This window comes from Hemitrygon akajei, chromosome 32, assembly GCF_048418815.1.
Source record: "Hemitrygon akajei chromosome 32, sHemAka1.3, whole genome shotgun sequence".
In the NCBI taxonomy this organism is placed as follows: Eukaryota; Metazoa; Chordata; class Chondrichthyes; order Myliobatiformes; family Dasyatidae; genus Hemitrygon; species Hemitrygon akajei.
The window spans coordinates 18,382,496-19,535,928 of record NC_133155.1 but is presented as its reverse complement, the minus strand read 5'-3'; the positions used below and the strand labels follow the sequence as shown (position 1 = coordinate 19,535,928).

Below are 1,153,433 nucleotides of genomic sequence, written 5' to 3'. Positions count from 1 at the left end.
TATGTTCTCTCCGTGACCGCTTGGGTTTTCCTCCCACATTTCAGACGTATGGGGTTAGTAGGTATGGATGGGCAGTGTGGGCTCATTGGGCTGGAAGGGCCTTTTACTGAGTTGTATTTCTAAATAAATAAATGTATATGTAGGATATGAGGTGGCAAAGAGACAGTATTGAGTGGATTTACCTCACAGACGAAAGCTGGTCTCCTGATGTTTGAGATATTTGAGCACTCAGAGAGAAGCCTGCTATGATGAATGACAATGTAGGAGGCTTGCTGGAGGAAGTTGCAGTGGTCACAGTCAAAGAGAATATCATTGGTGTTGCAGAGATAGTCAGGTTCTGAACTGGAGGTTCTCTGATAGGGCATTCCAAAGAGCTTGGAATGAAATGACACAAGAATGCAGCTGATTTTGTTTTTTCAAATACTTGCCTGACTACAACTACCACAGTAATTTGTTAACAAGGCAAGCAGCTTTTAGACAATACCCATTTTGATTTCTCAATTCAGTCTTCCCCAGATTCAATCTGCTCTCTCTCCAGTGGATTAACTTGCCTCTATGAAGGAAGAACATTGTTCATTTTAACTATCAAATGTCCACACAAACCATTAGCACTATTCCCCAATTAAATTATTGCTGGGATGAGATATGTGATCATTTCCTCTTAACCTGCAAACTAGATTAAAACACTGATACTGATATTAAACAGAAAGTCCCATAGACAATTAAGTGATATAAAAAAAACTCCACCAGCTCCCCGAAGTGCTAAACCAGTGTAGTCAGTAAGATACAGGTACACGTAGTAATTTACAGGAAATCAGAATTTTGATTAAAGCGGTGAAAAGAGATGAAATAGATTAGATGCAACCCTAGCCGTCATAGAGTTCCAAAACAAACCACGAACCAATGAATGAGGAGGGGTGTGTCTAAACAGCAACTGTCAAAAGGGCTAGGAATTCCAACTTTGTTTTGGCTTTTCAGTTTACATGAACAATGACTGCTAGTGTGTAAATTGCACCAAGAACATGCCACTGCAAGATTTTCCTCCAGTTTATTTCTTCAGCACATTCTGAATCCACAGTTAATCAACTACTGACTTGGGGACACTGGTGAGTACTTCAGTTCAAATTCCTAATTTATTAGCATAAAGAGGCTCAAAGGTGTTTATGCTTCAATCTTACCTCATTTGCATCAGATAAAACTCTTTTACTTCACTGCATATTTGGCTGCCTGTTATTTTCTGTGCCCTTTTCAAATTATGTATGCAGTATAACCTGAGATGTTTACATTGAAACATGGGATGACTAAGGTGACCCACACTTGGAGCCTGTCAGTGTGGTGGTGCTTCTCTCTGATTAGAGAATGAGAGTAAATGGATTGAATCATCTGATGTTTCAGTCCTCGGTGTGGGACAGTTTATTTCTCTGGTTTAATGACTCCCCCACTTCCTAATTTAAATTCAGAGCATGTTGTGTGAAGAAAGGCCATTAACCCATAACCTGTGCCCTAACATCATTTCTGTAACTCAAATTATACAAGCACACAAAGAATTTTGTAGAATGAAGAAACTGCCCAAGACTTTTGTAGAACCAATAAATTCAAAATTGAACCCATGTACACTACCTCATTACTTTTTCTTGTGCTATTTATTTTAACTTAACTATTTAACAGACATATATATACTTCAGTATTTCAGTATATTTGAATACTTCAGTAATTCAGTATTTTTTCTTTCTGTCTATTTCTCATATATTTCATTGTACAGCTGCTATAAAGTTAAAAAAAATTCACAACATATGCTGGTGATGTTAAACCTAATACTGAAAAAGATACTAATGAGAACCCTCTATAATTTTCAAATTATATTCTTCTTGTTTTTCTCTGTGAGTACTCAGTGGATCAAAAGTGAATTTTGTCCTGTATTTTATTAGAGAATAAGGGTTAATGGGTTGAGTATGGATTTAAATATAATAGGCAATCTAGTCCGTATCATCCAAGTTATTCAATCACCAAAAGTTTATTCATCAGTGTGCATGCTGGCTAAATATAGAGCTTGTTCAAATTTCCCTCCTTGGCTTGCTATTGGTTGTCTGTTCTCTTTGCATATAAAATAGGTACTGTTCACTTAAAGGAACATTGTCCTCAATTATGATGTCTTAGGTGCTTTATTGTGATGAAGTTGCTTAAAGTCGTATTAGTTTAATGGCAATTGATGCAATAAAATGAATCTGAAAGTGACATTTTGAGTACTTGTAGGATCAAATGCAATATGAACTTAATCTAACACCACACTGTTTCATGTTGATTGACACTTCCAGCTTGCTCCAGATACCAACCCTACTTTCAGAGCTCCCCTATACGGTACTGTGCTTGAACGTTGTGTTCTGTGCTCACAATATCAACTCAGCAACCGATGATTCTCAGTCTCTATTTCATAGGTTACAGACATGTAGCACTTTCTCAGTTTAGCTTCTCACTGCAGGTTTTGTATGGCTAATGATTTCTTAATGACCTTGTTGAACCTAATTAGTTCCTTAACCACCCCCAATTACTCTTGAGAGTAATTGGGTCGTTTAAACTTCTGGTGATTGCATAACTTGGGTGACAGTGAGTGGGTTGCCCTGTTTTTACCTACATTGACACTATTTCCATTCAAGTTAATATGAATCATGTTGAAACTGCAGGTGGTCTTGTCAGCTCTCTGGTACATTGCTCACGTGCCCAGCCAGATTCTCAGGGGCGTTCTGCATTCGTTATGCTAACTGTTTGCAAGAGTATCTGTACTGGCCTCTGGATCTCAGATTCCATTGAGGGATTGAATTTAACAGACGTGAGTGCGATCCGCAGAGAGATATCCTTTCATGCTTTATGTGCTGGCGTCCAGAGACAAACTTCTTCCCTTTGGATGGTGTTGAGGCACCCAGCCAAAGGAGCTAATGCAACCCATCCTTCTCTGTGCCTTGTTTAACATTAATGAATATATAAACGAACAGTAATCAGATTGTTCAACTCTTTTATTTTCTCATTTCCATTCTTGGTTGATTGAAGGCAGAGAGTTATGATTTATCCCCTTACATACAGACACTTTGACGAAAATTCATTAACTTCATAGTTTGAGAGTCTGTTCTGGGTATTTTCCATTTTTGTGAATCTTGGTATCATGCATGCAGCAAATGGCTTTAATGTATTTATGATACTTGTAAACATAGTCATTGTGATAAGATTGTTTCACATTGTACATCATGCAGCCCCCACACTATCGATCTGTGGTGAATTTTCTAAAATTACTGTTACAACGACGACAAACATAATGACAAAAAATGGCCCTGATTCTATCTCCATATGCTCCTGCGAAAACAGAAAGGCATATCACAACATGTTTATTTTATATGTTAAGCGAATGAAATTTAGTTACTACAAACAAATACAAAGTTAACATTCAAGTATAATCCTAAATCGTCCGCATATAAATACGTCCCAGAAGTCAGTAGAAATTAAATGTACAATGAAGTTACGGAAAATACACTTTATTTTTAAATTATTTTCTCTTGTTTTCCTTTGCTTTTGTAGGATCTCCTTGGTTTGCAATTTCCAGGGTTGTTTCCAGAACTCTATCATTAGCACCTGATGGTGCACGGGAGTGTCTGAAACTAATGTTTATTTAACATCTCTTCCTGTGGAAATGACTTGGTTCTCTGTTCATCACTTTCCCAGAGAGACACAAACATGCATCCCAACCATCTCCAATGTGTATATTAGAGTTAACATTTACCGGCTTCAACGAGAACTTAAATGAAAGCTGTTTCGGAACTAGCATTTGATAGAACATAGAATATTACAGCACAGTACAGGCTTTTAGCCCACGTTGTTATGCCAACCTTTCAACCTACTCAAAGATCAATCTAACCTTCCCTCCTAACTATCCCTCAATGTGTCTATCTAAAATTTCCTTAAATGCCCTAATGCATCTGCCTCTATACTACCCCAGCAGGGCATTCCACACATGCAGCATTCTGTGCAAAAAAATGTAGATACTGTGCAACCATCTGAGGCACATATATATAGCTAGGTTGCCCACGTCTTTTGCACGATACTGTAGTAATTTTATGTATCGTGCTGTTCTGCTGCCACAGAAAAAAATTCACGACATACGTGACTGATGATAAACCTGATTTTGACATGGGTCTCACGTGGGATGGGGGCAGGGAGAGGGGAGTCATGGTTGGGAAAGGGGGAAAGGAGAGGGGAAGGAGCAAAATGCACCAGGGAGACTTCTTGTAATGATCAATAAGCCAGTTGTTTGGAATCAAATGACCTTGCCTGATGTCTCAGTGCTGGGTGGGTCCGCACCTATGCCACCCCCCTACCTCTGGCACTCCTTCTCTGCCACCTGCCCCACACTCTTCCTGCAGCACTCCACCCTCTCCATTCCCAATATCCTTTGATCCCGCCAGATTTACAAACTCGCTCTCCGCTCCACATTGACAAATAAGGTACTGTGCAGAAGTCTTGAGGTACTCTGCCTGCACAATGCATACAGGTCCGAGAGTTCTGCACAGGACTGTACTTTGACATCCTCCCTGTATTTTCCTCCACTCACCTTAAAATTATGCTCCTCATATTAGCAATACAAACATCTACACTTTAAAGTTGCAGCAGACAACTCTGTTGCTCTCCTGATCAGGGAACCACATTTTACAGAAAGCAGAACTAAAAGAGCCCGTGCCAAATGCCAAGTGAGAACTTGGCCGATTACAGAATGTTCAAAACATTAAGAAATAAAGGAAATAAGGGGCATAGAAAGAGAAAATGAGAGAAAACACAGGCAGCAAACATAAAAGGGAATCTAAGAGTACTTTACAGGCACGTGACAGCAATAGAAGTGTAGGAAGGGAGCTGAGGTTGAAGAGAGACCGAGAAAGAAAAGCTGCTCATGGAATCAGAATTTATTATCACTGACATAAGTCATGAAAGTTGTTGCTTTGTGGCAGCAGTTCAGGACAATACACAAAATACACTATAAATTACATTAATAAATATATATAAAATATTGAATAAGTTGTGCAAAAATAGTGAGGTAGTGTGCATGGATTCATTTATCACTTCAGAAATCTAATGGTGGAGGGGAAGAAGCTGTTCCTAAAATGCTAAGTGTGTGTCTTTGGGCTCCTGTACCTCCCTTCTGATGGCAATAATTTGAAGGGGACACGTCCTAGGTGAAGGGGGTCCTTAATGATCGATGTCGCCTTTCTGAGGCATTGCCTTTTGATAGTGTCCCCAAGGCAGCAGGCACAGCTGAAGTATTAAATGAAGGCTTAACAGCAGTTTTACCAAGGCAGGAGGAGCTTCTGTAGGTTTTACAAAAGTAGATACGGTTTGAGATTCTGGCTGAGCTACAAATTAATCAGTTTGTGAGACTAGAATGGGTAAGTGCTCCTTACTTAAATCATCTGGTCTGGCAGGTGATTTACTGAGGGAAATGAGAGTGGACATTGCAGAGAAGCCAGCCTTAATCCTCCAGATATCTCTGTCAGCAAGGACTGGAAAATTGAGAAGATACACCCTTGTTCAAAGCAAATGGCGAATGGATAAATTCAGCACCTACTAATTGGATAGACACACCTTTGGATGGGGACATTTTGCAACAATCGTGGCCAGAATTATCAGCATATGGCACGATGTGGGTTAATTAGCGGAAGTGATCATGGATTTGTTAAGGGTAGATTGTGTCCAACCAACCTAACTGTCTTTTGGTGAAGTGAGTGGGCTAGTGTGAAAAATGTTTTAGATCAATGGCCCTTCAGTAGAAGTGATAAAGGGCCATTAGCCTGAAACGCTGACTCTGTTTCTCTCTCCACAGATACTGCTTGATTTAAGTATGCCTGCCATTTTATTTTTTGGTTTTGCTTCAAATTTTTAGAATTTGTTGTGTCAAGGACAGAACGGTGAAGAGGTTTGATTTGTCGTGGATGGAATTTAACACTGAGAAATGTGAAGTGCTAGCTTTTGATAGAAAGGATGGGAAGAAGCAACAAAACTGAATGGCACAATTTAAAAGAGCAATAATACATTGCCACATATGTCTGTGGAGGCCAGTTCATTGGGATATATTTGAAGTAGAGGTTGACAGGTTCTTGATTAGTAAGGACATCAAAGGTTACGGGGAGAAGGCAGAAAAATGGGGCTGACAGGTATAATAAATAAGCCATGATAAAATTGTAAAGAATTCTTGATGGGCTGAATGGCCCAATTCTGCTTCTATGTCTTAAGGTCCATGACCAATAAGAGCAGAAGCATTTCAGAGTGTGTATACATTGTTGATCGGAAGTAGTGAGTCAGGTTCAGAATGTGATTAAAAGATAATCTGGAATCCTGAGCTGTACAAACAGAATTCAGTCCAAGAGCACCAAAGTCAAGATGGATCTTTATAAAACACTGGTCTTATGTGGATGCTTCACACACCATAAAGATGTGAAGGCCTTTAGAGTGGGTACAACAAGAAAATACTGAACTGACAGCAGAGCTGACGGACTTCAGTTATGTGGATAGATTAGGGAAGCTCTCTTTGCTCTCCAGTACAGGAGTTTCTGGGTGTCTGATAGTGGTATTTAAAATCACGGCAGGTAAAGGGGAGAAGTAGGTAGAGGGAGAACTGGATGGAGGATGGAAAATAGAGGGGATTGACCAAGAGAATCAAAACAAACTGCAAGAGAATTGTTTTATGCAGCGAGAATATGGACACAAAGACTTTCATCTTAACCACTTAGCCACATTTACCAAGCAGGTGGTGTACCAGTTTCATAGGTGTCAATGTTATTTGCAGTGCAGCTACAGTCAACCTGTTGGAAAGGTATGAACAGATAGCAATTGTATTTTAGATCTCACAATGCTGACCAGTTTAGGAGATCATCCATTTTGACTATCTAGCAAGTGAGTGTGGCACAGGCCTCACAGCTGTTAGTGTGATAAACATTCAGCAAGTGTATGTTTCATTTCTGACCACGAATTTCAGGGCTGTAATTAGAAGTCCAGGCTACAGTAGGCTTTTCACGTGAATGAGAGCCAGAGCAGGTGGTGTCTGGGTGGGTTGTAATCTGACTAAAACATCACAATACATTGTTTCTTCTTAGAATTCTGATTTCCATCGTCAAACTCAGCATGTCTTTTCTGTCATAATCAAAAACTCAGCAACTGTGGGAAGACAAACAGTTAATGTTTCAAGTCTGGGCTCTTCGACATAATCAATCTTATCTTTTTAATCCACAGCAGTTTGTGGAGAATACGGGTTAATGCTCCACACTTTTACCAGCTTTACTGTGAAATTGGAAGGCATGCACCGGGCTAAATCCCAAGACTCAAATTTCATTTTCTCCCTGGGAGGAATCTCTACTTCAGGCACCTTTGGGACAATAAAGGAAAGGAGTGGAGGAGGGTAGACATGTGTTTACCTTTTAATCTCACACAGTACAATTGCACACATTAATGCTTTGGGACGTCCAGCAATTCTGCTACTGGCAGCAGGCAAGGAATTGTGACCAAGATCACTCTCTAGGAGATGACCATGGAAAATAGTTGGCGTCCTGGGCCTGGCTTTCAGAGTGGAGAAAGTCCACCACTATTACCAAGTTACACCTCTTCACAAACCACAGGTAGAATGTACTGATTAAAGTCTACTTCACCTTTTGCAAACTATAATCAAGACTCCTTCATTTATTGGTCCGCCCTGATTTGGTTTTGAAAACCTAATTCCTTTTTCACAGTTGTTGACTTTTGTATCTCGAGTCACTTTCTTATAGGCCCGTCTAGAAATGTTGAACCTCTGACGCCCAACATCTTTAAATTATTTCAGCCTATCTAGCCTGGTAGAGTTGGAGACAGTATGCTGAGCATTTTAGCATGTGGTTATATTGAACAATACATAGGGGATTTCTGCAGGATGTGCTACGCTGTGAAAGACTTGCTGTTATTGATTTCTTATAAATGTGTCATTTACGCAGAAAGTGTGTCATAAACTCAGCAGATGTTACTGTGGTCCTGAGTGCCTGTTACACATGGACAAACATTGCCAGTTAGTAATTGTTAGTACTGCAATTCACTTTGCTGTTCATTTAGAACACTCTGGACAAATAATAAGAACTCCACATAGTAGACTCAATGAAAGGCTATCGGCCTAAAGCATTTAGCTCTACTCCTCCCTCCACAGAAACATCTTGGCCCAACTGAGTTTTTTTTTCAACTTTTTTGTTTTTTAATTGTTGGGTAGCGGAGTTTGTAAAGTACAGGGTTTAACATCTCCAACTGAAGGAAGATCCTTCCTGAGATAAGGCAAGTGTCATACTGAAAGAAAAATAACATTTAGAAAGAAAAATAAAATCATAAGAGCTTTTACAAGTATATAAAGAGGAAGAAAGTAGCTGAGGTAGAAGATGTGGGTATGAAAGAGACGGAAGAACTTAAAACAATCACAATTGCTAGAAAACTGTACAAGGCAAACTAGTGGGACTGTAGGCCGACACGCCCCTGGACTTGATGATCTGCCTCACAGCGCATTAAAATGTAGGAGGTGTCGAGATAATGGATGCATTGTTTACAATCTTTCAAGATTTCTTGAACTCAGGAAAGTTCAAACCAATTGAAAAATGATAACTCTAATCACTACAGCTCAACAGTATTATGACCACTTTGACCACTTTGCATTTAAATTGTCTTTTTTTTGTTCTAATTGTGTTCTTTCTTGTAAAAATTGTGTTTAAGTTCTGCTTATGTTTTCCTTATGAATACTTCATACATTTCTTATGTACCTGTGATGCTGCTGAAAGTATGTTTTCATCACATTTGGTCATGGGCTGCAAAAGGCTCTTGAACCTGGTGTAAATTGTAGCTCTTCTGACATACATTGTTCCATTCTTACAGGCTGTGTGCTGCAGAGGGATCCAGCTATGAAAGAAGCAACGTGGTCGCTGCTGTGGAACGTGACTGCCGAGCCCTTAAACATGACGTAAGTTTGCATTACAATTTGGCTGTCTGGTGTCCATTAACAAATGGGACGCTTATTAATGTTGCGTCTCTGCTGATCACCACATTGACAGTGGCTGCTCCCTTCAAAAAAAGTGTAAGATTATAAATGCATATTTCAGAACACTAAATTGCTCGCTGAGAGAGAAATTGGAGAAAAAATCTTCCTTTTTGTATAATACTGCTCCTAAAAATAAAACCTCACTTAAAATGCTCAGACTTTACTTCATGCTGTCATCTATTTGAACACTCTGTGGGTGAGCCAGTAAGTTGGTTGCTTTTTTCCACCTCTGTTCAATATGATGCAGAAGTAAGCAACACATCTTGTGGAGATCTGACAGCTAACGGTGCCTTCCGTTTGAAAAGTATCACAGACCGTAGCGATATCGATGGTGGCAAACTATCTCATCATTTTGATTACATATCTCACACCTGCAAAAAGGCATCCTCCACTGATCTCCTGACCGTGAACGGAACGTGTGAAAATATTATTGCTTCAGAAGCAATCTTTTCCCATCAGGTAAAACAGAAAATAAACTTAAATAAGGTGCAGAATATGATAGGTTCAGTGAAGTGTACAATAGAAAGAAGTAATTGCTATACTCAAGCTTTGACAAGAAATAACCAGCATCAGAAACAGTTTGCTCTTTGCTGGCTGTAGGACCTGCACTGTGTTTTGGAACATGGAGCCACCCAACTTTATCTCAGGTTCAGTGCTGAGCTGTAATCAATTTAATTCACATCATTCAGCTGGTACCACGGAGTCAGATGATAATCATCACGTGGTGAGCTGGCAGGAAAGAGTTCAGTCAGTTCTGAACTGCAAACTAGATACACCATGACTGCAGTTCCTGGTATGTTGACGCAGGCGTTTTCAGTTTTTTTCTCTCTCGAAAAGGGTAAATTAATCAAACAGGTGCACGTAGCCACTCCCAGCTAATGCGATTATTCCCCCGACGACCTCCCCGCTGAGGCTGATAACTTGCACGTCATTTGAATGAGGATGTCTTTCACCAGCTGCAGTCTAATAACAATGTGTCCCACTTGTACTGAGAGAAGCCAGCGCTGTTTGTAGTTGCTGCAGGAAAGTTGACCTGGCCGTCCAAGACCAAAGTCAGTGAGCCCAGTGCTTGAAGTCAACATCAGATAGAACCACGTTAGATTATAGTTCTGTGCAAAAGTCTTAAGGCACATATATATATTGCTATGCTACCTAATACATTTACGCAGTACCGTATTTGTCGATATGGAGTGGAGAGCGAGTTTGTAAATCTCACGAGAGCAAAGGATGTTGGGAATGATCTGGGTGGAGCACCACGGGAGGGGTGTGGGACAGGTGGCAGAGAGGGAGTGCCAGGGATGGGATGTGGCGCGGGTGCAATCAAACCCAACCCTGAGACACCGGGCAAGGTAATTTGATTGCAGTCAATTGGTTTATTGATCATTACAGAATGTCCCTCTGGTGTTTTCTGCTTCTTGCCCCCTTTCCCAACCATGATTCCCCTCTCCCTGACTCCTTCCCACTCTCAGTCCACAACAGAGACTCATATCAGAATCAGGTTTATCATCACTCACATACGTCATGAAATTTGGGTTTTTATTTCAGGTAGCAGTACAGTGCAATACATAAAATTACTACAGCACGGTGCAAAAGTCTTAGGAACCCTAGCTATATATATATATATATATATATATGTGTGCGTGTGCGTGTGTGTGTGCGCGCGCGTGTGTGTGTACACACACGTATATGTAACTGCTGGCTACCCTGCACCTGGTTTAGCCCGCCCGTTAAAGGGGTCACATGCGAAAGGCTACTTGGAGCCTTGGGTGAGAGCTGAGTGTCCAGTGGGGACCAATGGTGAGTGAGCTCCCCCAGAATGGACACGACAAGCCCCTTCACCAGAGGTGCTGCCCCTCCCGGGACACCCCATATGCCCCAGCAGTATGGGCAGTAGAATGGGCTATATCGTAACTGCTGTCTATTGTACGACCCCTTGGGTATTCACTTCCGTAACTATAAGTTCTTGATTAAAGACATGCAGCTTACAGTAGAAAACAAGTTTATCCTATATTAACTAAAATGCATCAGATTACTACTCACAATACATGAAGGAATTTTTTCATGTAAACTTAGTAAAATTAAAGTAATTCAGAAGAGAATTTGTCAATTAAGCCCAAAGTGAAATTCTTGATTATATGTATTTTTTTCATGTTTTCTTTAGTCATTGTCCTGTCCGCTGCTCATTAAAACAGCTGGTTCCCCTTTCAGCGGCAGTGACAGACATAATGATGGGGCTATTACAGCATCAGTCTCCCTGCGGGCAGTTTATGACATCGGGATCAGGCAGCAGTAAGGCAGGAGCATATGGCTGTAAATCTGATCAGATTCATGTGTACATTACAGCTGTAACTGAAGCAGGGAAACGATGACTGTGTGGAGCGTGAATACATTCCATTCTTATACTTGATATATTTTGTATTGGTACGTTTATAAAAGGCCATCAGACATAGGAGCAGAATTCAGCCATTCTGCAAATTGTGTCTGTTCTGCCATTCCAACATTACTGATTTATTATCACCCTCAACCCCAATCTCCTGCCTTCTTGTAACCTTTGACATCTATTAACCTCCGCTATAAATATATCCAAGCATTTGACCTCCATTATCTTTTGGGACAATGAACTCCACAGATTCACTACCCTCTGGCTAAAGAAATTCCTCCTCGTTTCTGTTCGAAAGGGGCATCCTTGTATTCTGTGGCTGTGCCCTCTGGTCCTCTGCTTCCCCAGTCTTGAAAACATCCCCTCCATGTCCAATATCTCGGCCTTTAAATATTTGATAGATTTCAATGAGATTTCTGCCTCCCCCCATTCTTCTAAGTTCAAATGCAGGCCCAGAACCATCAAACACTCTTCATGTGTTAACCCTTTCATTCCCCACATCATTCTCATGAACCTCCCTGGGACCCTCTCCAATGCCAGCACATCTTTTCTTAGACAAGGGGATGATAACTGTGGCTGATAATACCAGTTAATTGCTTATTAAAGATCTTGGCTAAAATAACAGAATCAGCAAATATTCCTAAATTTGACCAAGAGGCCAGAGTTTTAATCTTGACTTAATTTCCAGTTAGTAATTTTTCAAGTATTTGTTGAATGCACTTTTATGATGCCCTGTAATTTCTAAAATGTACCTTTTGAGTTTACCCCTGTGTTATTTTTTCTGTTCTACAGGGAGACGGCAATGAACTACAGTGACAACCGCAGTTTGATTGACAGAGCTGTCCATGAGGCATGTACCACCTGGCACCCAGTTCAGAACTTCATTCTCCCACTCGTCTACTTGGTGGTCCTGTTTGTAGGACTCTTCGGCAACTTCATTGCCCTTCTCATTTTCCTTCAGAATGCCAGGAAGATCAAAAAAGCGATCCGAGTGTACCTGATTAATCTTACGCTGGCAGACATCACGTTCAACGCCACTCTGCCATTCTGGGTGGTTTATTACTTTAAAGGTGGAGACTGGATCTTCTCAGAAGCCATGTGCCGGATGGCGGGAGTGTTCTACTATGTGGCGACGTACAGTGCCATGACCTTTATGATCCTCATTAGCATTAACAGGTACTGCACGGTACGAATGACAAAGCTCCCGATCCCTTTGAATGAACCGACGGGATCTCTGTACACCTGCGGCTTCGTCTGGACATTTTGGTTAGCTTGCGGCATTCCTGCATTGATGCAGCGACAAACAACCAGGTGGGGACTTAACGCCACAAGATGTTTTGAAGAATACTCTGACAGAAAAAGTTACGTGTATGCATCTTTCGTATTCTTCCTCCTATCCTTCTTGTTCGTCCTACTGAGCTACGTTTCAATTATGAAAGCTCTTTCCTCCCAGGGGAACGCTCTGAAGGGCATTCATCGAAGGTTGGCTAGGTCTATGGTACTAGGAATGCTTATTGTATTTTTGGTCTGTGTTTTACCTTACCACGTTTCCCTAATCCCCTGGGAGCTAAGCAGGGCTAACTCCAAAGAGGCAGCTGGCTGCTCCCCTCTCAAAGGCATAGACATAGTGCACAAATTGAATTTGGCTTTGCTGAGCGTAAACAGCTGTGTTGACCCCATCATCTACTGCTTCTCCGTGAAGAGATTTCGCCGAGAGTTGAACAAGATATTCAGGAAACTAGTGCGCCGTTTGCCGTTTCAGCCACATACGATCGAGCCTTCAGAGACTCACATCAGGTCAAATTCACTCACTACCTCGTAAACTTCAAGTTGATGAGAACTGGCATCACATCTTAAGTGATGTGTCGGCAGTCATTTCATTCCAGCTCATGTAGAACACCTGAGGCCTTCCATGGGTGAAATTACTGTCAACTTTATTGTTATAAAGCACCCACTGGGGCTCTTTCCATTTGCGCCCAGTACCAAATGAAACTTGACGGCTCAAAAGATGGTTGTGACACTTTTGATGATGGAAGGATAGATTCTCATCTTCTATTGTTAATGTATTAAAATGCAAACATGGACAATCTCAGTATTTATTGCCACCTTCTGTGCCTGGAGCATCAAAGACTAAAATATGGCATATCTGTCACATTGATAGTTTTGATGGAACATTGCCTACATGATAATGTATTGGGGATATTTTGGTATGGGAAATTTTCCAAAAAAGTTTACCACTTTTAATGTAATATGTGAAAAGGCAAAAAAGGCACAAAGTGCTTGTATCTAGTGTGGGAGTTCTTTGTCGTCATGGCTCCTAACATAAATATTCCATTCCTGATAACATCAAGGAATTGCAATTCAATGCATGACACTCATATTTTTCTCCATTGCAAACAATCATGGTCATATTGGTTTCTTTGAAATGTAGTTTGCGAGCTTAATTTTGTGACACTTTTGAACACAAAGTGCTTCATAGATTTGTGTTCTGTTACTTTTTTAGAGCACTGATATATTTATGTTTTTGTTTGTACACTTTTAAATCTTGACCTTGACTTTGCTTAATTATGGAGCGTAAAGTAATTAACCCAAGATTCCAGGCTTTCAGTTGTTAATGAGAATTCTAAGAAGCCTTATTGATTATGTGGTTGATACATGCAAATGAAAGCTTACACACTAAGTGTAAAACAAATCTGCAACTATTTATAGAAGAAAAAATCAGTTGCTGAATAATTTGATGCATTAAATATGTGCTGGTATTTTCTTCGCCATACACCATCCAGTCCATTACCACTCTCCCACTCACTCACCATATGCTGAATATATTTCAAGCAACCAACTAACTTGGTTTCGCAGGAGATTTGACACTTCGCCTCAACAATACGTTTGCAACATACGAGCTTCCTTGCTCTGCACTTAAAGGCAATTCCTTGTTACATTTTCTTTAATGCCTTTTGCTTTTACTTTAAGTTTGTATTCTATGTATCATTTTGTCAACATATCCACACTATGGAATTCTGAAGACCTTTTTTTGGGCATTGAGGCTCTGGTGAGAAATATTAAATTTTTTCAAAACGATTTTGCATTTCTGTGTTCTCAAGACCATGACAATAAACCTATATTGCACCTTCCTGATTGTTTTATTTTTCCAAGAAGAATTTTCCCCAATGATCCATCTAGGATTATGTGCCAACTCATCTTTGTCCGAGTTCAAAACCAAGAAAAACATATCAGGGCAGAGAATTCCACAGATGGAAAAAAGTTAAGTCTTTAGATTTCCAGTATCTGCAGTTGTTTATTTAAAGGTTCATTTTGTGTGGCATTCTGACTGATGACATCTTCCAGTCATTCATATAATGGTGGATATGTGCCACAAATCCAAGCGCCCGCACAAACAAGTTGGAGATTTGACCTCAAATCCCATAGTTTGTAAAACCTTACCTACAATCATAAAAAAGTAGCATGTGACTCACTAATGACCTTCAAAGAAGGAAATCTGCTGTCTTGCTTTGGCTTAGTTTTATTGGTGTATCCAGACCTTTTTGCTTGACTCCTAAATGTGCTGAAATGGTTCAACTAGTTCAAAGGTTGCAACAAATACTACTTTGCCACCATGCATAGATACCCGGAAATGATAATTTACATACAAATACAGAACACAAGGACCAAGAATAACATCCAGAAGGATTGTTTCAGCTCTATAGAGGATCAAGCCCTGATCACAAATGGAGCATTTCCAGTAACCATGGCAATGTAGCTTCCTACATTCCAGCTGAAGATTAACATCATTGAGAATCAATTAATAGTTTTGGTTTGGAAAATACATTTTCAAAATAACATTAACCACATTTTACTTTATGGATCCTAATATTTGCACCCAAAAATGTAAAATGTCAGACATTTGAGATAATTGACAATGAATGTACAGGTTAGGGTGGCATCATGAGTATTGAATGGAAGATCAAAGCCGTTTAAGTTCTATAATTGAACCATTATAAGCTACATAACAGTATGTACATTAAAACATAGGCCACACCTACTTCACAGGTATCTGTGATCCAAGCATGGTTAGAGAATGAGAAGTGCAGTTACTGAACAGGAACAGATGGCCATTGAAATTTGGGAACTTTGATATCTGCCCTTTAAACACAGAAGTAAAATAGGGAAATTCCTACAAATACCATTTTAATAAATAGAAGAAAATCTGAAAAGACAATTTCCAACCAAGCCAAAATGTTCAAATAATTTGTGGCCAGAAGTGTGATTAATACAACCTGGATTAACAATGAATATTTCTATGTAAAATGATACGATAAGAGAACCAAAATGTGGCACTTAGAAACTACAACTTAGATGTAATTTGTTCTTGTGTGGTTACACCATTTCATTGGTTTAATGCTTGTTGTTCTTACAATTGCTGTGAATTGCATTGTAAATTATGCCTTGTATTCTAATCTTGCTTTATATAACTGGTCTTTAAAATATAATTTTAATATCAGCTTTATTGCTTGTTTCTTCATTGCTAGGCTATTCAGTAAACATCGTGTACAGGTTCGGGCTCCTTTCTGCAGATTTTTAGTCTAATGAGTAGTTGAGGGTGGTTGATTGGAACCAAAACCAGGGTCTAGATGACAGTCAGGGATAAATTCAATAACAATTCACCAGAGGGAACTTATTTAGTTACAGGCTAGTTAGGAAGATATGATCTCCAGAACCATCTGTTCCAATATAGTTGCTACATCATCATCTTCCTGTCCGGTCCTGTCCACCAAAGGCAGGATAAATCTCAAAATTACCGCCCAATCAATGCAATCACAATCATTAACCAAGTGATGGAAACTTCTGTTGATAATACTATCAAGAGGTTAATTATTCACAATGCCATTTGGATTTTGCTTGGGCCATCTCCATTCCATAACTCATCACAGCCTTGGTCCTAACCTGGAACAAAGAGCTAGACTCCCGGGGTGAGACAAATATTGTTGCATTTGACATCAAATCGAAATTTGATTGACTGTGGCAACAAGGAGCCCTGGTAAAACTGTTGTCAAGGGGGATCAAAAGGTAAACACGGTTGGTGTCATAGTTTGCACAAAGGAAGCAGACTGTCATTATTGCAGGACAATTATCCCAGCCCTAGGACATCACTGCTGAAGTTGCTCAGGGCCATGACTAACCTTTTGCAACTGCTTCAACAATGACTCTGCTTGTTTCAGAAGATCAGAGATGGGATGTTTGGCTATGAGTGCATAATGTTCAACTCCATTTGCATCTCTAAAGCAAATGATGTAATCCAAGCTTACGTTAGGCCTGGACAACATTTAGACATAGTTTGATTCAAAGGAGATGATACTTATGCATAAAAGAGGCAGGCTATGACCATTTCCAACAGGAGAGAGATTGAAAGGGCCTATCATACATATCCAATAACAATATTAGCTCTGAGCTGCCATCATCAGCATCTTTGGGATACTGTTGACCAAAAACACAACTGGACCACCTGCATAAATACCATAAATACAAGAGCAAGTCATAGATTGGAAGTTCTCTGGTGAATGATTCACCTCCTGACCACCCAGAGCCTTTCTATCATCTACAAGGCACACATCAGGAGTGTGTTGCAAAGTTTCCATCTGTACAGAGTAGTAGAGGCCCAAGAATGTTTACGAAGGTTGCCACCATTCATCAGCTCCCTGGTAGCCACTCTATATTTTTATTCCCTCCACCACTGGCTGCAGTGTGTAGCACTTACAATGTGTGTAACATTTACAACATGTGCCACAGTTACCTACCTAGAGCATGGGTTCCCGATCTTTTTTATGCCATGGACCTTTAACCGAAGGGTCTGTGGACCCAGGTTTGGGAACCCTGACCTAGAGCGTTTCAACAGCTCTCTTCCAACCCATGATCTTTACTATCAAGAAGAACATGGAACATCATTATCACCTGCAAGGTCCCCTTCAAAACTTTTCTGATTTGGAAATATTTCATCATTTGTGCATCATCCCTCCAAGAGGACATCAACCTTGTCATTGGGTTTGAAGGCTTGCTTGTCTCAATGACCCAGTCAGGGCTTTATGCTTTGGCTCTTGGTAGGGTCACCCATGCCAAACAGGTCAAAGGGTAGAGGCCAGACTAAGAGTGGTCCACTGGTCCTCCAGGTTCAGGGGTTCAGCTCAGGGCTAGTAACCCTTACTGGGGCGGGGGGGGGGGGAAGGGTAAAACAAAATTGTTTAGAAACAGCAATGAAAAATCCTTCTGCATCTGAGTGGCCAAGGACAGACAGAGATGGAGGACCTTCATTGCTGCCCTCAACACCAGTGGCATAATGGGCAGAAAGTAAGTCCTTCATTATCACTGGATCCACATTGTGGAGCTTCTGGTCTAAGTGCATTATGGAAGCACCTTCTCCAGAAAGACTATGGTGCTTAAGAAGATGGCTCAACACCATAATGAATAAATTAAAGAAATTCTGAAATGAGAAACACAGGTGAGATTTAAAGGGAAGCTGAATAAACACTGGAGGGCAAAACGGAGATAAAGAAAATCTGAGAGGGTTAGGTGGGGGTAGGGTTGGGAAGAGATTCATGCAGAACAGGAACAGAGGTTGGAAAAGATGATTCATTACTGTGCTAAATATTCCATGTACATCCTCATAATTTCACAATTATCTCAGGGACCATGCCTTGTACTTTTTTTTTTGCAAATTGAGCAGTATGAGTTTGTCCAGTAGGTGCCCATGTTTTTAGCAGAGAATGTCATTCAGCCTGCTTTTGGGCCCCTCTCCTTGGTGCATTAGATGAGAGAGGGCTACCGGACTGCCAGTATCAAAGGGAACAAGGTTAACCAGAAGTATTCACTGTGCTATTGTGAGCAATTTATGGCTTCTTCAACATCACTTTTCTGTCAAGTTGTAGCATTTCAAAATCAGTCCAAAGTCTGAACTTTGAAAATCCTCTTTATGTAGGATGAATGCTAAGCAATGTCTTTCACATAGCCCACACAAATTAGAGGGCGGACATTACATTGCAATAATTGATGCACCTCAGTCTTTGCTAAATGGAACAGTGCTTGATTCACAAACTATCTAATACATGATCAAAGTTTCCATTGTTGCAAACTTAATACTCATGAATTTTCATCCATTACTTTGGCAAATGTTGGCAGAAACAGAATAAGATGGTAGCTTTATTTTGGAGTTCAAAGGTGTTGCAGAGATTTTCATAAATAATTAGTTATGCTTCCAGGGGTTCCCAGCATTTATAATGCCATCGACCAATACCATTTAGCAAGGGGTTTGTAGATCCTAGATTGGGAATCCCTGAGCTAGACTGTTGGATTCAGACTCAGTCTGAACTTTAAGGATGTCAAGGTTTTGGAGATGCCTTGGAGGAGACTTGTTAATTTACACATATGTTTTCAAATGTTCTTATCGCACAAAGAGGCCATTTGGCTCATTGACTCCATGCTAGTTCTCTGAGTAATCGCATCTGTGACACTCCCCCATTTACTTCACAGCAATTTTTACCTTCTCTCATTCTATCCTGCTCCTTCTCTTGCTCACCTTTGGCACTTGGGAGAAAAGTGATACACCAAGAGAAAAATACATGTGAACACTAAGAGAGCAGGCAGACTCCACGTGGATAGCACAGGAAGTCAGCATCACACTTGGCTTTCTGGGCCTGTGAAGGAAATCATTATTTTTCAAGTACATGTTAAGTAGATGATTTGGTAAATATTTGAGGAGCAGGTATTTCCAGGGTCTTGAAGATTTGCCAATAATTGAATAGTTCTGCTGTGCACGAGTATAATCAGAAACAAGTTTAATATCACTGACATCTATTGTGAAATGTGTTGTGTTGCAGCAGAGTCTCTAGTCAGAAATCTGATGGCGAAGGGAAAGAAACTCTTCCTGAGCCATTGAGTGTGAATCTTCTGACTCTACCTCCTCTCTGATGTTACCAATAAGAAGAGAGGGTGTCCTGAGTGACGCGAGCCCTTAATGATGCCTATTTGAGGGGGTTGCTTTTGAAGATATACTCAATACAGTGAGGTCTAGTGCCCATGATGGAGCTGGCTGAGTTTGCAACCATCTGCAGCTTTTTCTCAAATCTGGGCAGCAGCCCTCCATTGCAGGCAATGACAAAAATAGTTAGAATGCTCTCCACGGTACATCCGCTGAAATTTGCTGGAGTCTTTGGTGATATAAAACATCTTCACAATCTCCATCAGCACAGGTGCACCACAAGGCTGTGTGCTTAGCCCCCTGCTCTGTTCACTTTACACTTATGACTGTGAGGTTAAGCATAGCTCCAGTGCCATATTGAAAGCTTGCTGACGACACTGTAGGGTAATGTAATGGGCGACAGATGACACATATTGTGCTCTACATAATTCACAAACACGGCCATTAAGTGGTTCTGTTCACTTTAGGAGATGGTGTCTGATGTAATAATGTCAAAGTAAGATGACTGCTTCTGGCTTGTTCGTAATGGAAGTAAAGTGGTGCAGCTTTTTTAAAGCATGTAAAACGACTCTCATGTTTTTTTATTCACAAAACCCTACTCTGATGGCTCTGACATACCGGGACGATTCCAGAGTTTCTCAATGATATGTTGACCGACCCAGTCGCTTTGAAGCCACCTGTGGCTTGGGAGCAGCATGCCACATGCAGTTTGCATAGGTCGAAGCCCCGCTCGCAAGGCGAGAAATCACAGAGGACAATACCCACTAAGTCTGGGATCGCTAAGTAGTTCCACTACAGCCAGAGTGGCGAGTCCACCTGCATGTGATAAATACGACACTCTGAAAACCCATCCCTTACAGGTTTTTGCATTGTCTGACTCTGAGTGTGCCAAATAGTTGCCCTCCTTTACCCGTCCTGGGTGACGCTAGGCCTTCAGAACTAATGGACCACATGCTGTCTCTCCTCGGCAATCACTAACCCTGTTTTATTTTTAAAGAACTCTTTATGCAGCAGGTACCTGATCAAGTTTGCACTGCACCCATGAAGGACGATAGGGAGTTTACTAAAATGGCTGATATCCTATGGCCATCCAGGCAGAGGTGCATTGTTCCTCCACCTTTCCCTGCCTCAATAGACCCTGCCAGCAGAGCCTCCATCAGACTCACAGGCGCAGCTTGGAACCAGACAACACCAGGCTTATGATTTTACCAAGCACGTTTTCGGTGTGAATGCCAAGACGTGCCGACCACCTCTCAGCTTCTTCAGTGCCAGCACTTCCGGACATCGTAGATCTCTGAGCACAGTGGATACCAGCCGCCGGGCTCGCCTATTGTTCATTACGGGTGATGCTTCCTGTGTGATGCACTCACTGCTGGGTTCGCCCATTAATTATAAGGTAGAGAGTGACGGGTCATCGCTGGAGGCCGGCAACGGGATGAGATCCGGACTTATGGGACACGATGTGTGATCCTTGGCTTCAGTGGGTGATACTACACATGGGACATTGTCTTGGCTAAATTTGTAAGCCCTCTGCTCAGCGCAGAACTCCTGTGCTCCAAAGGATGATTAGTGGAACTTAAGGACTGCTGGCTGGTAGACACAAAAGACTTTGGGTTGTTACCCTGTACGCCCAGTCAGTTCCCCACAAGGACTCTGTCTAGTGCACGTGCTACCACATGTGAATTTACTCACCTGCTCTAAACCCCACCAGGCCCACGTTTTCTACTAAAGTCACAAGGCACGGGGTCAAGCACCACATTTCCACAACTGGCTCACCGGTTTGCCTGTGAGCATAGACGGGGCTCAGAAAAGCTGAACGGCGTGAAGGCTGAGTTTGCCGGTGTGGAAATGTTTGGCATTGTACACAGATCGAATAGTCCACAGGAGGCCACACCCGGAGCACCGAACACGGTATATGACACCAACAGACTCGCAGGTGACGTGTCGCCTCGCCTGGAAGGACTGTTGGGAGCCCTGAACGGTAGTGAGGGAGGAAGTGTAGCACTTCCTTGAAAGAATAAGTGCCAGGTTGGAGATCAACGGGGAGGGATGAATGGACAAGGGGGTTCGCGTAGAGAGCAATCCCTGCGGAAAGCAGAAAGTGGGCGGGGGGGGGGGGGGCGAAAGATGTGTTTGGTGGTGGGATCCAGTTGGAGGTGGTGGAAGTTTTGGAGAATTAAGTGCTGGATCTGGAAGCTGGTGGGGTGCTAGGTGAGGACAGGAAGAACCCTATTCCTGGTAGGGTTGTGGGAGGATGGGATAAGAGCAAATGTGCGTGAAGTAGAAGAGTTGCGGTTGAGGGCAGAATTGATGGTGGAGGAAGGGAAGCCCCTTTCTTTGAAAAGGGAGACATCTCCTTCATTCTAGAATGTAAAAAACCTCATCTTGAGAACAGGTGCAGGGGAATTGAGTAAAGGGGATGGCGTTTTTACAAGTAGCAGGGTGGGACGAGGTGTAGTCCAGGTAGCTGAGAGAGTCTGTTGGTGTACAATAGACATCGGTGGATAAGCTGTTTCCGGAGATAGAGACAGTGAGATCAAGAAAGGGAAGGGAAATGTCGGAAAATGGACCAGGTGAACTCGAGGACAGGGTAGAAGCTGGAAGCAAAGTGGATGAAATCGAAGAGTTCAGCACGGGTGATTTTTCACTGCCCCACACGACCAAGGGACTACAAGAATTTTTAGGTATGGTGAATACCTATCGCCGTTTCATTTAGTACACTGCTGAACTTATACTCCCCTTGTATAGTACCCTTAAAGGCAGTGCACGCTTGAGTGGTCAGTGGACATGACCAGAGCATTTGACGACACCAAACGAGCTCTTTCAAACGTGACCTTGCTGGCGCAACTGCTCCTGAAATCACCTGTAGTCAACACTACTGTCGCCTCAGACTATGCTGGGTTCTGAGGTCATCTGAATTAAAAATGTTTTGATGAGTTTTAGGCATCAGGATTCTCATTGTAGAATTTGAAGTGTGAAGCCAAAAAAAGGGTATGAAATTTCCAAAATGTTTTCTCAACTATTGAGAACAGCCTGCAAGAGGCCGCGGAGCTCCTCAAGGGCTGGGTGCAGCTGTAGACATGTTGTGGAGAGGTAAGACAGAGGAGGCATGATAATGCAGTGCTTCTGTCATCAGGAAGAAGGTACAGGAACTTCAGGACCCACGCCATCATGTAAGCTTCTGGAAGAGCTAATCCAAGTCACAACATCCCTTTACCAATAGATTTATCTGTAAAACGAGCAACCTCAGGATCACTCAAGATAAACAAGTTTTCGTCTCACATTTGCAATCCCAAGGGTGAACATATTGCTGATGCATACCACATGAACTGCCATTGGAGCCAATAAGGAAGTTGTTGATTGGGCATGTTGAAGAAGCTGGGGTTCAGATTCCATTTATAAAGGAAGGATACTTGCATTTGTCTTTGGATGTGGTTGGGATGGGGTGGATGGTCAGGAGGATGATCAGAAAAATGGGGTGTTGGAGAGATAATGAAAAAAAAATCTAGGCTTAAAAACATTGGCAACAAAGAGTGTTGGTGTGTGGGAGTGAGCAATGATGATCAGATAAGGTGAGGCTCTATCAAAAATCCTTAAAAAATTGTTCCACCTCCATTTTAGATTTGTCTGTTAGGCGCATGCTAATTGCAGTTCTTGGCTGAGAAGTAGAACCTCAAGTAATTTAAAAATGAGAGCTGCACATTGCTTGCTCGTGCCTTCATCTATTTTTCAGGAAGTATGTTGCTGATGCATATGTACTAAAACAAAAGATCCATTGCATTCCAAAGCATGGCCTCATCAGCATCTCGATAACATTATGAGTGCACCAGTTCAGATCTGAACCACCTCTGCTACATTTTTGGGCTACAGTTGTTGGCAATGATTTTGAGATTGACAATTACATGGCTGGACTTAATAATGCCTAACTCCATTTCGGTCATGGGAATCCTGCAGAGAACGGGAGAGTGAATTGCTATTACTTATATCCTTCTGTGCTCCATGGAGCAGGCAAGCGGGAATATAGCATCCAGATTAACATCACAGAATAATGGACTCTGAAAACCTACCCTTGTTCCTCAATCACACTTTATTTATTTGTGTACAAGCATGGCCTCTGTTACCACATTGTTCTGAAGTCTGAACAAAAAAAAATCTCATTTTTATACAGAATTGACTACTTCATACTGACAAATTGGTAATACAGGAGGTCCCCGGGTTGAGGGCATATGACTTACGGACAACTCGTACTTATGAATGGACTGCCATAAATTCAGATTCAGATTCAGATTTGGTTTATTGTCATTTAGAAACCACGAATGCAATGCAGTTAAAAAATGAGACAACGTTCCTCCAGAATGATATCACAAAAGCACATGGCAAAACAGACCACACCAGGAAATCCACATCACATTTGGCAATCCCCAATCCAGAGTCGGGAGAGGCTGCTGCGTATTAATATCACGCTACCATCTTAGCGCGTTCCCCGGAAAGGAGCTCCAAATCCACCAGACAAAAGAAGACCAAAAGCTAAAGCTACAAGACCTGCACAAAAACACATTGTTACAACATATAGTTACAACAGTGCAAACAGTAGTATAATTGATTAAAAAAACAGACCATGGGCACAGTAAAAATAGTCCAAAGATGTTAAAGGACTATAAGTTCAAAAGAAATCACCACACAGTTTCCACAAGTCCCCAGAGTCCTGACAGACTCGCCATCCCACGCAGGCGGCAGAAGGGAGTACCCCCGCTATGGACTTCCACGACGCTGCCCGACTCAGCCTCGTAGATGCAGCACACAGTGAAAGCTCCGTCGAACCCAGCCTCGCAGACGCAGCACACACCGAAAGCGACCTGACCGCAGCGGATTCCAAGTCTGTCGAACCTCCGAGCCGATGACCATCCCCTCCGGCACAGCTTCTCCGAGCACAATCCTCTGCTGAGCGTATTAAGACAGCTCCACCAACGGCCATCGGCAACGTGACCCCGAGGACTGGGGGCCCAGCAGAGTCCCGGACCTCACAGCAGCAGCAGCAACGAAGAAGGTCTTCCTGGAGATGTTCCCGATGTTCCTCCGTGCTCCCACGTCTGTTTTCAATCGATTATGATTGCGCACAGCACCCCACTTCACAAATAACAGATAATCAGCTCCGGAGTGGCCGCTGCAAGCTGCGTCACACTGTCATCTTGGAAAAAAAAAGCCTACTATATTAAAAATTTGAAAACATTGCGCGGCTTCAACAGTTCATGGGCTCAAGGAAGGAGAACGCCCTCTGCCATTTTATGTCAGATCACGTTGCCGTTAACACCGTGTTGAGTGTGCTACTTTGTATTTGGCTTAAATTTTTCTCTTATTTACCCTTGTAACCCTGCCTCCGAAACGTAAATCCAAAACGCAAATGACGGCGATGCGTCAAAGAAAAGGAAAACGATCACAATTGAAAATAAAGTGGAAATAATAAAATGATCAGAAAGAGGTGAAACGTCATCGGTCACTGGAAAAGTGTTAGGCTACAGTTGGTCAACGACTGGAACAATTTTAAAGGATAAAATGAGAATAATGGAGCACGTGAAAGGCCCTGTCCCAATGAAAGCTACAATTATTATTAAGCAACACAGTGGTTTAATCATTGAAATGGAAAGGCTATTGATAATTTGGTTAGACGATTAATATGTGTAATATGCCTATTATGCCTTACTTTAGTGCAAGAAAAGGCTCGAAGCCTTTTCAATAATTTAAAAGCTGTACGTGTGGCAAGTGAAGGTGATTGTGATGGAGAATTTGTTGCGAGTAGGGGTTGGTTCAATCGTTTTTTTAAAGTACTGTATACCTACACACATACACACAGAGATTCTCTCTCCCTCTCTCTTCAGTACAGTACCATATGTAGTTACTTTTATTATTACTGTATTATTATGTTTAAGATGTTTTAGTGTATTTGGAAGTATTTCTTCAGTGTTTTATATACATAGAAAGGTAAAATATATACCATATACTAAAATATTTGACTAACTGGTGCTAAATAAGAACCATACGTACCTGTTCCGACTTACCTACGAATTCAACTTAAAGACAGACTTAGGAACGGATGTCGCTTGTAACCCGGGGACTGCCTGTATTGTGTATGTTCAAATTCCTTATTTGCATGATCAGTCACCAATAACTCTATGGGAATATAGATATCAATCGCCAATATAATCTAAATGTTAAAGGCCAATAATACTTCAGAATAAGTAAAGTAACTGACCAATAGCAGGGGTCATCCTAGAAAGCTTCATTTGCATTATTATTTTGTCTACATATACCAAATGGCTCTGGTCCCCTGCTGTGCAAAGACCTTCCTTATCTGGCTGAGGGCGCACAATCTGTAAACTACCCTTGCTTGGACATAATCTTAACCCTTGTCTTGCTGCACAGCTTCCTCAGTTCCAAGCGGACAGGGAGAAAGGACCAAGGGTCAGAAGCAGGGATGGATTGACTGGAGATTGGGGTCTTGGGCAAACTTTTCTTGCAAATAAGCAGTATTTCTACTTCCTGATTTGTTTTTCTTTAAATTTAGATTCAATGAATTTCAATGAAGTCAGAAGACGATGGAAGTATTCATCAGGCCCAAGGTGGATCTAACAAACGGAATTATTGTTTCTGGCCAATGGCCTTTTAACAGCCCTGGAAGATTTTAGAGGCATAAATTTGACTTTTGTGTGCTGTTTTCTTCAGCCTAATTGGATGAAATAGAAATTTTCCCTGAACAAAATGTGCCAACGACTATTTCTATTTCATTTTCCATCAATCAGCAAAGTCAGTTGGGAGTGTACTATAAGTCAAGCTTGGGCAACTGGTATTATTTTTCCTACCTAATGATATGGTTTCCAATGGGTAGGGTAAGTGTTCAATACTCAGGGGGGCGTGACTGGTGCACACAAGATAATGCATGGGACTTACCCTCATGCTGTCCCAGTCCTATAGCATTAATGTAATCCCATTTCTCAGTTGTGCAAACAGAGTCTGTTATTTGTATTAATGCTCTTTAATTTCTCTGGCAATACTCCAGATGGAACATGCACAGGGAGTGACATAATTAGATAAGGAAACTCAGCTTTGCACCTCTGACTTTTTTTCCCATTTCTGATGGAACGTCAGTGGCCCAGAACAATAAACCGCCTGTGTTTTTCTGAGCAGAGATGTACTCTTGGCCTGATCATTATTTCTGTTTGTTTTTTTTGCTTTCTTTGTTACAACGTAAAAGCCTGTAAATATAAGAAAATATACATCACATTTATAGAAAGCCTGCAGATGCTGGAAGTCCAAAGCAACACACACAATACACTGGAGGAACTCAGCAGGTCAGGCGGCATCTATGGAAATGAATAGACAGTTGACGTTTCGAGCTGAGACCCTTCCTCAGGACTGAGAAGGAAGGGGGAAGATGACAGAATGAAACAGAATAAAAAGGTGGGGGGGGAGGGGGCAAGGGAGAAGGAAGCTAGAATATCAATTCCTCCTTTTGGTAAACAAATTTACACACCACCACCCCCCCCCCCCCCCCGGCCAATTCGCCACCCTGACTTTTTACCTCTCCTCACCTGCCCGTTACTTCCCAGGTCTTCTCCTCCTTCCCTTTCTCCTACGGTCCACTCTCCTCTAACGTCAGATTCCTTCTTCTCCAGCCCTTGACCCTTCCCATCCACCTTGACCTCACCCATCACCTTCCAATTAGCCTTCTTCCCCTCCTCACACCTTTTTATTCCGGCATCTCTCCCGCATTTTGTGTGCATCACCTTGTATGTAAAATGGCAGAAGAAAACATTTTCTTTCTGGAAGAACCCTCCATATGAAAACTAAGAGGATACCAATGAAGCTTTAAAGTACTGTGCAGAAGGATTTTAACCCTAGAAGAATGTTAAATGCTATAACATTTGGGGAGAAGAAAATACGGATCAAATTAAAATGCAATAAAACCAAATATGTAGCAATTTTGAAATGCCATTAGTTTTTTTTAAAGTAAATACAGAGGAGGCCAATGAATTTACCACACTATGCAAGCTTTAAAAAGTGTAAAAGCATAATCTTTATGTGTAGCACAGCAGGTCTTTAAACTCTCAAATATATATGCAATTTGTTTTTGAAAGTCACCAGTGGCTCAGCTACCCATGCAATTATAAGGCAGTACAATCCAGTTCACAACAATACCCACAACTATTTCTTCACATATCTGCTTTGATTTCTTTATTGCAGTTGTGTTCAGCGGTATCCTTTTATTTTTAATCAATGAAAGCAGATTAAATGATCAAAACTGCTTATCCTATTAAATTCTCCTCTCTAGATGTACTGCAGTTTCGAAACTGCTATTTCTTGAACTTGATTAGTTTTATAGGGTTGGTTTAGAATAATGACTGTGCAAAATATCACTTTAAATTCTCATCAAAAATCTTTCCCTATTAAATTTAATAGTTCCTATCTTATTTGGTTCCTTAAGGTTGTTATAGCTTGGGGTAGTAATGGGGACAAGCTCCCACTACCTATTAAATGCCCTCAATGGCATGCACCTCAAATAGCCTCTGACAACCAGGTCCATCTCCTGGGCTTCACATGTGGCTTAGTTCCTAAGCCCAGCAGAACCATTTCTACTGACAGCAGAAGGGGCAAAGGTGGGTTACTGCCTTAAAACCAGCTTATTTGGGCAGATGGGGCTTGTCAGCCGTGGTTGGTGGCTCATCCAGGAGAAGGAAAACTCTGATCTCAAACCCCCGCTGCCGTGCAGCTACACCCACTCACGGGTAAACCCTGAGGGAAAAATTCAGAGTTGGAGACCCTAAGGCAGTTCCACTCGGAGTTCAACGCTGACTGGCAACTCGTGCGATGCTGCTGGTGCTGAACTGTATCCGTCTTTGCCGTTCTTTTGGTTTCATCAGATGCATGAAGAGGGGGAGCTTGCCGCATAGGTAATAGCTTGCTCTCCATATTTTACTGCCCAGGTTTGTGTATCTAGACAGCTCAGATACAAAATCCATGGTCAACACTGACCTATGGAGGCCTATCTTACACTTAAAGCCTTTAGTTTTGCACTCCACACTATTTACTGTATAAACAAATTAAATCCCATGTCTACATTATTACATTAGAACACAGAACAGCACAGCACTGGAACAACACCTTCAATCCACAATGTCGTGCTGAACCTTTTAAATTAGTAATCAAATAGCCAACACTTCTAATCTCTCCTCCCTACATAATGTCAATATCCTTCGATTTTCCTCACATTCATTTACCTATCTAAACATTTCTTAAAAGTCTCTGTTTCTGCCTCTACCACTGTCCCATGCACCCACCACTCCCTGTGTAAAATATTTGCCGTACACATCTCCTTTGAAATTGCCCCCTCTCACCTTAAATGCATGCCCTCGGGTTTTAGACATTTTAGTCCTGGGAGAAAGATATTGTCTATCTAACCTATCTATGCCTCTCATAATCATATAAACCTCTGTCAAATCTTTCCTCAGCCTCCACCACTCCAGAGAAAACAACCCAAGCTTGTCCAACCTCTCTTTATAGCACATGTCCTTTAATCCAGGCAGCATCCTAGTAGACCTCTTCTGTACCCTCTCCAAAGCCTCAATGTTCTTCCTATAATGGGGCGACCAAGGCTGTATGCATTCTCAAGAAGTGACCTAACCAGAGTTTGATAAAACTGTAACCCAACTTTCTGACTTTTGAACCCAATGCCTTGACTAACAAAGGAGTTCATAGAGCCATAGAGTTGTAGAAAAGTACTGCACAGAAACAGGCTATTCAGCCCATCTAGTCCATGTTGAAACCATTCAAGCTGTGCACTGGGACTATAGCCCTCCATACACCTACTATCCATGTTCCTATCCAAACTTCTCCTAAATGTTCGCATGCACCACTTGCACTGGTAGCTTATTCCACACTCTCGCCACCCTCTGAGTGAAGAAGTTCCTTCATTTTTCTTTATAGAGACCAACAAATCATTTTGAATCTTCCCTATCCCAATGAAAGGAGACTTAATTTGTTCAGCCTTTCCAGAAAGTTGAATTATCTCAGTTCTGGTATCATGTTTGTAAATCTCCTTTCCACATTCTGACTTCAATCAAATATTCATGTTTAATAGGACCCACTTTTTATCTTAATGTGCAATTGTCTTTTTTTACTAAACCTCGTGTTGTTAACTGAAAACACCTTTTCATTCAGCCTTTACTGGAAATCTAAAATTTAATATCTGATTCTATCAATAAGATTCCAAAATACTGCTTATGTTGTTCAAAAGCTTTTGATATACGTAACTACAAAACAAAGCAATAAACAGGTAAACCCAGGACAAACCCTTAATTACAGTATAAAGAAAACAAATCTAAATTAGAAAAATCAGGTAAATAAGAAGCTACTTAGGCCTATGATAAGTTTTTGCAATACTGTAAAGTATACTTTACTATTGACAAGTTTAGCACATTGCAGATCTCTGTTAGACATCCAAATCATTAGCAGTCTAGAATCCTTAGCCAGTTAAAAAAATTGATGTAAACCAAGTGGCATAAAACAGGAAATGTGTACTCTAATTAAAGGAATAACACTTAAAGAAACAATAATGATGAAAGGAAGCAAATGATCTCCTAACTAGCTTCTGAATCTTTATGTGGGTATAATTTAGAAACGAGCCTGGAAAAAATCAGTATCTGGAAATTCATCAGAAATCTTTTGATGAGTTTAAGAAGTGATTAATCATAGACAGACATGAAAAGGTCTCTATATGCTGGAAATCCAAATAACAGGGGGACTCAGCAGGTCAGGCAGCATCTATAGAAATGAATAAACAGTCGATGTTTCAGGCTGAGAAACTTCTTCACAATAATAATAGATAATGGTCTACAGTGCCCTAGCTGTTACCAGATATTGAGTTGAACCAGCATGCTTTGTTTCACTTTTTCTTATGTCTAACATTGAATTTCGTTGTAAATTGTATTCTGTGGAGGTTGTCACTTTTTTCTTTTATAAAACTGAAACACTTATTCTGTCACGATATTACCCTGGGGAGCAAGTTATTATTAAGTGTCACCATTCGTAACAATTAACGGCATTGTTACTCGAACAGTTCTGATGGATTGATGAGGTATGACAATGAGAAGATATGACACACCAGGTGGCCAACGATATTTGGTGTATGGTACCATAAAATGGAAGAATATATTTGGATCTGGTTGCATGTGGCTTTGTCTTAAATTATTGCTGCCAAGCATGGAAGAACCACCAACTTATTTTAAGTTTTACAATTACAAAAAAAAGTTAACTGGCCAATCTACGTTAATTCAAAGAACATCCAATATTTAGAAACATTCATGTATGTCCTGAGAGATACATTCGGGACATCTTGTGAAGGTATTTTAATCAAATCCATTCTGCCCTGACTTGTAGTGATAGTTTAGTGGTTGTCTTCCAATCAGTTTAGAGTCATAAAAAAGTACAGCACAGAAATCTAGACCGTGCTGAACCATTTAAACAGTCTATTTCCATTGACCTGCACTGGGACCATAGCCCACATACCCCTACCATCCATGTACTAATCCAAACTTCTCTCAAATGTTGATATTGACCTCGCATGCACCATTTGCACTGGTAGCTCATTCCACACTCCCATGACCCTCTGAATGAAGAAGTTTCCCCTCATGTTCTCCTTAAACTTTTCACCTTCCACCCTTAACCCATGACCTCTGGTTGTAGTCCCACTCAACCTCAGTGGAAAAAAAGCTTGCCTACATTTACCCTGTCTATACCCCTCATAATTTTGTATACTTGTATCAGATCTCCTCTTTATCTTCTGTGTTCCAAGGAATACAGTTCTAGCCTATTCAATCTTTCCTTATAATTCAGGTCCTTTAGACCCGACAACAATTGTCTGGCTTATTTCTGGCTAAGTATATTTTGAGGATAGACTCCAATAATGAATTCACTTACATATTATGATATGTAATGTTGACGTGTGGCCTAGTGGATAAGGCATCGGACTAGTAACCTGAAGGTCACTGGTTCGAGCCTCAGCTGAGGCAGCGTGTTTGTGTCCTTGAGCAAGGCACTTAACCACACATTGCTCTGTGATGACACCAGTGCCAAGCTGCTTGGGTCCTAGTGCCCTTCCCTTGGACAACATCGGTGGCATGGAGAGGGGAAGGCCTGCAGCTTGGGCAACTGCCGATCTCCCATACAACCCTGCCCAGGCCTGTGCCCTGGAAAAACCTTCCAAGGTGCAAATCCATGGTCTCATGAGACTAACGGATGCCTATTGCCTATTATGATATAGGAAGATAAGTTTCTGCTAATCAAGTACATGAGGATTCCTAACACAGCCATCGCATCACTCCAATCTCCCCTACCTCCTCTTATTTTTCCTGTAACCCTGCAGCTTATTCTCTCTCACATGTCCATTAATACCCCTTACAATCCTTTTTGCTACTGACTTACATAAGGGACAATATTCATTTGCCAGTTCACTCATTGGCACATCTTTAATCTTCAATTGAATATATAATGATGGAGATGTAGGGGTATTATACCTAACCAACTGATAAATATATTCTAAGAAAATGACTGGTATTTGGTCAGGTATAGTTGATGAACGTTTAGGGTATTTAGCGGTATGAAACACAATAGATCAGGTTATTGGAATGGCATGACAAGGTACTCCCTGATCATGATGGCTGAGGTGATTTGGTGACACTGGTTATGATGAGATCATCGGAGCAACTGCAGGAAATCTGTGAATTGCTGAGGTGCTTACGAAAGAATTTGTTGCTGAGTTTGATTTGGTGCATTTTGCTGGGACATGTTCAAATTGGAGCTTTTGATACTTAATGGTGTATTATGACATGTTTTTATGTGCAAGTATTATGTGGATGTGAGCAGGACCTGATGTTTTCTGAACATTGTGCTCTCAAAGTAAGGGATTCACTGATGAATTATGAAGCACTTTCTTGAGGGATTGGCTGATTTGTGAGTAATAGCAGTAGCAAGCAGTTGTGTTGATGTTCATGCAGATGAATTTGCCGAGAACCTCATTTTGATTTTGAAGTCTGATGTGAATCTCAATTGTCATTGTCAGCAATTTGACATATTGTGACATTTTTAGGCTTTCAAAGTGACTTGCTTATTACTATTAAGAGAAAAAAGTACACAATCGTCTTTTAGATGGTGTTTGAAAGTTTACCAGATCCAGAGTGTCCTCAAATGAAAACTACTACATCACAAATCAGCTGAAGATCCCTAATTATTTATTTCCTATTAGCATTTCAATTCAGTGTAGTTGCAGAAAAGAAAGATCAGAGGATAAAAGAAAATTTCAGTCAAACTTTCATACAATGCATTACACCTTGACTGCGCCACAGCCTCCCTGGGTAGAAAGTTTCAAAGATTCTAAAGAATTTCAAAGCCTCAATAGTTGTGGTTTAAGAAATACTTTTCTATCGCTGTTCTGAATTGACTGTTCCTTTGAGATGTAACCCCTGGTTCTACAAACCCCACAAAGTGGAAACGTTGTATCTGTATCTACCCTGCCGAGGCTTTCAAGAATTTCAAACCAAATCATCCCTTGTCAGCAAACTCAAGCTATTGCTCAAGCTAGTTATTGGATATGTTCTGCCAATACAGCTCTGCTCTGCATTCCGGGTCGGATGTATGTGAGTTGCTATCTAGGATTCTCATCCACACAAAGCCAAGGATTGTCATGTCCAATTTTAGTCTCCTTACATGAAAAGGTACTGGGGTGGAGATACGTCTCGACCAAAGGAGGTGTAAGGTGCTCTTTCCCTCTGCTAGCCTGCAGATCACCCTTGGGCAAGGTGTTGCACCTGCTAAGCACACCTCCCGCCGCTCCACCATCAATTCAGGGTCATACGAAGCCATGAGAGTAGATAGTGAATGGTATTATGAGCAGCTGGTGCATATCACAATTCCCGGTTATGTAACCACAGATGCTAGGCAGACAATCTTTAAACGGCATTGATAATGGACGGGGTCACCCATCTTGTAAAGACACTGCCCAGAAGAAGGCAACGGCAAACCACTTCTGTAGAAAAAAAATTGGCAGGAACAATAATGATGGTCATGAGACCATCATCGCCTAAATCACGCAACACAATGCATAAAGATGATGAAAAGGGACATATTTGCTGAAGAAATAACATACAGCAAATATTCACAGAGTGATTTCTGAGGAGGCAGGTGTTTCATGTGATGAGAGATTTATGAGGTTGGGCTTTTATTCTTTAGAAGTTCAGAGGACCCAGCAAAGTAGATATGGAGAGAATGGGTCTAGGAAATTGGAGACGAGGAGGTTTCATGGGTGGTGTCTCAGGACAAGGGAAAGGGCATTTAGTTCAGAAATGAGGAGAGGCTGATTCACATATAATAGGCAGGTACAGCACAGGAACTGTTCATTCATCCAAGATGTTGTGTTGAATTAATTAAATTAATAATCATATGACAACTAAGCTGGTGGTGTAGTGGCATCAGCACTGGACTTCAAGACAGATGGTCCTGAGTTCAAACCCAGCCAGGTCCCAACCTGGGCAACAGCAGTATCTGCGCTGAAGAAAGGCCTGGCAATCTATTTCCATACCTTGCCATGAAAACCCTATGGTCCATGAAGAGTCAGACTTGACTTAATGACTGAACAACAAATGACAACTAAACAAATCCACTCTACTCCACAACACCCATATCGTTCCATTTCCTGCACATGTTTGTTTATCTAGGAGTCTCTTGAACAGCACTCTTGTATTTGCCTCCATCCTTAGCAGCACTCTCCAGGCCCCTCACACTCCGTTAAAAAAGTCTTGCCTCGCACCTCTCCTTTGAACTTTCCCCTCTTATGACCTCTGGTATTGGACATTTCAACTCTGGGGAAAGCATATTGCCAGTCTCCTCTATCCATGCCTCTCATAACTTACAAATTTCTATCAGATCTCCCCTCAGCACCTGCAACTCCAGAGAAAGTAACCCAATCAGTCCAACCTCTCATTATAGCATGTGCTCTCCAATTTAGGCAGCATCCTGTTAAGACCCTTCTACACGCTCTCCAAAGTCTCCACATCCTTCCTACAATGTGGCAAGCACAACTCAGAGGGTGGACTTTTTGTAGAGTTGAGAAGGTTGATTCAAATCTGAAATGAGTAGATTTTTCACAGTAGTGGATCCTATTGAATGGTGGAGCAGGCATGTAAGGTCAAATGGACTACTCTTGTCTTGTTTCTTATGTAATTAACATTCTAATGTGTCAAAAGCTGGCTCTAATAACTTCATCAATCTATCTAACAAAAACGACTTGAACATCACACAGAAAGTGCTGGAGGAAGTCAGTGGATCAGACATTATCTATGGGGGGGGGGGGGGGGGTGATCAGTCGATGTTTTGACGAATTTTCAGTCTCCCAGCGTCTGCAGAATCTGTTGTGCATCCAAAAGGGCTTGTAGTTTTTCTGTTTGTATTTCGATTAGAAGATGTCCAACTAAAGGGCAATTGATCTCTTGTTCAATTCAGTTCTTAGAGGACCTGACATACTTCCAACTCTTCGCGTTCGTATACTAAGTTTTGGTCTTTATCTACAAGATAGTGTTTCTCTAAAAGTGTTTCACCTTTTCACAACACGCACCGTCAAACGGACTTGTTTTAGATTTGGAATAGATTCCCTTATCTTCAAAAATAATCACTAAACCAATCACGTTACCACGCAGAAATTCGGCTTTCTCTGTGTATTCTTCTGCACTAGATCACCAGTGTGGCGATTACAGAATTGTACCAATTGAGATCGATCGCTTCCTGCTTGGATTTCTGGCTGAGCCCGCTTTTCATTCGGGTAAAAAAAGTGTTGTAGATTTTGTGTTTAAAGTAGACACTAGATGGCAACAAATATCTCCGGTTAGGCCACAATGTATTAGGACTCAGTCCCTCATCTGATAAGGTCCCGCCTGCTCTCACAAGAGTTAGCTGGAGTTACACCTGCGACAGCAGGGCGCGGTTGTCAATGACAGGCGATATTTCCCATAATTCCCCGCCTGACAGAATCTGCCCCGAGTTTTGAACCAAGCCACTCGGGATTGTGGGCGATCTGTTTGGCACATGCGCAGGTTGGATATTTCAGCTGTACGAATGGTTCCCTCGTACCGGCTTAATCATCCAGTCCCATGGGAAGTCTAGGGTCAGTGATAGAATGGAGTCAGACTGCATGCCAGTAAACTCTCAGTAGTAGTTATAAAGAGTTTGGGAACAGAGTAACTGCACTTCAGTTCTATTGAAAGTCTCTGACATGGGACGTTAGGTGCTGTTCGCTCCCCACTGAAGCTGCCTGGCTCACTGAGTGTTTCCAGCCTTTTTTTGCTTCAGATTTTCAATATTTGCAGTAATCTGCGTTCACATTTGTAATTTAAATTGACTTTAAGTGAAGAAGATTACTTGCCATTTAAGGGGAAATGGGATATGAGGGGTAATGGGTGAGAAGTCAGATTGAGTGTATTGTGTGCAAACGTGGAAATTTCTTATATATTAATGGAGAAATTGCCTTTGATGTTCATTCACCAACCAATGCAGTGGTGTTAAATCTCATCAACATGCAGAAAGCATTGACATTTGTTAGATAATGCGTAGAAACATTTATGGAGTAGCTAGTAATTTGCTGCTGCAATTTGAATAACGTCTCTTCACGTGTATGGTAATTTATTTCAGCTTCCTTTCTCATTTTCCCCATTTCTTTTTAGCCCTGGCTCAGTTGCCTTTATGGCCTGTTTCAGTCGTGACTACATTTCCAAAAAGCATATTAATGGCAGTAAGGACATCCCAAGGTTGCGAAAGGTGCTATAGGAATGCAAAATGTTTTTTAAAAAAATCTGCGTGGGCCAAGGAGCTGTTTAGAGCCGCTTTGAATATTTTTTGAGGAATGCATGCAACGTGCTGGAAGAAATCAGCAGGCCAGGCAGCATCTATAAAAAGGAATAAGCAGTCAAGAGGAAGGGGGAAGAAGCCAGAATAGGATGGTAAGAAATACAAGCTAGCAGGTGATAGGTGTATCATTTCATCTCCAGTCCCGACGAAGGGTCTAGGTCTGAAACATCAACTGTTCATTCCTGTCTATAGATGCTGCCTGACCTGCTAAATTCCTACAATCCTACAACACTCTGTTCCTCAAGATTACCAGCATCTGCAGAATCTCTGGTGTTTCTGAATACATCTTTGTACAATGGCAGTTTCTAGAACATGCCTCCAATTCATTTGTGTTATTTGGACAGAAGAGGAGCAATGTTGTGTTAGTTGCAGATGTCAGAATTTGAAGCAGGGATGGGCAACTCAGTCCAAAAATTCTCAACTTGCCAGGAGAAAATAATTTGCCTTACCTCTGCCTTCAACGGGTGACTTTTTATAGAGTAACCCGTAATTCTAGAACCTTGCACAAGAGGAAACAAATTCTCTATATGACCCTTGTCAAGACTATATGTTCCAATTAAACCTTTTCTTCCTCTTTTACATCCTTCCTCAAGTATTGAAACTAACACACCCGTATTATGTGCTGATGAAACGATCTATAAAATTTACGGCAGAATCTGCTATCAGCCATTAACCTACGCACATTGATCAACAAAATTGTCTAAAGGTTTTTTATTTAAAGAATGCACATAGTTCAGAGTCCCTTGAAGTGCTTTAAGGGTAACAGAGTGCTGCAATGTACCAAAATGCAGAAGCCAATATATGCACAACAAGGCCCCATGTAAGTAACTAGATAGTAACTAGATTAGCTACATTAGTGGTGCTGCTTGTGGCTAAATACTGGTCAAGAATTCAACCTCCACTCGAGGGGTGAAGATGAGCATGTGGGGGTGAGTTATGAGACCTAAGGGGCTGAGTGTGTCCATGCCACTAGCGGACATTCACCACCCCTTCCCACCTCAGGTACAAGCAGTGTGTGTGTGGGATATTTAGCTCTTCTTTGTTCGTTTCTCCTTGTTTTTTTTCTTCTTCTTTCATAGTCCACCTGCTATGAATCATTTTTGTGATCTTTTTTTCCTGGACAACAAAATAAAGAGAATATGAGGTTAATATAATCTCCATGGTGATGGAATAGAGTCTGTAATGCGAATAGGCAACTTTCAGTACTGTAGTCCATACTAAGTAAGGCATTTTTCTGTTAATCTCTAGATGAAGCTGGAATCTACAGACACATGGAGACATATTGTAAATACTCTTCTAAACCTCCTGTTGTGGTATGTAATTGAGTCATGAAGTTCCTTGTTTAATACTTTCAGCATTGAGGTAGTGTACATAAGCCAGGGCAGCTCTGTAAGTGACCTCATCTGTCCGAGTCAAGAAGGAGAGGTGTCAATCAAGCACCTCTTTACAACCCTATCTTTGCCATTCTTGCATTTGTCAGTTTCTTGTAAAGGTCAGGGTCACCCAATCTGAATGTCACAAACCCGGACTTCAGTAAGGAGTAGATCTCTCAGTTCATCCTTGTTTTCTAGTTAGTGAACATCTGGATTGACCTCTTTAGTACAGTAGGGTTCCCAACCTGGGGTCCATGGACCCCTTGCTTCATGATTTTAGTCCATGGCATAACCTGTGACAACTTATGCACACTCATTTATGTTGACTGCTGAGTCTTTGAATATGGACTGGTCTACGGACTCAAAGTAGTTGTGTAGAAGCTTATCTGTTTCCCCAGGCCAGTACTATGTGATCTCATGTACTGGATTCTCAAGTCTCGGTTTTTGTTTGTACGCAGGGAGAAGGACCATAGCCTTGAATTATCATTTGGTATGTTCCCATTGGCCTTCAAATTCTACAGATACACCATAGAGAGTCTCCTATCCTATCATGGCTTGCTATGGCAATTGCATTACCTAAAACAACGAGTAATTACGGGGAGCTGTGGACACAGGTCAGTCCATTCATGAAAACCAGGCCTCCTGCCCAGAGCTTCTGTCCACACATGGCCTCTTCTCTGTCTTCATATCTAGCTGCCACAGAGAAGCAACCAACATAATCAAAGACCCCTCCCACCCCGGGCAATCTGTCCTCCCCCACCTCTCCCCGTTGGACAGAAGATAATAACAGATGGAAAATGCGTATCACCAGGCACAAGGGCCATGTGACCATTGAATAAACCCTGTACGATGAGACAGCCGCTCGACTTCACATCCACCTCTTCATTGTCCTTCATCTACACTATGTACTCTGCACTTTCTCTGTAACTGTAACTCCATCTTCCGCATTCTGTTACTGCTTTCCGTATGTGCTACCTCAGTGTACTTGTGAAATTACCTATAGGGATGCAAACAAACAAAGTTATTCACTGTACTTCGGTACATTTTATGATAATAACAAACCATTTTCCAGTATCAGTGCATCAGGGTAAGACTTTATATCTAACTAGGTCCTTCTGGACCTTCGAGTCACACTGCCCCAGAACCCTGATTAACCCCAACCTAATCACAGGACAATTTACAATGACCAATTAACGTACCCGGTACGTCTTTCAATCGCTGAAGGTAACCAGAGCACTCAGGGAAAACCCACGGCATTCCTTACAGAACGGCGCCAGAATTGGACTGTGAAATCCAGGGCACCCTGAGCTGTAATAACCATATAACCATATAACCATATAACAATCACAGCACGGAAACAGGCCATTCCGGCCCTCCTAGTCCGTGCCGAACTCTTAATCTCACCTAGTCCCACCTACCCGCACTCAGCCCATAACCCTCCACTCCTTTCCTATCCATATACCTATCCAATTTTACCTTAAATGACACAACTGATCTGGCCTCTACTACTTCTACAGGAAGCTCATTCCACACAGCTATCACTCTCTGAGTAAAGAAATACCCCCTCGTGTTTCCCTTAAACTTTTGCCCCCTAACTCTCAAATCATGTCCTCTCGTTTGAATCTCCCCTACTCTCAATGGAAACAGCCTATTCACGTCAACTCTATCTATCCCTCTCAACATTTTAAATACCTCGATCAAATCCCCCCTCAACCTTCTACGCTCCAATGAATAGAGACCTAACTTGTTCAACCTTTCTCTGTAACTTAAGTGCTGAAACCCTGGTAACATCCTAGTAAATCGTCTCTGCACTCTCTCTAATAACGTTGCACAATGCTGCCATGACGCCCTGTTGACTTATCAGATAATATCAATAAATGTGCTGACGTGGCCAGGGTGATATGTAAGGATGGGAAAGTACGTGGGGGGGGGGGGGGGGTTGGAGAATGGTTCACGAACAAGAAACAATACCAGTGTCATCAGGGGCAACTTTGAGGAGATGGGAAAAAGGGTAATTGTTCTGAGTTGATTTCTTATTCACTGGAAGTGAAGAGTGCGGGCTGGCGACCTGCTTTCTGCATTCTACCTGGGTTGCATGTGCACAATGGCACATCAGTAATGACTGCACCTTCCACCAGTGGGTAAGAATGAGACTGATTATTCGAGGCATTCAAACCTCTTGATTCAAGCTGGCTGTCAGCTGAGGGATTTTCCATTCAAGGCAAAACCTTTTCCTGAGATAAAGATAATTGATTTCCTATGTACACCAGAAGACCAATTATAAGATCTATTACCAGAGGTCTTTTCAATGAATGTAGCTGGGTAGATAACTTGCAGAATGAAAGGAGAAAATTGGGATAGAGTTTGAGTATAACTTGGACCTGATGATTGCTGAAAGTCTGAAAAGTTTTTTCTTTCTAAGTGACTGCAGATTGAGTGCCAAGTTTGTTTAGATGTGATGAGAGGGATCAACATATCTCTCGTCTGCAGTGATACAGGTTTCAGAATTCGGAGCCATCCTGTTAATATCAGTGAGTAAGTAGTGGTTAGCACGACGCTCTACAGTACCAGCGACCTGGTTTCAATTCCTGCCACTGCCTGTAAGGAGTTTGTACATTTTTTCCATGACCATGTGGGTTTCCTCCCACAAACCAAAGACATATGGTTGATCAGTTAATTGGTCATTGTAAGTTGTCCCGTGTTTAGGTTTGGATTAAATTGGGTGTTGCTGAGTGACTCACCTTGAAGGGGCAGAAGGGCTGTATCTCAATAAATGAACTATGAAAAAAAAAACAATGTTGACAAAACAGACTGCATCCAGACTTGACAAGAATGTTTCCATAATGAAGTCAGTAAGTTAGCAGTAATCTGTCACACATGAAGTTGGTTCCAACCTTTAACAATTACTTATTTTTTTGTAGGGCAATGCACACAAAATGCTGGAGGAACTCAGCAGGCCAGGCAGCATCTATGGAAAAGAGTCGACGTTTTGGGCCGAGACCCTTCATCAGGACTCTTGTCTTATCTTGCCAGAGTAAAGGATAGGCAAACATTTGCAAAAGTAAGCAAAAATCTGCAAATGCTTATAGCAGCATTATAACTGTATCACATGAATGATCAGGAAAATGACACAAATCTTTAAATCACTTAAATCTGCAATATTCTCATATTTAATCAATGTAGAGGAAAAACACAGACAGGATATGGTTTGTGGTCATATGATATTGCGATGTCTTTTTCCACAGATATTTATAATGACCTTGAATCTGTCAGTATAGCCTTTACTGTAGGCTGCAGACTGGAGTGGGAACCAACAGCCTTCCAATTTTAAGATGCAGCCTCACTCACAGAGGGAATTGATACAAAGTCACCCCCTCTTCTCATATACAGCTGCTGATAGAGATCTGTCTAGCAGGCATGATTTCAGTGCAGGGTCAGAGAACATTTGACCTCAGTTGATCTGGGATTCTCTCCTTGTTAACTAAACAGGTAAGGATTTGGCAGGAATACAAAGAGAAGCTATTGGCATTCTACTGGGTAAGCAGATTCAAGGTCAGTCTTTTAAATAAACAACTTTATAACATGAAAATACCCTGATCAGGGCAGCTATCAAATGTGGCATTTAAAACAACAAAGTAAACTGTGGATTATGTGTGGGCTGTGTGATAATCTATTAAGATAGGCACAAGGATTGTGATATATTAACCCGCCCTCATTAAAGTAAGCTGACAATATGTTGACCTTTTACTGCCTGAAAATAATATTCATGCATCTTGCAGCCAGTGCTGTTTGAAAGGCCGCCATCCCCTGCTTTAGACACCAGTGCCCCTGACTACATCATGGCTTTAGTGCTGAGGTCTAAGCAATGCTGGCGTGAGGTAAATCTGATCCTCCAGCTCTGCATAATTCAGTATGTGGTGCCAACATCCTCATTGATAAAGTATTTGATGAGATGTGCCCACATTTGTTACGAATGGTATTTTTGTACCCAGCCATCTTCTTTTGTGTAAGGTTTGATGCCAAGCAGTGGAGTTTTTTTCCACTTGATTGTTGTCTTTCTGTCAATGGCAGGTACTTTCAACTCACATCTGGAATTTCTGCTTTGTTTGGACCAAACCTATGATTGGATATTGAGATAAATGGTCTTGGTGGAACTGATCATTGATGCTCAGGCTATTAGTGGGTGAATGCCTCTTAGCAGCATTGCCCGAGAATCATAGAATCGTAGAGCACAGAAACAGGCTTTAAAGGCAATTGAGTCTCTGCCAACCATCTGCCACCCATTTACAACAGTCTCAGTTTGTAAAAGCTGAACTTCAGTACATGGTCAGCTCGGCCAGTGGTGATGTTACTCATCTTGGTGGACGTTGATGTCTCGTGCCTGGAGTCCGTTATTGACCTCGCTAATTTCAGTTCTTCTAATTTAGAAGTTCCCATCCTGGAGTCCATAGACCTCTTGCAGAATGGTATTGGTCCACGGCATAAAAAAGGTTGTGAATCCCTGTTCTATGTATTCAGGGAACACTGATTTATCAGCTGAGGGAAGACAGTTGGTGGTAGTCAATAAATGGCTTCTTTGCCCATGTGTGACCTGATGTTTTGATATGGAGCTAATAGGGAAACTAAGGACTACTTCCTCCTCTATGTATGTCATTTGGTTGCTGCAAGTAACTGTTCCATTTCGAAATGGCCTTGGTCAATGCTGGGTGACCTGCCCAGTTTTACCATTTTTTCTGTTTTGATTGTGATGGTACTGCTGCATGATTGCTGGCCACTTCAGAGGGCAGTTTAGGGTAAGCCTTTACGCTGTGGGTCTAGAGTTGCATGTTACTCAGCTCAGGCAAGGGTGGCAGATATCTGCTCCTGAAGAGCATTACTGAACCATTTGGTCTTTGCCACAATCCAGTCATTTCCTGGTCTCCATTACTGGAAGTGGTCATTTTTTAAACCCAGTTTATAAACTGAATTTACGCTCCATAGCTCCCTTGGTGGGAATTGAACTTGTGCTTCTGGATTGCTATTTGGGTTGATAATCATGTATCTTAACCATTGCACCGTCTTCACACCAGTAACTTTTTAAGTTGTGCCCCATTCTATACATTATGGGTTCTGATTACTAAGATCATCTCCCTTTTACTTTGCAGGATTGCCTTTGAAGATGGCGGTGTTATGTCAGGCAGATGGCATAACAAAGACCCATGTACCCCCTTCTTTATGAAAGCACTGAAGATGTGTTAACCCTGTGGTCCATGTTTCTGGTAAAATTCTAATCATTTGCAATTTGGCTACATGCATCAAACAAAGCAACTTCTTTCAAATGACCTTTCAGTGAAAATCATGGCAGGTTCTCCCTCCAGTATAGGATTTGGTAATGTTTAAAATTATGTCAATATTTCAATGAAAAGCAATGTGAACTACAAGGGTTCGACAAGTTTGCAACTCAGATTTCAGTGGAGTGGAAAAGTCAAGTCAAGATGCTTTTATTGTCATTTCAACCATAAGTGCTGGTACAGTACACAGTAAAAACAAAACAACGTTCCTCCAGGACCATGGTGCTACGTGAAACAACACAGAACTACACTAGACTGCGTGAAACAACACAAAACTACACTAGACTACGTGAAACAACACAAAACTATATTAGACTTCAGACCTACAAGGGACTAGATAAAGTGCACAAAACAGTGCAAGACTGTACAATAATTAATAAACAAGATAATAGGCACAGTAAACGGCAAATTGCAATATAATAATAAATAATGTAAATGTAAAAGCACCATCCTAGAAAGGTTGAAATGAGAGGGGGAAACGATTAGTTGTTTCTGTGAGTGCAATAATGAAACAAAATGTAGGAGTAGAGAATAGGATGTTGCACTTTTATCTCCGAGACATAGGTAAGATGCTAATTGGACTTGTACAACGTCTGTCAACACTGAAAGTTGATCTGAAGAAACAGACACTGTGAAACCTTGTCTTTGCAAATACAGAAGTTTGAGAAGGATTTTTACTCAGTCAGAGTGTGCCAGTGGTTGAATGGGTATGTGAATTTCAATGTTGAAATATGAAAATGAAAACTCCAGGCAAGTGGTAGAATGAATTGGTGTGTTTGTAAGGTACTGTGCTGCAAGTATATCTGATTTACATTTATACAACCGAATGAAATAATATTCCTCTGGACCACCAAGTACCCACAAACCATATCACACACAGCACATAAATAAAATTATTACCATAAATAATATAAATCAAAATGCAAATTATAATTAAATTGCAAAATTCACATCTGAAAATTTCACCCTTAACTCTATCACGTTTGATAGCCCTTATATTTGGTCCCAAAGCATCCAGTGGATTCTTCACTTCTTGCTCAGTTAATGATCTTCACAGTCCTTAATCAACTCAAGATTCATCAACACATCTATAAACTGACCTGCATAGTAATTTTTAAGCATTATTTTTCATTAGTGAAATGCCATTACACCCATTTCAAAGTCAATTTGCATGACTTGGAAAAGTTTACTTGTCATGAGTCAGTGAGTAGACATCAAAGGGAAGATTTGAAAAAGGCTGTATAAGGTAAGTTTAGCTGCTTTTGGCTGTCCGGATGAGGGGCTGATCATTGGAAGGAAGATTTAAAAAGAATTGAGATATGGTAGAGTGGCCTCTTCTACTGCCAAGTTAAGGCTAAACACAGATTAGAGGAACAATACCTCATTTCCATTTTGGCAGTCGAGATCCAGATGGTATTAACATTGATTTCTCTAACTTTCAGTAAATACTCTCCTCTCCCCTGCCGAAAAGCTAATTTTCAAGGCAGTTATGCTCTGTGTATGCACACCTATGAGAATAAACTTGAACATTAATGGCACAGACAGTATATAGTTGTTGAAAAAGGTAGGTTGAAAAGGTTGAAAAATATCAATGCACGATGAAAAGTGTGTTGAGATCATGTAGAGGTGATGGAACAGTAACTGCTTTAGTCATAACGACAACAGAATTTTGATGCTCTGGGATGAAGACCTTCTGTGGTTGGGTGCGGGAAATTTGAGGTGATTCACCATGGGCTTAAACCCTTTGATTTACTCCAGTGTGTCTACGTGCTTATACAGATCTTGGCAGTTAGCCAGGACGTAGATAGGAGGTGTTGGGTTGGGGGGACTTTTTTAAGTTGGCAAGTCTTTGAGAAGGATATAAGAGTATTTTACTTTTCTTCTGATCCCACAGTCTGTACTTTAATGTCTACTTTCAATACCTGGCAAACCAACTTGCATTTTACAGGGAACAACAACATCATCATGTGCAGCTCTGATAGGGAAATTGCTTTGGATCTTAACAGAGTCACAGGGTTGTATGGCATGGAAACAGGCCAGCAAAGGTGCCAAGTTGAGCTAGTCCCATTTACCTGCAATTGGCCATATCTCCTGAAACCTTTGCTATCCATGTATTTGTCCAAATGTCCTTCAGGAAGGAGATACAGGAGCCTCAGGACTTGCACCACCAGATTCAGGAACTCAACCATTAGGCTTTTGAACCAAAGAGAATAACTTCACTTGCCCCCATCACTGAACTGTCCCTACAACCTATGGACTCACTTTCAAGGACTCTTCATCTCCAGTTCTCAATATTTATTGCTTATTAATTTATAATTATTAGTTTTTTCTCTTTGTACTTGCACAGTTTGTTATCTTTTGCACACTGGTTGAACTCCCAAATTGGTGCAGTCTTTCATTGATTCTGTTATGGTTGATATTCTACAGATTTATTGAGAATGCCTGCAAGACAATGTATCTCAGGGTTGTATATAGTGACACGTATGTACAAGGGGTGATTGATAAGTTTGTGGCCTAGTGTAGAAGGAGATGAGTTATACAGCTCTCATTACATGCACATGCAATTCAACTCTGAGTGATTATGCAGGAAGTTTGAAGTTAATAACTCATCGGGGTGATTGATAAGTTCGTGGCCTAAGGTAGAAGGAGATGTTATTATCTTCAAACTTTCTGCATAATCACTCAAAGAGTTGAACTGCACGTGCATGTAACGAGATCTGTATAACTCATCTCCTTCTACCTTAGGCCATGAACTTATCAATCACCCATCTGTGGACGCTTTTTGAAGGTCCAAGATCTGTATGCTCCATGACCACTGGACTAAGTGTGTAAATGTAGGAGGGGACTATGTTGAAAGATAAGTGTGCTCGGTTTTCTAAAATTGACTCCTTGTACCTTAGGCCACGAACTTATCAATCACTCCTCGTACTTTGATAACAAATCTTCATTGAACTTTGAACTTTAGACTGTAATTGTGTTGATTTCTACCACTTCCTATGGCAGCTTGTTCCATACAAACCACCTATCATGTGAAAAACTTGCTCCCAGGTCTTTAAACTTTTCCCATCTCACCTTAAACTTGTGCCTTCTAGCTTCAGGTTTCCCTAGATTGGAAAAGAAGAGGGTAGAATCCAGAATAAATGGGTTGGGGGGGGAGGGCAGATGGGGAGGAGCATGAGCTGGCAAGGAATAAGTGATTCCAGAGGGACGGAGAAGGTCGTGGGTGTGGGAGGAGGAATTGGGAGTGATGTGAGAAGCTGGGAGATGATAGGTAGAAGAGGAAAAGGGCTGAAGAAGATGGCATTTGAGGACTGTTGGCCATAGAATAAAGAGGAGGTGGTAGGGAACTGGAGGAGGAAGGTGTGGGTGATGAGCAGATTGTGAGAGAAATCTAATGGCAGGAGGAGGATGAAGGGGTGAGTATTTACTGAAAGTTAGAGAAATAAATGTTATTGCCATTAGGTTGGAAACTATCAAGACAGAAATGAAGTGTTGTCCCTCCAATTTGCACCTAGCCTTAACTTGGCAGTAGAAGAAGCCACTCTGCTAGAGCTCAAATCTTTTAAATCTTTTCTTCCAACAATCATTTGCTAGGCCCGTCAGCCAAAAACAGCTAAGCTTATCTTTTACAACATTTTTCAAATCTTCCCTTGGATATCTGTTCACTAACTCGCCAGAGAGGAAGAAGCTGTTCTTAAAATATTGAGTGTGGGTTTTCAATCTCCTATACCTCCTTCTAGATGGCAGTAATGAGAAGATGGCATGTCTCACCTTGACCGTGACCTTGATAATGGATGACACCTTCATGAGGCACCACCATTTGAAGATGTTCTCAATGGTGGGGAGACTTGTTCCCCTGATGGATCTGGCATAGCCTCCAACCCTTTGACGCCTCTTGTTATCCTGGTAAGCAAGTGCATTGGTGCCTTCTTACAGACAGTGATGCAACCTGTCAGAATGTTCTCCATGGACCATCTGTAGAAATTTTGTCGGAGCCTTTGGCAACATTTCAAATCTCCTCACCCTCCTAATGAAGTATAGCCACTGGCATGACTTTGTCATGATGCATCAATGTGTTGGGCGCAGGATAGACCCTCTGAGATGTTGATGCTTAGGAACTTGAAGCCGATCACCCTTTTCACTGTTGACCCCTTGACGAGGACAGGTTTGTGTTCCCTCAACTTCCCCTTCCTGAAGTCCATGACCAGTTTCTTGGTTTTGCTGACACTGAGTGCAGGATTGTTGTTGTGACACCACTCAACCAGCCGATTTCACTCCTATACACTTCCTTGTCACCATCTGAGATTCCGCCAACAACAATGGTGTCACCAGCTCTTTAATGTAGTTTCCCACTTAAGCCCAGAGATAATGTGAAACCCCGTAAATTTGGTGTGGATTGCCAACTTTCCAGGTATTAGAGGAGGAACTCTATGAGCCACATCCAGATAAAGGAAACTGCTAATGTTTACACATGCATAATACAACCATGCATATAAATATAGGACTCTGAAGCATGACTGAGACTTCACAAAGATTGCTTTAGCTTGAAGAAACCCTGTTGTTTCTCTGCAATCATCATCTTCACCTGCTCAACTGAAATGATCATGATTCCAGGTGTTTTGAGACATCAACAAACTTCGAGTCCTGCAACCCCTCCCCCCACATGACCTCATTGGTCTCCAGCCTTAAATGTTGTCTCTCTTGACCCTTGATCAGTGTGATGCCCAAAGCACCTCAGTTCCGTTTTCTCGATTCTTGTACTTGGAACTAGACTCGCAAGCATACCTTTGTATAAAATTGGAACCTGCCTGCCTCCAATCAGTGATCCAATCCTGAACAGCCTCAGATATTCTCAACAGCCTCAATCACTAGCACAACATGGGCCCTATTACCTCAGGACCCACACCTACAGGTGGCAGCTTTCAATTCATTTATTCTTCATTTTTTTTGGAATGCATGCCACTCTATCAGATACCATTTCCCCTTGTAACTATTACCCCACCTCAAAGTCAGTTATCTGTGTACTTTGGTCACTTTCAAAATCCATTACAACACCTGTATTTTTGTTTGGAACAGGTACCATCAAACACAGGCTATGCCCCGTGGTCCTATAATCCTCGACAAAGTTGGATAAGGTTGTCAGAGACATCACCCATCCATAGCAGTGCTTGGAGTGGTGTTGAACCTTCCCCTTGGATACTGGCCACCATTCCAGAGAAGGTGCTCCCACAGTACTGTTTGTCTACGGCATCTGAGCAACCAGATCTTACCCTGGTCTATTCCTTTCTGGGCAATAGTAGGGCTACACACAGGATGCGGGGGTAGCCTCAACAGGTAGATGGGTTTTTGTCCCCACAAGGACAATGCAGCATTCACTCCCACCCATAGGGGCTTGGACAAGTGCATCTATAAAAGGCAGACTGGGTGAAAATGACAACAAGCTGGTTTATCCATCTTGTAGCTTCGATCACTGCTTTCCTCAACCAGTGTGCTAGCTAGGTATGTCATCTTAGATGGCATTACCACAATCTGGAATATCCACCACTTTGCACTTGGAATAAGAGCTAACAGATCAGCCCTAGCACGACAGAGATGTTGGGAGCAGCAACAACTATACTTCTAAATAAGATGCCAACCTGATAAAGCTACTAAGTAGCATATGCAGCAATGAAATGCACTAAGCCTAGTGGCCTGACAGTCAATTTGATACAATGCAGAGCAATGGAATCAGAGCTCTGCTGTCCACCTTGCCTGGTTATGAAGTTAAACGGTTAACAGGTGGAGGAGTCAAAGCTTGTCCCTCCCTCAGAGGTGGTGGGGTCAAGCATTTGAAGGCTGAAACATTTGCAACCATCTTCAGCTACAGATGCCAGGTGAATGATCTGTCTTTAACATCCATCTCACCTCTGCAGAAGTCTATCATTAATTAGTCTAGTTCATTTCATGCAGTTTCAAAGAGATAAAGTAACAGTATGGTAAGAAACATCCTAGCTAAGTACTGAGGACTTGTACCATGTCTCTTGTTTGGTCAAAAGAAAACAGTCAATATGTTTATGCTGCTCCTGTGACTGCGACCAGGTTTAGAATTCCAAGTGGCTTTCTATCAAGACTGTAGAATATATCAATATATCAATTAGCTGCATGGTATAATTAATCAGCTTTATGTTTGACTTCACTGAGAATTCATAGCATTTAAATTTGCTTCTTGGCTACTTCCCAACAGCCAGTTCAATCATTAAAGCTTCATGCTTCAACTGCAGATGTTTTAGCGCAGGGGTTCCCAACCTGGGGTCCACGGAGCCCACCATTAATGGTAGGAGTTCATGGTATAAGAAAGGTTTGAAATCCCTGTTTTAGGGAGCCACTCTGAGTGGTTAAAGGTGACTTTAAGATGTTTAAGTGTACTTCTCCTGTATTAATCTGGGACTCCTTCTCTGGAGTAGCATTAATGAAGAAATATAATGTACCCAGCATTAACATTTGACCTCTATTTCTAACAGTGGCAAAAACTGCAATTAAAAAAGTGTTAAATATGCGTAGGCTTTTTACAAACCTTATTCATAAATACTCCCACTGCTAATTGCAAAGATTTCGGTTCCATGCTCTAAGATGCAGTGTGTGGTTGCCTTCAATTTGCAAGAAGACTAGTTGTGGGTCCAAGTGAAGGAAAAATTCTGAGACTTCAGAAGTGCCCAGTTCTCCATTCTCTGTCACTTGCTGGTCATGCCTGCATCCTGAGAATGAATTTAAAATAAACGCTGACAGTGAGGTGAGCTTTCTTTCGCTAAGAATTGATCATCTGTTTTTTGAAGAGTAGGCATTCTTATGTCAAGGCTAAACATGGATGAATTAAACTGTCAGCGTTTCCTGCAGACGTTGTCCAGGCTTCTCCTTATGTCTTCCTTTTGATAAGATTGCTAGGAAATGAAAAACTGTTCCGATTATATGGATAATGGTAAAATAATTGGATATACAGTAGTTACATTGCCTGCTAAATGAGCCAAGGTTTTGTCTGTATTAAATCCCAGATAGTTGTTTGGGGAAAATCAGAGTATGTATTTCCTTTACAAGTTCTAATATCACCCTAATACATATCAAGGAATCAATTTTTGATGTTAAAAATGCTAAGTACCTAAAAAGGTTAATAAAACATGAAATTAATTCAAATTCCAAATTAAGTTTCTTTTATATCAACATACGATGCCTTGTAAAATATTTGACCCCCAACCCTTTGTTCAAATAAATGAGTATTTGATCAATTTTACTCAGAATTTTATTTGTGAATCACATGCTTTTTTTTTACAAAAAGTTCAAAAACTGAAATGTCAGCAGTTCAAAATTATTCATTCCTCTTTGCCCGGTTCTTAGTTGAACCACCTTTTGCAGCTATTACAGTTGGTAGACTTCTTGGATAAGAATCTATCAGCTTTTCACATCGTGATGGAGCAAGATTTGCCCATTCCTCCTTGCAAAATTATTCAAGCTATGCAAGGTTAGTTGGGGGGTGGCAGTGGACAGCAATCATGAGGTCTTGCCAGAGATGTTTGATCACATTAGGGCCAGGACTCATGTTTGGCCACATTAGGGCCAGGACTCTGACTGGGTCAGGATTGATGGGAAGATGAGTGCAGCTGAATACAGAGAGGTCCTGGATAAAAACCTGCCAGGCTCTGCCAGAAAGGTTAGACTGGGGAGAAAATTCATCTTACTGCAGGACAATGACCTAAAACACACTGCAAGTGCAACCATGGAGTGGCTTCAAATGAAGAAAATTGATGTCCCTGAGTGGCCAAATCAGTGTCGTAACATTAAGCCAATTGAACATCTCTGGCAAGATAGCAAGATTGCTGTCTTGCAATGCTTCCCAAATCACCTGGCACAGCTTGAGCAATTTTGCAAGGAGGAGTGGGCAAGTCTTGCTCCATGACATTGTATGAAGCTAATGGAACTTGTAAAAGCTGCAAGAAGAGGTGGTTCCATTCAGTACTGAGCAAACAGCTGAGATTTCAGCTTTTGAATTTTTAGTTTTTCATTCTTCACAATTTTCTCTGTTTTTGGGCGCTATTGTGGGAATAAAAGGAGCATGTGGTTCAGAAACAAAAAGTCTGGTTAAGTTGATCAAAATCTCTGGTTGTAATATATATGACCACAGGGGTAGTAGCTGAATGCTTTTTCAAGGTATCGCACCTATTTGCAAAATCTTACATTACCAATATTATCGAGTAATACGGCACAGAAAATGGCCCTTTCACCACTATGTTCAGACCCACTAATGAGTAGCTTTCTACACCAAACCCATTTATCACGTCATAGTGCAGACCTGCACCTTTACAATTCAAATGCTCATCCAAATACTTCTTAAGTAATGTAAGCATTGTCATCTTTGGTGGGCTTTCTTCTGTGGAACCCCTCTAAACCTCTTGCTGCTTACCTTATAAACATATGTCTTCTGGTTTTAGATTGCTTTGCTGTGGGGAAAGGTTCCATATCTTCTGCTCAGTGTTGTCAAGTTACCCCAAAACCACCTTTATTGCAAAGAAAGCAAACCTAGACTATTCAGTCTTTCCTCACAAGAGAAGCATCCCATCCCAGATGGCATCCCAGTGAAACTCTGCAACCTTTCCAGTGCAGTCCCCTTCTTCCAGTAGAGTAGCAACCAGAACTTTAGCTGTGACCTTAGTAATGCTTTATAATGCTGTACAAGACCTCCCTGCTTCAGGACGCTATGTCCTAGCTAACAAAGACAAGCATCACATAAGCCTTCTTCACCACCTCATCTATCAATTCTGCCACCTTCAGGGATATTTGGACATGTACAACAAAATCCCTTTACAATAATCCTCAGTACACCGTTGGGCTCTCATTGTGTATGTTCTATCCTAAATATGCTCCTCAAAATGCTTTCTTCTTCTTCTTCTTCTTCTTCTTCTTCTTCATGTGCCTTGTGCATTACACGCTTGGGCGATCATGGCTCTCCACATTGAATGATCCCATGCAGTGTCAACGATATCTCGCACATTTAGATCTGTTAGTTCTTTCACAGTGTCCATATATATTGTCTTCTTTGCCTTCCTCTTCCACGTTTCTCAGGCATACGGCCTTGTAATGTCAGGCATTCTATTTCTCCCTTTCTGATGACATGCCCGGGAAATTAAGTTTCCTCTCATTTAATGTTCCAAAATGCATTACCATATATTTATCAGGATTAAATTCCATCTGCCATTGCTCTGTCCAATTTACCAGAAGGTCAATATCATACTGTAACCTAGGAATACTCTTTTAACTCTGGATAGCGTCACCATTCCTTACTAATTTGTTCATTGGCAGAATGTGGCTGATCACTGGCAAGGCTTAAGTTTATTTTCTATTCCAATTTGCAGCTGAGAAAGTGTTGGTAAATCACTCTCTTCAACAGGTGCAGTTGGGGTGGTTCGGGTATTCTCATCGGCTTGCAAGGTCAGCAGCTGCAGGATTTTAACACAGCATCGATGAAGGAGTAAGATTCCTTTTTCAAGTTGGGATGGCGCATGACTTTGAAGCATCTTAAAAGGTTGTGACGTTTCCATGTGCTTGTACACTGAAATCTGGGAGATTCAATCAAGAAGGCTCTTGTTATTCAAACCCCATTGCCAGTGGAGCAGGTTGCAACTGATTGTAAAAGGAGCGACTCCTGAATCTTGGCCTCCAAGAGGACCACAACCTTGTCAGAGTTTGGAGGCTTATGTGCCCCAATGATCCATAGAGCTATGTTGGCTGGAGTCAGGGCTTTATGCTTTGGCTCTTGGTAGGGTCGCCCATGCCAATCAGGTCAAAGGGTAGAAACCAGACTAACTAAGTTCTCCAGGTTCAGGGGTTCAGCTTAGGGATAACAACCCTGACTGGTGAAACAAAATTGTTACAGAAACAGCAGAGATCCTTCTACATCCGAGTGTGACGGTATTCTTGAGTCTCCACCTGGGACTTGCATGATTGACAGTCGTGAGAACTGAGCAGAAGCTACTAGATGATGAAGGAAGCCCTGAACACCACCAGAGATGGAGGACCTTCATCGCTGCCCTAAGTGCCAGTGGGGTAACAGCCAGTAACACCTGCATCTTGGGGTGCTGAGCGAGAGGACAACTGGATCTTGGATGATATCAAATGTGTCTCATTTGTTGGAGTTGTCCAGGCAAGTGAAAGAATATTTCAAGTTGACTATTGTGCTTTTTCGGTGTTAGACATTTGGGAGTCACCTACTGCAGACTACTTAGCTTCTGACCAGCTCTCGTCACTAATACAGCTTGATCAGCTAAGTTTTTGTTAGATGCTGACTTTGGGACGTTGCTGCAGGACTCAAGTAGGAAAGTCATTGAATGCTAAAGGGAGCAAACAACAAACAGGGACATTGCAGATGCTGGAAATCTGAAATAAAAACAGAAAATGTTCGGGTTGCTCAGCAGGACGGGCAGCGTCAGTGGGCAGAGAAACTGAGTTAATGTTTCAGGTTGAAGACCTCTGTGTCAGAACTGGGAATGAGACTGTGAAACGTGTTCAGCTGCGGAGAGGGTGAGGTGGGAAATCTCTGATAGGGTGAAATCAGGATGATCAATGCATATAAAGGAGAGGCTAGACTGTAAGAATGTAGGCAAAATGACATAGCTAAAAGAATGTAGAATGTAGCAGACCAGTAAGACATGTTTGTTTTTTTTTCATTTATTTATTGAGATACAGCACAAAGTAAGCCCTTCTGGCCCTTCAAACTATGCCGCCCAGCAACCTTCTGTTTAAGCCTAGCCTCACAGGACTATTTGCAATGACCAATTAATCTACCAATGTGGCGCCAAGTGGTTAGGGTGTTCGACTAGCGACCTGAAGGTCGTGAGTTCGAGCCCAGCTGAGGCACACAATGCTCCAGTCTACCCAACTGAAAATGGGTACCGGCAATAAAGTGCTGGGGGTCAACCTCCAGGTACTGGTGTCCTATCTGGGGGGGGGGGAGTCTCGTAATCTCAGTTGCTTCATGCCACAGAAACTGGCATAAGTACTGGCCTGATGAGCCACAAAGGCTCAGGACAGGACTTTGAATTAATCTACCAACTAGTACATCTTTGGACTGTGGGAGGAAACCCATGCGTTCAGGGAGGAAAGCAACAAAAAAAGGATAAAAGAACCAATAAACTAATTGAACCAAGGTCACGACTGGCTCGTTGACTGACACAGACTCCTTCCTTTTGCCTGCTGCTTCACTTCTCCATCCCACTCCCACTCTGAGCTATCAGTCTGTAGTCTCCTGCTTTGTTACAATGGAATCCAACACAAGCTTAAGGAACAGCACCTTGTTTTCTTTTGGACTTAAAATTGAATGCTACAATTTCAGATAACTTCATTTCTCTCTTATATCAGACATCCATCTGTGATATTGGCTCAGGTGAAAAAGATTTCAGCTGTATATATCTTCCTATTTTATTTTGCCACATGTATTATTCCCTGACAGGTCCACTTTATGACTAATACTCACCATGGGCAAACTGGTACTTGAAAATTGTATCAGATTCTTAAGCAGAGCCAAACTTTCATATTCAAATGGAGTCTTGATCGTTTGGGCAGGTCCTCTCGAGTAACATGGGCCAAGTTTTAGCAGTAAGTGGAATACCACAATTCTTGGCCAGCTATTAGCTTGCTCTTGCCAAAATGGCCTTTCCACCCTCTTTACACTGAAAGGCTTTTATGGTACATGCTCAGTTATAATTTCAATGTCATAATAACATTACATTAACAATCAACTGGAGTCAGCTCTATATCTTCATGCTACAAAGCCTTTAATCAGGTTTGAACAAACTAATTTTCCAGCCATTCTGCTTTCAATTGATCTGGTGTCAAGTAGCAGGTTAGACTGAATGAACCCTTGCTAATCCACATGTTGCTTGTCTGATGCAGTACAAGAAGACAGTATTGGTTACCCAAACACCACCTTTCTTCAATGTCAGACGTTCTACGCTGTCTGACTCCCAATGCATAATGATCAGAAATTTCCTTCCACTAAACTCTGGAAAGACCAAAGCCAAAGGTTCTAATTCTTCTATGTCTATGAAATTACTTATGGAATTTGCAGAAGATATCTTGAAATTGTTAGCGCTTCAGATCCCTCCAGACTAAGACTAATAGGCACTGGAGAAGTTTTTTCCCTACTGCGGTCACTTTGCTGAGCAGTTAACTGCCGGTTAACTGTCAGCTAACTATTACTTGGATTGCACTACCTGTATGTATAATCTATATTTTCATTTATATTTATCATTATTATTGTTATGAGCAGAGAGACAACATCTGCCGGAAGTAAATTCCTTGTATGTGCATAGGTACTTGGCGATTAAAGTCTGATTCTGATACTGATTCTGATTCTGAAAATGGATATGACATGATTATCTGTGTTTCTTTCTTTAAGGTGCATTTTAAAACTACCTCTTGACTAAACTTTTGGTCGTCTGTCTTATCAACCCCTGTCAAAATCTGTTTGACCACTCCCACAAGGCACCTTGGTAATCAAGTTCTCTGAGAGACCACAACGATGAATATGTTAAACTCTGTACAATTTGTTTGTTTGTTATGTGCTGTGTTGTATGATGTAGGTGATTATGGTCTTTCCAAGACCATGATTGTTCTTGCCGAATTTTTCTCTGGAAGTGGTTTGCCATTGCCTTCTTCTGGGCAGTGTCTTTACAAGCTGGGTGACCCCAGCCATTACCTATACTCTTCAGAGATTGTCTGCTTGGCATCAATGGTCACATAGCCAGAACTTGTGATATCCGCCACCTACTCCCATGGCTTCATGTGACCCTGATGAGGGGTGTGGGGGGGGGGTGGTGGTGTCTAAGCAAGTGCTACACCTCACACCCACTTTGGGTGAGTCATATCTCCACCCTGCCACCCAAACTGTATGATTAGAGTGACCAAACAGTGATCCAGAGCTAAAATTTAAAGTCAAAGGAAAGTAAAGCCCTTTGAAGTTAGTAGCATATATTATGTGCCTTATCCAGTCTTATGGTTAAGTCCTGTCAAAATGCAGCAAATTATTTCTAATGTAGTAAGTTCCACTGGCAAAATAAGCTGACAGCAGTGGTACATATATCAGTGATATATCTGTTCTAATACACCTTGTCATTTTAGTTTAGAAAGTGAATAATAGGAATTACTGGATATGTAATCTTCTTCTTCTTCTTCTTGGGCCCTTAGCTCCCAGTGGAGCATAGGCATTGATGATGTCCCACCTCCATCATCAAAGTCGATGGTATGGTTGAAGTCATCAATGTTTCTGTAATCTATTGTACCCACTGAACAGGATATTGGCTTATGGAGCTTCACCAGAGCCCAGTTGGCCGGCCTTATACATTTTCACCTCTCATGATAGGAACATATGGTTGGGCTTTGAGAAGCACTGGATATGTAATAAGGATCTGTAATTAAGGATGAAAATCACATCTGTAGATATTGATGTATGGAAGTTTCTAAAAACTTCATATTTGCAATTCTTTCATGCCTTTTTAAATATAGCAGCCCATACATTCTTCCATAAATTGGAAGAAGTGCAAGCAAATTGCTGTTTCACCTTAAAGGATGTTTGAGTCCCTGGATGGGGAAACGGAAGAGATGAAAGGACCAGATGTCTTACTTCCTGTAGATGCATGGGAAAGCACCATGGGAAACAATTATAAAATACAATAGAGGCTACAGATGCTTGAATCCGAGGAAAAAATACAGGATGCTGGAAGAACTCAGCAGGTCAAGCAGCAACTGTGGAGGCAAAAGAAGTAAGTTGATATTTTGGGTCGCAATCCTACATCAGAAAAGAGGTGGAGAAGGGTGAGTAGACTAGGGAGTTATGAAACAGAATTGTCCCTTCAGAAAACTGAAATGGGGGGCGAGGGGAAGATTTCCTGAGAAATAGTAGCAAATGTGAAAGGAAATGCCGGCATTTCTTCCTGAATGATCGGGAAGCTCGAGAATGCCGCACAAGACTGAAACACTAAAGTACCAAAGCTTACTAATAGCATTCCAATTTGATATATGTTTAGGGGCTATAGACAGGCTTGTAACTTCCCCCTGGTTCCATAGAACACAGAACAGTACAGCACAGTACAGGCCCTTGGCCCACGATGTTGTGCCAACCCTTTAACCTACTCCAAAATCAATCTAACCCTTCCCTCCCACATAGACCTCTATTTTTCTTTCATCCACGTGCCTTGAAGGGAATCAGGCAACAATCCCCTGATTTCCTTGTTACATCTGGTGTATGTTCAGCAACTCCATCTATTTCACCGGAAACAAATGACTGCAAGGCAGAGGAATAACTTGAAGCTAATTTACATTTTTAGTTAATTAAATGTGGTTTTTTTTTTGTTTTTGTTGTGCTTTTAAATGTTTTTCATTTTAAGTTTTTTGAAACGTTTTGAATAGTGCGATTAATTTTTAATCATTTTGGAATACGAGTATCCAGAGACTTTTGATGAACTTAGTGTTTGACAGTTGATTAAACCTTGGCACAACACTTTACCAGCTGTCGTTGCATCTCCATGGACATAACTTGTTCAGGTCCCATAACTTGAGCTGCAAAGAGCCTTTCCAGTCACGTCAGAGTTGACTTTATTTCAAAAGTTCCTCGTAGAAGATATGCTATTGGTAAATATTGGAGGGAGGATAGCTGGTGGGGTCACTGCCTAGAAATTTGAGATTGTAACTACCTCATAGTTCATTGTCTGCAGTTTAAAATTTAATGTCTTGCGGCTATTGTCGCCACAATAGAAAGCCACAATGCTTGTCTAGGAATTAGTTTCACTACTCATGGTAAAAAGAAAGCTTGTTATCTTAAACAGAGAAGCCGATATTAAAAAATAAGCAACACGAATTGAGCAAGTATTTGGTAGAATAAAATAAGTCTGAATTTTATTTCTGAATCAGTTCCAGGTGTCAGTGGGCATGGGGTGTCTGAAGTTATTACTAGAGAGAAGGTTCTTGGGAAACTGAAAGGTCTGAAGGTAGGTAAGTCACCTGGACCAGATGGTGTACACCCCAGTGTTCTGAACAAGGTGGCTGAAGAGATTGTGGAGGCATCAGTAATGATCTTTCAAGAATCACTGGATTCTGGAATGGTTGCGGAAGATTGGAAAATTGCAAATGTCTCTCCACTCTTCAAGAAGGGAGGGAGGCAGAATAAAGGAAATTATAGGCCAGTTAGCCTGACTTCAGTGGCTGGAAAGATGTTGGAGTCGATTATTAAGGACGAGGTCTCAGGGTACTTGAAAGCACATGATAAGATACATCATAGTAAGCATGATTTCCTCAAGGGAAAACCTTGCCTGACAAATCTGTTGGAATACTTTGAAGAAATAGCAAGCAGGATAGACAAAGGAGGATCAGTTGATGTTGTGTACTTGGATTTTCAGAAGGCCTTTGACAAGGTGCCACACAAAAGGCTGCTGAACAAGCTGCAAGCCCATGGTATTACAGGAAAGGTTTTAGCATGGATATTCCTCCTGGGTAGCAGGAGGAATAAAGGGAACCTTTTCTGGTTGGCTGTCAGTGACTGGTGGTGTTCCACAGGAGTCTGTGTTGGAACTGATCCTTTTTACGTTATATGTCAATGAGTTGGATGATGGAATTGATGGCTTCTTTGCAAAGTTTTCAGATGATAAGAAGGTAGGTGAAGGGGCAGGTAGCTTTGAGGAAGCAGAGATACTACAGATGGACAGAGGGATTAGGAGAATAGGCAAATAAATGGCAGATGGACTTCAGTGTTGGGAGTGTATGGTCATGCACTTTTGGTAGAAGAAATGAAAGGGTTGACTATTTGCTAAACAGAGAGAAAATACAAAAAACTGAGTTTAAAGGGACTTGGGAGACCTTGTGCAGGATTCCCTAAAGGTTAATTTGCAGGTTGAGCCTGTGGTGAGGAAGGCAAATGCAATGTCAGCATTCATTTCAAGAGGACTAGAATATAAAAGCAAGGATGTAGTGTTGAGACTTTATAAAGCACTGGTGAGGCCTCACTTGGAGTATTGTAAGCCATTTTGGGCCCCTTATCTTAGAAAGGATGTGCTGAAACTAGAGAGGGCTCAAAGGATGTTTATGGAAATGATTGCAGGATTGAACGGCTTGTCATATGAACAGCATTTGATGGCTCAGGTTGTGTGTTCACTAGAATTCAGTAGAATAAGAGGTGACCTCATTGAAACCTATTGAATGGTAAAAGGCATTGATAGAGTGAATGTGGAAAGGATGCTTCCAATGGTGGAGGAGTCTAAAACCAGAGGACACAGCCTCAGAATAGAAGGATGTCCTATTTGTATGGCGATAAGGAGGAAATTCTTTAGCCAGGGAATGGTGAATCTGTAGAATTTTTTGACATATTCAGCTGCGCAGGCCAATTCTTTATGCATATGGTCCTGCGGTCTTGTGGAGAAAATGGTGATGGAAAATCATTGCAACAATGTTTTGTTTTTGCTAAGTGTTGAAGATTGGTTAGAAAAGCAGCACTTCAAAAAGAGTGTGGGTGATGAAAGTCGTTCAGTTGAGAAGTTGAACAAATACTCTTGTTTCCAACCACAATAAGGACTGCAATTCAGATAGATTTCTTCCACATCTCAAGGGAAATGTGCAGGTTAAATTGAATGGCCTATATTTAGTTTATTCTAAGGTATTGAAAGAATTGGCAGAGGTTGGTGGTACTCTATGGTACATAATTTAAATCACTCATTGAGAAATAGGATAATTAAATAGAAGAAAATGCAATATCATTATTACAAAAAGAGGTTTAAATTAAAAAGTAGGAACTGTGGATCAATGAATTTAAATGGAAACACAAGAGATTCTGCAGACACTGGAAATCTTGAGCAACAGATGCAAAATGCTGGCAGAGTTCGGCAAGCCAGGCAGCATTGATGGGTTGGAACAAGCAGTCAACTTTTCAGTCTTGGGCCCTTCACCTGAATTTAGGTGGGGAGCACCTTTAGAAATTGTAGAAATCAAACCATCTCCAGATTTTAGTTTCCTGTTTAGACCTATTCAACATCTGCCAATGGCTTGATCTCGTTCGTCGCTCCTCCTATCCTTCTCCAACATCTCTCTCTCTCTACTTTTACAATCCATTCCTCAACATCAGGCTGTGGTCTACATATCACCACACTATATTTTCTCCACTGTTTCATCCATGCTTTATGCCTGTTAGACTGGTGCTTCCCTTCCTATTCCTGAGCAGCGATCAACCTTTGTTCCATCTGTTAAATCATTCCCATGAGCATAGTCACTGTTATTGCATGACACCTGCCATCTTTTCCTGTTTTATACTTCTTTATAACCAGAAATGCTCAACTTTCTTCCTGGCTCAAGCTGATGCCAGGTTTTATTTTGTAATTTGGCTCTTCCTGCAAAAATAGTCAGCAGGGTTCAACTATGCAGTAAGTCAAATCTCACTCCTCCACAGTCTTATCCACTTTTCTTTATTTTTTATCTCTCTCCTTTATTCCAATCTTTCCCCTTTTCTTTCTCATCCATTTTCCTCCCCATTTTGCCAGCATGCTGAATTTAGCGTCTACTCAGTCTAACAGTTGAAGATATTGATCCTAAGCTAGTTTCAACAAACCACTTTGCATTTGGTACTTAGGGAAGGTGGGAGTGAGATACCTAAGGAGCAATCACTTTATTACTTATTTTGAGCTGCCTCTGATCTTTAATCTGATGGCAATGGAATATTTCTGTAGAGGTGAACGCAACAAGAACAGATGAGTTTGGTTCGATGTTCTAACGTACGATCTTGCAGTCTTAGTGCATGTATTGTTTCACACTCTTTCTCTTTGCTGAAATCCTGCTGACCTCATTGGCATGATATGATGACCACAGGATTGCCCGTCATGTATACGTGAGTGACATTCCTGGGGGTTATGTTACACGCTGAGCATTATAGAGCATCCATTACACCAAGATATTTTCTCATAACTTTTCTGAGTGTAACTGCCATATCAAGTGGAATAAAAATCTGAAAATGTCCTACAATGCTCTATGAAATTTCAATTGTACAATGAATTTTCTGTGTAAAACAAGTCTGAATTAAGTAATTATTTTGTTCAGTGCTGTGAAACATTGCTCAATTTTACAAGCAGCCTGTTTTCCTCAAATTTGAGTAACCTTATTAGACTACAGTGTTTCCATTGTGCAGAGAATCTGTAAGTTGCCCTTTTTTATGATACCCGAGACTGTGGCATGACATAAATTTCAAAAGGTAGATCTCAGTAAGATCTTTGTAAAGATCAATATGTTGCATTCAGGGTTGAAGCGTGTTAAGGACATACCCAAGGCCTGGTTAAGGGAGACATAAAAATAAGATATAAAAGATTTTACCAGGTGAAGGATTGCTGTATGTAGGAGGTTTCCATCTCCAGAAACAGGGACTCCAGTTAGTCTTGGAGTTGTAGTGTGGAAATGGGACTGGGAGGGAGGAAGCTGTAAAAAATCTCACTTGGAGCTGTTTGGTATATTCACCTGAGATTTCAAACCACACTACAATGCATTTACTCCTATCAACATTGAAAACTCTCTGTGCTGTCTGGATCGGCAATAGTGAAGGCCATTTATCAAGGTGAGACTGGGTGGTTTTAAGCTCCACAGAGCTGTGCGCTGCAGCAAGTGAGAGACATCTAGAACTCAGAAGATTAGCGGATAGGCAATCATCTCATGCTCCCCATCTTCTGATCTGAAACTCCTCCGGCAATGGTTATTTCTGCTGGTCAGAAGGCCAAATAAAGAGCTCCATTGGCTTTTCTACTGTAAAAAAAGATGTGGCATTTTTTCCCCAGAGGAAGGTTAAACTATCATTTAGTATTCAGTTCCAATAAAATCTTTGCTGTTAAGAATTAGCCATATTCTGTGAATTCCTGAATGACGTGGCATCATTGCTCAAAGACACTGTTGCTGAGAAGACAACAAAGAGATGCATTGTTAGCTCCATAACAAAACATTCAACAGAAATTTCTCAAAAAAAAGTCACACAATAAAGCCCTAGTCCATTGCTGCCAAAACACAGAAGGCCACTGATTGAGGTTAATGAGATTTCTAGCTGTGCTTTGCCACTGTGATAGGAATGTAAATAGCATTTACAGCATTAATCACTGAGGGAACATGAAGCTGTTCTTAAAGTGTGCCTACTTTAGCCATTGGTCCACTTGTTGGGTCTCGTGATGATAACGTAAGGAAGAGTGTGGTTAGGTTGAAAAGGCCTTTACTTTACCCATAGGTCCACTTAGTGAGTGTCGGGAAGATAACGTAAGGAAGAGTGTGGTTAGGTTGACTGTTACTTCAAAGATGAAGACTGTCAATTTACAGTAATAATATAGGTAACATAGTGAGTCTGTGGATGACACTAAAATGAGCGAGCTTATAGAAGTTTATGAAACCATGAAGGGTTTAAATAAGGTGAAGAGCCAATGTATTTTCCCCAGGATAAGGGACTTTAGACGGCATAGGTTTAAACTGAGAGAGGAAACATTTTTAAGAGACCTGAAGGATAATTTCTTTCTTGTAGAAGTGATATGTGGAAGAAACTGCCCAAGGAATGGTAGAGATAGGTACAACCATGACATTTAGAAAATATTTGCACATTTACATGGATAGGAAAGATTCAGAAGGGACTAAGGGCTAAACACAGGCAAATAAGACTAGCTCTGTTAGGCAACTTTGTGGCACGCATGAGTTGGTCCAAACAGCTCATTTCTGTGGGGCATGTCTGTATGACTTCAGAGATGTGTTTAAATGCCGCTAATAGAGCTGGGAAACGTTAATTAAATAACCTCTGGGTTCTCTTTTTAAAATGTAAGTCTCTGTGTCAATGGAGATCTGTGTGCATTTCTGATCTCCTTACTTGAAGAATGATATACTGGCTTTGGAGGTGGTGTAGAGGAGATTCACAGGTTGATTCCAGAGATGAGGGGGTTAGACTATGAGGACAGATTGAGTCACCTGGGACTCAGAAGAATGAGAGGAGATCTTATAGAAACATATAAAATTATGAAAGGGATAGAGGCAGGAAAGTTGTTTCCACTGGTAGATGAGATGAGAATTAGGGGAAATAGCCTCAAGATTCATGGGAGTAAATTGAGCATGGAGATGAGGAGGAACTGCTTTTTCCAAAGAGTGGTGAATCTGTGGAATTATTTGCCCAATGAAGCAGTGGAGTCTACCCCAGTAAATATATTTAAGACCAGGTTGGTTAGATTTGTGCATAGCAGGGTAATTAAAGGTTATGGGGAAATGACAGGTAGGTGAAGATGAGTCCAATGCCTGATCAGCAATGATCTTACTGAATGGCAGAGCAGGCTCAACGGGCCAGATGGCCTACTCCTGCTCCTATTTCTTAAGTTCTTATGGTGCCCAAGTCATTTATATCCATCCAGTAGGGAAGCAATACTCTTACCCTTATCCATCTGGCCTTCATCTGATTCTAAATCCATAGCAATGTTGTCGACACTCACCTGCTCAGCAGCAAGTTGCTCAGTTATGCCAAAACTGCTTTGTTAAAACACAAGTATAAAACCATTCAAACCACCTGCATCACTCTAAGAACTGAATATTGAAAAGTACCAATACAGATCAAGACTAGCGGCCTAGGGAATGGTGAGGATAGGGAGGCTAGGAATAGGAGGATAAGGCAAATGATTATGAGGCTAAAGAACTGATGCAGGAGGGGATATCTTCGGCTAGTTGAACCATTGGGTAGTCTTCTGGGACGGAGGTGTCCTGTACATTTTATTATCAAAGTATCGACTCCGAGATTTGTCTTCACCAGATAGCCATAAAATACAGAAAACTGTAGAAGTAGTTGAAAGAAAGACATCAACCTCCCCCTCTCATAAGAAAAATGAACCCATAATAAATTTTAAGCAGCTGTATGAAATCTATGCTAGAGACAAGGATCTTTAATCCCTCTCTACAAAATGATAGTTCCAGACTATTGTTGACTAATCTACACAATTGGTATTTTTAAAATCTGTTTTTTTTTGCAAAGAAGTATTTTTAAAATTTAAACTATTTTTTTAAAATTACATCCATTCAGCAACATTAATACCCCCCTGTAGTCCAAGTGTACAAATTCTAGAACATTCTTTGGAGATCTGGTAAGAAACTGCTGATATTTCTCCACAGGACATTGGATTATCGCCACCTGTTGTATTGGAGTTTGCCATTTTGCAGCACCTTATCACAGGCTACCATAACCTGGGCTGCTGGAGTAGGGAGGCAGCTGCTCGTCTAGCTGCACTATAGAGCCGTTCAGAATATTGCAAGGTTTTGACAGAATGCATGGGAGGAAAATGTTCACCACTGGCAGGGAAGGTCAGTAAATACAGGATGCAGATTAGCATAATTGGTAAAGCAATTACCGCATGTTAATTGATAACAGCCTGCACACAGGAAAGGTGGTGAATGTGGATTTGACACAAAGGAACTTGGAAAAGGTTAAAAAGGCTATGGGAGACTGCAAGAACTAGATAAATTGAATCTTTCAAAGAGCTGATCTTTGAATGATGGGCTGGACAATCCCCTCAGTTGAATTAATCTTCAGCTTCTGCTCCATTTGATTGGTAAATTTTTGCTGACTTTTTAAGTGTTTTATTAATATAACATTTTATTAGTGATTTTCAGATGGTAAATATAGCCATTTAAAAAAATTACAATGTACTTCTGATTATCTTGTGATAATTTCAAAGTTCATGAATAAATATATATAATATATTATCAATATATATAATATATACTACTTCTATAATATATATAATACATATGTGTGTGTATGTATATATATATATATATATACAATTGACTGTCTTAATTCTTTCTGCCGTGTTCAATTGAAATATCAACTGTTCAGTTATATTTACAGCTGAATATAAAGCTGCTTTGATCTGTCAACTTGATCTTCCTACCATCTGGTGTAGCCTTGTCGCATGTCTACTGGGAAGAACCATGGCCAGAGGCAAAGCAGCTGGCAAACTCAAGATCTTCTGCAGGGAAAGCAATGAAAGAGGGCAGGAGTGCTAATTGGGAATGACTTCACTTCCTGCGGCAAGCACTGACCATCTGCGCAGATGTAAAATGTAACTGAACAGCTCAATATAGGCAAGCAGTGGTGGCCAGTGGAGCTTGTTCACCCTGCTCCATCTGTCACAGAGGAAGAGCCAGTCTGCCAAGTATCCCTGCGAGAATAAGCAAATCAAGAAAATAGCAATAGAAGAGAACGGCAAGGTGGAGGAACCATGCTTAACTTTAATTCAGAAAATGTATAAAATCGTCATAATTTTAGAACTTTTTAACATGAAGTTAAAAAGTTGATTTGCTACAAAACATATCAACTCTAATATTATGAATCTATGGACATAGTCCTTCAATTCTGTTTTTGTATTCATTAAAAAATGGTTGATCTCAAACTCTTTCCCTTAGTTCTGCCTCCTTGACACTTGGCTTAGCCTGAATCAATTTTATAAGTAGAATTCAGATTAACATATGATTATCATGTGGAGAAAGGGTTCCTGGCCTCACAGCTGAACATTCTATCTCTAATTTTAAAGATTGTGTGTCAACATCTCTGAAGATCTATCCTGGGCCTAACATATTGATGCCATCATGAAGAAGGCACACCAACTGATATATTTCATCAGGAGTTTGAGGAGATTTGGTATGTCATCTAAGTAAGTTTCTACTGATGTACCATGGAGAAGATTCTGACTAGGTGCATCACTGTCTGGTATGAAGGTTTCAATGCACAGGCTTCAAAGGGTTGTAAGCTCAGCCAGCTCTGTCATGAGTAGATAAGCAGAGATTGTGCCTTCTGTCTTATTGAGTCCAAGGACCCACAGTTTTAACTATAAGTTACTGTTGTGATCACTCACCTGTGAGACCTGAGCACTAGCCCTCTCACCATCGAGGACCTCTTCAGTAGGCAATGACTCAAGAAGGTGGTATCAATCATTAAAGACCCTCACCATCCAGGCCATGCCCTAGTCTCATTGCTACCATCAAGGAAGACCCTGAAGACACACATTCATGTTTTGGGAACAACTTCTTTTCTTCCATCCTCAGATTTCTGAACAGATTCTGACCCCATGAACACTACCTCACTTTTTGCTCTCTTCTTTTGCACTCATTTATTTTTGTAAAATATATTTCTTCTTTTAACTGTTACGGCTAGGCAGAACAACCAATGTCCATTGGTTAGCTGGCAACCAATCCCAGGCTGACTTTTACTGATTGGTCATTGTTCCTTTCAGCATCTCAAATGTTCTTGGGTAAGCTGTTTAAAAAAGATCATGCTTTGAGATGCACTGTTGAGCTTTTTGTAGCTGCGTGGTTTCACTAAACGTGCTCATGCTTTGTTCTATCTTCTGGTTTCAGGTGTCACACAGGCAAATGAACGCAACAAAAACTCACTTAAAACAATAAACTCCAATTACCTACTCAGAACTGCAAAACTACATTTCTAAGGACAGATCAGAACAAGCATTAAAATACATGTGCACAGGCCCTTCTCACTGTAGTTCACCTCCCATTCAGTTGGCAGCATTGTTCATGGCCAGCCCATCGGTAAAACAACAGATTTCACTCAGAACTGCAAAACTACATTTCTAAGGACAGATCAGAACAAGCATTAAAATACATGTGCACAGGCCCTTCTCACTGTAGTTCACCTCCCATTCAGTTGGCAGCATTGTTCATGGCCAGCCCATCGGTAAAACAACAGATTTCATGATGTATGCCAGTGGTAGTAAACCCAATTCTGGTTCTGATTCTTCTACAGTTACGGCCACTGATTCTCAGCTATCTCTTCAGAGAGATCTTTTCTATCTTCCCTTTCAGTTCCTTTGAAAACATTTAACACCTCTATAAGATTAACTTTTATCTCCATTTTCATAAGAATTCAAGCTAAATGCATCTCATTCATCCTCATAATTTATTTCTTTAAGCTCTAGTAAAATCTAATCATTTAATGTTGTGAACCATTTGATTGTGCAACAAACACTTGATTTGAAAATGTGCTCAATATTTGAAAAATTAAATATTCTTGAATGACTCTTCTATTCTTAGATTTTGTCTCATTCTTCAGATCGCTTTAAATTAAGATGAAGTCAAGTCAATTAACTTGTAATATGTTTATTACTTTGATCCACAGTTTTGCGTTTGCATTGAGTGCTTACTCGCTTTTACCCAGATCATTTTTCTTTGTGTCTCCAAACTAAATTGCATTTTCCATATTTTGTCCATTCTGCCAACTCATGTCAGTGTTCAGGATGTAAATACTTCCACATCTTCTCCAGCTCAATTAACATCCATCCACAATAAGGCCTTTTTTTTTGTCTATCAACACAGGAACCCTCAGGGTGGAGGAGCAACAACTTATATTCCTTCTGTGTTCTCTCCAACCTAACGGCACGAATATCGATTTCTCCTTCTGGTGAACAAAATCCAATCCCTCCCCCCACCCTTCTAATTCCCACTTCTTTTCACCTGCGTATTACTTCCCCCTGGGTCCCCTCCTCCTTCCCTTTCTCCTACCAGATTCTTTCTTCTCCTGCCCTTGACCTTTCCCAGCCACCTGACTTCACCTAGCACCTTCCAGCTGGCTTCTTTCTCCCACCCCACGTTTTCATTCTGGTATCTTTCTCCTTCCTTTCCAGTCCTGAAGAAAGGTCTCGGCCCAATACATTGACTGTTTATTCATTTCCATTGATGCTGCCTGATCTGCTGAATTCCTCCAGCATTTAGTGTGTGTTGCTTTGTTACTGTATTACTTATAAAGTGTGTACTCAAATTTATGGACCTTTTCTCACCTTAACAACATCTCTGTAGTGAGTATGTTAATTGATTTAATGTAAATTGCTCCTAGTATCATTCATTCATTATGTGCCATGTTGTATGCTGTGGGCGATCAGGGTCTTTCTAAGACCATGATTGTTCTCGGCAAATTTTTCTACAGGAGAGGTTTGCCATTGCCTTTTTCTGGGCAGGGTCTTTACAAGCTGGGTGACCCCAGCCGTTACCAATATCCTTCAGAGATTGTCTGCCTGGCATCAATGGTCGCATACCCAGGATTTGTGATGTGCACCGGCTGCTTATACGATCATCTACCACCATCACATGGCTTCACATTACCCTGATTGGGGGCTAAGCTGGTGCCACACCTTGCCCAAGGGTGCCCTGTAGGCTAGCAGAGGGAAGGAGTGCCTTTTACCTCCTTTGGTAGAGACGTATCTCCACCCTGCCACCCAGCCCCTAGTTTAGGTGTGTTGTTAGAAAATCAGTGGGGATGGGAAGGAGATGATGGGAATGCTAGAGGAAGAGGTGTGGTAGGATGAAATTGCCAGTATTGACTTACTGGTCAAAATGGATTTCTAAATCATAAGAAAATATGATTAAGTGTGCATTACATCTATTACATTCTATCCACCCATCCAACTGGTTACAACAAATAAATAAAAACAAATGTTGCCTGCCTAATAAACCTGTGCTAACTGTTCTTGGCAACCTGGATCCATTCCAATTCACCTACTGAAGCAACAGGTCGATAGCAGATGCCATTTCTTTGGCTCTTCACACAACCCTGGAACATCAGGGTTAGCAAAGATGCATGCAACAAGATGCTCTTTATCAATTATGGCTCAGCATTTAACACCACCATCCCCTCAAAATTAATCAGTAAACTCCAAGATCTGGGTCTCAATACCCTCATTGTGCAACTGGATCCTGGATTTCCTTGCTTGTAGATCCCTGTCAGTTTGGATTGCAAAAACATCTCCTCCACAGTCTCCAGCAGCACAGGAGCACCACAGGGATGTGTTCTTAGCCTCCTGCTCTACTTGCTTTACACCTATGACTGTGTGGCGAAGTACGACTCCAAGATCATATACAAATTTGCTGCTGACACCACTGTTGTGGTGATGAATCAGCACACAGGAGGGAGATTGAAAACTTGGCTGAGTGGTGTAATAACAACAACCTCTCACTCAATGTCAAGATGACCAAGGAACTGATAGTATACTTCAGGAGAGGGAAACCAGGGGTCCATGAACCAGTACTCAATGAGGGATCAGGGGTGGAGAGGGTCAGTAACTTTAAATTCCTGGGAGTCACTATGTCAGAGATCTGTCCTGGACCCATTATAAAAAACGTAATTGCAATGAAAGTACAACAGTGCCTCTACTTCCTCAGGAGTCTGCAGAGATTTGGCATGTCATCAAAAACCTTAATAAACTTCTATAGATGTGTGTTGGAAATTGTGCTAACTAGCTGCATTATGGCCTGACATGGGTACACCAATGGCTTTGAGTGAAAAATCCTACAAAAGGTAGCGGATTTGGCTCAGTACATCATGGGTGGAACCCTCCCAACCATTGAGCTCATCTACAGGAAATATTGCTTTAGAAAAGCTGCATCCATCATCACCACCCAGGCCATGCTCTTTTCTCGCTGCTGTTATCAGGTCGAAGTTCCAGGTGCCATAGGACTCGCACCACCAGGTTCAAGAGCAGTTACTACCCCTCAACCATCAGGCTCTTGAACAAAAGGGGATAACTACACTCATTTAAGGACTCTGTTATTTTGTTATTTCATGCTCATTATTTATTGCTATTTATTTATGTCTACACTTGCACAGTTTGTTGTCCATTGATCCTGGTTACAGTCACTGTTTGATGGATTTGCTAAGTATGCCCACAGAAAAAGAATTTCAGGGTTGTATGTGGTAGCATGCGTGTACTACGATAATAAATCTTGCTTTGAACTTTGACATTTAATCTAAGCATACTTCAAGAATATCAATATTTTCATATCCATATACTCATATCAATTCTGAAACACATTCATAGTTATTCTGTTTATCTTCTTGCATAAGAATGTTTCATTAGTGGCTATAGAGGTAATTAGAAGTAATATGGAGGTCATGTAAGGGTACTGAGTTGTGCCAACAAGCTATCCAACAGCCTCTGCAATTATCCAGCAGTATCCTGATATTCAGTGTTTTATGCACCATAGGTATTATCATTTTTCTCAGATTAACTTAGTTTTGTTCTGCATTCTCTAAATTTAACCTTCCAAGTTCTTTCATTGAGAAAAAAAGAAATACTTGCTTAACATTTCCAAATATAGGCCCCTTCCTTAACTTCTGGGTAATCATATATTCACTATATCCCGATACAACCCTTAACTATTAACATTTATTTTATTTGGCTTTTATTTTCCAGATTCTATTTTTGCCATTTAAACATCATTTTTCTCTCCTAATCTCTCTTGCCATGATCTTTAATGCTTTTGACTTAAGTTAAGTTATGACTAATGTTGTAATAAGCTTTTGTGAAGGAGGATACTGAGTAAGATGTTCAAAGGTAGGGATCATAGAATAGATTTTCTCAGAAGTTGGAACAATTACAATACTTCTTTCTGGAGGAGAAGTCACATTTATCTTCTGGGTAATTTGGTGATGATCTTGGTTTGTTAATCTAAGAACTGTGCAGTTGTTGAAATGGGATTTTAAATGGATGTGCTGTAGTTATATTTAGTAGCCAGAAACTGGGCATATACTTCCCTTCCCCCTTCCATCTGAAAACCATGCTCCAGCTCACTCTCCCTCTTCTCCATTTGAAGCCTGGCCTCTTTGAGTCACAGGCAACATTTATATTGAGGTATCTCACTTGACCTCCTGCAAAGGTGGTGACAACTGACTTGGCCTCTGGTGCCAGACTTGGGCAAAGCTTTTGCCAGTGTCTCTGGAACGGTAAAGTGGGAAGTTCAGGCAACATCGACCCAGACTTCTCAGTTGAAAGCACTCCTACCTCTCCTGCCTCCATTCCCACCAACGAGGACAATTTTCCTTCTTTTCCACAGCAGGAATTTCTGCTCAGTTTACATAGTTAAAATTAAATCAGGTTCCTAATGACAGAACAACAGAAAGTGCTTCATCCAACCTAAAGTATTAACTCTCTTTCCCCAAATGCTCTCTGATTTCTGGAATTTTCTGTTTTTACATCAGAATTCCTGAATCTGCAATTTTTGATGACCCTGGAACTCACCTTACACCCACAGAAGTGTCAGGTTAAGATGTCAGCAGATGGGATGAAGCAAGAACTGGCTGGTAGGTTTTTGTAAGCAACTTTAACAGCACTGTCATTCTGATTATGCCTAAGAGAATGAGTTTAAATCAAATCAATAGTGTCTAAATGACATTTTGCAAGGACTTATACTTTGCTTCATTGGATTAATGTTCCGAAATTACTCTGGATGCAGGCTCTGAAGATCAGGCTGACCCCAAAATGAAATGGAATCACTTGCAGAGGTCAATCAGATTGCAAGGCAATTTTGATATGTTGATTTGATAGGTTTTCTGTTAAAGCTTTGAAAACTACGGTGAATAAATACCCAAAAAGAAATGATATATTTGAAAATTATCTCAATAATGCTTCAAAGTTAACAAAATGTGGATTCTGCCAGTTTCAATTTGCCAAGGCTTCAAAACAATATTGAAAGAATGCTTCCTAAGCACACAAAGTAACTTACCTCAAGATCTTTAGAATATTGGATGAGCTATTGTAGATGTAGGGCATCTAACGGCATCTGCTGTTTGTTAAACTCGCTACTGTAGCTTTCAAACCAAGAAAACTTTTGACCAATTAGGGTGGGATAATAACAGGGGCAGCTGTGGGGATGGTACTGAGTTCCAGGTAGGAAGTCCAATTTTCCTTTTGTCCAGCATAAAGTTTTACACATGATTGCTTCTTTACAAAGGTATTTTTAGAAGTTTATTTAAATTAGTATTATTGTTTTAATTTATGGAAGTTAATTGTGATTTTATTTACATTTTTATTAGTAAAATTTAATTACTTGATATTTTTGTACTGTTTCTCATGCTTCTCGTTAATAATGTTTTAAAACTACGAGAAGGCCTTCTACTAGCATGAAGTGTCAGAGGAGCAGGAGCAGTGAAGCAGTTTGTGGGCCTTGTTGGCACCAGTAACTTGCTCTGTCACATACAGCATCTATTGCCTTTTAGTGAGATGTTGAGATAATTAAAAGCTGTATATTTTGTCACAAAAAATGAACGACGGCAAGAAAACTGAGCCAGGTGCAGTGTGATCTTAGCCCTTATCATGGATTGGCTTGGTTGGATTGTTATAGATCTCCTCCTGTACCATGTTGGTAGAAACTTCCCATTGTACTTATAAGGAGAAATCAAATCAAGTTTTTTGACATTCATGTACTGTATATCATCAAATGAGACACTGTTGCTCCAGACACAGTAGCACATATAACACCCAATAACTTAGGAAAGTAAGGATGAAATCTAAAAAATTAAATAAACAAAAAGTCCATGAAGTAAATATTGTCAGGTACAGAAGAGATTAACCAGAGACACTTCTAATGCGATTCACAGAGACTTCAGAAGCTTAATGGCCTGAGGGAAGAAACTGTTACTCATCCTGACTGATCTTGCTTTTATCCATCAGAGCCTCCTGCCTGATGGTAGAACGTCAACAAGGATGTTGGATGGATGGGTGGGATCCTTAATAATACTAATAGCCCTATGTACACAGCGCTCCTGTTATATGTTCCTGATGGATGGTAGGGAGACTCCTATGATCCTCTCAGCCATTCTCGCAGGATTGGGAAGCACAGCCGAGGAACCTGTAACAAGGGAAAATCTGCAGATGCTGGAAGTCCGAGCATCGCACACAAAATGCTGGAGGAGCTCAGCGGGCCAGACGGCACCTATGGAAGGAAGTACAGTCGACGTTTCGGGCCGAGGAATCTGTGATTGAGTTCCCGAGTTGTTGTTAGATGTAGCTATAAATTGATGTTTGAATGAGTAGTCAGATACAAGCCAGTGAACAACACCAACCACAGAATGCAAGCTGCCAAGAGGATGAGTTAAGTTACTGGCGCCCGGAGGTGGCGAGGCAGCTTGTTAAGGTGGCACTTACAAGCCTCTCCTTACAAGTTCTATACAAATCTACAGTTGTTGCTATCTATAATTAGTTTACAACTATCAGAAAGTACAGGATACATTTACCAAATTTCAAGATTGAGGCAGAATGCTGTCTTTGCAAAGCTACTAAGATAAATTGTTCGTTGGTAGTTTCCCAAGTCTTATGGTGCGGGTGATATTTGTCTTTCCATGCCCATGACTGTTCTTGGCAAATTGTACTACAGAACTGGTTTGCCATTGCCTTCTTCTGGGCAGTGTCTTGACAAGACTAGTGACCCCAGTCATTATCAATACTCTGCAGAGATTGCCTGCCTGGCGTCAGTGCTCGCATAACTGGGACTTGCGATATTCATATGACTGGGCACCTCCTGCTCCCACGGCTTCACGTGACCCTGATTGAAGGGGATAAGCAGGTTACACCTTGCCCAAGGGTGACCTGCAGGCTGTCAGAGGGAAGGAGCGCATAACACCTCCTTTGGCAGAGACGCATTTCCACTAAGACTGTAGCTCTTGCATATTCATATTGTAGAGCACAGCTGGGGTATGTCTGAATTTGCTACATCAGTTATGCATAAATATAGGAGAAGGCGTTAGTCTCAACATTATGTTGGCAGCCAAACCTGGCCCAGAGCATAAGCAGTAAGTGATGATAGCCTTGTGCACAGCGAGCAAGGGATCTGGATGTGGTTCGACAGAACATGATTTCTCATTCAATGGAGAAAGTATACAAATGTCGATAAATAGTATATTGCTGCAGGCACAGTGATTACAAACATGATATTAGGACAAGGGCATTCAGTCCTGACATTGGGGAAAACTTCGTTCAAAGTACAGTGAAAAAATAGAACACTGAACAAAAGTCTGTGGATGCCAAGACAAATTAACTTTTCAAGCATGACAGCAATATATTTTAATTAGGTAAGAATATCAAGGGATACAAATTAAAGGGCAGTGTTCACAGTTGAGGTATGATTTAGATGTGTTCTGATTGATTTGGGGTCCTGGCTGAGGTCGGTGAATTGTCTCCTTATCCCTGTGACACAAATATTAATGCACAAACCGTTTCTCCCATCGGATTATTGAGCAGAGTGTGATATCTGTGACAGTGCCTCTATCAACAGCCTTGGTGGGATCATATGATTAGCAGTAATCCTCCTTCTTTTTATTTTGAGAGGAATTGATTTGTCTGCTTTTGGAAGCAGCATTGCAGGAGGGTGATGAATTAATGTCATACCATGACAAGGGAGATTCCTATTTAATGCAGCATCATGCACTCACTGTAACTCTCTTCAACTTAATTTTCAAGTAGGACTTGCATTTAAATTCCATAATCTCAGGATGTATCAAATAGTTTTCAACCCAGTGATGTACTTTTACTCAAGGTCAAAGTCAAACTAAATTTATTATGAAAGTACGTAGGTATTACTACGTGCCTACTTGAGATTTATTTTCTTGCAGACATTTGCAGGAAGAAGATATACAATAGAATTTTAAGATAAAATAATACATAAATAGACCAAGACTGAGAACGCAAAATTCTGGTGGAACACAGCAGGCCAGGCAGCATCTATAATGAGAAGGGTCGACAGTGCTTCTCCTCATAGATGCTGCCTGGCCGGCTGTGTTCCACCAGCATTTTGTGTGTGTTGCTTGAATTTCCAGCACCTGCAGATTTCCTCGTGTCAAGACTGAGAACAACGTTTAAAAGAAGCCAAACTGCATAAATCGAAAACAATACTTGGAACGTGAGGTGTAAAGAGTCCCTGAAAATGATTGTAATTCGTAAAATCAGTTCAGAGTAGTGGTGAAGGAAGTTATGCACACCGGTACAGGAGCCCCGTGGTTGTAGGGTAATAACTGTTCACGAACTTAGTGGTGTGGGCCCTAAGGTTTCTGTACCTCCTGCCTGATGGTGGTAGTGAGAAGAGGGCATGGCCTAGCTGTGGAGGAGCTGTCTGATAATGGATGCTAGCTTCTTCCAGCAATACTACACGTAAATGTGCTCAGTCATGCTGAGGTTTTTGCCTGTGATGGACTGGGCTGCGTTCACCACTTTCATACCCTTTTCCATTCCCAGTCATTGGCATCTTCATACACGGCAATGATACAAACAGTTAGGATACTTTCCACCATGCAGCTATAGAAGTTTGTCAAACTTTCTGGTGACCTGCTGAATTTATACAAACTTCTAAGAAAGTAGAGGCTCTATCATGCATTCTTTGAGTTGGTACCCAGAAAGATCCTCTGATATGTTGACGCCAAGGAATTTACAGCTTCTGACTCTCTCCACCATGTTCCCCCAAGGAAGACTGGCTCATGGTCTCCTATAGTTGTAACCAGCTCTTTGGTTTTTCTGACTTTCAGTGAGTGGTTGTTGTGGCACCACTCAATTGGATTTTCAACCTCCCTCCTATACCTAATGTTCTAATGTAAAAGAAGTGGTGGTCAATTTGTACATGGCAAACTCCAAGTTGATTTTAGTTACTATGTGATGTTGGTGGAGGGATAACTATTTGCTGGAACACAGAAGAGATCTCTCTGCCATCTTTATGTGTAGCTTACATATCATTTATAATATAATTTTATGGACTATAATTAAGCATTAAAATTTGATTGTGCACTTATGTAAGTATTGGGGGCAATGAGTTTTGAAGGGGCTATTGGAAAGCAGATAAAAGTGGGCATGTCTGCTGCCTCTGTAATAATGTGTATTTGTTGATAAAGTATCTGTCCTCGAGAGTGAATGAGGAAAATAATGAGACACCAACAGATCTTTTCCATTTACCTGAGAGTGCGAGTGGGAATTCCAGTTCAAATTTTATCCAAAAGACTGATCAGATGACAATATGGCATTCCTGCAGTACTTTGGTGAAGTGTTAGCCCAGAGTTTGTGCTCTGGAAGGGAACTTTAATCTATACCACTACCTCAAGTACTACCCTTGATTCACCAATGCAACCCAAGGCAAAAGGCAACATGCTTGCAATGGTAGGATTGAGCAGAATTTGACAGACAGATGGATTAAAGTTTTCAATTATATAATAGTGACTTATACTCCAGATGAATGCTAGAATGTTAATGTTCTAGAGAAGCCAGTGGGTAGATATACAGTATTAATGAATATGAGCAACAGGAGGTTGCTACCCTATAAATTGTTCTTTTCTATGATGACTAATTTTATAAGAGGATTACAGATTCTGACCTAGATTCCTCAAGTGGGAAAACTTGCAAATTGACCTTAATACAATTTGCTCAGCTTTGTTCTTACTTTATATTAATATTTATTTTTAATTCTCCATTCTTATCATTGAAATCTATGTCGACAGTCATAATCCCCTTAATAATTGGGGACTTGCCAAATTAAGTTATACGATACTTGGCTGTCACACTGGTTTGGTAAAGGATCCTTCAGTTAATTAGCTCCTGCCTCACAGTCAGAACCAGAATAAGTAAGGAAAACTCATAATATAATGAATAAACTGGGGAGGTTTTCTGTGGGGCTTTCGATAAAAAAGGGTTCTTTACGTCAAAATGGTTTCTGGCTCTTCAAGGTCCTTCAGTAAACTTTGGATTTCCTCACTTGGATTAACGCATTCAGGGAAGATGGAGCTAAAGTAAGAAAATGGACCTGAGGCATAAGGTAATCACAATCTAACTCAGGGGTTCCCAAACCCTCAGCTAATGGTAAGGCTGTGAGGCATAAAAAAGTTCGGGAACCCCTGAGAATGACATTTTTGAGTTGCGAACAGTTAACCTTCATCAACACGAATAACAAAAACTTTTGTCACCTTGCCACCAAAAGCTTTGACGAACTTCTATAGATGCACAGTGGAGAAAATCCTAACTATCACGGCCTGGTATGGAAACACCGATGCACAGAAATGGAAAGTGCCACAGAGAGCGGCCGATATCACAGGCAAACAGCCGCGCCACAAGGAAGCATCACCTATCGCCAAAGACCCACACCAGTCCAGGCCATGCCCTTTGTTTGCTACTCAATGGTAGTAACAGTTACCACCAAGTTCAGGAACGGTTCTTACACTACAACCATCAGGCTCCTGAACCAGCGTGGGTAACTTCTATCATCACTGCTCAGAACTGATTCTATGACCTATAGACTCACTTTCAAGGATTCTTTACAACTCTTGTTCTCAGTATTGGTTTCATTTGCACAGTTAATCTTCCTTTGCACATTGGTTGTTGTCAGTCTTTGTCAGTTTATGACTAGTTTTTCATAAAATTCTTTTTTCCCTGCAAGTAAAAGAATCTCAACGTAGCTTACGGTAACATCTAGGCACTTTGATAACAAATTTACTTTGAACAAAGAATTATAAGGTAAACATAAAATACACAAACTATAAAATGGAATTAGAAAGAAGTACTGAAACACATAACATCATTGGAGAAATTTCCAGCATCAGCCATATTTCTGATAATTATTCAAAATAAATAGAGCAATAAAAAAAACTTACCTCGGGGCTATAGCACAATGGGAATTATGTTCCATAGCCCCTAAGAATGAAAGCCACAATGTGGGATTAACCTATGGTCACTGAACGGGATGCAGGCAGCATGCTGACTCCATGATGCTGATTTCAGCAACCAGCCAGCGCTGTTAACTGTGCTAAAGCAACATGCACTGCAGAAATATGGTCTGCTCTGAAAACAAGGAGACCTATTCTGGATGGTGCAGTAGCTGACAATGACTCTATCCGGGCACATCACTGGAATCATAGCTTTGTTTACTGGAATACAATCAGATAAGGTGATCAATGGAGAAAGCCCCAGAAATATGCTGTCAAAAATGGCACCTTTATTTCTTTACTTCCCTACCCCTCCACCTACAGTTCTGTGCAAAAGTCTGGGGCACATACATATAGCTAGGCTGTCTTAATTCTTTTGCACTGCAGTAACTTTGTGTGTTGCTGCAAGAAGAAAGAAAAACAAATTTCATGATGAGATCGATGATAAACCTGATTCTGATATGGGTCTCTGTTGTTGGACTGAGAGTGGGAAGGGGGCAGGGAGAGGGGAATCATGGTTGGGAAAAGGGAAGGGGCAGGAAGCATCAGAAAGTCACCCCCTGCCCCCGGCACTCCTTCTCTGCCACCTGTCCCACACTCCTCCCATGGCACTTCACCTTCACCATTCCCAGCATCCTTTGCTCCCCCCCCCCCCCCCCAAGATTTACAAACTTGTTCTCCACCCCACATTGACAAATGCAGCACTGTGCAAAAGTCCCGGCTATATATATGTGTGTTCTTTGCAGCTGTGATGCACCATCAATAACTCGGAGATGGGAGGCGAACGATAGGCTTTTATTAGGAGCAAAAGGGAGCACAGCATCCTGGAGACTGAGGGGAGAGCAGCGCCTCCAATCGCCTTTATACAGGGGTCTGTGGGAGGAGCCACAGGAGCAGTCAGCAGAGGGGCATGTCCAGACAGGTATACATAGTTTACCACATTCACCCCCCCCCCCCCATTTTAAAAGAGAGTCCCCATGGGGCGAAGTTTCTTACAAGTATATTTACAGGTTAAGTCTATCAGGTGGTTGAGTCTGTCGCTGCGATCTACGTAGCACCGGTGGTGATTGCACCGGTGACGGTAGTTGTGCTGGCTCCGGTCTGACTTGAGGTGCCAGCCCGTTAGGCATCAGTAATCCCTCATGCGTGTGCCTGGTATGCCCGGTATGGGAGTGTCGTGAGGAGTCTGTGTAGGGCTTGGTGTGCGCGGTGTCTCGTGGGTATATACATCGGTGGGTACGGGGTTCATAGTCACCGTGGAGTGTTCGGGGTAGGGGTCTGGTGCTCCTGAGGGCGCCAGGTCATGGACGGACACTGTGTCCTCCCGCCCATCAGGTAAAACCACGTAAGCATACTGGGGGTTCGCATGAAGTAGGTGAACCTTCTCGACCATCGGGGAGTATTTATTGCTCCTCGCATGTTTCCGGAGCAGCACTGGCCCTGGGGATGTCAGCCAAGCCGGTAGGGTGGTCCCAGTGGCAGACTTCCTGGGAAAAGAAAAGAGTCGCTCATGAGGGGTGGCATTGGTGGACATGCATTACAGAGAGCAGATGGAGTGGAGTGCCTCGGGGAGGACCTCCTGCCAGCGAGAGACCAGTAATCCCTTTGACCTAAGAGCTAAGAGTGCGGCCTTCCACATCGTGGCATTCTCCCTCTCCACCTGTCCATTCCCCCGGGGATTATAGCTCGTGGTCCTACTAGTAGCAATACCACTAGCCAGCAAGTACTGGCGCAGCTCATCACTCATAAACGAGGACCCTCTATCACTGTGGCTATAGCAGGGATATCCAAACAGAGTGAAGAGCTGGCGCAGGGCTTCTATGATGGATGTGGCAGTGGTATCAGGGCAGGGGATGGCAAAAGGGAACCGCGAGTACTCGTCGATTACGTTGAGAAAGTAGACATTGCGGTCAGTGGAGGGAAGGGGGCCCTTAAAGTCGACACTCAGTTGCTCAAAGGGGCGGGTGGCCTTGATAAGTTGAGCCTTTTCAGGACGGTAGAAGTGCGGTTTGCACTCAGCGCAGACTTGACTGTCCCTGGTCATCGTCCTGATTTCCTCAAGGGAGTACGGCAGGTTCCGGGCTTTCACAAAATGGTAAAGTCGGGTGACCCCCGGGTGGCAAAGATCTGCATGGTGGGTGTATAGCCGGTGGAGCTGCGTGCTGGCACACGCTCCCCGGGATAGGGCATCAGGGGTCTCATTGAGCCTTCCAGGCCGGTACAGGATGTCATAGTTGTAGGTGGAGAGTTCGATTCTCCACCGCAAAATTTTATCATTTTTGATTTTGCCCCGCTGTTGGTTGCTGAACATGAACGCAACTGAGCGCTGGTCGGTCAGCAAGATGAACCTTTTGCCGGTGAGATAGTGCCTCCAGTGCCTAATAGCTTCCACTATGGCCTGGGCTTCTTTCTCCACCGCGGAGTGCCGAATTTCAGGGCCTTGAAGGGTACGAGAGAAGAATGCTACCGGCTTTCCTGCCTGATTGAGGGTAGCAGCCAGCGCGAAGTCGGAGGCGTCACTCTCTACCTGGAAGGGAATGGTCTCGTCCACCGCATGCATCGTTGCTTTGGCAATGTCCCCTTTAATGCGGCTGAAGGCTGCGTGGGCCTCAGCTAAGAGGGGAAATGTGGTGGACTTGACCAGGGGGTGGGCCTTGTCTGCGTAGTGAGGGACCTATTGGGCGTAATAGGAAAAGAAGCCCAGGCACCATTTGAGGGCTCTGAGGGTGGAAGGAAGAGGGAGTTCCAACATATGGTTGGGGTCAGGGCCAATGACCCCATTCTCCACGACTTACCCAAGGATAGCAAGTCGGGTGGTTCTGAACACACACTTGTCCCTGTTATAGGTGAGGTTAAGAGCTTTGTCCGCTTGGAAAAATCGTTGGAGGTTGGTGTCGTGATCCTGCCAGTCGTGACTGCAGATGGTGATGTTATCCAGATATGGGAACATGGCCTTCAGTTGGCACTGGTCCACCATCTGGTCCATTTCCCTCTGGAAGACAGAGACACCATTTGTGACACCGAAGGGGACGCGCAGGAAGTGATAGAGCCTGCCGCCCACCTCGAAGGCGGTGTAGGGGCGGTCCTCCGGGCGGATGGGGAGCTGGTGGTAAGCGGATTTCAGGTTTATGGTCGAGTACACCTTGTACTGATCTATCTGATTGACCATATCCGCGATGTGGGGTAGGGGGTACGCGTCAAGCTGCGTGAACCTATTGATGGTCTGGCTATAGTCCACGACCATCCTATTTTTCTGCCCGGTCCGAACAACGACCACCTGGGCCCTCCAAGGACTTGTGCTTGGCTCAATGATCCCCTCCCTGAGCAGCCACTGCACCTCTGACTTAATGAAGGCCCTGTCCCCCGCGCTGTACCTCCTGCTTTTAGTTGCCACCGGTTTACAGTCGGGGGTCAAGTTGGCAAACAGCGGTGGGGGAGGGATCTTGAGGGTGGAGAGGCTGCAAGTGGTGTCAGTAGCGCGGCCGTTGGCATGGTGCTGGGTGGGATGTGTGGGTCGGTGTGTGTGTGTGGTCAGTAGCGGGGTATATGGCGAAGTCCCACTAAACTGAAGATTTCTGACAGTGATTGGTGGGAGGGGCCTGTCATACTCCATTGTCACACTTTTCAGGTGGCTCTGGAAGTCGAGCCCCAATAGCACAGGGACACACAGTTGAGGCATGACCAGTAACGCAAAATCCCGATATTCTGTGCCCTGCACCACCAATGTCGCTCCACAACCCCCCCGGATGTCTGTGGATTGTGATCCAGAAGCCATGGTGACCTTCTGGCTTACCGGCTGTGTCACGAGTCCGCAGCGTTGCACCGTGTCCGAGTGAATAAAACTCTCAGTGCTGCCCGTGTCAAACAGGCAGCTAGTCCTGTGCCCCTCCACCAGGATGTGGTTTGGACTTACAGGCCTTGGCGAAGTGGCCCTTCTTTCAGCAGCTGGAGCAGGTAGCTTCTTGGGCCGGGCAGCGTTTTCGGGGGTGCTTTTCGAGTCCGCAGAAGTAACACTGCGCAGACTTGCGACTGGCAGCAGCCGTGGTCGATTCACTGGCGGGTTTCAGGGACTTCACAGACTCGCAACTGGCAGCAGCCGAGGTCAATTCGCCGGTGGGTTGCAGGGTCTGCGGTGTCCACGGGGCCAGCGGGAGATCACGCGGCTGGACAGCGTCAGCATCGTGCAGAGTGTCAGCCAGCTCGATCGCCGAATGTAAGGTAAGATCGGCATGTTCCAGCTGCTGCTGGTGCACGTACACTGACCTGATCCCCAAAACAAAGGCGTCTCGTACCAGGAGCTCCGCATGCTGTTCCGCCATCAGTCCCCTGCAGTTGCAGGCCCGCACGAGTGTCTGTAGGGCCCGGACAAACGCAGCGCTCGACCCTCCAGCCGGCTGCCGCCATGTCGCTAAGCGATGTCTCGCATAGACAGTGTTCACCGTCCGCAGGTATTGTCTTTTGAGGGCATCCAGTGCCCCTTGGTAGGTCGGCAGATCCCTAATCAGGGAGTAGACCCGCGGACTGACCCTGGAGAGGAGAACTCTGTGCATCGTGGCAGGCTCGGTCACACGAATCTCCTCCAGGTACGATTGGAAGCATGCAAGCCAGAGTTCAAAAGCGATGTCAGCTTCCGGAGATTGAGGGTCAATATCCAATCTGTCAGGTCGTAAAATGCTCTCCATGGTTTAAAATTGCTGCTAATAAAATTGATGCACCATCAATAACTCTCGGAGATGGGAGGCAAACGATAGGCTTGTATTAGCAGCAAAACGGAGCACAGCATCTCGGAGACTGAGGGGGGAGCAGTGTCTCCAATCACCTTTATACAGGGGTCTGTGGGAGGAGTCACAGGAGCAGTCAGCAGAGGGGCGTGTCCAGACAGATATACATAGTTTACCACAAGCTATTTACGATATAGCCGGTGAGGAAAGCTGTGACCTCCTGATAGTGAGGTAATCAGAATCAGAATCAGAATCAAGTTTTATTACCGTTGACATATGTTGCAAAACTTGTTTTTATTTACAGCAGCAGCGCTTAGCAAGGCATGAAAAAATACTATGAGTTACAATAGGAAATATACGGTATAAAAATAAATAAGTCATGTGAAAAGAGAGCAAAATAGTGAGGTAGTGTTCGTGGAATGTTCAGAAATCTGATGGTGGAGGAGAAGAAATGGTTCCTAAGATGTTGAGTATGAGTCTTCAGGCTCCTGTACCTCCTCCCTGATGGTAGCAATGAGATGAGGGCATGTCCTGGGTGGCTCTCCTTCTCCTGCCTACTAGAAACAAAGAGTTGTTCTGCTATGAATTCTCAGAAGTCCAGGTGGTGGAACTGATCTTTGAGCTCATCTTTGTTTTGCTCTATCGCATTTTTCTTTGCATCGTGGCATTTCGTTGTACGCAAGTTGTTCGCCTGGGCGTGGCTTTCTTGCAGCAATGTTCTTGTTGACTCGTTCAGTCTGTTCAAATGCAGATGGTACACTGTACAGCCAAAGAACAAATGCCCGGTGACGGCCTGCCAGGAGACTCAGTGCGGAACTTGTTTATTATCACACCAGCTGGACATGAATGGTGCGGGATGACTTCCAGCTGTGATACAACTCTGAATTGGCTGATACTAACCTACAAATCAAAGAGTGTGCGGTAGTTTTGTTTTGTACCCACTGTGAAACTGAAATACTCGCAAATCTATGTGTTTACTAGGCCGGCAGTGTAGCGTCATCTGCCACCGGACTTCAAGGCGAGTGGCCCGGGTTCGAGCCCGGCTGCCGGCTCCTTGCAGCTTTCCATCCGTGCCGGGTTGAGCGTCGAATGAGCAATTCAGCCTGGCTTTAAAAAAAAAACAGACAAAGATGCTAAAGAAGCGGCAAGGTTGCCACCCTATGCGCCACGAGACGCGGAAAGGAACAATAACAATAACGTGTGCTAACTGCTGTCCGGCAAAGAGAGAGTGAAATAATCGTGGCTCTCTCAAAATGGCGACTTACTTTAAACAGCCGTGAATGTCAAGGGAGGAAAGTTTCAGATTTCCAGGAAGTATCAAAGATTCAGGTTCACGACAGCTTCTGGTGAAATGTTTCCTGCCCAACTGTCAGGTCATTATTGTGTTTGGAGCAATGGCAATTCTCATGCTGCTTTGCCATAAGCTAATTGTCATATTAAAGCACTTGTGTCCGTGAGCAACAGTTTTATGCTGAAGCTTGAGTGTGAGCTAAAGTCCTTTGTACAAAGTGCATCAGTCCCTGCAGACTTGGGTAACCTGTAAGGTCTCTAGAGGTTCCAAGCTGCTGTAGAAGTGCACCATCTACAGTTTAAAAAGAACAGTTAGCAACTAACCACTAAGTGGCCGATGATTCTCCTGGAAAGTTCAAGATACGTATTCAACTCTGACCTGATGTCTGCTTGGTTGGTACCCTGCTTCATGACCACATCTGTACACACCCAAGAGGCATTGTCGTCACTGGCTAACCGGTGGGGCGGCCTCGTAGCATGGTGGTTAGAACAACGCTTTACGGTACCAGCGACCCGGGTTCAATTCCTGCTGCTACCCGTAAGGAGTTTATACGTTCTCCCTGTGACCGCATAGATGCCCTGGTTTCCACCCCCCCCCCCACACACAGTACAATGATGTACTGGTTGGTAGGTTAGTCAGTCATTGTAAATTGTCCCGTGATTAGGCTAGGGTTAAATAGTGCAATAGTTGGGTTAAGGGCCGGAAGGGATTATTCCGCACTATATCTCAAAAACTAGATATCTCAGTTTCTGAACAGACTCTGAAAATTTGCTCAATTCACACCTTCTTTACTCGTGGGCACGGAGATCAGCACGGCACCTGTCACCAAACCACCATGAAGCCTTAACTAACAAATGCCATTTCTTATACAGAAATTGATGAGTTGTTTACAAATATTGATACAATAGAAACTTCGCGTACTTCTGAATTCCGTCATCTGCATATTTAAGTACCAATTATAACACCTATTTCAGGTGATAGTAACCAATTAAATCGACATTTTAAAGGCCAATAATACTTGAAAATTAGTAGAATAACTGCCCAATGATAAGCATTGCACTAGAATTCCTTGTTTGCATTTTTATCTTGTCTTTCTATGCTCGCAGGGTCAAACAGAAAGATTGTACACGGCGTCTGTGCTCTCTGTTAGTATACCATTTTAACCCTTACCTTGCTGCAATTTCCACATTATTACCAACATTTTGGAAGTGCCTTTAGCAGTTGCTGACTGGTGTGACTGAGTCTATAATACCCCTGCAGCATTTGCCATATTGGAAGCAATTAAACTTCTGACCTGTTCAAACAGCAAGCCTATGGAGCTGGATTTTATAACCCTTTTGCTCTCAACACCAAAATGCAACCATACTCTCTAACAAATTTTAGAATGTAACGCAGGTGAACCTGCAAAGGCATTGTATGGAGTCATGAGGTTTTTTAAATCAGCTATGAAGATCAATATCAAAAGTTATGGATTTTGATAATGGGAGTTATATAGATTAAGGGAAAAGTGTGTGTTAGATGCTAATAAGGTGATATATTTTCAACAGTCACCAAGAGATTACCATAAAGATAAAAAAGGAAGCTGAAGAGGTTAGATTCCATTTTTCACTTTTTCTGCATGAAAATTCTTTGAAGCAAAATTAAACAAACTGAAATATTAAATAATTGGAGGAGAGAGGAGAGTACTCTCAAGAGGATTGCATGCTCTGTGTTTGTTGGATGGGTGGTTAGTCACAAGATTTTTTTGTACTTGAAATTTGTATTTTGGGCTCCTTATTTTAGAAAGGATATACTGACATTGGAGAAGGTTCAGAGAAGATTCACGAGAATGATTCCAGGAATGATAGGATTACTGTATGAGGAACGTTTGGCGGCTCTTGGGTTGTATTCCCTGGAGTTCAGGAGAATGTGGGGGTATCTCATAGAAACAACTTAAACTGGAATAAAGCAAAGAGGTTTGAATGCCAAAAGTTACAAGGTAAAAAAAAAAACTCTCCCTCTTCTGTTTTGTGGATGATGCTTAGAAACAGGACTATGGTCTCATAGCTTATGCAGCCTGGGTTCAGTCTTGATCTGTGCTCCCCTTCCTGTGTGGAGTTTGCAAGTTCTTCCTTTGACTATGTAAGTGTTCTCCTACATTCCAAAGACTTGACATGCGGTAAAACGAATTGACCACTGTAAATTGCCCTTTGTGCAGTTTATGTAGGGGAATGGCAGAATCTGGGGAGAGTTGATACGAATGCAGGGAGATTAAAATAGGATTAATGTAAGGTAAGTATTAATGGATGCTTGATAGTTGGTGCAGATCTGGTGGGCCAAAGGGTCTGTTTCTGCACTATACAACTCTGTGAGGGTGATTTCTGCTGTGTGGCAGTAATGGACAGTGGATAGCTAGGCAGAAAGAGCACGCTGTTTTTTTTTCTGGGAGTGCTTGAAAACATCCTTGGATTATTTCCTTTGACCCCCTGGTAACTTCTTCCCATGATAAGCTTGAAATTTCTGGAATCTGATGTTGGCACATGGCCGTCATGGCCTGCCCATTAGAGTCGACTGCGTGTAATTAGCAGTCCAATGCGATGAGGAGACTGATGTTTATTTGCTAATCCTGCCAGTGGATTCTAAGAATTTTCTTGAGAGAGCAATAGTGGTATTTTTCCAAGTCTCAGAGCCATACGGGGGGGGGGGGGGGGGGGAAACTCTGTGGTAGACCATGTGCTTTTTGCTGCCTTTAGGATCTTCTTTTTCAAACACTCTCTTTCTTTAAGACGGGGGTTCCCAACCTGGGGTCCATGACATAAAAAAGTGTGGGTACCCCTGTTTTAAGATGTACCGAGAGCAATGGTAAATTTCATCACTGATGTGTACTTTGTCAAATGTTGCTTTCCGAAGTATGGAGACTATTCTGACTCAGGGCAGCACCCTAGCATACTGGTTAGCACAACACTTTACAGTACAGGTAACACGCATTCAATTCCCTGTCACTGCGTGTAAAGGATTTGTACATTCTCCCTGTGGGTTTCCTCTGGGAGCTCCGCTTCCCCCCCACCCCCCACAGTCCCAAGATGTACCGGTTGGTAGGTTACAAACAAGAGAAAATCTGCAGATGCTGGAAATCCGAGCAACACACACAAAATGCTGGAGGAGCTCAGCAGACCAGGCAGCACCTACGGAAAAAAGTACCGTCGAAGTTTCGGTCCAAGACCCTTCGGTAGCACTGAATTGATAGAAAAAAGTACAGGCCACGTTGCGGGCTGAAACATCGACTGTACTTTTTTCCATAGATGCTGCCTGTCCTGCTGAGCTCATCCAGCATTTTGTGTGTGTTAGTTGGTAGGATAATTGGGCATTGTAAATTGGCTCATGATTAGGCTAGGATTAAATCTGGGGATGGCTGGGCAGTGTGGCTTGAAGGGCCAGCAGGGTCTATTCTGCACTGTAACTCAATAAATATATAAATAAATGTCTCTGGCAAGAAGTGAGGCAATAAATTTTCAGTTTTCAGTTTCTTTAGACAGTAAAGAAGTTGAGGTTTTTTTTTGGAGAATTGGATTACCACTGTATGACATCCCACTTTTTAAATGTAATTTACCTGCTGTATCGACTTTCCATTTCTTTAATTCAGTATCAGTTGCAATTGAATTTCTTGTGTCTTTCACAGTTTCAAATCTACACAGGCTCCACTGAATTTCAACATTCATTAACAATTCTTGTGTCGCGTAAAATTGGAAAGAGAAATGCACGAAGCCGACGGACTGAGGTTGAGTTAACTAATTATGTACCCACAGTGGAAAAGCCAGCCTAACTAAAGGGAGTGGACCTTAAGTTCAGGAGCAGGATTGTCGCAACAGCGGTAAAAGCAGCTACCATTTGTGCCAAGATTGGCACCTCAGAGGGAAGAAGTAGATGTCACCTTCGAAAAGTGACACATCATTCTTGGATTCAGACGGAGAGGAATGTCAGAGTGAAGATTTAAACTTTCTGATTTTCACTCCTTGCTGTCAGTGGGACTTCAGATGCTAGAAACTGCAGATTAAAATAATTAACCAAAGAGCCCATACAAAGGAGTTACAATATACAGAATGTTGAACTGGTTTCTGAAAGATCTTCATGAACTTAGCCACTAGGTAGTCTCTGCGCTGTGGATAAAATAAATGTTAAAAGCTTTAGAGCTCAATATGATTCTAGGAGAATGTGACATCAAGAAGAAGGTCAATTAATTTCCGTGGGACCATCAGGCATTTACCTCAGCCATGTTTGCATTCACAATCATCAGTCATAATTGCTGTATCTGCTGGCTTTGCTCAGCTGAGTAGTCTGGGCAAAGGCCACGAGAATGACTCACCTTTCAACAAGAATAATGTTTGAATTTGTTTAAATATAGCGGTGCAGAATTGCAAAATGGGAGATGAAGGACTACAGTGGTGAGATAGATGAATGCAAAAAATTAACACCTCCCTTTGAAAGCAAAAGATTCAAAGCACCAATTTATTTCTGAGAGGAGTCTTTAATCTCAGTTGGAAATAAGGGAGGAAATTAATTGAATGGAATGATTATTTTAATTGAAGTCTGCACTCCTTTCACTGCTGCCATCGGGAAGGAGCTCTCGGTCCTACAACGCGAGGTTCAGGAACAGTTATTACCCTTCAACCATCAGACTCCTAAACCAGCAAAGATTACTCCACTCACCTCAACTCTGAACTAATTCCACCACCTATGGGCTCACTGGCAAGGACTCTATAACAAATGTTCTCGGTATTATTTATTTATTTGCACAGTTTGTCTTCTTTCGCACATTGATTATTTGTCATTCTTTGTGTGTAGTTTTTCATTGATTCTATTCTATTTCTCTGTTCTGTTATGAAAATAAAAGTATGTAGACATGGTCAACAGGTTCAGTTGTTCAGGCCAAACATCAGAATGGGGAAGATGTGATCTAAATGACTTTGACCTTGGAATAATTGTTGGTATCAGACGGAGTACTGATCTCCCGGGATTTTCCACGCACAACACTCTCTAGAGTTGACAGAGAATGAAGTGGAAAACAGAGAAAAAAAAGACCCAGTAAATGGCAGTGAGAAGGTCCAAGGAGAATGGAGAGACTGGTTGAAGCTGACGGGATGGTGACAGTAACTCAAATAACCACGTGTTACAACAGTGGTGTGCAGAAGAGCATCTCTGAACACACAACATGTTGAATCTTGAAGCGGATGGGCACCAGCAACAGAAAACCTTGAGTATACACTCAGCAGCTACTTCATTAGGTACAGGAGATACCTTATAGAAGTGACCGCTGAATATGCATACTTTGATAAAAGATTTACTTTGTTCTTTGTACTTTCTTAACTCCACCATGGATGGTCCCAAGCCTGAATGTGAAAGGAGGAGGCTGGGCTTGGGGCTAGCAACCCCGTCCTGTAAAAACTCAGTGTGACAGAAACACCAATAGGAGCTCCAAAGACCTGGGAGGGGAAGGACACACCAAGAAGATGGGCTATACTTGGAGGCAGTGTGAGAGACTGACCCAAGACAGGGGGCTCTGGCGAGCTACTGTCAGCTGCTTGTGCCCCTGCGGGGGTGATGGGCACCCTAAGAAAGTTTTCACTTTGTTACACCAACGACGTGGCTCACAGCTGTTTGGCCAGGTACTCCCACTTCAGTGTGATTGCTGCCCTGGTGCAGTCCACAGCGGTGGCAATAAGTTATGGATGGCGAAAACTCAAAGCCAAAGTAAAATTTGCTGCAAACTCCCTATATGTCAGCTTGCACCCTGGGCGAGGGAAAGATGGTTTAAAAATAACAATGGCAGTCTTACTTGACCACGGCCCTTCATTATGTGCTTTTTTTACAAACGTAGTTTTAACGCTGCTATCTAGAGAAAGATCCGTCCATAACAGATTTAGGAGGCAGCTTGCCTCAAAATAAACACGATGGCTGAAGGAAGGCAAAGATAACTGGAAGAGAAAGATATTATAAGACCATTCTTTGCAAGTCAGGCAGTGCATGAATTATACCTTTGGGCTACACAGTGTTCCTGGAAAACATGAACTCGCCACTTCCCTGCCCCTCTCCCCCTTGCTTTGCTCCCATCCCATGATCAAACTTCCCATTTCCCACTGGTGGAAGGGAATTGAAAGTGGGAATGGGACTGACTGGATGCTCTGCTAGGAGCTTCCATGGACGCAGTGGGATGAACGTAAGTTCACTCCCTTTCTCAGCCTCCGGTTTCCAGCTGCCTTTATCCCACCTACCACCCTCACACCCTGCAGCCCATTCCATGGACCAATAACTGCTACTTTCCTGCCATCCTCTCGATGCATCTGGTTCTGATGAGGAACCTCCAGCCAGACCTCAAGGAAAAAAGTGCTTCTGGACATTCTGAATGCTCTACCTCTTCCAGAACCTCTGCAGTGATTTACAACCCATGCATGAAACATGCCATACCTCCTCTGCCCCCAGTGGTTTTGGCACACCTATTCTGGGTGGCGGGGTAGGTATGTCTCGACTAAAGGAGGTTTAAGGAACTCCTTCCCTTTAGCCTGCAGGTCACCCTTGGGCAAGGTGTAGCACCTGCTTAGCCCCTCGATCACATGAAGCCATGGAAGCAGGAGGTGGATGGTTGTATGAGCAGCCAGTGCATATCACGTCTTGGTTATGCAACAACTGATGCCAGGCAGGTGATCTCTGAAGAGTATGGGTAAAGGCTGGGGTCACCCGTCTTGGAAAGACACTGCCCAGAAGAAGGAAAGGCAAACATCTTCTGTAGAACCACTTGCACAGAACAATCATGGTCATGGAAAGACCATGGCCGCCCACCTCATATGACATGGCACATAACGAATGAACGATTTTCCATTAGCAGGAGCTGCTCTATGTGAGAAACTGGGCACATGATTAAAAAAAAAAGGTATAATTATTATTATGAGGATGGAAGTTATAAATTGCCTTATGGAAAGATCAGGTAGTTTTCATAAGCTTGCACTGAAATTAATTAGAAATGTCCTTGATGTGGTGATGAGCTTGCAAATCTGTTTCGGTCATGAGCAAACAGACCTGTGTGATATGCACACAGGAGACAGCCAAGCTTAATGGTGTGCTGCACCAGCAGTAACTTCAGGAAAGAAGAGGTTACTTCATAGATTGAATTAAAGTAAGTACATCCCCATAAATCTAACTGTCATTTGCCAAAAGTGAATCTATTGTTTGAATGGTAATCAAAGGGAAATTAAAATATTCTTCTTCTACAGAGGAGGAGGGAAGGGAAACAGAGGGAAGAATCTGGGTTAGAGAGATAAAGACTGAAGTAGCTGACAAGTGACAAGTTGCTCTTCAAAGTGGAAAATAACTTTGTGGGTGAAATGTTCAAGTCATATTCTAAACTAAAGTAATAATCCAGCATCTAACACTAAATTACTAATGAGTGATGAGCTTCTCACTAAGTTATCAGCAGCAATGACTGTATTAGTACTCATTACAGAGTTTCCTCAGACGGGAGCTTTTATTGGCTAATTCGTGACTTGTTTCAAGTGTCTGTCCCACCTCGCCCCCCCCCCCCCACTTTCTGCTTTCTGCTGGGATCGCTCCCTACGCGACTCCCTTGTCCATTCATCCCTCCCCATTGATCTCCCACCTGGCACTTATCCTTGCAAGCGGAACAAGCGCTATACCTGCCCCTACACCTCCCCCCTCACTACCATTCAGGGCCCTAAACTGTCCTTCCAGGCGAGGCGACACTTCACCTGTGAGCCTCTAGGGGTCATTTACTGTGTTCGGTGCTCCCAGTGTGACCTCCTGTATATCGATGAGACCCAACGTAGATTGGGAGACCGCTTCGTCAAGTATCAACGCTCCGTCTGCCAGAACAAGTGGGAGCCCCACTTCCCATTCCCATTCTGATATGTCTATCCATGGCATCCTCCACTGTCATGATGAGGCCACACTTAGGTTGGAGGAACAACACCCTACATTCCATTTGGGTAGCCTCCAACCTGATGGCATGTACATGGGTTTCTCAAACTCTCAGTAATGCCCCCAACCCCCCCCCCCACCTTCTCCATTTCCCATCCCCTTTTTCCTCTCTCACCTCCTTCTCCTTGCCAACCCATCCATCGCCTCCTTCCGGTGCTCCTTCCCCCTTTTTCTTTCTTCCATGGCCTTCTGTCTCTTTCACCAATCAACTTCCCAGCTCTTTATTTCATCCCTCTCCCTCCAGATTTCACCTATCACCTGGTCTTTCTCTCTCTCCTGCCCTCACCTTTGAAATCTCCTCCTCAGCATTTTTTCTCCAGTCCTGTCGAAGGGTTTCGGCCCGACACTAAGCCATTCCTGGCTTGGGTGCTCCATCCTCAGAGTACGTCATGAGCAAGCTGAACAAGTGGGCCGAAATGTGAGGACAGGAGTGTTGGCAGATTGGCAGCGTCGAGAAAGGTGCTAGACTGTGCTTCAATAAACACAAGAAATTCTGCAGATGCTGAAAATCTAGGTCAACACACAAAGTGCTGAAGGAACTCACCAAGTCGGGCAGCATCTGTAGAGGGGAATAAGCAGTTGACATTTCAGGCCAAGACCCTTCATCAGGACTGGAAAGGAAGCTGGCAGAAGACAATCCCTTCTGTCTCCTTCCTTTCCAGTCCTGATGAGGGTCTCGACTGTTTATTCTCCTGATATACTGAGTGGCTCCAGCAGATTCTGTTTCAAAATGTGTCTCTACATTCCCAATTGTAGAGGTGAAACTGAGATGACAGGATCCTCCCCAGTGTTCACGTAATGTCCCAATGGCTCGATACAAAAAGCACATGTAACTCAAAACGATGTTGCTGAAGGTAACAGGGTCCTGCTGAAGGGTCTCGGCTGTATTTTTTTTTCTATAGATGCTGCCTGGCCTGCTGAGTTCCTCCAGCATCTTGTGTGTGTTGCTCGAATTTCCAGCGTCTGCAGATTTTCTCTTGTTCAAGTTGATTATTCTTGTCTGAATAATTGAAGATCAAGAACCATATGTTTAATAAGTACCAGGGCAAGAATAGGCTGATTGTGAATAATACAGAGAAAATTTACAAGGATGTTGCCAGCCCTGGGGGACCTGAGTTATATGGAAAGATCGAATTGGTTAGGATTTTATTCCTTGTGTAAGGGATTTCTTCTTTTATGTTACTGCTAAGGCTAATGAAGTGGCTTCTTTTGTTATGTTAACTGCTGAGAAAGTGCTTCTCTCTCACAGCTTGTTTGGGTTATAATTACTGATAGAGAGAATTGTGTTCATTTCTTAACCAATTGGGATAGATGTTATTCTTTCTTGTGTGTCTGTAAGCTATTGTTTTTGCAGACTTTGGGGAGAAGGTGCGATGGGGACAGAGAGAGGAGACGCGATGCTGTAAGCTGGGTGACGGAACAGACCCCGAGCGCGAGTCCAAGGCCCAGGGGCTTCGGCGAGGAGAGGAGACGAGGACAGACTCAAGCAGAGCGTTTGGTCGATCACTGAGGGTGGTCCCATTCGTGGGTTGGCGGAGTTCGGAAGACATCGACTGGAGAAAGGGGGACCCGGTTCCGTAAGAGCTCCAACGATGTGTGCACAAACTGGTTAACAATAATGGTGCCTTTTTTTCTTTTATTTTAAAACAGTTAAACAGTTCTGATTTTGTTCTTTTACTATCTACATAGTCAAAGTAAGAGTTATGAAGTGTACTCCTTTAATCGCATATGGCATACTGTCTGTTACTTGGCGTGGTGGGGTGCGTCACACTGCATCCACACAAACTTGATTACACAGTTTGGCGGGGCTGAAGGCTGCTCCCCCTAGACGGAAGCGAACTGAACGAGCCTGAGGCGACACTTGGAACATAGAAGATTGAAATGAGATTCGATAGAGGTATACAAAATTATGCAGGGTTTAGATAAGTTACGTGGAAGCAGGTGTTTTCCTCTGAGATTGGGTAGGATACAACCCAATATGGAGGACTATGGCCCCACAGTGCAGGTCAATGGGAGTAGACGGTTAAATGGTTCAGCACAGATTAGATAGGCTGAAGGGCCTGTGTTTTCTGTTGTACTTTTCTATGATTCTATGACTGTAGTTATTTTCCCTTTGATTGTCACTGGAGTGCATCATGAGCTGCTGACATTATTTTCCTGTAAGACAGTGGGACTAAGCCAAGGACTGCTTCTTTGGAAACAACACAGATTTATGAGTATAACTTGATCAGTAGAATTTCCAAAGCTTACTTTGATACCTGAGCAGGTGTTTGGAGTATTTTCTCCAGTATGTCTTTGGACATGAGAATGATGGGAGACAAGAGTTTAATTATGATACCTAGCTTAGATGAATGCTTGATAGACCACTTCTATTGTTGCCCTTTGTTTGTCTGTTTTAAATGCATAGTTTATGACCTGCAGTACTTTACACTCCTTCTGTTTTAGGTGAGACTCTGTGGCAGGAGGATTATCTTACAAGGCAAACGCAGTAAATTGCAGATCAGTTTATATCAGATCATAGCCTGCCAACTATCTCCTGTTTATTGTTTTTAATGTGTTTGTGCAGCATGACAACATTGGGTGATGTATCAGTGAATTCCTTCATCATCAATTAACCTAATGATATTGCTCTTTGGGATTCCACTGATAACTTGCGAGAGATGCCGGGATGTTTCAGATTCAGATTCAGATTCAGTTTATTGTCACTTTAAAACCACAAATGCAATGCAGTTAAAAAATGAGAGACAACGTTCCCCCAGAATGATATCACAAAAACACATGACAAAACAGACTACACCAGAAAATCCACATAATGTTTGGCAATCCCCAATCCAGAGTCCGGAGAGGCTGCTGCGTATTAATATCGTGCTACCATCTTAGCGTGTTCCCCGGAAAGGAGCTCCAAATCCACCCGACAAACAAGACCAATAACTAAGCTACAAGACCTGCACAAAACCACATAGTTACAACAGTGCAAACAATTGCATAATTGATTAAAAAAAACAGACCATCGGCACAGTAAAAAATAGTCCAAAGATGTTAAAAGACTATAAGTTCGAAAGAAAACACCACACAGTTTCCACAAGTCCTCAGGGTCCCCAATTGACTCATCATCCCACACAGGCGGCAGAAGGGAATACCCGCGCTATGGACTTCCACGGTGCTGCCCGACTCAGCCTCGCAGACGCAGCACACACTGAAAGCGACCTGACCGCAGCGGACTCTGAGTCCGTCGAACCCCCGAGCCTCCGACCATACCCCTCCGGCACAGCTTCTCCGAGCACCATTCTCTGCCGAGCGTATTAAGACGGCCCCACCAACGGCCATTAGCAACGCGACCCCCGAGGACTGGGGCCTGTTCTTCTCAGCAGAGGACCCAGACCTCACAGCAGCAGCAGCAACAAAGAAGGTCTTCCTGGAGATTTCCAGATGTTCCTCCGTGCTCCATGCTTCCACATCCGTTGTCATTCGATTATGATTGCACACGGCACTCCGCTTCACAAATAACAGATAATCAGCTCTGGAGTGGCCGCAGCAAGCTGCGTCACGCCACCATCTTAGATACCTTAGTGTTTCAGGTTTGACTTGGAATCTTCTTTTTTTGCATTGGTGGCTGTAGTGAATAACATTATTAGTGTTTATTCTTGGTGGGGGGGGGGGTCCCAAGAAATGGAATATGGAGCTTTAATTGCCCAGGGTTGTTGATATACAGCAGGGCACATGAATGAGGAGTTTTGTTTTCAGATGTTTAGCATAAGACCCATTTGCTTGTGTATTTAAAGGAGCAAGTTAACAGTTACTTAGAAGCTTCTCCTCGAAAATCATGTCCATCGTTGACAGAAATTGGGGTGATGTGTCTGAAAAATATCGATAACCTACCTACAGTGAAAGCTATCAATAAGACTAGAAGAGTACAGAGAAAATTTTTAAGGATGACTCCAGGATTTGAGGATCTATGGGAATTGGTTAGGACTTTATTTTCCTGGAGTGTTAGAGAAAGAGGGAGATTTGATAGAGGTATAAAAATGATGAGTGGTATAGATAGGGTAAATTCAAGCAAGCTTGAGACCTAGAACTAGAGGTCATGGTTAAAGTTGAAAGGTGAATTATTTAAGGGGAACGTGAGGGGGAAACCTCCTCACTCAGAGGGTGGTGAGAGTGTGGAATGGGCTGTCAGCAGCAGTGGTTGACGAGGGTTTAATACTGAAGCGATGTTTGGATAGGCCCACAGATGGGAGGCTCATTGAGAGCAGGATGATGGGACGATGCAGAATATAGTTTGGCACAGACTAGATGGGCTGAAGGTCCTGTTCTGTGCTGTACAGTTCTACCACGCTGTTCAAATGTGGTTGAAATAGAGCCGTGGAATCTTAAAAGTTCATCTTCTAAAATTATGAGAGAAATGGCCTGCACAACCAGTTTAAAATTCTGGCCTGCAGATCATCTGGTTAAGTCAACTTTTTCCAGAAAATGCTCCTTTTGAGAATGCTTCAGTAATCAGCCCAGCTGGATGGTGATACGTTGCTGTATCAATTTATTTTCACACTTCAGATGAACAGCTGTGGCATTGTACTGGATAAGCTAGCACTGACAAATAATGGGTGACTTTTATATACCTTGAAAGGGGTTTCACCAAGAATGAGAAGAAACATAATTGGATATGATGGTTTGTGGGCCGTTCTGCTGCCTAACAATGACTTGAATGAAAGCCAGAGCTCACTGTCTTTGAGAAAATAAAAGATACGGCTACATTGTTAAAACAGATATGAAAGTGTTACAAATCCTTCACTGGGATAAATGGAAAATGCAGTGCATTGAACAAAATGCTAATTTATAATATGGAAGGATACTATACCTCATCTTGTATCAAAATAATTGAATAACAGCTAAGGGATACACTGCTCCATATATGATGTTTAAAGCAATGATTGACTTTATCACTTCAGTCTTGTTTCAGCTTGGCTCCTTCAAAAAAATAAACATTGCTCTTTATTTAAAAAAGACTCCAGTTGCTGGAAACCTGGAGGTCTCTCTCTCTCTCTCTCTCTCTCTCTCTCTCTCTCTCTCTCTCTCTCTCTCTCTCTCTCTCTCTCTCTCTCTCTCTCTCTCTCTCTCTCTCTCTCTCTCTCTCTCTCTCTCTCTCTCTCTCTCTCTCTCTCTTTCTCGTTCTCTCTCTTTCTCTTCCCCCACCCCCCCCACCCCCCACCCCAGGCCAGGTAGCTTCCGTAGAGAGGGATGACCAGTAAATGTTTTGGGCCGAGACCCGTCATCCGGACTGGGAAGTAAGGGGGAAGAAGTGAGCTGCAGAGATCAGAGGAGGAGCAGTCAGAGAGGGTCTCACCTAACTCACCTTGAAGAGAAGACTTAAACTTTAGGGTAGACGTACACCAAATGACAGGGCAGCAAATCTTAAGTACGAGAGATTTTGCAGATGATTGTAATCTTCCTCCTCTACTCTGCTAAAGTTTGGTGCAAATAAGATATACATTCTGTATAAGTAACTAAGATTAGCCCAATTTCACCAGTCCATCAGTAGTATTCAAACAATGCTTAAAGGCTGATTTATACTTCTGCGTCGTATCTACGCCTTAGGTACCGTGTACCCTACGCCGTACCTACACTGTAGGGTGATGTGCACCTCCCCAAAAAGGTAACTCACGCGTCACGGCAACGCAGACCATAACAACTGTGATTCATCTGCTTGGTAGCATCGCATTTCCTTTTACGTTTTTCCGGTTGCTTCTTCTCCGCCATGTCTGTACACCGATGCGAAATAGATGAACCAAATTGTCAAATCTAAACCCCACCGCCAACTAGCGTTTTGGTGCACACCAACGCATGCTCGCTACGGCGTAGAGCGATGCAGAAGTGAAAATCAGGCCTACAGCGTAGGCTATGACGTAGCCCATACTCAGAAGTATAAATCAGCCTTTAGTGTCCATGCATTTTGAGGCTGGTCTGCAATTTACCATTGATTTCTTAACTGAAGCATTTGGCAAATTGAAACTTGTAATATCTACAAAACAAAAGTCCTCCACCAAACTGCCTCTGAGATCCAGTGCAGCTCTCTGCCAGTTTAGGTTCACTGGGAAATCCTCAAAAGCGTGGATCTTTCCACCTATCTCAGGGGCCACCTCTCAGGGAAGGCAAAAATCAACAATAAAAGTAGCTATCACCTTCACTACTTGCAGCATAGTCTTGTGCAAGCTGAGGAAGTGGATATTTGAAGGCCAAGGCCTCAAATATGGGCAAAGCACATGGTCCAACAGGTAGCAATGATATCCTTCTGAAATTAGCTCTACCTATTACAGAATCCTTGGAAACCCTTAAAGGAATGGAGAAGTATCTCTTGAGATATCTCTGCAAAATCTTCAAATCCATTGCCAAGGAAGCACAACGTTGTTAGTATTCACTCCTAGGCAATATCTGCAACATTGTGGCTTTAATTGCACTCAATCAGTTCTGTTGGGTTTGCCATTCTGCTTGCATTCCCAACACCATCATCACCACCTTCTCAAGGGCAACTAGGGATGGGCAATAAATGCTGCCTTAGCTGGCGATGCCCACCTCCCATAAATGAATGAAGTTTTAAAAAACATACACTTGAAACCAGTCCAACCATTCTAACGAGAAGAGATAGCCAAGTGGCAGAGGAAAATAATCGAGGACATTCTCTGGACCTCCATAAAAATGTAACCTATCTGATTCATGGGAATACCTTGCCCTTGACTTCCACAAATGCAGCAGGATCATTCAGAATAAAACCCACAACCTCAGGTCCACGTTCCATGAGCACACCGAAGGCCACGGTAACCAGAAGGAGTGGATTACCTCATGATCACTTCCTCCCTCCAGCTATCCTTTTGTCCTTCTGCCCCATGTGTGATAGAGTTTGATGATCCCACATTAGCTTCATCAGTTGCCTCAACACTCACAGAAATACAGTGAAAACGAGCCATGCGTATCCCAAAGGACCACTTGAGAAGAATGAATAAGAAGCTAATGTGAAGACATGACATATAGTCAGAGCATTGTAAAAAGAGACCTGAGGGAAATTGTCTCTGAGTTAGATATATCAAGGTCATAAAATTGTTTATAAGGAATTTATTTACAATTTCACCATTCCTGATTTACTGAGAAAAAGTAATCCCAGGATGAGAAAGAGCACGGTCTGTATTATTGCTTTAGATTAAAAGAAATAATTGTTAAGCAGATGCCAACGAGATGAGAATTTGTCAGCATTTTGGAGTGCTATGCATGGGCTGCCTCAGTGTAATAACTTAAGAATTTCATTTGCTCTCTTCTAGTCAGTTTTATAGAGCAGCGCCTTGGTTATTTTAGCCTAAGATAGAAGAAGCAGCTCAAAGGTGATATTGAATGTCAGAAGTGTCAAAGTAAAGACTGCTTTGGGAAGATAGGCAGCATTTCAAGGATTTGTACCAAAGCTTATCCTTTTGAGGAACACAGTGTTAAAAGCTTTGCCTAATGAGGGGCTGTCAGTACAAAGCTAGTCAGAAGAAACATCTGCAAAGCCAATTTAAATGCTTTTCTATTCCTACCATTTCAAAACACTTCAAATACTCAAAGTATTCACTGGTTAAGTAGTACTCTGTTAATGGCAGTGTTCAACTAAGGTGGATATTGAAAATATAAGAGCAGTAGAATAACTAAACATTACATTGTAAAATAAGGGAAATAAGTTTTATCAATAGCCATATAATAAATGGAGGAGAAGGAAGCATTAACGGCATGTATTGGGTTTAACGCTTGAGTGTATGAAAGCCAAAAAAGTATCAAAGGCTGCAAAGAGCAAGTAAGTGGGGAAGGGAAGATGGAAGTCAAGATCGTTATTGGGTCTGGAACATGATCCAGTCATTTGGAAAGTGAGTTCCGGATGCAGTGCAAGAGGTCAGATTATGGAGGCTGAATAATTCTAATCTGTGATAGGAATTCTGTTGATTAATTGGCATGCTTGCAGCAGGTGTAGGGATATTGATTTCTGGCGGAGTCACAGCTTTGATCTGCAGATTAAGTTATGATGGGGAACCTGATGGTGCAAATGGTCCCACTGCTGCTGGTATGCATGTTCTTTCCGTGACAGCATGGGTTTCCTCCGGGTGCTCTGTTTTCTTCCAACAGCCCAAAGATGTACCGGTTGGTAAATTAATTGGTCATTGTAAATTGTCTGTGATTAGGCCAGAATTAAAATTGTGAGATCGCTGGGCAGCACAGCTTAAAGGTGTAGAAGAGTATTCTGCACTGTATCTTAATGAACAGTTTGAATCTGTGGAGGGATGTTGCGAAGAGCTGGCAGTGATAAACATGCTTAGTAGTTTGTTTGCTGTGAAGAAATTGTTCGTGCTCATATCTGGTAGAGGATATTCCCATCAGAAAATTGTCTGAGACCTCCGGTGGAATTCAATATAGTGTGAATGTCATATCTTTGCTCTTATGTTCTGCCTTAATCAAGGTGAAGAACGTTCATTTCTTAATTATTGCTTGAAGTAGTTAGAAAGGCATGCAGCATTTTCAGGAGATATCCTTGTACTCAGTTGCTGGAATATTGATGTTTTGCTCTCTGATTGTGCCGACTTGACAGATCACTGCTTTTCCCATGGGGGAGATTGCTCCTGTCTGCCTGACAGCCTGCAGCAGATTTTCAATGCAGTGATCTAGGGAAGGGAGTGATGTGACCAGACACCATGCAGAATCCTGTAAAGTATCTAAATGTAAGAGTGACTCTAAAACAAATGGTTGCACCTCATGGAATGGTCTTGCTTTATCTACAACTCCAGGTTTAATCAAAGGTTACTGCCTTCACTAAAGAATATTGGTATTAATATTGGCTTATTATTGTCACATGTACTAGGCCCTTGTTATGAGTCAAATGAGTGAAAAGGTAGGAGGCCTTGATACAGTTGCTGTGGGATCCATCCATCTTCAATATATCCAGTCAACATAACCATGGGTTATCGCAGGGCACGTAGCACAAGAATGCAAATCCTTAAAGGCAGTGAATATCAACCCACATGGTGGTCCCTTTTTTCCTCAGAGAGAATGGAAAGTGTATGAAATGGAACTGATGGGGTGCTCCATGCATTGAGTTGTGTTCAGTGCTTGAGAGCAGTGGAATGAACACTAATGGAATGTAAGACACAAAATGCTGGAGGAGCTCAGGAGACCAGGCAACATCTATGGAAACGAGCGAACAGTTGACTTTTTCAGCAGAGACCCTTCATCAGGACTGGAGGAAAAGATGAGAAGTCAGAGCAAGAAGCTTGGGGGAGGGGAGAAAGAAGTACAAGGTGGTAGGTGATAGGTGAAATCAAGAGGGGGGAGGGAGTGAAGTAAAGAGCTGGGAAGTTGATTGGTGAAAGAGATAAAGGGCTGGAGAAGGGAGAATCAGATAGAAGAGGGCAGAAGACCATGGAAGCAAAGGAAGAGGGAGAAGCACCAGAGGGAGGTGATGGGCAGGGAATGTAATTCACTCATCATGAACACAGTCAGAACAATAGAATTTGAGCTCTCATTGCAATGACTGTTGATGCCATGTTTCATACACCGCTTGAGTGTTTTGCAAAGATGAACGATGTCCAGCGCATGAATGTGTTGAGATAATAAAGGTATAATGGAATGCTTCACTTAATCTTTCCATGTCCTGAGGTTGGATGTCACGTTGGCATCTTTCAGCTTTACAAGGCTACAGTTATATGGACCATGCCAGTACATGTAGCCAATGACTCGAGTAGTAACCCAACATCTTATCATTGTGCAGGAGTTCATCAAGAGTAACTCTGTCAACACTTATGATGCTCAGAGTGTGAACACAGAGATTAGCCATCATGAAATTACAAGTTCACTGCTCCACTGCACAAGGGTTGCTGTGACTTGACTTCCATCTGGTGCAATCTTGTCCTCCTGCTGAAAATTGTGTTTTTTTGAAGGAAATAAAATCCATAAAATAGAGAAAGATAATAATTGAAAGCTTACCTTGGAGTTTAACTCCTGCCCAGAGGCTAGATTACATTCAGTTTCCCTGTACTGAATGCCCAATTGGGTTCCCAGAAAGAAACTTTACAAAATTGGCCAAATCCAATATAAAACCCAGAAACAAGTGTTAACATGGCCCCTGAATGATTCCCAGTGGGAACTCACCTAATTCTGTGCATTTCTTGAAGCTTTGCCTTGAACGAGCAAGGCAGCCACAGGGCATCAACACACTGTTTGGGAGACGAGGTATTCAGAGGAGGGGCAGATAACTTTCATATTCAGTCAAGTAGAGATACCAGATGCATGTCAGTGAGAAGATCCTGTGCACAAAGTAGTCCAGGAGATGTACCAGCCCCATCATCAGAAGTAGCTAAATAATCTCCACTTAGGAATGAGAATCCTCACAGTATTGAAAGACATTTAATGATCTTGCAAAGTATTTTATGATTACGCCTGCAGAGTGTAGATCCTCCCAGGAAATGTATTTATGTTGATATCTGAGTTCTTTAGGCAATGTGCTACTCACAAGGAAACAGATGCTGTAACAAGCTATTTAAGAATTTGAAACAGGAATTCATTCATGTTTTACAAGCAGTGTAGGTGGACTTGAGAAATGGCATCGGAATTGACTTAATGCATCATTTTTGCACTTTGTGCACTATGCTGGTATTATAGGTTGTAGTGTGGAATTATTTCCATTGTGGAATTTTACACAGAGTATGTAAATACTCTGGAACTAACTTGTATTACTGACAGCCAATGTTTGTTTCCTGTGCTTGGCTGTGAAATATGGATGCTGATCAGTGACATGGTGACCAGAATTGAACACAATGCTCCAGCTCAAGCAAGATGAACATTTTAAGAAAGATTTAGCATAATTTTTATACTTTATTTCTCAGATTATAAAGAACAAACTTCTGTATGTCTTATTAGTTGCTTTCTTAATTTGCTCTGCCATTTTTGATGACTTGTGCACATGTGCCCTGAGGTCTGTCCACTTCTCTGCCTCATTTAGAATTGTATCCCTTATTCGATGTGGCCTCTATTCATTCTTTCTAACAAAATGCATGACTTCACCTTTCTCTATCTCTACTTCATCTGGCCATTCCACCAGCCGGTTTATATGTTGCTGCAATCTATCAGTACACAGCACTCGATTTTTTTTATCATCTACAAAAAGTATTGGACAGAGCTTAGTCCACCACAGGCAAAGCCTCCCCACCATCGAGCACATCTACAGGGAGCACTGACACAAGAAAGCGGCATCCATCATCAAGGACCCCCCCTCGTTCAGGCCACGCTCTCTTTCTCAGTACTGCCAATGGGAAAGGGGTACAGATGCCTTTTGTCCCAGACCACTAGGTTCAGGAACCTAGTGAACCCTTCAACCATCAGGCTCCCTAACTAGTGTGGATAACTTCACTCACCTCAGCAATGAACTGATTCTACAAACTATGGACTCATTTACAAGAACTCTACCACTCATGTTCTCAGTATTTATGTAACTGTAATTTCCTTTGTGATCAATAAAGTATCTATCTTTATCTATTATTTATTCACTTACTTTTTTCTATTTTCACAGTTTATCTTCTTTTGCACATTGCTTGTTTGTCAGTCTTTGTGCGCAGTTTTTCATTGATTCTATTGTTCTTCTCTGTTCTACAGTACTTTGATAATAAATTTACTTTGAACTTTGAACTTCGCAAATACCCGTGCAATTTGGGTAAATGAAAGCAGCAAGCCAGTAGCCTCTTCAGATGAGTGCTGATGAATGAGAGGGTCTGAGCTGATGCTGAGCAAGAGGTTTAGTTTTTGTATCAGTGCTTTGGCATGGTTCAACCAGGAATAGGTTGCAACAGTGACCTTTGCACATGCCTGTCAGCTGGATGAACTGCTGGAACCGAAATGATTAGCACAATTTCGGGCACTGGGAGACAGGTGCGATGACAGGCCAATTAACCCTTCACAACACCAGGAATCAGTGGAACTTCGTCCTGTAGTAATACCTGATGTTTGCATACTCCAGCACCACACGTAACTTCATCCATGGACTATGGACCATTATTTACGTCTCTGGACTATTATTCATCACTAAGGACTCACCTTAGTTCTGAATGCTGTCACTTGCTTTTATTGTGTGCACAATTTGTGTTTTTTCCCCCCTCTCTCTGCGCATCGGGTGTTTGTTGGTCTTTTTTTCTAGGCTTCTTGTTTTGTGGCTGCCTGTAAGGAGACAAATCTCAATGTTGTATAATGTATACTTGATCATAAATGGACTTTGAGTGTCAAACTTTGAACTTTGATGCAGCCACATGCCAAGTGGACCAGCAGGGTGATGGCTACGTTGCGTAAATTTCCATCCTTCCTCTCCCCCCCCCCCCACCCCAATTGTTTAGACAATTGTCCATCTTGTCACTATGGGCACAATCCACTTTGGAAGAAGTTGGGGAGCTCAAGTGTCAGCCATTGTGTAGTAACAGTTAATGGGCTTCACCTAAACAGGGTATGGCAACACCAAAAGCTCCTAATACTTAAGAGCTAGTCCTGTCTCTGATTCATAAATAGTCTCTGCCAGAATTAGTTTCTGAAACACAAACTCCAGGCATGCTGTGTGGCATCACAGAATCAGTTGAGCATCTAAGGGCACTGGTATGGGAATGTGGAGGGGCACCTCTATTCCACCAGCCGTTCCCACATTTACCATTTCTGCTTTGAATGAGCTGTTCACTCTGGCCGGTCCTTGCTGTGTGCCCTGACTCCTCTGAACTAGAATCCCAGCACGAGGGTCAGAGAAGTTACAAAGGAGCATGGCCTCTCCTTTGCTGCGTTTGACTCCAGCCTCAGACGCCACTCAAACTGGAAGCAGATGTTTGCATTTGCAGACTACAGTAAGTCCAAGAAGAAGCCAGCAGTATTGTCACGAGCATGATGGCTCTGGTCACGGGTGCCCCATTTGTCCGGTATCAACACCATTCTTATGACAAGGTTGCTCTTAAATCCCTACATGGCTTCCAATGGCAACTTCCTGGAATCCTGGGAAACTTGTAGGGGCAAAGTTGTTCTGCAGAACCCAAATTAATACCATTCTAAATGATGAAATTGAAAACTCTGTGCATTCCTGTGATAATTACTTTTCTCGTTGTTCATGTGGCATCATCGTCTGGCGGATTTATATCACCGGTGTCTGGAGATATATATGTAAATTAGGCCATTGTGCAAAAAACTTACTTGTAAGTCCCTTCATGCAAGGAGCTAAAAGAGAATAATTGGCTATGGAAGGAGAAAGACTCTGCATTTCTTATCAGAATCTCTCAGTTGTCTATCATGATTAGTCCGGTCAATATCGTGTCTCATGGTATCCACAACCCAGCCACCACCTGCAGCTTTAAGCATCACATTACAAACAGTACAGGCTTCTCTCAAGCTCCTTGAGTAACTAATATTTCACTGCCTGTCATGCTCGACAGCATCTTTCAAGAGCTTAGTGAATGCTTTTTTTTTTAACAGATATTGAAGCAGTACTTCCAGAGAAAGCCCTTCAATTGTTGCCTCAGCAGAGATGCCCAAAAACCTTTTGACACATTTTTGTAATGAAGATAAAGTGAGTTTCTACTGAAGTGCTAGATTACATTGCGATGTAATACATGTAGAAATATGAATATATTATAATCCTCAAGCAAAAGCTTGCAAGACTATATCCAGATTAATGTGTGTTTGATTTGAGATGAATGAAGATGGACATTGGGTTTGCTTTGATTACGTGCATATGGGCTTACACACACACACACACACACACTTACACACTAGCACATGAAGAAAAATTTTAACCACAGCAGTATAGAATCAATCTTTCTTCAGTGCCCATTTCCATCATTCCTATTCAAAACATAGCATTAGTAAAACATAGTAAACACCTCTTAGTGTCCACAAATGAGACTGAAACTACCAAAGGATGCACATTGCAGCATATAGTCACCGTGCTGTTCCTTCAGTTGGTACCTCAGTGGTGACACCACTGACAGCACTCCCATATTGGGGACTTCGGGACAGGAATGGCCAGAAGCCTAGAGTAGGCCATGGATCACAGGGCAGAAGGCTGCGCAGACTCTTTGCACAGAAGGTCGTCAGAGTCACCAACTGTACTTGGGCTTCACATAAGGGCAGTGGCTTCGCTGCCTCAGCTTTTTCAAGTCTGTGTTAAGATGACTTTGCAGTCTGCAGGACAACAATCATTGGTGCTCTTGAAACTTCACTGCTCTGTGGAGATGACTCTTCCTGGCAGCTTTCATCGATGTGCTGTTTTCTTTATTTGCTATGTTCGCTTCAGTATTGGAGAGGTTACCCTAGCTGTAACATAGGGGATTAAGTTCATTGACTTTGATTTCAGTGACAATCAGGAGGTGTTTCTGCGCTGGACTTTTGTTACCTGTGAGTGAGGCAGACATGGACTGTACTCATCTGTGCTTCTTTCAGTCACCTGATTCCCTTCACCGATAGGAAGAGTTTTCCCTCAAAAAATATCCAGGCCATTGAAGATTATGAGGAGACTTTTATGATGTTTCCCGTGTTTCCTGGCAGTTCCTGTGAGGGTGTCTCCTCTGCCTGACAGCCCCAGCAGCCAGCACTGCCCTCGAGGGATGGATCGTGGAGGGCAAGAACTACTCTGCTTCTGACTCCTGCCCACACTCCGACCCCATCGTCTGAGTGTCAGCCGTGTAAGCAAAAGGACATCTTCTTCACAAACAACTCTGTCCTCTAGCTGAGTGTGGGAGGGTGAACTTTGTATAAAGGTGCTTCTCCTGAACACCCTGTGTTAGAATTATCCACATGGGAACGGAAGTGACTCCATTTATTAGCTCCACCACCACAGAACACCAACAAGCAGAGCTCGAATTTCTCCTCAAGTTCGGCTTTACCCTTACACTTCACTGTTCCATTTGCTTCAGTGTCTTGGTACTGCATCTCTGTATTTCCTGATGAACAGCATATTGCTTACAACATTCAGATCTCAGCACAAGTTACGCCTTTCCCAGAGTAATCCCACTTTGCATATGCTTGAGTATGAAGCCCTCTGAGTTGAGGGCTTTTATGCTTTAGATTTCTGATCGTCGTCTGTGGTGGATGCACACTACTGCGGCTGATATTACTGAGAGTTAACCACAACAAATAAATTGTTTGGCTTTATGTGCAGAAGGAAGATAAATGTATTGAGTGCCTCTCAATGGCGGTGAATTACTGAATGGCGGTGCAGGCTCGAAGGGCCGAATGGCCTACTCCTGCACCTGTTTTCTATGTTTCTATGTTTCTCTCTCTTCAAATTAATGAAATCCACATTTATTCAGCAATGAGAAATCTGTCATGGAACTGCAAGAGAGTTTTCATCCATTGAACCAATTGACCATTTCAAAATACAGTGAGGAAGAACTGATGAAGTCCCTGTGGTAAAACCGCCAAGATTCAGCCTGTTCACAACAATTAGATGTGATCTCTGTACTGTTATACCGTTCTGCTGAAGCACTCACTTCAGGGTAATGCTCTCTCAGTTGTTCCTGTCACTTTTAATCCTGCATGTTCAGGAAGGCTCCAAGAAAATGGACAGCAGATGGTTTATCTCACCATGTAACCTTGCTTGTGCCTTTCTCCCTGTGATGGAGATCCTCCCTCAGGAGTCGAGCAGAATTCGGCCATTTGGCACATTCAGTCATGGCTGATATATTTTCTTTTTCAACCTCATTATCCTGCCTTCTCCCCATAACCTTTGACACCCTTACTAATCAAACTCGGCCTCCACAACTGTCTGTGGGAATGACTTCCACAGATTGATCATCCTCTGGCTAAAGGAATTCATTCTACGTTCTGTTCGACAGGGACATCCTTTCATTCCGAGGCTGTGCTGTATGATCCTAGTCTCCCCCACTATTGGAAACATTCTCTCTAGGTCCATTCTATTCAGGCCTTTCTATATAGTGATATGCCACTGCTCAAGCAGAAGAAGGTGAATCAGAGTGTTTCTGTGCTTGAGTAGGAGAATAATCTCCCCATAAATTGCACAGAGACAGAGTACAAAGTATCAGAGTCGGAGTCAGCCATTTGGCCCTTGAGTCTGCACTGCCATTCAGCATCATCGTTATTCATTCTCTTCCTCAATACCTTATTCCCACTTCCTCCTTTTACTCTTTAATACTTTTGGTGTCTAGAAATCTCATGGAGTCATAGAACACTACAGCGCAGAAACAGACCCTTCAGCCCATCTAGTTTATCCCGAACCATCATTCTGCCTCATCCCATCGATCTGCAACGAGACCGTAGCCCTCCATCGGTGTGCTGACCAAAATTCCTTTTAAATGTTGGAAATCGACCCCACTTCCACCACTTGAGCTGGCAGCTCATTCCACGAATTGGTCGATTGGAAACCTACCAACCATGAATATATTCATTGTTTCTGCTTCCACAGCATGCTGTGGCCGTGAATTCCACAGGCTCACCACTCTCTGAGTGGAAGAATTTCTCTTCAACTTAAGTCCTGGATGTCTTGTTCTCCTTCCTGGGACTATAATCCATGATTCTGGATACCCCAGCTGGTGAAACATCTTCCCTACAACCAGTCTGTCAAATCCTATATAAATGTTGTACATTTCCTTTCATCCTTCTAAATTATAGTGAATACAGGCTTGATTGATTGAATGTCTTCCCATATGACTATTTTGCTACCTCATGAATCAGTCTGATGAAGTTCTGTTGCATTGTCTCAATGACAAGTATATCCTTTCTCAGTTAAGGAGGCAAAAATTGCACGGACTCAGTACCTCTTGCAAAGAGGCTGACATATAATTTGTATTCTTAACTGCCTTTTCTTTTCAGTGATTGTTGTACAAGGACACGCAGATTCCTTGGTGTATCATTATTTTCAATCTTTTGCCATTTAAATAACACTCTAACTTCCTATTTTTCTTAGCAAGGTGTGTGAATTCACGTTTATTCATGTTAGACCGCATCTGCTGTGTAGTTATTTACTCATTTAGTTTATGCAGAAGCCTGTCTGCATCCTTCTTCTGTCTCCCAATCCAAATGATTTCGTTCACAGAAATTATTGACCTATAATTCTGAATAACTGGGGCCTGAACACCGTTTCCTGTAGAACAGAACAGTTTGCTGATTGACACCTAGACAAGGCGTATTATTCCTACTCTGTTTCCTACCTGTCAACCTATCTTCAATCTATTTGTGTAATACCGCCAGCTTCAAATATTTTAGTTATGGTCACTCACATATATGGGATTTTATCAAAAGCCTTCTGAAACTCTAAATACACCACATCTACTAGCTTCCCCAGTTCAGTCCTCAAAATGACTCCAGTAGCTGTCTCATAAGTTGGTAGGTTGTTCGAAGGTCACTCTTAGGGAGGGAGAACAAAACTGCAAAATACTCCCAGTGTGGTCTCACCAAGACCGTGTATACTTGTAGTAAGGAAAGATTGGAGCAACTGGGCTTATATACACTGGAATTTAGAAGGATGAGAGGGGATCTGATTGAAACATATAAGATTATTAAGGGATTGGACATGCTAGGGGCAGGAAACATGTTCCCAATGTTGGCGAAGTCCAGAACCAAAGGCCACAGTTTAAGAATAAAGGGTAGGCCATTTAGAACGAAGTTGAGCAGAAACTTTTCCACCCAGAGAGTTGTGGATCTATGGAATGCTCTGCCTCAGAAGGCAGTGGAGGCAAATTCTCTGGATGCTTTTAAGAAAGAGTTAGATAGAGCTCTTAAAGATAGCAGATTCAAGGGATATGGGGAGAAGGCAGGAATGAGGTACTGATTGTGGATGTTCAGCCATGATCACATTGAATGGCAGTGGTGGCCTACTCCTGGACCTATTGTCTTAAGGCTTCTTTACTGCTGTACCAGAACCTCTGATGAAAATGTTCAATATACCACTTGCTGCCTGAACTCCTTGTTGAGGCCACTCTTCGGTTTCAAGACTGCAGTACCACGATCCTTCTGTATATCAGCATTTTCTAGTCTTTTACTGCATAAATAATACACTGCCTTCCTGTATTTTTTTAACCAAACGGATAACATATTCTATATATGAGGCCCTCTGCCGGACAGGATTGACCTTGGATATTGCATCCTGCCTGTCCTCGTGATATGCAAACCAGTATGCAAGACAGGACGGTATGATATGGAGAGCAAGCATGTTGCCCATGCACCAGGCTCCCACTCTCCTTGCAACTGATGAACTCAAAGGCATGGCAGAGACTGATATATTATAAGTTCCTGGGGGAATATCAGTTTTCAGCCCCATTCATTTTGTTTAATGTGGACATCAGCTGCATCTTGTTGTTCCGAAAGATCTTTAAGCTGCTCTAATGTAGCAGAGGTCAGATTTCCAGAGGGATCATGATGAGATTGCATGGAGCCAGATAGACTTAGTGTGGTGTGCCCCCAAAGTAGAGATGCTATTTTCAAGATTCCATACAACCCACTGTGGGACCTTGAAGATGACCCCCTCTGTATCCTTTAATATTTTTTATATTTTGCCAGGCTAGCCTGCTGAGCATTTGCATTAACCTTGTCCTGTAAACATCTTGGTTACAGGCACCATCTGAGACCTCTGTGGTAGTATGAATGTATGGACCCAATCAACTCTGCGAATACTTGCACCAGGTACCTGATGCCAGACTGCAGGCCAACAAGTGCCACAAGTCTCTATTTTTCAGTTGTGAGTCTCTGAAGTTGGGTGCTGGGGTGGAGATACACCTCTACCAAAGGAGGTGTAAGGCACTCTGCCCCTCTGCTAGCCTGCAGGTCACCCTTGGGCAAGGTGCAGCACCTGCTTAGATCCCCCCCAACCCCCAATAACGTGAAGGCCTGGGAGCAGGTGGTGGATGGTCGTATGAGCAGCTGGTGCACATCAAAAGACCTGGTTGTGCGGCCAATGGCGCCAGGAAGACAACCTCTGAAGAATATTGATAATGGCTGGGTCACCCGTCTTGTAAAGACACTGCCCAGAAGAAGGCAATGGCAAACCTCTTCTGTGGAAAAATTTGCCAAGGACAATTATGGTTCTGGAGACTATGACCTCACATGTCATATGACACAGGACATAATGGTGATGAGTCCCTGTACTCTACATTGTTAATAGCATCCACCTCATCCTCCTCCTCTCCCTCCACTCCAAACTGCTGCTCTTCCATCTGCTCCATCTCCCTCTTATGTTCGTTGCTATGCTGTTTTTGTCTGCTTGGGAGCTGTCTTCCTCTTCCCGACACCCTCCTTCCTGTCCATAGCAGCCATCAAAAGTGCCACTGCTGGGTTGTGGTGGGTGCCTCCAAGGACTAACGTCCTACTTTAATTGCTGCAGTGTTGGCAGCTGAGCTGAACTGAGTGTGGCCCCAGTGAAAACTCAGCTGGTCACCTTTTAATGGTTCTGGTAGTAAAATACTTGCTTTTGACCAATGTATTAAGAGGTAAATCAGTTTCAGATTTATTCAGATATAGTTTTCACATGTACATCAAAATATACAGTGAAAGGCAATATTTGTTTCAGCAACAAACCAGCACGTGTAAGGATATACTGAGGGCAGCCCCGCAGGTTTTGTGTGGGCCCCCAAATCATAAGAACTTTCTATAGGAGCACAATTGAGAGCATCCTGACTGGCTGCACCACTGCCTGGTATGGGAACTGTACTTCCCTCAATCGCAGGACTCAGCAGAGAGTGGTGCGGACAGCCCGGTGCATCGGCAGATGTGAACTTCCCATGATTCTGGACACTTCCATGGACAGGTGTGAAAAGGGCCTGAAGGATCATTGGAGACCCAAGTTACCCCAACCACAAACTGTTCCAGCTGCTACCATCCAGGAAACGGTACTGCAGCATAAAAGCCAGGACCAACAGGCTCCGGGACAGCTTCTTCCACCAGGCCATCCGACTGCTTAATTCACACTGATACAATTGTATTTCTATGCTGTATTGACTGTCCTGTTGCACAAACTATTTATTATAAAAGACTACAAATTGCACATTGTACATTTAGATGGAGACATAACGTAAAGATTTTTATTCCTCATGTATATGAAGGATGTAAGTAAAAAGTCAATTCTATTCATTTCAAGTGTCACCACACATGCTGGCACCAATCTACATTCTGGTTCCTGATATGGTGTGTCAAAAAATTAGATGACATCCAATTTCCAGTCAGCAGACTGTAATCATTAAAGTTCTTATGCTCTTGAATGACGTTTGACCAACATGGTTGAGTCTGAGGAGGTGGTGAGTTTTCACAGTGGAAGGTGCAGTGATGTATTTTTGCTTGAATGAGCTTTGCGCTGAACAGAAATGGCAAATACAGCATAATTTTTAATACAGTCCCCCTTGTGTCTTGGAATGTGTTCTACACCCAAGAATCCAGGGATGAGCTAGGGTGAGGGGGTGGAGCAGATGGAGGGCAATAGGTTCAATTCTAAAATTAAAAAACACAATAAACACAAGCACATGGTTCTTCCTTAATATTCTGCATGTGCATCCATACCCCACTGATTTAAATTCTGTAAATGCCTGGGTGAGGGATATATAAAGAGTTTGGGGGCATTCTGCACTCTGTTTCAAGCTTTGTGTGAAACCTGCAGAATGCACAAGTCTCATCTGATGAGGAGGATCTATGCTATATCCTGTTTTTTTCCCTGATGTTGTCACTCTTACAGGGATCAGGTCAGGGTGCCAGAGGATGTGTGTCAGCAAGGTAATTGGAAATGTACACTGAAAAATGAACAGTAAAGTTAATGTATTCATGGCTGAAAATTAATTTCTTGTCAGAGATAAGAAGAACCAGAAAAACAGGACAAGTGTTGATCTAACACCTCTATCGATTGCTTCAAGCAGAGTACAATCCATTGCAATTTAGCTGTGAGAACATTGTAATAATAGTGGCTAATTAATTATTAGCTGGCTCGGATAATTACAGAGTAGTATGTACTATTTTGTACATGGCCTGTATTCTTTTTTTACAATTATGGAGATATTTATGACCAATTAAACTAAATGAACAATATCCTACTTCCTTCATGCAAGCTTTTGTTTCTCTATATAAATTATTTTGCTTTACTCTTTTAAATTCTATTGTTGAAGGTACTCTGGCTGATTCTAAAATGGTGATCATTGTATCTTGCTCAGGATGTTCTTATTACACATTTGTTGAATGTTTAAAGTAAATTTTATTATCAGAGTATATATACGTCACCACATACAACCCTGAGATTCATATTCCTGTGCATATACTCAGCAAATCTATAGAATAGTAACTATACCAGAATCAATGAAAGATTAATCAGAGTGCAGAAGACAACAAACTCTGCAAAATGCAAATATAAAATAATGAGAATATGGAATAACAAGATAAAGAGTCCTTATAGTGAGATCACTGATTGTGGGAAAATCCTAATGGATCAGCAAGTGAGTGTAGTTATCTCCTTTTGTTCAGGAGCCTGATGGTTGAGGGCTAGTAACTGTTCTTGAACCTGGTGGTGCGAGTCCTGAGGCACTTGTACCTTCTACCTGATGGTAGCGGTGAAGAAAGAGCATGGCCTGGGTGGTGAGGATCTCTGATGATGATGATGATGATGATGATGATGATGATGATGATGATGATGATGCAACAGGGATGCCCAAATAAGGCACGTGGTGCATATTTAGCCCATGAAACCCTTGGCTTTGCTTGCTCTATTGGTTACAAAATTCAAGACATGGTCTGTGGTACATTAGGGGACTCCTCCTCTGTGATCTCTGGTCTTTAAGGAGATTACCAAAGAGGTAAAGTGGGGAGAGGACTGTGTAGTGAGGCAGAGTGGTGTGGGAAACAGGAGGGAGTTGAGATCAGCCGTGAGGTATATCAACTGCAATGAATTGTTGAAGAAGGTGCCCACCTGAAAGAAGATAGATGCTTCAGATCCCCAGACAGGCCTAATTAGGGCAGAGACTTTCACCTATCATTAGATGGAGACTCACTCCTGTGATCTGTGCACAGAAGTACTGGCAGCAACTTCTGTACGTGCTCTTCAGCTCCAAACTGAAATTGGTCCTCCAAATCCAAAGGTGTGGGCATCAGAGATTATGAAAGTTAGTAATTAAAAAACTTGTTTCATGTAATTCTTCCATTTTGCCTCCTTCAAATTCTATCCCCTCAGCTTTTCACGTTGGTGTATTACCTGCTGTGTTGTTGCTACACACATAACACTGAACAGCAGAGGAATAGGCCACTTGTTCCACAATGTTGTGCTTAACCCACTAAAAGGCAAATCAAAAACACAGAAAAGATACTAATCCCTCCTACCTACACGAATAAAACAAAAGAAGAGCCGGACTCGAACTAGCAACCTAAGGGTGACTACCTTTCTTCTACAGTTTTCAGCTTTACCAACTGAGCTATTGAAGGAAAGGCCCTTGTCCTGAAGATTTCCTTCCACTGCACTTGGTAGAGCACATAACAGTGCCCATTCTCTCTTTTGCATCCAATTCTGGGCGTGTTGCTTTCTCCCCTTTTCAGGAGGCAGAAGTTTGACCACCTTAACAGACCATCTTTTGGTATCGTGTCACCTTTTACACAATGTACAGACAGCAGACACATTTTCCACTTCTCATTCCAGAAAGAGTGTTGCGTCTTTGACGCATTGGCCAAATCCTCAATTGCCATTAATAGCCTCTCCCTCACACATGGCACCTTGTAGATGCAGAAGCTATAACACCCAACCCTTCATCTCCTTCCTTTCCACTATCAGTTCCTCAACACTCCTACAGGAGAAAAAGTGATGAAATATGAAGCCCTGCAACTGGTTGGATGAGCATTTGAAAATCACAAAAGCAGTTACCAGTCACAGGTATTGCACATCTTTATAACCACTGAGAATACCTAGGTCACTCTACGTGCTAGCCATAGGATTCATTAAGAGTGGAAGACATAGGATCAGAGTCAAGCTATTCATCGCATTGATTCTGCTGCAACATTTCATCATGGCTGACCCATTTCCCTCTCAACTCCATTCTCCTGCCTTCTCCCGGTAACCTTTCACACCCTGACTGATCTAAAACCTATCAAACTCTGTCTTGAATACGCCCAATGACCTGGCCTCCACAGGCGCCCGTGGCAAAAAATTCCACAGACTCACAACCCTCTGGCTAAAAAATTGCTTCTCAACTCCATTTGAACATCTCTCTGTTCTGAGTCTGTGCCCTCTGGTCCTAGTCTTCCCCACGATAGGGAACATCCTCTCCACATCCATTCTACCTAGGCCTTGCAAGATTCAATGAGTTTCAATGAGATCTTCCCACCCCTTCCATTCTTTTAAATTCCAGCAAGTACAGCACTAGAGGCATCAGGCACCCCTCATATGGCAACACTTGCATTCATGGAAACATTCTCTGAACACACTCCAATATCAGCACATCCATTCTTAGATAAGGGTCCCAAAACTGCTCACAATACTCTAAGGGAGACCTTATCAGTGCCTTATAAAGCCTCAGCCTTACAAAAGGCCTAAAGATGAATTTATGGACTTTGTAGTCCTTACAGTCATTCCAAGATTTTTCTTAATAATTTATTTTGTTGAATATGCATGATTTAGGACAGTGTGACAAAATTTCTGGGTCCTCATCTTTCAATTAAGGCATCTTCTGACTTTGAACTCATTGTTGAGTAAAAGAATTACAAATCATAACCATTGCTTCCACTACCCTGGACAGCTGGTTTGGTAATTGCCCTGTTTTTGCCATTTACAGTACATTGAGACACAATTTTTTACTTCTTGTCTCATTACCATCTATATTTGTTTTTCAGTTGCCTCCATCTTTGACTCTACCAGAGAGACATCCCTTCTTTCTTTCTGCCCTTATGTGTTTTTGTACTTAAACTGCTCCATTTTTCATTTCAATGAAAGGTCTGCGATCGGATATGTTAAATCTTCTGTCTGAATAGATAGTGCCTCAGCTGCTGAGGATGACCTGACATTTTGTTTTTGATTTATTTCTACATTATTTAAATTGCATTAAATAATATGTAAACAAACCTAACATTTTACCTTGTGCCCATTGGTCTCGTGGCATAGCTTGCTTCCAGCTGTTCCTTTGCAAATCAGGACATTCTGGATATCCCATGTTATGTCCCATAAGCTATACGGTATAATTGGAGACAGGTTGCCAACAGCGGGCAAAATGAATCGAGAAAATAACTACTTAACACTCACAAAGTTCAAACAAGGTGGCACTGGTGAACCACAGCGACATGTTGCGGGCAGCTTACAAAACTTCTAAATATACTTCTGAACTACTCTCACTGCAATCAGCAGCCTGTACTTTCCCTTTAAGTAACATACTTCTGAACTGTCTTAATGAATGAGCAATTTCATGATCTTCTGAAGGACTTGGTAGATTTAACTCTCAAGCATGCAGGTATGGCACCTTTAAGTGAATGAATATACATTGCCATAGCCAGAAGAGAGGGAGGAAAGGAGGACTCTAGGCTAGACTGAAGCACCAAGGTGGAACTCCCTCTACCCATCATCTTGTTCGCAAATATACAGTCAATGGTGAACACTGTTGAGAAACTAAGGGCTTGGAGGAAATTGAGGAATTGCTGCATTCTTTGTTTCCTGGAGACATGGCTCACCCCAGACATGACAGATACATTGGTGAGACCAGGGGACTTCTTGATACACAGTACGGGCCGGGCTGCTGATTCAGGGAAGGCAAAAGGTAAAGGTCTGTATTTCATGATAAACTCTTTGTGGTGCTCAGACACAGCGGTCTTGTCACACTCATGTTTGCCCCACCTGGAATACCTAATGAATAAAGTTCCGACTATTCTATTTATTAAAGGAGTTCTCCTCCATGATTCTGACTGCAGTTTACTTACCGCCAAATGCAGATGTTGAGCAGGCACTCGAGGAACTGAGTGCAAATAAGGAACAGCCTACCACCCCGACACTTTTCAAATCATTGTCGGGGATATTAATCAGGCTTGTTTGAAAAAGTCTCTGACCAATTATCATCAACGTATCACCTGCAGCACCCAGGGTCCCAGCTCACTCGACTGCTTCTAGAAATTCTAGAACCACAATTAGAAATGCCTACAGCTCCATGCCTAGACCACATTTCAGGAAATCTGAAATGCCTGTCCTCCTCCTAACTGTATATAGAGGCTAGAGAACAAAGTTGAAAGTTCAAAGTAAATTTATTATTAAACTACATATATGTCACCATATGCAACCCTGAGATTGTGGGCATACTTAATAAATCCATATAGAATAATAACTAATATAATAGGCATCCGTTAGATTTGCACCTTGGATTTGCACCTTGGAAGGTTTCCAGGGGGCAGGCCTGGGCAGGGTTGTATGGGAGACCGGCAGTTGCCCGAGCTGCAGGCCTTCCCCTCTCCACGCCACCGATGTTGTCAAAGCAGCTTGGCACCAGTGTCGCTGCAGAGCAATCTGTAGTTAAGTGCCTTGCTCAAGGACTCAGCTGAGGCTGGAGCCAGCGACCTTCAGGTTACTTGTTCGATGCCTTATCCACTAGGCCACGCGCCAACCAATATAACCGATATTAAAAAAAATAACTAATATAAAATCAATGAGAGACTGCATCAACTTGGGCTTTCAACCAGTGTGTGCAAATGCAAAATGAAAGAAATAATAATAAATTATGAGCAATAAATATTGAGAACATGAGATGAAGAGTCCTTAAAAGTGAGTCCATAGGTTGTGGGACTACTTCAATGATGGGGCAAGTGAATTCTCCTCAGTGAAGTTTCCCCCTTTATTTCAAGAACCTGATGGTAGAGGGCTAATAACTGTGCCTGAACTTTGTGATGTCAGTCCTGAGGCTCCTGTACCTTCTTCCTGATGGCAGCAGTGAGAAGGGATCCCCTGATGATGGATGCTGCTTTTCTCCAACAACTTAGATGTGCTCAATGGTGGGAAGGACTTTACCCATGATGGACTGGGCCATATCCACTACTTTTTGTAGAGTTTTCAATTCAAGGGCATTAGGGTTTTCCATACCAGGCTGTGATGCAGCCAATCAATATACCCTTCACCACACATCTGCAGAGATCTGTGGAAGTTTTAGATGTCATGCCAAATCATCTCAAACTCCTAAGGAAGTAGAGGCACTGCCGTGGTTACCACTGGAGCAAGGCTCCAGAGATAAGGACAACAAAGAGATGGTTGTGGGAGACAGAAGAGTGGAAATGGATTGTTTCGATTTGGTGAACTGGACCATGTTCAAGGACTCATTAGATGATCTGGCTGCTGCACAGTATTAGATTTATGGTGCAAAAAAAAATTCTTGCTGATAATCTCTATGCAATCTGTCACTTAGAAGATGCTGTAAAAATGTGGAAGAATGTCTTGTCAGATGAGTCTAAATTGGAACTTTTTGGCCTTAACACTAGGCGGTACATGTGGCATAAATCTATTATGTGGCATCAGCCGTGTAACATCATCCCTACTGTAAAGTATGGTGGAGGTAGCATCGTGCTATGGGGATGCTTTTCAGCAGAAGAGACTGGAAATCTGGTAAGGATTGATGGGAAGATGAATGCTGATAAATTCAGTGAGGTACTGGATAAAAACCTGCTAGCCTCTGCCAGAAAGCTTAAACTGGGGAGGAAGTTCATCTTTCAGCGGGACAACGGCCCATTACACACTGCCAGAGCAGTCATGGAGCGGCTTCAAATGAAAAAAAAAATTGATGTCCTTAAGTGGCCCAGTCAGAGTCTTGACCTTTATCCAATCAAACTTCTCTGGCAAGACGTCAATATTGCAGTCCACTGCTGCTCCCCAACTAATCTGGCACAGCTTGAGTAATCTTGCGAGGAGGAATGGGCAAATCTTGCTCCATCACATTGTGCAAAGCTAATAGAGATTTATCCAAAAATACTAATGGCTGTAATATCTGCAAGAGGTGGTTCAACTAACTACTGAGCAAAGGGGGATGTAAACTTTTGAACTATTAACATTTCAGATTTTGAACTTCTAACTTTTCATGCTGCACAGTTTCCTTTGTTTTTGGGGCTTTTCTGTGGAAGTAAAGGACCAAGGGAATCACAAATACAACTTCTCAGTTAAATAGATCAAAATTCCTAGTTATAATACTCATTTATGTGAACAAAGGACTGGCAGCTGAATACATTTCAAGGCACTGTATGTACTTTGATAATAAATTTACTTTGGACTTTTAACATTTAGCACGGTAATTGTGCTCTTTGTTCACAATGGATTCACAAGGTTGTGCATTATATTTAATAAAAACACTATTATTTTGTCTTATATATGAAGATCTTAAGTCCTCCAACATAAGTGTTCAGTCAGTTAATTGGTTTTATATGAATTCTCAGAGTATGTCTGTCAATCCCATTCAATAACTTACTTCCCTGTAATATGTTTTCCCTCATACACCTACTGGGGGCAATTTACGGTTGAAATTAACCCATTGGCACATCTTTGGAACGAGGGAAGAAGCTAGAGCATGCAAAGGAAATGTGGACAGTCACAAGAGAATATGCCAGCACCACAGAGTAGCACCGAAAGTCAGAACTGAACCCAGACTGCTGGAGTTGTGTGGTATGTTTTCTTTGCCAAACGGAGGTCCCTTATTGGTTAAACATCTTTCAACTCTGTGTTCAAAGCATCGTTACTTTGCATTTTTATGTTACCTATAGAAAAGGGCATGCCCAGATTAAGGAGGCCAAGCAGCATCTATGGAAAACAGTACAGTCGACGTTTCGGGTCGAGACCCTTCGGCAGGACTGGAGAAAAAAAAGATGAAAGGTAGATTTAAAAGGTGGGGGGGGGGGGTGGGAGAGTGAAATTTACTCCTCATCTTTTTTCTCCAGTCCTGCCCAAGGCTCTCGGCCCGAAACGTTGACTGTATTTTTTCCCATCGATGCTGCCCGGCCTGCTGGGTTCCTCCAGCATTTTGTGTCTGTTGCTCGGATTCCCAGCATCTGCAGATTTTCTCTTGTTTATGTCCAGATTAAGCTTCTTCCTATAACATAGGAAAATGTACTTCTTCTTTGGCTCTTCTGGCGTAAACATTGCACAAGAACAATCCCTGGAATTATTATTAATTTTTTTTTGGTGCTTTATGGTTATTCCACAAAAGAATCTATTGAGTTTAAATCTAAAAACAAAATATAAAATGCTGGAGTCAAAAAAGCAAGTCACTAGACACTAGCAAAGAAAAGACTTGCTTCACACTTAAGGCGTCTAACCCATCTTCAGCTCACCCGCTCAGCGTTAGTTCAGCGCTGTTTTTATGCTCAGTATCAGCACAATGTTGTATCAAGGCACCAGTGTTTTTAGAAAAGAAATTGCTACTTCAAGAACAGCAGACATCAAAGCATTCACTCTTCATTTTAATGGATAAATGTGTTTCTCAGGATAACATCCAATAATCCCTGATCCTCAAGTAACTGTCCAAAAAAGTCATCTCCATTATACTTTTAGAACTAGTATAATTTTATAATTATACTTGTTCTATATATTATACTATGTATATACTATATATATACTATATATTATACTATATTTTTTATAATTTAAAAAATGATTAAAACAATTCTTGCTCATCGATTTCGAAGTTTTTATTTATAAAGGCTTTCTTCACAGTTATGAGTGCATGGTCAGACTGTTTCAAGGCACTGCTGCTGACACAGTTATTTCCTGATGGGTATGATGCAGGCAGTGTTTGGCCAGATGGGGAAGAAGTGCTAATGTCTATTCTCCATGGTAAACACCTCGCACAGTGGTTTCCTTGTATTCTCTTTGTCACAGTATCCATGCCTGCTTGTTCTGTGTGGGAGCCTAATCATGAACGAACACACACACCCCCCCCCCCCCCATTACAAAAACATGGTTAGCAGACCCATTTACATTTTCAATGCTTGGGAATAAGTGTTGCCTAGTGATGCCTCAATCTATTTTAAATAGCTAATAATAAGAAGCAAGCCCAGGTCTCAATTTAATGGATTGGAAACAGTGATTGGATTATTTCCCTGTTTATATTTAATGCAATTTTCCTGCATTTCCAGAACACACAGAGACAAAATATTTGGGAGTGAGGGACGTACAAATATTATTCTGTGATTTTTCTGACCCTACACTTACAACAAAAGCTATTTTCGCAGCGAGTCATAGAACACTACAGCACAGAAAATGGGCCTTTTATCTCCTAGTACTTTTCACACTTATCACCTGTAGTTCTAGTCCCACCCAACCGAAAGGGAAAAAGTGTGCAAGCATTCACACTATACCCACTCATAATTTTTGTATACATCTATAAGTTTGCCCCTCATTCTCCTGTGTCCTATTCAACCTATCCCTGTAACTCAGATCCTCAAGTCCCAGCAGAATCCATGTAAATGTTCTCTGCCCTCTTTCAAGCTTATTGGTATCCTTCATGTAGGCAGGTGACCAAATCTGCACACAATACTCTAAATTTTCTAAAACTGCACACAACGTTTTCACCAACATCTTACACAACTTCAACATAATATTTCAACTCCTGCACTCAATACTCTGAATTATGAAGGCCAACATGCCAAAAGCTCACTTTAGGACTTTATCTACCTGTGATGCCACTTTCCCAGACTTATGGATCTGTATTTCAAAATCTCTTTATTCAACCACACACCTAAGATTCACTGTGTAAGTCCTACCCTGGTTTGCCCTCCCAAAGTGAATATTCTCCCTTCTGCCCCCTCCATTGGGCAGAAGATACAAGAGCCTGGAAGCATGTGTTGCCAGACTTAAGGACAGCTTCTATCCCATCATTATTGGATCACTTATAAGATGGACTCTTAAATCTACATCATAAAGGCTTTGCATCCCCTTGTCTACCTGCACTGCACTTGCTCTGTAATTTTAACTGTAGCTCTATTCTGCATTCTGTTATGGACAGCATACAAAATAGTTTTTCACTGTATATACCTGTGTGTACATCCTTACACGTAACAATAGTAAACCAATGGCCAATAACGTGCAAAAAGTAGAGGTTCTATCAACATTATTTGAGATACCTTGCAGATTCAGTTCTCATCATGAGCCTTCCATTATACTGTGACAATGGTACCAGGAAGGGGTTTTTCATGATTCTCTCAGCCCCAAAGAGAGCAATGAAGAAGGGACTGCAACAGTTCAGTTGATAATTTGAAACCTTTACTCATTTGCTGTCTGAACAAGATCTTCCCTTGGAATTTGTGGGAGGCTGGTGCAGAAATTGAAGGGGCCCTGGCAGAGATATTTAAAATGTCCTTAGTGATGGGTGAGATGCTTGAGGACTGGAGGATGACTAATGTTACTTTGTCATTTAAGAAAGGCTCTAAGAATAAGCCAGGAATTTCTAGGCCAGTGAGCGGACGTCGGCTGTGGGTAAATTATTGGAAGGTATCGTCTATATTAATGATTTAGATGACAATGTGATGAAGTGGACCGACAAATTTGCAGATAATGTCGAGATTGGTGGGGTAGCGGATAGTGAGGAAGGCTGTCAAAGCTCACAAGGTGATCAGGACCAGCTAGGAAAATTGGCTGTAAAATGGCTGATAAAATTTGATGCAGGCATGTAAGGTGTTGCACATTGGCCTTCATAAGTCAGATTACTGAGTACCGGAGTTGAGAGATTATATTGAAGCTGTATAAAGCATTTATGAAGCAACATTTGGAGTATTGTGTGCAGTTCTAGTCACCTCCCTACAGGAAAGATATCAATAAGACTGAATGAGTACAGGCAACAATTACAAGGATATTGCCAGGGCCTGACTGAAAGGGAAAGGTTGAATAAGTTAGGATTTTATTTTGCTGGAGTGCAGGTTAATGAGGGGAGATTTGATAGAGGTCTACAAAATTGTGGGGGGTATGGACAGAGAAAATGCAAGCAAACTTTTCCACTGAAGTCGCATGAGGCTAGAACTAGAAGTCATAGGTTAAGGGTGAAAGGTAACATATTTAAGGGGACCATGAGGGGGAACGTCTTCACTCAGAGGGTGGTGTGATTCTGGAATGAGCTTCCAGAGGAAATGCTAGATGCAAGTTTGATTGCAACATCTAAAAGAAATTTGGGTAAGTACATGGATGGGAGCGGTATGGAGGTCTCTGATCCAGGTGTGAGTTGATGGGACTAGGCAGAATCAGTTTGGCACGGACTAGATGGGCCAAAGGGCCAGCCTATGTGCTGTAGTGCTCTATGACTCTAAGATTGTAATATCATATAGTTAACAGCTAAAAGAACCATGCTGAGGGTAGTGGTAGCCAGTCAAGACAGACTGGACATAACGGAATGCCACTGACCATTACTGAAGGTACCTGACCATGTTCATGTGGGGCTGGGTTGCTATTGTGGATTCTGCAAGAATGTGAAATCTGCAACACATAGCACAAATATCATTCATTCAATACAATTTAATTTTTTTTTAGTGTAATAGGATATTTATGGACTAGATGCCTGCTTGGTTCCTGACTAGAGAGATTCTATGCATAGTTTCCAATTACTTCTCAAATAATTCCAGGGAATTGGCTTCCACCATTTTTTTTTCTCTGTCAGCCCATTCCAGAGGTGATCTCTTGGGATGTGGAAAGCTTTTCTGATATCAATATTAACTGGATATTTTACTTGTACAAGCCTGTGTGACTTTAATATACCCCATTAAATTTTAAACTGTTTTTGGAATTAAATTTAATGATCTCATATATCTTTATAAGGCAGCCTCTTAGCTGCATCCATTGCAGAGTGAAGAAGCCCAGCATTCTCCAGTCTTTCCTGATAAGTAATCTCCTTCATGGTTTTATTGTACCGCCTCTAGTGCTTGAATATATCCCTTGTTTCTCAGGGACCCATAAATAGGTTCAGTTATTGAGGTATGGTCAAATCACAGCAAAGAACATTTTAATCTCAGCTTCTTTTGACTTGTACCTTTGTATTACTGATACTACACAATCCAGGAAGGGTTATCAGCACAGTTGGTCAAAATGTCAACTGCAGATGCACAGAACATTTGCTAATGAGTGAGGCACTGGTTAATGGAGACTAACTCGGAATAAAATGGCTCCTCCAAATCAATGCTAAGAACTAGCTAGCAACTGATGTGTAATGGTTGCCTGGCAGCATAATGTAATTTACCTTGGGGGCCACGTACCATTTAAAACATACAAACTAAAAAAGCTTTCCTTGGCAGCTTCCTTAATGAATATTATCTTCTGCTGTATCTGGTTATGGGCAGTACACAGAGAAACTGGGCATGATGTAGGCAGGAATGTCCTATGACAAGTGTTTTCAAACAGCAGCCCTCTTCCATACACACGAGTGTACTTACACGTCATGACCCATCAAATAATATGAAGCAGTGCTTTATCTCTCAGTGATACTCCATTTCTTGAATCCATACATATTTCATGCATCAGTTATAAAGGCCTGTGTACAAATCTCAGTGGTCATTTAGGTATAACCTGAGGGTCAAGCAGAGAAATCACTTCTAATCTCTTGTAAAACAGACATCACTCTGTTTCTGCCATTTCAGCGTTGGGATTGGGGAAGTTAAACTATGGTCTCTCATCATTCATTTCCAGCACTTACAAAGGTCAAAACTCAGTTGCTTTTATCAAGAATGGCAGGAACATCAAACGGCCAAAACAAAAGCGCACTAGCAAATAAAACTGACATATTTAGAGTGTTAAAAAACAATGCACATGTACAATACACTATTTTTCTCATAGTTATGTTTCCAGTGAACACATTTCGAAGTAAATTGATTATCAACGTACATATATGTCACCATATAAAACTCTGAGATTAATTTTTTGTGGGCATGCACAATACTAGGGGTGAGACTATAACAATGGGCAAGGATAGAGAAGATAGAATTTCTCTGTTCCCTTTCATAGATGGATCTAGAACCCGTGGACATGGAATCAAAGTGATTAACAAAGTGCAAAGTCCACATAAAGGACTCCTCCCATCCTGCGCACGGACTGTTTGATCTGCTTCCGTCTGGTAGGCGCTTCAGATCCCTCCAGACTAAGACTAATAGGCACTGGAGAAGTTTTTTCCCTACTGCGGTCACTTTGCTGAACAGTTAACTGCTGGTTAACTGTCGGCTAACTATTACTTGGATTGCACTACCTGTATGTATAATCTATATTTTCATTTATATTTATCATTAGTATTGTTATGAGCAGAGAGACAACATCTGCCGGAAGTAAATTCCTTGTATGTGCATAGGTACTTGGCGATTAAAGTCTGATTCTGATTCTGATTTTGATTCTGATTATCAAAGTGTATTTATGTCACCATATACAGCTCTGAGGTTTATTTTCTGTGGGTATCCATAATAGAGTAATAACCATGATAGAATCAAAGAAGGACTGCACCAACTTGGCCATTCGACCAGTGTGCAAAAGACAACAAATTGCAAATACAAAACAAAAGGAAGCAATAGTCCATTGGTTGTGGGAACATTTCAGTGATGGGGCAAGTGAAGTTGAGTGAAGTTATCCCCTTTGGTTCAAGAGCCTGATGGTTGAGAAGTAATAGTTACTCCTGAACATGGTGTTGTGAGTTCTGAGGCTCCTGAACCTCCTTCATGATGGCAGCAGCAAGAAAACAGATGACCTCGGTGGTGTGGGTCCTTGAGGATAGATTCCACTTTCCTGCATCGATGCTCCATGTAGACGCGCTCAGAGCTGGGGAGGGCTTTACCCGTGATGGAGCGGGCTGCATCCACTACTTTTTGTAGGATTTTCCATTCAAACGCTTTGGTGTTTCCATACCAGGCTGTGATGCAGCCTGCCAATGTACTCTCCACCACACATCTGTAGAGGTTTGTCAAAGTTTTACAAACGTAGATGTCGTGCCGAATTTTCGGAAACTCCTAAGGAAGTAGAGGTGCTGCTATGCTTTTTTCATATGTAGGGCTCCCAGTACCAGTAACAGTGGTGTTAACTGTTCAGGCTAACAAAATGGCTTATCTGTATTGTTATAATGAACAATACAGAGATTGCTCTCTGTATTGGTCCTGAAAAACGTTGTCTCATTTTTACTATGTACTGTACCAGCAGTTATGGTCGAAATGACAATAAAAGTGATTTGACTTGACTTGAAGTGGCTTCTCTGTAATGTTATTTAATGCTGTAATGGGTTTCTGTGTCTGGAATGTTTGGGTTATGACTGCAGATAGGGGGGGAACTAACCAATGGAGAATTGTTGTGCTATCTTGTATGTGTAAGCTGAGCGGGAGTTCGCGGTCTTTTTCGGGAGGCGAGTGAGGAGGACGGATGTGTGAGGAGCAGACAGCGGTTCCAGGGCAGTGGATACTGGACGCCGATGGTTTGGACAGTGGCCGAAGGCTCGGGAGGTCGTTGTGGATGGAACCAGAGGTGTGAACTCCAGTTCTATTAAAATATTATGTGCACAAACTGATAAACTTACTGATTTGGCTCCCTTAGGTTATCTGTTTCTACTAATCCATCACTAAGAAAGTCGCAATTATTTACTCGCCTTTGGTGTATTGTCGGATATTTGTGTTGCAAGCATGTCCTGGGGGGGGGCATTACACCGTATTTACACCGAAGTATTGCACTATTGGTGGGGCGACGGCGGTTCACCCTAGGCAAACAGGGGTAAATTGGGGGCATGGATGCTACACATAAATTGTACTTACACACTGGGCCCGGGACAAGTCCTCCAAAATGATATACCAGGGAATTTAAAGTTGCCGATCTTCTCCGTCACTGATCCTCTGACAACGACGGGCTCGTGGACCTCTGGTTTCCTCCTGAAGTTGATAACCAGCTCCCTCGTCTTGCTGACATTGAGTAAGAGGTCATTGTTATGGCACCACTCAGCCAGATTTTCAATCTCCCTCCTATATGCTGATTCATCACCACCTTTGATTCAGCCTGTCACAGTGGTGTCATCAGCAAACTCGAATATGGCATTGGAGCTCTGCTTAGCCACGCGGTCATCAGTGTAAAGCGAGTAAAGCACACAGCCTTGCGGTGCACCTGTGTTGAGGGAAATTGTGGATGAGATGTCGTTGCCAGTACAAACTGACTGGGGAAATCAAGGATCCTATTGCACAAGGAGGTTTGGAGGCTAAAGTCTTGAAGCTTATTGATCAGTTTCGAGAGGGTGATAGTATTGAACACTGAGCTGTAGTCAATAAAGAGTATTCTGATGTACACATCTTTGCTGTCCAGAAGAGCCAATGAGATGGCACCTGCTGTGGACCTGTTTAGCAGGTTGACCAATTGGAGCAGATCTAAGGCAGGAATTGAAATGCTTCATCACCATCCTCTCAAAACACTTCACCACTGTGGATTTAAGTGCTACCGGATGATAGCCATTGAGGCAGGTTACCACGTACTTCTTAGGCGTTGGCGTAGGTAAAGCCTGCTTGAAGCAGTTGGGTACCTCAGGCTGCCAAAGCAAGAGTTTAAAGATCTCAGTGAACACTGCAGCCAGTTATTCTGCACAGGTCTTTAGTACCTGGGCATGTAACCTGTCTGGATCAGCTGCTTCTCATGGCTCCACCCTCCCGAGGGCCACCTGCATGACAACCTCAGAGACAGAGAACATCGGATCATCAGGGGCTGTGGGAGTTTGTGAAGGTTCCTCCATCTTTTGATAGTCAAAACGAGAATAAAGGCATTGAGCTTATCTGGAAGCAAATCCCTGTTGTCACCTATGGTTTTACTTTAGAAGAGGTGATAGTATTCAAGCTGTCAAGTATCCTTCATTGCTTCAAGTTCAGTCTTCCAAAGTTAAATGACTACAACTATTAGCAAACTTGGTCTGGCTCTATGAGAATGCTTTGAATGGATGTGCATAAGTATACTATAAAGTAAACAATATGCTAAAATACCTGATTATTCTCTTTGAATTTTAATGACTTTAGTGGTGTACAGTAGTTGAAAAAGGTGTCAACATCCATCAAAACAGATGCAGGTTATTCTGAAAGCCTTAATTGAAGGTTCAGACTGTCACTTGAGTGTGACTGATGACACACAATTAATCAGTCTACCATTAACTTTTCCCAGTTCAGGACTAATCTATTGTATAAAGTCATTCACTTCTTCTATTCAAATTTCAATGTTGTTGTTCTTAAGGAAAAAGTCAACTGGTAGAAATTCATCCATTTTCATTTGAGCAAAATGTGCTTATGTAACAAGTGAGTGTGTTTGTGTACTCTGATGTTGCTGAATATTGGAGCAAGTAATACATCATCATAATTAAATATGTATTGTATGTATAAATTTAATTCCTAGGCAATAATAATATATTGTAAAATATTACAATATAGTATTATAATATACTATAATCCAATATAGTATTATAATATAATTATAATAAAATAATCCAGTGATTAAATAATCAATTATTAATCATTTATTAATAAATAAACATGCAACAATTATTAAGTAATGTATTTAGTTAGGGAGTAAATAATTATATTTACTCCTTACAAGTTTAAATATAATTTCTTTCTGAATAGTGTAGGTCACCTTTTACATTAATATTTCTATTTAATTATATAAAACAGCTCTGATCTTGATCCAAGGAAGAGCTTTGATCATAATTGGTGTGAAACTTGTAATCCCTTTGAGATTTTTGATAATGACCTCTTTGGATACTTCGGGTACAATTTGTAGAATTCTCAAACAGAAACTAAGGCAAAAGAACCCAAGTTTAAGAACTGCTGAAGTTCAAATTGTCAATTAGTTAGAATAAAAATAACTTAGTATTCAGCAAGTGTGGATAAATCTTTACTTTTATTAGAATGCATGAGTCAGAGCTGGTCACCTTAAAAATAATTCTGTGTCCTTGTTTAAATGTAAAGAGAAATTACTACAATCAAGTATAACCACACTCCCAATGTAAAGTGATTTAAATTTATAAAATGGATTACTCTTTTTAAATTGCACCACTATTTCTGCTGAATGTTCTGTGGACTGTATCCTGGAATCATTTCACGTTGTAGCTTGTGAAAGAAAATCTGACTTTTCTAATTGAATGCTTTCAATGTGTGTAGAAATCCAATTATCCGATCGGTTCTTTTGATTGTAAAGTGCAAGTTCTGAACTGCAGAAAGGTGATGGAGGATGTGGAACTTCTATTAGCAGTTTGGTGTGTGAAGTCCAAGAATTTGACTTTCTGTTAATAATGAATATTGTCTTGTAAATCTACACTGTGATGAGCTCATTCATTCTATGAAAGAATATCTGTCGGTGCATTGAATTATTCTCTTTTTTCATATATTATATATGTTATTAATAACATATATTTATAGTAATAAAGATGATCTTGATGAAAGGATGAGTAATATTACCAATCTGTTTCAAATTTAGGGATTGATTCTATTCAAAAAGAGGGGGTTCATCTTTATGTACCATGATTCCATTGCAAGTATCTGGCAAATTACAAAAAATATATAAAGTTTTGATGATATTAAAAGTGGAACAATGCTTCCACGTTGCTCACAAGGCTTCATTTTAAATTCTAGATTTGTACCTCTGTCCACATAAGGACTAGCAATCATTATTAGAGAGAATGAGATGTCATTTAGATTTATTGTTCTGACTGCATCTGTTTGACCTGAAGAAAGAGTAGCAGTTGTGAACAACAGGCAAATGTGTCGCTGAGCTCCAAAATAAAAATAAACATTTTTCTGGAGAAATTAATGAATTATCTTAAAGTTATACTTTTTAGAAAAACACATGCATTTTTTGAGGAGAATTCAAAACAGAATATATTGTATTGACTAATTATTACTCCTTATCTGAGTTTAACTTGATTTAATGGAGTTAAACATCAAGGGTTGTTTATAATCAAAGTGGGAGATAAACAGCTGCAGGTGCTAGAAAACTGAAATAAAAACAGAAATGTTGGAGAAATTCTTCAGGCCGGGCAGCAGCTGTGGAACAAGAAACAAGATTAATGATTAAAGGTGAAAGAGCTGCCAACTGAACTGGTAAATGAAAAAACAAATTAGCCATAAGCCAGAGGAAAGCTGTGGGAGAGATAGATAGGCAAATAGAAATAATATTGGACCAGTGTTGCTCAGTTGATTCAATTGTTTACGGAGCATCTGATTAATAGATTAGAGGGTAGTTACAGAAAGGAAGTAAAAAAGGAAAAGGGCATACTGATGCTATGTAATGTTGATAAGAGCCACTACTACAGGAAATGCCCAGCTGTTAAGGCAGCATCTTTAGAGAGAGACCCTGAGCTAATATCATAGATGGATGATCTAACAGCAAAACTGGCCAGTTGTGATGAACTTTGAGAATAAGTTATCTGAAATGGTTGAATTTGATTTTGATCCCTGATAAATGCCTGGATAGTGTCATATACAGTGTGGAAACAGGATCTTCAGCCCACCTGTTCCATGCAATCCCAGTTGCTTCATGCAAGTTAGTCCCATTTGCCAGCATTTGGCCCATAATATTCTAAACCTTTCCAATCCATGCACCTATCCAACTGTCCTTTAAAAGTTGTTATTGTACCTGTCTCACCCAAACTTCCTCTGGCAGCTCATTCCACATAGATGCCAGACCCTGAGTGAAAAAAGTTCCTTTCAAGTTCTTATTAAATCTTTCTCCTCTCATCTTATCCTATGCCCTCTGGTTATTGATTCTGCAAAACTGGGAAAGATACCAAGTGTATTCATTCTCTCTATGCTCCTCATGATGTCATACACCTCTGGAGGATCCCATCTCAGTCTCCTGTGCTCCAAGGAATACGAGCCCAGATGGATGTAGTTTTGATGTTGTTGCCATCAGATAGGACAGAGTGGGTGTGGATGAAGTGACAGGTGACTGGAAGACCCTGTGGATGAAACAGAATTGTTCCCGAAAGTAGTCATCCTATCTGCATTTGGATTCATCCACATGGATGAGGAAATCTTTCCATCACGTTGGAAGATGTACAAATGGGTGCTGGCTTCACCTGGAAAAGCCATTTCGATCCCTGGATGGTGATGGTGTGGCGGGTGGGGGTGGTTAGAGCTCCAGTGGTTGCAAAGCAAGATGCCATGGGAAAGGGGTGCAGTTAGTGAAGATGGGAGTTGCAAAGGAAACAGTCACTTTGGAAAGCTGAAAGCAAGGGGATGGCTAAATGCATCTGGCGTTGGCAGAAATTGTGGAGGATCACTGAAGATGGAGGCTGCTAAAGTAGAATGTGAGGTCCAAGGGAACCTTACACTTGCTCTGTTCAGGAGAAAGGGGGTGAAAGTATAGAGAAGGACAAAATAGGTTTTTTTTTAGCGTGTTGCACCAGACGTCAGCCGTTCTTGTCTGGCACATGGTGTCAGGATTGGTCTCCTTTCGGATTAACCGGGTCACGATATGAACGTTCCTGACTCGACCCTTTTTTTAAAATATGAGGCCAAGTGGCTAGTGCGACGCTCAGCCCAGCACGGATGGAGAGCGTGCTTGGGAGTGGCCCGACTTGGATTCAAACCCGGGAGCCTTCACTCCGCAGACCGGCGCTGATGTCATTGTGCCACCAGCCGGTCGACAAAATAGGTGAGGGGGCTCTTTAATTATGTTGAAGGTGAGCAACAATTATAGATGAAAGAACACATCTCAGAGATATCTCTTTGAGAAGTTATTCTTTAAGGGTGGGAGGAATTGTTGTATTGTGGGATTCTACGGACTTGTTCTATTACCTCTCCTGTGGAGGAATTCGGAGAAAGGGAAAAGCTGGAGATAAGCCATATGCAAAATGGGAGCATGATGGAAAACTGTAGGTAAAGCAATAGGATCTTCAGGTCTGTGCATAAAGAACAACACCAAAACAGGCATCAGTGTACTGGAAAATGAGCTGAGGGAAGGAGTCTGCATTGGACTAAAGGGACTGATCCAAGTATTCCACAGAGCGATGGGCATAGCTTCAAAGTAAATATGTGTTAGCATATACTACCTTAAGTTCAGGTAGACAGAGCTCGTCAGTCTGGGAAGGCAGTCCATCTAAGAGAGGGAAAACTCTGATTTCAAACCTCTGCTGACTTGCGGCTGTACCCACTCATGGGAAAGGCTTCAGGAGTAAACCCTGAGGACAAATCCGGAGCTGGAGTCCCTAAGGCAGTCCGACGCTGTCTTCAACCTTGCTCTGGCGACTCCTGCGACGACACTGGTGTCAAGCTGTGTCAGCCCTTGCCCTTCCCTTGAACAACATTAGTGGCGTGTAGAGGGGAGACTCGCTGCTTGGGCAACCGCCGGTCTTCCATACAACCTTTCCGAGGCCTACGCCCTGGAGTGGACTCTCCTGAGCCAAGACTTTCCAGGTGTAGATCCATGGACTCGCGAGACTAAAGGATGCCGCACACTACCTTAAAATTCATTTTCTTGCAGACAAAGAAATACAATGGAATATACAGAAAGTCTATATAAACAAATATAAACAACCAATGTGTAAAAGAAGACAAATTGTGCAAATAAAAAATAATACTGAGAACATGAGTTGTAAAGAGCCCTTGTAAGTGATGCACCATCAATAACTCACTCTGAGACGTAAGAAGCGAGATATCGGCTTTTATTGACTGGAAGAATAAACAACACTACATCCTGGAGAATGAGGCCGGGCATCAGTCCTCAATCGCCTTTATACAGGGGTCTGTGGGAGGAGCCACAGGAGCTGTCAGCAGGGGTCTGTGGGAGGAGCCACAGGAGCTGTCAGCAGGGGTCTGTGGGAGGAGCCACAGGAGCAGACAGCAGGGGTCTGTGGGAGGAGCCACAGGAGCAGTCAGCAGGGGTCTGTGGGAGGAGCCACAGGAGCTGTCAGCAGGGGTCTGTGGGAGGAGCCACAGGAGCTGTCAGGGTCTGTGGGAGGAGCCACAGGAGCAGTCAGCAGGGGTCTGTGGGAGGAGCCACAGGAGCTGTCAGGGTCTGTGGGAGGAGCCACAGGAGCAGTCAGCAGGGGTCTGTGGGAGGAGCCACAGGAGCTGTCAGCAGGGGTCTGTGGGAGGAGCCACAGGAGCTGTCAGCAGGGGTCTGTGGGAGGAGCCACAGGAGCTGTCAGCAGGGGTCTGTGGGAGGAGCCACAGGAGCAGTCAGCGGGGGTCTGTGGGAGGAGCCACAGGAGCAGTCAGCAGGGGTCTGTGGGAGGGGCCACAGGAGCAGTCAGCAGGGGTCTGTGGGAGGAGCCACAGGAGCAGTCAGCAGGGGTCTGTGGGAGGGGCCACAGGAGCAGTCAGCAGGGGTCTGTGGGAGGAGCCACAGGAGCAGTCAGCAGGGGTCTGTGGGAGGGGCCACAGGAGCAGTCAGCAGGGGTCTGTGGGAGGAGCCACAGGAGCTGTCAGCAGGGGTCTGTGGGAGGAGCCACAGGAGCTGTCAGACAGGGGTCTGTGGGAGGAGCCACAGGAGCAGTCAGCAGGGGGTCTGTGGGAGGAGCCACAGGAGCAGTCAGCAGGGGGTCTGTGGGAGGAGCCACAGGAGCTGTCAGCGGGGGTCTGTGGGAGGAGCCACGAGCTGTCAGCAGGGGTCTGTGGGAGGAGCCACAGGAGCTGTCAGCAGGGGTCTGTGGGAGGAGCCACAGGAGCTGTCAGCAGGGGTCTGTGGGAGGAGCCACAGGAGCTGTCAGCAGGGGTCTGTGGGAGGAGCCACAGGAGCAGACAGCAGGGGTCTGTGGGAGGAGCCACAGGAGGAGTCAGCAGGGGTCTGTGGGAGGAGCCACAGGAGCTGTCAGCAGGGTCTGTGGGAGGAGCCACAGGAGCAGTCAGCAGGGGTCTGTGGGAGGAGCCACAGGAGCTGTCAGGGTCTGTGGGAGGAGCCACAGGAGCAGTCAGCAGGGGGTCTGTGGGAGGAGCCACAGGAGCTGTCAGCAGGGGTCTGTGGGAGGAGCCACAGGAGCTGTCAGCAGGGGTCTGTGGGAGGAGCCACAGGAGCTGTCAGCAGGGGTCTGTGGGAGGAGCCACAGGAGCAGTCAGCGGGGGTCTGTGGGAGGAGCTACAGGAGCAGTCAGCAGGGGTCTGTGGGAGGGGCCACAGGAGCAGTCAGCAGGGGTCTGTGGGAGGAGCCACAGGAGCAGTCAGCAGGGGTCTGTGGGAGGAGCCACAGGAGCAGTCAGCAGGGGTCTGTGGGAGGAGCCACAGGAGCAGTCAGCAGGGGTCTGTGGGAGGAGCCACAGGAGCAGTCAGCAGGGGTCTGTGGGAGGAGCCACAGGAGCTGTCAGACAGGGGTCTGTGGGAGGAGCCACAGGAGCTGTCAGCAGGGGTCTGTGGGAGGAGCCACAGGAGTTGTCAGCAGGGGTCTGTGGGAGGAGCCACAGGAGCTGTCAGCAGGGGTCTGTGGGAGGAGCCACAGGAGCTGTCAGCAGGGGTCTGTGGGAGGAGCCACAGGAGCTGTCAGCAGGGGTCAGTGGGAGGAGCCACAGGAGCTGTCAGCAGGGGTCTGTGGGAGGAGCCACAGGAGCTGTCAGACAGGGGTCTGTGGGAGGAGCCACAGGAGCTGTCAGCAGGGGTCTGTGGGAGGAGCCACAGGAGCTGTCAGCAGGGGTCTGTGGGAGGAGCCACAGGAGCTGTCAGCAGGGGTCTGTGGGAGGAGCCACAGGAGCTGTCAGCAGGGGTCTGTGGGAGGAGCCACAGGAGCAGTCCAGACAGGTATATGTAGTTCACCACAGTAAGTGAGTCTGCAGGTGGTAGAATCAGTTCAGAGTTCTGGTGAGTAAGGTTATCCATGCTAGTTCAAGAGCCTGGTAGTTGTAGGGTAATAACTGTTCCTGAACTTGGTGGCATGGGCCCGAAGGCTTTTATACCCCCTGCCTGATGGTCGTAATGAGAAGAGAGCATGGCCTGGATGGTGGATATCTTGGGCCAATATGATTTCCCTTTGCTAAATCTTTGGTCTGCAGTAATTGAGTGGTGTTGAAAGAGAAATTGTTCAATGTGAGAATGAGTTCAGCAATGCCAGTGAGTTTGTTGATGTAAGGAACTGGTAGGGCCTTATACTACACTGGTGTGAAAAAGAGATGTAGAGACAGTGTACATCCGTGGTGAAGATGAGCTGGTTTGGACTAAGAAATGGAAATTGTCATGGTGGCAGAAGCATCAGAGGTTTCAGAAAGTGGGAAGAGACAGGGCCAGAGAAGAAAAGGAGTTCTGGCAAGAGGAAATGGGTATGGTGAGGCAAGGGTCTCCCTGTGTAGCCATGTTTGTTGATCTTCAGGAGGAAGTTTGTGTGGGGTGGGGAAATATAAAGCTTGTGGCTATTGAGAGAAGGGGAAAGGAGAGCTTTGATTGTTTGGGAACAATGACCTGATGTTATGTGATGGGGCCATGACTTGTTTAGTATTGTACCCAAGGCATCCTTCTCTTCTCGGTTAAGTACTAAAGGTGATTTTATTACGTGCTGTATGAAAATCACACAAGTACAGCTCAGATTACTTGTTCAATACAACTCAAAATAATATCTTCTGAAATAAACCTATCTAATTTGCATTTTAATAAATCAATACTAATCACTTCCACCAACTCCCTAGAGAGCCTGCTGCATAAATTAACCACTCACTCACTGAAGTATTGATTCCACAGATTGACATTTTAGGTAGGTTATTCATAAAGCAGAGTGGAAGGATTAATATACATCCAAGCAACTGATGGATGTGGGTACATGTTATCTGAAATTGAAAGTGCTTTGATTGCACAACATGCGCAACTGTCATACTGATAAGCACAAAATTCACATAAACAGAATGAAATGGCTTATACAAGTGCTTCTCTGTGCAAAAGGGAAGATGGATGGTGATACATTTTTCAGGATTCTAAAAGAATGAAATAATGTAGATTAAAGCAAGCTGTTTCACCTTATTCAATACAGTAGAACTAGAGGTCTAAGGGTTTGTTCAAATCTCATCTGGAGAAACAATTGTTCAGTGAATGAGTGACCAGTCAATGGTTCCCTGAGGAGTGATGGAAGTGATTAATATTTCCTTCCATGTGAAAATTAGATAGATTTTCTTCAGAAAATTACATTTTGGTCTATAGAATAGAACTAATTTGAGATGATGTTCATGTGTAATGCGGTTGACCTAAGGTTCAGAATTCTCTTCAGTGTTTGGATATTTTCATAACATGTCCAGATTTGTTGCAGACTAATTGATCGAGATTGATTGCTTAGATTAGAGAACAGCTGCTCGATCATTGTCTCAAATGCCTTCTGGGGTGATTGAAGGCAACTCATGTTTCTGGAGTAGATGACAATAATTTTTTTTTGGAATTAGATTTCTCCCAATGTGAATAAATTCAAATTGATAAATCTTTTCTCAAAAGTAATGATTTTTTTTTGGAAAAAATATAAAAGGACATCACTCTTCTTCAAAAGCTTGAAAAGCAGTATTCTTCATCCTGTGATCATAGTATTCAATGTGATCTTTAATTTATTGGTGAGGTTCTGAGTGTCACAAGACTGGTGAACACTTTTTCAAATTTATTATGTAAAACTGTTCCACACATTAAATAATTGAGTAGATGGAGGAGCTCAGTTGGTGTAGACATCTGTGACAACATTTATACAACCCTGAGACATGGGTTTGGACACTAATGGGATAACAAGCCATCCTGATATGAAAAGTTTCTTTTTGTACTGGGATCATCGCTATCAAAATCCATTCTGAGAAGTGATCCTGATTTCAGCTATTCGTTTAATGAGAATTAAAAGAATTGCTGATATCAGGATCACTATCTCCCTGGTAGCTTACCATTTATAAGAGCTATCACACTTCTATTATTTGTTGTAAAGAGGGAATTTCACCATCGGCATTCCTTATTAAACATAATGTTGAGTGTGACATCCTCTAGCATCACGTTCCATAGATGATTTTGCCCCTTTCATTTTAATTATAGAGCCACAGTAAGTTTCTTGACACACATGCATACGTGCAATTATTAAATATCTTGCTCCTGCAGCATTTTAGTTCCATTGTACAGTGTACTGGAATATAATCCACTGAGATCTTGTGCAAAAAAAGGCAAAGTTGATATAATGTGAAGCAACTACTCATTCCTGCACTTGAATAAATGTTCCATTATTGCCTTCATGAATTTAAAAACAAAACATAGTTCCTTTTGCTACAATCTCAGCTTAACTTCGGTCAACACCCTCGTTACGTATGCGGTATGAAAATAATCTTCTCTGTGGATTGTCACATTGTTGTAGTCCTGAGATCCCGAGAGCGATGCCATCTGGAGCTATGCTCCTGGTAGGGTCACCCATGGCGGTAAGGTCGAGGGTGAGGTCCCTGACAAAGAACAATCCAACCAAGACCTCAACAGTGGAACAGGCAGACGAAGTTACTTCGAACTCAACGACTGTGAAGGCAGATGAAGGCTGCAACAAATCCATTGGCTCCAATCGTCGTGGTTTCCATGCCATTGGAATCAGTTGGTTAATCTGTGAAGTATTGTGTGCTTCTTGGAGTGCAACATCAACTACACATTAAACAAATACATGGACAAGCGTCTTCGCTCTGTGTTAGATCAACAGAACAAAGACCATCATCCTCGAACTTGAGGGATAGCCACGACGATGATGACAATGACAAAAATTAAAGAAACAAAAGTACAAAACCAATATGGTAGTGGCAATTCTTAAAAAAAAACCCAATACAAACAACATTAGAATCCCACCAACCCTGTACCTTATAGTCAACATCAAAAATATGAATAAATACATCTCATCTTAACTAAGAGATATACTCACTTTGGCACACACGTGCTTAACATCCAAATACATATAGGCTAGACCCTGAAATGAGCTCTCCTCTCTCACGCTACTAGGCCGATAAGGAACTTCGCTCAACCACACTATCCAGCATCGATACCTTACTCACGAAAATCTTTCCTTACCAGACCTCGAACATCATTCTCTTTAGAACATGGTAACTCTTCATTCGACTCCATCTGTGCAAAATGACATCACTGTTTTCTCTGAAAGGCACAGGCATTACCATAAGTGCACTTTAATGATAAAAAATGATTTTCGCCGGTCATCTGCTTACATATAGTTGAGGCATCATGTCCCAACTCTTGTATTTAGTGTCCTGATGGGTCAAATTTAGCAAGCCACATGCTCTTCTCCACCCCTCTGTCTAACAGTGTTGCTACTGTCAGCGAATTCTTACTTACAACATTTGCCAGGGCCCTACCATTCACTGGATATGTCCTGCCCTGATTTATCTTCCAAAAATGCATTATTACACACTTATCTGAGTTAAATTCCATCTGCCATTTGTTGGGCTTGAAATTCTGCCCTGTGTTCGTTTAGGAAGAGAGACAACCAACACCGGAATATTACAAAACTTGGGTTTATTGCAGAATTCGTAACTGGCACAGCGAATCCACGGAGTCGCTGGAGAAGGCGCGTTCCGACTTCCCCTTACAATCTGCTCTTATTTATATCCCTTTTCCCCCCAGCACAGCCCCCCGCTACATATTAGGTAATATCGGGCACTTGTGTCCATCTTATTGGCCCGATGCCATACATTCACGAGTTACCTGTTTCTTTTGTTTACTGAATCGCGTGACACTAGTAGTTTCGGTGTAGCGGAATCCCCAGTTTCGCTTCCCCCCCTCCCTCGCATTCCGGTCTCCTAATATTACGTGAGCCACTCCTGACCTGTAATGGCAGTCTCGAATTAACCCTAACATTAACCCTAACACATTCCTTTGCCACCTTTCCCCGCTGCTGTAACTCGTGTTGTAACCTTAGACATTCTTCACTCTCCATCATGCCACTAACTTTGATGTTATCCACAAGCTTACTAATCATGCCAGCTACATTCTCAGCCTTATTATTGATGTGACCGTAAGAAACAGGAGCAAAGTTAGGCCATTTGGTCTGTTCTGCCATTTCATCTTCTGCCTTCTCTCCATAACCTTTCATGCCCTGACCAATTAAGAACCTTTTAACCTCTGCCTTAAATTACCCAATGACTTTTCCTTTACAGCTTCCTGTGGTAATGAATTCCACAGATTCAGCACTCTCAGGTTAGGGAAATTCCTTTTTATCTCCATTCTAAATGGATGTCTGTCTATTCTGAGGCTGTGCCCTTTGGTCCTGGACTCCCACCATAGGCAAAGTTCTCTCCACATTCACTCTATTGATGCCTTTCAACAGTTGATAGGTTTCAATGAGGTCCTCTTCATTCTTCTGAATTCCAGTGGGTACAGGCCCAGAACTATCAATCAGTCCTTATATGGTAACACTTTCATTCCAGGAATGATTCTCATAAACCTCCTCTGAACCCTTTCTAAGGTCTTTTCTTAGATAAGGGGCCAAAATTGCCCACAATACTCCAAGTGAAGCCTTGCTAGTGCCTTATAAAGCTTTAACATTATGAATTCCAGTGGGTACAGGCCCAGAACTATCAATCAGTCCTTATATGGTAACACTTTCATTCCAGGAATGATTCTCATAAACCTCCTCTGAACCCTTTCCAAGGTCCTTTCTTAGATAAGGGGCCAAAATTGCCCACAATACTCCAAGTGAAGCCTTGCTAGTGCCTTATAAAGCTTTAACATTATGCCCTTGCTTTTATATTATGATAGAAACAGGCGACCCAACACTGATCCCTGAATCCTTTATGAAAGAAGGACAGTCATTGTTAAGGCTGCAAAAGATGGTTGAAACACTGTCATGCAGATCTCCTGCAGTGATGTCCAGGGACTGAGATGATTGGGCTCCAAGAAAGGCAGCCATTTTCCCCTGGGCCTGGGCAAGTTATAACCCCAGACATTGGAATGATTTCCACTGGATGCACAGAAACATTGGTTTTTAGTAAGACTCCTTCAAGCCACACTTAATCTGATGTTGAAAACCAAATGAGGACACTAGAAATCTAAAATAAAAATGCAGCAAATTTTGGAAATGCTCAGCAGGTCAGCTTGTGGAGAAGCAGAATTAGTGTTTCAGGTTGAAGAACTCAGTCAAATGTTTCCTTGATGTTGTTCTTACCTCATCTCTTGAATCTAGATCTTTGATTCATGTTTGGATCAAGTCTGGAGCTGGGTGGTCCTAGTGATATCCAACTGAGCATTGATGGATAGATTATTAGAGAAAAATTATTAGAAGATTACTGTTGACAATATCCTCTATCATTTTGATAAAAATTGAGAGGAGAGTAATTGAGCGGTAGTCAGCCAGATTGGAATCATCCTGCGTTTTGTAAACAGAACATCCCTGGATAGTTTTCTACAAGGATTTCCCTGCATTGTAGCTGTATGGGAACAACTTGGCCGAAGTTCAAAGGTTTCAAAGGTACATTTAATGTCACAGAAATGTATACAATATACATCCTGAGGTGCTTTTTGTTCACAGCCATCCATGAAAACAGAGGAGTGTCCCAAAGGATGAATGACGGTTAAATGTTAGAACCCCAAGGTCTCCCCCAGCTCCCTTCCTCCCCCGAGCATAAGCGGCAGCAAGAAACAATCCCCCCTTTCCCCACCAGCAAACAAAAGGATGGCACCCACCACTGAGCACTCAAGTGTGCAGCAAAGCAACAGCAAAGACACAGACTTGCAGTACTCCGAAGACTACTCGTTCACCCGGTATTCGACATACCACAGGCTCTCTCTCTCCCTAATAAGGGAGAAAGAGGTGTCTCTATTTCACAGCGAGAGGGGAGACATAACAAACAACTCGCTGGTTTGCCATGTTAAAAGTCCATGTTGTCACCTTTTCCGATCTCTGTGTCCAAATATCTCAAGTCTCTGAGCACACAGCCTTAGATCTTCTGACTCCCATGACAGACCGATCCCCTGCAGGGCACTGACCTTCGATCCCCCCATCTCCAGAGCCACGAAATCTTGAACTTCCGAAGGCAAGTGAAGCTCTTAGGCCACGCCCTTGGTATGTTGAACAACGACCTGTCATGAAACCCCGAGAGCGGGTCCCATTCCCGCAAAGAACCATAATTAGCGTGTAACTCCAGGTCAGGGTCTTCAAAAGAACCCTGAAAGGGAAAAATAGAGATATTAAAGACAGAAATAGAGCTGTTTCCGAAGATGCAAGCAAAGGAGTCACCGTTAAGCGCCATTGACTCTCCTAAGCTCCTCCTGCTTCTCATTTTGAAATACGTACCTCTTATGCTACAATTTGGCATCTGGTCCCACAGCCTTTGCAATGTCCGGTTGCACTCAGGTGATGATAATAAATGGTGAATCGAAGACTGGCTTCTGTGATGGTGGAAATCTCAGGAGAAATCCAAGATGGATCATCCATTCAGCTGAACATGGTTCTGAAGGCTTGATTGCTGTGATTGGTTCTCCTGACATCATTGAGAATGGAGGGTCCTGATCAAGAGTCCTGGCCCAAAATGTCAACTGTTTACTCATTTCCATGGACACTGACCTGCTGAGTTCGTCCAGAATTTTGTGAGTGTTGCTCAGGATTTCAAGCATCTGCAAAATCCCTCTAACATTGAGGACGAGACTTTAACATTGACATTGAGGATGAGGCTGATTGTGAAGTCTCTTCCCACTTGCCATTCAACAGCCCAACATCATTCATGACAAAGTGTGCCAGTACTCCAAGCTTCCTTGCTTTCTGAGCCTTTTATGAAGAAATTCTATTCTTTTTACGAGCATAATGCTTCTGCCATGCTCGTTAGAAGTCATTTTTTTTGAATGTGGTTTGATCCTCTGCTTTCAAATGCAAAACCTTTAGAAAGACTGAAATTTTATACTTATTTCAATCTATCCCAATTTTTATTCCTAAATCTTTTTTTGATTCCTTAGACTCTATTATTTTGTCATGTCTGTGGCAGAATAAGCGCTCTAGAATTAATAAAATCCACCTCCAAAAATCTAAAAAAGAGGGTGGCATGGCTTTACCTAACTTTCGCTTATATTACTGGGCAGCTAATATACGTTGTGCTGCCTTCTGGTCTTTCTTCCACGGTCAACCCGAGTGCCCTAACTGGGTGGCAATGGAGTTGAGCTCCACTAAAGAATTATCTATATCTGCACTTCTTGGCTCTGCACTCCCTAGCAGTCTGCCCAGATCAATAGCTAATCCTCTGGTTAGACACACTTTGTGTATATGGGCTCAGTTCAGGAAATGCTATGGTTTCCAGAGGTTTTCCGTTTCTAGCCCTGTCGCACATAATCACCTTTTTTTACCTACTACGTACGATTCAGCATTCCATGTTTGGTACAGGAAGGGCATTAGACATTTTGAAGATCTCTTCATTGATAATCGCTTCGCTTCTTTTCAGCAGCTCTCCATTAAGTTCAACCTGCCTAACGCTCACTTTTTCAGATATCTCCAAATCCGACACTTTACTGCTCCTTTAATTCCTAATTTTCCTGAAATGCCTGCGAAAAATGCTATGGACCTATTTCTTTCCATTAATCCACTAGGTAAAGGTTTAATTTCAATTAACCAAGATAAACTAGCAGCCTTACGACGGGCCCCTGTGGATAAAATTAAAATGGCCTGGGAGCAGGATTTAAATATCTCCTTATCCAAGGAGAGCTGGGACTCAGTTCTCAAATCGGTTAACTCAACCTCCCTTTGTGCTCGCCATTGCCTCTTACAGTTTAAGATTGTTCATAGAGCCCATATGTCTAAATCTAAACTATCTCGATTCTACCCTGGCATTAGTCCGCTCTGTGATAAATGCAAGAGGGGCGTGGCCTCTCTCATCCATATGTACTGGTTCTGTCCTAGCTTGGAGAAATTCTGGAAAGATGTCTTCACTACATTATCGGGTATTCTGAATCAGCACCTAGAACCTAACCCCTTAATTGCTCTGTTCGGTTTTTGGGGCGAGACAGATTTATGTCTGGGTCCAACCAAATGCCGAATACTATCCTTTGCCTCTCTCCTGGCGAGATGCTTGATCCTCCTTAGATGGCGAGATGTTGCCCCGCCCACTCATGCGCAATGGCTTAACGACATTATGGCCTGCTTGGACCTCGAAAAAATTCATTATTCAGTTCTTAATTCGGATCTAAAGTTCCATAAGGTCTGGGGACCTTTTATCGAGTACTTTCATAACCTTCCTCTTGACTAGGGTTTTTTTTTCTTTTTTTTTCTTCTTTTCGGTCCCTTGCTTTCAGCTCCCTTTTTTTTCTGGTAGTAGGCATTATTATCCTCTGTTACTAAGTGTATTCACAGTCTGGGAGTTTGACTGTCCGGACTTATACTCTTTATACTGTGTGGTGGTTGGTCTGGAGTTGTTGTTTTTTTTCTTGTGTTGTGGGGCTTGGGGAGGACACTAAGCTCACTTGTCTTTAATTTAGGTGCTTTTTTGTTAAATTCTCTTCCTTTGTAGCATATTGTTATTGTATGCTTAATCTTGCACTGTATTAATGCTCCTCACTGGGATTTGGGGTTTTTAATTTTGTAAAATGTTTTGAAAAACTAATAAAAAAATTAAAAAAAAAAGAAAGACTGAAATAAAAACCGAAAATGCTGAAGTAACTTTTACAGCAATTATGGATAGAAAGCGTTTCAAATCAATGACCTTTCATTATCCAGCCTGTTTTAATGGTAGAGTGAGGATTGTGCTGGTGTACATTTCGACTGTAACTGATACCCTGTGAACTGCCCCACGAAATGCTGTTTTTTTTCCGGTGTCAGTCTTATTCAGCATAATGACAGTGTCGCACAAAATGATGGACTCTGTCTCCATTGCGAAGAGAGGACAGTGTGGTGGTTACTTCTGCCAAAATTTTTATGGATGAATGCAAAGTCAACCAATAGATTGGTGAGGATGAAGTCAAGTAAGTCTATCCATTATACTGGTTTGCACACTATCAGAGAATCGGTCAGTAGAGATAAGACAAAGCCACGCAGAAATGGATGTTCTGTTCTCTTGCTAAATTCGGTGTAACTTCCAAGTATTGTTCACATGGAGGAGTACTGTTTCATTGGTTACAAGAGCACAGTAGGCAATAATCAGGAAGAAAAATCCTCCCCTGTCCTATATACATGGTCATAGACTGTCGAGTTAATGTTACAGACTCCCAGATGTAGTCCTTCCCATTTGTACTGCAATCTCTGGAGATTCTCTCCTTTAAATAGTTTTGGATTGTGATGGAGATGTCTGGAAATTTGGCCGTAAGTTATGAACCCCCTGAGAAAGATGATGACATTCCGCTTCTGGGATGGACTGTGGAGCAACTCCCCCAGGCTGGACGCTGGTCCCCAGCTGTTTGTGAGGGTGACGTGCTCAGCTCACTGGCTGGGAGCAGACTGGGTGTTTGCCGTCGTTGAACTTTAGTCACCGATGACTGGCAGGACTGGTTTTATTCTTTCTCTGTTTATCATAATAGCTTGACACAACTAACTCATTTTTTGGCCATTTCTGAGGCACTCAAGAGCTTACAAGAAGTCTGGAAGCTAAACAAGGTTGATTTTCAGGGTGGCCGTAATAAAGGCGCTTTTTTCAACATTTCAGATAATTAGTGTTTTAACTTCCACCTCTACCACAGTGGAATTTGAAGCTGTGTGTCTAGTTAACGAGGCTGACAATTTAACTACTGCACTACTGCTGTGTCAGATTCCATGGATGCTGCCTTTTTGTCCATTTCTATTTGCTTACCTTCATTTTGAATATTGAATTGGAAGGCACAATGACTTTTGATGTTGGCAATTTAATCCAACAAGTTATGTATTATTAGAATGCTCTTTTCAAAGAAACTTTAGTTCATCTTGGATCTTGAAAGGCTTGGGCAGAGTGAACGCAGAGAGAATGTTTGCTATAGTCGGGGAGTCGAGGACCAGAGGGCACAACCTCAGAATACAAGGACGTCCCTTTAGAACAGAGACGAGGAGAAATTTCTTTCACCAGAGGGTGGTAAATCTGTGGAATTCATTGCCACAAACAGCAGTGGAGGCCACTTCATTGGGTATGTTTAAAACAGAGGTTGATAGGCAAGAGAATGGGCTTGAGGGAGATAATAAATCAGCCATGATGGAATGGCAGAGCAGACTTGATGGGCCAAATGGCCTAATTCTGGTTTTATGTCTTATGGTCTTATAGAAGTAGACTGAAAATAATGCAGAGTGGAAACCATGATTCCATGGTTTGCTATTTTGAACAAATAGAAAGTACTAAATGAAAAGTTTGGTCTACAACAGATGATTTGCATGAAAAATGTTTCTTTGGCTACTGACTGTGTTTTTATACACTTTGATCAGGGAATGGAATCTCTAATCAACCCGAAGTGTATTTCTTTGTTTCAAGCTACAAAAAAATTGTATTCCTGTGGCTTTTTAACAACGGATGTTTGAATCAGAACCTGAAAGCTATCTGTTGCAGTCAGTCCATACTTTTAATTAGAAGTCTTTGCTAATTATGCTTCCTGCTGCTTTTAAATATGTAAATTTCTTAATAAATAATTTCTGGCTGCAACAGCAAGGGAAAATGGTCCAACATCTGTTTAGGAGCAGCAGGCTTGTTGGAGGTGGAATACCTCAGTGGCGACACTGTTATTCTCTCTGTTGCGGTAGCATTCAATCAGATTTTCAATCTCCCTTCTATATACCAATTCCTCTCTAACTTTGATTCAGCCAACAACAGTGGTGTCATCAGCAAACTTAAATATGACATTGAAGATGTACTTAGTCACACAACCATAGGTATAAAGTGATATTGAAAGCAATATTGTTGAAGAAAGGCTTCCAGACATTGCTAATGTAGATTTTGCGAACTCTAATAGTGATAGGTGGTGGCTGATATGGAGGTGGACTGAATGATTAGCAGAGAAATGAACTGTGATCCCATGGTTTTGCCTTTTGTCCATATCTATGACATAGATGCTAATATGACAAAAAATTGCAAAGTACAATTTTCTCTGATGGTGCAGATTTTCAAGAACCTTTAATCACTTCTAATCCCACCTTGTGAATTGCTGAGAATCAATCTTATTCCGTCTTTGCGCATCCTGATAGTGCAAAAAATACATAAGGAAAAAAAAAATAAATGGGTCTTTATACATTTATGTGATTGCAATATTCTTTTATAAAAAAGAGAAAGGTTTTACAATTTAAGTGATGTAATATTCTCAATGGATAAAATATGATTCTGTCGAAAGCTATTACTGTTACACATTAAACACAAAGATCAGTGTCATATGTGGAGTGCATGCAAACACAATGCAAATTCAAGGCTGCAATCGCAGCAGTAAACCAATTACTGTATAAAAGGAAATGGTCTTTGATGAAAACGTATTCTGAATGAAGAATAAGCATTCAGCTTGTCATGTCAGACAAAGCACAAATCAGTGATAAATAAAGAAAACCTCCATTGCTTTAAAGGAAGCAACAATTTGATGGAATTGATAACATTTTACTTCCTAGATCAGGGGTTACCAACTTGGGGTTCATGGGCCCCTTGGGTCCATTGCGTAAAAAAAGTTGGGAACCCCTGTTCTAGATCAAAGGGAAGTACGTTTGGAGTTCATCAGACATTCTTGGCTAGATGTTTATTGTAGGTGTTTAATTGTAAAATCTGAATACTTCAGTTACGGAATAATGGAAGTTCCTCATGTATGGCGTATGTCAGTGAGTGATCTTCTAAGAATGATTCTCTACTGTTGCATTAATATATTATCCTTGATCAAAAAAACACATCCAAACATAATGCACGGTGGCTACAGAGGCAGAAATGGAGGCTTGACCAAAGCTGTTTAGGATAGGCCATCAAAAACTTGGGTAATAAGTGCAATTTTTAAAACGGTTTCATAGGAGGAGAGGGAGAAAGAGAATCAAAGGAATTTCAGCTGAAAGTTTGAACCATGGGCCTGCTAAAAATGTGCTCATTAATAATGTTGCAGGCGCTGGGTTTGGAAAGCTAGAGCTCAATTAGTGTCTGGAGATTTGTAGAGACAGGTGATAAACACCATGCAGGATGAGCTCAAAGCTGCAGAACATGGAGATCGGGGATCAGGAGACTTTTAGAATGATGGAATATGGCAAAAGCAGTGACATGGTCAGTGCTTCAACAGAAATCATGCAGAGGCTGGGGAGGGTGCAGGTGGAAGGGTTATTAGCTACTCTTTTTAATGGAGATCATCTGGAATCAAAGAATCACCTAGCAGTCAATTTAGCTATTGAAGGTTGAAAGTTTGGTTTCACTTGAGAGTGGGAATGGAACCTTGGCAAAGGTTCTGGGTGTTGTCATCAGTGGAAAGTTATGGATTATCCAAGGAGGATGATAATAAACATGACAGAGACAGTGAAAGGTTCAAGGAAGATCATGAAAATGGAGAGTTTCATTGACATGCAGATGAAAGCTGGCACCATATATTTGGATGAGGTTTCCAAGGGTCAACATGCAAGAGGGAAAGGTATATGGGATGTTTAGAAGTGTATTTGTGTAGTTACCAACTGTATGTTAGCATCATCCTTAGATCTTAATGCATTTGAATTTGCACAGTGATTGAAATTCATAGCATTCAATAGCAGCATTATAATGAAAAGGCTTTCATGTATTTTCAACACTGCTAATAATTCAATGATTCTTAAGTCCTTGGTGATTTGGTGGAACCATCTGAGGGTAAGGCACTGACCTGGATAATGAAGGAGCAATATTAAAGATTTATGGTGTGATTAAGCTTCACACAGTCCTCCATGACCTGGATCAACACATTGACATAGTGGGGAAGCTTGCATGCTTCAAGGACTCCTTCAGGCGATTCCATCTCAGGGCCACCCATGCTGGAAAAGCTGCGGATGAGATGCCAGATGAAGATTGATCCAACCCTGGCTGTCAAGTGGACAGACTCATGTCTGCCCCTCCTGGGCCACACTACATCATGAATCAACCCAACCAGTTAGAAGTGGGAAGAGAAAAACATCTACCATATGAAACAACAACATTTCATGCAGTTACCTAGGGCAAATATATAAATGTTGAGGAAAACAAGGGTGGAAAGTTTACTTCTGTCACACAAATGTCAGTTGTGACTCTGCTGTGATCTATTTTACTTACATGTTTAAAAATATTCATGATAGTTTTGATGGGCTAAAGGTCCTGTTTCCATGTTGAATGATTCTGTGATGCTGAAGCACGATGTGGCAAGAAATATGATCTAGATCTCCAAGGTGACAGTGTGTTTAAGACCTTTGGTGACCAAGAGAAGAATGGACACATTGATGTATTTTGCAGGAATGGAGAAGTTTTGGAGGGGGTGCAATACTGGAAAGGGGCTTGAAGCTAGGCAATCAGCAATGTTAAATGAATTGGGAATAATTAGATAGAGAGAAATTAGAGAGAAATATAAGTTTATAATCAGGGGATTCCAAAGAAAGTTTGACTGGGTTATTGTTGGTTGAGAATGATGCAGCAGATCCAGAAGAACATAAATAACAAGAGTTCTTGTTGCATGTTCTTGGAGCACGGAGTGAAGGGACTGGAGTTTCCTGTTTACAGCTTGTGTGGGAGTTCAGTACCCAATGGAAACAAGATGCATGTCAGCACTGGAAATGCAATCCTAGACATTGTGGAACGTTACCCTGGAGCAACCTAAAGGCTCTGAGCTGTTGATGCATTTCTTATAGTGAGTAGATCAACTAGGACAAGCAGAAAGTTCGCTATGAAATCTCAGTGAACCAATAACATTTTGTCAACTGCATAACTTAGCTTGAAGTTCGAGATAGATTGTGGAAGTGCAAAGCTTCATGGACATGCGGATAACAGCTGACACCATATATTTAGATGAGGTTACATCATCAAAGATCTCCTACAACCTTGCCATGCCATCTCCTCGCAGCTACCATCATGAAAGAGGCGTATCTGAACCTGAAGCCCACAGCACCAGGTTCAAGAACAGCTACTTCCCACCAATCAGTCTGCACTCAAATGGACTTAGTTATTTTTCTTTTGTTGTATTCTTTGTTGTAAAAACTGTGTATAATTTTAGTTTAGTTTGTGTTTTTCTTGAGAATGCTGTTCATCTGATGCTCTGTGCCTGTGATGTTGCTACAAGTGTTTCATTACCTCTGCGTCCAAAGTTCAAAAGCTCAAAGTACATTTATTACCAAAGAATGTATAAATTATACAACCTTGAGATGCGTCTGCTTACAGGCAGCCGCAAAGGAAGAAACCTGGAAGAACCTGATTTTTTTTTTTAAAAAAGGACCAACCCCCCCGATGCACTGGGAAAGAGAGAAAAAACACAAGTCATGCAAACAATAGGAGCGAGTAACGACAACAGCGATCCGAACCAAACTGAGTCCTTAGATCCGAATGCCCAAAGCAATCCAAAACCTCGGTATTCAGTGCGTCATATTAGCAGGGCAAATCGCTGCGAAGCTCGCAGACGTGAAGCACAGCTGTGCAGACGGATACTTTTGCATATGGCAATAAACTCAATGTTGACTCTGACTTTCAGGTATTATTCCCTTATTTAAGGTTAAAGGCTTGGTGTTCCCTTGAAGCCTTACAATGTTGATAGTTAATATATAAAATCTGAAGGAGTTTTAATGGAAGGTCATTAACACGAGCCATTCATTCTGCTTCTCTTCTCACAGATCCCGATAAATAACTCTAGCTTTTTCTCTTTTCGTTTGAGATTTACTCTGCCAGGAAGAAGGTTGAATATGCTGTTTTCTTTTATTTTAAGAAACAGTTTGTCATTTGTCTTCAATGCAGTTTTGTTTCGTATTGTTTCCTCTATATGCTTACAGTAACCCAGAGACTGAAACTCTCAGTACAAAGATTTTAAAGAAAATGCAGAAACTGGAAATCTGAAATAGAACAAAATGGTGCTAGTGCAGGTCAGACAGTATCTGTAGAAAGAAAAACAAAGTCAATGTTTCAGAAGATGCGACACCATTCAACAATACCCCAAAAAAAAATTCTGTCAAGACATTTGAGGATAAGTCTCCAGATAGAAATCATAAGCTCAGAGTTATATAGTTCATCTGAGCTGAAGGATTCTGTCTGTAATTCTAATGCCAATGGTTATTGAGATGAGTTCTGCTTGTGCTTACAAACAACAAAATAAGATCTCAGTCGGTCAGACTGTGTACACAGAGAGCGAAAAACAGTTGTCACACTCAGCCTAGGAGCTAGGGAATGTTGGAGGTCAAGATGTTTTAAGATGCTAATAAAAGGGAATTGGCTGAGTGAACAATGTGGAAGATTCATAAAGGCGTAATGGAGATTATATCACAAGAAAGATGAAAGGGGTGGTAATCAGACAAGTAAAGACATGAAAGATTGCCGAAAGGAAAACACGCAATATTTTCTTACTGAATACTGTGTATGGTGACAGTCCTGGAGTCAGCTAGAAAGGAATCAGCATCAGTTTTAATATCACCAGCACATGTCACGAAATTTGTTAATTTTGTGGCAGCAGTACAATGCAATACATAATTACAGAGAAAAAATTGTGAATTACAGTATGAATATATAAATCGAATAGTTAAATAAGTAGTGCAAAAAAAGCAGAAAAAAAGTAGTGAGGTAGTATTCATGAGTTCAAAGTCCATTCAGAAACCTGATGGTAGAGGGGAAGAAGCTATTCCTTAATCGTTAAGTATGTACCTTCAGGTTTCTCTACTTCCTTTCTGATGGCAGCAATGAGAAAAGGGCATGTCCTGGGTGAATGGGGGGAGGAGTGGGGGTCCTTAATGATGATCGTCGCATTTTTGAGGCACTGCTTCTTGAAGATGTCCTTGTACTATGGCGCCTAGTGTCCATGATTTGATTAGATAGTTCTCTTGTCAATCCAGCTTGGAGATGTCACTCTGTATGTGACCGAGATTGCTATTATACAGTATCTGCTGTCTTTGCTCCATTTATTCCGTCTTCCTGGACAAATTATTCTGATTTTGCTTGGAGAAATGCCTGTTTTTTTTCTTTTAGTCCCTAACCTTCAGTTTACTTGAATGAGCTGACTGTTTGCTGTACAGCAAACTGTTTGTCTTGAGTCATTATCCCACCCTTACACTCCCCCCCCCAAGTTGTTTGTGTTACAGAGCGTTGGTGACAAATGCTCTGTTAACTGATGTAGTTGAAATTGATTTTGAGTCCGCAAAGCTGAAACATCTGCAGAGCAGTGCTGTTCTTTGACTTTCATTGAAGCAATGTGAGAAGCTGAGTATATACAGTTAAGAGTATGTGTGACAAACAACAAGTGGCAGTAGAAGTAAATCACTGCTTCAGGAGAAAAATGTATGGGGCACCGATATGGAGAGCGAAGACTTTAAAACACATGTGGTATATCCTTAGTAATCTGGTAATGTGTTAGGAACATGGATGTGGAAGAGATGGAGATGTCCTCTCAGTATGTCACAGGAGTAAAATCAGTTCTGCCTTACTTAATATAATATTGGTTCTAAATTAGTCTGCAGAATTGAGCATCGTTGTCGCTCAATTAGCCAATTCGATATGAACTTCAAGTAAGCACAACTCTTAATTGTGGTAGTCAGCCTTCAACTGAACAGTAGGTACGGTGCATGCAGCATAATGATACAATCTACCACATTGTGTTAACATCCACCAGCTTTAATGTATAATTTCTCTGAGCAGCCAATGGGACATATATTGTACAAGTTTCTTTATATAAAAAAACAAAAGCTGAGCGATGTTATTCACATGGATATAGGTTTTATGTTGAGGCTTATATGCTGTACTTCCCTGCAGCTTAGCTAATTCTAGTTTTTGCAATTTTATTTTATTTCAGTATAAAAGGCCAAACAACCTTTATTGTCCATTCCTAATTGTTTTTCTCCAAGGTACTCCCATACACCTTTAGTACAGCCATTGTGCATCAGTGGTGGAGTGAATGAATGTTTCAGGTAAAAAAGGTTTCACTGAGTCTGCTTTGTATTGGAGAGTGAAAAGCTTCTTCAGAGTTGTTGGAACAGCAGTAATACAGATGAGAGAAGAGTATTCCATCATATCCCTGATTTATGCTAATCACAGGAGATTCTGCAGAGGCTGAAGGGCCTCGGGCCGGAACATCCACTGCTTATTTCCCTCCATAGCTGCTGCCTGACCTGTTGAGCTCCTCCAGCATTTTGTGTGTGTTGGCTTTACAGAGGGTAAGTGGAGGGCCAGGTGGTGAATCATCTGTTGTGTTATACCCAGCATCTGACCAGCCATTGTAGCTGCAGTATTTATGTGTTTGGTCAAGTACAATCTTTAGGATGTTGATGGTCAGGGATAGTAACACTGGCATGTGCCAAGAGTAAGTGGCCAGTCTCTCTTGTTGAGATGGTCATGGCCAAATTCTTTTACAGCAAGAGTCATACTTATCATTTATCATTCCACGCCTGAGTGTCCAAGATCTGGTCTTGCATCAGGTCAGACGTGCACTGCTTCATCATCTGAGAATCGGCAAGCAGATTTGAACAGTGTGTAGTCATCATCAAGATCTCTACTCATCAATACCTGAATGTGTTTGGACTTTGGAACTCCTACAGTAATGTCCTGGGACTGGGGTGAATTTCCTTCAGCAGCTATAGCTATCTTGCTTTGTATGAGGTTTAATTCCCATGTTCTGAGCATTTTTCCTTTGACATCCATTGACTTCAGTTTTCCCAGAGATCCTCGATGCCATAAGCAATCAAGTGCCGCCCTGATATCACGGGCAGGTGCTTTCACCTCACTTCTGGGATTCAGCGCTTTAGTCGATGTTTGGATCAAGTTTACATTGAGAGTTTATGCTAAGCACCAAACCCAAACTAAGCATCAGTTAGCAAGTTAATGCTGAAGAAGTACTCCTTGCTGGTACTTTGGATGATAATCTCCATCACTTGGCTAACTACGAATAGACTGATTGGTAACAACTGGTCAGGTTGGATTTGTTCTGCTCTCTGTGAGTGGGACATTCTGGACAACTTAATATCTTGTTGGGCAGATGACAGTGTTGTAACTCTTCAGGGTCAGGTTAGCGGAGCAGTTTATTCCAGAACACAGTTTCTTTCAGTGCTCCATCTGTCATGGTGTCTAGTTGTTTAGGCTAAGCTATATCCAGTATTCTTAGCTGTTTTGCAATATTACATGGATTCAATTGAATTGTTAAGAACAGGTTTGTTTCATGGGGATCTCAGCAGGGAGAGAAGATGGATCACCTACGGGGGCATCTGGCTGAACGTACTGCCCATGTTTCTACCTTGTCTTTAGATCTCATAAGGGGCAGGATGGGAGTATTGTCCTTCTGGATGTTTAACTTTCCATCAGATTCATGATGAGGTGAGGTCGAACCTCAGAGCTTTGATTTGATCTGACGCCTATGAGATCAATTAACCCTGACTTTTGCATCTTCACCAGGATGACATCACGGTAGTGCTCCCAGACTGCACTCCTGCACTCCTCATTGATACAGGCTTGAAGGAATCAACAGAGTGAGAGATGTGCACGATCCTGAGGCTTCAAGCTTTGATAGTGTACATTTCTCCAGCTGTTTCATGTCCCATGGTGGAGCGTGAATGTCCAGTTTTTAGTGGCCAAATCTGCTGTAAGCCCATTTAGGGCAACAGAGCATGAAGCAGGGTGCCCTTTGTGTGAAGACAGGTCTTTGTCTTAAGGGCTGGGCAGTGATTACAACTACCAATGTTGTCAATAACAGATGTGCCTCAGGTGGGTTTGTCTCCCATGTTAGTTCATTCTCTTCCTGTCTGTGGTGAACTACATATACCTGTCTGGACTGCTCCTGTGGCTCCTCCCACAGACCCCTGCTGACTGTTCCTGTGGCTCCTCCCACGGACCCCTGTATAAAGGCAATTGAGGCCTGAGCCCGGCCTCATTCTCCAGGATGTAGTGTTGTTCATTCTTCCAGTCAATAAAAGCCGATATCTCACTTCTTACGTCTCAGAGTGAGTTATTGATGGTGCATCACTGTCCACAGTCAAAATGGCTGCCACGTCCTTCAGGACTCAGCTGGAAGTGAGGCTGCCTATCCAGGGTTGGTGCTGGATATTGAAATCTGCCGCCCAGAGTACAATCTGTGGCCTTGCTCCTTCTACAGACCACAATACTGTCTCCTCAGAGGGAACATAGGAAAGGGGCAGAGTTTGCAAGAAAGAGGAACCCTTCTGCTGGTGAACAGATCATTCTTAGATGGAGGAGTTGGGTACGTATTTGATAAATACAACACTAGTTACTGTCTATGCGTGGCAATCCCAATAAGCCTCAAGTTGTTTGTCATATTTGAATGGTTGAGGTTTCTTTTCCAGGTTTATTCATTCTCTATTATGTAACTAAGCTGGCTTGAAATTATATTAGTAAGTCTGGAGTTACATGCAGCCTAATCATATCAGGTTCGAATGGCAGATTTCCTCCCTCAAAGAACATCAATGTACTATTTGGGTATTTATGACAACCTTGTAGTTTTATTGCTATCATTACTAATGTCTTCTTTCAAATTTATTGGTTATTAACTGGATTCAGGAGCCTCAGGGCTCACAACAGGAATAGTTATTACCCCTCAACCATTAGGCTTTTGAACCAAGGGTAATGACTCCACTCAACTACACTAACCCCATCATTGAAATATTCCTACATCCTATGGGCTCACTTTCAAGGACTCTTCATCTCATGTTCTCAATATCTATTGCTTATTTAATTATTACTATTTCTTTCTTTTTGTATTTGCAGAGATTGTGTCCTTTGCACACTGTTTGAAATCTCAAGTTGCTGCTCTCTTCCAATGATTCTATTATGGGTATTATTTTATTATGGATTTATTGAGTATGCCCGCAAGAAAATTAATCTCAGGGCTGAATATAGTGGCATGTACGTGCTTTGATAAATAAATTTCCTTTTGACTTTGAACGTTTCAATTCCACAGTTGCCGTGGTGGGATTTAAACCCGAGTCTCTGATTTACTAGTTCGGTAATTTAACCTCTGCACCGTCATTTAGCTCAGTTTTCTCAAGAGTTCTGTAGGAATCGTACAAACAGTAGGCATTTCTTTAGAGAGTGTGCCAGCTTTGATTTAACTGTTCTATTTATAAAGTTACCACAGATTATTACCATGTCTGCGTGTGTCAGGATTTTTGCACTAGACTCTGGGTCGCTGTTGTTTTAGGGCACTTGACAAATATGCCAAATCATGCTGTCAACATCACTGCCAAATTTCTGCTTCCAGTAGAGGCTTGCATTCACTTCCCTTCCCCTTCCCATTGCCAAGCATATTCCTTCCCTAATCTCCAGGTTCCTTCTGTTGGATTACATTTGGTCCCCGTGGTCTGGGTTAAACTTTGTGATTATTTTAATACTTTTCCCTTTATTCTATCTTGAGGTGGTTTTTGTTCAATGACAACCATCCTACAAATTTTCTCCCACCACGTTATTCAATTTCTGTAAGTAAACACATTTTTCTGTTACCAGACTGCTGTAAGTCTTTCATTGGCTCAGATTGACAGAACTCTCTTGTCCCTTGATTTCAAAAAAAATCTTTTAATGTTTTCTAAATCTGTACACCTTATTCATGTTATCCACTCTTCCCATAGTTACATACCTTTTATCCTTTGAAATTGGTTTTGCACCAACTTGGTTGTCACACAATGTATTTCCTATCCTTCACAAACTCAGGAAGGGCTTACATGCAATGCTTAGGACACAATGCACCCACAACTTCACCATATTTCTCTAATCACCACCGTTGGGTTTTGTTCCCTTCTGGGGTCAGTGCGTCATTAATTCCTCCACATAATCCATGTTTTACTATTTTTCTTTACTGCCCTCCAAGTTAGGATGATAAGGTTCTCTCAACCAATGGAGGTATAAGGCACTAATTCCCTCTGCTAGTCTGCAGGTCTCCCTTGGGCAATGTGCAGCATTTGCTTAGCACACCCTGGGATGGTCCTCTAAGCAGCTGGTGCATATCACAAGTTCTCGTTATGCGACCACTGATGCCAGACAGACAGTCTCTTAAGAATATTGATAATGGCTGGCGTCACCCGCCTTGTAATGATACTTCCCAGAAGAAGGCAATAGCAAAACACTACTGTAGAAAAATTTGAACATGATCGCCTACATCATACGACACAGCGCATAACAAGCAAGCCCTCCAGGTCTGCTGCTGCTGTATTTCCCAACGTCTTGCTCTCTGCACACTTCCAGCTTTCTAGTTGTGTGGCCAAGTTCCTTTATTTCCCTTAACTTCTATAGATATCTGCTATGAGAATGGCTTTCTCTTCCCTCCGTGTCATTTTCTATCCTTGATCATCTCTGCCATTGGATTGCCATTCTTGTCTCGGCTGCACAACAGCTACTGCTAGCCTGAATAAGACCACGTAGTGTCTTGCTCTCCAATCTGACTCCACGGAGTCAAGGATAAGACCAGTAGTCATCAGAAAGAGGGTGATCTGTCTGTCTCTGCTTTACGCTGATAGTAATTAGATGAAAAACATACTCTCCAGGTAAACTAATTTTCCTAATCCTAAAACCTTCAGCTTTTGCTATATAGTTTGTTATGATAACTCACACCTCTGCTTCCCCATCACCTTTAATTACTGTGCATTTCATTTCTCACTGGTGTCCCCACCACCTTTCTAGTGTATGTGCCTAACAGGACACTAGTGGGACAAGTCCAAAACAATACCTGTGGGTGTCTCATCCCATCACTAAGTGGTTTGGCATATGCACATTCATGTTATCATGGTTGGGTCAATTATTTTGATGGTGGTTGTGGAGTTGCTGCAGCCTCTTGTCATATCATGTGAATATAGTCATTTCAAGTAACCACTGCAATATCAGTCCATGTGCAATACTTGATGTCAACTTTATGGTATATTTCAGTGCATGCAATTCCTTACTTCTGAGCAAATCAGGGATTGTAGATCTCCGTATCACCTCCTGCTTCTTGGTTCTCCAAACCAGTGCCAGCTGACCAGTTTTATTACTATTTTAATAGTGGCTGCCTAAAATTAGAGATGCCAGATGCTTGTTTTCCTCTCATCATGTGCACAATAGCACAATCATGTGAACCATGGCTTAACTGACCCTTGGGTCCCCAAGGTTAGCTGCTTTCCGACTTAAACCACCCACTTGACCATGTGTTGAGTGTAGGAGATGCTTCTGACACCAGTATTATTGACCCATTCTCCTTGCCCAAAAAGCATGCATGTAACAGCATGAAATGACCAAAATTCCTTCATGGAAAATCCTACCAAAAGTAGTGGATCACGGGTAAAGGTCCTCACCACAACTGAGCACATCTACGTGAAACGCAGCAATGCAGCATCTATCATCAGGGACCCCCACCATCCAGGACACGCTCTCTTCTTGCTAGTGCCATCAGGAAGAAGGTGCAGGAGCCTCAGGACTCGCACCAGGAGCAATTAGTACCCCTCAATGTGTTATTGCTATTGTTCTATGAATTTTATTGAGAATGCCCACAAGAAAATTAATCTCAGAGTAGTATATGATCACACCCACACACATATACTTTGATAATATATTTGCAATATTTTTCAGTGTCAATGGCTATCTCCTCAAAATCAAGGGTTTTCATCTTAAAGATCTTATTATTTAACTCACAGACTAAGCTATCCCACAAAGTTGCAGAGTCTTGCTAAGATCTTCAGGCCAACTTTATAATCACCTATTCTGTTCTCTGGCATCTGGTTAAGTGCATGGCACTTGGATCTAAAATATTATGGAGGTAATGGGATTAGCTCCTCAATGACCTCAGTAAAGAGAGCAGCCCTTGCACTCTGCAGTGACAGTGGGCCTGTCAATGTCACTTAATGTCAGTGCCTATTTAGCCAGTGAATCCATATGCCACCACATGGCAGAATGTTGCAGCTTCCACACCTACACACTGCAGCACCAGCGCAATGGCACAGCTGGTGTAGCTCTATGTTGGTGATAGTTAGAATCTGTGGGGTGGGGGAGCTGATGAAATCATGGGGAGAATAGATTACAGGGAAGCAATCAGGGGGATGGAATTGATCTCTCTGCTTATGGGCAAAATGACTCCTCCTTTATCACTGGAAGATGGAGTGATAGAAAAGTACAGCACAGGAACAGGATCTTTGGCCCATCTAGTCCATGCCAATCCATTTAAACTGCCTAGACCCATCGATCTGTATCCGGACCATAACCCTCCATGCCCCTGCCGTCCATAAACCTGTCCAAGCTTCTCTTAAAGCTCAAGTTTTCTTTTAAACATTGAAATTGAGCTCACCTGTACCACTTCCACAGGCAGCTCATTTCACACTCTGACAACCCTCTGAGTGAAGAAGTTTCCCCTCATGTTCCCCTTAAATGTTTCAACTTTCACCCTTAACCCATTACCTCCTGTTGTGGTCCCACCCAATCTCAGTAGAAAAGGCCTGCTTTCATTTACCCTATCTATCCCTGTCATCATTTTGTATCCTTCTGTCAAATGTCCCTCATTCTCCCTCATGGTTGGCAATAAACCTATTCAGTCTTTCCTTATAACTCAGGTTCCCCAGTCCCAGCAACATCCTCGTAAATTTTCTCTGTAGTCTTTCAACCTTATTTATATCTTTCCTGTAGGTAGGTGACCAAAACTGCGCACAATACTCCAAGTTAGGCCTCACTATTACTTTGTACAACTTCAACTTTGAACACGCCATCTCCTGTACTCAAAACTTTGATTTATGAAGGCCAACGTGCTACGATATGGAGGGAAGAGGTGTACACAGCTGACCTCTTGTCCTGCCCCGAACGCAACCTTGAGTCCAACAGTGCTGGCATGCAGATTGGATCTACTTTGTGTGAGGCCCCTCAACTTAAGTCACCCTTAGCTAGAATATCATGGTACTTATTGCAGTGGGATTGTTGATTTTTGAGAGCCAGTGTGAAGCAGGGGCTGGAATTAGCACAATTTGATGAGATATAGCCATGAGACTCAACATTTTTAAGGTAGCAAGAACAAGTAACATGCAAACACTATACTTTCCAGGACAAATAACACCGGTACTTGCTGTCTAGGTTTACGTGACAAATCATCAGTTACTCATGAAATTGTGGATAATTGTCTATAATTATGCAAAACTTACCCAGTAGGAGAAAAAGAGGAGAAAATCACATTTTTTACCGTCAGAGTTCAGCCAACACCGGAATAGATTGGTTATATGATTAGTAACATAATGCACATGGATTTATATGTTATATTTGCTACCATCTTGCTTGTTTATTTCCACTCTCATTCCCCACCTCCCCACATACCTTTCACAGAGCTGCAGATAACATAACCCCTGGTGTTATCTGAAAATGATGCACAATGTTTGCTGCATGTATTTTCCTGAAGTGTGAGGTGTTTAAATTTTAAATGGCTTCTCAATAAAATATTAAGAAGTTCTGTTGGTCCCAGGTCTATTTATTTTTCATTTTTAAATTATTTGTGATTTTGTATTTATTACACTTGTGGGCAGATCTCATCACAAGAGGAAAGTAATATCCCTCATTATGACATGTTTAAGTGCAATCAAGTTCTATCTCACTTACGCTAGATATAGGCTGGAACCATTGAGTTCCTTTGTTTATTACAGAAAACCCTCATAAATTCTTATACTGAAATATTATTGTAATGTGTTATTAAGAAACTTGCGATGGAGAGAAATTGTAGTGGTGGTGGAGAGCTTGCAAAAATCAGTCTGAGTCTGTGTGAATTGCAAACATCATTATAAACTGAGAAGAATCTCAAATCACAGTGATGATTCTGAAGCAGCAAATTATGAGTGAATCACAAACACAAAACAATCTGCAGATACTGTAGATGCAAAGCAACACACAAATTGCTGGAGGAACTCAGCAGGCCGGGCAGCATCGATGGAAAAGAGTAAACAGTGAACGTTTCGGGCTAAGACCCTTCATCAGGACTCACGAGCAACCCTGAGATCACAAACATGAAGGCCCTGTCCTTTAACTAATCACCTAACTCCCTGAACTCACTTTGCACGACCTTGTCACCCTTGTCAATGGTCCTGACGTAGACCACAATGTTTGGCTGCTCACCCTCCCACTTAAGAACGCTATGGACTCGATCTGAGATGGTGCTGACCCTGGCACATGGGAGGCAACGTACCCACCACAAATCTCATTCTCATCCACAGACCTCCTGTTTGTTCCCCTAACCAATGTGCAAAATTTCTTCTTGTGAAGGTAATATAGAGTTATCCTGAGGACATGTTGGAGATAGCACATCTGATGTACATGTCCATTAGAAAATCAAGGATATGATAGACATGGTTTTTCCCTCCCTTCATTCATTATGTGCAACTAGAACAAAAAAGAAGTGTTGCCTTCTGCTCTCTGAGGTCTCGGCCGTTAAGTATACTTCCCTGACAAATATTGAACAATATTAAGAGTTCACCCAGAGGTGTTAACTGGGCTAGAATCAGTTATAAAGCCCTTCTTCTTAGTCTGGTAAGTTCATAAATGCAAATTGACCTGTTCCAGTCAATTATTTCATACCCAGCGGTAGAAAATAGGAAAGTCGTCATTAATTTGGAAAGATTGCACGGAAGATTCATGAGGATGTTACTGGAATTAAAGGGCTTTATCATAAGGAAAGGCTGGTTAGAGTGGGAGTTTTCTCCCTGGAGGTTAGGAGTCTGAGGGGTGACCTGATATAAATTCAAGAGAGCTATAGGTAAGGTGGATGGTCACAGTCTATTTTCCAGTCTAAAACCAGAGGAAGTAGATTTAAAGTGAGAGGGGGAACGTTTTCACACAGAATGTGGTGGGTAAATGTAAGGAGCAGCAGAAGAAAGCTGATGTGGCAGATACAATTACAAATGTTTAAAAGACACTTGGATAGATGCATAGATAGTAAAGCTAAGGGATGTGGGCCAAATGCAGGCTAATGGGGCTAGTTTGGATAAACAGCTTGATCGGCAAGGATGAGTTGAGCTATGGGGCTTATTTCCGAGCTGTAAAACTCTTTGACTTTATGACCCCAGAGTCTTGTACTTGCAATTAGTATTGGCTAACGTAATGATGCCTCTTCCTCTTGAAAGTCTGCACTGTCCAAGGGAACAGAATTCACAACAGTGAAGAACATCAGGAGAATTACTTTCCTCTAAGCTACAATTTTGAGTCGCAAATGCGGGTGTAATTACCACTTAAACATCAAAAAGCAATTTGATGCTTTTTAGTGATTTAGTTTTGTAAAGCCATTCAATGAATACTCTTTGCTTACTGGCTTAAGTTGCTTTACTGGCTTGGAACTATGTTATGGACTTTTAAATGTAATGCAAATTAGCACTTACTGGTATGATATTGGGGAAAATTGGAAATATAATCACAGTTGTTCACAGAAGCTGGTAAATCAATGAAGCTGGAATTTCCAGGTGAAGTTGCTCTTGTTTTTAGGTACCACAAAGGAGAATATCAAATACTGAAGTCTAGAGCATAAAAGTAAAGGCAGATGCTGGAAATCTGAGATAAAAACAGAAAATTTTTAGTACCACTCAGCAAGTCGAGCAGCATCTGAGGAAAGAAACAGAATTAATGTTTCAGATCTAAGAGCACTGGGAAAGAAAGAAGACAAGTAGGTTTCCAACTACAGAGGGAATGACCAGTACAGAGTGAATATTTCTGATCGGGCGAAACCAAATGATTTGTCACATTGCCAAAGATCACTTGCATCTGGGATTATTTTTGGTAGTCAAATATCCAGCCATGTAGCAGCAGGTAGAAAACAATAAACATTTGTAAGAGGGTTATCTCTTTATTAGAAAAAAGATTGGATGAGAAAAGCCAATTAGTATCTCAAGTGCAGCTGGCTATAGGTGCTCACATGATGTTAGACTTATGTTTTGAGGAAAATTGAATTCATTTTAAAAGGATGCCTGACAGGTTATAACAGAATACAAAACTTGTTGTGGATATGAATAATTTTTATAAGTGTAATAATTAATCAGTTGATGCATTTAAAAAAGTATATTTGTTATAGATATATTTCATTTTCATTCCATAGAGATATTTAGATGTACAAGTATATTGGCTTCATGTGATAGAAATTACCTGCATTAGTTCAAATCATAACTAATTTTATGATCAACACCATGGGCTTGATGTAAAATTAGCGTGATGAAAATTGTATGAGTCCCTGTCTAATCTGCCACAAAAGAATATTAAACATATAAAAATAGGGAGGAAGAAACAGGAGTCAGCTTTATAGACCCTCAAGCCTGTTTGACCACCGAATGAGTGTGGCTAAACTCTGAACTGTTTCCATATGCCCACCTTCTTCTTATATCATTCAAAGAGATGGCTTAGCAAGTCTCAGATTTAGAACTGGCCCAGCAATAATTACTGTTTGCAGAAATCAGTTCAGAATTTCTACCAGTCTCCTAGTTTACCAATATTTCTCCTGAAAGGCTGGCTCTGATTGTTAGGTCAAGTTCTGTAGCCTAAAATAGCCCAAACAACAAATCTGATTTGCCTTGCTGGCATTTTTTTTCAATCCCTTTAGTAATTAGAAAACCAATTAATCATGGGGCATTTCTACATTCCATGGAACAGAACACTGGATTGTGTAATCCCTCCTCCTAACAATTTAACCTTGGATTAGAAATCTGGTCAATCTATGCTGCGCCCCCAGCAGGGCAGATACGCCTCTCTTAAGGTGCAAGCCATAGAATAGCTCAAGCTTTACTTCTGTACAGTGGAAGTAAAACTTGGACTTGACCCACATGTATTTTAGTCTTCTAGGTATAAATGTCAACCTGTCATCAGACTTTCTATGATATATTAATGATATATGAACTTGGACCCCCCCAAGTCCCTTTGGACCTCAACTACTTCTAGTTTTTCATCATTTATCTTTATATTTATGTTATTTTATATTATTTAGAGAGAGCATGGGACGGGCTATTCTGGACCAACGAGCCACATGGAACAACAACCCTAATTAACCCTAGCCTAATCACAGAACAATTCGCAGTGACTAATGAACCTCCTAACCAGCATGGATTTGGAACGTGCGAGGAAACTGGAGCACCTGGAGGAAATCCATGCCTTCCTTCCACGTGAGGACGGACAAACTCTGAACTCTGACGCCCCAAGCTGTAATAGTTACACATTAACAACTATGCTACTCTTTGATCCAAAGCCTATGACCTCACTTTTTCCCACATAGCCAACTCCAGTTAATTGGGACAAATTGGGACCAGTACGTATTGGCCCAATTAAGCAGCTGTGTCAATTAGCTGAAGTTTCATGGAAATAGTTAAAAAGATATAATGAAAGACAAATTGAGTAACAAATTACGCATTTGAATGAAATACAGAATAGATTAGAACACTACTAATATTACTACAGTACTGTAAATCTGTGTATTAGTTCATAATGTCTGCAGGAAAGCAGCATCCATCATTAAGGACCTCCACCACCCAGGTCATGCTCTCTTCTCACTGTAACCATCAGGAAGGAGGTGCAGGGGCCTCGAGACCCACACCATCAGGTTCAGGAACAGTTATTGCCCCTTAGACCTCAGCCTCCCTCGACTCTCACAGTAGCCTGGGGTACATCTCATCCCGTCCCGGTGACTTATCCAACTTGATGCTTTCCAAAAGCTCCAGCACGTCCTTTTTCTTAATATCTACATGCTCGAGCTTTTGAGTCCGCTGTAAGTCATCCCTACAATCGCCAAGGTCCTTTTCCGTAGTGAATACCGAAGCAAAGTACTCATTAAGTACCTCTGCTATCTCCTTCAGTTCCATACACACTTTTCCACTGTCACACTTGATTGGTCCTATTTTCTCATGTCTTATCCTCTTGCTCTTAAACATACTTGTCGAATACCTTGGGGTTTTCCTTAATCCTGTCTGCCAAGGCTTTCTCAAGGCCCCTTCTGGCTCTCCTAATTTCCTTCTTGAGCTCCTTCCTGCTAACTTTATAATCTTCTAGCTCTCTATCATTACCTAGCTTTCTGAACCTTTCCAAAGCCCTTCTTCTTGACTAGATTTACAACAGCCTTTGTACACCATGGTTCCGGTACCCTACCATCCATTCACTGTCTCATTGGAACGTACCTACGCAGAACTCCACGCAAATATCCTCTGAATATTTGCCACATTTTTTCCGTACATTTCCCTAAGAACATCTGTTTCCAATATATGCTTCTAAGTTCCTGCCTGATAGCCTCATATTTCCCCTTACTCCAATTAAGCACTTTCCTATCCTGTTTGTTCCTACACCTCTCCAATGCTATGGTAAGGGAGATAGAGTTTTAATCACCATTTCCAAAATGCTCTCCCACTGAGAGGTCTGATACCTGACCAGGTTAATTTCCCAATACCAGATTGAGTACAGCCTCTCCTCTAGTAGGCTTATCTACATATTGTGTCAGGAAACCTTTTTGAACACACCTAACAAACTCCACTCCATCTCAACCCCTTGCTCTAGGGACATGCCAATCAATATTTGGGAAATTAAAATCTCCCACCACGACAACCCTGTTATTATTACACCTTTCCAGAATCTGTCTCCCTATCTGCTCCTCGATGTCCCTGTTACTATTGGGTGGTCTATAAAAAACACCCAGTAGAGTTATTGACCCCTTCCTGTTCCTAACTTCCACCCACAGAGACTCCGTAGACAATCCCTCCATGTCTTCCTCCTTTTCTACGTTCGTGACACTATCTCTCATGCCCCCACCTCTTTTGCCTCTTTCCCTGTCCTTTCTGAAGACTGTCCCAAGTAAACAGAGGCAATTTTCTCAATTAGTTTTTAGTCTCAATTAGTTGTTGCAAGTAAGCAGCTGCCCCAATTAACTAATGGCCCAGTTAATCGGAATCCATTGTATTGAAATCCATTTATCACAGTTTTGTATATTCACTTACTCTGTTTATTTATTGTCATAGTTTAACATTTTAATATACACTACTTATTACATTGCCCATCTTCAACAAATGAACCAACACGGAGAGGCAGAGTTGCACTGATTTGGGTGGGCTCTCTATCATTGGATGACGGCCAGGCTAACCCAAGTAAAAATTTTAAGCAGTTGCTTTAGCTCTTCTTCCTTTTAACACTTAACTTGATCACATTGAGATCCTAATAAGATAAATGTTCATGTGACATTAGTGGATTATTGTAGGCTCTGTGTCAGAACCAGAATTAGGTTCAATACCACTGGCATGTGTCATGAAATCTGTTGTTTTGCGATAGCAGTTCAGTGCAATGCATAATAATAAAAATCTCTAAATTTGAATAAGATATTAAAAATTAAATTAGATAAGTTGTGCAGAAAGAGTGCAAAAGAGGAAAACAAAGTAGTCAGGTAGTGTTCATGGGTTCATGGTCCATTCAGGAATCTGATGGTGGAGACCAAGAAGCTGTTCCTAAAATATTGAATGTGTGTCTTCAGGCTCCTTTACCTCCTCCTTGATTGTAGCAATGGGGAGAGGGCATGATCTGTGTGATGGGGATCGTTAATGTTGGATGCCACCTTTTAGAGGCATCACCTTTTGAAGATGTCCTTAATGCTGGGGAAGCTAATGTCCATGATGGAGTAGGCTGCATTTGCAACTTTTGGTAGCCTTTTCTGATCCTATGCAGTGGCCCCTCTGTTCCAGGCGATTGTACATAACATGGCCCGAACATCTATTCATTTTAATAAGAACTATCCTAAATAGGCTCCAACTTTTCTGCTTTTCGCAAAGTTAAAATCTCCCATTCAAACCATCGATGATAAACCTTCTCTTCCATAACTGATACTGTATGATGTAGCATAAGGATGCCAAGGAAATAGGTGGATGTTGGAGGACTGGCACAGTTCCTCCTTCCCTTTCTTGCATTATTGTGCTAAAGTCTGATGCAGGCACTTAATAAGATTGCCCCTACTGCCTGCTCTTTCCTTTTGGTTACCACAATCCATTTGTTGAAATTGACTGAGTTAACTACAGTGTTGAAGCATGAAAGTGTCTTAACTGAACAAACTGGTCCTCGAGCCAAAGCAGCCCTTTGTTTAGATACTTGAAGGGTTCTTCTCATTGTTTGAACTCAACAGTCTTTCATTAATAGGCACATGCAAGCGATGTGGGTATAGAGGTATGGAACCAGACTTTTTGGGCCCCTGGTTTTACTATCTAGGGATTTCGTAGACTGTATTTATCAAAAAACCACAAGAGATCAGGAGAGAAAACAGGTGGTAAATCTTAGGAAATACGCAGCTCAAGCTCTCCATCGCTCTCTCCCACTCGCTCCCGCTCTCTCTCATTCGACTTCTTTCCCCCGCCTCTCTTTCTCTCCACTCTCTCTTCTCTCCCCCTCCTCTCTGTCTCTCTGTCACTTCTCCCTCCATCTCTGTCCCCAGCAAGCAAAGGAAAGATGAGTAAAAGAGACTTGGAGCAATAGACAACTGGTAGTAGAAATTGGAATTCCAGTGGGACTAGCATTTGCATTTAAAGAGAGCTTGGATGGAATGATCACTGCTTTTACAAAAGTCCAATTCAATAGGCCAAAAAATAAAAATCCTCTTTCTGTGGTGACATGCCTTTATTGGGGGTTAAGAGAGGTAATATTATAATAGCCTTTCTCGCCACCCTTCAATGTAATGAGCTCAGCCCTGTATACACATGAATACCTTGCTGGTCAATCTGCTAACATCTGCTGATTGAGCAGGCTGTTCTTCCAGAATGCAATCCTGCCAGTGGTGGTCTACCTGTCACTATCTGCTGGTGACTATCAGGGTACAGGTCCCTGATTGCAGTGACCTCAAGTTGAAAGGTCTTGCTTTTAAGGAAAATCTCTGCAGGCTATTATCAGCTGTAATTGCAGCTTCCACTTTAATCTAAAGCTATGTTTCATAAGCCTTTAACCCCTGGCTGGGAAGCAATGTAATTACATATTTTCAATGAGATCTTGATGGGAAAATACAAATTTCAAGCTTTCCTACCACCTTTGTAGCTTCAATGAACTGAGTTCGCCACATTATTGTATATGAAATTACATGAGTAAACCAATTAATCTTCGACACAGTGAAGTTTTGGTTGCAGAAACTCTTTGTCTGCATGGTTAATCTGTTCTTACAATAGTTTTAACACAATACCCTTTAACAGTTTAGCATTTTCAAATATTTTGGTTCAGGAACCAAAACCTTTGGAAATGCTAAAGCCCAGGATATTACTGCCTTCTGAGTTTTTATTTTTGCCTCATAAAACTTACAAGGAGTCACAGAAAAGAGGTGCAACAAACACAAAATGCTGGTGGGGACTCATCAGGTCAGTCAGCATCTATAGAGAGGAAAAACAGTTGATGTTTTGGGCTGAGACTCTTCCTCACGACTGGAAAGGAAGGAGGAAGAAACCAGAATAAGAAGGTAGGGTAGGGGAATAAGTATGAGCTGGCAGTAAAGTAAATTTATTATCAAAGTACATATATACAACCATGAGATTCATTTTCTTGCAGGCATACTTAATAAATCCATAATAGAATCAATGAAAGCTGCACCAAATTGGGCATTCAACCAGTGTGCAAAAGACAACAAACTGTGCAAATACAAACAGAAAAATAATAATAAAAAATAAATAAACAATAAAAATCGAGAACATGAGATGAAAAGACCTTGAAAGTGAGTCCATAAGTTGTGGGAACATTTCAATGACGGGGCGAGTGAAATTATCACCTATGGTTCAGAAGCTTGATAGCTGAGGGGTAATAACTGTTCCTGAACCTGGTGGCATGAGTCCTGAGGCTCCTGTGCCTTCTTTCTGATGACAGCAGTGAGAAGAGAACATGGCCTGGGTGATGGGGCCCTGATGACGGATACTGCTTTCCGGTGAAAACACTTCGCGTAGATGTGCTCAGTTTTGGGGAGGGCTTTACTCACAATGGACGGGGCCACATTCACTACTTTTAGTAATGATCGGTGAAAACATGTGAGGCCCATGAAAGAAATGGTTAATGTTAGTAAATATGTACCTCTCTTTCTCCTCCCCATCTCTCTCTCTCACTTTTCACAGTTTGTACAATTATGCATACATTGGTTCTCTCATAGCACAGTTACTTTCTGAGTCTATGGATCAGAAGCAGCCTTTGTTGTTCAGTTTTCAAAGCTCTTTAACATCAATACAGTTTTTCAACTGTCTTGCTGCAGATGTGGATTATGTAGGCCTACAAACAAAAGGATCAAGTGCACCAGAGAAACTGGCAGTAGAAATGTGAATGACCTCAAGTTGACAAAGGGCAGAGTGAGGAAGATTAACCAGGAATACCAAAGTTAAAAAAAAAGTATAAAAGTATATCAGCATGTGAGGAATACAGGCTTGGACCATGTATTCCTCTACGCTGTCTTCTTGTCTTGCAGTTTAGTCCATCCTTCCCAGGCAGTATCAGAACATTCCTTTGTTTTTACCTTTTATGTCTTGGTTCAATTCATGAGTATTAAAGGAAGCAATACCAAAAAAGTATAGTAATAGTATATCATAAGCTGGTAATTTATTTGTTTATAAACCTCCACACCAAGGGGCCCATGGTCCCCTCTGTTAATGGTAGGGGTCCATGGCATAATAAAGTTGGGAACCCCTGCTCTACAGGATTCTGAGCTGCATATCAATTGTATTTATTTTATTGCCTTCAGCCCCTAATAAACAATTCAATAAGAAGACTACTTCTGAAGCATGAGCTGTGAAATCTTTCCTTAAATCATAAATAAGGAAGGTGAGTATTCATTAAGAGACCCCGCATTTCTTTTCTCCCCGGCTGTCATAATCTCTTTCATCTTAAACTATTTTTGCAAAAAATGCGTATAAAATTGGTTTATTTGGTTGTCTTGCCTATAACTTTAGCTCTTTTATGATTCCTCCTTAATATGATAGATTTTAGTATGTTGAACAAGACTAGTGTGTTGCCAAATTTAGCTTCCCCACCTGCTTTTGTTTGCCTTTAGTTTCAGTCTAAATTGATTGTCCACCCATGGACCTGCCACACACTGACAGTTGTTTCTCACTGGGATATTCCGAGTCTGCTGTGAACTCGTCTCACATTTAAATATAAGCTGCTAACTAGCCGCAACACTTTCTCCTGCTATAGTTTATTTCAATTCACGAATAAAGTGCAGCATTTTTTTGGGTTCTCACTCTTAGGTAAAGAAATAGTTGGTCCCTACAAGTCTGCTTTACAAAGCCATTGACGTGCAGCCTGTGGCCATTTTATCCTGTAGATCACGTACTTGAGCATGGGAGAAGATAGAACATCAATTAAGTTTTCAAGCTAATCATTTTTTATTGCTCACCCCCACCTCTTCTCACATCATTATTTTGCAAATCCATTCTGTTTCATGATGCAGGATGAATGAGCAAATCTAGTAAAATACTACATTTTTATTCAATGGATCTGAAGAGTGGAGAGGACTAGTTAATGACAGCACCAGAAGAATTGTGCATGACAGACTCACATTGAAACCAGTGCTTTTGCACTGTGTAAATAAGTGCATGATTAACTTATAAAAACAAAAGCAAAATGTATATTTCTCAGCATGTGATCAGACGGTGTCAATGCTTATAGCCTACTTTCTAAACGTCTCACATTTTTGGTATCTATACACTGTGTATCAAATCCCGGAATAACTATATTACCACATGTTTAGCTGACGGCATCACACAGTTTCAAAGGATTTGAACTCCTCTCAAGAACGCTATAAAATATTAACAGCTAAAAGCATCAAAGAATACTTTTCCCATGTCTAAAAGGAGATCTCATACTTTAGTTGCATGCCTTAGAAAATCAGTAGACCTTTTGAATGAGGGAATTGTCAGGTCACTTAATGAGGGTGAAATTGTTGGATTATATATTACATTATGGAGCATAGAGACATAGAAAAGCACAACACTTACCAACTTTTGGCCCATTTTACTTGTGCAGAAACATTCAGACTGCCTACTCCCATCAACTTGCACTGGGACAATAGCCCTCCATACCCCTATCATCCATGTACCAACCCAAACTTCTGTTAAATGTTGAAATCGAGCTTGCATGTACCATTTATGCTGGCAGCCCATTCCACACTCACATGGCCATCGGAGTGAAGAGGTTTCCCCTTATGTGTCCCTTAAATTTATCACCTTTCATTCTTAATCCATGACCTAGTTGTAGACCCACCCAATCTCAATGGAAAAAGTCTGCTTGCATTTACCTTATCTATACCCATCATAATTTTGTATACCCCTATCAAATCTCTACTCAATTGTCTACATTCCAAGGAAGAAAGTCCTAACCTATTCAATCTTTCCTTATAACTCAGGTGCTCCAACCTCCTTGTAAAATTTCTCTATACTTCTTCAAATGTATTTACATCTTTCCTGGAGGTAGGTGACCAAAACTCCACACAATACTCCAAATTAGATCTCACCAATGTCTTTTACAACTTCAACATCTCTTGTACTCTTGAAGGCGAATGTGCCAAAAGCTTTCTTTATGATCCTATCTAGCTGTGACACCACTTTCAATGAATTATGGACTTGTATTCCCAGATCTCTTTGTTCTAGAGCACTTCTCATTGCCCTACCGTTCAATGTGTAAGAACTACCCTGGATGGTCCTACTGAAGTGCAGTACCCTGCAATTGGCTGCATTAAATTCTATATGCCATTTTCAGTCCATTTTTCCAGCTGGTCAAATCCTTCTGCAAGCTCGGATAGTCTTCCTCGCTGTCCACTACACTCCCAATCTTGGTGTCATCTGCAAATTTGCTGATCCAGATCTTTGATCTAGATGACAAACAACAATGGACCCAGCAACAAACACTGCGGCATTCCACTAGTCACAGGCCTCCCATCAGAGAGATAACCGTCTGCTACCACTCTCCGGCTTCTCCCTCAAAGCCAATTTCTAATCCAATTTACTACCTCATCTTGAATGCTGAACGACTGAACCTTCTTGACCAACCTCACATGTGGGACCTTATCAAATGCCTTGCTAAAGTCCATGTGGAGAACATCCAATGCCTTGCCTTCATCAACTTTCCTGGTAACATCCTCAAAAAACTCTATAAGGTTGTTAGACACAACCTACCATACTCAAAGCCTTGCTGATTATCTCTAATCAGTTCATGTCTGCATAAATACTCGTATATAAAGTCCCTTAGAATACCTTCCAATAACTTTCCCAGTACTGATGTCAGGCTCACCAGCTTATAATTTCCAAATTTATTTTTAGAGCCTTTTTTAAACAGTGGAACAAGATTAGCTATCCTCCAATCCTCTGGCCTGTCACCTGTCACTAGGATGATTTAAATACCTTTGCTCGTGCCCCTGCAATTTCTGCTCTTACCTCTTCCATGGTCCAAAGGAACACCTTGTCAGGGCCTGGGGATTTATCCACCTGAATCTGCTTCAAGACATCAAACACCTCCTCATCTGTAATCTGCGTAGTCCATAAAATTGATGCTGTTTTGCTTCATTTCTATAGACCCTGTGTTCATCTCCTGAGTAAATCTAGATGACGCAAGAATCCATTTAATATCTCCCCCATCTCTTTTGGCTCCATGCATGGATTATGAGTCTGATCTTTCGGATGACAATTTTGTTCTTTACAATCCTTTTGCTCTTCACTTATCTGTAGAATCTGTTAGGATTCTCCTCCACCCTGTCTGCTAGGGCAACCTCTTGCCTTTTTTTAGCTGTCCTGATTTCTTTTTGAAGTGGCCTCTTGTATTCCGTATACTCCATAAGCACCTATTTGTTCCTATTTGCATGTACCTGCCGTGTGCCTCCTTTTCACTCTTAGCTAGGGCCTCAATATCTCTTAAAGGCGAAGGTTCCCTAAACCTGTTATCTTTACCTTCTATTCTGAGAGGCAGCTACAAGCTTTGTACTCTCAACATTTCAATTTTGAAAGCCTTCCACTTACCAAGTTCACCTTTGCCAGAAAACAGGCTGTCCCAATGGACATTTGCCAGATCCTTTCTGATACCATCAAACTTGGCCTTTCTCCAATTTAGAATCTCAACACTTTTCCATAATTACCTTGAAACTAGTGGTACTATGATAATTAGATGCAGTGCTCCCCCTACACAAACCTCTACCAACTGTCCTATCTCATTCCCTAATAGGAGATCAAGTGTGGCACACAGTCTCTTTCGAACCTCTATGTACTGATTAAGGCAATGCTCCTAAACTCTGTCATGTCTAGTCATTTTACAGCATGAGAGTCCCAGTCAATAGACAATAGACAATAGGTGCAGAAGTAGACCATTCGGCCCTTCGAGCCTGCACCGCCATTCTGAGATCATGGCTGATCATCTACTATCAATACCCGGTTCCTGCCTTGATCCCATATCCCTTGATTCTCCTATCCATAAGATACCTATCTAGCTCCTTCTTGAAAGCATCCAGAGAATTGGCCTCCACTGTCTTCTGAGGCAGTGCATTCTAGACCCCCACAACTCTCTGGGAGAAGAAGTTTTTCCTTAACTCTGTCCTAAATGACCTACCCCTTATTCTCAAACCATGCCCTCTGGTACTGGACTCTCCCAGCATCTGGAACATATTTCCTGCCTCTATCTTGTCCAATCCTTTAATAATCTTATATGTTGCAATCAGATCCCCTCTCAATCTCCTTAATTCCAGCGTGTACAAGCCCAGTCTCTCTAACCTCTCTGCGTAAGACAGTCAGGACATCCCAGGAATTAACCTCGTGAATCTATGCTGCACTTCCTCTACAGCCAGGATGTCCTTCCTTAACCCTGGAGACCAAAACTGTACACAATACTCCAGGTGTGGTCTCACCAGGACCATGTACAAATGCAAAAGGATTTCCTTGCTCAATATGTGGAAAGTTACAACCACTTACTGTCACAACCTTATCTTTCTTGCAACATTTTGTAACCTCTCTACAAATTTGTTCCTCTCAATCCTGCAGACTAATGTGGCCTTATTTTTCTTATTTCTCACATCTACTTATAAAACCTTGTTGTCAACTGTTTTGGTCTCTCAACAAAGCTCAATTAACCAAGTATTGTCAGATATTGGCCCCCAGATGGAATGTCTTACTACTGCATTCCTGAAGAGGGACAATCCAGTTCAGACTTCCTTTTTCTGGAAACACGATGCTATCTATCTGCATGGTCGGTAGGAAACCCTCAAAGTTGCTTCCTCCCACCTTCCCCTCATCTCACCCTTGACACTAAGTGCTGCTCCTGAGCTGTTGGCCAATTTTAGAGAACTCAATAGAAACACTTGCTCTGGGTGCTATTGTTCAATGAGTTGTCCTGGCAGTGAAGTGTTCCTCGATTATCTCTTAGTCAGTGTTATGGGTGCAAGCATTGCTCTATGAGAAGCCTGCTTTCTTCTCTTGTTTAGGCTTCAGATGAGTAAAGGGAGCCAGGTGTTGAGCAGATGACCCTTAAGTGTACTGGTTCTGTTGAACTGTTGCTCAGTGAATGCATCTCAACTGTCCCCCATTCTCAGATGTTGATCATAGTCATTTCTGGCCATAACCTCAGGTCATTGGTGTTGAACTCTCAACTGATTGACAGTTGAGTCAATGGCTCCCGGCAAAACTGTGGTATGTTTTCTCTTGGGTAAACACCCTCACTTCTTAGACTGTGGCTCTTTACCAACACGTGGAGGTTCATTTTCCCTCCCTGTATAAAACGTGAGAGTTTGCTTGGGTCTCCTCCACCCACCTTGAGTGAAGTGATGAGAGTGAATGTTTGGTGCCTTTGTCACTTCATGAGAGGGTGACAAATGTAGTTCCAGCTCACCTGTGCAACATCGGAGAGATCTCTGTGTGGATCGTCGCGAGGAAGTGGAATCTTCAAGAATTTCTCCTCTATTAAAGTAATGTAAATGAAATGTCTCCAGAAACGCAGTGTAATACATCATGGAAATAGGCCCTTCAGCCCAAGTGTTCCATGCTAGCCAAGATTCCCATCTAAGCTAACCCTACTTGCCCGCATTTGGCATCATTCCTTTAAACCTTTCCTATCCAAGTACCTTTTAAATGTTGTTAATATACTACTTCCTCTGCTAACTCATTCCATATACTGGACACTCTCTTGATGTAAAAGATATCCCTCAGGTTGCCCATCTCATCTTAAACCTATGCCTTCCAGTTCTTGATTCCCCAATCCTGGGAAACAAAATGTGCGTATATGCCCTATCAATCCCCTTCATAATTTTATAGACCACCCCTCATTCTCGTGTGCTTCAGCTAAAAGAGACCAAGCCTGCTTGAGGCCTTTCTATTGGCTCAACAAAGCACAATTAGGGTGAGACCCAGGTTTTGGAGTCAGCGGGAAATGATCTTGAGATAAGCATTCCTTCTTGACCTTGTGGCATTGATTTTTTCTTAATTCCAATATGAAGTCCAGTCTAGTTCTGTCCATTAGGAATCAACTGCATCCAGGAACAGGGTAGTCATTAAGTATTGGGGGTACGATGGTACCCTGGCACTGATCAACTTGCAAATGGATTTCTGCATCACTGATCTAGAGATAGAATCAAATTGCATTTAAATTAACAATCGATAAAAGAAACCAGGGATTTAAAGATAAATGTAGTCTTCAGTAACAGGAAGGCCACAAAACCCTAGTGAAGACCCATCTTGTTTACTAATTTCTTCTGGGATGGAAATCTACCATGCTCAGCTGGCTGGGCTTATATATGACTCTGGGCTCTTGGCTGCCCATTGAGTTCTGGATCAATTAGAGGTAGATGGTTAAAACTGGTACCATCAGCAGAGCCCACATTGCATAAAATCATTTTTTTAATGATTTTGAATTGAATAATTTTCAGCCCTGTCTATTCACTTCTCGCTCACTGCTGCCAGAGGGAAGTGTCTGCATGTGATTCATTTTCTTTCTTTCTTTCTTTCTTTCTTTCTTTCTTTCTTTCTTTCTTTCTTTCTTTCTTTCTTTCTTTCTTTCTTTCTTTCTTTCTTTCTTTCTTTCTTTCTTTCTTTCTTTCTTTCTTTCTTTCTTTCTCTGCCTCCCTCTCTCCCTCCCTCCCTCCCTCTCCCTCCTTCTCACTCTCCCTCTCTCACTCTCTCTCTCCCCTCCTCTCTCTCACACTCTCTCTCTTTCACTCTCCCTCCCTCTCCCTCCTTCTCACTCTCCCTCTCTCTCTCTCTCACTCACTCACTCTCCCCCTCTCTCCCTCCCTCTCCCCCTCCCTCTCCCTCTCTCCCTCCCTCTCTTGCTCACACTCTCTCTCTCACTCACTCTCTCTCTCTTTCTCCCCCCCTCTCTCCCTCTCCCTCCCTCTCTCTCTCTCTCCCTCCCTCTCTCTCACTCTATTGTCTGCTGCTGCTGGAGGAAGGTTCCTACATTCGAACGGTCTCTCTCTCCCTCTTGCTCGATGCTGCTGGAGGATTGTGCTGGACGTGTGGGTCCTGGGCAAGGTTGAATTGATGCCGTTTGTGGATTGGATTCTGTAGCTCACGCTGTGATGTGTTTCTGGCTCCTGGTCACTCCTTTTCTTTTTGCTATTTTGAGTGATTTTGATCAGGGTGGCCTGCAGATAATGAAAACATTGTGTTCATTATCAAAAGATGTGAAAACACAGCACTTGATTGGACTGGACTGAATATGCCTTTTAGTTTTATGTTCTGTGTTTTTTGTTCTTTTTTTGCCATTTACACAATTTGTTTTTTTTTTTGCGTGGGGATGGTGGGGGGTGGTGGATTTGATATTTCCTTTGAACAGGTTCCAGGGTTTTCTTTGGTTCGTGGCTGCCTGTGGGAAGATGAATCTCAGGGTTGTATACTGCACACATATTTTGATTAAAAATGTGCTTTTAATCTTTGGAGACCTCTCAAACAGCAAGGCAGTAGCTAGAAATACAGAATGCGAAATGAAGTTGGGGGATGGCTTCGAACGGGAAGCTAAAATTTCGTGTTTAAAAAATATCATAATGTCCCTATAATTTTTATCTCATGGAATGATGTCACGTTGGTCTTCAGAGCCGCAGTAGCTGCTTAACCATAATTATACCTCCGATTGCAATTAGCAACTCAGCTACAATTCATTCATACCATGAGCTAGTGCACAAGGAGTTGGTGTTCACATCACTGATTCAATATTGATTGCAACTGTGAAGACAGCAGCAGCTTCTCTGTGGAGGAGCAGCATTTCACTGAAAGCAATTTGCAGATTTTCATGCTTGCTGCACATGATCTGGCACCAGACGCTGCTGTCAGGTTTACACAGAGCAGCAGCAAAGGCTGATGGCTTCACTGTTTTTTAAAACTACTAATTCTGAGCCATTACCCCTTGCTTAGATTTATACCCATCTCGACTTGCAAGTGCTGCATCTCCGTGGACTAATGATGACAATAAGCCCGAAAACTTTATTCCTCTCTTGTGTCTAGAAATGAGCCATATTGCAGTGAAAACATCTGGAATGAATTGGAAGTCTTACTTCTTTCTGGTTCCAGAGGATTTACTCCACAATGGAAAGCTGCTCTAAAGAGCACGTTCTGCAGTAGTAGCAGTTGTTAGCACTAGAAATTGGCTCCATAGTACAGGCAGCTATTTAAAGGGCATCAGCAGAAACTCAGGGTTTTGCCTGAAGCATCAACTCTCCGAGCAGATGCAAGAATCTCTAGGGCCGAGGTATTTATCTTTAACACAAAACTTCTGCTCGTACCAAATCAATTCAACTATTTTATATGTTTGTGGAGTGTTATCTTTGCTGAAGTACTCAGTAAATAATTCTTCAGGACTCTTACAACCTTCGTATTTCCAGCAAAAAAAGAACTGTGTTTTTCACAAAAAAAAGCACATTTCTGAAGAACTCAGAATTAATTAATTCTCTTAAATGTCCAATACTCTGTTAATATTTAACTTCTGTGATCAGCTACATGATAAGGTCAGTAGGGTGAGAGAGTTTACGATGAAAAACTAAGGCAATTAAATTATTTGCAATGGTAATATGATTAATTATCATGGAGAAGCAACATGTGGAATTGTTCTGTACTTCCAACCGTTTGTCACCATCAAGCCAGTTCCTTCCAGTCTTCATTACTGATCTGAAAGTAGTTCAAATGAGTGCTAAAAAATATTGTAGTTAGAATTTTACTCTTAAATCCTAGTTGTATAAGTTATTGCCGAGCAAATGCCAGTTCTTTACCCTTTCCTGGGGAAATGAGGGAACATTTTCATAAAACATACTAATCTATAGACTCTTGAATGATCATTTATCTCTGCTTAGCTCTAATATGCCATTTCAGAGATGTTTCATCTCCACTGTCCTACCCTAAAGTTAGCCGTTTTAGCTAATGTCCTATAGTAATCGATTTGACTACCTTCACTGAGTAACTGTATCTTTTCTATATTTATGAGTATGTTGCTAGGACTCCAGGGCCTGAGAATATGGAGAGGTTAGCCAGGCTAGGGTCTTTATTCCTTGGAATGTGGGAGAATGAGGAGTGATCTTATCAAAATGTTTAAAATTATGAGAGGTATAGATAAGGTGCACAGGAATATTTACCGCCCCCCAGTGTGGGGGAGTTCAAAACCAAGGGGCATAGATTTAGGGGTGAGAGGGGAAAGATTTAAAAAGGCAACTGAGGGACAAATTTTTCATGCTGACTGTGAGTTTATGGAATGAGCTGCCCGAGGAAGTAGCTGAAGCAGGCGCTATAGTTTCATTTAAAAAGCATTTGGATAAGTATGTGCAGGGGTTGGGCTTGAACGGATATGGGCTGAACGCAGGAAACTGGGACTAGCTGGTTGGGCACTGTGGTGAGCATGGATTTGTTGGGCTGAAGGGCCTGTATGCATGCTGTACTTCTCTGTGACTCTATATATTATGTATCAAACATTCCTTCATGCAAAATATATATCTCTCCCATTTCCCGCACATCTGCCCTCACCCCATCCGCCTGCCACCCCACTCGGGATAGGGTTCCCTTTGTCCTCACCTACCACCCCACCAGCCTCCAGGTCCAACGTATAATCCTCCGTAACTTCTGCCACCTCCAATGGGATCCCACTACCAAGCACATCTTTCCCTCCCCCCCTCTTTCTGCTTTTCACAGGGATCGCTCCCTACGCGACTCCCTTGTCCACTCGTCCCCCCCCATCCCTTCCCACCGATCTCCCTCCTGGCACTTATCCTTGTAAGCGGAACAAGTGCTACACCTGCCCTTAGACTTCCTCCCTCACCACCATTCAGGGCCCCAGACAGTCCTTCCAGGTGAGGCGACACTTCACCTGTGAGTCGGCTGGTGTGGTATACAGCGTCCGGTGCTCCCGGTGTGGCCTTTTATATATTGGTGAGACCCGACGCAGACTGGGAGACCATTTCGCTGAACACCTACACTCGGTCCGCCAGAGAAAGCAGGATCTCCCAGTGGCCACACATTTTAATTCCACGTCCCATTCCCATTCTGATATGTCTATCCATGGCCTCCCTGACAATATTTAGTTGTTTGTTTTTTTTTCTCTCTCTCTGCCCATCACTCTGCCTGTTCTCCATCTCACTCTGGTGCTCCCCTCCCCCTTTCATCCTCCCTAGGCCTCCCGTCCCATGATCCTTTCCCTTCTCCAGCTCTGTATCACTTTCGCCAATCACCTTTCTGGCTCTCAGCTTCATCCCACCCCCTCCGGTCTTTTCCTATCATTTCGCATTTCCCCTTCCCCCAACTACTTTCGAATCTCTTAGTATCTTTCCTTTCAGTTAGTCCTGACGAAGGGTCTCAGCCCGAAACGTCGACAGCGCTTCTCCCTATAGATGCTGCCTGGCCTGCTGTGTTCCACCAGCATTTTGTGTGTGTTGTATTCTGGAGATTTGCTGAGTATGTCCACAGGAAAACGAATCTCAAGGTTGTATATGTAATTTGATGTTAAAATTTACTTTGAAATATGAACTTTGAACTTTTCCTACAGGTGGTCTGGATTCCTCCCACTTCCCAAAGGCGTACGGATTAATTGACTCATTGGGCTGGAAGAACCTGTTACCCATGCTGTATTTCTAAGTGAAACAGAAGTGGGTAAAATATTAACTCCGTTTCCCTCCCCAAAGTGGCTGCCTGACCTGCTAAATGTTTCCAGCATTCTCTTTCCTCTTACTTCACAACTTAAATAACATCTATCAGTGTTGCAAGTTTGTACAAGTGTTTTGTAGATGTCTTTATTTAGTAACAATATAAATCTGCAGAAAGAGGTGGGAAAGAAATTCCCAAATGATGAAGTCTCCATGAGTTACTATTAAAGCTGAAATGATATGCGACGATAACCGGAATAATAAATTTGGAGAAATTCATACTGCTTTTGGAATGCAACATCAATAAATATAGACTCATGGGGACCTGGTATGACATGCAGTTCTCTGAATTCTCAAACATACAGATATATTTGCCGGGGCATTTTTCACAGAATGGATATTGGATTTGGAATTTTTATTAACTATATTATCATTGATTATTCTGTGTGTCAATCCTGATTTCCATAGGCATAGGTTTTCAAATCTGGGAGAAGGAGGAGAGTAAACTAAACCTCAGTTTGCATCTTTACCCCACTGCCACCCTTCAGGCACATCAATAAAGTTGGAAGAAGGAGACATGAAAAATGAATAGATTATTATTCAATATTAATAAGCTGGGAAAGTGGGCATGACAAAAAAAGTTTGGAAAACTGTTTATAATGATTTTGTTTCTACAAGCTGCAGTATGAGTGCTTCTGAGGATCAAACTTTCTCTGTCCTGTGTGCTGAACAAGCCATCGAACCTTTTACTCCCGTGACACAACAATAGGTGGATATGCCACCAATAAGGAAGATGGAATTAGCCACTGACCCTGAAATTGAAAATGACCTAGTTCCAAGGGTGAGCCTGAGAAACTGGGGAATCAAATAGTAGGCAGCCAGAACAAGTCTGACAGACCGGGGAAGTAACTTAGAGGCAGATTTGAATGCACTAGAAGTGATCCCTGGTGTTTAGAGTTGATGGAGGTGGGTATTAATAGGGATTCACACAGCGCTGGGGGATATCTATCATACTGAATGCTCTTTTCACAAGAAATTAATTTTTGGGACTGACTTTAGAAACAGGAAATATCACACCAGTCTTTGCTGTGGCTTGCACAGTCTACTGAATTGCTAATGTCACTGGGATAACATTGAGAGCAAAATATTGTCCTTGAGTTATATATATCATTGCAGGCCAGTTTTCTAGAGCTGTTGGGGAGGGTTTAAACTAAATTGGCAAAGGGTTGGTATGCAAGCAGATGCAGTGCATAATGAGAATGTGAGGAAGGACAGGCAGATGACAGGGCAAAATTGCAGTCAGTAGGATGTTAAAGTGTAACGGGGCAAAATCAAAACAGTTGATGAATACAGGTCTAAACGTTACATTTGAATGCAGGCAGTTTACGGAATAAGGTAGATGATTTTGCAGCGCAGTTAGAGATCGGTAGGTGTGATGTTGTGGGCATCACTGAGTCGTGGCTCGAAGAAGATTATAGTTGGGAGTTTAACATCCAGGGATGCACATTGTATCAAGTGGACAGGCAGGTAGGCAAAAGGGGTGGTGTGGCTCCCTTGGTTGAAAATGAAATCAAATCCTTAGAAAGAGGTGACATAGGATCAGAAGATGTAGAATCCTTATGAGTAAAGAAACTTCAAGGGTGAAAAGACCCCGATGAGAGTTATATATACAGGCCTCTGGACATTAGCCAGGATGAGGGCTACAAATTTATACAGGAGATGCAGGAAATGGCATGTAATGTAATGAGGGCTTTGTTATGATAGTCAGGGGGATTTCAATATGCAGGTAGATTGGAAAAAACTGATTGGTGCTGAATCCCAAAGGAGAAAATTTGTAGAATGACTATGTGATGGCTTTTTAGAGTAGCTTGTGGTTAAGTCCACTAGGGGATAGGTTATTCTGGATTGGGTGTTATGTAATGAACTGAATCTGATTAGGGAGCTTAAAGTAAAGGAACCTTTAGGAGAAAGTGATCATGATGTGATAGAATTCACCCTAGAAATTGAGAGGGAGAAGTTAAAGTCAGATGTATCAATACTACAGTGGAGAAAAGGAAATTACAGAGGCATGAGAGAGGAGAAGACCAAAATCGATTGGAGGGGACATTAGCAGGGATGATGGCAGAGCAGTAATGGCTGAAGTTTCTGGAAGAAGTTCAGAAGGCATGGAATAAATACATTCCAAAGAAGAAGAAGTATTCTAAAGGCAGGTTGATGCAACAACGGCTAACAAGGGAAGTCAAAAACAAAAAAAGCAAAAGAGAAGGCATATAATAGAGAAAAAAACTTATGGGAAGGTAGAATATTGTGAAGTTTTTAAAAAGCAACTAAACAGTCATAAGGAGGGGAAAGATGAAATATCAAGTTAAGCTAGCCAATAATATCAAGGGGTTATATAAAGAGTAAAAAAGAGGAGAGAGTAGATATTGAATCACTGGAAAAAGACACTGAAGAGGTAGTAACACAGGACAAAAAATGGTAGATAAACTGAATAAATATTTTGCATTAGACTTTAGTGTGGAAGACACTAACAGTATGCAGGATGTTGGAGAGTGTCAAGGACCAGAACTGAAAACAGTTACTATTACTAGGAGAAAGTGCTTGAGAAGCTAAAAGGCCTGGATGTAGTTGTCACTTGGACCAGATTGACTACCTCTCAGGGTTCTGAAAGAGGTAGCTGAAGATATTGTGGAGGCATTAGTAATGATCTTTTAAGAATCCCAACACTCTGGCATGTTTCCAGAGGAATGGAAAATTGCATATGTCACTCTACTCTTCAAGAAGGGAGGAAAGCAGAAGAAAGAGAATTATAGGCGAGTTGGCCTGACCTCAGTGGTTGGGAAGATGTTGGAACTGATTGATAAGTATAAGGTTTCTCGGCACTTGGAGGCACATGATATAACAGGCCAAAGTTAGCATGGTTTACTTAAGGGAAAATCTTGTCTAACAAATCTGTTGGAATTCTTTGACGAAATAACAAGCAAGATTGATGAAGGAGAAACTGGTACTTGGATTTTCAGAAGGCCTTTAACAAGATGCCACTCATGAGGCTGCTTAACAAAATAAAAGCCCATGGTATTACAGGAAAGTTTCTACAGTGGATAGAGGATTGGCTGTTTGGCAGGAGGCAAAGAGTGGGAATAAAGGGAGCCTTTTCTGATTGGTGGCAGGAGACTAGTGGTGTTCCATAGGGGTTGATGTTGGGACCACTTCTTTTTATGTTATATATCAATGATTTGGATGGAAGAATTGATGGCTTTGTGACCAGGTTAGCGGACAGTACAAAGATAGGTGGAGGGACAGATAGTGTTGAGGAAGCAGGGTGGCTGCCGAGGAAAGATAGATTGAGAGAATGGGCAAAGAAAGGACAGATGGAATGCAGTGTTGGGAAGTGTATGGTCGTGCACTTTAGTAGAAGCATAGACTATTTCGAAATGAGGAGCATATTCAAAAATCTAAGGTGCAAAGTGGCTTTGGAGTTATTGTGCAGGATTCCCTAAAGGCTAACTTTCAGGATGAGTTGGTGGTGTTACATACCCTGTGGGTATCTTGTGACTGTCTTATGACCATGATGCAATTGAGTATCTGGTGAGCATGATGTAATGGTCTTGTGATGGTGAGGTGATGTGATTTCCTGTCAGTGTGAGGTCACATGATGTAATTTTCCTGCCAGTGGGAGGTCATGTGATGGCCTGTTCCAACAGGTATAAAACGGGAAAGCCTTGCTGTGACGCAGGTTAGTTCATTGTTTAATTCGTCAGCTACTCCGTTATGCTGCTTATTCGTCTCATGATGCAGTTTTGTTTTAAAGTGGAGCTTTACTTTCTACTGTAAGTTGTACCAGCAGTTTTAAAAATCACTGCCAGTTATGTCTGATGTATCTTCGATTTAATTTTAAAGTCTAATTATTGGAGAATGAAGATTTAACGAAGTATGGGAACCCAAAGGATTGAGTAAAGTTGGTGTCGTCGGCGGTAATACAGGATTGACCTTGTTGGATCTTCATTCAGGACATAGTAATCTGCATCCGAGATAGCCCCTGCAGAAAAAGCAAAAAGGGTTGGGTGCAGTGTTATTCGCCAAGGAAAAGGTCAGTTCCTTTAAGCCCTTTTTATTTCCTTTGTCATGAATCCTTCAGGCAAAGCATATTTTGGCAGGATCAGCAGTAACGTCATGTCATTGAGGAATTAGTTACATCAGGAAGGTCTCTCCTAATTGACTGTATAAATCACTTGGACTTCAGCATTTATTGCTTTAAGAACTGTGTTCGCATTTATCGCTTTATGAACTGTTCGAGTTGCCGTATAGCAGTTAACTTCCGGTTAAATTAGTTGTTTGTTTACTTTTTTTATTGAGCAGAGTTTAATAAATGTTTAATTGTTTATAAAAACCTGTGTCAATTCTATATTCATTGTTGCCGTATCGTAACAGTGGTGAGGAAGGCAAATTCAATGTTAGCATTCATATCAAGAGCACGTGAATATAAAAGAAAAGAAATGCCAAGGCTTTATGAAATACTAGGGAAGCCTCATTTAGAGTACTGTGAGCAGTTTTGGGCTTCTTATCTAAGAAAGGATGTCCTGACATTTGAAAGGGTTCAGAGGAGGTTCATGAGAAATATTCTGGGAATGAAAAGTAAATATATGTGGAGCGTTTGATGGCTCTGACCCTGAACTCACAGGAACTTAGAAGAATGAGGGGAGATCTTATTGAAACCCATTGAAGATTGAAAGGCCTAAATGGAGTGGATATGGGGAGGATGATTCCTATAGTTGGGGAGACTAGGAACTAAAGGGCACAGTGTCAGAATATAGGGACATCCATTTAGAAATGGTGAGGAGGAGGAATTTCTTTAGCCAAAGGGTGTTGAATCTGTGTAATTTCTTGCCAAGTCAAGCTCTAGAGGCCAGGTTATTGGTACTTCTAAGGCAGAGGTTGATGGGCTCTTGATTAGTTAGGGTGTGAAAGGTTATGGAGGGAAGATAGGAGAATGGGGTTGTGAGGGAAAATCGATCAGCCATGATGAAATGTGGAGCATACTCAACTGGGCCAAATAGCCTAATTCTGGTCCTATGTCTTATGGTCTTGTGGGGTTTGAATTTTTTGAAGGAAATTTACAGAATTACACTAGTGTAGACAGGTGTCCAATGGGTATGGAGTACCATGATCTCTCTTGATATGTCAAATCAGGTGAGGCACAATATGTGGAATGTTTTTCCACAGACATAGATTTAATTAGGTTTTGTGAATGTTAGAGGAAAGAGATAGTTCTTAATATCATTCGTTGAGCAACAGCCTTATGGACATGAAGGACAGCTCAGTACCCTAGCGGTTAGCGTAAAGCACATATAGCCCCAGAGACCCAGGTTCCATTTCATGCCTGTCTGTAAGGAGATTGTTCATTCTCATCGTGACTGCGTGCGATTTTCCTGGTGCTCTGGTTTTGTCCCACATTCCATAGACGTTCGGATTAGCAGGCTCATTGGCCACATGGGTGTGGTTGGGAGGTCCAGGCTTGTTGGATCAAATGACCTGTAATTGGGCTGTGTACTTAAATAAACAAGAGTAAAATAAATATTTGCAACCCCTTTTTGGTCTTGTACATGTTATAACTCAAATCAGGCTGGTTGCAAATTTGATAAAGGCAATGGCAGATTTACACTCGACCCCAAACTGACTTGATTTCAAGGCTGTCCTTCAAATGTAGAGTTTATACTGCATCATTCATCTAACTGCTTGCTGTGGGGATGTTCCCTGGAGTGGTACGACAGCAACTGAAGGAATCAAAATCAGAATCAGGTTTAATATCACCGGTATCTGTCATGAAATTTGTTGATTTGCGGCAGCTGTTCATTGCAATACAAAATAATACAAATTATAAATTACAATAAGTACATATAAAAATAAATAACTAATGCAAAAAGAGAGGGAAAAACACTGTGATAGTGCTCATTGGTTTATTGTCCATTAAGAAATTGAATGGCAGAGGGGAAGAAGCTGTTCCTGATTCGTTGAGTGTGTGTCTTCAGGCTCCTGTACCTCCCACCTGATGGTAGCAATGAGAAGAGGGCACATTGTGGGTAACTGGAGTCTCCAATGATGGATGCTGCCTTTTTGAGGCATCGCATTTTGAAGGTGTCCTGGATGCTGGGGAGGCAGCACAAACCAATTGCTGACAAAATAGGCTTTGGCGAACATTTCCTTGATGTGCATCCTCAGCGGGAATATGTGTAGAGGCCCACAGAACAGGATTACCTGAGTAAAATTGAGGAGAGAGAGCAGGAGACACTCTCCTCCCGAGAACATCAAGGAGGAATTCTCCCTCATAAATACCAGTGTGGGTGCATTCCGACTTCTACTTATTTTTCTAAGATATATTTTATTTATAGTTTGCAATTATGTGGTGCAATCCATATTTAGTATATCCATCCTCAGTATAATCCATATCCTTAAACTAAATCATCATTTTAGCAGTTTATTCCTTGCATACATTCCTTGATGAAGATTCATTCAGTCTCAGGGAGAAGGTCCTTGTAGAGTTCCCTGGGCCTCTCCTTCTTTCTCTCAATGTCTTGCATTTGTTTTATAGTAAAGCTGACCTTCTACAAACACTTTATATCTCCACTTAAAGGCACCCTGAGATTCTTAAAGCAGCCTCATTTCAACTGGTGATAGCCACTCCCATACCTGGTCCTCTTTTAGGCTATAGGAAAAGCAACAGGACAGTTTTTGCTCAATACACTGTGACACTGCTATAATGAGCCAGGTAAATCTAGGTATGAAGATGCTTCGTTATTGTCACCCCCGCACTCATTTGTAGTCAACTTAACCCATAAACTATTTAAGATAAAATTTATAAACTTCCTCGGTAAGGTCTTAAGATAATGAATATTTGATTCAATTTTTGAAAAAAAAAAGATTCCTATTTGGTGTTGATCTCAGTGGAGAGAAATATTTCCTTTGTAAAAAGGTTTGTTCCCTGTCAATATTCAGTTGTATTGCACTCAGAAAAGTATTTTAAAGGGAGCCATGTTGACTACCCTTAATCAGACCATGTCTATTCAAATATTCATATATCCAGTCCTTTAGAATACCTTCCAATAACTTTCCCATTATTGATGTCAGGCACACCAGCCTATAATTTCCTGGTTTACTTTTAGAGCCTTTCTTAAACAGTGGAGCAACATTTTGCTATCCTCCAATCCTCCAGCACCTCACCTGTCGCTAAGGATGATTTAAATATTTCTGCTGGAGCCCTGGCAGTTTCATCACACTTACCTCCCACAGGTCAAAGGGAACACTTTGACAAGCCCTGGGGATTTATCCACCCAAATTTGCCCCAAGTCAACAAACATCTCCTCCTCTGTAATCTGTACATTGGAATTGTTACTAAAATGATGCTGAAATTACTTTTCTCTGAAACCAATTGCTATACTATCCTTTTGCTTCCAAAGTCACCTCTTGAAGCTTTATTCTGCTGAATAAACAGGAACTCTGACTGGTTGGTAAAACAAGTGCTGTGACTTCTCTTGTGCTTCAAATACTGAACATGCTGAGTAAACAGAAATTTCAGCTGATCGATAGAGCAATAACTATTTACATTTCTGTGGTGCTGAAAGCTTTAGATGGAACCCACCACCCGTCTATCTACTGCAAATCATACAAGTCACGTCTGCACGCGAATTGAATTCCATGGAGGGGGCTGTTAACCTAATTCATCTGTGGGTAAAGAAAGGGCTCATCAATAAAATCCCTTGCTGGTTTCCTGATCGATGAGCCTAATTTTGACCTACGTTTCCTGTAAATTGAAGCCTGATGACTGGGAAAGATCAAGAGTGATTTTGTTACAACATACGCTGTGACTACATAAAGCAAAATACTATCAGAATTAGATGCGACTGAGTGGGATGGGTTCAGATCAGGTATGATGTAAGCTATCTAAAGCAAACTTATTTTACATGGTTTTGATGCTTGTGAAGCTTGGGAAAGTTGAATAGTTGATGAGAGTGTTCCAACCTCCACTACATATACCTCCAAATGAGCCCAGCTCCATTTCTTACCAGTGAGATTTGCCCGTTTTTGCAACAGCCTTCCTGTAGCGGAGCCTTTGTGTGGTACAAGCCAACAGCACCAGCGATACGGATTCCACTCTTAGCAGCTGGCCAGTTCCTGCTCTCTGTAATCCCTGTTCACCATGACACATAGGAGTGGAATTAGGCCGTTCGGCCCAGTGAGTCTGCTTGGCCATTCAATCGTGGCTGATTTATTTTCCCTCTCGACCCTGTTTCTCTTGCCTTCACCTCGGAACCTTTGATGCCTTTATTGATCAAGGACCTATCGAACTCTGCTTTAAATATACCGTGGGTAAGAAAAAGGAACATTAGAAACAGGAGTAGAAGCAGGCCTACCATTCAATGTAATCATAGTTGATCAGATCTTTGGCCTCAGCTTGGATTTCCTACTAGACTCCTTCCTTGTCTAGTAGTATGGAAAGCTATCCAACTTATCCTTGAGTATACTTAATATCTTGGCATCCAAAGCAATGTGAAATATCTTGAGAGATGAAATTCTTCCTTATCTCATTCTCAAAAGATCAGATCTTATCCTCAGACCAAACTGTGCATTTAATGAAAATAGAAGCTCTAGCATTACAAAGGTTCTGATTGGTTCACCATGAGGTTCTGTGCAAGACAATATCTAGAACAATGCCGTAAAGTCCTCACAATAACCTGTCCAGTTACTTACTTACTGCCTGATATGCCACTGGCGTTTAGGGCAGCAATGAAGGTCCTCCATCTCTGGGAGTGTTCAGGGCTTCCTTCATCGTGTCAGTAGCTTCCTCTCGATTTTCACTACTGTCAGTCATGCAAGTCCCGGGTGGAGACTCAGGAACACCGTCACACTCAGATTTAGAAAGATTCTTCATTGCTGTTTCTGTAACAATTGTGGTTTTTTTTTTAAACCAGTCAGGGGTTTTAGCCCTGAGTTGAACCTCCAAACCGGGAGGAACAGTGGACCACTCTTAGTCTGGCCTCTACCCTTTGATCTGTTTGGCATGGGTGACCCTACCAAGAGTCAAAGCATAAAGTCCTGACTCCAGTCCACATAGATCTCCCGGTCATTGAGGTACACAAGCCTCCAAACCACGATAAGGTTCTGGTTCTCTTGGAGGATGTATCCAGAAAAGCCTATCAAAAATTATACGTTTCAAAAAGACCATATTTCCTGCCTATAAACTCCAGAGATGATGGACAAGGATAAACAGACTACATCAAGATGATCAAGCTATTGTATTGTATTGTATTCAACTCTGCTTCACATTCCCATTCGGAAACTACCTCCTCTCACATTAAATTCATGCTCCTGGTATTAGACATTTCAACCCATGGAGAAAGATATTGTCTGTCTACTCTACTCATGCCAATTATAATCTAATAAAATTCTATCACGTCTCCTCTCAACCTCTGCTGCTCCAGAGAAAACAGCCCAAGTTAGTTCAATCTCTCGTTGTAGCACATGCCCTTTAATCCAGGCAACATCCTGGTAAAACTCTTCTCCACCCTCTCCAAAGCTTCGACATCCTTCCTATAATGGGGTCACCAGAACTTTATGCAATACTCCAGATGTGACCTAACTAGACTTTTATAAAGCAGCAATATTACTTCCTGACTTTTGAACTCAATGCCTCGACTAATAAATTCAAGCATGCCATAGGCCTTCTTAAACACCTAAGTAGCCACTTTCCCAGCCAGCTGTGAACTTGTACTCCAAGATCCCTCTGTGCATCAACACTGTTAAGGCTCTTTTCCTTAACAGTGTACTGGTTCATTGCATTTGACCTACCAAGGTGCAACACCTCACATTTGGCTGGGATAAACTCCATCCACCATTTCTCCACCCATATCTGCAACTGATGTTTATGCTGTTTGGCAGTCTTCTACAATATCCACAACACCACCAATTCCCCTATCAGAGAGCCATAGAATAGCACAGCACAGAAACAGGCCATTCGACCCATCTAGTCCATACCCATCCATCTACATTTTCATCCAGCTCATCACAAACAGCAGAGGTCCCAGTACAGATCCCCGTGGAACACTACTAATCACAGACCTTCAGCTCGATTAATTCCTTTCAACTACTACTCTCTGTCTTCTACGCACAAGCCAATTCTGAATCCGAACAGCCAATTCACTGTGGATCCCATGGGTCTTAATCTTCTGGATGAGCCTCCCAAGAGGGACTTCATCAAACACTTTACTAAAATTCAGGTTAACAACATCCACAGCTCACCTTCGGCACCTCACCAAAAGATACAGTCAAGTTAGTATGATATGACTTCTCTCACACAAAGTCATGTTTGCTGTCCCTAATTAGGCCAAATGCTCATATATTCTTTCCCTAAGAATTCACTCCAGTAACTTCACTACCACTGAGTGAGACACACCGGTTTATAGTTTCCACGATTACCCCTAGTTTCTTTCTTGAACAATGGAACGACATTAGCTACTCACTAGTCATCGGAGACCTTGCCTGTGGCTGGAGAGGACATGAGGATACTAGTCAAGGCACCAGCAATCTTTCCTGTTGCCTCTCTCAATAACCTGGGGTATTTCCCATCAGGGTGGTAGGGTGGAGATGTGTCTCGATCAAAGGAGGTGCGAGGTGCTCCTTCCCTCTGCTAGCCTGCACCTTGGGTAAGGTGTAGCATCTGCTTAGCCCCCTGATCAGGGTCACGTGAAGCCATGGGAGCAGGTGGTGGATGGTTGTACAAGCAGCCGGTATGTATTACAAGTCCTGGTTTTGCGACACACATGAGGCTGCTTAACAAGAAAAAAATCCTGTGGCGTTACAGGAGAGATACTGGCATGGATAGAGGCTGAGAGGTAGAAGGCACCAAGTGGGAATAAATGGGGCCTTCTCTGGTTGGCTGCCAGTGACTAGTAGTGTTCCTCAGCGGTTAGCATTGGAACCGCTACTTTTCACATTATTTCCTAATGAATTGATAGCTTTGTGGCAAAGTCTGGAGATGATAGAAACATAGAAAACCTACAGAACAATACAGGCCCTTCAGCCCACAAAGTTGTGCCGAACATGTTCCTACCTCAGAAATTACTAGGCTTACCTATAGCCCTCTATTTTACTGAGCTCCATGTACCTATCTAAAAGTCTCTTAAAAGACCCTATCGTATCCGCCTCCACCACTGTTGCCAGCAGACCATTCCACGCACTCACCGCTCTCTGAGTAAAAACTTACCCCTGACATCTCCTCTGTACCTACTCCCCAGCACCTTAAACCTGTGTCCTCTTGTGGCAACCATTTCAGCCCTGGGAAAAAGCCTCTGACGATCCACATGATCAATGCCTCTCATCATCTTGTACACCTTTGTCAGGTCACCACTCACCCTCCTTCGCTTCAAGGAGAAAAGGCCAAGTTCACTCAAACTATTCTCATAAGGCATGCTCCCCAATCCAGGCAACATCTTTGTGAATCTCCTCTGCACCCTTTCTGTGGTTTCCACGTCCTTCCTTTAGTGAGGTGACCAGAACTGAGCACAATACTCCAAGTGGGGTCTGACCGGGGTCCTATATAGCTGCAACATTACCTCTCAGCTCCTAAACAAAGATAGCTGGAGGGGTAGGTAGTGGTGAAGAAGCAAATAGATTGCAAATTGGAAGAATGGGCAAAAATGTGGCAGGTGGAATACAGTGTTGGGAAATGTATGATAATGCATTTTGGTAAAAGGAACAATAGTGTAGATTATTATCTAAATGGGGAGAAGGTTCAAACAGAGGGACTTAGGACTGACACCAGCAGACAATCTCAGAAGAGGATTGATAATGGCTGTGGGCACCCATTTTGGAAAGACATTGCCCAGAAGGAGGCACTTTGGTAGAAAAATTTGCTAAGAACAGTCATGGTCTTGGACAGACCAAGATCACCTATGGCATATGACACAGCACATAATGAACAAACTATATGCCATCAGGCCCTGAGGACTTATCCACCTTAATGCTCTTTAAGAGACTCAGCAGGACTTCCTCCTTTATCTCAAAGTGCTCTATCGCATCAATACACTCAGCACTGATTTCCCTATCCTCCACGTCCTTCTCCTTGGTAAATACTGATGCAGAGTACTCATTACAGACCTCACCTACATCCTCTGCATCTAAGCAAACGTTCCCAAAGGATATGGTGAGAAGGCAGGTGTACAGGGTTGAGTGGAATCTGGGATCAGCCATTATGGAATGGAAAAGCAGACTCGATGGGCTGAATGGCCTAATTCTGTGCAAATGTCTTATGGTCTTATGGACTTTTCATGGCCTCTCTTGACTTTCCTAATTCCCTTCCTGAGTTACTCTCTGGCTTCTTTTAATCCTCAAGGGCTCTGTTTGATTCTACCTTTCGAAGCTTTACATTTGTTTCCTTTTCCTTCTTGACTAAGTTCATCGCCTCTTTCGACCTATTGTGTACTCCGCACAGTTGGTCTTTAAACACTGTCCACACGTCAGAGGTGGACCTGCCCAAAAACAGCTGTTGCCAATCAACTCTATAGTTCCCGCCTAAAGCTCTTGTAATTTGCCCTGCTCCTATTTAATACTCTCCCACAAGGTCCATTCTTATCTTTATCTACAGCTATTTTAAAACTTAAGGAGTTGTAGTCACTATTCCCTAACTGTTCATCTACTGAAAGGTCAGTCATCTGTCCAGGCTCATTTCCCAGTACCGGGTCGAGAGCAGCCCTTCCTCTTTCTGGTAGACAGCTGAAGCAGGAGATCTGCTCTGTGACTTGAATGATTTCCCAGCATCCACAATTACAGTGATGTGAACAAGAATTAAATATTTGAAATGAGCTGAACATTGTCATGCTCAGTTCGTTAATGAGAAGGTACAGATCGCAGCTCCTGAACAATAGCCAGGCAGAGCACGTCTGGGATTAGAGTGTGAAGGAGGGGTGAATTTCCATGCTGGCAATCATTATGGATTTGGGAAGCTGGGTTCTAGCTAACGAAGCACTGAATTCTAAACTTCAAAGGGGAATGTCTTATCAGTTTTGATAAAACCATGCTATAACAACAAACACCTATCAATCCTACAAGATAATTTAAATGAAGGAAAATTGATCCCATAGTTAATTCTGCACAGCCCTTTGCAGAATGAGAGGATTCATGTTGATATAAATATATTTTAGCAGCCGTTAGACAACTGTTTTTTTCCTCCTCACTTGCTCTGAGTAACTCCTTACCAACTGTGCCACATCTCAGAGTTGCGGCAAAGGTGTTCCGCCTACAAGCACCTTCTCTCAGAATGACCCACCCTAGATTACAACGCTTGAGAAAACTGCCCTGATCGTTCACAAGCAAACACAAGGAAATCTGCAGCTGCTGGAAATTCAACTGATCATTCACAATTTATATCCAGCAAAGCTCTTAACTGAGTTTAGAGGAGTGGGCATGTGTGTGGGGGGAAGAGTGAGGTTTGCTTTGCCATTATCACTTTGCCTCTTGGTGTGGTGTGTTTTGTTGGGCTCTGCTGAGCGTGGTTGGCAAACTATGTTGGCACCGCGTGCTTGGGTACGTTGGTTGTTAAACGCAAATGATGCACTTCACTGCACGTTTCAATGTTCATGTGATAAATAAATCTGAATCTGAAGGTCAGTTCTACTCAGTAAGTCCAGACGATCAACAAAACAGTTGCTGCCTGGTTTAGAGGGCACACGCTATCGTGAGGGGCTGGACAAACTTGGGGTGTTTTCTCTGGAGCGGCAGAGCCTGAGGGGAGATCTGACAGAGCTTTATAAGATCGCGAGAGGCACAGAGAGAGTTAGATGGGGAGCATCTTTTTTTCCCCAGCGTAGATGGCATGCATTGAAGGTGAGAGGGGGTAGGTTCAGAGGGGATGTGAGGGGTGAGTTTTTCACTCAGAGTCATGGGTCCTGCAATGTGCTGCCTGGTATGGTGGTAGAGGCAAATACGTCGGAAGCTTTTAAGAGATGTTTAGATAGGGACATGAATATGAGGAAGAAGGAGGGATATGGCCACTGAGTAGGTAGGAGGGATCAGTTTTGGGTTATTTATTTATTTATTAGCTGGTTTGGCACAACATTGTGGGCCAAAAATCCTGTTACTGCGCTGTACTGTTCTAAGTTCTATGTTCTATGAGGCCTGTAGTTAAAATAACCAGATCTTATTGAGCAAGCAACCCTTGGCTTTGAGGTTTGGGTGCATTCTTCACTCCCCACATTTCCCTTTATCAACCCAACTGTATTTCATTCTCATTTAACATTCACCCTTGCATCTCTTGCCGTGTGCATTATAAGTTACAATAACTTTTTATTTCTCTCATGGGCAGGTGCAACTTAATTTTTCTGTTCAACGGTCTTTCTCATGATTCAGGTGCAGGCTGGAATTAATTCTCTGTTTCATTCCATTCTGTCTCCATAAAACTTCGGTTAGTGGTTGCAAATTATATTACTGAATAATTTCTAATATTAGATTGAAATCTCTTTGGCTCATTGGTACTGTAACTATTTCCAGTGCTGTAACCACTCGCATCCTCTGTTTCACGGAATCCTGGTTAACCCCTGCCGTACCGGACACAGCAATTCAGATTGACACATTCATCACACACTGTCAGGATAGGAATGTCAAGTCTCTCAAAAGCAGAGATGGAGGTGTATCAGAATCAGAGTCAAATTTCACCAGCTTATGACTTGAAATTTGTTAACTTAAACAGCAGCAGTTCAATGCAAGACATAATATAGAAGAATAAATAAATAATTAACAGTATACGTATATTGAATAGATTAAAAATCGTGCAAAAACAGAAATACTGTATATTGAAAAAAGTGAAGTAGTGTCCAAGGGTTCAATGTCCATTAGGAATCGGATGGCAGAGGGGAAGAAGCTGTTCCTGAATCACTGAGTGTGTGCCTTCAGGCTTCTGTACCTCCTTCCTGATGGTAACAGTGAGAAAAGGGCATGCCCTGGGTGCTAGAGGTCCTTAATAATGGATGCTCCCTTTCTGAGACACTGCTCCCTGAAGATGTCCTGGGTACTTTGTAGGCTAGTACCCAAGATGGAGCTGACTAGATTTACAAACTTCTGCAGCTTCTTTTGGTCCTGTGCAGTACCTCCCCTATACCAGACAGTGATGCAGCCTGTCAGAATGCTCTCCACCGTACACCTATAGAATTTTTTTAGTGTATTTGTTGACATGGCAAATCTCTTCAACTTCCTAATAAAGTATAGGCACTGTCTTGTCTTCTTTATAACTATATTGATATGTTGGGACCAGGTTAGATCCTCAGAGATCTTGACACACAGGAACTTAAAACTGCTCACGATCTCCACTTCTGATCCCTCTATGAGGATTGGTATGTGTTCCTTTGCCTGACCCTTCCTGAAGTCTACAATCACCTCTTTTGTCTTTCTGATGTTGAGTGCCAGGTTGTTATTGCAATACCACTCCATTATTTGGCATATCTCACTCCTGTATGTCCTCTCGTCACCACCTGAGATTCTACCAACAATGGTTGTATCATCACCAAATTTATAGATGGTATTTGAGCTATGCTTAGCCAGACACAGTCATGTGTATATAGAGAGTAGAGCAGTGGCTAAGCACACACCCCTGAGGGGCACCAGTGCTGATTGTCAGTGATGAGGATATGTTGTCACCAGTCCGCAGAGATTGTGGTCTTCCGATTAGGAAGTCGAGGATCCAGTTGCAGAGGGAGGTACAGATGCCCAGGTTCTGCAACTTCTCAATCAGGATTGTGGAAATGATGGTATTCAATGCTGAGCTATAGTCGATGAACAGCATCCTGACATAGGTGCTTGTGTTGTCCAGGTGGTCTAAAGCCGTGTGGGGAGCCATTGAGATGACCAATTGTGCCACATCTCAGAGTGGGAACTCTGCCCGTAGCAGTGAGAGGTTGAAAATGTCCTTGAATACTCCCATCAGTTGGTTAGCACAGGTTTTCAGAGCCTTATCAGGTACTCCATCTGGACCTTCCACTTTGTGAGGGTTCACTCTCTTCAAAGACAGCCTAACATCAGCCTCAGGCAGAGATCACAGGGTCATCGAATGCAGTAGGGATCTTTGCAGCTGTAGTTGTATTCTCTCTTTCAAAGGGGGCACAGAAGGCATTGAATTCATCCGGCAGTGAAGCATCACTGCCATTCATGCTATTGAGTTTTGCTTTGTAGGAAGTAATATCTTGCAAACCCTGCCAGAGTTGTCGAACATCCAATGTCGCCTCCAACCTCGTTCAAAATTGCCTCTTCGCCCTTGAAATAGCCCTCCGCAAATCATACCTGGTTTTCTGGTACAGGCCTGGGTCGCCAGACTTGAATGCCACAGATCTAGCCCTCAGCAGACGATGTATCTCCTGGTTTGTCCATGGTTTTTGGTTTGGGAATGTACAGTAAGTCTTTGTAGGCACACACTCATCCACACAGGTTTTAATGATATCAGTAACAACTGCAGCATACTCATCCAGGTTCGAGGAGGAATCCCTCAGTACAGTCTACTCCACCGATTCAAAGCAGTCCTGCAGGCGTTCCTGTGCTTCCATTCCGTCTTTGTCCTCACTACAGATGCTGCAGTCTTCAGTCCCTGCCTTACTCAGGGAGTAGAAGTACAGCAGGTGATCAGATTGCCTGAAGTGAGGGCATGGAATAGCACGGTAGACATTCTTGATGGTGGTGTAACAATGGTCCAGTGTGATGTTTTCTCTGATATTGCAAGTGAGCTGTTGACGGTAATTGCTTAGTGATTTTTTCAGACTGGCATGGTTAAAATCTCCCAAAACAATGATGAAGGTGTTAGGATGCGCTGTTTCATGCATGTTGATCCCATTGCTCAGATCATATAAAGCCTGATTGATACTGGCCTGAGGTGGAACATATACCAAAATGACCACAGAGAACTCCTGTGGTAGGTAAAAAGGACAGCACTTACTGCTAGATATTCCAGGTCAGTTGAGCAGAATTGGGACAGCACTGATATATTTGTGCACAAAGAAGAGTTGATCATACTCCACTACCTCTGCTTTTGAGAGGCTCTATAGATCTATCCTGACGGTGTCTAGTAAACCCATCGATCTGAATCACCGCATCCGGTACGGAAGGGGTTAACCAGGATTCCGTAAAACAAAGGATACATATGTGTATGCCTCATGATCAACTCCTCTTGGTGCACAAATGTATCGGTGATGTCCCAATTCTGCTCAGTAGGCCTGGAACACCTCACAATGTAGAGTTGTCCATTTTACCTGCTGCAGGGGATTTCAGTGATTATTTTGGTGGCAAAAAAAAATTCCACCTCAGGCCAATGTCAAACAGGTGCTAGACGGTCTCAGTGATGTGATCAGCAGGTACGAAACAACACATCATGACGCCTACCCCATCACTTTGGGGGATTTTAACCAGGCCAGCTTGAAAAAGTCACTGAATAATTATCATCAAGAAATCACCTGTAATACCAGAGGTACACTGTATCACTGTTACATCACCATCAAAAGTCCTATTCCATGCCCTGACTTTAGAAAGTCTGGTCACCTGCTGTACTTCTACTCCCTGAGTAAGGCAGGGACTGAAGACTGCAGCACCAGTAGTGAGGACCAAGAAGGTCTGGACAAGGGAAGCACAGGAGCAGTTACAGGACTACTTTGAATCAGTGGACTGGACTGTATTCAGGGATGAATCTTTGAATCTGGATGAGTATGCCACATTGTTACAAAATTCATTAAATCCTGTGTGGGTGAGTGTGTGCCTACGAAAACTTGCTGTACATTAGCAAACTAATCGCCATGGATGAACCAGGAGCTGAGGGCTAGATCTGAAGTCAGGTGACCCAGGTCTTTACAAGAAAACCAGGTATGACTTACAGAGGGCTATTTCAAGAACGAAGAAACAATTCCAAGCGAGGTTGGAGGCGACATTGAATGCATGTTAACTCTGGCAAGGTTTGCTGGCCATTACTTCCTCCAAAGCGAAATCCAACATCATGAGTGGCAGTGATGCTTCACTCCCAGACGAGCTCAATGCTTTTTATGCCCGCTTTGAAAGGGAGAATATAACCTCAGCTGTGAGGATCCCTGCTGTGCCCGGTGACCCCGTGATCTCTGTCTCAGAGGCCGATGTCAGGCTGTCTTTAAGGAGGGTGAACCTTTACGAGGTGGCAGGCCCTGATGGAGTACCTGGTAAGGCTCTGAAAACCTGCACCAACCAACTGCTGGGTGTATTCAAAGATATGTTCAGCCTCTCATTGATATGGTCAGAAGTTCCCACCTGCTTCAAAAGAGCAACAATTATCCCAATGCCCAAGAAGAGTAGTGTGATCTGCCTTAATGACTATCATCCAGTAAGACTCACATCTACAATGATGGAATGCTTTGAGAGGTTGGTCATGGCCAGAATCAACTCCTGCCTCAGCAACCACCTGGACCCGCTACAATTTGCCTGATAGGTTTATAGCAGACACAATCTCAATGGCTCTTCACACATCCTTAGATCACCTGCACAATACAAACACCTATGTCAGGATGTTGTTCATTGACTATAGCTCAGTGTTTAACACCTTCATTCCTTCAGTCCTGATCGAAAAGTTACAGAACCTGGACCTCTGTACTTCACTCTGCAATTGGATCCTCGGGGTCCTAACTGGAAGACCACCAATTGTGCAGATTGGAATATCTATTCCTCACTAATGTTCAACACTGGGACACCTCAGGGGTGTGTGCTTAGCCCACTGCTCTACTCCCTTGTACTCATGATTGTGTGGCTAAGCATAAGTCAAATGCTATCTATAAATTTGCTCATGATACAACCATTGTTGGCAGAATCTCAGATGGAGATGAGAGGGCAAACCAGGAATGAGATATACCAGCTACGTTGGGTAGTGTTGCAGCAACAACCTTGCACTCAATGTCAGTAAGACCAAAGAGCTGAATGAGGACTTCAGAAAATCTAAGACAAGGAAACATGAACCAATCCTCATAGATGGATCAGAAGTGGAAAGAGTGAGCAATTTCAAGTTCCTGGATGTCAAGATCTCTGAGGATCTAACCTGATCCCAACATATCAATGCAGCTATAAAGAAGGCAAGACAGTGGCTATATTCCATTTGGAGTTTGAGGAGACTTAATTTGTCAACTAAAAACACTCAAAAACTTCTACAGATGTACCATGGAGAGTATTCTGACAGACTGCATCACTGTCTGATATGGGGGAAGGGGTTGCAGCTTCACAGGATACAGGATTTAAAGAAGCTACATAACATTGTAAAATTACTCAGCTCCATCATGGGTACTAACCTCTGTAGTATCCAAGGTACTTACAAGATGCTTCAGAAAGGCAGTGTCCATTATTAAGGACCCCCATCACCCATCAGGTAGGAGGTACAGAAGCCTGAAGGCACATACTCATTAATTCAGTAACGGCTTCTTCCCTTCTGCCATCAAACTTCTAAATGGACATTGAACCCATGAACACCACTTCACTTTTGTATTATTTCTGTTTTTGCACTACTATTTTTAATTTAACTATTTAATATACATATATATGTATACTTACTACAATTTATTTACTTATTATTCTATGTTCATCATGTATTGTATTGTACTTCTGCCACTAAGTTAACACATTTCACAAGTAATTCCGGTGATATTAAACCTGATTCCGATTCTGATTCTGATTTCAAGATGAACAATTCAGAAGCTTGAATTATGTCCGTTTCTATCTGTTTGCAATTGGATACATATTGACATATATTTATATTGCTGGATGCATTTAAAATTAGCTAAACTGGAAATTTTACAGCATCTTCAATGGAAAATTATTAAAATCTACACTTGTTAGGCCATTACATTCAACTTTAATCTAAAGAAATGAGATTTTTAGTATCATTGCCAAAATTATCTCGAAATCAGCAGTACTGAATTTCATTCCAAATTTAGAACACCCAGATAAAATATAATTTAAGCAGTACATTAAAAAAATAATCTATTTACTCTAAATGTCTGATATAAACAGAATGTTTGTCATTTGTAGAATCATCAAACCTTATAATAATATAACACAAACTGATACCATTCAGATCCTTGCATTGCTCTTTTGTAGAGCAGTCATGTTTATCTCTCCTTTTCCTCCAGAGACCTGTAATTTTATTCCAGTGTTTCTCCAATTATCTTTTTCAAGTTACAATTTAAACTACTCCTATGACCTTTTTAGGAGTGTACTCTAAATTACACTAACGTGCCACGGAAAATAATTTTGCTCATCTACCCTCTGTTTTTTTTTGTCAATTATTTTAAATCTATGTCATCTGTTTGCTGAACCTTCTGGTACTGAAAATAATTTATAATATCAAAATTGTTCATTGATTTTGCACTGCTTGATGGAGTACCCTTTTAGCATCATAAGGAGAGCAACCCAGGATCTTTAATCTCTACCCATGACTATCATGTCCCCTTTTAGTAAATCACCCCTAAACTCTGCCTTAGACCTTGAAGATCTTCTTGAATGTGGTATCCAGAACTGAACGGAACAGTCCAATTAGGACCTCTGCTGCTGTGATGCGGCCATACTCAGGTTGGAGGAGCAACACTTGATATTCCATCTGGGTAGTCTCCAACCTGATGGCATGAAAATCGATTTCTCGAGCTTCCAGTGATTGCCCCTTCCCCTTCATTCCCCATTTCTGTTTCCCTCTCTCACCTTATTGCCTTACCTGCCCATCACCTCCTCTGATGCTCCTCCTCCTTCCCTTCGTTCCATGGTCTTTTACCCTCTCCTATCAGAATGCCCCTCCTCCAGCCCTTTATCTCTTTCACCAATCAACTTCCCAGCTCTTTACTTCACCCCCTCACCCTCTCCCAGTTTCACTACCATCTATAACCTTGCACTTCTTCTTCCCCTCCCCCCCACCTTCTTACTCCGACTTCTCATCTTTTTTTTTAGTCCCGATGAAGGTCTCAGTCTGAAATGTCAACTGTTTACTCTTTTCCATAAATGCTGCCTGGCCTGCTGAGTTCCTCCAGCGTTTTGTGTGTGTTGCTATGGAGAGAAACTGATTACTTTGGCAGTGATTACTACATCCAACAACTAAATTTGTGTCCCTGATACAGATACAGTAAATAGAGCTGTTGAAGTCTCCACAAACCATTGTCTGTAACTGGCGATCAAGATTAGATTAGATTAGTTTTATTCATCACATGTTCCTCCAGCATTTTGTGTGTGTTGCTTAGGATCTAGCTACAGTTTGATAAGGACTGAGCATAACATCCTTGCTTTTGAATTTGCTTTTGCTTTTTCGACATTTTGAACCAAAGCTCTGACTTCCGAAAGGACGTCGTGGTCCAGAATGTGCTGACTGTTAGCCGATGAGTTGGGTAAGCTGCTGAATGTGCAGAATTGCATCTTCGACCTCTGTATGGGGCTGTATAAAATGATGAGAGGCATTGATTGTGTGGATAGCCAGAGGCTTTTTCCCAGGGCTCAAATGGCTAACACGAGGGGGGCGAAGTTTTAAAGTGCTTGGAAGTAGGCATAAGGCGGATGTCAGAGGTAAGTTTTTCACACGGAGAGTGGTGGGTGCATGGAATGCACTGCCAGCGACAGTGGTAGAGGTGGATTCAAAAGCATCTTTGAAGAGACTCTTAGATAGGTCCATGGAGCTTAGAAAAAGAGAAGGCCATGCGGTAAGGAAATTCTAGGCAATTTCTAGAGTCGGTTACATGGTCGGCACAACATTTTGGGCCAAAGGGCCTGTCATGAGCTGTAGATTTCCATGCTCTATGTTCTAGATTCTATGTATCTCCATACTGAAGTTAGTAATTAGCTAGAGGTAGAGTGCAAGCACATCTAAACTCTAATACCTCCCCTGGATTCCTCACTGAGCTGAGGAGATTCTGCTGAGCTGTCAGTCTGGCTATACTTAATAATATCTATTCAACTTCAAGCCAGCATAGCTGGAGCACCTAGCGTGCCCTAGTCATTTGAATGAGTTTGCTAACTTTTATTTAAGTAAATGCAATGGTGATGCAGTGGTAGAAATCCAGAGGCCTGGACTAACAGTCCAGAGACCTGAGTTCGAATCCAGTCATGGCTCCTACAGAATACAATTTCAGTGAACAATCTGATTTTTTTTGAGGGGAGAAACTGAAACCCGTCTTAATGTTAACCTCAAGCTTTATCAGATTGTATTAAAAGCCCAAAGTCTTTAAGGATGTCCTTCGGGAGAGTAAATCTTCCAGCCTTACCTGGTCTGAATTCAGATCCAGTCCACATGGTTGACTCTTAAGTGTTCTCGTAGGCCAACTGTAGGTGGCCCACCTCACCTGAAAGGCAGACACAGGAGACTGCAGCTTCTGGAGTCCCGAGCAATAAACAACAAAAAAAAAACTAGAGGACCTCAGCTGGTCAGGCAGCATCTGTGAAGGGAAGTGACCATTGATGTTTCTGGTCAAGGCTTCGTACCTGGACTGAAAAGGAGAGTGGAGCTAGCTCGTATGGAATATGAGGGGCTGGAGTGGAGCAAGAGTTGGCAAGTGCTGGATCCAGGTGAGGTAGGGTGATAAGCAGATGGGGGGGAGGGAAGAGTGAAAACAGTCACAGAATGTGGGAAGCGGTAGTGAGGTGGAGCTGATTTATGTACTGAAATACAATGCGGAATAGGCCCTGACGGCACCACCCAGCAGCCCCCGATTTGATCTGAGCCTAATCACGGGACAATTTACAATGATCAATTAACCTACCAATTGGAACGCCTTTGGACTGTGGGAAGACACTGGAGCACCCTGAGGAAACCCACACGGCCATGGAGAGAACGTACAAACTCCTTACAGGCTGCAGCGGAAACTGAACCCGGGCGATGGTACTGTAAAGCTAACCACTGCACTACCGTACTGCCATGATAAAGGGCTACAGTTGATAGAAATTGATAGGACAAGAAGGTGGAGCGTGGAACCAGATAAGGGAGATGTGGTGGGCAGATGGGACCAGTAAGAGTGGACACAATGGGAGGAGTGTGGACGACTGGGCTCAAAGGCAGGTAGTAATGTAGATAATGTAGTAAATACTGGCCTTGTCAATGGTGCTTAGGTCATAAAGAATGAATTGAAAAGAAAAGTGCTTTTTAAATTATTTTTCATTATTTCAATATAATCGTGTACCTAATTAATCATACAAAAATAGACAGGTCATTCTATCCAATGAAGCTGCACTGCGATTCTATCTGTCACTTACCTCAGTTACCTCTTCCTCTATTGGCTTCCAGAAATCAGAATCGGAATCAGGTTTATTATCACAGGCAAATGTCATGAAATACAGTATAATGCAATATATGAAAATACAGTAAAAAAGTAAATCAATTACAGTAAATATATATGTATGTATATTAAATAGTTAAATTAAAAATAGTGCAAAAGCAGAAATAATAATAAAAGAGTGAGGTAATGTTGGGGGGTTCAATGTCCATTTAGGAATTGGATGGCAGAGGGGAAGAAGCTGTTCCTGAATCACTGAGTGTCAAGGGCTCTCTTTCCTTCTTGAATAGTGATGAGACAGCCTACAGAGGAGAAGTCAATGCCCTGACACAGTTGTGCCAAGAATACAACCTCCCCCTCAATGCCAAAGAAATGAAGGAGTTGATCATGGATTACAGGAAGAATGGAGACAGGCTATCCCCTATTGACATCAATGGGACTGTAGTTGAGAGGATGAGTAGTTTCAAATCCTCAGGACTTTCTACAGGAGCACCATTGAGAGCATCCTGACTGGCTGTGTTATTGCCTGGTCCGGGAGCTGTACTACCCTCAATCACAGGGCACTGCAGAGAGTGGCGCGGGCAGCCCAGTGCATCTGTGGATGTGAACTTTCCTCTATTCAGGATACTAACGGCAGTAGGTGTGTAAAAAGGGTCCAGAGGATCATCAAGGACTCCAGCCACTCTATCTAAAAACTGTTTCAGCTCCTACCATCTGGTAAACGGTACTGCAGCATTCGGGCCAGGACCAATAGGCTCCAAGACAGCTTCTTCCACCAGGCCATCTGATTTATCAATACACATTGAGCTGATTGTGCATTAATGTGATTGTGTATCAGACTGTACATATATACAAAACAATTATGTATACAAACTTAGTATTTGGGCAATATCCTCCCGCATCTCCATTCTTCACTGCTTGTATATTACAATGGAGACACAACATAAAGATTTTTAACTCCCTCATGTTGTGAGATGGATGTGAGAAATAAAATAAATTCTAATTCTAATTCTAGTTTCAGTAGCTTGGCCTCAAAAGCCCTCTGTGATGGCCCATTACTCAGGCCCACCTCCATCTGCCTAAAGGAATTAGTCTTCATTTTATATATAAATATCTCTACCCCCTATGCTGAGACTGTGACTTTTCATTCCAGACACTACAGCTGGGGGAAACATTCTCCCTGCATCCAGTCTGTCCAGCCTTATGAGAAATTTATGAATTTAAATGAGAATCTTTCACAGCCATCTCGTTTTTATTGAAGACAAGCCGAGTTACTTAATCTCTCTTCATATGACAGCACCATCATCCCAAGAATAAGTTGTTTTACATACGGCACTGTGTAAAAGTCTTTGGCACACATATATTGCTAGGGTGCCCAAGACTTTTGCACAGTGCAATATTTGTCAAGGTGGAGCAGAGAGCAAGTTTGTAAAACTGGCAGGAGCAAAAGATGTTGGGAATGGCGAGGGTGGAGTGCCACGGGAAGGGTGTGGGACAGGTGGCAGAGAGGTAGAGCTGGGGCGGAGGGTGGCATGGGTGCAGACGTACCCTGAGACACCAGGCAAGGTTATTTGATTCCAAACAATTGGTTTATTGATCATTACAGAATGTCTCTCTGGTGCTTCCTGCTCCCTCCTCTCTCCCTGCACCCCTCCCACTCTCAGTCCACAGTAGAGACCTATATGAGAATTCGGGTTTATCATCACTCACATATGTCATGAAATTTGTTTTTTTTTGAGGCCGAGGTATAGTGCAATACATAAAGTGTATTGACCTCCCACATCATGAAGACCATGGAGAGACTTGTTCTAGAGCAGCTCCAGCCTATGGTTAGGCCACACTTAGACCCCCTCCAGTTCGCCTATCAACCCCGACTAGGAGTTGAGGATGCCATCGTCTACCTGTCTACGCCCACCTGGACAAGCTGGCGAGCACTGTGAGGGTCATGTTTTTTGACTTCTCCAGTGCGTTCAACACCATCCGCCCTGCTCTGCTGGGTGAGAAGCTGACAGTGATGCAGGTGGATGCTTCCCTGGTGTCATGGATTATTGATTACCTGACTGGCAGACCACAGTACGTGCGCTTGCAACACTGTGTGTCAGAGAGAGTGGTCAGCAGCACTGAGGCTCCACAGGGGACTGTCCTGTCTCCCTTTCTCTTCACCATCTACACCTCAGACTTCAATTACTGCACAGAGTCTTGCCATCTTCAGAAGTTTTCTGATGACTCTGCCATAGTTGGATGCATCAGCAAGGGAGATGAGGCAGAGTACAGGGCTACGGTGGGAAACTTTGACACATGGTGTGAGCAGAATCATCTGCAGCTTAATGTGAAAAAGACTAAGGAGCTGGTGGTGGACCTGAGGAGGGCTAAGGCACTGGTGACCCTTGTTTCCATCCAAGGGATCAGTGTGGACATAGTGGAGGATTACAAATACCTGGGAATACGAATGGACAATAAACTTGATTGGTCAAAGAACACTGAGGCTGACTACAAGAAGGGTCAGAGCTGTCTCTGTTTCCTGAGGAGACTGAGGTCCTTTAACATCTGCCGGACGATGCTGAGGATGTTCTACAAGCCTGTGGTGGCCAGTGCTATCATGTTTGCTGTTGTGTGCTGGGGCAGCAGGCTGAGGGTAGCAGACACCAACAGAATCAACAAACTCATTCGTAAGGCCAGTGATGTTGTGGGGGTGGAAATGGACTCTCTGATGGTGGTGTCTGAAAAGAGGATGCTGTCCAAGTTGCATGCCATCTTGGACAATGACTCCCATCCACTCCATAATGTACTGGTTAGGCACAGGAGTACATTCAGCCAGAGACTCATTCCACCGAGATGTAACATTGAGCGTCATAGGAAGTCACTCCTACCTGTGGCCATCAAACTTTACAACTCCTCCCTCGGAGTGTCAGACACCCTGAGCCAATAGGCTGGTCCTGGACTTTATTTCCACTTGGCACGATTAACTTATTATTATTTAATTATTTATGGTTTTATATTGCTATATTTCTTCACTATTCGTGGTTGGTGCGGCTGTAATGAAACCCAATTTCCCTCGGGATCAATAAAGTATGTTTGTCTGTCTGTCTGTCTAAAGTTACTACAGTATTGTGCAAAAGTTTTAGGAGCCCTAGCTATAGAGTATATGTGCCTTAGACTTTCCCACAGTACTGCATATATATAAAATTGCCTCAAATAATTAACTGAGTCTTAATAAAATAAAATGATTCAACAATATTTATATCTGGTTAATTGAGACATATTGGGACCAATATATTTTGGCCCAATTAGCTGAAATTTCATGGAAATGTTAAAAAGGCATAAAAAAAAGATAAACTACCATTTAAATGAGTAAGACATTATGTATTTAAATGAAATACAGAACAAGTTATTTCACTACCAATATTACTACAGTGCTATAAAACTGTGCATAAGTTCCTAATCATTATCAGTGGAGGAATTCACCCCATGTACGCTGTGTGTGTTGTTTTGATTAATAAACTGCTTTCATAAAATGCTGTCGATGATTGCATCCTACAAGTCCTGACAAAGGGTCTCTGCCCGGAACATCGACTGTACTTCTTCCCGTGGATGCTGCCTGGCCTGCTGCGTTCCACCAGCATTTTGTGTGTGTTGCTTCCTACAAGTCTTCCTTTTCATTGCAACATTCAAGACGATTATTGATACCTTCAAATTCTTCGTAGTTCCTAACTTGTTGAAGTAGCGAAATCATTTCAATTCCACTCCCGGCTGTTGGATATGTGGAAACTGAGCAGTTTCACCCACCGACAGATAGCGTTATAGCCATGGCACTGTGATCTCTTAGTTTGTTCAATAGATGTGAAAATACAGACTACTCTTTAGTTGCACTGAAGACATGGAATCTGTTTGGACTAGATGACATTCAGGAGACCAAAACAGGTAAGAATGGCTTGGCCCATTGCTGAAGGATGTTGGTGAAACATTTGTGCCTTTCAGATAATCCTGGAGGTTTCCTTGTCATTTTATTTGCTATCAATGTGAAGATTGTTAAACTTGCTGACTTGATTTCATAACCCAGTTCAGAATGATTTGAAGTCAATTTTTCTAGATTACAGGAGACTTAAGAGACTAAGAAATTGATTCTTCCAGCAAGCTGTTTATTACTTCTAGGTGAAAATTGGACTATCAAGTAAAGACTTTTGTGGACCAAGAAAACATATTTGTTGATGCCTTCGTTTTGGTAGTAATGAAGAAATGTACAGCTCATGAAGGGAATAAAGAACAGAATAGAGATGACATCTTTAATATTATGCACTCTGCCTGCGGATCCCTCACAAAAACCTGATGAGGGAGCCACATGCACTTAAATCATAAACACTTGGAAGTCTGCAGATGCTGGATTTCTGAAGCAACACACACAAAATGCTGGAGGAACTCAGCAGGTCAGGCAACATCTATGGCAATCTATAGATAGTCAAAATTTCGGGCTGAGACCCTTCTTCAGGTTTGAGAAGGAAGGGGAAAAATGGCAGAATAAAATGGTGGTCGGAGGGGAAGGAGGTTAGCTGGAAGGTGATATGTGAAGCATGGTGGGGGGAAAGGTCAAGGGCTGGAGAGAAGTGAATCAGATAGGAGAGTAGAGTGGACTGTAGGTGAGAGGGAAGGAGGAGGGGCACCAGGGGAAGTTATGGGCAGGTGAGAAAGGGTTAGAGTGCCAAATAAAGGGGGGGGTGGATTTGTTTACCAGAAGAAGAAATGGATGTTCATGCCATCAGGTTGAATATTAGATATTGCTCCCCCATTCTGAGGGTAGCCGCATCTTGGCACAAGAGAAGGCCATGGACCAGCATGTTATTGTGCACTCTTCTGATTCTCTTTACCTTTCTTCCTCCAAGGTACGGCTGTTTTAGAGTTAGAAACAAAGTGCTTCGTTAATTACTTACAGCTTCAATGTGTTGCTTTATGCTACGTTATTAATGCCCTCTCGGATGGTATAATGCCCCACGTACAGCTCTAGCCTCGGCAAACTGCTCTGCATTATGATTTGACACTGCGTGTGTGTATTCCTACAATGATCTGTCCCTGCATGATGAATGAAGTAAGAGGTTTTTGCAAATTCATCACAACAAAAATTGGGTTGGCAGGGAAAATGTCTGCGGGGGGGGGGGGCGGGGAGTCTAAGCACAGATTACATATACAGAATTTCGTACTTAATTATGAATAAGAGGGTTTTGTTCTATGTTATGGTACAAAAATCAGGTTATTTAGTGTTCTATGTATTAAAATAACCCTTTATGGAATGCTAAGAATATACAGTACAGACACTCCTGTACTTAACATCACTTTACATACTGTACATAATTAATTTATGTGCATAAGCTATCTGATGTATTTATATTTATTGTCCTTTTTCTTATTGGGTTCATTATCCTAGTGTGTTTTTTTATATCGAAATGGCATTAAACAATCTTGGATCTTCAACTGGCATTACTATTCAAAACTTCAAGGATTACTTTCAAAATACAGTTTTAATATTCAAGTTAATCTCCTTTTATTTTCACCCTCATTTAAATCTTAGAAGTCTATCCTGTAATAAGGTTTTTAACAACATGCCTGCTGCATTTCCTGACGTATTTAAAGCTTCAATTGTCCAGTTCATTTTTACTGCATAGAACACAAAACAGTTGGTCCCCATCCCTGGTTAAGGATCATCTGAGTCCCAGTCAGAAATTGACATGTACAAACAAGCTGGATGAACTCAGCAGGTCGGGCAGCATCCGTTGAAAGGAGCAGTCAACATTTCAGGCTGGGACCCTTCATCAGGACTGAAGAAGGAGGGGGCAGGGGCCCTATAAAGAAGGTGGGGGGAGAGGGGGATGGTGCAGGTGAAAAACCAATCAGAGGAAAGATCAAGGTCTCGGCCCGAAACATTGACTGCTCCTTTCAACGGATGCTGCCCGACTTGCTGAGTTCCTCCAGCTTGTTTGTACGTGTTGATTTGACCACAGCATCTGCAGTGTACTTCGTGTTTACCAGTCAGAAATTGGCTTGGTAATAGGAGTTAGAGAAGGAGGGTTGCTTTTCTGATTGGTGGACTATAATTAATGGTGTTGAGACCTTTGATGTTTAAGGTATGGATGTGAATGAACATACAACACAGTACAGGCTCTTTGGCTCACGGTGCTATGCTGTCTTTTTAACCTACTCAGCGATCAGCCTAACCCTTCCCTCCCGCGTAGACCTCCATTTCTATTTCATTTTTATGCCTAAGAGAATCTTAAATGTCCCTCCTACATCTGCCTCTACCACCACCTCGGCAGAGCATTCCATGCACTTACCCCTCTGTGTGTAAAACCAGCACCTCTGATACCCCTCTACAGGAGGTATAATCAATGGCTTTGCAGAAAATACAGAAATTCATGGTGTTATATATAGCATGGAAAGTTGTTCATGGATACAGCATGACTTAGATCCGTTGGAAAACTGGATGCAGCAATAGCTCCTGGAATTTGGTCCTGACAAGTGTGAGGTGATATATATATATATATATATATATATATATATATATATATATATATATATTTATTTATTTATTTGGCAATACACATTCTACCGAGCTGCGCTGCCCAGAAATCACTGGTTTAACCCTAGCCTAATCACGGGACAACTTACAATGACCAATTAACCTACAAACCGGTACGTCTTTGGACTGTGTAGGAAAACAGAGCACCCGGAGGAAACCCACACATTGACGGGACAAACGTACAGACTTTCTTACAGAGGGTGTTGGATGTGAACTCTGAAATCTGACACCCTGAGCAGTAATAGCAACGTGCTGTGGCCCCCATTTGGGAGGGCAGACAGGGGTTGGGCATACACACCAAATGATAGGGCCTTAGAAAGTATTGATGAACAGACGCATCTTGAGGTACAAGTTCATAGGTGCCAGGGAGAAGGAAGGTGGGTGGGGGAGGAGGATGACATAAGAAGTGGGGAGGTGATAGGTGGAAAAGGTAAAGTGCTGAAGAAGAAGGAATCTGATTGGAGAGGAGAATGGACAATGGGAGAAAGCGAAGTAGAAGGGGCACCAAAGGGAGATGATAGGCAGGTGAAGAGAAGAGAGGGGGTAAGAGGGGAGCCAGAATGGTGAATGGGAAAAGTGAAAAGGGAGAGGGAGGAGAAATTCCCAGAAGTTACAGAAATTGATGTTCAAATATAATATAATATGAGTGTGTGTATTATGCAACTGGAGCACTGTGCCAGTTCTAGTTGCTATACATCAGGAAGAATGAAATTGTGCTGGAGAGAGTGTAGAGGTGAGGATGTTGTCCAGATTGGAATACCTCAATTAGAAAAACACCAGATGGACTTAATTTGTTTCCCTAGAATAGAGGAGGCTGAGGTGTGAACTGATAGTTATATAACATTATAGATGGGATATATTTCCATGGTCTGGACATTCAAAATGTGAGGACATAAGTTTAAATTGAGAGGTAGAAAATTTATAAGGGATCTAAGGGAGAATTTTTTTTTCACCTGGAGGGAAGTTGGTGTCTGGAATGTAGAATGTACTAATAGAAGAGGTGGCGGAGGTACATTTAAGAAGCATCTAGAGATTTCATAAATCACCAATGCATTGAAGGCAATAGATATAATGTGGGTAAAATAAGACCATAAGATACATGAGCAAAATTAGGCCATTTGGCCCATCCAATCTGTTCCACCATTTTATCATGGCCGATCCATTTTTCCTCTCAACCCCAATCTCCTGCCTTTTCCCCCATTGCCTTCTGTTGCTATTCAAAAAATCTCCAATCCTCTAACTTCCCAATTATATTTGTTCTATTACATGCCTTATCTTTGGCTTTAATGTTGGGCTTGCCTTCCCTTGTTAGCCATGGTTATGTCACCATCCCTGTAGAATGCTTCTTCTTCTGTGGGATGCATATATCCTGAGCCTTCCAAATTGCTTCCAGAAATTCCAGCCATTGTTGCTCTGCCGTCATCCCTGCCAGTGTTCTTTTCCAATCAATTCTGGTCAGCTCCTCTCTCACGCCTTTTCAATTTCCTTTACTCCACTGCAATACTGACTTCAGCTTCCCCTTCTCAAATTTCAGGGTGAAATTGATCATATTATGATCACTTTCCCCTAAGGATTATTTTACCTTAAGTTCTCTAATCAATTCTGGTTCATTGCACAACACCCAATCCAGAATAGCCGATCCCCTAGGGGGCTCAACCACGAGCTGCTCTAAAAATCATCTCATGGGCATTCTATAATTTCCCCTTCTTGGAATCCCACATCAATTTGATTTTCCCAATTACCTGCATATTGAAATCCCTCATGACTATTGTAAAATTGCCCTTTGGCATACATTTGCTATCCCTTTGTAAGTTATTGACTACATCCTTATTACTGCTTGGGGTTTGTGAATAACTCCTATCATGGTCTTTTCACCCTTGCAGTTTCTTAGCTCTATCCACAATGAATGAACTCCTTCTGACCCTATGTCACCTCTTTCTAATGATTTAATTTCATTTTTTTTTACCAATGGAGCATCCCATCTATCCTTTTCCTTCCCATCTATCCTTTCACTACAATGTGTACTCTTGGACATAAAGCTCCTGGCTGTAATTGTCTTTCAGCCATGATCACTGATGCTTACAATATACTTGCCAATCTGTAACTGTGCTACACGTCCATTAACTTTGTTCTGTATATCATTCAAACACAACACCTTTAGTCCTGTATTCACCCTTTTTGATTTTGTCTGCCTTTTACATTGCAACTCATTCTGTTAACTGCAATTTTGCCCTGTCATCAGCCTCTCCCTGCTAGGAATCTCACTACACACTGCCTCTGTTTGTGAACCAACTACCTCATCTTCAACACATCACTCCAGCTCCCATCCTCATGCCAAATTAGTTTAAATCCACCCAAACAAATCTAGCTGCAAGACTATTGGACCCCTTTGGGTTCGGGTGTAATCTATCCCTTTAGTACAGGTCATACCTTCCCCAGAAGAGATCCTAATGATCCATAAATCTGAACCCCTGCCCCCTGTACCAGTTCCTCAGCCACACATTCACCTGCCAAATCATCTAATTCCTATCCTCGCTGGCACTGGCACAAGCAGCAATCCAGGGATTACTACCCTGGAAGTCCTGTTTCTCAGCTTTGTACCTAGCTCCCCAAAATCTCTCTTTAGGACCTTCTCACCTTGTCTACCTATGTCATTGATGCAAATGTGCACCGAGACTTCTAGCTGCATACCCTTTCCCTTGAGAGAGTCATGGACACAATCTGAGGCTTCCTTGATCCCGGCATCAGGGAGGCAACATTCCTTCTCTATTGTGCCCATCTCTGAACCTCATCTCTGTTCCTCTGACTAAAGAATCTCCTATCAACACTGTAGTCCTCTTTACCACTCCGCTCTTCTGAGCCACAGCACCAGACTCAGCGCCAGAGATCCAGTCACCGTGAAACCCCCCACCCCTGGGTAGGTCGTCCCCTCAACAGTATCTAAAGTTATTTATTTATTATTGAGGGAAACGGCCGCAGGTGTACTCTCTACTGTAAACACAAATTACACTGCAGTTGCTGTGGTCAAATCAACACGTACAAGCAAGCTGGAGGAACTGCCGTGGGAATGAGCAGTCAACGTTTCGGGCCGAGACCCTTCGTCAGGACTGAAGAAGGAGGGGGCAGGGGCCCTATAAAGAAGGTGAGGGGAGGGTGGGAAGGAGAAGGCTGGTAGGTACCAACTGAAAAACCAATCAGAGGAAAGATCAAGGGGTCAGGGAGGGGAGGTAGGGAGGGGATAGGCAGGAAAGGTGAAGAAGGAATGTAAAGGGAAAGCACTATGGGTAGTAGAAGAAGGCAGAATCATGAGAGAGGTGATAGGCAGCTGGAAGAGGAGGCAGAGTGAAAGTGGGATGGGGGAAGGGAGGGGGAGGCAATTACCGGAGGTTGGAGAATTCGATGTTCATACCAAGGGGCTGGACACTACCCAGACGGCACTCTCCACTGGCTGTGCATTTCCATCACTGCTCCTGACAGTCACCCAGTTATGTGTCTCCTGCAACCTCTCTCTAGCTCCTGTCTATCACCTCTACGTTCTCCCGTATGAGTCAAAGGTCATCGAGATGCGGTTCCAGTTCCTTAATATAGACTGTTGTAGATAGGTACAGTGGTGGAGTGGACATAGTTGGTCGAAAGCCTTGTTTCGTGCTGTGCGGCTCTAAGACTCTGAAAAGGGAAAGTACTCACTCAGTGCTACATTCAAGTTCATTTCTCCGGCTGGATCTTCAGTCCGCTCTTCTTACAACCACTGTTTGCCGCTTGCAGTCTGAACGTGAGTTCAATATTCTATTATAATTTCCTTTGTACCTGTTGATGAACACTGGATGTTTGAGCGATTGATCCTGTGGGCAGATGGCCATATACAAACATTTCTCATACATTAGAGAATTCTTAATCACAAAAGCCTTGTAATGGATAAGAAAGGTTAAGAGATATAGGTCATGGTAAATGGGACTAGCTTAGATGGACATTTTAGTTGGTGTGAACTTGTATGAATCTATGGTTCCATGTTGAAAATGAACCATTCCTGTTCCATAATAATAAAATATAGAAAGTAATTATTCCCTGAGGCACAGCCTTGACTGGGATGAAAGCTATTTGCATATGGAATAAAAATTAATGAAAAGTCAGTCTTACATTAATTTATAATTGTTGGGTTTTCATTTTGAATTGCTAAAATGAAATACAATAAAATCCTTTTGAAAAAAGGTTGATTTTTTTTAAGATTCAGTCATTTGACATGTTTGGATTAATTTTCTAACTTGAATATAACCTGTAAAAGTGTAAGAAATGGTTTGAATTGATTAATCAGGTTGCATGTTGATACTGTATAAATAACACAAACCAATGGACTAAATAACACAGCTCTGATTAGGATGATTAGCTATTATAAATGATCAACAGAAAGGCATCTAGCATTAAGTATGGTTGCAGAATTTTAGTTCCTGACATATCCTTTCTGCATCTAATATCTGGTCACCTCAAATGGTTATAAAACTCTGCAAAGTTGGAAGTGCTAATTTCTGAGCATATGTGATTGTTGAAAAAAATATCCACTATACAGATACAATACAAAGTCAACATTCAAAAAAATTTATTATCAAAGTACATATATGGCACCACAAACAACCCTGAGATTAATTTTCTTGTCGGCATTCACAGTAAGTATAAGAAACATAATAGAATTAACGAAAGGCCACTCCCAACAGGATGGACAAAAAAACAACTGTGTAAAGGAGAACAGCTGTGCAAATACAAGAAGAAAAAAAAAGTAATAATAATAAATAAATAAGCAATAAATATCGAGGAATGAGTTGAAGTGTCCTTGAGTGTGAATTGTGGGACTCGTTCACTGATGGGGTGAGTGAAGTTAAGTGAAGTTATCCCTTCTGGTTCCTGACAAATGAGAGGCAATTACTATTCCTGAACCTGGTGATGTGGGTCCTGAGGCTCCTGTACCTTCTTCCTGATGGAAACACTTAGAAGAGAGCATGGCCTGGGTGGTGGGGATCCTGGATGGTACTTTTCTGTGACAGCGCTTCAAGCAGATGTGCTCAATGGTAGAGAGGGCTTTACCCATGAGGGACTGGGTTGTATCCACTGTTTTTTGTAGGACCTTCCATTCAAAGGCATTGGTGTTTCCATAACAGGCTATGGTGCAACTAGTCAATATACTCTCCACCACACATCTGTAGAAGATGTCAACGTCTTAGATGACATGCCAAATCTTCTCAAACTTCTAAGAATGCAGAGCCACTGGCCTTGCTTTTTTTCATAATAGTCCATGCTGGACCCAGGACATTTCCTCTGAAAAGATAATACGAAGGAATTTAAACAACACACACAAAATGCTGGTGGAACACCACAGGCCAGGCAGGATCTATAAGGAGAAGCACTGTCGACGTTTCAGGCTGAGACCCTTCGTCAGGACTAACTGAAAGGAAAGATAGTAAGAGATTTGAAAGTACTGGGGGAGGGGGAAATGCAAAATGATAGGAGAAGACTGGAGGGGTTGGATGAAGCTAAGAGCTGGAAAGGTGATTGGTGAAAGTGATACAGAGCTGGAGAAGGGAAAGGATCATGGGACGGGAGGCCTCGGGAGAAAGAGTGGGGGGGGGGGCGGGAAGCTCCCAGAGGGAGATGGAGAACAGGCAAGCAACTAAATATGACAGGGATGGGGTAAGAAGGGGAGGAGGGGCATTAACGGAAGTTAGAGAAGTCAATATTCATGCCATCAGGTTGGCGGCTACGCAGCCGGTATATAAGGTGTTGTTCCTCCAACCTGAGTTTGGATTAATTTTGACAGTAGAGGAGGCCATGGATAGACATATCAGAATGGGAATGGGACATTCCCAGAATGGGCCTCCTGTCTCATGATCCCTTCTCCAGCTCTGTATCACTTTCACCAATCACCTTTCCAGCTCTTAGCTTCATCCCACCCCCTCCGGTCTTCTCCTATCATTTCGCATTTTCCCCTCCCCCCACTACTTTCAAATCTCTTACTATCTTTCCTTTCAATTAGTCCTGACGAAGGGTCTTGGCCCGAAACATCGACAGTGCTTCTCCTTATAGGTGCTGCCTGGCCTGCTGTGTTCCACCAGCATTTTGTGTGTGTGTTGTTTGAATTTCCAGCATCTGCAGATTTCCTCGTGTTTGCACTACGGAATTTAAATTTGTTGATCCTCTCCACCTCTGATCTCCTGATGAAGACGTGCTTGTGGATCTCCGGATTCCTCCTCCTGAAGCCAATAATCAGCTCCCTGGACTTGCTGACAATGAGTGAAAGGTTGTTATTGTGGCACCACTCAGACGGGTTTTCACATTCCCTCCTATATGCTGATTTATCACTGCCTTTGATTCAGCCTACGGCAGCAATATCATCAGCAAACCTGAATATGGCATTGGAGTTGTGTTTAGCGTCCCAGTCAGAAGTATAAAGTGAGCAGAGCACACAGGGTTAAGCCCACAGACTTGTGCTGATAGAGAATGTGAAGAAGATTATTATTGCCTATTTGACCGAATGGTGTCTGTGCAAGTGAGGAAATCAAGGTTCCAATTGTACAATGAGGTATTGAGGCCAAGGGTTTGAAGCTTATCGATCAGTTTTGAGGGGCTGAAATATTGAATGCTGAGCTGTAGTCAATAAAACATGATGCATGCACCTTCACTGTCCAGATGTTCCAGGGCTGAGTGAAGAGCCAATGAGATAATACCCGCTGTTGACCAATTGTGACAGCAGGCAAATATCCACAAAATGCCACAGTCTTATAATAAGCTTCTTTTCTGTATGTCTATTGTTATTGAAACTTGAATTAGTTTCAAGAAGCAGCATAAAATAAATTAATAGTATACTGTATATTAAAGTCAACATCTGCTGCTGAAATCCACAACATAGGGCAAGGTTTTGTAAATAAGATATATACACTGTGCAGAATTTTGGATATTTACAGAACATGAAGGAAGGGAGGCAAACCAGGAGCACACTTGAAATTTGATGAGAGTTTCAGGCAGAGGTAGACTACAAGAGGTATTAAATTATAATGAGTCATATTTTATAGGTAGGACGTGGAAGCCTATAGGACAGAAGAAGATAGCATCGAAGGTTGTAGATTACAAGGGGACATTGCCAGGATGCAGAGCTCGGCTGAGAAGTGGCGGACGGAGTTCAAAATGGAAAAGTGTGAAGTGATTCACTTTGGTAAGTCGAATTTGAGGGATCTTGGGGCGTGTCCACGGATCCTTCAAAGTATGGTATGTTGACCTTTATTAGTAGGGGACTGAGTTTAAGAGCCTTAAGATAATGTTGCAACCTCATGGGCTGAAGGCCTATAGTGTTCTGTGTTCTATGTAAAATGAAAAAATCTGGCCCTTTTAATTAATTAAATGAAGGTTTCAAAGCTCAGCTCAGGGTCAAATATAAAGCCTGTTGTTCTAACCCCGGAAGTCGTCAGTGGTGATTTCTTTATTCCTTTATTGATATCTACCATTTCCATGTACTTATGTATGGAATGGTTGATCTGAACCATTCAATATCAGGCAGCTTGGACACAACATCAGTGGTCTACCCGAGCCAATAGAGGGCCTCATCTGGATGGCATTCAAACAAAAGCTTTTCACTGTATCTTGGTACATGTGATTATAGTAAATCAATTACCAATTACCAGGGTTTGTCACAGGTGAACGGACAGCATCTCTGGGTGTCCATGAGTTGCTCACCTATACTAATGAGAATAGGGGGAAAGAAGTTCAAGGTTTTTGCCAAAAAGTGCTAGTAGCTATTTTTGCTTTCCTCAAAGTATGTGTGATAGTATGCATTTTTTAGCATTTTAGAGAGGAGGAAATATTTTTGTGCCGTCCGTCCAGATGTTAATGCTGGATACTCTCCTCCTGGTGCTCCTCCTGGTTCTCCTCCTCCATCCCTTTCTCCTAAAGTCCACTCTCCTCTCCTATCAGATTCCTCTTTCTCCAGTCCTTTACCTTTCCCTCCTGCCTGGCTTCACCTATCACCTTCTAGCTGTCCTCCTTCCCACTCTCTCCACCTTTTTCTGCTGGCGTCTTCCCTCTTCCCTTCCAGTCCTGAAGAAGGGTCTTGGCCCGAAATGTCCACTGTTTATTCATTTCCATGATTTCCTCCAGCATTTTGGTGAGTTTTACTCTCCAATTTCAGCTGTCTAGTGCTACAGAAGTACCGAGGTAAGTGGAAGAATAAATACTAATATGAAACAGGACATAAAAAATGTTCTCAGCGAAAGGGTACAGATATTAGATAATTAGTTTTTGAAGACATCCCACACGTTATTTACAAATAATAATTTTTAACTAAGGAAGGGCTTTACCTACTGTTACTGAATAATGTACTGGGAGATAAAATTTACACTGAGAACTGCAGACCCAAAGTTCTAGATAATATGAAATGAATGATATTACAACAAATATCATACAAAAATACATTATTAAAGAAGACTGATATATATTCAGAAATAGTTATCTATACTCTCTGTTCAGGCATTTAGTGGTAGCACATAGGGCAAATAACTTTAGCCACCAATTTTCAAATCTGAATATAGACTATAGATTAAATTTAAAATGCAGCTCTGAACAATGCATTCCTAAAAGCCATAAATCACAGTTTATATGAGGACCAGGCAATGCTGATTAAAATGCATTTAGGTGTTTGTGATGTGAGTGCGAAGCGGGGGTGTGTGAAATTTGTGTGTTGTTCAAAAGAAGCACGTGGATGCATCATAAATATGGGTTTCAGCACACAAAATATTGTATTGCATTGAGAGCTGAGCAGTCCTCTTGCTCCAAAAGGGTCTCAATATGATGCCTGCGTTATCTCATTTTGTTTGAATAAAGAGACTGCTTCCTGTCTACCAGTACTTCTCTCCGGTGAATTGTTCACACGGCAACATTTGGGAGCTTTGTCTGGGATGCCTCTGCAACCCATTGTGTGGCCGGTGATCTGGGCAGTCCAAGTGGCTGAATACTTTTAAAATCAGCCCTCACACTCGGACCTCTTTGGGTCGGTGGCTGTAGGATCGCTAGGTACCACGAACACGACGGAGAGCTGAGCTGGTAGATATAAAAGTCGTGTGGGGTGTGTGTGTGCATACGTGTTTATGTAAGCGGCTAAACTTTGTGTGTTAATTTAGTGAGACGGGGTCACCAGTTGCAAAGGGTAGTTATTGAAGGTTCTGGATGCCAGTGTATACCTGGCAAAGGGTAGTTAATGCAGAGATATTTCAGGGAGAGGTTTTACCCAGATATATCTGTCAAGGTGGCAGCTACTGAGATCAGGCAATGTCCAGTCGAGAACTATGACAACCCAAGCCACCCTTAACCTTGATTACGGCCATTCATAAGCCCAGGGGAGAAGCGGAGTTGACCTCACTCAAAGTCACATGTGGGAATTCAGAATTCTGGCGCAAGCTGGAGTAAACGATTAAAATTCACCAGATGCACCCTAAAGATATCCATGAGTTGGTGAAAGTGAAGTGCCCGAGGAATATGTGGTTCAGTATGGCCCAGGGAGTGCAGGATGGTACATGGGTAACTACAGGGAGCACCAGCAATGAAGAGAGATATTGCTTCCTTAAAGGGGAAGTGAGGCAGTGACTGGGGGGGAGGTGAGAGTAACTGGGGAACGATAACGTCAGTGATTCAGAGAGGCGAAGAGCCAGCCCGAAGAGTAACTTAACGTAAACTTCAAGTATGTGAAGAGTATTCAGGGTTGAATAATCTAGGGAAGGACAGCCAGTCTTCCTGAAAAAGCTGAAGGAGAGCCTAAGCTCAGTCCACCAGGAAGTTTTAGATCTGAGGATAGCGGTGGGATTGACCTACCCCCACGATAGTATCGTGGGCCGGTGAGATAGACCAGAGGGGGAAGAGGAGGCATAAAGTGGCGGCAGTGAATGTAGCTGCCGTGACGTCGGAGAGGACTTGCTTTTTGTGCCAGCAGCCGGGACACGTAGCAAGGAACAGGCATGATTTGTGGCAGCTGTGAATTCTCAGACCATGGTTGTAGGTAGAGCTCTGAGAAACGAGGACGGTATGAAAATCATTCTCCAAAGCAGGCAACTTCCACAGCAGCAATTTCCAATTTGGCTGCTGACCAGATTATAGAACTTTATAGATGAAATACATTTTCTGTACTTCTTAAAGTAAATTTTAAATCTAATCCTTTGACCGCCTTATTTGGAATTGTTGGAGGGAAGATATCATTTTGAAGACATCTGGACTAGCACATTCTGGCTTCTATCTCTCTTATGGCTAGGAGGGCGCTCTTGCTTAAATGGAAGGGTGCTACTCTGCCTACTCACGCTCAGCGGTTACGGGATGTTATGGCATGCTTAAACTTAGAAAAGATTCGTTGTTCAATTTCTGAATCTAACCAAGATTTTCAAAATTTGTGGGGACCTTTTTTGAATTATTTTCGAAACCTTTGATTTCCTGTTGAAGTACATTTGCTGGTTAATCACTACCTGATAAGGTTTTTTTTTTCCCTTTTTTGCTTTATCAAACAGCTTCGGCTTTGGTAGTGGGTATAGATTTTTTTAACAAATATATAAAAAATTACTCATATCTCAACATACGAATTAATCTAATCTACATGAATATAGGGTAAGGAGTTTGCTAATGTGATTCAAATATAATGTATTTGGGATTATTTGGCTGCTGACCAGATTATAGAACTGGTGAGGTCAGACGAACGGCGAACAGCAGCCTCTGTTCCCAGCAGCGGTCATCTGCAGATGTACACCAAAGGCTTATTAGAGGGCCAGCAATGCAAAATGTTAGTGGATATGGGATTGTCAGTATTAATAACTGATCTACCCTTGCCCACGACTGGGGAGGCAACTTACATTACCAGTATAGGAGGTGAAACAATGAGGGCAGAGAGAAGTCAGACCCAGGTACCTGAGACTGAGGGAGTTCAGCTTCCTGTAGATTTTAGGGAACGCCCAAACAATGAAGGTGCTATCCTGGGAATAGACACACTGAGTAAGGTAGGTGCGAGCATAGACTCAGGAAAAGGGGAAATAAGTTGGGGAGAACAGGGACAGCAAACATGTGAGAACTGCAAAGCAGCTGACATGGGCCACAGAGAGACAAGGCGATGTGTGGGAATCATACCAGGACATTCCAGTGGGAGGGGCCGGGCAGAGTCAGGAGTGGTTAGAAGGAGTGCAGCTGATTACAGTAAAGGCTCACTAGAACGGGGATGGGAAGGAGCAGAGAGGGAATAAGTGGGCAGACATCAGTGTGAGGAGCGAAGCAGAAGAACAAGAAGCAAAGGAAATCACAAGTGTACGGGAAGAAACTACAACTGCCAATTTAGTAAGATTACATGGAGATGTGAAAGACCATTGTAACTAGGGTGAAGTGCTGTAGGATCAAGCAAAACAACAGAAGCCCATTGCTGATCAGAGAGAGCCAGAGAGAGAGGAGATAGTCCTCCCACAGCCCGGTGACTAACTCATGGTGAGGTTGCTGCCAGAAAGGGCAGGGTTTGCTCCCAGATGAATCGGACCACAGATGGTTATTTTGACTGAAGACACTTGCGTCTCTGTGCATCTCGGTGAGGTAGCCAGTTGAAACACTGGACTCGGGTTAAAGCGTACGACTCGCCTTCGTGTCGCCCCGACAGGCAGAGCAGGAGATCAGGTGTACCCAACAGCAGCGACAATGCAGAGAACCGAAGTGATGAACGCCAGCCGGCTGTACCAGACCTGACCACAGCTGATGGAACTAGACACACAGCAAATGCAAAGGCAGAAGATACTGTGAGCACGACAGAAAGCCAGGAAAACCACTTCAATGTGTAATGGTAACGGTATTCTGCAGTGAAGGCTGGTTGCTGAAGGTAAGTACTCGGCTGCAGAGCACAGCATAGAAAAGATATCGAGGAAAATTGATGGGAAGGAACCCAGATTACAGCAGAGACATCAGGTTCCATGACTTTGATGGCTTGGCAGAGAAAGGAAAAATTGCACATGTCATCTGAAGGTAGTCCTGAATGGGGAGTGAATACAAAAGAGTTGGGTCCTTTCAGCAGTTGGGCCAGTGATAGACTGGACAGTTCAGTGGGTCACCAGGGTGAGGTCCTTGCAGTCATTCAGATAGAGACCACCCCAGCCCCTCCTGCCAATCAGTGAGAGGGTCTGTGAGCCTGAGACATTTATCTTGTTAGTGCCCCAGGAAAAAGAGAGTTTTAACCATCAGAGAAGGAAGGGGTGAAGATAAAGAATGTGGTCCAAAAATGCATTCGGCCAGAGGGGAAGGAGGGAACAGCCATACAAATGACAAAGCTGCATTTTTAAAGATTGCTGTTCACATCTCTGGCATGTTGTAAGTAGCCATTAGGGGTGATAGGGGAGGTGTAGATGCACTTAGAGAGATTGGGAGGGATTCCAAGGCATTTCTGCTGCCCTATTTGAGTAGATCCTCCTTAAAGTTGTCCTTCCCTGCTACAAATTTATTTTTATTCATGAGGGCCAAGAGGAGAGGCTGTTAGAGCAATTTTTGGGGTTAGCACATATAGCAAATAACTTCAGCCACCAAACTTCAAATCTGATTATAGACTGTAGATTAAATTTAAAACGCAGCTGTGAATAATGGGTTCCTAAAAGCCGTGAATCACAGTTAATGGGAAGAGCAGGCAATGCAGATTAAAATGTACTTAGATACCTGTGGTGTGGCTGCGAAGCGGGAGGTATTAAGTTTGTGTGTAGTTCAAAGAAAGCATTTGGATGCATTGTAAATATGGAATTGTCCTTTGACCTTGAGTACATAAAATATTGTGTTGCATTGGGTCGAGCAGACCTCTTGCTCGGAAAGGGTCTCAGTGTGATGTCTGCTGTGTCTTATTTTCTGCAATAAAGAGACTACTTCACATCTACCAGTACTTCACTCTGCTGGCTTTGTTCCCTTCTTTGAAGTGACGTTTCTAAATCTTCATTCCGATAGGGTGCTTTCCACATTAGTTATGGTGTTGATGTCTCACCTAATAGCCGTGCTAGTTAAAACCAGGAGTCCGAATATCAAAATAAGGGATTAGCAATTTATGAGACATGATGAGAAATTTCTTCACCCAGGATACATTCAATCTCTGGAATTCTCTTCTCAAAAGGGCTGTGGAGGATCAGTTGCCAAATATTTGCTAGACAAAGATTGATAAGCATTTAGGTTTTATCATAATCGAGATATGGGGTAAATGCAGGGGAATGGCTCTAAGACCAAAGGTTAGACGTGATCTTATTGAATAGCAGAGCAGGTACAGGGTAATTGGGGGGGTTGAATGAATGGTCTGCCCCTGCTTTTGTTATCTTATTTCTGTTATACTCTGGCAAAACCAAAGTGTTATAAAGGACCTGTGAGATGGAGAGTTCAGATAGTAATGAACATCGTTGCCTGAAAAATCGCATCAGCTTGTAAATAAACCCATATGCTTCATCCATGTGACTTTACATGAAACAATAAAATTTCCATGTGATCATCGGGGGCAGACGATTATTTAAATACTAAAAGCAGATGCTGGAAATCTTGAGCGACACATGGAACGTGCTGGGTAGTGTGGTGAACTACATATACCTGTCTGGACACGTCCCCTGCTGACTGCTCCTGTCGCTCCTCCCACAGACCCCGGTATAAAGGCGATTGAGGCCTGAGCCCTGCCCTCAGTCTCCAGGATGTAGTATGGTGGTCAACCACTGCTTGTTCCTTCTTCCAGTCAATAAAAGCCGATATCTCGACTTCACGTCTCAGAGAGAGTTATTGATGGTGCATCAGGTAGCTCAGCAATTCAGGCAGCGTCCATGGCCAGGGAGAAAGCAGCCGATGTTTCAGGCCAAGGCCCTTCATCACGACTCTAGTGGAGGGTCTCGGCCCAAAATGTCCATTGTTTATTCCCATTGTTTAAATAAGGTGATTTGAGAAGTTCCCAAGCCATGATTGCAATAGCCATTTGCAGTTAAATTAGCTATGGTCAGTTAAACTTGGAAAAAATGTTTTAAAAACAGCATATTTAAGATCTGTAGTATAAGATTTCCATTTTTACAACTAAAGATTCATAAGCAGCTTAGTATAAGCAGTTACTAAGCAGGTACTCAGCTCTGTTGTTTGCCTTTCCACTATTGTGTGCATGGGGAAGAAGGCTAATCTGAGCTCATGACAGGTCACGAGTCAGAACTGCCTTTCAAAGACCTGCCTCCATCGCTTTTCCTCTAAGTGTTTGATGACATTTTCATTGCTCATTAACCATGTTCAAAAGGAGCAGAGCTGATGGCTTCAGGTGTGTTCAAATACATTGTTCTCAGCTTGCCTCAAAGAGAATATTACAAATATAACTTCCTGAATATTGCTGAAATATTAGCTTTTCTCTAGTCTTGTTCAATATCAAGATTAGAAGAAAAATGTACTGTATCATTATTATACTGTCTCCTGTAACCACTTCATTGCTAACATATTTTCATCATCTCATTTTTCAATTGCAAAACTATGATTGCTTACTATTTAATTGGTAAACTATTATTTAAAATTGGCTGTGATTTTCAGCCATGTTTTCAAGTAGATATGAGGAAGTAACTGGCCCAAAATCACCATGGCAACTTACTGCCCCATTTGCAGAGCCTTCCGCCATCTTAATCGCACCTTCCTCTGGCCGAGGCTCCCGTAAGGAAATAGGTGTGCGTCTTATTTCACAATGCCGACTGGGAACTACTGAAATTAATAGGATGCTGATACATAATTCATGCCCAACTTGACAGGGCACACATTATATATGTTCTGTCCAGTGGTGTAGGAAGGTTGCCAAGCTGTTATTTTAGGGATTAGTAATTAATATCACTCTTGGCACTGCATCTGCATCTACACTATTTTGCAGGCTCACTGCATGCAATGAGACAAGTCAAAGATTACTTTTATTTAAAAATAGATTATTCAATATCCAGAGACGAGAATAGTAGCTAGGCGGCAGTAAACCTATGACAGTTACTTGCTTGCAGCCCTCCAGTTTCACTATCAGCTTGCATTTCCTTTCCGAGTATATTTAGCCTGAGTGGCCACACAGTGAATTCACTGCTAATTTTGTTCCTAGTGAGTTTTAGTGAGCAATGTTATCTCAGGCTGTGGTAAAGGAGATGGCAACATCTCCGAGGATGACAGTGATACCTAAGAGCACTCAACTTTGGTCCATCACCACGTCGACAAAACTCGAGGGTCTGGCAGTGCTATAACTATATTATAGAACCCGAGTCGAGAAGAAATAGAAATAAAATTCTCCAGGGATCTGAGATAATTATGAAATAAATCCAAGGGTACAATGGACCTGGGTGCAAATGGGAGCAACCACAACATTAGAAATATAGTCTGTGTGAATGTAAAAGTTCTCTGAACTCTGGTGAGTGGGTCTCATTAGCATCATTAGCAGAGATGCTTGCAAAATTGGGTATCAGCAGGTCCAACAGTCATGAATTGTGGTGTTATTGTGGTTGGGGTGGTGGGGCTGAGAGGGTAGGAATCGTCAACCTTTCAGACTGAAATCCTACATCAGTGTTGAGAGTGACGAGGGAAGATGGCCAGTATAAAGAGGAACAGGGAGTAGAGGTGAAACAGGAGCCAGTGGGTGACTGGTGGACTGGGGGGGAGAGGGGCAGAGGTGAAGGACGATTGGCAGATTGAGCCAAGTAAGGGAGGGAGAAGACTGGAGGTGGGAGACGGGTAAATCGTTGGAGGGACACAAAGAACAGGAAAGTAAGGGCAGGTGGGATGTGTGAAGATGGACACAGCTGGGTGGGTGATAAGCAGAAACACACTGGCTACCAGTCCTGGAATCTGAAAAGTAAGACAGGCGATAATTGGAATTGGTTTATTGTTGTCACACGTACCGAGATACCGTGAACATAGTGTTCATACAGATCCACTTACTACACAGTGCATTGATGCAGAACAAGGTTAAACAATAATAATGCAAAGTAAAGTGTAACAACTATAGAGAAAGTGCAGTGCAGGCAGACAATAAAGTGCAAGATCATAACAAGGTACATATAGAGGTCAAAAGTCCAACTTAGCATACAAGGCAACTATTTAATAGTTTTATAATAGTGTGGATGAAGTGTGTTCTTCAGCCTGGTGGTACGTGTTTTCCAGCTTCTACATCTTCTGCCTGATGGAAGAGGGGTGAAGAGAGAATGTCAGGGGTGGGTAGTGTCCGTGATTTTGCTGGCTGCTTTACTGTGGAAGCAAGAATTATAGACAGAGTCCGAGGGGTGGGGGGGAAGGATAGTTTCTGTGATGTGCTCAGCTGTGCCCCCAGCTCTCTGCAGTCTCTTGCAGTCACGGGCAGAATGGCTGCCACACCTATCTGCTATACATTGATAAATCTTGGTAAGAGTCAATGGGGGCATGCCAAATTTCTTTAGCCTCCTGAGAAAGTAGAGGCATTGCTGATCTCTCTTGGCCGCTGTGTCTATGTGGTTAGACCAAGACAGGCTATTGGTGACGCTCACATGAAGGAACTTGAAGCCCTCACCTCAATGCCATTGATGTGGACAGGATCATGTGCACTGTCCCCCTTCCTGAAGGCAATGTCCAGCTCTTTCATTTTTGATGGCATTGAGGGGAAAGCCTGTTGTCAGGACACCATGATACTAAGCTCTCTATTTCCTTCCTGTTCTCTGAGTTGCCATTATTTGAGATAGAACCCATTATGATGATATCGTCTGCAAATTCATAGTTGGAGTTCGAGCAGAATCTGGTCACGCAGTCATGATTGTACAGGGAGTAGAGTAGGGGGCTGAGGATGCAATCTTATGGAGCATCATTATTTAGAATAATAGTGTTGGGGGCGTTGCTGTTTAATCTTGCTGATTGAGGTATGTTGATCAGGACATCAAGAACCCTGTTTCAGATCGAGGCATTGACTCCCACTCTCCAGAGCTTGATAATGAATTTGGTTGGAATAATAGGCCATAAGATCATAATAGTGTTGAGGGTGGAGCTGTAGTCTGTAAACAATAGGTTGAAGTAGGTCTCTTTACTGTTGTAGAGATGTGTGTAGAGCCAGGGAAGTGGCATCCACTGTAGACCTGTTTCAGTGGCAGGTGAATTGTTGTCGAGAAGGCTGGAGTCAATGGATACCATGACCAGCCTCTTGAAGCACTTCATGGTGCGAGATGTCAGAGTCACAGGCGGCAGCTCTTAAGGCACATTAACTTTTCTTTCTTGGGCATCGGGATGATAGCGGTCTTCTTAAAGTAGGTGGGAACCCATAGACTGAAGCAGAGAGAGGTTAAAAACATTTGCAGTTCCCCACACCAGCTGATCTGCACAAGATCGGAGGGCACGGCCACACCACCTGTGCCAGATAATTTTCGCATGTTTATATTCTGGAAGGCACATCTTTTGTCTGAAATGGTGACTGTGGGTTCAGCTGCACTGGAGGCCGTTGGGGAGAGTGGTGAGACTCCCATTCCTTTCTGTTCAAAACATGCACATAATGTGTTTATTTTATTAGGGAGCGATGTGTTCTTGTTAGCGATGCTGTCTAACTTCATTTTGATGCCAGTTATAGGATGTAAGCCAGCCCAGAACTGATGGCTGGTCTGGGACTTGATTTTGGACTGGTACGATCTTTAAGCTTCTGAGAGATCATATCTTGATTTCTTGTGGAGCCGTCTCATCGTGGCTCATAACAACTTCAGCTCATGGCTGACAGCCACATGACTCAGCATTGAATGGGTACCGTTGAGAAGGCCACCTTCAATAAAGCAACACGCATATAGGGTCGTTATGATTTGGGTGCGACCAAACAGGAAAGTTGGAATGTTCTGATAAGGGAACAGAAATTATGGTGAATATTGTGTAAATGCTGCCCCAAGCAAAGTTATCATTCACCAGGAAATAACATAAAATTACAGTGAAGTATATTTACCAATATTTCAAATTTAACAACCAGTTAACAGGAAAAGGAAAGAATAGAAAAAGGGCCTATTACAGTTAAACCAGTCTAAGTGTGAACATAGACGTTGGAGCTCATTTCCAAAGTAGTTGCTTTACTCACAGCGCTAAACCCACATCGCTAGTCACAAATCGAACTTCCCTCGAAGGAAGTCCCGAACGAACTGGCTAACACAGAAGTATTGGCACTTCTACCTTGGAACCACTTGCCTGCACAAAGCAGTCCTTGCAGTCGGGCCTCCCTTTCGGGTGGGATCCTCCGAGCATCTCCCCTTGCGCTCTACTCCGCACCTCCTCCCAAAAAAACCCCCAAAGGCAGACACCTTCCCTCCAAAATCTGACGCTGCCAAGCTCTCTCAAATGTTCTGTAGCATCCCACTGGACAAAGTGTTACAACACATTACCAAGACAACCCCAAATGGTTGACACAACATTCTTAAATTGGGCTAATGGCTCCTTATCTCATCTGAAGCCAAAACACTAATGAAGCTTAACTACCATAAAACACTGCATTTGCAGAAAACTGCTAAAATAAACTGTCTAACAGCATAGCAGTAAAAATACAATTTTAACCAGCGCATTACACATGTAAAGGTCAGGGCCTCATTATGTGAATATTATACACCTAGACTTCAATAGAAAGTAGGTCTCCCTATTCACCTATGGTTTCCAGTTCTGGAACACTGGATTTCCGTTGGTACACAATCCTCAACGTACAGTATTTGCTGATAAAATCCATGATAATAGTGACGTTCTCACCTAGCTGAGACATTGAACATGGACCAGTCTGCTGCCTCAAAGCAAACTCTAGTATTGTGCAAAAGTCTTAGGCACATATATATAGCTTGGGTGCCTAAGACTGTTGCACGGTACTGTAGTTATATTTGTGTATTGCACTGTATAGCTGCCACAATAAATAAAACAGATTTCATGACATATGTGAGTGATGATCAACATGATTCTGATATGGATCTCTATTGTGGACTGAGAATGGGAAGGGGGCAGGGAGAAAGGAATCATGGCTGGGAAAAGTGGGAGAGGGGAGGGAGCAGGAAGCACCAGAGGGACATTTTGTAGTGATCAATAAACCAATTGTTCGGAATCAAATTACCTTGCCTGGTGTCTCAGGGCTGGTTGTGTCTGCACTCGCAACACCCCCCCCCCCCCCCCCCACCCCACTGTCCTTGGCATACCTCCCTCCCCTTTCCCAGCATCCTTTGCTTCCTCCAGGTTTACAAACTCACTCTCAGTTCCATGTAGACAAATACATGGAAAAGTCATAGGCACCCTAGCTATATACGTTTGTACATGTGGCTAAGAATTTTACAGAGTATTGTATTTCTCATCTCTTTTCCTGAATCCAGCATTGGACAACTTTCTGTACTGAATCCCCCTGATTCATATTTTGTTTGTATTAGGGAGTAGAAGCACAGCTTGGTGGTCTGATTTACCAAAGTGTGGACGGGGGATGGCTCGGTTGACATCTTTAATGGTTATACAGCTATGGTCCAGGGTGTTTGGGGCCCTGGTGGGACAGAAGATGTGTTAGTAGCATTTTAGTAACAAACTCCAGAAGCTGGCCTGGTTGAAGTCACCAGCCTCTGGTGAGGGCCTCTGGGTATCCCTTTTCAAGGCTGTTGACCAGCAAGTATAGTTTGTGGGGTGCAGGCTTTATGTCCATCTCAGGTAGAAGGTAGACTGCTGTCAGGTTAGCTGAAATGAGCAACTGTTACTCTTCATCATTAGATATTCCAAACTGGGTGAGCAGGAGCTCATCATAACCATCAGCATGAGTAACTGATTAAGGAGAAGACCCCTCTGCCTCTAACTTTATCTGTGAATGGTCCACCTGGTGAACTGAGAAGCCCTCAGGTAGAATGTTAATTCCCATCACCCATTTTTCTCCCCCTCCCCCTTCTGGTCCTATCCACCTAGCGCCCACCTATTTCGTCCATCGGCTCCCATCCCTCCCCCATCTGGTTTTCTTTCCATCTGATCTTTGCCAATCCCCCAGTGGTTCCTATTCTCGCCTTCCTTACTTATCAGATTCCAATGCTGGTGACCCTTGCGTTCCTACTTATCACCCAACTGGCTGCCTCCAGCTTCACACTCCCCATCTGTCCCTATCTGTCTTTTATTCCGTCTGCCTTCTTCTGTCATCCACCTGCCTCCGTCTTAACCCCACCCTTCCCAGTCCTGTACCTGGTTTGATCTGCTCATAATCCTTCACCCCTCCTCAATCCACCAATCACATCCAGGCCCCTCCCTCACAACACCCCCTCACCTCTTTATTCCTCTCTCCACTCTCGGTCTTGATCGGGGGCTTTCGCCCAGATACACCAATGATACCTTCTCCCCCATAAATGATGCTCAACATTTCTCCAGCAACTTGCTTTTCCCCAGGTATTACTGGAATTCAATATCCCGTAACCTGTCAACTACTTGTCAGATCTTTCTTAACCATCTATCAATTTCAGTTTTGACATTTCTGCTTCTTGAGACTAATATTGGGAAAATCGTAGGTGTGACATTGCATATTTTTTTGAATAGGATTCAAACGGCTATTGGTTTGTCAAGATATATAATGTTTAATAACCATGTATTTCTTGAAGTGTTCTACCCAATATAGAGTGCCTAAGTTCCTTGCCTTTGCCATTTAATTTTCTTGATTTAAAATGGTTAGCAAAAGGGAGTTTTCAACACCAAATTTTCAAGTTCAATAAACAACAAGGTATTCTACACAGAAATGACTTCCCTTTGATAAGCATCACAAAAGAAGCTATAATTACAGGTTCTGTTGTCCACAGGTGTTCCCTGTTGTAAATTAGGCTAAACATCTCCTGATTTAACTGAAATGATACTTTGAAAGGCCAACCATCAGCCTTCCAGGGTCTCCTGGAGAGCAGAAATGTCCAGTTTACTTCCTATTGATGCACAGTTTATGTGCTCACTTCACAAAAACATTATGTTCGATTGTTAAGATTAAATTCTTTAGCCAAAACTTGAACTCTTAAAGCAGATGGAGAAATTAAAGTAAAAAAAAATTACTTTGGGCCAAGTCAGGAGGATCCCTCCTGAAGCCATCTCCAACGGGATCCCACGACCAAGCGCATCTTTATCTCCACCCCACGACCAAGCGCATCTTTATCTCCACCCCACGACCAAGCGCATCTTTATCTCCATCCCACGACCAAGCGCATCTTTATCTCCACCCCACTTTCTGCTTTCCGCAGGGATCGATCCTTACGCGACTCCCCTGTCCATTTGTCCTTCCCCACTGATCTCCATCCTTGGAATTATCCTGGTAAGCAGAACAAGTGCTACATCTGAACCTACACTTCCTCCCCCATTCCCAGTCAGGGCCCTAAACAGTCCTTCCAGATGAGGTGACACTTCACCCGTGAGTCTGCTGGGGTCATCTACTGTATCTGGTTCTCCCAGTGTGGCTTCCTGTCTATCGGTGAGACCCGACGTAGATTGGGAGACTGCTTCACCGAGCACCTACCACCAGAAATAGCGGCATCTCCCAGTAGCCGCCCATTTTAATTCCGCTTCTCATTCCCATTCCAACATGTCAGTCCATGGCCTCTCCTACTGTCGCAATGAGGCTACACTTAGGTTGGAGAAACAAAACCTTATATTCCGTCTGGGTAGTCTCCAACCTGATGGCATGAACATCGATTTCTCAAAATTACAGTAAAGCACCCCGCCTTCACCATTCCCTTTTCCCTCTTTCACCTTATCTCCCTACCTGCCCATCACCTCCCTCTGGTGCTTCTTCCCCTTTTCTTTCTTCCATGACCTTCTGTCCTTTCCTATCAGACTCCCTCTTCGCCAATCCTGTATCTTCTTCACCAATCAAATTCCCAGCCCTTTACTACACCCTTCCCCATTTCACCTATCACCTTGTGTTTCTTCCTCTCTTCCTCCCTAACTCTGATTCCTCATCCTTTTTTTCTCCAGTCCTGATGAAGGGCCTCTCCCCAAATTGTCGACCATACTCTTTTCCATAGATGCTGCCTGGCCTGCTGAGTCCCTCCAGCATTTTGTGTGTGTTGCTTGGATTTCCAGCATCTACAGATTTTCTTTAGCTCATGAAGAGGGGCTAGTTTGCTCTAGTGTAAATGTAGCCACTTCACAGATTGCTGCAAATCAGAATATGAATTTGGAGCTACAAGCACAAAATTCTGGAGGAACTCAGCATGTCAGGCAGCATCCATAAAAATGAACAAAGAGTCATCGTTTCAGACTGAAACCCTTCTTCCGGTTTGAAGCTAGAGTAGGCCACTTGCTTCCAAAACCATTCTGTCATTGAACAAGGTCCTGGCAGATATGATCTTAGCCTCAGTTCCACATTCCTATCTAACCATAGCAGCATTTCACTTCCCTACTTAGTAAATACCTTGCTATCTTTGTCTATCAACAAGGAAACTGTATGCACCACCACTTAAAGCAGAGAGTTCCAAAGATTCATGATCCTCTGAGATAGAAAATTATCTTATCTCATCTCTGTCTTAAATGTCAGGCCTTTTATCCTTCCCACAAGTGCACTTTTTTTGTCATCTCCTTATGCCCTCTATCTAGGGGGTGCATGGTAGTGTAGCGATTAATGTAACAGAATTACAGCCCCAGAAACCCAGGTTCAATTCACTCGCTGTCTGTAAGAAGTTTGTACATTCTGCCCGTGACTGTGTGGCTTTCTTTTGGGCGTTCCAATTTCCTTCCTCATTCTAAAGGGTACGGATTGGTAGGTTAATTGGTCACATGGGTGTAATTTGGTGCTATGGGTTCATAGGGCCAGAAGGACATGTTACTGAGCTGTATCTCTAAATAAATAAAGTAAATAAATACATGTTTTCCCACTTTTTGTATCTTCGTATTATCTGCTAATTTAGCACCTAACTTTGTTGTCTTCCTTTAAGCTGTTCACGTAAACTATAAATGTTGAAGCCCCTTCACCGATATCAAACCATTTATTACAGCTTACCAATCAGGAAGAGGCATATTTATGCCAACTCTGTTTCTTATTAGTCAGCCAATCTTTTCGCTACCTCAGAATGACATGCTTCCGGTTTCTGCTCGCTCCTGTTTTTGTTGCCATTTTGTGCGATTTTTGATCGGGGCAGACAGGCCCTGTGGCCTGAAGTTAACAAATAACACAGCACTAGATTGAACTGAACTGACCTACACCTGAATTTGCCTGGATTCTTTCGATGACTTTGTTGGCTAATGTTTTATATTCTGTATTTTTGCCTTTTTTTCCGTTTGCTCGATTTGTTTTTTTTCACATATTGGGGATTTAATGCTTTTTCTTTGAATAGTTCCATGGTTTTTGCGGCTGTCTGTGGGACGACGAATCTCAGGGTGTATATACTACATTCATAATAAATAAACTTTGATAAAAAATGTACTTTGAATCTTTTGAATCTTCAAATGTAATTCCCTACACCCCAAGTTTTTATTTTCTGCAATAGCCTCTTACCAAATTCCTTTTGAAAAATTAAGAATGGTACATCTGTTAGTTCCACTTTACTTACAGCCCATGCTAATTCTTCAAAGAACTCCGATAAATTAGTTAAACATGAATTCCTTTTCACAAGCCATGTTGACTTTGCCTGATTACCTTTAATTTTCCTAAGTGCTCTGTCATAACATCTTGGATAATAGCTTCTAACATTTTCCCCATGAGAGATATTAAGCTTACTAACCTGTAATTTTTTGCTTTCAGCCTCCTTTGTTTTTGAATCAAGGAGTTACATTTGCTCTTCTCCAACCTAATGGTCTCTTCCCTGATTCTAGGCAATTTAAATCCAACATTCCACTATCTCACTAGCCCTTCCTTTAAGACCAGAGCATTAGGTCCATCAACTCCTGGTGATTCGTCAGCCCACAGTTCCAACAACTTCTCTCAGTTCGGTTGGCATAGTAATCTGTAATTTTCTTCATGTCCTTAGAACATAAAACAGTACAGACCAGTATCCTGCCATCTGGCCCAGATATCTTGTTGACCATGATGCCAATTTAAAATGCACATCTGCTTGCATGTGGCCAATATCCTTCCATTTCCTGTCTGCTTATGTGTCTAATTGCCTTTTAAGTGCTGCTATCATATGTGCTTCTGCCACTTTCTCTTGCACCTGTCTCTCCCTGTAAAAAAAAATTGCCTTACAACTTTGCTTTAATTTCCACTGCCACCCATCCCCGTCATCTTAAACCTATGGCTGACATTTCAATCCTGGAGAAAGACTCTGACTAAGACCCCATCAACGTCTCTCATAATTTTACATACTTCCGGTGCAGTTCCACCATGAACTTGCATCTACGGGCTCGTCATCCTTGAATGTTGTACTCTCATTTTACATCTGTACGACGTGCCAAAGAACACTGGACGCATTGGTCAGTAGGCACTGAAAATCATGGTGTGTTGCCTTCTGAATCATCCTTTCTTCAAACTGCCATGAAGTACAAAGATTCACGTAAGTCACTTCATTCCCTGATGTATGGACTTCACTGTAGAAAAAAACTGTCGTTCCCCTATAATTATTGTGAAAATTTGAACTGAACATTAATATCAAAAGAAATATATTTGATCACTTCACAAACAGCTTTGTAGGTCAAAAGAAAGGAGACTGCTGGCTTTAGCTTTGATGTTAATTTTCTCTTTATGATGCTGCCAGTCTCTACAATTGCTAGCTCTGATTTGCCACTTTCATGACCGTCTGTGAATACTTAACTATCAAGGTGCCTTCAATTCTAGTTTCCCGGCGAAATGAGTTTGCAATGGTTTTCTCTGTGGATGGTAAATGAGATTTCCAGGCAACCATGCTGTGTAAGGTTGCATCATCTGAGCTAGATTGATTTTTATCTTGCAAAATGAGGTTGAAGGCTTCAAGCAACACAGCGGCAATACTTAACTGATTCATTGGTTTTGATTCAGGTATTTTTATTAAAATCATACTATGTATATCAAAGACCTTGCTTCTTATTTATTTTATTTATTTAGAAATATAGTGCGGAACAGGCCTTTCCGACCCATTGAACCACACCACCCAGCAACCCACCGGATTAACCCTTGCACAATTTACAATAATCAACTAACCTACTAAACGGTACGTCTTTGGAATATGGGACGAAACTGGAGCTCCCGGAGGAAACCCACACATTCACGGTTTGAACATACAAACTCCTCCCAGACTGTTAGAATTGAACTCTGAACTGTGAGCTCTGAACTCTGAAAGGCTCTGTGAGCCTTTATAGAGTCACGCTACCTGCTACACTGCTGTGGCACCCCTTGTAAAAGGAATTTAGGTTACGTGGTTCAAATGGTTTAATCTAATATCATAGAATGTGTACAGTATACAACCTGAAATTCTTACTCTTCACAGACATCCATGAAAGAAAAAAAGCCGAGGAATGAATGACAGAAACATCAAAACCCCAAAGCCTCTCTCTCCCCCCTCCCACTCACAAGCAACAGCAAAAGCATACACTTCCCCCTCCCCCTACTTGCTCCAGCAAGTATGCAAATTCTGTCATTGATTTGAGCCTTGGAAACCAATAAATATGAAGCAATGATGCTGCATTAGTGATGAAGGTTGAGGACAACTGCACAGTTCCTAATGAAGTATTCTATGTGAATGAATGAAAATCACCATCCTAATGCTTCCGTTATTAATATCAAATTATCAGCCCTTCCGTCTGTCTATAATTTCATCTTTCTGCTGACGTTTGAAGATCATATAGAAAATTAATGGCTTGGGACTTGGGAGGTTTTTTTGTCTGAAGTGATTATTTGAGGCAATTGAATATCCATGAAACATGCACCATGGGGTAGCTTAGCGGTTAGCGCAACACTTCACAGCGCCAGCGACCCGGGAACATTCCCTGCCGTCGTGTGTAAGGAGTTTCTATATTCACCCCGTGACCATGTGGGTTCCCTCCCATGTTCCAAAGATGTAAGCATTAGTAGGTTAATTTGTCATGTGGATGTAACTGGGCAGCACGGAAGGACCTGCTACAGTGTTACACCGCTAAATAAATATAAATTAAGAAATGTTAGACTCAAAACATTTCCCAATCATGTAATGAAATCAGTATCTGTATATAATCTGCTAAGCATCTGTAATCTATCTATAAAAGTATTTTATTGTGTGACATATTTGATTGCATGTACATTAGTTACATGTTCATAGTCTGAACTAAAGAAACTCAAATAAACCAGACACGTTTTTAGGGAACTCTGTGTTTCTCACAAACTAATTTCACACTCAAGTTGCTTCACTAAGGATCCATAGAATAGGGAACACTACGGTTTCATTTATTTTATTTTTTAATCTGGTATTATTCCATTTTTATCTCCAGCCATAATAAAATCATAGTGCGTAACTTGAGACATTGTATCTCACCAGAATGATGTCTCTGGATGTCTTGTTGAATAACCTTCAAGGTTCATAATCCATAAGTAGAGGTCACAGGTCAAGGATGAAAGGTGAAAGAATAAATATTTAAGGAGAGGAAACTTCTTCTCAGAGGGTGGTGTGAGTGTGGAATGAACTACTTGCAGAAGTGGTGGAAGTGAGTTTGATTGCAACGTTTAAGAAAAGGTTGAACAAGTACATGGATTGGAGGGTCATGGAGAGCTATTGTCCAGCTGCTGGTTGATGGTTCTGGGGGGAATAACGATTTGACACGGCCTAGTTGGCCCAAAGGGCCTGTTTCCATGATGTAGTGCTCTATGACTCCAAGTTCTAAAAAACGACGCCAGATCAATTCACCAAGGCTTCTTCAACAGAACCTCCCAAAACTACTTAGAAAAGATCAAAGTAAATTTTATTATTAGAGCATATATATATCACCACATAATCATTTTTTTCTGCAGAGATACTCAGCAATCTATAGAATAGTGACTATAAGAGGAGCAATGAAAGATCAACCAGAGTGCAGAAGACCACAAACTGTGCAAATGCAAATATAAATAATGAGAACATGAGATAATGAGATATAGAGTGCTTAAAGTGAGATCATTGATTGCAAGAACATCTCAGTGGATGGGCAAGTGAGTGTTGTTATCCCTTTCATTCAAGAGCCTGATGGTTGAGGGGTAGTAACTGTTCTTGAACCAGGTGGTGTGAGTCCTGAGGCTCTTGTACCTTCTACCTGATGGCAGCAGTGAGAAAAGAGCATGGCCTGGGTGGATAGGATCTCTGATGTTGCTTTCCTCCGACAGCATTTCATGTAGATGTGCTCAATTGTTGGGAGGGCTTTCCAAGGGCTACTAAGATTGAGCAATAAATATAGTCACATCCTCAGAATTATTTTTGACTTGGAAATTGGAATTGATGTATTATTGTCTTGTGTGCCAAGGGACAGAGAAAAGACTTTGCTTTGCATGCCAGCCATACAGATAATCTCAAAACATAAGTACCTTGTGGTAGTACATGAGAAAACAATAACAAAGTGCAGTAAATGGTGTTACTGTTACAGTAACAGAGAAAATGCAGTGCAGGTAGACAATAAGGTACAAGGGTCATATTTAGTTAAACTAAGAAGTGAAAAGTTCATTTTTAATGTATAGTACAAGAGACCTCTTGACTTCACAAATCTACCTAAACACGACCCTTGTCTCATAATATTGGGATTTTAGTCTGGTGGAGTATGTTTTCAAACTTTTGCATCTTCTGCTCAATAGATCATTGGAGAAGAGATCACCTCTCTCGTGATTCTGCCTTCTACTACCCATAGTGCTTTCCCTTTACATTCCTTCTTCACCTCTCCTCCCTATCCCCTCCCTTACCCCTTGATCTTTCCGATTGGTTTTTCACCTAGCACCTTCCACCCTCCCCCCTCCTTCTTCAGTCCTGACAAAGGGTCTTGGCCTGAAATGTTGACTGCTTGTTTCCACGGATGCTGCCTGACCGGCTGAGTTCATCCAGCTTGTTTGTACATGTGGAGAAGAGAGAATGTCTGAGGTAGGTGGAGTCTTTGATTATGATAGCCGCTTTTCAGAGGCAGCAGGGTTCCTTCCTTTCCGGCCCTTTACCTTTCTTACCCACCTTTTTATTCTGGCCTCTTCTTCCTTCCTTGCAGTCCTGAAGACAAGTCTCGGCCCGAAACATCAACTGTTTATTCCTCTCCGTCGATGCTGTGTGACTTGTTGAGTTCCTCCAGAATGTTGTGTGTGTTGCTTTGGATTTCCAGCATCTGCAGAATTTCTTACATTTAAGAAGTATAGACAGATCTCATGGAGGGGAGGCTGATTTTCCTGATGGATTGAACTCTGAACTCTCTTGCGGCCTTTTGCAGAGCAGTTGCCATGCCAAACCATGATATATCCAGAGAGGATGCTTTCTAACGTGCATCTATAAAAACTGGTGAAGGTTAATGAGGACATGCTAAATTTCCTGAGGAAGTGAGGTGTTGGTGTGCTTTCTCAGCTATAGCATCTATTTGGATGGACCCGGATAAGACATTTGGTGATGTTTACACCCAGGAATGTGAAGCTCTGCACTATTGAAATATACAGGGGCTCGTGCTTCATCCAGCCTCCTGAAGTCAATAACCAGCTCTTTTGTTTTATGGATATTGAGGGAAAGGCTGTTGTTGTGACACCATAACACAAGGCTCTCTATCTCCTTCCAGTGCATTCTCGGTTTCTTTCATTTATAAACTATAGAATTATTTTCAGCTTGGACCCCTTAGTCAAGGTCAAAAACAGCTCTGCAATTTGTGATCAGTTTGTTGGCACAGGTGATAGTTGTTAACACCATAGCAGGACAGCTGATGGCTTCTTCCCAAGTCTGTTGCAAAGAGACACTGTGCACTTCCATACAAAGGGGTAACAGTAAAACCACAGATGTTTGCCTGCATAATTTTGTTTTTAGGAACTAGTGCAGGTGCAACTTGGACAGAGATTATGGTGTTTAAGAGACATTTGGACATGTACTTGGAAAGGAAAAAAAGGGAGGGATATGGGCCTAATGCCGGCAAATAGGATTAGTGTAGACAGTCACTGTGGTTGCCATGGAGAAGGTAAGCTAAAGGACTGTACAGCTCTAAGACTTTATAAGAGATCATTGCATCAAAATGTGTTGCATAACAGGCAGAAAGATAAAGTTTAAGGAAATGTCAAATAATTCACAATGCCATTTTATAGCACATAAATGTCATAAAGTTATACAGCATGAAACAGCCCCTTTGATACAGCTTGTTCATGCCAACCAAGGTATCTTACTGCCCTAATATTACTTGGCAGCATTTAGCCTCTAAATCTTTCTTATCCATGTATCTGGCCAAATATCTTTTAAATGCTGCAGTTGTACCTACTCCTACCACTTCCTCTGGAACCTCATTCCATCTGCCTGCCTTTCTATGTGGGGAAAAAAAATTAAGTCTCTGGTCTCCTTTGACTCTTTCCCCATTCACCTTAAACCTTTGCCTTCTAATTTTACACTCCTCTAACCTAGGGAAAAGACTGTGACCATCCACTTGATCTAAGCTTCAAATATATTATAAAGCTCTGTAACATCACCCCTCGGCCTCCTTCATTCCAGTGAAAACAGACCCAGCTTAACCCATCTTTCCTTACTACTTACTTACTGCTCGTTATGTCACTCGTGTTTATGGCAGCAATGAAGGTCCTCCATTTCTGGCAGTGTCCATCATGTCAGTACCTTCCCCTCGGTGTTCACTACAGTCAGCCATGCAAATCCCGAGTGGAGACTCAGGAATACCATCACACTCAGATGTAGAAGGATTCTTCATTGCTGTTTCCATAACAAATTTGTTTTACTAGTTAAGGTTGTTAGCCTGACCAGAACCCCTGGACCTGGAGGAGCAGTGGACCACTCTTAATCTGGTCTCAAGCCTTTGACTTGTTTGGCATGGGTGACCCTGCCAAAAGCCATAGCAGCCATTGAGATATGCAAGCCTCCAAACCACAACAAGATTGTGGTCCTCTTGGAAGTCTCCTTCAATCCTAGCAACATCCCTGTGCATTGTTCCTATACACTCTATAGATTATTCATATCCTTTCTATAGTATTGGCAATCAGAACTGCAAACAATCTTCAAGGTGCAGGCAAATCAATATCTTATACAGCTGTAACATGACCTCCCAACTCTTGCACTCAGTGCCCCATGCAATGAGGGCAAGCGTGACAATGCACACTGCCAATATCAGAACCCAAGTGCAGAGGAAGGACAAACACTGATGTAGAGACGGCCATAAGAGTTTATTCAATATAATTCCGAAAGAACATTGGTAGTTTGGCCAAGCGACGCTGCAAGAAGTAACATTCTGAAAACTAGAACCTTGTGACTAGTGCTAATTGGCTATCCATTTAAATAATACAAGTAATATGAAATCACAAGCAACACACACTAAATGCTTGAGGAACTCAACAGATCAGGCAGCAAAGCCTATCAAAATAAACTTAACAAGCTTAAACAGAAGGCAAACACGAGGAAATCTACAGATGCTGGAAATTCAAACAACAACACACACAAAATGCTGGTAGAACACAGCAGGCTAGGCAGCATCCATAGGGAGAAGTGCTGTCGACGTTTCGGGCCGAGACCAACGTTGACAGCGCTTCTCCCTATAGATGCTGCCTAGCCTGCTGTGTTCCACCAGCATTTTGTGTGTGTTGTTGTTTAAACAGAAGGCACCAGGATACTGCATTACAAAGAGTGAGTCGCTCAAGAAAATCACAAGGAACTCTAATGATAAATGCCTGTCATTAAACAACAATTAACCAATTCAGTGCTCTATAAAGCTCAGAGCCCAGTGCTCTCTGGTGCCCCACACAGGCCTGAAGAATTAATTACAGGTAAACATACCATAGGCTTTCTTCATCACCTTGTATCACCACTTTCAGGGAATTTTATACCTGTACCCCTATATCACTTTGTCCTACAGTTCTCTCCAAGGGCCTGTCAGTTACTGTGTAAGTCCTGCCTTGATTTAACTCAACAAAAATATGCTTGAGTTAATTTCCATTTGCCATTCTTTTCCCACTTCCAAGTTAATCTAGATCCTGTTATAACCTTAGACAACCTTCTTCACTGTTTACAACACCGATTTTAGTGTCATCTGCAAGCATACTGATTATGCCACCTATATTCACATCCAAGTCATTAATATACATACGAACAAGGCTTTCTATCTAGCAACAGAATAAGCTCTCCTATAAACTAGTTTTAGTGCATTGATTGTGTAATTGTTTCAAGTGCATTTGTGTTATTCTGAAGTTATTAACCTGCTTATTTTGCATGGGTTAAAGGAAATTGACTAAACTTACTTTTCATAAGGATGGATATAAATAAGGCCCTTCCACTTTAAACTTAATTTGTTTCAGCTGTTGGACTGGCAGAGTTCGGGACCAGAAAATGAACTGTTCAGGTTGATAAGAGCATAAGCGATGTTGACAGGTTTTTAATGAATGTATGAATATGAGCAGCTAGGATTAATTATTTATGCTGTAATAAATGTGAAGGCTTCAGGGGCTCTATCACAGCAGATGTCACAAAGGGAAGCCAAATATTAAAATAATCACATTGATAGACTCACACCTGAAAAGACTAGTAAACATCACCACTGGCAGTTATTAATCTGCAGAGTTCCCCAAACTCCCCGTCAATTGTTTTTTTTGTGTGGATTTTCTTGTGCCACTTATGGGTCCACAGCAGATAAACTAATTAAGACTAATGGCTTTCCTTAGCCAAGACCTTCACTATCAATTGAGGCTTGTCTTCGAATATTCAACAATTCATGGGTCGTATTGTTTGTGGGTTTTTTTTACCATTGTTCATTGGTATCTTTTTGGCTGCTGTATGTTACTAGTTTAAAAGAAGATAAGGGGGAAATGATATGATTTTTATTAAAATTCTTACCTTTAAAGGAACAGTAGTTCAGGCATGAGATGCAGGGAGGCTTCACAAGTTTTTAAATAACACAGCATACTTTTTCTACTGCCATCAAAATGATTACCCAGATGGGCAGTATTACTAATTCACCTACGAACAGTCATGGCAGATAGGGCAGTACAGCACTGGACAGGCCATTTGGCCTATGGTGTTCTGCTGATCTTGATGCCAATTTATACTAAATGTCCTTGTTCTGTATATCATCCATTTTCCTCTATTTCCTTCATGTGTCCATCTAAAAGCCATCTAAAAACTCCACAAACAGCCAGTTCGCAATACTATTCTAGACAGCACAACCCCCCCCCCCACCCCCCCATCCACATTTAGGGACGTCCTCTAGAGTTTGACATTTTTAACATGAGGAAAAGATTCTGACTGACTACCCTAAATATGCCTCTCAGAATTTAAAGAAAACCTCTAGGATGTCCCCTTAGCCTCCAACACTCTAGATCAGGGGTTCCCAACCTGGGGCCACAGACCCCGTGCTTAGTGATATTGGTCCATGGCATAAAAAAGGTTGGAAACCCTTGCTTTAGGAAGAACAGCCTAAGTCTGTCCAAACTTTCCTTGTAGATCATACCTTCTAATCTAGAAAATGTCCTGGTAAATCTCTTCTGTACCCTCTCCATAGTCTCCACATCCTTCCTATAACGAGGCATCAGATCTGCATGCAATACTCCAAGTGTCTTCTGACTAAAGGTTTGTACAGCGGCAGTATGATTTCCTAACTCTTAAATTCAACACACCAGCCAATGAAGTTAGGCATTCTATATGCCTTCTTTACCACCTTATCCACTTGCATACCCACTTTCAGTAAACTATGGACTTGGAACCCACGATCCCTCCATACCTCTTGCTGTTAAGGGGGTCTACCAATTACTTTCTCCTTTCGTTTGACCTTCCAAATTACATCTCCCACTTTCCCAGATTAAGCTCCATCTACCACTTCTTTGCCCATTTCTATAAGAGTTCTGTATCTTGCCATATTTTTGATAGCTCTTTACACAGTCCACAACTCTACCATTCTTGGTGTCATCCACAAATTTGCGAATCTATCCACTTTCATTTTCATTCAAGTTATCAATATATATCACAAACTACAGTGGTCCCAGCACAGATCCTTGTAGAACAATGAAGGTGATGGACAACTAGCCAGAATAGCAGCCTTCCACCCCCTAATCCCCGAATCCAAACTTCACCCCACATCTTTATCTACCATGAAGGACCTTATCAGTGAGTTTCCATATAACAAGCTAAATAGTGCAATACCCAACTGGGAAAATAGTCCTGTGCATTCTGGAATTCAGTGAAAGTAATTTCAACTCCAGAACAAGGCCCCATGCTGTTAAAAGAATATATTCAGCAACAGCAATAGATAGTTCTGTTCAGTTTACCTGTGTCTAGAATACCCTGAGCAGCAATACATGAGAGGCCCTCTGGATTTAAGCGCTAAAAGTGTAAGTAATTTAATTTTATAGTGACGTGAAGCAGGGAGGAGCAGGGTTTTTCTTGGATACACCACGTTACTGTTAAGCATTGTTAATCTGAGCTCTGAGAACATAGAACAGGCACTGCAGCCCACAACGTTGTGCTGAACCAGCTAAAAAGTAAATCAAAAACACCTGAAAACAAACCCCTCATATCTATACAATGTCCCTACCCCCCATCTGCCTCACATCCACTTGCCTATCTAAATGCCTCCTGAAAGCCTCTAATGTATTTGCCTCTCCCACCACACCAGGCAGCGCATTCAAATCATCCACCATTCTCTGCGTAAAAAAACTGACCCTCACATCCCCTTTGAACCTACCCCCTCTCACCTTCAATGTATGCCCTCTGGGATTAGACATTTCTACACTGGGAAATCGGTCCTCTTTTTCTACTCTACCTATGCCTCTCATAATCTTGTAACATCAATCAGATCTCCCTTCAGCCTCTGCCGCTCCAGAGAAAACAACCCGACTTTATCCAGCCTCTCATGACAGCACGTGCCCTCTAAACCGGGCAGCACCCTGGTAAACCTTCTCTGCACCCTCTCCAGAGCCTCAACATCCTTCCTCTAGTAGGGTGAACTGTATCCAATACTCCAGATGTGAGCCAACTAGAGTTCTATAAACTTGCAACAGAATCTCTTGACTTTTTAACTCATTGCTCTTGTATGCGGTCCATGCCACAGAACCTTTGGCTTTACTTGCGAGTGCTCTGCACCTTCACTGAATGGTGCAGCGATCTTAATGGTGAGTTGCAGGAACCTTTGATTACACATTCCATAAGTGTTATCCTCTCCACAGCAGCTTCTGGAGTCCTGCCAAGTTCACCCCCAGGAAGTGTCAGACATCAAGTGCTGTGAACTTATCATTTTATCGGTGCCATAATGAGCTTATTGTTTCCCCAGCCATTATACCTTATAGGCAGAAGGCCACATTTCAAATCATGCTAATTGTAGGCTTGCATGTTAAGTTTTTTTTGGCATTTGTATCATGAGTATTCTTTGGCGCTCATAACATGATCTAGTGAGAGCCTGAATAATAACGATCTGTATCCTAACTTGTGCCAATGGCGGGGTGTATGATGGAGATTAGACAAAAGTCATTGTGGACACGAGAAAGTCTGCAGAAGCTGGAAATCCAAAGCAACACACACAAAATGTCAGAGGAACTCAGAAAGTCAGGCAACAACTATGGAAATGAATAGACAGTTGACATTTCATGCTGAGACCCTTCTTCAGTATTGAGAAAAAAGGGGGAAGATAATCAGAATAAAAAGGAGGGGGAAGGAGAAGGAGGCTAGCTGGAAGGTGATAGGTGAAGCCAGGTTGGTGGGAAAGGTCAAGGGATGAAGAAGAAGGGATCTGATAGGAGAGAATGACCATAGGAGAAAAGGAAGGAAAAGGAGATCCAGGAGGAAGTAATAGGCAGGTGTGACGATGTAAAAGGCTAGATTGGGGAATAGAGGAGGGGAGGGGAACTTTGTTTACTGGAAGGAGAAATCATTATTCATGACATCATGTTGGAGTATACCCAGATGGAATATAAGGTGTTACTCCTCAAAACTTAGCACAAGAGGAGGTCATGGACTGACATGTCATTGTACACTCTTCTAATTCTCTTTTGCTTTCTTCTATAGAGCCATCTTTTCCTCCAATATTGTTTCAAAACACACTTTTCTATCTCCATTAGTATGGCTTGGGTATTTTGTATGCTCTCTGTGCAGTCTGCACCCACTAACTCTGCTGGCTTTTCAGTTCAAAAATGCAAGAGATTCTGCAGATGCTGGAATTCCAGAGGAACGTTCTCAAAATGTCGATGGAACTCAACAGGACAGGCAGCATCTATGGAGAGGAATAAAGAGTCAGGATAAATACTCGACATATTAGCCCAAGACCCTTCATCTGGCCCAAGACCTTTCCAAAAAAGTTGAATTAGGTTTAATATCACTGGCCTATGTCACAAAATTTATTGTTATGTGGCAACAGTACATTGTAATACGCGTGTGGCGCGTGGCCAAGTGGTTAAGGCGTCAGTCTGGTGATCTGAAGGTCGCTAGTTCGAGCCTCAGCTGAGGCAGCGTGTTGTATCCTTGAGCAAGGCACTTACCCACACATTGCTCTGTGACGACACGACGCCAAGCTGTATGGGTCCTAATGCCCTTCTCTTGGACAACATCGGTGGCATGGAGAGGGGAGATTTGCAGCATGGGCAACTGCCGGTCTTCCATACAACCTTGCCCAGGCCTCAGTCATCATCGAAATTGATGGACAACCAAAGAAGGAGAAGAGAAGACATTACAATACGAAATAACTGTAAATTACAGTAATATACGTATATAAATTAAATTAAATAAGTAGTGCAAAAAGAGAAAAGAAAAGTAGTTGGGCAGTGTTCATGGGTTCAACGTCTATTCAGAAATCTGATGGCAGAGGGAAAGAAGCTGTCCATGAATCATGAAAGTGTGTGCCTTCAGGCTCCTGTACCTCCTCCCTGATGGTAGCAATGAGAAGAGTGCATGTCTTTGCTGATGGGGGTCATTAATAGTGGATGGCACCTTTTTGAGGCACTGCTCCTTGACTCTTTAGTCCTCTCCATAAACGTTGCCTGAATGACTGAGTTCCTCCAGCACTTTTTGTGTGTTACTCTGTCTGGCTTTTTAGTTCATCTGCTTTTCAATACATTGCCACGGTTTCATGTTTTTATTGTGTTAGATAAAGGCCAAAGTGCATGAATTTGTCCTGCTGCATTTGCCTTCTACTCTGAGAACAATGACTAAAATAAGAAGACTGCAACTGTATGTTGTAGTCATTCTGGACATCCCCTTGGATATATTATATTGTGTGCCTATATTTCAAGACTTATGGAAATAATAATGATTTAAAGGGGCACTTTGGAATAGTAACCAAAAAATGTATGAATACTGGAATAGAATCAAAAATAATGAATGCCAAAAGATGGATACGTACATAAAGTTGATTATCAATTGAAAGGAGAATATAAATAAGTATTTTGACTGAAATCCTTAGGTTATAGAAGGGTATAGAAGCAGAAATGGGCCAAGTGGTCTAATTCTGTTCCTACATCTTATGATCTTACAGTCTTAAGTTTCAAAAGGCAAATCCTTGTTTGGATGATAGGTTTTACATTAATAAATAAAATCTCAGTTCTCAGCCTAATGTAGCCCCCAAAAAATCGCGGAATGTGTAATCTATTTTCCAGATGCCAAAACTGCCCACTGGCAAGTCTCTGTTAATAGACTCAAGTACTACAAACACTAGAGGACCCTCACAGAATTGCAAAAAAATGAAAAAAAGCAATACACAGTAACCGACAGGATATGTAACATCTAAGTGGATGCCTGTTCTGGGAATTTCAGGGAAGTAACATCCCAAAATACTGAAGGTTCTTGTGTGAACATTTTCTAATTTAAAAGAATCATTCAGGGTTGAGTTTACAAATCATATGCATTAATAAGACTAATTGTGGGACAAAAGTGCTATGTCATACTACCATTACTAGACTTGGACACCTCCAGCTTTTATGCACAGCTTAATAAATTGAATTGACCTTATTATTTACATCCTTCATATACCTGAGCAGTAAAAATCTTTACGTGACGTCCCCATCTATACGTGTAATGTGCAACTTACAGTAATTTATAATAAATAGTATGTCCAACAGGACAATCAATATAACGTAGAAATTAAATTGCATCAGCATGAATTAATCAGTCTGATGGCCTGGTGGAAGAAGCTGGCCCAGAGTCCGTTGGTTCTGGCGTTTATGCTGCGGCACCATTTCCTGGATGGGAGCAGCTGGAACCATTCGTGGTTGGGGTGACTCGAGTCCCCAAAGATCCTTCAGACCATTTTAACACACCTGTCTGTAAATGTCCTGAATAGCAGGAAGTTCACATCTTCCAGATGCGCTGGGCTGTCCGCACCACTCTCTGCAGAGTCCTGCGATTGAGGGAAGTACAGTTCCCACACCAGGCAGTGATGCAGCCGGTCAGCATGCTCTCAATTGTGCCCCTGTGGATGAAATTGACATATTATCATAAATCAGACCAATTCAACTACATTTTGAACATTTTGCAGGACCTAAGCTTTTAACAGTCTATAAGAATTATGTTTTCATCTAATATAGAATGAGAAGTTGCTTTGTCTGTTGACTATATAAGAGTAAAAACAAGGTCTGTACCATGTAATATGGCTATGTATTTCCTCTACAGGCAATATAACTCATGTTCCTCTATTTCAGTGCCTTATGAAAATAAAATTATTAATACTGGCACCAACAGATATATTTCTTAATCCCAGTCTGGCTCCTGATATATAGCCAGTGAAATGTAACCACTGTCCTGCCATCATGTAAGATTCCTATAAAAAAGACTTAGGTGCAATGATATATGTGCAGGAAAGAGATGCAGATGCTGAAAACAAATAGAGAATGCTTGGTATATCCCACAGGTCAGGCAGCATCTCTGGAGAGAGAAATAAGACCATAAGTCATAGGCGTATAAATAGGCCATTCAGTCCATCGAGTCTGTTGTATATTTAATACTTACGTGATATTTGAGTAATCTCATATATATATCGGTTGATTAGGCATTCTTGTTCATTTAAATAATTCATTGTGAAATGCATGAGCTGCACAAGTCATCGTGCTACCAGGTGATACGTGCATGCCACACTTAAGGTAAATACAAAGTTAGACCTCATTTCTTTTCTTTCATTATGTATTGCGTTGTTCTGCTGCCACAAAGACAACCAATTTCACATCGTATGCCTGTTTCGGATTCTGATCCCCAGACTCCCGTGTCTTCCTTTGAATTAGTTTAATCTTTTTAAGTTACAAAACATAACAGAGTCCGCTCCACCATTCGATCATGGCTGATTTATTAACCGTCTCAACCCCATTCTCCTGCCTTCTCCCTGTAACCTTTGACGTCCTTACTAATCAAGAAAATATCAGCCTCTGCTTTAAATATACCCAAGGACTTGGTCTCCACAGTTGCCTGTGACAATTAATTCTACAGATTCACCTCTTCTGGCTAAAGTAATTCCTCTTCATTGCCATTCTAAAGGCATATCCTTATATTCTGAGGCTGTGCCCTCTGTTCCTAGACTCTCCTATTATAGGAAACATCATCTCACTATCCACTCTTTCTAGATCCTTTAATATTTGCTAGCTTTCAATGAGAATCACGCTCATTCTTCTAAACTCCACAAGTACAAGCCCAGTCACTAATGCAGTTAATGAAGATAATACTTTGTGCTGATGAGCAGTCAGTAATGTTGCCCAAGTTGATAATGTCATTGAATGGTCATTAAGCTAAGTGATAACTCTTTTTCTTTCTTCATATATGCTGCCTGACCTCTGAGTATTGACAGCATTTTCAACTTGAATGGACGAGAAAGGGTTCTGGAATAACTGAACCCTGTCGCATCCTTTCCAGTACAACAGGTACGATCACAGCTGCAGAATACACACTTTAAAGCCTCACTTGCCGAAGAGTGAAGACAGGGTTGAACCTCAGGGAGGTGAGTCAGCACCAGACGTGCAGCTGGAAGTACAGAGGATGAACTAATTGCTTTATAGGTCTTTTTTTCCAATCCCCTGGCCTTGAACACTGGAACTGAATTATTCCTCACTAATAATCCTGGAAATCTTGTCCAGGGCTGCCTTAGTTCTAAATTTCCAAAGAACATCAATATTTACATAAATATTTCGCCAAGGAAGCAGATTGATAAAGTGCTGCGTGCAAACCAGTGACCAGTGTCAAAGCTAATGCATTTTATTGGAGCATGATGAACTGTTTCATACCATTAATTGTGACTTTACAGTGTTCACTTCAGTGCTTCAGCAGAATATTGCTTACATCTTATGGTTTGAAAGGCAACTTTCAGATGCTCCTGATAGCTTCTTCTGTAGTGTGTGAGGAGAAGAGGGCAGGATGCAGATCACCAAGCCCTGCGAGTCTGGCCTAGATAACAACATGCCTTTAGTTGAAGACATTCAGTGACAACACTTGGAGGGCAACACCTATTGGTGCTGTAGTGCTTCCATTAATCCCAAGGACCCAATGCCATACGCTCGCAATGATGTTCAAGAGGCGAGTGATGTCCGAGAGCTCTCTCCAATGTACCTTCCTCACCAGCTTGCCGAGGAGGTTCCTGTGACTTGAGGAATGAAGAGAGACATTCATATTTAGATTAGTTTATTAAAATGTACACTAGGGAGCAATGAAATAGCTCGCTCACAGGAAGCTTACAAACAGCATATGAGGTAGTATTGAGTGCAGCAATAAACCAAAATAACAGAATGGTGCCAAAGTGGTAGTGAAATCTGAAGAGTGAAGAAAGAAATGCTGAAGCTACAATGAGTGAATAAGCGAGAGAGGTAGAATTAACAGGCGGAGAATGTGGAAAGAGGTGATTAGTTCAGAGCTTTGAAAATAGTGGAGAAGAAGCTGTTCTTGGGTCTGGCTGTTCAGGCCTTCAATTCCTGTGCTATTCCAGAAAGTAGGAATCAGCATCGGAGCCAATGCTCTCCAATGGGAGTGTCCAGGCTGGAGTCGGGGCTGTCCCCCCAGTGCTCACTCGACAAGAAGACAGGCTCTGTTGCAGTTGTCTGCAGATTTTAGTTGTTTTGGATGGCTTGGCTTTGGACTCTTTTATTGAGTGGCTGTATCCTTCTACCTTATCCGTGCTATGTGTGCTCTGTGTGACTGTCGGTACTGTGTCTTGCATCTTGACTCTGGAGTAACGCTGTCTCATTTAGCTGCAGTTTATGAGCATTCATTTATGGTTGAATGATAATTAAACCTGAATTGAATTGAGTTGAATTGAATCAAGTTTAATAGCATCAGCATATGTCGTGAAATTTGTGAACTTGGCTGCAGAAGTACATTACAATACACAATAATAGAAAAAAACTGTGAATTACAGTAAATATGTGTGTGTGTGTGTTTGTGTGTTTGTATGTATTATATATAAAAGAAATAAAAGAAGTAGTGAGGTAGTGTTCATGGGTTCAATGTCCATTCAGAAATTCGATGACAGAAAGCAAGAAGCTGTTCTGACTCAGTGAGTGTGTGCCTTCAGGATTCTGTACCTCCTTCCTAATGGTAGGAATAAAAGAGGGCAGTACCTGGGTGATGGGGGTCCTTAATGATGGACACTGACTAATTGGGCCAACACGCCTTGAAGATGTCCTGGATACTACGGAGGCTAGTGTCCATGATGGAGCTAAGTTTACAACTTTCTGCAGCTTACTTCAATCTTGTGCAGTAGCAACCCTCATCCCCCACCCCCCCCCCCCCATACCAGATGGTGGTGCAGCCAGTTAAAATGCTCTACATGGTACATCTATAGAAATTTTCGAGAGATTTTGAGGAGAGAGGAAAGAGAATCGCTAGGATGATAAGCATACTTGATTGCAGTATTAGACTTCCTGAACTGGCACACCATTAAGAAGAGCTGAGAGGAAGATAGTGATGAGTCTGTGATAGACTTACAGTGTTTACCACTTTCTCCAGATTCCGTCAGTCCAGGGCAGACCAATTGACATACCAGGGTGAGATGCGTCTCCAGAAGCTCAAGAAAGTCCTGATGGACAAGTTGAATCATCTCAGATGCTGAAGGAAGTGAATACACTGATGTGCTTTCTTGATCACTGAGGGACTAGGTTAGATTGCTGGTGATAATGGCTGTCTAGGAGCTTGAAGCTGTCAACTGTCTTTATAGCTGGCCAGGATAAAATGGGAATAGAGATTGGGACATGCAGAGCCTGATTAAATGTCTAAGATTTGCAATTGTTAATGCAGCCGTTTGTGATAAGCAGTTGTCTTGAGAGAAATTGTCAGCCTCAGTTTTAACAGAGCTAACTTTTGTTGCACCCTCTTTTTTCCTTTTTTATCTAGATCAGACACACCGTGAAGCTGTTCCTTCATCTGTCTTGCCCCTGACTTTTGTGTTATTCAACTCTTCTCCCAAGGAAGGAAATAATATTAAATATCTCCTCACAATCACATATATGTGGGACTTCTGCAGATCATGTAAAATCTGAGAACTAAGATGCCAAGAACTGAAGGGAGATTTTAGGGAAGCGTCCAGGCCATGCTCTTTTCTTGTTGCTGCTATCAAGAAGGAGGTACAGGAGCCTCAGGGCCCAATCACCATGATAAGGAGCAGTTATTACCCCTCAACCATCAGGCTCTTGAACCAGAAGAGATAACTTCACAACCGCCTACCCCATCACTGAACTGTTCCCACAACCTATGGACTCACTTTTGGGGACTCGTCATCTCATGTTCTCAATACTTATTACTTATTTCTTTAATATTGTTATTTTTTTCCTCATTTGTATTTGCACATTGGCTGCCTTTCCATCCTGTTGGGTGCGGTATTTCATTGATTCCATTATGGCTCTTGGATTTACTGAGTATGCCTGCAAGAAAACAAACCTCAAGGTTGCTTATGGTGATGTGGATATATTTGGATGATAAATTTACTTTGAAATTTTCCCACAGTCTATAGACTCACTTTCAAGGACTGTTCATCTCCTGTTCTTGATATTTATTGCTTATTTGTTTATTATTATGATAATAATTGTCTTTTTTTTCTTTCTTTTTGTATTTGCACAGTTTTGTTGTCTTTTCCACATTGATTGTTTGTCCGTCCTGTTGGGGGTGGTCCTTCATTGACTCTATTGCGTTTCTTGTACTTACTGTGAACGCCCACAAGAAAATGGACCTCAGGGTTGTATATGGTGACATATATGTTCTTTGATGATAAATTTACTTTGAAATTAGAACTTTGAAAATAATTGCTCGAGGCTGAATAAATGGAGAATTCTCAATGGATCTCAAAGTTGAGAACTTGAAAAGACACTAAAGTACTGAACAGATTGGAAGTTGCAATGTGCCCTGTGATGTACGATGATGATTGCTAATATAGTCCTGGAAACCAGTAGAACAACTTTTTTCTCTAAGTTACCATTGTCATACAATCCTCTATTTGTAACTCCTTTGGATCGTGTTTAGACCAATTGGAGGCTTATATTATTCTTCTCTGAACTAATCTGCTCATTTACAGGACAGGCAAATTAGCTTTCAAGTTAACAATGAGGCCAAGGTTCTTGATCATGTTAAGTTCCATCCAATACAAGTAATTGAAATCTCAAGGATAATAATTCAATTTTGTTGAATTCTCTCAGTAATTATTGATTTATAGGGCAATGGATTATAGGACCTGGCAAATTCCTAGATGAGAGGGTTTTGCTATCAAGAGAAGCTAGACATCTTGTGTTTTGTATTCCTTGGAGTTCAGAAGAACAAGGATGACCTTACTCAAATGTATGAGAACCTAAAAAGGGCATATGAGGGTAGATGTTGAGATGTTTCCACAAGTGGAAGTGTCAGCCACATGAGGGCGTAGCTACGATATAAGGGACAACTCATTTAAAACTGAGATGCATAGGGTGGTGAATCACAGGAATTCTCTGCCCTTGAGGTTAGTGGACTCAACTCATAAGATATACTTAAGGTGGAAGTAGATAACTATTTAAAAGTTCGAAGAATTGAGGCTTGTAGGGAACTGGCTCAGTTGTGAAGTAGAGGTAAGCATAGATCAGCCATGATCATGACGAAGTTGCCTCTATATTAGCATATGCAAGACATGGTTACACTGTCCAAAACTGAATGGAGACGTGGACGTGACTTTCCTCATTTACTGGAAATCCCAGGGGTTTGACACAGCTTTCAGTGAAACTACATCTTTTATCTTGGTGAGGCCAGATATCTTTGTTTATAAAAACCTTATCTCGCAAGTGTCTACCTAAGAATGATATCAGTCTCATATTGTAAAAGAGAATACATTTTAAAAGGTTATATCAGAGATATTAATCCAAAAGGTTACAAATGTCAAAATTCAGATAAAGAAAACTGAAAAATACTGAAAACTGTGAATAACATATCATCCCAATTGTAGGCATAAATTTCTCCAGTACTCCTTTTGATATTCTCGGGATAAATATACCTCAGTATTAGTTCTCCTTAGCTTTCATTTCTCAATCTAATTCTAAGTCTCCTTCCACTTCGAGGCTGACTAAATCCTTTAACTGATGCTATTAATGGAACAATCAGGTTAGATAGCTTTCAATGGACAATATGTCAATGCATTTGAGCCAAATTAGCTATTCCACTCTGTGCTGTCTCCAAGTAATTGTGCTGCTGTGAAAATTCACCGTGCATTTCCACACATGCTAGTTACCTCACAGGAAGATAATTGCATATGCACCAGTATCCAGTGTCAGGTTATTAACCATCCTTTAGCTTCCAGGCGATTCGCTTCAATGCAATGGCAGAAATGTTGAACTCTCCACTTTCAAGCAACCAGCTTCCCTTCTGTCCCTTTTCTCTTTCTTCCTGATCCACTCAGTTCCTTCTGCACTCATATCCCCGGCACCATCACTCATTTTGTACCCCTTTCTCTCCTTCACCACCACCTCTGCCCATTATGCCTGCTCTCCTCCCATTGGTCCCCTCCTCCCATGTTCCCATTTTCCCACCCTACCTTCCTTACTTGGTTCCATGCTTCATGCTACTTTCCTATCAGATTCCATCTTCTGCAGCTCTTTGTTGCTGCCACCTCTGATCTTTCCCCTCTGTTACTACTTCTATCATCCTTCCTCCACCTGAATCCACATATTTCTTGCCATCTCTCGCTCTGTCCCTTCTCCTCACCCCGTCATTCAGTATATCCCCCTTCTGTAGAGTCATAGAGCACAACAGGACAGAAATAGGCCCTTCAGTCTATCTAGACCATGCCAGCCAGGTTTACTGCCTAGTCCTATCTACTAACACCTAGACCAGAGCCCTCCAGACCGTCTCCGAGTGAGGGTCAGTGTGTGTGTGAGTCTGTCTCCCAGCAAGGGTCAGTGTGTGTGTGAGTCCATCTCAAAGGGAGGGTCAGTGTGTGTTCGTGACTGTCACCCAGTGAGGGTCAGTGTGTGTGTGTGAGACCCTCCTGTAAACTTACCTATCCAAACTTCTCAATCCCGATGAAGGGTCTCAGCCTGAGTGTTGAGTTACCTTTTCCTTCCACAGATACTGCTGGTCCACTGAGTTCCTCCAGAATCTTGTCTCATCGTTGATTATTTTGATCCATTGGTCCTAATCAAATGATCAAATCAAAAATGAAAAAAAGAAAAAAAAAAGAATGTATATATGTCAGGTCTCACCAATATGCAGGAGGCCATACCGGGAGCACCAGATTAGATAACCCCAACAGAATCACAGGTGAAGTGTCGCCTCCTCATCTTTTTTTCTCCAGTCCTGATGAAGGATCTCAGCCTGAAACATTGACTATACTCTTTTCTATAGATGCTGAGTTCCTCCAGCATTTTGTGTGTATTGCTTGGATTTCCAGCATCTGCAGATTTTCTTTTGCTTGCAAACGTACAAATACTGTTTGCTTTAAAAAAACGCCTGCATGCAAGGATACAGCATTTCCAAGAAAAAAAAGTAATTCCCTAACTTCACATTTGATTGATGTTTTTCTTGTATGTATTTTGTATGTACTCAAATATCTTTCAATCTGCCAATGAGTGATTTTAGACCCTCTGAAAATGCAAATTTCTAGTGACTGTTTTAAAATATCCTGACTCAGAGTAAGATAAGAAACAGAAGGAGTGGGCCATTTAGATCCTTGCTGGTTCTCTATTAAATAGGGTGAAGACTGGCACTTTCTTGTATAAACTCCTACGAGGGTTCCAAAGTTTTTTTATCCTAGACCTGAATAGTTAACCCCTTGTTTTGGGACTGTGACTCTGGTTCTGGACTTTCTCCACAGGGAAGCCATCAACTATACATCTAGCTTGTCAAACACTATAAGAAATTTCTACAACTCAATAAAATCACCACTAGACTTTTTTTTCTAAACTTTAGTGTGCACAGACCCAGCTTACATACTATCTCTTAATAATAAAATTGGTTTGTTGCTGTCCTCCATCATAGGTATACATCACACTGTGAATATTTGGATACTTTGAACTCGATGCTGCCAACTCATAAACCCTTCACTTCCAATCAGACTGCATTTTAGACGTAGAATGCAGCACACAGCTGCACAATGAGCTCAAGCAATAAAGATGAATTTTTAATCCATTTATTCTTCCTGAAAAACAGAAGGCAACTGTTTGCTAAGGATCGTTAATTACTGGGAATGTAGTTTTTCCTTGCTTCTGAAACAAATCTGACGGGACATTAAACAATTGAAGACACAAGAGACCTGCAGATGCTGGAATATGGAGCAACAAACAATCTTCTGGAGGAACGGAACCTTGTGTGATTATACTATCTTTTGCAGTTGAATCTCTGAGGTTTTTGGGGTCTGTTCTGAACCTACAGTGAGTTAAATCAAACCGATTATTTCTGATCTCTGTAAGCAGATCATGGATGAGATGAATATGCAATTGCTTCTGTATGTACTTGTTATTTTTTTAGAGAAGACACTCCTGAATTCTCAATTTTCTTTCTTCTCTTTTGTTTTTAATATCTTGACGTTCTCTAAAGTGCAAAGTTCAAACTAAATTTACTATCAAAGTACATGTAAGTCACCGTATGCTACCTTGTGATTCATTTTCTTGCAGGCATTCACAGTAGAACAAAGAAATACAATATAATTTGTGTAAAACTACAACCTTGTCTTGTTATCAGTAAAACAATTATCAGAATCTTCCTTGTCGTTAAAGATCTCTATTAAATAATCCTGCTTTTTTCCTTTAAGAAGAATACATATCCAGTCCCTCTATTCTTTCTTGGTCCTTGCAAAGCTATTTCTCCTCTGCCTTGAATGCCTTTCTGTTCTTTCTATAACATGGTAACCTATGCTGCAAAAAGGATCTGGTGCTTTCCCAGCATATATGACGAATAAATTCTTCTTGGGCTTCCAGCCGGGTACAGGTATTAATTTTAATCTACATTTCGATGGCAAAGTCTGTCATCCCTGATGAAGATGGCAGAGTTTGTCATTGAAATGTCGGATAAAACCAAAGCTGGTACCCGGCTGGAAGCCCGAGAAAAGTTTATTCATTGACCAGAACTGCACTTCAAAATAGCACAACCAAAATTCAGCATAAGTTTATCACAGATATACTCGAACAGTCAATACAGGAAATACTCACCAGGTCAATGGAGAGAGAAGCTGTTCAGGTTTCAGGTAAATGACATTTCATCATTTCTGAGGTGAATAATGTAGACACACTTAAAGGAAAGATAAGTATGTACGAGCATGAAAACATCCAAAAGTTATATTGAAGAAAGGTAGGAGGGGAATCAAATAAATGCTGAAATGTTCTGGTTGTGATAAATAGTTTGTTTTTTGTGCTATGTATTTACAATAAGTGTAAAATATTGTGGGATGTTAGATATTAAACCCCATGCCCAATTACCTAAGGTCCCAATGAGAACTCTGTGTTGAAAGCTGCAAATAAGAGAATCCACCTCCTTTCTCCAGATACACTGCAGGCAGAGCTGCAAGACTCAGTGTTTGGCTTCTTCTTCAACAGCAATAACATGAATACAGGATCCAAAATCAAGCTTGCAAATTTCTAGAGGACACTCTAAAGAGAATAAAGAATGATTTCTAAGAGTTTAGAGATGAATTTAGTTTGGTGAGCAGCTGGGAATCTAGGTAGCAAATACATTTTAGTACAGGATAAAGAGTGTTGTATATTAGAAGATGGCAAGACAACCCAACTATAGAAAACATCACACACAAAATGCTGGAAGAACTCAGTGGGTCAGGCGGTATCTATAAGAACAAATAAATGTTTTGGGCTGAGACCCTTCATCAGCACTGGTCATTCCCACTTATTCATTCCCATAGATGCTACCTGACTCGCTGAGTTCCTCCAGAATTTAGTGTTTGTTGATGTGGATTTCCAGCATCATGTGTTTACAACTATAGAAAAGATTTAAAAGGATTAACATAAAGGTTGGGATGTGAAAGATAAAATCTTAAGTTAATACTTTCATTGCATTGAAAATCAATGTAAAATCAAGCAGAATATTGAGATGCATTCTCAGAATTATGCACTTATTTATACAATGATTACATTTTATAGGTTCCAATCAGACTTTACTTGGAATAATAACAGAAGAACACATGAATTGGCAAAGCTTCTGAAGCAATATCAAGAAGAGGAGATGAGAATTGTATTTTCTATAAATAAAAGATAAGGTTAAGTTTTAAAAGCCACAGAGAGCCCGAACAAATATTGTTTGGCTTTGACAAAATGAATTCAGCAAAACCCTTCAATTAATTAAAATGAAGATAAATTTGTATTTTTTAAATGCTATAAAGTTAAGACAGACATTGAAACATTTCTTTACTCAGATAGGAGCATATATTGGAAATACTTCGGAAGTTGTGTTGCTCGGGAGGGGTTGATGGTTGAGTTGAATTACGATTACCTGCAAGTAAGTTGCCAAGATCGGAGAACACCTCAAGCCAACCAGGAACATATATTCGTACACCTTTACCTGAAGAGCTAGAGCATTCACAAAATGGGGAGACATAGGGTTATGGAGAGCATGGAAACAAGCCCTTCAGCCCACCAAGTTCATGCCAGCCATCAAGCACCTGTTTTTTATACTAATACTCCTACCCTAACACCTTTTTCATAGTCCCATACCAGACCAAACCCCCAGCTTCTTTCACTCATCTGCAAGCCAGGGCAATTTACTGCATCCAATTAACCTACCAACCTACAGAGGTTTGGATGTGAAAGGACATCCAGGGCACTGGAGCTCAGGGAGTCCAGATAAACTCCACCAAGAAATCACTGGAGGATTGAGCCCAGTGGTCACTGGAGTGGGGAAGCAGAATTTCTACCAGCTGTGCCGCTCTCTTGTTCAAAGAGCAGTGAGGACAGGAATGAATTTGATGAACTTTCTCAAGTCCCTTGACTTTTCTTATACACTGATAGAAGTGTCCTTGATCCTTTTCATTTCTTCCAGGAGGATGTCTCCCCTAATCTGATGTTCTTTGTTATTTCAGACACTGCAGAGAGCAACAACACTAAGTTACTTTGGATATCTTGCCTGATCGTAAACCTCGGACCAGAACGATCCACCACTCTCTGCTGCACTTTCTGGGTAAGGATAAACTGCTCAGTGGTAACTTGCACTGGACTCTAGCCATGCTCCAAGTCAAGCAACTCTCTTCAAAGAAACATAACAGCAAGTATCAAAGGCCTGTATCTATATACTGTATGTGTTCCATGCTGTTTGCAAAGCATGCATTGTAAAAGATTTTTCCACAAGCTCTTTCAATGTTTTTTTTTGCATTTTATTTGACAGCACTGAACACATCCTGATGCACTCATATGTACAGTATGTGTATCATGCAGAATGGGGACTTAAAAGAAAATTAGCGTTTGGGAAAAGGAAGTTTTCTGATTACAACAGCAAACTACTACATGCTCAATGGTTTAGGAACAACTTCTTCCCCTCTGCCATCCAATTTATGAATAGACGTTGAACCCATGAACACTACCTTTTTATTTCTATTTTTGCATGGCTTATTTAATTTAACAATTTAATATATGTACTTACTGTAATTCATGATTTTCTTCTCTGTTATTACGTTTTGCATTGTACTGCTGCCACAAGGACAACAAATTTCATAGCATATGCTGGTGATATTAAACCTGATTCTGATACTAGCTAAATGGTGCTGGAGTCTTGGGTCTTGGGCAAGGTTTAATCGACACAGCTTGTGGATAGGACTCTATGGCTCATATTGTGATTTCTTCATGGTTTCTGCTTGCTCCGTTTTTGTTGTTATTTTGTGCGGTTTAGATCGTGGCGGACTGGCGCTGCGGCCTGCAGTCAACGAACAACAAGGCGCTTGACTGAATTGAACTCTGAGCTGAGTGTTCCTGGACTCTTTCAATGACTTGCGGCTTGATGTGTTGTACTCTTGCTTTTTTTTGCTTGTTTTTTGGTGCCCTTGGCACAATTTGTTCTTTACATGTAGGGGGTTTGGTAGTTTTCTTTGAACGGGTTCCATGGTTTCCTTTGTTTCGTGGCTATCCGTGGGAAGATGAATCTCAGAGTTATCTACTGCATAGTACATACTCTGATAATAACTGTGCTTTGAATCGTGAATGCTTGAATCTTTGAGAAGATGTTGGGAATACAGCAAGCTGCTTGCCCTGCTGGGTATTACTATATTTTCTATTTCATTACAGATGTTTCTTTACTCAGATAGGAACATATAGTTGTATAAACCTACCTGAATACAAAACAATTGGGTTTTGAATCAAGTTCCTTCATGCAGCACACAAAAACATTGCACTATATGGATACAGTTCTCAACCATTGACCCTGAAAAATCCCCAGGCTTTCCCCACAATCTCCTCCTGTAATGTAAGCTGAAGACTGGTCAAATGCCCTTTGAAGCACAGATCCATTTGAAGTGGTTTCATCTTTTCTTGGGAGATTCCATTTTGTAAATGTCGAATTCTCCCAGCTCTGTAGAGAGGAACAGAATGCGAATTGTTCAGCCTGGTCTGAACCTAGAATAGCAAGAGCCACAAGTATGCTGAGAAAGTTAAATTGGGCAGGACTGAAACGATTCACCATAAGGAAGGGCTCAATGTTCCCAGCATTTTCTACTTTTACGTTGATAAATTTGGGTGTTTTCCCCAAGATATTAATGTTTGCACTGTGCTCAGGTAGAAAAGCAGAGGCTGTGCTCCCCTCTATGGCAGGGCCACTGATTCTTCCCGAGTTTCAGAATCTGTCACCATCGGGCAGGAAAACTAGCAGAACTGTAGAAAATGGCACGATTTCTGACCCCGGTGATCCAAGATAATCATTTTGGATGGGGACCATGTACTGTGCCAGAGCAGTTCAAGGAAAAGCCATACCAGCCTTTTGGGTAATTGACTGGGTAAGGCTGCTGAATGGAAAGGAGTTGCCAGGAGTTCACATTAGAAATAGTATGGAACTATTTCTTGTGTGTTCTGGTAGATATTTTTGCAAATACTGGCAACTTTGTTTTTGCTTTTCACTAATTTCTGTAAGTTTGATTTTTCATTGCAGCAAAAAAAAAACACCCTTTCACAAAAGTGCTAAGCGACTCCAGCCATCTTTTCTTTGATTGTAACCCATGACCTCATGGCGGAGACCCTCTTCAGGTTAGGCAACATTTGCGGAAAGAAAATAAGAATCAGTGTTTCAGAACTGAAACATGACCTGTTTCTCTTTCCACAGATGCTGCCCAACCTGCTGCGTGTCTCCGGCACTTTCTGGTTTCGTTTTCAGACTTCTACCATCTGTAGATTTTTGATGTTCGTTTATGGCGTCCAGTTAGAGACCTTCAGAGTGCTTGACAGTTCTAAGTATAGCTGGATCAAAAGGAAATATTTCAGAAATTAACCCATCACACTAATTTTTTTCCTTTCTGATGCAAATACAGTTTTAAAAGCAAGATTCGCCCACAGAACATAACCATCCCTGATGTAAAGAATATCGTTGTATAGCTTCATGCTGATATTTGACATCCTAGCAAATTACACAATGATGCAGCCGAAAAGCTTGCCTCCTCCTTTCAGTCACAGCAACCATGACTCAGAAAGATGGGGCCGTGGCGTTCTCAGCTCGCATGGATAACATCTCCCAAAGAAGCAGTTCTCCAAGGGATTTAGGCAAGTAAATGGCAAAGACATTAAAGCCTTCTTGATCCTGAGGAGCAGGATGCTTTAATGCAGTGGGCCACGCTAATGTGAGCATCCTTAATGGGTGTTAAAGACCATTGTTCAGGAAAGGTGCAGATGTCAAGTACAGAGTGAAGCCACTGTTTGGATTACCACCAGCAAAGAAATAAATGTGCTGTTGTCAGGAGCACGACCAAGTGCAGTGGACGGTTAGCAGCAATAATCTGACCTCATTTACGTTGCAAATTAGAGCAGCAGATGTGAGAATATTTTTATGTGAGCTTTTTTATGAGTGGTTTGATAAAAATGAAACTGCTATGAATGTATAATGTGTATCGACAGAATCGTTCTTTGCATGTGATTGATGTGGTTGAAGTTACATTTTAATTGCCCGCCCTAATTGCACGATGCTGTTATCTCAAGAATGGTTATCTCATGGCCCAACCAGAAGCACACCTACACTCAAAAAAATCAAGAATACCTGTTCGATAACGGTCCCCGGCTGGGCATCAAGGGCATTACTGACTGCACAAGGAAAATGCCAGTGAATATACCAGGGATGCCCTGACACGCTAAAGAACTTAGAGGAATATAACACAATGCAAGCCACAAAAACTACTTCAGGTGAGCATCCACTGTCTGTAACAGCAACTGGCATGAGAAAGTCTCTGCAGAGGATCAACCCCTATATGGCAGCTGGGCCGGCAACGTTCCAGGCCAAGTAGTTCGCTGACATCTTCACGGATACCTTCAACACTTCACTCATCCAGGCTGCTATCCCCAAGTGCTTCGAGTCAACAACCATCATCCCTGTACTAAAGAACTCTACACCCACTGCCCAATGGTGCTGACACCAATCATTGTGAAGTGCTTTGAACGGCTGGTAATGGCACATTTCAGAAACTCCATTCCTGCCATGTTGGACACTCACCAATATGCTTACTGACAGGACCACTCCACGACAGACGCCATAGCATCTGCCATGCACCTGGCCCTGACACACCTAGAAAACAAGGACACCTATGAGAGAATGCTGTTTGTGGACGTCAGATTGGCATTCAACATTACTGTCCTGTGGACCTTGATGAACAAACACCTTCTTCTCAATCTAAACACACCGTGATGCAGTGGGGTTTTGGACTTTCCAACCCACAGGATGCACTGCCGCTCATCCCTCCAACACAGGTGTCCATCAGGGCCGTGTGCTGAGCCTGTTGCTGTACACTCTGCTCACACATGACTGTACACCAAACACCCAAGCAATCATATCGTCAAGTTTGTCAATGGCGTGACATTGATGGGGCTCATCACCGACAATGGTGAGACAGCCTGCAGAGAGAAGGTGGAAGAGCTCAAGGCCTGGTGCCAGGCAAATAACCTCTTCCTCAATGTCAACAAGACATAGGAGATGGTTATCGACTTTGGGGGAATATGCATTACTCACACCCACCTTTACGACAGCAGCACACTAGTGGAAGCAGTTTCAAACTCCCTGGAGTGAGTATCTCGCACAGCCTTTCATGGTCCCAGAACACATGATACACAATCAGGAAAGCTCACCAATGACTCTACATTTTGAGGAGAGAAGAGATGCATATCTATACTTATGTCATTCTACTTATGCCTGCATGGTACGGAAGCTGCACTGCACAGTTAGGATGGCTCTGCACATCACTGGCCAACACATCACTGCCACCAGCCCACCGACCATCAAGGATATATATACAGAAAGGTACCAGAAAAGGACCAGGAACATCATGAAGTATCTCACTCTGCTCATGCAATGTTTGTCTCACTCGCACCAGAGAGGAGGCTACGTAGCATCCATGCCAGGACCACCAGACTCAAAAGCAGTTACTTTCCCTAAGCAGTAATGTTCATCAACACCTTCACCCACTAAACCACCCCTCCACACCCACACCATCACTAGCATTGTACAGGGCCCTGGTGAGACCACACCTGGAGTATTGTGTACAGTTTGGGTCTCCAGGGTTAAGGAAGGACATCCTGGCTATAGAGGAAGTGCAGCGTAGATTCACAAGGTTAATTCCTGGGATGTCCGGACTGTATTACGCAGAGAGGTTAGAGAGATTGGGCTTGTACACGCTGGAATTAAGGAGATTGGGAGAGGATCTGATTGCAACATATAAGATTATTAAGGGATTGGACAAGATAGAGGCAGGAAATATGTTCCAGATGCTGGGAGAGTCCAGTACCAGAGGGCATGGTTTGAGAATAAGGGGTAGATCATTTAGGACAGAGTTAAGGAAAAACTTCTTCTCCCAGAGAGTTGTGGGGGTCTGGAATGCACTGCCTCAGAAGGCAGTGGAGGCCAATTCTCTGGATGCTTTCAAGAAGGAGCCAGATAGGTATCTTATGGATAGGGGAATCAAGGGATATGGGATCAAGGCAGGAACCGGGTATTGATAGTAGATGATCAGCCATGATCTCAGAATGGCGGTGCAGGCTCGAAGGGCCGAATGGTCTACTTCTGCACCTATTGTCTATTGTCTATTTCTGGTCAGTCATGTTATGTATGGACACTCCTGGGCCTAGCATCAGCTTACGTATGTACAATCCATCTATGTACAGTAATGCTAGAAAGTTTGTGAAGCCGATAGAGTTTTCTCTGTTTCTGCATAAATATGGCATAAAATGTGATCAGGCTTTTACCTAAGTCCTAAAATTACGCATAGAGAACCCAATTAAATAAGTAACACAAAAAAATCATATTTGTTCATTTATTTATTTTGAAAAATGATCCAATATTTCATGTATTTATTTGAAAAAGTATGTGAATCTCTGGGGATATGCCTTCTACACAAACTACCTGGAGTCACGTGTTCCAGTCAGTGAGATGAGATTGGAGGTGTGGGTTGTAGAGGTGCCTACCTAAAACAAAAAGGATACACAAAGTCAGGTTACTGACAGAGCCTGCTCTTCTGAACAAAGATCGGTTTGTGTGCACCATGCCTCATTCAAAACAACATTCAGAAGACCTTAGAAAAAGAATTGTAGAGATGCATGAAGCTGGAAAAGTCTACAAAAATATTTCTGAAAACCTGAGTGTTCAGAGTGTTCAGTAAGAGAAATTGTCTACAAATGGAGCAAACTCAGTACTGTTGCTACTCTCCCTAGGAGTGGGCGTCCTGCAAAGATCACACCAAGAGTACAACATGCAATGGTGAAGGAGAAAAAGAATCCAAGGGTAACAGCAGAAGACCTGGAGAAATCTCTGGAACTTGCTGAAGCGTCTGTTTATGTGTCCACTATAGGAAAAACACTGAATAAGAACGGTGTTCATGGAAGGGAAAACACTGCTTTTCAAAAAAAAAACATTACTATATGTCTCAAGTTTCCAAAAGGCTGCCTGGATGTTTTATAACACCTCTGGGACAATGTTCTGTGGACAGATGAGACAAAAATTGAACTTATTGGCAGAGATGCTCTTTGCTATGGATGGAGGAAAAAGGGCACTACACACCAACACCAAAACCTCATTCCATCTGTGAAGCCTGGTGGAAGGAGTATCATGGTTTGGGGTGCCTCAGGGTCTGGACAGCTTGCAATCATTGAGAGAACAATGAATTCAAAATTGTATCAAGACATTTTAGAGGAGAATGTCAGGGTAGCAGGGAAGTTTAATATAAGTTAAATAATGCAACAAGACAATGATCCGAAAGGCAAGAGAAAATCAACAACAGAATGGTTTAAAAGGAAGAAAATTCGTGTTTTGGAATGGCCGAGTCAAAGTCCTGACCTTAATCCTGTAGAAGTGTTGCGGAACGGTCTAAAGCAAGCAATTCATGCAAGGAAGCCCACCAACATCCCAGACTTGAAGCAGTTTTGTAGGGAAGAATGAGCTAAAGTTCCTTCAAGCCAATGTGCAGAATTGATCAACAGTTAACCGGAAATGTCTGGTTGAAGTTATTGCTGTACAAGTGGGTCACAACCATTACTGAAAACAAAGGCTCACATACATTTTCCAACAAAGTATCCATGTAATATTGGATATTTTTTTCCAATGAATGAATGAACAGGTATAATGTTTTTGTGTTGTTTATTTAATTAGGTTCTCTTTATCTAGTTTTAGAGCATGTAAAGATTTGATCACACTGTAGATCATATTAATGCAGAAATAAGGAATATTCTACAGGGTTCACACACTTCTAGCACCATCGTATATAAGCCACCTTATAGATTATTATATATTGTGTTTTTTAATATTATTGTGTTTTTTTTATTCATCCGATCTGAAGTAACAATTATTTTGTTCTCTTTTACAGTTGTGTACTGCAAACGACATTAAACAGTCTTGAACATATGGTGATTGCCTTTTCTTGAACTGTTGCTAACTCCCAGGCTTTCTATGAGTTTGTCCCATGCGGAATTCCTTTACTTTGGTGCAGTGATGTTTATTGACCAATGTGATTAGTGCTCAAGCTGGAATGCATGCAATTCAGGGCAGAATTTCATCATAGGTGAAGCAAGTGAAGATGATCAAGCTCAGGGCATCATCCAGTGAAGCATGTACAGTGATTTTTTTTCTTTGACAACTATTGGAGAGACTACTCACTGTCTTCAGTTCAGTTCAGCTTATCATGGTAAAAGGGCAAGCTAAATGTAAAAGGCAGTTTTACTTGGTTCTCTGCAGGTATCCAGTGATTGTGTTCCCAAATGGACCATGAATAGGACAAGATCTGGTGTCAGTGGCAGAAAATATGATGGGCATCTCCAGGCTGGTTACAAGTATTGTGTGATGAATCTTTTAAGGATGGCGATTGGGAATGGGAATTAATATGGTAATTCATTGAATTAATTGGATTAAAATGTCTCTTTATCTTTCAGAATAGGGAACATTTGGGTAACAGGAAACCCAGGTTCAATTCCCACCACTATCTGTAAGAGTTTACTAGAACACTAGAATGTTATACAGCACAGTACAGACCCTTCAGCCCTCGATGTTGTGCCGACCTATATATCCCTTAAAAAAAGTACTAAACCCGCACTACCCTGTAACCCTCTATTTTTCATTCATCCATGTGCCTGTCCAAAAGGCTCTTAAATACCCCTAATGTTTTAGCCTCCACCACCATCTCTGGCAAGTCATTCCAGGCACCCACAATCCTCTGTGTAAAAAAACTTACCCCTGATGTCTCCCCTAAACTTCCCTCCCTTAATTTTGTACATATGCCCTCTGGTGTTTGCTATTCATGCCCTGGGAAACAGTTACTGGCTATCCACTCTATCTATGCCTCTCATAATCTTGTAGACCTCTGTCAAGTCCCCTCTCATTCTTCTATGCTCCAAAGAGAAAAGTTCCAGCTATGCTAACCTTGCCTCATAAGACTAGTTTTCCAATCCAGGTAACATCCCAGTAAATTTCCTTTGCACCCTCTCCATAACTTCCACATCCTTCCTATAATGAGGTGACCAGAACTGAACACAATACTCTAAGTGTGGTCTCACCAGAGATTTGTAGAGTTGCAACATGACCTCTCTACTCTTGAACTCAATCCCCCCATTAGTGAAGCCTAGCATCCCATAGGCTTTCTTAACTATCCTATCAACCTGTGCAGCGACGTTGAGGGTTGTATGAACTTGAACCCCAAGGTCCCTCTGTTCATCCACATTCTTAAGTAACTGACCATTAACCCTGTACTCAGCCTTCTGGTTTATCCTTCCTAAATGCATCACCTCACATTTATCCGGATTGAACTCCATCTGCCACTTTTCTGCCCAACTCTGCATCCTGTCTATATCCTCTTGTAACCTTCGACAACCTACAGTTCCATCCACAACTCCTCCAATCTTTGTGTCATCTGCAAACTTACTCACCCATCCTTCTGCCTCTTCATCCAGGTCATTTATAAAAATCACAAAGAACAGGGGTCCCAGGACAGATCTTTGCAGCACTCCACTAGTCACTGACCTCCAGGCAGAATACTTTCCTTCCACTACTACCCTCTGCTTTCTTCCTGTAAGCCAATTTTTATGTTCTCCCATGACCGCGTGGGTTCCCTCTGAGTGGTCTGGTTTCCTTCCACAGTCCAAAGATGTACCAGTTGATAGCTGGTCATTGTAAATTCCCCATGATTAGGCTAGGATTAAGTCAGGGGATTGCTGGGCAGCATGGCTTGAAGGGCCGGAAGGCTTATTCCATGCGGTATCTCAATAAATAAACAAACTTGCCATGTTGTCAAATAAATATTAGATTTTTTTAATTTCCTGAAGTTATTGGAGGAGGTGAGAGCTGAGAGATTGGGTTGTCCTGAGGGAGTTGGCCAGGAGGGCAGGAGGCAGAGTTGAGTAAAAGTTGGGTGTCTAGAGGACGGGAGAGAAGGGATCAACAGACAGACAGACAGACAGACATACTTTATTGATCCCAAGGGAAATTGGATTTCATTACAGTTGCACCAACCAAGAATAGAGTAGAAATATAGCAAAATAAAACCAGAAATAATTAAATGATAATAAGTAAATTATGCTAAGTGGAAATAACTCCAGGACCAGCCTATTGGCTCAGAGTGTCTGACACTCCGAGGGAAGAGTTGTAAAGTTTGATGGCCACAGGTAGGAATGACTTCCTATGACACTCAGTGTTGCATCTCGGTGGAATGAGTCTCTGGCTGAATGTACTCCTGTGCCTAACCAGTACATTATGGAGTGGATGGGAGACATTGTCCAAGATGCCATGCAACTTGGCCAGCATCCTCTTTTCAGACACCACCGTCAGAGAGTCCAGTTCCACCCCCACAACATCACTGGCCTTACGAATGAGTTTGTTGATTCTGTTGGTGTCTGCTACACTCAGCCTGCTGCCCCAGCACACAACAGCAAACATGATAGCACTGGCCACCACAGACTCGTAGAAAATCCTCAGCATCGTCCGGCAGATGTTAAAGGACCTCAGTCTCCACAGGAAATAGAGATGGCTCTGACCCTTCTTGTAGACAGCCTCAGTGTTCTTTGACCAGTCCAGTTTATTGTTAATTTGTATCTCCAGGTATTTGTAATCCTCTACCATGTCCACTCTGACCCCTTGGATGGAAACAGGGGTCACTGGTGCCTTAGCCCTCCTCAGGTCCACCACCAGCTCCTTAGTCTTTTTCACATTAAGCTGCAGATGATTCTGCTCACACCATGTGATAAAGTTTCCCACTGTAGCCCTGTACTCTGCCTCATCTCCCTTGCTGATGCATCCAACTATGGCAGAGTCATCAGAAAACTTCTGAAGATGGCAAGACTCTGTGCAGTAGTTGAAGTCTGAGGTGTAGATGGTGAACAGAAAGGGAGACAGGACAGTCCCCTGTGGAGCCCCAGTGCTGCTGACCACTCTGTCTGACACAGTGTTGTAAGCACACGTACTGTGGTCTGCCAGTCAGGTAATCAATAATCCATGACACCAGGGAAGCATCCACCTGAATAAAAAGGAATATGGGAGGAAGGGGTGGAAGGTAGGTTTGATAAAGAATAAAATGGAAGATGAGCCTAATTCAATACACAACTATCGAGCAACTCATGCTGTGATACTGTTAATACCTGTCGCCCTTCATCCCTTGTCCCTCCTTGCTGTTTATTATCCTGTGGAGCCAGCAACATTCAATAGGAGGAGTGTGAAAGGACTTTTATTCCATGAGTCATTCTGGGCTAAAATTGTCCAATTTATCTCTGGCTTTCATTTTCTAGATTCTGCCACAGATTATCCTTTGGATATCCTCCTACAGGCTATCGGAATCAATCGTTAGTAATAACACATACAAATGATAGAGGAAATCAGCAGCAAACATGAGGAAATCTGCAGATGCTGGAAAATCAAGCAACACACACAAAATGCTGGTGGAACGCAGCAGGCCAGGCAGCATCTGTAGGAAGAAGTACAGTCGACGTTTCGGGCCGAGTCCTGACAAAGGGTCTCGGCCCAAAACGTCAACTGCACTTCTTCCTGTAGATGCTGCCTGGCCTGCTGCATTCCACCAGCATTTTGTGTGTGTTGAGGAAATCAGCAGGTCAGGCACCTTCTATGAAAAGGAATAAAAAGTTGACATTTTGGGCTGAGACTCTTAATCAGGACTGGAGAATTCCAGAAATCTTTTCACAGATGCTGCCTGACCTCCTGATTTAATCCAGCATTTTGTGTGTGTTCATCTGGATTTCCAGCATCTGTAGAATCCCTTGCGTTTCTGAATTAATTGTGTACCGGTCCATAAATCTGGCTAATTAAGGTCTTAACCACAGCTCCAGCCGCCCACGTTCACTCCTAACCTTCAGTGGAAGTTACACATTGTAGCTCTGAGTGCATTTCCTCGGATTGTTCTGGTTTCTTCTATTGTTCAATTAAGTTAATTGGCCATTTTCATATATCCCCATTCTGTAGGTAGGTGATTGGGAGAACAGAGTCATAGTCATACAGCATAGAAAGGTCTTTAAGTCTTTCATGACTATACTGATCATCAAGCACCTATACACACTAATCCTATTTTCCAGCACTTGGTCCATAGCTCACTATTTCTTGCTGATTCAAGTCCTGTCCGGATGTTTCTTAAATGTTCGAAGAGTATCTGCATCCCTACTTTCTCAGGCTGTGCATTTCAAATTTCAACCATTGTGTAGGGAAAAACTATTCTTCCTCAGGTCCCCCTCTAAACCTATGTCTTCTGGTCTCCCACAGTCTAAATGTGGACCTGTTGGTAGGTTAATTGGGCATTGTCAATTGTCCTGTGATTAGGCTAGGGTTAATTCAGGGGTTGCTGGGCCAGGAGAGTCCAATCCACACTGTATATCAATAAATACTAAAAAAAAAGTACTAGCCCAGTGAGAATTTTGTAATGGGAATTGCCTGTAAACCTCAACTTTGGAGAAGTTTATAGTTTATGAAACTAGAAGCAATAATGGCAGGATGGGATTAATATTTCACTCAGATCAACAGAGTATTGAAAGTATTTACTGGTCCTGTTAAATTTTTAATTAACGATGGACTCCATGAAAAGATAATGCAAGATGGATTGGAATAGACTGCTTCCAAAGGTTTAACAGAAAGCATGCAAGTGATTAAAAAATAATTCTAAAGGATTTACCAAAGAGAAATATTCATTTAGGCAGAGAGTTAAAAAGCTTTGAAAAATATAGTTGCAGTGCTTGAACGAGATAAAACATCTTTAATTGGGGAAGGAAACATGGAATGATTTGACACATGAGATTAAGGCTACTTACTGTTTGTGGATATGATAAACATGATGGTTAGTATCAACTTGGCCGAGTATCATATTCTGCATAATAATTAAAGAGTATGATAACTTCAACAAACAAGCTCTCCTAACACAGTTCCCTGTATTCTGACTTCTCCAAGCCCCATTCATCTATCACTTCTCGCATTCTGGCCTGAAATACATGAAAACCAGACATGGTGTGTTGCTGAACTCATAAATTGGGCTTTCAGATCTGACCATAACCTTGCACCTTCCATCTTCTGTGCTCCCATCGGGGGCAGCACAGTAGCCCAGCGGTTACATAAAACCTTACAACAGCGGCAACCACCGGTCAAAGCTCAATCCCCACTGCTGTCCGTGTGGAGTTCGTACATTCTCCTGTGACTATGTGGCTTCCTCCGGGTATTCCAATTTCCTTCCAAATCCCAAAGACATACAGATGAGCATTAGTACGCTGTGGGCATGCTCTATTGGTGCAGAAGCATGGTGACACTGGCAGGCTGCCCCCGGCACATCCTCAGACAGTGTTGGTTAAAGAAGCAAACAGTACATTTACCGCATGCTTCGCTGTACACCTGAAAAATAAAGCTAATCTTCTTCATCTTTTTAATCGCTACACTTTCTCCAGCTCCAAGTTGTTCAAATTTTAGCCATTTTTCATCCCTCCTTTTTTTGCCACCACATTATTTTAATATGCTTTAATTATCGTATTCCTTAATTTCTCTCCTTAAACACCTTTGGCTCTCCTCCCTCCTTCAGGACTCTGCTTTTGGCCACCCGTCCTATTAATCACTCATGAGGCTTATGCCAAGTTGTACCTGCTGACAATTTGCAAACTGTCTTGGAATGTTTTTACTCAGGGCACAATATAAATACACATCATTTTTGAATATTAATTTAGCCAAATTGTGCCAGTGAAAATAAGGAAACAATGAAGATGGCGTACAACTGGAAGGATCATAGACAATCTATATATATAGCTAGAGTACCTAATACTTTTGCACAGTGATGCCTTTGTCCATGTGGAGCAGAGAGAGAGTTTGCAAATCTGGCGTGAGCAAAGTATGTTGGGAATGGTGAGAGTGGAGCACCGTGGGAGGGGTGTGAGATAGATGGTAGAGAAGTAGTGCTAGGGTTGGCATGGGTGCAGACACACCCAGCCATGAGACACCAGGCAAGGTCATTTGATTCCAAACATTTGGTTTATAGATCATTATGAAATGTCTCTCTGGTGCTTCCCGCTCCCTCCCTTCCCCCTTCCCCCTTCCCATTCTCCGTCCATATCAGAATCGGGTTTATCATCACTCACATAAGTCATGAAATTTATTTTGTTTTGCTGCAGCAGTACATTGCAATACATAAAATTACTACAGTATTGTGCAAAAGTTTTAGCCACCCTAGCAATGTATATATGTGCCACGGGTGATGCCAATAGGCTCAATAAAGTGATTAGAAAGGCTGGCTCCGTTATAGGAGTTAAACTGGACACACTGGAGGCTGTGGTAGGACAAAAGACACTACGGAAAAACCCGACAATTCTGGACATTGTTTCTCACCCTCTGCACGCCGCCTTGGCAGAACAGAGGAGCACTTTTCATAATAGACTAAGACAACAGCGCTGCTCCAAAGAGCTCTGTATGAGGTCATTCTTACCTTCAGCCATTTGGCTCTTTAATGAGTCAATCTATAGCTGGGGAAGTGATGATTCCCTCCTGCTCGACTGTTTGAAATAACTTATTTTTAATTCTTTCTTACTTCTCTTATAATATTTGTGTATTTGTATACCTGTGTGCTTGTAATGCCACTGTGACACTGTAATTCCCTTTGAGATCAATAAAGTATCTATCTATCTAAAATGTATATATATTAAATAAAATCATTGAGGGTATAATAACCTTGTTATATTCACATCATTTTTCTCGCTGGAAGATCAAAGTCTGGTTGGATCCAATTCTTTCCTGTTTAAAGCAGGAAGAGTTTTCATGTATTTTTAGTTTTATTTTGCTGTTTTTGTTTATAACTCAGTCGAACAGTGCATGAATAAAATTGTCACTGAAAATAGTGTACTATCCTCAGCCTGAGTTATCCTGGGATAATGACTCATACCATCAATTGGAGCCTTGCAGTAGACAGAAACAAAGGCTTTTGAAATGCTCTTATGGAGTATTACTGTTCCTTGGTAAACAGACGAGAAGATAATGAGATACCGGCTTTATGATATCACTGATTACTTGGCTGAATTTTTTTTTCAACTTGGAAAAAAATCTCTTAAGGCATCAATGGTTTAATGAACCACTGTAAATTGGTCCTGGTAGGTAAGTTAGTGGTAGAATTTTGAATTGATGAAGATGTGGGGAGAATAAAATAAAATTATTATCAGATTAGTGGAAATGAACGCTTAATGGTCAATGCAGATTCAGTAGGCTGAAGATCTTGATTTCACACTGTGTTCCGATGACTGTGCAAATTGAATAGACTGGTGATGTACTCTGAAGATTTGCAAGTGGTGAATTTCTGGAGGAGCTTTCCTATTGTAGTTTTAACAGAAGACTTACAGAATCCCCAGAATAATGGCCCTTTTCCAAGGTTTCTGCAGTCCTGCTGATGTGAGAGGAGACAAGCTGGAGATCTCCCACTGGTGCTCACCCCCGCCCCGTGCTGTTTACTGCACTGGGAACTTGATTTCAGCTGCCAGCAAGGCAGTGTTTATAGATGAACTCTTTATAGATAGGCAGCTTCCCTTTGAGTTTTCCTAATGGAATTATGAATTCAGTTGTTGTTGTGCACGGACCTTTAGTGGTGTACAGCAGAGATGGGGATTTTAGGATTACCATGTAGTTTTGTCAATAACATACTTGAAAGGATTCTCAACAGAGCTGATGGCATGTAGAATACAAAAAACTGGAGTTTCTCTAGGGCTTGCCTCATAATCACTATTGATTTTCACATGGTGTACCTCCTAACTGTTCAGCAACTCTCCTTTCTTTTAAAAGTTAACACCTATGTAGAGTTATTTTTTCTATGGATCAAACAGGCTTTATTAAAGGCCGTTGCTCTTTCTCCAATGTTCGGAGACTGATGAACATTATATATTCATCACTATCCAAGAAACCCCAATTTGTTATTTCTCTTGACGCAGAAAAGTCATTTGACAGAGTTGAGTGGACATATCTGTTTAAAGTATGAGCTGAAAAAAATTGTTGCTCCCCCTTCTTACCCTTCCTCAGTACAAGTTCCCCTTGGGAAGTGATGTCATAGTGACATGTTCTCCCTCTTCTATCAGGACTTGACTGCAATTGATTGATTAATTGATTCATTAATTTATCCATCCATCCATTCATCTGTTTGTCTGTTTATCTGTCTATCTATCTTTAGAGAAACAGCACAGTAATAGACCCTTCTGTTCCATTGAGCTCAATGCACTGTCTTTTCCTGAAAATTGTTATTTCATCTGTCTGGGTGTGGTGCTTCATGTTGTGGAAGAGTCGTATCTAAGGTGCACGTTGATCCCATGAAAAGATGCAGTCTTATGGATTGTTTGAATGCCATGTGTGTGCACCAGAGTTATGATATTGATGGTGATTCAGTTACTAAGAAGAGTCTTTGTGAGTTAGCTCTTGCCTTGACTGCCCATTATGCTTTCGATGAACAGGAGTTCCTCGGCAACCTCCCTTATCTGTCATGCCCGTTAACCCTGCCCGCCCCTCCTCATCAACGCCAGTTTGAGTTTTACCACTCCGTGCTTCATCTCAGCCTCACTCCACACACTCTAGGGTGACTGTTCTTGTCAGCAAGATAGCATTTGACTAAAGGCCAATTTGTACTTCTGTGTCGAATCTATGCCGTAGTTACCACGTACCCTACGCCGTAGGGTGACGTGCACCTCCCCAGAAAGTAACTCACACGTTGCAGCAACACAGACCGTGACAACTGTGATTGGTCCACTTGGTAGCATCGCATTTCCGGTTGCTTCTTCTCCACCACGTCTGTACACCAATACGAAATAGATGAACCAAATTGTCAAATCTACCTGCCGACATGTGAAAGTGTTTGAAATGCATTTCCTCGTCCATGTTTCTCACAAAGAAACTCAACACAGTGGCATAGAAACCCCACTGCCGACTAATGTTTAGGCGCACACCAACGCATGCTCGCTATGGCATAGAGCCTACGCAGAAGTATAAATCAGGCCTATGGCATAGGCTACGGCGTAGCCTATATGCAAAAGTATAACTCAGCCTAAAGTGTGACATCAAGAAGTAAAACTGAAGTATTTAGGCATCAAACAGAAAACACTTCGGTGGTTGTAGTCATACCTTGCATAAAGAAAGATGGTTGTGGGTGTTGGAGAGCAAACATCCCTGCTGGAAATCCGCAAAGCAGTATCTTGGCCCAATCATCTTCAGTGGCTCCCACAATGACCGTCCTTTCAAATTACATTCACGTGGGGATGCACGCTTATGAATGAACAATATTTAATGGCATTTGCAAGTCCTCAGTACATGCAATCCCTGTTTGTGTGCAGCAAGATCCAGACAGCATTCAAGTGTGTTTGGTAGTGAAAGGTGCCAGGCGCAGACCAACTCCTATGAGATTAAGGCCAATCACCAACCCTTGATTGTCACTGGTATCACCATTTACAAGTTCCCCACCAGCAATGTTCTGGAATTCACCATTGATCAAACACTTAGAAAGACCAGCCAGTTCAATACAGTCACTCACAATTTGACACCCAAAGCCTTTCCACCACCTACAATGTAAAAAATCAGTACTGTGATTTGAATTCTCCCCATTTGCCTGGATAAATACAGCCCCCAAAACACTAAATAAACACAAAAGATTCTGCAGATGTCTGAATTCCTGAGCAACACACACAAAGTTCTGGAGGAGCTCAGCAAGCTAGGCAGCATCAACAAAGGAGAATAAACTATTGATGTTTTGGGCTGAGAACCTTTACAACTAGAAAGCAAGAGGAAGGGGCAGAAGCCCAAATTAGAAGATGAAGGGGAAGGGAAGAAGCACAAGGTAATGGGCGATACATAAGATCGCCTGAGAGAGAAGGTAAGTGGGTGAGTGAGGTAGTTGAATTAAGAAGCTGGGAGGGGATAGCTGAATTAAGCAGAGGGCTAACGAAGAAGGCATCTGATAGGAGAGGATGGTGGGCCATGGAAGAAAGGAAAGGAGGAGGAGAACTAGAGGGAGGTGATGGGAGAGTGAGGAGAAGAGTAGGGGTAAGAGGGTAACCAGAATGGGGATTAGAAAAAAGAGAGAAGGGGGGAAGGGAGAGTTACCAGAAGTTGGAGAAATCGATATTCATGCCATCAGGTTGGAAGCTACCCAGATGCAATATGAGGTGTTGCTCCTCCATCCTGAACCTGGCCTCATTATGGCAGTAGAGAAGGCCATGAACAGTCATGTCAGAATGGGAAAGGGAAGTCGAATTGAAGTGGGTGGCCACTGAGAGATTGTGCATTTTGCAGTGGACCGAGAAAAGGTGCGTGACAAAGTGCTTCCCAAAACACTTTAGAAGTCCAAAGCCTCTGGGAGTTCAAATGAACTTTAATATCAAAGTGCAGATATGTTACCATATCCAAACCTGAGATTCATTTTCTGGCAGGCATGCTCAATAAATTCAATAACCGTAATAGAATCGATGAAAGACAGCACCAACAGGGCAGACAACCAGTGTGCAAAAGACAACAAATTCTGCAAATATCAAAGGAAGAAAAAAAAAGAAATAATAATACTGATAATATTAAATAAGTAAGCAATAAATATCTACTTTAAATGGGAATTACATGCTACAGTTTGCAGCGAGAGTAATTCAAAAGAGATACATTTAGAAGTATTGTACGTAGCCTGGTTCACCAGCATCATCTTGGCTATTCAGGACAACACAACCCACTCGAATGTAATCCCAAATATAACTGAAAGTATCTATTCCCTCGCTCACCAGCACAGTAGCTGCAGCACATACCACGACAGGAGGTAGTAACGGTGGACAAAGAAATAGTAGATGAACTTAATAAGTATTTTGCGTCAGTCTTCTCTGTGCAAGTCACAAGCAGTATGCCAGAGATTTGAGAGTAACAGAGGATAGAAGTGAGTGCATTACCTATTACTAAGGAGAAGGCGCCTGGGAAGCTGAAAGGTCCGAAGGTAGATAAGTTACCAGGACCAAATGGACTGCACCACAGTGTTCTGAAAGAGGTAGTCGAAGAGATTCTGAAGGCATTAGCAGTGATCCTTCAAGAATCCGTAGATTCTGGAATGGTTCCAGAGGACTGAAAGATTGCAAATGTCACTCCACTCTTTAAGAAGGGAGGGAGGCAGAAGAAAAGCAACTATCGGCCAGTTAGCCCGACTTCAGTAGTTGGTAAGATGCTGGAGTCCATTATTAAGGATGAGGTTTTGGGGTTCTTGGAGGCACATGATAAAATAGGCCAATGTCAGCCTGGCTTCCTTCAGGGGAAATTTTGCCTGACAGATCTACTGGAATTCTTCTGGGATATAGTTTGCAGAATACACGAAGGTTAGTCAGTGGATGTTCAATGTATTTTCAAAAGGCCTTTGCGAGGTGCAGCACAAGGTAAGAACCCATGGCATTACAGGAAAGATACTAGCATTGATAGAAGATTGATGGACTAGCAGGAGATGAAGACCAGGAAAAAATGAGGCCTTTTCTGGTTGGCTGTTGGTGACAAGTGGTGTTCTGCAGGGTCTGGACCACTTCCTTTTACCTTATATATCAATGGTTTGGATGATGGAATTGTGGCCAGATTTACTGACGATACGAAAATAGATGTAGGGGCAGGTAATGTTGAAGAAGGAGGGAGTCTACAGAAGGTCTTGGACAGTTTGGGAGATGGGCAAAGAAGTGGCAGATGGAATATAATGTAGGAAAGTGTTTGGTCATGCACTTCGGTAGAAGGAGGAAAAGCATATTTTATTTTCTAAATGGAGAGAAAATTCAAAAATCAGAGGTGCAAAGGGATCGTGAGTCATCATGCAGGATTCCCTAAATGTTAGTCACAGCTTGAATCAGTGGTGAGGAAGGCAAATGCAATGTTAGCATTCATTTTAAGAGGACCAGAATATAAGAGCAAGGACGTGATGCTGAGGCTTTATAAGGCAGACCACTCTTGGAGTATAGTGAGCACACCTTTTATCTAAGAAAAGATGTGCTGGCATTGGAGAGGGTCCAGAGGTGGTTCACTAAAATTATTCCGGAAATGAAAGTGTTAATTAATGATCTGGGTGATGGGGTGGTAAATTGGATTAGTAAGGATGCAGATGATACTAAGATAGGTGGCATTGTGGATAATGAAGTAGGTTTTCAAAGCTTGCAGAGAGATTTAGGCCAGTTAGAAGAGTGGGCTGAAAGATGGCAGATGGAGTTTAATGCTGATAAGTGTGAGGTGCTACATCTTGGTAGGACTAATCAAAATAGGACATACATGGTAAATGGTAGGGCATTGAGGAATGCAGTAGAACAGAGTGATCTAGGAATAATGGTGCATAGTTCCCTGAAGGTGGAATCTCATGTGAATAGGGTAGTGAAGAAAGCTTTTGGTATGCTGGCCTTTATAAATCAGTGCATTGAGTATAGGAGTTGGGATGTAATGTTAAAATTGTACAAGGCATTGGTGAGGCCAAATTTGGAATATTGTGTACAGTTCTGGTCACTGAATTATAGGAAAAATGTCAACAAATTAGAGAGAGTACAGAGGAGATTTACTAGAATGTTACCTGGGTTTCAGCACCTAAGTTACAGAAAAAGGTTGAACAAGTTAGGTAGTTATTCTTTGGAGCGTAGAAGGTTGAGGCGGGGCTTGATAGAGGTATTTAAAATTATAAGGGGGATAAATAGAGTTTACCTGGATAGGCTTTTTCCATTGAGAGCAGGGGAGATTCAAACAAGAGGACATGAGTTGAGAGTTAAGAGGCAAAAGTTTAGGGGTAACACGAGGGGGAACTTCTTTATTCAGAGAGTGGGAGCTGTGTGGAACGAGCTTCCAGTAGAAGTGGTAGAGGCAGGTTCGGTATTGTCATTTAAAGTAAAATTGGATAGGTACATGGTCAGGAAAGGAATGGAGGGTTATGGGCTGAGTGCAGGTAGGTGGAACTAGGTGAGAGTAAGCATTCAGCATGGACTAGAAGGGCCGAGATGGCCTGTTTTCGTGCTGTAATTGTTATATGATTATATGTGTGAAGGGCGTTTGATGGCTCTGAGCCTGTACTTGCTGGAATTCAGAAGAATGAGAGGGCATCTCATTGAAATTTATCAAATATAGAAAGGCCTGGACAAAATGGATGTGGAGAGGTTGATTCTCGGATCAGAGGCCCAGCCTCAGAACTGAGGAATGTCAATTCAGGACAGAGATGAAAAGGAATTTCTTTTAACAGTGTTAAATCTGTGTAATTCATTGCGGTGGATGGCTATGGGAACCATGTTGTTCAGTACACTTAAAGCAGAAGTTGATAGGATCTTGGTTAGTCAGGGCATCAAGGATTAAGGGGAGAAGGCAGGAGATTGGAGTTGAGGGGGATAATAAATCAGCCATGATAGATTGGCAGAGCAGCCACAAAGGGCCAAGTAGCCTAATTTTGCTCTAATGTCTTATGGTCTTATGACTGACAAAATACATTGGCAACACTCAATGTACTTTGACAGCACCTTCCAAAGTTTGGGGCAGGTCTGGGCCAATGACAATGGTGGGGCTCATCACCAACAACGATGAGACAGCTTACAGGAATGAAGTGGAAGAGCTCGAAGCCTGATGACAGGTAAATAATCTCTTCCTCTATCTCAGCTAGACAAAGGAGATGGTTATCGACTTCAGGAGAACTCATACCACTCATAACTCTCTTACGTCAGTGGCACAGCAGTTGGAGACTGCAAGCAGTTACAAAACTCCTGGGGTGCACATCACACACAACCTCTCTCGGCCCTAGAACACATTCTGCACCATCTGGAAAGCTTACCAACACCTCTGCTTTCTGAAGAGGCTAAAGAGAGCTGGAAGAACAGGCTCCCAGTCCTCGGGGTCGTGTTGCCGATGGCCGTTGGCGGGGCTGTCTTAATACGCTCGGCAGAGGATGGTGCTCGGAGAAACTGTTGCGGAGGGGATGGTCGTCGGCTCGGAGGTTCGATGGACTCGGAGTCCGCTGCGGTCAGGTCGCTTTCGGTGTGTGCTGCGTCTGCGAGGCTGAGTCGGGCGGCACCGTGGAAGTCCATAGCGGGGTTATTCCCTTCTGCCGCTGGCGTGGGATGACGAGTCTGTCGGGACCCTGGGGACTTGTGGAAACTGTGTGGTGATTTCTTTTGAACTTATAGTCCTTTAACATCTTTGGACTATTTTTACTGTGCCCATAGTCTGTTTTTTTATCAATTATGCTATTGTTTGCACTGTTGTAACTGTGGTGAACTACATATACCTGTCTGGACACGCCCCCTGCTGACTGCTCCTGTGGCCCCTCCCACTGACCGTGGCTCCTCCCACAGACCCCGGTATAAAGGCAATTGAGGCCTGAGCCCGGCCCTCAGTCTCCAGGATGTAGTATGGTGGTCAACTACTGCTTGTTCTTTCTTCCAGTCAATAAAAGCCAATATCTCGCCTTCACGTCTCAGAGAGAGTTATTGATGGTGCATCAGTAACTATATGTTGTAACTATGTGGTTTTGTGCAGGTCTTGTAGCTTTAGTTTTTGATCTTATTCGTCTGGTGGATTTGGAGCTCCTTTCCGGGGAACACGCTAAGGCGGTAGCGTGATATTAATACGCAGCAGCCTCTCCGGACTCTGGATTGGGGATTGCCAAATGTTATGTGGATTTTCTGGTGTCGTCTGTTTTGTCATATGCTTTTGTGATATCATTCTGGAGGAACGTTGTCTCATTTTTTAACTGCATTGCATTTGTGGTTTCTAAATGACAATAAACTGAATCTGAATCTGAATTATGCACACTAATACTCATGTCATTCGACCAGGACCATCAGACTCAAAAACAGTTACTTTACCCAAACAGTAAGGCTGATCAATACATCCCATCGCCACCACTTCATAATTTTTTGTCAGTCACCTTGTGTACAGACACTTCTGTACCTAGCATCACTTAATTGACATACAATCAATCAACGTATAAATGCTATCTTATGTATATACTGTATAGATTGTGCTTTATCGTCTTATTGTGTTTTTTTTATGCTGCACCGAATCCGAAGTAACAATTATTTTTTTTCTCTTTTACACTTCTAGTTCTGGTTCTGGTCATTCTTTTTTGTTATTACTTCTGGGCGATTCTTGAATCGAGGCAGCCTGCAGATAATGAACACCAAGCTGAATCAGAATCAGGTTTATTATCACCGGCATGTGATGTGAAATTTGTTAACTTAGCAGCAGCAGTTCAATGCAATACATAATCTAGCAGACAGAGAGAAAAAATAAATCAAATAAAACATTAATAATAAATAAAGAAATAAATCAATTATGTATACTGAATAGATTTTAAAGAATGTGCAAAAACAGAAATACTGTATATTTAAAAAAAAATGAGATAGTGTCCAAAGCTTCAATGTCCATTTAGGAATCGGATGGCAGAGGGGAAGAAGCTGTTCCTGAATCGCTAAGTGTGTGCCTTCAGGCTTCTGTATCTGCTACCGGATGGCAACAGTGAGAAAAGGGCATGCACTGGGTGCTGGAGGTCCTTAATAATGGATGCTGCCTTTCTGAGACACTGCTCCCTAAAGATGTCCTGGGTGCTTTGTAGGATAGTGCCCAAGATGGAACTGACTAGATATACAGCCTTCTGCAGCTTCTTTCGGTCCTGTGCAGTAGCCCCTCCATACCAGACAGTGATGCAGCCTGTCAGTATGCTCTGCATGGTACAACTATAGAAGTTTTTGAGTGTATTTGTTGACATGCTAAATCTCTTCAAACTCCTACTAAAGTATAGCCACTGTCTTGCCTTCTTTATAACTACTTCGATACGTTGGGACCATGTTAGATCCTCAGAGATCTTGACACCAAGGAACTCAAAACTGCTCACTCTCTCCACTTCTGATCCCTCTATGAGGATTGGTACTGAACTGAACTGACATATGCCCTTTGATGTTGTGTTTTATGCTCTGTGTTTTTGCTGCGTTTTTTTTGCTGCCATTTGTGCATTTTTTTTTGTGCATGTGGTGGGAGGTGGGGTTTGACGTGTGGCATTTTTCTTTGAGTGGGTTGTTTCCGTGGTTCTTCCCTGTTTTGTCACTGTCTGTGGAAAAGACGAATCTTAGGGTTGCACACTGCCTACACACTTCGATAATAAATGTGCTTTGAATCTTGAGCCTTGAATTATTTCTGCGTCTGTATCCTGGATTTCGATGTTGTTTATATTGCTGATGGGTGTAACATACCAGAATACGTTTGCAATGGATCAAAAGGTTGCTGGAGACACAAAGGAGATAAAATGCTGGCATCCAAAGCAAAAAAAAAACCTACAAATAGTATCTTTCAGAGCAAGGCTCATGACCTAAAAAATGAAGTTTAAAAATACAGTCAATCCGATAACACTTCTGCACGCCAGCGATTTACACACGTTTAGTGTGCAGATTGTCCATGTCCCTCCAGGAAAATTGTTCTGTGTTTGCATGCTAATTATGAAGGTCTTCATTTTTATTCCTCCAGGCACATTTATTCAGGATTCAAGATTTATGTTTATATGACACATGTACATCGGAGCATACAGTGAAATGCATCATTTGGGTTAGCAACTAGGGTGTGCTGGGGGCAGCCCTCAAGTATTGCCACACATTCTGGCGGCAGCAGTTAGCAACTAGCATTCAAATTGCAGACTATGGCCAGGCAAGTAGTCAGTTTTAGAATCTGAAGACTGTTTTCATCCCCAGAATAAGCTGAACAGATTTTGGAAGAATAGAGAATAAAGAAATGTTTGCATTTACATACTGCTCACTGGAATTCAGAAGACCTCATTGAGCCTTATCGAGTGTTGAAAAGCCTCGAAAGAGGGGATGAGGAGAGGACATTTCCTGTGATGGGGGAAGTCTAAGACCAGAGGACACAGCCTCAGAATAGGAGGACATCTTTTTAGTATGGTGATGAGGAAGAAATTCTTTAGCAAAGGTGTGGTGAATCTGTGGAATTTGTTGCCACAGGTAGCTGTGGAGGCCAAGTCATTGGGTGTATTTAAGACGGAGGTGGATAGATTCTTGATTAGTCAGGCGATGAAGGAATACGGGGAGAAGGCAGAAGATTGGGGCTGAGAGGGAAGTTGATCAGCCATGAGGAAATGGTGGAGAAGACTCCATGGGTCAAATGACCTCATTCTGCTCCTAGTGGTCTTCTGGTCTAATGAAATGCAATCACTGCTTTGTTGTCGGAAGTACAAGTAGCAACATAATAATTGCCTGAAAATTCTTCTGTTTGCAATATCGGATGGAGAGCAGAGTCAGGATTCTGAGAACTATTACTCTGTATTTCTTTCAAGCATTGCATTGGAACCTTTGCCGACGATGGAGCCTCAACAGAACATCTCATCTCCCACCCTAAACAGCACTGGAGCACAATTATACGTTTTTATGGTCTATCCTGTTCATTCGGGGTTGATCGATGGAGATGTCACCTCAGCTGCTTGTGTTAAATGGGCAATATGTTGAAGGTGTGCACTTTAAACCACTTCTGACATTATATAGTACTGACTTTCGTAATAAATAATGCACTATGCAATATGTCATTACTTTGACCATAAATAACGACCTGAATGGAAGCATTCTGGCGAACTGGAGAAAACACAGTCAAACCTTGAGCCTATAATGTTCTGAAACATGAGAAGTAAATCCATGCAGAGACCATTCAATTGCAATAGCCCTTTATCTCTTGACTCCCTTAATATCACAAAATCTACTGATTTCTTTCTTTAAAATACTGAGCAACTGCACCTTCATTGTGCTTTGAGTAAGTTTACTACCCACTGGATGAAGAAATTTCATCTCACCTCTCCCATCATTTTGCAACTGTGTCCCTGATGGTAGACATCCCAACCAAAGGACATATCATCCCTGCATCTTTCTGATCCCATAAAGAATTCCAACAATTTCAATGAGATCTTCACTCGATCTTCACACTGTTGGTTTTAACTTCTCCTCACAGGATAAACTGACATTTCAACGAGATGAATCTTTGCTGTACTCCCTCATCACAAGCATATCCTTCATTGGGTTGCGAGGTCAGAACTGTACACAATGTGTTGAAGAAGTGCATTGCAAATTGCGTCAGAAATTACAAGTACTGAAATTAAAGAAGCAGAGCGTACTGTGCATCTGCAACTATCTATTAATCTGCTCTCTTGATACATGTGCGAGAGAATGAACTCCCATTCCCATGGATCATTGTAATGTGTTGGCATGAATCTTCTTGTAGAACAAGGTGCATTTTGTGGGTATCTAATGATTAGTTTCTCTGTATGAAGCATATGAATGCAGGGGTAATATGGATAGAAGAGTGCTTCATTAATAGAAGACTGATAGGTAAAGAATGTTGTTCATTTTCATATTAGTAGTCAGTAACTAGTGAGGTGCCACAGGGTTTGGTACTAGTCCTTGTAATCTTTATGGATGACATGGATGAAGGGGTTAACTTTAATGCAGCCAAATTTGCCGAATTTGTGTGGGCTGCTCAGTAGCCTAATGGTTAGCACAATTGCTTTACAACATCAGCAATCACAGGAGTTCATACCTTCTCCCAGGTGAGTGAGTGAGTGAGTGTGTGTGTGTGTGTGTGTGTGTGTGTGTGTGTGTGTGTGTGTGTGTGTGTGTGTGTGTGTGTGTGTGTGTGTGTGTGTGTGTGTGTGTGTGTGTGTGTGTGTGTGTGTGTGTGTGTGTGTGTGTATTACTCAAGAATTCCAGCATCTGCAGAAGCTTTGGTAGTCAGATTACATCTCTACTCACTGGGGTATAGAAAAGTAAGAGGTGATCTTACTGAAGTAAGCAAAACTTACAGGGAGCTGAGAGGATATTTCCCTGAGGAGGTTTATCCAGAAATAGGGAGCACAGTTGCCAATAAGAAGCCATCCATTTCAGAGTAATTTCTTTGCTGAGGGAACCACAGAATCAGGTTTATTATCACCAGCATGTGACATGAAATTTGTTAACTTAGCAGCCGCAGTTCAATGCAGCACGTAATCTAGAAGAGAAAAATAAATAAATAAAATACAGAAATATAATAATAATAAATAAGTAAACCAATTACAGTATAGGTATATTGAATAGTTAAAAAAATACAAAGTGTTTGCCTTCAGGCTTCTGTATCTCCTACCTGATGGTAACAGTGAGAAAATGGCATGCCCTGGGTGCTAGAGGTTCTTAATAATGGATGCTGCCTTTCTGAGACACTGCTCCCTAAAGATGTCCTGGGTACTTTGTAGGCTAGTACCCAAGATGGAGCTGACTAGACTTGCAACCCTCTGCAGTTTCTTTCAGTCCTGTGCAGTAGCCCCTCCATACCAGACAGTGATGCAGCCTGTCAGAATGCTCTCCACGGTACAACTACAGAAGTTTTTGAGTGTATTTGTTGACATGCCAAATCTCTTCAAACTCCTAATAAAGTATAGCCGCTGTCTTGCCTTCTTTATAACTACATCGATATGTTGGGACCAGGTTAGATCCTTAGAGATCTTGACACCCAGGAACTTGAAGCTGCTCACTCTCTCCACTTCTGATCCCTCTGTGAGGATTGGTATGTGTTCCTTCGTCTTACCCTTCCTGAAGTCCACAATCAGCTCTTCCGTCTTACTGACGTTGAGTGCCAGGCTGTTGATACAGTTCTCTGCTCTTCTCAATCTTAGACTGTTGTAGAGATGGAGCCATTGTTCAAGTTCTAGTTTATTGACATCTGACTGTACATATATACAACCGTGAAAAAATGTTGCTCTGGACCATGGTGCACCCACAAAACATACATCACACCCAGCATATAACACAAAATATTACCACAAATACTGTAGGTTAACAAAATATAATTCAAAGTGCATGTAGTACGCAACATAGATAAACAGTAAACAATAAACAGCTTGCTGTCCTGGTGACGAGACCTCGGTGATGGCAGGGTATTTATTAGCTTCAAGAGGGAAGAAGCTGTTAGCCAGTCTGACTGTCCTAGTGCTGATGCTCCTGTACCTCCTTCCTGGTGGTAGTGGATAAAAGGGTGGTAGGGATCCTCAACAACGCTCCAAATGCCTTGCAGTTTCTGTACCATAATGCCAGGCAGGACACCCTTGACAATGCTCCAAAGGAAAGTTTTTAGAATTGGGGTGGGGATGTTTTTACACCTCAATCTTCTCAGAAACTGTAGACACTGCCGTGCCTTCTTGACTAGTGAGGAGGTATTGTGGGTCCGTTATGTGCACACTAAGGAATATTGCGCTCTTCACTCTCTCCACGACAGAGCCGTTGACATACAATGGAAAGCGGTCCACTGGCACTTTCCGGAAGTCCACAATCATCTCTTATGCCTTGTCCATGTTGAGACTCAGATTGTTGTTCCCACATCATTTGACAAGCCTCTCTATCTCCTCTCTGTATGAGACTCATCATTGTTGCTGATGAGGCCACCCACTGTTGTATTATCAGCAAATTTGATGATGTGGTTTGAGCTAAACCTGGCAGTGCAGCTGTGAGTCAGCAGCATGAGCTGCCGCAGATTGAGCACACAGGACTGGGAGCACAGTGGAGCTTGAGACTGTGCTGCTAACTTGGACTGACTGCGGTCTTTCCATCAGAAAGTTCAAGATCAAGTTACCAAGAGGGGAGTTGCTTCCCAACGAGGACGGTTTACCCACAAGCCTCTGAGGGATGATCATGTTAAACGCCGAGCTGAAGTCAATGAAGAACATCCTGATGTTCCGGGGAATGTTTTCTATGTGGGACAGGACGGAGTGGAGGGCCGAACCTATGGCTTCATTAGTGCACTGGTTTGAGTGGTAGGTGAACTGGAAAGGGTCCAATATGGCTGAAAGGTGGGATTTTATACGATCCATTACCAGCCACTCAAAGTAGTTCAAGTTTGCTGAGACCAGAGCCACTGGGCAGTAATTGTTTAGGCCAGTTACCATTGCTCTCTTAGGCACCGGAGTGATGATGGCTGTATTGAAGCCTGCAGGGACAGTGGACTGTTGCAAAAAGATATGAAAGATGTCCATTAAACCTCTGTTAGCTATGCCTCATAATCCCTAAGCACCCAACCAGGTATGTTGTCCAGCCCTGTATCTTTGCGTGGATTTACCCTGGCCAGTCTCCCCCTCACCTCAACTGAGGCCAAACAGGTTGCTTGTACCCCTGTTCCTCAGGGGAAAGGGGGATTTTCTTGATGTCATGTTGGAATATATTCTAGAAGATTGATAGAAATTTAGACTATGTGAGAATCAAGGGAAGTGGTATTCAGGCCAAGACAGGAACAGCTCGACAGGCCAAAGAACCTATTCCTGCTCCTGTTTCTTAAACTTTTCTGTTCCTATAGTGCAGATCAGAAGAATGGTCACATTGTGTTGCTCCCGATGACAGTAAACTCAAGTTAAACTTTCCTAATAGATGATGCCACTATTCAATATGCCATTAATTTGACCACAAAGTAAAGACCCATGTAGAAGCAGTCTGGTGAACTAAAGAAATGACTAAAGTTAGACTTTGGATCCATATTGTTCTGATAACAGGAGAAGTAAACACTCACAGAGGCCACTCATATAGTCCTATATCTCTTGACTCCCTTAACAGCTCAAAATCTACTGATTGCTTTCTTTAAAATACTGAGCAACTGAGCCTCCATTGCAGTTCAAGTAGAGAATTCCAAAGGCTTACTAACCACTGGGTAAAGAAAGTTCATCTCACCCCTCCCATCACTTTGCAACTGTGTCCCTGACTGCAGACATCCTGACCGAGGGAAATTTCATCACTGCATCTTTCAGACCCCTTAAACAATTCCAATAGTTTTAAGGTGATCTTTGCTCGATTTTCTCAACACTTCAGGTTTACCTTCTCCTCGCAGGTCAAACCTGACCTTCCAGGAGGTGAACTTTTGCTGTATTCCCTCAGTGCAAGTGTATCCTTCCTTACGAGGAGAGACCAGAACAGTATACAATTTCCTGATGCAGTCCCACTGGCACCCCACATATTTGAATTCGAGTAAAATGTCCCCACGCTGCAACCCAGGCCAGTGTACCTTTTGCCTTCATAATTGCTTGTAGTGTCTGCATGCTAATTTTCAGTGATTTGCACACTCATGCCCATCCGAACATGGCCAGCATTTAAATATGTTTTTCTATTCTTCCCCCAGAATGGGTTATATCACATTATTCCATTCTGCTAGTTGCAACCTGGAAACCTCTAATAGATTTGCCAATCATATTTTTTAAGAAGTCCATGCTGACCTTTCCAAAATCCATTATTATTTTCCAAGGACCTTGTTGCCATATCTTTAATATCCAAAATTTTTCTACCACTGAAGATGGGGTAGCCAGACTTCAGTTTTCTGTTTACTCTGTCGCAAACTGGACTTCGTTAAGTGCTGTGTCGTGTGATGTGGGCAATCACAGACTTTCCATGACCATGATCGTTCTTGGCTAATCTTTCTACCAAAGCGGTTTGTCATCGCCTTCCTCTGGGCATTGTCTTTACAGTTAAGGGTGATCCCAGCCATTATCAATACTCTTCGTAGATTGTCTGCTTGGCATCAGTGGTCGCATAACCAGGGCTTGTGATATGCACCAGCTGCTCATATGACCATCCACCACCTGCTCCCATGGCTTCACATGACCCTGTTTGGAGGGCTGAGCGGGTGCTACACCTTGCCCAAGAGAGACCTACAGGCTAGCAGAGGGAAGGAGTACCTTTCACCTCCTTTGGTAGCGACGTTTCTCCACCCTGCCACTCAGCTGTCTGAAATGGTGAGGTCAAGTTTGCTACCTTCCAGTTTGTGGGCACTTTTCTGCTTTTCTAGAAACTCTTGAATATTAGAAGTAGACAACCAGTGGATCTCCTTCCTCCACAGTCATCTCTTTCAAAAGCTTAGGACCCAGTTCATGATGAACTCAGATTTATCACTGTACAGTCCCATTAATTTCTCCCATATGATTTCTTTGAGCTCCTTGTTAATGTAGACTTGCTTTCCTTCAAAATTTCTGGGAGGTTTTCTGCATCTTTTTTCTGTGGAGACTGATACAAAATAAATGCTTAGTGGGTTAGAAATACGAAATGCTGGAAACGCTCAGCAAATTAGGCAGCATCTGTGGAAGTAGAAGCTGTTAACTTTTCAAATCCCGGAACCTTCATCAGAGATACCACAGCACTTTCTGTGTTTCTTCAGATTTCTAGTGTCTGCAGTTTTAGTTTTGATTTTTCCTTTAGTCGGAAGTCATTTTATAAGCCCTGCGAAACTCTTGCTACTTGCCCAGGGTCTTAGCATTCATCTGTGAGGTTCAATGCCAGGTGTGTACAAGTTATTTAACACCGTAGAGCTTCTGGCTGCTTTCCACCTTTGGTGAATCAATAGCAATTATTCAGGAGAAACTCATTATTCAGCTCTCTACCATCTCAAATCACGGCAAGAAAAATTAAATTTCACCTGGAGCACAAAACGAGCCAATTAAAAAATTGTACAGACGGGTTTACTTTACTTCCTTTTGATTTCACTTCTCTTCTGCATACGTATGTTTTTGTTGACAGTACCACAATTTGATTATTCCATTATGTTGAGTAGCAAGGCTTAGGTTTGCCTTTTTTATGCAAAGAAGTCAATTTCCCTGAAACTGAAGTAGAGATGTATGATATCAAGAGAGCAAAGAGGGGTTTATAACAGCATCTGTCATGATTTATGCCCAGAGAAGGGATACACATTGAGGGCAGCTGCTGCACAAAATGGCCAAGTATGTCTTTCCCCAGATATCAGTAAATCCTGTGCGAATGTAAATTTTAGCTCCAAAGTAAAGTATTAGCATATTCTCAATGGCACCAAGTCAAGGAATTTGAAGTCATTACAAAACTGGTGTTAGGCATTGGATGGAATATTATTCTCAGGCCATAGCCAAGAAAGTGGTAAAAGCAGTGCTTCACACCAACCAATATTTTACTTTCTCCCACAGAAACACACAAGGTGGACCATTTCCAGTTCAAATTGTATGAAGAACTAGACATTAGTTGCATTGACTCTCAAGGTAGGTTAAAGAGATTTTAAACACAAGAGATTCTGGAAATCCAGAGCAACACATACACACACACACAGTGGTGGGAGCACTTGGCGGGTCAGGCAGCATTGATGGAAATGAATAAACAATCGATATTTTGGGTTGAAGTAAGAAGTGGAAGTGAGAGGTGGAAAGGGTGAAGGGCTGGATAAGAAGGAATCTGATAGGAGAGGAGAATGGACCATGGAAGGAAGGGAACGAGGAGGGGACCCAGGGTGAGGTGATGGGCAGGTGAGGAGCAGAGGGAAAAGGCCAGAGTGGGGAATTGGAGAAGGGGGAAACAGAAGCGGGAAAATTACCAGAAGTTGGGAGCATTGATATTCATGTTAAAGGCATTTTGTTTAGATTTGCATAGTGCCTATAAACTGGCAGTGTCAGTGAACAACACACAGAAAGCAGAGCAGGAGCTCACATAAAGATCATGACCTGAAAGGTAATGTATTTTGATTCAGTAGTCTAAATTCAATGTGCAGACTTATGACCTTTTGAGGAGAGCAATTTACAACAATTATATTAATTGCAACAGAGCACATCAATCTTGTCTGAAATCTTGTACATCTACGTACTAGATTGCAGTGTCAAATACATTACCTGGTAATAAGATATAGGTTATAGGAGCTGGATTAGGCTATTCAGTCCATTGAATCTACTCCATAAGTAATATGTATGTTGAGTAGTGGAGACAACTTTGTGGTCCAAAATTACTGGATCCTTTTCTTTTGGTCTGGGAAAGAACTGCTTTTATTTTAAGTATATAATAATGCTTGCGTGCGCGTGTGCGCACACACACACACTCTCTCACTCTCTCTCTCTCTCTCTCTCTCTCTCTCTCTCTCTCTCTCTCTCTCTCTCTCTCTCTCTCTCTCTCTCTCTCTCTCTCTCTCTCTCTCTCTCTCTCTCTCTTTCTCTTGTTTACAGAGAATAGCGTGAGAAACAAACAAATATCCAGTGAGTGGCAATTCTGTGGGTGAAAATGCCTTGTTAATGAGAGAGGTCAGAGGAGAATGGTCAGACTAGTGTGCAAAAGAGCATCTCTGAACACAGTCCATCTCTGAGTGGATGGACTACTGCAGCACAAGACCGTAAACATACACTCAGTGGCTGCTTTATTAGATATAGGAGGGTGTGTGTGTGTGTGTGTGTGTGTGTGTGTGTGTGTGTGTGTGTGTGTGTGTGTGTGTGTGTGTGTGTGTGTGTGTGTGTGTGTGTGTGTGTGTGCGTGCGTGCGTGCGTGCGTGCGTGCGTGCGTGCGTGCGTGCGTGCGTGCGTGCGTGCGTGCGTGTGTGTGTGTGTTATAAATATATACATATACTTATTCCTCTCCGCACCCTATGGCGTATTGGACATTTGCAAAGACAGGTGTGTAAAAAGGGCCCGAAGGATCATTGGGGGTCCGAGTCACCCCAACCACAAACTGTTCCAGCTGCTACCAAAAGGGAAATAGTACCGCAGCATAAAAGCCAGGACAAACAGGCTCTGGGACAGCTTCTTCCACCAGGCCATCAGACTGATTAATTCACGCTGATACAATTGTATTTCTGTTATATTGACTGTGCTGTTGTACGTACTACTTATTATAAATTACCATAAATTGCACATTGCGCATTTAGGTGGGAACATAACGTAAAGATTTTTACTCCTCATGTATATGAAGGATGTAAGTAAGGAAGTCAATTCAATTCAATTCAACCTTGCCATTGCTTTAGCATTTTGTCTGTTTTTTTAATGAGGCTGAGTTGCTAGCTTCACGCCTAACCTAGCATCCGTGAAAGCACGCGAGGAGCCGGCCAGAATCAAACCTGGGTCCACTCACTTCGAAGTCCAGTGCTGACGCCACTCCATCATATCGAAGTTCATACAAGATGTCCATAAGTCTGGTGTTTATAACCTAGGGTTGACTTGTCGGTTGATGTGTAACAATACATTAATTATGTGTTTGATAAAAGCAATTCTTTTGTTTCAGTATTGAGTAAGATAGAGCTGTAGTTATTTAGGTGATTTTGAGTTCCTCACTCCTACCTATCAATTTTATTTGAACTTTTTCTGAAAACAGCATTTGAAAGCAATTAGTCATTTCTCTTCTGATAATCAGTGGAAGGGTGCAACAGGTTTTATGATGTCTGCTTCATTCTGTACAACTCCTATTGCTATCAGTGGAACAAACCATCCAAAATTAGGAGCAGAGAAAGATTAGACCATAGGACATAGAAGCAGAATTAGGGCGTCCAGACCATCGAGTCTGCTTCACCATTCTATCATGGCTGATTTATTACCCCTCAAAACTACATTCTTCTGCTATCTCCCTGTAACCTTTGACGCCCCCCAACTAATCAAGAACCTATCAAGTTCCTTGGGTAGCAGGGTGGAGATATGTCCCTACCAAAGGAGGCATAAGGTGCTCCTTCCCTCCGTTAGCCTGCAGGTCATCTTGGGCAAGGTGCTGCGCCTTCTAAACTGCCCAGTCAGGATCACATGGGTCCATGGGTGCTGGTGGTGGATGGTCGTGTGAGCAGCTGGTGCTTATCACACGTCTTGATTATATGACCACAGACACCAGGCAGACAATTTCTGAAGAATATTGGTAACGACTGGGATCACCCGTCTTGTAAAGACACTGCCCAGCAGAAGGCAATGGCAAATTAATTCTGTAGAGTAATTTGCCAAGTACAATTATGGTCAAGACAACCATGATTATCCATGATATAACACAGCACATAATGATTATGATGACAAACCTTTACTTTAAATATATCCGGTGACTTAGCCTCCACAGACATCTGTGGCAATGACTTCCACAGATTCCCTACCACCTGGTTAAAGAAATTCCTCATCATCTCTGTTCTAAGTGGACATTCCTCTAATTTGAGGCTATGCCTGCTGATCCTAGACTCCCCACTGTATGAAACTGTCATGGTCTGGTCCGTGAAATCCACATTCAGGTTCGTGGTCCAGTCCATGTTCCTTGATCCAGGTTTTCTGGTTCTCCCCAGTTTCTGTTGAGGCAGGTGATTCTCATTTGGGCAGGCTTCATAAATAGCTTCAGGATTCAGCCTCTGGCTGCTGGATTGTTCCTGTCCGTGTCCACACCTTCGCTGGGTAGGTCTGGCCGTCTGCTGCTACCATGTGTTGTGAACTGTCTCATTGTATCCTGTGTTCTGTGTAATGAGTCCTGGCCCTACATCCTGTTTCCAAGGAGGGGTCCCGGCTCTGTGTTCTATGTTCCTTTCTCTTCCTCGACCTAGGCTCTGTGTTCCCATCTCGCCCTCGACCAAGGCTCTGTGTTCCTGACCCTTCTTTGACCAAGCTAAGGCTTTGTGTTCTCATCTTGTCCATGTGCCTTGCCCAGCCCGGTGCTGGGGTTCCCTCGTCCTGTGCTGGGGTTCCTTTGTCCTGTCCTGGAGTCTCTTGTCCAGTCCTGTTGCCTCTCCTCGTCCTGTAGCCATGTCTTGTCCTCACTGAGTTCTGGAGTCTGAGCCCAAGTCAAGACGCAGGTTCTGGGTCCTTGTCCAGTCTCTGGCTCGGAGTCCAAGCCCAGGCTCCTAGTTCCCAGTTCCATGTCCTGGTTCCGCTATCCTTGTCAAGTCCTAGCCCAGGCCTGGAATCCTTGTCTCGTCCAGGGCCTGTGTCATGTCCAGCGTCCTTGCTTCCCCACTTCCCTTGCTTCCTTCTTGACACACCTAGTCCTGTCCCTAGTACTTCGGTGTCTGTGTCTTGCATTTGGGTCCGCACCCACCACCCCCCATTATGACAGAAACATCCTCTCCATATTCACTTTATCCAGACCTTTCAATATTCAATAGGCTTCAATGAGATCCCTCCTCATTCTTCTAAACTCCAGCAAGTACAGTCCAGAGACGTCAAACACTCCTTATATCTTATCCCTTTCATTCCCAAGGTCATTCTTGAGAATCTCCTCTGGACCCTCTCCAATTTCAGCACCTCTGTTCTAAGATAAGGGGCCCAAAACTGCTCACAATACTCCGAGTGAGGCCTCACCAGTGCCTTATAAAGCCTCAGCATTACATCTTTGCTTTTTTATTCTAGTCCTCTCAAAATGAATGCTAACATTGCATTTGCCTTCCTCACCACTGACTGAACCTGCATGTTAAACTCTAGGAAATCATCAATGAGGACACCCAAGTCCCTTTGCACCTTTGACTTCAGTACTTTTTCCTGTAAAGGAAATAGTCTATACCTTTGTTCCTTCTTCCAAAGTGAATGACCATTCACTTCCCTACATTGTATTCAATCTGCCATTTCTTTGACCATGCTCCCAATCTGTTTAAGTCCTTCTGCAGACTCTCTGCTTTCTCAGCACTACCTGCCCCTCCACCTATCTTCATATTGTCTGCAAACTTGGCCATAAAGCCATCATTTCTGTCATCCATTCATTGACGTATAACGTGAAGAGAAGTGGCTCCAACACTGACCCATATGAAACACCGCTAGTTACCGGCCGCCAACCAGAAAATGTCCCCTTTATGGCCAGTCTTAGCCTCCAGCCAGTCTGTCAATCTTCTAACCATGCTAGTATCCTTCCTGTAATATCTTGGGCTCTTATCTTGTTTACCAGCCTCATGTGTGGCACCTTGTCAAAGGGCTTCTGAAAATCCAAGTAAATAACATACACTGACTCTCGTTTGTCTATCCTGCATTGCAGTGGATTTGTCAGGCAAGATTTCACTTTCAGGAAACCATGCTGATTTTCACTCCAAGTACCCTAAAATCTCATTCTTAGTAATGGACTCCCACATCTTCTCAACCACTGAAGTCAGACTAACTGGCCTATATGGTCCTTTATTCTGCCTCTCTATCTTATTAAAGAGTGGAGTGACATTTGCAATATTCCAGTCCTCTGGAGCCATTCCAAAATCTAGTGATTCTTGAAAGATCATTACCAATGCCTCCACAATCTCTGCAGCTACATTTTTCAGAATCTGGAGTTTAGTCATTCTGGTCCATGTGATTTATCTACCTTCTGACTTTTCAGCTTCCCAAGTTCCTTCTCCTTAGTAATAGCAGCTACACTCACTTCTTCAGGGAGCAGAAGTGAGATAAAGATAAGCTTTAATTGTCACATATATATCAAAACGTGTCATTTCACTGGAGAGCATTTTGACAGGCTACATCGCTGTCTGGTATGGAAGGGGTACTGCACAGGACCGAAAAAAGCTGCAGAGGGTTGTAAATTTAGTCGGCTCCATCTTGGGTACTAGCCTACAAAGTACCCAGGACATCTTTAAGGAGCGGTGTCTCAGTAAGACAGCGTCCATTATTAAGGACCTCCAGCACCCAGGGCATGCCCTTTTCTCACTGTTACCATCAGGTTGGAGGTACAGAAGCCTGAAGGCACACACTCAGCAATTCAGGAACAGCTTCTTCCCCTCTGCCATCCGATTCCTAAATGGACATTGAACCTGTGAACACTACCTCACTTTTTTAATATATATAATTTCTGTTTTTTGCATGATTACTTATCTATTCAATATAAATATATTGTAATTGATGTACTGATTTATTTATTATTTTTTTCTTCGATATTATGTATTGCATTGAACTGCTGCTGCTAAGTTAACAAATTTCACGACACATGCCGGTGATAATAAACCCGATTCTGATTTGCATCAAATTAATCAGTGAAGATCGTGCTGGACAGCCCACAAATGTTGCCACACAACCAGCACCAACATAGCATGTCTGTAACTCATTAACCCTAACCATTTTCCTTTGGAATGTGGGAGGAAACCAGAGCACCCGGAGGAAACCCATGCTGTCATGGGGAGAACGTACAAAACCTTTTCAGATGGCAGGGTCCGTTTCTTTATATTGAAATCACCAGCTACATTCCTGTTTCAGAAGTTGGATAGTGTTAAGTCCAAGCAGCTATTGATATGGCTTTGGTATAGTTTATAACTCTCAGGCTATATACTGTAGAATATTTGTATCAAAGATAACAAATGTAATACATTTAGAACAACATTCTTACTCCAATGAGGGAACTTTAATCTTACTTTAACATATGAAGGACCATAAATCACATTTCCACTCCCTACATTATAAGGTGAAAGTAATCATCTCTGTGAAAGTTTGACCAGCAGAAAAACAAAATAAGCAACGTAATACACTGTCATGACAAATACAGTGGAAAGATCAGTTATGCCAGCAAGAGCCTTAATAGCAATGATGAAACACATCCATGACTGGCATAGAAAAGGGGCTGGGGCCAGCATAGATCAGCAATGATTATATTGAATGGTGGGGCAAGCTTCAGTGGTTCAATGATCCACTCTCTCTCCTATCAGAGTCACCGAGTTATAGAGCACAAAAGCACACAAAACAGGCCCTTTGGCCCATCTAGTCCATACTGAATTGTTTTTCTACCTAGTCCTATTGACCTGCACCAGGACCATGGTTCTCCATACAACTTCTATCTATGTACTTATCCAAATTTCCCTTAAATGTTGCATCCACCACTTCTTCTGGCAGCTCCCTCCATACCTGCACCACCCTCTGAGTGAAGAAGTTCTCCCTCAGGTTTACCTTCCACCGTTAGCCTACAATCTCTAGTTGCAATCTCACCCAACCTCAATAGAAAAAAATCTGTTTGTATTTATCATATCTATATCCCTCATAATTTTGTATACCGCTATTAAATCTCCCCTCATTCTCCTACGGTCCACTGAGTAAAGTCCTAACCTATTCAATCTTTCCTTTTAGCTCCGGTCTTGGCAAAATGCTTGTAAATTTTCTCTGCACGCTTTCAATCCTTCCTGTAGGTAGCTGATCAGAACTGCACACAATACTCCAAATATGGCCTCACCTACGACACTCCAAATTTGATAGCGCACGTGACATACAGCAACATTGTTCAGGCAGCTTACAAAACTACTTGAAATACTTCTGAACTATGATCACTCCAATCCGCAGCTTGTAATTTCCCTCTAAGAAATGTACTTCTGAACCATCTGAACAAATTAGTGATTTTATGATCTCCAGAAGGATTTGGTGAACTTAACTCTCGAGAATGCAGGTATGGCCATCACCGAGGTAGCTAATGCCGGGGAAAGTGCTGCTTTGAGGTTTGAGAGTGGATGCAAAACCTGTGCTCAGTTCTATTACTCCGTGCCGATTAAAGCGCCAAGCCACATTAAAGCATCAAGGTCTCAGAGTGGTAAATAAACTGGAGTTCAACAATGTCTGCCTGTGTTTGACCCATCTCCTTCTCCTCTACCATCAGGCGGGAGGTGCAGGAGTCCCACGCCACCTGCTTCAGGAGTAGTTGTAGCCCTGCAGCCGTTGGGCTCCCGGATTGGATTCACTCTTCTCAGTGCCGAACTAACACTGATGCTGTGGTATCAAGTTCAGGGCCTCTTCAGCTAATACACTGGGCTTCTTTTTCGAATATTTGCACAATTGGTCCTCTTTTACACATTGGTTGTTTGTCTGTCTTTGTAGCGTGTGGTTTATCACAGATCTTATTGTGTTTTTTTTAATTTTGTGGTTGCCTGCAAGAAGATGAATCTCAAGGTCCTATATGGTATACATACTTTATAATAACTTTGAACTTTGAACCAACATTGTATAAAACTTCAACATACCATCCCAACACCTGTACTGAGTGCTCTGATTTATGAAGGCCAATGGAACAAAAGCTTGCTTTATGACCCTATCTACCTGAGATGTCAAGGAATTTTGAATCTAATGATACTGAGTGTAGATGTGGACTGCCTTCAAAGGTTCAAAGTTTCACTTATTATCAAAGTATACAGCTCTGAAATTTTTCTTGTATGGGTAGCCATGAAACCGAGAAAGAAAGACAGCATGATCATCAACCCCCAAATCCCACCTCCCCACACAAAAGAATGAACAAAAATTGAACAGGCACATCAACCCCGAAATCCCTCCTTCCTCACAAAAAAAACAACAAAGATCAGGCGCAAAACGCAGAATAAAAAAACTATATGACTAAAAAAAGAGTCTATAGTCAAGGCCACATCCTAAACTCAGAATCCTCTCAGAGACTGGAGGTTTCATACAATGTTCTTGACAATTGCATCCTCTAAGTCTTTATTTTCACTGTAACATTCAGAATGGTAAATCATGTGTGGATCCAAAGGAGACAGGAGAGGTCTTAAATAATTTTATTTTGCATCTGTATTTACTGAGGAGATGGATACAGAGTCTATAGAAATGAAGAAAGCAGCATCAACTTCATGGACCCTTTACTGATTACAGAGGAGAAGGTGTCTGCTGTCCCGAGACACATCAGGGTGGATAAATCCCCAGGTACTCCCTCGGCCTACAAGAAGCAAGTGTGGAAACTGCCGTGACCCTAGAAGAGATATTTTAATCATCCTTAGCGACAAGAGAGGTACCAGAGGATTAGAGGATAGCCAATGTTATTCCACTGTTTAAGAAAGGCTCTAAACATAAACCAGAAAATTATAGGCCGGTAAGTCTGACGTCAGTAGTGGGAAAGTTATTGGAAGGTATTCTGAGAGATTGGTTAATATAAGTAATCAGATCGACATGGACTGATTCAGGATAGTCAGCTTGGCTTTGTGTGTGGTAGGTTATGCCTAACCAATCTTTTAGAGTTCTTAGAAGAAATCAGAATCAGAATTAGGTTTAATATCACCGATGTAAGTTGTGAAATTTGTTAACAGCAGCAGCAGTAAAAGCAATTCATAATAAATACTGAAAAAAATGAATGACAGTGAATATATATATATATATAAATAAAATAGTTAAATTAAGAACAGTACTGCAAAATCAGAAATAATACAAAAAAGTGAGGTAGTGTTCATGGATTCAATGTCCGATTAGAAATTGGATGGCAGAGGGGACAAAGCTGTTCCTGAATCTCTGAGTGTGTACCTTCAGACTTCTGTACCATCTTCCTGATTATAACAATGAGAAGAGGGCATGTACTTGGTGATGTGGGTCCTTAATAATGGACAACGCCTCTCTGAGGCACTGTTTTCTCCTTGAAGGTGTCTTGGATACTATGGAGGCTGACTAATTTTACAGTTTTCTGTAGATTCTTTCGATCTGTGCAGTAGCACTACCCCCCCCACCCCCATAGCAGATGCTCTCCATAGTACATCTGAAGAAGTTTTCAAGTGTTTCAAGTGACAAACCAAATCTCTTCAAACTCCTAATGAACTATGGCCGGTCTTGTTTTCTTTATAAATGTAGCAATATGTTGGGACCAGGTTAGATCCTTAGAGATACTGACACCCAGGAACTTGAAATAGCTCACTCTCTCCACTTCTGAACCCTCTATGAGGATTGGTTTGTGTTCCCTCGTCTTACCCTTTATGAAGTCCGCTATCAGCTCTCTGGTCTTACTGATGTTGAGTGCAAGGTTGTTGCTGCAAGACTACTCAACTATCTGGTATTGCTTGCTCCTGTATGCCCTCTCACCTCCATTTGAGATTCTGCCAACGATGTTTATTTCATCAGCAAACTTATAGACGGCATGTGAGCTATGCTTAACCACACAGTCATGAGTATAGAGAGAGTAGAATAGGGACTAAGCATACATCCCTGAAGTGCAGCAGTGTTGAACATCAACGAGGAGGAGATGTTACTACCAATTTGTTCAGATTGTGACCTTCCCATTAGGAAGCCAAGGCTCCATTTGCAAAGGGAGGCCCAGGCTCAGTAGCTACTTGATCAAAACTGCAGGAATAATGGTGTTAATTGCTGAGCTATAGTCAATGAACAGCATTTTGACGTAGATGTTTGTATTGTCCAGGTGATCTAAGGCCGTGTGAAGAGCCACTGAGATTGCGTCTGACTTAGGCCTATTGTGTCAAAAGGCAAATTGCAGTGGGTCCAGGTCCTTGCTGAGGCAGGCGTTAATTCTAGCCATGACTAACCTCTCAGTGCATTTAATCATCATAGATGTGAGTGCTGCTGGATGATAGTCATTAAGACAACTCACACTACTCACCCTATGCGTTGGTATAATTGTTGCTCTTTTGAAGCAGGTGGGAACGTCAAACTTAAACGTCACAGATCTAGCCCTCAGCAGATGACAAAACCTCCTGGTTCGTCCATGGCTTTTGGTTTGGGAACGCACAACAATTTTTTGTAGGCACACACTCATCCACATGGGTTTTAATGAAGTCAGTAACAACTGCGGCATACTCATCCAGATTCAAAGATGAATCCCTGAAGATAGTCCAGTCCATCAATTCAAGGTAGTCCTGGAAGCACTCTTGTGCTTCCCTTGTCCATACCTTCTTGGTCTTCACTGCTGGTGCTGGAGACTTCAGTCTCTGCGTTACTCAGGAGTAGAACTGCAGCCAGGTGATCAGACTTTCCGAAGTGTGGGCATGGAATAGCACTGTAAGCACTGTTGATGGCGGTGTAGCAGTGGTCCAGTGTGATGGTTCCTCCGGTACTACGAGTGATTTGGTGATGATGATTATTTAGTGATTTTTTTCAAGCTACCTTTAGCCTTTGGACACTACTGTACTTGTAAATCCTGTTCCTTGGATTACCTTCCGATAATTTACTGGCTACTGTCATCCAGCTCAATGGTTTATGTTTCCTGGCTTGTTCTCAGAGCCTCCTGAACAGAACAACATTAACTATCTTCCAGTCTTCTGACAGCCCACCCATGGCTAAGGACATGTTAAATACCCCTGCCAGGGCCCCTGCAATTTCTACACTAGCCTCCGAGAAGTTCTAAGGGGACACCTTGTCAGACCCTGGGGACCTATCCACCTATTTTGCCTTGAGGCAACAAATACCTCTTCTTCTGCATTCTAGATACAGCCCATTACCTCACTACTTTTTTACCTCAGTTCTATAGAATCTGTGATCATCACCTAAGTAAATACAGATGTAAAAAAAATCCGTTTAAGATCTCCGCATCTCTTTCAGCTATATGCATCGATGACCACACAGATCTTCGAGTGGACTAATTTCATCCCTTGCTACACACTTCTCATTAATATATCTGAAGAAGCTCTTGGAATTCTCTTTCATTTTGTCTGCCAAAGAATACTCATGCCATCTTTTAGTCCTCCTGATTCCCCTTTTAAGCGTTCTCTCACATTTCTTATGCTCCTCAAGCACCACATTTCTTCCTTTCTACCTATACCTACTGCACACATCCTTCTTCTTCTCAACCATGGCCTCAATATCCTTCAGAAACTAAGGTTCCCAAAACCTTTTAGTCTTGCCTTTTATTCTGAGAGGAGCATAGAAACTCTGTACTTTCTATATTTCACTCTTGAAGGCCACCCACCTACCAAGCATCCTTTCGTCAGTAAGCAACCTATCCCAAACCACACCTACCAGATCCTTTCTGACTGCATCAAACCTTGCCTTTCTCCGATTTAGAATCTCAACTCAAGGACCAGTCCTATCCTTCTCCATAATTTTCTTGAAACTGACAGAAATATGATCACTACATCCAAAGTGTTCCTCTACACACACTTCCTTCACCTGTCCTGTCTCATTCCCTAATAGGAGATCCAGTAATACGCTCTTTCTAGTTGGGGCCTCAATATATTATGATTAAGGAAACTTTCCTGAAGACATTTGACAAACCCTGTCATATCCAGCTCTCTTACAGTATGGGAGTCCAAGTCAATATCTGTAAAGTTAAAATAACCTACTATCATCACCTTATTTTCCTTACAACTGTTTGCGATCTCTCTACAAACTTGCTCTTCGCAATTTCACTGACTATTGGGAGACCTATGATATAATCCCATTAATCTGGCCATCCCTTTCTTATTCCTCAGTTTCACCATTACAGCCTCAGCAGATGAGCCCTCCAGCTGTCCTGTCTGAGCACTGCTGTGACATTTTTGCTGTGACAACACCCCTCTCCCTTTAATACCACCCCCTCTATTAACAGAACCCTGGAATATTGAGCTGCCAGTCCTGCCCCTCCTGCAACCAAGTCTCACTAATAGTTTCAGTATCATAATTCCACATGCTGATCTGTGCTCTACGCTCATCTGCCTTACCTTGCATCAAAATAAGAGCAACCCAGAACATTAGCCCACCATGCTCAATCTTTTGGTTCCGGTCTTTGTATGTAGGCTTAACATCTACTTTCCCTATATCTACCAGCTGCCCTGGCACTCTGCTTCCCATCCCCCTGCAACTCTAGTTTAAAACTCACTAGAGTAGCTCTAGCAAACCCCGCAAAGCTATTAAACACAAAGTACACTGCAGATGCTGTGGTCAAATCAACATGTACAAACACGCTGGAGGAACTCAGCAGGTCGGACAGCATCCGTGGAAACGAGCAGTCAACGTTTCAGGCCCAGACCCTTACAGTCAATATCTGGAAAGTTAAAATAACCTACTATCATAACCTTATTTTCCTTGCAACTGTTTGCTATCTCTCTACAAACTTGCTCTTTGCAATCTCACTGACTATTGGGAGGCCTATGATATAATCCCATTAACCTGGGCATCCCTTTCTCATTCCTCAGTTTCACCATTACAGCCTCAGCAGATGAGCCCTCCAGCTGTCCTGACAAAGGGTCTCGCCCCGAAACGTCGACTGCTCGTTTCCACGGATGCTGCCCGACCTGCTGAGTTCCTCCAGCGTGTTTGTACCCGCAAAGATATTGGTTGCCCTCCAGTTCAGGTGCAAACCATTCTGTTCGTACAGGTCTCACCTTCCTTGGAAGAGAGCCCGATGATCCTAAAATCTGAAGCCTTCCCTCCTGCATCATCTCCTTAGCCACATGTTAAGCTACATTATCCTCCTAATTTTAGCCTTAATAGCATGTGGCAGAGGAAGCAACTTGAGGTGTCCCTGGCAATATACCATCTGGCAAACACATTCTCATCCACAGAACCTGCTGTCTATTTCCCTAACCAATGAATCCACTATCACTACCACTCACCTCTTCTCATCCTTCCCTTTTGAGTCACCTAGCCAAACTCAGTGACAGAGAACTGACTACTCCAGCTTTACTCTGCTACATCCCTCCAAATAGTATTCAACATAATATACTTACCCTTGGCTGCTCCCCCTTTCTTCTCCTGATGGCCATTTGGTTACCTGTATCCTGCACTTTAGGTGTAATTATCACCCTGTCAAACAACCCCTCTGCTGCCCAAATCAGCTGAAGGACATCCAGCCCCATTTCCCTAATGTGGTTTGTAAGAAGCTGCAGCTGGATTCACTTCTTGAAGGTTTTGTGGTCAGAGATACTGGAGGTCTCCCTGTCTTCCCACATCCCACAAGAGGAGCATTCCATTGTCCTGACTGTCATTCCCACTGCTCTAACTCTGCTATAAGTTTTTAAAAAACTTGCCAGAAGCAAACCTCAGCCCCGTCTTTTCTCACCGAAGCCATAGTCTCAGCACCACACTCCAACAATGGCCCACTCACACTACGACTGCTCCCACAATGGTCTCTCTGTTAAACCTCACTCTTTTTATTGGCCCTTGTCAAGTGCCTGATAATCCAAAAAATCTCAAGCTCTGCACAAAGTCCAAATAAGCCCTTGTCACTTTTTATGTCTGATGTTAAACTCCTCCGTGTCACATTCACTGTCGCCGTGATCTCAAGCTCCGCACTCACCCATAATTGCCAATGTCTAAGTCGTTTAGCTGTTTCCTTGACCTTTGCGGATATCGTTAAGAGGAACTGGCAACAGTGAGGTGAGACTAACAGGAGCCAGGAGAACTTCCCAAATTTAGTTTCTACATTGTCAGAGTGCCTTGGAGAATTTTCAATCTGAATCAGGGCTGCGAATCCTGTGCTGGTATATGGTTCGTTTGCTACTAAAGCAATTAGGTATATTAACTAAAGCATTCTGTAGAGCTGTAATAGTCAATTCATCAGTTTCAGTTCTAGCCCTGCACCTGTGCTATTAACCAATAAGATACTTGCCAGATGAGGTATTTCAAGAAGCTCGTATTCTTTTGAATTCTGTAGGAATTTCAGGCTCAAGAAGAAATCCTACTTCATTTTGGTGAAGTAAGCCTTTCAAAATCTGCATAGTGTATCGTCTGCCCCTCGACAATGTTCAAAGTTTCAAAGTGCATTTATTATCAAAGAAGGTATAAATTTTGCAACATTGAGATTTGTTTGCTTACAGGTAGTCACAAAGCAAGAGACCTGAAAGGACCCAATTAAAGAAAAAAATAAAAGACCAACACATGATGTGCAAGAGAAAGAAAAAGAAACGCAAATCATGCAAACAATTGAAGCGAACAACAGTATTCTGAACCACTTCGAGTCCTCAGGTACAAACCCTGGAGCAGCCCAAAGTAGGCCTAAAGCCTTGCTTAGAGTTCATCATAGTGGTCCACATCATGAAGACTCTGCAGAGGCTTGTTCCAGAGCCGCTCCGGCCTATGGTTAGGCCACACTTAGACACCCTCCAGTTCACCTACCAGCCCCGACTAGGAGTTGAGGATGCCATCGTCTACCTGCTGAACCGTGTCTACGCCCACCTGGACAAGCCGGCGAGCACTGTGAGGGTCATGTTTTTTGACTTCTCCAGTGCGTTCAACACCATCTGCCCTGCTCTGCTGGGTGAGAAGCTGACAGTGATGCAGGTGGATGCTTCCCTGGTGTCATGGATTATTGATTACCTGACTGGCAGACCACAGTATGAGCGCTTGCAAAACTGTGTGTCAGACAGAGAGGTCAGCAGCACTGGGGCTTCCCAGAGGACTGTCCTGTCTCCCTTTCTCTTCACCATCTACACCTCGGACTTCAACTACAACACAGAGTCTTGCCATCTTCAGAAGTTTTCTGATGACTCTGCCATAGTTGGATGCATCAGCAAGGGAGATGAGGCTGAGTACAGGGCTACGGTAGGAAACTTTGACACATGGTGTGAGCAGAATCATCTGCACTTAATGTGAAAAAGACTAAGGAGCTGGTGGTGGACCTGAGGAGGGCTAAGGCACCGGTGACCCCTGTTTCCATCCAAGGGGTCAGTGTGGACATGGTAGAGGTAGAGGATTACAAATACCTGGGGATATGAATTGACAATAAACTGGACTGGTCAAAGAACACTGAGGCTGTCTACAAGAAGGGTCAGAGCCATCTCTATTTCCTGGGGAGACTGAGGTCCTTTAACATCTGCCGGACGATGCTGAGGATTTTCTACGAGTCTGTGGTGGCCAGTGCTATCATGTTTGCTGTTGTGTGCTGGGGCAGCAGGCTGAGGGTAGCAGACACCAACAGTATCAACAAACTCATTCGTAAGGCCAGTGATGTTGTGGGGGTGAAACTGGACTCTCTGACGGTGGTGTCTGAAAAGAGGATGCTGTCCAAGTTACATGCCATCTTGGACAATGTCTCCCATCTACTCCATAATGTACTGGTTAGGTACAGGAGTACATTCAGCCAGAGACTCATTCCACCGAGATGCAACACTGAGTGTCATAGGAAGTCATTCCTGCCTGTGGCCATCAAACTTTACAACTCTTCCCTCGGAGTGTCAGACACCCTGAGCCAATAGGCTGGTCCTGGAGTTATTTCCACTTAGCATAATTTACTTATTATCATTTAATTATTTCTGGTTTTATTTTGCTATATTTCTACTCTATTCTTGGTTGGTGCAACTGTAATGAAACCCAATTTCCCTTGGGATCAATAAAGTATGTCTGTCTGGCTGTCATTAGACAGTGTAAGTTGTCTATTTCACAGCCAGCAGCTTTGCTGAAGAATTTCAAAAAAAAACAAACAAGGTCCAATCACATTCCTCCTAGAGTCACATTTAGGCCATTACCAAGTAAAAGGTGGAAAATTTTCTTTCCTAAAGGATATTAGTGAACCAGATCTTTCTCCTTTGCTTATAATACCAGTAACTTCATGGTCGGCAATACTGATATGAGATTTTTCTAAAAATTCCTGATTTATTTAATCATCTACTTTCCATCCATGATGGGATTTGAACTCATTTCTCAGGATAATTGTTTGGGCCTCTAGTTTATAGTTGAGGAAAATCACTACACTGGCATACCCTTGACTATAATACAATAAGGTACAAAATCAATCTTCAATCCTCGTTATATACAACTGCAGAAAAGCAGTTTGTGTATTTTGTATAGTAAATTTTAATTGGATGTTTATTTTACCAAAGATTGGCAGTGTGTATCCAAAATAATTGTCCAGTGAAGCATTAACTTGTGCAGTATTTTTAGAGAGTTTCTTTCAACCTTTTTGAAAATGTAAGTTCTCACATTCTCTAGACAGGGAGTAAATTTTTCATTGACTCCATTCTATTTGAATGTGCTTTCCATACTCCGGATCACCACAAAAGTAGAGGGTATAAAAGAGCAGAAAGAGAACATCTGGAATTAGCCATGGTGATAGAACTAGACTGCGTATTCAGAGCGCCAAATAATCTGCTGATGGAATTCAGCCTTTGTGGGAGGAATGGAGAGCTTGACCTTTTGGGTTAACTCTACGTTAGGATAAACTCAAAATGCCGACAGTTTCTTTCCTCCCAACAGATGCTGCTCGATCCATTGAGTTGCTCCAGCATATTGCTTGTTGCTAAGCATTTCCAGCATCTGCAGTCTCTTGACGAACAAGAGAAAATCTGCAGATGCTGGAAATCCAAAGCGACACACACAAAATGCTGGCGGAACTCAGCAGGCCAGGCAGCATCTATGGAAAATGTAGAGAAGGGTCCTGCTGAAGGGTTTCGGCCCGAAACGTCCACTGTACTTTTTTTTTCCATAGATGCTGGAAAACATTTTGTGTGTATTGCTCTGCAACCTCTTGTGTCTCCTGATTACGCAGAGCTCCAAGGGGGAAAATAATGTGACTAAGTGAAGCAAGGAGAGTGCATGAGAAAAGATTAATAGAAAACATTAAATAAAATCTAAGAATATTGTCATGCGGACAGGAAAATGCTTCTAAGAGAGCAGGGGCTGATTAGAACTAAAAATAAATCCACTCATGGAGACAGTCCCATGACTGATATACTAAATGTACATTGCAATAGTCTCCTTACATGACATTAGTCTTTGCAAAGGAAAAAGATGTTGCTAGAATTTTTGAAAAGGAAAAGATTTGTGAAATTCTGGACAAGGTGGTATTTGATAAGTAGAAACACTAGAAAGGTTAGCTCCACTTATGGTTGATAAATCACCTGGTCCAGGTGGAATGTATCCAAGATTGCCAAGGGAAATAAGGGCAGAAATGTCGAGGGAAGTGCCTGGTGTGAAAAGTGCTAGTCTTTGGCTCGAGAGTCTTCGGCGAGGAGGCTGAGGGAGAAGGCTATGCCAGGCACAATTGGAGAGGGTGAAGACATGACCGCTAAGCTGATTCAGTGTGCTATGTGCATGATGTGGGAGGTCAGGGACACTGATGGTGCCCCCGGCTGCTACAGCTGTGGAAAGTGTGTCCAGATTCAGCTTCTGAAGGAGCATGTTGCAGCACTGAAGAAAGAACTGGATGACCTCAGGTTTATCCGCGAAAACAAGAGTTTTCTGGACAGGACCTACAGTGAGGTCGTTACACCGAGGATACCGGAAGAGAGAAAGGGGGCGACGATGAGGAAGGAGAGGATGCTTGAAGTACAGGAGACCCCAGGGGATGTACCTCTCGTAAACAGGTTCACCCTCTTGGAAGCTGTCAGGACAGAAGATACTGCCAGTCTGAGAGGCGGACAGGTCTGCGAGCCGAAAATTGGTGCAGAAGCAGAGCCGAGGAGTCAGACATCAGGAAGAGCCGTGGTAGTAGGGGACTCCATAGTAAGAGGTATGGAAAGGGGTTTCTGCGGCAACAGGTGAGATTTAAGGATAGTGTGTTGCCTCCCTGGTGCTAGGATCCAGGACATCACGGACTGATTGCAGGGAATCCTCAAGGGTGAAGGTGAACAGCCGGAAGTGGTAGTGCATGTCAGCACAAATGACATCGGGAAGAAGAGGAAGGACATTCTGCAGCGGGACTTCAGAGAACTCGGAAGAAGGCTGAAAAGCAGGACTTCCAGGGTGGTTATCTCTGGTTTGCTTCCAGTTCCTCGTGCTGGAGAGGGCAGGAACAGGGAGATAATGGATCTGAATGTGTGGCTGAGGAACTGGTGCAGGAAGCAAGGATTTACATTCTTGGACCACTGGGATCTGTTTTGGGGTAGGGATGAATTGTACAAAAGGGATGGGTTGCACCTTAATAGGCGGGGGACCAGCATTCTGGCAGACAGGTTTGCCACTGCAACACGGATGTGTTTAAACTAAGTAGTGGGGGGGAGGGGATGAACTGGAAATATAAGGATGGAGTTAAAGGGAAAGTGAAAATAAGAAAAGTTAAAAAGGACAACAGAATCAATGGAGTAGAAAGCTCAAGAAGAGATCATACAGTATGGCCAAGTGAAATAGGAATTGATATGAAAGGAGAGGGGAGTACTGAATTAAAAGTATTATATATGAATGCACGAAGTATAAGGAATAAAGTAGATGAGCTTGAGGCTCAGTTGGAAATTGGCAAGTACGATGTTGTGGGAATAACAGAGACATGGCTTCAAGCGGACAGGGCCTGGGAAATGAATATTCAAGGATATACATCTTATCGAAAGGACAGACTGACTGGCAGAGGGGGTGGGGTGGCTCTGTTGGTGAGGAATGATATTCAGTCCCTTGCGAGGGGGGACATAGAAACAGGGGATGTAGAGTCAGTATGGATAGAACTGAGAAATTCTAAGGGTAGAAAGACCCTAATGGGAGTTATCTACAGGCCCCCCAAACAGCAGTCTGGATGTAGGGTGTAAGTTGAATGAAGAGTTAAAATTGGCATGTCTCAAAGGTAATGATACAGTTATCATGGGGGATTTCAACATGCAGGTAGACTGGGAGAATCAGAATGGTACTGGACCCCAAGAAAGGGAGTTTGTGGAGTACCTCCGAGATGGATTCTTAGAACAGCATGTACTGGAGCCTACCAGGGAGAAGGCAATTCTAGATTTAGTGTTGTGCAATGACCCGGATTTGATCAGGGGCCTCGAGGTAAAGGAGCCATTAGGAGGTAGTGACCATAATATGATATGTTTTAACCTACAATTTGAGAAGGAGAAGGGAAAATCAGATGTGTCAGTATTACAGTTGAACAAAGGGAACTATGGAGCTATGAGGGAGAAGCTGGCCAAAGTTCAGTGGAACAATAACCTAGCAGGGAAGACAGTGGAACAACAATGGCAGGTATTTCTGGGAATAATGCAGAATATGCAGGATCGGTTCATTCCAAAGAGGAAGAAAGATCCTAAGGGGAGTAAGGGGCAGCCATGGGTGATGAGGGAAGTAAAGGGCAGTATAAAAATAAAAGAGAAGTATAACATAGCAAAGATGAGTGGGAAGCCGAAGGACTGGGAAGCTTTTAAAGAGCAACAGAAGATAACAAAAAAGGCAATACGCCAAGAAAAAATGAGGTACGAAGATAAACTAGCCAAGAATATAAAGGAGGATAGTAAAAGCTTCTTTAGGTATGTGAGTAGCAAAAAAATAGTTAAGATCAAAATTGGGCCATTGAAGACAGAAATGGGTGAATTTATTATGGGGAGCAAGGAAATGGCAGATGAGTTGAACAGGTACTTTGGATCTGTCTTCACTAGGGAAGACACAAACAATCTCCCAGATGTAATAGTGGCCAAAGGAACTAGGGTAAAGGATGAACTGAAGGAAATTTATATTAGGCAAGAAACGGTGTTGGAGAGTCTGTTGAGTCTGAAGGCTGATAAGTCCCCGGGACCTGATGGTCTGCATCCCAGGGTACTTAAAGAGGTGGCTCTAGAAATCGTGGACACATTGGTAATCATTTTCCAATGTTCTATAGATTCAGGAACAGTTCCTGCCGATTGGAGGGTGGCTAATGTTGTCCCACTTTTCAAGAAAGGAGGGAGAGAGAAAACAGGGAATTATAGACCGGTTAGCCTGATGTCAGTGGTGGGAAAGATGCTGGAGTCAAATATAAAAGAGGAAATTATGACACATTTGGATAGCAGTAGAAGGATCAGTCCGAGTCAGCATGGATTTATGAAGGGAAAATCATGCTTGACTAATCTTCTGGAGTTTTTTGAGGATGTAACTATGAAAATGGACAAGGGAGAGCCAGTGAATGTAATGTACCTGGACTTCCAGAAAGCTTTTGATAAAGTCCCACATAGGAGATTAGTGGGCAAAATTAGGGCACATGGTATTGGGGGCAGAGTACCGACATGGATTGAAAATTGGCTGGCTGACAGGAAACAAAGAGTAGCGATTAACGGGTCCCTTTCAGAATGGCAGGCTGTGACCAGTGGGGTACCTGTGGTAAACTATGTGTATACCTGTCTGGACACGCCCCTCTGCTGACTGCTCCTGTGGCTCCTCCCACAGACCCCTGTATAAAGGCAATTGGAGGCACTGCTCCTCCCTCAGTCTCCAAGATGTTGTGGTCACATTTGCAGCTAATAAAAGCCTATCTGTTGCCTCCCGTCTCCGAGAGTTATTGATGGTGCATCAGTACCACAAGGTTCGGTGCTGGGACCGCAGCTGTTTACAATATACATTAATGATTTAGATGAAGGGATTAAAAGTAACATTAGCAAATTTGCCGATGACACAAAGCTGGGTGGCGGTGTGAAATGTCAGGAGGATGTTATAAGAATGCAGGGTGACTTGGACAGGTTGGGAGAGTGGGCAAATATATGGCAGATGCAGTTTAATGTGGATAAATGTGAGGTTATCCACTTTGGTGGCAAGAACAGGAAGGCAGATTACTATCTAAATGGAGTCAAGTTAGGAAAAGGGGAAGTACAACAAGATCAAAGCAAGCATGCAGGTATAGCAGGCAGTGAAGAAAGCTAATGGCATTCTGGCTTTTATAAAAAGAGGAATTGAGTATAGGAGTAAAGAGGTCCTTCTGCAGCTGTACAGGGCCCTGGTGAGACCCCACCTGGAGTATTGTGTGCAGTATTGGTCTCCAAATTTGAGGAAGGACATTCTTGCTATTGAGGGAGTGCAGCGTAGGTTCACAAGGTTAATTCCTGGAATGGCGGGACTGACAGATGTTGAAAGATTGGAGCGACTGGGCTTGTATACACTGGAATTTAGAAGGATGAGAGGGGATCTGATTGAAACATATAAGATTATTAAGGGATTGGACACGCTGGAGGCAGGAAGCATGTTCCTGCTGATGGGTGAGTCCAGAACTAGAGGCCACAGTTTAAGAATAAGGGGTAGGCCATTTAGAACAGAGATGTGGAAAAACTTTTTCACCCAGAGAGTGGTGGATATGTGGAATGCTCTGCCCCAGAAGGCAGTGGAGGCCAAGTCTCTGGATGCATTCAAGAGAGAGTTGGATAGAGCTCTTATAGATAGCGGGGTCAAGGGATATGGAGAGAGGGCAGGAACGGGGTACTGATTGTGTATGATCAGCCATGATCACAGTGAATGGCGGTGCTGGCTAGAAGGGCCGAATGGCCTACTCCTGCACCTACTGTCTATTGTCTATTGTCTAAATTGGAGAGCTCGATATAATTTTTCAAACCTATAAAGATCAGGTATGGTACTTAAGGAGTGGAGCATGGACCCTTGTTCCATACAGGTGCAAAGATAAATGTAGTAATTACAAATCAGTCAGTTTAGCCGTGGCGCTGAGGAAAGGTCTTGAAACAATAATTAAGCATGCAATGAGAAGCCACTTGGACAAGTGTGAATTGATTAGAAAAAAAAGCAAGCGGCTTTGCTGAAGCTCTGTTCTGCCTAAGTAACATGTTTTTTGATGAAGTAACAGAGAGGATCAATGAGGGAAGTGTAATTGTAGTATGTATGAAATTTCAAAAGCAGTTTGATAAGGTGACATATAACACAGAGTCATAGAGCATTATAGCAGAGAAACTGGCCCCTCAGCCTATCTAGTCTGTGCCAAACTTTTCTTCTGCCCTTTTACCTTTTATGTGCCCTATTGCACATATACTTACCTGAACATCTCATACATGTTGAAATCAAAGCTTCTGACAGATCATTCCACACTGGCACCGCCCTCTGAGTGAAGAAGTTTCCCCCTCAGGTTGCCCTTAAATATTTCACCTTTCACCCTTAACCTATGATGTCAAATTCTATTTTCACCCAACTTCAGCTGAAGAACAAACATATTTGTCAGGAGGAGACAATAACCCCTAACGGTGACTCCTTTGCTTGGATCTTCAGAAACAGCTCTATTTCCATCTTTAATATCTCTGTTTTTCCCTTTCAGGGTTCTTTTGGAGACCCTGACCTGGAGTTACACGCTGACTTTGGTTCTTTGTGGGAATGGGACCCGCTGTCGGGGTTTCACGACTGGCCGTCGTTCGATATGCCAAGGATGTGGCCTAAGAGATTAGCTCGCCTCTGGAGTTCCGGGATCTCATGGCTCTGGAGACGGGCGGACCGAAGGTCAGCGTCTCTACAGCGATCCAGTGTGTTGTGTGTGATGGAAGTTCTTTGGCTGTGCGCCCAGAGACACAAATTCTTTGGACACAGAGCTCGGAAAAAGAGATGCAAAAGAATTTGAACATTGTAAATCAGTGAGTTGTTTGTTATGTCTCCCCTCTCGCTGAGGAACGGAGACACCTCCTTCTCCCTTAGTAGGGAAAGAGAGAGCCTGTGGTATGTCAAATACTGGGTGAACAGGTAGTCTTCGAGGTACTGCAGGTCTGTGTTTTTATTAATGCTTTGCTGCACACTTTGGTGCCGATGTGTTTTTCTTGCTGGTGGGGGCGGAGGGATTGTTGCTTTGCTGCTGATTACATGTGGGAAGGGGGGCTAGGGTGGTGGCTTTGGGGTTCTAAAATTTAACTGCCATTCATTCTTTGGGGGCACCCCTCTGTTTTTGTGGATGGTTGCTAAGAAAGAATATTTCAGGATGTATATTGTATAAGTTTCTCTGACATTAAATGTCCTTTGAAACCTCTGAAGGCAGAAGAACATGGAATGGAAGGGACTGTAGCTGCAGACCATAAAGGTAAGAGCTTCTGCAGGTGCTAGAAATCCAGAGCAACACATACAAAATGCAGGAGGAACTCAGAAGGTCTGGCAGCATCTAAAGAAATAGTTAGACAGTCAACGTTTCGGGCCATGGCCCTTCATCAGGATTGTAAGTTGGAACATTGTCTAAGAGACAGGAGACAGTAATGGACAGCTGTTCTGATTTTGAATTGGAGAGAAACAGACAAGGATTAATCAGTGTTGGTACAATGACACTGCTTTTCTTAACATTTAGGCATAACAGATTTCACCAGAGTTGCTAGCCCTGAGCTGAACCTGGAGGACTGGTGGCCTCTACCCTTCGACCTGTTTAGCATGGGTGACACTATCAAGTATCAAAGCACAAGGCCCAACAAAGCTCTCTGGGTCATTGAGGCACGCAAGCCTCCAAACTCTACAACAAGGTTGTGGTCCTCTTGAGTAATGCCGAGAAATGCACTGTGATATTTTGTAGGGAGAATAAGAAGAGATAATGAAATTTAGAGGGTACATTTTAAAAAATGAACTAGGACAGACAGGCCAGTTCATTATTCATTGAAAGTGGTATGTGAGGTTGACAAAATGGTTAGAAAGCACATATGGGGTCCTGGGCTTTATAAGAAGAGGTGTTGAGTACAAGAGCAAGGACGTCAATGTGAACCTTTACAGATAATTTTTAGACATAAATACTATGTCATTCATTTCAAAGAGATGTGCTTAGGAAAGTTGTAAAAACATTAGAAAAGATGCAGAATTCAGGGTTGAAGTTCTGTAGATAGACAAGAGTGGAAAGATTATTATTTTTATTTTTCTCTCAGTGTCTACCGATGCAGCCCAATTTATTTAATTTAGAGATACACAGCCTAATGAGCCACACCACCCAGCATCCCATGAATTTAACATGAGCCTAATCACAGGATAATAACCAATGAACCTACTAACGGGTATGACTTTGGACTGTGGGAGAAAACCAGAGCACCCGGAGTAAACCTACACTGTTCATGGGGAGAATGTACAAACTTTTTATAGACAGTGCCGGAATTGAACTCCAAAAGACCCTGAGCATCGCACTAATCATTACTTTGCCATGGCAGCCCTGATCTGATGAGTATTCTCCATAATTCCAGTTTTCAATACTGGAGAGGCTGAGTTGTCTTCTTAGAACAAAGGGTATTGTGAAGAATTCTGAAGGAGATACCTGAAATATCTATGGGTAAGGATAGAGAAGGCAGAGTTACACTGTTCCCTTTCACTAGAGCCAGTGGATGTTAAATGAAAGATTAATGACACTCAAAATTCAAAGTAAATTTATTATCAAAGTGCATATATGTCACCATGTACAACCCTGAGATTCATTTTCTTCAGGCATACTCAAAGAATCCATGATGGAACAATAGCCACCATTGAATCAATGAAAGCCTGCACCAACTAGGGCATTCAACCAGTGTGCAAAAGACAACAAACAATACAAAAAGAAAGAAACAATAGTTATAAGTAAGTAAGCTATAAATATCGAGAACATGACATGAAGAGTCCTTGAAAGGGAATCCATAGGTTGCGGAAACATTTCAATGATGGGGCAAGTGAATTGTCCTCTTTGGTTCAAGAGCTTGATAGTTGAAGGGTAATAACTTCCTGAACATGGTGGTGTGGGCCTTGAGGCTCCTGTACCTTGTTCCTGATGGCAGCATTGAGAAGAGGCATGATCTGGGTGGTGGGAGTCGCTGATGATGGATGCTGCTTTCCTCCAACAACTTAGATGTGTTCAGTGGTGGGAATGGCTTTACCTGTGAGGGACTGGGCCATATCCACTACTTTTTGGTGGATCATCTGTTCGAGGGCACAGGCGTTTCCATACCAGACTGTGTTGTAGACAGTCAATATACTCTCCACTACACACCTATAAAAGTTTGTCAAAGTTTTAGATGTCATGCTGAATCTACGTAAACTCCTAAGGAAGTAGAGGCACAACTGTACTTTTTTCGTTATTGCACTTATGCGCTGGACCCGGGACAGATCCTCTGAAATGATAACACTGAGGAATTTAAAGCTGCTGACCCTTTCCACTTCTGATCCTCTGATGAGGACTGGCTCCTTGACCTTTGGTTTCCTCCGCCTGAAGTCAATATTCAGCTATTTGGTCTCGCTGACATTGTTTAAGAGGTTGTTGTTTTGGCAGCTCTCAGCCCGAATTTAAACCTCCCTCCCGTATGCTGAATCGACACCACCTTTGATTTGGCCTTCGACAGTGGTGTCATCAGCAAACGTGAATATGGCTTTGGAGCTGTGCTTAGCCTCACAGCTGTAGGTGTAAAGTGACTAGAGCTTTGTGCTGCACCCTGTGCTGATGGAGATCATGGAGGAGATGTTGTTGCCAATCTGAAATGACTGGCAACAAAGCACCCAAAAGTGACGTAAGAAAATCTTCCTTTTTAGATATTGAATGGTTAGTATATGGAATATACTGCCAGTGGTGGAAAGGCTGTAGTTTTATTTGTAACAGATAGAGCCAAATACATATCTGAAAGCAATACACACAAAATGCTGGAGGAACTCAGCAGGACAGGGAGCATCTATGGAAAAAGGTACAGGCGACGTTTCGGGCTGAGACCCTTCAACAGGACTGGAGAAAAAATGATGAAGAGTAGAATTAAAAGGTGGGGAGAGTGGAGAGAGAAACACAAGGTGATAGGGGAAACCGGGAAGGGGAGGGATGAAATAAAGAGCTGGGAAATTGATTGGTGAAAGAGAGACAGGGCAGGAGAAAGGGGAATCTAATAGGAGAAGACAGAAGGCCATGGGAGGAAGAAAAGGGGGGAGGAGCACCAGAGGGAGGCGAGGGGCAGGCAAGGAGATCAGGTGAAAGTGGGAAAAGGAGGCGAGGAAGGGATCTGAAGATATCTGAAAGGATAGAATTTGCCATCTCTTGGAGATGGAAGAGAAGTGGGACTAAGAGCATCACTTTGACATGGAAGCAGTAAGGATTTAATTAACTAAATGCCTCTTTACCTTCCGTGGTTCTGCAATTTCTTTTATATTTACCAGTTTCGCCAGCTTTTACTGATGTAATGAACAAAATACCAGTGGCGATAAAGACCACTGCCTGTGCATGAAGTCCCACAGTCAATCATGTTCATAATATGCCTTGTTGTTTTCTTGTCACCAATGTTAAATCTGAATATCCATTTATTTAGTTGTAATAGTAACAGATTGCCTTTATTTCTAGACCCTCTGGTACAGTCCTGTCAAAGAATAACATAAGTACTACAAGGGATATATAATTGCTACAATGTGCTTCCTCCCAACAGGGGACCATCTAGTGTTTACTTATTAATATGCAAGTCCTGTACTTGTCAGGTAGTTTGAAGTTTATTTTTGGAGAAATTGATGCTCTGTTCAGCATTTGAAACATTATTTCTAAATGTAAAATTTTAAATACTTCTACATTTCATATTAACTTGCAATTTGTTCCCTGGAGGAGATTTTCCCCATTCTCCATCCTTCTGTATAAAAATATGCTTGAAGTTTATAATAGAAAGTTAAAATATTGGAAGCTGCAAGCAATGGAAGGTTAGAGTCACCCTAATAAATGGAACTGAGATTGTCTGTAATGCAGAGATGCAATACCTGTCTATATCTCCTCCCCACTGTCCAAGTCTTCAAACATACCTTCCAAGTTTAGGAACGATCCATGTGGAAATCTCCAATTTACTGTATTTAGGGCTCACAACATGGTTTCATCTTCATCGGGGAAGCCAAATGCAAATGGATAACAAAAGCAGCTTTGCAGAATCACTGCACTCACACCACAAGCATGACCCTGAGTTTCTTGTTCCCTGTTAATTGTCAGTTCCATTCCCACATTGACCACTCTGCCTCTGCCTCCTCCTGGGTTCTAACACAGGCTCGTGGAACACCAGCTCATCTCCTGCCAGGCATGATGGCTGCCTTCTAGACTAAGCACTGAGTCCGACACATTCAGATAATCAGCCATTTCAGTCCTTGATTCTTGCTTACAGCTTCCAGCATTTTCCTCATCTTCTCAGGTATTTTCTGATTTTATTATTCCTGCAAGTGGCCTAAGTGCTACATCCCGCCCGTAAACCTTCTCACTCGCCTCCAATCACGGCCCCAAACAGTCCTTTCAGGTGAGGCAACACTTCACCCGTGAAACTGCTGGGGTTGTCTATTGTGTCCGGTGCTCCCAATGTGGCCTCCTCTACACTGGCGAGACCCATTGTATATTGGGGGATCTGTTTCGTCGAGCACCTCTACACCATCCACCACAAGTGGTACTTCCTGGTGGCCAAACATTGTAATTCTGATTCCCTCTTTTCTGACATGTCAGTCCATGGCCTCCTGTTGTGCCAAGATGAGGCCATCCTCAGGGGGGAGGAGCAATACTTTATTTTCTGTCTGGGTACCCTTCAGCCTGATGGCATGAATATCGATTTCTCCTTTTGGTAAACAAATTCCACCCCCCCCCCCCCCCCCACTTCATCTATTCTTCACTCTGACTGTTTACTTCTCACTTGCCTATTGCTTCCCGCTGGGTCCTCTTCCTTCACTTTCTCCTGTTTGGTCCACTTCCCTTTCCTAGCACATTCTTTCTTCTCCAGCCCTTGACCTTACCCACCCACCTGGCTTCACCTATCACCTTCCAGCTAGCCTCTTTTCCCTCCCTCCACCTTTTTATTCTGGCATCTTTCCCCTTCCTTCTCAGTCCTCAAGAAGGGTCTCGGTCCAAAACCTCAACTATTTATTCACTTCCATAGATGCTGCCTGACCTGCTGAGTTCCTCCAGCTTTTTGTGGGTGTTGCTTTGGACTTCCAGCATCTACAGTCTTCCTCGTGTTTCTGACTTCATTCATCTTTTTCCATTTACACTTCTCGTGGGATTTCATTTTCCAGCCTTTATCTCCCACTTACCACTTCTACAGCTACATGTGTCATTCCTTTTAGACCATAAGACCCTAAGACATAGGAACAGAATTAGATCACTCCATCATGGCTGATTTATTATCCCTCTCAACCCGATTCTCCTGCCTTCTACCTTTGATGCCCTTATTAATCAAGAACCTATCAACCTCTGCTTTAAACATACTCAATGACTTGGCCTCCACAGCCATATGTGGCAATGAATTCCACAAATTCACCACCCACTGGCTGAAGAAATTCCTCCTCATCCCTGTTCTGAAGAGACATCCTTCTATTTGTGAGGCTGCGCTTTCTGGTCCTAGACTCCCCCCACTGCAGGACACATCATCTTCACGTACACTCGATCTAAGCTCTTCAATATTTGATAGGTATCAATGAGATTCTCCTCATTCTTCTAAACTGCAGTGAGTGTGGCACAGAGCTATCAAAAGCTCCTCATATGTTAACCTTTCCATTGGCAGAATCACTCTTGTGAGCCTTCTCTAGGCCCTCTCCAATGCCAGCACAGCTTTTCTTAAATGAGAGGCCCATAGCTGCTCACAATACTCTGAGTGTGGTCTGCAGAGTGCTTTATAAAGCCTCAGAATTACATCCTTGCTTTCTTCCAATCTCCATTACATTACATTACACCATTACACCTTATTACTGTAGCTTCTCCTCTACAAACACATTTCACCTCTAACTTTCCCCAGTCACAATAAAAAGTGCTGTCTTTCTACAAATGCTGCATAATCTGATGAGAATTTCCAAAATCATCTGTTTTTATTTCTGATTTGCAGCATCTGTGGTATGCTATTTTTTTTTCATTTGAAGTGTTGTTTTAATGGTGTTTATAATAATAAGTGGTTTTTGTAAAGAGAGCAGCTTATACTTTTTTGTGTATCTTAAAATACCTGGCAATTATCTAAAAAGGTACATAAATTACTATCATTATGGCTTTTGCTGTTCCAAAGAAAAATTCTTAATTGCCACGGGCACCATTTTAGTTGTCCTGTCAGGCTCAAGCTGTGTGTTCTTATTATCTGTCCAAAAGGGTTTTCATACCAGCATGACAATAGATAATAGATTTGTATGAGTTTCTAAATTGGTGTCTGAAAAACAGTTCACAGCATGGATCTTATGGCCATGAAGGTCACCAAATATCCTGACTTTCATTAATTTAAAGAGTTTCTTGTGAAATCATGGCCCTGAACTAGTCATCCATTTTAATATATGGTGGCCAAATTACCAAATGCACTGAAATAAAGAATAAAGCAAGGGGGATTTGGGGATTCTTGTAGTGTTTTGTGTAGAGAGAGGGTCAGTTAGGGGTCAATATCCTTGTTGCGTTTTGTTAGTTTTTTTGTGCAAGGCGAAACGGTTTAGGGGCCAATGTTGATGTTGCATTTTGTGCTGGGTAGGGGGTTGGGGGGGTCGATGTTCTTGTTGTGTTTTTGTGCGGGGGTGGGGGTTTGGGGGTTAATGATCGTGTTGCTGTTTATTCGTGTGGTGGGGGTGGGCTTGATGTTTCTCTTTGAATAATCTCCAGGGTTTTCTTTGCTTCATGACTACCTGGAGAAGACAATTCTCAGAGTTGTATACTGCATACATACTTTGATAATAAATGAATGTTTGAACCTGTTTTTGGAACAAGCATGTTTCTGTTGTGTGTATATTCCAATGCTCCTGACCTCCTGCAAAGTATTTGCTTGTATTTATCCATCCCTCCACCTTCCCAAAATGAAACTACTGGAATTAGAAGTGGAATTTTATAGCATTTGTATATTCATCAAATGAAACCAAGTGGATAATTACTAATTTAGCTGCCAAATTCTCATGACCCTGTGATGACTCAGGTATCTAGATAATTTCAATCTAGGAATTTGAGAATGAAGAAAACAATGAGAGATGATTGTATATAAATAAACATGCACTCCATTTGTTATCAAGTTCAATATTGATGAGTAAGTTGAACTTATATCAATACACATTTTGTACTCTAGATATTACTGAAGTAGTTTTGACCCAGGATCCATGGTTCAATGGTTCCGTTTAATATCAGAGAATGCATACAGTATACAACCTGAAATTCTTACCCCTCACAGACTTTCAGAAAACAAAAGAAATAAATGAACAAAGAATAAATGAATGACAAGAAAAACATTAGAACCCTAAAGCCCCCACCCCCTCCCATACACAAGCAGCACCAAAGCATCAACCCTCCCCCCACTTGTTCCAGCAGGACTTATCAGCACACAGCAGCCACAAATCAAGCAAGAATAGAGCTCTCAAGAGATCATGATCTAGGTCCATCAAAAACTACAGCTCATAATCCGGCACATCAACATGCCACAGGCTCTCTCTTTCACCAACAAGGGACAGAGAGGTTGGACCCCTTCCACAGCAAGAGAGGAGACCAAGAAATGGCTGTTTTGATGATACATGAATTGATTATTATTGGTTTTCAAGGCTATCCTTAAGATCAAAGAGTGTGGAAGAATATTAAAACTCCTCACTAACTCGATAGAAATTTAATAACAGCAGTAGCTGGACTGATTATTTAACCATACACTGAGAGAAATATAGACTTATTTCTGTAACTTTGTCCATTGGATTTCCATTAGTAATCTTAAAGTGAACTAGAAAAATATTCCACCTCCTCAATATCAAGTGAAACTAATGGTATTATATCATTGCTATTTTAAAATTAGCTTTACAGTTGAGTATCAAGAAGGCTTCATTTGTCAAGGAAAATATTTCTTTCATGGAAAGGCAATGGCTGACGATCTTAGTTCTATTCTAATATGCTAGAAGACACAGTTCTGCATAGAAAAGTGTGTAGAAATCCTGACTCAAAATGCATGCACGTTTCCTGCCTGGAAATTCATGCATGTTACCTGCGTGGAACTCCGCACGTTTCCTGCATGGAGCTGTGTGCGTGCTTCCTGCCTGGAGCTGCGCGCACGTTTCTTGCCTAGAAATGCGTGCACTCTTCCTTCCTGCCATTGCTGGATATAGTTGGCTTGCTTGTGACTGTAAAAAAAAAACAGACTAGTTTCCCAGTGGGGAAGTGCTTTCTCGTTTTTAAAGTCATCTTCCACTTAAATCCAATATCCAAAAAGAAATGATTATGGAAACAAAGGGATGCATATTTACAATGTAGTAAGGCCCCAGGGCTCGCCCAACATATTAATCACTGAGAATGTACTTATATGCACACATAAGCACAATTGATGTGTTTATCGGGGCCTTCCAGTAGTGGTTAAATTTATGTTTTTGTCCATGTTGGTATGGCATTGACACTGCAAGAGATGACTAAGTAGAACTGATTGGACAACATTGAAAAAGTTAGCTTAAATGAACATAAATTAGCAGTTTTAAAAGCAACACTTCTGTCAGTAGGTCAAAATTAGCTTTTAACTTGTCAGCCAATATCAGAAAAAGAATAAATAACTCATATTTTAATTGGACTTTGCATCAGAATGACCAACTATGAAAAGGTAAATAAATGAGGACTGGAAAATGGATAGACCCTGGTTAACTTAAACAAAATTATTGTTCATGCATCAATCACCCTCAAGAGAGTGCAGGAAGGCTGAGGGGAAGTTGTATGTTATTCATCTGTGGGCATCATTAGTAGTAGACGATGAAATGTCAGATATACAGGCTAATTGGATGGAAACGTCTTGGCAGAATAAAACAATCTCCCTTTGTTTAACTCCTTGGTTAAAATAATCTTAACAGAATTTTCTGATGGCATTAGAATGCTATTAGAAACTACCTGTAATTCAGGAAAAAATGTAAGCATATTTATTTAACTCTGCTTCATGGGAGGTGCTTTAATATCTCATAATGCCAAATGGAACATAATCAATGAGGGTGATTTAAATTTTGTAATATTGGCAAATAATTTCAGATTTGAAATGTGATAATGATGAACAACATGAGGACGAGAGGCAGGGGGGTAGAGGCAGTGTTGGGGCAGATCCACTCCAATTTGTCTACAATCACAACAGGTCAACAGCAGATGTCATTTGATTGGCCTTTCACTCAGCTCTGGAACATCAGGACAATGAAGATGCAAACATCGGGATGCTCTTCATTAACTACAGCTCAGCCTTCAATACTATCATCACCTCGAAGCTAAGCACTAAGCTCTAAGATACCTCCCTGTGCAACTGCATCCTCAATTTCCTCACTTGCTGACCCCGGTCAGAATGGAATGGCAACAACATCTCCTCCATCAGCACAGGTGCACCATAAGGCTGTGAGTTTAGTCCGCTGCTCTACAATCATTTTACACCTATGTAAGCCCATAGTCAGCCAGCTAAGTCCAGCTCCAATGCCATGTTTAAGTTTTCTCATGGCGCCACTGTTGCTGGCTGAATCAAAGGTGGTGACAAATCGGTATATAGGTGGGAGCATGAAAATACAGTTGAATGGTATCATAACAACCTCTCACTCAACAGCAGCAAAACCAAAGAGCTGATTGTTGACTACAGGCGGAATAAACTGGAGATCCGTGAGCCGGTCCTCATTCGGGGATCAAAGGTGGAAAGGGACAGTAACTTTAAATTTCTTCAAATATTTTTTAATATTTTAATTTAAAATAATTTAAATATCACATCAGTGGTTATCACACAGGGTCTCTACTTTTTTTGATAAGTTCACGTAGATTTGGCATGTCATCTTAAACACTGGCAAACTTCTATAATTGCATGGTAGAGAGTATCCTGATTGGTTGCATCGTGACCTGGTATGGATACACCAAAATCCAGGAATGGGAAGGTCTACAGAAAGTGAGGATAAAGCCCAGTTCATCACAGGCAAAGCCTTCCGCACTTCTGAGCACATCTACAAAGAGTATTGCCACAAGGAAGCAGCTCTCATTATCAAGGACCCCTAACACCTAGGCCATGCACCCTTCAGCAGAAGGTACAGGAGTCGTAGGTCCCTCACCACCAGTTTCAGGGATGGTTATTACCTTAGGTTCCTAAGGTTGCCATAGCTGGGGGTGGTAGTGGGGATAAGCTCCCACTACCTATAAAGCGTTCCAAGTGGCATGTGTTTCTAATAGCCTCTGACAACCAAGTCCAACTTGGCCTTCACATGTGGCTTAGCTACTAGGCCTGGTGGAAATGTTTCTACTGACAAGAGAAGGGGCAAAGGCGGACCACTGGCGCCTCAAAACCAGTTGCTTCGGGCAGGTGGGGCTCCTCAGCTTTGGACGGCAGCCCGCCTACAGGAAGGAAAACCCTGATTTTAAACCTCCGCTGCCTTGAGGCCACACACACCCATGGGAAAGGCTTCGGGAGTAAACCCTGAGGAAGAATTCTGGAGCCGGGGTCTCTAAGGCAGTTTGATGTAGTTTACGACTTCACTCTGGCAACCTCTGCGACGACACCGGTGCCAAGCTGTATCGGCACTTGCCCTTCCCTTGGACTACATCAGTGGCGTGGTGAGGGGGATCCCGCTGCATGGGCAACAGCCAGTTCTTCATATCTTCCTGCCCTGGCTTGTGCCCTGGAGAGGACACAGTCCACAAGAGGTGCAAACCCACGATCCCCTGGGATTGACAGCTGCCTACTCTATTACCTTACAATCATCAGGCTCCTGAACCAGCATGAACAACTTCACTCACCTCTACTCTGAACTGATACCAAACCTACAGATTCTCTTTCAAGGGCTCTAGAAATTAATGTTCTCAGTATTATGTAATTATTTTCTTATTTTAATTTGCATAATTTGTTTTCTTTTGCACATTAGTTGTTAATCTTTGTTTAATGCAGGTAGGTGTTAGCCAAGTGGTTAAGGCGTTCGTCTAGTGATCTGAAGGTCGCTAGTTCGAGCCTTGGCTGAGGCTGCCTGTGTGTCCTTGAGCAAAGCACTTAACCACACATCGCTCTGCGATGACACCGGTGCCAAGCTGCATGGGTCCTAATGCCCTTCCCTTGGACAACATCGGTGGCATGGAGAGGGGAGACTTGCAGCTTTGGCAACTGCTGGTTTTCCATTAAAAAAATTGTGCCCTGAAAACTTTCCAAGGCACAAATCCATGGTCTATTGAGACTAACTGAGGCCTACATACATACAGGTATAGTTTTTTCATAAATTCTAATGTATTCCTTTATTTTCATGTAAATGCCTGCAAGAAAATGCATCCTAAGTGACATAAGACCATAAGACATAGGAGCAGAATTAGGCCATTTGGCCCATCGAGTCTGCTCTGCCATTTAATCATGGCTGATTCTTTTATTCTCCTCCTCAACCCCAGTTCCCAGCTTTCCTGTAACCTTTGATGCCAAGTCCAATCAAGAACCTACCAGTCTCTTCCTTAACTAGACCCAATCACCTTGCCTCCACAGCTGCACGTGGCAACAAATTCCACAATTTCATCACCCTTTGGCGAAAGAAATTTCACTTCATCTCTGTTTTGAAAGGGCGCCCCCCCCCCATCCTGAGGCTGTGCCCCCTTGTCCTAGACTCTCCCACCATGGGAAACATCCCATGGGATATATATGTACTTTGATAATAAATTTACTTTGGCCCAGGCTAGCATGACCTGCCTGGAATGTAAACAATAGGTGGCAAAGGGGGAAATCTCCATGTAGCGGATAACTCTGGTTTCAAAGAAAGTTTTTTTTTTCTCTTCATATCATAATTATCCCATTTTTAAAAAAAAATCCCCCAGAAATGAAGTAATGCCATTCTTGTTTCACTGAGAGTCTGGGTTTCTCCAGTGACACGTGATTCACTCTAAGCTCCCACTGGTCTTCCGACACTTTCTTGGTTGCTATAGCGTTGATTGTGAAACACTTTCTTAAAAGATTGTTTGATGGCTGGACGGCACACTTCATATCAGGTTCGGCTCAAATGGAGTTCAGAGTGGGGAAAAAGCGGCACAATAAAAAAAGACAGCCAGGTCTAAGATAGTGTTTAGAAGGGAGCGGACTAAATTCCGCTTTAACCTTTTGGGTTACGGGCTGGGATTTTCCTTCCACTCCCTGACCACCTCCAGATAGGAGTCGCGGTGAATTGCGACGCAGCATCCGCACATTGCATGCCTAATAAATGATTAGACTTGATGGAACTATTAGCTGTTATGAAAATCCTTTGCACAGGAGAATGCCCATATATGGTAACCAGAGCATCCGATGGTGTTGCTGGAATCTGGAATGCCTGACTCTAACCCGGGAATGGATTCGATAGCGCAAAAAATAAAGAATTCTCGGAAGAGGCGAGCAGCAAAAATGCCGGGCACGGTGTGTTAGAGGCAAGGACGTAAGTTAGCACCGATGCCTTAACGTTGCAGTGCTGTTCCTAAGGCGTTGTTGCAGGTTCGGGTGCATTCCGCTCCTTGTAATTCTTATCCCTGCTACCGTGAAGCATGGACCGGTGTTAACCCACCCGCTGCAGTGCAGCTGCAGAACAAATTGTCACCCGAGTTGAAGTCAAACCATTCGGAGGTTCGGAAGACCTATTTAGCAAGTCCCCCGAGGCAGGATTTGTTGTTCTGAGCTCACCGCAGCCGGCAGCTTTCCTCGGAGGGATGAGAGTGGAATTGGGGTTGTAAAACAGAGGGAGGCTCGGAGTGTTCCAGCACGAGGTAAGAGACGGTCTCCTCACTGTGAAAAATCCTTTGGTGTGGTACCCACTTCCCCCTCCCAGCTAGTATTTCCTGACTTGATAATACTGTGCTGCAAATTCCTTGATTATAAGACCAATGCTTTCTGCCGGCGCATGCACTTAGCGTTCGACAGCCTTTCAAATTATCACCTTAGAAATGGAAGAAAAAATTCAAGGTAGGCTTTGCCACGCCGTTCCCGCTGTTTCATGAGTTTTATTGTAGTGGGGATGCTGGGCGATCTGTAGTGTGATTAGTAAGGATGGTTTAGCCGTAAACACCTCAAAGTGGCTCTGTTTGAAGGGATTGCATTGAAATTGCTGCATGTCCCTTCAGTTTTTGTGGTACTGTCACAGCACGGCCGATTTATAATTAAAACATTTGCAATTAAATGTGGGATTGTTAAGGCGGCATCAATCATTTTCAGAAATTAAATAGCCAGTCGTGCTGTAATGATCTCGGTTTTAACCTGGCATTTAATCTCGGTAAGAGTAAGCCGAAAAGGAGATAGTGACACGTGCTGTGATTCAATTTATTGTAGCCTGGCATTCAGTGGGTTTCTGAAGCTTATTATGATCCTCTCTGTTGTTGAGTGGAACGAACAGAAACAGAATTCTTTTCCCTAGATAACCCTTTCCTAGAAATCTGCAGATCGTAGTCTCCATATTGTTCCTTTATTTACTGCAATAAACAGAAATTAGATAGAGATATTGGTCTTGTACACGGATTCTCTCTCTCTCTCCTGTGATTTAATATTAACACACTCTTAGTCGGTTTCATGTCTTTAAAAAAATTGAAAGGGGATATATTAGGGGGAGATTGTGAACAGGAAGAGTTAGTACCTCAAAAATAGTAGTTGCCAGTTTAATTTGAAAACTAAATTAAGATAACGGTGAGGCTTTGCCTATTGAAACAGAAGGCTGACGGAATATGAAATGGATTGGTTGGTATTTGTGAGGAAATTAGAGCGAGTTTGTGGTGACTATTTGGTACCTTTCTGCTGGAATAGTTACAAGACCTGTTTACAAGATGCAGGCTAACTTGAAATTAGGTGAGTACATAAGAGGTAAAGGCATCCTTTTGTCTTTCTGCAGCATCCACTGATCATTACTGCATAATTATAAAGCTATTGTCACTTCAGGCATGGAGTTTACGGATAGGGTGGGGAATTCAGTGCTGGAAAACACTGTTAAAACTTTACACTGCAGTGCAAACTGTTGCTGGAATTACATTGTTAAATCTTGCTAAGTAATGTTAAAATGGAAAAGATAAAATTGTGGTAATGGATCCCTATTTTGCTGAGGTGATGTTACCCAGCCAGTCATATGATGATGTTCAGAAAAGTGTTTTCCCATCGTTTGTTATTGAGCCTACATCTACATTAAAACCCTTGCATTAAACAAAACCTGTAAGAAATATGAAAAATTGTTTGCATCCTGTTAACCTACTTGCCAACTTAAATGACAGAGTTTGTGATGCTTAAAAGGAACTTACTGAGGTTGGTGTCTCTTTTTTATTTCTGAAATAATTATGTTGGGAATAGATCTGTCTTGTCTTCCTGCCACTGGTGAGCAGAGAAAGATGATTTCAACTAATTATCAATCCACAGCAAATCAGTCCTGCCAGGGGGGAAAAAAACCCCAGAATTCTTCAAGGTGCACTTCGGAGGCATTAATGAGTCGTTGTTGCATCCTGGCAACTTTGACAGGAGATAATCCTCTCTGCACTTTGCACACAAGACTTGTGTTATTTAGAACTGAAATCACATGGGACAGATTCTGCATTTGCGCTGGACTATAAAGATGACATTGTGGATCGGATATTTGTTATACAAACTGCCGGGTTTTCATGTTGTCTCTCCTAAAATTGGATATAAACAACTTCTTTTTCATGAGTTGGCATGTACAGTCATGCCTCAGCAATTCCCTAATCTATTTTATCAATACTCTAGTGCTGGGAAAACAAAGTATATATGGACGTGTGTGCAGATGATAGATCATATATAAACATTTCTGAATTGGATCATGACAACAGGTTTCATAATCGATGCCTATAAAATACTGCTTGTTGTTTGCCTTGTTCAAATTGGCTGTCAAGTTTCCTTGACAGTGACTGGACCTCCAAGTGCTTCATTGGTTGTAATTCACCTTCAGATTTCCTGAACTCATGCAAGGGGTTCTTTAGAACAGTTTCCCAATGCAGGCATGAAACATAGGCATAGAAATTTATAATTATAAAGCTGACAGATGAATGCACAGAGGCACAGCATTAGTGCCGTTGCCTGTTAGCTCTAGGACGACAGACTTAATGTTGACCTTGCTTGTTGTCTGTGCAGAGTTCTCAAATTCTCTGTGATTGCTTGGGCTTCTGTTGAATGCTCTGGTTTCCTGCCACTTTCCAAAGATGTTTTGGTAGGTTAATTGGTTATTGATGGACTATAGGAACATTGATGAACTCCAAACATACCATCGACTTTGGACGATGGAGACAGGAGGTCATCAATGGCTTATGCTCCACTCGGAGCTAAGGGCCCAAGAAGAAGAGCAATTGGTTACTGGAAACTACCCCTTATGTAGGTAAGTGGCAGCCAAGGGAAGTTGATATCAAGCTACATGGGGAGAGGAGAATGGGGTTATTCTGCTGGTGCTCCTATGGTCTTGTAGGCTGAAGGACCTGTGTTAATAATTAAACAGTGATAGGTTTTTTTAGGTGTGCAATTGAAATATGATCTCTAAATTTTTCTAAATTCCCATGTTTTCAATTATTAAACTGTGTGTGTTAATGCATACTCACAAACTACAATAGCTCTATGATCCTTTAGCTTTGAATTTACCTGCGCTTTGTGTTGTACTGGTGGGAATTGACTACACGCCAATCAGTTCTATTTCCCTGCAAACCCAAATTGCCTTATGTTACTATTACAAATAATTATATTTAAAATAGGGGACTGTAAGCTTGACTTTAAAAAAGAGTAATGCATAATGTGTGCATGGCCTGCTACAATTATCTCTTGACCTCTAACCCCACTTCATAGGAGCAAATACTTGTATTTCATTAGTTGTGAGATTTGCTGTATAAATATTCAGTATATTGTTGGTCATAAGAGGGAGACTATATTTAATAACTAATTACAGCCATATTAGAAACAATCCTACCCATTATAATTACCGTATTTTTGCCCTCCTATTTCTTTTCTTAGAAGCTTCCTCTTCCCTAACCTTTAATATGGCTAATACAGAAAAATATGAAGGGTGCTTTCGCAGGCCTGACACCATTTAATGACAGTGGCAACTTTTCATGTTTGTTACCACATTTAATCATTTGTTTTTTCCTAGTGCAGGTGTTTTACTTCATGGGTCTGGAAGGCAGAAAGCAAAAAAAACATTAACTTTGCGGGTGAATCTCACATTGAAAGAATGCTGCATTATAAGCATATTGCCAGCGAAGTTATATGAGTGGTGTTGTCTCATCTCTGACCTGGGAAGAGTGAGAGCTGAAGGATCGGAATTCTAAGTTCACTGGGCAAGGAGTTACAGTCTTCAATTCCCATTCCCCTGTTGCTGACAAAGCTAGTAGTTGTACTTCAGATTAAGTGTATTGCAATCTAATCTTTCTTTTCATTAAATGAATTATTTTGTACAATAATATTTGAACATGATGTATACGTTTCAAGGATGGTTTTTTCAATATTGTGTGACCAGAGTGAGAAATGAGTGCCAAAAATCCTGCATGTAGGTTTGGATTTGAATTTGGATGCATGATGAAATCTGAACATAGTTTATTTTGCTTACTGTACTAAGTCTTTACATTAACTCTAACTTGACAAGTTTTCAAATACCTTGTAATTATAATAGAGCACCTAGGACTCCAATAGACAGCCTTCATATAATGGGAGTCTTAAATATCAGATTTTTCAGTAGGTCCTTAGTTCATCTTTCTAACTGGAGAATATCATTCAGATTTATTAAATTATGAATATATGGCAAGAATCACTTAGGGTAGCTACTTTTTTTTTGTTTCTGTGTGAAGTATCTAATTATCTATGACCCTCTTTGAATAAGTTCTACATATGGAATGTCAAGAGTATTTGGAAAATGACCTAAGATCATTCAGGTGTGTGTCTAATTGAAAGATTTGGCCAGATATAGTTGGATTGATAAGATTCTGTGCATTGTCTGTTCAAGAGTGAAGATTTTAAAGACAGCAGTGCATTTGAATATTTCTTAAACAGTACGCACAAGAACAAGCCCTTCAGCCCATCGTTTCTGTGGTGACCATAACTAATCTCATCTGTTTACACTTGGTTATACCCCTCTATTCCCTACCTGTTCATGTTTGTCTAAATACCTCATAAGTATTGCTATGGTATCTATATCCTCCACCTCTGTTGGCAGTGTTATTTGCGTTCATTTAAAAAAAATAAGTTGCCTCTTTTAAACTCCTTTAAACTCTTCTGTTCTCACCTTCAGCCAATCCCCTCTAGAGTTTCACATTTCGAACCTAGGGAAAAAAGTTTAGACTACTTGCGCTACCTGTTGATGCACCATCAATAACTCACTCTGAGACGTAAAAGCGAGGTATCGGCTTTTATTGACTGGAAGAAGGAACAAGCAGTAGTTGACCACCATACTAGATCCTGGAGACGGAGAGGCCGGGCTCAAACCTCCATCACCTTTATACAGGGGTCTGTGGGAGGAGCCACAGGAGCAGTCAGCAGGGGGCGTGTCCAGACAGGTATATGTAGTTCACCACACCTGTATCTCCTCATAATTTTAAAAGCTTCTCTCAGGGTAACTCCAGAGAAGATAATCCAAGTTTGTACATCCTTTCCTGTTAGCTAAAACACTCCAATCCTGGCAGCTTCTTAAAGAACCTTTACCGCATCCTCTCTAAATACTCCACATCCTTCCTGTAGTGTGGCGACCAGAACTACATTCAACACTGCAGGTGTGGTCTAACCAAAGATATATTCAGCTTCAACATAACTTCCCAAAATTTATAATCAATGCCCTAAGCAGTGAAGACAAGCGTTCCATTGTAACTTTTTTTATTACCCTTACTTCTGCTGCAGCTTTGACGGAGCTATGGATTTTCACCCTAAGATGCATCTGTATGCCAATGCTTTCCATTTACTGTGAACTTAACTTTTACATTTGACCTTCTAAATCTTTGCATTTGTCCAGGTAAAACTTCATCTGCAATTTCTCCACCCAAATTTGCATATGTTCTCTCCTTCTGTATACTTTGATAATCTTCCCACATTATTAACAGCTCCACGAATGTACATTGTTACCTGCAAATGCACTAATTATATCACCTACATTTTTATCCAGATAATTAATACACAGTACCAACAATGGAGGTCCCAACACTGATCCTTTGGGAACACTGCTCATAGACTTCCAGTCAAAAAAATACACCTCTCAACCACTTCCTTCTATCTTCTATGACCAAGCCAATTTTGTATCCAGTTTACCAACTCACCACAGGGACTTAATATATTGGACTAATCTACCATGAGGAATCTTATCAAAAGTTCATGAGTAGAACATCCTCTGTTTTATGCTCAGTAACCATCTTTGTTAATTCTTATTTTTTTTTAAAAAGAGCGCAATCAAATTTGTGAGATGGACCATCGCTTGCACAAAGCCATGCTGATGATTGGAACTGGTTTGTTAGTGTCACATATACAGAGATAATGAAAGGCTTGCCTTGCATGCTGTTGATACAGATATGATCATAACACAGTCCATTGAGGTGGAACAAGATAAAACAATAATAATGCTGAAATTATAATGGGTACATTATCATAATACAGAGCAGGTAGACAATAAGTTACCAGTTCTTAATGGACTAGATTGTAAGGTCAATAATACCAGGGAACCATTCAATAATTTATAACAACCGGGTAGTAGCAGTCCTTGAGGCTGGCGTTATATGCTTTCAGGCTTTTATATCTTCTGCCCAATGGAAGAGGGGACAAAAGAGAATGTCTGGGTTTGGTTGTGGTCTTTGATTATGCTGGCTGTTTTACTGAGGCAGTGTAAAACAAAAGTGTAGACAAGTGTCTGTGGGGAACAGGCTGGTTTCTGTGATACGCTGAGCTGTCCACAAAATGCTTTGCCCTTTCTTGTGGTCACATGCAAAGCAGTTGCCATACCAAGCCTTTAATAAGTACAAGCAAATCCTGTCCTTGGAAATCTTCTCAGTAATTTCCCTTCTGTTGATGTAAGGCTTCCTGTCCTGTAGTTCCCTGGATTCTCACTAATGCCCTTCTTCATTGATGTACACTGAATTCCATGTCAGTGACAACAGGGAGAATCTTCTAAAATCTTATGACTTTGCCTCAGAAGAACCCATGTAACTCGCCCACTGTTACATGACTTGCAAATTTCTACAGGTGTACTGTGGAGAGCATTCTAATGAGCTACATCACCGTCTGGAATTGGGGAGGTTGGAGGTGTTGCTACTGCACAGGGTTGAAATAAGCTGCAGAGACTTGTAAACTTAGTCAGCTCCATTATGGGTGCTAGCCTCTTGAAGATATCCTGGATACTGCAGAAGTGATTCTTCCAAAAGGCTGCATCTATGTATAAGGGCCCCCTACCTCAGGAGGTGTCTTGTTCTCATTGCTACCATCAGGAAGGAGGCAGAGGAACCTGAAGACACACACGCAGTGATTCAGGAACAGTTTGTTCCCCTCTGCCATCTGATTTCTGAATGGACATTGAACCCATGAACTCTACCTCACCACTACATTTTTACTTTTGCACTACTTATTTCATTTAACTTTTAAATATATATTGACTTACTGTAATTCAGTTTTTTTCCCTTGATTATTATGTGTTGCATTGTACTGCTGATGCAAAGATTACGAATTTCATGACGTGCTGATGATATTAAATCTGATGCTGACATTCCGTGCACCAGTCATTCTTGCTGTGAATGGAGTAGCCTTCCTACTCAAAATTATCTGTCCTTTTTCTTTCAGTTACTCGTGATGTAAATGTCCAGGTGCCTTTGAAAGCAATTTTGACGTGGAATAAGATTCTCAGATGAACACTTTAGGGTAGAGTTTTCTCAAGGGCGTCAGCACACCAGCTGGGTGTTGGTGACCTAGCTACTTGTACTGATACTAACTTTTTCGTAGATTATCGAGATTTGCAATCTGCCTGAAGAGATTTGAATTTGGACTCTGGCAAGTTAGTCCAGTTTCCTAAACAAAATAAATATAAGGACTATAACCTGTTATTTCAATGAAGTGAGAAGACCCATGGGTAATAAAGGCCATTCCTAAATGTACAGGCAGTGCAGGTTTGCTAACTCAGCAGTCACCAGTAATAAGCCTTGGCTATAGCTAACAAAGGGAGGTGTATGTCACCAATGTCCTGTTCAGCAGGTGAGTAGCAGTGTGGCAGTTCATGTAAGCACAAAACAATGAATGTGCTTCGCCATTCCTCGCGCATCAAAGCACATTTCTCCGTAGCGATGAGGAGGATTGATGCTGAAGTGAGAAGATGCACTAAGTATCATTTCCGCGCTGCCGTTATTCCATGTTATGTCAGGATCCAACACCTTCACCAATTTCTGAATTCCAGTGCACAGGCAATACCTGGACTCTTCGTTAGAGTAGGAAATTGAACTCTTATTTAATTTCATTAATGCATCCAGCTCAGGGATGAAGCTACCTGGTAAACATTTATGTTCCAGGGTCTTTAAAGCTTGTGTGTTTGACATGATGATGATTGCTGGATAGGGGTATGCGGTTAGGTGCTATTGTATGGTATATAGGCATCTGTTAGTCTCATGAGACCATGGATTTGTGCCTTGGAAGGTTTCCAGGGCGCAGGCCTGGGCAGGGTTGTATGGGAGACCGGCAGTTGCCCAAGCTGCAAGCCTTCCCCTCTCCACGTCACCGATGTTGTCCAAGGGAAGGGTACTAGGACCCAAGCAGCTTGGCGCTGGTGTCGTCGCAGAGCAATGTGTTGTTAAGTGTCTTGTTCAAGGACACAACACGCTGCCTCAGCTGAGGCTCGAACCAGTGACTGTCAGATCACTAGACCGATGCCTTATCCACTAGGACATACGCCAACACATGGAGTGCTATTGCAGACCATACAATTAAACTTTTCACCAAAGCTGAAAACTTACCTTTATTCACTAGCATTTGAATCTTCCTGATGTGGCTGATTTTTGGCTTGTGCCTAGGCTCATGTGTTGTTTGTGCCTATAAGCTGAGTGCCTTCTTGTTTATATCTGTGTTTCTTGTATTTGTGATTCTAGCTACCTGTTATGGTTTGTGCAGCACTTTGGTCAACGTGGGTTGTTTTTAAGCATGCTTTATAAATAAATTTGACTTAACAGTAAATCCCATTAGGAGCTCAAGTGAAATCTTAGCTCATTGGATGGTAAGAATGCGTTCAAAGTAAGTGAGGTGTTGAGGTTCAAAGGTAAGGAAAAAAGATATCCTGATACCCTTGAAAGATAGCACGTCAGCATAGCAGATAGCGCAGTCACTTTGGAAGTCCGTCCAACGATCAGTGATCAGGGTTCAATTCCCGATGCTACATGTAAGGAGTTTGTACGCTCCCGCCATGACAGCGTGGGTTTCTCCACCTGCTCCGTTTCCTCCTCCATTTCAAAGACGTGACAATTAAAGTTAGTGAATTGTGGGCATGCAGTCTTGGGGCTAGAAGTGTGTGGTGACCCTTGAAAATTCAAAGTAAACTGTATTATCGAAGTACACATTTATGTCACCGCATACAACCCTGAGATTCATTTTCTTGTGGGCATACTCAACAAATCGAAAGGATGATAACCATAACAGGATCGACGAGAGACCACCCAACTAGTGCATTTAACCAGAGTGCAGAATCTACAAAATGTGCAAATACAAAAAGAAGGAATAATGATAATAAGTATCGAGAATTTGATATGAAGAATCCTTGAAAGTGAGTCCATTGGTTGCGGGAAAATTTCAATGATGGGGCAAGGGAAGTTAGCACATTTGGATCAGGAGCTTGATGGTGGAAGGGTAGTAATAGTTCCTGATTCTGGTGGTGTGAGTCCTGAGGCTTCTGTGGCGCCTTCCTGATGGCTGCAGCGAGGAGAAAGCATTGGATTGTGGGGATCCCTGCTGATGGATGCTGCTTTTCTGTAACATCTCATGTAGATCTGCTGAGCGGTTGGGAGGGCTTCACCTGTGATAGACTGGGCTGTATCCATGACTTTTTCTTCAAGGGCATTGGTATTTCCATACCAGGCTGTGATGCAGCCGGTCAGTATAATCTCCACTACACATCTATAGAAGTTTGCCAAAGTATTTGATGTCGTGCCAAATCTCCGTAAACTCCTAAGGAAGTAGAGGTGCTGCCATGCTTTCTTCATAATTACCTTGCGTACTGGGCTTTGGACAGGTCCTCCAAAATAATAACACCATGGAACTTAAAGTTCTTACTTGTGCTCCCCCCCAGTACGTTACATAAAAGATGGCACAAACGATGCAGTTTGCTGTATGTTTAAGCTTATCTTAATAGGCATGATCAGATGAGCCAAAGAAGCTGGCAGAAGACTCTTTGAGAGCTATAGCAATGTTGGACTGAAAGGACAGTAACAGTTTTGTACATTCAATGTAAACAATTCAAAATCTCAATATTTGTGTCAATTTTTATTTAGGAATACCCAGGTGAATGTGGAGAAGATCTGATAATATCAGCCAAGTTCATTTCTGGTTTATCAAACAACCACTCCAATGGATTAAGAAATAAAGGTTCTTCCATATTGCACCAGGCATTTTAATAAAGTATTTGATTTGGATGATTTGTTACCCACTCTGCAATCATACTGCTTGGTTAATTGATTCAAATATATGCAACTCACAAAAAAATCAGAATGGAGTCAAAAACAACTGAGCTGTGAAATTAGGCTGCGTTATGCGATCTTCTCTATGATATATATGCTGATTTGCTATTTGAATCATGGCCACTCATTTTTAATGTGACAAGTGGTCTTCCCAACGGTGTAGCAGATGCTAGCTTGCACCCCATTACCTTAAACTTGCACTGAATTTCACTGGAGTGGGATGGAATCATATTCACTGAGTGGCCTCTTTTTTATGCACCCCGTACTGCTGATTACGTTTGTGGTCTTCTGCTGCTGTAACCCATCCACATCAAGGTTCATCAAGCTGTTCAGAGATGCTGTTGTAATGCATGGTTAGATAAATTGCTGTCTCCGTCCTGTCAGCTTGAACCATTCTGGTCATTCTCCTCTGACAAGGCTTAGTGATTCTTCCATGTCTCTGTCAACTCTGGAGAATGTTGTGTGTGAAAATCGCAGGAGATCAGTTCCTGAGATACTCGAACCGCCCCATCTGGCACCAATAATCATTCCACAGTCCAAGTCGTTGGATCACATTTCTTCCCCAGTTAAATGTTCGGTCTGAACAACAACTGAATTTCTTGACCATGTCTATGCATTGAGTTGCTGCCACATGATTGGCTGATTTGATTAATGTGCAGGTGTATCTAATAGAGTGGCCACTGAGTATAAATATGCAAATAGTTTGCAACGAGATGCATCTAATGGGTAATTCCATAGGTTTGGGGATCTTGAAGAATGTAGTCACTTTCTATCCATTTGCTTTGTTCATTATATTCTAGCCTTGGCAGCAGGAGGATGAAGAGAGATAAAGAGGATCTGGTACACCTGTCTCCTGGCTACAGTGAAGATATGAGGAACAAGATAGATCTAATATTGATAGCAATGCACTCAGCTACGTTATTGGAGAAACTGATATTGTTGTTCTGGGCACAGCAGGGAGTCCACAGAGGATCTCATTATATTTTGCTTTGTATCATCCTCAAGTCTTGTCCGTTTGAACACAGCAGGAGGAGGTCGGATGTTCTGGCTCTTGTTGGTTGGGTATTACCTGCAACTAGAAACTTAGTTCCCGCATCTGAAAGAGCACATTGGAATCTGGGTAAGTCTGAATTAAGTAACAGAACTCCTGACTTCTGGAAGCTTTCCTGGCACTTGTAAGGTAGAAGACAGGAGTGCAGTGAAGGGCTCTTGTTAGGATTAGTTTTGCTCAACAACACTCAAGATGCTTGACATCATTGAGGATGAAGTAGCCTGCTGGATTGGCACTTGGTCCATCTTGTATCTTCCCTTCCTCCACCGCTGGCTTACTGTGGATGCTGAGCGCATGATCCACAAAGTAAATTGCTGAACCCTATCTTTGATGGCACTTCCCAAGCCTTTATGTTCTTTTGGACCTTCTCAGAAGAACAAACTAGGAAGTATATGGGAATATTGGCAACCCCAGACTTCTCTTCTGGGGGGTGGGGGAAATATATAATATTCATCGATTAGATGTAAATCTGAAACTTACAAGCTAACAGCACTCTGGGATTACCTCTAGCACACACCTTTACCCAAAGAGGGGAAAATGAATGTAACTGAAGAGCAATCAAGGATAATCATCAACTGTTGAACCTTCCATTGAAGCCCCTATTCATTGTGTGCATTAGAGATTGAAACAAATATCTTCTCGCCACAGTTTCAATCTTGACTTCTTTATGTTTGTAAGCATTTTGGAACTGTATTTAAATATCTTTTTGGACATAGGTATAGAGTAAAAAACAACTTGTCCTTGTCCAGAGCATTTAGTTGCTGGCTTCTAATACTGTTCCTGCATTGTGACTACGACTAAGCTGGTCCTTTTCCATGAAGGAAGCTGCTGATGACCCTGAGCCACTCCTTGATAGGGTGGTCTATCCTCATCATCATGAGCAAGCTGAACAAGTTGGTGTGAAATGTGAGGACAGGAGTGTTGGCAGATTGGCAAAGTTGAGGGAAGGTGCTAGACTGTGCTTCAGTAAACACAAGAGATTCTGCAGATGCTGGAAATCTAGGTCAACACACAAAGTGCTGAAGGAACTCACCAAGTCAGGCAGCATCTGTAGAGGGGAATAAGCAGTTGACATTTCAGGCCAAGACCCTTCATCAGGACTGGAAAGGAAGCTGGCAGAAGACAATCCCTTCTGTCTCCTTCCTTTCCAGTCCTGATGAGGGTCTCGACTGTTTATTCTCCTGACTTACTGAGTGGCTCCAGCAGATTCTGTTTCAACATGATTGTGGAGGTGAAACTGGGATGACAGGATCCTCTCCAGTGTTCATGTAATGTCCCAATGGCTCGATACAAAAAGCACAAGTAACGCAAAATGATGTTGCTGAACGTAACAGGGTCCTGCTGAAGGGTCTCAGCTGTATTTTTTCCCACAGATGCTGCCTGGCCTGCTGAGTTCCTCCAGCATTTTGTGTGTGTTGCTTGTACCTTCTTGTATTTGCACATATTATGCCATTTTGTTGCCCTGTTCAGTACATCAGCTTATTAATGAAATACCATTTTAAACAATAGGAATGTATTAAAAGTACTTTGCAGATCAGGTAGTATTAATGGGGGGGGGGAGAAATAGAGTTAACTTTATATCAAAGCATAATGTCGTGACATATTAAGTATTCCTTTTTGGACATCTGATTTTATTTTAAGCGTTTCTTTTGGTTTTGATATGCATACTCATTATTTCAGCAATTCTGGTATGTTGCAATTTGCTTTCAGATTGTCAAGGCAGGTTAGGGACCCGGCATATAGTGAGCATAGTTCTGACAAGTAGTGCGCATTCTATACTGACTGTATTGTATTCATTAGTATAAAGAAATAAAAATAATTTTCTTTGAGTGATATCTGTGAAAAATTTTGCTTTTAATGCTCTTTTTGGGATGGACCTCCTCTATGAGTGAGAATTGGAATTGACTTCTTTTGTGCATTTAACTATCATTTGACAGAAGTGTTGCTTTTGAAGCAGGGTGCGTGATAATTGCATCTAGTTTTGTGGATCGCTGGCTAAACAATCTAGGTTGTCCTGCAAGTTGAAAAGAATCTCGAAAACATTTTATCTTGCCCATTAACTGATAAATGGCAAATGACACTTGGAACTTGCGGAATATGTTAGTATGTCATTTATCGAGTATTCTCTAGGTTTGGTTGTAAATAGGCTGGGACTTGGGAGCGCATGATGTTTATGACTAATTAAAAGCAGGATAAACGACTTTGAGGGAAAAAAATCCCAAAACTCATTGCCTTATGCAAGAAATTTCACTTTTTATCTGATTAAATAGATGTCCCAGTATTCTTGATCAGTGGTTCTTTAGTTCTTGTTTTTTTTTCCCATGAGAAAATACCTTCTCTACATCCACAACAAGACCACTCAGGATCTTGTATGTTTTGGCAATGATGGATAATCCATCACTGTGATATTGCTGGTTTTACTGAATTAATTTGTCATTTAACTGCTGCAAGGTAGAATGTTACAGAACTTGATCAGGTCATGTATCTTTCATCATTTACCTATCATCTTATGGAACTTAGACGTGTAAGTAATTTTGTCTTCTCCCTCTGTGTTCGCTGTGTTTGCTCTAGTTTTGCAGTGGATTATGATATTTGGTTATGATGCAGGTATAAAAGTTAGCACTTTGCTTTTAAAGGATTATAGTTCCTTTCTGTTTATGGTACAAAAAGAATTAAAAGATGGTCTTGTTCTCAGAGAATTAAATTTTTTTTTAAGATAGTGTGGAATAGGTCCTTCTGGTCCTCTGAGCCAGATTGCACAGCAATCCCCCGATTTAATCTCAGCCTAATCATGGGACAATTTACAATGACCAATTAACCTAACAGTTGGTATGTCTTTGCACACTGGGAGGAAACTGGAGCGCCTGGAGGAACTCCAAACGTCACTGGGAGAAGGTACCAACTCCTTACAGGCAGCGGTGGGAATTGAACCCTGGCTGCCTGTACTGTAAAGCGTTGTGCTAACCACTATGCTACGAAGTCTGTTTTGACGTACAGGGACCCGAGAAGGTGGATATTGTTCTATGATCCATCTACCCTAAAGAAGGGTTCCACTGAAACCCCAATCACATTGTTTGTTGCCGTAAATGTTCAATCTGCTGGAGGAACTCAGTGGGTGAAGCGGCATCTATGGGGGGGAAAGCATTTTTAACATTTTGGGGCAAAACGGTGCCAATTTCTTCCATTTTTCCCCTTCCCTCAACAGATGCTGCCTGGCCCAGCTGATTGTTTATTTGTTGCTACAGATTCCAGCGCCTGTGTCCACAGATAAGCATTTTGCTGGAGTAAGGTTTGGAACAATTTTGAGTTTGAAGGCACATATTTTAAAATTCTTTTGCTCCTTGTCTGTTTTTTTGGAAAGGCTCTAAAGATGTCTTGTTCATATTGAGTGGTCTGCCTGTGGTCACTTGAAGTCGATAGGCAGACTGGAGATACTGGCCAATCACTAGCTAGCTGTGACGTAAAGGCTAATATTGAGGTACTCTGAAGTCTACAGTGAAAATGGTAACTTGTCACAGCAGTGTATTCCTTGCTATTATCTGTCTTATAAAGAAAGCTAGTTTTTGTAGCTATCTTTGTTCCAGATAGTTAGTTTCATTTCACTCACCTGTTCAAATCAGTGTGTTTGACTGTTACCTAAATTTTATAGTTTAGTAGATGCTTTACTGTCTTATAAAATTGATTGGAATAATGTGTGAGCATAATATAGACAAAATGCAGAAATTTAACAATGAACATTACCCGTTCTAAGATTTGAGCTCTCTGAGACTTAATGAATCATTTTCTTTATAAAGTTAATGGAGGGGTGGGGAAGGTTGTTGACTGCAGCAGATGGAACTTTTGCCAAAGCAAACATGTAGAATACAAAAGCAAGATTTTTATTTGCTCATATTACTCAGTTACTCACACTTTTCGCTGTGTTCGATATTGAGGGAGCGTGCAGAGCACACCAAGGTGCCACTGTGCAGGATGTTGAACTGAAATTTATTGATAACGCTGCTTGTACAATATGTGAACTCCTCTCATGTGGGAGTGGCTAACTGTGTGGCATAAGAATAACTTATTAACTACCACAACATTTCCCCTTTTGCCCTTTTTGGGGGGAGAAAAAGGAAAAAAAAAGTACTTCTTGTCTATAGAACTGCATTGAAATTATAGTCACTAAAATAGAGTGATTCAGTTCATTTTACCCATAGCATGTAACTTATGCTCCTTATATAAACATAAAAAATGCCGACATTATAATTGTCTTTCTTTGTTTTTAAGTTTCTCACTCTCTTTATTTTCCTCTCTTATGTTCACCAATTTCTTCTTTTTTAAGAGCAGTCTCATTTTGTGAAATGTTTTCATCATTAGAAATATTTAAAAAAAAAACAACTAAATCTTATGGAGGTCAGGATAGATCACCTGAATATTCTGGCAAAGTGAAAGGATTTTTCTGCCTCTTTAATCACTTGTCTTAGGCAATTAGGCTCTGTGATGGGACAGATAAACAACCATCTCTAGTATAGGTCCCTGGAAGCATTGGAGTAGATGGAGATTCATGAACAGGTGCGTCCACCTCTGGTAAGTGGTCCTCGTCATAAGGATCAGGGTCTAGCTTTTGTGGACTTTGAAGGTACATGAGTGCATACCTGTTTCACCTGATTTCACCTTGAGATGTTCTGATCACAAGTGATCATGGTGTGTGATGCCGGACTGTTGTTCCATTGGTGACCTTAACTCCTGAGCGATAGCAATGATATTGCAGTGTCTGAGATCATATCTGCTCTTTGTTTTCTCACACAGTGTTGTGTCAAAGTTTCTCACTTTGTCCAAGTTCAGTAAGTGAGGTTGGGGAAAGGAAGGAAGAATGGGCAGTCTTGTTCTCAGTCTCTGGCCCATTGGCAGCCTTGTACTGTAGACATTCACAATAGATGTGGAGTGATAAGCTAGCAGTAGGGGTCTTTAGCCTTCAGTGGGAGACTCTTAACAATTGGTACCTCTATTTCCACTTCTCCATTTGGCTGTGGGTACCATGGACTATTTATCTGGTGTTTGAACTTTAGTCCCTAGCAAAGGCTTGAATTTTGAGCAGCTGAATTGTGGACTGTTGTCTGACACAAGTGTCTTTGGTATTCTATGGCAAGAGAATACAGCTTTCAGGTGCTGTATTACTCCTGCTGAGGATGTAGAGGACAGCTTTGACATCTCAAAGATTCTGTGAGTAGTAATCCACAGTGAGAGGATACTTGTCTCTTTTCAGCTCGAAGGTGTCTGTGCCTGCAATTTGCCATGGAAATTCGGGGAATTCTGTGAGACGGAGAGGTTCAGCATGATTTTTGTGGAGTTTTCTGCATGTTTCACATTGTTTTACATAACCTCTTGGATATGTTCTCAGACCAGGCCACCACATGGATTGCCTTATTTTTAGGCAACGTTTTTTTTTTGATGTCTTGATGTCCTTGGTGATTTTGGCTTGCACAGAAGCAGGAATGATGAGTCTAGATCCTTTCAGCGGCAAACCATCAAGAATGGTGAGGGTCTCTCTTTTGAGCCAGTAAGGTCTGAGTTTGTGAGCTCCATTTGGAACACCTGGGTCTCCATGCTCACAGTATTAGAAACATAGAAAACATACAGCACAATACAGGCCCACAAAGCTGTGCTGAACATGTCCCTACCTTAGAACTACCTATGCTTTACCAATAGCCCTCTATTCTTCTAAGCTCCATGTAGCCATCCAGGAGTCTCTTAAAAGACCCTATTGTTTCTGCCTCCACCACTGCCGCCGGCAGCCCAGTCCAAGCACTCACCACTCTATGCGTTTTAAAAAAGAAACTTACCCCTGATATCTCCTCTGTACCTACTTCCAAGCACTTTAAACCTGTGTCCTCTTGTGGCAACCATTTTAGCCCTGGGAAAAAGCCTCTGACTATCCACACGATCAATGCCTTTCATCATCTTATACACCTCTATCAGGTCACCTCTCATCCTCCGTCGCTCCAAGGAGAAAAGGCCGAGTTCACTCAACCTTTTCTCATAAGGGATGCTCCCCAATCCAGGCAACATCCTTGTAAATCTCCTCTGCACCCTTTCTGTGGTTTCCACGTCCTTCCTACAGTGAGGCGACCAAGACATTACTGCAGATTTGGTCCTTCTGCAAATCAAAGCAAATTTCATCCGGTTTACTCTGTGATGCAGGAATGCTTTCACGTACCTTAGCTACGTAGATGTTTGTACCTTATGTGAGGGCAAAGCCAGCTTCCGTCCACTACTTTGCATGGCATCCTCAACAGGGTGTCTGGAATTGTGAAAGTTTTGCTGGGGACATGTTCAGTGTTATAACAGTATCACATAAGCCTCATTCTGAATCTTTGCAGATGTGGAGTTAAGTCATCCAAGTGTTTCAAGCTGAGGGGGCTGACAAGTGGCTTGTGGTCTGTTTCATGTAGGAACTTGGTGCCTGTCAAATAACAGCTGAAGCGTTTATAAGCCCACATGAGAGCCAGTGTCTCCTTTTCAATTTGAGTATAACGCTTTTCAGTAGGAGTCAGTGCTGTTAAGACAGGAGCAGAATTAGTCCATCTGACTCATGGAGTCTACTCCGCCATTCAATCATGGCTGATCCTTTTTTTTCTATCTCCTCCTCAACCCCAATTTCCAGCCTTCTCCCCGTAACCTTTGATGCCATGTCCAATCAAGAACCTATCAATCTCTGCCTTAAATACACCCAACGACCTCGCCTCCACAGCTGCCTGTGGCAGCAAGTTCCACAAATTCACCATCCTTTGGCTAAAGAAATCTCTCCGCATCTCTGTTTTGAAAGGGCGCCCCTCTATCCTGAGGCTGTGCCCTCTTGTCCGAGACTCTCTCACCATGGGAAACATGCTTTCCACAATCTACTCTGTCTAGGCCTTTCAACATTCAAAAGGTTTCAATGAGATCCTTCTGCATCCTTCTGAATTGCAGCAAATACAGACCCAGAGCCATCAAATGTTCCTTGTATGATAACCCTTTCATTCCTGGAATCATCCTTGAGAACCTCCTGTGGACCTCTCCAGTGCCAGCACACCTCTTCTAGGATGCGGAGCCCAACACTGTTCACAATACTCCAGGTGAGGCCTGACTAGAGCCTTTTAGAGCTTCCGCATCACATCCTTGCTCTTGTATTCTAGATCTCTTGAAATGAATTTCAAGAGGCATTTGCCTTCCTCACCTCTGACTCAGCCTGCAAGGGTGTTCTGCACAGGAACTCCCAAGTCCCTGTGCATCTCAGATTCCTGGATTTTTATCCCCGCTAAGAAGACAGTCTGCACATTTATTTCTACTACCATAGCACATGACCATGCATTTTCCAAGATTATATTTAATTTGCTACTTTCTTGCCTATATTCTCCTAATCTGTTCAAGTTCTTCTGCTTCCTACCTGCTTCCTCAACACTACCTGTCCCTCCACCAATCTTTGTATCATCTGCAAACGTGGCAACAAAACCATCTATTCCATCATTTAAATCATTTATATACAGCATAATAAGAAGTGGTTCCAACAGCAACCCCTGTGGAGCACCACTAGTCACTGGTACACAACCAGAAAAGGATCTTTTTATTCCTACTTGCTGCCTCCTACCAATCAGCCAATGCTCTAACCATGTTAGTAACTTTCCTGTAATACCATGGGCTCTTAACGTGGTGAACAGCCTCATGTGTAGCAACTTGTCAAATGCCTTCTGAAAGTCCAAAAATACAACATCCACTGCATCCCCTTTATCTATCCTACTTGTAATCTCCTCAAAGAATTCCAACAGGTCATCAGGCAGGATTTTCCCTGAAGGAAACCATGCTGACTTTGTCCTATCTTGTCCTGTGCCACCAAGTACTCCATCACCTCATCCTTAACAATTGACTCTAACATTTTCCCAACCACTGAGGTCAGGCTAACTGGTCTATAACTTCCTTTCTGCTGCCTTCCTCCTTTTAAAGAGCGGAATAACATTTGCAATTTTCTAGTCCTCTGGCAGCATGCTGGAGTCCAATGATTTTTGAAGGATCGTTTCTAATGCCACCACAATCTCTACTGCTACCTCTTTTATAGCCCTAGGGTTCAGTTCCTCTGGTCCGGGTGACTTATGTACCTTTAGGTCTTTCTGCTTTTTGAGCACCTTCTCTCTTGTAACAGTAACTGCACCCACTGCTCTTCCTTCACACAGTACAACATCTGGCACACTGCTAGTGTCTTCCACAGTGAAGACTGACACAAAATACTGATTTAGTTCATCAGCCATCTCCTTGATCCCTGTTTTTATTTCTCCTGCCCATTTTCAAGTGGTCCTATATCCACCCTCATTTCTCTTTTATTTTTAACATACTTGAAAAAACTTTTACTATCCACTTTTATATTATTTGCTAGCTTGCTTTCATATTTCACCTTTTCCCTTCTAATGATTTTTTTAGTTGCTCTCTGTAGGTTTTTAAAAACTTCCCAATCCTCTATCTTCCCACTAATGTTTGCCTTGTTATATGAGCTTTCTTTTGTTTTTACATTAACTTTGACTTCCCTTGTCAGCCAGGGTTGGTACTATGTTAACATTTGAGGATTTCTTCATTTTTGTAATACACACGTCCTGCACCTTCTCATTTCCCCCAGAAACTCACGCCATTGCTGCTCTGCTGACATCCCTGCCAGCAGCTCCTTCCAATTTACTTTGACCAACTCCTCTCTCATACCACTGCAATTTCCCTTACTCCACTGAAATACTGCTACATCAGACTTTGCTTTTTCCCTATCAAATTTCAAGTTGAACTCAATCATATTGTGATCACTGGTTCCTAAGGGTTCTTTTACCTTAAGCTTCCTAATCTCCTTTGGTTCATTACATACCACCCAATCCAGTATAGCCGATCCCCAGTAGGCTCAACAACAAACTGCTCTAAAAAGCTATCTCTTAGGCATTCAACAAACTCACTCCCTTGAGATCCATACCAACCTGATTTTCCCAGTTGACCTGCATGTTAAAATCTCCCATGACTACCATAACATTGCCCTTTTGACTCGCCTTTTCTTGATGCATATGCCACCAGTTTCCACACACCACTGCAGTTTTGCATGAGCACTCCCCCAGACCAAAGGAAGAAGGCCTGCCTGGACCTTGGTTGATTTGTTTAGATCAAAGAACGCCAGTGTTGGCAGAGAGAAAAACTCTGTTAAACTCTTGAGAGAGGACGCTGCGTAGTGGCTTTGTTTTCTCCGCCAAAGCTGGAATGAACTTTCCCAGCTGGTTTACCATGCCAGTGAAACAGCGGATCTCTGATACACTTGTAATTGTTCCATGCTCTGAACTTGTGCTGGTTCGGTGATGGCTGTGACAACTGCCTCGGTGTCCATTTGGAAAATCGCTGCCTCATTTTGCAGCTGTATCGTAGTACACCAGCCTTGTCAATATAAATCTAGACCCTCAAGGGGAGCTCTCTCTTCATCTGAATCATGGCCCTCTTTGACATTCCTTGTCCACCATGCAGTATATCAGTGTGCTTACTTGATGCTCTTACAAAGCCTGAATGGGATTGCTTGCAACCCTGAATCTCTCAAAGAATCTGAGCCATCTCTCAAAGTCCCCTGGTTTAGAGAAATCAAGGGTTTTGGGGGCTTTTATTAGGTAAGTGCAAGTAGGTACTGCTGGTGTTTCCTCCATTTTCCTGCTTATTTTATTTATTTGGACTACAAAAGTCTTCACTTCCTGAGAGCTTGACTGACTTCTCTGCTGTGTCTCTGTCTCTGTGCACTTCCCCAGGCTAGTGGCCGATAGATTATTGCAATGTATCCACTTTTGAGTTCATCCTGAAGGAGTTGCTTAGCAACCCTGGGCCAGTTCTGAGCCCATGCATTGCATACAATCTAGCAAATTAGCACAGGCAGTTCGGGTGACTAAGTCTTTGGATATTTTACATAGATACATTTGAGCAAAAACAGTCTTACTGTATTTTTTTTCTTCTTGTTGGGGGTCTCGTTTGGTCTCTAGCATGAATTCACTAATGATCAACCACTTCTGACACCGAGTTGTGTTCAATATTGAGGGAGAGTGCAGAAAGCACACCAGCATGGCCGCAGGTGGGATATTCAACTGCTTTTTATTGATAACATTGCTTGCACGGTATGTGACCTCGTCCCATGTTATAGTGGGTTACTGAATGACAGAGGAATAACCTATGAACCTATAGATTTCACACTTATATTGAATTTGCATATAATTAGCTACTCGTAGTTTCATTAATTTAATCTCTGACCAATGGTTATCACTAGGTTACTCTACTTCACAGGGAAAGGAAGTTATTACCTAATTGTATGCTTCCCTAGTTGAAACTGTTTAAAATATTAATGAACAGCTTATATCAACAAGAAGTTAGAATCTTCACTTCTGCAGGCCTGTGAGTTGCAAATTGGGTACCACTGGGCATGGTACTAATCTCTCAACAACTAGCCAAGTCTGCAGCAACGAAGCTCCTCAAAACAGTCAATTTAAAGTGTGGAGCAAACAGGAAGTTTGGAAGAAACTTCAGCATCTTCTACCAATTGAAACAAAGTAATTTCATAGAAGAAAACTCAGTAAGTGGAGGATAGCTCCATACAAATTAGGGACTTTATTTCTGCTTTAGTCACTCAAAACGATGCAGAAGATGAGTTGATTGTAGTTAAATTGTCTGAACACTCACATTCTGTCTCAGAATCGTTCACTCATTATGTGCCATGTTGAATAACGTAAGTGAACCTGGTCTCTCCATGACCATGGTTGTTCTTGGCAACTTTTTCTGCAGAAGTGGTTTGCCGTTGCTTTCCGGGTATTGTCTTTACAAGGCGTGTAGCCCAGCCGTTATAAAATTCTCGTCAGAGGTCGTCTGCCTGCCGTCAGTGGTCACGCAACCAGGACTTGCGATATGCAGCAGTTGTTTATGTGACTGTTCACCACCTGCTCCCATGGCTTCATGTCACCCTGATTGTTAGGGCAGTGCAGATGCTACACCTTGTCCAAGGGTGACCTACAGGCTAATGGTAGAGATGTATCTCTACCCTATCTAAGCCACCTAGTCTTAGAATAGTATTGTCATTCTGTGCTGCCTCAAGAAATATGCCATAGATTTGAGTCACTGTGATGGAAAGTTAATATTTTGATCTCTAATGTAAATAGATTTCTTAATCCGAAGAATTTCCTGCATTTGGGTGCATAATTGGTAAGTTGCAGTTAAAGTTGCACCAAATTATGTGCCTGTTTGCATGTACATCTTCCTCAAAGCCTCCCCAGCACACATTAGGATGCAAAAGCTGGTTGAAATGAGCAGAAACCTAGGCTAAGTGCCAAATTTGTACCATGTTAATGCTTGAAGTATAAATATTCATCGTTGATACAATGAGCTTAAAATAATTCGCCAGTTTTTCATGTGGCTAACTCTGAGGAACACAATGGTGTGGCTTAACTTTGCGCTTAAGGCTGTTTAAGTTATGTATTACTTGCCAAACAAATTCTTAATGCTTATTTGGAAATAAAGCAACCTGTGTCATTTTCACCTGCAGGAAACTTGTAATTTGCATATGTCTTCATAAAGGAGTTTTGTGTGGTTCAGAAAGGCAACTTGTCTTTACTTTCTCAAGGTTAATTAGGGAGGTAGGATAAATGGTAGTCTTGTAGATGATGTCACGTCTATAAATGATTAAAAATATCTTCCACTTCACTTGGCACTTATTGTTTTAGTGCTTCTGCTTCAGGGAGAGAGTTTAATTAAGGGACAAATAAAAAAAAAGGAAAAAGTAGGTTATTAAAACTGACTTTTTTATATTAGTTGTATAGAGTAGAAAATTTTGGTCATTAAAAACAAATTGCCTTTTGTATTCACCAGAATAAAAAAGCTGGCATCTTGGCTTAACATTGTATCTAAGAAGCAGTATTCCAATAATTCAGCTGGCATTCCATTGAAGAGTGTGCCAAGATTATATGTTCGACTTCTGTTGTAGAGCTGAGTGAGCAGCATTTTGATTGAAGAGATGAGAAGCCACCAACTAATGGTACCCTTTAATTTCATTTCAGTTTCTCACAAGGTTGTGAAGAAAAACTCCCAAGTGTTGTTGATGACTGCAAGGTTAAAGTGTCAGCAATTTTCTGAACTGTGTTGCAGTGTCAGAAAAAAGGTATGAGAGAACTATCCCTGGATACTTCTATATTGTGGCAACTTTTCATAAGAGCGTGTAAAAATGGAAGAGGAGAAGGTCAAATAGCCACTCGAGCCTGCTCTGTCATTCAATAAGTACATGAGTGATCTGATCTTTGGCTTTTCTTTCCTGCCTGATTCCCAAAGCCCACAAATGTCTCAGCAAATGATCTTTTGCTGTCCACTCTCTGATTTGCAGAGTATTCATAGACAAGGCGTCCAGATGATCTGTCATCAGCACTTGGTCCTGCGATCTCTGCAATTGTCTCTAGCATTGATTGACAGGGTTTCCATATTGCTGCCTTTGAGAATAATATATTCACACTTTCATTGTCAAGGGCCATCTTCAAGCTCATGGAATAGAGAAACTGGATTGTGGTCCACAGAAAAGGTCAAGTGATGTTCATAATTGAACTCATGGGATCGTTGCACTTCCAACTTGATGGCCAATCCTTCCTCATCCACGGATGCTACTTTTGCTCCACTACTGTCAGTATTCTTTTCTGTCTGATGGAACCATGTGGCATCATCAGTGTATGGTGGCGTGCCACAAGTTAAGGCTAGCTCACTGCCTGCAGAGAAGTGCTCTACCTGCAGTAGTTTTCAGGGATGTGCTACAACTTTCTCTTAACCTTCAGTCCAACTCCATTTCACATCCTTTGGCCGCAGATGGTCCAGTGGAGCTCAGAGTGCTGGTAAACAACCTGGCAGTTATTTACTATAATAATTCAAACAATCAAAGATGTAACTTCAGCTGAGGTGGATTAACTGATGATTGGTTTTATTATTTGAACTGGATGTAGTTCTTCAGTATCCATACAGTGTCCTCAAGTATGTTTTGCATTGACCAGGAAAAGTGCCTTCTCTAGCCTGTTCAACACTTCTTCAGATTCCACGGTGTCTACTGTGACCTTTGGAATCCCTGCAGCCCTTGTGAGCATTGAAAGTCAAAAACTGCTTCAGCTTCTTTTAACACTATTTGCATCTTCAGGCTAGCTTTGTGTCTCTTACATGATGACCATACACTACTCATTGAGTTCTACAGCATAGAAACAGGCCCTTCAGCCCACTGTTTCTCTGCAAATCATCATGCCTATCTATCATAGTAATCTCATTTGCCTGCATTAATATCTCTCTATGCCCTTTTCATTCAAGTACCTGTCAAGATGCCCCTTGAATATGTTACTATTCATTCCTTCAACACCTCCTTCAGCAGTTCCTTTCAGATACCATCTAACTTTTGTGTGGAAAAATGTACCCCTCTGATCTCCTTTAAACCTTCTCACCTTAAATTGAGACTTTCTAGTTTTATACGGCCCTTACCATGGGAAACAGACACTGGCTATCTATCCTGCCATAACAATTATAATTTTTTATACTACTTTAATGTCACCCTTCAGCCAGCTTTATTCAGGGAAAATAGACTTAGACTATCCTATCTCTCCTGATAGCTCAAGCCCTCCAGTTAATCCCTGGGAATATTTTCTGCAGCTTTTCTAGCTTATCCACATTCTTCCTATAGTGTGGTGACCAGAACTGCATACAGTACTCCAATTGTGGTCGAACAAACATTTTGTACAACTGTAATATGATGCCCCAACTCTTATAATCAATGCCTTGGTCAATTAAGACAAGTGTACCATATACCTTCTTCACCTTGTTCCTATTTTCAGGGAACAATATACTTGTACCTCCAGGACTCTCTGTTGAACAACACTCCCAACTGATGTCAATGTGCTGCCCAGGTGTATCCTCCCAAAATGCATTCACTTTGCACTTGTCTGAGCTAAACTCCGTCTATAATTTCCTTTTCTATTTTACCAGTTGATTTGTTGTAGCCTTGGACAGTCTTCTTCTCTGTCTACCATAACACAATTTTGAATATTTGAAATATCTACCTGAATAACCAATGTCTACAATCCATTGTCTCCAAAGCCGGAATTGTATGCCAGGTATGCTGTAATAACGAAGTTATCAGGTGTTGATCTATATTCACAATGGTACAGGCTTTTGGTCTGAAAGGCCGTCATGCTCAGTTTTTTTTTGTGTTTTAGGTGATAGATATGGAACACCAGCACCTCTGCCAACCTTTCAAAATCATGATAATAGGAGAACTTCGTTCAGAGCAGGGAGTTAGAATCTAAAATCTTGTTCCTCATCTTGTTGACTTCACCCAGCTTAGAGTCAAAAACATGACTTTTGTTTGTGAACATTGCCAGGCCCCCTACTTTGAATCTGGAATAGGTTAGTAATCATCAGGAGGAAGGGGTATATGCTGGTAATCCACTTGCATTATTGTCTTTTTGTCATCATCATGGCTTGGCTTCACAAACGAAGATTTAGGAAGGGGGCTGCCCACGTCTGCTGCAGGCTCGTTGGTGGCTGACGAGGCCAATACGGGATGGGCAGTGGGGGGATGGTCGTAGGTGTGGGCGTGTCCTTCGGCCTGTGCAATAGTTTTTCTTTAGGTGGAGCGCAGTGTGCGCGGTACTGGCCCCACCCTTTACACCCGGGGTTCATCTGCCATAGCCTAGCAAGCTGGGACGGTGACAGCGAGGTTCTCAGGTCGAAGGAGTTACGTCGGAGTATCCTTCTCCCAGGCGGATGGTCTGACAAAGCTGACGAGCCCCACCTGCCCGGGTTTGGAGTCAGAGTTGTCCTTCTCTTGGGCTGGCTGCCAACTAAGGCTAATGAGCCCAGCCTACCCATCCAGTTATACTGCCGGACACTTGGTCGCACCATGACATAGCAAGCTTGGTGGAAACGGGTGTGGCACCGACGAGAAGGTGTTGCTATGGATGCAGTAGTGTAGGAGAGGCCATTTGCAGTGGCCTCCTGCCTAGAAGCCAGACAGTGACCATGCGGCGATCACTACACCGGGAAAGGAGAGGTAATGTATTGCATGTGCACTTCCCCTGGGTGAGCGGGATGTCTTTTTGTTATGAAGGCATAATCATCGTTATGTGCTGTGTTGTTTGACGCAGGCAATCATGCTCTCCGTGAGCATGATTGTTCTTGGCATTTTTTTCTACAGAAGTGGTTTGCCATTGCCTACTTCTAGACAGTGTCTTTACGAGACTGGTGGCCCTCCCACCCCTCACCAGCCATTGTCAATACTCTTCAGAGATTGTCTGCCTGGCATCAGTGGTCCCAAAACCAGGACTTGTGATATGCACCAGCTGTTCATAGAACCAACCACCATCAGCTCCAATGGCTTCACCTGACCCTGATTAGGGGGCTAGGTAGGTGGTATACCTTGCCAAGGGTGACCTGCAGGCTAGCAGAGGGAAGGAGCACCTTCGGTAGAAGCATACCTTGCCACCCTTCTTCTATAAATGCTGCTTCAATATAAGTGAGACATGAGATAGAGTGATAAAATAAACAAGACAACAATTTTTTTCAGAAGTATTGCTCCCTCAGAGGTTTGTTTTGTTTATGGGAGACCGTTTGAAGCTGAACACAAATATAATTTTCGACTATTTGTATCACGTAGGAATTTGGAGAAACAAGAAATTAACTTATAATGCATTTAATTACATAACAGTGCTGATACTTTGCAATAGTTCAACTAAGCTAAAAATGTTTTGTTGATGATTTCCATTTGTACTCAGTGTCTGAGGCTTCTCGCTTAAGTGTCCAACAATAATCAGCCAGCATGGTGGGATTCCAGTTGTCCTGATAGCATTTCTCCATGATCGTGATGTTCTGGTGAAAACTTTCACCATGCTTGTCTCTAACAGCACTAAGACTTGCAGGGAAGAAGTCTAAATGCGAATACAGAAAATGAATCTCGAGTGACAAGTTTCACTTTATCGTTTTGCATGCTTGAAGCATGCTTTCAACCAGCTGCACGTAGTTTGGTCCTCTGTAATTGTCAAGAAAATTTTCAGCAACCTCCTTGAATGCCTTCCGTGTGATTTTCTCCGGTCCCATTAGAAGTTCTTCGAACTGCCTGTCATTGATGACATGTTTGATCTGTGCACCAACAAAAATGCCTTCCTTAATCTTGGCATCAGTTGTTCTGACTTGAATAATGAATTGAAATAACAAATATAGGTGATTTAAAAATAATGATGTGTAACACAGACACTCCATGGTGACTTTCCTAATCAGCAGCCATAAATTACACCCAGAAGTATTCAGGAAGCAAAATCTTTGTTGTCCGGGGCTATTGTGATGCAGACTATGTTGTAAAGTGCAATCCCTAGAAAATGAAAAGCTGGTGACAAATTTGCGCGCGCACACAGAAGTTTTGTAAAGAAGATTGTGGGTTGGTTTATTGAGATAATGATCAGACAACCTTTTAGTGGCACTGCTTAAAGGATATATACTAGATGGGACACGAGCAGAAATTCTCTATTCATTTTTGTGTAGTGTCATGGGATCTTCAGCTTTCTTTCCGCGAGGGCAAACAGGGCTTTAGTTTAATAACTTGACTGAAAAAGAAATGTTGGCAGGAGGTGAATGGCAATTGCCAGCTGCTTCTGAGTTTGTGTTGTGATTTAATGTGTACAGATCGTTGACAAGAGAAACAAGTTTATCAAGAATCTGAGGAGTGAGTTGGTGAACTAAAGAGCACAAGATGAAGGTATTTTAGAGAAGGGCTTTGCGCGTTGTTATGCAATAGAAGCTGCATCTTTGACCTGTCCTAATGGACAATTTACATTTCTCCATTCTGCCTCAGTTGATTGACAGCGTGTACTGCGGTGACTCAGAAACACTTGCCCCTTGTGATTCACTGGTGGCGTGTGTTTCATTATCTTGGATTACAGTGAAAGGTCCTTTTTAGCATTTCCTAGACCTATCTTCCCTAGGGCCTGAGTAACTAATACAATCTTAATCTGCCACTCTGAGAGTTACGTGACCATTAAGAGTTTGTAGAATATATATATTTTTTGTTCTTTATGAATATCATGGCCTTAATAAAGGTAATTTAAGCTTTTTGTTGGCAAATTGGTTGAAATCAGCTGTGACGTTTGAGAATTAATAAATTACTTTTGGGATGTCCTTAACTCTGAGTCACAGGAGCTGTCTATTGCTGCTCATTTAGTAGCTCTGAAGTTGAGTTGTTCTGATGTTAGTGAGAAATTTAATTGTGACATTGAAAACGTACTTATGAAAAGATATTTAAAGAGGTAGATTTGGGAACAAAGGGGTACCGAAAGCATTCAGCAGCTCACTGGTAGTTCAAAAGGCAAGAACTTTAAGTAAAAACATTACTAATAAAACCTTCTTCTGAAGTAAATTGTAGGTGAATTATCACGGCAAACAATGAAGAGGCGAGTGAAGGCGAAGCGAATTCGTGGGATGAACTGTGTTGGTGCGTCGCAGTACTGACACAAATGGAGTGAGCCCTTCGGAGAGGCGGCATCAAGGCAGAAGAGTTTCAATGCCCATACAACTTGGCCCAGGTGTGACGTTGAATCATTCTGGGTGCTGAGCTGATTTGGAGAAATCAAGAGCGGCTTTGGGCTGGGTAGCGAAATCTGGGCCTGCAGTGGGAGGCATGATCTAGGCCCAGAGCCTTTTGCTGCCCCGGTGCCTGGGTCTTAGTGTGAGGTATGCTGTTCAGACAATTTAAACGCTGGCCCAGATAGACTGGAAAGACGGTGAAAGGATTGGAGGCGAAAGCCGATTTTGCTTGCTCTCCCACAATGTTCACACTTATCTCCATGGGACTGAGCCTATGAAGACTGCCCTGGCTGTTGTGCTCCTTGCCCCCCAATATGAGGAACTGATACTGATGCTTTGGGACCTACTCCGAGCTGCTCTGTGATTCAGATCTAAGGACTGATTTTGGTTTGGAAATGTCGTTGCTTGCTTCTATCACTTGCATGATTTGTGCTTTTCTTTCTCCCCCCCCCCCTTTCTCTGTGGATTGGGTGTTGGACTTTATTTTTTCTTAAATTGGGTTCTTTCAGTTTTCTTGCTTTGTGGCTACCTCTAAGCAAACAAATCTCAAGGTTGTGTTATAATTTATACATTCTTTGATAATAAATATACTTTGGAACTTGCAACTTTGAAACTTAGACAATGAGCAGCAGAGACTGAATTCAACTGGAGCCATTTTCTATGTGGAATTTCTTACCCAGGAAAATATTCCAAGGCTGGTGTGCTGTTCATAGCCAGAGTATTAGAAAAATGTGCAATGGTGGGCAATATGGAGAGAGTGTCATCATATTTTGCCTTGTGCTACATTATAGCATTGGTACCTCTGGAAGTGGCATAGTTGACTTGGGAGAAACATCAGTCTCACTTGGCACTGGGCCAGCAAGGGTCTCTACCACAATGAGATGTTAACGGAGAGTCAGCACACCAGATAGAATTATAATTTGTTCTACATTACTCATCTGTACTACCATTCTCTCGATATTTGGCAAATTCTCGGTAGAATATGGACATGCAAACATAACTTTATCATAACTGTGTATTTGCTAACCCAGAGCTCGCTGTGAAGAGGCATAGGTCAACCTAGCTTTTTAACTGTTTTACCTTTTGTTAATAGGGCGAACACTACCTATTTATCTAAGTCTGCAAAATTAAAGGGATTGATGCAGTCTGCCAGAGAAACTGTCAGATGATCTTTTGGTTATTTTGCCTTGTGTCGGGAGAATCTGCAACAAGGGAAGCAGTTTCAGGATAAGGGGCAGGTCAATTAAAAGCACGGTATGTCGCAGTTTCTTCAGGGATGGTGGTGAATCCCTGTAACTCCTTGCTCCAGCAAATTGTGGAGTTTGTCTCATTGGAAGTGCAGTGAAAGATCCAGGAATTGAGATCAGTGAGGATCTGGCTCAGAGGAGGAGTTGAGGTCTGGGGTAGACCAGCCATCGTCATACTGAATGATGGGGCAGGAATGCGAGGCCTGGTGTCCTGCTTCTGGTCTCTCGTTCTTGTGAAGCAGCTGTGCTGGTCATAAAACCTGAAAGTAGTTACTGCTCGCTGCTCTACTGGCTCTCCCTTGCCTTTCCACTACCTCCCATTCCATCTGAATCTTCTGAAGCATGTCAGGAGGGGGAGTAGAATCCTGGCTTGGTGTTGGTTTGAAGGACCTCTGGCTTGGCAGCAACTCGGGCTAGCACTGACTTTGTGATCTGTGAGAGGCGATAACATATTTTGTAGACATCCCCCAGGAATCATCAAAGATCGGCAAATCAGAGGATACATTGAGCCCTAAGTAGGAGACTATCTATACCTCATTCTGCATTTTATACAGCACAACTAAAGGAGTGGCTCCTGATCAAAAATTCAGAATGGAGACTTGTATTTTGTTATCCATGGCTCAGGTAATTGAATTTCTTGTGGTTGGGATGCATCAAGCATTTACCTCTGTCTTGCTGTCAACACTGGACGGTAAAGTTGGGAGGAGATCCACATTTCCCAGTTTCTGCCCATAATTGCAACGTGCTGGCATTTATAAGAGGCTTCCACTATAACATACTGTAGGTGGACATATATAACATGAACTGATACTCGTGCTTTGAAATTGTAACATACTATTCCTATTGATTCAGAAACCTCTGACCATTAGGAAAACCTTTCTCTGCGATGGTTTTTTGTTTTCAAATGATGGTAGCTTTACATTGACAGCCTCTCTCTAATAACTCTGGAAAAAGTAGTGCTCCGCACCACCTTCTGCATTGTGGTACTTCAGTTAATGGTACTGAAAGTGAGGTGTAGGTTCCAACACTATGATAAAGAATAATGATTTAGAGCGGTATGGGAAGTTGCTGGTGATCTTCCAAATTTTGTTTGATCGGAGGTGACAGTTTTAATGGAGGCTGAGTCGGTAAGCTTGGGTTGCTGTGGTACATCCCGGATATAAGGTACTGTTGCACAGTTGCTGGCAGCACACTCTATGGACAAAGCACTACTCGGACATTGCTGGTGTTTGGCTTTCTGAATGTTGCACTTGTTCATCTGAATGCTCCATTATATTCCTTAGTTGCCATTTTGTTAAGAGTGGCTTTCAGCTGTCAGGAGATGAGCAAATTGTGTCAGAGTACCCAGTCCCTTGTTCCCTTGTAGCCAAGGTGATAACATTGCAAATCTATTTAAACTTGTATTAACTAAGTGGCCGATTATAAGGGAGTCAAGACAGATATTGCTGTGGGGAGCTGGGGCTTCTAAAATCTATTGGCTATTATACAATAGAGTATTAACAGTGACTTAAAAAAGCAACAGTAATTGAATACTTAACATGCAAAAGTGTACTTCATAGCATAGTTCTGGCTGATTAATAGCTCAGTCAGTAAATATACAGTTCTTTTGTCAGTATCTGTAGTTGTCACTGCAGGTGGTCCTATTTTGAGATATGTTACATGAATTTTTAATACCGTGTATTGAACCAGGACGGTGCATTAAATGGCCAATGAGTCGTATACTTTTCAAGCTGTGTATGAAATCCAAAAAGGAACCTGATTCCGTAGGGATCTGCAGAGCCAACATGGAATTTGTAACTATAATTTTCTGACCTACAACACAACTGGTCAAGCATGATCTTGTGAGAGGAAAGGAATTGCCAATGTTCCAGGACAAAACCCTGTGTCAAGACTGAGAGGGGAGATGGCCATTACACAGTGGACAAGGAGAGTGATGAGTCACAAGTCCAAGGTGGACTTTGGAACTGTTGTCCCTAACTCAGTAGGCTTAATAGTGAGCTTTTGATAATCCACCATACTGCGAACGCCAGGCTGTTGGAAGAAAATACAGACCGAGCAACATTCCTTTCTTCCTTTTTTTCGAGATGTGCTCGTTGTTACCACATTTGAGATCAGTGAAAGCACCATAGTGTGAGTCTTAAATTTTCAGCAGTCTTGGTCTGAATGACTCACCTGCCCATTGGACATTGGGTGAACGTTGGCATCGGGTGAGAGATGGTAGGCTGGTCATTACTGGATTGAGTACATCCGTGAATAGAAGGCTGGGATGCAACAGGGAAACTGGTCGAGTGATCTAAGCCCTTATTACCACATGAGTATCCTCTCATTCCCACCTTTGTCTCATTTTTTCTTAAATGCATCCATGCGACTCACTTCAGCTCTCCCCAGATTAGCAAGTTGTGCATTCTAATCGCTCCGGAGCAGAGGAGATTTTCCGAAAGTGGATTGACCAGTGGCACATGTTGCTGCTTGATCTCAGGGTGTCAGGAGTTTGTAACATGTGGTCCTTTGTGCAAACAGAGTGATGATGGGAGTGAAGGGGAAAGGCCAGCGGGATCATGACGATTATTACTGCATATTCCCATCTTGCAGTTAAAATTAGAAGAACGGTTCTGGGAATTCCACTATTGAGGCGGGAAGCTGGAATATAATAAGTGGATATCACTGGTGATGCCATAAAATAGTTGTTCTGCGAAATACACTTGCTCTTGATTCAAGATTGTTTGTCTTTCTTCAGTACCCGAGTGTCAAGCAGAACAAAATGATTGTTACTCTGGTTCTGATGCAGCATAAAAGCACAAAATAAGCACAAAGAATATAAGAAGAGGGCCAATAATGCCATCGTGAAGGATCCCACGTGCTCTGCTCGCAGACTCTTTGTCCCACTCCCATCAGGGAGGAGGCTACGTAGCACCCACGTCAGGACCACAGACTCAAAAACAGTTACTTTTCACAGCAGTAAGGCTGATCAACACCTCCATCCATTAACCCACCCCTCCACACACCCAGCCGCCACTACTTTATCAATTCCTGTCAGACACCTTATGTACAGGCACTCCTGTGTCTAGCATCACTTTATGGATGTGTAATTAATCTTGTATATTTATATTTATCTTTATAATGAAAAAAGATTCAGAAAAAATGTGGTTTCTTTCACACCAGATATGTACAATCAAACTATATACGTGATGTGTCAGAGAAATTAGCTAAAGTATCTCCCTTACAGCCCTGCACCAAGCATACGTACCTCTACCTGCCCCTCCACTCTACCTTTTTGCAAGGATCACCCCCACCAAGATTCATTTGTCCATTTGTCCCTGCCGGCACTGACCCGTGCAAGTGGCCAAAGTGCTACACCTGCCCTCTCACCTCCATTCAAAGCACCAAACAGTCCTCCCAGGTGAGGCAACACTTTATCTGCAAATCTGCTGGGGCCATCTTTTTTAATCTGGTGCCTCCTCTACGTCAGTGAGACCATTGCAGATTGGGGCACGGCTTCATCGAGCACCTCCGCTCTGTCCGCCGAAAGCAGAAATTCCCGGTGGCCAGACATTTTAATTCTGATTCCCGTTCCCATTCTGAATGTCAGTCCGTGGCCTCCCCTTGTGCCACGATAATGCCACCTTCAGGATGGAGGAGCAACAGCTGGATAGCCTCCAATCTAGTGGCATAAATATCAACTTCTCCTTCTGGTAATGAAAAATTCTTCTTCCTCCCCTCTTTTTCTATTCCATCAGCTGTTTATATTCATTTCCACGGATGCTGCCTGACCTGAATTCTTCCACCATTTTGTGTGCTTTCCCCTACAGCGTTTCTGCGTTTCCATTTGTTATTGTTCTGGTCTGAAAGCACATCTGTGTCGTTGACTGAGCTCCCCTGGGAAGTCCATTTCAACAGCCAAAATGTCATTGTGTTTTGCTCCTTTCTACCCCTGGGACAGGCAGAAGACTTTCATCCTATCTGTCTGAACGCGTTGGAAGTCCAGGTCCTAAAGGTGAAAGGATTGTGTTCTAAACCAATTGCCTCTTCGGCACCCTCTTCAACATTTTGTCAACTAGAAAGAGATTTAAGGCTTGGTTAAGGTTTAGCTTGCAGCTGATTCCAGTAGTTTCTTTCTGTTTCGTAGCTGTGTATGCATCTCTGTTGTAGAACTGAGGAACCAGTGATAAGGATTCTGTTGTGGTATAAGGCTTGTTGAGAATGGCAAATCTTTTAACTCTGTGACTGAGCTGGAAAGAGCACTGGCTCCTGTTGATGAGAAAGTGACAGAGTGCAATCAGGATTTGGTATTTCTGACAGAAACTTCTTTGATAACAGTCATCAAGAACTCAAACTTTTGACATCTTTTACTTCAAGGCAATTAGCAATTTCAGTATAAGTATAAAGCATGGTCTAAGCTATTCATACTGTTCATTTTGGAACCTAGCTCACCTTGGATTGCTGCTCCAGGTGTACTTTTGATACTTACATTTCATATATCCAAAGTTAATACATGTACAATGGATTTGACGTGTGCTGTGGAACTGGCATGGCTGCAGGAAGATTAGAGTATTAGAATATTCTTGATGGGAATTTGAAAAGGGGTTTTAAATAGTGTGCTCAAACCACATCTTGATAGCTACTGAAAAGTGAGTATTATTTATTTATTGAGATACAGCATGGAATAAACCCAGCAATCCCTCGATTTAATCCTATCCTAATCCCGGGACAATTTACAATGATCAATTAACCTCCAAACTGGTACTTCCTTGGACTGGGGAAGGAAACCTGAGCACCCGGAGGAAACCCACATGGTCACGGTGAAAACGTACTAACTCCTTACAGGCGGCAGGAGGGGGAGTTATTATTTGCACCAGCCCCTAGATGTTATTTTTGCAGTGCTGTGAAAGAGGAAAAAACTCCTTGACGATATGCAGTTAGAATCTTGAATGCACTGTCACCGTGGGCAGTTGGGGGAGTCAATCCGTTTGTGGCATTCAAAGGGAACAAGGTAACTATTGGAAAGGAAAATTACAGGGATCAGGAGCGAGAGCTGGGACTGGGGCTAAATGGCTTGTAGCTCGACAAGGCTACACCACTCTGATGGGTTGAATAGCCTCTTTCTCTGCTATAACCTATTAGTAAACCCATGATTTAGTTTGCTTTCCGAATTCAACTCGTACCTTCTTAAAGAGGAGTTGGAACGATGCAAGACTCTGCATCTCCATCTCTCAGCAGATGACAGTAATTAAAATATTCATACTTTTTATGTCAAACATTATAGGCAATTAAAACTCCTGTTTGAGTTCAGTTCAATTGGTATTTAATTCATTTTCTTAAAAATAGATTATGCCCCTGCTTTCTCAAATATATGAATCCCAAAACGCTCCATAATAGTTGCATCGTCATGGTGATTAGTCATTCTTTCTGCTTGTGTTGCTCCTTATCCTTACAGCTGATTTCCCCCCCCACCCAAAATAAAGCTCATTCTTTTTTGCAGTTTCAAATTAGCCAAGAAATGTAAAAGTTGTTGTGAGTCGTAGCCTTTTTTAAGAGGGTAGATCTAAAAATAGCGTTTGCTGCTGCTTTAATAGGATCACAGTTGACAAGGGGCAGATGTATCAAAGAGTAAGATAATTCTGAACTGTGAGGGTAGGTGGAGGCTGAAGGGATGGGCGGACGTTGGAGCAGATATTCACTATTGAATGTAGTCTGAGTTTTGTTATTTTTTTTAAAGGAAGAATGAGGAGTGACCGTGTGTTCTAAAGGTAGACCTTTAACTGGAAATAGGAAGGTGAATGAACAGGGAGACGGGTGGAGATGGTTTTAAGACAAGTTTAAGTTCATGGTACATTTATTATGGTGTGGTGGGACATCCGGGATGGGGTGGGTGCTGCCCTCCAGTGTTCGCTCAGTAGAAGACAAGCTCTGTTGTGGTCGACTGCAGATTTCTTCCGTTCTTGATGGACTTGGCCTTAGGCCGAAGGGTCGCCTGTTGATAGCTGCTGGGGGCCGCGTCCAAGCCAGTGCTCTCCACCAGGGGCAGCATGGCGCAGCATCCAGGCTGGAATTGGTGCTGCCCCCCCAGTGTTCACTCAGTAGAAGACTAGTTCTATTGTGGTCGACTGGTGTTTCATGGTGCGAGTTTGGACTCTTTTAATGCGTGATTGTGATACCATTTGTGCTTGCTATCTTGTGCTGTGTGTGCGTGATTGTTGGTACTGTTTTGCACCTTGACTCCGGAGTAACGTTGTTTCGTTTGGCTGTATTCATGAATGTTCATGTATGGTTGTATGTCAACTAAACTTGGATTGGAAAAATCAAAGTACGCAACCTTGAGATTTGTCTCCTTATAGGCAGCCGCAAAACAAACAAACACAAAAGGACCCATTTAAAAAAAAAGAGCATCAAACACCCATGTGCAGAGAAAAAAAACACACAAATCGTGCAAACAATAAATGGAAGCACATAGCACTCTGAACTGAAGTCCACAAAGAGAGTCCGCCCATAGACCCTCAGTTCAGAGCCGTGAGCTGAACAGGCCTGTTCGTGCCTCAGTCTCGTGCACCCTGACCTTTTCAATCTGGCCCGTGCTTAAATCATCGTCCAAACATCAGGTTCTGTTGCTTTGATGCGCTCTGGGGCCTGGACCTTGCTACCTCGATTCGACTTGTACCCAATCTTTCTGATTCAGCCCGGCCCTTACCAGGCATTACCGATGAAGGTTCGTTCAAAGATCAGCAGGTTGGACAGGACTTGTCTGAGACACGGTGCTGCTACAGGTGAAATGCTCTGTCCTCTCTTGCATGCTGATTGGAGGGATGTGATAATTGAGAAAGGAAAGCAGGAGAGATTTATTAGGTGTTCTTGAGATTAAGGATTAAAGATGCGTTGACAGGCTGGAATTGTTCTCTATTCCTGATCTGATAAATACACGAAATTCTGCAGATGCTGGAAATCCAAAGCAACACACACAAAATGCTGGAGGAACTCAGCAGGTCAGGCAGCATCTATGGAATTGAATAAGCAGTCGATGTTTTGGGCTGAGGCCTTTCATCAGGACTGAGGAGGAAGGGGGAAGATGCTAGAATAATAGAGTGCGGGATAGGGAAAGAGGCTAGCTGGAAGGTGATAGGTGAAGCCAGGTGGGTGGGAAAGGTCTAGGGCTGGAGAAGAAGGAATCTGATATGAGAGGAGAGTGGACCATAGGAGAAGGAGGAGGGGACTAAGGTGGAACTGATAGGCAGGGGAGAAGAGATAAAAGGTCAGAGTGAAGAAATAGAGAGGGGGATGGTATTTTTCTTTACCAGAAGGAGAAACTGATATTCATGCCATCAGTTTGGAGGCTACCCAGATGGAATATAAATTGTTCCTCCTCAAACCTGAAGGTGGTCTCATCTTAGCACAAGAGGAGGATCTGACAAAGGCATTTTAGATTGATGAAAGGGTTGAGAAAGAGTAAATAAAAGGAATGTTTCCAGAGTGAATAACAAAGGAAACCATATTTAATTGAAATATCCATTGGGTCCTTTTCGTCTCGCAACAAATGGTTTAGAATGTACTGTTAAGTGAGATGGTTAGTGCGGATTTAATAATGGCATTCAATAAACAGTGCAAGCACGTGGAAAAATTGCAGGGATATAGGGAAAGAAAGGGCAGTAGTATCATTTGGATTCCTCTTGAAAAGCTGCTATAAATGCAATGGGTTGGTAGCCTTCTGGTTTCTGCTGTACCAAGCTGTTGTTGATAGAAGATGTGGAATTATAGTCCAATAGGTATTCTCGCTCAATAATAGAATCAATGCACGTTTAAGATAATAATTGGCACCAAACTCTTGTTTATTCACTATCTACTCATCTATAAGTTATATGCAACTGACAAAAATTAGGGGGTTACTTGTTTGCTGAAAATAATCTTATTGTGGTTTTTTATACATACTCTGTGACCACTTTATTAGTTACACCTTTGCACCTGCGTGTTAATGCAGCCAATCATGTTACAGTATCTCAATGAATAAAAACATACAGACATGGTCAAGAGGTTCGGTTGCTGTTCAGACCAAATGTCAGAATGGGGAAGAAATGTACTCTAAGTGATTTTGACTGTGAAGTGATTGTTGGTTCCAGGCAGGGTGGTATGAGTATTTCAGAATCCGCTGATCTCCTGGAAATTTGATGCACAGTAGTCTCTGGAGATTACAAGAGAATGGTGCAAAAAAAGTGGCAGTTTTGTGGCTGAAAATGCCTTGTTTATGAAAGAGGTTAGGGAAGAATAGCCAGACTTGTTCAAACTGACAAGAAGGTGACAGTAACTCAAATTCAAAAGATTGGAATTATATTTATTATCAAAGTACGTCTGCAGTACGAACCCTGAGATTCGTCTTCTCCACAGACAGCCACAAAACAAAGAAAACCATGGAACTTGTTCAACGAAAAACATCAATCCCCCATGTGCAAATAAAACCAAATCGCGCAAACGGCTTTAAGAACATCAGCTCCCCCACACTTGCAAAAATAAATTGCGCAAATACCAATAAGAACATCACCCCCCATGTGCAAAAACTATTTGCACAAACGCCAACAAGAAAGAACAAGAAATAACCACACCTTACAAAAGTGGTGGGCCGAAGAACATCTCTGGACATGCAACATGTTGTACCTTGAAGTGGATGGGCTGCAGCAGTAGAAGGCCATGAATAAACTCTAATAATCTAGGCCACTGTGTATAAATGGCCTGTGCAGATGTAGGCTAATTAACAATATTATTGACTTCGATGATTTGGTTCCACATCTAATGGTGAGTTCATTAATTTATTTGCATTTCTGTATTTTATATTACTTGTGTTTATATAGATTTGGAATGCCATTGTTAATTAAAAAGGTCAGAAGATGTATAGTTTGTCAATTTACTGAATGGTTTATGCATAGAATACCAGGATTGTGATCCTCCGCGAGGACCACAACCTTGTAGTCCGGTTTAGAGGCTTGTGTGAAAGTATATGACCAAGGACAGACAGACCAAGGAGGGCCTTCATTGCTGCCCTAAACACCAGTGGCGTAGTGGGCAGTAACCGTTACTAGGGGTGTGAAGTTCAGTTTGAGGAATCTTCATCGATTTGAATATTCATGCACCTGGCACCCTCGTTCCCCACGGAAACCAAATGGCTGAGAGCTTACTGCATGTTGAATTAATTGATGGAACAATCCCCGTTTACCTAGTGGAATCTTAGGTTCAAAAGAAGTCTGGCACAAGTACAGGTGTTTATGAAAGCCTGATGCTTTGATTAAAAGCAATCAGGGAAAACATCAAAATCAATGCATTGGTATATTTAATGTCCTATTAATTATGTATGTTTTGCAATTCTAATGCTTAAAAAAATTATAGTACCTCAAGAAATTAACCACTATTGGCATTTATCTCAGAGTGTATTCAGAGTGATTAGTGGAGGAAAATAATATTATTTGTGACAGACAATCATCATTGATTAATGTTTTTGTTCAGCAATGGAATGCCTAATAAGGTACTATTTTCTGTCCATCACTGCCTTCTCCTGCAGTTTATACATCAATCATCAGTCCTGTCCTGATCCATTCCTCTCAGTTTAATTCAGCTGCTATCTTCCCCTTACATTCGGACCTTCTCTCATCATGTTTCACTTCCATTCTTTGTCCTTGTCACTTCTATTTTAAATATCCACTCAAATGCTGTTTCTTAACCACCTCTTCTCCCTTGGGCTATGATTAACCACCGTCATTATCTGCTATAAACCTTCCACATGCCATCCTCTCTTATTACCATTAGTTTTCCCAACACGAAGCAGTTTCATTTCACCCCACTCCTGTGATATCCACTGGCACCCAATCAGATAGGAACTCTGGACACCAACGCAGAGGAGGCCACTTCACCCATGAATATGCCAGGATCATCTACTGTATCTGGTGTTCCTGTGTGGCTTCCTCTATATCGGTGAGACCCGATGTAGATTGGGGACCCTCTTTGTTAAGCACCTTCACTCCATCTGCAACAGGGAGGATTTCCTGGTGGCCAACAAATTCCACTTGCCATTGCCATTCTGACATATCAGTCCGTGGTCTCCTCTACTGCCACTATGAGGCCACTCCCGCGTTGGAGGAGGAGCACCTCATTTTCTGTCTGGGTAACCTCCAACCTGACAACATGAACATCGATTTCTCGAACTTCCTGTAATTTCTTCCCCCCCCTCCCCACCCTTGTCTCTTTTTCCATTCCACAAACTGGCTCCCCTGTTGCCCCTTCTCTTCTTCACACCTGCCCCCCTCCCCGTTCTCCCATGGTCCTCTCTTCTCTCCTATTAAATTCCTTCTTCAGCCCTTACTACTTCCATTCGTCACCTCCCAACTTCTCATTTCATCCCTGCTCCCCCATCCACTTGTCTTCCTCCTAACCTGGCTTCACCTATTGCCTTCCTGCTGGTATTCCTTACTCTCTTTCCAACTTCTTGTTCTGACATCTTCCCCCTCCCTTTCCAATCCTGATGAAGGGGCTTGGCCCAAAATGTCGACTCTATGTTCCTCTCTGTAGATGCTGCCTAACCTGCTAAGTCCCACCTGCATTGTGTGTGTGTTAAAATGATGAGAATTACATTTTTGAAATATGATTCTACGCAGGGTGATTGATAAGTTCATGGCCTAAGGTAGAAGGAGTCAATTTTAGAAAACCTAGCACATTTATTTTTCCTACAATTACACTCCAGTGGCCGTGGAACATACAGATCCCTTCTTTGTAGAAGTCGGTGTCTTGGACCTCCAGAAGTGTCCACAGCAGGGGTGATCATTAAGTTCGTGGCCTAATGTAGAAGAAGATGAGTTATTAACTTCAAACTTTCTGCATAATCACTCAAAGAGTTGAACTGCATGTGCATGTAATGAGAGCTGTATAACTCATCTCCATCTACATTAGGCCACGAACTTATCAATCACGCATGCAGTGGACACTTTCTAGAGGTCCAAGATCCATATGTTCCACGACCGCTGGACTAAGTGTGTAAATGTAGGAGGGGACTATGTTGAAAAATAAATGTACTAGGTTTTCTAAAATTGACTCCTTCTACCTTAGGCCATGAATTTATCAATCACCGCTCGTACATCACAAACATAGAAACATAGAAAATAGGTGCAGGAGTAGGCCATTCGGCCCTTTGAGCCTGCACTGCCATTCAGTATGATCATGGCTGATCATCCAATTCAGAACCCTGTACCTGCTTTCTCTCCATACCCCCTGATCCCTTTAGCCACAAGGGCCATATCTAACTTCCTCTTAAATATAGCCAATGAACCAGCCTCAACTGTTTCCTGTGGCAGAGAATTCCACAGATTCACCACTCTCTGTGTGAAGAAGTTTTTCCTCATCTCAGTCCTCAAACAACAGTGGTCCCAGCACAGATCCTTGTAGAACAACAAAGGCGATGGACAACCAGCCAGAATAGCAGCTTTCCACCCCCTACTCCCTGAATCCAAACTTCACCCCACATCTTTATCAATCACCCCTCGTAAATTCAACAAAGAAAGCTGTTGCTCCAGTGTCTTATTTCTGGCCACATTAAAATACATTATTGTAAGATAATTGAACTAGACAAGTTACTTGTATCTTTTAGTGTTATGACCTCAACCCTACTAATGACACAGACTTTTTCCAGAATGTAAAGGAGAAATTTAAGAGAGTATGATATTGATAGAATGAATTCAAAATTTCATTAGGCGATTCAAAACAACTCCCTTGCAATCTCCTCACTGCCTCTGAGGCTCAGACTTTGAAGAAAAAGAAGCTGAAAGATGTGGTTTCTGGCTTTTCTTGTTTGCTGTTTAGAGTTTCTTATTCCGCCATGACTGCAGCTCCCTGTTGAACTTTGGGAGAGAATCCAATGATGAAACAAACAGAAGGAAGTTAAAGTACTGAAAATAGAAAGTTGCCTCTTATTCTGGCAAGGATGAGTGGCGTATATATGAATTTAACTGCACATTTGAAACTTTTTAAAAAGTGCGTATGTTAATGACAGATTTTCTGAATGTGCATTTTTTTTTGAAAATATCTTGGATATGCAAAAAAATTGAGTGTGTTTTCCAGCTAAGTATTAAAGTGATTTTGTTGTGGATTTAATTGAGTGTGTATGCGATAGAGAACATAAAACCCTTACTAGGCATCACAAGTTGTCAGGCAGTAGGCAATTAATATCTCAAATTCACATACTTCAGTTCCAACCAATTGAGTTCCTTTGTAAGAGAAGAAACAAAATTGCAAACGCTTCTTAAGAGCTCTGCCAGAGACCTGCAATCTGTTTGCCACCTCGAACGGAGGCAGAAGGGGCTGAGGCTTTAGAAGGCATTGGCCAGACCACACTTACAGTATTGTGGGCAGTTTTGGGTCTCTTATAACAATTATCTAAGAAAGGATGTCCTGGCATTGGGGAGGGTCCAGAGGAGATTCATGAGAATAACCTTGTCATTCCCATGATCAATGTATGATGAGTGTTTGATGGCTCTGGGCCTGTACTCACTGGACTATCGATAGAGGGAGATCTGATTGAAACCTCCCGACTATTGAAACCCCTATATAGAGTGGATGTGGAAAGGATGTTTCCTATAGTGAGGGAGTCTAGGGCTAGAGGACGCTGCCACAAAATACAAGGACATTCCTTGAGAAAAGTGATGAAGAAGAAGTTCTTTAGCCAGGGAGTTGTGAATCTGTGGAATTCATTGCTGCCGATGGCTGAGGAGGCCAAGTCATTGAGTATATTTAAAGCAGGTTCTTGATTAGTCAGGGCATCAAAGATTACAGGGAGAAGGCAGGAGAATGGGATTGAGAGGGATAATAAATCAGTCCTGATGAAATGGAAGAGCAAAATCGATGGGCTCAATTCTGCTCCTATATCTTATGGCGTGACATTAAACATTGGTTTACAATTTAAGGATACTGTTTTCTGTTTGAAAATGCTTATTTGAACTTTTAATGCATTTGGATAATAAATATAATTTATACTTTATAAATCAAAGTGGTAAAAATATCATTTTCTCTGAATGTGCAACTTCATTGACTTTAGTGAGGTAATTATTTCTGGTTCAACAGCAAGCCGAAAGGAGGAAAGGTTAGTGGAAATGGAGGGAAAAATGATGGCCATTTCATCGCTTCTGGGGCGCCTAGGGGCGACTCAAGTAGCAGCAGTACTCTCAATGGATACAATTAAATATTCTCATCTCAGCCTGGTACGACTAAAAAGTACAACTGCTTCCAAGGTCAGTACAGTTAACAAAGATGTCTTAATGCGTTTAAATGAACTATTGCTGCTTAAAAATGACGGAAGCAGCTCTGACTGTGGACGGAAGCGCCCAGGGAAGAAGCATGGCCATAGGTCGGGGTTACCAGTGTGTTTAAGGAAACGGGGTTTTAAACTCCCAATACCGACCATCATGCTGGCAAATGTGCAGTCTCTGGTGAATAAAATCGATGATCTCAGAGCTAGGGTGCTGAATCAGAGGGAAGTTAGGACCGTTTGTGTCCTTTGATTCACTTAATCCTGGTTAACCCCTTCCGTGCCGGACGCAGTGAATCAGATTGACAGGTTTACTATACACCATCGGGATAGATCTATAGAGTCTCTCAAAAGCGGAGATGGAGGAGTATGCTTCATAATCGACTCTTTTTGGTGCACAAATATGTCAGTGAGGTCCCAGTTCTGCTCACCAGACTTGGAATATCTAGCAGTTAGCCTACCGTGGGAGTTCTCCGGTTTCATTTTAGAAACATCATAGAAAACCTATAGCACAATACAGGTCCTTTGGCTCACTATGCTGTGCCGAACATGTACGTACTTTAGAAATTACCAGGGTTACCCATGGCCCTCTATTTTTCTAAGCTTCGTATACCTATCCAGGAGTCTTTTAAAAGACCTTATCATATCTGCCTCCACCACCGTTGCCGGCAGCCAATTCCACACACTCACTGCTCTCTGCGTTTTATATAAAAAAAATTACCCCTGATATCTCCTCTGTACCTACTTCCAAGCACCTTAGAACTGTGCCCTCTCGTGTTAGCCATTTAAGCCCTGAGAAAAAAGCCTCTGACTATTCACACGATCGATGCCTCTTATCATCTTATACACCTCTATCAGGTCACCACTCATCCTCCGACGCTGCAGGGAGAAAAGGCCGAGTTCACTCAACCTATTCTCATAAGGCATGCTCCCCAATCCAGGCAACGTACTTGTAACTCTCCTCTGCACCCTTTTTATAGTTTTCACATCCTTCCTGTAGTGAGATGTCCCGCTGTAACATCTGACAGCCCTCCACACTGTCCACAACACCCTCAACCTTTGTGTCATCAGCAAATTTACTAACCCATCCCTCCACTTCCTCATCCCGGTCACTTAGGAAAATCATGAAGAAAAGGAGTCCCAGAACAGATCCCTGAGGCACACCACTGATCACCGACCTCCATGCATGCAGAATATGATCTGTTGCCTTCTGTGAGCAAGCCAGTTCTGGATCCACAAAGCGATGTCCCCTTGGATCCCATGCCTTCTTACTTTCTCAATAAGCCTTGCATGGGGTACCTTGTCAAATGCCTTGCTGAAATCTATATAAACTACATCTATTGTTCTACCTTCATCAATGTGGTTAGTCACCTGCTCAAAAACTTCGATCAGGATCGTAAGGCATAATCTGCCTTTGACAAAGCCATGCTGACTGTTTGTAATCATATTATGCTTCTTCAAATGTTCATAAATCCTGCCTCTCAGGATCTTTTCCATCAACTTACCAATCACTGAATTAAGACTCCCGGGTCTATAATTTCTTGGGCTATCTCTACTCCCTTTCTTGAATAAGGGAAAAACATCTGCAACCCTCCGATCCTCTGAAACCTCTCCCATCCCCATTGATGATGCAAAGGTCATTGCCAGAGGCTCAGCAATCTCCTCCCTCACCTCCCACAGTAGCCTGGGGGTACATCTCATCTGGTCCCCGAGTCTTATCCACCTTGATGCTTTCCAAAAGCTGCAGCACATCCTAGTTTTAATGTCTGTATGCTCAAGCTTTTCAATCTGCTGAAAGTCATCCCTACAATCGCCAAGATCCTTTTCTGTAGTGAATGCTAAAACAAAGTATTCATGAAGTATCTCTGCTATCTCCTCTGGTTCCATATACACTTTTCCACTGTCACACTTGATTAGCCCTATTCTGTCACGTTTTATCCTCTTGCTCTTCACATACTTGAAGAATGCCTTTGGGCTTTTCTTAATCCTGCTCACCAAGGCCTTCTCATGGCTTTCTGGCTCTCCTAATTCCATTCTTAAACTCCTTCCTGCTAGCCTTATAATCTTCTAGATCTCTAACATCACCTGTGTTTTTTAATCTTTTGTAAGCTTTTCTTTTCTTGACTAGATTTTCAACAGACTTTGTACACCACAGTTCCTGTACCCTACCATACTTTCCTGTCTCATTGGAATGTACCTATGCAGAATGCCATGCAAATATCCCCTGGATATTTGGCACATTTCTACCATACATTTCCCCGAGAACATCTGTTCCCAATTTATGCTTCAAGTTCCTGCCTCATAACTTCATATTACCCCCTTATTCCAATTAAACAGTTTCCTAACTTGTCTGTTCCTGTTCCTCTCCAATGCTATGGTAAAGGAGATAGAATTGTGATCACTATCTCCAAAATGGTATCAGTATACATTCCACCTCAGGCCAATGTTAACCAGGCTTTAGAAGATCTGAGTAATGGGATCAACACGCATGAAACAGCGCATCCTAATGCCTTCACCATTGTTTTGGGAGATTTTAACCAAGCCAGTCTGACATAATCGCTGAGCAACTAACATCAACAAATCACTTGCAATACCAGAGGAAACAACACACTGGACCATTGTTACACCACCATCAGTAATGCCTACCGTGCTGTTCCACATCCTCACTTCGGGAAATCTGATCACCTGGCTGTACTTCTACTCCCTCAGTATCGGCAGAGACTTGAAGACTGCAGCACCAGTAGTGAGGACCAAGAAGGTCTGGACAAGGGAAGCACATGAGGGCTTACAGGGCTGCTTTGAATCGGTGGACTGGACTATATTCAGGGGTGCATCTTCAAACCTGGATGAGTATGCTGCAGTTGTTACTGACTTTGTTAAAACCTGTGTGGATGAGTGTGTGCCTACAAAGACTTGCTGTACATTCCCAAACCATAAACCATGGATGAACCAGGAGGTACGTCGTCTGCTGAAGGCTCGATCTGTGGTATTCAAGTCTGGCGACCCAGACCTGTATCAGAAAACCAGGTATGATTTTCAGAAGGCTATTTCAAGGGCAAAGAGACAATTTTGAATGAGCTTGGAGGTGACATCGGATGTACGACAACTCTGGCGGGGCTTACAAGACATTACTTCTTGCAAAGTGAAACCCAATAGCATGAATGTCAGCAATACATCACTACCAGATGAACTCAACACCTTCTATTCCCACTTTGAAAGGGAGAATACAACTACAGCTGTGAAGATCCCTGCTGCACCTGATGACTCTGTGATCTCCGTCTGAGGCTGATGTTTGGCTATCTTTAAAGAGAGTGAACACTCGCAAGGTGGAAGGTCCCGATGGAGTAGCTGGTAAGGCTCTGAAAACCTGTGCCAACCTAATGGCGGGAGTGTTCAAGGGCATCTTCACCCTCTCACTGCTACGGGCGAAGGGCAAAAGGGCTTGCTCCTGATCTCTTTTTCAGTATTTATTGTTTGCATCTGTACCTTTTGGGCTAAATCATTACCATTGCCTTTCCTAAATCATTATTATGTTTCATATTTCAATGCAGGAAGTTGTAGAAAATTCAGTTCTTTGTTTGGCCATAGTTCATTGATAATATTACTGTATAAATTTGCTGATGATACAACCATTATTGGTAGAATCTCAGGTGGTGACAAGAGGGAGTACAAGAGTGAGATATGCCAACTAGTAGAGTGGTGCCACAGCAACAACCTGGCACTCAATGTCAGTAAGACGAAAGAGCTGATTGTGGACTTCAGGAAGGGTAAGATGAAGGAGCACATACCAATCCTCATAGAGGGATCAGAAGTGGAGAGAGTGAACAGTTTCATGTTCCTGGCTGTCAAGGTCTCTGAGGATCTTACCTGGTCCCAACATATCGATGTAACTATAAAGAAGGCAAGACAGCGGCTATACTTTATTAGCAGTTTGAAGAGATTTGGTATGTCAACAAATACACTCCAAAACTTCTACAGATGTACAATGGAGAGCATTCTGACAGGCTGCATCACTGTCTGGTATAGGGGAGGTACTGCACAGGACCAAAAGCTGCAGAGGATTGTAAATTTAGTCAGCTCCATCTTGGGTACCAGCCTACAAAGTACCCAGGACATCTTCAGGGAGTGGTGTCTCAGAAAGGGAGCATCCATTATTGAGGACCTCCAACACCCAGGGCATGCCCTTTTCTCACTGTTCTGATCAGGTAGGAGGTACAGAAGCCTGAAGGCACACACTCAGCGATTCAGGAACAGCTTCTTCCCCTCTGCCATCCGATTCCTAAATGGACATTGAAACTTTGGACACTGCATCACTTTTTTTTAATGTATAGTATTTCTATATTTTGCACGATTTTAATCTATTCAATGTACGTATACTATATAAAGTATACGGAATAAGATTTATTTTTTTCTATATTATGTATTGCATTGAACTGCTGCTGCTTGGTTAACAAATGTCACGTCACACGCCGGTGATAATAAACCTGATTCTGATTCTGAACACTTGAATTATGTAATGCCAGCCTTACGTGACAACCAAGTGGTGAGGATTCATCAGCACCTCACCCTCCCACTGTCTCATCATCAGAGTTGAGAAAGAATGTTCTGAATTGTCTTCCAATCTGGCTGTGGATCACCTCCTCCTCACTGAGATGGTTTCTGGTGACCACCTTGTCCAAGCTGGATGGAGATTGGTCTCCAAGTTCAATGACTGTGTTATTGAACCATAATTTATCTCTTTAATCTGGACTTGAACCGGTGTAATTTTTACTTCGTAGGAAATAGATGATAGAACAGGGCAGTACATCTCAGGATAAGCCCTTTGGCCTACAATGCTTGCACCAAATTAAACTGAATCTCTAATACTTGGATGCGGAATGTGGTACAGTAGCATGGACCAGATCTCTCCTTCCTTGCTTATTCATTTAAAGCTTCTTAAACCCAACCATTGTATCTGCTTCCACCATTACCCAGCACCCTATTCCTTGCATCAACTATCTCTTTTTAAAAAAAAAACCATATCCCACACATCTCTTTTAAACTTTACCCCTCTCACTTTAATTGCAGTGCCCTCTAATGTTTAACCCTTGTGCCCTCTAGTTGCTTGCGCTTTTCAAATAGAATAGCAAATAGTGCTAATCATTTGTCATGGTCATAGGCAGCTATTACTGAAAATTTATTAAGCACATCCAACTATTTAACCATTTCCCTGGGAAAAAAAAGTGTCCAGCTATTTTAGGAAGTGCGCGTGAAATAATTTTTTGCTTCAGTTATTTGCACCTCATTAAATTGCCATTACCATGACGTCCTTTTATGGTTCTGGGTGACTCTGTCATGGTTACATTATTTGAGGACAAATGAAGGAAATGACACTGGCTAATTGGCACTGCTTGCGTTCTTTCAAACATTCAATGACAGCGTCACTACCTCCAATTACCACACTCCCTGCTGACCCACTCCCACACCCACTCCTACTCCACTGTGCTTTCTGGATCTCCGGCTGGTCTTTTATGTTGAACCTGTGTGACATCAGTTATTAAATACTTTGACTCCAAGCTTCAGCACTTTCCTATGGGTGAAGCATATTTTTTTGTGCTGAAGCAAAGTTATTTTTGGACCTCATGATTACAGCATCCATCACAGATAGTGGGCAAACTGTATTAAGAGCAAGTCATATGCTATAAACTGGAGTGGTTAGGAAAGGTTCTGTGGTTTTTCAAAGTGTGGTCTCCTTCGAGATGAGATGCACAGGGAAGGCCCTGAGAATGATGACTGAACTTCAAAAGTAATCATTAGCTCTTTGCAAATGAACTACAATTTAATAGCTAGATCCATTCTAGAATGTGAAATGGGTGATATTATGTTCAATTTTCTTTTCTTGAAGACACTTTTATCATATTATGTGCCATGTCATGTGATGTGGGCAAGCATGGTCTTCTATCTGTACCATCATTATTCTTGGCATATTTTTCAACAGAAGCCATTACCACCTTCTGAGACAGGAGACCCCAGTCATTGTCAGTGCTCTTCAGTGATTGCCTGGCGTCAGTGATCGCGTAACCAGGGCTTGTGATATGCACCAGCTGCTCATACGGTCATCCACCACCTGTACACATTGCTTCACGTGACCCTGGTCTGGGGAGGGGGGTGCTAAGCAGGTGCTACACCTCGCCTAAGGGTGACCAGCAGGCTTGCAGAGGGAAGGAGTGCCTCACTCTTCCATTGGTAGAGACATAGCTCCACCCTGCCAGCCAGAAGACACTTCAGGCTTGTAATAATAAAGAGAATTAACAGATACTGGGCTTGTGCATGACAGTGGTACAGAGGTAGAAGATTGGAACAAAGTAAAACTGAATGGCAGAGCAAGCATGGGGAAGCTATTGTATTTTTTTCTAAGTCAAGAATATTTGTATCTGACTTGAAGGTTTAAGAAATACACACAAAATGTTGAAGGTTTAAGATCTACTTCTGAGCCTTGCATACAAGATGTAGGCTGATGCCATGGTCCTTCAGATGATCTAGAGCAGGGGTGTCAAACTCATTTTAGGTCACGGGCCGGATTGAGCAAAATGCAGCTTCACGCGGGCCGGATCAGTCGGACGCGTGCGAACGCAGCTTTCGTTGCCTCCGTTTTTTCAGCCTGCTCTCATGTGTCTCAGTCTCTGCTATAACTACAAAGTGTTTCACTTTACAAATTCCGTTTCTTATGAAGAAGACTGCCGAGCAAGACTGCCGAATAAACACTAAAAACCCTGAAAACCTGGTACCTGAATAAACTCAGCATTAGCCATATCATACACCATAGGCGCTTCGATTACTGGGGCCAGCTTTAATAGTAATTAGATATTATCTCGCGGGCCAAAGATAATTCCACCGCGGGCCGGATTTGGCCCGCGGGCCTTGAGTTTGACATATATGATCTAGAAAGACAATGATAACCATGCCACAAAAGGAAATCTGGGGGACCATGAGCCTTATTTCTGTTATCAGTGCAAGTTTTATTGTAAGGGAAATGAATCCATGTTGATGGTCAGTTTTCCTCCATGTTGTGTGACACATGGTGCAGAAAAGTGGATTAACTTCCAATACTAACAAGTTACTTTGGCCTCCATGTTCAATGTCAGTCTGGTGGAGCATAATGGCTAAATGGACATGTTAAATAGCTGATTTATACAGCACATAGCAATAATGTCAAAGGAAGGAGAGCTACTTGAAGTGCTGCAGCTTTGAAAATGACCAGAATTTGAATCAAGACTTTCAAAGACATGTTAGGGGGGAAAAAAAAAGCAATCCTCATAAAATAAAAACTGAGTACTTGGTCTTCAACAAATGCATTATTAATACAATAATGTAATTTTTTCATCAAAATGGTTTTTGTGTATATGTTTGTAGACTACCTTGGAATAACTTTTTAAGCAATATTTTGCATCATTTACTAGTAATTCTTCATATATAGACAATGTTACAGAAATAGTTTTACAGATGTAGTTATTATTAGCAATATTCTTCATTATCTTAGTAAGAAAATAATGAGTATTTTTCTTTTAGTTAAGGTGGCATGAAGGACAAAAGAATATCTAGTTGAAAAATTTGCGTCTGAAATGTTGCTGCACATCACTGCATGAGCATCTTGGTTTTCAGCGCTCTGAAGTTACCATGGCAATATACTGAGGAGAGTCTGAAGGAAAATGCCTGTTTTTAACATTGGACAGTTTTCTTTTTAACTGTTGTATATCAGTTTAATGATGGTGGGAATACATTTGTAAGAGAGCCTGATGTTCATGCCCAAACTTGCTTCTTACTCTTGAGTTTCTGCATTACATACAATATTTTTCAGACTTGTTACTGAGAAAGGGGCTACAGATGGAGTGGGCCCAGGATTTCCTATCAGTCTGCCTCCAACAAATACCAAAGTTTCAGCTCATTAATCCGTTTCCAGGATAACGTGGGCATGATGATGTGTGCATTTATTTTTGTAAATCTTTTACATTGTTTCTTGCATCAATATCACAAGAACTGAAGGTATAATTTGAAATCAGTATCCACGCGTAAGTAAAAGTTCGGATGGTTGTAACGTAATCATGACTCTATGGGCAATTCTTGGTGCATTGCCATCTCTAGCACTATTTCTCTCTGTATTTAACCTGTATTGGCTATTAAAATACTGTACCTTTTTAAACAATATGCCATCTGCTTCTTTTATAAAGCATTGTAGCAGAGTCAAAAGGATCAAATCTCTATGGAATTTTATGCCCCTTTTTACATCGTAGCTTGTTTTACAGATCACTTGGGAAGAAAGCCAAAAACATTTGCATTTATGAAGTGCTTCTGCCAAAAAATAAACACTTGGTTGATGCTCACTCCATCAACCTAAATCTTCATCCCCTCCACTGCAGGCATACTGTGACTGTGATGTGTTCCAGAATTGTTGTTACATGTCAAGTAAATTCTGATAACTCTTCCCAAGTATATGTCTACGATGCCTAAGACTGTAGTAATTTTATGTATTGCACTGTATTGCTGCCAAAAAAAAACAAATCTCTTGATGTGATTGATGATGAACCTGATTCTGATATGGGTCTCTGTTGTGGATTGACAGTGGAGAGGGACAGGAAGAGGGGAATCATAGCTGGGGAAAAGGGAAGGGAGCAGGAAGCACTAGAGAGACGCTCTGTAATAATCAATAAACCAATCGTTTGGAATCAAATTACCTTGCTGGGTGTGTCCTCCCATGCCATCCCCTGCCCCTGGCACTCTTTCTCTGCCTCCTGTCCCATACACCTCCTGCAGCACTCCACCCTTGCCAGTCCTAACGTTGTTTACTCCCACAAGATGTACAAGCTCGTCCTCTGCTCCACGTTGACAAATACAGTACTGTGCAAAAGTCTTAGGCACCCTAGCTACATACGTATACGTATGTGCCCAAGAGTTTTGCACAGTACTGTTTCTTGGCATTTGTTATTGTTGCTGGCTCTAAAACCTCGAGTGCTCTAATCAGCAGTATTGCAGAAAAGCTACTGCTGTTCAAGAAGACGGCTCACCACACTCACCTTGAAGATAACTGCTGATGGTCGTGAAATACCGGTGAAGCTCTCATCTCATATATATTTTAAAATTGTGAAGTCTCTGCTCCTTTGTCATAGTGTTGTACAAATAAAGCATATTTGACATGCTGTTACACTTGTGGATAACGCAATGGCTCTATTGGGCACAGGAAGATCCCTTAAGATCAAATAATTTGTCTTCATTTGGATCTTGGACATTTGTATTGATTGTCATTTTAAAACGAATCTGGAATTTAGCAAGGGAGTCCTTCAAAGCATCCAGTCTCCAATTTGGGTGATGAGAATTAGTCACAGATTATTTGCCACAACCGTCCAAGCTAGCTGCCTGACAGGGTGAGTCCTTAGCGAGGTGCACTCCCTGAATTTCTTCTCTGCCTTGATAATTTGTGAGCATGTTTGTATCAAATATTTATTGGGTGTAATGTAGTTGAAACATCTATCTTCAGCTCCTGCTGGTACATCATCCTGGTATGGATTCAGACTTGTGTTGGATATTATACATGGCTTCATTCTGGAATAGCAGAAATGTGAATGTGGAGCTGAATTTCGGAATTGGTATTTCCTAACCCTGCTTATTACTATCAGCTACCTGTTCTAAATGCAGTGTTTAATACGGAGGTGCTATTACCAGGCTGTCAGTCTTTACTTGACTGATAACATGATTTATATTATTTCCATTTGGGATATTTTGCTCCGTTTTAAACAGAACTGCCTTTGTTTTAATTTTCGTATGGGGGGGGGGGAACCTGCCAATTTGATTCGTATTTAGTTATACTGAATTCAATAAATACAAATCCCTCGCCAGTGAGAGAGAGAGCCTGTCTGAGATACCAAAGTGTTGGGTTGGAGTGGAGTTTTTGATGGACTCGAGATTAAGATCTCTTTGGGGGGCATTTGCTTGAATGGTGGGGGTGGGGGTGGGGTCGGTGCTTTTGCTGGTACTTGTGCTACTTCCACACTCTTTGATAGCTTTGAAAACCAGTGATGATCAATCCATGTATCATTGAAGCAGCCATCTGTTGGTCTCCCATCTTGCTGTGGAAGAGGCCGCATCCCTCTGTCCACGGTGTGAGAGAGGGAGAGAGCCTATCGCACGTCGAAGTGCTGGGCTACAGGCGGAAGTTTTTGATGGGCCTGGATCACGGTCTTTTTGGGAGCTTTTCTACTGCTTGATGGGAGGCTGGTTGTCCCTAACACTTCCTGCTGGAACAAGTGGTGGGAGGGCTTTGATGCTTTGCTACAGCTTGTGCAAGGGAGGGGGTTTTGCGGGCTTTGGGCTTCTAATGTCTTGCTGTCATTCATTTATTTTTTTGGGTTTTCTTTTGTTTTGTGGACGTCTGCGACAAGTAAGAATTTCAGGTTGTATATTCTAGGCACTCCCTGATACTAAATTGAAACATTGAATAAATGGATTAAATTTTAAAGTATGATTATTCACATTGAAAAATAATATATTGGTATGCCCTTTTCTCTTGTTTGGATGACTAATTAAATATAAGACATTTTTAGATGTTTGGCCTCTCTTCACACTTCTTCTTGGTCGCTTTAATTTGAACATACAAGGGGTGATTGATAAGTTTGTGGCCTAAGGTAGAAGGAGTCAATTTTAGAAAACCTAGCAGATTTATTTTTCAACATAGTCCCCTCCTACATTTACACACTTAGTCCAGCGGTCGTGGAGCATACGAATCTTGAACCTCCAGAAAGTGTCCACTGCATGCGTGATTGATAAGTTTGTGGCCAAAGGTAGAAGGAGATGAGTTATACAGCTCTTGTTACATGCACATGCAGTTCAACTCTTTGAGTATTATGCAGAAAGTTTGAAGATAATAACTCATCTCCTTCTACCTTAGGCCATGAACTTATCAATCACCCCTGCTGTGGACACTTTCTGGAGGTTCAAGATCCATGTGCTCCACGACCGTTGGACTAAGTGTGTGTAAATGTAGGAGGGGACTATGTTGAAAAATAAATCTGTTAGGTTTTCTAAAATTGACTCCTTGTACCTTAGGCCACAAACTTATCAATCAACCCTCGTAGTTCAATCTCAAATAGAGTTGGGAGGGAATTAAACGGTACCTGAGCGTGAGAAAGTTGGAGCACTATGGGTGAAAGAGCAGGGATGTGGGACTAATATACTGATCCTCTTTTGTAGTCAGTACAGGCAGGATGGGACAAAAGGACTTGTTAGCTTCGTGTTTCTGAGCTAAAAATACATTTTGGGGATGTATCTAGAGGGCAAAAGGCTGCTCGAATTGGCCTCAGAAGACTAGTTACAATTCAGAGGGTGGAATTGGGAATCTATTAGCATTCTATTCTGGCCTATTTTTCATTATTGTCCAAGACGGCATTCTATACCGTTCTATCCATTCCATAAGATTATTTTCAGATGTGATTCAAATGCAGGATCTCTTGTTCTTCCATCCTCCACACATACTTTAATCAGAGTGTGGTAGTCATTCATTAAAAACCCAATGTAATGACTGAAGCAAGGTGAACCCAGCTTCCGAAATTTGGAGTTTAAAGCCCTTGCGTTGGATAGCAGATGAATTTCCACCCACGTGCACGTTCAAAGAACAGCTGAAGATTCAATTTCAAATTAACATTCTCTTTTAAATTGCCATCACTGAGTATAAAGAATTATGATGATCTTTTCCTTCATATTATGTTCTTTTCCTTGCATAATTATTGCATAAACATTGCATTGGAGAATTAAATATGAGGGCTTAGTGTACCTGAGCACATTAATGGAAAAATTTAATTAATGTATGCAATGGCTTATAAAGGTTTGGTTTCTACTTTACTGACCCTTCAGTATTTTGGTCTGTTGTGACTGTGATTTAGTCACACAGAGATGGGAGGTGCAGATGTCTTTATCAAGTTCAAGTTAATAATCTTTCAACCATATACATAAATACAGCCAAATGAAACAGCAATCCTCTGGATCCAAGGTGCAAACCTCAGTACTAACATCACACACAGCACATAGAGCACATATAATTATGATGACAGAAAAACTGCTCAAAGTTCAAAGTAAATTTTTATTATTAAAGTACATATATGTCACCATATGTAACCCTGAGGTTCATTTTCCTGTGAACATACTCTGTAAATCTCTAGAATAGTAACTACCAGGATCAGTGAATGATCAACCAGACTAAACTGTGAAAATGTAAATATAAATAAATAGCAATAAATAATGAGAACATGAGACGAAGAGTCCTTGAGAGTGAGATTATTGGTTGTGGGAACATTCCAATGATGGGGCAAGTGAATGTAGTTAGCCCCTTTTATTCAAGAACCTGATGGTTGAGAGGTGATAACTGTTCTTGAAGCTGGTGATATGAGTCCTGAGATACTTGTACTTTCTAATTGATGGCAGCAGCGAGAAGAGAGCATGGATTTGGGTTGGGATCTTTGATGATGGATGGACCTTTCCTTTGACCGCATTTCATGAAGATGTGCTCTATGGTTGGGAAGACTGAGGAAATACTAAAAAAAATAATAATACAGCTCAAGTCCCTTAAATGTCATGGACCTGTGGGTCAATGGGACATAATGTTGTCCTGAAGCCATGTTTCTGCAAGAACAGCCCATAGCAGTTCCTCATCTCGTGCAAGTTCAGCCACAGATGAATGGAATGCAGTTGGGCTTTCCAGGTTGAACAGTGGAGGGTAAAAACTGATGGGAGAGGCCAGCCCCCAACACAGCATAGAATCTAGCAACATGCAGCCAGCTTTGGCATCTCCTACCCCAGCAGCCGTACAGGCAACTCCAAGGGCATTGAGGGCCTGGTCTGCACCACAAACGAGACCATGCAGCTTTGTCATTGGTCTCAATGAATCAGACTTGCAGTATTTTACATTACTTATGTCCAGCAAGGTCTTGCGATCACAACAAAAACATCCAAGCCAAACATTTCCATAGTTTGTTCAAAGCTCAATGTAAATTTATTATCAAAGTTCATATATGACACCCATATACAATCCTGAGTCGGGTTTTCTTTTGGGCATACTGAATAAATCCAATAACCGTAATAGAATCAATGAAAGATTGCACTCAATAGTGCAGACTGCCACTACATAAACAACTAAAAACTGTGCAAGTACAAATGAAAAACAAAATAAATAATAAATAATAAGCAATAAATGTTGAGAATATTTGAAAGTCAGTCCATAGGTTATGGGAATAGTTCAGTGATGGGGCAAGTGACGTTGAGTGAAGTTATCCCCTCTGATTTAATAGCCTGATGGTTGAGGGGTAATAACTGCTCCTCAACCAGATGGTGTGAGTCCTGAAGCTCCTATACCTCCTTCCTAATGGGAGCAGTGAGAAGAAAGCATCACCTAGGTGATGGGGGTCCCTGGTGATGGAAGCTGCTTTCTTGTGACGATGCTCCATGTACTGTAGAAGTGTCAGTGGTAGGGAGGCCTTCACCTCTGATGGACTGGGCTGTATCCACAATTTTTGTTGTAGGATTTTCAATGCTTTTGAACAGATGTTTCTATACCAGCCTGTGATGCAATCAATTAATATACTCTCCACCACACACCTATAGAAGTTTACCTAAGTATTAGATGTCACGCTAAATCTTTGCAGACTTCTAAGGAAATAGAGGCATTGCAATGCTTTATTTCTAATTATACCTGCTTGCTGGGCCCAGGGCAGCTCCTCTGAAATGATAACACTGAGGAATTTAAAGTTGCTGACCCTCTCTACCTCTGGTCGCCTGATTAGGACTGGCTCAAAGACTTCTGGTTTCCTCCTCCTGAAGCCAATAATCGGCTCCTTGATCTTGCCGACATTGAGTGAGAGCTTGTAGTTGTGGCTGCACTCGGCCAGACTTTCAGTCTCGCTCCTATATGCTGATCCATCAGCACCTTTGTTTCAGCCAATGACAATGGTGTTGTCAGCAAACATAAATATGATGTTGGAGCTGTGCTGAGTGAGTAGAGCAGGGGCGGTGGGGATGCTAAGCACATCCTTGTGTACCTGTGCAGATGGAGATTGTGGAGGAGATGTTCCACAATCCAAACAGACTTGGGTCTGCATTTGAGGAAATCAAGGATTGTGCAAGGAGGTATTTAGGCCAAGGTCTTGAATCTTGCTGGATCACACACCACCTTTTCCCAATGACTCTGACACCTTCTTCCCTGGGAGGCTGAAGCAGACTGCCCAGCAACTAGCTAGTGCAACAAGCATACTTTTTTTTTGGAAGGGTCAAAAATGGACTGCTGGAAGAACCTGGTGGGTAAAGCAGCAGCTTGGAAGCAAAGGCAAGGTTGGCGATTTGTCACACCAGGACTGAGAGTGCAGATGTATAAACAATTTTTTTTCTTTGCTTTGATTCTAGCATCTACAGCTTCTGTGTCTCCATTCTAGAAGGTTCCCTTTCTTGGAGTTTATAAGAATGAGTTGGGGGAGGAATAATTGAAACCTGTCAAATATTGAATGGCTTAGAGTTGACACTGAAAGGATGTTTCCAGTAGTGGGGGAGTCTAGTACCAGAGGGCACAGACTTGGAATAGAAGGATCTCCTTTTAGAACAGAGATGAGGAGGAATTTCTTTAGCCAGATTGTGGTGAACCTGTGTAATTCATTGCCATGGATGGGGTGTGGAGGCCAAATCGTTGGGTATATCTGAAGCAGAGTCTGTGATAGGTTCTTGATTAGTCAGCGTGTCAAAGGTTGCAGAGAGAAGGCAGGAAAATGGGGTTGAGAGGGATAATGGTCAAATGATTGAACGGCGGAGCAGATTCAACGGGCAGAATGGCCGAATTCTGCTCCTATGTTTTACGAAGAGCCTCCACAGTATACTGAGGTTTTGTATGAAGGTAATAACAGATGGTTGGGTTGGGTTGTTCTCCGATCTTGGTGATCCATTTGCAAGTCGTCACCATGTGAGGACACATCATCAGTGCGCTGTTAATTCTATTTCAATGGTTATAAATGTTTAAATGATTATAATTATCCACTCCAACATTTTAGGTACAGCCAGGTAACTTTTGTAGAATTACTGTACCTATTTGCAATGGGAGAACATCTCAGCTGACAGAAACTCTTTGAATATTCAGGTACCGGTGAATAGCCCAAAGGGATCTGAGCACAAAACTCCAGATGTCCACAACATAATTCTTTAATTAACCTGTTGAAGGACACACAGAATATTAAATGACAGATGAATCAGAAGCAGGTTTCTTATTGGTTGTGAAATTTGTTGTCTCACAGCTGCGGTACAATGCAAAGGATTAAAATTACAAAATGGTGCAATAAAAAAGGAATAATGAGATTTTTTTATGGATTGTTTGAAAATCTAATGATGGAGGGAAAAATTCCGGTGCAGTTCGTCAGACTCCTGTGTCACTTCCCTGACGGTAGTGACAAGAAAAGTGCATGTGAGGCTACTTAATGAAGGATGCCATGTTCTTGAGGCACTTCCTTGAGGAGCAGAGAGGTCCTTCTGCAGTTGTACAGGGCCTGGTGATTTTAAGGATGGACATTCTTGCTATTGAGGGAGTGCAGCGTAGGTTCACGAGGTTGATTCCTGCGATGGCGGGACTGTCATGTGTTGAAAAATTGGAGCGACTGGGCTTGTATACACTGGAATTTAGAAGGATGAGAGGGGATCTGATTGAAACATATAAGATTATTAAGGGATTGGACACGCTAGAGACAGGAAACATGTTCCCGATGTTGGGGGGAAGTCCAGAACCAGAGGTGTGATGATCAGAACCTGATTGTGGATGATCAGCCATGATCACATTGAATGGCATTGCTGTCTTGAAGGGCCAAATGGCCTACTCTTACTCCTATTGTCCTCCTGAAGATGTACTCAGTGGTGGGGATATTTATGCCTGTGATGGAGCTGGTTAAGTAGACAACCCTCTAATGTATTTTTTTTAATGATCCTGTGCATTGGAGCCTCTGTACATGGCTGTGATGCAACCTATCAGGTTGTATCATACTTCAAAGGACATGTCTTGAACTGTGTGTTAAGCAGCAGCGAGGAACAGCCCCTTCCGGGCCTTTGAGCCTCATCACGCAGCAATCGCCCAATTTAATCTTAGCCCAATCACAGGACAATGTACAATGAGCAATCAACCTACCAGCCGGTACGTCTTTGAAACGCGGGAGGAAACTGAAGCACCTGGAGGAAACCCGCGTGATCACGGGGAGAATGTACAAACTCCTTACAGGCAGCGGTGGGAAATGAACGCGGATTGCCGGTACTGTAAAGCGTTGTGCTAACCACTACGCTACGCTGCTGCCCCATGGTACTGTATATCTTTAACTTAGTGTTGATACAGGAGATCAACACTTAATGCCTTTCCTCATCTCATCTTTGGACTTTCTTTGAGGGCCGATTAACAAGGTTACAGGATCAGAATCCTCTCCATCCTATAACTGGCCTCTGTGCCCTTAAAATATCAATAAATGTTAGATTTTATTTGATAAAGTATCATTATATGAGGGTCAATTGAAGAGATTGCCTTGTCAGTTTCCAACTGTTAACTCTTAAGTGAACGTGCAGCCAATGATCTTTGCAAACAATGGCACCCATTTAACTGCTACAAGGCAGTTGCATGTAAACAGGATTTTATCTTTTGAAACAAATGCCTTATTTACAGATAGATCAAGATGAAGCATTGGACCTTGGACACTCAGGATACAGTGGGGGGCATGAACAGAGAGACACCTTTTTTTGGAAGGTAGGTAGCATTGTCTATTTGAGCAGTGCTTGAAGTGGTAGGCCTTTACACCATGGTTGAGAATCTGCCCCAAAAGGCAGTGGTGGACTCTGTTCCACAGCATCAGCGAGTTGTATTTTAAAGAGGATGACTTTTTTTTGTGAGAGTTTCACCACCCTCTCTACGTAAACGTAGTAATGGTGTCACAGGGAGACACTCAGCACCATCCTTCCAGGCCAGGCCTGGACCTCAGCCTTGCTACTTTCAGCAGAGATTCCAGTAGAGAGCTGCCACTTTAAGAGTTCCAGCAATGGATGACATTGTCATCCACTGCCTCCTCTTGTGCCAAGATGAGGCCACCCTCCAGTGGAGGAGCAACATCTGATATTCCGTCTGGGTAGCCTCCAACCTGATCTTCTGAATATCGATTTCTCTTTCTGTTTTAACAGAATTATTCCTGCTTCCCTCTTCTTCTACTCCCCATTCTGGACTCTTCCATCTTCTCACCTGCCAATCACCCCTCCCTGGGACCTCCTCTCCTTTCTCCTATCAGATTCCTTCCTCTCCAGCCCTTTATTTTTCCACCAATCACCTTCGAGCTATCCTCATTAGCCTCCCCCTGCCTTTTTCAAATGGCATCTTCTCCCTTTAAAGTCCTGAAGAAGGGCCTTGGCCTGAAACGTCAGCCGTTGATTCATTTCCGTAGATGCTGCCTGACCTGCTGAGTTCCTCCAGCATTTTGTGCGTGCTGCTTTGGATCTCCAGCATCTGCAGACTTTTTTGGGTTTATGATATTGTGCAAGTTAGTTTGCACATTGCATGCAATCCTCAAAGTTACATATGGTTAACGTATGCAACTGTATGAAAAGACGTTGAGTACAGATGGAAAGCATGGTCCCTTGACCCCATGAGAAACTAATAGTAGCTCCTCCTTGTCCAGAGGCATTGTAGGAAGCAATTTTATGCTCAGTAGAATCACTAAGCCAATGATTAAATTCTTAAGTAATTCTGATTTAATTCTCTGCCTTGTTTATTTTATAATTTTCTTCCAACCCAAGGTTGTAATTGCAGTTATAGGAAAGAGGAGTTCTAGAATGTCAGTTAACAGTTTTATCACTCTTGAGTGGTAAGTTACTGAACAGCATTCAGAACTGATTTGTTCAATATAATTATTGGAATGAGTTTCATACTCAGCTGAAGAGTCTATTGTATCCAGGATCTTTTGTAAGTAGTGAAATTATAACGGAACTTTCAAGTGTGCATGGTCTAGATTTTTTGCACGTCACCCATTCTTTCGTGTGGACCTCCTTGTGTTTAATCTCCATATCATTATACTTACTGATGCCAGCCAGAAAAAATGCATTAAAAATTCTAAATTTATCACCTAATTTCCAAAGGCATTTCTGAAAAACCAATAAGATTAGCTTTCTGGCAGTTTCTGTGAAGATAATAAATTTCAGATACGCTTGTTTTGAAAATTGTATTTAAATTCTTTTGACATTTAAAATTTCAGTTTGGGTGTTAAAGGAAATGTCCTTTCTTATGATTTCCTCTAGTGTAGATAATCGACTGTCTTCATAAATTGCTATTGATGATTGCATCCTCCAAATCTTCATTTTCATTGTAACGTTCAAGATGTTTGTTGATACCTTCAAATTCTTCATAGTTTCTAACTTGTTGATGCAGTGAAATTGTTTCATTTCAACTACAGGCCATTTATGACAACTCCTAGCCTGAATGCTTGAAACTGCAGTGAGCAAAACAGTTTGGAATTTTTACTGCTTATTTCTCGCCAACCAGCAGTGACAAAAATCATTGCTTTTTGAATGCAAACACATGCAAATCATGCAATTTTTAAAAAATGTTCACTCTAAGCACAGTGTAGTGTCCAATAGCCACATAAGTGTGTGCAACTGACGCTAGTTAGAACCTGTTCGGCAACAGTCTTCTGCCCCATTTAAGCAACATAATATCACAAGTAAATGAAGAGTATCCTGTCAATTTTCTCAGTTTAGTTTTTTGTTCTCTAAGAGTTGTCCCAAATAAATGACTGCTTTGATTAACCAATGGCCCAATTAACTGATGTCTACTCCTTTTCTCTGCAAAGATGGCTACTGTAACCCAGTATATAAAAGGTTGGCCTTCTAACGAGCTAGTCTTTTGTCTTTTAATGTAAAGAGCCCTTTTGGATTGCCTTTCATAGTATGTAATCAAGATGCCTTTCCAGTCAAGAATGCATATAGCACTTCCTCAGTGGACATCTTCCAGATAGTCCATGAAAATGTCTGTTTTACTACTTTTACATCTGTTTTTCATCTTAAATGATTTTCTGGTACTTTTAGAGCCTGCAATTTACAACTTGGTGATTACTTGAGTGATCCAGTGCTTTGCTGTCCCCAAAAAGATCCTGGGAAGTGAGCATGTACTAAATGACTTTGGTGTGAAGAAACTTAGAGGTGGGATATGTGTCGATGTTCGACTCCACTCTGCCGATTAAAGCACCCATTAATCACTGACTAAAGTGTTGAGGAAGATTGAGACATCAAGGTGAATGCGGAAAGTGAGTGAGAGTTCAGCATCAACTGTCTACCTTATGATCACTCTCGGAAAAGTAGTCTGTGAGTGGCCTATCGCTCTGTGACTCACTGCGTAGGCCTCTGCACTCGTGTGCTGTCTCTCCCTTTGGTGATGATGGAGGATGTTACCGTGGTTCTGCGTTTATGGATTGGGCTGTTCCATTTATGGACTGTAGACTTTTTCAGACTTATGGTTTTTATATTCTCTGTTTTTCACCCGTTCCTTTTCCATTTTGTTGTGTGATGGGAAGATGTTTGGGGGTTAATGATTGAAATGCCATTCTTTTTTGTGTGGGGGGTAGGTTTAATGTTACCCTCTGGCTGACTTTCATGTTCTTTCTTTGTTTCGTGGCTATCTGGAGAAGACAAATCTCAGAGTTGTACAGGTGTCCCCCCCCCCCCCCCCCACAAAGGTAGAGCGTTCCTATGAAACCTTGCTTAAGCCGAAATGGCGTAAAGTGAAGAACCATTAATTTATTTGGGAAAAAAAATTGTAAAAGCAAAAATCCTCTTTGTAATGCGAAAACAGGTTACCAATGTAGGTCTTTTGTAAAAGTGAAGTGGCGTAAATCAAACATTCGTAAAAGCCGGGGACACCTGTATATGGAAATGTACTTTGATAATAAATGAACCTTTGAATCTTTGAATATAGCCATTCCATTGGGCACATCAGTCCTAAGTTTTTCTGAGTTTAACCCTGCGAAACATTTCCATTTATATACGGAAAATGGAAACTTGATCTGTAACAAAAACTAGATACAGATCATTGGTTCCCAACATTGGTCCATATTTTATGCCATGGACCAATACTATTAAACAAGGGATCTGTGGACCTCAGGCTAGAAACCTCTGAAAATGGATCCAAAGCATGAAGATCAGGCATGATGTGAGGTTGACTGTGTCCTTTCCCGATTTGTGCCAGTTTGATGGATTAATCTTTCTTACCTTTGAAACAGTGGTTTTGTCCCAGGCCCTGCATAAAATGGATGAAAGTCCAAAGAACCAGAATTGTCCCTGCTGTCTTAACCAGCCATTAACAAGTGTAGCAAATTTGACTTGAATAGTGCTTTCAGTGTAGAAAAATTTCAAGTCCAGAAATGGACTCCCCTTCTTAATTAAGAAGGGGATTAAAGGAAGAGACAAAGTTCAAAGTTAAGCTTATTATCAGAATATATATACACGTCACCACATACAACCCTGAGATTCTTTTTCCGGCATGCATACTTAGCAAATCTATAAAATAGCAACTGCAAACAGGATCAATGAAAGAGTAATAGCAGAGAAGACAACCCACTGTTGAAATTCATCTATAAATAAATAGCAATAAATAATGAGAACATAGAATAACAAGATAAAGGGTCCTTGAAGTGAGATAATTGGTCATCAATAGATGAGTGTAATTATCCTCTTTTGTTTAAGAGCCTGATGGTTGAAGGGCAGTATCTGCTCTTGAACCTGGTGGTACGAGTCCTGAGTTACTTGTATCTTCTGCCTGATGGCAGCAGTGAGAAAGGACTTTGGCCAGGATTTTTGATGAATGCTGTTTTCCTACGACAGCAACGAACAATATGGTTAATGATAATGGCTGAGAAATTAAAGCAATTGGCGCAATGCTTCCGTGTTGCGTTTGTGGTGTTATCTAACTGCATTTTCAAACTTAAAGCTCTTTTGCCCCCCCCCCCCCAACATTATTTTATTCATCTGGATGGTCGCAAATGTGTCTATCTTCAGAGTATGTTCTTTATTCTTCTTAAGTTGCCTGCCTTGGTGATGCTTGCGAAAACATCTCCCAAACCTGTGACATCTTGCACTATGGCAGCACAGGGTCAGCAGATCAAAGATAACACGACCATCTCCAACTTCCTCCCTGTACTGAGCACTGCCTTGACTAGGATTGTCTTGCCATCTTGTTACCACTTTACAGGAAGGATGTGGAGGCTTTGGAGAAGGCACAGAAGAGGTTCAGTAAGATGTTGCCAGGATTTGAGAGGTCAGACAGTCTTGGATTATTTCCTCTGGAGTACTGGAGGTTGAGGAGGTGCCCTGATCAAAGTATGTAAAATTTGAAAGTTATAGGCAAGTTGCTTACTCCTTTTCTCAGGATCAAACTTGATGGCAGAGCTTTCTAAGGTGAGGGGGGAAATATTTACAGGAGATTTAGATGGAATTTCGCAGTATTTTTCTTTATTTTACGAGGTCGGGTTGCGAGCTCAACACTCAACCTGGCATGGATGGAAAACGTACTTGGGAAACGGCCTGACTGAATTCGAACCCGGGAACCTCCATTCCGGAGTCTGGCGCTGATGTCACTGCGCCACCAACAAGAAAAATACTGCAAAGTGCCTGTGTAAGGAGTGGCGCGCCACACAGTCTCTCGTTCCGCGCCTTGTAAGGCATGAAAAATGCCCGACTCTGGCCTCTTCAGGCCTGAGTCAACATCATTATTATCATCGTTAGATGGCAACTTTTTTTTTTATAGGATGTGGTGGGAGCCCGAAAAACAAAGCTGGGGACATTTTGGAAGCAGGTACAAGAGCAATGTTTAAAGGACAGTTAGTCATGCACAGAAACAGTCCGAAGAATTGAGGGATGTAGACCACCTGTTGGTAGCTGTGCATTTTAATTTGGCATCATGGTCAGCGCAGGCATGTTCCTGTGCTGTACTATTCTATATATTCCTTCTTCATCTGTGGATGCATCTCCTGAAACCCCCACTCCTGGAGTGCATGGTCTTTCATTTTGTGGATCTGCAACAGTTCAAGAAGATGGCTGTCCACCACTGTCTCAAAGTTTGGGAATAGATTTTGGCCTTGCTGGCAGGCCCTGCACCTTGAAAAATGAGAGAATAAAGTGTCGAGAGTCCCAGTCACTTTGTGTCTTGCTGCTGGTCTTCATCTCCACTTCGCATGATGGTCCATTGTTTTCTAGCCGGCTCTGCTCACTCATCATTCGATCACTTTACCCCCAAAGGGCACCTGTAGATTGCTGGTGGAGACAGGATTTTGTAGAAGATCCTGTCATGGGTGGAAATGGTGTCATTACTTATTCAAGGGACATGGAGATCATTAAGGACATGAACATCAAATATTTGTTTTTCATCACCAATTGCCCTTAAATTGAAGGTTTGGATGTATATGTATGTAGGGAAGACCGGATAAGGATAGCACATTTCCTCCTCTGAAGGAGATTGGGGGGACTGAGCTGCTTTTCATATCAGTTTGGTAGTGTTATGCTCAATGCTTTTATCAATTTAAGTGCTGGGCCAAATTGGAAAAGTCAGGTACGGGCTGAATTGAGGCAAAGGGGCCCAGGCGTGAGTGCATATCGAAGCGGCAGGGCCCGGGTCTGAGAATGAGGAACGGCCCAAGGTTTGGATGATTTAAGTGCCGGCTGTCGGGGTTGGAGGTGAGGGACTAGCCGGTTCAGCTTGCTGCTCTGCGAGGTGTACTTGTCTCTGCGCTAGACTAAAACCGCAGAGATGCCTGCTTCTTGGGCATAGAATCCCTTTCATGAGCTTCATTGGTTCGCTTGCTTTTGTTACTCACATGATTTATTTCTTTTTTACTGTACATTGGGCATTTGACAGTCTTCCTTCTTCAAATGGCTTCTATAGGGTTTCTTTGTTGCTGTGTGTAAGGAGACTAATCTCAAAGTTGTATGTAGTATCTAAACTTCGATAATAAATGTACTTTGACTAACGTGCAAGTGAGTGTCTATATATATCTGACTATAAGTGCACTGTTATAGTCTTATCAGTGTATATAAAAATAATTGGTCCCTCAACGCCTCTTCAAAACTTGCATGGTTTCCCTGTGTAATGCCGATTCATCACACATTGTTACAGGCTAAAAATTGTCTAGGGGCTTTAAGGAGGTTGTTAAAAGTGGAGGAAGAGGAAAATTTGGAGCCTGAGGTTTCAGTATGACAGCTAAAGTGAGGATGTAGGGGCTGGAGGTGCCTGTCAGAATTGTGGAATTAGGGATTGTTTTTGGAAGTAACAGATAGATATAGGGAGAGGTGAAAGTATAATGGGATTTAAACGAGACGAGAATGTTTGTGACAGTGGCAGGCTGGAAAGGAGTGGAACTTGTGAGGCCCACAAGGAAGGGTGACTGTAAGTGGGCCGAGGTGTAGGGTAGCAGAGCCTTAGATGAGCTAAAGATTGCAACTGAGGGGCTGGACAGCAGAGGCCAGCCGGGAGATTGGAGCAACTCAAAATCTGAAGCGATAGGCGAGGAGGATGATTTCAGTTATGCACGTGCAGTGACAGGAGTGGACGGTACCAACGTTGTCGAGCTGGAGTGGTGGAAGTAGCCTCCCTATGAGATAGTGGCACAAGTTCAGGCCAGGTTTGAGTAAGAAATTAGGGCTGTGGGCAGTGGTGAAACTTCACGACTCACAATCTAGACTTAAAACTTTGAATCTCTCCATAGCAGATGGGAAATTTAATTCAACTAATGTACACAAAAACGAAATTAGGTTCATGTGGCTTCCAGGATATAAAGCTGCTACCCTTGATAGGACAGACCAACAGTTGAGTCCAGATACACAAGGATGAAGTTGGTCATTTGATTGCTGTGTGAAATGGCCAAGCAAGCTGTTCAGCTATAGCAAATAAGCTCTCCACCACCCTATTCAAGTGCCCCTGGGTATGGGAATTAATTGCTGCCCTTGCCACTAATACCCGCAATGTATGGTCAGATGGGAAAACAGTTTGCAATTGATGTGGCTCAAACTGGGAGCCGAAGAGGGCAGGCTGTTTCACCCAGACACTGTCGGCTGCTGTTCCAAGAAATGGGGATATGTTCAAAATCTAATTCCATAATGAGTAAGGTCATTCATCTGTTGGCTTTCTGATTTGGAGTGGCAGGTTGTGAATGATTAACACGGTTTCAATCAGTTCTTTCTCATACAGTTGGCCCTCCTTAACCGCGGGTTCCCCAAGTACGGATTCAACCAACTGCGGATTGGGAACACCCAGAAGTTCTCTCTCCAGAACTCGTTTGAACATTGTTCGTCTCTCGTCTTGTTCGGTCGCTACATTATTTCTGTGGGAAAAAATGGCTCCTAAAAAAGCAATTAAGTGGTCAAAGCAATTCCTCAAAGGCTAAGAGGGAGCGTAAAGTGCTATCTCTTGCCGAGAAAGTAGAAATCTTAGGTCTTTTGAAAAGTGGTATGTCGCTTGCCTAAGTGGGCCGTGAGGTCGGTAAGAACGAATTGAGCATTCGCACAATTAAGCAGAAAGAAGCTGAAACTCGTGGTAGTGTTAAGGTTGATTTATACCTGCGCATACGGGCTAAGCCGTAGCCCTGATTTTCACTTCTGTGTGGCTGTATGCCGTAGCGAGCATACGTTGGTGTGTGCCAAAACACTAGTTGGCGGTGGGGTTTCTACGCCACTGTGTTGATTTTCTTCGTGAGACACACGGACGAGGAAATGCATTTCAAACATTTTTGCATGTCGGTAGGTAGATTTGACGATTTGGTTCATCTATTTCGCATCGGTGTACACGCAGCCTACAGACACGACAGAGAAGAAACAACCGGAAATGCATAGGAGGAAATGCAATGCTACCTAGTAAACCAATCACAGTTGTTGCCGTCTGCATTGCCATGACACGTGGGTAACTTTTCTGGAGAGGTGCACGTCACCTTACTGCATAGGGTACAGCGTAGGTACGGCGTAGGATACGCAACACCTATGGCGTAGATGCGACGCACAAGTATAAATCAGCCTTTAGCGCGATGGATGGCTGGCTGGTGCTACAGCCTCAAGGACTTAAAGATCGCGGGAGAATCAGGATCAGCTGATGCCGAGATGGCATCAGCGTTCCCAGAAGAACTACGTTGGTTGCGTCTGTACTGAACACATTGAGATTTTTTTTCTTGTCATTATTCCCTAAACAATACAGTATAACAACTATTTACATAGCATTTACATTGCATTAGATATTATAAGTAATCTAGAGATGATCTAAAGTATATGGGAGGATGTGCGTAGGTTATAAGCAAATACTACGCCATTTTATATAAGGGACTTGAGCATCCGCATTTTTTAGTATCTGTGGGGGGGGGGGGTGGTCCCAGAACCAATCCCCCGCGATAAGGAGGGCCGACTGTACTACCTCTTGAGTGCCTTATCGATGATCATACCACTCTGGGTAAACTGATATAGAAAAAGTGGAGTTTTCGACTTCCCTAGATGTTTCTCATTAGAAAAGCGGGCAACCATCAATCTGTTTTATCTGGTTTTCAAATATTTTGTTTTCTGTCATTACCTGTACTCAAGTGCAAGGAGAATGGAATAATTGCTACTCCAGATCCAATGCAGCACACAAGATAAAGAACACAGTATTAATAAAAACATAATAAATATAAATACATGAGATAGCTGATACATTGATTACATGACCCTAAAGTGATACTAGGCTGTACGTAAGGTGACTGATGGGAAACAATAAAGTATGGTGGAGTTAGTGGGTGGAGGTGTTGATCAGTCTTACTGCTTGGGGACAGTCACTCTTCTGTGAGTCTGATGGTCCTGGTATAGATGCTACAGAGCATCACCCTGATGGGAGTGGGACAAACAGTCTATGAGCAGGGTGGGTGGGACCCTTCATGATGTTACTGGCTTTTATCTGGCTCATTTGTACATATGTCCTCGATAGTGGCCCGGTGCCAGTGGACGTGGGATGGCTTTGTAAGTAATGTGTGTGTTTGTATAAACATGGTCGAGTCAGCTTGTTCTTCTAGTGTCCACGGTGACATATTGGTGGAGTCTGGGTGAAATGTCCTGTCAGTTAACGTGATTAAAGTCTCCTGTAATTATGAAGAGACCATCCAGATGCTTGTTTTGTAGTGAGCTGATGATATTGTAAAGCTCTCCCAGTGTGACCGTGGTGTTCAGGCTCAGGGGGATGTAGACAGTGGTGACGAACACAACAGTAAACTCTCTGAGCAGGTAATATGGCTGTCGTTCAACTGTAAGATGCTGAATTTCCCCAGAACAGTGACCGCTAACTACAGATGCTTTTGTGCACCAATGTCGTTAATGTACACACGGATTCCATAAATTGGCCCATAAATGGTCGTCAGCTTTCCTGATCCAGACTTGAATGGCTGAAGCATGCTAAATGAAATCAAGAGCGACTTCCCAAAAGTAGGTGACTAAATTCACCTTTGATCACTTGTGCCGAATTGCAAGGGAGAACACTTTTTGCCACTGGTAAGTAGAGGAACTTCTTCATCTATCGAGTATCTCAACTAAAGGCTGATGAAGAGAGAAATGACAGCTGTTTTTCCTGCTGGGGTTTCCTGCTGTCTCCATTGAGCTCTCTGTTTGTAACACATTCACACAGCTTCCATGTGTTGGCTTTGCACTCTTCCCTGGCTTAAAAAGAGGGCACCAAAGATGCCTTAAAACAAAATGCTGAAAGGGTTAAGCAACACAACAAGCGTTTCCAATGGAAACAGTACCAATGCGTTTCCTTCAACATGGAATCTGTCATTTTGTTCTTGGTTATGTTATAATGTATTAGTTTGTAAACCTATATGATTTACCATGGATTGCTGTTTCAGTTAAAGTACTGCTATGTTATTTAATGCACTGCTCAGTCATAATGATAAGACATTGAAAGCATAGAAATGTCAGCCCTGTTTAATCATGTTACACTAACAGTAGGGTTAGAGGAGCCATCTGGTAAATGCAATTAGTGCGTGTGTGCTCTAAGGCTGTATGTGCCAACATGCCTGATGACAGAACCTGTTAATGTATCTGCTTAAGACAAATGCTGACTTTTGTCTCCACTCTTGTCCCTATTTAATATTCACATAAATTTTCAATGCGTTTAGAAACTAGTCACAGGAAATAAAAGGTAAGGGCCTAAGCAGAAAAAGCCAGGTGGTGAGATGTTATGTGTGCATTCTACTACAATAGATTTAATATGTGTTGGTTGTTTAATTACAATAATTATCCATTTGTGAACACTGAAATAAGACTTCACATTAAGTGAGCAGTGTGACATGGAGGATGCTTTTTTTAAGGGCAGGGAAGAAGTTTTGTGTTCGCCAGATGAAAGAAAAGGCAGAGCAAAATCAGGTTTAATATCACTCACATATGTTGTGAAATTTGTTTGTTATATGGCAGCAGTACATTGCAATAATTAATTTTTAAAAAACTGTAAATTAGAGTTATATTTATATATATATATATATATCTATATATATATATATATATATATATATATATATATATATATATATATATATAAAAAGTTATATATATTAAAAAACTTAAGGCTCCTGTACCTCCTTCCTGATGGCAGCAATGAGAACAGAGCAAGATCTGGGTGATGGGGGTCCTGAATGATGGACGCCACCTCTTTGAGGCATCATCCCTTGAAGATGTGAGTGCTCGGGAGGCTAATGCCCCTGATGGTGCTGACTGAGTTCACAACTTTCTGCAGCTTATTTTGATCCTTCGCAGTGCCCCCCCACCCCCCCACCCATACCAGATGATAGTGCAGCCAGTTACAATGCTCTCCCCGGTACATCTGTAGAAATATGTGAGTGTCTTTGGTGACATATCAAATCTCCTCAAATTCCTGGTGAAGTATAGCTGCTGTCGTACCTTCTTTGTAACTGCATCAGTAAGCGGGGCCCAGGATGGATGCTCAGAGATATTGACACCCAGGAACTTGAAATTGTTCACCCTTTCCACTACTGTGTCCTTGGTGAGTACTGGTGTGTGTGCCCTCACTTTACCATTGCTGAAGTCCACAATCAATTCTTCGGTCTTACTGATCTATCTTGCTCCTGTATGCCTTCTTGTCACCATCTGAAATTCTGCTAACAGTGGTTGTGTCATCAGCAAATTTATAGATGGCATTTGAGCTGTGCCTGGCCATACAGTCATGGGTGCAGAGAGAATAGAGCAGTGGGCTAAGCACACATCCTTAAAGTGTGCTGGTGTTGATTATCAGCGAGGTGGAGGTGTTATTTCCGAACCACACAGACTGTGGTCTTCCAGTGAGGAAGTTGAGGATCAAGTTGTTGAGTGGGGTACAGAAACACAGATTTTGGAGCTTTTTGATCAGAACTGTACAAATAATTGAGCTATAGCCTATAAACTATATCTTGACATAGGTATTTGTCTTGTCCAGGAGATCCAAGGTTACATGAACAGCCAATGAGATTGCATCCACTGTAGACCTATTATGACAATAGGCAAATTGCAGTGTGTCCAGGTCCTTGCTTGGGCAGGAGCCAATTCTAGTCATAACGACCCTCGCAAAACACTTCATCATAGTACATGTGAGTGCCACTGGGCAAAAGTTGTTAAGGCATCTCACCGTACCCTTCTTGGGCACTGGTATGATTGTTGCCCTTTTGAAGCAGGTGGGAACTTTTGACTGTATCAATGAGAGATTGAAAATGTCTTCGAACACCCTGCCTGTTCATGCTTTCAGAGAACCTATTAGATACTCCATTGGGGTCCATTGCCTTGCAAGGTGTCACCCTCTTGAAAGATGTTCTGACATCAAACTTTATCAACTTCCCACAACTTTGTTTACTTTGAAGACCTGTTGGGCCAGTTCCAAAAATGATTAAAGAGATTAATTGGCAACAGTCAGCACACCAGCTTCTCCCTATAGATGCTGCCTGGCCTGCTGTGTTCTACCAGCATTTTGTGTATGTTATTAAGTCTTATTCTATAACATGCGTCTTTCAACAGAAAATATATTTTTTCTGATGTTGCTTAAGAATTGAAGTTTTGTTGTCAAAGTAGTGACAAGGAAATGAATGGAAAGTGCAAGATTTTGCTCTTTTTTGCACTACTTTTTAAAATATTTCTTTCTGTAACATAGTATTTTTGATGCCTTGATCTGGAAAGCTGCTGCAAAGCAGTGGATTTCATGATACGTCAGTGATAATAAACCTGATTCTGATTCAGGCAAGGCTCTGGCAATCACTGTTGTCTTTGGGTAAACAGTGCAGGAAGTTAAGGAGCAGTTGCAGTGTTAAATGTAAGTAACAAAAATTCAGTAGCAGGGCCCCAGTACATCATTAATTGCTGTGCTGCGGCAGTCTTAAACTTCCCCATGCAGGACTGTTTTGGAGATTACTGTAAGCGCTCACTAACCTCATCAAAGAAAGTTTTAATGTTTGTTATTGCAAATGACATAACCTGTAATTCATGTGGGGAATGTTAATGGCTCCCTCTCTGACAATAGAGGAAGAAAAAGGTATGGTGTATCACCACAGAGTTTGAATTAAAAATTCACAGATATTTTCTCCTCTCTCAATACAGTTTGCTCCCTTTTAAATTTGGCATTTCTTTCCTTCTCCATCAATACCTCTTTCCTCATTGGATTTACCGACTTTAATTTGCTGTTTGTCTCTGCCTGGATATTTTTTTTTACTCGTTCTAAAATGCCAATGATTACCTTTGTTCACGAAGTTTGCAGATGTCCTCTTTCTGCTTATGGTCAGCCCCCATTTTCAGCAGTAAAGCATACATTTTGCGGCCTGAGTGGTGCACAGGAGAGTCTGTCAAACAATGCGTGAGATGTCTTGGCCCATTTATAAGAACATTGGATATAGAAGCGAGAGTAAGCCATATAGCCCATCAGTCTTCTCCACTGTGAATTAAGTCCATGGCTAACCTTCCACCTTTCGGCCATTTGCCAGCACTATCCTCACTTTCCTTCCGTTTTCTTGATACCCAGAATTTATCAATCACCATTCACAATGTATGGAGTGACTGATCTTCTGGTTCTTTCTATGGTAGAGAATTTCAAAGGTTTGCCACCTTATACATATAGAGAGAAACAGCATAGAAACAGGTTCTTTAGCCCACAAAGTCCATACTATCCATTAACCACCCAGTTCCTACATCAGAGTGGAACAAGTGGGAATGGGTGGTTTACACTAATTTGCCGCAGCATTCCCATCAGCTCCTCCCAGGTTCAGTTCTCATGGCCGATGGAACATACCATCCACGTTTATTTATATGGGAAGATACCCGAGCCTCTGAAAAAACCTTTGGGGCCACAGGGAGAACAGTGCACAGGATTGATCATGGGTTGCTGGAAATGTGAGTCACTGAGGAAATTTGTCATCTCACTCTCAAACTGTGTGCCGTAGTCCAATACTCCTCATGGGGAATGTGCACCTAGCCTGTCAAGCCCTTTGAGAATACTGGTTTCACTGAGATCTCCTCTCAGCTTTCAGAACTCATAAGAAAAGCCATCCTTGTCTATTCAATCTCTCCTCATTGGAAAACTCTGCCATTCCCTATAAATTTAGATTCATAGTTATGCTGAAATACTATCTCCATTATAGGCTCTTTTTTCCCCTAGCAAATCTTCTCGTTATACTTATGTTTCATTGATAAATGCCAGTATACTTTCTTGTATATTAAAAATAAGTAACAACACAGAATCCGTCTGAACAAAAAAAAAAGTTTCATAGACGCAAAAACTTCAGAGGATGCAGTTTCTACTTTTGACAACACTTGACAATTCCAGGGCAAATTACGTTGTTTCCCCTCAAATGTTTATTCTACACATTTCAGTTCACATCTGTTTGCAGATTTCCACTCTTTTACTCTTTATATATCTAAAAAAGCATATTATTGGCTTTGTTTTTATTGGCTGGCTTACCTCCCTATTTCATCTTTTCCTTCCTTATGGTTTTTAGTTGCCTTCTGTTGATTTTTAAATGCTTTCTAATCCCCTAACTTCCCAATAATTCTTGCTATATTATATTTTGCTTTTTTGCAGTCATTGACTTGTCAGCCACAGTTGACTCATTCCTCCTATAGAATCTTCATATTTAGGATACATCTAATACGTCTATCCTGTGCCATCTGACCTTCCCCAAGAAACACCAGCCATTGCTGTCTTGCCATCCTCTTTCAATCAACTTTGACCAGCTCCTCTCTCATGCCTCTGTAATTCCCTTTACTCTACTGTAATACGAATAATCTAAGTTTGTCTTCTCCCTCTCAAACTGCAGGGTGAATTTTATCACATTATGATCACTGGCTCCCTAATCAAATCTGGTTCATTACGTAACACCCAATCCAGAATTGCTTTTCCCCTAGTGGGCTCTACCACAATTTGCTCTAAAAAGCCATTTTGTAGGCATTCTACAAGTTTCCTGTTTTGGGATCCAGCACCAACCTGATTTTCCCAATCTATCTGCATATTGAAGTCTCCCCTGATTATCACAACATTGCCCTTTTTACATTCCTTCTCTATATACCATTGAAATTTATATCCCATATCTTGGCTACTGTTTGGGGCCACCACTTCAAGTCATGAGCCTTCCATATGGTATCAAATGGACAAATAACAACCTTTTTTCAGCAGGCAGAACTATCTCCTACCAAGGTCACATAGTGACAAGTTTAGATATTGTACAGCACTACACAGTTCCTATAGGGATTACTGTTACGTTTTGTAACACCAAAACATTCAACTATTTCAAAGGAAAATGAGAGAACTGAGAGATGCAAATCTAACTTTGTTTCTTTAAGTAAGGCACGCATGTGTCATATGTAGCATGATGATATATGCACATCATATATTTTTACTTATAACCCATAATTATTTAAACAGAAAAGAATGCTTATTCAAACAATATATTGCTCAAAAACTAATGAAATGTTAGATACACAACACACCATCCCGCTTAGCTATAAACTCCAACTCAATAGAGAATGCATCTCAGCTATATAATGCAACTAATTTACAGACATCCACAGCATAGTAAATGTTAAATTGTCCCATTCAGGCCTAAGGATTTAAATGCTGTGGAGTATTTCTTACTCTTGTTAGGATAATGCTTTCTTCCTGACAAAGGAGGTCACTATGTTTGGTAAGTGAGACTTGTGTCTGTAAAAGCAATCGCAGGTTCTGGGACCTCGTCTGTGGTGGATGTATGAGTTGACACTGGGACTGCAGGAAATGGTTCTGAGCGCTCTGGACACTTTTCTTCTCCTTTTCTTTGTTTTTCTCTCTCTATCCCATTTTTACACGCATTCCTTCTCTCTTTTTCGCTCACGTTCTTTCTCTCTACTCCTTTTCAGCTTATATTTCTTTTTCTTTTCCCCCTTCTTTCTAGGATGTGCATCTTGATCTTTGGAAGGTGCGTTTAGTTCATTGGAGTATTCTCTTCTTGTTCCCTTTACAATCTGATCTCTCCTCTTGGTTTCCACATCCACAACATCATCTGACAAATCCTCTGTTTTCATACCGCCATTAACTCCTTTCTTTTTGGCCTTCCATTCATCCAGCAGGGCTTTGGCCCTTGCATCTACTTTTACAAGCAGCCTTTTGTCTCCCACTTGAAGTTCATGCAATAACCTTAATACACGCAAGAGCAGATTCCGTTTCTTTATACTCTCAAATGCTGAATGCTTGCAACTTTCCTGCTCCGTGAACTCTCTTCCAACTTAAAACCAAGCCACGGTTTTCAAGTAACTGCCTGATTAACATATCCGAAGCTTTCTCGGACATGTTGGCTACAAAAACTGTTGTAGCTGGACCGCTGGTTTTGCCACTTTCACAATTACACTGAGCAGCATGGTCCTTCTTCGGTCCAATATGTTCCAGCCAGAGACACAGAGCTTGGCACCAACACCTGTTTGCCCTCTGGGGACCATTCATGGTGTCCATGGTGTACAGCATGGAAACAGTTGCGTGTATTACAGGGGGTGTGGCAGGGAAGTGATTGGTGGATCTCCAATCATGTTGTAGTTGCCCTAGCCACTCACAGCTGCACAATGCTTGCCCCTTGTAGCTTATTAGCTGTTATGTTTCACTGTTAAAAATGTCATTCTTCGGGAGTTGTCTTCTCTCCAGCATACGTTCTTAGTTGGATATCCACAGGCTTTAGTTTGGTATCTTTGAAATGCTGTTCAAATTCATTTCGTTGCATGGCTGAACCAGCATTCAATTCCATTTTAATGCATTTGCCATTCACTTCTGGTGTAAGCCATATTGCTGATCTGTTGCTAGTTTTTACATTATAACTCTCGAGGTTACATCGTCCTGTGTCACTCTCATTCTTCTCAAATTTTTCATCAGTAGCATGCAGGTTAGCGCTCTTTTTAAAACTGCAACTTGACTTCTTAGCTTTTTCTCTTCTCTCTGCATTCGACATGAAATGCTCTGTGTACATTCGACTTATGAAATACTCTTTGTATGTGTCCTACTTTATTGCATTTTCTGCAAATTTTGCCTTTAAACCTACATTGGTCTGGCATATGTGAGACCCTGCTGCAATGGTAACACAATTTTCTTGTTTCGAGTCATTTGGAATTTTGTTCATGCTCACTTTAATTCCAGACGGCAACTCAATTGCGTCACTGTCAGCTGTTTCCATTGATACAGCAGTTTCAACTGCTCTTTCAAATGTATGTTATGCTTCAGTTAGAGCTGTTGTTAAATGCTTTCTTTTTAAACTCCACAAACTGAACAATCTCTCACAGCATCATTAAGCCTATCACTGAGTTGAAATGATCAGACAATCTCTTCAATTCAGCTACAAAAGCTGAAATAGACTCCACTTGCTTTTGGTTCCACTTAAGAAACTAAAGTGTTTTGCAATCAACAGTGGCTTTTGTTCTGACTGCTCCTGTATTACTTTCACAATATCAGCAAAACTATTTTCTGCTGGTTTGGTTGGAGTAGTTAAACTTTGAAGCAAACTATATGCCTTTAAACCCAATGCACTCAGCAAAATTGGTATTTGTTTCTCACTGGCGATTTCATTTGCTTCACAATACTGTTCAATCCCTTCAGTATATGAAATCTGGTTATCTTTCTGACGTAGCCAGCCATTTCTGCTCTTGCTTTATGATTATTATCACCTGGTACTCACTGTTTATGAACCAGTGATTTCTTCAATTTTCTGCCTCTTATTAGACGTGATTGTGTCTTCCCTTCCAAAGAACACCTGTGGCACTGCTTTGTTTTAAATTCTACCAGGCTACTTGGAATCACATAATAAAGTAGGCCAAAGTCAGCATGATTTCCTTAAGGGGAAATTTTGCCTGACAAATCTGTTGGAACTCTTTGAAGAAATAAATAGACAAAGGAGGATGTTATTAACTTGGAGTTCCAGAGGGCCTTTGACAAGGTGACACACATGAGCCCGCTAAACAAGATGAGACACTATGATACTACAGGAAAAATATTGGCACAGATAGAAGATTGTCTGACTGGCAGGAGGCAAAGAGTTGAAATAAAGTGGGCCTATTCTGATTAGCTGCTGGTGCAAATGGTGTGCCACAGTGGTCAGGACAGCTTCCTTTCACATTATACATCAGTGATTCAGATGATGAAATTGATGGCTTTTTGACTAAGTTTGCAGATGTTGCAAAGATAGTTGGAGAGGAAGGTCGTGTTGAGAAAGGAGGGAGTCTACAGAAGGTCTTGGACAGATTGGAAGAATGGACAAAAGAGTGGCAGATGGAATATAGTGTAGGGAATGTATGGTTGTGCATTTTGGTAGAATGAATAAATATGTAGACTACTGTCTAAGTGGAAAAGAATTAAGAAATCAGAGGTGCAAATTGACTTGGGAGTCTTTGTGCAGGATTCCCTAAAGGCTAATTAACAGGTTAATTCTGTGGTAAGGAATGCAATTCCAATGTTAGCATTCATCTCGAGAAGACTAGAATATAAGAGCAAAGATGTGATTGATGCTAAGGCTTTATTAGGCATTGGTCAAACCACACTTGAAGTATTGTGAGTCATGTTGGGCCTCGTATCTAAGAAATGATGTGCTGGTGTTGGAGAGGGTCTAGGGAAGTTCATGAGTATGATTCTGGGAATCAGGAGCATTTGTTGGCACTGGGCCTGTAGTTAAAGTTTAGAAGAATGAAGATACATCTCATTAAACCCTGTTAAATATTGAAAGGCCTAAACAGAGTACGTGTGGAGATGATGTTTCCAGTAAAGGGGTGTCTAGGGCCAGGGGGCACAGCATCAAAATAGGGACACATCCATTTGAACAGATGAGAAGTAACTTCTTTAGCCAGAAGGTGATGAATCTGTGGAATTTAATGCCATAGAGAGCTGTGGAGGTCATGAAATGGGACAGGCACATCAACCCCCAAATCCTTCCTCCCCCAAGTGCCTCCTCCTGTGGAAGTCATTGAGTATATTTGAAACAGAGTTTGATAGGTTCTTGGTTAGCCCAATCTTTCCGTTTTTTGTGTGTGCTGGAGGAGGGTTTTGGGGATTGATGTGCCTGCTCCATTTTTGTTTTATTTGTGAGGTGAGGAGGATTTGAGGGTCGATGTGCTTGTTTCGCTTTATTCATTATTTTGTGCGGGAGGGGGGATTTGGGGGTTGATGTGCCTGTTCCGTTTTGTTCATTTTTTATTTGGGGGGGGGGGATGTTTGATGATTGTGCTGTCTTTCTTTTCTTTCTTAGTTTCATGGCCACCCAGGGAAGACGAATTTCAAGTTGTAGACTTGGATAATAAATGAACCTTTGAACCTTTGATTTAATATTCTTCTTCATTTAAGTAATTCATTATGGGTTATATGAATTGCCTATGTTGTTACATTACATTGTGATATGCACAGACTTTGCTAAAACTAAAGACGGTCAGACTCACATTTCAGACTCCTCTATCTTCCTTTAATTTAATGTTTTGAAGTTACATAGCATAGTGAATGAACAGGAATGCTTAATACAATATATAAGACCATTAGACTTTGGAGCAGAATTAGGCCATTTGGCCCATCGAGTCTGATCTGCCATTCAATCATGGCTGATCTTTTTTGTTCCCCTCCTCAACTCCACTCCCCAGCCTTCTCTCTGGAACCTTTGATAAATATACAAGATAAACATATAGACAAGATTTCTCAAATCTCACTAAAGTATTAAATACTCAACAGTCTTATGGTCAAATTGGATAGTCACTCAAAACTGTTCCCAGATCCACAGAAAGGAATATTAGACAATAGACTATAGATAATAGACAGTAGGTGCAGGAGTAGGCCATTTGGCCCTTCTGGCCAGCACCGCCATTCACTGTGATCATGGCTGATCATACACAATCAGTACCCCGTTCCTGCCCTCTCCCCATATCTCTTGACCCTGCTATCTATAAGAGCTCTATCTAACTCTCTCTTGAATGCATCCAGAGACTTGGCCTCCACTGCCTTCAGGGGCAGAGCATTCCACATATCCACCACTCTCTGGGTGAAAAAGTTTTTCCGCATCTCTGTTCTAAATGGCCTATCCCTTATTCTTAAACTGTGGCCTCTAGTTCTGGACTCACCCATCAGCAGGAACATGCTTCCTGCCTCCAGCGTGTCCAATCCCTTAATAATCTTATATGTTTCAATCAGATCCCCTCTCATCCTTCTAAATTCCAGTGTATACAAGCCCAGTCGCTCCAATCTTTCAACATATGGCAGTCCCGCCATTCCGGGAATTAACCTTGTGAACCTACGCTGCACTCCCTCAATAGCAAGAATGTCCTTCCTCAAATTTGGAGACCAAAACTGCACACAGTACTCCAGGTGGGGTCTCACCAGGGCCCTGTGCAGCTGCAGAAGGACCTCTTTACTCCTATACTCAATTCCGCTTGTTATAAAGACCAGCATGCCATTAGCTTTCTTCACTGCCTGCTGTACCTGCATGCTTGCTTTCATTGACTGATGTACAAGAAAACCTAGAACACCTCCCACTTGGGAGGAAATTATCTCAAGTGCGCTGGAATGCGGTGTATAGAAGCATGGGCAAAGCACGAAGTATTGCATTAATATTTGAGCAACGTCTCAGGAAAGGTACTGTGATAAAGAGTCTGGACCCGAAACTTTGACTGCCCATTTCTCTCCTTAGATGATGTCTGATCCTCCAGTTGCTCTAGACTTCAGCATCTGCAGTCCCTTGTGTCTCCAGGATGCTGAGATGTAGTTGAGATGCTGTGTCACAGGAATAGGTGTAACTGGATCCCTCTTAAAAAGGAACACCAACACCACCACCAGTAGGAATTTGATGGGCTAAATACGCTCCTTGTGCGTTACATTGATTCCTTTGCCGAGGGGTATAGAGGAGATGGAGAATAGAGCCATCTCCTAACTAGATCACAAAGTGCATGGTTAAGATGTCATGCATGACTGTTACAGAGTCACAGAAAAGTGCAGCACAGAAACAGGCTCTTCAGCCCATCTAATTGATGCAGAGCCATTCAAACGGCCTACTCCCATCGACTTGCACCGGGACCACGTCCCTACCATCCATGTACCTATCCAAACCATCCTTTAAGAAACATGGAACCATCTATGTTCCTTAAAGGATCCCCGTTACTGATAAAAGTTCCCTCTTTTTTTTTTGCTTAAGTAATTCTGGTGAAATGACTCTTTGCTGTATATCATTCCAGCTGAGTTGTAAGCAAAAAAAAAGCAGCCAGAGGCCCAATGCATTTTAGCGAATTGTTCGTTGAGTAGATGTAAATCACGCCCAGACATTTCCGAAGAAAAGCAAAGATTTCTTCTTGTGCTTGAGTCGATATTCATCCCAGCACTATCAGAATAAAAGAATTAGTAACTAAATTCCATTTGCTATTCTGGTAATATTATGATGAATATAATGGCTGATTGCCTTTCAAAGTAAATTATTGGCATGAAATACAATTGCACTTTTCTCTTCCTTCCTGATGTTAAGAGTGATGTAATGGAAGTATTAGTATTTTATTCCTTGCTTTTGCAGTTTGTACAATAGATCTGCTAATACTGCAACATGTGGTCATGTTAAACTCCAGAGTTCAACGTAAATTTAGTATCAAAATGTATGTCACCAAATACAACACTGAGATTCATTGTCTTGATGACATTCTTAATAAATCCAATAACCGTAACAGAATCAATGAAGGGCTGGTCCAACAGGGCAGACAATCAATGTGCAAAAGACAATCTGTGCAAACACAAAAAGGAAGGAGAAAAGAAACATAGAAAATCTACAGAACAATACAGGCCCTTCGGCCCACAAAGCTGTGCCGAACATGTCCTTACCTTAGAAATTACCTAGGGTTACCCATAGCCCTCTATTTTTCTGAGCTCCATGTACCTGTCCAGGAGTCTCTTAAAAGACCCTATCATATCCGCCTCCACCACCTTCGCCGGCAGCCCATTCCACGCTCTCACCACTCTCTGTGAAAAAAAACATACCCCTGACATCTTCTCTGTAGCTGCTTTCAAGCACCTTAAAACTGTGCCCTCTCTGCTAGCCATTGCAGCCCTGGGAAAAAGCCACTGACTATCCACATGATCAATCATCTTATACACCTCTCTCAAGTCACCTCTCATCCTCTGTCGCTCCAAGGAAAAAAGGCCAAATTTACTCAACCTGTTCTCATAAGGCCTGCTCCCCAATCCAGGCAACATCCTTGTAAATCTCCTCTGCACGCTTTCTATAGTTTCCACATCCTTCCTATATGAGGCGACCAGAACTGAGCACAGTACTCAAGTGGGGTCTGACCAGGGTCCTATATAGCTGTAACATTACCTCTCGGCTCCTAAACTCAATTCCACGATTGATGAAGGCCAGTGCACTGTATGCTTTCTTAACCACAGAGTCAACCAATGCAGCAGCTTTGAGTGTCCTATGGACTCGAACGCCAAGATCCCTCTAATCCTCCACTGCCAAGAGTCTTACTATTAATACTATATCCTGCCATCATATTTGACCTACCAAATGAACCACCTCACACTTAGCTCAGATGAACTCCATTTGCAACTTCTCAGCCCAGTTTTGCATCCTATCAATGTCCTGCTGTAATTTCTGACAGCCCTCCACACTACTCACAACACCCCCAATCTTTGTGTGTCATCAGCAAATTTATTAACCCATCCCTCCATTTCTTCACCCAAATCGTGATTTTATAAAAATCACGAAGAGCAGGAGTTCCAGAACAGATCCCTGAGGCACACCACTGGTGACCGAACTCCATGCAGAATATGACCCGTCTACAACCACTCTTTGCCTTCTGTGGGCAAGCCAGTTCTGGATCCACAAAGCAATGTCCCCTTCTTACTTTCTCAATAAGCCTTGCCTGGGGTACCTTGTCAAATGCCTTGCTGAAATCCATATACACTACATCTACTGGTCTACCTTCATCAATGTGTTTAGTCACATTCTCAAAAATTCAATCAGGCTCATAAGGCACAACCTGCCTTTGACATGCTGACTACTCCTAGTCATATTATGCCTCTCCAAATGTTCATAAATCCTGCCTGTCAGGATCTTCTCCATCAACTTACCAACCACGGAAGTAAGACTCACTGGTCTATAATTTTCTGGGCTGTCTCTACTCCCTTTCTTGAATATTGGAGCAACATCCGCAACATCTCCAATCCTCCGGAACCTCTCCCGTCCCCATTGATGATGCTAGAGGCTCAGCAATCTCCTCTCAAAATATGGTCAAAATTTATGATGGGCATAGAATAGCTAGCTGGCAACTTTTTCCTGGGATCAAAATATCTAATACTAGAGGATGTGCATTTAAGGTGAGAGAGACAATAGGTGCAGGAGTAGGCCATTTGGCCCTTCGAGCCAGCACCACCATTCAATGTGATCATGGCTGATCATCCACAATCAGTACCCTGTTCCTGCCTTCTCCCCATATTCCTTGATCCCGCTATCTATAAGAGCTCTATCTAACTCTTTCTTGAAAGCATCCAGAGAATTGGCTTCCACTGCCTTCTGAGGCAGAGCATTCCACAGATCCACAACTCACTGGGTGAAAAAGTTTTGCCTCAGCTCTGTTCTAAATGGCCTACCCCTTATTCTTATACTGTGGCCTCTGGTTCTGGACTCCCCCAACATCGGGATAGTTCACAGGGGCAGATTTTTAAACTAAGAGTGATGGCAGGAATACTGGTGTTTCAGATACACTCAGGTAGGCACATAGAGAATGGAGTGGAAAGGACCCTATGCTGGAAGAAGTGATTAGCTGCAATTAGCTAATTAGTTTGGCACAACGACGCAGGTTGAGAGGCCTGTTCCTGAGTCTGTTCTTTTAAGGTCCTTCAATGCAGAAACAATAGCCCTGTAAATGAATAATCCTGTGATTGCTGCAGATGACCTTGACAGAGCTCTTATTCTCTCTTTAACCCAGCAGAAGTTAATATGTTGACAATGACATGAAGCCATGATCTAATTATCACCCCAAGGTAATAATTCCCAGCAGCTGAGTTTTTACAGGAATAATCACAACCATAATGTGTTCAATTAAATAGAGATTTTAAAAAAATCTCTCTCAAAACAAACAGCCAGTTAACTAACCAGTAGGTTGTTGTGTAAGGGTATTATCAGTAAACTTATCAATATCACTATTCTTGTTTTATTGAAATAATAACTTAAGTGAAAATCTGTATTGAAGTGACAGCACTTGAGGGATATATATCTGTTCTGTGTGAGGATCCGAGCTGTGACACTGGCTGTGGGCAAAGCATTTGATGTTTTGCAATTGGGTTTTGTGAAAAAAAATCCACAAGACAGAACATATTGTCCTGATATCAGCCTGAAAAGTTAACTGTTTATTCATTTCCGTAGATGCTATCTCGCCTACTGATTTCCTCCAGCATTTTGTGTGTGTTGGTCTGGATTTCCAGCATCTGCAATATCTCTTGTGTTTACATAAAGACAGTGCTGTCCAGTATAATTGTAAGGCTGGTATGTTTTTTCCACATTTGGAAGCTCCAGAGCACTGATATATATATATATATATAGAGAGAGAGAGAGAGTATGTGTATAATTCTATAATTCTTGCTAGTATCTCCCTATAACTATTTGTTAAGTTCACATTGAATTTCTTTTTTGCTTTTGCTCATCAACAAGAGGCCTAGTAGGCTGGTCAAACCCATTGTGAGACTGTGTCCGGTGTTCACAGACACAAATAGTTTAGTTTGTCTGTTTATTAATTGTAATACAGTGCAGAATGGGTCCTTCTGGCCCTCTGAGCCACACCACCTAACAATCCTCTGATTTAATCCTGGCCTTGTCACGGGACAACTTACAACGACCGATTAACTTACTTAGGTACATCTTTGGACTGCGGGAGGAAACTGGAGCGTCTGAAGGAAATGCACGTGGTGATGGGGGAGATAAGCCCCTTACAGTCAGCGGCGGGGAGCCCCTCTGTCCTCTCTTGGAGCTCAAGTTTTATCGACATCCTACGTGGGTTATAGCTGAACAAATTGCCTCAAAAGAAGTTCCTGGCTTACTTCACCTTCCGAGAACTTCAGCAAAGTAAACAATCACAATGAAGTTCTAATGCTTACAGGCTTTACACCCTAATGAGCTACGTGCTACAGTAGCATAGTTAGCGTGATGCTTTTACAGCTTGGGGGCATTGGAGTTTGAAGTCAATTCTGACGCCACCTGTAAGGAATTTGTATTTCCTCCTGGTGATTGTGTGGGGTTCCTCTGGGTGCTCTGGTTTCTCCCAACGTTCCAATGATGTACTGTTTAGTAGGTCAATTGGTCATTGTAAGTTGTCCAGTGATTAGGCTTGGGTTCAGTAGGTGGGTAGTTGGACAAGAAGGTCCTGTTCAGCTCACTATCTCGAAACAAATAAATACATAACTCCTTTTAGTTTTGGCATTCCCCTTGCAATGACTGCTTGGAATCCCAGTTATAATCTTGTGTCTTCAGGTCATCATTAATAATAAGAAAAAGATTATTCTTAATGAAGCCAGGATTTATAGTTTGCACAATATTTAAGCTTTCAGCGGTGCGTGTGAATGCTGCACCCATTAGTCATCTGAATTTATGAAGTAAACTGTCAAATTGAACAAAATGTAATGCACATTTCTGTGTAAGCTCTCCTAACTGGTAGTAAATTTAATTCTTCTTGAAAAGTCATAAAATGTGCACCTGAATATAAAATCTAAAAAGAATAGTATTTTATAGAGGTGTTTGGATTTAATTCTTTAATGAGGGAATCCAGTGAATCACCTTTTCATTCTCAAATAATATTTTAGAAGCATTTATATGAGGAGGGGAACTGTTAATAAGATGAGTTAGTGCTTATTCATTCAAACAGTGTAGCTAAATATTATATCCAACGCATACGCACACTACTGCAAACTTAAGTAGATTTGTAGCATATCAATTAAGATATTTAAATAGGAAAAGAATTGCGGAGCTCTGGGAGAAAGGATCAGCCAGCCTGTCCTTGCAGAGAGTCAGTGTGAACTTCATTGGTCAAATTTTTCCTTCTGAGCTGGAACGATTCTATTATTTTAATCGCTGGATAATTGTAATTTTTGTATCCAATCCCTTGTATCATTCTGTTTCTAAGTAAGTGTAAATAAAATAGTTTTTTTTAAAAAATGGGATATCTCCCTTGGTTTTGCTCACTAAATTGAATGCTGGTTTATGCAGAAACAATATGTTTTTGAACACAATTGTTGGTGCATCTACTTGTTTCACCCACTAGCACTGTAGCCTCTTGGCTAAGAAAGATGTGGGTTCAAGTTCTGCTGTGGGTTGAAGGAATTGTTTTACACCATATTTATGTGTAGTAGCAATGTCTTTTGCCTGAGACCTTTAATTTCAGGTAATGTCTGCTCGCTCAATTCGATGTGACATAGTATCATCATCAACTTGAAGGATTGGGGCTTCCCTGATTTTTTTTTTGTTTAACCTACTTGCCTTCCTCAGTTGACACCTTGACGGGAAATAATCAGATTTTTTTCTTTATTTTAAGTACTATTTGGTGTGTGGTTGTTAGCTCTACAGCAGTCAGTTTGGGGAAAAATATTCTGAACACACAATAAGATGCTGTCTTTTGCCTATCAGGAACACTGTTAGTTTCCATATACCGCTGAGTATTTTAATTTTGTAAATGGAAATGCTGAGAAATCAATTGAAGGTTAATGGTCTATAGATCGGTATCTCCTTGTAAATCCCTGACTCTTTGCAAAGCTGAAAAGAAATCAGCAGAAGTGACAGATTTTACTCTTCTATTCCGCATAATTTGCCCTGAAAGGATAACCCATAAAGTATTGACTGTCAAGATATGATCAACATATCACAAAACCTCTTTTGAATTCTAGCAAGAAAACTTGTATTAAGGAATCCAATTTTCATACAATGGCCTCTATATCAGGTACCTTCTCTAGCTAATAAATGGGCCACTGAACATATGTTTATGATCTTCTGCTGTGGCCCACCACTTTAAGTTTGATGTGCTGTGCATTCAGAGATGCTCTTCTGCAAGCCACCATTGTTGCAAAGTTCAAAATAAGTTTATTATCACAGTATGTGTATGTCACCATATACAACCCTGAGATTCATTTTCTTGTGGACAAGCTTAATAAAGCTGTAGAATAATAAAAATAAAAGAATCCATGAAAGATCGGCCAACTTGAGTCTTCAACCAGAGTGCAGAAGACAACAAATAGTGCAAATACAAAAATAAAGAAATATTACTAATGAATATCAAGAACAAAGTGAGTCTATTGGTTGTGGGAACATTTCAAGGATTGGGCAAGTGAAGTGAAGTTACTCCCTGTGGTTCAAGAGCCTGATGGTTGAGTAACAACTGTTCCTGAAATTGGTGGTGTGAGTCCCAAGGCCTGAGTTCTGAGGCTCAGTGGTTATTTGAGTTACTGTCGTCTTCCTGCCAACTTGACCCAATCTCCATTCCCCTCTGATGTTCCTCTCACTAACAAGGCATTTTCACCCACAGAATTTCTGCGCACTGGATGCTTTTTGTTTCTTCCACCATTCTCTGTAAACTCTACAGACTGTTGTGCATGGAAACCCTAGAAGGTCAGCAGTTCCCGAGATGCTCAAACCACCCAGCATGGCACCAACAATCATTGTATAGTCCTTAAGTCACTTAGATCACATTTCTTCCCCATTCTAATGTGTTGGTCTGAATAATTGAACTACTTCACCATGCCTGCATGCTTTTATACTTTGAGCTGCTGCCATGTGATTGGCTGAAGAGATATTTGCATTAATGAGCAGGTGTACAAGTGTACCTAATAAGATGGCCACTGAGTGTATACAGTATTCCATATTGTGCTTTGAGAGGATTTTTGCAGAGTTTGTAGAAACAAACAGAATAATAACTATTTGCACTATACTTAGATTGCCAGAACCTTTTCCTGTACGGCACCTAGAAAATCAAACATTTTATTCTTTGAATGATTCTGCTCTTCTGTTAATTTCATCATGAGCTTTCTTATATGTAGTAAAGGACGCCACAATTGTTTCCATTAACTTGCTCTCTTTTTTTTGAAAAGTAGGCCCTGGCATTTAACTATTATAATAATGTTTTGTGACTCGCATTTTACATCTGTTTCAGGTCAAATACTGGTTGTTCTAGTTTCCCAGAATTTGGGATAACTGATAAATGCAGGGAGGTAAGAATGATTCCATCTAAAGACTGAGTAGAAGTATTTTTTTCCTTCATCATATCTTGGGTAATACCACTTGCAGTTCAATTTTCTCCTACTTCCTATAAACATCCTTCAATGACACACAAAATGCTGGTGGAATGCAGCAGGCCAGGCAGCATCAATAGGAAGAAACACTGTCGGCATTTCGGGCCGAGACCCTTCATCAGGACTTACTGAAAGAAGAGATAGTAAGAGATTTTGCACATTTCCTTGTGTTTGCATCCTTCAATGACGACTGGTTACACTGGACAACAATGATTTTGGTTCCTAAATACTTTTGGGTTTATCTTATGGTTTTGGGGCTGCTGATCACAAGAATCACCATGAAATTTCCCTATCACTCACCTTTCTTAAAAAAATTGCCTATATTTGTTTTTCAATTCATAATCCAAGTCAATTAAAATGTTGCCCACAATGTAAGCTAAAATGTTTTCTACCTTCTTCTGGCATGCTTAAGCAGGGCAAATACTGCATGGCAGAAAAGGTTTTAGAAAGGTTATAACTTTCCATGAAGGATTTTGATACTCGAGGCAGATTCCTTCTCCCGTTTAGACTTCTTCCCTGCAAATTTTGGCACTATCATTGACAAGCATAATGAAAGGTTTCACCGGGACATTGCAGTCATGGATAAACGGTATCAGGGCAACTGGAATCCATCAATACTGGCTGATTATTGCTGGATACTTAAGCAAGAAGCCACAGTCACTGAGTGCAAACAAAAATCATCAACAGAACGTTTTAAGCTTAGTTGAACTATTGCAAAGCATCAGCACTGTTCTGCAATTAAACTCATTATATTCAACAAAAGTTAATTTCTTGTTTCTTCAAATTCCTACGTGATACAGGTCGTCTGAGATTATATTTGTGTTCAGCTTCAAGTGGTCCATCATAAACAAAAAAAAAAGTTTTGAGGAAACAACACTTTGAAAAAATTTGCAGGGAAAAAGTCTAGACAGGAATGCAGAAAATGAGTCTTTAGTGACATGTTACACTTCATGGCTTTGTATGCCTTGAAGCAAGTTGGCAACCAGCTGGACGTAGTTTAGTGCTCTGTAATTGCCAAGAAAATTTTCAACAATATTCCTGAATGCCTTCCGTGTGATTTTCTCCAGCCCCACTAGAAGTTCATCGACTTGCCCAATATTGATGACCTGATTGACTTGTGGACCAACAAGGATGCCTTCTGTTACATTGACTGTCAATGGCCGGATACCAAGAAACACCAATCCTGCCACAAATGCAGGATTGAGATTTATCATTCTGGAGTCGTATTTTAAATTCATTGAATCTCCAGTGACATTGATGTTGTGAGCCAGTAAAGCAGTTATTTTATTAGGAAGAGAATATTGTAGTGGGTTGACCATGCGTAAAGCTGTTTACGTGATATGCAAGCCAGAGCAGTACATTATGGGGAGAAAGTTGTTGCCCTTGCAGCATTCCCCCCCCCCCCCCTCTCCATGCAGCTGATGAATCCAAAGGGACAGCAGAGACTGATAGAGTTTGGCACCAGCGGCATTGCAGAAGTTGCCAGTCAGCGTTGTCCTCAATGTAGGACAGACTTAGATACTTCAGCTCTGGGTTTCTCCTTGGGGTTTAGTCCCAAAGCCTTCTTCATGAGCGGGTAGAACCTCAAGGCAGTGGAGGTTTGAGAACGAAGCTTTCTTTCCTCTGGATGAGCTGCCAACCACAGCTGATGAGCTCCATCTGCCCGAAACGACTGGTTTTAAGGTGCCAGTAGCCCACCTTTGCCCCTTCTCCAGGTTCTGCCTCGTTTAGTAGCTAAGCCACACGTGAAGGCTCGGAGCTGGACTGGGCTGTCGGAGTCTATTTGAGACGTACAGCACTGGGAGCATTTAATAGATAGTGGAAGCTCATTGCCTCTACTTTCCCTGGCTCTGACAACCTTTATGAACCAAGAGAATATTGTATTCTGGGCAATAAAATGTATCCAATGTACTTTACAAGTTAGAAAATGCCAGGAATCGCTCTGCATTTGAAAAGTAAGCAAGGTTGGATTTGGATGAGGCTAATGAGTGGAGCTCCAGGTTTGGTTGAATACCAGGTTAAAAAAAGTTGATTGACTTTGAAACTGCAATGCCCTTGAAGTGAGAGAGGAGGTAAAATGCGCACCTGCGAAGAAAAGATCTGCAGGCAGATGGTAGAAAGAACTGATAGTATTGATTGCAAGAAGAATATGAACCTTTTCCCCTCTTTTTTTTGTGGCTTGTGTGAAGGTGGGAATCTGAAGTGGGAGGATCAGATGTAATAAGCAGTCACCTGGACCAGGCCTGAGAGAATGTGTAAATAATAAATGTATTCTGGAGACACATGACTCGCGTATAAAACCATGCAGAAAGAATACAAAGGTATATGCTTTGCTCAAAGCTTTACATAAGTAATATACTCATAAGAGTATGTGAACAATTAGAAGAATTTCCCAACCAGATTTCCCTCTCCAGAAATGGTCTTCTGCTTACAGTGATTGATAATTGTTTTGGGAATGGAACAAAATGAGCATTTAAGATCTCAAGTCATTAAAGGAGAAAATTAAGATTTACTGGTGGGTGTGATAGTCTGTTGTGCCAGCACCAACTGCCAGGGCTTCTGAGGACTTGCTTTTAAAAATCTAGATATAAACCATCCATTGGTACTCCATTATGTTAGTACCGTTTCTTTTGTATTGTTAGTGTTGCTACCTCAGATTCTTATTGCCTTTTTAACCTTTTTCCAGTTGTTGTTTTAGTATGGTTTTGATTTCCTCCTAAGCTCTTCCCTTATCTTGGGAAAATAATTTTGGCTAATTTGTGATCATTTGAGACCTGTATATGTTCATCATGCACAGGTTCGAATGACTGGTAAGATATTAACAAACTGGTACTTAGATATATGCAGGAGATGTACAAAGGCTTGTAGACTTCAATGCAGACAGATTAGCAGGCAGTGGAATATATTAATACAACAGCAAAACATTTATTTTTATTTCTATATTATGTGGCTTAGTTAAATACAAGGCTGAAGCACCAAACTGTGCTCTGATTCAGAGGAAAAGGCATTGAGGGAGTATTCCTCACTAAGAAACTGATTCCAACATGCTTGTATTGTTAAAGGAACTCATTTAAAGTACAATATATGCTATAATTTATCTGTGTGATATTCACTTTCCAGGGCCCAAGAGGTGCATTGCTAATCTCAGCTTTCTACTTCAGCAGAATGACCTTTCCAAAGGGTCAGATTTGTTTGTGACAAATTTTAACAAATGCTCCTTGTTCAGCTTTTTGTTGTAAACAAGAACCAGTCTTCAGTTCTTCATGTAAATTGCAAGCAGTAATCTATTTGAAGTTAAAGTGATACCTGGGTTAGCTACCAAGAGATGTGGTTAGCAAAGTGAAGTGACTATGAAACATCACGTCTACATTAGCCAATGCAAGACAATGGGGCTATCTTAGTTGGGCCACATTAAATCTGGCAACTACAGCTAAGTTATTTGCACTGATGTCCTCAAAATTCTTTAGACCATCTGTGAACATTACTTTGTCCCAGCAAAGGTATCTGGAAAGCATCACATGCTAGTGAGATCATCTAGTAACTGAACAGTATAAATATTAGGAAGCATTGGAGATCATTGGAAATGACAAGGAGAATGACAGAAAGATGTAGCAACAGAAAGACGAACTAGAATTTATTCCCTCGCTTGGGTTTTTTCTGATGGACGAGTCATCCCCTCTTAAAAATTGTACCTATGTTTGGAAATCCTTTATAGTTGGTAAATCTTTTGTAACTCAGAAATCTTTTATAAATCAGAAATCCTCTGAGAGTGTAATGGTGTGTTAACAACTGCTTGTCTAAACATAAATGTGTTTCATTAAAAATAAAACAAACTAAGTTTGAATTAAATCAGCTGGAAGCATCTCCTCCTCGGTGGGGGGGGGGGGGGGGAGACAGACCACCAAGCAGAGGGTACCGGAAGCTGGATCTCAATGCAGTGACTAGCCAACGTAGGAAGTAAACTGGTCCTAGAAGAGTAGGTGGATACGGTGTAACCTCCCTTTAGTGAGTGTACCCGGAGTTAAAGTACTGTGCGAAAGTCTTGGGCACATATATACAGCTAGGATGCCTAAGATTTCTGCATGTTATGCATTCGTCAATATGAAGCAGAGAGCGGGTTTGTAAATCTGGCTGGAGCAAAGGATATTGGGAATGGCAAGGGTGGAGTGACGTGGGAGGGGTGTGGGTCAGGTGGCAGAGAAGGAGTGCCGGGGCATGGGTTGGAACAGGTGCAGACACACCCAACCCTAAGACAACAGGCAAAGTAATTTGATTCTAAACAATTGGTTTATTGATCGCTACTGAATGCCTCTGGTGCTTCCCTCTCCCACCCCTCTCCCTTCCCCCTTACCACTCTCAGTCCACAATAGAGACCCACATCAGAATCATCATCACATCTGTTTCCACTTGAAGATGGAGAGAGGAGAAAACACCAGATGCTTACATCCTTTTTTTCAGAACAGTGTGCTCAAATAAATTAGAAGCTGTCTTGAAATAAAAGTGGTAATCAGTAACACTGGGCAAGACCAGTGAAGGAGAGGAAAATGGGACAATTCCTGACAATTGCATTTAGAAGCAGTTTTCTGTGATCAGCTTTATGAACACGATTGCTTTCCTACATGAATGGAGGAAAGGTCCTAATATTGGTTTGGTTGCAAAAACGCTGTAGTGTAGGACATAAATTTGTAATCCTTATATCTTGACTCCATTACTTAACTATTGATATCATTGTGTTATATAACTTCAAAGAAACAAGTAGGTTTGTTGTATGAAAAGGGATTAAACACATGCACTGTATACTCTCATGAGTATTTAGAACAATGAGAGTTGATTTCAGTGTTAGGTACAAAATATATTATAGGACTATATAGAGTAGATGCAGAATTGATTTTTTCCCCTTGGAAAGGAATCTAGCATCAGGGGTTATGGACTCAAAATAATGGATTGTCTATTCAGGAGAGTGATGAGAAAACGCTCTTCAGCTGGATAGTGGCAAATCTAGGAATTCTCTACCCACAAGACAATGGAGACTCAATTGCTTAGTTTATTCAAGACTGAGACCATTAGGTTTTCAGCTGTTAACAGAATCAAGGGGTATCATGTTGTTGCAGGAAAGCGGCTTTGAGGTAGAAGATCAGATGTGGTTTCCAGAAATGGCAGAGCAGGGATGAGGGGCCAGTTGGCCTACTCCTGCATCTGTTTCTTACAGGGTTGAGCAAGAAATTCTAGAGCAATTTATTTTAGCTTAATTCAGAGATTGGAACGTACATAGAGATGGCTGTTGGAAGCCTCTACGCTTGATCAATTGCTCACTCTCCCTTTCTCTCGCTTGCTGGTGAGAGAAAGTTTGCTGCCAAATTGCGGGCTGGAGAAACTCAATATAAAGTGACGCTGCAGACTATAACATGGAAACAGAGAGCTGCTGGTCTCCCCTCCCCTCGTTAGTGAGAGAGAGAGAGCCTGTGGAAGGTCGAACTCTTGTGATGAAGAGGCTTTAGATGGACTCTAGATCATGTTCTGTTTGTGGGCTTTGCTATTGCTTGCACGGTGAGTGGTGGGGGGAGCTGGTACTTTCTGCTGGAACAAGTTGGGGGGTTGATGCTTCGCTGCTGCTTGTGCATGGGAGGGAGAAGGGGGGACTTTGGGGTGCTAACATTTCTCTGTCATTCATTCTTTGGAGTTTTTCTTATGTTTCGTGGATGTCTGGGAAGAATAAGAATTTCAGGTTGTCTACTGTATACATTCTCTGATACTAAATGGAACCACTGAACCATTTACTCAATGGCAACTTTCCACTAAAAATTCCAAAAGTTAGCTTGCTTCCAACAATTTCACAACAAGTGCTTCGTTTGTTGCAAATTATTTTGCTATATTGATGAGGCATAAACATCTATTTAAGGCCAGTTACAAGATCTGACAGCCTTCAGAAGGGAGTTTAGCACAGATGGCTCTGAAAATGAGAAGTTTTATGCAATTTACAGCATTTTCTGAAGAGTACTTCCAGTAAACGACAATCACCCAAGGGCCATGTATTGGTTGCTGCTTCTTGGCTCATCTGAATAATTTATTGAAGTGGAATGCAACATTAATGAAAGCTGCAGAAAGACAAAGATGAGGCCGTGGGATGTAAATTCATTGTCTCTTGGATATGAATACGATGTGAGCAAGCAGCCACTTCAGCCCCTTGGAAGGTCGACTGCACAGTATTGTGTCTTTCAAATAAAACATTGGTTGTTTTGCTTGGATGTGCACTTTTTGCTTTATGTAAAGCACTACATAGCATTTAGTGGACAAAGTGCGTGTGTGCTTAGTTTCAGAGTAATGTGGCTTAGAGCACAATGGTGATACTCAGCTACTGCTTTTAACTTTGATTGCAGTTTTGGAGCACTTATTGAACAACAAGTGACAGCTATCAATTCCATTCAGATCCTTTCACATCTGTCTGGTGGTTGTTTTTTTTTTGATATTGCAAGTCCTGAAGCAGAGAAGACAAGAGGAAGGACGATCTGTCCATTCTAACTGGATAAAATCTGCAGTGTCCAATGTTTAACACTGTCCAACACTTCCACCTTTGACCCTGGCCCCCACCTATATAATTATCACAAATATTTATTCATGCTTTACATGGAAACGTGCACACTTAAGTGAACCAAGGAATCACAAGGAGAATTAGGGCATTATTCCCTATAAATGAAGGCAAGAAATATCCCACAGGGATATATCCATAAGGTTTTGAACAGAAAAACATATTCCAAAGTCACCAAAGGGAACAATCATAAGTTGATTTGATTTCATTCTTCCCAATTAAATTTAATAAAACTAGTGGGAATGGGATTACAATGAACAGATAATCAATAGTGTAATAATAGAACCCTCAGAAAAAAATCAACAGCTTTATACAAAATCCATATGGATTTTTGAAAGTAGTCTTGTTTGAAAAATTAACTGATGTTTCATTGAATTGAACTGAATTGACTTTATTTCTTACATCCTTCACATACATGAGTAAAAATCTTTACATTCCGTCTCCATCTAAATATAAGGATGTAACTACTGTAATAGGTAAAGGAGTGCATTTAGATTTTCATTTTGATTATGAGTCTCATATAGATGTCAGTATGCAAAGTTCAAGTACATGCGATTGAAGCTTGTATACTAGCATGGGTTGTAGATTGGTTGACAGACATGGAAAGGTGTAATGTTAAAGGACTTTCTCAAGGTGGCAAGCAATGTCTAGTGGAGCGTTTGGGCCCCAGCTATTTATAACATGCAGAAATAATTTGTGTATGAAAGCAAATGGTAGTACATCGAAGTTTGGAGAAGGCGTGAAATTGGGTGGGATTGTGAGATCTGAAAAGGAAGCAAATAGTCTTTAAGGCAGGGGTCCCCGCGGTCGCAAAGTTAACAGATTTCACAACATATGGCTGTGACATTAAACCTGATTCTCATTCTGGGGTTTGGATCTCCTGCTTTCAGCTGATTTAGATAAGTTGAACAAATGGTAAAAAATTGGTAACTGTTGATGTGTGCACTAATCACTGAAAGTAAACACGAGGGTGCAACAAAGCTGTTGAGAAGACATGGTATTTTGGCTTTCTCTGCTCGAGTACAGGGAACCTTTTGAAACTATGCAACTATTGTATTCCATTTTGGTTTCCTTACTCAAGAAAGGATCAGATTTATTATTACTGACTTGTTACTGCCACATTGTTTTGCAACAGTAACACAGTCGAAAGACATAAAATTACTATGAATTACAACAATAAATGGTGCAAAGAGAAAGGAATAGTGAGGTAGTGTTCCTGGATTCATGGATTGCTCAGAAATCTGATGGAGGAGGGGAAAAAGCTGCTTCTAAATCATTTGTGTCTGTTGTTCAAGATTTCCAGCATCTACAGAATGCCACCTCCAACGGGATCCCACTACCAAACACATTTTTCCCTCCCCCACCTCTTTCTGCTTTTCACAGGGATCGCTCCCTACGCGACTCCCTTGTCCACTCGTTCCCCCCCCCCCCACATCCCTTCCCACCGATCTCCCTCCTGGCACTTATCCTTGTAAACGGAACAAGTGCTACACCTGCCCTTACACTTCCTCCCTCACCACCATTCAGGGCCCCAGACAGTCTTTCCAGGTGAGGCGACACTTCACCTGTGAGTCGGCTGGTGTGGTATACTGCGTCCGGTGCTCCTGGTGTGGCCTTTTATATATTGGTGAGACCCGACGCAGACTGGGAGACCGTTTCGCTGAACACCTACGCTCGGTCTGCCAGAAAAAGCAGCATCTCCCAGTGGCCACACATTTTAATTCCACGTCCCATTCCCATTCTGATATGTCTATCCATGGCCTCCTCTATTGTCAAAATGAATCCAAACTCAGGTTGGACGAACGACACCTTATATACCGGCTGGGTAGCCTCCAACCTGATGGCATGAACATTGACTTCTCTAACTTCCGTTAATGCCCCTCCTCCCCTTCTTACCCCATCCCTGACATATTTAGTTGTTTGCCTGTTCTCCATCTCCCTCTGGTGCTCCCCCCCTTCCTTTCTTTCATCTGAGGCCTCCCGTCCCATGATCCTTTCCCTTCTCCGGCTCTGTGTCACTTTTGCCAATCACCTTTCCAGCTCTTAGCTTCATCCCACCTCCTCCGGTCTTCTCCTATCATTTTGCATTTCCCCCTCCCGCCACTACTTTCAAATCTCTTACTATCTTTCCTTTCGGTTAGTCCTGACGAAGGGTCTCGGCCCGAAACGTCGACAGCGCTTCTCCCTATAGATGCTGCCTGGCCTGCTGTGTTCCACCAGCATTTTGTGTGTGTTGTTGTTTGAATTTCCAGCATCTGCAGATTTCCTCATGTTTGATCTATAGAATCTCTTGTGTTTATGAAATATTGACTGTTTATTCCTCTCCATAGATGCTGTCTTGCTGAGTTCTTCCAGCATTTTGTTAGTGTAGTCTTCAGACTCCTGCACCACCTCCTCAATGCTAGTAGCAAGAAGCAGGCATGTCTCAGATGGTGAGGGTTCTTAATGATGGACGCTGTCATCTGCAGGCACCACCTCTAGAAGATCTGCTCAATGGGGAGTGTCCTGTCCGTGATGGGGCTGGTTGAGTCTACAGCACTCGGAAGCCTCTCGTGATCCTGTGGATTGGAGTTTCCATGCTGGGTGGTGTGGAGCTATTGAAATCTCTCATCTTTGATGTACCAAATCTCCTCAGACTCTTATAGTTTCCATAGAACAAGTATAGCAACAGTTCACCAATTGGATTCTTGGACTGTTATAGAACAGCCAACTTAGCCTGTATTTGTGAGAGTTTAGAAAAATGAGGGAACATCTCACTGAAATGTACAACATTCTGAAGGCCTATACAGAATGGGTGTGGTGAGAATGCTTTTTGTCTGGTTGGGGATGTAGAATCCTAGAAGCAAGCACACAGGTTTTGGGTATGAGGAAAGATGTTTCAGACTGAGATAAGGGAAAGATGTTTCAGACTTTTACTCAGGAAAATTAAGTTATAGAATTATCTACCAGAGATGGCCCTGGAAGTCAAATCACTGAATATATTTATTGTAATTGAAACTTATAACACTTCCCCTTTGAATCATTGGCAGAATTTTAGTTACAGACTCTACCCTGAGGTTTCAATGTTCCAATATTTTTAATATTCTTAACTTAAATTTTTAGTAATTGATTTCAAATGCAATAATTCTTCTTGAAGTTTTTAAAGGATCCATGCCAATTTCTTACTGTTCTTTCTGAATGATAAAAATACATCATGTTGCTTTGCCACAGCAAGGTTGTGTGCATGGATGGAATATGAAGTATTGGCAGATCTTTAAAGAACAGATTGAATGCTTGTTAAATGCCCTGCTTTGATTCCTTTCCATTGAAGGCAGTGGGAAGGAAAATTGGTTGGGACGGCACTGTGAGGGAAGTTGTGTAATGGACTGTTAGTCAAATATCACTTATTTTGTGCATCTGCTAACTTCGGATGTTTTAATATGTGTGAGAGATGGTTAGCTGCAAGTGTTGACAGTATATAGCTCCACATCCTGTCTGAATCGAGCTCAGCTTGTCGACAAGTTTGGACGTGACAGTCTTCTACAAAGTTCTGTCCCAATAAGGGGAAAATTCAGTAAAAATTCCCATTCCTAACTGGCAACTAGTGGCGTTTACTAGAGAGTCATTGGTGAATGAACGTAATGTTAGAAGGTTGTCCAATTTAAGATTATTGATAAAAGAGCCACGGATGCAAATGAAGTAAATTTTGTTTTTCTGTGGTGCGTTGATTACAACTGGGAGGAATCATGTAAATGGAGATTGAAAAAGGTTTGATTGCAACCAAATCAGAATCAGGTTTAATATCACTGGTGTATGTCAAGAAATTTGTTGTTTTACAGCTGCAGTACATAATAAACAAAAAATATAAATTACAATAAGATATATATTGTAGATACATAGACAGAGAGAGATTTAGATCAAGATAGATAGAGATTTAGATAGAGAGATAGTGATTTAGATATATAGGGAGAGAAATAGAGATTTAGATATAGAGATATACAAATTCTGAAGTTGCATGGGATATATGATGTAGATTTAAAGTGGCAAACTACACATAAAAGTAGGGATGCAAGACAAAATGGATATTCGTTTAGATCAGAGGTGAGGAGAAATTTCTTTAGCCTAAGGGTGGTGAATATGTGTTATTGTCACAGATGGATATGGAAGCCAAGTCGTTGGGTACGTTTAAAGTGGATGCTGATAAGTCTTGGTTAGGAAAGGCCTCAAATGCTAAGGGGAGAAAGCAGGAGAGTGGGGTTGAGAGGGTAATAAATCAGCCATTGATCAAATGGTGGAGCAGAGTCTGTGAGCCGAATGGCCTAATTCTTGTTTGTTAAGACCTGTTCATGATTTGCAAATGACAACCTTTCATCCAATGACTGACTGAAGGTGTTCACAGGTCAGCCTTCTTTGTTAACCCTTTTTTCCCCGCATACATTTCTATGCCTTGGAAATACAAGTGCTGATTGAGACAGTTCTTAAATGGTGTCCGGAACTCTCTTTCAAACACTCTCTCAGGCAGTGCATTTCAGGTACTTGCCACTCTACAGTAAAGAAGGTCCCCTCTAAGCCTCTTCCCCCTTATCCTAAATTTGTGTCCTCTAGCTTTATCTCTGATGTGGAGGAAGTTTTCTTGCAGACTACCCAATCTACGTACATCTGCACTCATAATTTTATATCCAGTGCCTCAAAAATTGTCTCCTCTTAGCTGCCTCAGGATCAGGTTCAATAACACTGACATCTACCATCATATTTGTTGTTCAGTACAGTGTAATTCATAAATAATGAAGTTACAAGAAGGAATATTAAGAAGTAAATCGTGCAAAAAGAGAAAAATAGTGTCCATGGGTAGCGCCCATGGACTGTCAGTTCTCTGGTGGCAGAGGGGAAGAGGCTGTTGTTAAAATGCTGAGTGTGTGTCTTCAGGCTCCTGTACGTCTTGCCTGATGTTAGCAATAAGAAGAGAACATATCCTAGATGGTGAAGGTCCTTCAAGATGGATGCCGACTTCTTGAGGCATTGCCTTTTGAAGATATCCTTGGTGGTAGGGAGGCTGGTGCCTATGATGGAGCTGGCAGACTCTACAACCCTCTACAGCTTTTCTCAAGCCTCCAAACCAGACAGTGACACAACCAAAATGTTCTCACAGTATATCTGTAGAAATTTGCTAGATTCTTTGTTGACTTACCAAATATTCTAAAGCCTTTAATGAAGTAGAGCTGCTGGCATATCTTCTTTGTGATTATATCAATATGTTGGCCACAGGATTCATCCTCTGTGACGCTGATACCTATGAACTTGAAGTTGCTTTCCATTTCTACTGTTGACCCCTCGATGAGGACTGGCATGAGTTCCCTTGACCTCGCGTTCCTGAAACACGCAATCCGTACTTTGGTCTCACTGACGTTGAATGCAAGTACAGTGGAGCGCTCTGCACTCCAGTGAGGGGCAATAAAATTCCTAGCTTCTCCAGTCTTTTTCTCATGATCAAATCCCAGGCACTACCCTGTTGAATTTCTTATTTGCCCTCTCCAGCACTCTCACATCCTTTGACAATCTTAGTGACCAGAACTGCAGGTGAATTTCTATCTGAGGTCTGAGCAAGGTTTCATAAAACTCGAGCACACCTCACTACTTCTGAACTTGATGTCCAGACTATTGAAGACCAGTATCCCATTTGCCTTACTAATCATATTGTCAATTTGTGTTTCCACCTTAAAGGAACCACAAGAAGACTAATACTCTTATGAACTTGTACACCTGAAGACCTGACCATTCATACTCTTTGTCCTAGTATTGCTAGTACTCCCAAAATGCATCACCTTATATTTGTCTGGACTGACCTGCATCTGCCATATTTTAAGCTCAGTTCACCAACACTTCCATATCTCTCTGCATATTAAGACAACCTGCCACTCCACAAACATCTCCTCTTGTCTTTGTGCCATCTGTGAACTTACTTATCATGCCTTGTACCTCCATATTCAAGCTTTTTCATGTCTTTTATAAACAGCAAAGAACTCAGCATCAATCTTTGTGAGATGCCACTAGCTGTGAGCATCCACTTCCAAATATAATCCTCTACCATCATTCTGTCTTTCTAATTTCAAGTCAATTTTGAAGTCAGTTTTTAAATCTTATCATAGATCCCATGGTCTTTGACATTTTGAACCAGTCTTCCATGTGAGACCTTGTCAAGTACTTTGGCAAATTCCATGTACAAATATACATCTACTGTTCTGCCTTCATCAGTAAACCTTGTTACCTCTTCAAAGAATTTTATCAAATTAAACGGACAGGATTTATCCTTGACTTTTACCTACCCTTTCACTGAATCCTACCGACTAAATCCATTTCATTTGACAGGGCTATCAAATAGCACTTGCTCACCATAGCCAGTTTACTGGTGCCCTGTTTGGGTTTTGCCGGCGCCATTCTTTCCCAAGCTCCTGGAACTGCTAAGAGCTGAACTCCAAAGTTCTTCTCTTAACTACAAGGCAACATTTGACCAAGTGTAATATCAGAGAACCATGACATTGGTGGTGACCAAATGGAAAACATTCTCGTGGTTTCAGTTGTACCTCAAAAAAAAGAAAGTTGGTTGTGGGTAGTCGGTTATCCCATTCCTAAGATACCGCTGCACAAGGTCTTCGGTACCCGAGGCTGAAACATCTTCAGCTGCATCGTAATGATCTTCTTTCCATTATAAAATTAGTAGTGGATTTATTCTCTGTGTAATCCCATTTTCAAATCTCTGCAAATAAAACAATCCACGCCAAGATGTATAAAGCTCGGACAACTCGAGTTTTCAGCTGATTTGCTACACAAGTGCCAGATAATGACCATTCTCTCTCTCGAGAGAGCCAATAGCATTATCATTGATGAGTTACCCAATTCAAACATCCTGGGAGGTGGTCAGAAAACTGGACCAGCCACGTAAGTGTCCAGACTAGATGAGTACTAGGCTGGGTATTCTGCAGTGAGTCTTGTAGTTGTTGAAGTCCTGCAAATCCCTCCCCCCCCCCCCCCCCCCATCTGCAAAGCAGAAGACAGGAGAATGAAAGAATACTCTGTACCTGCATGGGTGAGTGCAGCTCTAATAACCCTTGGGAGAATTTAGATATTATATGAGAAAGCAATTCACTTGGTTCATACCCCTTCCACCATCCTAAGCTCCCAATCTCTCAACCTCTGGCAAACAGCAGCTATAGTAGGCACCATCTACAAATTGCACAATGGTTATTTTCCTCAGAAGTTGCTTAACTTTGCCTCCAAAATCGATTACCAGGAAGGACAGGGGCGCCAGCTGCATTGGGACGTCACCATTTAAGCTGCATGCCACCCTGATGTGGAATTATATTGTTGTTCTAACATTGTTGCCGGGTGTGAATCCTTTAACACCTGATTCAGCAGCACCTTCAGCAAGATGGCATAGTGACGCAGTGGTCAGCGTAATGCTATTACAATGTCTTTCACCTGGATCCAATTTCCACTGCTGTCTGTAACGAGTTTGTAGGTTTTCCCCGTGACCGTGTGGGTTTCCTCTGGGTGCTCTAGTTTCCTCCCACCTTACAAAGACGTACGGGTTAGTAGGTTAATTGGTCACATAGGTGTATGAGCTCACCCCATCTGGAAGGGCTGTATCTATAAATACAAAATTAAATAAAAAATAAAGTTCAAAGTAAATTTATTATCAAAATACATGTATGTCACCACATACAACCCTGAGATTTAATTTCTTGGGGGCATATTCAAATCTATAGAGTAATGACCATAACAGAATCAATGAAAGATAGCACCAACTTGGACATTGAACCAACTGTGCAAAAGACAACAAACTGTGCAAACACAAAATAAAATAAATAATAATAATACTAATAATAATAATAATAATAATAAATAAGCAATAAATATCAAGAACATGAGATGGTGTTCTTGAAAATTAGTCCATAGGTCATGGGGGCATTTCAATGATGGGGCAAGTGAAGTTGAGTGAAGTTATCCACTTTGCTCAAAAGCGTAATGGTTGAGGCGTATTAACTGTTCCTGAACCTGGCGGTGTGAGTCCTGAGGCTCCTGTTTTTTCTTTCTGATGGCAGCAGCAAAAAGAGAGCATGTCCTGGGTGGTGGGGGGTGTTCCTGATGATGGATTCTGTTTTCCTGCAACAGTGTTTCATATAGATCTGCTCTGCTGTGAAGGAGGGCCTTACCCGTGATGGAAGAACTGAAGTGGTTCACGAAGGTTACTGAACAGCACTTCCAGAAGGGCAAGTACAGATAAGAGTGTACAAAGAGCAGAAGAATCGAGCCCTATTCAATAGCTCATTGAAGGCTCTCTTCCCTTTCCTTCTGTAATCAGACATCTGTCAATTTGTAATTTGGAATATATTTACTGACTCTGCCACCACAGCTCACTGGGGTGCATTCCAAATATTCACAATTTTCAGAAGAAATTCCTCCACCATCACCTTCACTGATCAATTCCTTTGTACCAAAATTATGTCCTTTTCATTTAGGTAATTCTGGTTTTAGAAAATAATCCCTCAGCAATCATGCATTAGTCCTCCTTGGAACCTTTAAATATTTCAGAAAGGTTATCTCTCATTCTTCTAAACTCGAACAACGTAGGCCTGACCTGCTCAACTATTTTTCATACATCCCAGAAATCAACTTTATGGACCTTCTTTGCACTGTTTCTGAAGCAAGCACGTACTGGTTAAGCATGCAAAGTAAAACTGTATACAATAATCTAGGGATGGTGTCACCAGCACCTGATAAATGTGCACAGGTAGGTCCTGACTTTTATATTCGATACATTTGCAATAAAGACAATCATCCTGTTTACTTTCCTAATTATATGCTGTATCTGCATCCTAACTGTGTGTCACGTAAGAAGAGCCCCCCCAGACCCCAGATCCCTTTGCACCTTGTCGTCTCATTTCATTTTAGGATCAGAATCAGGTTTAATATCACCGGCATATGTCGTGAAATTTGTTAACTTTGCGGCAGCAGTACAATGCAATACGTAATAATAGATAAAATTATGAACAGCAACCCAAAATAAAAACCTGGATCTTACAACTACACAGATCATTTGGGGTGGCATGGTAGCGTTACAGTGCAGGTGACCTGGGTTCGATTCCTGCCACTGCCTGTGAGGAGTTTGTACGTTTGTCCCGTGATCGCGCGGGTTTCCTCTGGGTGCTCCGGCTTCCTCCCGCTGTTCAAAGGTTAATTGTTCGTTCTAAATTGTCCTGTGACAAGGCTCAGATTAATTTGGGGGATTGTTGGGCAGCATGGTTTAAAGGGTCGGAAGGACCTACTCCACACTACGTTTCAATAAATAAATAAAATAACCTATCTCTGACATGTCCCTGATACTTCCCTCCAATCACCTTAAAATTATGCCCTCTTGTATTAATCATTTCCACGCTGAGAACAAGACACTTGCTGCCCACTCTATCTGTACGTCTTATCAAATCACCTCTCATCCTCCTCCACTCCACACTGAAAAGTCCTAGCTTGCTCAACCTTTCTTTACAAGACATGTTCTCCAATGCAGACGTCATCCTGGTAAATCTTGACCAGAAATTAATGCAAACCTCCAAGTGTGCCTCACCAGAGTTTTATAGAGCTTGAATATTACTTTCTTTACGAATATTGGGTTCATTAAGAACACAAAATACTTGCCGTAAGAAGACTTCTGATTATTTATTGTTGGCTTATTTTCTTGTTGGATAAATGTTAATCCTTGAATAAAGTTTTCCCCAAATGGCTTCTGAACTTTAGTTCACATTGATGAAGCGTGACATTACCTGATATTAAGTAAACTGTATTTAAAGTCTCAACCTTACATTTACATTCAAATGAAAGTAATAGGGGGGAGATTTCTTCAAAGCCGCTTCGCATAGCTTATGGATTTTGTCATCATCGAGTCAGCTTTTAGTTGTAGGAATCATCACTACAAGGCAAGATCTCTGCCACAGGACCAAAGGAGCATTATCATGTGCTACCTCCTCATCAAAAGGTAGTCGAGACCCAAAAGTATGTTTAGGAATTGGTGGAAGTACAGTCGCTGAGCCAATGGAGAATGGGTGGTGATATGTTCACAAGGGCATCAGTGAAGTAGCTGTGCTGTGAGTGTCCTCTGGCAGTCTGTACGTTCAGTGTCGGCACTGGCACACGGTGGGATATTGCATGGATTTGCTTGGAATGAAACCTGTGTTTTCATTACAAGTGGGAAGTTATTGGAAGATGGCGATCTTACTATGGGAATTGGATGAAATGGAAGGCAATATTCTCAATTGATTGTTAACTTTTCAGCAAATGGGTTTACATAGAAACATAGAAAATCTACAGCACAATACAGGCCCTTAGGCCCACGATGCTGTGCCGAACATGTACTTTAGAAATTACCTAGGGTTATCCATAGCCCTGTATTTTTCTAAGCTCCATGTACCTATTCAGGAGTCTCTTAAAAAAAAATGCTATTGTATCCACCTCTATCTCAGTCGCTGGCAGCCCATTCCACGCACTCACCACTCTCTGTGTAAAAAAAAAACCAAACAAACAAAAAAACAAAAACCTACCCCTGACATCCCCTCTGTACCTACCTCCAAGCACATTAAAATTGTGGCCTCTCGTGTTAGCCATTTTAGCCCTGGGAAAAAGCCTCTGACTGTCCACACTATCAGTGCCTCTCATCATCTTATACACCTCTATCAGGTCACCTCTCATCCTCTGTCGCTCCAAGGAAAAATGGCTGAATTCACTCAACTTATTCTCATAAGGCATGCTCCCCAATCCAGGCAACATCCTTGTGAATCTCCTCTGCACCCTTTCTATGGTTTCCACATCCTTCCTGCAGTGAGGTGACCAGAACTGAGCACAGTACTCCAAGTGGGTTCTGACCAGAGTATTTTTACCTGTGGGCATTCACCACAAAAGTGGTGAATTAATAGGTTGGTAGAGTTAATAGGCGGTGACATGCCTTGAAATTCATTCCACTGAAGGTTATAGATTTTAGAGGCTGTGGACAATACACTGTTGATAATATAACACACATTTGGCAATGCAAATGAACGTGTGTGGCACTTTTTTTTCCTGAAAGATTGAGATTCTGGCAAAATTCACACTGTAGCTTAAAGTACCTGCAAGAGAAAATGTAACTATATCTAAAAGATATACTTTGTTCTCATATAAGTCAAATATAATGTTTGCCATTTCCGCAATTATCATGGATAGGACATACATCTTTGATGGATCTCTAGAATTATTGATTAATGATTGAAAGGAATAAAAAATAACCTGAATCTAATGAGTCTTAGCCAATCGGGCATTAGTTTGGAATTACCTGAAATTCTAATTTTGTAAAAATCCACAATAACAAACAAAAGAAAATCTGCAGATGCTGGAAATCCAAGCAACACACCCAAAATGCTGGAGGAACTCAGCAGGCCAGGCAGCATCTATGGAAAAAAATACAGTCTTGGCCCAAAATATTGACTGTACTTTTTTTTCCCCATAGATGCTGCCTAGCCTGCTGCGTTCCTCCTGCTTTTTGTATGTGTATTGCTTGAAAATCCACAATAAATTACTAGCATGTACTGGGTTTTGGTACTGAGTAAGTGATGTTTAATTAGTTGTGTCTGTCACTTAACAAACATGCAGTGCGTACCAGTTTAGCTGCTTAATAACCAAGTAAGTGCAAGCACAGGGAAAAAAATCCTTCATCTGTGCAGTTGGAATTATTTCAGTGATCTCTCCATAGTATTGCTGATGTAAGCAGGGTCTTTTAATATTCTGGTTTTAAATGATGTATGATCTCAGGAGGAAATGTTCTGTGTTTCTCACTCCAGGTCAACCAGGTGAGGAATTCTGCCTTCCACCCTCTCTGAAAGCATATTAATGCCAGAGCCACATGTATACAAGGAGGGATTGATGATGGCAGCTGATAACACTGCCATCGAGGGGAAATCACAGCCATTGATGAAGTGGGGAACAGGTTGGAGTTCAAAGGAACGTTTGAAAGTTATGCCTCAGTGCATGAAAGAGGGAGAGGTACAGCGAAGGGGTTTTTAACTTAACATTATATTTCCACAGGAGTCAAAGTAGAGAATGTTTTCGTGTGCGCAAATATACATGATCAGGTGCAACGAGAAACTTGCAGGAGCATTGCAGATACATAGCATTGGCACAAGTGAGAGACTCACAAGCTTAGGGAGAGCAGCTACAAAATGGGGGGCAAGTAATTTAAAATTGAGGTCCAAAGAACTTGCACTCACAGGGGATAGTGAATCTCTGGAATTCTCTGCCCTGTGGGTGCTGGAAGTCAGACATATTTAAGATGGTGATAGATGAATATTTGAAGTAACATACACAAAAGGGTTGGAGGAACTCAGCAGGTTAGGCATTATCTATGGAGAGGAATAAAGAGTCGAGGTTTTGGGCCAAGAACTTTCATCAGCACTCAATTCCTCAGTCTTTCAATATTTCAGAAATGGGTTTAATATAAACTGACAAATGTTATAAAGTTTTCTGTTTTGTGGCAGCAGTGCTGTACAATACAGAAGATACTGTAAGTTACAATAAGGAATATATATATATATATAAATGAAATTCAGTAAGTAATGCAAAAAGAGAGCAAAATTATTGTGGTAGTTGACATAGGTTGGTTCACTGCCCATTCAGCAATCTGATGGCAGAGAGGAAGAAGCTGTTCCTGAAATGTTGAATGGTGCATCTTTAGGCTCCTGTACCTTTTCCATGATGGTAGTAATGAGATAAAAACATGTCCTGGGTGAAGGGGATCTTTAATGACCAATGCTGCCTTTTTGGGGCATTGCCTTTTGAAGGTGCCCTCGATCCTGGGGCGGCTTGTGCTGGATGCTGGCATGCGCATGCCCTCCTTATAATTGCATCAATATGTTGGAATGTGTGTGTGCGGCCTCCGTCGGTCGTGGTCGACCATGGGTACTGTGCCTCTGGTAGTCACCAGGAATGGCTTCTCCAGTGCACAAGCCAGGGCAGAGTTGATACGGAGGTCCGTCTGTTGCCCATGAAGTGGGACCCCCCCCCCCCCCCATGCCGATGACCGGTCCCAAAGAACTACAAAAGTCGATACAGTTTGGTGTCAGCAGCATCACAGGAGTTGCTGTGCCGGGTACAGCAGTCAGCCGCCTTCGGGACTCCAGACTCCGGATTTTCCTCGGGGTTTACTCCCGAAGCCTTTCCCATGAGCGGCTATAGCCACAAGGCAGCGGAGGTTTGAAATTGGAGTTTTCCCTCTCCTGGATGAGCTACCATCCATGGTTAACGAGCCCCATCTGCCCAGAGCAACTGGTTTTAAGGCGCCAGTGGCCCGCCTTTGCTCCTTCTGTCAGTGTGAACAGCTCTGCCGGGCATAAGAACTACGCCACACATGAAGGCCAGGAGCTGGACTTGGTTGTCAGAGGCTGTTTGAGACACACGCCATGAGGAGCATTTGTTTAGCAGTGGGAGCTCATCCCCACTACCACCCTTTGGCTATGGCTACCCTTGGAAAGACAATAAAGATTGAGGAATTGAGTGTTATGGCGAACTAGATCAGAAAAGTTGAGGCCAACGTAGATTAATCTTTATTTTGGTCAATAATGACGTAGGTTTGAGGGGCGAGTGGGCCAGCTGCTGCTGCTCCTTTCTTGAGTCTTCCCTTGCAGCTGGTGCACAGACTGGATTGCTTTTGCTGGGGCCAGCTTAAGCCATTTGCCATTTCGTTTCATCAGTACAAGCCTCTTATTTGAGGAGAAGGCCTGCTTCTACATGAGTGGCACATGCCACCTGTGGACAGAGTGTGTGAATGGATTCTGTGGAAGTTTGGTCCAGGTGTTTGTTACGTGGTTCAGTGCATTGTCAGACAGTCCCAGAAGGTCCAGAAGAACAACTGCAAACTTCTAAGTGCTGAGGTCTCCAGTGATGTTCTGTTGTTTGAAGGATGTAAACATTATTGCTATGTGACAGAATTTCTTTCCATAATCTCTTAAAACACCTGATCTGGACAATTTTCTCATCAGCTGTGTTGAAGTGTGGAACTGTGCCAGGAATCCTTCCTGTAACTCACCAAATGTCTTTGACTGACACAGCGAGTCCCATCTCCATCAGTCACCTCAGAACCAACAAAGCTGTTGTGGCAGCAACATTTACTCAATCTCAAGGGACAGGAGAAGAGGGATGAAAACCCAAGATTAGCTGTTCGACATAAGTGGAGACTCCAGCTGAGATTACCCAGGACTGTTTGGATCAATTTCAGATCAAGGTAAAACAGGAACGTTTCTAATTATACTGCGGTTCACTGGTGTAAAATATGTTTAGCTGCTTGCCGGCAATTTGCATATTACAAATGGTAGAATATCAAGAATGTCTGGATTTCAAAGGATTACAGACATATCGCAAGTTAGTAATTACAATTAAGACTTGAGATTGCAATGAGTGGCAGATGAATCTTGGTGTGTATATAAACGTAAATACAAGAGATTCTGCAGATGCTGGAAATCCAGAGCAACACACACACACACACACACACACACACACACACACACACACACACACACACACACACACACACACACACACACACACACACACACACACACACACACACACAAGATGCTGGAGGAACTCAACAAGTCAGGCAATGTCTGTGGGGAGGAATAGACACCTGACATTTCAGGCTGAGACCCTTCACCAGGACCTATAAAAACAGATTCTTAGCATTTCTCAAAAGTGACATACTGGACTCTGGAGTTCTACAATAAGGGAAATAGTGGAGATAACCTGCAGGTCAGGTTGCATCCATGTGTGAACCCATGTTCTTTACTTCACTTGTTCTTGGCGTCTGCAAATCCTACAGCTTGTGGAAATCCTCTCAGGGCAGCTTACAGCTTTGCCTTGAAAGTGGCTTTGAATTGGAAGGGTGAAGTTGGGGCCGAGATTGATGGAGTTGTTTGTGCAGCCTCCAGGAGACCATTATTTTTTTTTTGTCAACGAGCTGCTTGGACTGCCTCGCTGAACACCAATCAGAAAAGAATTGAACCTTGAAATCTGAGGCTTTCTGATAATGGGAGGCCATTGCTCAGCAGCGCAGTGAGGAGTTCAAGGCACAAAGTGACGAGATCCTAGTCTGAGAACCCGATCAGAGTACACACAATTCATTAACTGTATCCTTCTGTGCTTGCTCTTGCAGAACTCAGAGCCAGTGATACAAGTTGTGCAGCAGGTATTCAAAATGTTCCAATGACTTTGCACGTTTTAAAGGAAGGAAAGCAGGTTCTCAATGAATACTTTTTCTTCATAGTTAAAGTTAATAAATTTAACCTGAGTGATGTCTGCTTTTATTTTTAGGCAACCTAGGTTATTGATGAATTATAAGAGAGGCTTTGAATGTGAAAAATCAAGAGCAAAAAAAGAAGCTTTTCTTTCTACAAAAGCAACTTCTGTCTTTCTGGATAGAATCTGTATAAATCCTACAGAAAACTCCTGGCAATTCTGGACAATGTTTCTCACCCTCTACATGCTACCTTGGCTGAATAGAGGAGAACTTTCAGTAATAGACCAAGGTAACTGCACTGCTCCAAAGAGTGCAAGATGAGGTCATTCTTACCTTCAGCCATTAGGCTCTATAATGAGTCAACCTATAGCTGGGGAGGTGATGACCCTCTCCTGTTAGACTGCTTGTGGTAGCTTATTTTTTATTCTTTCTACTTCTCTTCTAATATTTATATCTGTGCACTTGTAATGCTACTATGACACTGTAATTACCTTTGGGATCAATAAAGTATCTTTCTATATATTTATCTTTAATGTTGCGGGAACATTTGGAGGCACTATACAGTAGTGTCATCGCACTTGGAATATTTTCTTCAGTTCTGGTCGCCTCATTAAAGGAAGGTTGTGGAAGCTTTAAAGAAGGTGCAGAGGATATTTACCAGGATGCTGCCTGGCTTAGAGAGCATGACTTCTGAGGATTGTTTGAGTGAGCTGAGGTCTTCCTCTTTGGAGCGAATGAAGGTGAGAGTTGACTTGACTAGACGTACAAGGGGATAAGAGACCTAGATTGTATGGATAGTCAGCGACTTTTTCCAGGGCAGAAATTACTAATACAAAGAGATTGGAGGAAATTATAGTTGGGGGGGGGGGGAGAAATGTCAGAGGTAATTAGTTTTTACGCAGAATGGTGGGTGCGTGGAATGCCCTGCTTGGCAGAGGCAGATTCATTAGAGATTTTTAAGAAGCTCTCAGATAGGTACATGGATTGTGATAAATTAGAGAGCTATGTAGGATGGAAGGCTTAGATTGACCTTAAAGAGTGGATTAAAAAGGTTGGCACAACATCATGGGCTGAAAGCCCTGTACTGTGCTGTAATGTTCTGTGTTCTACATCCAAGTAATCCAAGTTGATACAAACGCTCCTAAAGTGTCTTAAGTTTATGTTCAAGTTTAATTATCGATCAACCAAAGATGAGTATAGCCAAATGAAACAGTGTTCCTCTGGGGCCAAGATGCAAAATACATTGGATAGATGAACAAAGGTTTATTTCAACGACAATCTTAAACAGGGAAGATTTAAAAATTTGCTTATTAAGCGTGGCTATTACTGGCAAGGCAAGCATTCATTTCCCCATCTCTAATTGGCTTAGGGATGTATAGGTGTTGGAAGTGAAGTCTAGAAATTGGGTCCAGGGCAGCTCTAGGTATGACTGCCATTGGAGTTTAATGAAAGGATAGAGGTGGGCCAGTGCAAAGATTTCAAATCGTTATAAACCTGGAGGTAACACGAGTGAATCTGCAGATGCTGGAAATAAATAAAAACACAAAATGCTGGCAGAACTTAGCAGGCCAGACAGCATCTATGGGAGGAGGTAGTGACGACGTTTCGGGCCGAAACCCTTCATCAGGAGTGAAGTAACATGGGATGGTTGAGGGGGGATAAGAAGTGGGGGGAGGGATGAAGTAGAGAGCTGGGAAGTGATAGGCTGAAGGGAAATGGGCTAGGGGGAAGGTGGAGAATTATGGGAAATAAAAGAGAAAGAAAGGTAGGGCTGGGGGGGTGGGGAGATTATAGTGAGGGGGGAAAAAGAGGGAGGAAAAGAACCAGACTAAAATTATAGATAGGGATGGGGTAAGGGGGGGGGGGGCAGGGGTATCAACGGAGGTCTGTGAGTTGAATGTTCATGCCGGCAGGTAGGAGGCTACCTAGGCGGGAGATAAGGTATTGCTCCATCGACCTGCGTGTGGCCTCATCTTGACGGTAGAGGAGGCCATGGACAGACATATCGGAGTGGGAGTGGTCTGTGGAATTGAAGTGTGTGGCCACAGGGAGATCCCGCCACTGCTGGAGGACTGAGCGCCTGTGTTCAATTTTAGTCTGCTTCTCTTTCTCTCTCTTTTTCCTTCCTCACTATAATCTCCCCCCAACCCTACCTTCCTTTCTCTTTTATTTCCCATAATTCTCCACCTTCCCCCTAGCCCATTTCCCTTCAGCCTATCACTTCCCAGCTCTCTACTTCATCCCTCCCCTCACTTCTTATCCCCCCTCGACCATCCCATGTTACTTCACTCCTGATGAAGGGTTTCGGCCTGAAACGTCATCACTACCTCCTCCCATAGATGCTGTCTGGCCTGCTGAGATCTGCCAACATTTTGTGTTTTTATAAACCTGGGGGTGATTGCCATTTCAAGGGGCAGATGGTGGAGGGACTGGAAGCTAAATATAAGAATTTTATAATCAAGGATTTAGTTAGCCAGAAGCTCAGCATTGTAATGTGAACAAATTCACCAGAGAGACACTGAAGTGAGTGGATGCAGAAGTGTTTTATTCAACAAAATGAGACACTCTCAGAAGGAGATGGTTGCTCGACCCAATATTACATGGCATTTTATTTGCTAAAGATCAAAGGTAATAGCAGCACAATTCCAATGCTTCCTTTAAATTACATATATTTTTCACACACCTCCTTCTTTGCGCTCACACACTAGATATCCAAAAATGAATGTTAATCAGTCTAGTCTGGTTTTCAATCAACTGCAGTCCATAGCTTCAGGTAAACTATTAAGGGCTGCATTTAAAATTTGATCTACGATCCGTGTTTATGTCTGAAGAATGGCTGCTGTAAAGCTTAGTAATTTGTTATATACCCTAACTCCAGAATACGCCCTATCGCTCAGCATGCATAAGGATAGCAGGTGAACTGAGAAGTGTGAGATGAGACATGCACAACAAGAGTTTTGGGTGAGATTAGTTACGAGGAACATCGAATGAGGGAGACCAGCCAGGGCTTCTTTGGAGTGATAAAGTTAAGAAGTAACAAGGCCATGGGCTGTGATGTCAGCCACGTTTGGACAATGTTACCAAGACAGGGTATGGGTGGCCCCAGAGATGGCATTGATACAAGATTCAGAACACATTGGGAGGTCAAATATAACCAGGGAATATGACAGGCATTCAGGCAGCATAAGCAGGACACATGGATAGGATTGGCTAAAATGAGCCCTGTCCTCATGTTTACTGAGAAAATCTTTGATATATGGCAAAGGTATGCCTTAATTCTGCAATATATCAAATCTCATGGTTTTGATTGTCTCTGACATTCAGAATCTTTGAAGAACTATAAAATTTGAAATATAGATTTAAACGTTTTAAAGCAATTTAAAATACATATATCACCTCAAGCGCTTTTAGATAATTATTGTGGTTACTGTAAACACAAATGCCTCGAGACAGCTTACCTTATTTTCTACTTTTCTTTCCTGCAGCTGTAATTTCTTCTTTGACATCAGTCGTGCAGAATCCCAGGTGCTGGGGAAATCTAGTAAGAGTTCTCCACTGGCAAAACTTCCTAGTACTGGCTGGAATCTATCAGGAAATTTTGGGCTTGTGCAATTGGACGTGCATGTGCCTTAAAACCTGAACGCTCTGGTATTTACATTGTAAATAGCAGCAGTTTATCACCAGACTGCTGGCATTTACCAACGAGGCTCAGCCCATTAATTTTAGTTCATAACCTGTGGTCCTATTGATTTGATTGACCTTTAAATTATATACTAGCTTTTCATACTGCTTGTAGGTTGTTTACACATTCCTTTTGGCTTTCTCATTTTCCTCCGAGTTCATTCTCATCAGATTACAGACAAAAAAAAAAACAGTAAATGCTGGAAATAATCAGCAGGTCAGGCTTCATCAATGGATAGAGAAACAGAGTCAACATTTCAGGTTGGAGGCACTTTGTCAGATTAAAAATGGTACTCTTTATACTGACCGAATGCTTTCGTCCAGCTGCTTTTTGACCAGAAGTGTACACAGTAATCATTTGAGAACAGGGCAGTGTAATGTTAAACAGCTGTATAGCCCCTGTAGTATTGGCTATAGTGAATTACATAATAGTTGTGGAATTGTGTATAATTTTATTATAAATGCATCTACAGACATTTTTGAGGCAATTCACTGTATGTTTCAATATACATGTGAATAATAAATACATCTGAATCTGAGAGTCCATAGTTGCAAGCTAGTGATGCACAGGATCACTGAAGGACATTTGCTGTCTTCATTGTCAAATCTAAGTAAGTCATTGTTTTCTGTATTTTTCAGTAATGTATATTTAATTTGCCATCAATTTGCCAAACTGTGTTATTGACCTGAATTGTTAACAGTATTTTCTGGCTCTTCACTTCCATTATTGTGTTATCTGCAGGATTAATGTATTCACATTAAGAAACGGTTTCATCTATTGGTTAGAATTCTAGTTCAATAAATTACATTGTTCTTGTAATGAAAATATTTCAAGGACTGAAGGGAATGGAGAGAAGGGACTATTGTATGCCATAAATTCCAAATTTAAAAAAACATGGGGTCTCTTAAGTTTGGAATAAGATTAGCTTTGAAGCATACAGAACTGTGCAAAATTTCAGATCTATATAGATAGCTGAAGTATATCTTTGTTTTTGCTCCATGTGCAGGGTTGGTAAGGTGCATAGGTTCTCGGTAGTTCATTTTGATGCAATTCATGAATTGTAAATGACACTGGACAGCAAATTTTTCAAAAGTATTGCGCCTGCTGAGTTTTTTGTGGTTTTGATAGACTACTTGAAGCTGAACAAAAATATAATTTCTGACTACCTGTATCATGTGGACATTTGGGGAAACAAGAAATTAACTTTTATTGAATATAATGTATTTAATAGCATAACTGTGTTATGTTTTGCAATAGTTCAACTAAGCTAAAAAAGTTTTGTTGACTGTTTTAATTTTGTACTCATTGTCAGAGGCTTCCCGCTTAAGTGTCCAACAGTAATCAGCCAGCATTGATGGATTCCAGTTGCCTTGATACCATTTCTCCATGACCACAATGTCTTGGTGAAACCTTTCACCATGCTCGTCACTGACAGCGCCAAGGTTTGCAGAGAAGAGGTCCAAATGGGAATACAGAAATTGAATCTTCAGTGACATGTTGCACTTCATGGTTTTGTATGCGTGAAGTGTGTTGCCAACCTGCTGCATATAGTTTGATGCTCTGTAGTTATCAAGAAAATTTTCAACATTATCCTTGAATGCCTTCCATGCAATTTTCTCCAGTCCCGCTAGAAGTTCTTTGAATTGCTTGTCCTTGATGACCTGTTTGATTTGTGGACCAATAAAAATGCCTCCCTTATTCTCCAAACAGTTATTCTGGGAAACATCCATCTCAAATATCAAAATCCTTCATGGAGATTTGTGTGCCTGGTGACAGTGGATTCCATCCTTGCAGTCTTGAACCCAGTAATTTTGCTTCTGTCTTTGACAAAACTAAGTCTCTGTCCAGATCATTTATCTCAGCTTGAATTATCAGAGGAGGCTCACTCGACAAAAAGGGTTCAATATATGTATCAGTATCAGTGTTCACTTCCTGGCTTGTGCAGCATGGCACTTTCATCAGCCTCTTCTAGACTCCATGTCCCTTGTGGCTTTGTTACTGGAAGACTGTCGTCATGCTGCACAGGTCTCATGGCAGATTGGGATATTCAATGGATTTCTTGCTTTTAGCAGAGAAACCAGACACACTGGTCAGACAGAAATAGCAGTCTGTCACATAATCCTTTTGCTCTCGCTGTATCTCCGGGACAGTGAACTGCATTGCCTTCTGAGTACCTCTGAGCCAAGCTCTAAGATTGACAGCAAATGTGATGAACCCTGGCCTTGACTTGATCACCAATTTTGCACCCAAAGTAGAGTTTGTAGGCTTTCTTCATACAAAAGAGTCATGCTCTGTCTTTGAGATTTGTTCATATACTCGTCACAAATATAACAAAGTACCACAGCTGTTGCAAATGTGTTGAGACATTTTGCTATCACAAATACTCCTGAGAATACAGTTGCTTTATTATAATGAGTACACACAATATGTTATTCGAGTAGAGCATGCACAGTAATGTGATTGTAAACTGATATACTGCACATGTAAAAACAATGCATAGAACGGCGTGTGTGTGTGTGTGTGTGTGTGTGTGTGTGTGTGTGTGTGTGTGTGTGTGAGATGCTTTTATAGCCTTTCTAAAACCTGTCCTGCCACGCAGCATCCACCCTGCCTAAACGTGCCTGGACCTTTTCAGCTTGCATTGTGGGCAACATTTTAATTAACTTGAATTATAAATTGAAATAAAAAATATAGGTGATTTCAAAAAAAATTAGAGCATGATAGGGAAACATCTTGGCGAATTTCATGATCAGCAGCCCAAAATCCAGAGATGCACCCAAAAATATTCAGGAAGCAGAATCATTGTTGTCCATTTGTTGGTGTGGGTGGGGCCAGTGGTGGAGGCTGCGATGTGGTCTGAAACTGGCTGGGGTTTGGACAAGTGGAGGGGCAAAGAGAGTGATATTGAGGAGAAGCTCGATGGTATCAGTGATTCTGGGGCGAGTGGGTAAGGGTGGACTTGCCTTGACTACAGGTGACAGAGCCCAATTTCAGTCATCCTGCTATCATCCTTTGTGGGAACGTTCTGCTGTCTCTGAACATGGGCCATAATTAAACATTCCCCCTTGCTCAAAAATGTTACAGAGTACAGTATCACACAGGAGTGAGCTCCTCTGCCTTCATTGTCTGTGCCAACCATGCTGCCAAATTAAACTAACTTTCTCTGCCTGCAAATTATCTCTATCCCTCCATTTCCTGGAAGTCATATGCTTGTCTGAATGCCTTTTAAACACCACCATTATATCTGCTTCCATGTTCCCTGTTAGTTTACTTCATTAAATGTGCTATATTTAAGAGAATGGCTGTTTGAAAGATTGGAATCAGTTCTGGTTTCTGCTGAGCTGAGGACCTTTCTCCCCAGGAACCTGAAATTGGTTAATTTTAGCTGATGTGTCCATTAGCAGCACTGCGATTCTATGTAAGGAGAAGCTGCGCTGAGCCAAACAGTTGTGCTATGTCACAGCAACAGTGATTGAGGTGCAAGGGCAAATATTTAAGAGTTCATTGGGGAGAATGATGGCCCTGTCTATGGTTTATTTATTTGAAGATGTTGAAATCCTGCAGGTGCAGGGGGAAGTCAAAGCCAGTAAAACAATAATGAAGTGATCTCAGTGTTAGGGACTACTCTCTGACTAATGTGTCTCTCTTCCCACTTTGTATTTAGTGTCTGGGAATAATACTCTGATAGCATTTTCTGTCTTAAAATATTGGAATTCATAGAAAATAGCAAGGAGCCCATTCATCTGCTGCTAAAAATAACCTGGTAATACCATCATCCATCAGGCTGCATGACATTCTTGCATTACAACTTCTCAACTTCATCGCGTGGTGTTATATTATTTCAGGTAGCATTTGAAACTGAGTTGTCAGTTAAAGAGCATTAAGAGTAAGATTTCTGTTCTATATTATTATACCCCATTATTTTCTCTTTCTATTTTTTTCACTACTTATTTAATTTAACTGTTTTTATAGAGAGAGAGATGGATATATAGATATAGAGACATATATATATGTCACTTTTAACATTTAAGAAAAACTTGGACAGGTACATGGATGAGAGGGGTATGAAGGGATATGGTCCAGGTGCAGGTCAGTGGGACTAGGCAGAAAATTGGTTTGGCACAGCCAAGGAGGGCCAAAGGGCCTATTTCTGTGTTGGAATGTTCTGTGGTTCTATATGTAGTTTCTTTCCGCACCTTGTGGCACATCGGGCAGCAACCTTGCAGTTTCTTTAGCATTTTGGTCTGCTTTTTATGAGGCTGAGTTGCTAGCTTGATGCTCATCCCAGCACGGATGGAAAGTGTGCAGGGGGCCGGCAGGATTCGAACCCAGTACCACTTGCCTCAAAGTCAGGTGCGGATGCCATTACACCATCGACCAGATTTTATCTTTATATGCCTCGGCAGTATATATATTATTATATACAGTTTTCTTTCTTTATTGTTATGTATGGCATTGTACTGCTGCTGCAAAGTCAACAAATCTCACGACATATGCGGAGATATTAAATCTGATTCTGAAGTGAACTTAAAGTACCCTCATTCTCAGAGGTTTAGATACCTCTGATTGAGATTGGAATGGAATTCACTCGCTGAAAGGGAGGTGGAAGCTGATCAATAGTATTTTTTTAAAAGGGAATTAGATATTTAGTTTAAAGTGGAATGTGTTTTGGGCAAGAGAGTGAGCAGGGAATTAGGGAAAAAAATTGTGATTTTCTTCCAGAAGCCTAGCGCAGGATTAATAGACCAAATATCTCCTTTGTGCTGTGAAATTCTCTGGTTCCTTGATAGTGGACTGAGAATCAGTTGCTTTATTGTTATTTGAAATACTCTCTACTATATTATTGATTTCATCTGCACAGTCCTGTCTGTTTTACACTTGTTTATATTCATATAAAGGTGGGTCACGTGTGTTGTATTTCCAGTGGTGGGTGAAAGAGCACAGCAGGTATAATTAAACCCCAGGGCTTGGTTTAATCTCTTGATCCTAGATAATCAGGCCGACAAACCCTAAAACATTTAATTCTGTTTGCATTTAAATTCATTGTTTGCAGGGGTTTGTCTTCGGATTATTTTGAGCAGTCATTTGGAAAGACAGAGGTGCTTCAAGTGATAATTATTAACCATGTGAAGGTCATAGCATGCGTATAATGTGTGTGTGCTTGTGCCGGACACCTATAGTTGCCTTGTCTTGATGTATTCCTGACTGCAAGCAATAGAATGTTCATCAGATCGTTGATTTAAATTCATAACTTTATCCAAAGCATTGGGCAGTCGGGGTTATAACAGTGTGTAGGGCTTGGAAATGCTCTGTTTTCCAGAATGTGGGCCAAATGATTTCCTTCAGTGCTATAATTTTTTTTGTGTGCGAGGATGATTTCTAAGACAATAAGAACTTGGGAGACCCAAGTTGTAATTGATTGCTTGTAATAAGCCTGCAATTCAGTTGCCGCCGTGTGTTGTTAGTTGAAGAGGAAGAGGCTGAATTTCAAAAGCACAGTTACCACTACGTGGTACATAGTTGGTACAAGTGAAAGGCACTTCAATTTTTCATCCAAGCAAAACTGAAGATGCTGATAAAAGTACTCAATATTATGAAGGATTTGTTATTGGCAATTAGGGAGCATGAATTTGGAGATTTTTATATATGTTGGAATATGTCCATTCTTGGAAGGAAACCACAGGTAAGGTGATTTTTTTGGTGCTATAAATATGGATGGATATTAAATTGCATATTCAAAGAAAAGTGAAATGTTGACAGAGTACACTTCTTGTTTTCTTTCTAATTTAGGAAGATTCCCACTTGTAACATCCTTGTGATAACAGGGCTATACGGAGGAACTTAGCATATGAATAATTTTATATAACTTCCAATATTATCTGAACAGTGGTTCATCACTTCGGTGGCCTAGTATGTGTCTCATGTTTCAGTCTAGATACTTAAAGTGCATAAATTATCTCTTGTCTTGTATAAGCCGCTAATATACTGTCAACAGATCTGAGACTAACAAGTTCTGACATTACCTGATATGTAGCAAATGATAAATGCTTCTCACAACAAAAATCCGAGTAATTGGTTCAAATAACTTGGTTTTGCAGAAAATATGTTGAAGAGGATTGATGGATTTTCCCACTGATTATTAAACAAACCGCTGTTGAATTATATTACACAGACGGAAGTCCACGTCAAACCTGTCACCAAACAAAACTTTATAAAGATAATGTTGCCATGCTTCCAGTTTTGAATCTTTACAGAGTCTTTCTTAATAGGATTTCAGAGCACCATGCCATTAAATATTTGCAATCTATTATGTTAAAGGTGATATGAATAGTAACGTATCTATTTAACCCAGGTACTTAGAGGATGGTAGGTGTTGCAATATTCATTTCGTTTTTTTAAAAATCCATGGAACACTTCTATTTTCTGTGACTTTCTTTGAATTTCTACTGCCATTACATGTAATGTTTGCACAGTCAAGGATGTGAATGATTCTGTATTCAAATGGAGATGTCTCAAGAGTGATTTGCTTTGTGTATTCTTGTTCAGGCAGAGATAAAATTTGGCATCATTATATATACCTTTTCGGTATAGTTTTGCCATCTTTCTTGCACGTTCATTCTGATTAGGACTCAAAGATGAAAATCTCTACAACCTACCAAAGTGAAAATGTGTCACTCTGCACATCATTTCAATGTTGCTTTCTTCTGGTCTATAGGAGCTGTGTATCTGCTGTCTGTCTGTATCGTATTGGTGTTGCTCATTCTCACTCTGCATTAAAGTCGTTGGTCACGTGGGTTTGGGCGGTGTGCGTCATTGGGTGGTGGTTTAAATAAACAAATATAGTCACCTGTCCATCTGTTTTGGTGGGATGAGTAGGGAGAGTATATTTTTCATTCACTGCGCATCCTTGTTTGAATTTTATCCAATTACGCTTGTTTTGCTTTTCATGAATTGCAGAAGACTCAAATGATTTTATTTTTGCTTTGTAATAAAGGAGTAAACATACTTTTTCAACCTGGAGTTCAGTTAGCTGCAAGCATGTCTTACTGCACAATACTTCCTCACTTAGCCTCCCAGCAACTTCTGGTTTGTTTTCAAGTAGTCACTGCTTTTTTGTGAGTTTGGTGGGGACCTATTCAGGAATAGTGTTGAAAACATGGTAACATTGAGACGTTACAGCAGATAAACATTTTATACTGTATATGAATGTCTTCGCACCAGAATTGGTTCCCATTGGTGCTTAATGTTAATGTGTGATGTGTAATGAAGGCAAAATCCATGAATTGAGATCTGCTATTGGTTACAGGATGATTTGTGTTGCTCCATCATTGGCCTTGGTAAGCTAAGGGCTTCCTGCCAACTCCTTAGTGATTTTCCTAATGTTCCAACATTTGCACAATAGTTGACCATTAAACTTGTGGTGGAAAATTTGGATTGATACTTCACACCATTATGGTCCTTTGAAGGAATATATGTTCCTGCAGTACTTATCAACTTCTCCACTTAAGGAACACCTTAAACGGAGGTGTACCAATCCTACACACTCTGAACGATTATTAGAAATTACTGAAGTTTAAAGTATTTATTTTACTTACACCTTCTGTTTATTTTATATTTCCCAAGTCTAATCTTCTTTTCTCTTTAATCCTCTTTCTTTACCCAATTTAACTCTCCTTCATCCTCCTCTCTCACTCCATTGTTTTTATCTCAATTAAAATATTTAATTAGCTGATCCTATCATAAAGTTCTGACATAAAGTCCTGTCACTCTTGTACTATTGCCAGGGTGGGGATCATCCATATAATCAATTTGAGCTGAAAGGTAAGGGGGTAAAGTCTAACTAATGGTTAAAATAAGACCATAAGACATAGGAGCAGATTGGCCCATTGGGTCTACCCAGCCATTCTATCATTGCTGATTTATTATCCTCCTCATTTTCGTTCTTTTGCCTTCTTCTCGTAACCCCATAACAAAGCCAACAATTCCTTTTGTGGGTCTCGGCCCGAACCGTCAACAGTGCTTCTTCCTACGAATGCTGCCTGGCCTGCTGTGTTCCACCAGCATTCTGTGTGTGTTCCTATTCTTTTGTCTAAATCATTGATATTTAATGTGAAAAGGGGCAGTCCCAACAGCAGCACACCACTAGTCAGTGGTGGCCAACCAGGAAATGCCCCCCTATTCCCACTATTCGTCTCCTGCCAATGAGACAATCTTCTATCCATGCCAGTGTCTTTCCTGTAATACCGTGATTTCTCCTTTTGAAAACAGTGTTGGCTTTGGCCTATTTTATCACGTTCCTCCAAGTACTCCTAAACCTCATCCATAAAAATAAATGCCAACATCTTTCCAACAACTGAAATCAAGCTAAACTCCTGTAATTTCTTTTCTTCTGCTTCCCTCCCTTCCTAAAGAATGGAGTGATACTTGTAATTTTACAGTCCTCAGGAACTATTCCAGTGATTCTTGAAACATCATTACTAATACTGCCATAATTTCTGCAGACACCTCTTTCAGAACCCTGGGGTGTATTCTATCTGGTCCAGGTGACTTATCTACCTTCAGATCTTTCAGCTTCCCAGGCACCTTCTCTTTAGAAACAACATCTCCACTCACTTCTGCCCCCTGTCACGCTCACATGTCTGGCATTCTTTTAGTGCCTTCCAGAGCAAAGACTGTGGCAAAATATTATTCAGTTCATCTGTTATTTCTTTGTCCCCCCCATTACTACCTACCCAGTGGCATTTCCCAGCTGTTTGATATCCCCTCTCTATCTTTTACTCTTTATCTACCTGAAAAAAATTGGTATCCTCTTTAATATTATTAACTAGCGTACCTTCCCGTTTCATCCTTTCTCTCTTTATGGCTTTTTTCCCATTGCCTTTTGTTAGTTTTTAAAAGCTTCCCAGTCCTCTATGTTCTCACCAATTTTTGCTCTATTATATGCCCTGTCATTTGCTTTTACATTGTCTTTGACTTCCCTTGTCAATCACAGTTGCCTATCCTCCCTTTAGACTACATTTTCATCTTTGGGATCTATCTTTCTTGCACATACCAAATTTACCTCAGAAACACTCACCATTGCTTTTCTGTAATCAACCCTGCTGGTGTCCCCTTCCTATCAACTTTGGCCAGCTCCTTTCTCATGCCTCTAATGCCCTTATTCCACTGTAATACTGATTGATCTGATTTTAGCTTCTCAAACTGCAAGGTGAAGACTGAAATATGATGATCATTGTCTCTTAAGGGTTCCTTTACCTTAAGCTCCTTAATTAAATCTGGCTCTACATAGCACACATCCAGAATTGCAATTCCTCTAGTGGGTTCAACCTCAAGCTGCTCTAAAAAGCCATCTTGTAATCATCCTCCAAGTTCTGTCTCTTGGGATCCAGCCCCAACCTGATTTTCCCAATCTATCTGCATATTGAAATCCACCATGATTATCACAACATTGTCCTTTCTCAATGCCTTTTCTACCTCCCATTGTAATTTATAGATCACATCCTGGCTACTGTTCGGAGGCCCATGTATAACTTACATCAGGGTCTCTTTACCCTTGCGGTTTCTTAACTCTACCCTCAAGGATTCTGTATCTTCCAATCCTGTATCACTTCTTTCTAAGGATTTGATTTCATTTTTTTTACCAACAGGGCCACATCACCTCCTGTGTCCTCCTGCCTATCCTTTCAATACAATGCATATCCTTGGATGTTGAACTCCTAACTACGATCTTCTCTCTCTATGATCTTTTATTTATCTCAAGATAGATAACCTTGTAACACAATTATAGACTGGCAGGTATGATGTTGTGGGCATATGATGTCATATGATGCCCGTGACATCATACCTGCCAGTCTATAATTGCGCTGCAAGATTATCTATCTTTTTCCATATACTGAGTGCATTTATATATAACACCTTCAGTCCTGTATTCATTACCCTTTTTGATTTTTGGCCCCCAGATTCACTTTAATTCATCCCACTGACTGCAATTTTACCTTATTATCTGCCTGCCTTTCCTCACATTCTCACTACACACTGCATCTAGTTGTATAGCAACTGCCCCCTCCTCTGCCCTATCACTTCAGTTCCCATCTCCCTGACAAGTTAGTTTAAACCCTCCCCAAACAGCTGTGCAAAACCTGTTCACAAATGTATTGGTACCCCTTGGGTTTCGGGTGTAACCCATATCCTTTTTGTATATGATCCACTAACCCTAACCACTACACCGATTCAGCTATGCATTCATCTGCCAGATCATCCTATTTTTATCCTCACTGGCACGTGACACAGGCAGCAATCCAGAGGTTACTACCCTGGAGGTCCTGCCTTCCAGCTTTCTGCCTAACTCCCTATATTCTTCCTTTAGGACCTCTTCCCTTTTCCTACCTATGGTGTTGGTTCCAATATGTACAACAGCTGTTCACCCTCCCCCTTTGCTATGCCATGGCTCCAGTCTGAGACATCCCTGACCCTGACACCTGGGAGGCAACCAGGTGTCTTCTTTACATCCACAAGATACTGCTTCCTGTTCCTGTGATTATGGATTCCTCTATCATTCTGCACAGAGCCAGTCTCAATGCCAGAGACCCGGTCACTATGGCTGCCCCCTTGTAGCTCGATCCCTCAACAGTATCCAAAGCGGTGTACTTATTATTGAGGGGAATACCCACAGGGGTACTCTGCACTGGCTGTCTATTCCCTTTCCCTCTGCTGACAGTTACCCAGGTACCTGCCTCCTGCATCTTAGGGTTGAATAGCTTCCCGTAGGTCCTATCCATCACATCCTCATTTTCCCATATGAGCTGAAGGTCATTGAGGTGCAGCTCCAGTTCCTTAGTACAGTCTCTCAGGAGTTGCAACTCAATGAACTTTGTGCAGGTGTAGTTATCAGGGAGAATGGAGTTCCCACATCTCACACTAGGAACATACCACTACTTCCAGACCCATTTTCAGCACAAAAGCCATGTACTAACAGAAAAAACCCTTACTAGAATCATACTTAGAATCTTCGCCTGTGCTCGCCCAAGCATACTCTCACCTAATCCTGTTGAGCCAAAGCTGGACCACTCCACCATTGCTCTACTCACACAATAGCCGCTCTACCTACACCTTTTTTTTCATTGGCCCAGCGCTGAGTGCTGTCCGCCAAAAAAAAAGAGTCAAAAGGCACTCGAGCTCTTTTTAAACCTTGTATTGCATTGCTCAAGAATGACCACTCATCCTGATGGTAGACCGCCGCAAATATACACCATTGGGTCTTCATTCCATCAGTTTCTTTGGTCCACCTTTGAAATAAGAAGAATTAGGAGGTTGAAGATATCAAGGTCAAGGCATTAACAAAGTTTAGTTTCTATTTTTTTTTGGGATCCTATGTCACTGGATGGAGACCTGTCTGTCAGCACGGCCATCCCACATTAAAAGCATACACAGATGTTCAATTTCCAGGAAGTTCAAAGTTTGGAAATTGGACAGGAAATAAGTTATCCTCAAGCCTGAGTGACTGTCTGGGAGTAAGAAGTGTGAGCATCACATTTTATTGTGGACTCGTCCTGCAAACAGTTTGGGCGATGCTGAAGGATGGACGTTATCGATTTTCCTTTTACTATCCACTGGGAAGAGTAGTACTGGTGTGTTGGAGTGATGTCGAGAGTGTAATTTTATCACATGCTTCAGATGAGATAAATTGTGATCAAGACAAACTGGAGCAACCTATGACTATCACTTGAACCACAAAATGAGACTGCAACCTTGAAATTGTCTGATCCGATAAAACAAACTATGATTTAAGCTCTGATTAGTTCTGTTGGCTTCTTGTTTGTTGTTGGTACGGTAGTTTATTACGACATCAAGTACAGACTGAGGGTAGTTCCTTCACATTAACAATGACCAGTTTTCATGAAAAAAATAATTATTACCCGTGATGTTATAAGTCCTTTTGCTGAGTGTATGCAATACAATGTTAAGAGTGAATTGAATACGATTAACTTAATTGTTTCTAGGTTTAACTTTTTACTTGTGCATTTTCTTTCTGGTATAAAAAAACTGTGACGCTTTCCTGACTACCAAGTACTGTTGCTATGAAGTTGCTGCTTCAACTATGACTAGGATATCTCTGTGATTCCTCTTACATCCCTTATTCTGTGGATTGTGGACTCTGCAGCCCATGAACATGATGGTGTGTAAACCGCCACAGTATTGGAAGCAGTCAGCTATAGCTATTTATAAGGAAATTATAGACACTGCTGTGATCCAGTCAAGATTTTAGTAGGGTGTGCATTACTTTGATTTTGCAGTTATTCAGTTTTGTTTCTGCTGTGTGATTGTACAGAATATTGTACAGTAGAAGGATGATTCATCTGAAAAGGTGTTTTGCAATTTTAAGGAATTCAACTGAAATGTCTTTTATATGAGAATATTTATTTCTTCTATTTTCCACAACTTTTCTACATCTGTCTTGTGAAAGTCCTTCCTAACTTTACCAACCTGATTAGTGGCTCTTCTGAATAATTTTTCAAGAGAATTGAGCCCTGTTGTTTATTATTGCTTAATAGTTGGATCTTATTAACTCCAGCAATTACCCTGTCAACCCTTTTTGTACCCCTCCATTATTTCTATCCCCTTTTCGGAATCAGAATCAGGTTTAATATCACCGGCATATGTCGTGAAATTTGTTAACTTTGCGGCAGCAGTACTATGCAATACATGATAAATATAGGGAAAAAACGGAATTACTGTAATTATATATATATATATCTTCAATAGTTGAGTTAAAATAAGTAGTGCAAAAACAGAAATAAAAATAAAAGTATTGAGGTTGTGTATGGGTTCAATGTCTATTTTGAAATCAGATGGCAGTAGGGACATGTTTTAATATTATGTATCTGTACAGGTGAACTTAGTCCTGATGAAGGGTCTCGGCCCAAAACGTCGACAGTGCTTCTTTCTATAGATGCTGCCTGGCCTGCTGCATTCCACCAGCATTTTGTGCATGTTGTCCGTATCTTGGTCGTACTTTCAATGACGCGGTTAAGCACATTTAGAACATTGACTGCATCTCTAACCAATTCAGACACTTAGGAGAAAAAGCCTCCTTATTCTTTCTCAGTATTGCCAAGATGTCAGATATCTTTAGATCTGCAGGGACAGCATTGGGAACCGGTCAGGTTAGAGTTTAGGGACAGGGATGAGAGAAAGCTTAGAGGTCAGGGGCAGGAGCCGGTTTGGAGTGCTTCGGGATCGAAGGCCAATAATCCACGAGGGCTGAGATTGAGGATGAAAGCTAGAGATCCCTGTGGTCAGGGACCAAGGTCAACAGGCCCGAGGACAAAGGTTGCTGAGTCCCGAGGCTGGAGTTCCCTGTGGGCAGGTCTGGAAGCCTGAGGTCATTCGGCGGAGTTGGAAGTCAGATTCCAGCGACCCCCGAGGGCTGAGGTCGGGTCGGCAGGCACTAATAAATCTAATCGAAAGTCTGACCTGCCATCATGGGCTAGAACAAAGATTATATTTATTTGTCACATGTACATTGAAACATAGTGAAACGCATCGTTGGCGTCAACGGCCAACACAGTCCGAGCATGTTCTGGGGTCACCGTTCTTCTGACACCAACGTAGCATGGCCATGACTAAGTAGCGTATATGTTTGGAATGTGGAAGGAAACTGGAGCACCCGGAGGAAAGCCACACAGTTGTGGGGAGAAAGCACAGCACCTTACAGACAGTGATGGGAAACGAACCCCAGTTGCTGGTGCTGTAGAGAGTTATGCCAGTCACTGCGCTCCTGTGCAAACAATGAAAAGATACCTAAAGCAAAAATAGAAGTGAATGTTAAATAGTAATTACTAACTTCTAGTAAGTTAATGGTTAGCAACCTCTAAATATAATAGACAGTTCTCAGCTATGTCTACACTTTCACAAAGTTTTCATAGATGAAATTGCGGTAACTGGTAAATGCTACAACACAGTGCTGTGGCTGAAAATCTCCTTCATCAAGTTTATCGGTTGCTTTTTTTTCTAGAGGTTCCGTGTTCACGGCAGCTTCATTCTGAACAATGCGAATGTGAAAGTTGCTTTGTTATTTTCGGCTGCTTCCATGAAACCTATTTCACAACCATTGCAACACCACCTCTCACCAGAAGGGGTCAAGTTTGGTGAAACTCCAGTTGCGACAGTATTTTTCTGACATGCCTCTTAAAACCCAAGTTTAAATTGAATATTAAAAGAAATTGAAGGTGTGGTTATGGACTCAATGCAAATTGTCAGTGCTGAACTAGGAGCATCTCAACATTCTTCCCAAAAAAAATTCAGTCTCTGGAACCTACGCTGCTTGTTCCAGTATAACTCCTTCATATTTTTAACATGTTTTCCATGTTGTTCTGGCTTTTAGGGGAAAAAAATAAATGAAGAAGTAATCTCATTATTACAAATGTCTTCAGGGAAGTGGAGTTATTGTGCTCCTCTTTCGAGGAAATTGAGAACTCCTCTGTCCTACTATCCAGAAGGACATGTGTTTACGATGAGAGAAGGGGTTTGAAAGGGTATCTGAGGGGTAAAGTTTTTACACAGAATATAGCTGATATCTGGAAAGTGCTGCTAGAAGAGATGGTGGAATTAGTTACAATCATTGCCCTTCCAAACTTTTTTTATGGCATTGGCTTCTACTATTAACTGAGGGGTCCATGGACACCAGGTTGGGGAGCTCTGATTTTGGTAGACACTTGAAAATGCAAGGTGAAGGACATAGACCTAATGCAAGTAAAAGGTGTTATAAAAGAAGGCTGGCATGTACAGGGTATGTGGTGGGCCAAAAGGCCTGTTTCTGTGCCTTACAACTGCATGTTTTCCTATCTTCCAAATCTGGTTAATTCTTTGGCATTGGGTCAAATGGTCCAAGTTACAATGAATGGTTAGATTTATTTGCAAGTAGAAGAATCAATGGAAGCTACAAGTTATTGCATCTAACATAGTTCAAAGAGTTTGTTCTAATTCATTTTGGGATCCAAACATGGCTGCTAAAGCCAAGGTTTATTGTTCATCCTTCTTTGCTTTTGAGAATTTGGTGGTGAGCTACTATCTAGAAATGTTAGTGTATTTCAACTAAAGCTTCTACCATTGTTGCTGTTGGGTAGGATGACCAAGGGTTGTGTTCCATGATGATAAAATATTAGCAATATATTTCCAAGGATGCTACACTGGGTGCGGGACATGTTCATGGTAATATCAGCATGCACCAACCAGTCTTGTTCTTTTAGAAGTTATGGGTTTGGGAGGGAGTGTTAGAACTGTCTGAGAAAGAGAGCGCAGTACATTTTATAGGTGCTACACATTAAGGAAGGAATCAAAATCAGAATCAGGTTTATTATCACTAACTTATGTCATGAACCTTGTTATTTTGTAGCAGCAGTATCGTGCAATTCATATAAAAAAATACAAGTTACAAAAAATAGTTGTACAAAAGAGATCTTCCTACCCAACAGCAGCATGGGAGAAGAAAAAAAATACTGTAACAAATCTAGATTCTAAAAGTAGAATAGTGTGGTAGTGTTCATGGACCATTTAGAAATCTGATGGCAGAGGAGAAGAAGCTGTTCCTAAATCATTGAGTATGTGTCTTCGGGCTCCTGTAGCTCCTCACTGATGGTAGCAATAAGAAGAGGGCCTGTCCCAGATGCTGAGGTTCCCTAAATAACAGATACAGCCTTCTTGAAGCATCACTTTTTGAAGATGTTTTCAACAGTAGGGAGTGTTGTGCTGGTGCTGGAGGAAATAAACAAATGGAGTAGTGAACATGGCACTTTGATGGTATTGAGCTGTTTGAGAGTTGTTGGAGCTGCACTCATCCAGGCATGGAGAATATTCCATTAAGTCTTTATATGATAGAGGTATTGGACATTTCTGAAGGAGAATTGCCCACAATAAGGTTCCTGTTATAAAAAGATACCTTCTCTTATTTATATGGCTGGTTCAGATGGGTCTGTGGTCAATAGTGACCCCTCCAGGATATTAATAGTGGGGGATAGTAGTAGTTCTGCTATTTACCTTATGGGGATTTATAAAATTATAAGGCTAGATGGGGTGGGAAGTCATTCTTTTGCCCAGGGTGGGGGAGTCCAAAATGAGAGACCGTATGTTTTAAGATGAGAAGGAAGAAATTTAAAGGGGATCTGAGGGCATTTTTTTTTTAACACGAATGCTGATGGTAATATTGAACAATGTGGAGTGGAAATGTTGGATGCAGATACAATAGCATTTAAAAGGCATTTAAACTTGTACTTGGATAGAAAGGAGCAGAAAGATATAGATCTAATACAGGCAGACGGCATAGATGTGCATCATAGTCAGCAGTGACAAATTGGGCCGCGGGCCTGTATAAATGCTGTGCAATTTTATGGCTCTATGAATGTCACATCTGGTTAGCTAGACTCTCTATTGTTGGAGATGGTCATTACCTGATACTTTTGTGACATTAATATTACTTGCCGCTGATTAGTCCTGCCTAAATGTCATCTAAATGCTGCTGCATATAGGCGAGGAGTGTTCATTTGCCTAGAAGTTGTGAATGGAATTGAGCATTATGCAATTATTAGTGAACATTTCAACTTGTTGCCTTATGGTGGAAGCAAGGTCATTGATTAAGCAACTGAAGATGGTTGGGCCATGGACACCCTCCTGAGGAAGTCCTAGTTGTGGGTGTTGCGTATTTAATATTTCAGTAATATTTGCGTACTCTTGTATACAGCTATTTATTAGTTGATTAAGCATTCTTCATTTAAATCATTAATTACGGGTTACTTGTAAAAATTTGTGAATTGCATGCCTCATCACACCACAACAAAATATGAGCACACTTCACTTGAAGCAAACATGAAGTTAGACTTACATTTCGGACTCCTGTGTCTTTGAATTAGTTTAGTATTTTGAAGTTGCAAAACGTAACATTGGTGACAAGGTACTTTTAAAATGAACCCAAGATGGCTACAGGCTGTTGAAGTGCAGCAAGACAAATGAGTGAAAAAAAGCTTACCGAGGAACGTTGAGTTAAAAAAAAAACTGCAGCCCCCCCCATGTGCAGAGACAGTCGAGTTGTAACAAAGGGTAGAAAATGGAACAACTCACGGGTTCATAAAGGGTGACTACCGGGTGATGATAATCATAACAAGAAGAGCAACAATGGCTGGCTACATCAAAAAGATTGCCAAGTTTGATTACACATGGGACAACTGACTAAGGAATACTGAGCTAATTGAACAGTATTTTGAAGCAAATTAAATAGCCAATGATAAGCAAATTCCAATTTTGCCAAGTGCATTGGGTTTAAAGGCATACAGTTTGAAACATAGAAACATAGAAAACATACAGCACAATACAGGCCCTTCGGCCCTCAAAGCTGTACCTTAGAACTACCTGGGCTTTACCCATAGCCCTCTATTTTTCTAAGCTCCATGTACCCATCCAGGAGTCTCTTAAAAGACCCTATCTTATCCACCTCCACCACCGCCTGCAGCCCATTCCATGCGTTCACTTGAAGTTTGCTTTGAAGTTGGACTGCTGCTTCCAAACCAACAGAAATGAGCTTTGCTGATATTGTCAAAGTAATGCAGGAACTGAAAACATTGTTGATTATAGAACACTTTAGGTTTCATAAGTGGAATCAAAAAGAAGGGGAATCCATTTCAGTGCACGTGGTTGAATTGAAAAGACTGAGAATTGTCAGTTTGATAATGGGCTTAATGATGCACTGAGAGATCATTCCGTTTGTGGAATCTTAAAGCATTCAAAAATGGCTCCTAACTGAAGCACAACTTACATTTAAGAAAACAGTTGAAATTGTTGTTTCAGTGTAAACTGCAGACACGGTTGAGTTGTAATTAGGAACGAAAGTGAGCATGGACAAAATTTCAGCGTCTAAACTGAAACCACTCTGGCTGAACACATTATGTTACTGTTGTGACAGGTGCTCACATACACCAAACAAATGCAGATTTAAAGGTGAAACCTGCAGAAAATGCAACAAAGTAAGGCACATACAAAGAACATGTCAGATAGAGAAAAATAAACGGACTGCATAGGGAAGGGAAAAAGCTAAAAAGTGTAGCTGCAGTTCTAAAAAGAGGACATAGCTGCTTGCTGTTGAAAAATCTGATGTTGGTGAGATTGATACAGATCTGTGTATCCTTGAGATTTACAATGTGAGAACTTGCAATGGACGAGCAATGTGGCTTACACCAGAAGACAATGGCAAATTATAATACATTCGGACACTGGTTTGGCTGTTTCATTCATTCCACAAAATCAGTCTGAATGGCATTTCAAAGATACTGAACTGAAGCCTGTAGATATCCAACTGAGAATTATACTGAAAAGAAGATAACTCCAGTGGGAATGACATTCATGACAGTGAAATACAACAACCAACAAGCCACAATGAGCATACATGTGACAGAAGGACCAGCATTGTGTGATGTGAGTTGATGGGACAACTACAACTTGATCGGAGATCCATCCTCGTACATGCCACATCCCCTACAATAAAGTCAGCTGAAAGCAAATTAAGAAAGGTACTAGATGATGCCGCAACTGTCTCCATGCCGAACACCATGAGCCATTGCCAACAGAGGACAAACAGATTTTGGTCCCTCTGGTTGGAAGGCATTCAGGACCAAGGAAGGACCATGCTGCTGAGACGAAGTATGAAAGTGATGAAAGCAGTAGTCCAACTACAACAGTTTTTGCAGATAACATATCTGAGAAAGCTTCAGATACATTAATTAGGCAGTCACTTGTGAAATGTGGCTTAGCTTTGTGCTGGAAGAGAGTTCGATGAACTTCAGTAAAGATGCATCATTTGGCTTTTTTTTAGTATAAAGAGCCAGAATCTACTCTGCGTGCGTTAACTTCAAGTGGGAGACAAAAAGCAGCTTGTAAAAGTAGATGCAAAGACCAAAGCCCAGCTGGATGCATGGAAGGCCAAAAAGAAAAAGAGTCAATGGAGGTATGATAAGAGAGGATGCAACAGATGAAATTGTGGATGAAGAAACCAAGAGGAGAGATCGGATCATAAAGGGAGCAATAGAAGGATTAATAAGAAAATGCTCCAGTGAAATAAGTGCACCTTCCCAAGATCAAGATGCACAAAGCAAAAGAACAAAGGTGGCTACCACAGTCAGAACCACTTCCTGCAGTCTCATAATCAGTTCCTACACCCAGCACTGAGGAGGCCCCAGAACCTGAGATTGTTTTCACTGCCGCAAGTTTCATCTGCCAAGCAGAGTGATCTTCCTTGTCAGGAAAGACATTACCCAAAAGAGCAAGAAATCTTCCACAGCCATTAAATCTTTAGGCCTGAATGGGACAATTTCAAATTGACTATGTTGTGGATGATTGGATATAGTATTTATATTACATAATACACCACAAGTAAATTATGTCAGAGCAAAAATCTATTGCAATGCTGTACAAAGCTCAAGATTTCTTAAATCAGGAATCCTTGTATACATTATGCTGTTCACTTATAGTCCCATACATGACTTACTGTTTAGAGGTATGAGGAGATACATACAAAACAAATACAAATTCAATTTTTCTACTCCAAAAGAAAGTTATATGAATTGTAAATAAGACAAGTTATTATGAGCCAACCAATCCACTATTTATTCAACTAAGCATTTTAAAATTCAGAGATTTTGTAGATTTTAAAATAATACAAGTTATGTATAAAGCAAAAAATGGACAGCTACCACAAAGTATCAAAAGGTTGTTTAAAATGAGAGAAAGTCAACATGATTTGAGAGGAACATGTATATTCCAAAAACAAAGGATAAGAACAAATGTTAAAAAATCATTATATTTCATTCAGAGGGGTGAATTTATGGAACAGTTGTAGTGAGAATTTAAAAACATGCACTACATAAAACAAGTTTAAAAAAGTTATTTAAAGATTATTTAATGAATATAAAATACATGATTTAAAATGAATGGGAGTAATGTAAATAAATGATATTTGGAATTGGATTTTGTGTTAAAAGATTATGATTTTTTTTTGTTTTTGATGTGATGATTGACACCAAACATGTTGTTGTATAGTAAGTAAGAGGGGTAGGCGTAATAAGCTGTAACTTCAGCCTACACCCTTTCGGTCTGTTTTAGAGAATATCTATGTTTTTTTGTTGTAATTTTGTCCTAAGAAATCATCATTGTAAATGATGCTTTTTGTTATGTTTGTACTGACTAAAATAAATTAATTTCATTCATTCATATACTGTGTATATAGTCAGAATTCACTCTCTGTTGAGTTAGTTTATAACTAAGCAGGGAGGAGAGTTGTATATTTAATATTTCAGTAATATTTGACTGATCTTGTATTTATATTTGTGTGTGTGTGTATATATATATATATATATATATATGTTTGTTTAAATAATTCATTATGGGTTATAGGTTAAAAATATGTGAACTGCATATGTCATCACGGTATCACATGATATGTGTGCGCCTCACTTAAAGTAAACATGAAGTTAGACCTGCATTTCAAACTCCCGTGTCTTCCTTTGAATTAGCTTAATGTTTTGAAGTTACAAAAAAGAACACTGGGGTACTGTGCTTTTGATTTCCTCTGGTAGTCATTCAAAAGAATTTTTTAAAAAGTTTCATTAGTGGATCTTCCTGTATGTATTGCTAATAGATGTGGATGATAAAAGTTACCAACATGAACTGAAGCATTGCTAAATTTTCAGAGCTTTTCTTTCAATGCTGTGAGCAACCTTTCAAGTCAAAAATCATACTGTGAAGATCAAACAGCAACCAGGATTCTACAGGAATCTTGGCTTGGATGCAGAGTGTCAAATGCTAAAGTGTGCTTGCTGTGTCTGATATCAGATATTCCAAGACTCAATTTGCATTCAGTCAGAACAACAAATATTACAGTATTCCATTCTTGTGACCATGAGGAGTTATATAAAGAACTAATTGTGCTTTTAAAGGTGTCGTCAATGCAGCTTCCAATAGATGTTCGAAAAATATGATATTGTGCTCAGCAGCTTAAAATGGCATTGTATTTGCATGGCTTTCTTAAGAGTGAGCACTCAAAATGTAAGGGTGATGATTGCAGTGATCCACTTTCAAACTTTTCCTGGGGGAGTTTCGCTACATGGACGTGAGTCAGCTCAGACATGCTACCTACAGTGCAGTCTTTGCTAAGCCCTTTTTACGTACTGAGCTATTTATGGGCATTCAGTGTCTCTGGCCACTGAGAGATCATTGGTGGGTTGAGGTTCAGAGTTAATAAGTGCTTGTGTTTCATGATCATGAATTAAATTGGCTTCTTAGGATGCTGGTCAGCTGTACGTCACAGCAAGTGTGTGGAGCAACAGACTTTGCAATGCAGTTCAAATATCATTCACAGTGGTACTGCGTATCTTGATATTTTAGATGTCATTTCATAACATTTTGTTATCTTTAGAAGCACAATGATTATGGCAGCAAAGGTCAGTCCTGATCCATTTATCAACCTAAAGCAGTCCTCTGGTTGCATCTAAAGTAACCAGGCTGTGGGAGGAACATTCTGCTCTCTCAATAGGAACTCTTCCTCTGAGGCTGGGAAATTTACTGCATTCTCTCTGTGGAATGCTCTGGTCTTGATTTCCACTGTTGCAGGCTGGTGGTGAGCTGAAAAAAAAAATGGCTTGTCTACCCACTGAAGGGGAGGAAAATGAGGCCAGTCCTACTGTAGGAACGTGATTCACTACATGTGGGTAATGAAGCTGATAAGTCAACTCGCAGGGTGACCTGTGGCTGAATCGAAAGATTTCACGTTTAAGCCCTCTTCCTGAGTCCTGAGGCGTGAGTGCAAAACTGAAGGAACGCTGCAGTGTCTGAGAAGCTGAATTTCAGATGCAGTGTGATGCACCATCAATAACTCACTCTGAGACATAACACAGTGTTAAACTAAACTTCTGTCTGGTCTTTCGGGTGAACGTGAAAATTCCCTCAGCACTAATTTGACAGAACCGAAGAGCCATCATTAGTGACCTCATCGACATTTATCGCTCAATCCCTCAAAAATCTCAGTTTTTCCACTTCTTGTGTAGATTACTTCAACCTGAGAGATTATGAGAGGTGTAGAAAGTCAAGGGCGTTTTCCTGTTGCAAGGGTTTCAGAAACAGCAGGGCACAGGCTGAAGGTGATAGGTAGGAGCTTTAAAGAGGATCTGAGGGTAAGTATTTTATATGCAGTGATTCATATCTGGAAAACACTACCAGAGGAAGTGGAGGGCACAGATACAGTAATTACGTTTAAGCGGTATCTGATGTGATTTAAGGATATGGACCTGATTGGGAAAATGGGATTAATGTAAACAGCCAGCATGGATATGGTGGTCCAGATAGCCTGTATATGTGCTGTACCACACCATGACTCTGTTTCCTGTTTTCCGTAAAATCCGATTACTTCCCCAGTATTAGAAAACTGATCTGGGTTAAAATGAATGATTCTTCAACATGGTGTAATTAAGCATTCTTATTCATTTAAATAATTCATTACAGGTTGCATGTAAAATATGTGAATTGCATATGTCATGTGATACGGGCACACCTTTCTTAAAGTAAAATATGAATTTTGACTCACATTCCAGACTCCCATGTCAACCTTTGAATTAGTTTAATGTTTTTGAAGTTGCAAAACATACCACTAATCTGCTTGGAAGAGTGAGTTTTCAAAATTCATTTCAGGTAGGCAATGCACAGAAAGATACTGCCTTAATGTGGACAAATGGTTTAGTGTAGGTAATACCATATGTAAATAGTATTGATGGGATGGGCCGAAGGGCCTGTTTCTGAGTTGTACAACTTTCTAATTCTTTGCCTTTATCTGGCCATTATTTAAATTGCTGTTTGTGGAGGTCTGCTGAGCATTAGCTATCATTACCTCAGAACTGCAACCAGATTCAGAAGGATTATTCAGACTGTAAATCATCTCGGGGGGTTCTGAGAAAGGATAATGTCATATTTTCCTTATTTGTTGTAGCACAGATTGGCCATTCAGTCTATATTTTATGTCAACTCTCAGCTCAATTCGACCAGTCTATTTACCTTGCTTGTTTTTTGGTAACATACACTCTCTCATACATAAACTAACTGCACCCTGTTCCTCGGGCCAGCCACCTACACTACCGGTAATTTACAGAGAACAGTTAACCCACTACTCAGCACATTTCTGGGATATGGAGAAAACTGGAAGACCTGAGTGATTCCCATGTGGTCCCTGGATTTAGCCCTGGGAAGATAAATCTGTTGTACAATGAGAAACTAAGCAGACTGTGTATCTGCTCTCCAGAGTTTAGAAACTTAAGAGACTACATCATTGAAACATCGAAAATTATTCAGAAGGTGTTCAGGGTGGGTGTAGAGATGATGCTTTCCAAGTTTGAGGTGCTAATAATCAGGATTCTCCATTTCCATTGGAGAGATCTGTGACGGCAGACTAAATGAATATGTATCCAAGAGTCAGGTAGACTTTTTTGTCTATAGGAGAATTGAGGGTTAAAGACAATATGTGGGAAACAGAAATTAAGATCAAGGTGCAGTTAAGAGGGCCACCACCTCATAATATCTGAGACATGCGTTCTGTCCTGACCTCACATGCTCCTTATTCGGAGCATTTATGTTCTCCCCGTGACTGTGTTGGTTTCCATGGGGTGCAGTCGTTTAGATAGATAGATAGATAGATAGATACTTTATTCATCCCCATGGGGAAATTCAACTTTTTTCCAATGTCCCATACACTTGTTGTAGCAAAACTAATTACATACAATACTTAACTCAGTAAAAAATATGATATGCATCTAAATCACTATCTCAAAAAGCATTAATAATAGCTTTTAAAAAGTTCTTAAGTCCTGGCGGTAGAATTGTAAAGCCTAATGGCATTGGGGAGTATTGACCTCTTCATCCTGTCTGAGGAGCATTGCATCGATAGTAACCTGTCGCTGAAACTGCTTCTCTGTCTCTGGATGGTGCTATGTAGAGGATGTTCAGAGTTATCCATAATTGACCGTAGCCTACTCAGCGCCCTTCGCTCAGCTACCGATGTTAAACTCTCCAGTACTTTGCCCACGACAGAGCCCGCCTTCCTTACCAGCTTATTAAGACGTGAGGCGTCCCTCTTCTTAACTCCCACATTCCAAAGATGTACAAGTTGGTAGTTAGTTGGCTGCTGTAAATTGTCCCAAATGGTGGACAACTGGTAGAATCTGGAGGGAACAGTTAAGAATGAGGAGAGAATAACAAAAGGGGTTAATATAGGATTGGTAGAAACGGGTGATTGATGGTCATCATAGAGTCTGTGAGCTGAAAGATCCATATATATCTGAGATTTAATGACTCCATAACCAGTGTAGCCATGACTACATTGAATAGCAAAAGAGGATTATTGAGAAGTTGTGACTTCTACCCCTGCTCCAACTTCTTGTTTTGTTCACAGGTGTGACCTCTTTCTGAAATATATGCAGTATGTTTCTGATCAAGAAAGAATTCCAACTCCAATTAATTCAGCTAGAAGAATGAGGAACTGAATTGATGAAGAAAAACTGCAGCAGTCAGGAATGTGTTTTACATAATTCATGTCTCACTATGTCCCGTTTAAATTGACGACGTTTGAACATCGTTAGCAAGCTGGTACCCTAATTAAAAGGAAATTTAATGAGGACAGCCATTTGCTTGAGACAGGTGTTTGTGTTCTCAGGTAAATAGCCAGTCAAACTTCAAGATTGATGAGCTGGGAAAACATGGCTATTCAAGGCAAATGCAATTAACAGGTAATTAACAGCTTATTTGGAAGAAACAAGATCATTTTTTCTCTGCATGTTGTAGAACGGACAATTCTTGAGGTGTTTCAATATTCTTGAACTGACATCAGTCAAAATGGCAGAGCTCTGATGTTGGATTTAAATCAAATAGTCTACAATCTTTGAAAACATTAAAAGAAATCACTGTGGGTTTAGCCATAAACACTACCTTGCCATTTCTCTTTTGCACTATTTACTTTCTGTAACCTAAGTAATTTTTATGTCTTGCACTATACCGCTTCTACAACAAAAAACGCATTTCATGACATTTTCACTTTGAACATTGATGTGTCAGTGATAATAAACCTGGTTCTGATTTTTGAAATGAAAGATGTTATTGCTTTTAATCCTTTCAAAAATATTCCTCTCCCATATGGAAGGCCATATTAACTTCCAGAATTTTGCCATCATGTCTATCATTGCTAACTTCTATCGAAAGGAGGGTCTTTCATTGTTGGCACTTCCTTTAGTGGCTGCCCCGCCAGAAATTCACTTGATTGTTTCTTGGGCATATTTGCTTTCAAAGCTTGAAATTGGACATATAATGCATTCATCACAAGAAAGCCACTTTCTGACGTAGGGTCTCGGCCCGAAACGTCGACAGTGCTTCTCCCTATAGATGCTGCCTGGCCTGCTGTGTTCCACTAGCATTTTGTGTGTGTTGTTTGAATTTCCAGCATCTGCAGATTTCCTCGTGTTTGTTCATGTGAATTGCTGATCTCCCAAGTATTAAACTGTTTTGATTAAATACCTAGAGCAAACACGAGGAAATCTGCAGATGCTGGAAATTCAAACAACAACACACACAAAATGCTGGTGGAACACAGGAAGGGTCTCGGCCCGAAACGTCGACAGCGCTTCTCCCTATAGATGCTGCCTGGCCTGCTGTGTTCCACCAGCATTTTGTGTGTTGTTGTTTGATTAAATACCTGTTCCTCAGGCACTCTGCAGTAACCAAATCACTTCACCCTCTCTTGCTTCTACTTCCAAACCTCTGCAGACCAAGCTCGTCACTACTCAGACTTTAGCCTTCTACTCAAAACGTACATCACTGATTGCCTAAACAATTGCTTTGCCCCGCCCCACCTCCATTTCTCCAAACACTTACATCTAAAACTCCCTCTCATTGTCAAAATCAAAATCTTTAAAATTCTGACACAGCAGGTACTGAGGTTGCTAGACACTTCTGAAAATAATCTTTAATCTTCTACGTTATGTATCTTTTACTCGGTTATGGGATGATTCTATTGTGTCAAGATCATTTTGAAGTACTGTGTGTGAGTAAGGAGTCTAATTTAACTACCTGAGCACATTCTCAGATTAAGGAGTAAGACATGAGACAAGAAATCACTTAGTGAATGATTTTGTTATTGAAACATAAATAGATGAAGGAGAAATAGGAAAAAAACCCTTTATTTGGTAAAGTTTCCAAGACAAATTAGAAAAGTGAAAAATTGTGGTGTTTAAAAGGATTGAAAAAGAAAAGTGAGTAAGGATTATTCTGTAAAATGAATGCTTCACTGTGCTTGCTTTCAAGTAAGTGGGGAATGAAATTCCAAGTTGACAGTGGCAGTTATCGCTAAGAAACAGACAATTTGCAGAATTAAAACTTCAGTAGATCTATTGAACTGTGCTCGCATAGAATGAATTCTGTCTTTGGCACTTTGCCACTCTTCAGATAGTGCACCGTTGACACGCATGGGGTTATGCTTCCACAGCACATGGAGGGTAGGTGTTATTTAATATTGTGCTGATTAATACCTGACGAAGAACTGATTGAAATAAATGAATGCTGTGATTTACCTGTGCAGCTAAAGTGATGGATGCTTCACACCACTATGTGCAGCTGGTCATGATCTGCCTGCCATGTGTTTCATGGGGTTAGATAGTTGCTGCAGAGTTTCAGTTTGGAAGGCAACAAACTTATTCTGAACCCTTTCCAGAGGCGTAATTATGTTAGAGAATATTATTCATGGGCAGCTGGATCCAAAAGGCTTTTCCTTTTCTTCCTTCCTGATTTCTTGGTTTGTAATTACAGAATTTAATCTTTTTGGCAACTTTCATAAACTCATAATAAATAGCTTTTCCTAATCTTAACAGAACGATGGTGGTGTGGATTAGGGAAAACTGACTATAAAAAGAGTGAGCGTTGACGAGGGCTCCAAGCAGCATGGGTTAGTATTAAACCAGGTGATGCACTTAGCAACAAAATATATCTGGGGGGCCAGGCAGTGGAATTACACAACCACAAATGCCTGGATCTGTTGGGAACAGTCTTCATGGGCCTCTTGTTGGTGGAGGTGCATGGCATGGTGTGGTATGTTGATAGTAGTGGCTAAACCTCACCCCATGTACACTTGAGGGCCTCTCTCCAATTCAAATGACCTTTTTCCTCCTTGTTTTTAGAGAGGAATAATTATTCAAATTAGTCCAACTTTTGATCTCAAAAACACCCGGCCTAATGGGTTTGGGATCTCAGACGCAGATTCCCAATGTAATTTGGGGAACTTGGGCCCCGTTGCTGTTCTCCATAAGATACACGTGCAGAATTAGGCCTTTCGGCCCAGTCGACAGTACTTGTTAATTGGTTTGTCCCACTATTTACCAGGATCGTGTAGGTCTAGAGAATACTTACCCACCCACCTAGTTCTACCCAATCAAGATGGCATTTATTCCTTGGGCACTCCATTGTAAATGCAACATTTGCAGAAAAGATTCCTGGTGACATTTCCAACTGCAAATTGCTAAGTGCGAGGGCAGCTTTCTTTTCTGATTTTAATTTTTGCTCTCCTTTCTTGTATTAAGTTCTGCATTGAGCAGGAGCTGCTCTGTGGGTATTAGCTTACACATGACAGTGTAATGCAGATCCAATTCACTGCTCACTAACCCTTTTTTGGTAAAAGAAATAAACCTTTCAAATCTAGTTGGCAAATTAAGGATGGATTGAAAATCCTTGGCGGTCTGAATGCCAAGAATGCTCAGCAGTCCCTCTATAATCTAATCCTGATCTGTGAACACATATGTCTTTGTAAATGCATGAAAACATTGCCCAATAGTGTTAATGTTTTAACTTAAGATTTTTTGTATGAATTTTATCTCTGACACTACATTTGCATTGGGGTCACTGGCAATAAGCCAAAAATGAAGCTTCTGAATATAGATAAAAATCAGAACACAACTACTGATAATGAAATAGAACCACTCTGCTGCACCATTCCCCCTTACGATATACTATCTTCTGCTCTTTGTCACTTGCACCTATCATCTCCCAGTCTCTGACAACATTCCCACTCTCCCCCTCCTTCATCTGCCTATCACACCACTCACCAAAATCCACTTATCACCTGCCAGCTCTCGCTCCACCCCCACTCACCACCTTCTCTCATTACCAACATTATCTTTGACCACGATTGTTCTTGGCAAATTTTTCTACGGAAGTGGTTTCCCATTGCCTACTTCTGGGCAGTGTCCTTACAAGACGGGTGACCACTGCCATGATCAATACTCTTCAGAGATTGTCTGCCGGGTGACAGTGGCCGCATAACCCGGACTTGTGATATGTGCCAGCTGCTTGTACGACCATCCAACTCCTGCTCCCTGATGGGTGACCTGCAGGGTAGTGTAGGGAAGGAGTGCCTTTCTCCTCCTCTGGTAGAGATGTATCTCCACTCCACCACCCACCACTGGCTATTTGTCCTCTTCCTTTCTGCAGATGAGGGGTCCTGACCCAAAAAGTCAGCTGTCTGTTTCCCTCCATAGTTACTGCTTGACACATTGAGTTCCTCCAGTGCTTTATGTGTTGCTGGAGATGCTCAGTGTGTCAGGCAGCCTATTTAGAAAGAGAAACTGTTAATGTTTCAGTTGAAGACCCTTCTTGGAATTTATCTAATAGGTCTTCGATCTGAAAAGTTAACTGTTTATTTTTCTACCGACGCTGAGTGCTTCCAGCATTTTCTGTTTCTGCTTGTGAGAGTAGATTCATTCATTATTCTCTTTGTGCCAGATTTATATTGCATTGATCCGATGTTTTTTCGTCTCCAACATATAATATAACCTATGAAAGAAAATTCTACAAATTTGTATCCCTGTGGATCGGGATTGTTATGCTCAGTATATTCTATGAGCAGAAGACAGATAATTAAAACCTTATCTTAAAATGTTTTAAGTCATCGAAATTTCAAGCAGCCTCTGTGCCTTTGGAAAGCAGTACGGTGTGAACGTAGCTGAGAAGCTGATTTTAATTAGCTGTCACCAAGAAAGAATAAGCACTTTGGTCCAAAGCTTACTTTATTCACTGTCCAACACTTTGTGCCCAATACACAGCTCGGCAGAGGAGGCTTGGACATGGATTCATCAGGCGAGATCACAGACTTTATCCTGTGAATGAAAGGATGCATTGCTTGAAAGGGAAAGAGCTGTAAGCAACTAAAATGGGTGACAAGTTCTGAGATCTACACAGGAGGAGACCATTCAGCCCATCGTGCATGTGCTGACATTCTGAAAGGATTGCCCAATTAGTTCTCCTCCCCTGCACTTCCACAACAGTTTTGGAAATGAAGTAGAGATGAAATGTCTTTATAAAGTTGCTGTTAAGCCTGCTTCCTCCACACTCTCTTTACCGTGCACTGCAAGTCATAGCAACTCACTGGGATAATAAATTCTTTTCATCTCCTGAGTCCATAGACATTCTCTGCAACCTGTGGTTCATATGCCCATTTCCTGAAATCTTTTCGTCAGTTAAGCTATTTCCCTTTATCTACTCCATCAAAATCCTTTATAATCCTGAACACCTCAAATGTGTTCATTATTTACTTTCTCAGCTCCAAGGAGATCAATGCCTCTGCCTGTCCGTAGAGCTTTTTTTTTACAAATACAAATACTTTATTGTCACCAAACAATTGATACTAGAGCGTACAATCATCGCAGTGATATTTGATTCTGTGCTTCGCGCTCCCTGAAGTACAAATCGAAGTAAATATAATAAAAATTTAAATTATAAATCATAATTAGAAAATAGAAAAGGGAAAGTAAGGTAGTGCAAGTCAGGTCTGGATATTTAGAAGGTATGGCCCAGATCCAAGTCAGTATCCGTTCAGCAGTCTTATCACAGTTGGAAAGAAGCTGTTCCCAAATCTGGCCGTATGTATCTTCATGCTCCTGAACCTTCTCCCGGAGGGAAGTGGGACAAAAAGTGTGTTGGCTGGGTGGGTCTTATCCTTGATTATCCTGGCAGCACTGCTCCGACAGCGTGCGGTGTAAAGTGAGTCGAAGGATGGACGATTGGTTTGTGTGATGTGTTGGGCTAGGTTCACAATCTTCTGCAGCTTCTTCCGGTCTTGGACAGGACAACTTCCATACCAGGTTGTGATGCACCCTAGAAGAATGCTTTCTACGGTGCACCTATAAAAATTAGTGAGGGTTTTAGTGGACAGGCCAAATTTCTTCAGCTTTCTCAGGAAGTAAAGGCACTGGTGGGCCTTCTCAGCAGTGGACCCTGAAGCCCCTCATCCATGTTAGCTGCTAGTATATTTTGTTTTTGCCTTATCCTTCATGCCTTATACTTTCTAGATTGAAATTCCCATGATAGGATGGAATACTCTTAACTGAAACATATAATTTAGAAAGGTTTAGTTTTATTTCATTGTTTTTGAGCCCTTGCTTTTCAAGTCAAACTGTAGATGTTAGAATTCTGAAATAAAATTCAACAACTTAAAGTGCCTTCATTATCAAAGTATGTATGCAGTATACAACATTTGGATTCGTCTTTCCACAGACAGCCACAAAAAAAAGAAAGACTGGAACTCGTTCAAAACAAGCGTCAAATACCCAACGTGCAAAAAAAAAGAATGAATCGAGCAAACGGCTGCAAACAAGCAAAAAAAAAACCCACACAGAATATAAAATCACAGAGTCCTTGAAACAGTCTAGGAATGTTCAGTTCATTTTAATTTTGCGTTGTGTCATCAGAAGAGAACGGAAAATGTTGTAAGCTCTGGCAGGTTAGGCAGCATTTTTGGAAAAGAGGAAAAATTAATGTTTCAGCTCAGAGTTTAATTCATGAAAAATCTTTAAGCTAGAACTTTAACTCTGATTCTCTTTCTGAAGATGCGGGTTGACCTGTTGTGCGTTTCTAGAATTTTCTGTTTTTGCCTTTAAGTGTAGACTATTTATTATTATTTTTGTGCCATATATTGGTGCCAAGTTTTCTTTCAAACAGTTCATCAACTTGTCTTGCTGCTTTTACAGATCTGTGTACCTTTACCCCAGGTCCTTTTCAAATAGTTACTGAAATGATTGACAATATAAAATATAAAGATACAATACAAATTTTATGGCAACCCTTTATAAAGTTCGGCTGGTGGCATTAGTGCCCGACTTCAGAGCGAAGGCTCCCGAGTTCGAATCCAGCCGGCTCCCTTGCACACTTTCCATCCGTGCTGGGTTGAGCGTTGAGCTAGCTACTCGGCCTTGTTAAAAACAAGAAAGCCTGCTTAAAAAAAACACCGTCACAATGACCTTGGAGTTAAGGGCTTACTTCTTCTTCTTCTTCATTATAAAGTAGCTATTAAATCTGCTTCCTCCACACACTCGCTCTTTCAGATCAGATCACATTTTAGTTCATCCGCCGTATTTGAAATTATACCATTTAGATTTTGTTTTCTTACCTCATTCTTCGTTACCAATTCATCAGTTCACACTTTTCTGCATCAAATTTGATCTGCCAGCTGTCACACATTTCACCAGCTTGCTGTACGTCTTGCTTGAAATTTTGCTGCGTGTTGAAGCACTATGAAAGTAGATGGAAAGTGGAAGAATACAGCACAGCAACAGGCCCTGCGTCCCACAATGTTGTGCCAAACCAGTTAAATTAAAAATCAGGTAGCCAACTAAACTAATCCCTTCTGCTTACACGATGTCCATTACCTTCCACTTTCCTCATGTTCATTTGCCTCTTAAGTGTACCTAATGTACTACCTCTACCACTACTCCAGGCAGTGCATTCCAGGCTCACTCTGTCAAAAGCAAACTTGCCCCCTCACATCTCTTTTGAACTTGCCCCCCTCACCTTAAATGCATACCCTCTCGTATTAGATATTTCAACCCTGGGAAAAAGATACTGTCTGCTCACTCTATCTTTGCCTGTCATGATCTTATAAATCTCTATCAGATCTCTCCTCAGCCTCCACCACTCCAGACAAAGCAACCCAAGTTTGTCCAACCTCTCATGCCCTCTAATCCAGACAGCGTCCTGGTAAACCACTTCTGCTGCCTCTCCAAAGCCTCACCATCCTTCCTACAATAGGGCGACCAGAACTCTACCCTGATGTGGCCTAATCAGAGTTTTATGAAGCTGCAAATTTATAAAACTCTCTCTGTACCCATGACTGTGCAGCTAGGCACAGCTCAATTACCATTGATAAATTTGCTGATGATACAACCATTGTTGGTAGAATCTCAGATGGAGACAGGAGGGCGTATAGGATTGAGATAAGCCAGTTAGTGGAGTAGTGTCGCAGCAACGACCTCGCACTCAGTGCCAGTAGATGAAAGAGCTGATTGTGGACTTCAGGAAGGGTAAGACGAAGGAACACATACCAATCCTCATAGAGGAATCAGAACTGGAGAGAATGAGCAGTTTTAAGTTCCTGGCTGTCAAGATTTCTGAGGACCTAACCAGGTCCCAACAAATTGATGCAGCTGCAAAGAAGGCAAGACAGCGTCTATACTTCATTAGGAGTTTGAAGAGATTTGGCATGCCAACAAAAACACTCCAAAACTTCTATAGATGTACCATGTAGACATTCTGACAGGCTGCATCACTGTCTGGTATGGAGGGGCTACTGCACAGGACTGAAAGAAGCTGCAGAGGGTTGTAAATCTAGTCAGCTCCATCTTGGGTACTAGCCTACAAAGTACCCAGGACATCTTCAAGGAGCGGTGTCTCAGAAAGGGAGCGTCCATTATTAAAGACCCCCAGCACCCAGGGCATGCCCTTTTCTCACTGTTATCATCAGGTAGGAGGTACAGAAGCCTGAAGGCACACACTCAGCAATTCAGGAACAGCTTCTTCCCCTCTGCCATCCGATTCCTAAATGGATATTAATCCTGTGAACACTACCTCACTTTTTAAATATATATTATTACTGTTTTTGCATGCTTTTTAATCTATTCATTATACTTATTCTGTAATTGATTTACTTATTTATAATTATTTTTCTCTGCTAGATTATGTATTGCATTGAACTGCTGCTGCTAAGTTAACAAATTTCACGACACTTGCCCGTGATAATAAACCTGATTCTGACTCTGGTTCTGTATCCTATCTTTAGGTCCAAATAATTAAAGTCATAGAGAGTATGACGCCACAAAAAGCAGGATCTCCCGCCGGCCACCCATTTCAATTCTACTTCCCATTCCCACTCTGACAGGTTAGTCCATGGCTTCCCCTACTGCCATGGTGAATTCACACTCAGGTTGGAAGAGCAACACCATGTATTCCATCTGGGTAGCCTCTGACCTGATGGCATGAACTTCAATTTCTCAAACTTCTGATATTTGCCCCCATCCCCTCCTCTTCTTCACCATTCCCTATTCCCGTTCCCCTCTCTCACCTTATGTCCTTATCTGCCTATCACCACCCTCTGGTGCCCCTTTCTTCTATGGTCTTCTGTCCTCTCCTACCATATTCCCCCTTTTCCAGCCCTTTATGTCTTTCACCAATCAACTCCCAGTTCTTTACCTCACCCCCTCCCCTATCCTCTTTTCACCTATCACCTACCACTTTGTACTTCTTCCTCCCGTCCCCCCCATCTTCTTACTCTGACGTCTCCTCTTCCTTTGGAGTCCTGTTGAAGGGTCGCGGCCTGAAACATTGACTGTTCACTCTTCTCCACAGATGCTGCCTGACCTGCTGAGTTCCTCCAGCATTTTGTATGTGTTGCTCTGGATTTCCAGCATCTGCAGATTTTTCTTGTTTCTCATAGATAGAAGCATTGATCTGTGAGGTCACAATTACATGCACTCAGTAGCCACCTTACTAGGTTTAAGAATGCATAAGATGCCGAATATGCAAACCTGCAGCTCAATGCTATTTATTGGTTAGGTCACATCTGGAGCATGTGCTGTTTTGCAGAGTGAATCATATTGGTAGGAGTGATGGATGGTAAATTGATGTGCATAATTGTAAGAGTGAGAGAGGAAAAATCAGAAAGCATTTGACCTGTTTTGTTTTCTGGAACAACATGGTTTAGGAGCTTTCAGCAGAAGTGTTCCAAAATTTCAAAAGTTTGAGAGCTCAAATGAATATAGGAGTCTCATCTTGCACTGTCTCTTTGACATGATAGAAATTTTGAATTTTGTACGGAGAGACAACCTTTATGGGTCCTTTATAGAAATTATCTTTGTGAAAACTGAATCAGTTTTATCATAGTAAGTGTGGAAATTAATGGAATTAGGTGCTATCAACAAAGGCATGATGGGCTGAATGGTCACATTCCATACTGTAATCTCTTTGATTAATTGACAGAATTACCATAGCCTTGCAATACTGCTGGTGATTATATGTGCCTCCTGAGCGTAATGAAAGGGTATGAAAAGTTATAACTTTTTTGCTGTTTAACTTGTGCATTTATTCTGTATTTTAATTAAACTGATTTTCTTTCTTGTGTCCTTATTAAAGTAATTCATTTAATACTTTTACGAAGGAAATGCAATGATAAATCCTGTGCAAATGACGAGGTGCCACATGTCTCTTGTATAAACTGGGAAGTATAATGGATAGTTTGGGAGATATTTCACCAGTCTTTAAAAGCTATAGGTATTTAAAATCAAAATAAAATTACAGATATTGGAAACCTGAGATCACAAGAAGTGCTGGAAATGCTCTGTTGCATAAAGAGCAGTTGTGGCTCTGGGTTTGTATTCCATTGAGTTCAGATGAAAGGAGATCTCGTTGAAACCTATCGAGTACTAAAAGGCTCGAATGGAGTGGTTGTGGAGAGGACGTTTCCATTAGCAGGAGCATCTAGGATCTGAGGGTACAGCCTCTGAAGAAAGGGATGCCCCTTTAGAACCGTGGTGAGGAAGAATTTCTTCAGTCAGAGAATGTGATCTCTGGAATTCTTTGCCACAGAGGATAGTGGAGCCCAAGTCATTGGATGTTTTTAAGGCAGGGATTAATAGAGTGTTGATTGGTATAGGGGATAAAGATTAATAATTGAATGCGTTTGAGAAAGGAAAAAAACCCAGCCAAACCCAGTGGGCCAAATGGCCTAATTCTGCTCCTGTGTCTTACAGTCTTAGGGAAATATTCCGCAGATTTGTCTGCATCTGTGGAGACTTCCGTCAGAATTGGTACAATGAGAAGACATCAGTTTTAATTTACAGACTGGGTCAGGGATGGGTAGGACAAAGAAGATGTCTCTGAAATGTGCAAATCAAGGTTGATTGTAGCAATGTCCAGTTCAGTTAGAAGTCAGCAGAGTGTGCTGAGCACAATGGAAGATAATGTTGGGAATACCGTGCAGATTAGGCAGCACCTGTGGGGAGAGAAAGGCCGAGATGATGTTACAGATGAATGACTCGACATATAAACTGGTCAGTCCTGACACATGCTGGAAAGGTTGGTGACCTGAATTTGTTGACTTCAATCCTTAGTCCAAAGGACTTCAATGTACCCAGACTGTAGATGCGGTGCTATTCCTTGAACTGCGACAAGCCTTGTTGAAGGAAAAGACAGAAAGATCAAAGTGGGATTAGAATAGAGAATTGAGTTGGTCACCCTTATGAACTAAATGGAGGTGTTTGTCCAATTTGTGTTTAGCTTCTCCAAGGCAGAGGAGATCACTTTGTGAGAACTGATTGCAATGCTCTAAATAGGAATACGAATGAACTGCTGTGACATCTGGAAGGGTATGTAGGCCCTTGCCTGGTGGGAAGGCAAGAGGTAAAAGGACAGGCATTACATGCCCAGTAAATTCATTGGAAAATGCTAAAAGGGGAGTAGTTAGTGCAGACAGAATTATGAACTAGGAAATTGTAAGGGAATCATAAATATAAGAGATTCTGTAGGAGCTGGAAGTTTTGAGCAATACACACGTACCACTGGAGGAACTAAGAAAGTCAGGTAGTATCTGCGGAAGGGAATAAACAGTCAACCTTTGGGCTGAGGCACTTCATTGGGAGCCAATGAAAGGTCTCGGCCCAAAAAGCCATCCGTTTGTTCCCCTCTGCAGGTGCTTCTGGAATTGCTGAGTTCCTCCAGCATTTTATATGGGCTGTAAGGGAATGGTCTCTTGGGAATAATGGTGTCTCAAATTCTGAGTCGAATCGGAGATTTTCATTTGAATTAATTGAATATCTCAGTTGAATTATTAAGCATCCAGACATGGCTGCCATTTTATGAAACTCATCAGCTTGATTTTGTTTTCCAACACAGTCATTGTTACAGGCATTTAACTCCCTGAAGTTTAAAACATTTAATACTTTGGAAACTTTCTCCAGCTAAGGAGAATTTTGATAGGATCTGGAACTGTGGGTTGCTCTTTATGTTCTCCAGTAACTTCTCCATAGCCTTGGGCGATTTATAAATATTTCATTTTACTTATTTTAATTATTTTTTTCATCTGTGCCAGTTTGCAGGCTCCCCCTACACTCCCATCAAAACATCTCTATAGTCCTCATGGGTGAAAAAGTGATGAAAGAAACATGTCCATTCTCTTTACCAGAGTTAAAATGTCTTCCCAGTTCCAAGTAGAAAATATTAAGTCATAAAGATGTTGTGCTGGTTTACCCTTACCTGTTGATATGTCAATTTTTTTCTCACTACAGGAGACATGGATTGTAGGAGATCATTGCCGATATTATGGAGAGAGATTTGGTTTATTAAGACTCGTTTTGTTCCTTTGTACCTGTTCGTGTTGTCACTTTTCACCCAGATCTAAAGGCACGTTCCATTCCATAATCCACTGACCTTCAGTGTCCTGTGGCGTCGAATATCCAGTCAAAGCACTAAAAAACAAGATTGGATGACATGTAATTCTTAAAAATATCCTCACAAATTTGGATCATTCCACGAAATGGAAATCATATAATTCGGTCACATTTTCACCTTGGTCAGTTATTGCTTTAAACTGTTCAAACTATGTACCAGGTTTGCCCTTTCAAAGGTGTATATATATATATATATATATATATTTGAAGGAAATCACAGTGTTCACAGCACAGACAGGCTTTTTGCTTCTCCATGTACACAATCCCCATCATATACTAATCCTGCTAGCAGCCTGTTCTCCATTTGCAATTCAGTGTTTCTCTAGATGCTTTTAAAAAGTGCGAGTATCTCCCTCCACCATCTTCTCAAGTAGTGCATTCCAGACTACAGCCATCTTCTGGGTGATAAATTTCTCCCTCCAATCCCCTCTAAACCTCTCACCCCTCATCCTAGTCCTATGCCCCTTGTTATCTGATGCATCTGCCAAGGAAGAAATCTTGCCTTATTATCTACCCCAGCTACGACTCTCAAGAGTTCAGTACATGCCCTCTCAGCTCCTGTCTCGGCCTCCCCAAGGAAAACAAATACAGTTTCTCCTTACTACTGAAATATTCCGTCCCAGGAGACACTTGGGGTGGAGGAAAAATCTGCTGAAGGATCTCAGTGGGTCAAGCAGTGTTTGTGGGAGAAAAGGAACCTCAGATTTTTCGGGACTCGTCCAATTTGGACTTGAAACATCAAATTGAAACATTTGTTGCTCCAGATTCCAGCACCTGTAGTCTCCTATGTTTCCAACATCCTTGTGAATCACTTCTGTGCACTCTGCAATCCTTTCTATCACGTGACATTAATAACTATGCTGTAACAAGACCTCCCTGCTCTTGTACTCTGTACACTAGCTATTGAAGACGTTTCCAGTTCTCCATCACCATCTGTCTGTGCTACTCTACTTGAGGATCTTTAGCTTGACTTTATCTGTAACTCAGGAATAATTATTACAGGTTGTTACATGCTAAAATTCACAAGAGTTAGTTGATAGGAATTTTGAAAGTTGTATCAGAACTGAAAAAAGTCATTGTGTTCTGTGAGAACCAGAAACAATTAGCTGAAAAAGGCTACATGCATGCAAACCAGATTTAAAGGATCATTTCTTTATCCAAAGACTTGTATTTAACTGATTTTTAAAATCTTGTTAAATGTGGAATTGCTTCAAACATTCAAAAAAAATCTGATTAAACAGGAATTAATGGAATCAGCTGGATAAAAATACAAGCCATCACTCTCGGTTCTGAAAATGACTGACTAACTGGGCCTTTCCTCTTCCTATAGTTAAATGTCTGGCAACAGGACTAGTACTTCAAAAACAGATGTGATCTCATTTGAGTAGAATAAAACACTTTGTTTTTCTCTGTGTAACTGAGCTAATAGTAGATAGTAAATCAGCCAGGCATTGGGTTTGTTGGTAGAAGTCAGATTCATTCCTAAAAGGCGACAGAGCAGCTGATTTATTTGTTATCTATGATTAAAAAAAAAACATGTGCAATTAACTGACAAAATTAAGCCTGATTGCCTGCTGTGTGAGTTTTTTACTGAGGCGTGAAATGTTGCTTTGTTCCTATTTTGGCTTCTGGTGAGATCCTTCATGACTGGAATGCATCTTGATTTCTTTTTTGTTAACGAAGTTGGCGGCATAGTAGCGTAGTGGTTAGCACAACGCTTTACAGTACCAATGACCTGCGTTCAATTCCCGACGCTGCCTGTTATGAGTTTAGACTTGATTCTCGTGATCGTGTGGGTTTCCTCTGGGTGCTGTGGTTTCTTCCCACAGTCCGAAGACATATTGGTTGGTAGGTTAGTTGGTCATTGGCTTGGATTAAATCGAGGGATTGCTGGGCTTTGTGGCTCGAAGGGCTGGAACCAGAAGGGCCTACTCCACGCTGTATGCCAATGAAGTTATTCCATTGCCGTGCTGTGCATGTTTCTGATTAATAAAGAACAGGAACCAGAGTAAGTTATGGAGTAGATGTGATTGTTGCCTCAGTTTTTTTTTGCTACTTGATTCCCAGAGGATATTAAATATTGCAAAGAGAGAGTAAAGATATTTTGAGCATCAAAAGGGTTGGAAGTGAAGTGATAGACCAAAAGAGACTGTGGATTCAGAGCTGTGAACTGAACTCTAAAATTATTTCACAGTACTACAACTATTTGAGTTTTTCTTTGATGGTGTGTACTATTAACTCCATCAGGGAGTTAAGTAGATCTTTTGTTACTGGAATTGGTAGCTTTGATGATTGGTTATCTGTCGTATCCGACAATGACTAAGTTCGGTGCGGGAGAGTTTTTAAAGCGGAGAAGCTGTTGCACTTTGGCGGCTCCGCTCTCTCAACCTGGAAGACTGTAGCCATCACAGCTGGGTTTTCTGTGGTTGCGGTGGTTGGCCATGACTTCTTCTGTGTCTTCCCAACAAGCATTGCAGACCTGCCTTTGTGGACACAGGGTTTCACTGTTGATCTCGTCCACTGACTTTGCATGCTAAGATGGGCGTGTCCCTATCTCACGGGAGCATGAGTCCTGTTGGCTACCCTCACCTGGTCTAGCTCACCTGTCGAAGTGGTTTGCTGTCACATGCAAGTAGCTACCTGGAGCCACAGGTAAGAGCTGAGTGTCGAGTGATGACCAAAGGTGCGTAAGCTGCCCCAGAATAGATATGACGCACCCTTTACGGAGGAGCTACCTCTCCCTGGACTACCCATACACCCAAAGTTCAAAGCAAAGTTTATCATCAGAGTACGTACATGTCACCACGTTTAACCCCGAGATTCTTTTCCCTGCAAGCCTACTCAGCAAATCTATAGAAAGGTAACTGTAAACAGGATCAATGAAAGAGCAAGAGCATAGAAGACAACAGACTGTTAAAATGCAACTACAAGTAACTAGCAATAAATAATAAGAGGATGATAAAGAGTCCTTAAAGTGATATCATTGGTTGTGGGAACATCTCAATGGATGGGCAAGTGAGTGTAGTTATCTTCTTATGTTCAAGAGCCAGATGGTTGGGTGGTAGTAACTGTTCTTGAACCTGGTGGTGTGCAGCCTTGAGGCAGTTGAACCTTTTGCCTGATGGCAGCAGCGAGAAAAGAGCATGGCCTGGGTGGTGAGGACCTTTGGTGATGGATGCTGCTTTCCTGCGACAGTGTTTCATGCAGATGTCATCAATGGTTGAGTGGGCTTTACCCTTGATGTACTGGGTCGAATCCACTACCTTTTGTAGGATTTTTCGTTCAAAGGCATTGGTGTTCCCATATAAGTCTGTAATGCAGCCAGTCAAGACACTTTCCATTAAACATCTGTAGAAGTTTGTCAAGGTTTTTGATGTTATGTTGCATCTCCGCAGTCTTTTAAGGAAGTAGAGGCACTATCGTGCTTTCTTTGCAATTACGTATACAGTATATAATGGGTCCAGGACAGGTCCTCTGTGTTAGTAACATCCAGGAATTTAAAGTTACTGACTCTCTGCACCTCTGATCCTCTGATGAGGACTAGCTCACGGACCTCTGCTTTCCCTCTCCTGAAGTCTACAATTAGCTCCTTGGTCTTGCTGACATTGAGTGAGAGGTTGTTGCTATGACACCTCTCGGCCAAATTTCCAGTCTCTCTCCTAAATGCTGATTCATCACTACCTTTAATACGGCCTAAAACGGTGGTGTCATCAGCAAACTTGAATGTGGTGTTAGAATTATACCTAGTCATCAGTGTAAAACGAGTAGAGCAGGGGGCTACACACACAGCCCTGTGGTACACCTGTGCTGATGGAGATTATGGCGGAGATGTTTTTGCCAATCCAAACTGACTCTGGTCTGCAATTGAGGAAATCCGGGATCCAATTGTACAAGGGGGTAGAGAGGCACCCTATTGGTTGCATTACAACACCGATATTTGGAGCATTGTTGGTAGCTAGCAACACCTTTAAAGAAAACATGAAATCAAGTCCATTGTATTGCAATGCAAACAGATCATCAGAGGCAAAGGTTAAATATGTCAAAGCCTCCAGCTCTCCGTTGCTGAGAGTGACTTGGATTTGATATTGAATTGTCGAGAATCGCCGAGGTACTAAATAATTTTGCAGGAGGGGAGCAAGTTGAGAGTTTGGGCTTATTCTCTTCCTTCAGAAACTATGGCTGCTTTGCAGAGATTTTTGTCATGTATTTATTGACTAGAGCAACAGTTATGATATTTCTGTACAGTACAGGACATTCCTGAGAGCGCTACCTTAATGGAATTTTTAAGAGGTTTTAATTCCATGCAAACGTACGGATTAGCATTGCTGGCAATTAAGTACAGCCTTTCAGTGGAATTGATTAGTTGCCATCAACTTTACTCTTCCCTTTCCAATAGTTGGATATGTAGTATTAATAGCCAATTACTCACTCCTGAGTCTGACTTTTGACTCAGCAGTTACTAGAAGCGCCGATGCAGTTGCCATTTGCAATCTGACTAATTGGTGGGAATGAGAAAAAATCATTACTAGCAATGTTATTTCTAAGAAGAGCTTGTATTTATAATGTTGCCTGAGAATTGAACTCTATGCAGTCACCAGAAAAATTCCATGGGTTAAGTAGATTGTTATGGATGGATGCCGGTACTTCTACACTATTTAACAATACTTTGCTGAATATTGGCCTGAATTATGTGCTTGGATCCTGCAACCCAGTATTTGAATTGCAGACGAGGGTGAGGTGGGGGTGGGGGGCTTGATAGAATTGGAGGGACTGTGCTCCTTGCTGAAAAATAACTAAAGTTTTGTTTACTGGGAATCTGGTCCTTATTATTTTCACATGGGAATAATATGTTCCTGAAACAAACTATTGGAAATTGGTTGTTTCTGTCACCAGATTAATTGTCATTGTACCATATTACACCAGTTTCCAAGTGACATCAGTGAGTTTGTCCAAAGGGGATTTGAAGTACCAACAGCAAATTAAATATTAGCTTCATATGTCACCTGTGTATCGAGACAGGCTGTGAAATGTGTCGTTTTGCGGCCTGTCAAACCAGCGAAGATTGTGCTGGGTATCCCACAAGTGTCACCACTCTTCCACTGCCAGCATAGCATAGTTCACTAAACCTAATTGTACATCTTTGGGCTGTGGAAGGAAACCAGAGCACCTGGAGGAAACCCATGCAGTCACGGTGAGAACTTACCAACTCTACACAAACAGTGGCCGGAATCAAACCCCAATCTAATAGCTGGCATGTAAAATGTGCTAACACTACAGTACCATGCAGATTGCATCGGATGTCCATTTGGTGTCCTTGGCTGTGGTATGACTGAATGAACGATACAATAAAATAACCTTTTTGATTCCCTTTTGAGGTCTGTTGCCATTGGGGAAAGATTTTAGGTTAGCAGAATGGGGGAGAATTTTTTTCCAGTGAGCCCTGCTTTTATAGCTCATCATTTAGAGGCGAATTACATGTGCAATGGCATTTAGCTATTTGACCAAAAACTGAGGGATAGCCTCTAATTTGTTTATTTCTCATGAATACTATGAAGCTTGAGCTCAGTGTGTGCAATGCTGCCAAATGGGTGGCGGTCTCTAACATTTTAAGATGGCTAGTATTGTAATGTAGAAGCAGGTTCACGGGTTTAGTGAATGGCAGAGGGAAGACTGACTGCGAGTAAGTATATTAATCCATTTATTAACGAGCAGTACAAAATTCAGCCTAACATTTAAGTTCCCTCAAGTTACATGAACTACAAAACTAAATATTCAAGAAACAGATAAGTGCGTGTGGAATATGCCTTTCTGATAATTTCGTGCAGTGTGCCTTAGACAAAGGGGAGAGAGGGCAGGCCTCCTGCATGTGCTCCCGCACCTTCGAGGCACCCAGAAAAGGAAATGGGTGCCATGGCATGCAAGCTAACCAATGGGAAAAGAGCATCACAGACTTTAAATGAGCCAATCACCGACTGGCGTGACCAGAGTGGCTTTTGACTGGCAAAGAAGCCATGCCTCCACACCACAAGTACCTTGAATGTGGAGTAGGACTTGAAACATATGGTGTGATGTACCTCACAATATCTAAATGATCATGCAGTTTTCTTAAGTGAGGTGAAAGCAAGTCAACATGTGGACAATCGCTTCCATTTGTGTGAATTTCTAAATCAGCATGGGGGTATGATTATATATTACAGCTTCGAACAAATAAATTATTCGGTGTAACCCTCTTTTATAACTTCATTGGAGTTTTCCTTTCAAACATGATCATAATTTTCTTGCCCTTTCATTGCCAAAGGGTCGTGCTTGCTGAATTCCTCAGTGAGCACATGCTTCAAGATATGCACTCGGTGGCCACTTTATTAGGCACACCTGCTTGTTAATGCAAATATCTAATCAGCCAATCATGTGGCAGCACCTCAGCGCATAAAAGCAAGCGGTAATGGTCAAGGGGTTCAGTTGTTGTTTAGACCAAGCATCAGGATGGGGAAGGAATATGATCTACGTGACTTTCCAAGATGGCACTAAGATCATGGAATGGTCCAAGATGGTGCTGGTGAACCATGGTGAAGTGCTTTGGCTGCTTACAGAACTTGTATATATACGTCTTTTGAATTACTCTCACTGCAATCTGCAGCATGTAATTTCCCTTTAAGCTATGCACTTCTGAACAGTCTTCATGAACTTGGAATTTCATGAACTTCTAAAGGACTTGGTGGGCTTAACTCTCAAGCATGCATGTATGCCACTTTTAAGTCACATGGCTAGAAGCAAGTTAGAGCAGGTGGACTCCATGAGGCTGAAACACAGAGGGATGGAGACTCCCTCTACCCAGCATCTTGTTAGCAAATATGCAGTTGCTGGAGTACAAGATTCAGGACCTAAGGGATTGTGTCAGATAGAAATATGTTCTGTGTTTCACAAAGATGTGGCTTACTCTGGTCGCTGATTTGGCGTAGTGGTAATCCAGGGACATAATTACATTCTGGGGATAGGAGTACAAATCTTACCAGGCAGATGGTGAACTTCAATTCAATAAAAAATATCTGATGACCATGAAAAACTCATCTGGTTTACTAATATCCTTTAGAGGATGAATCTTGCTGTCTTTCACTGGTCTGGCCTATTTGTGACTCCAGACCCACAGAAATGTGGTTGACTCTTAAATGCCCTCTGAAATGACCTAGCAGGCCATTCAGTTGTCTCCAACTGCTAAAAAAAAAATAATAAGGAATAAACCTGACTGGGTAGCCCAGCATTGACCTAGGCACTAGAAATGACAACGGCAAAACCAGCCCTGTTGACTGTGCAAAGTCTTCCTTACTAACATCACCAGCACAGTCTGAAGGCCATTTGATGCTCACCTTACCAGTGATGTCTAGTTCCTGAAAAAAGAACAAAGGTAAAATAAATACACTTTAAGTTATTGAGAGACAATTGGCAAATATTGAATGAATTGAACATTTATCATGCAAAGACATGATTCTCAAAAAATGTTGTTTGAAAGCTTGTTAAAATACAGCAGGAAGTATCCTTTGTGTTTCATGGTAGTAGGACACTTTGCTGATGGTCTTTGCATAAACTAGGAGTAACCATTTATAAAACACAGTTAGACTGCATGTGAGGTACAGAAACTGATCATTATCTCAACAGTTCCTGAAGGCCGCAGAGATACCAGAAAAAGAAATTTACTAGAATGGCTCAAGAAGTGAACAAACTCACTCAGAAGGATGATATTGACAAGCTGCAATTGTTCTCAAAGTAAAGAAGGTTGAGAAGAGAGATATGGTAGAGGTATGCAAGAATATGATGGGCTTAGGGTGGAAAATTGAAAAACGAAGATTTGGCTTGTAATTTCAAAATGACTTTCAGAATGTGAGGAAAAAAATTATTACACAGAGAGTGATGATGGTCTGGAACTCAACACCTAAAAGGATGGGAAATTCAAAGACTTTCAAGAGGGAAGTAGATGGGACCTTGGTGTAAAAATTCCAGGGAACACATCAGACCATAAACATTGGAATAGAATCATATTTGGCCCTTTGAGTCCACTCCACCATCTGATCATTGCTAAGTTATTATCCTTCTCATTCCCATTCTCCTTGTAACCCTGTAACATTTGACACCCTTTCTAATCAACCTCCACTTTAAATATACCCAAAGACTTAGCTTCCACAGCCGTCCTTGGCAACAAATTCCACAGATTTACCACCCTCTGGCCAAAGAAATTCCTCTTCAACTATGTTCTAATGGGACATCTTTCTAATCTGAGGCTGTGTCCACTGGTCTTAATTTATCCCACTGTTAGAATCATCCTGTCCATGTCCACTGTATCAGCCTTAAATGAGTTAATAAATTAAGCTACTGATAAAGGGTTGCATTCAATACTTGGTGTAAAAAGGTATTTGAAGAGATTCCCAGAGCCACAGGAGAAAGCTATTTCCTTTGCGACACACATTTATCATGTAACTGAAAGTTCAAATTTCAAAGTACATCCAGACATACCTTATTGATCCCGAGGGAAATACCATATACAATCCCAAGATTTGTTTTCTTGTGGGTACTCTGTAAAACCGAGAAACTTAGTAGGATCAATGAAAGACTGCAGTCAACAGGGCAGACCAACAACTAATATGCAGAAGACAACTAACTGTGCAAGTACAAAGGGGAAAAAAAAACCAAAGTAATAAATATTGAGAAGATGAGGTAAGAAGTCCTTTAACGTGAGTCAATAGATTTTTGCAACAGTTCAGTGATGGAGTGAGTGTAATTATCTCCACTGGTTCAAAAACCTGATGGTTGAGGGGTAATAACTGTCTTAGCTTTGAGCTGTGAGTCCCCATACTCCTGTACTACCTTCCTCATGGCAGCACCAAGAAGAGAGCACAGCCTGGGTAGTGGAGATCCTTAATGTTGGATGCTGCACTCCATATAGATATGCTCAACGGTGGGGAGAGCTTTACCTGTGGTGGACTGAACTGTAGCCATTGTTTTTTTGTAGGATTGTCCATTGGTGTTTCTATACCAGGCTATGATGAAGCCAGTCAATATACTCTCCATCGCACATCTATCTATCGAAGTTAGTCAGAGTTTGAAACTCTTCTAAGGAAGTGGAGGTGCTGCTGTGCTTTCTTCTTGCATGCTGGGCCCCGGCCGGACCTTTTGAAATTGTACTGCCGAGGAGTTTGAAGTTGCTGACCCTCTCCACCTCTGATCCCCCGATGAGGACTGGCTGATGGACCTCTGGTTTCCTCGTCCTGAGGTCAATAATCAGCTCCTTGGTCTTGCTGACAGTGAGTGAGAGGTGGCTATTGTGACTCCATTCAGCCAGATTTTCAATCTCCCTCCTGTATGCTAATTTTGTCACCACCTATGATTTGGCTGACAACAGTGGTGTCAGCAGCAAAGTTGAATATGGCATTGGAGCTGTGATTAGTCTCATGGTTATTAATATCAAGCAAGTACAGCAGGGGGCTAAGAACACAGCCTAGTGGTGTATCTGTGCTGATGGAGACTGTGGAACAGACACTGTTGCCAATCCGAACTGACTGGGGTCTGCAAGCGAGGAAATGAAGTGTTCTGCAACAACTAGGATTCTGATTTTGTTTTGAATTTCACCAAAAGGTTTGACATGGCTTGGGTTCCCAGATCTCTCTGTGTTGCCACAATCCGCGATCCTTAAAGAAGTGTCTTCATAATGAATCGGTGAACGGATGGTTCATTCATGTTCTGGGAGATTTGCTTCTAACCTTTTGCTTCTGTTTATAATTGATGTAAAGTTACAATAAAGAATAGTTCTGTGATATTTATCCAATTATAAATGATGAGATTGACATAAAATGTTGAGACTATGGTTTATAACGTGAAATGGTTACTTAGAAAAGAAAGTGAGCTAATGAAGCCTGTGGTGCTTAATGCACAAAGGGATTGTCCTACCATCTGACATAAAGCATCTTGGGCTTCAATTAGTTTTAAAACGTGCTCCTTCCTCTTCCCTCTCCGATGGAAGTATCAATGCTAAATCACTCAAATCATTTAAACTTCCCTTTGAGAAGTCAATATATTTCCGCAAGTCAAAGTGGTGAATTGCGTCAACATGTCAGGAATTTACTGGAGGCTTTAACTCATTTCACAAGCCCCGAAGCAAGTTGCATCGCGACTTTGAAGACTTTGAAGAACGGCAGCCTCATTTAGGTACGACACAAAACCCACATAACAAGGGGCGAGCGCTGAGTGTGTGTATTTTTAATATTGGATCCAGGAATGATGAGGATTGGGGTATGTAGATTCGGCACTGCTGCAGTGACATACCATTGAAGTACCGAAGTATGTTTGCACGTCTCTTAAAGCTTTTGACTGTTTGCACGGCAGCTTTCTTCCACCTTGACTGTGACTGTGTAATACTTTACCCATCATCAATAATTTGAAGAGCTGTTGCATTTTTAAAGGATTTGTGCTTCTGTCGTCCTTTGCCATGTCAGCCAATGTTTACCCCATGCTGTGGTTCTCACACACAGCCTACATCACTTAATCAATAGGATCCCATTTGAAATATATTTTAAAAAAGAATGCTGGGAGTTCTCTCCATGTTATAAAAGGATGACGGTAGTTCATGCTGCAGACCTCTAAAGTGAACCATGAAGTAATGGACATCGAAGCTGATGTTCAAACCACAGTAACTGACATAGTTGCTAGATGGTGAATGTTGAAAATGGTCATAAACCCAGTCATCTCTTGAACTAGGGTTATAAAAAGAAGACCCTGCCAGGAACAGGTGAAGCACATTCATGTGCCCTTGCTGTTAAATAGTGAATAATCGAAATGGGCAATGCAGTGTGGATCGTTTTTCTTAAAAATATCTCCAGCATATCTCGTAACTGTGGAAAAAATGAAATACTTAAACAGTGTTATAACCTCCAGAGATTTCGTAGTCATATTTGTAGAACAGATGGAAAGCAGAGAGGAACAAAAATGTGTTGTTTTTTTTCACATTACCTGAATCAAATATTCAAGTATGTGACTTGAATTCTATCTCTCTCTTTTGAATTCTTCACGAAATTCCATCACTGCCTCGGACACTGCCCAAGCTTGGACTTAACCAGTAGTCGCTCTGTTGAAATCAATTGGATGAAGGTGAGATGGATTTCAAAGGGGCGATGTTCCTCTCAACCAGATCACAGTCCAGGATGTGAAGACTAAATTCACCCATTCAAAATGTGACTGGGTTTTCAATACTTTCTGGTCTCTTGTCAATTATTCTATTTGGCTGGCTGCTAACACGGATCAGGCATCTAACTCCAAGCTTTGGGGTTCTAAAGTATTTCTGTTCATTCTTTGGAGTTTTTCTTCTGTTTCATGGATGTCTGCAGAGAACAAGAATTTCAGGTGGCAGATTGTGTATATTCTCTGATATTAAATGGAACCATTGAACTCTGTGCTCTGATTTGCCCATTGCATGTGACTTTGGTTGTGTATTTAATATTTTAGTCACATTTAAGTAATCTTGTATATATATTGGTCAATTAAGCATTCTTAATCAGTCCTGAAGAAGAGTCCCAGCCCAAAATGTTGACTGTTTACTCTTTTTCATAGATACTGCCTGGCCTGCTGAGTTCCTCCAGCATCTTCTGTGTGGATTTCCAACATCTGCAGTTTTTCTTGAGTTTGCGATTAAGCATTCTTGTTCATTTAAATAATTCATATGTATGAATATGTGAATTGAATACGTCATCACGCTACCATTTGATACGTGAGTGCCTCGCTTAAACAAAGTTAGACTCGCATTTTGGACTCCCGTGTCTTCCTTCAAATTAGTTTAATGTTTTGAAGTTGCAAAGCACATCAAATTGTTCAAATGATCCTGTTTATTATCAGAGAATGCACGTCGTGTACAGCCTGAAATACTTGTCTTCGCAGACATTCACGTCAAAAAAGAAAAAAAACGACAGGAAAACATCAGAACCTCAAAGTCCTCCCCCGTACAAGCAGCAGCAAGCATCTACACTCCCCTCCCTCCCCACCCATTGCAGCACAGAAGTGTCAGTGGCCATCATCTACCCAGCAACAGCAAAGCACTCAAAGAAAGACCATGACCTGCAATCAACTAAAAACTCCTGTTTACCCTACAGTTTGACATGCCACAAGCTCTCCCTCTCTCACTAACAAGGATAGAGAGAGACCACCCGTTTTTCCACAGCAAATGGGCAGACCGACAGTCGCTGTTTCGGAGTTACGGTCTGCCATGCTGCTTTTCTATTTGGAGATTCCCGATGCAAGAGTCGGCAGCAAACTCTTCCCCAAATCGAGAAAGAGAGAGCATGTGACCGCTGGATTAAGAACTCCATCCACCCATCCGCCGCAGCGAACTCCTGATTTTCCTTCTCCCGCGGCATCTCAATCTGCAATTGGTCATCCACAGGGCCACACCCTGGAGGCGCCATTTTCCAAGCCGTGCCAGAAAACAGTTGGCCGATGAGAACCAAGAACGGGAATATATGCGCCATATAAAAAAAGCGCAGTTTGAGTTCCAGTTGCAGATTGGGTCCTCGAAAGAACCACAACCACTTAGAAAAGCGAAAAAAGAGGTGCAGAGGGACATTGGAGTTCTCGTGCAAAATGCCCAAAAGTTTACAGTTTGGGTCTGTGGTAAAGAAGGCAAGTGAAGAGAATATAAAATCAAGGAGATAATGCTGAGCCTTTATAAGACAGTCTGACTGCACTTAGAGTATTGTCAACAGTTTTGGGCCCCATATCTCAGAAAGGATGTGTTGTCATTGGGGAAAGTCCAGAGGACGTTCACGAGGATGATTCTGGGAATGAAGGGGTTAACATATGAGGAACGTTTGGCAGCTTTGGGCCTGGACTCACCGGAATTTCAAAGAATGTGAGGGGTTCTCATTGAAACCTACCAAATGTTGAAAGGACTAGATGGGGTGGATGTGGAGAGGATGTTTCCAGAACTAGAGGGCACGACCTCAAAATTGAGGGGCGACCCTATAGAACAGAGGCAAGGGGGTATTTTTTTAGCCAGAGAGTAGTATATCTGTGGAATTCTCTGCCACAGACTGTAATGGAGGCCTGGACTGTGCATATTTAAGGCGCAAGATGATCGTTTCTTGATTGATCAGGGTATCAAAGGATAGTGGAATACAGGATCAGCCATGATTGAATGACAGAGAAGACTTGATAGGCTGAATGGCCTAATTCTGCCTCTATGTCTTATGGTCTTATCTTGGACTAGGTTAAAGTGTCAGTACGACATCATGGGCTGAATCACCTGGGCTGTAATACGTTCTATAACCAATAGCCACCTATAGCTGATTTTTCTTTCAGTGAACCTGCACGTTAAGTTGCTGATGGCAGAGTGGTCCATGGTAGAATACTTAAAAACACAAAATGCTGGCAGAACTCAACAGGCCAGACAGCATCTATGGGAGGAGGTAGTGATGATGTTTCGGGCCGAAACCCTTCATCAGGAGTTCTTCGGCTCTTCGGCTCCTGATGAAGGGTTTCGGCCCAAAACGTCGTCACTACCTCCTCCCATAGATGCTGTCTGGCCTGCTGAGTTCTGCCAGCATTTTTGTGTTTTTATTTATTTCCAGCGTCTGCAGATTCACTCGTGTGCCATGGTTAGAATACTTTATGGATTCTGTATGAGAACACACAGCTTGAAAGATTGTAGAGCAGTGAGCAAATTTGTGGGCACTCTTTTTAAAAAAACAAGGATCATATTATCATGGCAAGAAATGTACTGAGGCAAAAATCTTAAGAGAAGGAGCTTGAAAGGGTAGCATAGTGGGAGATGGAGTGAATCAGAATCAAAGTCAGAGGAGACCAGGCACAATCCAGAACCCAGCTAGTGACTGCAGTAAAAGAAGGGATGTGAAAATTACATGATGAATATTATATTTGAAACTGAGAACCAGGGAAGCAACAAAGATCTGTAGGGATGTGCTAATTGACAAATATATAGAAATGTATTGAGTAATCTCTCCATAAAGAAATATGATGCCTCTTGTGGAATTGTGCGAATATTCTGCAACTCCCTGCCTGTGTGGTACCCGATGTAAGGTTCAGCTGTTGACGTGACTTAAAAGTTAATTTGCATCCTGAAAATTCTTGCAAGGGATAGTTAAGAAACTCATAAATCTGCACCTGGATGAGAGGAAATGACAGGCGGTGTAGGCGGAAAGGTTAGGATGGTCAATTTAGAAGGACAATTTATCTTGTTACTTTATGCTCTCATTATTTATAGCTTTTTAATTATAGTTGTATTTCAACAGTTTGTTGTCTTCTATGTCCTTGCTCCTTCATTGATCCTGTTTACAAGTTACTATTCTATAGATTTGCTGAGTATGCCTGCAGGAAAAAGAATCTCAGGGTTGTATGTGGTGACATGTATATACCATGATAATAAATTTTACTTTGAACTTTGGTCTTGGAGCAGCTTAAAGGTTTGGCACAACATCATGGACTGAGGGGCCTGTATTGTGCTATAATGTTCTATGTTCTATGGTCAGTATCTCCTGATATTCAAATATAGGCAGATTTAAATAAGTGGTCACATATTTTAATTCTACATCCCATTCCCATTCCGATATGTCAATCCATGGCCTCTTCTACTGTCGAGATGAAGCCACACTCAGGTTGGAGGAACAACACCTTATATTCCATCTGGGTAGCCTCCAACCTGATGGCGTGAACATTGATTTCTCTAACTTCCGTTAATGCCCCTCCTCCCCTTCTACCCCATCGCTAATTTTTAATTTTTATTTATTTTTTTCTCTCTCACAGGTACTCCTTGCCTGCTCTCCATCTTCCTCTGGTGCTCCCCTCCCCCTTTTTTTCTTCCAAGGCCTTCCATCCTATGATACTCCCCCTTCTCCAGCCTTGCATCTCTTTGGCCAATCAACTTCCCAGCTTTAAGCTTCATCCCTCTCCTTCCTGTCTTCTTCTATCATTTCCGGTCTCCCTCTCCCCCTCCCACTTACAAAACTCTTACTATCTCTTTTTCCCGTTGGTTTTGACCCAAAATGTTGACTGTACTTCTCCCTATAGATGCTGCCTGGCCTGCTATGTCCCACCAGCATTTTGTGTGTGTTGCTGGAATTTCCAGCATCTGCAGATTTCCTCGTGTTTGAGATTTAAATAAGGTTTGATTTTGCCACCTGCTTTGGGAGAATAGGAATTCAAGGGGAACTTAATATTCAGAGTAGAACTTCTTGAATCAAGTATCACAGCCTTACTTTTAAATTGTGATCATATTTTTGAATAGTAATTAGCCCATTTCAGATCGTCTTGCATTCTCTGTAATTAGACTTCTGACAGTAATATCAGATAATGAATATGGTAGTGCAGCTTGAGACTGAGACAATTGGACTGATAACTTTACATGCAAGGCCAGTGCTGGAGTTGAATGACATTAGGTGCAAGTGAATTCAGTCTTCGCTGGGCTCCTCACTGTTGCGGAGATCCCAAGTGAACTGGCAGCTGACCCATCCCCAGCCTGCTCGCCTTTACTAACCTTGGTTGGAGAATCTGGGCAAATTTGTTAATAAGTAGTCCTGAATAAAGGTCCTTGTGTAAAAAGTGCATGCTAAATGCACAAAGTGACCAAGAAGATTGAAATTAATTTATTTATCACAAGTACATTGAAACATGTGAAATATGTAATTTTCACAACCTAAGGACATGCTGGCAGCAGCACAGAAGTGCACCAAAATAGCCTGCCCACAATGTTCAAAAGAACTAAACAAGCAACAACAACAACCAAACAACAGCAAGAAAAAAAAAGAGCAAAACAAGTCCTTCTGCGTGTAGTTCGGTCACCAGTGGAGTGCCTCAGGGCTCTGTTCTGGGACCCCTACTCTTCGCGAGTTTTAGAAATGACCTGGATAAAGAAGTGGAGGGATGGGTTAGTAAGTTTGCTGATGACACAAAGGTTGGGGGTGTTGTGGATAGTGTGGAGGGCTGTCAGAGGTTACAGAAGGACATTGATAGGATGCAAAGCTGGGCTGAGAAGTGGCAGATGGAGTTCAACCCAGATAAGTGTGAGCTGGTTCATTTTGGTAGGTCAAATATGATGACAGAATATAGTATGAATGGTAAGACTCTTGGCAGTGTGGAGGATCAGAGGGATCTTGGGGTCAGAGTCCATAGGACACTCAAAGCTGCTGTGCAGGTTGACTCTGTGGTTAAGAAGGCTTGCAGTGCATTGGCCTTCATCAATTGTGGGATTGATTTAGGAGCTGGGAGGTAATGTTGCAACTATATAGGACCCTGGTCAGACCCCACTTAGAGTATTGTGTTCAGTTCTGGTTGCTCACTATAGGAAGGATGTGGAAACCATAAGAAGGGTGCAGAGGAGATTCACGAGGATGTTGCCTGGATTTGGGAGCATGCCTTATGAGAATAGGTTTAGTGAACTCGGCCTTTTTTCCTTGGAGTGACAGGGGATGAGAGGTGACCTGATAGAGGTGTATAAGATGATGAGAGGCATTGATCGTGTGGATAGTCAGAGGCTTTTTCCCAGGGTCGAAATGGCTAGCGTGAGAGGGCACAGTTTTAAGATGCTTGGAAGTAGGTACAGAGGAGATGTCAGGGGTAAGTTTTTTTACACAGAAGAGTGGTGAATGCGTGGAATGGGCTGCTGGTGGTGGCGGTGGAGGCGGGATTACTGGACAGGTATACGGAGCTCAGAAAAATAGAGGGCTATGGGTAACCCTGGGTAATTACTCAGGTAAGGCTTTGTGGGCCGAAGGGCCTGTATTGTGCTATATTTTTTCTATGTTCCATGTTCTGTGTTCTAAAACACAGCCCGTTCCTCTCTTCCACCCACCCACCTACCCACTCTCACGCAGACAGTCCTCCAACCCTAGAACAAGCCATCTCCAGGCCTCTAACCTCCAGTGGACTAGTGGACTTGCATAAATTAGGCCTCCGACTTCCCTAGAGGACTGGCAATCTCAAAGACTAAGGGCTGCAGCCATTGGCTCCAGGAACCCACCAATAAACTTTTCCAATCTGCCATTAGACATTAAAGGGGCTGTTTCTTCAAACATTTACACACGCACCTCAAACTTCCCTTTCATTTTTACAGTTCAAGATCACATAGATCACATGCAATCAATGCCAGAAATTCTGTTCCCCCCAAATGGAATTTTTGGTGCAGAAAGCAGAGTATTAAATATTAATACTCTGTCACTCTGAGTATTAAATATTGCCTTAAATATAGGGCAATATATTTGCCCTGAGCAAATTAGGGCAAGTTTAGGTTCTTTGGTTACGGATGCAGCAAGGGAACTGAAGCAATCATTATAGTTGGCTCTTGTCAGCAGATTAGAGTGAGGGCCGTCATTGGCGATCTTAAAGTTCTTCATCAATAAAACTGATCAGCTTTTAGATTTCAGGCACATAGTTTCCTTCTTTGAACATTTAAGAGTGTATTGCATATTAGGACATGGCAGCAAAAGAAATTGGGCTGGAAGTGTTCAAGTCTTGCCGGTGAATCCAAAGGCATTGCTTGTTTGGCCATTCTTATCTGGGTCAGGTTACTGCTGGATGAAGAACAACAGAACATTCTGTCATCTTCTTAATAGACTCATGGAGCACCACAGCTCAGTAACAGGCTCTTCAGTCCATCTAGTCCATGCTGAACTGTTATTCTGCCTACTCAACCCTCACCTAGGCCATAGCCCTCCGAAGGTTCAAAGGTTCATGTATTATCAAAGTATACAACTCTGAAATTCTTCTTCTCCAGATAGCCACGAAACCAAGAAAGAAAAGAACGGCAGCACGATCATCAACCCCCAAATCACCTGTCCCCACTCAAAAAAAGGAACAAAAATGCAACAGGTACATTGATTCTCCAAATCCCCCTCCCTCCCACACAAAAAACTGAGAAAGATCAAGTGAAAAGCACAGGCTAAAAAGTCGCCATATTCTTATCCAAGTTTCTCTTAAATGATAAGTGTTGAAACTATTAATATCTTATTATTCCAAGGGAGAAGGGTGCTAAATCCCACCTCCAAAATGTAATTTTTTTACAGTGTTCAGTGTTTAACTTGCTGTTATTTCATATCTTGAGTAATCACAGTTCTAGGACTTGGGAAGTGGGAAACAATTTGATATATCAAGGGACAGGGAGCTGCAAATGGTTTATCTGGTTTTATAGTGCTTTACAAGTGTTGTATTTGTAGCTGCAGAAGAAGTATAATATAATCCAAGAGTATGCATCGAGTCATAGAAAACTATAGCACAGAAACAGGCCCTTTGGCCCATCTAGTCCATTCTGAACCATTTAAACTACCTAGTCCCATTGACCTGCAGCTGGAGTATAGAACTCCATACCAGTCCCATTCATGTACCTATCCAAATTTCTCTTAAATGTTGAGTTCAAGCCTTGCATCCACCACTTGTGCTGGAAGCTCACTTCACACTTTCACCAGCCTCTGAGTGAAGAAGTTTCCCCTCATGTTCCCCTTAACCATTTCACCTTTCGATAGTACCAAATGAAGTGAATTCGGCTCCATCTTTTGGCAGTTCCTTTCCACCAGCATTAGAATAATCTCAAGACGTAACCAAGCAACTACTGCAGTAGACAGTAACTCCAGCAGATTTTCAAACTTGACTGTTGATGAATGATCAGGATATTAATATACTTTGTAAAATAGTATTGCAATCAGATTACCCTGCTCTAGAAAGAGCAGAAGCTGATGATCAGCTCTCCATGTACAACGAGTGATACCAATTACTGAAGATATACATTTCGATTTCTGATGAGTAAATATTATTTTTGCCACAATGTATGCATGCTCTCTGTTGCAGAATGTACACTTGTTTTTTTTTCATCACTGTAAGTGTTTTACTTCCTTGGTTACAGTCCAATTTTGCTTATTTTATTTCATTGCCAACTGTTAAAATTATCTCCACCTGCAGTGTGTCTGCATCTTTCTGAACAAAATCCACTTGAACCTGAGTTCTGCACACATTACTTGAAGGATTTGATTATGTCCTGATTAGAAAGATTTGATTACTTTTAAATGAGAAAGTCTAATTGCATCTCTCTCCATAAATATACAATGTATTTGTTTATACACCTTCCTAAACTTAAAGCTTTACAATTTGATAAGGTTTGCAGTTAAATACACTGTAAGTTACTCATGCCTTACTGTCTGGAGAAATGACCAAGAAAAGACATGTTATTCCCCATTCTGATTTGTTTTTCAACTATTTTAAAAGCTTCTGAAGTAAACAATCTCTGCCATCTTTTGTGTTAGCCATCACAATTTAGAGTCCTTATATTTTGTAAGGCCAGAACACTAAGGGCAAGGACATTTTTAAGTGCCTCACAAGCTAACCTCAGAAGATGTGTGACATTCCCAAAGCTATTAAACACATCCCTGTCATGCACTGGACATATCCTTTGGCTGGACTTCGTGAATCAGCTGCTGATCATCTGTTGCATACTTTCCAGTCATGCCAAGCATCGATACCTGCCTCAGAGTTCCAGTGAACCATGTTCAGCTCTATCCTTGGTTTCTATCTATGAGGAGTTTGCATACTCTCCCTGTGACTGCATGAGTTTTATTTCCCATATCCCTAAGATTTTTAAGTGTGTATCTAATTTATCTTTGTAAATTAGGGCAGGTGGGTAGCAGGAGAACAGGGCAGTTAATAAGCGTTTCGAAAAGAATGGGTTGAAGGGAAATTATTAGGGAATGGGATCATCCTGAGAACCAGAAGGGATATGATGGACCAAATTGTTGTCTTCAATGTCATAAGAAAAACATGACGAACTTGGTGCTGCTGGTTCAGGAGAGAAGGAGTGTCTTACATCTCCTTTAGTAGAGACATATTGTTAGGTTGTATTGTAGAGTTATGGTACACAGCAAATACTAATTTTAACAGCAACCATTCTTCAGACCTGAATATGGATTGTAATTTAAAACATATCTCTGAGCAGTGGGCTTCCATTTGACCACAGAATCCTGCATAGTTGGGAATTAACATTCACTTTCGGTGTCTGGAGTGTGGGTGTAAAGATGGAGGTGCTTGAAAGTTATATGTAACTCAAAGGAAGCATTGTAGATACATTGTAACTATAGAATTGCCCTGCTGTTACCTTTAGCATTTAAGAATGTCTTGTAATATTGGGTCAGTCTTCTTCAAAAAGTGTCTCAAATTATGATGTCTGCTGATCATTTTGGTAAATAAACATATCCATCAGCTTCAGTGTCTTTTTGGTAATTTGTTCATGTCACAATATCTCCCCCCGCTATCCAATTGATAATGAGAATAATGTTTAATGATCACGTTTTTTTAATGCTTTTACTCTGTCATTTGCACTCTGATAGTTGGAATAGGTGAAAGTTACAGACGTACAACATCATTAAAGCATAATGATAAACTGTTAGATAAGCATCCAACGCGCACAAAATGCTGGTGGGACACAGCAGGCCAGGCAGCATCTATAGGGAGAAGCACTGTCGACGTTTTGGGCCGAGACCCTTTGTCAGGGCATCCGATGTTTGTTCTCTGGGTTTGGGAGGAAAGTTTTAAAATATACATTTTATTATTCGATAAATCAGGGAAACTAATTTACAATGACTAAATAAGACAAATTGAAAATATTCTGGATTCCCTTACATTGATTTAACATTCCATATAGAATGTAAGTGCAATTATTTTGTCAGCTGTATTTAACTGTGGATTGATTCTTTAAAATCTGCACCAATAAATTTGCAGGAAGACACCAGGCAGTCAGGTCACTCGATAGAAATGAGGGAAATATAATTTAATCCATAAATGGGCTGAGCTAATGTATGTGGAAGGTGTAACAGGGCCGGGAATACACATTCAATAAAAGGACATGAATGACTTGGAGGAACAAAATGCTTTTGGAATGTGTCTTCACAGATCCTTACAAGTATCAGAGAAGGTCAATAATTTGATTAGAAAGATATATAGGATAAGATTTATTAACTGAGACAAAGGACTTTAGGATATAATGTTGCCAAGCCAAGTGAGGAAAGAATGGATAGGTAGGTTATTTTCATTAGTACAGTCTATCAGGAACTGTGGAGAATTCATTGTTTTTATTCCAAACTTCCCAAGTTTGTAATTTTTAACCATTCAAGATCAAGGGAAAATTAAATTGAAGGGTATCAAAATTACAAAAATAGAGTGAAAGGAAAGAGGGGTCCACCGCAGAGGGGTCTAAAACAGGGGCATAGATGAAAGTAACTTCATAGCTGAGTTGGAGGGAAGATGCTGCAGCTTATTGATTTGACACGTTTTTTCTTTTAGATTTTTAAAAATCTTTCTGGCCTTCTTTCCTCCATCATGGTCACCTAACAAATGCAGGTTTGGATTTTCTCTAAGAGGGCAGTAAGGATTTAGAAGTCACTGCTCAAAGAGCGATGGAGTCAGAAATCCTCATCATGTTAACACAATCGTCAATGTTCCTGAAGAGCTATTCTAAAGATCTAATGAGGGAAGAAGGGCTTAAATCACGATCCAATTATCAACCTGGGCTTTCTAAAAGGATCTTCGAAACAGGTTGATGGAGCAGAGTGGCAGTATTGTGAAAGATTTTGGAATTAGAGCAACAGAAGGAAAGATGTACACCTTCCCTAGAAGTTTTCTGCAGTTATCATTCCACCAGTGGCAAATTTGTAGAGCAGAGAGGAGGAACAAAGGGAAAAGATGCATCACAGGAGGCAGTATCCTGCAAGGATCATGGGAAACCTTCCTCTGTTTTTTTTACCTCAGTGAAGAGCAGTGCATTTGGAGATGTCACTTCAGGAAGGAGGTTCAGAATTCAGCTCAATGCCAGACTGCCGTCGCAGTGCAGGATTAGGACCTTTTTTATAAACAAACAGAGATATTGAAGATGCTGGAAATGCAGAGAAACGTGCACAAAATGTTGGAGGAGCTCAGCAAGTTGGGTAGCATCTAACCCTTCCATCAACACTGGAAAGGAGGGTGACAGAAGCCAGAATAGGAAGGTAGGGAGAGGGGAAGAAGTCCGTACAAGCTGGCAGGTGAGAGGTGAAACCAGCTGAGGGAGAAGGTACAGGGAGCTGAAGTAAGAAGATGGGAGTTGATAGGTGGAAGAGGCACAAAGCTGAAGAAAAAGCAATCTGATAGAGAAGAGTGGACTGTGGGAGAAAGGGAAGGAGGAACAGCACCAGTGGGAGATGATGGGCAGGTTAAAGGAAGAGAAGGGGTAAGAGGGGAACTGGAATGGAAAAAGAGAGAAGGGAGAGGGGGAGAAATTACCAGACATTGGAGCAATCAATATTTATGCCTTCAGGCTTTCCAGGTGGAATGTGAGTTGTTGTTCCTCCAGCTTGAGTGTTAGTCTCATCAAAGCAGTAGGGGAGGACCATGGACCAACATGTTGGGATGGGAACAGGAAGTCAAATTGAAATGGGTGGCCACTGGGAATTCCCGCATTTTGCAGTCGACGGAGTGAAGATGCTAGATGAAGCATTTCCCCAGTTGGGTTGCACCAGTTTGGAGCAGGCTGCACAGGGAGCATTGGATGTTGTAGATGACCCTGACAGACTTGCAGGTGAAGAGTCAGCTCACCTGGAAGATGCTGGGGCCCTGAATGGTGGTGAGGGAGCAGCTGCTGAGGAAAATCGGCCATCAGATTTAAGATTTTGGCTCTGTTTGGGCTGCAATAGGAGATACCCACAATATTCCAGAATGCAGCAGTGTGCTGCAAACAGCAAGTCACTACCTGCACTCCTGGGGAGTGGAACTGTTCTAGTTTTCCCTTGGTGGAAGGTTGCAGGCAGCATAGGCATTTGGATTCACGAGCTTCCAATATGTACTTGAATGGCATGGCATTCCACTCACAACAAACATCTGGTGCATAACCAGACTCATTGCATGTAGATGTAAACTGCCCAGAAGCAGGAAGCAGTCATGAAGTGTGTATTTTGTGTTAGTCTGCTTTGAACTTAATAGCTGGGTCAATAGTCCAAGCTCTAAAATATGTTTGACACAAATACCAGGACGGTTCTCTGTCCATCTGTGTCTTAATTCCAGCTTGCATATCAAGCTCAGAGGGATAATTGCTTCTAAATTATTTTTTCCCAATCAGTTGTGGAGTTATATTTCAGTAAAGATGTGCAGTGTGTTGTCAGGGCAACATATTGTGTTTGGCATCACCAACTGGGAATGAATTTCTTGCAAACAGACATGTAACAAACCCAAGCTACCAGCAGTAACCTAAAAGAGACAATGCTTCCTCTGTCATGAAGCAGTTTTCCTGTATGGTCCTCAAAACTTCTACAGTACTATCTGTGGCACTTGTTGGTAATCAGATTAAGTTTACTCTTTTCTGTAACAGCGCAGTTGGAGGAGTAGGTATAGTCAACAGAGAAAGAGATGGGATGTGAAACTAGAGGCAAAAGTGAATGATGAGGAAAGATGGGGGCCAGCAATACTGAGATCCTTTTCTGAATAAGTAGCAAAGCCACAACTAATCAAACTCCCAAATCTGCAATTTCTATTTCCTAGAAGACATGGAAACGCCACCACCTACTGAGTTCTCTCCAACTGGCATACTATTTTTATGTACGTGGTCTTCCACCATCTCTGTCTAATTCCAAACACAATAGCACCATGGGAGCATCTTCACCTGAAGGACCTTAACTTCAGAGTTAAGGAACTGAAAGCGTAAAAAGACCCTGATGGGAATTATATACAGGCCTCCAAACAGTAGCTAGAGTGATGGCTACAAATGTCAATGAGAGATACAAAATGCATGTCGAAAGAGCAGTGTTCTGATAACCATGGGGGGTGGGGGGGGGGTCAGTCGAGGGTTCGGTATGCTGGTAGACTGGGAAAATAATGCTGGTGCTGATTTTGGATCCCAAAATACAGAATTTGTCGAATGCCTACGAGATGGCTTTTTAGAGCAACTTCTTGTGGATCAACTATTTTGGATTGGTTGGTTGTGTAATAAACCGGATTTGATTAGCGAGCTTAAGGTGAAGGAACCTTATGAGCCAGTGATCAAAATATGATAGAATTCACACTGCAATTTGAGAGGGGAGGGAGAAGCTAAAGTCAGATGTATCAATATTGCAGTGGTTTAAGAGGAATTACAGAGGCGTGATGGAGGAGCTAGCCAAAGTTGATTGGAAGGAGAAACTAGCAGAGAATATGGTAGACATGCAAAGACCAGAGTTCCTGGGAGTTATTTGGAAAGTGCAGGATACATCCCAAAGAAGAAGAATTCTTAAGGCAGGATGATTCAACCATGTCTGACAAGGAAAGTCAAAACCAACATAAAAGCAAAAGAAAGGGCATGTAATAGAACAAAAGTTAGTGGGAAGTTCGAGGGTTGGAACAATTTAAAAACCACCAGAAGGCAACTGAAAATGCCATAAGGAGTGAAGTGATGAAATATGAAAGTAACTTGGCCAATAATATCACAGAGGACAGCAAAGGCTTTTTCAGATATATAAAAAGTAAAAGACAGGTGAGAGTAGTTATTGGAATTCTGGAAAATTAGGTGGAGAGGCAATAATGGGCGACAAGGAAACTGAGGACTAACTGAATAAATATTTTCAATAGGTTCAATAGATACATTTAATGTCAGAGAAATGTATATAATATGCATCCTGAAATTCTTTTTCTTTGCAAACATCCATGAATGCAGAGGAGTGCCCCAAAGAATGAATGGCAGTTAAATGTTAGAACCGCAAAGCCCCCCTCCCAGCTCCCCCTCCCACGCACAAGCAGCAGCAAAGCAACGACCCCCCTCCCTACCCCCACCAGCAAAAAAGCATCGATGCCCCCCACCGAGCACTCAAGCGTGCAGCAAAGCATCAATAAATACATAGACCTGCCATACCCCAAAAAGCACTTGTTCATCCAGTCGGTGGTGGTGACACCCGTCTTGAATCAGCCCGCCTCCAGGACCCTGAAGGCGCGCTAGCCTTCCAGGCCGCATCCTTGGCATATCGAAAAGCGGGCCGTCGTGAGGCCCTGAGAGCGGCTCTCATTCCCGCAAAGAACCAAAGTCAGATTGTAACCCCAGGTCAGGGTCTTCAGAAGAACCTTGAAAGGACACAAAAGAGATATCAAAGACGGAAATAAAGCTATTTCCGAAGATGCAAGCAAAGGAGTCACGGTTTAGCACCATCATCGCTCAGCTTCGACTCTTCTGTTTTTCATCAGTCTTCACTGTGGAAGACACCAACAGTATTCTGGATGTTCGAGAGTGTCAAGGGGGCAGAAGTGAGAGTGCAGTTGCTATTACCAGGGAGAAGGAGGTTGAGAAGCTGAAAGGTCTGAAGGCAGGTAAGTCACCTGGGCCAGATGGACTGCACCCGAGGGTTCTGAAAGACGGTATCTGAAGAGGTTGTGGAGGCATTAGTAATGTTCTTTCATGAATCACCAGATCCTGGCATGGTTCCAGAGCATTGAAAAATTGCAAATGTCACTCCAGTCTTCAAGAATGGAGGGAGGGAGAAGAAAGGAAATTAACCTGACCTCAGTAGTTGGGAAGACGTTGGAGTTGATTGTTAAGGATGAGTTTATGGGGTGGCACATGATAAAATGGGTCAAAGACAGCCTGGTTTCCTTAAGGGGAAATCTTGCCTGACAAATCCGCTGGAATTCTTTAATTTTTAAAAGGCCATTGAGAAGGTACCACTCATTAGGCTGCTTAACAAAAATCCGTGGTATTACAGAAAATATACTAAGATGGATAGAGCATTAGTTGATTGGCAGGAAGCAAAATGCCAGAATAAAGGGAATGTTTTCTGATTGGCTGTCAGTGACTAGTGGTGTTCTGCAGGGATCAATGTTAGGACCACTTCTTTTCATGCTGTAGGTCACTGATTTTGATGATGGAATTGATGGCTCTGTGGCCAAGTTTGTGGTGATATGAAGATAGATGGAAGGGCAGGTAGTGTTAGGGAAGCAGGGAGTCTGCAGAAGGACTTTGACAAATTAGGAGAATGGGCAAAGAAGTGGCAGATGGAATACAGTGCCAGGAAGTATATGGTCATGCTGTCTGGTAGAAGGAATGGAAGTGTAGATAATTTTCTAAATGGAGAGAAAGTTAAATGATCTGAGGAGCAAAGGAACTTGGGAGTCCACATGCAGGATTCCTTAAAGGTTAACTTGCAGGTTCAGTCAGTGGTGAGGAAGGCAAATGCAATGTTAGCAATCATCTCGAGAGGACTGGAATATAAAAGTAAGGATGTAATGCTGAGGCTTTATAAGGCACTGATGAGGCCTCACTCGGAGTATTGTGAACAGTTTTGGGCCACTTATTTAAGAAAGGATGTGCTGTCTTTGGAGAGGGTTCACGAAAATGATTCTGGGAAGGAAATGCTTATCATATACGGAGCGTTTGATGGCTCTGGGCCTTTCATTGAAACCTATTGAATATTGAAGGGCCTGGATAGAGTGAATGTTTCCTATAGTGTGAGAGTCTAGGACCAGAGGGCACAACCTCAGAACAGAGCGGAAAAGAGGAGATGAGGAGGAATTTCTTCAGCTAGAGTTTGGTGAGTCTGTGGAATTTGTTGCCACAGGCGGCTGTGGAGGCCAAATCATTGAGTGTATTTAAAGCGGAGGTTGATAAATCTGTGCTAAATCAGGGTGTGAAAGGTTCCCGGGAGAAGGCAGGACATTGCGGTTGAGAGGGAAGTAGATCAGCTATGATAAAATGGCAGAACAGACTCGATGGGCTGAGTGGCCTAATTCTGCTCCTATATCTCATGGCCTTATGGACTGCAGCAGTTCACCATTACCTTGTGGGTGATTAGGAATGGGAAATAAATGCAGGTCTTGTCATGAATATACAGTAGTGTGCAAAAGTCTTAGGCACTTGTATATAGCTAAGGTGCCTAAGACTTTTACACAGTACTGTATGTTATGCCTTTCCAGTTACCAAACAACACTTAATATGACAGCTAATACAAAGCTAAGTACTCTTATTTCTGTTCATCAACCACCTTTGTGTTTTAACCATTATACAGTACTCATAACCAATATGCACCCGAGCTTTATATTTATGTGGCTAAGACTTTTGCACAGTATTGTATAATTTCTCAAATACTAACCTACCTTCAGCTGAAGGTCTTCATGAGATTCATTTGGTCACAACTACGGGATGAAAGTTAACACTCACTTTTTTCTGCATGTATCTGTGACACAAGCTGAACAACCATCCATTAAATCTCCTTGTCCTTGACTACTGCCTTTGGCTTTCTCTTTCTCGCCCTGGGCTTCCCTCGGGTGTAATGGAAGCCTGTCGGACTTGCAGTGGAAGAGGCTGCATATGGCCTTGGAGGATAACACCGCACACCTTGGAAATCCTAGCTTTACACTGCACCTTCTCACAAGGGGTTAAAGCAGCCATGGCTTGCCTGTAGAAGAGGTAGTAACAGAGATTGAAGTCCGAGGGTCATTCAGAAATTCCGAAGTTGAGACTTGAGGCCCAGAGGCCTGTTCTACAGCTGAAAAGCTGTCCACGTGTGTGGATGGGTGGGTTGGAGAAAGGGGGTTTGTTGTGCTGCTGTTATTTTGTTGGTTGTTGCATTCTGTTTTGATGTGTTCTGTATTGTTCTACCAAGCATTGTGGGCTTGCCCCAGAATCTGTGGCGTCACTTGCAGTCTGCTCCCAGCACGTCCTTAGGGGTATTGGTTGTTACGCGCAAATGACACGTTTCACTGGATGTTTCACTGTACATTGGTAAATAAATCGGAATTAGAATCTGAAAATGGAAGAGTGAATGCTGCGAGAGGAAGTCAGTAGATCTCTGGAGTATGTGCGCTGTACCTGAGCTGGTGGCTGCAAATGTTGGATCAAGTGACTGCGCCATTGATCTAGTCACACAGCACAGATGGAGGCTCCGGGTAACCCAAGCGGATACACCTCCTGTGCTCCATGATGCGGGTTTTCACTGTGCGTTCGATCTGGCCCATATACGCTGCATTCATAGGGAGCACAGGAGGTGTGTCCGTTTGGGTTCCCTAGAAGAATCTGCAATCGCTGAACATTGCATTGGCAATGCCCATAGGATTGACTTTGATGTCACAAAACTACTGTGCCATGCCAGTGGCTTCTGGGACCACCTGCTGAAGGAAGTCGTTGAAACAGAACTAGAGGAAGAGAATTTTAACAAAGACGAAGGCCTTGCTTTAGGTAAGAACTGGAATTCGATTGTAAACAAGCTGGGACAGCAGAAACCTGATTGGATGAGAACTAACCAATTAGGAGAGATGGACGAAGGGAGTCGAAATACCACCGGACTAGACATGCCCAGGCATAATCTCTGATGAAGATGGCAGTTGTCATTGAAATATCGGTTAAAATCGATACCTGTACCCATATTGTTGACGTTTTAGATTGAAACCCTGCACCAGTTTGTTGGTCCAGGTTTTGGAATCTGCAGTGTCTTGTGTCCCAACAAATGTTTGTATGTTAAGGCGGGTGGGTGGTTCCAGAGAATGAAGTCTCTTTCATCTTCATGTGGATGAGCTCCTCCTGACCGATTCTGGCATGACTGTTGCAACAGTTCTCAGCATTCTCTGAACAACGAACATAGAACATAGAGTGGGACAGGCCTTTTGGCCCACAATGTTGTGCTGACCTTTTAACCTACTCCAAGGTCAATCTAAACCTTCCCTCCCACATGGCCCTCCATTTTTCTTTCATCCAAAGGCATAAATAAGAGCCTCTTAAATATCCCTAATGTATCTGCCTCTACCATCACTCCTGGCAGTGTGTTCCATGGACCTCACACTTACTGTGTAAAAAAAAACCTATCTCCGACATCCACCCTTTACAGGGTCCACAATCCCTTATCCAAAATCCTTGGGGTCAGTTGCTTTTCGGAATTCAGAATTTTTCGGATTTGAGAATCCCTCCTTATTGGTTCCGGGACCCCCCCCGTGGATATAAAAAAAAATACGTCCCTTATTTAACCTGTCTCAATGTGGGTGGACTTTAGGACCCAGCGGAGCTCCCGACATATGCACGTCCTCCTGTATACTTTAAATCATCTCTAGATTACTTATAATACCTAATACAATGTAAATGCTATGTAAGTAGTTGTTATACAGTATTGTTTAGGGAATAATGACAAGAAAAATATTTTATTTCCAACAAAATAATTCAATAAAACATAAAAATATACAGCTTCAAATGAATTGAATCCAACACATGGTAAATGACTTATTGGAATAAATGTAGAATGTCACTGTCACTATAAAACTTCAGTAACTTGTCTTTCTGTTTCTTTAAATCATATACAGTGGTAGTTCCAACACCGTATTCTTCAGTAAGACACCGCACAGATACACCAAGATCAAGCTTCTGCAATAACTCCACTTTCTGTGTTATTGATAATGATAGATGCTTCCTTCTCTTTGAAATTAAACACAAAGTCAACAGTGAACACAAACTATCAGCAAACAGCAAATGCACGTGTAACAGTCGAGCACTGAGCCACAACTGACGTCTGGCAGCCTCTGCTAGTGCTGCCACATCACACCTGAGTGATGTCAACTGTTGGTGAAAAAACTTTGGTTTTCGGAGGTTTTTGGATTTCAGAATTTCGGATAAGGGATTGTGGACCTGTACTTTTCTCTAAACACCTTAGTTATGCCTCTTTGTATTAGCCATTTCTGCCCTGGGATAAAGGTGTTGGCTATCCATTGTATCTGTGCCTCTTATCATCCTTAACATCTCTGCCAGTTTTTTGTTGCTAATCAAGGCATTGAAAACATACAGCCGATAGAGTCATTGTACAATCATTGGAAGATCCTATAACCTATGCCAGGCAAGTATCCCATTTCTAAGGTCTTTATTGTACTGAGTTGTCTGTGCTGGGAAGGCATGCTCAATACCAGATTCCCAAACACACAGTGTTCCAAGTTCTGCCATGGGAAAAGATAACCAAAAAGGAATTACCAATGTATATTCAAAGCCCACCCCCTTGAAGGAGTGCAATAATCCCCGTTGGGAGTCTTCGACTGATAACCATCAAAGTGAAGAAGGAGCATTTGGGATGGTATTGAGAACTGTGAAGCAACGCTTCAGGAGCACACAGAGGTCATAAATTAGCGGCAAGAGGAGCAGATCACTCGGAAAATCTATCCATCCCATCTGTCCGTTTGAACACCACCTGCCCCATCCACAGAGAGTCTAGGACCTCTTCGCTGTGCACAGAACTGGAGTAGAAGTACAGTAATGTGCAAAAGTCATGGGCACATATAAATATATAGAGTTAGGGTGCCTAAGACTTTGGCACAGTTCTGTATATTATGTCTTTCCAGTTCCCAAAGAATACTTAAGCAATACAAAGCTAAGTACTCTTAGTTCTGTTTCCCAATCACCTTGCTATTTTAACCAATATACAGTACAGTGCAAAAGTCTTTGGCATCTTAGCTCTATGTATGTGCCAAAGACTTTTGCACAGTGCTGTAAATCGCTCTCATCTTAAGGCACTCCAAAAATGAAGACACCCCTTGTGTGCATGTCAACCTAGAGGAGAGTGGTAGCAAGCCAGGAAGATTCATGCAATGGATTTGGTCGATGTATCTGTAGTCGCTGAATATTGGACTCTGTGTGAATGCTGTGAGTTGTTGTGAGGCCTGGTGCACTGCCAACTGTGTGAAGATGGAGTGAAGCACGTGGAAGTTAAGGTGCTTACTGGCGTGAGCACCTTACTGTGCGCAACGATGGCCGCTCTAGTGGTGTGCTCAGGTTAATATTGTTAGATCTTCAAATCGTGATTATGATGAAGTGGCAGCATAAATTTAAAGTGTGCCCTGCACTGTATTAAATGGTGCGGGTTAATCATATATTGTGATCCAAGCACACATTTTCTAGCATTTTCTATTTTAACCCTCTTAGTCTCTAATTGTTGTCAAGTGGTTCATGTACTTAAATGGATGCACTTAAACACAGGGTAAACAGAATTATACACTGTACTTTACAGTATTATCCCTGCTCTATAGGAAGGTTCTGCACTTGCTTTTAGCATCTCAGTGCCTAGCTGAAATCCATCTTGTTTCAACAATGGAAACTGCATTTAGAGCAGTGTTCCCATCTTGGGCCCCTTGGTTAATGGTAGGGGTCCATGGCATAAAAAAGAGTGGGAACCCCTGACTGAGAGTGACTTCAATATAGGGAAGTGCAGCCATGTACAAAGGGGTTTAGAGAATGAGCGGAGTTGGAGGGGAGGGGAATCATATATACGAGTATGCAGCCTGTCCTGTATGTGTGAAGGGGTGGATGGACAGAGGGATGGGAAAGGGATGTATTTATTTTATTTCTTACATCCAAAGGAGCAAAAATCTTTATGTTGTGTTTCCGTCTCAATGTACAAGCAATGAAGAGGGGAAATGTGGATGATATTGCCCAGCACTAAGATTGTAAACGTAATTGTTTTATATACATGTATGTATAGTCAGGTACAGTGTACAGTCGGATATGGAATCAGATTAATGTGTATTGATAAATCTGATAGCCTGGTAAAAGAAGCTGTTGAGATAGCCTGTTGGTCATGGGCTTCATGCTGCGGTACCGTTTGCCAGACGGAAGCAGCTGAAACAGTTTGTGGTCGGGGTGGTTGGAGTCCCTGATGATCCTCCAGGCCCTTTTTATGCATCTGCTGCTATAAATGTCCTGAACAGACGGAAGTTCACATCCACAGATGAGCTGGGTTGTCTGTGCCACTCTCTACAGTGCCCTGCGATTGAGGGTAGTACAGTGTTTGTTTTGCTGTTGTCGTTCAGAGATTCAAAGGTCCAATTTAATGTCAGAGAAATGTATACAATATACATCCTGAAATGCTTTTTCTTCGCAAACATCCACGAAAACAGAGAAGTGCCCCAAAGAGTGAATGACAGATAAACGTAAGATTCCCAAAGTTCCCCCAGACTCCTCCCTCTCGTGCGTAAGTGGCAGCAAGCAATAAGCCCTGTTCTCCCCCCCCCCCCCCCGCATCGGCACCGCCACCAAGCACTCAAACATGAGCAAAGCGATAGCAAAGACACAGACGTGCTATCCAAAGACTTCGCATTTCACCCAGCATTTGACATACCACAGGTTCTCTCTCTCTCCTTAATAAGGGAGAAGGAGGTGTCTCCATTTTCCCAGCGAGCGGGGAGATATAGTTAACAACTCATTGGTTTACGATGTTAAAAGCTTGTTACGTTGCTTTTTCCAAGCTTTTCCGAGCAAAGATCCTGGGTTTTCTGCACACAGCAGTAAGTTTTCCGACTCCCTCAACGATGCAGGGGTCTTCTGTGGTGATATTGACTCTCGATCCGCCCGTCTCCAGAGCCCCGAGATCTTAGGCCTCCAAATCTGAGCCGGACTCTCAGGCCGAACCCTCGGCGTGCCGAACAACGGCCAGTCCTGAAACCCCGAGAACGGGTCCTATTCCCGCAGAGAACCGAAGCCAGCATGTAACTCCAGGTCAGGGTCTTCAAAAGAACCCTGAAAGGGAAAAATAATGATGGAAATAGAGCTGTTTCTGAAGACGCAAGCTAAGGAGTCGCCGTTTAGCGCCATCTTAACTTCGCTCCACCTCGGAATTGCGTTGTTCTACTGAACATTGCGGGCATGCAGTGTTGGCACAGAAATGTGTGGCGCACTTACAAGCTGCCCCCCAGCACACCCACGGCTGTGTTGGTGGCTAATGCCAATGATGCATTTCACTGTGGGGTTTCAATGTACGCCAGATAAGTGAATCTGAATCTGATGCATTTTAAAAGAGAAGGCTTAGTGACGCTTCTAAACAGGTGGTGAGATGTGACGTAGTAACGGACTTCAAGGAAGGATTTCAGAGGGCTATGACATTCCTGCTCTGATGCAGTGTAGGACACAGTGCTGGAGTCATAGAGACGTACAGCTCGTGAGAAGAGCTCTCGCCCTCTTGCCTATGTTGACCTTCAAGCACCCACTTTGACTAATTCTATTTTATTCTCAGCAGATCAGGCAGCATCTGTGGAGGGAGATGAATGGTCAGTATGGCAGTCCAAGACCATCAGCTCTGGAAAGACAGAAGGGAGAAACCGGAACAGAAGGGTGAGGGAGGGGGAAGAGCACGAGGTGGCAGGTCGTAGGTGAATCCTTGTGGGAGGAGAACTTCCCCTACCCCTCACCTCATTGGCTAATGAGCCCAAAGGTGCGGTCACAGGGAGAACATGCAAACTCCACACGGAAAGCACCTGAGGTCAGGATTGAACCAGGTCTCTGTGTGGTAGTACCTCAACTGGCTGGACTACTCTGCTGCCTGGTTGAGTGGGAGTTGACGGTAAGCAACCCTAAAGCCTCTTTTTCCTCGAAGCCAGCTTGAAAACTCAGATCCTTTTCACATCTATTTCAGTCATCTCTAATAGCTACCACCTTGCCTCCACTGCACTCAAAGCACAATCTGTCCTTTTGCCAGCAGGATCAACCTCTTCCATACCACCTTCGGCACACATCTAAATGTCCACTCTCGAGGCAATCGCCAAATCCGATCTCACACAAAGTCTCATTTCCGTGCCACCTCATACAAGCTAAACTCTGCTACTCTTAATCCTTTACACCATCATTTTCACAATCCTCTTCCTTATTTATAAATTCATCCGTGGCATCGCTCTGCTAGGCCTCAGCAACATCCCCTAGGCAACGGTGGCACAGCTGGTCGCAGACATCCCACCACTCCCGGAAGTTCTGGGAGTCTCCCGCATGTTGATAGCGGCTCCCTGATGCCCGCAAATTATATACAATATCCCGAAAATCGATTTTTGCGAGGGAGAGGAAGAGTAAGAGTGAGAGCAAGAGGGAGCATCCTGATTGGTCTCTCTTTGTGCTAAGTAGACCTATCAGTTTTCTCTGTGGGCGGGTTTACAGTCAACCCCCCCCCCCCCCCCCCCCCCATTGTCCATCAGTTCAGTTTACCTGCAGCGCCATGGCAGAGTGTTCCGAAACAAGAAAGTATAAAACGTATTTCACCCCAGACTACACTAAAGTGTACCCCTGCCTAATGGGCGTCAAAAATAATGACAGTGTTGCTCACTGCACTGTTTGAAACAGTGACTTTTCTATTGCCCATGATGGGTTAAATAACTCTAAAAGACATGTTGAGGTGAGTTTAACAGGTGTAATTCATTTATTAGTATAGCTAACGTTATTTAAACTAGCTGGCTAGCTGCTAAGGAGCTACTCTATTGATGTCCTACATGATGAGGCCAAACTCCCTGTTGACTTGCTTAAAGTTGTGATAGAATAAAAAAATGACTCCATGATAATATAATATAATATTAGTTCATACTTTAATGCCACATTTTCTGCATGTACCCAACTTGGTTTACAGATTAGACAAAATCACTAAACAAAGTATTACATTCACCCTTGGAGGTCGACTGGGGGGTGGGGGGTTGCTACCTCCCTGAAATGAGTTTTTGCAGGGTGGGATGTCTGTGGTCGAGCCAGTGCCTCACGGTTCCTGCAGCCTGGGTGTTGTCTGAGTGGAGAATACTCCAGCTGATATGTTAGTTGATCATTGTAAATTGTCCTGTGATTAGGCTGGCATTAAATTGGAGGATTGCTGTGAGGCGCGACAGAACAGGCCGGAAGGCCCTACTCTACGCTGTATCTCAGTAAATAAGTAAGCAGAAATTTCTCTCTCATCCTGAAGACAAGTGGGTTAATTGGCCAGTGTAACTTGCCTGTGGTGTGTAGATAAGAAGTGGAATGTGGGGGAACGGAGGAGAATGTAAGATTAGTGGAAGTGGGTGCTTGACGGCGTGGACGAGCTGAGAGGCCTGTTTCCGTGCTGTAGTGCTTTACCACACCATGACTCTGTGACTGTGTAGCCTCAATTGTTGGGGGAATGAAGGGGGGTAGAAGTTGTATACAAGTTGGTGTAGGAATAGTGGCAAGGAAGGAGGATTGCTTCCAGCTGGATTGACACCTAAATAACGATAACGTATTAAGTGCCAACATTAGATTACCTTTTCCTCATGTGTCTTTTGGAGTGGAATTTTTATCATGTTGTACAACCGCTACAATATCACGTGCAACATTTTCCCTCTGGAAGTACCCCAGTAAAACAGTGAATTTCTTGGAGTGTGTTTGCAGATGCAGGTTGAACAGCTCATCCTTTCTGTAACTTTAGGAAGCATTTGTAACTGAAACACAGCAACGTGTGAAATAATGTTTGAATTGGTCACAGAACTGCATTGTGCGAATATTAATTTGATTAAAACAACATACAGGAACCAGGCAACTCTTCTGAAGCTATTTAATGCTTCTGAAATGGTCCTTACAAATTCTACAGCAGAAACACCATTTACTGATGTGACGTACTGGTTAGTGGGTTAATTGGTCATTGTAAATTTTCCTGTCATTAGGCTAGTGTTAGATAGGTCGTTTGCTTGGCGGAGTAGTACGTTGGTCCAGACAGGACTGTTCCGCGCTGTAACTTTAAACAAATAAATAAATAAACAAACAAATAAAATATATCATTGTATATCCATACACATCCTTTCCAATAGCAGGCTGTGGGGAATCAGCAGAATTTAACACAGACAGTAATAGAGAATACTGCGGCTGAAAGCATTTTATCAATTGAAGATTTAGGATTTGGAATGTTTTCTTCTGCAAATACAGGGCATTATTATGAAAGTATAAGCAATTGTTATATTGATCATTTAATCCATGTGTATAGTAGGCTATCGGTGACAATGATGATGCGGATCATTTGTGTGACGGTATGTGAGTGGGAGTTCAGACCGTGATGCATTTTGTCAGCTGCATTCCGGTGTGGGAAGTCTGTGAGGTGCGATGCCTGGTTCCGCATCTCCGTGGAGCTTCTCACAATAATGAATCATGCTCAAAGCTGCGTACACTGACCTCGTCCCCATTGAGTCCTGACCCGAGCCTTTTGTTGGAGCTTGATGCCAGTTCATTAATGACTGCTCTTTGGTTTATCTTTGAAGTATTTGTACAGACAGCCATTCCTTCATCTTACTTGCCTCAGCTCCCCTCTATTTTTATATATCAATCAGCTTGTGTTGTGTTGTGAGCAGCTTTTCTTGATGCACCCTTGGCTGTCCCATCCTGCCTGCAAGTACTCATTATTGAGCAGAGATTGCATATGAAACTGTTGTGAACTGTCCAGTGAGCAGCAAGATGAAGATCAGTGTCTCTAAACTGTAAAGCAGAGGGGTTGGGACTGTAGCCTCGCAGATCTTCTTTCCTTTTGACAGAGAGGCTTTTGTTTGGTGTTAGACACGAGCGCAACCGTATTCCCAGATTCTGATACCCTCTTTGCCTGAGGAGTTGTCATTAGGAATAGTGCTGTTTGATCTGGCCCACCTTTTCCAGCAGTGCACCATGAATGAGATTGACTGGGGACAGGAAGACAGGTTGGAGCAAGTTCTGTGTCTTACTGAGATTGATAAAAAGGTCAAAGAGCAGACATGCTTCAGAAAATCTGTCAGCAACCTGACACCAGTCAGTCAACAGGGGATACCAAAAGGCATTTGGCCGTAATTGGATGAAACCGTGACATAAAAATGATGTTGTTCAGAATGTTGCAGAAAGTACGAGTGATAATGACACAGTAAAGAGAAAACAGAATGAATGGAGAAACCATCAAGGTACCTTCTTAATTAAAAAGAGTTAAAGGGCTGAGATGATAGGTGAATCTAGATTTCATAATCTTTGCACAAAGAGAAGTCAGTTGGCTCATTGTATCAGCTTGTTACCATCTATCCCCTTTTCCTTTTCTCCTGTATGCTTTTATCCATCATTCTCCTTTTGAGAATGACTATTGAAGTTTTCTCACAACCTCTATTCAAACACTACATTTCAGATTGAGAATAATTCCTATTTCTGATTTCATTCCTATGTGAATTGCTGTCCTTGGGTTACCAACTGCGTGGCAATGGAAAATGCTTGCTCTATATGATCAATCAAAGCCTTTATTGTTGTGAACCAAATTATCTTATGGCAGTTCATGGTATCTTGCTCTCTGCCAAGTGGCTGCTATATTTACTTACAGAGCAACTGCGACTGCAATCCAAAATAATTCATTGACTCTGAACTTCTTTAGGATGCTGCTAACATGGGAAAAGGGATTACGTAAATGCGATGTTCCTAATTTATTTTATTTCTTTTATGAAGCAATTAGATTGGAAACCGTTGCTGAATCATAGGTGGAGAGAAGTAGAAAAGGAGGTGGAATGAGAAAGGATTATGTCCTATTACATTAGGTTTTTAATAGGCTCGACTCCCTTGTTTTTAATGACTAACCAGTAGTTAATGAGATATGAGCACTTCTAATAACTGTTCTGTTTCTGTTATTAAAAGTAAACTGCACTTCAGCAAGCATCTTACTGACATGAAAGTGGCTTAGTGGCTCATTAATACAGCAGATACCTAACCCCTAATTATTTATATAGTCCACGTGCTGTTATTAAAGACCAGTCAGTACTGCTCTGACTGTTTGATATCTGTGGTTGTTATTTGCATTTGTAAATTAAATTTTACTCAGTCCGAGCCCAGCCTTCATCGTGTGGCCTCCATTAATTCCAGAGAAGAAGGCAGAGCAGCTTTCTTGTGATTTGTTGGTGTTGTGTTTTAGAATTGCTTTGCAATTGGATCTCCACAGACTGACTGCTTTGCACAATTTTGAGATTTTATGGTAACATTTTAGTTTAATATTGAGCAGGCATGCCAATGAGACACTGCACAAGCACCGGCATTTTTCATGTTAGGCATGAAAGCGTAGCGATTTTCCACTTCCTGTGAGTAAACTTTGATTTTACAACATGATGCACCATCAATAACTCTCGGAGACGTGAGTTAAGGTAGGCTTTTATTGGCTGGAAGAAAGCACAAGCAGCGAGCGACCACCACACAACATCCCGGAGACTGAGGAGGGAGCAGTGCCTCCAATCGCCTTTATACCGGGGTTTGTGGGAGGAGCCACAGGAGCAGTCAACGGGGGGGCGTGTCCAGACAGGTATATGTAGTTCATCACACAACAATAATCAGAATCAACTTTTACTCCCTTCCCTCTACTCTAAGTTCTGCTGATCTCAAGGTGAAAGGCTAGTGTAAGAGTGAGCAGAATTCCTTTGCCAAAGCCAGAGTGCGGATGTCCTTGCACAGAGCTAAATGAGCAGAGCCCTGAGGCATACGCACCACATTCGTTTCTGATAAGTAGACAAATCCAATTTCCATCTTCCCTTTTTGGGAGACTTGCAAACCTCAATGGCATCAGCAAATTTTATTGCAGCAAGGTAGCGTAGTGGTTAGCATAATGTTTTACAGGTTTACTTCCCACTGCTGTCTGTAAGGAGGATCTCCCCGTGACTGAGTGGGTTTCCTCCAAGTCCTTCAGTTTCCTCCCACAATCCAAAGGTATACCGGCTGGAAGGTTAATTCATCATTATAAATTGTCCCATGGTTAGGCTAGGGTTAAATTGGGGAGGGGGTTGCTGGTCTGTATGTCTTGAAGGACAGGGAGGGCTCATTCCGTGCTGTATCTCAATAAATAAATTCAATTAATTGAAATCAGAGGATTGAATGCATTGAAATCAAAGGATTTTATCACAGTTCAGATTGTATCGAGCCTACTGTAGATGGCAGGTAACCTTGGCTGTTTGTGTCTATTCGTGATACAAATAGACTCCTTCCACTTTGCCGTCCTTCTTAATTCTTAACACACTGCACAATACGTTGGTGGCTGTTTGGATTTTCTTCCATCCACTTTCCTCTCTTTTGCTGTTATTATTTGGAACTTGGACATTATTATTGCAGTAAATTCAGCATCTGATCAAGATAAAAGCAACAAACACAAAATGTTGGAGGAACTCAGCAGGCCAGGCAGCGTCTAGTAAAAGAGTAAACAGTCGACATTTCGGGCAGGGCTCCGTCCTGTACTCTCAGTGCCGACTGTACTCTTTTCTGAGATGCTGCCCGGTCTGCTAAGTTGCTCCAGCATTTTGTGTTGTGTTGTCTTGGATTTCCAGCGTCTGCCGATTTTGTTTCCGATCAAAATAAATCCAGAGCAGGGAAAAGTAAGATGGAAAAATTTACACTTAGTTTAAACTGGACTAGGTTTATAAACCAAACTCAGTACTGAAGTACGCTGTCCTGTCCGTGGCATCAGCAAATTTCATTCTGCTCCCCCACTTTAATTCATTGAAGTCAATGGATTGAATATGTGAGGCAGAATATGTATAGTACATACAGCACTTCCGATGAAAGATTAATTTCTAGACAAACATCATTTAATAACAGTACCCCAGTGAAAAAAGTAATTTTTTCACAATTATTCTAATGTTAATATTGCAGGTCATCTGGGGAAAGAACTGGCAAAAGTTCAGAAATTCTTCATCCAAACATTTGTGTTAACAAGGTATCTATTAACTAACAGTACATTCTTGCACATACCATTATCCCAGTGTAAGAGAGATTAATGGTTTATGGTCTTTGTTCCCTATTATTTACATTCTTTGAAATTCTAATTGCTTTTAGTTGGTAATGTCAACTGAGTAACGCCAAGGAATTTTTCATCTTAGAAATATTTTTCTGCTCTCCGTTTGGTGTCTCTGTCTTTCATCATTCTGCTTCCTGGTCAGTTATGCATTGCCACTGTCAAGCAAATGGACTGACCAAGTAACCAACCAGACACAGTAGGAAAACACCAACCAGGAATCCATAGAGAGACAAATACGCAAATGGAAATGGAGGTGGATTGGCCACAAACAAGAGAGAATCTGCAGATGCTGGAACTCCGAGCAGCACACGCAAAATGCTGGAGGAGCTCAGCAGGACAGGGAGCATCTCAGAAAAAAGAGGGCAGTCGACATTTTGGGCCTTAACCCATCAGCAGGGCTGGAGACAAAAGGATGAGGAGTAGATTTAAAAGTTGGGGGGTGGGGGAAGGGGAGAGGGAAATACAAAGAGATAGGTGAGAGACTCTTGGCTCTTCCTCCTACCCAAGAGCCACAAACCTGCTTGCCAGGGTAGACCCATTGTTTCAGCTTGATTCTTTTTTATCCCTCCTAGTTCAGTCCCTTCCTACCTACACCTGTGACACTTCACATTCTCAGGATCCTTCCAATGATTTCGGGTTCCTTGGCCCCCTTCATCTTATTTTTACTGTGGATTATTATTTACTCTGCTAAGCAGAAGAGAGTGGTGGTGGTGGAGGGGATCTGGTTAGGTCTGATGTCCAGAAAGAAACAGAGAGCTTTGAAGCCTTCCTGGTTGGGGACAGAGGTGTATAGGGACTGGACATCCATAGTAAAGATTAGATGATGAGGGCCAGGGATTCCTGAAATCATTGAAAGGATTTCGAGCATGTGAAGTGTCATGGATGTAGGTAGGAAGGGACTGAACTGGGAGGATAAAACAGGGTCAAGGTATGCATATATGGGGTTCAGTGGGGCAGGAACAAGCTGAAACAAAGAGTCTACCTTGACAATTGGGTTTGTGGATCTTGGGTAGGAAGTGGAATTGGGAGTGTTCACCTATCACCTTGTGTTTCTCTATCCCTCCCCCCACCCTTTAAACCTACTCTACAGCCTTTTTTCTCCAGCCCAGCCAAAGGGTTTTGGCCCAAAACGCCGACAGCACTCCTTTCCATAGATGCTGCCTGGCCTGCTGAGTTCCTCCAGCGCTTTTTTAGTGTTGTGTGGATTGGCCACACCTTGAGGAAGCCCACCAGCAACGTCACCAGGCAGGTGTTAAAATGGAATTCCCAAGGAAAGAGGGAAAAGGGACATCCAAAGAACAGATAGAGAGACATCAAGGATGAGTCAGATGACGGGGATGCTCCTGGTCCTCCCTGGAGAGACTGGCTGAGAACAAATGACGATGGAGACGATGATGGAGGTCATCGATTGTCTATGTTCCACTGGGAGCCAAAGACCCAGAAGAAGAAGACTGCCAATTAAATGCAGCTTTTCACACATCTTCCTCACTGCCCTGAATCATCTAAGGGTGATTCTGCACAGTGTCATGGTGGAAAAAAGTGACAATATGGGTTGGATGTATAATGTTCCAAATTTAATGCTAAATAAAAGCTTTTTAAATGTGCTGATGGACGGCAGTAAGATTCTGTGACCAGTCAAGCTCCTGACAATTTGTTTCATCTTTGATTCGCCTTAGTTCTTTGTATAATTTTTCACAGGTATGAACATGTATATAAATTTACACTGGGTATAGTTGTCTGGTGCTTTCCCTCCTCCTGTACTCCATGGAACCGGAATAAATTACATTATATCGATTAGACATGGATTTTACTTAGTGACGATGCACATTTTGACTGGGGCGGGAGATGGGTTGGAGAAATGTGACATGTACCTTTGTTCAGAGTGCAGAGCATCTTGTCCAATGGCTGCGGTTGAAAAGAAATCGATCTTAACACCATTTAAATGTGAAAGCCTCTTGGCATTCAGGCACCTTCTTTTTTTATGAGACAAATTATGCTGGATGTTCATTTCCATAGAGGCAGAGCGATGATTGACTGTGCCATGGAAGTAGGCAGATATATCAGGTTGCTAGGCACCGGGATGCTCTATGTTGGACACATGCATATTGCTGAGTGCCATGTATCTCTGCTCACAGAATTTTGCAGTGGATTCCATTCAGTTGTTGTCAGGGTTGATTTTCTTTCATCAGGGGTAAATGTATCTGCTGCTTTTTTTCCAGACTTCCATTCAGTTTTTCTTGCTGGCATTATGAAAAGGCTGTTTGTAGTGTTATATATTGCTGAACCTTTTTATGAAATCTTTTTGGAGACATTTGTTTTGCTAACTGCTGTTTAAATCTGTTTGTGATTCTGAATTTGTAGATTTATTTTCTTCATCCTTGTTAAATATTATTATAATCGAAGTTCATAAAACTTTGCTGTCCTCTTGTGTTTTATCTTTAAAGAATCTGGTTGTGTTTGCTATACAGTGATCTGGAGAGTATTTCTAAGTTACGTTGTCAACATTTCTAATAATATGTTAGTGAAATCCTGCACTTTTGGAAGTACTAATGTGGTGTCTTTTGATTTAGCGTGCATTGTTTTATTACTATTTTTTTTCATTCTGAGTGGATTGTATCATCAATTACTATTGCATCCAACAAAATTATTACATTAAAGATTTTTTTGTCTGGAGAATTAATTGCACATTGTTTAATTATTTCAGCATTAGGTGCTTGCAAATTGACTTTACCTGGAGAGTTAATTTTAAGTCCCCCCTCCCACTAGAAATTTGACAGGGGGTGTCACAGTACGACTCATGATAGAGTCTTCAACAAAATGATGCCATTCTTTGCAGGATACTTCTATTGAAGGAAATTATTCCTAGTTTCAGAGTGTTGTCAAATCTCTCTGGAACAACCATGTTGAATGAGGCAAGTCCCACTTGTATCTTTTGATCCTTTGCACCAACTTACTTCACAAGGCACAGATTCCATTCTCTCCAATAATTGTTACTCTTTCTTCTCAGTTCTGCCACTGCCTCCTCTGACCTTCCAATCCCCTGAGTTGTTGACTCTGTGATTTCTGTGAACGGTCGAGGTTCCTAGTCTCCCAGTGGTCCCAACTACAGGTCATCATCCTGCATTTATCGCTCCACTCCTGAACTCAACCACTGATCCACGTCGGAATCTCCTTCCACCCAAATCCCTCAACCAGTCCTTTCAATAAACATTATCTGTCCTTCAACCAACACCCCACTGCCCACCCTTGTCTGCTCTGTCACCAAAATCCCTTAATTTGCTTGTCTTCCACAAACTGTCTGACTTTTGCACTGGTTGACTCACCGACCGTGGCAAAACTCAGACGTCAGAAACGTCGAGCAGAATGCACTCTCCCTACTTCTGTAAGAGTAGTCAGCGGTGTGGTGCTACCACATCCCCTTAAAGACTCCTTTGGGTTTCACTGGAAATTCTAGGCAATTCTGTCCAAGATTTTCCAATAGTACGCAATTCAAATCTGTGGATAATTCAAATAAAGATTGGTATACTACTGAAGACCTTGAATGTGTTGCCTATGGATCGGTCAGTTCATAAGGCTGAAGGATTTTGTTTCTTGTTCCTTTTTTCTCTTTCACCAGGTGAAAAAATCAGAGGTGCTGTGGAGTTTATGCCCTTTGTGTCCTTGGTGCAGATAGTGATCCTAAACAAATGTGATATTCTCTCATAGCTTGGCAAGCTCAGTAATCATCACCTCTAACCAATTTCCCTCCACCCAGCAACTTCAGAAAGCCTGGTTAACTCTTACAGAAGTGGGGAAGGTGCATTGTGCTCACTGTTTCTGAAATCAATGGCATTTACCGTAGACGAGTACAAAACTCAAAACTTATCGTTTGCCATATCTTGCACATATTTTACATCACACTGAAGAAATCTGCACTAATTTCCACTTCCTAGAACAGTGAAGAAGCCCGTTGCCTTTAAAAAAATACCCTCTTCCTTGTGTTGTTGCATGATAGTTGTCTTATGAGCAACCCAGATGATTAAACTAATGGGTCAGAGATACGAGTTCAAATCTTATCACAGCAGCTATGTATTTATTTGATTCGCTGTTTCAGAGATTGTTACCTACAGTGGATATGGCCTCACTGATTGTAGTGCAATCTGTACCAGTAATTGTGCACTGAAAGGACTGGATGTGGAGAGGATGTTTCCTGTAGTTAGGGGTGTCTAGTACCAGAGGGCACAGTCTCAGAATACAAAGTCATCACTTTAGATCAAGGATGAGCAGGAATTTCTTTAGCTAGAGAGTTGTGTCATTTTGAGCATTAAATTGTCTCTATGGTAACATGACCACTTTGTACTCTTCCCCAGAAATTAAATTCATTGACTTTGATGCAACTAAGCTTCAGAAGTAGACATTTTCAAGCCATTTCCATACAATGTCTTTAATATTATTGTGTATGGATGATTTTTTGGCCAAATATGTTAATGATAACTGGAAATATTCACATTAACTTTAAAATATATTTTCCTACTTCTCTTTATTTTTAATATTTTATTTCAGCAATGCAGACTGAACACAAAGGGAGATAAATTATCTTGACATGATTCCTGCAACACCCTGGGATTGCAGCCATTGAAGGTAATTCCATTTTGTTATGCTATCAGTAACTATTTCAGGCTGGTTTTTCCTCTGATGTCATCATCGCTTGTCCTGTCTTATTGAATGAATGACGGAGCAGCTGTCTGCTCTTCATAAATGCAGGCAACAAATGGTTTTGATAACAGAAGCAGAAAGCATCAGAGGTATTCAGCAGGTCAGACAGCGTCTGTGGGAAGAGGAGCAGAACCTGTGTTTCAGGTGGATGTCCTTTCATCAGACCTGAAATGACAGGTAAACAATATCTCCAACATTTTCTGTTTCAATTCAGAATTTTAGTTTGCTTGAGATGCTTCTATAACTTTGCTTATATTTTGAAGACAATGTTAAACATACAAACACAGAAAACCTACAGCACAATACAGGCCCTTCGGCCCACAAAGTTGTGCCGAACATGTCTCTACCTCAGAAATTACTAGGCTTACCTATAGCCCTCTATTTTCTTAAGCTCCGTGTACCTATCTAAAAGTCTCTTAAAAGACCCTATCATATCCGCCTCCACCACTGTTGCCGGCAGCCCGTTCCACACACTCACCACTCTCTGTGTAAAAAAAACTTACCCCTGACACCTCCTCTGTTCCTACTCCCCAGCACCTTAAACCTGTGTCCTCTTGTGGCAGCCATTTCAGCCCTGGGAAAAAGCCTCTGATTATCCACATGATCAATGTCTCTCATCATCTTATTCACCTCTATCAGGTCACCCCTCATCCTCCGTCGGTCCGAGGAGAAAAGGCGGAGTTCACTTAGTTCAATTCCACGATTGATGAAGGCAATATACCATATGCCTTCTTAACTACAGAGTCAACCTGCGCAGCTGCTTTGAGTGTCCTATGGACTCGGACCCCAAGATCTCTCTGATCCTGCACAGTGCCAAGAGTCCTACCATTAATACTATATTCTACCAAAATGAACCACCTCACACTTATCTGGGTTGAACTCCATCTGCCACTTCTCAGCCCATTTTGCATCCTATCAGTGTCCTTCTGTAACCTCTGACAGCCCTCCACACTATCCACAATACCTCCAATCTTTGTGTCATCAGCAAATTTACTCACCATCCCTCCACTTCCTCATCCAGGTCATTTATAAAAATCTCAAATAGTAAGGGTCCCAGAACAGATCCCTGAGGCACTCCACTGGTGACTGACCTCCGTGCAGAATATGACCTGTCTACAACCACTCTTTGCCCTCCGTGGGTAAACCAGTTCTGGATCCGCAAAGCAATCTCCCCTTGGATCCCATGCCTCCTTACTTTCTCAATAAGCCTTGCATGGGGTACCTTATCAAATGCCTTGCTGAAATCCATCTACACTACATCTACTGCTCTTCCTTCATCAATAGTCAATAAATGCAGATAAACTGGCAGTGGGCTTTTACTAATGTTACTCTACATGGATCAGTTAACAGAAACATTGTGAAACTGCAATTTGACTTTTGGTTCTCACTCTGTGTCTAGTAATTATATGTTGAAAGGTCTAGATAGATGGGATGTGGAGAGGAAAATTAAGCTAAAATGAAAACTTGCTCGGGCTTTTGGAGCCATAGATTCATACAACACAGCAGCAAACCTTTCGGCTCTGCTGGCCCGTGCCATCCAAGATGTCTTGTGCAAGTTAGTCCCATTTGCCAGCATTTGGCCTATATCCTTCTAAACCAGGGGTTGCAACCTGTGGGTCCATGGACCCCTTGCTTAATGGTACTGGTTCATGGCATATAAAAGGTTAGAAACCCCTGTTCTAAACCTTTCCAATTCATGTATCTGTCCAGCTGCATTCTAGAAATTGTTATTATATATGACTCAACTACTTCCTCTGGCAGCAGATTCCACATGGACACCACCTTCCGTGTAAAATAAAATGTTGACTTTCATGTTCCTCTTAAGGCTTTCCACTGTCATCTTAATCCTATGCCTCCTGTTTCTCGATATCCCAACTATAGGAAAAGGACGGAGTGCATTCAGTCTGTCTATGTCCTCATGATTTTATGCACCTCTTTAAGATCATCTTTCAGTCTTCTACGCTGTAATGAAAAAAATCCTTGCCTCTTCAAACTCTCCCTTTAACTCAGTCCATCAAGACCTTGTACTATCTTTATAAGTCTTTCCAGTTAGCTTTCCAGTTGAATAGCATTTTTCATAAAACAGAGTGATCAAAACTGAAAACAGTATTCCAAGTATGGCTTCATCAGTGTCCTGTACAACCACAGCATGAACTCCCAAATTTGATATACAATGTCTGACTAATGAAGACCAGCATGCCAAAAGCGTTCTTCACCACCCTGTCTACACATGTCTCCACTTATAGGGAACCATATATTTGCATTCCAAGCTCCCCCTGTCCTCAAACACTCCCCAGAAGGCCCCGGTGTTCACTGCAAAAGTAAGTGCAACACCTTTAATCTGAATTAAACTTCATTTGCCATTTCTTGGCTCACTTGCTCAGCTGATCAAGATCCCCCTGTAATTTTTGATGACCTTCTTCATTGTCCATCATGCCACCTATTTTAGTGTTAATTTAAAATGTTGTAGAATTAGTTACAGCAGTGCCCCTGAGCACAGTCCAATCCCACTCTGCACCTTTATTTCTTTATAGCCCAGCCAGTTTCTCATTTTCCAATTCCCTTTTGAAAAGTTATTTTGGAATTGCTTCTGCCAACTGTCCTAACCAGCATTCCAGAACACAGCAACTTGATGCAAAAAATGCCCCGATACAGATATATCCACTGATTTGTTTGTATTACCGGTAATTCTGTGCTCTGATTAAAGATTCTCCTGTTAGTTTGTACATTTTTTACCAAGCCGCTGATCATCTCAATTAAATCCCCCACAACCTTTTCTACTGTAATGAGAATATATCTGTCCTAATCCCTCCAGTTAATTGAAACACCTCATTTACACTCTTATTTTTCTGATAACTCTCGACGGTCTCTACTATAAGAAAATGAAACGCTCCTAAAAGTGATCATTTGGTGCTAAGTCCCCAATAGTGATTTATAAAAGGCTGACGTAACTGCCACCTTTTTATATTCGTTGTCTCTATTTATAAAGTCGTGGATCTGAATGCCGTTTAGAAAAACCTAATTAGTGTGACCTTCATTTTCAAAGATCAGTTGTAACAGCAGGTGCAGTGTAGGAGTCCCAGCTGTCTGTGATAATGTACCCCACCAGTGTGTTAAGATGGGCAGTCAAATATTAGCAGACCTCCGATGCACTGCAGGCACACCTGCCTCTGATATTCGAATACAAAGCCTTCAGCATTAGCTTGACTTAGTTTTGACTGAGCCATTTTGTTGCTAGGTATGTCACTTTTGACCCTAAAAAAACTATACTTCTGTCCCAAAAGGGATGGCTGCTATGATATGGTTTAATATTGACTGAACAAATGCTTGGTAAGTACCAATGTTACCCTGTTTTTGATAACAATATCTTATTGCAGAGATATTTTTTATTATTACTTAAAGGTTCTTATAAAGAGAACAGTACATTCTAATACATGCCTTAAATTGGAGCATGAGCAAGATACTTCATTTTTACCAGGAGCTTGTTTGCAACTGTTCTACAAGAATTCATCAACTATTAAAATGCTGCTTGACTTGGATTGAGTTTCTACCAGTCAACAAAGTAGTGAGCAAGACTTTCAGTGGGAAATAAAAGATTATAGCTGCTGGAAATCTGAAATAGATACAGAAAGTGCTGCAGATACTCAATGTGTGAAGCAGCATAGGTGAAGAGAGAAACAGACTGATGAAAGGTCATCAGCCTACAACATTAATTACTTTATCTTTTCACATGCTGATTGACCTGCTGAGTATTTTGATCCTTTTGTGGTTGTATTTAGTGCTTTAGTTATTTGAATATTTACAATTAACTTAATAGGGATGCCACATTGCTTTACAAGTAAACTATACAATTTAATTTTCTGGTTTATCTTCGCGAGGATTTAATTTTTTTCTCAAAAACGATAGCTCTATTTATTTTGCAGGTTAAACACAAGGAGGCAAAGTGTAAGTTATATATCAAAATGGGCCAACTAAATATGAGAATAAATCCTTTTTATTTGCAAAATATTAACACCAGCTTAATACTTTTGTTTGTTTCCATTGGTGAACCACAAACATTTTATCTATGTAAAGTTGAAATCAAAGTTTTTTTTTGCAGTTGACTTTTGGACTTCTTAGATCACTGCAGGCAGGATTCGGTAAACATGTCCGTAGTTTCTCGATTACATTTCCTTCTCGAAAAGTCTTTGTGTATTGTGTTGTTACATAGGAATTCTGGAAGTGGTAAATGGGTTTGTGGCTGTATGTATATTTTCTTTATGTTTAGAGTGGTTATCAAAATATCAGTTGCTTAAAACTTGCAGAAATTGTCACTGTTACTTTGGTTGTTTGCCCCTTTAGGTTGATCAAACTAAGTTTAATTTAGGCAAAAATTGCAATGTTTCCAACTACCGGTTTATATATTAAAATGGGATTTTAGTGGATAAGAACAAATAATGCACAGAGTCTTTTGTAAGATAAATTATCAGTCAGGGAGAATTCCTTTTCTTTTGAACAAAGAATGTGATGCCAGATTTAATTTGATGTGTACAATATTATAAGAGGGTTGGACAAGCTAAATGAGAATGAATTACCTCTCATGACACCAAAGTTATAATTAACTGGCAAAATTTTCCACCTAAGGTATAGTGTGGATTTGGATGTCACAGCCCAAAATGACCTGAATGAATACTTGGAGTCATAACTCAGGGCTGAAGACCCAAATGTTTAATGTGGAAGTAAACCACATGGGTTCATTGCTGGATGGAATGGATGCGTGGGCTGAATTATAAATATCTATAATTCTATGAAGGGCAATTCAAGTCAAATCAAGTTTATTGTCATTTAACTATATACATGTATATAATGTATTTAACCATATAATGCATATAGAAATGCATATTTAAATTGCATAATGCATATTTAAAGCACAGTAGTACACATTACATTTGGTAACTTACGAAGTTAAGGATAAAACCTGCAGATGAATCATGCATAAATAACAAATTAACATGCATAAAAATTAAGTATTGTAAGGTACGGAACAGATTTACCAGTGACACTGCAAATCCAATATGGCAGGGAGTTCAGAAGCCTAATGGCCTGGGGAAAGAACCTGTTTTCCATCCTGACTGTTCTTGTTTTTGTGCATCATAGTCTCCTGCCCGATGGCAGAAAGTCAAAGAGGATGCTGGATGAATGGGTGGGATTCTTAATAATACTGAGGGCCCTGTTCCTGATAAATGACCCTCATGGATGGTAGGGAGACCCTCTGTGATCCTCTCAGCTGTTCTCACAGTTCCTTGTAGGGACTTCCAGTCCGATGCTCGGCTGCTCCCAGACCAGATGGAGATGCAACTTGTCAGGACGCTCTCAATGCTGCTCCTGCAAAACGCAGGATTTTACATTTCAATGTAAAATTCAGAATTTTCCATAACTTAGCACAATTTCCAATTGTTTACCTATATAGAAAGTAGGCAACAATTACTCGGAATATTCTGTGAGTTAAGTAAATTACCAGTAGGATTTTTAAGGCAAATTATTTATTAGCATCTCCTCTTGCTGTAGCAAATAATACCCTGTGCACAGGCTGTGGCAATATTTTGAAAGTATCAGAATTGTGTGGCTCTCATTGAGTTAAACAATGAGCATATTCATTAAGATTTCATGTCAAGAGTTGGTTGTCTTTGTGAGTAATTACTACGTTCAGTTCTTATTCTTATGAAATAGCCTTGAGATGGAGAGTTTACTATTGCTGAAATAAATTGAAGTAAGGTGCTAATTGAGCTTTTGAATTAAATGTGTATGCAAATTTTATTCAAACATTTCAGGGAAGAAGTGTTGGAAGAACTACCCTGATTTAAAATATCACATTTCTTTTGTATCCCTTTAATAATATCATCTATAAATGAATATTTCATATAGATTTTAAAAATCGTTATATCTTTTTCCTTAGGTGGTTTCGTGAGTAATTGAATCACCTGTTGTGAACCAAGCTATTTAAATCACAAAGATCGTAGGTTCAGTCACTCTGTGACATACTCTGTGGGGATTCACTGATGAACCATGTCTACTTAGATTAGGTATTCAAAGTCTTTCAAGCCACATAGTGTTGTATCCCAGCATGTGACATTGCCCTCAGATTCTGAACAAAGAAAAGAATGAAGGAAGTAAAATGATTTGGGTCAAAATTAGATACAAATTGGTGGCTTTCAAGATAATTGGACAAGTATGTGATGTTATTTCAAAGAGAATGACCATGTAACGTGTGCAGCATAAACTTGCTAGAAAAGTCTTGACCTAGGCTGCAGTCTGTGTATGGAGTTTGCGTATTTCCCCCCTATAACAGTGTGGGTTTCTTTCCAATGCTTGATTTTCCTCACACATCCCAAAGAATTTTGAATTGGTAGGTTAATGGGCTACTGTAAATTGCTCCTGTTGTATACATCAAGGGTGAAGTTGGGAGAAGTCACTGAGAATGTAGAATTAATGTGGTTGATGTTTGGCATGGGCACTGGGCCTGTTTCTATGTTGTCTCATTCTATGACTGTAAAGGTTCAATTGCAAAGAGAAGTTGGGAACGTAATGGCTGGAGTTTAGAATGATTTGATGGTCTCAATACAGAATTTCTTGGCAGTGGCAAGCTGTTACACTCTCATTGGTCTAAATTTTCAGTAGGGGAACACATTGCAAATGTTGCAGGCTCCAGACTGTTCTTTGAGACCTTGCAGGGTCCTCCAAATGTAAATCACATCACAAGTGAGGGCCTGATAATACCTTGGCCAGAGAAGTATTTTGTAAGTTCTGCATGGAACTAGTGGCTAAAATGTCCTTGCATTCCCCTGCATAGAACTATGTACTGAAAATGGAATGAAGGGAAATATGGAGGTTCTTTTTCCAGATGCTGGGAAACTTATCTATCAAATATTGAAAGGCCTAGATACAGTGGGCATGAGAGGATACTACCTATAGTTGAGGAGTCTAGGACCAGAGGGCACAGCCTCAAATAGAAGGATGCCCCTTCAGAACAGAGATGAGAAATCTGTGTAATTCATTGCCACAGACAGCTGTGGAGGCCAAATCATTGGATATATTTAAAGCAGAGCTTGATAGGGTCTTCATTACTAAGGGTGTCAAAGGTTACAGGGAGAAGGCAGGAGAATGGATTTGAGAGGGATAAGTCAGCCATGATGGAATTGGTCGAATGGGCTAATTTCTTATGTCTTATAGTAATTTAAAACAAGTAATGGTAGCTTTGAAGTCGGAGCCAGGCCTTTTGGGGATGGATTTATCAATCACTTCTAAATCCAAAGGTTATAAGAGTTTGCTGCTCTCTTCTACCAACAACAGTGACTTATTAAATTTAAGTCTAAGATTGACAGGGCTTTATAAATGAACTATATTAAGGGATGTTGTGTAAAGTGGGCATATAGCGTTATGTCAGAGACCAGCTATGATTTCATTGAATGTTAGAATAGGTGGAAGTGGCTCCATATTCCTTCCAATCATTCTGTCAAAGTTTAATAGAAACAAAAAATCCACCTTCCAGCATGCTTATTTTAGAATAAGCACATGCATGTTTGCTACCCTGCCTTTGAATGAAAGCTTCACCCCATGTAGCTAAAATACTTTGAAAGGTCAGGTTTTCACAAATGCGAGTTTATTTCCTCAAAGATGATCCCATCAGCAAATTAAAGTCTGACATTCAGATCTGAACTCTTCAGAACTGAACTAGAAGTGATGCTTTTCTATTAGCTGACTTATGCCAAAGTTCTTTTTAGATCATTTAGAGTAAGTTGCATGTTAGAGGATAAAGCTGCGGCCTGTCACTAGCCCAATCCAATCTCGGTGGAAAGGGAAAGGCTTCTGTTCTCCCCAATAGAGATAAAACTGTTGAATACATTTGACTTGTGTTAGGCTGGAGTTTCTCATGAACAAACTGTGAGTAGCATGATTTAGATTTTTTTGGCTTTGGATGTACTAAAGGAGACAAGTTATGAGTTTTCAATATTCATCTTGGAATTATGAACTGATATTTTTACTCTAGAAATCCAACTTGGGTTCCAATACGTATCAATTGTCCATTGCAAGTTTGAACAGTCGAAATGTCCCAGAGACACTTTGATACAAAGACTGATTTATATTTACATTGCAAATGGCTGTATTGCACACAGGCTGAGTCTTTTGATTTTATATAATATTGTGGAGGGATATTAAAAGCAAGGAAACCTAAAGGAATATTGGATTTGTTTAGATATGCTTTTGTGCGAGTGGTAATTTTGAACTTTAGCTTAGGAATCCTATGGTAGCAATCCTCAAAAAAGCCCATACAAAAGCATAATCCCTATTTTATATTTGCTAAGGAAACAATATCATGGATATTTTCTGAAATGATAGTTTGAGAACAGCTGGGCTCAATATTGAACATTTAGGAACAATTACAGTTATTCTCAAATTGTGATGGCTGATTCAGCCCGGAAAAGTCATGTTAAGATAGATTAGTTTGACAGGTTTGAACAAATGTTGCTAAATAATTGCTAGCAGTACTTGTTGGAAGTGGTATAGAGAATTTAAAAGGTGCAAGTTGTCATTTGGACTCCATATTTAAATATATTGTCAAATATTATTGTTTTTACTCCTTTCCTTTAGATTTCTAGTTTGCAGACATTTTATGCTTCTTTTTTGTAATTATAAACCATGTTTGTTAGGTAGTTAGTTAGTTACTCTAGTTATAGTCTGAGTTTGATGACTAACATTCCAAGTTAAGTGCAATAACGTATCATGATGCCCTACCTGGTCCAGTAATGACACCTGACTGTTTTAGGACTAATATCAGACACAAGTTTCCTGCAAACCCATAAATGCTAAATACAGTAGATTCCACTTAATTGGGACTACTCTTAAAGACAAATACTAATCAAGGAATTAGCGAGGATTCCCTTTGTTTTATTTAGAGATACAGCATGGAATTCAGCCCTACTCAAAAATTGGGACACTGAACAAGTAACTGGAATGCTTTGGACTGTGGGAGGAAACTGGAGCACCCCGAAGGCAACCAACACACACACATGGGAAGGAACATGCAAAACTTCCTTACAGAGGATGCTGGAACTGAACTCCGGACTCTGATGCCCTAACTTGTAATAGCGTCATGCTAGTGTGATGCCTTACGGTATTTGGTACCCAATGCCACTTATTTGGGACTGTAGACCGTAACATGGAAACATAGAGACATAGAAATCTACGGCGCATTACAGGCCCTTCGGCCCACAATGTTGTGCCGACCATGTAACCTACATTAGAAGGTGCCTAGAATTTCCCTACCGCATAGCCCTCTATTTTTCTAAGCTCCATGTACCTATCTAAGAGTCTCTTAAAAGACCCTATTGTATCTGCCTCCACCACCTTTGCTGGCCAGTGCATTCCACACACCCACCACGCTCTGTGTGTAAAACTTACCTCTGACAAACCCCCTTGTACCTACTTCCAAGCACCTTAAAGCTGTGCCCCCTCATGTTATCCAATTCAGCCCTGGGAAAAAGCACACACTGCAATCCAGGCAACATCCTTGTTAATCTCCTCTGCACTCTCTCTATAGTATACACATCCTTCCTATAACTGAAGGTTATAACTATAAGGTGACCCTAACTGAACACAGTACTCCAAGTGGGGTCTAACCAAGGTCTTACATAGCTGTAACATTACCTCACGGCTCTTGAACTCAACCCCACAGTTGATGAAGGCCAACACACCATACGCCTTCTTAACAGCCCTGTCAACCTGTGCAGCTGCTTTAAGTGTCCTATGGACATGGACCCCAAGATCTCTCTGATCCTCTACACTGCCATGAGTCTTACCATTAAGATTATAGTCTGACTTCAAATTTGACCTACTGAAAAGAACCACTTCGCACTTATCTGAGTTGATCTCCATCTGCCACTTCTTAGCCCAGTTCTGCAACCTGTTGATGCCGCACTGTAGCCTCTGACAACCCTCCAGACTATCCACAACACCCCCAACTTTTGTGTCATCAGCAAACTTACTAACCCACTCTTCGACTTCTTCATCCAGGTCATATATAAAAATTGCAAAGGGGAGGGGTCTCAGAACAGATTCCTGCAGAACGCCACCGGTAGCCGTCCTCCAAGCAGAATACGAACCATCCACAACCACCCTTTGCCTTCTGTGTTCAAGCCAATTCTGGACCATTGCCAAATACTTTCTAACTGGTGTCAATCACATGAAACTTGTGTGGCCTTTAGACACAATACCATGCTTAGAGTAAACAGTTTTTAAATAGCCTCAATTGCGTGTGTCTATGTTCAAAAATAGTGATTTTTGTCATTGATATTTGTCAGGAAATCAACAGTAAGACAATTAAAAACAGTTTTGACAATGCAATTCAAAGCATTTAGGCTTCAATATGCAGTAAATGGCCGGGTGTGAAAATGAAACAATTTCACTACTTCAGTAAGTTAGGAGCTAAGAAGAGTTTGACAACAATCAACAATCATCTGGAAAATTACAATGAAAATGAAAATTTGGATGATGCAATCATCGATAGCATTGTATGAAGGCAGTTAATTATCTGCATGAGGTGTCTGCACTGATTTTGTTCATTTACAGTCATTCAAAAGAACATGGCAGCATACACAGGATAAATTCCTCTGTCGAAAAATATTAGGAACTAATACACAGTTTTATAGTACTGTAGTACTATAATTTGCTTATTTGGGCCAAAATTTATTGTTTCTTATGTGTCCCAATTAACCAGAATCTACTGCATATAATAATTTCAGTTTCTTAATTTACCTATGGAAAATACTGTGATACCTTGAGAGAACAATTGAGAAAGATCTCAAATATCACAGTATCAATGAGTTGAAGCCGATTTCATATTTCAAATCAGCTGATTACTAAATAGCAATTGCCACTTCCCTATACTATACAGGGGGCAATTTATAGTGAGCAGTTGAAATACTTGCAGTTATTTTATGAGCTAATTGTGTTATTGTGGAATGCTGAAGATCCCCTTTGACACGAATACTTGTACTTTGAGTAAGAAAATGGATAACTGGAGTATCACCATGTGTCATTTTAATAAATTATGCATACCTGCACAACAATTAAGTTTACAAACGTTAATCACTTCGTAAATTATTTTATTAATTTACGCTTAGGGATGAAAGACTGTTCAACTTAGATTCAATGTTTGTACCAATAGAAATAAAATGGCTGAATCCATTATTTAATCTGGCAATAAAGACTGATAATTAGCTTCCATCCCTTTAAAATTATTAGCTACTGAATCGTACACGCAGCTGAATAAATCAATGGAAACAATGATGTTTAATGTCTTGGGGAAATTATCCGCAGGCCTTACTCAGTCTGGTGTACATGTGACTTCTGTTCTACAAGGTTTCTGTCTCTTAACTACCCCTTGAAGGAGCCCAGCAAGTCACTGTTGCTTGACAATTTGGGATGATCAGTAAATGGAAACTTAACGGTGACATTCGTAGCCAATGCACAAATACAATAGAAATACATCTTGCACATTCTAATATCTCATGTACATTTTCTCCTTTGAAGTTCTTTTCCTTTATATTGTGATTTATTTGTGCAAGATTGCTTTTTGGTCTAAGATTAGACCTTAATCTCTCTTGAAGCTTCTTTTCAAAAGCTCTGTTCATTGCTGCAGGCTTTCATCTTTTTTTCCTTTTCCTTGACAGTGTTGTTTTCACTCTCTCATGGTTGACCTTGTCGTGTTTCTAACCTGTTTTTCACTTTGCTTTCCTTCTTTTCATCCACCTTTCCCCCTCCCAGCAGTCTGCTGTTGGACTTGAAAGCAGAATTGGGTCACCAGAGGAAGGTGAGGAGAGGAGAAAGGGAGCCAGAACGGGGGATGGGAAAAGAGAGAAGAGACAGGGGGAGAAATTACTGTTCGTGGCGTCGTGTTGGAAGCTACTCAGATGGAATATGAGGTGTTGCTTCTCCAACCTAAGAGTGGCCTCATCATGGCAGTAGAGGAGGTTGTGGGAAGTCATCTGTAGTTCCCTTTTCCTTCCAGCTTTACTCTTCACTTTAACAGGAATATACAGACCAAGAACTCTCAATTAAAAGTCTTGAACTTTTAGAAGTCTCCCGCTTGCCACACGTCCCTTTTCCTGCGAATAATCTACCCATTCAGCTTTCGCAAGTTCTTGTCTACTCTGCTGAGCCTGGCATGTCACGGTAGCGGAGTGGTTAGCATAATGCTTTTACAGTGCCAGTGACCCGTGTTGAATCCTCGCCACTGTCTGTAAGGAGTCTTTATGTTGTCCCTGTGACCGTATGTAATTCATCTGGCTGATTTAATTTCCACACAAACACACTCCAAAGATATTCGAGCCAGTAGGTTCATTTGTCACGGGGCGGTAATTGGGTGGTGCAGGCTTGTTGACCCGGAAGGGTGTGTTACAGTGCTGTATCTCTGAATAAAAAAAAAATAAAATAGCAGCCAAGGATCTTGAGAAGTGCTGCAAATTCTTTGTCAGCTTCTGCAGTGACTTGCCTCATGTAAAAATGTTGGGATTAATGTTCTGACATGAATTAAAAATCAATGCCACTTGCTAACTCAAGTTCTTAATTATGCCTTGCTAAACTGTTTTGCATTAGCTGGATCAAATTATACGCCATCAATCTCCTGTCGATTTCTACACCAATGTCCCTCTCTCTGTGGTGCTGCCTGGCCTACTGAGTGTCTCTATCATCTCCCAGGTCAGCTGTTATTAACAAGTCTAACCTTGGTTAAAGCTGAAGGTGAATTTTTTTGTTATGTGCACAGGTATGTTGAAAAGCTTACTTGCAGCAGCATTCAGGCATGCACATAGTATCTTCTCCCCCTCGTAGGCTTCCACTTCATCTCCATCCCTGTCCTCTGCAGCTTAATAAGTGCTTGCATTTCCCATTTTCCACTTCTGTGAGGGGTCACTGACCTTGAAGCATTAACTGTTTTCCTCCCTCCATGAACCAGTGTACATACTTATTAAGACACAGCAGGAGGCTATTTGGCCCATTGAGTCCATGCTGCTTGCCAGCAGAGCAATCTCATCAGTTCCATTTTCCCCATTGGCTTATTCCCTTGTGGCTCTGCATCTTGTTCTCTCTCACAGTCCCACTGACTTCCCTTGCTGAGAGCCTCAGCGTTCGCTCTCTTTGTTGCTGCGCAAATTAATTGGTCTGGGCTCTGCGTCTGCATCGTTTCCTCATTCAGGCTTCTCTCTTCCAGCTGAACGAGCAGACCCTTTGCCCTGACTGACATCCCACAAGGTGGGCCGGGCTTTGTGAGGTGACCAGGCCTCAAGTGGTCTGCCACTGTGGCCACGCTCTCTGAAGCCCTGACTCCCTTCACAGGTCCCTGCTCTCCGAATGTCTGATGGAGACATTTTAAAAAGTATCGAGGTACATATAAACAATTTTAAAAATTATTAACTAAATTAAAATAATGCAGTTTAAAAACCTCAAAGGAGTAACAAATATTTGGATTAATTATCCAAATAAATTATCCAAACAGTTATCTTCTCCCACGGGATTGGCACCTCACTCACATGAGTGGGGTTGTGCTTCAGGAGTAGAGCTGTGGGACTCGCTGGAGTACATCCGGCTGCTGTGTTCACCACAACAGTGAGTCTGGTGGTAGAGGGAGGGCCAGGTGTACCAGAGGTGATTTCTTCAAACCTTGGGAGGTCCAGCTTTGGTTCTGCGAAACAAACCGAGCCAGTGTTTCCTGGTAGCCAGCGATTTCCCACTGAATGGTTGGCTTAATTCTGTCCTTCTTTTCTGTTGTGATGGTAGGGAAATTAATATTAAGTAGTCGTTGCCCCTCACCAAGTTGGTTACTCTTTCTATGGCCTTTACTTTCAGACATTTAATAAAAACTATTCCATCTGGTAAGCATTGGCTCACACAGTGCTCTGTGAGATGGATAATCTTTGCTCAGGCACGCAACAGGGCGCCCTTGATGGGTTTATCATTGCTGAGCCACTTCAGTTTGTGATGATCTATAATTTCCTCTCCCGGCTTTCAGTCTGATGACTGACTCTATTCTGAGAGCATTCAAGACACTGAATCCTTTTTATGGCAATTGTTAAGACCACTGGAAGTCCTGGGCTTTGATCAGTTGTTATGATTATTGGACTGGGGCTCCTTGAAAGGTAGAATATCTTTTAAAACATGGTATAATGCAGAAGAAAAGGAAGGCAGGCCAAATAACTTTGATACTGGTTCAGTTCTTTGCTTCTGGTACATTCTGTGAAAATTTAACAAAGGAAGTTTGGAGACACGAGAGATTGCAGATGTTGGAATCTACAACATCACACAAAATGCTCGAAGAATTCAGCGGGGTCAGGCAGCAGCTGCTATAGGTAACTAAACAGTTGCTGGCGTGGGTCAAAAAATTTGCAACTAGACCAGCTGTTCCCAAACTGGGCCTTGGTTAATGGTAGGGGTCCATGGAATTAAATAGGTTGGGAAACCCTGATCTAGGCAGAAAAACAGTGGGAAGTTAATCAGGATGAAAAGGTGGAGGTGACAGGTGAATTCAGGTAAGGTGATAGACAGATGGGGTATAGACAGAGTGGAAGCTGTGCCGAGAGCTGAGTGATGATAGGCGGAAGTGATGAAGATCCAAAGATGAAGGAATTTGATGGGAGGGGAAGAGGAGGTGTTGAGAGGAGCCAGTGGAAGGAATGTGTCAGGTGGATCAGGAGGAGGGTGTAATGGGACAGATGGAGAGCAGTTACTGGAAGTTGGAGAATTCAGTATTAATGCCGTAAGGTTTATAGCAACTGAGGCAGAATGTGAGCGCTGTTCCTCTGTTTTACATTTACTCACATCCTGACAGGAGAGGAGACTGAGAGCAGACTTGTTGGTGTGGAAATGGGGTGGAGATTTGCTAAATATGCCCGCAGAAAAAGAATTTCAGGGCCGTATGTGGTGACATGTACGCACTCTGAAAATAAATTTTACTTTGAACTTTGAGAATTAAAATGGCTGACAACTTGAAGGTGCAGACGTCCAAGGCAGATAGCGGTGCTTGGTGAAACGGAGGCCCAGTCTGCGTTTCGTCTCACTGGTGTAGAGGAGGCCACAATAGGAGAACTAAATGAAAGAAATATCACTGGGGCATATTCATGTGAAAGTCTACCCCACCAGGAAGGGCTAATTAAGACCCAGGATGGAGATGAGGGAGAATGTGTAGGGGTAGGTGTTACATCACTTGTGGTTACATGGGAGAATGCCTGAGGAGGGAGGAGGGTGGGTAGGAAAGGTTGAGTGATGGTTGGGGAGGACGATAGAGTTGCCCTGGCCCTCAGCTACTCACCCACCATCCTATGCATCCAGCGTCTCATTCTGTGCAACAACTGCCCAGTGACGATGTGATCTCACAACTCATCACACCTTCCCTTTTCTACCTCTTCCCGTCTTCTGCAGGGATCCCCCTCTCTCTAACTTCCTGGTCCACTCTTCAATGGTTTCATGTTTATTTGTATGATGTTCTTGGGTAAAAAGTTGTACACTGCAGCGTAATTATGTGTTGCTTGTGATGCATTTTCTTTAGAAAACTACTGACTGGTGAGACATGTATGGGAGAATAATGGTAACAGGACCCAACGCGTGGTGCTTACATGATTTCATATCAAAGCCTGAATTGCACATCATTTCCTTACTAAGTTTCTAATATTTTACTGAATGCTATGTTGTCACCTTCACCTTTCCTTAAGACTCTGTTCCAACTAGTCCCCTCTTTAGTCACTTCTCACCTCAGTCTCCAGTACTGGGTTTGGATTTCTAATGTGAGGGTAAACACAATCTGATTCTCACAATGACCTTCAGGCAGCAGGTCCGGAAGCCTGAAGTCCCATACCATCTGGTTCAAGAACAACTTCTTCCCTCCTATCATTTGGTTCTTGAACTAACCTGCATCTACCACAGATGTTGAATTCTTTTAATAAGTTTGAGTTTTCAAGGTACTTGGAGACGCATGATTAAATTAGCCAATGTCAGCATAGTTTCCTCAAGGGGAAATTTTGCCTGGAAATCTGCTGGAATTCTTTGAGGAAATAACAGGTAGAATAACAACAATGAGTCAATGGATTTTGTTCACTTGGATTTTCAGCAGACCTTTGACAAGGCTACTAAACAAGATAAGAGCCCATGGTATAACAAGAAAGATACTAGTATAGAAAGAAGATTGGTTGAGTGGCAGGAGGTAAATAGTGGGAATGAAGAGGACCTTTTCTGGTTGGCTGCTTGTGGCTAGAGATGTTCTGCAGAGGTCAATGGTGGTACCACTTCTTTTCACATTCTATGTCAATGATTGGATGACAGAATTGGTAGATTTGCGGCCAAATTTGCAGATGATACAAGATCGATTCAGGGACAGGTAGTGTTGAGGAAGCACAGAGTCTGCAAAAGGACTTAGACAGATTAAGAGAATTGAAGAAAATGGAATATAGTGCTGGGACATGTATGGTCATGCACTTTGGTAGAAGAAATAAGGGTGCAGACTATTTTCTAAATGGTGAGAAAATTTAGAAATCAGAGTTGTATAGGGATCTCGTGCAGGATTCCCTAAAGGTTAACTTGCAAGTTGCGTTGGTGAAAAGGAAGGCACATACAATGTTAGCATTCATTTTGAGGGGACCAGAATATAAAAGCAAGGATATAATGCTGAGGCCTTATAAGGCATTGGTCAGACTGTATTTGGAGTATTTGGAGTAAGGAAAGATATGATGGCATTGGAGAGGGTCCAAAGATTTTCATGAGGATGGTTATGGGCTAACATATAAGGAGAGTTTAGATGAATGAGGGGGGATCTCATTGAAACCTATCAAATATTGAAAGGCCTAGATAGAGTTAACATGGAAAAGATTTTTTTTTATAATGGGGGAGTCTAGGCCCAGAGAGCACAATCCCAGAATAGAGGGATGTCTCTTTAAAACAGGGATGAGGAGGAATTTCTTTAGCCAAAGGATGGGTGAATCTAAATAATTCATTACCACTAATGACGGTGGAGGCCAAGTCATTGAGTGTAGTTAAAGCAGAAGTTCATAGATTCTTGATTATTCAGGGTGTCAAAGGTTACGGGGAGAAAACAGGAGAAAGGGGATAATAAATGGTGGAATGGCCTAATTCTGCTCCTATATCTTATTGCCTTATGGTCATTTAGTCCATTTCAGAGTTTTTGCTTGTGGATATTACTTCAAGCTGTTCATAAATAGTTTGAGGGGAAATTGGATCTTAGTTTGTCTGTATCACAATGCTGGCTGATTTATTGTCTTTGAAGCCAGCATCACCATGTCAATTACTTGCTAGGTTTTTTTTGCAAAATCACAGCTGCTGTTACCAGCAAACTGGCAGTTCGTGTGCAGTTAAAAATTTAAGCTTTTAGTTCATTAGTGTCTCCTTAGCACCTTTTAAATTTAAAATAAAAACAGCGTAGCTTAGTAATGTTGACTACAGTGCAGCTGACATCTAAAATATTGAACAATAGGTTCAAGTATTTTTTGTGCTAAAATATTTCTGAGAAATGGCATATTCAGGACCATGGATAGCAGCAGAGTAACTCCTGCAGATCAGTAAATATGCCATTATTCCTTGAACATTATTGATTGTTGCATGTTGCAACACTACTTTCTACGTTCATAGGAATATAGTTACTTAGTGATAGTGCCAGCACTCGTTCACTCGCCTCAGGAAATCAAACAATAAGCCCCTAACCTTTCAAATCTCAATGAAGAGTCTTGGCTCAAAATATCAACTGTTAATTTCACTCCATGAATGCTGCATGACTTGCTAAATTCCTCCAGCATGTTGTGTGCGCTCTCAAGAAGAGTCCTTGCCTTTTTATGCCTTTCATCTTATATTTCTGATTATGTGAAAGTGCTTTCTTGCAGGATGGTGTCATCTCCGCAGATTTACAGCACAGACAGTCCTAAGATCAAGCTTTTTTTTTGATTCTTTACACGTGCATTCATCAAACCCAAAAAATTGGCTTCTAGGTATCACTGCTTCCCTCAGATATTACTGCCACATGGGATTTTCAGGGTAAGTTACTTTTATTTAGGTTAAATCAAAAAGGCTTAAGGGTGGGACTTTTGATCAAAAGCTTGAGGACGTTGTGTAAGCACTTAGGTACAGAACTGAGAAAATGATGCATTTGTGTAAGTGCTATTTAGAAGCTGAAATGATAGTCTGTCTTGTCTTAATTTTTAATTAGGTATAGAAGATCAAAAGGCATTATTATTTGGTATGACTCTTGACGTGATGATCAGTAGCAAATGCTGACTAAATGACCATTTGTCTCAATTTTCAGTTGGTGAAATCTTGCTTTGCTTCCACATTGTGCCTGTGTAAGAACAATGGATGGTTGGTATCACTTTCAGATTTGTAAATATGATTAGCTACTCTCTGTATGATGTTACACGTTTAAGTGAAGAGACTGCCCAAATGGTCTGTGTGCATCTGTAGTGCTGGTCACTGTGAGAAATGGTTTTATAAAGTACCTTTGATTATCAGTTTATCCTGATTATCCTCCAATATTTCCATGAATGCAAGAGGTAAAGATGTTGAGACATGTATCAAAAGTGCTGGGTGATGGGACAATGGCACTAATTTCTATGTGTGACTCAGAGTGCTAATACTGGGTGTGATGTCTGCCAAGTGAGATAACATCTGGACGTGAAAGGGCCAAGTCACTACCAAGCATATGTGTGATTCTCTACTAAAAACATGTACTCTAGTTAGTTGTTTTTTTCCCATTTTGATTTTTCCCACTGTTTATCAAGGAATGTGAGATATCAAATATTGGTTCATGTCATATTGGTGAGGGTAAGCTATCTTGATGATTATCGCCTGATAGCACTCAATCTACTCGCTCAGACAGGAGTTAACTCTGGCACTGACCAACCTACTTTGACATCCAGAATTAATTCCTCCCTGAACAAGGATCTGGAGCCATTGCAATTTGCCTACGGTCCCAACAGGTCTACAGTGGCTCTCCACTGGGCTTTGGACCACCTGGACATCAGCAATGCTTATGTCAGGCTCTTTCTCATCGATTACAGCTCACTGTTCAACACCCATCATTCTCTCTGTACTAATCTACAAGCTTCAAAACCTGGGCCTCTATAAACAACAGAAATCTGCAGATACTGGAAACCCAAGCGACACACACACAAAATGCTGGGGAATTCAGCAGGCCAGGCAGCATCTGTGCAAAAAAGAGGCCAGTTGACGTCTCAGCCCGAAACATCAACTATACTTTTTTCTGTTGATGCTATCTGGCCTGCTGAGTCACTCCAGCATTTTGTCTATGTTGCTGGGCCTCTATACCTTCCTATGCATTTGATCCTTCACTTCTTCATTGGGAGACCACAGCCAGTATGGATTGGTGGTAACAGTCCTTCTTACTGACAGTCAACACAGGGACACCTAAAGGATACATGCTTAGCCCACTGCTCTACTCTCTGTACACTCATGACTGTGTGGCTATGCACAGCTCAAACACTATCTATGAATTTGCCAAAGATAGTGTTGTCACTGGCAGGATCTGAGAAGGCAAACGAGTAGTGGTGTTGTAACAGCCAAGGAGGTGATTGTGGACCTCAGGACGAAGAAGTAGGGAGAACACACACTAATCCTCATTGAGCGGTCGGCAATGGAAAGGATAAGTAGTGTCAAGGTCCTGAGCATCAGTTTCTCAGAGGATCTATTCTAAGCCCACCATATTGGTGCATCATAATGAAGGCATGCCAGTTGCTGTACTTGATTAGGAGTTTAAAAAGATTTAGTATATCACTTTCTATAGAAAGCATTCTGACTGGTTACATCATAGTCTGGTATGGAGGCACCAATGTACAGGATTGTAAGAGGCTTCAGAGAGCTGTAGACTCAGTCAGCTCTATCGTGGGTACAAGGCTCCCCATTGTAGAGGACATCATCCAAAAGCATTCTCAAGGAGGCAGTATCCTTCATTAAGGACTCTCGCCATCTGGGACATGCCCTCTTATTACGAAAGTCAAGACAGAGGTACATGAGCCTGAAGAACAAGACACAACATTTTAAGTTCAGCTTCTATCCCTCTGTCTCCAAACTTAGGTCTGTGAACCTATGAAAAGTACTTTGCTGTTCCCCTTTTGTGATATTTATGTATTTATTATCGTAACTTACAGTAATTTCTTTTATGTCTTGTGCTGCCACAAAACAACAAAATTCAGGACATGTCAGTGACAATAAACCTGACTCTGATAAGAATTGTAGCGTGTGACCACTATCTTTGTTTCAGTGTGGAACCTGTCAGAAAGTCTGTCTGCCTGTGTAGAGAAGGCCATTCTAAGTACAAACAGAAACTTAGCAGGCCAGCTCTCACACTGCCATCAGTTCTGATGAATGCACGTCAACTAGAATTGCTGACCCTGTTTCCCTTTCCGTGGATGCTGCATGAACTACTGAGTGTCTCTGGGTTTTGCTTCCTGCTTTAAGAAACCCCGTTTTTCACCATTTATTGCTTTATGTGAGGGACATAAACTGCTGGAAAAAACTCAGCTGTCCAGGCAGCATTCGTGGAAAGAGAAACAGAGTCAAAACCAGTCTCCAAGGTGGCTATTTCTGTTCACTTAAATAGCAGCTATCTTCTAATATACTTGTGAGTTATGAGGGGAAAGTTACTGAACATGTAAAAATGCTATTTCCTCCATCTGTAGCTTTTGATGTTACAAGATGATTTTAAAGAAAAGTAAAGTTCCTATTCATGCCTACCCTGAAGAAGTTTAAATCTTCTTTACAATGGGAGTTCAGTAAGACCCTCTCTCACTGTTCCCCCTCTATGATCCCTATTGTCCTCCAATTCCTTGACCATGTACTCCCCCAGATTCATTGCCGCAGCCATGTATCCTTCCTGGGAGCTTGTCAGATTCCTTCCTCTTCAGCCCTTTATCTTTCCTATTCACCTGGCTTCATCTAACACCTTCATCCTTATCCTCCGCCCTCTTCCCCAGTCCTGAAGAAGAGTCTCGGCCTCAAATATCTTTCCATAGATGCTCCCTGACCTGATGAGTTCCTCCGGCATTTTGTGTTTGTTGCTTCCTATTCATTAAATTCCTAATTTGTCCAATTTGGGTGCTCAGTGGAGAGACAGATTCTACTTAAGATGCAGAGAGGGAAGAATAACTGAGTTAGTTTGACAACTTGACACAGGCCCAGGATCAGTAAGGACTGGGCCCTACCTCCTTTCCCATCCTTTTCAAAGGAAAGTAATGAATGAAAGGAATCACGTGAATATATTTACAAAAGATGTGGCAGTGAAATGAATTATTTTATTCTTTGGAAAATGTGAAATAGCATATCTTTGAAGTCTTTTTTATAAAATCTGTAAAAAATCTGAAATATAGAAAACTCACAATCCAAAACGTAGATCCTGATTATATCCCTATACTGAAAGAGGTTAAGATGCTTTCAGTCTCATACAGAAACTGCAAGGACAAAGAGAAGATTGTCTGTTGTAACATTGCCCTTGTGAATACTCTGGTTGCATTGTAAAGCAGCAGCCAGCCACGAGTGCACATTTGGTATTCTTGTCATAATTTTATAGGTCCATTATCACTGAAAATGAATGAGATCGTGGCTCTGATGCTGAGTGAAACTCATCTAGAATCTGCAGAAGGTAATCAGATACTTTACGCAGTGAGTGCTGGTCCGGTATTGTACAAAGACTCAAACCCTAGCACCACAAGGGTAATATTTCATTCAAATCAATTCACATCCAACTTTTACATAATCAGTTTGTCGGGTTCAGTAAACAAACGTATAACTATACATGTTCTTTCAGTGTAAGACATGAGCCGACTAAGACCCTGTTAGCCTGCTTACCGCAACCCATCACAACAAATAACTCTGCCAACGTGTTTGTTAATCACTTTGCATAAGGCTCCTTCGTCAAGAATGTTTCAGTTTTGTCCTGTGATCTGCACCATATTCCAAGTCATTCATTTTGTTTGTACTCACTGGCAATATCTGATCGAGGTTGGTTAGCACAATAGTATGGCAATCAGAATAAATATATCATTAGGGATAGATTTCCCAAGTGGCTCGTGGACATCAGTCCAAGAAAAATCTATACAGATGCTGGAACTCTTGAGCAACACACACAAAATGCTGGAGAAAAGCCCTGATGAATCATCTTGACCTGAGGCTTTGACTGTTTCTTCCCCCCATGGATGCTGCCTGTTTTTCTCCAGCATCTTGTATGTGTTGCTCAAAAATCAAGCATGAGGGAGCACAAGATTACAGTTCTTCAGAGACCTGGTTTCTACTTCAGCCTGGATGCATGAAGGAATGGATTTTAGTCATGATGTACTGAGGGTGGGAGTTATCAGGAAAAAAACCCCATGTCCTGCTTGTGCTTTGTAGCAGCTACCAACATTTCTGCTCACAGTAGGAGTGGTGAGAGGGGAGAGTCACCAACTCCATTCGCTCATGGAGAGCTGGGATAGAATGATGAAGATGGGTGGAAGCACAGTTGGCAGTAGAGGAGGGTGAGGGAGAGAAATTACATAGGAAGAGGAAGAACAGAAGCCAGCAGTCTAATTCTTGGAAAGATATTGGGCTAGGTGCATCACCATGTTGCCTGGGAGTGAGGATTGAGCAAGACATCCCAACTGATCCATAATTTTTGCATCCATAATTTTCAAGGCTCTTTGGACCAAAGTCATTCCCAGTAAATGATCTCTTGTCACTGATGGACTTACTGCAGCCAGAAGGAAATAGTTATAAAAAAAAACATTACAGATCCTTACACCCTGACTTACTTTTTAAAAGTCACTGGAATATAAAGGTTGAGCTTTGACAATAGGCGGCCCATCGTCAATATGGAAGTATCATTACAGCCCTCTGGACAACCGATTCATGCAGGATTGCGTGTGGATCCTTCAGTATTACGGTGTCAGTCTTTCTACCAATATTCTGAGATCTGCCTTTCAATTAAAATCTAGAGCAAATCTCAGAGAGCAGTTAATTTGTGGAACAGTCTCCCGAGGGAGTGAGTGCAGGCAGTTAGTATTGATTCATTTGAACTGAATTAATTTTGTTCAGAAAATAACATTTTAAGATACAGAAAAAGCAAAGAGAGTCTTTCATTTCTATAGTACCTCCTGTACCTTCGGTATGTCCCTTTACAGCTGGTAGGTATAGTTTGGATATGTAGGAAATGTGCTACAAATTATAACAGCCAGATTTTATTTTTGGATCATAATGGCAGGGTTATCATTTTCAAATGTGCCATGGGTTTGTTTTTACCTTGAGTTGTAGGGGTCCTCAATTTAATACCTCGTCTGAAAATTGGCGTCTCTGACAGCAGAGCGCTCCCTCAGTGCTGTATTTGAGTGGCAGCCTTTATTTTGTGCTGAAGGCTGTAATTTATATGGGACTTGAACTAGGAAGGTGCTGCCCACAGCCACAGGCCAGTGATTGGGCTGTCAATGTGGTGCATGCAAGATGGTAAAAGGCCTCCTAATACAAAAAGCTTTCCAACCCCGAAGGTTTCCTCATGTTACGTCTTAGTTTAGGAAAGAGATTGATTGCTATCATTACCTAACACATGTTGTCATGTCACATTAGCATAAGGATTGTAACAGGGGAAAGCAGATAAACATTGGCCCTATTTCAGCTAGCAATAACTATCCCTTTGTACACAGCAAAACCATCCCATTTTGAAGAAAATGTAAAGACAACATCAATTACTATATCAAAAAAGAATTTTCATTTCAGTCATGAGAAACTTGAAACTTATCAAGTGAAAGAAAGCAGCTAACTGCAGTTCTGCCTCGACGTTCCTCTCTGCGCCTTATGGCGAATCAGGCGGCAACCTTTGCCATTTCCTTAGCATTTGCCTGTGTTTTATAAAGTCGAGTTGTTAGCTCGATGCTCAACCTAGCATGGACGGAAAGCGTGCAAGGAGCCAGCCGGATTCGAACCTAGGACGTCTTGCCTTGTCCAGTGCAGATGCCACTACACCACCGTCTGGCAATACCACCTAATCTGACAGAATATATTTGAACTCTCTGCTAATGGGATATTCTAAAGAGTCAGAATTTGGAGAGACTCATTACGTAGATGGGAAGAATTGACTTTTGACTACAGTACTATATTAAGCTGGAATTGAGAGCACTTATATGATTAAGTATCCTTTGATATTTTGAAAAGGTACATGGAGAACATATTAGCATGAGAACTGCATATGATTCTTCTCACTTAAATCTCATATTTAAGTGCAAATGATAACAATTCAGGAGCTTAAATGCATTCTCATGCAAGTGGAACATTTTTTAGTAATATCTCTACAGATTCCTATGGATGACTGCAGGCTGGCATTTATTTTAACAGATGATTCATAGCACGCAAAATAGCAGTTTTCTCTGAACTTGTTTTAAGGACCGATTTAGGATGTCCTGATACAGGGTTTGACCTAAATGTCAAATGCCTTTTCTTTCTAGAATATTGCCTAACCTGCTGAGTTCATCCAGCAGTTTATTTTACACTGGATTGTAGTGACTGCAGACTCTTGTGTTTTCAAGCATCTCTTGGAGATTTCTTCACACTGGTGCCTCTTATCCAAGGTTCAAAGTTCAAAGTAAATTTACTATCAAACTACATACACAGTATGTCACAATATACAACCCTGAGATTCTTTTTCAGCTGGCATACTCAATAAGTTCATAATAGAATAACAACTATTATAAATCAATGAAAGACTGCACCAACTTGTGCATTCAACCAGTGTGCAAAAGACAACAAACTGTGCAAATCAAAAGGAAAGAAACAATAATAATAACTTTAATAATAATAATAATCATAATGTACTTAATGAATACTTTACTTCAGTATTCACTATGGAAAAGGATCTTAGTGATTGTAGTGATGACTTGCAGCAGACTGAAAAGCTTGAGCATGTAGATATTAAGAAAGAGGATGTGCTGGAGCTTTTGGAAAGCACTAAGTTGGATAAGTCGCCGTGACTGGACGAGATGTACCCCAGGCTATTGTGGGAGGTGAGGGAGAAGATTGATGAGCTCTGGCGATGATCTTTGCATCATCAATGGGGACGGAAGAGGTTCCGGAGGATCAGAGGGTTGCAGATGTTATTCCATTATTCAAGAAAGGGAGTAGTGATAGCCCAGGAAATTTCAGACCAGTGAGTCTTACCTCAGTGGTTGGTAAGTTGATGGAGAAGATCCTGAGAGGCAGGATTTATGTACATTTGGAGAGGTATAAAATGATTAGGAGTAGTCAGCATGGCTTTGTCAAGGGCAGGTTGTGCCTTACGAGCCTGATTGAATTTTCTGAGGATGTGACTAAACACATTGATGAAGGAAGAGCAGTAGATGTAGTGTATATGGATTTCAGCAAGGCATTTGATAAGGTACCCCATGCAAGGCTTATTGAGAAAGTAAGGAGACATGGTATCCAAGGGGCCATTGCTTTGTGGATCCAGAACTGGCTTGCCCACAGAAGGCAAAGAGTGGTTGTAGACGTGTCATATTCTGCATGGAGGTCAGTCACCAGTGGTGTGCCTGAGGGAGCTGTTCTGGGACCCTTACTCTTTGTGATTTTTATAAATGACCTGGGTGAGGAAGTGGAGGGATGGGTTAGTAAGTTAATTTTTTTTAATTTCATTTTTTTAAATTAGTTTTTTAAATACATTTTCTACATAGCTACAGATAAAAAAAACCCCGGATCAAAATGAAGAACATTGATACAGTGCAAAAATAAACATACAATAATAATATGATACAAAGAAAGACAATTGAGAAAGCACCCAAATTGAAGACATGTAAAATTAGTATCCTCCCCAAGCCCCGCAACAAAAAAAAAACTCCAGACCAACCACAACACAATATAGAGAATATAAATCAGGACAACCAAACCCCCAAAACTGTAAATACACTTAGCAACAGAAGATATTAATGCCTACTACAAAAAAAAGAGCTGAAAGCAAGGGACCGAAAAAAAAACCTTAGTTAAGAGGAAGGTTATGAAAGTACTCAATAAAAGGTCCCCAGACCTTATGGAACTTTAAATCCAAATTAAGGACTGAATAATGAATTTTTTCTAGGTCTAAGCAGGCCATAATATCGTTAAGCCATTGAGCATGTGTGGGCGGGGCAACATCTCGCCATCTAAGGAGGATTAAACGTCTAGCCAGGAGAGAGGCAAAAGATAATATTCGACACTTAGTCGAACTCAGACGTAAACCTGTCTCACCCCAGAAACCGAACAAAGCAATTAAAGGGTTAGGTTCTAGGTGGTGATTCAGAATATACGATAACGTTATGAAGACATCTTTCCAAAATTTCTCCAAGCTAGGACAAAACCAGTACATATGAATGAGAGAGGCCTCGCCCCTTTTGCATTTATCACAAAGTGGACTGATGTTAGGGTAAAATCGAGATAATTTAGATTTAGACATATGGGCTCTATGAACAATCTTAAACTGTAAAAGGCAATGGCGAGCACAAAGAGAGGTTGAATTAACCGATTTGAGAATCGAGTCCCAAGTCTCATCGGATAAGGAGGTATTTAAATCATGCTCCCATGCCATTTTAATTTTATCCACAGGGGCATGTCGTAGGGCTGCTAATTTATCACGAATAAATGATATTAAACCTTTACCTAGTGGATTAATAGAAAGAAATAAGTCCATAACATTTTTCTCAGGCATTTCAGGGAAGTTAGGGATTAAAGGAGTAATAAAGTGTCTAATTTGGAGATATCTAAAAAAATGAGCATTAGGCAGATTGAATTTAGCAGAGAGCTGTTGAAAAGAGGCGAAGCGATTATCAATAAAAAGATCTTCAAAATGTCTAATGCCCTTCCTATACCAATCATGGAAGGCTGAGTCATATGTAGTAGGTAAAAAAAGGTGATTATGTAAGATAGGGCTAGAAAAGGAAAAACCATGGAAACCGTAAAATTTCCTAAACTGAGCCCATATACGCAAAGTGTGTCTGACAAGAGGATTAACTATTAATCTGGACAAACTACTAGGGAGTACAGAGCCGAGAAGTGCAGAGATAGATAATTCTTTAGTGGAGCTCAACTCCATTGCCACCCAATTAGGGCACTTGGGTTGGCCATGGAAAAAAGACCAAAAGGTAGCACAACGTATATTGGCTGCCCAATAATATAAACGGAAGTTAGGTAAAGCCACGCCACCCTCTTTTTTAGATTTTTGGAGATAAACTTTGTTAATTCTAGAGCGCTTATTCTTCCACAGATATGACAAAATAATAGAGTCTAAGGAATCAAAAAAAGATTTAGGAATAAAAATTGGGATTGATTGAAATAAATATAAAAGTTTAGGGAGAACATACATTTTAACAACATTAATACGACCTACCAAAGACATAGATAGAGGTGACCATTGTAACAGACTCTGTTTAATAGTATATGAAAGATTGGCAAAATTTTCACGAAAGAGATCTTTAAACTTCCTTGTGACTGTAATCCCAAGATAAGTAAATTGATTGTGGACTACTTTAAAAGGGAGATCACGAATTGTTAGTTCTTGTGCTTCTTTATTAATTGGGAAAAGTTCGCTCTTATGTAAATTAAGTTTATATCCAGAGAACTGGCTAAACTGGTCAAGAAGTGAAAACATTGGAGGTAAGGATGTAGACGGATTTGAAAGAAAAAGTAATAAGTCATCAGCATAAAGAGAAACTTTATGCTCAGCACCCCCTCTCCAAATCCCGGTCAGTTCAGGACAATTTCGAAAAGCTATCGCCAAAGGTTGTATAGCCAAATCAAAGAGAAAGGGACTTAAAGGGCATCCCTGATGGGTGCCACGTTTGAGGTTAAATAACTGGGATTTCTGAGAATTAGTTAAAACAGAGGCAGTAGGACACAAATACAGCAATTTGATCCAAGAGATAAAACTTTGACCGAAGTCAAATTTTTCTAAAACTGCAAAAAGGTAGTTCCACTCTATGCGATCAAATGCTTTCTACGCATCAAGGGAAATAACACATTCAGGAATCCCAGTCGGAGGTGAATATAAAATGTTAAATAAACGCCGAATGTTAAAAAAAGGAAGACGGTTTTTAATAAAACCAGTTTGATCATCAGAAATAATAGAGGGAATAACAGTTTCTAATCCATAAGCCAAAACTTTGGCCAAGATTTTAACATCAACATTAAGCAATGAAATCGGCCTATACGAGGAACACTCTGTTGGGTCTTTACCCTTTTTTAATAAAAGAATAATAGAAGCCTCATTAAAAGAGGGTGGCAATTTGCCGTAGTTAAACGAGTCAGATAATACTGAAAGTAACTGAGGGGAGAGAAGTGAAGAGAATGATTTATAAAATTCTACGGGGAACCCATCAGGTCCAGGAGATTTCCCTGAGAACAATGCAGAAATTGCAGAAGATATTTCTTCTGATGATATAGGTGCATTAAGTTTGGCTTTAAAATCAGATGAAAGCGAAGGGATATTCAGATTATTTAAAAAATGATCGACAGAGATATTGTCATTCAAAGATTCAGAGGAATAAAGTCCAGAATAGAAATTTTTAAATGCGTCATTGATTTCTAAGTGATCCGATGTAAGGTCTCCATTCTTCTTCCGGATCTTTGTAATATGTTGTTTGGCTTTGGAATGCCTCAGCTGATAGGCTAGAAATTTACCAGATTTGTCACCATGAATATAAAAACGACTCTTACTTTCAAAAAGTTGGTGTTCGACAGGTTGAGTGGACAGAAGATTAAATTTAGTTTGAAGTTCTACACGTTTCTTGTATAGTTCAAGATTCTTAGTTTGAGCATACAGTTGATCCAATTCTTTAATCTGATTAATGAGGTCTAATCGATCTGCACAGGACTTTCTATTAAGATTTGCTGTATAGGAGATTATTTGACCCCTCAGATATGCTTTCATGGCATCCCAGACAATCTGGGATGACACTTCAGGTGATGTATTGGTGTTAAAATAAAAGGTTATCTGATCCTTGATAAATTTTAGAAAATCATCATCCGATAGTAAAGTCGAATCAAACCGCCAGTGTTTATTCCTCTGAGGAAGGCCAGGAAAATTTAAAGACAGAGTAATTGGGGCACGGTCAGAAATCAGTATACTCTGATAATCACAAGAATAGACAAATGGAATGAGTTGATTGTCGAGTAAGAAGTAGTCAATTCTAATAAAGGTATGGTGAACATGTGAAAAAAAGAATAATCTCTCTCAGTAGGATGAAGGAAATGCCATATATCAGAGATACCATAATTAGAGAGAAACGATTGAATAGCTGAGGCAGATTTAGTAGGTGGTTTAGTAACAGAGGACGATCGATCCAAACTAGGATCTAACCAACAATTGAAATCACCATCCAATATAAGAGAGTATGAGTTTAAGTCTGGTAGTGAGGAAAAAAATATTCAAAAAAATTAACATCATCAAAATTGGGGGCATACAGGTTTGCTAGTGCAACTTTAGTGTTATATAGTTTACCAGAAACAATAATAAAACGGCCATTTGTATCAGATATTTTATTATGGAGTTCAAAAGGAATATTTGAGTTAATAAGAATGGAGACTCCCCTAGCTTTAGCGGCAAAGGATGAATGAAAATCTGACCCACCCACTTTGACAAAAGCCGGGAGTTATCAGAACAACAAATATGAGTTTCTTGAAGGAAAGCAATGTCCGCTTTGAGTTGTTTAATATGTGAGAAGACCTTCCTTCTTTTAACAGGGTGATTCAATCCCTTTACATTCCAGCTCACAAATTTAAGTGTATTAACCATTATCAATTGTTAGTGCGTAGAAGGCAGCAGGCATATAAAAAGTCAAGCAGTACAATAACAGTCTGGGAGCAAAAATGTAAACATAGATTCGTAGAATCAAAACAGAAACATGTCCTGAGTAACAGAGGAAAGCAAAGGAAACAGTGAGTGGTGTTGGAACTGGAGAATCCACCCCACCCTCCCAACCCAAAACTAGACGGCTACCAAAAAAAGCAGCTAGCTCTACCAAAAAAATTAACCCAAGTATGACTTCCAGTTCTGTGTCGTTAACAACAGTTCTGTATAAATACCATAGCAAATGGTAACTAGTTTATGCACTAGAAAACATAACAAATAGGAACAGCTGCAGCAGAAGTGTGAGACTTAATACAAAGAAAATCAAAAGAAAACCAAAACTAACTTACCCGCGAAAAATTATAGAAGATAAAAAGAAAAAAAAGGGGAGGGAGAAAAGAGGGAAATTATAGATTCAAAAAGCGTACTTATCAACCATTTACAGAAAAAAAAGCAAAACTTAAACTATGAATCAACCAACAGGGAGGCCTTCAATAAAATCTCCCAACCTCCAAAACAAGTTAAAGTCAATTGTAGATCTCTATAGATAAAGTTATACAAGAATACAATAGATTGCACAAGTACAATCTAAACGTCCGCAGGGAAACATTAAACTCGGATTATCTATTTAGAAAAAACGCTCCAAGTCCAGGGAGAGATTGTCTACAGCCCTTAGAGTCTCAATAGATAATGTCTGAATTATTCAAGTACAGTCTGAGTCAGGAAAAAAAATAGCTTTACTACGAGAGGTACTTAACCACCATTTTAGATGGTCAGACCGGGTTCCTGAGGAGACGGGATAGCCGGAAGACTTCCAACAAATGCCTCAGCATCCTTCACTGATTTAAACCACTTATATTCTCCAGTAGTAAGCGTAATTCGCATGTCGGCTGGATTGCGAAGGGAGGGTCTAAAACCACGATCAAAAAGCACTTTCATTACACCTTTAAACTCAGCGCGCATCTTCAGAACCTGGGGGGCAAAATCCTCCACAAAACGAATGACTACATTTTGAAAAGCAAAAGTACCTCTGCGGCGTGCCTCCATCATCAAACGGTTTTTCACCTGGTATTGATGAAAGCACAAAATTACCGGCCGTGGGCGGGAACCCAGAGTTGCACGGGGAACGTAGATCCTGTGTGCCCTTTCAAGCTCAGGTGGAGTCGGAAGAAATTCTTTCCCAAAAATCTCACAGAGAAAATCGGAAAAAAATTTCACGGGAGAGCCCTGTTTGGTGGCCTCTGGCAAACCAAGAATTCGTAGATTGCAACGTCTGCTACGGTTTTCAAGATCCACCATTTTGGAAAAAAGCTTACAAATCTGCTGCTCTAGGCTGGAGCAGAGGGTTTCCAGATATTGGACACGGCGTTTTAGATCTTCAGAAGTTGAGTCGATGCAAGATAAATGTTCGGCATGTTCGTCCACTCTAGCGTTGATCCGATCCAATTTGACATCCAGCTGGTTGAAAGAAGTTCTAAATTCCTTTAAAATATCTTGTCGATGCTGTTCCAACGCAGCGAGAATGTCAACTGGCAAAGACGTAGAAATTTCTTTTTTCCCGGTTTTAGTACTTTTGTTAGACATTATAAGATAGATGTGTTCGCAGGCAAGTAAGAGAAACCTAATAAAATACCTAACTAAGGTTTAAGAATGGAGACATATAGTGCAAAGGTAGGGAAAATGCCGGAGCAAAAGTTCGGAACAGCTAAACAGTCGCCATCTTGCCGGAAGTCCATGGGTTAGTAAGTTTGCTGATGACACAAAGGTTGGAGCTATTGTGGAAAGTGTGGAGGGCTGTCAGAGGTTACAGAGGGATATTGATAGAATGCGAAACTGGGCTGAAAAATGGCAGATGTTCAACCCAGATAAATGTGAAGTGGTTCATTTTGGTAGGTCAAATATTATGGCAGAATATAGTATGAATGGTAAGACTCTTGGCAGTGTGGAGGATCAGAGGGATCTTGGGGTCAGAGTCCATAGGATACTCAAAGCAGCTGCGCAGGTTGACTCCGTGATTAAGAAGGCGTATGATGTATTGGCCTTCATCAATCGTGGAGTTGAATTTAGGAGCCGAGAGGTAATGTTGCAGCTATATAGGACCCTGGTCATACCCCACTTGGAGTACTGTGCTCAGTTCTGGTCGCCTCACTACAGGAAGGATGTGGAAGGCATAGAAAGGGTGTAGAAGAGATTTACATGGATTTTGCTTGGATTGGGGAGCATGCCTTATGAGAATAGGTAGAGTGAACTTGGCCTTTTCTTCCAGGAGTAAAGAAGGATGAGAGGTGAACTGATAGAGGTGTATAAGATGATGAGAGGCATTGATCATGTGGATAGTCAGAGGCTTTTTCCCAGGGCTGAAATGGTTGCCACAAGATGACACAGGTTTAAGGTGCTGGGGAGTAGGTACAGAGGAGATGTCAGGGGTAAGTTTTTTACTCAGAGAGTGGTGAGTGCGTGGAATGGGCTGCCAGCAACCGTGGTGGAGGTGGATATAATAGGGTCTTTTAAGAGACTTTTAGGTAGGTACATGGAGCTTAGTAAAATAGAGGACTATAGGTAAGCCTAGTAATTTCTAAGTTAGGGACATGTTTGGTACAACTTTGTGGGCCGAAGGGCCTGTATTGTGCTGTAGGTTTTCTATGTTTCTGTGTTCCTAACTAAGTAATAAATAGTGAGAACATGAGAAGAAGAGCGCTTGAAAATGAATTCACAGGTTGTAGGAGCATTTCAATGATGGGGCAAGTGAAGTTGAGTGAAGTTATTCCCGTTGGTTCAAGAACCTGATAGTTGAGGGGTAATAACTGTTCCTGAACCTGGTAGTGCCAGTCCTGTGGCTCCTATATTTTCTTCTGAATGGCTGCAATGAGAAGAGAGCGTGACTTGGGTGGTGAGGGTCCCTGATGATGGATGCTGCTTTTCTGCGGCAACACTTTTATGGTGGGGAGGGCTTCACCCACGATGGTCTGCACCATATCCACTACTTTTTGTGGGATTTTCTGTTCAAGGGCATTGGCGTTTCCATACCAGGCTCTGATGTAGTCAATCAATCCACTACATATCTATAGAAGTTTGTCAAAGTTTTAGGTGTCATGCTGAATCTTCGCAAACTCGTAGGGACTTCGATGTGCTTTCTTTGTCATTGCCATTGCGTGCTGTGCTCAGTATAATTCTTCCGAAATGATAACAGTGCAGAATTTGAAGTTGCTGAATCTCTCCACCTCTTAGCCCCTGATGAGGACTGGTTCATGAACCTCTGGCTTCTTTCTCCTGAAGTCAATAATCAGCTCGTTGGTCTTCATTGACATTGAGAAGAGATTGCTATGGCACCACTCAGCCAGATTTTCAATCTCCCTCCTATATGTTGATTTGTCACTACCTTTGATTCAGCCTATGACAGTGGTATCATCAGCAAACTTAATAAGGCATAGGAGCTGTGCTTAACCACACAATCATAAGTGTAAACTGAGTAGAGCAAGGGGCTAAGTACACAGTCTTGTGGTGCACCTGTGCTGATGGAGATCATAGAAGAGATGTTGTTCTCAATATGAAATGACTGGGGTGTGCAAATGAGGAAATCAGGGATCCAATTACACAGGGATGTATTAAGGCCAAGGAACCAAATCTTGAAGGTTATTGATTAGTTTTGAGGAGATCATGGTATCAAATGTCAAGCTGTAGTTAATGAAGAGCATCCTGATGTATGTATCTTTGCTCTCCAGATGTTCCGTTGTTGAGTGAACATCCAATGAAATGGCATCGGCTGTGGACCTGTTGCTCTGGAAGGCAAATTGAAGCAGATCCAAGTCACTTTTCAGGCATGAGTAGATACGCTTCACCAGCAACCTTTCAAAACACTTCCTCACTGTGTACGTAAGGGCTACTGGACGATAGTCATTGAAGCAGTTTACTACGTTCTTGTTAGGCACCAGTATAAATTATGTCTGCTTGAAGCAGGTGGATACCTCAGAGTGCTGAAGCAAGAGGTTAAAGATCTCAGTGAATACTCCAGTACCAATGGCTTTTGGGGCCGCCTCGTAAAGGAAACCATTGAGGTAAAACTAAAGGAAAAGAATTTTTAACAAAGATGAAGGTCTCGCTCTAAGTAAGAACTGGAATTAGAATGTAATGAAAGTGGGATGGCGGAAACCTGATTAGATGAGTACTGACCCATCAGGAGGGATGAACTACCCCTGAAGAAGGTGGCAGAGTTTGTCATTGAAACATCAGTTACAGTCGATACCTGTACCCGGCAGGAGGCCCAAGAAGAGTTTATTCGTCATATACACTGGGAAAGCACCAGATCCTTTTTTACTCCTGCCAGTTGGTAAGCGCAGGTCTTTAGTAACTGGCCATTTTCGCCATCTGGGCCGTATGCTTTTCGTGGGTTCACCCTTCTGAAGCCTGCATGCACGTTGGCCTCAGAGACTGAAATCACAGGATTGTCATATGCTGTGGGAGTTTGAAATGGTCTTTCTGTGTTGTGACAGTCAAAGCAAGCATAGGAGGCATTGAACTCATCTGGAAGCCAAGCCCTGTTGTTGCCTGTGTCACTTGATTTAACTTTAGAATAGGTGATTCCATTCAAACCCTGCCACAAATTGTTGAGCATCCTTCGTTGAATCAAGCTTAGTCTGGAATTGCCACTTTTCTGTGAGATGGCTCGTACCTCAAATGTGTACATTACAAGATCTTGCAGCATCCAATCTAAAAACATCTGTAAGTTATTCTTTTCAAATATTGTCTTCAGACTGGCAATATAATTAGCAACATTTTCTACTTAGCTTCACATGCAGTATTTTGTAAATCAGATGCACCAGATTTAAAAGTCTCTTTGGAACCTTTACAGTGACCTTGACCATGACTCATGGCAATAGTAAATTCAAGAGTCAAGTTTATACGTCATATGTACATCGAAACATTCAGCGAAATGCGTTGTTTGCGTTCGCAGCCAACGTATCTGAGGGTGCTGCCATGTATTCTGGCGCCAGACTAGCACGGCCACGATGTTCGGCAGAACAAACCAACACAGCAAGCAACAAACAGTACAGCAAAAACAAGTCCCGTTCATCCCTCCCGTTAACACATAAATACAGTATAGTCTTTAACTCCAGGCCAGGCCTCAGGGTCAAGCCTCCAGCGGACTGGATTCGGGCCTGCTGACCCTCAGGCTTTGACCTTCCCAGCAGACTTGCAGAGATGCACAGACTTGGCTGCAACCAATTCGCTAGCATCTCAACATCAGGCCTCTTCGCTGACAACCGTATCATCTCCCCCTTTCCATCTTTTTGTTTTGCGTCCTCTCCCAGAACACGTGTTCTTCCACTTTATTGCTTACTCTTCCAGTGGCTTTTACATTTCATTCTACATTGATATTGTTCTATCTTATTCTCGCTCAAAGACAAGCTTTTCACTCTTGGTACATGTGACAATAATAAATCAATCCCAATTCACTGCATTTTCTCCATTGAATCCACATACAGAGCAAGTGAGTGGGACAACTGGGACTTCCCTAGTGCACTGATACATCTGCTACATGTACTGTTGTCATCATCACTGTTCTCTCTGGAGAATTCTTTCTTCTTTCCTTCTGCCTTGCCATTTTCTTAAGCAGGAACATTCCAGAATCGCCTGCATTGCAGTTTAGCCAGTCATGCAACAAAGCTATTAATCGAAAAGTGATGCCTCAGAAAGGCAGCATCCTTCATTAAGGACCCCCATCATCCAGGACGTGTCCTTTTCTCATTGCTACCATCAGGAAGGAGGTACAGGAGCCTAAACACACACACTCAGCGATTCAAGAACAGCTTCTTCCCCTCCACCAACTGATTTCTGATGGACATTGAACCCATGAACACCGCCTCACTATTTATTGCACTACTTTTTGAATTTAATCATTTATTATATGTACACTTGCTGTAACATACAGTTCCTTTTCTGTTATTACATATTGCATTGTAATGTGTAATAATAGAAAAATAACAATTTGGTATGATTTTTACATTCTTTGATAATAAATGCACTTTGAATATGTGTGTGATATCAGACCTGATTCTGATTCTGGTTCTGAAATTCTTTCTTAGATGCAGGCTGAAGTTCATGGTACAAGTAGTTCTCGGCACTGCACGTGTGTAATATACAGTACCACGATGGGAGTATATTGCAGCTTCATTATTACCCATTATGTGGCCCAGTTGATATTTAGTTGCATTGACTCCACTAGACTGTAAAACTAAATGGAATGTACTGTATAACAATCTATTTGCCCCTGCTACCTGAGATAACTAACACCCCCGTGTAGTACCAACACATTTGTGCCTGGTTCTTCCTTCATCTCCATTTTATATATTACTAGCCAGGATACTTCCCCTGCTTGGAAGCATATTACCCTTCCTTGAACATCTAAGTACTGAGTCTTCTCAGAGATGTCCACATCCCAAAAATGAGTCATCTGAAGAAAGCAGCCAGCAAGATGATCCCTGGACAATATATATATTTTCTCTCATTTGCTTATTCAACTTGCCAAGTCTGTTGCAACTCACACAAAATGCTGGAGGAACTCAATAGTTCAGACAACATCTATGGAAATGAAACATTTCAGGACTGAAAAGGAACGGGGTCGACGCCAGAATAAAAAGGTGGTGGGAGGATAGCTAGAAGGTAATAGGTGAAGCCAGGTCGGTGGGAAAGGCAAAAGGCGGAAGAAGAAGGAATCTGATAGGAAGGAAGAGTGGACCATGGGAGAAAGGGAATGGGGGAGGGAAGTGATAGGCAGGTGAAAAGTTAGGCAGGTTATACCGGAAGGAGAAATTGATATTCATACCATCAGCTTGAAGGGTACCCAGCTAGAATGCAAAGTGTTGCTCCTCCACCCTGGGGGGTGACCTTATCTTGGCACAAGAGGAGGCCATGGATTGACGTGTCAGAATGGGAAGGGGAATTGGAATTAAAACATTTGGCCAGCGGGAAGTCCCGCTTTTGGCAGATGGAGCAGAGGTGCTCTGTGAACCGGTCCCCCAGTTTACGACGGGTTTCACCAATGCAGAGGAAGGCGCATCGGGAGCACTGGACACAATAGACGGCCCCGGCAGGTTTGCAGGTGAAGTTTTGCCTCTCCTGGAAGGAATGTTTGGGGCCCTGAGTGGAGGTGAAAAGGCAGGAGTAGCACTTAAGCTGCTCGCAGGGATAAGGGCCAGGAGGGAGATGAATGTTGGTTGAGACCAACAACAATTGTACAAGCTATGAATTTAACTCAAGCCTTCATTGACTATAACAGTCACTGACTAATACCCCTGGATGATGATATTTAAAGTAGCATTTATAGTAACATTGTTGTCTCCTTAAATATATACTACTGGAGAACTGTGGTCTTTATGCATATCATATTGTCCTCTTAAGACTGAACATCTGTTGCAATGGGTTTCCCATGTGACTTTAACAAGATCTATTTATAATTCTTAATATACTTTTGGAATATTGTACTAATGTTGGATGCCAACCTGATCAGTGATGTAATCTCATCGTTGTTATGGGAATCATTAATAATGAATCTTTATTCAACAGTACCCATTAAAATTAAAACAGTCATTTTATCAGAATCACAATGCCCCTTCAAGGAAGCAGATGACATTGACTAATTTAGTCAAAATGGAAGGTGATAAATCAGTTTTTTTATCATTATTCATTGCTTTTGATTCTGATCGTCGGAAAGCTTGCAAGTAAAATCAAATAGTGAGCTTGATGCTTTCAAAGCTCACTTCCATAATGTCCTTTTTACTTTCATAATGACAACTGATTTTCCAATTCATTTCACTGTGGATTCAGTAACTGATAACAGCTCTACAGCTCCTGTGGCCCAGTTTCAACCCTGATTTCTGATGATGGCCACGTGGAGTATGCATTTTCTCACTGTGACCTTGCAGCTTTCCTCCAGGGCTCTGGATTCCTTAGGCATGCTGAAGAATCAAAGGTGTGGAGCCAGAACGACAGTGGAGCAGGGGGCTTGGCCGTTTTCACAGAGTCATGTCAGCCACTGTGCACACTGGGAAACTTACAGGACAGGAACTAAGAACCGGGCCTGCCGAGACAAAAGCATGCACAGTCGAAAGCCCGGATGAAAAGCGAGAACCTCTGCACTTTGGAGACCTAATGGATTCTCTGTGGGGATTAATTGGCCACAGGCACACTTGTCTAGGATCAGAAAGCATAGGCTTAGAAAAGAAGAACGTAAGTTCAGAACATTGATGAGGGGGAGTTCCTTGAGCCAGACAGTGCTGAATCTGTGGAGGCCAAGTCATTGGGTATATTTAAAGTGGAGGTTGATAGGTTCTTGATTAGTCAGGGTGTCAAAGGTTACAGGATGAAGGCAGGAAAATGGCGTCGAAAGGGATAATAAGTGATCGAATGGCAGAGCAAACTTGATGTGCTAAGTGGTCTAATTCTTCTGTGTTGTATGAGCTATCCACCTGCACTAATCATCCAATAATCCCACATTCTCATCAACCCTACCCCACCCCCTCACCGACTCTATCTCTCACTGCCAGGAACTAGTTCCAGTGACCAGTTAACTTAACAACCCACACGTTTTTGGGACGTGGGAAGAAGGTGGAGGACATCTCTGCAGTCAAAGGAAGAACATGCAAACTGCACAGAGACTGTACCTAGCGCGGGACTGGACCTGGGTCTCTGGCGCTGTGAAGCAGCAGCGCTCCGTACTGCAGCACAGAAGTACAGGCAGACGATGGCGATGAATGTACTATATAATACGACCAGTACCTTGTCTTGAGGAGGCAGTTTATAATGAGTCCTTGTCAATCATGCGCTTACTTCTGATTGAAGATAGGATTTCACCTTCATAACTAGAAAGGATAGTGCGTCAGATACACCAAAATTATGGGATAGCGATTCAGAATGTTGAGTGAAATTGCATTGTGTAAACAAGGAGCAGTGGAGTGTTTACTTGGTGGTGTTGAAATTTTCAGACATAGTTTTTTTATTCCGAAGCTTTGTTGCACAGTCAGTAGTCCCATTATCAAGATGTTGATTAAGAATGAAGACTTGTAAATGATATTCAGTATTTCAATGAAATAATTTCTCTGCATGAATGTACCCAAGTGGGTCCACAAATCACACTCTAATATTATGGATCATTGCAGCTATGAGTAGTAATAATGAACAGAATAAGTAACGAACTACACAGTAGGTTGGGCAAAGTTATATAGAAAGTTGAGAGGGAGATGATTCATAACCTAGTTTAAGCTTTTAGCTCATTTGTATGCTCCAGAGTTACTATTGGCTGAAATGTCAAAAATTCAGTAATGCTTACAAAAATTATCCTTCTCGGATTAGCATTGCTTCAATGTCATACAGCAGGAAAAGAAAGGTTTTGGCTACAACATTTGGTAGAGCATTGGATGTTTTTGAGAGCTAAAGGTGCCAGACTAATTCAGGATTCACAATTAAGACATAGTTGCAAATAGCCAAGGAACATGAGGGACAAGTGCAGGATAGGGAGCAGAAGAAGGGGGAGAAAGAAGAGGTGAAAAGAGAGTAAAGTGAATTTAGATCATTGCTGTATTAACACATCTGGTTGTTCGTAAACTTCTGTTCCCATTAACCAACAACTTCAACACAATTTGGCACTGCTGAGTCCCTTTCAATGGAGAATATCATTGGTGAGTGATGGGGGTGTGGCTGAATCGAGACGTATCATTGGTGAGTGATGGAGGTTGTGGCACAATCGGGACATATCATTGGTGAGTTGATGCGATGTAGCATTTGAGGTCGATATCAGCAGCCTTGAGATCATTGAGCTGCATGTGGGTCCTTTCTAATATTGACCACTTTCCTCTCTTCCCTGTGCTCTTACAATTCTAAGTAGGCGTAAAAGGTTAAAATCTACTCTCATCGTGGCCAATCCAAACACAACCCAAGCATGAGTATATACCATACTTGATCCCACTATTACCATAAATAAAATAATCACAAAAAATGCACCTGAGACTCCATGAAACTTACTTTCTCACTAAGCGCCTCATCTTAAATTAGATGCCCCCCAACTGAGCACTTTATTAGCGTACTCACCCCTGATCTGACATAAACCCGAGAACTGCTAATGTCTGTCGCAGTGTCCCAAGTGTACTGCTCCCTCATCGACCCAGTTGCTTGTGAAAGGCTGCTGACCTTCATTGGAGGAGATAACCTTGGCTGATGACCTTGCCCTCTCAGCGGGAGCAGCTATAAGCTGAACTGGCCTCTGACGTGTAGGACCAGAGCCCCAAGTATAGTGAGTGAAGGGCATCAGATTTATGCTCCAGAGAATTGCTGTCACTCACCCAGAGAGGAGCCTGAACAATCCTTGTGACCTTTTGGAAGATGGTTTGTTGGACAACCCAAAGGCACTGCCGGCTACTTCAGCAAGCAATCTGCTGAAGGGAGTCAGTGGGTCAAGCAGGGGAGAGAAATCAAACCTGATGTGGACTTTCAGTCTGGAATGTCGATCAATCCTTTGTCCCTGATGTCTTCCAGCTTGATCTAGAGCATATATGTCAAACTCAAGGCCCGCGGGCCAAATCCGGCCCGCAGTGGAATTATCTTTGGGCCGCGAGATAATATCTAATTACTATTAAAGCTGGCCCCAGTAATCGAAGCGCCTATGGCGTGTGATATGGCTAATGCTGAGTTTATTCAGGTACCAGGTTTTCAGGGTTTTTAGTGTTTATTCGGCAGTCTTCTTCATAAGAAACGGAATTTGTAAAGTGAAACACTTTGTAGTTATAGCAGAGACTGAGACACGAGAGCAGGCTGAAAAAACGGAGGCAACGAAAGCTGCGTTCGCACGCGTCCGACTGATCCGGCCCGCATGAAGCTGCATTTTGCTCAATCCGGCCCGTGACCTAAAATGAGTTTGACACCCCTGAATTCTAGAGTCCAGCATCTGCGGTCTCTTCTGTCATGAGTTATTTCATCATTGGTGTCCACAGCAGCCTTATCTTCTCATGCAGACAGTCGTTATGTACTTTCTTCCCATGCAGATGCATTAGGTGTTGTATTATGGTTGGGTATTTAGATTGTCTTCCCTGTTGACAAGGATGGGCTTCAAACTCTTCCCAAATATTTACGTATAATTACGATGTTTAACTTGCCTGTCATGCAAATCTGATAATGGCTGGAGCACGACTCCGCGTAAACACAGCAACTGTCTCTTTGAGTGTCCCTTTGGAGCCCTCATTGGAGTCCTTTGTTGGAGAAGTAGTGTGCAGTGCCTTGTCCTCTGGGAAATAGCCACCAGCATTATCCCAGGTGCCAGGTTACTCTTCATATATGCAGTAATTATCTGCTCAGCTCAGAATATAAACTCTCAGCAATTATACCACCAGACGCTAATGTTAAGTCCAGTGCTGCTACAGGGAAGGTGACGCTTTTCCTTCACAGGCCATTGTCTTGTGGCTGTTTGAAGAAAAGTATGGTCTCAGATACGACTGTGATAAAGTGCGTGAACCATGGTGAGAGGAGAAGGTGAATTTTCCTTTGCCGTCTGAAGTTTATAAATCAGAAGTGGTGTGGGAAATGTGGAAGGCACAAGGACGCATGGGGATAAAGATGAGATTACTTCATCGTCCGGCCTTCGGTTCTCTGAATCAGTGGCTCCATTGTAGATGTCATTTTGATGGAATTAAGTCTACCCTGCTGGTTAACAGTTGCCACTATTTCCTCCCTTACCTCTCTCTCCCCCCCCCCACCCCCACTTACTGTCCCACAGTTGTCCTGCTTGAGGAGATGTGCTAAATAGGGTTTTGTGCCGTATATCAATCATTTAGATGATGGAATAGATGGTTTTGTTGCCAAGTTTGCAGATGATACAAAGATTGGTGGAGGAGCAGGTAGCATTGAGGAAGCAGATAGGCTGCAGAAGGGCTTAGATAGATTACCTGATGGTTGAAGTTGCTGGTCATTGGACTTCCTGAGCTTCTGCATCCAGATTCCTGGAATTTATTTCCTTGCTCCCACAACCTATTTTTTGGAGACCTAATACCCACTCTCTCCAGTTTTCTTCCATACGATGTAATTGGTTAAAGTATCACTAACCAATGACTGGGGCACCTTGATAAATATTTGATAATTTGAGAAAAGTTGACCATTTTTATTCATACATGGACAGATGAATTGCTTTGACACCAGTCCTAAGAAGCTTTGTTCTAGACTGATCTTACTGACTTCCATTACCCATGAAGAATCAAAATAATTAGAAACCAAAATAATTGGAAAACTGCTCAAAGAAACTGAGAACTGTGACTTGCTTTCGGAGTTAAACTAAATTGAATTAAACAAAACTGGCTGTCAGAACATGGAACTGAGTGTGTCCATGGCTGCTTTAGAAATGGTCAATATTGACAGACACCTGACTTTCAGTCATAAGATTGATATCAGAACAGAAGCTGGAGCTGCCTAGAGAAAACACTGATATGATTATTCCATGGAGTTAAGACAATGCTATAGAAATAATGCTACAAAATCCTGTTTTACTTTGTTTGCACTATGCTAATGAGGGTAGTTTCCTGACATATTTCATAACAAGGAGCTGTTTGTGGACTACAGGAGGAATGGAGACAGGCGGACCCCTATTGACATCAATGGATCTGGGGTTGAGAGGGTGAACGACTTTAAGTTCCTCAGCATAAATATCACCGAGGATCTCACGTGGTCAGTACACAACAGCGCCTCTTTCACCTCAGATGGTTGAAGAAGTTTGGCATGCCCCCCCAAATTCTAATAACTTTCTACAGGGGCACAATTGAGAGCATCCTGACTGGCTGCATCACTGCCTGGTATGGGAACTGTACTTCCCTCAATCGCAGGACTCTGCAGAGAGTGGTGCGGACAGCCCAGCGCATCTGTAGACGTGAACTCCCCACTATTCAGGACATTTACAGAGACAGGTGTGTAAAAAGGGCCTGAACGATCATTGGGGACCTGAGTCACCCCAACCACAAACTGCTCCAGCTGTTAACCATCCAGGAAACAGTACCACAGCATAAAAGCCAGGACCAACAGGTTCCGGGACAGCTTCTTCCACCAGGCCATCAGACTGATTAATTCATGCTGACGCAACTGTATTTCTATGTTATATTGACTAACCTGTTGTACATAATATTTATTATAAATTACTATAATTGCACATTTGAACAGAGACATAGCAGAAAGATTTTTACTCCCCATATAATTGAAAGATGTAAGTAATGAAGTCAATTCGATTCAATTCAAGTTCCTACAGAAGCACCCCTCAAAAATCTACAGTTGCAGGAGAATCCTCCCGAGGGCTAGGTGGCAATCTGTCGGGAATGAAGAGAGCAGAAGTGGGATCCAGATGTCCATGCACAGCCTAATTGTTCTTTCAGCAGTTTGGGGAAGGGAGTGGCAAATTAAAAGGACAAAGGAATATCTCTGACAGGTGAAGCCCTGGTTGCCAGAGGAATAAACTGAAAATGGAGCCATACGATTAACAGGAAACAAAGAGGGAATAAGAGAACATAAAGAATGCAAATGCAGTGATGTAAAGGCAGTTAAAGAGAGGGATCATGAAACCTACATTCGCAGAACTGTTGCATGTCAGGTTCTGCTAGTGGGGAGAGGAAAAAACAGGAACATAGGAAAAAAAACAGGAAAAACAGAACATCTTAAAAGGACCATAAATCCTAACCTCAATTTTTATGTTTTTGCTCATCCTTTTGAACAATTGTTACTGTCACGTTGCTAAATACAATTATTTTGGCTAAGCAGAGTTAACCTTAATAGGACAAAGACTAACCCTTGAAACCTAGAACAAAAATTACGCATGGTTTTGTGTTTGACTTTGGAAATAAAGGGGCAAATAGTGAATTACTCATATTCTCCAAAGGTTCTGGCAAATTGTGAAATGGAGCTACTCAAAATTCCATTTTGACTGACACGGGTTGACAAAATTAACAGTTACTGAATACATGTTCTAAGAGTTTCCACTGGAGTACTATTACCTATTGGGCAATACTTTAAATTAGTGTATTTCAGTAGACCAGAAGAATTTCATTGCGTATGGGTCATATTTTCATAAGAAATAGAAGGAAGTCATTTTGCCTATTGAGTCCATGTTGAATTTCAGTGGAAATACACTAATTCACCTGCTTTGTTCCCTAGTCACTCACATGTATAAAAACAGTTGTAGGTGAGTGTGTCTCCACAAAATCATTCAGGGTCTTCCCCAACCAGAAGTCCTGGATGAACCTTTAGATCTGCTCAGGGCCGATCAGAGGCACTCATGTCTGGTGACCAAGTAAAATAGAACAGCTCCAGGGAAGATCCCCAGAAAACAATGTTAGGTGTGAAGTGGCAATTCCAGACCAAACTTGAATCACTGAAGAATACTCAATAGTTGTGGCAGGGCTTGAAGTGCTAATACTTCCTACCAGTATAGGTGACAACAAGGTTTCGATCCCAGATTTGCTCAGTGCCTTTCACACCCACTCTGACCATCAAAATATGGAGGCACCTTCAACAGACTCCCACAGCTCCTGATGACCCTGTGATTTCAGTCTCTGAGATCATTGTAAGAGCATATTTCAGGAGCTGTTTCAGAACCCATGGAAAATATCTGGCCCAGATGGGGTAACTGGCTGGAGTTTTCACTGATATCTTTAACCCCTTGCTTCGGCAGTCTGAGGAACTCACCTGCTTCAAGAAGTCTTCAATTATACTAGTGCCTCAATGACTGTCACCCAGTAGCACTTAATCCACTGTGATGAAGTGCTTTGAGAAGATGGTGATGAAACATCCACTATTACCTGAGAAGTGACTTGGATCCATTCTAATTTGCCTACCGGCACAACACGTCAACAGCAGATGCCATTTCATTGGCTCTGTATTCAACCCTGTGACATCTGGGCAGCAAAGATGCATACACCAGGCTAATCTTCATTGACTACAGCATGGTATTCAATGTTGCCATCCCTTCAGAACTAATCAATAAGCTTCAAGACCTTAGCTTCAATTTCCTCACTTGCAAACCCCAGTCAGTTTGGATTGGCAACAACATCTCCTCCACAATCTCCATCAGCACAGGTCCAGCACAAGGCTGTGTGCTTAGCCCCCTGCTCCACTCATTTTATACTTAAGACTATGAGATTGAGCACAGCTCCAGTGCCATATTTAAGTTTGCTGATGACACCACTGTTGTTGGCCAAATCAAAGGAGATGATGAATCAGCATAAAGGAAGGAAAATGAAGATCTGGCTGAGTGGTGCCACAATGATAATCTTTTGCTCAATGTCTGTGAGACCAAGGAATTGATTGCTGACTTCAGGAGGAGGATACTGTAGCTCCATGAACCAGTCCTTATTGGAGGAGCAGAGGTGGAGAGTGTCAGCAACTTTGTTTCTGACACTTTGACCTTTGTGTTATCATTCCCGAGGATCTGTCTTGGGCCCAACATGGCAGTGTCATTACGAAGAAAGAACGGCAGCACCTCTACTTCCTTCGAAGTTTGCTAAGATTGAGTATGTCATCCAAAACTTGAACAAACTTCTATAGATGTGTGGTGGAGAGAAAGTCGAATGGCTGCATCATAGCTTGTAATGGGAGCACTAATGCCCTTACATGGAAAGCCTACAAAAAGTAGTGGATATGGCCAAGTCCGTCACAGGTAAAGCCCTCCCCACCACTGAGCACATCTACACAGAGTGCTGTCGCAGGAAAGCAGTACCGGTCATCAAGGACCCCCACCATCCAGGTCATGCTGTCTTCTGACTGCTGCCATCAGGAAGAAGGTACAGGAGCCTCAGGACGCATACTGTAAGGTTCAAGAACGGTTATTACCCCTCTACCATCAGGCACTTGAAACAGAGGGGATAATTGCACTCAAGTTCACCCGCCCCATCACTGAACTGCTCTCACAACCTATGGACTCACTTTCAAGGAGAATTCATCTCATGTTCTCAATGTTTACTGTTTATTTATTTATTATCTTTATTTATTACCTTTTATATTTGCAAAGTGTGTTGTGTTTTGCACAGTGGTTGCTTGTTTGCCCTGTTGTGTGCGGTCTTTCGTTGATTCTGTTGCATTTCATTGATCCTATTGTGTTCCTTGTGTTTACTGTGAATGCCCACAAGAAAATCAATCTCAGAGTTGTATATGGTGTCACATATGTACTTTGATAATAAATTTACTTTGAAGTACCCAAATTTACATTATGCCCTGTCACACCATTGTTAGGGAGTATTCTGGAGTTATATGAATATAGCAGATATTAATTTAATCAAGAACTATTCTTCAGTTCCTGTTGTAAATTTCAAGCAGTGAATTGAATTTAAAAGCACAGGCTGATACGGTTGGCAAAATGGTGAACACGTAATTTGCATATGGATCAGCTGAACATTAAGACAATGGGGTTGTGTTAATCGGCCTTCATCAATCCAGCCAGCATGCCTACGTTATTTGCACCATTGTGACTTGAATTCAATCTGGCAGGCCAGGCTGAATTTGTTACTTAGCTTATCAAACATTGTCACAGTCATAGTTGCATTTGCTGTGTGTGCTCTCTGTGTACTCAGAGAGTCAGTTCGTGCAAACACTAATCTTGGGCATCTGGCTCTCTGTCTTCAGAAGATTTTAGAATACCTGTGTCAATTAGTTTGTCCTAGCAAAAGTATTTGAGCAAACCGATGTACCTCCCTTTGTAGATACGTAAATCAACCCAAAATATTGAAGTAACTATTGAATTTGTATCACTTACTGTTACCTTTGATCTTAAGGGTATAATAGTGTCATGTACTTTTGAGTTTGAGAGACACTTCCGTGAGTGAATCCATGAGAGTACTTGTTGTGCTGAATAAAGGCCTCTGTATCACCAGCTTCAGTGTCTCTCTGGTGACTTAGATCACAACAACCTATTGGTGACTTTCAGTTGCTATTCAGGTTGTTACTTGCATTGTGAGACTTTGTTTAGAAAGAAACGAAAACTTTTCGTATCAACTATACACAGGAAAGGTGAATGTGTAAGGTAGATTCTTTGTGTGTGGCCAGCAGTCACAAGCACCTGAATGAATATCACAGCATGAAATACTTGCTGCTTTGGGAAATGGGACAAGGAAAGGACAGGAGGACGGAAGTCCAGGGAACAAACGTTCGGACAAAGAGCTAGCACTTGGGGTCAGGCACGTTAGTATACGGAGAGTCAAAGTTTGGAACAGCTTTGGAGTTAAAGACGGTATTGGATTTTTACTGTGTGATTGTATTTAAGTTGGAGCTTGAACAGGATCTGGGGAGGGTATCTGGTCAGAAACACAAGCAGGTGAGCCCTAACACAAGAGTTAGTGATGGGAGTGAACACCAGGCAATGGATTAAAGAAGAGTGATGCCCTGTCGTCCTAAAATGTTGACAACTTAATATTAAGTTATGCCCTACATTCTTAGTATAATTGTGAGAGGTCTTGCACTAACTGTGTGTCTCAAACACTTCAAAGAATTCTGTGGATAATGCAAATAGCCAAATCCTGATCAAACTTTCACAAGTGTGCTAAGTGTGAAATTGTATTTGAAATGGTTCCTCTTCCAAGTACACCAAAAAAAAATGTTCTTCTACAGAAGAGCTTTGCTAAGTCTAAATATCTTCAGGTCTGTCTCAGCATGGTCTAGATAATTTGAAGATGTAAGTGGCTTTACAAAATTGTGCAGTCAATTTTGTGGCATATGATACTGTGCTTCAATTATTTTATTCATTCAAAGTGCATAATCATTGCACAAATGTCTAACATTTAATGCCTTTGAAAATATTGTGGTAAGCTGGCCACTTCACCTACTGCACTACATTTGTGACAGTTCTTTTTTGGTCTTTGAGTAAGGGTTTTCAGAATTTTGACCCAGTATCAAAAAATTGGTGACATACAGCACTGCACAAAATTCTGGCACATACTGTATATATAGCTAGTGTGTCTAAGACTTTTGCACAGTACTGTAGTAATTTTATGTATTGCACTGTACTGCTGCTGTAAATAAAAAAATCATGACGGACGTGTGTGATGATAAACCTGACTCTGATCTACGTCTCTATTGTGGACTGGGAGTGGGAAAGGGACAAGGAGAGGGGAATCATGATTGGGAAAAGGGGAAGGGAGAAGGGATGGAGTGGGAAGCACCAGAGAGGTAACCTGTAATGATAAACAACAATTGTTTGGAATCAAGTGACCTTGCCTGGTATTTCACAGCTAGTTGTGTCTGCACCCATGCCGCTACCCACCCCTGGCACCTCTTCTCTGCCACGAGTCCCTCCCATGGCACTCCACCCTCTCCATTCCCAACATCCTTTGCTCCTCCCAGGTTTACAAATTCGCTCTCTACTCCACGTTGGCAAATACAGTTATGTGGAAAAGTCTTAGACGCCCCAGATATATATATATGTGCCTAAGATTTTTTCACAGTACTGTATGGAACATTGGCAAGTTGTAGTGTTTTCTTGCACTATTGCCCTAGTTGGTTTTGTTGTGTAGCTGTCACTCAAGTGTGGTATTGGACAGTGACTCTGCTTGATTGAAACACATTTACTCACTCTACCATGGGCATAGAATGGCTGAAGTGAGCTCCGTTCAACAAAATGCTTCTTGTTGTTTAAGCTGCACTTGTCCACGCAAGTTGACGATATTCCATCACATTCCTAATTAATGCTTTTTAAGTAGTTGAAAGGCTTTAGCAGTCAGGAACTGTCACTCTGCATAGAATACCTTCACAAAACATTAATTATAGGAGATTAGATAGTGGTAATACTTCTTGAATGTCAAGGGAGCACTGGGTAGGGATTGGGCTTGTGGTTAAACTTTGTAGCTGTTGACAGAAATGGCCAGAAGATTGGAGATTGCCACTGGCATGTTGTCCAAATGTTATTGTATTCACAATCCTCAGCATAATTTAGCACAGTGTGTTTCATACGTCCCATTGAGAAGCGGCAATTCAAGATAGCTTTACTCTCCTCAAAAATTTCAAACTTTTTCCAATTTCCACTTTTCACCCAAGTAGTGGAACATTTTAGTTGTGCCATTGTGAATCTGAATGAGATCAGCTATTTGAGCACAACTTGAAGATTGGACATAAAAACTGGAAATATCCTGGTCTGTGTGATCCAGCTTCATCATTACAGTGGACTAGAACATTGTGCAGAAGTGTAGGAGTCAAGGCACATTCCTTATTGGAAACTGAACATCTTTTTACATGGATTTGTTATTACCATAGCACATTTTAAAAAGCCTATTATTGAGATAATTTGTTTTATTCTAATATATTACTCTGGCTCTGGGACTATAGGGAAAATGGATCTATGCTTTTTATACATCTGCTTAAATATTAATTATACCAGGATAAGGGAACCACAGATATAGCACAGGTTGATTAACAGATATATCAGTTGTCACATCAATTCTTCTAACAACCGATGAGCCTGCCTCCAAAAGCTGATTATTTGAAGGTTGGCTTTATTCTCCTTGGTCCAAAGCCCAACTTGCAGGACAAAGTGGTATTTTTCAAGTCATTATTGATTGGAGACCCCTCGAAGCAACTTCAGGAACTGTTCTGCAGTTCTCTTACTATGGTGCTGATTCAACCTGATTCTCCTCTATGTTGATCCTCAATCTTTGATCAACCATCTGCCCAACCTCCCTCTTGTCCCCTTCTTTAGTTTTCTTTGTCTGATATGTTTTATTTATCAGTTTGGGTATTACTTACAAGGCTGATTTTCACAGCCCATCTTGAATGATGCCAGAGGAGATTATAGTGTTGCAGTGAAGGGTTTTGATATGTTTTGCCTTAATTAAAAATTCTATAGGAGTGTAAGCTTTTGTGATTGTGAAGTTCTTTCATTACACTTAATTACGCAACAATGAATGTATCTTCATTGCTGGTTCTAGGATAGTTGCATTAGGACAACCGATGATTTTCCTGGAAAATAAAACAATATTGTCGCACAAAATTGTGGGCTGAAGGGCCTGTAATGTGCTGTAGATTTCTATGTTTCTAATACAGGGGGAAAAATCAGAAATAAAGATAGAAAATACAGGGAACACCCAGCAGATCAGGCAGCATTTGTGAAATGAGAAGCAAATTTAATATATCAGATATGCTAAATGTTTTCAATGGCACTTTCAGTTTCTTTTTTTATATAAATTAATTTCCACTGATGTTCATGGACATCACCAAAACTCTGGCCTTTTCTGGCCAGCTGTCTGTTTACCCTTTCATTCAGCATATGACACATTTTACAGTAATGGGAGATTTTTTTAAAAACTAATACGTAGAAGCTAACCTGCACAAATTGCAAATACAGAATTGCATGAGTATGTATTTGCTTTGTCAATATGTTGAATGTGTCACCAAGACAGGGTCTTGAACTGGAAATTAAACAGAAATATATACAGCTTGCTTTAGCAAACATTGTTGCATTACATTTAAAGTTATTTGAAGTAGAGGAATTAAGAATTAAATGGAACAGGAGATTTCTTGTCTCTATGGAAACGTGAGTGATGGATTATTGCAGGAAGCTGTCGTCAGTAATACAAACAGGAAATGTGTTTGTTTATTTATTTATTGGGATACAACATGGAACAGCTCCTTCTGGCCCTTTGAGACATGCCACCCAGCAATCCCCTGATTTAGACCTAGCCTAATCACGGGGCAAATTACAGTAACCAATTAACCAACCAAGCGGCACGTCTTTCGTCTGTTGGAGGGAACCAGAACACTCACAGGGAGAATGCTCCAACTCTTTACTGGCAGCGCAGGGAATTGAACCTGCTGCTGTAAAGCATTGTGCTAATCACTTATGCTGCTGTGTCACCCCCAAATCTGGACCCATTCTACAGATCAAGCAGCATCTGTAGATAGAGAAGCATTACAGATTACAGTCCCTTCTTCAGAACCAAAATCTTATCTCTGTTCCTCTTCACATAGATGCTGCCTGACCTGCAGCGCTGTATTTCAGATTTTCAGCATCTGCATTTTTTTTAATTTCCATTAGCTGCTATCTATAAGTACGGATAAACTATTATTGGTTTAATGCTTAATTAATCGTGATTTTATTGCCCCCCCCCCCAGCAGCTAATTAAAAATTGTAGTTATCCATACATTTGATGTCCTTGTCTGTTCTTTTGCATATACCCCTTGAGGTCTCGGCACACCAGGCAGTATTTTCTATGTGTGAGAGCGTGAGAAGATGTTTGGAGATCAGAATTTTGCTGATGCTTCAAGTGTGGTGTGCTAAGATGGTCCAGGGGGATTTCTCTTGATTGGTGCTCCGCACTCGTCACAGCAACATTAGTAGTTCAGGTCTTTGAATTCTCTGCCTGACTACAAGCTTCAATATCAATGCTTTTAAAAGTTCTGCATTATCCCATATGCCTTTGCAAGAAAATATTATTATAGTGGGCATTTATTTTCACTTCAGATTCTGACTGAAACTCCACAAAATTCTCTTTTTCCTCTCTGCACAGTCTGTCTTTTCTCATGGGTTTTTTTTGGGTTTCTCTGTTTCGTGGCTGCCTGGAAGGAGAGGAATGTCAAGGTAGTATAATATATACATACTCCGGTAATAAATGTACTTTGAACTTTGAAAACTTAGAATTTTGGATTTATTCATCACAGGTACCTCAAAACACACAGTGAAATGCGTCATTTGCAGTCACAACCAACACGTCCAAGGATGTGTTGAGTGCAGCCCCTCATTTGGCGCCAATATTTTTGTTTAAAATGTTTATAATAATAGTGAGTGGGAAAGGAAATAACAAAGGAGGGAATGTGAAATGCTGAAGGTTTTGGAAACATCTTTGGTTCTGACCTCCAGAATCAAGTTTATTATCACTAACGCATGTCATTATGTTAGTTGTTTCATGGCAGTAATACAGTGGGAGACATGAAAATTAAGTTGAAAAATAATGCAGAAGATGAATAAGAAGGTAATATTCCTGGAGTACTGAGAAATCTGATGGTGGAGGGGGAGGACACTGTTCTTAAAATGTTGAGAATGAATCTTTAGCTCCTGTCCCTCCTCGCCCGCTGTAGTAACCAGATTTTTCCCGGATGGTGAGGGTATTTCCCCAGTCCCCTCAAACAAACTCGTTTGATCCTTGCTCTTTTCTGAAGAAAACAGTTTCACTGGTGCCAGCAACTCGCACTGCCTCCTACAAAATCTCATTATTTTATGACCTTGAAGAGGTGCCCGCAGATTAACTGTGCCACCATTTGCATTTCTTGTAAGAATGGGAAAGGTCAGAAGAGGCAAATGGCTCGGTTTCCAATGGCAGCCGCTGGAAAACATACAGGAGCAGCAGTCTTGGGTTTTTTTTGTGTGGCTAAAGCAGATGTACCCTCAGCTACTTGCAGAGAAATAGATGAATAAATTGTGTATAATTTTCAATATAAGCTGGAAGCCACCCACTGAGGATGCTAACTGACTTTAAATTAGCATTGAGCATGGAGAATACTATGCAGTAAGATGAAAAGCACTTAGCAACTCTACATAGTTAGGCACCATGTAGAAGCTTTTTGATAAGATTCTGAATCTTGGTTGCTAATTGATGCTGAGCAAAGCAAAGTCCGTATAGTCAATTCAATAAATAGCTAATTACTGAAGAAAAGACTGTGATGACTGGGATTCTTTAGTGTATAATTCCATGATCCTGGAACATTATTTGGTTAATATTAGGTTTTCTCTGGCTGATGTGTACAAGCATAGCAACTGAAGTTAATGGGTCTTGAGGGGAAAGCACCGGATTCCTGGAATCATGCCTATCCCGAGGGAAGATGGTTTTGGTTGTTGGAGGTTCATAATTTTTAACCCTAATCATCGCTGCAGAAGCTTCTCATAAGTGTCATCCTGGATAGCATCATCAGTGACCGTCTTTCTATCACAAGGTCAAATTTGGAGATGATCAGGTGTGCAGCTCCTCGGGAAATGAAGTGGCAGTGGATGGCTGGGAACTACAGCATCTATAGATTTCCATCCAAAATACACACTATGCTGACTTGAAAATGCATCAATATCTCTTGGTCCAAATTCTCAAGTTCCCTACCTAATACCCACCTTGGGAGGATCATTACCGTGACAACTGTTGTAGTTCAAGAAGGCAGTTCACCTCCACCTTTGTGAGGGCAATTATAGGTATTCTTGCTGTTGAAGGTGAGATTGCATAGATAGATAAATGACTGAGTTGTTCCATGTTAGTGGTAAGACTGGAAATGTGACCTCTTGAAAGATTTGTTATTTACTTATATGTTGTGTATGGAAAAATATACCTTTCCATACATAACTTGTAATTAAATGACAAAGTCTATTTATTACTTCTAGTTAAAATGTTTATAAAGGGAAAAGGAATAACTTTCCCATTCCTGCTTTGTCTAAAAGTCCTTTAAAATTAGTAAAATTACCAAGGTCTTAATCATTAAGAAGTACAGCAGCCAATCTACGTACAGCAGCCTCTTACAAAAAGTAGAGAGATGTTAATTGACAAATGGGTATTGGCAAGGATATACCATTCTTCCTCAAAATATTGCCATGTGCACCTGAGGAAACAGAGGTTCCTTAGCTTAAAGTCATGGCCAAAAGCTGGAACCTCTGATATTATAAAGTTCTGTCAGCTCAACACTGGAATACGAGCTAGATTTTTGTGCTTAGGAATGGGATTTCAATCCAGAACCTTCTGACTGTAAAACACGAATTGTTTTAGCAGACACACAAAATGACTTACAGAAGTGCAGTCATATTCATTATCCCCTAATAAGGACAGGGACAATTTTCTTCCTTGCTGTGTTTCTCAGAAATCACCACTTAGTATTCCAATCCCTGGATCTGTTCATATAAAACATTCTGAATCCATATTGCATGCGGTACATGAATGAGAATGCAGATTTCTTTATTGCTGCATTGGAATAAAAGTGCAGAGAAGCACAGTGATTCATTTCAGATGTCTTTTACCTAATAACCTAATTAATTAGAAATAATTATTTATATGCATATGACATGCATTATCAACACTTGTGGGAATTGACTTATATCTGACTTGTGGTTCTCCATAAATGAATCATGATGAAATCTTCAAAAGAGATTTACTTGTATGTAATCAGAGAACCTGAGGGTCATTAGATTAAAATTGATTCTTAAACCTGTGCATTCTATGTCTTATAAAATGGTGCAGCACAGAAGAACATTACCTGACCCCTTGCATTTTGGCCTTCATTGGTAATGGTTTGGAGTTTAAAAATAGTGAGGCTTTGGTGTAGTTTTGCAAGGTGTTGGTGAAGCCTCAGCTAGAATCTCTGTACAGTCTCGCTCTCCTATATAAAAAAATGTTGCAGATTTGGAGGTAGTAGAAAGGAGATTAGGCAGAAGTATTCCTGAGATGAGAGTGTGGTCTGACCTAACTTGGTCTGTTAGGCCTGCATTCTGTGGAGTTCAGAAGATTATAGTGTGACTTTATTTAAACATTATAAGATTTTAAGGAGGCTGACAGTGAAGATATTGGGGTGTTTTCTCTAGTGCGAGAGTCTCCAACAAGGGAAGTAACTCGAAGATAATGGACCAATCACTTAAAACTGAAGTGCATAAAAATTTCTGTTTGCCGATGGTGGTGAATCTCTGGAATTCTCCAAAATGGCAGGTAATGGAAGTTGGATCATAAATTATTTGATGGATCGAGGATTAGAGGGATAAGGAGAAGCGGCACAGAAGAGGAGTTGAGGCCAACATGGATCAGCCACAATCATATTAAATGGTAGGGAAGACTTGAAGGGCTTTCTCCTATTTTCATGTGTTCTCTCTTGCCTGTTCTTGCACTTTGAGAGGACTGTCCAATTTGTCCAATGCACCTGCCCTTTCTTCATTGTATGATTTCCTCCTTTCAGTAATTACTTAATTCCATTTTGAAATGGATTGAATCTCCTTCTTCCATCTCTTCAGGCATTGCATTCCAGAACTTAGCAACCTAAAAAAATCTCCTTATGTACGACTTTTTATCAATTACTTTAAATGCTTGTCCTTTGGTTGTTGACTATTCTAACACTTGAAACTCTTGTTCTTTGTTTTTAGTCTGATTAAGGTCTTCTTAATTGTATAACTAACCTCTTGTTTTGTTGGTTGATAGCCCAGTTAGCTTTCTATATGATGGTATATTTTGAATGTCATGTTTAAGCAAAAGTATTCTTTGTACAGAAGGATTCCTGTTATTAGCAACTATTGAATTTGTCAACATTAACTAATAAAGGCTGCCTACATTTTCATTTACCACTTTGAGAAATGATAATACCATCAGAAAAGAAGTCATTTTATCTCATAAGATGCACCAGGCCACTAAAGTATAGCTTCAGATCATTAATTTCCAATGTAGAATGCTCGCATTCTCTCTGTTCGACAATTCCTGACAAGTGAAAATCTATATCCAACTAAATTGTATTCCACAGCACTTCTTTCCTACAGAATCATCTCATAGATCACTCTTTTTTTGTAACTGGAAAGTAACCATTTCATACAATTGCCTACCATGTGTTTTACCTCTAATTACAGCGATTCAACTTAAGTGACTTCTTGAGAAGGGAGTCTGCCATTAAAATGAACTGGTAAAAGTACTCCCCCATGTTGGAATCCTTCTAATCACATAACTGTATAAATCTCTGAAAGTTAAGGTCTTTTTCTATTGCATTGCACCACGTTTGCAACCCAATCTATAAGCCAGTTATGCTTTTCTCTCAGTTACACACAATATAAAAGATCATGAATAACATATTTCCAACTTCATCATATTTCTAGAATGCACATGTTTGGTTTGAAATATATACTATACAAGGGATTATAAATAGTGTAAATGCAAGCAGTATTTTTTTTCCATTGAGGTTGAATGAGACTAGAACTAGAGGCAGTGGGTTTAGGGTGAAAGGTGAACTGTTCATGGGCAACATGAGGGTGGTGAGTCTGGAACGAGCTGCTGGCCGGAGTGGTGGATGTGGGTTCGATTACAACATTCAAAAGAAACTTGTATATGTACATTGATAGGAAGGTATGAAGAGCTATGGTCCAGGAGCAGGTTGATGGGACAAGGCAGATTAATAGTTCAGCACACACTCGGTGGGTTGAGGAGTCTGTTTATGTGCTGCAGTGTTTTATGACTCTATGACCATGGAACAGAAACCAAAATGAGAGTTCATTGTAAGGAAAATAAAGAAAATGTGAGCAAGATGCAGTTGGGTTAACACAAGGAGTGAACAAACTAAATTTTTGTTGACTGATGGGGTTTGACAGGCACAGTGGTCTCTTAAGTCTTCAACAATGAAGTTTCAGGCTCACCACTGGGATGTCAAGGGTTTCCATCTCAAACTCAATTGACCTGTGGACCTGATCTTCCTGGAGAGACTGTGCCAGCCTGAATATTTAAGAAAGGAAGTGACATGCTACTTGCATTTATAGAGGTTTAGACCACACTGCACAAGGTTATTTCCAGCTATATTGACCACATTAGGAGCAGCTTTGATACATCTCACTCTTTTAATTGACAATCTTTTATAACACAACCATTTATTATGAAACATTATTTAACAGCATCTTTGAGTCTCTTGTTCAAAAGGCAGCGACAGTCAGAATGAATCAAGAAAGATACAAGAGTTAAGTCTGAGTAAGGTATCACCTCACTCAAAACCAACACTCTAGTAACCAAACTGTTTAAGTTATTAAATTCTCTGCCTCAGGTATTCATTTTTTAATTGACCATGTGGTTATTATAAATACAGAGGCTGAATCCTCCTTAGAGTTGAATTAGAAATAATGCTATTTCAAACACTTGGGAGATTTTGGCTCTTCAGATGTATGGATGCCAAATGTTCAAAGGCAATGAAGACGAAGAACATATGCATTATTAAGTGGTGAAGCATGGAGAGTTTGTTTCTAATATTATACCTCCATTAAGATGCTGGTAACTGCACAGTCAGAGGCATCAAACTCAGCTATTTCTTGATATTTCTCTGCGGACTGCTGACAATCCAGAGATACCCCAAAAACAAATGGTGTAAAAATGGCATGCCTTTAATACTAATGAGTGGACTCTGCCAAATTTTTGAAAAAATATTCTGCTGTAGTTTGTATTGTTGGATGACTGCCAATTAGTGCCATATTGAGGACAGCTGGTGCTATAAACTCCTTCTGGGAATCTGATTCTGCCTATTACAGGGATATGGATTCACCAAGTGGTGATTAACTCTAAATTTAAACTCCTGGAAGAAAGAATAGAGTGGCAGGTGTTTGCACTATTTGCGAAAGCGAACGACACTATGTGGAAGTGGTGTTGTAAAGTAAGCATTGATAAGGATGTCAACCAGCAACTTGTGTCATCAGCATTACTAGGGAGGCCATAATATCAAATAAAGTTATGCTCGTGTGTTTGCACTTTTGGACCTCTACCTCAGAATAGCGGAATGCTCAGTTAAATCAATAGGGAGTTGTTCCCATTTTTCTCCTGTTCATTGGCTTTCTGACAGAAGTTTCCAAGTTACTGGCCAATTAAAGACAAACCCAAAGAAAGCTTCTATGAACTGCTTCACCAGGAGCAAGCCAATTAAAGTTAATTTCAAGACTGTTTTGTGCTATGAGCTTATACCCTCTGGGATCTTGATTATGACAAGCCAGACCTAGTGCATTTATAGTGCTAAATAGCTTTCAATGAGAGTAGATTGCTGTCCCATCTTCAGAGATTTGAAGTGAATACTAAATAATCTTATGGTAGTGTTTGCACATTTGTAGCTCTACATCAGAAACAGTATATAAAAGTACTGTTACTGGGAACACTAGGGTATCATTAACTCCATGTTCACACTAATACCATCGGGAAGGAGGTACAGAAACCTGAAAACATAGGAACAGAAATAGGCCATTTGGCCCATCAAGTCTGCTCTGCCATTCAATCATGGGCTGATCCAATTCTTCCAGTCATCCCCACTCCCCTGCCTTCTCCCCATACCCTTTGATACCGCGGCTAATCAATCTCTGCCTTAAATGCACCCAATGACTTGGCCTCCACAGCCGCTCAAGACAACAAATTCCATAGATTTACCACCCTTTGACTAAAGTAATTTCTCTGCATCTCTGTTCTAAGTGGATGTCCTTCAATCCTGAAGTCATGCCCTCTTGTCCTAGACTCTCCTACCATGGGAAATAACTGCCATATCTAATCTGTTCAGGACTTTTAACATTCGGAATGTTTCTATGAGATCCCTCCTCATTTTCCTGAACTCTAGGAAATACAGCCCAAGAGCTGTCAGATGTTCCTCATACGGTAACCCTTTCATTCCTGGAATCATTCTCGTGAATCTTCTCTGAACCCTCTCCAATGTCAGTGTATCCTTTCTAAGATAAGGAGCCCAAAACTGCACAGAATACTCCAAATGTGGTCTCACAAGTGCTTTATAGAGTCTCAACATCACATCCCTGCTCTTGTATTCTGTACCTCTAGAAATGAATGCCAACATTGCATTCACCTTCTTCACCACCGACTCAACCTGCAGGTTAACCTTTAGGGTATCCAGCACAAGGACTCCCAAATCCCTTTGTATCTCTGCATTTTGAATGCTCTCCTCATCTAAATAATAGTCTGCCCGCTTATTTCTTCGAAAGTGCATGACCATACACTTTCCAACATTGTATTTCTTTTGCCACTTCTCTGCCCATTCCCCTAAACTATCTAAGCCTCTCTGCAGGCTCTCTGTTTCCTCAACACTACCCATTCCTCCACCTATCTTTGTATCATTGGCAAACTTAGCCACAAATCCATTAATCCCATAGTCCAAATCATTGGCATACATCGTAAAAAGCAGTGGTCCCAACACTAACCCCTGTGGAACTCCACTGGTATCTGGCAGTCAGCAAGAATATGATCCCATTGTTCCCACTCTGTTTTCTGCCGATCAGCCAATGCTCCACGCATGCTGGTAACTCCTCTGTAATTCCATGGGCTCTTATCTTACTAAGCAGCCTCACGTGCAGCACCTTGTCAAAGGCCTTCTGAAAATCCAAGTACACCACATCTTCTGCCTCTCCTTTGTTTACCAGGCTTGTAATTTCCTCAAAAAATTGCAGTAGGTTAGTGAGGCAGGACTTTCCTTTCAGGAAACCATGCTGGCTTTGGCCTATCTTGTCATGTGCCTCCAGTTAATCCATAATCTCATACCTAACAATCGATTCTAACAACTTGCCCATCACTGATGTCAGGCTAACAGATCTATAGCGTCCTTTTTGCTGCCTCCCACCCTTCTTAATTAGCGGAGTAACATTTGCAGTTTTCCAATCATCTGGTACAATGCCAGAATCTTGAATTCTTGAAAGATCAATGTTAATGCCTCCACAATCTCTCCAGCTACTTCCTTCAGAACCTGAGGGTGCATTCCATCAGGTCCAGGAGATTTATCTACCCTCAGACCATTAGGCTTCCTGAGCACCTTCTCAGTCATAATTTTCACTGTACATACTTCACTTTCCTGACACTCTTGAATGTCCGGTATACTGCAGATGTCTTCCACTGTGAAGACTGATGAAAAATACATTTTCAATTCTTCTGCCTTCTCTGCATCTCTCATTACAATATCTCCAACGTCAATTAAAATTGGTCCTACATCTACACTCAACTCTCTTTTATCCTTTATGTACTTAAAAAGGCTTTTAGTATCTTCTTTGATATTAGTCGCCAGCTTCCTTTCATAATTCATCTTTACTTCCTAATGACATTCTTAGTTACCTTCTGTAAGTTTTTATAAGTTTCCCAATCCTCTATCTTCCCACTAGCTTGGGCTTCCTTGTATGCCCTCTCTTTTGCTTTTACTTTGGCTCTGACTTCACTTGTCAGCCACAGTAGTGTCCTACTTCCATTTGAAAATTTCTTCTTATTTGGAATATATCTGTCTTGCACTTCCCCCATTTTTCACAGAAACTCCAGCCATTGCTGCTCTGCTGTCCTTCCCGCTAGTGTCTCTTTACAGTTCCTTAGCCAGTTCCCCTCTCATACCATTGTAATTTCCTTTATTTCACTGAAATACTGACACACTGGAGTTTAGTTTCTCCTTCTCAAATTTCAAGGTGAAATCGATCATTATGATCACTGTTCCTTAAGGGTTCCTTAACCTTAAGCTCCAGATCATTGGACAACAGCCAATCCCCTAGTGGGCTCAACAACAGGCTGTTCTAAAAATCCATCCCTTAGACATTCTACAAATTCTCTTTCTTGAGGTCCACTACTGGCCTGGTTTTCCCAATACACTTTCATGTTAAAATCCACAACGATTATCATGACATTGCCCTTCTGACACGCCTTTTCTATCTCCTGATGTAATTTGCAATCCACATCCCGGCTGCTGTTTGGAGGCCTGTATACAACTGCCATTAGGGTCCTTTTACCATTGTCATTTCTTAACTCAACCCATAGAGACTCTACATCTTCCGATCCTATGTCATCCCTTTCTAATGATTTAACATTATTTCTTATAGACAGGGTCACACCGCTCCCTCTGCCTCCTAACCTGTCTTTCCAATACACCGTACATCTTTGGACGTTCAGCTCCCAATGGCAGCCATCCTTTAGCCAAGTTTCAGAGATGGCCACAATGTGGTACTTCCCAATCTGTAGCCGAATTTCAAGATTTTCCCTTTTATTTCTTATGCTGCGTGCATTCAAATATACATTTTCAGTCCAGTATTTGTTGCTTTCTGTTTTTACTACACCATGCCTCTATTGCCCTGTAACTCATCCCACTGGCTGCGATTATGCCTCATCTCCTGTCTGTCCTTTCTATCATCTCTGTTGCAGGCTATCTTCGATTTATTTCTGTTTTCCTCTTCCTCAGCCCTATCACTCTGATTCCCATCCCCCTGCCAAATTAGTTTAAACCCTCCAGAACAGCTCTATTAAACCCTCCTGCTAGGATATTGGACCCCTTTCGTTTCAGGTGTAACCCATCCTTTTTGTACAGGTCGTACCTTCCCCAGAAGAGACTCCAATGATCCAGGAACCCGAAGTCCTGCCCCCTACACCAGTCTCTCAGCCACGCATTAGTATGTCCGATCATGTTATTCTTGTGCTTGTTAGCATGTGGCACAGGCAGCAATCCTGAGATTACAACCCTGGAGGTCCTGCTTTTCAGCTTCCTACCCAACTCCCTGAATTCTCTCTTCAGGACTTCCTCCCTATGTAATTGGTATCAACGTGTAGTCTTCTAGCTGTTCACCCATTCCCTTCAGATTATTCTGCACCCGATCCGAGACATCCTGTACCCTGGCACCTGAGAGACAACACACCATGTGGGCATCTCTATCAGGTTGACAGAACCTCCTGCCTGTTCCCCTCATTACTGAATCCCCTATGACTACCGCATTCCTCATCATCTTCTCTCCCTTCTGCTCCATGGAACCAGGCTCAGTGCCAGAGGTCACTGTAGTCGTCTTCTGTCAGGTCACCCCCCTCAACAGCATCCAAAACAAGATAATGGGGATGGCCAGAGGGGTGCTCTCTACTATCTAAACTCTTCCTATTCCTTCCCTGACAGTCACCCACTTATCTAACTCCTGCAGCCTCGGAATGACTAACTCCTTATAGCTCTTACCTATTTCCTGCTCACTTTCCCTTATAAGTTGTAGGTCATCAAGCTGCAGCCCCAGATCCCTAACACAGTCTCTCAGAAGCTGCATCTCGGTGCACCTGGGAGACTGGGTGATTCCCAGGATTCCCACAGCTGACACCCAGAGCAAAGTGCTAACCCGACAGACACGATTTCTATTCCTCCAAAAATAAATGCAAGGAGAAAAAAAATGAAGTACACCTACCCACTTACCGCGCAGAAGCCCAAATAAGCTAAAGCCCTGCCACCCTGCCTCAGACCACTCTGTTGATGACTGCTCCCCTAGGCAGTGTCTCCCTTTCTTGCTGAACCTTCCCAGCTTTCCAACTCACGATTGTTGTATCAGTTATAGCCGAGTTCCCACGAAGCTTTCCCCTTTTAAACTTGAGCGCCACCTCCTCTCAGAGCTCTCCAGCTCACGATTGGTACGTTATTGGTTATATATAATGTAACTCAATTTTTTTTCCCTTATATTTATTCATTGTACTGCTGCCATAAAGTTAACAAATACCGATGATATTAAACCTGATTCTGCTGTTTGATTGTTCAGTGCAATTGTACTTTATTGCTTTTTAACACATTGGTCATGGATCCCCCTCAATAAAATATATATCTGTCACAAAAAATTTATTACAATATTAGTGCTAAACTTTGGCTTTCAATTATTACACAGATTATTTATGGCTTTGTTTGCAATATAATAAATGTCTACTGTTTTGTATAATTTCATCCATGCCACAATGAAAGTGAAAGCAAATATTTCTACAAAATAACATTGTAGCTGTGAATAACTACAGAAGGATGAGACCTAAAATCCAGAGTAAACCACAAGTCAAGTTTATTGTCATTTAACTACATACATTTATACTGTCAAACGAGACAATGTTTCTCCAGACCAGGGTGTAACGGACAGTAGTACACGTAACACACAATAGCTTAGGAAAGTACGAATTAAATCTACCCTTGAGCCCTTGAGCTTGCTAGGCCTTTCAATAAGATCATGTTTGATCCTGTATTTCATTCTCTGTCTTGCTTGCTCTTCCTACTCCATGATTTTCTTTGTGTCCGAGAGTGTTTTGATATCAGCATCGAAGAGCATCAACAACTGAGCATGCTCATCGGTCAGTGTGGATCGTTCAAAGTATTTACAATCAACTTTGTAGAGACATTTCTCCTCGCTTCAGCCAAAGATGACCTTTCTCCTTATTCTGGTTTCTTCAGCCAGAAGAATCTTTCTCTCAACCTCTCTTTTAGGGTTTTTTTTACCTGTTTCAAAGGCATCACCTTTAATTCTTAACTACTCCCAATGTAGGTCGATCTTACTTGGTCACATCTCGTCAAACTAGGAATCAAGCTCGGCAAACTGGACATTAGAGTTTTATGGCAATGTAGTGATTTCTTACTTAATTGCTATAAGTCTGAGGTAGTCTGTCACAATCACGGACACTGCTGCGGGGTCAAAGTACCCCTGCAGGTGGGCTGTGCCACAGTTTCAGCAGTTGCAATGGTGAAGTTTCATTATGGTGGGATTTAACTCCCTTTTTGTAGCATTCTGGTCGAGACTCAACCAAATGCTCCTTGCTTTCCTTTGTCCTCATTTGGAAAGAGTGTTGCCGCTTTGACTGCAGCTGGAAAGGAATGGTATACATTTAGTACTTAGATACTGCTTTCAACCTCAATGTTGGCATTTTACTTTCAGTTTGGAAGTTACGGTTAACGGCTCTGTCGGCCTCGTGTTTATTGCTTTCCTTTCTCTCTAAGTTCCGCTACAGTTCTCCTTAAAGTCAGTGAACTGTCAACATGCTTCTTTGTCTCTCTCTCTCTGCACTTGGGCCATATCTGAACATTCTGACATAGTCACTGAATACAGGTGAGATGGAGCATGACCATCAGTCTTTGCATCATTTGATTGTCAACATTATACATGGTTCTTAACTGGGTATATTTAAAGCAGAGATTGATAGGTTCTTAATGAGTAAAGGGTTTCAAAGTTTAATTGGACATTGCAAGAGATTGGGACTGAGTGGGTAATGAATCAGCCATGATAGAATAGCAGAGCGGACTTGATGGACTGATTGTCTTAATTCTGCTCCTGTGTGTTACGCTTCTCAATTGCTGTTGACTGCTTCTTGTGATACTGCTACAGAAGTGGTGTTAACTTCCTGTTGGTCTGCTGACTAAACCTAAATGGGCTAAAGGCGATTCACAAATGAGCGTGGCCTTGTCACACCCAGACTGTAGCAACACAATGTTTCACTGGGTGAGGTCAACCTGCCCTGCATAACCTGGTCGCTCAACTCTACAGTCTCCTTAGCTTGCTGGGGATTGATCAATGCCTGGTTTTCTTAAAAGCCCTGTATCTCAGTGGAAACAGAAGACAAGCAAATCCACTTTACCAATAGCAATGAGGGAGAAAGTAAAGGAATTCAGAATCGTACAACACGGAAACTGGGCCTTCATTCCACTGAGCCCTCCAACTATAAAGCACCCATATATGCTGATGCTATACTAATCCCTTTGTCATTCCCTTCACGTGCCCTCCAATCCCTCACCTATACACTGCGCCAATTAATTTACCAACCCACTTATCTTTGATGAGTGGGAGGAAACTGGAATGCCTGGGGGAAACTATGTAGTCACAGGTTAATAGTTCTTTCTCGACACAGGCAGCCTTGGAGGTCATAGAAACATAGAAAATAGGTGCAGGAGTAGGCCATTCGGCCCTTCGAGCCTGCACCGCCATTCAGTATGATCATGGCTGCTCATCCAACTCAGAACCCTGTACCTGCTTTCTCTCCATACCCCCGATCCCTTTAGCCACAAGGGCCATATCTAACTTCCTCTTAAATATAGCCAATGAACTGGCCTCAACTGTTTCCTGTGGCAGAAAATTCCACAGATTCACCACTATAAGCCTAGTCGATCCAGTCTTTCTTCATATGAAAGTCCTGGTCAGGCTTGAATTTGGGTTGGTGGAGTAATTCCTCTACTGACTGCACTATTGTACCAATTTTACTTCACATTATATCCTCTCAAATCCCCTTAGAGATGCACATTTCTGCAAAAAAAAACAAATATTAATTTTCTTTTGGCTTAAAAAATGAAATGAACTTAATATTCAACACATTGAGTTTAATGCAGTTTATTAAGAAGCTACAGAGGGAATGGGAAATATAATTGGAATGATCAATTTTAATTTCTTATTTACAATGTTATAAAAAATGACACATTAAATTAAAAACCACCAATTAATTGTTATAGTAAAGCAGGAAGATTATCTTCTTCTGAAAGCATTGGCCATTTTAAATATGCAAACATTGGCTTACAATATTCACTCAATTATTTTTAAAAGCAGAAAATTACTGATGGTGTTTATCTTAATTGTCATCTTAACACTGTTTCCTATAACAACAATAACCCAAACCACTGATCTCATGCATGGCAGATATTTCGCTCTGCTCAAACATTAGGATAAGTGAAATTAGCATAAATACCCCTTGAGTTTCTCTATACATAGTATATGATCATTCTGCTACATAAAATCATAGGAATTGCAAGTTGAAGAAGACCACAGTCTATATATATTCACCTTCTATGCTGATACTCACATGGGACAAAAGTTATGGAGTAATTGGCTAAATAAAGGACTCGATTCCCATTAATTATTCAGTACAATATCCTTGCATGACAGAAAATAAACCCTTGTGATTTTGCACTTTGGGGACTATTAATCCACAATCACCATTGTCTCCCATGTTGGCTGCTGTAAGCAAATGCATTATTTATTTCTATGTTACATGCATAGTGTTATTTTCTGAAAGATAGTATGATAAACCATTGCCAGGTTACATATCCAGTGGTTTAATAGTTTAATTTAATGTCAGAAAATGTATATAGTATACAACCTGAAAATCTTACTCTTTGCAGACATCCAAAAAACAGAGAGAAAAAAATCCCAAAGAATGAATGACAGAAAAAAGTTAGAATCCCAAAGTTCCCTCCCCCCTCTCCCTTCCCATCCACAAGCAGCGGCAAAGCATCAACCCTCCTCCCCCCTTGTTCTAGCAGAAACCACCAGCACCCCCTCCCTCATCACTACCCACCAAGCAAGGGCAACCCCCAGAGACCATAAACTATAGACCATCAAAAACTACTGTCCACCCAACACCTTGACATCTCAGCAGGCCCTCTCTCTCACTTACAAGGGAGAGAGAAAGATATAACTGCTGCCACAGTGGGAGCGGAGACCAACAACTTGCTGTCTCCATGTTACAGTCTGCAACATTGCTTATTTTGTGTTGCCCTGACTTGAGAATCAGCAGACTCTCTCACATCAAGAGAGAGAGAGAGTGATACTTTTCACCTCTATCAATTTGAACATTATGGATTGTTCATTTCTATCTAACTATCAAAATAAGTGGAACAAGTCTCTGCGTTTTAAAAGACTTTGAAGAGGCCCTGCATTGCTGGGTGAGTACAGATTGTGATCTATTTAATGATCAGACATCTCTGAGCTTATGGTTTTCATTGTTGGACCTCTGCAAAAGGGTGTGCTTTCCCTCTAGGAACTTGCATTAGTTACTATGAGAAATGTTTGTGTTGGTTCTTTCTGCATCGAGAGACGTTACATGAGGTAGCCAAAACTGCTCACAAAATGAGAAAAGAATGTGATAGATTTCATATTCTCTTGATTCTGAAGGAGGTTCTCTGTCCTGTTACGTCTCTGCCAGTTTTCAGAGTAATCTATCAATTCCTTGACCCCACACTCTCCCTCAGACTTATTCTCTCACAATTTCACCCTAATTTTCCTAGCAGCCACCTACACTGAGGGAAATTTACAGTGCCAATTAGCCCACCAGCCAACATGTCTCTGCATTTCTCGATTCTCTGCAAAGTGAGTGTGGAGTAGGTAGAGATTTTCCTGCTTTGCAGAGACCAGCATTGGTGAAATTATAGCAGAGTGCTCATGATCAGATCTTTTTAGCAGTGCTTTAACTCCAAATTGAATTCTCACTAAGAAGTCAATAGATTTTTTACCATTAGCTTTCTACTAAATCATGTGGATTGGTTTTTGATAAGTTTCGGAATAAAGCACAGGCTGGCATATAAAAAGATTGGGCAGCCCAGAAACCATCAATAGATAGCTGGCAATTGCTATTGCTCAAATTGGCACTTCACTCTGGTTTGGACCATTTGGACAGCAGGAACTCAGATATGTCAGGCTGCTGTTCATCGACTACAGCTCAGCATTCAACAGACTCACCCCGTTCAAATTTTTCTTCAAGCTTCAGGGCCCAGGCTTCTCTCTGCAGCTAGATACGTGATAACTTGTTTTGGTCTCCAAATCTGAGGAAGGACATTCTTGCTATTGAGGGAGTGCAGCGTAGGTTCACAAGGTTAATTCCCGGAATGGCGGGACTGTCATATATTGAAAGGTTGGAGCGACTGGGCTTGTATACACTGGAATTCAGAAGGATGAGAGGGGATCTGATTGAAACATATAAGATTATTAAGGGATTGGACACACTGGAGGCAGGAAGCATGTTCCCGCTGATGGGTGAGTCCAGAACTAGAGGCCACAGTTTAAGAATAAGGGGTAGGCCATTTAGAACAGAGATGTGGAAAAACTTCTTCACCCAGAGAGTGGTGGATATGTGGAATGCTCTGCCCCAGAAGGCAGTGGAGGCCAAGTCTCTGGATGCATTGAAGAGAGAGTTAGATAGAGCTCTTATAGATAGCGGGGTCAAGGGATATGGGGAGAGGGCAGGAAGGGGGTACTGATTGTGTATAATCAGCCATGATCACAGTGAATGGCGGTGCTGGCTAGAAGGGCCAAATGGCCTATTCCTGCACCTACTGTCTATTGTCTATCTTCGTAGGCAGATCTCAGTCAATGAGAATTGGTAACAACATTTTCTCCTCACTGAACATCAACACAGATGCATCTCAAGCCCGTGTGCTTAGCCCCCACTCTACTCTGTATACACTCATGGGTGTATGGCTAAGCACTTGTCCAATACCATCTTCAAATTTGCTGACAGCACTACTGTTGTTGGACGAATCACGAGTCAGCTTACCGGAGCATGTCAGGATACCTGGTTGAGTAGTGCCACAACAAAAAGTCTTGTTCAGTGTCAGCAAAACTGAAGAACTGATTGCTGACTACAAGAAGGGACCACTGCATCAAGCACCTTCACTCACTTTGCTGCAGCAGCCAGGATCTCGCTGTGGCCACTCACTTCAATTCTACTTCCAACTCCCACTCTGACACAGCCTTCTCTACCACCACACTGAGGCCAGATGCAGGAGGAGAGAGGAACACACCTCGTATTCTGTCTGGGTGGTTTCCAACCTGATAGCATCATTATCGACTTCTCTTATCTTCCAGTAACCAGTCCCCTCTGTGACCCGTTTTAGATTTCCCCCATCCTCTATTTTCCATCATTCTTATTGCCCCCTTCCCTGCCCCTACCCTCCTAACAGGCCCATCTCTCCTTCTGGTTCTCCACCCCCTTCCCTTTATTCCATGGTCTATTGTCCTGTCCTATCAGATTCTTTTTTTTTTAGCCCTTTGCGTCATCCACCTATCACCTCCCAGCTTCTCACATTCGTTCCTTCTCCCACCTACCTTACCCCCCCACACCTAGATTCACCTATTACCTGTCAGGTTGTGCTCCTCCCCTCTTCCTAACTTGGTATCCTCACATCTGTCTTTCTTTCCAGTCTCGATGAAGGGTCTGGACCTGAAACGTTGACTCTTTATTTCCCTCTATCGATGCTACCTGAATTGCTGCGCTATTCCAGCATTTTGTGTGTGCTGAGGCAGTAGAAAGAGTCAGCAGCTTTACATTCCTGGGCACTGACATCTCAGATGACCTGGGCCCAGCACGGAGATACAACCACAAGAAAAGCATGCCAGTGTCTCCACTTCTTCGGAGGTTGAGGAGGTCCAGCTTGTCACTGAATGCTTGAACTAACCTCTACAGACGTACTATTGGAAGTATTGTGACTGGTTGCATCATGGGCTTGTATTGCAATTCAAATGCACAGGAACGTAAGTAGCTGCAGAGAATAGTGGACTCTTCCAAGTACATAATGGGCACATCTCTCCGCAGCTCCGGTGTGGGGGAATGTGTCCGTGATATATATAGGCCAGATTTATCATACCAATTCTACACTCTGTGCCATGTCATTTCCTCATAGCTACCATCATGTAGGAGGTACAGACCCTAGAAGTCCCACGTCACCAGGTTCAATACAGCTGCTTCCCGTCAACCATTTAGTTCTTGAACCAATTGTCAAACCCTAATCACTACAGTTTAGTTACGCTTTGTCCACTTCAATCAATTGGTAGTAGCTTGAACATTTTTTTCATTCATTTTAAATATTTTTATTGATTTAAAAATATATAAAGACAAATACAAATCAGAGCAGAAGTTATATCAAATACATATTTAATTAAAGGTACAAACACAAAAAGGAGTGTACACTGTCAAAATCATACATAGTATAATATTGAGCTAATATAAAAAAGGAACCACAACTCCTCTTAACAATTCAAAAAAAGACTCAAAATTTTGTTATTGAGAAGAAAAAAAAACCCACTAAACTAACCTAAAACAAAAATAAACTGGGCATTCCATTTGAGGATATAATTACAAAAAAAAGGGGGGAAATCCTTCCAAACATTTTTTGTTCTAATTGTGTTTCTTCTTGTAAAAAAATTGGGTATAATTTATGTTTAATTCATCTTTTTCTTATGAAGTTGTTTATCCGATGCTACATGCATGTCATTGCTTCTGTGCATACGTGGACGTGCATGTGACAATAAACTTAACTTTAGGTTCAGAAGGGGGTCCACTGAGATCTGCTCAGGTGTAAAATTAAAGCCTGACTGCTATCCAAAGCAGCTGTTACCAATCCAAACCCTTGTTTTAAAGCCAATACGAATTGTGGGAATCTGCCAAAATCCGGGGGAGGCAGCCAGGCTCAGGTTAACAGGCTGGTGAAGAGGTGTAGGTGAAAGTCAACACTCTGATTTCACCATGCCCCAGTTGGGAAAGCAATTAAACTCCCTTCAGCAGTCTACCTTGATGGACTGGTTGGTCAGTCAATGATATTTAACATTTTGTCAGGACCCCATGTATGTTGTGGAACTGTTAACCTTTGTTTATAGAGTCATAGCATCATCTAGCTTCCTTCAACACACTAAGTCTATGCTGAACCTCCAGCATCCTATTATAATCATCTTTTTTTATTCTCCTCACATTCCCAGCTCAGCCAAGATTCTCTCACTCATCTGTACACTAGGGCCAAAGGACAATGGCCAATAGACCGAACAGCCCACATCTCTTTTTGGTTGGATGAGGAAACCCAGATGGTATTCAGACTCCGGGTAGACTACACCAGTGGTCAGGTTTGAATCCAGGGCATTGAAGCTGTGAGAAATTAGCTCGGTTAGCAGTGCCATGACATCGTATTCCCACGAGTATCTGACTACAACAACTTCATTGGCTGCAGGGCTTGTACAAGTCCAGGATGAAAAAGCGGGTAGGAAGAATATTTGGACACCATCTAGAAAGTGCTATAGACTATTAAAACAAAAACATCATGCCATCTTAAAAGTTTCTCTCCCAAGCAGTTAATCATTCAACCATTCAAATTAGCGCCCCCACCCCCTCTATCAATTACCTCAATCACTGCACTGTAAGCACTTAAAATCATTTTTGTAAGCTGTTTACATTGCAAATAATGCTTATGCACATTTTATTCCATATCCCTACATTAACTCCTAACATTTTTATACAATTCTTTATAATTGTTAAGAATTATTGTTTTATCTTGCATGCTGTGCTAACACACCACGGCAAATTCCTAAAACATATAAACGTACGTGGCAAATAAAGTTGATCCTAAAGTAGCAACTTAGCAGAAAATGGAGTTGCTCCATTTTAATTGGCCAATCGAGCTCTGTTCCCACTCTTCAGTGGGAGATCAAATCCTTCATTTTTTATATTTCTTCATTGGATGTTGCTGGCAATACCAGCATCTATTAATAATTTTTAATTGTCCCCTTGACCAAGAGAGCAGTTACGAGTCAACCACATTGGTTAGTACAGAGTCATGTATGGGCCAGTCTGGAGTCACGTATAGGTCGGCTGGGGGGAGAGAGTAGAGTCCCTTGCTTAAGAGATTAGATTCTAGGTAATCTAGTAGCTTTATGATTGCTGATGTTGAGACTACCCTTTCAAAATAAAATCTAAATTTATGCAATTACCTTAATTTAAATTCCCCAAATGTCAGGTGGTATTTAAACTCGTGTTTGTAGAATCAATGATCCTGTGCTTTGGCTGCCAGCCTAGTACTGTACCATACCTCACTACTGGACCAAGAAGGTGGATGTATAAGCCACTGTTGCTGTTCCCTGACCCAGTTATTAGCAGATGGAGCTATTAAGTCCGCAGAATCCCCTACTAAAAAGCACAGATGGGCAGGAGGTTAAAACTCTGCTTCAGGGGAAGTCTTGATGCATATCCATGGCCAGAAAAATGACACCCCGGGTGGACTGCTGGTGCGTCTGAGTGTTTGCTCTGTTGCTGGGATTTCCTTTCAGCTTAGCTGCTAAATTTGTGACTTTGTAATGAAAGATTCCTGGTGCGTGTCATAGCAGAGCCTTGTTTTATACCACGGCAGAGAAAAGGCCTCGTCACTGACCCCAGACAAGAAAGGTAAATACAGTTAACTGCTTTATTATTTTAATTTTTTAAATGTTAATTTTTAAATTATTTCTTAAGCATTTAAATCTATATTATTATTTTTAATTTTTACTCTTTAAATTTAAGTCTATTTTAACAATTTATAGAAGTTCCATGTACCTTTAAAAAGTATTAAAAGCCCTTATGGGCTGACAAACTCTGAGTGATCCTGGTATGGGCTTTGAGTTACGTTGGCCACAGTTTGGAACCCACTCCACTTTGTTGAACTTTGCCATGGATGGTCCAAAGCCCGGCTCCAAAAGGAGGAGGGTTGGGAATGGGGCTAGCAACACCATCCCGTAAAATCCTAGAACTTTTGAAGCTCCATAGACCTCATCCCTGGGAGAGGAAGGATCTTCACCACCTTTACTGATGCTTGTTAGATGTGAAGGGACAACTCATTCTTCTTTCTGCATCCAGATAAAGCAGGTGCTGTCGGTGGGTGGATTCAGGACACTCCGGGCCCATGGGCGGTACAGCTGTGAGGCAAAAACTTCTAGGAAGCTAGGCCTAAGGTCCTTCGGGACAATACCCAGAAAGGCCTCACTTGTTGTAGCGGTGAAAATTTAACCAGTTTTTTTTTGGCATGAGCAATAAATAACATTGGAGCTTAATATATTGTGAAAAAGAAAATACCCTACCAATCTGAATTTTGAAAGAGATTCTCCAGCAAGTTATTGGGAATCTGTAATTTATTTAATATACACCTTGAAGGCTGCTGGGGATCTTTCAAGCTCTATTTCAATAACTGTAGAAATCTGTTATTTTTGTTCTATATGCAAGGAAAACTGTACACAAGGTGCTTACATCATATTCAGGTGATGATTCCACCGTATCTCCAACAACATATTTAACTATATGCAAGTATCCAAGACTGTCTTTTCTCCCTCACAGCTACGCACAGACACTGACTGTTAACTGTCTGCACAACCTTCAAGCTCTTCAGGGGTATACATACCTCATTCCTGGAAATGAAGAAGTTGCAACCTCTTGACTTTCTCTGACCAGGAACTGTAGTTGATGCGATATTCATAGATTCATCGTTGTGCATTGTCGACAGTTATGTCTCTTGCAGTGATCACCTGGCCTATGTGGACCTATCTGACATAATTTGTGACACAAGCCAAGTCCTTTTTGACGACAGATTTGGGCTGTTTCACTGACGTTCCATTGCTGGGTCTTAACCTTGCTCGCTGGTCTTAGGACTGTGCTACTCAGTTAAAATTGCTTTTCTGTTCTTTGAAACTTTGCCGTCTGCTTTAGTTGTTACCTCTGTACACCACCCACTAAGTTAGGCATCACCAATAAGTCCCGTGTGATGTCTAAAATAGATAGTGAGGTGGATAATGAAGAAGGTTATCAAATGTTACAGGAGGAGAATCTTGATCAGCTGAATAAGTAAGACAAGGAATGTAAAACGGTGTTTACTTCAGCTAAGTGTGAGGAGTTGCATTTTGGAAAGTCACCTCAAAGTATGACTTTCAGCAGTGAATGAGGGAGACTTGGGGAGTGCTGCAGAAAAGGGGTACCTTGGAATTGATGTAATTAGTTATTAGAAAGTGGAGTGAAAGGTAGATAAGGATGATGAAGGTGGCTTTTGGCGTGATGACCTTCATCAGTCAGGGCATTGTGTATAAAAGGGGGAAATCACGAATGTGGCCACACTTGGAGTATTGTGTTCAGCATTAGGCATCTGTTAAAGGAAAGATTTTATTAGACTGGAAAGATTGCAGGAAAGATTTACAAGGATATTATCAGAACTGAGTTATAGGGAGGGGCTGGACTTTACATTATTGAAGCGTTGGAGGGTGGAGGATGATCCGTATAGAAATGCATAAAATCACAAAGGAAATAGACAGGGTGAATGCACGCAGTCTTTGTCCCAGGCTTGGGAAATCAAGAACTGGATGGCGTTGGTTTAAGGTGAAAGAGGAAAGAGTCAAGAGGAACTTGAAAGGTGACTTCTCTTACCCAGAGATGATATGTATGTGGATTGAACTGGCAAAGAGAGAGATTGAGGCAACTTCTAAAAAACAGTCGGATAGGTACATTCATGGGAAAGGTTTAGAAGTTAATGGGTCAAGTGCTGGCACATGGAACTAACTTGGAAGGGCATCTTAGTTGATGTGGACCAGTTAGGCTAAAGGGCCTGTTCCTGTGCTGTATGACTCCAAATCAACAATTTATTAATAACTTTGTTAGTGTATTGGTTTAATATTATCACATATACTGAGATACAGTAAAAAGGTTTTGTTTATTGTGCCATCAAAACAGATCATGCAGATCACAGGTACATTGAGGAAAACTAGTAGTTAATAGTGATTATATGTTATTTAAGCGAAAGGTTAGCTGGTCACTGGTCCATTGTGAGGAGAGAGTATCCTTGGAACAATTTCTTCTTCAGAGCTTCTTTTAACACTCGTGACCTTTCTATCATCTCATTGGAAGCAAAATAGGAAGGAAGAATAAACGGATATCTGATGTGGTAATGTATAAAATTCAAATAAATGCAAGTTGAACTGCGATCCATTGTTACACAGCAATCTGATTGTATTCCGTGTGAGGCAAAAACCCTTCTCAACTTTCCAATGACAAATTCTTTTGACATCATTACTGTGTCTGATTCAATTCATTTTGTTTGGATGTCAGTCAGCACATGGGTGCATTGGGGTAGCAGAGTTTGCCACTTTCATGTCTGTCACTGTGTCTTAGATAGTATTAATCTGCCTTGCTGCCAAATTGCACACATGGGTACAACTTTCCTGCAAATCTTTATCAATGTTTGACCTTTTCAAAATCAAATACTTGGAGGATCTGGAATCTTACATAGATAGACCAGATTAAGGGTGTTAGATTCTACTCTGAACAGCATTACAAGCTTAGTCTTCCTCAAGACTAGTTTTATGGTTTACATTTCCAGGTAATTATAATTAATTTAAATTTCACAGCTGCCATGGTGAGATTTGAACTTCTGTCTCTTTGGTCAAGGTTAGTATTTGAGTAATTTATCTGTTGCAACATCAGTGTACCTGTAGTTAAAACCAGTTATTACTGTAAGGGCATAAAGATACCTTTGGCACTTACCCAGGCTGATCCATCCTATGAAATGTCTTATTCATAGACCTAATTCACATCTTGCTAAGTTGCCTGAATTGGAAAATCTTTGTTTACAGTACGTTGGAGTGTGAAAATCAGTCTTTACCTCCCAATATAACACAATTCACACAGTATTCTGGACAATTATTCTTGAGTATTAAACCCTTCTGTCCATCTAATTTCCTATCTGGTTAACCAGTCTTTGCCTACAACCTACAGCTCTGAATAACCTGAGATTCCGGATATTGTAGTATGCTATCTAGTACAGTTTTCTCAGGATTTTCAAAATTTGTTCAGAGTGAGTGTTAAAAATGACTTTCCCCCTTACTAAGTATAGGTAACTGAATTGCTAATCTTTCTCTGAAAAGCTGCAATGTTGGTCAACAACTTGATTAACCTTCCATCAATCAGACCTGCTCCCTTTTAGTTCCGTTGACTTTTACTGCAGAATCAGGTTTATTATCACCGGCATGTGACGTGAAATTTGTTAACTTAGCAGCAGCAGTTCAATATAGAAGAGAGAAGAAAAAAATAATAATAAATAAGTTAATCAATTATAGTATGCACACATTGAATAGATTAAAAGCGTGCAAAAATCAGAAATACTGTATATTAAAAAGTGAGGTAGTGTCCAAGAGTTCAATGTCCATTTAGGAATTAGCTGGCAGAGGGGGAAGTAGCTGTTCCTGAATCGCTGAGTGTGTACCTTTTGGCTTCTGTGCCTCCTACCTGATGGTAACAGTGAGAAAAGGGCATGCCCTGGGTGCTGGGGTTTCTTACTAATGGGCGATGCCTTTTTGAGGCACCACTTCCCTAAAGATGTCCTGGGTACTTTGTAGGCTAATACCCAAGATGGAGCTGACTAGATTTACAACCCTCTGCAGCTTCTTTCAGTCCTGTGCAATAGCCCTTCCCCTCCCCCCATACCACACAGTGATGCAGCCTGTCAGAATGCTCTCTATGGAACATCTGTAGAAGATTTGAGTGTATTTGTTGACATGCCAAATCTCTTCAAACTCTCTAATAAAGTATAGCCACTGAGTTGCTTTCTTTATGACTACATCGATATGTTGGGACCAAGTTAGATCCTCAGAGATCTTGACACCCAGGAACTTGAAACTGCTCACTCTCTCCACTTCTGATCCCTGTAGGAGGATTGGTATGTGTGCCTTTGTCTTAACCTCCCTGATGTCAGTAATCAGCTCTTTCATCTTACTGACTTTGAGTGCCAGGTTGTTACTGCAGCATCACTCAACTAGTTGGCGTATCTCACTCCTGTACGTCCCCTCATCACCACCTGAGAATCTACCAACAATGATTGTATTGTCTGCAAATTTATAGATGGTATTTGAGCTGTGTCTAGCCACACAGTCATGTGTAGATAGAGAATAGAGCAGTGGGCTAAGCACACACCGCCTGAGGTGCGCCAGTGTTGATCGTCAGCGAGGAGGATATGTTATCACCAATCAGCACAGATTGTGGTCTTCCGGTTAGGAAGTCGAGGATCCAATTGCAGAGGGAGGTACAGAGGCTCAGGTTCTGCAACTTCTCAAACAGGATTGTGGGAATGATGGTATTAAAGGCTGAACTATAGTTGATGAACAGCATCCTGACATAGGTGTTTGTGTTGTCCAGGTGGTCTAAAGCCGTGTGGGGAGCCATTGAGGTTGTGTCCGCCGTTGACCAATTGTGGCGATCGGAAAATTTCAATGGGTCCAGGTCCTTGCTGAGGCAGGAGTTCAGTCTAGTCATGACCACCCTCTCAAAGCATTTCATCACTGTCAATGTGAGTGCTACCGGGTGATAGTCATTTAGGCAGCCCACATTATTCTTCTTAGGCACTGGTATAGCTGTTGCCTTTTTGAAGTGGGAACTCCACCCGTAGCAGTGAGAGGTTGAAAATGTCCTTGAATACTCCCGCTAGTTGGTTGGCACAGGTTTTCAGAGCCTTACCAGGTACTCCATCGGGACCTTCTGCCTTGCAAGGGTTCACTCTCTTTAAAGACAGCCTAACATCGGCCTCTGAAACAGAGATCACAGTGTTATCAAGTGCAGCAGGGATCTTCACAGCTGTAGTTGTGTTCTCCCTTTCAAAGCGGGCATAGAAGGCGTTGAGTTCAATTGGTAGTGAAGCATCGTTGCCGTTCATGCTATTGGGTTTCGCTTTGTAGGAAGTAATGTCCTGCAAACCCTGCCATAGTTCCCCTGCATCTGATGTCACCTCCAACCTTATTTGAAATTGTCTCTTCGCCCTTGAGTAGCCCTCCGCAAATCATACCTGGTTTTCTGGTACAGGCCTGGGTTGCCAGACTTGAATGCCACAGATCTAGCCTTCAGCAGACGACGTACCTCCTGGTTCCTCCATGGCTTTTGGTTTGGGAATGTACAGCAAGTCTTTGTAGTCACACAGTCATTCACATATAGTACAGCCTCTGTACTGAGTAAACTGTGGTAATACATTGCAGCACACACAGAAATGCTGGAGGAATTCAGCAAATCAGGCAGCATCTATGGAGGGGAATAAACAGCCTACGATTTGGGCTGAGAACCCATAGTCGGGACTAGAATGGAAGGTGGCAAAAGCTAGAATAAGAAGATGGGGGGGGGGGGGGGGGGCTGTGGTGAACTACATATACCTGTCTGGACACGCCCCCTAATGACTGCTCCTGTGGCTCCTCCCACAGACCCCGGTATAAAGGCGATTGAGGCCTGAGCCCGGCCTCTCAGTCTCCAGGATGTAGTATGGTGGTCACTCACTGCTTGTTCCTTCTTCCAGTCAATAAAAGCCGATATCTCGCCTTTACGTCTCAGAGTGAGTTATTGATGGTGCATCAGGGGCGGGAGAGGGGTACAGCCGGCAGGTTGTCAGCGAGACTATATGAGAGAGAAGGTAATTAGTGGGGAGGGGAATGAAGTTAGAAGCTGGGAGGTGATAGGTGGAAGAGATAAAGAGCTGAAGGAGGAGGAATCTAATTGGAGAGCAGTGTGGGCCATGGAAGAAAGGCAAGGAGGGGAGAAAGCAGAGGGAGGTGATGGGCCAGTGAGGACAACAGAAGTGGTAAGAGGGTAGCCAGAATGGAAAACGGAAAAATAGACGGTGTAGGGGAAGGGAGGGGCAGTAATTACCGAAGTTAGAATAATCAATGTTCATGCCAGCAGGTTGGAGGCTACCAGATGAGTTTGGCCTCATCTTGGCAGTGGAGGGGACATGTTGGAATGGGAATGGAAAGTCAAATCGAAATGGGTAGCCACCGGGAGATCTGGCTTTTTGTGGCAGTCAGAGTGAATGTGATTGACGAAGCACTCGCCCAAACTGCTAAGCAGATTTCCTCTTTGTGACTTCCTCTGAGAGATTTATTCCCTCTCAGCTGATGTTGCATTCAGGACAAAAGTCCTGTGTATAGAGTTACATTTTATTAGCTGCTGCTATATGTCCTTTTGTTCTGCTGTGTGTAGAACTTCAACCTCTTTTAAAAAACTGGTTAAATAGGGAGTCTGAGTGTCAGAGCGGAGGTGCATCTTTTCGAAAGGAGACGCAAGGCATCTTCCCTCCTCTAATCTGCAGGTCACCCTTGGGCAAGGTGGTGATGTTCCTTTTTGTGCATTGTGGTGCATCGGGGAGCACGTTTGCTGTTTCCACAGCGTTTGACTTTTTTGAGTGAGGCCAAATTGCTAGACTGACATTCCACCACGCACGGATGGAAAGTGTGCAAGGAGCCAATAGATTTGAACTCGGGAACACTTGCCTCAAAGTCTGGTGCTGATGCCACTACCCCACTGGCCAGCATTGGGCAAGGCGGAGCACCTGTTTAGCCCCCCCCCGGATCAGGGTCACGTGAAGCCATGGCAGTAGATGCACATCACAATTCCTGGTTGTGCGACCATTAACATCAGGCAGACAATCTCCGAAGAGCATCGATAGCTGCAGTCACCCACCTTGTAAAGACACTGCCCAGAAGGTGGTAATGGCAAACCATTCTGTAGAAAAAATTTAGCAATAACAATTAGGTTCATGGAAAGACCATGATCACTGATGTCATACAACAGGGCAAATATTCACAATGTCATATAGCACAGCACACAACGGCCAAGTATAGGGATTGACTACTGCTAGGTCCATAGCAGTAATTTGTAATAACGTAGAGGCCTAGTGATGTTTTTAATTTGTACTAAAACTTTTGGAGTTTTTCTTTATATTTGCAGGCCGCTGTTCCATTTGTGCATGCAAAGGGAACAGAATCCTTGGGCATCTGAGCTGCCGTCTCTCTGAAAGAGCGAATGCTCCATGCCAACTCTTTTTATGGTTTATACTTCCAAATGAATCTTTTGTCTCTTCGATCACACAGATGACCAACACTGAACGTTGACCATAAATCTCGCAAGTTACAATATCTTCATGGGTCTCTGTGTGTACGGATACAGTCACTTGGGAAATTCTTCCGATGTGTATGGTTCACCACTTGTTCAAATGATCATGTATTGAAATATATTCCAAACTTTGAACTTCTGTAAGCAAGATATCTTTAAGCTTTTGCAGCTTTCCTTTGCTTTATATAGGCTTTAAATGAGCTTTATGAAGTCCAAATAGAAGCTAAACCCTGAGGTTTTGGCTGCATATTTGTGCAACGCCCACAAAATGCTGGAGGAACTTATCAAGCCAGGCAGCATCTATGGAAAAGAGTAAACAGTTGACGTTTCATGCCAAGACCCTTTATCAGAATGGGAGAAAAGAGATGAGCAGCCAGAGTAAGAAGGTGGGGTGAGGGGAGGAAGAAATACAAGGTTGTAGGTGATAGTTGAAACCAGGAGGGGGGAGGTAGTGGTGAAGTAATGAGCTGGGAAGTCAATTGGTGAAAAAGATACAGGGCTGGAGAAGGAGAATCTGATAGAAGAGGACAAAAGGCCATGGTAAAAAGAAAAGGGGGAGAAGCAGAGGGAGATGATAGGCCGGTAAGGAGGTAAGGTGAGAGAGGGGAATTGGAATGGGGAATTGTGAGGGGAGATGGCTAAATGGGAATGGGAAGTGGAATTAAAATGGATTGCCACTGGAAGATCCTGCTTTTTGTGGTGGATGGAGCGTAGGTGCTCAGTGAAGCAGCCAGGTCTCACCGATATACAGGAGGCCACACCAGTAGCACCAGACACAGTATATGACCCCAACAGACTCACATTTGAAGTGTTGCCTCACCTGGATGGACTATTTGAGGCTCTGAATGGTACTGAGGGTGGAAGTGTTGGGGCAAGTGTAGCACTTGTTGCGCTTGCAAGGATAAGTGCCAGGAGGGAGATTAGTGGGGAAGGACGAATGGACAAGGGAGACGCTTAGGGAGTGATCCCCTGCAGAAAACAGAAAGTGGGGAAGTGGGCAAGATGTGCTTGTGGTGGGATACCATTCGAGACAGCAGTGGCCACCCACTTTAATTCCCTTCCCATTCCCATTCTGACATGTCTATCCATGGCCTCCTGTGCTGCTGTGATGAGGCCACACTCAGGTTGGAGGAGCAACACCTTGTATTCCGTCTGGGTAGCCTCCAACCTGATGGCACGAACAGGGATTTCGCAAACTTCCAGTAATGCCAACCCCATCTCCTTCACCATTCTCCATTCCTATTTTCCTCTCTTACCTCATACCCACCCATCACCACCCTCTGGTGCTCCTCCCCTTTCCCTTTCTTCCATGCCCTTCAGTCCTCTCCTATCAGATTCTCCCTTTTCCAGCCCTCTATCTCTTTCACCAATCAGCTTCTCAGCTCTTTACTTCACCACTCTCAGTTTCACCAATCACCTACCACTTGTATTTCTTCCTTCCCTTCCTCCCTTCCTCGTACTCTGATCTAATCTTTTTTCTCCAGTCCTGATGAAGGGTCTCGGCTTGAAGTGTTGACCAATTACTCTTTCCCACAGACGCTGCCTGGCTTGCTGAGTTCCTCCAGCAGTTTCTGCATGTTGCTCGGATTTCCAGCAACTGCAGATTTTTTTGTGTTTGAGATTGGGCCACATATTTATATTTGTGATACAGTTTGGAACTGATTTCAGTAAATAATTTAGCTTCTTTACATTCTCTTATGGCAGCATTTTATGTATCTCAACATTGCAGTCAAGCGTATTACCAATCATGAAAAATATCTCCATCCTATCTTTAAAGGATGCAAGAAGTTCACGTCCCTTTTTAAACATTACACGGTCTATGAGGTCTGTTTGTGCTCAAGAAACAGTTTTCTTTTGTTTCCTGTCAAAATGGTATAGATGTGCTAAAGCCTCTAGTATGTTTTCATTTTTACACCCAGCCTATTCCACTATTGGTGGATTTACTGTTCCTTGTTTTAATTTCGAATAATAATCAATTTGGTGCAGCACTGTGAAAGAATGTTGCTGCCTCACAGTCAGAAGTAGTGGCCAGGAGCCCTCCCTTAATCTCTCTTTCATCTGACCCATGGGATCCATGCAAAATGAATACTGGGCTTGCAGTCAGGACAATCAACCTACAGGGATCATTTTCCGGTAAGTTCCATGTACCATAGTGGTTACAGGATGCAAAGTTTTGAACGTCATATAAAATTACACACGTGATAAACACAAGAGATTTGACAGATGCTGGAAATCTTGCAGGTCAGGCAAGATTTATAGAAAGGAGATAAACAGTAGACCTTTTTATTTTGCTGAGACCCTTCATCAGTACTGGAAAGGAAGGGGGAAGAAGTCAAAATAAGAAGATGGGGGATGGAGGGGACAAAATTCAGTCTAGCACATGTTAGCTGAAACCAGGTAAGGAGGAAGAGAATTACAAACACAATGACGCTGCTATGTCATCTGACTGAATTCCACACTTATCCTACTATGGATAAATTCACTATCTTTTCAAGAAAGTGAGTGTCCAAATGTAAATCTGCGATGGATTTTCACTTCTTGGACCAAGGGAAGCCTTTTCTTTTTTTGCTAAACTCAGCTTTCTAAACACAGCTTCTAAAAGACCAAACAGTTGTATTTGAGTAAGTTAAACTCCCAATCAGCATTCTTTGTTTAGCTGCTTTGTTGTAAACAGGAGCCAGTCTTCAGTTTCTTAATGTAAATGGAAAGCAGTAATCAGCTTTGCAAACAAGCACCATCTGTAGCACAGACTTGCTTACCCCATGGCATCTGGGCTTATTGCTCAAGAGGTGTAGTGTAAGGCAATGGGTTATAAAATTTAGCTTGTTTCACACTAGACAACGCTATCTAAGTTGTTTAGTTCAAGGAAGCTTGCGAACCAGATTGATATCATCACTCAACAAACCAATAACTGATCTGTAATAGTTGAAAGGTATATAAACCTTCATTTAGAGTCAACTCCATGGTATTAATTGTGGGTACCTGGAAACTCTATCCCCAGAAGCTTTTAGACTTCTGTTTGAAGTTGTCTGAAAAGATATCACATATGTGAAGTCACCCAGGTGGCAAAGAAACAGTGTAATTGTAGAGAACTGTCCAGGTGTTTTATATATAGTCAAAGAACAAAAATAAGAATGACAGATACATAGGCTGAACCAGAATCCTTTCCTCTGCCTTCAATTTCTACAATGGATGATTTGTTCATCTGCAACTCATTGGTATGTCTTTTTAGATTATAGGATTTATACCGTGCTTTGGAATTCCTTTGTGTTTTAGAAATGGTTTGTAATTAAGAAGTCCTTTATAAGATAGAAATCATCTGAGTTTTAAATGCATTTTAAGAATGTTATTTGAATTTAAATGTGTATCACTGACAATAAATTAACTGCATTTAATCTTTGTTAGATTGAAAAATATCCTCCTTGAAAGGGAGGGGGTACCCACCACTCAAATAGTAGGTATTGGCAGCTAAACTTACCATAGAGAATAAACAGGGAAGTGAACTAGTCTTTGAAGATTGGCTAGGTACAGTATAATCTTTCTTTTGTGAGGGTAGCAGTGGCTATCTCTATCAGGAAGGGTTTAAGGTCTTTGTTTGAGTTTAGAACTTAGCAGTCAGCAAACCCAATACCATCACAAATCGAATTGTGATTCTTAAATTCAAGCCATGTATTCTCTTGAGCATTCTAGCTTTACGTTTGGATTTGCCTTTATTAAAAGCAGTGAATAAATAGACAAAAATGCCATACAGGAGAGAGAGAGAGACTTAAATGACTGGAATTGAGTTTTGAATTTATACAAAATGGAATGAATACAAATAGGCTTTGTAAATTCTGAGTGGAACTAAACCCAACAAACAAACCAAAGCTTTGGCTACGTATTTACTGAAATGTGATGTCTTTATTCTCCTTGCTACTTTTCTTTTCCACAAATGTTTTTTTCCTAACCTTTAGAAAGTTGTTTCTGGTTCCTCAATGTGAGGAAAGCAAGTGTCAGAGAATAGAATGCCCTGTATTCAAATGTTAAAGTCAATCACTTTCAGATCTCAAAGCATAGGTTACATTGAAAGTTCCTGGTGCAACAGTTCAACTCTTCCTCATTGTCAGGAAGGCAACTGTCAGATTCAGATGAGTTTATTTATCACTAGTACATTGAAGTGTAGTGCAATACATCATTTGCATTGACAAGCAACACAGCCTAAAGGTGTGGTGGGAGCAGCTGAAAGTGTCACCACACATTCCATTGCCAACACTGCACGTCCATAATATTCAGAAGAACAACACAAGCAAACGTAACAGCAGCAGCAACAACAGCAAAACAGGCCCCTTTCCTCCCTCCCGCCTAACCATCCACTCATGCACACAGAGACAGGCCTTCAAATCCAGGATAGACCATCTCCAGGCCTTCAGCCCTCATTCCCTAGCCTGAACTCACAGACATCAGGCCTCTGACCGGTGGACATACCGAACCAGTGGCTTTGACCATTGGGCCTTGACTTCCAGACTCCCAGACATCAGTTTTTGACCTTCAGGCTTCAGCCTTTAGCAGTGACCTGGGACTCAACGATCATGGGAGTTTGGTCTCTGGGCCTCAATCTCCAGACTCACATGGACTTCAAGTCCTGGGAATCACAGCCCTGGGGGAGTTCAATGACCTGTGTTTGAGGGAGGGGGGTGGGCTTTCACCAGCCCTAATCCATGGGGCCTGCCAACCTTGGATATTGACCACAGTGATCACTGGTGTTTGTTTGCAGAGCCTGCTGACCTGACATTGATCCATGGGGATCATTGGCCTTCAGCAGAGTTCTCCAACCTGGACTCCAGCTTCTGTCTCTGTCTCCTCACTTGCTGCCCCTAAACTGTACCTCCTCTCATCTTTGTCCCTCGATACCATCTGATTTGACTGACTAAATCTGAGCCACATGGAAGCTATAACTGGGCAATACAAGTCTTTATTTACACAACAAACCTTTAGGTGCGAGGGAGAGAGAGAGAGTTTCCAGGAGAATCCAAGAGTGTCTTAGTTAAATTTTACCTCTTATCAGAAGGTCAATTTTTAACTCTTCAGGTCTTTGCTCAGTTATACCTGGTTTTTTTTCTGTGGATGTCAATGAACTTGGCCGACAGTAAGTCTAGTCAGAAGGAAATGATCCCAGTAGCAAGATGCTTGTTGATGATCTTAAAACATCCTACTTGGACAAGTTGAAAGCTGGTGAGCCCTTGGTGAGATACACAGCCATTATATACTGTGCTCACTCTTTACCCAACCTTCTGACACATTCACCTTGTTGGAAGAGATAACAAGTGGACCTGCAAACAGATGTTCAGGCTTCTGGCCTGAAGACCTGCACTGCTGAAGCTAATATATTATTGGGAATCAGTTGCCATGGAAACAGCCAGTGACCTAATTCTCCTCAGAACTGTTTCACTTGTTCTTTCCTCCAGTGCAGAGACTGGGCACTGTGGGATGTCACAGTGAAAGTAATCTCTTCTGAAAGTTAATAGAGTGCAAACTGTTCCTTTAAAGGGGTGAGGACAAGAGCCATGATGGATGAGATTCAAAGTTCAAAGTAAGTTTATTATCAAAGTACATATCTGTCACCATATACAACCCTGGTATGCATTTTCTTGCAGGCATATGCAGTAAATCCAAAAAGCATAATAAATCAATGAAAAAGAGCACCCAACAGAGCGGACAAACAACCACATCAATGTGATTGTTGGGCCTTGACTTCCAGACTCACAGCTGTCAGTTTTTGACCTTCAGGCTATTCAAACCCCTATTCAACTGATGCCTGGTGTCTGCAGTAAAGTTAATCAAGGTGGTTCCCTGAACAAGGTTAGAAGGGATTTACCAATGCTTCTGTAGGTTGGCTATTGCTGACTTTGGGTGGTGTCTGTGTGGAGTTTGTACACTTCTCCCGTGTCCGTGTGGGATTCGCTTGTGGGTTTTCGTTTGCATCCCAAAGATGTGCTGGTAAATTAATTAGCCACTGTGAATGCCCCTGGTGTAGATTGGTGGCAGGAGAATGTGGGGAGTGGTGGGTTGCGGTTGGTGGTGGCAGCGGAGTTTAAAACGTCGGGAAGCATATGTTGAGAAGTGATATAGGATACATGGGAACAACACACACACACAACATACTGGAGGAACTCAGTAAGGTCAGGCAGCATCCGTAGAAATGAATAAACAGTTGCCATTTCAGACCAAGGCCCTTTATCAGGACTGGAAAGGAAATAAAAAGAAGGTGGAGGTTGGGAAAATTGATAGGTGAAGCCAGGTAGTGGGGGGAAGGGGGAATGAAGTATAGGATACCTGGACACGAGGAACTCTGCAGATGCAGACACACACCAAATGCTGGTGGAACGCAGCAGGCCAGGCAGCATCTATAGGAAGAAGCACGGTCGACGTTTTGGGCCGAGACCCTTTGTCAGGACTAACTGGAAGAAAATGCATCTATAGGAAGAAGCACGGTCGACGTTTCGGGCTGAGACCCTTCTTCAGGACTAACTGAAAGAAAAGATAGTCCTCTTACTATCTTTTCTTTCAGTTAGTCCTGACGAAGGGTCTCGGCCCAAAACGTTGACCGTGCTTCTTCCTATAGATGCTACCCGGCCTGCTGTGTTCCACCAGCATTTTGTGTATAGGATACCTGGGAAGGTTCTCAGAATCAGCATAAATTCAGTGAATGAAATGGTCTCCTTTTGTGCTGTGAGAAAATGTAAATATTTACATTTTCATTAATTTCACCTCAAAAAAAAATGTCACAACCTGCTTTGGCAAGGTACATGTAGACTACTAGAGTAACACACTCAAAATGCTGGAGGAACTCTGCAGGTCAGGGTGCATCTACGGAGAGAAATAAAGAGTCATCGCTTCAGGCCGGGACCCTTCATCAAGGGTGAAGGATCTTGGCTTGAAACATCGACTGCTTATTCCTCTCCATTGATGCTGCTTAACTTGTTGATTTCCTCCAGTTTTTTTTTGTATTACTGTAGATCCTCAGCATCTGTAGAAACTCTTGTGTGTACACCTAGACTACTGACTGGTATCTTTGTTTCTACATTGTGCTGGTTGGATGGACAGAGTGGTAAAATAAATAATGGAAAGGGAAAGGTGTGAAAAAACTCATGCAAGAGGCAAAAGATGTCCATGGTTACATGAAAAGAAATTAAGCTTTTATGGAAGAAATAATTAAAGTGAAGTCTGAACAGATCTGTAATTGTTATCATTGCTATCTTTGGTTTAGTCATACTTGAAGACCAAAAGCTGATATATCTCAGGAGATTATTCCTGACAACTAAGTGTACCCCAAAGAGTCTCGCGCTAATAAAATCCTGAACTGAAATTAATTTGAGAAAAAACAGGTCTAAGAATGAGACACGTTCAACTCAGTTGTCCTGTGCAAATGATGACGCAGAAGGGAACGCTCACCACTGAGGTTGTGTTGTGTGCTGGAAGTTGTAGAAATGTTCAGCTGTGTTGTAGGCACCTTGCTCAAAAACCCATATATTTGTATCCTGTACGATATGATTCGGCCTTGTGTTCGAATAGTGCAGTGGGCCCAGTAACTAAAGTACTCCCTGCCCAATCCTTAGCTTCTGCACCTAGTACGAGCTCATCGTTAATGGGCTCATTTGTCTTTCATTGATTCATGGAGCACTAGCTGGAATGGGCTTTAGGATAGCCTTTATCCGAACCTGAAAGAAGTGAGCATGCAGTAATATCAAGCTTCAGCAGTTGCTCCCACACATGGGAGAGCCCTTTTATTCTGTCAGAGATCAGCTGAACAGGTTCCAGTGTCTCATAACCAGAGTTTCAGTTCCCAAACTGCTAAAACTCCTATCATGCTTTTCCTGTTGCTGATCACAACAGCATCTCCGTGGACACCAGGACAGAATAAAAGCCAACACTAAATGTTCATTCTGAACCAGAAACGCTCACCTGTGGCAGGAAGCATACAAATATAAGTAATCATCCTTGCGGCTTTTAATACTGCCTGTAGTCTGGTTGCCTTGGTCAGTCTCACCAGTGCTTCAGTTGTCAGTACCTTGCTTTAAGTGCCAACATTTGGAGATAGCCGTGTCAGGTACCTGCAAGTACTAGAACAGTGTGGCAGAGGTGGCTTTTAGAAATCTGTCAAACTAAGAAGAGGCATCTGTCTGGAGCTTTTGGAGGTCCCTTCTGCTTGGTAGGTGCCTCAGCAGTTCTAATGATCTCTTGAGGGCAAATTGACACAGTACTGTTTGGCCCTCTCAGTCTCTGTGAAATTGTCCCCGGCACCGTCACCCACCCTGTAGCCTGAGCCTCTGTTGCTTGTAGGTTTAGCTTGTATTGGAATCATATAAGCCTCCATTGCTATTGGTTGGTTACACTTTGTGTTGAGTAAGAAGCTGAGACATTGGCTACCCTAGACTCGATTGTTGTGCCTGTTGAAAGCTGGATGATGACTGGTCTACAGATGTTGAACAATGAAGGTGATCAACTCTTCCATGCTGGTGGCCTTCAGGTTCCACAAAAAGCCATGAGCAAGATTGGAGTTGAGTTACTCAGTGCTCCTGGACACTTCATGCCTGCATTACAATGCACCAGACATCTTATTGCATATGACACAAAGCTGGGTGGTAGTGTGAAATATGAGGGGGATGTTAGGAGAATGCAGGGTGACTTGGACAGGTTGGGTGAGTGGGCAGATGCATGGCAGATGCAGTTTACTGTGGATAAATGTGAGGTTGTCCACTTTGGTGGCAAGAACAGGAAGGCAGATTACTATCTGAATGGTGTTAAGTTAAGAAAAGGGGAAGTACAACAAGATCTAGGTGTCCTTGTTCATCAGTCACTGAAAGTAAGCATGCAGGTACAGCAGGCAGTGAAGAAAGCTAATGGCATGTTAGCCTTCATAACAAGGGGAGTTGGGTATAGGAGCAAAAAGGTCCTTCTGCAGTTGGACAGGGCCTTGGTGAGACCACACCTGGAGTATTGTGTTCAGTTTTGGTCTCCAAATTTGAGGAAGGACATTCTTGCTATTAAGGGAGTGTAGCGTAGATTTACGAGGTTGATTCCCGGGATGGCGGGACTGTCATATGTTGAAAGATTGGAGTGACTGGGCTTGTATACACTGGAATTTAGATGAGAGGGGATCTGATTGAAACACGTAAGATTATTAAGGGATTGGACACGCTAGAGGCAGGAAACATGTTCCCGATGTTGGGGGAGTCCAGAACCAGAGGCCACAGTTTAAGAATAAGGGGTAGGCCATTTAGAACAGAGTTCAGGAAAAACTTTTTCACCCAGAGAGTTGTGGATCTATGGAATGCTCTGCCTCAGAAGGCAGTGGAGGCCAATCCTCTGGATGCTTTCAAGAAAGAGTTAGATTGAGCTCTTAAAGATAGCGGAGTCAAGGGATAGGGGGAGAAGGCAGGAACGGGGTACTGATAATGGATGATCAGCCATGATCCCATTGAATGGCGGTGCTGGCTAGAAGGGCCGAATGGCCTACTCCTGCACCTATTGTCTATTTGTCGATCAGCTTTGTCTCTGTGGTCTTCTGTGGAAGAACTAAGCGCCTGGGAGCAGAGCTTGTGTGTGACACTATTCTGTTTCTATGTGTGAACAATTTTTATGCAACGTATGAATGTTCTGTGACAGGTCATGTTTGACAAATTATTGTTAGGTAAGTAATGGGAGTGTATTGTGCAGATCAGCGTGTAGGGCTAGTGATATTGCTCTGGAGGTCTGAATTTGTTAAAGGTTTTCGCTGATGTTGATTGTGTGCAAGTTTAATAGTTTTCTGCATCATTGAACCTTCTCAATGGTGCTTGAGTGTGGTTCTGGAGGACGTGCAGGGCTTCTGTTGGAGGAAGACCTCCTCCTCTGCACCTCAACCACTTTGGCAGTCTGAGCCGTGTCTAAACACCGGAGTGCCTTTCCTGCCTGTGATGCATTGTGACTTCTGACTAGCTCTCAGAACGTGGGTGAGGTTTCCATTATCAAAGGCATGCAAAAAGCATCATCCATTTAAGAGGTGCCAATAAAGCTTACATCATTGTTGACTTCAAATGGTATTAGTCATTTACAAAATTGGACCTACGGATAAGAGTGGAACAAAACTCTGTGTGAATGCTATGATCATGATAATGAGATGGGAACATGAACTTTAGTTCTGCTTTTTATTGGGTAAATAGTCTATGCACATGATTTCCAGACCTTTCTAATTATCAATCCTCTGACAGCTTCATATTATGATAATTAGAAAATGGGACTAAAATCATATGCTAATCCAGGCCTCCAAGCAAGCATATTTTATTAGTAAATCACAAACACGAGAAAATCTGCAGATGCTGGAAATCCAAAGCAAAACACACAAAATGCTGCAGGAACTCAGCAGGTCAGACAGCATCTATGGAAATGAATAAACGGTTGATGTTTCGGGTGGAGACCATTCAGGCAATTATTTTATTGATACTGCTTTAGCACCTGTTTTTACCTCACAGTTAAGTGTGGTAACAGGCCTTCAGATTTCAGATCTGAAACAGGCCTTCAGATTTCTACCAGTAGACTTTGTACATTCTTCCTGTGCCCGTGTGGGGTTCCCCTGGTAGTTACTTCCCACATCCCAAAGATATGCTGGTGGAAGAATATAAATTCAAAGAATCAATATTTCTCATTCTTCTGTGACAATATCCAGACAGAAAGCAGAATCCATCAGCAACAACTTTGTCAATACAAACAAATCAGAAGTCATTTTATTCAACAGTTGCAGATCATGGAGCATCAATAGGTGCAATTCAACTAATACTTCTGAAAGCAGCTCATTTAGTAAAGAAATTGCTTCAGATCCAATATGCCAGGAAGGAAAATTGAGCAAGATGTTATTTAAGAATACTTGGGCCAATGATGATATCTTGCATAGATTTCATGGTTTATTCTAAGTTGCAATTTCAAAACTTTTTTTTAAAAGATTGTTATGGATATTGAAGTGGGCTTTTGCTGACAGGTCCCTGATGGATTCCTAGTTTGATGCTCTTTGAATATATGTTTTTCATAGATCTTCTGAAAGAGGCTAATTCCCCAAGTGAAATGAGTCTGGCAGTTTCAATTCAACTCCTGTCAGACCTAAGTCCGCACTCTGTTACAGCTCTTAAATGTGAAACCATTTGATTATAAAGTAGTCATTTACCTGAGTCTACAACAATCTGTACGGAACTCTTATCTAAATTCTATCTTGGCTATGGGGTTAATAATTTATTTTTGCAGGAAGTAAGCATTCATTTTTAATGGTGATGATTCTTATATACTAATTAAATATTAAAATGCTATGTAGATATTTTGGAAAACTATCATTGGACCATCATCCCATCCTATCTAATTATTTTTGTTGTCTTTACTTAATACTGATTTTTATTTGCACATTAATTTAGTAAACAATATCACTGTAATGTAGTTTAAAATGTTATCTAATATTGGAAGTGTGAGTTTAAAGACTGTGAGATACAGATTCACAAAAATAAAAATGACTCCTTGTTTAATTAGTTATTGAGACTTGATTTTGGAGTCTGGCAATGCAAGAAAAATATTTTGATGTTGTGCACCAGGAATTTCAATGAAGCCTCAAGGTAATATTTCTTCCCTCGTAACTGGAGCTGTCATTTCTCCTTGGAAGAAGGTGATCAACCACTATGAAAACATAAAAATATAGGCAACTTATATACGAGCGAAATTTCAGGAGCAAGGCAAAGATGACATGATGGTACAAATAAAAGCACCATTAGAACAAGAACACTTCAAATCCTCTGTGCAGCAATGAGTATAATTTTGCCATATAAATATAGCAGATTCCTGTCTAAGAGGAACATAAAGCATTGAAAGGAAGGGTATAGAAACATTTTATTATATTACACAATATTTTATCGTGCAATTGATTTAACACTGACTATAATGCTAATTTACTATTCTGTTTGCATGTTCTACTAAAAATATTATTAAGGGTGAGTGGTCCAATAATGGCACAATATAAAAATGTATTGCTAATTAAATTCAAAAATGGTTTGCTATTTTTGGTCAGTTTTTATAGGCCATCAAGCACACAGAAGAGCTCGTAGAGCCTGGAAGTGGTGTGTTTGTAATTGGAATCCAAAGTGGGCACAGTTAGAGTTATTGCTTCAGATCGAGCAATGCTCGGGAACATTGTGGAAGTGTAGTTCTCAAATACACAGCATCTTTCTCCTGAAAAAGAAAACCTTTCAATGGAAGTGCTGTGAATGGGATTAGTATTGTGGGTTATTGTAAACTGTGGTCTGTGTCCAGCCACAAGGTAACTCCCAACAAATACATAACTTATAAATTATGAATTTTGGGCCACTGAAATAAGAACAATTAAAAATCACTTCAGCCAAATTCAGATTTCTTCAGAATAAAATTGAGGCAGATCTTGAGGCTTTATTGGATTAGTATTTTCGCATTCTACTAAAATAATCAGTGCCATGGTAGTGCAGTGGTTAGTACGATGCTGTTACAGCTCAGGGTGTCAGAGTTTGGAGTTCAATTCCGGTGCCATTGCTAAGGACTTTGTACGTTCTCCCTTTGAATAGATGGGTTTCCTTCAGGTGTTCCTGTTTCACAGTCAAAAGACTAACTGGTTAATAGGTTAATTTGTTCATCTTAAATTGTCCTGTGATTAGGCTAGGGGTAAATAGGTGGGTTGCTAGGCATTGGGCCAGAAGGGCCTGTTCCATGCTATATCTCTAAATAAAGACAGAAATAAGTATTGCTGCTTTTCTGAAATATTTTTTGATCCTGTAAAACTTTCATGATGGTTGCCTAATTTCTTCTTTCAAATGAAGTCTCAAATTACCTGATCAAAAGCATCGGGGTCCAGAAATTTAATTTGGTGTTTTCTCTCTGAAGATGCTGCCTGATCTATGAAGTATTTTCAGAATTTTTGGTTTTCATATCATATGACCTAGATAACTGTTGATTTTTTAAAAAATACTCAATAATTTCCTGTATGTTTGCTGAACAAGTCATCCCCAGTTGTATTGTGTCAACTGAAAAAAATATGTTAACAGAGTTCACACTACTTATGCATTAATATTGTATATACAGGATTTTTCATTGAAAATAATTTATATGCAAATTATTTCTTGATGGCAATGTACTGGGATGGTATACACTGTACATTATGTTTTGTTGATTTCCTAAATTTACTAGAATCCTGAGTCTGATCTCAGGATGTGGTTGAATACAATCATTTTCTTATTTCTTTTACATCATATTTCCTGCAACACCCACAAAATGCTTGAGGAACTCAGCAGGTCGTGCAGTATCTATGAATAGATAGTGGACGTTTTGGGCTGAGACCCTTCTTCAGGACTGGGAAGGAAAGGGGAATGTGCTGGAACAAAAAGGTGGGGGTGAGGGGGAAGAGGCCAGCTGGAAGGTGATAGGTGAAGCCACATGTGCGGGGAAGGCAACAGGTGTGGGTGAGTACATGGTCAAAGAGTTGGAGAGCAGGAGAGATTTTGATTCTGTGACAAGACCCAAAGTTTTCTCCTCAGTTCCATTTACCCCACTTACTTCCTTGTTCTCATTCTTTTTCTCATGCTGTCTGCCTGCACCATGGCAATTTGCACTAGCCAATTAATCTACTGGTGTGTCTTTGCAATGTGGGAGAAAACTGGAGCACCTAGAGGAAACCCGTGCTGTCACCAGGGAAATGTAGACTCCACATAGAGAACGTCCAAGGTTAGGACCAAGCCTAGGTCATCGAAGCTCTGACAGCAGAAATACCTGCTCTGCCATTGTCCCATCTGCAGTTTTACTTTTCAAAGTTCACTGACCAACTTTGAGCCACCAACCTAATTCTCCTGGCCTGCTCCCCTTTCTAGATTGAAATGGTAACAAAAGATGAAGAATAATCCAAGAACATAAATAATCCAAGAATAACCGTACTATGGATGGGTGCTTAAAGATCAGCATGCAGGTTGGGCTGAAAGGTCTGTTTCCACATTGTATGGCTTTATGTCTTTGACTCAGCTGCTGGATTTTTTTTATGAAATGCAGTATTTTTCAGCTTGTACCCATAATATTGCCACTTGCTCATTCTCTGGTATGGTAAACGTCTAGATAAATTTATTTCTTATAAGTTTATCATCAGTATAATTAAATAGACCAAAAAGTCATTCCAGTTGTGACGGAGTAGAAGTTCTGCCAACAGTGCTGGATTCAAGTAAAATTATTGGAGATATTTGAAGGTTCAATAAATGAAAATGTCATGATTCACTGGCTTGGAACGGAAAAGGAATCATTTTGTTCAATGCGTTCCAATAAGCCAAGCGTCAGTTAACCATATATCAAGCTACAATCATGATAAGGAAATTTCACACAGTTTGTGTGAGTTGAAAAAGCCCCATTGAATGTTGATCAGTGCACTTGAGCAACTCCAATATAGTACAAGCGAGAATATTATAATGAAAGTATTGTAAGGCAATTAAAGCAAACAAAATCTGTAATACTCTTCTGGAATACCAATGTGAAATGGTGTAACCATTATCACAGAAGTGCAATATTGTTAATTTGTACTTTTCTTAGCCATGTAATCATTTGTTCTACACAAGCCTGTTGTTAGCTGGTTATTTAGTGCAATTGGCTGATATTTTTCAGCATTGAATTTGGTCTTTGTCACTGGGTCTTACCATTTCGAGTCAAATGGAGAGACCAGTTCTGATGGGATGAGACCAGATAACTTACTAGTGCGGTTGGAAGTACATTGTGCTTTTTTGTTAATCTACATAATGTGTTGTTAACAGCAAGGCCCTGGGACATGCCCAGCAGGCTCAGAATCAGAATCAGGTTTAATATGACTGGCATATGTCATGAAATTTGTTAACCTTGTGGTAGCAGTACAAAGCAATACAAGATAAATATAGCAAAAAAAAAACTGAATTACAGTATATGTATATTAAATAGTTAAATAAGTAGTGCAAAAACAGAAATTAAAAAGTAGTGAGGTAGTTCCCATGGGTTCAATGTCCATTTAGAAATCAGATAGCAGAGGGGAAGAAGCTGTTCCTGAATCATTGAGTGTGCGCCTTCAGGCTTCTATATCTCCTTCCTGATGGTAACAATGAGAAGAGGGCATGTCCTGGGTGGAGGGAGTCCTTAATAATGGACACTGCCTTACTGAGGCAGCACTCCTTGATGATGTCTTGGATACTGTGGAGGCTCGTACCCATGATGGAGTTGACTAATTTTGCATCTTTTTGTAAGTTACCTCGATCTTGCCCAGTTGCTTTCCCCATGACCTCCCCCATGCCAGAAGGTGATGCGGCCATAGATGCAACCAGCCAGAATGCTCTTCATGGCACATCTGTACCTCGAGAATACAAATAGGTAAAACAAATCAACTGAGCGGATAAGGAAAGTTGGAAATGACCACTTCTGATACAGATAGAAAGAGTGAGTTTCCCAAGATGTGACATGGGGGTTGTGAACATGTAACTGGACTGAAAGTGTAGGATTCACAGTGTTTATCCATGGGACTGCGTTTGGGAATCTGTTGCAACTCAGTCCTGCCAGAAATTGTTGTGAAATCCCTTCATGGTACCATCTTAGAGCTTTAGAGTCATATAGCAAGGAACATGCCCTTAGCCCTGTTGTGTACCATTCAGCTAGGTCTTCTAATATACAGAAACAAAGCACGCCAAATTCAGAGCGAACACTTTATTAATACATTTATTATTTTACTTGCAAGGGAAGATCTATCTCCACCCAAGTTATTGTCTGGAAATAGCTTAAATCTTTTAGCTCAAAACAAAACGCTTTTATACTTTTTACAGAAAACAGTAATTAATTCAATTTCTTAACATTCCTGCATTATCTACATCTTTATCTTGTTCTGATATTTGCTTCTTAGAAACTGTGTTCCACCTCTTTTGTCAAAGCAACAACCCCCTCCCCCTGTAAACCTCCATCCAAACCAGCAAACCAGCAAAACACTCAGGGATTTCATAGGTTCCATTTTGTCACATTACATTTTACGAAGGTTACAAATTCATAAGGACTTCAGGGTTACAGATATATTTCCATTGCCCACCAATTCCATGTTGCAGTGATCCTACACTAATGACATTTATTTTATTCTCACTCCATATGATTCAACTCCCCTGAGACTCTACCACTTGACTGCATACTAATGCCTATTTACAGTGGCTGATGAAAGAACCACCCAACATATTTTTGGGTTTTGGGAGGAATCAGCAGTAGCCAGAGGAAACTTATGGAGCCACATGCAGAGCATGCAGACTCAACACAGGTGACACCAATAGTCAGGATTGAACCCAGCTTGCTGGAGCTATGAAGCACCAGTTCTACCAGCTGTGACACCGTGCTGACCAAATGCACAATTATAGGCTAACATTTCCTTAACTAGTGAGCCCAAAGGATTTGAACAAATGCACTCAGAAGGTGAATCAGAGTGGTGAACTCTATGTAAATTAGGTACAGACAAAAAAAGCAAGTTGAGGGAAATAAAAATTCATTGATAAATAAATAACCAATCAAAAAAGGGAAAATCTTTCAATTTTTTTAATCATTTAAAGTTATCTTGAACAATTTAAGAGTTAAACCACGTTGATAATTGCTCAGTTTTTACGGGGGAAAGTATATTAGCTGATATAAACAAGATATATTTTTTTCTGTGGGACATTTTATGATCTTTTAATGGACATATCACAGCTTGCTTCAAACCAGGGATTTTAGCCTGGGTTGCACTTTCACAAGGCTGAAAGTGGTGTAGCACAAAATTACCCACAACACTGAAAGGGATATCTCTTTCTCAGCACAAGTTGCTGGTGGATTTATGTATTATGGATTGATGTGCAATATTGGGCGCAATTTTCATTGCTATTTCAGCACCAAGATTTTCACAGCTACTGAATGATTAATACTCTCATTTTTGGTTACTTGACTAAAACTTTGGCATTGGATTATGCCCTTAATGACACAAGATATGAGGAAATTGTCATCTTTCCAGAATAAGCAATTCACCGTCAATGACAACTCGAACAAACAGGAATTTCAGATGAAAATAAGCTTCCAATGTGGCCGAGCTGCACTGTAGGCTCTGCTAGTCCAGTCACAAAGAAGAGAAAATCTGCAGATGCTGGAAATCGAATCAAACCACACAAAATGCTGGAGGAACTCAGCAGGACAGGCAGTATCTATGGAAAAAAGTAAACAGTCAATGTTTCAGCCCAAGACCCCTCATCAGGACTGATGAAGGCTTTGCTAGTACCATCTTGATATAAGAGAATCATGCTAGAAACACTCACACACAGGAGGTGTTAAGGGTATGACTGACAGTTTCCCTTTTTGCTGGTGTACATTAATAAGGTTACTTTATGCCAACATCTGTATTAATATCAACAACCAGCAACTGGTTCTACAGGAATAGGAATTTAAGTGGACAAAACCTACCTTGATTATTTACACCCCTGGAACACATCTGGAGACTTAAACAGCACTTACTTCATAAATTGTCTGAATTCATTGATTAAAGAATGGGCAGGAAATGCATCAGGAGACCTCTGGAAAGAAAAAAAACTGTTTAATGTTGATCTAATCAAGAGTAGGCAATTTTACATTCATTTCTCAAGGTCTAGTTGCCTGCAGAGTAATTTGTCTTCTCATTTTTTGATCAGACTTCCATCTGATTAAGTACTATATTTAAGTACTATACTGGTGGTATAAAACTCCACCAAATGACACCAAGAGTAGGGTAACATACAAAGCTCACCACTATGGAGATTTTAAACCTCACTGGTCCAAAAATGATGTTTACTGACAGAACAGGTATTATTGAAGTATTTTCCCCTAAAACCATGCTGCTTACAAAGCCAACACTCAAAGATCTTAAAGAGGAGAAAATCTACAGTTGCTGGAAATGTGAACAACACACACAAAATGCTGGAGGAACTCAGCAGTCCAGGCAGCATCTGTGGAAAAAAGTACAGTCGACATTTTGGGCCAAAATCCTTCGGCAGGACTCCAGAAACAAGACCTTTCTGTATCCCTACTGAGATCTATGATCTCCTAGGACATGAAGTATATGGTACCTGATAATGTCTAACTCGGTTGTTTTACATTTGTTTGTTAGGATCACCCTCCTGGATTTAAGATAATTCCAGGAGATAATGCTGCATTAGGATGGTCACCTGTACTTCATATTCAAGGAGAGGAGACATCATGTACTTTTCCTTACGAGCGGAGCGTATAAGCTGAGAGTATGGACAAGGCATTTTCATAGAACATAGAACTGTACAGCACAGGAGCAGGTACTTTAGCCCATGATGTTAGAAGTTCGAAATAAAGTTATAATCAAAATACATATTGCATATGTCATCACATAGAAACCCTGAGATTCGTTTTCTTGTGGGCATATTCAATAAAACCAATAACCATAATAGAATCAATGAGAGATCACACCAACAGGGAGGACAACCAGTGTGCAAGACAAAAAACTGTGCAAATACAATAAGAAAAAAAAGATTAATTAATAAGCAATAGATATCAAGAATACTAACTGACCTCTACAACCTAAAAGAATAAAATGTGGCAGATGCATAGAAGCACCACCATCTGCAGTTTCCCTTTCATGTTGCCTACCATCCTGACTTGGAAATAGTGTATATCATTGCCCCTTCATTGTTGTAGTCCTTCCCAACAGTGCTATGGAAGTACTTTTACCAGGACTGTAACAGTTCATGAAGGCTGTTGAACATCAGCTTTCTCAGGGACATTGAAAGGTAGGAAATAAATCTGGCATTAAAAATCATGCCAAGATCATGAAAGTGTATTATTTTGAAAAAGAACACCCCATTGTCTAATAAAAAAGTCTTATTCATGAATAGTCCTGATATGACCCAACAGAATGTTTCCTGCGTGGAGTTTTATATTCGTATCATCCATAGGTATCTGGGTTTAAAACGTGGATCAATAAAAATAAAACAACATTTGGCTCACACCTGACACTTCAGAACTTCAAGGGACCAAAGGTGATTCAGCTGCTACTCAACCCCAGAGATGCGTGGCGGATTCTGACTTCCGATGGTCTGCACGGCGTTTCCACATCCTCCCCGTGGCTGCCAAGTTTCGTTGAGTCGCTCCAGCTTCCTCTCGCAGCCCCAAGATGCACCGGTTATTAGGTCAATCGGCTGTTGTAAACTTCCCCCGTTGCACATGGGCGGTAAAAGAACTGGGGTGGGGGAGGCGCTTGAGAGAAAATAGTTGTCAGGATAGTAGGATTGCTCTGAGAAAGAAGGATAACGATCCGCACCTGGCTACATGAGATCCATATGCCCCCATCCCCTGCCTGTTCACCTGCTGCCTAAATGCATCTTAAGCATTGCTATCATATCTGCGTCTACCATATCGCCTTCAGCAAACTCTAGGCACCTTTCACTCTCTATTTAAAAAACACAATTCCCTGTAGTATTTGACATTTCAATCCAGGAAACAGACTCTAACCATCTGTCCTGTCCGTGTCTCTCATAATTCTCCAAGCGTTTATCAGGTTGTACCTGAGCCACTAATATTCTAGAGGAAACAGTTATGTTTATCCACCATCTCGTTTTAGGCGATGCACTGAAATCTAGGCAATATCCTGGTGAGCAACTTCTCCACCCTCTGCAAGGCCTCCATGTCCTCCATGTAATGCAGCAGCCAAGAACTGCAGGCACTGCTCCGAATGTGGCTGCACTAAAGTTTAAAACAGCTGCAACAAAACTTGCGAACTTTTATACTCAGTGCCCCAACCCAGCAAATAGTACACCATCTTTGTCACTTTATCCAATTGTGTTAGCACTTTCAGGGAACTGTGGACCTGCGACCTGAGAACCCCCTGTACGTCAGTGCTCCTAAGGACCTGCCATTTACTGTATATTTTCCTTTAGCATTGGTCCACCCAAAATACATCACTTCATACTTGTCTGGATTAAGCTCCATTTTGAAATTTCTCCACCCAAATTTCCATCTGATCTGTATCCTGCTGCAATCTTTGACAACCGACCTTTCACATCTTCTGTAAACCTACTAATCAGACCAGATACCTTTTCATCCAAATTATTCCCTGTGTCTATCCAAGTGCAGATAAATCCTGCTCCTAAGAATCTTCTCTTTTTGACTACATTTGCTACATCTCTCATCAACAAAGGTTCCCCAACCTTGCCATTCATGTCTTTCTTCCTCACAGGAATATGCTGGTTCTGAATTCTAAACCGCCTGTCTTTAAAAGCCTCCCACATGCCAAGAGGCAAATTTACCCAAAAATAGCCACACCTGATCTGTCTCTAGTTCATATCTAATTCCTAATATTTAGCCCTCTCCCTATTTAATGCTCCACCCACAAGTTTCCAGTCTTATCTATAACTATCATAAAACTCATGGGAGTTATGATCACTGTTCCCAAAATGCTCCCACACGTAAACTCCAATCACTTGGCCAAGTTAATTGCCCAATGCAATGTCTAGTATGGCTTCTTCCCTGCTTGAACCACCTACCTGCTACAAGAAGCCTTCCTGGATGCACCCAACAAATTCTGTATAATGTAAACTGCTGTCACAATGGGCCTCCATGTCAATATTGGGAAAGTTATTGCATTTCCCCATGATTTGCCTGCATATTTACTCCTCTATCTCACGTTTATTATTGATAAGTCAATTGTATAACCCCATCATAAGGACGGACATTTTGTTATTCCTAAACTGTACCCATATGGCCTCACTATATGAATATTTCAGGAGCACAGCTGTGATATTCTCCCTGATTCATAATGCAACTCCCCCACCATTTTTACATCCCCATCTCTTTTGTGCGAAACAAAAACTGAAATGAACTGGAGAACTGTTGGTGCTGATTATGTGGACTCTGAAAACTCGTGCTCATTCATTGTTTATTTACTTGTGCGTGAGGAGAACTGCATGCCCCTTGTCACCACACCATTCAGAAGTCTGAACTGAAAAATTCCATTTTTATACAGAATTGACTAGCAGTTACAGATATTGACTGTTTGGTAAACTGTGTATGTTCAAATTTGTTACTTACAAAATCAATTGCCGTTCACAATTTAGATGTTAAATGTCAATAGAAAAATACAAGCTAGCAATTGATGATACTTTGAAGTTAGTAAAATAATTATCCCTTAGTTGGTGTGTGTTTCTTGAATCCTTCTGTTGCATCCTTATCTCAGAAAGCCAAATGGCTCCAGCCCCCTGCTGTACAAAAGGGAAACTGCATTCATCAAAGACTTTTCTTGCTTGTGCTGACAGTGTCTTATCTGTATTCTGTGCTTGTCTGGACATTGTCTTAACTCTTGCAATGCCACAACGTCCAGAGAAGCTCTTCTCCTTCTCCCATTGCAATATCTGAACATCTGTGCGCCCTTCACCCTCAGATCCTGACCCGTCCTGAAACAGGCCGCTCTGTTATCTTATTAGTCATTGCTTTCTACACCTTCAGTGGATTAGAGTGTTAGTGCTACACAGAGCTCTTCAGAATATTAACCCTAATCAGTACTTGTGTGATAAAGCTGCTGGTGCTTATGTTGGCATCCCCAGGTGGGTTCAGATGATGGTAATAACCAATTAGCGCCCCAACTAGGTAGAACAAGGCTTAAAATCCCTGGCACTGCAACACTTCATATCTGTTGTCACCTCCTTTTCAACAAAGTGACTCCAGAAGCAAGGTGAAAAAGGAATGAACTTCGAATCGGCCCACCCTCACATTAGTGGGAGGGGGCTTGAGTTGCATGTACATTTTTTCCCTCTCTCAGTTTTAGGTTCCAATGAAGTCTGAGACAGATACATAATCGTATTTTCATTGGCTAGTTTAATTTAAAATTAGGACTCTTCAGGATCATCAAGGAGTAACTTTCTCCATAACATGGCACACAATAGCCTAGGATAATCCTTTCCCACTCATCTAGCCCACTTATCACCTTCTATCTATCTTCCTCCCCCCCCCCCCCAACCCCATAACCCACCTTTATATTCTGCTGTCTTCCCCCTTCCTTCCCAGTCCTGAAGAAGGGTCTCGGCCCGAAGTGTCGACTGTACTCTTTTCCATAGATGCTGCCTGACCTGCTGAGTTCCTCCAGCATTTTGTGTGTGTTGCTTTGGATTTCCAGCCTCCGCAGAATCTCTTGTGTTGTAAGTTAATCATAATCCCATCTCCTTTAGCTCTTGGATGAGTAATGATTAAAAAGCAGCGTTTTTCTTCTCCCACGTGCTGCAAATTCCTTTTGGAGTTGTTCTGTCGAAAATTTCATTAATACTGGCCTGTTCAGTATCCTGTCCCATTTGCCTCACTCTGCACAAATTGAGTGCTCTGTTTGTTGGTGTAAAAAACTGTAATCATGCAATCTCCTGAGGTATTATGTAGAGCATTTTCTTTATTTCAGATCAATGTACTAGAGCTGTATTGGATTCCACAACAGAACAACCTTACTTCTGCTGAATGCACATTTTTCCCTCTTCTATATGAAGGTGTAATCTACTAGTGTTATATAATTCAACGTTTTTCTGCCTTTCAAATTAAAACACTCAGCAGCAGTGTAAATTTAATGTACTCAAAGCACCTCATATTGAAATGTTTTATGCTAACTTTATCTATTGCATGAGTGTGACCTTTCTGTTTCCTGTCTCAGCTGTCTCGTGCAGCCCAAATGAACAGCATTGTTAATGATCAGAAGTTAATGAGAACTGTTGCTGTTGACTCCTATAAACTGAAAAATCTGCTGAGACCATTTAAATCTTACCTTATTAGGTGTCTGGGCAATGCCAGAGGAGAAAGTTTCATTACAGTCTGTGTAGCTGGGCTCCAACTTGCCCAGAAGCTCAGAAGCTGAAAAGGTCATTTCTCAAGTCCCACGGGCTGCTTCTTGATGTAACAAAATGAGCCAAGATCAAAACAGACACTCTCAACAGCAGTTTCAAACTCCTGGGAGCGCACAGTCTCTCATTGTCCTGGAACACATCCTCCACAGACAAGAAATTTCACCAATGTCTCTGTTTTATAAGGAGGCTGAAGCTGGACTCTGCACATCAATACTCACAATCTTCCACAGATGAGTATGACTGCGTGGTACAGAACCTGCACTGTGGCAGCAGGAGGGCTCTACAATGGATAGTTAAAATTGCCCAACGTATCACTGGCATCAGCCTACCAGCCAGTGAGGATATATATCACAGAAAGGTGCCGGGAAAAGGCCAGCAAAATCATGAAGAATCCCACTCACCCTGCTCATGAATATTTGTCCCACTCCCATCGGGGAAGAAGCTGGCCGGTGGCCTAGCGGCACCTGCGTCGGACTTCGAGGTGAGTGGTCCCGGGTTCAAGTCTGGCCTGCTCCACGCGTGCTCTCTGTCCTGTGCTGGGTTGAGTGTCGAGCTAGCAACTCGGCCTCGTCGAAAAACGGACAGAATGCTAAAGAAACAGCAAGGTTGCCGCCAAGTGCGCCACAGGGGACGGAGAGGAACAACAACATCAGGGAAGAGGCTATGCAGCGTCCATGCCTTGGTAAAAAAAAGCTCAAAAATAGTTACCTTCCTCAAGCCTTCAGGCTGATCAACATCTCCACCCACAAAGCCACCACAACACCAATACTTTATTATTTCCTGTCGGTCACCATTTGTATAGATATTCCTGTACCAAGCATCACTCTATGCACCTTCAATCTGTCTAAGTATACAAGCTAAACTTATGTGCTTATATTTATTGTATTTTTATCGTGTTCTTTATGTTTATTGTGTTTGTTAAATGCTGTCTCAGATCTGGAGTGGCAATCATTTCGTTCTCCTTTACACTTCTGTATCAAAGGATGACAATAAATCATCTTGAATCTTTTATTTGTGGAAAAACAAAGGTGGAAAAAGAAGAACGGTTTGGAGATGAATGGAGAGCTGGTGATTAATTCCCTGCATGGTGTATAAGATAGCAAAATATTCTCTGACTGCTGAAAACATAAAGGACATATATTGGTATAAGTAAGAATTAAGGCACTTGGGAGATGAAAGATAAGATGTCTGTCTGCCTGGTTAGCTAAACCTTAGAAATACCATTTTAATTCAATGAAACCAGGCAGTTGTGATGATAGTGGAGGAACTTGGGGAATCTGTTGCTGAAAATCATCTTTCTTTCTGCATCTACTTAATTATAAATGATTTTAATTATTCTTTGTTTAATGTCGTGTTAACTTAAAGTACTTGAAGTTGATTCTTCTTTTTAGTGTGGATCATAGATGTGCCAAATATCTCATTATCTGGATAAAATACTGCAAAAATTAATTATTTATGTGGCATATCAAGGAGAAATTTTAGCAGAGTATAAATAATAAATTTAAAAAGCTTGGGTGAGTAGTTTCTCTGGGACTTAAGTAAAGTTTGCCAAGGCTAGAAGTTTATTCATGACAAATATACAACAACATGCATTCGAAGGTGGGTTAGAATCTGATAATATAGCCATAATCTTGCACAGTACACCGGATCCTTTAAGACTGGCTAACATGACTGGTTTGTTGTTTATGTTTATGGTGGCTGGAGATATGATCAGATGCAAAATAAAGGCTAAGCAAGGACTATTCAAACCATCACAATCCTTTAGCATCCACCTGTGAACTGAATGAGCTTCATAAATTGTCCACTTTTCTCCACAGTTACTGCCTGATCCATTGAGTTCCTCCTGGACCTTGTGGGGTTGTGTCATTTCATGCCTGTCTGAGAGATTAACCTAAATGTTTCTTATCAACAATCCAGTTTAATATGTCAGAAAAAATCCTATTTAGAATGGTCTTCCCCTGTGCTCCAAGATTATTATCTTGCTACAGAATATACTACTTTACTTCATTGTGTTAGTATTGTGCCCCAGACCTACCTCCAGCTCATGCCAGGGAGTGCCAATCGCACTTTGACTCTTTGGCATCTTGACAACTCAGGTGTATCGGTGCAGGTATGCAAGTCACTCACCAGTGTCGTATTGTTGCCTCTGTGTTTCTGAGTGTCTATAATTAAAAGAAGATATTTTCTATATATCCCTCACTACCTTGCTACTTTTTAATTTCTATTTTTGCACTACTTATTTATAGAATTTGTTGCCACTGGCAGCTGTGGAGCCCAAGTCTTTACATATATTTAAGACAGTGATTGATAGATTCTTGATTAGCCAGGGCGTGAAGGGATACGGGGAGAACGCAGGAGATTGGGGCTGAAAGGACAAATGGATCATAATGAAATAGCAGAGCAGACTCGATGGGTCAAATGTCCTAACTTTGCTTTAATATCTTACGGTTTTGTAGTCCTATACTTAGTTATGTATATATTTGCTGTAATTCATATTTTTTCTATTATTATGTATTAAATTGTACTGCTTGTACAAAGTCACGTGCAGGTGGAAGTAAACCTAATTCTGTTTCTGATTCTGATCTCATTGACGGCTTTTAAATCTGTGACTTAGGCAACAGTAACAATGATGCTTTCCTTTGACCACTCACAGCATGTATTTTCTAATATCTAGTTTGATCTTCCAGAATGGCATTTCCAAAAGGATTATTATTTTTACAACTTTTACAAACTCACTCCGCCTTTCTGTTGATTGTTGATTGCTCCATGGTTGAGGATCTTGGATATGAACTGTGAAAGACTAAACACGTGTGTGTATTTGGCTGCTGAAGGTAAATGATTGTGTATGATTGTATTCTCGACTGTGTAATCAGCTCCAATCTTGGACCTGAAGATCAGTAGGTGAATATAACTGATGGATGGTATTCTCACATGTGTTTAGATTTCCTGGCTAAAGACGATTTTCCCTTTAAACCTTATTTCTGGAGTACTATTCCAATTCATAAAACTGAAGAGGAGTATATAAAACACAATGTACAAGTAACTCAGTTACTTGAACATAGTGTTTTATAGGATTTCATTTATGCTTTTATTTATTGTGTTCTTTACTTTGTATTTTTGTACTGCATCAGATCTAGAGTAACAATGATTTTGTTCTCCTTTACCATCGTGTACTAAAAAAATGACAATAAACAATAATAAATCTTGAACCTTGAGTATATCACGTTTCAGCTTTAGAAAGCATGCTAATTGAAAGACAAAGAATAATATAAATAATTCTGATATGTTAGCAGGCAATCAGTCTGATAATATGTGGGAGGAATTGTTACATGCTGATCTATAGACATGGTATGTTGCGTTTTGTGATTTTTTTTTACATAATCTGCGACCAAATTTACAATACTGTGCAGAAGTGTTAAGCACATATATATAGCTAGGGTGCCTAAGACTTTTGCACAGCACTGTAGTAATTTTATGCATTGTCCTGTATTACCACTGCAAAAAATTCATGACACACATGCGTGATGATAAACCTGACTCAGATAAGGGTCCCTGTTGTGGACTGAAGGTGGGAAAGGGGAAGGGGGAGGGGTGGGAAGAGAAAGAGATGTTCTATAATGATCATGAACCAATTGTTTGGAATCAAACGACCTTGCCCGGTGTCTCAGGTCTGGGTGTGTCTGCAGCCGCGCCACCCCCCTCCCAGGCACTCCTTCTCCGCCACTTGTCTCACACCCCTCCTGCGGCGCCTCACCCTCGCCATTCCCAACGTCCTTTGATCCCACCAGATTTATAAACTCAGTACAAACAAGCTGGAGGAACTCAGCAGGTCGGGCAGCATCCGTGGAAATGAGCAGTCAACATTTTGGGTCGAGACCCTTTGTCAGGACTCTTATAAACTTATATATCTTATAAAGATATCTTATACCTTCTATATATATATATGCACACACACACACACACACACACACACACACACACACACACACACACACACACACACACACACACACACACACACACACACACACTATATATAAGTCTTACATATCTTATAAACTCAGTCTCTGCTCCACATTGGCAAATACATTACTGTGCAAAAGTCTTAAGCACCCTAGCTATATATATATACGTCAAAGACTTTTGCACAGTACTGTATATATTAATGTTAACAAATATATTTATATAAATTATATATATAATTATAAAATCATATAATATATGCTCTTGAAGTAGGTTAAATGGTCAGCACATTTTGGGCAGAAGGGTTGGTTCTATGTTGAAGGGTTTCATTGTACATTAAAGTGGAATCACCATTTAATTTATTATATAAATGATAACCATTGGAGTTTTGGTCCAACCCTGTGACTATCTTGAAAAGAACATTCCAGTCAGTTGCTGTAATCCCATTTGCAGGCCTTGTTTGATAGGACAGAGATTTTGTTCTTTTACAACATTTTACCAGCAATATCGATACCCCAAGAGACCTAAAAATATACCTCTCCAGAATCACGCAGGAATGTTGAGCTCAAACATGGAGCTAAATGATGAAAGGTCATTGACCTGATGTCTTAGCTTCATTTGGCTGCCCTACAACAGCATTTTCACAATCTTCTCTTCTTATTTCAAATTTCCAGTGTTGCTTTTGCTTTTAAATTCCGAATTTGCTGCCGAGAGGAAGTTGGCCTGCAATGTTATACATTATAACAACATAAGAAATCAAATTTATTATTGTAGTATGTGGCCATACACATGCATTACCTTTAGATTAATTTTCTTGAAGGCGTTCGCAGGGAGAAATGAAATGCAATGGAATTTTATGAGAAACTATACATTAGCGAAGACTGACAAACAGCAAAAAGGAAGTCAAACTGTGCAAATAAAAAATAATACTGAGAGTATGAGTTGTAAAGAGTGCTTGGATGTGTGTTTGTAGGTCGTAGAATCAGTTCTAAGTAATGATGAGTGGAGTTAGCCACGCTAGTTAAGGAGCCTAATGGTTATAGGGTAATAACTGTTTCTGAACCTGGTTTTTATATCACTTGGGACATTGATACTGCCAGTAAAATGTTGTAAAAATCTCGATCCTATCAAAAAAAGCCTGGATTTCCAAATTGAACTAAAAAGATTGGGAGTACAAACAACTGACTGGAATGTTCTTTTCAAGATGGTTATAGATTTGGACCAACACCCCAATGGTTATCATGTTTCTATAGTTTAATGATTATGTAATAAATCTCTATCTCCTGCCTGATGGCATAAATGAGAAAAGAGCTTGTCGTAGATGGTGGGGGTCTTTGATGATGGATAACTTTTTCTTGTGGTAAATGTACTACATGGTGGGGAGGGCTTTGCCTGAGTAACGTGCTGTGAGGTTTCACTGCTAATGTAATGGCCTCTCCGTCATGATTGATTGCTAAGGTCATTATTTCTCTGTAGCAGCAACGTTTGGGTTATGACTGGACATAACGGCGGCTTTGGAATGTGCGCTATCCAGTGAGAGGCATGTAGTTCTTTCTTGTTGGTCAGGGAGCAGGGATTTCATGGTCTTTTGTCGGCGAGAGATGAAGAGAGAAGGCACGAATGGGAAGAGTTGGTATACCGCTGGACGGAGTGGACTCGGAGCGAGGGTCCGACAGTCAGTGACGCTCGGAGGAGGTCGATGGGGGCCGAATGGATGATTCCATGAGCTCCAATGTGCACTTTAGACTGTCTCATTAAAATGGGCCCTTTTTCTTTTTATTTTCTTTACCAACCCTATAGTCAGATTAAGGTTTATAAGGTTCAGTTGTTTAATTGCATACGGTATACTGTCTGATACTTTGCGGTTCGGATTTGTAACCGGGCAACACATCACATAGCATCCACACAAACGAGATTTCTCAGTTTGACTGGGCCAGAGGCTGCCTTACCCTAGACAAACGTATGCTGCCCAAACCTCAGGGTTACACCAGTGATAGACTTGGCTGTCTCCACCACTTCCTGCAGCCTTTTCCCATTTCTGTTTATTGGTGCCTCAGAATCAGGCTGTGATACAATCAGTTAGGATTCTCTCCTCCGTGCATCGGCAGACATTTTTCATCGTTTTTGGTGACATGCTGAATCTAGGCTGACTTCTAAGAAAGTAGAGCCTCCGTTGTCCTTTCTTCCTGATGACAAATGTTGGTCGCAGGGCAGATCCTCTGATATGGTAACGCCAAGGAATGTAAAGCTCTCTACTTCTGTTTCCCTGATGAGGACAGACTCATGAACATCTGGCTTCTTCCTCCTGTAATCGATAATGAGCGTGTTGGTTTTGCTGACATTAAGTCAGAGCTTGTCGCGGCACCACTCAACCAGATTTTCAATCTGGTTGAAACTGAAGCAAGAGTAACTAAACCACTGGACCATGATTAATTCTGGCCTGTCCGCCTTGCTGTCTGATCCCATATTGAATTATTTTCATGGTTTTCCAAAGCCTCAGTCTTGAGTATGTAGGTCAAAAATTACAAATAAATAAAATTGAACAGAGTTAAGATAAAATTATATAAATATACATACACAAAATTTAACTTATTTCACCATTTCTGCCAAAGGGTCTGTGACATGAAACATTAAATTTTATTTCTGTTTTAACAGATGCTACCTGACCTGCTGTGTGTTTCCTGAACTTTATATTTTTATTTGAGATTTCTAATATCTGCTCTGTTTTGGTTTTCATGCTCTTCCTGTTAGTTCTAAATAATTGATTTAGAAACTTAAGGTGTTTGAGCTGGCATAGAATAGCTGAAATAGTCTTCTTCTATGTTGAATGCAAGTAAGGATTCTTATCCCGAGACTACTGCGCAAATTATAGATTTTCCATTTAGAGGAAATAGCCTCTTGGCTTCGGCTGTTTTGGAGCGTGTTCATCACAATGAAGTCACCATTTGTATCTCTAAACTTCAGTGAGATGCACCATCTCTATACATAGCTGTCAGAATGGCACTCATAAAAACCTTGTAGTATCTCAGCAAGTCGTCCTTCATTTTATCCTCGGCATTGCAAGAGACCGTCGTCCCTGACTGATAGCCAAGAACCATGTATCAAAGCTAATGCATGCAGTGGTAACCCACACTAAGAAACAATCCTGATGCTCCAAACAAGATGCTTGAGGAATTAGAATCACTGCCAGTTTAATATCACTGGCATATGTTGTGAAATTTGGTGTTTTGCTGCAGCACTGCATTTCAGTTCATAATCGTAAAGCAAAACTATAAGTGCGCGTTGGTTCATTGTCTATTCAGAAATCTGATGGTGGAGAAGCTGTTTCTGAAACATTGAATGAGTGTCTTGAGGCTCCTGTATCTCCTACCTGATGGTAGCAATGAGAAGAGGGCATATCCTAGGTGATGGGGGTCGTCAATGATGGTTGCCACTTTTTTGAGCTGAACTCAGTGGACCAGGCAGTGTCTGTGAGGGTAAGTGGACTGTTTATAATTATGGCTGTGAATCTGGGGTGTTAGGGCCTGCGATTTTACTTTAAATATGACTTGGTGCCCAGTTAACATTTTATCTTTTCAACATGGGGACTATATTCAGGGTGGAACTACCACAAGCCTTGTAAAGAAGGAATTGGAAGTAGAAGAGTGGATTGTTGGTGATGTCACAAGCAAGAGGTACCCTGAAACCCTATTGATGCGCAGCAATATCACTTGGAAACCACAAAGACATATCCAATGAGTTGGAAGATTAGAGAGGAGTCATTGAGAAGGCTATCTCAAATCTCTCTGTGTAATCTTCAGATATCTGAAATTCATGTGGCATAGCCAGTTCTCTCAATTTACGTGCAGCTGGATTAGCCCTGGGGATCTCCTGTAATATCAGTACATTAGATGTTTGTCGACATATCTAAGAAGTTACAGATCTATTATTCAACAAGGTGAAAGCTGCATGTTATTTGGAGGCCGATAATATATATATACAGATCATGTTACACTGAGAAAGCTGAACTCTGATGAAAATTCATTGACTGTTCCACTGTCCACAGATGTTACCTCACATGCTCAGTATTTCAGCGATTTCTCTTCTAAATTTCCAGTATCTGCTATTTTTTTCTTTTGCTCTTCCACGGTTTATAGACCTCCAGACTTTATGAGACATTAGGGAATAGTTGATTGCATAAATGCACCAGTGTAGAAATTGCCTGATGTTTAAGTGCCAAAATAGATATTGGGTCAAATCTCAGCTTTTTAAATGGCAGTAAATCTTGGCACAAGAAGTGTTGTATAGGACTCGCCAACAGTTTCCAGTGAACTCCAGAAGCATAATCCAGACGCGTCGATATCTCCCAGCATTTTGCCCATGTGTCATCTCCTGCTCCTTGCTCCAGGTTAAAGCTGATGGAAATCCTTGATTTCCACGGGGATTACAAAGTACAAAGAAACAGGTAAGTTACTTATAGAAAAATGCATGCATGTTTTAATTATTTGTAAATGTTTTAATTGCACTTTTAGTTATTTTTTTAAAAAGGAATTAGTATTTTTATTACTTAATTCAGTTAATGTTTTTTAAATGTCTTTAGACATTTATAAACCATTAAAAGTCAATTACAGCTTTTATAGCTGACAAATCCCCACTCACAGCTTTGAAGATTTTCAAAGGTTATTAGCAGTGTTAGGGAGAAGCAAGCTTGCGTGGTAGACCGTCAGAAAACTGGTCTCTGAGAGCACGCCATCAAAGTGTGGGATCTAGAGAACGAATCAGATTAGCAAATTACATCCAGAGTGCTAAACACCATCACCTGTAAGCGTGAATTAATGACTCTGATTCGGGAGCTGGGATAGCAAATTCTGACCCTTCATGCTTTCAATTTGTAGCAAGCATACAGTAACCATAATCGTGGGCTGTGTACTGTAGTGAGAAGCATGTGTAGAATGTCTTGCCTTTGAGTCTTTAAAGCTAAAATTAACATAACCTGCTGAAACAAAGTATTCAAAGTTCAAAGTACATTTATTATCAAAGTATATACATTAATCAACCATGAGATTCATCTCCTTACAGGCAGCCACAAAACAAAGATATGCAAAAGAACTCATAGAAACAGAAGACCAACAAACGCCCAGCGTGCAGAGGAAAAAAAAAATCAGGCAAAGAATAAAAGTAAGCAAACAGCATTTAGAACAAAAGTTGAATCCCAGAGCAGCTGGAGCAGGCCACTGCCTCAGCCACTGTTCAGCACATAGCAGAGTGAACGTGGAGCCCGCAGACAGGAAGCCCTGACTGGTTGGAGCCAGCCACAGCCTCGGCTTCAGTGCGGCGCAGAGTGGAGTAAATATCACAGAGCAGCAAGCAGTACCGTCCTGACCCACGCATCGGGTCCCAACACCCTGCCTTTCTATTGATCTGGCCGGGCGTTTAAATTGTCCAACCATTGGGTCGTGCCTCACTGTAAGACATGGGCCCCGTTGCGTCGATAAGCTCTGGGCTAGACCCGTTTGCCACTTTTCGGCGAATGTTGGAAATCCAAATTAAAAGCTGGTTGTATTTAGGAGTGTGGAGAGAGTTAACATTGCAATCAATCCTCAGTTCTAAGATAGATGAGAGATGATGCTTAAGAACCCTGAAGAAAGAATGAAATGGAAATCCTGAAATAGGACAGATATGAGGGAAGGCTAATTAACAATGAATGATAGCAAGGTAAAGTGAGCAGTTAGGGAATGAAGAGGAAACAACAAAGGGATCAAAAGTGTGCTTGCACCCCAAGCTTCCTCTTCAATATCCTGCCAGTTGCATTTTCTTTCCAAGTATTTTCATTGATACCTTTATTCACAGTTCTTTGAAAAGGTTGCTATGGCCTCTGTAAATATCAGTTGCCTTGGACACTTGCTTATTCATTTTGCAACACAAAGCAAATTTTACCTACATGATATTATTGCATTATACTTCTAGATTACTGAAGTAAATAGCACATTAAAGGGAGTAATGGTTACTTATTGAAAATTCTCTAGCAGCAAACAAAAGTATTTTTGTAAGAACAATTTGGAATCAAAACCTTTAATGCAGGTTTATATTTTAATTATTGGAAATGTGACTTTTAATTAATGTACTGAATAAAAATCCTACAGTAAAAATATCCTTTATGATAAAGGTAGGTGATGAAACTTGTCCCATAAAATCTCCCATGGAAGGATAGGGAACTTGTAGGCTGTCGCTTTGATTGAATGCTTGAGTTCCTTTTAGGATGATCATTCACTTTGTGCAAATTGACTGGTATCCAATGCTTTTGTGACTAAATCAAAGATGACAGTGCAGAGGTGTTAAGATGAGAAACATGCCAGGTATTTAAAGAAGCTTTTGTGGTTCACATCACTTACCCATTTTAAAAGGGGAGAAAATAGTCTATTTAAGTTCTAAGACACCAGGCAAACTGCATTGGACAATTGAAATGTCAACTGATGCAGCTGTGTACATTCTGTTGAAGCACTGTTGGCTCTGCATCAATTGGGACCGTTATGTTTCATATTTAGCCATAATCACTAAGCAATCTTGTTCCCTTGCATGCAACTTACAGTCATTGTCAGGCACTGCCACCTGTCACCGAGGTGAACAAGGATTATTGCTTCCCATGATCGCTTCATTACCAGGTAATTTTGGGCAAGGAGGCAAGCTAGCTCTGAGAGCAAACTGGAGAGAAGCCTCTACCAATGGATCCTCAGCTTATAGGCCTCTAACTATGGTGTTTAATACTCTTGCTTCTCACCTAGATCTTCACTCCAGAATTCTGAGCACGTCAGGCAGGTTTACATCTCAGTCCAATGCTGGGGATGACTTGCTTGTATGAAGTACTGTATGAGCTCTCCGGTCGGACAGGTTTAGCTCACGGGTTCAGCTTTGAAACTTTTCTATGTCATAGTGACTAGACATGGTCACTGGGGAACGAACTCATACTTCCCATCATATTTATTCTCATTTGATAAATTATGGTCAAAACTCTGCTGTATTTGGATCATTTAATTTTACTAATACAGGTCCACAATCCCTTATCCGACATCCTTGGGGCCAATTGCATTTTGGAATTCAGAATTTTTCGGATTTCAGAATCCCTTCTTACTGGTTCCAATACCAAAAAACACGTATGCTGAAGTCCCTTATTTAACCTGTCACAGTGCAGGTGGACTTTAGGACCCGGCGGAGCTCCAGACCTACGCACATCCTCCCGTATAGTTTAAATCATCTCTACATTACCTATAATAACTAATACAATGCAAATGCTATGTAAATAGTTTTTATACTGTATTATTTAGGGAATAATGACAAGAAAAATATTTTATTTCTAACAAAAACATTCAATAAAACATAAAAATATACAGCTTCAAACAAAATTATGACTTATTGGAATAAATTACATATTGGAATAAATGTAGTATGTCACTGTCACTATAAAACTTCAGTAACTTGTCTTTCTGTTTCTTTAAATCATATACAGTGGTAGTTCCGACACCATATTCTTCAGTAAGACACCGCACAGACACACCACGATCAAGCTTCTGCAATAACTCCACTTTCTGCGTTATTGATAATGATAGATGCTTCCTTCTCTTTTTCTCATTGTTACCCATAGGGGTATCTGCAGCTCTTTTTGACATTTTCACGGTGAAATTAAACACAAAGTCAACAGTGAACACAAAATATCAGCGAACAGCAAATGCACGTGTAACCAGTACGAGCGCTGAGCCACAACTGACGTCTGGCGGCCTCTGCTAGTGCTGCCACATCACACCTGAGTGACATCAGCTGTTGGCGAAAAGAACTTGTGTTTTCAGAGCTTTTTGGATTTCAGAATTTTGAATAAGGGATTGTGGATCTGTACCACCATCAAATTCTGGAGACAGTGGCACCATGCCCTGTGTTTGACGAGTGACAATTTCTTCTCTCCCTTCACCGTATCCTATTTTCTACTCACTGCTGCCACCAGGTAGGAGGGACAGGAGCCTCAGAACTCACACTGCTAGGTTCAAGAACAGTTATACCCCTCAACCATCAGGCTCTTGAATAAAAGGGATAACTACACTTAATTTCACTTGCCCCATCATTGAAATATTCCCACAACCAATGACCTTACTTTCAAGGACACTTTATCTCATTATCTCATGGTCTTGTTATTTATTACTATTTATTTATATTTGAATTTGCACAGTTTGTTGTCTTCTGCACTGTGGTTGAACTTCCACTGATCCTGTTACAGTTACAATTCTATAGATTTGCTGAGTATGCCCACAGGAAAACAAATCCGGACTGTATATGGTGACATATATGTACTTTGATAATAAAATTTACTTTGAACTTTCTTTATGGAAAGAGGTTTGTTTTACTTGAATTCTTTTTTAATCACAACTATTCAAAGGAGAAAGGGAGAAAAATAAAAGCGGTTAGTGGTGGGTGTCCATGCACTTTAATTTCTAAATTTGTTAACCTAGCACCTGTAAAGACTCATTAGGTATTATGATTGGCAAATAGACAGTTTTGGAATCTTTGAGACTGCTGTTCCATTTATTAACTATTTTTCTCTTTTGATTTATTGTTGAAATGCTTGACAGTTACCACCGTTCATCAACAGATTAATTATGTCTGACACAATTTGAGATAAAAATGCTGATTGGCTGTTTCAAAATCTTTATCATTTTCTCCTCATCCACCTTGCCCCTTCAAGAAAAGAACATCAATAAAATCAGTTCAGAGACCGATATGAGCTAATTACTGAATAAAATAATGGACGCAGAGCATTGCTGCATCCATATTTCATCATCAGGACTTCACCTAGAATTTATTGGTTGTAGTTTTTAATGACTTGCCTTGAAAGGCATTATTTCAAGCAACATTTCTTCAGATGATTTCCAAAAGAAAACACATCCAATTCTGTCAACACACTCAAAATGCTGGTGGAACGCAGCAGGCCAGGCAGCATCTATAGGACAAAGCACTGTCGACATTTCGGGCTGAGACCCTTCGTCAATTCTGTTTCCGTTTTGGAGTGTGAAAGTTCTGCACAATGTTACCCAAAATACCATCTGACTGAGAATACTCCAGCTATCCACCTTCTCCATTAACCGGTCTCACTATCACCTGCCACCTTGTACTCTTTCCCTGCTCCCATCCTCTTATTCTCGCTTCTGCCCCCTACTTTGCCAGTCGTTATGAAGGATCTCATCACAAAATGTCAACTGTTTGTTTCTCTCCATAGATGCTACCTGACTTGCTGAGTGTGTGTTACTCAAGATTTTCAGCACTTGCAGAATCTCTTGAGAATGTCTAGCTGAGACGTGCAAATGGGATTCCAATGTGATAACACGATTTTGTTAATTATCATAATCACTCTAATCCATAATATTATCTGTGTGTCTAATTCAGATTCTTTCAGAAGTAGAATTTGGCTTTAGGCACTTTTGTTTATAAAATGCTAATAAACTAAATTTGCCTAAGGCTAATTAGCTTTACAAGATGCTTAAGCATGTGAATAATTTGCTTTTCTAGGAAGATTCTAGTTATAAAATATGTTAATCACTGTGGTACATTGACCTTTGATATTAACTCAAATACCATATTGATAGTATGAAACAGGTTCATCAAAAATAGCTGGACCTCTTAGTTTTGTGAACATAGGCTTTGCCAGCTAATGCATCTATGCACTCCATAAACTTAAATTGATGGCCTGTGGATTGCACAGAAAATGTTCTGTCTGTAGGAGAATAAAGGTAACAGTGTTTAGACACCTGTAATTTTGGATCTGCCAGCTGGATTACTTGCATCAGGCAGATATGATGGCAGTGCTTTACTCTTAAAATTATATCCTCACTGCTGAAGACTGTTAAGAATCTAAGAGCTAGGAGCAGGATTGGTGTTCTGCCCTTCAAACTTGCTCTGTTATTCACCTCCACTTCATTTCCTGCACTCTTCCCATGACCTTGTTTCCCTTAGTATTCAGAAATCTGCTGATCTCTGCTTTGAATGAACTCAATGACTAATCCACTATAGTTCACGGAGGTAGAGTATTCCAAAGGTTCACCGCCTTTTGGTTGAAGATGCTATATCATCTCAGTCCTAAATGGTCTAATCTTTATTATTAGCCTGCAAGATGTAAGCTTTAATGAGATCACTTATTACTCTTCCAAATTCCAAAGGCCCAGTCCACTTAATCATTCCTCATAAACCAAACCTACCCAGCTGGTACTGTAATAGTGTTACACCAACTGCCACACTCCTGTGCAACTCTAGGTACGGAAACCAAAACTGTATACATTACACCAAGTGTTTTATCACCAAGGTCATATATACTGGCAGTAAGATTCCTATATTTAGATTCCTTGGATTAAAGTTCAACATACCATTTGCCCATATTGAATATGTGATCCTGTCTTGTGATATTGATTATTATCTTGTGACTCTTTTCCTCGGATGATTGAGTTGGAGTGGATTTGGAGAGGATGTTTCCTATAGTGAGCAGTTATGGACCAGAGGGCACAGCCTCAGAATAAAAAGATGTCCCTTTAGAACAGAGATGAGGAGGATTTTTTTTTTTATCCAGACGATGGTGAATCTGTGGAGTTCATTGCCATAGACTGCTAAGGAGGCCAAGTCACTGGGTTTACTTAGAGTGAAGGTTGATAGGTCCGTGATTAGTAAGGGCATCAAAGCTTATGAGGAGAAGGCAGGATAATGAAGAGCGATAATAAATCAGTTATGATGGAATTGAAGAATGGACTCAATGGGTCAAATGGCCTAATTTTGCTGCTATCTCTTCTGGTCATATTGATTCTGTACAAAGGATACTTATCATGGCCACCCTTGAAGGTGGGATTCCAATGACAGATAGAAAAGTGTAAAGGAGATTGCATGGCGAGATGAAAATCTGTTCTACCTGGACCCTTTTCGGATTGAAAGCCATGGTTGAGAAAAGGTCAGTGAGAGTTTATGAAAGTGTAAAGCTATTGAATGGAATACTACTGGATATTAATGACAAAAAGGGAAGACCTTCAGGCCATTGTGATTAGACTTTAAACCCACTTATGAGCTGTGAACACAACACCTTCTTTACTTTAGCTTTGTGCTGCTTGTAATGGTTTAACACAGCTGAAATCTCATGAGAGTCTTCTCACCACTGGCTAATTCTGGGCTTAATTGGTTTTAAATGTTAAGCTCTTAATTCACCTTCCTACTCAGAATCTTGGGCGGCGAGATGGAGATAAGTCTCTACCAAATGAAGTCTAAGGCGCTCCTTCCATCCGCTAGCCTGGAGGTCACCCTTGGGCAAAGTGTAGCACCTGCTTAGCCCTCCACCCTGCCCCCAATCAGGGGCATGTAAGCCAGGAGTAGGTGGTGGATGGTGGAATGAGTAGCTGGTTTTTATCACAAGTCCTGGTTATTCGACCATTGATGCCAGGCAGACAATCTTCGAAGGGTATTGATAATGGCTGGAGTCAGCCATCATGTAAAGACGCTGCACAGAGAAGGCAATTTTTCCACTTCTGTAGAAAAATTTGCCAAGTACAATCGTGTTCATGAAAAGACCATGATCACCCATGTCAAATGACATGGTACATAACAAATGAACAAACTCATCAACTAAGAAATGTGTTACTATTTGCATTCTTTTCAATTTTGTCTCTAATGGTGACCAGCCAAAGCAAGTAGCTATGCATATAGGGTTCAAGATCTCAACCACTGTTTAGACCTACAGAATGGGATTGACCTGAGGAGGGTGTACCTTGTGCGGAGGTTAAGACTATGGGAATACTCTCTTTGCAGAAGTGTGTGTCTATACCTATCTGTCCCAAGGACCATGACCCTCTCTGAGTAGCCAATGGCCAGGTGAACACCTCTGTATCGGAATGGTGTCAGCAGCGTCTGTGCTGAGGGACCCATGGAATGAATACCTCAGCAGAGACGGATAAGTAAAACTTAGGCTTAATTGCAGCAAAATCATTGGACTTTGGAAAGTGTGTGAATGGCCTGCAATCAATTCTGAACACGCCCGGTCAGCTTTTCTCGTTTCCGCTGGGAGTGTTTTTAAGATGGTGAGAAAGGCAGTAACCTCATGTAGGGATTCCCAAAAGGGGGTCCACAGACCCCTCTGTTAGTGTGTAAGGATCCATAGCTTAAAAAAGGTTGGGAACCACTGGCCTAGTACAATGTGCTCCTAGTTCCGGAGAAGCCTCGTAACAAGAGGTATAGTGTGGGGCGTTGAGCTCAAATACTCTCTGAAGTGAGTGGTAATGGGCATAGTGTAACCAGAGTGCAAGCAGGGGCACATGGGTGGCAGAAAAAGATCACACACATATATAACAGCTTGTGCTTGGTTTTCAATAATATCATTACCGTGATCTGACCTGGAGATGATCATTGGTTCCACGTGAAATTGAAATTCAAATGCACAACACAGGAAAAAAAATGGGTTTGCTTTGATTTCTAGATTTTTATACATCACTGCATAAAAAAAGAATAATTTATTTTACTTAAAATTGCATCAGTTTCAGTTGATGAGCTGAATGTAGCACATGAGTAAAAAGCAGCACTCCATCAGCGACTACAGCTATTACTCACAATATTTTATGGTACTGAATTGAAAAGTATTTATTAAACATACTGTGGCCAATATTTTCTTTGAGAAGTGTGTGAGTAACTATTTTGGCTGCCATTCCATTTCCTTTATTAACTAGTCTGAAGTTTTGGCTTTGTCGAGATCATGTGTTCTCACGGGCAATTGACAGGACAGTGGCTGTTTTGCATTAAAAATTTTGGCATTCAATTCAATTTCAGTTGATGACAATTGTACATTGTTATTGCTTCTCATTGACAGATAAGTGCTTTGGAAAGTTCTGAGGTCTTGCAAAGCACTCTGTAAATGAAGGTCATTTTTTTAAATATTGGAATAGAGGATTCTGCCCATTTTAATTTGGGATATTAGTAAGCTGGTAAAAGTTAATTGTTTTACCCAGGTTAGATCAGTGCTCAATCCTGATCTTATGTGATATTCTAAATAGTGAGCATTTTGAAATCACTAGATGATGACCAAGTATAAAATGGTCGCTAATGCAACAGTTTCCTTTTGTTCTTTAACATGCATGTAGATAACTTCCTGCTGCGAATGCAGTCTTTTGGAATGGTCACACCCTTGAAGAATATAAAAAAAATAAGTTTGGAGAATCCAAAAGAACTATCTGACTTGGTGATTGATGCACCATCAATAACTCTCTGAGACGTGAGGTGGGATATTGGCTTTTATTGACTGGAAGAAAGAACAAGCAGCAATTGACCACCATGCTACATCCTGGAGACTGAGGGCAGGACTCAGGCCTCAATCGCCTTTATACCGGGGTCTGTGGGAGGAGCCACAGGAGCAGTCAGCAGGGGGGGGGGGGGGGGGGCGTGTCCAGACAGGTATATGTAGTTCACCACAGTGATGTTCTGGGGTTTATTTTGCTTGCAGCTTCAAACCCAACAGAGGAACCGTGTATCTCTGAGTATGTCCCAAGCTACTGCAGGATAGAGTCGGATTGAATCCCAGCACATTTCTGCAGCTGCTCACAGCTCAGTAAAAACAGCATTACTACTGCATCACAGCATTGGTCTAACTATGCTGCAGGGGCTTTCTACTCAAACTGCTGCTCAATTTATGATATCCTCAGGAACGAGAATGATTTGATAAAGAGCTTGTCAGTGGAATGCATCTTACTTTGTTTTAGTATTCTTGGAGGATGCTGGATTCCCTCACCAATCAATATTTGAACCACTCATGCTGTTTACTGGGTACTGCTTGTAGTTTGAAAAGAATTCCTGTTTTGCACATTTCTGCTTAATAATCAAGAAAAGTAACAAGAAGCCTTCACTTGCCAGAAAGGGTAATGATGGTAGTTATTTGCATTGGAAAGATAGATTAAATTATTAACCAAACTCATTCCAGTATTTATCTCTTTGAAGACACAGTTCAAACTGTAGCATCCTAAGCTCCAATTGGCTGGAAAACAGGGCATTGAAGAGGCTCTTTCAGCCAATCAAACTTTACCTATTTATAGCGTGAGCTCTAGAGAAACATTGGTACATTTAACATCTAAACTTAAATGATTACAGAAAAGCTGGAACATTGAAACAGAATACTTAGAACTAACAAAAAAAGATTTTAAATGAAGCATGAGAAGAAAGTAGCAATGCATTGTGTAAGTTAAGAAATGATATGCATTTTTCTAACTTATAATATTACAGAATTTAAATTACTGATTGTATCTGAACAATATTAACTGTCATAATTGTGCCTGTTTCACTTTTGCTATGAGGTGAATTCTAAAAACTAATTGGACCTGGAATTTCAAGTTTCGTATGTTTTGCAAGTTATATAGAACGATGAGCTTGCTTGAGCTATGTTTCTGTCTCACACACGCTTCCTTCCCTCTCCAAGTCTACCCTTGACATACTAAGTTGCAACTGTCTATCTTCAGAATTCCTGGATTAGTTATTGAATTTATTGATGACTATCTGACATCCATTGTCCTTAGGATAAGTCAATATTGATATTGGGAGAGGCTAGCCAAATAATTTGATTTTTATTGGAGTTACTGCAAAGTTTAAAAAAGAGTTAAAACTGTAAGTCAAAGATAACTCAATATTTATAGACTCGTTCTGGAGAGAGGAGGAAGTTAACGGTCTTGAGAGGATGGTAAGACTAGGAAAGGTTCCTGATAAGGACAGCACAGATTGAAAAGAATAGTTAAGAAACTTTAAAGAGCAAGCTAATCTAGAAGTAAGTGATGATTGAGAAGTGTGTGAGAACTTACTAGGTCAAATTGAAGAAAATGTCGATTAGCATGAGAAGCAACATGGAGAAATGCTAAAAGTTTGGAGATAGGAAGTTAGCAAAAATTGATTTGTTGGCCCTGTTGGTCATTTGGCCCACAATCACTCACCGTCTGCCCTGGGCACCACTACTTCTTTCAGGATGGCTCAGAGCACAGTCTGCTATTGGGGAGTCTGACTCTATGAAGGCTGAGTGCAGTGAGGTCCTGCATCTAGCTCTGGTTCTTGGCCGCCAAATGATAAAGTCTCAGGTTAGTCAATCCTCCTGAATGTCAATCGGGATTCAACAGAATTGGGCAAATTATGAACGTGTTCTGAGTTGCAGAGAAGAGGCACCAGTGGAGAGAAGAGGAATGTCTGTGATCAGGTGGAAGCCAAGAGATAAGGAATTGCCTTCTCTTTCTAGTGTTTCCTGAATCGTTTCTCTAAATGCATGCACCTTAAGAAGGTTTCTTCTGAATCCCTTCTTGATCTTTTGATAACTAGCTTTCTCCTTCTCCACAAGTGGGAGTTCAGGTACAGGAACCAGGAGGCCATGTGAAACAGATACAGAAATGACACTGCAACTAGGACCTGCATCCGTTTCTCGTGAGGCTGCCGGAGGAATGGTAGTCTTATATGCAGATGATCCGTATCCAGTCCGGATTGCATGAGATGTACTAAGTAGGCAGTGAGCAAATTGCAATCACTAGGTGATGATACTGGACTGACCAAGAGTAAAATGATCACCAAAACAACAGTTTCTTCCCGCATTTTAACATCAGACAGCTTCCTACTCTGAATGCAAGTCCGGTCTGTAAGCATGGTAGCATTGTATTTAAGCCTGAATGAGAGTTTCAGTTGGAGGTTAAACTTTAATCTGATAAATAATCATTGATTTGAAACATCAATTTCTCTCTCCATGGGTTCTGCCAGATGTACTGAGTTTCTTTGTTTTAGTTTAAACTTCCATTGCTCTTCTGTCCAGGAGACTGGCTTAGTGTAGGTGTTATTTAGAAACATAGAAAACCTACAGCACAATACAGGCCCTTCGGCCCACAATGCTGTGCCAAACATATACTTACTTTAAAAAGGGTTACCCATAGCCATCTATTTTTCTAAGATCCACGTACCTATCCAGGAGCCTCTTAAAAGACCCTATTGTATCCGCCTCCACCACAGTCACCGGCAGCCCGTTCCACGCACTCACCACTCTCTGTGTAAAAAACTTACCCCTGATATCCCCTCTGTACCTACTTCCAAGCACCTTAAAACTATGCCCCCTTGTGTTAGCCATTTGAGCCCTGGGGAAAAAGCCTCTGACTATCCACACGATCAATGCCTCTCATCATCTTATACACATTTGTCCTTGGAGTTATTTGCTCTCATGTTGTTTTATCGGGATACCCATTGGCAGAGATAGCCTCCTCTTGTTCCTGATGTAGGGTTGCAGCCCAAAACGTCAAATTTGTATCCCTTTCTGTAAATGCTGTCTTGACCTGCTGAGTTACTCCAGCATTTTCTGTGTGTTACCCTTGCTTCTCTTCCCAGGCAGAATTCCAAAGAGAATCAAAGAAATGAAACATATTTGGTTCTCCTGCATTCCTTCCAGATACATTTCTACAACACATGCTTTACATTTTTACAAATGTAAAAATCCGGGATGTCTGCCTCTCTAAGCTGATGTGGGGCCTTAAGTCCTTTTGCATCATACAAGTTCCCACGCACAGTAGTAGCAGGTAAACTCCCAATCCACACATAGAATCTAGTGCCTCTGTGCCACAACTCCAGAGACTTGGGTTTTGATCCTAACCATGGGTGCTTTTCCCCCGAATTAGTTATTGAATTTATTGATGCTCATCTGCCCTTTATGGTTCCCAGGATGCCAATATTGATACGTATAGGCAGGGACTGAATGATAAATAATTTGATGTTGATTAGAGACACTGCAAAGGTTAAAAGCAATTAGAACTGCAATTCAGGAATAAATGAATATTTATGGAATTGTTTTGAAGACGGGAGGGAGTTAGTGGTTTTGAGTGAATTGTGTATTACCTTTGGGGATTCCAGTTTCCTCCCACGTCCCAAAGATGTGCTGGTAGGTTAATTGGCTGATGTAAATTGCACTTGCAAAATGAGTTGATGGGTATATATGAGAAAATAAGTTGCAGGGCTACTGTTAAATTAAGGAGCGAATATGGACCTGAAGGTAAATGTTGTATGGCAATAGATGAGAACTATTCATGCACTGGTAATGTACTCTTTCTTCTTTAATATTGCAGTTGGCTCTTCTGAGTCCTGCTTTCCTCATCTCTCAGCATTTTTTTTTGTTTTCATGACAACATTCTCCCAGACTGACACAACCTCATACTTCTTTAATACTATACAGTGCCTTCTAAAGTCTGTGTTTTCATTCTGCCTCTTCTTATCTCTGTAGTCTAAGTCTGCAAAGTGTTGGTCATACATCTATTTTGTGTTTCGCCCATTCTGAGAGATCTAAGATTTTATTTATCTTTTGATGTTTTACCTTCTGCCTGATTTGTTACACAAATCATGCCATAACAGATTGCAGGTGCCAGCATTTCTTTAACAAAGTCACATTTACTTCCTTTTTGCTTCCCCCATTTTGAGGACTTAGTGGCTAAAAAACGTGCAATATTTTGTAAATCACTTGACATTTTTGTACTTGTAGTGAGACTGATGTAAAAAACTGAAACCTGTACATTTAGGAGTTACTCAGGTAGATCAGGATTCAATACTTGAATTATTCTAAAATCACAACTATGCTTAAATCTCTTTCTTTGTCAAGATGATCAAAGATAAATCATTGTGCTGCAGTTTATTCATGGTCATGCACTATTTTATTGTTGTTTCTGTGAGGAAAATAATCTCTTGATTCACTGATTTCAGTTATCTGAATGCTTGGGAAGGATAGGTTACCAGGTAGTTAATAATAAGTGTCCAAGATAATTAATAGTAAATGTTCAGCTTTTTTCTCACATGGATTAAGCTGATTGATTTTCTATGCTAAGAGCTTTTACTTACTTACAAGGTACCTTTCAACTGAATTGATTAAAACCCCAAGCTTAGTGGTGAAGTAACACAGGGCAATAACATTTTATATATATATATATATCACAGACAAAAGATCAAAATTGTAGTCAGCGAGGAATCTAGGGAGACATACAAAAGAAAAATCATTGGTGCTCTGTTTATGAAGTTATGTGGTTGTTCTCTGATGTGGAATATTAATCTTCAGAATCTCCGTAACACATGTTTTCATTAATTTGTAGAAAATATCGTTGTTCCTTCAGCTTTCTAATTGATTATGTGCATTTCTCTAAAGTTGTTTTGACAGAATGAATAATGTATTACTAGACCTGTCTTGACAATATCACAGACAAAAGCTTCTGTTGGTTGGCATACACCCTCACCATTCCTGTAATCTTCACACCAGTTCCATGTGGACTTCGCTCATCATTCATGTTAGAAATGAATGCTGTCTCTTTGCACTTGATGAATGATAGGGGAGGTGCTATTTCATGTTAATATTTCATTATTCAATCAACATCACTGAACCCCGTTATTATAAATTGCCTGTCAGCGGAGAACTAGTGACACTGTTGACACATGAAAATATTGTCTTTTGTTGTATGAAATATGTAGTGAGGTTTTTTTTTTGCTGCATTTACATTATTTATTGCCACTGGGACTCTGTTCAGAATCTGTCGGACATCTGAGTGAAATGTCATGGGGATAGAGGTGTATGTCAAGGCCACTCTCTGTGGATCGTAACCAAAAGCGCTTTAAAATGCATGACATAGTTATTTGGCCAAAAAGGGTCACAAGTGAAGTAGACCATCTCAATCCAATCAGAGACATGAAACCCGCCACTAATTACTACAAATTGAGAGATTATCGGAACGGCACTGGTAAATGCCAGCACTGATTAATAGGTGATGATACTATTCTATACCCTATACACTTTAGCCTAGAGATTTAGTCAGGTAGCTTCAAGTTCTTGAGCTCTAAAAAAATTCACTTTCAATTAAAAGTCAACTTCAAAGGAAAATGTTCAAGTTCCATGTCTGCACGAGTCTGATGACTGATGACCCTGCCTGACTACCAAAGTCTAATTTCCATAGGACCATAAGATATAGGCCCAGAATTAGGCCATTTGGCCCATTGAGTCTGCTCTGCCATTCAATCAGATCTGATCCTTCTTCCCCTCCTCAGCCCCACTCCCCGGCTTTCTTCCCGTAACTTTTGATGTCGTGTCCAATCAAGAGCCTGTCAAGCTCTGCCTTACATACACCCAATGCCCTGGCCTCCACAGCTGTCTGTGGTAATAAATTCCACAAATTCACCACACTCTGGCTAAATAAATTTCTCCTCATCTCTGTTTTAAATGGATGTCCCTCTATCCCAAGTCTCTGTCCTCTCCCCCACCATGGGAAACATTCTTTCTGCATCTACTCTATCTAGGCCTTTCAACATTTGAAAGATTTCAATGAAATCCCCCCCCCCACCCCATCCTCCTAAGTTCCAGCAAGTACAGAACCAGAGCTATCAAGCGTTCCTCGTATGATAACCCTTTCACTCCTGGAATCATCCTTGTGAACCTCCTCTGAACCCTCCCTTCCCTCTACCACACCTTACCCCTCACAAGACTGCCGTCTCCGCCCCTGAAACTTGGATCCTTAAGCAGAATAGACTCATGTGAGGCTATCTTGTAGTGAACAACACCTGGGGCTTACAGTGCTATGAACATCTACGTCATAGACTATTTGCCCCATGAACAGTATATTCATTTTCTGAGCACAACCCCTGCTCAGTGATGGTTTACACCAGGGGTTCCCAACCTGTGGTCCAGAAACCCAGCAGTAAATCATACAAAGTGCTGGAGGAACTCAGCAGGACAGGCAGCATCTATGGAAAAGAGCAATTAGTTGTTGTTTCAGTTCAAGACTCTACATCAGGACTGGAAACAAAGATGAGGGGTCAGTGCAAGAAGGTTGGGTGGGGAGGAAGAAGTACAAGGTGGCAGGTGATAGGTGAAAGAGAGCGAGGGGGAGGGGTGAAGTAAAGAGCTGGGAAGTTGATTGGTGAAAGAGAGAAAGGGCTGGAGGCGAGGGAATTTGATAGGAGACAGTAGAAGATCATGGAGGAAAGGGAAGGAGGAGCACTAGAGGGAGGTGACGAGCAGATACGTAGAGAGGAGAGGGAATTGGGAATGGGGGAAAGGTGAAGGGAGGGGACAGTTACTGGAAGTTTGAGAAATTGATGTTCATGCCTTCAGGTTGGAGGCTACCCAGACAGGATGTAAGGGGTTGCTCCTCCAACCTGAGAGTATCCTCTTCGCAGAACTAGAGAAGTTTTGATCACAAACCTCTAGGTTAGTAGTAGGGGTCCATGACATAAAGAAGGTTGGGAACCCCTGGTCTGGTTTCTGTGGGATAGCGATAGCTACAAACAGACTATTAAACACATGGTTTGCTTCAAGTCCATTAAGTGTGTATTATTGATTGTGTTACTCTGAGAACAATATAACATGGCTGTCTTCATTCACCATAGTACCTCCAACTAAACCCTGCTCTTAATGACTTCTGTACAGAAATTCTGCACTCAGCATTTCGCAAACTACAGGAATTGGCGTGTTTTAAAGAGCAGTGTTCTGCGGCTGCTGCAGTGGTACTGCAAACAATTACATTGATTTGCAAAACTCAGTTGATGGGGCTATGGCATTTCATTCTTAACACATAGCCTTCCCTCCTCCCAAGTGATTTTAATGAGCAGCAGAGCGAAATTTCAACCAAAACTGCAGCACAGTGAAATGCTTACTCAACAATCTTTGATGATCTGCTCTTCAATCATTTCCCCTTGAAACTGCAGTTTAGGGCTTGAACTTTGCATTTATGGGTGGGCTATAACATTGGTGTGTGGCCCTTGCTACGACAAATTTGCTTTCATGTAGATGCAGCTCTTGGACCAACATACAGCAAGCAACAAGAGCAGGTTCAGGGAGTTGTGAGGCAGATGCAGCTGAGAGTCAAATAATGCTTTTGGTCCAAGGCAGTTGTTGGTGGTGGATGGTGCATAGTGCTGAGTATCAGTAATCAGAGTCAGGGTGGTGGTCAGTGTATCCATTGGGAAAATCAAAGATGCAGGAGATTGGAGCCTTCTGGAATTGGAGCTATGGCAGATGTTAGTGCTTCAATGGTGTGAAGGGCCAAGGCAGTTTCAGTGGCATAATTGGAGATAGGCCAATTCGGGATAAGATTGAAGTGCATAGGATTGGTGGTCAGGGATGATGGGAGATTGGACCTGAAGGATGAGTGGTAAATATGGGATTTAGTGGTATAAGTGCATTCCAGTTATAGCAGTGACCAGAGACAGTTGTCCTCAGGACCATGTGAACAATGACAACACTCCAGGAAAAGTTCATGGTAAATGGCATCTCTTCAGTTGCAAGTGTGACTGATAATCCCTAGTAGAATATCTAAAATGATGCCCAAATATCCTGAAATGGTGGACAACACTTTGCACTCCAAGCAAAATCTGCTTTCTTTGTGTGTCATTGCAATAAATATCTAGGCCAAGGTATGTTTCATTAAGGCACATTCCCTCAACGTCAATGTCATGTGGAATTCTTCCACTCCTTTGATAAAAATGGGGCGCCTCACCAACCTTAACATTCCAGTATTCTCATCTGTACAGCACGAAAACTTCATGAGAGCCTAACCACTGGGAAGCTTTGAGTACATCAAAGGAAACAGAATTGTAGCAACTATATTATGACTCTCGCAAGTAGTGGGGTTGCAATGTAACGTCACACTGCTGAATAAATCTGGGAATTTCTGTGCCAGGACCAGAAAGCCGCAAGGATTTTGGTGCAAATGATGAATACAGTGCTGATAATGGGTCCTGGAACCAGTCTACCCATCACAGAGTTGTCATCCATATCAGCTGGGAGGTGATAGGTGGAAAAAGAAAAGGGTTGAAGAAGAAGGAATCTGATAGGACCATAAATGCTTGTTGAAATCGTGCAAGCACTAGAAGCTTCTCCTTCAGCTTCTCAGCACATTCAATAAAAAGGGCTGCAAGAATGAAGTGGGCAATAGAGGTCATTAACTAAGCCATCTCATTCAGCCTCCTCCTCCCACTGCAAGTTCTGGCTGGTCAAGATGACTGCTGGTTCAGCTAAAGAGTAAGAGAACACACAATGGTGTGCAAATATACAACTTTGAGTATGGTATCCAACATCTGTAATAGGGTGCCTTTGAATATCAAAGAAACGAACGTATGCCTCCAGAATGGATAAAACTGTTTCTACATGATCTATGCAACAAATAAATAATGAAGTGAGATATATAAAGCAAATAAAGCCACTGTGATTGCTGCAAAATGATTGTACAATACTTCCATTAAAAACAATTATAGGGAAAGGAGAAAGTGGCAATAAAATGGCAAGGGTGATTGATAATCAACATTTAAATTGCACTGGCTTCCTTGTCAATGATGCCTTGGTTTCAATTGTGAACTAAAATTTGCTGCAAGAATTTCTGAGTACAAGACTGGCAATGTATTGTAAAGGGACTATTTCTGTTTATTGCATTATTAAAGGTCCTTTGGTTGAAAGATTTTAACGTGTATTTAAGAAAATATTCCCAATGAATATCAAAATACATGAAGCTACCAATGCAAGTTACAGCTTACAAAGCTACCATAATTGCAGATGATATTGTAACTGTTTAAGAGAATTGCTGAATTATTAATATTAATCTACAACCCAAATTTCTATAGAGCTGATCATGCACAGGGAAATATCTCAAAGCAAAAAGCTTTAGTAAAAGAGAATGGTTTGAGGGAGGGGAATCAGAATAATGTTTATGTAAAGGGGAACTGGGAGAAGAGGGTAACTTGGCAGAGGAACATAAGTTTCTGTGGAATAGAGGGATTTAAATCACTGGGATTAAGTTGGTTTGGTGCATAGCCAAACAGTGAGCCAGCTCATTGGCATAATTTCTCCTCCTCAGTGTTTTGCCCTGTATTACAATTGGCATTTCCAAAGTTCAGAGTAAAATTTATTTTGGAGTACATACATGTCACCCTGAGATTTTTTATCCTGCAGGCATACACAGCAAATCTATAGCACAGTAACTGTAAACGGGATCACTGAAAGAGCAAGAGCTTGGAAGATGACAAATTGTGCAGATGAAAATATAAATAAAGAGCAAAAGATAATGAGAACAAGACAAAGAGATAAATAACAAGATAAAGTTCTTATTTACCCATGGGGAGCAGGTATGAAGCTTCTAATTTCCCTCCAGTTCCTCCTGTTAGTTATGCAAAGTTAGTGATGAAAGCTTGAGACAGTTTTATTTGCACAGATCTGCAGAAGTATTGATCTACCGCTTTTATCCGGGAACTACAAACACAGTTAAGACAAACTTGTGAAGTCAGTAAGAAAGAGGAAAAAAAAAATCAGATATCTGCCACATTCACAGATGCCTCCCAAAGTTTTATTGAGTAGGTTGAGTGTCTTAAAGTAGAATACTGCTATTGAGTTGGCAATTGCAGCAGGCATTTTGTGTACAACAAAAAATAAATGAATAGCTGAATAATCTGTTTTTGATTCGAGGAGGAATGTTGGCAGTGCACCAGAGGAACTCCCTGATCTCTTTTGAATATTGCCAAGGGATCCTCGGCATCCAGCTGAAGTGAAATCAAAACAAGTGCCTCAAGTTAATATTTCATTCAGGCTGCTGCATTCGCACCCTCTCCAGTGACTGCACAGAAGTGAAGGCAGAGATTGTGGGTTTTTTTTTTGACTCAGAGACAGTTATGGAATCATAATGTGTAGAAGACCAGAAGAAGGTGATTCAGACCATCATGGTTTAGGCACCTCATTGAAAGAACAATCTGGTTGTTCTGTTCATAGAGAGGAGGCCATTCAGACTATTGTGCCTGTGTCAGCTATTTGAAAGAGGCTAAATAACTTAGCCCATTCTCTGCTCATTTCCATAGCTCTCTCAAGTATATACAGTATTTTGTCCCTGTTTAACGTTGGGCTTTTAATCTCGGCTTTCGTCAACTTTTTATTCCAAATCAGAACATGCTGTGTAGAAAACTAGTTTTGATCACAATCTGTCTAGATTTTTGTGAATTAATTTAAACACCTGCAGTCAATTTATGACGTTATATTGGAAGCAGACTCTCCCATCATGCTAAACCTGTTTATCCCAATTTCTCATAATTATCCACATAACTCGTTATTTTCAATGCTCATTTTAATTCTCAGTTTCTCATTCTCTGTTGACGGAACTTGCCCATGTCTCTCTTCAAGCTCTTAGCCCGTGCAGTGTCCTGATGCAGCTCCTCTGGGACCAGCTGGGCCATTGAGGAACACCACACAGAAACACACACTTTGGTCATGCTGGCCAAGATCATATCTAAGCTAGTCCCATTTGGCTCCTAAACCAAGGGTTCCCAACCTGGGGTCCACGGACTCCTTGGTTAATGGTAGGGGTCCATGGCATAAAAATGGTTGGGAATCCCTACTTTAAACCACTCCTACATTCAGTTCACATACGAGGGCTGTTAATATCTAAATAAGAAACATATTTTAGTGAAACTCTTCTCAACCTCTGGGTATGATGTGAGGATTCTTCGATGCTGTTTCTGTAAAAGGGTTGCTTTTACCTGAGCTGACCCCCGAACGTGGAGGATGAGTGGGCCAGTCTTCGTCTGGCCTCTGCCCTTTGATGTGCTTGATCTGCCAGGCATGGGTGACCCTACCAAGAGTTGAAGCACAAGGCCCTGACTCCAGCCAACATAGTTCTCCGGTCACTGAGGCATGCAAGCCTCCAAACCCTACGTCAGAGTTGCAGTCCTCTTGGAGGGACGTGAGGACTGTGGGCATTTTTATTTTTGGTTTTCTTATGTTGTCTAGAAACCAGTGCAAGGCGCATGCAGTATAAATGGTAATCAGTAAGTGGGACAATGGTGGAAGAATGATGCTTACTTTTGCGGAACTTGAATCTAGAATGGGTGACATTAGGGAGATGAGGAATTCTGAGATGCAGCACGCACCATGGTAAATAAATTGCTCAGTAACCATACAGCTATGCTCAAGTGAAAGTGTTATTCCCTTATTTTGCCTCTCTCTATGTTGGCCCTGGAGTGAGGGAATCAGATCATTGAATCCAACCTTGTTGAAATTTCCTAACAAGATGAAACGCCATGGCTGTGACATGTGAATGTGAAATGGACATTGTCTGTGGAAAGGAAGGAATTAATTAACAATCTCTCTCCATTTCTTGCTGATTTGTGTCCTAATCTGAATTTATATATTAACTTGTAGGGTATGAAATTTATCTTTGGTTGCCATTGTTAAAGGAGTTCGAGGGTACCAACCAAGCAGCAACTCCCCACCTTAAATTGGATTAGAAATGAATGTGCAAGAGGTGAGTAAAATCAACAATCATTTCCTCTCACTCAACAGTGATCAAAAATTATTTTCTTCCTCTTAAATATCGTGTCCAGCACAAAATGTCCTAATTGTCTTTAAACATCTGTCAGCTTTAGATTGTATTCCCTTTAAATATCTAGCTTTACAAATATTTAACATTTGCTGTCACATTGATTATACAGTTTTCTGTCTTATTTCAAACTCAGAATTATGTTTCAACTTTTGCTGGTGTGAATAAGCGGGATGCCATTCTCTGGCAAGACTGGACAGAGAAAGTTGGCTTTATGATCCTTCATGCTGAGTTATAAAAGTCTGATGTTTGAAACCATCCGGTGGAAATTATAGTCTTTCTCCAGGGAAGAGACCTCTTAAAACTAGATGGTATGGGTCTAAGGTGAGAGAGGAAGGATTTAAAGGGATCTGAGTGGCAATTGTGGTTATATGGAGTAAACAGCCAGAGGTAGCATCAGAGGTGGATACATTTACAATTTATGCTGTATAACTCCATCAATCTATTGTATGAATCAAGGAAGGTATCATCAGGCTTCATGGGTGGTCACGTAAGGGGCAATTGGGACTCAGTCAAGGTAAGTGTAAGATAATACTTCAGTTAAAAGAAATATAGTTATATATTAGCAAAGGCACATAGCTATCCTGATCGTGAATAAGAATCCATTGATCTACTGTTGCATGTTATCTCCAGTGTTTTGTTGAGCTTGACTGTATCTGGATGAAGTGCTATAACTGATTTGAAATGATACTGCCTTCCAGATTCCCAGATTAGTTTTCACAGTCCCATTATAGTCAAAAGGCAGCTTTTCAGTCTGATTCTTTATGAATCTATCGGGTAAAGTTGTGTTCTTCTATCCTCTTGTGTAAAGTTGGTGACTTTTTAGTCTCTTTAGTGTGATCATTGAACCTCTCAGGCCACTTGTTCAATGGTGTGCTGTCCTGAAAGCATTGTTGAATTATAGCTTTGTTCTGGATTCAAGGTCTTTATGTTTCTGTATTGTGAGAAATAACCCCACAGTTTGTAATTCTATTGGTCCCACAAGGTGTGCTGGTACATAAAAATTTGGCGAACCTTTTTTACAGGTTGAGTTACAATACCTCTCCCCAGGCCTCACAACTGAATACCACCAATTGCACTTTATTTACAGTGCATTGTGGTTTATCACCTGTTATCTTCTTCCTGTCTATATAACATGTTTTATTTTGGAAGAGGCCACTTTGTGTCTGAATGAAGTCGTAAAGAGATTTCTTTCTGGGCCCAACATATTATGCGATTACAAAGAAGGCACAGCAGCACCGATATTTCATTAGGAGTTTGGGGAGATTTGGTATGTCAGCAAGGACTCTAGCAAAAATCTACAGAATGTTCTCTACAGAGGGCATTCTAACTGGTTGCACCGCCATCTGGTGTGGAGGGGCCACCGCACAGGAGTGGAGGAGGCTGCAGGAACTCAGCCAGCTTCATCATGGGCACTGGCCTCAGCAGCAGCGTCGAAGACATCTTCAAAAGGCGACGTCTCAGGAAGGTGTCATCCATCATTAAGGACCCCCATCTCCCAGGAGACGCACACTTCTTACTGCTACCATCAAGGGGGTCGTAGAGGAGTCTGAGGACACACACTCAACATTTTAGGAATAGCTTCTTCCACCCTGCCATCAGACCTCTGAATGGACAATGCACACTAACTCACTATTTTTTTGCCCCTGTTGCACTGCTTATTTAATATTGTTTTATATATATTTCATATTGTAATTTATAGGCTTTTTAATAAGTATTTCTCTATACTGCTGTCATAAATCAACAAATTTCACAACATATGTCAGTGATATTAAACCTGATTCTGATTTGATTCTTTCCTCCTTTTTCTCCTGATCTTCTAAGGAACTCCTTAAAGTGGCTGATTGTTATGCCAAAGAAAATCTAATTAGGTTGATTTATGGTTTACACATGTCCCTCCCCCTGCCAACTTGATGCATCAGGTGGCAACCTTGCCATTTCTGTAGTGCTTGTCTGTTTTACGAGGCCGAGTTGCTAGCTTGGCACTCAACCCAACATGAGTAGAACGTGTGCAAGGAGCCGGTCGGATTCGAAATGGGACCTCTTGCTTCGAAGCCTGGTGCTGATGCCACTACACCACTGGCATCGGATTGGTTTACACAAGAGATGTATTATTTCCAAGATCAATTCTGAAACTGTTATGGGCAATGCCTCCAGATCAGTTCAGGCTGAATCTCAGTATGTGGACATGAATTCACAGAACATTTTTGGACTTATCTCTGAACCATCCAGATTCTCTTGCCCAACATATATTTCATAAAACTGTTCCCTGAACACCAATGTTTACTCTTTAAGTTATTCTGATTATGTAAAGAGCAATATGAAAATCAAGTTCATTTTTATTGTCATGTACACATGTACATGTAATGAAACACTTGCAGTAACAGACACATGGCATCATATAAACAGTATTCACAAGAAAAGCATAAATTAAACATAAACTATACACAAATTTTACCATGCTCCATATAATGATATAGAATGATTGACATTTCTGGTTTTATTTTCAAAGGAATTGCCTCTTTGGATACAAACTTTCTAGTTTTGATGCCAGTCTAGCCATTGCAAGCAAATGATGTCAAATGGTTCTTATAGATTTAGGTTCTGAATCAGGGAACATTTCTGATAATAAAGCACAGAGTAATCTGCATGGCAGAAAAGTAGCACAGCATACCAACATCCCTCTTTTTGATTTTCTTCTCAGCTCTGACTAAAGTGTAGTCTGCTGTTCTGATTTTAAAGCCTTAGAATCAGAGATTCCAGTAGCTTTGTTTACAGCCCTCTTATGAACAGTTTTCCAATTTTTAAAATCCCTTTGTTAGTCAATTTGATGTAGCTTTTCTGTAATGGATTAAGCTCTGTGATGTTCCAGTAAGCTCATCTCTTTGGAAATGCTAAGGCACTTACTTTTGTTTTAAGGATATAATTTAAGGCTTCTAAATGATTTTCTCCTATTAATAGTATTTCCATTTTCCCTTCTGATTTCTTTAGTTTACCGGCAGATCTTTGAAAAATGTAAATATGATTCAGAACAACACAAGGTACATTTAAGTTAAATATCTCTGAGAATTCTGAGTTCATTCAATCTTTTTTTTTTGTTAAGTGTCTTTTCTATGGTTACAGCACAGTCAGGTATCCCCTGAGACTACTTTAGTCACGGAAGAAAGAACTGATCAAAATGGACAGATTCAAGGGGAAAATGTTCATCAGCAAATTTCAACTGTGTGTTTGAAGGTTGTTTAGAAGAAAATTATTTATAGCAACATAATGTTTTTTTTTATTTTGAACCATAAATAGTAGGTATTCAGTATTATGCAAATGGGAATAAAAAGCACTAAAGAAAATAAGATCCATTTATATGAACTCATGATATCCCAATTGAAGCTTCACAGCCAATGAATTACTTGAAACGTAGACAATCGAGATTTGGAGCTAAATATGCATCCAGTTTGTGTAGAACTGTCTCACACAATACAAATGACAGAAGGATTGATTTAGCATGACAGAAATATCTAAACTACCGGTAATTACACACACAAAATGCTGGTGTAACACAGCAGGCCAGGCAGCATCTATAAGGCGAAGCACTGTCGACATTTCGGGCTGAGACCCTTCATCAGGACCGAAACGTCGCCAGTGGTTCTCCTTATAGATGCTGCCTGGCCTGCTGTGTTCCACCAGCATTTTGTGTGTGTTGTTTGAATTTCCAGCATCTGCAGATTTCCTCATGTTAACTAATTAGTTAGTTTGTTGGGGTTAAGTCAGGGAATTTCCGTCATACTGCGCAGATAAAGGTCCTTTGGTCCATACATCAATCAAGCAGCCATTTACATTAAACTTTATGACTTACGCACACGTGAGGGAATTTATGCTGGCTAATTCACCTTATCAAGTTGTGTATCATTGGGCTGTGGGAAGAAAAAGGAGGACCCAAGGGAAACCCTTATGGAAACTTTTAGGTGGCAATTGTTTGCAACTTTTAGATCAACGTTTAATACTAGTGCTAATTGAAGGCTGTTTTTCTGATGTATTTAAGCTATACAAGTTTTCTAGATAGCTCATGAGATAGGATTTCAAGATTAGCTTTATTTGTCACATGTACATCAAAACATCGGAGTGAAACAGTGAAAAGCATTGCTCGCGTCAACAACCAACATAGTCCGAGGATGCACTGGGGGCAGACCTCAAGAGTTAACATGCCTCCGGCACCAACATAGTATGCCCATGACTTACAATCTGCAACTTGTACATCTTTGGTATGTTGGAGGGAAACTGGAGCACCCGGAAAAGAAACCCAGGTAATCACAGAGAGATCGTACAAACTCATTACAGTTAGTTACAGGAATTGAAACCTAATCTTCCAATCGCTGGTGCTGTACAGCATTATGCTAGGTGATGTGCTATGCCAACTGTGTTTTAGCTTTCACCCATGGCCAAATTTATTACAGATATGCTTGGAGTGGAGTACTACTATTAGATGTTCCCTGAAAGGATCGAGTTTTCATCATACAAATCATATCACTCCATCAGAATTCCACACATGCAAGGGTTTGGTCAAAAGGCTGTGGCATAGACTCAGTGGTTTCCAGGGTCAAGCACCTACAAACATACCTTGCCCTGTAAGGTTAAGGCATATGCATTGTCTTCTTGAGTGGAAGTATAGGGTTATGTAATTGGTGGAAATATACAGAATTCAGAACTGCTAACATTGATTTGGGGTTTATTTTAAGAGGCTGGTTGGACTTGATGATGTAATTACATGAAGTACTTTTCCTGTGCTTTGTGTTCAGAGTTTGGATTACTATAAGTAGATTGTTATGGTTTTTCTTAAACATAAAATGCCTCACACCGTTTTATTTACAAAAACCTACATCAGTGACCCCAATACTTTAGGACGATTCCAGAGTTATTGATTGCCTCTTACAGCCAGTCACTGAGGCCTTACACATAGGGCTTGATTATACTGGTGGTCCAGACAACCAAACACCAGTCATAGGCCTGCGTTTGGTTGTCATTAAGTTTGGAGAAGCTGCAGTTTCTCTCCTGTGCGGTGTCTCAGCTGGTTGCCCTTGTCACATAGTGCCCACAAACTGGAGATGGACTGCTTTTAACTCCATACCTGGCTTCTCACATCCGGGCCATATGGCCTCAGAAAGAACTCGCATGATTGGACTGTAACTTGTGTGTAGTGCCAGCGGGCAAAAATTAACCATCATGTCCAGGTGCCATTGGCACCTTTTGAGGTCCCTGAGTGATGGTTTTAGCATGTCAATGTGGACCTTGTTGGTCCTCTTTCCCCACTTCCTGTGGTTTCACACACCTCCTTACCACCAGGTGGCCAGAGGTTGTCCCTCTAGCAGCGACGACAGCAGCAGGCGTGGCTCGGGCATTCATTAGCACCCGAGTTACTAGGTTTGGCACCCCATTTGATACTTCCTCTGATCACAGTCCCCAGTTCATATCAGACCTCTGGGCTGTGATAGTCCAGAACCTAGGAATTAGGTTGCATCACACCACGGTGTGGCACTTGCAGTCTATGTGAGCGGTTTCTCCGCCTCTCAAAGGCTGCTCTGAGGGCTTCCCTGATGGATGACTGTTTGCATGATCGTCTCCTGTGAGTCCTGCTGGGGCTCGGAACAGCTCCAGAAGAGCACCTGCAGTCGTGCACGGCCGAGTTGGCATACAGGCAGCCATTCTGAATGCCAGGTGATTTTATTCCTGATGCCACAACTGCCCAGTCGGCCTCTCAACAGCTTCCCACTCTCCATAATGAATTCAAATCCTTCTCACCTATTCCCACCTCCCATCGCAGCGCACCACACTCCTGGGTTTGATGGTTCGCTCCACGTTTTGGAATAGAGAGAAAAGACTTTTACCATAGATAAGAAGGGTAAACCTGAATGTGTTTCGGTAGATCGCCTTAAATCGGTCCACCAAGATTTGGAGGATTCCACCACCATGCTCCTGGTGTCAAGATATGACCATGAGCGTGTTAGAACACCTCTGGATGAGCCGGAGGCACCTGCTGTTCCTCCACCCATGGAACAGGGGACCTGAGCCCCGTGGCTCACCTGAGCTCCAGAGCTGGTTTTAGTGAATGCCGGAGGATTCTAGAGGGCTCCAGACAGGTTCACAGAGCTGATTTTAGTGAATTCTGGGGGGGTCCTGTGTAGGGTAATATAATTGGTAGAAACGCACAGAATTCACAACCTCCAACATTGAGTTGGGATTCACTTTAAGAGGCTGATCTGATGTGATGACATAATTACGTGAAGTAATTTTCCTGTGCTTTGTGTTCAGTGATTGGATTACAATAAAGGAGTCGTTACAGTTTTTCTTAAACGTAAAACGCCTCTTGCCATTTTATTTGCAAAAACCTACGAAGGAAAATGTTGTTTCTTGTAGTTTTTTTGGTGTAGTTCCACGGTAGGAAGGAACCCTTTGATGGAATTTGGATTATAACAGGACCACTGAGATAAAGTTAAAGAAGTTGTAATCAGAAGTCAAATGAGCAGCCAGGAATGGCTGAAATTTTTGCTGGGCATCTAGATCATCATCCTGAAAACAGTAAAAATAAGTTGCCATTCCAACAATTTGAATTATTATTGAAGAAGCTGTGTTTGTGTTAGGTTCCAGGACTGTTAAGGATGGGCACTTGCTTGACATTAGTGTCAAATATCCTTAAAGGGTAGGCTAGCGGCACCATTATAGTTAGGTAGGAAAATGTTGCAGGATGGTAAGGTTCAGGAACCTGTCAGCAGATTTGACTGCTGTGGACTGAGGAACAGAAAGTAAATAGACAGGTCCGTTAAATTAAAACACTGCATCAATGTGTAAGAGTGGTGCATCTTATTTATTCTCATGTTAGTGTGGAGCGTTAAATGATGCCTTTTCATCAAATGGTTGGACAATATACATAAAGCCAAGGGATAATGCCTCTAACATTCAAAACCAAGTCTGCTCCCACGGTGTGTTTACATGATCATCCCTTAGAAAGAGAAAGACCAGAAGATCTGGGTCATAGAACTATATATCATGAATACAGGACCATCTGTCTAATAAGCCTATGCTGAACATGGTGCCCACCCTTCTATTGCCAGTTTACTGAATTTGGTCCATATCCCTCCAGGCTCTATAGAATATGTACCTATCCAAGTTTATCTTAAGTTATACTCCTTTGTCTTCCTCAGCTACTTCCTCTGGCAGCTTGTTCCAAACACTCACCACCCTTTGTGTGAAAAAGTTGCCCCTCAAGTCCCTTGTAATCTTTCCTTTCTCAGCCTAAATCTGTGCCCCTAATTTTGGATTCTGCTACCCAGGGGAAAAGACTGTTACCACCCAGCTTATCTCTGCCTGCCATGATTTATAATCATCTATGTTATAAGGTCACCACTCACTCTCCCTTTCTTGAAGGAATAAAGACCCAACCTACCCATTCTCGCTCTATAACTCAGGCCTGGTAGACTTGGCAACACCGCTTGTAAACCTTTCCTGCACTCTTTCCATCCTAAACATGTCCTTCCTATGCCAGGGTGGCCAAAACTGTACACAGTACTCCAAATGTGGCCTTACCAATGACTTGTATAACCGCAACATAATATACTAGCTCCTGTTCTCAGTGCCTCACTAATGAAGGTCAGTGTGCCAAATGCCCTTTTTGCCACATCTACCCTGTCTACCTGATGCTTCCAGTGAACTTGTATTCCGGGGTGCCTCTGTTCTACTGCCTGCTGTCTTACCATTCATGGTATTAGTCCTAAGCTGGTTTGACTTTTCAAAGTAATCATCTCACTCTTATCTGTATTGAAATCCATCTGCCTCTCTTTAGCCCTGACTGATTAAGATCCTCCCTGGAATCTACTATAACCTTCTTTATTGTCAACACCACCTCCAAATTTTGTGTCACCTGCAAACTTACTGATCAAGCCTAGTGCATTTCCATCCAAATAACTTATATAAGTAACTAATACTAGGGGTTCCAACACCGAACCATGTGGCACACCACTAGTTACCAGCCTGCTTTCTGAGAAACAATCCTCCACCTCCGCCTCTGAGCCAGCTTTGGATTCCATCTGACTGGCTCTTCCCAGATTTTGTAGGAATTATCCTTCCAGATCAGCCTACAATGCAAGGCCTTGTCAAAGGCTTTACTAAAGTTCAAATAGATAATATCCACTCCCCTACCCTCACCTGCCCTTTTGGCTACCTGTCCAATAATCTCTAAAAGGCGTGTCAAGCATGACCTTCCATGTACAAACCCACACTGACTCCTCCTGATGAGACTCTGTCCAAATGCTGGTAGATCCTGTTGTTCAGATTTCCCTCTATTAACTTCCCCACTATTAATATCAGGATGACCAGCCGACAGTTCCCTGACTTATCTTGCTACCCTTCTTGAACAACATTCAGGTTCAGTTATTGATCATATGTCGTTTGAAATATGCAGTGAAATGAGACATTTGCGTAAACATCTAACACAGCCTAATGATGTGCTGAGGGCAGCTTGCAAGTGTCACCTTGCAATCCGGTGCCAATACAGCACGCCCGCTAGGTTCGCAGCAGAACAGCAGCAAAAGGAGCCCCTTATTCTCCTCCCCACCCACTCACACGCACAGACAGGCCTCCAACATCAAGATAGGCCGCCTCTGGACCTCCAATGCCCAATTTTTGGCCCTGCACTTGTTGGCATTGGGCCTATTATTTCCACACTTGACACAAGAACAATAACAAAACAAACCCCTTTCCCCCCCTCCCACTTACCCACCCAATCACACATGCAGGCGTGCCTCCAACCCCAGGATAGGCCACCGCTGGGCCTCCGACCTCCAGTATTTGGCCCCGGGCTTGTAGACATCATGCCTATTACTTCTGTACATGCTGACCTAGGGTGCAATACTGGATCTCCTCCTAGGGAATGAGGCAGGCAGATGACAGAAGTGTGTGTTGGGGATCACTTTGGATTGAGTAATCAGAATTCCATTTTAAGATAATTACGGAGGCTAGGACTGGGCCTGGAGTTGATGTCCCCAACATAACCTCGAGGACTGCAGCAGTTCAAGAAGGCAGCTCACTACCATCTTCTCAAGGGCAACTAGAGAGGAGCAGTTAGCCACATTGCCGTCTTCTGGAACTTCATCAGTGCCTAACAATGAAGAAATACTTCCATAAGGGGCTCCATGATTTCTCCACTAGCCTCCTACAATCCAAAAATGTGCTCAATTAGGCTGCAGGGATTTATCCTCCTTAATGCACTGTGAAGAGTGTTCACTGAAGTTCAACATGGCTTCCGTTTTGCAATTTCACATAAGCAATGTAGAGCAATGTATTGTTACAAAATTCACAGCCTTGTCAGCAGAACAACCTACACCCATTAAAAGTGGTTAATAGTAATGTGAATCTTAATTTCATGCAATGTTTTGTCCATTCTCTGGCTGCATTTTTAGATTCCTTAAATCTGTAGCATGCTAATTTGGAAAGCCATTGAAAGAGGGACATGAATTTTGATATATTGAGCATGCATGCCAGTTGAATGTAATTAAAGCAGTACAACTCTGCTTCAAACATTTTTTTTGGCTATAGAACACTTTGAGGAGAGCAGAAATCATGAAATGTTCCAAGAAAAGCAATGTAATATTCTATTTCCAATTTTTTTTTGCTCAACCATTATACTGATCACCGCACCTGGCCCCAACTTAACCAAGTTGCTGATGGTTGCAGGTGTAATCAGGAGCCTATTATCATCACTTGGCAACAAAGGCCAGTCTACATCTTTAACTGGAGGCTGCAGTCTGCTGGGAAAGGTGCTTGAAGAGCACTTAATATGGGAACAGGGATAAAAAATGACTTCAAATATTTTGTATGCTGCTCTGGAAACTTCAGTGGAGGACCTGGGACAAATACTTCTCCATTGGTGACCTTGCTTATTACCTGGGAGCCAGGCAGCGTTTCCTGTGGCTGCATCCCATAAACGGGAAGGTTGGCTGGTTAATTGGAATCGTGGTGTGCTCATAGTGTGATTGACAGAATTTGGGTGGGAGCTGATGGGGATGTGGTGAAAGTAAAAGATTAATATAGGATGGTGTAACATCTTTTTAAACTGCACTCATTTGGCCTTATCATATGTCATATTGCTCTATGACTGTGTGGCTGAATGTCTACAAGTCATCTGAAACTCAATAGACTCCTAAAAGTCAGGTTGTAATTACTAAACTGTAACATCTTCCGAGCACTAGGAGAATGGCAGTCACTGATAAAATGCAGTTCAGGTTTGCATGATTTCTTTCAGACACTTGATTAAGAATCTTTATCTTGTGATATTGATTGTGCACTGTTGCTGTAGAGACTCTGATGGTTAATGGAAGAGGGAGAGTAATGAGTGGGGAAGGAGGTGGATGGGGAACTGGGGCACCAAAATTATCAATTTGGGCAGGAAGAACAGCCTACGTTGCCTCCTCCCTACACTGTAGCCCTTTACATGCATCCTAATTTTCCTCATTATGCCCATCAGATGAAATGTCTGGGCCTGAAACGTTGACTGTCCATTTCCATCCCTAGGTAATACCTGGCCTGCTGAGATCCTCCAGTGTTTTTTGTGTTGCTGCGAAGTTTTACAGTAGGCTGTCATGCATGCCGCTACCAGGTAACTCCAATGACTCAATAACCATCCTCTGGCTTTGCAATGATGCCTGCATATAGGTGGATAGAGAACTGTTGTAATGTAAAACCACCCAGACATAAAATTGCACCAGATGAATGCTGAGGGAATGGAATCCATTTTACTTCCAGCAGATGGAAGATTTGATGATTTCTACCTGCAGAGCATACAGTTATGGAGTAAAGAGTCCAATGAGTCCATAGTGTTTACCCTTATAGTCCCAGGTGCCTGCTTTTGGCCCATATTCCTATAATCCCCTGCACGTACCTATACAAGAAGTTCTTAAATAATACTATTGTACCTGCCTCAGTCACTTAATCTGGAAGCCCATTCCATATACTCACCGCCAGTGCTTGAAAAAGTTGTCCCTCCAGTCCCTTTTAAATCTTTCCCTTCTCATCCTAAATCTATGCCCCCTAGTTTTGGACATCCCTAGCCAAGGGAAAAAAAAACACTGCTACCATCTACCTTAATTATGTCTCATGTTATAAACCTGTTACTGGAATGACCCCCTTGTTATGATGATCAAGGAGGCACAGAGGTAACGTATTAACCGAAAAGTACCTTTATTGTCTCAACAGAACGCGTGAACTTACACTGCAGAACCCCTGTGTGCACACCTACTAAGTTTTCCCAACCTTCCACGACCAGTCAAAGAACAGAAAATATAATATCAGTTAAAAAGGAGCTTCTGTTACTGGCCACTTGTCCTTCACGCCCCATTTTGAATCTCCACATGTCGGTTAGGCACCTCACTTCCACGATAGTTGGTCTCCTATAGAGTTACTGCTGCCTGCACTCTTGAATCATCTGCTTTTATATTCATTCCTTACCAATTCAAATATCCAGTATCTTTGGCCACAGGTCATGTGTCTGACCTTTAACATCTTTTTATTGGCTCTGCTCCAGGTCAGTATCCATTTATTGCCCTCTTCCCAACAGGTGACAATCTGGCTCTTTGTTCTCAATTCACTAATATAGATTGGGACATCAGAGTTCAGTTCTGATGCTGACTGTAAGACGTTTGCACGTACTTCCTGTAAGTGCTCCTCCTGTGGTTTCCTCCCACATTCTGAAGACATACTGGATAGTAGGTTAATTGGTCATTGTAAATTGGCCTTGTGATCAGGCTAGGGTTAAATTGGTAGGTTGCTAGGTGGTGCGGCATGTTGGGCTGGAAGGGCCTGTTTTGCGCTGTGTCTCGAAGTAAAATCTTTTACATCTCTTCTATCGCAGACGTAGCTGAACTGCACAGAACAGGGTTTCGAGGTTTACTCTCAACAAGTGAGTGAGTTAAGATAATTGAAGCTGTTACAGTATTAATAGGGCATTTTAGGAGCCTCTTAGATAGGTACATGGAGCTTAGAAAAATAGAGGGCCATGCGTTAGGGAAATTCAGGGCAGTCTCTAGAGTAGGTTACATGGTCAGCACAACATTATGGGCTGAAGGGCCTGTAATGTGCTGTAAATTTCTATGTTCTAATCAGCAACCAGCTTGTATCACGGAGACCAGAGTCAGGCCCCAACAGTGAAAAACCTGCATGTTGTACCCGACCAACGAACACCTCACAAATAACTTCTTAGTTGGAAATGATCCCTAGTTCACCAGATTTCGTGAGGCATCACTGTGTCAACTTTCAAACCCTTCAAGCCAAGCTCAAAATGGAGAACGCTTCATAAAATAGCAGCCTCCGTCTCTCCCCCCACCCCATGGCAAGAACAAAAACAATGGGTCTGTCTGCTTCCACTGTCCTTGATTCATTCAAATCCACTGATTCGTAGGCTGTAGTTCTTTCTGGCCAACATCTCCCTCCTCTTGATCCGAAGATATTTATCTCAGGGTCACTATCTTCTATTCTAGTGACTAGAACTGCCATGAACCCCCAGCAGGTGTGCAACACTTACATTATACATTATACAAAGATAAAGGTACCATTTATTTACTGAATTCATACACTGTATACAGACAGTTGCCTCCTCTGTATTACAAATCCATCATCTTCTCCCTTTTACATAACTTCATCCTTTCAACTTCTGAGGTGATACACATTGAACAATACCATTATCAGCATACATCAAAATTGTTATTATAGCAGCATGCGATACTATCGTCATCTTTTGATGTATTTGAACATTTGAACCCCAATTACAAAACTTATCCCAGGAGTCTGAGTCACTCAATATTTCATTTGCTTTATCAGCAAGTCATCAGCATGTCTTAATAACTTTAGTGTGTTTAGTCCATTGATGGATTATCTCATTTGCCTCCTCCACAACTCATACGTTCTCTGCATTCGAATGAGAAATTGGTGGCAATTCAGTAACAAAATAGTCCCACAATTATCAATTTGTATCAGATCGTTGGATTGAAAGCTTCTCCTTCATTATTGCATTTACTGCAGGCTGAGATAAAGTTTGCTCTCCAATAGTTAAATCTAAAGTCGTGCTCCCAATTGCACATTATGACTTGCTAAAGAATCCTCCTTCCATCCCTTGGTATAACTCGTTGTTGCTGTTGCTATAATATGCCTGTCGCAGCAATGCAGATGTAAGAAAAACTCATTACTTACATGCAGAATATCCAGTGAACAACTCTCTTAAGTCCTGAAGCCACAATCCAGAAGTTTTCTGTTTTGTCATTTCTTCTGGACAAGCACAGTGCTTTCTCCCATTTTATGGCATTTTGATAAAGCTATTTCTTTCCCAGTACCATTCATAACAATAGTTTGTATTGGTGGGTTACTTAAGAATAGCCAGGTCTTATAATAGTTGCCCACATTGTAAACCCTTGTCAAAGAGTAGACTAAATTATTTCCATGTCCAGGAATATGAAATTCCGCACCAACATAAAACCTTCCTTTACCATCATCGCAAGTACCCAGTACTCTGTTGGTGAACATAAGACTTCTAATATGATACAAAAGTAATTTTCTTCAACCTCTTGTTTTAGTTGTTCAACTGACGCCCAATTTGGTACTTGTTGTGCATCAAACTCATAATAAATTTTTACCAATCATGGCAAAAACCAACAGCACAGGTCTCAGCTTTATGTGTTCCCTCAGATGTGAGTCCTATGTGGGCAGTTATCAAATTCGTGGTATCTTGAAGGGGCTTCAGAAATTTAACTGAATCCAGAGTTACCTGGGAAATACTTCAACAAATTTCATCTAATTTCGATCATTTTCTCCAATAATACCCTACATTTTCTGAAGGGAAATTATTTTTCCTAATCATTTAGGTATTTTTCCTAATCATTTAGGTATTTTTCCTAATCATTAGGAATAATTTTTCCTATGCAGAAGATTTTCCTAATCTTCTATATCTAAAGTATTAACCATTGCAAACCTTGATGCATAACAGACTCCCTTGTTCTCTTTGTATATGTCTGACCCTGCTCCTTCTATTCATTTTAAAAATACTTTATCTTTCTTCTGCTCCTTGGTTAAATCTATAACCTTAACCTGTTATTCCCTCTGTCTTCCCATCTCCCCAACCTGTGGCTGCCATTCCTGCCCATTTGAAGCACCTTGCTTTGTGAGCTCATTAGCTTTCCTATTCCCCACAAGGGATAATTTTGAGTGGGCTTTCACCGGTATGTATCACCTTTGCTTCTTCAAATATATACCACAGTAGAGCAGCAAGACGTACAAAAAGGCTGGATGAACTCAGCAGGTCAGGCAGCATCCGTTGAAAGGAGCAGTCAACGTTTCGGGCCGAGACCCTTCATCAGGACTAAAGAAGGAGGGGGCAGGTGCCCTATAATGAAGGTGGGGGGGAGGGTGGAATGTGCCAGGTGAAAAACCAATCAGAGGAAAGATCAAGGGGTGGGGGAGGGGAAGCAGGGAGAGGATCGGCAGGAGAGGTGAAGAAGGAATCTAAGGGGAAAGCACTATGGGTAGTAGAAGAAGGCAGAATCATGTGATAGGCAGCTGGAAGAGGAGACAGTGAAAGTGGGATGGGGGAAGGGAGAGGGAGGGAATTACCAGAAGTTGGAGAATTCGATGTTCATACCAAGGGGCTGGAGACTACCCAGATGGTATATGAGGTGTTGTTCCTCCAACCGAAGTTTGGCCTCATCATACTGTCTCCTCTTCTAGCTGCCTATCACCTCTCTCATGATTCTGCCTTCTTCTACTACCCATAGTGCTTTTCCCTTAGATTCCTTCTTCACCTCTCCTGCCTATCCCCTCCCTGCTTCCCCTCCCCCACCCCTTGATCTTTCCTCTGATTGGTTTTTCACCTGGCACACTCCACCCTCCCCCCCACCTTCATTATAGCCCCTGCCCTGACCTGCTGAGTTCATCCAGCTTTTTTGTACACCTTGATTTGACCACAGCATCTGCGGTGTACTTTGTGTTTACAGTAGAGCAGCAGATGGGAGTGGTGTTCCATCAGCTGAAATATATCCTCTTTACTTCCCAAACAGGCAAATGTTCTGTAAGGCTATTACAAATGTACATACTATCAGAATGTATGACAGATTTGAGCAGAAAACATACTTGGTTGTTAACCACATGTACTACAGCTGCCACTTCTGCTGCCTGTGCACTTAAGGTGTTGGCTATCTTTAAGGCTATGCTACTGTATGCCTTTCTTGGCCATGTTCATCCTTTACATATTTCCATACCAAGTTCTCCTTTCACCCATCTGTACTGATGAGGGACAATCTCAAAAACCATTTAAAATCGGGTTTTTCCTTTGCGTTTTCCTTTTGTTTGTGTCTTTGTTTTCAGGTGTTGCTTTCTAATCTCCTTCCACCTTCCCCCCTTTTATTATTTTGATACAAATGGGTCCTTGGGATCATTTGGTATCATATCCTGACACCCATGCAGTTCCCCAGTACAACAAGGAACATCTGCAAGGAAGATAGGAACTTTGATACCCTTTACTGCTACATCTCAACCCTGCAGAGCCAAGGCTGACTGATCAAGACATTTAAATTTGAACATCCAGCAGTAGCTAGGTAAATACTGAAATGCTATTTGGACTAATCCAATATTTATATTGAACTTCCATTTGCACTTTACATACACAGCACTTATTGCTTCAAAACTATTTTTCCAAAGGATCTCAAACTCAATGTCAATACGTCAAAAGTCTTGAGCAACATCTTACATATTCTGTAAAAGTAAGCTGTTTTGTTGGTAAAAACAACTTTTAGGATTGCTCCCTAAATGTTCCAGTCTTCCCAAACTGTTAAATTCAAATTCCAATTTTAACTCCACCAATGAGCAGTTTCCCCGAATGCCCAGGGAAACTATTTGAAATGTAGGCTTCTCATATCTAGAATAGAGATGCACAAATTCCATTCCTAACCCAGATTACACTTGGCCAGTGTGGAACCTGAGTTTCTGTAAAATCAATTCCATGGAAAACAAAGAAACACGGTCCCACCATGAGAAAAACTTTTATAGATTTTCCAAAGAACCAAGGAGAAAAACATTTTTTAAACTGCTGGGTCAAGATCCCTGACACATTAACACATTGATGCAATCTCTTAAGAGCACTGTTTCTTAAAACAGCTCTTGCTCTCTCTCTCTCTCTCTCTCTCTCTCGCGCACGTGCACACACACACACGCACACTCTCTCTCTTTCAAGTGAACTCACATGTGGCCACATTTTACACAATTAAAACATACAAACTATTCACACCACACTTCAAAGCATTCCAGAAAATCTCTTGTTCCTAAGGGTTAAACCATTGCCAAAATATTCAGCAACAATCCAATAACGTTCATGAAATGCGTTACTCTAAGCTTTTAAAACTAAGAAATATTGAAAGTTATCCATCATGCACATGTAAACAACGTTCAACAAGTTTGAAGCATGAAATCCCCACGTTAAGCAAAACTCCAACATATACTGACCCTTCTGTGCCTCCAATCTCTGATTTTTGGTAGGATTGAAATTATATGAATTGTCTGCTGTACAGTTCCAAATATAATGGCCCATGTAACCATATCCAAAACAGCAGATTGGAGCGCTGTGGTGTTCCCAACAACAGCTTCCCTGATTGGGTGAGGGCACACTCCAACGCTGTGTTACTTTCCGTCTGCAATCCCTCTGCTGGCTTCTGTCCTGACCCACATTTCCCTGCACTATATCCCATGTATTTTCTCAAAGGGAAAACACTTTAGTTGCCTCTAGAGCATATATGTCAAACTCAAGGCCCGCGGGCCAAATCCGGCCCGCGGTGGAATTATCTTTGGCCCGCGAGATAATATCTAATTACTATTAAAGCTGGCCCCAGTAATCGAAGCGCCTATGGCGTATGATATGGCTAATGCTGAGTTTATTCAGGTACCAGGTTTTCAGGGTTTTTAGTGTTTATTTGGCAGTCTTGCTCAGCAGTCTTCTTCATAAGAAACGGAATTTGTAAAGTGAAACACTTTGTAGTTATAGCAGAGACTGAGACACATGAGAGCAGGCTGAAAAAACGGAGGCAACGAAAGCTGCATTCACACGCGTCCGACTGATCCGGCCTGCATGAAGCTGCATTTTGCTCAATCCGGCCCTTGTTTGACACCCCTGCTCTAGAGTATTACTAAAGTTGAAATCTAGCTCCTGCACTTCTTCCTCCATACTCTAATTAGCTTCCTAAGTACCCCATGCCTCAGTATGTGTCGGCTCACTTTAATCAAACGTTTCCAACATTTATTTTAGATTCACCAGTGCTATGAGAAACCGATGTTCTTAATCATTTACTTGTGGGTTCTAGCTCTAAATGATTGCAATCCAATGTTGATCCATACGCCCCTTGGAACACCGTCCACCGATGGGATGCAAATGCACCAGGGTGCTCTGCTTTCCTCTGCTAACATTTATGTATTTTGTCTAATGGGTTCCCGCTGTTTTCACTCATAATCATCAGTATTGCATTCTTTAATTCCTCATTTGTCCTCCCAGCATGCCACTGTTTTTCTGGCAAAGTGCAGTGTATGCTCGGATGCAAGCACTTCATAATCAATCTTCTTTGCTTAGCATCACCTGGTCCCTGTGTTGCTTTCTGGGAACTAATTGCTTGGGACAGTTCCCTATGATTGCCCCGCGCATGCATGTCTGGATATCCTCAGCAATATCTCTAAGCTGCTGGACCCTGGACAGTGTAGTGTATGATATATTCTGGTTTTGATTTCCTGCCCTGACTCCTTCCTCTCTGATAGTAACTAGGGGAGCCAATCACAATATTAGTCGCACAGGCTCTTTTCAATTGTCCTCAGATGGAAGCTGCTCATGGCAATATCTAGCCATCTTACCTGCTAAATCTTGCCAATCCACATCTCCATATTCACCCTCCTTCCCTCTTTCCGATCCAAAAGCACGTATTATTCCTCTCTGTACAGCAAGTTGGTCCTGCAGCTTTTGTATTTGTTTGAAACACTCTGCATGATTACTATTCTTTACAGAAACTGATTTTTGTATCACATTTATAGCTGCTTTTAAATCACTGCACTGTTTCTTTAATTGCTCCACCTGGTTCTTAGTTAAATTGGTTTCTTCTTCCCATTTACTCATTTCTTTATCCAATTTCGCACTGTTCAGCTGAAATAGGTTCACAGGCACCAAATCCCTATGTCTCTGTCCTTGCAAATCAATAAGTTTTCCCTTAAGGGTTTTTACCCCCTTCTCTAATCTTTCCTCCTCTAGCTGCCAATATTCTGGCATTTCCTGGTGTAATTTATCTTGCATGGCATCAGCTTTTTGCCGATATGCTTTTAAATCCTCAGTGAGGCAGTCCGCTGCTATTGGCTTCAGTAGCTGCTGACAATTTCCCTTTGGCAATTTTAAAAAGAGCTTCGCCACCTTCACCTCTGGTGTGTCCAGCATACTGCCCATATTGTGGCCATTTACCCGATACATACTTCTGAAAGAATCCTCTCTGGTCAAAGCATCCCAAGTCCTCCAGACTTGCGGAGTTCCCTAAATTATTCATCCTGGGTCTGTACTAAGAAACGTCCCAGCCCCCCAGGTCTCTCTGTTTCTCACCCACTTGGTCTGACTTGAGTCTCCTACTGAGGGAGGGTTTTATTCCGGAGCCCACCCAGGGTCGCCAGTTCTGTTACAGGGATGACCCTTTTAATAATGGTCAGGGAGGCACAGGGAGAATCTGTATTTACCATCAAGTGCCTTTATTGCCTCAACGGAAGAATACATGAACTTACACTACCAAACCTCTATGTGCACACCTACTAAGTTTTCTTGATCTTCCGTGACCAGTCGAAGAATAGAAAATATAATGTCAGTTAAAAAGAAGCTTCTGCTGCTGGCCACAGATTCCTCGCAGTCCTGTTTCGAATCTCCACGTCTTTGGGCAGCTCACTTCCACGACAGTTGATCCCTTACAGAGTTACCGCAGCCTGCACTCTGGAATCTTGTGCTTTTAGAGTAATTTCTTACCAATTCAAATATTGCATTCCAGTGTCATTGGCTGTAGGTCATGTGTCTGACCTTTATCATCTTTTTATTGGCTCTGTTCCAGGCCAGCGTCCATTTATTGCCCTCTTCCCAGCAGGTGGCAATCGGTAATTTGTGGCTCTTTGACCTCTATCAGCAGCCTGCTTGAATCACGCAGAACAGATTCGGACCCCATATCCAACCAAAGAACACCTCACAAATAACTTTGCATTTGGAAATGATCCCAAGTTCAGCAGATTACCTAAGGCATCACTGTGTCGAATTTAAAACACTGATCAAGCCAAATGACTTCAGCTCAAAATGGAGAACTCTTCTTAAAATGGCAGCCTCCATCTCCTCCCTCATGGCAAGAACAAAGGCAATTGGTGTGTCTGCTTCTACTATCCTTGATTCATTCGGATTCACTGATTTGTAGACTGTAGTTCTTTCTGGCCAACAAACCTCTATAAGATCATTCCCCATATTCCAAGAAATATAGACCTAGCTTGACCAACTTCTCCCTTTAACTCAGGTCCTGTATTTCATGCAACATCTTCAGAAAAAAACTTTCCTGCACTTTGTCCAGCTTAACCTTTCCTGTAACAAGGTGACACTGTTCCAAGGGTTGCCTCATGAATGACCTACATATCTGCAACATATTGTCCCAACTCCTATACTCACTGCCCTGACTGATATGAAGGTGGGGGTGGTGGATGAACGGGAAGCTGAAATTCTTGCAAGGGCAAGTTGCTGTACCTGCTTATCTCAAGGGAGAATGAAATGAAGCTAATCTCTTTTTAATAGTGAACCTCAGATGACAACAAACTGCAAGACATTGTAAATATCTCCACGCTCCATCTAGAAGGAACCAGATGCACAAAAGTTAATTAATGCCGCTGACAGCCACAGGCAATGTAGTTCTTGCTCTTCCCCGGGTTTTCAGTCACAATCTGCTGTCAGTGGCATATTTCAGTTTGGATTTGCTTAAATGAAGCACAAATCTCTCACAGTTTTTGCTTATTGAGGTTCAGGTAGGAATTTTGGCTACCCCCCCCCCCCCCAACCCACTTTCGTATTCTGCTTTGTTCCACCTTCCTTTCCAGTCCTAAAGAAGGGCTTTGGGCTGAAACGTTGACTGTGTATTCGTTTCCATGGATGCTGCCCGACCTGCTGAGTTCTGCCAGCATTTTGTGTGTGTTATTCTAGGAATTTTGGCTTCCAGATGGTCTGGGCATTTGTAGCCTTTCTTGAGTGCCTTTCCCCTCCCCTCTGTGCATTCTCCATCCCCTACTTCCCTGCTGCTTCTGCAATTGTTTTCTTTATCCTCATTTGCCTGTCCTCCAACGGAGCACCCACATCTGGGAAAAATAGCTTTATGCCGAAATCATGTTCTGCTGGTGAAAAACAATAAATTCCAAGACACATATCTGCGATAATGAACTTGATTCTGCTCCTGATTTTGAGAGGTAATTTACAGATTGTAATAGAGCCTGTGATTTGTAGGTTTTTTTTAAATCATTGTGTTGGATACAGATGAGTATTTCCCCCTCTCCAATAGCACTTGTTTGTAAGCAGACTCTCATTCAAGTTAGCCACTACAAGCCAAACCACGTTGGTTTCCCCTTGCTACCAGCAGAGCGCACTCTGAGTGACAAAGGAAATGCTAAGAGCCTAAGGAGGTGACAGAGAGAATTAAAAAATGCGATTAGAAGAAAACAGGTTGCAACGTCCCGCCATTTTCATGGCTTGTGAGTTTAGATTCAGCACAGAGAGTGCTGAGGGCTTCACCACAGAGATCATGCTGCACTTGTTCAGGTAAAGAACTATATTGAGATGTCTAAAGCTATTTTGGTTTTGCTGAACTGATTACTTCATGATTACACTAAAATTTTCCTCATGTAAGCTGCATTATTGTAGAATCAAAGTTAAAAATAAACTTATTATCAAAGTACATACATGTCACCAAATACCACTCCGAGATTCATTTTCTTGTGGGCATACTCAATAAATCCATAGTGGAATAATGACCATAACAGAATCAATGAAAGACCGCACTAATTTGGGCGTTCAGTTAGTGTGCAAAAGACAACAAACTATGCAAATACAAATGAAAGAAAAAAAATAAATAAATATCGAGAACTTGAGATGAAGTGTACTTGAAAGTGAGTCTATAGGCTGTGGAACAGTTCAGTGATGGAGTGAGTGAAGTTGAGTGAAGTTATCCCCTCTGGTTCAAGAACTTGATGTTTAATGGGAAATAACTGTTCCTAACGGAGATGGGAGTAGACTCTCACATGGTGGATTGGATAGTGGACTACTTGACAGATAGACCTCAGTATGTGCGGTTGGGAGACTGTAGGTCTGACACAGTGGTCAGCAGCACAGGAGCGCCACAGGGAACTGTACTCTCTCCGGTCCTGTTCACCCTGTACACATCTGACTTCCAATATAACTCGGAGTCCTGCCATGTGCAGAAGTTCGCTGATGACACGGCCATAGTGGGGTGTGTCAGGAATGGACAGGAGGAGGAGTATAGGAAACTGATACAGGACTTTGTGATATGGTGCAACTCAAACTACCTGCGTCTCAATGTCACCAAGACCAAGGAGATGGTGGTGGACTTTAGGAGATCTAGGCCTCATATGGAGCCAGTGATCATTAATGGAGAATGTGTGGAGCAGGTTAAGACCTACAAGTATCTGGGAGTACAGTTGGACGAGAAGCTAGACTGGACTGCCAACACAGATGCCTTGTGCAGGAAGGCACAGAGTCGACTGTACTTCCTTAGAAGGTTGGCGTCATTCAATGTCTGCAGTGAGATGCTGAAGATGTTCTATAGGTCAGTTGTTGAGAGCGCCCTCTTCTTTGTGGTGGCGTGTTGGGGAGGAAGCATTAAGAAGAAGGACGCCTCACGTCTTAATAAGCTGATAAGGAAGGCGGGCTCTGTCGTGGGCAAAGTACTGGAGAGTTTAACATCGGTAGCTGAGCGAAGGGCGCTGAGTAGGCTACGGGCGCTGAGTAGGCTACGGTCAATTATGGAAAACCCTGAACATCCTCTACATAGCACCATCCAGAGACAGAGAAGCAGTTTCAGCGACAGGTTACTGTCGATGCAATGCTCCTCAGACAGGATGAAGAGGTCAATACTCCCCAATGCCATTAGGCTTTACAATTCAACTGCCAGGACTTAAGAACTTTTTTTAAAGCTATTATTAATGCTTTTTGAGTTAGTAATTTAGATGCATATCATATTATTACTGAGTTAAGTATTGTATGTAATGAGTTTTTGCTACAACAAGTGTATGGGACATTGGAAAAAATGTTGAATTTCCCCATGGGGATGAATAAAGTATCTATCTATCTATCTATCTATCTATCTATCTAAAAATGGTTGTGTGAGTCCTGAAGCTCCTGTTCTTTCTTTTGATGGCAACAATGAGAAGGGGGCATGACCTGGGTGGTGAGAGATCCTGATGATAGATGCTGCTTTTCTGTGACAGTGCTCCATATAGATATGCTTAATAGAGGGGAGGATTTTACCTGTGATAGTCTGGGCCATATCACTACTTTTTGTAGGATTTTCCATTCAAGGGCATTGGCATTTGCAGACCAGGCTGTGATGCAACCAATCAATATACTCTCCACTACACATCTATAGAAGTTTGTCAAAGTATTAGATGTCTTGCCAAATCTTCACAAACTTCTAAGGTAGTCAAAGGACTGCCGTGCTTTCTTCATAATTGCACTTACGTGCTGGGTCCAGGACAGGTCCACAGAAATGATAACACCAGGGAGTTTAAAGTTGATGACCCTCTCTACTTCTAATCCTCCAATGAGGACTGGCTAATGTACCTCTGGTTTCCTTCTCCTGAAGTCAATATTCAGCTCCTTGGTCTTGCTGACATTGAGTGAGAGATTGTTGTGGCATCACTCAGCCAGATTTTTAATCTCCTTCCTAACTGCTGATTCGTTATCACCTTTGATTTGGCCACCAACTGTGGTGTCATCAGCAAACTTAAATGTGGCATTGCAGCTGTACATCGCTTCACAGTCATTAGTGTAAAGTGAGTAGAGCGGGGGCTAAGCACACAGGCTGTGCTGATGGTGATTGTGGAGGAGATGTTGTTGCCAATCCAGACTGATAGGGGTCTACAAGTGAGGAAATTGAAGATTCAATTGCACAAGCAGTAATTGAGGCCAAGGTCTTGAAGCTTATTAATTAGTTTTGAGGGGATTGTAGCATTGAAGGCCGAGATGTAGTCAATACAGAACAACACACACAAAATGCTGGAGGAACTCAGCAGGCCAGGCAGCATCTGTGGAAAAAAGCACAATCGACGATTTTGGCCAAAACCCTTCTCTGCAGATATGAGTTCGACTGTACTTTTTTCCGTAGAGGCTGCCTGGCCTGCTGAGTTCCTCCAGCATTTTGTGTGTGTTGCTTGGATTTCCAGCATCTGCAGATTTTCTCTTGTTTGTGAGTCCATACAGAACATGCTGATTTACGCATCTTTGCGGTCCAGATGTTCCAGGGTTGAGTGAAGAGCCAATGAAATGGCATTGCTGTGGACCTATTGTGCTGGTAGGCAAACTGGAGCAAACACAAGACACTTCTCAGGCAGGAATTTGTGTGTTTCATCACCAACCTCCCAAAACTCTTCATCACAGTGGATGTAAGTGTTACTGTACGAGAGTCACTGAGGCAGGCTACCACGTTTTTCTTCGGCACTGATATGATTGAGACCTGGTTAAAGCAGGTGGGTAGCACACAATACCAAAGCAAGTGGTCAAAGATAGTGGTGTGCACTCAGAAATTAGTTATAAATGTTAGTACACAAGATGTACGAGAAGAGGAAATAGAGGAAGACTTGACTTCTTCCACCCATTCACAGTTAGTTGAATAGTACTGAATTTTGAAATTTAATTTAACACTTACAGATCTAACAGTGAAGTTGATAGTTGTCTCTTTTTTTTAGTCTATCACAAGTGAAGGTTTGGAGAAATGCGATCATTTCCTGCTATCATGTAGTCTCATTCTGATGCCTCCCTTTCTGCATTCTTTCCAATGAAACCTTCCACCTTTACAATTAGACTTTGAATTAATGATTTACTCTGGTTTCATACTTTTTCACAATGACTGTGCTCAGAGTAGTTTTTACAAGTTGAATGCTATGATTGCATTGGTAGGACTGGGAAATACAAAAAACGTAAATTCACAAACTTCATGTGTAAGTGCATGTGTATATTCACTGTGGATTTATGACGCTGAGACATGCTGTAACATTATATCCAACTGAATAATCCAACTGGGCTTTGCTCCCGAATAGAACTACTTCTTTGCAATTTCACACAGCAATCTCGCACAGGCCATGCACAATCTAAGCAGTGAATGAGAGCTCATCAGTGGTTTTATTGCATAGGAGCTGGGAACCTATTGAATATTCAAAGACGTCAATACAGAGGATGTGGAGAGGATGTTTCCTGTGGATGGGGGAGCCGAAAGGCTGATCTTTACTTGTGCGATGCATCTCTGCTGTAGGTACCGCGTACCTACGCCGTAGGGTGACATGCACCTCCCCAAAAAACTCACTCACGTGTCGCGGCGATGCAGACCGCAACAACTGTGATTGGTCCGCTTGGTAGCATCGCATTTCCGGTTGCTTCTTCTCTGCCATGTCTGTACACTAATACGAAATAGATGAACCAAGTTGTCAAATCTACCTGCCGACGTGCGAAAATGTTTGAAATGCATTTCCTCGTCCATGTCTCTCACGAAGAAACTCAACACAGTGGCATAGAAACCCCACCGCCGACTAGTGTTTTGGCGCACACCAGCGCATGCTTGCTATGGCATAGAGCGATGCAGAAGTGAAAGTTACGGCTACAGCATAGGCTGCAGCATAGCCCGTACGCACAAGTATAAATCAGCCTTAAGACCAGAGGATACAGCCTCAGAATAAAGGGGGATGCTTTTTGAAAGGAGATAAAGAGGAATTTCTTTAGCCAGAGAGTGGTGAATTTGTGGAATTCGTTGCCACAGATGGCTGTGGAGGCCAAGTCAATGGGTATATTTAAGGCAGAGATTGATAGATTCTTGATTGATTAGGGCATGGAAGGATACCGGGAAACGGCAGGAGATTGGGGCTGAGGAGGAAAATGGATCAGCCATGATGAATTAGTAGAGAAGACCCAATAGGCCAAATGGCCCAATTCTGCTCCTATATCTTATTGTCTTATGGTCTTGTACCAGATTAGTTGGCTGTATGATTGATTTCAATGTGACACTTAAACTGATAACATCAACATGGAGAAAGTTCTCCGAAGTTAGCCAGCCATTTGAACAGATTTATCACAATGGTATTTACAATCTTTTCAGTACTGCATTTGGGTATTAGCACTCGCATTTGCTTTCCAGGTCCCTTGTGAACTTATCAGCAAGTCAGCAAACAAAGCTAATTGCAAAGCGCAATTCAGTAGCAGCTCTGAAAGAGTGTGAAGCAAGAGAAAAAAATCTGTGGTTGAAAGAAATTAACTAATAGAAAAGATTCCGAACATACCTAGTGTTATGACTGAATATAATTAATGACAAATATTTTTCACTAATGACTTAAATTATAAAATGCAAACAGATGGTGGGAGGAGGAGTGCTGGTACAATATTATTTTAAAGACTTTCCTCCCGGGATCTTTAGTTTGTAATTATTGATCAGGATTGCTTAATGTATTTGAAAGTATCTTGAGATCCATAAAGCCAAGAGCAGTCCATGCTTAATCCATATTGTCACCGATGACTTATCCTTTCAAATGAGTTCAAATGGAGAAGGGTCTGTGGTGAAACCCAATCTGTGGTTGGAATAGATGTCAATTAGAGAGCAATTAGTTAATTAGCATCCGAGTTGGAATAACAATCTAGTTCAAGATTTAGGTACAGTTATTATCAAAGAATGTATAAGTTATACAACCTTGAGACTTGTTTGCTCACAGGTAGCCACAAAGCAAGAAACCCGAAAGAACCCAATTAGTGAGAAAAAAGAATTTAAAAAATACAAATAAAAGACCAACACTCGATGCGCACGATACAAATCATGCAACTTTCTGAACCAAAACTGAGTCCTCAAATCCGAACCCCAGAGTAGGCCTTGGTATCAGTTCATCATATTAGCAAGCATGGAGCACAGCTGCTGCATTGGACGCAGAAATACTACAGGATCTAGATCCTATTATAGTTAAGACCAGTGAGCATTTCTGTGTGTTTTAGGCAGCAGAGAGTAAAGCCATCTGTTCCCCAATTTGCTGGCATTCATGGGTGTGGGCCGGAAATATCGAGGATAGGGTTTTGGAGCGTAAATTCAATGTGATTGATTGTTTGTCGTAGCAAGAGTTTGCCCTATCTTGCCTGCAGTGGAAACAAGCTTATGGGCACAGAGCACTACAGCACAGAAGCAGTCCCTTTGCCCCATCCAGTTTGTGACAAACTGTGATTCCCATCAACCTGCACCTGAACGTCCATGTCCTTCCCATCCACATACTTAACTTCTCCCAAGTGTTGCTAGCAAACCTCTATCCACCACTTTCACTGGCAGCTCGTTCCACACTTGCATCACCTTCCTGAGTGAAAAAGTTTCCCCTCAGGTTCTTCTTAAATATTTCACCTTTCACCCTTAACCTATGACCTCTGGTTCTATTCTTACTTAACCTCAGTGGAAAAAGTCTGCTTGCATTTGCCCTATCTATATGCCTCATAATTTTGTGCAGTTCTATCAAATCTCCCTCCATTCAGCTATGTTCCAGGGAATAAAGTCCTAACCTATTCAACTTTTCCCTACTTTTTTTTGGAGGAGCAACACCTCATATACTGTCTGGGTAGTCTCCAGCCCCTGGGTATGAACATTAAATTCTCCAACTTCCAATAATTCCTTCCTTCTCCCTTCCCCTATCACACTTTCACTCTGCTTCCTCTTCTGGCTGCCTATCACCTCTCTCATGATTCTGCCTTCTTCTACTACCCATAGTGCTTTCCCCTTACATTCATTCCTTCTTCACCTCTCCTGACTATCCCCTCCCTGCTTCCCCTCCCCCACCCCTTGATCTTTCCTCTGATTGGTTTTTCACCTGCACCTTCCCCCTTACCCCCCACCTTCTTTATAGGGCCCCTGCCCCCTCCTTCTTCTGTCCTGACGAAGGGTCCCGGCCGGAAACGTTGACTGCCCCTTTCAATGGATGCTGCCCGACCTGCTGAATCCATCCAGCTTGTTTGTACGTGTTGATTTGACCACAGCATCTGCAGTGTACTTTGTGTCAACTTTTCCCTATGCCATGCCCCAGCAATTTCCTTGTAAATTTTCTCTGCACTCTTTCAATCTTATTGATATCCTTTCTGTAAGTAGGTGACCTGCACACAATACTCCAAATATTTGGTCTCACCAACATCAGATATAAGTCCAACATAACATGACAACTCCTTTATCCAGTAAATGCCAATGAGCAAAAAGCTGTCTTTATGACTCTATCTACCAGTGGTGTCACTTTCAAGGAATTATAGATCTTGATTCCCAGATACCTCTGTTCTATGACACTCACTGTGTAAGTCTTCCCCTGGCTTTGTCCTCTCAAAGTGTCTCATACTGCCTCATGCAGCTAGCAAAATGACCAAATTGTAGGAATTTTTTGGCAATCTACCAATATTCCCTCTAATTTTTAATGACCAGAGTGTGCAAAAATCTTGTGCTGTGCGATGTTTTACCCAGTGACAACAACTTGTGTGCAATGAATTTTTAAGTGGCAGTAAATCTGAAGCTATTCTAAGGATAATAAGCCATTCTGCTTTAGACGAACTAGCAGTTCTTTCGCACTTCACGCCCTTTGCTTCTTTGGAATTTGACATAGTGAATCAATAATTTATTCACCAAAAACAGTATAAATAAGCAAATTCTAACACCTGCAGATAAATCATTGCAAACTCCACATTGTCAACACCATCAGAAACTGGAAAGTAAAATGTAATTGTGAACGATTGTGAAATTAACATGCCAATGAGGTAGAGGGTGACAACCTTTTATGCGCAAATTAAATTCCCTTGTGCGCTAGTAGCAAAAGATGTGCAAACACGCACACACCTTAAAGCTAATTTATACTTGTGCGTCGCATCTACACCGTAGGTATCGTGTACCCTACACCGTACCTATGCTGTACCCTACACTGTAGGGTGACGTGCACCTCTGCAGAAAAGTTACTCACGCATTGCAGCAACGCAGACCGCAACAATTGTGATTGGTCCGCTTGGTAGCATCTCATTTCCTCCTACGCATTTCCGGTTGCTTCTTCTCCACCATGTCTGTAGGCTGCGTGTACACCGATACGAAATAGATGAACCAAATCATCAAATCTACCTGCCGACGTGCGAGAATGTTTGAAATGCATTTCCTGGTCCGCGTCTCTCACGAAGAAACTCAACACATTGGCATAGAAACCCCACCGCCGACTAGTGTTTTGGTGCACACCAACGCATGCTTGCTATGGCATAGAGCAACACAGAAGTGAAAATCAGGGGGTTGCTGTAGGCTGCGGCGTAGCCCGTACACACAAGTATAAATCAGCCTTTAGAGGTAACATTGCAAATTGCTGCGCATTTGGATCAGTACTTGTTTCATAGTGTATTGCAATATGAGCTACTTATACCTCTTGATTCAATTAAATAAACTAAACCTTCTGTGTATGTACCAGCACAAAATACATTTATTAGCAAAGTATGTACGCAGTATGCAACCCTGAGGTTTGCTTCCCACAGACAGCCATGAAGCAAAAATACATGGAATCCGTTCAGAGGGGAACATTAAACCCCCAACACGCAAAGCAAGACAAGCAAGAAACATAGAATATTAAACATCAAACCACAAAGTCAACTAAACAGCCCGGGAATGTTCAGTTTCCGCTCAGTTCAGTTCAGTCGAGCACTGTGTTGTTCATTGACTGCAGGCCACAGAGCCATTCTGCCCCGTCCAAAAGCACATAAAGTAGCAACAAAAAAAAAGGGGAACCTCAAATCCAGAAACAGGTCATAACGTTCTTATGTAATGTCTATGTAGTGTGTATAAGAATGCACAGTGCACTATTCGAAAGGGTACTTAGCTCACACGCATACTGAGTGGCTGTTTTCAGTGCCTGGGACCCATTCTTGTTCGGTCCAGGACCTCTCAGAGCCATATGCAGAATTCACTCGCAGGTTTTGTATACGTACACCAGGTGGGATTTTCCACTTCAACTGCTGACGCAGCTGTGGGATAGCTTCACCCATAAGCAGACATGACTGTACCAGTCCTGATTCAGAGTTTCTACCCAAAATGTCAACTGTTCATTTCCTTCCACAGATGCTGCCTGCTCCGTTGTGTTCTTCCAGCGGTTTATTCCCTTTTGCTGCAGATTCCGTTCTCTGGTGTCTCCATGAATACTCTTGTTAATGGGTCAGTTGTCACTGGACATCAGTGGTTGAGATCCCCAGAAATCCAGGGAAAAAGGGAGGGAAGGAAGAGGTTACCATTACAAGGGCTATCCTTGGGACTACTTTGATAGCATTTTCATTTCATGAATCTCCATTAGAGAAACCTGTGCTGAAAATGCCATCAGCATGGATTAATCCAAGTCTTTTTCAAAGTTCAAACTTCTAAGTAAATTTTATTGTCAGAGTACATATATATCACCATATACAACCCTGAGGATTCAGTTTCTTGCAGGCAAACTCAATGAATCTATAGAATAATAACCAAAACAAAATCAATGAAAGACTGCCCAACTAGGGCGTTCAACCAGAGTGCAGAAGACAATAAAGTATGCAAACACAAAAAGAAGAAATAATAAATAAATAAATAAACAAACAAACAGACAAACAAACAAGCAAGCAAGCAATAAATATTGAGAACATGAAATGAAAGGTCCTTGAAAGTTGTGGGAACATTTCAATGATGGGACAAGTGAAGTTGAGTGAAGTCATCCCCTTTGGTTCAAGAGCCTGATGGTTCAATTATGTATGAGCAGAACTTTCCCCTTAAAGTATTGTACAGTGGCGAGAGCTTCCTTTCTGAAACCTAGACCATCTTAAAATTAAAGAAGTATTAATGATTATGAAGATAAAGATTAGGAAATGTTCGACTTATAGCATATATTCAATATCTTCACTTTTGGTTTCACTAGAGTTCACTATATTGCATGGTACAATTTATTGGGTCTGATAATGTAGAAAAATCTGTGACAGACTTTTTCCTCCTTTCTAAAATCCATTAAGTACCCTTGATATGTCTCTATTAAATTTGCCTTACCAAGTTGTATGGAGAATAATGATTTGGATTCAAAGCCTGGCCCTTGGGTCAGGTGTTAAAATCAGTTGCTGTTTAAGACTTAAAAAATGTAGACCTGACATTTTTCATCTCCATTAAACATTCACCATAAAACAAAGTAAAGCAAATCGATTCAACCCTTCTGCCCTGATCCTTGAGAATTCGGTAAAATATAGGATCACAGTAACACAAAATGACAGCTTTAAACCAAACAGACAATTGAAAGAATGGGCCTGAAATTAAAACAAAATGTGAGACCCCAATTCATTTATTTGAAGAGGCTGTTCCTGAATCAAGGGAGCTGCATACTGATGGACTGCACACTTCTGATTATTTAGCTGGGTCAGGTTATTGCTGATTTATCTTTCATAACTTTTTGGATTTTATTCTCAGAAGTGCGTTGCAATGAATACAAAATTAATTAGCTTGAATTGAACTGTTTTTGTCTCACACAAGAGACTACAGTTACTGTGCATTTATTTAGATTAGTTGTCATTTGAACAGAGCGAACTTATTTACATGAGTAAGGTAATTTCCTTGTCAACTAGATGGAACTCTGTCAGCATAAATAAAATGTACCGCTATTGCTGGTGCTTTTCAATGAAGCTGATGCGCCAGCAATTAATGATGTATCGACAAGGATTTTCTTTTCAACAGGATTGTCAACAAATTCTAGAAATCCGTGTCATTTGATTTGTGACACATTAGGAAACTGATAATTATAATCTGCTGTCCTTGGTCTCCAAGAACTCGCTTGTTTAGTGCAGCATCACAGTTGACAAGGCTTGAGAGGCCTCAAAGTAAAATCAGATTTGTTAGCAAATCTGCAAATTCTTCTATGTCAGGACACAGTAGATGCTAGTGCAGGGAAAACACAAACTGTAGGAGTATAATCCACCCAGTATTAAGATGCAGAAGATCATGGGGGAGGACAGAAAGAAAGTGCCATAACTTTAAGAGAGGCACAAACACAACTGAGAAGTGTGAGCATATTGTTTGACACTACAATCTCTCCATGACTGCAAGAAATTGCAGAGAGTTGTGGACGCTCAGCACATCATGGAAACTGTGCTCCCCTCCACGGACTTTGTCTACACATCTTGCTGCCTCATAATCAAAGATCCCACCCACCATAGACATTCTCTCTTCTCCCCCTTCCATCAGGCAGAAGATATAAAAACCCGAAAGCATGAACCACCAGAGGCGACGGAACATTTCCCTAGTACAATAAGATGGAGTCGACCTCACAATGTACTTCATTGTGACCTTGCATCTTGTTTCTATCTTCACTGTTCTTTTAGTCTACTGTGACACTTCATTGTGCGCTCTCTTGCTGTTACCTCAACGCACTGATGTAATAAATTGATCTGACTGGATGTTATGAAAGATGGGTTTTTTCCACTGTACCTTGGTACATGTGACAATAATAAACCAATTTGCCGGTTTACCAATTGACGTTCCAGGGATGACAGTTGACCAGATAAGTCATTCAAGTATAGGGCCTGCAAGAACAGTTTAGTGGTTGGCTGAGTCCCTGAGAACTCGATAACAGCTACAGGGCATGTCAGGGATATGATAGAATACTTACCACTTGTTTGGATGGGTGCACTTCAGCAACACTCAGGAAGCTATACATCAGTAAAGACAAAGACAGAGGCACAGGACACTACAGACACAGGAACCCTGACATGGGGCTTTGACCCAGAATATTGACAACGTAGTTTCACCCTCAGATGCTTACAAACCACTGAGTTCCTCTGGCAGATTGTTTGAGTACAAAGACGATTGCTTGATTGGTACCATATCCTACACTGTCTTAAATTTTCATTCTTTCTTCTGGCATATTAAGAGAATGTTTTGGAGTTTCATTGAACTGAGCCCTTCATGCATTCCCACTCCAAACCTTCCCCATTCACTCTTACCTGGACCACATGTTAAAGTCATCAAGTGGACTCCCCAGGGGTTCAATAAAATTTAGTGAGGCTTCAGTGATGAGTAGGCCTCAGATGCATCTTTCTCAAAACCTAATGTTCTTTGACAAGGGATGAAACTGAATGTAATTAATAAAAAATAAAAATTATTGAGGTGTGTTAAATGATATAACAATTAAACTAGAAAAAATTAAAAGCATTAAAATACACAAACCATAAATAACATACCTTTTTACTTGCTAACCTCTAGCATAGGATTTCAGGGTTGCTGAGGATGGGAACTGAAGATCAAAGGAATGCGATGTTCATGAAGGACAAACAGAAAGGGAATGGAGGTGGTTATGGTTATAAAAGAAGTTCAATGGTCTTTGTCTGGGAAAATCATGATGTAAAATCTCTTTAGTGTGAAGCTGAGGAACACAGTAAGGAGGAAAATATCTGTAGGGATTGTCTATATGTAGCGCCTCATTTGTAGCAGATGAAATGAAATAGGAAGTCAGATGTACAAGATAGGAAAGACTGTAATCATGGGTAACTTGAATCTGCACATGGATTGGTCAAACCAAATTAACAATAATAGAGTGGAGGAGGCATTCAAGGGCACATGATGTTGTGTTAGACAATACACTGAAAAGCTGAACTGAAAACAGATTACACTGGACTGGCTATTGTGCAACAAGAAAGGAATAATTAACAGTCTTGTTATCTATGTTTCTTTAAGGAAGTATTACCAAACTCATTAAAATTGAGAAGAAATTGAGAGTACATGAACCCCAAATTGGCTACAGTAGATTGGAGAATTTCACAAAATGGGTTCGCCATTCAGAATTCAGTAAAGGACGGCACAAGACTAGATCAACATAAAGACTAGGGCGCCATGGCAACATAACGGTTAGGGCCATGCATTGCAGCTCAGAGTTCAGAGTTCAACTGTGGTGTTCTCTACAAGGGGTTAACATATCTCCCCCCTCCCTCCGTGAAAGTGTATGTTTCCTCCCACCGTCCAAAGACATACCGGTTAGTAGGTTAATTGGTCATTATATGTTGTCCTGTGATTAGGCTAGAGTTAAGTATGTGGATTGTTGGGCTGGAAGGTCCTGCTATTCGCTGTATCTCTAAATAAAATAATTAAAATAAAATTCTTGGGAACTCAGCAAGACAGGCAGCATCTATGGAGAGGAATAGGCAATCCATGTTTTGGACCAGCACCCTTCGTTGGGACAAAATAGGACAGAAAATTGAATTGAATTGACTTTATTTCTTACATCCTTCAGATACACGAGGAGTAAAAATCTTTATGCTATGTCTCTGTCTAAATGTGCATTGTGCAATTTATAGTAATTTGTAATAAATAGTAGGTCCAACAGGACAGTCAGTATAGCATAGAAATACAATTGTATCAGCGTGAATTAATCACTCTCCTGGCATGGAGGGATAAGCTGTTCTGGAGCCTGTTGGTCCTGGCTTTTATGCTGCGGTACTGTTTCCTGGCTAGTAGCAGCTAGAATAGTTTGTGGTTGGGGTGACTGAGGTTCCCAATGATCCTTCAGGCCCTTTTTACACATCTGTCTTTGTAAATGTCCTGAATAGTAGGAAGTTCACATCTACAGATGTGCTGGGCTGTCCACACCGCTCTCTGCAGAGTCCTGTGATTAAGGGAGGTACAGTTCCCACACCAGGCAGTGATGCAGCCAGTCAGGATGCTCTCAATTGTGCCCCTGTAGAAAGTCCTTAGGATATGGGGACTCATGCCAAACTTCTTCAACTGTCTGAGGTGAAAGAGGCACTGTTGTGCATTTTTTCACCACACAGCCGGTATATACAGACCAAGTGAGGTCCTCAGTGTTGTGTATGCCAAGGAACTTAAAGCTGTTTTCCCTCTCAACCCCAGATCCGTTGATGTCAATAAGGGTTAGCCCGTCTCCATTCCTCCTGTAGTCCACAACCAGCTCCTTTGTTTTTGCGACATTGAGGGAGAGGTTGTTTTCTTGACACCACTGTGTCAGAGAGATGACTTCTTCCCTGTAGGACAACTCGTTATTGTTTGAGATAAGGCCAATCAATGTAATATCGTCAACAAATTTAATTAGCAGATTGGAGCTGTGGGTGGCGACACATTCATGGATATACAGAGAGTAAAGGAGGGGGCTTAGGACACAGCCCTAAGGGGCAGCTGTGTTGAGAGTCAGAGGGGCAGAGGTGAGGGAACCCACTCTTAGCACGTGCTGGCAATTTGACAGGAAGTCCAGGATCCAAGGCAGGGTGAACGCCGAGGTCTCTGAGCTTCTTGTCAAGCCTGGAGGGAATTATGGTGTTGAATGCTGAACTGTAGTCCAAGAACAGCATTCTCACATAAGCATCTTTCTTCTCCAGATGCATAAGGACAGCGTGTAGAGCTGTGGCTATTGCGTCACCTGTTGATCAATTGTGCTGATTGGTGAATTGTACGGGGTCTAGTGTGGGTGGTAGCAAGCTGCGGATGTAGTCCTTGCCCAGCCTCTCAAAGCATTTGCTTATTATTGAGGTGAGTGCAACAGGATGCGAATATGGACAGGGATTGCTGAAAGAATTGATTAATCAGGCAGCCAAGAATGAGCTTGCAAGAAAGTTATACTGACTGTGCTAGGGCATCTAAATATGTAAACAGGGAAAAGTTAGGAAATGGAGTTCCCCTAGGATCAGAAATAGGGAATATTATAGTTGGGAACAAAAGTGGATGAACAATTAAACACATAGTTCAATTTAGTCTGCATTAAGGGGGGGAGAGGCACAAAAAGCCTGCCAGAAATGTTGCAGAACTAAAGGTCTAAAGGAAGTGAAGAATTTAAGAACTCGACATTAGTATGGAAATGGTGCTAGGGAAGTTAATGCGACTGAGGGCCAACAAATCCCTAGGGATTGTTGATCTACATCATACAGTACTAAACGAATTAACTCTGCAAAGAATAGATGCATTAATGGGCATCGTTCAAGTTCTTTAAATTCTGGAGATGTTTCTACTAGAGGGTGACCGATGTAAGCCCATTATTTAAAAAAAAAACAGAGGAGGAAATAAAACAAGGAATTATCAATAATCCTATTGTCAGTAGTCAGAAATATACTAGAATCTTTTTTAAAAAATGCGATGAAAGAACTGTTTGAAAGCACTAAAATTCAGCACATGCTTATGAAAGAGAAAGCATGCTTTGAGCGTGTAACTACTGGACAGATCAGAAAGAAGCAGTACATGTGGTGTCCATGGACATTTAGCAAGCTTCTGGTAATGCCTCACCCAAGATATTAGCATGCAATACAGTGGCATTGATTCCAGTGTGTCAACCAATTCTCATCTGTGTCAGTGTCTAACTCCCAATACGCTAAGAGTAAGAATGTTTTTTTTTCTGGCTGCTTGAGGGTGATTGGTGGGCTGTGGGAGAATCAGTACTTTGACCTTCCAAGCTATTCACGGTATGTCAATGATCTAGAACGAAACATCCACATCTCTTTAAGTTTGCAGGTGCCACAAAGCAGGGGCAGGGTTTAGTGTGTGATGCGAGGAAGAATGATGAGGCTCCACTGGTAGGCAGACAAGTTGGGTGAGTGGGGGAAAAGCATTTTGACGTGGACAAATTTGAGGTTATTCTCCGATTCTGTAAGTGGAAAATGTAGAATATTTGCTGAACGGTTTTGGATTAAGAAAAGAGATCTGCGTGTCCTTGTACACAAGATGCTCAGGTGTAGCAAACAGTTAGAATGGCAAATGGTATATTGGTCTTCAGTGCAAGATGATTTGTATACAGGTGCAAGATATTTTCCTGAGTGAGATCCTACCTAGGAGGTAGATTTCTTAGTGCTAAAGAGGTCAGGGGTTTTTGGTAGTAACATGGAGCTGATCCTGTTGAATGGTTAAGTCCAAGGGACTGGATGGTCTTCTCAGTTCATCCTCATTATGTCTCTATGAATCTCCAATCAATTAAACAAAGTTGTTGAGATGTTGCTGGAGTAGGATTAGAGAGAGTGATTACTGCAAATTCTCAGTAAGGCACAGTCCATATGGAGTCCTCTGCCTAAAATGGTGACAAATATAGAATATAGAACAGCAACAGGCCCTTCTGCCCACAATACCTCTGCTCACCATGATGCCAAATGCAACTAATCCCATCTGTCTGCACATGATCCATATCCCTCATTTCCTGAATGACCATGTGTCTCTTAACCAATACTATCAGGTCTTCTTCCACCACTCCCCATCAGCAGGTTCTTGACACCCACCACTCTCTGTGTAAAAAAAAAACTTGCCTTGCACATCTCCTTTAAACTCTGCCCCTCTGACCTTACATCTACGTCCCCTAGTATTTGACATATCCACCCTGGGAGAAAGAAAACAACTGTCTACCCTATCTATGCCTCTCATAATTTTATTTATACACCATCTACCATATCTCCAGCTGTCCTGAACACTACTGTTTCCTTTAACAATCTTCCTTACTATTCATAACTGCAAGCTTATATCGGCTCACCTGCATTTTACTTCAAACCATTTCTATGTGCAGTATTTATTTATTGAGTTACAGCGCAGGATAGGCCCTTGCTGGCTGGCAATCCCCCGATGATTAATCCTAGCCCAATCACAGGTCATTTTGATTGGTAATTGGTCATTTGCAATGACCAATTACCCTACCAGCCGGTATGTCTTTGGAATGTGGGAGGAAATCAGAGCACCTGGAGGAAACCCATTTGGTCACAGGGAGAAAGTACCAACTCCTTACAGGCAGTGGCGGGAATTGAACCTGGGTCGCCTGTACTGTAAGGCATTGTGATAACCACTACGCTACCATGCTGCCCTGTAAACCCTGAGGAAGAAAGGAACAAAACTGGTCACAGACCTCCAATCAGAGAAGCTTCGCTCTAGCACTGCCCTCTAACATCTATGTCTAAACGAATTTTGAATCTAATCTACCAGGTCACCTTGAATCACACATGTCTAAATCATTCGGATCACTCTACCATGAGGGAGCACATCCATGTAGACAACATCCACAGCCCTACCCTTATCAGTCATCTTCACCACATCCTCAGAAAAACTCAGAAAAGTTCATAAGACATGACCTGCCCCCACACAGAGCCATGCTTGCTGCCTGTCTCTAATAAACCCATGCTTTTCCAAATGAGAGCAAATCCTGTCCCTAAGAATCCTCTCCAATAGCTTCCCTACTGCCTGTGTAAGACTCACCAGTCTATAATCTCTTGGATTATCTTGGCTGCCCTTCCTAAACAAATAAACAACAATAGCCCTCCTCCAGTCATCTGAGACTTTGCCTGTAGTAAAAAGGATAGAAAAAAACCTTTGTTAATGTCCCAGCAATCTCCTTCCTTGCCACTTTTAGTATCCTAGGATAGATACTATCAGGCTCCGGAGAATTATCCACCTTACTGTCCTTCAAGGGACCTAACACCACCTCCTTCCTGCACTAATTCAGGGTCAAAATTGTTCTGCCATATTCATAATGCAAAATGTGAGATAAACACTCTTCATCATATCAGTCCCACCATGTCCATTAACATGGCTCTCCTATCAGACATACGTTCAAAGTACAAAATGACCAACAGTCAGTGGAGCACAGTTTTCAAAGTCAAAAGCACCTTTATTATCAAAGTACGTGAGTGTCAACACATACAACCCCGAGATTAATTTTCTTGTGGGCATTCTCAGTAAATACGAAGAAACACAATAGAATCAATGACAAAATGCACACAAACAAAGATGAACAAACAACCGATGTACAAAAGACATGAAATACTGCAAATGCAATTAAATAATTAATCAATAAATAGATAGATAGAGAGATAGATAGATAGATAAATGAATAAATAAATAAACAAACAAACAAATAAATAAATAAAGGGGGGAAGAGAGAGAGAGAGAATAAGAGAACATGAGTTGTAGAGTGCTTGAAAGTGATTCCATAGGTTGTGGGATCAGTTGAGTGTTGAGGTGAGTGAAGTTATCTGGTTCAGAAGCCTGATGGATGAGGGGTAATAACTGTCCCTGAAACTGGTAGTGTGGGACGTAATGCTCTTGTACCTCCTTCCTGATGGCAGCAGTGAGAAGAGAGCTCTTCCTGGATGATGGGGGCCCTTGACGATGGACGCTGCTTTCCTGCTACAGAGCTTCTTGTAGATGTGCTCAATGGTGATGAGGCTTTACTTGCGATGGACTAAGTTGTATTCAGTACTTTTATGTAGGCTTTTCCATTTAAGGGCAGTGGTGTTTCTATACTAGGCTATGACGCAACCAGTTAGTACACCTTCCACCATGCATTTATAGAAGTTTATTAAAGTTTTAGTTGTCGTGCTGAATCTTCGCAAGCTTCTAAGCTGCCACACCTTGTTTGTAATAACACTTGCTGTATGTGCTAGACCTAGGGTAGACCCTCTGAAATGATAATGCTGAGGAATTCAAAGTTACTGATCCTCCCCACCTCTGATGTCATGGGAGGTTGCTCTTGTGGCATCTTTCCTTCCTATATCCTGATTCATCGCCACCTTTGATTCAGCCAACGACAGTGGTGTCATCAGCAAACTTAAATATGGCACTGGAGCTCTGCTTAGTCTCACAGTCGTAAGTATAAAGCAGTGGAGCAGGGGGCTAAGCACACAGCCTTGTGGTGCACCTGTACTGATGGTGATTGTGGAGGAGATGTTGTTGCCAAACTAAATATCTGACCAATTGTATGAAGAGATATGGAGACATAGATCTTGGATCTTATTGATTAGCATGAGCTGATAATACAATAGAGCTGTAGTCAATGAAGACCATCCTGATGTATGCTTCTTCACCTTCTAGATGCTCCAGGTTTGAGAGAAGAGCCAACAAAATGGCATCTGCCATTGACCTGTTGTGCTGGTAGTCAATCTGGAGCAGATCCAAGTTGCTTCTGAAGCAGAAATTGACATGTTTCATCACCAGCCTCTCAAAGCACGTGGTCACAGTGTCATTGGATGATAGCCTTTGAGGCAGGTTACCACATTCTTCTTGAAGCCTGCTGGAAGCAGCTGGGTACCTCAGACGGCCAAAGTGAGAGGTTAAAGATATCCCTATGCACTCCTGCTAGATGATTTGCACAGGTCTTCATACTTGGCCAAGTACACCATCTGGCCCAGGTATTTCCACTGGTTCACCCTTCTGAAGGATGCTTTCACGTTAGCCTCAGAGACTGAATCACAGGGTTGTATGGGTCTGTGGGCATTCATGAAGGTGCCTCCCTGTTCTGTCAGTCAAAGGCAAGCATACGAGGCCTTGAAGGTGGAGGTTAGTTGCCATAACCTCTGCCTTCTTCCCAATCCCTCCAGTTGCTGATCTGCTGGTCTAGTTCCCACTTACAACCTCCCCCCCTCCAACTCCTCATCATACTAACCTTACAAATTTAAACCCACCTGAGTTGCACTCGCAACCCTCCCTGTACAGATATTGGTTCCCCTGCATTTTAGGTACAAGCTATCCTTCTTATGCGGGTCCAACCATCCTGAAAGAGAGCCCAATGATCCATGTGTCCTAAACTCTCACCCTTACACCAGCTGCTTAGCCATATGCCCGTATCGGGCACTTTGCATATTTGCAAGTTATAGAGTGTCCCAATAAGTGTGAAATTTACTTGGAGGGGAGTTTCTAGATGCGCTATTCCTTTGGAATCACTGCCAGTATGACTTGACCCCGTGTGGACTTAGAGCACTTGTTATAAATGTTCAGTTCTGCTTCTGAAGCTGAAGTTAAAAGCTATGATCATCAGGATTGCTGACTCCAATAGGCCACGGTATAATTAATGTCTCAGGGCCATAAATAAAAGTGACTCTTTAAACAATTTAAAAAAAAGCTGAAACAAACAAGTCTCCAGTGATGGATTGTATTTATCTTATGGGTTAAAGGAAAGGAGGTGATGAGATTTGTGTGGCACTGATCATAATGATAGAATCAATGAATGCTGAATAGGCCCCACTAAATGGAGTAGTGCTTATCAGCAAGAAGGGGATAAAACAGATACAAATACAATTATACAATTATATATTCATCAGTCTCCTATCAATATTAAGGTGTAATAATAGAATTTATTACTAGGATTAAACATGAGTGTTCTGTGTATTGCAATAAAAGAAAGACGTTCATTATTTAATGACTTGTCGCATATCTCAGGAATGTACTAAATTGCTTTAACTATGATGGATTATCTTGAAGAGCAGTAATTGCTCTTTGAATGTTATAAACTGAAAGACAGAGATTTTGTTCAACTAATCTAAAGGTCCTGTTGTACAAGTGACTTCCTTTTGGGATAGTTTTGGCGTTCTGAACAGTTCTTCACAAAGTTATGCAGATGAGGTATGATCTACTGCATGTTGAAATAATAGCATAACGCAGCAGCTAGTGAAACTACTGGCACAGAACTCCAGTGACCCAAGTTCAATCCTCACCTCCAGTACTCTTCTCCTCATGACCCTGTGTGTTTTCTTCCACAATCTATAGATATAAAAGTTGCTATGTTTATTGGTCCTAGTGTTTGGTGAGTGATAGAGTCTGATGGAAACTGATGGGAAAATAATGGGACTAAAAATGTGATTAATGTAGGAGTAGCGTTATTGAATGCTGGTGATGGTTGGCACGAGCTCGATGGGCTGAAGAGCCTGTTTCTCCACTAGATGGCTAGACCTCTATGGCAGGGATTCAGAGGAAAACATGAAATTGGATAACAAATCAGAGGAAGCAAGTGTATTAGTCAGTGGGAGCTTGGGAGACCGCTTCGCTGAGTACCTACCCTCTGTTGGCCAGAAAAGGCAGGATCTCCTGGTGGCTGCCCATTTCAATTCTACTTCCGATTCCCATTCTGACATGTCAGTCCATGGCCTCCTCTTCTGTTGCAATGAGGCCACACTCAAGTTGGAGGAACAGTAGCCTCTAACCTCATAGCATGAACATTGATTTCTTGAAACTCTGGTAATTGCCCACCCCCCCCCCCACACCATTCCTGTTTCCCTCTCTCAACTAACCATCCCCTCCCTCTGGTTCTCCTCCCCTTTCCCTTTCTTCCATGGTCATTTACCCTCTCCCATCAGATTCCTCCTTCTCCAGCCCTTTATCTCTTTCACCACTCAACTTCCCAGCACTTTACTTCACCCCCTCCCCCTCTCCTGGTTTCATCTGTCACCTACCACCTTTTACTTCCCTTTCCCTCACTTTTGTGCTCTGACTTCTCATCTTATTTTCCAGTCCTGATGAAGGGTCTCGGCCTGAAACGTCGACTCTTTTCCATAGATGCTGCCTGGCCTGCTGAGCTCCCTCAGCATTTGGTGTGTGTTGCTTGGACTTCCAGCATCTGCAGAATTTCTTGTGTTTGTTTCAGTGGGAGTCTAGTTAGGTTGAAGCACTAAGTTCCGTGAAGTGCGTTAGTGCTAGATATTAGCACTTCGTGGTTCTGAAAACAAATTAGTAACTTGGATTCAGAAACCTAATTGGTAAAATCCCCATACGGAAGTTCTCAGAAAGCTCAATAATTTAGCAAAAATATAATAACACAGTTGCATATAAAATCTGTTTCGGACCTTCTTAATGTATGCAACAAGGGAAGCAAAAGTAATCATAATATTAATGCAATGTAACAGAATAAATTGGAAAGAAATCCTGGGGCATTTGTTACTCAGTGCTTAAAGTCTCTGAACAGTGCAGGCAACTGATCTTCCAGCCAAATTGTGAAGTATATATCCAATCCACCGTTCTTTTTCAGTCAGCCAGATTTTCAAGCCTTGAGGTGGTACAGGGAGAATTAGTGTTCTTAGTTTAGTGGTTAGCGTGCTCCTCAACAGAGTAAAATAAGGGTTAAATTCTTGCCGCTGCTGGTAAGGTGTTTGAATGTTCTCTGTACGATCGTGTGGGTTTCCTCCCACATTCCAAACATGTATACATTAGGGTTAGTAAGCTGTTGGCATCCTGTCGGCGCCAGAAGCATAGCAACACTTGCAGGCTACCGCCTGCACATACTTGAATTGTTGGTGTTTGACGCATTTCACTGTATGTTTCAATGTACATGTATAACCATATAACAATTACAGCACGGAAACAGGCCATCTCGGCCCTTCTAGTCCGTGTCGAACGCTTACTCTCACCTAGTTCCACCCACCTGCACTCAGCCCATAACCCTCCATTCCTTTCCTGTCCATATACCTATCCAATTTTTTTTTAAATGACAATACCAAACCTGCCTCTACCACTTCTACTGGAAGCTCGTTCCACACAGCTACCACTCTCTGAGTAAAGAAATTTCCCCTCGTGTTACCCCTAAACTTTTGCCCCCTAACTCTCAACTCATGTCCTCTTGTTTGAATCTCCCCTACTCTCAATGGAAAAAGCCTATCCATGTCAACTCTATCTATCCCCCTTATAATTTTAAATACCTCTATCAAGTCCCCCCTCAACCTTCTATGCTCCAAAGAATAAAGACCTAACTTGTTCAACCTTTCTCTGTAACTGAAACCTAGGTAACATTCTAGTAAATCTCTTCTGTACTTTCTCTATTTTGTGGACATTTTTCCTATAATTTGGTGACAAATAAAGCTTACATTTGAAGTCAGAAGCTTACATACATCTTAGCCAAATACGTTTAAACTCAGTTTTTCACAATTCCTGACATTTAATCCTAGAAAGCATTTCCTGTTTTAGGCCAGTTAGGATCACTACTTTATTTTAAGAATGTGAAATGTCAGAATAATAGTAGAGAGAATGATTTATTTCAGCTTTTATTTCTTTCATCACATTCCCAGTGGGTTAGAAGTTTACATACACTTTGTTAGTACTTGGTAGCATTGCCTTTAAATTGTTTAACTTGGGTCAAACATTTTGGGTAGCCTTCCACAAGCTTCTCACAATAAATTGCTGGAATTTTGTTCCATTCCTCCAGACAGAACTGGTGTAACTGAGTCAGGTTTGTAGGCCTCCTTGCTTGCACACGCTGTTTCAGTTCTGCCCACAAATTTTCTATCGGATTGAGGTCAGGGCTTTGTGATGCCACTCCATTACCTTGACTTTGTTGTCCTTAAGCAATTTTGCCACAACTTTGAAGGTATGCTTGGGGTCATTGTCCATCTGGAAGACGCATTTGCGATTGAGATGTCTTGAGATGTTGCTTCAATATATCCACATAATTTTCCTTCCTCATGATGCCGTCTACTTTGTGAAGTGCACCAGTCCCTCCTGCAGCAAAGCACCCCCACAACATGATGCTCCCACCCCCATGCTTCACGGTTGGGATGGTGTTCTTTAGCCAAGCCTCACCCTTTTTCCTTCAAACATAATGATGGTCATTCTGGTCAAACAGTTCAATTTTTGTTTCATCAGACCAGAGGACATTTCTCCAAAAAGTAAGATCGTTGTCCCCATATGCACTTGCAAACTGTAGTCTGACTTTTTATGGCAGTTTTGGAGCAGTGGCTTCTTCCTTGCTGAGCAGCCTTTCAGGTTATGTCAATATAGGACTCGTTTTACTGTGGATATAGATACTTGTCTACCTGTTTCCTCCAGCATCTTCACAAGGTCCTTTGCTGTTGTTCTGGGATTGATTTACACTTTTTGTGCCAAAGTATGTTCATTTCTAGGGGACAGAATGCGTCTCCTTCCTGAGTGGTATGACAGCTGCACGGTCCCATAGTGTTTATACTTGCGTACTATTGTTTGTACAGATGAACGCGGTACCTTCAGGCGTTTGGAAATTGCTCCCAAGGATGAACCAGACTTGTGGAGGTCCGCAATTTTTTTTTTTCTGAGGTCTTGGCTGATTTCTTTTCATTTTGTTTGTAAACTTCTGACCCACTGGAATTGTGATATAGTCAATTAAAAGTTAAATAATCTGTCTGTAAACAATTGTTGGAAAAATTACCCATGTCATGCACAAAATAGATGTCCTCAACGTCTTACCATAACTATAGTTTGCTAATATGAAATCTGTGGAGTGGCTAAACAATGAGTTTTAATGACTTCAACCTAAGTGTGTGTAAACTTCTGACTTGAACTGTATCTTTATTATCTTGAAACCTAACCATAGAGTAGTGAACTATAGACTACGAGGAGGAAACACCTGGGTTGAATTAACTTGATAGGAGATGGCAGGGTAGAATTAAAGTAAGCACTGTAGTGTAAATATCATAGAAACGGGTGAACTAATATTTATAAAGCAATAGGTAGGTCCTCTGATATTTCTGGGCACTTCACGATTGATTGAATACCATTGTAGTCACTGTGTTCTTGTGTAATCACATGCAGCGGTTAGTTTGCATCCCTCTGTCTGACACATTCAAGATGAATAATACTTATTCTATTTTGGTAGTATTGGTTGATGGAGCAATTATTTCCCAAGACACTGAGAAAATTACCTATTCTGTTTTGTATACTGCCTAGATATCTTTCATATCCACATGAGTGAACACACAGGGCCCGAGTTTAATGTGACGTGCAGTGCCTCTGACAATAGAGTCCACCTTCAATACCTCAAAGCATCATCAGTGGTTATGTTGAAAGTCCCAGGCTCACAGACAGGTTACTTTACTGTGTGTCTAATCCGGACTCCTTGGCAAAATTGAATGCAGTTTAAGGATTATGGAAAATGCAAGGCGATGGGTTGGTAGGAGTCACCACAAACCACTCAGGTTATTTCAGAACACAAGCAGGCTTATTAGAGTTCTTTAGGGAAGCTAACTTGCCCGCTCTTGCCTGTCTGTCATTCCAGTCCAATGGCAATTAGGTTAATTCTTTATTTCCCTCTGAAGTTGCTAAGCTTCATCAAATGATGACAAAGGATCTTGTTACAGCCATTGCAGAGCAGTGTTTGAGAAAGGGGGGTGGCACTTCCACAGGCCAAGAGAGTGGGGACAATGTAGACCAGTCTTGCCAGAATAGAAGAATGGAGATTGGCCCAGATAATACTAATCAATAGCCTGATTGGCAGCTTAGCAGCCACTGGTGTTTCCATGCATCCCACACTGTCTTCTGGACCTCTGGGTTCACTTTTGAACCCATTTGAATGGAGTCACTCACTGTATGAAGAAATGGCTTAATTTTTTTTCTTTCAATATTTAAAATTGTTTGGAAGCATTTTAATGCTTATATTAAATTTATTATTTATTAAATGTAATTTATATTTGTTTTAAATTGTTTACACTGATTTAAATATGTTTGAATGTCTCTACAAAAGACATTTAAAAATAGCTGTCTAACCTTTGGTAAATTGCTAGAAACACCCAACATTATCAGGAATGTGAGGCGTTGGATGCACCTGAGGTCAAGGCACTGAACGCAGCCTGTCCACCATTGGGTGCAGATGGTCAGCACATTTAACCCTCCAAAACAGCAAAGACTAAATCCAGGCGGGGGCTGGACGCGGATTTTCTGGGCAGCAGGCCAGGCCCATCATGGTTCCGCTCACTAAAAAAAATCTCAGTGGCAAAAAGGTTGTCATTGAGCCTAGTTGATATCATTATTAAAAATAAACTCAAAAGTTATTCCTTCAAATTAATTATGCATGGTCTGCCAGAATAGTTTTCACATGCAAAGAAAAGACAGCTCCACTGGCAGCTCACTCACTGGAGTTTGTTAGGATGTGGCTGTTGGGGAGAGAAATGATAGTAGGTGAGTACTAAAGTGGATGAACCTTTTTAAGGGAGTCCTAGCATAGATACTCTAGGTCTCTTTCCAGAGTGGGGTAGTCAAGTACTAGGGGTTCTAGGTTTAAGATAAGAGGGGAAACATTTAATATGAACTTGAGGGGCATTTTTTTACACAAAGGTTGGCATTTATTTGTAAGAATGTCCAGTGGAAGTGGTTGAGGAAGGTACAGTAACAATTTCTAAAACATGGTTGTACAGGTGCTTAGATTGGAAATGTTGCCAAAGAAATGTCCCCATCCAGTTGCCAAAGATTGGGAAATGGACTAGTTGAGCTGAGGGCTGTTTCTGTGCTGTATAACTCTGTGACTCTTACCTGAGCAACAAAATAATCATGAATTGTCTTTCATACACTTCTGTTCTTCTGTTACTATGTCTAACTGATGTCTATAAACAAAGTGATCACTTTGTTAGGTACACTTGTACACCTGCTTGTTAATGCAAATATCTGATCAGCCAATCATGTGGCAACTGCTCAATGCATAAAAGCATGCAGATGCGGTCAAGAGGTTGAGTTGTTGTTCAGACCAAACATCAGAGTCCGGAAAAAATGTGATCTATGTGACTTTGACCGTGGAATGATTGTTGGTGTCAGATGGGGTGGTTTGAGTATCTCGTGAACTGCTGATCTTCTGGCATTTTCATGGACACCAGTCTCTAAAGTTTACAGGGAAAGGTGAGAGAAACAAAACACATCCAGTGAGCAACAGTTTTGTGGGTGAAAATGTCTTGTTAATGAGAGAGGTCAGAAGACAATCGCCAGTTTGGTTCAAGCTGGCAGGAAGGCAATAGTAACTCAGATAACCATACATTACAACAGTGTATGCAGAAGCGCATCTGTGAATGCACACCAGGTCAGACCTTGAAGTAGATGAGCTAAAGCAACAGAAGACTACAAGTATATATTCAGTGGCCATGTTATTAGGTACAGGAGGTGTATGCGGTGTATACTATAAGGTATGTTCCAGAAAACGGCTTTTAAACCCAAATAGACCATTCCAAATTTTATGCTTGATTGAATCTTCTCCCATCCTTTCATTTATAATACTGTTAGCATAACCATCCCACCTCCCCCCCACCCCCCAACCAGGCTTTTCGAGCCTTCCTTTAATTCCATCAATACGATATGGATGCGGAGGTACTGTGGAGAACATTCTAACTGGCTGTATCAACGTTTGGTACGTGAGGGGGTGGGCTGCTCTACAGAATCAAAATAAACTGCAGAGACTCGTAAACTTTGTCAGCTCTATCATGGGCACTAGCCTCTATAGTATCTAGGACATCTTCAAAGGGCAATGCCTCAAAAAGGTGGTGCCCATCATTAAGGACCTCCACCAACCAGGTCATGACTTGTTCTCATTGCTACCATCAGGAAGGAGGTACAGAAGCCTGAAGGCACACACTCAACAATTCAGGAACAGCTTCTTCCCCTCTGCCAATGGATTTCTGAATGGACATTGAACCCATGTACACTAACTCACTACCTTTTTATTTCTGTTTTTGCACTACTTATTTAATTTCACTATTTAATATATATTCTTACTGTAATTCACAGTTTCTTTTCTCTATTATTATGTATTGTTTTATACTGCTGCCACATTACAACAGATTTGACAACATATATCGGTGATAGTAAACCTGGTTCTGATTCTTTCCGTCTTTTGTGTTGTCATCCTTTGATTTTGCTCTGCTTCTTGTGGAAGCTCTCCCTCCTGAAATTCACTTTCTTGCGGGCATACTCAATAAATCCCCGGTAGAATAATAACCAGAACGGAGTCAATGAGAAGCTACCTTGACATGCAAGTTAGGATCAAGAAGTGTGCAAAAGACAACAAACAGTGCATGTGCAAAAATGAAGAAGAAGAATAAATGAATAAACAACTATCAAGGGCATGAGATGAGAGTCTGTGAAAGTGAGTCCGTAGATTATGGGGAACATTTCAGTGATGGGGCAAGTGAAGTTGAGTGATGTTATTCCCTAATCAAATCCTTCAGAATTCTAAAGCTCTGTACAATATTGTCCCCTGCACTTACTATTTCAAGTCATAAGAGAACCATAACCATTGAAAAATAATCCTTTCAGGTCATGGAGGACAGGTAGATTCACTCTGAAAGGGCTTACCGCTTTGGCTAAACTTCATGAGCTGTGTATACCTTAGGAAAGCCACCTCACTAATATTCCAAATGCAGTCTGTTTTATTTCAATGCCAGTGACAGACTATATTAAATAAACTAACTCAATCACCAGTCAGAATACCTAAGCTAGGGGTTCACAGCCTTTTTTAATGCCATGGACCAATACCATTAAGCAAGGCGTCTTTGTCAATCCGGATCCCCTGACCTAAGCTATTGCTTTTATATCTGTTGGTTCGCTATTCTTTCTTGAGAATATGATGAAGATACCTCTGGGCAGGTAAAGCAAGATCAGAAATAAGCCTCTTGCCCCCCCTCAGTCCTGTTCTTTCATTCAGTAAGATAATGGTCAATTTGTTTGTAATCTGAAATCAACTTCCTGTCTGCATGCATCAGCCTTTTTCCCACAAGCAACAGCCTCTTTCCCACATGCAACAGCCTCTTTCCCACATGCAACAGCCTCTTTCCCACATGCTGATAGAGAATTCATGTACCTCTGCCTTCAAGATATCACAAATTCTTCATTTGTTGCCCTTTGAGGAAGATAATCCAATGACTCATGATCTTCTGAGAGAAGAAAATTCAACTCATCTTCCTTAAGTGGGTGACCCACACACTTTTAAACTGTGACCCCACTTTCTGATTCTCCCATGAGAACAAGTGAACTTTTCACATTCAGCCTTTTACACCCTCTCAGGGTCACACAGTATGTTTCAGTCAAGTGTCCCTTTTCTCTTTAGAGTGGGGTTCCAAACCTGGAGTCCACAAACCTTTTGGTTAATGGTAAGGGTCCATGATATAAAAAAGGTTGGGAACCCCTGTCCTAGAGCCTAACTGAACAACCTACTCAGATACATCTGACCAACTCCCAAAAGCAGGCTATGTGGAATGTATTCAAAGCTAAATGGGAATCACAAACAGGTAAACCTTGGTGCTCAATACCTCACGTGCTTAGCAACCTCTTAAAGTAACACAGCTGCAGTGATGTCAGAGTATGCTCCCACCAACTCTTACAACACAATAGAGTCATAGTCATAGGTAGTGAGGGAGAGAATACTGCTCCCTTTCAAAAGGTGCAAGATGTCCATACATAGAGTGAGCAATTTGTGACACTGAGACTCTAACAATGGAATCAATCAACAAAATGGCTGACTGTACTCATGGATTGTACAAACCAGCAGATACCTTTAACTTGATGTGATGATCGCAATGGACATATTTATAAAATCTTCTGATGACCCTGGGCCAGCTTTCAGGGGTTTCTTCCTGATATGTTTGTGGTCTGATTATTCAAGATTACACCAAACTTTATCCGTTAGAAAGGGATTTGGTGGCGTCATGATTTCACTCCTTGGGATGGATCACATGTCCTTAATAGAACACTCATTAACTTGTATTTGCCCCATTCAAATACATTTTGATGGTGAAGAAAAAGAAAATCCTTCACTGGAATCTCCCTGGCTGTTTGCTTTAGGTTTTAAGTAAATTTCAGTCTTGAACACCAAACTGTCTGAGCAGTGTTTAGCTAAGTCTATGTGTTCTCAAGTGATATTCATTCAAATATTACCTTTGGAAGTTTTTGCATTTCAGTGCAGATAACAAATTTTAGTTTGTATTGAACAATTTGTTTTTCAAGTCAAGACAAGAAAGGACAGCTTTTTTTGCTTTGCACCCATATAATTCTATTTAATTTGTCCTTCCTGGGCTAATGAAATGAAGATGGTGCTTGATAAATCTATTTGAATTTTTGAGTATGTAATTAAGAGGATAGATTAAAAAACAAGTACCAGTAGTTGTGACGTATTTGGACTTAGAAAAACCTTTTTGATAAGGTTGCATGTAGGAGATTAGTGTGCAAGTTTAAAGCATGCGGAATTGCAAATAATATGCTGGATAGGACTGAGAATTGGTAATAGGGATAACATGCAGAAGATGGGTTACTAGTGAGGTGTTGCAAGGATCAATGACTGGGCCCCAGCTATTTCCAATCTACAGAACTGTGCAAAAGTCTGTTTTTTTGTGATGACACTTATGTTCTGATTCCAGGGCAGATCTTCTGATATGGTAATGCCAAGGAATTTAAAGATACTGATGCTGTCTACCTTGGGTGATGAAGACTTTTGCACAGTACTGTAGTAATTTTATTACACAGCAGTACTACACTGTACTGCTGACACAAAAAAAAACAAATTTCATGACATATCGAAGTTTTCGGATGGACTCGGAGTTGGCTGTGGTCGGGGCTCCCAGAGTGCTGTATCAGCAAGCTGTGGTGCTGGAAATTCATGGCAGGAAGAGTTTTTCTTCCTTCTACCGTCTGCGTGAGATGATGGGCTGTCGGGACTTTGAGACTTTCTTTTAAACCGTGCCATGGACTGCTCTTTATCAGATTACGTATTGCTTTGCACTGCTGAAACTATGTGTTATAATTATGTGGTCTTTGTCGGTTAGTCTTTTATCAATTATGGTATTGTCTGCACTGTTGAAACTATATGTTGACTATATCTATATGTAACTATGTGGTTTAGTGTAGGTCTTGTAGCTTTAGTTTTGTCTGATGGGTTTGTAGTTCCTTTCTGGGGAACGTGTTAAGATGGTAGCGCAATATCGATACGCAGCAGCCTCTCCGGACTCTGGATTGGGGATTAACAAACGTTATGTGGTTTTTCTTGTGTGGTCTGTTTTGTGCTTTTTCGTGATATCATTCCGGAGAACGTGGTCTCATTTTTTAACTGCATTGTATTTGTGGTTTATAAATGACAATAAACTGAATCTGATATGTGAGTGACGATAAACCTGATTCTGATATGGGTCTCTATTGTGGACTGAGATTGAGAAGTGGGGCAAGGAGAGGGGAATTATGGTTAGAGAAAGGGGAAGGGAGAGGGGAGGGAGTGGGAAGCAACAGAGAGACATTCTGTAATGTTCAGTAAACCAATTGTTCTGCAGTTGTCATTACTGGTAAATTCGGTGGTTTATCAGAATCTCAACCAGGAATTATTGTATATATTCCAAGAATGTAAGATTTGTATTCAGAATTTGCCATTATTGGTAGCATCGTACATGTTGGAAGGCTCCACTGTATTTTATAGGATCAACCACTACTTTGCTTATAACAGTTCTTGGCCTCAGCTCAATTCATACGCTAAGTTGGGAGAAACATCAGAATCAGGTTGAATATCACGAGCATATGTTGTGAAACTGTGTACTTTGTGGTAGCAGTACAATACAATACATGATAATACAGGGAAAATACTGTGAATTACAATTAGTACGATTAGCATCTATCTACCTATCTATATATATATATATATATATATAGAGAGAGAGAGAGAGAGAGAGAGAGAGATACACATAAAATAGTTAAATTAGTGCAAAAATAGAAATAAAAAAGTAGTGAGGTCGTGTTCATAGGTTCAATGTCCATTCAGAAATCGGATGACATGGGGAAGAAACTTCCTAAATTACTGAGTGTGTGCCTTTGACACTGAACCATGCATGGAACGAGTTGCAAAGCTCACCAAAGACCTCAACACAATATGAGGAATGTGGGTACGTGCAGTCTGTGCCTAAAATTTTCTTTGTAGCATTTCTTCTAATGTGTTATAACAGTTCTGAATTGCATATACTGTGAAGGACAAACTAACAGGAGGCAGTTTACTTTTTTGCAGTATTTTTAGTGAACATATTACCAAAAGGACAGAAGTGCAACAGATTTTTTTAAAGATTCACCCAATGCACAAACGTTCTCTCTGATCAAAAAATCTGTATTTGGGTGATCAAAAATGAATTTAGTTATATTTTTCCTTGATAACAATGAAATGTTGCTTTGCTAATTCTCCTTTGATTCAATCAGGAAGCCAAACTAAAACCTTGTTATTTTGAAAGGATAATTAATAGAAATAATTTTTAAAGCAGTTCTTTGCATAAGAAGCGATAAGTAGTGTTTATTATATCACTTGGTGTCAGAGTGGGATGCAACAACTGCATTTGGTTATAAAAAAAACTCTATTGTAAATACTGTTGACAGAGAGCCAGTGGGTCACTGACACAAAGTAACCCATATGGAGGGTTGTTTAACCTTGTAACTTTTGTCTGGACATCTATTAGTCAGTCATTTGGTCTTTAAACTGTGGATTTACAATAGGACAATAAAAATGTTCCACTGCTATTGCCTGGCTTTCTGTGCGAGGGCAGAGACCCAAGGCATTCCCATCACATCTCCATCTCTTTAGCTATGCACGGCTGCTCTGCGCTGCCACTCAACAGCACTGCAGAGGCTGAAGCTGAAGCCCGTAGCCAGCAGTCCTGCTGCTTCTGCCCTCCTGCACTGCTTTGCAAATCCAGCTGTCCCGTCCGCCAAAAACCTTGGCCTTCCCCAAGACGTGCAGTCACTCAGCGACTCACCGAGCCGCTGCTAAAACAGATGGCTTCACAGCCTGTCATCGTCTGTGGTTAATACTTTTTTTTCTAAGCAATTGAGCAGAAGAGCCAAACCAAACTGATGGACTTGTGTGAGAAGTCTGTGGCAGCCTGTCCTATTCAGGTACTGTGTGTTGACATTGCTTGTTAAAAGGATCTATGCATTCATTAGTTGGGGATTGCAATACTCTTAGAAATACACATCATTCTTTTGCCTATCCCTTCAGGGAATAGTAAAAGAACATTTAATTGCTTGCATATTTGAGTATGCTGCAGTTTCATGTACTAAGTAGTAGTTCTTTCTGCTTTCTCACAGCTTGCACATATTGTTGCCTTTGTATTGACATCAAGAAATGCTTAACGTTGTTCAGCCGGAGAAAAGAATAGTGATAAGCATCATCAGAATTGTCTTCACCAATTACGATTCGAACACGAGTCTGGAAGCTTTTGAGACAAACACTGTTCAGAGCATCTTCAGATTGTATCCTGCAGACTGTTTGCCAGAATGCAATAATGTTGAGAAAATCATATAACTCAAGAAGAGCAGCATTTCATGAGCGCATTAAAAACAGTTTTTCTTTTAAATCAGGACCTTCTGATTTTCATAGTAATGAAGGAGGATAACTTTTTATTTTGCACACTGTATTCTCCTAAGTATACGTTTCCATGTAATGTAGAGAAGGAGTTCATGAGAAGCAGAATCAAGTTTGTCACCACTGACATACTGCATGTATGAAATTGGTTGTCTTGTGGCAGTACAGTCAAGACTTTAAAAAAAATTACTGTAAGTTACAGTAAGAAATAAAATAAGTAAGTCGTGCAAAAGAAGGAATAGTTCATGGATTCATGGATCATTCAGAAATCTAATGGCATTCAATGTTATAAATATTACATTGATTGGGGCAAAATCCATCAATCATAAGGACACCTATAAGGGACAATATCCTTAAACCTTTATAATGTTCTCAAAGTAACTATGATTAAGGATAGTCCCATTGAAATGGTTCATTTACAGTTGTGTCAATTTTTTGTTGTACTCCTTTACAGATTGACTTGCTCACTTAAGCCCACCATCCCCTAATGGGAGATAGGCCACCGACAGCAGCTCCCCAGAGTCCCATGTCCTGGGCCAGTCTTTCAGATTGTCCCCGGTGCAGCCCGTCTTTGAAGATCCTTCCTTTCCCAGGGATGAGGTCTTTGGAGCTTCTGTTCTCACTTTCATAGCTCTGGGGCTTTTAAGGGGTTGGGATGCTAGCCCCAAGCCCAGCCCTCCTCCTTACGCAGCTGGACGGAATAATCCATGGCAGAGCTTTTGCAAATTGAGATGTATTGTAAAATATTGCTAGCGCAGAAGAAGTCCGTTTGGTCCAAAAGGTGCGTGTGGCTGCTTAAGTTCAGCTGCACCCACCCCTATGATATATCCACATATTCCTTTCTTCATTACGTACTTACTTTTTTTCACTTTTCTGCATATCTGTGCACTTAAAATGCTACAGATGTGTAATTTCCTTTGGGATCAATAACATATTTATATATACCGTGTCTTAAAAGCATCACTGTGTTTTATCTCAGTCACTCTTTGTGATATCAAGTTCTATATTCAAAGTGAATCCCCTATTGTACTTATCAGTGATTGCTTTATTTTCATGGCTCCTACTTTGAAGTTTCTTTTGTAAGTAGAAGTGTCCTCTCTAAGAACACCCTCTCAAACCCTTTCACAATCTTAAATTGCTCACCAGCTCACCACCCAAGCTTTCTGAGGGAAAACGGCACCAATGTATTCATTCTTTTCCGGTAGGCTGTAATATAATTGCGCTTCTGGTAAGATGGTGGTGTGCTCGAGCACAGTGGCTTCTGCGGGGCCAGCCAAAGGTATTACTGGCTTTTTAAAATTTATTTTTTTACCATCGAAAGACCCTGCTGCACATTAAGAATTTGCAACTTATTTGCAACAATAAGTCCGCAACTTGCTCATTGGCAGAGAAACTGAAGGAGCTGGACTAGGTGCAGCTGGTGTGCGAAGGTGGTGTGCGTTCTAACAGCAAGTGATTGGTCTACTTGCTTTCCTTGTGATCGCAGGACCCTGCTGAACAGGGCCTCGGTCGTATGAAGGATGACCACCTCAGTCTGCGATGGCACGGTGTCCAAGCTGGGGTCAGTGCAGTGTTCGTTCAGCGGAAGACTAGTTGTATTGTGTTTGACTGCAGACTGCTGCAACATTCATGGAGTCGGGGACTTGGACAATTTTTTTGTGTGATTATCTATTTTACTGCTATCTCATCAGTACTTGCTATCTTATTATGTGCTTTGTGCTGTGTATGACTGTTAGTACTGTGTTTGCACCCTGGCCCCAGAGTAAAGCTGTTTCCTTTAGCTGTATTCATGGGTATTCATGTATGTCTGACAATTAAACTTGAGCTTGGACTTAAATCTCTCAATCTTTGCCAGGATCTCTAAGGCCTTCTTCAACTGTGAAGAACAGGAATGTTCAAAATATTCCAGAGTCCAAGCAAGTTTAAGTAACTTTGCTACATTTCATTTCTACCTTCTGCAGATATACAGTTGAAATGTGTAATTCACTTGTATCGCTAACTTTTATGATTTATTTATCTCTTTTTCATTCATTCATTCATGATATGTATACCTTTGCTGAACTAGTACCTGTGTTCTTGAATTATTGTTACATAGCTGAAATGTGGATTTCCTATACCTGCTTCCAATACCCCTCTCAATAGTAAATTCATAGGTGTAGTGGGTGCTATTGAACAAGCCTTATCAAGTTATACCTTAGCGAGATGTAAAGCATCTTGTAGATCACACACCCTGATGGAGGGAAGAAGTGTATCAGGTGGTGAAGGGTATGGACTGCTTTGTTCGGGGTAGGATTAATCTTCATGCATGTTGCTCATGTCTAGTGAGTATGGAACATAGAAAAGTACCAGCCTTCGTATCATCTGCAAACTTACAAGGGTTCTGTGGTGATGAGTTTATTATACCCTCAAAGCAATGGCCAATGGAACTGGATTTAACTAGTGATTTCTCAGAAAGCTCAGTTGCCTAATGAATGGTATAGCTAGTGGCGTGATTCTCATCTAGTTGATCATGTTCTTTATTTCCCTTGATATTGTCCCCATCTTTTAACCAGTTCCAAGATCAATCTAAGCATCTCTTAAAAGTCCGAAATGTAGCTGTTACTACCACCACCCCTGGCAGTGCATTCCATGTGCTAAGCACTCTGTATGTTTCAAATAAAACTACCTCTGACATCCTCCTCATACTTTCCTCCAGTCACCTTATAATTATGCAGTCTGTATGAGCCATTGCTGCCATGGGAAAAGGATTAGGCTGTCCACTTTATCTGTCACTTATCATCTTCTCCACCTTCATCATCACTTCCCATCCTCCTTCACTTCAAAGAGAAAAACCCTAACTCACTCAGCCTTTCCTCATGCTCTCTAATCCAAGTAGCATCCTGGTAAATCTCCTCTGCACCCTGTCTCAATTTTCTACACCCTTCCTATCGTGAGGTGGCCAGAAGTGAACACAATACTTCAAGTGTGGTCCAAACAAAGTTTTATATAGCTGCAACGTTACCTCACAACTAATCCCCTGACTAATGAAGGCCAAAACATCATATGCCTTTTTAGCCACCTTATCAATTTGTGTGGCAACCTTGAGGGATTTATGACTGTGGACCCCAAGATCCCTCTGCTCCTTCACACTGCTAGGAACCTTGCCATGAACTCTGTACTCTGCCTTCAAGTTAGACCTTCTGAAGTTTATCACTTCACACTTCTCTGGATTGAATGGCATCTGCCACTTCTCAACTTAGTTCTCCATTCTGTCAACGTCCTGTTCTTGCACACTACCCTCAACACCACCAAACTTCATCTGCAAACTTACAGAGATTCTGTAGTAATGGAACTGGATTTAGCCAGTGATTTGTGACAACACTCAGTTGCTATTGGTTTTCTTCTCCTTCGTCTAGTTGATCAGGTTCTCCATTTCCATGGTGCCACTGCTGCTGTTTACCTTCTCCATTGTGTCACCTGTCACAAGATACCCAACTGCAACTAGCTCCTGTAGCCACAATCACTTGGCTGATCCAGTTGAGCTTTGACTCATGTTGAACCCTAGAACGCTGACAGTGTGAAAATTCTTCATAGTATTATCATTAGATGTCTGGATAGAAGATTGGTAGTGTTCTTCTTGTTGGTGATAGCCATGACATGGCAGATGCATTATTAGCCATTTATGGATCCGTGCCTGAATAGAATTTAAGAATTGCTGTATGTTGTTTTCTAAGAAGTTACAGTTGGATTTGGACATAATGAAGATGCCTTAGACCTAATAATGATAGACAAACCAGCTGAAGATGGTTAGAAGTGGCCCATAGACCAAAGGTTCTCCTGCACCATTATTCCCACCTCCAGTACTGCATTGGAGTGGTGTGAGGTCAAGTGTTTTTCTCATAATATCTATTAGCTTCAGTTACATATTTTCACATTTCCATATTATCATTTTCTTTGATATACCACCAGTTGCCCACAGACAAGGGGCAATTTTCACTGCTTAGCCTACCAAGCATATATCTGTGGGGAGAGGGGAGTACACAGGGGAAGCTCAAGTGGTCCCAGGGAGAACATGCAAACTCCATACAGACAACAGTGAAAGTCAGGATTGATTTCACTTTGCTGACGCTTTGAGGCAGTGGTTGTTCTAGCTGTGAACTATGCTTGTCGATTCCCCATTTGATGAGGTGCTGATTTGTGTTCAAAAGCAGCACATCACCTTAGGAACTCAACTATTGTGTCCATTTTTGAATCAGTGGTACTGGGGATATATATGTAAACCAAGCACTGGTAGCAGGAAGTAGCACTGTCAATCACACTTTGCATCACTTTGTGGAAAATTGCAAAGAAACTGATAGCATGGTAACTACCTATAAGATTTGTCTATTTTGTGACACAGTCTCATTTTATACGGATAAGCCACACTCAACCGGAATGTCAACTGAGGTTCAGTGTTAGCACTCTTACTAAGATGGGTGTGAGTTCGAGTCTCCTGTGATGCTCTTCAGCACAATATCCATATTTCAGTGCTATATGGTGGCTGGTATCATCCTTCAGATGAAACAATGATCTGCTTAGTTAGCAGTAATAAATGCAACATCATTATTATGAAAAAAGTTCATGATACCTGGGCTAATATTTATTATTCACCCAGCACCTGTTGCTCAGCCAAACTTCCTTGTTCAGATATGAAAAGCTAAAAAAACCAGCAGATATTGGAAACACTCAGCAGGTCATTCAGCATCTGTGAGGGAGAATCAGGTAATGTTTAGGGAAATGACCATTTATCAGAGCTGGAAAAAGCTGGAATACCGGCATGTCTTTATTTGCAGGTAAATGGCTATGCAATGGGATGGAAACCAACAGGGATTGAATATTAGAAGTGACGCAGGTGCTGGGTGAGAGAGGATGGTAAAAGTTTGACAGTTAGGGTGGATCTGTTAGCAAGAGATCTAGAATCAGTGGCCACTTTATTAGGTAGCCCATCCACTTCAAGGTTTGACAGGTTGTGCATTCAGAGATGCTATTCTGCACACCACGGTTGTAATGTGTGGTTATCTGAGTTTCTGTCACCTTCCTGTCAGGTTGAATCAGTCTGGCCATTTTCCTCTGATCTCTTTCATTAACAAGGCATTTTTGCCACAGAAAAGCTGCTCACTGGTTTTATTTTTGTTTTTGTACCATTTTCTGTAAACTCTAGAGATTGTTGTTGCTGCGCATTTAATATTTCAGTAATATTTGAGTAACAGAGTAAATATATTGTCTGATAATGCATTCTTTGTTGTTTACATAGGCATTGCGGTTATATGTAAAAGTACGTAAATGGCATACATCATTACACTGATAAGTCATAAGTGTGCACTTCACTAAAGTAAAAATAAAGCACACTTGTTTATCTCTCAGCTCCTGGCTTTGCTTTCAATTGGGTTTTACATTCTGGAGTTACAAAACATAACAGTGGTAACAAGGAGGTTTTAAACGAACCCAAGACAACTACCACTTTGTTGAAGAACAGTGAGGCATTTGAATTTTAAAAACCGTGCAGTGAGTCGTTCAAGTTAAAAACAAGTACAGTGAGAAATGGTGGGGTAAAAATAAGCAGCACAGCACGTTTTTTTTTTCTTTGCAAAGAGAGAATGTCGGTCGAGGTAAAAAAAAGCTCAGAGAATAGACCAATTCAAGAGTTCGTAAACAGTAGATACTGGCTGATAATAATCATAAATTTAAGAACAAAAACAGAAATATCCAGCTATATCAGGAAGATAGATGGATTTGATTACACAAGCGATAACTGCATTTTGTATACTGAACAGATTGAGCAGTAATTTAAAGCAAATGGAATAGCCAATGAGAAGTGAGTGACAGTTTTGCTGCGTGCATTGGGTTTAAAGGCATACAGCTTGCTTAGAAGTTTGACTGCTCCCAACTAAACCAGCAAAAGTGAGCTTTGCTGATAACCTGAAAATAATGCAGGAACATTTAGAACCAAAACCATTGTTTACTGCCGAATGCTTTAGGTTTCATGAGTAGAATCAAAAAGAAGGTGAGTCCATTTCAGTGTATGCAGCTGAATTGATCGAGATGTCTGAGCATTGAGTTTGAATGGCATTTCAAAGGTACTGAACTGAAACCTGCTGATATCAAGTAAGAACTTTTGCAGAAGAAAACATAACTCCTGTGTCAATGACATTCATAACAGAGAGATATAACACCCAACAAGCTAGGTTAGGCTTGTCTGTCGTAAAATAGGAGGGCCAACATTGTGGGGACATAACTGGTTGAGGCAACTGCATCTTGATTGGAGATCCATCCACCATTTACATGCCACATCTCCTGCAATAGAGTAATTGGAAGTGAATTAAGAAAGGCGCTGGATGATACCAAAGCAGGGTTCAAGATGGTATTGGAAAACTCAAACAGAGTAAAGATAAAGCAATGCTAAATGAAAATGCCTCACACAAGTTTTGCAAAGCCCATCCAGGTCCTTATAACATCTGAGATACAGGAGCTCATGAGTGAGATTGTATGGATGCTGAAGCAATTCTTTCCATGGTTGAATGGAGACCATGGGCTATGCCAGTGATCTCAGTAGCCAAGAAGAATGGGTCTGTCAGGATTTATGGTGATTTAAAGGTCACCAACGTCCAGTACTGAAAGTAGATCGAAACCCTCTGTCCAGGATAGAAGATATCCTTGTAAATCTTTCTGGAGAAAAGCACTTCAGCAAAATGGACTTAACTGACACCTTCCTACAGATGGAGGTGGAAGAAGAATCCAAAGTGATCCTCACCATAAATACTCATAAAGCACTTTATCACTATAATAGGCTTATTTTTCTAGTAGCACCTGCATCTGCACTCCTTCAGAAAGCTAAGGACCAGGTGCTGGAAGGCTAACCATGTGCTCAGTATTACCCGGATGACATTATTGTTACCGATAAGAGTGACAAGCAACATCTCTGACATCTCAAGACAGTGCTATAAAGGTTGGAAGATTATTGGCTCAGAGCAGGATGCAACAAATGTGAAGTCTTTAAATCAAACATCAGGTATTGTGGTCACCCTATTGATGCGCAAGGATTACACAAGTGTGCTGAGAAAATTCAAGCAGTGGTGGATGCTCCAAGCCAAAACAGGTCACAGGTGTGGTCCTTTTTAGGGATTTATCAATTATATGTATATAAGTTGAGTGGCATTCTATATTGATTTGTAGTTTTGTAACTAAGAAGTGTGGTGTATTGTGTATTTAATATTTCAGTACTATTTGAGTAATATTGTAAATATATTGTTTGATTAAACATTCTTTTTTTTATATAGTGCATTGCAGGTTATATGTAAAGATCTGTAAATGCCCTATGTCATTATGCCACTACATCATACGTGTGCACCTCATTGAAGTAAAAACCAAGTACACACATTTTTCTCCTGGCTTCTTGTTCTGTTTTTAATTAGTTTTAATATTTTGGTGTTACAAAAAATAAAGGTTAGGTCACTTAGATAACATTTCTTCTCCATTCTGAGGTTTGGTCTGATCAACAACTGAATTTCTTGACCTTGTCCGCATGCAGTTATGCATTAAGTTGCTGCCACTTGATTGGCTGATTAGATATTTGCATTACTGACCATGTGACAACTGAGTGCAAATATAAGATGAATGGAGGCATGGGAATGAGAAAACCACATTGCTAGAAGAGTGTGCTGCTCAATAAGGCAGCTGATAAAAATCTCAAACAAAAAACAATTGTAGAAATACTCACTGGATCAAGCAGCAGATGTGGGCAGAGAAGTAGCTTTGTTACGTAGCTGTCATTTTACCTATTCAACTTCAATTATCCAGAGATCCAAACACTCCTTCCCAGTGAGGCACCAATTAATTGGACTTCTACCATTTTGTGATACTGTTCTTAGTGCTAACAATGTGGTCTCTTCTATATGGAAACCAAATGCAGATTGAGTGACTCCTATTTAGTCAGCAAAGCTCATTCTGAGCATTTAATTCCCTATCACGTTAGTCCTCTCTCTCACTCCCACATTGACCTCTCTGTGTTTGATCTCTCACCCAGAAGCATCCAGCTTCATCTCATCTTCCAGCTGGAAACATTACGGCCCTCAGGGCTCAACACTAAATTTCAACAATTCCAAGTAGTTATCATTTCTGGTCAATTCTGATGAAAGATGACCCGTCTGAAATGTTAACTCTGTGTTTCTGTCCTCAAATGCTACCCAATCTGCAGAGCATTTCCAGCATGCTTTACTTTTATTACACTTGGACAGTTTGTCTGGTCCTTACCACTGGTTGTACATGGAATTTTGGTATCTGCAATTCATCATTTTGTGGCCATTACAGTAATTGCATTTTCTCTGTGCTTTTTAGTGAAGCATTAACTGCAATGTATAATAAATGATAAATATCCCACATATGGAACAAACAATTTTCAAAACAAGAGATACATTTGGGGGCTCTGATGTGATTAATGACATATTATTGTTCATTATTTTAAATTGTCCTTCGAGAGAAAAAAAACTCCAATCTCAAATTTTCCAGGTTATTTATGCATGAGATCAGTGTTAGTCATTTCCTTTCGATGTATTTTTGATGAGCTAACATGTCTCTGAACAAACAATATTAGCTTGTCAATTGTCTTTCTTCTACACTTTATTGGACTCTCTTGGAAAAATTTGAATAATTGATTCCAATGATCTAGACCTTACCCTTGTCCATATTTGATGTCCAAAATCAGATATTGGTTTTATCATTGATTTCCTTGTACATCATTATATTTGTCTGGGTCATATAACCATATAACAACTACAGCACGGAAACAGGCCATCTCGGCCCTTCTAGTCCGTGCCGATGCTTACACTCACCTAGTCCCACTGGCCCGCACTCAGTCCAAACCCTCCATTCCTTGCCTGTCCATATACCTATCCAATTTTACTTTAAATGACAATACCGAACCTGCCTCTACCACTTCTACTGGAAGCTCGTTCCACACAGCTATCACTCTGAGTAAAGAAATTCCCCTTCGTGTTACCCTTAAGCTTTTGCCCCCAAAATCTCAACTCATGTCCTCTTGTTTGAATCTCCCCTACTCTCAATGGGAAAAAGTCTATCCACATCAACTCTATCTATCCCCCTAATAATTTTAAATACCTCTATCAAGTCCCCCCTCAACCTTCTACGCTCCAAAGAATAAAGACCTAACATGTTCAACCTTTCCCTGTAACTTAGGTGCTGAAACCCAGGTAACATTCTAGTAAATTTTCTCTGTACTCTCTCTATTTTGTTGATATCTTTCCTATAATTCGGTGACCAGAACTGTACACAATACTCCAAATTTGGCCTTACCAATGCCTTGTACAATTTTAACATTGGGTCATCTTGGGTATTGGTGCAGGTATTTAAAAAAAAATTTGATTTTCCTCCAATTTCCAAGTGATGTTGAAAAATAATGATCTATTCAGTTCGGCTCTTGTAGTTGGGAACATAACATTGATATGTAGTCTTGAGCGGATGAGATTTCACACTTTAATAGTCTGACTAATTTGAATGATGAATTTGCATTCCTCATGTTATTACTTGGCTTCATAAAAAGCACCGACTGCTATCTGAGCTTCAGACCTAACGGGATAGCTGACAATCTGCATCCTGTTACAAGCCGAAATTGAATTGATTCTCAATATTTTTGCCTTGCATTCCAGACAATACGGGGAGAAAAAATGAGGTACGAACGCAAGCTAGCCAGGAATATAAAGGAAGATTGCAAAAGCTTTTTTAGGTATGTGAAGAGAAAGAAGATAGTTAGGAACAATGTTGGGCCCTTGAAGAATGAATTGGGTGAAATTGTTATGGGAAACAGAGAAATGGCAGAAGAATTTAATGAGTACTTTAGATCTGTTTTCATTAAGGAAGACACAAGCAATCTCCCAGATGTATGGATGGGCCAAGGACATAGGGTAACAGAGGAAATGAAACAGATTGACATTAGGAAGGAAACGGTGATGAGAAGACTGATGGGACTGAAGGCTGACAAATCCCCAAGTCCGGATGGTCTGCATCCTAGGGTACTAATGGAGGTGGCCCTGGAAATTGCGGATGCATTGATAATCATTTTCCAATGTTCCTTAGATTCAGGATCAGTTCCTGAGGATTGAAGAATGGCTTATGTTATCCCACTTTTTAAGAAAGGAGAGAGGGAGAAAACAGAGAACTATTGACCTGTCAGCCTGACATCAGTGGTGGGGAAGATGCTAGAGTCCATTATTAAGGATGAAATAGTGGCATAGCAGTGATAGGATTGGGCCGAGCCAGCATGGATTTACCAAGGGTAAATCATGCTTGACTAATCTGTTGGAGTTTTTCGAGGATGTAACCAGGCAGTTAGACGGGGGAGATCCAGTGGATGTAGTGTACCTCGATTTTCAGAAGGCATTTGATAAGGTCCCACATAGAAGATTGGTGGGTAAAATCAAAGCTCAGGGCATCGGGGGGGAAGACATTGACATGGATAGAAAACTGGTTGGCAGATAGAAAGCAAAGGGTAGCGGTGAATGGGTGTTTCTCGGAATGGCAGGTGGTGACTAGTGGGGTGCCACAGGGCTCGGTATTGGGACCACAGCTGTTTACAATTTACGTCAACGATTTGGATGAAGGCATTGAAAATAACATCAGCAAATTTGCTGATGATACTAAGCTGGGTGGCAGGGTGACATGTGATGAGGATGTTAGGAGATTTCAGGGTGACTTGGATAGGCTGGGTGAGTGGGCAGATACTTGGCAGATGGCGTTTAATGTGAGTAAGTGTGAGGTTATCCACTTTGGGAGTAAGAACAGGAAGGCAGATTATTATCTGAATGGTGTAGAGTTAGGTAAGGGAGAAATACAAAGAGATCTAGGAGTCCTTGTTCATCAGTCACTGAAGGTGAATGAGCAAGTGCAGCAGCAGTGAAGAAGGCTAATGGAATGTTGGCCTTTATTACAAAGGGAATTGAGTACAAGAGCAAGGAAATCCTCTTGCATTTGTACAGAGCCCTGGTAAGACCACACCTGGAGTATTGTGTACAGTTTTGGTCTCCAGGGTTAAGGAAGGACATCCTGGCTGTAGAGGAAGTGCAGCGTAGATTAACAAGGTTAATTCCTGGGATGTCTGGACTGTCTTACGCAGAGAGGTTAGAGAGTGGGCTTGTACATGTTGGAATTAAGGAGATTGAGAGGGGATCTGATTGAAACATATAAGATTATTAAGGGATTGGACAAGATAGAGGCAGAAAATATGTTCCAGATGCTGGGAGAGTCCAGTACCAGAGGGCATGGTTTGAGAATAAGGGGTAGGTCATTTAGGACAGAGTTAAGGACAAACTTCTTCTCCCAGAGAGTTGTGGGGGTCTGGAATGCACTGCCTCGGAAGGTAGTGGAGGCCAATTCTCTGGATGCTTTCAAGAACGAGCTAGATAGGTATCTTATGGATAGGGGAATCAAGGGATATGGGGACAAGGCAGGAACCGGGTATTGATAGTAGTTGATCAGCCATGATCTCAAAATGGCAGTGCAGGCTCGAAGGGCCGAATGGTCTACTTCTGCACCTGTTGTCTATTGTTTATTGTCTATTGTCTTGTGATCTTCTGGATGAAATCATTCTCTTCATTGTCCAGGTAATAATCACACATGAGGCAGCAATAAGTCCTCAACGTTTCCATCAAATTGATGCCCTTTCCTTCTTCTAGTGCACTTCTGTAAAATTACTTTCATCGATATTTAAGAAAGCCTTAACTATCTCTAAAAAGCAACATATTTTGGTAGTCCAAGCAAAGCTTCGGCAGGGTCTCGGCCTGAAACGTTGACTGTACTTTTTTCTTTAGGTGCTGCCTGGCCTGCTGAGTTCCACCAGCATTTTGTGTGTGTTGCTTGGATTTCGAGCATCTGCAGATTTTCTCGTGTTTGAGATATTTTGGAGGTCATTCTCATTTATATTATTTTACATTAGGCATATTATTTGGATTATCTTTAAAAATATTTATCTTCAATTTTTTTCATTGTCCTAGCTCATTGATCTTGCTCCCTTGTCTACTTAATTCTACTTTTCTTGTTTAAGATGAACCTTTGTAAAGCATATTTTAGTGTACTACTGTTCCCCCTGCTGTCTGTAAGGAGTTTGTGCGTTCTCTCCATGAGAGTGTGGGCTTCTTTTGGGTGTTCCAGTTTCCTCCCTCAGTCCAAAGATGTACTGGTTGGTACGTTAATTGGTCATTGTAAATAGTTCTGTGATTAGACTAGGGTTAAATTAGAGGATTGCTGACAGTGTTTTCTCAAAGGGCCGACTCCTCACTTCATCACAATAAATTAATAAATACGAGAGTATTAACCACCTCAAGAAGTTTGGTTAAACTTCCAGAGTCTGTTATTATCAATGTTACAGGAATGCATAGACCAATAATCTGTCCTTTCTAATTTATTTGTTAAAAGTTAAAGTCACAAAGCACAGAAAGTAATAGTCATTTATTGATATATCAGTGTATATAAAATCAATACCCTTAGGGATTGAATGTCACGTTTGTTTTTCTGATATTATTATGCAGGCAAGGAAGCATTTTAAATGCAAACATTCTGTGCAGTGATTATATAATTTCAGAGGAAAATTATTTCAGTAAAATGAATTGTGATTACAGAAACGTGATATTCTTTGCAATTCTAATCGGCCTTTAGACTTGTTGTAGTGGTTAAATATGCACTTAGATTTATATTGGCTTTTTGCTGCAGGTTTTGCGTATACACTAATGGATATGTGTATAGATATCCTAGGACTGCATATCTCAGGTTGTGCATTAGGTGGATGTATCTGTTTATTTCTTTCATCTTTAATATAGATAGACAATTGTGTCAATGTATCTGCGTGCATTTGTGCACTGTTGTGGGGAACGTGTGTATTTTTCCAGTCTAAGATGGCACTACTTACTGGTTTGAGTGACAGCTTTGTGGTGGAGAGTGAAACAAAGAAAAAGCAACTAACTGCTTCACTATTCACACTTCCTCTGATAAATGATTGCTGCAAACAGTGGCCTGTGCTACCCTGTCAGAGAAGTGCTGAATCACCTGTACCATCTGGCTTTTTTGCTATGTGGCTGGAGTCTCACCAGGGCAGGGGTGGACTTGGAGGCAATTTGATGCGCATTGGGTGTTTGACGGTGTTCTCTTGTTTTTAATGGGTTCTGTTGGGGTTCTTTGTTTTGTGGCTGCCCGTAAGGAGATGAGTCTCAAGGTTGTATAAAGTATACATACTTTGATAATAAAATGTACTTTAAACTTCGGAGTTTATTTTGAATGGAAGTTTATTTTTGTGTGTTTATGAGTGTATTCACTTCTGTGTTAATTTCCTGTGGCCAGTGGAATTGGGAGAAGATTAATAACAATCTGTCAGGCACTATAGAGTTGATATGGTCATTTTTCATTTCTTTGTGTATTTAATTTTATGCTATTGCTCACTACGGGAAGGGATGTTGGGGTGGACTTTTTAGTGCTGCCAAATTGTGCTTGGTAGCACAGATTAACGAGTACACAGATGTACGAGTTAAGCTGGAATTTTACCCAGAATGAATAAGCAAGCATTCATAACAAGCCTCATCAGCACTCTGCTCTGTTGGGAAGAGTTGTGGGGGCCAGTTCTTGAACAGAAGCCTATTCTGCTGAAAGAGCTTATTTCTTGGCTTTGTTAAGCACAGGTCGTGCCTTACGATCCTGATAGAGTTCTTTGAAAACACAGTGATGAAGGCAGAGCAGTGGATTTCAGTAAGGCATTTGATAAGGTTCCCCATGCAAGGCTCATTTGGAAAGGAAGAATGCATGGGATCCAAGGAGATCCCAGAATTGGCTTGCCCACAGAAGGCAAAGGGTGGTTGTAGATGGTTTGTATTCTGCATGGAGGTTGGTGACCAGTGCTGTTCCGTGGGGATCTGTTCTGGAACCCTTCTTCTTTGTGATTTTTATAAATGACCTTGATGAAGAAGCATAAAGGTGGGTTAGTAAGTTTGCTGATGACACAAAGGTTAGGGGTGTTGTGGATAGTGTGTAAGGACGTCAGAGGTTACAGCGGGACAGCAATTGGATGCAGAACTGGGCTGAGAAGTGGCAGATGGTGTTCAACCCAGATAAATGTGAAGTGGTTCATTTTGGAAGGTCAAATTTGAAGGCAGAATATTATATTAATAGTAAGACTCTTAATCTCAAAGAGATCTTGGGGATCATGTCCATAGGACACTTAAAGCTGCTGTGCGGGTTAACAGTGTTGTTAAGAAGGCGTATGGGTTGTTAAGAAGGGTTAGACCCCTCTTGGAGTACTGTGTTCAGTTCTGGTCACCTCACTACAGGAAGGATGTGGATGCTATAGAGAGAATGCAGAGGAGGTTTACAAGGATGTTGCCTGGATTGGAGAGCATATCTTACGAAAATAGGTTGTGGGAACTCAGCCTTTTCTCCTTGTAGTGCGAGCTGACTTGACAGGGGTGTATAAGATGATGAGAGACATTGATCGTGTGGATATCCAGAAGCTTTTTCCCAGGGCTGAAATGGCTAACATGAGGTAGCATGGTTTTAAGGTACTTGGAAGTAGGTACAGAGGAGATGTCAGGGGTAAGTTTTTCACACAGAGAGTGGTGGGTGTGTGGAATGCACTGCCAGTGAAGGTGGTAGAGGCAGATACATTAGGGTCTTTTAAGAGACCCTTAGGTAGGTACATGGAGCTTAGCAAAATAGAGGGCTATGCGGTAGGGAAATTCTAGGCAGTTTCTAGAGTAGGTTACATGGTCACCATAACACTGTGGGTCGAAGTGTCGGTAATGTGCTGTAGATTTTTATGTTCTGTGTTCTCATTTTGAGGAGTTGTTTGCAGAGAAGTTTAATATAAACCAATAGCCAGTCCAACTCCCAACATGTCTTTGGAATATGAGTGGAAAGTAGAGATCTCACATTCATAGGAAGAACATTGCACAGAGACTACACTTGAAGGCCAAGTCAAGCCCAGATCTTTGGAACTGTGAAGCAACAGCACTACCCCGTTGCTAAACTCTGCTGCCCCTGGGGCTTTAAAGCATGCTGGTAAGCTGAAACAGAGAGCCCCTGGAGAAGGGTTGCCTGTTAGAAATAGGAGAAGAACACAATGCTCATAAGGAAAGGCACCTCACGTGGACTTCACTGCAAGTAGTGCTTGGTGAGGCTCACCTCTCCAAAGGTATGCCTTTTCTGCAACCCCAAATTGCACTTGTTCTGGAGGCAGTGAAGGTGATAAATTACTGTAGCTCTGAGTCTTTCCAAGAAGGTGCCGGAGAATCCAAAGTTAATCACATTCCGCAGCACACCGCTGCATTACAAAAGGCAGGGAGGTCTCTTGCTTGTGGAGAGCCTAATTCATCCCCTTCCCCTTGCATAGAGAGAGCAGGCAATGCATCTGTTTTGGTTTGTCCAAACTGCATGGTATGGGAATCATTGACAATGCAGCAACTGTTTGTAGCCACCAAGGACATTCCTTTTTATGAGGTGCTGTCTATCGTTATTTACCGTGAATATTTAGATTGTAATTTGCAAAATTCAGCTCTGTCGTCATGCAACATAGCAATAAGCAGGTGGCTAGCATTGGTTAGTTGATGAAATCATATCACTTCAGCCCAGGAATTAATCGTTCTGTGTGATAGGTGCTGATTACTTAGGTGCTACGATCATGGTGTCTGTTCTTCAAGCTCTGATGACCATCTCTGATGACTTGTAAATATATGGCTCCAAATGGACTTAAGTACAATATTGTTGCATGTGTTAGAGTTACACCAGGACTGGACTGAGCTGCTGTGAGAATGTAAAAGTCGTTTAAATATTTTAGAGAGTTAGGATTTTTATTTATGGTCAGTTTTGGACAATTCCTGTTGGTAGCTTATTCTATTCCTCCTAAATTTGTTAGCTTCCTGAAGCACCATGAGACATATCTGAATTAACGATTTTTGTAATGTAGAGAAAAAGTCTATTAGTGGTAATCAGAGGCATGTCTTGTATCACCAAGACTATCTTTATTATTTTGTGCACTAAATATGGATGTGATTTTTTGCATTGCAAATTGTAACAATATTTATTAATAATCACTAACAATTATACTATTTTGGAACAAAGGCAAAACTCACAAACTTTGCAGATTTTAAATATTGCCTTGTCAGTTATTGCCGAATCTAATCTGGACAAACTATATGGATTTTGCTGTTGCTGGAAAATTAAATCTCACTGTGGTAAATGAGCAGGGCTTTTAAAAGGAAGGAAGGAAAAAAGATATTTCTGTTCCAACAGTTATATCTTACCGAGGTCTCTAAGTCCATTGTAAAATGCCAGAGCTGCCTGTCATGATGCAAGAAAATGCAACAGCCATTTTGCTAATTTGAGAATGAGTGATTGTGAATCTTTATGTGATGATGAGGCTTTCTATACTGTTGTCACTCTCTTTAGAGAATGTGGTGTGCTGTTATCCATTGGCTCAGAGTACCGATTGTAGACTCAGATTATAAGAACATAACAAAGTAGAAGCCAGAATGGGTCATGTCTCTGACAGTTATAATTATAAACTGTAAGGGCTAGGCAAGGGAAGAGCAAGTAGAATTAAGGTATGGAAATTGAATTAGAGTGAGAAGAACAAGCTGAAGTAATACATTTATTGTTGGGTAGTCTCAAGGGGTGGCAGGAATAAGATTGGTGAGTACTGTGCTTGAAGGCAGTGAAAGAAAGCATCTCCAGAAGAAATTAAAACAGTGATACCCTGGAGAATCATGAAACCATGTCCAAAGCTTGTGATTTGACATATTGGACATTGAGGAAGACAGAGTGAAGGTCAGGAAATCAGTTGTTTCTTGTGAGCGATCTGATCTTCCGAGTTTCATTTCTGGAAAAAAGAATATTTTTATGAAATGAACTATAATGTAAAAACTAAATAATTTAAATGCTTACTGCAGGAGAGTATAATCAAGATTTACATATGTGGAGCTGCATACTTAAGAGGACAGATGGAATTCAATAGGGACAGCGGACTGAAAAACATCCTGAGTATATAGATGAGCCTCAGCAGAAACCAAAGAAAATAACTTTTAAAAATCAGCTGTAGTGAGGTGTTGAAGATTCAGCTATGGAATGAAGAATTTCCAAAAGATCGTACAAAACAACTAATTTAGAGTTCATTGACTGAGAATGTAAATTAACCTGCAGCTTCTGTAAATCTGAAACAAAAGCACAAAGTATTAGAAATACTCAGCAAGTCGGGCAGCATTGGCAAAGGGAGAAACAGGGCCAGCATTTCAGATTAAGGATAAAGAAAAGGCAAAAAGAGAAGAAATGATATTATGAAGAGCTAAACATCTTTAGGACTAAAATCAGGAAAGTGACAATATTACACCAGTGTATATAAAATGCACAAATCCTGAATATGAAGCCTAAAATATTAGAATTACATAGCAGAATCAAATATGTTCATTATCTGGATGTAGATTTTTGATCAGAAGGTACAGAATTTAGATCAGCGATTTTGTACTGTAGGTCTGAACAAAATGGCTAGAGGAAGATGAGAGAATGAAAATAAAACTTAAGTTGCATACAAGCTATTATATACAATGTATCTAGGAGATGAACTTGTCATGATGGACAATAGACAGTAGGTGCAGGAGTAGGCCATTCGGCCCTTCTAGCCAGCACCACCATTCACTGTGATCATGGCTGATCATACACAATCAGTACCCCGTTCTTGCCCTCTCCCCATATCCCTTGACCCCGCTATCTATAAGAGCTCTATCTAACTCTCTCTTGAATGCATCCAGAGACTTGGCCTCCACTGCCTTCTTGTGCAGAGCATTCCACATATCCACCACTCTCTGGGTGAAAAAGTTTTTCCGCATCTCTGTTCTAAATGGCCTACCCCTTATTCTTAAACTGTGGCCCCTAGTTCTGGACTCACCCATCAGCGGGAACATGCTTCCTGCCTCCAGTGTGCCCAATCCCTTAATAATCTTATATGTTTCAATCAGATCCCCTCTCATCCTTCTAAATTCCAGTGTATACAAGCCCAGTCGCCCAAACTTTCAACATATGACAGTCCCAGGAGACATTAGTAGATTTGATGTGAGGTGAGGGAAGATCTAGACTGTGTGATTGCATTAAGCAGATAATCGTTGGTCAGCAGTTTGCTTGACAACTCCACTGATTCTCTTTTTTTTTTGAAAATTAGTGCACATTTTTCCAGGGTTTGACTTGACAGTTTAGCCTGGGATGAATGTGACGGAAGTAGTTTAGCTGGAGCTATATGGTAACCATTATAAATCACTCTTCAGGATGGTATTACAGAAGGATATGATGACAAACAGACTAACATTGAAGAACACAGCTTTAAGGGGCTGACAGTAGAACATGGGAGGATAACATAGGCAAAATTATTTGTAAAAAAAGTCATAGAAAAATGGGAATAATTAAAACGATGTTCAACAGAGGGCAAGAAAGAGAAAATATAGCAAGGATGAACAAAGACCAAAAGAAAGAACAGAAAGGAAAGAAAATTTAACACATTAAGCACAGTACATAGATAAGGGAAGAGAAAATTACAAAGTAATGAGGAAAAGAAGGGGGGAAACATTAGAAGAACTGTGCAATTCAATTATCAAGGAACATGCAAATATAATAAAGTATTACAGACAAATTAAAAGCAGAAGGAAGATCGGGATGAGAACTGGGCATTAAGGGATAGGTTTGATAATGGCACAATCATGACCACAACAGAGAGATGGCAGAAATATCAAATCATCATTTTGCTTCAGTATTTAAAGAGTGATAGAACAGTTAAATACAAGCAATGGAAGTGGAAATGATTTAGTAAATAATCAAGTGAAACTCGAAGAGGTTAAAACGCCTGACCCAGGTGAATTGTATCCATAGATTATAATACAAACTGAGGGATAACAGTCGCATTAAACACCATATTTAATAATTGATTTGAAGAAGGTGCACTGCCAAAGGACTGGTGGATAGCTAATATAATGCCCTTATTTCAGAAGGATCGTAGTGCATGCAGGAAATTACAAACCAGTTGGTTTAATATAAATGACAGGAAAAAATGGAATTTAATTTCCAAGAAGAGAAAGAATAGATGAAGACTCCAAGATGAAAATTCAGCCTGAATTTCATAAGGAAGAAGTTTGATGACTAGCCTTACTAAATTTTTGAGGAGGCAACACAAAGGGCGGGGGGGGGGGGAGAGAGGGAGAGAAAGGGAGAGAAAGAGAGAGAAAGTTGTTGGGGGGGGAGAGAGAGAAAATGAGAGTAAACAGTAGTGGTAGTGATATAACGGATGTAATTTATCTAGATTTTAGAAAGGCCTTCATTAATGTACCCCACAATAGACTGACGAAGAAGGTCAGACAAAATGGAGGCAGGGATGTATAATGGATTGCTGGCTGACTTCAGGCCAGAAAGCAGAGGGCTGAAGTAAAGTTTCGTTTCTCACAGCGGAAGAAAGTGCCTGTTGAAAGTACATGTCAGTTGTGAGCAGCAGTTGTTCCCGCAACAACAGGCACGTCCCTAATTTTTAAAGTAACACTGGAACAGTGAGCTGCTGGTCTGCCACTCTCGTTACCGCAGAGGCAAGCTCTCTGGCCTTTGCTAGTGAGAGAGAGCCTGCCCGAGATACCGAAGGGTGGGTTATGGATTGTAGTGATTGATGGTCTCTTTGGGGCTTTTGCTATTGTTGGCATGGTGATGGGGGGGGGGGGGGGAGGTACTTCTGGTGGTGCAAATAAGGGAGAGTCAATATTTCTGCTGCTGTTCTTGCGTGGGAGGGGTTCCTTAAGTGGGCGCCTTGGGGTTCCGATATTACTGTCATTCAGTCTTTGGGGTTTCTTGTTTTGTAGATATCTTTGTGAAGAGTAAGAATTTCAGATTGTATACGGGATACATTCCCTGATACTAAATTGAACCATTTAAATTTTTAAATTTCTAATCACTTCCTTAGTTTTTATGTAAAACTAAATTGGAAAAGTCAGAGATGACAGAGAAAAAAATGGCAATAAATATATGAGGACTTTAACAGACTTGCAGAGGGAGTAAATAATTGGGTATGAAATTGCGCAAGGTGCTACTTTTTGATTGGATGAAAAAGCAGGTCAGTCATTGTTTGGAAGGTTTAAACCTGGGTAGCATCGAGAAAAGGAGATATCAGAGTACACGTGGGCACTGAACATTATGTCACAGATTGGCAAGGCCATACAAATTTGAAGCCTAGGACTAAAGATCATTTTTTAAAGAGCAAAATTGAAAAGTAGTTGTTGGCCTCTTTGGCATGGGAGGGGGAGGGTGGACCTTGGGGGTTCCGATATTCTTTCGTAAATAATCGAAGCTCGCACTTTGTTGTCTCTACACAAACAGCAACATAACTATGTTGACCCCGGGCCAACAGCTTAGAACATGAATTCTACTGTTCCCTCTGTACTAATACTCGCTCAGACATGTCCAGTTTATGACACTGAAATAGGGGATCTCCATTGGCCAGGTGATCGATCCTTTCTTCATCTAGCCTCTAGCATAGGGGTTCTTCTTTGCAATGTTGGTCTCTTGAGGGAGTTATCACTTACCAATTCAAATATTGTATTCCAGTGCCATTGGCTGTAGGTCATCTGATTGACCTTTAACACCTTTTTTTTATTGGCTCTGCCCCAGGCTGTTATGTTACATCAAAGAACACCTCACAAGTAACTTCTTCTTTAGAAATGATCTCCAGTCCAGCAGATTACCTGAAACATCATTGTTTCCACTTTAAAATGCAGAAAGCAAAGCAACTCCATCTCACAAAATGGAGGATGTAAAACAGTTCCAGAAAATGGCAGCTTCCATCTCCAAGCACAGGTAAGGAACAAAGGCAATTGATCTATTGCCTTCTACTGTCCTTGACCCATTTGAGTTCAATGTTTTCTGGCCAACATAGTGTTATTATGCTCTTATCTGTATCAAGCCATAATGAGAACACACTTCAGAATACAACAGTCCCGGCCATCATGTTGTGTAAAGGGTACAGAGGAACTGAAAGTCAACTACAATGATGGTACCTTAGCTACCAAACCATTTCAGGAAAAGCTGAATAGGTCAGATGTCTTATTTCTTAAAACAAGACCAAGGGAGTGACTCAAAAAGAGTGTTAGAAATTCTGAATAGTTTTAAGAGAGAATGGTCACACTCCTCCTCCAAGAGGACCACAACCTTGTTGTGGTTTAGAGGCTTGCATGCCTCAGTGACCCGGAGAGCTATGTTGGCAGGAATCAGGGCTTTATGCTTTGGCTCCTGGCCAAACAGGTCAAAGTGCAGAGGCCAGACTAAGAGTGGCCCACCTGTCCCCCAGGTTCGGGGGTTCAGCTCAGGTAAAACAAAGCTCATGGAAAAAGCAGTTGAAGAAACCTTCTGCAACTGGGTGGCAAAGGACTGACAGAGATGAAGGACCATCATTGCTGTCATAAACGCCAGCGGCAGCAAGTTCCTCAGTGAGTTACATTTCTGAGGAAGAAAGTTAGAGCCCGTCAGTATGGGGCAGTCCACATAAAACACAGCAGCAAATTGAGAAAAAAACGCCTTTGTTCAAAAAGCTGTGAGAATGTGCAGCTCACAACAGTGGGTGGATGAAGTGAATAGTATAGTATACTTAAGAGAAGGCTTAGTAAATGCACCCTTCGATACCTTCAGCATCTCAGGTCATTCTTCATGCGAGTTTTATTCATGTGTGTTATTATGGAGGACGTTACTGTCCAGCCTAATGGTGTTCTCACTCCATATCCTTCAATGCAATGAGGCCAATTTATTTTAGAGTGGCTCTTTCAGCCACGTCTTTGTACCATGTTTGTAATTATAGAAATAAGACAATGTGTGAGGATGCAGAGCTTGTTGTCATGGTAATTATTTAAGTGCCAAGAAGCAGTATTCCAATATAAAAACAGAAAATACTTAAAATACTCAGCAGGTCAAGCTGATCTGTGGAACGAGAAAGCAGGAGAAGCATTTAAGGGATTGATTTGTTATGTTGTCTTAAACAGTATAGCACTGACTTCATTTATTTCTGGTTTTGGCATCTTAGGGAGTTTATAGATATTATTAGGCCTAAGCTGCCATAGTAACAAATATCATTATTGGCGTTAAGAAACAGTGCCTACTTTCTTCTTTTTTAAATTGGTACAGCTTGATGGGAAAGTAAAGGAGTGTGCTGATGAGGCGACAAAGTGGACTTAAGACACGGGATCTGCTGTGATCTTATTAGAGTCACAGAGAACTATTTCTTCTTCTTGGGCCCTTAACTCCCGGTGGAGTAAAGGCCATCAATAAACCCCTGTCTGCATTGTCTTCTGTTCTGAGCCAGTTTCTCAAGAGTGGACCAGGAGTGTCCTTATTGTCTAATTTCAGCTCCGATGTCTCTCCTCCTTGTAATAAAAACACAAAATGAGGGCAGAGCTCAGCAGGCCAGACAGGATCTATGGGAGGAGGTTGTGACGACGTTTCGGGCTGAAACCCTTCATCAGGAGTGAAGTAACCTCCGTTGATACCCCTGCCCCCCCCCCCCCCCTTTACCCCATCCCTATCTATAATTTTGGTCTGGTTCTCTTTCTCTCTCTTTTCCCCCCTCACTATAATCTCCCCCCAGTCCTACCTTTCTTTCTCTCTTATTTCCCATAATTCTCCACCTTCCCCCTAGCCATTTCCCTTCAGCCTATCACTTCCCAGCTCTCTACTTCATCCCTCCCCCCACTTCTTATCCCTCCTCGACCATCCCATGTTACTTCACTCCTGATAAAGGGTTTCGGCCTGAAATGTCGTCACTACCTCCTCCCATAGATGCTGTCTGGCCTGCTGAGTTCTGCCAGCATTTTGTGTTTTTATTCATTTCCAGCATCTGCAGATTCACTCGTCTCTCCTCCTTGTGTTCCTTGGACATACCTTTATCCTCTTCCCTTGGGTTGACATTTTATGACATTTTAATGTCATAGAAAACTACAGCGCAGAAACAGGCCCTTTGGCCCATACGGTCTATGCCAAAACCATTTAAGCTGCCTAGAACCATCAATATGGTCACAAATGCTCAAAGATCTCCATGGCCTATTCCTGCCTCTATTATATATATTTATGCAAATTGTCTTCTCATTTCTGTGGAAAGCTTTTTATCTTCCCACAGATGTGAGCTTATTTATCGCGTAGCTTTATATAAACAGATCATGGTACAATTGATAATGAGACAGAACTTTTCCAGTGCCAGGAATCACTTGGTTCAAACTGCTGTGATACTGTATGATGCAATTCAATTAAGGTGAGATGGACTGTTAAATTGAACAGAAATTGATAATCCCAAAGCTTTCCTTATCTGTACTTTTCTTTGCCAAGTTGAATCAGTCTAAAAGTAATTGCTTATGTGTAGAACTTTGAGGTATTACTAAATAATAAGGCAAACATAAATGCAAGTAAACAAATTCATTTTTGTTTATCAGAAACATTTTTGGTAGGTCATCTGATCCTCTCAGCTACGTTTGTGGCACAGCATTTGCTTAACACGTCATGTAGGTTGACTCCACCGCGATAAAGCTAAAGCCAATCTCCATGACAATTTGAAGAAAAAAATATATAGTTTATCAGGCACCTAAAATGCTTACTTCTGATGTAAACTTATATTAAGTGACTTTATTGTGCAGAATGGGGCATGCACGATTTAGGGGGACTAACTAATATTGATGAATGTGATTTGGTGTTAATTTCACAGTCATCAGTTTGGGGAGGTGGTGAAGCAGCCTGACCTTTAACAGACTAGCAAAGGACAGCATAGCTTACTGCATACATTTTTGACCTTTGAAACTTCATTTATGTTTTGACAGGCAGAAACATAATAGATATCAACAACTAGTTATGCTTTGCATTTATAAATTGCGCTGCGTGGTAATACGGTGTTACGGAGGAGAATCTGAGATCAACCCTATTCTTGCCAAGAACAAGTACTGCAGTGAGCAAAGGGCATCAACCCTCACAACTGATAAAAATTCTATCACTTTCCTTGCGGCAGTCCATTGTGTACTGCCACTGTCTTTCGTCACTCTTGAAGTGATTTGCATGTAGATGTGAGCAAGGAAGTTCTTATCCGAGTGAACTGCAGTTTTCCAATCCTCAGACCATAATATTGAACGCAACTCATCCTAACCACTCGCTTCAAAGCATTTGCTGCCCTCTCAGACTGCAATCGCTGCTCCTATCGGAGACAAACAGGAAATGCTTGAGGGAAAATTCATAAAACTGCTTTTGTGAGTTTGCATAAAAATGTGCCCAATTTCAACTTGACTTTGTTAGTTAATTAACAAGCTTCAAATCAGGTTCGAAGAACCAATTTGCAGTAAGGTCGCCCACAATAAAGTGACATGAGAAAGAACTGTTGATTAATCTATTCCTCTCATTGCTTTTGTTGTTTTGTGAGCAGTGTAGCATAAGACATAAAACATTGCTATGAATTTCAATTAAAAATAAAAATAGATAAATAGTACAAAAAAGTGAATAGACTCTACTCAGGTACGTATTGATTATAACCTATGTTTCAATGACAAACTCCTCATCTTCGTCAGGGATGATGCCTGGGCATGTCTTGTCTGGTGGTATTTATACCCCCATAGTCTACCTTTCCTGATTGATTGGTCCTCATCCAATCATGAGGGACAGACTACGGGGATATAAATACCACCAGGCTAGACCTACTCAGGCATCATCCGTGATGAAGATGGCAGAGTTTGTCATCAAAACGTCGGTTATATTGGTACCTGTACCTGGCTGGAGCCCGAGAAGAGATTATTTGTCACATACACTGAAAAAGTACTAGATCCTTTTTCTGTACAGAAGAGTAATAGTGAGATGGTAAATCATAAACAAGAGAAAGTTTGCAGATGCTATAAACACCAAGCAGTGTTCGTGGACAATTGAGACCATGATATCTTTTAACTTAGAACAGAACTTGAAGGAAATGCCCATAAATCTCACATGATCGTCTCAACCTGGAGAAATGGCCATATTAGCTGTCAAAGCATTTCTGTGGGAGTTAAAATGTACGTTGACACGTCCAGAGCCGGTTTTCTTGACGTTGGGGCCTACTGGATGAATAAGTGGGCTGGAAGATAGGTGAGCAAATGATAAGAGTGGTGACTTGCTTGTTCAGTTGTGTTCCTGTATAGCTGAATGCTAAGTAAACTTGAATTGGAATTTGATTTGATTTGATGAGGAAATCTGAGTTCACTCTTACTGAGAGTAATTCCTGTAATCTAGGAGTAGTAGAAGGTGATTGTGAGTCATCACTTCAAATATGGCTGTATCACATGGAACTGCAGGTGAGAGGCCGATCTACAAGATGGCAATTAATGTAAGGTTTATTGTGTCTGCATCATATTCCTCAGACTCAACTGTCTAATTTTCATGACCATCACTAGAGCACTAATTTGAGTGTGAGAAACAGGACCAATGTCTATTATAGCGAAATGGAGAATCTGTCAAATTTATTGAATTGACATGCACAGTTCAATTTAATTGAATTGCGTAGGAAAGGGAGGTTTGACTTGAAGCTATTTTTTGCCTCTTGTCAATTAAAGTTTTGTGAAGAGAGCTTACGGTTTGGTGTTAGGCTTGAGTTGTTGTGTGAGTAATGTTTACAGAGCTTTGAATTGATTTGGGGCTCTTACACAGCAAACTCGGACTGGGTATCAGCGTTACTGTTGCATGGCTTTCTCCACGGCTGGAGAATGGTGCAGATTTTCAGCACTGCTTGAGGATTCTACTGCTGTTTATGTAACTGAAGGCAGGCCCCCTTCCCACAGCTATACTTCCTCAGATCTGCGCTCATCAAAACTAAAGGTGCCAGATGCTGCTGAGAATTTTCTGATTTCATCTGGAAAGTTCCATGATCAAAGCTGCTTCATTTACTTCTGTAGCTGGCTGAGCATTGATCGAGCTTGTCAAGAGACGTGCCTGCTTGTCTTGGATAATACAGATCCATGGTGCATTAGACACTCTGCTTTCTGTTTGAAACTCACAGTTATTGGGATGTATACAGAACGTGAATGGGTTATGTAACAGATGATAAATTCAGACGATATCATAAACTGCAGAAAGAAATCCTGAGTACTTTATTTGTGGTATCCAAACATGACCAGTTTCTCCTGTTCTTACATACAGAAAGGGGTCAGCTGATTTAATGAATATTATACCATTTTTGGGTTGCTTAACAGGGCTTCCATACAATCATAGCTGGTGACAGGCTTAGCTCTGCAGCCCTCCAATTATTCAATCTGAACAGATCAGATCTCATAACGTAAGTTCTAATTACCGAGAAGGCCTACGTTGCTGATACCCTGTATGTGCTTCCTATCTTGTACATGTGAGGATTAGGCCTCAAGCTACAAAGTCACCTGTTTACAGCCGGCAGGAGAGAGGCGTCGGAGCTGATATGCTCCACCAGGGGGCAGTGTGGCACAGTGTCGAGGCTGGAGCCAATGCTGCCCTTCCAGTGCTCGTTGGGCTGAAGACAAGCTCAATTGTGGTCGACTGCGGCTCGAGTCTAAACTTCATTATTGCGTGGCTGTGTCTTACTGATATCTTTATGTGCTTGGTATCTTATATGTGCTTTGTGCTGTGTGACTATTGGTACTGTGTTCTGCACCTTGCTCCCGGAGTAACATTGCCTCATTTGGCGGTATTCATGTATGGTTGAATGACAATTAAGCTTGAATTGAATTGAATTATAGGGAAACAACAAATTCACAGGAGGCAAACGTGTTCATTTCAAATGAAATGATTGTTGAGGCGCCTCCAGTTCTGACTCTATTATGTTTGTTAGTTCCTTCACTTCTTTCTTATACGTACATTCTTACAATGATATCATCGATATATGCAGTTAAATTCCAAGGGTTGGAGAAAAAGTTAATTTTTATAAACAATATTTCTGATACATAGTACGCATGTTGCCCAATGGAGCCTTGATGTATTTTTCATATCAAAAAAGTATGCCGTAATACCAAGGCACACATAATACATCCATACCGAGGTATGAGATTCTTTCAGGGGAACTGTAAATGGAAACAAATGTACCAAGATATCTCAGAATGTGTTGCAGCTTATTGGCTGCTGAAGACACCATTCATATTTTATTTGCTTCCATACTCAAATATCCCAAAGCTGTCTTGACTGCCATCCCACTTCCAACTTTTCATATATTCGTAATGCCAATATCCCAAACCAGAAGTATCTCTTCCACCTATTGGAACTCTACTTGCTTGCTTTCGTTGAGGCTTGGTCCACCAGAACCTCCGTTCTGTGACTTTTGTCTATATGTGTGAATCATTAGTAATATGCTGGAGGAACTCAGCAAGTCAGGAGGGGAATAAACAGTCGACCTTTCAGGCCGAGACCCTTCATCAGAACTGGAAAGAAAGAGGTAAAAGTCAGAGTAAGAATTTGGAGGGGCAGGAGAGGAAGGAAGACAATCTGGCAGGTAATAGGTGAGACCAGGTGAGGAGGAAGGTTGATAACTAATTATTGCTTTATTCTTCTCTGCCTCTGAAAGATAGTCTGATCTTGCATTCCTCAGAGAACTCTGCACTCTATTAACCCTGGATCCTTATGGTTACCCAATCTCCTAATTTCACTCTTGGGAGCTGAACCACCAGCTGTTTGGACAGATACCATGAGCAGTGTGGTGATGGGATATCATGGTCATTATTTAAATAGTTCCATATTTAATGGTTCCTTAATACATATTCCAATCATACAATAACATTCAATTGATCTCATTTTATTTCATTGTCAATTATGACTAAGCTGACATTCGTAGAATTTAAATTCTTGCAACACAAGACTATGCCTTTAAAAATTGTTTAAGACATGTGTTAATTAGTTAATGTAGAAGTGTGATCACTCGAGTCAAAGGGGTTGTTTCTTGCTGGTTTCTTATGTGTGGCTGTAGAGGCCAATCAAGAATCAACAGATTCTGGTCCAATATGTTGGGGTGGATTCCCTTAATAGAGAATGCTTGTGGGTGAATCTTGTTTAACGTGGGGAGGATGATGCAAGGGTAGCCACCACACAGTCCTTGATAGACCAGGTCAGGGTCCAGAGGCATGGAATGCAAGACAAGTGGGGTCACACCACGCAATACTTGATAGATCAGGACCAGGGTCCAGGGCATGGCATGTAAGACAGCTGGGGACCCTTCATTGCTACAGCCTTCCTCTGCCTTCGCTGAGTTATAATGTGTCGTCATCTTCTGCCAGCTCCATCATTGAGATCTTGGTTCACATACATATCGTTTAAAAAGAACACTTCTAACTTTGGTTAAGGCTAATTAATATTGACATTATATAGTAAATCCACAACCCAAAATAAATTATTTTTTTACAGATATCCAAGTAAACCTTTAACTTTTAATACAGGTTTTCTTTCATTGAGTGAACTCACATATCTAGCTCTGATACTGATACGGACAGCAGAGAGATGAAAGAAGAATAGAGTGAAAACACAGTCAAATTCAGTGCACGGATTGCTTCCAGGCAGAACTTCTTTTACAGAAAATAAAAAGGCAGAATAGATCCCCTGCTCTCATTGCATTGTCTTTAAAGTGATGTAGAGAATGACAAAGGAAGATAATTAGTATGAGAGATAAAGTACACAAGTCAAGTCAAGTCAAGTCAAATTTATTTATAAAGCACATTTAAGAACAGTCCACGTTGACCAAAGTGCTGCACAAACAGGTAGCTAAAACCACAAGTACAAGAAACACAGATATAAACAAGAAGGCACTCAGCTTATAGGCACAAAATAAACAACACATGAGCCTAGGCACAAGCCAACAACCAGCCATATCAGGAAGATTCAAACGCTAGTGAATAAAGGTAAGTTTTGAGCCTGGACTTAAAAGAGTTGATGGAGGGGGCAGATCCGATTGGGAGGGGAACGCTGTTCCACAGTCTAGGGGCTGCAACAGCAAATGCGCGGTCACCCCTGAACTTAAATTTAGATGGTGGGACAGCCAGGGGCCTCAAGTCAGCTGACCTGAGGGACCGGGAAGTAGAATAAGGGGTTAAAAGGTCTGCAATATTGGAGGGGGCCAGCCCATTTAGGGCTTTATAAACAAACAAGAGAACCTTAAAATCAATTCTAAATCGTACTGGTAGCCAGTGGAGGGAGGTCAGGATAGGAGTAACATGGTCCCTCTTCCAGGCACCTGTCAGGAGCCTGGCCACGACGTTCTGGACCGGTTGCAGGCGGGACAGGGACGACTGACTAATCCCGGTACACAGGGAGTTGGAGTAGTCCAAGTGGGAGAATATAAGAACGTGGATGACTTTCTCGAGATCTTTGAAAGAGAGAAACGGCTTGATTTTGGCAATAGTATGAAGCTGGAAAAAACTGACTTTTACTACTGCATTAACTTGCTTGTCAAACTTCAGGTAAGTTATTCCCAATGTTTCACATCCTGATGCACCATCAATAACTCACTCTGAGATGTAAAAGCGAGGTATCGGCTTTTATTGACTGGAAGAAGGAACCAGTGAGTTCTCTAGTGAGTGACCACCATACTAGATCCTGGAGACTGAGAGGCCGGGCTCAGCCCTCCATCACCTTTATACAGGGGTCTGTGGGAGGAGCCACAGGAGCAGTCAGTAGGGGGCGTGTCCAGACAGGTATATGTAGTTCACCACACATCCAGACACAAAATATCATGTCAGCTGAAAAATGAGAAGATGTAATCAGTAAAATGTAAGTATGTTTTAGTCCACATTGTTTAAAAAGAACACATACAGCATATACAAAGCTTCAACTCTGTGATAAATGGAAGGTAACTGGCAGATATTTAGTTTCCTTCCATTTTGTTCAGAAATTCCTTTTTTTTACCAGAACCATACATGTTAAAAAAAGTTACTGTTCTGTTGGTATCATTTGATCAAACACAGGCTATAAGACAATCAGGAAAGGAGTATTTTTAATCTCCAAAATAATTGTACAGCAATTTACTGTTACAAATACCAAATCAAGGCAGATAGAGAACTGGCTCAGGCAAGAAGGTTAACTTACTTTTAGAACTTAAATGTATAGCTGGCGCTAGCAAAGCAATGAAAACCTATCCTTTTTTCTGGGGGTCAGTGGCCCTAGACCCAGTTGTTTGGAAGCCATCACAACCAAATTATTATTGTGTTTAATGTAGAGTGATTGTAAAATGTTTCCAGAAGAAGACCAGGTTGACTGATGTGGTAGGTGTAAATTCCACACTCGTGCAGTCAGGATGACTGTGCACATTTTCAGATTAAGTCGGCTGATATAGTGGGCATGAGGAAGATTTTTCCAGTTATAAGTAATAGCAAATGCTATAAATGATATATGGGGAAAAAGAAAGGTGGGGGGTGGAGCTTTAATCATTTAAATAGGGAAGTCAGGAGAAATTGCCTTATCGAGCAAATGTCAAAGACTTGGAACATGCTGCCCGAGGAATTTATTGAAAGAAATGAAAGAAATTTACGAGTGTGGTAACTTTACGATTGTTAATGTTTGTTTTGTAACTAACACCTTCGAGTCAATGAGTGTACAGTGAGAATAAAATTGGTTCTGGATATAGAACTATCAATAGTCTTATACTGCTGAATCAAGAGTGAATATTGCCCAATGTTTGCATATATTGAATTGTGCCACTAAGAATAACTGGCAGTGTGGATGAAGGGAGATGAACCAGGTATGTTCATTTTCTTCATACACACCCATTCGATTCTTTCTTGCTTTTCCATGAGATTTGGGGGATTCTTCTCAGGAGCTGTGAAAAGCTGAGTGGTGTGAATTTCATTAATTGAGTTATTTATGGCTGTTTCACTTGTTTAATGCCACGGCCAAGACGTGGTGATACTTTAATCATTCACTTAGCCAGTGCAGGGAGACTGTGACTGCTTTCACAAAATGAAAGAGAAATAGATTTTGTTCATGCGTGTAGATGCTAGGACTTACTAGTTTATACAAACCTTGCTAACTTCAGCCACATCTGCAGACGAATCTTTTGAAAGGCTGCTGAAGCTATTGTTAAAGTCCTGCTTACCTTGTCTATAATTCAGTGGTACATGTTTAATAACTATAATAAGCATCAAGGTGAAAGTGTTTCAGACCTGCAATAGATTGCTGAATGCTGCAAGGTATTGTACACGGTGTCATTGTGAAATTCAAGGAGACACATCATCGTCATTATTTGTTGTGTCGTGGGATGTAGGCGATCATGGTCTTCTTTCCACGGCCATGATTGTTCCAGACAAATTTTTCTACAGAAGAGGTTTTCCATTGCCTTCTTTTGGGCAATGTCTTTACAGGATGGGTGACTAGGGCCATTAACAATACTCTTAAGAGATTGTCTGTCTGGTGTCAGTGGTTGCATTACCTGAACATGTGATATGTATCAGCTGTTCATATGACCATCCACTACCTGCTCCCATGGATTCATGTGAAACTGATGGGGAGGGGCTAACCAGGTGCTACCCTTGCCCAATGGTGACCTGCAGGCTAGCAGAAGGAAGGAGCGCCTTAAATCTCCTTTAGTAGAGACGTGTCTCCACCCCACCATCCAACCAAGGGGACTATCCAGTAAGAAGAACATTGGCTCATTTCAATGGATGCTGCCCGACCTGCTGAGTACATCCAGCTTGTTTGTATGTCTTGATTTGACCACAGCATCTGCAGTGTACTTTGTGAAGAACGTTGATATTGTCCAGGCAGTGGAAACAAAAGGGCAGAATTTGCATGATCACAAATTAATAAGTTAAGGCCCGGCACTACAAGTTATTTGAAGAAAGGCTGCAGTTATCTAAAAAGGAAATGTTACTGATTTGACAGCACAGGATGTGGTCAGTGAGCTTAGACCCATTCTTCGTTCTACAATTGGGGTACCAAGAGGCAACTGTCAACAGTTTTTCCTGAAAGAAAAGCAGAGTTTTCAAACCTAAGAAAGCAAACTGTGCCTATTGTAAAAGGTATCACATGCTTTGAATTAGATGGTAATCTGGACAGACCACATGGACTATTGACCCTACCACAATTCCACTGAACCATTCTATACTTCAAGGTACCAAGAGCGAAAGAGAGCATCAATGGAAATAGATATTGGTGACACACTGTTAGTGATAGGTGAACAGGAATTTAAGTTACATTGACCAGATGGAGCTAGATGAAAGGGATGTGAGGAATTAGAGTGAAAAGTGATGAAAATGAGGCAAAACTTCCTCTTCTAATTGACCTGAAGTAAAAGTCTAATTTGATAGATTGAAACTGGCTTTTAAGAAAGCAAGATAATGGAGGGGTTAACAGCACGAGGGAACTAACTTGACAAGTACACAGAGATATTTTGTGATGAACTTGGCAACAATGAAGACATGAAAGGCATGATTCATCAGAGTTTCAGGATATCTGTACCTCTGATGAATCATGTGTCTTTCTTTTTTTAAACAGAGTGAAGAAGTTTGGTGAAGAGCTGAAGAGGCCAGGAAAAAAAAAAGGTGTCACAGATACAGTTGCGTTTTCCGATCAGGCTGTTTGGTCACTTCTGCTGTGAAGTCAGATGGCATGGTGATGGTCTGTGGGAAGACAACAAACAGAAGCAAAGATAGATGAATATCCTGTACCACTGCTGACTTGTTCGCTCAGCTCAGAGGAAGAGAAATTTTTGAAACACCTGACACGTCATATGCTTACTAGCAGATGAAATTCTACAAAGTTAGAAAAGAGTTTTCACTTTGGACTGTATCTACACTTAGTAGCGACTTTATTAGTGTACACCTGCTCATTAAATATCTAATCAGCCAATCCTGTGACAGCAACTCAATCCATAAGAGCATGCAGATATGGTCAAGAGGTTCAGTAGTTGTTCACACTAAACCTCAGAACGTGATCTAAGTGGCTTTGACCACGGAGTGACTGTTGGTGCCAGATGGGGTGGTTTGAGTATCTCAGAAATCTCTTGAGATTTTCATGCACAACAGTCTCTAGAGTTTACAGAGAATGGTACAATTTAAAAAAAAATCTAGTGAGCTGCAGTTCTGTGTGCAAAAAGACCTTGTTACTGAGATAGGTCAGAGGAGAATGGCCAGACTGGTTCAAGATGACGGAAAGATTACAGTAACTCAAGTAACCATGTCTTACAACAGTGGTGTGCAGAAGAGCAGCTCTGAGCTTACAACAGGTCAAACCTTGAAGTGAATCTGCTACAGCACCATGAACATATACTCAATGACCACTTTATTAGGTAAGGGAGGTGCCTAATAAAGTGGACACTGGGTGTGTATAATAGATGACCATTTGTACCACAAGCTGTCCAGGCATCTTCCAGAAGACGCTGGATTGTTTGACTGTAATCAGTTGTCAACTGTTGTAGAGTACCGAGATGATATCTTGGCATTTGCAAAGCAGATTAAGAAGACAGTAAGGATTCTCACATGGCTAGTCTACAAACCAATGGAATGAGCACAGAGTCTCCCAAAATTTGAGGTGAGCAGACCTCTTGTGACCCTTTCTCCAGTTAGGTTCTTTCACACATGCACCCCAACTTTTCTGCCCACTGTTGCTGGGTTTTTCATCTTAATCCCACACTGCATCCCCTAACCTCCACCACCCTAGTTACATCTACTGAGCATTCCTGTCTTATCTGGTTTTCTATCAGCTTCCTTACTTATCAGATTCCAGGATCTTGTGGTTTTCTTTTGTCTTCATTTGTCACCTTCCAGCCTCAGTGTCTACTTCCACCCTCCCCTCCACCCTCCACGTGACTCTCGCTGCCCACCATCTATTTCCCTACTTACCTGTTTCCATGCATCACTGCTCCTCTTCACCTCTTCATAATGGCTCTTTCCCCTCTATATTCTCAGCTTTGACCCAAGATGTCAAAGTTTCCCTCTAGACTGCCTGACCTCCTGATTTCCTGATTTGTTATTTTTTGGTTCCAGATTCCAGCATCTGCAATCCCTTATGTTTACAGCAAGAAACCTTGTGTCATTCAACTGTTCCATGCTGAGCAATGGCAAATATGACTTTGCTCACCCAAAAAACAGTTTATCTTGATTATACGAGAGATGTTGAAGGATTATACTGGGTTGAGGACGTTCATAGTGGCATTGCATGCCTCTTGTCTGATTATCTTAAAAGAAGTAAATGCCTGCTTTGCACTTTGCATCTACTCAGAATGCCTCACACCTTCTTGCACCTTCTTTAAACATTGTATTCCGATCTCTGCTTAAGTTGCCGCATCATAAGACAATGTGGGATTGATGATAGGATTAGAAAGAGTTTTTCTCAAAGTCAAAGAAATTGCTGCTGAATTCATGCATACTTGATGCCAAGATGTATATAAAGCAAAGCTGGAGTAATGTTTTATAGATGACGCTACCTCCCTTTAGGAGGCTGCAAAGTACTTTGAAAAAGTGGCAAGATGTGCATCCTTGAGATCAAATAAAATACCGTTCCTTAATCTGTTATATGTGGCGTTAAATAATATTCATGAATTGCAAAATGTCGGTTTCAATATTTAAAGCAAAACCTCTGTGAAATTGTGAACATTTAAAAAGTGAATCAAACTTGTGTTTGCTATTATCTGCACTCTATACAACAGGCCAGATCAGCTATGATCATGACAAGTCTACGTATTAATGACAACCTTTAAAATCTGGAAAACCATTCAATCAACTTGAAGACGGGGTTCAGAAACAAATTTGGCAACACAGCTGGATTATTATACTATCAATTATGTCCTCTTTTAAAATTATTGTTTTTATTTTTCTGCCATTAAAGTGGCAAGGGAAGTAGGTTCAAGATACATAAATATGTTAGAATTCTGGTTTGGGGTCTGGGTTTAAGCTAGGCATAAACTAATTGGGTAAAGGTCTCACATCTCAAATAACTAAATGGATTCTTTGTTTGGAACTTCTTGGGCACTGCAGTAAGTGTGAAAATTTCTACAGATATACGATGGAGACTATTCTAATCGTGGGTGTAGGAGCTACTGCACAGGATCGAAGTAAGCTGCAGAGAGTTGTAAACTTCGTCAGCTCCACCATGAGCATGAGCCTCTGTAGCATCCAGGACACCTTCAAGGAATGATGCGTCAAAAAGGCGGTGTCCATCATTCAAGACCTCCATCACCAAGGTCATGCCTTGTTCTCATTGCTAACCTCAGAAGGAGGTACAGAACGTGAAGGCACACACTCGCTGATTCAGAAACAGCTTCTTCCCCTCTGCCATCGATTTCAGAATGGACATTGAACCCATGAACTTTACTGCACTACTTTCTTATTTGCATTTTTGCACTACTTAATTTTTAACTGTTTTACATATATGCATATGTAATACACATATATGTAAAATTGTTAATTGAAATTAATTTTATATATACATACATACATACACTTATGGCGTCAGTCTGTCTCGAAGGGCAATGGAGTGAGTGTAAGTGACCTCTGCAGGACACAAGCCTGGGCAGAAGTTATGGAGATCCTGGGATGCTGGAATGCCCAGTCATCAAGATCCCCATCTCAGCCTTACCTGTGTAGTCCAAAGGAAAGCAAATACGCTTGGCATCAACATGGCTGCAGGAGCTGGATGTTCAAAGACATCCAGCCGCCTTAGGGACTCCACTCTGGGTTTACTCCTGTATCCTCTGTCTTTCCCAAGGATGCCCACAAGGCAGTGGGGCTGTTTACCCATAGCTGGTGATCTTACTATAATTCACAGGTTTTTTTATGTCTGATGTTTTGTACTGCTGTCACAAACTCAACAAACTTCACGACATATGCTGGTGATATTAAACCTGATTCTGATTCTGAAATACCATATTTCCACTTGCTTGATGGCCTGAAGGATAAATATAAACCCATTCAGGGGGTCAGGAGCAGCCAGTTTGATCTCTTGACTCTGGTCTGCCCTTCGGATCACTGATCACTAACATCTATTCCATTTCTCACCCAGTCCTCCTTGGCCTTTAATTCTTCCAGTTCCCAAAACCCTGTTGATCTTAGCCCTGAATATTCTCAGATTCCACAATCCTCTGCTACAGAGAGTTCTAAAGGTGACCTGCACTTCTAAGTTCCAAAGTACTTCAGAGCTCATGGATTTTTTCTGTCCACTACTGCGAATTGGGGAAACGTGGTAGCCAGAATGTGCAGGATGACATCTTCCAGAGTGCGAGTGAAGCTACTAAATTTTGGTGATAGTACTCAAATTTAAACCCTCCTCTGGCTATGTTCAAGGGACCTTTTATATACACCTGGATAGGTATACAAGGTCTTCATTTTGATGTTCCATCTGAAACTCAGTCTGCTTTAATCACTGCCAGAACTTCAAAGTTCAAACAAGTTCAACATTCAAAGTACGTTTATTATCAAAGTACGTATATATCACTATCTACAACCCTGAGATTCACCGTCTTGCGGCCATGCTCAATAAATCCATAATAGAATAATAACAATAACAGAATCATTGAAGGTCTGCACAAACTTGGGCATTCAGCCAGTGTGCAAAAGACAACAAACTGGGCAAGTACAAAAAGAAAGGAAGAATAATAATAAGCAATAAATATCAAGAACATGAGATGAAGAGTCCTTGAAAGTGAATCCATAGGTTGTGGGAACATTTCAATGGTGGAGCAAATAAAGTTGAGTGAAGTTATTCCTTTTGGTTCAAGAGCATGATGGTTGAGGGGCTAATTGATGGTTGGTAGGTTAATTGGTCGTTGTATATTGTCCCATGAGTGGGCTAGGATTAAATTGGGGATTGTTGTGTGGTGCAGCTCGAAGGGCTGGACCTCAATAGATAAATAATGACTGACTAACTAACCATCGAACTTGCCGAACCGGCTGGTGTGAGTCCTGAGGCAGCAGCAAGAAGACAGCATGACCTGGATGGTGGGAGGGGTCCTTAATGATGGATGCTGCTTTCCTGCAGCAGCATTACGTGTAGGTGTGTCCAATGCTCTGACTTGCCACGAGAGGGTACTTTACTAAGTTTGAACAAGGTAAAGTGAATGTTGTTTGGAGCTAATTAAACTAAAGCAGGTGCAGTCTTGTCCCATGCTGGTTTCATTGATGAGCATACCGTACATCAAGGACCTTGTGATTTTGAAGTCATTATAAAGGTTAATGCTACACTAGATGCAGCATCTGTTTCCTAAAGGAGAGTATAAGAATGATATTTCTCAGAGTCCAGCCAAGGGTATGCCCAGTCAGTCCCCACACACTTTCAAACTGCTGTATCCAGCTACAAGAACCAGAGAAAATCTTATTGAAAATGACAGTCACAATACTTTATATTATGACTTCACAGTCATTCACCTCTTTTGCTATTGATTCATTATTACCACTTGCCTCTCAGCCAACTATTGTAGGTACAAGGAACTCGCCACACTTTAATCGTTCCACTTTACCGGCAAGATCAATGTATCTGATGTTCCCAGTTCTCTTTAACATTGAAGTGTAATCGCAGGTTTCAAAATAATTACAACACAAACATATTGTCACGATAGATTTTCCACCTGGTTTAGTAGAAGCTCTATTATTGTCATTGTGAGAAGTGAAATGGTGAAAACAGCACCACTTCACAGGTTGTGATTAGTATATTTCCGAAACAGCTGCTGAGAGTGGATCAGATCATTGTGACAATTCTCAGTGACGGAACCTGCGGAAACAACATTCCGTTTATCCATTCACAAAATGTGCTGCATCTACTGTTCAGTCCATTTGCCCTTGAGAAGGTGGTGGCTGAAATGCAGCAGCCCACTTGGCAAAGCCGTGCTCACAGTGCTGTTAAATAAAGAGTCCCAGGATTTGGATCCAGCAATGATGGAGGAACAGCAGTACATGTCCAATTCCCTGCTATCTGTAGAGTTGGCAACTATTTGGCATCTTATGTTCCAGCTTGTAAATTGCTTTTGAAATGCATCCATAATAGCAATATGTGTAAAACAGCATCCAATTCATGCTTTATCAAGTCCTACAGCAAGTGAATGAATGACTAGTTCATGTGCTTTTGGTGGGCGTGGAATGTTGGCTGCAATGCCAAAGGAGTTTCTTGCTCTTTTTCAAATATTACCACTGTTATTAATATCCGCCTGTGAATTGGGATAGTGTTCTGAAAGTCACAGGAGCATCATTCCAGATGATGTGTTGAATCTTAAGCCTTGAACGCTCAACTGTGACTTAGGTCCAGGCATGTTTCCATTTGCACAATTTGATTATTTTTCAGTTGCGTTTCATTGCCAGTGCTTTTGTTCCCCTGAAATTGTTGATGCGAGGAACACACGCAAAATGCTGGAGGAACTCAGCAGGTCAGGCAGCATCTATGGAGAAGAATAATCAGTTGACACTATTGGGCTGAGACCCTTTATCTGGACTGGAGAGGAAGGGGGCAAAAAGCCAGACTAAGAAGGTGGGGAAGGGCAAGGGGAACAAACTAGCAGGTGATAGGTGGAAACAGATTTGGGGGAAGGTGGGTGGGTAGATGAAGTAAGAAACTGTGATGTGATAGGTGGAAGAGGTAAAGGGCTGAAGAAGAAGGAATCTGATAGGAGAGGACTGCAGACCATGTGAGAAGGGAAAAGAGGAGCATTGGGGAGAGGTGATGGGCAGCTGAGGAGTAGAGAAGGGAAGCCAGAATGGGGAATAGAAAAAAAAAACAGAGAAGGGGTGGGGGGGGGGGGGAGAAATCAGTGGAAGGATATATTGGCTTTGGGGGCGCTGTAAAGGAGGTTCACTAGGTTGATTCCAGAGATGAAGGGGTTAGCCTATGAGGAGAGATTGAGTCACCTGGGACTGTACTCGCTGGAGAGGAGACCTTATAAGAATATATAAAATTATAACAGGGATAGATAAGAAAGAAGCAGAAAAGTTGTTTCCACTGGTAGGTGAGACTAGAACTAGGGGACATAGCCTCAAGATTCGGGGGTGCAGATCTAGGATGGACATGAAGAGGAACTGTTTTTTCCAGAGAGTGGTGAATCTGTGGAATTCTCTGCCCAATGAAGCAGTGGAGGCTAGCTCAGTAAATACATTTACGACAAGGTTGGATAGATTTTTGCATAGTAGGGGAATTAAGGGTTATGGGGAAAAGGCAGGTAGCTGAGGATGAGTGCATGGTCAGATCTGCCATGATCTTATTGAATGGCGGAGCAGGCTCGATGGGCCAGATGGCCAACTCCTGCTCCTCTTTCTTGTGTGCTTATGGAAGTTAGAGAAATTGATGCTCATGCCATCAGGTTGGAGACTTGATTCTCCAACCTGAGTGCGGCCTTGTCGTGGTAGTCGAGGAGGCCATGGACCGACATACGGGAATGGGAAGTTGAATTGAAATGGGAAGTCCTGCCTTTTGTGGCAGGTGATTTTGGTGGGCCATTGTTACGTTCACATTTGAACATGAGGACATGACTGAAAGGGCTTTTGAGACTACTAACAGGAACTATTAGATTTCACATAAAATAATATTAAACTATTTCGTCCTTCTGTTATTTTGTTCTTCGTTTCAGCTATAATTTTATTGTGGATTTTACCCCATTCGATCCCATATTTATTATAAAACCAGAACATTTCATTAGTCAAATGGCATACCTGGCATGTGTCTTCTTGGATGGCATAGTGAACCATTCTTTTAGCTCATTTCTGTTTTGGGCACCTTGGCAAGGCATGTTGGGCTTGAGATTTATTTTTTAATCTGTTTCTGTCTTGTTTATAATTTTGCCGGGATTAATAGAAGTGTCAAACTGGAAGATTAAGTGCTAAAATCTATTTCAGGGCTGCCACGTTGTCCTTGCAAAAGGTATTGACAACTTACTCCCAGCTGTAGAAGTGATGGCTGGAATTATTTGCATGTTGCCACCGTCACATTCACAGTTCTATGTACATTTGAAACTGGTTGGCACCGGTGATATTTATTCACGCATTCCACTGACACAGAAGCTACTGCATAAATCTTCATTTCCTTCTTGTAACTTTCGCAAGGAGTACCTGAAATTTTTTTACGTCCCTTCAAACTCACTGTTGTTTTAAGTTGACCTGTTAGAAATGGTTATTAAAACTGCCCTGCTATACTTCCTTCCTTGACCTCAAAATGTTTCAAAATACATTACAGAATTGAAGCAATTTGCTTATTAGTTATTCACTTTGCATTTTGCTGACAGGACATTTAATGCTCACACCTCATTGTACCCTTAACTGGGTAGCTTCCTAAAGCAAATCAGAAGCAGTTAGGATTCAGCCGCATTGGTGGATCTTGAGTTACATGTAGATAGAATAACCTTCTCTGTAGGAAGTTAGTTAACTAGTGAGTTGTTCTCTGTTTACGTATGGTTACCCAGAATGTGCCCTCTTCACACTGTTACCATTGGGAAGGAGGTACAGAAGCCTGAAGGCACACACTCAACAATTCAGGAACAGTCTCTTCTCCTCTAACATCCGATTTCTAAATGGACATTGAACCCCAGAACACTACCTCACCACTTCTTTAATTTGTTTTTTTTTGCACTACTTATTTTAACTTAACTGTTTAATAGACCTATATACTTACTATAATTCAGTTTTATTCTCTATATTTATTTATCATGTATTTCTTTGTACCGCTGCCATAAAGATAACAAATTTCATAACATATGCCGATGATATTAAACCTGATTCTGACCTTCCCTTATGCAAGCCTTTTATCTTAGAGTTATGCTAAGTTATTTGGCTTTAAAATTTCAGTTGCCTTGGTAGGGTCCAAACTAGATCAATAGACCAGTTCTCTGGAGTTACCCCAGTAACTGAACTTTCGAGAAAACAGTTAATCTGTTTGCAAATGGTGAGTCAAACAGTTTTTGATCTGTTACGGTGTGGTGAGTGAGAGGGTTAGAGGGAGGTCAGGTAAAAGGGTAGGTGAATGCTTGTTGTGGACATATTCTTTCTGAATGCATTCATGAGGCTAGACAAGTTGTAAGCGTAATTCCCTTGGTGGTGTTGTTATTTGCACCTAAACACAATGTACACTGCAGATGCTGGGGTCAAAGCAACACGTACAACAAGCTGGAGGAACTCAGCAGGTGGAAACAAACAGTCGACGTTTCGGGCTGAGTCCTGACGAAGGGCCTCAGCCCCAAACGTTGACTGTTCGTTTCCACGGATGCTGCCCGACCTGCTGAGTTCCTCCAGCTTGTTGTACGTCCTATTTCCACCTAATCTTGATTAGTGCGTGTGTGAAATTTGTGTTGAAATTTAAATAGGGTGGGGGTGGGGAAGAGAGCTAAAACAAAATGAAAATGTAAATGCCAACTTAAAACAATTTATATTTTAAAAAAATCACATCTCTGTTTGCACTATTCATAAGTTTGATCATGCAATTCTTGTTGCAATAACAGTGAATTTTTGAGTTTATCCCTCATAATATGGTTTCTTGGTAAATTAAATTGATTTTCCTGCTGACTAGACAGTAGACGCAGTGAATGTGATCTGCAATAAAATGGTGTCGATAACACCCAGATGATTCAATTTAAGAATTTCTTTGCTGTTCCTGAGAGAGAGAGAGAGAAAGAAAAGAGAGTTTTTACCTCATACAAAGATCAGATGGATAGGCCTCAATTTGACCTTGGATACAGTCTACATGGTGTTGGCAGGTTCTCCCTGTAACTGTGTTGGGTGTGAATAAGGATTACATGGTATTCAGAGCCGTTTGTCCCAACTTGTCTAATCTGGTATTTATGCCTGGGGTGTTTCAGTTTGCTCCCACTTCCCAAAGACATGGAGGCTGGTAAGTTAAATGGTCGCTTTTGTGTAGATGAGTGGTAGAGTTGAGAGGAATTGATGGGAATATTCGAGCGTTATGTGTCATGTCGTTTGACGTAGGCAGTCCTGGTCTTTATATCACCATGATTGTTCCTGGCAAATTTTTCTGCAGGAGTGGTTTACCCTTGCCACCTTCTGGGCAGTACCTTCACAAGATGGGTGACCCCAGCCATTATCCATACTCTTCAGAGGTTGTCACATAATTAGGACTCGTGATATGCACCAGCTGCTCATACGACCATCCACCACCTGCTCCCTTAGCTTCATATAACCTTGATCAGGTGGTGGGGATAGGGGTGGAAGAATGAGCTACACCTTACCCAAGGGTGACCCGCAGGCTAGCAGAGGGAAGGAGGCGTTCAACGATGGGAATTTAGGGAGAAGAAAACAGAATTGGTGAAGGACTCGTATAAATTGGTGCTTTGTGGCATGTGCTCGATGGACTGAAGGGCAAAGGTTGATGTACTGTATAGCCCTAGTACATATAGTACATCTAGCAACGCTTATCCTCCATTCTTGAAGTTAGTTGACTCCATCATACAACACATCCGTTGTCCCATGGTCTTCGCCTTATTGGTCTACTATGTGATACATTATTGAAGGTTTCCAAATATAAATAAATTACACATCCTGGTTTACCTTTGTATACTTATTCTACTACTTTTTTTCTTGATGAGCTTCCTCGTTCCATTGGTGGAGTAATTCCCTCTTCCACATTGCACTTACCTAAAAATATCTATTAAAAAATGGCTGCCTATCTCACCTGCTTTGGCATGCACTCCACCAAGTTCCTAAGGTCTCTGCTATGATTTTCACACAGATTCCAGCCAAGGCACATCTCCTCCTACAAGAGCTGTAACGTGGCTTTACTCCTCATTGACGGAACTGAAATGCTACTTGGACTCGAGGTGAAAAGCTAAGACGACAGTGGCAGAGTTGGCATCGTACAGCTTGTGCGTGGTCTGCTGTGAGTTATCGGATACAGGTTAATTGCACGTTGTGATTGCAGCACCCACTCTCTGTGGCCAGTTTGTAAGGTACTTCCTGCACCTAATAAAGTGGCCACTGTCTGTGCGTTGGTGGCCTTCTGCTGCTGCAGCCTATTCACTTCAAGATCCGACGTGTTTCGCTTTCAGAGATACTGATCTGCACATCACTGTAGTAACAAGTGGTCACTTGAGTTCCTGTCAGCTTGAAACCATCTGGTCATTCTCCCCTGACCTCGCTCATTCAGAAGGCATTTTTGCCCACAGAACTGCCACTCACTGGATGACATCTGTTCGCTGTTTCTTTTTGCACCATACTCTGCAAACTCTGGAGACTGTTGTGTGTGAAAACCCCAGCAGATCAACAGCTTCTGACATACTCAAACCATTATACTTGGCTCCAACATTCATTCCACGCTCAAAGTCACTAAGATCTCATTTCTTCCTCATTCTGATGTTCGGTCTCAACATCTTGATTTTGTCTGCAGGCTTTTATGCATTGAGTTGCTGCCACATGTTTGGCTGATAAGATATTTGCATTAACAAGCAGGTGTACCTGGTAAAGTGACCACCGAGTGCATTTTACAGTGCTGGCCAACCTTGCTCCTGTAGGTTATTTTTATGTTCCTTAATAACAGACCAGCTCCTCTGCCAAACCAGCAAAATATCCAAGCTCATTGGTCACTTGCCTTTAAGTTCTGACCTGATTTGGAAGGAGACCCGGAATGGATTGTTTATTATTTCAGGAATCTGGCTCCTTTCCGATCAGGACCATCCCAAATACAATTAATTCTGGCATCTAAACGACTCTGACTTCTGGTTGAAGACCAGCCCTGGTTTTACCGACTGTCAACGCTGTCAGAACGATTGACTGTCACTGCCAGTCACCAAATGGTTATGGAAAAGCTATTAGAAACTAGAATTTCTTTTTAAAAAGTTAAATAATCAGTTTTATTTTAGAAATGTAAAACCCAAAAATCACTGGGAAGCAAAATCTATTAAACCAGCTCAACCAAAGGAAGATAATGGAAGTTACTTGTATGTAGCCTTTTTTTTTCTCCAGCATTTTATTTTCATTGAACTAATTTGTCTTGTTTAAATTTGCTTGCGCTGGAAAATCTGGAGAAGTTTGTGTTCCCCAGTGGACTCCATTAAGAGTGTAACATTGGAACACAGTTGTCTCCCAAGTAAGAAACCATTGAGCTGAAGGTCAAGAATTTCACCTTTCGCCAGAGTTTCCATCTAATTATGTAGAGAATAGCTGACAGTTTGAAACAATTTTTTATTTCTTTTTAAATGGAAGGCTCAGATCATTATGCTTTGGCTATGGAGTGCACCCATGTGTGGGCACTGAGGTGGATGAAGGAAAAGTTCTTAAAAGAGAATAACAAATAACTTGTGAGGATTTGAGCACTTTTCTATGAACTATTTGGAAGGGCAAGACTGGTATTTCTTCTCCAGACTTAGCCAATGCAGTTTAATAACTGGCAGCTTAACAGATTAACACAAACAGCCAAAGAAGTCTGACTCTTTAATTTACACCCATCTCTGTTACCTCAAGCACAAAATGAAACCCAGCATCCTGCTATAACAAGCAAGTGCAATTTTAAGTCAAACAAGTAGCTTCGATTAAGGAGCGTGCTGTTTAGGACACTTATGAACAAAGGATCACGGGACGATAAAACATAGGAGCTGAATTAGGCCAATCAAGTCTGCTTCACCGTGGACAATCCACACCATTCTTCTGCCTTCTCCCTTTATCCTTTGATGCCCTGACAACCCAAGAACCTATCAACCTCCGCTTTAAATATACTCAATGACTTGGCCTCCACAGCCATCCCTGGCAGTGAATTCCACAGATTCACCACTCTCTGGTGAAAGAAATTCCTTCCCTTCTCTGTTCTAAATGGATGACATCTTTTCTGAGGTTGTGCCCTCTGGTCCGAGACTCATCCATTACAGGAAGCGCCCTCCGCTACATAAAGAGCATTGTTGCTGAGGTTTGGATTCATATTTTGAATTACATTTGAGTTAGAGGTTCTGCGGCAGAGGCAATCTACATGGATTAGTTCTTAACGCAAATCATCATGTGACCAGCACATGTTTGTCGAGGGGAACTTCTGGCCTGCCAAACTGAGAAATCTCGTTTGTATTGCTGCTGCGTGATGTGTTGCCCGGTTACAAATCTGCACCGCAAAATATCAGACAGTGCACCGCAATTAACTGACTGAACTTTATAAATCTTAATCTGAATATAGGGTTAGTAAAGAAAAGAAAAAGAAAAAGGGCCCATTTTAAGAGAAAAGTCAAAAGTGCACGTTGGAGCTCACAAATACAGCCATTCATCAAACATCGACCTCCTCAGAGCGTCGCCAACCTTCGGACCCTCGCTCCCGGTCCACTCCATCCAGCGGTCTTCCAGCTCTCTCCACATGCAGCTTCCTTCTTCTTTCGCTGACCAAAAACTGCAAAAGTCTCTCTTCCAGCCTCACAAGAAAGAACAACAGCATTCCTAATTCCGTTCGTTGTCTTTAGTCATAACCCAAAAATTGCTGCTACAGAGAAACCATTACGTTATCAGTGAAACCTTACAGCATGTTACAATCAAAACCTATTTCTTTTAAATGTGATTATTTTTGGCAGTGGCAAGAATCTATAGTACATGCATGCCTTTGAGAAGGGTGCAGCTGAATTTATTTACCATGAAGAACATGTGCTACATCGCTTTTGGAGAAATTGGTGCTCTCATTTTCGATTGAACTTTACAAAATGGACACAAGTAGCCACTTTTTTTTAGTAGTTTCTGTACTGTCTATGAATGTATGTCAAGTGTAAGCAATTAACAAAAGTCTGTGAAATCTCCTAAACTTCTGCTTTCAGAAATAACAGTAACCATGTATTAAATTTGGGTTATCATATTTCTATCTACACTGCATGGGCACTGTTCTGGTCAGATTTTCAATTGTATAGAGTAGTTAGTGCAGGATAGAACTCTGCTGCAGAACCATAGCCTGTCGTGGGACCCTCTCTTCAACCACCGAATGGAGAATTAATGATGGGAAAGAGTTAAATGGCAGTGGTTCTAAATAATTATTTGGAATTAGTCTTCATGGTGGAAGTCACTAAAAATGTTCCAATAGAATTGAGGGCAAGTGAAAGAGAGGAACTTCAATTTCTATCACTGGGGGGGGGTTGGGGGGGGAGGGAATAAAATAATGGGTGTGAAGTCTGACCTTAAATGAAGTGGCCACAGAGCTGAAGGGAGTGTTCATTGTTATCGCCAAAATTCCCAGTAGAGTTGGCACTGGATTGGAAAACAGCAATGTAACACTACTGTTCACGAACGAAGGGGTGTGGAGTGCAAGAAAACTATATGGGGCAGTCACTCCAACATCTGGAATCCATTGTCATGGAGCTAAAAGTAGGACATTTAGAAAGATGACAATCAAGTATAGTAGTTCCAATATAGTTTTATGAATTGTTTAGCAAGTTTTTAACTATTTTTCTGCAGTTCTTTGAGGAGTAACAACAGGATGGATAAAGGGAACTGTAAAGATGGTTTTGATTTCTAGGAAGTGTTTGATAAGGTAGAATGTAAAACCAAAGTCATTTATCGTCATATGCACAAGTACACGTATGCACAGGTTGAGCCTGTGGAAAGCAAGGCAAAGACAAGTTAGCATTCTTTTTCAGAGGACCAGAATATAAATGCAAGGTTGTAATGCTGGGGTTTATAAGACATTGTTCAGTCTGCACTCGGAGTATTGTGAGCAGTTTTTGACCCTTTATCTAAGAAAAGATGTGCTGGCATTATTGGGAGGGTCCAACGTTGGCACTGGAAAAATGGCAACATTTGCGGGCTACATCCAGCACATCCTCAGAGTGTGTTGGCCGATGACACGATCAACATATTTTACACTTTTTTTTGTTGTTGCGATGTACAGAAGACAAATAAAACTAATCTAGTCTGCCTCCTCTGGAAACTACACCAGCTGCGGGAAGGGCTGTGTCCATGATGTATTGGGTAGAGTGCACTACACTCTGAAGCTTCTAACATTCCTGCATTTGCAGATTGCCGTGTCAGACCATAGAAACGTAGAAAATAGGTGCAGGAGTAGGCCATTCAGCCCTTCTAGCCTACACTGCCATTCAGTATGATCATGGCTGATCATCCAACTCAGAACCCTGTACCTGCTTTCTCTCCATACCCCCTGATCCCTTTAGCCACAAGGGCCATATCTAACTTCCTCTTAAATATAGCCAATGAACCGGCCTCAACTGTTTCCTGTGGCAGAGAACTCCACAGATTCACCACTCTCTGTGTGAAGAAGTTGTAGCCAGTGAGGATACATCCAGGATAATTTTAAAAGGCTACTGTGCAGGATAGGGTACACAACACAACAGGTAATATATTAGCAAGGAAGAGGAATGGGTAACAGAAGAGATGGCTTATTGGATTGACTTCAGGAAGAATATAATGAGAGGTTGAGCTGAATCTACCTTTATTCATTTGACTTTCATAAAAAGAAAGTCAATTTTATTGAAACATTTAAGATTCTTTGAAGAGTTGACAGGGTGGATGAGAGATTAGATACATTGAACAATGGACTATCGTTTCAGAATAAGGGGTCATCTATTTCAGACAGAAGTGAGGAGGAAGATCTTCTCTCAGGTGGTTGTGAATCTTTTGAATTCTTCACCCCTGAGAATTGTGGAGGTAGAATCATTGGATATATTAAAATTATAGTTTAAAATATGATTAAATAATTAGAGTCAGAGATGTGAAAAGAGCACAGAAATGTAAAATCAAAGCTTAGATCAGCTACTATCATTATAAATTCCAGTACTGGCATGAAATGCCTACCTGATTTCTCCTGTTCCTGTTCCTTGTTCTCATTTTTACGTCCAGGCGTCTTGAAGAAGGTGATCTCGTGCAGCGCACCTCGATGGATATGGTTAAATATTCCTGTTTCAGCCTGACACAGCTGAGAATCACCACTGCTTCCAAGGTCTATACAGTTAATAAGGATGTTTTGATGTGATTGAATAATCTTTTGCTGCTTACTACCAATGGAAATGACGATGATTGTGGCCATACTTTTCGTCAGATTCCTGCCAGTCAGGGATACAGGTGTGTTTAAGAAAATTGGATATTCAACTCCCAATACCGACTATCTTTCTGGCAAAGGTACAGTCTCTAGTAAATAAAATCAAAGATCTCGCGCTGGAGTGCTATACCAGAGGGATATTAGGACTGCTTATGTTCTTTGCTTACAGAAACCTGGTTAGCCTGTTCCATACCGGATTCAGATTGACGGATTCACTATACACCACCAGGATATGACTGTTGAGTCTCTCAAAAGCAGAGGGGGAGGTGTATGCCTCATCATCAACTCCTCTTGGTGCACACATTTACCAGTGTTGTCCCAACTCTGCTCACCAGATCTGGAATACCACACAATTAAGTGCCGTCCATTTTACCTGCCGCGGGAGGTTTCTGTGGTCATTTTGGTAGCAGTGTACATTCCACCTCAAGCAAATGTCAAACAGCCTCCAGATGCTTTGAGCAATGGGTTTGACATGTACAAAACAGCACACCCTGATGTCGGCAGCATCGTTTTGGGGGATTTTAACCAGGCCAGCTTGAAAAACTCACTAAATAATTACTATCAACAAATCTGTTCTTGTACCAAAGGACCACTGTTACATCACCACGCTATTGCACGCCTTCACCTCAGAAAGTCTGAAAGTGTGAGGATGAGTGTGTGCCTCCAAAGACTTACCGTACATTCCCAAACAAGAAACTGAATGAACCAGGTGGTTCATCATCTGCTGAGGGCCAGGTCTGTGGCTTTTAAGTCTGATGATCCAGGTCTATACAAGAAAACCAAGTACAATTTGCAGAGGGCTATTTCAAGAGCGGAGAACAAATTCCGAGTGAAGAAGTAATTCCAATCAAGGTTGGAAGAGACATTGGATGCACGTCAATCCTAGCAGGGTTTACTTCCTACAAAGTGGAAACCCAATAGCATGAATGGCAGTGATTCTTCACTGCCAGATGAGCCCAACACCTTCTGTGCCCACTTTCAAAGGGAAAACGTAACTGCAGCTGTGAAGACCTCTGCTGCATCCGGTGACCTCATGATCTGTCTCGAAGGCCGATGTCAGGCTGTCTTTAAAGAGGGTGAACCTTCGCAATGTGGCAGGCCCAATGGAGTACTTGGTAAGGCTCTGAAAACTTACGCCAACCAACTGGCAGGAGCATTCAAGGACGTTTTCAACCTCTCACTGCTGCAATCGGAACTTACCACCTGCTTCAAAAAGGCAACAGTTATGCCAGTGCCTAAGAAGAATAATGTGAGCTGCCTCAATGACTATCGCCCGGTAGAACTCACATGTATGCTAATGAAATGCTTTGAGAGGTTGATCATGACTAGACTGAACTCCTGTCCACTGGACCTGGACCCACTGCAATTGCCTGTCACCACAATAGGTCTACGGCAGTCCAATCTTAATGGCTCTTCACACGTCCTTAGATCACCCGGACAATACAAACACCTATGACAGATCACTCTTTACTGACCGTAGCTCAGCTTTTAAACACCATCATTCCCATAATCCTGATTAATAAGCAACAGAACCTGGATCTCTCTACCTCCCTCTGCAATTGGATCCATGACTTCCTAACCAGAAGACCACAGTCTGTGCGGATTGGTGATAATATCTCCTCCTCTCTGATGATCAACACTAGCTTGTCATAGGGATGTGTGCTTAACCTATTGCTCTACTCCCTCTATACCCATAATGTGTGGTCAGGTATAGCTCAAATACCATCTATAAATTTGCTGATGATACAACCATTGTTGGTAGAATTTCAGATGGAGATGAGAGGGTGTACAGGAGTGAGATATACCAGCTAGCTGAGTGGTGTCACAGCAACAACTTTGTACTCAATGTCAGTAAGACGGAAGAGCTTATTGTGGACTTCATTAAGGGTAAGATGAGGGAACGTGAACCAATCCTCATAGAGGGATCAGAAGTGGAGAGAGTGAGCAATTTCAAGTTCCTGGGTGTCAATATCTTTGAGGATCTAATCTGGTCCCAACTTATTGATGCAGCTATAAATAAGGCAAGACATTGGTTACATTACATTCGGAACTTGAAGGGATTTCATTTGTCATCTGAAACTTCTGTAGGGATGTACCATGGAGAGCATTCAGAAAGGCTGCATCACTGTCTGGTATGGGGGGTGGGGGGAGGAGGGGCTACTGCACAGGACCAAAAGAAGCTACAGAAAGTTGTAAAATGAGTCAGCTCCATCTTGGGTACTAGCCTCTGTAGTATCCAAGACATCTTCAAGGAGCCGTGTCTCAGAAAGGCAATGTCTATTATTAAGAACACCCAGCACCCAGGGCATGCCCTTTTCTCACTGTTATCATCAGGTAGGAGGTACAGAAGCCTGAATGCATGCACTGATCGATTCAGGAACAGCTTCTTCCCCTTTGCCATACTGTTCCTAAATGGACATTGAAACCATGAACACTACCTCACATTTAAAAAAAAATATTACTTCCGGTTTGGTGCTATTTTAAATCTATCTAATATACATATTATACTTATTGTAATTGATCTATTTATTTATTTATCTTTCTATAGTATCATGTATTGCATTATATTGCAGCTGCTAAGTTAACGAATTTCATACAATACAAATTTCTTGACACATGTCAGTGATAGTAAACCTGATTCTGATTATGTTTTTATGTAAATGAATCAGTTTCATATTAGCAGTCAATAGATCAACTTGGACTTGAGTGACAGGAATGACAATACTGTAAGTAAATTTGCTGATGTTACAAAGTCAGACAGGTGGGTAGGTTGTGAGATGGCCACAAAGAACCTTCAAAGAGATCCAGATTGTTTAAGTCAGCGGGCAAGAAGACGGCAGATTGAGTGAAATGCAAGAATATCTGAGATTATCCAATTCTTCAGGAAGAACTGAAAAGCAATACATTACCTAAAAGGAGTAAGGTTACGGAATTTTATACAATATAGGTATTTAGGGACCCTAGTTCATGAAGGACAAAACATTCAGAAAAATAGGAAGACTAAGAGAATGCTAGCTGTCATTGCAAGGGGTATGGTGTATAATATAAGATAAAACTTTTTTTATCCTGAAGAAAACTATTATTGCAAGGTTGTTCAGTCAGAAATATATACTTTAAGATGCAAAGTGTAAGCTTTGAGGTACAAAAAGTACTAAATGTACATTAAGAAGTAATAGTTCGAAACTCAGATGTGTAATGAAACCATGTACTCATGTACTAAAGGAGAAGGAGTTGTAGAGTCTTATAGCCACAGGAAGAAAGAATCCCCTATGGCATTGAGTGGTGAACCTCGGTGGAGTCAGCCTGCTACTAAAGGTGCTCCTCTGTTTGTCCAGTATGTCATGGAAAGGCTGAGAGGCATTGTCCATTACGCTCCATAGCTTCTGCAGCAATCTCCTCTCAGACACAACCACCAGCGAATCCAGTTCCACCCCCAGAATATAGGGATTTCAATGCATCTTAGCAGGGTCTTGTTATGGTTGTATCTGGAGTACTGCTTGCATTTTTGTCTCCGTATTGAAGGCATGATAAGCTTACATTAGTGATCGTCCTGAGAAGGATCATTAGGTTTATTGCTGAATGAAAGGGTTGATGTAAAGTAGAGTTCTGAGGGATGATCTTATTGGAATGCAGAATATTCTAATGGGGCTGATTGAGTGGATGCTGAGAGACTGTTTTCCTTAATAGAGAAATCTAAAGCTAGGAGGCATAGTTTCTGAGTAATTGCTGTCCATTTAAGATGAAAATGATTTTCTCAGAGGGTGGTGAATCATTGAAATTCTGTCCTCTAGAGGGATGTGGGGATGGAGTCAGAATCAGATTTGTCATCACTGGCATGTGACTTCAAATTTAGTTGGTTTGTGGCAGCAGCAGAGTGCAAAGACATAAAAGTGACTATAAATTACAATCATGTATACCGTAGTGTAAAAATATGAACTTGGTAGTATTCATAGGTGGATAGACTGTTCAGAAATCTCATAACAGAATCATAGAGCACTACAGCACAGAAGGAGGCTCTTTGACCCATCTAGTCATTGCTCCCTAGTCCCATCAACCCTTATCTGGACCATAGCCCTCCATATGCCTCCCAACCACGTATTTACCCAAATTTCTATTAAATGTTAAAATTGAACCCCTGTCTACCACTTCCGCTAGCAGCTCAATCCATACTCGCACCACTCCCTGAATGATGAATTTCTTCCTCAGGTTCTCCTTGGGAGAGAAGGAAGCTGTTCCTAAATCATTGAGTGTGGGTCTTCAAGCTCCTCTACTCCTCCCTGATGGTAATAATGAGAAGGCATGTCCTAGATGGTAAAGGTCACTTGAGGCACTGTCACTTGAAGGTGCACTTGATCGTGGGTAGGGTTGTGCCCGTGATGGGACTGGCTCTGTCTATAATCTTCTTGAGATCCTGTGCATTGGAATCTCCATACCAGGCATTGATGCAACCAGACAGCATGTTCTCCACAGTACATCTGTAGGAATTTGTAAGAGTCCTGGGTGACACACAAAATCTCCTCAAACTCCTAATGGAGTAGAATTGCTTGCAGTCCTTCATCATGATTGCATCAATGTGTTGGGCCCACGGTAAACCCTCTGAGATGCTGACAGCCAGGAACTTGAAGCTGCTGCTTCATCTGAATGTATTAAGAAAGTAATACTCAGACAAATAAACTACAAGGGAGGCAGGGGATTTGGGAAGAGAGTACAAAAATGGAAGTGAAGCCAAGAATCTATCAACCATGATCTCATTGAATAGTGGAGCAGGCTCAAGGGACCATTTGGCGTATTCTTGCTTCTTACTCTTAAGCTTGCAAACAGTATGAAAATGAAGTTTAACTAGTGCTGAATATCAATGAATTGGAACTTCAGCTTCTGGACCAGAGAATGCTACAAAACAAAAAGCTGGCTTCATTTCACTAGTTGAGCATTACATTGCAATAGTGACTACACATGCTAAGTATTTGATTGTGAAGTAATTTCTGATGTCCTAAAGTTGTAAAAATCTGAAATGTATGTTTGCTTTCTCTCCCTCAAATTGAGTACAAATTTTATGCAAGTACTATGATATTATAGTACAATTAATAGACAATATATTAGTTGTTTTAAAAATTCTTCTCTACTAAATGAGCTAAATGGTTGCATGAGCATGTGTGTAAGATCATCAATTCAGCCAAGGCAATGAAATTTGGAAGCAGGATGTAACGTGTTGACTTAACTGTATTTCATAGACAGAAGGTTCAAGGTACATTTATTATCAAAGTATGTGTGCAGTATACAATCCTGAAATTCATCTTCTCCGGACAGCCACTAAACAAAGAAAACCATGGAGCCGTTCAAAGAAAAATATGAACCTCCCACTGCTCGCAAAAAAAAACAACAAATCGCATAAACGGCAACAAGATAATCAATCACCTCCCATCGTGCACAAAAAAAAACAAATCATGCAGATTGCAGCAAAAACGTCAAACCCCAAACCCCACTCCTCACGCAAAAAAAAAACCAATCGTGCAAGCAGGAACAGGAACATCAAACCCCACACCTCCCCGCTCAAAAAAAAACCAACAGAATCATGCAGACGGCAACAAGCTCCAACCCCACCCCCTGTGCAAAAAAAACAAAACAAATCATGCAAGTAGCAATAAGAACATCAAACCCCTAAGTTCCAGCCCCACCCCCTGTGCAAAAATAAAACAAATCATGCAAACAGCAATAGGAAATTACGGATCAAAGCTCTGAATATATGTAGAGCACAAAACTGAGAGAGTTCAAATGAGGTACAGTCAAATCCTTAAACCATAGACCCTGATTAGTTAAATCGAATTAATTAATTTAAGTAGTTCAGCATATCATTGTGGGTTGAAGGGCCTATTTGATGTTCTATCTAGGCATGAGCTAGCTATAATTTTCTAGGCAGGTTTTCCTGTGTTGTGTGGTGGCAGTGGATGGCAATATATTCTCCTCAACCTGTGCTCCGTGCTTGCAGTATCACGACTTGCAGATAACTTTGAAGCTCCTTGGGCTATAGCTTCTAAATGAACACACTACGTCAGCTGTGATAACTGTTCCAGAAAGCATGCAGCCTGCAGCTTATTTTGAGCAGATAACACTCACTCTCCTTGTCTTTGTTTGCTGTCCTTGGACACAAGCACAGAATAAGCAAGCTTTCAAGCTTATCGTGTATGTAGATCCTGCAGAAAAAACTTCAGCACATAAATAACGTTGACGGTAACTCTCATGACACTGAATTTGGCTATATCTTGGGATAGAATTGACAAGTGGAATAGATATTAGTGTAGATATTTCAAATGATTACCTGATATGAACTATAGAATTCATGGTCATGAAACCAATATGGCATTAAACACGGATTATTTATCAGAGAAGCATGCAAGTTTTTACTTAGAAAGCATTTGGAAGATGTGTAGCTCTTGTGGTTGATGGTTGGGTTGAGCTGTTCTCCGATTTTGGCAATTTATTGCAAATAAAAAATATTTTAATTTATTCAATATGGTTGACTTTAGAAAAGCTGCAGACTCTGGAATGTTTTCACCCATCTGCTGTGTATTTAATATTTAAGCAATATTTGAATAATATTGTAAATATATTGTTTGATTAAGTATTCTTGTTCATTTAAGGAAGTCAATATGAGTTAAATGTAAAAATAAGTAAATGGCATATGTCATCATGACATCGCATAATACGTGAGTGCCTTGCTTAAAGTAAAAGTGAAGATAACTAAATTACCTCCTGGCTCCCATGTTTTTCATTCAATTAGTTTTTATGTTTTGGAGGTACAAAACATAATAGTGATGACAAAGTACTTTTAAAATGAACCTACCTAACTGTTGAAGCACAGCGAGACATTTGAGTTAAAGAAAAAGCACAACGAGAAATGGTCAAATTTAAAAAGGCGCAGTGCATTTAGTTCTTTTGGAACAGCATGTTTTCTTCACAAAAAGAAAAATGATTAAGTTAAAAAATGGCATTAAACAGAAGAATTCACGGGCTCATAAATAATGAGTGCTGAGTGATAATAATCATATAAATAAAATCAGAAATGGCTGGCAACATCGGAAAGATTGATGGATTTGATGACACAATGGATAACTGGCTCATGTATACTGAGCAAATTGAGCAATATATCGAAGCAAATAAAGTAGCCAATGAGAAGAGTGTGCCAGTTTTGCTGAGTGCATTGTGTTTAAAGGCATACAGTTTGCTTAGAAGATTAATTACTATGACCAAACCAGCCAAAATGAGCTTTATTGATATTGCTAACGTAATGCAGGACCATTCCAAACCAAAACCATGTTGATTGAAAGAATGCTTAGGGTTTCAGAAGTGGAATCAAAATTAAGTGGAGTCCATTTTCACATTCATGGCTGAATTAAAGAAGTTGAGAATCGTCAGTTCGATAATGAGCTAACTGATATACTGAGAAATTTCTTTAGTTTGTGGAATCTTACAAGAAGCGTTCATAAGTGGCTCCAAACTAAAGCACAGCTGACATTTAAAAGACCAGCCGAGATAGCTGTGTCAATGGAAACAGTAGACAGAGATGTAATTGAGTTGCAGTCAGGAATGAAAGTGAGTGTGAACAAAATTGCAACATCTAAACATATACCAGCCTAGACAAACCATTTGTGTTACCATTGTGACAGGAGCTCACATACACCAGATCAATGCAGGTTTAAAAGCATAACTTGCAGATAATGCAACAAAGTAAGACACATACAAAGAGTATGCCAGGCAGACAAAAATAAATAGACTGCACAAGGAAGAGAAAAAGCTAAAAAGTTAAAGTTGCAGTTTCAAAATGAACACTGATCTAGAGGTTGTTGATGAAAAGTCTGATAATGATGAGAATTACACAGGACTGTGTAGCTTTGAGATTAGCAATGTGAAAACTAACAAGAGACAAGCAATATGTCTTACACCAGAAGTGATCAGCAAATTAATTACAATGGAATTGGACGTGAGTTTGGCTGTCTCAGTCATTGCACAAAATGAGTTAGAATAGCGTTTTGAAGACACAAAAATGAAGCTTGCAGATATCCAGCTAAAAAGGTAATTCTTAAGGGAATGTCCTTTGTAACAGTGAAGTACAAAAACCAACAAGCCAGATTGGGCCTATATGTTGTAAAAACAGGAGTTCAGCATTGTGGAGATGTGAGTGGATGAAATAACAAGTTGATTGGAGATCCATCCACCATTGACATGTCTCATCACTGTAATAGAGTTGACTGGATGAACCATCGCCCAGCAGAAGGCAAACAGGTGTTAGTGCCAACCTCTGAGCCTCTGGTTAGAATGGCATATTGGACCAAGGAAGAACCATGCTGCCTCAGAAGAAGCATGAAAGTGACAAAAGCAGTGGTCCGTATATAACAAATTTTTTGTAGACAGCATATCTGAGAAAGCTTCTGATATGTTAATCAGTTACTTGTGAAATGTGGCTTGGTTTTAAACTGGAAGAGAGTTCAAGGAGCTTCAGGAAAGTTGCAACTGTTTAGCTTTTGTGAGTATAAAGAACCAGAATCTACCCTGTGTGTATTCAGATTATTGCATGAACTTCAAGTGGGAGACAAAAAGCTGCTTGTAAAAGTAGGTGCAAAGAGCATAACCCAGATGAATGGAAGGCCAGAAAGAAAGGAGTCAATGGAGATATGAAAACAGAGGATTTGTCAGATCATGCTGTGGATGAGGAAAGCAACATGAGAGATCAGATCACAAGGGGAGCAATAAAAAGGTATTAATAAGAGCAAATGAACTACATGAACCTTCCAAAGAGTAAATGAAGTAACTGAACCTTACCAAGACCAAAATGCACGTCCAAAAAAAAGGAAAAAGGAAAATAAAGAAGAGGAAGATGTAACGTGCTAAGGACATGGAAGAAAATCAACAAGACCTAATTTCTTGAGAAATTAGCAGATCCAGAGATACTCATAAAAATTCAAAGAAGAAAAAGAAAGGTGAGGGAAGAGAAAGAGAGAAGGGATGTGTGGGGAAAAAAAGACCTGGAACAAGAGTGTGGGCAGGATCAGGACCAAGAGTGAGACTGCAATAGTGGTCTTATGAGAAGCAAAGGGAGCGTGGCCGAGAAAGGAATCCAGAGCAGAATAAATATGAGAGAAAGAAGCCGAGACCTAGGAATGAAGCAACAATTGAAGTAGATCCAAAGTGGGAAAAAAAGCCAAGAAAAGGAGCTGGCCAGAGCTGTCAGAACCACTTCCTGCATGGCCCTACAAACACTGTGTAGGAAGCCCCAGAACTTGAGATTGTTGTCACAGCCATTGTCTCACCTGCCAAATAGATTGACCTCTCTTATCAGGAAAGACATTATCCCACAAGAGTAAGAAATGCTTCACAGCGATTAAATCTTTAGGCCTGAATTGTACCATTTAAAATTTACTATGATGTGAATGTCTATGTAGTAGTTGTATTATACAGTATACTGTATATAGTGTGTGTGTGTGTGTGTGTATATAATATATATCTATATATATATGTTTCAAAGTGCATTTATTATCAAAGAATGTATAAATTATACAACCTTGAGATACTGTATGTTTGCTTACAGACGATTACAAAGAAGAAACCTGAAAGAAACCAATTAAAAAAAATAAGACAAACCCCCCCAGTGCCCACAGGGAAAGAGAAAGAAAAAACACATAGAATAAATCACATAAGCAACAGAAGTGAGCAAGAACAACAGCATTCCGAACCAAATTGATTCCTTAGATCCAAATCCCTGGAGCAGCCCACAGCCTCGGCATTCAGTTCATTATACTAGTGTAGCAAATCACCGCAAAGTTCACAGCAGTGGGGGCAGTCTGACAGCCTGAGCATCACCGAGAGTTAAGCCCCCAGACTATCTGGGCTGGCATTTAAATTGACCGAACCTCCCACTTGGTCCTAGCCCCACCACCAGTGAATCGCTCCAGATCTAGATTTTGCCGCTGAAGGAGCTGTTCTTGATCTCTCCAAGTCGGCTCGGTGCCCAGATCCCCAGAGCGATCCAACCTCATCCAACTCTTGACACCCTGCATTTCCAGCCTGTTAGATTGTCCAAACAGTGTATTGTACCTTGCATTAGGACCCCAGCCTCGCCGCAACGAAACACTCGGGGCTTTCAACACACCACCCATCTATTTGCGTCCAAAGAAGCTGTTCTCGACCTCTATAGTTCGGCTCGGCGTACAGAACAATCCACACTCATACCCGAGTTAGTTGGATGGGCATTGCAGCTCCTTTGTCCTGTCTTCTCCCCTCCGAATTGCACACTCCAACCAGTATGGCTCCAACTCCAAGTGCGTCAATTTTGCAGCACACCAGCAGGACACATCACTTTGCCTTCGCTCGCTTCTTCATTGTTTGTGGTGATAGTTTACCACAATTTACGTTTAAAAAGTGTTATTAATACTCATTTTAATCGAATTCCTTTGTTTACAAATTACCCGTAAGCTGTCGCACATCTTCAGTAGTGTCATCTTATACCAGAAGTTGAGATAACCGGAAGCTATATAAGTTGACATGCATTCTGTATCGAGTTGGTTTTTATAGCTAAGCAGGGAGGTGTGTTGTATACTTAAGAAATATTTGAGTAGTATCATAAATATATTGTTTGATTAAGCATGCTTATTTGTTTAAATAATTCTTTGTGGGTTGTATGTAAAAGTATGTAAATGGCATGCGTCATCATGCCACCAAGTAATATGTGTGCCCCTCGCTTGAAGTAAAACAAATGTATACAAGTTGCCTCCTGGTTCCCTTGTTTTCCTTTCAATTAGTTGTTACCATCTTTACTTATTTTCTGAATCTCTGGCTTCTTCCTTCATCTGTTTGGAAGACATTCTTCTTGGTTGCTGTCATAAAGCCATTAATCTTCCAGTGTCTCACTCTACTGGTTATTCTTTATTTATGCACATATTCAAAAGTTCAAAGTAAATTTATTATCAAAGTACATATATGTCACCATATACAAACCTGGGATTAATTTTCTTGCTGGGTTTCACAGTAAATACAAGAAACACAATGGGATCAGTGAAGGACTGTCCCCACCTGGATGGGCAAACAATCAATGTGCAAAGGCCAACAAACTGTGCAAATACTAAAGATAAGAAGTAAATAATGGTAATAATAAATAAGCAATAAATATCAAGAACATGAGACAAAAAAACCTTGAAGGTGAGTCCATAGATTGTGAGAACACTTCAGTGATTGGGTGAGTAAAGTTGAGTAAAGTTATCTCCTCGACATTTCGGACTGAGACCCTTCATCAGGACTAGAGAAAGAAAAGATGAGGAGTCAGAGTTAGAATGTGGGGGATGGGAGGAAGAGACGCAAGGTGATAGGTGAAACCTGGAGGAGGGGAAGAGTGAAGTAAAGAGTTGGGAAGTTGATTGGTGAAAGAGGTACAGGGCTGGAGTCTGATCGGAGGGTCAAATGGACTGTTTGTTTAGTGAGGCTTCTATGTGGCAATTTCAACATGCATTGCCTGGCCTGAATCTACACAGCAACAATTGTGCTAAGACTGGGAGCTCCAGTCTAAACGAAGGCGATGGAAGAAAGAAAAGGGGGAGGAGCACCAGAGGGAGGTGATGGGCAGGTAAGGTGAAAGAGGGAAGGGGAGTGGGGAGCGTTACCAAAAGTTTGAGTAATCTATGTTCATGCCATCAGATTGGAGGCTACCCAGACAGAAGGTAAGATGTTTTTCCTCCAACCTGAGTGTGGCCTCATCGCAAATTGGAGGGCAGGGAGAGTTGGCAATGAAGACAGGAGAGTGGAAGGCTGGGAAAAGATGTTATTTTATACAAACACTGTTAGCCATCTATATATGCAGTGGATCTGCAAGGAAAACTACTTTAACTCTGAAGAGCAACTCTATATTCCTTTGGTATCCATGTTCCCCCCCACCCCCATCAGTTCTCTTTCTTAGGAAGTTGATGTTGAAAATGTCAGAGTACTTGACAGTGCAGGCAGCATCCATGGAGAGAAAATGAAAATGCATTTCAGCTTGTTGACTTTATGCGAGAGGTAGCCTAAGTTACAGGCCTGACAGGCCTGAAGCATGTGTATGTGTAGCAGAGAGGAAAGAAGAACTGGGCAAGATCTGTGCTGAGGTGAAAGGCAGGAGAAATGAAATGAGAAACAGGATGATAGTGGAAGACAAGATGGGAAATTGATGGAACATGTAAAAAGACAAAAGAGAGCTCAAGGGAGATGTAAGTGTAGATTTTAACATTGCTTCTGTTATCTGATGTCCATTAAAATAAGAGCAGTGCTTATAACCTGAATCTGTTCAATTCAGTGCTGAGTCTGGTGTCATAAAAATGTACAGCTCAGAATCAGGCCCTTCAGCCTATCTAGTCCATGCCAAACCACGTAAACGGCCTACTCACATCAACCTGCACCAGGACCATGGCCCTCCATGCCCCTACCATCCATGTATCTATCTAACCACCTCTAAAATGTTGAAATCGAGCTGGCATGCACCAAGTGTGCTGACGGCTCATCGCACACTCTTACCACCCTCTGATGGAAGATGATGAGGCTGACTAACAGCTGTGATGCCATCTCGCACTGGTTTCTATTGTGTGACGGAGAACGGCCAAGGACAGAGACCAGAGTGGAACTCAGTCAAAATATCAAAATGTAAGGTATCTGTAGGTTCAGTGTCATGCTTGTGGATTGAAACCAGGCTTCCATCTCTGTCTTGTTTCTCTGGTGTAGATAAGATTATATTGTGAGCAGCAACTTGAAAGAAGTGCAAGTAATTTGCTGTCTTCTTTGGAACCGTAAACCGTGGAGTCTGGCTGTGTGGGGAGGTGGTGTTGGGATGGGGAAGGTGAGAGGAAAGCATTGCGTATCCAGTGCCTGTTCCTACAATCTTCTGATTCAGAGGCAAGGTCACAGAATACATTTCAATAAAATGGCCACCGTATACAGAATGAAATGAGACAGGTGCAATTATTCGGTTTTATATTTAAAATCCAATATTTTTTGACATAAGTGGAGGGTTCAGACTCTGAACAGCTAACCTCTTCAAGCTTAAATTGAGCAATCATTTAAAATAGTTAAAAGCAACAACTGTTCCTATCATTATCAATTCCGCAGTTATTACTTACAGTGAATTAGGCACGTCAGTTATTTCAGGGAAAAGCTGGTATTCAGTGAATGGTCTATACTATTGAGATGCAGCTCCCTAGGATGCTTAATCACTTCCAACTCGTGCCGGATTACAGCTTGCCCTACTCAGCTGAAGCAGCATTGCTTTAAGATAATGAGTGAGTGACCTTGAAGAGACATGTGGACGCTAACGCCACGTTCCAATATGTAAAAAGCGACACTACACTTGATGCTGTTCATCAGTTGAAGGATGTCTGGGGCATTCATCTCTTCAGGAAGCCCTTTTCAAAAAGAAGTTGTAGTGAGATAAACACTACCTGGTGTTGGCCTCCCCTCTCACCGTGGCTGGGGTGATATCTCTCTCTCCCTTGTTAGTGAGAGAGGGATGAGTAGTGGTCTTTGAAGGACTTAAGATCATGGTCTTTTGGGGGGCTTTGCTATTGCTTGCATGGTGGGTGGTGTAGGGCTGATGTTTTCTGCTGGAATAAGTTGGGGGTGGGGGGTGGTGCTGCTGATTGTACCTGGGAGGGGGGCTTTGGGGTTCTACGTTTTTCTGTCATTCATCCCTTGGGGTTTTTCTTCTGTTTCAGCAGAGAGTTAGAATTTCAGGTTGTATATTGTATACATTCTCCGATATTAAACAGAACCATTCAACCATTGAAGTGGAGGCAGCTGGAACACAAGATGGGCTTGTAACAGAAGATTCCTGCCTGCTCTGTTGCCATGGTGACCATAATGCCCTGCTTGAAACTAACACTGATAACAGAAAAGAGATAGTGGATTCAAAATCTTCCAAGGAAGAAGAGGGGGGAATGGAAAGCAGGGGGACTGTGGACTCATTGTCTGTTGCTCTGTCATGGAACATTATTCCAATATAAACCAGTCCAAAAGCCCCAGTAAGGTGGGCAGAGTTTGGTGGTCAAGATGCCAAAGAAAAACATTTCAGGCTACAGTTCCAGAGATCTTCAGCAAAGGACCATTGAGTTACTGTGAAATACTATTCTTTGGAATTTCAGAGATAATTATTTCACTCACCTTTTCACAAACAATTCCTAACATGCATGTCTTTGAGATGATGTTTAAGAAAGGCTAGTTACCTTGGATACTGTTTGTTTATTATGGTGTGATTTGATGCTCGCTTGTTGAGGAGTACTAGTGGTGTCCTTTTAAATCCTGTCAGCACTAAGATGTCTAGAGAGCCCTATCCAAATAGACAATGCCTTCATCTAGAGCCTGGTCAACTTGCTTGGAAGGATTATTCAAGAGGATTGTGGAGACTTGGACACAGTTAGTGTGGTAGCTGTAAAGAAACTCTTATATCACATGCAACACACACAAGCTGAAGGAACTCAGCAGGCCAGGCCGCATCTATGAAAAAAAGCACAGTTGATGTTTTGGGCTGAGACCCTTCGGCATGCCTTGTCCAGAAATGCCAACTGTACTTTTTCCATAGATGCTGCCTGGCCTGCTGAGTTCCTCAAGCATTTTGTGTGTGTTGTTTGGATTTCCAGCATCTGCAGATTTTCTCCATGGTTCAGGGACCCCAGGCATGGTAATCTTTTGCGCTTGAATTTAGTTGCCAATAGCTAGTACCCTCTAAACAGGACCATCTCCCCTTTTCCTTCCTGCGTGGTTGATTCCAGTGCAGTCCACAATCCTTCCTCCTTTTTTCACTTCAGAATGGTTTAAAATGATGGGCAGAACTGACCAAATGTAGTGGCTTTCTTCTGTGCGTGTTTTTGCATTACCACACCCTGTGGGCCAAGAAATCACAGGCTGAAGCCTCAGGTCTCTTCAGTAAGGCAACAATGTGGGGTGGTACTGCAGCTATTTAATTTTAGCAATGAAGCATTTGAAGAATCCACCTGCTTGTGTTTGCTAGGTAGTGACAACTAATGGAATCTATGCATTCGTAGGCATTCGGAGGATAATACAGAACATGGAATCCCTGAGGTGAAGGAGCAACTTAATTCATAAGTGACTCCTAGAGACTCCCAAGAGTTGGAAAGTCATTATATGTCTGTTGGCTAGTCTTGAGACATATCCATGATGGAGAGATTAATATCCATGATGGAGCAGATTAATAATCTGAAGACGGAAAGTGGAAAATGCATAATGGGAACTCATATAGTGATAACGTGCTGGTCTGTGAAGACAGATGACTCAGTTTGTGATTTCTCAGACCTTCTCTGTCTACGTTATAGGATTTATGTTGCAGGATGGCAGAAATCGACAGATTTATTGCGAAGAGTAGGAAAAACATCATGAGCTCTCTTTTTGATATGCTGCAAGGCAACAAGAGGTTGATGTATCACTCTAAATGAAAAATCAGATCCTGCTGATGATTGGTTGCAGTAAACAATCCACTTGTGAAATTGTTTGAAAGTGAGATTTAAAGCCATACCGTCTGTGAGCATGAAAATTACGTGAAGGGGGGTGTTTTTTTTTAAATGATTCAGAAATACAGCAGTCAGCATAGTACTTCACAGCTGTTGAGACTGAATTTTGATGCTGTCCTTGACTGCTCTCTGTGTGGAGTTTTCACGTTCCCATATGGGTCTGGGTTTGCATCGTGGGCTCCAGTTTCTTCCCATATCCCACAGATGTGCCAGCTGGCAAAATGGTGCATGCAAGCTCGATTTCAATGTTTAAGAGAAGTTTGGATAGGTAATGGATGGAAGGGGTATGGGGAGCTATGGTGTGATCAATGAGAGTAGGCAGTTTTAATGGTTTGGTACAGATTAGATAGGCCATAGTGCCTTTTTCTGTGTTGTACTTTTCTAGGAATCCTTGACTCTATGATTCTGTAATGCTCAGTAGGTCATACCAGACCAGAAGGAGAGAAAAACAAAAATTAATATTTTAGTCCGTGAACCCCTTTCATCAGATCTGAGAAAAGTTTGAAATCAAACAGGTTTTGAATTGTAGGGAAGGGACAGGAGTGGAAAGAACAAGGGAACTCTCTATGACAGACTGAATGACAAGTACCAACTGGGAGAGGAAGATGAAAGTTTCTTTGCCACCACTGATCTGTCTGGATAAAGTAAAGAAAGAAGGATAAAGACTCACAGAGTCATAGAAAAGTACAACACAGAAACAGGCTCTTTGGCCCATCTAGTTCGATTCAGAGAACAAGAGAACCAGGCACATCGACTCATCAGACATCCATTTACATTAATACTACACCAAATGTATATTATTCTCCTCAAATCCCCACAACTCCCTCCAGATACTATTAATTACTTGCACACTGGGGACAACTTACAGTAGCCACGTTTTTAACATGTGGAAGGAAACATGAGCATTTGGAGGAAATTTATTTGGTCATAATGTGTGGGTACAAGTACCACACGGACCAGAATTGCTGGTCAAGATTGAACCTAGGTCATTGGAACTGTGGCATCTGATGATCAGGATTCTCAATATAAAGCACAATGAGTGAATGAGAAAGAGAGAGAGAAAAAAATCCTGAAACTGTGCAAAACACTGCCTTTGCTGTAAATCTGAAATAAAGGAGAAGATATTCAGTGGCCCTGATGGAGTTGGCTTTAAAAGTTGGTGAACTTTGATCAGAGCTGACCAGTTCTGATGTTGGAAAGGCTTGGTAACTGAAGATGTTGAATTGGAGTGATAACAAGCCAAAGGGTGCAATGCAGCAGTATACTTGATGTCTCCTCCATGTAAAGATCAACCGAGTGGAGGATTGCTTCTCCTGCTGGGAGGTTATAATGGTTGGTATGGAGAAGGAGAGACTATGTCAGTGTTTGACCTGATACCATGTGTCTTCATTGAGGTCTGAAGTCAATGTTAAGGACTCCCAGTTCTACCCCTTCCCACCTGAATGACATCCCCCGATGTGGATCTGAACCACTGATGAAATTTGACGTATCAGAGATTGTCTGGTATGTCATCCAGGAGGTTTAATTCTCTGGGCCCAATATTATAAGATTATTGCTTGACTGGTTTTTGGGATAGGTTCCCCAGTTTAGACACTATCCTCCAATTCTTCACAACCTGTTCTTCTTTGATGGGGGGCGGGGGCAGGGGGATGTGGAGGATTATGTTTATTACTGATCTGGGAAGAGCTTTGCTATACTGATTTTTTTTTTACATCAGTAGGAAGCAATTGGAGAGGGTTCTCATAAACAGGACTTAGAGAAGCATAGTCTGATTAGAGATCAAGGACAGGTCATGCCTCACAAGCCTGAATGACCTCTTCAAGGAAAAGTCAAAGCAGGTAGAGAAATGGGTGTCGTGTATATGGATTTTAGTAAGGTGTTCAACATGGTTCCCTGTCGTAGACTCATTCAGAAAGTCAGGAGGCATGGGATCCAGGGAAACTTGGCTGTATGGATTCAGAATTTGCTTGCCCACAAAAGGCAGAGGGTGATTGTAGAGCAGGCATATTCTACCTGGAAGACAGTACCCAGTGGGTTCTGCAGGGGTCTGCTCTGTGGCCACTGCTCTTTGTGATTCTTATAACTAACTTGCATGAAGAAGTGGAAGGTTGAGTTAGTAAGTGTACAGATAATACAGATGCTGGTAGTGTTGTGGATGGTTTAGAAGGTTTTCATAGGTTGCAACAGGACCTGAGTAAGGCACCGAGCTGGGCAGATGGAGTTCAATATGGAGAAGTGTGAAGTGATACACTTCAGAAGGTCCTGATAGTTTGGAGGAATAAAGAGATCTTGGGCTGCACGTTCATAGATCCCTCAAAGCTGCACTGCACAAGTTGATAGGGTGGATAAAAAGGTGTATAGTGTGTGTGGCCTTCATTAGTTGTGGGATTTAGTTCAAGAGCCATGAGGTAATGTTGCAGCTCTAAAAAACTCTGGTTAGACTACACATGTAGTGTTACCAGGATACTGCCTGGATTAGAGAACATGTCTGATAAAGATAGGTTGAGTGAGTTAGAGCATTTCTCTTTAGAGCAAAAGGGGATGAGAGAAGACTTGATAGAGATGTACAAGATGTTAAGAGGCATAGGTAGAGTAGACAGTCAGTACTTTTCTGCCAGGGCATACAAGAGGACATAATTTTAAGGTGATTGTTGGTAATATAGTGGGGATGTCAGAGGTAGGTTTATTACACAGAGAGTGCTTCCAGAGGTGATGATAGAGGCAGATACATTAAGAAAATTTAATAGACTCTTAGATAGACACATGGACATGTGGATGAAAGAAAAATGGAGGGCTATGTGGGAGGGAAGGGTTAGATTGGTCTTGTTTAAGATTAAAAGGTGGACACAAAATATTGGGTGAAGGGTTTTTAGTGTACTGTACTCTGCTAGTCCATTCTATTCTACATTATAGCTTTCATCCCAAGATTGAAGTGGCTGTTGGCCCGTTGTATTCTTCTCTCCTTTACAAGGTAGTATGCTGGGTAATTTTAGACAGCAGTTACGGCTCAAATACATAGGGGCTGTGTGTGCAGAGTTACAAATAGGTATTCCCAATGCTGTTTGTATAAGTTCCATAAAGATTGAAATCTATGAATATGAGGTTCAAGATGTCAGGTTTCCCTGTGTATTCCATGTTGTTTCATACACTGTATGCTACTGATCTATTGTAAGTTCTCATAGCTGCTGGCATATAGATGAGTCAGTGTCACCAGTCCTAAAATACACCTACAATAATTTATGCAGTACTCCTCAAACTATAGGAGAATGGATGATGAAAAAATGGGAATGAGAGATGGTGAGTGTGCCCTTGTTGTGTCAGAGATGTCGATATAAGTTCCTAATGCATGGGGACCATAGAAACCCTCCAGCCATCAGGCACGTCTAACAGGAAGTTGCTTTGGTTCTGATTGGAAGCTCCTTGGGAGAGCTCTGTTAGGATAGGAGTGCATAGAATTTGCTATAGGATCTACAAGCAAGTTCCAAAATATAGATGTCAGAGAACCTCAACAAATATTTTCTCCACCACTAGATTCCAAAGAGAGTCCAAAAGTAGGTACGGTATCAAGCAAGCGAACTTCACGATGCGTACATGGGAAACTACAATCAAACACTCCAAGGAAGCAGTGAGTTTGTTGAAGCCTCAGCTGGTTTCTCCCAAGATCATCTTCCTTTCTTTCAAAATAGAATTGTAATCAATAATCATCTTAATTTGTGTGATTATAAAATAGTTTCAGGATACAGAGGTCTGTTTGTTAAGAGTGTTAGCATGGAATAGTTTTGAAAGTGATCCATTGTTTGATTAACTTACACTTCCTCGTTTTATCTCAATCACTCAATCTTTATAGTCAGAGATAGTCCTACAGAATAAATTATTCTGGTTTTGAGGGAGCTTTCACATAGTTTTTGTGATAATGAATAATCTTTTTAACCAAAGTGTTTTCCCGATGTTGGGTTATTTTTAAGAATGTCAGTTCAATCTGTTTAAAGGCAATGTAAGAACATCTTACAGTTTTGGATCACTTCTTGTACAGCTCCTCTGAGAGAATGCCCATTTTCCACTGCTATAGATAGTTAATTCTGATCTGCAGATTAAAAATACATCAGATAGTGGTAAAATTGTCTTTTCTTTACTGTAGCTTTGGAAGATATTAAATCCTGCCCTTTTCCTCGAGTTTATTTCAAAGGCTTCTTTACCAGGCGGTTCCAAAAGCCATTGGCACAGCACGGTGGTTTTGTGCCTTCAATCCTTACAAATACAGAGATCTGCTGCCGCCGATTTCTCCGGGTAACCCAATCGGATACACCTCCTGTGCTCCTTGATGTGGTTTCCACCGCGTCTGGCTGATATAAGCTGCTCCGCACTCACAGGGAATCCTGTAAAACGCCAGCAGACCTGAGTCCCAGATCATCTTTGACCTGCATAAGCTGTGATTTGAGGTTTGTGGATGGTATTAATCCAGTATTTCTTCAGGATCCTGGTGAAATACAGAGAAGACAAGCAGTTGCTCCTCACTGTTAGGTTTCCTGGTTTTTCTGTCTGCCCTTTTAAGGGCCAGATTCGTTTCCTTCACCTAGTAGCCATTCTGTAGGAACATCATATGTAAGTCTCATTTCCTTGTGGAGACTCTCTGGGTCCAAATTAGTTTTCATACGATTAATCAAAGTAGAAAGAACCACTCTAGGTTGGGAGGCGTGATGGTGGCTGTTATTGTTGAGGTATAATTCCATATGAATGGATTTCTGAAAGGTCCCTTGTCCAAGGCTACCATCCGGTTTCTGTTGCATTAGAATGTCCAGGAATGGGAGGCAACCGTTCTTCTCCTTCTCCATCGTAAATTGAATTTTTGGATGTATGTTGTTTAGATAGCCGTGAAGCTGTTGGAGTTGTAAACAAGATGGGAGAGCGGAAACCTGATTGGATGATGACTAACCAATCAGGAGGAATGGACCACAGGGGTATAAATACCACCAATCAAGACATGACCAGGCATCATTCCTGAAGAAGGTGGCAGAGGTTTGCCATCGAAATATCAGTTATAATCAATATCTGTACCCAGCTGGAAGCCCGAGAAGAGTTAATTCACCATATATGCTAGGAAAGCACTAGGTCCTTTTTCAGTTCTGGTATGTTTCACATACTGAATCACACAAAGTGATTCTATTTCTGATTCTGATTCAGCTGTAATTATGATATATCTGATTTCAGCTTCTCTCTTTCAAACTACTGGGTGAATTCTATTATACTATGCTCACAACCGCTTAAGTGTTCCCTTACCTTTAGCTCTCAAATCAAATCTCTCATTACACGATACCCAATCCAAAATTGTCATTTTCCTGGGAGGCTCAACCACAATTTGCTCTAAAATACCAACTCAATGCCATTCTACAAATGCCTTCTCGTGGGATTCAGCACCACCCTGATTTTCCCAATCTACCTGCATATTGAAATTCTCCATGACCATCATAGCATTACTCTGTTGGCTTGCCTTTCTTTATCTCTCATCGTAGTTTGTACCCCATACCCTGACTACAGTCCTTGCGTACTTTCCATGCATGTTGGGTTGAGCATTGAGCATGCAAGATGGACTCGTAAAAAAACGAACAAATGCTAAGGAGATGGCAAAAAATGCCGCCAAATGTGCCACAAGGCACGAATAGGAACAGCAATCCTGACTACAGACCAGAGGCGTGTGTTTAACTCTCATCGGGATCTTTTTACTCTCGCAGTTGCTTAACTCTACCCACAAGGATTCTACATCTTCTGATCCTATGTCATTTCTTTCCAAGGATTTGATTTAATCTTTTACCAACAAAGCCACCCCATACCTGTCCTTTTGATTCAATGCGTATCCTTGGTGTTAAGCTGTGATCTTCTTTCAACCATGAAATGTCATACCTGCCCATTTCTAACTGCCCTACAGATAATCTAACCTTATTTCATATACTCCATGAATTCAAATATAACACTTTCAGATCTATATTCACCATCCTTGTTTTTAATTTTCTCTCCATGTTGCCGGAAAAATTCTTAACCCTTTCTAAGTTTTTGCCTTATTCTTTATTCTGGAGACTTCAGTAAACTGTCCTGCATTTTCCTGCATACTTTAACCATACTTTTCCAAGCTGTTGAACCTGCTCCATTGCTATGTACTTTCAAGCCTGGTCCACAGCCCAAAATTTGTAACTCACCAAGACTCTGGTCCCTAGCATGGTTCAGATAGAAGTTCATCTCATAGGAATAGCTCTCTCCTTCCCCAGTACCAATGCCAATATCGCACACTTCAAACCCACTTTTTCCACACCATTGTTTGAGCTACACATTGATCTTATTAACCCAGTGCCAATTTTCATGTAGCTTATGTAGCTCTGCTACATTTTCATGTAGTTCAGAGATCAGCATGTTTTTGGTTCAGTGTTTTAATTTAGTCCGTAGCTGCTCAAATTCCCTCTGCAGAACCTTTTTCCTTGTTCTTCCTACTGGTACCCAGATGAACCACAACAAATGGATTTATCCTCTCCCATTCCAAGTTCCGGTGCAGGTCAGATGAGATGTTTCGAACCAAAGCACCAGGCAGCTTTTGATCCTTGTGACAGAGGTTTATATCTATTCCTCTGGATCTTTACCTGCCTCACTGGCAGTCACACCCTCTTGCCTCTGGCCTCAAACTGAGTTTGAAGGAGTTAGTCTAATGAGTCTAATTCCTGGCAGATAGTGTATAGGTAACTGTCTGCATCCCTGACACACCACCGTGTTTGCCGCTCAGAGTCGAGGTTATCAGCTTTGAGCCTGTTCCTTGCGCTACCAAAACTTGCTGCAGATATGGTCCGCCAGCTCCCAGATCATGCAACTGCAACACATCACCTGATCCTGCATCCCTACTTTATTTAATAAGCTGTAATTTGGTTATATTTTTAGTTCATGATTATAAATACAAATCTTACTTCTTCTTATCTGCCGTTCACCTGTCTTCCTTCCCGAAGCCTCTGAGATTTCTACACTGGCCCACATGACTCAAACTAGCTGTGGTACCTTGGCCTCTGCCTCTTTTCACCGAAGCCTCAGTTCCCCACTCTAACTCTGTCCCACTGCAACAATGGCCACTCCCAAGATAATGCGAGTCACATTAGTTGTTCTTAAGTTCATAGGGATGGTTTTAGGGACAAAGAGAAGAGTAGAGGGTCAGGTTATCAGTCAGGGATGTGGGGGAAATTAGAGATCAGGCTGAAGTCCAAGCCCGGGCTCTGCATTCAAAGGACAGCAAGGCAGACATGGGACATGGGATGTCATACTGGTCGACTAGTGTTGATGGTCCCTCTTTTCCAGGGACTGTGAGTTGACAGCAGTTTCTGGATTCGGAGTTCTGTGCAGACAGTGGGAATGAGCGCCACTGACCCCATGGGTTCCCGAATCACTGAGACCATAGCTTGAGTCAGTGTACAAGGTCACATCGTCGTCAAGCGCAGAGTTCGAGGCCTAGCCTTCGGAGGTCAGCAAGTCATGGGGTCAATGTCGAGAATCAAGGCCCGGAGTTCAAGGCAGAAGTCCAGAAGTTGAGGCCAGAACCCAAGTCTGTGAACCTTCGTGAGTCCGCTGGGGAAATCGAAGGCCCAGTGTATGTGAGTTCCAGTCCAAGTTCATTGGAGGCTGGAGGCTGAAGACAGTCATGGGGTTCAAGGGCTGCCTATATGCATGGGTGGGAGGACTGAACCTCTGTGTCACATTTAACCAAGCTTCTTTTGCTATAGTTGTTTTGCTGTTTGTTGTGCTCTGTTTTGTTTTGTTTTGAGTCCACAGCATCCTCTCGGGTGCACTGGTTGTTATATGCAAGTGATTAATTTCCCTGTGTGTTTCAATGTACTGTACATATCTTGAATTGCCTTTATTACTTACATCCTTCATATACATGAGTACAAATCTTTACGTTACATCTCCAACTAAATGTGCAATTATAGTAACTTATAATAAATATTATGTACAACAGGACAGTCAATATAACATAGAAATACAGTTGTGTCAGGATGAGTTAATCAGTCTGATGGCCTGGTGGAAGAAGCTGTCCCAGAGCCTGTTGGTCCTGGCTTTTATGCTGCGGTACCGTTTCCCAGGTGGTAGCAGCTTGTACAGTTTGTGGTTGGGGTGACTCGTGTCCCCAGTGATCCTTCGGACCCTTTTTACACACCTATCTTTGTAAATGTCCTGAGTAGTGGGACGTAAAGTTGTAAATAAATTTGAATCTTGAATTCCCCATTGGCCAATTGGCTTGAACCTCATTTCTTTATATTGATCCAAGTGAAACTCATATGCAATGAGATTTGCTCTTTCAATGTTCTCAGCTCTCACTCTTGCTACTCCAAAGCCACCAATCCTCACAGGAAATTTGACTTGGTTGACTGTGACACAGAGGTTGTCTCGACTCAGTCAGCCTGCTGCACTTGCATTATAATTTCAGTCTCACCTCACTACCATTGTAAATGCTTAGCAGCAAACATGAGCAAATCATCTTCAGTCTCTTTCAACAGCTGTGATCGGCCTTTATTCTGTAGAGCAATGTCGAAAACTTTTGAGAGTAAATATTAATCCATTTCAAAATGGATGTGGATGTTCACCTTGATGTGCCCTATTGCAAAGGGTTTCCAAGTCACTTTAGAAATAATCTGTGCTGTTTATTGTTTTATTTACTGAACTTTAATTATGAATATCAGCTTCAGCTCTGTAAGGTGAGAAACAAAGTGTGTGTTGCCTGGAGTCATTACTGTGTGAGAAAACTAAATCAAATTAGAAATGCTTCCTCTGGCCTAATTACAAAGCTACAAAGTTCAAACAGTGCAATGTAGAGTTGAAATTAGCATACTGTACATATCTACTTAGTAATTGCTGGTGCTTTACTGTTAGTGGTGATACAACTGGGTAATCCCTTGGGCCATTTTGTCATGTTGAAGGCATTAAATTAGTGAAAGTCTTATTATGATAGCAAAGCGCTGAAGAGAACAACACTTTTTGAACATATATATTGGATGGTATGCCTAATCATAATCAATAACATCTTTAAAAAATCTCAATAATAGGCTAATAGAAGGTAACTCTAAATGTTCAGTGTGCACTTTTTTTTAGAACTCTAGTTAGATCACCGTAATGAAATGATCTGAGAAATGTTTTGTTTGTTGTGCTGTGGCAATCTCTGTTGCAACCATCAAGAAGCAGTGCACGTGTAGTTTTTCTTTCATTGGTCTGTGATGATAATCACACAAAGATTAACAAAACTGCCTTTAGGACCCTGAGTGGGTGTCTGGTGGGCTGCTCTGTTGCCAGTAAATATAGGAATCATTTTTAAAGTATTAATATGGTTGTTACTGATCCCTTTATTGACAAGGCTATTGGGAAAGAAGGTAATGAATTCTTTATAACTATTGGGGATGATGTTTTGAGATAGTTAATTTATTAAACTTGATTTTCTGCCATTCATTGACAGAGGGAAAAGACAGGAAGAGGTGGTTCTCAGTCTTTCTACTGCCGCTGCCACAGTCCTCATTTTCAGGGCTGCTCAATGGTATGTTTGAAGTTTGCTGGTTTTATGTGTTCCAGTTTTAAGCAATTATCCACGTCCTTTTTCAAAAGGGGTAATATTATAGAGAGTATGTTTGTGCATGGTGTACTGTGTGTGCACGTGCATGTGCAGCTTTGGTGAGTGGTTTATATTGCTTTATTAATTAGACGTAGCATTGAGATTCAAGATACTGTAACAAACTGCAGGCTATTCGCTTGGGACCAGTGCAGTATGATTAGCGGCTGCACTAACTAACATAAAATCGCTCGTGTGTTACATTCAGTTAGCAATGAGAAACAAGGCACCACATCTGTTCCTAAGCTGGTATCCTGAAGATCAAACGATTTTTGAAAATATCATCTGGCTGGGGAATTTCTTTTGTCAGTTCGTGACCAGTGTGATATCTTAACTCACTGTCTTGGAAATGATGTCTGCTAAAGTCTTTACAAGTAACAGGCAAACAAAAAGTTCTGCAATAACTTGAAGATTTCACAGTTGGTTGACTGTAAAGGATTCTGTGGGTTTCTGGCATGCATTCAGATTTTGCACTTATTCTAATCCTTCTTCATGTTCTGCTGAACTGCAGGTTAGATCTCCAGATGTAGAGAAGTCTATTAACACAAGAATGTCTTCCAGGAAGTCATTCACTTATGGTAATACATCACATGATACGACTATGACAGTTTACCACGTTATTTATCTATGCTTCAAGAGGTCTTCAGATTATAGAGTTCACTTTCTTTGATAGTGACCTGTGCCCAACCTTTGAGATGATGCAATGTGCAAGACCTTTTTTTAAAGCATCTGATCACCCTCTAATGACTTCTCAGACATCAGACTCCACTATGTTGACTTCCAAACATTGGCCCCTAGACGCACTTCATCCTTCCTTCCGAATTCCATACCAACCTGTGCTAAATAAATAGGGCATCGGTACAAATTTGGAATCTGCCTGACAAGAACTGCCAAGCTCCAGAAATATGGTGGGAGTGACCTCAGCTCTGACCGCCTGCTGGTCCTAGAAGGACCAGGCTCTGGAGAGCAGGTGTGAGAGTGAGGCAGCAGGGGAGGGAGATAGAGAGGGGGAGCAGGAGTGGGAGTGGAGAAAGCAAGTTAGAGAAATGGTGGAAAGTTACTGCCTACCTCTGCATGCAATTGCTTATCCCTCTCATAGTCAAACATCTTTCTGACATGGAGACATCAGGGAATTTTTCATCCAAAGCTCATACCATTCTGGTTAACATGAGTCTGTACAAGGTGGTTGTAAGCCACTTGGTTACAATATGAGAAAGTAAAAAAAAACGGGGATTGTCAACTTAAAATTGACTGATTCAAGCATATCTTTCCCATTGTTAGCTGACTCTGGATGAAACAGAATGGAAGTATTAACTGTTTCAAAGGCAACCAAGATATGCATTAATTCTCTCAGAGACAAATTGGAGAAAATTTTTTCCTGAAAGGACATGAAGCCCAAATGGTGCTAATCCAGAAACACTGCCATGTTTCAGGTGACATTTAGAGGGACATGATTGTCCTACTAAATAACATTCAGTAGGTCAGTGATAGTTCAATGGAGGTCCGGTTAAAAAAAAGTGAGGGAATTTTGACTTGAAACTTTTGCAATATTCAGCTATTTCAAAGTGTGCAATAAAAACACTTCATTTTCCTCCTCTTGCTTGAAGTTGCATTCTCTGTGCGGAAGGCTGTTTGAGAAAGTCACAAAATCTCAAGAAAACAGATTTTGAAAATCTCCCCACGACTTTTCAGAATCCACACAGAAACCAGCAGAACTTTACATTAACACAGATTTTCAATGCACAGGCCTGCATATGAAAAAATAGATGGTAGCTGTAGATTATATAAAGTTGTGTACTGTTTAGTTATATAATTGAACGGCTGTCAAGTGTAGCCTCACATACATCTTCATAGTTGGTGAGCTTTGGGTGGAATGGGGAAGTAGATCCAAGAACCTAATTCAGAACTGGAGCTCAGAAGTTTGCAAGCCATGCTTTACAAAATCTCAGTTCTTAATTTTACTTAAGGGCAATGTTTCAAGGTCATCTCCGCAGAATTCAGTGACTCATAATTAAAACCAATGCCACTTATCCTGATCTGTCATTTAGTGCAAACCACTGGTCACCAGAGCAGGAGCAGTTGAAATGCAACTGCTTATAATGTAATAACCGTCGTTCAGGACAGTTACTCCTTGCACTTATCAAACCCTCTTCTTTTCTCTCATACCACAGCAAAGTAGTCTTGTTATATTTTTGAAAATTACATTGATAACATGGAACGTTACCTGTCCAGGCATTTTAACGAGAGATTAGTGATTAACTTAATGTTAATTCTCTTTGAGAAATTCAAAGAGGTCAAGATCCATTCAGCTGGCTCAAGCAACAGAAGCATCATCCCTCACTTTACTGAGAAGACCACCTTATCGGGTATGCTGTTAGGCAATGCCTGATCTTGCAAAGACTCTAAATCAGCCCCCAGAATACCTACTTCTTCCTGCACACTCATTCTCAATCACTTACAAACCTGCAGAATCGCTTGATCAAATGCAACATTTTAGGAAAGGTCTTGAGTCGCTATGATGCCAACAAAGTACTGCCACTCTCCCGATGAAGGGTCACGGCCTGAATTGTCAACTGCTGACTTCCCTCCAAAGATGCTGCCTGATCTGCTGAGCACCAGCATTTTGTGTGTGTTGCTCAAGATTCCCTGCATCTGCAGACTCTGTCATACCACTTACTGTAATAAATAAAGATTTCAGGAAAGCTAAAACGTGTGCTGACTTTTTCTGCTGTATACAACTGCAATTTCAACAACTGTACATCTACATATTTTAATAGGGCCGTTTAAGCTTAGGAGGCCCTCCCACACAATCATCAAAGCACTTCTTTTATCTCACTTGGTCACCGATATAAGAAAACAAAACTCCTACATCAAGCTGAAAGCCAATGTTTGTAAGGTTTCGGATTTTCAACAGTACCCAGCTTGGCCCCTGCAGTATTACCCATGATAAGTCAGTAGTTATGTGCTCCCAACTTTATAAATTTAAGTGTGTAACAAGTTCAAGTTTAATTAACCATAGATGAATACAACCAAATGGAACAGCATTCCCCTGGGGCCAAGGAGCAAAACACATTACCATCGGCACACAGCACACTGCACAGAGCATCCTGACTGTGTCATCACCTGGTACGGGAAGTGTACTGCGCTCAGTCGCAGGCCACTGCAGAGAGTGGTGTGGACGTCTGTGGATGTGGACTGTCCTCTGTTCAGGACAATTACAGCAGCAGGTGCATAAAAAGGGCCCAGAGGGTCATCAGGGACTTCAGCCACCCCAAACACACACTGTTTCAGCTGCTTCCATCTGGCAAACGGTACTGCAGCATTAAGGACAGGACCAACAGGCTTCTTTCACCAGATTTAACGACACACATTGATATGATTGCATATCCGACTATACACTGATCTGATTGTGTATCTGACTGTACCTACATGAATACAAAACAATTATGTATACAATCTTAGTGTTTGGGAAATATCCTCCCACATTTCCCCTCTTCATTGCTCCCCTCAAGATTTTTATTGTCTTGGATGCAAGAAATAAAATAAACACAAGGCAATATAAATAACACACATGGTTGTGATTGCAGCAAAACGTATAATCACAAAGAAAAAGGTATATAGCCCAAGTCCCTGAGAGGCCTGACCGTATTGATGATAAGTTGTCCTGCTCCAGTTTGTTCTTCCACTGAGTGAACACCAGGGGGCAGCACTGATGGGCGGAGCCAGTCCCCAACCCAGTATGGATTCCAGCACACCACTCAGAGGCCTCCACTCTCTCTCACACTGCCTCTGGCGCCTCCATCCCTGGTAACTGGGACAGGCAACCCCGAGGGGTGGACCTAGTGCCCGCCACAACCAAGCAAATGCTGCTCCCCAGTTGTCAGTCTCACCAAGTAAACCTGTAAAGTGGACTTGAAGTATTCTACCTTACTAATGTCCAACAGGGTCTTGTGATCACAGCAAAAACGTCCAAGGCAGCAACTTGCCCTGTGAGCCGTCTCACCACAATAGCGCTACACGACAAGTCCATAACGACAGTACATAGCAAGTCTAGCTCCATTGCTATTGAGCAACTCGCTGATGGGATAGTCCTACAGTACTTGATGATCTTAGTATCCAGCAGTGACTTGCGATCATAAAAAATAATGAAAAGGACAAATGAATAACGTTTGACTGGACCTGGAGTGGCCACTCTAACAGAGAATGCCGCCATCTTACTGGAAACCATGTGTTGGTGCATAACTGAGAGAGTGTTTATATCCCGCTCCCTCCTCCTTAGTACATGTTAAATTGGAGCAGCAATCAATATAGTCATCCTCTTAAGGCTATATTTAAGCAAGGGTTCTAGATGGGCTGGTTAATGTAAGTTCACAATTAATTGCTGTAGCCAAGGAAAGCCTTTGAAATTGTAGCTGGTTGCATATTTTCAGCAATTAATATTAGGTAGTTGACCAATTTACAAAATACTCCAATTGCTGAAACAAAATCAGCACGAAAACATTATATTTAGCACAAGATGGAGATGGAGATAGTAGATGGAGAGGAAAGGTTTAAAGAGGATTATGGGCCAGATTTGGGCAGATGGAACTCCCTCAGATGGGAATCTTGGTCAGTATGGGCCAGTTGAGGCAAAGGCCTATTTCCATGCTCTGTGCACTATAAGAGTGATGATTTTTAAAAAATCGATAATGATAATAAGTGAAAAACAAATACAGTTGACCATTTAGAATGTTTTGCTTTGGTATTTATATTGAAGAAGCAGAACAGCATCCAAGGAAATGAATACGGAACCATAGTCAAGGACTCACCAAAAGATAGTGAGCCAAATATTGTTAGTGAAAAAGATCATGATAAAAAAGTGACATCTTCCCAGGTTGAAATGTTTTAAAGAAAGTAGGCATAAACATTACAGAGGCTCTGCAAATACACATGCTATGTTCTTGACATTCAGGAATTCTCTCTTCAGATTGAAGAGTTGAGAGTGGCATACCTTAAGCTAAGTCAGGTAAAAGAGGGAAGCCAGCATATTACAGACTGGTTAATCTGACATATGTTGTTGGGAAATCACTGGAGTCTGTAATTAAAGATAGTGACTTAACACCTTGAACGGAACGGAGAGAGGCAGCATGCATAAAAGAAAAGTCATGCTTAACAAACCCAAAAACTTCGGATTTAGTGGTAGTTATGATAACAAGGCATTCGTCATAAATGACCCTTACCACAAGAGTCATTCCTTTTTCTCATGACTACCATCAAGGAGGAGATACAGGAGCCTGAAGACCCACATTTAACATTTCAGGAGCAGTTTCTTTTGCTCTGCCATCAGATTTCTGATCAGTCCATGAACCCACGAACACTTCCTTGCCACTCCTCTTCTGCAATTTCTTTTTATTGTAACTTAAATGCTTTTTCAGTGTTTCTCACTCTACTGCTGCCACAAGACTAAAACTTTGTGACATATGTCAGTGATAATAAACCTGATTGTGGGTCTGATTAATTCCTCCATGAAACGTGGGAAGTGCAAAGTTGTGTAAATGTTCTTCACAAGTTGCACAGTTTGTAGCCTTTTTGACCTCGATCAAGCTGAAATAACTTGAACCATCTTGAACTGCAGACATTTATGAAGTATACCATAGTATAGCCTCAAAATCTGTCATGAGATGTAAGTGAATTTTAATGGCCCACTAAGCCACAATAACCACCAAGCAAACTATCTGGCTGTAAAAGACTGATCTTATATGCATACAGGTATAATATTTTTGTCTGAATACTCAATAATAATGTGAGGAAATCTAAAATGAAAAGTTTGGTATTTTAGATTTTGCTTTAATCAGATATAACTTATTCAATCTATATTTGGCACTTCATAAAATGATTTTAAATGATTATGTTTACTTCTAACTGTGGATATTATTTGAAGTGATTAGTAGTTCACCCAACTTGTGACATTATAGCTCCTGGATTCTAAGGCTGAAACTTGTGCAGTTCAACTCTACCTCACCTGGAGGGGCTGTCTAGGTCCCTGGATGGTGGTGAAGGAGGACATGCAAGGACAGCTGGTACATTCCCTTCTTTTGCAGGATAAAGTGTCATGAGATGGGGTGGGGAGGGAGGAGCAGACCTCCAGGTCCCAAAGAGAGTGGCCCCTGTAGAAAGAAGAAAATGTGCAGGAGTAGGGTAGGGGAGAGGGGAAATGTGACTGGCGATGCCATTGTGCTGAGGCTGATGAAAATATTGGAGGTGATGGGTTGGATCGGGTGAAAGATGAGAGCCAAGAGCATTCTATTGCTGTCTGCTTGTGGGGGGGGGGGGTGGTTGTGTTGGGGTTAGAGTAGATGTGTGGGAAATGGAGGGAAGATGTGTGAGAGCCTCATCAACTATGGCAGAGAGGAAGCTGCATTTCTAGAAGAGGACGTTTTGGAAGCCATAGAGTGGACTGTGATCACTCATTGCCAGGTTACGCTTCAGTTCATAGAGTTTTGGTGAGACCACATCCGAAGGACAATGTCTAGGACTGATCACCTTAACTAAGGAAGAAGATTAATTTATTAGAAATAATTTAGAAAAGGCTTACTAGGGTGAAGATGTTGGGCAGACAATCTTGTATCTGCTAGTGCTAGAAGAATGAAAAGGGTCTCAGTTGACACGTCACTGTGTGGCATTGTAATGACTGTGGTCACGGGCTCGCAAATTTCCGGCGCAGAGCTGGAACAGGCCTGAAGCAGAGATGTGCTGAAATGGCCTCATCCGATAGCTGCTCTGTCTGTTGCTTGCTGATTTCCTGTCTAGCTCTCTTATAGTCTTGTATCATGACTTCACTGCCTTAGCAGATCAGTTTTAAGGCAACACGAGTGAATCTGCAGATGCTGGAAATAAATTTTTAAAAAAACACAAAATGCTGGCAGAACTCAGCAGGCCAGACAGCATCTATGGGAGGAGGTAGTGACGACGTTTCGGGCCGAAACCCTTCATCAGGAGTAAATTTTTTTGTTGTTTTTTTTTCCAGATCAGTTTTAAGTTTATTTGGCAATAATCTGTGCATGCTTCTCATTGAACCAGGGATGACCCCCTGATTAATAGCCATGGTAAGTTGAGGGAATTGTGAGGCATTGCGATTACAGATAGTGATAGTGATGGCAAACCTGAAAGTTGATGATGCTGCTCCGTTGATGTTACAGTAAATATATATATATAATATAGCTAAATTAAATTGGTAATGCAAAAATAAAAATAAAAAATAGCAAAGTGGTGTTCATGGGTTCAATGTCCATTTAGGAATCGGATGGCAGAGGGGAAGAAGCTGTTCCTGAATCATTGAGTGTGTCCCTTCAGGCTTCTGTACCTCCTTCCTGATGGAAGGCACAGAGTCGACTGTACTTCCTAAGAAGGTTGGCGTCATTCAATGTCTGTAGTGAGATGCTGAAGATGTTCTATAGGTCAGTTGTGGAGAGCGCCCTCTTCTTTGTGGTGGCGTGTTGGGGAGGAAGCATTAAGAAGAGGGACGCCTCACGTCTTAATAAGCTGGTAAGGAAGGCGGGCTCTGTCGTGGGCAAAGTACTGGAGAGTTTAACATCGGTAGCTGAGCGAAGGGCGCTGAGTAGGCTACGGTCAATTATGGATAACTCTGAACATCCTCTACATAGCACCATCCAGAGACAGAGAAGCAGTTTCAGCGACAGGTTACTATCGATACAATGCTCCTCAGACAGGATGAAGAGGTCAATACTCCCCTATGCCATTAGGCTTTACAATTCTACCGCCAGGACTTAAGAACTTTTTAAAAGCTATTATTAATGCTTTATGAGATAGTGATTTAGATGCATATCATATTTTTTACTGAGTTAAGTATTGAATGTAATTAGTTTTGCTACAACAAGTGTATGGGACATTGGAAAAAAGTTGAATTTCCCCATGGGGATGAATAAAGTATCTATCTATCTATCTATCTATCTAAGGCACGACCTGGGTGATGGGGTCCTTAGTGATGGATGCCACTTTTTTGAGGCATCGTCCCTTGAATATGTCCTGGATGCCACGGAGAAGGCTAGTACCCATGATGGAGCTGACAGTTGTTCACAACTTTCTGCAGCCTCTTTCAATCCCTTGCAGTAGCCTCCCTCCCCCACCCCACCCATACCAGATAGGGATGTAGCCAGTTAGAATACTGTCCACAGTAAATCTGCAGAAATTTGTGAGTGTCATTGTGATGTACCAAATCTCCTCAAACGCCTAATGAAATAGAGCTGCTGCCCTGCCTTCTTTGTAGCTGCATCGATATGTTGGGCCCAGGATAGATCTCAGAGTTATCAACCCCCAGGAACTTGAAATTGTTCGCACTTTCCACAATTTTATTCTTACTCTGTTGGAAGGTAATGGTGCGACTAGCTAGAGGGAGTATGTTAGCTAACAGAGAGGTTGAGCAAACCTGTGTGGTTTTGGTATGAAAATGTCAAATACTAAAGGGCATCGATTGAAGTTGAGAGTGGGAAAGTTCAAGGACAACTGTGACATGAGGAGTGACAGGTATTTGGAATTGCTGCCTGGAGAGGTGGTAGAGTAGATATGATGGCAATGTTTATGAAGCATTCAGACAGATACGTGAACGGGTAGGTAATAGAGGGATACAGACCATGTGTAAGTAGATGGGATTAGTTTAAACTGGCATCATAATCATCATAGACAGGTTGTGGAAATGGACATGTTCCTCTACAGTACTGCTCTGCGTTCAATGAAGATCTCGTGTGAACCAGAGGACTTTTTATGACAAAGTTGAAACTATTGTGAACAAAGATACCTCAACTAGTTTTTCTGAATACAAATTGTGTATTTTTAACTGGCCTATAATTCCAGTGCCAACGTGGTGGGATTTGAACTCGGGTCTCTAGGTTTTTTGTACAGCCTTATGGGTGGCTCATCCAATAGTTTACACAAAGTACACTGCAGATGCTGTGGTCAAATCAAGATGTACAAAAATGCTGGATGAACTCAGCAGGTCGGGCAGCATCCGTTGAAAGGGGCAGTCAACGTTTCGGGTCGAGACACTTCGTCAGGATTAAAGAAGGAGGGGGCAGGGGCCCTATAAAGAAGGTGGGGGGAGGGTGGAAAACCAATCAGAGGAAAGATCAAGGGGTGGGGGAGGGGAAGCAGGGAGGGGATAGGCAGGAGAGGTGAAGAAGGAATCTAAGGGGAAAGCACTATGGGTAGTAGAAGAAGGCAGAGTCGTGAGAGGTGATAGGCAGCTAGAAGAGGAGACAGTGAAAGTGGGATGGGGGAAGGGAGAGGGAGGGAATTACTACCCAACGGATGCTGCCCGACCTGCTGAGTTCATCGAGCTTTTTTGTACGTCTTCGTCCAATAGTTTAACTGCTATGCCAGCATCATTCCTTAGAAAATTTAGAATATTTTGGAAAACCTTCTCCAATCAGTAAAGCTTTTATTTCTTCCACAAAATGCAGCGGCTAAACCTGGACATAATGCAAACTGGTGACACTTAGCAATTTAACACTGCTTCTTTGTTATAATCATGTCTTATTTATAAAGACAAAAATCCAGTAAGCTTGTTTAACAATCTTCTATTTACTTGTTTGTCAATTCCAAACATTTTTTGTATGCTTTGCAGTAACAGCAATTAATCTGTACTGGTAATCTTTCTTCGTGCTGCATTTCCATTGATGTAACCTGTGTAAAAATTTAATCAGCTCTTAGAAAGGGGCTACTTTAGCATGAATAATGCAATTATAAATTTAATTGATGGACAAGATGCAGTTCTAATAACCACTAACAGCTATATTTCATTAGGAGTTTGAGAAGATTTGGTATGTCACCTATAACACTTGCAAATTTCTACAGATGTACTGCGGAGAGCATTCTAACTGGCTGCATCACCGTCTGGTACGGAGGGGGGAGCTAAGCTGCGGAGAATTGTGATATTAGTCAGCTCCATCATGGGCACTAGCCTCCGTAGTATCTAAGACATCTTCAAGAAGTGGTGTTTCCAAATTCTGGCATCCATCATTAACGACCCCCACCACCCAGGACATGCTTCTCATTGTTACCATTAAGAAGGAGGTACAGAAGCCTGAAGGCACACACTCAGCGATTCAGGAACAGCTTCTTCCCCTCTGCCGTCGGACTTCTGAATGGACACTGAACCCATGAACCAATTTTAATTTTTTTCGCTACTTATATAATTAGCTGTTTTATATATAGTACAATGTTTCATGCAATCTGGCGAAGTTGATGAGTGGTGACAAGGAACAACAGATCATTATTCCCATTTTGAGCACTAAATGATTCATTCTGTTAATTTGCAGAAACTATTAAATGAAGATCAACTTGTGACCAATTGAAGTGAATTGAATTGACTTTATTACTTACATCCTTCATATACACAAGGAGTAAAAATCTTTACGTTACGTCTCTATCTAAATGTGAAATGTGCAATTTATAGTAATTTATAATAAATTATGTACAACAGGACAGTCAATATAACATAGAAATACAATTGTATCAGTGTGAATTAATCAGTCTGATGGCCTGGTGGAAGAAGCTGTCCCAGAGCCTGTGATCCTGGCTCTTATGCTGTGGTGCCGTTTCCCGGATGGTAGCAGCTGGAACAGTTTGTGGTTGGGGTGACTGGGGTCCCCAATGATCCTTTGGGCCCTTTTTACACACCTGTCCTTGTAAATGTCCTGAATAGTGGGAAGTTCACATCTACAGATGCGCTGGGCTGTCCGCACCACTCTCTGCAGAGTCCTGCGATTGAGGGAAGTACAGTTCCCGTACCAGGCAGTGATGCAGCCAGTCAGGATGCTCTCAATTGTGCCCCTGTAGAAAGTTCTTAGGATTTTGGGGCTCATATCAAACTTCCTCAACGTCTGAGGTGAAAGAGGTGCTTTTGTGCTTTTTTCACCACACAGCCGGTACGTACAGACCACGTGAGATCCTCAGTGATGTGGATGCCGAGGAACTTAAGGCCGTTCACCCTCTCAACCTCAGGTCTATCAACATCAATAGGGGTTAGCTGTCTCCATTCCTCCCGCAGTCTACAACCAGCTCCTTTGTTTCGCAGCATTGAGGGAGAGGTTGTTTCCTTGACACCATGTGTCAGGGTGATGACTTCTTCTCCTCTGTAGGCTGCCTTGTTATTACTTGAGATTAGGCCAATCAATGTAGTATCGTCAGTGAATTTAATTAGCAGATTGGAGCTGTGGGTGGCAGCACAGTCATGGGTATACAAGGAGTAAAGGAGAGGGCTTAGGACACAGCCCTGAGGGGCACCTGTGTTGAGGGGCAGAGGTGAGAGAGCCCACTCTTACCACCTGTCAGCGATCTGATAGCACTTTACATTGTACAAATGGAAACACAAGCAATATCAGTTGAAAATCAGACAGCCTGGAAGTGCCTATAATATCGTGTACCACATTTTCTAGTTGTTGAACTCATTCACTGCAGATTAAAAAGTAAAATGTATGATTAATTCCTGCTTCGCACTATGGTGGCTCATGCTAGTTGTATCTCCCTGCTGAGGCTCTAGTCGGTTGAGACCTACAGAGGGCAGCTTGCTACTGAGCTTTGGCAAGCTGAGCACTAATTTTCTTCTGAGTGAGTAATATAAGGTGGGAATATGAATGAAGAGTTCAACAGCAGAAATGTGAATAACTTATGTCAGAGATTGGTTTTCTTACTTGAAGAGTAGAAGAATTTTGCTCATCATGTCTATGTTCATTGCAGAGAGCAAATAAAGAATTTGAAAGCTAAAGAAGCAAAAATAGGAAGTTTTCTTTAACCTATGTTATCCTATATAAGATATTCAGAGTTCCATCCTGTTGATAAGTAAGTTTATCAGGTAATTAATCCCAAATGGGCATGTGATAACCCGTGGGAGGTCTACGTTCCTGTCCCAAACAGGAACTGATCAGGTTGGTTGAGAAACTTCTAATGTTTGATGATTTATCTACTTTATAAGTCATAGGAACACTATTAGGCCATTTGGCCCATTGACTCCATTCTGCCATTTCATCATGGTTGATCTGTATCCCCTCTCAACACTAGTCTCCTACCTTGTCCCCAGAACCTTTCAGACCCTGACTAATCAAGAATCTATCAACCTTTTTAAAATGTATTCATTTACGGGATGTGGGCTTTGCCAGCTAAATCAGCATTTGTTGCCCATCCCTAGTTGCCCTTGAGAAGGTGGTGATGAGCTGCCGCCTTTAACCACTGCAGTCCCTGAGGTGTAGGTACACCCACAGTGCTACTAGGGAGGGAATTCCATGATTTTGACCCGGCAGCAATGAAGGAACGGCGATATGTTTCCAAGTCAGGATGGTGAGTGACTTGGAGGGGGATTTCCAAGAGGTGATGTTCCACCATGGTCATTTGAGATTAATTATCTTGAAAAACGTACTTATCAACTGGAAGGGACTCTGAATATCTTATATAGGATATCATAGGTTAAAAAAAATTCCACCTTAACTAGCCTCCACAGCTGCCTGTGATAAAGAATTCCACAGATTCACTATCCTCCAGCTAAATAAATTCCTCCTCGCCTGTGCTATAAATAGACATCCCTCTATTTTGAGGCTATGCCCTCTGGTCCCAGCACCTTCACCAAGGGAAACATTCTCTTCACATCAACTCTATTGAGGCCTTACAACATTCTATAGGTGTCAATGAGATTATCTCCTCTTCCTTCTAAATTCCAATGAGTACAGGCTCAGAGTCTTCAGATGACTCATATGATAATCCTTTCACTCTGTTTTCATTCTTGTGAACCCACTCTGAACCCTCTCCAATGTCTGCACATCCTTTCATAAATCAGGGGCCCAAAGCTGCTCACAATACTCCAAGCGAGGCCTCACCAGTGCCTTATACAGCCTCAGCATGATATTCTTACTTCTATATTCTAGTCCTCTTGAAAAGAGTGCTAACATTGTGTTTGCCTTTCTCACCACCGACTGAACCTGCACATTAACCTTCAAGGAATCCTGCACAAGGACTCTGTAATCTCTTTACTCCTCGAATTTTTGAATTTACTCCCCATATACAAAATCGTCTCTGCTTTTACTGCTTCTACTGAAGTATGATCATATGCTTCCCAGCACTGTATTCCATCCGCCACCTCTTTGCCCATTCTCCTAACCTGTCTAAGTCCTTCTGCAACCTCTCTGCTTCCTCAACATTACCTCCCCCTTCGCCTATCTTCATATAATCCACCAATTTGGCCACAAAGACATCAACTTCATAATCCAAATCATTGACATACAATGTAAAAATAAGTGGTCCCAACAGAGACCCCTGTGGAAGCTGGTCCAAAAAGCATCCCTTTATTCCCACTCTTTGCCTCCTGCCAATCAACTAATGCTCTACCCATGCTACTATCTTTCCTGCAATACCCTGGGTTCTTATCTTGTTTAGCAGCCTCATGTGCATCACCTTGTCAAAGATCTTCTGAAAATCCAAGTACACAGCATCATCCAATTCTCCTTTGTCTATGCTGCTTGTTATTTCTTCAAAGAATTCCAACACATTTGCCAGGCAATATTTTTCCTTAAGGAGACTATGCTGACTTTGGTCTATTTTGTCATGTGCCTCCAAGTACCCCACAAAACCACAGCCTTAAGATCAATTCCAACATCTTCCCAACCACTGAAGTCAGGCTAACTGTTCCATAATTTCCTTTATTCTGTCTCACTACCTCCTTAAAGACTGGAGTGACAGTTGCAACTTTTCAGTCCTCCAGAAACATGACAAGATCTATAGATTCTTGTAGGATCATTATTGATGCCTCCCCAATCTCTTCAGTTACCTCTTTTAGATCCCTGGGGTGTAATCCATCAGATCCAGGGGAAATCCCTCTTCAGATCTTTCAGTTTTCCAAGCACCATCTCCTAGTAATATACGTATATGAAAAAAAATGTCTCGGTACCATCTTTAATATTGTGGCAGTGTGCTACACACGGCGCTGGAATAACGACAAGCAGACGGTGAGTTGCAGTTGCATAAGAGATTTATTCAAACTTCGCGACCTCACTTTTAAGCCTTCCCGTTTCCACCCTCCCTGGGCGGGAATGCTGTAAGGGGCGCATATTCACAGTCCCTTCCCGTGCGCGGGCTTTTCCCCTTGCTGGTGAAGAAGGCCTGGTGCCCTTTTTGGGGCCAGCCTCTTTGCCGGCGCGTGCCATTTTGTGAGCCGGTTCGAGTGCGCTGGTAAGTGGGTCAGCACAATATTATTGGCTAACTTACCTTAATATGTCATCTTCCCCCCCCCCCCCCATGTTTTTGTTTAGTTGTCTTCTGGTGTTTTTAAGTTTCTCAATCCCCTAACTTCCCACTAATTGTTGTCCTGTTATGTGCTCCTCCCTTTTGCTTTTATGTTGGCTTTGACTTCTGTCAGCCACAGTGTCTCTTTCCTTTAGAATACTTCCTCTTCTTTGGGATGTATCTGTCCTGCACCTTCAAAATTGCTCCCAGAAATTCCAGCCATTGCTGCTCAGCCGTCATCCATGCTAGTGCCCACTTCCAATCAACTTTAGCCGCTCCTCTTTCATGCCTCAGTAATTCCTTTTACTCCACTGCAGTACCAATACATCTGGTTTAGCTTCTCGGTCTCAAATTGCAGGATGAATTCTAACATACTATAGTCACTGTTTCCTAAGGGTTCCTTTCTCTTCAGCTCCCTAATCATATCCAGTATAAAAATCATAGAAAGAAAACAGAAAAATAAATTTGAGAACCAAAAATACGAGGTTATATGTTACGGTTCTTACATTAAGATCAGTAGTGGGAAGGACCATTACTGCACAACTTTTCACGTGACTATCCTGAATTTCTTTTGTGATAATTGTATCTTAACACATGTGGCAGGAAATGCTTTACTTTGTGTTCAGTTATATGGAGTTACTCTCTCTTGTCTGCGTTTAGTGTGCTGTCACTTTTGGTGGGCATTCATGGAAGGGTAGGATAGCATCTAGCATACTGCTATTACATTACCGGCGACTACAGTTCATTTTGTGTAAGGAGTTTGTATGTTCTCTCTGTTACTATGTGAGTTTCCTCCTGGTGTTCCAATTTCTTTCTACATTCCAGAGGTGTGCGGGCCAGTACACCAATTGGCTGCATTGATATAATTGGGCAGCGCGGGCTCGTTGAGCTGGAAAAGCCCTTTACCATGCTGTATCTCAGAACAAATAAATAAATAAAATTGCTACATTTGGCCACCAAAAGTCCTCTGATAAGTAAGTCAGAACAAGTCAAAAGCACATATATAGCTGTAGATGGCTTGCATGCTCCTATGTACTCTTTCAGCAAGATTATAATTCAAAAAAATAAAATACAAGGCAGAAGATGAGTCATTTCCATTGGGTCTGTCCAGAGTACTGTTTGAGGGAAGTTTTATTTATAGCTTAAACAGAAACTGCTTTTGTGTAATCTTATATATTTGAACCATCTGTTGGTAAATACCCTTGGGATTCACATGAATGAATACATTAAGTAGTGTTAATTTCATTGCAGTTCATTAGGACATTGGCAACATATGGAACAATAAAAAGCCTTCTTGCCAACAGTGTTACAGGGCCACAAGGATGTGGTCTAGGAGTGCAATGGATGTTAGCAAAAATTATTTTTAGTTGAAGTGTTCCTGGAGCTACTTCTGCCAATATCAATGCCCTTGCAGTTGCATATCGAAGGAAATCATTGTGCGTTTATGGCTCAGTTAGAGCCTATCTTATACTCTTGCAAGTTCTTTCCAATCCAAATTTCATTCAGGCGTTTTCAAATATATGTCAGATCATGCTGAAGTTGCTCAACTACTGGATTTGCTCTGCATTTTGGTGTTATATTTTATTATCTGAGCAAACATTTGCAAAAGGGTCATTCAAAAGTACATTCAGAAGCAACAGTGGGATTAATTTTCGAAAGTCACTGACCACACCTTTGCTGTCGCATTCATCTCACCTAAGTGCTAGCAAACAGAATATTACACTGAACGATATTTCTCCAAAATTGTTGCTTCCTCAGAATTTTTTTTTGTTTATGATTGACCACTTGAAGCTGAACAGAAACATAATTTCAGACTAGTATCTCGTAGGAATTTGGAGAAGCAAGAAATTAACTTTTATCCAATATAATGCATTTTGCATAATGGTGCTGACGATTTGCAACAGTTCAACAAAGCTAAAAATGCTTGGTTGACTTACATTCATACTCAGTGTCTGAGGCTTCTCATGTAAGTGTCCAACAATAATCAGCCAGCATTGATGGATTCCAGTTATCCTGATACTGTATATCCATAACTGCAATGTCTTGGTGAAACCTTTCACCATGCTCGTCACTGATAGCGCCAAGATTTGCAGGGAAGAAGTGTAAGTGGGAATGCAGAAAATGAATCTTTAGTGACATGTTGGACTTTATGATTTTGTACACTTAAAGCATGTTGTCAACCAGCCGCACGTAGTTTGGTGCTCTGTAGTTGCCAAGAAATTTTTCAACATCCTTGAATGCCTTCCATGTGATTTTCTCCGGTCCCATTAAAAGTTCCTTGAATTGTTGCAGTTGATGACCTGTTTGATTTGTGCACCAACAAAAACTTTCCTTAAACTTGGCATCAGTTATTCTGACTTGAATTATGAATTGAAATAACAATATAAGCGATTTCAAATAATGGTGTGTGATAGGGAAATTTCATGGTGATTTTCATGATCAACGGTCCAAAATCCATAAGGTACAGCCATAAGTATTCAGGAAGCAAAATCTTTGTTGTCCAGTGTTATCATACTTACAAAGTTAGCCAGATCAAGAGATGTCACCAAACTCCACTGACAATTACGTCACAAATCTGCCATTTAATGTTGCCTCACTTTAAACTATCAGTTTTTTTTAAACTAAATTTAAAGTTTTATATCAGTGCTGATTTTATGGTAATGTTCTTTGTCACTTGAAGATTATGATAAAAATAATAATAATATTTATGGTAATTTGCATGATATATAGAGGACTGTGACCATTAAAATATTTAAGACCATAAGACCAGAATTAGGCCATTTGGCCCATTGAGTCTGCTCCGCCATTCCATCATGTCTGATCAATTTCCCTCTCAGCACCCATCTCCGGCCTTCTTCCTGTATCTCTTCATGCCCTGACCAATTAAGAATCTATCAACCTCTGCCTTAAATATACCCAATGACTTGGCCTCTACAGCCAATTGTGGCAACAAATTTCACAGATACACCATTTGCTAGCTAAAGAAATCCCTCCTCATCTCCATTGTAAATTAATGTCCCTCTGTTCCGAGCCTGAGAGCTCTGGACTTAGACACCCCCACCATATAAAATATGCTCTCCACATCCACTCTATCGAAGCCTTTCAACATTTGATAAGTTTCAATAAGATCCCCCCCCCCACATTCTTCTAGATTCCAGTGAGTACAGGTCCAGAGCTAGCAAATGCACCTCATGTGATTAGTCTTTCAATCACAGAATAGTTTTCGTGAAATTCCTATCAACCCTCTCCAATGTCAAAGTGTCCTTCCTTAGCTAAGGGGACCGACACAGTTCACAATACTCCAAGTGATGCCACACCAGTGCACTATAGAGCCTCAGCATTCTTGTTTTTATATTCTAGTCCTTCAAAATGACTGATAACATTGCATTTGCCTTCCTCACCACTGATTCCACCTGCTAATAACCTTTAGGGAATCCTGCTTTTATTTTTTCTATCAAAGTGCATGACCATGCACTTAACAATACTAAATTCCATCTGCCACTTCTTTGCCCATTTTCCTAATCTATCTAAGTTCTTCTGTAGCCTCTCTGTCCACTTTATCATGTGCCTCCAACTACCCTGAAATCACATCCTTAACTCCTGTGGTAATTTGGAGACCACATATTTGCTGCTGTTCAGAGGTCTGACTATAATTCCTATCAGGTGTTTCCCTTCAATGTTTCCTAGCTTAATCCACAACGATTCAATAGATTTCAACAGGTACATTTAATGTCAGAGAAATGTATACAATATACATCCTGAAATTCTTTTTCTTCGCAGACATCCACCAAAACAGAGGAGTGAATGAATGAATGAGAGTTAAAACGTTAGAACCCTAAAGCCCGCCCCCACCCCCTCCAACAGCATAAGCAGAAACAAGGCACTGACACCCCCCACCCCCAGCAGCACAAAAGCATCAGCACCCTCCACCGAGCACTCAAATATGCAGCAAAACATCAATAAAGACACAGACTTTCAGTACCCCAAAAACCGATAATTCAACATATCACAGGCTCTCTCACTCTCTCCCTAATAAGAGAAAAAGAGGTGTCCCCATTTCACAGCGAGAGGGGAGATAAAACAAGTAACTCACTGATTTATGATGTTAAAAGTCTATTGAGTCGCTTTTTCCAAGCTCTGCACCTGGAGAGTTGGCACCAGAATGGCACAGCTCTCCGGGCACTCAACACCCGGTCGCTAACCCACTGCTCCTGATGTTCTGTGTTCTCCCGCGACACTTCAGTCAGGGGTACCGGCGTAGAACCAGCACGTCCCCAGAGCCACATGAAGGTGCTCTCGTCCTCCAGGCTGCATCCTTAGGTTATCAAAAAGCAGCCTGTCATGAGGCCCTGAGAGCGGGTCCCATTCCTGCAAAGAGTGTAACCCCAGGTCAGAGTCTTCTAAAGAAAACCCCACACCCTGAAAAGAAAAAAAAAAGAGATATCAAAGATAGAAATGAAGCTGTTTCCGAAGATGCATGGAAAGCGAAGCGGTTTTGTGCCATCGTAACTTTGCCCGCCTTCTGATCCTACGTCACCTCTTTCTAGTGATTTGATTTAATTTTTTTTTACAACCAGGCCTATGCCAACCCATTTCAATTTGATTAGCTTGCCTTATTGTCAATTTTCTAGATTATTCCACTGTTTTGGCCTTGTACACCACTGATCTAAGAAGTGATGTGAAAAGGCATCAGATCGAGGGCACTTCCTCTTGAGGGAGCTTTTACAAAGGAAAGCCAGAAGATTTTGCCACTTATCCTTCCATTGAATGCATACCCTGTCGTACTTGCTGTATCCTTATTGTATTTATGCTTTAACATTAGCCGCTTTCACATGGGAAATAATGAATGCAAATTATATACAGACATTACCAGTGCATACTTGCATGTTTGCAAGCCTCTGTACTCCAAAATATAAATAATTCCATATCTTAGTGAAGTAACACTAACCCATCTTAAGTATTCAGCAAGAATAAATCGTGGCATTAATGTGCCCTCACATTTAATCTGAAAGAGTGCTATAATCAGTACCTTCATTGACGCAAGTACAGAATTCGCATCACTTAGCTTTCATGCCCATTGAAAGCTGGTTCAAAATTGTAACTATTCATTGCTCATGTGAGTTGTGACCCTTAATAGCCTTTCAAGGGAGAGGACATTATTTTTCCCTTGATTGTGCTTAGTTAGTCTTAAAAGAAAATCCTTCAGAAAAGCAATTTTTATACATGGATTGTTTGTTCTCTCTGTCCTTGAACTAAATATCCTCATCTCTGTTTAACAAGGGAGATGTAATGAATGTGGTGCCTTACACCTAGCATTAAGCATTAAAATGCATCCACTTACAGTGCCTATATCTGTCATTAACCAGTGAATTCTTTTTAAAAAAATTTTCTACTTCCAGCCAATACAATTCACAGTTATTCAAATTATTCTATGTGTATGCAAACTAAGTTTGCCTTCCCGACCAGGGAATACAATATTGAGCTGTGTTGATCCACTTGTCTGACCCACAATTGAGTTTGTGTACAAATTACTCAGGAACATCGTAAGACAATAGTACAATTATCTCAATAAGTAGAAAGCAGTTGCTTTAAAAACTTGACTGAATGTTTTCTGGCTCAGAAGCTGTTGGTTATTCTTCATATAAAACAATAATGGCATCACATTTCCACAGGCTAGTGATAAGTGTTAGAACATCCTGCTTTGTGCTTTTCTAAAAATCTGTTTCAGCAGCTTCTATATCTCCTATGGGAACTAATTATCCTACATTGATGAGTTAAACTGCAACGGGAGGCCAAAATCAAAAATGGAGATGAATGCAGGACTGAGAGTGTTATATTTGAATGCATGGGGTATACAGAATAAGGAACTGTAGGTGATTTTGTAGTACAATTAGAGAATGCTAGGTATGATGTTGTGGGCATCTCTGAGTCATGGCTGAAACAAGATTATAATTGGGAGCCTAACAACCAAGGATACACATTGCATCGTACGGACTGGAAGGTAGGCAGAGGGGCTGCAGTGGCTCTGTTGGTAAAACAAAATAATTCTTATCCTTAGAAAGAGGTGGCATAGGATTGGAAAATGTAGAATCCTAGTGAGCAGGGTTAAGAAACTACCAGGGTAAAAAGACCCTGATGTGAGTTATATAGATTTCTGAACAGTAGGCAGGTTGTGGGCTACAAATTACAATGGGAGATCGAAAAAACATGTAAAAAGGGCAATGTTGCAATAAATATGGATGATTTCAGTATGCAGGTAGATTGAAAAAATCTGGTTGACGCTGGATCCCAAGAGAGAAAATTTGTAGAATGCTTACGAGATGGCTTTTAAGAGCAGCTTGTGGTTGAACCCACTAGGGGATCGGCAATTCTGGATCGGGTGTTATATAATAACCCGGATTTGATTAGAGAGCTTAAGGTAAAGGAACTCTTAGGAGAGGTAATCATAATTTGGTGGAATTCACTCTATGGTTTGAGAAGGAGAAGCTAAAATTGGAAGTAGCAATATTACAATGGAGTAAAGTGAATTACAGAAGCATGAGAGAGGAGCTGCCTGGAATTGATTGAAAGGGGACACCAGCATGGTTTACAGCAGAACAGCAATGATGGGCTGATGATTAAGTATCTTAAAGGGAGGATGAGGCAATCATGGCTGACAGGAGAAGTCAAAGGGAGAATAAAAGCAAAAGAGAGGGCATACAATATAGCAAAAAATAGTGGGAAGGCAAAGGAAGCTTTTAAAAATCAACAGAAGATAGCTAACAGAAAGCCTTAAAGAGAGCGAAATTGAAATATGACGGTTAGGCTAGCTAATAATATAGAAAGAGGATACATTTGGCCCTTCTAGCCAGCACCGCCATTCATTGTGATCATGGCTGATCATACACAATCAGTACCCCCTTCCTGCCCTCTCCCCATATCCCTTGACCCCGTTATCTATGAGCTCTATCTAACTCTCTCTTGAATGCATCCAGAGACTTGGCCTCCACTGCCTTCTGGGGCAGAGCATTCCACATATCCACCACTCTCTGGGTGAAAAAGTTTTTCCGCATCTCTGTTCTAAATGGCCTACCCCTTATTCTTAAACTGTGGCCTCTAGTTCTGGACTCGCCCATCAGCGGGAACATGCTTCCTGCCTCCAGTGTGTCCAATCCCTTAATAATCTTATATGTTTCAATCAGATCCCCTCTCATCCTTCTAAATTCCAGTGTATACAAGCCCAGTCGCTCCAATCTTTCAATATATGACAGTCCCGCCATTCCGGGAATTAACCTTGTGAACCTACGCTGCACTCCCTCAATAGCAAGAATGTCCTTCCTCAAATTTGGAGACCAAATCTGCACACAATACTCCAGGTGGGGTCTCACCAGGGCCCTGTACAGCTGCAGAAGGACCTCTTTACTCCTATACTCAATTCCTCTTGTTATAAAAGCCAGCATGCCATTAGCTTTCTCCACTGCCTGCTGTACCTGCATGCTTGCTTTCATTGACTGATGTACAAGAACACCTAGATCTCATCGTACTTCTCCTTTCCCTAAAAAGGGACCACTGAAATATGATGCTGGAGAGGTACTAATGGGGGCAAGGAAATGACAGAGGAATTTCACATCATTTTTCACTGTGGACGACACTAGCACAATGCCAGAAATGCAAGAGTGTCAGGGGGCAGAAGTGAATGTTGTTGCTATTACTAAGGAGAATGTGCTGGGGAAGCTGAAAAATCTGAAGGGTGATCAGTCACCTGGACCAGATGTACTCCACCGCAGGGTTCTGGAAGAGGTAGCCGACGAGATTGTGGAGGCATTAGTAATGATCTTTTAAGAATCGCTAGATTCTGGAATGGTTCTTAAGGACTGTTTAATTGCTCATGTCACTCCACTCTTTCAGAAGGGTGGAAGGCTAAAGACAGTAAATTACAGGCTAGTTAGCCTGATTTTAGTGGTTGGAAAGATGTTGGAGCCTATTATTAAGGATAAGGTTTGAGCGTACTTGGAGGTGGATGATAAAATAGGCGAAAGTCAGAGTGCTATTCTAAAGGGGAAATCTTGCCTGATAAATTTGTTGGAAGTCTTTGAGGAAATAACAGGCAGGTTAGACAAAGCAGAATATTGTTTATTTGGATTTTCAGAAGGCCTTTGACAAGGTGCTGCACATGAGGTTGCTTAACAAAATAAGAGCCCGTGGTATTACAGGAAAGGTGCTAGAGTGGATAGACGAATAGCTGACTGGCAGAAGGCAAGGAGTGGGAATAAAGGGGGCATTTTTTTGGATGGCTGTCAGTGACTAGTGGTGTGCTTCAGGGCTCGTTGTTGGGACTGCTTCTTTCCACATTGTATGTGAATGATTTGGATGAAGCAATTGAATGCTTTGTGGCCATTTCTGGATGATATGAAGATAGGTGGAGGGGCTGGTAGTAGTGAGGAAGCAGGGTATCTTCAGAAGGACTTAGACAGATTGGCAAAATGGACAAAGGAGTGGCAGGTGGAATATAATGCAAAGGTGTCTATGGCTGAAAGAATAAAGGTATGAACTATTTTGTAACTAGGGAGAAAATTGAAAATCAAAGTTGCAGAGGGAAGTGAGAGTCCTCATGCAGGATTCCCTAAAGATCAACTTGCAGGTCAAGTCGGTGGTAAGAAAGGCAAATGCAGTGTTAGCATTCATTTGGAGAAGACTAGAATATAAAAGCAAGGATGTGATGCTGAGGGTTTGTAAGGCATTGGTCAGACCATACTCAGTGTATTGGGAGCAGTTCTGGGCCACTTATCTAAGAAAGGATGTGTTGGCTTTGGAGAGAGTTCAGAAGAGGATGATTAAATGTCTTCCAGGAATTGAAGAGTTGACATATGAAGAGTGTTTGATGGCTCTGTGTCTGTACTCACTGGAGTTTAGAAGAATGGGGAGAGATCTCATTAAAACCTATCAAGTGTTGAAAGGTCTGAATAGAGTGGATGTGGTGTAGATGTTTCCTATACCAGTGAATCTAGAACCAAAGGGCACAGGCCCAGAACTGATGGACATCCACTTAGAACAGGGATGAAGAAAAAATCCTTTAGCTAGTTAGTAGTTAATCTGTGGAATTCTTTGCTACAGACGGCTGTACAGACCAAGTCACAAGGCAAAGGTTGATAGGTGCTTGATTAATCAGGGCGCCTAAGGTTATGGGGAGAAGGCAGAGGAATGGAGTTGAGAGGGATAATAAATCAGACATAATAGAATGGCAAGTATGGCCTAATTCTGCTCCTAGGTTTTATAGTCTTTTTACCTTCCTTCAGAAACAATTTGTTCCATTAAGTGTGCTTCATTCAGTATAATATTATTAGAGTAGAAGGTGTGGAGTGAGAATGAAAATCTTGAGTATTAGAGGCCGATGGCTTCTTCAATGACCTAGTGGAAGTACCCACACTCCTTCCTGACCATAGACCATATTGGATGGGGCAGGCATCTAGATGCAATTACAAGGAAGGCACATCAGTGTCTTTCCTTTTTTGGAAGTTAAGGAGGTTTGGCTTGTCACCAAACACCCTAACAAACTTCTACAGAAGCACGGTTAAGAATATCCTGACTGGTTGCATCACGGTCTGCCTCGGCATGTCAAATACACAAGGACGTAAGAAGCTGCAGAGAGTAGTGGACTCAATTCAGTACATCACACGCACGTCCATCCCCACTATCTGTGGCATCTGCATGAGGCGTTACCTCAAGAGGGCAACATCAATCATCAAAGATCGACATTTTCTGGGCCATGGCATCTTCTCAGAACTACCATTGGGAAGGAGGTAGAGAAGCCTGAAGTCCCCCACCACCAGATTCAGAATCAGAATCAAGTTTAATATCACTGACGTATCTGTTGTGAAATTTGTTGTTAGATGACAACGGTACATATCAATGCATAATAAAAGATGTAAATTACAGAAAGATATATATTTTTTTTAATTGAATAAGTAGCACATAAGAAAAAAAAGTAGTGAGGTAGTGTTCTTGGGTTCAGTGCCCATTCAGGAATCGAATGGCAGAGGGGAAGAAGCTGTTCCTGAATCGTTGAGTGTGTGCCTTCAGGCTCCTGTACCTCCTCTCTGATGGTAACAGTGAAAAGAGGGCATGTCCTGGGTGATGGGTGTCCTTAATGATGGATGCAGCCTTTTTGAGCCATCGCTCGTTGAAGCTAACCTGGATGCTGGGGAGGCGAGTGCCCATGATGGAGCTGATTGAGTTCATTACTTTCTGCTGCTGATTTCAATCCTGTGCAGTGCCCCCATACCAGACAGTGATGGAGCCAGATAGAATATTGTACTCTCCATGGTGCATCTGTAGAAATTTGTGAGACTGGTGTAACTGCATCAATATCAAGAACAAGCATCAAGAGCTGCTACCTTCTTTCTTGAACTAATCTGCAAAATCCTAACACTACCTCAGTATAAAATTACTGTGACCACTTTGTGTTTCTGTTTAATTACGCTCCTTCTTGTTAAGGTTGTGTTTATTTTATTTCTAATTTGCACTTCTTGTGAACGTTGTCTATTTGAAGCAATGTGCCTGAGATGCTGCTGCAAATCAGCTTTTCTTGTACTTGTGCAAATGACAATAAACGGCTTCAGTTTTGACTTTAGGTAACATATGCAGCATCTCCTGCTTTTATCTGTTGTTTCTTCGAACAACCCTGGGAAACGTGCGCGTCAGCACCAAGTTGAAGATCAAACTCCCAATTGCACCATGAGCCTGACCAAAATGATTTAATTGCTCAGATGCCCGGATCGTTATTGCAGTGATAAAAACAGTGACCATGTGCAGAGCATGGTGGGCGGAGAGTTCTCTGTGTTGATTCTCCCAGAATCCTACTGGTTTGCTGTGGAGGGAAATACCACAATCAAAGTTCTAAGTTCCAGGATTTAAGTTGGTTTTTAGTCGTGTTAATACCTGACGACAAGTATACTGCTGCCTAGTTTCATAACAGAGAAATCACATTCAGAATATATCTTCCCAAATTGCCATCTGCCACCCCAGTACACTATTCTCTGTTGCTTTCCTGGACTAAGATTTACCCAAATCTTACACCATGACAAAATTCCAATAAAGGACTGCTCTTTACTTCTGCTAAAGTGCCTATATTGTTATTGCACCATGAGTTAGAGCTTGGTTTCAGACAATTGCAATGTAACTTTCTTCACCTCGGAGATTTGCTGAGCGTGCTAATTGACCACTCGCAGAGATTCACCAACAGCCAGTTGAAATTTTACTAGTTGTCAGCATTCCGAGCAGAAGCCCTGCACCAAAGCTGAGCCAATTCTTATCCAAGACATTGAATGATGCTGCTCCACTCACTGAATTCCTCCAACAGACAGTTCGTTGCTCCACGTTCCAGCGTCTGCAGTCTCATGTGTTTCAATCAGGTTAAGAACATTTGGCAAACAATTTAAACAAAGCAAAGCTTTTTTAAATTTAATTTAAAAAAAAACATCATCCTCATTTGAAGTGCACATTTTCTGGAAAAGTATGCAGACAGAAAACTCCTTTCTAAAACATAGTTGTTGCATATTCTCCCAGAAATATACTATGCATGAAGATTTTTGCTTTACCAGAGAAAAATCAGCACAATACAGTGGATAATTGGGACACATCAATTTGGCTCGTTTAAACGGCTGATCCTGTTAGCTGAAGTTTCATGTGGAAATAGTTTAAAATGCATTAAAAAAACACAAACTACCATTTAGTGAGTACCAAGATATTTGTTTAAATGAAATACAGAAGAAATTAGAACCTATCAATACTACTACAGTACTATAAAACTGTGTATTAGATCCAAACAGTTATTGACAGAGGAATTCATCCAGGTTATGCTGCCACATTCTTCTGATTGACTGTAAATGAACAAAATCATTGCAGACACCTGGTGCAGATAATGGACTACCATCATACAATGTTTTGGATGATTGCATCCTCCAAATATTAATTTTCAAAGTAACATTCAAGATAATTTGCAACACCTTCAAATTCATCGTAGCTCCTAACTTGTTAAAGTAGTAAAATTGTTCCACTTCTGCTCCCAGCTGTTTCTGGCATCTCCAGGCCTGAATACTTAAAAATGCAAAGGGCAAAACAGTTCTGAATTTTCTACTGTTTATTTCTCACCAACCATCAGTGATAAAGTCACAAGCACAGGCTACCAACGCTATTTAAAAACATTTTGCTCTAACATTCTGCATGGTGAAGAGTCTAAAGGTCACTCAAGTTCGTGCAATTGACGCTAGTTAGAAACTTCGGCAACAGTCTTCTGTCCCAACTAAGCAGAATAGTGTCCCAAATAAACAAATGGAATCCTGCATATTTTCCTCGATTAATTTTTTGTTCTTTAAGAGTTGTCCCAGATAAATGGCTGTCCTGATTAACCAATGGCCTGGTGAACTGGAGTCTACTGTACAGAAAACAAAGCAGATTATCAGAATAAGACACATATCATTGGTATCTTGTATATGCCTCCCAGTCCCAAAGGGAATAAACAATCTGTTCTACAAATCAATGATCTTATTCACAATCCAATTGACCTTTTTCTTTCAGTTTCACACTCTTGGCAAAGTTATCAATGCAGTCACATACACTTAAGTTGAAGCAGAATGGCTTTTTTTTATATACAAGCAACAAGATAAGCTATCCTTAATACTTTCAATTTCTGCTTGCGGCAAGGTCATTGTAATCTTCATCTCAAGGCAAGAGATGAAGATTGAAATTGATAGACAACATTTCAGTAGGCTCCCAGGAGGAGGAGGAAGCAAAGGGTTGGGAAACAAGGAGGGAATGAGGAATCCATCTTCAACCTGTTCTCCGACTGTTGAAATGATTAACAATGATTAATGTTATTTGTGATTTATTTGATAGATTTTTGTAGACAAAGGAAGAAAAGATTATATAAAAATACAACTAGTTTACACCTGTGATGTTCACGCTCCACTTGAACAGTGTCCCACACTTTTTCCTGTAATTTTATCAGCATGATCCTCAAGTCGTTCCACATTGTACAGTTTTCTAGCCTCATCATAAATGCATCAACTGTTTCCTCAAAGACCCAGTAAAGCAGTGAAGAATCAGAACCACAAGGTAGAAAAACCACTTTCTTTCTCTCCCTGAGAAAGTAAGTTTCTTTTGAATTCTCTGTTTGATTCAATGGTGAGTATTTTCATACTGATGCCCTCTGGTTTTGCTTTTCACTGCAAGTGGAAATACACTTTAGATCTCCATATATTTTAACAAGACCTTTAATAATTTAGCACTCTCTTTTCAAGAGAAGAGGGAGCCAGATTGTTCCCCTCTTTTCGCATGTGTGATTTGAATTTTTAGCATCATTCTTGTCATTTTTCCCCCAGCTTCTCCAGAGCCTCCAAGTAGGTCTCTTAATAAAGCAACCAGAACAGTACCTAGTTCTCTTAGTTTGGTTTAAGTACCGTTCGATGCAAGTATAGCATCTATTTTTCAGTTCCATGTTCTGAAATGTCTGTCCACGGCCTCCTCTTGTGCCATGATGAGGACATCTTCATGGCGAAAGAGAAACACATTTGTATTCTGTCTGTGTGGTGTCTAACCTGATGGCATGAGTATTGACTGCTTCTGGTAATTTTTTTTCCTCTCCCTCCTCTCTTCTTCTGTTCCTCACTTTGGCCTCTTACCTCCTCTCCCCTGTCTATCGTTTCCCCTTTGGTCCCCTCCTCCTTCCCATTCTCTTATTGTCCACCCTCCTCTCCCAACAGATCCCTTCCGCTCCAGCCATTTACCTTTCCCACTCACCTGGCTTCATCTATCACATTCCAGCTCTCTTCCTTCCCTTCCCTGGGTTGCCTCCAACCCGATGACATGTAATTGATTTCTCCTTTAAATTCCCTTACTCTTCCCTCTTCTTGTATTCCCTACTCTGACCTTTAATCTCTTCTCACCTGCCTATTACCACCCCCTGGGTCCCCTCCTCCTTCCCTTTCTCCTATGGTCTGCTCTCCTGTCCTCTCCAGCCCTCTTTATCTTTCCTACCCACCTGGCTTCACCTATCACCTTCTAACTATTCTTTGTCCCCTCCCTCCACCACTTGATTCTGGCATCTTTCCCATTCCTTTCCAGTTCTGAAGAAGGGTTTTGGTGCATAACATCGACCGTTTGCTCATTTCTATGGATGCTGCCTAACTTGCTGAGTTCCTCCAGCATTTTGTGTGTGTGTGTTGTTTGGGTGACTGTTTCGGACTGTTAATAAGGGGCTACTTAAGGCAGCAGCTAGGCCTCCCAAAGGGTTTCGGCCCAAAACGTTGACTGTACTTTTTTCCTAGATGCTGCCGGGCCTGCTGAGTTCCTCCAGCATTTTGTGTGTGCTGGCTGGGATTTCCAGCATCTGCAGATTTTCTACAGTTGGTCATTTAAGTGGGCTCTTCTGTCCCAGCTATTTGGAAACCTCTTGAGAGTTGATCTGGCCAATTCCATTACACTTCAGATGTGCCAAAAATTTTGGTTAGGCTGCAGCTGGAGTCTTGTGTGCAATTCTGATGTGGAGGCTTTGAGAAAGAATGCAGAAGATGTTTGCCAGAATCCTGCCTGGATAAAGGGATATGAGCTGCAAGGGGAGGTTGGACAAACTTGGGTTATGTTCTCTGGAGCGTCGGAGCCTGTTGGAAGTTGATAAAATTTTGAGAGGCTGAGACAGGCAGTCAGAATAGCTTCCACAGAGGGAAATGTCAAATGCCAGAGCATAGGCTTTTAAGTTAAGAGGGGGAACGTTTAAGGAGGTGTGCAAGGCAGGGTGGTGGGGACCTGGCACAGGCTACTACCAGGGATAGTGCTTGAAGCAGATATGTTACTGGCATTTAAAGCGAGCCAGGTATATTCAGGCTTCCTTATTCGACACCGGCAAAATCCTAGAGATCAACAATTAGACAGGGCACCATATGGGTCCAGGGTGGCATTAACTTCACTGCTTGAGGCTGGCCTGTGCCGATTGTTCTATGTCTAAGAACCAAAAGGGATTTCATATCCTCAACTCCAAATCTTGACCAGTGAATTATTCCATGGTTAGTACCCACCTTCCTGGCAGTCGTCATTGTGCCCTCGATCTGTAGGGAGTGTATTGGAGGTGTAATGGCCACTCAAAGGTGAGCTACTTGAAGAGTGGCAGATCTCTGCTGACAACGTTGCTTATGAGTGGACAGAGGTGTGCAGTAGAAACCATGGTGCCACATAAAATGCATCCATTGCCAAACGTTCCTTTGGTGTTAGGAGGAGTTAAGTAACACTCAGCGGACTGGCCTCTGGATACGTGGGGGTTTATTGTATGTCATGCAGACTTGTCAATACGAGAGCTGGGTATTTTCACCAGGGAAATGACAAGCAACAGAAGAGAAGGAGCATAGAGCTGGGAAGTAGAGTGGGCAGGAGGATGTAGAGTAAGGAGGCAGCTTAGGCTAGTGTGTAATCCATCAAGAACAATTCCACTGAACATGACCTCCCCCCCTGCCTCCAATTCCCAATTTATGGAAAGATTATCGAACTGATGTGGAGCGACTAGCTACCTTACACTTTAATCCACACCCACGAGGTACTTGAGTATCCTCTGCATTACCCCAGCTTGTACAGCTGCCAGTATTTGTAATGATGGTTATTTATCATGCAGAATTCATGCTTCCTTATTAGACACCAGCAAATTTCTCGAGATCAGCAACTGGGCAGAGCACTATGTGAGTCCAGGATTGGGTTCAGAAGCATATGAATGGTGTTGGTGCCTCTTGCTTGTGTGAATGTACTCAAATTTTCTCTAATGCTTCCAAATAAACCAAGTTTTTCATTGTGCATGCAAATTATCTTTGTTTTTGTCTAGCCTTCTGCAGTCTACATTCGGGTTATTCCAGTTTAATGTCTGCAGATGTTCCAGTCACTTTATTCTCCAGTGTCACATTATGCAACCTTCAGGTCCACTGTCAACCAAGTGATACCATTCATTTTTGTTTTGAAGTAAGCTTCACTTTCCAAGCACCCGACAGTTTCTTAAAACCTCTCTCCAGTAAGCTGTAGTGCATCTCTCACATAAGAAAGATGTGGTCATCTTAACCAGATTAGCCTTAAACTGTGCTAGGCAATGAAATATTGGCACTTTACTGAAGCATCCAGATGATGAACAGCACACTTAGTGCTGAGTTGGTGCAGTAATCACAATAACTAACCAGCGGACTGTACAAACTTGTTGCTGATATTATACTGAATGGACATTAGATTATTGTGCAATACCATCACGGCTCTATTTCCCAGGAATTGTCAAGTACGGATACTACTCTAGCAGTGAATTGTCATGCTTTGAGTTTGTACGTTTGGCACAGTAGAGGGCACAACAAAAATACTCCCAGGTTAGGCAGATCTGTGCACTCTTTGAAGCAACTAAGCGACATTTTGTAAATTTAGCTTCTGCTTTGAGCACACTGAGTGGTTGATATGCCGAATCAAGAATCAGAAATCTCTAAGTTAGATTGCAGCAACATTAACCCTTTCATTCTTCCTTTAAAAATGAACAGGATTGGGGGTGATATTTCAATAGCTTAAAACAGTTGATTAAGGATTCCAGTTAAAGTCAGAAAAAAAGTCAAGAGGATTGCTAGTTCCTGCCAGATTTAAAGTTTGTGAACAGACCAAGATATCATACCAAAGGGTGTAGAGTGTTGTGCATATCTATTGTCTTTGAATAATGTTGACTCTTAGTGATAGATACGAAGATTCACATTACCTAATGCTACCATCTTGTGGTGACAAGAATCTTAGTTAATATTTTGTTTTGAAGTGGCTTTGTTTTAATAGTTTAATCTTCTTATCTGTATGTGGTTGATGGGATTGTTGAAAATATTACTATTAACTCATGTAATAATGACCAGTGACCTCATGAAGGAGTGCTCATTTATGTGAAAGAATCATAGAAAATTTATGACATCGAAGGAACCATTCAGCCCATCTTAGCGATGTGGACTGAAGGATGAGGTACATCCTGAACAAACCTCCCAAAGTTCAGCTGATCATAATTCTTTGACCTGGCTAGTAGGTATTTGGGGGTCAAGCAGAACCTGAGATACCACCTTCATGCCGTTAAATTACTCTAAAGCACTTCGGACAGTTTGGAAATGTTCCATGGGCAATCGTGCGTGGTAGTCTGTCAAAGCTAGAAATTAGATCAGTAATCAGCAGGTGTGTGTAGAAGTTGTGGCCCGGGGCACTCATGGTATTATCTATTTTAACAGGTCCATTTATGACAATTTCCCCTTTTATAATTTTTGCTTTCATGAAATTCTGTGCCTCCTTTTTGTCCCACCATGAGCTCCATCCAGACTTCCCAGAGGCATTCCTGAGCAGCGTGGTGGGGTCTCAGTTTACTTACTTCCCTTGTCTCCTTCTCTCTCCCTCTCAATCTCTCTCTCTCTCTTTCTCTTCCTTCCTTCCATTCTTCCTTCCTTTCCTTGTCTCTTCTCTTCTTTTTCCTCTTCCTCCTCTCTTCTCTCTCTCCTCTCCCTTTCCCCCCTTTCCCCCTCATTACCTCGCTCCCTCTTTCCCCATCCCTTACACTTTTCCTCACCCTCTTTCCCATTCTCCCGTCTCTCCCTCTCTCTCAGCTTCCTTACACACCCCTCCACCACTCTCCATCCCCTCCCTCTTTCCCCCTCAGTCCCTCTCTCCCTCTTACACTTTCTCCCTCTCTTCTCCTTCTCTCCCTCTCTCCTCTCTCCCCCCTCTCTTTCCCTCTCTCCCCTCCCTATCCCTCCCAGCTCCATTCCATCTCCTCTCCCCCTCCCCTCCTCTCCCCTTTCCCACTCTCTCACCCTCCCTTTCTCTCTCCACTCCCTCTCCCTCTCTCACTTACTCTCTCTCCCCTCCAACCTTTCCCTCTCCCCGCCCACCTCTCCTCTCCCCACCCTTGTCCCTTCCACCTTTTTAAAAAATCCATAGTTTGAAATTTGTGCTTTGCTTTAAGAGAGTGCGGCACTTGTACTGACGTGCCATTTTGTTTAAGGGGCTCAGTCTCTCTCCACCAGCTGACAAGTATTCTGAGGCCGTACACTTTATCTGGTCAAATATCATCTCACCTCAAATCATTCTTCTTTCTGTGATGCAGCAAGGAACGACTGTCAACTTCAAATAAATTATTGGTGTCCATATTATCAAGTAGTTTAGCCCTCAGCACTCTCTTGACCATTCAATAAACTGCTCATTTTACACTCTGCTGTCTGTTGTCCTTAGAAGTTCATCATTGAGTTATCTTCCCTTAATCCACTGCAACGTACCAACAGTATCCATCTGTGTTACACATTCTTGGGTATTCTTTTATTCTACTGGTGATACGACTGATTAATTTCCACATTAATGAAAGGTCGACGTTAACTGGAAGAGCGTGCGCATTTGTCCGAAGTGACATTGCTGCGGAACGGAATAAGGCAGATGCAAGGGGACCAGCGGGAACACGGATAAATGAGACACAGAATCAAATCTGATGATGGAGTTTAAGTGGGCAACTTCAGGCTCAGTCAAGCACTGGCAATAAAAAAAAGCCACAAAATTCAGTGCGTAGTTCAGGATTTATTGCTAAAGTATACGGGGGCTATATTTAAAGGCTGATTTGCAATGCTCGCACCTGCCTGTGAAAGTATCTGGAATACAAAGCCGCTGTTTTTGCTGTCTGCATTAAATTACCAACCCTGACCCCGGTTGTTGACGCTTGTGACAGTTGGTTGGGAAAGAATAATGTGAGAGAGTTAACTTCAGTGCAGGCTACCTGCTCTACAGTAATTAAAGTGAAAATTATGTTTGGGAAAAGTTCCTGCATATTTATGGCTCTAATCTTTTTTCTTCCCCATGGAGACCGTTTTATGTGAGATCTCCCCTCTCTGCAGGAGCTTAACAGCTACCAACCATCATGAGAGGACCCCTGGGATTGCTGGTGTCTGCTATTTTGCTGCTCTGGGTGCAGATTGGAACAACTCCAAGCTGCAGAGCTTCATTAGGTAGCAGTGCCCAAGGGAAAACGAGAGTAACCTCACATGAAGGCATCCTGGGGTTGAAAATTAATGTGCATTGTCATGATGGGATGACTTATGCTTTTTTGTCTGTCTCATACATCCAAGTACTATGCAATTAAAGCTTAACAGTGAGTTTAAAATAAAACACAGATCAAGTATAACAACAATTTCCCAGTAACTCTTGCTATTAATTGCATGTACGATATTCTTTTTAAAAGGAGCATCATTATTAGTGGGAAGGACACAAGAATAGTTCACAACCCGGCAGATCTAATGATAAGCACAAAAAAAAGTCTGCAGATGCTGGAAATCCACAGCAACACGCAACACCCACCCCCAGAGGTCAGGCAGCATCTATGGAAATGAACAAGCAGTCGACATTCGGGCCAAGACCCTTCTTCAGGACTGGGAAGGAAGGGGGAAAGCACCAGAATAAAAAGGTGGCGGGAGAGGAAGGTGATAGGCAAAGTCAGGTGGGTGGGAAAGGTAAAGGGCTGGAGAGGAAAGAATCTGATAAGAGAGGAGAGTGGACCATAAGAGAAGGAAGAGAGAATCTGGGGGAAGTGATAGGAGATTGAGAAAGAGGTAAGGGGCCAGAGTGTAGAATAGAAGAAGAGGGGAGAGGGAGGGAAATAATTGTTTACTGGAAAGAGAAATTGATATTCATGCTATCAGGTTAGAGGCTACCCAGATGAAATATGAGGGGTAGTGTCATTGTGGCACAAGAGGAGGCCATGAACTGATGTGTTTGAATGGGAATTGGAATTAAAAGTGTTTGGCCATCAGGATGTTCCATTTCTGGTGGATGAAGCGGAGTCGTTCGACAAAGCCATCTTCTAATTTACCACGGGGTCACATTGGGAGCTCTGGACACAACAGATGACCCCAGCAGATTTTCAGGCGAAGTGTTACCTCACCTGAAAGGACTGTTTGGGGCCCTGAATGAAGGTGAGGGAGGTGGTGACTGGGCAGGTGTAGCACTTTGGCCACTTGCAGGGATAACTGCTGGGAGGGAGATCAGCGGGTAGGGACGAATGGACAGGGGAATCACGGAGGAGGCAATCCCTGTGGAAAGTGCAGAGAGTGGGGGAGCTAAAGACATGTTTAGTGGTGGTATCCCTTTAAAGATGGTGGAAGTTGTGGAGAATGACGTATTAGATGTGGAGGCTCATGGGATGATAAGGACAAGAGGAACTCTATCACTGTTAAAGCAGGCAGTCCCTGGGTTATGAATGATTTCCATTCCTGAGTCCATCTTTAAGTCAGATTTGAAGTCGGAACAGGTACATCCAGTATTATTTAACGTCAGTTAGTCAAACGTTTTCCTTAGTATATAGTACATATTTTACCTTTCTATGCATATAAAACACTTAAGAAGCATACATATTTCAATAATTAAACCATTGCGTTGCTTAGTAATAATTGTAGCTTTCATCGGGGCAGGGCCTTTAACATTCTCCATTAAAATGGTTCCGATCGTTGACCGACTGTAGCCTAACGCTTTTCCAATGACCAATGGCGTTTCATCTCTTTCCGATCGCTTTATTACTCCCACCTTATTGTCAATCGTGATCGTGATTATGTTCGTGAACAGAAACACTGCATATTCAGAGCTGCGACGCCAGGTCCTAATGTCCATCACACTGAACATGTTAAATAAAGTCCGGGGTTCCACTGGGTCCTAAAGACCACTGCACTGAGACAGGTTAAATAAGGGACTTGAGCATCCGCGATTTTTTGGTATCCGCGGGGGGTCCTGGAACCAATCCCCCGCGGATAAGAAGGGCCGACTGTAATTGGGAGCTGAACATTCAAGGATACACAGTGTATTGAAAGGACAGACAGATAGACAGAGAAGATGGGGAAGCTCTATTGGTAAAAAATGAGATCCAATCCTCAGAAATAGATGATGTAGAATCAGAAGATGGAGATTCCTTGTGAGTAGAGTTCAGAAACTGTAAGGATTAAAAGACCCTGATGGGAGTTATATGCAGGCTGCCAAACAGCAGCTAAAATGCAGCTTACAAATTATAATGGGAGATAGAAAAGGCATATGAAAAGGGCAGTGTTCTGATAGTCGTGGGAGTTTCAATATACAAAGGTTGGGAAAATCGTGTTGGTGCTGAATCTCAAGGGAGGGAATTTGAAGAATGCCTATGAAATGGCTTTTTAGAGCAGCTTGTGATTGAGCCCGCCAGGGGAATGGCAATTCTGGATCAGGTGTTGTGTCATAAAACATATTTGATTAGGTAGCTTCATGTAAAGGAACTCTTAGGAGTCACCGATTATAATTTAATAGTATTCACCCTGAAGTTTGAAAGGGAGAAGCTAACAATAGTTGTGTCAGTATTACAGTGGTGTAAAGGGAATTACAGAAGCACGAGAGAGGAGCTGGCCACAGGTGCAACACCACATTTAGAACGTAGAATAGTACAGCACGGGAGCTGGCCATTCAACCTGCAGTGTTGTTAGCCATAAAGCAGTTCAAAAACATCCGAACACTAACCCCTCCTACCAACACCATGTCCATATCCCTCCATTTTCTTTACATCCATGTGCCTGTCCAAACTTCTCTTAAAGGCCTCTAAACTACTTGCCCCTACCACCATACAAGGCAGAGTGTTTTCCAGGCATCCACCACCCTCTGAGTAAAAAATGTACCCCTCACATCCCCTTTGAACTAGCCCCCTCTCACATTCCATGCATGCCCTCTGGTAACCCTGGGGACCAGATACTCTCCGTCCACTCAATCTGTGACTCTCATAATCTAGTAAACCTCTATCGGATCTCCCCTCATCCTCCAAAGCCCCAGAGAAAGCAACCTAATTTTATTCAGCCTCTTGTGATAGCACATGCCCTCTAAACCAGGCAGCATCCTGGTAAATCTCTTCTGCACCCTCTCCAAAGACTAACCATCCTTCTTATAGTGGGGCAACCAGAACTCACACTTGGCCAGGTCAAACTCCATCTGCCATTTTTCTGTAACTGATCGATATCCCGCTCTATTCTTTGCCAGTCATCTACACTGTTCCAAGCTCTGCCAATCTTTGTATCATCTGCAAACTTACAAACACACCCATCTACATTTTCATCCAGGTAATATATATATACAGTCGTTTGTACATCATAAGCAGCAGAAGTCTCAGTACAGATCCCATCAATCACAGACCTTTCATGATTTTCAATAGGCTATGTCTAGTCCACTGATAGTGAGGAAGCATATCTTTATAAAGGCCTGCCTTGCTGCAAAATGGAGTACCTGAGCAGAATTCACTCCATAGCTCTGGGTCTAACTGCTCCAAGTTCCATTCATTCTGAAAACATGTTTCACTTTGGGTCCAATCCCACCTCTTGTCCATCACAACTGGACAGCCGACAACAGACAATCATAACCCTCCCCTTAAAGATCCCAAACCCAATCCATGAAGTCCACCCCACAGTCCCTCTAATAATGTATTATCTCTCAGCACACCAGCAACCCCCCCCCCCCCTTGCTCCTCTTCCTCTTGTATGTCCCACCAAAGTTCACAGGCTACCTCAGGATGCATACAGAGGAAGGGTCTTTGAGCTTGTTAAATGTATATAATGTTTCTTCAGATGTGCAAGAATTTTGAAGTGGAGTTTATTATGATATGCATGAGTACATGTATGAGCAGGTACAAGGAAAGCTCACTTGCAGTAGCATCACAGGAACTTAGATAAGCTGCGTCCACAAGCAAACCATAAAATATACATTTTTTAACAAAATAGAGTAAAATTTAGTCTATTCAGTGCAAAGTGATCGAAGTGGTCATGGTGTTGCTAAACTGTAGTGATTAGAGCTGTGACAGTTGGTTTTCGAAATGAATGGTTGAAGGGAAGTAGCGAGCAATTATTAAAACAAATAATATGCTGGCAATTTTTGCAAGAAATTTGTGTGGTGACAGTATGCTCCAATTATATGAGGTCCTCATGAGACCATACCTGGAATATTATGTATCAGACTGTCCTCCTTGCCCACAGAACGACAGAGCATTTGGAACAAAGGTTCACCAGATTGGTTGCTTGTTTTTGGGGCAATTGTCCAATAGGGGAGATTAAGTAGTGGACCCACAAGAGAGAAAAATCATGCAATGTTCTCAATGAGCTTGTCAAAACTGATGTAGGTTTAATGTTCCCCACTCCGGCTGTCCAAAACCAGAAGTCACAGACTCAGGCTAAGGGAACCAGGCATCAGGACTGAGATGAGAAGAAATGTTCGCACTAAGAGACTGGTTAATCTTCCAAATCCTCAGTATGTGATATTTATGGATGCCCAGTCAGAGTTTAATCAAGACAGAGATTAATAACTTTTTGAATATTAAAGAAATCAAGGGATATGGGGTTACTACCATTAAATAATGCTGAGTTGAAAGTTTAATCATGATCTTACTGAATTTTGAAGCAAACTTGTAGGGATGGGATGGGGCTGATATAAATGCAAGACTCCTTCTCTTTCTTAAGTTGTTATAAATCATCTATAATAGGTTATTAATGGTTAAATGACTGTTTTATTCATGGTCCTGATGATGCTGATATACATAATGTGAGGTTGTTATGGTAACAATCTAAAGAGGCCAGACTTTCCACCACAACAGGTGCAGAATTAAAGCTTTTCTTCAAGTTCGGTTATTTCTGTTCCTATAGATCTTATGTAATAAAGAGCTTGTTTCCTTTTAAAGACTGGTGTAATAAGCTGATCCAATGTTTACAGGCTCTGGTTTTCCATTAAAATAATAGGGGAGATAATTTGAACAGCTTGCGGCATCACATTACACTGTTTATGTAGATGATTAACAAAATATCATTTCATGTTACCAAAATGACTTTGCTCTGGGACTTAAAACAGCCCTGACATTAAACACTGTGCCTTGTAAGAAGCTTTGCTGTGTTCTTCTCCTGAACTTCCTCCTTTCTTTAACTTCTCTCCTACCTCCCCTTATGCTCCCCTTGGCTTCATTCTGTCCATGAGAGTCACCTCTGGTTTTCCGAGCTCTGTTCTTCCATTCTGCTGCCCTTCCAGCTTCCCTTCCTGACCTCCTCGTTAACCAACTTTACTCTCTTACTCAAAATGGCCATGGTAATGTAGTTAGCACAACGCCCTACAGTACCAATGAACCGGGTTCAATTCCCGCCGCTGTCTGTATGTTCTCCCTGTGACCAAATGGGTTTCCTCCCATAGTTCAGGGATCTAGTTAATTGGCAATTGTAATTGTCCCATGATTAGGCTCGCGTTAAATTGGAGATTGCTGAGCAGCACAGCTCAAGGGGCCGGAAGACCTGATTCTTCACTGTATCTCAATAAATAAATAATAGGCAATTACACTATTCCCCAACATAATGCTTGACTTCATTGTCCTTAAATATTATTACCCCCTTTTCATCAGTATTTTTTTCCTATCAAAATCCTTGTAGATTTTGCTGTCTCCCAAATCCACAGCCTTCTGTTCTGGACATTTGTCTTTGCCTCCCTCCAATCAGTTGTTGCCTCATTCACAATACCAGAACAGACCTTGCCCCAGGTCTTATTCAAAGTCATTGGGACCAATATAAGTTAAGCTAGTTCCTATGGCTTTGCTAACTTTTCTGTAGTCTTTGTTGCCATTAACCACACTCCTCCAATGTTTCTCCGCCAACATCCAGAGTGATAGGACTTCACTCAGCTGGTTCCAATCTCATTCATCCAGTCACGAAGAGAATCACTTCAGACTACTCTCACATCTGTATTGCTTGGTACCTTCTGAGTATCTACTCACTGTATTTGTTGCAATGTTGACTCTGATTAACTAACTAAATATGTCCGCGCTGGTCAGCTGTCAGTGAAATCATGTCCTTGGGCTTTCGTGGAGTCTGAATTGGCTGCGGCTGGTATGGTTAGGTTTCATTTTAGTACTTGTGGAGATCACAAGATTGTAAGGTACTCTTGGCAAGCATCCTTCTTTCAGCCTTCTATAAACGTAAGTCATTGAGTAATACAGCATGGAACTAGGCTCTTCAGACCAACTCATCCATGCTAATCATTGTGCCCATCATACTAGTCCCATTTGCTGCATTTGGCCCATATCCATCCTGAAAATTTTACTTATCCAAGTGACCTTTCAATGTTGTTGTACCTGCTTCGACCACTTACTCAGGTAGCACATATCATCTGATACATGCATCACCTTTCCCAGAGAAGCAGCTTTTCCCCTACATGAAAAAAATTGTCTCTCAGTTCCCTGTTAAATCTTTCAGCTCTCACCTTAAACTAGCTCCCCTTTGCTGGGGAGAAGACTATATACATTGACCTTATCTGCAGTATACTTCTAATGATTTTATACAGTACCTCTCTGTAAGGTCACTGCATAATCTCCAACGTTCTGAAAAATAAAGTCCTAGCTTGCCCAACCTTTCCCAATAACTCAGGTCCTCAAGGGCAGGCAGCTTCCTCATAAATTTTCTTTGCACTCCTTCCATTTTAATTATGCCTTTCCTAAAACAAAGCAATCAAGAAAATACACCATACTCTAAGTACAGTCTCACCAGCACCTTGTACAACTACAACATTACATACCAATTCCTAGGCTCAATGAAGCCCAGCGTGCCAAATGCCTTCTTTGCCACCCTATCTATCTGTGATGCCACTGTCAGCGAACTATGCACTGAAAAATCCCTGTTTGACCAGACACCCCCCCCCCCCCAACCAGGTCCAACCACTCACTATTTAAGTCCTACCCTGCATTGACTTGGAAGTCATGCAAATCTCTGCTGCCAGTGTCTTAACTGACACAGAGTCTAAATTTCTCATCGTTCCTATAAGTAATGATTTTGTTTTGTTTATAATTGAGCAATTCTTTGGCCTCAATCATCACTGTTTCTGAAGATATTCCAGCCATATGAGATTGCATTGTTCCTCTAGTCACCTTGGCTGGTGTTCGTGACTTCCGCTGTCAATGTCCAAAGTTCTGGAATTCTCTCCCAAAACCTCTCTGTCCCTCTGTGCTCCCTTAGTTCGTTCCATTCAATCCAGATAGAACTCGTTATGCGATTTGATTATATTATGCCTTCAGCACTCCTGTAAAATGCCTGAGATGTTTCACAGTGTTAAAAACGCTACTTATTCACAAGTCATAAATGCAAGAGTTTCTGCAGACGCTGGAAATCCAAAGTAACACACACCGGATGCAGGAGGAACTCAGCAGGTCAGGCAGCTTCGGTGGAAAGGAATAAATAGTCAATGTTTCAGGCTGAGACCCTTCATCAGGACTGGTCTCTCCATAGGTGTTGCCTGGCTGGCTGAGTTCCTTGAGCATTTTGTTAGTGCCAGTTTAGCTGTAAGTTTTTACTTTTATTTAGAGTTACAGTGCAGAACAGGCCCTTCCAGCCCAGTGAGTCTCACCACCCAGCAACCCACCAATTTAACCCTGAGCCTGATCACAGGACAATTAACAATGACTAATTAACCTACCAACTGGTACGACTGTGGGAGGAAACTGGAGCATCCACACGCTCACGGGAGGGACATCCAGTCTTCTTATGCTGAAGGGCTTCGGCCCGAAACATCAACTATACTCTTTTCCATAGATGCTGCCTGGCCTGCTGAGTTCCTCCAGCGTTTTGTGTGTGTTGCTCGGATTTCTGGCATCTGCAGATTTTCTCTTGTTTTTTATAGAGGATAATAGACAGTAGGTGCAGGAGTAGGCCATTCGGCCCTTCTAGCCAGCACCGCCATTCACTGTGATCACGGCTGATCATACACAATCAGTACCCCGTTCCTGCCCTCTCCCCATATCCCTTGACCCCGCTATCTATAAGAGCTCTATCTAACTCTCTCTTGAATGCATCCAGAGACTTGGCCTCCACTGCCTTCTGGGGCAGAGCATTCCACATATCCACCACTCTCTGAGTGAAAAAGTTTTTCCGCATCTCTGTTCTAAATGGCCTAACCCTTGTTCTTAAACTGTGGCCTCTAGTTCTGGACTCACCCATCAGTGGGAACATGCTTCCTGCCTCCAGCGTGTCCAATCCCTTAATAATCTTATATGTTTCAATCAGATCCCCTCTCATCCTTCTAAATTCCAGTGTATACAAGCCCAGTCGCTCCAATCTTTCAACATATGACAGTCCCACCATTCCGGGAATTAACCTTGTGAACCTATGCTGCACTCCCTCAATAGCAAGAATGTCCTTTCTCAAATTTGGAGACCAAATCTGCACACAATACTCCAGGTGGGGTGTCACCAGGGCCCTGTACAGCTGCAGAAGGACCTCTTTACTCCTATGCTCAATTCTTCTTGTTATAAAGGCCACCATGCCATTAGCTTTCTTCACTGCCTGCTGTACCTGCATGCTTACTTTCAGTGACTGATGTACAAGAACACCTAGATCTCATTGTACTTCCCCTTTTCCTAACTTGACTCCATTTAGATAGTAATCTGCCTTCCTGTTCTTGCCACCAAATTGGATAACCTCACATTTATCCACATTAAACTCTGGAATTGAACTCTGAACTCTGTAACCCCAAGCTGTAATGGTGTCGCGCTTGCCGCTATGCTACCCGTGGCGCCCCGATGTATTTCCTGTCAAGTTGTTGAAATTGATCTGAAAACCAGGTAGATCCAGCAGATACAGCATGAATTCACCTTCACTTTAAAAATCTCTGTATTCTTAAAGGATATGGCTGACATGGCTGTTGTTTATTGCGCACCACTTCTTGACCCGTCATGTGAGGAGGCCATTAAAAACACGAACACATTGGTGCTCTGGAGTTAAATATAGGACCAGATTGGGTAAGGTTGGAGGATTTTCATCCCTTATGTGCTTCAGTGAGCCAGGCGCCTTTTTACAATAAACTGGTAATTTCATGATTATTCTTACTGAGAATAGCTTTTTTCCCCTAAATTGATTTAGTTATTTCAATTTAAATTCCCCATCTTCAATGGTAGATTGAATCCATATCTCAGGATCAATGGTTAAAACCCCTGGAGGAGAGTCCAGTGCTTCACACCACGCTGCTGTTTAATATTCTGGTTTAGTCACTGCTCCCAGGCTCACAAGGGCAAACTCAACAAAATTGTGCTTGTGGAGCAGAACAATGCCAGATAGGATAACACTTTATTGAACTGAGGCTACAGTATTAAAGTCCAATCTTCCATATGTGCTTCCATTTCACTGAATTTGTCCTGCTGTCTACAGTCACGAGTGTATGGAATTACAGATCCATTGTCATAGCCTTTTAATTTGCAGCCCCCATAGCATAATATCACTGCTTCGCCTTCCTAATCTAGAGTTTGAATCAGACGTTTGGGACCAAACTGAGTGCCACGATATAGGTCCCAAAATCTGTCCCAGTTTGAGACCCAGTGTTGGATCAGCGAGTCCAAATCTGTGACATAGTCTTGGAATATTGTATTCAGTTCTAGTCAGAATCAGAATCAGACTTTAATCGCCAAGTACCTATGCACATACAAGAAATTTACTTCCGGCAGATGTTGTCTCTCTGCTCATAACAATAATAATGATAAATATAAATGAAAATATAGATTATACATACAGGTAGTGCAATCCAAGTAATAGTTAGCCGACAGTTAACCGGCAGTTAACTGTTCAGCAAAGTGATCGCAGTAGGGAAAAAACTTCTCCAGTGCCTATTAGTCTTAGTCTGGAGGGATCTGAAGCGCCTACCAGACTGATGCACCATCAATAACTCACGCTGAGACTTAGGAAGTGAGATATCGGCTTTATTGACTGGAAGAATAAACAGCACTACATCCTGGGGAAAATGAGGGAGAGCAGCAGCCCACAGTCGCCTTTATACAGGGGTCTGTGGGAGGAGCCACAGGAGCAGTCAGCAGGGTCTGTGGGAGGAGCCACAGGAGCAGTCAGACAGGTATATCTAGTTCACCACACAGACGGAAGCAGATCAAACAGTCACCTCATTATAGGAAGGACGAGAAAGATTTATAGAGGATGCAGAGGAGATTTACCAGGATTCTGTCCGGATTGGAGAGCATGTGTTATGAGGAGAGCTTGAGTGAGCTAGGGCTTTTCTCTTTGGAGTGAAGGAGGATGAGAAATGACTTGAAAAAGATGTAAAAGATGATGAGGTGATAGATTGAGTTTAGAGCCAGAGACTAGCTAATAGAGGGAGAAAAATAGCTAATATAATATGAAGGAGGAAATTTTTAAGATGATTGGGGGAAGGTATAGGGGGAATGTCAGAGGTAACTTTTTTTACACAGAGAGTAGTGGGTGCGTGGAACATCCTGCCAAGGATAGTGGTGGAGGCAAGTACATTAGGGACATTTAAGAAATTCTTAAGACAGACACAAGGGTGATAGAAAAATGGAGAACTAAGTAGAAGGGAAGGGTTGGATTGATAATAGAGTCAGTTAAGAAGTCGGCACAAAACCATGAGCCAAAGGGCTGTCGAGTTCTATTCTAAGCCAAGAGCAAAGAGATCGATAGATGCTTTATTGATCCCAAAGGAAATTACAGGTCACAGTAGCAGCACAAGTGCACTGATATACAAATATTAGAAGAGAAGTAAGAAGGAATAAAAAAAAATAAGTTACCTCAAATAGGCTAACAGGAGGGGGTCATCACTTCCCAGGCTACAGAAATAATCATTATAGAGCCTAATAGTCAGGGGTAAGAATGAGCTCATATAGCACTCTTTGGAGCCGTGCAGTTGTCTTAGTCTATTTCTTCATCTAGTGTTGCAGAGGATGAGCAACGTTGTTCAGAACTGCCAGGATTTTCTGTAGGGTCCCTTGTTCTACCACAGCCTCCAGTGTGTCTCCTATAGCAGTGTTAGCCTTTCTAAGCAGTTTATTGAGCCTGGTGTAATCACCCATGTTGTTGCCATTGCCCAGCACACCACTGCGTAGAAAATTATACTGGCAACAACAGACTGGTAGCACATGTAAAAGAGAGGCCTGCATACTCCAAAGGACCCCAGTCTCCTCAGGAAGTAGAGGCATAACGTGTAAGTGGAACTTGCTCATCTTCTTCTCATAAAATTGCCGGAACTTACCCTGTATCCCTGCTTATTTTTGTTTAATCCATCCAATAGCTATTGGGTAGAGCTGGGAGGATTTATAGAGCATCTGCATATGTAGGGGCTGCATACAGCTATAGAACTGAAGTTCACACAAGCTTGATTTGTTTTCTTGAGCTGCGCCAGTCACAGTCTCCCCATGGTCAAGGAGCATCTTCCGGGGTGAAGGTCTCAGTTCACTTCACCTAGCAATATTATTGAGCTCTTAAATTTCATTGTTGGCTCTACGAAGGCCTTCACAATGTCCAGTGACGCTATTTTTACCGTGACATTCCACTGATTGTATTTGACAGGGGTTTAATGGCTTTTATTTCCTGAATAATTGATGCTACATTTTATTACATGAAATAGAGAAATAGATACAAGCTGTTGAATATAATGGTAACAAAATGGACGCAAGTTATGCCAGATGTCAGAATTTATTTTCCCCAGGTAATAATAATTGCAGTAGATACACATGAACCATAAATCACTAATAATGTGTTGCTTTAATTTTGATTTTATCTGAGGTTTTTTTTTAAACTCTGTGTCTAATGTTCGAGGAAGCATTTTGGTTTCTTTGATGTCGCTGTGATTTCACTGTTCATTCTTTTCCCCCAGCAGAAAATCCCTTCAACAGAGTATCATTTAAAATAATTGCCAGGATCCACATTCATCTTCCGTCTGTCCAGTACCAAATTAAAATTTGGCCATGGGACGACGATAAATTATGATGTGTATAGGTCAGAGCAATATCTCAGGGATGCTTCTGCTTCAACTGTACAGATCTATTCAGTTCTGATACATGGTAACATTAATAAATGCAGAATTAGAACAGAAATACTGGCTGCCCAAGTATATGGTGTATCATAATGCATTCTCTGCTCATTCTGTACTGTTCAAAAGTCGTCATCACGTAGATATATCTAGGTATATAGATAGCTAGGGTGCCTAAGACTTTTGCACAGTTCTGTAGTAACTTTATGTATTGCACTGTACTGCTGCCGCAAAAAAAAACTAATTTCTCGACATGTGTGAGTGATGATAAACGTGATTCTGATATGGGTCTCTATTGTGGTCTGAGAGTGGGAAAGGGCCAGGGAGAGGGGAATCATGGTTGGGAATAGGGAAGCGAGCAGGAAGCATCAGAGAGACATTCTGTAATGGTAAATAGACCAATTATTGGGAATCAAATGACCTTGCCTGGTGTCTCAGGGCTGGGTGTCTCTGCACCCACACCCCTGACACCCCTTCTCTGCCACCTGTCACCCACTCCTACAGCGCCCCGTCCTTGTCATTCCCAACATCCTTTGCTCCCACCAGATTTACAAGCTTGCTCACCGCTCCATGTTAACAAATACAGTACTGTGCAAGAGCCTTGGGCGCCCTTTATGTGACAAAGACTTCTGCAAGTGTTGTACACTTCATTTCTCCTCTGCGCATCCATAATGTAGTACATGAATTCTTTGTTATCGCTGTTCATTGACCTTATCCTGATGTATAGATGGACCTAACACATAAGGATGTGGTGTATCACCTTCCTGTTATATCCTGAATATATTGCTTCATGACTACTTTGAACTTTTTACCTTGTTCTTCACCTTGAAAGTCCAAGATTCCCCTTGTCTGAACTTTTTCCTCGAAGTATTCTTCACTTGATGGCATACCTCACATCTTCAGGATTATTCGGAGTACTGAACAATAATTTTACTTTACAAATGGAGTCTCCGATGTTCCCTGGATAAATGCAGTGATCACGGTAAACATGGGAATTGGAAGCATCTTCGATTCAGAATGTTAGCTCTGCCTCTCTTTACGCAGATGCACAGAAAATCAATGATTTTCATTTACCGATCAACCACCAAGCTTCCACCCTGCCCCCCCATCTTCTACTTCCCCATTTCCCCACCACCTCCATCACTGTTACTGTAACCTCAGCCCCTCTATATTTTTCCAGTGTGACTGGCTTAGAAGTCTTCCCGGTCTGTTGCAGCATTGCACCCACACACTGATTGTCCTCAGTTTTGTTTCACCTCCCCGCTACTGTATCAATTCTTGAGCCAAGACCTCCTCTCACCAAGTTATTGATTGCAGTAAGCTCCAGCCTATTATTGACCTTGCCCTCTTTAAATAAAGAGCTTAAATCAAAATTCCGATTGGGGCCACGTCTTTATCTTGGGATCCGAGGCTTGTGAATGCCTACTGATTGGAACAAAGGCAATAGAAAAATGGTTTTAATTTAATTAGCATCACTCTTCATCAATATTCAGAGTGCAAAGTTGGCTAACGACTGAAGTTGCTTTTCAGTGAACGTGATCAATCCTGTTAATTAACAAACGGGGCTTTTCATTGTTTTCAGCTCTAGCATCGCACATATGTGAAGCTCAAAGGTGTCAAAATATCTGGAGCAGCGGCACAGAAACACAAATTGAATTCAGCAAGAAAATTAATTTGGTGCACCAGTAAAAATGGGTGAAAAACTCCACTGTCTTAATCTGCTGGGGGAACAGTGGATCGAGCAGCATCTGTGGGATGGGGAAGGGGGTGCGGGCAAGACCCAGTGCAGGGTTTTGACCTGAAAATCGACAACACCTCCTGTTCCCCAACCCCAAAGATGCTGCTTGACTTCCGGAGTTCCAGATCGTTGGCTGCCCCAGATTCCAGCATCTTTAGTCTCCTGTGTCTTCACTTTCTTAATCTGACTAGTAGATTGAAATGAAGGTTCTGTTGCTCAGACATCCAGGTTTAGGGCAAAATCCCTTGGAGCTTTAGAACTGTTCAAAATGAGCACCGGATCAAACAGCAATCCTTTATTTCACGGTTCTAAAATGTGAACATGCATTCTTCTCACAATAGTATTTAAAACCTTTTATCTTATATTTAGAGATCAGTTTGAAACTGTATTCATCGCTTAGACCAGAGACCCAACTGATCACTAGAACACAGAATAGGAAAACACAGGAATAGGCCTTTCAGCCCACAATGTCTGTGCTAATTATGATACAGTTGAAAATCTAAATATTGAAAATGCTGCAACTCAATATTATTAAAGACTTTCCAAGTTCAAAGTTTCCCGTGATTGCTACATTTGTCCGTGTCACATCAGGTGATATCACGTCGTGACGTGATATGAAATGTTGGTTGGGGTCAACCGCTGATATTGTCTCCTACCTGTTTACGTGATACGCAGGTCGGTGCGGTACGATATGAAAAGCAAGCTGTTGCCCACGCAGCAGGACCTCCCTCCCCCCCCCCCCCCCCCACGGAGTTGATGACTCCAAGGGAACGGCAGAGACTAATACAGTTTGGCGCCAGCGGCCTCACAGGAGTCGCCAGTCAGTGTTGAGCTCCGGGGTTTTCCTCAGGGTTTAACCGCGGAGCCTCCCCCATGAGCGGGTGTAGCTGCAAGACAGCAGCGGTTTGAGATCAGAGCTTTCCTTCTCCTACGTGAGCTGCCAGTCTGCCCAAAGTGACATCAGAGCGTCCGATACTGTGCATTACTTCAGGCAATCTCGCGATGTGAAGGGAGCCACAAAAAAAATGCACGTTTTCCCCTTCGGTTCATCATCTGCCATATATTACTTTTGTATTTCATCAGGAAGACTGGGCTGAATTCGATGCGTTTTTGCACAAGCTTATTCTAACCGTGTTTCCAATGCTAAGCACACCCACAGCATCTCTACCGCTCTGTGTGGGAACATACCTGAGAATAATAATGAAGTTAGCAGCTTCGTGACTAACTTGACTTAAATCTCGAAGAGAGAGCAGAGTGCTGCTTCCACAAGCAAAGTGCAAACACTTGGCGAGAATGTGTCACTGTCAGCTGCAGTGCAGATACCTTCCTGTAATAGGAAGCTGGAGGGTAGAGTGACTGTTGCATGGCCATCCAGCGAAGGCTGGTGTACTGCTCACACTACTGGCATGACCTTACGTACTACTTTGATCGGGCAAAGACAGCTAAAGTTGTGTCTTCGGCAGATATTATTTGTATGAATTGAAGTATGAAGGTGCTCTGTCATTTTTAGTTACTACTGTGAAGCACTTGCTCACAATTATCTCCAGAGCTGGTCGACTGAATTCCTTTGGAAAAGTAAAGTGAGCACTCTGGTTTAACCCTTCACATGCCGGGTTTACCAGAAGGTGATCAGATGTAGCCAATTACTTCTGAGGGACCAGAATCCATTGACCTGTAGCTGATGAACAAAATAAGCCTTGACTAGTTCTGGATCAGCCCTGCTATTCCTCTAGACCTCCTCCACCATCCAGCTTTGATGTACCCAAGTACACAGCACTGGCTGAAGGTTCCCCAGATAGCGTCTGGCCCCCAAAATTTGGAGCTGTTGGTTTTATAGGGCACCATGAGGAGGCCCGTAAAAGTAGAAGCCAATCACATAAAGCAGTGCTGACTTCAAAACATGTTGTTTCATTGTTTCAAACTTAGTGTCGTTTCTTTTTTACTTACTTAGTGATACAGCACATGTTGGCGCTGTAACCCATCCACTTTAAGGTTCGATGTGTTGAAACGTGTGATTACTTGGGTTACTGTCAGCTTCCTGTCAGCTTCAACCAATCTGGCCATTCTCCTCTGACCTCTCTCATTAACGAGGCGTTTTGCCCACAGAACCGCCACCAGCTAGATCTTTTTTGTCATTTGTTGCACCATTCCCCGTCAATTCTGGAGAATTGTGCATGAAAATCTCTGGAGCTCAACAGTTTCTGAGATACACAAACCACTCCGACTGGCACCAGCAATCGTTCCACGATCAAAGTCACATTTTTCGAGATTCAGTACTCAAGATTCAGGATAGCTTGGTGTCATTTCCAGTACCCAGATGTAAAGGAGAATAAAGTAATTGTTACTCTGGATTCAATGCAGCATAAAAAAATGCAATAAATATAAATACATAAAATAGCTGATATACATAGATTGATTGTGTGTATACATGAAGTGACACTAGGCTCAGGATTGTCTATACATAAGGGGACTCTGACAGGAAATAATGTTGGTGGGGGTGGGTTAGTGGATGGAGGAGTAGCTGTTTTTGAGTCTGGTGGTCTTGGCATGGATGGGACGTAGCCTCCTCTCTGACGGGAGTGGGAGAACCAGTCCACGAGCAGGTGGCTGGGACCCTTCATGATATTGTTGGTCTTCTTCCGGCACCTTTCTACATATATGTCCTTGAAGGTGGGTAGGCTGCTGCTGGTGGTGCCCTGGTCGTCTTGTCTACCCACTGTAGAGCCTTCCTATCCGCTGCAGTGCAGTTTACAATGACGCAGCTTGTCGGGATCCTCGCTACTGTGCAACCGCAGAAGGTTGTGAGTGTGGATGTGCATTGTCCAGCTTTCTTGATTATGTAGTGATGCCTGTTTGCAGCACCACCCCCCGTCCCACCGGAGCAGGGGACGAAGCCGTGGCACTTCACCGGGGGGGGGCAGTGTGGCACGGTGTCCGGAACGGAGTCAGAGCTGCCCTCCCAGGGCTTCCCTCGGCAGAGGACAAACTCTGTTATGGCCTTCTGCAGACTTTTTACCGGCAGTCAGTGGACTTGGGCCTCAAGCTGTGAGGTCACTTGCTTTTCAACCGCCAGAGGAGAGGCGTCTGAGACGTCGCGCTCTGCCGGGGTGGGGGGTGGGGGGGGGGGGGCGGCGCAGTTGTGGCGACAGAAGACTTAAAATGGGCTGAGGTGTCTGGATTACATCAATATATAACTGTCTGGTTGTGTTTTGAATATGCGAGAAGTGGGCCTCCGCCATGGATTCACCTAGCGGGATGGGGCGTCAGGACGAGGACTGGGCCTCAAAGCCATGGTGTTGCCTAGTGGGATTTGATGCCGGGGAGAGGACTGGGCCTCAAAGCCATGGTGTTGCCTAGCGGGATTTGATGCCGGGGAGAGGACTGGGCCTCAAAGCCACGGTGTTGCCTAGCGGGATTTGATGCCGGGGAGAGGACTGGGCCTCAAAGCCACGGTGTTGCCTAGCGGGATTTGATGCCGGGGAGAGGACTGGGCCTCAAAGCCACGGTGTTGCCTAGCGGGATTTGATGCCGGGGAGAGGACTGGGCCTCAAAGCCACGGTGTTGCCTAGCGGGATTTGATGCCGGGGAGAGGACTGGGCCTCAAAGCCACGGTGTTGCCTAGCGGGATTTGATGCCGGGGAGAGGACTGGGCCTCAAAGCCACGGTGTTGCCTAGCGGGATTTGATGCCGGGGAGAGGACTGGGCCTCAAAGCCACGGTGTTGCCTAGTGGGCATCAGCGGCCAGAAAACAGATGATATCAATGGGTGGAGTATCTGGACCGTATATCTACATGCATATTCTGCGTCATTGTATTTTTACTGATACTCTATGTGGGTTTGTTGACTTGTATGCATCAAACCGCGGTGGGGGTGGTGGGGCTTGGTTCTCTTATTGTGTGATCTTGTGTGGGCTTGCAGTGTGTGACAGTTGGGTAACGTGTCCTTACACCTTGACTCCATAGTAACGCTGTCTCATTTGGCTGTATTCATGAGTATTCATATATGGGTTATATGGCAATTAAACCTGAATTGAACGTGGCATGCGTTCTGGAACCATGATAAGTTGTGTGAGATATGTACTCCCCAGAAGTCTGAAGCGGCTTGCTGTTTCCACCGCAATGTAAAGAGGGGTGTGAGTGGAGCGAGCTCTCCTGAAGTTGACATCCATCTCCTTCGTCTTGCTGATATTGAGGAAGAGGTTATATGCCGGTAACAGGCCTTGAGATTTTCCACCTCCTCTCTGTAGGCCGTCTATCGTTGCCGGTGATGAGCCCCACTGCAGTCGTGTTATCGGCGAACTTGACAAGGCGATTACTTGGCTACTTGACCATGCCGTTGTGTGAGGGCAGAGTGTGCTCAGCACGTAGGCCTGGGATGATGGGGAAGGAGGGGAGGTTGTGCATCATGGCTGTCTGGGGTCTGTTGGTTCAGAAGTCCAACTCACAGTTGCACAGAAGGAGGAATTTGTTCTCCACCCCCTGTGGGACAATCATGTTGAATGCCAAATTGAGATCCAGAAGCAGCAACTTGACATAGTGTTCCTGTTTTCTTGGTATGTCAGAGCCAGGTGCATGACAAATGCTATAGCATATGTCGTAGGCTACGCCCACACTAAACCGGATAAATCCATAACCGACACACACTGACGAAGGGTCTCGGCCTGAAACATCGACACTGATTCTTCCTATAGATGCTGCCTGGCCCGCTGTGTTCCACCAGCATTTTGTGTGTGTTGTTTGAATTTCCAGCATCTGCAGATTTCCTCTTGTTTGCTCTTTAAATCCATAACCGAAGCTTTTTCTCTTGGTTTTGACCCTCCGTCCACACTGAAACGGCGCTTTCCTCCCCCAAAAACGGAGCTTTCCTAAAACGCCCTCCAGAGTGTGTAAATTTGAAATAGCAGCTTGGCCGGAGCAGTGTGGATGGGGTAACCGGAGAAATCTAAAAATCATGTCATGACGTGCCGGAACAACCTAACAATTTCAGAACAGATGGCAACGAGGCTGAAGCCAGAAGAGTTAGAAATGTACCCACAGAATACTTTGACCCATAACTTACTGAATAAATAAGTATACTCACTTTGCCCTGTTTTCTGTCCTTGCTCGTATGAAAGTGGTTTACCTATTTATGCAAGTACTTCTACGACAATAGATGTGTTACAACCTAATGTAACGTTGTATGGAAATACAAGATAACACTGATGCAGGCATGTTTTATACATTTAACAAGGTGCTTTATTAATGCAACAGAGTTGGTCAGTATTTCAATGTTTGGCGTCAGCCGGTTCAATCTGTCCGTGAGCTCTCGTCGGTTGCCTCCATACGCTCCAGTATTTGTTGTTTTTCAGTCCTCCTGCGCGAGAGCCAACAGCTGTGTGCTGTTTGGCAATTCCCTTTTAAGTAAGTTTTCTAGTCTGTAACTGCACCAATGCGCACTTTCACAGCGAGATTCAACGCCAAACACCTCGCTTGTTTTCTGTAGCTGTGTCCTGCGCATGCCCAGTAGGAGGAGATTCGCCGAAATACCCATTTTAATGTGGACGAAGGTATTTTCAAAAACGCTCGGTGTGGACGCCTATCGTTTTTACGTGAAACCGGCGTTTTCAAAATTGTCCGGTCTAGTGTGGACGTAGCCTTAGAGCAGTTCTCTCGGTAAGCATATTGGTGAGTATCCATTGTGGCAGGAATGGAGTTGCTGATGTGTGCCATTACCAGCCGTTCAAAGCAATGCATGATGATTGGCACTGGCTGGTAGTCATTTAGTTCTGAAAGTGTAGATATCTTTGATACAGGGATGATGGTACCAAAGAATTACTTTGAAGGTTTCAAAGGTACATTTAATGTCAGAGAAATGTGCACAACCTACAACCTGAAAGGTTTTTTCTTCGCAACCATCCACGAAAACAGAGGAGTGCCCCAAAGAATGAACGACAGTTAAATGTTAAAACCTCAAAGACACCTCCGGGCTCCCCTCCCTCCGTGCATAAGTGGCAGCAAGCAACAATCCCCCCCCCTCCTCCCACTGGCAAAAAAAGCATCGGCACCCGCCACCGAGCATCCAAGTCGAGCACCCCAAAGACTTAGAGTTTCATCTGGTATTCGACATACCACAGGCTCTCTCTCTCTCCCTAATAATGGAGAAAGAGATGCCTCCATTTTCACAGCGAGCGGGGAGACATAACAAACATCTCACTGGTTTATGATGTTAAAAGTCCATTACATCGCTTTTTTTCAAGCTCTGTGCCCAAAAATCTGGGCACACAGCCATAGATATTCTGTCTCCCCCGATGACACACAGGCCTTCTGCCGTGACACTGACCTTCGATCCGCCCATCTCCAGAGTGCTGAGATCCTAGGCCTCCAAAGCTGAGGCGGACTCTTAGGCCGAGCCCTTGGTGTGCCGGACAACAACGGCTAGTTATGAAACCCCGACAGCGGGTCTCATTCCCACAAAGAACCACAGTCAGCGTGTAACTCCAGGTCAGAGTCTTCAAAAGAACCCTGAAAGGGAAAAATAAAGATACTCAAGATGGAAATTGAGCTGTTTCCGAAGGGGCAAAGGAGTCGCCGTTTAGCACCGTCATCACTCCACTCTGCCTCCTGCAATCTGACCAACAACTGAACTTCTTGAACACGTCTGTTTGCGTTTATGCATTGAGTTGTTGCCACCTAGGATTTTCAGGCACACCAGTCTCTAGAGTTCACAGCGAATGTCGCGAAAAGCAAAAAGAAACACAACACGCCAGACGTTGAAATGGATGGGCTGCAACAGCAGAAAACCATGAATGTACACTCAGTATTTGGTATTATGGCCTCCCTTGTCAAACAGTCTGAGAACTTGCATTTGGGAATGAAGAAATTTTGCTTCTCTTAACATTCCTTTGGCTGTAAAACTACAGCTTGTTCCACAATTTATTCCTGTCACTGACATAAATGCCATTGAAATCAGAAGAATGTCAGTCCTAAGGTTGAATCTAGGCATTGGAGACAGATGGACCTGATCCATTTTTGGCATGCTCAATTTGCTTGGTTTTTTAGCTAATCCAGAACTTGGTGCTTTTGTCAAAAAAAAAATATGGACAAGAAAGGGTTAACTTGAAGAGGGGTATTGGTACTCTAGGTCAGGTATTCCCAACCATTTTTATACCATGGACCAACATCATTAAGCAAGGAAGAACCCCTGCTCTAGGTGGTAGCAAATATGCCCCTTTTTATATCTTAACAAATTCTTTGATTTTGTTTGATCCTGGTGTTATTTACTTTGTTTAGTTGTAAACCAGCATTAGTTGTTGACAGACACTAATTTATGGTCTTGCAGTAATATCAGTGTAGTGAATGCAATAATTAATGCTTCAGATAAAAGTACTCTATTATTGCTGTGCAATTACTGCCTGCAACCGAGTGTAAAATGGCTTCCTGCAACCCGGACCTTGGAGGCAGGTCGGTGAACAGCTGTTGCTCCATCGTTTTCTTCAGCACTCCTGCCCTAAAGGCAGTGGTGGAGATTTTAGAATTTTGCACACCCGGCTCTCCTTGCTCCCATCCCTCAATTAGGAGACCAAAACTGCAGTTTTGGTCACCGAATTACAGGAAGGATATTAATAAGGTTGAAAGAGTGCAGAGAAGGTTTACATGGATGTTGCCAGGACTTGAGAAACTGAGTTACAGAGAAAGGTTGAGTAGGTTAGGACTTTATTCCCTGGAGCGTAGAAGAATAAGGGGAGATTTGATAGAGGTGTATAAAATTATGATGGGTATAGATAGAGTGAATGCAAGCAGGCTTTTTCCACTGAGGCTAGGGGAGAAAAAACTCAGAGGACATGGGTTAAGGGTGAAGGGGGAAAAGTTTTAAGGGAACATTAGGGGGAGCTTCTTCACACAGAGAGTGGTGGGAGTGTGGAATAAGCTGCCAGATGAAGTGGTGAATGTGGGTTCACTTTTAACATTTAAGAAAAACTTGAACAGGTATATGGATGAGAGGGGTATGGAGGGATATGGTCCAGGTGCAGGTCAGTGGGACTAGGCCGAAAAATGGTTCGGACAGCCAAGAAGGGCCAAAAGGCCTGTTTCTGTGCTGTAATGTTCTATGGTTCTATGGTACTCTTACCAGGAAGCTTAACTGGTGCAAGTGGTCTTCTTTCTTCATTAGGAGGGATACAACGTTGGCAGGAAGGAGGTTCATCTGCTGCTTGGTTTTGCTTCTGTCCTTAGAAAAATTATTAACTTCAATAAAAAAATAAATAACAAAAGAAGAAAAAGCAGTTTTCCAGATGCAGTCCAGATGAAGAATCTGGGTCCAAAATATGGACTGTCCATTTCCCTCGATAGATGCTGCCTGTGTTGAAATAACTGTCGTCATTGATAATAATATAAATGACTAAAATGTCTGAGTCTAGAATACGTGCAGTCTACGACTCAAGCATTCCTTTTATTTTACTAGTGCTCAGGGAGATCATCTTGGGCCCCTGTCACCCACGCTGTTCTGAAGCCTGAACAGAAAACTAATAATTTTATACAGATTTGGCTTCTCACTTATGGATATTGATTATTGTAAATTGCTTATGTTTAAATTCCTTAATTGCAAGATCAATTGCCATTCTCAATAGAGGAGTTAAAGTCAATCAAAACTTCAAACAGACAGCTGATGGTATTTTGAAGTTAGGCCTCATCCACACTAGACCGGATAGATCCATAACCGAAGCTTTTTCTCTTGGTTTTGACCCTCCGTCCACACTGAAACGGCGTTTTCCTCCCCCAAAAACGGAGCTTTCCTAAAACGCTCTCCAGGGTGTGTAAATCTGAAAACGCGGACTGGGCGGTGTGGTGTGTATGGGGGAACCGGAGCTTTTTAAAAACGTTGTCATGACGTGCTGGAACAGATGGTGGCGGCAGCACGGCATTTCATTGTTTTCTTGAACTAAGAGGAGGAAACGGAAATTAGCATACCATTTCTTCCTCACTTGTTTTCTGTAGTTGTGTCCTGCGCGCGTGCCCAGTAGGAGGAGATTCACCCAAATGCCCGTTTTAATGTGGACGGAGGTATTTTCAGAAACGCCTGGTCTGGACGCCTGTCGTTCTCTCGCGACACCGGTGTTTTCAAAATTCACTGGCTCAGTGTGGATGTGGCCTAAGTAAGGACAACGGAGGTGTTAAAAGTCAATTGAAACTTCGAGCAGACAGTGTTTTGAAGTTTATAATGACAATAGATCCTTAATTTCTGGGCATTTTTCACATCCTTCTGTTATCTGGTCTGTCTCTGGCACCCCCATTGTGCAAAGGGGTGCCGTGTTTTAGGAAAACCTTTCTGGGTGGAAAAGTTTCACTTTAGTGGCATTACTTGTCTGGCTTGAGTACACTCTGCTGCCATCTACTGGTCGGTAGTAAGCAGTGACGTCTCCGACGGTCTCACTTGACTACAACTGCCTCGGGCTACCTTTGCCTTGCTGCAACTTCCACACCTGACCCAGATGTTTTGTAGTGCTCCCGCTTCCGGGCAGCTTCTAGACAGCTTCTGTATTGCTTCAGCTTCTCAGCATGTCCTTCTAGGGATTAGTAATCCCTTCTCTCCTATATGGATGTGAGACCTGGACTCTGTACTGACAACACATCAAACAGCTGGAGAAATTCCACTTGCTCCGTCCTCGGCATTCCTTGGCAAGACCGTGTCTCCAGCCTGGGGGTCTTGGATCGCGCGGAGTCCACCAGCATTGAGTCCCTGATCACCGGAGCCCAGATGCGGTGGGTGGGACACGCCATCAGAATGGACGACCACCATATGCCTCCCCAGCTGCTCAACGGAGATCCAGTGCCTCCATTGTGCTAGACTCTGCGCTTCCAGACTGGGACTGCAGAGCCACCTCCGTGTCCACAGATGAACTGCACAACAGTGCGTCTTCTTCGAATCCAAAGGACTACCACAGACTTTGTAAAGGACAGTTATAACCACCATCACAGAATCGTGAAAGCAAAGCCTACCAGCCCATGACACAGGTTACTAATACACCAAACTATCTGCAACATCAGTCAATCAAACCTCTTAAGGCTGATTTATACTTGTGCATCGCATTTACGCCGTAGGGTGACGTGCACCTCTCCAGAAAAGTTAGTCACGTGTCGCGGTGACGCAGACTGCAAGAACTGTGATTGGTCTGCTTGGTAGTATCGCAATTCCTCCAATGTATTTCCGGTTGCTTCTTCTCTGCCACGTCCGTAGGCTGTGCGTACACCGATGCGAAATAGATGAACCAAATCGTCAAATCTACCTGCTGACGTGTGAAAATGTTTGAAATGCATTTCCTCATCCATGTCTCTCATGAAGAAACTCAACACAGTGGCATAGAAACCCCACCGCCAACTAGTATTTTGGCGTACACCAACGCATGTTTGCTACGGCATAGAGCGACGCAGAAGTGAAAATCAGGGGGTCGGTGTAGGCTGCGGCGTAGCCCTTGAACTGGCTGCATTGCTCTGTAGAAAGCTTCACAGTTGCTGTCTGGCCTGCTGAGTTCTGCCAGCATTTTGTGTTTTTATTTATTTCCAGCATCTGCAGATTCACTTGTGTTGACAGTTGGGAATATAAGTACTTTTCCTTCTCAAGTAGCTGTATAAGATGATGATGAGAGGCATTGATCATGTGGATAGCGAGAGGCTTTTTCTCAGGCTGAAATGGCTAACATGAGGGGTATAGTTTTAAGGTACTTGGAGATGTTAGAGGTACGATTTTTACATAGAGGGTGGTGGGTGCGTGGAATGCACTGCCAGTGAAGGTGATAGAGGTGGATACAATAGGGTCTTTTAAGAGACTCTTAGATAGGTTCGTGGAACTTAGAAAAATAGAGGGCTATATGGTAGGGAAATTCTAGAGTAGGTTACATGGTTAGCAGAACATTGTGGGCCGAAGGGCCTGTAATGTGCTGTAGATTTTGTATGTTCTATTTATGGTCAAAAAGAAAATTAGCTGTTAGTATGATAACATTGAAAAAGCAGGGAACAAGGTGATTAACTGAATATGCATTATTCTCTTGTTGGATCTGCTGCCTGGCATACTGAATATTTTCTGTTTTCATTTCAGATTTCTAGTACAGTCTGCCCTCCTTATCCGCGGGGATTGGTTCCTGGACCCCCCCGCGGATACCAAAAAAATGTGGATGCTCAAGTCCCTTATATAAAATGGCGTAATATGTGCGTATAACCTATGCACATCCTCCTGTATACTTTAAATCATCTCTAGATTTCTTATAATACCTCATACAAAGTAAATACTATGTAAATAGTTGTTGTACTGTATTGTTTAGTGAATGATGACAAGAAAAAACATTCTCTACATGTTCAGTCCAGACACAACTATCGTAGCTCTTCTGGGAACGCTGATGCCGCCTTGGCATCAGCCGATCCCGATTCTCCCGTGATCTTTGAGTTCTTGAGGCTGTAGCGCTTTACATAGCTAGCCAGCCAACCCTTACTATCCTTAATCTCCTTCCTCCCTCTCACAACACAAGTAGTGAACGAACGAGACACGAGGCGATCAATGCTCAACTTCCGGGTTTTCCCGATCCGCGGTTGGTTGAATCCACACATGCGGAACCCACAGATAAGGAGGGCCGACTGTATCCGTAGAATTTTGAAGTTCTAATCCATTTACTATGCTGGTTCTCATGACATTCATCATTCCTATAATATTTATCACTGGACAGTATAATTTCAGAACATTTATTGTACACATCAGGATACAAGTTTGATCAATACATCTTAATTATTTATTTTCATTTTTTTTCTGTTCAATAGCTCACCAATCTAGTAATGTATACTGGCAGATAATGAAAACCCTGAATTTATAACTGACAACACTAATTATAACTGTCCATTTTTCAGTGAGAGTAAATGAAGTGGCTTTTTTTTCGGTTCATGTTTTTAATAAACCTGCAAAGAATACTTCCAGAGCAATACACACACTCGATGCAGGAGGAACTCGGCAGGTCAGACCACATCTATGGAGAGGAATAAACAATCAACAGCACTGGAAGCCAAGGGAAAAGAAGCCCGAAGAAGGTGCTGAGGGGAAGGAGTACAAACCGAGTGGGAAAGGGGGTGGGTGGAGGAGGAGGAATGAAGTAAGAAGCTGGGAGGTGATAGGTGGAAGAGGTAAAAGGCTGAAGAAGAAGGAATCTGATTGGAGAGGACAGTGGACTATGGAAGAAAGGGAAGGAGGAGTAGCACAGGAAAGAGGAATAGCACTAGAAGGAGGTGATGAGGAAGTGAGGAGAAGCGAAGGGGTAAGAGGGAAACCAGAATGAGGAATGGAAAAAGAAGGAAAGGGGGGAGGGGGATAAATTACCTGGTTAATTATTTATCCTCCTCCATAACTGCCTGACTTGCTGAGTTCCTCCAGCATTTTGTGTGAGTGGCTCAAGACTTCTAACATCTGCAGAATCTCATGTCTTTATGAAAAAGAACTCTTCTGCTCTATTTTCTCAGTGTTTCACTTGTCAGTTCATGTTCTGAGAATGCTGGTCATTATCCAAGACTTAACAAGGGGTAGCCATTCCCCACCCGTGATCCTTGATAACTGCCATTGGCAGCAACCTAACCATGACAGCCAGGTCCAGCTCTCTTCTCAATCAATTCCACATAGGTATAATCTCACAAGGAGAGCAATAAGGAATAGAACGAGCCTTCACATCCCTGGATCCACTGCCTTCTTTGCATCCTGTTCAGTTTCCATCTTAAAATACAGGCTCAAATCTTACTGATTTCAGATTCAGATTCAGTTTATTGTCAATTAGAAACCACAAATGCAATGCAGTTAAAAAATGAGACAACGTTCCCCCAGAATGACATCACAAAAGCATACGACAAAACAGAGCACACCAGAAAATCCACATAACGTTTGGCAATCCCCAATCCAGAGTCCGGAGAGGCTGCTGCGTATTAATATCGCGCTACCATCTAGCGCGTTCCCCGGAAAGGAGCTCCAAACCCACCAGACAAAACCAAGACCAAAAACTAAAGCTACAAGACCTGCACAAAACCACATAATTACAACATATAGTTACAACAGTGCAAACAATAGCATAATTGACAAAAAAACAGACTATGGGCACAGTAAAAATAGTCCAAGATATTAAAGGACTATAAGTTCAAAAGAAATCACCACAGTTTCCACAAGTCCCAGGGTCCCGACAGACTCGCCATCCCACGCCGGTGGCAGAAGGGAATACCCCCGTTATGGACTTCCAAGGAGCCGCCCGACTCAGCCTCGCAGACGCAGCACACACTGAAAGCGACCTGAGTCCGTCGAAAGGACTCTAAGTCCGGAATTCAGAGAGTGTTTGGATCGGGGTGGCATGCTGGGAGTTATTGCGATGGTATGATTGTAGGGGAGGGGCGAGGGGACTTCCACAGTAGTGCTAGAGTATTTCAGTTCCAGCGAACCATTTCAGTCCTGATCCCTGATACTCTATGGAGCTTGCACGTTCTCCTTGACACTGTGTGTCTTTCCGCTGGCAGTGCTGATTCCCACCCACATCTCAAACACGCGTGGATTGATAGATGAACTGTTCTTGTATTCATTGGTGGTGGAATCTGGTGGCAGGGTGGAATTAGAAGGGAATATGTAAGAGGGAAATTGAGGGGGGAATAGGATGGCTTTGTGAGCCGGAAGATTCTACCAGTAAGCAATGTCACAAGTTTCAGGTAACCCACACCTCCTGTGCTCCTTCTACTCTCCTGATCCCCCTAGCTCCCTGTTACCAGGTGTCATTCCCTTCCCCCATCTAGTTCAATCATTCCTACAGCGTCTGGTTCCATTCCTCTCCTTCCTAACATAATATTCCAGCACCTGTGGCCTCTTGTGTCTAAACTTTATCACCTTCCAGTCTCTGTCTCTGCCTCCGCTCCCCCTTCACCAAATGCCCCCTTTCTCCTTCAGTCATTATTTTTATTTATTTATCTTTCAGAGCAAGTGTTCCCAACCTTTTTTATACCATGGACCCCTACCATGGACCGAGGAGTCCATGGACCCCAGATTGGGAACCCCTGATTTAGAGATGTAGCGTGGTAGCCAACGAGCCCGTGCCCAGTTACACCCACATGACAAATTAACGTAGTAACCCATACGTCTTTGGAATGTGGGAGGAAACCAGAACATCCAGAGGAAACCTACATGGTCACATTCAGTTGAATACATATTCTTAAGGTATGATGGAATTCTGTGGGTCATAATGTGATATTTAGCCACCGGATTGTGTTTGGAAGAAGCATCCTGCTGAGCATATACCCTCATATAAGATAAGTAGTCATAGGTGCCAGCCGCTTATAAAATCATTACTGTCTCCACAGCTTGGTCACTAATACTGTAGGAGGAGTTGCGAATTGACCAAAAAAAAGACCTGCAACGGCTTGGCCATGTCATAACGAGCAGTAGTCTCAGGAACAACACCATGTTGGATGTACTGTAGAGTAATCATCAAATGTACAGTCGGCCCTCCTTATCCGTGAATTTGGCATCCGCAAATTCAACCAACCGTGAATCGAGAAAACCCGGAAGTGCTCTTCCAGCACTTGTTGTTCGAGCATGTACAGACTTTTTTTTCTTGTCATTATTCCCTAAACAATGCAGTATAACAACTATTTTACATAGCATTTACATTGTATTAGGTATTATAAGTAATCTAGAAATGACTTAAAGTATACGGGAGGATAGGCGTGGGTTATCGAAAAAAATCGGAAGTTCTCTGACTAAGTAAGTCGGAACAGGTATATCCAGTATTACTTAGTGTCAGTTAGTCAAACGTTTGTGTTATAATATATAATATAATTTTCCTTTCTATGCATATAAAACACTTAAGAACGTATGTTTCAGCGCTGGGCTTGGGAGCCAGTGACAGACCGCTTTCGAGTGCGCTCTCCATCCGTGCCAGGTTGATGTGGAGGATCAAAAATTCAAAACCCTAAAACCCAATAATTAAACCACTGCATTGCTTAGTAATAATTGTAGCTTTCATTGGTGCAGGGCCTTTCACACTTTATCCTTTAAAATTGTTCCGATCGTTGACCGATATAGCCTAAAGCTTTTACAATGACCGATGGTGTTTCACCTTTTTCTGATTGCTTTATTTCCACTTCATTTTCAATAGTGATCGTGATTATTTTCATGAACAGAAACACTGCGGATTTAGAGCTGCGCCGGGTCCTGATGTCCACCGCACTGAGACAGGTTAAATAAGGTCTGGGGTTCTGCTGGGTCCTAAGGTCCACCGTATTGAGACAGGTTGAATAAGGGACTTGAGCATCCGCGTTTTTTGGTATCCGCGAGGGGTCCCGGAACTAATCCCTTGCCGATAAGGAGGGCCGACTGTACTACAAATCCTAATGCAATCTGTTCACCTTCATATTTCTCGGAACTATTAAAACAGATTATCCTAAGATCGCAGAGCAGGGAATTGGAGAATGAGAAAAGGAGAGCAAGTTAAGAAACATCAAGTACCACACTATCTGAGATGCAGTGGAAATTGCAGCACCTCATGTGACGGAGACTAGTAACAGAGGCATCCACAATGGCCCCCAGTGATTGAATCACGCAGAGAATAATAAAGACCCCCCCTATTTTTTTTTGTTCTTATAGAACATAGACCATAGAACAGTATAGCACAGGAACAGGCCTTTTGTCCCCCCAGGTCTGTGCTGACCATGATACTAATTTAAGCTAATTCCATCTGCCCGCATGTGGCCTGTATCCCAGCTGTTCGAGTCTCTCTGTGTAAATGCTGCTGTCATATTTGCCTCCACCACCTTCCCTAGTGGCCCATTCCAGGCACCCGCCACTCCCTGTGTAACAAAAAAACCCACTAGCCTCATATATTTGTTAATACTTTCCCTGCCCCGCATTAGACCCTTGCTCCCTAACTTCAGATATTTCCACTCTATCATAATTTTTATAAATTTCCATCAGGTCTGCCTTCAGCCTTGAACAACACAAGTGTGTCCAGTGTCTTCTTTTAGCACATGCTCTCCAAACAGTCAGCACCCAGGCGAATCCCCTCTCCAAAACCTCCTCATCCTTCCTGTAACAAATGATCTGAACTGTACACAGTACTCCATGTGTGACCTTGTTAGTGAACAATGACCAGCCATTCTCTGGCTAAGCCTGGAATTCCATTACTTTATTGTCACCAAACAATTGATACTAGAGCGCACAATCATCACAGCGATATTTGATTCTGCGCTTCGCGCTCCCTGAAGTACAAATCGAAGTAAATATAATAAGAATTTAAATTATAAATCATAATTAGAAAATAGAAAAGGGAAAGTAAGGTAGTGCAAGTCAGGTCTGGATATTTGGAAGGTACGGCCCAGATCCTGGTCAGTATCCGTTCAGCAGTCTTATCACAGTTGGAAAGAAGCTGTTCCCAAATCTGGCCGTACGAATCTTCAAGCTCCTGAACCTTCTCCCAGAGGGAAGAGGGACAAAAAGTGTGTTGTTTGGGTGGGTCGTGTCCTTGATTATCCTGGCAGCACTGCTCCAACAGCGTGTGGTGTAAAGTGAGTCCAAGGATGGAAGATTGGTTTGTGTGATGTGCTGGGCTATGTTCACGATCTTCTGCAGCTTCTTCCAGTCTTGGACAGGACAACTTCCATACCAGGTTGTGATTCACCCTAGAAGAATGCTTTCTACAGTGCACCTATAAAAATTAGTGAGGGTTTTAGGGGACAGGCCAAATTTCTTCAGCTTTCTCAGGAAGTAAAGGTGTTGGTGGGCCTTCTTGGCAGTGGACTCTGCTTGGTTAGACCAAGTCAGGTCATTTGTGATATTCACCCTGAGGAACTTAAAGCTTTTGACCTGTTCCACCAGCGCACCACCGATGTAGATGGGGTCGTGCGGTCCGCTACTCCTTCTGAAGTCAACAACCAATAGATCTTGTTTTAGGTTTAGGTAGTTATGTAAACTGGGTAATGAGTATTCTTTATACACCTTCTCCATTTCTTAATGACTTTTGTGGGAGTGGCAATTGGGTGCAAAAGGGTTTCTGATCATTATCACACATTTTTCACTCTGGACATCGTTTGTGGCCCCACCAGGAATCATAAGTTTGCAATGGCAGCCTCTAATCTCCGGGAAAATAAAATGGACAGAAAAACAGCTAACGCAGTGATTGTTTGTGGAGCCAATATTTCAACAATCATTAGTCATCTTATCTTCATTCTCTGATAACCCTCTGAGTATCCTCTATATTAATAGTTGCCAGAAATATGGAATTATGAGTAATTCGCTTTAGGGTTTGTTTTAGTCGTGTGATTGCTTTACAATATGTTCCACATTACAGCTAGCCAGTTTCTATCATGTCCCAGCTTCTTTTGAAGTTACAGCTGCTTACTTCAAGCTGACATATCTGGCTCCAGGGTGTATCTCTGCACTTGTTCTGCACACTCTGTTAGCTCCCTCTCTGACAGCTTTTGCAAAAAGATACCTAGCTCGAAGATCAAATTAAAGCATATTTCAATAGAATTCTAAAATGTGCTACAAAGGAGCTAACAGATACAGAATGGAATGTTCTATTACGTCTGAGCTGCAGAATTAATACATGCCTAGATTATGAAGTGTCGGGGATAATGTATAGTGAAGCCTGTATACTGATCTGAGATACGGAATGATATAATTGAATTGACTATATTTCTTACATCCTTCACTTTCATGAGGAGTAAAAAGCTTTACGTTACGTCTCCATCTAAATGTGCAATCTGTAATCATGGTAATTTATAATAAATAGAACAGACAATGTAACATAGAAATGCACTCAAATCAGTGTGAGTTAATCAGTCTGATGGCCTGGTGGAAGAAGCTGTCCCAGATCCTGTGGTCCTAGCTCTTATGCTGCGGAATCGTTTCTCGGATGTTTGCAGCTGGAATAGATTGTGGTTCGGGTGACTCGGGTTCCCAATGATCCTACAGGTCCTTTTTACACACCTATATTTGTAAATGTCCTGAATCATGGGAAGTTCACAACTGCAATATGCTGGGCTGTCGGCATCACTCTCTGCAGAGTCCTGTGATTAAGGGAGGTACAGTTCCCATACCAGGCAGTGATGCAGTCAGTCAGGATGCTCTCAATTGTGCCCCTGTAGAAAGTTCTTAGGATTTGGGGACCCATACCAAACTTCCTCAACCGTCTGAGGTAAAAGAGATGCCGAGGTGCCGCTGTGCCTTTTTCACCACACAGCCGGTGTGTACAGACCACGTGAGTTCCTCAGTGATGTGGATGCCGAGGAACTTAAAGCTGTTTATCCTCTCAACCCCAGATCCATTGATGTCAATAGGGGTTAGCCGCTCTCCATTCCTCCTGTTGTCCAGAACAGCTCCTTTGTTTTTGCGACATTGAGGGAGAGATTGTTTTCTTGACACAACTGTGTCAAGAGAGAGATGACTTCTTCCCTGTAGGCCACCTTGTTATTGTTTGAGATAAAGCCAATCCGTGCACTGTTTTCGGCAAATTTAATTAGCAGATTAGAGCTGTGGGTGGCAACACAGTCATGGGTATACAGGGAGTAAAGGAGGGGACTTAGTACACACCCCTGAGGAGCTCCTGTGTTGGGAGTCAGAGGGGTGGGGGTGAGGGAGCCCACTCTTACCACCTGCCGGTGATCTGACAGGAAGTCCAGGATCCAGCTGCACAAGGCAGGATTATCATGAATTATAAGGATTATCATGAATGTACTTCTAATGGAGTGTACTTAAGTCTAGAGTGTACTACATGCTAACTGGGCGAGTGAGAGGTGATCTTTGTGAGACAGCGGATTTTGGAATGCACTGACAAGGTCCATACGGAAAGGTTTATTTTTCTCATGCTCCAGAGTCGAGAACTAAAGGTTGAGATAAGCAGCATAACACAGAATTGGCAACGTGTGTTTCACTTTCATTGTGTGTCACGGTTCAAATAAGCAGCTTTTCTTTGTGTGTCATTATCATGCAGTATTAAAAATAAAAACAGAAAATGCGGGGACTGTGTGCTGCATCTTACATTTCTAGCATTGTTTTTATTCTCTCTGTCATGCTCATTCATCTCCTTGTGTTTGCACTCTAGCAAGGATCAGCTATGATTAAAAAGCATTTATCACCCTCTCATAGAAGGCACCATGCTGTTATTTTCACCGGGATATTATTGGTCTCCATGCTCACATTGCTGTTCTCTAACCTTCCCTTCCCCAACAACCCGGTTTCTCACTTTTCCCATTTTGATGAGGCATAGTGCAATAAATAACATGGATACAAGCCCCTCAGCCCAACCAATTCATGCCAACCGCACTGTCCATCCATAGCAAAGAGGTTAACTGAAATGCTAACTGTTTCTCCCTCTGTTTATGCTCTCTGACTTCCTGAATACTTCCAGCATTTTCTTGTTTCAGATTTTGCTTTACGTTTGCAATTAATTTAGAAACCATGTTTTCGATTCCAGAGTCTAAATTATTAATTTAAATTGTGAACAGCAATGGTCGTAGCACCGATCCTCATGGATAACATTGACTACCTTCACTTGGACAGCTCCTGTTACCTCCAGTCTCTATTTTCCACCTGGGAGGCAGCTAGCAACCCAATCTGCCACAAATCCTGACCTCCCCATTCCCTGATATTCTTTCGTCAATCTTTGGATACCTTATTAAAACTCTTTTGTATAACTTAATAACATAGATCTACTTCATTACCATAGCCTATTCTCCCTGTTGCCTTTTCAAAATATTTATTATGCTTGGTTGATTCATATTTTCCAATTCAAAATTTCAGTTCACTCTGTATAGTTCTGGTTATATTGTGTACAGTTCTGCTCACCAAATTATAGGAAAGATGTCAACAAAATAGAGAGAGTACAGAGAAGATTTACTAGAATGTTACCTGGGTTTCAGCACCTAAGTTACAGGGTAAGATTGAACAAGTTAGGTCTTTATTCTTTGGAGTGTAGAAGGTTGAGGGGGGACTTGATAGAGGTATTTAAAATTATGAGAGGGATAGATAGAGTTGATGTGGATAGGCTTTTTCCATTGAGAGTAGGGGAGATTTAAACAAGAGGACATGAGTTGAGAGTTAGGCGACAAAAGTTTAGGGGTAACACGAGGGGGAATTTCTTTACTCAGAGAGTGGTAGCTGTGTGGAATGAGCTTCCAGTAGAAGTGGTAGAGACGGGTTCAATTTTGTCATTTAAAAAAATTGGATAGGTATATGGACAAGAAAGGAATGGTGGGTTATGGGCTGAGTGCAGGTCGGTGGGACTAGGTGAGAGTAAGCGTTCAGCACGGACTAGAAGGGCCGAGATGGCCTGTTTCCATGCTGTAATTGTTATATGGTTATATGGTTAAAATCAGTGCTAACTATTCATTGCTCTGCAGGCGACCCCCACTTTATGACATTGGGGACGCTTTCCCAGAAAACAGGCCATAAAATCACAAAAACTGCACATATACCGTGCAAAACATTCTGACTGGCTGCATCACCATCTAGTATGGGGTTGGGGGCTACTGCGGAGGATCATAGTAAGCTGCAGAGAGTTGTAAAATTTGTCAGCTCCATGATAGGTACTAGCCTCTGTAATATCCAAGACATCTTCTAGATGTGGTGCCTCAATGTGGTGAACTACATATACCTGTCTGGACACACCCCACTGCTGACTGCTCCTGTGGCTCCTCCCACAGACCCCGGTAAAAAAGGCGATTGAGGCCTGAGCCCTGCCTCTCAGTCTCCAGGATGTAGCATGGTGGTCAATTGCTGCTTGTTCTTTCTTCCAGTCAATAAAAACCAATATCTCGCCTCACGTCTCGGAGAGTTATTGATGGTGCATCACTCAGAAAGATGGCTTCCATCATCAAGGACTCCCCTCCCCACCCCCACAACACACCCTCTTCTCATTGTTATCACCAGGAAGGAGGAACAGATGCCTGAAGGTACACACTTAGTGATTCAAAAACAGCTTCTTCCCTTCTGCCATCTGATTCCTAAATGAAATTCAACCCATAAACAATGCCTCAACACTTCTTAAATTTTTTTTTGCGCTGCTTATCTTAAGTATTTAATATACATATATATACTTACTGTAATTCAGGTTTTTTTCTATATTATCATGTATTGCATTGTACTGCTGACGCAAAGTTAACAAATTTCCCGACGTATGCCAGTGATACTAAACTTGATCCTGATTCTGATGTGTCAAGATTAGTTGGATAAAAAAATAAATGTTATTTTGGTTTATTGATTTACTTTCACATAAATTCAGTGAGAGCAAAGTTTATTCTGAATCTCAAATTTTTGTATAGTCATTTCTGGATTTTGTAAACAATTGTAAATGATCTAAACATTATTTTCTGTTTTTGTATGTTCTCTATTCACTTTAGGGAGTTGACTCCCTTATTTTCTGCTATCAAAGTTTAGTTATCAGGTCTATAATTCTCTAGACATGATCTATCCTTTTTCTCTAACATAGAAAATACTTCAGCTATTTCCAGTCCTCTATCATTATATCTTTTTCTGTGGTTATTAAATATTAAGTAATGTCTCCGCTATCACTTTTGCAGATTCCTTTAAAATGTGTAGATACGTACATCCATGGATTTTGTCCTTTTTGAGTTTGATATGTGTGTTTAATATATTTCCTTCTATTTTAAATGAAATTACCTTGTTAGTTCATCATCCAATATCACATCTGCCTGTTTCATCTCCCTGGTAAATACCAAAACAAATGATGATCTAAAATATGATCGATTTTAGTCTTGGATGTGCTCTATCACTGAGAATTTTAAGGATCTATATGTTTCTGCATGAAGAACTTTTTTTCCCATTACAGCCTTTAATGAATGAGTGCTCACCCCTAAGAGTAGTCTCTCCAATTAGATTCTCTGGCTAGAAAATAGAGTCTCTGAGAGCATATCCTATCAGTGCTTCTCAGAATATCATCTATCTCAATTGGATCCCCTTTCATTCTTCCAAACCTCAATGTGTATGGGCTAATTTTACTCAACCTCTTTATGTGAAACAAACCTTTCAACCCAAGAATCAATCTAAAGTATTTACATTACACTAATTACAATAGATTCCAGTTAATTGGGCCATTGGTTAATCACCTATTTTGGACAATTTTTAAAGAACATAAACTAATTGAGAAAGTAGCTGAGATTTTCCTTTATTTATTTGGGACACTATGAGCTTAATTGGGGTAGGAGACTGTTGCCGAACAGGTTCTAACTAGTATGCACTTGTATGGCTATTAGACGCTACAGTGTGTTTAGAGTGAACAGTATTTAAACAATGTCAGTTTGTTTGTGCTTAAAAAGCAGTTACTTTTGTCACTGATAGTTGTCAATTGAGAGCTGTTTTGCTCACTGCGGTTTCAAGCGTTCAGGCTTGGAGATGTCAGAAATGGGCTGGAGTGAAAATGAAACAATTTAACTTCTTCAACAAGTTAAGAACTAAGAATTTGAAGGTATTAACAACCATCTTGAATGTTACAATGAAAATGAAGATATAGCAGATTCAATCATCCAAAGCATTGTATGAACACAGTCCATTATCAGCACAAAGTGTCTTCATTGATTTTATTCAGTTACATTCAATCAAAAGAACACAACAACTTTACAGTATCTGAATGAATTCCTGCAATGTTAACTATTAGGAACTAATACACAGTTTCATAGTACTGTAGGAGCTTTGGGAGTTTTCTAATTTGTTTGTATTTTATTTAAATCCATGATTTGTTACTCAGTTCATCTTTTTTATAACTTTTTAATTACTTCCATGAAACTTTGGCTAACTGGGACAGCTGCTTAATTGGGCCGAAATGTACTGATCCCGATGTGTCCTAATTAACGGGAATCCACTGTGTTATCTCTTAACTCAATTCCACAGAGTGCAGGTCACCAGCAGGTTGGTTGAGGTGTAGTTTCTGCAGCACTCTTAATGACATTAGGTTCCCTTCTACGATTCAATGCTTCTCTCCTCTCTGTTGTACTACACGAATTGTGTCTTTTACAGTGAAGCCAGATACAAGATATTTGATTAATACCTCCGTTTTTTATTTCCATGGTTCACATAGTAGATTACACTTTACTGTATTGACCTACCTGCACTGAACTTTGGCTGCACCTGGAGCACCATATCATGCATTCTGTTTTCATTTTTAGGACCTTGATGTAGTTATGCATGCAATGATCTGTCAGGATGACAAACAAACAAAAGCTTTTCACTGTATCTCAATGCATGTGGCAATAATTAAAAAAATAAGTACTTGCTTCTATAATTTATCTTCCATCTCTTTATAATTTCTGTAGCAATGTATTGATGCTTCCTGATAAAATAGTTAAGAGCTGCACAGTGGTTTGGCTTACCACTGGTATATGATGGTATTAGAGTTGCCAAGATTGTACTCGCAACAAGATGGGTTGGGTGGCAGATGGGACCACAGTAAGCTCTGCTTTATTTCAGAAGACTGTGAGCCATGGGCCAAACTGTCTGTCATAACTGTACATACCAGCAGTGTTAGTATCAAATAACTGAAAAAGGAAAATGGAAAAAAAGAGAATCTGCAAACTGTCTATTTCTGGAACTACAGCCTTCATTCAGAAATAAACTCGAAAGGCAGCACTCCACTCCATTCAGGAAAGAGACCTGACATTTTTTTTCCCAAATAGCTAGTTGCTCACTGTGTTCTCTGAAAGGGTAAACATTATCCACTTCACTTAGTTAGCAAGCTGGATAAAATCCTCTCTCAAACACCCTTGTCTCAAAAACCACAATGTTCCGCAGCATCAGCTTTATCTGAGAATCCTGCTTGTTCACATCGCTACAAGCATAAAATCTGGGAGAGAAACCATGTCAGGACTAGTAATTCAAAGAATTTCACACATCATTGTGCCTATATCAGAAAGAGCTATAAAAATTGCAGTTAACTTAGTGAGAAACTTGTACCCACCAGCATTTATCCCATGTGTTATACGATGACAGAACTACACTCACCCATGATATCACACAGTATTTTTACGGTAGCGTCGATCATCTTCATTATGTGCCATGTCGTATGACCTGGGCGATCGTGGTCTTTCCATGACCCATGATTGTTCTTGGCAAATTTTTCTACAGAAGTGGTTCACCATTACTTTCTTCTGGACAGTACCTTTACAAGAAGGGTGACCCCAGCCATTATCAATACTCTTCAGAGATTGTCTGCCTGGCGTCAATGGTGGCATAGCCAGGATTTGGGATATGCACCAGCTGTTCATACGACCATGCACCACCTGCTCCCAGGGCTTCATGTGACCCTGATCGGGGGGCCAAGCAGGAGCTACACCTTGCCAATGGTGACCTGCAGGCTGGCAGAGGGATGGAACACCTTACATTTCCTTTGGTAGAGGCATTTCTCCACCCTGCCACCCAAGGTAACATCAATACTATCAAAAAGTTTTGTATTGATAATCTGTAAGCACCGATACTGGCGATGGACTGCAGCCATCACTCCAGAACTCGTAAATGCAGAATACTCTGCAGATGCTGGGGTCAAAGCAACATACACAACAGGCTGGAGGAACTCAGCAGGTCGGGCAGCGTCCGTGGAAAAGCAGTCAAAGTTTCGGGCCGAGACCCTCCCTCTTCAGTCCTGACGAAGGGTCTCGGCCCGAAACATTGACTGTTCGTTTCCGCGGACGCTGCCCGACCTGCTGAGTTCCTCCAGCGTGTTGTGCGTGTTACTTCAGAACTCCTCTTGCTAGAACTGTACATGGACCTGGATCTGATCTTGAGCTTCTGAAGAATACCCAGGGTTGACACGACCCATGAGTCATTATCACTGTTTCCCAGATCCTTATCCCTGTGTGGTTCCTGGAGGTGGCTTATCGCGTTCAAAGTAAAGTTTATTATCAGAGTACATACATGTCAGCACATACAACCCTGAGATTCTTTTTCCTGTGAGCAAATCTATAGAACAGTAACCGTAAACTGTAGACATCAGGAAATGTTAACTGTAATCAAACTGTGCAAATCCGGATATAAATAAAGAGCAATAAACAGCAAGCATGAAATAACAATATAGGAGTCCTTAAATGAGTGTAGTTATCCCCTTTTGTTCAAGAGGCTAATGGTTGAGAGGGTAAGAAGTGTTCTTGAACCTGGTGGTGCAAGTCCTGAGGCTCTTGTACCTTCTACCTGATTTCAGCAGCAAGAAAAGAGCATGGTCTGTGTGTTGGAGATCTTTGATAATGGACGCTGCTTTTCTACAGCAACATTTCATGTAGATGTGCTCAGTGGTTGGGAGGGATTTACCTGTGCGGTACTGGGCCAAATCTACTACCTTTTGTAGGATTTTCCACTGAAAGGCATTGGTGTTCCCATACCAGGCCATAATGCAGCCAGTAAGCACACTACCCAGCACACATCTCTAGCCGTTTACCAAGGGTTTCAATGACGTACCGAACCTCCGCAGACTGCTGAAGAAATAGAGGCTCTGCCATGCTTTCTTCACAGTAATATTTATGTGTGGGGTCCATGACAGGTCCTCTGAGCTAATGTCATCCTGGAATTTAAACTTACTGACCCTCTCCACCTCTGATGATATCAGATGTGATATCATGATATCATTATATCAATGATACCCTAACTAGACTAACCCTAACCCTAACCCTAACCCTAACCCTAAAGGATGTCTCGTTTCCCTCTCCTGAAGTCTACAATCATTTCCTTGGTCTATTGACATCGAGTGAGAGGTTGCTGTTATTACACCACTCAGCCAAGTTTTCAATCTCCCTCCTGTGTGCTGATTCATCACCCCCTTTGATACAGTCCACAACAGTGGTGTCATCAACAAACTTTAAATGGTGTAGGAGCTGTACTTAGCCACACAGTCATAGGTGTAAAGTGGGTACAGTAGGAGGCTGAGCGCACTTCCCCGTAGTGCTCCTGTGCTGATGGAGATTGTGGAGGAAATGTTTTTTGCCAATCTGAGCTGACTGGGATCTATAAGCGAGGAAATCCAGGATCCAGTTGCACAAGGGGGTATTGAGGCCCAGATCTTGCAGTTTACTGATTGGTTTTGAGGGGATGATGGTTTTAAATGCCGAGCTGTAATCGATAAAGAGCATCCTTATGCATGCATCTTTGCTGTCCAGATGATCCAGGGTTGTATGAAGAGCCAACGAGATAGCATCTGCTGTGGACGTGTTGCTTCGTGGGCGAATTGGAGTGGATCCAAGTCCCCATTCAGATAGGACTGATATGCTTCAACGCCAGCTTCTCAAAACACTTCATCACTGCAGATGTAGGTGCCACTGAGTGATAGTCAATTAGACAGGTTGCCACGCTCTTCTTTGGCACCGGTACAATTGAAGCCTGCTTGAAGCAGATGGGTACCATACACTGCCAGAGTGAGAGGTTGAAGATATCCATGAATACACTAGCCAACTGGTCAGCACAGGTCTTCAGTAATCGGCCAGGTACTCTGTCCAGACTGGATACTTTACTTGGATTCACTCTCTTGAAGGCAGCCTGCACGTCATCTTCAGATACTGAGACCAAAGGAGCATCCGGAGACATGGGGGTGCGCAATGATTCCTCCCTGTTCTGGTGGTCAAAGTGAGCTAGAAGGCATTGAGCTGATCTGGATGCAAAGCTCTACTGTTCCCTATGTGGCAAGATTTAGCTTTATAGGAGGTCATGGCATTTAAACACTGCCACAGCTGTCGAGATTCCTCCGCTGATTCCAGTCTAGACCGGAATCTCCACTTCGCCCGTGAGATGGCTTTCTGGAGATCATACCTGGACCTCCTGCAGCATTCTTGACCTCCAGACTTGAATACCTCTGATCTGGCCTTCAGCAGGTTCCAGATGTCATTGTTCATCCAACGCTTCTGACTGGGGAAAGCTCTAAACAATTCTGTGGGGACTTACTCATCCAGAGCTGTTTTAATGAAGCCTGGTGTAGTCATTCAGGTCCTCAGATGAGTTCTTGAACAAGGGCCAGCCCACTGACTCAAGGCAATCCTGTAACCATTCCTCAGTCTTGCGCGTTCACCTTCTGGTCAGATTGTGCAGGCCTATTCTGGTCTTTGATGCCCAAAAATAGTCTGAATCCTAAACTACAGGCTGAATAGATTCCTAGTTGAAAATCCAGGCCAAATTTGAGGAAGTGCTGTGGGAAGAGGCATGTGCTGTATTTGGTGGGCTCCCATGGACAAGGCCCACAGTCAAATTGAGTTTATTGTGGTGGGCACAAGTGTAGTGAGATACTGGTACAATGAAAACCTTGCATGCTGCAGCATCCATGCACAAAACGTAAATTATACAAATGAGTGATGTAAAAGATCGTGCGCAACAAGACATTAGTGCAAAAATATCATTAGAAACAAGTCTGTGATGTTCCCGTTGCTGAGGTAGGATTAGGATTGTTCAAACCTGTTTAAGAACCTAATGGGAATGAAGCTGTTCCTGAATGAGTTAGGAATATCTCGGTGATGCACCATCAACAACTCTCGGAGACGGGAGATGAACGATAGGCTTTTATTAGCTGCGAGAGACCACGATCAGTAGCAAGAGACCACCACACAACATCCTGGAGACTGAGGGAGGAGCAGTGCCTCCAATCGCCTTTATACAGGGGTCTGTGGAAGGAGCCACAGGAGCAGTCAGCAGAGGGGCGTGTCCAGACAGGTATATGTACTTCACCACACTCGGGAAAATGCATTCTAATTGCACAACCTGCAAGCCACTGCCATTCTCCAGATGTGAACATTATTGTTCCTAAGGGTAACCTGCAAGAGCAACAAAAATGGGTTGGATTACGACAGATAACTTATTTGTCAATTTGCCCAAAGAAGATTTTCAGTAACATGCCAAATGCAGTTTAAATAGGAAGAAAAGTAAATAAATGAACTTGTTTGTTTTAAGATAATATAGCGAGTCACTTTTCCGAATAACATTCAGGCAACATAGTGTATAAAACCTGCTGCTCTGATGCATTGTAGAATAATGAAGAGGTGATAATTATTTTCTGAATATCATCATTATATAACTTTTGTTATACTAATTTACTTAAATTAGAATAGTTACGAATGCTGCCTGCATTAGAAAATAGTGTGGAATTAATTTGGTCATTGTGGTCCTGTCTTTATCACCGCCACCCATTCAATACTTAAGGCTGATTTATACTTGTGCGTCGCATCTACGCCGTAGGGTGGCGCGCACCTCCCCAAAAAAGTAACTCACGTGTCGCGACGACGCAGACTGCAACAACTGTGATTGGTCCGCTTGGTAGCATCTCAATTCCTCCTACACATTTCCAGTTGCTTCTTCTCCGCCATGTCTGTACACCGATGCGAAATAGATGAACTTAATCGTCAAATCTACCTGCCGACATGCAAAAATGTTTGAAGTGCATTTCCTCGTCCATGTCTCTCACGAAGAAACTCAACACAGTGGCGTAGAAACCCCACCGCCAACTAGCGTTTTGGCGCACACCAACGTATGCTTGTTACGGCGTAGAGTGACACAGAAGTGAAAATTAGGGCTATGGCATAGCCTGTATGCACAACTATAAATCAGCCTTTAGCCTTTATTGGAGTACAAAGTCTCTCCGAAAATTCACCTGAATATTTCCCCTTCTGAATTTTGTGGTTGTGTGAGTGAGCTACTTTTTCTTCCCCATCAGATTCATCCGTATTGATTTAATTTATAGTGCAGGATTTGCCCAGAGCATTGTTGAGAGAAATGATGCAAAATATCCCCAATATCACCTTCTATTGGCCAGTCACAATCCCACCAGGTGTTCATAGCCCTACCCTCTCCGTGTGTGTGTGATTTAAAGAGAATATCCCTGCGCAGGTTGCAACCCAGCAGTGTGAAACTACTGAGATAGGCCCTTTCATTACTTAGTTACTGGTTTTCCTTCTGTCCTCTCGCGTGTTATCAGTACCAACCCCGTTCCCCTTCCCAACCTCTCCTCAAATTGCGACTCGGCACCAATTGCCCATCCCCCCGACTCACCCCTAAATGATCAGTTAACTAAACCGTGCTGCTTTTCCATGCGCAGGCCCCCCTGCTTGGACTGTTTATTTGACACAAGCCTCCCCTCCGTGGTCAACGTCAAGAGAGGACGGGTCACAACACACTGACTCGCCTAACATCCGCCAATCACTGTGAGCTGACCTGCGCCCAGAAGCCTCACCCAGTCTACAACCCACGGCCACAATGTGGCCTCCCCTCCCCACCCTCAGCCTTTTCTGATATTTATTCATCGCTCGCTTTGCTGTGGAACCACAACAGAGGAGAATGTTCTTCTCCAGAGCGAATTTGGTAGGACCTAATTACTTCGTCTCCATGGCCACCCGGTCGCCACATGGTAGCAAAATAACCAACAATTACAGGTGTAGTAGAAATTCTGAACACCTGAATAGCCACTAAGATAATGACATCAGGAATTACATTACTTGTTGTGGAAGTAAACTAAGTGTAATTCATTTGACTATCATAAACACGTCTGGATTCCTGCTGACAGTTTCAAACTGCCGTACAATATGCTGGATTTGTGCTTCAACATATTGGGTAACAGATGATGGTTCATCTGGTACTCCATGTGGGCTTGTGTGCGTATCTCTGTCAACAGTATATAATGCATACAATTAGGCAAAGATAAATACTCATATAAGTCCACAATTGCTTTGCTTCAAGTCAAAATCAAAGTAAATTTACTGTCGAAGTACGTACAGTAGATGAGTAGATGCCACTGTATGCTAGCTTGAGATTCATTTTTTTGCGGGCATTTACAGGAAAATAAAGGTACAGTAGAATCTGTGAACAACTACCCATGAACAAGCATCCAATGTGCGGAAGAAAATTTGGGAAAATCAGAATTAGAAATGAACAACTTAATAATACTGAGAACATGAATTTGTAGAGGCATTGAAAGTGAGTCTGTGGCTTGAGGGATCAGGTTCGAGTTGAGGTGAGTGAAGATATCCATGCTGCTTCAGGAGCCTGATGGCTGAGGGGTAATAACTGTTCCTGAAGTCAGTGGTGTGGGACCTAAGGCTTCTGTACTTTCTGCCTGGTGGTAGAAGCAAGAAGAGAACATGGCCTGGATGGTGCAGGTCCTTGATGATGGCTGCTGCATCTCTTTCACAGTGCTCCTCATAAATGTGCTCAGTGTGCTCGCTTGTAGATACCTCAGCAATGCACACAGATTGCTGGGGGAACTCAGCAGGTCAGGCAGTGTCTATGGAAAAGAGTAAACAGTTGATGTTTCGGGGGCGGGACCCTTCATCAGGACTGGAGGAAAAGAAGTTGAGAAGTCAGAGTAGGAAGGTGGGAGGGAGGGGAGGAAGAAGTACACGGTGGTAGGTGCAAGGTGAAGCTGCGAGAGGGGGAAGAGTGAAGTAAAGAGCCCCAAGCTGTCCTTCAGGTGAGGCGACACCTCGCCTGTGAGTTTGTTGGGTTCATCTCCTGTACCCGGTGCTCACAGTGTGGCCTCCTGTGTATCAGTGAGACCCAACGTAGATTGGGAGACCGCTTCGCCGAGCACCTGCACTTTGTCCGCCAGATACAGCGGGATCTCCCAGTGCCCATTTCAATCCTACTTCCCATTCTCATTCCGACATGTCAGTCTATGGCCTCCTTTAGTGCTGCAATGAGGCTACACTCAGGTTGGAGGAGCAACCACTTATATTCCGTCTGTGTCGCCCTCAATCTGATGGCGTGAACATCAACATCTTAGACTTCCGATAACTGGCCCTCCCCTCTCCTTCACCATTCCCCATTCCCATTTCCCTTTCCCTCTCTCACCTTATCTCCTTAGCTGTCCATCACCTCACTGTGGTGCTCCTCCCCCTTCCCCTTCTTCCGTGATCTTTTTGTCCTTTCCTGTTTGGTTCTCCCTTCTTCAGCCCTTTATCTCTTTCACTAATTGACTTCCCAAATCTTTACTTCACCCCTCCCCCTCTCCTGGTTTCACCAATCACCTACTACCTTGTACTTCTTCCTCCCCTCCCCCTACCTTTGTACTCTGACCTCTCATCTCTTTTTCCAGTCCCGATGAAGGGTCTCGGCCTGAAATATTGACTGTTCACTCTTATCCATAGATGCTGTCCGACCTGCTGGGCACCTCCAGCTTGTTGTTTGTGTTGCTTGGATTTCCAGCATCTGCAGATTTTCTCTTGTCTGTAGGTATCTCAGTGCCAGTTCATGTACAAGAGGATAAGTAACTGAAAATGTATGATTGCTTCGCTAGCAGGTGACTCTGCCGGATTTGGGTGAGATCATTTCTTTGTGACGTTTGAATTGGATAAGGTGTGTCAGAAAGTACTTCTGCAAGTTGAGGTTAATTTCCATATGAGGAAAATTGGCAATTAGTGGCTTTTCCACAGCATCTCAAATCATTCTTAGGCTGAAGAGCAAAATGAGGGGCAAATGCACCAGGGTCATAGGGCTCAAGGGCATAGCTTTAAGGTGAGGTGGGGAAGATTTCACAGAAACTTGAGAGACAATGTTTTAACACAAAGGTTGCTATGTATACAGAATGAACTGCTAGAGGGAGTAGCCAAGGCAGGTAAAACAGCAATTTTTAAAAGAGAGGTGGTCAGGTACATGGATTAGAAAGGTATAGAAGAGTATGGGCCAAACACTTGCAAATATGACTAGCTTGGATGGGGTATCTTGGTTGGCAAGGACTAGTTGGGCCGAAGGGCCTGTTTCTATGCTGTATCATTCTATGCACTCAATGAACTCTATGAGAAGTTTAGTCAAAGAGGTAGGTTTTACAGATAGTCTCAGAGAAGGAGGACTAGGGTAGCATGGGAGTAGAGAAGGGAATTACACTGCTGAGAGCCTTGCCTCCTGAAGACACAACTGGCAATGGAGAGACAATTCAAATAGAGGATAGGGCAGAAGGTCCAAAATAGGGATGTGCTGAGCTGGAGGACTGGGAATAGGATATACAGGGAGCAGGTGGACAAAGTCATGGAGAAATTTTAAAGCAAGGGCAGATATTATAAAGCTGAATGCTGCTTCACTGAGGAAGATGTTGATTGGTGAGGACAGTGCAGGTGGGCAGTGCTAAAATTTGTGAGTAGTGGTGCTGTTGGGTAGAAGATGGGTAGAAAATGGTAAGTGACTGAGATTACATTGAGATTGAAAGGTAGTAGAAACATGGATGTCAAAAGCAAACATGAGGAAATCTGCAGATGCTGGAAGTTCAAGCAACACACACAAAATGCTGGTGGAACACAGCAGGCCAGGCAGCACCTTAGGGAGAAGCGCTGTCGAAGTTTCGGGCCGAGACCCTTCGTCAGGACTAACTGAAAGGAAAGATAGTAAGAGATTTGAAAGTAGGAGGGGGAGGGGAAAATGCGAAATGATAGGAGAAGACCGGAGGAGGTGGGGTGAAGCTGAGAGCCAGAAAGGTGATTGGCAAAAGGGATACAGAGCTGGAGAAGGGAAAGGATCATGGGACGAGAGGCCTAGGGAGAAAGAAAGGGGGAGGGGAGCACCAGAGGGAGATGGAGAACAGGCAGAGTGATGGGCAGAAAGAGAGAAAAAAAAGGAGGGGGAAAAACTAAATATATCGGGGATGGGGTAAGAAGGGGAGGAGGGGCATTAACGGAAGTTAGAGAAGTCAATGTTCATACCATCAGGTTGGAGGCTACCCAGCCGGTATATAAGGTGTTTTTCCTCCAACCTGAGTTTGGATTCATTTTGACAATAGAGGAGGCCATGGATAGACATATCAGAATGGGAATGGGACGTGGAATTAAAATGTGTGGCCACTGGGAGATCCTGCTTTTTCTGGCGGACCGAGCGTAGGTGTTCAGTGAAATGGTCTCCCAGTCTGCGTCGGGTCTCACCAATATATAAAAGGCCACACCAGGAGCACCGGACGCAGTATACCACACCAGCCGACTCACAGGTGAAGTGTCGCCTCACCTGGAAGGACTGTCTGGGGCCCTGAATGGTGGTGAGGCAGGAAGTGTAAGGGCAGGTGTAGCACTTGTTCCGCTTACAAGGATAAGTGCCAGGAGGGAGATCAGTGGGAAGGGTTGGGGGGGGGGGACGAGTGGACAAGGGAGTCGCGTAGGGAGCAATCCCTGCGGATAGCAGAAAGGGTGGGGAGGGAAAGATGTGCTTGGTAGTGGGATCCCATTGGAGGTGGCGGAAGTTACGGAGAATTATACTTTGGACCTGGAGGCTGGTGGGGTGGTAGGTGAGGACAAGAGGAACCCTATCCCGAATGGGGTGGTGGGCGGATGGGGTGAGGGCAGATGTGCGGGAAATGGGAGAGATGTGTTTGAGAGCAGAGTTGATGGTGGAAGAAGGGAAGCCCCTATGTTTTAAAAAGGAAGACATCTCCTTTGTCCTGGAATGAAAAGCCTCATCCTGAGAGCAGATATGGTGGAGGTGGAGGAATTGTGAGAAGGGGATAGCATTTTTGCAAGAGACAGGGTGGGAAGAGGAATAGTCCAGGTAGCTGTGAGAGTCTGTAGGCTTATAGTAGATATCAGTAGATAGGCCTTCTCCAGAGATGGAGACAGAAAGATCAAGAAAGGGGAGGGAGGTGTTGGAAATGGACCAGGTAAATTTGAGGGCAGGGTGAAAGTTGGAGGCAAAGTTAATGAAGTCAACGAGCTCAGCATGCGTGCAGGAGGCAGCGCCAATGCAGTCGTCGATGAACATGGATGAAGGGGTTTCAGTAACAAATGAGCTACCACAGAGGTGGGCATAATGCAGTAAATGATTCTCACTCAAGTCCAAACACAGCACCAAAGTTTTGAGTGCAGTGTCTCATTCATCGTGAGAAAATGCTTGGGGAATCAAGTTCTATGGCGGGATTCAAAGGTAAAGGCATTGATCTTCCCAAAATTTAGTTTTGTTTGTTCAGTTGGCAAACAGATTGATAAATAGTAACTGAGAGAGGGTAAGTTTCAGTTGAAGTGCAGAGATGGAGTATTGTCGGTGTAAGTGATGCTCCCGATGCATCTTTAATCAAATCCATTGATGGCCTGCACATATTTGATAAATGTTGGGGGAGGGGGGCTACAGATGGATTCTTGGGGAAGCCATTGCACTGATTCTTGAAGTACAAAGTGATCGAAAAGTATGAAGTCGGATAAGAATGGACAACAGAGTAAAATTGAAGGGAGTCGCTACCCTCAACTGTGTCAGAAGCCAGAAAGAAGGACGAGAAGTAGTTTGTCATTGCCGCAGTGCCATAGGATTTTATTTACGATTTTCCAGTGTTCAATGATGTACTTTTATCCCTATGCAGAACATGAATTAGTCATAAATTCTCTGCATGGCAGCATCAGTTATTGTAACCTATGGGTAGGATTTTCTTTTGACATTTGTTGAATTTACTGGGAGCAAAGTGAGAATTCCATGCTTCAATAATAGTGCAGCCAAATTCATCCTAGGTGATTGAACCTGAAGGCTCTTTGAATGGGTGCATCCATGCATGTTGAATATGGCTGACTGTCAGTTATCCTTTTCTTCAACTTTGAATGAAGTTTAGAGGAAAATTCCTCCAGAGGTGTCCAATTTTCCAAGCTGCCGAGCTGACATTTTGCAACCTCTTTGACCTTTTGGTCAAAAGCATACTTTGATTTTAGCTTTGTAAGTGTGATTTTTAAAAAATTCTGTACTTTATTTATTCTCAGCCTGCAGGAGTTACTGTCAAGGTCTGCAGTTAGTTCTGTAACTGCCATTGCTAGGCCATTCAGAAGGCTGTGGGTTTGGGGTCACAGACTGGGTAAGAAGTACAGGCATATCCCGTAAAGGACATCGGTGATCTAGCAGGGTTCCTTATCACCCCAAAATTTTCGCATGTGAACATTTTATACCAAAATCATTTCTTAATTGCATTAATAATATATCACTGTTGCAATAGTTAGATTTGAACTTATCTCTCCAAACAAAAGCAATTCAGACTCCTGACACTCACCCAATTACAGTACCGTGTGAAGTCTTAAGCACGTATATATACGTAGCCGGGGTGTCTAAAACGTCTGCACAGAACTGTAGTAATTTCATGTATTGCACTGTACTGCAGCCACAAAGAAGAAACACATTTTGTGGCATATGTGAGTGATGATAAACCTGATTCTGATATGGCTCTCTGTCAGAGAGAGAATCAGGTTTAATATCACTGGCATATGTCGTGAAATTTGGAGAGGGGAATCAAGGTTGGGAAATAGGGAAGGGAGAGGGGAGGGAGCAGGAAGCACCAGAGAGGCATTCTGTAATGATCAATAAACCAACTGCTCGGAATCATAGGACCTTGCCGGGTGTCTTGGGACTGGCTACATCTGCACTCACACCACCGTTCCGCCCCAGCACCTCTTCTCGACCATCTGTCCTCTGGCACTCCATCCATGCCGTTCTCAACATCCATTGCTCCCGCCAGATTTACAAACTCGCTCTCTGCTCCACGCTGACAAATAGAGTACTGTGCAAAAGCCTCAGGCACCCTAGCTATGTATGTGTGCCTAAGACTTGTGCACAGTACAGTAGCCAAATGCAGAATTGGGAAACAACTGCAAGTCATCCTGACTATTTACTCAGGCACCTCTGAACCTCTAAATTCTAAAAAATGGGGGTGTCTGTTTTGTCTACCAAGCCTATTTGATGTCTTGCTTATACATTGAGCATGGTACATAGAACTTTAAATTAATATGAAGAACACTAAATTATCACATGTCTGTTCACATATAACTTGCTTCAAATCAATCAAGTTTGGCATTATAAATGTTGCCTAATAAACTTAAAACAGAAGATGTTCACCGTTATTGTGTTGAACGTATGATACACAGAACCAAGGTCTTTCTGGGTTTCCAGTGACACTTTATTTTCCCTTTACACTACTTTTGAAGCCACAATTGATGACTGTCTTTCTGTCCTACCTACCAATGCTGGAAAACCTGCCCTCTTCAACACAAGGAATACCCTGACTCCCTAGTTGCCCATGTGTAGTGTACTTCCAGCGTGGGTTCGTTGTTCTTTAGGTCTGGTCTTACCCCCTTCATTTCTGCTTTTTGTGTAGGAAAGTGGCTCAGTAGTAGAGAATTAAATTGGAGCGAAGAAAAAGACAAGTCATTGACTGATTCACAATAAATTATTGAATGAATAAATCACAGCGCACAGGAGCGAAGTTAGATTCCTGCTCTATGAACTGGAATCTTAACAATACGTCCAAATGTAATCTGAATTTGATTGTCTTGAATTGGTTTCCATTTGTAGTAATAGATTTGCTATTGGGACAGTGATGGCTGCTTGATAGGTGGGTACTGTTCCTTTTCATCTCAGTCCAGACGGTTGCTGACAGATAAGACTGAGACTGGAATGTTTTCAACATCTCGTTCAAACCTGAATTTTACACCTCACACATTTATTCTTCAGACACAATTTTTTGAACAACTGTATAAATCAGTAAATGCTTGAGTGGTGCACATCCTTAAGTTGAATTTATTAAAGTATTATTCAGCAAAGCAAAAGGGAGAGGACACTCATGATTATCCATCTTTATTGTGAGGCGGCAGAAATTTTGAACCAGCATTGGCTGTAACTTGCTGATAAACTAGATCAAGACCGTTCGAATGGAGGATGTTGGAGAAGATTGAATGTGTGCGTCAATGGCCTTTCATTATTCAGAAATCTGTGATAAGAAATTTACAGTGGAGGAGAGGTATTAAAAATAAACAGTGAAATGATAGATTTGGCAAAGTGGATCAACAATATTCATGTTTAGAAGTCTGTGAGGAAATTAATCCTCTTCTGAAACACAGTGTTCAAATACACAAGGCACAAGGGCTACTCGGGTTACGGATGACTGACTTGTGGAAATCCAGCTTTCACCAATTCCCTCACATATTTTAAAGCATTTTTCAAGATAGTAATGATGTTTCATGATTACTGGGTACAATATGCATTCCATTACAAGTAGTGTTAGTCTGAATATTTTACGAAATAAAAGAATTACAGCAAATGTGTGTAGAGCAATTCAAAATGGGAAGCTGTAAACAATGGATATTATTGAGTTATGGGGATATTGGCTTATGGGAATGGAACTCATATATAAACAGGAGATTGCCTGCACATGAGACCTTCAATCTCGGTGCCAAAATCACGTTATTTCTCTTATTGTATGAAGCATTTCCATGACTGATATTTCAACTTGAAAAGACAACATAAGGAGCAATGCTGATTTGATAACTGTCACATCAGTGGAACAGCCACTGAATAACAATATATTTGCGAAATGTTACCTAAAAGTAATGGATAAATCTTATACTCAAGATTCTTTACACACCAATGTACATATCTTCAGAAACTTCATTAGACATGAATACCAGCTCCTTATTTATTACCACCCCCAACCCCTCAGTTATCATCTGGGAATATGGGTATCTTCTATTGGTACACTAATATGACTAGGTTCCTCTAGCCACTGATTTCCAGTTTTCTGATTGTTTTTACAGTCTCATATCCAAAATGTGTTGGAGCCTACATCAAATCTGCAATGGTAACATCCCCTTTCACTCCCTGTCGGGATCTCACACTGAACACGTGCTTCTACAATGCACAAAATCGGAATTGTCTTTCATCCCACTTCCCAGTGCATCGGCCCCATTTCACCACTTATCTTTACTCCAAGCTCATTCCTGTTGATGTTTTTTTTTCCCATGGGTTTGATGTCATCATTGGCTCCTCTATCTCAACCTCACTCTGCAAAGTCTTTCTTCAAATTTCCATGCGCCCCCTCCAATCCCGTGTAGAATCTATACCTTCCTCCCAGTGTGTTCATTAGAATCCAGTTATCCTACTTTTCAATCCCTCCATAAGTCTCACTTTACCCTATTATACTCTGCCATCTGAGGTTCGATTCTTTACTCTCTGATTAGCTTTGCCTCCTCACCTGCCCTTTCTGTCCCATTATAGATGGTCTTGGATTTTTGTCAAATTTTCAGCAAGCTGTCAGGACAAAGATTGAAATGCTGAGGAGAAAATGCAACATTAAAATCAACCTGAAGAAATTCACTATCAGATCTAAAGACCAAGAAGACATTGCACACAGTAGATACTCCTGGAGGAGGAGATCTGTTCAAGGGGAAGCTGCACTGGAGGAGAATGACCTCCATTGTTCTGTGGAGAACAAGTGGCAGATGTGAGAGACTGTACAATTAAAAGACAAAACCACTAACCACAGCCACCACTTACACTTGCTCACACTACACCTGAATATGTGGAGCCAGGATCAGCCTCTACAGCTACCCGAGGACTCACCAATAGACAACCTCCCTGAGGAGAACATCATACTCAGCTCGACTGATTGCTTTGCTACCATGTTTTATTTCTTTCAATTACCAGTGAAGTAGATTTTCATCTGAAAGATGGTATCTCAATAATAAATGTTACATTAGCGCTCGTGAGTCTAGAGTGGATTTTTTTTTTACTCAATTGAGATATAAAGTGTCCTTTCGCTGACCCAAGTTTGATACTTTAAATTCATCTGACTATATTTCATTACACATCAGTGATATAAACATCGTTGTATTTCATAGTCACCAGCCATCTGCAGAGTTAGACTTATGATCTGTCACAGTCTTCCTCTGCAATCAGGGTTCTGCGTGTTTTTGATGGCCTTGAATGTTTGATATATTGTGGGGAAGATGAGGCAAGCCTCACAGACAATCATTCTTCGCCAGGCTCCATTCTGTCTGCTGTCCTCTTTCGCAACAAATGACTTTAAGGAAAACACTCAGTAGCTTCATCTGACATAACCCAACTCAGCAGAGTTACGTAATTACGTGGGTTCGATTTTTTTGTTTTTAATCAGCAAAATTAGGGAAAATACACCTCCTTTGGCAAAATCTGTTTTGAATTTATTCGGATCAACTAAGCTTTTTGTCAATGGTAAATGTTAAGCATGCAACATTTGCATTCCATTCATCATACTTTAAGAATGCTGTACGTGGTCATAACGATGACAAACGGAAATGTTAATAGTGACATAATACAACTTACAATGTTTACTGCTGTTCAATCAGTATGTACTAATTGTCTACAGGTTCCAGACCAGCCCAGTGTCACCTGTCCAATGTACCAGTGTGTCACCTGTCCAGTCATACCACGGTGTTAACTGCCCAATGTATCACGAGAAACATTGAAAAAGGCATCTGACGACATTAGGTTTCAGAGGTCATAGTCATACCATGCCATCCACCTCATTCCTATCACCAGTATCTCTCTACTTATGGAGACTGAAAGTTGATACGCCTGAAGTTCTTTCAATTACCAAAATAACCTAATTTTGCCAAGCACTAATTAAATTTGAAAAGCATACTGAAATAAAATTGAAAACAGGAATGCCAACTCTTTAAAAAACTGGAGAGGCTGGAAACCATGAATAAGAATGGAAAATGCTGGAAACATTCAGCAGGTCAGGCAGCGACGGTGACAAGAGCAGCGTTGAGCATTTTGTGTCTGTGGGTTTCTATTTCCTTGTTAATTTTTGTATAATGATTTGACAAAGCGTGTAGCAGCTGGAGAAGTTGAGTCAGACTGATAGGGTGGGAAGTGCAGAATTGTCAGCGGGAAATACCTTCACTAATGCAGCACGGTAGCGTAATGGTTAGCACATGGCTTTTGGGGCGATAGCGACCCGGGTTCAATTCCCGCCACTGCCTGTAAGGAGTTTGTACGTTCTCCCGTGACCACAAGGCTTTCCTCCAAGTGTTCCGGTTTCCTCCCACAGTCCAAAGAGGTGCCAGTTAGTTGGTCATTGTAAATTGTCTCGTGATTAAGCCAGTGTTAAATTGGAGGTTTACCACTCGAAGGGCTGGAAGGGCCAAGTCCTTGCTGCATCTCAATAAATAAATAAATGAAGCAATAGATGAACAGTAATTGTTTGAATGGAAAGCTCCTAATATAAAAAGGACAAAGAAATTTATATTGATAGAAGGCTACACTGGAATTCAGATTTTTAGTATAATGCCAACTGTTTATGTCATATGAAATATAATAAATTGTGTCTGCTTCATTTTTATGTACATTTTATTATGTACTCTGTCATGTGAGATTTACATCACTTAACAATGTATCCGGAAAATTTGATGATTGTACATTGCCTTTAAGTTTTAAGTTTAATCCTGCAAATTCAGGTTTAAAACCTTCCTTTCAGGTTATACTGATTCTGAATCCACACTGTACTTCTGACAGTGATGACTGAGATCCAAGTGTGAATATTTATGTTTGTTATATATTATTACTATTATAGAAATGAGCAAACACTGTTGCTGTGTTGAAGGGATTAAGTGTTTCTCGAGATAAAGTGGAGCCACATAATTGAATTATCGTCTTGTAACTCAGCGTCACTCATTTGCATTTCTCACTGCGTTTGCAACATACCCGAATGCACATAACCGGCTAAAAACAAAAAGACCTCAGCCGTGGTTCGGGGGTAATGCAAATTTCTACAGATGTACCAGGGAGAGCATTCTAACTGGCTGCATCACCGTCTGGTATGGCGGGGGGAGGCTGCTGCACGCGGTCGAAGTAAGCTGCAGAGAGTTGTGAAATTAGTCAGCTCCATCATGGGCACTAGCCTCTGTGGTATTCAGGTCATCGTCAAGGAGCGATGTCTCAAAAAGGTAACGTCTGTCATGAAGGACCCTCGTCGCCAAGGCCATGCCCTCTTCTCATTGCTACCATCAGGAAGGAGATACAGAAGCCTGAAGGCACACAGTCAATTATTCAGGAACAGCTTCCTCCCCTCTGCCATCAGATTTCTGAAGGGACGTTGAACCCATCAACACTACCTCACTACTTCTTTTATTTTCTCTTTTTGCACTACTTACTTAATTTAACAATTTCATATATATATGTAAGATAGATAGATAGATAGATAGATAGATAGATAGATACTTTATTCATCCCCATGGGGAAATTCAACTTTTTTTTTCCAATGTCCCATACACTTGTTGTAGCAAAACTAATTACATACAATACTTAACTCAGTAAAAAATATGATATGCATCTAAATCACTATCTCAAAAAGCATTAATAATAGCTTTTAAAAAGTTCTTAAGTCCTGGCGGTTGAATTGTAAAGCCTAATGGCATTGGGGAGTATTGACCTCTTCATCCTGTCTGAGGAGCATTGCATCGATAGTAACCTGTCGCTGAAACTGCTTCTCTGTCTCTGGATGGTGCTATGTAGAGGATGTTCAGAGTTTTCCATAATTGACCGTAGCCTACTCAGCGCCCTTCGCTCAGCTACTGATGTTAAACTCTCCAGCACTTTGCCCACAACAGAGCCCGCCTTCCTTACCAGCTTATTAAGATGTGAGGCGTCCCTCTTCTTAATGCTTCCTCCCCAACACGCCACCACAACTGACCTATAGAATACTTAATATAATTCACTGTTTTTCTCTCTTGTCACGTATTGCATTGGATTGTACTGCTGCTGCAAAATTAATAGATTTCACAACATATCCTGGTGATATTAAACCTGATTCTGATTCTGATCCACCTCTGAACCAGAAGGTTGCGGGCTTGACTCTGGCCTGCAGACAGGATTGATCCATGAGGGACATCATTTGGAGTGACCCAGCAATGTAGCGGGTAGCATGATGTTTTACAGTGCCAGTGACCTGGGTTCATTTTCTGCCGTGGCCTGTAGGGAGTTTGTACCTTCTCCCCATGACCACAGGGTTTCCTCCAGGTGCTTCGGTTTCCTCACACAGTCCAAAAACGTTTGGGTTAGTAGGATAATTAGTCACATGGGTATAATTTGATGGTGCAGGCTTGTTGGCCCAGAGTGAATTCGGAAGTACTCTTACCATCTTGTTTCTCTAGTGTTTTTCTAAATAAAAATATGGGTGTGTCTGTCTGTCTGTGTTGGGGGTAAGAGTCGTAAAGTAAAAGGGATTGATTATTATTAATAGATAAGGGCGACAAGTACAATGGCTCTGTTAGCACTGTTTTAACATTATAGCAATTTTCTGCCACATTAAATAGGGATCAGATTCAGGTTTAATAGCACCAACATATGTCATGAAATTTGTTAACTTAGTGGCAGCAGTACAACGTAATACATGATAATATGGAGGAAAAAAATAACAAAAATTAAATAAATCAATCAATTACAGTAAGTATAATTGTATGTATATTAAATAATTAAATTAAACATGGTGCAAAAACAAAAAAAAAAGTGAGATAGTGTTCATGAGTTCAATGTCCGTTTAGAAATCAGATGGCAGAGGGGAAGAAGCTGTTCCTGAATCTCTGAGCGTGTGCCTTCAGGCTTCTGTACCTCCTTCCTGACAGTAACAATGAGAAGAGGGCATGTCCTGTGTACTGAGGGTCCTTAATGATGGATGCCACCTTCTAAGGCATCGGTTCTTGAAGTTGTCTTAGATATTGCAGAGGCTAGTACCCAAGATGGAGCTGACTAATTTTACAACTTTCTGTAGTTTCTTTCGATCCTGAGCAGTAGCCCCCCCCCCCCCCTCCCCACCCCAGTACCAGACAGTGATGCAGCCTGTCAGAGTGCTCTCCATGGTACATCTGTAGATGTTTTCGAGTGTTTTAGGCAACAAACCAAATCTGTTCAAACTCCTGATGAGGTATAGCCGCTGTGTTGCTTCTTTATATCTGCATCGATATGTTGGGACCAGGTTAGATCCTTAGAGATCTTGACACCCAGGAACTTGAAATTCCTCACTCTCTCCTCTTCTGATTCCTCTATGAGGATTGGTTTGTGTTCCCTCATCTTACCCTTCCTGAAGTCCACAATCAGCTCTTTGATCTTGAACAGGTGGTTGCTGCCACACCACTCAGTTAGCTGGTGTCACGGTCCCTTCTGGCAATCGCCCACCTGACTATTTTCCTCAGGAACTGGGCTTCAATCACCTCATTTAGTTTCCAATCATTCTCAGGTTCCACTAGCTACAAACACCTGCTTTCCATCAGCAAATGCAGTATCAAAACCCCATGACCACAACAAGGAGCTGCCAGTTCGTTGGTTGACTCGTGTATGAGTAACTTTGTTCCATGGTTCTTAGGACGATCAGTTCTAAGTCTAGCATGATTCCTGAATTCTCTAGTAAAACCAAGATTCCGGGCAAAGACTCCCTTGGCACCAGTTCCACGCTCGCTACAACTGTAATGCCTCCTGACTCGGCCTCCGCGCCCGTGTTCAGCACTTGGGTTCGTTCCACTGCCACTTCCTTGCAACAGCTGGTGTACCTAGCTCCTGTACGCCCCCTCGTCTCCACTTGAGATTCTGCCAACAATGGTTGTTTTATCAGCGAATTTATAGATGCCATTTGAGCCATACCTAACCACACAGTCATGGGTATAGAGGGAGTAGAGCAGTGGGCTAATCACACACCCCTGAAGTACCCCAGGAGGAGATATTATTACCAATCCGTACAGATTATGATCTTCCTGTTAGGAAGTTGAGGATCCAACTGCAGAAGGAGGTACGGAGGCCCAGGTTTTGTAGCTTGTCAATAGGAAGTGTGATTTGAACCAAAAAGTCCACAGCGGTTGTAAATGTTGAAATATTTTGCAATTTAAAGAAATAAATTGAATCAGTACCTCCAAAGTGTGGCAGTTTAGCAAATACTGAGCAATCACTGAACCAAAATTGTCTTTTCTATCTCCTGATATTGGATAGGGATGTATGGGAAAAGGCACGAGAATTATCAATGCTAAACATTTCATATGGAGAAGGCAACTCGTTATTTTGTCAGATTCTGAGAGATATTCCCACCGCTGCCTGTAAGGGGTTTTTGTAGGTTCTCTCCGCGACCACGTGTGTTTCCTCCAGGTGCTCCGGTTTCCTCCCACAGTCCAAAGATGTACTAGTTGGTGGGTTAATTGGTCATTGTACGTTGTCCCATGATTAGGCTAGGATTAAATTAGGTGATTTTTGGACAGCGTGACTCAAAGGACCGGAAGAACCTAAATCAGCACTGTACCTCATTAAATAAATTCTGGCTGATTATTCAGCTCCAGTTTTTCATGTGCAAATTGACTGCCACGTTTCTCCGTCTCAGAAGTATTACATTGGCTGCATAACTACTTCTGGAATTTGTGAAATCATGGAAGGTTCGATAAAAATAGTAACTTCATGAAATCTTCATTGACTCACAACATTAGTCAAGCCAATATTTGATCATTCATTGCACCTCAACATATATTGCACTGCAGAGAGCTTTGAAATGCTGCTACTGTGTTTATTGTCCAGTCTGTCTGCTACACACCATCAATTTTATGTTTTCCACAATATGTAGTCCTTGTTCATTCAGGTCCATAGTGAGACCTCGGATCATTTACTGCTTGCAATACAGTGCAATTAGTTACAAACTTGGTTATCTCTGGTGTTATTGCAAAAATGAGGCCACATGAACAGTAATGCAAAGCATCACTTATTATTTCCTGAACACAAGAGATTCTGAAGATGCTGGAAATCCAAAGTAACACACTCAAAATGCTAGAGCACCTTAGCAGTTCAGGCAGCATCTGTAGAGAGGAATAACCCGACAATGTTTCGGGCTGAGACCCTTCATCAGGACTTGGCCCTGACGAAAAGTCTCAGCCCAAAATGTCGATTGCTTATTCCTCTCCCTAGATCCTGTCTGACCTGATGAGTTCTCTTGAAGTGCTTTGAGCGGCTGGTAATGGATCATATAAAATCCCACTTTCCAGCTCAATTGGACCCCTTTCCAGTCTGCCTAGCTCTCAGACCAGTGCCCTGATGGTGCCAAGCTTCAGTTCTCCACTCTTTCCTGTCCCTCCTGGAAAACAATGCCTCAAGCACCAGGTTGTTGTTCATCAACTTCAGCTCGGCATTTCGAACACCACTCCTCAGAGGCTGGTGGGTAAACTGTCCTCGCTGGGACTGTGCATCCCTCTCTATAACTGGAGCGTGGACTTCTTGATGGGAAAACCCTTGGTAACCCAGTTTGGCAACATCTCAAGCTCCATCACACTGAAGACTGGTGCTCCCCAAGGCTGACTCACAAACAAATTCACCGATGATGCCTGTTACGTACACACAACCCTGTAAAAGTATCAGCAGCAATTGAACACACCTGGAGTCTGGTTTTGCTGTTAACAAAACACTATTTTATTAGTAACTACGTAATATTGTAACCTAAACCAAGGGTTAGCAGTGTTAGGCATATATTGGTGCAAAAATAAAGTTCCCAAGCCTATTCAAGCTCAGGTGGCAAGTGTTACAGTCTTACGATGGTATGTAAGAAAGTTCAGTTCAGTTCAAATCCACAAAATTAGAAGACAGAGAGAGATATTTGTAATCGAAACAAACAGGTGCCATCGATCTTCCCGTTGTCCTCCGAATCCTCACACGAAATATCACCAGCAGTAGCTTATCACAAAGGAGACCATCTTTAAGGGAACCACCACCCAGGCAAGGGTCGACACACCGGTAGATTCCACAAGGTTCCCCCAATCACACACAATATGATAAGCACTTATCCAGTTCCACGAAATACGAAATAACTCCAGCAGTGATTTGCCACATGGGTGCCTTTCTTCAGTGAACTACCCACACCCCAGACAAAGGGTAAACACACACGTGGTATTCACAAAGGTTTTCCCCTCACCAGAGGACCCACTCCTGTGGATTAACTACGTGACAATCACACTTTTGTATCCGAATGGAAACAAACTCACCCTCACGGGCTACTTGGAGAGAGAGTCCAAACAGTGCTCTCTTTGTCACTAGGTTTCTTCTGTTTCAAACCTTCCTCTCCTCTCCTCTCTCAAACATCTTCTAGTTGCAGCAACTTGTGAGAGTCATTCATCAATACTCAGGATCGATCTCAACTCATCCTTTTGGGCTCCTGAAAGTTTAAACCAGCGACCGACTCACTGGTGTCTTCCATTGACCGAATCCAACTTGACTCTGATTGTGACAGTTACCATATTGCTTATGGTAACTGATTTGTTACCTGCTTTACAGTCTGAAGCTCTTGCACTTCCTTCATGGGCTCTTAGTCTACCTCCGCAAAGCATATCCCTGACCATAAGCCAGACCTCAGTCAGGCATTTAGCTACAACTCCCCGCTCTACTCTGAGACGCAGACCTGGGCCATGCCTCTCTCCATTTTCAGTAGCGCCCAAGTCCCTGGGTGCTGCTAAGGTTTGTAGTGGTGGACCCATCACAGCCTCTAAAATGGACATATAGTACATTCATATGGTACTTCAGAAGATATTGCCATTGGATGTGCTAAATGATAGTCACTCCCGGGTTAAGGTGATATAACTTTCCCCTCAGTGAAGATCACTAAAGCAGGTTTGCATACGTTTTGATGTACTGTCTGTTTGGCACAGAAATCACAACAGAAACACAAGTGAGAGTCTTGCCTGGAGCCATCCAGTGGAATTTCCCATGATGCAATTCCACTTGGAAATCGTTATTATTGTGTTTCACTGTAGAGTGGGTAAACTTTCCTGGTATAACTAGCTCGATGGGATATAATATTTCAACTGCCATGTACAAACTGTCAAGTTCAGCATATTAATTAAGACAATAAAGAAATTACCAAAACTTGAGAGTTAAGGGGAGGTTTAGGTACACTACTGCAGTTGTGGCAGTGTGAGAAAGTCCAGCCAGATCTGAGGTTTACTGAGATTCAAAACATTCTTCTCTCAGAAAATTGTCAAGAAGGTGAGATGTGAGGTTTGCAGTTGATTTAAAATTCAAGGAAGATCAAAGTGCTGAAACAAAAATCTCTGCTTACTGGCTCACAAAACAACCACCACCATAACGTCAACACACACAAAATGCTGGTGGAACACAGCAGGCCAGGCAGCATTTTGTGTGTGTTGTTGTTTGAATTTCCAGCATCTGCAGATTTCCTCGTGTTTGCTCTTTAAAGACCACCATAACGTCGCAAGGGTCGACTGATAACACATAGATGAGGTCTGATGCTGATCCTGAGCTCTAGTCAACTGGAATTTCACCATCTTGCTGTCACATCCTTCAATGTTTTTATGTCCAAGTCCAAAAAGAAACATATTGCTTTCATTTCTGGTCGCATTTTACAGGAAGAACGTGGAGGCTTTGGAGAGGGTGCAGAAGAGGTTTACCAGGATGGTGCCTGAATTAGAGGGCTTGTGCTATAATGAGATGTAACCGGGTAACCATCGAATGCTATTCATTATCATTAAAAAGTGTACTCAGGCATTCATCCGGGTAATGCTAGAATAGTTGTCTGTGCCTTTAAGTGGAGATGGTGACGTCATTACGCACGCGCGGGATAGTGAGGAGACCATTTTGTTTTCTACTGCAGGAGCTGGTGGGGCTTTGGAATTGAGTTCCTCCCAGGGATGCTAGGCTTGGTGAGGAAAGATTTTCATGAGTAAAGTTCTCAACGCTGGACAGTGTGGCTTGCAAAGTTCCTCACCGGCCAAGCAGAATTGCCACTACCGTCTTAGTACTGTTTTAGTTTTGTGCGATTTTCTTTGTATTTTTATACTGCATACACAATTCGTTGATACACAAGTGTGTGGATCGAAGGTTAACCGGAGATTGTAATGGCAGGACCTGATTGTAAAGTCGTTTGTTTTGTTTTAAGACCCTCTTCTAGCTCTTAAACTTCTAAAACAGATAAAGGAATTAAAACCTGAAAAAGTATTTGTTGTCCTGAGTGTGTACTTTTCCCCAGGCTACAACAGAGAGGTTGGACAAGCTTGACTTATTTTCTCTGGAGTTTTGGAGGCCAAGGGGAGACCTAATAGAAGTTTATAAGATTATGACTGTCTATGAGTAGACAGTCAATATTTTTTCCCATGGGTGAAATGACTATTACAAGAGGGGTAACATAAGAGGGATAATTTCAAAGGACGTTGAGGGGTAAGTTTTTATTTTATTTATCCTGAGATAGAGCGCGGAACAGACCCTTCTGGCCTAACAAGCCACACCACCAGCAACCCATCTATTTAACCCTGGACTGATCACAGGACAATTGACAATGACCAATTAACCTAGTTACCAGTACACCTTTGGGCTGTGGGAGGAAACTGAAGCACCCAGAGGAAAACCCACGGGCTCCTGCAAAGGACATGAAAATTTCTTACAGATGGCGACGGAATCGAACTCCAAACTCGGATGCCCTAATCTGTCGCAGCATTGTGCTAACCACTACCTTACTGTGGTGCCCCAAGTAGAAAGAAAGATTAGTAGTGTTGGCTTTATTTGTTACACATACATCAAAATATCAAAGCATAAAGTGAAATGCGTCATTTGTGTCAACAATCAAAACAGACCAAAGATGTGTTGGGGGCAGCCAGAAAATGTCACCACGCTTCTGGCACCAAGAGAGCATACTTTCACCTCACTACCCCTAACCCGCACATCTTTGAAAGGGGGCAGTCACGTGAAGAACGTACAGACTCCTTACCGACAGCGATGGGAATTGAACCCCAATCTTCCAATCTCTATTTCAGTAAAGCATTACGCTAACGCTTCACAGAATTGCCATTGGTGCCAGTGGAGTCAAAGATCATTGAAGTATTTAAGAAGCTCTTGGGCAGATGAAAATGCAGAGAACGGAGGGGTATATATCTTCAGTAGACAGTAGGGAAAACTTTTGTTAGTGACTAATTTAATTAATTTGGCATATCATGGACCAAAGGGCCTCTTCCTGTAACGCAAACACGAGGAAATCTGCAGATGCTGGAAATTCGGGCAACACACATAAAATGCTGGTGGAACACAACAGACCAGACAGCATCTATAGGAAGAAGTACAGTCGCCATTTCGGGCCGAGACCTTTTGTCAGGACTCTACCTGTACTGCACTGTATTTTAACCAATGTAGAAACATCTTTACCAGAAGGACATCAATGGCTCAGCACCAACTTTTTCAAGAAGATTAGAAATGGACAATAAATATTGGCTTGCAAACAACTCCCAGAGTGTAACAAGAGAATAGTAATGCAAAATTGAAATCATATGCTCTAGACCAGATCTGAAACTAAACAAATTTGTATCTAAGGAGACAAGTGTCTTCATATAAAATCTTGGGTGATGACTGGGAAAGGCACGTAAACACAGGAGATTCTGCTGATGCTGGAAAGCTTGAGCAATGCACACAAAATGCTGGAGGATCTCAGCAAGTCAGGCAACATCTATGGAGGGGAATCAGCAGTTAATGGTTTAGGCCAAGACCCTTTCTCAGGACTGGAAAAGAATGGGGCATGTGGCAGATTAAGAAGGTGAGAGGAGGGGAGAGGACAGAGTTCAAGCTGGTAGATGATGGGTAAGACCAGGTGAAAGGGAAAGTAAGTGGATGGAGGAAAAGTGATGTCTAGAAGACGGGGAGGGCTGAAGAAGAACGAATTTAACAGGGAAGGACAGTGGATCATGGAAGAAAGGGAGGGAAGAGGGTAACTGGACAGGAAGATGATGGGCAGATGTGAAGAAGAGAAGGAGTGAAAGGGGAACTAGAATGGAGAATGGAAAAAGAGAGAAGGTGGTATGGGGGTTAGATTACCAGAAGTTGGATAAATTAACCTTCGTGCCATCATGTTGGAGGCTACGCACCTGGAATATGAGATGCTGCTTCTCTAACCTGAGTTCGGCCTCATCCTGGCAATAGAGGAGGCTATGAACAGACATATCAGAAATGGAATGGGAAGTCGAATTGAAATGGGTAGCCACCGGGAGATCCTGTCTTTTGTGGAGGACAGAGGAAAGGCGCACACCTTGTTTCAGGAGCAGATATGCATATATAGGATAGCTGGTTTCTTTGCTGTCCGTGTTATTGTGGATGTCACGAACTACACTTATGCATACAGAAAAGGTACTGGGCTGCACAGTATGAATCACAGAGAATCAAGGTGAAATCACTTATAAAGGCACTAGAAATAAAACTGCAGTTCAGGGAGGCCATCTGAAAAATTACTTTTGTCTCCAATGAAAAGGATCTAAGCTTCAGCCTCTAATTATTTAATATCATTGCAGCATGTCAGGAAGACATCAGAGGATAGAGGAAAAATGAACTTATTCTTCATTTGTCAGTGAGTGTCTCTGCTGGTTGTGCCAAGTAACAAGCGTAATCCTTGCGTAAAACCCTTAACTTTGGGATTCAAAGCATGAAATGCCTTTCCTTCCATCTTCAAATACATTGTTAACCATGAAATCAGAATCAGAATTAGGTTTAATATCACCAGCACATGTCGTGAAATTTTGTTAACTTTACGGCAACAGTGCAATTCAATACATAATAAATAAATATGGAGAAAAAAGTCTGAATTACAGTAAATATATATAATGTCTATTAAATAGTTAAGCTGAAATCGTCGTCATGGCTATCCCTCGAGGTCGAGGATGACGATCTTTGTTCTGTTGATCCTGTATGCATCAGAAACCTGGACACCATACCGACGACATCTGAAGGCACTTGAAAAGTTCCATCAACGTTGTCTTCAAAACATCTTAAATATCAGCTGGGAAGATAGAAGAACCAACATCAGCGTGCTAAATGAAGCAAAAACCACAAGCATTGAAGCCTACGTCATCAAGAGCCAACTAAGATGGAGCGGTAATGTTGCTCGGATGAAAGACGAAAACGTCTGCCGAAGCAAATCTTCTACTCCCAGCTTAAAGAAGGCAAACGTAAAAGAGGCGGACAACAGAAGAGATTCAAAGACGTCTTAAAAGCCAACATGAAGAAATGTAACATCGACATCAACAATTGGGAAACCATTGCCAGGGACAGGAAGCTCTGGCAAGTCATCATCCGAGAAGGAACAGCAACCTTCGAAGCCAACAGATGTGGAGAATTAGAAGACAAGAGAAGAAGATGGAAAGAGAGGAAGTAACAACCAAAGCCCGATCTGTCATCTGGAACTACCTGTCCTGAATGTGGAAGAACTTTCAAAGCTAAGATTGGACTCATTAGCCACTTGAGAACCCATAAATAAGCTGAAATAAGTACTGCAAAAAAAAACAGAATTAAAGAAGTAGTGAGGTAGTGTTCATGGGTTCAATGCCCATTTAGAAATCAAATAGCAGGGGAGAAGAAACGAGTCCTGAATTGCTGAGTATGTGTTTTCAGGCTTCTGAACTTCTTTCCCAATGATAACAATGAGAAGAGGACATGTCCTATGTGGTGGGGGTCCTTAATGATTGACATCACCCTCCTAAGGCACCACTCCTTGAAGATGTCTTGGATACTACAGTGGCTAATACCCATGATGGAGCTGACTTATTTTCCAACTCTCTGCAGCTTCTTTTGATCCTGTGCAGTAGGTAGTAGCACCCCCCCCCCAACCCACATGGTGATGCAACCTGTCAGAATGTTCTCCATGGTACATTTGTGGAAGTTTTTGAGTGTTTTAGTTGATACCAAAGTCTCCTCAAACTCCTAATGAAGTATAGCTGCTGTCTTGCCTTCTTTAAAGCTGCATATAACTTGTACTGAAAAGCACATGTCACGTCTGAGTGTTTGTATGATTCTAGCCACATGGACAGTGATCAACCCTGACAATCAAACATGCCTTCCTTGAGGTCATTAAATCAGGATCCAGCCTGCATAGTTTTTTTTCTGCTTTCAGTCTTCCAAATAACACAAAAACTCAAAAAAGACATACATTCAGTTATACTGGTTGTCCGTGTCAGCATACAGTATTGCGTTCTCACAGATTCACAAAATATCACTTCAGATTGAACATTGTATTGTTATGAATTAATAGCTAAAATTCTAAAGAAGAGTCTTGGCCCAAAACATTGACTATGTTTTCATTTCCATTGATGCTGCCTGACCTGCTGAGTTCCTCCAACATTTGTTTGAGTTCCCTCTTCTATTTACTACTGTCAGAGAGGAGGTACAGGAGCCTGAATGCACACACTCTTAGTTTTAGGAACAGCTTCGTACCCTCCACCATCAGATTTCTGAATGGACAATGACCTATTTTAGCTTTCTTTTTGTATTGCATATTTAACTTTTAATATATATTTGTTATCATAATTCATGATATATTTTGTGTATTGCACTGTACTGCTGCCACAAAAAGAAACAAATTTCAAGACAGCGACAATATGTTAATGGTAGTAAACCTGAAGCAACACACACAAAATGCTGGAGGAACTTTGCAGGCCAGGCAGCATCTATGGAAAAGAGTAAACAGTCGACACTTTGGGCCAAGACCCTTCATTGGGACTGGGAAGAACGTGGAGAGGTCAGAGTAAGAAGATGGGGGGAGGGGAGGAAGAAGCACTTCACCCCCTCCCCGTCTCCCAGTTTCACCTTTCACTTACATCCTTGTATTTCTTCCTCCCCTCCCCCCACCTTCTTACTCTGGTATCTCCTATTCCTTTCCAGTCCTGATGAAGGGTCTCGGCCCAAAACACCGACGGTTTACTCTTTTGTGTAGATCGTGCCTGGCCTGCTGAGCTCCTCCAGCATTCTGTGTGCGTTCCTTTGGATTTCCAGCATCTGCAGATCTTCTCAAGTTTGTGATAATAAGCCTGATTCTGATCTCCGTGGCACTGGGTGAATTACGATGCACTGATCTGAGTGACAGTGATTGATAATTACAAGGCATTGACCTGAGTGATAATAATTATTTGAGATTGATCTGGATGACTGAGTGATAATTAGGCATTTATCCTGAATGACAGTGGGAACTGCTAAGCATTGATGTTAGTTGCACCGGGCATTGACCTTAGTGGCATTGATTGCTAATTACTGGGTATTGATCTGAGTGTCACTAATAATTTCTATTGATCTGAGCAGTGCAGCAAGTGACATTGGGTAAATGTTTTTGTGATTAATTTGAGAACATGACATTGGAGACAGTCATCATATATATGAAGGAATGGATAATCTGGGTTAGGTAATACTGTGCCTCACGTCTTAATAAGCTGGTAAGGAAGGCGGGCTCTGTCGTGGGCAAAGTACTGGAGAGTTTAACATCGGTAGCTGAGCGAAGGGCGCTGAGTAGGCTACGGTCAATTATGGAAAACCCTGAACATCCTCTACATAGCACCATCCAGAGACAGAGAAGCAGTTTCAGCGACAGGTTACTATCGATGCAATGCTCCTCAGACAGGATGAAGAGGTCAATACTCCCCAATGCCATTAGGCTTTACAATTCAACTGCCAGGACTTAAGAACTTTTTTTTAAAGCTATTATTAATGCTTTTTGAGTTAGTGATTTAGATGCATTTCATATTATTACTGAGTTAAGTATTGTATGTAATTAGCTTTTGCTACAAAAAGTGTATGGGACATTGGAAAAAATGTTGAATTTCCCCATGGGGATGAATAAAGTATCTATCTATCTATCTATCTATCTATCATAGTGGAATTAAAGAAGACAATCCAGTAACTGATTGAATGCCATGAGATGAAGACTACAATAGTTAATACAGTGAAAAATAAAAGGATTGGCATTGATTATCGAGAGAAAGCCTCATCATCATGATTACAACTTTCCCAAAGTGTGGTCGATGTCATCTTGACAACTAGATTCATGTCTTATACAATCGATATCATTAAACTATTATAAACAGGCATTTCTGTAATTGACAGAGTATTGTGTAAGAAGTATTACTGTTGTGTACATACATCTACTGATGCTTCTGGACACATCATCAGTGATGTTCCTGGAATCATCGGGTGTTTCGGGTCTTTCAACATCATACACCCTTCTCCAGGTGACCCAGCCGGGGCTGATCAGACCCCAGCTTGTGTCCAGATGGCTAGCTACATATGACTCCATGGCTCCCCTCTCTTGAGCCACAGCCATCTTGAGGCCCTCTCTGCTGCATCGGTGGTACTGCGGATGGCTCTCTTCTTCCTCTCTCCCTCGATGCCCAAATTGCTGTCGGCTCTGGCTAAGGAATGGGCTGTGAATCCCCTACAACCAACTTCCACTGGGAGACACCTTGCCCTCCATCCAGCCTGTTGGCAGTCGCTGACCAGTCCTGCATACTTTGATAGCTTCCTTTCAAAGGCCTCTTCCAAGCGTTCTTCCCATGGGACTGTCAGCTCCAGCATCACCACCTGCTTCGTAGACTCCGAAACAAGGACAATGTCTGGTCGCAGGGTGGTGGCTGCGATATGGTCGGGGAACCTCAGCTGCCTTTCGAGGTCCACCAACAGCTGCCAGTCTCTTGCAGAGGTCAGGATACCTGCTGATGGAAGGGACAGAGGTCACCAGCTGCACGGTGTGAGAAATATCAGTGTAGTTGTCAGTCAGTGTTGTGCAGCAGATGTCACAGCGACTGTGATTATTCGACAGGTAGATATGGCAGTGTGTCACAGACATCATTTAGACAGATATGACAGATAGGTTCCGTATTGTTCAACAATTATCACAAGACAGAAAACAGGTTTTGTGAGAGAGATGACAAGGTAATTTACCAAATGAGCGATGCTAAACGTCCTTAAGTTAGAAATCTACAATTGAAATTAAATTTCCTTGGAAAATTTAAGTAGTATAAAGGGTTCCCACCAAACCAAGTGTTAGGCTATGTATGATGGATTACCACTAGCTGTGGGAGCAGCACACATTAGAAATTGATATACTTTACAGATGTTATAATACACAGTCTAAAAGAATGAACAAGGAAAGCTTTGGTGGTGAAATGAGATATTAAAAAAAATTGAAAATTCGCTTCCCCTTTTGTTGGGATCGTGGACTTACTGTTAGCACTGTTGTAATTGGCTGATTGTGAATGCTAACTTCAGGATTCAGAGTTCATTTTTCATCCTATTGAAAGGTCATTGTTTTCCTTGTGAAAAAGAAGCTATAAAATACACACACAATTCAGACTAATTAGACTTTCTGTTGTACTTAGTGTGCCCAGATTGTTCCTGACAGCAGGGATTTTCATCAGTTTTTACATGAAAGGAGACTGTAATGAATTTAAATGTCAGAGATCTTGTCCAAGCACATCTTTGTTCCAGCGTAAAAATTTCAAGGCTGCTGAAAGTACCGGAAAGGCCTCCTTGTTCTGAACATGAGTGTGTAATATCCGACACGGTGTGTTGTATTTATTATTTATGTCTGTTGATCTGACGCAGTGAGTTCCTGATGTTAACAAGCCTTTAGAAGTTTGGCATGCCTCTGACTGAACATTGAAATATCGTTAGTCAGAGGGTTGTTAAACCAATTCATTTTCCCTTGCCTATCACTCCACTATTGCATATCAGGCATAACGGTGAGTGCAATGGAGCAGATATTCTAATAGATTTGTTGCACACCAATCACTGAAGGGCACTAGTTTTTAAAGCTGTATTCACCCGGCTGCCACAACGAAGCAATGAAGCCAGCGAAGAGAAGGGAGATTATAATGGACAGACAGGGAGTACTGCAATGTTGGGAAAGTTGACATTAAAATAGAATCAGAATCAGGTTTATTATCACTGACATGTGTCATGATATTTGTTGTTTTACAACAGCAGTACAATGTATTAAAAAAATTACTGTAGGTTACAATAAGAAATATAAAAAAGTGCAAAATGAGAGCAAAAAGTCAGGTAGCGTTCAAGGGTTAATGGACTGTTCGAAAATGGCAGAGGGGAAGAAATTGTCCTTAGAATGTTGAGTGTGCGCCTTCAGGATCCTGTACCTCTTCGTTGATGGTAGTAATGAGAGGGGAACATGTCCTGGATGCACCCTTCTTAAAGCATCACCTATTGAAGATGTCCTCGATGCTGGGGAGGCCAGTGCCCATGATGGACTGGCTGGGTTTACGACCCTCTACAGCTTTTTGTGATGCTGCACACTGGAGCCTTCGTACCAGATGGCGATGCAACCGGTCAGAATTCTCTCCACGGTACCATCTGTCGAAACTTGCTTGGGTCTTCGGTGACGTACCAAATTTGCTCAAGCTCCTGATGGAAAAGAGCCACTGGTGTGCCTTCTTTGTAATTGTATCAAATGCTGGGCCCAATATAGATCTTCAGAGATGTTGTGCTCCTTTCTTTGTAGATATCTGCCAGGGGGGTGTCATGTCTGTCTCTGTTGTGAGGGAGTGCTCAAGGATACCTGACAGGGAGGGCATCCAGCAGAAAGGCCTGGAGGAGGCAGATCCCTGCACGACAGAATGATCCTGCCAAGGATTCCGTGACCTCATAAGGGATGATGATGAACTGTACTCCACTTGGTAATTTGTCAATGAAAAGAAATTAGTCACCAATAAAGATGACTACGAGCTTGACAATAAAGACTATTTAGTTCAGTTGTGCTTTTTTAGGGGAGAAAATCTTCCACCTTTAACAGACCTGATTTATTTTGGACTCCAGACCCACCAGTGTTTGGGTGGAGTTTCTGGGGTGAAAAAGAATCAGGTTCTTAATCACGGTCACTCTCTTCAGTCATATACACGCAGTGGCCACTTCATTAGATACACCTGTACACCGTTATGCAAATATCTAATCAGTCAATCATGTGGCAGCAACTCAAAGCATAAAAACATGCAGGCATGGTCAAACAGTTTAGTTGTTGTTCAAACCAAACATCAGAATCAGGAAGAAATGTGATCCAAGTGACACTGACTGTGGAGTGATTGTTGATGCCTGACAGGGTGGTTTGAGTATCTCAGAAACTGATCTCCTGAGAATTTCACACACAACAGTCTCTAGAGTTTATGGAGAATAGTGCGAAACACCAGAATCGGGAAGATATATGACCCAAGTGACTTTGACTGTGGAATGATTGATGATGCCTGACAGGGTGGTTTGAGGATCTCAGAAACTGATCTCCTGAGAATTTCACACACAACAATCTCTAGAGTTTACAGAGAATGGTGCGAAAAACAGAAAATAACATCCAGTGAGTGGCAGCTCTGTGAGTGAAAACGCCTTGGTAATGAGAGAGGCCGGTGGAGAACGGCCAGACTGGTTCAAACTGACAGGACGACAACAGTAACTCAAGCAACCAGGCGTTACAACAGCGGTGTGCTGAAGAGCATCTCTGAATGCACAGCATGTCAAACTTTGAAGGGAATTGCTACAGCAACAGAAGACCACACAGGGCTCTGCTCCTAATAAAGTGGCCACAGAGTGTATGTTACAGTTGTTAATTGCCACATATTATAATTGTTAAATTATTTCCTCCTGCTATAAGACAAGAAGTAGTAGGTAGGCCAACAGCAGTATGCTGCTACATGCTTATCTTCGTTTATCAGAGGGTTTATATTAAGGGTTACGCTCAAACTCTCGGTTCTCCGGGGCCATACTATTTCTCTTCCATTGTTGCAACCATAGTCTCAGGTGTGGCGGGTTGGTCTATCCCAAAAGCTGATATCCTTACAAAGAATAAAACTTGAGCGAGAGAGAAATGATATTACATCAGTGCTGGACAGGCAGAGCTGTCTCAGGACTCATTTGGGAGCTTTGTATCTCAGTCTCACTCCTGTTTTTTGGACCGTATTTCATGAATTTGTGGAGGAAGTTGGCTCAGGCTGACATTACGTGTTATTCGTGAACCGCTTGATGTTAGATGGTGAACACAAGAGTTAGTAATATGACAGAGACTGGCATTAAAAATTACCATGATGATGCTTCCCAATTATTTGTGGAACAAGGGAATAGTGGAAATCCTGGAAAACTTTGCAAGCTGATATTATTGTAATAGAAAACTCAGCGTGACAGATTTTGAAATAAAAATGGATATATTGTGGACATCTGGAGACTTTTTCCCAGGATGGAGTGGCTAATACAAGGGGGCATAATTTTAAAGTGATTGGAGGAAAATATAGAAGGGGATTTCAGGGTTAATTTATTTACAAAGCAAGTGGTGGGTGCATGGAGTGCCCTGTCAAGAGTGGTGGTAGAGGCAGATACATTAGGGGTGTATAAGTAACTGTTAGGAAGGCACATGGATGATAGAAAGCTGGAGGGCTATGTAGGAAGAAAGGGTTAAATTGATCTTAAGAGTAGGTTAAAGGGGTAGCACAGCATCGTGGGCCAAAGGCCTTGCACTGCGCAGTAATGTTCTATGCTTTGTGTTCCAAAACCCGTTAAGTTACATATAATAAAAACACAAAATGCTGGCAGAACTCAGCAGGCCAGACAGCATCTGTGAGAGGAGGTAGTGACGACGTTTCGGGCTTTATCAGGAGTGAAGTAACATGGGATGGTCGATGGGGGATAAGAAGTGGGAGGAGGGATGAAGTAGAGAGCTGGGAAGTGATAGGCTGAAGGGAAATGGGCTAGGGGGAAGGTGGAGAATTATGGGAAATAAAAGAGAAAGAAAGGTAGGGCTGGGGGGAGATTATAGCGAGGGGGGAAAAATAGAGCGAAAGAGAACCAGACTAAGATTATAGTTGGGGATAGGGTAAGGGGGGGCAGGGGTATCAACGGAGGTCTGTGAGTTGAATGTTTATGCCGGCAGGTAGGAGGCTACCTAGGTGTTGCTCCATCAACCTGCGTGTGGCCTCATCTTGACGGTAGAGGAGGCCATGGACAGACATGTCGGAGTGGGAGTGGTCTGTGGAATTGAAGTGTGTGGCCACAGGGAGATCCCGCCACTGCTGGAGGACTGAGCGCCGGTGTTCGGCGAAACGGTCTCCCAGTCTGCGGCGGGTCTCCCCAATGTATAAATGGCCACATCGGGAGCACCGGATACAGTATATCACCCCAGTTGACTCGCAGCATTTTGTGTTTTTATTTATTTCCAGCATCTGCAGATCCGCTCGTGTTGCCTTTAAGTCAGATATGTTGGCTTTGTGTTTCAGGCTTTTGTGAGCCTTCATACTTAGATGGATCTCTGCACCAAATCAGATAGATCTGTAATGATTTCCAGTACTGTCCTTGAATGTTAGTGATTTTTAGGGGGTGCATGCAAAATAAAAGCTGAAAAATCTCTATCTTAAGGTTAGGTTGAGATGAAATATCCCCACGTTTGTGCCAGAAGCACATAATTTAAACAAAAGATTCAAAACTGCTCTACCATAAATTTTATATCAAGGTCTGTGAAGACTGTAGAATTGAAAGGTTTCTTGCATTTATTAAATATGAGCAGTGCTGTGAGGGATCTACGCCCCAGGTTTGGGAAGGCTCTCAACTTTCTCAAAGTTGAGCAAAACAATCTTATCTGCAACGCTGACACTTTTCAACTCAGCTAACTGAATATAAATACCTAGAAGCAATTCCAGGTCAAATATCAGTTTTATTCCCTGTCACTAAACGTAGATTAGCGGGAACTTATCAGTATTATACAGGGATTCCCTCAGGCAATTACAGGCCAAGAAACCAATGTATGTAGCCAGATGCAGCCCATCAATTACACAAAAGTTCATGTCTACTTAACCAATTCTCATCCCAATTCTGACTCACGGCTCTCATCCTTTTGTCTTTGCTGATAATCGTGCCTTCGAGCATGCCATGGAAGTACATACGTTGGAGGCAGATAAATTATTGGAAGTTCTTGGATTGAGACCATTGGGTTCTGGCGCAGAGGAGGACTTGAGGCCTGGTGTAGATCAGCCATGCATAGGTTGAATTGCAGGACAGGTTTGAGGAGCCAAGTGGCTTATTCCTGCTCTTGTTTAGACCATAAGACATAGGAACAGAGTTTGGCCATTTGGCCCATCGAGTCTGCTCCACCATTCAATCATGGCTGATCATTTTTTTTCTCTCCTCCTCAACCCCATTTCCCGGCCTTCCCCCTGTAACCTTTGATGCCACGTCCAATCAAGAACCTATCCATCAACCCATACATGTGGGCTCACAATGTTCTTTGCAATGTCCGTACTCAAGCTCTGGCCCACTGTCATGGCATTCCAGACTGTATAACAGCTGACGAGTAGCACATAATTTTAGAATCCAACTGCGATTGTCAGGTGTTGTGGATTGCTTTGGAGGTGCACTGGGAGTCTGTTGGAAGATTTTGGAAAGTAATAATCTGTTAGTTGACTTTGGATGTCATAGTCTGTTTGAGTGTATTAGAGGCACCTCAGACAATGCCATACACTGGAGGGTACTGGAGTCTCCATGTCCATTGTCCATAAATGGCACTTCAGGACACTCAAACTATCCTCCCTTGGAAGTTGTTGGAGATTCCTCAGGCAGTCGTTGGTTGGAAGGGAGATATTAGAACATCTCAGATATGGGCCAGCTGGAGGATTGAGCAACATCTCTGTTGGAGGGTGTTGAAGGACCCCGTAGTAGTGGTCCATTGACTCAGCTGGAGACCATGTTCCCATAGAAACCATGATGGTTTTACAAATAATTAATGTGTTAAGTATGTTATTAATGACCATACACTACGTGCAGTTACAATGTTACTTTGGGGAGGCATTGACTAGACAAGTCTGGAAACTTCAGTCTCCAGGCTTCTCTCTAGAACCTCACAGCTTTGACACTCTGCTGGGAATCAAAGACCTGACTGATTTTCACTGTGCCAAGGTGTGAAAGCTTTTGGAGTTGTGCCATGCCAAAACACTTTCAGAAACTATATAAATGCACCTTCTTGTTGTTGCTGAACTGGAGAATTAACAACAAAGTGATGTTTGCAATTTGAAAATAAATCTTCAATAACTTCATCTTTCCTAAAATTTCTTACAGAATAACAGGAATTATAAACAGGCTCATTTGCTGTTCCCTTTCTTTTCCAACCTACATCTTGTCACTGAATTCAAGACACAAGCATGGCACCATTGTTGTTTATCATCTATATCAGCGGTTTGGATGAGGGTACACAAAATAAGTTTGCAGGTGATACTGAAATAATTGGTATCATAGGGAGCAGAGAAGGATTTCAAAACTTACAGGGGGACGTTGATCAGCTGGTTGACCGTTCCGAGGAATGGCAAACAGACTTTGATTCAGTTAAGTAGAAGGAGCTGCATTTTGGAAAATCGTATCATGTGCTTTACTGTGAACAGAAGGACCCTGGGGAGTATTGCAGAACACAGGGACTTTGGAATTCAGGTCACATGGTTCTTTGAAAGTGGAGTTACAGGTTGACAGGTTGGTAAAAATGACTTATGACACACTGGTCTTCATCAGTCAAGGAATTCGATTGAGAATACAAGTTGGGAGGTTATGATGCAGGTGTAAAAGCCATTGTTGAGACAATACTTGAGCACAGTGTTCAGTGTTGTTCAGGCAACTGTAGGGAAGATGTTATTAAGCTGGCAAGAGAGTAGAAAATATCTCCAAGGATGTTGCCATGATGTGTGGGACTGGACATTAGAGAGTGGTTGGACAGGTTAGGATAGACTTGGAGTTCAGGAGACAGGGAGGTGGTCTTGTAGAGATGGATAAAATCATTGGGAGCCTAGATAGAGTGAGTGCGTTCTGACCATTTTGCACAGCTGAGGAATTAGGAATTGAAGGTAAAAGGTTTAAGGCGAGGGGAAAAAGATCCAATAGGAATTTGAGGCATAATATTTTACACAGAGAATGGAATGAATATGGAATAAGCTGCCAGAGACGTAGTTGAGGCAGTGACAAAACAACTTTTAAAGGACAGTGGACAGATACATAGATAGGAGAGTTTTAGAGGGAAATGGGCCAAATGCAGTAAATGAACTAGCTCGGGTGGGCATCCTGGTCAGCATAGGCCAGTTGGACTGAATGACCTGTTTCTGTGCTGTAAGTCTCTGTGACTCTATGGTGTTTTTTTTTCATCACTGGTACTTGGCTTTTTTTGAAGCCCACAATATAGTCTTTCAACATTATCCAAAGTTTCACTGACTCTGCTTCGAGTCCTGTACCCAATCACATGATGGCATCTTTCTCAATGCTCTGTGCTTCAGGAATTGTCTGTTTTCTCAGCTGGTTTTCTGTGCTATCCCCACCAAATAAAAACAGTAATCCATAATAATGAAGAAGAAAGATTAGTTTGAAGCTGTTATAATGGCAAGCATGCGAAACAGATTTACATGATCAATATTTAATACTACGATCGGTCTCATTTATAATCAAAACACATTACTGTGCTTTACTATCGAAAAACTAAGCTAAAACAGAAATATGAAAATCTAATAGGTTTTTAACTAGGTTATACCTTTCAGTACTCTTTTCAGCATTATCCAGTATCTGTAACCTTAAGTATGGGAGACCATTTATTCAGAACACACACACAAAATGCTGGAGGAACTTGGCAGTTCAGGCAGCATCTATGGAAAGGGATAAACAGTTGAAGTTTCAAGCCGAGACCCTTCATCAGGAATGAGAAGAAAGGGGGAAGAAGCCAGAATAAGAAGGTAGCAGGAGGGGTTGGAGGACAAGCTGGCAAGTGGTAGTGAAAACAGGTGAGGGAGGGAGGATGAAGTGAGAAGCTGGGAGGTGATAGGTGAAACCAGCTGGGTGGGAGATGGAGGGATGAAGTGAGAATCTGGGAGGTTACAAGTGGAAGAGGTAAAGGACTGAAGAAGAAGGAATTTGATAAGGGAGGAGAGTGCATCATGGAAGGAAGGGAAGGAGGAGGGGCACCAGAGAGAGGTGATGGGCAGGTAAGAAGAGACTGGGTAAGAGAGGAGCCCAGAATGGTGAATGAAAAAAGAGAGAAAGGGAAGGGGGAAAAAGCCTCCATAAATTGCACTGGAGGCTTTTCAAAACACCTCTCTATACTGTGTGGACATGCACAACTCGACGAGCTTTATGTTAATGCTAAAGTTCATTGTAATTAGACATTATAGAGAAGAGAGAAGTCAGATGCTGGAGACTTCAGGCCCATGTAAGACAAAGCTTTATCGTGTCGGGCGCATGCAAGTCAGATTAGGGAAATAAAGTCAAAAGTTAGCTTTTTGTGTTCGAGAGCCACATGAACCATCCCTGAAGCATATTTTGTCCTCAGTTTCTTTTCTCTTGGTCCATTTTCCTTTACAAGGTCCCTAATATAATGAAAGCATTTTACTGTTTTCCCATTGCGTGACCCTCACCACATTCAGTTATGCTGAAGTCAGTGATGCCGAACATGGTAGGAGAGCAGGCAACAGATCATGTCGTATCTGTTTAACACAAGTGACCAAAGATGAACTTATGCTCACACTGAATCGCAGTTCCATGGGCATCATTACCAATGCAGTCTCTCAGTCCAGTGCTACTTTGGCCATTGAATGAGAATGGATACCAGCAGTCTGTTGAACGTGCGCAACCTGACATCTGAGATTGATCCTTCTCCCTATTGACGCCTACTTACTTCAACGTTCAAATTTAATTTTAATAGCAAAGTGCATAAATGTCAGCATTTACAACCACGAGATTCATTTTTTGTAGGCATGCTGAACAAATCTATTGAACGGTAACTATAACAGGATCAATAGGAAATCAACCAGGTTGCAGAAGACAACAAACTGAGCAAATTAAAATATAAATAAATTGCAAGATCTCATTGTGCTGTTGGCATTTAGGGCAGCGGTGAAGGTCCTCCATCTCTCGTGGTGCTCCCTTCATTATGTCAGCAGCTTCCTCTTGGTTAGTAATGCAAGTTCTGGGTGGAGACTCAGGAATACTGTCACACTTGATGTAGAAGGATTCTTCATTGCTGTTTTCATAACAATTTTGTTTCACCAGTCAGGGTTGTTAGCCCTGTGCTGAACCCCCCAAACCTGCAGGCCTGGTGGACCACTCTTAGTCTCACCTGTTTGGCATGGATGACCCTACCAAGAGCCAAAGCATAAAGTCCTGACCCCAGCCAACATAGCTCTGCGGGTCATCAAAACTTGCCGGACTCCATACCATGACAGACAAGGTGTGGTCCTCTTGGAGGAGGACTTAGCTCAGACACTAGACCATAAATAGATGCAAGATAGAATTTGTTTCTATGTTCAATTAATCAGTTGGATTGTTTCAAGTGCTGCCTCACAGCACAGCAGTGATGCCTCATGTCTGAATCACAGAGATTAGAACTGGGACCTTCTGATCAGTCTGTGTCATAGCTGTCAGTTAATAATTATTGGAGGGGAATATAAAACCAAAATGCTGCAGATTCTGGAAATTGGAAGCACAGAGAACACTCAGTAGGTCGGGCAAGGTCTATGGACAAACACAGTTAACATTTCAAACTGATGGTCTTATGTTAGACTCAAAAAGGAAAATTTAACATACTTCTCTGTAGCCAACAACATTTGGCAGGAATAGAATTCTGTTAATAGATGCAATATTTTGTGTTATTCTCTAACTCCAGAAGTACAGTCAACATTCAGTCAGTTCATTTCTTAACCTTGTTACAAACGTGGACCAAAAGGCTGAATTCCATGGGTGCGGTGTGAATAACCAGCCTTGGTAAATTAAACGGCCATCATGGGGATACATTCCAATGGTTGGAATTGTTCCTTGCATGAAAGGAGATGGTTGTGGAGATTGGCAGTTAACTTTTCCAGCCAACATCATGTTGCTAAAGAAGTTCCTCAAGGTAATGTCCATGACTCATCCATCTTCAGCTGTTTCACTAAATGCTATTCTATTGATCATAAGATCAAACATTGGACTGTGTTCTGATGATTGGAGGATGTTCAATTTCATTCCCAGCTCCTGAGGAAACAGAGGCTCAAAGGGCCTGATTTTACTTATCTTTCATCAGCAGTTCACACAAGAACCACCAGTTTTGATCTATATCCAGCTTATTGAGTTCATTGTTGTTGTTCCTTTTCATATTGGGCACACTTTTGCCACTTCCTTAGCATTTGCCTGTTTTTTACGAGGCTGAGCTGCTAGCTCGACACTCAACTCAGCGTGGATGGAAGCGCGCAAGGGGCTGGCTGGATTTGAACCTGGGACCATTTGCCTCGAAGTCTGGAGCTAATGCCGCTACACCACCAGCCGGATCTTGAGTTCATAGTGTACGCATACAGTGGCGGCACAGTAGCGTAGCGGCAAGCACGCTTGCTTTACAGCGCCAGAAGTTTGTATGTTCTCCCTAAGACTGCGTGTGTTTCCTTCGGGTGCTCCAGTTTCCTCACACATTCCAAAGACATAAGTTGTGTGCGTACTATGTTGGTGCCAGAAGCATGGCGATACTTGTGGATGGTCCCCAGCACAATCCTCATTTCACTATGTATCAATATACATGCATCAAATAAAGCCAATCTTTAATCTTCATATTGCAATACAGAAGAACGGAAAACTTTCTGAGTCAGGTGTCGGTGGATCTGACGTCTCACTCCACACTGCATCCTGGATCATAAGACATAGGAGCAGAATTAGGCCATTTGGCCCATCGAGTCTGCTCCATCATTTTATCCTGGCTGATCTATTATTACTTTCAACCCCATTCCTCTGTATTCTCCTGTAACTGTTGACGTCCTGATTAATCTGGAATCTATCAACTTCTGCCTTAAATATACCCAATAATTTGGCTTTCACCACCCTCTGACTGAAGAAATTTTTCCTCATACTGTATCTGTTCTAAATGGCACCCTTCAGTTCTGAGGCTGTGCCCTCTGATCCTAGACTTCCTCACTATAGGAAACATCCTCTCCGCATCCACTCCATTTCAGCCTTTCAAGATTCATTAGGTTTCAGTGAGATCACCCCTCATTCTTCTAAACTCCAGCAAGTGCAGGCCCAGAGCCAACAAACACTCCTCATATGCTAACCTTTCCATTCCTGGAATCATGAATGTACTCTGGATCCTCTCCAACATTAGCACACCATTTCTTACAGAAGGGGCCCAAAACTGCTCACAATACTCCCCGAGTGGTCTGACCAATATCTTATAAAGCCTCAGCATTGCATCCCTGCTTTTGTATTCTAGTGTTCTCAGAATGAATGCCAACATTGCATTTTCCTTCCTTACCACTGACTCAGCATGCAGGTTACCCTTTAGGGAATCCTGCACAAGGACTCCCAAGTCCCTTTGCATCTCTGATTTTTTAATGGTCTTCCCATCTATAAAATAGTCCAGGTTTTATTACTTCTACCAAAGTGCATCACGGTACGCTTTCCAACACTATACTCCAAGTACTCAAAATCCACCAATTCTCCTTTGCCTATTCTGCCTGTCGTTTTCTCAAAGAATTCCAACAGATTTTTCAGGCAAGATTTTACCTTAATAAAGCCATGCCGACTTTGGCCTATTTTATCATGTGCCTCCAAATATCCCGAAACCTCAACCTCAATAATAGCCCCTAACATCTTTCCAACCATTGAAGTTGGGCTAACTGGCCTATAGTTTCCTTTCCTCTGCCTTTCTCCCTTTTTAGAGTGGAGTGAGATTTGGAATTTCCAGTCCTCTGGAACAATTCTAGAACCTAGTGATTCTTGAAAAATCATTATGAATGCCTCCACAATCTTTTCAGGTGTCTTTCAGAGCACTGGGGTGTAGCTTATCTGGTCCAGCTGACTTATCTACCTTCTGTCTTTTCAGATTACCAAACACCTTCTCTGTAGTGTTAGCAAGGGCAGTCACTTCACTCCCTCCCCCCAGTACTCTCACATTTTTGGCATCTGCTAGTGTCTTGCACATTGAAGACTGACACAAAATACTTATTATGTTCATCTGCTATTTCTTTGACCCCCCCCCCCCCATTACTACCTGTGCAGCATCATTTCTTAGTGGTCCAATGTCCATTCTCATCTCTCTATTACTCTTTATACAGTATATCTGAAAAATAAATTGTATCCTCTTTTTTGGATTATTGGCTAGCTTCATCTTTTGTCTTTTCTGCCTTTATGGCTTTTTTTTAGTTGACTTCTGTTGGTTCTTAAAAACTTCCCAATCCTCTACTAATTTTTGCGATATTATATACCCTCTCTTATGCTTTTATGCTGTCTTTGACTTCCCTTCTCAGTCCCGGTTGCCTCATCTTCCCTTTAGACTACTTCTTCATATTTGGGATGTATTTTTCTTGCACCTTCCAATTGGCTTCCCAGAAACTCCAGCCATTGCTGTTCTGCTGTCATCCCTGCTGGTGCCCCCTTCCAGTCAATTTTGGCTAGCTTCCCTCTCACGCCTCTGTAATTCCCTTTACTCCACTGTAATACTGATATGTCTGACTACAGATGCTTTCTCATTCACATCACATTATGATCACTGCCTCCCAAGGTTTCTTTTCCTTAAGTTCCCTAATCAAATCTAGTTCATTACGTAATTCCCAATCCAGAAATGTCCTTCCCCTCATGGGCTCAACCACAAGCTGCTCTAAAAAGGCATCCCATAGGCATTCTACAAATTCCCTTTCTTGGGACCCAGCACCAATCTGATTTTCCAAATTTACCCAAATTTGGATACCCCCATTACGACCACAACTATCTCTTTTCACATGCCTTTTCTATCTCCCATTGTAATTTGTAGCCCACATCCTGGCTACTGTTCAGAGGCCTGTGTATAACTTCCATCAGGGTCTTTTTAACCCTTGCAGTTTCTTAACTCTACATCTTCTGATGCTAGGTCACATCTTTCTAAGTATTTAACTTCATTTTCAACCAACAGAACCACCCCACCCCCTCTGCCTACCTGCCTGTCCCTTTGATAAAATGTGTATTGTTGGATGTTAGTTTCCCAACTATGATCTGCTTTCAGCCATGACTCAGGGATGCCCACAACATCATAGCTGCCAATCTGTAACTGTGCTGCAATATCTTCTACCTTATTGTGTATACTGCATGCAGTCAAATACAACTTCTTCAGTTCTGTGTTCATCACTCTTCTCAATCCTTTAACTCATCCCACTGTCTGCAATTTTGCCCTCTCTTCTGCCTGCCCTTCCTGACAACCTCACTAGGCATTGCATCTGCTTGTAAACCAACAGCCCTATCACTCCAGTTCCCATCCCCCTGCGGAATTAGTTTAACCCCTCCCTAACAGCTCTAGCAAACCTGCCCAAAATGATTTTGGTCCCCCTTGGGTTCAGGTGTAACCCATCCTTGTTGTACAACTCATACCTTCCCTGGAAGAGCTCACGGTGATCCAGATATCTGAAGCCCTTCCCCCGCACAAATTCCTCAGCCAAACATTCCTCTGCCAAATCAACCTGTTCTTCCCCTCACTGGCAGGTGGCACAGGAAGCAATCCAGAGGTTACTACCCTGGAGGTCCTGCTTCTAACTTTCTACCTAACTCCCTATATTCTCACCTCAGGATCTCCTACCTATATCATCGGTACCGATATGTACCACGATTTCCAGCTGCTCACCCTCCCCCTTTAGAATGCTACGGACCTGATCCAAGTCTTTCCTCACCCTGGCACCTGGGAGGCAACATACCAGCCAGTTGTCTCTTTCATGTCCGCAGAACCTGTTGTCTGCTCTTATAACGAATGCACTCCTCTTCTCCCTCACCCCCTTCCCTCTGAGACACAGAAACAGACTCAATGCCAGAGCTCATATATACTGCCCTCTAGCTCCCATCTATCACCTCTTCGTTTTCCCGTTTGAGCTGTATGTCATCTTGCTGTAGCTCCAGTTCCTTCTAATGGAGCTGCAGCTCGGTGCATTTTGTGCAAGTGTAGTTATCGGGGAGGCTGGAGGTCTGCTGAAGTTCTCAGATCTCTAACTCTGGACTCAGATATTCTCTGAGCAATATCTATGTACTAACAGAGAAGAAAGAAAGCCTCACTGGAAACTTTCTAGTCCTGTGATGAATAATTCATCGCCTGACATCACAAAGCCATGCCAATTGTACGAGCAGCTGCACTTGCCTGGATGAATGACTCTTCAAGCACACTCAGGAATTTTGACATCATCCAATACAAAGCTGCTCACTTGACTGGCATCTTATCCACTACCTTAAACAAATCCACCACCTCTCTTCTCAGCCACGTATTGGCTGTGGTATAAGCCTCCATCTAAATGCTCTGCACTTACTCCTGTTAACTTCTCCAACAGAAGCTCCCAAACCAAGGACTCTGCCACCAAAAAAAAGAAAAAGCTCAAAAGGCCATAAAACATTAACAACTGCAGAATGCTCTCCATGACAACACCATCCTGACTGGAGATTTATTTCTGGCCATTCATTATCCCTAGGCCTAACCCCTGGACTTCCCTTCCCAATAGCATTGAATGTCACAGTTAAAGAAGGCAGCTCACTATCACCTCTCAGAGATGATTCGGAATCAGCAATGAATGCACTGGCCTTGTCCGTGATACTTTACAACCCATACATTAATTGAAAAAAAACAAAAGCATCAGATATGTGTTGTCTTGAAGCAGTACCTTTGTTCAAAGTTTCGAAGATTCATTTATCGAAGTATGTATGTGGTATACAACTCTGAGATTTGTCTTCTCTAAGTAGCCGTGAAACAAAAGGAAACCATGGAATTGTTCAAAGAAAAATATTAAACCCCCCCACACAAAAAATTAGAAATCACCTCAAATTTAAATTGCAAGGGCAACAAAAGCATCAACCCCCCCCCCCCACACACAGAAAAACACATCGGCGTACTGCGAGAACATCAAACCTCAACCACCTCCCCCACAAAAAAAGCACCTACAAATCGCGCCAAATTTAAATCACTCAGCAGCAGCAAGAACATCCGTTCCCCCTCCCCCACGCGGTAAAACAAATCGGACAAACTGCAAGAACATCAAACTCCAACTTCGCCCCACCAAGACACACCAAAATTAAACCGCTCAGACAGCAACAAGATAGAACAGGTGAAAACGCTGCATATAAAAGACATAAAACCGAAGACGAGTCCTAATCCATAAATCGCAGAGCATCGGTAACATCCTCTTTTAATCTGGAGGGAGAGGGAGACCATTCAAACGCAGAGGCAGAGCAATGAGGGAGATGGGCCGTCACCCATAGACACCTTATCCAGCAGAGATCCGTTTCAGCACGGTGAGCGACCGATAGTCGGCACTGAACACTGGCTCACCTCCCAGTCTAACAGAAGAAGATTCAGCATGGACGCTGGGTTTGCTCCTGGACTTGGCCGTGATCCGCACACCTTCACTGAGCTGGATTTTGTTCTTGCGTAACACAGCACACCTCTGTATTTATTTGTATTCACTTCAACGTTTGTGTCAAGCAACGTCATTTATGAGCTTTGGTGAACTGAGGTGGAATGGTAGCGTAGTGCTACAACAGCACCTGATCACTGATTGGGGTTCAATTCCCAACTCTGCCTGGAAGCTGTTCTCCCTATGAATGCATGGTTACGTCCCACATTCCAAAAACGTAAGGGTTAGGGTTAGCAACTTGTGGGCATGCTGTGTTGGTGTTGGAAGCATGACCACACTTGTGGGCTGCCCAGCCCAGTCCTCACTGATTTGATTTGATGCAAATGATGCATTTCACTATGCTTTGAAGTTCTGGTGTGCATGTGACAAAAATAACCATCTTTATTAGAATAGTCTTAATCAATAATTTTGATCCTGGAGAAGCAGTCGTATAGGGGAACTGGAAAGCAGCAAGTTTATTCTACAATAATAATTTCTTGTTGTCCTTAATGTTGTATCATAACTCATTCTGATTAGAGCAGACGTTTTTGAATATTATAAGGCTTGATAACCAGGACTCACGTAAATCAGCTGTTTCATTAGCTTCAAGTCTGCCTCGAAGAAGTGTCTTGGCCCGAAATGTCGACTCTATTAATTTCCATAGATTCTGCCTGACCTACTCCAGCATTTTCTGTGCATTGCTTTGGATCGCCAGCATCTGCAGACTTCCTCGTGTTAAAGTGAGTAGCTTGCCTGCTTTCTTCCCTCAGCCACTAAAAGAGACGCCATCCTCCAATATTGGTAATCAGGCTCCCTTTCCTCGTTCTTTGGAAAACGTGATTTTAGCGTAAGTGGTGGTACGGTGTATACCAGTGAGTTAGTCAATCAACAGCAATACCCCAGACCTGACAGTGTCAGTCAATAATGAACACGAATTCTGAACCCAGGTGATGTTCTCCTTGCTAATCTGGGGGTGCAGAAGCCAGTTATAGTATCTCGAAATTACTGTGAATCAGGGTTAATATCACTGGCATATGTCAGAATCAGAATCAGAATCAGAATCCTTTATTATCGCTGAGTATGAGGACACACACAGGGAATTTGATGCCGGTTTCCCTGAGCTCTCTCTGTACAGAATTAAAAGCAAACAAAAACAATAGTGCAAATAATCATAAACTATATACAATGAGGTCCACCTCACTGAATGTACAGGTGGACTTGATTTATAATAGACTAAAATTCAAGTGTTCATAAGACTGATGGCATACAGAAAGAAACTGTTCTTGTACCTGTTTGTCCTGGCATACAGTGATCTAAAGCACCTACCAGAAGGAAGGAGTTGGAACAGGTGATGTCCAGGGTGTGTTGGGTCTACAATAATGCTGCTTGCTTGCTTCCTGACTCTAGATGCATATAAGTCCTGGATTGAGGGCAGCTTCACACCAATAAGCCTTTCTGCAGCCCTGACGGTTTTTTGGAGTCTGTTCTTGTCTTGTTTGGTACCTGATCCAAACCAGACAGTGATGGACGAACAGAGAACAGACTGGATTATTCCTGAATAGAAATGAATCAGCAGCTCCTGAGGCAGGTTGTACTTCCTGAGTTGACGTAGGAAATACAACCTCTGCTGAACCTTTTTGATAAGAGTCTTGGAATATTGCAATAAAACTATAAATTACAATAAGAAGTATATATAAATTAAATAAGTAATGTAAAGAGAGATCAATAAAGAAATAAAAGTGAGGTAGAGTGCATGATTCATTGTCCTTTCAGATGGCAGAGGGGAAGAAGCTGTTCCTAAAATATCGAGTGTGTGTCTACTGGTTCCCATACCTCCTCCTTGATGGTAGCAATGAGAAGAGGGCATGTCTTGGGTGATGGGTCTTACCCATGTTAATGGGACTCAATTATGGGACTTTCATAATATATTAAACATGTCTTAATGTAGAGTTTCTAATTCACTGACTGTCCTATCCACGAGGGGTGATTGATAAGTTCGTGCCCAGAGATAGAAGGAGTCAATTTTAGAAAACCTAGCACTTTTTTTTTCAACATAGTTCCCTCCTACATTTACACATTTAGTCCAGCGGTCGTGGAGCATACGGATCTTGGACCTCCAGAAAGTGTCCACAGCAAGGGTGATTGATAAGTTTGTGGCCTAAGGTAGAAAGAGTCAATTTTAGAAAACCCAGCACATTTATTTTTCAACATAGTGCCCTCCTACATTTACATACGTAGTCCAGTGGTCATGGAGCATACGGATCTTGGACCTCCAGAAAGTGTCTGCAGATGGGTGATTGATAAATTTGTGGCCTAAGGTAGAAGGAGATGAGTCATACAGCTCTTGTTACATGCACGTGCAGGTTAACTCTTTGAGTGATTATGCAGAAAGTTGAAGTTAATAACTCATCAGGGGTGATTGATAAATTTGTGGCCTAAGGTAGAAGGAAATGAGTTATTAACTTCAAACTTTTTGCATAATACTCAAAGAGTTGAACTGCATGTGCATGTAACGAGAGCTGTATAACTCATCTCCTTCTACCTTTGGCCACAAACTTATCAATCACCCAAGCTGTGGACACTTTCTGGAGGTCCAAGATCCGTGTGTTCCACGACCGCTGGACTAAGTGTGCAAATGTAGGAGGGCACTATGTTGAAAAATAAACGTGCTAGGTTTTCTAAAATTGACTCCTTCTACCTTAGGCCACGAACTTATCAATCACCCCTCATATATTGCTGCTATGTGAAATTACCTGTTAACAGAACAGAAATGGGTTCCCCATTATTCCTGAAAATTATGGAAAATATCATCGACTTCAACATTTGCAGTGGTTCCCAACTAGTGGGATTCCACTGACTTCCCACCTGGAAAGAATATTCATGAAGAAGGAATCCTTGTTCATGTCAGAATGGTAACGTAGCAGTTAGCACAATCGTTTTCCAGTGCCAGTGATGCTCTCTCCTCATCGCTACCAACAGGGAGGAGGTACAAGAGCCTGAAGGCAGACACTCATCGATTCAGAAGTACGTTTGTAGCTTCTTCCCCTCTGCCATCCGATTTCTGAATGGACATTGAACACTACTTCACTACTTGTTTTTTTTCTTTTTTTGCACTACTTATTTAATTTCTTGCTACTTACTGTAATTCACCGTTTTTATTGTTACGTTTTGCAATGTTCTGCTGTCGCATAACAACAAATTTCATAACCAATGCCAGCGAAGTTAAATCTGATTCTGATCACTGATTGGGATTAATTCCCGGCACTGTCTGTAAGGAGTTTGCACATTCTGCTTGCGACCATGTAGGTTTCCTCCGGGTGCTCCAGTTTTTCTCCCCCGTTCCAAAGATGCGCAGTTCGGGTTAGGTTTAGAGTTGCGGGCTGCCACCAGCCCAATTCTCGCTGATTTGATTTGAGGCAAATGACAAATTTCACAGTATGTTTCAATGTTTTGATGTATATGTGACAAATAAAGCTAATCTTATTTTTTCTAATCTGAAGGTTCAATATCAGACTAAATAGTCATAGTTGTTTGGGGATTCGGACCAGCAGTGTCCCTTGCACTCTTGACAAATTAAAATGTCAAGGAAGAACTGACTGATTCAAGTATCATTCAGATACCTGACACCCCCCCTTTTAATATTCTGTTATAACTCTTATCAAAGTCATAATATCCAAATGCAACATGGCCCTGTGTGCTGAGAAGAGCTCAAGACGCATACAGTGGGATTAATTACCCATCTCAGGGATTTCCTGAGCAGCGTAATCTGCAGTAGCCCACAGCAAACTGCTCGCATTGCCTCTGCCTGCAAATGGGATGTATTTCTTAAAGTAAGCTGCTCTGGTTTTTTTTTTTCACATTTATTTCTATTGAGGGGAATTTCCTCCCTTTTGCCTGTGATACTTTCTTTACGAGCTCGGGAGGATTGGTATTTGTCTCGTCAACACTGCTAAGATGAAAAACTGTGCCTAAGCAATTGGTGAGATGCTGTCAGCATTGCAAAGGAAGGGTGAGTACATAAACAAAGCACTGCACAAGATTAATATCTCAGACATTTTGAACATTACAAACTTGGAATTTTGTTTAGGTACATTGGCTTTGTTGGAATTAAAAAATGTGACTCTTTGTGGCTTGCGCATTTAAGAAAATATCAGAAGATCTTTCATGCAGGATGCCTCAGAGGTTTTTGAATATGTTTAGTGCTATGCTACCAAACATTGTAACTTGTACTTTATTTCATGAAAAAAGTAAGAGAGTTTGTAAAATACTTACATATCTTATGTTAGTAAACACTGTAGGAATTTGCAGAATTTTCTGTCAGAATTTAGTCTCAGGCTGTGATTTGTTATATTGTATTTGTAAGGGATGTAGTTGAAATAGAACTCATTATTTCTTGTGTGGGTTTGTAGGGAGCATAAACAGCTGGAAATCACTTCAAGCTCTGAACTCTTTAAGTCCCATTTAAATTATGAAAGCATTTGCTGAAGTGGTTTCTGACAATTGAAAAAGGAAAAGGAAAGTATATATGTTATGAAGTATTCTGATTCTGGCAACTCAAGAACATGACTTTGACTGTTTGTCAAGCAAGCAATACTGATCTACTGTTTTTATTAAAAAAAACATTTCTCCCCGATAATTCTATCTGTTGATTTCAAGATCTTGCAGCTCTCCGCTGTACTAAGTTACTGCTTTAGGAATGTTCCACTCCTTGGCTGGTGATTTGAAGCAAATTGCGTGTGAAAATGAAAGTTTCAAGGTCATATTACAAAACTTCTGGATGGATGTTTGCTTATTTTTAAAGTTGTTAATGTTGATAAAATGCTGCAGACTGATCAATATATCACTATTGACAACACTAGCGATTCCGTAAGACCATAAAGCCATCACCATTATGTCTCATGTTGTATGATGTGGGTGATCATGGTCCCATGACCATGGCTGTTCTTGACAAATTTTTCGACAGAAGTGGTTTGCCATTGCCTTCTTCTGGGCAGTGTCTTTACAAGACGGGTGACCCCAGCCTTTATCAATACTCTTCAGAGATTGTCTGCCTTGCATCAGTGGTGGCATAACCAGGACTTGTGATATGCACCGGCTGCTCATACGACCATCTACCACCTGCTCCCATGACTTCACGTGATCCTGAACGGGGTGCTAAGCAGGTGCTACCCCTTGCCCAAGGGTGAGCTGCAGGCTAGATGAGGACAAGACATAGCAGCAGAATTAGGCCATTTGGTCCCTTGAGTCTGCTCTGCCATGTGATCATAATGGATCTATTATCCCTCACAACCCCATTCTCCTGCCTTTTCCTCCTAATCTTTGACAGCCTTACCAATCAAGAATCTATCAAACTCCACTTTAAATATACTCAATGACTTGACAGCCATCTCTGGCAATGAATTCCACGGATTCACCATGCTCTAGCTAAACAAAATCCTCCTCATCTCTGTTCTAAAGGGAATTGTGTGGATAGCCAGAGGCTTTTTCCCCGGGCTGAAACGGCTAACACGAGAGGGCTCAGTTTTAAGGTGCTTAGAAGTATGTACAGAGGAGATGCCAGCTGTAAGGTTTTTACGCAGAGAGTGGTAAGTGTGTAGAATGGGCTGCCGGCAAAGGTGGTGGAGGTGGATACAATAGGGTCTTTTAGAGACTCCTGGACAGGTACATGGAGCTTAGAAGAATAGAGGGTTATGGGTAACCCTAGATAATTACGTGTTCGGCACAGCTTTGTGGGCCAAAGGGCTTGTATTGTGCTGTAGGTTTTCTATGTTTCTATCCTTGTATTCTGAATCTGTGCCCTCTGGTCCTTGACTCTATTACTATTGGAAACATCCTCCCCATATCTGCTCTACCTGGGCTTTCAATATTCAATAGGATTCCATGCAAGCCCCCCTCATTCCTCCAGACTTCAGTGAGTACAGACCCAGAGCCATCAAACGCTCCTCATGCATTAACCCTTTCATTCCTGGGATCATGTTGTAATTCTGTCCGATGGCGCACAGGGCACATCAGGAAAGGAGTTTCGAAACTCTCAGCGAAGCCAGGTTCTCTGCCGACCGAATGGAGGTAGAGAGATCAGTTTTATTTGTCACATGCACATTGCTTCATTTGCATCATCCTGTGCAACATGCTGGCGGAAGCCCGCAAATGTCGCCAGCACAGCCCGTCCGAAACTCCCTAACTCTGACCCTGGGATGAAACCAGTGCACCCAGTTGCAGGGAGAACGTACAAATTCCTTACAGACTGTGGTGAGAATCTAACCCCAATGGCAGTGTGAAGCCATTGCACTAACGGCTACGCTATCGTGCTGCCCCAGGTACCACGAGAGGTTGAATTTCTTTGCCAGAGAAGCACCTGTATAGACTGCAATGTCATCATTTGAAATGCCTAACTCAAATAATTTATTTTGTGCCTATTGAGCAAATCACAAAATTGCTGGGACAATGCTGCATATGCAAGGTATCTTCTGTCAACAGTTTGGTAATTATAGGTCTGAGCTGCAGCAAGTATTGATTCCGATGTGGTTTCATCCTCTCTGCCCTCACACAGACTGAACAGGAGTCCTGTGACTTTCGTAAGGACAGCTTCAGCCAACTCAAACAAATGCTGGAAAGACTCTGCAGATCAGGCTGGAGCCGTGGGTGGACCAACAGGTTCAGTGTGATAGGTTGGAGACCCTTCATAACTGAGAAAAAGACTGAAGACGCTTGTAAAACTGCAGGGAGGGTAGGCGAGGGCGGTGTCTCTGAGAGGGTAAAGCACTAATGATCATGGGGATAAGGTTATCTAGTCAGTGAGTGAGTGGGAGCAGATACAGTACAGGAAAATTGACAAAAGACCCTTGACAACGGAGAACAATACAGCACAGCTCAGGCCCTTTGGCACATGATATTGTGCCAACATTTTAATCTACTCCAAGGTTATTCAAATGCTCCCCTCCCACATAGCCCTTCAGTTTTCCTTCATCCGTGTGCCTATCTAACAGTCTGTTAAATGCCTCAAATGTATTTGCCTCTACCATCACCCCGGCAGTTTTTTCCATGCACCATCACTCTCTGTGTAAAACTCTCTGACGTCCCCCTGTACTTTCTTCCAATCAGCATTTGACTATGGCCGCTCAGAGAAAAGGCACTACCTGTGCACTCAGCCAATGCCCCTTATCATCTTCTTTGCCTCTAACAAGTCACCTCTCGTTCTCCTTCACTCCAAAGAGAAAAGCCCCAGCTCGCTCAACCTTACCTCATTAGACGTGCTCTACAATTCAGGCAGCATCCCCTAAAGCTTCCGCAGCCTTCCTATAATGAGGGGATCACAAATGAACACAATATTGCAAGTAAACTCCAGCGCAGGAGATACAAAATGGAGAGGAGGAGGAAATTACCACAGTCAGGCTGGGCACGTCGACTCCCAGAGTTAAAAAAAAAACTAAAGGCCAGAGGGCGAAAAACAAACGGAGCTAATATTACAGATGGATGATAATAAAGACCAGGAAAACAAGTTGTAGAATTCACTATTGAGTCCAGAAAGCTGCAACATGCTCAGAAGGAAGATAAGTTCCTTAAGCTTACATTTGGCCCCCATTGTAACAGAAGCTGATAAGTTGGAGTGGGAGTGGGACGGAAATTAAAGTGGCAGGTTCATGCCTGTGGGCTGAATGCTGGTGTTCTGTAACACAATCATTCAATCTGTGTGTTTGTTTCCCCAGTGTAGACAGGACCGCGTTGTGAATACTGAATACACTACATAAGTTAAGTGGAAATGACAGTGAATCACTGCCTCTTCTGGAAAGACTGTTTTGGGCCCTGGTGTGTGGAGCAGAGTGAAAGGACAAGTGTAGCGTCCCCTACCGTTGCAAGGGGTGATTATTGGTAATGGAAGAGTCACAGTAGGTATAGTCACTGCAAAATAGTGGGACAGGAGGGGGGTTTGGTAGCTGTGTCTGGTTGTGAAATGTCTTTGAAGGTGGTGGAGCTTGCAGAGAATGATCTGCTGAATGCGGAGGCTGGTGAGCAGTAAGGTGAGGACCAGAACAGTGTTATCTTTGTTCTGTCGTGAAGGAGAGGTGAGAATGGGGATGCAAGAAATGGGCGAGGTGCAGTCAAGGGCTTTGTGAACAATGGTAGAGTGGAATCTGCAATTCAGTCCGGAAGTAAAGTGTAAACCCCTCAGGAGGGCTTCTTCACGTAAGATAATAATATGTCGTCACAGGCACTATAAAACAACAGGTTGAAGTAGACTGAAATGGAGAAAGATTTAGTGATGCAGCCAGTAGTGCCTCTATCTCACCAGCATCTTTGTGTGGAGCTTCCGTGATCACATAGTTTTTTTCCAGGTGCTCTCACTTCAACCCACATCCTAAAAACTTGCAGATTGGTCATGTGTAAGTAAGTGGTAGAATCTGAGAAAATTAAAGATAAAGATGGGTTTCGTTTGTCACATGCATATTGAAACATAAAAACAGGCAGTGAAACGTATCATTTGAGTCAGCGACCAGTACGGGCCAGGGATCTCACCTGGTCCCTCAACACAAGCTCCATAGCCAAGAAAGCCCAGCAGCGTCTCTACTTTCTGCGAAGGCTGAGGAAAGTCCATCTCCCACCCCCCATCCTCACCACATTCTACAGGGGTTGTATTGAGAGCATCCTCAGCAGCTGCATCAGGGCCTGGTTCAGAAATTGCACCATCTCGGATCGTAGGACCCTGCAGCGGATAGTGAGGTCAGCTGAGAAGATCATCGGGGTCTCTCTTCCCGCTATTACAGACATTTACACTACACACTGCATCCGCAAAGCAAACAGCATCATGAAGGACCCCATGCAGCCTCATACAAACTCTTCTCCCTCCTGCCATTTGGGAAAAGGCACCAAAGCATTCGGGCTCTCATGACCAGACTATGTAACAGTTTCTTCCCCCAAGCCATCGGACTCCTCAATACCCGGAGCCTGGACTGACACCAATTTACTGCCCTCTACTGTGCCTAGTCCTGTTTATTATTTATTGTAATGCCTGCACTGCTTTGTGTACTTTATGCAGTCCTGCATAGGTCTGTAGTCTAGTGTAGTTTTTTTTGTGTTGTTTTTACGTAGTTCAGTGTAGTTTTTGTAATGTTTCATGTAGTGCCATGGTCCTGAAAAACATTATCTCATGTTTACTGTGTACTGTACCAGCAGTTATGGTCGAATTGACAATAAAAAGTGACTTGACTTGACTTGAATGGGCTGGGGGGCAGCCTGCAAGTGACACCATGCTTCCAGCACCAGAAGAGCATGCCCACAACTTACTAACACTAACCAGCACGCCTTCTGGAATGTGGAAGGAAGATAGAGCAGCCGGAGGAAACCTATGCGATCATGGGGATTACATACAAACTCCTTACAAGCATTGGCGGGAATTGAACCCAGAATAAAAAGTGGGATTGATGCCAGTTTAGTATAAATGTGTGGTCGACAGTCAGCACAGACTTTGCGGGCCAATGGGCCTGTTTCCATGCTGTACCTCTCTATGAATCTATGCTATTTGCTATTCTATCCCACACTTTTGGAGTTTCACTCTTTTCATTTCTGCAAGAAATGAAAGGTAAATAAGTTCTTGGTGAAGGCCCACAGCTCAAATCTATAACATGTACAGCACCGTTTGACTCAATGAAATTGCAGTATGGTTGTTCTGATGTAGGAGATACTCTTAGAACACCACGCATAGGTCGGTGCAGGCCCAAAACACAAGAGATTCTGCAAATACTAGAAGTGAAGGGTTGAATGAAAGGTCTCGGCCTGATGAAGGGTGTCAGCCTGAAATGTCGGTTCTTTATTCCTCTTCATGGAAGCTGGTGACCTGCTGGGTTCGTTCAGCAAGTTCTGTGTTTTGGGCTCTTTGATCCACAATGTTATGCTGAACCTTTAACTTCCTCCTAGATCAATCAAACGCTTCCCTCCCATGTTTGTGAGATACGGAGCCAAAGCACGTAATTGGAAATAAGGACAGAAGAAATTCTTTCACATGGGCTGTTTATTATTAAGGAAAAATTTCACCAATGTCCACTTTTCTCTGCAATTCTAAGTTCCACCAATATCCACCTCTCTCAGCAATTATAAGCTTTAGAATATAGAATTTTACAGCACAGGAACTTCAGTGGACCAAAATAATTAAGCTTGTGGAGCCCAATTTCACAAATCCCTTTTATAAGCACGTGGTCCATATCCCTCAATTCTCTCTTATCTAAGAGCTCTTCAACACCACTATCATGTCTAACTCCATCAGCACCCATCTCACTCACTCACCACTCTTTGTATAAAACAACTTCCCCTCATATCTCCTCTGAACTTCCTCCCACACTGGCCCCCACCTCTAATGTATGCCCTCTAGTATTACACATTTTTACCTTGGGTGAAAGATACCGACTATCTATTCTTTCAATGCCCCTTATCATTTTATGATTTCATTTGAAGTAGTTTTGCTGCAGGTGGACAGGAGTAGCATTCTGAGTGGGTTGTCAAGAACTGTCCTTGCTTCCAGTGGTAGTGTATTTGGATGTATTCAATGAACAAGTCTTGGAATGCTGGTAAGCTATGTGTACAATAATTCCAAGAAAGCTCCTGAACCTTCAGTACAGGGGTGGTGAAGCCTTCACTGCATGCTAGCACCAATTGGTGCTTGCAATTTTTGTGGATTTGGTCAGGGGTTCCCATCTACGATCCATGAACCCCTTGCTTGGTCAGTGGCATAAAAATGGTTGGGAACCACTGCTTTTGATAACATCATTACCTCACATATTCACATGGCTTACTGTATTTATAGACTTACACAAAATATACCACATTATCCCCTTTGGAATCTTCGGTTTCGAGTTGGTTCAAATTCAAGTTTAATTGTCATTCACCACACATGAATACCCATGAATACAGCTAAGTGAAACAACGTTGTTCCGGGCCAGGGTGCAAAACACGGTATCAGCAGTCATACACAGTACAAGGCACATACAGCACATATAAAATGGCAGTAAAATACAGTCACACAATGAAAAATACGGTCCAGGCCCCTGGGTCCGTGATTGTTGCCCCAGTCTGCAGTCGAACACAATCTCTTTTCTCCTTGGAGTGAAGGAAGATGAGAGGTGATTTGATAGAGGTGTACAAGATGATAAGAGGCATCAACAGAGTAGATGGCCAGAGACTTTCTCGCAGGGCAGAAATGGCTAATGCTAGGAGGTTTAATTTTAAGATGATTGAAGGAAAGAATATTGTAAATGGGATGTCAGAGTTAAGTTCTTTACACAGAGTGGTAGGTGTGTGGAATGCATTGCCAGGGGTGGTGGTAGAGGCAGATATATTTGGGGTATTTAAGAAACTCTTAGTTAGAAACATAGATGATAAAAACATGGGAGGCTATGGGGGAAAGGAAGGGTTAAATTGATCTTAAAGTAGATTAAAAGGTTGGCACAATATCATGGTCCGAATGGCCTGTGCTGTGCTGTACTGTTTGATGTTCTATCTTCCAGAATTGATGATAAAGAAATTTGTGCCAGTTTTTGGTAATGGCAAGTATTGTGGAGATGGTGTTGACTGAGGTGTTCGTGAAGAGGGTGGGACTGTTTGACTCCAACCCACCTTCCCCTTAATGCGGCACCACAGAATGGCTGAAGTGGAAAGAGTATAGCTGTTTTCCCTGGCACTGCCAGCCCCTGCAAACTCTGCATCTACTGAGTCAGAAACTGTGTGAATCCTCTTACACCCTATCATGCCTTGTTAGTGTAGGTGACAAATAAACCGTGAATGGTACGGTTGCCATGGCTCAGCCTGACTTCCTCTCATCATCCAGTCATTCACCAGAAAAATATAAAAGGAAGGAGGTTTCCCATTCAGAAATCAACTGGCTCGATCCCTTTGAGAGACTTGAAATTGCCAGTGTCACAATGCGTTGGCTTTCAAGTCTATTTCTGTAAATAGACATAAAACACCCAGTTTTATGTCAGACTTAAACACCCAGTTAATTTAGTCAGGGTAACAGTTCAGCCCAGTGCCAGGAAATTACAGAGATATAAAAATGATGTATTCTGGGTTTGTTTTTTGATAAGATGAATGACAAACCAGTAGTCCCTACTGGTATTAAAAAAATGAACCACAGCCACTTTATGTCTGTCAAGTGAGAACAAATCCAAGAGAGTTTTGGGCCAAATCTTATTGATAACATCACCACCCAAGTGCTATTGTAAAATGCATACACTTTATGACTCTATATCCCCAACAAGGTGATATTGATCTCTGTATATTTTATATAATTATGTCAAAATATACAGAGCTGCTATAGGGTGGTACAGTATTGTAGTGGATAGCACAACGCTTTACAGTACAGAGCACTGGGTTCAATTCCCGCTACTGCCTGTAAGGAGTTTGTACGTTCACCCCGTGACCACGTGGGTTTCCGCCGGGTGCTCCGGTTTCCTCCTACAGTCACAAAGATGTAGCAGTTGGTAGGTTAATTGGTCACTATAAATTGTCCCATGGTTAGGGGGATCGCTGGGTAGCATTGTTCGAAGTGCCTGAATGGCCTATTCTCCGTTGTACCTCAATAAATAAATAATGTTCCCTCAAGTCAATTCGCAATGCAATAATGTATTCTTAGTTCCCGCTACCTTATTTCATCATGATGTATTTGGTCTCTTCAGCAGTACTTTGGATTTGTAATCATGACTACTGCATACTTCTCCTCCCCAGGGTGGTGCTTATTCTACCTGCTTCCTTGCACGCTAATGAGAAAACACAGCCATCCTGGAATATACAAGGATGGAAAGAGTTGATGCACTCTGCTAGCTGAGTCCCAGAGCTAACCTTCCCCGAAGCCAAAGGAAGGCACACGTGTCCCAGCAACAGCTACGCTGTTGAACGGAACCGAGGGGCTGAGAATCAAATTTGCCTCAGCCAGGAAGATGGTTATCACTTCCATTTGCTGCTCCTAGCTCTGTATCTCCAGAGAAAGGGGATGCTTCCTTCTAAAAGCGATACTTTATGCCACTTAACTTCCATTGTGTTCACTGCCACCGATGGCATACCTGCAGAATCAGAATCACAGAGAGGAGAATATGCAGATATTATTAAAATACCAAAGTCAGCACCTAGCAAGTAAAATCCAAGGGATTTCCAACTCGAGTAAACATATTATGCTTATTGATTTGGCAGTGATCTAATTCACAGATAATCACCAGATGTGGTACATTATGTTTGAAACTAAAAGGCAATTTGCAATTTATATTTCACAAAAGATTAAAGTAAATCATTATTAAAATTGTTTCCAGATATTTTTATTCAGTTAAGGGATATTAAAGTCTTATGTGAAATCAAATCAAAAGATTAATCAATAATTCTTCAAATCTTAATCAAGTCAATGAGATGTGGGTGGGGAAAATTGAAGTAAGAGGCACACATTAACACCTTAATTTTCTGCTTTGAATGCAACCTGACTTGGTGGAATGGATGCCCTGAAGGGTGGACTTGAGTGGTGAGGAGGCAGAAGGTTTTTGAGGGGAATGGGGCTGAAATTTGCAGGAGATGTTTGAAGCCCTGTTCAAATATGGCAGAGCAAGTGGGGGTTGGGAGCGTAATTGAGAGCAGGGATGGGCCTACCACTGTGTGGGTGGTGGTGCAACTGGAGAAGATTAGGAGACACTTTTGTGTGAGGATTTGGAGGCAAGGGATTGGAAATTGGTTTATGAATGTGGGGTTCCGTCCGGAATGGCAATGCAAGGGGGGGGCAAGGACTGACATGTCATTACTGCAGGGCAGCGACCAGGATTAGAGGACAGGAGGCAGTGAAAAATTCAGGCTTTGGACACTGGGATTTTATGGGGAAGGATTGAAACATCAGTGGTCATCAAGCTGAAATGGTAGGAACAATTCATACCAGCAGAAAAGGGGGAATACTGTGGTGAGTGAGAGATAGGTACACCCTTCATGGCCTAAGAATATCAGGAAATTACTTAGACCTCCAAATGATGCAGAGGGAATAAAATCACATTGGAGGCAACCATCTTTAAATCCCCCATCCACCAGGGCATACACTCTTCCCGTTGCTACGATCTGGGTGCAGGTACAGAAGCCTGAAGGCACACACTCAACGAATCAGGAACAGCTTCTTCCCCTCTGCCATCAAATTTCTGAATGGACATTGAACCCATGAACACTACCTTACTACTTTATCTTCTTCTTCTCTTCTGGCACTATTTATTTAACTTTTTAATATATATTTCAGTCATACATATTAGATAATTTCAATATAACATCTTAATATATAAGATTAGAATGTATCTTTATAAAACATTGGTAGGTCACCGCTGGAATACAGTCTTGATCACCACGCTCCTGGAAGGACGTGGTTGCACAGGAGAGGCTACAGAGGAGCTTAACCTAGATATTAGCGGAGTGCTTAAGTTATGAGGAGACACCAAACAGACTGTGTTTGCTTTCGTGGAGAACAAGAAGCTGAGCTGGAACCTGATGAAGATATTCAAAATTATAGCCTGTGATTTTATATAAGGTAAACAGTAGGAAACTTCTTTCAGCTGACTGAGATATTGAAAACTAGAGGACATTGTAAGGAATATGAGGTTTGAGGGTCAAGAGTGGTTGGAGAGTGCTACATACTACAAGGGGGCAGAGGAGATGAGTAGTCGCATGACATATATGAAGTATCAGGAAGAATATTTGAATCACAAAGGAGGGAAGGCTGTAGACCAAGTGCTAATAAAAGGGATTAATATGGATACTTGGTAGTCAATGTGGACGTGGTGGACAAAGAGGCTGTTTTTGTGTTCCATGACCCTGTGATTGTTTAGTCCAAGTTTCCAGCAATGTTCCAATGCACCATCAAGGCATAAACTGCATAGGAGTCACTTGGATTCTGCGTGACAAAGTGTAGCTACTCACTTAAAACAATGTGGACACAGTAGAAAATTGATTTTGAAGTGCTGAGATTTTATAAGACTTTTGGAGTATTGTGAGAAAGGGTGTGCAGCCATTAGAGAGGCTCCTGAGGACATTCACGAGAATGATCCTGGGAACGAAAGGATTAACTTGTGAGGAGTATTTGATGACTCTAGGCCTTCACGCACTGCAGTTCAGAAGAATAGGGGTGATCTCATTAAAACCTGCTGAATATTGGAAGGACTAGATAGAATCCACATGGAGAGGATGTTGTCCATAGTGGGAGAGTCTCAGACCAGAAAGAACAGCCTTAGGATACCTTTGGAACAGAGATAAGGAGGGATTTTCTTAGCCGGGGGAGTGAATCTGTGGAATACATTGCCACAGAAAGGTGTGGAGGCTAAGTCATTGGGTATATTTAAAGGAGATTGAAATGTTCTTGATTAGTGAGGGCCTCAAATCTTATGGGAAGCTTTTCCAAGTGGGGTTATTTTGGTTTTGAGATCCCGGTCCCAGGATTACTTCAATGTCACAAAACAGACTAAATATAATTGGAAGATCGCCAGGTCCGTAACAAAGTTCAGGCTTTTAGGGCGAAGATTAAACGACACCAAGTAGAGCTGCCAAGCTTAGGAGCAGAAACCAAAGTCAAACGTCAAATTCACAATATAGAATTGAACGCAACATGAAATACAGTTGGTAATCTTGCTCTATGCAGCTGTGCAGCAATTATAACAAGAGAGGTGTTCTCTGAAGCTGGAGCCATGGGAACTATATTTGAGCAAGGCAGAGGGAATTTTAACCCTGATTGCCCAAATGTGGAGATATTTTATTCTGAAAACTTGGTGTCTATTTTAAGTAGGGTTGCACGGGGATCATAGTTCAGGATGTTGGACTAAGCTCTTTAGTTTCAGTTTACCTCACTGTGCCCACCCAAAATTGTAGCAATATAGAAAAGCCAACGGGACAGAATGGGAAAATTGCATGTGAAGCCAAAATTTGTTGGGAGGGAATAAGGTCGTAACAAGCTGCCAGTGACGGTGTAGTGGGGCTTTAAGAGGTGCAAGTGTCCCTTGCAGTGAGTGTTGGATGCTTAAATTCTCCTCCAGGTGCACAAGGATACCTTGCAGTAGTTCAAAAACTGGGCCTCATCTAGCATTGCTCCTCAGTGCTACCATCAGGAAGGAGGTACAGGAGCCTGAAGGCATACACTCGATGATTCAGGAACAGCTTCTTCCCCTCTGCTATAAGCTTTCTGAATGGACATTGAACCTCGCAATTTTTTTTAAAATTTCTGTTTTTGCTTGACTTACTTAATTTAATATTAAGAGGAATAGATAGAGTGGACAGCCAGTGCCTCTTCCCCAGGGCACCACTGCTCAGTACAAGAGGACATGGCTTTAAGGTAATGGATGGGAAGTTCAAGGGGGATATTAGAGGAAGGTTTTTACTCAGAGAGTGGTCGGTGCGTGGTATGCACTGCCTGAGTCAGTGGTGGAGGCAGATACACTAGTGAAACTTAAGGGACTACTAGACAGGTAAATGGAGGAATTTAAGGTGGAGGGTTATATGGGGGGGGCAGGGTTTATATTGTGGGCCAAATGGCCTGTACTGTGCTGTATTGTTCTTTGTTCTTAACTATTTTATATATACATTTATTGTAATTCACAGTTTTTTTTCTATTATCATTTATCATGTATTGCATTGTACTTCTGCCGCAAAGTTAACAAATTTCACAACATTTGCCGGTGATATTAAACCTGTTTCTGACGTTTGGCTGGAAATTTCTTCCAGTTACCCTTCTTTCCAGGTCATTACATTATTATCCTAAGCTTTTAACAGACTATAACTAACTGCAGTGCAATCAGTCCCTTTTAGATATTTAGGTTTTCATTTTCAGTTCAATCAAACAGAGCAGAGAAAGCGTTTGCTTTGAAAATTACTTCCCTGTACAGTTTGTGCTATTATCCAACGAGATTTTATTTTACAATCCAAAGCTTGATTAATGAACTTCTGAACATTAAAGTTGATTAACTATCTCATTAAATGCTTGAAAAACGTTAGAGTCATTATTACAGATGCATCATGACTAGCTAATGTTTGCTATTCTCACTGATGGATGGTAAAGAACTGCATTTTTAAAGACCTTACTATTTGTGTTTGAATTAAGAAAGTGAAGGATAATTTTCTATTCTTTTAACTGAGTGAAAAGGTAGTTCCCGCATTTAACGCCCCAAGCCTGGTGTTTCAAATAAATGATTCATGCTTCAGATTTAAGACCCTTCAGCAGAATTTGGAAAGAGAGAAATCGGTTACCTGATACTAACTTGTTTTCTCTCTCTTTCTCTTAGCTCTGATGAAGGGTCCTGGACCTGAAATGTCAACTGTTTCTCTTTCCACAAATGTTGACTGACCTGCTGAGGGTTTCTAGCTTTTTTTTCTGTTTTTATTTCTGATTTACAGCATCTCCAACTTTTCTGATTTCTCCCTTTTTGTTGTTGCTTTAAAGCACATCTTGTACTAATTATTTTAAGTGTAGCTTATTAAACTGAGAATTCCTCATATTAGCCAGCTACCATAGTGAAACAAGGCTCCCTTAGTTAATGAGGAGGCACGGTTGCTCAGGTAGTTCCCATTTGGCCTGGTCGTGGAGATCTTGCTGATAACAGTGGTGGATCTTAAATTTAAATATCTTTGGAAAGATTCCTCCTGGATGTCTTCCTGGCTGGAGCGATATGCAGCACTGCGAGTTTTCACTATGTGTTTGGCGGGGGTTGAAAATGAGATAGCAGAGTCAAAGCATCCAAACACCAAAAGAACTCTTAATAATATTGATCTTTATGTTCCTGAAAATAAGACTGGACTTCCAGTTCCAATTTATATGGAGATTTTTTTTCCCGACAAGTAACTTTCATCGATGAAGTACCTAGAATATCCACAGCACTTTGTTCAAAATACAGCAAATGGGTGACCAGATGCAGCTGACATTGTGATGGTGATTTGAAGGATAAATATCCAAAACTCTGAGCAAATTTCTCTTCAGTTGGTGCTGGGGAATCTTACACCCACCTGGGAGAACAGATGGGAGCTTGATTTAATTCCTCATCTCTGAACAACATTGTAGGACTCCTACCATAAGACACAATGAAGTGTTAAAGTAGAATAATACCTGAAATATTTGTCATGGAGCTTAAAATCAGCCATCTTTGAAATAAAGCTTCCACAAACCGTCAGAAAGGGTAAGATGAGAGAATGGAAACCAATCCTCATAGAGGGATCAGAAGTGGAGAGAGTGAGCAATTTCAAGTTTCTGGGTGTCAATATCTCCGAGGATCTAACCTGGTCCCAATATATCGATGCAGCTATAAAGAAGGCAAGGCTGCAGTTATATTTCATTAGGAGTTTGAGGTGATCTAGTTTGTCACCTGAGGCACTTGAAAACTTCAGCATATGTACCGTGGAGAGCATTCTGACAGGCTACCTCACAGTCTGGTATAGGGGGTGGGGGGAGGCTATTACACAGGATCGAAAGGAGCTGCAGGAAGTTGTAAAATTAGTCAGCTCCATTATGGGTACTAGCCTCCATAGTGTCTTAAGACATCCTCAAGGAGTGATGTCTCCAAAAGGTGGCTTCCATTATTAAGGAACCCATCACCTAGGATAAGCCCTCTTTTCATTGTTACTATCAAGAAACAGGTACAGAAGCCTGAAAGAACACAATGATTCATAAACAGCTCCTTCCCCTCTGCCATCGATTTCTGAATGGGCATTGAACCCATGAACACACCTCACATTATCTCTGCATTTGCATTATTTTTAATTTAACTATTTATTTAATTTAACTGTTTATACTTACTGTAATTCATTTATTTATTTTTTCTATATTTATCATTGTTCTGCCGCTGCTAACAAATTTCACAGCATATGCCGATGATATTAAACCTGATTCAGGTTCTGATTCTAAAGCTGACACAAATGAAAAACTCCTTTAGGCATGTCATCCAGAGTAATTATACTTAACCAACATTAATTTAAAATGCTCCAGTAATTGATAAAGAGCATGCAAAAAGGTACACCACTTCAGCTGAATTGTGTCCTCTTCGTAACACGTTGATTATGTGCGGTATCCTGTTACAACAATATTTTCTCTTTCACCTTCATTATGTTGCTGTCCAAAGGGCCAATCAATTAAATTATTGTGACATGACTGACCTTCGGCTCGTCCTGTGAATAATCAGCTGCAAAGAATAATAATCAGTGCCTGGAACCACGTATGAGTTCAAGGCTATTACTGGGAGAATGTGCCAAGAATCACACAAGTTGAAAGATAATCTAGTAAAAGTACTGCTGCTTTCCTTTCTGTTTATTTAATTTGTCTGCAGGGGCCTTTTCATTCCCCCTTCATTGCTTATTGGATAATCTTTGGCCAGCTGTGATTTTACAGAATGATCATTTAGCCGATTGATTCTGTTGAAGAAACAAATGAAGAAAGCAGAGTGTTTTATGAGTGGCTGGAGTACTTAAAGCAAGTTCTTTGCCAACAACAAAAAAATTAAAATATCATACACAAAATGCAGGACAAAGTGAGCGGTCAGGCAGCATCTACTGAGAGGAATAAAGAGTTTTGGCCTGAAACATCGACTGTTTATTCCATTCCATTGATTCTACCCTGTCCTGCTGGGCTCCTACAGCACCTTATGTGCATTGCTCTGAATTTCCAGCATCTGTAAACTCTCTTGTAATTAAAACAGCATGATCCTTGTGATTGAAGGGTTCTATCGCAAACGTATCTTCTTACATCCTGTACACTTCCACAAAGATAAAATTATATATTACATTTTAAATAGTATATGCAGCCACAATAAACAGATGCTAAATATCCAAAACAAATGAAGGCTAGACTGGAGGTAAAGTAGCATGGGAATCAGTCAATATTTTGGGTCAAAGACCATTCAGTAGAGCTTGAAATGTATAAATACAAGTGTATTTTAAGTTCTGGGGGAAATGGGGAGTATGGGCTGGGTGTAGCATGGAGAGAATAGAGAGAATGTCTTTGATAGGGCACAGACCACAGAAGCTAAGGTAATAACCACTTTAGAATCTGGCAGTTAGAAATAGAAGAGATAAAGAGAAATACAAATACATAAAGAGATAAAGAGAAAAGAACTGGAACATGAGAGATTTCATAAATGCTGGAAATCTTGAGCAGCAGACAAAAAATACAGGAGGAGCTCAGCAGGCCAGGCAACATTTACATATGGGAATAAATAGTCAGCATTTACTGGGAACTTGCTGTGTTGCTCCAGTATTTTGTGGGCACTGGCTAACATCTATAGAAAGAGGGAGAGAGAGAGCAAAGAAAAGGGGAATGTTTCCTAAAATTATTGAATCCCAGGGCTGCAAAATGCCATCAGATGGGGATGAAGTGCTGCTTCTCAGGTTTATGTTGGGCATCAATGGAGCACGATAGTAGACTAGACTGAGAGGTCAGCTGGGAGTAGGGTGGAAAATCAAAGTGACAGCTGTTTGGACAGATGGCCAGAAGACAATTGGCCTCCCTTTTACACTGAATAGAGTTGTCCTGCAATCCGGTTTGCTTTCTGCAGCATGATGCAGACCATATCTTGAACAGAGTACATTATGTTGAAAGAAATGCAAGTGAATTGCTACCTTCGCTGCATGGTCAGCAGAGACAAACCAAAAGAGCAGGTTGTGCATCCCATGCGGCTACAAGGGAAAGAAGGAGAACGATTAGTGGGGAACAAAGAGAAGGCCATGGAGTTGAGGTGAGAATTTGACAATGCTGCAAAGGAAGGGGAAGAAGGGAAGAGAATGATTTCTGGAATGTTGATGCTGATGGGATAGAGTTGAAGTTGAACACGAAGGGAACCTTATCCTTGTTTTCCCTGTGAGAAGATGGGGTGAGAGCTGAAGTTCAGGAAATAGAGGAGATTTCATTGAGAGCCCTGTCAGCAATGGTAGAGGGAACGTCACAGTTGAAGCATAAGCACACCACATTAAAGGCACTAAAGGGGGACATCAATGCAGATATGACAAGACAATGAAACTACAAGAATGGAATGAAGTCTTCAAAGATGACGGATGTGAAGAGGTCTAGTCAAGATCGCGGGATTACCTGTGGGAGTTAGTGGTCATATTATCCATTATATCAATTTTTGCATCTACCTTAACTGCAATTCCTCCTACCCTAGTTCGTGTAAGGACGCTTGCCCATTTTCCCAATCACACTGCCTCCATCATATCTACTCTGACTAGGTGTGTCTTCTTTTACCCCCTTTAACATTCCAAAGGAACCATTTCATTTGGGGAACTTTTCCACATACTAATATTTTCCTCGTAGCACTTTCCACAGCAACCGCAGGATTGGAACACTTCTGTCTCTACAACTATTTGGAGACCAGAAACAAAATTCTCCCAGTGAAGCAGCATTTCACTTGCACTTTTTCCAATTTAGAGTAGTGCCTTCAGTGCTCGCAATATAATCTGTTCACAGTGGGAGACATCAAACCACTTTGTTAAACACCTCCGTTCGCTCTGTAAAGATAATCGCGTTCTTCTAGTCATTGTCACTTTAATTCTTCATCCAATCCCATTCCACTCTGATCACTTTGTATTTGCCTCCTATACTGCTTGTGCAATCTAAGCTTGAGGAGCACCACTCTTTTTCGATATTGTATCCTTCAGGGGTCAATAATGCATTCAGCAATTTCAGATTATTCTTTTTTTTTGTCTCTGTCTACACGGATATGGCTCTAACTTTCTTTTTTCAAGTTGTTTTTTACTCTCTTGTCTCTAACATTTTGGAATTGTTACTTGAAAAATCTGATCTCCAACCTATCTTGGATTTTCCGTTTATTTTCCGTTAGCCCAACCATGACTCTCTCTCTACCCTACTCTCCACCCTCCCTAATCCATTGAAGCTCCCCGGGCAGAAAAAAGATCCTTCAGTGATTCCTCAGACTATAACTCCTTGACCATAATCAGAATTTTATTCCATCCTGATCGTCCGTTGTAACAAAGATTGTGCATCAATTTTTTTTTTTAAATCATGTTAGTTGTTATCCTCTTTGATCCTCATGTAGGATCCTGGTCCCAAAAATGCATTTCTAGAGATAACTTTTCCATCCAATTTGCTGTTCAAAAATTCATGAGGTTTCTTTTTAGCCTTTTGAGTAGAGATAGTTTTGTGTTTTGCAAAAACAATACTGTTTCTTTTTGAACTGCAGTGGGCTGCCCCCTCTCAGTCAATAAATTAAGACATCATCAAGTCAAACTTCATCTCAGTACCTGCATTTTATTTCATTTAATGGGCACAGTAGGAATGTGGTTATGCCTCTGCTAATCTTTTCAGAGACTTGCACTAATGACCTGTAACTCATTTCATCTCATCTAGACAGCTTTATTATTTAAATAAATTTGAAAGTCAGTGATGGTGATCACAACATGGCAGAGATATCCTTAGAAAAACTACCTGATTCTCTAATTTCAGATGCAGATTTAGATGTTACATGCACACCAAAACATTCAGTGAAATGTGCCTTTGGTTTGAGCAACCAGCACACCCAAAGATGTACTAGGGGCATCCTGCAAGTATTGCCACACATTCTGGTGCCAATATAGCATGCCCACAATGTTCCGCAGAACAATACAAGCAACAGCAGCAAAACAAGCTCTTTTCCCCTCCCTCCCACCCAACCCACTCAAAAACATGTTGTTTTGTTTTTCCAGTTTAACCTTGCTTTAAGTAACTGCAGACATAAAGCCAATGTTGGCTTTTAATTGCTCCCTTAAGTGCCTGGCAAACCTTTCAGTATAAGACAATTGGTGATGGATAATACATATTGGCCTTATCAGAAGCACACACAGCCTGTAATACAGTAAAGGAAAAGTTTTTTTTACATTGCATCCAATTACTATTCACAACATTTGATATACACTGGTGTTTGTAGATATTGGATTTGGATCATGGTCTCATTTTCCAAGAAAAACCAACGGTCAGATTTGTTTAGCTGTCCAGCCATAGTAATACATATCAATTAGTGGTAATCTCCTGTGAGGAGACTGCTGTGAGCCTTTTCTAATATCAATTGTTCCTTGGTGAAAACGCAATAGACTTAGTTATTTTGATATATTTAAGGAAAACACAGAATCATTGAAGAATAAAACTTAAATTTCCTGATTCTGAAAGACTTGGCTGCCTTGCCCAGTTAAAATCAGAGAACATTGCTGACTGGTATGTCTGTGTTGGTGTCCCAAAAGCATGTATAGCTTGGTTTCTGCTACCTTGCAGTAGTCAATGGATTGGATTATCTAACCCATGAACAAGCAGTTAATGGATTAATCTATGGTGATTATCTTTGTTTCTGGTTAGAGATCAGCCAACATGTCAGGAGTTGTCAAACCAAGGGAATGGCCAGGCCAACCTCCCATTCTAATGATCTGGGCTTTGGTCAAATCTTCAAAGTGCAAAGTAAATTTTATTATCAAAGCAAATATATGTCACCATACACAACCCTGAGATTCATTTTCTGTGGGCATACTCAGCAAATCAATAGAATAGTAACTATAACAGGATCGATGAAAGATCAACCAGAGTGCCAAAGACAATAAGCTGTGAAAATGCAAATATAAATAAAGAGCAATAAATAATGAGGACATGAAATAACAAGATGAAAGTCCTTATAGTGAGGTAATTGGTTGTAGGATCATCTCATTGGATGGGCAAGTGAGTGTAGTTATCCCCTTTTGTTCAAGGGCCTGATGGTTGGTGGTTGAGTAACTGTTCCTGAACTTGGTGGTGCAAGTCCTGAGACTCTTGTACCTTCTGCATAATGGCAGCAGTGAGAAAAGAGCATGGCATGGGTGATGAGGATCTCTTGATTATGGATGCCACTTTCCTCTGACTGTGTTTCATGTAGATGTGCTCAATGGTTTGGAGGGCTTTACCCGTGATGTACTGGGCTGAATCCACTACCTTTTGTAAGATTTTCCATTCAAAGGCATTGGTGTTTCCATAACAGGCCATGATGCTGCTAGGCAATATACTCTCCACTACACATCTATAGAAGTTTGCCAAATATTTTGATGAAGCTTGCTGATGTGGCCTTATCTGGGGTGAGAATGAGTATGGGACCACTCCCCACCACAACGGGACACAGCCAAAAACTTCTCTAACAAAAGCTACATGGGGACTGGTAACACAGTACCTGCACATCTATGTTTGATTTTGTGCACATGACATATTGGTAAATAAGATTCAGTTACTATTTTTTTTTTCTGGAGGCCCAACCTGCTCACAGTCAGGTGTTGGGATTGCCCATTGGCAGACAGCACAGAATCTTAATATTATAGCTGAGCTGAAGGCAAGCCTCCTATTGAACTGATTGGGCCATTATTTGGATAGAGGGACAGTGTGGTGGTGAATTATATTTTTCTAAAAGCAGGAACCTTCCAGAAAACATCATTATTAGTCAGTAGACAATAGAATTTGTAAACTCAGTCAGCTCCATCATGGGCACCAGCCTCCCCAGCATCCAGAACATCTTCAAGGAGCGATGCCTCAAAAAGGCAGCATCCATCATCAGGGAGTCCCATCACTCAGGACATGCCCTGTTTTCATTGCTACCATCAGGAAGGGGGTACAGGAACCTGAAGGCACACATTCAATGATCCAGGAACAGCTTCTTCCCCTCGGCCATTCGATTTCTAAATGGACGTTGAACCCATGAACACCACCCCACTACACTTTTTTTCTCTTTTTACACTACTTATCTAAAATAACTTTTAAAATATATACACTTACTGTACTTTACAGTTTTTCCATGTTATGTATTGCAATGTACTGCTGCTGCATAACAATGAATTTCACTGCATCTGCCAATGATACTAAACCTGATTCTGATTCTCACTCTGAAAAGGCACCCTGGTTATTCTTCCCCAGCCTCCCATTCCCTCCCCACAGTCAACATGAGCAGTAACAGATTCAGCAAACCCCTAACCCTACATCCTTCCTGGTCAGTGCCCTAAAACTTGGCCCCGTGTGAGGCTTTAGAGCCCTAGAACTGCTGTATCATTTTAGTAAATCGTAGTGTCCTCATTTCTTTGCAATGGAGACATCAATCAATCCCCTCACCATGTGTGTCCATCCAAAATCATTATTTGTAAATTTAATTTTTAAAAAATGATCAATCTGATGAGAAGGGTCAGATTTCTGGATATAGAAGCGCTAGATTTTAGCATGGAACCTTTTTTGCTGTTAAAATTTACACCATTTCAGAAGAAAAGTGCAATTTAGGCTGGTCATTTTCCCATATAGCCTTGAAAAAAACTGATGCAAAATCAAGTACCTTGCTATTATTCCACTATACTTGGTGCTGTTCACCTGTTGCCTGACATGTGGACAAGACTGTAACATTGAAGATCACAAGTTATTTAGTCTTAGCAGTTTTGTTTCATGTGATGGTGAGTATACAGTCAACAAAAGCTTAAAGTTATGTTTTTAGAAAAAACTAGGATTAAAAGTATCTTTTAACCATTGCCATGTATCTTTTGCTAGGTCTTATAACAAAGAACCTAAAAAAGCACAGTGTAGATCTGTTCCAAGGGATGTTTATTAATTGCAGGGAGAAGACCACCTCCAATCCTCAGAATGGATGGCAGGTGGCTTCAGTTTTCAGCTTACAAACTTCATTTTTATACAGGTTTTCAGGCTATTGTTTGTCTGTTATCTGTTCTGGTTTTCAGCTCCTCTGCTTAGCCACTGCTGCTCCTTCCCTTAGTTACACAATAAACAATGATCAGGGCATTACATGCCTCCTGCCATGTACACATATAGCATATAGCAAAGCACTCTGGGATTATACAGGTTCCATTTTGTTACATGACAAGATTCAATACATTAAAAAAAACTCAAAAGTTTTGAATATACTTCCATACCATGTGATATGGACCACTGTGGTATATTCCAAAGCTATTTTGTTGAAGAGCTGCAAAGAGAGAAAATATGTCTGCCCTGTGTTGGTATACTGTTTGTACTAGCAATGAACCTCAAACCATGTAGCTACTACCCTGTAGCCCAACATGCGAGAACCTCAGTTTTTAATTTATTCAATGTTTTTTATTATTATTGCTTCTGAATTGAGGAGGCAACTAAAAGTTAACGATACTGGTGAGCCAGGAGTCACAAAGAGTTCTGTAGATTTCCTTTTCCTGAGAAATATCATTGAACTACATGGGTCTTTACAAGAATACAATGGTTTCCGAGTTGCACCACTGAGCTAAACTTGTTCTGTTTAATTGCAGACTTGTTTAGTCCTTTCATTTTAAACTCTCCAGTAGTCATGGTGGGATTCCAACTTGTACCTTAGTATTGTCCAGAACGTTCACCGTTAGTCTTCCAACTTGACTGCTACGCTACCACACCTAACTGAAAAAATTTAAAGGGCTTTCATTGCTAATTTTCATGCACCTTTACAATTGACAGGAGGCACTTAATCTCATTGACTGACAGCGTATTATCCTTGGATACTAAATTTATTAATTTTATCACTCTCACAGATAGAAAAAAAACATACTTTCATTAAATTAGTTGCAGGGAAAAGTGAATAATTATCATACGGCTGCTTTGGAACTTTCATAGACTGAATATTTGTTCAAGCCTTTTGGAATCAATTGGGATATAATCTCAGAAGCTTGAACTAATCAACATCAATGCTGGTCTAGTGAAACACCTTTTCCATTAAAATGTAAAGCTACTTTGATTTATTTTACTGAAAATGCAGGTTTTGTAAAAAAAAATCTAACTGATCATCTAAAAGCAAAAAAACTGCAACTATTGGGTTTCTGAACTGCAACAGAGATCACTTGAGAAACTCAGTAGATCAGGTGAAATGAGAAATAGAGTGAACATTTTGGTTTGATGTCAGTTTTTTACAATCCTAAATATTATTTCTTCATAATCATCATCATTTTGTGCTCTATCATATGATGTGGGCGATCATGGTTGATCTAGACCATGATTGATCTTGGCAAATTTTTCTACAGAAGTGATTTGCCATTGCCTTCTTCTGGGCAGTGTCTTTACAAGATGGGTGACACCAGCTACTATCAATACTCTTCAGAGATTGTCTGTCTGGTGTCACAGTATAAGCAGGACTTGTGACATACACCTGCTGCTCATACAACCATCCACCACCTAACCTCATTGCTTCACATGATCCTGATCAGGGGGCTAATCAGATGCTACCCCTTGCCCAAGAGTGATCTACAGGCTAACAGAGGAAAGGAGCACCTTACACCCCGTTTGGTAGAGACATATGTCTACTGTTTTATTTAATTCTAGCTGCATTCCTTCCCAGGCTATGGGGTAGATTTGCGTGTCCCCTACTGGAATCGGGACAGTTAGGGATAATGTCATACCCTTTATAAAACCTCCTGAGTTCATTGCTTGAAATAGAATGGAAATCAGGCTATTTCCTTAATAGATTATTTAAAGCCAACCTGCATCAATTAATGAAGTGGAGCTGAGGCAGAGTTTATGACAGAACAAATTACTTACCATACTGCAGTCAAAGTCAACATACCCAGTGAAATTGTCTGTTTTAACAGCAAATTAAATAAAACAGGATAATTTCTCCAGAACAATGCAATAAATTGAGAATAGTTGCATTTAAATTATGTGTATTAAATCAACCTCAGTCAGAGCTGACAGTGTGGTTATTAAACTGGAATGACTGGTGAACTCTCCAGTCATTTCAGCCTGGCTGATTGTAACATCATCACCATATGCAGTCTGTAGATAAAGATTGTGGCATCTTTCCCACCAGATTACCTTTCAGGCAACCAAACGCAAACGGCAGATTTTTGTATAGATGCTTTATCAACGTCCATAAGACCATTAGACACAGGAGCAAAATTAAGTTGTCAGCCCATTGCGTCTTCTCACAGTTCCATCATATCCGATTTATTATCCCTCACACCTCATTCTCCTACCTTCCTCCCATAACCTTTAACACCCTGATTATTCAAGAACCTATCGACCTCTGCTTTAAATATACCCAATTACTTGGCCTCCACAGCTTTCTATGGTAATAAATTCCACAGGTTCACCACCCCTTGGTGAAAGAAATTCCTCCTAATCTCTGTTCTAAAAGGACATCCAGTAATTCTGAGTCTGTGCTTCTGGTCCTAGACTCACCTACTATTGGAAACATCCTCTGCACATCTACACTATCCAGGCCTTTCAATTTTCGATAGGCTTCCATAAGATCACCTCTCATCCTTCTAAACAACAGTGATTATAGGCCCAGAGCCATCAAACACTCCTCATATGTTAACCTTTTCATTCCCATTAACCCTTCCATCTCATGTCAGTTTGGGTCAGTTATTAAAAGTTTGAAAAAAGGTTCAAAAGGTTCATTTTATTGTCAAAGTATGTGTGTACAATACAATTCTGATATTTGTCTTCTCCAGATAGCCACAAAATTCAGGAAAAACCATGGAAGTTGTTGAAAGAATATACGTCAACCACCCCCAACATGAAAAAGAAAAAAAAGAAACAAAACTTGCAAACCCCCAACCCCCTCCCACACACAAAAATAACAGTTCACCCATCTGGAAAGTGACAGCTAGAATATCAGAACCCCCAAACTTACACACTCCCAACCTCCTCCATCACAGAAAACAACACAGGTCTGAGACTGAGAATACAATACCTGAATGAGGGAGTACATGTTGTGAAGAGACATTAAGCCATAACCCTATTTACATATTGTATCAGATTAAAAAGACATTGCCAACATCCCCTGCCCCTCTCAGGGGCTTTGTATCAAACAGAAACTACGAGGTCAATCAGGAAATAATTAATGGAAGCCTCTGAACTGTTAATTCAACATTTGCCAGAGAAATTGACAATAGGTGCAGGAGTAGGACATTCAGCCCTTTGAGCCAGCACTGCCATTCGATGTGATCATGGTTGATCATCTACAATCAGTACACCGTTACTGCCTTCTCCCCGTAACCCTTGACTCCACTATCTTTAAGAGCTCTATCTAACTCTTTCTTGAAAGCATCCAGAGAATTGGCCTCCACTGCCTTCTGAGGCAGAGCATTCCATAGATCCACAACTCTCTGGGTGAAAAAGTTTTTCCTGAACTTCGTTCTAAATGGCCTACCACTTATTCTTAAACTGTGGCCCCTGGTTCTGGACTCCCCCAACATTGGGAACATGTTTCCTGCCTCTAGCATGTCCAATCCCCTAATAATCTTATATGTTTCAATCAGATCCCCCCTCTCATCCTTCTAAATTCCGGTGTATACAAGCCCAGTCACTCCAATCTTTCAACATATGACAGTCCTGCCATCCCGTGAATTAACCTCATGAACCTACGCTGCACTCCCTCAACAGCAAGAATGTCCTTCCTCAAATGGAGGTCTTCAGTGAAATATTGTAAAGATGGCCTCTGAGATTCTACAACTCAGGTGTTTGCATGAAACTTTAAAGATCATGATAGCTTGATGTTTCAGTGTGTTTCTGAGAATTTCTTTCCTGCTTTGTAGTTTTAAGAACAGCAATGCTAATCTTTAAAACATTTTGATTTGTGGTTTTGATTTTATCTTTACAGATACCGAGGCTGCCGATACAGTGTAATCCTGAAGAATGAACAGAAACTGCTTACTTTATTAACACAATGAAGGGGTATAATGGGAGTCGGAGCCAGTCGCAACATTCTTCTGTGCACACATGCCACTGTATGCCCGAGGATTGTGATCACTCTCATGATTATTTGCACCATAGCCAGGATCCTCGGCAGTCTTACTTGCTCAGCCCTACAGATTCCTGCTCAATGGACCATCACTACTGTGTATCGAGGGGGACCATGTCCTCGGAATGTGCCGGCGCACCGGTCAGCCTGAACGAACAGATGTCCTCCAGCAGCACCTTCCCCAGGATGCACCACAACCCGCAGTACGAGTCCTGCGATGACTGCATGGCGGCCACCCACACCGCCAGCAAGATCAACCGGCTCCCCGCCAACCTGCTGGACCAGTTTGAGAAGCAGCTTCCCCTCCACCACGATGGGTTCCACACGCTCCAGTACCAGCGGGCAAGCTCAGCAGAGCAGCGAAGCGAGAGCCCCAGCAGGATCCGGCACCTGGTCCATTCCGTGCAGAAGCTCTTCGCCAAGTCTCACTCTCTGGAGGCGCCCTCCAAAGGGAACGTGAACGGGACGAAGGCGGAGGGGAGGGGGGGCAGCGATGGCTACCATCACCATCAGCACCACCGGCACCATCAGCACCACCACCAGTCGAGGTCAACAAAAAGGAGCAAGAGCAAGGAGCGCAAGTCGGAGTCCAAGCACAGAGCCAAGATAACTGGCTGGTGGAGCTCTGATGACAACCTTGACAGTGACAGCAGTTACATGGTGACTGCTGGCTCCAGTAGGCACTCTATGGACCAGACCACCCAGTACTGTACAGAACCCATTGAAAGTGCCTTCAGAGATTTGACCCTGAAGAGTTTAAAAAGCAGCAGCGAGGGGAAGTGTTTAGCCTGTGCGGCCATGCCGATGATGGCTGACTCACAGCACGCGAAAAGGAGCGCATGGTCCACCATGACAGTTAGCCAAGCCAGAGAGGCCTATCCTAGCTCAAGCCTGAACCAAGACAAGTCATCAGTACTACAGGATATCAAGGCACAAGAAAGAGCTTATCATTATCTTCAGGTAGGTGGTAAGCCCTATTTGCCAGTATTAGAAGAAAGTTGGACATCAACATGCGAACTCCATAGATTTTTTTGTCCAAAGTTATTGCATTTGAGTTGTTTGTTTATTGTATGACATCCCAGGTTTGTTTTAATTACCATGTGATTGGCTTTTGGAACCTCTAAACATGAAAGCTAGATCAGGCATATTACTTTTCAGAGTCACAGGACTGCAGTTACTGGAATCAGCAACAGCAAACCATCTGCTTGAAGATCTTGCTGGGTCAACCAGCATCTGTGTGTTGGAAAGATTTGTCGATGTTCACCCTCAGGCTCCTAACCCCACAGCACCACTTTATCCTGGTGCACTCTCTGATGCACCATCAATAACTCTCTCTGAGACGTGAAGGCGAGATATCGGCTTTTATTGACTGGAAGAAAGAACAAGCAGTAGTTGACCACCATACTACATCCTGGAGACAGAGAGGCCGGGCTCAGGCCTCAATCGCCTTTATACCGGGGTCTGTGGGAGGAGCCACAGGAGCTGTCAGCAGGGGTCTGTGGGAGGAGCCACAGGAGCAGTCAGCAGGGGTCTGTGGGAGGAGCCACAGGAGCTGTCAGCAGGGGTCTGTGGGAGGAGCCACAGGAGCAGTCAGCAGGGGTCTGTGGGAGGAGCCACAGGAGCTGTCAGCAGGGGTCTGTGGGAGGAGCCACAGGAGCAGTCAGCAGGGGTCTGTGGGAGGAGCCACAGGAGCTGTCAGCAGGGGTCTGTGGGAGGAGCCACAGGAGCTGTCAGCAGGGGTCTGTGGGAGGAGTCACAGGAGCAGTCAGCAGGGGTCTGTGGGAGGAGCCACAGGAGCAGTCAGCAGGGGTCTGTGGGAGGAGCCACAGGAGCTGTCAGCAGGGGGCGTGTCCAGACAGGTATATGTAGTTCACCACACTCTGCAATTCACTTCTCCCCTAACTGGCTCCACTATCACCTCCCTTGCTTATTAGATTCCAGAACTGGTAGCCCTTTGTGCAACACACACAAAATGCTGGTGGAACACAGCAGGCCAGGCAGCATCTATAGGAAGAAGCACTGTCAACGTTTCGGGCGGAGACCCTTCGTCAGGACTGCTGGCTCCAGTAGGCAAGACGATAAAACGTCGACAAGGACCATAACGGAATCAATGAAACAACGCACCCAACAGGGCAGACAAACAGCTAACTTGCAAAGGACAGCAAACTGCGGAAAAAAAGAAATAATAATAATAATAAATAAGCAATAAATATGGAGAACATGAGATGAAGGTGAGTCCATAGGTTTTGGACTCTGAGACCTGGTGCAGGGTTTCAACTCAAAACATTGACAACTCCTGTTCTGCCACAGATGCTGCTCACCCTACGAAGTTCCTCCAGCAGACTGTTTGATACTAATTTACAGGATTCTATATTACTATAAAGTTGCAAAGATTCCTTTCAAAGCCCACTGCTACTCATCATAAGCGTAGAGGTTAGTAAAATCAGGGAGAAAATTCTTGTTTGGCAATACACTGTACCTGCACTCTACCTCTTCAAACAGTATTTGTTGACAAGGAGCAGTGGTGGGTTCACTGATTAACCTTAAATGAATGAGCACGTAATTGTGACACTGCAGTCAGGGAACTGAATTTAGTTCTTTCACTGCATCGCAATATATATAGATACATGTTTTTCTATGCTACAAGTTTATCGACTGCTTCCAGCGGTCCACAACATCCATACCTGCATACTATCTGTTGTAATGACCCCAATACATTCAACCCAGATCACTGAAAGTGATTTATAGCTGTGACAAGACATGAACACCAATAGAATGAATTTCAGAGGAAGAATTTAAACTTTGAAACTGGTATATGCAGAGCTCGTAGTGGTGGAATCAGGGGATGGTATTTAGAGGCCTGAACCATGGTGTTTATTACAAACTGCTCAGAAAAATATGACATTATCCAGTGGAACAGTGAATTACAGAAGAGGACACTGCTCTATTTCTTAGGTCAAGCTGACTTGTCCATATATGTGGCAGAGAGAGAACATTCAAAAACCTGAGGTGCAAAGGGACTTGGGAGTCCTCATGCAGGATTCACTCGTGAAAGGTTAATTTGCAGGTGGAGTCTGTGGTGAGAAAGGTAGATGCTATGTTAGCATTCATTATGAGAGGACCGGAATATAGAAGAAAGGGTGTAATGTTGGGAGTTTATAAAGCACTGATGAGGCCTCACGTGGAGTATTGTGAGCAGGTTTTGGCCCCGTATCTACAAAAAGGATGGACTGACATTGGAGAGGGTTCAAAGGAGGTTCAGGAAAATGATTCAGGGATTGAAAGGCTTGTCGTATGAGGAGTGTTTGATAGCGCTGGGCCTATACTGACTGGAATTCAGGAGAACGAGGGCTGACCTCATTGAGACCCACTGAATGTTGAAAGGCCTCGAAAGAATGGGTATGGAAAGGATGTTCCCTGTGGTGGGGGAGAGCAGAGGACACAGCCTCAGAATGGAGCTGAGCAGGGATTTCTTTAGCTAATCTGTAGTGAATGAGTGGAATTCGTTGTCACAGGCACAGTCATTGCGTATATTTAAGACAGAGGTTGATAGATTCTTGATTAGTCAGGGCATGAAAGGATATGGGGAGAAGGCAGGAGATTGGGATTGAGAGGGAAAATGGATCAGCCATGATGAAATGGCAGAGAAGGCCCAAAATGATCTAATTCTGCTCCTATATCTCTTATGGTCTAATGAGCTTACGGGTTACTCAATGGAGTGAATATGTGTGTGTGTGTAAGCATCAGAAGGCAGATGATGCATCCTTCTATGCTTACACAGGGCTTCTGTGTGCTCCCACTGTACTGATTCAAGGCTCCCAGGCCATCCTTAATGCTCCTTTTTCCATTTGAATGGTTACGGACCAAGAGATTCCCAGAAGCCTGTGAGCATATTACATTTCTGCAAGGAGCACTCCCTTAAAACTCCACATTTCACTTGATATTTGTGAATAGGAATAAACTATGGGGGCAGTGGAAAAGATTGTATACCAATGCAGAGCGTATGTGTTGTGGATTGCTGGAGGAGATCTATAACTTTACAGTTGGGAAAGACGTTGGTGTTTATCATGGTATTATGCTGCAAGAGGTTTGAAATCAATCCCTTGACAGCCATGTCACAATTACACACGACCATCCATTGTAACATTGCACCCGCCGTGACAAGATCTTTCTTCCCAGTTAGAAAATACTCTTTTAAAACGAGTTTTGCTTTCATTTCTGAGCAAGAATTGTGACCCTGAGTTTTGAGATACCCTACCCCACCTAGAATGTGGGTTCCTGCATGGAAGTACCTACACTGTCACGTCAAATTCTGTGAAGCTATGTAGCTAATTTAGTAGTCACTTCTAGGAGGATCCAAAAATTAATCATATCGTAAATTGAAATAATTGCCTTTTTCTTTACATTCTAGCATTATTTAAACCAAGGAGATTTATTGAACTTTATAATTCAACAAAGGGAGTGATATTGTTTGCATATTAGATGAAGTATTCCTGAGTTATTGTGTGTAATATGCACTACCGCACCTTACACCCTGGTCCAGACAAAAGTTGTTTTGTTTGGCGGTATACATGTATGTAGTTAAATGACAGTAAACTTAACTTTTTTCACTGAAGTTTTGCACATATTCTGCTGTGTGCAGTAAAATGGCACCGAATTTCACATTGCTGTGCCAAATAGCGTAACCTTAGTTTGAGTTTTGGTACATGTTGCTGCCTGCAATATTGCTTATCATTTATGGTTTAAGTATTCAATTTATTTTAAGCTTGTGCATTCAACTTGCTTTGTGAAATAAAATTCATTTTCTCCTCGACATACTTGAGGGATCACAGAAATTGCTTATTTCAGAACTGAAAAACAATTACACATTGCAAATTTCCTTTCAAAAGTATCTATGAATGAATCTGTTTACATGTCAGAGTTGCTTCCCAGGAATATAGATAGCTATTGAAGAGAAAATACTCGAGTCCCTTTTCTGCATAAACATCCTACAGGTTATGTTGTAAATTTCATATGCAAATATATTTTGATTTGCATTTATGTTGTGCTTATAATGTGGGTAAAGTGCTTTAAAGCACTTCAGCAAAGCAAGGAGAAAATTGATACAATTCTAATGAGATACAGAATGAAAAACAGCTTGGTTATTTATAAATGGTCATAAGATGAGAGGGGTGTCGAGAATCTGAGGGCTCAGGTACACAAGTGGGAAAATGCATTGATAGTTTTGGAACAGAAGGAGGGGCAAGCATTACAGGGGTCAGGGTAGCTGAGGGCTTGGAAGCTCTTGGAGGCCAAGTCTGTGAGTGTATTTGAAGCGGAAGTTGACGGTTTCCTGATTGGTCAGATCATCAGAGGATATGGTAAGAAGGCAGGTGTCTGGGGTTGAGTGGGATCTGGGATCAGCCATGATGGAATGATGGGCTGAATGGCCTAATTCTGCTCCTGTGTCTTTTGGTCTTACAGTCTCATGATCTCAATACAAAAGCTGAAACTTTGAAGCTGAGGCCTAATGGCACTGTGGGCCAATGTAAGAAAGAGGAGCCACTGGCCTCAAGTGTTAGTCTGAATTGAGTCTGGAACAGATCATCAAAGAGGATGGAACAGTGATAACAAAGGTGTTAGAATAACTGAGGCAGAAAAGAGGATCTTACTGACATAAAAGGTGAATTGCGGTGTTAGCAAATATCAGTAGAAAGCTGGAGATGTAGTGGAATGGAAACTCAAGAGCCCCAAGAAATGACAAAAGTACAAGCAGATGGCTTCTGTTTTCTTGGTCATCTGCCTTTACGTCCCCCTGTTGGGGTAAGTCTAGGGTGCATGTTGAGACTCTTGCAGAATGCCTTGGATTGCTTCGTTGTGGTTGAGGTGACATGGAAATGGTTGTCATTGTAGTTGTGGTTCACTCTGAGCCAGTGGCTTCTTCCAGGCTGTACTTTTGTGAGGTGAAAGAAGTTAATGGCATGGAGTCCGGAAGCGAAATGAAGACAACAATTCAGTTTATTTCAAAAGTTTAGCTTGAAGGATGCAGTAGTTCGTCCAAGACAGGAGACTGTGAAAAGATTTCATGCTGTTTTGGTCTGGTAAACACAACGGGTGCTACATGTCTTTACAATGCACAGCATGACTCCGAGATAAAATCAGTGGTGAAAAACCTGGTTAAAAATCGTCAGTATGGCTTTCACTTTGATCATGCAGACGCAGCCTGCAGAGCACACAGCGCTTGTATCAAGGTTATGCTGACTGCTGGGAAATATGTCAGCTCTTAAATAACATTTTACATAGCAAGGTACAGTCTTCAAAAAATGTGCTATGGAGGTGAGGAAAAATAAAGATGGGGAGTGTTTTGTGAGGACAATCCCTCATTCCCATTTCAACACCTAGTGGATTGGCCTGGTCAACCCTCCCACCACGTTGGATGTGTGCTCAGTAAGAAAACTTTGTCCTCGTGATTTCAACATCTCAATATCTACTTCCAGGAACTTATCAGAGGTAGAGTTATCCCCAACCATCATGACCTTGCACGTTTTAATAAAAATCAGTCAGGTTTATTATCACTGACACATGTCGTGAAATTTGTTCTTTTGTAGCAAAAATACAGTGCAAGATATAAAAACTACAAGTTACAATAAATAAATAGTGCAAAAGAGAAAACAAGAAAGAAAAGCGAGGTGGTGTAAATGAGTTCACGGGCCACTCAGAAATCTGATCACAAAAGGGAAGTTGCTCTTCCTCGAGTGTTGAATGTGTGTCTTCAGACTCCACCTTGTTCTAAACTCCAAAGAAAATAGATAGCCCCAGGAATTAGTGCAGTAATATTTAGGCCTAATTTCTTTTACTTCAGTTGTTTTCTCATCATTAAATTGTCTCCAGTCCCATTTCCAAGCACCTTGACGGATTGGTTGGCATTGGTCTTCTCTAATCAGATTGATTGATGACCCTGTCTCTCTAGGGGACAGGTTAAACAGCAGTACAACTGTCTGCCTGATTGCATCAGACCCCAAGCAATAACCTGACAAACATCACCTGGAACAGATCATTGCTCCAAGAACAAATATTGCAGGCGAAAGATCATCGCATTAATTAGGAACAAAGTGTCTCATATACAGTTATAACCCTCTAGTGCTGTTGTAATATTTATATCCTGATCTTAATATGCTCATTCCAGAAATAATCTTAAAATGCTCATTCCAGTCTGTAAAAGGATGGCAAAGATTGGCACAATCAATTAGTGTAAAGAATTATACTCCTCAATCAGTTAGAGCAGCATTCTGTTGGAATATTTTGCTGGGTTTTTTTCTGTATTTTTGGCTAACCTGATCCTAGCAAAGGAACACATACAATTTTCCCATCACGTTGATTGAAATGCTTAATCCACATCAATCCAGTGTACATATACTGTAAATGTTAATGCCACTGACCTTCATTTCTTCAAAGTACATTTATTGTCAAAGTACATATACATTATAGAACCTTGAGATTTGTCTCCTAACAGGTAGCCACGAAACAAAGAAACCATAAAAAAAAGACCAACAATCTCCAAATGTGCAGAAAAATAATGAGGATGACAAAGAGCACCTCCAAGATCTTAAGACAGTGTTAAAAAGATTAGAAGATTCTGGGCTCAGAGCATGGCACAACAGGTGGGAATGCTTTAAACCCAGCATTACTTACTGTGGTCACACCATTGATGCAGAGGAATTGCACAACTGTGTTGAGAAAATTCAAGCAGTGGTGGATGCCTCAAGACCAGAGGACATGTCACAGTCGCAGTCCTCTTTAGGATCTGTCAATTTACATCACCGATTTAGATGAAGGCATTGAGAATAACATCAGCAAGTTTGCTGATGATACTAAGCTGGGTGGCAGTGTGACATGTGATGAGGATGTTAGGAGAATTCAGGGTGACTTGGATAGGCTGAGTGAGTGGGCAGATACTTGGCAAATGACGTTTAATGTGAATAAGTGTGAAGTTATCCACTTTGGGAGTAAGAACAGGAAAGCAGATTATTATCTGAACAGTGTAGAGTTAGGTAAGGGTGAAATACAAAGAGATCTAGGAGTCCTTGTTCATCAGTCACTGAAGGTGAATGAACAAGTGCAGCAGGCAGTGAAGAAGGCTAATGGAATGTTGGCCTTTATTACAAAGGGAATTGAGTACAAGAGCAAGGAAATCCTTTTGCATTTGTACAGGGCCCTGGTGGGACCACACCTGGAGTATTGTGTACAGTTTTGGTCTCCAGGGTTAAGGAAGGACTTCCTGGCTATAGAGGAAGTGCAGCGTAGATTCACGAGGTTAATTCCTGGGATGTCCGGACTGTCTTATGCAGAGAGGTTAGAGAGACTGGGCTTGTACACACTGGAATTAAGGAGATTGAGAGGGGATCTGATTGCAACATATAAGATTATTAAGGGATTGGACAAGATAGAGGCAGGAAATATGTTCCAGATGCTGGGAGAGTCCAATACCAGAGGGCATGGTTTGAGAATAAGGGGTAGGTCATTTAGGACAGAGTTAAGGAAAAACCTTCTCCCAGAGAGTTGTGGGGGTCTGGAATGCACTGCCTCGGAAGGTAGTGGAGGCCAATTTTTTGGATGCTTTCAAGAAGGAGCTAGATAGGTATCTTATGGATAGGGGAATCAAGGGATATGGGGACAAGGCAGGAACCGGGTATTGATAGTAGATGATCAGCCATGATCTCAGAATGGCGGTGCAGGCTCGAAGGGCCGAATGGTCTACTTCTGCACCTATTGTCTATAATTAATAAATCAGGTTCCTGCAAAACCTGGCTACTGTGCTCCACCCTTGCACGCTTTACTGTAGATCTGAAAGAAAGTGGCAAAGGACAAAGCAGTGTGAGGTGGCTTTCCGAAAGGTAAAGGAAATGGTGTTGTCCGGCACTGTAATCACACACTTTGATCCACATCACGCAGTGAGGCTCACCTGTGGTGCCTCACCTTATGGTACAGGAGCAGACATGTCACATGTCATGATTGATGAAAGTGAAGGGCCCATAGATTGTGCATTGTGTTCCCTTACCGCTGCAAAGAAAAAATATGCACAGATCAAGAAAGAGGTCTTGAGTCTGGTTTGAGCTGTAAAACATTTCAACCGGTACCTGTACAGGCATGAATTTACCCCCACTACTGACCATCAATCGCTGGCATCCATTTTCAATCCACAGAAGAGTGTTTCACTGACAGCAGCAGCACAAACGCAGAGATAGGCTCTGTTTCTTGGAGGACACAAGCACAAAATCAAATTCAAGAGGACACCGAATCTGGAAAATTCTCTTGGATTGTCCCGTTTACCCTTGGAAAAGGGAATACTGTAAAATTTACTAAAGAGGATATTCCTTTTGACACATTCTCTTTATTGCAAATTGACCTCCTATAATGGCGGAGATGATCCGAAGGGAAACCAGAAGTGATCTGAGTGTCTCAGGCCATCCAAGATGTTTGGAATATGCAGCAGACACTTAAGTTTCAACATTTTTTCTCAGTGCTGGGATGAACATACGTTTGACAGAGGTTGCCTTATGTGAGGTTTGAGAGTTGTTGTAATATCCAAGCTGAAAGTTAAAGTGGTGGAGGAGCTAGACCCCGATCATCTAGGCATTCACTCGAAGCTTCGTCTGGTGGCCTCGGATAGATACGGCAGATCAAGCAGCTTGCCATGCAGAGTTTGGGATGCCCACACGTACAGAAGAAAGGTGTTCAGAGAACCGTTTCCTGCAGTCCTGGAGTCAACTCCTACAGTTACTGTGGAGGAGATCCCAGAATCTGAGATTGTTTCACAGCCACAAGTCTCACTTGCCAAGCAGAGTGACCTCTCTTGTCAAGAAAGAAATCCTCCACAATGATTAACTCTTTAGCCCTGAATGGGACAATTTAAGATTTACTCTGCTGTGGATAGTATATTATATACTTTTTCTCTCACCGCTATAGGGGGTGTGTATGTGTATTTTTCCCTCAGTCTCAGGTCCTGTACCAGAGGCTTGGGAGCTCGAGGGTTTGGCAGAGTATCCATGCTGTTCCTAGTAGTGTGCTCTTTTGGACCGAGATCTCAGATGTTGTTCCTAAAAATTGTCGGAGCAACTTTCCCAGTCCAGGTGTCACAGTTCCAAGTGTTCCTATCACCACCAGGATTACTCTGGGTTTAACCTTGCACATCATTTCTATATGCTCTTTCAAGCCCTGGTATTTCTCCAGCTTCTGATATTCTTTCTTCCTGATGTTACTCGCATTTGGGATTGCCACATCTAACATTATTGCTGTCTTCTGTTTCTTGTTCAGTGTTACTATGTCTGCTTGTTTGGCCAGTACCTGCTTAACAGTCTGTATTTCGAAGTCCCACAGTAGAATATAGAACATAGAATAGTACAGCACAGTACAGGCCCTTCGGCCCACAATGTTGTGCCGACCCTTAAACCCTGCCTCCTGGATAACCTCCCATCTTAAATTCCTCCATATACCTGTCTAGTAGTCTCTTAAATTTCACTAGTGTATCTGCCTCCACCACTGACTCAGGCAGTGCATTCCACGCACTTCCTCTAATATCCCCCTTGAACTTCCCATCCATTACCTTAAAGCCATGTCCTCTTGTACTGAGCAGTGGTGCCCTGGGGAAGAGGTGCTGGCTGTCCACTCTATCTATCTATTTATTCCTCTTAATTCCTTAGCCCTGTTATTCTCCACTACCTTCTCAGGTGTTTTGCATTTGGATTTAGGAGCATCCACTCCATACTTAGTGCACACAAAGTACACTGCAGACGCTCTAGTCAAATCAACACGTTCAAACAAGCTGGATGAACTCAGCAGGTCAGGCAGCATCCGTTGAAATGAGCAGTCAACGTTTCGGGCCGAGACATTCTGTAATGTTCAATAAACTAATTGATTGGAATCAAATAACAACCTTGCCTGGTGCCTCAGGGCTGGGTGTGTCTGCACCTGCACCACACCAACCCCCCACCCCTGGCACTCCTTTGCCACCTGTCCCACACCACTCCCACAATGCTCACCATTCCTAACATTCTTTCCTCACGCCAGATTTACAAACTCGCTCTCCGCTCCACGTTGACAAATAATTACTGTGCAAAAGACTTAGGCATCCTAGCTATATACAGTTCAAGTCAGAAGTTTACATACGGTTAGGTTGAAGTCATTAAAACTCATTGTTTAGCCACACCACAGATTTCATATTAGCAAACTATAGTTTTGACAGGACGTTGAGGACATCTATTTTGTGCATGACATGAGTAATTTTTCCAACAATTGTTTACAGACAGATTATTTCACTTTTAATTGATATATCACAATTCCAGTGGGTCAGAAGTTTACAAACAAAATCAAAAGAAATCAGCCAAGACCTTCGAAAAAAAATTGTGGACCTGCACAAGTCTGGTTGATCCTTGGGAGCAATTTCCAAACGTCTGAAGGTACCACATTGATCTGTACAGACAATAGTACACAAGTATAAACACCATGGGACCACGCAGCTGTCAAACCGCTCAGGAAGGAGATGCATTCTGTCTCCTAGAGATGTAAGTACTTAGGCGCGAAAAGTAGAAATCAATCCCAGAACAACAGCAAAGGACCTTGTGAAGATGCTGGAGGAAACAGGTAGACAAGTATCTATATCCACAGTAAAACAAGTCCTATATCAACATAACCTGAAAGGCTGCTCAGCAAGGAAGAAGCCACTGCTCCAAAACTGCCATAAAAAGCCAGACTACGGTTTGCAAGTGCACATGAGGACAATGATCTTACTTTTTGGAGAAATGTCCTCTGGATAAAATAAAAATTGAATTGTTTGGCCATAATGACCATCGTTATGTTTGCAGGAAAAAGGGTGAGGCTTGCAAGCTGAAGAACACCATCCCAACCGTGAAGCATGGGGGTGGCAGCATCATGTTGTGGGGGTGCTTTGCTGCAGGAGGGACTGGTGCACTTCACAAAATAGATGGCATCATGAGGAAGGAAAATGATGTGGATATATTGAAGCAACATCTCAAGACATCAGCCAGGAAGTTAAAGCTCAGTTGCAAATGGGTCTTCCAAATGGACAATGACCCCAAGCATACCTCCAAAGTTGTGGCAAAGTTGCTTAAGGACAACAAAGCCAAGGTATTGGAGTGGTCACCACAAAGCCCTGACCTCAATCCGATAGAACATTTGTGGGCAGAACTGAAAAAGCGTGTGCGAGCAATGAGGCCTAGAAACCTGACTCAGTTACACCAGTTCTGTCTGGAGGAATGGAACAAAATATCAGCAACTTATTGTGAGAAGCTTGTGGAAGGCTACTCAAAATGTTTGACCCAAGTTAAACAATTTAAAGGCAATGCTACCAAATACTAGCAAAGTGTATGCAAACTTCTAATGTGGGAAGTGTGCATTATTTTGAAGTGAGGTGACATTCTGAACTTTGAATGGGGGTAAAGCCAACATTTATTGTCCATTCCAATTACCCCAAGACTTTTCAGAGTTAACCTCATAGCTCTAGGTCTGAAGACACTACAGCACATTGTTTTGAGCAAATTCCTTTTTCTGAAGGACAGGAGCAAACCATATACTTGTAAGACGACAATGCAACAGCTTAGTCACTGCTAGCTATTTTTTATTCCAAATGCATTTAATTACTTGAATTTAAATTCCTTGGTAGTCATGGTGGAATTCAAGCTCCTGTCTCTAGACCACAGCCTCTGAATACCATTCCGGGAACCTGCCCATTATCACAATAGATGCAATTAGTTCATTTTCTCAATCACATGCAAGACATGGCCCAATTTTGTTGTTTAACAAAGCAGAAATGTCAGATTGGCCCTGTATTACAAATTCCATCATGCCAGCAATCGTTCAGACTCTTAACTGACATCCCCAGGATTTTCATTCACAATCGGCATTGTGCAAACGTTCAAAATTTATGGCATATCTCCAATAATATCAGCTTAAATCTCAACTAAGTTATCTAGTAGATAAGATATTAGCAAACATGTGGAATGGATACACTTTGGTCCACTTACCCTGATACTGGTAGTAGGAAAAATGTTAGAATCCAAAGTAAAGATATGATAAAGAATAATAATAGACTTGAGAAGTAGAAATCATATCTGACCAATTTTTTTGGAGTTCTTTGAGCCATGTCTGTTGTTGTGTGAATGAAGCCACTTGAGAAAAGTACTGGTAGTTTGAAGCAGCTTCTTTATTCAACCAAACAAGATACAGCAGGCCTCATATGGAGACGCGTTCGGTCGAAAGGTCTGGCTGGCCCAACATGGGGCCCAATATTTTATGTACTAAACATCAGTGGACAATTCCATATTTACAATGTAACTACACACAAACTTCACACCTCCTGATTCGCACCCACACCACAGACATCCGAGTGAATTTTAATCAGCATTGTCTGGACTGGGGTTCATGGCTTCTGCAAACCCATTGTTCAGAGCTGCATTCCAAATTAAATCCACAATTTATACTCAGACCCATAGACTGGTAGCCAAAGTCATTTGCTAAGTGCAAACGTGCTAAACCCAAAACTCATTTTAACATGCCCTCCTCTTAGTCATCTTGGAGAAGAATAAATTTGTACCAAAAAAGGACAGCCTTAAGGAGGATCTCCTCAAATAGGACAGCATTAATGCCCTGCCTTGGAATTTCCCTCCTCCCCAATTATTTTACGTGCATCTACATCTACCTTGTCATCCCTAATCACTATCTACGAGATGTTAGGCAGAGAGAATGTTCCAGAAATTTGAACAGCAGTCTTTCGAAAAGTGTCTTCATTCGTATGCCTGTTGGCTCCTCTCCTGCTGGCCGACTACAACTTAACCAGCTCAATCACATTCCTCGTCTTCACCCTTTCATTCTCTGATCATTAAGACTCACTCTTACCACGGGCATCAGCAACGAAAGTGCATCAGGCTCACAGGCCCTCTCATCTCTGTACAGATGGGGTTTGGGTGGTCTCTATATGAATGACTACAGGGACCTCTCCCTGATGCCACTCCCTTCTGAACTGTCCAGTTGATTGCTGGCCTGACTGCTGAAAGGGCCCAGCTCGTTTGTGTTCTCTCCCCATTCAGGCTGAGGGTGAATGCCTCCACATGCCATGTGCAATCTTCCCTATTTTGCCATGCTATGGAACCTGCTCTCTCTACATTAACTTAAATCCCTCCCCATTTTCCCCAATATATTTTCTGTTCCATGCTATTCAACTAATCATCTACCTACAGCAACCAGCCTTCATTACAGAGTACCATCACCGTCACACTTTAGCGTGCTATCCACGGGTTTCTATAACACTCTTGGTGTCTTCTGCCTTCGTGCTTCCTCTGGTTGTGTTTTTATCAACTGTGGTCAGGTCTAGTGTGGCCGACTGGTGTTCATCTCCTAGGTTCTCTGTACTTACTCTGTTACTGGGTACACTTGATCTCCCACTCTGTCTGTCAGATCAACAAGAGAGTGAGTTGTACGGTTTGACCTGAGTCCAGTGTTTCCACTGGCTGCCTCGCCGAGTCTACACACAGAAACAAGTGTCACGTGTTAAAAGTACTGTCTGTGATTCTGTCCATACAGGAGCAAACCCTGCCCTTTCGGGCAGTACCTTCAACGTGACTTGGTCATCCCGCTGTGGGAGGGGTGACAATCTGCTTTCCTTCCAGCTCTCTCTGATCAGCAGTGTGCTCGATCCTATCCCTATAAGTCCCAGGCTCATCGCAGCCTATAATCAGGGATGTCTTTAGACTGTGGGAGAAAACCAGAGCACCGGGAGGAAGCCCATGTAGTCCCAGGGAGAACGTACAAACTCCCTACAGGCAGCAGTGGGAATTGAACCCAGATCATCTGTACTGTAAAGCATTGTGCTAACCATTACGCTACAGTGCCGCCTGGGCAGTGTAGCTCAAAGGCCTGGAGGTGCCTACTGCACATTTTATTTCAATAATAATAATATTAAATAGCACAGAAGATGTGGAGCTAGTGGATTTGATCATGTGGATTTTGGAAAGTTTTCAGTAAGATCACACACAGGAGATTGCTGAACAAACCTAGTGTATATAGAACTGAGGATTATATAGTAATGTAAATATTTGATTCACAGATAGAAGACAAAGATAAGCTTTATCAGATCCTTTTTGAGTTGACAGACAGTGACAGAAGGTACTCCAGGGATTAGAGCTTGAATATATTGAAAGAATAGAAAGGGTTCAAAGTATATTTATTATCAAAATATGTATAAATTATACAACCTTGGGATTTGGCTGGCTACAGGCAGCCACAAAGCAAGGAGCCCGATAGAACACAGTTTAGAAAGAAGACCGACACCCAATGCGCAGAGCACACAATAAAAGCAAGGAGCAGCATTCTGAACCAAAGCAGGCCCATAGCCTCGATCTCAGTTCATCACACAGCGGGGCAAATCGCCGCAAAGTTCGCAGAGACGAAGCGGGTAGCAGCCGGAGAGCCTCGCAGCCTCAGTGCCGGGGGGAGAGGAATTAGCACAGTGGAAGAGCGAGCAGAATTGGCCTGACCCTTGCTTCCAGTCCAGACACCCTGCCTTTTCGGTCTGGCATTTAAATCGTCCAAACATTGGATACCATATGTAAAATACCAAGCATTTCTGACGTGAATGTGAGATGTGATGACTTCAAGGGGATGTGGGCAAGCTGACTGAGGGAGCAACAATATGGTTGATGGTTTACTCCTCTTTTTATGGATCCGCCACATACTAGAATTGTTTTAAATACACTTGTACCAATTTTAGTTAAGTCCCAGCTATCCAGAGATACAGCCATAATTCGCAGAAAAACTGTTACTTCCTCAGCATTATTTGAAAATAAAATGATGTTATCAAAATCCATAACACTCGTTAGTCTTTTCATGAGTAAAATTGGTTCAAAGGTCATCTACAGCCTCTGGTTTTCACTCACTATCAGGTGAAGACTAAGCTCAGCACCTTCACCAACCATACACGAATCAAAGCACCCTTCCCTAGAATGCTTGATCTCTGATTTTGCCTGAAATGGTTGTTCAGCGCCTGCAGTAGAGAACTCAGCTAATCTCATCCTGCGTTGCGACCCTTCACAACTTACATCAGTGATAATAAACCTGATTCTGATTCTGGATCTTCGTAACTCGGGGTTACCTGGAACGCAGGAGAAGGTGTGGGAGGAGTGTGCAGCCAGCCACGGCGCCCACGGCAGCGCAGACAGCTTTACAGCAACAGCAACCCTGGTTCGATTCCCGCTGCTGACTGTAAGGAATTTGTATGTCCTCCCCGTGACCGCGTGGGTTTCCTCCAGCTGCCCTGGTTTCCTCCCACAGTCCAAAGACAGGCCGTTTGTTAGGTTGATCGGCCATTGTAAATTGTCCTGTGATTAGGCTAGGGTTAAATCGGGAGTTGCTGAGCAGTGGGACTCAAAGGACTGAAAGGGCCTATTTCACGCAGCATAAAACAGTAAAGCCAGGTGACCCTGCCCTACAGTGTCCTTTCTCTTTATTACAGTTTGTGCAGCTGCCTTTGAGACCCTGAAATGCTGTTGGGGATCACATTGATTATGTCTAAATGAGCCAAAGAAGGGGAAAACTTCTTAAAACTTCAAGGTAAATTCCACCAATTATTTTTACCATGGGTCCTTCGACTGGGATTTTGGGCTAATCTCAGCACACAGCATATATGACATGGCTAAAATACAACTTCAAGGCATTTTTTTCTTTTCTGCTTCCACGCCAGATTAAATAACCTCTGGCTGCTATTCTATTGCCTTGTCGATATAATTCAACATTCTCGTAACTTTGCTGATTGCTGGTCAGTACTGGTTGGAAGGGAAATCAGCTGATGTTCCTTTCAGCATTTTTCTTAATTGTTGCACAGCTTTTCTTGGAGCTTGTGTGTTATAATTTTTGTTTCTCTTTTATGTCAATTACTGTAAGACTAATACAACATCCTATCCCTGGGTGACATCTGACCTATAGTTTTAAAGCAGTGGAATCTACAATGATGTCAGATTGAGAGAAACCAACTTGTTTACAGCGCTGTACTTCACTTTTCAAATGGCATTTCAGTTCGAACCAATTTGCTGTTAAGTTGGCTGGACAGGCAATTGAAAGAAATAGCCCTTAAGCATTGTTCTGAGGTAAAACCCCGGTGGAAGTATATGATTAATGTGATTCCTGCCCTCCAGCAAAGCAAGCCTCAAGGACCATAGTCACTCAGTCATTGATGATTGAGAGACAAGTGGCCTCTCTTGTTTTAAACAAGCAACTTCACACTCTGCCAACTGTTTACAGCATTCGCTTCACCTCAGTTGCTGCAAATTTGAAAATGAAAATTCTGAAGACAGAGAGCGATTGGATCAATAGAGCACCACCTTTCCCTCCAGCAGCTGGTGTGACAAGCTTGCGTTTCCAACTGAGAAGCTGGCACTCTGCAATTTCCACCAGCACTACCATTTATCATCACCTCCTATGCCTGACACATGATATTTCAAACAAAACAATCCTTGCTTTACTTCAATTAAGGAAGCTTATTACTAATGCTTAAATTAAATTACTCTGCTTGATAAAGGAGTTGAGATTGAGAACAGTGTGAGCCTACAATTTAATATCTTTTTAATTTCAAACTACTGGTGAAGTGGTTTATAAGCAGCACCTGAATGCCAAAAGAAAATTACATCTTATTATTCACTTTTTATCAGCTATAATTTTGTATTGTGTGTACCCTGGTTTTAATAAGTAGGAAATCAAGCTGAACATACACAGAAGTAAAGGGAGCTTGATTGGAGGTTGTGAGAAAAATCTGTTGCTGTCTGTGCTTCCATCTGATTGAACAGGAGGATGCATTAACAAAATGGTTCTGCCGTTCTTTCGGAGAATTCTAATGGAGTCAGAAAGCCAATTATAATATTTGTCTCTCATATGTAGGGGGTGATGTTGAAATAAAGAGAATGTTTGCTCTCTTATTCGATGTCATATTCTTGCCAGCACTAATATTTACTGCCAGCTTTCGAGAGGCATTGGCCTCATTTGAAGGTAGAATTTCAGAGATCAACACAATTCACATGCTATTATGATACTCAGGAGCAAATTTGGCTACAATGCACTCAGTCACTTCAGCTAAATCATTAATTTACTGTAGATTGTAAGTGGCTGAAGCCCCAACACTGATCTTCATGGTGTTCCATTAGTAATAACATGCCAGCATGAAAATGACCCATTTAGTCTGACTCCAGGTTAGTTAGCCAATTTTCTATCCACCTCAGTCCAAGTAGTCTATTGAGAAATATTTCTGTGACAGAGTTTTCTGTGATGTATTGTTAGTTTTAACTGGTAAACTGACTATTACAATTAAAAATCGAGTAGTACTTTGAATTTTAAACCAGAGAAAATCTGCAGATGCTGGAAATTCAAGTAACACGCACAAAATGCTGGAGGAGCTCAGCAGGTCAGGCAGCATCTACGGAAAAGAGTATAGTCGACGTTTTGGGCTGAGACCCTTCATCAGGACTGGAACACAGAAAGAGAAATCTGCAGACGCTGGAACTCTGAGCAACACAAACAAAATGCTGGAGGAACTCAGCAGGCCAGGCAGCATCTGTGGAAAAGAGTGAACTGTCAACGTTCCAGGCAAAAATACTTTGAATTTGTTCCCTCCCCCCCCCCCCCCATTTCATGAACACTAAACAATTCTCTAAAACAGGGGTTCCCAACCTTTCTTATGCCATTAACCAAGGAGTCCGTGGACCGCAGATTGGGAACCTCTGCTCTGAAAGGTTTTATCTTAGATTATTCCTGCACTGGCCTCATAATTCCATCCTCTGAAACAGCCTGAGAAATTTATTTCTAGTTCTCCGATGCCTGACGATCGCCGTCGTCACCCACGCACTCAGCACGCAGAGAATGTCTGGTCAAGAAACAACTGAACCAGCAATGTCTAAAAAGTCTGCCATTTAAAAAAAGGGAGATTCCCCCTCAGGCTGCGATGAGCAACAAGAAGAAATACAGTGCCTTCCCTCAGACAACGCTCACCAAACTCTCCTAGCACACAAGCAACTGTTACTCATTCAGTATTGTGTTTACCAATATATTTTCCTTGCGCCTTGCTTATCAGCACCTCCTTTATTCATTGCCTGCAACGACAGGAGCAAATTGGGGCCAAGCTATTGAAATAATGTCCCAAAGTTAAAATAACCTGGCCACACATAGGTGAGCCAAGCGCACAACCAGTCTCCACTCGCTCCCTGACTCCAGCTGAGGGGCCAACGCACAAAAAGAGTATCTGTCACAGCCAGATAATGCATTTGCATGCAGTAAGGATGGCTGATTCGCAATGAATGAGTCTGGAGCAAGATAAAGTCATTTCGGATGAAGATTGAACTGCTTTCTGAAGAAATGATTTGTAGTTGGGTCAAGGCTTCCATATATTTGCAGAATAAAACAGGTAATTGGAAAATGTATGTTTGATATCTCATTCCAATCATTCATGCAGCAGAGAAAATCCAATAGAAACTTAAATTTCACGCAGAATGACTTACAGAATCATCTAATCACGTTTACTGATATTTGCCATTGAATCCATCTAAGGCACTGACAATTATAACCAGAATAATGGAGTATTGTTTTGTGCATGGATGAAACTACTTTAAGATACATGCACAGTTGTAGAATACCAGGTAATAAGAATTAGCTGGCAGTATTCTGTTAAATTCACCACTATTATCGTAAGGAAGCTGGAAGTGAACAAGCATTTGTTTGGTAAATTGTACCCAATTTGTACAGGAGACCTCCTATGATTTTGCTCACAGACACCAGGCATAGACACCTGAATTACCAGCTGTGTGAGAAGAGCTAGGGTGGGATTTTTGGGAATTAACTTATGACCTATGATAGGTGGAAGATTACAATCCTGTACTTGACTAAGTTGTTCCTTTCTGCGTCTTGTGGCGCACCGGGCAGCAACCTCGCTGTTTCGTTAGCATTTTGTCTGGGTTTTTTTTTAACGAGGCCACGTTGCTAGCTCGACGCACAACCCAGCATGGACGGAAAGCGTGCAAGGAGCCGGCTGGATTCGAACCCGGGACAACTCACCTCAAAGTCCAGTGCTGCTGCCACTACAGCACTGGCCAGCTAAGTACTGAAGTTCTAAATCAATGGAGACCTAAAGAGATATCAAAAGTCACCACAACTATGTTCAGCTCAGGTGCACCAGAAGCCTACGTGCTTAGACCCCTGCTCTACTTGCCTTTTACCTTGGAATGCGTGGCTAAGTACAACTCCAATGTCATATTTAAGTTTGCTGTTGACATCACTGTTGTTGGCCAAATCAAATGTGGTGTTGAATCAGCATATAGGAAGGAGGTTGAAAATCTGGCTGAGTGGTGCCACAACAACCTCTCACTCAATATGAGCAAAGCGAAAGAGTTGATTATTGACTACAGGAGGAAGAAACTGAATTTTCATGAGCCAGTGCTCATGAGGGAGCAGAGGTGGAGAGGGCCATAACTGTAAATTCCTTGGCATTACCATATCAGAGGGTCTGACTTGTGACCAGCCCATCAGGAAGGCACGACAACACCTCAACTTCCTTAGAAGTTTGTGTAGGTTCTGAATATCATCTAAAACTTTGACAAACTTCTAGAGATGCACAGTGGAGAGCATCTGACTGGCTGCATCACGGCCTGCTATAGAAACAGCAATGCCCAGGAGCAGAGAGGGAGACAAAATGTGATGGATACAGCCCAGTCCATCAGAGGCAAAGCCCCCCGCCCCCCCATCAGTGAGCACATTTCCAGAAGAAAACAACATCCGATATCCAGGACCCTTATCATCCAGACCATGTTCGTTCTTCGCTACTACTATTGGGCAGGAGGTACAGGAGCCTTACGTCCCACATCACCAGGTTCAGGAACAGTTATTACTCTGCAACTATCAGGCTCCTGACCAACATGGATGACCTCATTCACCTGAATACTGAACTAACACTGTGGACTCCTAACTCCTAACTCCTGTAGACTCACTGTCAAGTTCATATTCTCCTTGATCTTGTTCTCAAGTTCTCAGTATTAATTATTTGCACAATTTGTCTTCTTATAGAGTCAGAAAAGTACAGCACAGAAACAGGCCCTTTGGCCCATCTAGTCCATGCTGAACCATTTAAACTGCCTACTCCCATCAACCTGCACTGGGATTATAGCCCTCCATAGCCCACCCATCCATGTACCTATCCAAACTTCTCTTAAATGTCGAAATTGAGCTCGCATGCACGACTTGCACTGGCAGCTCGTTACGCACTCCCATGACCCTTTAAGTAAAGAAATTTCTCCTCTTGTTTGTCTTAAACTTTTCACCTTTCACCCTTAACCCATGACTTCTAGTTGTAGTCCCACCCATACTCAGCAGAAAAAGCCTGCTTGCATTTACCCCTCAGAATTTTGTACGCCTTTATTAAACCTCCTCTTAGTCTTCTACGTCCCAAGGAATCAAGTCCTAACCTATTCAATCTTTCCATGTAGAGTAACGCAGGTCCTCCAGAACCACATTTCCCATTGGTTGTTTGTCAGTCTTTGTTTATGTATAGTTTTACATAAATTCTATTGTATTTCTTTATTTTCCAGTAAATTCCTGCAAGAAAATGACCTCAAGGTAGTACCCTATGATGACATACAGTGTATATACTGTACCTTGATATTAAATGGATTTTGACTTAGAGCAATAGGAAATCCCCAAGCTGTACAAAGCAAGTCAGGAAGGAATAAAAACACTCAAATTCCAAATAGGTAGGGAGACAGGAGTGGGTTTGAAATTGAAACTAATATGACCTGGCAGCCTAATTTTTTTAAAGCTGTTTTGGAAAGATGTTTTCGAATCAACTAAATGTTTGTCCTTATATTGTAAACTTATATTGCCAAAAATTATTTGACAGTAACCTTGTTATTCCTTGCCCAATAATACTAGCGAACTGTGGCTACAATCTTTGGCTCCATGGTGCTCAGCTTTTTGGTTGCCATGATGCCAGACTCTCCGCCATTGCTTCCGAAGAGTGCTCGGACACGAGAGGCACTGTACACTGTGTAAGGGCATTAACGTGTATGCCGACGGTACTTTGGGGAAAGTGTGCAGTGCACAGATAGGTCACGAGATCAGTCAGGCTGCTGAGCTGATTTGAGGCCAGCTGTGGCATTTTGGAGCTCAGTGCCGCAGCTGGTACATTGCTAAACTGAACACATGTTCAACAACAGGGAGGAAGTGCAGTCTCACCATTGCAATTAAAACGAGTCACCATTTACTTGTAGGTTGGCGACTGGCTGAATTGTATTGGCTCCTTGCTACAATCGAGCAAGAGTCGGATGCTTTTGAAAGTCTATTGAAGTTGGTAACGTCTACATGGGATGATGTGGAAGTTCTGGGGCTATTAATGTGCCATCCAAGTACTTCCAGGTCTGGATCTTGACAGGAAGAAAGTTTAGAAGATGAGCAGAGCGTAGGAGAGGAGAGAGGGAAACATTCATAGAATCATGTAGCACAGAAGTTCCTCTTGTTTGTTGATCTATGCTGACCACCAAGCACCCGTAATTCGAGCCCCATTTTATTCTCGTCTGTTCCTCCCAGATTCTAGCACTCTAGGGGCAATTTACAGAGGCTCGTTAACCCACCATCTCTGGAATGTGAGAGCAAATGAGATCACCGGTGGAAATTCACGTGGAGATCATGCAGACTCCACACAGACAGCGCTGAAGTCAGGACTGAATCCGATCTCTGAGATTGTGAGGCCGCAGCTGTGCGTAACCCTCCACTGTGCCATCTCAAACACCGCTGCTTTTCCCAGTGTTGTAATTATACCTGCCTCTCCCACTGTCTCTGATAGCTCATTCTATATACCAACTCCCCTCTGTAAAACTTGCCCCTTTTAAATCTTCTACCTCTCACTTTAAACCTCTGCCTTTTAGTTTTAGACTCCTTTATCTTGGGGAAAAAGATAATGCCCCTTCTGATTTTATAATCTTCTGTAAGAAGTTCTGTAAACTTCTGCTAGCCTCCTTCGCTCCAGGGAAAACCATTCCAGCCAATTCAGTCCCACCTTTTCATTCAAGCTCTCCAGTCCCAGCAAAACCACTGTGAATGTTTCCTGCTGTGAGAAATTCTCCACTGTGCCATCTCAAATGCCACAGCTGCCCAGGGGCAGTGCGGTGGCGTGGCAGTTAGCGTGACGCTATTACAGCTTGGGGCATTCCGGAATTCAGAATCTCGTGCAGCTGTAATATGGCATTCTAATCCTTGTACTCAGGCTATGTCCACACTAGACCGGATAATTTTGAAAACTCTGGTTTCGCATAAAAACGATAGGCGTCCACACTATGCGTTTTTAAAATATATCTGTCCACATTAAAATGGATATTTCGGAGAAGCTCCTACTGCGCATGCGCAGGACACATCTACAGAAAACAAGCGACATGTTTGGTGTCAAATCGGGCCATGAAAGACGGTGCACGTTGGTCCAGTTGCAGACTAGGAAAACATAAATGACAGAGAGCTGTTGGCTCTTGCACAGGAGGACTTAAAAGTAAAAAAAAAACAACAAATACTTGAGTGTATGGAGGCAACCGACAGGGAGTTCACAGACAGTATGACCCAGCTGACGACAAACATTGAAAAACTGATGAACTCTGTTGCATTAATAAAGCCCCTTGTTAAATGTGTAAAACATGCCTGCATCAGTGTTGTATTTCCATACAATGTTACATTAGGCTGTTACACATCTATTGTCAGACAAGTACTTGCATAAATAGGTAAACCACCTTCATACGAGCAAGGACAGAAAACAGGGCAAAGTGAGTATACTTATTTATTCAGTACGTTGTGGGTCAAAGTATTTGGTGAGTACATTTCTAACTCTTCTGGCTTCAATCTTGTTGCTGTCTGTTCTGAAATTGTTAGGTTGCGTTCAAGAAAATGAAATGGCGTACTGCCGTCACCATCTGTTCCGGCACATCATGACAGCATTTTTAGATTTCTCCGGTTACCCCATCCACACTGCTCTGGCCAAGCAGCATTTTCAAAATTACACACTCTGGAGAACGTTTCTGAAATTCTCCGGTTTCGGGGGACAAAATCGCCATTTTAGTGTGGACGGAGGGTAAAAATGAAGAGAAAAAGCTTCAGTTACGAATTTATCCGGTGTAGTGTGGACGTAGCCTCAGCATCCTGTCTGATGAAAGCAAGCCTGCCATATGCTTTCTTCACCACCTTGTCTCTCGGTGTTACTACTTACAGGAAGCAGTGTAGTTGTACCCCTACATATCTCTTAGATAAAAACCCAATTATAAGTGATTCCACTTTCCCCGCTGCCGAAACGTGGCAGCGGGATCCGGGCCCAGAGTATATCAATGCGACAGGGCCCAGGTCTAAGAGCGAGGGATGACCTGATTTTTGAATGATTTAAACACTGGGACAGATGGATGGAAAAGGCAGGGTGTTGGGACCGGAGGTGTTGGGCTGGGTCTGCCCGCTGTTCAGTGATGTTTCCTCCATCCTTCGCTGCGCGAAGGCTGAGGCCGTTGGCCTGCTCCAGATTTCCTGTCTGCGGTCTCCTTGACGATTTGCTCTGCTGTGTGATGAACTGAGGCTAAGGCTGTGGGCCTGCTCTGGATTTCCTGTCTGCAGTCTCCATGACGATTTGCTCTGCTGTGTGATGAACTGAGGCTGAGGCTGTGGGCCTGCTCTGGATTTCCTGTCTGCGGTCTCCGTGACGATTTGCTCCAGTGTGTGGATAAAATGAGGCCAATGCTGTGGGCCTGCTCCAGCTGCTCAGGGCTTCGTGTCTATGGACTCACTTTCATTCTGACTGCCATTGCTCGCCTTTACTCTTCGCACGATTGGTGTTTTTTTTTCCTCTCACCACGCATTGAGTGTTGCTCTTTGTTTTAATGAATTCATTTGGGTTTCTTGTATTGTGGTTGCCTGTTAGGAGCTGAATCTCAAGGGTGTATAATGTATACATACTTTGATTATAAATGTACTTTGAATAAGCACTGCAAAGCAAATTTATTCATTAAAACATACTGTGTTATATAAAGAAATTGATCAAGTTTGTGCCTGCTTCTCACATGTTTTGCATATAGCGTTAGACTCAAGCAGCTGCCTGTGATGGTTGTCCAGAGGCCTGGGTAATGAAATGGAAAACTGTTCAGATTTCATGCTGGCAGCTGGGTGTCTTCCATATGGTTTTTAAATTGAATATGGAATAAAATTTCCATCGTCGGTGATGGTGAGCATGAAACTGCCAGGTTATCACAAAAACTCATTTGGTTCATTAACCTTCCTTTAAGGAAGATCTGGCTCCCTTAACTAATCTAGTCTCAGCTTCACACTGATCTGATTCAAACTCACTGCAGTGTGGTTACCTCTTAACTTAATTAACCCAGAATGATGTTCAGTTGTCAGGAAAGGAACTTATCAGCCTCTCTCCAGGGACTATTAGGAATGGAAAATTAGTGGTGCTGAAACCAGCATCACATGACTGAATAAATTAAAAATACTTTCATGCCTGATGTTGCTGCGAGATTGAGCATCTGGGATGCTTCATTATATGTGTGTGAGAGCAGAAAAGGCTGGAAACATCAGCATCTTTGGAGTGGGAAGTGGAATTATGTTGCAGGTTAATAACCATTCATCCAATCGGAGGAGCTAAGAAAGGTATCAAATTTTAAGGACAAAGGTTCCCTGCACCGCGTTCGAAGGCTAGCAACGTGGTCGGGTGACGAAGCACATCCGGAATCGAAGCCTTCACTCCGTGCTCGAAAGCCAGCGACGTGGGCATCACTGTTCGGCTCTCCACCCGTAGGCCGGCGACACGGATGGTGATGAAGGGGCATCCGTGGATGTCGCGCTGCCGGGTTCGTGCAAGCAGGAGGCACAAGGGGCACGCCCAGAGTTTACGTCTGGAGTTCGGGGCCCTGTCATTGCCCTGTCATTCGGGCAAGCAGGAGGCACAAGGGGCACGCCCAGAGTTTACGTCTGGAGTTCGGGGCCCTGTCATTGCCCTGTCATTCGGGCAAGCAGGAGGCACAAGGGGCACGCCCAGAGTTTATGTCTGGAGTTCGGGGCCCTGTCATTGCCCTGTCATTCGGGCAAGCAGGAGGCACAAGGGGCACGCCCAGAGTTTACGTCTGGAGTTCGGGGCCCTGTCATTGCCCTGTCATTCGTGCAAGCAGGAGGCACAAGGGGCACGCCCAGAGTTTACGTCTGGAGTTCGGGGCCCTGTCATTGGCTAGTCTGAAGTCGGTACCGAAAACTGGATCCCAAAGGCCCATCGGAAGACGGAAGTCAAGGCCCAGTGGCTGAAGCCTGCAGACTGGAAGCCTGTCTTGGAGTTGGAGGACTGTGGGCAGATGGGAGGGAGGAAAGGGGTTTGTTTTGTTCCTTGTTGTGCTGTGTGTTGTTCTGCCAAGCATTATGGGTTTGCTGTATTGGCACCAGTATGTGTGGTGGCACATGTGGGCTGCTCCCAGCACACCCTCGTTGTGTTGGTTGCTAGGCAAATTACACACGTCACTGTATACTACCAAGTACATGCGGTAGATACATCAGAATCCGAAGGAAAAGCTGGGGAAGAACATGTGCGTCAGGGTGGAGAGCAGAACAGTTTTAGTTACAATCGGGATGGAGATGTTGCTGCGAGTCCTACGGTACGTCAGTGGTAGAGGAACAATCAGCAAGAGGAGGATCTGAGCAACAAGTCTGAATAAAATGGGGGCAGCTGATTCTGAACAGTGGCAAAATGTCACATCAAAGGACACGTGTCTCAGAATCCGGCTCCAGTCAATTTATACCCAGGTGAGTTCATTGTACTCCAAAATTAATTCCATCAGTTACACAGCACTGCACACAAAATGCAGAGGAACTCAGCAGGCCAAGCAGCATCTAGGAAAAGAGTAAACAGCCAACGTTCTGGGTTGAGACCCTTCATCAGGACAGATAACTGTTTGAAATTATGCAGCACTATTAGCAACAGCTAGCAGAGCTAAAATTTAGCCATCATTTCTATTCTTTTATCAAGCTCACCAAAGATCCGGAAGAAAAAGGGCAGAGAGGGTGGAGAATTGAAGTGCCTATCAACAATTCAGGTTTCAGCTTCTAAATTGAGCAAAGATATTCAGTTTCTGCTTGGTCTTCCACTACGGAGAGGAGTGGATTGTCTCGTGAGAGCTGGCAGCAGCACTGAAGTCATGGAAGTAAATACAAAGTCGGTTGTTGCTGCCCAAGAAGATGTGGCTAGGGTTTCAGAGGATGGGAAGGGAGGAGATAAATGCTGTGGTGACATCGTCACCAGTTGCACAGGAAGGTACAGTGGGACAGGGTAATGGTGTTGGTGTTCATTGAATGGAAGCTGCAGTGAAGAATAAGTTTCCTCCGGAGTCTTGAAAAAAGAGGGAAGGAGAAGATGTCTTTGGTGGTGGCATAGGCCTAGAAATGACTGGAGGATGATCCATTGAATGAGTAACGAGGAAGAAGGCAAGTTAAAGAGAAACATTTTTGTAATTCCAGACAAAAGCAAGGGTTGTGAGACCAGAAGTACAGAAAAAAGATCTGAAATATACTCATCAAAGTAGATTTATTATGAAAGTAGGTATATGTTACTGAATACCAACTTGAGATTCATTTTCTTGCAGGCATTTACAGGGAAGTATTGAATGAAACTTAAACAAAAATTAAACAACCAATGTGCAAAAGAAGACAAATAGTGCAAACTGCAATAAATAAATAAATTAGATAGATAGATAAGTAGTTAGATGGATACATAAGTGAATGAATAAAGTTGAGTTGTAGAGTCCTTGGAAGTGAGCCTTCAGGTTGTGGAATCAGTTCAGATTTGAGGTGGGTTCATGAGCCTGGTGGGCAATAACTGTTCCTAAACCTGGTGGTGAGGTCCTAAGTCTTCTGTACCTCCTTCTCGATGATAGTACCAAGAAGAGTGCATGACCTGGATGGTGTGGGTGCTTGATAATGGATGGTCCTTTCCACCAGCTGCTTTCTTTCTTTAGTCTGAGGAAAGTGGAAGACGTTTCTGAAGCATTATTGGAAAGTGACATTGCGAGAACAGAAGCAAGAGAGATGAAATCAGGATTACAAATGGAAAATGGAGTGACTGTAAACATAAGCAATGTATCTTTTCTACTCTAAGCACACTAACTCCCATGGTATAATGTGTAGACAGAGCAATCTGTGATACATTTAATGCAGTTAGCAAAATAATGAACTTTCAATTCTATTTGCATTAATACAAACAATCACCAATCTTCTTTATGAAATCTGCTATAGTCATAAATAAGATATTTTATTAATATCTTGCTGTGAATGGCTGAGGAATTGGTTTTTAACTATATTTGATTTAATTATTTTTCCATTGCTTTCATAATTGATGCAGACTAAAAGTTTTAGAATGATTAGGAGCTTAGATTTATAAAGTCACTGGGCTTGAGCACCTGTCACTAAAGGAATATATTTTACTTTCAAATCAGCAACGATCTTACGGGGTGCAGGATGCACTCTAAAGATCCGGGCACCTGACATTAAACACAGCAAAGAGCAACAAAATCCATGAGGAAGAGACAGGTGATAAAACCTGAAATACGGTCGTGAATCTAGATCCAGAATTTGGAATGCAGGCTTTCCAAATCTACGTCACAGTAAAGAATCGCACTTGATGACAGGGCAGATTGGCAAAACTGAGCACTTAAACCAATGGGCTTAGTTCGGTTTGCTTCTGAAAAAAAATAAATATGTTTGACAATTCTTTAAAGATTCAATGGAAGTAGAAGCAGAATTAACATCTCAGGTCAAGTGACCTTTTGACAGAACTTTCAACAGGTTTAGATGAAAGGTCATTAATCTATAACATTAATTGTTTTTTCTCTCCAACCATGCTGCCTGGCATGCTGAGTATTTCCAGCATTTCCTGCTTTCATTTCAGATTTCCAGTATCTGTGTCATATTTTGCTTTTGTGCTTCTAGTTTATTTTTTTTGCCTGAGGGAATTCTGAGAGTGGACCCTTTCCGAAAGAGACAGATCAGTAATGAAAGGATTCGGAACAAGTTCTGCAGAGAATAGGGAGATCTGTATTTTGTGGAAATGTGCGTTGGACTGGACTGGATTTGCAAGCCAAAGAAACTCAGAAATGTGTATTCTGTGATAATTTATTTTATTTAATTATTGAGATACAGCGCGGAGTAGGCCTTTCTTGCCTTTGAGCCAGACCACCCGGCAATCCCCTGATTTGATCTCAGCCTAATCATGGGACAATTTACAATGACCAATTAAACTCACCAACCAGTATGTCTTAGGACCGTGAGAGGAAACTGGAGCATCCGGAGGAAATCCATGCGGTCACAGGGAGAACATACAAATGCCTTACAGGCAGTGGTGAGAATTGAACCCAGGCTCATGGTACTGTAAAGCATTGTGCTAACCATGCTGCTCCTTGAGGAAAGGGACTTAAAAAGTTAGAGCGGGGTGTGATCACTAGAACAATGCAATGAGGATGTCCAACTTGAGGACACCGGACACCCTGTAAATTCTAGTGGCGGGGAGGCAACAAGACGTTGTTTGCAGCAAAGCTGGAAAGAAATGTGCTGACTAGTCATACTAGCAGTAGCAAATCACCGTATCAATTGCCGTTTGCATCCTTGGTTCAGGCAAACTGGGATGGACAATAAATGTCAGCACATCTGGATCCCTTTAATCGGCCAAGAAATTCATTGATGATGGGAAAGCTGCACTAAACATCTTTCTGAGGTGCAAATGGGACAGCTAGTTGGTAGTAATTTCCACTGCCCATGAATAAATTACAAATAACCTTATTTCTAATTATCAGCATAAACATAAATTAAAAGAAGAGGACTGCTAAGTCAGTTTTGTAATTCATGTCATTCCTTGTTTTTTTTTTCTTGTGATTGGGAAAAATTGGGATTTAGTTTCCACACTGCTCTGGATATAATCTTGCATTTCAAAGTTACTTCAGGAAACATTGAAGTTTGTACTTTATTTTAATGTGGCCCACCAGGATATCTACTCTCAATAATTTTGCAATGTGCTGGATACGATTCTCTACAATTCTTGTGAGTATCACGCCTTAGGAAATGATGTATTGGCCTTGGAGAGAGAGTGCACTGTGGATTTATCTGAATGATACCCACACCCAGTTAAATCTCAAGGTGAGGTTACATAAACCAAGTTTGTATTCACTGGAATTTAGAAAGTTAAGGAATGAGTGAATTAAAGTATTTATGACTCAGTATAAAATAATCAAGTGAAACTTCTTAGAGGTAAAATTATGAAACATTGAGCTGTGAGAAGTTGAAGCTTTCTACCTCGGAATGCAGTTGATGGCATATCAAATTTTAATTTAAATTTGAGTTCAATGGATTTTTCTTAACTAAAGAAGGTTAAGGAAAGTGTGTGTGTGTGTGTGTGTGTGTGTGTGTGTGTGTGTGTGTGTGTGTGTGTGTGTGTGTGTGTGTGTGTGTGTGTGTGTGTGTGTGTGTGTGTGTGTGTGTGTGTGTGTCCTCCGTCGGTCGTGGTCGACCATGAGTACTGTGCCTCTGGTAGTCACCGGGAATGGCCTCTCCAGGGCGCAAGCCCGGGCAGAGTTGATACGGAGATCGGTCTGTTGCCCATGCAGTGGGACCCCGCCCCATGCTGATGACAGGTCCAAAGGAATGACGAAAGTCGATACAGTTTGGTGTCAGCAGCATCACAGGAGTTGCTGTGCCGGGTACAGCAGTCAGCCGCCTTCGGGACTCCCAACTCCGGATTTTCCTCGGGGTTTACTCCCGAAGCCTTTCTCATGAGCAGGTATAGCCACAAGGCAGCGGAGGTTTGAAATTGGAGTTTTCCCTCTCCTAGATGAGCTACCATCCATGTTTAACAAGCCCCATCTGTCCAGAGCAACTGGTTTTAAGGATCCAGTGGCCCGCCTTTGCTCCTTCTTCTGTCAGTGAGAACAGCTCCGCCGGGCATAAGGACTACGCCACACGTGAAGGCCAGGAGTTGGACTTGGTTGTCAGAGGCTGTTGGAAACGCACGCCATGAAGAGCATTTGTTTAGCAGTGGGAGCTCGTCCCCACTACCACCCTTTGGCTATGAATACCTTAGGAGCCAGGAAATGGTAGTAATTAGTTCACAGATAGTCATGATCTCACTGAATGCTGGACCATGTTTGGGTATCTGGTTCTGTGATCTTGACCAGCACCACATATAAACTATTTATCTGATCACCAAGGTAGTTCCGTTTGTGGATCTTTCCTGTGTGCTAATTGACTACCATATTTCCAAAATTACAAATGTAACTATAATTAAAAGAACTCTAGCTGCAAAGTTCGTTTCATGTCTTGAGCTCTGGAAATGTGTCAAATCAGGCATTCCCAACCTGGGTCTGCAGACCTCTTGCTGAATGGTATTAGTCCATGGCATAAAAAGGGTTGAGAACCCCTGTGTTCAATAGATTTTTTTTTACCAGTGTTTCTGTGTCTTGGTGCAGATGTAACTAGATTTAACAAGAAAGCAACATTGTGCACGGAACAATGAGAAAGAACAATATTGCAAACAATGTTGTTGCTTGAAATTTAAAAAAATATATACTATGTTGCTTCAAAAAAGAATGAGTCATGAATCAAAAACTGATTAGATCAGTTAGTCAATAAAATGCTTGAGAGCATTTTGTAGAGAGGTTGTCAATGTTCATCCAGAGAAAGCATAAATTAAAAGATGCACACAGTATTGCCTGAGAAAAAAATAAATTGTTTCTAAATTTGCAAGAAGAAAAATCATTCAGCCAGTTACTAAATTGACTCACAAGATGCTCCAATAAATGGAATTTCCAAAGACAGTTAACAAAGCTTAGAGAGTGGTTCAAGGAAATTAACAGAGAGTGGTTGACTGAAAATTAGTTCAAGGACTGAAAGCAGAACAGGATGATAAAGAGGAAAGCCTCGAGCAGTGAGGGATTTACGTACAGATATAAACCTGTATTATGTGTTAGGGGTCTAGTCTGTGGCTTGTATTTATTAAGAAGGCATCAATTCAGAGCTGTACTTGTAATGTTAAAGAAATTGTGCAGGAAAGACTCTTTAAATAGCAAATATAATCTGGTATGGATAGTGTGGGGCGATGCCTATTAGAAAACAAAGTTTCAAAGAATCAAAATTACATTTATTATCAAAGTATGTATGCAGTACACAACCCTGAGATTGACCTTCAGCAAAGACAGCCACAAAACAAAGAAATCCATACAGCTCATTAAATAAAAACATCAAACCCTCTCCCACACGCGAAAAAAAAAGAACAAGTTGCGCAAATAGAAACAGAAAGATAACGAATGAGAAACACAATATTGAAGAAAGAGTCCTGGCATAATCAGTTCAGCTCGGGTTTCGTTATCTGCAGGGTGCCCCGTTTTGAAATCACCCAAAATAGCAACAAAAAAAAAGAAGTGTCCAGAAGCACATCAGCATGTAAACTGCTGAGTCCAATCCACAAACCATGTTGATTAAACCTTGCCTGAGACCCAGAACTCCGGCACAATCCTCCAACGGTATCGACGGAGACAGCGAGAAGAGTCCAGTAAATGGCAATGAACACTTGCCTTCTGCCCTCACCCCAATTATTTCCACCCTCCTCGGCACTTTAATCAGTGAGATCGGCGGGAAGTGGATCGAGGGCTGACACCCCGTCTCCAGGCTTTCTGGCCTCCAGGCCGCACACGTCGCTGGAAGCCTGATGGAACCCTCTTGAAGACAGCAAAGCACTGGCTGACTCGAACGGCCTGAAAACACACTATCAAACAGCAGTTCACAGACTCCAACAGTAGCAGGACCACAGTTGAAAGAAAACGACGCAAGAGAAATAGTAAACACGAGGAAATCTGCAGATGCTGGAAATTCAAACAACAACACATGCAAAATGCTGGTGGAACACAGCAGACCAGGCGTCCTGACGAAGGGTCTCAACCCAAAACGTCGACAACACTTCTCCCTATAGATGCTGCCTGGCCTGCTGTGTTCCACCAGCATTTTGTGTGTGTTTTTGCAAGAAAAATAGTTCTGTGTACTATCTGGATGATGCCACCCTTAGTCGTGTTGTTCACTGGCACCATCTTCTTCTGTACCTTAAGTATAGAATGGAGAAAATTTGGGGCTGGAATCTTGATCAGTATATATTAAGATCAAAACTAATTAATTATAATTTAATGCATACCACTCTTGATACCATCAGATTGCACTGATTTTATTTTTTATAAAGAGAATCTCAAGAAAACTGATTTTCTTTACATTAGCCCAGCAATATTTGAGAAGCAGCGATTCCAGTCTTAAAAATAACAGAAGTCCGAGAAATCTGATGGGGAGAAATTTGTCAATGCATGCATTGAAAGGAATGACACAGATGGGTTTAACTATCCCAACAGAATTTATCAATTTATATTCTGCCAGGCTATGAGAATTTTGTGCATTTCAAGTTGCTAAGTTTCAATAATGTGGGATCTCCCTTATTAAATCTGAGGCATGAGGAACAGTTACACAAAACTCTTTTTAATTAGTTGTTCTACTGTATGAACTTCTATGAAAAAAAGAGGGGACTTTGATTTGAACCTGAAGGTGTAAGATTCACAGAGAGTGGTGGGAAACCAATATGACTGTGTGGCTAGGCATAGCTCAAATACCATCTATAAATTTGCTGATGATATACCCATTGTTGGTAGAATCTCAGATGGGGACAAGAGGGCGTACCGGAGTGAGGTATGCCAACTAGTGGAATGCTGCCACAGCAACAACCTGGCACTCAACATCAGTAAGAGCAAAGAGCTGATTGTGGAGTTCAGGAAGGGTAAGATGAAGGGGCACATACCAATCCTCATAGAGGGATCAGAAGTGGAGAGAGTGAGCAGCTTCAAGTTCCTGGGTGTCAAGATCTCTGAGGATCTAACCTGGTCCTAACATATCGATGTAGTTATAAAGAAGGCAAGACAGCGGCTATACTTTATTAGGAGTTTGAAGAGATTTGGCATGTTAACAAATACACTCAAAAATTTCTATAGTTGGACTGTGCAGAGCATTCTGACAGGTTGCATCACTGTCTGGTATGGAGGGGCTACTGCACTGGACCAAAAGAAGCTGCAGAAGGTTGTAAATCTAGTCAGCTGCATCTTGGGCACTAGCCTACTAAGTACCCAGGACATCTTTATAGAGCAGTGTCTCAGAAAGGCAGCGTCCATTATTAAGGACCCCCAGCACCCAGGGCAAGCCCTTTTCTCACTGTTACCATCAGGTAGGAGATACAGAAGCCTGCAGGCACACACTCAGCGATTCAGGAACAGCTTCATCCCTCTGCCATCTGATTCCTAAATGGACATTGAAGCTTTGGACACTACCTCATTTTTTTTTAATATACAGTATTTCTGTTTTTGCACTTTTTAAAAAATCTATTCAATATATGTTATTGATTTACTTCTTTATTTATTATTATATTTTATTTTATTTATTATTATTATTTCTCTCTGCTAGATTTTGTATTGCATTGAACTGCTGCTGCTAAGTTAACAAATTTCACGTCAGATGCCGGTGATAATAAACCTGATTCTGATTCTGATTCTGATTTCTAATTTAAAGAGCCAGTGTACAAGCAGTCCAGAGAATGGCCTATTCCTTTGTTGTAAGATTTGATAATTCTATGAGATTTTTTTTAGGGGCCAACTTGACAACAAGATAGACAGAAGACTAATACCAAATTACTATCGGTTAATTAAAGCACTTTTAATGACCTAAGAAAATCTCAAGGTCGTCCTTTGTAGTTGAGTATGCAGCAAGATTGCACGTGACAAAAAGCATCAGCTAAAGGAGCAGCTTCCTTGGTGAAGAAACGAAACAGAACAGGAACAAGCCCTTTGGCCAACATTGGGTGGTAGTTACGAGAACTGCTTCTAACGAGTTCCAAGGAGATAGTATTTCCTCCAGCTGAGCTGAAGAACAGCATCTCTGACAGATCAGTCCAGAACTGCAGTGTTAAGATAAGCTTTAAATGGATCTTCTGTTTCAGAAACAGGATGCAAGCACAAATCGTACTCCATGCAGGACATCCAAAGTTAAAAAGAGCTTTTGATTTTAATATTTTTCCATATTTCTTGAATACTACACAACATTAATAACTACTGCAACTAGCAGCAGTGGAGTATTCAATTGATCTGTTTGATGTGTCAGTATCTGCTATTTTAATGTCAGTGGCCACTTTAAAATTCACTGACTTTCAAGATGGGGTATCAAATGAATGAATGCATTAAGTGTTTATTTGACTGATACCGTCAGTTGTAATTTTAGATTGATTATGAGATTAACTTGTAGAATTCTGCATGCTGCATATACTGCTTAAGATTAGAAATGCACAAATTATTAACAGGGGTAAGCCACTCAGCTTTTCAAGCCTGCTTCATCATTTACAAACATTATGGCTGATTTGATTTTAGCATCAACTCTTTATTCACATTTTCCTGTGGTAATCTTTTATCTCCTGCCCATGAACCCCTTGGAAACATCATCAGTAAATAGGATATCACCTACCATGTGTCTGTTGACAATATAACTCTGCCTCCGTACATGCTCTTTCAGGCTCTCCTCTACTCCAACCTTTCTCTGACAGAAGGAGGCCATTCACCTCCCTCTCAGAATAATCTCATCAATCCCATTCACCCCGTCTGAATTCCATCACTGTACACACAGAAATTCCTTCTGGTTAACTTTTGGGGGGAGAAAACAAAGCTATTACCTTGGCCCTTTCGCACAGTCACCATTCCAAAGCTATCGACTCTCCCCTAACCCCTGCTTACTGGTTGAGGCTGTAGTGAACTGTCCACATCCTTGACATTCTTTTTAACCCCGGACTGAGCCTCTGACCACATTACTCGACCCATCACCAAGACAAACTGCTCCCAGTCTTTAATATTGTCCATCTCCCCCCACCCAGCCCCTCCTCAGTCCATTAGCTGCTGAATTTCTTATCCCAATTTTTTTTTGCCTTCACATTGGATTATTCCACAGCTCTCCTGACTCTCTTGCATTGTCCACTCTTTCACCCCCAACCATAGACCTAATGTTAACCTCCTCTCTTCTGTTCTTTGTATCTGAAAATCTAGTTTCCTGAACATGATGCTGGGAGAAGTCTAAGAAAATATTCAAACCTCTCTTCCAATTATACTGAGATTTTAAAAAAATCAACAACCATTTTTCCAGCCAATCACATTTATGAAGATCAATCCTTCTCAGTTCTTATCACCCATCTCTTTACCTCCGTAACCTTCCACATCCTTATCACCATCCTCCCTGCCGCTGTAACCTTCCATGTAACAATCACTCAATTCTGTAACCTTCCATGCATTAATCACCCACTTCCTTACCCCTGTAACCTTCCACATCTTTATCAACCACCTACCTCCTCCTGTAACTTTCCACACCCTTTTCACCTGCCTCCCTGGGTCTGGAGCCCATGAGAGCACTCCAACCACCAGTGAATTCTACTCCTAACTTAATAAAATTAATTCTGACTCCTGATCATTCCTGAAATGAGTTGCTCCACTATTACAAGCCATACTCTCAGGCAGCAAGTCCAAAATGTCTGGAATTCCCTTGACAAGTCCTTTCTGTGACTTGCCTCTCCTCCCGTAAGATGGTCCTTCAGACCTATGTCTTTTCTAAAGCTTTTGCTCTAATTCTGACATCCCCTCATGTGACGTTAGTGAAATTTTAATTTATATTGCTTGGTGAAGCCCCTTGGAACATTCTGCCAGATTACACATGTTCCCTCTCAGACAAGTCCTTCAATGTACTGCAATCTCCCCACATTCGATACTACTCTATTTCTCTCATTCAATTTGCTCTTGTTCACGGTTGCAAACTGGGGAGCAATGTGGAGATACAGTACGTCTCCACCAAAGGAGGCATAAGGCACTCCTTCGCTGCGCTAGCCCACAGGTCCCCCTTGGGCAATGTGAGGCCCACCCCCCGATCAAGGTATTGTGAAGCCATGGGAGCAGGTGGTTGTCTGAGCAGCTGGTGCAGATCACAGGTCTTGGTTATGCGACCACTGACACCTGGCAGACAATCTCTGAAGAGTATTGATAATGGCTGGCGTCACCCATTTTGTAAAGACACTGCCCAGAAGAAGGCTAGGGAAAACCACTGCTGTGGAAATATTTGACAAGAACAATCATAGCCATAGAAAAATCAGGATCGCCTACGTCAGACGACACAGCTCATAACGAACGGACGGCATGGTTGCAACGTAGTAGACGAGAGTACTTTGTAATATTAAACGTTTTAACTTCCTGATGAAGGGTCTCGGACCAAAAGATCGACTCTTTATTCCTGTCTCACCAATGCAGAGATGCGACTTAGAGCTGTTCCAGGGATATGTGGCTGGAGGGGGATTGGAGGGGAGGGTAGAGTGAACAAGGAGTCGTGGAATTGCTCCAGACTTCCAGTAACTGCAGTCTTTCTTGTGACAACAGATTATTAATTTTGTTCAGCCTTTGTTTTTTTCTTGCATTAGTTTTGTTTAATCAACAGTCATTTATAGATTCATTAAGGGAGTAATCACAACTGACATGACATTCCTTCATTATGGCACCAAAGCATTGAGCTAGCTTAGGTAATCAAGTTTTCAGTAGAGCTTGAACTTACAACTCTTTAACTAATTAATGAACCTACTGTCCACTGAGGCAAATTGACAGAAGTCAACGTGTAATCCATTTTCTGCTTTAAATTATGCATTGCCTAAATAAAATTCTCTGTACCTCTGCACAAGTACTAGTTTGATTGATAGGCAATATTAATATAGACCTGGGAAAAGCAAAGGTGCCTGAAAACTATGGAGTCTTTAATCGGTTGTGTGCAGGTACACAGCTTATGCAGTGCCAAGACCTTTTGTTGGATATTTGAGTCAGAAAAGGTTGAATATATGTGTATGTGTTTAGAGGGAGAAAATAAATAAATAAATATATATATATATATATATATATATATATAGAGAGAGAGAGAGATAAAGGGAGAGTTAGAGAGGGGGAGAAAGATAGAAGAGGAGAGAGAGGGAGAAAGAGGGAGGGAATTAGAGATAGACAGAGAGGAAGAAATAGAGAGAGAAAGGAAGAAAGAGGAAGAGAAGGAGATGGAGAGGGATGGAAATAGATGGAGGGGGATAGAGATAGTGATTGTCAGGGAGAGGGAAAACAAACCATGACAGAGAGAGCAGAACTTTTGCCTCACATATCAGATGGTCTAGTCCCAATCTGACCTTGGGTGCAGTCCTTATGTTTCAGCAATCAGTTTCCAGTTAGGGCACAGGCTGCTAAAAAGTCTGGTTTGCAAAATGAGGTGACAAAGAGAATTTTTGTCTGAATCAGCCAAAAGCACACAGTGGGGTTATGTCACTAAGCACATCAAACATGGTTACAAATTGGGATGGTTGTGTACTCAGAGGGTCAGTCTCCACAGCATTAACTGTGGGTGTTTGGGATCTCTGCTGCCAGAAGATTTTAAAACCATCTGTGTGAGTTACTTTGTCCCAGCAAAGGTATCTGGAAAATATCACATGCAGATGATGTCATCTAGCAGAGAATAGTATAAATATTAGCAGCATTGGGAACTTGTTCTATCTTCTACTCATAAGAATTGTACCTGTATGTGAAAATCCTTTGTAGTTAACTAATCTTTAATGAATCAGTGTGTTAAATGTGAGTTAAGAATAATTTGTATAAATTTAAACACTTATCATTAAAAATAAAATAAACTGTGTATAAGCTACTTCGTTGGCTGGACGTTTCTCCGCCTCAGTAGGGAAGAAGTCCCACCATTCAAGTGGTGAGTGTTGGCAGCCGAAGTTCACCTTAGAGATTATTTAGGAAGTGAGCCAGTCTTTGTAGAGTAGGCAGATACAGTATGATCTTCCTACAGTGAGGGTATGAGTAGATAGCTATATTAGATAGGGCTTAAAATCTTCTTTTGAGTTTAGGGCTTTTGAGCATAGGGAACTCAAAGCCACCTCAGTAGAACAGTTATACTGCTTCCCAAGAACGGCTGTTACAGTCAGCAACAATGTGAGCCCCAGCAGGTGTAACCCCCCATCTTCTGTTTTGCTGTCTAGGTGCCTCAGGATGAATGGAGTAGTGGGTACCCAGGAGTAAACAAGGACGGGGAAATCCCTTGTCGGCGAATGCGCAGTGGCAGCTACATCAAAGCAATGGGGGATGACGAAAGCGGAGACTCGGACGCAAGCCCAAAGATGTCACCAAAGGGAGCCGCTCAGCACGAGAACTACCTGAAATCAGTCACTGCAGGGAGCGGCAGTGAGAAGGGTCGCTCAAAGTAAGACCACACAGCCTCCTGTTGGCTTTCGTGTGCCGCCACTTCTTGGTGCCATTTTCTTTTCCCTTTTAGTTTCATTGTATGTATTTCTGCCCAACGCAGCACGCAAAATGATGAGCATTATTGAAGCTGTCTGTGTCAATATATTGGAAGCGAATGTGATGAAAATGCAGATATTTATATCTGTCTATAATGTGGATTGATAGGTGATATATCTTTACCCCTGTTTGGGAAGTCAGCTGAAGTGACTGGAAAGCACAAAATTTTCATTTAACCCAGCACCTCCTTGGGTTACAGAACAAATGTCTCTAGGTTTTCACTAGATTACTATACAGCAACCTTTTCAGAGCATGTTGATTTGTGGACACTGATAGGAGCACCACTATGTCAGGTGAGATGTTTCCTCCAGTTGAAGAAAAACAACAGAGTGACAACTGTAAGTTAATACTTCGGGAAATTGTTGCCATGATGAGCCTATTAGATTTCATTTCAGATTTTCTCTAAAATTCTTTAAATAATCACAAAAATACAATCTTTTTCAAACCATGGAGTATCTGGTAGAACGTACTTGTTTACTTTTACATTTTCTTCTCATTTTACTCTTTGCAATATTTTATATTGAAGTTCTGGTAATTTATTACTAATAGAGCTGAAAATGGCTCAAACTAAGCAGGTGAATAACCATGTTCTTTTCTTCACCTGGTGTGAAATCCTAAAACATTCTTTAAAAGCTGTACTGAAAAGTTAATTTGATTCGTGCACAGGTCTGCCTCTTTACAAATTCAACTATTAGTGGAAGTCTTCGTAAACAAGATGACTAGAGCCCAGAATATTACATCAAATTGATAGAGGCCACTCAAACCACTGAATACCTATTAGTTCCCAGCAAAACAATCCCTTTGGACTCCTTCCCTCTCTCATTTTCCTGTCCCCTTATGGCTTATTATCAATCGTCTCCATTGATTCTTTTTGACATTAACCTATGCTAAAATGTACTTTAGAGAAATCAATTAACCTACCAGCTCATTTCTATGATATGGGAGGAAACCAAAGGACCCAGTGGAAATCTATATGGTAACAGAGACAAAGCACCAAGAGCACCTGAGGTCAGGATTTAACCCCAGTCTTTGAGGTGAGACAATAAAAAATTTTTGCCTCCCTAATAAAATGTATACTTAATAAAAATACAATTTTCAAAAGCTTTCTCGTTACCTGAATGATGCACCATCAATAACCCTCTGAGACGTGAGGCGAAATATCGGCTTTTATTGACTGGAAGAAAGAACAAGCAGTAGTTGACCACCATACTACATCCTGGAGACTGAGGGCAGGGCTCAGGCCTCAATCGCCCTTATACCGGGGTCTGTGGGAGGAGCCACGGTCTGTGGTCAGTGGGGGGGGGGGGGGGGGGGGGTGTCCAGACAGGTATATGTAGTTCACCACACAGAACAAGCAGCAAATTCTGATATTTTGTTATTGTGGAGGTGTTGGTAGACCCTGATTTGAAAGGTTTGAATCTAATACTCTTCTGAAAAAATAGGAGAGAAATGCAGCAGTGTGATTGGTACAATTCATGTTTTAAAATAATTTCCCCAGAAACTGGATTTCACTTCTTTTTGCTGTACTAAATAAATCCCCTGCAGAAAAGTTAGCCAAGCACAGGAACATGAGAAGCTTATGTTTAAAACAGTCCTCCGGTTGTTTCCACCCACGATCATGTGTTAAAAGGGGACCTCTGTTGCTCCCAGTGGGAGCTAAGTCTGCATTAATCACTGCAAAGGATATTAAATCTTGAAGGATCTCTCCCTAGGTAGCCACAGGTAAAAGGCTGCCAGGAAAATGAGGGAAAACATGGGAAAAGAAGGCACTGCATTTTTCTGTGTACGAGACCACCTCCCCATCTACCCTGGCTGTGTCTCGTCACACACGCCACACCTTTGCAAAATGCAGGTGGATTTACAATGAAGATATCCTAGCCCTGACATCTATTGTATGACTGCAATTGTATTACACAAAAGCAGAAATGATCTTTCAAATATCCTGAGCAGTGGAAACTGGGACCGGCATCATCTCCTTGGCAACCTCAACACAATCTGCTTCTGCTTCACTTGTGAGAGAACCCAGAATCTTGCACGTGAGGGAAAATGCAGTGTGTGCAATTGTCATTAGATACTCGAGTGACGTGGGGGAAAGGTCGGACGCCTTGGGTAAATCAAGTGTGAAAAGCCCCGAGCCAGTTTCCCAGTGGACAAAATCTCACTCAGAAATGATTGCTAACACAATCTGACCTGAGTTAAATCGCATTTATGTATTATTGGCACATGAAAAACAGGTGCTATTGGATTTATTTTTTAGATCTGCTCTGGGTGACTGAAGATGTTGGCACAGTAAATGTAAGCACAACATTTGTATTTTCTTTTTGCTGGCCATGCACAGTTGTCCTTTATCTAGAGATGGAGGAGGGAGTTAGGATCCGGGTTTGGGTGAATGGACTTCTCCTGGTTGTCCTCAAAGTTGTTTTGCATCAACGACCAACAAACGATCATCTGCTCCCAATAAACATCATTCTGTGGTCAAAGATTATTTGTCATGCTGCATATTCCGACTCAAGTGCAGGATCACACAGGAACTCGGAAGGGTTAAACAAAACTTGGAATTTCATTAACTAAAGTAATAAAGCAAAACAGTAGAACTCACAAGGTCTTAAAAAAACTTGGCCAGAACTTCACTTGGTAAGGACGGGATGACCAAGCCAACAAGGGGTGAGCAGGGCCCCTTTAAATACACTCCAGGACACGAAGGTCTCTCTGCCCAGCTGATAAAACCACAGCTAACACACAACTATTCTAAAAAGGGAAAAAAGTCCAAGGATACTTAATTGGGCACCTACAAGGTCTCTGAGAATTAACTGGAAGTAATCAAGGACAATGGGAACTTAAATGTAAGCTCAAGTAGCTCTAACAATAACACATAAAAGCCCCAAAGCACAACAATACAGTTAATTATAATTAATAAAACACAGAGAACACAAAAAACCAACAGCAAAAAAGCTCCCAACCCTCATAATACTCTACCAATGACCTGAGGTCATAACATTATCACATTGTTCAAGTAGGTTTCTGCTTTAGATAATGACAATATAAGACTGGGTTATTGGCAATAGATGAAAACATCTGATATTTTAATTGTTTGGGAGAGGGGAGTGCTCAAAAATTAAATCCGAGAGAATAACAATGTACTTATTCAAAACTTTCTTTGGGTCTGGGTTTCAAATTACTAAACAAGGCATAAAAATGCACAAAATTTTATTGTGGAGAATTGTCCATGAATAGTGAGTCAATGTAAAAAAAATCTAAATCATAATGACCAATTAAAGATGCCTTAATTTTTCTTGTGTTGATTGATTACAGAATTAAAAGATTCCGAGCATGTTTCACTCCAATTTACAAGCTGACATTTCCATGGTAACCAATATAATTTCATTTTAAATGGTAAATATTTGCAAGTGTATTATCAATCCTGAGACCTACACTCCGTGGCCAGGTTATTAAGTACATCTTCTCGTTAATGCAAATATCCAATCAGCTAATTAATCATGTGGCATCAAAGTATGCAGATGTGGTCACGTTGTTGTTCAGACCAAACATCAGAATGGGGAAGAAATGAGAGCTAAATGACTTTGACCGCGGAATGATTGCTGGTGCCAGACAGGGTGGTTTGAGTATCTCAGAAGCTGCTGGGATTTACTCACCTACTCAGTTTATAGAGAATAGAAATCAAAGAAAAAGCGAGTGCCTTTTTCATCGGCCAAAACGCCTTGATAACGAGAGAAGTCAGAGGAGAATGGGCAGACTGATTCAAGCTTACTGGAAGCCAAAAATAATTCAAATAACCACACATTACAATAGTGGTGTGCAGAAAGCATCCCTGAACAAACAATGCGTTGAACCTTGAAGTGGATTGGCTACCAGCAGCAGAAAAACCATGAACAAGCAGAAATGTACTCAGTGGCCACTTTATTAGGTACAGGGTTTCTCCAATAAAGTGAACACAGAATGTAGTTATCCGTAAAAGATATAAATCACCCATCTTTGGCAAATGCTAATATGCCAGTTCAAATAAGCCTTGACATGGTCTCTACCAATCACAGTTACAGCATATAGCACTGTTTGAAAGTCTTAGGTACATATATATGTAGCTGGGGAGCCTAAGACTTTTGTACAATACTGAATATGTCGAAGTGGAGTGGAGAGTGAGTTTGTAAATCTGGTGGGAGCAGAGGATGTTGGGAATGGAAGGGTGGAGCACCAAGGGAAGGGCGGCAGAGAAGGGGTTGGTGTGGTGCACACCCAGCCCTGAGACACCAGGTCAGGTGATTTGATTCCAAAAAATTGGTTTATTAATCATTACAGAATGTCTCTCTGATGCTTCCCTCTCCCTTCCCCTTTTCTCAACCACGACTCCCCTCTCCCCACCCCCTTCCCACTGTCAGTGCACACTAGAGACCCATATCAGAATCAGGTTTATTATCAGGTTAATTCCATTATGTCCATCCATGGCTTCCCCCACTGCTGGGATAAGGCCACAGTTAAGAAACAACACCTTGTATTCTGTTTGGGAAGCCTCCAACTTGATGGCATGAACGTCGATTTCTCAAACTTCCAGTAATGCCTGCACCCACCCTCCCATTTCCCATCTCCTTGTCCCTCTCTCATGTTATCTCCTTGCCCCTTGCCCACCCATCACCCCCCTCCAGTGCTCCTCCCCTCGCCCCCTTTCTTCTTTCTACCATAGCTGTCTGTCTGTTTCACCAATCAACTTCCCAGCTCGTCGTTTCATCCGTTACCCTCCAGGTTTCACCTATTGCCTGCCGTTTCTCTCCCCCCCTCCCCCCATCGTTCAAATCTGCTCCTCAACTTTTTTTCTCCAGTCATGCAGGAGGGTTTTGGCCCAAAAAGCCGGCTGTACTTTTTTCCCATCGATGCTGCCCAGCCTGCCGAGTTCCTCCAGCATTTTGTGTGTGTTGCTCGGATTTCCAGCATCTGCAGATTTTATCTTGTTTCAGGTTTGTCGTCATTCACGTACAGTATGTCATGATTTTTTTTATGTTTGCGGCAGCAGTACATTGCAATACATAAAATCAGTACAGGCTGTGCAAATGTCTGAGGCACCCTCGTTATTTAGACGAGGGGTGATTGGTAAGTTTGTGGCCTAAGGTAGAAGGAGTCAATTTTAGAAAACCTAGCACATTTATTTTTCCTACATTTACACACTTAGTCCAGCAGCCGTGGAGCATCCCGATCCTTTCTTTGTCGAAGCTGGCATCTTGGACCTCCAGAAGTGGTCCACAGCAGGGGTGGTTGATAAGTTTCTGTCCTAAGGTAGAAGGAGATGAGTTATTAACTTCAAACTTCCTGCATTTTCACTCAAAGAGTTGAACTGCATGTGCATATAACGAGAGCTGTATAACACATCTCCTTCTACCTTAGGCCATGAACTTATCAATCACCCCTGTTTTGGCCCCTTCTGGAGGTCCAAGATGCTCCCATTACATGCACGTGTAGTTCAACTCTGAGTGATAATGCAGCAAGTTTGAAGTTAATAACTCACCTTCTTCTACCTTAGGCCACGAACTTATCAATCACCCCTCGTACAGTATGTGCCTAAGAGTTTTTCACAGCACTATAGATAGCAATACAAAACTTACAATCATTCTACAAGAGGTTATACTAACAATTTACAATACCATGGAGCTGTATATTTTGAGAGCAGTCAAGAACTCTGATGCATTTCAAGAGTTGGTTTTGAACTGCGATACTACCACAGAATCAAAACAATAAACTGTCCTTTTACCTCACACTTGACTGCTCTCTCCCCAAGAAGTGCAATTTCCCTGAAGAATATGTGAGATATTTCTGTTAAGTAACAGTTTAATTATTTATCTCATCCAACAAGTTCCTGGTGTTAAAGCACTGGGATGATACTTTATTGAAATCAAAATATAGCTACTTTTCTTTTGATCTGGTCTCGTGAGACCATGGATTTGCGCCTTCGAAGGTTTTTTCCAGGGCACAGGCCTGGGCAGGGTTGCATGGGAGATCGGCAGTTGCCCAAGCTGCAAGCCTTCCCCTCTCCATGCCACTGATGTTGTCCAAGGGAAGGGCATTAGGACCCATACAGCTTGGCACCGGTGTCGTCGCAGAGCAATGGGTGGTTAAGTGCCTTGCTCAAGGCCTTGATCTGCACTAGTGCAACAACTATTGGTAACTGAAGTAGTAACTTCCACCAGACTGCATTCCACATCAACAGTCTCACCCACACTACCATTCTGAAACTGAATCAGAATAAGCTCACTGATACAGGTTGTAAAGTTTGTTGTTTTGCAGCAGAACTATAGTGCAGGACATAAAATTTACTGTAAGTTACCACAATAAATAAATAGTGAAAGAGAGGAATAAGATGGCTGAACACAAAATGTTGTTCTGACACTTTAACCTACTCAAAGATTAATCTAAGCCTTCCCTCCCACATAGCCCTTTGTTTTTCTCTCATCCATGTGGCCTTAACGTATCTGCCTCCACCACCATCCCTGGCACCACGTTCCACGCACCAGCCACAAAATATAGGACATCCGCGCCTATACTCTCCTGCCAACACTTTAAACTTTTTCTCCCTTGTATTAACCATTTCTGCCCTGGGAAAAAGTCTCTGGCTGTCCACTCGATCAGAATCAGGTTTATTAACACTAGAATATGTCATGAAATTTGTTTTTTTTTGCAGCAATACACTGCAATACATTATTATAAAAAAACAATAAATCATAATAATATGATTTTAAACATTAAATTGAGTAAGTAATGGATAAAGAGAGCACAAAAAATATATACTGATGCAGTATACATGTGTTCATTGTCCATTCAGAAATCTGATGGTAGAGGGTAAGAAACTATTACTAAAACAGTGTGTGTGTGCCTTCAGGCTCCTGTACCTCCTCCATGATGGTAGCAATGAGAAGAGGGCATATCCAGGTGATGGGGGTCCTTAATGATGGACGCCACCTTTTTGACGTCACACCGTTTGAAAATGTCCTCGATGTTGGGGAGGGTGGTGCCCGTGATGGAGCTGGCCGAGCTCTCAACTTACATCAGCTTTATCAGATCCTGCACCCTCACCCCTCTATACCATCAGGTGATGCAACCAGTTTGAATGTTCTCCATGGTACATGTGTAGAAATTTGCAAGTCTTTGGTGTCCTACCAGGTCTCCTCAAACTCCTAATGAAATCTAGCCGCTGTTGTGCCTTTGTAATTGCATCAATATGTTGGGCCCAGGATAGGTCTTCAGAAATGTTGTAAATGCTCACCCTTTCTACTGTTGATCCCACATTGAGGAATGGTGTGTGTTCCCTCAATTTTTCCTTCTTGAAGTCCACAATCAATTCCTTGAACTTACAGGCGTTGAGAGCAAGGCTGTTGTTGCAACACCACTCAACCAGCTGGTCGATCTCACTCTTGTGCACCTGCTGAAATTGTGTCAACAATAGTTGTGCCATCAGAAAATGTGTAGATAGTGTTTGAGATGTGCCTGGTCACATTATCACGGGTGTAATGAGAGTAGAGCAGCGGGCTAAGCACACATCCTTGAGGCTGTGTTGATTGTCAGCAAGAAGGGGATGTTATTTCCAATCCACATTGACTGTGGTCTCCCAATGTGGAAGCCAAGGATCCAGTTGCAGAGGGAGGTACAGGGGCTCAAATTTGGAGCTCGTTGATTAGTACTGAGGATATGATGGTGCTGAACACAGATCTGTAATTAGCAAACAGCAGCCTGACGTAAGCATTGCTATTGTACAGGTGACCTAAGAGCCAGTGGGATTGCTTCTGTTGTAGACCTATTGTGTTGTTGTCCCTCTCCGTGCTTTGTGGCACATCGGGCAGCGGCCTTCCCATTTTCTTAGCATTTATGTGCTTTTTAACGAGGTGGAGTGCTAGCTCGATGTTCAACCCAGCACAGATGGGAAGCTGGCTGGATTTGGGATCTGGGACCGCTCGCCCATACCTATTGACCATACATATTGTAGCAATAGGCAAGTTGCAGCAGGTTGATTCTGGCCATGACCAACATCTAAAAACACTTCATCACTGTAGATACGAGTGCAACTGGACAATTGTTGTGGATCACCCAGCTCTTCTTGGGCACTGGTAGGATCCTCCGACTGCAGCAGTGAGAGATTCAAGATGTCCTTGAACACTTCTGCCACTTGGTTGGCACAGATTTTCAGTGCCCTCTATGGTACACCATCAGGGCCTGACACCTCTCAAAAAACGTTCTGACGTCAGCCTCTGAGACAGGGATCGCAGGGTCACCAGATGCTGCAGGGATTTGTACAGGTCTAGTTTTATCCTTCTTTTTAAAGCTTGCAGAAATAGCATTGAGCTTATCTGGGAGTGAAGTATCACAGTAATTCTTGATGTTAGGTTTTGCCTTATAGATCATAATGGCCTGCAAACCCTGCCAGAGCTGACATGCATTGGATTTCATTGGAATTCAATTGGAATTTCTTTCAGCTCTTAAAATAGACTTCCATAGGTCATGCCTGCACTTCTTGTATAGTTCTGGATCACCAGTCTTGAATGCCACAAATCTAGTCCTCAGCAGACTACAAATCTCCCGGTTCACCCACTACTTTTGCTTTAGGCATGTCTGGTACGTTATCAAAGGCACACATGCATCCACACAGGTCTTGAAGAAGTCGGCGGCAGCTGTGGTGCACTCATTCAGAATTAAAGATGCATCCCTGAATATTCCCCAGTCCACCGACGCAAAGCCGTCCTGTCAGCACTCCTCTGCCACCCTTCACCGTACCTTCTTGGTCCTCACCACTGCTGCTGTAGTCTTTAGTCTTTACCTGTGCACTGGGAGTAGAAATCCAACCAGGTGATCAGACTTTGCGAAGTGCAGGTATGGAACGGCACCGTAAGAATTCTTGATGGTGGTGTAACAGTGGTCGAGTATGGCAGCTGTTCAGCTTCCACAGTTGACATATTGATGGTAGTTATTCAGAGACTTCTTCAGGATGGCTTGGTTGAAATCCCTTGCAATGACAGGGAATGAATCAAGGGAGCACTGTTTCGTGGCTGATGATCATGGTGCTCAGCTCCTCCAGTGCCTTCCTGACATTGCCCAGAGGTGGTTTGTACACTGCTACCGGGATGACGATGCACGACTCCCTCGGGTGAGCAGGATCGAGACAGAATCGCCATGTCTGTGTACCACAATATAGTTAAACTTAGAGAATATTCCACTTCTTTTACCTTTTAAAGACTCAGGTGTCCTGTCTGTGTGGTGGAAGGTGAAAGCCTTGAGCTTCAGCACTGCATCTGAAATGGGGTGGGGGGGGGGGGGTGGAGCCATGTTTCCATGAAGCGAAGTACTCAGCAGTCACTGATGTCCCTCTGGTACTGGAATCTTGCTCTGAGGTCTTATTTTCCATAGCCAGCAGGATAGCTGGGAGTGGGGTGTGTAAGGACTTCACATTTCAGTCATACCTGTAGCCTGGCACTCCTTCTGTTTTCTTAAAGGGAAACCTCACTTGCAATCTGAGTTTGCTGTCCGGATTTTGAGGATCGATAGAATTTTTAAACATCTTAAAATGAGGTTGCTTATTACAGTCCCCGTGGCTGTGACCGGATTTCAGTGTAGTGGTCCTAAATGGGAATATTTGATGATTCTCTTCTGAGCTGTATGCAAAGAGTCACCACATATCAGCACCATTTATTCCTCTTACCATCTTGTACTCTTCTAACACATCACCTCTCATCCTCCTTCTCTCCAAAGAGAAAAGCCCTAGCTCGCTCTCCCTATCCTCATAAGACATGCTTCCTCATTCATACGTCATCCTGGTAAATCTTCTCTGCATCCTCTCTAAAGCTTCCCCATCCTTCTTATAATGAGGCAATCAGAACTGAACGCAATGTCTGAAGTAGGTTGTGTTTATGGGTTCATGGACATGCATACTTGGCCCACAACAAAATGGCCACCTCACCCCGTCAGCTTCCGTGAGTCACTCTGCTACCTGTGTTCTCTTTAGCTACTGTTGTCAGTTCCCTCCACCTGATGGACAGAGGTAGCCTTCTCCTCAGAATCAGAATCAGCCTCAGGTTTGCTGTCACTGGCATGTGACGTGAAATCTGTTAACAGCAGCAGCAGTTCACTGCAGTATGCAATCTAGCAGAGAGAGAGAAAAAAATAATAACAAATAAACAAGGAAATCAATTACGTATATTGGATAGATTTTTTTTAATGCACAAAAACAGAAATACTGTATTTAAAAAGAAGTGAGGTAGTGTCCAAAGATTCAATGTCCATTTAGGAATCAAATTGCTGTCCCTGAATCGCTGAGTGTGTGCCTTCAGGCTTCTGTACCTCCTACCTGATGGTAACAGTGAGAAAAGGACATGCCCTGGGTGCTAGAGGTCCTTAATAATGGATGCTGCCTTTCTGAGACACCGCTCCCTAAAGATGTCCTGGGTATTTTGTAGGCTAGTACCCAAGATAGAGCTAGATTTACAACCCTCTGCAGTTTCTTTTGGTCTTGTGCAGTAGCCCCTCCAAACCAGACAGTGATGCAGCCTGTCAGGATACACTCCACGGTACAACTATAGAAGTATTTGTTGGCACGCCAAATCTCTTCAAACTCCTAATAAAGTATAGCCACTGTCTTGCCTTCTTTATAACTACATCGATATGTTGGGACCAGTTTAGATCCTCAGAGATCTTGACACCCAGGAACTTGAAGCTGCTCACTCTCTCCACTTCTGATCCCTCTGTGAGGATTGATATGTGTTCCTTCAGCTTACACTTCCTGAACTCCACAATCATCTCTTTTGTCTAACTGACGTTGAGTGCCAGGTTGTTGCTGCGGCACCACTCCACTAGTTGGCATACCTCACTCCTGTACGCCCTCTCGTCACCACCTGAGATTCTACCAACAGTTGTTGTATTGTCAGCAAATTTATAGATGGTATTTGAGCTATGCCTAACCGCACAGTCATGCATATACAGAGAGTAGAACAGTGGGCTAAACACACACCCCTGAGGTGCACCAGTGTTGATCGTCAGCGAGGAGGATATGTTATCACCAATCAGCACACATTGTGGTCTTCTGGTACTCAATTTCATCTGTAATAAAATTAAGCAACTTCAATGCTGGTAGATGATAGGGAACTGATCACAAATCTAGCTGTCTATAATCCAGAACATTTGTACTTCACAAATGTTACCGCTGGTCTCTGATCATTCCATAAGGAATGAGACACTTTAACAGTTATCATTGTATTTGCCACCTGAACTTTGAAAGGTGCCAGAAAGCCTTTACTTATATCCATCAATAAGGAAAAGTCTTGGCCCGGATTTTAGTTCATGTAATTATGACAGTTACGCATGCGCGGAGCAAGAACAACCATGGAGTGGCGTGATTGACATTTTTTACTGTGTCATATTAGTAATATTACATGCTGGGCAACTTACTGTGTAAGAGCTACGAACCAGGCCCACTGAGTGAAACATACACACTTGAAAGCCCACGGAAGAGAGGGAACCTGTCAAAATCAATCAGCTGCATGTGGACTTGCCACGTCCTCGACATTGATCCGATACAGGACAACACTCACTGCCTTTGCAAAGTAAATTGGATGTCGTCCTCCACTGGCAGCATGTACACAGTTAAACGGGGAAAATCAGACTTTCTACTGTTGGTACAATCCTCTCTCAGGCCTTGATACCAGTGATTGGCTTGTGCCTCAACAAAAAAAACGAGAGGTAGCTGAACTATTTTCATAAATATCCATCAAAGCTTACCAGGCAGAGTTGAGGCTTATCACTGTAAGGGGTAGGGGGACAGCTTATTTGTAAATATTGACCAGTCTTAATTATTGCTTTGAACATTAGCTGTTGTGAACATCCTATCATTCCTTCAATTGAATCATGATTAGGTATTCAAAATACTAAATCCCCCTCTTTATTTCCCTGTCTGAGATTTGAATTTGATTTGTCTCTCTTCTACCTCAGGTTTTGAATTCATTTTCTGTGTACTCTGACCTGTTTGATTAAGGAAATACAAAACCTATTCATCAAGCTGCTAGATCCCCATTAGAGGGTTATTTTGTATAGAACTTAAAACACTACAGCACTGGACAGCCTGTTCAACCCACCATGTTGTCCCACTCCTGATTCCAATTTATACTAAATGTCCTCCTCCTGAGTTTCGCCCGTATCCCTCCATTCCTTTCACTCTCATGTGTCAATTCAAAAGGCTCTCAAATCCTCCAAACTGCCTCCTTCCACTTCAACCCCTGGTAACCCAGTCCAGGCACCTAATACCCTCTGCATTAAAAAAGTGCCCTTTACATCACCTTTAAACCTCCCCCCCCCCCAACCTTAAAAACATGTCCTCTGGTGTTTCAGACCTTTACCCTGGGGGAAACTTTCTGACTGCCTGTTCTGTCAACATCACTCTTCTTTTGAAAAACTTACATCAGGTCTTCCTTCAGCCACTGACACACTAGAGAGAACAAGCCAAGTTTGTCCAATCTTCTCTTATAGCTCATCCTCTCTAATCCAAGCAACATCCTGCCAAAACCCTTTCCACATTCTCCACGTCCTTTCTATAACAGGGTAACCAGAACTGCACACAATACTCCAGATGTGGTCTGACTGAAGTTTAGGGGCTGTGACTTCCTTTTTGGTCCTACAATACCCCCAGATATAGGGTGGGGAAAAGTAAGTGTTAGATTGTACAATAGACCCATCAGGAATGTACGGTGCTAATAGCAACCCACTTCTCTTTCCCCATTTTAACTATGAGAGTTTAATAAAACTAGTAAAGTTAGTATCACAAATATCTGTTGGCAGTGTGAGGGACTGTTGCATAATAAGCCAGAAATAGGAAGGCAGAGATATCGTGCACCTCCTTTCATAAAGTAGTACCGTGTGGCTTGGGACTCATTCCCTCAAATCTGCCTGTTCTCCTCATCTTGGTACCAGCAGGTGATTATCACATTGTCCACTGGAAGCGTCCATGGCTTCTTAAACTTAGCTTAAGTTCTCGCTGTCACAAACTTGTTCCGTCATGCGTCTTATTTTGCTTGTTACGCCGCCGGTGCTTGGGGCCGCAGTGAAGGTCATCCGCCTCCAGCGGCGTTCACGGCTTCCTTCATTGTGTCAGTAGCTTCTTCCTGGTTTACAGTCGGTCAAGCAGGTCCCAGGTGGAGACTCAGGAATGCCGTCACACTGAGATGTAGAAGGATTATTCACTGCGGTTTCTCTAACAGTTTCGTTTTACCAGTCAATGTTGTTAACCCTATGCTGAAACCCCCAAGCCTGGAGGATTGATGGACCAATCTTAGTCTGACCTCTATCCTTTGACCTGTTGACCCTACCAAAAGCCAAAGCATGAAGTCCTGACTCCAGTCAGCATCTCCCTCTGGGTCATTGAGGCACACGAGCCTCTGAATCACAACAAGGTTGTAGTCCTCTTGGAGGTGTTCTGTCATTACCTATCAGCTTTATTTCCAGCCCAGTTTGGAAAGAATTCTTAATTCAACTTCTTTACTGTTCACAGACTATCATTGGGAGCTGCCACCTAGAGTTGAAAATGGGCAGACTAGGGTTTTAAGTGTCTGTCAGTTGAATTGCTGGAAAGTGATATTTAATTCTTATACTTTTCCACTGAGAATCTTACACCCATTTTCTAATTTCAGTTCTGCCTTTTCACACAATTGAAATGAAACTATGAGGCACACTGACTCTGGTAAAATAAGCAGTGCTGATGTCTTTGGATAGAATCCAGGCCCGAGGTTTCCAGAGACATTTCAGTATTGTAAGTGTACCTAAGAGTGGCAGTAATGACATAGCACTCATCTGCAAAGGTTATTTTAGGAAGTGTGCAGATGAAATAGACCCATTTAACTGACATTTTACCTGACACTTTCTCCACAGGCTGAAATCAATGCAACCTGCTTGAGAAGGTCTGTTTCATCTTTCATTCTCACACACTGAAGGATAAAAATAAGATCTCTCAGTTACTGTAAATCTCCCCTTTCTGCCATTGTAACGGAGCAGAATGGGGGAACCAATTTGTGGGCAGTAAGTTCCCATAAAAAGCAGCGTGATCGACCAGAGAATCTGTTACTTTATCATATCAGTTAGTGGATAAGTAATTTCCAGGACACGAAGGATAATATTTTATCTGATAGATGACACTCTGAAGTGAACAACAACCCTTCAGTACTGCCCAGGGTGTCAGTCTGATTTATGTTCTGAAACCTCTGGTGTCTTTCTGACTCAGAAGCAAGATCTTTCAAATTCCAGTTTATTCTTTGGTTGTATAACACTTCCAACTTAGGACAGCCGAGACAGCTGCTGTTAGCACCCACTTTAACCAGTGGAAAAGGCAGGAGGTGCTCACACAAAAGCTGGACAATGCAGCCCTCCCAAAGTTGTCATCGTTAACTTGCGTTAATGGTAGTTCCATTAAGGCATCGTGGAAGCATTCTCAAGGGAGAGGAAGTTGGGATCCGAGCCATGGGGTTTGTGGTAGGGGAGGCAGATGGCTAATTCACAGTTCTGTGGAAAAGAGCTTCCCAGCCATAGTAGAGCAGCACATTCAGTCAGTCCTGCTGTGCTCATGTTTTGCAAAAAGAATGGATTGTAACGGCCCATCCCGACTTGCACTCCATTCCTAGGCTCACCAATGAATTAACCCGGAGGACTGGACGGAGAAGGGGAGTGTTAATACACTTCCAAGTTAAGATTGGGTGCGATATGAGGAGGAAATTTCAGATAATAGCATCCTTATGCTTGATCTCAGCTTTTTCATTGGTGGATAAAATACTTGTCCAAGGGTCAAATTGATATACTTTGTCCATTTGATGCCTGGATAACCAACGTGTTGTTGAATTTTTTCTGCTTAATTACATTTGGCGACAATGATGATTGAATAATTTCCAGGTCAAGCAAGCTAGTTGCCTATGCTGCTGAATTGATCTGCTGTGTGTAAAGTTTCAAATAGGACAAAAACAGGCCATTCAGCCCACTATGTCAGTAGCTGTCTAAGCCTTGGTGATTCAGGGCCTGTCTCAGTGCATCTTAAATACTCTGAGAGTCTCTATCTCCACCATCACCACAGGCGTCGTATTCTAGATTCCAACCATTCTCCTTATGAAAAATTTCCACCTCAGCTTCCCTCTTGGACCTCTCGCTTTATGTCCTTCACTCATTTCCGGAAAGGTCACCCTACTTTTGCCAGGAGATGTCGTAGTAATGTGTTCCCTTTGCACTTTATGTACATTGTTTGCTGGGGGAATTTTTCGGCCACAGACAATTTTCTCCGAGCCCACCCCAACACACTGCCTGACAGAACGTTGACAGATATACTTTCTACCCAAAAGACCACAGGTCATCAGTAAGAGTAACAAACAGAAATGGAGAATTAATTCCGCCATAAGAAAGCAGCACCAGTGAATACTCCAAAACCATTCACGAACCCTCAGCATTACTGAGCGATGGTTATGTTAATAAAATCGAATTTCAGGAATAGAGCACGATGTACACTGCTACTATTCTTCTTGCTTAGTGCAAGCAACTAAAGATCGATTTCCATCCTTCTGTTTTTTTAATATAGTATTAAATCTACAGTATATATTAATTGTAGAAGAGCTGGAGACTTCTCCCATTGCCCTTGCAAAGTAACGGTCCCTGGAGCAGCACCACCAGAGCAAATTAACCCTTGACTTATCTCAATGTGAACTAAAGGCCATAGTTCCTTTTGAAGAAACAGCATCGACTTATCGCAGAAACATTCCCTGTAAGTGCTTTGAGATATTCTGCTGGTATGGAACTGTCGAAATAAACGCAAAGTAGAGTGGGTAGCGCGATGCTTTACAGACGACCCGGGTTCAATTCCTGCCACTGCCTGTGAGAAGTGTGTACGTTCGTCCCCTGACCGCGTGGGTTTCCTCTGGGTGCTCTGGTTGCCTACCACAGTCCAAAGAAGTACCGATTGGTAGGTTCGTTGCTCCTTGTAAATTGACCTGTGATTAGGCTAGGATTGAGATGGGTGTTACAATGATCACCCCTTGTAGTAATGATAAGCGAGGAGCAGAGCATCTGTATTTACTAACAAGTATCTTCTACTGTCTCAACTAAAAAGCACAAACTAACTCCCTGTGTGCACCCTTCTAGAACCCCTGACCCTTCATGAATGGTCAATGAAGCGAAGAGTTATTAGTTGGGAAAGGAGTCTACACTGGCCAGGTGATTCAGGTGGTCCCGATCTCCATGTGCCTGTGGGGTCCTCCTAATCTGTGATGGTTGGTCTCTGGTTGCTGGAGAGTTAGTTCCCCTGCATATTTGGAGCTCCTGACTCCTACAGTGCTCCTCATCAATTGAGCTGGTGGATCTCCATCCCATTGGCTCTGGGTCACCTTCTTACAGGTCATTGTACAGGGCCGCCACCATCATTGTCCACCCTAGCCTGGTGTATTTGTGTCTTTCAACTCTGACTGATCCAAACCAGTTAAATGAGGCGATCCACACAGAGTCTAATGAGGTTACAGTTCGGTTCTTTGGTAGGTCTGGCATTTTAAGTAATAAGCAGCTGCTGATCCGAGAATGCTCTCAGATTTAGCAGGTCATTACCTGAAGCTCCTTGTGTCCACATTCAACTGCTCTGATTAGATGGTCCCAGAGCAAGAGTCAGTTCAGAGTCCACAAAATGGGGGGAAGCAAAGACAACTGGTTTGTCTGCTTCCCCTGTCCTTGATTAGACTGTAGTTTCTTCTGGCCAACATGGGGGAGTGCTGGGTGGTATGGCTTAGAGGGCCGGAAGGGCCTACGTTGTGCTGTATCTCAATAAAATAAAAAATTAAGACATTTGCAACTTAAAATATTGTAATCCACTTTTATCCAGCAAAAAAGAAAGTGAAATTAACTTTTGCCATTTTTGGAGAATTGCGTGATAGTGAATCAATCATCTCTTCTTATACCTTGCCTGATCCTCCCCTCTACAGGTAAGCTGCAGATTTGCACCTCTGGTACTTTTGCATAAGCAACACTCCTAACATTAATGTTTTTCTGTCCACCCATACAGGTTCAGTTGCAAACACTGTTCTGACCCTTACATATGCAGTCATTCCCATCTGCAAGGACAAACCGCAATGAACTACAGCTTGGATAACCTGCACCGGTCTAGTCTTCGTACTCCCTCTAAACATCCGTCCAGGAGTCAGGGCTACGGTCGGATACTCAGTGCCAACAATCAGGTAAGATCAGGTATGAAATTTTGCAACGAACCATTCCCCAGGCGAATAAGATATAAGAGCAGAATGAGGCCATTTGGCTCATCGCGTCTGCTCCGCCTTTTCATAATGGCTGATCCATTTTCCTTCTCAGTCCCAATCTCCTGCCTTCTCCCTGTTTTCCTTCATTCCCTGACCAATCAAGAACCTATCAGCCTCTGCCTTAAATATATGTAAAACCTTGGCCTCCACAGCTGCCAGTGGCAACAAATTCCACAGATTCACCACTCTGAGGCCCATTGAGCACTGGAGCTAACCTAGGGATAAAGTCCATTCTGGGTTTGGCCTTTTTTAATGGTAACCAACCTAAATGATGAAGGACATCCTGTTTAAACCACTTGAGATAACAAGGTGCCACAGGAGATTGAAAGACACTTCTTGGATTATTATGTTATTGTTGCATTGATGCACCATCAATAACTCACTCTGAGATGTAAGAAGCGAGATATCGGCTTTTATTGACTGGAAGAATGAACAACACTACATCCTGGAGAATGAGGCCGGGCATCAGGCCTCAATCGCCTTTATACAGAGGTCTGTGGGAGGAGCCACAGAAGCAGTCAGCAGGGGTCAGTGGGAGGAGCCACAGGAGCAGTCCAGACAGGTATATGTAGTTCACCACACACCTCCAGGTCCAATGAAGAATCCAGCAAAAGCTGACAGCCCAACTCCTGATTAAAGTTCAGTGGGCAGACATTTTTAAGACTCATGGGCATGTTGTCAGTCTGGATATTACTGAGTATCGGCCTGTGTCAATTTAATGTTAAGTATTCAGGCAGATTGTCGATTGACAGCGGAGCCAATAAAAATGCCTTGTTTAGTACAATAATTGATTCATCTACTTGGAGCCAAAAGCTGTAGGTTACATTTATTTATCTGCTGCTAGTAATTGTAAACTGTGAAAGTCTAATTGGAATATGGGGGATTTTAATACCCTCCTCTGCTTGGACATGTGTAGCATCACTGCTGTCCAAACCAACCAAGTCTTATTCCTGTGGGAGGTAGTAAGACAATTATAATAAAAGATCAAGCAATTTGGCCTCAGATTTATTTACCTATCTGTCGAGGATCTTTTAATTACCACTTCAGTAGAGGTGACCCCACATAGTTTTTTTGCAAAGCGAAGTTTGGTCTTCGTATCAAGGAAATCCTGCCAAATGCAGCAGGATAGGTTACATTCTGTGGTGCATCTCTAAAATTGTTGGGATTACATGCCTGTTCAACAGCAAGTGAAGCTTACAAGCATTAAGAGAGGCCATATACAATCCTGACGAATTGAGGAGGCTTAGGGCACACTTGACAACTCAAGGCTGGCAGCACAGTGAAGGACTTCACACAGCCCTTAAACTCATGACTGACTCTATCATCAATATCAATCAAGGAGGTTCAAGAAGTACAGAAGACCATACAAAACTCAATAGAAAAGGACAGGAAAATGAAGCTGCAACACAGGATTAAATCAAAGTGCTAATGTTCAACATACCATCTTTTCAGATCAATACATCACATCAGAGCATTGGAGTAGCACAAGGGTGGACAATCATCGAATGCACAATAAAGTGTGACAGTTACTGAGAAAGTGCAGTGCAGGCTGATTCTAAGATGTAAGTCCATATCTAGGTAGATTGTGAGGTCAAGAGTCCATGTTATTGTGCAAGGGGACTTTCAAAAGTTTTATAACACTGGGATAGGAGCCATCTAGATCCTGGTGGTACTTGCTTTTTGGGAGTGGGGAATAAAGAAAATGTCCAGGCTGAATGGGGTCTTTGATTATATTGGCCATTTTACCAAGGCAGTGAGACGTATAGACCGAGGCATTGACTCATAGAGCATTACAGCACAAAAGCAGAAGTTTCAGGCCAACTTGGTTTTTTTTTTGCCTAGTTCCATTTATCCACACCTGGACCTTAGCCATCTCCACCCCTCTCATCCATGAACTTATCCAAATTTCTTTTAAATGATGCATTCGAACCCGTATGCACATTTTCCGCTGGGAACCCATTTTAATTCACGTCACCGTGAGTGACGAGAGAAAAAGAAGAGAAATTACCTTTCAGCTCACAAGACAGCATAGGCCATCAACTTTTTGCTGTTGGTGTTTCTGGAGCAGGCAATTTCTTTTTTATGAGGTCGAGTTGCCAGCTCAGCACTTGACCCAGCACGGATGGAAAGTGTGCACGGGAGCCGGCTGGATTTGAACTCGGGACCTTCCGCCCCGAAGTCCAGCACTGTTGCAACTACGCCACCAGCAAGCGTAGTGAGTGAGGAAGTTCCCCTTAAATATTTCACCTTTTACCCTAAACCTATGATGTCTAGTTCTAGTCTCACCCAACCTCAGATGAGTATGCCAGCATGTTTTTACCCTATCCGTACCCATCATACTTTTGTGTACCTCTGTAGGATCTCCCCTCATTTTCTTATGATCCAAGGAATAAAGTTTTAACCTATTTAACCCTTCCCTGTAATTCTGGTCCTCAAGTCCCAGCAATATCGGTGTAAATTTTCTCTGCACTCTTTCAAGCTTATTGATATCTTTTCTGTAGGTAGATGACCAGAAGTGCACACAATACACCAAATCTGCCTCACCGACATCTTATACAACTTCAACATAGCCCAAATTCCAAATCTTGCATTCAGTGCTCTGTTTTATGAAGATCGATGTGCCCAAAAGCTTTCTTTGTCACCCCACCTATACTCAGAAATCCCTCTGTTGCACCACACTCCTCAGTGTTCTGCCACTCAAACGTGCATAAATCCTGCCCTGGAACGATCTCCTAAAGTGCAACATGCTCATTAAGTTCCATTTGTCACTTTCCATCCTGTTTTTTCATCTGGTCCAGATCACACTGCAAGTTTTGACAGACTTCCTCGCTATCCACTATGTTCCCAATCTTGGTATCATCCACAAATTTGCTGATCCAGATTACCACATTATTATCTAAATCTGTAATATATAGATAAACGACAACCAAACCAGCACCATTCCCAGTGACATACTACCAGTGACGGGCCTCCAGTCGGAGAGACAACAGTCTACTACCACTCTCTGTCTTCCACCACTAAGCCACGGCCGTGGAAGGGAGGCTGGTTTCTGTGATATGCTGAGCTGTGCCCAGAGCTCTCTGCAGTTTCTTGTGGGTCTCAGGCAGCGCTGTTGCCGTATCACGCTTTAATGCATCCGGATGGGATGCTTTCTATGATGCATCAGTAAAAATGGTGAGATTACACGTCTGTTAAACAGTTGGTGCAGAGTTAGAAGATCGCACAAGCAATGGATTGGATTATAACTCCTCCAAACTCCTCATGAAATATACTGTAGGAACTTCATCGAAAACAACCACCATCCTGGCTTTGCTGGTGTCTTGCTACTGTCATCAAGAAGGAAGTACAGTAGCCTTATGACCCATATTGCCAGGTTCGGGAACAGTTATTTCCCCTCAACCATCAGGCTTTTGAACCATAGGTGATAACCACTCAACTTCATGGCTATGTAGCTGAAAAGAAGAGATTGAGCATTGCCAGTTAAATGGTAGGCTTTCTGATGAACTGACTGGCTGGTTATTTTGTGGAAACTTACAAGAAAGCAGTCAAAAATGGCTCTTAACTGAAGAACACTTACATTTAAAAGAGCAGTTACAATAACTGTATCAATGGAAACAGCAACGATGTAATTGAGTTGCAGTTAGGAATGAAAGTGAGTGTGAACAAAATCACAATGTCTGAACATAAACTGGCCCGGCTGAACAAAATGTGTGTCCATTGTGGCAGGGGCTTACATACACCTGATTAATGCAGGTTTAAAGGCAAAACTTGCAGAAAATGCAACAAAGTAGGGCACATACAAAGAGCATGTCGGGCAGACAAAAGTAGATGGACAGTACTGGGAAGAGAGAAAGATAAAAAGTCAACTTGAAGTTTCAAAAAGAGCACTAGTCAGCATGCTATTGAGAAATCTGATAATGTTGAGAGTGACACAGTACTGAGTAACCTTGAGGTTTACAGTATGAAAATGACCAATAAACAAGCAATATGGTTTACACCAGAAGTGAATAATAAATTAATTAAAATGGAATTGGACTGACATGTGGCTGTTGTGTTTTACTATTTATTATTTACTATTTATTGTTATGTTTATTATTTAGTGTTGCATTTGTTATGTTATGATTGCACTGCTCCTGGGAAACGCTGTCTCATTCTGCCCTACAGAGCTGATGTACTGTTAGAATGACAATAAAGTTTTTGAATCTTGAATCTTGAATCTTGGTTCAGCTGTTTCAGTCATTTCACAAAATGAGTTTGAACGGCATTTCAAAAATATCCAACTAAGAGTTTATACTGGAGAAAAGATATCTCCTGTGGGAATGACATTTAGAAGAGTGAAATACAACATCCACATTGAGCTTGTATGTGGCAAGAACAAGAGGACCAGCATTATGAGGATGAGGTAACTACAACTTGATTGGAGATCCACCCACCATTAGCATGCCACATCTTCTGCAATAGAGTCAACTGAAAGTCAATTATGAAAGGTACTGGATGATGCCACAACTGTCTCCATGCAGTACAGCAAACTGCTGCCCAACGGAGGACAATCAGGTATTGGTGCTAACCTCTGCGCCTCTGGTTGGAAAGCATATTGGACCAAGGAAGGACCATGCTGCTCAGTGGAAGTGTGAAAGTGACAAAAGCATTGGTCCGACTACAGAAGTTTTTGTAGGCAACATATCTGAGAAAGATATGTTAATCAGGCAGGTCTTTGCAAAATGTGGCTTGGTTTTAAGCTAGACGAGAGTTCAAGGAGCTTCAGGAAATGTGCAAGCATTCGGCTTTTGTGAGTGTAAAGAACCAGAATCTGCCCGGTGTTTATTAAGAATATTGCATGAAGTTCAAGTTGGAAACAAAAAGCAGCTTGTAAAAGTAGATGCAAAGACCAAATCCCAGCTGGATGAAGGAAGGTCAAAATGAAAGGAGTCAATGGGGGTGTGAAAACAGCAAATTTGTCAGATGATATTGTGGATGAGGAAACCGAGAGGAGAGATCAGATTATAAAGGGAGCAATTGAAAGATTAATAAGAATACTCCAGTGAACTAAATGCACCTTCCCAAGATCAAGATGCACAAACTAGAAGAAGAAACAGGAAGGAGAAGAAAGGTGTCCAGAGCTGTCAGAACCACTTCCTGCTGTCTCAATATCAACATCTACAGCCACCACGGATGAGGCCCCAGAAGCTAAGATTATTTTCGCAGGCACAAGTTGCATCTGCCAAGCAGAGTGTCCTTCCTTGACAGGAAAGATGTTATCTCACAAGAGTAAGAAATCCTCCACAGCGATTAAATCTTTAAGGCCCGATTGGAACAATTTAAATTTACTATGTGGCTGATATCTTATTATAGTCATTGCATTATATAATATTCTGCATATATAGTTGAGATGCATTCTCCATTGAGTTGAAGGAGTGCTGTGTATTTTATATTTCAATAATATTTGGGTAATGTAAATATATTGATTAAGCATTATTTGTTATATATATAATTTATATATACAGAGAACAGAGTGATCTAGGAATAATGGTGCATAGTTCCCTGAAGGTGGAATCTCATGTGGATAGGGTGGTGAAGAAAGCTTTTGGTATGTTGGCCTTTATAAATCAGAGCATTGAGTATAGGAGTTGGGATGTAATGTTGAAATTGTACAAGGCATTGGTGAGGCTGAATTTGGAGTATTGTGTACAGTTCTGGTCACCGAATTATAGGAAAGATGTCAACAAAATAGAGAGAGTACAGAGGAGATTTACTAGAATGTTACCTGGGTTTCAGCACTTAAGTTACAGGGAAAGGTTGAACAAGTTAGGTCTTTATTCTTTGGAGCGTAGAAGGTTGAGGGGGGACTTGATAGAGGTATTTAAAACTATGAGGGAGATAGATAGAGTTGACTTTGATAGGCTTTTTCCATTGAGAGTAGGGGAGATTCAAACATGAGTAGAGGACTCAGTAGAGGACATGAGTTGAAAGTTAGGGGGCAAAAGTTTAGGGGTAACACGAGGAGGAATTTCTTTACTCAGAGAGTGGTAGCTGTGTGGAACGAGCTTCCAGTAGAAGTGGTAGAGGCAGGTTCGATATTGTCATTTAAAGTAAAATTGGATAGGTATATGGACAGGAAAGGAATGGAGGATCAAAACACAAAAATACAACTGCAGATGCTGTGGATCAAAAAATACGTACACAACACTGGAAGAACTCAGCAGGTCAGGCAGCATCCGTGAGATGATGAGGGGTCTCGGCCCGAAATGTTGGCTACTCTTTTCTCATGGATGGAGAATTAGTACATATTCTAAGGAATGAAGGGTTATGGGCTGAGTGTAGGTTGGTGGGACTAGGTGAGAGTAAGCGTTTGGCACAGCCTAGAAGGGCCGAGATGGCCTGTTTCCGTGCTGTAATTGTTATATGGTTATTATGGTTATATGTAAAAGTGCATAAATTGCAAACATCATCACACTACCCATGTGATAAGTGTGCACGCCTCACATAAAGTAAACACAAAGTTGGACTCACATTTCGGACTCCTGTGTCTTCCTTTAAATTAGCTTAATGTTGTGAAGCTGCTTAACATAACAAAAGGGTTGTAAATTTGAAGCCCAGTCTAGAGTGGCAGTGTATGTGTGGTGTTCCTGTTGAGGTATTGAGTAAGATCCCCTCGGGTTACTTAGGTTAGGCTTCAAATTCCCATGATAACTTATTAGAGAAGTAGGACTCCATCTATGATTTGAATGCAGGTGGTAATGGGACAAACAATTGCTTCATTTGATTCTCAAAACAAATGAAGTGATTGTTCATCCCATTACCATCTGTAGTCTGGTGCAATACAGCTGCACTTTCTCCCCCTGTGAGACATTTCAGTTATGATGAATTGGTACATACTAACACAGTTGTTCAAGTTAAACAACATTTGCTGGGGCAAATGCAATTAATGCTGCATATCTCAGTTAGGAATAATAGAAAAAATATTTGGATGAATATTGCCTGGGGAAACGTAACAGTTATAAAGAGCTGAATATTTTCATGGAGGAGGAGTGATGGAATATTTTTGTACTTTAATCTACACCGTGTAATGCACTGTGATGAATTCAGTTAATATTGCCCTTTTTCCAGCTCATAGAGTTATATATACATTTCAAACAGTAAGGAGTTGCTCCTTATTTCTGAAGATTTATTCACCTATTCATTCCAGGAAAGGATCACTTGATACAAGAAAGAAAATGATTCGGTCTCTTCCCAGTCCTGTAGTTTTTTTTCTCTGTTTCCAATGCAGAAGTGCTGGAATGATTGTAATTAATGATGCCTTTTACATTAAGAACAGGATACAGCTAGTAATATTGGGTCCATTTCTCAGTTAGTTATGTGTGTGACCGTTAAATTTAATCTGTGGAAGAAAGAACATTTATTATCTCAGTACTATAACAATGAATGCATTCATGCTGAGCCCAGTTAATATATTTTTGTTGAGAGATTAACAAAGCAGCAACAATGCTTTCATTTCACTTTCCTTAAATTTGCCTTCCAGATCTTGCTTCTGGTGTAGGTCAGGTTTATGAGACGGAGCAAAAGTAGCGTGAAAGGAGATACATCTAATTTTTGTGCGACGTATATAGTCAGAATGTTTTTTTTTGGAGGGGCCTGCATTGTCAGCTACATCCAATGAATCTTGACGAAGGCTTATTAGTCTTTGTTGCAAAAGGATCTCTAATTGTGGGTTCTCTTTGAAAGTCCAGGGATGTTCCAAGAACTGTTTATATTTCAACCATACATCAAAAAATGAACACTGCAACCAAGGGCTAAGGACCTCAGCACAAGCTTGGAAATGATTAGTTATACTATTATTGCCAGCTCTACAACATTTAGGGCAATCCAGTGAACTCCTCAGTTTGCAAGATTCTCAGTCAAACTGTACAACCAGTTAGCTGTATTTCACAGGAATTCAGCATAGTGGTTAATTCACAAAGACCCAACAACTCAACCGATCTCGGTGGATGGATTTCCAGTGTCGAAGGAAATTTCCTCTGGGATAAAAGTGCCTTTAATCCATGTCTCACGAAACCTCCACAGTATACGTTGGCGATTTTATTTCTTGTAAACTTTTATTTTGTGAGGGCTTCACTGTAGTCAGGGACTCAGAATAGGCTGGATTTGACATTATAATAGTTGAGCAGTTAAATCTATGTAAAGCCAGGTATATTCATGAATTTGCTGCAGGAGTAAAGGTCATATTGTAGTCCCCAATAATATGACATCTTTCTGGCTGTCCAAGATTGGAGGGAGATAATAGCTGACTGGTGGTTTTACAAATTATGCCGTTGTCCTCAGGAAATAAATTTATTGTTAGATATAAAAACATGTGTTGATTTCACACCCAATGTCACCCTAAATTAAGAGTTTCCAACCTTTTTTATGCCATGGACCAATACCATTAAGCAAGGGATTCAAGGACCCCCACGTTAGTGCCTAAGCTAAATCTAGTCAGATTTTTCTGAAGCAGTCAGTATAAGGATAAACTTTCAAGTAAAGCAATACTGATGCTTGAACTAGTGCTAGATAATGAATCTTATCTTTGGAGCACCAGAAGGGCAGGAGCTCTTTTGAAAGGGCATACGTAGACATTTTTCTCTTTAGGTTCTGGCAACCTTACAAAATACATATCATGGAAAACAAAAACTTTGACCAGAACATTTGAGCACCTAATCTCAACGTTATACTTTGTCTCAGATTAAAGGCATGTGCATGGACATTACTGCAGTAAATCCAAGTAAGTGGCTAGGGGACATGTCAGCACTTACCGACTCTCCTCATACCTTTGATTTCCTCATCATTGTGCTTGGGTTACCTGAGATATCCTTAGAGCGCGTGTGGAGGCTGTCCAAATTTGTCCCTTGACCCAGTTTTCAGCAGGTTAGTTCTATCGCCTCCAAGTCATCTTTTCTCAAATCTCATGCAATTCCTCTCGTGGGCTCGCACATAAGCTTTCTAATTAAACTGCATCCTGGAGCATCTTTGCTGGAGGCTCATGGAGATTCTAGGGTTTCATAGAACTTGTACAACCAACGGACACTAGATCGTTAGTCAGATATGGATTTAGACTGATTTTAGAGATGCAATTTTTGTGTGTAATCCACTATTCCAGTAACTGCACATCACAAACTGTGACTGGGAACTTTAATCTGAGAAGTGTTGGAGTGGAGAAAGAGTTCGTGAGGATTGGCAAGTGGGTACTAAAGTGCATTTTATGCAGACAATTTCCAGGGTTAAGAAGAGCCATTTCCAGCTTTGAAGCATTAAGCATTGTTAGAAGTTTAACAAGATAATGTGGAAGAAATTTGCTTACATTGATTAGAATGTTGTTTGCTTCATAACAGGTTGATAATGCTGATTTGAACAGGCCCTTCGAAGTGGTGTGTGAGTCGGTCTTCGGTGAAGTGGAATCACAGGCTGTGGAGGCTCTCGATCTGCCTGGTTGTTTTCGCATGCGAAGCCACAGCTACCTTCGTGCCATTCAAGCTGGCTGCTCACAGGATGACGACTGCTTGTCTGTATTTTCTATATCAGCACCCATGATGCCTACTACAAGTGTCAGTGCTATTAAACCTAGTGCATGTAAGTACTCTGAGCAAGGATACTAGATGACCATTTTAAAGTGAAGTGAATCCACACTATTCATTTTCACAGACTGATCTTTCCAACTAATTTTGAGCTCTTTGTATCAGTAGGTAATGCAGGGATGACAGAAGCAGTGTTTACAATTTACTTTTCTCTATTTAGATAGAGTTTAAATAAGCTACAAGAGCTTCTGTTCAACATTTTGCTAATCTGATTTGTAAATATGCTTTCAGACATAATGGGACAGTAGTGCAGTGGTTAGCAGAACGCTTTGCAGTACAGGCAACCCGGGTTCAATTCCCACCACTGCCTGTAAGGCGTTTCCACGTTCTGCACGTGACCATGTGGGTTTCCTCTGGGTGCTCTGGTTTCCTCCCATAGTCCAAAGATGTACCGCTGGTTGGTGGTTGACTGGTCATTGCAAATTGTCCTGTGATTAAGCTAGGGTTAAGACAGGGAATTGCTGGGTGGTAGAGGTCAAAGGATTGGAAGGGCCTATTTCACGCTGTATCTCAGTAAGTAAATAAATGACATAAAGGTGAAAAATTTAAAAGGGATGCAAGGGGCAGCTGCTTCATACAAGGGATATGGTTTGAGCTGTCAGAGGAAGTGGCTGAGGCAGATACAATAAACAGCATTCAAATGGCATCTGGATAGGGGGGATTTAGCGGGATATGGAGCTAAGGCTGGCAACTGGAACTAGTGGTGTGGGCACCTTAGTTGGAATTGACGAGTTGGGCCAAAGGGTCTGTTTCCGTGCTGTCCCCTATGACTCCTTGATAGTGCAGACCTTCCCTGATATAATTCGTCAGTCTTTTGATTTCCTCTTGCTTTAAAATAGTGATATTTACTCGGGGTTCTTTCTGCCATCTTATATTCAGCCAGAGTTGTGTTTCAAGGATGTTGGGAAGGACACAGGTCAAGAACTTTGCACTATGACTTCCCTTGATGCAATGGAAGAAAATTGCCACTGGTCTACCACGGACAGAAAATACTCTCTTCTATTAAGTATCAATTAGTATTTAGATTAGTGGAAGAAGTGTTTTGAATGAATGAATGATCTTTATTGTCATTATACATAGATACAATGAAACTCTTGTTTGGCTTCCTCTCAGGTAATTAAATAAAGAGGTAGATAAAAACAAGACAGTAATAGAAAAACAGTATTAAATAGATAAGTGGCAGAAAATAAGTTACAGCAGCACCAGAATGTCACAGTAATGCACAAAGTGCCATTAATGCAAGTATTTGAGTCCTTGTGTGGGCATGTGTGTGCTCACAGTTTCAGTCATTGTTCTGTGGGAGTGGTGTGATAGAGGACACAGCTCTGGGGTAGAAGCTGTTCCTCAGTCTATTTGTTCTGGCTTTTAGTGTCCTGAATCTTTTGCTGGACGGCAGTGGGTCAAACAGGGAGTGGCCAGGGTGTGTGGTGTCTCTGGTTATGATGATTGCTTTCCTTCTGAGTCTGCTGGAATAGACGGTGTCCAGACCCGGGAGCTCCATCCTGACAATTTGCTGGGCTGCCTTCACCACGCGATGCAGGTCTTGTCGCTCAGCGGCTGTGCAGCTGGCACACCACACTGTAGCGCTGTTGGTCAGGATGGTTTCAATCGCGCTTCTGTAGAAGTTAAGCAACAGCTTTTGTGGGAGTTTGGCCTGTTTCAGCTTTCTGAGGAAGAAGAGTCTTTGTTGTGCCTTTTTTTTTTACAAGCAGCAAGGTGTTGGTGGTTCATGTCAGCTGTTTTGACAACATAACTCCAAGGAACTTTAGGTTTTCCACACTTCCCACTACCTCCCCATGTATATGAAAATTCATTCTTCCCAGAAGTTATTTCAGAGCAATAATACTTCTCCTTTGTTTCAGCAGGGCAAATGCATCCTGACATTAAAATAATAATACAGTTAAAGTCCTGTTTTAGATTTTATTCTGAACTCAATCAACCGAGCAAGAGGTGAGATAGATTATATTCAACTTAAGCACTTCAGTTACTATACTGAGAAAGTCAGTTATTTATTGTACTTTATCAAATCCTGCAAGTTAAATGCAGGAGGTGATGGGGTTATCACTATAAAAAGTACAGTTTGGATTAGAGCTAAGTGCTAAGGTCTGTCAACTCAGTTCCTATAATAATAGATCTCAAGTCAAAGTAAATCCTCCCACAGCTTTACTGCTTTAACCTTACATTTGGTCAAAATTAAAACTATAATCTGATATCCAGGCTCAGGCATCCAATTGATGGATATGTGTCAAATTGCAAATGAACTTGGGCAGACAGAATTCATTTGCTTCATGTCATAAATCCTTCATAAAGCAGTTGTGATAACCTTCAGAGAGTCTATGAGAAGTTTGAAGGCCAGAATTTCACACTGCTATAGGTAGCAGTATTCTTCTCAAGGATGTTGTTCAAGTAGATATAAATGCTTTTCCGCTTTTAACCTGGAAATAGATTTTCTAAAGATTGGATCCCAAAATAAGAATAGTTTTGAACATGCATAACCAAGAAAAACTTTCTTGGGCAAGACTTTTTTTGACTAATCATTGCTCCTTCAATAGACTGCACTTTGCAAGTTTCACTAACTATAGTCTGGAAAATATTGCTGCTCCAAGACTTCAGGAATATTTACCTTGAAATTCCCTTTCAGTTATAAGCACCCTGTCTTGCCCTTTTTTTTTCCTTTCCAGTCCTGATGAAGGGTCTTGGCCTGAAATATTGACTGCTTATTCCCCTCCACAAATGCTGCCTGACTTGGTTCTTCCAGCATTTTGTGTCTGATGCTCAAGATTTCCAGCATCTGTAGAAAATCGTGCTTGTACTGAAAATCCTACTTTTCATGGCGATTCTGTGTTGAAATTGGCAACTCCAGGTATTGGAAGTGCATTGCACATTGTGCGTCAAATTTGTGTAGATGCTTTTCTTGTCAGATGCACATAAAGTTATGGATTTCATACTGCAATATTCACATCAAGTGTGCAAAGATAAATGAGGTTGTATTATATCAAAGGGTTGATATTGACAAGGGTTTTGTACTCCTTTTTACTCTAAGGGAGTCTCTCTTCTCTGGTGCTGGCCCCACACAGAGGACCTAGCTCCAGTAGGTTCCCTTTAACATGAAAAGATCTGCAGGTTCAGGAAATCCAAGCAACACACACACACACACACACACACACACACACACACACACACACACACACACACACACACACACACACACACACACACACACACACACACACACACACACACACACACACACACACCATCCATGGGGAAAAAAGTAAGCAGTCCACACTTTGGGCCAAGACTCTTCATCAGGACTGGGAAAAAGAAGAGAGGTCAGAGCAAGAAGGTGGGAGGAGGAGAGGAAGAATTGAAAGGTGGCAGGTGATAAGTGAAACCGGGGGGGGGGGGGTGGGTGGAGGGGTGAAGTAAGTTGTTGGAAGGTTGATTGGTGAAAGAGATAAAGGGCTAGAGAAGGGGGAAGACTATGGAAGAAAGGGAAGGGGGAAGAGCACCAGAGGGAGGTGATGTGCAGGTGAGGAGATAAGATGAGAGAGGGAAATGGAAATGTGAGAATGGTGGGAGTAGGGGCAATTACCAGAACTTTGAGAAATCGATGTTCATACCATCAGGTTGGAGGCTAGCCAGATGAAATATGAAGTGTTGCTCCTCCAACCTGAGTGTGAACTCATTGCCGCAGTAGAAGAGGCCATGGACTGATGCCGGGAGGGGAGTGGGAAGTAGTATTGAAATAGAGGGCTGATGGGCAATCCTGGTCTTTCTCATGGGTGGAGCACAGGTTCTTGGGGGAATTGGTCTCCCAATCTACGTCGGGTCTCACCAGTATACAGGAGGCCACACCAGGAGCACCGGACACAGTGTACGACCCCAACAGACTCACAGGTGAAGTGCCGCCTCACCTGGGAGGACGGTTTGGGGCCCTGAATAGTAATGAGAGAGGAGGTGTAGGGGCAGGTGTGGCACTTGTTTTGCTTGCAAGGATTAGTACCAGGAGGGAGATCAGTAGGGAGGGAGGAATGGAGGAGGGAGTCACGTAGGGAGCAAGAGGGGGTGGTGGAATGGAAAGATGTGCTTGGTGGTGGGATCCCGTTGGAGATGGCCCTTTACTCCTTTACTTGCTGGTCTACTTTGGTCCCATTCTATCACCTCCAACAACTGCTCTCCCTTTGGTAACAATCTCCGTATCATCTAGATACATGCGTGCCCTCAGCATTTTCTAGGATTTCCTTGTCACCTCCTATGGGGCATGTCGTTCAGGTCACTGCATAGTGCACAGTTTTAGTCACAGACCGTCAACGTACAAATTCATTTGTACCTGGTGTCTAAAGAGCTGGGCATAGCCTGGTTGACCAGCACAAGGTAAGGCCTATCCCTTGTATGATGCATAAAGGATTTTCCGGGGTTGTGGTGGGTCCAGGAGAACAAACAAGAGAGGTGAGACGGCAAAGTTTTTAGAGTAAGGGTAGCCTATTGATAACCAATGGTCATGGAGTCTTGGGCTGTGTGAAACTCACCTGCACCTATTCCCTCCCCTATCCCTGCCTGATCATCAACAAATCAACCAAATTACTCCCAGTATTGATTACCCCAGTGAGAACCCATGCAGGAATTTATTAACTGTCCCATCCACTTCCCTGACAGTTCTCAGTTCCAGATCCCAGTGACTAATACATTCCTTCAACTCTGATACTGACAACTGATTACCCCCACATCCCAACCTGTCATTACAGACAGCTCCCTCACCTTCATCTGAAATGTCAAACCCCCCCCCCCCCCCAGTGTTGTATTTCACATGGCAAGGACTGAACCCAAGTGTGGAGGAAAGAAAGACTCCTATGAAGAGATGGTGACCAAGATTTAATGATAAAAGTCCCAGAAAAAACCTCATGGTTCAACTGAACGACACCACAGGATGTAACGTTCGGAAAACCAGGACCCCACAATGAACTGGCGTCCACTTCATCACAAAACGTTGAAACCCCATGCCAGTCCAAAACAAACTTAACATGATTAAACTGAAAGCACCAGGGATGGAATTAATGATTCTCATTAAAAGAACAATTAACAAATTCAGGTGCTGGAGAAACATAGGAGCCCAACTCTCTCCTGCTCCCAGTACAGGCCAGGAGGGCTAATTGCACCCAGCCCATTGATACCACATGACCCTAGACTCCATTATCAATGGGTCATCCTCTCTCCATACACTTCCTGATCTCGCCTCTCTTGCCTTGTCCTCCTGAACCAACCACAATCCTGGAAAGTCCCTTACACACCAAGAATCACAGCATCATAAAAGGGATGGACCTTACCTTGTGTAAGGTCAACTAGGTCGTGACAAGCTCTTTGCACCAGATACAAATGAATTTGAAGGTTGATGGTCTGTGACTAAAACAGTGCACTATACAGTGACAGGACGATGCACCCCTTTAGGAGGTGCCAAGGAAACCCGAGAAAATGTTAAGGATTCCAAGAAGGAAAATGAATCACAGTGTTTAACAACCCGTCATGAACTATTTAAAAAAACACAATAAATTGAAACGGGTAACTCTGGCTGGTAATTTTTTTCTTTTTTTAGCTTGGCTTTTGCCTGCAGTTTAGACAATTTTTAGGCACTGCTGTGATAACCAGACAATATTTTACACTGTTCAATACCTCTAGATTGCATCTCCATAATCCAGCCAAATTTCTCATTACTTTAATAGACCAGATTGACTGCAGAATAAGATAGCACATATTGACTGTATTCTACACTGACCTTAACTTCTGTGGATTGTATTGCAGATCAACAGGGCTCCAGAAACATGATGTCAACAGAAATATAGAACAAAAGCTTGGCTCCTGACCTTGCATTTTGCTAAATGATAGTGCTGTTGTTTTCTAGCAGTCAATTTCAACCTATTCACAAAATTACCAGGGAATGATTTCAAAAGGAAGTGAATGCAATTGTGCAGCATTGATAATATCTATGTGCATTGGATAACATTAGCATATTCAACATACCATTTTGCACAGTGATTGACAGGAGACAACACACAGGGAGTGTGAGTTACATTTTCTTGTAGCATTCACCCTTAGCCATATGGTAATTGAATTGTTGCTTAAGTCCCTAAGCAGCAATTTCTAGCAAAAGTCCCTTGCATTTAGCTTAAAATAGAACCCAGCAAGACTATATCGAACTGTTGACAGGATCTCATTTGCCAAGCTAGCTGATGCATCCAGATATAGATTTTTCAATTAGAAAAGTATCGCAGGATAAGCAATTGTTGCTGTGGGAAATATTAATTGCTGTTCTGGGGAAGATCGATTGAATGGATTATGATTGAAGGTCATAAGGAGATCAGTACGGAATGGGGTGGGGGAGCATGTGAAAGTTTCAAAGTAGTTCTCTATGTTACCAGAAAGCTCAGCCTGAGATATTCTATTTCGCTCTTGCCTGTAGAAAACAAATTATTTTCAGGAACATTGCATTTCATGAGATACATGGCAAAAATGTTTGAAAGTTTGAGAGCTATAGTAAATTTACTTCCTAGATTCAAGCTTCAGAGTGAGCTGATGTTCAAGGTGTCTCTCACACAGATGTTGCCTGAGAGGAGCTTAATGAGGGTAGTAAGAAGATTTATTGTGCAGCGTCAGAAATCAATAGATGTGAAGTATGATCATAGAGATCTGACTCACTCTTTCTTTTGTTGGTCTCTGCTATTGTCGATGAAGAATTGTCCAGCCGAGTAGTCCAGCTGATTGTCATGACAGGTCCTCAGATTAATAACTAGCAGACCATTCTGAAGCCTTTTTGAAAGGAGCCAATTAGATTCACTTGGTATATTTCTCAATTTAGTAAATAGAGCTATCATCTGAAATTCAGCTCTGAGCCCTGGCTCTCTGAATTTCTCTTTGATTTCTTCAGGATATGCGACTGAGTCAGTATGAATCTTAATAGTCAATACAAACCAATGTCATCCCTGAGCTTGCCTGTTCAAGATTCAAGATTGTTTAATGTCATTTCCAGTACACAAGTATAAGGGAGAATTAAATAATTGTTGCTCCAGATGTGATGCAGCACAAAAAAAACAGTGAGATAATGAACACAATATTTAAAAATTTAATAAATATTGCATAAATACATAAGGTAGCTTAAATATTTAGATTTAATGTATGTCCATAATGTGACACTAGGCACAAGGCTAGAGAGGAAATGATGAAGTAGTCATAGTGGGTTCATGGAGAGATGGGTTAGTGGGTGGAGGTGTTGATCAGTCTTACTGCTTGGGGAAAGTAACTGTTACTTTTTAGTCTGGTGGTACTGGTGTGAACGTTCCATAGCCCCTCCCTGAATCAAAGATTCACTCCACATTATTTAAGCAAAGAGATTTTTTTCATCTTCTTCACGTCTTATCCATATGATCTGAAATTGTTAGTTCCAGCAAACAGTTCAAGTTTCAAAGTCTAAAGTAAATTTATCATGAAAGTACATACATGTCACCATATTCCACCCTGTGATCCATTTTCTTGTGGGCATTCACAATAAATACAAGACACAATAGAATCCATGAAATACCACAAACAACCAATGTGCAAAAGACAGCAAACTGTAAATACAAAAAGAGAAAAATAAACAGATTAGTAATGAATAAGTAAGCAATAAAATCAATAAAAATGATTTGTAGAGTTCTTGAAAGTGAGTCCATAGGTTGTGGACCATTTCAGTGTTGGGGTGAATGAAGTTGAGTGAACCTTCTGGTTCAAGAGCCTGATGGTTGAGGGGTACTAACTGATACTAAACATGATGGTGCATTATCTGAAGTTCCTGTGCCTCCTTCCTGGTGGCAGCAGTGAGAAGAGAGCATAGCCTGGATGATAAGTGTCCTTGATGATGGGTGCTGCTTTCCTGCAACAGCACTCCTTTGAAGTATGCTCAGAGGTGGGGAAGACTTTACCTGGGATGGACTGGGCCGTATCGACTACTTCTGTGGACACTTCTGTTCAAGGGCATTGCTGCTTCCATCCCAGGCTGTGATGCAACCAGTCATTGTACTCTCCTCTGCACATCTATAGAAGTTTGAAAAGTTTGTCAAAGTAGAGGTGCTATCATACCCTCTTTGTAATGGCAGTTTTTATACTGTATATAAGCACAGAAATAGATTCCCAGGAAGGTAAATTCATAACAGGAAGCATCAGAACTAAGTCTCCTGCACTTTTCATGCTCAAACTGTGAGCATCACTGGCAAAAAAAAAGCATCTACAGTAGTTACCACAAGATGGTAGCGGGGTTTCTGCTTGAATCACTTGGAACGTTTTTGACTACAGTTTCCCCCCGCTGTCCGAAGGTAGAGCATTCCTATGAAACCGTTTGTAAGCCGAAATGTTTGTAAACGAAGAAGCAATTACCATTAATTTATATGGGAAAAATTCTTGAGCGTTCCCAGACCCAAAAAATAACCTACCAAATCATACCAAATAACACATAAAACCTAAAATAACACAAACATATAGTAAAAGCAGGAATGATATGATAAATATACAGCCTATATAAAGTAGAAATATTGTATGTACGGTGTAGTTTCACTTATCAAAATCAGGAAGACAGCGAGCCAAAATCGATTTGGAGAAAAATATCGGCACATTCACGCTTGCACACGTACACGTATGCGCACACAACTGCCTGCACAGGGCTTCACGGTCATGGTAGTCTTTCTCGGGGTAAACACACGTATAAAGCGGGCGTTTTTTTTTCCGTAAAAGCGAAAATCCTCTTTGGTTAGCGAAAACAGGTACTGATGTAGGTCTTTCGTAACAGCGAGCTGTCGTAAAGCGAGAGTTTGAAAAATGGGGGCCACCAGTACTGGGCAGGAAGTATGTCCCTGCCAATGAGCTTCACTCCAGAATGAGTCTCTCCACAGACAAAGAGAAAACTGGAAACAACTAGGTCTGCGTTTGTAAAGTATGATTCTTTAAGTCTGAGCAAATCTGAATTAAGTATGGTCACTGAACCTGCGCCAAATCATATGTTATATTTGTACTCAAGTAAGGTAGACAGATGACAGAAACTGCATTATCCATGACAATACCCAACAAGCAGACAGATTTCCTCTCCGTGAATGCTTCCGGCTTGCTTTCAAAAACATAACGTTGCGTTCTTCAGCTTGTCCGCACTACCTGGCTATTATCACGTCCTGAATCCTTTCCTGACGGTGCCTTTGAATCTATAAACTGTTGAGAAATGTTAAAAGGAAGGGAATTCTAGAGCCGTAAAAGTATTTATTTGTGGTAACGTGAAAACATATTATTTTGCCCTGCACTGTTTTTACCTTTGCCTTGACTTGCTCACAAAGTGTGAAATTCTGCCCATCACATGGTACTCATGAGATCATTGAATTAAGGCCAGGTAAGGAAGACAAACATCAGCAGCCAACGGCTTCTGGCTACGCATTAGCATTGCCAAAGCACTCCAGCGTTTTCCCTAGATGATAAGGTCCACTTTCCATGGATAGGAGATTGTAAGTTGAAGTATAGAAATGAGAATCAGAAACTTAGACAAACCGTGAGGTGAGGGTCTTGCCTGTAAGCAAATTAATGTAACACGCAGTTGTAGCAGACCTTCAGTAAAGCATCTGGACCAGTGAATGTGCCTGTGAAATATATCATTGTCATTCCAAATGTAAAATGTGTGTAATGCTGCCTTGGAGATTGTTGGCCTCCCAACATATGAAAGGATATGCAGTATTTCCAATTGAAGGAGTGTACTAAGTATTCACCATACTAGTTTCAGTGAAGGCAGTTGTTCCCCACAAGGAGGAATTACACAATTACACTGGCCCAATCCTCTCAAATTTTGAAAGATGTGTGATGATCAGCATTCTAATGGGCTACAAGAATATTTTTACCTGCTGGGAATATCTAGAACTCGTAGTTTAAATATAAGAGCACAGCTTTTCAGGAGCGATAAAAAAGCAAGAGGACAGTAAATCTTAAAAACTTCCTCCCAGGACTGTGCAGGATAACTCAAAAAGAGATTGATAAATTTTGGGTATTAAAGGAAACAAAGTTATTACAGAAAGGGGTGTTGGTCAGCCTGATCTTACTAAATGGAGGAGCAGGTACAGGGGGCCAAATAGCCTATTGCTGCTTGCTTTTCTTGGGTTGTAATGCTTCCTATACCAAAGGGGACCATCCATTTACATTGGTAGTTCGAAACCTTGTCACTAACTACTCTGATATCATCATGATGCAAGGGGCAAACTTCGCCCTGAGAGAATCAGGCCTCCATAATAAGGAATCATATCCCATCTTGCAGCAGTGGCTCATTTCCATCCATTTGTTGTCTTTGTAAACAGTGTCACTCTAAATGTAAACTGTTGAATTCTGTACTCTAACAAGTCTCTATCTTGAAACCAAATTTCCAGCATTTAATTATAAGAAAGCTCCTCCAGTTCCTCCGCGAATGGCTACAAAACCAATTATTTCAGTGACAGCCCAGAGCAGTACAGAGTCAACCCAGGATGCCTACTTTCAGAATGAGGTGACCCGGCCCACTTCCTGGTCAAAAGACATTAAATCCCAGTGCAATTCAATGGACAGTCTCGACAGTACCAAAGCACTGAACCTGGCCTTGGAATCCTTCGCCCCAAGTCGTTCTTCAATGAAGAGCTCCGAGGGAACTGGAATGAATAAAGGCGCCCTGAGTCGCGATGAGCCAAAGCTACAGCCACGCCAAAGGAAGTGGCGGTCATCTGTCGGGATACAGGTTAATCACGTTATTACCTCCTTAACAGAATGAGAATTGATAAATTGACATATTTGTTTTATTGTGTTAATGAACGGATAGCCCACTTGATTTGTTGTCATCTTCCTGTTGCTTTGGTGAGAGCGTCTGACCTGGGGTTGTAAGTTTGAACACAGGAGGCCCTGTTTGGGCCCTGAGAGTTGCAGGGTGCAGTCATAAAGTCCTAAAGTTTAAGCTGCCATGTGATGGGTGTGGATGAAGAGCAGAACCTTGCTTGTGATGGCTCAGGAAGTCAGCAAAACTAGGCTGAAGGATAAACGAAAATAATGAGACTTATCAAAGGAAGTTTACATGGGTGTTCTCAATTGATGTGCACCGGACATACAAGTACAATTTAAACTGATGGGCTCCTGATAAGGTTGCATGAAGATGAAAAGCAAATTGGGAATGGTGTTTATTGTGCTTTATTCTGGGAAAGGCCTATTTCATTTCTGTGGAGTTGAATAAACTAGGGGTCTAGTGATATAATTCCTCAGCCAATATTATTTTACAATTACTGTTTTCCTGTTTTTCAAGAAACTTATCAAGACAAAACTTCTCTTTATCTTTCTGATCAAGAACCAAGATATTTAATGAGAGTTATTTCGACAAGGATTTTTCACAGCTATCAACCTCTGTCTCAAAAGAAATAGAATCCAGGACACATTCTACCATATTACATGTAGCTCCTTTGAACATTAATGGACTATTTTGGTTCCAATATCTCACATTTAATTGTACAGAACAACATATTTTAACTAACATTTAGCTTCTTAACACTGTGAAGGAGTATGAACATGCAAATATCCATTGAGAGCACATGTCATATGATTTATTAAGCTCAAAATCCTTTTCCAGCCAATCACTGCCAACACTGTCATCAGTGCTGACCATTCTAAGATTCTTTAGATGACGTGCACAAAAGTGCATAAATGGTCACATGCAGAAAAGTGACAGGCAGTTTCCGATTATCTCCATGTGGGGATAGCATTGGGGAAAGGGCAGCAAGGCCTCCCATGCTGACTCCTTTGACTGTGGGTCTGAATCAAGTTGGATTCATGCTGATGCTTAGTCTCATGACTCACAATGCATGGTCTGGATGCAGAGGGCCAATTGAGTAAATATACCCTCAGCAGCCCCTCCCTTCCCACCTGTATCAGGGAAGGACATCGTGAGGTTCAGCCAGCCTTTAGCAGTGAATCATTGCCCCAGAACGTACTGACGGCTTTTGACAAGAGACAAAGCTGACAGTGGAGCCTCAGCTACAGGTTTGCTGGCAATGTTTATATGCTTATAATATACAGAAGCAATTAAAAATCATTGAAGTTGCATTTTGTATTTTTTAAATTAAAAATATTTGCAACATTTTAAGAAATAAAAAGTGATAAAATTGATTAAAGGTACATTAAAACACTAAAAGATTATTAAAGTTTTAACAGAAAGTAAGACAAATTAAAAATAAATAGCTCAGTTTCCTCATAATTTCCAGATTCTTATAGAATGAATATAAGTTTTTGATTGCAATCCATGTCCAATAAAATGGACCCCCATCTCATTGTTGGGGGAGAAAGCAATGTGCTGGAGTTACTCATAGAACATAGAACTCACAGAACAACTCATTGGGTTGAACTGTATCGTGAGGGAGGGGAAGGAATTATGAAGATATTGTTCCCCTACAGATATTGCTGAACCCACTAAGTTCCTGCAGCAGGTTGTCTGTTATCCCAGATTCCAGCATCTGCAGTGTCGGGAAATCTGGCACTTCTAGACTCGGCCACTAGGCTTTCGATAGAATCCGGAGTCGGGGCAAGGCAAGCACATATCCCCAAATTTAATGTGCACATCCACTGGGAGACATATCTCTGAGGCTCACCTACCGTGGGGCCATCACACGCCAGCAGCTCCCTTTGGAGTGTGGCAGCAACAACCAGTGCAAGTTCACCTGTTGTTCCCGGAAGGGAAAGCTGGGGAAGTTTCCCACATGTCAACATGGCCCAGGGAAGTTCATTCCTGTAATTAACTCCTTCTGTCAAAGTGGGTAACTTCCAGCATCTGCAGTTTTCTTTCCTCTCCCTATCCTAAGCCCTTTTGTACACTAATGAAGTTATAGAATTGCAAAACTGATGTTTATTATTCTCCACAGTTACAGTCATGCCATCCTTCACCTCCAACAGGTCCTTCGAGAAGAGGCGACTATGCTGATACTGGCTTTGCAATGGCAATTTCCCAAATTTGGTGTATTTTCTATGTTAGCAGGCTGCTGTCCGTGAGTTAAAGGCTCCCCGTTATGTTCCTGAGATTTACGCAATCTGTTCTCTGAGACTAGTATTATTTATTTATTTGCACATTTATTAATCACATGTTTATGGAAGCATAGAGTGAAATGCACCCTTTGTGTTAACAACCAGCACAAGCTAAGGACGTGCAAGTGTCAGTACATAGTCCGGCACCGACGTAGCATCCCCAAAATGCCCAACGGAACATAACAAAGCAAAACATACCAGCAACATCGAAACAAGTCCCACCCACCCTCATCCACAGCCCTGCAACCCCAGGATAGGCCATCTTTGCTCTCCAGCCTCCAGCGGACTTGTGGGTTCGCAGGCAAAGGGCCCTCGACTTCCACAGTGAACTCGCTGTTGTTACTTCACACGACTAGCTACTTATGAGTGTGAGGTGCCGTGCCGTCTCCATTATCGCATCCGTAGCTGGCTCAAAGCTGTTTAGGAAACCGGCCCTAACATGGTGGCACAAGTCAATTACCTCACAAGATGTCATCGCATATGTTAGACAATATCACATTATGAAACTTGTACAGTAATGCTCACTGCCGTTACGTTTCTACTGAAACAATGTCTTTGTGGAAGGAATGCTAATCATGGGACTACTGTCTTTAATATCTTGAACCAGTGAAGGTACTTTAGTTAGTTCATGATGTCATAAGGAACTTTGTGACATCAGAGCAACATCATAAGGAATGTACCTGTATGTCTTGTTTCTCGATAACCATGAGTTAAAAGCAAAGTATTGCCAACTTCATATTCCCTGACCACCACTCGTGTTGCTAACGAACAGTAACTCGTGATCTGGGAATGTGCAGTTTTCTGGTATAAGTTACCAACCAGGTCCCAAAGAGCTTAGCATTTACCTCTAATCGTGGGTTTACGTGTGTAGCATTTTTTTTTAACTTTGGGAAAATGTGGAAGAGTTCTGAATGTCAGAATGTGAGTTTGGTTGTAAAATATTGAAACAAGGAAAACAAATGAATACTTAGAACTGAAAACAGTTTGCTTGCAGTAAGCAAAAAAAAAGTCTTCTACAAAATGTTGCAGACAAAACAGAGACAAAACTATTTTGTACAGCAATGTATTATTTATTATTTTCTTTTTATTGGTTGAAAAACAGAATTTGCATTTAAAGAAAAATGTCACTAGCTTCTTAGTGGAAATTATATCAGCCGTTGAGCAGCCTGTTGTTGGAGATCCATGCATCTATGTTTGAGAGTATATATCTTAATCCATTACGTTCATGATGCCGTTCCTGTTTCCTGTTTTAACTCCCTCTATGCTAGGCCCAAAGCTCAATCCATCATCGCTAACTGGGTTGTTGTCGATCACTTTAAGGAGTTTCTCAGTTGGCTTTTAGAAAGATTATGTTATAAAGAAGGAAGTCAATCACTAGTACACTAATATTCTTTTAAAATAAATGTGAAAGCATATCTCTCAAAATCAGATCCACCAATCGAAAAATCATTTTAAATATACACAAGAGACATCAGCATTCATTTGAATAATTGGGCTCTCCCCCTATAGATCAAGTTCTCTCTAGTACTGGACTATTGCTAGTAGGATCTAATTAAAGCTTAGAATGGCATTTTGAATGTAATGGATTAAGATACATACTCTCAGAGTCTTGCTGCATGGCTCCTGTCATCAGGCAACTCAATGGCTAATATTCCACTGAAAAGCCAATGCCATTTCTTTTTAAATGCAAATTATTTTCTCATGCAAAAAATACATTACTGCATAACATGGTTCTATCTCTGTAAAGTATGTGAAGGCAATCTGTGATATTCTGTAAAGTCCAATGTTTTGAATGTTCTTTGTTTTTTTTCTATTTAGTCATGCCTGATAAATCTGTTTCTTGTTCAGTGCCTATAACAAGATCTCATTTTGTTTCATTGTACCAGGTGGATAGTTCAGAGACTATGACTGATTCTGACACAGACAGTAAAGGCCTTCGAGAATTCCATTCTATTGGGGTGCAGGTTGAAGATAATAAACGGTAAGCCAGCAATTTTATCTCATTAGATAGTTATTTATTTTATCCCTTGTGGGTCCAGAGGATCAAACATCAAGGAAGAAAACAATTTGGTCTATTAAAATAGTTTCAAGTTAGTCCCAACTTCCTTGCTTTTTTTTTCCATAACCCTGCAATTATATATTTTAGTAATTTATTGTTGAAACTGTTTCTAATCTGTCGTGCAAGGTGAGAGGTGAAAATATGCTTGTAATTCAGTTTCATAAATCATATCTTCTGCATCAGACTGAATGTAAGATACTGCAATAGAAATTATTATGCAGTATTGAATCTTCTCAGTGATAGTTGATGGGCAACTATTGACTTTTCTATTTGGTAACAGCACGCTACAACCCTGCAGTATTTTGGGTCATTGTGGCAAATACTTCCACACAAAGATCTTTTGGTGAATTCATCAATCTCACATTCAAAGGCGTGCCGGGTGTTACTTTATTGTAAATTGAACTTGTTACTCAGAATCCTTTCAAGAGTCCCTCTTAGGAATGCAGGGTCAGAAAAGTGCTTTTGCTATTGAAGAATGATTTGTGATGGTAATAATGACGGTCACTGGAAGCTCATTCCAGTTCAGAGACTTGCTTTATTCCTGTTCCAGATGGCTAATCAGTTTTCCACTGCTTCTTCTGAGGGCGATGACTTGTGTATCATGGTACATGCTTCCACAGATGTCAGCTTCCAGTTCCAGGATAACGTGCATCCCTGTGAGCAAGAGAGCAAGTGTTGGCAGCCTATTACAGCCAAACTCGATCTTGTCCTCACCCAGTGGTTGTGTATGTGCAAGAAGCCATTGTGAATCAGTGGCTAGCAGCCAGATACAGTGGCTGATTTTTCCACTGCCTAACTCAGGATACTGAAGCAAACTGTAGTGCCCACCTGTAATCCTATAATCCATAACCAGGCTAATGCCAACTCATCCAATACAGAATGTGCTTCCAGCTTGATCAGACAATAAGACATAGGAGCAGAATTAGGCCATGAAGCCTATTAAGTCTGCCCTGCCATTTAGTCATGGCTGACTTATTATCCTTCTACACCCCATGCCTTCTACCCATAACCTTTGACATCCTCAATCAAGAACCTATCAGCCTCTGCTTTAAATATACAGTTGAATTTAATATACCATTAAATTTGCTATTGCAAAGATTTGGCTTCTGTGGTAATGAATTCCACAGTTTCGCCACCCTCTGGCTAAAGAAATTCCTCCTCGTCTCTGCTCCAAATGGACTTCCTTGTATCCTGAGGTTGTTCCCCTCTGGTCCTAAACTCACCCACTACTGGGTACATCCTTTCCACCTTCACTGTATCTAGGCCTTTCAATATTCAATAGGTTTCTCTGAGGTCCGTTCTCGTTCTTCTACACTTCAGCAGCATCAGACGCTCCTCATACGCTAACGCTTCCATTCTCACGATCATTCTTGCGAACCTCACCTGGACCCTCTTCAGTGCCATCACATCTTAGATGTGCAGCTCTAAAATTGCTCGTGAAAGTCCAAATGTGCTTCAGTACTCTAAGGCGATCAATGTGCTTCAGTAATGCTTTCATTCATTAGGAAATCGGGGGTAATAGTGAACCATTATAATTAAACCTTGCAGGTCAGAGCATTGATAGACACAGTTCAAAGAAGGAATATTTGACCTTCTGAGTAGATAGAATGACAACTCTAATAGTTTGGACCAGTGTTAATATTTTCAATTCATGGATACAGTGGCGTTAATGTGAAGTAGATCAGCTCACCTACCAACCGACTGATCCATCCATAGCATTCAATGCTTCTTTCGCCCAGAGGTAATTCGCCAGTCAGGCCAGGATGGAACTTGGCAGGGCCTAGCAGAAGTCCAGTTCCCAAAGTTGCATTTACTAGATAATTAGTGTCTTCCCTCAGCAAACCATTTTTAGGTCCAGCTGTGAAATAAACCATCTGTGCTGAAGATAAATTGATTGCATTCTTCAAATCTCCACAAGCACAGTTGCTCCATGCTCAATCAAGGTCTGCATTGTGCTGATTATGGCAAAATATTCCAGAAGAACATCATCAACGTAATCTTTCATCCCAGATAGAGGAAAATTTTAGAAATGAAATTCCATTTTTACGTGTAAACTACCAATGCTCAGCATATCTCCTCCGTCTGTTCTGCGTGCCAGCAGGCATTCTCAGTTTCTCCAGCTGCCTGTCCGGTGTGAAGTTGTGGACAAGCGGAAGCTCCTCTCTGTTGAATGTCAGCAAAATTGTATCACTTTTGCATTCACTTGTGCTGCTGGAGTGTAGACCTCAGTAATCTCGCCCGCACTCTTGTCGGGATGGTCAGCTGAAAAACTCGTTTCCTTTGCACCTGCTTGCTTTCTCCTCCGTCAGTATTTGTTCCCGCCGCAGTCAAATCTTTGTTACCTGGTGGTGGGAGTGGGGGCCCCATTATCAAGATCCCCCACCACCCTGGAGATGCTCTCTTCTCACTGCTACCATTAGAAAGAAGGTACAAGAGCCTCAGGGCTCACACAACCAAGTTCAGGAACAATTACTACCCCTCAACCATCAAGCTCTTAAACCAAAGGGGATAACTTCACTCAACTTCACTTGCCCCATCATTGAAATATTCCCACAGCCAGTAAACTCCCTTTCAAGGGCTCTTCATCTCATGTTCTCAATATTTATTTATTATTATGATTTCTTCTTTTAATATTTGCACAGTTTGTTGTCTTCTGCACTCTTGGTTGAATTCCCTTGTTGAGCAGTCTTTCATTGATTCTGTTATCGTTATTATTCTATAGATTTATTGAGTGAACCAGCAAGAAAATGAATCTCAGGGTTATATATAGAGACGTATATGTACTTTGAGAATAAAATTTATTTTCAACTTTAGTTTAATTCCCCATTGTTCACCCTCCATTCCTCCAATTCTGCATTTGTCCATGACCTTGGGTTGGAAACCCTTGTTCCAGACAGTGAATTCAATAGCCTATTTTTCCAACGTTATTAATGATGAAACCTGTGCTGCAGGACAAAAGCTTTTGACGCATTTTATCCAGTTTTAAAAAGTGCAAAAGCTGTCAACCATGTTCATCTCATGTCAGAAGTTCCTAGGGAGACCAAAGCATAACCAATCTTGTGAGGTTATTTTAATAATCAACTAGAAAAGTATGGTTTAATTCAAATTCAAGTACCATTCAACCATACATGAATACCGCCAAATGAAACAGTGTTCCTCTGGGACCAAGGTACAAAATACAGTACCAACAGTCATACACAGCACAAGACACATATAGCACATATAAGATAGCAAGTAAATACACAGTCACGCAAAACAAAATCATATTGTCCAAATCCCTGAATGTCATGTCCTGTAAATTGTTGGAGCATGGCTCTTGTTGGCAAGAACAAGCAGTACAGCCATTCATTCAGATTTTTGAAAGTTAAATGATGCCTGATAAATTGAAGAATTGGTCACAGCAGTCGATTTAGTGTGCATTAACTTTCAAAAGAATGTGGATAAGTTGGTTTTACTTATGTATTTTTAAAAATTTTCTTCCTTTGCTTTTAAGAGTTACTATTTTAAACAATATGTGAACATAGCTTATAAAAGGCACCAAGATAAGCTATAATTCAAAAGGTAATAGGTAGGTAGATTCATCAGAGACTACAAACTGTAATTAATCAGTATTACTCCTCAGTAACTGATCAACATGTCATAGCCCTGGTGTTTATGGGTTATGGATACAGGCCATTCAATACGGACTTCCATCTTCATCTTCCCTCTTTCCTTCCTTCTCCACAATCTCCCCTGTCCTTCCTTGTCTCTGCCTCCATCTGGAAAAAGAGACAGATTTCAAACTTTAGCAGCAGTCCAAGTCAGTTGTGTATGGGTCGGGATGGTTTTGGGCAGTGTTTGATAGAGCTGGGTCTTGATGTTGGTAAGCCTTGTGTCTCACTGGGAAGAATTCCTCAAGTAAACTGGCTGTACAGCTAGTTGCAGAATCCTGGTGATCTGGGGCTTATTTCCTCTGGTTTGGTTGACCAGCTTGAGGAAATCATAAGAGAAATAGAGCTTCCCATTTCTGCTTCCAAGGATGTCCCTTGGGTCAAAGGTGACTTGCTTCCACTCTAGTTCTGTGAGTTCTGAGGTGACTGCTAAAACCTGTAGATACTACCACAGGTAAGCCAGGTGAATCTTGGCAGGGCAGATGAGTGAGAAGTCTGGGAGATGGTTCACTACTCTGTAATTTTTCCTGGGCTCCAATATAACGCTGCAAAAGGAACTCAAAGCGGCCCCTAATACTCCTCTTCCATTTTCAGTGGAATTGTGCCACAAATTCCCATGAATTGGTGAAGCTGTTACACTTTCTCAGAGAACTTCTTTGAATCTTTTCCTTGCTCCATTGTGTCTTCCTTTAGCCTCGAGCAGAGATTCTCAGCCTTTCTTTATGCCATGGATCCCTACTATTAACTGAGAGGTCCAAGGATGCCAGGTTGGGGACCTCTGGCCTAGATGGAGCATGGGGCAGAGTGTGTTGGGAACCTAGTGTCAGGCAGCTGAGCAAAGTGGCCTGCCTAAGACCTATGCAAGTGTAAATAAGACCTCAGTGCTGTGTGGCTGGAAGATCAGTCCTGACCTTTCATGGTCTCATCTCACTAATAAGGACAAGACAGTTGCCTAAAGCATGGGAGCAGAGCCTGTCCGTGTCCTCAAGGCTGTAACCTAACGTGTCGGGCAGTAGTACCTTTGGAAAAGAGGACCGTATAAGCAGGTGAGAAGATGCCAGTGAGGAATTGTGCTTTACGAGCTGCTTCATCAGTTTTTCTTAATTTCAGACATGCCAGGTTTAAGCGTTCGAACAGTGTGACAACAAGTGTTCAGGCTGATCTTGAATTGGAAGGCATCCCTGGGGTGTGCGTGAGCACAGAGGACAAGGGCTTCCAGTTCAGCCAGCCGTTCGAGCGGCATTCCTCGGAGCCAGAGCAGTCCAACGAGTACACATCATTCAGAACTGTTCACACGCAAGGACAGTGGGCGTACAGGGATGATTACCGGATGCGGTATGACGGTGCCGACGCCCAGCGCCAGGACCACTGGGGAGAATCCAGCATTCACAACCACCCAGATCCGGGCAGAGTGTCTCCGTGCCACAGAGATGGTGACTGGTTTATCAAGCTCCTGCAGGCCGAGGTAGAGCGACTGGAAGGCTGGTGTCAGCAGATGGAGAGGGAAGCTGAAGAGAATGACTTACCTGAGGAGGGTAAGTCCAGTTCACGTTTTCAGATCATCTTTACTAGGAAAATGTGTTGTGTTAATGATCACTTGTTTCAAATGCCTTATGAGTCGAGGTCATACTTTCCCAGCGTAACCCAGTTCTTATTATGTGCTCCTTTGCTTCCCCCCCACCCCCCAACATCTCGTGGTTTTGGGCAGGGTGAGGGTGCACAAAGCATCACATATTGAAAGGGGAGAGGGCCTTTTCCCAAGCACCATCATAAATTTGGGTGCTATCCTTTTTCTGAGTTTAATACTGCTGCTATTTTCATTGGGTTTAGAATTGTATGAAGCAATCTCACTATATTTTCTGGCATTTCCACGTTAGTCTGTCCAGTTGCTTTTTTTGATTCTCGTCGTTGTACATCATCTGATGACAATCGATTTGAGCAAACAATCATTTTCTGGCATCTGACCAGCTGACTTTATGGGCTCTCACTAGGAGGTACAAAGGAATTGGTTGTGGTTGTTTATCCTTGTAGCTTGCTGCTCTCCTTTCTGCCTAACAGCATGGCTAAAACTTTGTGATTTCGTGAATGTCTGACAAAAAAAAAATTAACTAGGGTCAAACTCACACTGAAATTTAACCACTAGAGCTTCTTGATAGGAACTTTGTTCCAAATGACCAGACAGTAATGCTAATCCATGTTGTATGATAAAGCTTCCCAAACTTATTGTAAACCCTCTGAGCCCGGGGAGCATCTTGAGTGTGTGCAATCTTCTCTCTCTGATTATTGAGTGTGAAAATTAAATTATCAATGTATAAGTTATTGTGACAATTTAGTCGAGAAAGTAGAGTATTCTTGTACATTGAGCTGATAAATTTAATATAATATTTTCTACTCTCCCCTTCTCTGTTTCTACTGAAGGAACATTTTCTCCCATATTGTTTTGTGAGTATCATGTCACTTAATCGCAATGCACAAAGACCAAAGTTCATGCGTAAGTCTTGGATGGAACACTGCTAGGCTGCTTGACTGAAGGGTCTGTCAATACTGTCCTCTCATCAGGATGACTGATGACCAGTGCCAAACACTTTGATCTCTTCCTACAGTAAGCTCAATTGTCTCTCCGAGCAACGTCAGCCAATTGCTCACAGATTGAGAGTCAAACATAACTTGATTCTTTTATTTAAATGATTCAGCTGTTCTCTTTACTAAAATCAACAAAGGCATCAGAGAACCTAGACATTTTATGTTAATGGAAGTTATCATTTGGGAGTATTGCAAGCATGCCTGAGCATCTGGTGAAGAATTTAACCAGTTTATTATATTCCTGGAATTATCCAAAGCTAATAAAAAAAAACAGAATGCAGATTTATGATATTCATGTTGGTATTAACATTCAACTTCAATTTTTACTGGACATCACAGAATCAAGAAGCATGGAGCCCATTCTGCTAACATCATCCATCCAAAGTAGCTTTCTAATTCTCTTTCCTACTTTTTCCCCATAACTGTGCTAACTAGTTTATATGCAATTTATTTTCAATGCCTGCTACTGAATCCACTGCCTTTACTCCTTCAACAATATGTTCCAAGTTGCTGCAAAGAGAATCTGTCCCATCAGTTGTTAACCTTGGTCTGCTCTTAGATCTTTACAATTCATTCCACTATTGCCAAGCTACCTCTCATTCTCTATCCCTAACAACTCATAGAGACAACTGGCAAGATTATTATTCAACATTGCTCCCCTCTATTCATGTAACTGCAGAGCTGTGTGACATGATTCCTGATGCTACACAAAGGAGACCTTGGTGGAAGTCGAAGAGTCAACTGTCTGATCTCTTTTACTCTCTGTCTCTCTCGGTGATGGAGATCAATTTAGTTCAGGGAGAGGTCTAAATAGCTAATTCATTTATGAACAAACATCGACCATTCACTGTTTTCTGGTGCACCAATTGTATTTCGAAGCTAACACACCGTTCCCTTGTGTTTTAGTGCTCGAAAAGATCCGCAGTGCAGTGGGCAGCGCCCAGCTTCTCATGTCACAGAAGTTCCAGCAGTTTTATCGACTTTGCCAGCAGAATATGGTAAATTGCAGGGGCGGGGAGGGATGGGGTGCCTCCATTTGCTTTGAGAGGGAAGGGAAATTGATCTTGAATTCGGTTTTTCAGTTGTTCTTCCAAAGAGTGACCCTTCCTGTCATCTCCGAAACACATTTCAAAGAAGTTAACTGCCATGTATTTTTATTTTAATGTTTCAAATTAATTTTTTTTTAAGTTTAAAGATTAGGTTGATAGCTTCCTGATTAGTAGGGCTGTCAAAGCTTAAAGGAAAAGGCAGGAAAATGGAGTTGAGAGGGATAATAAATCAGCCATGATGGAATGGCGGAGCAGATTCGACAGGCTGAATGGCCTAATTCTGCTCCTATGGTCTTATGGTCTTTTTAAGTTCTGAAGGAGACACTTTGCTTTGATTTAATGTTGCGGGATTTTTAACATCCAGGTGTGAGAGTACTTGGCTTTTTACTGACTTCACCGAGCTAGCTGGTTACGATGCACATGTTAACACCAATCAGACTTCAAACCTGCCCCATGCCCTAAACTATGAGCAACAGTTGAGGCATTTATTGCAAAGACAAACGCCATGTTGTAGAGGCTCCATTTTCACCTGTAGCTTTCTGTCTGCAGAGCTCGTTGCTCATTCTGTTGAGATAACTCTGAAACGCATACTGATGCTGAAATTCATAACCAGAGTGATTAATATCTTGCCTCACGGTTTTACACCAGAAATTAAAACAGTCGACCTTCGTCGACACATTGAAGAGATAAGTGAATCCAAGTTTGTCTTCTTCCTCCACTTCATTTTAAATAACAAATATTTGAAATTAAATAAACTGTGTATTTAGATAAATTTATTGCTTTTTGAAATTTTTATTTCGTGGTACCAAATTAAATAATTTTTGGAAAAGAACTTAAACTGTTTTGGAAGCGTCTGATCATCAGAAATATTTCGAGAGAGTAGAAAGGTCTTCTGAGATACAGAATCATCAGTGATTTTCTGGGATAAGTCGCAGGTTCTGCCACCTGAGACCTGTCCACTGGCTGTGGACTGCTCCACCTAGTGGTACGGTGACACCAGTGAAGCTTCTGACACACTGCCAGAAGGTTTGGTTCCTCCTGTGAACAGATATGCGCATTGAGAATAACATTGTATGCATTAACTCATATATCCATACACTCATTGGCTCATCTCAACCATAAAGCAGTGCCACTTGAATGCACCTGCATCCAGTGCTAGATAGCATTGATCCCAGCAGGAGTTGTTGTACAATCACCCTGTCAGTTTCCTTTTCCTACTGATTTCTCTCAAAGTTCAAGGTCAATTTTACCGTTTAGAGTACATGTATATAAACAGCCCTGAGAATCATTTTCCTGCGAGCATACTCAACAAATCTATAAAATTGTAACTATAACAAGATCAGTGAAAACTCTAGTAGAGTGCAGAAGGGAACGAACTGTGCAAGTGCAAATACAAATAAATAGCAATAAATAACAAGAACATGAGATAAAGAGTCCTTAAAGTGAGATCATTGGTTGCAGGAACATCTCACTGATGGGGCAAGTGAGTGTAGTCGTCCCCTTTTCTTCAAGAGCCTGATGGTTGTGGGGTAGTAACTGCTCTTGAACCTGGTGGTGTGAGTCCTGAGGCTCCTGTACCTACTCCCTGATGGCAGCAGCGAGGAAAGAGCACGAGCTGAGTGGTGGGGATCAATCTCTGTGATATTCCATGGGAATGTGATTTACAGAACCACACAGTATTGAAATAGGGATGTTGGCCAATCACGTCCATACTGACTGACTGGCACCCATCGATACTCATCCTGTTTTACTATTTCAGCCAGTCCCTACCCCATCCCCCAGCCAGATTCTCTCACTCTACAAACGTTAAACTGACCAGTCCAAACGTCATTGGGATATGGGAGGAACTGTGAGAAAGTACAAACTCCACTCTGAGCAGCACCAGGGATCAGGACTGAACCCAGGTCCCAGGAACTGTCAGGCTGCAACCTTCTAGGTGCACTACTCTGCTGTCTGTGCGCTCACCAGCTCACCTCAGACACAGCAGAACCTACATTTGTCTTTACAGTACATGCTGAATCGTTGCCTTCGGGCATTTGCATATGCTAAAGTAAGGATTTCTTTTTTGTTAAATCCCATCTGCTTGTCTATCCTCACAACCCCAGGTGTCTCTTACCCACCTTCGTGTACTTACTGCCTCCTACGCCGCTGCCGTTGAGGGCAGCAACATAGGCCCTCCATCCCTGTCTGTAAAGCCTCTTCCTTAACAATTGTTTTCTGACCAGTCAGGGTTGTTAGCCTTGAGCTGAACCCCCAAACCTGGACCACTCTTAGTCAGGCTTTGACATGGGTGACCCTGCCAAGAGTCAAAGCACAAGCATGTTGACCGCAGCCAACATTACTCTCCGGGTTTAGATGTTGCATCTAAAACATCTAGATACAAAAACATCTATTGCCACTGGGACACTCAACCACCAGTGCTTCTACCTGTAAGCTTTTGATCATTTTCTCTGTTGCTTCTTTTGTGTTCTCAGGACCCGAATGCTTTCCCTTTGCCAACCTCCCAGGACCTAGCAGGGTTCTGGGACCTCTTACAACTGTCAGTCGAGGATGTGACATTGAAATTTGATGAGCTTCTGCAGATAAAGGCCAATAACTGGAAATTGGTGGAAACTTCAGATAGAAAGGTAAGTCTTGTGTGCTCTGGGAATGACACCCATCTGCTCATGTTGATTAGGTGTACCGAACTTTAATAAGGACACATGCTCTTGAGGACTTTTCAAGCCGCAGTAAGAAAATAAAATCCAACATGTACTTACTAAATTCACATCATGGTTTCAGGGCAGATTTTGATTAAAGTTTGCATAAATTCTTTATTCCAAGGATGAGAGATAATGATGCATAGCAAGCAAAATGAAAAAGAACATAAATTTCTTATGGGGTATTCTAGGCACATAATCCATTACTTAGACATAAATTTCTACCGCATAAGGCAATTTCTCTTTGCTAATAATATCACAAAATGAGGAAAAAGTTTCAAAACTTTTTAAACAGAAATTGCCATAGACACCAACAATGTTTGATAGAAATATCTGCTTGTATGGTAGAACATCAGGAAGATCAATCGTGTTTGTCGGAGCTTTTCTTGCCTGTTGTTGTTGGTAGGGCAACAGTCCAGGAGGAGAGCATAGAAGTTTAGAGATAGTTGCATGGGGGAAGACTTGAGGAGCAAGACTTTGAGGTTGGAGCCAGCGGATTGTTCGAGGTAGCCAGAAATGAAATGCAGAGGGAAGCGCCTTTTTTACCTTTCATGAATGATAACTGTTGATAGAGAAGAGGGAATGAGGGGCAAGAATGAGTCCAGTGATGGAGGAATGAAGGGTGTGTGCAGGTCGTAATGCAGGGAAAGATCACCACGGCAACGGTGGGGGGGTTAAGGGTGAAAGGCAAAATATTTAACCTCCTTCACTCAGAGAGTGGAGAGTGAGCTGCCAGCAGAAGTGGCAAAATTGGGTTCAATGCCAACATTTAAGGAAAATTTGGATGGGAGAGGTGTGGAGGATTATGGTCTGGGTGCAGGTGGATAGGGTGAGGTAGATTAATAGTTTGGCACAGACTAGTTGGGCCAAAGGACCTGGTTCTGTGCTGTAATGTTCAATGCCTCTTTGACTGTAAGTCAAAGGGACATCAAGTAATATGGGAGTCAGCTTGGGTGGCCATTGTGTGCCGATGGGCTCAGAGAGAATGGTGATGGCTGGGTTTTGGTAACAGTGTCTTTCATTTAATGCATTTTGACCTTCTCACTTTAAGAAGGCATCTTTATCATTCTCATCATATCAAAGTTCAAGGTACATTTATTCTCAGCTCTCAGGTTTGTCTTCTCCAGGCAGCGATTCTGCACAGAAAACCATGGAGGCCATTCAAAGAAAAGCATCAACCTCGCCACGTGCAAACAAAAACCAAATTGTGCAGATGGCAGGAACATCAAAAACCAAACTAGCCGTGCAAAATAAACCCAAATAACTCACACAAGCAGCAACAAGTATATCTATACCCCCCAATGCGCAAAAAACAAATCGTGCATATGGTAACAAGAACATTAACCCCCCCCCCACCACCACCACCACCACACACACAAAACAAATTGTGCAAACAGCAATGTGAACATCAAACCCCCAAACCACACCTCATGCAAAATAAACAGCCAACTCGGGCAAACGGCAACAAGAAAGAACAGGCGAAAGCACTGCATATAAAACACAAAACTGAAAGTGTCCAAGGGACCCACAGTCCAGTCCATAAATCACACAGCCAGAACTTCGGTGTCACCCTCCAACAGGATCGCGGGGGAGAGAGATTCCCCCGGACACGGGTGCCTTCCCCCACCCCGGGAGCAGAAAGTGAGAGAGCCGTCGCACACAGACACCCTCCTCCGGCAGCAGCGAGGCGGGAGGCTGGCAGATGGTGCTGAACACTCCCTCACCTTCGCACTCTCCTCAGTGTTTCACTCTTCCTCGATGCTGTCGTCTGTGCTCGCAAGCCCCAGGAAATCGGTTCAGTGCGAGAAACCGGCGCAGTATAGCACCTCGAACAGTCGATACCTGAACACAAGACCGAAGGGACTTAATGCCCCCCGGTACTACACCCTACTCCCCCTGCAGATCTTACCCTTCCTCCCAGTTCTGTTGTCCTGTTGCACCCTTGCCGACCCCTCCTCTCACTCCGCCTCTTAACTCTCCTCCTACATTAGCTAGCTCGCACTCGTCTCCACCAATACTTAGACCCCCTCCTCCTTCCCCTCTAACCCTTATTCTTGTGCATTTACCCACCCACTTCTTCTGCCACCTCCCACGATGACCACAAGACATCCCATTTCTCCAAAACTATTTAGTTTCTCCTTCCACCCTCATGCCCGCTTCTTTCCACCCACTTCTCATTCCTCAGCCTCATCACCCTGCCCATCTCCTCTGCCAGATTCCTCACTTATTTCAAACCTATCATCCCTAACAGGTGACGGGATGGAGATGTGCCTCGATTGAAGGAGGTGTAAGGCGCTCCTTCCCTCTGCCAGCCTGCAGGTCACCCTTGGGCAAGGTGTAGCACCTGCTTAGCCACCGATCAGGATGACATAAAGCCATGGGAGCAGGAGGTGGATGGTCTCATGAGCAGCTGGTGCATATCACAAGTCCTGGTTATGTGACCACTGACGCCAGGCAGACAATCTCTGAAAGATGCTGATGAGGGCTGGAGTCACCCATGTTGTACAGACACTGCCCAGAGCCCAGAAGGCAAGTGGCAAACCACTTCTGTGGAAAGAATTGCCAAAAACAATTGTGGTCATGGATAGAGAGATGAAAAAGAAAAGAAAGTCAGATGGAAAGATCATGATCGCCCACGTCATACGACACTGCACATAATGACAGTCATCATCATTAAAACCCCTGTTCTGTGCACTTCTCTATTTATCAGCCATAAGGAGTTAAATGGAGTCAATGTTCCCGCCCCCCCCTCAAAAAATCATCTGACAATATGTAAATATGAGGTGTATTATGTTCTACACCTATACCAACACACAATCACGCTCATGTCTCTGTGCACACTTCTTGTTCTAATTCTTCCAACGATTTCCACCTCTCGCGTTGTGTTTTAATGCTCTGTAATAGCTTTTCCCTTTTAGCACCACTGTCATCTTTTCCACACTAACCTGTGTATCGCTCTATCATGTGGCGATAAAGGAAGCAGCCATTGTTTACAAAGTGCCCAGCTGTGAATCTCTGCAGTTAATCATAAAGATAAACGGCTAGAAGACTCTTCGACAGAGAGGAATTTCTTTAACTGGAGAATAGAGAATCTATGGAGTGATAGATTCTTTATTAGTCAGGGCATGAAGGGATACGGGGAGAAGGCCGGTGATTGGGGCTGAGAGGGAAAATCGATCAGCCATGATGTAATGGTGGAGCAGACTCGATGGGTTAAGCATGAATGTGCAGAAACTGGAAAGATATGGACATTGTGTAGACAGAAGGGATTAGCTTAGTTGTGTATATGGTTACTAATTTAATTAGTTTGACACAATATTGTGGGCTGAAGGCTTGTTCCTCCAATGTACTGTTTAATGTCCAAATATTGGAGTGATGAACACAGTCGTTCCTTTGTTTGTTATGTGCCATCTCATATGACGTGGCCAATCATGGCCTTTCCACGACCATGATTGTTCTTTGAAATTTTTTTCTACAGAAGTGGTTTCCCATTGCCTTCTTCTGGGCAGTATCTTTACAAGACGGGTGACCCCAGCCATTATCAATACTCAACAGAGATTGTCTGCCTGGCGTCAGTGGCCGCATAATCAGGACTTGTGATACGCACCAGCTGCTCGTACGACCATCCGCCGCTTGCTCCTATAGCTTCACGTGACCTTGATCAGAGGGGGCTAAGCAGGTGCTACATCTTGCCCAAGGTTGACCTGCAGGCTGGTGGAGGGAAGAAGCATCTTTCATCTCTTAGGTAGAAATGTCGCTGCCCAAGATGAACATGCTACCCAAAAATAACGTTATCCTGCAGCATGCGAAGTGTATGGTGATGCTCTTCCTGTGCTCTCCATTGACACCCATGGCTGTGGCTTCTGTCTCATGTTACCTGGCATTGGGAGCTGACTGGGTCAACAGATTCTCCTGTTCACCTCTGACAGGACCAAAACCATCTCCCTTTGGTTGCTACAGATATCACCAGCTCCATTTACCCCAGAAGTACAGGTGCTAAAAGGTTTGTTCAGACAGGAGCTAAGATCTCTCCACATCAAGTCTATCAGAAAGCCACCTTGGTTCTCTCTGATGAACCTGCCACTGAAATAATAATCATCACTTTTGTCTTCTGGTAGCAAGAATCTTCTGTTGCTTTCATTGCTCTTTCAGGGAGTATTACCTGCCCTTTGGTAAACCCAGGGCATAACAATCTTCGGCACACTATGCATATTTAACTGGTCTTTAATTGTGAGTGTGGGAAGGAAGGGTCAGGAACTGCAGCTGGTGAACTCAAGTTGATTAGCATGAATTAACGCAGGAGAGGGAACTCAGGGTGGAGATTGTATTCATGTAATTCATGATTCAAAATCTTTTTGTTCGATAGGATGAACTGAAGATGCCCCCTCCTATACCAAAGAAACCACCGAAGGCAAGGTTATCCCAGGCACGGGAGAAGTCATTGGAACTTGCTGACAAGCAGAGGCAAGAAGCACGGAAACGGCTCATGGCTGCCAAGAGGGCAGCCTCATATCGGCAAAACTCTGCCACGGAGAGCGCGGATAGCATCGAGATCTACATCCCTGAGGCTCAAACCAGGCTTTGAAATCACACCCCGCCATTTGGAAGGAGCCTGTCTTTAACTTCAACTTCACTTCTCATACTCAAGGGAAGATGAAACCAGACTATGGGCATAATTTGAATCCGGCTGTCTGGTCTCAGCTCTAGCAAGCATTAACATTCCCCTTGTGTTCCTTTATGTTGTCACGGTGGACCAATTATATTTTCAGTTTTTAAATGAAGCTGCAGTCTAATATATTTTGTGCACATGTTCTTTATAATGCATCTGAGCATAAAGAAAAGTTACAAAGTAAGTTTGGGGCATACCCAGGAAGCATGATGTTGTAAACGTCCCACGTTCATTTTTTTTAACTTTTGTTTCAATAGGAAATTACACTTCACCAGGACATAACACCCGGTGAAGTTTCATCACTCACCTTCAGTGTAATTAACTTTCCATTCTGGGACTTGTCAGAGGTGTATTCTTAATGTAATACATCTCATAAAAACATTTTGACTGTAGCTGAATTTGTCTTAGGGATTAGGTTTTTTTTTAAAAAAGAGATGTCATACTTACACACAAAACTGTGAAAAGTCCAATGACCAAAATCCAAATTTGCAAACGGAATGGTTTGGAAAGTGCTGAGTTTCAGTTATTCTACCACTCAGCAACTCCTAGTTGTTCATCCAAGTAAAGGTTTTCATTCGAGGACTGGGTGGCATGATCGATGGAAAATTTATCCTTTTACTTTTGTGACCTGGGTCTGAATCTAGCTCAAGTGGACTGGATTCACCTCAGCAACACTGTTTTTTTTTCTAAATGTGACTTTGGTGGTAGAAGATACATGAGCAGGTGACAGAGTTGCCAAAAGCAGACAGTTCTTCTCTGCCGCTCTGTTCGTGGCCCCGAGGGATAGGCTGAACGTAGTTCTCAGTAAGCATGAGTCCACAGCACAAAACCTTGCCCATACCTTGGCGCTCACTGCTGCTGAATTGGTAGGCTAAGCTAATGTGGAAAGCAATATAATGCCAGGGCCAAGGGCAAGTGCTTCAGGGGCCCCATAAGCTCGTTGGGACAATGTAGAGGAAGCTTTGCTGTCCATCTGCCTGTGGGTATATTTGACCTGGGAGAGCTTGGTACTGACAGCGGGTGAGAACAAAGAGGGAACATGTTCCCTCTGCAACACTGTTAGTTCTCACTTGAGCACAATATTATACTGAAAAATGTAATTTAAAAAAAAATTACCATCCCCAAATTTTCTGGTGATATCTGATTTACCCTAGGCAATGGCCCTTAAGAATTAAGACTGGAGAGGTAATGTTAAGAGCTGTAATATATAAAGGGGAAAGGATGCACCAAAAGCTGTAACGGAAGCAATGGAACATGTTAGAAACAGGGAGAATGGATTGAATTTTACAGTCAATGTGTCCAGGCTGCTGCTGTGACAATTTATTCATGGGGACAAATATTAGGCCCGTTTGCACATGGAAGAAATGGGAAATGGTTGTATTTGCATGTTAAGGTAATTCTGATATGCTGGGATGCATTGATTGAGAAAAGTGTGTATATGCAGTTGGCCGCATAATGGCCAAAATCATTTGGGCTAAATTTCAAAGGAATGAATGCACATCGTTTTGAAATTTCACACTACCAAGTGGCATATGATATTAAACAGCATGGTTAGCAGGGTCCCTAATGCAATGTAAACACAATTCCTGTGAAGGGAATCATGGGAGGAGCAGCCAGCAGAAGGATCATAGAGGTCCTAATTGCCAAGACTGCTGCAGGTTTGAATAGGTGATATTCTGCCTGGTGATAATGACTGGGCAACTATTCTTACTGACAAAACCGATTTATATTAAAATCTTTCAGAGAACAGTGCAGTCCTTGTCTGTATTGGAAACCTTCGGCTAATTCTTCTCTGACTTTTATATCTGTACATCTGAAGCTGACAAGTGACTTGAGGCGAGTAGTGTTGACAACTGCCTTCTATATATAAAAAGTTTTCTGCTGGTAGAGAATCATCAGTGGTTCTTCACATACATTCACTGTATAGGTAGCTCTGAAGGACCTTCCTGCAGATTTTGTACAATATAATAAGGTACAACCAATGTACCTGCATATGTTATAAACTAGTTCTGATCAACACTGCTTAATAAAAGATTTATAAACAGAATGCACTGGAAATACTCAGTGGGGCAAGTAGTACTTGTGGTGAGCAAACCAGAGTTTTAGGGGTAGAAATTTGACCCTACTGAATGGGCTAAATGTGTAATATATCACCTTTAACTCTGCCTCTGAAATTAGATTCGTGAAGTCATAGTGTCATACAGCACGGAGAGAAGCCCTTCAGCCCACTGAGTCCATGCTAACTTTAGAACACTAGAAAGTTTTCGACAAGAACAGGCCATTCTGCCCAACAAAGCTTGTCAAATTCCTATTCACATTGTGTGTTGAAATAACTATTGAGTTTTAATTTGAAAGTCTCCTAGGTACTGCTCTCAACTACACAACTAGGTAGTTTGTTCCATGTGTCCACAACTTGCTGTGTAAAGAAATGCTTCCTGACATTGGTCTGAAATCTCAATATAAACAGTCTCCTCCGATGGCCCCACGTCCTCATCGTTGGACTAATTTTGAAGTTGCAGCTGACATCTACCTTACTTATTCCCTTAATGATTTTGAACACTTCTGTCATGTCTCCTCTCATTCTATGTATACTTAGCCTAAAAAGATGTAATTCTTTCAATCTTTTTTCACAGCTCATACCCTTCTCTGAACTCTCTCCAGTGCCTTCACATCCCTCACAAAATATGGAGACCAAATTTGTACACCGTACTCAAGGTGTGGCCTCACAAGCGCATTATACAGCTTAGGGAGAACATCTGTAGGCTTGAACTCCACCGATCACATTCTATAGCCCAACGTTCTGTTAGCCTTCCTATTCACTTCTGTGCATTGTCTAGATGTTAATAGTGATGAGTCTACCAGGACACAAAATCCTTCTCATACAGTGCACTTTCTAACTCAAGACCCCCCCTCCCATTGTATACTTATATGTAATATTTCTACTTGCTATATGTAGTATTTTACATTGACTTACATTAAACTTCATCTGCCATTTATCTGCCCACATCTGGATTCTGTTTAGATCTAACTCTATTGATGTTGCTGCCTGAATGTTATCAGCCCGTCCCCCTAATTTTATGTCATTTGCAAACTTTACTAGTTTATTTGTTATGTGCTTATCCAAGCCATTAACATAAATTAAAAACAGTAGTGGCCCCAAGACTGATCCCTGAGGAACCTCACTTTTAAGATAATCTAGATGTGAAAATGATCCTCTCATGATAACTTGTTGTTTTCTGGTTTTTGATCCAATTCTGCACCCAGTTGTACACCCTGAAGACCTACCTCCTGTAATTTGATTATTAACCTCTTGTGGGGAACGGTGTCAAAAATCTTCTGAAAGTCCAAGTAAATGATATCAAGAACTCTATTGTTATCATAAACTTTAGTTTCCTCTTCATAGAGCTCCAGCATATTAGTAAAGGATACTTTCTGCTTTCTGACCCTATGCTGGCTTTCCGTATATCGGCTGCTTTTCCATCTCATTCTTTATTAATGTTTCCATTATCTTACCTATGATACATATTAAGCTTACTGTTCTATAGTTACCAGGGTCAGTGCAGTCACCCTTCTTATACACTGGGACATGTTAACGCTTTTCCAGTCTTTAGGGATTTCACCAGTCTTCAATGACTTTTGAAAAACACACATTAGGGGTTTGTATATATAATCACAGACCTCTTTAAGTACCCTTGTATATATGTTGTCTGGCCCTGGAGATTTATTAAGTTTCAGCCTTTTCAGCTAAAGCAGGACCTCATTTTCTAAGATCTCTAAGTCACTTAAACCAACTTTGTTTTTCTCTACATTTACTGGCATATTGCTAACATCTTCACAGGTGAATACTTCAGCAAAACATGGGTTATGAGTATCTGCTATGTCCTCCTCTGCATAATTTGTCACCCCACTATTATTCCTAATACACTTAACTTCATCTGACTTTTCTTTTACAAAGTAAAGAAAAAACATCTCTTGGGGTCAATCTTAGCATGATCTACAATATCATTCTCAACCTGCCTTTTGGCAATCTGAATTTCACTCTTGAATATTGTTCATATTTTCATATGCCCTGCAGTTAACATTATTACTATTTTCTCTGTATTCCTGATATAGCTGTCTTTTCTTCAACAATGTTTATGTATATCTTTATTCATCAATGTCATTGATCTATTGTTTTTATTGCTTCTCTTGACCTTGGGTATGAACATTTCCTGCACTGCAGGTATTAACTTTTTAAATCGAGCCATTGTTCCTCAACTGACTCAATGTCAAGCAGTTCCTTCCAGTTTACCTTCAGAAGAAATTTGCCAAATCTGCACAAACTTTGCCTTTTTGAAAAAAATTCATTTTAATGGCTTTGTATTTTACTGATAGTCTCGAAATGTTTTGGGAGAGTCTAACAATGTTGTGATCGCTTGCTCCTAAAGGCTCCACAACTTCTGTACTCAAAATTCTATCCTGGTTGTTACAGAATATCAAATCCAGACCATCTAACAATCAACCATCATTTACATTAATCCCATTTTATTCTCCTTACATTCCCATTAGCCTTCCCTGGATTCTGTTATTCCAGGGGCAAGTTGCAGTCACCTACCAATCTGCACGTCTTTGGGATGTGGGAACAAGTGAGAGGAATCCCATGCAGTCATGGAAAACATGCAAATTCCACAGAGACAGCACTAGATATAAGAGCTGGAACTGTAAAGCAGTTTCACTGGCCGTGCCACTGTGCCATATCGAAGCCCTCTGGGACTTCGATGGAACCAAGTTTCAGAAGCAGAGTTCAATGACCATGCATCGCACATTTAGTGAGCTTCCATTCCAAGGTTTCAGATGCTGTATCATGACGTTCTAATGAAAGGTTGCTGATCAAAAACTTTAACTCTGCTTCTGCTACTACAGGTGTGACCTGACCTCCTTTATGTTTCCAGGATTGTTTGATTTTCTATCAGATTTCTAGCATCTGCGGTATTTTTGTTTAGGAATTGTGAGTTCTGTTTCATGTCTACACCAGTATTACCATAGGCTCCAAATTTGATTGGCATTCTGAAATTTGGCAGCCAGTCAATTGCAAAGAGACTTAAGCATTGAGTTGGGTACTCTATATTGAAGTTAACAAAAAAAAAGTCAGATCATCCGCATAGGATCTGCGATGAATGTTTATCAAAGTATTGTATTTGAACTTTCAGAAAGGAATGAGCTTGTCGGGCCCAATCACTTTCCTTTTTGCTCTGTACACTGCCAAACTACTGCATAGCATGACGGGACCTAGGGGAATCTCTTCAAAATATTGTTAAAGGGTTTCCCCAGACTTTGCCAAGCTATGTCAGTCAGTATATCTGCATTGTATAAAGCACATATGGAGTTGCCATTTTGATTTATGTTGGCTGACAGATCTTTGTGCTCCCATTGCATAAACTCAAGCTAGAATAGAAAACAGTTTTATGGAACTAAATGTTTAAACAATGTATTGCATCTAATCCATTTTTTTCAGTTTACTATAATCACTGTTGCCATTGGCATTGGCTTGGAAATGCACTTTGAGAGAAATAATCTTACCAAATATAAATTCTGTTCATAGCTTTTTGCTGCATAAAAAAAATTAAGGTTCCAGTCCGTAATATAATATACTAGCCTTTCAGGTGGTGAAGTTATCAAAGATTTCCTTTCTTTTCTTTTTCCAATATTTTTATTAAATTTCATATACACAAATACAGAATTCATAAGGATACTTATTATAAATCAAAATAAGATAGCACAAAATGCACTATTTATAAATCACCTTTCTGAACTAGTTTAAAAATCTTTGAATTGTTATTAAAATATAGATCTGGGCTATTATTATAAAACACTATATGGTAAAGTACTCTTTTTTTTCTCTTTTTTTTTTAACCAACCAGCTTTGTCTTGGTAGGGGGTGTAGATTTTTTTAATAATATAATTAACCATACTATAGTATTTCATCATTCAGTTTATTTTAATTGATTGATCATCAATATGGGATACCATGATTGTATCAGTGTGATTTATATATAGTGCATTTTGTGCTGTCTTGTTTTGATTTATGATAAGTATCCGTTTGAATTCTGTATTTGTGTATATGAAATTTAATAAAAATATTGGAAGAAGAAAGATTTCCTAAATGTTAAGGTAGGCAGAATATGATGATATCTAATGTAAAGGTTTTAATGTAGCAGCGGCCATTAACACCAGTCTTGTACTGTTTTCATCATCATACATGGGCAAGGAAGGTGTCTGCTGCATGCCACCAACTGCTCTCCCTCAGCTGATGAATCAGTACTCCTCCAAGCTGAATACTCCTTACAAGAACACTTCAGAAGGCTGCAGAATCTACACCAGGTGGGTAGGTGAGGAAGGGCTTAGTTTCAGTACCTATCACTAAGGTTATCTGAGTAGCTTCACCAATAATCGAACTTGCCAAATCCTGAAAGGCAAAGGCCAGGATGGGCATGTGCAGACAGTGACAGAATTGAATTGCGCTCTCCAACCCTTCTGTTGCAGATATATTTGTCCACACAGCGTTGGTTGGAGACCACAGCACGGTCCTTGTCTTGTCATCACACTAACAACTCTCTGCATTTTTTTTAATCTGCCATTATCATCATAGCAAATAGAATAGATTCTGATCTAAGCTAGTGGGTCAAAATATCTAGAATGCACTATGTTTAGTTCATGGTACTCTTCACGCTGTCATTACTATCAAGCCAGGACACTGATGTGACAAGAGTAAACAGAAGCATTCCAAGAGCAGCATAATGTAAATGGAAAACTGAGGGTTTAGTTTGGGCATGTGTGCAGCATGCTATAGGCCCACTAAGCAGTGGACGTAGCATGCAGCATATGGAGCTAAGGGAGCCCTTAATCGACAGATTAAACTAAAACGGCAATCCAGATACGTCTAGCCATGATCAATGGTGGGTACCAAAATAGCCAACTGGAAGAAGGAGCTCTAGTATAGCAGAACAGCAAGGTTAAAGTGGGTGCAATCAACTTTAGCCCAAGACGTTGACAGGTTAATCAATTTCAGCATCCTCCTGGTTACAGTCTTCAGCCAAAGTCCAAGTCGGTTCAATATTCTCAAAGCTATAAGCCCTAGTAATCTCCTAAATGTAGTGCTAAAGACTTGAGCTTGTTAGTCACCAATCCCTCTCTTCCAATGCAGCTACAGACGTGTTATTTGTCCTACAAAGTGAAATATTGTCCAGAACATTAGATTCACACAAAAAAACAGGACAAATCCATTATAGTTGATCCGTTGACTCAAAATCATTAACAAAGGCAGAGGCGTTGACTGTGTCATTGATGGTAGCATATATTCAGCAATAACCAGCTCACTGAAGCTCAGTTTGTGTTTCAAGATGAACAGTGTACAGTCTTTGTTTCTATTCATGATTTGGGCCTGTACTCACTGGAGTTTAGAGGAACTGAAGGGGGGAGGGGGATCTCATTGAAACCTATCAAATATTGAAAGGCCTAGACAGAGTGGATGTGGAAAAGATGTTTCCTATGGTGTGTTAGCCTAGGAACAAAGGACACAGCCTTAAAGTAGAGGGACATCCATTTAGAATAGAGATGAGGAGGAATTTCTTTAGCCAGAAGGTGGTGAATCTGTGGAATTCATTGCCACGTTCATCTATGGAGGCCAAGTCATTGGTTATATTTAAAGCAGGGGTTGAAAGTTCTTGGTTAGTCAGGGCATCAAAGGCTATGGAGAGAAGAGAGGAGAATTGGGTTGAGAGGGATAATAAATCAGCCATGATGGAGTGGTGGAGCAGACTCGATGGGCTGGATGGCCTAATTCTGCCCCTATGTCTCGTTGTCTAGTTTCTCAGATAATGGAGCACTCCAAACTCTAATCAATTCATGGAATAGCTGAGAGTGTCAAATCGAAAACATGACAAACAAGAGGTAGGCGTTGGCAACCCATGAGGGAAGTGGGTAATCAGCTTGACATTAAATAATGTTAGCAGAAATTAAACTGCACCTGATAATATAAGTATCTTGGCTGCAAGAGCAAATCAGATAATGTGTGTTCTTTAGTGAGTGACACCCTAAAATCATTCACCTGTCTACAAGAACATATCAAGAGTCTAACAGAATACTTCCATTCAAAAACAATCCAGGTTAGAGCAGTCTACTTGATTGGTATCCTAACAACACCCTAAACATTCATTCCAAGTATCACCATGCATCATGAAAGCAAATGCATTGAACTTTCTCACCAAGACTTCTTTAACATCACCACCCAAATCTGCAAACCTCTGCTGGCTTTCACCTGCGAGTTCCCCTCAAAGTCGTACTTCAATGTGACTTTGCAACACATTGCCATTCGTCCATTGCGGTTGGGAGTAAATCTTGAATTCTCCTTAACAGTGTTAATGGAGCAGCTGTGAGGAAGTTTGCAGTTCATGAAGGTAACAATTACTTCCTTGAGGGTATTGAGGGAGGATCATTCAACGCTAACTTCCCCAGCAATTCAGATCTGTTCTATACTTGAAAAGAAATATTTACAGGGCATTTAGAAGAGGGCAAGAGGTGGGAATGACTAAATGCCTCTCACAAGCTTATTGGGCCACGTGAGCTTCTTTTGTGCAAAACCATTTATTTATTTAAAAGCTGGAATCAGTTTTAATAAAAAGGCCCTGAATTATTTAGAATATCAATATGTTGACATATTATAAAGCCTTATGCCATTACATTCAGAGTTGGACATTTTTAATTATTTTAAATTTGTTTAGTTTTGATTCATTAAGCTACTTAATTACTTTCAGATGAATTATACAATGAACTTGCAGCATACATTTTCACTCATTGCTGCCTTAATTTTTTCCCTTTTTTGTCCTTATTTCAAAGCTGGCTGTTGATTGATATTAAACTGTTGACACTGAATTCCATTGGAGTAAAAAAAATTAATTTGATGCCCAGCACGTCCCTGCTTCTAGCTAACTTCTGATTTACAAAGATATGCTCCATGTAATTGTTGTAACTACATCAGTGTTGGGTTCTTAATTGTGGTTTCCACTTAGAATATATAGGGATTTCAAGCAAGGGAAAAAAAAATCCTCTTAACTAATCTGCTTTTTGCTGAGGAGTTTGCACAAATATTGTTTAAACAATGGGTACAAGCAATCGCTCAAACTACTTAAGGGCCTGATTATTTAGTGTTTGCATACAACAATGAAAAGAACACTATACTCAGCTCTGCGGCTGGAATTCAGTTTTAATCTGCTATTAAAAAGTGAAATTTGCAAAATAGCATTTTGCACACAATGTTAAAATAGGAGTCATTCTTAATTGGATCTTTTGTGTGCACTAAACACAGATGAGTGGGGTGTGTAGGGCTGTGCAAAAGTCTTAGGCACATATATATAGTTAAGGTGCCTAAGACTTCAGTGCAATACTGGAGCAGAGAGCGAGTTTATAAATCTGGCGGGAGCAAAGGATATTTAAAATGGAAGCTTGGAGCGCCATGGGAGGGGTGTGGGGCAGTTGGCTGAGAGGAGTGCCAGGATTGGGGGGGGCAGGATGGGTGCAGACACGCCCGCCCCTGAGCCACCAGGCAAGGTCATTTGATCCCCAACAATTGGTTTATTGATCATTACAGAATGTCTCCCTGCTGCTTTCCACTCCCTCCCACCTCCCCCTTTTCCCAGCCATGATTCCCATCTCCCTGCCCGCTTCCCACTCTCAGTCCACAATAGAGACCCATATCAGAATCAGGTTTATCATCGCTCGCATATCTCATGAATTTTCTTTTGCAGCAGAGTGTAATGCAGTACATAAAATTACTGCAGTACTGTGCCACAGTCTTAGACTCCCGAGCTACGTATATATGTGACTTTTGCACAGTATTCTATGTACAAAAAGATCCAGCTAGAGAAAGGGAAAGGTTTGGGGGTAAAATGGACGAAGTCATTGAATGGAGTTGACGGCAGTGACCTGATCTGAGCACCAGTTCACTCTTGGATTTTTGGAGCATATCTTTGCTGTGTTATTGGGATGTGCACTACTCAATCTTTTCCAGGGCATGGGAAAAAGATATCTTTATTGTAAATAGCCTGTAATTTTCCCCTTTTAATGTTTTTTTTTAAATATTTTGGAACACTGTATTCTGTGTAGCAAGAATGGTTTAACAAACTTCAATACAAAATGATTTGAACATGCTAGTGGGGCAGCAGTGGATGGGACATTGTGGATTATTGCATACCATTGAATTTGCTGTGGAGTATCTTGTAACTCTCCCTGTTGGCAGATTCCCAAACACTTAAGTTTCATTGGTGAAATAAAATGAGTTCAGAGTCACAAAAATAAATGCAAAGTTGTAACAAAAATTGCTAAAGTTGCCAAATGAGAAATCCCATCCACGCAGGTTATCCCAGGAGCTCATTATTATTTGTTGAACATCACTAGGTCTTAATCAGAATTCTTTAGACGAGAATGCAGGCTAATTTTGATGCTTTTTTAACACTCACACTGAGATATTTTAATTCAAGCATTGCTGTTATATGTCTTTCATCTCTTAAAAATTCCATATAAATGTTAATTTATATGAATTCATTGTTAACAAAAGAGAGGAATATCGTACTTAGATTTATTTGCTTTGGTGGAAATCATCTGTATTCAGAAAGTCAGTTTCTGAAGTACTTAATTGGCTGTTAAGTGCATTGGGATTCCCTCAGGTCAATAAGACACAAGCTCTTTCCTTTTCCTTTTCACCATATAAAGCCACTGGGCAACATTGTAGGTTATTTGTTTCAGTGGTCCTTATTCATTTTGTTCACTGTTGTTCTGCATAATAAATGAATCCTTCTTCTATTTACATACATAATGTCTGTCCCTGTATTTTTCTGTACAGAATCCCATCTGGGACGGGAAGAACTAGGAACGTTCAATCTCAATATACGGAATGAACCTACACTTAATGAAGTGGAGGGTTATGGGCTGAGTGCAGGTCGGTGGGACTAGGTGAGAGAAGGGCGGAGATGGCCTGTTTCCGTGCTGTAATTGTTATATGGTTAATGGGTGAGCAAATTTAGGAGTTTGTAAGAATCTCTGGGATTCTCTGCAAATAGTAGAGTGGAGCAGAATCTGATTGCCACGTTTATGAAAATTTCCAGTACCGCTGACAAAACATCCAAGCTGAACATACGTTTAGGATATTTCCTGGTGAGCACATTTGCAAGGAGCTCTTTACGTGATTACAGTGTGTGCAAGCACCAGTAAGTTACTTTGCTGCAATAGGCTTTGCACAAAACTACAGCCCGGAGGCTCAAAGACCAGAGGCTTCAAATAATAGTCGCTATGCCTAGTGCACCTGACTTCACCTGACCCTGCAGCTGGCTTTAAAAGACTGGGAACATTGTAGTTAGAAGCCTGGCGAGTCCTCGCCACCCATCCGCTGCTTCATAGTCTCCGGATGGCGTCTCCAATAGGCTAACTGAGCGCTCCGGGGCAAGGTTCGGGATTCGCTTCTGCAGCTGATGTTCAAACCTGTTTTTACTGCCTGCACGCTAAACCTGGTACCGATGCATCTTCTATCATTCCAAACCTTCATGCACCCTAAGTCTTGCTGCGTCCTGCAAATGCAAGTAACAGTATGACTAACAGCAACTCAATATCAAGGTAAAGGCTGTGCCTACACAATCATCGCTTTGACAGGCCAATGACGACTTTGGGCAGCACCGTAACGTAACTTTCACCCTCGCACTCCACAGCGGTGGCTAGAAGCTCGGCATGCAATTTCCACCGCTGTCTGAAAGAAGTTTGTTCGTTTTCCCCAAGTGTACCCCTTTCCCCAAGTTTGTTCGTTTTCCCCAAGTGTACCCCTTTCCACCCATTTTCCAATGGTACATGGGTTAGGGCTAGTGAGCTGTGGGCCTCAGAAAGAATGGAAACACTTGTGCACTGGCCCCAGCACATCTCGACAGTGTTGGTCATTGACACAAAACAATGCACTTCGCTGTATGTCTGGATGTACATGTGACAAATAAAACTAATCCAATTGCATCTTGATCTCCAGCTACAGTCAATGGCCCATAGAGACTTCGCGGCTATACTTACTGTTTCAGTGTCAGGGACAGAAATTCGGTGTGGGATGTAGTCATCACCGGCAAAACTAACACTTACGCTCCAAGGCAGCACACAGAAAATGTTGCAGGAACTCAGCAGGCCAGGCAGCATCTGTGGAAGGAGTAAACAGTCGACGTTTCGAGCCGAGAACCTTAATCAAGACTGGAAGGGTAGAGGAGGAGTCAGAATAAGAAGGTGAGGAAGAAGCACATGATGCTAGGAGATAGGTGAAACTGGGAGAGGTGGAGGGAGGTGAAGTAAAGAGCTGGGAAATTGATTGGTCAAAGAGATAATTGGGCTGGAGTAGGGGGAATCTGATAGGAGAGGACAGAAGACCAGAGAAGCGGGGGAAGGTGGAGGACCCCCAGAGGGAGGCGATGGGCAGGTAAGGAGATAATGTGAGAGAGGGAAATGGGAATAGGGAATGGTGAAGGAGGGGAGGAGAAGGTAATGACCAAAAGTTCAAGAAATCGATGTTCATGCTGTCAGGTTGGAGGCTACCCAGACGGAACGTTAGGTGTTTTACCTCCAACCTGAGTGTAACCTCATCACGGCAGTGCATCCCTTTAAACCCAGAGATGATTGTTTGTTGGGTCATATCAGAAGTCAATTAATACTTAAACACATTACCATGAATCCAGGTACACACACGAGGCAGAGAAAGTAAAATGGCTGATATCCTTCCTCAGGAACATTAAGTTTCAAGGTCAATTTTGATATTGGGTTTTAAATTTCAGATTTGTTTAACTAACTAATTGAAAATTCAGTTAATTAGGGCTGCACAGTAGCATAGTGGCTAGCACAATGCTTTATGATACGGAAGACCCGGGTTCAATTCCCGCCACTGCCTATAAGGAGTTTATACATTCTCCCCATCACCACATGGGTTTCCTTTGGGTGCTCCGGTTTCTTCCCACAGTCCAAAGACATACTGGTTGGTGGGTTAATTGGTCATTGTAAATTGTCCCGTGATTAGGATGGGATTAAATCAGGGGTTGCTGGGTGGCATGGCTCAAAAAGTCGGAGGGCCCGTTCCGGACGGTATCTCGATGAATAAGTAAATAAATAAACAAAATTTCCAACATGGGCTTCAGGCTCTGGATCAATGGCTCAGGCCTTTGACAGAAGTCTAGCAAATGAGCTATCTCTCAATGATTGTAACTTGAGAAACATTAGGTGCATGGACACGCCTGAGAACAGGAGGTTCTGTTCCATTATATATGAGGTTTTTGCAGAATCCATGCCTTAGGGGAGGAGGTGAGATTAAAAACAGCAGACTTCCTGTCCCGTAAATGTTTTCAATGGTCTCTGCAAGCAGTGTTCTTTGGTGGACATCAAATGGAAAGGATTACGCTCAGTTCCTCTGGCGGAGATGAATCGATGTCTTCCAGCCAATTGCCCCATGTACCATTTCGTCCTAAATGTAAAATTCATGAAGGCATTGAGTGAAGATTGAATCAATCTCTGCTGTGATCCCTTTTGTTGCTTGGTAGCCAGTCAATGCCCACACACGATAAATAATCACTTCAGCCTGACCATGCCGTTTGACTGATTACACCATTGCAAAGTGCCTTAGGATATTTCTCTACCATTATTAGACCATATAAATACAAGTATTAAAATATATGCTTCTGAAACTGTCCCACATCAATAGGCAACAGTCTTCAGGTGAAGAAAAGGGAAAACAGAATATAAATGAAAGTAAGTTTCTTCTAAGTGATGCATTGGACATAAGCTCCTCAATCTAATTAAACCTGTTTAAAAATATCTACTTCTTAATAGGTGAATTCATTTCCCACTGTCTGCAAGAGAAAAAGATCATTACTGCCTACATCAGAATTAGTGGGTCAATGGGAATTAGGGAATTATAGAGCATAGAAACAGGCATTTTGGTCCAACTGATCGATGCTGGCCACGTTACCTCCCTGAGCTGGTCCTATCTGAAGTGTTTGGACCATATAAACCTTCCCTGTTTGTGTACAGTCCAAGTATACAGTACCCACCTCTACTACTTTCAGTCAAGCTTGCTCCATATACCCCAAACACACTATGTAAAGAAGTTGCCCCTCTGCGCCCCTTTTAAATCACTCTCCTCTCACCTTGAAATGCTGAAAGTAGATGTCACTGAACTCACTCTGATTGCACTTTAAGAGACTCACGCCGCTCCAGTGAAAGGAGTGGAGAAGGAACATCCATCGCTTTACTCAGCAGCTAATTGCCACTTATCAAAGTATTTCCTAACTATATTGAAATTTCTTCTCGATAAGTAGTGACGGTGCAGACAGCAAGTTACGGCATATCAGCTAAAAGTTGGATAATTGAACATCTCTATCTCTAACAATCCCTAACCACTTTTGAATGATTAGAACTTATTGCCTTCCATTAGCATGACTTGTAAGCAATGTCATGGAATAGGGGCAGTAAAGCCTTTACCCTTCATATTTTGAGGGTAAAATATGCCAGTTGGGTATCACTGATAAAAAGAAATATCCTAATGAGAGAGAAATTAGTTCTGTGCACTGGGTCATTTTCTATCTGTTGCCGAATACTAACTAAATTAATATGTAGCAGTTGCTAATCCCTGATTGTTTCTTGTTACACAATGTAGAGTGATCAATACTGTATCCCTAGGCATTATTCAGCTACCTGCTTATCTGCCATAACACTCTTGTCCAAAATAATTTATATTGCACGCCAAGCCTCAGAGATCTTTTACAGTAGATTACTCACTGAAACTTCTGTTGTTCATTCCCTCCGACAAAAACTTAATTTTACTTATTTTTAAGCCTCTTTCAAGGTTTCCTTTGCCTGACTTCAAGTGGCCTTCTCCCACTGATGCTGGTTTTAGTTGGCCTTAGAAATAACTCAACATTTTCCTTCAATTGTGTTCAGAGCAGAACAGAGTCCTGGAGAATATGGCTTGATTGCATTTTTCTGGGATATGTTCCATTGAGGTCCAACCAACAACATATCAGGTTTGTTCATCGAGGGTGTATGTTTCAAGGGCAATTTGTAAGTCCTTGATTGTTAAGCTTACAGCAGTTAATGTTATTAATCTGATTGGTGGTTCTTTTACGTCATTTCATACAAAGCCACTTAAAATCTAACAAATAACTGTGGCATATAGTAATGTTAAATCTTAATATGAGAAAGTGAGTTGAAACAATATGTTCATAAAATGTTTTCTTCATGAAAAACATAAATTCACAAAACCTGTATGTCAATATTACTGTGTGCTAGCTTTTAGACCAGTGGCAGTGCTTACAAATGACTGTAAAGATACAGATTTTGCAATATGAAATTTTAGGTCAGAGTTTTTATTGACAATCTCAACACTCTGTCTGCCTATCTTTCGTTCTGCGCAGCTGCCTATTTATCTGTTCAGCAGTTTGTTGATAATGGCAGTCTGTCAAGAGTAAAATCCCCTGTGTTTCAGCAGAGCATTTGACTAATTTCCAATGATCAGTTTGACGAGAAATAAACACTAACAAAATATAGCTGTGCTGTGGAGAGTTTGTTCACAAAAAGCAAGCGGAAAATTATACTGAGAACCTTCTTCAGGACCTGAAGCACGAAACTTCAACTGTTCATTTATTTCCATAGATGCTGCCTGACCTGCTGAGTTCCTCTAGCATTTTGTGTGTGTTGCTTTGGATTTCCAGCATCTGCAGATTTTCTTGTGTTTGAAAATTATGCTGTTTAAGTCGACAGGTGTTTGATGCATAAGAACTTAAACATTACAAGTAATTTGACTATTATGTCGCCAAACAATCTTATTAGCAATTGATATTAACACTCAAAATACGGTGTTTTTGGGGTTTTTTTTACAAAGGCTACATATATAAATTCTGATCTGATTATGAGGATATTCTGAAGTTTAGTATATTGGCAAAATAGTGCTGATGAATTATTCCAATGTACCCAGTTTGCACAAAGGTTGCCTCTGGCTGAAAAAAAGGTTCAGTTTACCGCAGTATTAAAGTTTATAGATAAACACAATAAATCAAACTAAAGGCATTAAACAGAAGTAAACCAGATATTTGTATTTATTTTAAATTATGAATACTTGTGATCAGCCCTGTATATTTCTTTCTGCTTTTTGTGGCCTACCCATTAACTTTCTTTAGGAAAGGTTCTCTCATTATTAAAATCCACTGCCCACCTCACCCATCTTTAGTGCTCTCTGTGTAAAAGAGTGAATGTCTGGCCTTGTTCCTGAATCTCTACCCATGTCTCTTTCCATACTGAAGATGCTGTATCTTGGGGGTGTGGAGGAAGACAGTCAGCAACTTGATTTTACTTTCCTTTTACTAAACATTTTCTGCTGACATCAAGAAAATTTGCTGAGTTTACAAACAGAGAATTTTTGGCCAAATATTTCTACCCAAAAGGAAATTGTTCTGGCAGTTGAATATCTGCAGTCGAGTTTATCCATGCACTTAGCTGATTTTTTCCCCTCGCTAGACATGAGAATTGATGTTCCTGAGTAAGAAAATGTCACCTGCAGCTGGGTGTTGAGATCCAACTTTTACAGCAGGTGGGAATCAATATTGCAAGATTTGATGTCCAAGTCACGCATCATCCTCCTCTCTATCTCAAACTATATCCTTTTAGATGTCAGTATGAAATTTGTGGGCAAATGCACATTTTCAGTGTTCATCTGAATTTACATCTGTTGCATAGAAGGAATCAATTTCCCAAATGTTAAAGTACTCTCCAGGTGGACTTTGAAGAGGAGCGCATATTGTGTGCGTTCGAACTTGAAAAGCTTCCTTCTGTGGGAGCTGTAAGAATCCTGAGCAAAATATATATGGTCAATCCATCCCCAAGCAGATACAAGGCCAAAATACAAAACTGTTCCCTATTTGTTCATTTAGAAAAAGATTGTAAAAATAATCATCATAATAATGAACTCAAAAATATATCCTGTAGAACATTTGTACTATTCTATTTATAATAGAACAGTGCAAAAGTGATCTAGTATAACATTTTTTGTGTTATACTAGAATTGTTGGGGAATTGACTTTGCCAAGGTTACTTGTATGATAAGATTTCGGCTAAGATGAGTATCTATTTTGTTACCTTATGTTTGACCAGGTATTATGACATGTATAGTTAAGACCCTACCCAAATTGTAGGAGAAGTATCAAAAATGTGTGAGGGATTGGCGGTAAGGCAGGCCAAATTGCCAGAAGAGTAATGTTCAGTTTTTAACTAATTGTAGTAATTTGCTAAGTTTAATAGAGGATGAGACCAGATGACCTGACATCAGGAATGCTGGTGATCTTCTGAAATGCAGGCCAGCAGGTTGGTTAATTAAGCTCGTTGCAGAAGTCTGCTCTTGCAGGATTCACATTTTCCTCAAAACTGCAATTTAAGTAGGGCACTATTTATAGCATTAGTCTGAGACTCATTTGACATAAATCCATTTGGCAATCGCGACAAGGTTTCCCAAATATTTATGTGCCTAAATGGATACATACCGTAGTTGTAATGAAAAAATATATCAAGTATATACGAAACAGTACAGACTAAAATGTGCTTAGTTTTAAACAGATCAATTTACTGAGCAGAACTATTTTATTATAAGTACTCCAAGTTTAACAGAAACTGGAAGAAATATTAAAAATGCAAATTGAATAAAGTTGTTTAAAATTATTTCTGCTGGAAAATGTATCTTTGTGTAATTCACTTAGCTTTTACAAACTGCTGGATTAAAAGCATGTATACAGAAAATAATGACACAGAATGTTGTCAACTTGTTTTAAACTGTGTGTTTTAGTTTCTTGTCTTCTCTCATTGGCAGAGCTGTGTGATTTTGCTATCACGCTCTTCAGAAAAGAGCCAGCCGCATTCCCACACAAAAAAAAGTGTGCTTCTCAACACTGGTTGTCACTCTCTGGCAGGCTGCTTTATTCACAGAAATGTTTCTTTTCGGCCAATATTCCCTCCAGCTGTTTCCATGCATTGCAGCGACCGATATTGGCTTCATTTGCAAGCAGTGATCTCTTTGAAACTCTGATGAGGAAGTCTTTTTGAAGATGAATGTATAAGTAACAAGCTGTACATATATATTGGGATCTAAAAGAAATAAGCTTCACCTATACCAGAAATGCCCACTTAGGCATCTAGCTGCTCATTTGTCATCCCGTCCAAAGTAGTACCAGCAGTAACAAGCTTCTTCTATGTCTATCTTTCTTTATTTTCTGGAAACAAACTGTGACTATAACGGCTGTTGCCTCAAACACCGTCATCACTGTAATACTCCTCTTTAAACCATACCTCTATCTCCAAGACAACAGGATCACTGTATAGGTAATATTTTCAAACACATTAATTTCTGAAAGGAAATACATGTAGATATACATATAACCTTGAGCTATATTATTTGAAATTTCAGTTGTATGCTCATTGTAAGCTTTTGGGAATTTAGACAATGTACACTATGTATGTGTCTTATTTCTTAAGGATGTAATACTGTTGATGTATACATTTTTTATTATAATACTATTTTAAATGAATTGTGGTTCCACTGGGAATGTTCTTATGTTGCCTTTAATCTAGTCTTCAACCACAGTACATTCAGAAATACTGGAGAAGTGTAGCTAAATATGTCAGCATTGGAAGAGTTAACAAAGAGTTTACAAGTAAACTATCAGGTGGATTTGAAACTTTAAGACTTGCTTAGTTACTGCCCATTACACCTCTTTGCTGGTGTTTAGGGCAGCAATGAAGTTCCTCCATCTCTGTCTGTCCATACCATTACACACAGGTATAGGACTCTTCATTGCTGTTGTAATAATATTTGTTTTTCACCAGGCTGGGTTGTTAGCCCTGAGATGAACCCCCGAACCTGGACCACTCTTAGTCTGGCCAGCTTGGCATACGTGAACCGAACAAGAGCCAAAGCACAAGGCCCTGACTCTAGCCAACGTAGCTTTTCGTTTCACTGGGGCACACAAGCCTCCAACCCCTACGACAAGTTTGTGGTCCATTTGGAGGAAGAGTATAAGGCATAGGAATGTCAAGCCTGCCATTTCATCACAGCTGATTTGTTATCCCTCTCAACCCCATTCTCCTGCTTTCTCCCCATAACTTTTGACACCCTTAATGAAGAACCTATCAGCTTCTGATATAAAAATACCCAGTGACTTGGCTTCCACAGCTGTCTGTGGCAATGAATTCCAAAGATTCACAACACTATGGATAAAGAAGTTTCTCCTCATCTCTGATCTAAAAGATATTAAGAGGAATATACAAGATATTACAATATATAAAAGATATTAAGAAGAATAGATAGAGTGGACAGCCAGCGCCTCTTCCGCAGTGTACCACTGCTCAGTACAAGAGGACATGGCTTTAAGGTAAGGGGTGGGAAGTTCAAGGGGGATATTAGAGGAAGGTTTTTCACTCAGAGAGTGGTTGGTGCGTGGAATGCACTGCCTGAGTCAGTGGTGGAGGCAGATACACTAGTGAAGTCTAAGAGACTACTAGACAGGTATATGGAGGAATTTAAGGTGGGGGGTTATATGGGAGGCAGGATTTGAGGGCCGGCACAACATTGTGGGCTGAAGGGCCTGTAATGTGCTGTACTATTCTATGTTCTATGTTTAAAGGGACATCTTTTCTACATCCTTATTGAGCTGGGATATTATTAGCACACTCCTTTTTCTGGAGGTACAGGTGACCCACACATTAGGTCACAGTTTGGGGCACCAATATCTCCAGTGAGTTTTTTTTAGAGTATTTAGCTGAAGCAAGGAAGAAAAGCCAGATATCTAATTCTTCCTGGTAAATTAAGACCATTTAGGAAGCAAGAATTCACATATTTCCTGTGCTCCCATTAAACTTATTGGGTTTGTTTCCTGGGTTCTCTGCAAACTCATCTGCATCGCAGAATCAATTAATATACGACTGTGACATCAAAAGGCAATGAATTAAAAGTGGGTTGGGGTAAGAACAGGAGTGACATCTAATGTCGTGGTTTCTTGAAATAACCAGGAGACGCAGAAGGTTCTTTGAGAAGTTTAAGCCTTTATTTGCAAACAAAAGCTGAGACAATTAATGAGCGTGTCACTAATTGTCTGCCGAGCCTAGTTCACAGTATTCTTTATAGTAATTTCTTATCTTGGTTTCATTGGCATATACTTGTTCTAGTGCCTTGACTAGTTCTCACACCATCACACGATCCTGTCTCGTCTACTCCTTGGAACACGTGTCCCCCTTCCCGGCCTTGACTGGTTTTCATACCATCACACCACTCCACGATCCCGTCTACCACCGTTATCTCTACATGCTTACTTTCACTGTTAGCTACATTCTCAAGGCACTGATGTGTTCAATAGTACAGAGACAATACAGAGATTACATTCTGGTTGATAAGTTGGATACATAGTAAATAGCAAACTCAAGGCTGGTCACATAGTTCTGGCCACACAGCAAACATTGCAACTTTATTTTCCAATACTAATAGCCTGGAAAATCTGCCCTTTGGGCACCACCTAAGTCCAAAAGATGCAAAACTATCAGAGTTTTGCTGTATTTAAAATATAATTTAGAGGAAATGCCTTGTTCTCACAAAATGTCCAAGGCTTGTTCTGTAGTATTTGACCCCTTGGGCCTCCTGGCAAAGGCCTTATATATACTTGTCTTAGGCCTTCCATGCAGCATTGCTTTAAATTTCCCTTTCAGTTGTATCTTAATTTCTCACTAAGGAAGTGCAGGAACATTTGTAAATAGATAAAAGGGAAAAGAAAAAAAAATTAGATGGAAAATGATGTAGAAAATATTTTATAAACATAAAAATTATAAGGATTACGATCTGCCTTGTAGAGGCAGAGGGCATGACTGATTGTCTTTTTTATACATTTTTTCAAAAACGATGGATTAGATTTACTATCCCTGTGATATGGGTATCTGAACAAGTTCTCAGAACATTATTAACTTCAAAAGTCCCGCATCACTTTCTGAAAGGAAAACCCCACTTTCAGATGGAAGCGACCTTTTTGGGCATCCTGGAAGGCAAAGTTTTATCATGAGAGTAAAGAAAGGAACTGGGAGAAGCAATTCACCTCCTTGCTAGGGGCAGGATGGGAAGAAGTGTAGTCAAGGTCACTGTGGAAGTCAGTGGGTTTGTAGAAGATAATCTGTCCCCAGGGATGGAGATAAGAGAGATCAAGAAAGGGGAGGGAAGTTTCGGACTTTGAGGGCAGGTTGTAAGTTGGTGGCAAGACTGATGAGCTCCTCATAGGAGCAGGAGCGACACCAATGCAGTTGTCAGTGTAGCAGAGAAAGAGCTGGGGAACATTTCCAGTGCAGATTGGGAAAATGAATTGTCCCACCTGGTTGACAAAAAGGCAGACATAGCTGAAGATCATGCCAATGCCCATAGCTACATGTATAGACTGCAGAAGTGGGAAGAGGAGAGAAAGAAGTAATTAAGGGTGAGCACCAGTTCTGCCAGGTGGAGAACCACAATAGTGGAGGGGAACCGGTTGGGTCTGTTGTCAAGAAAAAGTGGACAGCCTTGTCTTTCCTAATGGAGGATGGAAGTATACAGGGGACTGGAAGTCCATGGTGAAAATAAGGTGGTCAGGGCCATGGATTCAATACATGGGATCACCAGTTCAATGGGGTGGGAGGAAGTGGAAACAATGAGGATAAAGGAGAGATTTCCAGAGATGATGAGGTCTATGATGGTGTGGAAGATGGTGGCCTGACCTTTCTTGGTAGGTCCCTGACTCAGTGGTGTACAAGAGGTGTCATCTGGGTCCAACTAGGTTGGGGTCAAGACGCCAGATTATAACATCACCATGTCTGCAGGTTTGACGTCGATCGAGGTTGAGATTAGTGCGTAGAGAGTGGAGAGCAATGCATACAGAGGGAGAGGGGTCAAGACAGTTAATGTCCTGTCAGTAGTTCGAGAAGCAAAGATCCAGAAGGGACAGAAAGCGTGAGTGGGGGCGTCCAAGAGGAGGAGGAGGGCTGAAGGGAACCCTTGCCACACAAGTTCGATCGGAGACAGAAGCGAGTTAAAGAAACATATTGGCACATTGCCTGTAAATAACACGCTGACTCTTCCCTCTATCCAAAGAAAAGGGGTGAATACCAAAGCAATTCCCAAAGGATATCTATTCAAAATAATAGCGTCACCGTAAAACTTATGTCGGCACTTTAATCAACACTGATTAAACAGAACATGAGCAACTTTCGCAGCAGTAGGCACGGGAACGTCTTCCTGGTTAACGTCACTGCTGTGAATTGGCAGGGTCGTTGTCCAATCAGCGCACGGATTTGTGGTCAGGCGCATCACAGTTGGAGTAAACGGTGGCCAATCAGGAAGGGGAAGAGGGGCAGGACGTGAGCGGGCGGCCGCGCTGAGGGCGGAAGGTGGGTGCTGGGGCGAGACGGGTGGGATGGGCGGCTTTGAGACTTGGTGTTTCGTTAAGGTGACTGGCGACGACCTCCTTGCCCCCGGATGGAATAAACACCGTGTGTATTCTGGCCGGGTGAGCTCTGTGTTGGCGGTAGCGCAGCGCCGTGCCGGGCTGACAGGCCGCAGGTCGACCTCTAGTGTCTCAGCCCCACGGGTGGCGAGACCTTGCTTGGCTTGAGGGCACGATGCTCGGTCACCATTCCCCCAAAACCCAGCTGGGCAGAAATGCTTTATTGTGCTTTACTGAGGGTATAAGAGCCCTGCCATTTTAACATCATTAAGACCCGTACACAGCTGATCCTGATTTATGTCAATGTTGGACAATGGGGGAAGAAGGTATAGCATGGAGAACAAGAAGGTTGTATGTGTTTTCCAACCCGCAGAGTCTTGGTCAGAAGATCCTGCTTTGATGCAATCAAAAGAAACCAAGGTCCAAGACCTAAACACAAGAGATTCTATGGCTGTTGGAAATCCAGAGTAATACACACAAAATGCTGGAGGACCTCAGCAGGACAGGCAGTATTTATGGAAAAAGAGTAAAGTCAATTTTCGGGCTGAAGACGAGGAAATCTGCAGATGCAGGAAATTCAAGCAACACACACAAGATGCTGATGGAACGCAGCAGGCCAGGCAGCATCCATAGGAAGAAGCACTGTCGACGTTTCAGACTGAAGCCCTTCCTCAGCCTGAAACACTCGCACTCTGTTCCTCTCCACAGATGCTGCCTGACCTGCTTAGGTCCATGACCTTTAAGAATGCACTGCAGAGGCTTTATAATGAATCCAACTCTTCATTGTTGGTCATATATCATGATTGAGTCAAATTATCTTTTGGTAAAATGAGTGGATGTTCTGTTTTTCAGACTAATTTGATTAAAATATTTTTGACAGTTGCAGTCTTGCATTGTAATCAAGAGGCAAGTTTGAGAAGTCTTTAAAGTTTGGAATACTTGTAACTAATTTTTCTTTTAAAACTAGTATTTGGCTTAAAAAGGATCTAGTGCTTTTTTTTTGCAAAAAAGCCAATATTTGACTTCTTTCCCTTCCTGAATCATAAGGCTATTAATACGAAATACACCATTTTTCTGAACTGAAGTATTTCATCTGCAGATTTTCTTGGGTTGACACTGGAAAGCCAGAGTAACACACATGAAGTACGAGAGGAACTCAGCAGTCAGGCAGCATCTATGGACAGGAACAAACAGCTGACGTTTCGGGCCGAGACCCATCATGAGCACTCAGCAGGAAATGCCATCTGTTTATTCCTCTCCGTAGATGCTGCCTGACCTGCTGAGTTCCTCCAGCATTTTGCGTGTGTCTTTCTGAAGTATTTCAGTGCTGGTGAGATATCCTGGTGAATCCACAATGTACCGGTATATTTTCTTTGTCCTGGTCATTTTTTAATCAAACTATGCAGAACTGAGTACCCGGTCCCTTTTTAATCAAAACTATGCGGGACTAAGTACAATTTGTCATTGCTGAGCAATGAGAAACAATGCAAAGGTGTAACTATTACTAAGCTGCTGACTTCAGGATTTTAAAAAAATAAAAGTGGAGAGGAACTCTGCAACCTATGTGGCAATTCTTTTTCTAGTTTCTGTCAGTTTAAAAATAAAACCCTATGTGACTTTTTTTAGAGGATGTTGTAATGTAGTTTTTGTAATGGAGTTTTTTTTTGTATTCTAATTGTGAAAAATAAATCTCTTAAAATTTTCTTTTGCTGCAGACATCATGTGGCCTATTTTGTGGAGTGCCATTCGTATGTATGCTCCCTATATAACCTTTCCGGTGGCTTTTGTTGTTGGGACAGTGGGCTACAATATAGAGTGGTTTATTCGTGGGAACCAACAACAGCCGGTTGAGGAGAAGAGTATTTTTGAATTGCGTGAAGAAAGGAGGCTGGCTGAGGTTACGAATAAAGACTGCACCCAAGTTCTAAGCTTGAAAGATAAACTTGAGTTCGCCCCGAAGGCAGTGCTGAACCGGAATCGGACAGACACAAGCAATCGTAGCTAGCCTGCAACAACTGAAGCATTGGAGCAATGGTCTGTCTCTGAAGTAGAGCTTCTGGAGATTAGTGGAGCAATGTTATTGAGTGTATACACCTGCCTTCCTGACTTGCCACCGTTCATGTAAGGCGTCCACCTCGAGCTTGTTGCCTGGATTTTTAGTGGTGAAAATCCTCCATTCTCTAAAAACTAAGAAGCTCCTATGGTTGTGTATTTAAGTGAATTTCTTAGAATTGCAATTCTTGTGAAAAATGTATCATTATAAGTCAGTGAAAAAGTCTGAATTCATGGCTACTTGTGAATCTAATTAAAATGCATTATTGCTGAATGAGATTGAAGTTTTGCTGCATGAAACCTTGACTAAATTGAGTAAATCACAGGATAAGTCCTACCAATAGGGGGAAAAAGCCTTTTTTAAAAAAATTACATTTCTTCTTGAGATCTTTCATTTACAAAATACTATCTGAACAAACTATTTATCCATCAAAATTAAAGGAAATAATTGCAGTTTTCTCATGCCCCTCAGCTTTGAGTGGGATGTTGAAGCCAGTGAAATATTTTTGACATGTAATATTTCCTGTAATGTAGGAAACACAGACATTGATTTATATACAGAAATGTCCCTCAGTCCATTAGTCAAATACACTACTTGTATGCTAACTCAGCAGTCCGTAACCCCCATCCCAACCCTTCTTTCCTCTCACATTCAGAGTTTTAAAATATCTTTTATATATCTATGAGATCCCTTCAAAAGATAATTCATTGTTAGGTGTTATAATTCTTTTACATTTCATAAATATGATCTCCAGCAGTAGACTTTGTTAGTTTCTTTTGGAGCATATATGTCAAACTCAAGGCTCGCGGGCCAAATCCGGCCCGCGGTGGAATTATCTTTGGCCCGCGAGATAATATCTAATTACTATTAAAGCTGGCCCCAGTAATCGAAGCGCCTATGGCGTATGATATGGCTAATGCTGAGTTTATTCAGGTACCCGGTTTTCAGGGTTTTTAGTGTTTATTCGGCAGTCTTCTTCATAAGAAACGGAATTTGTAAAGTGAAACACTTTGTAGTTATAGCAGAGACTGAGACACATGAGAGCAGGCTGAAAAAACGGAGGCAACGAAAGCTGCGTTCGCACACGTCCGACTGATCCGGCCCGCATGAAGCTGCATTTTGCTCAATCCGGCCCGTGACCTAAAATGAGTTTGACACCCCTGTTTTGGAGAGTACAAGGCATGGCTGTCGTAAAAATGAGGGTGGGGAACACATGGAAGATTTTACAAAATGCACCTAAGCAACTTTGATTTTCCAAAGCAAATTGGTAACCTCTAAGGAAGCAAAAGAAAAAAAAAGTATGTCGGGAGTGCTCTGGAGGACAGCAAGCAATCATGAGGAAAGAAGCAGCATTTCAAGTCAGTGACCATGCCTCAGGGATATTGTCATGTCTGCCATTAATATTAGGAATTTGAATGTACAGTTCTAAGTGTTTCCTTAGCATGTTGATAACCAAGGTATACTTTGTTTTATCGATATACAGCACGGAATAGACCCTTCTGGCCCTTCGCTGGTACTGTAAAGCGTTGTGCTGATTACCACACTACCGTGCATTGAAGGCATTACAGTTGTATACAGAAAAATAAATAAACTGGATGCGAGCAATCAGAATTACGTATTTAGTTTAATCACTTGAAACATAGCTGTCTTATCATTACACTTTAAGCCTCTCTTTGAATGCATTGTTGGAAATGACAGGCTGAATTGTGCTCAGAGAATGTGATTCAAGTTATGAACTAGTCAAGTCAATAACTAGTCGAGTTATTTAACTGAGCTTTATGACCAAGTACATTTTCTGAAAATGACCATTGCCGCATTTGTTACAACTTAAGTGTACATATAGGATTGACTGTTTCATGTAATACACGTCGCCTGCTGCAATTGTCGTCATGTTGAGAGACTCCTGGTTGCAACAGATGAGCTAAGGACCATGTTTTCAGGAGGATTTTGAGGAACATAATCCTGCTCCAGCTTTCAGTGAATAAATATTGTAATTGAGTTACATGCAGAAAAAATTTTTTTAATTTGATTTATTTTTCAAGACATCACATATTTTGGGTAATATTAATAAGTGTTCTGTAAAGGCGAACTGGATATCTAGAAGAGGTGGAAATTGCATGTGAATGGAAAAATCTGTTGCGGTTTTACTTAACGTAAAATAATGAACTGGTAGTGCAGATAATTTGAGTGCTTTTAATATACCTACTTATCAGCTCAAAAGTGATTTCACTACAGAATGTAGTGCATTTGTAATAATTTTCTGAAGGGTATCAAATTAATGTTTTATTAGGATGACTTGGATAAATACAGATAATGCTGGTTTGTGTTCAAATCACAACATGAATCATTTTCCAATTATATTGATAGTGATATAAGCTCCTGGACAATGAGCTTTTGTGCCTTTCAAAGTGAGATCAAATTGCTGAAATCATTGTTATTACTTGCTGAATTTTTAATATATATTTTGAATTCATACTACTGCAGTTTTGAAGGTCTGCTGTATATGACATTAAACACATGCTGATGAAAGTCGCCACTGTTGCTGTGTATCATATGGAAACAATGCAGGACCATAGGGGTACAGCAGTTAAATTTCCATGCAATTAATCCACACAGAAGAGTACAGCACTGGAACAGGCCATTCAGCCCCACAGTGTTATAGCAAACCAGCTAAACAGCAAATCAAAAACACCCAAACACTAATCCCTGCTATCTACACCCTCCATCTTCCTTACATCCATGTGCCTATCCAAACATCTCTCAAAAGCCTCTAATGTTTTTGCCACCACCACCATACCAGGCAGCATATTCCAGGCATCCACGACTCTGCGTAAAAAAACTTAACCCTCACATGCCCCTTGAACCTACCCACTCTCACCTTCAATGCCTGCCCTCTGGTATTAAGCATTTCAACCCTGAGAAACATACTCACTGTTCACTCTGTCTATGCTTCTCATAATCTTGTAAACCTCATCAGATCTCACCTCAGCCTCTGATGCTCCAGCGAAAACAACCCAAGTTTTCCAGCCTCTCATGATAACACGTGCTGTCTAAACCAGGCAGCATCCTGGTACGTCTCTTCTGCACCCTCTCCAAAGCATTAACACCTTTCTATAATCCAGACTCCTAAATACAGAGATGAGTTCAGCTCTGACCACCAAGCTGTTGGAATTTACATTTAGTTAATAATCTGGAATTAATTCTTAACACATAGCATTTATGTTGATGGTGAAAAGCTATTGAATCAACGTAAAATCTCGTCTACTTTATTGATGTCCTTCAGGAGTGGAAATTCACCTTTCTTGGCCAATCCCATCCCTCGTGTCCTAAACTGACGGAATAAATTTGGATGACCAATTTGGCATTAACTTTGACCCTGAATTGGGTCATGGGGTTGTGGGGATTGATGGCTAAATTGGACCAGCTGTCCCTCAGACAGGCAAGTCAGAAGCAACAATGTGCTGGAGGAATATTCAGTTACTCAAGCAGCACCTGTGGTGGGGAAAGGATTGTCAACGTTTTAGGTTGAAACCCTGCACGAGGACCCTCACAGATTTATTTATTTGGAAACCCGCACGGAACAGACCCTTTGAGCCACACCGCCTAGCAATCCCCCAATTTAATCTGAGGCTAATCATGGGACAATCCACACTAACCAGTTAACTGAAGGAGATCTCCACGTTCATGGGGAGAACGCACCAACTCCTTACAGACAGCAGTGGGAAATGATCCTAGGTTGCCTGTATTGTAAAGCATGCTAACCACTACACTTCATGCTCCCCCTGCCTTACAGTCAATATGCCAGACCTACCCTTCATAATCCTTTGTCCTTCTGGCAGCACAGTAGTTTACAGGTGGGGGGGAGGTGCCTTAATATCAGAACCAGATCTCATGAAGTTTCATGACATCTGATCAAACATCAGCAAGGAAGCATAATGTATCATAATTTAAAGCATTTGTATAATGTTGCCTGTCATTTTCCTACATTCCAGAAATAAAGACCTAACCTTGCCAATCTCTCCTTATAATTTGAATCATCCAGTTCTGGCAACATCTTTGTAAATCTTTCATGCATTATTTCCAGCTTAACCATGTTCTGGAGTGGGACAATTTTGCCAATACAATGGAAACCTGTGTCAGTATTCTCCATTGAAGTTCTGAATGTTTCTGGCTCTGAGAACTGAGAATTCCACTCTTTACTTTTCTCCATGTTGCATATTCCTGACATTGCACTGGATAGTCAACACCCAATTAAACAACAAGTTTTCATTACAATGGGAAATAATATCCTTTCAACACTTAAAAGAATATGCCAGTCAAACACTTCTCATTGTGATTTTATAATGTTGAAATGATTTTTTCCTCTTCATTCTGGACTCCAGATCTTGGCAGGAGATGATTGAACGTGGATTGTGTAAAAGAGTGTGAGTAAGAGGTTGGAATTAATAGAAAGAAGGCACCTGCAGGAAAGAATGTAAACTGAAGATCATGTCAACCCAGACTAGATGGGCCAAATGTCCTGTTTCCTTGCTGTAGTACTCTATAACTCTAATGTTGCCTGGATCAAAACCAACTTTGGCAAAAGACAAAAATATTTAGCAGTAATTGCTATGAGGTTTCACATGAACATTATAACCATGACAGATATCTTGAATAAATACAGATCTTTACAAACTCATAGGCTTGTCTCGCCAACTGATAAAAAGACAATAAGGTAATGTAATGTGAAGTCAACAGGTAAAACTAAACAAAGGGTCGTTTGTCGTTTATCTTAGAAGTAAGCATTCTGCCTATTCAAAAAGGAGGTTTTGAATTAAAGTTTTGAGCTGCTGTTAAAATGTGGAAATTTTAAAATGTTTTATAATCAAAACATGAAAATAAATTTCCCAAGGCCACAAAACAATTACATCATTATGATTCCATTATTTAAATATATGTAATATCAATTAGCAATTAATTTAATATTTTCCTGGCAACTTAACATTTTGGTTCCCTTGCCACAAAGGAGGAAACTTAACATTTTTTAGTCAAGGTTAACTGAAATATTCATAATGAATTGTTATTTTGACCTCTGGATAAATGATATTCGTTTAATACCACAAATAAGAAAAGTTGTGAATATGACACCTTTCATGAAGTAGCTTTTTTAAATTCCTTTTTCTACGGATATTTTCATTTACTTATCTATTCCTTTCACTTTGAAATCCATCTGAGTAAAAGCAGAATAATAAACTCTGTAAAACCAGCAGTAGTGATGATTGACGTTGCTTGCAGTCATCAATGTGATCCAAGGTGCACTTGATAAAAATCTACACTTGGTGTGAAAAAAACAGCCTCTTGTCTGAGTCAGACCAGGAAATAAAATTGTACAAAATAATGACATTCTTTCATCTAAAGTAAAATTAACGTCATATACACAATACTGATTGCAATTGTATCTAAATTACTTCAAAACTAAACTGTAAAGTGCCAGAGTTTTTACACTCAATTGCTGCTTTACGAGGTACAGGAGAGAGGAAGCTGGTGTGGTCTTCTGCTGCTGTAGACCGTCCACTTCAAGGTTTAACGTGTTGTGCATTCAGAGATGCTCTTCTGCACACCACTGTTGTAATGTGTGGTTATTTGAGTTACTGTCACCTTCCAGTCAGCATTAACCAGACTGGCCATTCTCCTCTGCCCTCCCTCAATAACCACAGATCAGCATTTTAGCCCTCAGAACTGCTGCCCACTGGATTTTGTTTTGTGTTTGCACAATTCTCTGTAAAATACAGACTGTCAAGAGTGAAAATCCCAGGAGAACAGCAGTTTCTGAGATACTTAAACCATTCCCGGCACCAACAAGCATTCTATGGTCAATGTCACTTAGATCACATTTCTTCTCTACTCTGATGTTTGGGTTGAGCAACAACTAAACCCCTTGACCATGTCTGCAGGCTTTTATGCATTGAGTTGTTGTCACAGGATTAACTAGATATTTGCACCACTATGCAGTTACAGATCCAGGCATCCCAGAGTTCAGAGTTCAATTCTGGCACTGGCCTATGAGGAGTCCCTGCATGTCCGCCCTGTGGAATGCATGGGTTTTCCCTGGCTCTCCAATTTCCTTCCACAGCCCAAAGATGTACCGAGAAGGTTAATTGGTCACTGTAAGTTGTCCCATGATTAGGTTAGGGTTGACCGGGGTGCATCATATCTCAAAGAGTCGGAAAAGCTTATTCTGCACTGTATTGCTAAATAATTTTTTTTTAAATATATAAATTAATGAGCAGGTTAATTAAGCAAATTAATGAGTGGCCACTGAGATGTATTTTGCTAAGGTTTTGTGTTTTTTTAAAAAAATTATTAACAAATTGATCTGGATGTGGGGGTAGAAGGGTGGGTTGGCAAGTTTGCAGACGACACAAAGGTTGGTGGTGTTGTAGATAGTGTAGAGGATTGTCAAAGATTGCAGAGAGACATTGATAGGATGCAGAAGTGAGCTGAGAAGTGGCAGATGGAGTTCATTCCGGAGAAGTGTGAGGTGGTACACTTTGGAAGGACAAACTCCAAGGCAGAGTACAAAGTAAATGGCAGGATACTTGGTAGTGTGGAGGAGCAGAGGGATCTGGGGGTACATGTCCACAGATCCCTGAAAATTGCCTCACAGATAGATAGGGTAGTTAAGAAAGCTTATGGAATGTTAGCTTTCATAAATCGAGGGATAGAGTTTAAGAGTCGCGATGTAATGATGCAGCTCTATAAAACTCTGTTTCGGCCACACTTGGAGTATTGTGTCCAGTTCTTGTCGCCTCACTTTAGGAAGGATGTGGAAGCATTGGAAAGGGTACAGAGGAGATTTACCAGGATGCTGCCTGGTTTAGAGAGTATGGATTATGATCAGAGATTAAGGGAGCTAGGGCTTTACTCTTTGGAGAGAAGGAGGATGAGAGGAGACATGATAGAGGTGTACAAGATATTAAGAATAGATAGAGTGGACAGCCAGTGCCTCTTCCCCAGGGCACCACTGCTCAGTACAAGAGGACATGGCTTTAAGGTAAGGGGAGGGAAGTTCAAAGGGGATATTAGAGGAAGGTTTTTTACTCAGAGAGTGGTTGGTGCATGGAATACACTGCCTGAGTCAGTGGTGGAGACAGATACACTAGTGAAATTTAAGAGACTACTAGACAGGTATATGGAGGAATTTAAGGTGGGGGGTTATATGGGAGGCAGGGTTTGAGGGTCAGCACAACATTGTGGGCAGAAGGGCCTGTAATGTGCTGTACTATTCTATGTTCTATCTTGACAAAACCAAAAATGGAATTAACTGTACTGTGATGGATTGGCACAGCAGTCTTGAATGATTGAATGTTTTTTGTTCTTCCAGCACCACTGACCTATCATCCCTTACTGTTTTGTCGATCCATTGTTTTTTCCCCAGAGCATTTTTTCAGCATATATTCACACTCTTATAAGGGGGAAAATCAAAAACATTTCAGAAGCATTCATTCTGGAGACAGTCTGACTGGTTAAAACTAAAACAATGCCACTTCTGTTCTTTCACAATGCTCAGCTTTGCATGATATGTTATCCATCATGGACAATCAGGCACATCCTCTCCATGACCTACTGAATAAACAGCAGTGGACCCTTCTGAACAGGCTCATTCGGCTCTGCTGTCACAAGGATCATTACAGAAAATCTTTCCTACCAAATGCAATGAGCATATACCACAGTTCATTTCTGTGCAACAGCAAAACAGCATCATAGTGCAATAGTCTGTTTTATCATTTCGTACATTATTGCACATTGGTTAATTATTATTCTGTACTTTATTATTAGTTAAGTCTGCACACTGTTAAGTGTGTTTTAAATGTTGCTGCTGTAAAGTAAGAATTTCCCACTCAGGATTAATAAATTTCTTATTATTTGTATTACTATTATTATATCCTCAAAAATATAATTATTACCATTGTATATACCAGTTCCTCACTTTCTCCTAACATCCTCATCTAAATCTATCATGTAAACCTCGGTTCATTTCTCCCTTCAATACATGTTCAACATCTATACTATTTGCTTTGAACAACACCACCCATAGCCCATTCCCCATTCGCTATGATTTTATTTACTTATTGAGATCTGTTTGTTGTTGCTTGTGGTGCGTCAGGCAACATTTTTGCCTTTTCTGTAGCATTTAACTGTTTTCTACGAGGCCGAGCTGCTAACTTGATTCTCAACTCAGCGCGGATGGAAAGCGTGCAAGGAGCTGGCCAGATTTGAACTCGGGACAATTTGCCTTGAAGTCCAGTGCTAATGCAGCTATACCACCGGCCAGATATTTATTCAGATACAGCGTGGAATAGGCCCTTTTGGCCCTTCGAGCCGAACGGCTAAGCAACCCCCCAATTTACTCCTAGCCTAATTATGGGATAATTTACAATGACCAATTAACCTACCAACCTTTACGTCTTTGGACTGTGGGAGGGAACCCACATGGACACAGGCAGAATGTTGTGTATCCTTTAGCTAGGTTTTCTAATATAAAGAAACAAACAACAACAAATTCAGAGTGGACACATTATTAATGCATTTATTATTTTACCTGCAAGGGGAGATATACTTCCAGCCAACTTTCACCTGGAAATATAACTCCAATCTTCTGTTCAAACCAAAGTACTTTTATATGATTTTCCCCACAAAGAACAATGATTAGGTTGCTCTGTTCCATAATATTACATTCCTCTGTTATCTTCACCCTTATCTCATTCACACATTTGATTTTTAGAAGTTCTATCCTGTTTCACTGTTATCAAACATCCCCTCTGGCCATAAACCAATTGTTTGTCATCAAAGAAAATAGTTTGTTCCCATATAACACAAACACCCTTGAAAGTTTTCTCACCCAAACCAGCAAAGCACCTTAGGATTTCATAGACCCCATTTCATTGCAAAACATTTTACAAAAGTTACAAATTTATAAAGACTTCAGGGTTACAGATATATTTCCACATTCCCTCCTTTTTGGAATTTCATGACAATGTGCAAATTCCTTACAGGCAGTAGCGGGAATTGAACCCAGGCCGCCTGTACTGTGAAGTGTTCTGCTAACCACTACCCTACTGTGCCACCCATTTTAATGATTAAGTAATCACTCAGACTGCCTTCGAGTGAAAAGAGACCTGACGTTTCCATCCTTTTCAGATTTGAACATCTTCACATTTCTATTTTTGTCCTCATAAATCTCAGCACTTTCTCCGTTGGCTCCCTATCCTTTACATTGCAAGGTTCATACAGTTTTAGTATAATGTCCCCATTTTTCAACTCTAGCCTGCTAGCAATAAGTGTTGGTTCTTGATATATTATTTTATGGCCTTGCTCACCAATGGCACAACTTGCAGTAATTGGTGTACTTGTACTCCCACTTCTGTTCGCAATTTCCTTTGGACGGAAGAATAGGGAGGTCACACGTCAATAGGAAGGTGTAGGAAGAATGGTCTTCCTATTGATGCACAATCTTCTTCCTCCCAAAGTGTACAACTTCATATGTATTTGCCCATTACTTTACCATTTTGCATATTTATTAATGTCCAATAATCTGTTCCAGTCATACTCAGTCTTGGATATCTAACAATGCTCCTCAATCTCACCCCTCTTTATTCATAAATATGTGATAGGGTACTCATCAGAGGCTTTTTAATCGTTTATTTCTGAATTAGAATCAGAATCAGATTTATTATTACAGACATATACAACACAAAACTTTGTTTTGTGGCAGCAGTACTAATTATAGAAACTGCATTATTACCTATTCTCTGTTATGTTGTCAAATGGCTGGTTAAGCAAAGTTTTAATTTTTGACTGTTTTATCCTTTCAGAGAAGTACCCCTCCCCCACCCTCCATGCAGCTTAATAAACTTTTTTGTTTAACACCTTCCCAGTTCTGACGGTCTTTGGCCTGAAGCTTTAAGTGTATTTCTCTTTGCACAGATGCAGTCTGACCTCTGAGTATTTCTAGCAATTTTTGTTTTGTATTTTAGGTTTACAGCATTTATAAAAACCTCTGATTTTCAATTCTTATTTGCTTTGTCTGCCCACTTTCAATTCTCAGTCCCCCAAAGTCAACTTCTCCCTCGTCTATTAACCTGGATTGCATGTTATCCAACCACTGCATAAATGTCCTCCACTTTTACTGCTGCTTATCTGATTTGGGTTACAAGATGTAATAATGAGTGCTCCTCTGTTGGGTTGTTCACATATTGGAGAAAAGGGATTCCTATGTATATTATTGGAACTTCATTGTCTTTGTTGAAATTCCTTGATTGTATTCTGTGTTGTATTCAGTTTATATGGTATTCAGTTTCCTAATTTGTCTGCTTATTCTTTCTTCCACTTCCCTTCCAATGTTAGGTCGGTAGGTATTGTCTATTGGTATGACCAAACCTGTATTTAATCTATAGACATACAGATTCAGTTTCAGTCTTTTCATCAATATGCTTTACTTCTACAGCCATTTTTATCCCTAATATGGACAACTAATCCATCATGTTCCCTTTGTTTTTCTCTGTTCATTCAAAATAATGTTATACTCTGCAATGTTTAATTCTGTAGCTTGGCTTGGTAATCCAGAAGCTTGTGTTGGTAGTCAAATTCAGAAAATTCACAGATTCGTGCTGATGAGGAGGAAGATAAGGGCTCCCACGGTTCCCAATAAGAGCTTGGTTGACAGAGAGAATCCTTTGATGCCTTTCAGGAGAACAAAAAAGAATCAGAGGTAAAAACTGACACAAGTAGGCGGATAACATTAGTGAGTCTTAATCTGGAGATTTACATTATTTCTCTAGCTCCTGCGCAATTCCAATAATATTGGAATTATTTCTAACTCACCTGTGGCAAGAGATATAGCTAATTTCAGTTGAAAAAATTAAAATGTCACCAAGAGGCATATTAGGTTTTTTTTTAACCCCAGGTATCCTCCTCCACATGTAAGAAAGTTTATTGCACTTACTGCTAATATCATCCTTGAAGTATATCTATCTCATCATAAAATTACAATATCAATTTCAAACAAAATTAACTATAATTAAATATCAGCAATCTTGGATTATCGGTGGTCAGCATAGACCCGATGAGGCATGGGCCTGTTTCTATGCTGTTTCACTCTTCTCTATGACTCTATAGAACAGAACAGCACAAGAACAGGCCCTTTGGAACACAGTGTTGTGCCGAACCAGGTAAACTAATCTCTTCTACCTATACAATGTTCATATCCCTCCATCTGCCTAAATATCTCTTAATGTATTTGCCTTTACCACTATACAGGGCAGCGCATTCCAGGCATCCACCACTCTCTGAGTAAAAAACTTCCCCCTCACATCCCCTTTGAACCTACCCCTCGCACCTTCAATACATACGCTCTGGTATTTAGACATTTCTACCCTGTGATAACGATACTGCCTTTCCACTCTATCTCTGCCTCTCATAACCTTATAAACCTCTATCAGATCTCCCCTCAGCTTCCGCCGCTCCAGAGAAAACAACCCAAGTTTATCCAACCTCACATGATAGCACATGTCCTCTAAACCAGGCAGCATCCTGGTAAACCTCTGCATTCTCTCCATAGCCTAAACATAGTGGGGCGACCAGAACTGGATGCAATACTCCAGATGTGGCCTAACTGTTTTAAAAAGCTGCAACGTACCCTCTTGACTTTTGAACTCAGTACCTCGACTAATAAAGGCAAGCATTTCATAAGCCTTCTTAACCACCCTATCGACCCGTGTAGCCACTTGCAGGGAGCTATGAAATGGGTCTTGCCCTTAACATTGTACTGTCTCTTTACATTTGACCTACCAAGGTGCAACACTTCACATTTGTCCAGGTTAAACTCCATATTGTTCCTCCTATATCTGCAACTGATCTATATCCTGCTGTAATCTACACCATCCACAACACCACCAATCTTCGTATCATCCCCAAACCTACCAACCCACCCATCCACATTTTCACCCAGGTCATTTATATACATCACAAACAGCAGAGGTTCCACCTCAAATCCATGTGGAATACCACCAATCACAGACCTCTAGCTAGAATAAGTACCTTCGAACCAGTACCCCCTGTCTTCTATGGGAAGCTAGTTCTGAATCCAAAAGGCCAAGGATCACATGCATCGTAATCTTCTAGATGAACCTCCCATGAGGGACCTTGTCAATTGCCTCACTAAACTCCAGGCAGACAACACCCACAGCCCTACCTTCATCAATCACCTATGTCACCTTGTCAAAAAACTCAATCAAGTTAGTAAGATACGACTTGTCCTGCACAAAGCCATGCTGGCTCTCCCTGATTAAGCTAAGGTTCTCATAAATCCTATCCCAAAGAATTCTCTCCAGTAACTTCCCTACGACTGGCATGAGACTCACAGGTCTACAGTTTTCAAGATTATCCCTGGCTCTCTTCTTGAATAATGGCTAGCTACTCGCCAGTCCTCCGGGACCTTGCCTGTGGCAAGAGGGGACATGAGCAAGGCCTTAGCAATCTCTTCTCTTGCCTCACTCAATTACCAGGGATATATCCTATCAGGCCCCGGGCAATTATCCATCTTAATGCTCTTTAAGAGACCCATCATTACCTCTTCTTTTACTTCAAAATTCCCTACCATATTAACGGCACTGATTTCTCTATCTTCCAGGTTCCAATGCTTTATATATATATATCCTCTGTAACCCCTTTCAGGTAATCCTGGTTTATTTGCTATCTCATTTCGGAGATCCACAGTCCAACTTTAAATTTCTTTTAGGAGCAAGATAATGACCACTCTTCTGTGGGGGGGAAAATACAATCTACTTGATGCTATTAAATTCAGCACCAAAAGTTTTACATTTCTGAACTAAAATGTTTGGCTCAGTAGACCAATTTGATATAACATTAAGAAGACAAGGAAAATATTTACCAATGGACTGAAGTGTGTTAATAAAATTTTCAGGTGGTAGTGTTCCTCCATTGATATAGGTTACCAATGTCTGTAATCTTTCTGCCCAAGAGCCAGCTGCTAATCCATCGGCAGTGAATCCTAGGGCATCAATAATACTCCAAGCAGCAAAATTAGAACAAACTGGAAAATAAAAAATTACATTTCTTTCCAGGCACTGTTATAATTAATTAAACACATTAAATATTAAAACATTTCCCTTCCCTTTTTCTTTATTTCTGTCTTAATGGTGCTGGCTCATCGCTGAATGAAATTCTTCTGATGTCAATTTCTGGCCATTTTTCATTTCTTGGTTTTATGGTGATTGGGTGAAGCTAGAGCCGTAGTTTCCTTCTGGTCAGCTTGTGTAATTGGGGTACAAGTTCAAATGATCCTGACAGCAAATCTCATATTGTTAAACAAAATTACTTCAGCAGAAAGGATATCTTAGAGTGCTTACTAGTAAATAATCTGATTATGGATCTTAAGGATCACAATTGATCTTGAGCCTCATGGAAGACTTATCCAGAAAATTAAGATGCATTATCCCAGGGTGAATTGGCCTTTTGGATTCAGAACTGGCTTGCCCACATGAGACAGGGGGTAGTGATGCAAAGGTAGTTATTCTTAATGAAAATCAGTAATAATTTACTGTATTTACTGATAACATAGGAAGCTGTGCAGACTCTCAGACCACCTCGCCAATGTATTTCCCGATTTGTTCTGTACCCTACAATATTTAATTTATGCACTTTAGTTTGTTTATGCATAATTCATTTGTAGATTTAATCCTTACTTTCCTAAGATATTACTTTGTGCATTCTTATTGCACATTGGTTCATTATTATTGTGTATATTATTATTCTATACTTCATTATTAGTTAAATTTGCACACTGCTAAGTGTGTTTTTAAATGTCGCTGCTGTAACGAAAGGATTTCCCACGCGGGATGAATGAAGTACTTACTATTATTATACCCTGGGGTCTGGAGAAACGACTCGTTTGCCGGTGCACATGTACATGCCTATAGTTAAATAACAATAAACTTGCCTTGAATACTCTTCTTACTTTTACATGCCTATTAATTCCATGCTGGTTCATCCACTTTTACCAGTGGTCATTTACAGTGGTCAATCAGCCTACTCTAACCCTCTCTGGGGGCTGGGACAGAACCAGAGCTTTGAACATACATTCACAACGAAAACATGCAGCCTCCACACATTTAGCACCTGAGGTTAAATTGAACTGGTGTGGCTGGAGCTTTGCAGTGGCAACACTCTGCCACCCTCATATACCTGTCCATAATATGTCAGAGAGCCCGCAGCGTTTGACAAACGCAGTAAATGCATTATTCATCAAACCGATTTACAAGACGGTTCAAAGTCACAGAGTTCCCATATACAGATGGCAGCAAAGCTGTTGGCTCTTCAGATAGAAAGGATGTGGAAGGTTAAAGCCAGAGTAATCCCAGCTGTGGATTGGAGCTGTGACACCTGGACTGGGAGCGTGGCTTCAACGAGTCTGAGATCTCAGTCCAGAAGAGCGCACTGGTAGGAACAGCAAGGAATCCGCGCCGATCCCTCATGCTCCCGTGCCTCTGGTATAGGACCGAGAGTGAAAGAAAGTTGCACCTACACACTACCCATAAGGAGTGAGATAAAAAGCATATATACTGTAAACCAATCACAAACAAGAGAAAATCTGCAGATGCTGGAAATCCGAGCAACACAAACAAAATACTGGAGGAACTCAGCAGGCCAGGCAGCATCTATGGAAAAGAGTATAGTCGACGTTTCGAGCCGAGACCCTCCAGCAGGACTGGAGATATGCTGTGAACTATAAACGCACACACGCATACATACATTCTGTGGAATCCATTCCACAGGCAGCTGTGGAGACCAGGTCATCAGGTGTACTTAACGCAGAGGTTGATAGGTTCTGGATTAGTCAGAACATGGAAGGTTATGGGGACAAATCAGAAGAATGGGGTTGAAAGGGAAATGGATCAGCCATGATGAAATGCCAGTGCAGATTCGATGGGCCGAACAGCCTAATTTTACTCCTAGGTCTCATGGTCTCATATTTAGTACTTTACTGCAGAGAGTTTTACGATGAAGTAGAGGTAAGAAACAGTCTGTTCGATCCAGTTAAACAACTAGATGAGTAGGAGACTTTCTGAATGCAGCATGAACTACTTTACAAGGGGCTAACAACATTTCTTGGAGCAATGCTGAGTGAAGCTAAGTTCCAAGCGTTATGGAGCCTAACGTAAAGATGCTGCACAAAAGCTACACTAGGTGGAGATAGATTATTTCAAATCAAATATATTGTCATATCTAGTATGGCAAGGTACAGATCTGATGAAATCTTACAGCAGAATCACTGGCAAGTAAATACAGACAACATATAGTATATAAATTTTGCAAGAACAGGTAGGGAGGGAATAAACAGGACTATGAAGAAAAGACCTTAATGTGAACAAAGACAGTCAGAGACAGGTCCAGGGTGGCGCAAGGAATGATCACTAGTGCTCTATTGCTAAGGTACAGTTAGGGTTATGCAGGTTATTTTAAGAATTGATAGTTGTAGGAAATTAATCTGATTATTAATAATTAGTTTATTTTGAGCTAGTGTGTTAAGATTAATAATTCAAAAATTGAAAATATGATCTTATGACACTTGGAACTTAAACATTGTCTTTACTTGTATCATAAATAGATCAATAATTAATTAATAGATAGGTAGATAGATAGATAAATAAATAGATAGATAGATAGATAGATAGATAGATAGATAGATAGATAGATAGATAGATAGATAGATAGATAGATAGATAGAGTACTATCTTAGGTGGCTTTTAAAACAAAATTAGATGCTATGATGCAGTGGGTAACTGATTTAGTCTCAGTGTTAGTTTTGCAAGAAACCCTTTTATTTTGCATGTAACTTTCAAGTAACTTCTTTGACTTCAAATTTAATATTTAAGTGTCTACAATGACCTGCAGGAGTTCTCTAATCCTAGTGTTTTCTTCATCCTCACAGTCTCCTTTAGTCGAATGCATATTTAAACCATTAGCAGTCCCATCTCTAACCTGATTAAAATTTTGTACTAAATTTCCTTGTTTTTTGAGGAGCTTCTGCTTATCCTTACTGATTGTGGTTTGTTGGTCACGAGTCGAGGGTTTATTCTATATCCATTTTCATGACACTGACTTAAAAAGGAAGTTGTAACTTGATCTCATTTTTTGATTTAATCTGATTCTTCATTGATGGAACTACAGTTTTTTTTCAAATTGATAGTTGTTGCTTTGTGGTAGGACTGTTCTGAGCCAGACCACTGGGTACAGGAATCGTTCAAGAGACTTGAGAGCAATAATCTAGACCAATATATTACTAGGTTTTTGAAGGGCCAGCTTTATACAAGAAAATGCATTGAGATTGTTACCACGGGTGACTGCAGAGATTTGTGTACTGCTCATGGATAGAAATGCTGCCCACAGATCGGGCGATAGGCCGACTCTGAAGTCAGCAAGCGCCGTGCTCTCCCATGCCATCAGGAAGGCAAAGCATGAGTACGCAAAGAAAATTCACAGACGCCTTTGTGACACCAGGGATATACGGCGCATGTGGCAAGGCACACGAACCGTAACGGATTGTAAATCCACGCTGCACGTCAACAGCGACACCTTCCTTCCTGAAAGGCTGAATACCTTCTCTGCATGATTTGATGCAATGAATGATGCGACATCGAGGAGAGCCCTTTCTCCTCCTGAGGAACAGGCACACTGTCTGGCTGTAGCTGAGGTGAGGAAGATCCTACTCAGAGTAAACCCGGACCTGGTAAGGTGCTGAGGGATTTTGCCACCCAGCTAACAAAGGTCTTAAAGGACATCTTTAATATCTCTTTGAAACAGTCCATTCTCCCTGCAGGCTTCAAGGCAGCCACCATCATTCTAGTGCCCAAGGGAGTGACAGAAACTGGCCTGAACGGTTACTACCCAGTGCATTGACTTTCACAACCATGAGTGCTTTGAACGGGTGGTAATGGATCATATAAATCCTATACACCAGCTAAACTGGACCCTTTCCAGTTTCTCTACTGCTCAAACCACTGATGATACCATAGCCTTGGCCCTCCACTCTGTCTTGTCCCACCTAGAAAACAATGCCCTAATCGCCAGGATGGTGTTCATTGACTTCAGCATGGCCCTTAACACAATCATGAAGCTGTCCTTGTTGGGACTCAGCACACCTCTCTGTAACTGGATCTTGAACTTCTTGAAGAAAGGTACCCCAATCAGTCCAAATTGGCAGCAACATCTCAAGCTCCATCATACTAAGCACTGGTGCCCCCCAGGGCTGTGTGCTCAGCCCACTGCTGCTCATGCTGCTGACCGACAACTGCACTGCCAGGTCCAGCTCAAACCTCGCCATCAAGTTCACTGATGATGCAACAGTGGTCGGCCTCATCAGCTACGATGATGAGCCAGCGTACAGAGAGAAGGTTGAGAGGCTTGTCAAATGGTGTCAGTCTCAACATGGACAAGACAAAGGAGATAACTGTGGACCTCAGGAAGGCACAGTTCAAACACTCTCCATTGCACATCAATGGCTCTGCCATGGTGAGAGTGAAGAGCACAGAGTTCCTTGGTGTGCACATCATGGACAATCTAACCTGGGCCCACAACACCTCCTCATAGTCAAGAGGCCACAGCATCTAGACTTTCTGAGGAGATTCAGGTTTGCCTCCATTCTACAGAACCACCATCGAGAGCATCCTGTCTGGCTGCATCATTGTGTACCACAGAAGCCTCAAGGCACCAAACCACAAGACTCTACAGAGGACAGTAAAAACTGCCAAGAGCATCATTGGTGTCTCTCTCCATGCTAGTTGTGACATTTACCTGGAGTGTTGTATACAAAGGGCCGAAGCATCGTTGAGGGTCCTTCCCACTCATCCCACAATCTCTTTGACCCACTACCAGCAGGAAGGAGGTACAGGAGCATCAGGATGAAAATTGCCAGAATGGATAACAGCTTCTTCCCTCAGGCTGTGAGACTAATAAATACTCTGCCATCACCAAGGTCCCATCACGAGCGCAGCAAGCTGTTTATCTATTCACTGTTTGCCTGTACTGCATATTACATGCACTTTTGAATTATGTTAGATTAACTTTTTAATGGTAATATGTTGTTCTATGTGCTTATGTGTGATACATGTCTTGTGGGTGCATTGTGGTCCGGAGAAACATTGTTTTGCAGGGTTCTGTATATGTACAGTCAGATGACAATAAACTGGAAATTGAACTTAATGAAATGAATCATTAAACAACGGCCCCAAAAACTGTCTCAAGTGGATGCAAAGATTCAATAGGATTAAGATACCCTGAGTGTCCTAACTAACATTATCTGTCACTTGACATCACATGTAACAGATTATATGATCCTTATGATGTTTTATTGTGATAATTCGTTGCTTGCAGATTGACTTCTATGGCTGGCGTGGTAGCATAGTGGTTAGCACAATGCTTTACAGTACCAGCGACCCGGGTTCAATTCCCACCGCTGTCTGTAAGGAGTTTGCACATTCTCCCTGCGACCACGTGGGTTTCCTCTGTGTGCTCCATTTCCCTCCCACACTCCTGGTTGGTAGGTTACCGTAATTGGTCATTGTAAACTGTCCCGTGAAGTAATATATAAGACCTTTGTTAGAGCCCACTTGTGTTCAGTTCTGGTCACCTCACTACAGAAAGGATGTGGATACTATAGAGAGAGTGCAGAGGAGATTTACAAGGATGTTGTCTGGATTGGAGGGCACACCTTATGAGAATCGGTTGAGTGTTCTTGGCCTTTTCTTCTTGGAGCAACGGAGGATGAGAGGTGACCTGATAGAGGTGTATAAGATGATAAAGGGTATTGATCGTCTGGATAGCCAGGGCTGAAATGGCTAACACGAGGGGGCATAATTTTAAAGTGCTTGGAAGAAGGTACAAGGGGGATGTCGGAGGTAAGTTTTTCACACAGAGAGTGGTGGGTGCATGGAATGCACTGCCAGCGACTGCAGTAGAGGTGGATACAATAGGGTCTTTTAAAGGACACTTAGCTACATGGAGTTTAGAAAAATAGAGAGCTATGCAGTAGGGAAATTCTAGGCAGTTTCTGGAGTAGGTTACAAAGTTGGCACAACATTGTGGGCTGATGGGCCTGTAACGTGCTGTCGATTTCTATGTTTCTATGATTAGGCAAAGGGCTAAATCGGGGACTGCTTGGTGCGCAGCTCGAAGGGCCGATTCACACTCAGTTTGAGTTTTGCTTTCTATTCACCACAAGGTGGAATAGAAACTACAATTGCCTTGTTCCAGTTGGTGAGCTGGGAGTTATAGTGGATTTAAGAGATTTAATTGACTGAATTAGCTATTCAATGCTTTCATGAACTAATTCCAAGTGCTGTTATTTGGACTCATTTGAATAACTCAGTTACTGTGCATTTTGTAAGTGATTATCTGAACAGATTTACCTGATAATTATAGACTGTAGTAGAATTTTTATCATGGCAGAAATTGATCTGATAGGATAGAGATTTATATATAATTGAGGGGCAATTAATCAGCTATGCCTTGGTTCCTAGCATGTATGGTCCTGTCTCTGGAAGCAGGCTCCTGCACTAAGCCTAATTATCCTCTGAGAGTGGCAGACATACACTATGCCTTTGGGAAAAAGTGCCTTCTCTGAAGGCACCCAGGCAGCTGTTCAAACACGTCGCTGCAGAGTCTCAGTATTAATTAGTGAGAATGGGTGAATGTCGAAGAGACTGAAATGCGGATCAAACTAAAGTAATAAACACAAATATGGAGAAGCAAGCATCTTACCTGCTCCAAATCCCATCCACACAGTCTGAGAGCGAAATGAACCATCCACTGTAAATCAAAGTAACAGCAAGCCATATGAAACAGAGAAGTATAATCAATGTAGTTCTTCTGCATGCAATAGCTATTTTATTGACAATAATGGGAATCCAGGTATTATATTTATTATAACAAAACATCTCAAAGAATTCAGAGTCTGAAATGGATTCTCAGCAAAAGTCACATGATGAAACAAAAGCTGTAGTAGATTAAATAAATTTTGAGCAGTTCTGATGAAACTATTAACCTGAAGCATTGACTCTGTTTTCTCCTCTACAGGTGCTGCCTAACCTGTTGAGTATTTCTAAAGTTCTCTGTTTTTTATTTCAGACTTCCTACGTCTGTAGCACATTGCTTTTGTGTTGAGGTTTAACAGGGGCCTGCTTAAGAAAAGTTACAAAGCAAGATGGATGCCAGTAAAGACGACTAGTGCCACCCAGAGGAATATAGAGATGCAAAAGATCTCCTGAGCCAGAAAATGCACAATGAATGTTTATCATAGAAATAACGGAAAGCTGATCTATTCGTCATCCAAGGTGATAAACATTAGTCTGTGGCCCACCGTCACACACTAAACTCAATATACCCACTCTTTTTCCACATCCATTAATAATTTTCACTCATAGAAATCCATCAAAACCCAGATATATAAAACAAGTAATAAATATAACATGAAAAATTTCTATTTTTCTACCTCCATTTTACCTTCCTTCATTTCTGAATGACTGGTTCTTGGGACTCCCCAACCAGTGAAAATAATTTCCCTCCATCTACTTCAATATTCTGAAATTTCTTAACAAATTATATCACCATTATTAGTATAATCTCTCCTTGTAGTCTAACTCAATGTACAGGAATTTGCAATTTATTTTCTCCAGGGGCAATTCTATTCTAGTCTTTCAGTTAGAAAAGCCAGCTTTTCATTAGGTTCTTGTACTAATTATTTTTCCTGTCAAGATAGTAATTGGACCTTTGAGTCTTATAAGAAGCCCACTGCTTCTAGATTTTTTCATCATTTAGTGCAGGGGTTCCCAACCTGGGGTGCGAGATGGAATTTCAGGGGTGCGACAAAGAGTGGCTTGTGTGCTTGAGTGACAAGTCACGAGTCATCACTCAGTCAGCTGCCAGTGTACCTTGAGAAGTGGTAGTAACGTTTGTCCCAAGCACACTCCAATCTCCCGCTACCTGAGTCAGCATTGAGGATTCTCATCAGTGTTACCTGGGAAGTTACATCTCAGAGTTGAGGATTCTCATCAATTTACTATTTACAATTTTTTCTGAATAAATTAGAATCTAATTGCTCAATTTATATTTGCATTTTATGCACTGAGTTAAAAGCTTATTTTTTTTAAGTTCAATTTGTTCACCCGCAGTATTGTATGTGGTTCAATAATTAGAAATTAGACTTCTTCATCTTCAAATGTGATATTACTTTTGTAGGGGGTGCGAACATTAATCAATCATTTCCATGGGGTGTGGGGCATAGAAAAGGTTGGGAACCACTGATTTAGTGGATGTTCTTAGTCTATCACTTTTAGGCCCAATGTAAGTGATACTGTATATTTGCTTAATCAATTAATGTGTCTGTGCTTTCATTTGCTTAAGATACTGCACTTGGTCAACTTTGATTTGCTTTCTACCCCATCGTCCTACTTGATTATGTCGGACTGCCTGTCAAAGTTCAAAGTATATTTATGATGCACCATCAATAACTCTTGGAGATGGGAGGCTAACGATAGGCTTTTATTAGCAGCAAGAGACCACGATTAGCAACAAGAGACCACCACACAACATCCTGGAGACCGAGGGAGGAGCAGTGCCTCTAATCGCCTTTATACAGGGGTCTGTGGGAGGAGCCACAGAAGCAGTCAGCAGAGGGGCGTGTCCAGACAGGTATATGTAGTTTACCACAATTTATTATCAAAGAACGTATAAGTTATACAACCCTGAGATGTGTTTGCTTACAAGCAGTCACAAAGCAAGGAACCCGAAAGAATCCAATTAAAAAATAAATAAAGACCAACCCCCAATGTGCTCAGAGAAAGAGAGAGAAAAGAAACAAATCATGCAATCAATAGGAGCGAGCAATAACAACAGCATTCCAAACCATAGGTTCAATCCTAATCCCCAGCGAAGGCCCAAAGCCTCGGGGCTCAGTTCATCATACGAGCAGGGAAAATCACCGCGAAGTTCACAGACACGAAGCACAGCAGTCGGGTTAGTCTCACAAACTCAGACACGTGGAAAGAGGAGTTCCACAGTCTATCTGGGCTGGCATTTAAATGAGCTGTTGGAATTTGGGAAAATCAGAAGATAGGTGGGAAAAGAGGAATAGCAAATAATTTTGACTTTGCCTTTGAGGCCCTGGCTTTAGTGGTTCATTCTACTCGAACCTAACCCACTGAACTCAGCACCCATTCCATGCACATTGAGCACACTACCTATTTAACCTATCAAACTTAACCTGAGCTCTGCAGGATCAGTAGTTTACAATGGCAAGATTACCAACATAATAGGAACACATTTAACTGGAAGTAATTTCCAACATCATGATTTGGCGTACACTGTCATTCTTCGTGATGGCCAGACTGGTACCCTGAAATTCCTAACTTAACACTATCGACAAAAGCTATCACCAAAAAACGAATTCGGCTATTCAGAGAAAAGTCAGGTGGCCAACTTTGCAGAGATATATTCCACTCTTTTGCCTCTTAACTTCCAAAAACTATTTACAAAATTTAAACAGTAGAGGCAAATAATCAGACAACCGTTGGTTCCCTTTGTATTCCATGGAATGTAGAAATAGAAAATCATATCTCACCGGTAGAGAACATGCAGAACAGTATTAGTAAAGCCAAGCAGTGCATTTTGATTTTGTTCCCAGTCCAAATGATGTCCCAGTTAACAAGGAGAGCAAATTTCTTCTGCTGCTGAAATAAAGAGACAAAAAGTACGCATTGAGCAAGGATTTATACTGTAGGGCATTAAAATTCTCGCATGTAAAATCAAACCGAGAGTAAAACATTGCAGCTTTTCCTTTTGATTATTATTTATGAATAATTACGTTCAATGTTCGAGCTAAATTTTTTCATTATACACTTGTTGTTTTCTTGGCTTCATGTACCACATTGATTATAACATTTTAATGAAATCTTGCGCAACAAGAATGTTCTTGTCCTTTTTAACACAATAGAGTGTGGTTGATATATTGTTCAGAATTTTCAATAATACATGGAGTGGTTGAGAGAAGCCCATAAAACTCCATCCTCATTGTTAAAATAAAGGAAATACAATGATTATGAGCAGACTCAAAACATCCACAGTACAGGTTGAGCTCCTCTTATCTGGAATGCTTGGGACTGGAGGTGTTCTGGATTTTGGAAAATTTGCATCTCTCCAATGGAAAGTCACACAAAAAGTAATGGTTACAGCCCAGTCCATCACAGGTAAAGCCCTCCCAATCACTGAGCACATCTATGTGAAATATGGCACAGGAAAGCAGCATCTATCATCAGGGACCCCCACCACCCAGGACATGCTCTCTTCTCGCTGCTGCCATCAGTAAGAAGGTACAGAGCCACAAGATTCACGCCACCAGGTTCAGGAACTGTCATTACAACTATCAGGCACTTGAACCAAAGAGGATAACTTCACTTGCCCCATCGTTGAAATGTTCCCACAACCAATGGACTCAGTTTCAAGGACTCTTCATCTCATGTTCTAAATATTTGTTGCTTTTTTTTTACTATTATTATTTCTACTTTTTGTATTTGCTTAGTTTGTTCTCTCCTGCACTCTGGTTGAATGCCCTAGTTGGGTGGTCTTTCATTGATTCTGTTATGGTTATTATTCTATAGATTATTGAGTATGCCCACAAGAAAATGAATCTCAGGGAAGTATATTGTGGCAAATATGTACTTTAATATCAAAATTTACTTTGAACTTTGAGATAGCTTTGGGATGGGACCCAAGTCCAAATATTACTCCACTTACAATACATTTGCAGCTTATACATATACCCTGAAGGTAGTTTTATATAATAATTTAGTGCATGAAACAATGAAGTGTACATTGAACCATCAGAAAAGTAAGCTATCGCTACCTCAGCTACTTGGGTGGACAGTCAGTGGCTGTCTGGCATCACCGTCATTCCAGACTCTAACTTTATATGCTACCTGTAAACAGTCTTTGTCTTACACTTGTTCATCACACAACTGTAAACATTATTACAAATCATTAATACAATAAAAACATAATGTGTACAGGGTAACAAAAGCAGCATCAGGAGAATACCTGAACCAGCTGTTGAACAACAACAAACTACAGCAAGCTTTCAGTCTCGACCTGCAAGACCACATTTTCATTAAAAGATTATCGTGCACTGTGTTTGTATTTTACTCTTTTTTTAATTAGGTTTTAAGTAAGGTATAAAAACAAACTTATTGTTGTGTATGTGACCAGTTACACAACAATACTATAAATAAAAACACTAGAGACTGGAGCTAAGATAACAGAGGTTTTTACTTACGGACCCTGAACTGAACACACATATACATATCAATACGTGCCTAATAGTGCATGCTCAATAACGTGTTACTATGATATAAAATAGTCCCATATTATACAGTAGGCTATATGGTACACTCCTCCCCTTTTCAAAGTGTATCAAATGTTTTTTTAATCTGGGGAACAACGCTAAACAAATGCTGTATGTGTACCCTTAATATGCAAATGCCTAATAATAATAATCATAATAATAATAATAATAATAATAATAATAATTATTATTATTATTATTATTATTATTATTATATTTATAACTGAAGTCTCTGGGGGGATCTTCTCTGCCGCTCTGGGTATCGTCTGTCCTGCAACGTTTGCTTTCAGGAATTAGTCTCCACAGATACATCAGGTGGGTCCTCAGCACTGGTGACAGGCTTATCTGTAGATGAGGCTGATGTGGTCACATCAGGAGTGTTTGCTTCTATGTCCAGGGAGTCAGTGCAAGATGTTGTTGTGTTTTCCACCTGAGCATTCAGGATTTGATCTACATGACGTCTCCATACATTCTCTCCCACCTGTACTCTATACATCAGTGGCCCGTCTATGGTGGAAATTATACCCGGCTGCCACTTTTCAGTCCGGTAATCCCGTGCAAGAACTGAATGTCCCACATTGAAGCTCCTTGTTGACTTAGCATTTAAGTGTTTGAGCTGTCTGTTCTCTATATCACGCCGTACATTTGATTTGAGAAGATTCATATGGGACATAGATTCCTGTTCAGAAGCATCATCGCTGGAGTCTGGTTAGTAGTTGCATGTACTGCATTACAATAGGCAAGGAGGATGCCGTCTATTTTGTATTGCATTGGTCGATTTTCACTGCTCCTTGCCTTGAGGGCTTTCTTGAACGTTTGCACAAATCTTTCTGCCAAGCCATTTGTGGATGGATGGTAAGGAGCTGATGTAAAGTGCTTGATTCCATTGTTCTTTGCAAAACTTTGGAATTCTTCAGAGCCAAATTGCCGTCCATTGTCCGTGCAGATTTGCTCTGGTATGCCATTCCTGGCGAACATGGTCCTCAGAACTGTAATGGTCTTTTCCGATGTGGCTGTCTTCATTTTGATGACCTCTGGCCATTTGGAATGTGCATCAACGGCGATTAAAAAGATAAGAGTCCATGAATGGTCCAGCAAAGTTGATGTGCACTCGTTGCCATGGTGAGGAGGGCCACTCCCACGGATGGAGAGGGGCTTGTGGTGGTGTGTTCTGGATCTTTTGACATCCAGAGCAATTCTTGGTCACGTCTTCAATCTGTTTATCGATTCCTGGCCACCACACATAGGCACGGGCGAGACTTTTCACCTTCACGGTACCCAGGTGCCCCTTAGGTAGTTCTTCCAGCACTCTGGAGCGTAGCTCGGGAGGAATCACAACTTGTGAGCCACACATTAGTGTTCCCCGGCTCCTTCCTCGTTGAGAAGGCTGGAAACAGTGTGTTACCCCGTGTTGGCCATCCCTTTACCGTGACGTCATACACTTTTGACAACGCAGGGTCATTGCATGTTTCCCTTTCAATGAGGCTGTTCATCACTGGTAATTGTTCAACTACTGTTGTGTGAAAGATCTCTGCTGGATCCATTTGTGTAGTTACCTCTGAAGTCGGAGGTGGTAAACGTGACAAACCATCTGTGTTGCCGTGTTGCTTGGTCCCCTTGTGTTCAATGTCATACCTGTGACCTCCTAAGAAAAGAGACCAACGCTGCAGCCTTTGTGCTGTCATTACACTGGAACGCCTTTCCTTGGGTTGAAGATTGACACAAAAGGCTAATGATTAGTCAACAGGGTAAACTTTTGGCCATCCAGGTAGTGACTGAATTTCTTGACTCCCCACACGAGGTTTAGGGCCTCTCTGTCAATCTGTGCGTAGTTGCGTTCAGCCGAAGTTAGCATTCTTGAGGCAAAGGCTATTGGTCTTTCTGAGCCATCTTGTGTGATAACACAGCTCCTATCCCATGGGGCGAGGCATCATAAGCCAGTCGGATAGGTAAGGAGGGATCAAAGTGTGCAAGCACCCTGTCTGAATTTATGAGTCTTTTAGTTTCTTGAAACGCTTTCTCACAGCTCTCAGTCCACTTCCATTGTGTCCCTGCCTGTAATAATGCATTTAGTGGGTGTAGGACTGTGGACAGGTTATGCAAAAACTTGTGGTAATAGTTCACTAGACCAAGATATGCTCTCAGCTGAGACACATTTTCAGGTGGTGGTGCCTTAAGCACCGTTTCTATCTTGTCTTGTGACATGTGTAAGCCATCCTTGTTGATCACATGCCCACAGTACGAGCTTTCCTTTTTGAAAAACTCACATTTCTGTCGATTAGCTCTGAGCCCATATTCTCGTAACCTGGTGAGCACTTGTTTAAGGTTAGAAAGATGGTTGTTGTCATCTTTGGGGTGACAATGATGTCATCCAGGTAACACGGAGTCCCTGGAATCCCCTGCAGGACCTGGTCCATTGCCCTTTGCCAGATTGCAGGCGCTGAAGCTATCCCAAACAGACAGACAGACATACTTTATTGATCCCGAGGGAAATTTGGTTTCGTTACAGTCGCACCAACCAAGAATAGTGTAGAAATATAGCACTATAAAACCAGCCTGTTGTACTGGTAAAGTCCTTTGTGTGTATTTATTGTCAGGCATTTCTTGGATGCTTTCTCGATTTCCATTTCAAGGTAAGCCTGGGTCAAATCAAGTTTTGTGAAATGTTCCCCTCCTGATAGGGAAGCAAAGATGTCCTCAATGCGAGGTAGAGGATTCTGTACGGTGCAGAGAACTGGGTCAACTGTCACTTTAAAGTCTCCACATATGCACACCTTGCTTGGTTTTCTTCATCACTGGAACAATAGGCGTGGCCCATTCACTCCAATCCACCTTTGACAGGACCCCAGTCTGCTCCAGATTTTTCACCTCAGTCTCTACTGTAGGACGGATTGTATATGGCACTGGTCTGGTTTTGTGAAATTTTGGACATGCATTTTTCTCAGTCTCAGTCCTTGCCTTCATGCCTTGAAGTGTTCTTATTCCTTTCACGAACACTTCCTCATAGTCAACAAGTATTTGTGACAGTCTCTCAGATGTAGCCTCGCTGCCCTCCTTTGTTGACACATCTAGTGCCTTGATGGTGTGCCAATCCAACTGGATTTTCCCGAGCCATTCACGTCCCAGCAACGGTGGTCCTCCATTTCTCAGTACATAGAGGTACAGCTGCTGCGTTTTGTCTCCGTAGGTCACTGTCACTTTAACTTTGCCTTCAGGACACATTTTCTGTCCTGTGTAAGTCTTTAGCAGTAGTTAAGTTCGTTTCAGAGGTATGTGTGTAAACAGTCGTTTGTAGTCGTGTACAGAGATCACTGTTAAGGCTGAGCCTGTGTCCAGTTCCATTTTCAGTCTCACACCCGCCACTTGTGGAGTTATCCATATTACTCTTCGATCATCTTTTTCTTCCACGCTCTGAAGTGGCAGACAAGACAATTCACTTTTGTCCGAGTCATTTTCATCAGAATTGCTTTCTTTCATTTTGTGCACGTTGTCGTATTTTCCTTTCAGGGGTTTCTTGTTTCTCTGTACTTAGCCCTTTTCCTGCTGTTTAGCTTTGCATACTCTGCCAGTGTGGCCCTGTTCACCACAGTTTCGGCATTCTTTATCTTTAAACCAACAACCATCAGGATCATGTAACCTGTTCCCACAACAGCAACATTTCTTTCCTTCATTTCTGCGCAGTGACATTTTATTTGTAGCATATTCCAGAAATTTTTGTTGTGTCGCTGAAGCACCTCGTGCGGCTCTTTCTGATAATATTGAGATGTTTAGCACCTTCTCGAACGTAAGGTCTTTTTCACACAGGAGCTGCTTCTGTGTGGTTTCACAGTACATGCCACACGCTAACATGTCCCTCAATACGTCTGATAGACCCGTTCCAAATCGACAATGTTCTAATAATTTGCGCAATTCAGCACAATATTCAGAAATGCTTTCGGAGTCAGAACAAAAATGCTTTCGTTTTTGCTCTGACTCCGATTGTAAAATTTAAATCTTTCAGTAATGACCAGTGGTTTGGGGTTTAAATGCTGTTGGAGGGTGTCTACTATTTGCTTGAAGGTTTTGTCAGCTGGCTTTTCAGGGGTTAACAAGGTCCGTGGCAGCCCGTATGTTTTTGTGCCCATTACGCTAGGTAGTACACGGGTTTTCTTGTCCTCATTAACATCAGTAGCATCACAATATAACTTTATTCTTTCAGTATAAGTTGCCTAGTTTTCAATGCCACTATCAAATGCTGTAATGGTTCCAATTAATGCCATCTGTGTTATGTTCATTTATCCTTGTTATGTTAATTTAGCCCCTTTCCCCTTGTTTTCTTTTTGACTAGCTCCTGGCAGTTGCTGCACATTTTGCTTTACTCGCATGACCCTTTCTCCCAGTGTCCCGAGTGCCTTCTGTTTAGACTCATGTCTCACTCCTTTTTATCTCCCTTCCAAGGCAGGCAGACCCTCAACCCCTGGGGTCAGATATATTCACGCCTAATAACGCATGCTCAATAACATGTCCCATATTATACAGTAGGCTATATGGTACACTTATGTTCAACCCAACGCTGACAAATCCACTCTTTCAATACACAATTTATTTATCGTGTTAGGCAGTGTTTTTCTATTTTTCTTTAACTTCTGTTCATTACTTTCAGCATAAAACCTTAAACATGTGTCCTCCTGTTTCTTCAGGTTATAGATGGTAACTGTCCGACCCCATACTCCTCTGTCAGATGCTTTACATTTACACCACTGTCAAGCTTTTCCAACAACTTGACTTTCTGTCTTGCAGATAAACATAAAGACTGCTTGTTTTTCTTCTTACTGTTACCACAGGCCTTTTTGACGTTTTCAACATCTCGGCACAGAGCAGAGAATAAGCACAAGATCGCATGGTGATCACTGTGACTAGTTGTACCAAGATGTTCACTGAAAGCCAACAGAACCCCACTCAGGCTATGTGATGTCACTTCTTAGAATTAGCTGTGGTGTGCATCACCTGAGAACCTTCGCAATGCCTTCTGGAATTTTCCAGTTGTGCTGTCATGTCAGTGTTCAAAAAATTCCAGATTTTGGAGGTTTTTGGATTTTGGTTTTTCATTTAAGGGTTGTATTAACAAACTGAAAAAGTCTATCCATTACAAATGAAAAATCGTACTGGTTTTGATGCATATACTGTATGTCAGCAATATTGTATGAAATGTAGAGTGTTTATTACGCAGAGGAGGTCATTATAAAGTGAAAAAATAGTAAATATTTTTTCATCACAATCAGTGGAGTAATTCTGAACCGGAAACAGAAATTGCAGCAAAGTGTTGGTAGATGAGGCAACGTCAGTGGAAAGGGGAACAGAGTTATTGTTTTAGGTTTAGACCCTTTGTCAGGAAGGAAAAGGAATCTGTTGTAATTCTGTTTCCTGTAAAACACTGCAAGAAAATGAACTGCAAGGTAATGTATGGTAATATGTGACATTTTCTTTGAACTTTAATAAATTTTAATAAATGATAATTATTGATAAACTTTGATAAATGATAAATTTTCTTTGAAATTTGTTAAGTCCAAAGATCTTTCGCTTGGTTTTGAAGTGTTTTTTTAAAAATTTTTCTAGTACTTGTAAAATACTGTCACTGTTCAAAGAAGCCAATTTAAGACCATAAGACCATAAGCCATAGGAGTAGAATTAGGCCATTTGGTTCATTGAGTCTGCCCTGCCATTTAATTGGAGCAGACAGAGAGAGAAGAGCACCCCTGTGGCAGTTCCCATCAAAAATAAGTATACCATTTTGGATACTGTTGGTGGGGATGATCTACCAGGAACAAGCTGCAGTGGTCATGTCTCTGGCACTGAGGTTGGACCCTTGACTAGGAAGGGGAGGAGGGAAGAGAAGAGAGCTGTATTGATAGGGGATTCTATAGTCAGGGGGGCGGATAGGAGATTTTGTGGGGAAGATCGGGAGTCTCGGATGGTATGTTGCTTCCCTGGTGCCGGGGTCCGAGACATCTCAGATCGGGTGCAGGTTATTCTCGAGTGGGAGGGCAAGAATCCAGATGTTGTGGTCCATGTAGGGACCAATGACGTGGGTAGGATGAGTGAGGAGGTCCTGCGTAGGGAGTTCAGGGAGTTAGGTGCAAAGCTGAAGAGCAGGACCTCCATGGTAACAATCTCAGGATTGCTACCTGTGCCACGTGCGAGTGAGGCAGGGAACAGGAGGATTATAAAGATTAATACGTGGCTGAGAGGATGGTGCAGGAGGGAGGGCTTCAGGTTTGTAGATAATTGGGCTTTGTTCCAGGGAAGGTGGGATCTGTTCCGAAGGGATGGTTTACACCAGAACTGGAGCGGTACTAACATTCTTGCAGGGAAGTTTGCTAGTGCTTCTTGGGGGGGTTTAAACTAAATTTGCAGGGGGCGGGGATCCAGAATGTGAGAGAGGATAGCGAGACGAAGAATAAAGGACAGGTGGGGACATCACGGTTCCGGTATATTAAGTATGTAGTAGAGGAAGGTGGGGCGGAACAAGTGATAAGGAGGACTCATGTACAGGGGGATGTTCCGACGGAACATGGAGTTAAATGTGTTGAAAGAATAAGTAAATTTAGGAAGGACAACAAAATTCTAGGGGCGTATAGCCCGATGGGAGTTCGGGGAGCTGGGTTAAGCACAATAGGCAGCGATTCAAACAGAGAGAGGAGAAATGGGTTAAAAATTCTATATCTGAATGCACGAAGTGTCAGAAATAAGGCGGATGAGCTTGAAGCCCAGGCGCAAATGGGTAACTATGATGTTGTTGGGATAGCGGAGACATGGCTGCAGGGAGATCAGACCTGGGAAATGAATGTACAAGGGTATACGCGCAATCATAGGGACAGAAATGTGGGCAGAGGGGGTGGGGTGGCCCTGTTGGTGAGGAATGAGATTCAGTCCTTTGCAAGGGGGGACATAGGGTCAGGAGAAGTAGAGTCTGTGTGGATAGAACTGAGGAACAGTAAGGGCAAAAGGACCCAAATGGGTGTTGTCTACAGGCCACCAAACAGTAGCATGGATATTGGGTGCAAGTTGAATAGGGAGTTAACATTGGCATGTGGCAAAGGTAGTGTCACAGTAGTTATGGGGTATTTCAACATGCAGGTGAACTGGGAGGATCAGGTTGGTGCTGAACCACAGGATAGGGAGTTTGTAGAGTGCTTACGGGATGCATTCTTGGAACAGCTTGTACGAGAGCCGACCAGGAACAAGACTATTCTGGATTTAGTGTTATGTAATGAACAGGATTTGATAAGCGATCTTGCAGTATAGGAGCTATTAGGAGGTAGTGATCACAATATGATAAGCTTTTATCTGCAATTTGAGAAGGATAAGGGCAGCTCGGAGGTGTCAGTGTTGCAGATGAACAGGGGAAACTATGGAGCCATGAGGGAGGAGCTGGCCAAAGTTGACTGGACGGATAGCCTAGCAGAAAAGACAGTGGAACAGCAATGGCAGGTATTCTTGGGAATAATGCACAAGGTGCAAAATCAGTTCATCCCCCAGAGAAGGAAGGATTCAAAGGGGGGAAAGGGGCCACAGTGGTTGACAAAGGAAGTCAGAGATTGCATAGCATTAAAAAAAAGGAAATATAACAGAGTTAAGGTGAGTGGGAGGACAGATGATTGGGAAGTTTTTAAGGAACAACAGAACTTAACTAAAAAGACAATACGGGGAGAAAAAATGAGGTACGAACGCAAGCTAGCCAGAAATAGAAAGGAAGATAGCAAAAGCTTTTTTAGGTATGTGAAGAGAAAGAAGATAGTTAAGAACAAAGTTGGGCCCTTGAAGAATGAATTGGGTGAAATTGTTATGGGAAACAGAGAAATGGCAGAAGAATTTAATGAGAACTTTAGATCTGTTTTCACTAAGGAAGACACAAGCTAACTCCCAGATGTATGGATGGGCCAAGGACATAGGGTAACAGAGGAAATGAAACAGATTGACATTCGGAAGGAAACGGTGATGAGAAGACTGATGGGACTGAAGGCTGACAAATCCCCAGGTCCAGATGGTCTGCACCCTAGGGTACTAAAGGAGGTGGCCCTGGAAATTGCGGATGCATTGGTAATCATTTTCCAATGTTCCTTAGATTCAGGATCAGTTCCTGAGGATTGGAGAATGGCTAATGTTATCCCACTTTTTAAGAAAGGAGGGAGGGAGAAAACAGAGAACTATCGACCTGTCAGCCTGACATCGGTGGTGGGAAAGATGCTAGAGTCCATTATTAAGGATGAAATAGTGGCATATCTAGATAGCAGTGATAGGATTGGGCCGAGCCAGCATAGATTTACCAAGGGTAAATCATGCTTGACTAATCTGTTGGAGTTTTTCAAGGATGTAACTAGGAAGTTAGACGGGGGAGATCCAGTGGATGTAGTGTACCTCGATTTTCAGAAGGCATTTGATAAGGTCCCACATAGAAGATTGGGGGGTAAAATCAAAGCTCAGGGCATCGGGGGGAAGGCATTGACATGGATTGAAAACTGGTTGGCAGATAGAAAGCAAAGGGTAGCGGTGAATGGGTGTTTCTCGGAATGGCAGGTGGTGACTAGTGGGGTGCCACAGGGCTCGGTATTGGGACCACAGCTGTTTACAATTTACGTCAACGATTTAGATGAAGGCATTGAGAATAACATCAGCAAATTTGCTGATGATACTAAGCTGGGTGGCAGTGTGACATGTGATGAGGATGTTAGGAGAATTCAGGGTGACTTGGATAGGCTGGGTGAGTGGGCAGATACTTGGCAGATGACGTTTAATGTGAATAAGTGTGAGGTCATCCACTTTGGGAGTAAGAACAGGAAGGCAGATTATTATCTGAATGGTGTAGAGTTAGGTAAGGGAGAAATACAAAGAGATCTCGGAGTCCTTGTTCATCAGTCACTGAAGGTGAATGAACAAGTGCAGCAGGCAGTGAAGAAGGCTAATGGAATGTTGGCCTTTATTACAAAGGGAATTGAGTACAAGAGCAAGGAAATCCTCTTGCATTTTTACAGAGCCCTGGTGAGACCACACCTGGAGTATTGTGTACAGTTTTGGTCTCCAGGGTTAAGGAAGGACATCCTGGCTGTAGAGGAAGTGCAGCATAGATTCACGAGGTTAATTCCTGGGATGTCTGGACTGTCTTACGCAGAGAGGTTACAGAGACTGGGCTTGTACACGCTGGAATTAAGGAGATTGAGAGGGGATCTGATTGAAAAATATAAGATTATTATGTGATTGGACAAGATAGAGGCAGGAAATATGTTCCAGATGCTGGGAGAGTCCAGTACCAGAGGGCATGGTTTGAGAATAAGGGGTAGGTCATTTAGGACAGAGTTAAGGAAAAACTTCTTCTCCCAGAGAGTTGTGGGGGTCTGGAATGCACTGCCTCGGAAGGTAGTGGAGGCCAATTCTCTGGATGCTTTCAAGAAGGAGCTAGATAGGTATCTTATGGATAGGGGAATCAAGGGATATGGGGACAAGGCAGGAACCGGTTATTGATAGTAATTGATCAGCCATGATCTCAAAATGGCGGTGCAGGCTCAAAGGGCCGAATGGTCTACTTCTGCACCTATTGTCTGTTGTCTATTATCTTTTATTCCTTCCTCAGCCCCACTCCTTGCCTTCTCCCCGTAACCTTTGATGCTGTGTCCAATCAAGAATCTGTCAAACTCTGCCTTAAATACACGTGACAACCTGGCCTCCACAGTTGCCTGTGGTAATAATTTCCAGAAATTTACAACGCTCTAGCTAAAGAAATTTCTCCACATCTCTGTTTGAAATGGATGCCCCTCTATCCTGAGGCTGTGCCCTCTTGTACTAGTCTTCCCCACCATGGGAAACATCCTTTCCACATCTATTCTGTCTAGGCTGTTCAACATTCGAAAGGTTTCAATGAGATACCCCCTCACCCTTCTATTTTCCAGCGAGTACCAACCTAGAGCTATCAAACGTTCCTCATATGATAACCCTGTGATTCCCAGAATCATCCTTGTGAACTTCCTCTGAACCCTCTCCAATGCCAGCCCATCTTTTCTCAGGTGAGGAGCCCAGAACTGTGCACAATACTCAAGCTGAGTCCTCACCATTGCCTTATGGAGCCACAGTATCACATCCCTGCTCTGGAATTCTAGATCTCTTGAAATGAATGCTAACCTTGTATTTGCCTTCCTCACCGCCAACTCTACCTGTAAGTTAACCTTTAGTGTGCTCTGCACAAGGACTCCCAAGTCCCTTTGCATCTTAGATTTTTGCATATTCTCCCTGTTTAGAAAATTGTCTGCATATTTATTTCTTCTACCAAAGTGCATGACCAGGCATTTTCCAACATTGTATTTCATTTGCCACTTTCTTGCCCATTCTTCTATTCTGTCCAAGTCCTTCTGCAGCCTACCTGATACCTCAATACTACCTGCCCCTCCATCAATCTTTGTATGATCTGCAAACTTGGCATCAAAGCCAACTATTCCATTTATGCAAACAACAATGTGTAGTATCCTGATACTTTCGAAGTGATGATGACTAAAACGTAAAGTCCATGCAGGACATCAAATGGATGCCATGATTGGTTGTTTTTAATAGGCCTGCATAAAGCCACTAGAGCAATGATATTCTATATGTATGGGAGGAGAAAGGTTTACTCCCCAGAGAATTGCATAGCTTTATGTGTTGTCTGTAATGTGACAATCACAGTGTGTATCCAAAAATAAATAACTGAAATTCCACAGAGGCCAACTATGTTTTGAAAGAAGAATACAATTAGTGAAAGAACACTTTATTTTTAGGCAATTATCTTCACCATTCAGTACTGAATAGAAAGTCAAATCATTAATGCAGAATCATTTTGGAGCAGGTGGAACAACTTCTTTCAGCAGGCTAATTCATGCTTAGGTGTTCTTTTCATGAAATTCTGCACCCTTTGTTCTCCAAACATACCTTTGCTCATTGTGGCCAATGAGTTCTATTTTAACTTCATCAGTCCACAGGACTTGTTTCCAAAATGCATCAGGCTTCATTAGATGTTCCCTTGCAAATTTCTGATGCTGAATTTTGTGGTGAGAAATTCATGAATTTTTTGGAGAAAAAGGGTGCAGAATTTTATGAAAAGAACACCTCTCCAACTGTTAAGCACAGGGGTGGATCAATCATGCTTTGGCTGTTGCAGCCAGTGGCATAGGGAACATTTCACTGGTAGAGGGAAGAATGAATTCAATTAAATACCAGAAAATTCTGGAAGCAAACATCACACCGTCTGTAAAACAGCTGAAGGTGAAAAGAGAGTGGCTTCTACAACAGGATAATGATCCTAAACACACCTCAAAATCCACAATGGACTACCTCAAGAGGCGCAAGCTGAAGGTTTTGCCATGGCCCTCTCACTCCCCCAACCTAAACATCATCGAAAATCTGTGGATAGACCTCAAAAGAGCAGTGCATGCAAGACGGCCCATGAATCTCACAGAACTAGAAGCCCTTTGCAAGGAAGAATGGGTGAAAATCCCCCAAACAAGAATTGTAAGACTGTTAGCTGGCTACAGAAACATTTACAAGCTGTGATACTTGCCAAAGGGGGTGTTACTAAGTACTGACCATGCAAGGGTGCCCAAACTTTTGCTTCCGGCCCTTTTCCTTTTTTGTTATTTTGAAACTGTAAAAGATGGAAATAAAAAAGTGATCTTGCTTAAAATACTAAAGAAATGTTTCATCTTGAACTTTATGCCTTTTGGAAATCAGTTCATCTTTTACTCGCTTAGCTATTCACAGTAACAGAAATTTTGACCTGGGGTGGCCAAACTTTTGCATGCCGCTGTAGCAAGAAATCTAGGGAAATGAGAGATGATCAAGCAACACTTGTCCCAGAGTAGTAAGTCAAGAGATCTACCAGTGACAAGGTGTAGACTAACTTGGAACTTCGCCTCTTTTGTTCTTTTCCCTGCCACTAGAGTCCTCTTCCCCCTCAGCCCCTCCGCTCTGTCCCCTCTCCTCTCGCCCCTCCCAACAAGATGACACCAGCGGCCAACAGCGTCGTCTTGCAGACAGTTCACAAAATTACTACTTTTACTTCTCTTCCTCCTTTCATATATGTCTCTACTCCTAGCATGTGTGCAATTGGAACCGGTGATTTACTCAACAGGCCAGGAATCATCTACAGAAAAGAAAAACGGTCAGCATTTTGAGCTGAGACCCTTCATCAGGGCACAAATCTCCGAATGCTGGTAATTCCCTCTGTCAGGAGAAAACCTAGGTTGAAACGGGATCCAGAATAGACCCTATGGATTGTGCTGCTATTAAGAGAAAGTGGTGGGCGGAGCAGGTTGATGGACAGCTGGTGTCCGACATGGAAAGATAAAAGCCACGTCCGCTGTTACACAGACGAGACACACCATGAGACACACAGTGCGGACACTGAATGAGCTTTGTTGCACCCACACGAAGGTGGGGTTTCGGCGGATCGATTCGGGGAAATCGATCAGTGGCTCACAGTGTGAAAAGGTGCGACCGGAGGGGAATTATTTGTGTGTCCATCCTTGCCTGGGTGATAATTCCACCACTGAAGAACGGTCGTACGTATCATGGTCATAGTCGGTGACCACAATAGGACTTCGGAAGACAACGGGAAGGTCGACGGCATCACCTCTCACCTGTCTCACTCTCTCCAACGTTACTCAACTAACTACCTCGAACTGAACTGAACTCTCTTCATCATATCGTAAGACTATACCCATTTACCCCTAGGTTTGAAAGAGCCTAGTTTTATTCCTATTTCCACACTTATGTATATAAGCGATGATGACTAAAACGCAAAATCCATGCAGGACATCAAATGGACGCCAGGAGTGGTTGTTTTTAATAGGTCTGCATAAAGCCACTAGAAAGTTCATCTTTATTTAGCGCAGAGCAGAGAAAGAAGTATGAAGTGATTCAGAAACCCAAAGAGTGATATTCTGTCTGTATGGGAGGAGAAAGGTTAACTCCCCAGAGAAATGCACACTTTATGTGTTGTCTGTAATGTGACAATCACAGTGTGTATCCAAAAATAAATAACTGAAATTCCACAGAGGACAACTATGTTTTGAAAGAAGAATACAATTAGTGAAAGAACACTTTATTTTTAGGCACTTATCTTCACCATTCAGTACTGAACAGAAAGTCAAATCATTAATGCAGAGTCATATTGGAGGCAGGTGGAACAACTTCATGCAGCAAGCCAACTCATGCTTAGTGCATGGACCACACTGAATGAATGATGGCCTATCATACCGTTAAAGACAAGAGTTGTACAAGTATTTCACAGTAAGGAAAAGCTGAGAAGAAATAAGGGAGAGCAGTAAATGGGCTTGGGGAAGTACAGATGAAGGCCATCCAAGTCATAGAAAGGTCAAGCATGCCTTAAACATAGCCAATATCCGATATCATCACAGACAATGATCTGAAGCTTTTCATGCATATGTTACCAACATGGTGTATTGCTTTGTTAAAGTGACTCATGGAGTGGTCTTCAAATGGGTGAGTGGATTTTAATATAGGATATACTGTAGTTGATGCATCATGTATTTGTGGCTTTCTGTCAAACCAGAGCAGATACAGGGTTGAAATACGAATTCCTGAGTGCAAATATTAACGTAACAACTCTTGTTCTCAGTGTTAATTTTATTTGTACAGTTTGTCTTATTTTGTGCAATGGTTGCCAATCTTTGCTTATGTATAAATTTTCATAATCTTCTGTTGCATTTCTTTTTTCCTCCTGTAACTGTCTGTAGGAGAATGAATCTCAAGGTAATATATGGTAACACATATGTACTTCGATGATAAATTTACTTTGAACTTTGTTAAGTCCAAGGAGAACTCTAAGAATAGGAAGGCTTCATTTTCGGCGACAATCTGTCTAACTTTAGATTAGCATTTCAAGAAAAGAGACATGAATTGTAAATTATAATTTTCTGCCCTAAATATGAATTGCTTTAATCTACTATTCACAGTGAATGCTAATACTTCTATATTGCTGTGATGATATATCAAGAAATGTAATGCTACATTAGCCTTTTAGAAGCTGTAGAATATTATTTTCCAAAATTATAGGGACATATTGGCAACCCAACACCTAATCAAACAATTAAAGAGCAGGATTACTCAGACAAAGTCACAGGCAATGCATTTTTCTCTCTGAGTGCCAAATATCAAGTGTAAAAAAGGTGAAGCATATAAACCCATAAAAATGTTGCTAAAATTTCTTAATTATTCTCAAAATCCCCCATGACATATGAGGCCATTTGGCCCATTGAGTTTATACCAGCTCTCTGTCAATCCCATTACCCCAATTATTTCCTTATAACCTATCCTATCTCTTGTTCCCCACGACCCCACCTTAATCTTCCTTTCACCTCCACAGGGCTAATTCACAATTGTCAACCAATCTACTGTTGTGACTGTCAACTAAAACCACCAGCAGCGTGTATTTGGTAGACACATGCCGACAGTATTCAGAGTCACACTGGAGAGAGGCTCCCTGACCCAACATTGCATCACATTTTTATGTGCTAATGATCAAAGGTAACAACACTACAATTTCTATAGTTAGAATGCATTCTTAGTGCTTCCTTTGCATATAACTTTTAAACATCTAGATCTTTGCACCAACACTCCAGAGAACAGAAGTGAATGTTAACCACCTCTGTCTCTGAACACACACAATTTAGCCCAAGTAAACAACTTATCCCTAGAAGACCATTGTTCTGGGCTGCATCTTAAATTCAATCTGCAATCCATATTCAGATCAGAAGACAGGTTGCTGTCTTTAACTCCAGAGTAAGCCCAACAGCTTTGACTTGTATGTTTTGTGATGTGGGAGTATAGCTGGAGGAACCTAATCCAGTCAGAGAGAGAACATTCAAACTCCACATAGACAACAGCTAAAATCAGAACTGAAGCTGGCTGTTGAAGCTGTGAGGGAACAGAGTGACTGACTGTGCCATTGTCCCATTCACATCCAAGCAACCTTGCAATGCAGACCCCCAGATCACTCTCATGGAAAATTGCAACATCTTTTTGAAAGCCAAAGCCATGCTCACGTTAAACAATGATACTGGTCAAATGGACTGTAAAGGTGTTTACAGTGAGTACATGCCTAGAGCCTTGCTCACACACGATAACCCTTCCATTTCCTGAATCATTCACATCAACCTCCTTTGAACCCTCTCCAATGTGTTATAAGAATTACCCTTTGTAATAATGATCAGTGAGGCACGGAGAGATCTGTATTTACCAACAAGCATCTTTATTATTTAAACTAACAAATACCCGAATTCATACACGAAATGCCTTGGTGTGCACACCTGCTAAGTACCCCTGACTCTCCTGAATAGTCAAAGAATAGCAAAGGTATTACCTGGGCAAAGGAATCTATGCTGGCCAGGCATTCCTCGTGTTCCCGATTCACTCGCCATTTGTTCCACACAGGGTCATGCATGTTCGTATCTGCGATGGTTATTCTCTGAAGTTACTGCTGCCAGCACACATGGAGCATCCACTTTTATATCCATTCCTTATCAAAATTTTCTCTTGTTTTCCCTCACTAGCGCGTGGCACAGGCTGCAACTCAGAGATTGTTCCCCCGGAGTGTCTTAATGGATGATCAGTAGGTGAAAACTTTGATGTGAGGTCTCCTTGGCAACCCAGTTGACACTGGCTGGCCTGTAAGTGGATAAGTAGCTTGTGAAGCTGTATATATCTTCATATATCCATTGCAATTTGTGGGACCATGACCATAACACCCAGGAGCAGAAGTGTGTCATGCAGGGTGAAGCTTTTAAATTACTTTTCAGCGTTTATTAAGGGCTTTAGCCATGATGACGTAAATCATGTACCTGCCAGTTATGCCCTACATTTCATTGTGCTGTGGAAATTAATGTGCTGAGGCAATTTCTCCCAAACTTTCTCCGTCAGTGGGCGGGACTGTGGACATTTGGAATAAACATGTTAAACCCACATTATCCTATTATGACTTCAGTTCTTTGTGCTATGTGGCAGGGTGATGCTCATCGCCATTCCTCAAGAGAAGATTGTTTAGATTGTTTGCTGCTGCCCTTTCTGAAGAAAATAAATTGGTTCTGGAAGGGTGTGTTGATTTCCCAAGAGCAACTTCCTGAGGTGTTCAAAGAAGGTTTAACATTGCAAACATTACCACTTCCTGATAAAAATGAGGTGTGCTATGAAGGAAATTGAAAATTAGTAATGCCATGATAAAATATTTGTTTTTCTTAGACAATGCAAACTCAATTTATCTTTTAAATTCTCAAATACTGCTGGAAAATGAAACTCTTATAACTGTAATTATAGTTGGACATACACTCAAAAGGTGACATGAGTGGAGTCATGATAGAGGACCATTTGGTAGCAGTACAATGGACTGAGTATTTTTAGTTGAAATTGTGCTAGCTATGTTAGGATTTATGTGGCCACAGAAATTAATTAAAATTATCATATGAGACAGTCTTCTTCCATCATTAAAGACCCTCACCGTCCAGGGCATGACATCTTCACCAAAGTAACATCATAAAACCATAAAATAGAAGAGCAGAATTAGGCTATTCAGACCATCAAGCCTGCTCTGCCATGGCTGATTAATTATCTCTCTCAACCCTATTCTCCTGCCTTCTCCCTGTGACCTTTGATGCCCTGACTAATCAAGAGCCTATCAGCCACTACTTTATACATACTCATAGCTCAGCTTCCACAACCATTGGTGGCAATGAATTCCACAGATTTACTACCATCTAGATGAGGGATTCCCAATCTAGGGTTCACAGACCCCTCAGTTAATGGTAGGGGCCCATGGAATAAAAAAAAGGTTGGAAACCCCTGCTCTGGATAAAGAAATTTCTCCTCATCTTTGCTCTAAATGGATGTCTCTCTACTCTGAGCATATGCCATCTGATCCTAGACTCTACCACAAAGGAAACATCCTCTCCACATCCACTCTAGGCCTTCTATATTCAAAAGGCTTCAATGCCATTCTGTTCATTGTTCTAAATCTTCTTTCTTCTAAACTCCAGCAAGTACAGGCCCAGAGCCAACAAACACGCCTCACAAGTTAACCCTTTCATTCCTGGAATGATTCATGTGAACTTCCTCTGGACCCTCTCCAATGTCGGCGCATCTTTTCTTCTAACAAAGAGCCCAAAATTACTCACAACACTCAAGGTGCGGTCTGACGAAAACATTATAAAGCTTCAGCATTACACCTTTGCTTTCATATTCCAGTCCTCTCGAAATGAATGCTGGCACTGCATTTACCTTCCTTACCACTGACTCAACCTGCAAGTTCTCCTTTAGGGAATCCTGCGTAAGGGCTCCTAAGTCCCTTTGCATCTCCGATTTTTGAAATTTCTTCCAGTTTGGAAAATATTCCTTCTACCGAAGAGCATGGCCATACACTCACACACAATATATTCCATCTGCCTCTTCTTTGCCCTCTCTCCCATTCTGCCTAAGTCCTTCTGCAGACACTCTGCTTTCACAACACTATCTCTATCTATCTTTGTACCATCTGCAAACATGGCCACAAAGCAATCGATTCCATTATCCAAATCATTGACATATAATGTGAAAAGAAGCAGTCCCTAAACTAACCACTGCAGAACACCACTAATCACCGGCAGCCAACCAGTATAGTCCCCTTTATTCTTGCTCTTTGCTTCCTGTCAGTCAGCCAATGCTCTATCTATGTCAGAATCTTTCTTGTAATAGCATGGGCTCTTACCTTGTTAAGCAGCCTCCGATGTGGCACTTTGTCAAAAGCCTTCTGAAAATCCAAGGATATAACATCTACTGACTCTCCTTTGAATAAGCTTGCCTGTTATTTCCTCAAATCACAATAGCGTAGTGGTTAGTGCAGCACCGCTACTGCTCAGGGATAGTCCAGAGTTTGGAGTTCAATTCCAGCGCTGTGTGGAAGGTGTCTGTATGACCTCCCTGTTATATATTGTAACTCCAGAAACTAACTGAAGGAAAAGCACAGGCACCAGGGATGTTTACTTAAATTTCCTTCCTTTAGTGAGGCATGTACATATGACATGGTGGTATTCACACCCTTCTTACTTATAATCTGTAGTGAATTATATAAACAAACAAAGCATGCTTAATCAAACAATAATTATTATGACCCATGTATTATTGAAATATTGAAATCTCTACACTCCTTCCTGCTTAGCAATAAACTCCAACTCAAATATGTAATGTATTGCTCTTTAGTCGTCTGTGGTTCGCGCAAAGCTTCAGAGGAGAGGTGACCCACGTTCAATTCCCTCCATTGCTTGCGAGGAGTTTGTAGGGTCTCCCTTCACCATTTGAGTTTCCTCCAGGTGCTCTGGTTTCCACCCACAGTCCAAAGACATACCGGTTGGTAAGCTGATTGGCAATTGTAAATTGTCCTGTGATTAGGCCAGGGTGAAATTAGCAGATTGCTGGGCGGCACGGTTCGAGGGGCCACAAGGGGCCCTTCCCACACTGTATCTCGATAAATAGAGATAGAATGCTGTTGACCATCACCCTGCCACATTAGCACAACCAACCGAAGTCATAATAAGACAAAGTAGGTTTAACATTTTTATGCCTAATGTCAACAGTCCCGCCCATTGACAGAGAGAGACTGGGAGAAATTGCCTCAGCACAATGAAAAGTGGGGCATAAAGAACAAGGTACACGATTTATGTCATCATGGTCAAAACTCTTCCTAAATACTGGAAAGTAATTTTAAAGCTTCACCCTTCATGGCACACTTCTGTTTCTGGTCACGGGAACACAAATTACAAAGGATATAAGAAGACTTAAAGAGTGTCACAAGCTACTCATCCACTTACAGGCCAGCCAGTGTCAACAGTGTTGCCAAGGAGACCCCAAATCAAAGTTTTCACCTATGGATCATCCATTAAGACACACCAGGGTAACAATCTCTGGATTGCAGCCTGTGCTGTGTGCTAGTGAGCGCAAGAATAAGATAAATTGGCAGATGAATGCTTGGCTGAGGCACTGGTGCGGGGGCAGGATTTCAGATTTATGGATCATTGGGTTCTCTTCTGGGGACGCTATGATCTGTACAAAAGAGTCAGGCTACACCTGAACCCTAGCGGGACCAATATCCTTGCGGGTAGGTTTGCTGGAGCTGTTGGGGAGCGCTTAAACTGATTTGGCATGGGGGTGGGAACTGGAGTGACAGGGCTGAGGAATGGGATGTTGGTTTACAAGCAAAGGTAGTGTACAGTGAGACTGTCAGGAAGGATAGGCAGTGGATAGGACAGAATTGCAGAGCGGGCAATAGTACCACTGGCCTGGTTGCTACTTCTGTACCTTACAGGTCACCCTCCCAGCAATAACCAAACGGGTATTCTTGATTCTGAGGAGAACAGTCACAGGGGAATCCTGCACTGGCTGCTTACTCCCCTTACTTCAACTGGTGGTCACCCATCTACTATCTGAAGTCTGCACTCTGGGTGTGACCGCCGCATTAAATGTCTCCTTCATGAGGTTTTCTGCCTCCTGAGTCCATCCAAAGGTTCAAAGGTTCAAGTTTATTATGAATGTATGAATGCAGAATACAACCCTGGGGTTCGTCTTCTCCAGACAGCCATGAAATACAAAAAAAACCCCATGAAAGTCATTGAAAGGAAAGACAGAACCCCCCCCCCCCCGCACGATGAAGAAAAACAAACAGAACTCGCAAACCCGAAGCCCCCCCCAGCGCAAAAACTAACAGATTACAAACCCGGAATCAGCAGCTAACCCCTAACCTCCAAGCCCCTCCCGCATAAAAAAGACAGTGACAATAACATGAAGCCCCTCAAACTCTCTCACACAAAAGAAATCAAACAGATCCATGCACCATCAGTAACTCTCGGAGACGGGAGGTGAATGATAGGCTTTTATTAGCTGCAAGAAACGACCACACAACATCCTGGAGACTGAGGGGGGAGCAGTGCCTCCAATCGCCTTTATACAGGGGTCTGTGGGAGGAGCCACAGGAGCAGTCAGCAGAGGGGCGTGTCCAGACAGGTATACATAGTTTACCACAATCACACATAAAAACTCCACCCAGTCTCAAATCCTCAATCCTTTCTTTGTGCAAAAAAAAGTAACATGTCGCCCACCTGCCAATCGGAAACAAGTACGGAAACACAGCTAATCTGAAGGAGACCAATATAAACTGCAGTCCACACCAATAATCACATATGTCTCGGAATTTCGAGAACATCCTCTGTCAGCATTGAGGACAGCGACAGTCTGAACTCAGGCCGTGGGGAGTGATGGCCGACTCGCGGCCTCTGGCCCAACCCGTGAAGACTGACTGCCGACCAGCTCTTTTTCCAGTTCCTTGACCTTGCCAGTCAGGAGCTGAAGTTTAGCGCACTTCCTGCAGATGTAGTCATCAGCAAGAACGTACCCTGAAATCCCACATCTCACAGGGATTCCAGTGCCCTAACTACCATCCTGCCTGCACTTGTTGTACCTCAGACCTCTCCAGCTTAAGTTCTAGACTGCGCCTGTTCTCCTCTAAGCCTGATAATCCAACGCCTGACCACTCTGACACCAGCCCACTCACACAATGGCCATTCCACTTACACCTTGCTTGTTGTTATTGGCCCCTGCCTGAGAGATTGTGATGATTGCAACCTGTCGAAAAGTTCCAGAAGGCCTTGAGCTCCATCTAAACCTCATGATGCCTCACCAACCAATGTCGTCTTGTGACGATTACAGCTCACTGAAGGAAATAGTTATGGAGGAAGTAATGATCTGAATGTTTCAATGTACATGCGACAAATAAAGCTAATCTTTTCTTTTTCTTATAAATCTTTTGAATGTCCACAGTTAGTGTTTTAAGAACAACTTCTTTCCCCCCACCATCAGATCTCTGCATGGTCCATCAACCAGTGAACTCTAGCTCATTATTTATGTTTGCACTGTTTATTTATTTTCATAACTTATGGTAATTTGATGTATTGCGCAGTACAGCAGCCACAAAACAACATATATCATGATGTCAGTGGCAGCCGGTGGGGTAGTAACACCCGCACTAGACTTCAAGGCGAGGGGTTCTAGGTTCGAATCCAACCGGCTCCTTGCAGGTTTTCCATCTGTGCTGGGTTGAGCGCTGAGCTAGCAACTCTGCCTTGTGAAAAAACAGACTAAAAAGATGCTAAAGAAGTTGCCTCCTGATGCACCACAAAGTGCAGAGAGGAATAACGACTGTATGCCAGTGATAATAAACCTGATCCTGATTTCTCTAATTCTGAATCCACTAATCTCTACTGAAACGTTATCCTGATGAAGGGCCTTGACCTAAAACATTGACTGTTTATTCATTTCCTTGGATGCAGCCTGACCTGCTGAGTTCCTTCAGCATTTAGTGTGGGTTGCTCTGGCTTGCTACCGTCTGTATTGCTGTTTGATTTAAGCCTTTGGTTCGGAGTTGAAAAGATGTTCAAAATGCGGCTGCTTATCGATGAGAATGAGCATCCCTGTCAGAATGTGACACTTCCATAAACAGCCACGCAAGCAGGGACTGACGTGGATAAATTGAATCGGCAGGAACAATTTTGGAAAACAGAGGCACCGAGTAGTTTAGCAATTTTAAAAATTCGGTGATGTTTAGAGCCTATTTGCCCACCTCCGGCTGAATTGCCCTGATATATCAAGAGAAAGCAAATAGAAATTTGACCTCTTTATAAATGGAAAAGTTTAGGATGTCACATCAACAGATCGGATTGTCCTTTTACAGTCCCACTACGTTTAGTCGAAAATAATTAAACAGCTAATGGGAGAGGAAGCTTCTCGAATGTACCATTCCAACAGTGTTGGAGGCAAGGCTGAATCATTTCCAATCAGGCTCAACCAGAATTGCCAAGAGGATGCTCCAAATTGGCTTCCTCCAGAGATCTGCATCACGGCCAATTTCAGCTAAATGGATTCAGTCAACATGATATCAAGAAATGACTGAAAATATGACATAAATCAAAGCCTGTAGTATGCTTTTCCAGTACCAATGCAATACAACAAATTACTCAACAATGTGGATAGTTGCCAAAAGCTTGCACAATTGACAGCATCCTGACTGGGCTGCATCACTGCCTGGTTTGGGAATTCTACCTCCCTTAATTGCAGGACACTGCAGAGAGTGGTGCGGACAGCCCAGCGCATCTGTAGTTGTGAACATCCCATGATTCAGGACGGTTACAAAGCCAGGTGTGTATAAAGGTGTGTAGGATCACTGGGGGCCCAAGTCACCCCAACCACTACTACCATCTGGTAGTTTCCAGCTACTACCATCCGGGAAACGGTACCGCAGCATAAAAGCCAGGACCAACAGGCTCCGGGACAGCTTCTTCCACTAAGCCATCAAACTGATTAACTCACGCTGATTTGAGTGGATTCTGTTACATTGACTGTTCTATTTATTATAAATTACTATGATTGCACATTGCACATTTAGATGAACTCAATTCAAAAAGCAAGATGAATACAATCTAGCTAATTACCTGACAGTTTTCTTCCAATCATTAGCAAATTCAAAAGGTAGAGGTAAAAGATTAGCTGTATTTGGCACATGCGCATCGAATCATACAGTAGAATGTGTCACTTGCGATGAATCAAATCAGCGAGGATTGTGCTGGGCAGCCCACAAGTGTCACCACGCTTCTGGCGCCAACTTAACACATCCACAACTCATTGACCCTTATCTGTATGTGTTTGGAGCATGGGAAAAAATGGGAACATCTAGAGGAAACTCACACAACCACGGGATGAAGGTACAGATTCTTTAAAGGCAACGGCAGGAATCGAACTTCGATCTTACAGTGGGCGCTGAAAGGCGATGTGCTAACCCCCATGTATCCATGTCATTAACAATGCTCCCTAATGCCTACTCATCAATATTCAGTCTGGGTTTCACTGCAGACCACATCGCAGCCTTGTTCCAAAGATGGACCACATGCCGAATTCCCAAGGTGAGGTAAGAGTGATTGTCCTTGAAATCAAAGCAGGGCTTGATTTTTCATTGTCTAGATGCCCTGCTAAAACTAAAGACAAGTGATATCAAGGAGAAAACACGTTAATAATTAGTACCATAAATTATGCAGAGGAAGGTTACTGAAGGTCAATTCCACCAGCCCCAGAACGTAACTGAAGGACCTCATCAGAATAATGTCTTTAGGCTCTGCTAACTCTCAGTTTCGGTTTCACAAGAAAATACTTGTTTCCAAACTTCGCCATATCTTTGGTCCAAACTTCGATCAAAAGAATGGGTTTCAGAGGTATGATGAGCGATAAGACAAACTGTCCTTGATATTAAGGCATGATTTGACAAAGTATAACATCAAAGTGCCCTGGCTGGTCCAAAGGAGAGGCACTCCAGTAGCTGGACTCATATCTCACACAGAGAAAGATCATTGTTGCTGCAGATGTTGATCATCTCAGTCGCAGTATTTCGCTGCAGGAGTTGCACAGGTTAGCAGGGTAGATCTTATACAGTGAATGGTAGGGCACTGCTACGTGTGGTAGAACAAAGGGATCTGGGAGTGCAGGCCCATAATTCATTTAAAGTGACATCACAGGTAGATTGGGTTGTTAAGAAAGCTTGTGGCACATTGGCTTTCATGAATCAAAGTACAGTGGACAGGAGATGGGATGTCATGTTGAAGTTGCATAAGACGTACTGTGACATGCTGTGCCACGTGCGAGTGAGGCAAGGAACAGAAAGATTATAAAGATTAATACGTGGCTGAGAGGATGGTGCAGGAGGGAGGGCTTCAGGTTTGTAGATAATTGGGCTTTGTTCCAGGGAAGGTGGGATCTGTTCCGAAGGGACGGTTTACACCTGAACTGGAGCGGTACTAACATTCTTGCAGGGAAGTTTGCTAGTGCTTCTTGGGGGGGTTTAAACTAAATTTGCAGGGGGCGGGGATCCAGAATGTGAGAGAGGATAGTGAGAGGAAGAATAAAGGACAGGTGAGGACTACACGGTTCCGGAATATTAAGTGTGTAGTAGAGAAAGGTGAGGTGGAACAAGTGATAAGAAGGACACATGTACAGAGGGATGGTCTGACGGAACATGGAGTTAAATGTGTTGAAAGAATAAGTAAATTTAGGAAGGACAACAAAATTCTAGGGGCATATAGCCCGATGGGAGTTCAGGGAGCTGGGTTAAGCACAATAGGCAGCGATTCATACAGAGAGAGGAGAAATGGGTTAAAAATTCTATATCTGAATGCCAGAAGTGTCAGAAATAAGGCGGATGAGCTTGAAGCCCAGGTGCGAATGGGTAACTATGATGTTGTTGGGATAACGGAGACATGGCTGCAGGGAGATCAGACCTGGGAAATGAATGTACAAGGGTATACGCACTATCATAGGGACAGAAATGTGGGCAGAGGGGGTGGGGTGGCCCTGTTGGTGAGGAATGAGATTCAGTCCTTTGCAAGGGGGGACATAGGGTCAGGAGAAGTAGAGTCTGTGTGGATAGAACTGAGGAACAGTAAGGGCAAAAGGACCCAAATGGGTGTTGTCTACAGGCCACCAAACAGTAGCATGGATATTGGGTGCAAGTTGAATAGGCAGTTAACATTGGCATGTGGCAAAGGTAATGTCGCAGTAGTTATGGGGGATTTCAACATGCAGGTGAACTGGGAGAATCAGGTTGGTGCTGGACCACAGGATAGGGAGTTTGTAGAGTGCCTACGGGATGCATTCTTGGAACAGCTTGTACGAGAGCCAACCAGGGACAAGACTATTCTGGATTTAGTCTTATGTAATGAATAGGATTTGATAAGCGATCTTGCAGTAAAGGAGCCATTAGGAGGTAGTGATCATAATATGATAAGCTTTTATCTGCAATTTGAGAAGGATAAGGGCAGCTCGGAGGTGTCAGTGTTGCAGTTGAACGGGGGAAACTATGGAGCCATGAGGGAGGAGCTGGCCAAAGTTGACTGGACAGATAGCCTAGCAGAAAAGACAGTGGAACAGCAATGGTAGGTATTCTTGGGAATAATGCACAAGGTGCAAAATCAGTTCATCCCTCAGAGAAGGAAGGATTCAAAGGGGGGAAAGGGGCCACAGTGGTTGACAAAGGAAGTCAGAGATCACATAGCATTAAAAAAAAAGGAAATATGATAGAGCTAAGGTGAGTGGGAGGACAGGTGATTGGGAAGTTTTTAAGGAACAACAGAACTTAACTAAAAAGACAATACGGGGAGAAAAAATGAGGTACGAACGCAAGCTAGCCAGGAATATAAAGGAGGATAGCAAAAGCTTTTTTAGGTATGTGAAGAGAAAGAAAATAGTTAAGAACAATGTTGGGCCCTTGAAGAATGAATTGGGTGAAATTGTTATGGGAAACAGAGAAATGGCAGAAGAATTTAATGAGTACTTTAGATCTGTTTTCACTAAGGAAGACACAAGCAATCTCCCAGAGGTATGGATGGGCTAAGGACATAGGGTAACAGAGGAAATGAAACAGATTGACATTCGGAAGGAAACGGTGATGAGAAGACTGATGGGACTGAAGGCTGACAAATCCCCAGGTCCAGATGGTCTGCATCCTAGGGTACTAAAGGAGGTGGCCCTGGAAATTGTGGATGCATTGGTAATCATTTTCCAATGTTCCTTAGATTCAGGATCAGTTCCTGAGGATTGGAGAATGGCTAATGTTATCCCACTTTTTAAGAAAGGAGGGAGGGAGAAAACAGAGAACTATCGACCTGTCAGCCTGACATCGGTGGTGGGGAAGATACTAGAGTCCATTATTAAGGATGAAATAGTGGCATATCTAGATAGCAGTGATAGGATTGGGCCGAGCCAGCATGGATTTACCAAGGGTGTTTGACTAATCTGTTGGAGATTTTCGAGGATGTAACCAGGAAGTTAGATGGGGGAGATCCAGTGGATGTAGTGTACCTCGATTTTCAGAAGGCATTTGATAAGGTCCCACATAGGAGATTGGTGGGTAAAATCAAAGCTCAGGGCATTGGGGGGAAGACATTGACATGGATAGAAAACTGGTTGGCAGATAGAAAGCAAAGGGTAGCGGTGAATGGGTGTTTCTCGGAATGGCAGGTGGTGAAAGTGGGGTGCCACAGGGCTCGGTATTGGGACCACAGCTGTTTACAATTTACGAAAACGATTTAGATGAAGGCATTGAGAATAATATCAGCAAATTTGCTGATGATACTAAGCTGGGTGGTAGTGTGACATATGATGAGGATGTTAGGAGAATTCAGGGTGACTTGGATAGGCTGGGTGAGTGGGCAGATACTTGGCAGATGACGTTTAATGTGAATAAGTGTGAGGTTATCCACTTTGGGAGTAAGAACAGGAAGGCAGATTATTATCTGAACAGTGTAGAGTTAGGTAAGGGAGAAATACAAAGGGATCTAGGAGTCCTTGTTCATCAGTCACTGAAGGTGAATGAGCAAGTGCAGCAGGCAGTGAAGAAGGCTAATGGAATGTTGGCCTTTATTACAAAGGAAATTGAGTACAAGAGCAAGGAAATCCTCTTGCATTTGTACAGAGCCCTGGTGAGACCACACCTGGAGTATTGTGTACAGTTTTGGTCTCCAGGGTTAAGGAAGGACATCCTAGCTGTAGAGGAAGTGCAGCGTAGATTCACGAGGTTAATTCCTGGGATGTCTGGACTGTCTTACGCAGAGAGGTTAGAGAGACTGGGCTTGTACACGCTGGAATTAAGGAGATTGAGAGGGGATCTGATTGATAAATATAAGATTATTAAGGGATTAGACAAGATAGAGGCAGGAAATATGTTCCAGATGCTGGGAGAGTCCAGTACCAGAGGGCATGGTTTGAGAATAAGGGGTAGGTCATTTAGGACAGAGTTAAGGAAAAACTTCTTCTCCCAGAGAGTTGTGGGGGTCTGGAATGCACTGCCTCGGAAGGTAGTGGAGGCCAATTCTCTGGATGCTTTCAAGAAGGAGCTAGATAGGTATCTTGTGGATAGGGGAATCAAGGGATATGGGGACAAGGCAGGAACCAGGTATTGATAGTAGTTGATCAGCCATGATCTCAAAATGGCGGTGCAGGCTCGAAGGGCCGTATGGTCTACTTCTGCACCTATTGTCTATTGTCTATTGTCTATTGACATTGGTGAGGCCTAATTGGAAGTACTTTGTGCAGTTTTGGTCTCAAAACTTCTGCCTTTAAGGAATTTTTACCTTCCTCCCATGATTATGTGAGTTTGCTCCCGATGCTCTGTTTTTTTTTACAGAACAGATGTAAACAAGGTTGAAAGAGTACAGAGAAAATTTATCAGGATGTTGCCAAGTCTGGAGGACCTGTGTTATAAGGAAAGATTGAATAGGTTAGGACTTTATTCCTTGGAATGTAGAAGATTGAGAGGAGATTTGGTCGAGGTATACAAGATTATGAGGGGTATAGATAGGGTAAATACAAGCAGGCTTTTTCCACTGAGGTTGGGTGGGACTAGACAAGCCATCGTTTAAGGGTGAAAGGGGAAAAGTTCAAGGGGAAACATAAGAGGAAACTTTTTCACTCAGAGGGTTGTGAGAGTGTGGAACAAGCTGCCAAGCACGTGAGGTTGATTTCAGCTTTTAAGGGAAGTTTGGATAAGTACTTGGATGGCAGGGATATGGAGGGCTATGGTCCTGGTGTCGGCCGATGGGAGCAGGCAGTTCAAGTGGTTCGGCATGGGCCAAAGGGCCTGTTCCTGTGTTTTCTGTTTCTGAGTCATATGACTATGACTCAGCGCAGTACAGGATCACTGAATCACAGAGCATGAAAACAAGCTATTCAGCCCAAGGCATCCAAACAATAGCCCTCTATGATTAAGTCTCTCAAGACCTCATCCAGGCCCATGTTAAATGCTGTCAGTGGTCAGTTCCAATCACTATCTCAGGCAGAACATTCCCGGCACTCACAATTTCTGGGTGAAGAATTCCTCATATCCTCTCTGAAGCACTTTCCCCCCTCATGCTAAATATGTATCCTCTAATTTGATCTACCTCTGATGTAGGGAAAAGATTCCTGCTGTCTACCCTGTCCGTATCGTTCTCAATTTCAGATACCTCACTCTTAAGAGCAACTAACTCCAGCTGCCACCTCACTGGTTCTCCGTTCATTGTAAGAATGGAAGTGCGGAATACTTCAGCAAGTGAAGTGCCATCTGCACCAAGACCCAGGGTGTCATGATAGCGTAGCGGTTAGCGCAATGCTTTACAGTGCCAGCTATAAAATCTGGATTCAACTTTCACTGCCCTCTGTAAGAACTTTGCACCTTCTCCCCATGCCAGCATGGGTTTGACCCAGGTTCTCCAGTTTCCTCCCACATTCCAAGGATGTACGGTTAGGGTTAGCGAGATAGAGACATGCTTTGTTGGCACCAGAAGCGTAACATGATTTGTTGGCTGTCCGGTACACCCTCGCTGATTTAATTTGATGCAAACAATGTATTTCACTGTATACACGAGGAAATCTGCAGATGCTGGAAATTCAAACAACAACACACACAAAATGCCGGTGGAACACAGCAGGCCAGGAAGCATCTATAGGGAGAAGCACGGTCGATGTTTCGGGCTGAGACCCTTCGTCCTGTCGAAGGGTGTCGGCCCGAAACGTCGACAGCGCTTCTCCCTATAGATACTGCCTGGCCTGCTGTGTTCCACTAGCATTTTGTGTATTTCACTGTATGTTTCAATGAGAAATAAAGCTAATCTTTAAAAACCTTTCACCTTTAAACTTTCAGCTGTGCCATTAAGTAGCCAGGTGTCTTCACTGAGAGAGAGAGTCTGCTGGCCTATCTATGCCATTCAATGTCACTTACATCCCCAAAATCATTAACCAGAGGCTGAACAGACCCTCCAAATACTTTCCACTATTTAAATGTCAGCAATGTACTGGAATTCTCTCCAACAGCCTGCAAGAAACTAATTTCAACAACTCTCATGAAGTTTGACACCATCCAGAAAAAAGTAATCCATTGACTAGCAGTCCGTTAAACATTTATTCACCTCACTACCAACACATAGTGACTACAATATGTAACACTTGCAAAGTTGCTCACCTAAGCTGCTCCTGTACCATCTCCTCAACCTGCAGACCCTATTAGCAAGAAAGATAAATGCAGCAGGATATGGGAATGCCATCACTAGCAAGTCCTTCTCTAATCCCATATTGCCCTGATTTGATTTATATTGTCACTGAGTCTAAAACCTGGCAATCTCTAACAATCACACTGTAAAATGCCTTCACCACCAGCATCTCAAGAACAATTGAGGAAGGACAATGGTCTCTGAGGACCTAACCTGGACCCAATATATTGATGCAGCTACAAAGAAGGCACGACAGTGGCTATATTTCATTAGGAGTTTGAGGAGATTGGTCATGTCACCTAAAACACTTGTAAATTTCTACAGTTGTACCATGAAGAGCATTCTAACTGGCTGCACCACTGTCTGGCGTAGGACTGAAGTAAGCTGCAGAGAATTGTAACATAGTCAGCTCCATCATGGGCACTAGCCTCCGCAGTATCCAGGACATCTTCAAGGAGTGATGCCTCAGAAAGGCAGCGTTTATCATTGAGGACCTCCATTACCCAGATTATACCTTGCTCTCATTGTTACCATCAGGGAGGAGGTACAGAAGTGTGAAGGCACTCACTCAGCGATTCAGGAAGAGCTTCTTTCTTCTGATGTCAATTTCTGAATGGACATTGAACCCATGAACACTACCACACTACTTTTTAATTTCTATTTTTGCACTATTTATTTAACTATTTTATATTTACCGTAATTCATGGTTTTTCTCTATATTATGTTGCATTGTAAAGTCAACAAATTTCACGATATATGCCGGTGACATTAAACCTGATTCTGATTCTGAATTCTGATCCTGAAACACTAACGTTGTCAGCAATACACAATTGGAATCATGGAATAAGCAAAGTTGCAATATTTTCATTATGAATCGTTGTATGGCAACACTATGCAATATATAAATGCTTACCTTTCAATGTTAAAGCTTATCCACGATCATGAAACCAAGTTTACCTCAGGGATCTGATTAGAAATTCCCATTTGCTGCATCAGAATTCCTTGGACAGCTGAAGATATGAATCCAAAAACTCATCTTTGTACTACTATTGACTACAGGTGCTGAGGAACGCAGGACACTTTGTCTTAGATTTGTGCATTTTTGCTCTCACTGTACACAAATGAAGTGAAACTAACTGAATAAATACTCTTGCTGCTTATCAGAAACCAATGAAAAAGCAAATGTGCTGTTAATTATTCTGGGCAATTTCTGCTTATGATCATAGATTTGTTTACTAGGCAGGCAAATGTTTTCTCTCCTATTGGATGAGATTGCAATGAGGGCAGAATATTATCTGTGATCATACCATTTCAATTTCTATGCTATTTATTCAACTGTAAAGATAATTAATAGATATGTACAGCAGAGGTTAATTTTCAACAATTTCTTTGTAAGTTAACAATTCCTGTGCTAAAAAAGGAGGGGCTCTAAAGTATTTGAAGTAATAGCTGCAGGATCTGGAAAATGCAAGCAAAAATTGATACTGGAAATGCTCAGAGGGTTACATAACATTTGTAGAAAGACAATTATCGTTATTCAGGCAACTGGCTCTTTATTGGAACTAGCAAATAAGTTGCAATGAGAGGGAGAACTAGAGAGTTGCTTCAGGACATCCGTGTGCTCAAGGTTTTGACACAAAATTCCTTTCCTCCCACAGATGTTGCCTGACCTGACTTTCCCAACTTTCCACCCTCCTGAAATTTTAAGATTTAAAAAAAATCTGGGTTTTAGAATGCTCACTCATTATTTACAGATTCGCTTGAAACTTGAAATTTGAGAAGAACACTTCACTGATCCAGCGTGCTCTTTTGTTTCCTTTCAGTTTCCAAATGTCAGCAAGAAAATCAATTGTTACGCGGACAACTTTGGCCTTCATCTTATCACAGTCAACCTTTTCATCAAGTATTAATGTTGCCTTCAGAAAATAATTACACAAGTTTTGCTAGAAAACAAAAGGATTATACACTACCTTATTGATGTTGATTCAGGGTCAGACTGTTCCTTTAGTTTTGTTTCATTGGAAATCTGCACACAGCCCGATTTCTTTTGGCAGCATATCAGAAGGTCAGTTTCACTTCCTTTTCAGAACAACACATTCCTAACTCTGCAATTTATGGAAATCGCCAGATGTCTGTAGTTGCATTGTTTCCCTGTATTTTCTATCAGAGCTGCAAATGTGTGTGAAAAAAGATTCAAAGTATGTGTACAGAATTCAACTTTGAGAGTTGTTCTCCTGCAGGCAGCCAGCACCAGCTCCACAGCAAAGAAAGCCCAGCAGCGTCTCCACTTTCTGTGAAGGCTGAGGAAAGTCCATCTCCCACCCCCCATCCTCACCACATTCTACAGGGGTTGTATTGAGAGCACCCTGAGCAGCTGCATCACTGCCTGGTTTGGAAATTGTACCACCTCAGATCACAAGACCCTGCAGCGGATAGTGAGGTCAGCTGAGAAGATCGTCAGGGTCTCTGTTCCCGCCATCAAAGACATTTACACTACACGCTGCATCCGCAAAGCAAACAGCATTATGAAGGACCCCACACACCCCTCATATAAACTCTTCTCCCACCTGCCATCTGGGAAAAGGCACCGAAGCATTCGGGCTCTCACTACCAGACTATGTAACAGTTTCTTCCCCAAAGCCATCAGACTCCTCAATACCCAGAGCCTGGACTGACACTGCCTTTGACTGTGTCTATTGTCTTGTTTATTATTTATCGTAATGCCTTCACTGTTTTGTGCACTTCATGCAGTCCTGGGTAGGTATGTAGCCTGGTGTAGTTTTTTCTGTGTTGTTTTAACATAGTTCAGGGTAGTTTTTGTATTGCTTCATGTAGAACCATGGTCCTGAAAAACGTTGTCTCGTTTTTACTGTGTACTGTACCAGCAGTTATGGTCGAAATGACAATAAAAAGTGACTTGACTTGAAACAAGGAAGCAACATGGAACACCCAATGCGTGAAAAAATAATTCATTGCGCAAAGGGCAAAAAGGGAGCCAACAACATACAGAATATCAAACATCAAACCAGGAGTCCAAGAGTCAACACACACAAAATGCTTGAGGAACTCAGCAGGCCAGGCAGCATCTATGGAAAAGAGTACAGTCGACATTTCGGGCTGAGACCCTTCAGCAGGACTCGTGAATGAAGGGTCTCGGCCCGAAATGTCGACCATACTCTTTTCCATTGATGCTGCCTGGCCTGCTGAGTTCCTCAAGCATTTTTTGTGTATTGCTCGGATTTCCAGCATCTGTAGATTTTCTCTTGCTTGTGAGAGGAGTCCAGGAGTAATCAGTTTAGTTCAAACATGTGAACATCTGCAGAATCAGGAAATAGCAAGTAGCACATACAAAACGCTGGAGCAACTCAGCGGGTCAGGCAGTGTCTATGGAAAAGAGTGAACAGTCAATGTTTCAGCCCAAGACACTTCATCATGATTTGTAAACACAAAGTACACTGCAGATGCTGGGGTCAAAGCAACACATACAAACAAGCTGGAGGAACTCCGCAGGTCGGGCAGCATCTGTGGAAACGAACAGTCAACATTTCGGGCCGAGACCCTTCGTCAGGACTGAAGAGGAAGGGGGCACAGGCCCTATAAGGAAGGTGGGGGGAGGGTAGGAAGGAGAAGGCTGGTAGGTGCCAGGTGAAAAACCAATCAGAGAAAAGATCAAGGGGTGGGGGAGGGGAAGCAGGGAGGGGATAGGCAGGAGAGGTGAAGAAGGAATGTAAGGGGAAAGCACCATGGGTAGTAGAAGAAGGCAGAATCATGAGAGAGGTGATAGGCAGCTAGAGGAGGAGGCAGAGTGAAACTGGGATGGGGGAAGGGAGGGGGATGGAATTACCGGAAGTTGGAGATTTGTGCCCTGATGAAGGGTCTCAGCCCGAAATGCTGACTGTTTTTCTTTTCTGTAGATGATTCCTGGCCTGTTGAGTTCCTCCAGCATTGTGTGTGTGTTCTTTCAGTCTGGTTCAGTTCAGCACTGCACTGCTAGCCGACTGCAGGCAGCACCAGTCTTCGCTGAAAACACACACTGAATGTGTAAATCACCAGTTCCAATTGCATTACATACCAGGAGTAGAGTTATATTTGAACGAAGGAGAAGTAAAAGAAGTAATTTTGTGAACTGTCTGCAAGATGACGCTGTTGGCCACTGGTGTCATCTTGTTGGGAGGGGCGAGAGGAGAGGGGACAGAGCAGAGGGGCTGTGGTGGGGGGGGGGGAGAGGACTCTAGTGGCAGGGAAAACAACAAAAGAGGTGAAGTTCCAAGTTAGACTATACCTTGTCACTGGTAGATCTGTTGACTTACTACTCTTGGACAAGTGTTGCTTGTGTTGACAAGTGTTGATTTTGCCCAGTGCAAAATCAGTTCATCCCCCAGAGAAGGAAGGATTCAAAGGGGGGGAAAGGGGCCACAGTGGTTGACAAAGGAAGTCAGAGATTGCATAGCATTAAAAAAAAAGGAAGTATGACAGAGCTAAGGTGAGTGGGAGGACAGATGATTGGGAAGTTTTTAAGGAACAACAGAACTTAACAAAAAAGACAATACGGGGAGAAAAAATGAGGTACGAAGGCAAGCTAGCCAGGAATATAAAGGAAGATAGCAAAAGCTTTTTTAGGTATGTGAAGAGAAAGAAGATAGTTAAGAACAATGTTGGGCCCTTGAAGAATGAATTGGGTGAAATTGTTATGGGAAACAGAGAAATGGCAGAAGAATTTAATGAGTACTTTAGATCTGTTTTCACTAAGGAAGACACAAGCTATCTCCCAGATGTATGGATGGGCCAAGGACATAGGGTAACAGAGGAAATGAAACAGATTGACATTAGGAAGGAAACGGTGATGAGTAGACTGATGGGACTGAAGGCTGACAAATCCCCAGGTCCAGATGGTCTGCATCCTAGGGTACTAAAGGAGGTGGCCCTGGAAATTGCGGATGCATTGGTAATCATTTTCCAATGTTCCTTAGATTCAGGATCAGTTCCTGAGGATTGGAGAATGGCTAATGTTGTCCCACTTTTTAAAAAAGGAGGGAGGGAGAAAACAGAGAACTATCGACCTGTCAGCCTGACATCGGTGGTGGGGAAGATACTAGAGTCCATTATTAAGGATGAAATAGTGGCATATCTAGATAGCAGTGATAGGATTGGGCCAAGCCAGCATGGATTTACCAAGGGTAAATCATGCTTGACTAATCTGTTGGAGTTTTTCGAGGATGTAACCAGGAAGTTAGATGGGGGAGATCCAGTGGATGTAGTGTACCTCGATTTTCAGAAGGCATTTGATAAGGTCCCACATAGGAGCTTGGTGGGTAAAATCAAAGCTCAGGGCATTGGGGGGAAGACATTGACATGGATAGAAAACTGGTTGGCAGATAGAAAGCAAAGGGTAGCGGTGAATGGGTGTTTCTCGGAATGGCAGCTGGTGACTAGTGGGGTGCCACGGTGCTCGGTATTGGGACCACAGCTGTTTACAATTTACGTCAACGATTTAGATGAAGGCATTGAGAATAACATCAGCAAATTTGCTGATGATACTAAGCTGGGTGGTAGTGTGACATATGATGAGGATGTTAGGAGAATTCAGGGTGACTTGGATAGGCTGGGTGAGTGGGCAGATACTTGGCAGATGACGTTTAATGTGAATAAGTGTGAGGTTATCCACTTTGGGAGTGAGAACAGGAAGGCGGATTATTATCTGAACGGTGTAGAGTTAGGTAAGGGTGAAATACAAAGAGATCTAGGAGTCCTTGTTCATCAGTCACTGAAGGTGAATGAGCAAGTGCAGCAGGCAGTGAAGAAGGCTAATGGAATGCTGGCTTTTATTACAAAGGGAATTGAGTACAAGAGCAAGGAAATCCTCTTGCATTTGTACAGAGCCCTGGTGAGACCACACCTGGAGTATTGTGTACAGTTTTGGTCTCCAGGGTTAAGGAAGGACATCCTGGCTGTAGAGGAAGTGCTGCGTAGATTCACGAGGTTAATTCCTGGGATGTCTGGACTGTCTTACGCAAAGAGGTTACAGAGACTGGGCTTGTACACGCTGGAATTAAGGAAATTGAGAGGGGATCTGATTGAAACATATAAGATTATTAAGGGATTGGACAAGATAGAGGCAGGAAATATGTTCCAGATGCTGGGAGAGTCCAGTACCAGAGGGCATGGTTTGAGAATAAGGGGTAGGTCATTTAGGACAGAGTTAAGGAAAAACTTCTTCTCCCAGAGAGTTGTGGGGGTCTGGAATGCACTGCCTCGGAAGGTAGTGGAGGCCAATTCTCTGGATACTTTCAAGAAGGAGCTAAATAGGTATCTTATGGATAGGGGAATCAAGGGATATGGGGACAAGGCAGGAACCGGGTATTGATAGTAGATGATCAGCCATGATCTCAAAATAGCGGTGCAGGCTCGAAGGGCCGAATGGTCTACTTCTGCACCTATTGTCTATCATCTCTTATTTCCCTAGGTTTCTTGCTACAGTGGATTGCAAAAGTTTGGGCACCCCAGGTCAAAATTTCTGTTACTGTGAATAGCTAAGCGAGTAAAAGATGAATTGATTTCCAAAAGGCATAAGGTTCAAGATAACACAATTCTTTATTATTTTAAGCAAGATTACTTTTTTATTTACATCTTTTACCGTTTCAAAATAACAAAAAAGGAAAAGGGCCCGATGCAAAAGTTTGGGCACCCTGCATGGTCAGTACTTAGTAACACTCCCTTTGGCAAGTATCACAGCTTGTATACACTTTTTGTAGCCAGCTAATAGTCTTTCAATTCTTGTTTGGGGGATTTTCACCCATTCTTCCTTGCAAACGGCTTCTAGTTCTGTGAGATTCTTGGGCCGTCTTGCATGCACTGCTCTTTTGAGGTCTATCCACAGATTTCTGATAATGTTTAGGTCAGGGGACTGTGAGGGCCATGGCAAAACCTTCAGCTTGCGCCTCTTGAGGTAGTCCATTGTGGATTTTCATTATCCTGTTGTAGAAGCCACTCTCTTTTCACCTTCAGCTGTTTTACAGATGGTGTGATATTTGCTTCCAGAATTTGCTGGTATTTAGTTGAATTCATTCTTCCCTCTACCAGTGAAATGTTCCCCATGCCACTGGCTGCAACACAAGCCCAAAGCATGATTGATCCCCCCCCCCCTGTGCTTAACAGTTGGAGAGGTGTTCTTTTCATGAAATTCTGCACCATTTTTTTCTAAAATAAAATTCATGAATTTCTCACCACAAAATTCAGCATCAGAAGTTTGCAAAGGAACATCTAAAGAAGCCTAATGCATTTTGGAAACAAGTCCTGTAGACTGATGAAGTTAAAATAGAACTCATTGGCCACAATGAGCAAAGGTATGTTTGGAGAAAAAGGGTGCAGAATTTCATGAAAAGAACACCTAAGCATGAATTATACTGCTGAAAGAAGTTGTTCCACCTGCTCCAAAATGATTCTGCATTAATGATTTGACTTTCTATTCAGTACTGAATGGTGAAGATAATTGCCTAAAAATAAAGTGTTCTTTCACTAATTGTATTCTTCTTTCAAAACATAGTTGGTCTCTGTGGAATTTCAGTTATTTATTTTTGGATACACACTGTGATTGTCACATTACAGACAACACATAAAGTGTGCAATTCTCTGGGGAGTTAACCTTTCTCCTCCCATACAGATAGAAAATCACTCTTTGGGTTTCTGAATCACTTCATACTTCTTTCTCTGCTCTCCACTAAATAAAGATGAACTTACTAGTGGCTTTAGGCAGGCCTATTAAAAACAACCACTCCTGGTGTCCGTTTGATGTCCTGCATGGATTTTACATCTCAGTCAGCATCGCTTTGAAAGTATCAGGATACTACCTCGTTGTTTGCATAAATGGAATAGATGGCTTTGTTGCCAAGTTTGCGGATGATACAAAGATTGGTGGAGGGGCCGGTAGTTTTGAGGAAACAGGTAGGCTGCAGAAGGACTTAGAATAGAAGATTGGGCAAATGAAATACAATGTTGAAAAATGCATGGTCATGCACTTTGGTAGAAGTAGTAAATTCACAGATGATTTTCTAAGCAGGGAGAAAATGCAAAAGTCTGAGATGCAAAGGGACTTGGGAGTCTTTGTACAGAACACATTTGCAGGTAGAGTTGGCGGTGAGGAAGGCAAATGCAATGTTAGCATTCATTTCAAGAGATCTAGAATTCCAGAGCAGGGATGTGATACTGTGGCTCTATAAGGCAATGGTGAGGACTCAGCTTGAGTATTGTGCACAGTTCTGGGCTCCTCACCTGAGAAAAGATGTGCTGGCATTGGAGATGGTTCAGAGGAAGTTCACAAGGATGATTCTGAGAATGAAATGGTTATCATAGGAGGAACATTTCATAGCTCTGGGTCAGTACTTGCTGGGGGTATCTCATTTAAACCTTTCAAATGTTGAAAGGCTTGGTCAGAATAGATGTTTAAAGGATCTTTCTCATGGTAGGGAGTCTAGGACAAGAGGGTACAGCCTCAAGACAGAGGGACTTCCATTTAAAGTAAAGATGTGGAGAAATTTCTTTTGCCAGTGTTGTAAATTTGTGGAATTTATTACCACAGGCAGCTGTGAAGGCCAGGGTGTTGCATGTATTTAAGGCAGAGCTTGATAGATTCTTGATTGGACACAGCATCAAAAGTTACGGGGAGAAGGCTGGGAGTGGGACCGAGGAGGGAATAAGAGATCAGCCATTATTAAATGGCAGGGCAGACTCAATGAACCAAATGGCCTGATTCTACTCCTATGGCTTATGGCCATATAGTCTTCAATTGGCTTCTTTGAACAATGACAGCATTTTAGAGGTACTAGAAAATTTAAAAAAAAAACACTTCGAAAGCAGGGGAAAGATCTTTAACAAAGTTCAAAGAAAATTTATCATCAAATTTCACGTATGTTACCTAGTGGTTCTTTCTCTTGCAGGGTTTTACAGAAGAAAAAAGAATTACAACAGACTGTTTCCCTCCTGACAAAGGGTGTCTTTACCTAAAACATTAACTCTGTTCCTCTTTCCTCTGATTTTGCATCCTCTACTGCGCATTTGCTGCAATTTCTGTTTTCAGTTAGAATTACTCCATTGGTTATAATGAAAAAATATATTTACTACTTTTTCTCTGTTATGATCTCCTGTGCGTAATAAACACTCTACGTTTCATTCAATAATGCTGACATACAGTATATGCATCAAAACCAGTACGATTTTTCATTTGTAATGGACAGACTTCTTCAGTTCGTTAATACAACCCTTAAATGAAAATCCAAAATCCAAAAACCTCCAAAATCTGGAATTTTTTGAACACTGACATGACAGCACAACTGGAAAATTCCATAAGGCATTGCGAAGTTTCTCGGGTGATGCACACCACAGCTAATTCTAAGAAGTGACCTCACATAGCCTGAGCGGTGTTCTGTTGGCTTTCAGTGAACATCTTGGTACAACTAGTCACAGTGATCACCATGCGATCTTATGCTTATTGTCTGCTCTGTGCCGAGATGATGTTGAAAACGTCAAAAAGGCCTGTGGTAACAGTAAGAAGAAAAACAAGAAGTCTTTATGTTTATCTATAAGACAGAAAGTCAAGTTGTTGGAAAAACTTGGCAGTGGTGTAAATGTGGAGCATCTGACAGAGGAGTATGGGGTCGAACAGCCACCATCTATAACCTGAAGAAACATGTTTAAGGTTTTATGCTGAAGGTAATGAACAGAGGTTAGAGAAAAATAGAAAAACACTGCCTAACACGATAAAGAAAGATATCGATTGTGTACTGAAAGAGGGGATTCGTCAGCATCAGAGTGAACATACGTTTGTTTTAATGCCTTATATAAAAGCTAATAAAAAATGTAAAATACAAACACAGTGTACAAAAATCTTTTAATCAAAATCTTTTAATCGGCCTCAGGTTGAGACTGAAAGCCTGCCGTAGTTTGTTATTGTTCAACATCTGATTCAGGTATTCTCCCGCTACTGTTTTTGCTACCCTGCACACGTTATATTTTCATTATGTTAATGGTATGTAATCATTTTTACTGTTAAGTACAATTGTGTGATGAACAAGTATAAGACAAAGACTGTTTACCAGTAGCATATAAAGTTAGAGTCTGGAATGATGGTGATGCCAGACAGCCACTGACTGTCCACCCAAGTAGCTGAGGTAACGATAGCTTACTTTTCTGATGGTTCAATGTACACTTTATTGTTTCATGCACAAATTTATTATATAAAACTACCTTCAGGGTATATGTATAAGCTGTACATGTATTGTAAGTGGAGTTTATATTTAGACTTGGCTCCCATCCCAAAGCTATCTCAAAGTTTAAGGTAAATTTTGTTATTAAAGTACATACATCCCACCATATACAACCCTGAGAATCATTTCCTTGTGGACATACTCAATAAATCTATAGAATAATAACCATAACAGGATCAATGAAAGACCTTCCAACTAGGGCATTCAACCAGAATGCAAAAGAGAACAAACTATGCAAATACAAAAATCAGAAATAATAAGGAAATAAGCAACTAATATTTAGAACATGAGATGAAGAGTCCTTGAAAGTGAGTCCATCGGTTGTGGGAACATTTCAACGATGGGGCAAGTGAAGTTGAGTGAAGTTATCCTCTTTGGTTCAAGTGCCTGATAGTTGTAATGACAGTTCCTGAACCTGGTGGTGTGAATCTTGTGGCTCTGTACCTTCTTACTGATGGCAGCAGCGAGAAGAGAGCATGTCCTGGGTGGTGGGAGTCCCTGATGATAGATGCTGCTTTCCTGTGCCATATTTCACATAGATGTGCTCAGTGATTGGGAGGGCTTTACCTGTGATGGACTGGGCTGTAACCATTACTTTTTGTGTGACTTTCCATTGGAGAGATGCAACTATTCCAAAATCCAGAACACCTCCAGTCTCAAGCATTCCAGATAAGAGGAGTTCAACCTGTACTGTGGATGTTTTGAGTCTGCTCATAATCATTGTATTTCCTTTATTTTAACAATGAGGATGGAGTTTTATGGGCTTCTCTCAACCACTCCATGTATTATTGAAAATTCTGAACAATATATCAACCACACTCTATTGTGTTAAAAAAGGAAAAGAACATTCTTGCTGCACACTTTCATTCATTAAGATTTTATAATCAAAGTGGTCCATGAAACTGAAAAAACAAGTGTACAATGAAAACATTTAGTTGAACTGACTAGAATATAATCATCCATAAATAATCAAAAGGAAATGTTTTACTCTCAGTATAATTTTAATTGCGAGAACTTTAATGTCCAATAAATCTTTGCCTAATGTGTACTTTTTGTCTCTTTATTTCAGCAGAAGAAGAAAGTTGCTCTCCTTGTTAACTGGGACATCATTTGGACTGGGAACAAAATCAAAATGCACTGCTTGGCTTTACTAATACTGCTCTGCATGTTCTCTACTGGTGAGATATGATCTTCTATTTCTACATTCCATGAAATACAAAGGGATCCAATGATTGTCCAATTATTTGCTTCTAGAGTTTATATTTTGTAATTTGTTTTTGTAAGTTAAAAAGGGAGGGAGGCAAAAGAGTAGGCCAGTTCACCTGACTTCAGTAGTTGGGAATATAGTCAACAAAGTCAGTACTGTCAACAAAGATGTCTTCATGTGTTTAAACAAACTATCGCTGCTTAAAACTGACAGAAACAATGCCGATTGGGGACAGATTCATCCTCCTAGGGTTTCACGCAGGAAACGTGGATGCAGGCCAGGGATACAAGTGTGTTTATGGAAACGGGGTTTTAAACTCCCAATGCCAACTTGCTGGCAAACGTGCAGTCTCTAGTGAATAAGATCGATGATCTCAGAGTTAGGGTGCTGAATCAGCGGGACATTAGGACCGTGTGTGTCCTTGGTTTCACAGAATCTTGTTTAACCCCTTCCGTACTGGATGCAGCGATTCAGATTGACAGCTTTACTGCACACCATCAGGATAGATCTATAGAATCTCTCAAAAGCAGAGGTGGAGGAGTATGCCTCACGATCAACTCTTCTTGGTGCATAAATATGTCAGTGCTGTCCCAATTCTGCTCACCAGACCTGCAGTATCTTGCAGTTACGTGCTGTCCTTTTTACCCACTGCAGATTTCCAGGATAATTTTGGTAGCGGTATATATTCCACCTCAGGACAATGTGAGGTGGCCTGTGAGGCCAGATAATCATCAGACTTTAGATTATCTCAGCAATGGGATCAACATGCACAAAACAGCACACCTTGATGCCTTCACCACTGTTTTGGAGGATTTTAACTAGGCCAGTCTAAGAAAAATCACTAAGCAATTACCATCAACAGATCACTTGCAAGACTAGAGTAAACACCACACTGGACCATTGTTACACCACCATCAGGAATGCCTACTGTGCTATTCCACGCCCTCTCTTCAGGAAATCTGATCACCTGCTGTACTTCTACTCCCTGAGTAAGGCAGAGACTGAAGACTGCAGCACCAGTAGTGAAGACCAACAAGGTTTGGACAAGGGAAGCAAAAGAGCACTTACAGGACTGCTTTGAATCGGTGGACTGCACTGTATTCAGGGTTTCAAATTCAAATCTGGATGAGAATGCTGCAGTTGTTATCGACTTCATTAAAACCTGTGTCGATAAGTGTGTGTCTACATAGACTTACTGTACATTCCCAAACCAAAAGCCGTGGATAACCCAGGAGGAACATCGTCTGCTGAAGGCTAGATCTGTGGGATTCAGGTCTGGCGATCCAGGTCTGTTCCAGAAAACCAGGTATGATTTGCAGGGGGCTATTTCAAGGCTGAAGAGACAATTTAGAATGAGTTTGGAGGCATTATCGGATGTACAACTCCTCTGGCAGTGGTTACAAGACATTATTTCCTACAAAGTGAAACCCAATAGCATGAATGGCAGTGATGCTTCACTACCAGATGAACTCAATGCCTTCTACGCCCACATTGAAAGGGAGAATATAATTACAGTTGTGAAGATCCCTGCTGCACCTGATAACCCTGTGATCTCTGTCTCAGAGGCCGAGGCTCTGAAAACCTGTGCCAACCAACTGGCAGGAGTATTCAAGGATATTTTCCACTTTTCACTACTACGGGCAAAAATTCCCACTTGCTTCAAAAAGGCAACAATTATACCAGTGCCCAAGAATAATGTGAGCTGCCTTAATGACTATCGTCCGGTAGCACTCACATCTACAGTGATGAAATGCTTTGAGAGGTTGTTCATGACTAGACTGAACTCCTGCCTCAGCAAGGACCTGGACCCACTGCAACTTTCCTATCATCACAATAGGTCAACAGCAGATGCAATCTCAATGGCTCTTCACATGGCCTTAGACCACCTAGACAGGAGAAACACCTACGTCAGGATGCTGTTCTAGTTTCGCCCAGCAGCACTTAATACCATCATTCCTACAATCCTGATTGTGAAGTTGCAGAACCTGGGCCTCTGCAACTGGATCCTTGACTTCCTAACCAGAAGACCACAGTCTGTGTGGATTGGTGATAAAATCTCCTTTCCAATGATCAACGCTGGTGCACCTCAGGGGTGCGTGCTTAGCCCACTGCTCTGCTCTCTGTGTGGTTAGGCATAGCTCAAGTACCATCTATAAATTTGCTGATGATACAACCATTGTTGGTAGAATCTCAGGTGGTGACGAGAGGGTGTGCAGGAAGGAGTGAGATATGCCAACTAGTGGAGTGGTGCCGCAGTAATAACCTGGCACTCAATGTCAGTAAGACAAAAGAGCTGATTGTGGACTTCAGGAAGGGTAAGACGAAGGAACACATACCAATCCTCACAGAGGGATCAGAAGTGGAGAGCGTGAGCAGTTTCAAGTTCCTGGGTGTCAAGATCTCTGAGGATCTAACCTGGTCCTAACTTATCAATGCAGTTATGAAAAAGGCAAAACAGCAACTATACTTCATTAGGAGATTTGGTATGTCAATTAATACATTCAATAACTTCCATAGATGTACTGTGGAGAGCATTCCGACAGGCTGCATCACTGTCTGGTATGGGGGGGGGGGGCACCACTACACAGGATTGTAAATTTAGTCAGCTCCATCTTGGGTACTAGCCTACAAAGTACCCAGGATACCTTCAAGGTGTGCGGTGTCTCAGAAAGGCAGCGTCCATTATTAAGGACCTCTGGCACCCAGGGCATGCCCTTTTCTCACTGTTACCATCAGATAGGAGCTACAGAAGCCTGAAGACGCAAACTCAGTGATTCAGGAACAGCTTCATCCCCTCCGCCATCTGATTCCTAAATGGACATTGAACCCTTGAACAGTACCTCACTTTTTAAATATATTCTTGTCTTTAGCATGATTTTTAATCTATTCAATATATGTATACTGTAGTTGATTATTATAATATTTAATTTTCTTCCATATTATGTATTGCATTGAACTGCTGCTGCTAAGTTAACAAATTTCACGACACGATTCTGATTCTGAATATGTTGAAATCCATTATTAAGGATGAGGCTTCCTGGTACTTAAAGACATATGATAAAATCAGTCAATAAAGTTTTCTTAAGGAAAAATTTTGCCTGTCAAACCTTTTGGAACTGTTTGAAGAAGTAACAGGCCAGATAGACAAAGGAGAGGAGTTGATTGTGTTCACTTGTACTTTCAGAAGGTCTTTGACAGAGCATCACACATGAAGCTGCTAAAGCAGGTAAGAATCCATGGTATTACAGGAAAGAATGGATAGAAAATTGGATGACTGACTTGAAGAGCTTGAGAGCGGCTTCAGGCTGGCGGAAGAATCTAGGTTACAAGTGCTTACACCACAAAGTTTTCCCACTGTGTTCAAATATTGATTAAATATTCATTAAATTTCATAATTATCTGGAATGTCTCTTGAACAATGGAGTTGAACAAAAAGGGAGAATGGTAACTCAATTTTCAGAAGTCTCTGTTGGATTACTGCCAATATTAAGGCAACAATATGAAACAACAACCGATGAAAACCAGGTTGACGTTGTTTACCATGGGACAATCCCTTGATAATCATTTGAAATAGTCAGGCTCTATATGAACAGATGACAGACATGCAAAAACTTGTTGACAATTTATTTACTGATTCACTTAACAACCCCCTGTGAAACATTCTATGGAATGCTATGACAGAGCTTCCGTTTACCCAGTTTACCCAGTTTACCCAGTTTACCCAGTAGCCAGGTTTAGAATGGGATGCTTCCAGACTTTGCAGTAACGCATTCCAAGTGAAAAATATTGTACAAGCTAGAAATCTGAAACTTAACCAGAGCTGAAAATATCCAGCCCCGGCTACAAATGTGGTGTGAAACAATGACTTGACATTTCATGACAGTCATCCACTCCACATTTACAGTGTTTTTCATTTCATTTCTAGACACTTGTTTAGAATATTTAACCCACTCCTCAATGAAGATTGTTTCATAAATCAGAAGATATTGAAATACAGACTAATCTAAAATTATATGCTGTTACATCCTACACACAGTTTTGTAAATAATCTTTCATTCCAAAGACAGAAAGCTTATTTTGCTGTGATCATAGCTGTCTTCTACTGTGTGTCACTTGCAAGCAGCCTGTTGAATTTAGGACTCATCTGAAGAACTGTCATAAATGGCTTTGGATACACAGCCAGCAACAGCTCCGACAGTTCCAACAGCAGCAGTACCGGCAGCAGTAAATCCAGCGGCTCCTTAAAGAATAAAAGAACAATGTATTTATCAGATTTTCCTTTGACTTAAAAGCAGGACTCAGCGCATTCCTGTCAACCTATCCCCATACCTACCATTAACTCCACCATAATTCTTCATCACCACCAAAGGTACCGGCAAATAACGATAGGCACAACCTACCAGCCCATATTTGCTTTGTAGGGGAACAGGAGTACTCAGGGGAACTCTTATTATCCTAGAGAATGTGCAAACTCCACATAGACAGCGGTTGCAGTCAGATCCAAGCAGCTGCATGGGATGGGTCCGCATTGTGCCATCGCATAATTAAACATGTAACATCATTTGCCCTTCTCCAATTCTGGATCACATTCAGGATAAGGAGCTGCTGTGGACATCCAGATTTTTTAAAAAACTTTTGTTTCTAGAATGAAATAGAATATTTAACACATTTCTAAATAAGAGGATTGTTTAATAACTCAAAAACACTGAAACGCAGACTAAACAATGAAATCACAAAGTAACCCAAGTTCAGGGTGAGGTCAACCCTTCCATCGAAGATAACCCGATAAAATGCTTGGGGAAGTGGTTTAGTGCGTCACTGACAGATGGGGCCAATGTCACCAATGCTGTGAAGCAGACGAATGGCTGTAGAGGATCGACAAATCCGGACTTCCCGGTAAAGTCAAGACATGGCTGTACCAATACGGCCTTCTGCCCAGGCTCCTCTGGCTCTTCACACTCTATGAGTTCCCCATGACTGCCGTAGAGGGCATCGACAGGAAAACCAACAAGCACCTGCGGAGATGGTTAGGAGTTTCCCCAAGCTTCTCCTCAGTGGGCCTCTATATTCGATCTGGGCAGCTGCAGCTTCCCCTGTCATCTGTTGTGGAGGAATTCAAGGTGGCTAAATGCAGAGCCTTATTAAGCTTGAGAGGTTCCGATGATGAGCTGGTAAAGCAAGCAGGCGTTACAACCAGATCTGGGCGCAAATGGGCAGCTAAAGCAGCAGCAGAGCAGGCAGTGTGTTTTCTGAAGCTGAGTGATATTATTGGCAACCCCCACATCGGGCAGCAAGGCCTCGGTTCAGTTCACTTCCAGCAGTGGAACAAATGTCCCAGGGTGCCTGGACAGAATGGGATCTGCCCAAGCGCAAGATCTCATGGGCAGAGTTATGGAGACTGGAGCTCTTCCATATTCCCTTCCTCTTGCGATCCGTGTATGACACCCTTCTTTCGCCATTACATCTGTACACATGGGGGATGAGAGAGGACCTGAACTGTAGGCTCTGTGGTCAAAAGGGGACACTGGCTCATATACCATCTGGGTGTAAAACAGCTCTAATTCAAGGGCAGTATAGGTGGCGCCATGATAAGCTGCTGCTGGCTCTTGCTGACACACCAGAGCAAGAGGGATGCAAGAGGAGGACAGCTGGCACAGATTTGAGGAAGGCCATCACCTTCATCAAAGAGGGAGTGAAGCCTTTCGTAACCAAACAACCAAAGCCAAATCTGCTGCTAATGGCCAGGTCCTGGGAGATGAGGGATAATGTGGGAAGTAGGCTGCAATTTCTGGAGGTGGTGCACACAACCCTCCACCCGGACATTGTATTGTGGTCAACTGAAGACTGGAAAATAATTCTGGTTGAGCTGCCGGTGCCGTGGGAGGAGGGATGGGAAGAGGCCCACGAGAGAAAGGCCTTGAAGTACCAGCCCTTAGTGCAGGAGTGCAAAGACAAGGGATGGCAGGCATGGTTGTTCCCTGTGGAGATCGGCTGCAGAGGTTTCCCAGCCAAATCAGCATGGCGGTTGTTGTCAGCTCTGGGCCTGGACAAAAGCAGCAAAAAAAGCAGCTTGTAGGATGGGGAAGAGGCAGAACAGGACTTTTGTTGGATTTGGAGTGGGTGAGAGGATGGAAGCTGTAAGCCAGGAGCAGATGGGCAGTGATTTGGCCACCACTGCCGGTCCACCAACTGCAGAGTGTCGTGATTCAGGGTCAAAACACTCTGCAAAGGTTGGGAACCAGCTGATGACATCTGCTCCTGGCTGAAGGCTACGGCTACCTCATAAGGTATCTGGAGAATGCACCCTAACAAGTGTATGTAACAAGTTATATGCTGTAACACGGTAACAGCCTACCACTCCTTGCATTTTGAAACTCAGATTAACAGAGCAAACCTGGACCAAATCTGATGCCATTTCTACAATAAGCTTGTTAAAGCTGCAGGAAACCTACACTTAAATACCCATCACAAGGTGAACAGAGACAGTAGCCTTCGCTGACTGTTCTGAGTACTGTGAAGTGGGTGATCCATGTATTTTATGAAGAGTTCTCTTCAAGAAGATAAATGGCTTCTTTTCTGCAAAATACACATTCAGGCTAGGGCTCTGTCTGTGTCAGAGTGAATATTCCCAGTCTCTGGTAAATGTGTTCGCTACCGGCCTCATGAAAAGATCTGCCCGTTTATCCTTTCATGTTTCTCCCAGTTAGAAAGAAGAGTTAAGGAATGCTGATTTTTTTCATCAACTGGCTTTGCTTTTCCTTGGTATTTTACCATTGAACTTTGAACTAAAAATGGCAGAGATGAAACTTTATTAGGGTTCACAATCATTACTATTAACCATGTTGCCGAATAGATGCCGCAATTGAGAAGAATCGAGTAACTTCACACCCCCTGAAACCACATCCATATTTACACATATATAATCGAAGATACAGCCTGTTTATTGATTAAATTAAGATCAATAGTCAATCATTTTTTCTTATTTACTTTCTTTATAGAAAAACATGGAATCATACCAACAGACTGGAGAACTGCCACAGTACCGCCAGCCACTACCCCTCCTCCATTGGCTACCGCCGCCGCAGACATCAGATTAGCTCCTACGGATCCAGCTGCTATTCCGGCACCGGTGAAACCAGCTGCGCCAACAAGAAGGGGAGCTCCGACCACTGCAACAGCTGCAAAGCAGGATAACACAAAAAATGGGTATGAAAAGAAAAAATCTGTGTGCGAATATGCCATTTCATATGCCACTGGCTCAGATCATCACACCTTCAAATTTAGAACGCAAGGCCATCCATTTTTGAACAGAAATAAGAAGGAATTTCTTTAGCCAGAGGGTGGTGAATCTGTGGAAGTCAATGGCACAGATGGCTGTGGCGGCCGAGTCACTGGGTATGCTTATAGTGTAAGTTGATAGGTTCTTAATTAGTCGGGCATCAAGGATTGCAGGAAGAAGACATGAGAATGGGGTTGAGGAGGACAATTAATCAGCCACAACTGCTTGATGAAGCACTTGCTGAGCTGAATGGCTGAATTCTGCTCACATTTTACAACTTATTCGTAAACACTACGAGAGAACTCAATAACATGCTATAAAAATGCCTCAGTGCAAGCTGCTTTGACATACCTGCTCCACCAGCAACCCAGGCAGCAGTTGACCAATCTGTAAAAGCAAAGATGCAAATACCATTTATTTATTATTTACAGATTCAACGTGGAACTGGTCCTTCTGACCCAATGAGCTGTACCTCCCAGCAACCCACTTATTTAACACTCGCCTAATCACAAGAGAATTTACAATGACCAATTAGCTTTAAAAAAACGAATTGTCTTTGTACTGTGGGAGGGAACCAGATCACCTGGAGAAACACACGTAGTTATGGGGAGAATGTAAGATGTCCGTAAAGATGACACTGGAATTGAACTCCGAACTGCAGAATTCCTGAGTTGTAATATCTTTAAGCTAGCCGCCACACCACCATTCAAGTATGCAACAAGATTCTCAGGTACTTGTTAAACTTACAACAAGACAACCATGCCAAATTTAGGTGCATTTTTGTGTGTTACTTCTATGCCTATGCTCTGAAGATGAATTTTTACTCTCTCAGCTGTAGAGATAGTAGAAGCAGAGTGATCTTCCATCATTTTCCAAATTCTGCAGAACTCCAGCAGTTGGGATAACTAAATTCATACAGCTACCCACAATGGGAGGGACAAACGAGCAAGACTAGCCTATCAACTGCTATTGGACAAAAATCTGTAACCATTATTAAGGAAATGGTAAGAGGGCATTTGGCAAAATGCTCCAAGATTATATGGTTTTGTAAAAGGATTTGACAAACATACTATTGTTCTTTGAAGATGTACATAGCAGGACCGATAAAGGAGAACTCTTTGATGTAATTTATCTGGATTACCCAAAGATACTCAGTTAGTTGCTGCCAAAAAGATTGTCCCCACTGCAAATGATTCAGTGTGCAAGATGGATGATGTACAAAAATTGGAAATTTGTGCTAATTAATAGAGGGTTGTGATAAGAACTATCCAACTTCATGCATTAGAATTCACTGGACTGATTCCTCTAATGAACAGGTCTTCTGAGGAAAGGTTAAGTCGATTGATTCTGTGGTCTTTAGTGTTTAAATAAAGAATTGAAATATTCAAAAAATTTGTGGATATTGAAAAAAAAATTTGGTTCTGAAAAGGCAATCTAGAAGTACAGAGAAGAGTCTTAGGGATACCTATTTAAAAGTGTGATGAAAAATAACTTCAATGTATTGCAGATAGCCAAGAACATCGAGTCAACATTCATATGACAGGCTGAGGTGGATCTCTGGACTTTATCAGGAATTAAAGATAATGGTGAATCAAGGGTTATGAGACTAGCAGGAATTGGGAGAGAGATGACTGAGAAGTAGGTTAAGGAGAAAAGAACGGAACTTACCTATTTCACATTTAGGCAAGCTCGAGCCTGTAAAAGAGCAGATTAATAGCAGGAGGAGATAATTCCATTTGCATACACAAACACAGAGAGTACATCAACTTTCATTACTCATTTTCCCAGAGAAAGATGTTCTGATTTATCTCCCATCTACTTCTGGAAGTAGCCTGAGAGATTCAATATAAAGGCATTATTTAATACCAGTGCAAAAAGAATTACATAACTTTTTAATTCTCAATATAGACTTTACTGCTCATTCGATTTTTAGTAAAATAATTTTGAGAGACACTGTTTAGTAAAGAGCATAGTTATTTCTACTTGCAGAATAATAGTAAATTTCAGTTATTTGTAACAATTCAGGTTTACTACACAAATATTCTCTCACCAGTGTGGAAAGCAGCAGATAACAGCAACACGATATAAACCAGGTGCAGCATTTTCTTTCCACAATGTCTTCAAGGATCAGAAGTGCAAGATTCAACACGCTATAATCTCCCTGTGATGAAGTGATTGGAATTAAAAAGATCATAAACAAAGATCTTATGTGAAAACTTTAGTCAGAAGAATATTAAAATAAAAATTCCAGTAAAGTTGCCTCAAATTTTTATCACATCAGGTACAATCCTGACCTCCGGTGCTGTTTGTATGAATTTTGCAAGCTCTCCCTTATCTGTGTGGGCTTTCTTCCACATGGCAGGTTAATTGGCTACAGCAAATTCTACATATGGTGAGTGATGGGTCTGTTTCAATATGAACCCTCTCTCTCTCAAACATGGTTCAAATTTGCCTGAGGTCAGTGAAAATATAACTAATATCCTCAATAAACTGCACCTAATTGCTCAAAAACATTCAAGCAGTTCCCTAATGACAGATGGAAGTCTAACTGGCTGGTGGTTTCCTACTTATTTTTCCATTTTTGCTGGGACCCTCCCAGAATCCATGATACTTTTTAAGAGCACAACCAATCGTATCCAATAATTCTATAGTCACAGCTTTTATGATGAGAGGATGAGGGTCCACATGTCTTACCAGGTTTTATTTACATCAATTTGCTTTTTTTCTTTCTGGTGATAATAATTCTCTGAAGTTTCCTCCCTCTATCCTACCCTCAGGATATTCCCCTATTATTGGAATGCACTTAAAGCATTCTATCATATAAACAAATACAAAATGTTTGTTGAAAGTCTCTGTTATGGGCAGTACAGTAGCGAAGCAGTTAGTGCAATGCTTTACAGTGTCAGCTGTAAGATCAGGGTTCAATTCCACCGCTCTCTGTCAGGAGTGTGTACATTCTCGCTGTGATTGCATGAGCTTCATTCAGGTGCTCCAGTTTCCTCCCATATTCTGTTGGTGAGGGTTTAAACTAATTTGGCTGGGGGAAGGGAACTAGAGTGATACGGCTGAGGATGGGGGAGTTGATATACAACTAGATGCAGAGCGCAGTGAGACTGGGATGAAGGACAGTCAGATGATAGGGCAAAATTGCAGTCAGAGTAGTGAACTGGAGTGTAACAGGGCAGAAATCAAAAAGGGTAATGAATGCTGGACTGAAGGTGTTATATTTGAATGCATGCAGTATATGGAATAAGGTAGATGATCTTGTGGCACAGTGATATAGAGGCAGGTGCGGTTCTCTGGTAATCACTGAGTCACGGCTGAAAGAAGATCATAGCTGGGCTCTTAACATGCAAGGATACACATTGTATTGAAAGGACAGGCAGGTAGTCATGGGGGTGGTGTGGCTTCGCTTGTGAACAATGGCAGGCTTGTGGATGATACGAAGATTGGTAGGGGGGCTGGTAATGTTTCGGAAGCAGGAATCTGCAGAAGGAATTAGACAGATTGGGGGAGTAGCCAAACAAGGGGAATATGGAAAATACAGTGTGGGGAAAATCCATGGTCATGCACTTGGCAGAAGGAATAAAGGCGTGGAATTATTTTCTAAATGGGGAGAAAGTACAAAAATCTGAGGTGCAAAGGGACTTTGGAGTCCTTATGTAGGATTCCCTAAAAGCTAACTTGCATATTGAATTGGTGGTAAGGAAAGAAAATGTAATCATTCCGAATGCAGTAGTACGTAAGAGCAAGAATGCAATTCTGAAGCATTGGTCAGACCACACTTCAAGTACTTTGAGCAGTTCAGGACCCCTTAGAAAAGTGTGCTAGCTTTGGAGAAGGTCCAGAGGAGGGTCACGAGAGTGATCCTAGGAATGAAGATGTTAACATATGAGGAGCGGTCAATGGCTCTGGGCTGTGTTTTAAAAGATCACTGAAATCTACCAAGTATTGAAAGGCCTCTAAATTGTGGATGTGGGGAAGATGCTTCCTGTGGTGGGGAATTCTGAGGCATTCCCTCAGAACTGAGGTATGTCCATTTGGCACAGAGTTGAGGAAAAATTTCTACAGCCAATTGGTGGTAAATCTGAGGACTTCGTTGCCACAGACAGCTGTCCAGGACAATTCATTGGGCATGTTTAAGCTTGAGTTTGCTAGGTTCTTGATTAATCTGTTAAGTTTACAGGGAGAAGGCAGGAGAATGGGGTTAAGAGGGATAAGTTAGGGCATACTCAATGGGCCAAATGGTCTAATTCTGCTCCTATGTCTTATGGATTTATATCCCAAGGACATACAGGGTAGGAGTTAGTGTATTTTGGGCATGCTATATAGACACCGGAAGCCCACTGACACCTACAGGCTACTAGTTTCCTCCTTTATGTTTGCAGAAATTCTTCCTTCTTCCCTCGTCCTTATAATTTTCTGACTCCAATTTTTTTAGTCATCCTTTGCTGGCATCCCAAACTTCCTCAGTCTTCTACACTAATCTTCACAATGTTAAGTTTTGGTGAGCTACAACTATCGCAAGAAATCGTTTGTTGGTGAGGCAGTGCGAGGTTTAAAAAGAGCTAGGGGCCTTTTGGAACTTTTCACCGGGCTGCAATTGCAATATCTTATGCACTCACCAGGAATGAACACACAGAATGAGGGTGTAAGTGGTGCGGCAACTGTTGGAGTGGGCTGTGTTAGAGTGGTCAGGCTTTGGCTCAACAGGCTTAGGTGACAACAGGCACAGGCTAGAACTTAAGCTTGAGAAGTTAGAGGTAAACATGCGTAGGATGGTAGTTAAGGCAGTGGTATCCAAGGGTCTCCCGGATGACTTCATCTTGAGGGAGGTGCACCAGAATTCAGCTCCTGACTGACAAAATCAAGGAACTCAATGTGCTCAGGACCATTGAGGAGGCTAAAGGTCACTCAAGTGCTCCGGTCCAGAGTGTCTCAGAGCAGTGGCAAAATATTCTCAAGAGGCAGGGTGAGCAACCAAAGGCTGACCTAGGTTGAAAAAGGGAAAAGATCCTGCGTACTGAGTATAGGGAGTTAGGGAAGAGGCTAAAGAGCAGAACTCCAAGGTAGTAATCTCTGCATTATTCCCAGAACCATGTGCTAGTCAGAGCAGGAATAAGACGATGGTACAGATGAACGAGTGGCTGAGGAACTGGTGCATGGGCCAGGGTTTCAAATTTCTGGGATAACTTCTAGGGAGGTTATGACCTGTACAAAACAAACAGGTTACAGCTGAATCCAAAGGGGAACAATACCCATGTGGGCAGCTTTGCCAGGGCTGTTGAGCAGGGTTTGAGCTAATTTGACTGGGGGATAGGAACCAGAATGATAGGATTGAGGATGGGGCATTTGGTGGACAAGTCGATGCATTGTGTAGTGAGACTGTGAGGAAGGACAGGCAGATGACAGGCCAAAACTGCAGTCACCAGGGTGAGCTGAATTACAACATGGGGGCCAAACTGACATTGGCAATGAATACAGGACTGAAAGTGTTATATTTGAATGCTTGCAGTATACAGAATAAGGTAGGTGATTTTCTAGCACAGTTAAGAGACTACCTGGTATGACTTTGTGGGCATCACTGAGTAGAAGCTGAAAGAGTATTACAGTTGGGAGTTTAACATCCAAGGTGAAACAGATTTGAGGAAGAAACATAAGGGAACTGAACCCATATGATAAAACCAACCCTGCAGTTTGAGAGGAATAAAGTCAGATGAATCAGTGGAGTAAGGGGAATTACAGAGGCATGAGAGAGGAGCCGGATAAAAATGATTGGAAGGGGACACCAGCAGGGATGACAAAAGAACAGTCATGGCTGGAGTGTCTGGGGGCGATTTGGAAGGTGCAGGATATATACATCCCGAAGATGAGTAGGTATTCTAAGGGGTGGATGAAGCAACTATGGCTGATAAGGGAAGTCAAAAAGGGGATAAAAGTTTTAAAATGCTGGAGGAACTCAGCAGGCCAAGCAGCATCCATGGAAAAGAGTACAGTCAATGTTTCAAGCCAAGACCCTTCATCGGAACGGGGGGAAAAAAGATAAGCGGTCAGAGTTAGAAGATGGGGGGGGGGAGGGGAAGTAGAAACACATGGTGACAGGTGAAACTGGGAGGGGTGAAGTAAAGAGCTGGGAAGTTGATTGGTGAAAAGAGATACAGGACTGGAGAAGAGGGAATCTAATAGGAGAGGACAGAAAGCCATGGAAGAAAGAAGCAGGGTGAGGAGCACCAGAGGGAGGTGATGGGCAGGCAAGGAGATAAAGAGGGAAAAGGGGATAGGGATCGGAGAAGGAGGGGATTACTGGAAATTCATGCCATCAGGTTGGAGGCTACCCAGACAGAATATAAGGTGTTGCTCCTCGAACCTGAGTGTGGCCTCATCGCGATAGTAAAGGAGGCCATGGATGGACATGTTGGAATGGGAAGTGGAATTAAAATGGGTGGCAACTGGGAGATCCCGCTTTTCCTTGCAGATGGAGCGTAGGTGCTCTGCAAAGTGGTCTTCCAATCTACGTTGGGTCTCACTGATATACAAGAGGCCACACTGGGAGCACCGGATACAGTAGATAACCCCAACAGCCTCAAAGGTGAATTGCCGCCTTACCTGGAAGGACTGTTTGGGGCCCTGAACGGTAATGAGGGAGAAGGTATAGGGGTAAGTGTAGCACTTGTTCCCCTGTATGTCAATGAAACCCGACATAGGTTGGGAGTCCATTTTACCGAGCATGTACTCTCCATCTGCCAGAAAAAGCTGGGTCTCCCAGTGACCACCAATTTTAATTCCACTTCCCATTCAAACATATCCATGGCCTCCTCTACTGTTGCAATTAGGCCACACTAGATTGGAGGAGCAACATAAGAGCATAAGATATAGGAGCAGAAGGCCATTCAGCCCATCGAGTCTGCTCCACCATTCAATCATGGGCTGATCCAATTCTTCCAGTCAATCCCTCTCCCCTGCCTTCTCCCCATACCTTCAAGAACCTATCTATCTCTACCTTAAGTGCACCCAATGACTTGGCCTCCACAGCTGCTCGTGGCAACAAATTCTACAGCTCTACCACTCTCTCACTAAAATAATTTCTCCGCATCTCTGTTCTAAATGGACGCCCTTCAATCCTGAAGCCATGCCCTCTTGTCCTAGACTCCCCTACCATGGGAAATAACTTTGCCCTATCTAATCTGTTCAGGCCTTTTAACATTCTGTATGTTTCTATGAGATCCCCCCCCCCCCCCTCCCATTCTCCTGAACTTCAGGGAATACAACCCAAGAGCTGTCAGACGTTCCTCATACAGTAACCCTTTCATTCCTGGCATCGTTCTCATGAATCTCTCTGAATCCTCTCCAATGTCAGTATATCTCTTCTAAAATAAGGAACCCAAAACTGCATACAATACTCCAAGTGTGGTCTCACAAGTGCTTTATTGAACCTCAACATCACATCCCTGCTCTTATATTCTATATCTCCAGAAATGAATTCCGATATTTCATTTGCCTTCTTCACCACAGACTCAACCTGGAGGTTAACCTTTAGGACACCATGCACAAGGCCTCCCAAGTCCCTTTGCATCTCTGCATTTTGAATTTTCTCCCCTTCTAAATAACAGTCTGCCCGTTTATTTCTTCCAAAGTGCATGACCATACACTTTCCAACATTTCATTTACCACTTTTTTGCCCATTCCTCTAAACTATCTAAGTCTCTCTGCAGGCTCTGTTTCCTCAACACTACCTGCTCCTCCACCTATGTTTGTATCATCGGCAAATTTAGCCACAAATCCATTAATCCCATAGTCCAAATCATTGACGTACATCGTAAAAAGCAGTGGTCTCAACACTGACTTCTGTGGAACTCCACGGGTAATCGGCAGCCAGCCAGAATAGGATACCTTTATTCCCACTCTCTGTTCTCTGCCGATCAGCCAATGCTCCACTTCCGCTAGTAACTACCCTGTAATTCCATGAGCTCTTATCTTGCTAAGCAGCCTCATGTGCTGCACCTTGTCAAAGGTCTTCTGAAAATCAAAGTGCACATCTGCTACATCTCCTTTGTCTAAACTGCTTGTAGTTTCCTCAATAAACTGCAGGAGGTTAGTCCGGCACCTTATATTCCATCTAGGTAACCTCCAAATTGATGGCAGGAACATTCGATTTCTCAAACTTCTGGTGATGGCCCACCTCTCCCCTTCTCTATTCCCCATCCTCTTTCCCCTCTCTCACCCTACCTGCCCATCATCTCCCTATGGTGCTCCTCCCTCTTTTCCTTTCTTCTATGGCCTGTCCTCTCCTATTGGATCCCCCTTTCCCCAGCCCTTTACCTCTTTCACAAGTCAACTTCCCAGCAGGGCAGGATTAAGCTAGTGCGGGGCCTGTAGTATATGTTATAAAGGGGACCTAAGTTTTAAAAAAATGCACATAAGTATTAAAACATAAATGATTTACTTGCATTGTAAAGTAATACAATTTTTTAATTTGCTGTACAGCCAGATAATACAACAAATGTCTCTTCCAATTCCCTTCCAAGTAGAGAGTGACGCCTCCGACTTCGCACGGGCTGCTACCCTCAATCAGGCAGGAAGGCCGGTAGCATTCTTCTCTCGTACCCTTCAAGGCCCTGAAATTCGGCACTGGAGGCACTATCTCGCCGGCAAAAGGTTCATCTTGCTGACCGACCAGCGCTCAGTTGCGTTCATGTTCAGCAACCAACAGCGGGGCAAAATCAAAAATGATAAAATTTTGAGGTGGAAAATAGCACTCTCCACCTACAACTAAGACATCCTGTACTGGCCTGGAAGGCTCAATGAGACCCCTGATGCCCTATCCCGGGGAGCGTGTGCCAGCGCGCAGCTCCACCGGCTATACGCCCACCATGCACATCTTTGCCACCCGGGGGTCACCCGACTTTACCATTTCGTGAAAGCCCGGAACCTGCCTTACTCCCTTGAGGACATCAGGACGATGACCAGAGACTGTCAAGTCTGCGGTGCAAACCGCACTTCTACCGTCCTGAAAAGGCACAACTTAACAAGGCCACCCGCCCCTTTCAGTGACTAAGTGTCGACTTTAAGGGCCCCCTTCCCTCCACCGACCGCAATGTTTACTTTCTCAACGTAATTGACGAGTACTCGCGGTTCCCCTTTGCCATCCCCTGCCCCGACACCACTGCCACGTCCGTCATAAAAGCCCTGCGCCAGCTCTTCACTCTGTTTGGATATCCCTGCTATATCCACAGTGATAGAGGGTCCTCCTTTATGAGTGACGAGCTGCGCCAGTACCTGCTGGCTAGGGGCATTGCTACTAGTAGGACCACGAGCTATAGTCCCCGGGGAAATGGACAGGTGGAGAGGGAGAATGCCACAGTGTGGAAGGCCACACTTTTAGCCCTTAAGTCAAAAGGGTTGCCGGTCTCTCGATGGCAGGAGGTCCTCCCCGAGGCACTCCACTCTATCCGCTCCCTGTTATGTACGTCCACCAATGCCACCCCTCATGAGTGACTCTTTTCTTTTCCCAGGAAGTCTGCCACTGGGACCACCCTACCGGCTTGGCTGACGTCCCCAGGGCCAGTGCTGCTCCGGAAACATGTGAGGAGCAATAAATACTCCCCGATGGTCGAGAGGGTTCACCTACTTCATGCGAACCCCCAGTATGCCTACGTGGTTTTACCTGATGGGCGGGAAGACACGGTCTCCGTCCGCGACCTGGCGCCCGCAGGAGCACCAGACCCCTACCCCGAACACTCCACGGTGGCTATGAACCCTGTACCCACCGATGTATAAACCCACGAGACCCCGCACACACCAAGCCCTACACAGACTCCTCACAACACTCCCATACCGGGCATACCGGGCACACGCATGAGGGATTACTGACGCCTAACGGGCTGGCACCTCAAGTCAGGTCTGAGCCAGCACAACCACCATCACCGGTGCAATCACCGCAATCACCGCCATCACCGGTGCAATCACTGCCGGTGCTACGTAGATCACAGCGACAGACTCGACTGCCTGATAAGAGTTCTTCAGCCCGATTTCCAGCATCTACAGATTTTCTCTTGTTTATAAAAACCTTACTCTACAGCCTCCCCAGGTAAAATCTGCAGCAGAAAATCCTACCAGCTGACAGTTTCAGTCTGACGCCAACGGTAAAACATGAGAACAAAATAACACAGGAATTTTGTACTTTAATATAACAGTGTATTGGCTCTCAATTTTAAATAAGACTACTGTAGAAAAGTATTAGCACTGTCCCGATGATACCCGCTGAATGAGTATTCTGCATTGGATAACAACATCAACATTTTCTTCAATTATTTGTTACCTTTCCCGAATGCACCCGCTGCAGAACCGGCACAAAAGAGCGTAATAGTCACCGAAACCCGGGGCACTCTGCCGATACTCAACGTCGGACGGTCAGTGTGTATTTCCGGGCGCACAATGAGCGGGACGCCTCTTAGTAACTGCCGAATCTCCCGAGGCGCCAATTGAAGCGATGTCATTATTTTAAGTTTCGTTTTCCAGTGAAATGTAGCTGTGACACGGCTGGCAGACTGCTTATCCCGGAGTGATTAAACAACCCGCCGCAGTAACGCAGCCGGTCAGGGTTTCAATGCATTCAGTCCCGAAAGATCTACTGGTTCTTTCCAGGTACAGATGTTCATAGGCTGAGTTGCTCTGTCCTTTTGTTTTGCTCAGTTTTCAGTGGGAAGAGGGATTACGTTTTCAAATCACACTGGAATCAAACCATCGTCCAACTTGGAGTTGGACAGGGAGAGAAATTAATGGAGCTGGTTTAGATGTTGGAAGTGTAGTGTAACTGAAGCAGAGCGAAAGTTTTGTCCAGGAGGAGACATAGACGTAGATACAGTGAAGGTTTGAGGGGAATTGGATGGAGAGACCAAGACTGGAAGGATACTGTACAAGTAAGGATCTGAGATGACCTTATGGTGACTTAGCCCATGGGAATAGTGAAGCTACATGAGAGGGTAAACTTATGGTGCAGATCATCAATTCATCTGGTGATTTTATATATTTCTATGAGGAAAAATATTAAGGATTGGAAGACAATGAATTCAAAGAAGTATGGTTGTTGAAAGGTCAGATGAATTGTCAGGGTGCAGTAACTGGTAGAGCAACTACCTCAAAACTGCACTGAATTGGTTCTGATACAGCCTTTCTGGCTATGTTTCCTCCAGGTGCTCTGGTTTTATCACATATCCCATAAGATAAAGGTGCAGATTAAGCCATTCAGTCTGTCCACCATTTAATTATGGCTGAACAACAACACACACAAAATGCTGGTGGAACACAGCAGGCCAGGCAGCATCTATAGGGAGAAGCGCTGTCGGTGTTTCAGGCCGAGACAATAGACAATAGGTGCAGAAGTAGACCATTCGGCCCTTCGAGCCTGTACCGCCATTCTGAGATCATGGCTGATCATCTACTATCAATACCCGGTTCTTGCCTTGTCCCCATATCCCTTGATTCCCCTATCCATAAGATACCTATCTAGCTCCTTCTTGAAAGCATCCAGAGAATTGGCCTCCACTGCCTTCTGAGGCAGTGCATTCCACACCCCTACAAATCTCTGGGAGAAGAAGTTTTTCCTTAACTCTGTCCTAAATGACCTACCCCTTATTCTCAAACCATGCCCTCTGGTACTGGACTCTCCCAGCATCTGGAACATATTTCCTGCCTCTATCTTGTCCAATCCCTTAATAATCTTATATATTGCAATCAGATCCCCTCTCAATCTCCTTAATTCCAGCGTGTACAAGCCCAGTCTCTCTAACCTCTCTGCGTAAGACATCCCAGGAATTAACCTTGTGAATCTCCGCTGCACTTTCTCTACAGCCAGGATGTCCTTCCTTAACCCTGGAGACCAAAACTGTACACAATACTCCAGGTGTGGTCTCACCAGGGCCCTGTACAAATGCAAAAGGATTTCCTTGCTCTTGTACTCAATTCCCTTTGTAATAAAGGCCAACATTTCATTAGCCTTCTTCACTGCCTGCTGCACTTGCTCATTCACCTTCAGTGACTGATGAACAAGGACTCCTAGATCTCTTTGTATTTCTCCCTTACCTAACTCTACACCGTTCAGATAATAATCTGCCTTCCTGTTCTCACTCCCAAAGTGGATAACCTCACACTTAGTCACATTAAATGTCATCTGCCATAGACCCTTCGTCAGGACTAACCGAAGCCACACATTTTAATTCCACGTCCCATTCCCATTCTGATATGTCTATCCATGGCCTCCTCTATTGTCAAAATGAATCCACACTCAGGTTGGAGGAACAACACCTTATATACCGGCTGGGTAGCCTCCAACCTGATGGCATGAACATTGACTTCTCTAACTTCCATTAATGCCCCTCCTCCCCTTCTTACCCCATCCCTGACATATTTAGTTGTTTGCCTGTTCTCCATCTCCCTCTGGTGCTCCCCCCCCCCACCTCTTTTCTTTCTCCTGAGGCCTCCCGTCCCATGATCCTTTCTGTGGTGGTTTCCTTGCTTGCTGCTAAGGGCCCCTGTTTGGAACATTCGGTTTAGTATGTTTGTCAAAGGTGATTAACGCCTTACTTCTGCAGAGCAACGTTCTTACGAGAACTGCAACAGCTTACCTAGTTAAAACTGCAGGTTAAGGCGTGACATACGATGTGTTTACTTTCTTGTACGTTAAACCGTTTCATCTATCTGTATAAAGGTCAACTCTCATACGCGTCTGGTCAGAGTCGGTCTCTCCACCGTGAGGGTTGACTCTCCGTGATCATCACGGCAATAAAGGTTCTCGCTGCAAACTGAGCCCGGAGAGTCTCTGTCTTTTTATTTTAAGTAAAGTGTTAAAACTCTGCTACAACAGTTTTGGCATAGTCGGGCAGGATCCCAACAACGGGATTCGAACAAAATAAGCAGAGTTCAGTCTACAGGGGAGGTAAAAATTCCCCCTGTCCCGGACTCTAGCCCCAGGGGAGTCCAGGTGAGTACGGCCGGGGGGTCGTACAAGAAGACATACCGGTAATTTTAATACTATAGTCTACAGGGGAGGTAAAAATACCCCATCCCGGTGTTCGGGTGAGTGCGGCCGGGGGTCGTACGAGAAGATATAGCTGTAGTATTATGGTCTACAGGGGAGGTAAAAATTCCCCCTGTCCCGGTGTTCGGGTGAGTGCGGCCGGGGGTCGTACGAGAAGATATAGCTGTAGTATTATGGTCTACAGGGGAGGTAAAAATTCCCCCTGTCCCGGTGTCCGGGTGAGTGTGGCCGGGGGTCGTACGAGAGGACACAATCTTAATTAATCTAATTTAATTTAATTTGACTTGGGCTCTGGTCGAGGCAGAATCTTAGGTGAGCACTCTGTTTGTCTGTCTGTGTCTGTCGGTCTTAAGTGTATAGTATTTGTATAAGATTGATTTGCAGTTACCATGGGACAGAAGAACATCTCTGGTAGAGTGTCAGGGAAAGACGATCCCAGGCAAAGGAACAAGAGGGGACGTGGATCAAAGACCCCGGTAAAGGTAGGAGATAGTGATCCAAAACTGTCGGGGGGCTTAACTAATGAATCCTATCCGAGACCTGGATCACCAGCGGATATAGTTTACCGTGAGACTCAGGTGGGCAGTTACGTGACCTCTTTTTGTCCCAATCTCTACGGGTGGTACCGGGATCAATGTTTGGATGAAGGAGAGTGACCTTATAATGGGACTCTTAAACCCCATGTAATACAAGCATATTGGAATGATGTTAAGGCGGGAAATGGTGACCCCGATTGGGATGTACCGTACGTCTTGAGCTGTTTCCCCGTATGGAAGAGAATTGGAGAAAAATATAACCCGCCCATTACGGCGAGAAAATTGGGACCCCCGATGTTATCCATAAGTCCCATATAACAATCGACCGCCTCCTCACCAAATCTAATTATGGGTATATCTGCCCATTGATGTAAGACTCCTTTTACAAGCTGCCTACAGAACATCGTGGGCCATTATGAGAGATCGGTTTGCCATCCCCCTAGGTGAGGGAGGAATATGGAGAACCGATGACATCCAATACGGAAACGAGAGTAGGGATACCTGGCTACGAGGGAGAGGGAGAGAAGCGGTAATGCAGAGTGCTCAGCAACACGGGGACTTCTCCGAGGTCACTAGGTGTCTGTAAAAAAGAGGGGAAATGGTACCCGAGTTCATCACCCGTTTTAGAGAGACCTGGGATGAGTGGGCAGGGATTCCCCTGAATGTTAACCACCAGTTAGCAGTACAAACCCTGCTTAATTGTCTGGAATCCGGATATGTCCAAACCTATAAACTAAAAGTACTAGACTGGCAGAATAAAGCGTGGACCGACGTAATAACGACCCTGGTCAATATGGATAGGGCAGGCCTTTTCCCCGCTCCCAGAATGAAACAGATGTATCGGGACCGACCCCACCGTAATCCCGATAACAAAACCGAAGGACGCCCCAATTTTAGGATTCAGTGGGATCGCTCCAACGATGTATGCCGAAGATGCGGCAGGAAGGGTCGTTAGGCCCGTGATTGTAAGGTGCCCGAAATCCCAGCTAACGCTCCAGCGGGACTAGGGGCGCCCCGGGAGGGAGGAGTGGCAGGCCGCTCGAATTAGAGCCTCTTGTGAAGGGAATGAGCCACCCATGATCACACTCCAAATAGGGGGAGTGGAGGTGGCGGCCTTGATTGACACAGGGGCGACTATGTCCTCCATCCCTCCCTCCGTGGAGATACAGCCCAGTGGAGCGCAAATCTCAACCATCGGAGTTGCAGGAATCCCCCTCCGAGAACCTCTATCTGTACCCACCTCTATTAAAATAGGGAATCGGGAAATAGTGGACACTTTCATCATCTCCCCTAACGCGCTGGTCCCTTTGTTAGGCAGACAAGCGCTTTGTAAACTAGGAGCTACAATTTTCTGCACAAAGGAAGGGGTTTTCCTCGACCTTCCTGCCCCACAGATGTATCAGCTGTCGCGTATTCTTACCTCCAAAGAGATTCTTATTCCAGCCCCCTTGGTCAGCAAGGGGCCAACCCTGCACTGCTGGTCTCTTCACTTTCATCCCTACTGCGATTTTCTCCACCGCCTGCGGAACGCACTGAGAACGGAGCAGACCCCCGCGCTAGGCACTTTGCGCTGGGTGCTAGGGACTAGCAGACAACTTGGCCGACTTCACTGCACCACTCGGTACCTGAATTCCGACCTCGTGAACCAAGCAGATTACCCGGCTCCTGTGCACGGACGATTAAACGAATCAGACACCTTGGTTCTGGACTCTCAAATGTGTTTTGGACTGGAGGGCCTTGGAGCACGGGCTCAACTTTCTAGGCGTCAGGCAGACATTCCAGGAATCTATACATTATACCTGGACCCGCTTACCTCAGGGGTAAACCGAAAGCCCCGCTGTTTATGCCACCGTCGTTCACCGTGATCTGGAAGAATGCCCTCCTATCCGATCGGTCCTCCTCCAGTACGCCGATGATCTTTTAATCGCTTCCCCGGACATTGACGCTTCTCTGTCCGACTCCGTCACAGTTCTGAAACACCTGGCGCATTGCGGCCATCGAGTCTCAAGACAGAAACTGCAGCTCTGCCAGACTCGAGTGCAGTACCTGGGGTATGACCTGAGCGAAGGATGTCGACAACTGGGCAAGCACCGGATAGCGGCCATTCTTGGCATGTGTTTCCCGAAGACGCGCCGGGAGGTCCTCGCCTTCTTAGACATGGTCGGCTACTGCCGTCAGTGGATACCGGAGTACAGGTTACATGATGCTACCCTGCGTGAAGCCGCCAAGCCGGACACCCCCGAGACAGCCATTGACACACCTGAGCGACGAGCCGCCTTTGACCATCTAAAAAATGCCATTTCGACTGCACCCGCGCTGGGCTTATCACGGTACGACAGGCCGTTCCGCCTTTATGTGAATGAAAAGGACAGTTTTGGGACAGCCGTATTGACTCAGGAGCACGGCCCCGATCAGCGCCCAGTAGCTTATTCCTCTATCCTACTGCCACCTGTGGTCCAAGGGATGCCCTCTTGTTTACGGGCTGTGGCAGCCACCGCTGAACTGGTAGAGAAGGCTTCTACGATCATTATGGATCGTCCATGCACTGTCATTACACACCATGCCGTACTCCTACTCCTTAATTCCAGCCGCCCGATGGCCGGACACGCTGTCACCTCCTACCAGAATGTGCTGGAGGTAACCCTTCTGCATGGTACGACAGCGCAGGAGGCCGAGCTCTTTGCCCTCCTCCGTACATGCGTGCACGCCGTGGACAAATCTGCTACTATATATACCGATTCCAGGTACACTTTTGGAGTGGTGCATGATTTCGGTCAACTATGGAAGAACTGCGGATTTATAACATCGGGGGTGGGGGGGACGGGACACATCAAGCACTACCGACTGGTACGCAACCTATTGTCAGCGATCCTCCTTCCCCGCCGTATAGCGGTGGTCAAATGTGCGGCCCATTCGGGGGGCACCGACGCCGTATCCCTCTGACCTCTCCGCATCCTCCCTAGTCCCTTCAGTCTCCGATAGGTTTCAATGAGATCCTCCACGCACCCCACCCCCATCGTCCTTCAGAGTTTGATTGAGCCTGGCCCCAGAGACATCAAATCCAAAAGCTGTGTGGGTTTTTTACTCTATAGACCCTGGGCAGTAAAATCTAAGGGGAGGGTAGTTGAGAGAATGTGGGCAGAATAAATGAGATTAGTGTAGGATTAACTAAACTGGTGCCTGATGATCGATCTGCATTGCCCATTTCTCAGTTGTTCCATTTTGTGATCTCATGAAGAATCTGAAGGAAAAAGCAGTGAAAGCATCTGATAGAGATGATTTTAAATAAGGGGCAAAGTGAGTAGAATAAGATGAGGTGTTCAAAAGTGGATGAAATGCCAGAGGATTTGCTTATAAGATGCTACATGGTTTTCAAATATTGCACTGGAGACTCTAGAGGAAATGGATAGGAGGTCAAGGTCAAACATTTGAGGTCATGCTTTCAAGGTAAAATGGGGGAAGTTTTAAGAGGACATCGGGTGAGGTAAGCTGCTTTAAACAGAGAATGATAGATGCCTGGAATGGGTTACTAGTGGAGACTATGGAAGCAGGCCGTTTGGTGGAGTTTCAGAGCCTTTTAAATGGGCCCATGAAAATGAGGGGAATGGCGGGATATGGATATACACAGGAAGAGGACCTTCAGTATAAATTGGCGTCGACACTAGCACAAAGTTGGCAGAAACTTTTGCAAAAGGTTTAATGACTGGGGTTCAAGTGCAACCCCAAGTGCAATTCCCCAGCCAATGCAGCACCGGTCTCATGCTGCTCAATGCATCACACCAAACAACTTCCTCCATTTCTCAGCAGTAGCATTTAATGCTCAGCAATACACTTCACACTTACAGCTTTGTCCTAACACAGCTTCAAATTATAAACTCGGTGATCATTTTATTCGGTGTTTCTGTACACCTGCTCATTAAGACCATAAGACATATGAGCAGAATTAGGCCATTCTGCCGTTGAGTTTGCTCTGCCATTCACTATGGATGACGCATTTACCTCGCAAACCCATTCCCCTGCCTTCACTCCATAACCTTCATGCCTTGACTAATCAAGAACCTATCAACCTCCACCTTTACACCTACTGACCTTACCTCCACAGCTGCCAGTGGCAATAAATTCCATAGATTCACCATTCTGTGTCTGAAGAAAGTCCTACTCATTTCCATTCTAAATGTACATCTGTCTACTCAGAGGCTGTGCCCTCTGGTCCTAGACTTCCCCACCATTCTCTCCACATCCACTCTATCTAGACCATTCAACATTTGACAGCTTTCAATACGATACACACTTAGTCTTCTAAATTCCAGCAATTACAGGCCCAGAGCCTTCAATGTCTCCTCATGCAACAAGCCTTTCATTCCTGGAATCATTTCGGTGCATCTCTACTGAACCCTCTACTTCAACACGTCCTTTCTTAAGGGGCCCAAAACTACTCACAATACTCCAAGGGAGGTTCACCAGTGCTTTATAAATTCTCAACATTAAATCCTTACTTTTATCTTCTCGTTTTCTTGAAATGAAAGCAAATATTGCATTTGCCTTTCTCTCCACCAACACAACCTACAAATTAACCTTTAGGAAATCCTGGCACAAGGACCCCCAGGTCCCATTGCACCTCAGATTTTTGAATTTTCTTTTTGTTTAGAAAACAGTTATTCCTTCTACCCAAGTGCATGACCACACACTTGCTGACACTCCTCCCTCCTTCCTCAATATTAGCTGCCCCTCCATCTCTCTTCATATCATCGGTCACCAACCCTTTGATCCCCTACCTCAGCCTTAGCGAAAGGCAAGATCAACATACTAAATTGTTTAGACACACGCATGCAGAAGGGACCGAAAGTGGACCCCCGCAGACCCGGAAGCAGTCTCTCTTTGCAGGCGGCTTTCTGTAGCGGGAGTGTTGCTATGTTACCATTATCTTAATTGGTATTACTTACTTTTGTACTGCTCACATTACAGCACCTTTAATTCTATGTTTCATTATTTAATTTTATTTCAACACGAAATATAAATGAATAAAAATTGACTTTTGCACTCAGTGTGATGACTGTGGCTGAATACTTTCTGCTAGTTCCCTGAAATTTGGGTCATAACTACAGACAGCCAGTCTGAGACCGTCTGTGAGGTGTCTGTCAGTAAGACAGCTCCTGTACTTAGATTTAATAATATTCATCTGTTGCAGCGCGGCACCCTTGCAAACCTCCTGACAGGCTCAATATTTGAATGGGCAGTTTCCTTTGTTAGACTGAAAGTTGAACCAGCCATGTTTTTCAGGTGCTTTGTATTGGTAAATTATTACTGAGACACTAGTATAAGTTTCAGAGGTACGCAAGCTAATGACACCACTGTTTTTTTGTTTCCCAATTCTTTTACATTTGGGGAATGTTAGAATTTAAAGAGGAAGGAGTGTTGTAATATGAGCATTATAAAGATAGGTTGATGCCGATTGAGATAACGGTGATGCAATGGTGCTCCCGCTGCGGAGAGCTGTTTGTGGGGAGAGGTTGTTTCCGGGGGTTGTAGGGTTTTGCTTCCGGTCTTTTCTGCCCGGTGCACCTTTTTCTTTTTTTATCGGGATCTACTGGGAAAGTCTAAAAGATCGACTGGTTGGCGACCACTATTATATTCCATCTGCCAGTTCTTTGCCCTCTGTCCTAATTCACTTCATCCTTCTGCAGCCTCCCTGCACCTCCATCTCTCTTCATATCATCCCAAACTTGGACAGAAAACCTTCATTTCCATCATCTGTATCATTGACATATAACGTGAAAAGAAACGGTCCCAAAACAGTCCCCTGTAGAACGTCACTAGTTACCGGCAGTCATTATTAAAGGCTCTCTTTATTCCTATCCTGTGCCTTGTGCCAATCAACCAATGCTCTAACGATTCTTGAATCATTCTTGTGATACCATGCCTCTTATCGTTAAGCAGCCGCATGTGCAGCACTTTGTCAAAGGCCTTTGAAGAATTCAAGTACACAAAATCCACCATTTCTCCTTTGTCGATCCTGTTTGTTGTTCCCTCAAAGAATTCCAACAGATTTGTCAGGCAAGAGTTTCCCCTTAAGGGAACCATGTTGACTTTGGCCTATGTTATCATGTGTGTTAAAGATCCCTGAAGCATGTCCTTAACAATTGGCTCCAATATCTTTCCAACCGATGAAGTCAGATGAACAGGCTTATATTTTCCTTTCCTCTGCCACCCACCCTTCTTGAAGAGTAGAGTGAAATTTGTAATTTTTCCAGTCCTCCAGAACAATGTCAGAATCTATTGTTTCCTGAAAGACAGTTAGTAATGCCTCCACAATCACTTCAGCTACCTCTTTCAGGACCCTAGGGTGTACAGAATCTGGTTCAGGTGACTTACCTACCTTCAGACAGTTCAGTTTCCCAAACACCTTCTGCTTAGTAAAAGCAACAGCACTTCTATCTGCCCCCTGACATTCAGGAACCACTGGCACACTACTAATGTTTTCCACAGTGAAGGCTGATGAAAAATATTTTATCAGTTCGTACGCCATTCCCTTGTCCTCCATTACTACTTCTCCAGTGTAATTTTTCAGCAGTCTAATATCTACCATCACCTCTCTTTTACTATTTTTATGCTTGAAAAAACTTTTAATATCTTCTTTGATATTATTGGGTAGCTTATCTTCGTACTTCGTTTTTCCCCATTTATGGCTTTTAAGTTGCCTTCTGTTGGTTTTTAAGTTTCCCAACTCTCTAACCTCACACTAATTTTTGCTCTATTATATGCCCTTTCTTTCACTTTTATGCCGTTTTTGACATCCCTTCTCAATCAGTTGCATCATCGTGTCTTTTGAATACTTCTTTGGGATGTACCTATCATGCACCTCCTGAATTGCTCCCAGAAACTCCAGCCACTACTGCTCTGCTGTCATCCCTGCTAATGTTAATGCAAGTATCTAATTTGTAAATATTATCTAGATATTTATCAATGTAAATATTGAAATGTAACAGAGAGGCAAGAGTGGTCATCAGACTGCTGGAAAATGATGCTGGCGAGGTAGTAATAGAGACAGGGAAATGGAGGACAAACTGATTAAGTATTGTTACGTTCCCCAGTAACCGGGTAGTTTTCCAGCAAAGATAGATGGAGCCACCGAAGCCTGATGCTACTATTTTCAAACGTTTTTATTTATAAAGGGGCACAAACGTATGGTTAATACAAAACATTCAGATCATATACGTCATCACAACTCAATCTAAAGCACAGGTATAGTAATAATCAATCAGAAATAAGCTCTACAGTTGTCTAGGGGTAATGTAGATATATATTGTTTACTGGATATTTAAAAGTCTTTTTGCGGTCACTGCAGTTCCACCAGCCGCCGTCGGTTGTGGTGTCGCGTTGGTGCACTTTTGTTAGAAAGAGAGAGAGAGAGAGATGTCATTAAACAGCTTCACCTGCCTGGGTCCCTCCGGAGCACCGCCGTGGAATCAGAAGAGCAGGCTTCCTGGTTGTTAGTTAAAAGCGATTGTCCGTGATTCCATCCACAGACTCCCGATCCGGAGTCTAACGCACGTGGTTTCCTTCAGAATGGCGTCCCGCTCCGACGGGAAGCACTACTGTGTCTTCTTCGTGTGTCTCCTTGGTGCGTCTGAGGCCCCGCCTCAGCAGCCCACCTTTTTATCTGGACTGGCAGTGTTGTAGATGTCCATCAGGGTAGGGGAGCGAGGCAATCCTTCCCCCATCACCCATCTCACATTGCCCTGAGATTTTGCACGTAGACCAATTCCTTATCCCACAAAGGTGTCTCCCAAGACAATGGCTATGTCCGAGGCTTTTGTCTTGTTGAGCGACCAGCCCACTTTGCCCGAGGGCTTTACACGTGGTTTTCATGAGACAATAGTCAAAGAGTCGCTTTATTCTGCTTCCCTGGGGAACATGGTCTTCAGCACGTCTCCCTCTCTCTCTTGGGTCATTTGACCCCCCCTTGACTAGGGCTCTTGCGAATCTCACAAAGGAGGAGGCTGGGGTCATAACACCTCCCCTCTTAAAAGTTTTTTACCAGCGGTTAAAAACAAGTTGGTACAGAGTCTTATAGGATTTTTTTTCTCTAACACAATACACAAGCTCCTCTCTTCACAGAGTACTACCGTTATACATTCAAGTCAGTATCTAAACAGGTAACAATTACAGTGTCCCTTTCTTTAATATCTTAACATCGCGTACCGTACTAAAGTCTGGTAGCATCAAACTTCAGCTCAATAACCACCTATTTATTTATTTTCTTCAGCAACACAACTAAGGAGGCGTGATCTTAGCTTAGGTGCATCTACAAAAGTTTATACAAATACTAATCGTTTCGGTCGTGTTATTTCACCAGCAGGTCTCCAAAGGGGTTGTCTTTATTAGTCACAGGCTTTGGCGCAAACCCGTACAACCGGCGTTGCTGTTTAAGAATGGCATTTTCTATTAACCATCGCCTCTTTTCCGGAGAGTCCCCCCGTGGGGAACTTGAGTAATTTGGCGAGGTACTCTCCCGCCTTTCCTTTCCATGAGGATTATTCTCTTAACTCCGTGTCCCCAACCTAGTCCATCATGGGAATTTCCACCCAATTCTTTAATGCTACACAGGTAGTTAACCCTTTTGTCAGGACCATGCAGGCTGATGTGTTTCAGTTCGAACCTTTTTCTCCGGCCGCATTTAAATCTTGGCTTCCTCACAGCGCTTTCTTGAATAACAATAGCGTGTGAGGCACCCTTACATTCCAAATCAACCTGTAATCGATGCGCAGGCATCAATCTGGACTTTAACTTTTTTTCATTCGATTTGAGAACTACAGATTTACCGTTCTCCTCCACAACAACAGTTATCTCCCCATTCGTAAACTCCACATTAACTCTGAACACCCCCTTCAGCACAACCATCTGGGAACTCACACTTCCCAAGGTTAACCCTTTTTTTCCGAACCAAGTCTATCTGCTCCAAAAGGACGACCTTCTCGTCCAGCTGAGTCAAATACCTGAGCTTTTTTCTGAGCTCCGTGACTAGGTTCAGGACCACGTGCATCCCCATCTTGGACACACTCAAACGAGGCATTGGCCTCTTCCAGGCTTTCAATACCCGTACCCTTTTCAAATTCTAAATTCCCCTGATCCTCCCAGTTACTCTCTGGGCAACTCACTTCCGGAGTAAACTCAACCCCATCTGCCAACCCAGCAGACTTCTTCAAGGTAATGGCATCCTTTTCATCTAGGACTGCCCTCATTTCATTATTGGGAACACCTTTAGAATTTTCAACTTCTTCAAACAGTACTGCCAAACCAGACAGATCATCCATGTCCAACCCTGGACCTTTTAACAGCTTTATCTGTTTCTCATCTTTATTTCCTACCTCTAGGACCTTTTTCTTCACTAAGGGCAGATCTACCTTCTCTCCCTTACCCCCTTTTACGTTACTATTCCTCGTTCTACCGCCCTCGAAACCCTCGTGGCACAGGGTCGGTAAAAACGTCTGAGCCAATTTTAAACTGCTCGCTTTCTCAGCTGCCGTTCTCGACAGGCTGCGAGTGTCCGCGCATGCGGGATAGCTCGGGGACTCTATGGGCGGGGTCTCAACACGCACCGGTCGGCAGGTCATAGTCATGGCCGACCAAACTTTTCCTCCTGCTAAATCGTTCCCAAGGAGGACATCCACGTCCGTTCTCGGGAATTCTGATGGCACCCCCCATTTCAACTGATCCATACACCAACTCACAATCCAAAATGACCCTACGCAAAGACACCCTTTCTGCCCCTTTTCCTATTCCTCTCAGGGCTACCTCGCCCGTCGGAGGTCCGAATTGTAATACGTTACGGCTAATTAATGATAGCTCCGCCCCCGTGTCTCTCCAAATCCGTACGGGAATTGGCGGGTCCCCCTTCCTCACAGACATGGTTCCGTGTGACATATAAATCTCCGACCCCTCGCACTCTCTGCTCCCCTGGGACCCTCTTGCCAATTTTCTGATTACCACTGCACACCCGATAGGGATCGCTGCTTTCCCTCTCTCTGGCTCCTTTCTCGGAGCAAAGCATTTAGATGCAATATGTCCCACCTTTCCACAATTAAAACAGGTCAAGCCAGGACCTCTCCTGCCGTCTTGCCTCTCCTCCCCAATTTTACCACTAGCTCCCAGCGGGATCTCCGCCACAGCCAGCGGACTTTCTCTACCGTTCCCACGGTCTCTCTGGTAACTTTTTGTCAAGGAAAACTTTGTCTTGTGGGTTAGGGCATATTCATCTGCAAACCTAGCCATCTCTGAGATGGACTGATTCATCCTCTCATTTAAATACATTCGGATCTCTTCCGGAACACAACCTTTAAATTCCTCAATCAAAAATAACTCCCTGAGACGCCCATAATTCTCGGCCACCTTTTCCGCGGTGCACCAACGATCCAAGAGCACACCCTTCTCGTGGGCTAGCTCGGTATACGTTTGATTCCATCCTTTTCTTAAATTTCGGAACCTTTGTCTATACGCCTCAGGTACTAACTCGTAACCTCGGAGAATGGCCTCCTTTACTTGATCATAATTCCCTTCCCCTCCTGGGGGCAACGCGGCATATGCCCGCTGTGCTTTCCCTCGTAACACACTTTGTAACAACGCCACCCACTGCTCTCTGGGCCACTTCTGATTCACTGCCACCTTTTCAAAAAGCAAGAAATAACTATCAACATCTGTCTCCTCGAATGGGGGGACCAACCTCAACGCCCAACTAACATCAAACCCCTCCTCTCTCTCTTGCCCTTGAGCTCTTCGCTCTTGCTTTCGCCTGTCCAGCTCCAATTCATGGCTCTTTTGTCTCTCTTTCTCTTCTGCTTCTGCTTCTAGCTGCTTTAGCTGGAGCTCATGACCCCGTTTCATTTCTAATTCCTTTGCAGCTCGTTCCTTTTCCCTTTCAGCTCGTTCCTCAGCCTTTTCCTTTGCAGCTGCTTCTAGCTGCTTTACTTTAAGATCATGGTCCAACCTTGCTTTCTCCAACTCTACCTGATCTGTCCCACTCGCTAATCTCTTTTCGGGGATATTTTCCAAATCCTCAGCTGCAAACACCTCCTTTTCAATGTAATACTGATTTATGACCCCTCGCACTTCCTGCTTTTTCATTGATGACCTCACCTCTGCGAGGCCTAACCCCTTTGCCAGATTTACCAAGTCTGATTTGGTAGCCGTCCCTAGCGCCTCTACAGTCGGATTTCTCATAAATTCACCCACATCCATCTTTGCTGGTTTCCTGTCTGGCTACCTGCGTAACCAGATTTAAGTTTGGACTTACAGCCCGATTCACTGATCCTCCCCTTTGGTTTCAAATCCGGGACGAGCAACCCACTTGTTACTTTCCCCAGTAACCGGGTAGTTTTCCAGCAAAGATAGATGGAGCCACCAAAGCCTGATGCTACTATTTTCAAACGTTTTTATTTATAAAGGGGCACAAACGTATGGTTAATACAAAACATTCAGATCATATACGTCGTCACAACTCAATCTAAAGCACAGGTATAGTAATAATCAATCAGAAATAAGCTCTACAGTTGTCTAGGGGTAATGTAGATATATATTGTTTACTGGATATTTAAAAGTCTTTTTGCGGTCACTGCAGTTCCACCAGCCGCCGTCGGTTGTGGTGTCGCGTTGGTGCACTTTTGTTAGAACGAGAGAGAGAGAGAGAGATGTCATTAAACAGCTTCACCTGCCTGGGTCCCTCCGGAGCACCGCCGTGGAATCAGAAGAGCAGGCTTCCCGGTTGTTAGTTAAAAGCGATTGTCCGTGATTCCATCCACAGACTCCCGATCCGGAGTCTAACGCACGTGGTTTCCTTCAGAATGGCGTCCCGCTCCGACGGGAAGCACTACTGTGTCTTCTTCGTGTGTCTCCTTGGTGCGTCTGGCGCCCCGCCTCGGCAGCCCACCTTTTATCTGGACGGGCAGGGTTGTAGATGTCCATCAGGGTAGGGGGGCGAGGCAATCCTTCCCCCATCACCCATCTCACATTGCCCTGAGATTTTGCACGTAGACCAATTCCTTATCCCACAAAGGTGTCTCCCAAGACAATGACTATGTCCGAGGCTTTTGTCTTGTTGAGCGACCAGCCCACTTTGCCCGAGGGCTTTACACGTGGTTTTCATGAGACAATAGTCAAAGAGTCGCTTTATTCTGCTTCCCTGGGGAACATGGTCTTCAGCACGTCTCCCTCTCTCTCTTGGGTCATTTGACCCCCCCTTGACTAGGGCTCTTGCGAATCTCACAAAGGAGGGGGCTGGGGTCATAACAGTATCTTGCATCAGTTTTCACAGTGGAAGACACTAACGGTATGGTGGAAATCCCAAGTGTTAGATCATGAAGTGTGTGAAGTTACCATTACGAGGTAGAAGGTTCTTGGGAAACTGAAAGGTCCGAAGGTAGATAAGTCACCTGAACCAGATACTGTACTCCTCAGGGTCCTGAAAGAGCAAGATGAAAAGATTGCGGAGGCATTAATAATGTTCTTTCAAGAATCACTAGATTCTGGAATGGTTCCAGAAGACTAGAAATTTGAAAATGTCATTCCACTCTTCAAGAAGCCAGAGAGGTAGAAGAAAGGAAATTATAGGCCATTTAGTGTGACCTCAGTGGTTGGGAAGATGTTGGAGTCAGTTGTTAAGGATGTGGTTTCAATTTACTTGCAAGCACATGATAAAGTTGGCCAGTGTCAGCACGGTTTCCTCAAGGGAAAACGTTGCCTGACAAATAGACAAAGGAGGATTGATTGATGTTGATGTTGATGCTGCGTATTTGGATTTTCAGAAGGCCTTTGACAAGGTGCCACACATGAGGCTGCTTAATAAGTTATGAGCCCATGGTATTACAGGAAAGATTGTAGCATGGACAAAACAGTTGCTGATTGGCAGGAGACAAGGAATGGGAATAAAGGAGGCCTTTTCTGGCTGGCTGCTGGTGACTAACGGTGTTCCACAAGGGTCTGTGTTGAGACTGATTCTTTTTATGTCATCTGTCAATGATTTGGATGATGGAATTGATGGCTTTTTGCTAAGTTTGCAGAGGATACAAACTTAGGTGGAGGGGCAGGTAGTTTTGAGGAAGGAAAGAGGATACAGAAGGACTTAGATAAGGAGAATAGGTAAAGAAGTGGCATATGAAATATGGTGTTGGGAATGCATCTTGATAAAAGAAATTAAATGGTTGATTATTTTCTAAATGGAGAGAAAATACAAAAAAAAAAACTGAGGCGCAAAGGGATTTGGGAGCCCTTGTGCAGGATACCCTAAAGGTTAATTAGCAGGTTAAGTCTGTGGTGAGGAAGGCAAATGTGATGATAGCATTCATTTCAAGAGGACTAGAACATAAAAGCAAGGACATAATGTTCAGACTTTATAAAGCACCAGTACGGCCTCACTTGGAATATTGTGAGCAGTTTTGGGCCCCTTATCTTAGAATAGATGTGCTGAAACTGGAGAGTGTTCAAAGGAGGTTCATGAAAAAGAATACAGGATTGAACAGCTTGTCATATCAAGAACGTCTGATGGCTCTGGGCCTGTACTCACTGGAATTCAGAAGAATAAGGGGTGACCTAATTGAAACCTATTGAATGGTGAAATGCCTTGATAGAGTAGAGTTGGAGAGGAAGTTTTCTGTGGTGGGAGAATCTAAGACCAGAGGACACAGCCTTAGAAGAGTGATAGTTCCTTTTAGAATGGGGATGGGGAGGAATTTCTTTAGCCAGAGAGTGGTGAATCTGCAAAAGTCCTTGCATCTGGCACCTGTGGAGGCCAAGACTTTATGGATGTTTAAGGCGGAGGTTGATAGATTCTTGCTTGGTCAGGGCATGAAGGGATATGGGGAGAAAACAGGAGATTGGGACTGAGGGGAATAATGACTCAGCCATGATGAAATGGTGGCATAGACTCAATGGGCCTGTAGGTCTGACACGGTGGTCAGCAGCACAGGAGCGCCGCAGGGAACCGTACTCTCTCCGGTCCTGTTCACCCTGTACACATCAGACTTCCAATATAACTCGGAGTCCTGCCATGTGCAGAAGTTCGCTGATGACACGGCCATAGTGGGGTGTGTCAGGAATGGACAGGAGGAGGAGTATAGGAAACTGATACAGGACTTTGTGATATGGTGCAACTCAAACTACCTGCGTCTCAATATCACCAAGACCAAAGAGATGGTGGTGGACTTTAGGAGATCTAGGCCTCATATGGAGCCAGTGATCATTAATGGAGAATGTGTGGAGCAGGTTAAGACCTACAAGTATCTGGGAGTACAGTTAGACGAGAAGCTAGACTGGACTGCCAACACAGATGCCTTGTGCAGGAAGGCACAGAGTCGACTGTACTTCCTTAGAAGGTTGGCGTCATTCAATGTCTGTAGTGAGATGCTGAAGATGTTCTATAGGTCAGTTGTGGAGAGCGCCCTCTTCTTTGTGGTGGCGTGTTGGGGAGGAAGCATTAAGAAGAGGGACGCCTCACGTCTTAATAAGCTGGTAAGGAAGGCGGGCTCTGTTGTGGGCAAAGTACTGGAGAGTTTAACATCGGTAGCTGAGTGAAGGGCGCTGAGTAGGCTACGGTCAATTATGGAAAACTCTGAACATCCTCTACATAGCACCATCCAGAGACAGAGAAGCAGTTTCAGCGACAGGTTACTATCGATGCAATGCTTCTCTGACAGGATGAAGAGGTCAATACTCCCCAATGCCATTAGGCTTTACAATTCAACCGCCAGGACTTAAGAACTTTTTAAAAGCTATTATTAATGCTGTTTGAGATAGTGATTTAGATGCATATCATATTTTTTTACTGAGTTAAGTATTGTATGTTATTAGTTTTGCTACAACAAGTGTATGGGACATTGGAAAAAAAGTTGAATTTCCCCATGGGGATGAATAAAGTATCTATCTGTCTATCTATCTATCTATCTAAATGGCCTGATTCCATTCTTATATCATGGTCTTATGGTTTAGTCAGCCAATCATGTAGCATCAGCTCCTGCATAAAAGCATGCAGACATGGTCAAGAGATTCATTCGTTGTTGAGACCAACATCAAAACAGGAAGAAAGGTTTGCCAGTGGAATAATTGTCGGTGCCAGATGGGGTCGTTTGAACTTCTCAGGAATGCTGACCTTCTGGGGTTTCCACGCACAACAACCTTTGGATTTAACAGAGAATGGTGTGAAAACCAAAAAAAAAATCCAGTGAGTGGCAGTTCTGTGGGCAAAAATGCCTCGTTAATGAGAGAGACCAGAGGAAAATGGCCAGACTGGTTTAAGCTCCATATCAGCAAGGCAACAGTAACTCAAATAGTCATGAGTTACAACAGTAATGTGAAGAAGAGGTTCTCTGAGTGCACACGTTGAATCTTGAAGGGCTACAGCAGCAGGCAACCATGAAAACACACTCAGTAATTAATTTAAATCACTTTGTAGAGATCTGTTTTCACTTTCACACGAAAGAGGCTTTTTCTGTTGATCAGTGTCAAAGGAGCCAAATTGAATCCATTGTGATTCAATGTTGTAGAACAATAAAACATGAAAACTTCCGGGGTGAGCAGGGTGAATACTTTTCATAGGCACTGTATATACACACACACACATATACATATAGATAGATGGATATAGATATTATTTAGATATATATATATATATTATCTACAATGTGTGTGTAATCATTGGAGGTAATTACTGCATTATCAGTCCAGTTTGCTTCACTTCATTTACTCACGGTACTGAAACATCATTGCCTGAAAACCTTGTCCGAGCAAAATATAAATAAATACACAGGCCCCACTCAGGAAAAAAGGTGTCGCACCTTCTCCAATGTCGAGTCTTAAGTAGCTAACTAAAAGTTATCTGCACATTCTCGGTGAGAACATTGTCTACATGAGGATTTTCTTCCCCAGTAACTGTCCTTCCAAATGGGCTCTATGAACGTTTCACAATGTTTTCCCATTGTGTTCAGTGTCTGTTTTCATTCTCCTTCTTCGATCCCGCACTCCGTTCTTTTTCTCCGCACTCTTGCTAGCATGTTCCTTAGCAACTTTAAATTCCTAGGCGCTATTATTTCACCTCTATTTCCTTAGCAGTTCGCGGAGCTTCGGCATGACATCTAAAACTTTGACAAACTCCTGTAGATGTGTAGTGGAGGGTATATTGACTGGCTGCATCACACCTTGGTATGGAAACACCAACGCCCTTAAAAATGGAAAATCCTACAAAAAAAACTGGTGGATACGGCCCAGTCCATCACGGGTAAAACCTCCCAACCATTGAGCAAATTGGTATGAAACGCCGTCTCAGGAAGACAGCATCAATCATTAGGGACCCCTACCACCCAGGAGATGCTTTCTTCTTGCTGATACCATCAGGAAGAAAGTACAAGAGTTTCAGGACCGCACCACAATATTCAGGAAGAGTTATCACTCCTCAACCAACAGGCTCTTGAACCAAAGGGGATACCTTCATTTGCTCAATCATAGAATGATCCCACAACCAATGGACTTAACTTTCAAGGACTCTTCATCTCGTGTTGTCAATATTTATTGTTTCCTCTTTTTTTAGTTGTTGTCTTCAACACTTTGGTTGAACACCCCAATTAGGTGGTCTTTCATTGATTCTGCTACAGTTCAAATCTACAGATTTGTTGAGAATGCCCACAAGAAAATGAATCTCAGTGTTGTATATGGTGACATACATGTACTTTGATAATAAAAATTACTTTCAACTACTAAAATGGCACCTGAGCCTAACTTTTTTTTTGGAATTCCTTTTTAACCACACGGGTTAAAAAGTTGTAATTCTTTTCCATGAACTACTTCGAAACAGTTTCACATCCTCTGAAATAAATCCACTGCTAATCAGTTTCTCCACCTGCCTGTAATACTCGCTTATTAGCTGGAAGTTTATATCGGTGCCCCGGTGTAATTCATCACCTCCGTACCATTCTGTTGTTTCTGTGATTCCTTAATTTACTGAAATGTCGACTGTTTATTCCTGTCCACAGCCCGGCCAGCTGAGATCCTCCAGCATTGTGTGTATGTGCGCTATAGATTACCAGCATCTATAAAACATCTTGTGTTTATAATTGACAAGCATTTGAGGGGAATTGCCCACCCAGTAGTCAGTATTTCACAGTGGTATTCTTCATTAAGATGGAGAGTGACATAGTTAATTCAGAAACAAAGGTTTTGAACTTAAAGAAGTGTAACTTTGAAGGTATGAGACGTGAATTAGCTAAGATAGACTGGCAAATGATACTTAAAGGGTTGACGGTGGATATGCAATGGCAGGCATTTAAAGATCGCATGGACGAACTACAACAATTGTTCATCCCAGTTTGGCAAAAGAATAAACCAGGGAAGGTAGTGCACCCGTGGCTGACAAGGGAAATTAGGGATAGTATCAAGTCCAAAGAAGAAACATATAAATTAGCAAAAAAAAAAGCAGCACATCTGAGGACTGGGAGAAATTCAGAGACCAGCAGAGGAGGACAAAGGGCTTAATTAGGAAAGGGAAAAAAGATTATGAGAGAAAGCTGGCAGGGAACATAAAAACTGACTGTAAAAGCTTTTATAGATACGTGAAAAGAAAAAGACTGGTCAAGACAAATGTAGGTCCTTTACAGTCAGAAACAGGTGAATTGATCATAGGGAACAAAGACATGGCAGACCAATTGAATAACTACTTTGGTTTTGTCTTCACTAAGGAGGACATAAATAATCTTCTGGAAATAGTAAGGGACCGAGGGTCTAGTGAGATGGAGGAACTGAGGGAAATACATGTTAGTAGGGAAGTGGTGTTAAGAAAATTGAAGGGATTAAAGGCAGATAAATCCCCAGGGCCAGATGGTCTGCATCCCAGAGTGCTTAGGAAGTAGCCCAAGAAATAGTGGATGCATTAGTGATAATTTTTCAAAACTCCTTAGATTCTGGATTAGTTCCTGAGGATTGGAGGGTGGCTAATGTAACCCCACTTTTTAAAAAAGGAGGGAGAGAGAAACCGGGGAATTATAGACCGGTTAGTCTGACATCGGTGGTGGGGAAAATGCTAGATTCGGTTATCAAAGATGTGATAACAGCACATTTGGAAAGAGGTGAAATCCTCGGACAAAGTCAGCATGGATTTGTGTAAGGAAAATTATGTCTGACGAATCTTATAGAATTTTTTGAAGATGTAACTAGTAGAGTGGATAGGGGAGAGCCAGTGGATGTGGTATATTTAGATTTTCAAAAGGCTTTTGACAAAGTCCCACACAGGAGATTAGTGTGCAAACTTAAAGCACATGGTATTGGGGGTATGGTATTGATGTGGATAGAGGATTGGTTGGCAGACAGGAAGCAAAGAGTGGGAGTAAACGGGACCTTTTCAGAATGGCAGACAGTGACTAGTGGGGCACCGCAAGGCTCAGTGCTGGGACCCCAGTTGTTTACTATATATATTAATGATTTAGACGAGGGAATTAAATGCAGCATCTCCAAGTTTGCGGATGACACGAAGCTGGGCAGCGGTGTTAGCTGTGAGGAGGATGCTAAGAGGATGCAGGGTGACTTGGATAGGTTAGGTGAGTGGGCAAATTCATGGCAGATGCAATTTAATGTGGATAAATGTGAGGTTATCCACTTTGGTTGCAAGAACAGGAAAACAGATTATTATCTGAATGGTGGCCGATTAGGAATAGGGGAGGTGCAACGAGACCTGGGTGTCATTGTACACCAGTCATTGAAGGTGGGCATGCAGGTATAGCAGGCGGTGAAAAAGGCAAATGGTATGTTGGCATTCATAGCAAAAGGATTTGAGTACAGGAGCAGGGAGGTTCTACTGCAGTTGTACAAGGCCTTGGTGAGACTGCACCTAGAATATTGTGTGCAGTTTTGGTCCCCTAATCTGAGGAAAGACATTCTTGCCATAGAGGGAGCACAGAGAAGGTTCACCAGATTGATTCCTGGGATGGCAGGACTTTCATATGAAGAAAGACTGGATTGACCAGGCTTATACTCACTGGAATTTAGAAGATTGAGGGGGGATCTTATTGAAACATATAAAATTCTAAAGGGATTGGACAGGCTAGATGCAGGAAGATTGTTTCCGATGTTGGGGAAGTCCAGAATGAGGGGTCACAGTTTAAGGATAAAGGGGAAGCCTTTTAGGACCGAGATGAGGAAAAACTTCTTCACACAGAGAGTGAAGAATCTGTGGAATTCTCTGCCACAGGAAACAGTTGAGGCCGGTTCAGTGGCTATATTTAAGAGGAAGTTAGATATGGCCCTTGTGGCTAAAGGGATCAGGGGGTATGGAGAGAAAGCAAGTACAGGGTTCTGAGTTGGATGATCAGCCATGATCATACTGAATGGAGGTGCAGGCTTGAAGGGCCAAATGGCCTACTCCTGCAACTATTTTCTATGTTTCTATGTATTGATAGGAAAAACATTCAACATCCTCTGTTATTTCTCTGTGAAAGATTCTCAATATGTCTCAATTCCAATGATGCTTTCCACAGGCTGCTTTCTTTTCAGAATTATGCAGCTCAATGAAGGATATGAATCAGTTTACCTATTTGTAGACAAGTCCAGCTTTCAAGGGTCACTGTAAACCTTATATTTATTGTAATGGGACCTCCTTGGGTTTTTAATGGTGCACCCAGCAGCAACAACTGCCAGCAGACCACAGTTCTTTCACACAGTCATTTTAAAATAAAGTAGTATTTACAGTATCTTTACATTTCAAGGTTGATATTGTTTGTCATGGGACAATCCCTTGATAATCATTTGAAATAGTCAGGCTCTATGTGAACAGATGACAGACATGCAAAAACTTGTTGACAATTTATTTACTGATTCACTAACAACCCCCTGTGAAACATTCTATGGAATGCTATGACAGAGCTTCCGTTTACCCAGTAGCCAGGTTTAGAATGGGATGCTTTCAGACTTTGCAGTAATGCATTCCAAGTGAAAAATATTGTACAAGCTAGAAATCTGAAACTTGAACAGAGCTGAAAATATCCAGCTCCGGCTACAAATGTGGTGTGAAACAATGACTTGACATTTCATGACAGTCATCCACTCCACATTTACAGTGTTTTTCATTTCATTTCTAGACACTTGTTTAGAATATTTAACCCATTCCTCAATGAAGATTGTTTCATAAATCAGAAGATATTGAAATACAGACTAATCAAGACTAATCTAAAATGATATGCTGTAACATCCTACACACAGTTTTGTAAATAATCTTTCATTCCAAAGAGAGAAAGCTTATTTTGCTGTGATCATGGCTGGCTTCTACTGTGTGTCACTTGCAAGCAGCCTGTTGGATTTAGGACTCATCTGAAGAAGTGTCATAAAAGGATTTGGTAATATAGCCAACGGCAGCTCCGACGGTTCCAACAGCAGCAGTACCGGCAGCTGATAATCCAGCGGCTCCTTAACGAATAAAAGAACAATGTATTCCTCAGATTTTCCTTTGACTTAAAAGCAGGACATTCATCCTATTTAGTTCAATTCTCAGCGCATTCCCATCAGCCTATCCCCCACTGTCCACATCTACCGTTAACTCCACCATAATTCTTTATCACCATCACAAGTAGGGGCAAATAACAATAGGCCAGCACGTACTTGCGTTGTAGGGGATCAGGAGTAATCAGGGAACGCTTATCATCACAGAGAATGTGCAAACTCCACATAGACAGCAGTTGCAGTCAGATCCAAGGAGCTGCATGGGATGGGTCCGCATTGTGCCATCACATAATTAACCATATAAAATAATTTGCCCTTTCTCTAATTGTGGATCACATTCATGATAGGGAGCTGCTGCGGACATCCAGATTTTTTAAAACTTTGTTTACAGAATGAAATAGAATATTTAATGCATTTCTAAATCAGAAGATTGTTTAATAACTCAAAACACTGAAACGCAGACTAACCAATGTACGACTAAAATTATATGCTGCAACTTCTTCCATTTTGAAACTCAAGATTGACAGACAAACCTGGACCAAATCTGATGCCATTTCTACACTAAGCTGTTAACAGCTGCAGGAAACCTATGCTTAAATACCCGTCACGGGGTGATTGGACACAGTAGCCTTCACTGACCATCCTGAGTACAACGAAATGGGTGATCCATGTATTTTATGAAGCGTTCTCTTCAGGAAGATAAATGGCTTGTCTGCAAAATAACACATTCAGGCTAGGGCTCTGTTTGTGTCAGAGTAAATATTCCCAGACTCTGGTAAATGTGCTCACTACCGGACTCACGAATCAATCTGCCCGTTTAAATTTTTATGTTTTTCCCAGTTAGAAAGAACAGAGTTAAGGAATGCTGATTTTTTCATCGACTGGTTTTGCTTTTCCTTGGTATTTTACCATTGAACTTTGAATTAAAAATTCCAGAGACTAAACTTTATCAGGTCACACAATCATTACTATTAACCATGTTGCCGACTAAGGAGGGCAGAGCAAAGTCAAAATGGAGCTAAGTGGCGACTCCTTTGCTTGCAGCTTCAGAAACAGCTCCATTTATATCTTTGATAGCTCTTTGTTTCCTTTTCAAGGTTCTTTTGAAGACTCTGACCTGGAGGTACACTCTTGACTTCGGTTCTTTGCGGAAATGTGCCTCACTCTCAGGGTCTCACAACCGGCTGCTTTTTGATATCCCAAGGACGCGGCCTGGAAGACCAGCGCACCTTCAGGGTGCCGGATTTTCGTGGCTCCGGAGACGGGCTAATTCAAGGTGGGTGCCCCTGACTGAGGTGTCGCGGGAGAACACAGAACATCGGGAGCAGCGGGTTAGCTGCTGGCTTTGTGTCCAGAGACCTGAGCCTTTCCGGGGCTGATTCTCTGGGCACAGAGCTCGGAAAAAGTGACGCAACAGACTTTTAACATCTTAAGTCAGCGAGTTGTTTGCTATGTCTCCCCTCTCGCCGTGGAACGGGGACAGCTCTTTCTCCCTCATTAGGGAGAGAGAGCGAGCCTGTGGCTTGTCGAATTACTGGGTGAACAAGTAGTCTTTGGGGTACTGCAAGTCTGTGTCTTTATTGATGCATTGCCGCACGTTTGAGTGCTCGGTGGAAGGTGCTGATGCTTTTTTGCTGGTGGGGGTGGGCGGTGGGGTCATTGCCTTGCTTCTGCATGTGTGTGGGAGGGGGGAGCTGGGGGGGGGCTTTGGGGTTCTGTTGTTTAACCGTAATCCATTCTTTGGTGGCCTCCTCTGTTTTTGTGGATGTTTGCGAAGAAAAAGAATTTCAGGAAGTATCATATACATTTCTCTGACATTAAATGTACCTATTGAATTAGATGCAACAATTGATTTCAATCTGAGTAACTTTACACCCTCTGAAGCCACAAACATATTGACACATATATTGTATATCTGGAGATACGGCCTGTTTAATTGGACTTTTGATTAAATTAAGATCAATATTTATAATCGTTCTTCTTCCTGACTTTCTTTATAGAAAAACATGGAATCATACCAATAGACTGGAGAACTGCCACAGTACCGCCAGCCACTACCCCTCCTCCATTGGCTATGGCTGCTGCAGACATCAGTTTAGCTCCTATGGATCCAGCTGCTATTCCGGCACCGGTGAAACCGGCTGCGCTAACAACAACGGGGGCTCCAACCACTGCAACAACTGCAAAGCAGGATAACACAATGAGAGGATATGAAATCAAAATACCCATGTGGGGACATGACATTTCATTTAGTCCGTTGACTGGGATCATCGCACCGGCGAAGTCAGAACTGAAGGACATCCATTTTTGAACAGAAATAAGGAGGAATGTCTTTAGCCAGAGGGTGGTGAATCTGTGGAATTCATTGCCACAGACAGATGTGGAGGCCACGTCTCTGGGTATAGTTAAAGCGTAGGTCGAGAGGTTCTTGATTAGTAGCAGCATCAAGGACTGTGGGGAGAAGGCACGAGAATTGGGTTGACAGGGAAAATTAATCAGCCATGATCAAATGACGAAGCACTTATTAGGCTGAATGGCTGAATTCTGCTCACATTTTACAACTTATTCGTAAACACTACGAGAGAACTCAATAACATGCTATAAAAATGCCTCAGTGCAAGCTGCTTTGACATACCTGCTCCACCAGCAACCCAGGCAGCAGTTGACCAATCTGTAAAAACAAAGATGCAAATACCATTTATTTATTATTTACAGATTCAACGTGGAACTGGTCCTCCTGGCCCAATGAGCTGCATCTCCCAGCAACCCACTTGCCGAATCACAGGAGAATTTACAATGACTGATTAACTTAATAACCAATATGTGTTTGGACAATGGGAGGAAACCAGATCACCCAGAGAAAACACATGTGGTTATGGGGAGAATGTAAAAAGCCTGTAAAGATTACATTGGAATTGAACTCCGAATTCCGAAATGCCCGGGTTTAATATCTTTGTGCTAACCATTACACTACTGTGTCACACCAAAGTATATGACCAGACTGAAACTAGATTCTGACGTAGCTTAATTGTTAAACTTATAACAAGACAACCATGCCGAATTTAGGTGCATTTTTGTGTGTTACTTCTATGCCTATGCTCTGAAGACGAACTTTTACTCTCTCAGCTGTAGAGATAGTAGAAGCAGAGTGATCTTCCATCATTTTCCAAATTCTGCAGAACTCCAGTGGTCGGGATAACTAATTTCATACAGCTACCCACAAAGGGAGGGACAAATGAGCAAGACTAGCCTATCAACTGCTATTGGACAAAAATCTATAACCATTATTAAGGAAATGGTAAGAGGGCGCTTGCAAAATGCTCCAAGATTATATGGTTTTGTAAAAGGATTTGACAAACATGCCATCGTTCTTTGAAGATTTACATAGCAGGACCGATAAAGAAGAACCCTTTATCTGGATTACCCAAAGATACTCAGTTAGTTGCTGCCAAAAAGATTCTCCCCACCGCTAATCATTTATGGTATTCAGTATGCAAAATGGATGATGTACAAAAAATGGAAATTTGTGTTAGTTAATAGAGGGTTGAGTTAAGAACTATCCAATTTTATACATTAAGATTTACAAGACTGATTCCTCTAATGAACGGGGCTTATGAGGAAGGGTTAAGTAAATTGATTCTCTGCTCTTTAGTGTTTAGATAAAGGGTTGAAATATTTTGGGTGAATATTGTAAAAATGTTTTTTTTTGGTCCTGAAAAGGCAATCTAGAATTATAGTGAAGAGTCTTAGGGATACCTATTTGAAAGTGTGATGGAAAATAACTTCATTCTATTCCAGATAGCCAAGTACATTGAGTCAACATTCATATGAAAGGCTGAGGTGGATCTTTGGACTTTATCAGGAATGAAAGAAAATGTCTAAGTTAGGGACATGTTCGGCTCAACTTTGTGGGCCGAAGGGCCTGTATTGTGCTGTAGGTTTTCTATGTTTCTATGTCATGAGATAAGCAGGAATTGAAGGCAGTGATCAGAAACTCTGTAACTTTAGACAAAACAATTACCAAGTGACACTCTCCCACTTTAAAAAAAATCAGTCCGCCTTAATGAATAATGAAAAAGATAAATTATATAATAAAAAGTTAACTCTTCCTTACAACACCAACATTAACAGTCATCATGATTCTGGGAGAGAGGTGACTGAGAAATAAGCTAAGGAGAAAAGAATGGGACTTACCTATTTCACATGTAGACAAGCTTGAGCCTGTCAAAGAGCAGATAAATAGCAGAAGGAGATCATTCCATTCACATACACAAACACAGAAAGTAAACAACTTTCATTACTCATTTTCTCAGAAGAATGTTTACTAATTTATCTCATATCTATTTCTGGGTTACCTGAGAAATTCAATATTATGGCATTATTTTATATCAGTGTTCTAAGAATTACTTAACTTTTTTATTCTCAACACAGACATTATTGCTCACTTGATTGTCAATAAAACAATTTTAAAAGAGACTGTTCAGTAAGGGGGAGCATAGTTATTTATTACTTACATTAAGAATAATGGTAAATTTCAGTTATTTACAATAATTTGGGATTACTACACAAAATTCCTCTCACCTGTGTGGAAAGCAGCAGATAAGAGCAACACGATATAAACCAGGTGCAGCATTTTTTTTTCACAATATCTTCAAGGATCAGAAGTGCAAGATTCACCACACAATAATCTCCCTGTGATGAAGTGATTCAAATTTAAAAGATCAGAAGCAAAGGTTTTATGTGTGTACTTCAGTCAGAAGAACATTGAAATAAAAATTCCAATAAAGTTGTCTCAAATTTTTATCAGATCAGGAACAATCCTGACCTCCGGTGCTGTTTGCATGAATTTTGCAAGCTCTCCCTTATCTGTGTGGGCTTTCTTCCACATGGCAGGTTAATTGGCTACAGCAAATTTAACATACGGTGAGTGATGGGCCTGTTTCAATATGAACTCTCTTTCTCTCAAACATGGTTCAAATTTGGCTGAGATAATTGAAAGTGTAACTAATACTTTCACTTGTTATATCCTCAATAAACTGTACCTAATTGCTCAAAAACATTCAAGCAGTTCCCTAATGACAGATGGGAGTCTAACTGGCTGGTAGTTTCCTACTTATTTTTCCATTTTTGCTGGGACCCTCCCAGAATCCATGATACTTTGGAAAGATCAT

The 1,153,433-nt window shown here is 41.9% G+C and overlaps 4 protein-coding genes and 1 long non-coding RNA gene across 15 annotated transcripts; 3 read left to right on the top strand and 2 right to left on the bottom strand.

Moving 5' to 3' along the window:
• Window positions 1-988: 988 nt before the first annotated feature.
• LOC140719572 (platelet-activating factor receptor-like) lies at window positions 989-15,931 on the top strand. Its single transcript, XM_073034280.1, has 3 exons — window positions 989-1,106; window positions 8,911-8,995; window positions 12,246-15,931. The coding sequence occupies exons 2-3, from the start codon at window positions 8,937-8,939 to the stop codon at window positions 13,273-13,275; spliced, it is 1,089 nt and encodes a 362-aa protein (XP_072890381.1). The 5' UTR covers window positions 989-1,106; window positions 8,911-8,936; the 3' UTR covers window positions 13,276-15,931.
• A 306,937-nt stretch (window positions 15,932-322,868) lies between these two features.
• LOC140719550 (disks large-associated protein 2-like) lies at window positions 322,869-1,022,958 on the top strand. Of its 6 annotated transcripts, none has more exons than XM_073034239.1 (13): window positions 322,869-323,241; window positions 517,501-517,578; window positions 648,424-648,526; window positions 921,016-922,116; window positions 960,329-960,549; window positions 977,698-977,869; window positions 987,313-987,550; window positions 997,974-998,314; window positions 1,002,522-1,002,616; window positions 1,007,455-1,007,879; window positions 1,009,834-1,009,925; window positions 1,012,451-1,012,603; window positions 1,017,042-1,022,958. In XM_073034239.1, exons 4-13 carry the CDS (start codon window positions 921,082-921,084, stop codon window positions 1,017,258-1,017,260), a joined length of 2,991 nt encoding a protein of 996 aa, XP_072890340.1. In that variant the 5' UTR covers window positions 322,869-323,241; window positions 517,501-517,578; window positions 648,424-648,526; window positions 921,016-921,081; the 3' UTR covers window positions 1,017,261-1,022,958. The 6 variants fall into 6 exon arrangements, with proteins under 6 accessions (XP_072890340.1, XP_072890343.1, XP_072890342.1 ...); XM_073034240.1 differs by lacking the exon at window positions 322,869-323,241 and adding an exon at window positions 323,359-323,437; XM_073034242.1 differs by lacking the exon at window positions 517,501-517,578.
• LOC140719831 (uncharacterized) lies at window positions 612,105-618,543 on the bottom strand. Of its 2 annotated transcripts, XR_012097016.1 has the most exons (4): window positions 618,425-618,543; window positions 615,411-615,657; window positions 613,864-613,973; window positions 612,105-613,607 (listed from the first exon to the last, which is right to left on the bottom strand). It is a non-coding gene; the product is annotated as an uncharacterized lncRNA (long non-coding RNA). The 2 variants fall into 2 exon arrangements; XR_012097015.1 differs by having other exon boundaries at window positions 612,105-613,973.
• Window positions 1,022,959-1,039,742: 16,784 nt separating the features above from the next.
• On the top strand, window positions 1,039,743-1,042,205 carry smim12 (small integral membrane protein 12). 2 transcript variants are annotated; one of them, XM_073034699.1, is made up of 2 exons: window positions 1,039,743-1,039,823; window positions 1,041,595-1,042,205. In XM_073034699.1, the coding sequence occupies exon 2, from the start codon at window positions 1,041,600-1,041,602 to the stop codon at window positions 1,041,882-1,041,884; it is 285 nt and encodes a 94-aa protein (XP_072890800.1). In that variant the 5' UTR covers window positions 1,039,743-1,039,823; window positions 1,041,595-1,041,599; the 3' UTR covers window positions 1,041,885-1,042,205. The 2 variants fall into 2 exon arrangements, with proteins under 2 accessions (XP_072890800.1, XP_072890801.1); XM_073034700.1 differs by lacking the exon at window positions 1,039,743-1,039,823 and adding an exon at window positions 1,039,921-1,039,942.
• An 8,269-nt stretch (window positions 1,042,206-1,050,474) lies between these two features.
• LOC140719543 (interferon alpha-inducible protein 27, mitochondrial-like) lies at window positions 1,050,475-1,097,479 on the bottom strand. 4 transcript variants are annotated; one of them, XM_073034225.1, is made up of 6 exons: window positions 1,097,453-1,097,479; window positions 1,081,766-1,082,070; window positions 1,064,608-1,064,716; window positions 1,061,751-1,061,798; window positions 1,054,864-1,055,025; window positions 1,050,475-1,052,654 (listed from the first exon to the last, which is right to left on the bottom strand). In XM_073034225.1, the coding sequence occupies exons 2-6, from the start codon at window positions 1,081,844-1,081,846 to the stop codon at window positions 1,052,569-1,052,571; spliced, it is 486 nt and encodes a 161-aa protein (XP_072890326.1). In that variant the 5' UTR covers window positions 1,081,847-1,082,070; window positions 1,097,453-1,097,479; the 3' UTR covers window positions 1,050,475-1,052,568. The 4 variants fall into 4 exon arrangements, with proteins under 4 accessions (XP_072890326.1, XP_072890328.1, XP_072890329.1 ...); XM_073034227.1 differs by having other exon boundaries at window positions 1,064,608-1,064,713; XM_073034228.1 differs by lacking the exons at window positions 1,081,766-1,082,070; window positions 1,097,453-1,097,479 and adding exons at window positions 1,077,970-1,078,027; window positions 1,096,396-1,096,462.
• Between the last annotated feature and the right edge of the window lie 55,954 nt (window positions 1,097,480-1,153,433).

What these genes read in the sequence shown, in the direction of transcription:
- LOC140719550 (XM_073034242.1), top strand. Translation starts at nt 921,082, where the DNA reads ATGAAGGGGTATAATGGGAGTCGGAGCCAGTCGCAACATTCTTCTGTG. An exon ending in AGTGAGAAGGGTCGCTCAAA is followed by an intron (nt 960,550 to 977,697) that starts GTAAGACCACAC and finishes CCACCCATACAG; the next exon opens with GTTCAGTTGCAAACACTGTT. An exon ending in GAATGACTTACCTGAGGAGG is followed by an intron (nt 1,007,880 to 1,009,833) that starts GTAAGTCCAGTT and finishes CTTGTGTTTTAG; the next exon opens with TGCTCGAAAAGATCCGCAGT.
- LOC140719543 (XM_073034225.1), bottom strand. Translation starts at nt 1,081,846, where the DNA reads ATGCATGACCCTGTGTGGAACAAATGGCGAGTGAATCGGGAACACGAG. An exon ending in GTTCTGCATGTTCTCTACCG is followed by an intron (nt 1,061,799 to 1,064,607) that starts GTGAGATATGAT and finishes TTTGATTTACAG; the next exon opens with TGGATGGTTCATTTCGCTCT. An exon ending in GTGGATGGGATTTGGAGCAG is followed by an intron (nt 1,055,026 to 1,061,750) that starts GTAAGATGCTTG and finishes TTTATTTTCCAG; the next exon opens with TTTGTTCTAATTTTGCTGCT.
- LOC140719572 (XM_073034280.1), top strand. Translation starts at nt 8,937, where the DNA reads ATGAAAGAAGCAACGTGGTCGCTGCTGTGGAACGTGACTGCCGAGCCC. An exon ending in GCCGAGCCCTTAAACATGAC is followed by an intron (nt 8,996 to 12,245) that starts GTAAGTTTGCAT and finishes TCTGTTCTACAG; the next exon opens with GGAGACGGCAATGAACTACA.
- smim12 (XM_073034699.1), top strand. Translation starts at nt 1,041,600, where the DNA reads ATGTGGCCTATTTTGTGGAGTGCCATTCGTATGTATGCTCCCTATATA.